A 1,134,844-nucleotide genomic window follows, 5' to 3' on the forward strand; every position below is an offset into this window, starting at 1 on the left:
GCACAGCCAGCTCCTGTTCTTTGCCTGAGTGTCCGGGCTCAGAGGCCCCAGAGCTCTCCCTGCCCCCAGTCTGCGACAGGGTCCCCACACCCAAAGCCACTCTCTGCCCTGTTCCCCGTTTTGCCTTCTTTACACTCTTAAAATTTGTCCCGAGTGCCCATTTGTTCACTTGTTTATTGTCTCTTGCTCATCAGCCCAGGAGCCCCACGAGGATGGGGACCGTGTCCCGCTTGTTCCCTGCTGTGTCCCCAGGGCCCAGATGGAGTCGGGTCCAGACCATACCTGAGGAGCATGTGTGTTAATAAAGCACTTAACGGAGTGGCTCCTTCCCTTGTCCCCAGCCGGTGCTGGCGGGCATGGCCCTTTTCCTAGCCCAGAGCAACCCAGCCCTGACTGCGCCGACCAGAGGATTTTCAGCATCTGTTAGGCTGGGTCTCTGACCTGGGTTTGGGCCTGATGACATGCCCCCTATCATCTCTAGTGTTGCAGGCACCACTCCCTTCCCTGATAGGGAAACATGGAAAGACTGAAGCAGAAAAATATCAGGTGTCTGAAGTAGCTGGCAGCCCCTCCCCAGGCCAGAGCTGGATCCTGGCTTGTACTGAGGCAAAGTGAGGGGGGCAGGACCCCGTTGACCAGATCGATGTCTGGCCCAGAGGCCTTAGCACACAAGGACATCAGGAGATAAAACCAACATCTAAGATCAACTTGCCTGAAAGCTGCCAACCCCAGCTGCCTGTTCTTGCCAGCTCATGAAGCAGCCCAGGGGCAGGGGTGCCGTTGGGACCCCTCGAGGTAAGCTCTGCTCTGTGCCTCACTCCCTCAGCCAGTGCCTTGCCCCCTCTACGCCTCAGTTTCCTCATCCGTGGAGTACAGGTCATATTTAGACCTATTCTCGCGGTTGCGGTGAGCAGTGCGTGAAGTGCAAAGCCCTTATGATACCATTGCCAGCACCCAGCGGGCACCCTGAGCCACCTCCCCACTGCAGACAAGAGTTCGTGGGCCTCGTCCTGCTACAACAGCTTTCTGTCCAGGCTGTGGTACAAAGTGGGGGAACACCCTGCCTTTGGCCTTTCTGTGTCCACTACTCACCCATTGGGCGACTCAGATCTGGGGGCGGAGCAGACAGAGGAGTCACAGAGGGGCTGAGATCCAGGCTGGAGCAATGAGGAACAGCAGACATCCCTGGCAGGGTCATGGTGACCTGGAGGAGGCATGCTGTCGGGCCCTGCAGCCAGCAACAGAGAGGGTGCCAGGCTGGGCACCTGGGCCTGGGCACTAGTCCCAGTAAAGTCAGCCTTCACTCATCTCTTATTCACTCTCATCCAGTATCAGCTCTACTCTGCTAGAACTATCTCCATGCCCACAAGTTTCTGTGCCTCCACAGTTCGGGCTTTTTATCCCTTCCTGCTTCCTCCTTGTCATCAACATCCCACTCCTTAGACCTTTCTGCTCTCAACCTGCCAGCATTTGTCTCTTCTAATCACCTGAGGCCCAAGAAAGCAGGAAGGTTAGAACTATTTCTAAAATAAGGGTTAGAAGGCTATAAATGAGTTTCGGAGGAGCTTTCCTGTGTTATTCAAGAGAAAGTGCAGGAAATTTCAGGACACGGTGGAATTTCAGGTACGGATGTGTTACACAGTCAGACCAGCCAAGGATGGAGAGTGTTTTCATAATTGCTCTCCCATCTACTTCTGGGGTATAGGGCCCTGAGAAGACAGGGGTCCCCAAACTCTAACTAGCCTGTGTCAGAACCCTTCCAGGTCCCACCTCAGGCCAGACCCTGCCAGGTTATGGGCCACTATCCACAGCGCCATTGTTCTGCCCCGCTGCCCAGAATGACCCTTCTCCACACCTCCCTGTGGTCGGGGAGTATGAGCTTCCCAGTCATGCCTCAGTGCCTTTGCACTCCCTGTACCTTCTCCCTGAAATGACTGGCCCTGACTTCTCTGTTGGCCTCATCTCAAAAGACACTGCCCCCAGGAGTGGGTGCCGCCATAACCCATCCCCCCGTATCCTCCACTTTCAATCTTTAATTGCCATCTCCTGTTTACACATGTCTCAGGTCTGCTGCTCCCCTGCTGCCACGCCCCACTGGCAGCGGCCTGGTCAGTGACCCTGCAGGCAGTCCAGCTGGCCTTCACCTCCTGCCTCCCAGCCTCCAAGCGGAACAAGAGGTAGTGAGAGAGGAAGGCTGCTCCCTCTTCCCCTCCACCTTTAGGGGGTCCCCTAGCAGGGCCTGCTCAGCCACATAAGGTCGCTGGGCCCCAGCTGACCCAGATGTAAAGTGGGGGATAATAACAACATCAAAGGAGGAAAAATTGTATAAGAACTCAAAAGAGGGCCCATTGAGGGCTCCTTAAATGAAAAGTACAATTTTATTGTCAATACAGAAAAATCAGTAGAAGAAAAAAGACTACCAAACTGGGTTTTGCTTGTTATAATAATTATTTTATAAAGTCTTATCAGATATGTATTATTTTCCCTCTCATGTGCAGGCACCTTCCTGGGCAGGAAGCAGGCCCAGCAGACCTGGGGCGGCACGTGTGCTCCCACAGGCTTGTGGCCCAACCAGACCAGCTCTGCGCAGGTAGGGCTCTGCCCTGCGAGGGGGTGAGCGGCGGGCTCTGCTGGGCGTTGACGCCTTGGCTTCATTTTCTTGTCCATTTACCCACCCTCCCAAAGCAGGGCTCGGGGCAGAGGGGGAGGGGGACACATTCACAGGTAGGTGGGTCAGCGCCAGGATATCCGGAACCGCCTTAGGCCCAGCAACAGGTCTCAGGATGGGGCTCTCCACAAGGAGGAGCCAGAGAAGCTGGGGCAGAGCTGGGGTCTCCAGGCACTCGGGGCTCAGGGCAGAGAGGGGTTGGCTCACCACGAGACCAACCCAAGGAGAATAAATAAATAAATACTGTATAACTTTGCAGTCCCCCAGCCTGGCTTGTTCCCCCAGCGGGGGGACTGTCACTGCCAACCTCAGTTCCTCTGGCTGCCATCCTCCCTGAGACAGGATGGCTGGGAAGGAGGGGGCCCGCCCCACCCTGTGGACTGAGAAACCAGGGCTGGCAAAGTCTATATAGTTCAGGAGGCCACAGCAGGCAAGTGGGGGCCTGGGCCCAGCCCACAGGGTGAGACAAGGTCCTGCCTGTCTCCCTCTCTTCTGACCCATGGCTCACCACCACAGAGCCACACGGGAGCCAGGGGCGTTCACCTCTGAGTTGTGTGGCGCTTTTCCCTACCCCTCACCCCCCAGCCTTGCTCCTGCTGACTCTTTCCGGTCTGGCTGTCAGGAGCACGCAGTCACCGGGCTGACTGGAGGAGGGATGACGGGAGCCCCAGTCCAGCTGGGGCCGGTGTCCCCTCCAGGGTACGGCTGGGCGGGGCGAGGCTAGGCAGACAGAGGCTCAGGCGGGTCAGAGCTGGAAGGGGTACTGCCGGAGGTAGTCAGCCATGCGCCGGGGCAGCGGCAGGCAGTCCACGTCAGCCACCAGGCGGTTGATGACGAGGCGGCACAGGTGCTGCAGGCTGCGGGCGCTGCTTCGGCGCACGAAGGGCTGCACCAGCTTCAGGTGCACGGCCGTGACCGCGGGCGCGGGCAGTGCCGGGTCACCGGGCACGTCTTCCTTAGGGGTAGGCAGGGCCGGGGTAGGCGCAGGGTCGGGGCTGTCACTTCGGGTGTCAGCGGCACAGGAGGCCACGTAGTGCTGCACGAGGCTGACCACGTCAGGGAAGGCCAGGATGCGTGGCCTGGACAGGCAGTTGGAGTCCAGGCGGAAGCTGGAGTCGGCGTACTCGATGCGCACGTTGGTGGGACCTCGGGTGGTTTTGACCGACAGTGTGAACAGGTAGCTGGGGTGGGTGCTGTCGCGTACTAGGAAGGTGCCCTCTGGCATCTTCTGCAGGTGTTGCCGGGCCTCGCTGGCCGTAATGGAACCCCAATACCAGCCTAGGCAAGAGGAGAGGGGGCCAAGAGCCTGGTCACAGGGGAATTCAGCTGGGGGCACAACGCAGGGCTGGGCAGGGCAGGGCAGGACTCTGTCTCCCCATTTACGCTTCCGTGGGGAATGCTGTGCCTCCCCCATCAGACTCTCCTGGGCAGGGCCACGTCTCTCAGATCAGACTCAACAGACAGAGCTAAGCTTTCCCCACTGGACTTCCCAGAACAAGCCCTGCTTCCCTCCTCAAACTCACCCGATTCCCGGAGGTAAGAGAAGGTCTTGGCTATGCATAGCAGATCCTCCTCAGGGTCCAGCACCTTGGGCTCACTCTCTGGCTGGGCCTGGGTCTCTTCTGCCACCTCCTCCAGAAAGGCCCCAGCAGGCAAAGGCTGCATAGCTGGTTCGGGCAGCTCCAGGGACTGGGCCCACAGGGGCCGCTGCCCGATCTGCTCCACAGCCAGCAAAGAGCAAGGTCTAGAAGAGAGCGAATGGGCAGTGAGTGGAGCCCCTGTGCTCGCCCTCTTTCCAGAGATTTCCTACACCCCGAACTGGCTACATGACCTCTGGCCAGTCCATCTCGGTTCCCCCTCTGCCCACTCGTGGGCTCAATGGGGTCAGCACACCACCTCCCAGCTGTCACCACAAAAGCCTCCTTGATGGCTTCTCCCACATGGTGATTCTCTTTTGAAAGAGACTTCTCTACCTTCCTGCATTTATGGAAGTAATTAATCTCTCTATTGTGCCCAACCAAAAACACAGATCATTCCCTATAGGCATTTCTAGCTCAGAATGGGCAACAGGCATCCCTGTCACTGGTAGGATCCAGGGCAAAGAAGGCTCACATTGGTTCCCTGTGGGCTGAGGTGGGCTGATTAGATGGCACAGGTCCTGCTTGAGCCATGGCCTGGGCCTTCATGGGGTGCTCCCGAGAGGCCCCCGAATTATGGTAGGATGCCTGAAGTCACATGCTAGAAGTATCTGTTGGAGGGACCTAGGTCCACACTGGCCAGGGCTGAGAGGCTGGAACAATCTCCCCAAATAGGTCAGACTCCCATCCTGCTTTCTCCTTCTCCTAGCTGAGGGTCTGGGGTTGGGGGGACACTGGCCTCTAAAGGTACTGGCAAGTCCCACGTCCCACAAATGTAAGTTTCCACCAAAGGGCAGGGTACTCATTGCACATTCCAGATCCCACTCTGGCAAGCCCGCTCTACTAGGCTTTATGATCTTATGCAAACCTCGCTGTTCAGCTTCTCCACCCCCTAATGAGGGAAGCTACCAGCCCATATCCTGAAGGGTTTGGCTATACCATATTCTCAGATGCCTAGGGTTGGGTTGTTGAGCCAGCCCCAATCTGAGCAGTAGCTTTTCTCTAGGGGAAGGCCACCCAGCACGGTGATCCTGGGGCTTCCTGGGAAGTGAGGGGTATGGGCCCCGGCTCCCAAGGAAGAGACTGCTGGTCCTTCCTCACTCCTCGGGAAATACATCCTCAGGCCTCAGTTCTGGGTCTGGTCCCCTGCCGGGCCTCAGGACACCAAGATAACAAAACCATGGCCCTTGCCTTCAAGAACCTACAACCCAAAGTCATAAAAGCAAAGGGTGTCATGGGGGAGTCAAGGTCTGCCTGTTCCTGAGCTGAGTTTGTTAGGCCAAAGGAAGGAGCAAGAGGAAGGCACTCCAGCCAGGCAGAGATGACAGCATGGGTAAACAGTGCCAGGGACTTCTTACGAGGCGGGAAGAGGTGGACAGAAGCCTTGGCAGGATGCAGGCAGAGGAGCCAGATCTCCCAGTTAGGTTATAGATGAGCGTTAAAAAGTTTTAACAAATCAGGGGGAGGGGCCACAAGACCCTGGCCTACCACAGTCTGCGTAGTACTTTTCCACACCCACTCTGGGTGCATTACGGGAGCTCTGGAATCCTACTGGGGGAACCGGAGGCCAACCTCCAAGGAACCAGCTGGTGGCCTGCCTGCTGGGTCCCAGAGCTCAGCTCAGGCCAGCCACTCGGGCCAGAGCCTCCAGTGGTGGCCATGTCCAGACAGCTTAGCAGGGCACTTGTGGGTGTGGGCACCTCTAGGGTCAACATGGTGTCTGGGTGTGTGAACAGCCGTATTGGTCTCCACAAGCTCCTGGTGAGCGAGTGTGTATCTGAGGAGGGGTGTGTCCACGGCTGTCATCCTCATGGTGGGGGTGATGGCTGGTGTGTTCCAGGTGTGGGTGGCCTGCACGTGTGTGTGCCTGTGGCAAAGCCCAGCCTGTGAGTCTTGACAGGACACATGCCAGTGGAGCATACTTGGCCCTGAGGGCGGGCCCCTCGAGCAAAGCCGGCAGCCCAAACCTATATCTGGGAGTCTCTGCCCCCTACCCCGGGAGGGCACCAGCTGGGTTGTGGCTATGTAGGTGGAGGTCTTAAAAATCTTAATCCCTGAAACTGAACACTGGCCCTAGATCCCAAGAGGCCTTCATTTGGAACAAAGTAAAAAGAGAATGTGGGACCCCAGAATTGGGGGAGGGGTCCTGAGGACAAAGGTGAGGGGGTGTTTGGGAGTCCCAAAATTCAGAGGAGGGAGATGCTGGAGACAATCAGGGAAAAGTATGGTAGTACAGTCTTCCTAGCACTTGCAGCTTTCCTCCCTGGAAACAGGACTGCTGAGGGCAAGGGGCACTTCAGCCTTGCCCCACCTTCCACCCTTCTTCACTTGGTACTATGCCAGTTCTGATAACAACAGTCACTGGGCCACCCAGCTCTCCCTGGGTGTGGAGCACGCACTCATCTCTCCTTTCTCTCTCCCTGGAGCTTTCTGAGTTCCTGTCAGATCAGTCTAGAGAGCATCAGACCTATTGGTTGAACCCCTTCCGCTGAGGCGGAAGGAATGTACCAAGAATGCTCAGCTGAGGCCAAGACTCTTGTCTTATCAGCCCCCACCCCATCCCAGTCTTTGGGGAAAGTTGGAGAAGGGAGGCAGGAGCCAAGTCCTCACAATGGGATCCCGGACTGGGCTGAGCGGAGGGGTGACGCAATTGTGGGGGTACCACAGGCAAAATCAGGCCACACTCAGGCTCTTCCAAGAGCTGCTGGTCAGCAGGTGCCAACGTGGAGGGAGCCATGGATCTCAGGCTGGCTTCCCAAGAAAAGCCTAATTGCTAGCCCATGGCAGAACGGTGGAGGATGGGACAGAGAGAGGCAGGGGCTAACCCAAGGTCACCAGTAGGCCCTGCGGCCTGCAGGTTTAGGGTAGAGAGCTCTGGGCCCAGAGGCGGGGGGTCTGGGCTGGTGAGCCACGTCTTAGAGTACGCGCTTCGCTGGCGTTCAACCGCTCCAGCCAGAACCCAGGGTTAGGCTACCGTGTGTTCCTCCCGTCGCCAGCCGACCCCCAGTTTCACTACCCACAGGGCGAGTAGAGGTAGTGACGGTGTTGTCACCGTTCGCTATCGTCACCCCGAGGTCCCTCCGCACTCGGTCATCTCCGACCCGTCAAGCCCTCTTACTGGCCGGCCGCGAGCACGAGGCGGTACTCTCCCGAACGCCGGGCGCCCAGGCCGGGCGGGGGCGGCGAGCCGCGCTTACCCCTGAACGCAGAGGACCATGTCCCGGCAGCGGCAGCGGCAGCTCCGGAGCTGGGGCTCGGCCGGACGGCGCGGCTGGAGTGAGCCAGTGGGCGCAGGTCCCGCTCGCAGGGGAGGCTCCCTGGGCGCACCGGCGGCGGGCTAGGACTGAGAGGCGACGGCGCGGGCGTGCAGGGAGGGCGCGAGGGGCGGGCCGGGAGGGCGGGGCGGGGCGAGCCGCCTAATCTTTTGTCCTCTGTGTCCCAGCCCTTCCCGGAAGCGACGTCTTCCTAGAACCGCCGGCCGGGCTGCCCAGCCGGGGAGGGGCGTGGGTGGGGGCGCCGGATCCCCAGTGCGATGCTGAGGGCCGCTAAAGGAAACACCTTTGACAGATTTCCAAGAACTTTCCAGGAAAATGGGGCGGGGTCCCGCTCGCCGACCAATCGTAGCTCAGGAGGCGGAGCCGAGTGGCCGGGACGGGCCAATTGCAGCTTTGAGATAGGAGGCTGAGGAACCAGCCGGGTTGAACGTGACCTAGAGACCAGTAGGGAAAGACCCGGTGGGAGGAGGCCGGGGAGAGGCAGGGGTTCTGTCCGTCCGCTCCCAGACTACTTTTGGGCATTCCGCTTCGTTGGGGACAGGCCCCTTTATCTCTCTGTAGAACTGGTGGCCGCGCAAGGGCAGGGCCACGGGCCTGTCCTCGCAGCTAGCGGCTCCCCCGAAGCGGTCTGTCTGGTGTGCAAGCGCCCCCTGTGGGCCGCATTTGGATCCCCAGACTCTGTGTGGGGTGGTGAGGAAGTTGGTGGCATAGGGTGGGATTTGGAGAAGGACGTGGGAAGAGGGGAGGGGTGCAGAGGGGGGCCTCAGATCTGAACAGGTCCACGGGGCTCAAGGATCCACCACAGTTAAAAGGATCCAGGAGAGAATGTTTTCTCTGAAAGAGCTGCGGGAGAAGGCACACTCCAATCTCGGGATGGGGGCAGGTGTGGCGACCTCATTACCCACTTGATGGCTGGGGCACTGGAGCACCTATGTAGGGTGCAGTCTGTCTTCAGTAGAAACTGTCTACCGCCCCATTACTATGAAGACAAAAGGGCTTCACAGCTGCCAAGCAACAGAACTAAGATTTGAACCTGGGTTCCTTTGGGGCCAAACCCCAAGCTCTCTACCCCAGGACTACCTCTTCCCTCTAACTGTGACTACTTCACCGAGCACTTCGCATGTGCCAGGTACTATCAGTGATTTTCAGCCTCATTTCATTGTCTAACTACTACAAGTGTGCCAGGTACTATCAGTGATTTTCAGCCTCATTTCATTGTCTAACTACTACATATTGTGTCCTCTTTACAGGCGAGGAGATGGAGTCACAGAGAAGTGAAAACGTACCCTAGATCTCACAGCTGGCAAGTGGTGAGTTGGTGCTTGGAGCCCAGTCCCCCTCCTCCTCTCTAGGTTCCTTGACCTAACAACTCCTAGGCATCCTTCAAGAGCCAGCTTTAAGGTTCACAGTGAAGCTTCACTGCCCCCAGGCCAGTCAATGTCAGAGCACCGTGGATGTCCCCTTGAAAGCCCCCTTACAGATGTCAGTGATTTTGCAGTTGTGTGTGTTAAACTAAAGGGCCCAAGGGTTTTGCCCTCCAACCACCTTTGGTGAATTTGACAGAGTTATGCACCTCCCCTGTGTGCGTGGTGGGCCTCTGTTTGCCCCCGGTGTTGTGGGTCCCTCTGGCCATCTCATTATCACCTCTCCTGCTCTGGCTGTTCCCTACCCACCCCTGCTCTGACTGCTGGGCCGACGATGCCACCCAGTGGCAATTCCTCTCATGGTTTCAAGGACAGATTTCCTCCTTCTCTCCAGGGTAAGCCCTCCCCGCTCTCTAGGGATTGGCATTGCTGCAGGGTCTCCCTGCTCCTCCCCACCAGGACTAGTCACAAGATGAGTCAGTCACAATAAGACACAGCAGTGCCTTCCTCAAAGTCTGGCTCATTTGGTCTCTCTAGTCCCATCATTTGCAGCCTTTCCTCCCCTGGAAGAACAGTCTATGCATGTATGCATGTGTGTATATGTGTAGGGGGTATATTCAGTCCTCTACACCCCCACCCCTCCCGCCCGACACACACACACACACACACACACACACACACACATGCTCACTCGCTGGACCCCTTTGTCACTGTAAGCTATTCCAGAGGCCTCAGCCCTCGGCCCCTTGGACGTACAGCTATCATGAGGACTGCGTGGCAAAGTCTGACACCACAAACCCACCCCTGCCCTGGCCCAGCTATCCCAAATAGTGAATTCTCCCATCAGTGTGCAAGTAGTTGCTGGAAAATGAGCAACGAGGGGAAAGCACGTATTCTGAGTCTCAGGTTGAATGAACAGTTGCAAAGCATGTCTTTGATGGGCCTAATTGGGAGATGTGTGTGATTGTGTAAGCATTGGCATTGTTGCTGGAGACTCAAAGCAACAGGCATCGCCATTTCTTACTTTTTACATTTCTCTGTGGTTTGAATTTATTATAACAAGCAAGTTTTACTTATGCAATTAACATTTGAATTAAAAAGAGACCAGTTTAAAAATACAATTATGGGGTGCCTGGGTGGCTCAGTTGGTTAAGTGTCTGCCTTGGGCTCAGGTCATGATTCCAGCGTCCTGGGATCTAGTCCTGCATCGGGCTTCCAGCTCATCGGGGAGTCTGCTTCTCCCTCTACTCCTCCCCCCTGCTCGTGATCTCTTGCTGTCTCACCCTCTCTTAAATAAGTAAATAAAATCTTAAAAAAATACAATTGTAAAATGTTTAGAAAAATTGTGATCTTATTCTATTTTTAGAAAATAAGATAGCAACTGCAGCATACACTGGGATAATTTGGCTGGGACAAGAAGGCAGCCCCCACCCTCAGCTGTCCAGCACTCTGCTTGTGCAGGGGACGCTGCTTGTCCAGAATGAGATCTCCCTCAACTTTGGTTTCACTTGGCCCAAACCAGTCACCTCCAGAGGGAGGATCCTTCTCCAGTCTCCAAGCTGTGGAAGCTTCCAGTTCACAGGGCTTCCTCCAAGTCTCTGAGATCTTGGATCAGATTCTCAGGTGGGGCTCAGGGACTGGGGTTCTGGGTCCAGCTGGGCATAAATGTGTGTGTGCGCGTGTATGTGTGGTGCACGTGCATGCCCATGTGTCTGTGCACGTGTGCAAATCTGTGCTTGTGCATGTGTGTGCATCTGTGAACATGTGTGAGAGTGTATTTGTACAAGTGGATATGGGAAGGGGGCAGGGAGGCCCAGAAGAGGAGGGCATCGTTTGAGCGTGACAGCTGGGCCCTGGAGTTGTTCTTTGGGGGTTGAGATGGAGACCCTGCCATGAGAGCTACTGATCTCAGTCAGGTTGCTTGATCTCTCAGGGCTTGTCTGTCTTGTGTCTGTCCTGTAGACTATGTGGGGTGGGTACAGCCCTGCCTCCTCTGGTCACAGTGAGGTCATGGAGTGCCCAGTAGAACACCCACTCAGTGTCTGGTCCAAAAGAAGGGTTTTGTCAGTTGACACCATCATCAGGGTCTCTGCTTCACCAAACCCTGCTAGCTTGAAGGTTGTCTCAAGGAGACAGGGCAGAGCCCCAGGCCCTTTCCTCCGGCTCAACGCCTGCACACAGCAAGTACACAGCTCTCCTGGAACTGCTGCTCTGAAGAGCCTTGGACCTGCAGCTCAGGTATCCACGTGCATCCACGTGCGTGCGTGTGTGCGTGCGTGCGTGTGTGTGTGTTTAGGCGTATGGAGTGGTGGGTGGGAGAGCTATCTGGGCCCAATCCCAAAGCCAGAAGGGCCGAGACACACAGTGCCTGCAATCCTGCAAGTGGCCTGTAGGTGGAAGCAGAGGCCCGCGCAAGGATCCTGACCCAAGCCTCTCCTTCCTAGTCCCAAGTGAGCCGCCAAGTTCCAGTCCCTCAGCCTGAGGGTTGGGGAGTGGGCGGGGTGTGCTGGAGTAGTGCAGATTTGTCAGACGACAGAACAACACCCTCTGCGGCTCTATACAAGTTGTTTCCTCTCAGGGGGGCTCAGTTTCCTCATCTGTGAAGTAAGAGCTGTTTAACAGCCTGTCACAGGAAAACTGGCTCAAAATACCTAAGATAGTCTAAGATGGGCTCAGAATAGAGACCTAAAAGTGGAAGGAAACACCACATAGCTAATACAGGGTATATGGAGTGGGAGGAGGAGACTTTTTAAATGGGACACCAAAAGCCCAAACTATAAGGTGAAAAGTTAATAGATCTAACAAAACGGGAATTTAGGCTGTCTGGTCTAAGGACGCTGTATTCGAAGGGGAAAAAAGCAGCCACGGATATGAGCAGGAGATGCACAGAAGGTGAGAGACATCCAGAGCCTCCAGGGATTGGAAAGACGCGAATCAAAACGAAATGCCATTTCACTTGGCCTGATGGCAAAAATTTAGACTTTAGGTACGCCGGCGGTGGGCCACCACTAAGGAAGTCGCAAGCCTTACAAGCCTTGCTGGAGGGCCGTCTGCAGAGTACAGAGAAAACGCCTGACTCAAGTAGCTTCCTGAGGCTCCCAGAGAAACAAGACTTCCTGCGCTGTCACTTCCTAGGTCGCTGGTAAACTCCGAGGCTCACACAACCCTCGCGGGTGTCCCGAGAGCTTAGGTTTCCGCCTCCTTCGGGAAGCCACGCCCCCTATTCTGTCCGGGCTCCCGGGCGGGGCCCACTAGGGCCTCCCTCCCCGCCAGGTCCTGCCAGGGCGCACCTGGCCCTTTAAGGCTGACCGAGCCCGGCCCCGAGTCCGGGACGTAAGGGGGGGGGGCGGGGGAGAAGGGGAGCGGTCACGTGAGCCGCCACCGGCGCGACTGGGCTCAAGGAGCTCGCGGCCGCGGGTTCACGGGGCAGCGGTGGGTGCCCCTCGCCGGCGCCAGCCAGGTACTTTGCTGTCAGGGACACCCTCGCCAGGTACGCCCTCATAGGGCTCCCTCCACCTCCCGCCCCAGAACCTCGCGGCCTCTAGGCGCCCAGCCCCTTCCCCTCTTGACAGGTGTCGGGCAGGACCCGCTAGTGCGCGGTTGCGCGACCACCGCCCCCCTGCCTCGCGTCCGTACTCTCGGACAGTTCGCTTCCCACTCCCGGCTCTGTCTGGTGCCCCAGCCCAGCCAGGCTCAGGGGCTCCGAGCTGGGGTGTATTGGAGGAGTCTGAGCGGAACTCATTCTTCCCTTCTCCCTCAGGTGGCCCTGGACGCGCCAGGCTGGGGTCGCCTCTGAGCGCCCCACGGGGGCCATGGATGGCGAGACAGCAGAGGAGCAAGGAGACCCTGTGCCCCCGCCATGTGCACCCTGCGGACCCGGCTCAGCCGGCGCTCCTGCCCTCGGGGGGCGGCGGGAGCCCAAGAAGTATGCGGTGACCGATGACTACCAGTTGTCCAAGCAGGTGCTGGGCCTGGGTGTGAACGGCAAGGTGCTGGAGTGCTTCCACAGGCGCACTGGGCAGAAATGTGCTCTGAAGGTCAGTGACCCCTCACTGCTCCATGGGTGACCTGGAGGGCCCAACAGCAGAGGCCTGTGGGTATAGGATATGCCCAGGACCCCTGCTAAGCCTCTTATGATCAGTATCTCCTTGAATTCTCACACTCCCCTGTAAGGTCAGGCTCCTGGTCCTCCTTGCTTTACAGATGGGGAAAACAAGTCTTAGCCTAGCTAAGCTCAGGGTGTCCCAGAGAGCAGGGGGTGGAGTCAGTATGGGTAGAGTCTGTTGGACCCGGAAACAGGGAAGGAGTGGTTCCTGACTCTGGGGTTATGGCTGGGCCTATGTGTTCCGGCCAAAGGAGGTGGGGGGGGGGGTGTGCAGTTCTCTCACTCAGCTTGGTTGTTCCTTCCATGAGAAGCTCTTCTTTTTTTCATGAGAAGATCTTCTGACTGGAATGGATCTGAGTTTCCCTCTGCCTGAGGCTGAGTCCCCACCAAGGCTTGGGGTGGGGCTGCTTTCTCTATGGCCCTTGACTGCCTGGGCTGGAGTGGTGGGTGGGAGCCTCCCAGGGCTGGCTGGTGGGCAAGGATGGTGCCCACCACATCTGTGAGAAGGAGGTTGCTGATGGGCTCCAGCTGAGTCACCGGCCCTATGTCGAAAAGGGCAGGTCTTGCTCCAGGCCTGACTCACCCTGGTTCCTGGGCAGAGGGCGGGCCAACCATCTATCTGTGTCACACCATAGGCTCCCTAGAGGCCAAACTCACTGATATAGGTGGAATCCAGGGAGTTCTGGGGGTGGCTGATCTAGCCACATAGTTCTGGCTTAAGTCATTTAGTTCTGGGCCCAGGACCCTGCCCCATACCCAGAATGCCTTGAATCTGTTGTCACTGGGAACTTCACTCAACTGCAGTTTGTGCCAGTGGCCACCTGGACATGTAGATCGTGGCAAGGAAAATTAGAGTACAGTGAAGGGTCTTCTCATTTTACAGACATTTCAATTATGAGCCTGAGTGCAGAGTTCTATGGACGTAGCTCTAATCTCTTGCCTGCATTTGCCAGCTCCGTGACCTTGGACTAGGGCCTGGACTCTGGAAATCAGGTTTCTGCCTCTGTTCAGTGGGAAAGATAAGGAGTTGATGTGAACTTGGAATGAGATGATGCCTGCAGAGTAATTGGTACTGGGCCTGATGCAGGCCTGGAGAGGTTACGGGACTTATTTACGACACGGTGTCTGCAAGTATCTGAGCAGGGACCTGGGTCCAACTCCCTGTGTCTTTCCTCGGGGCAGTAGGGCTGATCGGATGGGTCTGGAGGAGGCTCAGGGCCGGGCTGGTGAGGCTGAGTCTCCGGCACAGCTTCTTCACCTACTAACCCAGCAGCGGAGTGGGGTTGGGGGGGCCCTTCTCTGAGTCCTTCGAGAGAAAACTGGCTCTTCTCAGGGGGGAGTCTCTACCCCTTCCCTCAGCACCATCTTAGCTCTCTCACCTATGCTGGAGTCAGGGGCCCTCTGGATAGATAGACAAGGGGCCAAGTGAAGCCAGAGAACCTCTTCTTAATACCAAGGCTTTGGCCCTGTGAACCGGGGTGGAGCTCTGATCAGCCCTGTGGTGTTCTAGATGCTGTGAGCAAGGCAGGGATAGAGTGGGAGGCCAGAGATCTTGGGCCCAGGCAGCACCAGCTTTAAGCAGGACCGGGTCTAGGCCCTTCTCCGTAGGTGCTGTGTCTGACAAATGACTTGAGGAAACTTCTGACCGCAGCAGTTTCTAAAACACCTCCTCTTGAATCTAGGGCCTCAGTGTTTTCTCTGTTCTAGACTGGAAACTAGGACAGGCCTAGAACAAATTCCTCTGCTATACCCCCTTAGGCTTTATGGGTGAGTGTGGCTAGGGCTACTGTCTTGGGACCTTCAGGAGCTGGCCCTAGGAGGACATGGATTAGATGTGGCTTCCACTCCACTCCAACACCTTCCTTTTCTCGCCCCCAGTCACCCTCTAGTGAGAGTCTGGAAGTTTCTACCATCTGGCAGGTCTTTACCATCTTCCAAGAGTACACAGTACTGTAAATGGTGGCTCCTGCCTTCAGGAGGAGAGTGGCATTTTTCCGCTTAGCCTCTGCCATCTCTGCCCTTCTTGGTGGTACAGGCCTACCGCCCTGGCCTCTCTCCCTGCCTGTCCTCTTGGCCCTGTTGCTCAAGATGGCAGAGAGTGCTTAGCCTGAAACCCGGAATATAGCAGGCACTCCTAAAACAGGAAAAGTTGTGGTCACAGTCTCTGTAGCTGTTACTATTCTCTGGGGGCCCTGGAGGGAAGGCTCCTCCCTGGGAAGCTGGGCCTCTTCCCCTCAGCCCCTGACCACTGTCGTGGTCTATCTTGGCTTCACTCCCACTCAGAGGCTCCCTCCCAAGGCCAGCTTCTGCTGCTGGTGTGGTCATTCCACTCTCCATTCCACCCTAAGCACTTGCTGTAGTCCCCTTGGCAGGACCTAGAGGGGACTGCCTGCCACGTACGGGGGGCAGCGGGCTGCCTCCTATTGACATCTTGTGCCCCCTCCTAGGCCTAACTGATGAATTTGTACCCCTCAGTTTCACTCCTAGCTGGGCACAGCCCTGCATATCTGTCCCCCATTAGTCACTCCACCACATCCGAGACACAACCCCTCCATCCTTATCACATATATGAAAACTGTGACTTGGAGTCAGTGGTCAGAAATCATGCAGCTTGATTAGGATGAGAGATTGTAGCAGAGGCCGGAGTCTCCTCCACTCCCAGCTGCCTGCCCAGCCCACTTGTGGTCCTCTGCCTCATGGCAGGCAGGAGTGACCTTAGCACTTAAAGAAACACAATCAAAGGTTTTGAGAGGACAGAGGGGTTCTGCACGTGGGGAAAGTGGAGTCTTCTTTCCTGCCCCTGCTCTCTGGGCTCTGGGGCCCTCCTCTCTGACCACTGGAGTATGTCGGAGGCCCCTGGGGCTCCCCGTGCCCTCCTCTTCTCTTCTTCATCAGACAGAGTGGAGTGGTGGGGTGTTGGAGCCACAGGCCGGGGAGTTCCCCACATGGCTCCATGGGAGGGGCCGGCCTGTTGGAGCTGGTGCTGTGGAGCTGGGTCTGAGGCTGGGTGCGGCTGCCAGGCGGGCCAGGTACTTTCTCATTTGGCAGCTGCCACCCCCTCACCAGCCATCTCCAGACCCAGACCGGTCAGATCAGCCTTGGCAGGGCCATCGGCTACCGAGTCAACAAATCAGGAAGCGTGTGGAGGGGCTGGCAGCCCTGTCCCATGGACTCCCCCCAGGAGGGGTTTCACTGTACCCAACCTGCTCCCCAGGCTGACCCTCTCCTGGAAGGAAGGAATTGGAGGAACTCATGTGCGTCTAGGCTGGTGGAACCTTCTGAATTCTCAGGAGTGGGCAATTGGCTGTTTAAACAAAGACCCTGGGAAGGGCATCAAACCCTGAAGAATGCAAATAGTGGCGTTTGGGGCAGAAATTGGTTGTTTTGAGCTGCTTCACACCTGCCCCAATGGCCTTGCTCACGGGTTTAGAAGCCGTGCTCGAAGCCTACACCACTGCTGGGGCTCCCCTCTGCTGGGACTGCCAGGATCTTCCCATCCTAGCCAGGAGCTGATGCCAGCTCTCCAGGCTTCAGGCCTTGGTACTGTGGATTCTAATACTCTCATAGATGGCTAACGGTTTTCCAGACTCCTCTGTCCGGCAGGCCCTATCCACAATGCATGATACGTGTTCTCTTACCGAATTCCTGTCTTTCCCGTTTTGTGGGTAATGTTGCTGATCTTCAGCAAGGTGAATGACTTGCCCACGATGCACAGGTGAAGAGTGGCAGGGCTGTGATGTGAGCCAAGGCGGTTTGATGCCAGCCTCATGCTAGTTTATGCGGACATGGGAGGGTCTCTAAGACTTGGCCCCTGGAAGGGTGCTGGCCTCCTCCTCCATGGCTCCAGTGGGAGCCTGAGTGGTGCTGCTCAGATTTGTCTCTCTCTGCCCAGCTCTCCTCACGGTGCAGGACTCCCTGCTTGTGAGTAGACAAATGGTCCCACCGGCCAGCCCGCAAGGGCCATGACGGCTGTGGGGCTATCTCAGAGAGGTTGTGTGGTTCATCTCAAGCCTGGTGAGTCTCAGACAAGGCCAGCCCAGCAGAGTCCAGACTGCCACAGGCAGGAAGTGAGGTTGGTGAGTGGGCGAGAGGAAACTGTGTCTGGGCTGGGCCAGCCAGGGGAGACTTCCTGGAAGAGACTGCCGGCTTTAATCCAGGCCTCCGGTCTGAGAAGGATGTGGATGACAGAGGAGGGCACAGGGCGTGTGTGACGGCGTGCCTGGTTTGGACTGCTCAGCACCTGCCGTGGAGTACCCTTCCCCGCTCCCAGCCGTGGGTCCTGGCAGAATGCCGCTGATCTCAGTGGGGCAGGCGTCCAGGCCCCGGCAGACGCTGGGAGCTGCCGAGGGGCCGTGAGGGCTCTGTGGAAGAAGAGGCCTTTACATAGGCCCTTGAAAAAGGGTCAGCGACTCTCCCTCCCATTCTCCCACAAACCAGAGTCATACTGCGCCCCCAGGGACCTTCTGTCTGTCTTTGGTGTCCTCCCTCACTAAGTGGGCAGAAATCCTCCCTCCTTCCCCCAGAGCTTTCTTTCCTAACATCGCCAGAACCCTCGTGGAGCACTGTTGCTCAGGGTGCTGTAGAAGCTTCTGGGTCACCCGGGCTGTCCTTTAGTTCAGACTGTGTGGGAAGGGCCTGGTGTCTGCGACGGCAGAGGTCTGTTATGTCTCTGCTGAGGCTATTTCCCTACTTGGATCCCTCATCTTTTTCTCCAAGGGCCTTCTTGGGATATCATCATGGGACACCCCTGTGAGGGGGCAGCAGCTGGAGCATCTGGCTTTGCAGTCCCCTCACCTCCTTTGGTTCCAGCCTGGTGACTGGCTGCCAGGTGTCCAAAGGTGATGGTCACCAGGCAAGAGTTGAAGACAGCGGCCATCCCTAGGTTTGGTAAGAGTGTGCACCCAGCCCTCCTGCATGTGTGCATCTCTGCTCTCGGGGCATTAAGAACATGGCTCCCATCGGCTCTTGTGTTTTTTCCAGGAGAACCGCGGTTCTGCTGGCCTTGCTCCCGTCTATTCAAGATCTCATGTGTTTCCACATGAGAAGCTGCCTGAGTGCATTTTTTTGGTGGCATGTTATTGGCCTTAATGAGGATTCCCTTGGGCTCATCGTGCACCTGGGGAAGCCAGCCCCTTGTGGGGTGAGAAAGAATAGTGTGAAAGGAATTTTGGGTCCTGGACTCCTCCCTTCCCTCCCACCCTTTTGGAACTAAGTGGATTAGACCCTGTGTAATTGTGAATAAAATCCTGCTGCTGGGAACCGTGGGGGTTTTGCTTAGAGCAGGAGAATGAGAGGAGGCTGCTGTTTGGGGGAACAAGGAGCCTCAGGAGGCCTTTTCAGCACTGAACAGGCCAGAGACGCTGAGCATATTGATTTTGGGTTTTTTGCGGGTTTGGTGTTAGGATTGCCTTTTTCTTTAGACTCGGGCTTTGTCCTTGCTGGCTTCTCTTTGGGGCGCTTTCTGTTCTTAGCTCCTTGTCGCTTTCATTTCTTCTTTCTCCTCTTTATTTCCCTTGTTGTCACTTAGTTCCTCCCCTCTCTGGCCTTGCTTCTCTCTGGCTCAGGAGCTTCAGGCTTAATGGGCCTCTTCTCGGCAGCCCGCAGGCCAAGGGCAGGCAGCAGACAGATGGGGGCTGGTCAGGTGCTGGGGATTCGTGCTAGTCACCCTGAAAGTCTCCCCCCGACAGGGTAGGGTAGGGGTAGGACGGGAAGGAGGAGCATCTGGCTGTACCCATGCCACTCACAATGTCCCCTCCTGCTGCTGGCCTTGACCAGGTGCTGGTGGCCTTGGAAGCCACAGCAGTGGAGTCAGGAACATTTGGGCCAAGCTGTAACCCGAGGAGTCCCCTGTGGAGTGTAGGAAGTCAGCTTCGGCCGTGGCCTCTGCTGTTGGGTGTCCTTTTATGGCTCAGTGGTCTGAGACTTCCGCTCGGGACAACAGTGTGAGATCAGGAGCAGTGTGACTCCCAAGGATTCTCTGGTGGCGGCTAAGGAGAGAAGGGGCCGGGGTCAGAGCCAGAGCCTCAGAGCCAGTGGGAGGAACTTGTGGAGGGACTGGGAGGGCTTGAACATGAGGTGCAACTCCCTCTACTTTAAGGGACCAAAGTGCATGTGAGCTGCCCCACACTCGCTGGGACGAGCACTCTGCCCCGACCCCATCACCTGTGACGCTTGAGGCTATTTTCAGGGGTGTGATGGGCCAGGGCCTGGGCCTGCCACACTCTTCACCCCATTCTTAAGGGGTCAGCCTCCAACAAGGGACTCACGACTTGTTCTGTAGATGTTCCCCCAACATAAACAAGCCCCCTTCTCCGGGTGTGGCAGAGCAACAGGCAGGTAGCCTCCGTGCTCTCGGGCAGGCAGTGGCACATGGGGCAGAAGTTGGGGGTGGGGGATGGGGGTAAGAGCCCCCACTTATCCCTCGAGTGCTTCCTACATGCTGAACCCAGACACAGAAGAATCTAAGAATGGGTCGTATCACCCCCGTGTCATGGATGCAGAGGCTGAGATTCAGGAAGGCAATGCTATGCCTCAGAGCCTCCTGTCTGGCCTGTCTGGCAGTCAAGCTATCCCCGGGGATCAGGAGCCAGACCTCTCTTCTGGGCCATAGTCTACCCATCTGTAAGGTGAGGGGCTGGGTACTCTGCTTGACAAGACCCCCCCCCCCCCACTTCTAGGTGTGAAGACCTTTTTGGTGGGCAGTGATTGTGGGCATTGCCAGGGAAGCAGGCAGGTAAGTAGTGGTGCATATAGATGGGCAGCATGGAGACGGGCTGGAGGGGCCCCCAAGATGCCTCTCCTAAGCTAGCTGGTACTTGGTGTTGCCAGGGGGATGGTCAGCTGTGCGACTCCACCAGCGAGGTCTGTGTTCTCCTACTGTCAGGAGCTCTGGGGTTAGGTTGGAAGACCCCTTTCCACTGTACTCCATTGCTCAGTTAAAGCCTTTAGTACCAGGGCACATCTTTACCCTAGGAAGGCCTGAGACAGTGGGGATGAGTCACTGTTGCCCGTTCCCGTGGCAGGAGCGTCCCTCAGTGTGGCCAGGCCATTACCCTGGTCTTTCAGAGGACTTCCCCTTCCTCATCGCTATGGCTCCATGGCATGTTCAAAGACCAGGAAATTTCCCCAGGAGTTGGGACCCTCAGAGCCCTCTAGCAGAAGAGGAGCAAGAGAGGGAGAGCAGCCAGGGGCCAGTGGAGGTTGGAAACTCCTCTGGGAGGAGCCTGAGTGAGGCCATGGCTGCCTGTGCTCACCCAAGCCTGTGTGGGGAGCTGCAGGGACATGGATGAAGCCAAGGGAAATGGGAGAGATGCCAGCAGATATGATGTTGGCTGTTGGCTTCAGAAAGAGCAGGTCTGGGGAGGGGGGTGGAGTCAGAAGTTTCCCTAGGGTGTCGGCACTATGCCTCTGGGAATAGTCCAGTCTGTCTCCCCCCTTCCCCCAACACACACATTTATTCCTTTGTTATCTTTGTGACACTTCGTCCAGGGGGAGACCAGGCGTCACTCTTCTCGGAGCCAGAAGGTGTTGGGTCTCCCGTCTTTAGGGCCGACCAGGGGCATGGCCTGCTGGGTGCCTCAGTAGGGGTCCCTGGGCATGGCCTCACTTGCCCTGGTCACTCCCTACTTAGGGAAGGTGGCCACTGTCCTCTGTAGTCCCACTGGCTATGTAGGCACTCCCGTGGCACAGCTGGCCATTTGCGGGATCAGACTGTGGCTGAGGTGGGGGTCTCTTCATGAGGAACGACCATTAAAGGGACATTGCTTCTGAGATGAGAATAAAGCACTTGTGTTTGCTGAAATTTTCCAGTCTTAGGATGAAAATGTCCTATTTTTACACTGTCATAGGAGAAATAGAACCAGGGTAATGTTTCACCGATAACATAGCTGATTTTGACAGAAAAATGCCTTTTCCTCTAAGAACTTTAAAGGAGGGTAATAGAACCTGGAACCTCTGAGTATGTATTCTGGGGCCTCACAAGGCTCCTGAGTGGCCTCTCCTCAGGCCCCCTCTCAGAAGGCTCTGGGTGGAGTGCTGGGATCTGGTACCTGCCTCGGGCAAAGGGAGTTCTGGTCCTGCCTCTTACTCCTGGTGTGATCTCTGAGAGACAGAGGATGTAGCTCTCTCTGGGCCTCTTTCCCCTCCGGTGAAGTAGATGTTGATAGTCCCAGACCTGCCTGTCCTCCTGTCCCCATTGTCATGCGTGAGGAGATTGCATGCCCATTTCCACAGTTGGGGAGCCGGAGCTCAGAGAGGTTAGGGATTGGCCCAGAGTCACCACACACTTTGCAGAAAGGGCCATTGCTCAAAAGGATGCATGGGGGAGTTGAGGGGTATAAGGGTGGCTGCCACCTGAGAGAGTGAAGTTGTGCCCCTCCTCTAGTCTGTCAAGCTGAGAGCTGGGCTAGTTCCTTGGCTTGGGTCCCTTGGTCTCCACCTTGGGGTACCACCTCAGCATCCCTCCCCTGAGATCAGCCTTCTCACCCTCTCGCCACCCTGGAGGGTCTGTCCTTTCCTCACTGGGCTGTTCACAGCAGAGTAAGATGTATAGACTCTTGATTCTTGGTCCATTTTTGCGAAGCCAGGTCCAGTCCTGCCCCCTCAGGGTTTGAGACCAATTCCTGTGACCCGCTGGTTTGCAAAGATTCTGTCTCCCCTTGGTCCCAGAGGCTGCATCTGGATTTCCCCAAGTTCTGGAAGTGAAGAGTATGGGGCCACCTCAGGGCAGACCTGGGGGAATCCTAGAGCCAAGCAAACCTCAAGACCCATTTCCACTCAGTATGTACTTGGCACTGTGCTAATCTGAGCTCTCTCTGTGTTCTTATTCCGTCCTCATGGCCACCTGGGAACATGCGTACCGTCACTGCTCCCATTTTCCAGATGGGACCAGTGAGGCTCAGAGAGGTTGAATGGCCTAGCCAAAGCTAGAAGCAAGTGGAGATGGAAGTCCAGGACTGTCTGAGCTGGAGTCCCGTGCCCACAGTTGGTCCTTCATAGTACGCGGTCTCTGGCGGGGGGCACTGGGACCCCCCGGGCCTGCCCCAGCTAACACTTGTGTTCCTGCTGTCCCTCTCCCTCCCTGCCTTGGAGCCCAGCTCAGCTCCCTTTTTCTGGAAGTATTCTTCCCCTCTCCCACCTGTCTCCAACCATCTCCCTCCCCAGACCTGGCAGCACTTCTGCCTTTGTTTCCAGGTCGTCTGTGGCTGGTGGGAAACAGATAAACTGAGGCTATCAAAATTTAGCAAATTGAAGGAGTCTTGTGTTCCGGAGACTCGACCATTTCCAAACGTGTGTTGGATCTCCTGTCGACAGAGCTTCCTGGGAAGACAGCCAGCCAGGAGCCTCAGCCATCCTCTCCTCTCCCAGGACTGTGGTGGGAGGTGGTCAGGGAGGCTCCCAGCCTATCAGCGGTCCTACCCTCACTCCCGTGCTCTACCCCCTATCATCCGGTGCTCTGGCCTTGGCCTGGAAGGGGGTTGTTTTGGGGCTCCTCTTCTTCCTGGGCTTCCCTGGCTGGGCTTCCCCGTCTTGCCTGCTCTGCTGGGGTTCTCGCTCTAGAAAGGAAAGAACAGGGAGAGAAGGAGCCAGGACCAGTTCCCCAGGGCTTACATCCTCATCAAGCACTCTGATTGGCTGTAACTCATCCATAGACCCCCAAATCCTTGAGGACAGAGTACCTTCGGCTACACTCCCAGCCTCAGCTCCAGGCCTAGCCTTCAGGCAGGGCCAGTACACGTTGGCAGAAGTGGGGGAGGGATCTATAAAATGCGCAGGCCTCCCTGGGCATGAGGATGAATCTCGGTTCCCAAAAGACTTCTGGATGTAGAGGTGGCCACGTGTGAGCTGTGAGACCCTGAGAAGCCACAAAACCTCCCTGAGCCTCAGTCTCCTCAGCCACTGTTATCGCAGAGTCTCATCTAGATCCCGAGGTGGGGGGCCAAACCCCACACAAAAGGAGCAAAGCAGCTATCTGTGTGGTCCCCACTGCCTAGAAGAGAACAGAGGGGTTCAAGTCCTGACTCTCGCTTCCCCACTGTGTGACTTTGGGCAAGTCGCTTAACCTCTCGGAGTCACAGTTTCCCCACGGTTAAAAGGATGATGCTGGTTCTTCTCAGGATACGGTGAACACTGAAGGAGGTGGTGTCAGTGATCAAATGCAGTGGCCAACACACCTCTGGCCGAGTGCCAGGGCAGGACAGCTCTCATGAAGGGGTGGCTAAAACTGCTCTGACGCTATCGGTCCCTGAGCATCCAGCTGGGGCCGGGGCATTCGGGGTCAGCGGTGTCATGCGAGCTGACCTCCCTGGCACTTAGCCTCTGAGAAGGAGAGGTAAGTGGACAGGGCGAGAGGGAGGACAGGATCCCAGAACTTAATGAAGTGAGGTCTGATCTGGCATGAGGCCAGCTAATCCATAGCTGCAAAATTGCTTCCATTAGCTCCTTTAATGAGCTACAAAAGCTGGGGAAATGAGCGTGTGTGAGAATAGTGGCACATGTCGGAGGCTCTAATTCGAAACTGTGGCGAAAAACTTAGGCGTGCTGCTGCCGGCAGCTCTCCAGATAGCACCCGCACCCTCGGACAGGGCGGGGACCGGGGGCTTGGCTCTGGCTTCATAAGAAGATACCGAGGCCTTAAGAAGGCCTGAATCCTGAGCTCAAGGTCAGTCTATACGCTCCCAGCCCAGAGGCTGTGGCCTCTGCTCTGAGTGGACTGAGCCACTGGAGAGGATGAGGGGCCGGCCAGGGGCCGGGGGGCTGTGGGGAGGAAACCCCCACTGGTGCCGGCAGCACAAGGCAGCAGCGGGCTCAACAACTGCCTGTAAGATGGATTTAGCTCTTACAGCTCTTCTTACGTCTCTTAAAATCAGAGCTCTTTCTCAGGGGACAAATAATCCCATATAATCAGAACAGGGAGCCAGAAGGGACCTTAGACACGGCTGAGTGGGACGCTCTAGTCAAGGAGCGTGGTAGGTTCCAAGTGCATTTTCTTACCCGTGACCTCTCTCTGCGGAGAAATGGAGGTTTCCCACAGTGAACAAGATGGGAGTTGAAGACCTGTATTTTCCGATACCATCCCACTCAGCGCTGCTGCCCGGGTGTTTGGCATTGAACGTGTGCACCACGAAGCAATCAATAGCCCAGAAATGCAGCTCTTCAGTGCTCCGGGCTGCCCTTGCCTGAGGCTGGGGTGAGACCCCCAAGTGCGAGAAGAGCTGTTGTGGGGGGACGTACCGGTCCTTCCGCCTTTCTCTTCTCCATACTCTGACACAGAACAAAGCTGGAATCCCCAGAAAGTATAGGGTCTGGTGAGGTTATCTGTGGCTCCCGGTGGGTGTGCCAGGCTGCGATGCCACATGCCAGCCCCCGTCTTTAGGAGGAAGTTTATATCAGATAGGTTCACGTGAATCTTTCTGTGTCTTGCAAAATTATTATTGAAGGCATTGTCAGAATGTTATACTTTTCCCTCATGTAAGGTCTGATGCTAAATCCCTTTAAGAATTTGTCTTGAGGGGTGCCTGGGTGGCTCAGTTGGTTAAGTGTCTGCCTTCGGCTCAGGTCATGATCCCAGAGTGCTGGGATCGAGTCCCGCATTGGGCTCCTTGCTCAGTGGGGAGTCTGCTTCTCCCTCTGCCTCTACTTGGTGCTCCCCCTGCTTGCGCACGCACGCGCGCTCTCTCTCTGACAAATAAAATCTTTAAAAAAAAGAGAAATTTGTCTTGGAAAAAGTTCAGTGACTCTCTGTACTTCTCTTCACAGGGTGATAAAAGCAGCAGAGCCTATCTGGTTTCCTTCTTTGCCAAGACTATCAGGAAGCTCAGAAGTAAAATGTGTCCTCAATTATAGTTACTAGCTTACATGGGTTTCTGGTACCTTTTATTTTTCTCTGCATTCTAAAGAGAATCTGACGTTTTTTTGGTTGGTTTCTGTCATGCTTTAGGATTATAAAATGCCTGAACTCCTGTTGTCAGTGAATAGAGCAGAGGAAATAATGAGACTTAGAGTGGCCCATCGGGCAGTGAGAGCCCCTGGATGCCTGGCCTCCAGGAGGTTCTCTTTTCTGTAAGGATGTTGTCTCTCAGGCTGCGGGTTGTCATGAAATCTGGAGTTAATATTTCTTAATTTGTTAGTGCCTCACTGATGGGAGAGATTGCAAGCTAGCTCTCTTCCCCCGGAAGGAGTGGGTGTTCCCACAGAGGCCACAGAGCAGCTTGGCCTGGGCTGCAGGTTAATTGGCTGGGAGTGTGGATGTTGGGTGGGGGGAGGCTGCCTGTCCAGGCTGGTGGCCTGGGGCCTCCAGTGTGTGAGACAGATGGAGAGACTGTGAACACTTTTTACTTGAGAAGAGTCTGGCTGCCCTTAGCTGGTTGTGGACACTAGATACGTGGGTGAGCATAGGGAGGTGGCTTTTCTGGGGCTGGGAGGTGGCTGAAGTAGGGGGTTGGGGGCTTGTCCCGAAGCTGTGTCACTACAGACATCCCATTCCATCTGATGCTCTAGGAAAGCAGACAGAGTGCTTTTACAGCTCTGGACAATGTGAGGTGATAGAGAAGACAGGGCCTCAGTGTGAGAGGAGGTCTGAGTGGAGGGTTCTGGGCTTGGGCAAGGCGGTCACAGGTGGAGTAGTGGCAGCAAGACCCCCAGCCCTTCTTGGGCACCTCTCCGTGCCCAGTACTGTGGCAGGCACTTCAGAGAGAGAGAAAATATTGGATGAATAAATGGACAGATGGATGGGTCCCACTCTCTGGGGGTTCAGAGCCACCACTGCAGGGGCTGGAGACATGTATGCCCACGGCCCCGTGCTCACACATGTCCCCCACCCCCATGCTCCCTATACCCGTGTGCCCACAGGGACACACCCCTATATGTACGCGCCTGTATCCATGTTCCTATGCACCCCACACCCCTGTGCACCCACAGCAGTGCACACATTCATTTCAGAGCAGGTTTCCCGAGGCCTGTAAGCAGTAGTTTTGGTCGGTGCTACCCCCTCCTCTCATTTCTCCTCAGGAAGTGGTTGTCTGGACAGTCTCTCAAAAGTCCCTTCTCCTCCCTGTTCAGCCTTGCCACACTCCAGTTTGGTGGCCCCAGGGCAGTGACTTCATCCTCCTGAACCTCTCTTTCCTCAGTCTGTAAATTGGGGTTGCCGGCCCCGCCCTGCTCGCCTCACAGGGCGGCACCAGCATTCCCATGAGATAAGGGGAGAGAGTGTTTTGTAAACTGCAAATTGTTTTCTAGTCCAATGTTGCTCTCGCTTTCCCAGCTCCTGAGCTCGGGAGCTCCTCCACCCACATGCGAAGCCTGTCCTTGGGTGGGACAGGAAGCAGCACAGAGGGAGGGAGGGGGCCAGGCGAGTCCTGAGGCTCCCATTCCACCTGGTGCTGCTGGGGGTGGCGCCCGTGGGCCCCTCGGCCTCAACCTTTGTTGGGGTCCACTATCTGGTGGGGTTGGCAGGGGTCTCGGCCATTCGGCTGTAGGCTCTGGGGGCAGCTTGGAGAATTTGGCGAAGGAGAGAGGGAGAAGGGAGAGGTCGAAACGGCTTCATCAAAGCCTGAGGCTAGAGCAGTGTCGTTTGTTCAGAGAAATGTCATCTCAGATTTGATGCCCATCTAAGTTCAGTGGGGGCCCACACCTCAGGTGCAGCCGGGAGCCCCTCCCTTCAGGAGGAAGCCGGGGTTCTGCCTTGTGGGTATGTGGGTGCCTGCTGGGTGCTTGGTGCGGCTGCCCAGGAGCCATCACAGACCCTCAGCTTTGGTGGACCCGGGGGGGCCCAGGGGACGGGGGTGGGAGTGAGGTAAGGGTGGGGTCTGCCAAATTGGCTTGTCAGAGAGCTACCCCATCTTCTTTTCTTCCCAGCTGTGACTGGGACCAGGCGGCCCCCACTGGGTTCAGGCATTTGGATATGGGTCCGTGGAGCTTTAGGGGCTGCTCCACAGGGGCGGTGATGTGGGAGGGGGCTATCGTAGTTATTTTGCAAGGAGCCCCTGACCAGAGGTTTCCCTTCCCCCAGTCTAACCCAAGTGCTGTAGCTCAATCCTAGGGAAACAGAGGCCCAGAGAGGCAAAGGAGCCACCGAAGGTTACAGTGAGAGTAAGAGTAGAGCCTGACCTCCTACCCCCGCCCTGTGCTCATTCCCACGCTGGGAGAGTGGGGCTCTTGCTTGGGGACATCTTTTATGAAGGGTTGTGTGGACTCGCGTACCTGCATGAATGAAGCCAACGAATTGCCATTTGTAGCAACGGTCTTGTGGGCTGGAGCAGTCAGGATGGGCTCCTTGGAAGAGGAGGTAAAGTCTGGCTCACCAGGGAGGGTGGCTGAGGTAGAGTGGGGAACAAGTTTGGCCAGGTTGTCATGCCTCTTGTTCGTTGAGCCTTCCTGGGCCCTCCTCAATTTAATCTTATTCTGTCCTCATGATGGGTTGTGAGGGCTTCTTCCTCTTAACCCCTTTATGTATTTGTTCCATAAATCTACAAATATTATCTGAGCCGGTGCTCTGTGCCAGGCCCTGAGCCCCAGTACTGGGACCCAGGGATGACCAGGCAGGCTGGCCGTGCCCTTGTGGGCCCACAGTCTGTTAAGGGAGGCAGCCTAGTGCCGGCCTGGCTGGGGAATCAGCCGTGTGGTCTGCGACCTGTTACTTCCCCTCTCTGCCTCCATTTCTCAGCTAAGGAATGGGGATAATGAAGCCCCTTGCTCCTGATATTTATAAAGTGCTCAGAACAGAGGCAGGCACGTTGAAAGTGCAATATCTCTATGTGTGTGTTTGTTTAAAGTGTTATCAAAGGAACAAGCTAATTGTAGGTTGTGAGCCAGTGCTGCACAAGAGGGAAGTAAAAAGGGCGATGACGCGGGAGCTCGCTGGGAAGCTGGAAGGGTTTCTGTCCGGCTGGGGGTGTGGGTCACAGGGGGGTGTGCCGCTGTCAAAACTCATTGAGCTGGACTCTTGAGACCTGTGCATTTTCCTGTATGTGAAGTATACCTCCAGGAACCAAACACATACATAAAAAAAGAAAAGGTGAAGGGAGAATGAGGGATCCTTGAGGTCCTCTTTAGTCTGGGTGGTCAGGGAGGGCTTCGGAGAGGAGGTGATATTGGGGGGGACTCCTGGAAGAGGAGAAGGCTCTGGCTATGGGGAAGACAGATCCCAGCCTGAGGGATCAAGAGTGACAGCCCAGGAGGTTTCACGGCAGCTGGGCCTGGGTGGGGCTCTGGCCCTTGTGATCTCCCTGCAGAGAGGCCAGTGGGGGCATTTACTGTGTTTTCTGGGGGCAGCCCTCTCCCCACCCCTGTGCCTGTTGGCAGGGCCTTGGCACTCAGAAAAGGACTATTTTAATCCGTGTGGGAAATGGGTTCCTAAATATGGCCCGCGTAGGGTGGGAGGCCTCGGAGGTTCCAGCTCAGGGCCCCTCCACCTGCTCCTCCCCCAGCCAAGCACAGGGCGCAGGCCCAGGCCGTGAGGCCCACAGGGCCCCTCCTTGGCCATCCATTCCCCTCCTCCTCTCCCTCCCACACCTTCCTCCTAGCACCGTGCCCACCCTCCCACCCTTTGTTTGTTCAGGAGCCCAGTGTTTTCTGTCGGCCCTGGCCAGGAACCCGCAGGCCAACCTGCCCTGAATTGCCCTACAGCTGCTCTCAGCCTGGTGGGACGTATAGGGTGCTGGGAGGTCTTTCAAGAGGTGGAGACATCTGAACTGAGCCCAGAAGTTTCCTCAAAAAGAGGGAGTTGACCCAATGGAGAAGGAGAAGGGCAAGAGTGTACATGGCATAGGCAGAGTGAGGGCTGTTCGGGTCCGCAAGTACGTCATTCTGACCAGAACGGAAAGGGCTGGGGGCCAGGGGTAGCAGGCAATGGGAGGAAAGCAAGCCTGAAGGCCAGGGGAGGAGGTGGCCGTTATGTGAAGGAACAGGGATGGGGATTTAAAGAGTGGGGGCAAGGATAGGTGAGGCTGAGGACCGCACTGGGAGGTTTTCAGCTGTGTACTGGGGATTTTACCAGAGAAGAGAGAGGACTCGGGTGTAGAGGTGAGATGCCGGAAGCAACCAGGTTGGCTCCTGGATCCCCTCCTCACTCTGCCCTGCTTCTTCTCCTCCCCTACGCCTCCTCAGAGCAGGACTACTCCGGGGCCTTGCTCATTTCTGGTGATTGGCCTTCTGGTTGGCAGCCATAGCCTCTGGCAGAGCGAACCCCAGCAGGGATCCTGATGTCCACCCACCCGCTGCGTGCCCTGCTGTGATGCGTGCTGTGGGGATGACTCTGTTATTACTCCATTTTACAGACCTGTGGGCTGTGGCTTGGAGCTGTGAATGTTTGCCTGAGGCCACACTGAGTCACTGGAGGAATTCAGCCCCAAACACAGGCCTCCCCGGACAAGGCTGTCACCTCCTTCAGCTAGGGTCCCTCCTGCCCTCAGACTCTGCCTCTGGCTCTACAACTCTTGTGCCATCCCACTGTTAAAACGCAGTTCTGGGGACGTGTGGCCCCTGGCCTGGGGGTCTCACATCTGATGTGTGATTTGTCTACAAGGCCCACTCAGTTGCCCCGTCACCTGCAGCCCCCAGAAGGGGAGGCAGGGCTTCTCGAAGCGGCTTCGGAGCCTTTCCAAGCTGTCAGCCACCTCCCAGAGCCTTCTTGTGGTCATTGGACCACAACTCAGAGAGACCTGGATTTGAATCCTCATTCTGCCCTTCATGAGCTGGGTGACCTGGGGCAGGTCCCAGGCCTCTCTGAGCTGGCAGATTCTTGTCTGCAAAGTGAGGGTGGTGGCACTATCTGGGTGGCTGCTGGGGAGGTGGGCTGTGTGCCTGACACTTCCTGTGCCTACCTGCCCTCAGCTCCTGTACGACAGCCCCAAGGCCCGGCAGGAGGTGGACCACCACTGGCAGGCGTCGGGGGGCCCGCACATTGTGCGCGTCCTGGACGTGTACGAGAACATGCACCACGGCAAGCGCTGTCTCCTCATCGTCATGGAGTGGTACGCTGGCCCGCCCCGCCTCAGTGCCTCACCAGCACTCTGTGGCCCCCAGGCTCCCGCCATTCTTCTAGGGGCCCTCTCGGCTCTGGAAGGCGGCCCAGCCCCTGAGGAGGAATGCAGGGGCGGTGGCAGGCCTTGCCCACGGAGCTCAGCCGCGGGCCACAAGGCCATTGCCACCAGGGTGGGAAGGGAACTTCTGGGGCTCCAATCTGGACTCCCTGGGTGTGATTTCTCTCTGTGAGGAGGGGCTGGAGGAGTTGTCAGAGAAGGCAGCCGCCCCCTGAGTGTGTGGGTGTGGGGAGAAGCAGGACATACAGTCACTTCCACTTTCTCCTTCCTACCTGGGTTCGGGCTCCCGTGGTCCCAGGAGACCACGGGGTGATCCAGGAGCCAGAGGCTTCTTCTACCTTGGGCTTCTCCCAACAGCACTGTGGCGCAGCCCCAGGCTTCCTCAGAGGCTGGGTCTCGTGTCTGCCCCTCGAGCTCCTCCCATCTACCTTTAAGCACCCCTCAACCTATAAGTTAGCAGCTCTTGAGTCAGATTTGGGGTTCAGATCCTGGCTCTACCCCCACTAGCTGTGTGATTTTGGGTAGCTCTTAGCCTCTCTTTCTGTTAACTGCCGTGTAAAATGTGGAGGAAGTTGTTAACGTGGTATTTGCCGTGGGGCAAATCTGACTCCGTTCTAACTGCTCCGTGCGTACTGCTTACTCAGTTTGCACCATTCTGTGACATTGGTGCTAGAAATCCCATTTTACAAAAGAGGAAGCTGAGGCACAGAGAGGTAAAGGGACCATGCCAGGGTCACATAGCTCTGTAGGTGTTCAGAAAACAGTGATTATGATGACAATTGACATCTCCTCCCTTATTTGAGGGAACTGAGACTTGGACGAGGGTTGGGCTGCCCAAGGGTCAGCCCGGTGGGGGCAGCACCCGTGGGAATACAAGGCCCCCCCCGCTGATCTAAGGATCTGAGCCTACCCTAATTCTAAGAGTCCAGGTCAACCCACCCAAGCTGATGGCCTCCTACGCACCAGGTTCTGCAGGGCACAGGGAGGCTGCCCATAACTGTTCCCTGGGGGCAGGGCAGCCAGGCCTAAGCTCTGGGCATTCAGGGGCAGGCTGACACCTGATTCAGGGGGCCCAGCTTCTAGTTACTTTCTCTTCCAGCATGGAAGGTGGTGAGCTCTTCAGCCGGATTCAGGAGCGTGGCGACCAGGCTTTCACTGAGAGAGGTACGTGCGTGCAGCAGGACCAGAGGGGGCATTTGGATTGAGATGGGCCACACAGAGTTGCTGTGCGATGCTGGGAAAGGCCCTGCTCCTCCCTATGCCTCAGTCTCCCCCGCTGAACAAGAGAGGTGGGACAGAGTGTCCATACCCCAAGGAGTTCAATGAGTTCGTTAACACCTTGTCAGAGGTGGACTGTCCATGGCCTTGGGATGGAGGTTTCAAAGCCTCTTGGTGCCAACCAGCACCTGGGATGGGAAGAGGTGGCCCAGGCCTGAGGAAAGAGGTCCAGGTGGGCTGGGGCATCCCCAGAAGAAATTGGGATGACTGGGCTGGGGGTATAGGATGGGCGTCCTGGGTAGCAGGACTGCTATTGCCATCTTGTGCCGTTACAGGGGGGATGATCGGGTGGAAGGCCCAGGCTGCCTGACCTCTGACTGGCATCACTGGCCCCTCCTCTGTGTCTGCAGAAGCTGCAGAGATCATGCGGGATATCGGCACCGCCATCCAGTTCCTGCACAGCCAGAACATTGCCCACCGAGATGTCAAGGTGAGGCTCTGGTTTGGGGGACCAGAGAAGGGAGTCTACATCCCCCAATGGCTCCCAGCACCCACTAGTGGAGGCGAGTTTCCTTGATCGGCATTTAAGGCCTCCGCCCCCTAGCCCAGACTGCTCTTCCCAGCCACTTCTCCCATGGTTCCAGCATACTCAGCCTGCTCTAGCCAGATGGGTCTCCTTGTTTCTTTCAAACACCGTGTAATCTCAGTAGGCTTTAGAATAACCGAGTGCCTACCTCCAGGCAGGAGACCCTGACAAGCATCTTGTTTAATCCTCACATAACCCTGTGGGATCGGTGCCATTACCCATTTTACAGATGAGGAAAACAAGTCTCAGAGAGATTGTGTCTTGCCTAAGCCTGCACAGATGCCGCACTGGTACTCATTCATTCATTCTTTCAGCAAGGCTTTTTTTATTTTAAGGATTTATTTATTTATTTGAGAGAGAGGGGGTGAGGGGAGGGGCAGAGGGAGACAATCATTCAAGCAGACTCCCCACTGAGTGTGGAGCCATCCCAGGAGCCCAAGGTCACCACCTGAGCCGAAACCAACAGTCGGGATGCTGAACTGACTGAGCCACCCAGGGCCCCCTCAGCAAGGATTTTTGTGAACATGCAATGTACCAGATCTCAGGCAGAGGCTGCCTGACACCGCTGGGGCTTCTGGGAAGTAATAGCCTTAGTTTTGATAGATTAGGCCCTCTAATGCCAGCATTTTAAAAAAAGACTTATTTCATTTATTTTAGAGAGAGAGGGAGCGCCATGTGTGCCCGTGTGCGGGGGAGGGGCAGAAGGAGAGGGAGACAAGTTGACTCCCCGTTGAGCAGGGCTCCATCCCAGGAGCCTGAGCTCATGGGCTGAGCTGTAATCAAGATTTGAAGGCTCAACTGACTGAGCCACCCAGGCGCCCCCATGCCAGCAATTTAAGGGAAAGAAGCCATTTGCTGGGAGGCAAGGAGGAAAGAGCAGAGGTAATCCTGGGCCTGCTTGCCCTTTCAGTGGACGAACTTCAGACATGTTCTGGAGGCTTAGCTCTCCAAATGTCCTATCCAGGGAGGACTGGGTCCTAGAGGTCATCAGGGTCAGATGGGTAAAATGCAAACCATGTGAGGCAGCCCCACATACATACGCATATGTGTGCCAGCCACCAGCAGAGGAGAATCTGCAAGCCCTGGGCCCTCTGCCCCAGGCCCAGAGCATTACCCTGAGGCCTGTTTTGTCCTGAGACTGGGCCGAGAGGAGCGGAGGGCCCAGCTGCGCATCAGGTCCCGCCTCTGGCTGACTACTGCCAGCCCATTTATCCTTTGATCCCGGATACACGTGGAGCCTCGACAGACTCACCTTCCGAACTCTGCTGTATTTTGGCCCTGGCTTCCTTTTTCTCCCAAGGAGAGAGTAGTCTTCTGTAGAGGTGACTCCCTCGTACAGACTAAACGTGCTTTCCTGTTTTCATCCCAATCCAAGGTCAGATCACCTCAAATAGAACCAGTGAAAAGGCTTTCACTGGCCCCAAACTGGAACTCCATCCAACACCCTGTCCTTCTACCCCAGCTCTGCTTGAGGGTCCCCCCTTTTCTCCATGGCCCTAGGTCCTCCCCATTCATTAAAAACCAGCTTTAGGGCTGCCGCCTCCATGCAGACCTCCCCACTGCCCTCTTCCTTCAGGCCTCTCTGTGCTCTGCAGCCAGGAAGAGCTGCCTCTGTGTAGCTCCTGGGGCCTAAGCAGCAGGGGCTTTCTGCGGGAGCAGCCTCAGGCGGGCTGCCCTGCTGGCTTGTTCTGGGCGGGGTACAGGACAAGTGCTTGCCTGGCCCCAGAATGCTCATTTTGGTATTTCATGGCAGCATCACCAACTCAGGCTCCGAAGTTCCTACCCCTGGGCTGTCTGTGGCACTTGGCTCTTCAGAGCTTTGGCTGAACACCTGCCTCTGTTTCCCTTCTGTGAGGAGGCATCTCCTCCCAGCCGCCTTGGTCTTCTCCATATTTGACCCACATTGTTGGTGACCAAGGCCCGGGTCTTTTTAATGAGATGGAGCTGGCTCCTCCTGAGTTGATTGGGGTGAAGGAAATCTGCCTGAAGATCATCTTGGGAACTCTTCCCCCACCTGGTGCCTAACTCCAGACCAATGCTTTATCTTCCTGGCCCAGCCTGAAAACCTGCTGTACACGTCCAAGGAGAAAGATGCAGTACTCAAGCTCACCGACTTTGGCTTTGCCAAGGAGACCACCCAAAATGCCCTGCAGACACCCTGCTACACTCCCTATTACGTGGGTGAGTCCTTGGGACGTGGTTTGTACGTCCCTAACCCCACTGGACCCTGCCGTGGTGTGGGGCAGCCCGTGGGTTGCAGAAGCCAAAGGGTTAAAGCCCAGTAAGGAGGGAGGGAAGGATTCTGTCTTCGTGGAGGCGGTGACGTGGGGGGCCGGAGGCTGCAAAAATATTCTCCCAAACTTCAGCTTCTGCTTTTGAAAATAGATCCAGGAAAATTCTGGCTGTGGCCTGTGAGCTGAATGACATCACAGCAGCTCTAAATATATACGTGATAAAAGGCTGCCATCAGCTTGGGACGGAGCCCAACCGCGGTTGTTTTTCTCCAGTTTTTATCTTTCTGGGATTCATATTCAGAAAGTAGGCAGGCCTTTCCTATTACATTAGAAGGATACAGGGTACCAGCCACTTGTCTTGAGGGAGAGGGTCCCTTAGGCCAGGGCAGCGACTGGACTTGGGGATGTCATATACTCATGCTTCCTTGAAGAAGCTCCCAGCTCCCTTGTGAGCAGGCAGCCCAGATCTGGAAAAGCCCCTGCTGAAGGTGCTCCTCACCCAAGACAGGGGTGATGACTCGCGTTACAGAGGGCTCTTTCGTCTCAGGGGAGGCCTTCCAAGAGAGCTGCTCAAGGAATGGGGAGCCCCCGAGACAGCTGAAATGGTATCCTGTTTACCAGGATGTGTTTTGCAGTATTTTGGGCGTAGAAATCTTCTGGCCTACCCATCTCATTGCACAGGTGGGAGGAAAAGTCCCCATGGGATGGTGGCCAAGCTGGAAGTGGAAACCAGAGCCCTGCCCCAGCCCCTCCTTGCCCGTGGCCTAGGCTGTGCATTCCGGGGGACAAGGGACACAGGGCCGCAGGGGGATGGATGCCCTCTCGCCTGTGGCAGGACCCCACCAAATCCCAGACTGGCCTTCTCTCCCTTTCCTCCCTCACTAAGGCCAGTATCGGCCCAAAGAAGCTAGGAGGCTACCATAGGCTATCATTCTTTACAGCCCAGCCTAAAAGCGGGTTTATTTTTTTCTGGGAGCTGCTTCTCCTCCCCCAACTTCACACACATGCTGCTTTCCCAGAAGGTGCCAGACACCAGTTTGTTTTGCCCCACCCCCCAACCCAGACACCTGCTCCCCACCTTGCTCAGGCTTCAGGCTCCTGTCTGGGCTCCAAGACCCTTGGGGCTGAGAGCCCTCCTGTGCCCTCTGCCCTGGTAGCTCCCGAGGTCTTGGGTCCAGAGAAGTACGACAAATCGTGTGACATGTGGTCCCTGGGCGTCATCATGTACATCCTGTGAGTACCACCGCCTCTGCCTCCTACACCACCCACCCCCTTGTACCCTCAGCACCACTTCTGCACCCCCTCCCCCGACCCTTGGTGAGGGGCTTGAGTGGGTCATTCCTCATGTAGGCGGCCCTTCCCCTCTGGTCAGGGGACACCCCTCCTTCAGGTTGCCTGATGGTCTCTCCTTGCAAGGGCAGATGGCATTCCTAGGATGAGCCCAGAGTGCAGAGGGCTGGTCTTCTTGCCAAGGGGGCTACCTCGGTGGCTGCCCAGTCAGGGATTCGGGGAGGAGAGGGGGTCCACCCTGGCGCTGCCCTCACACCTGTGCCGAATGACCTCCACTCTCTCTCAGCCTGTGTGGCTTCCCGCCCTTCTACTCCAACACGGGCCAGGCCATCTCCCCAGGGATGAAGAGGCGGATCCGCCTAGGCCAGTATGGCTTCCCCAACCCAGAGTGGTCGGAGGTTTCTGAAGATGGTGAGTGAACCTCTCTGCCCCAGCTTGCTCCACCAGACTCCACTAGCCTTCATTCTGGGAGATATGACGTTGGTGTCAAAGCAACCTGTGTTCAAATCCCGGGTGTGTGACATCCCACATCCCATATCCCAGCTGTATGACCCCAGGCAAGTCACCCAAACTTTCTGAACCTCAGTTTCTATATCTGCTAAATGGGCTCAAAATTTGCCTCCTCAAAACTTCCTCCTACCCCTTATTAATATTTTCCCTTTGGGGACCACAGAAAAATTTGCCCTATATCCGTTCTCTACGGCTGCTTAATGAATTACCCCCAACATGTGGAGGCTTAAAACAAGAAGCAGTCATTAGCTCACTGTTTCTGTGGGTTAGGAGTTTGGGAGCCCGTGCAGAACTGGGACGCCTGGCTCTGAGGAACTCTGCCACCTCCCCGCTCCCCTCTCTTCCCCAGCCAAGCAGCTGATCCGCCTGCTGCTGAAGACAGACCCCACAGAGAGGCTGACCATCACGCAGTTCATGAGCCATCCCTGGATCCGTGTGAGCGCCTCCTCGTTCTGTGGCGGGCAGGGTGGCAAGCTGGAGGGGCTGCGGGCAGGAGGGTGATGGCTCTGGAGGCCGCCATGCAGGCCACAGATGAGCGGCAGGACCCCGCCGAGAGCCTGCCTTTGCCCCCGCTCCAGTCAGCCCCCTTCACCTCCCTGAGCCTTGCTTCCTATACCTGAGACCAGGAGAGGGGTGGGGACAGGGAACCAGTGCTGTCCCAGGCGCCTGTTCTAATCCATGGGTTTGGGCTCCTTCCAGCAATCAATGGTGGTGCCGCAGACCCCGCTCCACACGGCCCGAGTGCTGCAGGAGGATAGAGACCACTGGGATGAGGTCAAGGTGGGTGGACGCTGTCTTTGTGACCCAGGGATCCAGGGTGGTGGCTACCAGAGCCCAGGGTGTCACTGACTGTCCCAGGGGTCCGGCTGGGGCACTCAGAGCACCAGGCCGCACTACCACATTCCGGGTGCTGTTCCTGGCTCACTGGGACTTGGGGCCGGGGGCTCAGGGAAGGAAGGGGCTTTGGCCATCACCCCCCGACAATCTACTTTTGGAAGGGTGGTCAGCCTGGTTGGAGCATATGGGACAGCAGCTCAGAGCCCCAGGACGCCCCGGGCACAATCTTCAGGCTTCAGTGCCCTGGGTGCCCCACAAGATGGTATCCCCTGCAGGCCTGTGGTTCTTAGCAGGTGACATTGGTCCAGGTCCTTGTCCTACTTACCCTTGGTGTGGTCGCAGGGAGTCCCTCCACTTTCTGTGCCATGGTGGATAAGCTCAGTGTCCACCACAAAGGACTATGGTGTGGATTGGGTGACACAAGGGGATGGCCCAGTGCTGGGTGCGCAGTGGGTGCTCAGGCAACAGAGGCTGACCTCCGTGGACATCTGTCACCAGGAGGAGATGACCAGTGCCCTGGCGACCATGCGTGTGGACTACGACCAGGTGCAGATCAAGGACCTGAAGACGTCTAACAACCGATTGCTCAACAAGCGGAGGAAGAAGCAGGCAGGCAGCTCCTCAGCCTCACAGGGCTGCCACAACCAATAGTGCGCGGGGCCACGGAGCCGAGGCGGGGGCCGCGGATGAGCCGGGCCTCTCAGCCTGGGGGGCAGACGGGAGTGTGCTGGGGCCCTGACCCAGAGGGCTCAGGTCATTTTTTTTTTTAACAAAAGGATCATTTTGTCATGTTTTAATTCATCACTTAGAACTTCAGGATGGGAGACCGTGACTCCAAACCTCCTTAGACAGGGCCCAGAGCCCAGGACTCAGGGAGACACCTGCCGCAGCTGCAGCGCCTTTGTCCAGAGTGGCCGAGGGAGACGTGGCTCTGTTCGGTGCGCCGGGGCATGGCTTTAGACTTCCAGGCCACTGGCAGTTGTGGCGGGCTTCCCTCCTCCTTTGGAGGCACCCCCCGTAGGGTGGGCAGATGGGCCTGGCCTTGGGAAAGGCATCTGGCCATTGGTTGCCATGGTGACCACCGACCGACTTGCTGTCTGTGAATGCTGAGTGAGAGCGCAAGGGAGGGAGAAGGGGCAATTGAGGGTCTGCCCCTGAGTCCTGGGGGAGGCTGGTCTCCCTCACACTGTTCGACCCTCTCAGGCTTCCTCCCTTTAGTCTCCCGAGGGAGGCCACAGGGTCAATCTGCCTGCCTTGCTGGGCGGTCCAGCCCTATCTCGCTGCAACCCCATCCCACAGGGCCCCTTGGGTGCCCTCCCCGCAGAGGTCCTGGGCCTAGTGATCCTGCTACTACCCCTTGCCCAAACAGTGGCCTCTCATCTCAGGGGATGGTGGGAGGTATTTTTAACCCTTTTTTACTTTGGAAAATGTCACTGTGACAAAAGCAATACGGTTCTCCTGCCCCTACCCACTCACCAGTTCCCAGGCAGGAAAGCTTCTCTGTAATGGTTCATCCTCCACTTTGTCCTGGTTGATGGCAGGGGCTGCCTCCTCGGGTACTTTTGTGAGAGTGGATGGCTGGGGCAGGACCCAGGGGCTCCCCATTAATTAGGGGTCTCTTTCTACACTCTGGGTCAGACCCGAGGCAGTGGAGGGCTGCCGAGTGATGCTTAGAAGGTCTGGTCCTGTGTGCCGGCTTTGGCCTGAGTCGGAACAGAGAGGATCCCTTCCTTGCTGGTCCAGGCTTACCCAGTCCCACACTGCCCAGGGTAGCTTCAGGGTTCTCAGTGCCTGATATAGGCCTGACAAGTGCCTGACACCCAGCCTGGTTCCTGACCTCTTTCTCACGGGCTGGGAAACCCTAGCCCACGTCAGATAGGAAAACACTGCCGGGTTTTACATCTAGATAGTAATAAATACCGTTTTGGCATTTCCTCCTGGTTCCTGGGTTTCTCTGTCTACACGAGTGGACAAAAGTGGCCCAAGGGCGGCTGCTCACACCTACTAGTGATCTCGGACCCCCCACCCCCCACTTTAGGCCTAGTAAACATACCAGGCTGGCTCCAGGGCCACTGTGGCCTCGCCAGACGCGGAAAGGTCAGAGGAGCAGAGGAGTGGCAGCTGCCTCATGCCACCAGCCATGGGGCGCCCAGTGCACTGTGTGTGTGACACCCACCCCCGGGGCCCCGCATGCGCCAGCGTCTGCCCACAGTGGCCACCCCCAGCTGCATGCCAGCCTGCTGAAGGGCGGGCAGAGAGCCTGCTGCAGCGCTGAGCTATTTTCAGAAGCTGCCAGATTTCATTTGGCAGCGAGAATGTCGGGGAGGGGAGGGGGCGGGACGCTGGAGACTGTCTTTTGACGATTCCGGCAGTAGAGCACCCTCAGCCCTCGGGAGCCCTTGTGGGCAGCCTCGAGGGGGGGCCCTGACTCTGGCATATTCCCTCAGCTCCTGTCTTGAAACCTCCCAGTTTTCCAAGAGCTCTACTGGCACCCGCAGCTCGCTCTCCTCCACCTCCTGTCCCCTCAAGGCGTGGGGGAGGGGTGGAGAGGGTAGAAGGCAGGGAGAAGGCTGCACTCCTGAGATGTGAGCTGCTTCCTAGCTTGGCGACCTTGGACAAGTCCCCCAGCTTCCCTTCCTCAATTTCCTCAACTGCAATGGGGAGGTAGTGCCCCCACCCCCCATCCCGGGATGTCATCTGGGGGATCCAGGCCGGTGATGTGTGTGAAGTGCCTAGGGAGGTGCCTGGTGCATGGCTCATGCCCAGCACCCATTTGCCGCCCCAGCATCCTTAGCCATCAGGAAGGAGAGAACTACCTGAAGTTGCTAGAGGGAAAAGCAACCCAGCCCCAAGTCTATCTCTAGGACTTTCCCCCCCCCCCCCAATCAGGCATTTGCTACCCATGGGGTTTCACTCCCAAGGGCCTGCTCTCCAGAGCAGCATCACATGGGTTTCCTGGACCTCAGGCAAAGTCCTGGGCTTCAAGGAGGGTGACCCACCCTTCTGAAGGGCCCCTGGGCTCCTCCGATGAATTCTGGGGGCCTCACAGAACCTGTGGTTCGGAGCAACCCTCGCCGTGTACTCTGCCCAGTGAAATACTGGCCAGATGCAAAGGTAGATTGTCTAGTCACAGGGCTGCAGACAGACTCTCTCGCTGCGCCCCTGAACACCCATTACGCTTGAGCCCCCGCGCTGGGTGCAGGGAAAGCAGCAGTGAAAGCTGCATGCAGGGCTCTCTCCTCGGGGAGAGATTACACTCCCCCGGTGGAAGGACAACATAGCACACAATACTACCGAATCTCAGGCTATCTCAGGCTCCGTATGGAATATGGAGGAAGGGTGTGCCTTGAGAAGGGGCTGTCACAGGGCCTTTTAAGCCAAAGAGGGAATCGATGCACCCCAGTTGGCTGGGGAGGGTGTCTGTTTATAGGTTTGAAGGCAGAACTGCAGGGACTGGGACCGGGGCCCTGGGGACAGAAGGACTCTGCACCCCCCAGCTCTGTCTGTCTGTGCTTCTCCCTGGGGCTGACCTTGGTCTGCCTGTACAGCCTTCTCACATCCAAGACTGCGGCTTCCGGAGTTCCAGCGGGAGGGCATCTGCCAGGGCCCTACCCTCCAGACTGAGGCAGGGAATCTTCTAGGCCATACTCGGCCTATTGCTCTTGTGGGGAAAAGGGGGGTGGCTAGGTTGGTGGGGGTGCAGCAGAGGTAGTTAGCAAAGGAGAGGGTTGGAAGGATTGCCTTCATCTCTCCCCTGTCTGCTCAGGCACTTCCAAGAGCTGAAGAGAAGCTGATCTCTGGCATCAGGGACAGCTTTCACAAGCCAGGGCTGGGAGGCTGGAGGCCTGGCTAAATCACATTCTTTGGGCCTCAGTGTGGCTATCTGTGAAATAGGAGCAAATCCCTCACAATCAACTGGAATTAGGTGAACTAAAAAGCTGTGTGGCCACGTGGTCTCATCAGCCTGTTCAGACATAGGCATTTACTGAGCCTCCATGGTGGCATCCCAGGGAGATTTCAATAAAGAATCCACGAGAGGTGTATTCACATGTGTGCATGAGTAAGTGTGTGTGTGTGTGTGTGTGTGTGTGTGTGTGTGTGTGTGTGCGCGCGCGCGCGCGCGTGCGTGTGTGAGCCATTGCTTCCCAGTGCTTCCCCGTGATGCTCCCCTGACCCAGCTGACAGCAGAGTTCTCTGTCTTGCAAACCTGGAGCTGGCTGGCTTCCAGCAGCCGAACTCATTGCTATTCCACACCAGCCCCTCTCCGCCCAGGATTCAGCCCCTCCACCGCAGCGCCAGAATCGAGCCTCAGATGCAGCCTGCCACAACCTCTGCAGGGGCTCAGTGCTCCCAGGCCTCCTGCAAACTCTCTCTCTCTCTGGGAGGCGTGGGGGGGGGGGGCGCGGAGAGGGCCGCATAGGCCCTGGGGTAGCCATCTCCAGACCCGACTGCCTTGGGCTAAGCCTTTCCGTCTCTAGTGGGTCCACATAGCTGCCCTCACACCCAGCAGGGCAAAATTCTTCCCTTTGTCCCACTGGGCACCCAACATGTTCACCTCTTGGAATCAAGGCCAGCAGGCAGGGAAGGGTCTGGGAAGTCCCTCTCCCTCCCTGCGGGTGGGGTGGGGTGGGGTTATTTAGTTCAGAACCACAATGCCTGAGCTTGGGTTTACGTGAGAACTTGGGCAAGGCTATTGCTCTTTTTGCGGTTCCCCATCCTCAACAGTAAAATGAGACACTGATCAAGCAGGCCCAGATCCTTCCGGCACCCTGGGTGGACATGCTGCCACCAGTGGAAGGTTTTCTTATCCTTTAAATGGGAGTAATCCTCACAAGGGTGGGCAAGGCTGTGGAAGAGGGGGAGGCAGCCAAGTCCAAAGGCCATGGTCACCAAGCTTACATGCCAAGGTGCCGGGACTCTGCCAGTCCTGCCCTGTCTCTGTTTCCCCTGACCAGGAGAAAGACGCTGGAGGGAACCAGTTTCCCAAGGCTCAGAGCAGCTGGTCAGGGCAGGTTAATGGGGGTGTGGGGCCACCTGCTGGTCACCCGAGTGAGTATTCAGTAGATCCCTACTGTGTGCCAGAGCCCGAGGGAGCTGTGGTCCTGCCTGGATGGAGGGGGAGGCCACGACATCACGATGAACAGCTGCTGTTTATTGAGTGCCTACTGTGTGCCAGGATGGTGCTGGGACTTTACATGGACCATCTGAGTCCTTGCATTCCCATCTTACAGATGGAGAAACTGAGCCCCAAGCTCTTAGCCACTGTCCTCTCTGCTGGAGAAGGTCAGAGGAAGGAATGCTACTTTTGGCTGGGGACAATCGTGGAAGGATTACCAGGTGTGGTGATGTGTGAATTTGAAGGGCAAGTCAGATTTGGAAAGATCAAGATTTAGGGAAAGGGCATTCCAGCTGGCAGGTAGAGGGGGAGGCAAGGCGAGGAGGCAGGAATGGGCTCGACCTATGTGAAAAACAGAGAACAAGTCGGTTTAATGGGTGAGAGGCAGCCACGGCAAGGAGATCTCTGTTTTTCATCCCGTCTCCTGCAGGAAGGCACAGTGGGGACCCCAGAGGTGAGACATTGGGCACCTGGTAGCTTCTCCCTCTTAGGGCTCCCAGGGCACTCTCGTGTCTTCCCCCCTCCCCACATCCATTTGCCCCTCCCCTAGAGACACACCCCGTGTTTGATGCTAGTTTGTGGAACAACCTGTCCACCTCCTTTCGCTGCCATGGCACTTCCAGGTGGCTCCCGTGTTTCTTGTCAGGGGCCAGATCTTTTCACACCTACTCCCCAGGTCTTCAGGATGTCATAGAAGAGTCCTAGGGCCCTCCACCCCTGCTTCCAACAGAGCTATTTTGTATATTGGAGCTTCTCCTGAGATGTAATTTGAACAAGAGTTTATGTGCTTAAAAATTTTTATGGACCATTGAACTAGACGCTCAACAAACAAAATTTATCTCAAATCCTGCCGATAGGTATTATGATCCCATTTTACAGATTGGAAACCAAGGGTCAGAGTGGCTAAATGGCTTGCCGAGGTCAATGACTGGGCTCTGATATGGCAAAAGGACTTCAAGATTGTCCTTTCTCCACTGTCCCTGCCCTCAGAGAGTCCAGACTCCACGGGGTGCACTGTCTGGTGGGCTGCAACCAAGCACTAAGGGGGAGCAGAGGTGACTGGTGATCGTGGCTCTTGTAGGCAGGCTTACTTTCCTCTTTCTTGTGGGGAGTTCAGAGAAAGTTAGGACAAAGAGGAAGTGATGGGGATGAGGAGGCACTGGGGAGCCTGCCTTATTCCCAAATACCTGCTCCTGCTGCACCCCCCATCCCCCACCCCCAGCCTTCGTCTGTGTTCACAGCAAGCCAATCAACCCTCAGACCTGGCCAGGATTCTCTGTGTAGGAGCTACGTGAGTCCTTCAGCCCCCTGTGAAGCAGCCCCCGTGTCGAGACCCTCCCCAGTACACCTTCACTTCCAGCTGATGAGACTTTGATTCATGGGCCATGTCTCCCCATCTGGGCTGCTGGGGCTGCATGCAATGTCTCAGGGCCCACCAAGGAAAGGTCAGGTGGGCGAGAGGGCTGGGCTTCCCAGCTCTGGGCTTAGCCTTCCAGTCACATTTTGAGCCCATGTTTTGAGCACCTAGAATGTGCCAGGAATGTCTCATACAAGATCTCTTTTACATTTCTTTCCTTCCAATAGCCATCCTAGGCAGCTGTCATGCCCGTCTTGCAGACAAAGTTGCTGAGGCTTGAGCAGCACCGGGATAGAGTGCCCAGGTTCCTATATGTGGTGTGTGGTGGGGCCACGTCTGAACCTGGAGGTATGGGGCTCTATAATCCCCTCCCTGGGAGGAAGGCTGTTCCTGTCCAAAGAGTCCCAACCCCGGCTGACCCCTTCCCTGACCTGGCCTGGCTGAAGGTGTCACAAACCTGCCCCTTCTTTCCCCTGGTCTTCTCTGCCCTGTTGCCAGAGGAAGGGCTCTTGGGGGTGACCTCCCATGCCTTCTAACCCCTGAACCTGGAAAGGGAGCACCAGTCCTCCTCAGGATCATTTAAGGTCAGGGCACTTCCCTGAGGATGAGATAGAAGTTGGGCCTGGTCACGCAGCCTGAGGTCTCCTCCCAGCTCTGTTCTGTGACCTTGGACAACTCCCTTAATTTCTCTGAGCCCATCTCCTCATTAGAATATGTGGACAAATGACACCTGTCCCCTGGACTGTGGGACTGAAAGGGAAGTCCCAGAGCCCCGCAGAGCTCTCGGCATGTTTTAGGTCCTGAGAAATATCACCTCACATGAGAGACTGTGGGGCCTGATGGTGTCCGGGAAAGTATTGAGTTTCAAGCTAAAAGCCTCTAGAAAGGAGGCTGTCTTGCTTGGAAAAGCTACAGTCAGAGCTCCTGTCTGATTGAGATGCCCACCTTCCCTTGGGGCCTCTCTCCGAAGATTCCTGTCAGATCAGGGCCTGGTGGGTTGTGCAGAGGGCCTGGCCTGGGCTGTGAGGGGAGACAGGTCAGGCAGAGGATGCTCTGAGCAATGGCAACCAGAAGGGTCCAGAGAACTCCTCCTCACAGGGTCATGAAGGGGTCCTGTGGGACACAATGCTGGTCACTACCCTAGCCAGATAAGGGGATGAGCTGACTCGGAGTGTCTAATGTGGGCAAACCTCTCTGGGCTACTGGGAGGGGCAGGCTAAGGAGATGGAGCTCCTTCTTTAATGACAGAGCTCATAGCCAAAGTGGGGTGACAGACAGGGGTAGGAAGGTCAAAGAAAGTCTCTGGAAGGGGACACTCAACTGAGGATGAATGACAAGGAGTTGGTTGCAAGAAGAGCAGGAGGAAAGGCATCCCCAAAAGAGAAAATGGCGAGTGCAAAGGCCTGGGAGCTCAAAAGACTTTCAAATATCTGAGGAGCAAAAATGAGCACAATGTGCCTGGAAAGTGCTGGTCTCATTCAGCCTCCCTTAGACAGAAGTGGCTGTGTTGGGCCACCTTATGGAGCACCAGGAAATAGGAATTTTGGAGGTAGCTTTCTCTAGGCTCTGCCACTGACCATCCAGAATAGGGTCTGGCCCAGGGCTCAGGACAGCTTAGACAGATGTGAATCAGCCCTCACCGGGCCCTTGACCCAACAAATAGAATGCCAGCTCTGGAGACCGCTTTAATATCTAATTGTTGGCAATAAATTGAACCCACTGTGGATATAAAGCTTGCTGGGGCTGTTAACATCAGCAAAGCCAGTCGCCTTGTCTGTTTCCACACAGAGAAGACGCAGTAAGATATAATTTCTCTCTGGAGGCAGATCTGCCGAGATAGGGTGCGGCCTCTGGGCCCAGGAGAGAGGGGCTTGATTCCTGTTAATGAGCTCCTGTAACTGGGATTCACTCTTACTGGAGTTACGTGACTGCTTAGATGGGAGACCCTGGGGTGGGGGGTGTGCAGAGATTCTCAGCGATAGTCACTCACCATAATCTCAGCCAAGGGAAGAGAAGGCCCTCCTCTCTCCAGCTCATGAGTCAGTGCAGGCCACCAGCCTGGGCTGGGAACACTGCCAAGGGATGAGGGTACCCCAAGGTATTCTTCCCAGGACAGGCACCCCACCTCCCATGCCTGCCCTTCAGGGCCTGACCCTGGAAGATTTTCTTCTTTCTGTTGCCCTTGAGGGGCATTTAATTCTCATTTAATTCTGTGGAACAAATCCTGCCCACATGAAGCTGGGAGGGCTGCCTGGAGGAGACAAAGGTGGAGTGGGTGGGAGGAGGTTTAGGAGAAGGGCAGGCAGCCAGGTTCTGTCCCCTGGGAGGAAGGAAGTCAGAAGTCAGTTGGCTCATCCAATGCCACAGAGAAGCCGGTAGTGAAGCTGTGAACAAAGGAGGGCTTCCTGGAAATGGTCATAAAGTTGGGAATGGGGAGAAGAGCATCAGGATGAGAGGGGCCTGGAAGAGCTCGTGGGTTCCAGGTTCAGGGCTTCTCAGAGTCCGATTACCTGGAGGGCAAGTGGTGCCTCTCGGGCCCCTGAACTTTCTCATCTCCCGGTGTCCCCTCCTGGATGGGCCAAATCCAGCCCTCCAACGATGGGAGTGGATCCAGGGCCAGAGAAAGTCAACAGGTGTGGTTCAGACACTGTTTTGAGAGCAGTTCTAGGTTGGATCTGAGAAGGTCAGAACTGGAAAGGGCCTTATTGTATTTGATTCCCATTTTATAAATGAGAAAGTTGAGGCTGATAAGCCAGCCTCTCAGCCTAGACTGCTACCCCCATACTGCTATCCCCTCCTGTCCACTGGTTTGCCCAGGGGCCCTTCCCCCTGTTCTCCCTCAGCCCTCAGGGCTCTCACCTCCTTCTGCAGAGCTCTTCTCCCTTTCACTTGCTTCTAAATAGGACTTTGTCAGCGACTTGCCTGGGCCTTCATGGCTCTTACTTATAGACTTCCATTCCAGAGGCCTTCAGGTGAAAGGAGTGTCAGTGCTTGGCCCTGGGAGCAGGGGTACAGGGCTCTGCCAAGGGCATGCAGAGAGGGACAGGTGTGCAGGGAAACTGGTCCTGGGGGCACTGGGTTGCTCTGGCCTAGAAGCCTGGAGGCCTGAAGTGGGGGACTTCCCTGGGCAGATTCTGCTGGAGCCCAGGGGGCTTCTTTGAGTCTGAGACCTCTGGCTCCTGGACTGGCTGCTGACATCCCCCTCTCTGCCACTCCCAGGACTGGGACTGCCTGAAGGCTGGACACATAAGGGATTTCCTGGTTGTGCTTTGAGGACGGAGAGGGCTGCAGCTATGGAAACACTGGACGTTGTGGTCTGGTTGATCTGGAGTCCTGGCCTTCTGGCTGAAGGTGGGACTGCTCCCTACGGACTCCTTCAAGGTGGAGGCTACAGAGAAGAGAACCTGCCTCAGCCTGGATGGCACCTATATTTCTGACTAGCTCCTTGAGTAACACCGCTACTCAGCTTGGTTTGGGGACCTTGACCCCAGGGGGCCAACCCTTAGTTCTTGCTCACCGGCCAGTGGTTGCCAGCACCAAGGGCCACCATCACTTTCCCCGCTGCTCAAGGGCCCTTGGGATTCTCTCTGCATCTAGACGAGAACCCCCAAATGTGGGCCACATCCTTGAGGTGGATGTGGGTTGGGGGGAAGGGAAAGCCTCCCCTACTGTCCTCTCCCCCAAAGTATCTTCCACAGCTTCCAGACTTCTCCCTTTGGATGTCACAGTGCTGGGTCTGGTCCTGCCTATTCCAGGTTCTGCAGGAGGCTGAAGGCCAGCTCCTCCAAGGCTGGCTGCTGCTCTTTTCTGGTATAGGGAAGGGGGTTTGGTGTTAAGAAACACCTGGAGCTCTGGGGCTAGCTGCCATGTGTGATCTTGGGCAAGCCTCTTTCCCTCTTTGGAATCTTCATTTTCTTGCCCATAAAATGGCCACAAGGATGCTCACAGGGTTCTTGAGAGGGTTCAAAGTGAGAACATAGGAGAAAACACCATAATCAAAGATTCTGCTGCTCCAAGAATTGAGATAGTCTAACTCAACTGGAGGGAGCTGGGGGCTCTGGACTCTTCCCAGTGTGGGGAGGAGAGAAGGGTCTGGAGGGGAGGTGGCAACTGATCTGACAAGAGGGCCAGGGTCGCTAGGAATCCAGACACTCCTATGCCTTGTCAAGGCCTCTGCAGCGCAGGCGCTGAGGGTGATAAGCCATTTATCCAGAAGGGCTTCTAATAGCCAAAGCTTGGGGTCCAGGGAGCCAGGAGAAACCACTGTTGGGAGCCAGCCTGGAGGAAGGAGACAATAGAGGGAGGGAGCAGGAGATGGATTCCTCTTCTTCAAAGACTACACGTGAACCTGAGTCCTCCCTCAGGCCTTGGATGTTGGAGAGTCAGTCTCTCACCTCCTGCCCACAGGCCAGGTTGACAGGGATTGGTGATGGCCAAGGACAACCTCCCTAGCAGAAGACAAACCCTGAGGGTACCAGCTAGTTCTAGGCCCAAGGAGGGAAAGCCTTCAGCCTCTGGCTCCAGCCCATTCCCTGGCAGTTTTGGTCCATCTCCCGAATCACAGATCCATACCCACTCCTGCTCTCCAAGGCCAGATTTCTGAGCCCAGAAGTCAAGGCCTGATCTTGACCTGATGAATGAAGCATGTCAAATACATGCTATATGCTCCCAGACCTGATTTATCTAGCCCTCCAGAGCACGTCTGAAGTGGAGCTATGGAAACATTCACACCTCAGTGTCCATAAGGAGTAGCATTGTGTCTGTGATGGGCTCTAAGAACAGTCCTAGGTTTGTCAGGTGGCCACTGTTATGGTTAAACAAGTAGTTTCTGAAGTTTGTTTCTGCATTCTAATTTATATTCTTAAGTGTAAAGGTAAATAATTTTATTTATTTTAAAAATATATATTTATTAAAATATTTATTATATTAATTTTAATAATACTTTAAAGGTCATACACATTTTTCCTATTTTTTCAAGAGGTTTACTTTTTTTGAGATAATTTTTAAAAATTTGAGTATAGTTGGGGCGCCTGGGTGGCTCAGTCGGTTAAGTGTCCAACTCTTGATTTCAGCTCAGGTCATGATCTCAGGGTTGTGACATCGAGCCCTGTGCTGGGCGTGGAGCCTGCTTAAGATTCTTTCTCTCCCTCTCCCTCTGCCCCTCACCGCCTCCCCACTTCCCTCTAAAAAAAAAAAAATTGCATATAGTTGACATACAATGTCACACTAGTTTCAGGTGTACAACATAGTGATTCAACTTCTGTATACATTGTGCTGTGCTCACCACAAGCATCGTCACCATCTGTCACCATATAAGGCTGTTACTGGATCATTGACTATATTCCCTATGCTGTGCCTTTTATACCCGTGACTTATTTATTCCGTAAGTGGAAGCCTGTGTCTCCCACTTCCCTTCACCCATTTTGCCCATCTTCCCATCCCCCTCGTCTCTGGCAACCATCAGTTTGTTCTCTGCATTTATAGGTCTGACTTTGCTAAGTTAGACCATTTTAATCTAATGCATATACTCATGTTACCAGGATCCCAGTCAGGATATAGGATGTTTCCATCACCTCAGAATGTGCCTAATAACCTTCCATCACAGATGCTGATCTGATTTCTTTCACCATAGATAAGTCTTGCCTATTCTAGAAGTTCCGTATAAGTTATACAAGTAGGTAAGTATGTAGCTTTTTGTGTTTGGTGCCTTTGTTTCTTTTCAAGTTTTATCCATGTTGTTGCATTAGTAGTTCCTTTCTTTTTATTGTTGTGTATATCACATCTTATGAAGATACCACAATTTGATGGTTATTGGGCTGTTCCAGTTTTTGGCTATTATGAAAAAGGTTGGTATGAACATTCATGCACAAGTCTTCATGTGGACATATGCTTGCATTTCTTTTGGGTAAGTATTTAGGATTGAAATGGCTAGTCAATACCTAGAAGTGAAATTTCTGGACATGCATTAAAGATATATTTAACTATTGAAGAAATGCCAGATTTCCAAAGTGGTTGTATCCTTTTATATTCCCGCCAGCAATTTATGAGACTCCTGATTGCTCCACATCCTCATCAACACCTGGTATTATCAGTCCTTTTTATCTTAGCTATTCTGATGGGTGCAGAGTATTTCATTGTGGTTTTTCATTGTATTTCACTGTAGTTTTAGTTTGCATTTCTCTAATGGTTAATGATGCTGAGGACTTTTTTGTATGACTATTGGCCATTTGTAAATCTGTTCAAATCTTCAGCCTATTTTCAAACATTGGGTTGTTTGCCTTTTTATTATTGAGTTATGGGAGTTCTCTATATGCTCTGGATGCACATCCTTTGTTATAGGTATGTGTTGGAAGGGATTTGGCTTACCTACTTGTTTTCTTATCTACTTGCTTTCTTAATGGGTGCTTTTGATGAGCAGGAGTTTTTAGTATTTTTGATGTTCAGTATTTATGATTAGTGCTTTGTATGTCCTCTCTAAGAAATCTTTACTTACCCCAAGGTCATGAATATCCTTTTATGGTTTTCCCCTCTATAATCTGTATAATTTTAGCTTTTACATTTGGGGCCATGATCCATCTGTCATTGACTTTTTGAGTGTGGTAGGAGCTTAGGATTGAGGTTTATATTTTTCTTGAAGAAGAATAAACGTTTCTTTCCCTGTTGAATTGCTATGGCACTCTTATAAAAAACCATCTGACTATATATGTGTGGGTCTAATTCTGAACTCTATTCTCTTCTGTTGATCACCTGGTTGTCTACAGATCTGCCAATACCATATGGTCTTGACTACATTCAATCCATGAACATGGCATATCTTTCTATTTAAGTCTTTTAAAATTTTTTTCTCAGCAATATTTTATAGTCTTGCACATTTTGCATTACATTAACTGCTCATCTTTTTAGTTTTTGGATGTTATTGTAAGAAGAATTTAAAAAAATTTAAATTCCCCAATAGTTTATTACTAGATTATGAAAATACAATTGATTTTTTTAATGTATTAATCTTGTATTTGGTGACATTGTTCAATTTATGTATTAGCTCTAGTAGTTTTCTACATTCACAATAATGTTATCTGTGGATAAAGACAGCTTTCCCTGTTCCTTTCCAATCTTTATGCCTTTATATTTCTTGCCTGTACACTGACTGGGACGTCTAATACAATGTAGACTAGCAGTAGTGAGAGCAGAGTAGAGGCTTTGTCTTGGGAGGTCATTCTTTTGACTGGAGGAATGACATACTGTGATTTACACTTTAAAAAAATTTTTCCTCTGGCTGCCTGGGAAGAATTGTAGGGGCAAAAGTGGAAGCAGGGAGACCAACAAGAGGCTGCAGAATTCTGAGTGAGAAAGGGAGTGGTTTGGCTTGGGATGATGGGAGATCTGGGATATATTTGGAGGTGGAGTCATAGAACTTACTGTAGAATGTATGGGGGTGGGGGAGGATGGAGGGGGTGCCAAGGAAGATTGCTAGTGTTGCCGGGAGCTGTTGGGGTGATGGAGGTGCTGTCTCTTGAGATGAGGAGACTTTGGGGTGTGCAGCTTCAGCCACTTTCATTTCAAGATACTATTAAGCCATGCAGAGTGTCAGGAGGGCAGCCTGAATGATGGAGGTTGGGGCACAGGTTTTGGGAGACATAGTGACTTAGGTGGGATCCAAAGCCACAAGATCAGAGAAGAAAGGAGAGAACGTGGAGTGGGATGAAAAGGAGACTTAATCCTGGGGCAGAGGCCCAGGAGACTTGAAAGAGCCAGGAATGTAGACTGAGAGGGAACCATAAGGTAGGAGGAAAACCAAGCATATAGTTTGGAAGTCTCTTGAAGCAAGTGTTCCAAGAAAGGGATGGTTACTGGGTTGGATGCTGCTAAGCAGGAAAAGTGGGACAAGGACAGAGAGACAAGCAACAGATTTTCCATCACTGACATCCTTGGTGGCCTTAACACAGGCATTTCAGTGGAGTGATAGAGCTCGAAGCCCAGATAGAGAGGCGGGAGCTGTAGGTAGGACGGTGGAGACGGTGAGCTTAGTGAAGGGGAGAGGCAGCCTTTCTCCAAGCACCCAGTAGGGAGACTTGCAGAGCTCTAGGTGTCTGCTGAGACATCACAGCCCTCACCGGCTGTGGGGAAAAAGAAAAATGGGCTCTGTGCTCTGGAAGTCAGGGGCTGGGCCAGCCAGGGTGAATGTGTAGACAAGACACCCTGGGGAAGGAGGAAAGGATGAAGCAAACAGGAATCCATGCCCAGTGCTGCCCCTGGCTCTCTATAACGGAAGTCCAGCTTCAAGAACTCCTCCGTGCTCATCACCAAGAGGGATGAGCTCCAAGGAGGGTGGGAGGTGGACCCCAGGGTACAGGGCAGCAGAGTGTAGTGTGGCCCAATTCCACGTCCTGCCTGTGTGTGTTGTTTCTTGAGAAAGCTGCACTGCTTTGTACAGGTAAGTTTGTCTTAAAAGCAACACATACTCTTTGGAGAATTGCAGAAAAGGGGGAAAGGTTGACTTCTCGGTATATTTTACTCTGGTTTGTTTCCACATGCAATTGTTCTTGCATAATTCTAACTGAACAGAGTTTTGGGCATGATTCTTTTTCACTGAATGTTATATAATAGACATTCTCCACATGGATAAATGGCTTTCATTGTTGTTATTGGTTGCATAAAATCGCAGGGGGTAATGGCCATGTTCAGTGAATTCATCCCCTACTGGTGGTCATTTGGGTAGCTTCCAATATACACAGACAGTATTGCAGTGAATATCTATGTGGATGGAGCTTTCCCTCGATCCATTTTCTTTGTTTGTTTGTTTTGTTTCAGTTTTCTTTCTTTCTTTCTTTCACTTATTTTTTAGAAAAGATTTTATTTGTTTATTTGAGAGAGCGAGAGAGAGCACAAGCAAGGGGAGCAGCAGGCAGAGGGAGAGGGTGAAGCAGGCTCCCAGCTGAGCAGAGAGCCCGATGTAGGACTCGATCCCAGGACTCTGGGATCATGACCTGAGCCGAAGGCAGATGCTTAACCGACTGAGCCACCCAGGAGCCCCTATTTATTTATTTATTTATTTATTTTTATTTAAATTCAATTAATTAACATATTGTGTATTATTAGTTTCAGAGGTAGAGTTCAGGGATTCATCAGTTGCATATAACACCCGGTGCTCATTATATCACATGCCCTCCTTAATGCCCATCACCCAGTTACCCCATCCCCCCCAACCTCCCCTCCAGCACCCCTCAGTTTGTTTCTGATAGTTAAGAGTCTTTTATGGTTTGTCTCCTTCTTTGATTTTGTCTTATTTTGTTTTTCCCTCCCTTCCCCTATGTTCCTCTGTTTTATTCCATATATGAGTGAAATCATATGACAATTGTCTTTCTCTGACTGACTTACTTTGCTTAGCATAATACCCTGTAGTTCCATCCATGTCATTGCAAATGGTGAGATTTCAATTTTTTGATGGCTAAGTAATATTCCATTGTATATATGTACCACATCTTCTTTATCCATTCATCTGTCGATGGACATCTGGGCTCTTTCCATATTTTGGCTCTTTATTTTGGGGGTTTGTGATACCCACTTGCCTTATTGCTGGTGGGGGGGGTCAATTAGACCCACCCCACTGAGAGACAATGCATGAGGCAACTTACTCTCATAGTACCTAACTGCACACTGTCATTTAATTTTTTTTCTTTTTATTTGATGGACCAGAGAAGAGGTCTTGTTGTCTCATTCTGTCTTTCTTTGATGGTTAGAGAAGATGCTCATTTTCCCATTTGTTCATTTACTGTTTCTATTTCTCCTTGCTGGGGGAGCAGATTCTATCAAGTGATCCACACTTACACCTTTCCCAATGTGGCTCTCCCAGTGGCTTGACAGGCCCTGCCAGGGCTTTCTTCATCTAAGGTCAAACTTTTGTGTCTTCCTGGACTGTCTCTGCCTCACCTCCCAGCCAGTTTTCAGGTCACATTCTTCCTCCTGAAGGCCTCATGAGGTCTCCGCTGCCCGGTTTTCAGTGCCATTTTCCCAGGTTAGGCCCACATCCCAATATCAGGGACGCATGGGATAGTCACAGTAGCCTTTCGGCCCACCCTGTACTTTCTCCTCTAAGTCATCCTCAACTCTGCCCCCAGTTACTTTCCCTGGACCTGGCGGAGCCTTTGGGCAACATGCTTTGACTGACTGACCAATCTAGTCTCTACTGACTGCTAGGAATTCTGTCATCTGCCTCAACCCACCTGCCACTTCTCCCAAGGAAATCTCAGGCTCTGGTCACATTGGCCTCATTGTTGCTTTCCCCATGTCTTTGCTACTTCTTCTCTCTGTGCCTTAGTTCATGAGACCTCCAGCAAGAGTGCCCCCTTTACTCCTGAGCTATGTTCAACCAGACTTTTCCTCAGAGACCTTGCCGCCTCAGCCAGGCCTTCCTGGATTTTTCCAGTCCACTTGGCCTCCCTGCCTCTGAACATCTGTAGCATTTATAGTCTACGGGGGCTCTCTGAGAGGGCCCTCAAAAAATTGTCCCCTTTCCCCCATCCCACTTCTGAATAAGTCGAGAAATAAAACCCAGATGAAGGCTAAAGCATCACCTTCTTCATTGATGAAGGCTGGGGGGAGAAAGCAGCTTAGTGTGAGGCCAGTTGGACCTGTGAACTGAACCCAAGATTAAGCTGACTTCCTCCCTTCCCCCCAGTGTCACTGCTCTGGGTGAGTGAGGCCTGTGGAAAGGAGCATCAGGAGTGAGAAGTCCACCTTTGCCCCACAGTCCGTGCCCCAGGGAGAAGTGCTCAATCCTGTCTTATTATTTAGTCACTTTCCATGGGTGTCGTTTCTTCTACTCCACTGTGAGCTCCTTAAGTTTAGCATGTACGGCTTCTGATCCTCACAGTGACTTCAAGTGGGTGAAGAGAACTGGCGCTTAGCAAGTCCCTCCTTCTTCGTGCGCACCCACTCCAGTGAGGGCTGCAGTTCTGTTTGGAAGTCTTCATTTCTCCATTGATGCTGGCCTGAGTAGATGGAGAGCCCATGGGCATCGGCAGCCATGTAACCACTGCCATTCACTCAGGCTTCAGTCAGGAGGGTAACAGGCCCTTTCCTCAGAGCAGGCTTCCATGGGGGTGTAGGGTGTGGAGACACAATTACTCCCAGTGCCCTTGTACTAAGAATGAGAAGAGAACCAAACAAGCAGTTGGGGGTGCTACAGACTTGCTTTGCTTAACTCACAATTGTGCTAAGAGTCTACTTTGGGCCTTTCCTGGACTGACTGACAAATGATTGGATCATCCAAGGCCTGGGGGATTAATTATTTTCAGCTGGGCAGGGGATTCCATGGGCAGAACCAGGTCACAAACTCCACTGCTCCACTGCCTGCTGCTTTCTAGAGGAATCTGAGCCCTCACACAATTTGGAGCCCACCTGGTAATGCCTAGATCCCAGAGCTGTGGGTGCACACACATCATTGCACCGCGTAGAGTTAGAAAAAGATTTCTCTAAAAATAACCACCGAGGAATATTTAATTTGATAGCAAGACTGTGACTAATGCATGAAACAGAGAGAGCCTGTGTGACAAGACACAGTACAATAATGGGGAAAAATTCATGTTTGACCTTTAAACCGGTGTGAAATGAAACAGATCTAAGCCTTGGCAACTGAGGACCCTGTGGTTCTAGAGAAAGTGGCTATGAACAGGAATGTGATGGTCATGGAGGAAAAGCAAGGGGAATAGGTGGCTTTCAAGGGTGTTGCATCCTGGAAATAGATCAGGGAAATCAATACCTTTTGGTGTGAGATAGAGAGAAGGGGCTGGTGTTGAGCTAAGTGCTGGCTGGTGAGAGGCGGACGCGGGAGGCCAGCCCAGCTGGATGGGGGTGACTGAATCACAGGCTGGCTCCAAGGAGAAGCAGATTCCACAAAGACAAGGAGATGCAGCATTTTGGGGGAGCGATTGGAGCTGGTGGGGCAGGGAGTGGGGTCCCACTGTTAAGTGAACACTCACCCTGTGCTAGGCTCTGTGTTGAGAGCTTCACAGGCTCTATCCTCCTAAGCATCCCTGACACAGAAGCTATTATTCCCACTTGACAGAGGAGGAAACTGGGCTCAGAGAGGTTAAGCTACTTGCCTGGGATCACCCAGCTGGGAAGTGTCTGGAGCTGGTTGTGAACCCAGAGCCTTTGAGCTCTATTTGCTGCTACTAGGTCACTTAAACTTGAAAACGCCCACGAGTGACAGGTTGGGGTTGGGGCAGGCTGAGTGTAGGTTGTGGTTTTAGCTGGGCCACATGGTGATGAGTTCTCGTGGAAAATTGCCATGGATCCTGGCATGACAGGTTTCTGGATTGTGATCATTACCCCAGTCTTTCCATAATTCATGGCTGCATATGATGGACTCGGATCCATCAACCTCAGTGCTAACTGAAGAAGAAAATAGTCTCCATTGCTTGGAGTTGCTCTTCCTCAGTGTCAACAGGGCAAGTCCTGGTGCTGCTGTGCCTGGGTCGGGGTCCTGCATGTTCTGAGAACACAGACAAGGTGTGTTCTCAGAAGAGAGTTCTTTGAGGATTTCTTTTTCTTGCATCCTCTACTATACAAATGTTCTTTTTTTTTTTTTTTTTTTTTTTTTTTTTTTTTGTGGTGCCCTCAAGTGCAATTATAATTTATTTATTTATTTTTTTTTTAATTAATAATGATTTTTTATTATATTATGTTAGTCACCATACAGTACATCCCCAGTTTTCGATGTAAGGCTCGATGATTCATTAGTTGTGTATAACACCCAGTGCACCATGCAATATGTGCCCTCCTTACTACCCATCACCGGTCTATCCCATTCCCCCACCCCCCTCCCCTCTGTAGCCCTCAGTTTGTTTCTCATAGTCCATAGTCTTTCATGTTTCATTCCCCCTTCTGATTACCCCCCCTTCCTTTATCCCTTTCTTCCCCTACTGATCATTCTAGTTCTTATGTTCCATAGATGAGAGAAATCATATGATAGTTGTCTTTCTCTGCTTGACTTATTTCACTAAGCATTATCTCCTCCAGTGCCGTCCATGTTGTAGCAAATGTTGAGAACTCATTCTTTCTGATTGCTGAGTAATATTCCATTGTATATATGGACCACAACTTCTTAATCCAGTCATCTGTTGCAGGGCATCTCGGCTCCTTCCACGATTTAGCTATTGTGGACATTGCTGCTATGAACATTGGGGTGCATATGGCCCTTCTCTTCACTACGTCTTATACAAATGTTCTTGAAGGAAAAGATTAGCCCTGATTGGACTCAGGGCCAGTTGTTTCTTGGCATGCTTGGTGATGTTCTTTCTCTAGAAACCTTAGCATGGACAGGGCTGCACATGGTAAGCAAGGTGTTGAGATCGCAGTTGAGAAAGGGGACAGAGACCCTTCTAGACTTTGGAGAGTTGGCTTCTCTTCCTCTCTGAGCCTGAGAGATGAGGGCTGAGCCTATGGTCAGGTGTGCCATCATAAGAATCAAGGAAGGATTGATTTGAACAGGAGAGGGAAGTCTGGTGTGGTCCTGCGTGAGAAGTGGTTCTGTGCAGCCTTTGTTGAGTGCTCTGAGAATTGGGGAGTGTGCACTGGTGCCTTTGAGCCCAGCACGCAAGGGGGCAGGCCTTTGCCTCTGTTGTCCTCCCAACAAGCCCAGGATCTCCTTGAGGAGCCTGATCTTAGGGCCTGGACTTACTCATGTCTCTCATCTCTGCTTCTGACCCAAGGCCTGGCAACAGTTGGTGCCCCAAGATCACGGGACCCAGCAGGGCCCCAAGACCTGGCCTGCTTCCCACACCAGCCACATCTTTCCCCACTCTCTACTTGCTTGCTCACTTATCACATCCTGGTCACACTGGCCTTTCCATTCCTCAGACACATCAAGCTCCTTCCTCACTAGACCTACCTCTCCAAATGCTGCTCCCTCTGCCTAGAGCACTTGTCTTCTTTACTTGGCTGATTTGTCTGCATTGTCAGGTTCCAGTTTAAACACCATTTCCTCCAGGAAGTCTTCCCTGATTTACCAAACTAGGTCAGGTCCCTTGGTGGATGCTTCCTTTGTATACTTTACTCTTCTGTTCTGGTACTTAGGTCTCCAATTAGAGATTCGCTTGTGTGATAATTGGTTCAATTCTTCTTCCCCCCAGCTAGATGGCAAAATCTGTGATGAGAAAAACTATGAACATCTTCTACTCTGGACCTGGCCCATAACAGGTGCTCAATAAATATTTGGTGAATGAATAATTAAGATTTCCCTTACTTCAAGGTGAAAAGTGCGAGGAGCTGGTGGGAACGAAGGTTCCCTTTCTAGCCCCAGCCCAATTCAGAGAGAAGGTAGGTGGTGCCACACCGAACAAACAGGCTTTGTTTCGCACTTAACTCAAGTGAATTAGTGAAGGCATTGCAATTGGTTGCTTTTTATGTGTAGAGAAATTACCTCTGTCCTGATTTGCAATATCCGTGCTATTCTGGGCTGTTTTTCTCTTTTGGGCCTACTTGTATTGGAGCAATAATTTCACCATTTGGCTACGCAGAGCCCCAATTAATATTACAAATATGGTCCCATAAAATTCACTTCTTGACATTAGAACGTTTTGTTGCTAATTACCCTCCAAGGTTTTTAATTTCAATTCCTCCTTGGTGACTTAGTGCAGAAATTCAAGGGCATAGTTATTTCCCCCAAAGGGAGAGGAGAACTGAATAATGACAAGTTTCTATCTACTTGCCCTTCCTTCCGGGGGGTGGGGGGAGGGGGGGAGGGGAGGTATTTGTTTTTCATACTTTCTCCTCCCTTTTTCCTGGCCAGAAACAAACAACAAACAAATAAAATCCGTTTTGTAAAAATGATATGCATTTCTGGAAAAATAAAGAAAAGACCTCATTTGGTAATGTGTTCGTTCAAGCAATAGTCACTGAGCACCTACTATGTGTCAAATCCTGTGTGCAAGGCACTAAGAACACCAAAAAGAATACAGCATGGCTCTGTCTCCAGGGAGCTCACAGTCTTGAGTGGGCAGCGGATCTGAGGAGCCTGTGACATCTCCAGGGCTGCGTCTCATGGTGGGGCTGGATAGCCACAGCCCATGCTGAAGTGCCCATCAGTCTCCAGTGGTGGAAATCAGGGAGGTTTTGGTCATTTCTCATTTGAAAGACCTTGGCTAACCGCAAGGAATCTGCATTTTAATAATATTTTGAATGGGTTGATAAAATAGGAACAGATGGTTAAAGTTTGTCATTTTAGGGAAAATAATGAAATATTGCGCTGCTTAATCTGTCTGTTTTTCACACTCTTCCCTATCTCCTCCCCACCATGAAGATATTCAGATGCAGCAAAATTTAAAGCAAAATACTAATAATATCTTTTTCGTCACTTAGGTCTATTACCTGAAAGGACCCTAACTTTGTCAGCCAGCTCTGTGTTAACCTACTCTGTTAGCCCTTTGCTCCAATGTTGCCTCCTGAGAGGAGGCTTCCAAAAAGGTGTTGCTTTGGGGGAACATAAGGGGTGCAGGTGAAGTGTCTTTCTGCCATGAAGTAAACTAGCTTTGTAGATGCTTTGTTAACCAGAGCAGACTCACTCCTAGAGGACCCCAGTGGGGCAGAGGTGAGTTGGGTAACAAGCGTTTCTGAGCCTCCGATCCACCTGCCCCTGGGCTGCGTATGGGCATAAGCCCTAGCTGCAGGTGCTGCCTGATGAAGAGAAGGCAGAATGTCACCACCACATCACCTGTACTCTTAGATTTGCCTCGCTGCTAGCCCCTGCATTTCTCTGAAATTTCCCCACCGTTCTGCTTGGACAGAGTATCAGATGAGATCAACCACTGGGGGAGGGAAGTGAGTGTGGCTCTGGCACTGTGACTAGAAACTCTTGGGAGACCGAGCATCGTGCACCACTCACTTACCGCTCACTGACTTCAGTAGCAAAAGCCTCCAGGATGCTCCTGGATAAACATCATCTTTGTGGCCACACATTGTTTTATGAGCTGAGTCATCAGACTGGCTGACTCCTTAAATGCTGCTATCTGATTCTCCAGGCAGCAGAAAAAACAGGAGAAGATATGAAGCGTAGCTCATTGAGCTTTGTAGAGAGGGCTGGTCTCATTGGCCAAAAGTGATGGGGGGATTTATCATTATGGGGTTTGCTTATGTTAAAAAATTGTTGATTAAGTTCCATTTAAGTGAAAAAGACGATGCTGCCTGCATTTCTTGTATGTTATATACAAAATCTGTTTGGTTATGGGCTGTTTTTAATAGGCACCAGTCTTAAAGAACATCTTGCTGAAGACTTGATTCCTTCCTCAGTCAGCAAGTTGCAATTTACCATCTGAGGTAATGAGTTCAGCCCAAAAGTAAAAGTGACATGTTAAGTCACACTGTTTGTAGACTTGTTTCTTAGATAAGAAACCATGTTTATCTTTTACATAGCTACTCAGTAAGATGTCTCAAGGAATTTTTGATTAAAGCCAATGTGCCTGTATCAAGGAAATTTACTCTTATTGACTCAAGTTTCTGAATTTGGAGACTTGTGACTTGCTGAAGTAAATTTCTCAGTTCTTTTTCCAACCTATTGCATTATGGTCTCAGGAAACATACAGGGAGTTCACTCACCCACCCAAGAGTATATGTTGACTTCCTGTTAGGTGGTAGGCATTATGTTAGGTTCTGCGTGGGGTAAAATAAATAAAGAACAATCTTTGCCACTGAAGAAGGAAACAGATGTTTATCAGTGTGCAAGGCAGACACATTTGATCTCTTGGAGGAAGGTGGGATGAGCAGGTAGGGGTACAGGAAAGGCCCTTAGGGGATAGCAAAATCCCCATTAGCCAAGGGCAGTTGGGGAAGCTTTCCTGGGGAGAGCGGCCCTTAGAGGGTGAGGAGGGTCCATGAGTTTCAAGAGAGGAGAGTACCTGGGTTCAGGGATACTGTATGCAAAGGCCCAGCCAGAGTCAGGGAAGGGCAGCTGCTTGTATCTGGAGTTGGGATAGCGTGGGAACTTCTGGGAGAGCAGTTCCTGGGAGGTGACAGGGTCAGAAACCAGCCCTTCTTCTTTAAGATTTTATTTATTTATTTGACAGACAGAGAGAGACAGCAAGAGAGGGAACACAAGCAGAGGGAGTGGGAGGGGGAGTGGGAGAGGGAGAAGCAGGCTTCCTGCTGCGAGGCTCAATCCCAGGACCCTAGGATCATGACCCGAGCTGAAGGCAGATGCTTAATGACTGAACCACACAAGCACCCCAGAAACCAGACCTCCTGAGAGTCAAATGAATTGCAGTGAAATAATCTGGAGCAGATGATTCTCCTTCGAAGTCAGAGACAGAGAGGAGGAAGAGAGGGAGTGGCGGATGAGGGTACCAACAGGGCAGATGTTCCTGGGACCACAGAGGGAGCCTGTGGAGCAGAACTGGGTGAAAATGGAGCACAGGTAGCAACAATGGTACAGTGAGTTCCTGGGGATCCTGAAAAGGAGCAGACAGTGAAGATGGGTGGTGGTGAAAACATAAGGAAGTGCATGGAGAAGAGGGGAGGGCAGGCACTGAGGGTCCTGACTTTCAGAGGCAAGCTGGAGTTTGGCTCACATGCTGGGAAGGGTGTGTATGTGTGGGGTGAGAGTGGAATGAGAGCATGAGGAAGGGCTCAGAGCAGATGCTGTGGGTATAGGAGAGCAGGTGTATATCCCTGCTGAAGGGCGATTCTCCATGACGTGCTCTAAACTCTTTTGCTTCAAGAAAACAATCTAAATTTAGTACAAAGAGAAAGACTGTAGAGTCTGGGACTTATCAGATGTCCTTCTTCTCACCTTGGCCCCTTTTCTTTTCTCTTTTTTTCAGTTGGGATTAATGCATTCCCATCCCTGAGCTGTGGTGTGTGGTTGTTGATTGGGACTGTCTTCGTCCGGGGAAGCTGTCATCTAAGATGAATTCAGAATGGGAACAAGAGAGTAAACTTCGGGAAGACCAGTCCTTAGGCTCTGAGACTGTGATCATGTATATCAGCCAATGGGGTGGAACTAAGAGATGAAATAAGAGCTTTAAGGTTGTTCAGAAAGTCTGTATAACTTGGCCCACTTGCTAGATAGCTCCCTGGAGAAAGCTTTGTGGGAATGTGGTTTCATTCTATCAGGACATTCCATGGTGGTATTGGGCAGGGGTCTTCCTGGAACAGTTAGCTACATAAATAAGGATATCTCTCTTATTATGTTCTTGGACTCCCCCAACCCCTCAGTATATCTAACTGTTGAGAAACTCAATTATTTACAGAATATTTTCCCAGGACAGGAGTGGGCAGCCTTCATTGGTAGTAGTCTATAGGTCAGGAGTTGGAAGTCCACGGCAACAATCCAGGTGAACTCAGTTAGGCCTGGGAGGAGGAACCAATCAAAAAGGGCATTATGAAGAAAGAATCAACAAGATCTGTTGATTACCAAGATATTCTTGTATTAGTCTTGCTTCCTACTCAACAAGTGTGTGTCAGGTGTTAGGCAAGGTGCTGAGGAACCAGAAAGATGACTTTAGCCGGGAGCTTGCCTTTTGAGAGCTGATAGTCTTATGGGAGAAATAAGGCACAAATGCATACAACTGGAATCCAAGGCAAAAGAGGGAAGGATCCAGTCCGCTAGCTGCAGGATCAGGGAAGCTTTCCTGGAAGTGAGGCACTGATCTGGACTTTGAAGAGTGGGGGTGTTCAAGAGTGATACTGAGGGATGACACCAGGGTTTTGGCTTGGAAGGGCTGGTAACAGAGATGGATGGATCTGCTGGGATTAGGGCAGGGGACACTATGTGGTCCAGAAGTAGGTGGAAAGGAGAAGTCCTGCAGTTGCCAGGATTACCCTGGTCTTTGGAGAATGGTTGACCGAGTCACAAGGTGATATTTGCAGAAGTAAGAGGGAACAGATTTTGGGGGGTGGGGGAGGAGAGAAAGGAAGAAAGTTTTGGGACCGAGCCAGAAACTTCGAAGAGCCTGTAAGGCAGAGACCTAGAAGCTGCAGAGGCGGTGCCCAAAGCAGAATCCCAGATCCCAACGAGGAAGTGTTTCCTTACTAGGAAGGCTACTGTGATTGTTCAGACCCCAAACATTTACCGCATAGGCCAACCCATTGAAACTAGAACTAAGGAGGCGGCAGCGCTTCGGCCTAGAAGGCATCCCAGAGGACGAAGAGCGAGGGGCATGATTCTCCACCTTGTTTTCCCGCGGCGACTTCACCTTTCGGGTCTGGCGATACGCAGGGTGGTTCCAGGGACCTTTCCGGGGATGGGCCGTGACCACGCTGTGGGTGACACTGGGATGAGTTCGAAAACAGTATCCTTCCCTCTCTGCTCGGCCCTCCGCTCTCGGACAGGGGTCCCGCGGCAATCTCGGTGTCCCTGGCACAAGCACAGGACGGGCAAGCCTCTGGGGGCCTATGTCCTCCCACCTGCCCAGCCCGCCTCTTTCAGCGCTTACTGCCGCCGAGGGCGGGGGTCCGCGGAGGAGCCAGGTATGACCTCCGCGGGGCCGTCCAATCACTTCTCGCGGATTTCCCTCCGCTGGCGCGCGGCAGCGGCGCGTGGGCTCGCGCGCGGGCTCGGGCGGCGCGAGCCCGGGCAGCGCGAGCCCCCGCGCGCCGGGGAGTGGCGCATGCGCGGCCGTCCTGCGAGCCCGCTGAGGCGAGCCGAACCGCGGCGGCGCCGGGAGCCGAGCAGGGGAGCTGTGAGGGACCGAGCAGCGGGGCGGGAGCAGCGGCGACGGACAGGTGGGGAGCCCTCGGCCGCGCCGCCCGGGACTGCTGGGCCGCCCGCGGAGCCTCGCGGTCCGGACGTGGCGGCGGCGGCGGCATCCCGGACGGCCTGTGAGGGATGCGCCGCCCACTGCCCCGCGCCGCCTGACCGCCCCCGCTTCGGCTTGCGGTGCGCCACAGCCGGGCCCGCGGCCGTCCCCGCCGCGCTGTCGCCTGGCCGCCGCGCCCGCGGGGCCGCGCCCGGCCCGGCCATGTGGACCCCCACGGAGGAGGAGAAATACGGCGTAGGTAGGTGAGGCTCCGGCCTGGCCGCAGCGGGGGTCCCGGGGACGCGCCCGTGCTCTCGGCCCCGTGGCGGCCCCGCCTCGATTCGCGCCCGCGCGCCCCCGCCCCTGCCCGCAGGCTGCGCGGCCTCGGCGCGGGGCGAGCGCGGGGCGAGCTCTGGGCGAGCGCGGGGCGGGGGCGGCGCGGGCGGGGCGCGGGCGTGGGGGTGGGAGCGGGTCTTGGGGCGTGGGGAGGGCGGCAGGGGGCGCTGGCGGCGCGGCCTCGGCAGGTGCGGCCCGCGGGAGGGGCGGGCAGGGTGGGCTGGGCCCCTGTGGCTGCCTGAGGTTTCTGGCGTGGGGCACAGGGCAGTTTTACTCAAGAAGCCAAATCCTGGGAGTCTTGTTTTCTCCGCTCCCAAATCTCAATTCTAATGAGTTTCCGCGCCTGAGTTGATGAGCCCGATGACTGTTTATTTTTGGACTGGAACCTTTCAAATAAAAGGACAAAAAACGTTGACATCATTTTTCTCCAGGTCAAAATTTTGCAGACATTTGACTGCAAATGTTTGATCTGCATTAATTTGTTTTGCCTTCAGTATTAGAAATAATTACCTTACAATGGGAAGTGTTTTTGGACATGTCTCAGTGTTAAGTTTCGTATGTATTATGTTCACAGTTTTGTTAAGAAAACAACCAAACCTGTTTTCATGACACCGTTATTCCTCTTAGAATCGTCTTTTTATCCGTTATAAGTGTTAAACTCCCGAAGCTAAATAATTCTTGTAACATTAAACTTCTGTAAAAAGAAATTCAATAATTTAAGGGATTGAATGTTTTCCTATCATAATGTTAGTGTTTTGTGGCAATAACGTGATAGAAGAGTTCTTCCACATTGCATTATTGTAAGTCATCGGTCATCTTGTTGGGTTAAAAACAGATTTAAAACGTTGAGTGTACAGGTTCCCCTCCCTCCCAAGGTTGTAATGGAAAACTATAGATGGGGAATCTGTCTAAACATAGACTTTTATTTCCCCTTTTTAACTGCAGCTCAATCAAGATTTAGCTCACAGTTTACTATGAAATAACTTTTTAAACTGGCAGTAGTAACAAACATTTAGGAATACCATCAGGCAGGTTATCGTGTGAAAATTGAGTTTATTTAAATTTAAGGACCTGCAGAGAGATCTTCTATACTGGTAAAAAATCCTGTTTTGAAAGGTAACTTTCTGGAGTTTTTAATTAGCTGTGCTATAATGGCATGATAACACAGTAGGATGGAAGTGATAAAAGGAGCCCTAGTGCTTGAGTCTCTGTTGAGAAGGAATTCGGAAATGATTCAAGGACCCGGGATTCACCTCTGGGGACATTTTACCCCTTCTCTTAGAACATACTCTAAATACTGTATGGATTCCATGAAATGAAGAGTTGATGGTTTATCTTCTCCATAACTTGCTTTCGGGGCTGCTGAACTAGAATAACAAATAATTGATGTGAAAGTGGTCAACTGTTCAGTGACACCTAAGTGATAATTCCTTCTGGGGAAGAACCCTTGAGTAGGGAGTTAGCCAAATTCTGAGTCCTGGCTTCTCTTTACTGGTGCTGTGGGCAAGTTATTTAACATCATTTTCTTAATGTGTAAATTGGGGGTAATATTTACCTACAGGGTTGTGAAAATCAAATGAGAGCATACCAAGTGCTTAATAAATGTTAATTTTTTCTTTTCCCTTTAGTACTTAAAATACTAATAACGCTAGGTATTTCCTTTAATGTGTTAGTTCTTAGAAGGAGGCAATGCAAGGTAATCAAGATAGGTGAATGTGAATCTTGAAGCACTAGGATTTGGTGTGTGATTTAATCAGGAAGATGGAATGAAATTCTTGCATTCTTAGGACTGTGAATTTAGCTTTAGAAAAATGGTTATTTCCCGGGAAGGGGCACAGCATTGGGCACTGGGCAGGACCTAAATACTTGGTAAATGAGAGAGACAGTTATTCTGAAGACATTACCAGCTGTGATTTAGTGTAATTTAGATGCCTTTTTTGCCAAACAAGGCATCTCTTTTCCTGTTTCTCTCACAGCTTTCTTCTGTCCCTTCCTCAGTTATGATCTGAGAGATTGTTCAAAACTCAGGGTACATCTCTTTCCATAAACACGTTAGGGCTGCAGTCCTAGGCCTTTTATTTAATAAAATCCAGTTCAGCCTATAAAGTAGCTTAAATATTGTACTTATAATAAGAAAAACAGTGAATCAAAAATAGTATGCTAGCTGCATTATTTAATCACTAGCTTGAAAATCTAGCTATTATCGTTATTCCTATGAGAAAATATTTTGAGTTTCAGCTCTGATTTTTATGACCAACTTGGAGCACAGGTTTCTATCCCTGCTTGCTAATCCATAATCCTTATAGCAGGGAGGGAAAATTTGTACCTACTTCCTACCAATTTGGAGAAACTGCTTGGATGTTAGTGAGGGAAGGAGTCCCCTGTTGCAGCAATGCAAAGGAGTTTTTTTTCCTACCTCAGCTGTTCATCTGTATTTGACATTGGTAAGGTGTTTGAGATCCTGTAGAAATATCCTACTAGCTTTTACCTATTTTTTTTAAATATAGGAATTCTGTACAATGTTTTCAAATTACTTGATTTATCCACTTAGAACTAGGTGATATCTGAACTTCCATTTTCATTGTAATACTCTGTGGTTGGCTTTAGGTGAAGGGGAAGAGACTGTCCTTTTTTGAGGTTTAGTCATGGGCTAGTCAGTGTGCTGCTAGGGATTCTCACTTAGGTCACACCATGTAGATTCCTAGAGCAGTTCTAATGTTATCTTCATCATACAGATGAAGAAACTGGACCTTAGAAGTTGTTAGTACTTTTTTGCCCTTCAACAATTGAATATTCCCCTTAATTTTCTTCCTGGCAATCGGCAATATTTTGTGATATACTTGACTCTCTTGCTATTCTTCTCTAGTATTAAAAGGGCTGTTTTTTGTTTTGTCTTGGGTTTTTTTTTTTTTTTTCACATAACCTGTCAGCCCAAGTTCTGACTCCTTATATCTCTTTCCCTCTGAGGTTCTCTGCTCTCCTTCTGTTGCCATGAATGCTTGGAAAGCCCTACATCTTTCCATTCTTTATTTTACCCTTCCAAGAAGCTTCCTGTTTTAAAGTGCTTTAGGGGAGAACAATCCAACTATTTTTGTGAACCACTTGTCTTTTCCCATATTGATGGCACCCAAACTACCAAATATAGAAACCAAAGACCAAGAAAATACTTTTCTCATCCTCTAACCACAGAAGCAGAAGCAGCAGCAGCAAATACCAATAACAAATAAAAGAAGAATGTTTATAATTAACTTCTAAAATGGAATAGCAGCAAAAGTTTGAGTACATATGTACTAGTTTGGCATTTTAGGAGTGGAAGCTTGCCTAAGGTCATCATCTTATTTATTCTGCTGTCATAAGGTAATTTTTTTTTTTTAATAACTCAGGGCATTGGTTGCTGATTTTCTAATCTACACTTAGTGAACCATGACAATTTTTCCTTATTACTAACTAGAATACCTTATATTTTAGTTGTAATGTTTTATATATTTGTTTGTTTAATTAAAAAAAGATATATTTATGTTATATTTATTTTTATCTCATTTAAAATGTAATTCATACTTTCTGCCTTAGTTTTACCAGATTTTCTTTGGCTTGATTTTCCCCAGGTAGGGGGAAAAAAAAGCACTTAAAAAAAAAGCCCTGATTCCTTCAAAGAAATTTACCTTGTAAAGATCCTGTGGTGCAGAGGCAGCTGAAGGTGGGGAGAGAATAGGTTGATGAAACCCAATTGGAAAGAACCAGTGATCACAAAATTTCATTAAATTCGTTGGTATGTAGGCCAAAACTCACTGAAATAGTGTGAAAGCAGTGGGCTTTTTAGTTACTTGTTCCACGAGGGAATCCCAGTGTTTGAAGCCTCCAAAGGGCCCCATACCTTTCAGAGGTAAAGGCATCCACTAGGGTAGAGAAGACGTCATATATCCAGGACTTTATTTTGTCCTGAAAAGCGAGGCTATGCTTGATGTGTAATGATTGCGGTTTACTGTTTACAGGGAACTTCCAAATCATGATTCTACTTGAGCCTTACACCATAACATCACCTCTCTCTTCATTTTAAAACCGATGAGAAAGAAACTTTGGCTGAGAGAAGTTAGGTGACTGATGTAAGGAACTTAAGCTGGTAAATTCTGATTTGAGATTTGAACATAGGATTCTGGGATTCTAAGCCACAGCTGCTTTTATTACATCATGTTGGTTCCGGAAGGAATTTGTTAGTAGTGTATGTCCTTGGCTCAAAAGATAGGCATTCTCTACAGACGTTTCAATTTAAATTGGATAGTTATACTTAAGGAATTTTACTTCTATATTAAACATTTATGTAAGACTATGTGGTATTTATTGTTCTGCTTCTAATTGTAATGATTTGCATTGGTAATGAGTACACATTCAGGGCATGACGAGTCAGAAGGCAGGGCTTTTTTTTTTTTTAATGTTCAGTTAGCCAACATATAGTACATCATTAGTTTTTGATGTAGTGTTCAATGATTCATCAGTTGTGTACAACACCCTGTGCTCGTCACAACAGAAGGCAAGTTTTTAAATAGCCCTGAAGGGTATGTTGGGTTGTATCGCCTTTTCTTAAGACACTGTTAGTTGAGAGGAAAGAGTTGAATTTAGCAAATATTTATTGAGTGCCTTCTCAAACCAAGAGGTCTTTGTTTTGATATTTCATTCTGTAAAGCAAACAGGAAATAACCAACAGGAAATTATCAACATTTTTAATAGAAAAGTCATTATGCTGCCACAGAAGTAGTCTATTCAAATGTTACAGTTCATTTTATCATGCAGTGTTATGAGAGAATGTGCTTTAGAAACATTAAGCTAAATTATAAGCATGACACCTTTTTCTGTCTAGCATTTTTAGACACATTTGAATGCATAACAATCTCAAAATAATGGTCATTGAGGTTGAAAGAACTGTATATCATATTTTTACATTGGTGCTAAATTTTAATTTTTTAATAGTTTGTATTTTGAATCTTTTTTGTAATCTTTGTCTTTATTCTTGATGATAAGAATGATATGAAATTATTCCCAATGTGCAAGCATTATTGGATATGCTATATTTTAATTCCAATGTTATGCTTTTGCTCTAATGAATAAACCTGTTTATGATTATGCTCTTGACTCTTGCATAACCCCTCTTGATAGATTTTGTATGGAAAAGCAAGATTTTTTTTCACATAAAACCTCTAGGAACTTAAAACATTTTTCATAAATACAGTGCCAAATTATTTTAGCTGTGGTCCAGGTACTTGAGTTGATTTGCTATATCACACATTAGGATACTCTAGTAGAGATAATTACTATGTAGGGAAATGTCATTCAGAAGCTTCCTGTTTTCCTACTTTTCTGCAGTGGAATAAAATCCCAACCTCCTGCTTCCATCTGTTTCTCCTTCTTTCTTCAAAGCTCATTCATGAGCTCTTACTCTTTGTTGAGTGAGAACCAAAATTGATGGAAGAATTAGTGTGTGATAAATATAGAACTTTATATTACAGATTTAGTACATACCTCAGACAGATGTGCATTTGGCCTTTATTCAGATGCGTCTAGTGACAGCGCCCTCACCACTTTTTGGGACTGCCCCATTTTATTGTTTAGACAGCTATGATTTGAACATTCTTCCTTATTTAATAGACTCCCTGTAATTTCTTATAAGTCCATGTTCTGTGCCTACATTTAAATAATTGCATCATAGCCCTTCAGTAATTCATAGCACTTTAGAACTGTAAGGGATCTTAAAGATACATGGTTTAAGACTCTAGAACTAAGTAAGTCTAGTTGGAATAGCTAACATTCATTAAGTGTTTACTACCTGCCCAGAAATTTTTTTTTTAAAGATTTTATTTATTTATTTGACGGAGAGAGAGAGACAGCCAGCGAGAGAGGGAACACAGGCGGGGGGAGTGGGAGAGGAAGAAGTAGGCTCCCAGTGGAAGAGCCTGATGTGGGGCTTGATCCCAGGACTCTGGGATCACGCTCTGAGCCGAAGGCAGACGCTTAAGGACTGAGCCACCCAGGTGCCCCAGAACTTTCATGTTAGGGCTCAAATTTACTTTTTTCAGCCTGATCTGTAGACCTACTTATACTTTACACTTTAGCCATACTGAACTTTCCCCAAGTCTTTCAGTCTCGAATTAATTATGCCAGTGCTGCCTTGTGCCAGAACTATTTCTCACCTATTAAACACTTCTTATTATTTACTCCATCATGTCTTGTTCATGTTATTCCTTTTATGTAGGGTTCTTTTCCTTCTCTATGTCTCAGTTTTTTTTCCTGCCTAGTGAGGCTCCTTTGGTATATTGCTATCTTTGTAAATCTTTTTCTAGACCTTTGACCCTCTCTTTCTCCAAGCAGATAGATTTTATTCTTTTAAATTCATGAAAGTTTGTTCCTTCCAGTGGTATATTTATTTTGTCCTCTTCCACTAGACTAATGTCTTTCCAATTTTTTAAAAAATTTTTATTTATTTATTTGACACAGAGAAACAGCCAGCGAGAGAGGGAACACAAGCAGGGGGAGTGGGAGAGGGACAAGCAGGCTCCCAGCGGAGCAAGGAGCCTGATGTGGAGCTCAATCCCAGGACCCTGGGATCACGCCCTGAGCTGAAGGCAGATGCTTAACGGCTGAGCTACCCGGGCGCCTTAATGTCTTTCCAACTTTTGACTATGCTCTACACTAAGAAATACATTTAAAATTGCTATCTCTTTTGTGTGTGTGTATCTACACACATATACATATATTACATGTATATGAAAAAGTTAAAAGTTTGATGGTATAGGACTGTGTACTTTGTACAGTGTCCTCTGATATTTTCTATTCATTTCTACTTCATTAAGAAATACTGATGGCAACTCACTCAATGGATTTTGTGACCCATGGTTGAAAAAACACTGCTTTAGGCTATAAACTCTTAAAAGTAGGGATTATGCCATATTTATATTTGTATTTTTGGCAGACATAACTCAGTGCCAGGCATGTAGAAGGTTTTATACATATATTTGTAACATTGGATTGGACGTTTTAAATTCATGGGGCACAAAGCCTGCTCTTTGGAGACTTTTGGCTACCATTTCACACTAATTATTCACATCGAAGTTATAGTAATTAAACTCTAGGATTTGTTTTAGATGAACTGAAGTCAAGCTAGATCTCTTCAATCCTGAACTTCTATGATTGATAATAAACATAAATTTAAAATTTTAGTTACATTATAAATGGTTTTATATTTATTTCCACTACATTTCATCGGGGGGAGCATATTTGATTTGCCTCTGTTGGTTCTAGGTTGGTGGGGGGCTAGACGTGTTTGGCTTAGCAGTTGAACCTGTCAGGTCTTTTTGAAGCTTGAGTTTTTGATCCTACATACTATCTTTTCTTTGAACCTCTATCTACACGATTGATAAACTTGTCTTCTTTTTCCAAGTGGCTGATAAAAGCGTTGAATAGAAACAGAAAGAATTTTATTATCTAGTGGGAAGTGTCTAGTTTACAGACAAATAGATTTTGCTGTGTCGTGTTTTGAACACAAATTATCTGGATGACTTATTGAACGTTTTATGAAATTTCCAGCTGTTGCCACCTTTGTGAACTTGATAGTGTTTGGGGTTAGGGTGGGCTCTATAGTCAAGGAGGACAGAGGTTGCTAAGAGGTCTGTGTGGCTGTACATTTAAGTGTGGGGAATAAGGAAATTTTAGCATTAGAAAGGTAAGTCCATTTTCATCTTTTATATGAAATTTCATGTACATTTCATGTATAGGAGGAAGGGTGGCACCGAACTTATTCTTGAGTTTTGTTTTTGACATTGACATTGTCTTGACATTCTAGATATGCTGGACAACTCAACTCACCCTTTTCCAGACAGGCTTACAACTTTCCTACCTTTGTCACTTTGCTTAGGTTCTTATAATATGATGAATGCAATGATTACCTTTCTCTCCCTGGGGAATGCGAACTTAAAAAGCTCAAATGTCATCTCTTCGATGCCTTCCCCAGCTCTGCTTGATATAAATAAGCCTCAACCTCTGGTATGGGCACTTACCCCTTTAGATGCTTAATTGCATCTCTTTGCCTCAGGGGATTGAGCTTCTCCAGGACAAGGAACTTTATCTTCCTGTTTGTAACCCCAGGACCTAGCGCATAGTGAGTGATCAATAAATGCTTAATTAGGAGTCCAATCTAGTGAAGAGTTTTATTTTGTTTTGTTAATCCTGGTAGTATTTTAAAAGTCAGGCTGTAAATCTAATAATATTTAGTTGTTAGAAATTGTGCCATCATGAATACACTTTTTCCCCATTAGCCTTTCTATTTCTTGAGCCTGTTAAGAAGGTTTACTGCTGAGTTCAAATTAACTGACTTTGGGTGGCAGCTTTAGAATTCCAGTATGAATCCATTTCACCTACAGTTTCACAGTTATCACAACAGTGATTCAGAAATCTTGTAGCAGGTAATTGGGATGTAGTTTGAAATTACCCCAACAATTCTTCTTTCATTTGACATCTTTGGGGAAGCTATGTTTTGGATGAATGACTTTTCCAGAGAACTCAAGGTTAAATCTTTAAAAGCACCAAGAAAAGATTTTGTCTTTTTTTTTGTTGTTGTTGGAATTTTTTCTAAAATATGATGTATTCTTCCCTGTATTGTGAATTCAGTATGTGGAATACATTCAAGCTTTCTCTTTTTCTGTGTAACGTTTTCCTTTTGATTACATAAGATATATATTCATTAGAGAAATGTCAGTAAATATAGAAGAATACACGAAAAAGAAAATACGGGTGATATCTTACTTTTGTAACCCATATATAACTCCTCTCAACCTATTAATACATCTTTATGTTTTTTTTCCATGTATACATTTATTTATTTTTTTGGATTTTAGAAATATCTTTATTAAGAAATAGTAGTATGAAAATTTCAGAACTTCGTATTTTCCAGAACACGTCTGTTATCTAGAAAATGAATTTATATGGACTATTTGTTTAAATTAATTTATTTTTTAATTATTTTTATTATTTATTTATTTTTTATTATAATAATATTTTTTATTATGTTAGTCACCATACAGTACATCCCTGTTTTTTTTTAAATGTTTTTTATTATATTATGTTAGTCACCATACAGTACATCCCTGGTTTCCGATGTAAAGCTTGATGCTTCATTAGTTGCGTATAACACCCAGTGCACCATGCAACATGTGCCCTCCTCACTACCCATCCCTGGTTTTTGATGTATACATTTAAATAGGCATTTAGGGGTGTCTGGGTGGCTCAGTCAGTTAAGCGTCTGACTCTTTTTTTTTTTTTTAATATTTTATTTATTTATTTATTTGACAGAGGTAGAGACAGCCAGTGAGAGAGGGAACACAAGCAGGGGGAGCGGGAGAGGAAGAAGCAGGCTCATAGCGGAGGAGCCTGATGTGGGGCTCGATCCCATAACGCCGGGATCACGCCCTGAGCCGAAGGCAGACGCTTAACCGCTGTGCCACCCAGGCGCCCTTAAGCGTCTGACTCTTGATATCAGCTCAGGTCTTAATCTCAGGGTTGTGAGTTTGAGTCCTGCATTGGGCTCCATGCTGGGCATGGAGCCTATTTAAAAAAAATAATATTAAGTAGATATTTCAAGTAAATTAAATTTTAAGGCCATACTGTATATATTGTCTTATAATCTTTTATTTTAAATCTATTATACTATGAACATTTTTTTTTTTTTTTTTTTTTATTAATAATGATTTTTTATTATATTATGTTAGTCACCATACAGTACATCCCCGGTTTTCGATGTAAGGCTCGATGATTCATTAGTTGTGTATAACACCCAGTGCACCATGCAATATGTGCCCTCCTTACTACCCATCACCGGTCTATCCCATTCCCCCACCCCCCTCCCCTCTGTAGCCCTCAGTTTGTTTCTCATAGTCCATAGTCTCTCATGTTTCATTCCCCCTTCTGATTACCCCCCCTTTCTTTATCCCTTTCTTCCCCTACTGATCATTCTAGTTCTTATGTTCCATAGATGAGAGAAATCATATGATAGTTGTCTTTCTCTGCTTGACTTATTTCACTAAGCATTATCTCCTCCAGTGCCGTCCATGTTGTAGCAAATGTTGAGAACTCATTCTTTCTGATTGCTGAGTAATATTCCATTGTATATATGGACCACAACTTCTTAATCCAGTCATCTGTTGAAGGGCATCTCGGCTCCTTCCACGATTTAGCTATTGTGGACATTGCTGCTATGAACATTGGGGTGCATATGGCCCTTCTCTTCACTACGTCTGTACTATGAACATTTTTTATGTCTGGATTGTTCTTTGTTTTGATGACTGCTGTTTCATAATATGGATGTGCTATAATTTACCTCCTCCTACTTCTAAACAGTTGGTTGTTTGAAATTAACTATTGCCGGGACAGTGAAGGTTCTTATTTCTCTGCACCCATGTCAGTCTAGGACATTATTTCCTCCACAGATTTGCATTTTTCAAAAATTCAAAATTGATATATTCTTGAGATTACCTAACAAAAATAAAGTGTTTCCTACTGCCAGTTCAATTTCTTGGGCATCAGTTGTTTAACTGAAATTTCTGACTATTCGATATTATTAATAGAAACAAGTGATTATAATGTTAATACAGTGATACTTGTTTGCTTCCTCATTGAAATCCCGAATTCCATTTAGTGATTCTCTTGTTGGCTCCTTTTCTCATCCGGCTATGATGCTCTCAGGGAATTTGGGGTGGAATATGTGGGACTCTGACTCACTATTGATGACCTGAAATGTTTTTTTTTTTTTTTTTGGTATTATTTCTATCTCTGTACATTTCTTTTCTTGGTAGTTACTTTGAGTATCCTCCTTTTCTTTTTCCTGTTTGCTAGCCACTCATTGCTGTTTTGCTGCCCTTTCCAGCAATACACTTGCAAGCTAGACCTGATTTGAACTTATTCAAGGGAAATTGGGTAATCAACCATGTGAAGAACTAAAGTGGCTCCTTTCCTCTCCTTTGGAGTGAGATCCAGTGCCTTTATGATAGATTCAGTCCTTTTAGAAGAACTTAACTGACTCATGGTCAAGGCTGTGTTCTGTATGAAGACCTGTCTTTGAGAATGATAGAATCTGATGCAAATTTAGTCTGTGCATAGGGCACTTTCCCTTGTGGATGGGGGCATGTCGATAGGACATGATCTGGTGCTGCTGCAACCTTTTTGTTGTCATGAGGAGAGCTAGGAAGGAGGGGATTTTGTTTTACTTTTCAGTGTGGGAAAGGGATTTGAGTACTATGGTTGGAGGGAGGAAACTTTGAAAAGAGAATCTTTTGATACCTTTTATTTTTTAAAGGTTTATGTATTTTATTTATTTATTTTTCATTTTCTCTACTTTTTTGTTATTTTTTTATAATAATTTTTTATTATAATAATATCTTTTGATATGTTAGTCACCATACAGTACATCCCTAGTTTTTGATGTAAAGTTCCATGATTCATTGCTTGCGTATAACACCCAGTGCACCATGTAATACGTGCCCTCCTTAATACCCATCACCAGCCTATCCCATTCCCTCACCCCCCCTCCCCCGAAGCCCTCAGTTTGTTTCCCAGATTTAGAGAGAGAGCACACAGAGGGGTGGGGCAGAGGGAGAGGAAGGGACTCTTCACTGAGCTCGGAGCCTGACACAGCGCTCGATCTCATGATCCTGAGATCATGACCTTGAGCTGAAACCAATAGTTGGACACTTAACCGACTGAGCTACCCAGGAACCCCTGGTACATTTAAACATACTGAAATAATTAAGTTCTAATGAGACTGTGGTATATAACAATAAGTAATGATATTGTGTTCATCTCACAAAGCACTCGTTTTTATTGATTTGCTTTCTCAGATCCTGTAGCAAGTTCCTGTGTTAGTAATGATCTGTTTTAATCTGTCAGTTCTTTACTTCAGTATTTAAGAACTATTTTTATTGTGATAAAATACATAATTTACTCATTTTAAGTGTACAATTCAGTGACAATAAGTACATTTAAATTAAAAATGTACATTTAAATTGTTGTATAATCATGACTACTATTTTCTTCTAGAAATTTTTGATCATTCCAAACAGAAACTCTGTATCCCTCCCTGCAGCTTGTGAAAAAAACCTCTATTGTACTTTCTGTCTCCATGAATTTGACTATTCTTCGAAACTTCAGATAAATGGAATCATACAATATTTGTCCTTTTGTTTCTGGCTTATGTTACTTACAGCATAATGTTTTCAAGATTCATCCGTGATGTAGCATGTATCAGACTTTCATTTCTTTTTATGAGTGAATAACATCCCATTGTATGTATATATATGAAATTTGCTTATCCATTTATCTGTTGGTGTACACTTGGGTTGTTTCCACCTTTTGGCTCTTGTGAGTAAAGCTGCTATATGAACACTGGTATGCAAGTATCAGTTTGAGTCCTTATTTTCAGTTCTCTTAGGTATATACCTAGGATTGGAATTGCTGGATCAAATAGTAATTCCATGTTTAACTTTTTGAGAAATTGCCAAACCATTTTCCCTACCAGCCATGCTGTTTTACATTACTAGCAGCAGTGTGTGAGGGCTCCACATCCTCACCAACATTTCTTATTTTCCTTTTTTGATAATAGCCATCCTAAATGGATATGAAGTGGTATCTCATTGTGGTTTTGATTTGTATTTCCATAATGGTTAGTGATGTCAAGCATCTTTTCATGTGCTCATTGAGCATCTGTAGATCTTTGGAGAAATATTCCATTGTATGTATATGTCACATTTTGTTTATTCATTGTTTTTTTGACACTTGGGTTGTTTCTACCTTTTGGCTATTATGAATAATGCTGCAGTGAACATTTGGCATATGAGTATCTGACTCCCTGTTTCCACATCCTTTGGTTATATAGCTAGAAGTAGAATTATTTATCATATGGTAATTCTGTTTAGATTTTGAGGAACCACTATACTTTTTAAAAAAGATTTTATTTACTTATTTGATGGAGAGAAAGAGAGAGCACAAGCAGGGGGAACAGCAGAGGGAGAAGCAGGCTCCCTGCTGAGCAGGGCGCCCGATGCAGAACTCGATCCTGGGACCCTGGGATCATGACCTGAGCCAAAGGCAGATGCTTAACCGACTGAGCCACCCAGGTGCCCCTATACTTTTTTTTTTTAAATTCCAGAAGAGAGAGCAAGAGAGAGCAAGAGTTAGTGCTGGGGGGAGCAGTGGGAGGGGCAGAGGAAGAGGGAGAGAGAGCATCTCAAGCAGACACCCCATTGAGCACGGAGGCCGATATAGGGCTCGATCCCAGACCCTGATATCATGACCTGAGCCGAAATGAAGAGTCGGATGCCCAACTGACTGAGCCACCCAGGTGCCCCCTCTATACTGTTTTTCATAGTGCCTTCACTATTTTACATTCCCACCAGCAATGTGTAAGGATTCCAATTTCTCTACTTCCTTCCCAGTATGTTACTTTTTAAAAACACATCTTTATAATAACTATCCAGATGGGTGTGGAGTGGGATCTCATTGTGGTCTTGATTTGCATTTCCCTAATAATTAATAATATGGAACATCTTTTTATGTGATTATTGGCCATTTGTATGTTTTCTTTGGAGAAATGTCTATTCAAGTACTTTGTCCATTTTTTTCTTTTTCAAGTTTTTTTTCTTCTTTTAATAATTTTTATTTTGTTATATTAGTCACCATACAGTACATCCCCAGTTTTTGATGAAATGTTCCATGATTCATTATTTGCGTATAACACCCAATGCACCATGCAATATGTGCCCTCCTTAATACCCATCACCAGTCTATCCCAATCCCCCACGCCCCCTCCCCTCTGAAGCCCTCAGTTTGTTTCCCAGAGTCCACAGTATCTCATGGTTCATTCCCCCTTCTGTTTACCCCCCTTCATTCTTCCCTTCCTTCTCCTACCGATCTTCCTATTTCTTATGTTCCATAAATGAGTGAAACCTAATTGTCTTTCTTTGCTTGACTTATTTCGCTTAGCATTATCTCCTCCAGTCCCATCCATGTTGCAGCAAATGTTGAGAAATCGTTCTTTCTGTTGGCTAATATTCCATTGTATATATGGACCACATCTTCTTAATCCAGTCATCTGTTGAAGGGCATCTCGGCTCCTTCCACAATTTGGCTATTGTGGACAGTGCTGCGATGAACATTGGGGTGCATATGGCCCTTCTCTTCACTACGTCTGTATCTTTGGGGTAAATACCCAGTAGTGCAATGGCTGGGTCATAGGGTAGCTCAATTTTTAACTTTTTAAGGGACCTCCACACTGTTTTCCAAAGTGGCTGTACCAACTTGCATTCCCACCAACAATGTAAGAGGGATCCCCTTTCTCCACATCCTCTCCAACGTTTGTTGTATCTTGCCTTGTCAATTTTTGCCATTCTAACTGGCATAAGGTGGTATCTCAATGTGGTTTTGATTTGAATTTCCCTGATGGCTAATGATTTTGAACATTTTTTCATGTGTCTGTTAGCTATTTGTATGTCTTCATTGGAAAAGTGTCTGTTCATATCTTCTGCCCATTTTTTTGATTTGATTATTTGTTTCTCGTGTATTGAGTTTGAGAAGCTCTTTGTAGATATTGGATACTAATCTTTTATCTGTAGTGTCATTGCAAATATCTTCTTCCATTCTGTGAGCTGCCTCTTAGTCTTTTTGACGGTTTCCTTGGCCGTGCAGAAGCTTTTTATCTTGATGAAGTCCCACAAGTTTATTTTTTCTTTTGTTTCTCTTGCCTTTGGAGATGTGTCATGAAAAAAGTTGCTGTGGCCGATGTCAAAGAGGTTGCTGCCTATGTCCTTGATGGATTCCTGTCCACATCGAGGTCTTTCATCCATTTGGAGTTTATCTTTGTGTATGGTGTGAGAGAGTGGTCAAGTTTCATTCTTTTGCATGTAGCTGTCCAATTTTCACAGCACCGTTTATTGAAGAGACTGTCTTTTTTCCACTGGATGTTTTTTCCTGCTTTGTCAAAGATTAGTTGCCCAGAGAGCCAAGAGTCCATTTCTGGGTTCTCTATTCTGTTCCACTGGTCTGTGTGTCTGTATTTGTGCCAGTACCATGCTGTCTTTGTGATCACAGCTTTGTAGTATAGCTTGAAATCCGGCAACGTGATGCCCCCAGCTTTGTTTTTCCTTTTCAACAATTCCTTGGCGATTCGGGGCCTTTTCTGGTTCCACACAAATTTAAGTGCTGTTTCTTCTAGTTCTTTGAAAAATGTCATTGGTATTTTGATCGGGATGGCATTGAAAGTGTAGATTGCTCTGGGTAGCATAGACATTTTAACTATGTTTATTCTTCCGATCCATGAGCATGGAATATTTTCCCATCTTTTTATGTCTTCTTCAATGTCTTTCAAGAGTGATGTGTAGTTTCTAGAATACAGATCCTTTATGTCTCTGGTTAAGTTAATTCTGAGATAACGTATGATTTTTGGTGCTATTGTAAATGGAATGGATTCCCTGATTTCCCTTTCTTCAGTCTCATTGTTCGTGTATAGAAATGCAACTGATTTCTGAGCATTGATTTTGTATCCCACCACATTACTGAATTGCTCTATAAGTTCTAGTAGTTTGGGGGTGAAGTCTTTTGGGTTTTCTATATAGAGTGTCATGTCATCTGTGTAGAGAGACAGTTTGACTTCTTCTTTGCCAATTTGGATACCTTTTATCCCTTTTTGTTGTCTGATTGCTATTGCAAGGACTTCTAGTTCTATGTTGAATAATAATGGCGAGAGTGGGCATCCTTGTCGTGTTCCTGATCTTAAGGGAAAGGCTTTCACCTTTTCCCCATTGAGAAGGCCATTCGCTGTACGCTTTTCGTAGATGGTTTTTATGAAATTGAGGAATGTACCCTCTATCCCTACACTCTGAAGGGTTTTAGTTAGGAAAGGATGCTGTATTTTGTCAAATGCTTTTTCTTCATCAATTGAGAGGATCGTATGATTCTTGACTCTTTTCTTTTGATATGATCTATCACACTGATCGATTTGCGAATGTTGAACCACCCTTGCATCCCAGGGATGAATCCCACTTGGTCTTGATGGATAATCCTTTTAATGTACCCTTGGATCCTATTAGCTAGGATCTTGTTGAGAATTTTGGCATCCATATTCATCAGGGAAATTGGTCTGTAATTCTCCTTTTTGATAGGGTCTTTGCCTGGTTTGGGGATCAAGGTATACCTGCCCTCATAGAATGAGTTTGGTAGTTTTCCTTCTGTTTCTATTTTTTGAAACAGTTTCAGGAGAATAGGTATTATTTCTTCTTTGAATGTTTGGTAGAATTCCCCGGGGAATCCGTCGGGCCCTGGACTCTTGTTTTTGGGGAGGTTTTTTATCACTGTTTCAATCTCTTCATAATTAATCCATCTGTTTAAATAATCAATTTCTTCCTGTTTCAGTCTTGGTAGTTTATAGGTTTCCAGGAAGGCATCCCTTTCTTCCAGGTTGTTTAATTTATTGGCATAAAGCTGTTGATAAAAGTTTCTAATGATCCTTCCTATTTCATTGGTGTTGGTTGTGATCTCTCCCCTTTCATTCATAATTTTATTAATTTGGGTCCTTTCTCTATTCTTTTGAGTAAGTCTGGCAGTGGCTTATCGATCTTCTTTATTCTTTCAAAGAACCAGCTAGCTTCTAGTTCTGTTGATCTTCTCTATTCTGCTCCTGGTTTCTATTTCATTGATCTCTGCTCTAATCTTGATCACCTGCCTTCTCGTGCATGAGTTAGACCTGTTCTTCTGTTCTAGCGCCTGCTTCTTGAGGTGAGAATATAAAAACTGCACTTTAGATTTTTCTATTCTTTTGAGTGAGGCTTGGATGACTATGTATTTTCCCCTTAGGACCACCTTTGCAGGGTCCCACAGGTTTTGGACTGATGTGTTTTCATTCTCATTTGTCTCCAGAAATTGTTTAAACTGATTTTTTAATTTCCTGGGTTACCCAGTCATTTTTGAGCAGGATGGTTCTTAGTTTCCAAGTGGTTGAGTTTCTTCCAAATTTTTCCTTGTGATTGAGTTCCAGTTTCAAAGCATTGTGGTCTGAGAATATGCAGGGAATAATCTCAGTCTTTTGGCATTGGTTGAGACGTGTTTTGAGATCCAGTATACGGTCTATTCTGGAGAAAGTTCCATGTGCATTCGAAAAGAATGAGTGTTCTGTTGTTTGGGGGTGTAGTGTTCTATATATATCTATGAGGTCCATCTGGTCCAGTATGTCATTCAAAGCTCTTGTTTCTTTGTTGATTTTCTGCTTAGGTGATCTGTCTATTGCTGAGAGCGGAGTGTTGAGGTCCCCTACTATTAACATATTATAATCTATATGTCTCTTGATTCTGGTTAAGAGTTGGCTTGTGTATCTAGCTGCTCCCATGTTGGGGGCATAGATATTTATAATTGTCATATCCACTTGTTGGATACATCCTTTAAGAATAATATAGTGTCCTTCTGTATCTCTAACTACAGTCTTTAGTTTAAAATCTAATCTGTCTGATATGAGAATTGCTACCCCAGCTTTCTTTTGAGGTCCATTGGCATGAAAAATGGTTTTCCATCCCTTCACTTTCAGTCTGGATGTATCTTTAGGTTCAAAATGAGTCTCTTGTAGGCAGCAAATGGATGGGTCATGTCTTTTTATCCAATCTTCAACCCTGTGGCGTTTATGGGAGCATTTAGGCCATTCACACTGAGAGTGATTATTGAGAGGTATGATTCTAATGATGTCATGTTTCCTGTGAAGTCTTTGTTTCTATAGATTGTAAATTTCTGTTCTGTATCACTTTTTACTTTTATAGAACCCCCCTTAATATCTCCTGTAGGGCTGGTTTGGTGGTTACACATTCCTTCAGTTTCTGCTGATCTTGGAAGGTCCTTATCTCTCCATCAATTCTGAATGACAGCCTTGCTGGATAAATGATCCTTGGCTGCATGTTCTTCTCAGATAGAGCTTTGAAAATACCCTGCCACCCCTTCCTAGCCTGCCATGTCTCTGTAGACAGGTCTGACGTTATTCTGATATTTTTCCCCTCTGTACGTAAGGATTTTCTTCCCCCTGGCCGCTATCAAGAGTGTATCCTTGGATCTGATATTTGCGAATTGCACCATGACGTGACGTGGTGTTGGTCTGTTCTCGTTGACCTTGGGAGGGGTCCTCTCTGCTTCTTGGACATGAATGCTTGTTTCCTTTGCCAGATTAGGGAAGTTCTCAGCTACAAGTTGTTCAAATATCTCTTCTAGACCTCTGTTTTTCTCCACTCTCTCAGGGATGCCGATGATTCTGACATTGGAAGGTTTCATTGAGTCAGTAATCTCCCGTAATCTACATTCTTGAGATTGGATTTTTTTGAGGCAAGTTTCTGTTTTAACTTTCTCTTCTACCATCCCATCTTCCAATTCACTAATTTATTCTTCTGCCTCATTTACCCTGGCCGTCAGAGCATCTAGTTTAGACTGCATTTGATTCATAGCATTTTTAATTTCTGCCAGACTCACTCTCATTTCTGCCCTTAGAGATTCTATATTCTCGTTAATGTTTTCATTAATAGTTTTTTCAAGCCTACACATCATCTTGACCATTGTTACTCCGAACTCCATTTCTGACAGTTGCAGAGGCCACAGACTCATTATCTTTTCTTTGCTGGGGGGGGGGGATTTCTCCTCCTCGTCATTCTGATGGGGATTGGTTGCAGGGATGCCCAGAGCCCAAATTATTGACCAGGACACAGGCAGCGTGCACTTGTTTTATAGGGAACTTAGGGATGTCGGCTTCTTGATTTTTTAGCCTGCTTCTGGGGGAGGGGCCTTCCATGCTGATATTCAGGCAACCCTCTTTGGGTAGAGTCTCCCCATCCCCGGCAAGGTGGGATGGGGATGGGCACAATGTGAGCTGATATTTCCGGGCTTTTGTTCTCTGGCGGCTTTCCCTCCTGGTTTTCTGTGGCTCTTCTGAGAGTCAGAGCAGTAGTGGCCGTATCCTAGCCTCTGTCTCAGAACAGAGAGATCGCAGTCCGCTCTCCACTGAGCTCTCTTGGCCACTCTAACTCTGTTTCTGTTGGTGGTGCTAAAAACCCTGCAGTGTCTCGGGATGTGCGCCCCACAGCCTGTGTCCCAGCCCTCACTTCCAGGTCTGGTGCGTCTCTGTCCTTTGTGCTTCTAACACTGCCAGCTGCCCCTGGTTCCTGCGCACGCTCTCCTGAGCTCCCTGTTTCAGTGTGGTTTGCGTGTGCTCTGGAGTGCTGGTTTTCAGTCTGGTCGCCCGCGCACTCCTGAGCTCTGTTTCAGTCTAGTTCGAGTGCGTACTCCAGAGCTCCGATTTTCAGTCTGGTCGCCCATGCATTCCCAGGCTCACGGTCTCAGTCTGCTCTCTCTTGGGTGCAGGTCCACGAGTCCGGCCCACTCCCCAGTGCAGGTGGCTACTGCTTCCCTGTGCTCAAGCACGTCGGCTCCCTCCCCCTTCCGTTTATCTTCCGAATCATGTGCGTGGATTCACAGCTCACCGTTCTGTATCTCAGTATTCAGCTCTGGAGATGTTCGTTTGTAGAGATCCAGGTGTATCTTCCTGCGTCTCAGGCTGAATCCGTGGGTTTTCAGGATGATCTGGTAGATCTCCAGCTCCACTCGGGACCAGCTGAGAAAGGGTCTCCTACTCCTCTGCCATCTTTCTCCTCCTTGCAGAAAGTGGTTGCTTTTCTGTTCATAGAGTTTCTGCTACTCTTTTCTTTGTTCTCCAGTTGCGTTTATAGGTATTCAGGATGGTTTGGTAGCTCTCTAGCTGAATTCCTGGGACCAGATGAACTTTAGGTCTCCTGCTCCTCTGCCATCTTGGGACGCCCTCCTGAAAAATTTTTATAAAAAAAATCAGTTATGTAACATTTCCTTCTTTCTCTGGTTAAAAAAAAATCCTTCTGTTTTCTGGGGTTAGTTTTCTTCCATGGTGTTTGTTATCTTTTGCATGCTATTTTCCTTTCTGTTTTTGTCTTTTTAAAAAAGTAGTCTCCTTGAGATATAATTCACGTACCATATAGTTCGCCCTTTAAAGTATGCAATTCACTTGTTCATAGTGTATTTACAGAGTAGTGTATTTACAGAGTTGTGCATTAATCATCACTACCTAATTCTAGAACATTTTTATAACCCCAAAAGAAACCCTGATGTCCATTAGCAACTACTCTCCATTCTCTCTCCTCTACCTCTACTATTAATCAACTTTCTGTCTCTAAGAATTTGCCTATGCTGAGTATTTCATATAAATGGAATCATATAATATGTTGCCTTTTGTGTCTGGCTTCTTTCACTGAGTATAATATTTTCAAGATTCATCTATGTTGTAGCATGTATCAATACTTCATTCCTTTTTATGGCTGATAGTATTCCATTGTATAGATATACCACATTTTCTTCATCAGTTGATATGTCAATTGTTTTTACTTTTTGGCTGTTGTGAATAATTCTGCTGTGAGCATTCATGTACAAGTTTTTGTATGAATGTTTGTTTTCAGTTCTTTTGGACATACACCCAGAGTGGAATTGCTAGATCATATAATAATTTTTAATTTTTTTGAGGAACTGCCACACTATTTTCCATAGCACCTGCACCATTTTACATGTCCACCAGCAATGCACAAGGGTTCCGGTTTCTCCACATTTTGGTCAACAGTTGTTATTTTCTGTCTTTCTCTCCCTTTTTTAAAAGACTTTATTTCAGAGAGCGAGAGCATGAGCAGAGACAGGGGCAGAGGCAGAAGAAGAAGAAGCAGACTCCCTGCTGAGCAGAGAGTCTGATATGGGGCTTGATCCCAGGACCCTGGGATCATGACCTGAGACAAAGGCAGACGCTTAATCAACTGAGCCACCCAGTTTTTTAAAAAAGATTTTATTTGAGGGAGAGAGAGCGAGAGAGCGAGTGCATGCATGCTGGAGGGAGAGGGAGAGAGAATTTGAAGTAGACTTTTTGCTCAGATGTGGGCTGTGATCCCATGACCATGAGATCATGACCTCAGCCAAAACCAAGAGTCACCACGCAACCGACTGAGCCACCCCAGCCCCCCCTTTTCTTTTTTGATTGTGGCAATTCTGGGAGGTATGAGGAGATATTTCATTGTGGTTTTAATTTACATTTATCTAATAATTAGTGATGTTGAACACCTTTTAATGTACGTGTTGGCTATTTGTATGCTTTTGGAAAATGCCTGTTCAGATCCTCTGCCCACTTTGTAATTGGATTGCTTGTCTTTTTTTCCCCTTGAGATGTATACATTCTTTATATATTTTGGATATTAATACCATATCAGATATGTGATGTTGCAAATATTTTCTCCCATTTGGTAGGTTGTCTTTTCATTTTGTTGATCATTTCCTTTGCTATGCAGAAGATTTTTAGTTTTTTAGATGTATTCCCATTTGTTTATTTTTGCTTTTGTTGCCTTTGCTTTTGGTGTCAAATGCAAAAAATCATTGCCAAGACTGATGTTAAGAAGCTTACCCCCTATGTTTTCATCTAGGGGTTTTATGGTTTTGGGTCTTACATTCAAGTCTTTAATCCATTTTGAGTTGATTTTTATGTATGGGTGTAAGATAGAAGTTGGGTTCATTCTTTTGCATGTAGCTGTCCAGTTTTCCCAATACCATATTTGCTGAGGAACTACCCTTTTTCCAGTGTATATTCTTGGCTTCTTTGTCATTAATTAACCATTTCTGCATGGGTCTGTTTCTGTTCCTTTGATCTATATGTGTCTCTTTTTGTGCCAGTAGGATACTGTTTTGATTACTATACCTTTGTAGTATAGTTTGAAATCAGGAAATGTGATGTTTTGGTTTTGTCCTTTTTTGTCAAGATTGTTTTGCCTATTTGAGTCTTCTGTGGTTCCATACAAATTTTAGGATTGTTTGTTCTATTTATGTGAAAAATGCCATTGGAATTTTGATAGGGATTGCATTGAATCTGCAGATTGCTTTGGGGGAGTATGGACATTTTAACAATTATGATTCTTCTAATCCATGAGCATGCAATACCTTTTTATTTATTTGTGTTGTCTTTGGTTTCTTTCATCAGTGTCTTATACTTTTCAGTGTATGGGTCTTTCACCTCCTTGGTTAAATTTATTTTTAGGTATTCTTTCTGATGCAATTGTAATTGGGAATTTTTTTTTGTGTGTGTGTGTGTGATATAATTGACACATAACATTATGTTACTTTCATATGTGTACAGTGGGATTATTTTCTTAATTTCTCTTTCTGATTGTTTATTAATATGTAGAAATGCAACTGTTTTTTTGTATACTGATTTTGTATCTACTGCTTTACTTAATTTGTGTATTCTAATAGTTTTTTGGTGGCATCTTTAGGTTTTTCTACATATTATGTCATCTGCAAATAAAGACAGTTTTAATTTTAGCTTTCAGGTTTGGATGCCTTTTGTTTCTTTTTCTTGCTTAATTGGCAGGAATTCTAAAATATATACTAAATAAAAGTGATGAGAGTGGGTATCCTTGTCTTGTTCCTGATTTTAGAGGAAAAGTTTTTAGCTCTTCACCAGTAAGTATGATGTTATCTGTGGGCTTAATATATATGGGCTTTATCATGTTGATGTACATTCCCTCTATACCTGCCTTCTTGAGAATTTTTATCCTATATGGGTGTTGAATTTTGTCAAATACTTTTTCTCATCTATTGGGATGAACATATGATTTTTATCCTTCATTTTGCTAATGTGGTTTATTATATCAATTGACTTGTGCATTTTGAACCATCCTTGCATCCTTGGAATAAATTACGCTTGATCATGGTGTATGTCACTTTCTTTTTTTTTTTTTTAAGATTTATTTATTTGAGAGAGAGAGAACAAGCATGAATGTGCATAGGAGCTGCAGGAGGGGCAGAGGGAGAGAGAGAATCCCAAGAATATTCCCTACTGAGCGTGGAGCCTGTCATGGGGCTCGATGCCAGGACCCTGAGATCATGACTTGAGCCAAAACCAACAGTCCATTGCTTAACCAGCTGAGTCACCCAGGCACCCCTCTTTCTTTCTTTTTTTTTTAATTTTTTATTCCAGTTCGTTGACATATAACGTAACGTTAATTTCAGGTGTATAGTTTAGTGATTCAACACTTACATACAACACCTGATGCTCATCACAACTAGTGCTCTCCTTAATCACCATCACCTATTTAAACCCCCTCCCCACTCCCTTTGGTAACCCTCAGTTCTCTATGGTTAAGAGTCTCTTTCTTGGTTTTCTGCCCCCCCATGTTCATTTGTTTTCTTTCTTAAATTCCGCATATGAGTGAAATCATATGGTATTTGTCTTTCTCTGACTGACTTACTTCGCTTAGCATCATGCTCCCTAGATCCATCCATGTTGTTCCAAATGGTAAGATTTCATTCTTTTTGATGGCTGAGTAATATTCCACTGTTTAGATAGACCACATCTTCTTTGTCCATGTATCAATCAGTGGACATTTGTGCTGCTTCCATATTTTGGCTGTTGTAAATAATGTTGCAACAAGCATAGGTGTGCATATATCTTTTTGATTTGGAATTACTGGATCATATGATAGTTCTATTTTTAATTTTTTGAGGAACTTTTATATTGTTTTCCACAATGGCTACACCAGTTTGCATTCCTACCAACAGTGCATGAGGGTTTCTTTTTTTCTACATCCTTGCCAACACTTGTTGTTTCTTGCGTTTTTGATTTTAGCCGTTCTGATATGTGTGAGGTGGTATCTCCTTGTTTTGATTTGCATTTCCCTGATGATGAGTGATGTTGAGCATCTTCATGTGTCTGTTGGCCACCTGTATGTCTTCTTTGGAAAAATGTCTGTTCACATCTTCTGCCCATTTCTTAAGTGGATTATTTGTTTTCTGGGTGTTGAGTTTAATAAGTCCTTTATATATTTTGGATGCTAACCATTTATCAGATATGTCATTTGTAAATATCTTCTCCCATTCTGTAGGTTGCCTTTTAGTTTTGTTGATTGAATTTTCTTTGCTGTGTAGTAGCTATTTAGTTTTTAATTGAGAGAGAGAGCACATGAGCGAGAAGAGGGAGAGAGAATCTCAAGCAGACCCTCTGCTAAAGCACAGAGCCTGATGCACAGCTCGATCTCACGACCCTGCGATCATGACCTGAGCTGAAATCAAGAGTCAGACACTCAACAGACGGAGCCATCCAGGTGCCCTGCAGAAGCTATTTGTTTTGATGACATTCCAATAGTTTATATTTGCTTTTGTTTCCCTTCCTGCAGGAGACATATCTAGAAAGAAGCTGCTATGGCTGATGTCAAAGAGGTTTCTGCTTGTGTTCTCTAGGATTTTAATGATTTCCTGTCTCCCATTTAGGTCTTTAATCCATTTTGAATTTAGTTTTTGTATGGTCTAAGCAAGTAGTCCAGTTTCATTCTTCTGAATGTTGCTGACCAGTTTTCCCAACACCATTTGTTGAAGAGACTTCTTTCCATTGGATATTCTTTTCTGCTTTGTCAAAGATTAATTGACAGTATAGTTGTGTTTCCTTTTTGGGTTTTCTATTTTGTTCCATTGATCTATGTGTCTTTTTTTGTGCCAGTACCATACTGTCTCGATGCCTCCAGCTTTGCTTTTCTTTTGAAGGTTGCTTTGGCTATTCAGGTTTTTTTTTTTTTTTTGTGGTTCCGTACAAATTTTAGGATTGTTTGTTCTAGCTCTACAAAAAATGTTGATGGTATTTTGATAGGGACTGCATAAAATGTGTAGATTGCTTTGGGTAATAGAAACATTTTAACAATATATTTTCTTCTAATCCATGAGCCTGGAACATCTTTCCATTTCTTTCTGTCATCTTCAGTTTCTTTTTTTTTTTTTTTTTAAAGATTTTTTATTTATTTATTTGACAGAGATAGAGACAGCCAGCGAGAGAGGAAACACAAGCAGGGGGAGTGGGAGAGGAAGAAGCAGGCTCATAGCAGAAGAGCCTGATGTGGGGCTCGATCCCATAACACCAGGATCACGCCCTGAGCCAAAGGCAGACGCTTAACCGCTGTGCCACCCAGGCGCCCCTCATCTTCAGTTTCTTTCATCAGTGTTTTTGGAGTACAAGTCTTTCATCTCTTTAGTTAGATTTATTTGTAGGTATCTTACTGTTTTTGGTGCAATTGTAAATGGGATTGATTCCCTGATTTCTCCTTCTGCTGCTTCATTTTTCATGTATAGAAACGCAGTGGATTTCCATATACTGATTTTGTATCCTGTGACATTACTGAATGCATTTATCAGTTCTAGCAGTGTTTTGGTAGACTCTTTAGGGTTCTCTACATAAAGTATCATGTCATTTGTAAATAGTAAAGTTTTACTTCTTCCTTGCTGATTTGGATGCCTTTTGTTCCTTTGTCTTTTCTGATTTCTGTGCCTAGGACTTTCAGTACTATGTTGAATAAAGTTGTGAGAGTGGACATCCTTGTGTTGTTTCTGACCTTAGGGAAAAAGTTCTCAGTTTTCCCTTGTTGAATATGATGTTAGCTGTGAGTTTTTTTATGTGGCCTTTCTTATGTTGAGGTATGTTCTTTCTAAACCTACTTTGTTGAGGGTTTTTTTTTTTTTATCATGAGTGGATGTTGTACTTTGTTAAATGCTAATTCTGCATCTGTTGAAATAATATATGACTTTTATGCTTCCTCTTGTTGATGGGGCATATGACGATTGATTCGCAAATATTGAATGACCCTTACATCCCAGGCATGAATGTATGTATGGTGAATGATTTTTAAAATATATTGTTGGGTTCCATTTGCTAGTATTTTGTTGAGGACTTTTGTAGCTATGCTTAACAGAGATACTGGCCTGTAGTGTCTTTATCCGCATTTCGTAGCATGGTAATCCTGCCTAGAATGAATTTGGAAGCTTTCATTCCTCTTCTATTTCTTTGAATAGTTTGAAAGGAATAGGTATTAACTCATTTTTAAATGTTTGATAGAATTCACTCGTGAAGTGATCTGAAGGGGCACCTGCATCCCAATGTTTATTGCAGCATTGTTCACAAGCCAAACTATGGAAAGAGCCCACATGTCCATCGACAGATGAATGGGTAAAGAAAATGTTGCCTATATATACAATGCTATAAAAAAATGAAATCTTATCATTTGCAACAATGTGGATGGAACTACAGGGTATTATGCTAAGGGAAATAAGTCAATCAGAGAAAGACAATTATATGATTTTACTCATATGTGGAATTTAAGAAACAAAACATCATAGGGGAAGGGAGGGAAAAATAAAATAAGACAAAATCGGAGAGGGAAACAAACCATAATAGACTCTTAACTATAGGAAACAAACTGAAGGTTACTGGAGGGGAAGTGGGTGGGGGGATGGGGTAACTGGGTGATGGGCATTAAGGAGGGCACGTGATGTAATGAGCACTGGATTTTATTTTATTTATTTTTTTTTTTTAAAGATTTTATTTATTTATTCGACAGAGATAGAGACAGCCAGCGAGAGAGGGAACACAAGCAGGGGGAGTGGGAGAGGAAGAAGCAGGCTCATAGCGGAGGAGCCTGACGTGGGGCTCGATCCCATAATGCTGGGATCACGCCCTGAGCCGAAGGCAGACGCTTAACCGCTGTGCCACCCAGGCGCCCCGAGCACTGGATTTTAAATACAGCTGATGAATCACTGAACTCTGCTTCAGAAACAAATAATACACTATATGTTAATAGGATTTTTTAAAAAAATTTAATCTTTTTGTGTCATCTTCAAAATTTTCCACGCTCATGTATCGGAAGAATTAACATAGTTAAAATGTCTATGCTACCCAGAGCAGTCTACACTTTCAATGCCATCCCAATCAAAATATCAATGACATTTTTCAAAGAACTGGAACAAACAGCACTTAAATTTGTGTGGAACCAGAAAAGGCCCCGAATCGCCAAGGAATTGTTGAAAAGGAAAAACAAAGCTGGGGGCATCACGTTGCCAGATTTCAAGCTATACTACAAAGCTTGATCACAAAGACAGCATGGTACTGGCGCAAACACAGACACACAGACCAGTGGAACAGAATAGAGAACCCAGAAATGGACCCTTGGCTCTCTGGGCAACTAATCTTTGATAAAGCAGGAAAAAACATCCAGTGGAAAAAAGACAGTCTCTTCAATAAACGGTGCTGTGAAAATTGGACAGCTACATGCAAAAGAATGAAACTTGACCACTCTCTCACACCATACACAAAGATAAACTCCAAATGGATGAAAGACCTCGATGTGGACAGGAATCCATCAAGGACATAGGCAGCAACCTCTTTGACATCGGCCACAGCAACTTTTTTCATGACACATCTCCAAAGGCAAGAGAAACAAAAGAAAAAATAAACTTGTGGGACTTCATCAAGATAAAAAGCTTCTGCACAGCCAAGGAAACTGTTAAAAAAGACTAAGAGGCAGCTCACAGAATGGGAGAAGATATTTGCAAATGACACTACAGATAAAAGATTAGTATCCAAGATCTACAAAAAACTTCTCAAACTCAATACACGAGAAACAAATGAACAAATCAAAAAATGGGCAGAAGATATGAACAGACACTTTTCCAATGAAGACATACAAATAGCTAACAGACACATGAAAAAATGTTCAAAATCATTAGCCATCAGGGAAATTCAAATCAAAACCACATTGAGATACCACCTTATGCCAGTTAGAATGGCAAAAATTGACAAGGCAAGATACAACAAACGTTGGAGAGGATGTGGAGAAAGGGGATCCCTCCTGCATTATTGGTGGGAATGCAAGTTGGTACAGCCACTTTGGAAAACAGTGTGGAGGTCCCTTAAAAAGTTAAAAATTGAGCTACCCTATGACCCAGCCATTGCACTACTGGGTATTTACCCCAAAGATATAGACGTAGTGAAGAGATGGGCCATATGCACCCCAATGTTCACAGCAGCATTGTCTACAATAGCCAAATTGTGGAAGGAGCCGAGATGCCCTTCAACAGATGACTGGATTAAGAAGATGTGGTTCATATATACAATGGAATATTACTCAGCCATCCAAAAGACCGATTTCTCAACATTTGCTGCAACATGGATGGGACTGAAGGAGATAATGCTAAGTGAAATAAGTCAAGCAGAGAAAGACAATTATCATATGGTTTCACTCATTTATGGAACAGAAGAAGTAGGAAGATCAGTAGGAGAAGAAAGAGAAGAAGGGGGGGTAAACAGAAGGGGGAATGAACCATGAGAGACTATGGACTCTGGGAAACAAACTGAGGGCTTTAGAGGGGAGGGGAGTGGGGATCAGGATAGGCTGGTGATGGGTAGTAAGGAGGGCATGTATTGCATGGTGCACTCGGTGTTATACGCAAGTAATGAATCATGGAACTTTACATCAAGAACTTGGGATGTACTGTATGGTGACTAACATAACATAAAAATTAAAAAAAAAATAAACTCCTGGATTTAGCTATTGTGGACAGTGCTGCTATGAACATTGGGGTGCATATGGCCCTTCTCTTCACTACATCTGTATCTTTGGGGTAAATACCCAGTAGTGCAATTGCTGGATCATAGGGTAGCTCAATTTTTAACTTTTTAAGGGACCTCCACACTGTTTTCCAAAGTGGCTGTACCAACTTGCATTCCCACCAATAATGCAGGAGGGATCCCCTTTCTCCACATCCTCTCCAACAACTGTTGTATCTTGCCTTGTCAATTTTTGCCATTCTAACTGGCATAAGGTGGTATCTCAATGTGGTTTTGATTTGAATTTCCCTGATGGCTAATTATTTTGAACACCTTTTCATGCGTCTGTTAGCCATTTGTTTGTCTTCACTGGAAAAGTGTTCATATCTTCTGCCCATTTTATGATTTGTTCATTTGTTTCTTGTGTATTGAGTTTGAGAAGTTCTTTGTGGAACATAAGAAGTAGGAAGATTGGTAGGAGAAGAAAGGGATAAAGAAAGGGGGGGCAATCAGAGGGGGGAATGAAGCATGAGAGACTATGGACTCTGAGAAACAAACTGAGGGCTTCAAAGGGGAGGGGGGTGGGGGAATGGGATAGGCTGGTGATGGGTAGTAAAGAGGGCACGTATTGCATGGTGCAGTGGGTGTTATATGCAACTAATGAATCATGGAACTTTACATCAAAAACGAGGGATGTACTGTATGGTGACTAACATAATATAATAAAAAATATTATTATAAATAAAATAAAATCCAGTGCTCATTAAATTGCGTCCCCTCCTTAATGCCCATCACCCAGTTACCACATCGCCCCACCCACTTCCCCTCCAGTAACCTTCAGTTTGTTTCCTGTAGTTAAGAGTCTATTATAGTTTGTTTTCCTCTCCGATTTTGTCTTATTTTATTTTTCCCTCCCTTCCCCCATGATCATGTTTTGTTTCTTAAATTCCACATACGAGTAAAATCACATAATTGTCTTTCTCTGATTAACTTATTTCCCTTAGCATAAAACCCTGTAATTCCATCCACGTCGTTGCAAATGGTAAGATTTCATTCTTTTTGATGGTTGAGTAATATTCCATTGTATATATGTACCACATCTTCTTTTCATATTCATCTGTCAATGGACGTCTATGCTCTTTCCATAGTTTGGCTATTGTGGACATTGCTGCGATAAACATTGGGATGCAGTTGCCCCTTCAGATCACTAAGTTTGTATCTATTGGGTAAATACCTAGTAGTGCAATTGCTGGGTCATAGGGTAGCTCTATTTTTAACTTTCTAAGGAACCTCCATACTGTTTTCCAGAGTGGCTGTACCAGCTGCATTCCCACCAACAATGTGAGAGGGTTCCCCTTTCTCATCATCTTCACCAACATTTGATGTTTCCTGACTTGTTAATTTTAGCCATTCTGACTGCTTTGAGGTGGTATCTCATTGGGGTTTTAATTTGTATTTCCCTGATGCTGAGTGATGTTGAGCATTTTTTCATGTGTCTGTTCAGGTGATTTGTATGTCTTCTTTGGAGAAATATCTGTTCATGTTTTCTGCCCACTCCTTGCTTGGGTTATTTGTTTTTTGGGTGTTGAGTTTAATAAGTTCTTTGTAGCTTTTGGATACTAGCCCCTTTTTTTTTTTTTTAAGATTTTATTTATCCATCTGACAGAGAGAGAGACAGCCAGCGAGAGAGGGAACACAAGCAGGGGGAGTGGGAGAGGAAGAAGCAGGCTCACAGCGGGAGGAGTCCGATGCGGTACTCGATCCCAGGACTCTGGGATCACACCCTGGGCCGAAGGCAGATGCTTAACGACTGAGCCACCCAGGCGCCCCTGGATACTAGCCCTTTGCCTGATAAGAGATTTGCAAATATCTTCTCCCATTCCATAGGTTGTCTTTTAGTTTTGTTGACTTATTCCTTTGCTGTGTAAAAGCCTTTTATCTTGATGAAGTCCCAATAGTTCATTCTTGCTTTTGTTTCCCTTGCCTTTGGAGACGTGTCTAACAAGTTGCTGTGGCTGAGGTCAAAGAGGTTGCTGCCTGTGTTCTACTCTAGGATTTTGTTGGATTCCTGTCTCATATTTAGGTCTTCCAACCACTTTGAATTTTTGTATATGGTATAAGAAAATGGTCCAATTTCATTCTTCTGTATGTGGCTGTCTAGTTTACCCAACATTTGTTGAAGAGACTGTCTTTTTTCCATTGGATGTACTTTCCTGCTTTGTTGAAGATTAGTTGACCATGGAGTTGAGGGTCCATTTCTGGGTTCTCTACTCCATCCCATTGATCTATGCATCTGTTTTTGTACCAGTACTATACTGCCTTGAGGATTACAGCTTTGTAATACAGCTTGAAGTCTGGCACTGTGATGCCTCCTGCTTTGGTTTTCTTTTCCAACAGTCCTCTGGCTATGCGGGGGTCTTTTCTGGTACCACACAATTTTAGGACTGATTGCTCTAGTTCTGGGAAAAATGCTGGTGTTATTTTGACACCATTTTATTGAATGTGTAGATTGTTTGGGGTAGTATAGACATTTTAACAATATCTTTTCCTACAGTCTGCGAGCGTGAAATGTTTTTCCATTTCTTTGTGTCTTCTTCAATTTCTTTCATAAGTGTTCTGTAGTTTTCAATGAAGAGATCTTTTACACTCTTTGGTTAGGTTTATTCCTAGGTATCTTATGGGTTTTGGTGCAATTGTGAATGGGATTGATTCCTTGATTTCTCTTTCTTCTGTCTCATTGTTAGTGTATAGAAACGCAACTGACTTCTGTGCATTGATTTTATATCCTTCTGCTTTGCTGAATTCCTGTATGAGTTCTAGGAATTTTTGGGTGGAGTCTTTTGGGTTCTCAACATAGAGTGTCATGTCACCTGCAAAGAGTGAGAGTTTGACTTCTTCTTTGCCCATTTGGATGCCTTTTATTTCTTTTTGTTGCCTGATTGCTGAGGCTAGGACTTCCAGTACTCTGTTGAACAACGGTGGTGAGAGTGGACATCCCCGTCATGTTCCTGACCTTAGGGGAAAAGCTGTCAGTTTTTCCCCCATTGAGGATGATATTCGCTGTCGGTTTTTCCTACATGGCTTTTATGATATTGAGGTATGTCCCCTCTGTCCCCACACCATGGAGAGTTTTTATCAAGAAAGGATGCTGTATTTTGTCAAATGCTTTGTCTGTGTCTCTCGAGAGGATCACATGGTTCTTGCCCTTTGTTTTATTAATTGATTGATTTGTGGATATTGAACCACCTTTGCAGCCCAGGAATGAATCCCACTTGGTCGTGGTGAATAATCGTTTTAATGTACTGTTGGATCCTACTGGCTATTAACTTGGTGAGAACTTTGGCATCCATGTTCATCAGCGATATTGGTGTATAAATCTCCTTTTGGGTGGGCCCTTTGTCTGGTTATGGGATCAAGGTAATGACTCATAGAATGAGTTTGGTGGTTTTCCTTCCATTTCTATTTTTTGGAGCAGCTTCAGAAGAATAGAAGAAAAGATTTAAAGAATTCTTCTTTAAATGTTTGGTAGAATTCCGCTGGGAGGTTATCTGGCTCTGGACTCTGTTGGGAGATTTTTGATTACTGCTTCAATTTCTGTTCAGGTTTTCTATCTTCCTGTTTCAATTTTGGTCATTTGTATGTTTCTGGGAATGCATCCATTTCTTCCAGATTGCCTGATTTTTGGGGCATATAATTGCTCATAATATTCTCTTAAAATTGTATTTCTTAGGTGTTGGTGTGATCTCCCCTCTTTCATTTGTGATTTTATTTATTTATGTCCTTTCTCTTTTCTTTTTGATAAGTCTGGCAAAGGGCTTATTGATCTTATTAATTCTTTCAAAGAACCAGCTCCTAGTTTTGTTGATCTGTTCTAATGTTCTTTTAGTCTGTTTCATTGATTTCTGCTCTAATCTTAATTATTTCCCTTTTTCTGCTGGTTTTAGATTTTATTTGCTGTTCTTTCTCCAGCTTCTTTAGGTATAAGGTTAGGTTGTGTACCACAGACTTTTCTTGTTTCTTGAGAAAAGCCCGTGTTTCTATATACTTCCCTCTTAGGACCACCTTTACTGCATCTCAATGGTTCTGAACTGTTGTGTTTTCATTTTCATTTGTGTTGAGGAATTTTTAAATTTCTTTAATTTTTCCTGGTCGATGCGTTCGTTCTTTAGTAGGATGCCCTTTAACCTCCATGTGTTTGTAGGCCTTCCAAGTTTTCTCTTGCGATTGAGTTCCAGTTTTAATGCCCTGTGGTCTGAAAATACCCAGGGGATAATCCCAATCTTTTGGTACCAGCTCAGACCTGATTTGTGACCCAGTATGTGATCCATTCTGGAGCATGTTCCATGTGCACTTGTGAAGAATGTGTATTCTGTTGCTTTAGGATGAAATGCTCTGAATATATCTGTGAAGTCCATCTGGTCCAGTGTGTCATTCAGAGCCCTTGTTTCCTTGTTGATCTTCTGCTTAGATGATCTGTCCATTGGTGTGAGTGGGATGTTAAAGTCCTACTATTGTAGTATTATCAATGTGTTTCTTTAATTTTGTTATTACTTGGTTTATATAATTGGCTGCTCCCAAGCTGGGGGCATAAATATTTACAGTTGTTAGATCTTGTTGGAGAGATCCTTTTTTTATGATATAGTGTCCTTATTCATCTCTTATTGCAGTCTTTGGTTTAAAATCTAGCACGTATTGCATGGTGCACTGGGTGTTATACACAAGTAATGAATCATGGAACTTTACATCAAAAACTTGGGATGTACTGTATGGTGACTAACATAACATAATAAAAATTATTGTTAGAAAAAGAAAATCTAGTTTGTCTGATATAGGGATTGCTACCCCAGCTTTCTTTTGATGTCCATTAGCATGATAAATGGTTTTACACCCCCTCACTTTCAATTGGGAGGTGTCTTTGGGTCTAAAATGAGTTTCTTGTAGACAGCATATCAGTAGGTCTTGTTTTTTTTTTTTTTATTATGTTAGTCACCATATGGTACATCCCTGGCTTTTGATGTAAAGTTCGATGATTCATTAGTTGCGTATAACACCCAGTGCACCATGCAATACATGCCCTCCTTACTACCCATCACCAGCCTATCCCATTCCCCCACCTCCCTCCCCTCTGAAGCCCTCAGTTTGTTTCTCAGAGTCCATAGTCTCTCATGCTTCGGATACTCTGTGTCTTTTGATTGGAGCATTTAGTCTATGTACATTCAGAGTAAGTATTGAAAGATATGAATTTAGTGCCATTGTATTACGTATAAAGTTGCTGTTTCTGTAGCTTGTCTCTGTTCCTTTCTCTTCTTTGTTACTTTTGGGCTCTATCTTTGCTCAAAGGATGGCCTTTAATATTTCTTGCAGGGCTGCTGTAAGGATCACAGATTATTTTAGTTTCTGTTTTCCTGGAAACTCTTTGTCTCTCCTTCTATTCTGAATAACAGCCTTGCTGGATAAAGTATTCTTACTGCATGTTTTTCTCATTCAGCACCTTTAATATATCACAGCCATCCTTTCTGGCCTGCCAGATCTCTGTGGACAGGTCTGCTGCCAGCCTTATGTTTCTACCCTTGTAGGTTAAGGACCTCTTGTCCTGCGCTGCTTTCAGGATTTTCTCTTTATCTCTGAAAATTACAAGCTTCACTATCATATGCTGAGATGTTGACCTATTTTTGTTGATTGTGGGAGGGTATTCTCTGTGCCTCCCGGATTTGAATGCCTGTTTCCTTCCCCAGATTACGGAAGTTCTCAGCTATAATTTTTTAGGTAATCCTTTTACCCTCTTCTCTCTCTCCTCCTCTTTTGGGATGACTATTATTTTAATATTATTTCACTTCATGGTATTGATGATCTCTTTTCCTGCCTTCATGATCCAGTAGTTGTTTGTCTCTCTTTTTCTTAGGTTCCTTATTCTCTATTATTTTGTCTTCTGTATCACTGACTTTCTCTTCTGCCTCATTAATCCTAGCAGTTAGAGCCTTGATTTTTTTCCTGCATCTCAGTAATAACCTTTTTGCTTTTGGCCTGATTAGATTTTAGTTCTTTCATTTCTCCAATAAGGGATTTTTAATTTTTTTTTAAAAAAAGATTTTATTTATTTATTTATTCGACAGAGAGAGACAGCCAGTGAGAGAGGGAACACAAGCAGGGGGAGTGGGAGAGGAAGAAGCAGGCTCATAGAGGAAGAGCCTGATGTGGGGCTCGATCCCACAATGCCAAGATCACGCCCTGAGCCGAAGGCAGACGCTTAACCGCTGTGCCACCCAGGCGCCCCGGGATTTTTAAATTTTTAATGAGAAAGTCTCTGAGTATTTACCTTTTGTTTTTTAAATTTTAAATTTCTTACTTGATTTTTGTGCTCTAAATGATAAATTTTGGATTCCAGATGAAAGCTGTCAGCAGATAATCTATCTCTCACCTTTTGTTTGCAGTTGTTGTTGTGTCATTCTACATTGCCAGGACGTATAACATTTATATTCTGTCGCTCTAATTTCCACATTTGTTTTATCCGTATTTCTGTTGTTAAATTTATTTAATATTTGTTGTGTTCTTTTTGTGACGTTTCCTCAAATCATCCTCTGATAGTTTCCTCAGGAAAGGATCGTGGACAATATATACCTTGAATTTTGGATTGTTTAGAACACATTTGTAATTTTGTACTTTGACTTCATGCTTTAAGAATAGTTTGGTGGGATAGAACATAGTTTGCTTACACTTTCTCTCCTCCAGTTTCTTTAAAATGTTTCTCTAGTATCTTTCAGTGTTGACTGTTACTATCGAGAAATATGTGGCTAGTGTGATTTCAGCCCCATTTTTTTTTCTTTTTTGAAGTTTTTAAACTTCAATAAAATTTCTAGGCTACGTCTTATGCTCAGCATTCTGCATCACTGTTTCTTGGCACAAAGTGTGTCCTTTAAATATCTCTCTTAAAATCTTTTTCACCCTCCCACAGGAAAACCTTCCCAAATTATATCTTTATAATTATATTCCTGAATTACATCTTACTTTGTTTTGAGTTACGAATTTCATTTAGGCATATATTGGATTCCTTTTGCCATTTCTATAGGTATAATTTTCTCTTTAATTCCATTTCAAATTTGTGTGTTGATGTTTTTAATCAGTTTTAGAAAAATGTCAGACATTATCTTTGCGAATATTCTTTCCTATTTTTTTCTGTCTTTTAAAGGATACTAGTTGTCAGTTTTTTAGGTCTTTTGAGTAAGTTCTACATGTCTGTTATATACTTATTGTTTTTCCCCATTCTTTTCCTATCTTCGTTTCAGTTTAGGTATTTTCTATTGATGTCTCTTCAGTTTTATTTTATTTTAATTTTTAAAAAGCTTTTTAGTTTGGAGTGATGTTAGGTTTACAGAGAAGTTGCATAGGTGGTGCAAAGTGCTCCTGTACCCCTTACTTAGTTTCCCCTGATGCCAGCCTCTCAGGTTTCCATGATGCTTTTGTCCAAACCATGGAAGCAGCATTGGTGCATTGACTGATGCAAGGTTCTTTCCCCTGGGCATCCATCTCAGGCCTAGCCTGGCCAGGCCCCACCTCACATGTAGCAGTTCTTCTGAGCCTTCTCTGGGCTGTGAGAGTGTCTCAGTGAGCCTCATTCACGGTCTGTCTAATGTAAGGTTAGGTTTTGGGCTTTCAAGGGGAAGACCACAGAGGCAGCTGCCCTTCTTATCACCTTGTAGTGGGGGAAATTTTATAGTTTTGAATGCTTATATTGGAAGGAAAGAAAGATTATTTTTTTCAAGTTTTTATTTTAAATAAAAATTTAATTCCTGATAGGTATCATACAGTGTAATATTAGTTTCAGGTATAGAATTCAGTGATTCATTACTTACATACAACACCCAATGCTCATCACAGCAGGTACCCGCCTTAATCCCCATCACCTATTTAACTGCCCCTCCCACGTACCCCCCCTCCAGCAATCTTCAGTTTGTTTTCTGTAGTTAAGAATCTGTTTCTTGGGGGCACCCGGGTGGCTTAGTCGGTTGAGTGTCTGCCTTTGGCTCGGGTCATGATCCCAGTTTCCAGGGATCAAGCCCCATGAGGGGCTCCCTGCTCAGTGTGAGTCTGCATTTCCCTCTCCCTCTGCCCCTCCCTCCTGCCATGCGTTCTCTCTCTCTCTAATAAATAAATAAATAAATAAATAAATAAATAAATAAAATCTTTAAAAAATAATCTGTTTCTTAGTTTGCCTCTTTTTATCCCCCATGTTCATTTGTCTTGTTTCTTTTTTTTTTTTTTTAAGATTATTTATTTTAGAGAGAGAGAGAAAAAAAAAGCATGCAAGCATGGGGGAGAGGGGCAAAGGGAGAAGGAAAGAGAGTGTCAAGCAGACTCCGCACTGAGCTCAGAGCCTGAATTGGGCTTGATCCCACGACCCTGAGATCATGACCTGAGCTGAAACCAAGAGTTGGGCGCTTAACTGACTGCGCCACCCGGGCACTGCTTTCTGTTTTCTTTCTTAAATTCCACATATGAATATTTATCTTTCTCTGACTGATTTATTTCACTTAGCATACTACCTTCTACCTCCATCCATGTCATTGCAAATGGCAAGATCTCATTGTTTTTGATGGCTGAGTAATTTTCCATTATAGATATATATTATAGATACAAATATATGTATATATACACACACACACATATACCATATCTTCTTTATCTATTTATCAGTTGATGAACATTTAGGCTCTTTCTGTAATTTGGCTATTGTTGATAATGCTGCTATAAACATCAGGGTGCATGTATCCCTTCAAATTAGTATTTTTGTATCTTTGGGGTAAATACCTAGTAGTGCAATTCCTGGGTTGCAAGGTAGTCCTGTTTTTAACTTTTTGAGGAACCTCCATACTGTTTTCCAGAGTGGCTGGAAGAAAAAAAAGATTTAAAGTGGGTGATCCAAGCTACCTACTGGAGAAACTAGAAAAACAATAGCAAATTAAAATAGAATGAAAGAAATGAAAAATATAAGAGCAGAAATAAAATAAGTAGAAAATGATGAAGACTAGAGAAAACTATTAAAACTAAAAGTGATTTTTGAAAGGATTGATAAAAATGATAAATCCTTAGTAAGCCTGAATTAAAAAATAGAATATATTCATAATGAAAGAGGGGACATTAGCGAATATTATGAATCATTTTAGTTAACAAATTCCTTGAAAGGCACATTTGAACAAAATTGACAGAGGAATAAATAGAAAATCAGAGTGATTAATATATTAAATCGAGTTTCTTTTTAAAACGATTTTTATTTATTTGAGAATAGAGTGAGAGAGAGAGCATAAACAAGGTGGGGAGAGGCCGAGAGAGAGGGAGAAGCAGACTCCCCACCGAGCAGGGAGCCCAATGTGAGGCTTAATCCCAGGAACCTGGGATCATCTGAGCCGAAGATAGATGCTTAACTGACTGAGTCACCCAGGCGCCCCTTGAATTTCTAATAAAAGAATTTTCTCACAAAGGAGACTGAAGTCCCAAATGGTTTGACATGTGAATTCCATGAAACATACTTTTAGAAAGCAAAAGAGAATGAAACATTTCCTTTTTTTTTTTGTTCTTTAGTCGTTTTATTTATTTATTTTTTATAATGATTTTTTATTATATTATGTTAGTCACCATACAGTACATCCCCGGTTTTCGATGTAAGGCTCGATGATTCATTAGTTGTGTATAACACCCAGTGCACCATGCAATATGTGCCCTCCTTACTACCCATCACCGGCCTATCCCATTCCCCCACCCCCCTCCCCTCTGTAGCCCTCAGTTTGTTTCTCATAGTCCATAGTCTGTCATGGAGAATGAAACATTTCCTAACTCATTAGGAAGCCAGTGTAACCTTGATCTAAAACCTAACAAGGAGATTAAAAGAAAATTGTAGACCAATATCCCCTATGATTATAGATGTAAAAACTCTCAATATAAACAAATATTTGATTTATATAAGTATGTATAACCTATAAATTTTAAATAATATTGGATTTATCAATCTAATAAAATGCACATATGAAGAACCCACGTCTAACGTTATGCTTAATAATGAATCATAGAATGTTTCTCTTCAAACTTCTGGAACAAAATAAGGACATCTGCCTTTACAATTCTATTTCACATTGTTTTGGGAGCTTTGTTAGTTCCATAAATCAAGAGTAGAAAGACAAGTATGCCTTGGAGATCTTGCAGGTTTGGTTCCAAGACCTCTGCAATAAAGTGAATATCACAATAAAGTGAGTCAAATGAAGTTTTTGATTTCCCAGTGCATGTAAAAGTTATGTTTACACTATACTGTAGGCTGTTAAGTGTGCAGTAGTATTATGTGGATAAAACGATGTATATACCTTAAGTCAGAGAAAGACAAATACTATATGATTTTACTCGTATGTGGAATTTAAGAAACAAACGAGCAAAGGGGAAAAAAAAGAGAAAGGCAAACCAAGAAAGAGTCTTAACTATAGAGAACAAACTGAGGGTTACCAGAGGGGAGGTGGGTGGGGCAATGGGTTAAATAGGCGATGGGAATTAAGAAGTATACTTGTTGTGATGGCCACTTGGTGTATGGAGGTTTTGTACCACTATATTATACACCTGAAACTAACATTATACTGTATGTTAACTAACTGAAATTGTAATAAAAACTTAAAAAAAGAGTATTTAGAGTCCCCCCCTCCCAAAAAATACTTTCTTGCTAAAAAAAGCTAACAGGGCGCCTGGGTGGCTCAGTTGGTTGAGTGTCCAACTCTTCATTTTGGCTCAGATCATGATCTCAGGGTCATAAGATTTAGCCCTGTGTTGGGCTCTGTACTCAGCGGGGAGTCTGCTTGAGATTCTCGTGCTCTCTCTCCCTCTCCCCCTTCCCCCTGCCCCCTGCTCATTCTCTCTCTCTCAAATAAATCTTTAAAAATGCTATAATCTGAGATTTCATCAAGTTACAATATTTTTGGTGGTGGAGGGTTTTGTCTTGTTAACAGCTTCTGGCTGAGTAGGGTGGTGGTTGCTGAAGGTTGGGGTGGCCGTAGCAATTTCTTTAAATAACACGAGAGACTATGGACTCTGGGAAACAAACTGAGGGCTTCAGAGGGGAGAGGGGTGGGGGAATGGGATAGGCTGGTGATGGGTAGTAAGGAGGGCACGTATTGCATGGTGCACTGGGTGTCATATGCAAGTAATGAATCATGGAACTTTACATCAAAAACTAGAGATGTACTGTATGGTGACTAACATAATATAATAAAAAACATTAAAATAAAAAAAAAATTTTAAAAAAACAAATAACACAGCATTGAAGTTTGCCACATCGATTGACTCTTCCTTTTACAATGATTTTCTCTGTAGCATGCGATGCTGTTTGACAGCATTTTAACCGCAGTAGAACTTCTTCCAAAATTGGAGTCAGTCCTCTTAAATCCTACTGCTGCTTTATCAATTAAGTTGATGTAATATTCTAAATCCTTCATTGTCGTTTCAACAGTCTTCACAGCATTGTCACCAGGAGTAGATTCCATTTCAAGAAACCAGTTTCTTTGTTCATCCATAAGAAGCAGCTCCTTATCTGTTCCAAGTTTTATCATGAAATTGCAGCAATTCAATCACATTTTCAGGCTTTAACTACTAATTCTGGTTCTCTTGCTTTTTATACCACCTCTGTTGTTACTTTCTCCATGAAAGTAATGAATCCTTGAAAGTCATCCATGAGGGTTGAAATCAGCTGCTTCCAAACTCCTGTTCATATTGATATTTTGACCTCTTCTATTGTGAATCCTTTCCAGAAAGTTTTCAATTTACTGTGTCCAGATAAAGAAGTCACTATCTATGGCAGCTATGAGCTTATAAAATGTATTTTTTTTTTTGCCTCAAAAAGTGACATTTATTCAAAGAAAAAAAATGACATGTCCATCCCTTGGCTTGCTTCCCTCCCCGTTCCTTGTCCTCTTCAGCCCTGGGTAGGACGAGGTAGCAGGTTAGCTCCTCTGATGAGGTCAACAACATTGAGGGGCATCTCCTCAGTTGGAGGTGTTGTAGATGGTCTTGATGTTTCAAAGAGGCCACTTGTCTTCTTCTGTCACTACGTTAATAGCCACACTCTTATGGCAAAATTGTCCACCATGACTGATTCTGTGGATTTAGTTTTCCCTGTTGGTGGGAAGGTCATAATTGATGACGAAAGAAACCTGCTGCACATCAATGCCTCTGGCCAGCAAGTCAGTGGTAATCAGCCAGAGTGACTCCTTCGTGATAACATCTTGTTCCTTTGTCCATATCTCCATGCATGGTGGATGTGGTGAAGTCTTGGGGCTGCATCTTTTCAGTGACCCAATCAACCTTCCTTTGGGTGTTGATGAATATGACTACCTTCGTGATGGTCAGAGTTTCATACAAGTCACACAGTATGTCCATCTTCCACTCCTCTTGTTCCATATTCATATAGGACTGGTGGATACCCTCCAGGGTCCAGAATCCAAATGATACCACTCATGAACTTCTTGGTCACCTCAAGCATGTTGGAAGGCATTGTAGCTCACAGCAAAACCACCTGGGTGTTGCTACTGAGCTTTTGGAATATGTCATAGATTTGGTCCTTGAATCTGTGGCTTAACATTTCGTCAATTTGTCTAGTACAAACATCTTGATGTCTTTGGGAGATAGGTATCTCTGGTTAAGTATGTCAGATACATGACCTGGGGTACCCATGATGATAAGGGGAGCTTCTGTCTGCAGCTTCTGCACCTTAACATGTACACTGGTCCCCTGAATGCAGGCATGGCAGAAGGCACCTATGTAATCTCCTAATGCCGTGACTATTTTCTGTATCTGCTGAGCCAACTCTCTAGTTAGTGCCAGGACCAAAGCCAATGTAGCCTTTAGATCCAACTCAATCTCTTGCAGGATCTATATGGCAAAAATGGCTGTTTTTCCAGTCCCAGATTGGGCTTGAGCAATCACATCAAAACCCTGATATAAGGAGGAATGGCTTGCTGCTGGATGGCGGAAGTTCTTCTCAAAACCATGGGCATAGAGGCCGTGGAAAAGGGACTCAGAGAGGTTCACATCATCAAAGCTGTCAACAGTTTCATTCCAGTTATTCTCAATGACACTTTTGGGCTCCATCTCACTGGGGCCAATGTGTCTGGATTGGGAATCTTGATCTGGCAGATATGATCCTTAGAAACTAGACAAAATGTATTTCTTAAATAATAAGACTTGACAGTTGAAATTACTCCACAAACCATGGGCTGAAATGGATGTTGTGTTAGCAGGCACGACAACAACACTAATCTCGTTGTATATCCCCATCAGTGCTCTTGGGTGACCAGGTGTATTGTCAATGAGGAGTCATATTTTGAAAGAAACTTTATCTGAATGGTAGGTCTTAACAGTGACCTTAAAATATTCAGTAAACCATGTTGTAAACTGATATGCTGTCATTTTGGCTTTGCTATTCCATTTACAGACACAGGCAGAGTAGAGTTAGCATAATTTTTAAGGGCCCTAGAATTTTTGTAATGGTAAGCATTGGCTTCCCCTTAAAGTCACCAGCTGCATTAGCCCTTAACAAGAGAGTTAGCCTGTCCTTTGAAGTTTTGAAGCCAGGCATTGATTTCTCTCTACCTATGGAAGTTTTAGATGTGTCTTCCAGTATATAAGGCTGTTTTGTTTACATAGAAAGTCTGTTGTTTAGTGTAGCTAGCTTCATTAATTATCTTAGCTAGATCTTCTGGATAACTTGCTGCAGTTTCTACATCAGTACTTGCTGCTTCTTTTTGTACTTCTGTGTTAGGGAGATGGCTTCTTTCCTTAAACCTCATGAACTAACCTCTGCTAGCTTCAAACTTTTCTTCCATAGCTTCTTCATCCTTCCTGTCTTTGTAGAATTGAAGAGAGTAAGGGCCTTGCTCTGGGTTAGGTTTTGGCTAAAAGGAATGTTGTGATTGGTTTGATCTTTTATCCAGCATATATCATCCATATCAGCAATAAGACTGTTTTTTTAATAATAATTTTTTATTATGTTATGTTAGTCACCATACAGTATATCTTAGTTTTTGATGTAGTGTTCCATGATTCATTATTTGCATATAACACCCAGTGCACCATGCAATACAATACGTGCCCTCCTTAATACCCATCACCGGCCTATCCCAGTCCCCCACCACGCTCCCCTCTGAAGCCCTCAGTTTGTTTCCCAGAGTCCATAGTCTCTCATGGTTCATTCCCCCTTCTTTTTACCCCCCCTTCATTCTTCCCTTACTTCTACTGATCTTCCTGCTATTTCTTATGTTCCATAAATGAGTGAAACCATATGATAATTGTCTTTCTCTGCTTGACTTATTTCACTTAGCATAATCTCCTCCAGTCCTGTCCATGTTGCTGCAAATGTTGAGAAATCATTTTTTTCTGATGGCTGAGTAATATTCCATTGTATATATGGACCACATCTTCTTTATCCATTTGTCTGTTGAGGGGCATCTTGGCTCCTTCCACAATTCAGCTATTGTGGACAATGCTGCTATGAACATTGGGGCGCATATGGCCTTCTCTTCACTACGTCTGTATCTTTGGGGTAAATACCCAGTAGTGCAATTGCTGCGTCATAGGGTAGCTCTATTTTTAACTTTTTGAGGGACCTCCACACTGTTTTCCAAAATGGGTGTACCAACTTGCATTCCCACTAACAGCGTAAGAGAGATCCCCTTTCTCCACATCCTCTCCAACATTTGTTGTTTCTTGTCCTGTCAATTTTTGCCATTCTAACTGGCATAAGGTGGTGACTATTTTGCTTTCTTATAATTTGTGCATTCACTGGAGTGGTACTTCTAATTTCCTTCAAGAACATTTCCCTTGCATTCACAACTTGGCTAAGTGTTTGGTGCAAGAAGCCTAGCTTTTGGCCTACTGGCTTTTGACATGCTTTCTTCACTAAGCTTAATCAGTTCTAGCTTTTGCTTTTGTTTTTAAAAAGATTTTATATATTTGACAGAGAGACAGACAAAGAGTAAAAGCAGAGAGAGCAGCAGAGGGGCAGGGAGAAGCAGGCTCCTCTCTGAGCAGGGAGCCCAGTGCGGGGCTTGATCCCAGGACCCTGGGATCATGACCTGAGTCAAAAGCAGATGCTTAACTGACTGAGCCACCCGGGTGCCCCCATTTGTAGCTTTTGACTTAAAGTGAGAGACAGGAGTTTTCCTTTCAGTTGAATACTTAAAAGCCATGTAGGGCTAGTAATTGTCCTCATTTCACTATTTTTGTGTCTTGGGGAATAAGGAGGCCTGAGGAGAGGGAAAGAGACAGGGGAATGGCTGGTTGGTAGAGCAGTCAGAAGACACACACACACACACACACACACACACACACACACACAATTTATTGATGAAGTTTACCTGTCTTATATGGGCACAATTCATGGCACCCAAAACAGTTACAATAGTAAAATCAGAGGTCACTGATCACAGTAATAATGATGAAAAAGTTTAAAATATTGTGAGAATTACCAAGATGTGATGTAGAGACTTGAATTAAGGTAATGCTATTGAAAAAATGGCACTGACAGACTTGCTTGAGGCAGGGTTGTCACAAAGCTTCAATTTGTAAAAAATGAAAAATCTGTGAAGCACAATAAAGCAAAGCAATAAAATGAGGTATGCCTATAGCAAACGTGAATATTGGAAATAAAGAAGTAAAACCCTCTAACTTATAGATGACCATGACTATGTACATAGAAAATTGTAAAGAATCTAAAAAGAGATAACTGGAATTAATTACGGAGTTTGGCAAGGTCTTAGAACAAGGCCAATATATGTAAAATGAGTTGTGTATTTTTGTTTTTATAATGAACAGTTTGTGAAATTAAAGAATATGCTTTACAATAACATCAAAAACATGGACTACCTAGGGATAAATACAACAAAATTTGTAGGATATGTAGAATCTCTGTTTTGAAAATAAGAAAACATTGCTGAGAAATTAAAGATCTAAATAAATTGAGAGATAATATGTTCATGGGTTGGAAGAATTAATATTATCCCAATCAATGTCTAGCAGATTTTTTTGGGTAGAATTTGGTAAGCTAAAATTTATATAGATCTAGAGTAGTCAAAACAGTTTTTTTATAATAATATTTTTTTATTATATTGTTAGTCACCATACAGTACATCCCTGGTTTTTGATGTAAAGTTCTATGATTCATTAGTTGCGTATAACACCCAGTGCACCACGCAATACGGCCCTCCTTACTACCCATCACCAGTCTATCCCATTCCCCCACCCTCCTCCCCTCCAAAGCCCTTAGTTTGTTTCTCAGAGTCCATAGTCTCTCATGACAGTTTTTAAAAAGAATGGTGTTGGAGAGTGTATGCAGTCTGATTCCACGACTTCTTTTGAAGCTACAGTAAGCAAGGCATTATGGTATTGGTGCAAAGATAGATATTTAGATCAGTGGAACAAAACAGAGTCTACATATACATAACTTATGTATATATGGATTTATTTATGTATACATGGATTTATGTAATGGGGATTTTTGACAAAGAGACCATGTAATTCAGTGAATAATGAACAATCTTTTAATCAAATGAGGCTAGGAGAACTTGATACTCATGGAAAAATTAGTCTTGACTTTTCCTCCACACCTTACACAAAAACTAATTTGAAATGATTCATAGACTGAAAAATCCCCTTTTTTTGCATTTCTGAGTCACTTTATTTTAGGTGTGTTTTCTTTTTATATAAAGCATGTAGTTGGGTCTTGCTTCATTTTTCACTGACAATGTTTGTCTTTTAATGGATGAATAAAGCCCATTCACATTTATAGATATGACTTAATTTTGGTCTCGACCCTGCCATACCTTAAAAAAAATAATTGCTGTGTGAATTATATTTGTTATCTTTGTTATAGTGTGATGTTCTCTACATCTTTTTGTGCCTTTTTTTCAATCTTGTAGATATTTAGCAACACTTATGTTTTTATCCAAGTAATACTTTTTTTCACATGCCCTTAATGTCCTGTGTTACTATATGGTTTGCCATTTTCCAGTGTTATCGTTTGTCTCTCACCTATTATACAATGAACAATAAGCTAACTTCACTTTTCTTCCTTTTCTTCCTTTCTTTAATATTTAGTTGCGTTATTTGTTGTCAAAACATATAACATTTATATATTTACCCTCACCTGTACTTTTTATTATTAGACCTATAATTAAATATATCAAATTTACAGTCATTTCCTTTGTAGTTCTCTCTCCAGTCATCTTTTGGTTGGATGAGTCTTATTCATTAGTAGTCAGCTGAAGAAGGGGACATGGGTATAAAATTCCCTGAATTCTTGAATGCTCAGAATGTAAAGAAAATGTCTTGGTACTTGAAGGACAGCTTGATTCATACTTTATTTCCTATGGTTTCTTGAAAATGCTGCTTTATCATTACCTTGTTTTTGAGAATTCTGACGTCAGTGTAGTTTTCTTGTCTTCCTAACTGATTTGTTTGTTTTTGATGCCTTGAGGATTTTTTCTTTATCTTTAAAGTCTAGTAGCTTTTTTAGGTCATGTTTCAGAGTTTTTCATTGTGGGTTAATTTCACAGGTGCCTTATGAACAATGCCAATATGTAGATTCAGTTTTTATTTTATTTTGAGAAATCTTTTTCAAGTTATAGTTTTAATTATTAGACTTATTCTAGTGTTTTGCTTTTAGTTTTTAGGAATTCCATTTAAACTTCAAGTTTAAAATCTTCACTTCTTTTCCATTTCTTTTTTTTAAAGATTTTATTTATTTACTTGAGAGAGAGAGAGGGCACAGAGGGAGAGTGAGAGGGAGAAGCAGACTCCCTGCCCCGCAGTGTGGGGCTCGATCGCAGGACCCCAGGATCTTGACCTGAGCCGAAGGCAGATGCTTAATGATTGAGCCACCCAGGCACCCCCTGTTTTCCATTTCAAGTACTTTCTCTTTTACTTCTTTATCTCATTCATATTCTCTTGTTCCCTTGTTTTTCTTCAGTGTAACTTAGGAAGTTTTCATTCAGATCTGGTCTTCATTTCTGATACGATTTTGGCTTTTTCTTTTATTTTTCTTGGATTTTTATCAACTCTTATTTCTTTCCTTCTTGTCTTCTGGTCCATTTTTGTTTTATTTTTCAAATTTATAATTTAAGTTTTTTTTTTCCGGTATCCCCATATACTTAGATGCTACAATTGTGTAGTAGTGAGTCACGGGTTTCTTCTGCTCCTTAGCTGGTTTCTTGGGGCGGGGGGAATGGGAGTTGGGACTTTATTAGTTGAAGTGTTTGAGCCTTTTCTTTTTCCTTATAGTAATTTCATGTAGATGAAGAATGATTCTACTTTTGCATTTCATGAGCATGGTTGCTTTTGGGCATAGTTTATAAGATTCTTGGTTCAGAAGTAATGTCTTATATTGTAGCAAAGTATGATCTCATTACTGGTTGTCTTTTGAATGGGTGTTGGTGGTGAAGATTGTATGTCTTTTGACTTTTCTTTCTTCCTTTTTTTTAAGTTTCTTTTTTCAGGACCCTACATTTCCCCCTCTTTCTTGTCCCTTCATTGTACCATTTAAAAAGATCGCCTCTCCATTATCCCCTGAATAAATCTCTTCCTAAGACTGCTCTTTTGAGTTCCATGTCCACATTTAAGAACTTTCTCTAAGTTTGCACTGATCTACCACAGCTCTTTTTCAGTATTTTCCCTCTTGGGATGGACTTTCTCTTTCTGTAGCTAATTTTTGGTCAGCCTTAGTTCATCTGTTTTCATCTATTTTTTTTCCCTGTGGCTCACCCCCACCACCTGTTTGATCTATACAAAGGGTTGGAGTGGGAATTCTAAAAACATCTCTGCTGGGAATTAGTATTTATTTGTTCTACTTATAGGTAATTTGAAGTTTGTAGTATTCTGTGTCTTCTAGTTGTGTTGACAATGTGGAATTTTTGTGATTTTACTTCTTTTCCTTTTCAGTTTATAGAGTTTGGGTGGATGTGTTGTGATTTGGATTTATGTAACTGCCATTACCTTGGCTACCCCAGAACTCAAAAATAAAAGCTAACTGATAGTCTTGAAGGTTTTATAAATATCAAAACAGTATAAGCAGCAGTAATTATTATTATTACAGTTGCTACTACTGTGTACCAAATTTTTATAGTTATAAAAGCATTCAGATTGCCATGGTATTCAGTTGGTTATCCTTCTGCATTGTTGTCATTTGAAAACTGCTTAGTGCCATGAACATACACCCTTGATTTCACAGTATGCCATATAACTCTTCTATGTAATGGGATCCTGTTCTTATCTTTCCCAAATAATATCATAAAATATTATTAAGTTATATATCTGATAAGAGGTTAATATCTAAAATATGTAGAGAACTCATACAACTCAATAAAAAAAATCTGATTTAAAAATGGCCAGAGGAACTGAATAGACATTTTCCAAAGAAGTTCTACAAATGACCAAGAGGTATGTGAAAAAGATACTCAACATCACTAATTATCAGAGAAATGCAAATCAAAAGTACAATGAAATATCACCTCACACCTGTTAGAATGGTCATCAATAGGGGTGCCTGGTTGGCTCAGTCAGTGGAGCATGTCTCTTGATCTCAGGGTTGTGAGTTCAAGTCCCATGTTAGGTGTAGAGATTACTTAAAATCTCAAAAAAAAAAAAATGGCCATCATTAAAAAGGCAAAAGATAAGTGTTGATGAGGATGTGGAGAAAAGGGAACTCCTCTGGTACACTGTTAGTGGGAATGTAAAAAATTGGTGCAAGAACTATGGAAAATAGTATGGAGGTTCTTTAAAAAATTGAAAATAGAACTACCATATGATCCAGCAATTCTACTTATGGGTATATATGTGGAGGAAATGAAATCAGTATCACAAAGAGACATCTTCATCCTCAAGTTCTTTACAGCATTATTTATAATAGCCAAGACATGGAAACAACCTAAGTTTCCATCAACAAATGAATGGATAAAAAATGTGGTGTTATATGTACAATGGAATATTCAGCTACAAAAAAGAAGGAAATCTTGCCATTTGCAACATGGGTAGACCTTGAGGGCATTATGCTAAGTGGAATAAGTCAGATAAAAAAGAATACTGTATGATCTCTAAAAAAACCCTAAGTTCATAGAAACAGAACAGATTGGAGGTTGCTAGAGACAGGGGATGGGGAATGAGGAAAATGGGTGAAGATGGTCAAAAGGTTCAAACTTCGTGTTATAAGAAAAATAAGTTTTGGGGATATAATGGGCAGCATGTTGTGTGTAGTTAACAGTACTGTGTTGTATATTTGAAAGTTGCTAAGAGAATAAATCTTAAAAGTTCTTACCATAAGAAAAAAATTGTAACTGTGTGAGATGATGGAGTAACTGAATTTACTGTGGTAGTCATTTTGAGATATATATGTATCAAATATAAATAGATATATACAATTATTAAGTTGTTTACCTTAAATTAGTACAAATTTATAGTCAGTTATATCTCCATAACACTGGAAAAAAGATTAGAAAAACTAAAATACAATTCTGTGAAATATTGACATAAACAAGGCAGAAAAGGAAAAACAGAAGAACAAAAGACAAGGGAGATAAATAGAAAAATAACAAAAGAACAACCCCAAACTCAGTTATATTAAAAATTGTATTAAATGTTAGTGCACTAAATATTCCAGTTAAAAGTAGGAATGAATTTTAAAAACAAGATCCACCCATCTATGTATGAAACGGTCTATAAGTGAAATTCACTTTAAATATAAATATACAAGTGGTGAAAGCAAATGAATGGAAAAAGATATACCATGATAGCAGGAAGTATAAGGAGTATGGAGTGACTGTGTTAATATCATAGAAGTGATTTCAGGATAGAAAGTATTAACAGAGATAATGAGGAACATTTTGTAATATTTAAGGGCCAATCCATCAGTTTCTCCTTTCAGTTGCAATTGACGTAACTAAAAAAGAAATCAATAAAAACATAATTCTGAATATTATCAATTTACCTTGACATTGATATTTATAGGACACTACACTCAACAACAGAATGCAGATTCAAATGCACATAGTGTGTTTACCAGGACATATCCTATGGTAGGATTTAAAACAATATATAATAAATTGAGAAAGACTGAAATCTGTTGTTCTCTGACAACAGAATGAAGTTAGGTATCAGTAACAACTGGGAAAATCTCAAACATTTGGAAATTAAAACTCTTCTCAATAATCCATGATCTAAGAAGAAATCACAAGTGAAATTAGGAAATATTTGGAACTGAATGATAATGAAGTACAACATATAAAAATTTGTGGGTTGTAGCCAAAGCCATACTTAGCAGGTAACGTATAGTTTTAAATGCCTGTATTGCATGGAGCACTGGGTGTTATACGCAAATAATGAATCATGGAACACTACATCAAAAACTAAGGATGTACTGTATAGTGACTAACATAACATAATAAAAATTATTATTAAAAAAATGCCTATATTAGCAAATGAGAGATCTAAAATCAGTGATGTACTAAAAAAAAATCAATGATCTGAGTTCCCATCTTAGGTAATTAGAAAAAGGAAAAGTATATTAAGTCCAATGTAAGTAAAAGTAAAGAATAAAGATAGGAGCATAAATCAGTAAAATGAAAACAGAAAAATAATACAGGAAATCAATGGAATTGCAAGCTTATATATTGAGAAGAGGACACTACGCTGACAGACTGATTTAGAAAAAAGGGTGGAGATACCGATTACCAATATGAAGAACAAAAGAGACTATGCTACAGATACCACAGACATTAAAAGGATAATAAGGGAATACTATACATTTTATTCCTGTGAACTTTGCAACCTAGGTGAAATGGAAGATTCTTGGAACTATACAAATTAACAAAAGTTATTCAAGGAATAATAGGGTCCATTTCTGGGTTCTCTGTTCTGTTCCATTGGTCTATGTGTCTGTGTTTGTGCCAGTACCATGCTGTCATTGTGATCACAGCTTTGTAGTATAGCTTGAAATCTGGCAATGTGATGCCCCTAGCTTTGTTTTTCCTTTTCAACAATTCCTTGGCGATTTGGGGCCTTTTCTGGTTCCACACAAATTTAAGGGCTGTTTGTTCCAGTTCTTTGAAAAATGTCATTGGTATTTTGATCGGGATGGCATTGAAAGTGTAGATTGCTCTGGGTAGCATAGACATTTTAACTATGTTAATTCTTCCGATCCATGAATCATGGAATATTTTTCCATCTTTTTGTGTCTTCTTCAATGTCTTTCAAGAGTGATTTGTAGTTTCTAGAATATAGATCCTTTACGTCTCTGGTTAAGTTAATTCCGAGATAACGTATGATTTTTGGTGCTATTGTAAATGGAATGGATTCCCTAATTTCCCTTTCTTCAGTCTCATTGTTCGTGTATAGAAATGCAACTGATTTCCGAGCATTGATTTTGTATCCCACCACATTACTGAATTGCTCTATAAGTTCTAGTAGTTTGGGGGTGGAGTCTTTTGGGTTTTCCATATAGAGTATGGTGTCATCTGCGAAGAGAGACAGATAGACTTCTTTGCCAATTTGGATACCTTTTTTTTTTTTTTTACATTTCTTTTTTTTATTTTAATTTTGTTATATTAGTTACCATACAGTACATCCCCAGTTTTTGATGCAACATTCCATGATTCATTATTTGCATATAACACCCAGTGCACCATGCGATACGTGCCCTCCTTAATACCCATCACCGGCTATCCCAATTTTATCCCTTTTTGTTGTCTGATTGCTGTTGCAAGGACTTCCAGTACTATGTTGAGTAATAATGGCGAGAGTGGCATCCTTGTCGTGTTCCTGATTAAAGGAAAGGCTTTCCGCTTTTCCCCATTGAGAATGATATTCGCTGTTGACAAAGCAGGAAAAAACATCCAGTGGAAAAAAGACCGTCACTTCAATAGATGGTGCTGGGAAAATTGGACAGCTATATGTAAAAGAATGAAACCTGACCACTCTCTCACACCATACACAAAGATAAACTCCAAATGGATGAAAGACCTTGATGTGAGACAGGAAACCATCAAAATCCTAGAGGAGAAAATAGGCTGCAATCTCTTTGATATCGGCCACAGCAACTTTTTTCATGACACATCTTCAAAGGCAAGAGAAACAAAAGAAAAAATAAAGTTGTGGGACTTCATCAAGATAAAAAGCTTCTGCACAGCCAAGGAAACAGTCAAAAAAACTAAGAGGCAAACCACGGAATGGGAGAAGATATTTGCAAATGACACTACAGATAAAAGGCTGGTATCGAAGATCCATAAAGAACTGAAACTCAATACCCAAGAAACAAATAATCAAATCAAAAAATGGGCAGAAGATATGAACAGACACTTTTCCAATGAAGACATAGTTGGCTAACAGACAGATGAAAAATGTTCAACATCATTAGCCATCAGGGAAATTCAAATCAAAACCACCTTGCGATACCACCTTACGCCAGTTAGAATGGCAAAAATTGACAAGGCAGGAAACAACAAATGTTGGAGAGGATGTGGAGAAAGGGGATCCCTCTTACACTGTTGGTAGGAATGCAAGTTGGCATAGCCACTTTGGAAGACAGTGTGGAGGTCCCTTAAAAAGTTAAAAATTGAGCTACCGTATGATCCAGAAATTGCACTACTGGGTATTTACCCCAAAGATACAGACATAGTGAAGAAAAGGGCCATATGCACCCGAATGTTCATAGCAGCATTGTCCACAATAGCTAAATTGTGGAAGGAGCCGAGATGCCCTTCAACAGATGACTGGATTAAGAAGATGTGGTCCATATATACAATGGAATAATACTCAGCTATCGAAAAGAACAGTTTCTCAACATTTGCTGCAACATGGACGGCACTGGAGGAGATAATGCTAAGCGAAATAAGTCAAGCAGAGAAAGGCAATTATCATATGGTTTCACTCATTTATAGAACATAAGAAATAGGAAGATCGGTAGGAGGAGAAAGGGAAGAAGAAAGGCGGGATAAACAGAAGGGGGAATGAACCATGACAGACTGTGGACTCTGGGAAACAAACTGAGGGCCTCAGAGGGTAGGGGGTGGGGGATTGGGATAGGCTGGTGATGGATATTAAGGAGGACATGTATTGCATGGTGCACTGGGTGTTATACGCAAGTAATGAATCATGGAACATTATATCAAGAACTTGGGATGTACTGTATGGTGATTAACATAACATAATAAAAATTATTATAAAAAAGAAAAGATGTGGTCCATATATACAATGGAATATAACTCAGCCATCAGAAGGGACGATTTCACAACATTTGCAGCAACATGGATGGGACTGGAGGAGATAATGCTATATGAAGTAAGTCAAGCAGAGAAAGACAATTATCATATGGTTTCACTCATTTATGGAACATAAGAAATATGAAGATCGGTAGGAGAAGGAAGGGAAGAATGATGGGGGGGGTAAACAGAAGGGGGAATGAACCATGAGGGATTGCGGACTGTGGGAAACAAACTGAGGGCTCAGAGGGAAGGGGAGTGGGCAATTGGGATAGGCCGGTAATGGGTATTAAGGAGGGCATGTATTGCATGGTGCACCGGGTGTTATGCGCAAACAATGAATCATGGAACATTACATCAAAAACTAAGGATATACTGTATGGTGACTAACATAACATGATAAATTATTATTAAAAAAAGAGGAATAATAGGAAAGTATAATAGCTCTGTATCCACTAAAGAAATGGAATTTGTAATTAAAACAGTTTCACAAAGAAAACTCCAGGCCAGGATGGTTTCACTGACAAATTATATAAAACATTTTAGGTAGAAATGATACCAACCCTAAACAAACTGTTTCAGAAAATAGAGGAGGGAACAGTTCCCAGTTTATTATATGAACTGCTGTTACCCTGATACCATAATCAGAGATACATATTACAAGACAAGACAACCAAAATTCATCATAAACATTGACACAAAAATCTTTAATACAGTTTTAGCAAACTGAACGCAAAGGCACATGAAAATGATAATACATTATGAACATTTAGGGTTTATCCTGGCAATGTTAAGGTCGGATTAACATGAGAAAATCATTCAATTTAATTTTCTGTCTTACTAAGATAGGTAAGCAAAATCATATAATTATTTTTATAAATGCAAAAAAAAATTTGACAAAATTAAACACCCATTCATGATATAAACTCTCAGTAAACTGAGAATAAAAGATAGTTTTACAACCCGATTAAGGGGCATCTACAAAAATTTATATGGAAAGACAATGAGCATATAATAGTAAAAACAATCCTGAAGAAGAAGAATAACATTATAGGATTTACATTTTTTAGTAGTATTTTTAATTATGTTAGTCACCATGCAGTACATCCCTAGTTTTTGATGTAAAGTTCCGTGATTCATTAGTTGTGTATAACACCCAGTGCACCATGCAATACATGCCCTCCTTACTACCCATCACCGGCCTATCCCATTCCCCCACCCTCTCCCCTCTGAAGCCCTCAGTTTGTTTCTCAGAGTCCATAGTCTCTCATGCTTCATTCCCCCTTCTGATTACCCCCCTTTCTTTATCCCTTTCTTCCCCTACCGATCTTCCTAGTTCTTATGTTCCATAGATGAGTGAAACCATATGATAATTGTCCTCCTCTGCTTGACTTATTTCGCTTAGCATTATCTCCTCCAGTCCCGTCCATGTTGCAGCAAATGTTGAGAAATCATTCTTTTTGATGGCTGAGTAATATTCCATTGTATATATGGACCACATCTTCTTAATCCAGTCATCTGTTGAAGGGCATCTCGGCTCCTTCCATGATTTAGCTATTGTGGACAATGCTTCTATGAACATTGGGGTGCATATGGCCCTTCTCTTCACTACGTCTGTATCTTTGGGGTAAATACAATACCGGATTTCAAGACTGACTTATATCAAGCTACTATAATTAAGACTGTGCAGTATTGGCATAACTATCGACATATAGATCAATGAAATTGGATAGAATCCAGACAACTGATGAATCACTGAATTCTACCTCTGCAACTAAAAAGAAAAAGAAAAGTAGACCCATACTTATATATTCAACTGATTTTGACAAATATGCTGAGTCAGGTCATTGGAAAATGGACAGTCTTTTCAACAAAGAGTGTGGGAAACAGCTGGATATCTGTAAGAAAAATAAGATCCTCAGCCTTTTTCTTAAGGCAAAATTAACTTGAGATGTGTCAGAGACTTAAGAGCTAAAACTATTAAATTTATAGAAGAAAATAAAGAAGAATATCTTTGTGGCTTTAGGTTAAACAGAGATTTCCTAAATAGGACACAAAAGGCACAAAGTATAAAAGGAAAAAATTTTGATGAAATGCACTTAATGAAAATTTAAAAAATTTGCTTTGCAAAAGACTAAAAAAAAAAAGACTTGGGATGTACTGTATGGTGACTAACATAACATAATAAAAAATTATTATAAAAAAAAGACAGTGGAGAAAGGTAAAAGGCAGTCATAGTCCTGGAGAAATTATTTGCTAACCATTTATATGGCAGATGACTTGTAATCTCAAAACTCACTAATAGGGTCTGTAGTGGGAAAAACAAAAACAAAAACCTCAGTAACAACACAATAAAAGAATGGGGAAAAGACTTGAATAGTTTTCACAAAAAAAAGACATGCGAGTGGTCAATGAACTGAGCCATTGGCTCACATGTGTCCCATGTTGGCATCACCCAGTTGTCAGTTTGGCATTGGGTGAATAAATAAAGTGTGGTGTATCCATAGAATAAGTACTACTTAACGGTTAAAAGGAATTAACTGTTGATAATGCAACAACTTCAGTGAATTTCAGGGGGGTTATGCTGACTAAAAGAAGTCAGTCAAAATTACATACTATATGACTCATTTTTTATGGGATTCTCTAAAAGACAAAGCTATGGTGATGGAAGACAGATCAGCAATTGCCATGGGTAGAGATGGAGGAAGGAGTGACTTAAAAGAGATAGCATAAGGGAGTTTTTTTGGGGTGATGGAACTGTTCTGAATATAGTTTGTGGTGATAGTACACAAATCTATGCATGTGCTAAGATTAATAGAAGTATATACTGGGAAAGAAAAAGTTTCAAATTATAATTTTAAAAATAAGAAATTAATGTAAGTCTAAGATTCACCAGGGTCATGCATAGCTCTAATCCATCCTTCTGTCAGTTCATATTTATTTTTTTCTTTCTTTTTTGTTACTTAGAACAGTGCCGCTTTGAACCTTTTTGTGTTGCCTCCTGGCACACATGTTTATTTTTCTTAGGGCATGTGATTAGGAGAGGAATTGCTGAATTATAGCATATGCATAGACCATTCTGAGAAGATAATGCCAGATTGTTTTCCAGAGTGCTTTCGGTTTACATTTTCTTCTGTAGCCTATAAACCATTTGCATGTCCGAAGAGGTCTTCATTTTATCCTAACTCTTTATTAATAGTTTAGCTACGTATAGCATGCTAAGTTAGAAATTCTTTTCCTTCAGCATTCTTAAGGCATTGTCCATTGCGTTCTGCTGTGCATTGTTAGTATTAAGTCTATGACTCCTGATCTTTTGTGTATGATCTATTTTTCCTATTTGGAAGCTTATTAATAGAACCATAATTCTGCTCCCAGGGATCTGGGATTTCACAATCTGTTCACGCATTTCATGGTATGTTCTTTGGGGTGGGTTTATTTTTGTCCAACATGTTGGGTCCTTGGGGGCCCTTTTTATTAACTGTAAATGAATAGCATGAGAACGCCCAGAGGTTAAAAAGCCTACGATACCAAGATTCTGAGAGCTCAGGGTTGGAAGGGGGCTGGAGTGTTTTTTTTTTTGTTTGTTTTTGTTTTTGTTTTTGTATATGTTCATATAATCCTCTTATATTTTGTACTCATCCCCATTCCTCAGATGAGCCTGGTATCACCCAATCTCGAGTAAAAATCCATTCACTGTTTGGAGAATAAACTTTCCAGTGGAGGAAAGGGGATATGCTGAGATGCAGATTAGAGGAGGTGAATCTAATGATCTAAATGCTGTCTAGAAATTTTAAATCAATCTTTTCTTATTTTAGCATCTCCCTTGAACTCCTTCCTTCCTACCTCCTTCCTGCCATTTCCAGAGTTACCCGTTATTGCCAGTTCTTGAGCTTGTTAAGAATTTTGAGGTGTAAATTGGGTTGGTTCTTTTTACTATTGGTATGGGTTTGGTTTTCTCAGACTTGCCCATCTGTTTTTTAGCTCTTAAAATTATTTAGGTTTTGTTTCTGTTCCCATTTTCTTCATCCTATGGGTTACAGGACTAAAAATAATTTTTTTCTTAACTATGATTTTAGTTAGATTTTAGGAGGGAGTGAAATTGGATGCTTGTATTTGGCTAGCTTCCTTTGCAATTTAAATTTAAAAATTTTATGGCCCAAGTATTTGTTGGAGCAGAAGAAAATGATGATTTTTAAACTTTCACATCCTAACAAACCTGATAATTCATCAAGGTATTACTTCTTAGGTATTGGGAAACTAGTATCAGTGGAATATAGGGTCTGAAGAAGTTTTCCCATAAAGAGCCAGAAGTCCTGTTTTCTTGAATGCTTGACCCAGGAATTTAATATTGAGTGCTATATTCGTGTAAGGTTTTTAGAAATCAGTGACTGTTTTCTATGGATGTCAGTGGAGTTAGGTGCATGTTTGTCAAGGAGTGGCCACAGCTTTCATCAAATTCTCAGGCAAGTTTCTCTGCTTGAGGCATGAAGGTAGGTTTTAAAGTGAAGTGATTCAGGGGTTTTCTCCTGTTTTCTATCAGAGGTAAGGATTAGATCCATTCTTTGAACCCCAGCATTTTGTCAGTGTTGGCCTTTTATGCAGTCAGTTACAGTGAGGGACTGTTTCCAAACACAATAGAAAATTGTAGGGTGTTTTTTTCTGCCTTAAAAAAAGTATCACTTTATTTTTATTACTTGTTTTGAGTTTATCTGCTGTATCTAATGAGTCTCGTTTGTATTAATTTTCTAGTTTTGTGATTTTGCATCCGTAGCCTTAAGCTATCATATTTCAGGTCTCGGTGTGTGATTGCAAGGTTTTTAAAAAAAATATTTTTTGTACTTCCAGGCAGAAACAATTCTTTATAATTATACTACTGCGTAATGACAGTTTTCCAGCTAAATAAACAGCATGTTGAGATTGTGTGCTATGATTATTATACTAGCTGTTGGAGTTATGTTCTTCCACTTGAGGTTTTTGGGGTTTTATTTAGATTAAGGTGTAGTATATTTTTAAATACTCTAGTTCAGTTATTTTCTCTAATATTCATCTCTTGAAGTTTTTTGTATCTTGTTTTCTTGTTTCCTCATTGACCTATAGCAAGGAATGGTATAACTGTCCTTTAGACAGAACACATATATACCAGTGAACTGAACAAAATTAAAAATTTTTTGTTAGGTGAAGTCAGCTTACCAATGTATCTTTCCCTTCTTAATTGTTTTTATTTTATTTTTAGATCAGCTGTCATTTCATTGCTCCTCCATTCCCACCTGTCCTTGTCACATTAGTGACTATCTTTTTTTTATAATATTTTTTTATTATATTATGTTAGTCACCATACAGTACATCCCTGGTTTTTGATGTACAGTTCGATGATTCATTAGTTGCGTATAACACCCAGTGCACCATGCAATACGTGCCCTCCTTACTACCCATCACCAGCCTATCCCATTCCCCCACCTCCTCCCCTCTGAAGCCCTCAGTTTGTTTCTCAGAGTCCATAGTCTCTCATGCTTCATTCCCTCTTCTGATTACCCCCTTTCTTTATCCTTTTCTTCTCCTACTGATCTTCCTAGTTCTTATGTTCCATAGATGAGAGAAACCATATGATAATTGTCTTTCTCTGCTTGACTTATTTCACTTAGCAATATCTCCTCAAGTGCCGTCCGTGTTGCAGCAAATGTTGAGAAATCGTTCTTTTTGATGGTTGAGTAATATTCCATTGCATATATGGACCACATCTTCTTAATCCAGTCATCTGTTGAAGGGCATCTCGGCTCCTTCCACGATTTAGCTATTGTGGACAATGCTGCTATGAACATTGGGGTGCATATGGCCCTTCTTTTCACTACGTCTGTATCTTTGGGGTAAATACCCAGTAGTGCAATTGCTGGATCATAGGGTAGCTCTATTCTGCTTTTAAAAAATTGAACCAACCCATTCCTTAACACTTCATTTTATTTTTCATCTTAGCATGTACTTGACCATCTGATGTACTATGTAGTTTTGATTTTTTTTTATAACCTGTTTATTCCCAGAATGTTTTAGCTCCAGGTGCAAGGGTTTTTGTATCATTTGTTGACTGCTGCATCCCCAGAGCCACTATTGTAATAGTGCCTGACGTATAATAAATACTTGATGAATGGATCTCTGTCCATTCATATGCTTCTGTTCTTCAAAAGAAGTATGAAGAGAATGGTCTTAATCACTACACAGTCCTGAATTTGAATCCTTGTTTGACTTCTTACTAGTTTTGTGACCTGAGGTTTGCTAATTGAACAATTTGTAACTTTTTTCCTTCTCTATAGGACTTAGCAACTAAAACTTGTTGGATTTAAAGTGAGCCATCCCTGTTCACCTTGACTGCGTAAAAAAAACTACCTAATCAAATTCTAATTGACATACAATAAGTTGCCCCTATTTAAAATGTACAGTTCAGTAAATTTTGACCTATATATTCACCCTTGAATCCATCATTATAATCACTCCCAAAAGTTTCTTTAATCATCTTTTCATCCCTGCTTTCCCTTCTTGCCCCTTTTCTCATCTTCAAACAACCACTGATCTGCTTTTTGTTACTGTACCTTAGTTTACATTTTCTAAAATTTTATAGAAATCAGTCATAGTACATGTACTCTTCTTTTGCCTGCTTCTTTTCAATTAGCCTAATTATTTTGAGATTTATCTATGTTGTTGCATGTATCAGTGGTTCATTCCTTGCTGAATAGTATTCCATTGTATGGACATACCACAGTTTATCCATTCATCTGTTGGTGGATATGTGGGTTGTTTCCAGTTTTTTGATATTACTATCTGTAAGCTACAATGAACACCCATGTATAGGTCTTGGAATGGTTTTCTTTTTCCTTTCCTTTTGGGGAAATACCTAGGAGTGGAATGGCTGGATTTTGTAGTAAATGTGGTTTAACTTTTTTTAGAGACTGCTATACTTTTTTTTTTTCAAAATGATAGTACCATTTTATAATCCTACCAGCAGTGCATGAGAATTCCAGTTCTTCCACATCCTTGCCAGTATGGTCAGTCTTTTTAACGCTAGCCATCTGTAGCTGTGTAACAGTATCTCATTGTGGCTTTAATTTGCATTTACCTAGTGACCAATGATGTTGAGCATCCTTTTATGTGCCTTCTGTTTCCCTTCTTCAGAGTGAATGTTCAGATCTTTTTACGCATTTAAAAATTAGGCTGTTTTCTTGTTATTGGGCTTTTATAGTTGTTTTTTTTTGAAGTTTTAGAATCATTATTTAAGCCATGCATTTCATGCCCCATATCTGGGTTTTTCTTTTTACCATAATAGCTCTTAAAAATTATGGTAGGGGCGCCTGGGTGGCACAGCGGTTAAGCGTCTGCCTTCGGCTCAGGGTGTGATCCCGGAGTTCTGGGTTCGAGCCCCACGTCAGGCTCCTCCGCTAGGAGCCTGCTTCTTCCTCTCCCACTCCCCATGCTTGTGTTCCCTCTCTCGCTGGCTGTCTATGTCTCTGTCTAATAAATAAATAAATAATCTTTAAAAAAATTATGGTAAAATATATATAACATAAAATTTACCATTTTAACTCCCATTTTTTCCTTTTTTCTTTTTTAAAATTTCATTTAAGTTCAGTTAACTAACATATAGTGTATTAGTTTCAGAGGTAGAGTTCAGTGATTGATCAGTTGCATATAACACCCAGTGCTCATTACATCACCTGCTCTCATTAATGCCCATTCCCAGTTACCCCATCCCCCCATCAACCTTCCCTCCAGCAACCCTCAGTTTGTTTCCTATAGTTAAGAAACTATAGGAAATGTCTCCCTTTTTGATTTTGTCTTATTTTATTTTTCCCTCCCTTCCCCTGTGATCCTGTTTTGTTTCTTAAATTCCACATATGAGTGAAATTATGTGGTATTTGTCTTTCTCTGATTGACTTATTTCACTTAGCATAATACCCTTTAGTTCCATCCATGTTGTTGCAAATAGTAAGATTTCTTTTTGTTGTTGTTGTTGGCTGAGTAATATTCCATTGTATATATATACCACATCTTCCTTGTCCATTCATCTGTTGAAGGACTTGTGGGCTGTTTCCATTATCTGCCTATTGTGGACATTGCTGCTATAAACACTGGGGTGCAGGTACCCCTCTGGATCACTACATTTGTATCTGTTGGGTAAATACCTAGTAGTGCAATTGCTGGGTCATAGGGTAGCTCTATTTTTTTTTTCCCAATTGAATACTTTGTCTTTATTTATTTATTTTTTTAAATGATTTTTTTATTATATTATGTTAGTCACCATACAGTACATCCCTGGTTTCCAATGGGGTAGCTCTATTTTTAACTTCTTGAGGAACCTCCATACTGTTTTCCATTTTTTGAGTACATACATAATGTTGTATAACCACTACCATTATCTGTTTCCAGAACTTTTCATAATCCCAAACAAAAATTTGAACTCATTAGACTGTAACTCCTCATTCTACTCTCCCCCCGTCTAGATATTTTATGTAAGTAGAATCATGTAACACTTTTCCTTTTGTGTTTGGCTTATTTCACTTAGTATAATGTTTTCAAGGTTCATCCACTTATATCATGTGGTAGTACTTAATTACTTGTTATGGCCACAGTATTTCTGTGTGGGGTGTGTGTGTGTGTGTGTGTGTGTGTGTGTGTGTTATGTCTGTGTGACATTTTGTTTATTCATTAATCTTTTGAAGGACTCTAAGATTGTTTCCATCTTTTGGCTGTTGTGAGTAAGGCCGGTATGAACATTGATGTACGACTGAGTCCCTGTTTTCAGTTCTTTTTGGTATATACGTAGGAGTGAAATTCTTGGATCATATGGTAATTTTATGTTTAACTTTTTGAGGAACCACCAAACTGTTTCTCATAGCACCTGCACCATTTTATGTTCTCACCAGCAATGTACAAGGATTCCAATTTCTCCACATCCTTGCCAACACTTACTATTTTCTGTTTTTTAAAAGAAAACAGTAGCCACCCTAGTAGGTGTAAAGTGGTATCTTGAGGGTTTCATTTTCATTTTCCTAATGACTAATGATGTTGAACATCTTTTCATGGGCTTATGGCCATTTGTGAAATGTCTGTTAAAGTCCTTTGCCTGTTTTTGAGTTGGGTATATTTTTTATTTTTATTTTTTTGAGTCGTAGGACTTCTTATGTATTCTGCATGTTAAAGACATGATTTACAGGTATTTTCTACCATTCGGTGGACTGTCTTTTCATTCTCTTAACAGTGTCCCTTGATGGACAAAGCTTTTAATTCTGATGAAGTCCAGTTTATTTTCTTTTGTTGGATCTTTGGGTGTCATATCTCAGAAATCATTGCCAAATCTAATGTCACAAATATTTGCACCCATGTTTTCTTCTATGAGTTTGATAGTTTTAGCTCTTGTATTTTGGTCTTTGGTCCATTTTGAGTTAATTTTTGTATATAGTGTAAGGTTGGTCTCCAACTTCATTTTTTTTGCGTGTGGATGTTGTTTTATGCCTGGCACCATTTCCTGAAGAGTGTTTTTCCCTGTTTGATGATCTTGGCACTCTTGTTAAAAATCTGTTAACTACACGCATGCGTGCACACACACACTGTATGTTGGCTAATTGAACATAATAAAAAATAAAAAATCTATTGACTTTTAATTATATTCCACTGAATCTATATGTCTGTTTTAATGCGAGTACTATATTGGTTTTTTTTTTTTAAACAAACTGAGGGCTTCAGAGGGGAGGGGGTGGGGGAATGGGATAGGCTGGTGATGGGTAGTAAGGAGGGCACGTATTGCATGGTGCGCTGGGTGTTATATGCAACTAATGAATCATGGAACTTTACATCAAAAACCAGGGATATACTGTATGGTGACTAACATAATAAAAAATATTATTATAATAAAAAAATAAAAGATTTTCTTTTTAATTTTTAAGTAATCTCCACACCCAATGTCGGGCTCAAACTCTTGACCTGAGATCGAGTCATATGCTCTTCCAAATGAGCCAGCCAGGCACCTCCCATATTGTTTTGATTACTGTAGTTTTGTAGTAAGTTTTGAAACTAGAACATGTGAGTCATACAGCTTTGTTCTTTTTTTTTTTTAAACTTTATTTATTTTAGAGAGAGAGGGCGAGAGCACATGTGAACGTTGAGCAGGGGGAGGGGAGGAGGGAGAGGGAAGAGACTCTCAAGCAGACTCCCCACTGAGCCCAGAGCCTGATTTGGGGCTTGATCTCACAACCCCAAGATCAAGACCTGAGCCGAAATCAGGAGTCAGATGCTTTACTGACTGAGCCACCCAGGTGCCCCACAGCTTTGTTCTTTTTTAAGATTGTTTTGGCTATACGGGGTCTCAAGATTCCATATGAATTTTAGGGTGGGTTTTACTATTTCTGCAAAAAATATTCTTGGGATTTTGGTAGGGATTGCATTGGATCTGTAGATTACTTTGGGTGGTATCGTCATCTTAACTATTCTGTCAATCATGAACATAGGCTATGTTTCCACTTATTTATTTATTTATTTATTTATTTAAAATAATTTTTTTATTATGTTATGTTAGTCACCATACAGTATATCCTTAGTTTTTGATGTAGTGTTCCATGATTCATTATTTGCGTATAACACCCAGTGCACCATGCAATATGTGCCTTCCTTAAAACCCATCACTGGAGTTTCCACTTATTTAGATTTTTAATTTCTTTCAGCATTGTTTTCTAGTTTTCAGCATACAAGTCTCATGCCTCTTTGGTTAAATTTATTTCTAAATATTTTATTCTTTTTGATGCTGTTGTAAATGGAATTGGGTCACAACCAAGGCATGTGTCTGCACTGGTCCTTCAGGGATCTGTCAGACCATCTACAATGTGTAACACTGAATTTTTGGAGGACAAGATCCACACTGCCTTCTTTTTGCACCAGGCAGCTGCTCCAGGAAAGCAGGCTGCTATTCTCATTGCTGGACAGGGGCTGAGGAATGGACTGTGATAGCTGATTTGCATATGTTTTTCTACTACCCAGGATCAGCAACATCTCCCTTTATCCCTTCATAGTGAGCACGCCTCTGATTATTGTAAGTGTCCATTTAGGTTCCAGAGTTCCAAGATAGTTGATTCCAGTAATTTTTTCCAGTTTACAGTTCTTTCAGTGGAGGAACCAACTCATAGAACTTCCTACTCTGCCATTGTGTGATATCACTCTTATTGGATTTTTAGAGTTTTATGAAATGTATTTGGGACATAAGTCCTTTATCAAATATATGCTTTGTAAGGGTTTTCTTCCAGTCTGAGTCCTGTCTTTTCATTCTCTTAAAAGTGTCTTTCAAGGGGCAAAAGTTTTAAATTTTGATGATGTCCAGTTTATCAATTTGTGCTTTTTTGGAATTCTGCCTTCAGTGTCTTATTGAAGAAATCTTTGCCTAACCCAAGGCCGCAATGCTTCTCTCTGATGTTGTCTTCTGGAAGTTTTATAGTGTTAGGTTTATATTTAGGTCTATTATCCATTTCAAGTTGTTGTTGTTTTATTTTTTTAAATATGGTGCAAGATAAGGACCCAAGCTCATTCCCCCCCCCCCATATGGATATCCAGTTGTTTCGGCACCATTTGTTGAATAGGCTATCCTTTTTTTAAAAATTACGTTCAATTAGCCAACATACAATACATCATTGGGTTTTGATGTAGTGTTAAATGATTCATTAGTTCAGTATAACACCCAGTGCTCATCATATCACATGCCCTCTTTAATGCCCATCACCCAGTTACCCCATCCCCCCAGTCACCTCCCTTTCCACAACCCTGTTTGTTTCCTGGAGTCAAGAGTCTCATATGGTTTATCTCCCTCTCTGATTTCTTCTCATTCAGTATTCCCCCCTACCTCTAATGTCCTCTGCACTTTCCTTTTTATTCCACATCTGAGTGGATAATTGTGTTTCTCTGACTGACTTATTTCACTTAGCATACTACCCTCCAGTTCCACCCATGTCGATGTAAATGGTAGATATTCGTCCTTTCTGATTGTTGAGTAATATTCCATTGTATATATGAACCACATCTTTTTTTTTATTATGATATGTTAGTCACCATATGGTACATCATTAGTTTTGGATATAGTGTTCCATGATTCATTGTTTGTGTATAACACCCAGTGCTCCATGCAATATGTGCCCTCCTTAATACCCATCACTGAGCTAGCCCATCCCCCCATCACCTTCCCCTCTAAAACCCTCAGTTTGTTTCCCGGAGTCCATATGAACCACATCTTCTTTATCCATTCACCTGTGGAAGGACATCTCCGCTTCTTCCATAGTTTGGCTATTGTGGACATTGCTGCTATGAACATTGCTGTGCATATGGCCCTTCTTTTCACTATATCTGTATCTTTGGGGTAAATACCTAGTAGTGCAATATAGAAATGGAAGGAAAACTTCCAAGTTCATTCTATGAGGCCAGCATTATCCCAAAACTAGACAAAGATCCCATCAAAAAGGAGAATTACAGGCCAATATCCCTGATGAACTTGGATGCCAAAGTACTCAACAAGATCCTAGCCAATAGGATCCAACAGTACATTAAAAGGATTCTTCACCACCACCAGGTGGGATTTATGCCTGAGATGCAAGGGTGGTTCAACATAGGCAAATCAATCAACGTGATAGAGCAGATTAATAAAAGAAACCATATAATCCTTTCATTTGATGCAGAAAAAGCATTTGACAAAACACAGCATCCTTTCTTGGTTAAAACTCTTCAAAATATAGGGATAGAGGGAACATACCTCAATATCACAAAAGCCATCTATGAAAATCCCACAGTGAATATCATTCTCAATGGGGAAAAACTGAGAGCTTTTCCCTTACAGTCAGGAATACGACAGGGATGCCCACTCTCACCACTACTGTTCAACATAGTACTAGAAGTCTCAGCCTCAGCAATCAGACAACAAAAAGAAATAAAGGACATTCAAATTGGCAAAGAAGTCAAACTCTCTGCAGATGACATGATACTTTATGGAAAACTCAAAAGACTCCACCTCTCAGTTACTAGAACTCATACAGCAATTAGGCTATCCTTTTTACACTGCATTTTGTGTCTTTTTAAAAAAAATTAGCTGTCCCTATATGTGTGGGTTTATTTCTGGACTCTTTATTCTGTTCCATCGATCTGTTAGTCTATCTTTACATTAATACCATGCTGTTTTGATTATTGTAGCTTTATAATAATTATTGAAATCAGATAGTGTTAATCTTGTTAACTACTTTCTTTTTCATAGTTCTGGCTGTTCTATGTCTTTTCATTTCTATATAATTTAAAACAGTTTGTCAGTTTCTAAAAAAAACTGGGATTTTGTTTGACATTGCATTGAATCTATAGATCAATTTGGAAAATATTGTCATTTTAACAGTATGAAGTCTTTCAACCAATGAAAAGGGCATATCTCTCCATTTATTTAGGTTTTCTTTAATTTATCTCAGAAATATTTTAGTTTTCAGTGTACAGATTTTTTTCCACTATTTTGTCACATTCACTCCTATGTATTATCTATTTTGATGTTATTTAAATAGTATTATTTTTTTAAAATATCCTTTTCTGTTTTCTGCTATTATATGAAAATGTAATTGATTTTTATATAGTGATCTTGTAATGTATAACCATACTAAACTCACTAGTTCTAACTACTTTTTTGGTAGATTCCATTTGATTTTCTAGTAGACAATCATGTCATCTGCAAACAGTTTTACTTCTTCCTTTCCAATTTTGATGCTTTTTCTTTTTCTTCTGTTATGTTCAATTAGCCAACATGTAGTATATCATTAGTTTTTGATGCAGTGTTCATTAGTTCATTAGTTGCATATAACACCCAGGACTCATTACCACCTGAGCCCTCCTTAGTACCCATCACCCAGTTACCCCATTCCTCCCCTCCCTTCCATAACCCTCAGTTTATTTCCTGGAGTCCAGGGTCTCCCATGGTTTGTCTCCCTCTCTGATTTTTGTTTCTTTTTCTTGACTGACTGTGCTGGCTAGAATCTTAAGTACAATCTTGAAGGTGGTGAGAGTGGGCATTCTTTCTTTTCCCCTTGATCTGAGAGAGAAAGGATTCAGTCTTGCAAAGTTGACTTCTGAAAATTAAACTGTGAGTTATCACAGTAAATGTTAGTAACCACTGTGGGGGAAAGCCAAGAGATTGTGTAGGATGCCAAAGAGTTTGGAATGTTCTCTGTAGGTAGCAAAGACTGCTGTGTGGTCACAACTGGGGAAGGAATGAATAAAGGGCATGGTCAGTCAAGAGAGTGGAAAAGAGAGCTCCAAAAATCCAGATGTCGGTAGCATTTGTGTGCTCTTCAGAGGAGAGAGGCATGAGTTTTTTGAACAAAGTACAGTCTGGAGAATAGTGCTTTATGGTGGGACGAGGTTGGTACTTTTAGGCTTTGCGTGACTTGGATGAAAGATCTCCTTTACACTCTTTACCCCCTTAATTGTTTCTTGCTTACCAAACTGTCTTCTGATAGACTTGTATATTCTCCTACCAGTAGTATTGCCTTGAAATGGGGACATCAGTGTCTTGGATGCTGGGAAAGAAAGTTCTACATTAAAAAGTTAATTACTAGTAGCTTGATTATTTTGGGGGTTTAATTATGAGGGATAGATTGGGGTGACTGTTGTGTGTCAGATGAACTCTCTTGGAATGCCTTCTCATTTGTTATAAGAAATAATGCTGTTGTTTAGGTCTCTTAGAAGACTTTTGCCTTGGTTTCTTCTGCTAAACACTAACGTTCCCTCTTCACTTCCTTCTCTCCCTTCCCTCCTTCCTTCTTAAATTAAGATTAATGGGATAATTTGGGTGATATACCTAGGAAAGTGTTGGAGATGGGAGTAGGCCTTCATCAGTTAGCCTGTGTTTGTCAACACTCACCTCTCCCCATAGCCTTTATTAGGTATAGCTTTTTTTTTTTTCCTAAAGTAGGCTCCATGCTCACTGTGGAGCCCAACATGGGGCTTGAACTCACCACCCTGAGATTAAGACTTGAGCTGAAATCAAGAGTCAGACACTTAACTGACTGAGCCAATCAGGTGCCCTATAGGTATAACTTCAAATAGTCTTCCCTTACTCCATGGGGTGCCTGGGCAGCACAGTCAGTTAAGCATCTGACTCTTGGTTTTTGGCTCAGGTTCTGATCTTAGGGTCATGAGATCGAACCCTGGGTCGGGGTCCCCACTCAATATGGAGTCTGCTTAAGACTGTCTTTCCCTTTCCTTCTGCCCCTGTCTGCACCCCCCCCACTCTCTTTCTCTCTCAAATAAATAAATAAATCTTAAAAAATAGTCTTCCCTTACTCCAAATATTTAATTAACATCTTACTCTGTTTCCACAGCCTAGGACAATTTAACATTTAACGTTTGCATAACATAGATAATATGCTTTTCATCACTTATCTTTTGTTGGAAGTACATTTCTAGTATGGTATGGCACAGGGGAATGGGAATAGGGAAGGAAAGATTGTATTTAGGGCAAAGGAAAGTTGAAAGAAAAGTAAAAGCTATGATTTTCTTCTCTACCTGGACTTTTAAATAGTTTTAGACAGTTTATTAGTAACTATGTTTGTTTGGTTTACGGGTGTAGTGGCTTTTTAAGGATAGATATTTTCATGAATCAATCTGTAGTCAATATTCCTTTCCAAACTTTTTTTAAAGATTTTATTTATTTATTTGACAGAGAGAGAGAGACAGCCAGCGAGAGAGGGAACACAAGCAGGGGGAGTGGGAGAGGAAGAAGCAGGCTCATAGCAGAGGAGCCTGATGTGGGGCTTGATCTCATAACGCCGGGATGACGCCCTGAGCTGAAGGCAGACGCTTAACCACTGAGCCACCCAGGCACCCCCAAACTTCTTTTTATACCTATTTTTCTTAGTCCTGTCAGTGGACATCATCTTTGACTACCTTTACCTTTAAGGATTAAGCATGGTTTATAGAAAAATTCTGTCACAGGTGCTTCTTATCACCCAGTAGCTATTCTAAAAAGAAAGGGAGGGAAGTCTCTCTAGAAGCAAATTACAGATAAAAGTCTTAGGCCCTTTCTGTAAACTTAATCATTACAGATACACTGAGGTGGCATTTAACTGATAGTATTTTTTTTAGAGCCTAGTGGCATAGTTAATTTTCCTATTTCTATCTCTGTTTTCAAATTATTATATACAGTGGACTTTGCCCAGTTTCCTATTAGCCCTTAAAGAATATACAGTCTACATTTTATTTTATATTGCAGTGCTTCACTTGCTTTGCATGAGGTAGTGTAAAGTAATAATTATTATCATTTGGGAAGGAGGTGTGGATTACTTTGGCATTATTCATGGCCAGTTGTTGTGTGCCTTAAACCAGATTTTCTTTGCTATCCATGTCCTCTCAGGGTGTGTCCCTCCCTCATCCTGCTGAAGGAATGCAAATTAACTTCATTAAAGACCCAAATAAAAACTTAGTTAAGACAGATCTGCTCTAAGAAATCATGTATAGCCAAGCCAAACAAATTATTTTTGTTTGAACTATGTTTTTTCCTTTTTCTTTTCATTGGTATAGATAATACAGAAATGGCTGTTATTTGGATTGCTTCTCATTTAATGTAATCATCCTAGGATTAACTAAATAGCAGTGCTTCAAATGCAAGCTATTTTGATTTTTTTTCAGGTATTTTATTTATTATTATTATTTTAATAATAATTTTTTATTATGTTATGTTAGTCACCACATGGTACATCCCTAGTTTTTGATGTAATGTTCCATGATTCATTACTTGCATATAACACCCAGTGCACCATGCAATATGTGCCCTCCTTAAAAAGTTAAAAATTGAGCTACCCTATTTTGATACTTTTTTGACCTGGAAATAAGAAAAATAGCATAAAATATGTAAGAGACTGATAATATTTTTGTGAGTTTCTAAAGTAGTACTAAGGTGATAATGTGGTACATAGTCTGTGTTAAAGCTATTTTTAAGGAGAGTAATACCTTCAGGCGATTTTTTTCATGTGTCTTTGAACCTATAACGTGCTTGTTGCAGGGGCTTAAGAAGAGTTGACCTTTTTTTTTTAAAAGATTTTTATTTATTTGAGAGAGAGAGCATAAGCAGGGAGAGGGGCAGAGAGAGAAGCAGACTCCCCATTGAGTGGGGAGCACGATTTTGAGTTCAATCCCAGGACCCTGGGATTGTGACCTGAACCGAAGGCAGATGCCCAACTGACTGAGCCACCCAGGTGCCCCAAGTTGACTTTTTATAATCAGTTTTATTGTAATGAATACATAGGTATTACAGTTTACAGAAATAAGTGTTAAGAGAAATTATAGTAGTTTTCTATCTTGAGATTATTATGATACCATTAGCAGCAATTAATTACATGCACAGTAGCAATAAGGAACACGCAGGTTCATTCTTTTTATTAAAAAAGATTTATTTTATTTTTTTTCCCTATTTTTTAAATAATTTTTTATTATATTAGTCACCATACAGTACATCCCCAGTTTTTGATGCAATGTTCCATGATTCATTATTTGCGAGTAACACCCAGTGCACCATGCAATATGTGCCCTCCTTAATGCCCATCACTGGCCTATCCCAGTCCCCCTCCCCCCGAAGCCTTCAGTTTGTTTCCCAGAGTTCACAGTCTCTCATGGTTCATTCCCCCTTCTGTTTACGCCCCCCTTCATTCTTCCCTTCCTTCTCCTACCGCACATTGATTATTCTAATGCGTGTTTAGAATAGGGCTGAGAAGCACTCATCTAGAGCAGTAGTTTCCAGATCTGGATGTGTATCAGACACCTGTGAAATTTTAGAAATAGATTCTAAAACCCCACTCCAGACTGACTGGATCAGAATTTCCAGGGATTTAAAAAAAAATACTTGTGCAGGCATTTCATTAAAAGAGAACTGAACCTAGGATACCCTGTTTTGGACATTGAATAACCAGAGGATTAAATTTAAATTCAATTAGCCAATATATAGTACATCATTAGTTTCAGATGTAGAGTTTAGTAAGTCATCAGTTGCATATAACACCCAGTGCTTATCACATCATGTACCCTCCTTAATGCCCATTACCCAGTTACCCCATCCCCCCACCCACCACCCCTCCAGGAACCCTCAGTTTGTTTCCTATAGTTAAGAATCTCTCATGGTTTGTCTCCCTCTCTGATTTCTTCCCATTCAGTTTTCCTACCCTTCCCCTTTGATCTCTGCACTTTTTCTTATATTCCACATATGAGTGAAACCATATGATAATTGCCTTTCTCTGATTGACTTATTTTGCTCAGCATAATACCCTCCAGTTCCATCCACGTTGATGTAAATGGCAAGATTTCATTTTTTGGATTGCTGAGTAATATTCTTTGTGTGTGTGTGTGTGTGTGTGTGTGTGTGTGTGTGTGTGTGTATGTATACCATATCTTTTTTATCCAATCATCTGTCGATGGACATCTGGGCTCTTTCCATAGTTTGGCTATTGTGGACCCAGAAATGGACCCTCAACTCTATGATCGACTAATCTTTGACAAAGCAGGAAAGAATATCCAATGGAAAAAAGAGAGTCTCTTCAACAAATGGTGTTGGGAAAATTGGACAGCCACATGCAGAAGAATGAAACTGGACCATTCTCTCACACCATACACAAAGATAAATTCAAAATGGGTGAAAGACCTAAATGTGAGACAGGAATCCATCAAATCCTAGAGGAGAACATAGGCAGCAACCTCTGTGACCTTGGCTGCATGAACTTCTTCTAGACGTGTCTCCGAAGGCAAAGGAAATAAAAGCAAAAATGAACTATTGGGACTTCATCGAGATAAAAAGCTTTTGCACAGCAAAGGAAACAGTCAACAAAACTAAAAGGCAACCTACGGAATGGGAGAAGATATTTGCAAATGACATATCAGATAAAGAGCTAGTATCCAAGATCGATAAAGAACTTATCAAAGCAACACCCAAAAAACAAATAATCCCGTCAAGAAATGGGGAATGAAGCATGAGAGACTATGGACTGTGAGAAACAAACTGAGGGCCTCAGAGGGGAGGGGGGTGGGGGAATGGGATAGACTGGTGATGGGTAGTAAGGCGGGCACGTATTGCATGGTGCACTGGGCGTTATACGCAACTAATGAATCATCGAACTTTACATCAGAAACCAGGGATGTACTGTATGGTGACTAACATAATATAATAAAAAAACATTAAAAAAAAGAGAAATGGGCAGAAGACATGAATGGACATTTCTCCAAAGAAGATACACAAATGGCCAACGGACACATGAAAAAATACTCAACATCATTAGCCATTAGGGAAATTCAAATCAAAACCACATTGATATACCACCTCACACCAATCAGAATGGCTAAAATTAACGTCAGTAAACAACAAATGTTGGAAGGATGCAGAGAAAGGGGAACCTTTTTACACTGTTGGTGGGAATGCAAGCTGGTACAGCTTGGAAAACGGTATGGAGGTTCCTCAAAAAGTTGAAAATAGAGCTACCCTATGACCCAGCAATTGCACTACAGGGTATTTACGCCAAAAAAAGAGATTTAATTTAGAGAGAGAGCATGAATAGGGGGAGGAGCAGAGGGAGAAGGAGGGAGAGAATCCTCAGGCATACTTCTCCCTGAGTGTGGAGCCCCATGCAGGCCTCAGTTCCAGACAGGACACTGAGATCATGATGTGAGCAGAAACCAAGAGTAGGCTGCTCAACGTACTGAGCTACCCAGGTGCCCCCACACAGGTTCATTCTTATTTTTTTAATTTTTATTTTTTAGAGAGAGAGCACGCATGTGAGAGAGTGTTTAGGTGGGGAGGGAAGAGGGAAGAGGAGAGACAGAATCTTAAGCAGGCTCCAGGTTCAATGCAGAGCCCAATGTGGGGCTTAATCTCACAACCCTGAGATCATGACTTAAGCTGAAATCAAGAGTCAGAGGCTTAACCCACTGAGCTACCCAGGGGCCTTCATTCTTATACTTTGATAGTTTGAAATAAACTTCAGTACCCATAAGAATTTTTTTTGTTTATACTATTCCTTCCTGCTTCATATGGAAATATTCAAATGGAAAATGATAATTCATAGGAAGGTTTGTGAATTCTTCATAAGAAAATTATATTAAGTAGGTGTGCCTAGTGGCATAGTCGGTTAGGTGTCCAACTTGATTTTGGCTCAGGTTATGATCTCAGCTGGATCTCATGGGATCCAGCCCCATGTCGGGCTTTGGGGTCAGTGTGGAGTCCGCTTGTCCCTCTCCCTCTGCTCCTCCCCTTGCTTGTGCTTTCTGTCTCTAAAATAAATCTTAAAAAAGAGGAAGAACGTGTTATGTAGTTTTAAAATAAGCTAGTGAAGAGGGGAAAAACTACTCTGTGATCATAAAGTGGAGGCAGTCAGTGAACACACAAGAATTTAAAGAATACATAGGTATTACAGTTTATGTAAATATATGTTGAGTGAAATTGATAGTTTTTCCTCCCTCCTATACTTGCTGTTACTTTTGTCACGCATTTTACTTTTCAGAATACTACAAATACACAGCACATTAGTACTGTTTTTGTTTTTTTAAGATTTTATTTATTTATTTGACAGAGAGAGAGAGACAGCCAGTGAGAGGGGGAACACAGGCAGGGAGAGTGGGAGAGTTATTTGAATAAGCAGGCTCTCAGCAGAGGAGCCTGATGCGGGGCTCAATCCCAGGACTCCGGGATCCTGCCCTGAGCCAAAGGCAGATGCTTAACGACTGAGCCACCCAGGCGCCCCGTTTTTGTTTCAGACTAGGAGTTGGCAAATTTTTACTCTAAAGGACAAAAATAGTAAAATATTTTAAATTTTATAGGCCAAGTGGCAAAATCGATGTATATTATGTAGGTATACTTCTTCAACAAGAAAGGAAATAAATTTTCACACATTTTTTATTGATGAAATTCAAAATATAAAAATAATTGAGCACAATTTTTTCAGTAACATATATCTAATGAGAAGAATTATTTTTTTGGATTAATTGTCTTTAATGTTTATATTCCTGCTAGTCAAAATCACTCACAAAACTTTATCTGTTAATGCTGATCTGTAATGAGATTTTGTTTTTCATCTTTATAAACACTTTTTCAGACAGATATCACCAAATGCTGGTGTCAGTCTTTATATATGTTTCAGTATGAGAGTATTCATCACCTGGGAGGCATTTATGGAATTTATTAACCTCTTCTCTTGTTATTTGCCACTTAGCATGTCATTATGTTGCAGATTAAACTACTTCCAACTGATGGTTAAGTGGAAGTTCCTCAGTTGCACCATTATATGGATTTTGAAATATGGAAATTTCCTTTGCATTTGCACTTAAGTTTAAAAAACTCTACAGGAACTGTATTTTGAGCACAAAAATGTGTGGGATCCAAATTTGAGTTAGAAAGGAGATATTGTTTCTTTTTTTAACTTTTGAAAGTATGAAAAGTTTATAAAGCAGCTTAACATTAGTTGTGATTTGAGTTGGCATCAGAATATCTTTAATATAGGTATAAGTTTCACAAATCAGTTTGATTTTAAGTTGAATTCATTAAGAAACATTATCAAGACTGAATCAAAAACTAATTTCCAAAGCCATTTATTATTTGATAATAATAGTGGATGAGGGAAGGGGCCCCTGGATGAATCAGTCAGTGGAGCATGTGACTCTTGATCTTAGGGTTGTGAGTTCGAGCCCCATGTTGGGTGTAGAGATTACTTAAAAATAAGATGTTTTAAAAAAATAACGGATGAGGGAAGTTTTCATTCACAACAATTTCAGTCACAGCTTGAAGTGCAATAAAATTGCAATAAAACTTGACCATTACTAAGCCATCTTGCTGCTGTGCGGTTGAGCAAGTCAGGATACTTGCCTTCTGTTTTTCATAAAAATTCATGGAAGTGAAGATCAAGTCCCTGAGAGCAAATGAAGTTCTTTGTTGACTACTGGCAGATTAACACATGAAAGAGTCATAGAATTTCTGCAGAGTACTTGCTGGTGAACCCTACAATGAATAACCATAGATTTTAAACATCTTACATTTGTACAAGCTTTCTAAATTGGTCCACCCAAGTTATTTTCTGTCCATGTATATTTTCACTACTATTAATCATAACACATCTTAGTAACTTCCACTTCAGATGGTACTGAGTTAGTGTTGTCTCAGCTTGTTCAGTCACATCAGACTTGGAATTGACTTCTTAAATATAACTGATCGGTATCAGTAACATTTGTTGAGTCAAGGAAAACCACTTGTATTTCTTTGCCTTTAAAAAAAAATGGGTTAGCCCAGTGATGGGTATTAAGCGGGACACGTATTGCATGGAGCACTGGGTGTTATATGCAAACAATGAATCATGGATCACTACATCAAAAACTGATGTTGTACTGTATGGTGACTAACATATCACAATAAAAAAAAATAAAAAAGGTGTAAAAAACTAATGATGTACTGTACCTTGGCTAATTGAATTTAAATTTAAAAAAAGTATATAATTCAGTGGTTTTATGTATTTAGAAAGTTGAATAACCGTCATCACTATCTAATTCTGGAATATTTTCATCACTCCATAAAGAATCTATATACCCAGTGATAGTTACTCCACATTCCTCTCCAAGGATATGGCAATTACTAATCTACTTTCTGTGTCTATGGATTTGCCTATTCTGGATCTTTCATATGAATAGAATCATAAAATATGTGGCCTTTTGTGTCTAACTTCTTTAACTTAGCATAGGTTTTCAGAGTTCATTCATGTAGCAGTATGTATCACTACTTGATTCTTTTTATGGATGATAATATTCCATTGTATGAATATACCACATTTTATTTATCCAGCCATCCATTTGATGGACATATGGATTGTTTCACTTTTTGGCTATTACAAATTGTGTTATGAACCTTTGTGGGTAACTTTTTGTTTGAGCATATGTTTTCAGTTCTCTTGGGGTGTATATGTAGGAGTGGAAATGCTGGATCATATGATAAGTATATGTTTAACTTCTTGAGGAACTGCCAAACGATTTTTAACAGCAGCTGTACCATTTTACATTTCTACCAGCAATATATCCCTATAGTTTTATTGTCAATCTTTTTGATTATAACCATCTTAGTGGGTATGAAATGGTGTCTCATTGTCTTGATTAGCATTTCACTAGTGACTAATGATGTTGAACATTTTCATGTTTTATTGGCCACTTGTACATCTTCTTTAGAGAAATAGCCATGCAGATCCTCTTTCCATTTTTAATTTTTTTACTTTTGTAAAAGTTCTTTTATGTATTCTGGGTGTAAATCCTTTGTAAGATATATTATTTGCAAATATTTTCTCCCATTCCCTGGGTTTCCTTTTTCACTTTCTTGATGGTGTCCTTTGCAGCACAAAAGTTTTTAAGTTTAATGAAGTTCAATTTATTCTTTCTTTTGTTGTTTATGATTTTGGTGTCATATATAAGGAAGCACTAACTAATTTAAGGTCATAAAGATTTACTCTTAAATTTTCTTTAAGAATTTTATAGTTTAGTTCTTATATTGTCTTTGATCCATTTTGAGGTAAAATTCACATATATTGAATTAGTTGTACAGTTTTGCCCAAAGTCTATACTTACACATTGTCAAACACTATTTCTGTCTTTCTAGAATATTCTTTTTGTGTTACCTGATCAGTCCATGTTTCTCTAGAGGCAACTGGTGTTTTGATTTTATTTTTCTTAGATTAATTTAGCCTATTCTACATCTTTTAGTAAATAGAACTATGTAGTATGTACACTTTTGCATCTAACTTCTTTTGTTGGGGATAATGATTGTGATATTTGTCCACTGTGTTACTTGTACCAGTGGATCTTTATTTTTTACGTCCAAGTGATATTATATTTTTGAATATTGCATATTTTATCTATACTTTGATGAACAGTTGGGTTGTTTCTAGTTCTGGGCTATTGTGGATAAAGCCGCTGTGAACATTCTTATAGAAGTTATTTGTTTGTTTTGAGTCACTCTGATGAGGGATTTATAACTTGTTTTGCATCTTTTTTCACTGAGGTGTAGTTGACACACAATGTTACATTAGTTTTAGGTGAACAACAGTGATTCAACAACTCTGTAGCGTATGCTGTACTCATCACAAGTATAGTTGCCATCTGTCACCATATAACATTATTGTAGTATCATTGACTAATATTCCCTACACTGTACCTTTCATCCCTGTGGCCTATTCATTTCATAACTAGAAGCCTATACCTTCCACTCCCCTTTGCTCATTTTTCCCATTTCCCTAATCCCTGGCAATCAATTTGTTCTCTGTATTAATAAGTCTGTTTATGCCTTTTTGGTCCATTTTGTTTTTTAGATTGCACACATAAGTGAAATAATATGGTATTTGTGTTTTTCTTTCAGACTTATCTGAGCATAATACCCTTTAGGTCCATCCATATTGTCACAAATGGCAAGATTTCATTGTTCTTTATAAGTAAAGTTCCATTACACACACACACACACACACACACACACACACACACACAAACACACACCACATCTTCTTTTTCCATTCATCTATTAATGGACACTTAGGTTGCTTCCATACCTTGTTTATTGTAAATAATGCTACAGTAAACATAGGGATGCATGTATCTTTTTGAATTAGTGTTCTTGTTTTCTTTGGGTAAATACTTAGTAGCTGAATTACTGGGTCATATGACATTTCTATTTTTAGATTTTTTTAAAATGTTTTTTTATTATATCATGTTAGTCACCATACAGTACATCCCCGGTATCCGATGTAAAGTTCGATGATTTATTAGTTGCATATAACACCCAGTGCACCATGCAATACATGCCCTCCTTGCTACCCATCACCGGTCTATCCCATTCCCCCACCCGCCTCCCCTCTGAGGGCCTCAGTTTGTTTCTCATAGTCCATAGTCTCTCATGTTTCATTCCCCCTTCTGATAACCCCCCTTTCTTTATCCCTTTCTTCCCCTACCGATCATCCTAGTTCTTATGTTCCATAGATGAGAGAAATCATATGATAGTTGTCTTTCTCTGCTTGACTTATTTCACTTAGCATTATCTCCTCCCGTGCCATCCATGTTGCAGCAAATGTTGAGAATTCGTTCTTTCTGATAGCTGAGTAATATTCCATTGTATATATGGACCACAACTTCTTAATCCAGTCATCTGTTGAAGGGCATCTCGGCTCCTTCCACGATTTAGCTATTGTGGACAATGCTGCTATGAACATTGGGGTGCATATGGCCCTTCTCTTCACTACGTCTGTATCTTTGGGGTAAATACCCAGTAGTGCAATGGCTGGATCATAGGGTAGCTCAATTTTTAACTTTTTAAGGGACCTTCACACTGTTTTCCAGAGTGGCTGTACCTACTTGCATTCCCACCAACAATGTAGGAGGGATCCCCTTTCTCCACATCCTCTCCAACAATTGTTGTTTCTTGCCTTGTCTATTTTTGCCATTCTAACTGGTGTAAGGTGGTATCTCAGTGTGGTTTTGATTTGAATTTCCTGATGGCTAATGATGTTGAACATTTTTTCATGTGTCTGTTAGCCATTTGTATGTCATCATTGGAAAAGTGTCTGTTCATATCTTCTGCCCATTTTTTGATTTGATTATTTGTTTCTTGTGTATTGAGTTTGAGAAGTTCTTTGTAGATCTTGGATACCACTCTTTTATCTGTAGTGTCATTTGCAACTATCTTCTCCCATTCCGTGAGCTGCCTCTTAGTTTTTTTACTGTTTCCTTGGCTGTGCAGAAGCTTTTTATTTTGATGAAGTCCCATAAGTTCATTTTATCTTTTGTTTCTCTTGCCTTTGGAGATGTGTCATGAAAATGGTTGCTTTGGCCGATGTCGTAGAGGTTGCTGCCTATGTTCTCCTCTAGAATTTTGATGGATTCCTGTCTCACATCGAGTTCTTTCATCCATTTAGAGTTTATTTTTGTGTATGGTGTGAGAGATTGGTCAAGTTTCATTCTTTTGCATGTAGCTGTCCAATTTTCCCAGCAGCATTTACTGAAGAGACTGTCTTTTTTCTACTGTATGTTTTTTCCTGCTTTATCAAAGATTAGTTGCCCAAAGAGCCGAGGGTCCATTTCTGGGTTTTCTATTCTGTTCCATTGGTCTGTGTGTCTGTTTTTGTGCCAGTACCATGCTGTCTTTGTGATCACAGCTTTGTAGTACAGCTCGAATGTCGGCCTTGTGATGCCCCCAGCTTTGTTTTTCCTTTTCAACAGTTCCTTGGCAATTCGGGGCCTTTTCTGATTCCATACAAATTTAAGGACTATTTGTTCCAGGTCTTTGAAAAATGTCCTCGGTATTTTGATTGGGATAGCATTGAAAGTGTAGATTGCTCTGGGTAGTATGGACATTTTAAGTATGTTAATTCTTCCGATCCATGAGCATGGAATATTTTTCCATCTTTTTATGTTTTCCTCAATGTCTTTCAAGAGTGATTTATAGTTTCTAGAATATGCGCTGGCGATGTTCATTTGTAGAGATCCAGATGTATCTTCCTGCGTCTCAGGCTGATTCCGTGGATGTTCAGGCTGGTCTGGTACCTATCCAGCTTGACTCAGGGGACCGGCTGAAAAAGGGGTCCCCTACTCCTCTGCCATTTCTCAAAATGATTTCTGACTCTACTTCCCTCACCTCCTCCTGGTTCACACACCTTGGTAAAGCAGTTTGGTCACCTAATGCAGTCATCACCAGAAAGTGTTCATCTCCTCTTGGCCACCAACCGGGTAATGATCAGGACGAAAGAGGTGGAGGGTTATATAAACCTATATTTTGAAAATTTTACATTCTTCCTGGACTATTATTCCTGGACATGATCTTTCTCTCCCTCTAACAACTCCAGATCAGCGGGGTAGGGGAGGGAGGGGAGATTCAAACTTAATCCGGTTCGCTGATATTCATCCTGCTTCCTGCCCTGTGAGTAATGAGTCCTTTGTCCTATTTTTAGATTTTTAAGGAGCCTCCATACTATTTTCTTTTTCTTTTCTTTTTTTTTTTTAATATTTTATTTATTTATGTGACAGAGAGACAGCCAGCGAGAGAGGGAACACAAGCAGGGGGAGCAGGAGAGGAAGAAGCAGGCTCCCAGCGGAGGAGCCCGATGTGGGACTCGATCCCGGAATGCCAGGATCACGCCCTGAGCCAAAGGCAGCCGCCTAACGACTGCGCTACCCAGGCGCCCTCCATACTATTTTCTATAGTGGTTGCACCAATTTACATTCAAATCAGCAGTGCATGAGAGTTCCCTTTTCTCCACATCTTCACCAACACTTATTTCTTGTCTTTTTTATACCAGCCATTCAAAGAACTGATTTTAGATTATAAGACTTGATATATGGTAGTAGAAATCCTTTAAGATTGACAAGGCTATTCTTATTTCTTTGTATCCTTTTTTTAAATAAAGATTTTATTTATTTATTTGACAGAGAGAGAGAGACAGCCAGCGAGAGAGGGAACACAAGCAGGGGGAGTGGGAGAGGAAGAAGCAGGCTCCCAGTGGAGAAGCCCGATGCGGGGCTCGATCACAGGACCCTGGGATCACGCCCTAAACCAAAGGCAGACGCTTAACGACTGAGCCACCCAGGCGCCCCTGTTTCTTTGTATTCTTATATAAATTTTGAAATCAAATTATCATTTTCCTAAAAAAAAAAAAGACATGGGGTTAAATTTTAAAAAACTTAATTCCAGTATGATAACATACAGTGTTACATTTTTAGTTGCACAGTATACTGATTTAACTATTCTGTACATTACTCAGTGCTCATCACGATAAGTGTACTCTTAATTGCCTTCTCCTATGTCACCCATCCCCGTACCCACCTCCTCCCCTCTGGCAACACCAGTTCTCTATTTTTTTTAAAAGATTTTATTTATTTACTTGACAGAGACAGCCAGCGAGAGAGGGAACACAAACAGGGGGAGTGGGAGAGAAAGAAGCAGGCTTCCAGCAGAGGAGCCTGATGCGGGTTTGATCCCAGGACTCTGGGATCACGCCCTGAGCCAAAGGCAGATGCTTAATGACTGTGCCACCCAGGCGCCCCCCAGTTCTCTATTTTTAAGGCTGTTATTTTTTTTCTTTTTTTTTCTTTTTTTGTTTTGTTTTTTAAATTCCACATATGATACCAGTCTTTTATCTGTAGTGTCATTTGCAAATATCTTCTCCAAGATCTACAAAGAACTTCTCAAACTCAATACACAAGAAACAAATAAACAAATCAAAAAAATGGGCAGAAGATATGAACAGACACTTTTCCAATGAAGACATACAAATGGCTAAGAGACACATGAAAAAATGTTCAAAATCATTAGCCATCAGGGAAATTCAAATCAAAACCACATTAAGATACCACCTTATGCCAATTAGAATGGCAAAAATTGATAAGGCAGGAAACAACAAATGTTGGAGAGGATGTGGAGAAAGGGGATCCCTCCTACATTGTTGGTGAGAATGCAAGTTGGCACAGCCACTCTGGAAAACAGTGTGGAGGTCCCTTAAAAAGTTAAAAATTGAGCTACCCTATGATCCAGCCATTGCACTACTGAGTATTTACCCCAAAGATACAGACGTAGTGAAGAGAAGGGCCATATGCACCGGAATGTTCATAGCAGCCTTGTCCACAATAGCTAAATCATGGAAGGAGCCAAGATGCCCTTCCAACAGATGACTGGGTTAAGAAGATGTGGTCCATATATACAATGGAATATTACTCAGTCATCAAAAAGAACGATTTCTCCATTTGCTGCAACATGGACGGGACTGGAGGAGATAATGCTAAGCGAAATAAGTCAAGCAGAGAAAGACAGTTATCATATGGTCTCACTCATTTATGGAACATAAGAAGTAGGAAGACCGGTAGGAAAAGAAAGGGAAGAAGAAAGGGGGGATAAGCAGAAGGGGGAATGAAGCATGAGAGACTACGGACTCTGAGAAACAAACTGAGGGCTTCAGAGGGTAGGGGGTAGGGGAACGGGATAGGCTGGTGATAGGTATTAAGGAGGGCATGTACTTCATGGTGCACTGGGTGTTACACGTAAGTAATAAATCATGGAACTTTACATCAGAAACTAGGGATGTAGTGTATGGTAACTAACATAATATATTAATATATTATTAAATAAAAATATTCCACATATGCTTGAGATCATATGGTATTTATCTTTCTTGACTGACTTATTTCACTTAGCATTATACCCTTTAGATCCATCCATATTGTTGCAAATGGCAAGATTTCATTCTTTTTTATGGTTGAATAATATTCCATTATGTGTACGTATATATACAGACCCACTACGTATATATACATGCATATATATACATACACACTACCTCTTCTTTATCCATCTATAGATTGACAGTTGGGTTGCTTCCATATCTTGGCTATTATAATGTTGCAATAAATATGGAATTCTGATTGGTATTATAGCCATTTGTATGACTGTTGTACATTTGATTTTTATTTCATGGATTTTGTTCACATTTTTATTATGGGGACTTTGTTTCTCAAAGTATAATCATATTTAATTGGTGATTCTTTATAAAATTGTCTATTTATATTAGATAAGAAGCCTCCAGTGGTAATTTCTTCTTAAATAATTGAAACATGTTTTCCCAAAAGGGGCAGGTGAACACAAGTCATGCTGAGGAAAAGAGAAACTCTGTTTACAGAAGCATTTTCATACTCATACTACTCAAGAATAGTAATTTTGCCAAAATGTACTTCAATATACTGAGCTACTTTATATTACTACTCAAAATATAGATTAAGTTGAAAGTGGCTTACATATTTGCAAGATGAATTAGTGAAGAAGGGAGAGTTTATATTTAAGAAAATTTAGTCCTTAATTTCAGTGACACTGTTCTTGTTTCAGTATTTAAAAATACTAATTGATGTGTTTATTTTTGTTTTCCTAGTGATATGCAGCTTTCGAGGATCTGTCCCTCAAGGGTTGGTCTTAGAAATAGGAGAAACGGTCCAGATTCTTGAAAAATGTGAAGGTAAGTATGGACCTATACAGTACACAAATACTGATGATTTTGGGTAGTATAATATACATTTATTTTGTAGCAGTAGATTATAAGCAATCATTTTGAAAGCATAATTAACCACATTATGATATATTGTTATAAAATCCTTCCTGATTTATATTTATCATAAATATATGGGTTATTTTGGCTCTAACCTAATAGCAACAATTAAAGAACTCATTGTTTGCCCTCAGAATGTAATTTTTATGGGATAGACCGGTGATGGGTAGTAAGGAGGGCACGTATTGCATACTGCACTGGGTGTTATATGCAACTAATGAATCATCGAGCCTTACATCAGAAACCGGGGATGTACTGTATGGCGACTAACATAATATAATAAAAAATCATTAAAAAAAAAAGAATGTAATTTTTACACACTATGTTAAATGATTAATTTTGATTTTACAATCAAATAGATAATCTTCTACCCATACTTAGCTGCATTTGAATAGAATAGAATTGTAATTAATTAGTTCATTTGTATGTTTCTGTTTGATTGGCTGGATGTGATCAGTTATAATTAAAACAAGGCAGTAAATATGCTCAAATGAAGTTTGGCTTGACTACTAGCTGCCTCTGTGATGTATATGGGTATTTCTGCTGTAACATTCATGCATTATTGAAAAATATAACATTTTGCAAAATCATGCACTTGGGGCTCCTGGGTGGTGCAGTTGGTTAAGCATTCGACTCTTGGTTTCAGCTCAGGTTGTGATCTCAGGGTTGTGGAATCAAGCCCTGTGTTGGGCTCTAGGCTCAGTGCAGAATCTGCTTAAGATTCTCTCTTCCTCTCCCTTCGCCCCTCCCCCTTGCTCTCTCTCTGTCTCTAAAATAAATAAGTAAACCTTTTTAAAAAATCATGCACTCAGATCAACAAGATATATGGGAAAAATAAAGTTAGGGAGAAATCACATAAAATGAGGTACTGACAAAAGCAAAATTGATACCATAGGTGAGAACCTGGGCAGCCTAAGCTGGCAGTTCGGCAGGACTAAAAGCCATCTCAAATTATATAACAGAATGGAAATGTTGCTATGTGGGCATGGAGACAATGCCATGTAAATGGAGCTCTGATCCAGTTTCCTACTCTTAAGATGGTTATGAAAGTAAGTGTAACCTACCATGACCCAGGAATTATGTAAATTTGGGAGTGCACTTTTCTAGAAAGGGAGCTCTAGTGCAGCACTCATTCAAAATTTTCTTAAAACAGAAATATAAATCAGTACCCCTTCATGATAAAACTCTTAGCAAAATAATAGAAGAGAATTTTCTTAAACTGGTAAAGGATGTCTACTAAAAAGCTTACAACAAGTATCATTATCCAATTGTGAAATATTGAAAGATTTCCCACTGAGATCTAAAAATGAGATAGGGAGACCTGCTATCATCATGTGTATTGAACATTATACTGGCAGTACTAGCTAGTGTGGTAAGGAAAATAAAATACATAAAGAATGGAAAGATAAGATTGAAACTATCATTTGTACATGATATAATTTGTGTATGTAGAACATCCAATAGATTCTGTAAAAAAAATACTGGGAATAAATATGGGAACTTAAAGATATGATGGCTACAATATCAATATTTTAAATATATATTATTTTGTATGTATTTGCAACTAAGAACTAGAAAATGAATTAAAGAAACAATGCTATTTATATAGTATCACAAACAATAAATGCCTAGAAGTAAATCTGATAAAAAATTTAAGACATCTACATTAAAAACTACAAAAACATTGTTGATAGAAATTAAGGAAAATCTAAATAAATGGAAAGATATACCATGTTTATAGATTGAAAGACTCACTCTCTTGAGATGTTAGTTCTTCCCAAATTGATCTTGGTTTAATGCAATCCCAATAAAAATCCATCAGGTTTTTCTTTCTTTCTTTTTTTTTCTGTATGGTTATTGAACAGCTGATTCCAACATTTATATGAAAATGCAAAAGGTTACAAATAGCCAAGACAATCATGAAGAAGGCAATAAAGTGGAAGATTTATGCTACTAGATATGAAGATTTATTATAAATCAAGACATTGTAGTTTTGGGGCAAAGATAGAATAATGAAACAGAATAGAGGGTCCAGAAACTGATCATCGTGTATATAGTCCAGTGATATATGAAAAAGGTGAAAATTGCAGTGCACTGGGGAAATGACATCCATTGCAAGAGGTGATACTGGGCCACCTGGAATAAAGAATGATAGTCTATTCAATAAATGGTATTGTGTCAATAATGAAAGCAGTGAATTTTGATCTCTACCTCATAGCATTTGCCCCAAACACAATTCCAGCTGAATGCTACCTAAATGTGAAATGTAAAATCACAATGTGCCTTGAAGGAAGTACAGGAAAATATTCTTCTTGACCTTGGGGTAGGCAGAGAGTCTTCTTGACCTTGGGGTAGACAAAACACTAACCATAAAGGAAAAGATTGGTAAGTTGTACTTTATTAAAATGAAGATCTGTTCTTCCGAAGACATCATTAAGGAGAGAAAAAAGGCAAGTCACAGAGTGAGAGAGATGTTTGACAAAGGACTTGTATTTAGAGTATAAAGAGCTACTACAAATCAAAAATAATATATTCTGATAGAAAAATTAGCAGAAGGCTTGATGAGGCTGCTTACAAAATGTATATTCCAGTGGCTCATAAACATTTGGAAAGGTGTTTAATTTCATTCAGCAGGGAAATACAAATTAAAACCACAGTGAGATACACTGCCACTGGAATGACTAAAATTCAAAACACTGGCAATACCAAGGGCCGGTAAAGATGCAGAACAACTGTTACTTTCATACGCTGCTGGTGGGAGAGGAAGTGGGATAACCAGTTTGGAAAAGTATTTGGAACTATTAAGTAAAGTTGAATGTACACATATCTGATGATCCGGCAAATCTACTCATAGGTATAAATCCAACAGCAAAATACATGTATAAGATGTCAGTAATAGCTTTACTCATAATCATGCAAAAAACCCCCACACGTTCACTAACAGTTAAAATGGGTAAATAAGTTATGGTATATTCATACAATTGAATGTGACACAGAAAGGAAAAGTGAATGAATTATTACATACAACAATACAGATGAATATCACATATACACTCTTGACAGAAATCAGATATAAGGGTTCATGCTGTTATGGTCCCATGTACATAAAGTACCGAATCAGGTAAAACTAATAGCTGGTGATATTTATCAGAATAGTGGTTAGATAACCACTCTTCTGGGTTCTTTTGCTAAGATTGTATCTGTGATATTGTTGTGTGTAGTAACAATCCATTTTCCTTTCTGTATCATATTCAGTTTAAGGTGTGTGCATGTTAATGATTGGAAGAGACAAGTGGCATTTGGGATGCTGCTAAATTTTACTTACCTGAGTGGTGGGCATACAGTTGTATATTATTTGAAAATTTACCTAGCTGTAGACTAATGATTTGTACACTTATGAGAGTTACATATCAATAAAAAATTTAAAAAATAAAAGGTCTTGGTAAAATTTTTTTTATTATAATATTTATTATATTATGTTAGTCACCATACAGTACATCCCTAGTTTTTGATGTTAAGTTCCACGATTCATTACTTGCGTATAACACCCAGTGCACCATGCAATACGTGCCCTCCTTAATACCCATCACCAGCCTATCCCATTCCCCTACCCCCTCCCCTCTGAAGCCCTGTTTGTTTCCCAGAGTCCATAGTCTCTCATGGTTCATTCCCCTTCTGTTTACCCCCCCTTTCTTCTTCCCTTTCTTCTCCTACCGGTTTTCCTACTTCTTATGTTCCATAAATGAGTGAGACCATATGATAATTGTCTTTCTCTGCTTGATTTATTTCGCTTAGCATTATCTCCTCCAGTCCCGTCCATGTTGCAGCAAATGTGGAGAAATCGTTCTTTTTGATGACTGAGTAATATTCCATTGTATATATGGACCACATCTTGTTTTTTTTTTATTTCATGATTTTTTATTATATTATGTTAGTCACCATACAGTACATCTCCGGTATCCGATGTAAAGTTCGATGATTTATTAGTTGCGTATAACACCCAGTGCACCATGCAATACGTGCCCTCCTTACTACCCATCACCGGTCTATCCCATTCCCCCCCCACCTCCCCTCTGAGGCCCTCAGTTTTTTTCTCATAGTCCATAGTCTCTCATGTTTCATTCCCCCTTCTGATTACCCCCCCTTTCTTTATCCCTTTCTTCCCCTACCGATCATCCTAGTTCTTTTGTTCCATAGATGAGAGAAATCATATGATAATTGTCTTTCTCTGCTTTACTTATTTCACTTAGCATTATCTCCTCCAGTGCCGTCCATGTTGCAGCAAATGTTGAGAATTCGTTCTTTCTGATAGCTGAGTAATATTCCATTGTATATATGGACCACATCTTCTTAATCCAGTCATCTGTTGAAGGGCATCTCGGCTCCTTCCATGATTTAGCTATTGTGGACATTGCTGCTATGAACATTGGGGTGCATATGGCCCTTCTTTTCACTACATCTGTGTCTTTGGGGTAAACACCCAGTAGTGCAATGGCTGGATCATAGGTAGCTCAATTTTTAACTTTTTAAAGGACCGCCACACTGTTTTCCAGAGTGGCTGTACCAACTTGCATTCCCACCAACAATGTAGGAGGGATCCCCTTTCTCCACATCCTCTCCAACAATTGTTGTTTCTTGCCTTGTCTATTTTTGCCATTCTAACTGGCGTAAGGTGGTATCTCAGTGTGGTTTTGATTTGAATTTCCTGATGGCTAATGATGTTGAACATTTTTTCATGTGTCTGTTAGCCATTTGTATGTCTTCATTGGAAAAGTATCTGTTCATATCTTCTGCCCATTTTTTGATTTGTTCATTTGTTTCTCGTGTATTGAGTTTGCGAAGTTCTTTGCAGATCTTGGATACTAATCTTTTATCCGTAGTGTCATTTCCAAATATCTTCTCCCATTCCGTGGACTGCCCCTTAGTTTTTTTGACTGTTTCCTTGGCTGTGCAGAAGCTTTTTACCTTGATGAAGTCTCACAAGTTCATTTTTTCTTTTGTTTCTCTTGCCTTTGGAGATGTGTCATGAAAAAAGTTGCTGTGGCCGATGTCAAAGAGGTTGCTGCCTATGCTCTCCTCTAGGATTTTGATGGATTCCTGTCTCACATCGAGGTCTTTCATCCATTTGGAGTTTATTTTTGTGTATGGTGTGAGAGAGTGGTCAAGTTTCATTCTTTTGCGTGTAGCTGTCCAATTTTCCTAGCACCATTTATTGAAGAGACTGTCTTTTTCTCACCGGATGTTTTTTCTTGCTTTGTCAAAGATTAGTTGCCCAAAGAGCCGAGGTCCATTTCTGGATTCTCTATTCTGTTCCATTGGTCTGTGTGTCTGTTTTTGTGCCAGTACCATGCTGTCTTTGTGATCACAGCTTTGTAGTATAGCTTGAAACCTGGCATCGTGATGCCCCCAGCTTTGTTTTTCCTTTTCAACCATTCTTGGTGATTCGGGGCCTTTTATGGTTCACACAAAATTTTTCTTTATAATAATATTTTTTTCTTATATTATGTTAGTCACCATACAGTACATCCCTGGTTTTTGTTGTAAAGTTCGATGATTCTTAGTTGTGTATAACACCCAGTGCACCATGCAATACATGCCCTCCTTACTACCCATCACCAGCCTACCCCATTCCCCCACCCCTCCCCTCTGAAGCCCTCGGTTTGTTTCTCAGAGTCCATAGTCTCTCATGCTTCATTCCCCCTTCTGATTACTGGTTCCACACAAATTTAAGGGCTGTTTGTTCCAGTTCTTTGAAAAATGTCAAAAAATTTTATGAAAAGTGCAGAGATGCAACAACATGGTTGCATCTAAAAAATATGTTGAGAAAAAGCGCCAGATATGAAAGATTACATTCTGTATGATTCAACTTATATGAAATTCAGGAATAAATAATACTACAAATCTGTGATGATAGAAGACAACATAGTGGTTGCCTGGGAGAGTATTGACTGGAAAGAGGCATGAAGGAACTTTCAGGATGATTGAAGAGTTCTATGTCTTGGTGAAATCTAGGTTATGTGGGTGTTACACTTCTCAAAGCTTATAGAATGGTATGTTCACAATCTGTGCATGTCACTGTATGTAAATTATGCATCAATGAAATGGATTAATGTTAAAAGAAAGGACAAAAGCCAACGTACAGACTGGAAAGTTTTTTTGAGATGTAAATGATATAGATAATATAAAAGAACTCTTAAAAACCAATAAAAATTAATAACAGGTGAATAGAAAAATGAACAAAAATATGACTAGGGACCTCACAGAAATGCTCAGTCTTATCAGCACAGTATAGCAGGGTATAATCAGAGTGACGAACAAGTCCACACATATTAGTTTGAGAAGACTAGAATGTCTGATGTATCCAAATGTTGGCCCAGATATGTTTCAATGGGAATGCTTACACATGTGACTGTCTTGTGATGTAAGATGTGCTTATCATGTGATTTAGCAGTTTAACTTCTAAGTTCATAACTTAAAGAATTCTTTTCACTTAAAAATTTTTTTTAAATGTTAATTTTTTATTTTATTGTTTTTTTATTATGTTCAGTTAGCCGCTGTATAGTACATCATAGTTTTTGATGTAGTGTTCCATGATTCATTGTTTGTGTATAACACCCAGTGCTCCATGCAATATGTGCCCTCCTTAATACCCATCACCACGCTAACTCACCCCCCCACCCCCTCCCCTCTGAAACCCTCAGTTTGTTTCCCGGAGACCATAGTCTCTCATGGTTCGTCTCCCCCTCTGATTACCCCCTCCTTCATTTTTCCCTTCCTTCTCTTATGATCCTCCATGCTATTGCTTATGTTCCACATATGAGTGAAACCATATGATAATTGTCTTTCTCTGCTTGACTTACTTCACTTAGCATAATCCCCTCCAGTTCCATCCATGTCGATGCAAATGGTGGGTATTCATCCTTTCTGATGGCTGAGTAATATTCCATTGTATATACGGACCACATCTTCTTTATCCGTTCTTCTGTTGAAGGACATCTCAGCTCTTTCCACAGTTTGGCTGTTGTGGACATTGCTGCTATGAACGTTGGGGTGCACGTGTCCCTTCTTTTCACTACATCTGCATCTTTGGGGTAAATACCTAGTAGTGCAATTGCTGGGTCATAGGGTAGCTCTATTTTTAACATCTTGAGGAACCTCCATAATGTTTTCCAGAGCGGCTGTACCAAGCTTGCATTCCCACCAACAGTGTAAGAGGGTTCCCCTTTCTCCACATCCTCACCGACATTTGTTGTTTCCTGTTTTGTTAATTTCTGCCATTCTAATTGGTGTAAGATGGTACCTCACTGTGGTTTTGATTTGAATTTCCCTGGTGGCTAGTGATGTTGAGCATTTCTTCATGTGTCTGTTAGCCATTTGTATGTCTTTTTTGGAGAAGTGTCTGTTCATGTCTTCTGCCCATTTTTTGACTGGGTTGTTCGTTTTCTGAGGTTGAGTTTGAGAAGTTCTTTATAGATCTTGGCTATCAGCCCTTTATCTGTAATGTCATTTGCAAATGTCTTCTCCCATTCCGTGGGCCGCCTCTTAGTTTTGTTGACTGTTTCCTTTGCTGTGCAGAAGTTCTTTATCTTGGTGAAGTCCCAAAGTTCATTTTTGCTTTTGTTTCACTTGCCTTTGGAGACATGTCTTGAAAGAAGTTACTGTGGCCGATGTAGAAGAGGTTGCTGCCTATGTTCTCCTGTAGGATTTTGATGGATTCCTGTCTCACATTGACATCTTTCATCCATTTTGAGTTTATCTTTGTGTATGGTGTAAGGGAATGGTCCAGTTTCATTCTTCTATATGTAGCTGTCCAATTTTCCCAGCACCACTTATTGAAGAGACTGTCTTTTTTCCACTGGATATTGTTTCCTGCTTTGTCAAAGATTAGTTGACCATAGAGTTGAGGGTCCATTTCTGGAGTCTCTATTCTGTCCCATTGGTCTATGTGTCAGTTTTTGTGCCAGTACCATGCTGTCTTGGTGATCACAGCTTGTAATATAGCTCGAAGTCAGGCAACATGATGCCCCCAGCTTTGTTTTTCTTTCTCATCATTCCCTTGGTGATTCGGGGTCTTTTCTGGTTCCATACAAATTTTAGGATTGTTTGTTCCAGCTCTTTGAAAATGGCCAGTGGTATTTTAACAGGGATGGCATTAAAAGTGTAAATTGCTCTGGGCAGCATAGACATTTTAACAATGTTTATTCTTCCAATCCATGAGCATGGGATGTTTTTCCATCTTTTTGTATCTTCCTCAGTTTCTTTCACAAGTGTTCTGTAGTTTCTAGAGTATAGGTCCTTTACCTCTTTGGTGAGGTTTATTCCTAAATATCTTACGGTTTTTGTTGCTATTGTGAATGCAACTGATTCCTTAATTTCTCTTTCTACACCTACATTGTTAGTGTATAGAAAAGCAACTGATTTCTGTGCGTTGGTTTTGTATCCTGCCACATTGCTGAATTGCTGTATGAGTTCTAGTAATTCGGGGGGGGGGATGTCTTTTGGGTTTTCTGCATAAAGTATCACGTCATCTGTGAAGAGGGCGAGTTTGACTTCTTTCCCAATTTGGATGCCTTTTATTTCTTTTTGTTGTCTGATTGCTGCGTCTAGGACTTCTAGCACTATGTTGAACAACAGTGGTGAGAGAGGGCATCCCTGTCATGTTCCTGATCTTAAGGGAAAAGCTCTCAACTTTTCCCCATTGATAATGATATTCGCTGTGGGTTTTTCATAGATAGATGGTTTTTATGATATTGAGGAATGTTCCCTCTATCCCTATACTCTGAAGAGTTTTAATCAGGAATGGATGTTGTATTTTTGTCAAGTGCTTTTTCTGCATCAGTTGAGAGGATCATATGGTTCTTGTCTTTTCTTTTATTGATGTGCTCTACGACGTTGATTGATTGGTGAATGTTGAACCACCCTTGCATCCCAGGCATAAAACCCATTGGTCATGGTGAAGAATCCTTTTAATGTACTGTTGGATCCTAGTAGTTAGGATCTTGTTGAGTATCTTGCCGTCCACGTTCATCAGGGATATTGGTCTGTAATTCTCCTTTTTGTTGGGGTCTTTGCCTGGTTTTCGGATCAGGGTAATGCTGGCCTCATAGAAGGAGTTTGGAAGTTTTTCTTCTGTTTCTATTTTTTGAAACTGCTTCAGTACAGTAGGTATTATTTCTTCTTTAAATGTTTGGTAGAATTCCCCTGGGAAGCCATCTGGCCTGGACTTCTGTTTTTTGGAAGGTTTTTGATTACTGCTTCAGTTATGTTACTGGTTATTGGTCTATTCAGATTGTCTACTTCTTCTTATTTCAGTCTTGGTAGTTTGTAAGTTTCCAGGAAGACATCCATTTCCTCCAGGTTGCTTAATTTGTTGGCATATAGTTGCTGGTAATAATTTCTAATAGTTGTTTCTATTTCTTTGGCTTTAGTCATGATCTCTCCCCTTTCATTCATGATTTTATTAATTTAGGTCCTTTCTCTTTTCTTTTGGATAATTTGGCCAGTGGTTTATTGGTCTTATAAATTCTTTCAAGGAACCAGCTTCTAGTTTCATTGTTCTGGTCTACTGTTTTTCTCATTTCTTTTTCATTGATCTCTGCTCTGATCTTTATTATTTCTCTTCTCTTGCTTGGTTTAGGTTTTATTTGCTGTTCTTTCTCCAGTTCCTTTAGGTATAAGGGTAGCTTGTGCATTTGGGAATTTTAAATTTTCTGCTAGAGGCTTGATGGCTATGTATTTCCCTCTTAGGACCGCCTTTGCAGTATCCCATAGGTTTTGAACTGAAGTGTTTTTGTGCTCATTAGTTTCCATGCATTGCTTTAGTTCTTCTTTAATTTCCTGGTTGAACCAGTCATTCTTTAGCAGGATTCTCTTTAACCTCCAAGTGTTTGAATTCCTTCCAAGTATTTTCTTGTGATTGAGTTCCAGTACAAGGCATTGTGGTCTGATAACATGCAGGGAATAATCTCAGTCTTTTGGTATTGACTGAGACCTGATTTGTGACCCGGTATGTGGTCAGATATGGAGAAAGTTACATATGCATTCGAGAAAAATGAATATTCTCCTGTTTTATATAATGGTTTGTATATATCTCTCTGTATATATCTGTTTATATCTATGAAGTCCAGTATGTCATTCATCGTTCTTGTTTCTTTGTTGATCTGCTTAGCTGATCTGTCCAGTCCTGAGAATGGAGTGTTAAAATATCCTGCTATTCAAGTATTATTGTTGATCTGATTCTTTATTTTGGTTAACAGCTGGCTTATGTAGTTAGGTGCTCCCATGTTGAGGGCATAGATATTTACAATTGTTAGATTTTCTTGTTGGATGGACCCTTTAAGAATGATATAGTGTCCCTCTGGATCTCTTATTACAGTCTTTGGTTTATTTTATTTATTTATTTATTTATTTATTTATTTATTTATTTATTTATTTATTTATATTTTTTTATTATATTGTTAGTCACCATACAGTACATCCCTAGTTTTTGATGTAAAGTTCCGTGATTCATTACTTGCGTATAACACCCATTGCACCATGCAATACGTGCCTTCCTTAATACCCATCACCAGCCTATCCCATTCTCCCACTCCCCTCCCCTCAGTTTGTTTCCCAGAGTCCATAGTCTCTCATGGTTCATTCAGTCTTTGGTTTAAATTCTAATTTGTCTGATATAAGAATTGCTGCCCCAGCTTTCTTTTGAGGTCCACTGGCATGATAAATGGTTCTCCATCCCCTCACTTTCAGTCTGGAGTTGTCTTTAGGTTTAAAATGAGTCTCTTGTAGACAGCGTATGGATGGGTCCTGTCTTTGTATCCAGTCTGCAACCTTGGGCTGTTTCATGGGAACATTTAGGCCTTTCATGTTGAGAGTTACTACTGAAAGATGTGTATTTATTGTCATCCTGTTGTCTGTACAGTCCCTGTTTCTATGGATTGTATCTGTAAATTTCTGGTCTATATTACTCTTGGGGTCTTTCTTCTTTTATAGAATCCCCCTTAATATTTCTTACAGGGCCAGCTTGGTGGTCACATATTCTTTCAGTTTCTGCTGGTCCTGGAAGCTCCTTGTCTCTCCATCTATTCTGAATGACAGCCTTGCTCGATATTGTATCCTTGACTGCATGTTCTTCTCATTTAGTACCCTGAATATGTCTTGCCAGCTCTTTCTGGCTTGACAGGTCTCTGTGGACAGGTCTGACATTATTCTGATGTTCCTCCCTCTATATGTAAGAAAACTCTTCCCCCTAGCTGCTCTCAGGATGGCTTCCTTGGTTGTAAGGTTTGCGAGTTTTACTCTTACATGTTGGGGTGTTGGTCTGTTCTCCTTGATCTTGGGAGGGGTCCTCTCTGCCTCTAGGACATGAATACTTGTTTCATTCCCCAGATTAGGGAAGTTCTCAGCTACAGTTTGCTCAAATATACCTTCTATTCCTCTCTCTCCACCCCTTCAGAGATCCTAATAATTTTGACATTGAAATGTTTCATGGCATCGGTAATCTCTCTAAGTCTGTTCTCATGGATTTTAAGCTGTTTCTCCCAGGCCTCTTCCTGTTTCTTCCTATCAGTTTATCTTCTAGATCACTAATTCATTCTTCTGCCTCATTTATCCTAGCTGTTAGAGTTCCAGTTTAGACTGCATCTCTCTCATTCATAGCATTTTTAAGTTTGGCCTGATTAGCTCTCATTTCTGCCCTTAGAGATTCTATATTGCTGCTAATGGTTTTCTCAAGCCTAGCTATTGACTTCATAATTGCTACCCTGAAGTCTGTTTCTGACATCCTGCTTATGTCCATATCCATTAAGTCTGTGGGAGAGGCCATTGTCTCTCGTTCTTATCTTTGTTGGGAGTTCTGCCTCCTAGTTATTCTGTTGAGGGGTGGTTGAGGGGATGTACAGAGTCCAAAATATCAACCACAGTCCAGGCAAGATGTACTGTGGGAAAATCTGGAGGAGTTGGAAGCTGCCACTGAAAAAACACAGCCGAAATGAAACCCAAGAACAAAATTTATGAAATTAAAAAGTTAAAAAAAATTAAGATTAAAAAATTTTTAAAAAAGGGGTGTGGGGGGCTTAATCTTTCAATGTGGGCAAGGTAGGGTGTTTCAGTTCTTCCTGGGTGTATTTTCTTTTCTTTGTTAGAGGGCAGTACTTCCCAGAGTTACAGGGAAAATAAAACTGGTGTGTGTGTGTGTGTGTGTGTGTGTGTGTATAAAGGTAATATTGAATAGGGAAAAAAGGACTACATTGAAACTTATATCTATCTATATATAAAAATATATAGGTGTGAAAAAGTACAAGTTTACAAGCTATTATGAAATATGTTATATTAAACATCTAGTTGAAATGAGAAATAGGTAAAAAGAAAAAACAGAGAAGAAACATGAGAAAGAAGAAAAAGAAAAAGTTGTGTCTGAAAAATACTCAAGACGTGAAACAACATGGAGCTCAATATACTGTTTTCCCCTGGTGTTGGGGTTTTATAGTTTTATGGAGACCCTCAGGTTGTCAGCCTGTTGTTCTTCCAGCTTGTCTTCTGAGGGAGGGGCCTGCTGGGCTGTTTTTCAGGCAACGCTGCTTGGGCGGAGTTGCCCTGCCTCCTATCAGGGGTCTGGGCTCTGTGGAAACCAGTTTTTTTTTATTTTTTTTATTTTTTATTTTATTTTTTTTTTATTTTTATTATTATTTTTTTTAATGATTTTTTATTATATTATGTTAGTCACCATACAGTACATCCCCGGTTTCCGATGCAAGGCTCGATGATTCATTAGTTGTGTATAACACCCAGTGCACCATGCAATACGTGCCCTCCTTACCACCCATCACCGGTCTATCCCATTCCCCCACCCCCCTCCCCTCTGAAGTCCTCAGTTTGTTTCTCATAGTCCATAGTCTCTCATGAGGAAACCAGTTTTTTGGGCTTTTGTTCTCTGGGCTTTTCATGCCGTTTTGGAGGATCAGAGCAAAGGAAAATGTCTGCACCCAGATCTCTGCCCCAGGGCAGAGAAGTCACAGTCTACTCTTCTCTGAACCCTCCAGAACATACAGTCTCCCTTTCTGTAAGCACTGCTGAAAACTGCAGCCTCCCACTGGCGTTGCACGCCCCCATCGACCCTCTCAGTGGTTGATTCAGGCCGTTGCTTGTCTCCGCCCTTTGTGCTTCTAAAACCGTGAGCGGCCGGGTCCAAGTGCAGGGGAGGGGGGCCGCCTGGCCCTGGGTCCAGGCGACCCTGGTCTGCTGAGGCGGGTCCCCGTGAGCGGCTACCCCTGTCCGGGTGCACACGCTCCCTTAGCACCTGGATCCTGTTTGAGTGCTGTTATCAGGCCCTTCCCCTTCTGCCGCCTCTGCTCTGCAAGTTATCATGGTCCCTGGCTGCAGGACACAATTGTGCTTGTGTGTTGTATCACTTTCCAGTGGCCAGCTTATGGCAGCTCCCTCCCCCTTCTGTTTATCTTCCAATATCTGCCCACAGAATCACAACTCCCTGTGACCCAGCAATTGCACTACTGGGTATTTACTCCAAAGATACAGATGGAGTGAAAAGAAGGGCCATATGCACCCCAATGTTCATAGCAGCAATGTCCACAATAGTCAAACTGGAAAGAGCCAAGGTGGAGCCCTTCAACAGACGAATGGATAAAAAAGATGTGGTCCATATATACAATGGAATATTACTTAGCCATCAGAAAGGGTGATTACCTAACTTTTGCATCAACATGGATGGAACTGGAGGGGATTATGCTAAGTGAAATAAGTCAAGCAGAGAAAGACAATTATCATATGGTTTCACTTATATGTGGAACAATAAGGAATAGCATGGAGGACATTAGGAGACAGAAGGGAAAAATGAAAGGGGGGAAATCAGAGGGGGAGATGAACCATGAGAGACTATGGACTCCGGAGAAGCAAACTGAGGGTTTTAGAGGGGAGGGGGATGAGAGGATGGGTTGGCCCAGTGATGGGTATTAAAGAGGGCACATATTGCATGGAGCACTGGGTGTTATACACAAACAATGAATCATGGAACACTACATCAAAAATGAAGTACTGTATGGTGACTAATATAACATAATTAAAAAAATATAAAAAGAAGCACAACTCCATCCTTCATATGTCACGACTGCTGATTTTCTGCTTGTAGACTTCCAGATATATGTTCTTACATCTCAGGCTGATTTTGTGGGTGCTCAGAATGGTTTGGTAGATATCCAACTAAATTCAGGGATGGGTTCAAATGGAGTCCCCTACTCCTCCACCATCTTGCCCCCTCCCCTAAAGAAGTGTTCTTAAAGCTGTCCTCATCAATCATTAGGGGGCTACAAATTCCATTTAGTGCTATCAGCATTAAAAAATGTTAAGAGTATGTTGCTGTATCAGTTACAATCCATTTACAGTAATAATTTGAACAGGGAATATTTAACATAAATGTTAACTGGTAAAAAGTAATTACTGAAAAGGGTAAAAAACTTTCAAACGGTATAGAACTAGCAGGTGCAGAAGTCAGCAACTACTGAGGAAGAGGCAGCAGGCAAGGAACTAAGAATTTAAAAGAACACTCCCCTGCCTCAAGGCAAAGATTCAGATCCTTTTTGGAAAGGGCATGGCTGCCATAGAAACATGTAGCCTGTCAGTGGTGAAGAAACTTTCCAGAGGGCATGGATTAGAGCTGGTTGATAGGAACAACCTGCTGGGTAGCAGAAAAATTTATGGAATGGTATGAGGGAGCCAGAGCTGTTCCACAGGTGCAGCTCCTCAGATGGTAGAGAAACTTGCCAGAATCTACAAGCTGTAGCTTGTCTGTGGAGGTGACTGAGGTAAACACGGCTGGGCTTCCAACATGCCAATCACCTGGCTAGGGTGCTGACAATAAAATAGTGTGCCAGGACCAAGAAGGGAAGCTCCTTCTTTCTGCTATGGCCTTGCAGTGTCTCATTAGTACCCTCTATTGACAAAGCCTAATGCTGGGTGAGTTGGCAAAGAAGAAATGTTGATATGGTCTATATTAGTTTGGGATTACCAAAAAGCAGAACCAGTAGGAGATACATATGTATATGTATATATTTATTAGAAGAAATTGGTTGTATGGTTATGGAGTCTTAAGTCCCAGGATCTGCAATTGGCAAGCTAGAGGCCTAAGAAAGCCAGTGTTCTACCCAGAGTAAGAAAGCCAGAACCAGGAGAGCTGATGGTATAAGTTCCAGTCTGAGTCCAAGGCTGAAGGCAGGAGAAGAACAGTGTCCTAGCTTGAAAATGGGCAGAGAAAGTGAAATCTTTCTTACTCTACCTATTTGTTGTATTCAAGCCTTCAGCAAATTGGATGAGGCACACTCACATTGGGAAAGACAATCTGCTTTACTCAGTTTACCAATAAAAAATGTCAGTATGATCCAGAAACTCACGTACACACCCAGAAAAATATTTAACAAATATCTGGGCACTGGGTGGCCCAGTCAGGTTGAACCATAGGATTAACCATCATAGGGCTCAATTCCAGTATTAAAAAGCAGGATATCGAAGGGTAGATTTGGTGCTGAGTGATAGTCAATTGGTAACTGGCACAATTGCATGTAGCATCATTAAATTTTTTTCTTCATGAGAGTTGCTTCAATTTTATGTGTATGGGATTGTGACATAAAATATTTCTAAATCTGGGCCATAGTAAAAAAAATATTTGAGTGTATTGATCTGGAGAAACTTTTGCATGTGTACACATGAAGACACCTACAGCACTGTGTATAGTAGCAAAAAATTGGTAATATCCTAAATGTCTACCAACAACAGAATGTTAGAGAAATAAATTATGGGATCTAACGCACAGCCATACTTTAAAATTGCTAAGAGTAGATCTCAAATGTCACTACAAAAAATAAATGGTAATAATGTGACTGGATGAAAGTGTTAGCTAGGTGCCCTATGGAGGTAATAACTTTGCAGTATATAAGTATATCGAATCAAAGTGTATCAAAGGTGTAATGTTGTACACCTTAAATTTACTGTTATATGTCAATTATAGCTCAATAAAGCTGGTAAAATGTTAAAAAAAACAATAAAATTAAACAACATGAAAAATAATATACTTATATATCTATTAATCTTTTCCATTTTTTGAAAACATTTTGTTAGAAAGCGAGAGAGCACAAGCGGGGAGAGTGGCAGGCAGAGGGAGAGGGAGAAGCAGACTCCCTGCTGTGCAGGGAGCCCAATGTGGGGCTCCATTCCAGGACCCTGAGATCATGACCTGAGCTGAAGGCAGGTGCTTAACTGACTGAGCCACTCAGGTGCCCCAATTTTTTCTGTTTTTTTTTTTTAAAGATAATTTATTTATTTGAGAGAGACAGAGTAAGAGCATGAGCAGGGGGGAGGATCCAAGGGAGAGAGAGAAGGACTTCCCATTGAGTAGGGAGCCTGACTCAGGGCTCAATCCCAGGACCTGAGCAAAAGGTAGATGCTTAACTGACTGAGCCACCCAGGTGCCCCTAATTTTTTCCATTTTATTCTTATGTATTTACTCCGCAGCAGAAGATAAGACTTTAGCTCTGTTATGATTTCCCATCCCAAACATACACAAACATGCTTCTTACATTCTTCCAATATACTTATCATCCTTGTTAGGTAAATTAGTATTTGTTTTTTTATTACTATGATTAATTCATGACTAATCTATATAGTATATTATATCTTTTATTACCATTTGTTTCTCTGGAATGAATATTTGACATATATATTTAAAAATATATTTATATAATTTATATATACATATATCACCTTTTCTTTGTCCATTCATCCACTGATGGACACTTAGGTTGTTTGTCTTGGCTATTGTGAATAATACTGCAATGAACATGGGAAAAGAGTTTTAAGAGTTTTAAGTTTTGAGGAGCTTCCATCCTGTTTTCCTTAGTGGCTGTACCAGTTTACATTCCCATTAACAGTACACCAGGGCTCCCTTTTCTCCACATCCTGGTCAGCATTTGTTATCTCTTAACTTTTTGATGATAGCCAGGTGTGAGATAATATCTCATTGTGGTTTTGACTTAGAATTTAGATTTAGAATTTAGATTTAGAAGTTATTACTCAGTCATCAGAAAGAACGATTACCCAACATTTGCAGCAACGTGGACAGGACTGGAGGAGATTATGCTAAGTGAAATAAGTCAAGCAGAGAAAGACAATTATCATATGGTTTCACTCATTTATGGAACATAAGAAATAGTAGGGAGATCGGTAGGAGAAGGAAGGGAAGAATGAAGGGGGAGTAAACAGAAGGGGAATGAACCACGAGAGACTATGGACTCTGGGAAACAAACTGAGGGCTTCAGAGGGGAGGGGGGTGGGAGACTGGGATAGGCCGGTGATGGGTATTAAGGAGGGCACATATTGCATGGAGCACTAGCTGTTATATGCAAATAATGAATCATGGAACACTACATCAAAGACTAAGGATGTACTGTATGGTGACTAACATAATAAAAAATATTATTAAAAAAATTATTTTGTGAGAGCCGTCAGGCAGCCTCAGAGTATTACTTGATTTTGGTTGGTTAATTAACATCATTTTCCCTGTCATAAATAATGTCAGAATCTAATTGTTTCAAGAGCCAATTCAGGTAGGTACTCTCTCTTTATTACATCCCCTCTAAGTCAGGAATTCCACTTAAATTCACCTGCTGGGCTCATGATTATAAATTAATGTGTGAGAAAATTCTCTGGCTTCATGATTGAGACAGTGTTTATTACTTATGGCATATACTTTGTGCTGAAAGACTCATGTCAGTTATCCACATTGTATCTGTTTGCTGATTTGTTGTCTGTATTGCTCTCTGAAGCCATCTTATTCATGCCTTGTTTTACTATCTAGATTCACGATCCATAGCCTGCTTTGACTTTGGGTTTTGTAGGTACTTGTGGGTAGATTTCTCACTCAGTTCCAGCTTCCATTTTACCTTGAACGTTTCTGTCTTCTATCCCCTTTCTCTTTATCTTAGTCTCATTTGACTTAGCTGCCTATTGTGCTGTCCTTAGCCCTAGAATTGATTCTGGCTTTTCTGTAAGAACATTTCTACTATCAAGCTGGAGAGTGCAAATCTGATTTTTGCTTGAATTATATTGTAGATATGATTATATATATATATATATACACACACACACACACACACACACACACATATATATTTAATAACAGGTTTCTCTTTTAAAGTGGTGTGAAAAAGCAACTGGTAAAATTAGCTAAAGTTTAAAAATAATCTTTTGTTACAAGGAATCTAGGTAATGTAAATATTTATTATTTCTTTTAGTTTCTCTTTGATTAGAATGAATCCAAATATTGCCATAATTATTTTGTTTGTAGAGGGAGAAAATAAATAAGTGATTCAGTATTCATGTTGCTCAAGGTGAATCTATCAGTGAGTAGGCAAGGTCAGCCAATTTAAGTTATCTAGAAATCTTCTGATTTCCTTTTCTAATTTTTGATTCCTACATATTCCAACCAGTAAGACTATTTTGTGCCAGCTTTCCGTTTGTTTAATATTTGGTTTTCATTTTCTTATCTTGCCTTTCTATAATATTCAGACTAAGAGTCAGTATCAGCATCAGCAAACTAGTGCAAACTTTCTGATATATATATGGAAATAAAATAAGTCAAGCAGAGAAAGACAATTATCATATGGTTTCTCTCATCTATGGAACATAAGAACTAGGAAGATCAGTAGGAGAAGAAAGGATAAAGAAAGGGGGGGTAGTCAGAAGGGGGAATGAAGCATGAGAGACTATGGACTCTGAGAAACAAACTGAGGGCTTCAGAGGGTAGGGGGGTGGGGGAATGGGATAGGCTGGTAAGGAGGGCACGTATTGCATGGTGCACTGGGTGTTATAGGCAACTAATGAATCATCGAACTTTACATCAAAAAAATAAATTAAATTAAAAAAAAGAAGCCATTTTCATGGAAAAATTTTGTAATAAAAAAAGAGACTCCAAGGTTGGGTACCATCTGTATTAGTTTCTGCTGTACTTTTTTGGATTAATATTTTCTGCCACTTTCTTTTTTTTTCCTTCTGTTTTTTTTAGTTTAAATTCAATTGGCCAGCATATAGTACATCATTAGTTTTTGGTATAGTGTTCAATGATTCATTGTTGTGTATAACACCCAGTGCTCATCACATCACGTGCCCTCACCCAGTTATCCCATCCCCCCACTCACTTCCCTTCTGTAAGTCTCAATTTGTTTCCCAGAGTCAAGAGTCTCTCATGGTTTGTCATCTTCTCTGATTTCTTCGCTTTCAATTTTTCCTCCTTTTCCCTAGGATCCTCTGTGCTATTTCTTACATTCCACATATGAGTAAAACCATATGATAATTGTGTTTCTTTGCTTGACTTAATTCACTTAGCATAATACCCTCCAGTTCCCTCCATGTTGATGCAAATGGTAAGTATTCATCCTTTCTGATGGCTGAGTAATACTCCATTGTATATTTGAACCATATCTTCTTTATCCATTCATCTGTTGAAGGACATCTCAGCTCCTTCCATAGTTTGGCTATTGTGGACATTGCTGCTATGAAACTCAGCATCCAAAAAACAAATATTCCAGTCAAGAAGTTGGCAGAAGACATGAACAGACATTTCTCCAAAGAAGCCATACAAATGGCCAACAGACACATGAAAAAATGCTCCACATCACTAGTCATCAGGGAAATACAAATCAAAACCACAGTGAGATACCACCTTACCCCCAGTTAGAATGGCTAAAATTAATAAGACAGGGAACAACAAATGTTGGGGAGGATGTGGAGAAAGGGGAACCCTCTTACACTGTTGATGGGAATACAAGCTGGTACAGCCACTCTGAAAAACAGTAGGGAGGTTCCTCGCTGCCACTTTCTAAAGGCATTTAAAAACTTAAGTTTTTGGATACTATCCCTTTATGAACATGTCATATGCAAATATCTTCTCTCATTCCATAGGTTGCCTTTTAGTTTTGTTGATTGTTTGCTGTGCAGAAGCTTTTTATCTTGATAAAGTCTCGATAGTTCATTTTTTTGTTTTCCCCTGCCTCAAGAGACGTGTCTAGTAAGAAGTTGCTAGGGCCTAGGTCAGAGGGGTTGCTGCCTGTGTTTTCATTTAGGATTTTGTAGGCTTTCTGTCTCACATTTAAGTCTTTCATCCATTTTGAATTTATTTTTGTGGATAGTATAAGAAAGTGGTCCAGTTTCATTCTTCTGCATGTTGCTGTCCACTTATCAAACTCAACACCCAAAAAATAAATAATCCAGTTAAGAAATGGACAGAAGACATGGATAGACAATTTTCCAAAGAAGGCATACAGATAGCTAAAAGACAAATGAAAGGATGCTCAACATCACTCATCATTAGGGAAATACAAATCAAAACTTTGATGAGATACCACCTCACACCTGTCAGAATGGCTAAAATTAACAACACAGGAAACAACAGATGTTGGTGAGGAGACAGAGAAAGGGGAACCCTCTTACATTGTTGGTGGGAATGCCAAGTGGTGTAGCCACCCTGGGAAAGTATGGAGTTTCCTCAAAAAGTTAAGAATAGAACTACCCTTGGGCGCCTGGGTGGTGCAGTCGTTAAGTGTCTGCCTTCGGCTCAGGGCGTGATCCGGGTGCTCTGGGATCGAGCCCCACATCAGGCTCCTCCACTAGGAGCCTGCTTCTTCCTCTCCCACTCCCCCTGCTTGTGTTCCCTCTCTCGCTGGCTGTCTCTCTCTGTCAAATAATTAAATAAAATATTTAAAAAAAAGGAATAGAACTACCCTGTGACCCGCAATTGCACTATTAGGTATTTACCCAAAGGATACAAATACACCGATTTGAAGGGACACATGTACCCTGATGTTTATAGCAACATTATCGACAATAGCCAAATTATGGAAAGAACCCAAATGTCCATCAACTGATGAATAGATAAAGAAGTAGTATCTATATACAGTCAAATATTACTCAGCCATCAAAGAGAATGAAATCTTGCCATTTGTAATGATGTGGATGGAGCTAGAGAGTGTAGTGCTGAGAGAAATGTTCACTCAAATGTGGAATTTAAGAAACAAAACACATGAATAAAGGGGAAAGAAAAAAAAAGAGGGAGGCAAACCATAGATGACTCTTAACTATAGAGAGCAAACTGAGGTTGCTGGAGGGGAGGTGAGTGGGGGATGGGCTAAATGGGTGATGGGTATTAAGGAAGGTACTTGTGAAGAGCACTAGGTATTATATGTAAGTGATAAACCATTAAATTCTCCTGAAACCAATATTATGCTAAATGTTAACTAACTAGAATTTAAATAAAAACTTGAAAAAAACCCCCAAGTTTTAATGAGATTTTGTGGATAGGAAAATTTGCCTCTTTCTGATAAGAAGAAAGTCTCCTTATAACTATAAAGACTATTTCTGTTCACTTTAAGAAATAATTTATTTTGTGAAAATTGTCACAGAATTTTGGATCACAGTACTTCTTGTACATTTATATAACATAGCTCTAAACACTTAACCCTGTTCGTTTTAAATGCCTTTGGCAGATTTTTCATTATGTTTTCAACTTAATGTAAGTAAGAGTTTCATAATAATCATTTGTTCTCTGCCTACCATGTTCTAGGCAATAGTGGTAGATATTACACATTGATTATTTCAGCTAATGCTCAAAATGACCTTTGAAACATTACTACCTCCACATTTAGTTGAGGAAACTGAAGCCTAAGAGAGGGAGGGGAACTTAGGTTGTATGTGACAGAAAGAAGATTCTGCTTGTCTGCTCTGAGTAAGCTATTTGGAATTCACTGAGATTCTAGTTTTGGAAAAAACGATTTCATGAGATCCACTTCTAAAGTCTGTTGGGTTGTATCGTGCTTGTTGTTTCTCCAAATAGGTTACTTTCATAAATGAACAAATAAACACTTAACAGATGTATTTATGAGGTTTTCTGTTTTTGGACATTTGTGCAATAGAGATAGTTTTAAACATGGTTTTCTGTTCACCAGGAAGGTTTTCATTCATGGAGTATTGCATGAGAGTTTGTTAATAAGTTAGTAATATACTTTGGGCTATAGAAAAGAAGCTTCAGGGTTTGAAGTTTAAGTAGATACGTGTTTGCCTCCCTTGGGTGTGTGGTGGGCAGAGGAGGATTGTAAATTTTTTTTTGTAGTTTTGCGAATATACTTGAAATCAAATTTGTTAGATTTCAGAATGATATTGATAATCTAAGTTTCATATGACCTTTGGTGAATGGCCCAGGCACCTCAAACTGTTCTATCACTTCTCTTTGTACTCTCACTTTCTACCTATTTACTGCTGTTTCCTAGTGTACCTTCATTAGGATACACTTTTGGTTTAGTGGAGAGAATAAATGGAGCGGATCTTCAGAGACCAGGGTTCTGCTTCTGTTGTGGATGACTTATGACAGCATGACCTTGTGATGCCTCAGTTTCTCCTCTATAAAATATGCCAGATAGCTATTTTTTCCATGGACATTTAGGTGGATAGGTGAAGTTTGACCTTTTAGCAGGAAAAGCTCATGTTTATGTTCAGATGTGCTGCATGGTGTTCCTCACAATTTTTTCTATTGCAGTTTGGGTCCTACTACTAGGACTGAGAAAAGATCATGGGTCTTTATCCTTTTTTGTGTCAGATCTTTTTTTTTTTTTTTTAAGATTTTATTTTTGGGGCACCTGGGTGGCTCAGTTGGTTTAGCATCTGCCTTCTGCTCGAGTCATGATCTTAGGGCCCTGGGATCAAGCCCTACCTCTGGCTCCCTGCTCGATGGAGAGTCTGCTTCTTCTTCTCTATCTGCCCCTCCCTCTGCTTGTGTTCTCTCTCTCTCAAATAAATAAATAAAATCTTTAAAAAAAAATAAAAGATTTTATTTATTTGAGAGAGAGAATGAGCAGGGGAAAGGGCTGAGGCAGAGGGAGAAGCAGGCTCTCCAATGAGCAGGGAGCCAGACATAGGGCTTGAAGCAGGGATCCTGATGCAGGGCTCGATCCCAGGACCCCACGATCATGACCTGAGCCAAAGGCAGATGCTTAATGGACAGAGTCACCCAGGTGCTGCTGTGTCAGGTCTTTATTTTTTTTTAAATTTATTTATTTTTATTTATTAGAGTGTGGTGGTGGGGGGCAGAGGGCAGACAGACCATTCACCGAGCATGGAGCCTGCTGCATGGCTTGATCTGAGGACTGTGAGATCACGAGCTGAAACCAAGAGTCGGATGGATGCTTAACCGACTGCACAACCCGGGCACCTCAAGTCTTTAGTCTTTTTAATCATTCTTTTGTTTATTATTAAATGTGACCATAAATTTACAAATAGTTTAAAAACAAGTGTTATGGCATATACATCTAGATGAATGTTGTGCTTAGAGAAATCCCATTGGTAGATTATGTAATTTTTCTAGTAATAGTGAGCTTTTTTCAAAACGTATTTGGAATGCCCCTCAAAATAATCTTACAAAATCTAAAAGGATGAAAATTTGCTACCATGTTGAAAAGAATGTTTGAGAACTTCTGGGTTACAATGGAGTATTGAGTATTTGTATTTGATTTTGCTTCTTTCTGAAACATTATGGAAGGGAAATATAGGGACTTAAAAATTGCAATACATGCACAAAAACAAGCAAAGTTGGCAAGGCGTTGGAAGAATGGAAACTGTGACTTAACACACCCAAGGTAGCTGAATCCCAACCATGCAGTAGGAATCACTGGGAACCAACCTTATTTATACTGCAGATCCTTAAAAGACATAGGAATTATAGCACCAGGTACTTTTGGAAATGAGGATGAAATTGTATAGATCTTCTCCCTTATTACTCATCTCGTTTGGTGGCAGCTCCTCCCTCATCCTGCTGGAAGGTTGGTGTTTTTTTTTTTTTTTTCAGATTTATTTATTACATTGTTGGTGGGAGTGCAAGTTGGTACAGCCACTCTGGAAAACAGTGTGGTGGTCCCTTAAAAAGTTAAAAATTGAGCTACCCTATGATCCAGCCATTGCACTACTGGGTATTTACCCCAAAGATACACACATAGTGAAGAGAAGGGCCATATGCACCCCAACGTTCATAGCAGCATTGTCCACAATAGCTAAATCATGGAAGGAGCCGAGATGCCCTTCAACAGATGACTGGATTAAGAAGATGTGGTCCATATATACAATGGAATATTACTCAGCTATCAAAAAGAACAATTTCTCAACATTTGCTGCAACATTGACGGCACTGGAGGAGATAATGCTAAGTGAAATAAGTCAAGCAGAGAAAGACAGTTATCATAAGGTTTCTCTCATCTATGGAACATAAGAACTAGGAAGATTGGTAGGGGAAGAAAGGGATAAAGAAAGGGGAGGTAATCAGAAGGGGGAATGAAGCATGAGAGACTATGGACTCTGAGAAACAAACTGAGGGCTTCAGAGGGTAGGGGGGTGGGGGAATGGGATAGGCTGGTGATGGGTAGTAAGGAGAGAACGTATTACATGGTGCACTGGGTGTTATACGCAACTAATGAATCATGGAACTTTACAACAAAAACCAGGGATGTACTGTATGGTGACTAACATAATATAATAAAAAATATTATAATAAAAAAAGATTTATTTATTTGAGACAGAGAGAGAGAAAGAGAGAGCATGTGCACATGGAGGGGAAGGGAAATGGAGGAGAGAGTCCAATGCAGACTCAGTGTTAAGCACAGAGCTGGTTGTAGGGCTCGTTCTACGACCCTGAGATCATGACCTGAGCTGAAACCAAAGTCAGTCGCTTAACTGAATGAGCCACTCAGGTGCCCCATCCTAGTAGAAGTTTTGAGGATTATTTTTGATAGAGGATAAGGCATCTGTGGATTGGGAGACTTCATGCACAGTTCCATAGGAGATAGGCTTTGTATGGAAAATTGGGGATTAAATGACAACATACCTACTGAATACCGAATATAGAAACTTCTAGTCATCTCCCACTTGCCTGTCGAAATCCTGGCAGCCAGACCTTTACCTTCCAAAACAGATTAGAGGGCTCTTTCGGGACAGTCTGAATAGGGCAAGATGAGGGACTTAAAGGTGTTGATTGTGCCAGTCATTGACTTAGTGTCTCTGAATTCTCAACCTGCCCTTCTTTTTTTTTTTTTTAAAGATTTTATTTATTTATTCGACAGAGATAGAGACAGCCAGCGGAAGAGGGAACACAAGCAGGGGGAGTGGGAGAGGAAGAAGCAGGCTCATAGCAGAGGAGCCTGATGTGGGGCTTGATCCCAGAACGCCAGGATCACGCCCTGAGCCGAAGGCAGACGCCTAACCGCTGTGCCACCAAGGCGCCCCTCAACCTGCTCTTAGCCCTTTATTATGATGCTAGAGCTGGAGACTCTGCAAACCACATTTCTTCTTGCCAGCTGAATCTTTGTTAGGTTCTGCCAATAAAGAGGCACTATAGGAACACTATTTGCCTGGAGGATGAAGAAGGGACTCCATTCTTCCTGTTTTTATTTTATCCCTGTAGTAAACTGCCCTGCAGGCAGTTGGTCCCTACAGTATTCTCCATTGCAAGCAGAAGTCTTGGTTTTGATGAGTGGCCTCCAGCAATTCTCACTGTAGCAGTGAATAGCATATTTCTGCAGTATTCCACCATTTCATCAGAGATCAGTATCGTAGCCTTTTGGGATCCCTTCTGTAAGTTACTAAGCTTTTTTTCTTGTTTACTTTTCACTTAGCTTTAAAGGTGGCAGTATCTTTTCATAGTTGCTACCTTGGTTATATCTTAGAGTTCTCCTTTACATTTTAGTCATTTACTATCTTTTACCTGTTTATTTGAAAGATTGGTTTTTGTCTCCTGACTAGACCCCAGTTGATACCATGATATTAGGATTCTCACAAAAAATGGTAGCCAGATCTCCAAACAATGAATCATAAGGTCAGCAAGGTTCACCCATGCATTTAGAGCTTCAAGTTAACTTTTTATTTCCTTTCTTTTAAATATGAGCAGACAACCAATGATACCAGGTACTTGAGGATGCCTCTACTATGAAAGATGGCTCTTCTCCTTTCCCCCTAAAAAAAGAAAAAAGAAAAGAAAAATAAACTCATGGGAAAGAGACTATATAGGGTGAAGAAAACTTAGAAAACAAAGAAGGCTTATGAATAATTTCTTCAGAGATAAAGGAAGACATTGCATCCATGTAACTAGAACAGGATGCTATTAAAAAGGAACATTAGACAATAGAAAGGAGTTCTTGGAAATTAAAACATGATAGCAGGAATGAAAAATCTCAGTAGAAGGATTGGAAGATAAAGTTGAGGAAATTTCCCAGAAAGTAGAGCAAAAATACAAGTCATAGAAGATTAGAGAAGATAAGACAATTCAGAGTCCGCTTCAAGAGGTGGTGGAAGTTCAGAAATGTAGAGGAAAGAAACTGGAGAATAGAAATCAGCTATGAAATAACTCAGGAAAATTTTCTAGAATGCAAGGACATCGCTTTACTTATTCAAAAGACCCAGTAAGTACCTAACACGAATGAAAATAGACTCATATCATTGTGAAATTTCAGAATATTGGGACCAAGAAGATTCAGCCAACATTCAAAGATAGAAAAGAGTATGGTATATACAAGGGACTGGACTTTAACTCTGGAAGACAGTGGAGTGGTGTCTTCAAAATGTTGATGGAAAATTAACCTAGAATTTTATCATTCAGCCGAACTATGAATTGAATATGAGAGCATACAAAATACATTTTCTGACATGTAAAGTGTCAGTTGTCCTCCTATATAACTTTACTCATGAAGCTATGAGGGGATGTATTCCTGTAGAATAAAGCCATAAGTTAAAGAATGGAAAGATATGGGATTCAAGAATCAGGAGAAACCAGCACAGGAGAGACTCTTAAAGGTAATGCCCAGGATGAATGTAAAGGGTGATAAGATGACAAGTGAATACCAGATGTAGAAAGTAATCAGGATAAATTAGAACTGTGTGACTTAAGACAGAGACAGACAGACCTATTGAAGGCTGATGATAACAATCATCTTCCTTGCTGCCATTATACTGCTTTTTAACTCTGAGGACAGAATGACCAGTTGAGCTTGCCCGAGAATTTTACGTGTACTTGACTTGTTTTTGACGAAGTTCCTACTCTGCTCCATACTCTGCTGCCTGCACAGCTGAGAATACTCATTCTATGACTGTCAGTCTGTGGGTAGAGTGCAAGGAGTAGTCTGAAGAGTCTATGTGAAAAAGAAGTGGTATTTACCAAAATACTCAACAAGATCCTGGCTAGTAGGATCCAACAGTACATTAAAAAGATTCTTCACCATGACCAAGTGGGTTTTATGCCTGGGATGCAAGGGTGGTTCAACATTCACCAATCAATCAACATCGTAGAGCACATCAATAAAAGAAAAGACAAGAACCATATGATCCTCTCAACTGATGCAGAAAAAGCACTTGACAAAAATACAACATCCATTCCTGATTAAAACTCTTCAGAGTATAGGGATAGAGGGAACATTCCTCAATATCATAAAAACCATCTATCTATGAAAAACCCACAGCGAATATCATTATCAATGGGGAAAAGTTGAGAGCTTTTCCCTTAAGATCAGGAACATGACAGGGATGCCCTCTCTCACCACTGTTGTTCAACATAGTGCTAGAAGTCCTAGACGCAGCAATCAGACAACAAAAAGAAATAAAAGGCATCCAAATTGGGAAAGAAGTCAAACTCGCCCTCTTCACAGATGACGTGATACTTTATGCAGAAAACCCAAAAGACATCCCCCCCCCCGAATTACTAGAACTCATACAGCAATTCAGCAATGTGGCAGGATACAAAACCAACGCACAGAAATCAGTTGCTTTTCTATACACTAACAATGTAGGTGTAGAAAGAGAAATTAAGGAATCAGTTGCATTCACAATAGCAACAAAAACCGTAAGATATTTAGGAATAAACCTCACCAAAGAGGTAAAGGACCTATACTCTAGAAACTACAGAACACTTGTGAAAGAAACTGAGGAAGATACAAAAAGATGGAAAAACATCCCATGCTCATGGATTGGAAGAATAAACATTGTTAAAATGTCTATGCTGCCCAGAGCAATTTACACTTTTAATGCCATCCCTGTTAAAATACCACTGGCCATTTTCAAAGAGCTGGAACAAACAATCCTAAAATTTGTATGGAACCAGAAAAGACCCCGAATCACCAAGGGAATGATGAGAAAGAAAAACAAAGCTGGGGGCATCATGTTGCCTGACTTCGAGCTATATTACAAGCTGTGATCACCAAGACAGCATGGTACTGGCACAAAAACTGACACATAGACCAATGGGACAGAATAGAGACTCCAGAAATGGACCCTCAACTCTATGGTCAACTAATCTTTGACAAAGCAGGAAACAATATCCAGTGGAAAAAAGACAGTCTCTTCAATAAGTGGTGCTGGGAAAATTGGACAGCTACATATAGAAGAATGAAACTGGACCATTCCCTTACACCATACACAAAGATAAACTCAAAATGGATGAAAGATGTCAATGTGAGACAGGAATCCATCAAAATCCTACAGGAGAACATAGGCAGCAACCTCTTCTACATCGGCCACAGTAACTTCTTTCAAGACATGTCTCCAAAGGCAAGTGAAACAAAAGCAAAAATGAACTTTGGGACTTCACCAAGATAAAGAACTTCTGCACAGCAAAGGAAACAGTCAACAAAACTAAGAGGCGGCCCACGGAATGGGAGAAGACATTTGCAAATGACATTACAGATAAAGGGCTGATAGCCAAGATCTATAAAGAACTTCTCAAACTCAACCTCAGAAAACGAACAACCCAGTCAAAAAATGGGCAGAAGACATGAACAGACACTTCTCCAAAAAAGACATACAAATGGCTAACAGACACATGAAGAAATGCTCAACATCACTAGCCACCAGGGAAATTCAAATCAAAACCACAGTGAGGTACCATCTTACACCAATTAGAATGGCAGAAATTAACAAAACAGGAAACAACAAATGTCGGTGAGGATGTGGAGAAAGGGGAACCCTCTTACACTGTTGGTGGGAATGCAAGCTTGGTACAGCCGCTCTGGAAAACATTATGGAGGTTCCTCAAGATGTTAAAAATAGAGCTACCCTATGACCCAGCAATTGCACTACTAGGTATTTACCCCAAAGATGCAGATGTAGTGAAAAGAAGGGACACGTGCACCCCAACGTTCATAGCAGCAATGTCCACAACAGCCAAACTGTGGAAAGAGCTGAGATGTCCTTCAACAGAAGAACGGATAAAGAAGATGTGGTCCGTATATACAATGGAATATTACTCAGCCATCAGAAAGGATGAATACCCACCATTTGCATCGACATGGATGGAACTGGAGGGGATTATGCTAAGTGAAGTAAGTCAAGCAGAGAAAGACAATTATCATATGGTTTCACTCATATGTGGAACATAAGCAATAGCATGGAGGATCATAAGAGAAGGAAGGGAAAAATGAAGGAGGGGGTAATCAGAGGGGGAGACGAACCATGAGAGACTATGGTCTCCGGGAAACAAACTGAGGGTTTCAGAGGGGAGGGGGTGGGGGGGTGAGTTAGCGTGGTGATGGGTATTAAGGAGGGCACATATTGCATGGAGCACTGGGTGTTATACACAAACAATGAATCATGGAACACTACATCAAAAAAATGATGTACTGTATGGCGACTAACATAACATAATACAATTTTAAAAAATGAAAAAAAAAAGTGGCATGTAGAGGGGAAATAGGTAAGTAAAGGAAGGCACCCTTTGGAGATATAGCAGTGAAGAGCTATCTAGTAGCAGCAGGAGATTTAGAGTTAGCTTTGTTGTAATTTGGAATTTTTCACTGCATAAATGTAGTTTGAAGTCCATAATATTCTCTGACAGTAATGTTGAGGACAGCAATTTTATATGGCTTGATAAAGCTATGCCCTCTATATAGCTTTATACCCTCTTTTTTGATCTTTATATGTCTTTTTGGAGGCTATGTGGAGAGATTCAATGCCTGCCATTATTCTAGGGCCATGTGGAAATCACCTATTCTTTTAACTTTAATGTTTTCTTATGTTCGAGTATGTGTGTGGCATATAAATAGCATGTAGTGAGGGGTTTGTTTTTATTTATTCTGACAATCTGGATTATTTAGTCTATATGTAGTTAATTATTTATTTAGTTAGGTTTAAGGCTATCACCTTGGTCTTTGTGCCTTATTGTAATACTTGACTTATCCTTTCTTGCATGCCTTATTAACCCAGCATTTTGATTATTCTAGGTATTTTCCTCTATTAGCTTGTTGGCTTCGAAGTATTTTATTTGTAGGTGGTTACCCTAGAGTTTATTTTTTATTTAAATTTTGTTTGTGTACATACAGTGCAATATTGGTTCCTGGAGTAGACTTCAGTGATTCATCACTTACATACAGCATCCAGTGCTTATCACAAGTATCCTCTTTAATACCCATCACCCATCCAGCCCATCCCCCACTCCCTTCCATCCATCAACCCTCAGTTAGTTCTCTGTTGTTAAGAGTCACTTATGGCTGATTTCCCTCTCTCCTTTTTTTCATTTCGCCATGTTCATCTGTTTTGTTTCTTAAATTCCACATATGAGTGAGATCATATGGTATTTGTCTCTGACTGACTTATTTCACTTAGCATAATACATTCTACCTTCATCCACATCCTGCAAATGGCAAGATTTCATTCTTTCTGATGGCTGAGTAATAGTCCATTGTATATAGATACCACATCTTCTTTATTAATCAGTTGATGGACATTTGAGCTCTCTCCAAGCTATTGTTGATAATGCTGATATAAACATAGGGGTCATGTGCCCCTTGAATCTGTATTTTTGTATCCTTTAGGTAAATACCTAATAGTGCAATGGCTGGATTGTACAGTAGTTCTATTTTTAACTTTTGAGGAACTTCCAGAATGTTCTACAGAGTATCTGCACCAGTTTGCTTCTCACCAACAGTGCAAGAGCATTCCCCTTTCTCCTCATCCTTGCCAACACCTGTTGTTCCTTGTATTGTTAATTTTAGCCATTGTGACAGGTGGGAGATGGTATCTCATCATGATTGTGATTTGTATTTCTCTGATGATAAGTGATGTTGAACATCTTTTCTTTTTTAATTTAATTTAAAATAAATTATTTAACATATAGTGTATTAGTAGTTTCAGAGGTACAGTTTAGGGACTCATCAGTTGCATATAATCACCTAATGCTCATTACATCAAGTGCCTTCCTTAATGCCCATCACCCAGTTACCCCATTACCCTCCTCCCCTCCCCTCCCGCAACCCTCAGATTTTTCCTGTAGTTAAGTGTCTCTTATGTTTTGTATCCCTCTATGATTTGTCTTATTTATTTTTTCCTTCTGTCCCTTATGTTCATCTGTTTCTATTTTTTAAGGTTTTATTTATTTATTTGAGAAATTGAGAGAGCACAAGCAGGGGGAGTGGCAGAGGGAGAGGGAGAAGCAGGGAGCCATTTGTGGGGCTCAGTTCCAGGACCCCAGGATCATGACTTGAGCCAAAGACAGATGCTTAACCAACTGAGTCACCCAGGCACCACTATCTGTTTTATATCTTAAATTCCACATGAGTGAAATCATGTGATAATTGCCTTTCTCTGATTGACTTATTTCTGTTAGCCTCATACCCTCTAGTTCCATCAATGTCCTTGCAGATGGTAAGATTTCATTCTTTTTGATGGCTGAATAATATTCCTGTGTGTGTGTGTGTGTGTGTGTGTGTGTGTGTGTACACCACATCTTCCTTATCCATCTGTCAATGGACATTTAGGCTCTTTCCATGGTTTGGGTATTGTGCACATTGCTGCTATAAACATTATGGTGCAGATGCCCCTTTGAATGACTATGTTTGTATCCATTGGATACATACTTAGCAGTGCAATTTCTGGGTCATGGGGTAACACTATTTCTAACTTTTTGAAGAACCTCCCTACTGTTTTCCAGAGTGGCTGCACCAGCTTTCTTTCCCACCTACAGTGTAAGAGGGTTACCCATTCTCCCCATCACTGCCAACATCACTGTGTCCTGAGTTGTTCATTTTAGCCATTCTGACTGGTGTGAGGTGGCATCTCATTTGTATTTCCCTGATGCCGAATGATATTGAGCATTTTTTCATGTGTCTGTTGGCCATTTGTATGTCTTCTTTGGAGAAATGTCTGTTCATGTCTTCTGCCCATTCCTTGACCAGATATTTTAGATTTTCCAGGTGTTGAGTTTGAGAAGTTCTTTATAGAGTTTGGATACTAGCCCTTTGTCTGATAAGACATTTGCAAATATCTTCTCCCATTCCGTAGGTTGTCTTTTAGTTTTGTCCACTGTTTCCTTTGTTGTGCAAAAGCTTTTTATCTTGATGAAGTCCCAATAGTTCATTCTTGCTTTTGTTTCCCTTACCTTGAAGACAGGTCTAGCAAGAAGTTGCTGCTGTTGAGGACAAGGAGGTTGCTGCCAGTGGTCTCCTCTAGGATTTTCATGCATTCCTGTCTCGCATTTGGGCTTTCCGCCATTATGAGTATATTTTTGTGTATGGTGTAAGAAAATGGTCCAGTTTCATTCTTCTGCATGTGGCTGTCCAATTTTCCCAACACCATTTGTTGAAGAGACTGTCTTTTTTCCATGGATGTTCTTTCCTGCTTTGTTGAAGATTAGTTGACCATGGAGTCGAGGGTCCATTTCTGGATTCTCTACTCCATCCCATTGATCTGTGCATCTGTTTTTGTACCAGTACTATACTACCTTGAGGTTTACAGCTTTGTAATACAGCTTGAAGTCTGGCACTGTGATGCCTCCTGCTTTTGTTTTCTTTTCCAACAGTCCTCTAGCTATGCGGGGGTCTTTTCTGGTACCAAACAATTTTAGGACTGATTGCTCTATTCTGGGAAAAATGCTGGTGTTATTTTGACACCATTTTATTGAATGTGTAGATTGTTTGGGGGTAGTATAGACATTTTAACAATATCTTTTCCTACAGTCTGCGAGCGTGGAATGTTTTTCCATTTCTTTGTGTCTTCTTCAATTTCTTTCATAAGTGTTCTGTAGTTTTCAAAGAATAGATCTTTTACACTCTTTGGTTAGGTTTATTCCTAGGTATCTTATGGGTTTTGGTGCAATTGTGAATGGGATTGATTCCTTGATTTCTCTTTCTTCTGTCTCATTGTTAGTGTATAGAAACGCAACTGACTTCTGTGCATTGATTTTATATCCTTCTGCTTTGCTGAATTCCTGTATGAGTTCTAGGAATTTTTGGGTGGAGTCTTTTGGGTTCTCAACATAGAGTGTCATGTCACCTGCAAAGAGTGAGAGTTTGACTTCTTCTTTGCCCATTTGGATGCCTTTTATTTCTTTTTGTTGCCTGATTGCTGAGGCTAGGACTACCAGTACTCTGTTGAACAACGTGGTGAGAGTGGACATCCCCATCATGTTCCTGACCTTAGGGAAAAAGCTGTCAGTTTTTCTCCCATTGAGGATGATATTTGCTGTGGGTTTTTCCTACATGGCTTTTATGATATTGAGGTATGTCCCCTCTATCCCCACACCGTGGAGAGTTTTTATCAAGAAAGGATGCTGTATTTTGTCAAATGCTTTGTCTGTGTCTCTCGAGAGGATCACATGGTTCTTGCCCTTTGTTTTATTAATTGATTGATTTGTGGATATTGAACCACCTTTGCAGCCCAGGAATGAATCCCACTTGGTCGTGGTGAATAATCGTTTTAATGTACTGTTGGATCCTACTGGCTACTAACTTGGTGAGAACTTTGGCGTCCATGTTCATCAGCGATATTGGTGTATAAATCTCCTTTGGGTGGGCTCTTTGTCTGGTTATGGGATCAAGGTAATGACTCATAGAATGAGTTTGGTGGTTTTCCTTCCATTTCTATTTTTTGGAGCAGCTTCAGAAGAATAGAAGAAAAGATTTAAAGAATTCTTCTTTAAATGTTTGGTAGAATTCCGCTGGGAGGTTATCTGGCTCTGGACTCTTGTTTGTTGGGAGATTTTTGATTACTGCTTCAATTTCTGTTCAGGTTTTCTATCTTCCTGTTTCAATTTTGGTCATTTGTATGTTTCTGGGAATGCATCCATTTCTTCCAGATTGCCTGATTTTTGGGGCATATAATTGCTCATAATATTCTCTTAAAATTGTATTTCTTAGGTGTTGGTGTGATCTCCCCTCTTTCATTTGTGATTTTATTTATTTATGTCCTTTCTCTTTTCTTTTTGATAAGTCTGGCAAAGGGCTTATTGATCTTATTAATTCTTTCAAAGAACCAGCTCCTAGTTTTGTTGATCTGTTCTAATGTTCTTTTAGTCTGTTTCATTGATTTCTGCTCTAATCTTAATTATTTCCCTTTTTCTGCTGGTTTTAGATTTTATTTGCTGTTCTTTCTCCAGCTTCTTTAGGTATAAGGTTAGGTTGTGTACCACAGACTTTTCTTGTTTCTTGAGAAAAGCCCGTGTTTCTATATACTTCCCTCTTAGGACCACCTTTACTGCATCTCAATGGTTCTGAACTGTTGTGTTTTCATTTTCATTTGTGTTGAGGAATTTTTAAATTTCTTTAATTTTTCCTGGTCGATGCGTTCGTTCTTTAGTAGGATGCCCTTTAACCTCCATGTGTTTGTAGGCCTTCCAAGTTTTCTCTTGCGATTGAGTTCCAGTTTTAATGCCCTGTGGTCTGAAAATACCCAGGGGATAATCCCAATCTTTTGGTACCAGCTCAGACCTGATTTGTGACCCAGTATGTGATCCATTCTGGAGCATGTTCCATGTGCACTTGTGAAGAATGTGTATTCTGTTGCTTTAGGATGAAATGCTCTGAATATATCTGTGAAGTCCATCTGGTCCAGTGTGTCATTCAGAGCCCTTGTTTCCTTGTTGATCTTCTGCTTAGATGATCTGTCCATTGGTGTGAGTGGGATGTTAAAGTCCTACTATTGTACTATTATCAATGTGTTTCTTTAATTTTGTTATTACTTGGTTTATATAATTGGCTGCTCCCAAGCTGGGGGCATAAATATTTACAGTTGTTAGATCTTGCTGGAGAGACCCTTTTATTATGATATAGTGTCCTTATTCATCTCTTATTGCAGTCTTTGGTTTAAAATCTAGCACGTATTGCATGGTCCACTGGGTGTTATACGCAAGTAATGAATCATGGAACTTTACATCAAAAACTTGGGATGTACTGTATGGTGACTAACATAACATAATAAAAATTATTGTTAGAAAAAGAAAATCTAGTTTGTCTGATATAGGGATTGCTACCCCAGCTTTCTTTTGATGTCCATTAGCATGATAAATGGTTTTACACCCCCTCACTTTCAATTGGGAGGTGTCTTTGGGTCTAAAATGAGTTTCTTGTAGACAGCATATCAGTAGGTCTTGTTTTTTTTTTTTTTATTATGTTAGTCACCATATGGTACATCCCTGGCTTTTGATGTAAAGTTCGATGATTCATTAGTTGCGTATAACACCCAGTGCACCATGCAATACATGCCCTCCTTACTACCCATCACCAGCCTATCCCATTCCCCCACCTCCCTCCCCTCTGAAGCCCTCAGTTTGTTTCTCAGAGTCCATAGTCTCTCATGCTTCGGATACTCTGTGTCTTTTGATTGGAGCATTTAGTCTATGTACATTCAGAGTAAGTATTGAAAGATATGAATTTAGTGCCATTGTATTACGTATAAAGTTGCTGTTTCTGTAGCTTGTCTCTGTTCCTTTCTCTTCTTTGTTACTTTTGGGCTCTATCTTTGCTCAAAGGATGGCCTTTAATATTTCTTGCAGGGCTGCTGTAAGGATCACAGATTATTTTAGTTTCTGTTTTCCTGGAAACTCTTTGTCTCTCCTTCTATTCTGAATAACAGCCTTGCTGGATAAAGTATTCTTACTGCATGTTTTTCTCATTCAGCACCTTTAATATATCACAGCCATCCTTTCTGGCCTGCCAGATCTCTGTGGACAGGTCTGCTGCCAGCCTTATGTTTCTACCCTTGTAGGTTAAGGACCTCTTGTCCTGCGCTGCTTTCAGGATTTTCTCTTTATCTCTGAAAATTACAAGCTTCACTATCATATGCTGAGATGTTGACCTATTTTTGTTGATTGTGGGAGGGTATTCTCTGTGCCTCCCGGATTTGAATGCCTGTTTCCTTCCCCAGATTACGGAAGTTCTCAGCTATAATTTTTTAGGTAATCCTTCTACCCCCTTCTCTCTCTCCTCTTCTTTTGGGATGACTATTATTTTAATATTATTTCACTTTATGGTATTGATGATCTCTTATCCTGCCTTCATGATCCAGTAGTTGTTTGTCTCTCTTTTTCTTAGCTTCCTTATTCTCTATTATTTTGTCTTCTGTATCACTGACTTTCTCTTCTGCCTCATTAATCCTAGCAGTTAGAGCCTTGATTTTTTCCTACATCTCAGTAATAGCCTTTTTGCTTTTGGCATGATTAGATATTAGTTCTTTTATTTCTCCAGTAAGATCTTGTCTGTGTCCTCTATGCTTTTTCAAGCCTAGGTAGTATCTTATAATTGTTTGGAATTCTAGTTCCAACCTCTTTCCATATTGATTAAATCCCTGGCAGTGAGTACTGCCTCCTGTTCTTTTTTTTGGTGTGAGTTTTTCCGTCTCGTCATTTTGTCCAGAAAAGAATAGATGAAAGAGAGAAAATACAAAAATAGCAAGAACAACCCTTGAAAAATACAAACAAAACAAATCAGAAGAAAAAAAAACAAAAAAAGAAGAAAGAAAAGAAATCAAACAAGAAGTAAAACAGACCAAAAAAGTAAGTTAGATATTGGGTGTATTTTGCTCAGTTTGTTTTTAGAAGAAACTAGATCCCAAAATAGGAAGAAAGAAAGAACTTATACAAAAATAAAATTGAATACAGTGAAAGGAAACCAAAAATGAAAAAAATGCATATAATATAAAAACAAAATGAAAAAAGCCTAAAAAAATGAATTGAAAAAATAAGAAAATAGCTGAAAAGGAAAAAAAAAAGCTGAAAGACTAAAGAAAGAAAATTGCCACAAATGCTATATACTGTTTTCCCCAAGTGTTGAAGTTTTGTAGTTCACTGTGATCGATAAACTTGATGTTAGCCTGGTGTTCCTGGTGGTCTTCTGGGGGAGGAGCTTGTTGCAGTGATTCTCTGGTGTCTTTGCTCAGGTGGAATTGATCCCCCCCTTGAGGGGGTCTGGACTCAATATAAGCGACTCTGGATTGCACTGTATGGCGCTGTTTTGCTCTCTGAAGGCTTTCAGCACTGATTGAGGGATGAAAATGATGTGTCCCTATCTCTAGTCTAGCTGAAAGTTCACATACCCCACATTTCACTGTGCCCTTCCAGAAAAGCAGTCAATCACTGTTGTCTCCCTGGTTTCCATCCAAATTCTGTATTTTTTTAAAAGATTTTATTTATTTATTTGACAGAGACAGACAGCCAGCGAGCGAGAGAACACAAGCAAGGGTGGTGGGAGAGGAAGAAGCAGGCTCCCAGAGGAGGAGCCTGATGTGGGGCTCGATCCCGGAATGCTGGGATCACGCCCTGAGCCGAAGGCAGACGCTTAACGACTGCACCACCCAGGCGCCCCCACATTCTGTATTTTAACCCAGCCTGTGACCAAGCATTTTTATCTCAGGCATATGACCCTGTTTGAAGTCTCCAAACTTTACAGACTTCTGCAGTTCAGACCCACACTGTTCCTCCGAGGCGGGAGGGGGGTGTCTCGCTGCATTTCTGCCTTTTGCTAGGCCCCTGCTAGGCGAGTGGTTGCCTGACCGTGCAGAGTTTCAGGATTTATGGCAACACCAAGCTGAAAGCTCGCATCTAGACTTGCTGTTTGCAGTTGACTTCCCTGCTCTGATTCTTGGGAACTCTTCCATACTCAGGCACCCCCATTCTTTTTTTTGACTGTAGGGATCTTGAGACCATGCTGTCCCACCGGGGATTCCACCCCACTTCACCCCCTGAGCACCTTTAAGTTAGGAGTGTCACCCAGCAGAACAGAGTTCTAAAAAGTTACAATTTTGCACATGGCTGCTTATATAGCCAACTTACAGAGGCTCCCTCCTCCCCACAATTTATCCTCCAGATACATCTCCTAGGTTTCACATCTTCGCACCTCCTACCTTGCAAAAAGTGGCCGAATTTCTATTTGTAGAAGTGCAGCAAATCTTTTCTGAGATCTCTGGTTGATTTCACAGGTGTTCAAAATGGTTTGATAACAATCTAGCTGAATTCCAGAGACCAGATGAAATTAATGCCATCTTAACTCCTCCCTTCAGCTCAAGTCCTGATCTCAGGATTGTGAGATGGAACCCTGTCTCCGTGCTGAGTGTTCAGTCCGCTAACATGTCTCTCTCCCTTTACCCCTCCCCACCTTGATCTCTCTCTTTCTCTTGCTCTCTTTCCAATACTGCCCATCTTTAGGCGTTGAGCCCCGGGGTGGGGACATTGCTCTCCTGTGGTGAGAGGTTCTTGTTTGTGTCCCCACCAGGTGGTCTCCCCAGCATCTTTTTATGTGTGTGTTAGCCATCTGGATATCTTCTTTGGAAAAATTTCTATTCATGTCTTCTGCCCATTTCTTACCTGGGTTATTTGTTTTATGGGTGTTGAGTTTGGCAAGTTCTTTATAGTTTTGGGGTACTAACCCTTTATCTGATATGTCATTTGCAAATATCTTCTCCCGTTCCATAGGCTGCCTTTTAGTTTTGTTGTTTCCTTTGCTGTGCAGAAGCCTTTTATCTTTATGAGGTCCCCGTAGTTCATTTTTGCTTTTGTTTCCCTTGCCTCCGGCGACATATTTAATAAGAAGTTGCTACAGCGGAGGTCAAAGAGATTTCTGCCTATGTTCTCATCTGGGAGTTTGATGGTTTCCTGTCTTTACATTTAGGTCTTTCATCCATTTTGAATTTATTTTTGGGTATGGCATAAGAAAGTGGTCCAGTTTCATTCTTCTGCATGTTGCTGTGCAGTTTTCCCAACACCATTTTTTGAAGAGACCTTTTTTCCATTGGATATTCTTTCTTGCTGTGTCTACCCTAGAGTTTAAAACATGCATTCTTGATTTATTAGTCTACCTTAAATGTGTACTTTTTCTACTTCCTGCAACACATGAACTTTGCAGTAATTTAATTGCATTTACCCCTTTCTTACCTTTTGTTAGTACTGTTGTCGTGTATCTTACTTGTATCTATATTCATTAGTTTGTCCACATTTTTGGCTTTTCTAATGCTTTCCCTTACTTTCTTGTTTTTCATGGTTCAACCTGGGATCGTTTTCTTTTTACTGCAAGTATTCCTTTTAGTAGTGTTTCTTTTAGTGCAGGTTTGCTAAACATTCAGTTTCTGTTTATGTGAGTCTGTTTTTAATTTGTCATCATTTTTTTAAAAGATTTTATTTTTAAGTAATCTTTACACCTGACATGGGGCTTGAACTCACAACCCTGAGATCAAGAGTCACATGCTCTACTGACTGAGCCAGCCAGGCACCCCTAAAATTTTCTTTATTTTTTATAATAATTTTTTAAATTATGTTATGTTAGTCACCATACGGTACATCCCAAGTTTTTGATGTAAAGTTCCATGATTCATTACTTGCGTATAACACCCAGTGCACCATGCAATACGTGCCCTCCTTAATACCCATCACCAGCCTATCCCAATCCCCCACTCCTCTCCCCTCTAAAGCCCTCAGTTTGTTTCCCAGAGTCCATAGTCTCTCATGGTTCATTCCCCCTTCTGTTTATCCCCCTTCCTTCTCCTACTGATCTTCCTACTTCTTATGTTCCATAAATGAGTGAAACCATATGATAATTGTCTTTCTCTGCTAGACTTATTCTCTGCTTAGCATTATCGCATACATACAATGGAATATTACTCAGTCATCAAAAAGAACGATTTCACAACATTTGCAGCAACTTGAACGGGACTGGAGGAGGTAATTTGTCATCATTTTTTTAATAAAAATTTTTTATTATGTTAGTCACCATACAGTACATCCCAAGCTTTTGATGTAAAGTTCCATGATTCATTACTTGAGTATAACACTCAGTATCATCATTTTTGAAAGATGTTTTCCCTGGATATAGAATTCAAGGTTGATGAATATGTTCTTTTAACATTTTAATAATTTTACTCATTAATTTTTTATTTCTGTAGTTTCTGTTGAAAAGTTACTGTGCGTGTTTTATTGTTCCCCGAAAGGTAATGTGGCTGTGCTCAGCTCTTTAGCCTCCTGGATGTTGCTTTTTCTGGGCTTCTTGGAGCCTTTCCCTGCATTCCTGTTTAGGAACTGGGCAGTCCTAAGAGTGGAGATTGTATTGGTTAAGCTTTAATCAATGTTAACCTTTTTCTCCTTATCTCAGTGAGACTGTCATTTTTTTGCTGGGATCCTCTCATGGAAAGTCAGGTGAATGAGGATCTCATTTTGATGTTCTCTTTTCTAAAGGATTATAGTACCTCAAGCCGTATCTATGATAGTTGTTCTCCAGTGCTCTTGCACAATTGTTTCATGTATTCATTCAGGTTTATATTTGTTCAGTGCAAATGGTTTGTCAGGGCTAAAACCAGAAGTTTGTAAATGTATTTTATATATTTTTGAATTCTAAAAGAGTGTTAAAAACATCTTGATCTATGGCAATATTACTGAAATTTGTTTGTGGCTCTCCAAGGTGACTAATTTTAAAGGGAAAAGTAACTCATTTGGAAGTAAAAAACCTCATTTTTTTAAAATGTGCATTTATTTATTGCCAATTGTTATCTTTTATAGTTACTGCTGATGAATTAAGATTCAGAATAGCACAAGTTATGCAAGTAAGTGGACTAGATAGTTTTTTTTTAAACAGTTTTCAGTGAAAATATTGGCAAGATCATTTTGAATGTAGACCTTTTGAATAATTTTGTTTCCCTATTTGGGGGCTGAATTCTCTATATGTTTATACAAGTGGTTGGCACTTTCTTTCTTGCCCATTAGTTATATAATTGGAAAAGGATAAATTGTGTGAGCTGTGCATATTTTTATTGATGTAACAAAGGAAAAAAATCAGTATTTTTAGATAATTACAGATTTTGGTTTTGGCTGTTGATTTTATAGTTGGTTACTTAAATAATTTCTAAGGTTGATGTACATGGAAGTCTGCCTTTCATAATAAACCATGATTTTTTATTAAACTATTTTTAATCATGATATGGAATAGAAGAGAAGTTGTGGTTGTCATCTACCTGTCTTTACTTCCTGTGCTGCTAATCTGCCAGGATAGTGGGTGGGGGTAAATAAATTTGCGTTTATTTTCCTTTTGTCAGTGAAGAATATGTTACACCATTGAAATAAAAAGTTTGAAACTTCTTGTTGAATGGTACTTTTTGCTGAACTGCATTTGGTGCTTTTGACTTGATTAGTTAGTACCCAGAATCTTTGTAAAGGACTGCTGATTGTTGACTGTCACATGGCCTGATCTATATAGAGGCTTCATTCTTTTGGGTTAACACTGCTGAGACTGTTCTGCAGCCTCTCTGCCAGTAGCCATTGTAGTGGTACTGTTGGCTCTTTTTGATAGTATAGCCTCACTTACATTGGGTGACTGGCAAGGACAATTCACAACCTAAATAATAACGCATATTTCACAAAGCAGTATTCAGCATGTTAGAGATTATAAATGTGAAAATACCTAGCACAGAGCATGGCACAGGGACAGGTGACCACTATTTTTTTTCTCCAGAACTTTATTTCAAAGTAAACTCTGTCCCCAAATGGGACCCAAACTCATGACTCTGAGATTAAGAGTTGCATGCTCTACTGACTGAGCCAGACAAGTGCCCTGACCATTACTTTTTGCCTGTATGTTTAAGTAATTGTGACTTTCAGATGAATACATTACATATATGTATATTAAATATATATATAATATCTATATATTATTTTTTATACTCAAGACCCAGAGTGTTTTTCTAAATAGCCTTCCCTATTAATTAATTTGTATTTCTGTTCTTACTTTTTGCTATCCTAACCTAATGGGATTAAATTTTTTTAAAAAAAGTTTTCTTAAAAAAAAATCAGAGTGAAGAGGAGCTAATATGGTGGAGTAGTAGGGGGACCCTGAGTTTGACTTGTCCCTCAAACACAGCTAGGTTGACATCAAATCATTTTGAACAACTAGGAACTTGATCTGAGGATTATGAAAACAGTCTGCACAATTGGAGGGAGAAAATGTGGCACGTGCAAGGTTGGAGATGTGAATTGGGGGAGAGAAAAGCCCTAGTGCTGTGATGGAAGGGAGCCCTTTTCCGTAAGAGAAGTCAGGGAGAGAGGGAGAGTGCAGGAGAGAGAGCAGTATGTAGGGTTCCCCCCTACATGTACCACATCTGATCATAGAGTGGTGCAAAGCGTCAGCTTCAGTTCTGGTGGAAATAGGAATAGGCTTTCTTTTTTAATCCTTTGTCTTTTATTTTATTATTCGTTTTTTCCTTTGGAGTTAGACTTATAATTTTTTGTTCATTTGTAGGCTTGTTTCCTTTTCCCATTTTTTTAAAATGTCAGGCTTCCTTTTTTTTTCCCTTTCTTTTTTCCTTCTTTCTTTTTCTTTGAAATCAGGCGTATAGTGTTTTGTTTGTTTGGTTTTTTGGTTCCTTTTCTTTTCACTTTTCTTGGATCAGGCTTTTCCCCTTTTTATCAAGCATTTATCAAATCACACCTAGTTAAAGGTCCATACTCCCCACTCTAAGCAAGGAGGAACTCTGTGGAGGACCGACCTGTGGGAAAGAGCAGCCAAAACACAATGGCAAAGTGCACATGGCATACACCAGAAACACTTTGTGAAGTGCCAGGTCCTAGACAGTGCATGACCCCTTCTTAATATAGTATTACTCTCAAGAGCAGGAAACATAACAAGCTTTCATAACACACAAAAGACAGAAACCTAGACATAATGACAAAATGGAAAAATTTGCCCCAAAAGAAAGATCAAGAAGAAATCACAGCCAGGGATTTGCTAAAAAAAGATATAAGCTATTTATCTGAACAAGAATTTAGAAAAACAGTCATAAGAATACTAGCTGGGCTTGAAAGAAGCATAGAAGACAGAGAAACCCAGACTGCAGAGATAAAAGACCTAAAAACTAGGTTGAAATAAAAAATGCTGTAACAGATGCAAAACCCACTGGATGTAATCACAATGAAGATGGAAGAAACAGAGGACTGAGTAGGTGATATAGAAGATAAAATTATGGAAAATAAGCTGAAAAAAATAAAGAAAACTATTAGATCATGGATATAGACTTAGGGAACTCAGCAATTCCACAAAGCACAATATCTCTATCATAGGAGTCCCAGGAGAAGAAGAGCAGGAAAAAGGGGCAGAAAGTTTATTTGAACAAATTATAGCTGAGACCTTCCCTAATCTGGGGAAGGAAACAGGCATTCAAGTCAAAGAGGCCCAGAGAACTCCCCTCAAAATCAACGATAAAAGGTCAACACCAAGACATATCATAGTGAAATTTGTAAAATACAATGAAAAAGAGAGAATTTTGAAAGCAGCTAGGAACAGAAGGTCCTTAACCTACAAGGGTAGACACTAAGGTTAGCAGAAGACCTGTCTACAGAAACGTGGCATGCCAGAAGAAAGTGGCATGATATATTCAACATGTTGAATGGGAAAAAGTGTACAGCCAAGAATACAATATCCAGCAAGTTGGTCATTCAGAGTAGATGGATAGATAAGGAGTTTCCAAGATAAGCAAGAACTAAAGGAGTTTGTGAACACTAAACCAGCTCTGCAAGAAATATTGAAGGGGCCCACTGAGTGGAAAAGAGACCCAAAGCAACAAAGACTAGAAAGGTACAGAGATAAGCTACAGGAACAGGGAATTTACAGGTAATAAAATGGCATTAAATTCCTATCTTTCAGTAATTACTCTGAATGTAAATGGACAAAATGCTTCAACCAGGAGACATAGTGTATCAAATTGGATTTAAAAAAACAGACCTATTAATATGCTGCTTTCAGAGACACCTCCAGATTGAAAGTGGGGGGGGGTGGAGAATTATGTATCATACTAATGGACATCAAAAGTAAGCTGCTGGGGTAGAAATCCTTATGTCAGACAAACTAGATTTTAAACCAAAGACTCTAATAAGAGATGAAGAAGGGCACTATGTCATAAGAAAGAGGTCTATCTAACAAGAAGATCTAACAATTGTAAATATTTATGCCCCCAACTTGGGAGCAGCCAAAAGTATAAATCAATTAATAACAAACTTAAAGAAACTCATTGATAATAATACAATAGTAGTAGGAGACTTTTAATACCCCACTCACAGCAGTGGACAGATCATCTAAGCAGAAGATCAACAAGGAAACAGTGGCTTTGAATGACACACTGGACCAGATGGACTTCACAGATATATTCAAAGCATTTCATCCTAAAGTAACAGAATACACATTCTTTTCAAGTGCCCATGGAACATTCTCCAGAATAGATCAATACTGGATCACAAATCAGGCCTCAACCACTAATAAAGGTGGAGATCATACCATGCATATTTTCAGACCACAATGCTAGGAAACTTGAAGTCAACCACAAGAAAAAATTTGGAAAGACCACAAATACATGGAGGTTAAAGAATATCCTACAAAAGAATAAATGGGTTAACCAGATAATTAAAGAAGAAATAAAAAAATACGTGGAAGGAAATGAAAATGAAAACATGACAGTCCAGGGACACAGCAAAAGGGGTCATAAAGGGAAGTACATAACATTATAAGCATTCCTCAAAAAGCAAAGAAGTTTCAAATACACAGCCTAACATTACATCTAAAGGAGCTGGAAAAAGAACAGCAAATAAAATCTAAAACCAGAAGAGGGGAAATAATTAAGATTAGAGCAGAAATAAGTAACATAGAAACATCCAGTGGAAAAAAGTCTCTTCAATCAGTGGTGCTGGGAAAATTGGTCAGCTACATGCAAAACAATGAAACTTGACCACTCTCTCATACCGTACACAAAGATAAACTCTAAATGGATGAAAGACCTCGATGTGAGACAGGAATCCATCAAAATCCTAAAGGAGAGCATAGGCAGCAACCTCTACGACATCAGCCACAGCAACATTTTTCATGACACATCTCCAAAGGCAAGAGAAACAAAAGATAAAATGAACTTGTGGGACTTCATCAAGCTAAAAACCTTCTGCACAGCCAGGGAAACAGTCAAAAAAACTAAGAGGCAGCCCATGGAATGGGAGAATATATTTGCAAATGATACTACAGATAAAAGATCTAAAAAGAACTTCTCAAACTCAATATATGAGAAACAAATAATCAAATCAAAAAATGGGCAGAAGTTATGAACACTTTTCCAATGAAGACATACAAATGGCTAACAGACACGTGAAAAAATGTTCAACATCATTAGCCATCAGGGAAATTCAAATCAAAACCACACTAAGATACCACCTTATGCCAGTTAGAATGGCAAAAATTGACAAGGCAAGAAACAAGAAATGTTGGAGAGGATGTGGAGAAAGGGGATCCCTCCTACATTGTTGGTGGGAATGCAAGTTGGTACAGCCACTCTGGAAAACAGTGTGGAGGTCCCTTAAAAAGTTAAAAATTGAGGTACCCTATGATCCAGCCATTGCACTACTAAGTATTTACCCCAAAGATACAGACGTAGTGAAGAGAAGGGCCATATGCACCCCAATGTTCATAGCAGCATTGTCCACAATAGCTAAATTGTGGAAGGAACCGAGATGCCCTTCAACAGATGACTGGAAAGAAGATGTGGTCCATAAATACAATGGAATATTGCTCAGCTATCAAAAAGAACGATTTCTCAACATTTGCTGCAACATGGATGGCACTGGAGGAGATAATGCTAAGTGAAATAAGTCAAGCAGAGAAAGACAATTATCATATGGTTTCTCTCATCTATGGAACATAAGAACTAGGATGATCGGTAGGGGAAGAAAGGGCTAAAGAAAGGGGGGGGTAATCAGAAGGGGGAATGAAACATGAGAGACTATGGACTATGAGAAACAAACAGGACTTCAGAGGGGAGGGGGGTGGGGGAATGGGATAGACCGGTGATGGGTAGTAAGGAGGGCACGTATTGCATGGTGCACTGGGTGTTATACACAACTAATGAATCATCGAGCCTTACATCGGAAACCGGGGATGTACTGTATGGTGACTAACATAATATAATAAAAAATCATTAAAAAAAAAAAGCCAAAAAAAAAATTCCTAGAACTCACACAGGAATTCAGCAAAGCAGAAGGATATAAAATCAATGCACAGAAGTCAGTTGCGTTTCTATACACTAACAATGAGACAGAAGAAAGAGAAATCAAGGAATCAATCCCATTCACAATTGCACCAAAACCCATAAGATACCTAGGAATAAACCTAACCAAAGAGTGTAAAAGATCTATTCTTTGAAAACTACAGAACACTTATGAAAGAAATTGAAGAAGACACAAAGAAATGGAAAAACATTCCACGCTCGCAGACTGTAGGAAAAGATATTGTTAAAATGTCTATACTACCCCCAAACAATCTACACATTCAATAAAATGGTGTCAAAATAACACCAGCATTTTTCCCAGAATAGAGCAATCAGTCCTAAAATTGTTTGGTACCAGAAAAGACCCCCGCATAGCTAGAGGACTGTTGGAAAAGAAAACCAAAGCAGGAGGCATCACAGTGCCAGACTTCAAGCTGTATTACAAAGCTGTAATCCTCAAGGCAGTATAGTACTGGTACAAAAACAGACGCACAGATCAATGGGATGGAGTAGAGAATCCAGAAGTGGACCCTCGACTCCATGGTCAACTAATCTTCAACAAAGCAGGAAAGAACATCCATGGAAAAAAGACAGTCTTTTCAACAAATGGTGTTGGGAAAATTGGACAGCCACATGCAGAAGAATGAAACTGGACCATTTTCTTACACCATACACAAAAATATACTCATAATGGCGGAAAGCCCAAATGCGAGACAGGAATGCATGAAAATCCTAGAGGAGACCACTGGCAGCAACCTCCTTGTCCTCAACAGCGGCAACTTCTTGCTAGACCTGTCTTCAAGGTAAGGGAAACAAAAGCAAGAATGAACTATTGGGACTTCATCAAGATAAAAAGCTTTTGCATGGGGCACCTGGGTAGCACAGTCGTTAAGCGTCTGCCTTCGGCTCAGGGCGTGATCCTGGCGTTCCGGGATCGAGTCCCACATCAGGCTCCTCTGCTGGGAGCCTGCTTCTTCCTCTCCCACTCCCCTGCTGTGTTCCCTCTCTCGCTGGCTGTTTCTCTGTCACATAAATAAATTAAAAAAAAAAAAGCTTTTGCACAACAAAGGAAACAGTGGACAAAACTGAAAGACAACCTACAGAATGGGAGAAGATATTTGCAAATGTCTTATCAGACAAAGGGCTAGTATCCAAACTCTATAAAGAACTTCTCAAACTCAACACCCGGAAAATCTAAAATATCCGGTCAAGGAATGGGCAGAAGACATGAACAGACATTTCTCCAAAGAAGATATACAAATGGCCAACAGACACATGAAAAAATGCTCAGTATCATTCGGCATCAGGGAAATACAAATGAGATGCCACCTCACACCAGTCAGAATGGCTAAAATGAACAACTCAGGACACAGAAGTTGCTGGCAGTGATGGGGAGAATGGGGAACCCTCTTACAGTGTAGGTGGGAAAGAAGGCTGGTGCAGCCACTCTGGAAAACAGGGAGGTTCTTCAAAAAGTTAAAAATAGAACTACCCTTTGACCCAAGGAATTGCACTCCTAGGTATTTACCCGAAGAATACAAAAATAGTGATTTGAAGGGGCACATGCTCCCAAGTGTTTATGGGAGCACTGTCAACAATAGCCAAATTCTGCAAAGAGCCCAAATGTCCATCGACTAATGAATGGATAAGGAAGACATGGGGTGTGTGTGTATGTTTGTGTTTATAATGGAATATTACTCATTTATTAGAAATAAAATCTTGCCATTTGTAACAATGTGGATAGAACTGGAGTGTATTACACTAAGCAAAATAAGTCAGAATGACATGATTTTACTCATGTGGTGTGTAAGAAACATGAATATAGGGGAAGGGAAGGAAAAATAAAATTAGATAAAAATAGGGAAGCAAATCATAAGAGACTCTTTTTTAAATGTTTTTTTTATTATGTTATGTTAGTCACCATACTGTACGTCCCTGGTTTTTTATGTAAAGTTCGATGATTCATTATTTGTGTATAACACCCAGTGCACCATGCAATACGTGCCCTCCATACTACTCATCACCAGCCTATCCCATTCCCCCACCCCCTCCCCTCTGAAGCCCTCAGTTTGTTTCTCAGAGTCCATGGTCTCTTATGCTTCATTCCCCCTTCTGATTACCTCCCCCTTTCTTTATCCCTTTCTTCCCCTACCTATCTTCCTAGTTGTTATGTTCCATAGATGAGAGAAACCATATGATAATTGTCTTTCTCTGCTTGACATATTTCACTTAGCATTATCTCCTCCAGTGCCGTCCATGTTGCAGAAAATGTTGAGAAATCATTTTTTTGATAGCTGAGTAATATTCCCTTGTATATATGGACCACAGCTTCTTTTTTTTCCTTTTTTTCTTTTTTCTTTTAATTTTTTTATTATATTATGTTAGTCACCATACACAACAACCCTGGTTTCTGATGTAAAGTTCGATGATTAATTAGTTGCACATAACACCCAGTGCACCTAGCAATACGTGCCCTCCTTACTACCCATCACCAGTCTATCCCATTCCCCCACCCCCTCCCCTCTGAAGCCCTCAGTTTGTTTCTCAGAGTCCATAGTCTCTCATGCTTCATTCCCCCTTCTGATTACCCCCCTTTCTTTATCCCTTTCTTCTCCTACCGATCTTCCTAGTTCTTATGTTCCATAGATGAGAGAAACCATATGATAATTGTCTTTCTCTGCTTTACTTATTTCACTTAGCATTATCTCCTCCTGTGCCATCCATGTTGCAGCAAATGTTGAGAATTCGTTCTTTCTGATAGCTGAGTATTATTCCATTTTATATACGAACCACAACTTCTTAATCCAGTCATCTGTTGGAGGTCATCTCGGTTCCTTCCACGATTTAGATATTGTGGACAATGCCACTATGAACATTGGGGTGCATATGGCCCTTGTTTTCTCTACGTCTGTATCTTTGGGGTAAATACCCAGTAGTGCAAAAGCTGGGTCATAGGGTAGCTCAATTTTTAACTTTTTAAGGGACCTCCACACTGTTTTCCAGAGTGGCTGTACCAACTTGCATTCCCACCAACAATGTAGGAGGGATCCCCTTTCTCCACATCCTCTCCAACAATTGTTTCTTGCCTTGTCAATTTTTGCCATTCTAACTGGCATAAGGTGGTATCTTAGTGTGGTTTTGATTTGAATTTCCCTGATGGCTAATGATGTTGAAAATTTCTTCATGTGTCTGTTAGCCATTTGTATGTCTTCATTGGAAAAGTGTCTGTTCATATCTTCTGCCCATTTTATGATTTGTTTATTTGTTTCTTGTGTATTGAGTTTGAGAAGTTCTTTGTAGATCTTGGATACCAGTCTTTTATCTGTAGTATCATTTGCAAATATATTCTCCCATTCCGTGGGCTCTCTCTTAATTTTTTTGAGTGTTTCCTTGGCTGTGCAGAAGCTTTTTATCTTGATGAAGTCCCACAAGTTCATTTTATCTTTTGTTTCTCTTGCCTTTGGAGATGTGTCATGAAAAAGGTTGCTTTGGCCGAATTCGTAGAGGTTGCTGCCTATGCTCTCCTGTATGATTTTGATGGATTCCTGTCTCACATCGAGGTCTTTAATCCATTTGGAGTTTATCTTTGTGTATGGTGTGAGAGAGTGGTCAAGTTTCATTCTTTTGCATGTAGCTGTCCAATTTTCCCAGCACTATTTATTGGAGAGACTGTATTTTTTCCATCAGATGTTTTTTCCTGCTTTATCAAAGATTAGTTGCCCAAAGAACCGAGGGTCCATTTCTGGGTTCTCTGTTCAGTTCCATTGGTCTATGTGTCTGTTTTTGTGCCAGTACCATGCTGTCTTTGTGATCACAGCTTTGTAGTACAGCTCGAAATCCGGCATTGTGATGCCCCCAGCTTTGTTTTTCCTTTTCAACAGTACCTTGGCGATTCGGGGCCTTTTCTGGTTCCATACAAATTTAAGGACTATTTGTTCCAGTTCTTTGAAAAATGTCCTCGGTATTTTGATTGGGATGTCATTGAAAGTGTAGATTGCCCTGGGTAGCATAGACATTTTAAGTATGTTTATTCTTCTGATCCATGAGCATGGAATATTTTCCCATCTTTTTGTGTCTTCTTCAATGTCTTTCAAGAGTGATTTGTAGTTTCTAGAATATAGGTCCTTTACGTCTCTGGTTAGGTTGATTCCAAGGTAACGTATGGTTTTTGGTGCTATTGTAAATGGGATGGATTCCCTAATTTCTCTTTGTTCAGTCTCATTATTCGTGTATAGAAATGCAACAGATTTCTGAGCATTGATTTTGTATCCCGCCACATTACTGAATTGCTCTATAACTTCTAATAGTTTGGGAGTGGCTTCTTTGGGTTTTCCATATAGAGTATCATGTCATCTGCCAAGAGAGACATTTTGACTTCTTCTTTGCCTATTTGGATACCTTTGATCCCTTTTTGTTGTCTGATTGCTGTTGCAAGGACTTCTAGTACTATGTTGAATAATAGTGGCAAGAGTGGGCATCCTTATCGTGTTCCTGATCTTAAGGGAAAGGCTTCCAGCTTTTCCCCATTGAGAATAATATTTGCAGTAGGCTTTTCATAGATGGCTTTTATGAGATTGAGAAATGTACCCTCTATTCCTACACTCGGAAGGGTGTTAATCAGGAAACGATGCTGTAATTTGTCAAATGCTTTTTCTGCATCAATAGAGAGGATCATATAGTTCCTGAGTCTTTTCTTGTTGATATGATGTATCACGCTGATTTATTTGCGAATGTTGAACCATGCTTGCATCCAGGTATGAATCCCACTTGGTCATGATGGATAATCCTTTTAATGTACTGAAGGATTCTATTGGCCAGGATCTTGTTGAGGATTTTGGCGTCCATATTCACTAGGGAAATCGGTCTGTAATGCTCCTTTTTGAGGGGGTCTTTGCCTGGTTTAGGGATCAAGGTAATATTGGCCTCATAGAATGAGTTTGGTAGCTTTCCTTCTGTTTCAATTTTTTGAAATAGCTTTAGGAGAATAGGTATTATTTCTTCTTTGAAGGTTTGGTAGAATTCCCCAGGAAAACCAACCAGGCCTGGAGTTTTGTTTTTTGGAAGGTTGTTTATCAGTGACTCAATCTCTTCATAGTTAATTGGCCTGTTTAAAAAATCAATTTCTTCCTGTTTCAATCTTGGTAGTTTATAGGTTTCCAGAAAGGCCTCCATCTCTTCCAGATCGCTTAATTTATTGGCATATAGCTGTTGATAAAAGTTTCTAATAATCCTTTCAATTTCATTGGTGTTGGTCATGACCTCTCCTTTTTCATTCATAATTTTATTAATTTGGGTCCTTTCTCTCTTCTTTTGGATAAGTCTTGCCAGCGGTTTGTCATTTTTATTGATTCTCTCAAAGAACCAGCTTCTAGTACTGTTGATCTGCTCTAATGTACTTCTGGTTTCTAATTCATTGATTTCTGCTCTAATCTTGGTCAACTGCTTCCTCCTGCGTGGATTAGGCCTGTCCCTCTGTTGCTGTTCCAGCTTCTTGAGGTGAGAATATAAAAACTACATTTTAGAGTTTTCTATTCTTTTGAGTGAGGCTTGGATGGCTATGTATTTCCCCCTTAGGACTGCCTTTGCAGTATCCCATAGGTTTGGGACCGTTGTGTTTTCATTCTCGTTGGTCTCCATAAATTGTTTAAGTTGATTTTTGATTTCCTGGTTTATCGAGTCATTCCTGAGCAGGATGGTTGTTCATCTCCATGTGTTTGAGTTTCTTCCAAATTTTTCCTTGCTGTTGAGTTCCAATACAAGAGCATTGTGGTCTGAGAATATGCAGGGGATAATTTCAATTTTTTGGTATCAGTTGAGACCTGTTTAGTGTCCCAGAATATGGTCTGTTCTTGAGAATGTTCCATGGGCATTAGAATAGAATGAGTATTCTTTGGTTCTGGGGTGTAGTGTTCTGTATATATTTATGAGGTCCAACTCATCAAGTATGGCATTCAAAGCTCTTGTTTCTATGTTGGTTTTCTGCTCCAGTGCTCTGTCTATTGCTGATAGTGGAGTGTTAAGGTCCCCTACTATTAACGTATTTTTATCTATATGTCTCTTTATTTAGGTTAAGAGTTGGCTTGTGTATCTTGCTGCTCCCCTATTGGGGGCATAGATATTTATAATTGTCATATCCACTTGTTGGATACATCCTTTAAGAATAATATAGTGCCCTTCTGTGTCTCTAATTGTACTCTTTAGTTTAAAATCCAATCTGTCTGATTTGAGAATTGCTACCCCAGCTTTCTTTTGAGGTCCACTGGCGTGAAAGATGTTATTCCATCCCTTTACTTTCAGTCTGAATATATCTTTAGGTTCAGAATGAGTCTCTTGTAGACAGCAAATTGATGGGTCATGTCTTTTTATCCAATCTGCACCCCTGTGGTGTTTTATGGGAGCATTTAGGCCATTTACATTGAGAGTGATTATTGAGAGATATGATTCTAATGATGTCATGTTTCCTGTGAAGTCTTTGTTTCTATAGATTGTGACTTTCTGTTCTGTATCACTCTTGGGGCCTTTTTACTTTCATAGAACCCCCCTTAATATCTCCTGTAGGGCTGGTTTCGTGGTTGCGACATTGGTCAATGACTGGCGATTCTGGAAGGTCTTTATTTCTCCATCCATTCTGAATGACAGCCTTGCTGGATAGAGGATCCTTGGCTGCATGTTTTTCTCTGAAAGAGCGTTAAGAATGCCCCCCAACCCTTTCTCTCATTACAGGTCTGTGTAGGCAGGTGTGACGTAATTCTGATAACTTCGCCTTGGTACGTGAGAAATTTCTTTGCCTTGGCCACTTTCAATACTGTACTCTTGGATCTAATATTTGCGAAATGCACTATGACGTAACGTGGCATAGGTTTGTCGTGGTTGAGCTTGGGAGGGGTCATCTCTGCCTCTTGGACACGAACGTTTATTTCCCTTGCTAGGTTAGGGAAGTTTTCAGCTACAATTTGTTCAAGTATCTCTTCTAGTCCTCTGTTTTTCTCCACCCCCTCGGGGATGCTGATGATTCTGATATTGGAACGTTTCATTGAGTCAGTAATCTCCCGTAACCTACATTCTTGAGAATGGATTTTTTTGAGTCCAGATTCTATTTTAGCTTTTTCTTCTACTAACCCATCCTCCAATTCACCGATTCGTTCTTCTGCCTCATTCACCCTGGCCGTCAGAGCCTCTAGTTTTGACTGCATTTGGCTCATAGAATTTTTAATTTCTGCCAAATTCGCTCTCATTTCCGCACTTAGAGATTCTATATTCTCATTAACATTTCGTTAATACTTTTTTCAAGTCTACACATCATCTTGACCATTGTTACTCTGAATTCCATTTCTGATAATTTGGTTATATCCATATCCATTAGTTCAGTGGTAGAGGCCACAGACTCATTGTCTTTTCTTTGCTGGGGGGGACTTCTCCTTCTCGTCATTCTGATGAGGAGAGGTTGCGGCATTGTCCAGAGCCCAAATTATTGACCGGGACCCAGGCCGTGCGCCCTTGTTTTATAGGGATCTTAGGGATGTGGGCTTCTTCTTCTTTTTTTTTTTTTTTAAAGATTTTATTTATTTATGTGACAGAGAGACAGCCAGCGAGAGAGGGAACACAAGCAGGGGAGTGGGAGAGGAAGAAGCAGGCTCCGAGCGGGGGAGCCTGATGAGGGACTTGATTCTGGAACGCCAGGATCACGCCCTGAGCCAAAGACAGACACTTAAGTACTGTGCCACCCAGACCCCGGGATGTGGGCTTCTTGATTTTTCAGCCTGTCTTCTGGCGGAGGGGCCTGCCTCGCCAATACTCAGGCAACCCTATTTGGGTAGAGTCTCCGTGTCCCCTGCGAGGGGGGATGGGGATGGGCACACTGTGAGCCGGTAAATACCGTGAGCCGGTATTTCCAAGCTTTTGTTCTCTGGCGGCTTTCCCTGGTGTTTTGCTGTGCCTCTTCTGAGAGTCCGAGCAGCAGTGGCCGAATCTCAGCGTCTGTCTCAGAATAGAGGGATTGTGGACCGTTCTCCACTGATGTTCTGGCCACTTCAACTCCATTACAGTTGATGCTGCTCAAGCATGCAGCGTCCTGGGATGTGCGCCCCACACCCGGCGTCCCAGCCCTCACTTCCAGGGCTGGCGCGTCTCTGTCCTTTGTGTTTCTAACACCGCCAGCCGCCAGCCGTCCCCACGTGCTCCGGAGCTCACGGTCTCAGTCTGGTTCCAGTGAGCACACTGGAGTTCCATGAGAAGTCTGGTGGTGTGTTCTCCTGGCTCATGGTCTCAATCTACTCTCTCGTGGGTGCCGTCGGCGAGTCCGCCCGCTCCCCCGAGCAGGTGGCTACCGCTTCCCGGTGCCTGAACGCAGCGGCTCCCTCCTCCTTCCGTTTATCTTCTGATATCTGTGCGCGGTTTCACGGCTCCCTGCTTCGTTCCTCAATACTCAGCGCTGGAGATGTTCATTTGTAGAGATCCAGATGTATCTTCCTGTGTCTCAGGCTGATTCCATGGATTTCCAGGCTGGTCTGGTACCTTTCCAACTCGACTCAGGGGACTGGCTGCAAAAGGGGTCCCCTACTCCTCCACCATCTTAAATCCTCCATCCAAGATTTAGATTTCTTGAATAAATACTGTTTGGATTATTTCAGGTCTTTTGTTTACTTTCAGAGTTCTATAGAATTTGATTTTGACAGTTTTTGCCAGGATTCTTATTGCTTTTATTGAGGAAAGGTTTTTTGGAGATCCTTACTCTGCCATTCCTGCTGATATCATTTTCTGTTCTGTTTCTTAAGCTATTATAAAATGTCACATTTGTTTAATCACGTTTTCTTTTTAATAAACGAAGATTTCAAAACTCTCAAGGTATAAATTGAGTTATTCAAATTTATTATCTCAGCTGTTGTACTAAACATAAAAAAGGATATTTCTTCTTTCGTTGTTTGTTATGATTTCAGTTAAGTTGATTTTTTCCTCATAGCTTTGTTGTAAGATTTAAAGGTTAATACATAGAACAACCTCTCAGTTCCAGTACATAGAATTAAGAACAGTAAGCTCTCAATTATTATTAGCTATTATTGATAATCTCCCTTTCTTCATCTTCCTCCTTTCAATACAGCTCTTTGGAACATTTTCCTCTTAAACCCAAGCAGAGAAACTATAACAAAACTCTAAAAATAATAGATTGGAATTCATAAAAGTTGGTAATGAAATTTCCTTTCTCTGAAAATTGTTTTTATTGTGTAATTGAAGCTTTGATTATTATTGCTGTGTATGAATGCTGAGAAGGAATAACTAAATCACAGCTATCAGCTTTAGCATCTGGAAAGCCAAGAAATGAGAGTAGTGTAGTTTTGTGCATGGGACATTGAATGAGACCAGGAAACAGAAAGTCTGGGCTGTAGTCTCTGTCTGCCACCAAAAAAGCTATATGATTTTGGCATTTTTCTTCCCCTAACAATTTCATCTGGGAATTTTTGTAGAGTTGAATTACGTGTCCTCTGAGGTCTTTTTAAAATTTTGGGGGCTTTATTCAGTTGAAAATTGTACCTTTTGAGGAAAATTGGAAATGTATTTATTTTAAGACCGTTCCTTTTAGTGTAAACTACTCTTAATAAAGGCACAAATAGTGTGCCTTTACTAGAAAGTTTTGCATTAATTTCCCCCTAAAATACTCATATTCTGTGTTTTATAGGATGTAACAACGATGTGAGTTTAATATCCTTTGTATGTTTTGTTTTAGGTTGGTACAGAGGAGTTTCAACAAAGAAGCCAAATGTAAAGGTAATGAAAAGTTTATTGTTACCTTTTCTAATGTAGGAAGCTACCTAGTATATTTATTTGATATAAAAACAATTCTCCTTGTCTATCTTTTAATCTTTTACAATAGCCACACTCATTCTTCCCTTTGCAGAGCTGTATCAGACCCTGCTCTGTGTCAGCAGTATTAAAATGTTTTTTTAAAGGATGGAAAATGCATGTATGATCATAGCTAAAAAGCTTATTTTGAAAAAGCCTATTTAGGACATTTAATATTTTTTTTTCTACAAGTATTTGACCAAAAGTAGATTGACCTCACAACCAACACTGAAGAAATCCAAACAATTGTAAGAGAATATTGTGAACAATTACATGCCAACACATTGGGCAATTTGGAGGAAATGGATAAATTCCTAGAAACATATAAAGTACCAAAACTGAAACAGGAAGAAATAGAAAACCTGAACAGACCCATAACAAGCAAAGAAATTGAAGCAGTAATCAAAAATCTCCAAACAAATAAGAATCCAGGGCTGGATGGCTTCCCAGGGGAATTCTACCAAATATTTAAAGAAGAATTAATACCTATTCTGAAGCTATTCCAAAAAATAGAAATGGAAGGAAAACTTCCAAACTCATTCTATGAGGCCAGCATTACCTTAATCCCCAACGAGACAAAGACCCCACTAAAAATGAGAATTACAGGTCAATATCCCTGATGAACATGGATGAAGAAATTCTTACCAAGGGGATGGGGATGCCTGGGTGGCTCAGTCCATGAAGCATCTGCCTTCAGCTCAGGTCATGATCCCAGGGTCCTGGGATCAAGTCCTGCATCAGGCTCCTTGCTTAGCAGGGAGCCTGCTTCTCCCTCTGCTTGCTCTGCCTGCTGCTCTTCCTGCTTGTGCAGATGCGCGCTCTCTCTCTGACAAATAAATAAAATATTTAAAAAATTATGCTTATCAAGATATACTAGCTAATAGGATCCAATAGTACATTAAAGGGATTATTCACCTTGACCAAGTGGAATTCATTCCTGGATTGCAGGAGTGGTTCAGTATCCTCATACCAATCAACATGATACACCACATTAATAAAAGAAAGGGTAAGAACAATATGATCCCCTCAATAGATGCAGAAAAAGCATTTGACAAAATACAAAATATTATTCTTGATAAAAACCTTCCACAATGTAAGGATAGAGGAAATATATCTCAACATCATAAAGACCATATATGAAAGACTCACAGCTAATATCATCCTCAGTGGGGAAAAACTGACAGCTTTTAAGGTCAGGTACACAACAGTGATGTTCACTCTCACCACCATTGTTCAGTATAGTACTGGAAGTCCTAGCCTCAGCAGTCAGACAACAAAAAGAAATAAAAGGCATCCAGATTGGTAAAGAAGTCAAATTCACTCTTTGTAGGCAACATAACACTCTATGTAGAAAACCCAAAAGCCTCCACCAAAAAATTGCTAGAACTCATACAGGAATTCAGCAAGTCACAGGATATAAAATCAACACACAGAAGTCTGTTGCATTTCTATACACCAATAATGGAACAGCAAAAAGAGAAATCAAGGAATCGATCCTGTTTACAGTTGCACCAAAAACCATAGGATACCTAGGAATAAACCTAACTAAAGAGGTAAAAGATCTGTACTCTGAAAACTGTAGAACACTTATGAAAGAAATTGAGGAAGACATAAAAAAATGGAAAAACCTTCCATGCTCATGGATTGGAAGAAAAAATATTGTTAAAATATCTATACTACCCAAAGCAGTCTACACATTCAGTGCAATCCCTATCAAAATAGCACGAGCATTTTTCACAGAACTGAAAGAAACAATTCTAAAATTTGTATGGAATCAGAAAATACCCTGAAAAGCCAAAGTAATGTAGAAAAAGAAAACCAAAGCTAGAGGCATCACAATTCTGGACTTCAGGCTGTATTACAAAGCAGTAGTCACCAAAACAGTATGGTACTGGCACAAAAACAGACACATAGATCAGTGGAACAGAATAGAAAACCCAGAAAGGGACCGTCACCTCTATGGTCAACTAATCTTCAAAAAAGCAGGAAAGAATATCCAATAGGAAAAAGACAGTCTCTTCAACAAATGGTGTTGGGAAAATGAGGACAGCCACATGCAGAAGAATGAAACTGGACCACTTTCTTACACCATACACAAAAAGAAATTCAAAATGGATGAAAGATCCAAATGTGAGACAGGAATCCATCAAAATCCTAGAGGCAGCCACCTCTTTGACCTCAGCCTCAGCAATTTCTTGCTAGACACGTCTCCAGAGGCAGGGGAAACAAAAGCAAAAATGAACTATTGGGACTTCATCAGGATAAAAAACCTCTGCACAGCAAAGGAAACAACAAAACTAAAAGGCAACCTATGGAATGGGAGAAGATAATTGCAAATGGCATATCAGATAAAGGGCTAGTATCCAAACATCTATAAAGAATTTATCAAACTCAACACCCAAAAAAAACCAAAAAATCCAGTCAAGAAATGGGCAGAAGACATGAACAGACATTTCTCCAAAGAAGACATACAAATGGCCGACAGACGTATGAAGAAATGCTCAGTATCTCTCGGCATCAGGGAAATAGAAATTAAAACCACAAGATCAATGATGTACTATACCTTGGCTAATCGAATTAAAAAAAAAAAAACCACAATGAGATACCACCTCAGACTAGTCAGAATGGCTAAAATTAACAAGACAGGGAACAGAAGATGTTGACGATGATGAGGAGAATGGGGAACCCTCTTTACGCTGCTGGTGGGAATGCAAACTGGTACAGCCGCCCTGGAAAACAGTATGGAGGTTCCTCAAAAAGTTAAAAATAGAGCTACCCTATGACCCAGCAATTATACTACTAGGTATTTACCCAAAGGATACAAAAATACTGATTTGAAGGAGCACATGCATCCCAATGTTTGTAGCAGCGATGTCCACAGTAGCCAAACTGTGGAAAGAGCCCAGGTGTCCACTGACAGATGAATGGATAAAGAAGATGTAATTAATGTGCGTGCACACACACACACACACACACACAAACACACTGGAATATTATGCAGCCATCAAAAAGAATGAAATCTTTGCATTTGCAACAACATGGGTAGAACTAGAGGGTATTATGATAAGTGAAAAAAGTCATGCAGAAAAAGACAATTATATGATTTCACTCATGTGGAATTTAAGAAACAAAACAGATGAATATAAAGGAAAGGGAAGGAAAAATAAAATAAGACAAAAACAGAGAGGGAGGCAAACCATAAGAGACTCTTAACTATAGGGAACAAACTGAGGGTTGTTGGAGGGAGGTGGGTGGGGGTATGGGGTAATTTGGTGATGGGCATCAAGGAGAGCACTTGTTGTAATGAGCCACGGGTGTTGTATGCAAGTGATGAATCACTAAATTCTACCCCTGAAGCTAATGATAGCTAACTAATTAACATAATGATATATTAACTAAATTGAATTTAAATAAAAAAATTTATTAAGGAGGGCACGTGTGGTGATGGATGCTGGCTGTTATATGCAACTAATGAATTGTTGAACACTACATCAAAAACTAATGATGTATTTTATGTTAGCTAGTTGAACATAATAAGAAAATAAAAATTTTTTAAAATGTAAATTGACTTATTCATAGTCCTAATCTTGTGGAGCTATGTATTTATTTAGAAAAATTTATTTCTAAAATAAAAAATGGAAAAAACTTTCAAATAATTTTCAATTAGATGTCCTAGTTGATGATGATATTCTTATTAAAATATGAATTTAAGCAAGACTTTTTATGAACTAGATTTTATATATTTATTCTGTTACCAATTACTATTAATTTGATCAAACAAAATACATTTTAAGTGGCAGATATGATACATTTGGGAACAGTTTTCTCCAGTAATCCATTTGCAAAAACTTCTTTCTACCTACTCTTTTGTGTAATTAATTTTAACAGATTTTCTTATTTTTTTCTGTAGCTTAATATTTAATATGTTATGCTTTTTTCTTATGCAGAAAAATATTGAAATTATCATGTACTATTTTTATTAAAAAAGAAAATTGTTCGGAGTTCTAATCATCAGTTTTGCCAGTAGAATCATTCATTTTGTTAGTTTTTAAGGTAATGATTATAAGAAGGCAGTATCTTTAAATTTTAATTCCGTCCAGTCAGGGCTTCTCATCCTTGACATTGTTCACATTTTGAGCCAGATAATTCTTCATTGTGGGGAGTTGTCTTGTGCATTTTAAGATGTTTAGCAGCATATTATGACCTCTACTCAGTAAATGTCAGTAACATTTCCCCCATCAAGTTGTGGCAATGAAAAATGTCTGCAGACATTGCCAAAGTCCCCCCACCCCTACCATCCCCAGGGTTGGGGTAGTGGTGGTGGTGGTAAAATTGCCCCTGACTGAAAACCACTCATAGGTAATTTTGTTCTTGTGTTTCTAATTTTTTAAAAGATTTTATTTATTTATTTGAGAGAGAGAGAGAGAGAGAACAAGCTGGGTGGGGGGAGAGGGGCAGAGTGAGAGGGAGAAGTAGATTCCCCGCTGAGCAAGGAGCCGGATGTGGGACTCGATCCCAGGACCTGAGATCATGACCCGAGCTGAAGGCAGGCGCCTAAACCACTGAGCCACCCAGGTGCCCCAATCAGTTTTATTTTATTTTATTTTATTTTATTTTATTTTATTTTATTTTATTTTAATTTATTTTATTTTAAGATTTTATTTGAGAGAGAGAGAGAGCATGAGCAGGGGGAGAAGGAGAAGCAGACACCCTGCTGAGCAGGGAGCCAGATGTGGGGCTCAATTTCAGGACCCTGAGATCATTACCTGAATCAAAGGCAGATGCTTAACCAACAGAGCCACCCAGGTGCCCGTAAACATAACTCTTTTAAAGACATGTGTAACTCTTTAAAAGACAACTGCACAAAGCAGTAATTCATTACAAAACTGTGTTGACTGGCTTATAATGTATAAAAACAAATACTATTTGTGTGAAAATAATAGCACCAAGGAGAGAGGAGGGAATGGAGCTATATTGGAACAAAATTTTGTATGCTATGAAAATTTAGTTGTTATTACTCCAAATAGATTTTAAGTTCAGATGTTAATTACAATGCCCAGAGCAACCACTAAGAAAGTAATTATATAAAATTAAAAGCAACAGGATAGATCTGAGGATTTTAGTGCCCAGAATTAAGGACAATCATTTTAAGACAATGCCAACCTAAAATTCAAGTTTCAAATTCCTGCAACAGGGAGTTCATTTGTTTTAGTACAGGTTATGACTGCTACTGTGGTCAAAGGGTGGGGTTCTTTTTTTTTATTATAATTTTTTATTATGTTAGTCACCATACAGTACATACCTAGTTTTTGATGTAATGTTCCATGATTCATTACTTGCGTATAACACCCAGTGCACCATTCAATACGTACCCTCCTTAATACATATCACTGGCCTATCCCAATTCCCTACCCCCCTCCCCTCTGAAACCCTCAGTTTGTTTCCCAGAGTCCATAGTCTCTCATGATTCATTCCCCCTTCTGTTTTATTTTATTTTATTTTATTTTATTTTATTTTATTTTTTTTAAAGATTTTATTTATTTATGTGACAGAGAGGCAGCCAGCGAGAGAGGGAACACAAGCAGGGGGAGTGGGAGAGGAAGAAGCAGGCTCCCAGCGGAGGAGCCCGATGTGGGACTCCATCCCGGAACGCCGGGATCACGCCCTGAGCCGAAGGCAGACGCTTAACGACTGCGCCACCCAGGCGCCCCCCCACTTCTGTTTTAGAGTGAAGGAAAGGTGCTCAGAATCTCATACCTATTTTCTAAATCCCTTTTCCTTTTTTTTTTTAAATTTTACATGTCTTTTTAAAAAATTTAATTTAATTTAATTTTTTGATGTAAAGTTCGATGATTCATTAGTTGCGTATAACACCCAGTGCACCATACAATACGTGCCCTCCTTACTACCCATCACCAGCCTATCCCATTCCCCCACACCCCTCCCCTTTGAAGCCCTCAGTTTGTTTCTCAGAGTCCATAGTCTCTCATGCTTCAAGAAAGGGGGGGGGTAATCAGAAGGGGGAGTGATGCAAATGAGACTTTAAAGACTTGACAACACTTTAGAAGACAGAAAAAGAGGAACTAGCACAAACAGACTGAGAAATTGAGGTGAAGTGATAGTTGGCTAAGGAGAAGAAAGGTTTTTTTTTTTTTAAAGGGTAATTAATGATTTCAAGTACTGTGGAGTAGTCTAGTAGAATGGGTACTGAGTAGGGGCTATTGTGTTTGGCAATTAGAAGGCCATTGGTGATTTTTAAGGGAATCTGATTTAATAGCATGATAGTGGCAGAAAGCCAGAGTCTAGTGAGTAGGTTATGGGTTAAAGGAAGAAAGTAGATATAGATTCTAAGGAATATAAGGTTGTTGGTTTGGGGAGTAGAAGACTCTGATGAACATTTTGAATTTGATTTATGTAAAATTCTAGAAAATGATAATTTATAATGCCTTAAGTTCAGTGGTTACCTGCCAATAGTGTTGAAGAGATGGATGGATTACAAAAAGATATGAGAAAACTTTTGGGCATGATACAAATTTATTTTAATTATGCCCATTATTTCACTGTAAATACACTATATGCCAATGACATCAAATTCTACATTGTAAGTATGTGCAGTTTATGGTATATCAGCTATACCTCAATTAAGTTGTTCAAAAAACAAACGGTTTTTATATTAAACCCTGAAGATGTGATTTCATATTTATTCTGAGAGTTATCATTTCAGTTTTTTCAATTTACTTTGTAGTTTTAGTGGTTAATTTTGATACAGACTTGGTCAAATATCAAGTAATACTGAGACCTTTCTAAACAATTTTTTTTATTTTAATAATGATTTTTTATTATATTATGTTAGTCACCATACAGTACATCCCCGGTTTTCGATGCAAGGCTCGATGATTCATTAGTTGTGTATAACACCCAGTGCACCATGCAATATGTGCCCTCCTTACTACCCATCACCGGTCTATCCCATTCCCCCACCCCCCTCCCCTCTGTAGCCCTTAGTTTGTTTCTCATAGTCCATAGTCTCTCATGTTTCATTCCCCCTTCTGATTACCCCCCCTTTCTTTATCCCTTTCTTCCCCTACTGATCATTCTAGTTCTTATGTTCCATAGATGAGAGAAATCATATGATAGTTGTCTTTCTCTGCTTGACTTATTTCACTTAGCATTATCTCCTCCAGTGCCGTCCATGTTGCAGCAAATGTTGAGAATTCGTTCTTTCTGATAGCTGAGTATATTCCATTGTATATATGGACCACATCTTCTTAATCCAGTCATCTGTTGAAGGGCATCTCGACTCCTTCCACGATTTAGCTATTGTGGACATTGCTGCTATGAACATTGGGGTGCATATGGCCCTTCTCTTCACTACGTCTGTATCTTTGGGGTAAATACCCAGTAGTGCAATGGCTGGATCATAGGGTAGCTCAATTTTTAACTTTTTAAGGGACCTCCACACTGTTTTCCAGAGTGGCTGTACCAACTTGCAATCCCACCAACAATGTAGGAGGGATCCCCTTTCTCCACATCCTCTCCAACAATTGTTGTCTCTTGCCTTGTCTATTTTTGCCATTCTAACTGGTGTAAGGTGGTATCTCAGTGTGGTTTTGATTTGAATTTCCCTGATGGCTAATGATTTTGAACATTTCTTCATGTGTCTGTTAGCCATTTGTATGTCTTCATTGGAAAAGTGTCTGTTCATATCTTCTGCCCATTTTTTGATTTGATTATTTGTTTCTCGTGTATTGAGTTTGAGAAGTTCTTTGTAGATCTTGGATACCAGTACTTCATCTGTAGTGTCATTTGCAAATATATTCTCCCATTCCGTGGGCTGCCTCTTAGTTTTTTTGACTGTTTCCTTGGCTGTGCAGAAGCTTTTTATCTTGATAAAGTCCCATAAGTTCATTTTATCATTTGTTTCTCTTGCCTTTGGAGATGTGTCATGAAAAACGTTGCTGTGGCTGATGTCGTAGAGGTTGCTGCCTATGTTCTCCTCTAGAATTTTGATGGATTCCTGTCTCACATCGAGGTCTTTCATCCATTTGGAGTTTATCTTTGTGTATGGTGTGAGAGAGTGGTCAAGTTTCATTCTTTTGCATGTAGCTGTCCAATTTTCCCAGCACCATTTATTGAAGAGACTGTCTTTTTCCCACCGGATGTTTTTTCCTGCTTTATCAAATATTAGTTGCCCAAAGAGCTGAGGGTCCATTTCTGGGTTCTCTATTCTGTTCCATTGGTCCATGTGTCTGCTTTTGTGCCAGTACCATGCTGTCTTTGTGATCACAGCTTTGTAGTACAGCTCGAAATCCGGCATTGTGATGCCCCCAGCTTTGTTTTTCCTTTTCAACAGTTCCTTGGAGATTCGGGGCCTTTTCTGTTTCCATACAAATTTAAGGACTCTTTGTTCCAGTTCTTTAAAAAATGTCCTCGGTATTTTGATCGGGATAGCATTGAAAGTGTAGATTGCTCTGGGTAGCATGGACATTTTAACTATGTTAATTCTTCTGATCCATGAGCATGGAATATTTTTTCATCTTTTTATGTCTTCCTCAATGTCTTTCAAGAGTGATTTATAGTTTCTAGAATATAGGTCCTTTACGTCTCTGGTTAAGTTAATTCCAAGTTAACGTATGGTTTTTGGTGCTATTGTAAATGGGATGGATTCCCTAATTTCTCTTTCTTTGGTCTCGTTATTCTTGTATAGAAATGCAACTGATTTCTGAGCATTGATATTTTTATCCCGCCACGTTACTGAATTGCTCTATAACTTCTAATAGTTTGGGAGTGGCTTCTTTTGGGTTTTCCATATAGAGTATCATGTCATCTGCAAAGAGAGACATTTTGACTTCTTTTTTGCCGATTTGGATACCTTTGATCCCTTTTTGTCGTCTGATTGCTGTTGCAAGGGCTTCTAGTACTATGTTGAATAATAGTGGCGAGATTGGGCATCCTTGTCGTGTTTCTGATCTTAAGGGAAAGGCTTCCAGCTTTTCCCCATTGAGAATAATATTTGCAGTAGGCTTTTCATAGATGGCTTTTATGAGATTGAGCAATGTACCCTCTATTCCTACACTCGGAAGGGTGTTAATCAGGAAACGATGCTGTAATTTGTCAAATGCTTTTTCGGCATCAATTGAGAGGATCATATGGTTCCTGAGTCTTTTCTTGTTGATATGATGTATCACGCTGATTTATTTGCGAATATTGAACCACGCTTGCATCCCAGGTATGAATCCCACTTGATCATGATGGATAATCCTTTTAATGTAGTGTTGGATTCTATTAGCAAGTATCTTGTTGAGGATTTTGGCGTCCATATTCATTAGGGAAATCGGTCTGTAATTCTCCTTTTTGAGGGGGTCTTTGCCTGGTTCGGGGATCAAGGTAATATTGGCCTCATAGAATGAGTTTGGTAGCTTTCCTTCTGTTTCAATTTTTTGAAATAGCTTTAGGAGAATAGGTATTATTTCTTCTTTGAATGTTTGGTAGAATTCCCCAGGAAAACCATCCAGGCCTGGAGTTTTGTTTTTTGGAAGGTTGTTTATCACTGACTCAATCTCTTCGTAATTAATTGGCCTTGTTTAAGAAATCAATTTCTTCCTGTTTCAATCTTGGTAGTTTATAGGTTTCCAGGAAGGATTCCATCTCTTCCAGATTGCTTAGTTTATTGGCATATAGCTGTTGATAAAAATTTCTAATAATCCTTCCAATTTCAATGGTGTTGGTCGTGACCTCTCCTTTTTCATTCATAATTTAAATAATTTGGGTCCTTTCTCTTTTCTTTTGGATAAGTCTTGCCAGTGGTCTGTCAATTGTATTGATTCTCTCAAAGAACCATCTTCTAGTCCTGTTGATCTGCTCTACTGTACTTCTGGTTTCTGATTGATTGATTTCTGCTCTAATCTTGGTCAACTGCTTCCTCGTGCGTGGATTAGGCTTGTCCCTCTGTTGCTGTTCCAGCTTCTTGAGGTGAGAATATAAAAACTGCATTTTAGATTTTTCTATTCTTTTGAGTGAGGCTTGGATGGCTATGTATTTCCCCCTTAGGACTGCCTTTGCAGTATCCCATAGGTTTTGGACCGTTGTGTTTTCATTCTCGTTGGTCTCCATAAATTGTTTAAGTTGATTTTTGATTTCCTGGTTTATCGAGTCATTCCTGAGCAGGATGGTTGTTCGTCTCCCAGTGTTTGAGTTTCTTCCAAATTTTTCATTGCGGTTGAGTTCCAATTTCAGAGCGTTGTGGTCTGAGAATATGCAGGGGATAATTTCAGTCTTTTGGTATCAGTTGAGACCCGTTTTGTGTCCCAGAACATGGTCTATTCTTGAGAATGTCCCATGGGCATTAGAATAGAATGAGTATTCTTTGGTTCTGGGCTGTAGTGTTCTATATATATCTATGAGGTCCAACTCGTCGAGTATGGCATTCAAAGCCTTTGATTCTTTGCTTAGTTTTTGCCAGGGTGTTTTGTCTATTTCTGATAGTGGAGTGTTGAGGTCCCCTACTATTAATGTATTTTTATCTGTATGTCTCTTTATTCTGGTTAAGAGTTGGCTTGTGTATCTTGCTGCTCCCCTGTTGGGGGCATATTTATTTATTTATTTATTTATTTTATTAATAATGATTTTTTATTATATTATGTTAGTCACCATACAGTACATCCCCGGTTTTCGATGTAAGGCTCGATGATTCATTAGTTGTGTATAACACCCAGTGCACCATGCAATATGTGCCCTCCTTACTACCCATCACCGGTCTATCCCATTCCCCCACCCCCTTCCCCTCTGTAGCCCTCAGTTTGTTTCTCATAGTCCATAGTCTCTCATGTTTGGGGGCATATATTTATAATTGTCATATCCACTTGTTGAATACTTCCTTTAAGAATAATATAGTGTCCTTCTGCGTCTCTAACTATAGTCTCTAGTTTAAAATCCAATCTATCTGATATGAGAATTGCTACCCCAGCTTTATTTTGAGGTCCATTTGCGTGAAAGATGGTACTCCATCCCCTTACTCTCAGTCTGAATGCATCTTTGGGTTCGAAATGAGTCTCTTGTAGACAGCAAATGGACGGGTCATTTCTTTTTATCCAATATGCAACCCTGTGGTGTTTTATGGAAGCGTTTAAACCATTTACATTGGCACTAAGAACTGAGAGATAGAATTTTAATGATGCCATGTTGCCAGTAAAGTCTTTGTATTGGTTGTGACTTTCTTTTCTGTATCACTCTTGGGGCCTTTTTACCTTTATAGAACCCCCCCTTAATATCTCCTGTAGGGCTGGTTTCGTGGTTACGAAATTGGTCAATGACTGGCGATTCTGAAATGTCTTTTTTCTCCATCTAACAATTTTTTTTAAATGAAGAAAAACTGTAGTTGTCATCAATAGGAGTTCTCCTAACTGAAAACTTTTTTAAAGGTGACTTTTATCATTATTACTCAGCATTGGAGTTTTGTGTTTGTGACTTGGAATTTATCTAATAGCCACCTGTTAAGTGTACTCCACTGATGGCCCTTATTGTTAGTGTGTTTGTATTGTCGTAGGTGTGGAGAAAGTGGTAGATGCTGAAAAGAATGAAGGCTAACGTGATATTTTGTGCCAGGTTTGGAAGTCTTTAAGACCACCTCTAGGTTTGAAGATCTGCTATGAGGACCCACAGGATTCATTATATAGTTGCACTCAAAGCTATGCATTACTACAGTGAAGAATGCAAATCAAATCAGCGAAGGGAAAAGATGCATGTGGTTAATTAAGTCTGGAAAAATCAGGCACAACGTTCCAAGAGTCCTTTCCCAGTGGAGTCACACAGGACAAACCTAATTCCCCCAATAGCTCTGTGACAACACATGTGAAATGTTGCAAACCAGAGAAGCTTGTTTGAATCCCGGTGCCCGGAGTTTTTATTGGGCACTTGTCATGTAGGCAGCCTACATTCCCACAAGGAAAGCTGTTGTTCATCATAAACCATATCGTTTGTGCCAAATAGTTTGGACGCAGTGAGCAATTCTTATCAGTTAATGGTGAGAACCCTTCCCAAATTTAAGTTTAAATTAAGTATGAGAGTTTCAGTTGGCCCATGTTTTCAGCAACACTTTTCAGTTTTAGTCTTTTAAATTTTAGCCATTCATATAGATGGGGCAGCAGTATCTTGTTATGATCTTAATTTTTATTTCCCTGATGACTAAATAGGTTGAATACTTTTTCAAATGTTTATTGGCCTTTCACCTCATTTTTCTGTATAGTGTCTTTTCATGTCTCTCACTAATATTTTACTGTTTTTTAATTGAATTATATGAATTCTTTATTCTGAATATAAGTCTTTGTAAATGTACTCTTTTAGTCCATGGCTTGCCTTTTTATTTTCTTAGTGTTGTGTTCTGAAGAGTAGATTTTAATTTTGAGGAAGTCTAATTTGTCATTTAAAATTTTTTTGTTATGGTAGAGCTAATGTTCTATCTTTAGTATCGTTGTCTAATTCATTTTCTGTCAGTTGAATTAGTTGTATTTTGCAGGAAATTTGTCTATTTCATTTGTTTTTTATTTTTTGTTATTATTCAAGCTATTTATTACTTTTTAATGACTTTAAGATATTTAGCAGTAATCCCTCCTTCATTCCAGATTTTAGGAATTTATACCCCTTTTCTTGATCAAATATATTGATCAATATATAAATTTTTGTTGTTTTGTTGATCTTTAAAAAAAGTTAACTTTTGACTTTAAACATTTTTTTTGTCCATTATTTCAAAGCTCTCTGCTTTTTGAAATTTAAATTCAATTAGCCAAGGTATAGTACATCTTTGGTTTTTGATATAATGTTCCGTGATTCATCAGTTCAGTATAACAAAGCTCTCTGCTTTTTATTAACCTAGCCATTTTATTTACACTGGGCTTTTTCACTTTTATTTTTAAAAGATTTTCATTGGATATACAATTCTAGGTTTACATTTAAATATGTCAGTCCATTGTCTTCTGGCTTTACAGTATTTCTGATGAAAAGCATTCTTACTTTTGTTTCTTGTACCATAGTTACTTAAAATTTTTATTTTGTTTTTATTTCTGGATGCTTTTATGATTTTATCATTGTTTTTTGGCAGTTTGCTTATGAGGTATTTTGATGTCGTGTGTGTCGGTGTGCTATCCAAATTTATATCATGGTGCTCACTGTACCTGTGAGTTTATGTTTTTCATCTAATTAAGAAATTAAAAAGGGGAACCCTCTTGTACTGTTGGTGGGAATGCAAACTGGTGCAGCCACTCTGCAGAACAGTATGGAGGTTCCTCAAAAAGTTAAAAATAGAACTATCCTATGACCTAGCAATTGTACTACTAGGTATTTACCCAAAGAATACAAAAATACTAATTAAGAGGGGCACAGGTGACCCAATGTTTGTAGTAGCATTATCAACAATAGCCAAATTATGGAAACAGTCCAAATGTCCATCAACTGATGAATAGATAAAGACTATGTGGTAGATGCATACAATGGAATATTATGCAGCCATCAAAAAGAATGAAATCTTGCTGTTTGTAATGATGTGGATGGAGCCAGAGAGTATTATGCTAAGCAAAATAAGTCAGTCAGAGAAAGAGAAATACCATATGATTTCACTCATATGTGGAATTTAAGAAACAAAACAGATGAACATGGGGGAAGAAAAGAGAGGCAGACCAGAAAACAGACTCTTAACCACAGAGAAGAAACTGAGGGTTGCTGGAGGGGAGGTGGATTAAATGTGTCGTGGGTATTAAGGAGGGTGTGCTTGTGATGAGCACCAGGTGTTGTATGTAAGTGATGAGCCACTGAATTCTACATCTGAAATGAATATTACACTGTATGTTAACTAACTGGAATTTAAATAAAAACTTGAAATAATTTAGAAATTCAAAAAATAATTTAGACTTTTTTCCTATGATTTCCTTAAATATTTCTTTGCTACTTTTTTTTGGTATTCCAGTAACACATATGTTATGCTGTTTTATATTACTTAACAGTTTTTTTTTTTTTACTGATGTTATATTTTATTTTTCAGCCTATCCCTCAACTCTGTTCTTTTATTTGGATAGTTTTAATACTAGGTCTTCAAGTGTGCTACTCTTCCTTCTACAGTATTTAATCTGCCATTAAATACATTGAATGAATGTTTTCATTTAGATGTGTTTTTCAGCTCTTTTATTTCCATTTAGGAAATTTTATATATATTGCATTTTCACTATGTTCATGTTTTCTTTTAAGTTTTTGAGCAAATTCTAATAGCTGTTTTAAACTTTTCTGCTGGTACCCATTGTGTGTCATTTTTGGTCTGTTTTTCTTGACAGCTTTTTCTCCTGATTTTGGCTTGTATTTTCTCATACCTAGTAGTTTTCTTTTGTTTTCTAGAATTTTGAAGTTATGTTGTTGCTGAATTTCTTTTTTTTAAAATTTTTTATTATGTTTGTCACCATACAGTACATCCTTAGTTTTTGATATAGTGTTCCATGATTTATTGTTTGCGTGTAACACCCAATGCTCCATGCAATACATGCCCTCCTTAGTACCCATCACTGGCCTATCCCAATCCCCCACCCCCTCCCCTCTGAAGCCCTCAGTTTGTTTCCCAGAGTCCATAGTCTCTCGTAGTTCATTCCCCTTCTATTTACCCTCCCTTCATTCTTCCCTTCCTTCTCCTACCGATCTCCCTGCTATTTCTTATGTTCCATAAATGAGTGAAACCATATGATAATTGTCTTTCTCTGCTTGACTTATTTCACTTGACACAATCTCCTCCAGTCCCATCCATGTTGCTGCAGATGTTGGGGAATCGTTCTTCTGATGTCTGAGTAATATTCCATTGTATATATGGACCACATCTTCTTTATCCATTTGTCTGTTGAAGGACATCTCGGCTCCTTCCACAATTTAGCTATTGTGGACAATGCTGCTATGAACATTGGGGTGCATATGGCCCTTCTCTTCACTACATCTTTAATTTTGGGGTAAATACCCAGTAGTGCGATTGCTGGATCATAGGGTAGCTCAATTTTTAACTTTTTGAGGGACCTCCACAATGTTTTCCAAAGTGGCTATACCAACTTGCATTCCCACCAACAGTGTAAGAGGGTTCCCCTTTCTCCACATCCTCTCCAACATTATTTGTTTCTTGCCTTGTCAATTTTTGCCATTTTAACTGGCGTAAGGTGGTATCTCAGTGTGGTTTTGATTTGAATCGCCCTATTGGCTAATGATGTTGAACGTTTTTTCATGTGTCTGTTAGCCATTTGTATGTCTTCATTGGAAAAGTGTTCATAACTTCTGCCCATTTTTTGATTTATTTGTTTCTCATATATTGAGTTTGAGAAATTCTTTATAGATCTTGGATACCAGCCTTTTATCTGTAGTGTCATTTGCAAATATCTTCTCCCATTCTGTAGGTTGCCTCTTTGTTTCAATGACTGTTTCCTTGGCTGTGCAGAAACTTTTTATCTTGATGAAGTCCCACAAGTTTATTTTTTCTTTTGTTCCTCTTGCCTTTGGAGATGTGTCATGAAAGAAGTTGCTGGAGATGAGGTCAAAAAGGTTACAGCCTGTGTTCTTCTCTATGATTTTGATGGATTCCTGTCTCACATCGAAGTCTTTCATCCATTTGGAGTTTATCTTTGTGTATGGTGTGAGAGAGTGGTCAAGTTTCATTCTTTTGCATGTAGCTGTCCAATTTTCCCAGCACCATTTATTGAAGAGACTGTCCTTTTTCCACTGGATGTTTTTTTTCCTGCTTTGTCAAAGATTAGTTGACCATAAAGCCGAGGGTCCATTTCTGGAGCCTCTGTTCTGTTCCATTGGTCTATGTGTCTGTTTTTGTGCTAGTACCATGCTATATTTGTGATCACAGCTTTGTAGTATAGCTTAAAATCTGGCAACGTGATGCCCCCAGCTTTGTTTTTCCTTTTCAACATTTCCTTGGCAATTCAGGGCCTTTTCTGGTTCCACACAAATTTAAGGGTCATTTGTTCCAGCTCTTTGAAAAATGTCCTTGGTATTTTGATCGGGATGGCGTTGAAAGTGTAGATTGCTCTGGGTAGCATAGACATTTTAACTATGTTTATTCTTCCGATTCATGAGCATGGAATGTTTTTCCATCTTTTTGTGTCTTCTTAATGTCTTTCAACAGTGATGTGTAGTTTCTAGAATATAGATCCTTTACCTCTCTGGTTATGTTAATTGCGAAATATCATATGATTTTTGGTGCTATTGTAAATGGAATGGATTCCCTAATTCCCCTTTCTTCAGTCTCATTGTTCATGTATACAGATGCAACTGATTTCTGAGCATTGATTTGTATCCTGCCACATTACTGAATTGCTCTATAAGTTCTAGTAGTTTGGGGGTGGAGTCTTTTGGGTTTTCCATATAGAGTATCATGTCATCTGCAAAGAGAGACAATTTGACTTCTTCTTTGCCAATTTGAATACCTTTTATTCCTTTTTGTTGTCTGATTGCTGTTGCAAGGACCTCTAGTACTATGTGGAATAATAATGGCGAGAGTGGGCATCCTTGTCGTGTTCCTGATCTTAAGGGAAAGGCTTTCAGCTGTGGATTTTTTTGATCTGAATTTTGTCATCTTCCTTTAAAGATAGCTTTTTCTTTTTTTAAAGTAGACCCTGCGCCCAATGTGGGGCTCAAACTTGTTACCCTGAGATCAGGAATTGCATTCTCTACCGACTGAGCCATCCAGGTGCCCTGAAACGTTTAATTCATTTTTGCAGGCAATTAATTTACTTGTAATTCAGCTCGATCATTAAGGTTTGTTAGAGTATGTCTAGAGTAACCTTTACTCTAGGATTCTTTGATCTTACCCTTAACATGCAGTCTTACTGAGTCTTTATTGAAAGACCCATGTGATCACTGAGTTCTTTCCACTCTGCTGGATTAGAACTTGAATGTGAATGAATCTTATATTTGCTCCAGGAATTGTTTAAGTTATAGCTGCCCATTAGTTGCTCTTTCCCTCGCCGTTTAGAGTCTTACTATGTACAATTACAGCTTAGTATTCGGGCAAAGACTCAAGGAAATCTCTATGAGGAATCCTTTAATTCTTGGTCATCATGATTCCCTTCTGTTCTGTTGCACAAAATCCAGCCCTCCCACTCTTCTTTTACTAATGTTTGACAGTGCTTTGTTCTGTGCTGTCCCTTTCTGATCTATAAAGATCTCTAGACAAAAAGTGTTGGAGAATTGTATGACTCCCTTCATTTGTTTCCATTCTCCTAGTGATCACACATTCCTGTGCTGCTAGTTGTCTAGTGTCTGGAAACAGTTGCTTCACATATTTGTTGCTTTTTTTTAGTTGTTTTTGACAGATGACAGATCCTGGTTTTCTTTGTTATACTTTATATTTTTGAGATCATTAAGGAGTTATATGCAGTTATAATGAATAGATACCCAAGTCCTCCATTGATAACATCTTATAAAACTGTAATACAGTATCAAAACCAGAATAGTGACATTAATATAATCAAGGGGCAGAACATTTCTGTCAGCACAAGGATCTCTCATGTTGCCTTTTATAGCCATACCCACATCCCTCCACCTCTACTGCCTCATAATCTCTGGTAACCAGTAATCTGTTCTCTGTTTTTTATAATTTTGTCATTTAAAAATGTATGTAGGTAGATTTCTGTCTCACATTGAGGTCTTTCATCCATTTAGAGTTTATCTTTGTGTACAGTGTAAGAGAATGGTGGAGTTTAATTCTTCTGTATATAGCTGTCCAATTTTCCCAGTACCATTTATTGAAGAGACTGTCTTTTTCTGAGGTGCCTTTCAACAGACGAATGGATAAAGAAGATGTGGTTTATATATACAATGGAGTATTACTTAACCATCCAAAAGAATGAATACCCACCATTTGCACCAACATGGGTGGAACTGGAGGGGATTATGTTAAGTGAAAAAAGTCAAGCAGAGAAAGACAATTATCATATGGTTTCACTCATGTAGAACATAAGGAATAGCATGGAGGACATTAGGAGAAGGAAGGGAAAACTGAAGGGGTGGACATCAGAGGGGAAGACGAACCATTAGAGACTATGGACTCTGGGAAACAATCTGAGGGATTCAGAGGGGAGGGGATGGGGGAATGGGTTAGCCAGGTGATGGGTATTAAGGAGGGCATGTGTTGTAATGAGCACTGGGTTATATGCAAACAATGAATCATGGAATACTATATCAAAAACTAATGATATACTGTATGGTGACTAACATAACATTAAAAAAAATGGATGTAGGTGGTACCATACAGTATGCAGCATTTTGGAATTGGAGGTTTTCACTCAGCATAACTTTGTAGAGATTTGCCCATGTTTTTGCATGTATTAATAGTTCATTCCTTTATTTTTGAGTTCTATTTCATGGTATGGATGTACCACCATTTGTTTAATCATTCACATTTTGAAGGTTATCAGAGTTGTTTCCAGTTTTTTTTTTTTTTACTATTAAAAGAGAGTTGTTAAAACATATGTATAGGTTTTTATAGTTTTGTGAACAAAAGTTTATATTTCTTTGGGGGTGAGTGCCCAGGCACACGCTTGTTGACTTATATGGTAGTTGCAGATTTAGTTTTTTAAAAAACTGCCAAACTGTTTCCTAGACAGGTGGTGCCATTTTACATTTCCACCTGTGGTGTATGAGAGATCTAGGTTCTTTGCATTCTTTTTTTTAAAATTTTTTTTATTATATTATGTTAGTCACCATACAGTACATCCCTGGTTTCCGATGTAAAGCTCGATGCTTCATCAGTTGTGTATAACACCCAGTGCACCATGCAACACGTGCCCTCCTCACTACCCATCACCAGTCCATCCCATTCCCCCACCCCCTACCCTCTAAAGCCCTCAGTTTATTTCTCAGAGTCCATAGTCTCTCATGCTTCATTCCCCCTTCTGATTACCCCCCTTTCTTTATCCCTTTCTTCCCCTACCGATCTTCCTAGTTCTTATGTTCCAAAGATGAGAGATATCATATGATAGTTGTCTTTCTCTGCTTGACTTATTTCACTTAGCATTATCTCCTCCAGTCCTGTCCGTGTTGCAGCAAATGTTGAGAAATCGTTCTTTCTGATAGCTGAGTAATATTCCGTTGTATATATGGACCACATCTTCTTAATCCAGTCATCTGTTGAAGGGCATCTCGGCTCCTTCCACGATTTAGCTACTGTGGACAATGCTGCTATGAACATTGGGGTGCATATGGCCCTTCTCTTCACTACGTCTGTATCTTTGAGGTAAATACCCAGTAGTGCAATGGCTGGGTCATAGGATAGCTCAATTTTTAACTTTTTAAGGGACCTCCACACTGTTTTCCAGAGAGGCTGTACCAACTTGCAATCCCACCAACAATGTAGGAGGGATCCCCTTTCTCCACATCCTCTCCAGCAATTGTTGTTTCTTGTCTTGTTAGTTTTTGCCATTCTAACTGGCGTAAGGTGGTATGTCAGTGATTTCTACTTATGATTCTGTCTTGTCAGGTGTATGTTTCTAGGAATCTTTTCAGTTTTGTTAGGTTAACCAATCTGTTGGTATATGATTCTTCATAGTAATCTCTTATGATCCTTTGTATTTTTATGATATCAGTTGTAGTGCCTCCTCTTTCATTTTAATTTTATTTGATTCTTTCTCTTATTTTCTTTATTAGTCTGGCTAAAGTTTTTTCAATTTGGTTTACTTTTTAGATAGCATGGTCGTAATTTCATTGCTCTTTTCTATTGTTTTCTAGTGTCTATTTCATTTATCTCTCTAATCTTTATATATCCTTCGTTCTGCTAGTTTTGGGCTTCATTATTTTTATAGTTCCTTCAGGTATAAAGTTAGGTTGTTCTTTTGTGTTTTTTTTCTTATTATAGGCATTTATCACCATAAACTTCCATCTTAGAGCTGTTTTTTCCTGCATCCTATAAGTTTTGGTATGTTGTATTTCCATTTTCATTTGTTTTGAGTTTTTTTTTTAACTTCTCTTTTGATCTCTGCTTTGGCCAATTGTTTGTTAAGAAATGTGTTGTTTAATTTCCACATATTTGTGATTTTTATACCTTTCTTCCTGTTATTGATTTCTAGCTTCATATCATTGTGGTTAGAAAAGATAATTGGTATGATTTCAGTCTTCTTGAGTTTAAGACTTGTTTTGTGGCCTAACATTTTATGTACCCTGAAAATAATCTGTGTGTGTTTGAAAAGAATGTGTATTGTGTGGTTTTCGGATAGAATATTCTCTATATGTCTGTCAGCTCCATTTGGTCTAAAGTCTAATCTAAGCCAAATAATTTCTTATTAATTTTCTGGATCTATCCATTGTTGAAAGGGAGTATTGAAATGCTTTACTTTTTTTGGTATTGTCTATTTCTCCCTTCAGATCTGTTATTATTTGTTTAATATATTTAGATGTTCTGGGGTTTTTTTGTGTGTATATATTTGCAATTGTTTTAGCCTCATGATGAATTAACCCCTTTGTCATTATATAATCACCTTCTTTGACTGTTGTTTGTGACTTGAAATCTCATTTGTCTGATATAAGTAAAGCTGACTCTGCTCTCTTTCGCTTTACATTTGCGGGGAGTAGAGGCCAAGTTTATCCTTAAAGGTGAAGTGAGTTTCTTGTAGACAGCATGCAGTTGGGTTATATTTTTTAGTTCATTCAGCAGCTATATGCCTTATGGCTGGAGAATTTAACCTACTTACATTTCATTATTAGTAGGTGAGGACTTACTAATATTATCTTGTTAATTGTTTTCTGGCTCTTTTTTATTTAGTTCCTTTGTCTTTCCCTTTTTCTCTTGTGTTCATTTGTGAATTAATGATTTTTCAGAATGGTATGATTTGATTTCCTTCTCTCTACCTTTTGAATATCTGTTGTAAGTTTTTCTTTGTGGTTGCTATGAGGCTTACATAAAACACCTTTTAACAGTCTGCTTTATGCTGATAATATTTTTTTAATTTTTTTAATTATGTTAGTCACCATACAGTACATCCCTGGTTTTTGATGTAAAGTTCTATGATTCATTAGTTGCGTATAACACCCAGTGCACCATGCTATACGTTCCCTCCTTAGTACCCATCACCAGCCTATCCCATTCCCCCACCCCCCCTACCCTCTGAAGCCCTCAGTTTGTTTCTCAGAGTCCATAGTCTCTCATGCTTCATTCCCCCTTCTGATTACCCCCCTTTCTTTATCCCTTTCTTCCCCTACCGATCTTCCAATATTTGGACTGCAATCACACATAAAAATTATACCCTTTTACTCCTACCCACATTTTATACTTTTGATGTTGCAGTTTACATCTTCTTATATTGTATATTCTTTAAGAAATTTCTGTAGCTGTAGTTATTTTTAATACTTTTGTTCTTCACTCTTTACTAGAGTTTATTGATTAATATGCTGCCTTATTATAGTATTAGAGAAGTCAGAATTTAAGTATAAACTTACCTTTACCAGTGTGTTTTATATTTTATTATATGTTTTTTATGTTACTAATTTTTGTCCTTTCATTTTAGCATGAAGAACTTCTTTCCGCATTTAGTTTAGTTGTGATGAACTCTCTCAGCTTTTGCTTGTCTTGGAAACTCTTTATCTCTTTATTTTTGAAGGAGGTCTTTGCCGGGTGAAGTATTCTTAGTTGGCAATTTTTTTCTTTCAGTACTTTGAATGTATCATCCCACTCTCTCCTGGCCTGCAAGGTTTCTGCTGAATTCTGCTGATAGCCTTATGGGGGTTACCTTGTAAGTTACAAACTTTTTTTCTCTTGTTGCTTTTGAAATTCTCTGTCTTGGTTTTTTAGTCAGTTTTATTATAATGTGTCTTTGAATTGATCTTTATCGGTTGAATGTTTTTGGGGACCTAGCTTCATGAACTTCGATATTCAAATCTCTTCCCAGAATTGGGAACTTCTCAGCCATTATTTCTTTAAATCAGATTTTTGTCCCTTTATTTCCTCCTTCCTCCTTCTGGAACTGCAGTAATGCATAGCTTGTTTTCCTTGATGGTGTCCCATAATTCACATAGACTTTCTTTACTCTTTTTCATTCTTTTTACTTAGTTCTCTTCTGGCTGGATAATTTCAGAGTTCCTGTCTTTAATCTCACTGATTCTTTTCTTCTGCTGATCTTCTGTACTCTATTTTACATTTCTCATTTAATTCATTGTAATCTTCAGCTCCAGAACTTCTGTTTTCTTTTTATGATTTCTATGTATCTATTAAACTTCTGGTTTTATTTGTGTATTGTTTTCATGATTTTGTTTAATGGTCTTTCTGTGTTTTCTTATAACTCCTTGAACTTTTAAAAAACAACTACTTTCAATTATTTATTGGGCAAATCACAGATCTGTTTTTTTCTTGGGCGTGGTTACTAGAAAAAATTGTATTCCTTTGGTGGTATCACAGTTCCTTTATTTTTCATGTTCTTGATATCTTGCATTGCTTTTTTGCATTTGAAGAAGCAATCACGTCCTCCATTTTTACTTACTGTCTTTGGTAGAGGAATAACTTAGACTTGTTGGATATTCTGAGAATTTTCCTTTGAATGCACCTGCTTCACACTTTTTATTCCTTTTTGGGGTGAAACTCTTAAGATTGTATGTTTTCTCTCAATCCCACAAAATCAGTCCAGTTGCTAATAATAGTCACTTATTTGCTTTACCTAAGGCAGTGCTGACTGCTCAAGTTTCTGTGCTTTCTCCCAGTCCCACAGAGTAAGGTGTGTTTCTGCATGTGTTCAGTAACCATCTGCAAAGGGTTATATTTGTTGCACAAGGAGCTGGCTATGGAGTTGGGGAGTAGCTAGGGAAAGTGTGCAGTGTGTTGGGGGTAACTGTGGGCCAGTTGGGAAGATTTGCAGATGAGGTGTCCCCATTGGCTCATGGACAGGCTTCCTGATGGAGTCTGTAAGGTAATTAGTAGGATCCTTTGATGTCTTTTGAGAGTCCTGGCTGCTCTCCTTCTATCCCCTCCTTACCCTCCGGTTGTGTAGTACACTTCAGTATTCTGGATGGGGTGAGAAAGAAGTGGGCCTCTTCAGCAACCCGCAAAACTGGGGAAAGCCAGGTGCTCACTCAGATGTTCTTACTTTCTGCCATTGGAGAAATCACAGATCAAGAAGGTGTCTCTTGGCACTGAGCTAGGCTGCCTTGTGGAAGAGATAATGCAGGTAATGTGAAGTTGTTCTTCTTACCCTCTTCAGTGCATCCAGTCTCAGATTTTTTTTTTTCTTCCAACATTGTGTTGGAACTTTTCCACTGGACTCCTGAACTTCCACAAGGTCATTCTTGTCTGGTTGATTGTTAAAAATAAATTTTCTTTGGTGGGGAAAATGGTACAAAACTCCTACTCTTCCATTTTGCTTATGGTTTTTTAAATTTATAATATATTTTTTTATTATGTTAGTCACAATATAGTACACCCCTGGTTTTTGCTTATGTTACTCCTCTGTGATTTTGTTGCTTTTTTCCCTGAGAGTCTTATTTTAGTCATGAATTGGTATTGAAGTTTGTCATATGCATTAATACAATGTGTGATTTTTCTTCATTAGATTTAATATGGTAGATTACATTGATTGATTTTTTTTAGTAATTATTTTTTATTATGTGACGTAGATTGATTTTTGAATTTGAAAATGTCTTGCATCCCTAAAATAAACCTCATGGTGCATAAGACTTCTTATATATTGCTGAATTCTACTTGATAACATTTTGTTAAGGATTTTTACATCTGTATTCATGAGGGATATTGGTCTATAGTTTTTTTTATACTATCTTTGATTTTGGTATCAGAGTAATACTGGTTTCATAAAATGAATTGAGAAATTTTTTTCCCTCTTATATTATGGTAGTGATTGTGTAGTAGTGGTGTTCATTCTTCAGTCATTTGGTAGAATGAAGCAGTGAAGACATCTGGGTCTGAAGATTTTTTTTTCTTAGGAGTTTTAAAATATGAATTCAATTTTCTTAATGGTCATAGGGCTATTCAAGCTATTCAGATGATGGGTTTGAACTGTGTGGGTCCACTTCTGTGCAGATTTGTGATACATACAATACAGTACTGTAAATTTGTTTTCTCTTATGATTTTTAAAATATTTTTTCTCTAGCTTACTTTAAGAATAGACTATATAATACATATAATATTCAATATATGTGTTGACTGTTTATGTTATCAGTAAGGTTTCTGGTCAACAGAAGGGTAAGTTTTTGAGAATTCAGAAGTTGTACATGGGTTTTTGACTGTGTGGGGGATTGGTGCCCCTAACCCTGTATTGTTCAGGAATCAAGTGTATACATTTTGTATTGGTTGAGTTATGATAGTTTGTATTTTAAAAGGAATTGGTCCATTTCATGTATGTCATCTATTTATTTGTGTAGAGTTTTTGAAATATTCCTTTAATATCCTTTTAATGAATGTGTAATATCCCGTTTCATTCCTGATATTGATAACTTGTGTCTTATCTGTTTTCTCCTTTGTTAGTCTTGGTAGAAATTAGTTCTATTTTTTAAAAAAGATTTTATTTATTTGTTTGACAGAGAGAACACAAGCAGGGGGAGTGGCAGAGGGAGAGCGAGAAGCAGACTCCCCGCTGAGCAGGGAGCCTGACTTGGGCTCGATCCCACGGCCCTGGGTTCATGACCTGAGCTGAAGGCAGACGCTTACTGACTGAGCCACCCAGGTGCCCCTAGTCAGTTCTGTTGATCTTTCCAAAGTCCAGCTTTATATTTTCTCTTATTTTTTTTCTGTTTTAAATTTTGTTGATTTCTGCTCTTTTTGTTCTTTTTGCTTGCTTTGGTTTTAGTTTGCTCTTCTATTCTAATTTCTTGAAGAGAGAGCTTAGATTATTGATTTGCAATTTTCCTTTTTATATTATTTTATTTTTAAAAATTCTAAAATTATTTATTAATTTTCTTAAGTAGGCTCCATGCCCATCATGGGGCTTGAACTCACAACCCTAAGATCAAGAGTCGCATGCTCTACTGACTGAGCCAGGTGGCCCATGCAATTTTCCCTTTTAATAACATACACATCTGCCTTTCTCTGACTGGCTTATTTCACTTCGCATAATATACTCTAGCTCCATCCATGTTTTTGCAAATGGCAAGATTTCATTCTTTTTGATGGCTGAGTAATATGCCATTATATATGTATACATATACCACATCTTTTTTTTTTTTTTGAAGATTTTATTAGAGAGTGTGTGTGTATGCATGTGAGTTGGGGGAGGGGAAAGGACAGAGGGGAGGGAGGGACAAGCAGACTCCATACTGAGTATGGAGCCCAACGCAAGGCTTGATCTCACCACCCTGAGATTATGACCTGAGCCAAAACCAAGAGTTGGATGCTTAAGTTTAACCAACTGAGATACCCAGGTGCCCCCATATCTTCTTTATCTATTCCTATTTGATGAGCATTTGGGCTCTTTCCCTGATTTGGCTATTGTTGATAATGCTGCATAAACATTAGGGTGCATGTATCCTTTTGAATCAGCATTTTTGTATCCTTTGGGTAATTACCTAGTTAGTGCAAATACTGGGTCATAGGGTAGTTCTATTTTTAACTTTTTGAGGAAGCTCCATACTATTTTTCAGAGTGGCTGCACCAGGTTGCATTCCCAACAACAGTGTAAGAGGATTCCCCTTTCTCCATATCCTGCCAACATCTGTTGTTTCCTGTGTTGTTAATTTTAGCCATTCTGACTCATGTAGAATTTAAGAAACAAAACAGATGAACATAGAGGAAAGGAAAAAAAGAGAGAGGGAGGCAAACCATAAGCGACTTGTAAGTATAGGGAACAAACTGAGGGTTGAGGGTATTAAGGAGGGCACTTGTGATGAGCATTGGGTGTTTTATGTAAGTGAGGAATCACTAAATTCTTCTCCTGAAACAAATATTACACTATATGTTAACTAGTATTTAAATAAAAACTTGAAATAACAAAAATAATATATGCATTTAATGGCAGTAATTTCCCTTTCAGCATTTCGTTACCTGTGTCTCCAAATTTTGATATATTGTATTGTCATTTTAATTTAGTTCAGTGTAATTTTTTAATTTACTCTGAGAAGTCCTCTTTGATGCGTGGATTATTTAGTAATATGTTGTTTTGTATCCAAGCATTTGCAGATTTTTTTTCTGTTATTTTCGTGGGATTGATTTCCAGTTCGATTTCATTGTGGTTAAGAAAATATTCTGTTTATGATTTTGATTGTTTTAAATTTGTTGACATTTGTGTTTTTGCCCAGGATATGATTTATCTTGGTATATGTCCTGTGGGCACTTGAAAAGAATGTGTATCTGCTTTTGTTGAGTGGAGTGTTCTGTGAATGCCACTAGATCCTGTTGGTCGATGGTGTTGTTGAGTTCTTCAACATTGCTCTTTTTCTGTTTAGTTGTTCTGTAAGTCTCTAACTAAAATTGTGAATTTATCTATTTTTGTCTATTTTTATTTCCATGAGTTTTGCTCCAACATTTTCTGTTGTTTTGTGCATATGCATTTATGATTGCTATGTTTTCTTGGTGGTTGACTTTGTATCATTATATAATGTCCCTTTTTGTATCTGGTAATTTTCTTTGTACTGGAGTCTACTTTATGTAATATTAACTCTTGCTTTCTTTTCATTAATTTTTGCATAATATGTTTTTTCATGCTTTTACTTCTTATTTGCCTATGTTATATTTATAATAAGTTTTTAAAGATTTATTTATTTGAGAGAAAGTGTGGACTCAGAGGGGAGGGGCAGAGGGAGAGAGAGAGAATCTCAAGCAGACTAGTCTCTTATGGTTTGCTTCCCTCTTTTTTTTCCTTTCCCTGTTCATCTGTTTTGTTTCTTAAATTCCACATGTCCCCTTCTCATGTTTGATAATTTGCTAGAACAGCTCACAGAACTCAGGAAAACAACTTAATTACTATTACCAGTTTATCATAAAGGATCCGACTTAGGAACAGCAAAATAGAAAAGATGCTTACGGCAAGGTATGTGGACTGGGAAATGGAGTTTCTATGCCCCTTTTTGGCATTTCAACCTCACAGCAACTTTGTGTGTTCATTATCCTGGAAGCTGTCCAAACCCCATTATTTGTTTTTATGGGAGTTACATTATGAAGGCATGATTTATTAAATCATTGGCCTTTGGTGATTAGCTCATTCTCCAGCCCTTCTCCCCTCCCTGGGGTTGGAGAGTGGAGCTGAAAGTTCCAACCTTCTAATCACATGATTCCCCTGACATCTCCCATTCTGAAGCTATCTGGGGCCCACCAAGGGTCACTTCATTAGCATAAACCCCAGGTACAGCTGAAAATGGCTTTTCATGAATAACAAAGTTGATGCTTCTCCTGTTCTTATCCAGAAATTCCAAGAGTTTTAGAAGTTCTTGTGTCAGGGATTGGGGATGAAGAAATATATATTATTATATCACAATATCACAGTCAGTTTTGTATCATTTAAAATTTTTCTGATTTATGACTCACTGCTTCTTTCCTCTCTCCCCTCCATTCTACTGTTGAGCCCATCCAGCATCTTCTGTTTCTTTGTTGAGACATTTTGTTTCTTTGCTGAGATTCTCTTTTTTTTCATGTTTCATGCATATTTGTAATTGCTTACCTGAATCATTTTTGTGATGGCTCCTTTAAAATATTTGTCAGATAATTCTAATATCTTTGTTTTCTTGGTGTTGGCATGTATTTTTTTTTCCATTCAATTTAGGATCTTCATGGTTCTTGGTATGATAAGACCTGGACCTTTAGGTATTATGTTACAAGATACTGATTTTATTTAAACCTTTTGCTTTATCTGGCTTTTGTGACAGTGCTGCTGTAGGGGAAGGACAGGATTTGCCTCATTACTGCCATGTGGAGGTTGAGGTCCATGTTCCCACTCAGCCTCTGTTGACACTGAAGTGTGCAGACTCTTTGTTACTGTTGAATAGATGTGGGAATTCTAGCTTCCTAATAGTCTTCCACTGATTATTCACTGTCTGGAAAGCATTGTAAAGCCTTCTGCTGTTCCCCATGTGGCCTCTGATACGACCAGGAGGAGGGTGGTGTCCTTGTCATTGCTGAGCAATGGTGAAAGCCCCCACTCTCTCTTAGGCCTCTTCGGACACCACAGGGAAGTGATGGAGGAGCCTCATTAATGCTGTTTAGGGGTAGAAGTTCAGGTAGTCTCCACTGCCACTCGGTGGTAGTTATTGCCCACTTGGGTAGAGAGTCTTGACTCCCAACTTGGCCTTTTCAGCCACTATACCAGTGCAAGGTTTGAATATGTTAATTATAGTCCAATTATGGTGAAAGTCCAGTCTGTCCAGTTAACCTTGCTTGTGTGGGTGAGAGCTGGACCATAGTTTTTTTTTTCCCCTTTCTTTCTTTTTTGGTGATGTTTGGAAGCAATATAGTGGTTATTACTGAGATGTTTTCTTTATTGACAGGCTGACTCCTGGTTCTTAAGCTAGAGAGAACAGTCTTTTTTGTCTGTGCCTGTTGGTGTTTCTTGGTTTCTAGCCTTTTCAGCTTCAAATAGCAGATGTATAAGGTAAAAGAAAATCTAAGGAATTTACCACTGTGTTCTTTCTTGCATCTCAAGGTCCCTAGTTGGTCTGCCTTTTTCTCTCTCTCTTTCAGAATCTTCCTATTTTTTAAAAAATATATTTATTTCTAGAGGTTTTTAATATATGATATATATCCATCCTTTATATATGATGTTATATATTTGTATGTTATATATATGTGAAATATATATATTTATGTATATGTTACATATATGGTTGTATTACATGTATTACATATATGTCCACAGTTTTTCATTTTACTTAGCAGGAGGAATAGTAAAAAGTATGTCTCATCCATCTTCCTGGAAGCATACACTAATCCTATGCCTTTTTAACTTTTTACTATTCTAACTTTATAGATAATGGGTTGTCATCATTTAGTTTTGGTTGCATGCAGTTGTGTTTTATTCTATTTTAAGTCCAGATGCTGCCAGAGAGGCTCATTTCTGTCTTTCCCTCTCCAGAGTACTAAATTGGGAGTTCCATGACTGAGAGGTAGAAAGAGTTTGGGAAAGTGGCACATAGGTTTTTTTGGGTGGCATTAAAGAGACACAGAACCTACTGTACAGCAGACTCTATCAAGAAGCCCACCCACTAACTGCTGGGAAAGCCCCACCCATGGATTTCCCCACTGGCCCATGAGCATCCCCAATGCTTTGTGTGCCTCACACTACCCCCACCCCCATGCTGCAGCTGGCTCAACGTGCATGCTCTTTAAGGTGGTGGCAAGAGCAAGCTTTAGAAGACTGTTCATGAATACACATGGAAAGCAGGCAGAAACTGCAGTGCAGAGACCACAAACCTGAATTATAGTGCCACCTTTGGGAAGACACAAGAGAGGCTGTCAGCACTCAGCCTGGTGCATTGTCGAATCAATAAAAGGCAATCATGCTGAAGAATTCTGCCACAGAAGTGAGCAAGAAACATGGATCATGTTCATGGAATCTTTGAGAAATTTACAGAATATCTAAGAGGAATGATGGAAGGTATTTCTACCCTGATGGTAATTAGTAAAGACTGGAGGAGGTGACTGTTACTTCGCATGTGAAGACCATAACACAGAACTCCAAGAAACATGAAAAACCAAGGAAGCTAATTGAATTTAAATTAAAAAAAAAAAAAGAAAGGAAAAACAAAGGAAACATATGCCAGCAAAGGACCACAGTAATCTTCCAGTAACTGAATCTAAAGACATGGAGTTGTACTCAAACAATGAATCATGGAACACTACATTAAAAACTAGTGAAGTACGGTTTTGATTTGAATTTCCCTGATGGCTAATGATTTTGAACATTTTTTCATGTGTCTGTTAGCTATTTGTATGTCTTCATTGGAAAAGTGTCTGTTCATATCTTCTGCCCATTTATGATTTGTTTATTTGTTTCTCGTGTATTGAGTTTGAGAAGTTCTTTGTAGATCTTGGATACCAGTCTTTTATCTGTAGCATCATTTGCAACTATCTTCTCCCATTCCGTGGGCTGCCCCTTAGTTTTTTTGACTGTTTCCTTGGCTGTGCAGAAGCTTTTTATCTTGATGAAGTCCCACAAGTTCATTTTTTCTTTTGTTTCTCTTGCCTTTGGAGATGTGTCATGAAAAAGGTTGCTGTGGCTGATGTCGTAGAGGTTGCTGCCTATGTTCTCCTTTATGATTTGGAAGGATTCCTGTCTTACATTGAGGTCTTTCATCCAAATGTTGAGAACTCGTTCTTTCTGATAGCTGAGTAATATTCCATTGTATATATGGACCACATCTTCTTAATCCAGTCATCTGTTGAAGGGCATCTTGGTTCCTTCCACGATTTAGTTATTGTGGACAGTGCTGCTATGAACATTGGGGTGCATATGGCCCTTCTCTTCACAACGTCTGTATCTTTGAGGTAAATACCCAGTAGTGCAATGGCTGGGTCATAGGATAGCTCAATTTTTAACTTTTTAAGGGACCTCCACACTGTTTTCCAGAGCGGCTGTACCAACTTGCATTCCCACCAACAATGTAGGAGGGATCCCCTTTCTCCACATCCTCTTCAGCAATTGTTATTTCTTGCTGCAACATGGACGGCACTGGAGGAGATAATGCTAAGTGAAATAAGTCAAGCAGAGAAAGACAATTATCATATGATTTCTTTCATCTATGGAACATAAGAACTAGGAAGATCGGTAGGGGAAGAGAGGGATAAAGAAAGGGGGGGTAATCAGAAGGGGGAATGAAGCATGAGAGACTGTGGACTATGAGAAAGAAACTGAGGGCTTCAGAGCGAAGGGGGTGGGGGAATGGGATAGAGTGGTGATGGGTAGTGAGGGCATGTATTGCATGGTGCTCTGGGTGTTATACGCAACTAATGAATCATCGAACTTTACATCAGAAACCTGGGATGTACTGTATTGTGATTAACATAACATAATAAAAAAAAAAGTAAAAAAAAAAAACAAAGGCATGGAGATCTACAATTTATTTGAAAAGAATTCAAAAAAGCTGTTTTAAGGAAATTTAATGAGCTAAAGAAAACACTGAAAGACAATTCAATGAAATTAGGAAAACAGTACATTAACAATATAAAAAATTTGTCATAGAGATTGAAATAATGAAAAAGAACCAAACAGAAATTCTGGAGTTGAAGAACTCAATGAATGAAATGGAAAAAAAAATGCAGTATAGCACAGTAGGCTTGATTAAGCAGAAGAAAGAATCAGTGAAATTAAAGAGGAACTTTGAAATTATACAGTCAGAGGAAACCTGAAAAAAGAAAAAAAATGAGAAAGAGTGAAGAGAGCTTTCATGAAAGGTGGTACATATCAATGGGACCAATTTGTGAATCACTGGAGTTCTAAAAGGAGAAGATGGGGGGAAAGGGGCAGGAAGCCTATTTAAAGAAATAATGGCTAAGAACTTTCCAAATCTAGGGAGAAATTTGGACATCCAGGTTTGTAGTGTTCATAGGTCACCAGACAAACTGAACATGAAGAAATCCCCTCCAAGACACATGATAATAAAATTGTCAAAGTCACAAGGAAAGATTTTAAAAGCAGCAAGAGAAACAAAGTTTGTAACTTATAAGGTAACCCCCCCCCATTAGACTATCAGTGAATTTCTCAGCAAAAATATTACAGGCCATAAAAGAGTAGGATAATATATTCCAAGTAGTGAAAGAAAAAAGAAACACCAACCAAGAATACTTTACCTAGCAGAGCTGTCCTTCAGAAGTGAAGGAGAGATATAAACTTTCCCAGCTAAACAAAAGCTGAGGGAATTTACCACTAGACCTGCCTTACAAAATGTAAAAGGAGTTCTTCAAGCTGAAATGAAAGGACACTAATTAGGAACATGAAAACATGAAAATATAAAACACACTGGTAAAGGTAATTACATGGTCAGATTTAGAATACTCTAATACTCTGATAGTATATTAACTCTAGTATTAAAAGATGATAGTATTAAAAACATAGCTACAACAATTATAAAATATACAATATAAATACAGGTAAATTGTGACTCAAAAACAATAAAAGCAGGGGAGAGTAAAAGGGTAGAGTTTTTGTATATGATCAAAGTTAAGTTGTTATCGGTATAAAATAGACTGTTATAAGATGTGTTACATAAAACCATGGTAACCACAAAGCAAAAATCTACAGCAGAATCATGGAAGATAAAAGATATGGGAATCAAAGCATACCACTGTGGAAAATCATCAGTTCACAAAGGAAGGCAGCAAGAGATGAAAGGAGCAAGGCAATTATAAAAGAACTGGAAACAATAAGATAGCATTAATAAGTCTTTACCTATCAATAATTACTTTAAATGTAAATGAATCATGGAACATTACATCAAAAACTAAGGATATACTGTATGGTGACTAACCAAAAAAGTATTATAAAAAATGTAAATGGATTGAATTATGTAATCAACAGGCCTAATGTGGCTGGATTGATTAAAAAACAAGGCCCAACTAATTGCATGCCGCCTATAAGAGACTTACTCCATCTTTAAGGATACATGTAGGTTGAAAATAAAGGGATAGAAAAAGATATTTCTGCAAGTGGAAACCAAAAGAGAGCACAGGTACCTATACTTACACTGGATAAAATAGACTCTAAGACAAGAACTATAATTAGAGACCCAGAAGGTCATTATATAATGATAAAGGGATCAACTCATCAAGAAGATATAACGATCATTCATAAAGTTGCATCAGAAACTAATATATTAATATATAATAAATATATGAAACAAATACAGATTTAAAGGGAGAAGTAGATAATACAATAGCAGTGGGAGACTTTAGTAGATAGATTATCTGAGCAGAAAATCAACAAACTGTACTGTACTTGAACTGTACTTTAGACCAAATGAACCTCACAGACATAGATAGAACATTTCATTCACCAGGAGCAGGATATACATTCTTCTCAACTGAAGATGGAACATTCTCCAGAGTAGAGCCTATGACAGGTCACATAGCAAGGCTTAGCAAATTTAAGAAGATTGAAATTATACCATGTATCTTTTCAGACTACAGTATATGAAAGTAGAAATCAATAATGGGACAAAAACTGGAAAATTCACAAATATGTGCAAATTAAACAATACAGGTCTGAACAACCAGTGGGTCAAAAAAAAATCACAAAGGAAATTAAAAAATACCTTGACACAAATTAAAATGTAAACAGCATACTATGGGATGCTGCAAAAGCAGTTTTAAGAGGGAATTTTATAGTAATACATGCCTACAATATGAAAAAAGAAAGATGTCAAATGAACAACCTAACTTTACATCTCAAGGATCTAGAAAAAGAACAGACTATGCTCAAATTTAGCAGAAGGAATGAAATAACAAAGATCAGAGTGGAAAAAGTGAAATAAAGACCAGAAAAGATTAACCAAACTGAGAACTGTTTTTTTTTTTTCCCTTAAGATTGCCAAACCCTTAGATATACTAAGGGAAAAAGAGGAAAGACTCAAGTAAAATGAGACATGAAATAGGAAACAATAAAAACTACACCACAGAAATAGAAAGGATTATGAGAGAATGCTATGAACAGTTAATGCCAACAAACTGGATAACCTGGAGGAAATGGATGAATTCCTAGAAACATATAACCTACCAAAGATAAATCAGGAAGAAATGAAAAAAAACCTGTTAATCATCCAAATAATGAGTAAGGAAATTGCATGAGCAACCAAAATCTTCTTTTTTTAATAATATATTTTTATTATATTATGTTAGTCACCATACATTACATCTCTAGTTTTCAATGTAAAATTCCATGATTCATTACTTGTGTATAACACCCAGTGCACCATGCAATACGTGCCCTCCTTAATACCCATCACCAACCTATCCCATTCCCCCACCCCCCTCCCCTCTGAAGTTCTCAGGCAACCAAAATCTTCTAACAAAGAAAAGTCCAGGACCTGATGACTTTACTGGTGAATTCTACCAAACTTTAAAAAGTCAATACCAGTTCTTCTCAAACTCTTCCAGAAAATTGGAGAGGAGGGAATACTTCTAGACTCATTTCATGAGGCCAGTAATACCCTGATATCCAAGCCAGATAAGGACACTAAAGGAAAAGAAAACCAAAGGCACTATCCCTGATGAATACAGATGCAAAAATTCTCAACCAAATATCAGCAACCCGAATTTAACAGCATTTTTAAAGGATCATATGCCATGATCAAGTGGGGTTAATCCAAGGGACAAGAGGATGGTTCAACATTATCAAACTAATAAATGTGATACACTTCATTGATAGAATGAAAGATAAAAATCATGTAATCGTTTCAGTAGATGCAGAAAAAGAATTTGACAAAATGCAACATCCTTTCATGAATAAAACTTAGCAAATTGGGTTTAGAAGTAACGTACCTCAACATAATAAAGGCCATGATATGACACGTCCACAGATAACATCATACTCAGTGGTAAAACATTAAAAGCTTTTTCTCTAAGGTGAGCAACAGGACAAGGCGGCTCACTGTCACCACTCCTGTTAGAGTACTGGAAGTCCTAGCCAGAACGGGCAGGTAAGAAAAAGAAACAAAAGGTATCCAAATAAGAAAGGAAGAAGTAGAATTGTAAGTACTTGCAGATGATATGATATATGTAGAAAATCCTATGGACTCCACCAAAAAAACTGTTAAAACTAATGAAAAATTTAGTAAAGTTGCAGGATACAAAATTAACACAATTTAGTTGTGTTTCTGTTCACTAACAGTGAAATATCTGAAAAAAGAAAGGCAACAGTCTTATTCAAAATAGCACTGAAAGCAAGTAGAAACTTAGGAATAAACTTAACCAAGGAGGTGAAAAGATCTGTACATTGAAAACTATAATATGCATTACTGTAGTCCAGCTGCTGATGGCCTTGTCTGATATAGATTTGTTACTGGCAGTGGTATAGACCAGAAAGTATAAAAAAAAATTTAGGCCATTTACGTTTTATTTGAAGGGAGTTTCATACATCAGGAAAAGGAATGAAGAACTGATTGGAAAACTTAATTGTTTTTTAAAACAATTCATTTTTTTATCCCTTAGGAATTGAAATCAAATTATGGCAGATATCAAAATGGAAACTCTAATGAAAGAGTGAAAGAAGAAATGTTCATAGAGACTTCCAAATTGATTCATTTTTGTGAATATAAATGTGAGCCAGAGTCTGAGAATTCTTTCTCCAGCTTAGAGGTGGATAGCATTGGTGATAATAGCTGGTTAGGTGATATTGTTGGTTTTATAGATACATGCCAAGCTCTATAAGTCTATATCCTGAGAGTGATTAGATGGAATATTTCCAGTCTGTAACTTAAAAAATCTTTTTGGTAGTCACTTAAGATCACAGTTTTCTCCTGAGGATAGACTCTGAGTGTGAATGACAATGAAATTCCTATCTAGTGTATATAGTTTGTGCAACTTTGCATTCTTAATATGCAAAGTGGTTGCTACATTAAGATATCTACTGTATTGTTTTTTAAAAAGATTTTATTTATTTATTTGAGAGAGAAAGAGCACAAACACAAGCAGGGTGGGGGCAGGCAGAGGGTGAGGGACGGCAGGCTCCCCGCTGAACAGGGAGCCCAATGCAGGTCTCCATCCCAGGACCTGAGCCTAAAGCAGATGCTTAACTGACTGAACCACGCAAGCGCCCATCTGCTGTATTGTTGATAGAGTATTTCCATGCTGAAATCTGGCTGCTATTTTAGTATATATGAGATGTTAATCACAAATTTCCTTTTCTAATGAGAATCTTTTCTCTTTTACAGGGGATCTTTCCTGCAAATTACATTCACTTGAAAAAGGCAATTGTCAGTAATAGGGGGTGAGTAGTTGACCTTACTATATTTATTTATAATTTTTATAGGTTGCAGAGGAAGGTTTTTTGTTTTTGGTTTGTAGTATAAAATATGCTATTAACATGTTTTCCTGCCAAAAAATAAATTTGCTTTATTGCTTTATCATATATATAATTCTGAGGACATAACCACTTCTTAAAATACCGACAATTTTAATCTGTTTTCTTGTATACTGGAAAGGTAACTTGGGGTGTTGTGAATTTTATAAAAACAATTATGCATGCAGCATATTTTTTACAATAATTTACATTTTGAGAATAGTTTCTGATAGGATAACAAGCACAATCTCTGATAGAAGAGAGACAAGATGTAAAATATCAAAATGTTAACATTTGTTATTTTTGCACATTCAGATTATGAGTGATTTTTAGAAATTCTTTACTGTCATGCCCTAATTTTAAAAGTAATAAGTATGTATTACTATAAAATTGTGATTTTATTTTTCAAAATTTATCATTTTAAAATATAAAATTTAAGATACTATATGATAGCTTTTGGTACTAGAAATAATATTTTTGAACAGAGGTTGAGGAAGCATCAGAGTTTAGTTAGGGTTGAGTCAGGAAAAGAGAAACTTATGAGTCACTTTTTAAGCTAGAATTTAATGTAGGGAATTGTTTACACACCTGTTTGAAAAATGAAAGAAAAAAGAGGAAATATCGATATAACCCAAAATAATAACTGCAGAAAGAAGTCTATACTCTAATGGCTGGAAACAAAAGATAATGGGTTGGTGATACCAGAACTCAGGAACTTGGAAGATGGATCTTGAGACACTGGAGCTCAAATTCTGAGGAGAGGACATCACATGGCTGCTGCTGGAATGTATGTAGAAGAGCAGTGAGGCCGTTTCTGGGAATGTCAAAAGCAACTGGAGGCTGGAACCAGTTTTCTCTGGTGGAACAGTTTACAAGAATAGCAGAAAACACTTCTTATTTCCTTTTCCCCAGTATCTTTCTAGTGCCCCCCCACCAGACAAAGGAGTTTGTGAGGCAAAGTTGGCAAATTCCAGCCTCAGAATCAGTGCTTAGAAGGGTGGATTTAGAGATGAGAAGTATTAGTAAGTGACTGGTATGTCTTCTAAGATATAATTTGTTATTGAGGCATAGTAAGACAAATAACTAAGAAGATTTTGATATGAATGCATGACCAGCATACTCTTTATTGTTCCCCTTCTTCTTTTATAAAATATCAGACAGAAGGATATAGAGACAGGAAACTCGAAAATCCTTTCAGTGAACCTTTGCAACATATAATCTACTACTTCAAATTTATAGGTAAGAACTGCCAAAAGCATCAAGATTGGATAGAAGTTGTATGGAAAAAGGAAAAGGGAGTGTCTAGGAAGGCATATATTTCTGAAAGTACTAATAAAATACATTTTCTGAATGTGAATGTCTCACCTTGAAACACAAAAATAATACCCCTAATTTATAACACTTAGTTTAATAATGGGACTGATGAGAACTGAAATGTGACAGAAACTACATGGAAGTGAGATGAGAAAAGGAGGTAGAATGTTTGGGATCGAGAAATACAGTGCCTCAGAAGATGCCAGCAAAATCATATATTTCCTGATAATAAGGGACTTATCTTAAATCGAGGAGCAATGTTCCTATTTATAATAGTTGTAAAGGAAATTGGGGACCACTTTGCTAGCAGAAAATCCATACCTAGATTCAGTTTGTTTCAGGAAGGCAAAGGAGATACAGCTTAAAGAATTATATAGAGCAGCCATATTTGTAGGAAGCACTCTTTCTCCAAGGGAGCAGAGAAACAGTCTTTTTGATATACATCTTAGAAAGCTACATAGAATCAATTCAGTTTACAAACCTCTTGCAGTTTGATGGTCCAGAATTATATTTCTAAAATCTGAAGAAAGCATTTAAAAAATTGTCTTCAGGTGTTGAGGAGCAGTCAATGTAGGAGGATCTTCTTTCCCCAAGTTTTTATTTAAATTCCAGTTAACATACAGTGTAATATTAATTTCAGGTGCAGAATTGAGTGATTCAACACTTCCATACAACACCCAGTGCTCATCACAAGTGCCCTCATTAATCCCCATCATCTATTTCACCCATTTCCCCACCCCTCACCCTCTGCAACCAGTTTTTTCTCTATAGTTAAGAGTCTGTCTCTTGGTTTGCTTCTCTCTCTTTTCTTCAAATGTAGGGAGGATCTTGAGGAACTTTGATTCTTGAAGGAAGGGGGGATGCATATGGGAAGAGTTCATGTTTACTTTGACTTTTCTTTCCCCACAGAAAATTCTTCAGTTTGCTGTGATGTGGTGCAGCAAGCAGATACCAAACAGAAAGTGGTAGTCTTTCAGGGATGAGGAAACAGATGTTGGAGTTTGGAGCTCTCAGGGAGACTGATAAGAAGTACTGTATGGTGACTAACATAATATAATAAAAAATCATTAAAAAAAAAAGAAGAGGTTAAAACCCAGGGAGTAGAGAACCTCAGAGAATTAGGACCTTAACCTGCTTACAGATTCCCCCTAAGTACTTGAATGAGTTCTAGCTTCTTTTGGGCTGTGTAAGGCTCCAGGAATCTTAGTAGAACAGTACAGCTTGCAAATTGAGTAGACTTTACCAGCCACTTAATATTGGTGAAAAAATATTAGCGTTCAGGGACTGGCAAGTTATAGGGGCCTTGGTAAAATATTTGGGCCTTCTGTTGAGATCCCTAAAGGAACATACCCTATATGTAGGGCCATGCCCTTGGATAAAGGAACAAACCAAAGGTATGTGGGCAAAAGTGAAATGGTCCACTCCTCACAAAGTGTAAACCTCTGAAAACACAAAGGATGTTAGAAGAACAAATGAAAACACTCAATACTATCATCCAGAAATAGAAACTTATAATGGGTTAGTGTATTTCCCATTTCGTATGGTATTTTTACTTTGTTCCCTGTTGTAAGTTAATTCTCTTTTATCCTTTTCCCCTCACTCTTATAAATACTACCTTGATGATATATCTCTTTTTAGTATCTTTTTTCCTCCTTAATTTCTGTGACGATTCTTGTTTCCATTCTTCTTCTTGGGCCCACCTTTTTTATACTTTTCAGACTCCTATTCCTATTCCAAGCCCTTAAATACTATTAATTCATAAGCTTTGTCTCTAATCCTTTACATGCAAAGTGTGCCTGTCTTGTTCAGGTATAGTAAGGCAGATGCTTTGACTACAGTGTGTGGAGGTGAGATCAGTAAAAGGAGAGGAGTCCAGAGTGGCAGCAAGGGGATAAATATTGTCAGGCCTTGTTTGCCATGTCAGGGGTGTTATCTTTTATTGAATGAGCCAGGGAGCCACTAAAAACTTTCAGAAGGAGAAGGGACATGTGTAATTTTAAAAATGTTATTCTAGGCTGCTTTGTTGAGACTAGAACTATAGTGGGGCAAGATCAGAAACAAGGAGACTTGGTAGAATATTATAGGAGCCCATGGAAGACAAAATGATAACTTGGATTCATGTATTCACTGGAATGATAAGAAGAGGTAAGGTGCAGTATATATTTTGAAGTTAGAGCTGGATTTCCCGAGCATGTAGAGGAGACAAAGAGGAATTGAAGATGACTCCAGGATTTTTTGTCTCAATAACTGTGAGGATGTGGTTGCCATTCACTGAAATGTGGAAGTTTGGGAAGGGATATGTTTTGGAGAGGAAATCAAAGGATTCAATTTTGGATATGTTAAATTTGAAATGACTCTTAGATACGCAGGTAAAGATGTCAGATAAGCAGTTGACTGTATGAATGTGGAGTTCTGGGGAGATTTTGGAGCTTCAGACATAGATTTGGAAGTCACCAGCATTCAAATGATATTTAAAGCTGTAGGGCTGGATACGAACAGAAAAGGAATTATTATAGATGAAGAAGAAGTGAGGTAAAGACAGAGTGCTGGGAAACTGTAGTGTTTAAAGATAGGATGAAGAGGAGAATCAGTGAAAAGAATCTGAAAAGTTGTAGCCAGGGAGGTAGGTAGGTAATGAAACAGTAGGGTCTTGGAGACCAATAAAAAAAATATTTAGAGGACAGACTAATTAAATATGTCTGGTGTTGAAATTGAGTAAGAATGAAGATCTTGTTAGGAACAGTGTAGAGTGGTAAGAGTGAAAGCCTGATAAGAGATTTGAGAAAGAATGAAAAAAGAGTAAGTAGGAAACAGTAAAGACTCAAGTTATGGCCCTTCCACCGTAACTGAATGGCAGATGCAACATTCTTGGTTTGGGGATAATTTTTCTGTGTAGTCCTTTAAAAAAAAAAATCATCTAGGGCACCTGGGTGGCTCAGTCGGTTAAGTGTCTGACTCTTGATTTCAGCTCAGTTCATGATTTCAGGGTCATGAGAGCGAGCTCCATGTTGGGTTCCTCACTCAGTGGGCAGTCTGCTTGAGATTCTCTCTCTCTCTCTCTCTGCCCCTCCCCCTGCTCTCTGTCTCTGTCTCTCTCTCTCTCTCTCTCTCTCTCTCACACACACACACACACACACACTCTTTCTCTCTCTCTTTCTCTTTCTCAAATAAATAAATGTTTAAAAAATCATCTGATTCAAAGTAAGTCAGTTAGAGAAAGACAAATACCATATGATTTCAGTCATGTAGGATTTAAGAAACAAAACAAATGAACATAGGGGAAGTGAAGGAAAAATAAAATAAGATAAAAACAGAGGGAAGCAAACCATAAGAGACTCAACTTTAGAGAACCAACTGAGGGTTGCTGGAGGGGGCATACGTGGGGAATGGGCTAAATGGGTGATGGACATTAAGGAGGGCACTTTCTGTGATGAGCACTGGGTGTTATATGTAAGTGCTGAATCACTAAATTCTACTCCTGAAACCAATACTACACTATATATTAACTAACTTGAATTTAAATTAAAAAAAAAATCATCTGTATAACATCCCAGTGGGTGTTATACGCAACTAATGAGTCATGGAACTTTACATCAAAAACCAGGGATGTACTGTATGGTGACTAACATAATAAAAAATATTATTATAATAAAAAATCATCTGATTCTTCTTATCTAGTTTTTTATTTTGAACAGTTTCAAATCTATAGACAGGTTACAAGAATAATATAAGCAACACTTACATCCATTCCCCTAGATTAACCAGTTACCAACATTTTTCCATATTGAACTCATTTTCTTCCCCCAGCCCTGCTTTTAACTGGGATAGGCTGGTGATGGGTAGTAAGGAGGGCACGTATTACATGGTGCACTGGGTGTTATACGCAACTAATGAATCATCAAACATCACATCAAAAACCAGGGATGTACTGTATGGTGACTAACATAATAAAAAAATTATATAAAAAAGTAAGTTTTAGACATTCTGAGACTTCACTGTTAAGTATTTGAGTATGTATCTTCTAAGAAAAAGGACATTCCTCATGTAGTCACAATATAATTGTTATATTTGAGAAATTTAAATGATACAAATAGTACTTATGAAATATCTAGTTCATATTCAAATATCCCTAATTTTCCCCAAGAATGTCCTTTATAACGGTTTTTGTCTATTTGCTTTTTTTGGTGGGGGTATTCCAGGTACCAATCAAGAATTAAGTATTGTCAGGCTTCCAGTTATGGATTGATTAAGTCATGGGGAATAAAGGTACAGCATAAAGAATGTAGTCAGTGATACTGTAAAAGTGTTATATGGTGACAGAAATTGTGGTGAGCATAGCATAATGTATAGAGATGTTGAATCACCATGTTGTACACCTGAAACTAATGTAATATTCCACGTCAACTATACTCAAATAAAAAAAATTTTTTTAAACTTCATTATTGGTATAGAAATGCAACAGATTTCTGTACATTGATTTTGTACCCTGCAACTTGACTAAATTTGTGTATCAGTTCTAGCAGTTTTTTGGTAGAGTCTTTTGGGTTTCTACATAGAGTATCATGTCATCTGCAAAGAGTCAAAGTTTGACTTCTTCCTTGCCAATTTTGATGCCTTTTATTTCTTTTTGTTGTCTGGTTGCTGAGGCTAGGACTTCCGGTGCTATGTTAAACAACAGTAGTGAGACTGGATATCCCTTTTGTGTTTCTGAAAAGGATTTTTCCCCCTTTAGCGGAAAAGCTCTCAGTTTTTCCCCACTGAGGATGATATTAGCTTTGTGTTTTTTGTGTATGGCCTTCATTATGTTGAACTATGTTCCCTCTGAACCTATTTTGTTGAGGGTCTTTATCATGAATGTATGTTGTACTTTGTCAAATGCTTTTTCTGCATCTGTTGAGAAGATCATATGGTTCTTATCCTTACTTTTATTAATGTGTATCACATTGATTGATTTGCAAATGTTGAACCACCCTTGCAACCCAGGAATAAATCCCACTTGATCTTGGTGAATGATTCTTTTAATGTACTGTTGAACTCTGTTTGCTAGTATTTTGTTGAGAATTTTTACATCCATGTTCAGCAGGGATATTGGCCTCTAGTTGTTTTTTTAGTGGGGTCTTTGTCTGGTTTTGGAATCAGGATAATGCTGGCCTCATGGAATGATTTTGGAAGTTCTCCTTCCATTTCTATTTTTTGGAACAGTTTCAGAAGAATAGGTATTAACTCTTCTTAAGGAATAATGCAGAGGATCATAGGGAAAGGGAGGGAAAACCGAATGGGAAGAAATCAGAGAGGGAGATAAACCACGAGAGACTCTTGACTTCAGGAAACAAACTGAGGGTTGCGGAAAGGGAGGTGGGTGGGGGGACGGGGTAAAGGGTGATGGGTATTAAGGAGGGCACTTGTGGTGAGCACTGGGTATTATACTGAACTAACGAATCATTGAACATTACATCAAAAACTAAATGTCTTAGGAATCTACAAGAACAAAGTGTTTCTATCAATAACCTAGCTTCCAGAAGGAAATGTAGATACAATTAAATGTCCTTATAACCTGCGACCCATTGACAGATACTTGAAGCCAGCAGACTGTAGTGTTCCTCCATGAAGCTCCCAACTATCTTCATATTAATGCCTTGCTAGAGGGAAAGACAACCTTAACTCGACAATGGCAAGGCTTCCAGTATCCTGAGTCTTTAACATGAAAATCCTTTTGAAAACCTTCCTTTTCCTTACCTCCTCCACCCCACAGTATATAATCAGCCACCCCTCACCACCCCTCGCAACACCAGTGTCACAGCTCTTTCTGCCCACAGGTCCTGTCCCTGTGCTTTAATAAACCACCATTTTGCACCAAACAAAAAACTAATGATGTTTTATATGCTGGCTAACTGAATTTAAATTTAAAAAAATAAAAAAGAAGAGAGAGAAAAAAGATGGTGGAGGAGTAGGAGACCCCTGTTTCAGCTGGTCCCCTGAGTCGAGCTGGATATGTACCAGACCATCCTGAAAACCCATGGAATTAGCCTGAGACACAGGAAGATACATCTGGATCTCTACAAACGAACATCTCCAACGCTGAATATTGAGGTACGAAGCGGGGAGCTGTGAATCCGCGCACAGATATCAGTAGATAAATGGAATGGGGGAGGGAGCCACCACGCTTGGGCGCCGGGAAGCGGTAGCCACCTGCACTGGGGAGTGGTCCGGACTCGAAGACCAGGCTCGAGGGCCAGCACCCACGAGAAAGCAGGTTGAGACCGTGAGCCTGGGAACGTGCGAGTGACCAGAGTGAAAACCAGAGCTCCGGAGCGCTCACTGGAACTGGACTAAAACCGAGAGCTTGGGAGCAGGCATGTCCAAACTGAAAACTGGAGCTCCAGAGCGCACACTCGAACTAGACTGAAACCGAGAGCTCGGGAGCACGCGCATGACCTGACTGAAAACCAGGGCTCTGGAGCGCTCACTGGAACCGGACTGATACCGGGAGCTCGGAAGGGCGTACGAGACCAGACTGAAAACCAGTGCCCCAGAGTTTGCGCGAACCACACTGAAACAGAGCTCGGGAGTGTGCAGGAACCAGGAGTGGCTGGCGGTGTTAGAAACACAAAGGACAGAGACGTGCCGGCCCTGGAAGTGAGGGCTGGGACACAGGCTGTGGGGCCCGCAACGCCGGATGCTGCAGGTTTTTTGGCAGCACCGACAGAAACAGAGTTAAAGTGGCCAAGAGAGCTCAGTGGAGAGTGGACTGTGATCTCTCTGTTCTGAGACAGAGGCTAGGATACGGCCACTGCTGCTCTCTCGAAGAGTCACAGAAAACTGCCAGGGAAAGCTGCCAGAGAACAAAAGCCTGGAAATACCAGCTCACATTGTGCCCATTTCCATCCCCCCTTGCAGAGGACAGGGTGACTCTACCCAAATAGGGTTGCCTGAGTATCAGTGCGACAGACCCCTCCCCCAGAAGGCAAGCTGAAAAATCAAGAAGCCCACATCCCTAAGGTTCCTATAAAACAAGTACACACTGCCTGGGTCCTGGTCGATAATTTGGGCTCTGGGCATCCCCGCAACCTCTCCTCATCAGAATAAAGAGGAGGAGAAATCCCCCCCAGCAAAGAAAAGATAATGAGTCTGTGGCCTCTGCCACAGAACTGATGGATATGGATATAACCGAATTGTCAGAAATGGAGTTCAGAGTAACAATGGTCAAGATGATGTGTAGACTTGAAAAAAATATTAACGAAAATATTAACGAGAATATAGAATCTCTAACGGCGGAAATGAGAGCGAATCTGGCAGAAATTAATGCTATGAATCAAATGCAGACAAAACTAGCTGCTCTGACGGCCAGAGTAAATGAGGCAGAAGAACGAATTAGTGAATTGGAGGATGGGATGGTAGAAGAGAAAGTTAAAACGGAAACTTGGTTCAAAAAAATCCAATCTCAAGAATGTAGATTACAGGAGGTTACTGACTCAGTGAAACGTTCCAATGTCAGAATCATCGGCATCCCCGAGGGGGTGGAGAAAGAGAGAGGTCTAGAAGAGAGATTTGAAAAATTGTAGCTGAAAACTTCCCTTATCTGACAAAGGAAAGAAGCATTCGTGTCCAAGAGGCAGAGAGGACCCCTCCCAAGGTCAACCACGGCAAACCTACACCACGTCACGTCATAATGCAATTTGCAGATATTAGATCCAAGGATACAGTATTAAGTGGCCAGGGCAAAAAAATTTCTCACGTACACAGGAAAAAATATCAGAATAATGTCACAACTGTCTACAGAGACATGGCAGGCTACGAAGGGGTGGCAGCATATTTTCAAAGCTCTATCCAAGAAAAACATGCCGCCAAGGATCCTTTATCCAGCAAGGCTGTCATTCAGAATTGATGGAGAGATGAGGACCTTCCAGGATCAGCAGAAACTGAAGGAATTCGTAACCACGAAACCAGCCGTACAGGAGATATTAAGGGGGGTTCTATAAAAGTAAAAAGGCCCCAAGAGTGATACAGAACAGAAATTTACAATCTATAGAAACAAAGACTTCACAGGCAACATGATATCATTAAAATCACATCTCTCAGTAATCACTCTCAATGTGAATGGCCTAAATGCTCCCATCAAACGCCACAGAGTTGCACATTGCATAATAAGACATGAACCATCCGTTGTCTACAAGAGACTCATCTTGAACCTAAGGATACATCCAGAAAGTGAAGGGATGGAAAACCATTTCTCCTGCCAGTGAACCTCAAAAGAAAGCTGGGGTAGCAATTCACACATCAGACAGATTAGATTTTAAACTAAATACTGTAGTTAGAGATACAGAAGGACACTATATTATTCGTAAAGGATGTATCCAACAGGTGGAAATGACAATTATAAATATTTATGTCCCCAACAGGGGAACAGCTAGATACACAAGCCAACTCTTAACCAGAATAAAGAGACATGTAGATAATAATACGTTATTAGTAGGGGACCTCAACAACCCACTATCAGCAATAGATCACCTAAGCAGAAAATCAACAAAGAAACAAGAGCTTTGAATGACATACTAGACCAGATGGACCTCATAGGTATATACAGAACACTACACCCCAGAACAACAGAATACTCATTCTTTTCGAATGCACATGGAAGTTTCTCCAGAATAGACCGTATACTGGGTCGCAAAACAGGTCTCAACTGATACCAAAAGACTGAAATTATTCCTTGCATATTTTAAGACCACAATGCTTTGAAACTGGAACTCAATCACAAGGAAAAATTTGGAAGAAACTCAAACACTTGGAAACTAAGAACCATCCTGCTCAAGAATGATTGGGTAAACCAGGAAATTAAAAAACAATTTAAACAATTTATGGAGACCAATGAGAATGAAAACACAGTGGTCCAAAACCTATGGGACACTACAAAGGCAGTCCTAAGGGGAAATGTACATAGACATCCAAGCCTCACTCAAAAGAATAGAAAAATCTAAAATGCAGTTTTTATATTCTTACCTCAAGAAGTTGGAACAGGAGCAGATGAATAGGCCTAATCCACGCACGAGAAAGCAGTTGATCAAAATTAGAGCAGATATCAATGAATTAGAAAGCAGGAGCACTGTAGAGCAGATCAACAGAACTAGAAGCTCGTTCTTTGAAAGAATAAATAAAATCGATAAGCCACTGGCAAAACTTATTCAAAAGAATAGAGAAAGGACCCAAATTAACAAAATTATGAATGAAAAGGGAGAGGTCACAACCAATACCAATGAAATAGTTAGGATCATTAGAAACTTGTATCAACAGCTTTATGCCAATAAATTAAATAATCTGGAAGAAATGGATGACTTTCTGGAAACCTATAAACTATGAAGACTGAAACAGGAAGAAATTGATTTTTTAAGCAGACTGATTAGTTATTAAGAGAGTGAAGCAGCTATCAGAAGCCTCTGGAAAAACAAGACTCCAGGGCCTGATGGATTTCCCGGGAATTCTACCAAACATTGAAAGAAGAAATAATACCTATTCTCCTGAAGCTGTTTCAAAATTAGAAACAGAAGGAAAACTACCAAATTCATTCTATGAGGCCAATGTTACCTTGATCCCCAAACCAGGTAAAGACCCCATCAAAAAGGAGAATTACAGGCCGATATCCCTGATGAGTATGGACACCAAAATTCTTAACAACATCCTAGCTAATATTATCCAACAGTACATTAATAGGATTATCCAACATGACCAAGTGGGATTCATCCCTAGGATGCAAGGGTGGTTCAACTTTCACAAATTGATTCGTGTGATAGATCGTATCAACAAGAAAAGAGTCAAAAACCATATGAACCTCTCAATAGATGCAGAAAAAGCATTTGACAAAATACAGCATCCTTTCCTGATTAAAACCCTTCGAGTGTAGGGATTGAGGGTACATTCCTCAATTTCATAAAAACCATCTATGAAAAGACTACAGTGAATATCATTCTCAATGGGGAAAAGCTGGAAGCCTTTCCCTTAAGATCAGGAACACGACAAGGATGCCCACTCTCGCCATTATTATTCAACCTGTACTAGAAGTCCTTGCAACAGCAATCAGACAACAAAAAGGGATAAAAGGTATCCAAATCGGCAAAGAAGAAGTCAAACTCTCTCTCTTCGCAGATGACATGATACTCTATATGGAAAACCCAAAAGAATCCACCCCCAAACTATTAGAAGTTATAGAGCAATTCAGTAATGTGGCGGGATACAAAATCAGTGCTCAGAAATCAGTTGCATTTTTATACACAAATAATGAGACTGAAGAAAGAGAAATTAGGGAATCCATCCCATTTACAATAGCACCAAAAATCATACAGTATCTTGAAATTAACTACAGATGTAAAGGAGCTATATTCTAGAAACTACAAATCACTCTTGAAAGACATTGAAGAAGACACAAAAAGGTGGAAAAATAGTCCATGCTCATGGATCGGAAGAATTAACATAATTAAAATGTCTATGGTACCCAGAGCAATCTACACTTTCAATGCCATCCTGATCAAAATACCAATGACATTTTTCAAAGAACTGGAACAAATAGTCCTTAAGTTTGTATGGAACCAGGAAAGGCCCCGAATCGCCAAGGAACTATTGAAAAGGAAAAACAAAGCTGGGGGCATCACAATGCCGGATTTCGAGCTGTACTACAAAGCTGTGATCACAAAGACAGCATGGTACTGGCACAAAAACAGACACATAGACCAATGGAACAGAACAGAAAACCCAGAAATGGACCCTCAGCTCTTTGGGCAGCTAATTTTTGACAAAGCAGGAAAAAATATCCAGTGGAAAGAAGACAGTCTCTTCGATAAATGGTGCTGGGAAAATTGGACAGCTACATGCAAAAGAATGAAACTTGACCGCTCTCTCACACCATACACAAAGATAAACTCCAAATGGATGAAAAAACTTGATGTCAGACAGGAATCCATCAAAATCCTAGAGGAGAACATAGGTAGGAACCTCTATGACATCAGCCACAGCAACTTTTTTCATGACACATCTCCAAAGGCAAGAGGAACAAAAGAAAAGATGAACTTGTGGGACTTCATCAAGATAAAAAGCTTCTGCACAGCCAAGAAAACAGTCAGCCCATGGAATGGGAGAAGATATTTGCGAATGATGTTACAGATATAAGACTGGTATCCAAGATCTACAAAGAACTTCTCAAACTCAATACACAAGAAACAAAGAAATCATAAAATGGGCAGAAGATATGAACAGACACTTTTCCAATGATTACATACAAATGGCTAACAGACACATGAAAAACTGTTCAAAATCATTAGCCATCAGAGAAATTCAAATCAAAACCACACTAAGATACCACCTTACGACAGTTAGAGTGGCAAAAATTGACAAGGCAAGAGACAACAAATGTTGGAGAGGATGTGGAGAAAGGTGATCCTTCTTACATTGTTGGTGGGAATGCAAGTACGTACAGCCACTCTGGAAAATAGTGTGGAGGTCCCTTAAAAAGTTAAAAATTGAGCTACCCTATGACCCAGCAATTGCACTACTGGTTGTTTACCCCAAAGATAAAGACGTACTGAAGAGAAGGGCCTTATGCACCGCAATGTTCGTAGCAGCATTGTGCGCAATAGTTAAATCATGGAAGGAACCGAGATGCCCTTCAACAGATGACTGGATAAAGAAGATATTGTCCACTTTTTGGGAGGGATTTAAGATGGCGGAGGAGTAGGGGAACCCTTTTTCAGCCGGTCCCCTAAGTCCAGTTGGATAGGTACCAGACCAGTCTGAACATCCACGGAATCAGCTTGAGATGTAGGAATTTACATCTGGATCTCTACAAATGAACATCTCCAGCGCTGAGTATTGAGGTACGAAGTGGGGAGCCATAAAACCGCGCACAGATATCAGAAGAATAATGGAATGGGGAGGAGCCGCCTCGTTCGGGTGCCGGGAAGCGGTAGCCACCTGCATGGGGGAGCCGGCGGACTCGAGGACCAGCACCTGCGAGAGAGCAGACTGAGACCGTGAGCCGGGGAATGCGCGCGACAAGACTGAAAACCGAAGCTCTGGTGCGCTCACTGGAACCAGACTGAGACCGGGAGTTCCAGGAGCGTGCAGGGGCGGCTGGCAGTGTTAGAAACACAAAGGACAGAGATGTGCCGGCCCTGGAAGTGAGGGCTAGGATGCCGGGTGTGGGGCGCACATCCAGGGACGCTGCAGGGTTGAGTAGCACCAATAGTAACAGAGTTAAAGTGGCTAGAACATCAGTGGAGAACGGTCCGTGATCCCTCTGTTCTGAGACAGAGGCTGAGATTTGGCTACTACTGCTCTGACTCTCAGAAGAGGCACAGCAAACTGCCAGGGAAAGCCGCCGGAGAACAGAAGCCTGGAAATACCAGCTCACAGTGTGCCCATCCCCATCCCCCCTCGCAGGGGACAGGGAGACTCTACCCAAACAGGGTTGCCTGAGTATTGGTGCAGTGGCCCCTCCCCCAGAAGGCAGGCTGAAGAATCAAGAAGCCCACATCCCTAAGATCCCTCTAAAACAAGGGCGCACAACCTGGGTTCTGGTCAATAATTTGGGCTCTGGACAACCCCGCAACCTCTCCTCATCAGAATGATGAGAAGGAGAAATACCCCCCAGCAAAGAAAAGACAATGAGACTGTGGCCTCTGCCACTGAACTAATGGATATGGATATAACCAAATTAATCAGAAATGGAATTCAGAGTAACAATGGTCAAGATGATGTGTAGAGTTGAGAAAAGTATTAACGAAAATGTTAAGGAGAATATAGAATCTCTAAGGGTGGAAATGAGAGTGAATCTGGCCGAAATTAAAAATTTTATGAGCCAAATGCAGTCAAAACTAGAGGCTCTGACGGCCAGGGTGAATGAGGCAGAAGACATATCAGTGAATTGGAGGATGTGTTAGTAGAAGAGAAAGCAAAAGAGAATCTGGACTCAATAAAATCCACGCTCAGGAATGTAGGTTACGGGAGATTACTGACTCAATGAAATGTTCCAATGTCAGAATCATCGGCATCCCCGAGGGGGTGGAGAAAAACAGAGGTCTAGAAGAGATATTTGAACAAATTGTAGCTGAAAACTTCCCTAATCGTGCAAGGGAAACAAACATTCGTGTCCATGAGGCAGAGAGGACCCCTCCAAGCTCAACCACGACAAAACTATGCCACGTCACGTCATAGTGCATTTCGCAAATGTTAGATCCAAGGATACAGTATTGAAAGCGGCCAGGGCAAAGAAATTTCTCATGTACCAGGCAAAGGTATCAGAATTACGTCAGACCTGTCTAACAGACCTGGAATGAGAGAAAGGGTTGAGGGGGGCATTTTTAAAGCTCTTTCAGAAAAAAACATGCAGCCAAGGATCCTCTATCCAGCAAGGCTGTCATTCAGAATGGATGGAGAAATAAAGACCTTCCAGAATCTCCAGTCATTGACCAATGTCGTAACCACGAAACCAGCCCTACAGGAGATATTAAGGGGGGTTCTATAAAAGTAAAAAGGCCCCAAGAATGATACAGAACAGAAAGTCACAATCTATACAAACAAAGACTTTACTGGCCATATGGCATCATTAAAATCATCTCTCTCTCTTTTTTTTAAGATTTTATTTATTTATTTGACAGAGAGAGAGACAGCCAGTGAGAGAGGGAACACAAGCAGGGGGAGTGGGAGAGGGAGAAGCAGGCTCCCAGCGGAGGAGCCTGATGCGGGGCTCGATCCCAGATCGCTGGGATCATGCCCTGAGCCAAAGGCAGACGCTTAATGACTGAGCCACCCAGGCGCCCCTAAAATCATATCTCTTAATAATCAGTCTCAATGTAAATGGCCTAAATGCTCCCATAAAACACAACAGGGTTGCAGATTGGATAAAAAGACATGACCCATCCATTTGCTGTCTACAAGAGACTCATTTTGAACCTAAGGATACATTCAGACTGAAAGTAAAGGGATGGAATACCATCTTTCATGCCAGTGGACCTCAAAAGAAAGCTGGGGTAGCAATTCTCATATCAGACAGATTGGATTTTAAACTAAACACTGTAGGTAGAGATACAGAAGGGCACTATATTATTCTTAAGGGCTGTATCCAACAAGTGGATATGACAATTATAAATATCTATGCCCCCAACAGGGGAGCAGCAAGATACACAAGCCAACTCTTAACCAGAATAAAGAGACATATAGATAAAAATACGTTAATAGTAGGGGACCTCAACACTCCACTATCAGAAATAGATCACCCATGCAGAAAATCGACAAAGAAACAAGGGCTCTGAATGCCATACTCGATGAGTTGGACCTCATATATATATATAGAACATTTCACCCCAGAAAGAAAGAATACTCATTCCATTCTAATGCCCATGGAACATTCTCAAGAATAGACCATGTTCTGGGACACAAAACAGGTCTCAACCGATACCAAAAGACTGAAATTATTCCCTGCATATCCTCAGACCACAACGCTTTGAAATTGGAACTCAACCACAAGGAAAAATTTGAAAGAAACTCAAACACTTGGAGACTAAGAACCATCCTGCTCAGGAATGAGTCAATAAACCAGGAAATCAAAAATCAATTTAAACAATTTATGGAGACGAATGAGAATGAAAACATAATGGTTCAAAACCTATGGGACACTGCAAAGGCAGTCCTAAGGGGGAAATACATAGCCATCCAACCCTCACTCAAAAGAATAGGAAAATCTAAAATGCAGTTTTTATATTATCACCTCAAGAAGCTGGAACAGCAACAGAGGGACAGGCCTAATCCATGCACGAGGAAGCAGTTGACCAAGATTAGAGCAGAAATCAATGAATTAGAAACCAGGAGTATAGTAGAGCAGATCAACAAAATTAGAAGCTGGTTCTTTGAGAGAATCAATAAAATTGACAGACCACTGGCAAGGCTTATCCAAAAGAATAGAGATAGGACCCAAATTAATAAAATTATGAATGAAAAAGGAGAGGTCACAACCAACACCAATGAAGTTGGAAGGATAATTAGAAACTTTTATCAACAGCTATATGTCAATAAATTAAGCGATCTGGAAGAGATGGAGGACTTCCTGGAAACCTATAAACTACCAAGACTGAAACAGGCAGAAATTGATTTTTTAAACAGGCTAATTAATTATGAAGAGATTGTATCAGTGATAAACAGCCTTCCTAAAAATAAAACTCCAGGCCCGGATGGTTTTCCTGGGTATTCTACCAAACATTCAAAGAGGAAATAATACCTAGTCTCCCAAAGCTACTTCAAAAAAATAGAAACAGAAGGAAAGCTACCAAAGTCATTCTATGAGGCCAATGTTACCTTGATCCCCAAACCAGGCAAAGACCCCATCAAAAAGGAGAATTAGAGACCGATTTTCTTGAGGAATATGGACGCCAAAATCCTCAAAAAGACCCTTGCTAATAGAATCCAATAGTACATTAAAAGTATAATCCATCATGACCAAGTGGGATTCATCCCTGGGATGCAAGGGTGGTTCAACATTCACAAATCTATCAGTGCCTTAGATTTAATCCAGAAAAAAAATTCAAAAATCATGATTCTCTCAATAGATGCAGAAAAAGCATTTGACAAAATACAGCATCCTTTCCTGATTAAAACCATTCAGAGCGTAGGGATAGAGGGTCCATTCCTCAATCTCATAAAAACCATCAATGAAAAGCCTACAGCAAATATCCTTCACAATGGGGAAAAGCTGGAAGCCTTTCCCTTAAGATCAGGAACACGACAAGGATGCCCACTCTCGCCATTATTATTCAACATAGTACTAGAAGTCCTTGCAAAAGCAATCAGACAACAAAAAGGGTTAAAAGGTATCCAAATCGGCAAAGAAGAAGTCAAACTGTCTCTCTTCGCAGATGACATGATACTCTATATGGAAAACTCAAAATGATCCACTCCCATGCTAGTAGAAGTTATAGAGCAATTTAGTAATGTGGTGGGATACAAAATCAATGCACAGAAATCAGTTGCATTTCTATACACGAATAATGAGACTGAAGAAAAAGAAATTAGGGAATCCATCCCATTTCCAATAGCACCAAAAAGTATACGTTACCTTGGAATTAACGAGAGATGTAAAGGATCTATATTCTAAAACTATAAATCACTCTTGAAAGACATTGAAGAAGACACAAAAAGATGGGAAAATATTCCATGCTCATGGATCAGAAGAATTAACATAGTTAAAATGTCCATGCTACCCAGAGCATTCTACACTTTCAATGCTATCCCGATCAAAATACCGAGGACATTTTTCAAAGAACTGGATCAAATCGTCCTTAAATTTGTATGGATCCAGAAAGGGCCCCGAATCGCCAAGGAACTGTTGAAAAGGAAAAACAAAGCTGGGGGCATCACAATGCCAGATTTCGAGCTGTACTGCAAAGCTGTGATCACAAAGACAGTATGGTACTGGCACAAAAACAGACACACGGACCAATGGAAGAGAATAGAGAACCCAGAAATGGACCCTCAGCTCTTTGGGCAACTAATCTTTGATAAAGCAGGAAAAAACATACAGTGGAAAAAAGACAGTCTCTTCCATAAATGGTGATGGGAAAATTGGACAGCTACATGCAAATGAATGAAACTTGACCACTCTCTCACACCATACACGAAGATAAACTCCAAATGGATGAAAGACCTCGATGTGAGACAGGAATCCATCAAAATCCTAGTGGAGAACATAGGCAGCATCCTCTACGACATCGGCCAAAGCAATCTTTTTCATGACATATCTCCAAAGCAAGAGAAACAAAAGATAGAATGAACTTGTGGGACTTCATCAAGATAAAAAGCTTCTGCACAGCCAAGGAAACAGTCAAAAAAACTAAGAGGCAGCCCACGGAATGGGAGAAGATATTTGCAAATGATGCTACAGATAAAAGACTGGTACCCAAGATCTACAAAGAAATTCTCAAACTAAATACATGAGAAAGAAATACACAAATCATAAAATGGGCAGAAGATATGAACAGACACTTTTCCAATGATGACATACAAATGGCTAACAGACACATGAAAAAATGTTCAAAATCATTAGCCACCAGGGAAATTCAAATCAAAACCACACTAAGATACCACCTTACGCCAGTTAGAATCGTAAAAATTTACAAGGCAAGAAGCAACAATTGCCGGAGAGGATGTGGAGAAAGGGGATCCCTCCTACATTGTTGTTTTGGAATGCAAGTTGGTACAGCCACTCTGGAAAACAGTGTGGAGGTCCCTTAAAAAGTTAAAAATTGAGCTACTCTATGACCCAGGCATTGCACTACTGGGTATTTACCTCAAAGATACAGAGGTAGTGAAGAGAAGCGCCATATGCACCCCAATGTTCATAGCAGCATTGTCCACAATAGGTAAATTGTGTAAGGAGCCGAGATGCCCTTCAACAGATGACTGAATTAAGAAGATGTGGTCCATATATATAATGGAATATTACTCAGCTATCAAAAAGTACGATTTCTCAACATTTGCTGCAACACAGACGGCACTGGAGGAGATAATGCTAAGTGAAATAAGTCAAGCAGAGAAAGACAATTATCATATGGTTTCATTCATTTATGGAACATAAGAACTAGAAAGATCGGTAGGGGAAGAAAGGGATAAAGAACGGGGGGTAACCAGAAGGGGAAATGAAGCATGAGAGACTATGGACTCTGAGAAACTAACTGAGGGCTTTGGGGGGTCATGGGGGAATGGGATAGACTGGTGATGGGCAGTAAGGAGGGCACATATTGCATGGTGCACTGGGTGTTTTATACGTAACTAATGAATCATCGAACTTTACATCAAAAACCAGGGATGTACTGTATGGTGACTAACATAAAAAAAAAAGAAACCATATGATAGTTGTCTTTCTCTGTTTGACTGATTTTTAATTACGCTAAGTGAGATTATGTTACTCATGTGAAAGATGGGCAATCTCTGGGTCAGAGAGCACCATAGAATAGCATCAGCTTATGATCTTTTATATTATATTTATAATATGTATATATATTTATATTATGATCTTTTATATTACCAAGGTTTGTGTAATATGTGGGTAGCAGGTATTGAGTATAGCTTCATTAATGTAAAATGGCAGGCTCTAAATGTCTAAAAATATGCTTATTTGCGTTATATTAAAAACAGATGTATAAAATTTTGGCACTGGTGGGCTCTGAGCCTTACTGTGAAGAAGTAAATAACATAAGGCCCAAAATATAGGAGGTCATTTTGCCACATTTATATAACACCATTACATTATGAAACACTTATAAATATTTTTTATTTTTAAATTGTGGGAAATTCGTGTCATGATTTAAATTAGGAATAGCCAACTTCTGTAGTTTTAGGAGTTGTCAGTTTTAGTGATTACTAACCAAATTTCAGTTTAATTGAAAAATAATTGGGTGATGGGCATTAAGGAGGGCACGTGATGTAATGAGCATTGTGTGTTATATGCAACTGATGAATCACTAAATTCTACCTCTGAAACTAATAAAAAAGAAAGAAAAAAATAAAAATATATCTTGGGTCAAATTATAATGGACTAAATTTATTTGAGGAGGGAGGCACCAGGTATTACAGATAGGTCAGTGACATAGTACTCTTATGTTCTGTTCAAGGAATTATTTGTGTTTTATTATTTTTTTTGATATTCCCTCTTTACTCTGGTTTAATGAGCCTGGTTTCAAAGTGGTGTGAGTGTATGTGGAAGGATACACATAGGAGCATACATGTGTGCTCTAAGGAACATGTGAGAAACAGCAGCAATTTAAGTACTAGGTAATGTGTAACATTTCTTTTCTCTGGCAGTTTTTTTTTCTTTCTTTTTTCCCCCAAAGATTTTAATTTATTTATTAGAGAGAGAGAGACAAAGCACAAGTACAAGCAGAGGGGCAGCAGGCAGAGGGAGAGGGAGAAGCAGGCTCCCTGCTGAGCAGGAAGCCCGATATGGGGTTCTATACCAGGACCCTGGAATCCTGATCTGAGCTGAAGGCAGACACTTAACCAACTGAGCCACGCAGGCACCCCCCTCTCCAGCACTTTTATTTTTGTGTATTTGCTGAAAGAACTTCTGTCTTCATTAAAGATGAACATCAGAACTGATTTTTAAAGAAATTCCTTCTTGCAGTAACTTCTAAATGTTCCAGTTTCCTTCTTTACTAGATAATTTTTGTTAGCTTACAACTTCTTGAACTCATTTCTTTGGTTTTTCATAGCAAAATTTCTCAAGAGTGGCTATGCAACTGTGCTTATTGAATATTAATAAGTAGCATATTTGTACATTATGTTCATTTTTACTTCTTTATGTTTTTGATTTTTAAAAACACATACACATAATTCTGTAACGAAACTTTATACTACTAGAGTAAAACAGGCAAAGCCTACTAACTTGCTGATGGGAAAACCATACTTATGGGTGTTTCCTCAATACTGAAGGTAGAGAGGAATTTATGTGTATACACAGTGTCGGACTGTATTAAATTCTGAATTAAAATTCATATTCACTGCTCAGATTAAGATAATTAAGTCCCTATTTAAGTATCTCTTTTGTTAGTAACATTTTGTCTTATAAATATTCAGGGGTATGAAAGTTAATTTAACATTTGAGAAGTGCTTCAATTGAACAGATGGTTTTTGAACATGTAAGAAAGAATGTGGTACTTGATAAGAGTCATACATTTACCATAACTAATGCCAGTGCGATGGATATAATGTGTTTTGGTTTCTGCAAAGCATATGACAGTCTCCCATAACGTACCTATGAATATATAGGCAAGATGCTAACAAAGTTAAATGAATTTATAGTTGGTTGAACATCTGTCCAGGAATGTTTGTCACTTCTTTCTTTGTGCCAGTGGTCTATTATACTTCAATTAGCTCCTGCCTGTGTGTCCTCATCTTCAGCTCAGTGTCTGACATGTAGTACACATTTAGTAGATGTGCTGGGTAGATGAATAAGTTAGAGACTCTAACAATTTGATACTAATATAGTAGGTTTCTGATGGTAAGCAATGGGGTATAATCCTTATGCATAGCCACACCGAATAAAAACGACTAGATGAGGGGTGCCTGGGTGGCTCAGTTGGTTAAGCATCTGACTCTTGATTTTGGCTCAGGTCATAATCATATGGTCCTGGGATCCAGCTCTTTGTTCAGTAGGGTGTCAGCTTGAAGATCTCTCTCCCTCTCCTTTTGCCCCTTCCCCCACTTGCGTGCGCACACACTCTCTCTCTAAAATAAGTAAATCTTTAAGTAAATAAGTAAAAAATAAAAGACTAGTTGACCTAGAAATAGAAATTAAAACAATTTTCCTTAAAAATTACTGGAATGATCTAAGGTAGCTCATAGAATGAACGGAAAAGCTTAGGTACCAGTTTTAAGAAAGGATTAAAGCTAGAATGGTTCTGTAAATCTGGATGCAGGACTTAATGGACAGTCTCTTTGTGTGCCACTTGTGCAGTTTTACACTGTTTTCCAAACCTGTGCTGCTCTTTTTGAGACTCACATTGTCAGGAGAGTGCCAGAATGGCAGAGGTTGGGTTATGTGCATGCAGTAGATTTAATAGATGCAAAAAAGCATTTGATTAAATCAGTACTCATTTAAACGACATATTTTTAGGACAGTAGGAAGAGGCCTCTGGAGAATGGCATTGAAATTTTAGAGTCAGCATTAAGGATGTATCACCAATTCTACTCTAAAAGTGCTGTATCTTAGGATACTTTCTTCATGGCCTTAATATTTTTAGCCCGCTACTACAATTTATTTTCCTATATTATCTTTAACAGTCTTGCTTCTCTGTATACATATGAGATTTGTCTCTGATTTTCTTTTCCTGTAATATCCTTGACTAGTTTTGGTATAAAGAGTAATCTACTTTATAGAATGAATCTGGTAACCTTCACACTATTTCTAGACTTTGAAAAAGTTAATGTGGAGACTAATCTTTAAAGATCTGATAAAACTTGCTTATAAAAATGTCTGGACTTGAAGAGTGACAAGCAACATAGTGGAATAGGAATTTTCTGTCATCTCACAGAAACATCAAACTTGAGAACCAGCTATGGACAAGATTACCTTTGTGGAATCTGGGTGCAGGACTTACATAATGGACATTATGTTCAGGATGCTACTCTTGAAGTTTTACACTGTTTTCCATTTCTGCATTGCTGGGATTCCACTGAAGAAATGTTAGCACACTGTTGAAGCAAAAAATCTGAGAATAGTTGCATTGAAGAGGGTAAGAACAATTTCACTACCTGTGTAGTTCCTCCCAAAGGTGTCACAGCTCATTGCCAACATTGCCTATAGAGATTCTCTCGGCCTACAATTTTCCCACTGGAGGAAAATGTGAAAGCACAGTGAGTGAGCACTTGGCTTTGTAGCTATGTAGGATGCTGCCCCAGAGGCCCATTTTTTTCTCTCTCACCGTACCTAGAATCCTGAGATAATCAGCACAGCAAAGTGGTCAAGAGAGGCAGGGAGCAGGTAAGAGATGTGGGGACTCACAGCAACCAGGGCCCAGAAATCATCAAAGGATCACAGATCTGACTAACAACTTTAGAGACTCCCACCACGAAGCCTGCCCATGAGCCAGTGGGAACATCTTCCTGCAGATTCCTCCAACTGGCCCAGGGACACTTAAAATGTTGTGGATGCTTACCCATCCTTCCTGTAACTACATCACCTATATAATGTGTGCCCTGTGGATGGTGAGTTGCAAGCCTTTGATTATGGCTTGCAGTTCTGCAGAAAGCCAGATAAACTCTATAGGATCAGGAGAAGGCACATAACTCGAGTATTTCAGGGTATTGCTCTAGGGAAAATAATGAGAAGTTACCAGTCACCACCTGGCCTGGCTTTGTGACATCAAGAGAAGGCATACAATCTTAAGAATTTTCACTAAAGAGGGAATCAGAGATATGGAGCAGGAGCATACATAGAAGAGGTCTGAGAGAATGGCTTCTGTCTCACTCAGAGTACAAACCAAAGTTCTTACAAAGGCTTACAAGGTTATATGACCTTGCTTCGCTCTTTCTACTCTCCCTGTTTCTCATTTAGCTTCAATTACATTGGCTTCCTTGCTTTTATTCAAACATATCAGGTATGCTCCTGCCTTAAGGTTTTTGTTCGTGCTGTTTCCTATGCTTGGAGTACTGTGCCTGGATAAACCTCTGTCACTTCCTTCAGATCTTTTCTCAGATCTCAATGAGACATATCCTGACTACCATATTTAATTCGGCCTCCTCCAGTCCACTCACCATCTTAAAACTGAATGCTTCCATAGGACTGCTGTCTCTGGAAACTGACTGCAGCTGTAACCAAGTTGGTTTCTTTGCAGTCTCTGCTTCTTTGGGTAATTGGTTTCCCTTTCTAAGTCTGGGGTAGATGGAGCTCGGGTTATAAGCCTGTACCAGAGTCATAGAGAGACTAAGAAATCAAGTTACTTATCTATTATTTTCCACTTGTATAGTGGAAGACAACTCTGTCTCTACATTTGGGGTTTTTATTAAACAAAGAAGGGGGTTACAGTGCGGGAGAGCTAAGGAAAAGAAAATCACAATTTTCTGTAACACTGTTGTTCTTTCACTTCTCCCTCACGTCCGTTAAGTACTATTTCATACTTTGCGTTACTTTTTTGCTCTGACCTACATTCTAGAGTGATTTTTTCATTACTATCTTGCTACTAATTTTCTCTTGAATTCTGTCTGGCATGTATCCTTTCTGTTGAGGCTTGTTATTTTTTTCTCACTGCTATTATTTTGACATCTTAAAAATTGTGGTAAAATATTCATAACATAAAACTTAACATTTTAACCATTTTTAGGAGTGCAATCTAGTGGCATTGTATATTCATAATGTTGTGCGACCTTCATGAGTATTCAACTCTGGAATTTTTCATGATCCCAAACAGAGACTGTGTACCTCTTAAGCAGGTAACTCTCCATCCTCCCTTCCTCAACCCCTGGGAACCTCTTGTCTTTACATGTCTATGAATTTTCCTGTTCTAAGTACTTCATGTAAATGGAATCATGCAATATTTGCCCTTTTGTGTCTAGTTTATTTTATTTAGTGTAGTGTTTTCAAAGCTCATCCATTTTGTAGCACGTATCAAAATTTCATTTATTTTAGGGCTCCTGGGTGGCTCAGTCAGTGAAGTGTCTCCCTTAGCCTCAGGTCGTGATCCTGGGGTCCTGGGATTGAGTCCTGCACCGGGCTCTCTTCTCTGCGGGGAGCTGCTTTTCCCTCTGCCTCTCTCTCTCTGTCTCTCATGAATAAATAGATAAAATCTTTTTAAAAATTTCACTTACTTTTTTTCTTTCTTTTTTTAAATTATATTATATTAGTCACCATACAGTACATCCCTAGTTTTTGATGTAAAGTTCCATGATTCATTACTTGCGTATAACACCCAGTGCACCATGCAATACGTGCCCCCTTAATACCCATCACCAGCCTATCCCATTCCCCCACTCCCCTGCCCTATGAAGCCCTCAGTTTAATTTGAATAATATTCCCTAATATATGCATATTACCTTTCATTATTCTTTTTTTCACAATATTTTTATTATATTATGTTATTCACCATACACCATACCTAGAATCCTGAGATAATCAGGATTTGATGTAAAGTTCGATGATTCATTAGTTGCGTATAACAGCCAGCGCTCCATGCAATACCTGCCCTCCTTACAACCCATCACCAGCCTATCCCATTCCCCCACCCCCCTCCCCTCTGAAGCCCTCAGTTTGTTTCTCAGAGTCCATAGTCTTTCATGCTTCATTCCCCCTTCTGATTACCCCCCCTTTCCTTATCCCTTTTTTCCCCTACTGATGTTCCTAGTGCTTATACTCCATAGATGAGAGAAATCATATGGTAATTGTCTTTCTCTGCTTGAATTATTTCACTTAGCATTATCTCCTCCAGTGCCGTCTGTGTTGCAGCAAATGTTGAGAAATCGTTCATTCTGATAGCTGAGTAATATTCCATTGTATATGTGGACCACATCTTCTTCTTTTTTTTTTTTTTAATAATGATTTTTTATTATATTATGTTAGTCACCATACAGTACATCCCCGGTTTTCGATGTAAGGCTCGATGATTCATTAGTTGTGTATAACACCCAGTGCACCATGCAATATGTGCCCTCCTTACTACCCATCACCGGTCTATCCCATTCCCCCACCCCTCTCCCCTCTGTAGCCCTCAGTTTGTTTCTCATATGGACCACATCTTCTTAATCCAGTCATCTGTTGAAGGGCATCTCGGCTCCTTCCACGATTTAGCTATTGTGGACATTGCTGCTATGAACATTGGGGTGCATATGGCCCTTCTCTTCACTATGTGTGTATCTTTGGGGTAAATACCCAGTAGTGCAATGGCTGGATCATAGGGTAGCTCAATTTTTAATTTTTAAGAGACCTCCCCACTGTTTTCCAGAGTGGCTGTACCAACTTGCATTCCCACCAACAATGTAGGAGGGATCCCCTTTCTCCACATCCTCTGCAGCAATAATTGTTTCTTGCTTTGTCAATTTTTGCCATTCTAACTGGCATAAGGTGGTATCTTAGTGTGGTTTTGATTTGAATTTCCCTGATGGCTAATGATTTTGAACATTTTTTCATGTGTCTGTTAGCCATTTGTATGTCTTCATTGGAAAAGTGTCTGTTCATATCTTCTGCCCATTTTTTGATTTGTGTATTTGTTTCTCGTGTATTGAGTTTGAGAATTTCTTTGTAGATCTTGGATACCAGTCTTTTATCTGTAGTATCATTTGCAAATTTATTCTCCCATTCCGTGGGCTGCCTCTTAGTTTTTTTGACTGTTTCCTTGGCTGTGCAGAAGATTTTTATCTTGATGAAGTCCCACAAGTTCATTTTATCTTTTGTTTCTCTTGCCTTTGGAGATGTGTCATGAAAAAGGTTGCTGTGGCTGATGTCGTACAGGTTGCTGCCTGTGCTCTCCTCTAGGATTTTGATGGATTCCTGTCTCACATCGAGGTCTTTCATCCATTTGGAGTTTATCTTTGTGTATGGTGTGAGAGAGTGGCCAAGTTTCATTCGTTTGCATGTAGCTGTCCAATTTTCCCAGCACCATTAATTGAAGAGACTGTGTTTTTTCCACCAGAAGTCTTTTCCTGCTTTATCAAAGATTAGTTGCCCAAAGAGCCGAGGGTCCACTTCTGGGTTGTCTACTCTGTTCCATTGGTCTTGTGTCTGTTTTTGTGCCAGTACCATGCTGTCTTTGTAATCACAGCTTTGTAGTATAGCTTGAAATCTGGCATTGTGATGCCCCCAGCTTTGTTTTTCCTTTTCAACAATTCCTTGGCCATTCGTGGCCTTTTCTGGTTCCATACAAATTTAAGGGTGTTTGTTCCATTTTTTTGAAAAATGTCATTAGTATTTTGATCGGGATAGCATTGAGAGTGTAGATTGCCCTGGGTAGCATGGACATTTTAACTATGTTAATTCTTCCAATCCATGAGTATGGAATATTTTTCCATCTTTTTGTGTCTTCCTCAATGTCTTTCAAGAGTGATTTGTAGTTTCTAGAATATAAATCATTTACGTCTCTGGTTAAGTTAATTCCAAGATAATGTATGATTTTTGGTGCTATTGTAAATGGAATGGATTCCCTAATTTCTCTTTCTTCAGTCTCATTGTTCGTGTATAGAAATGCAACTGACCCTCGGGGCGCCTGGGTGGCACAGCGGTTAAAGCGTGTGCCTTCGGCTCAGGGCGTGATCCCGGCGTTACGGGATCGAGCCCCACATCAGGCTCCTCCGCTATGAGCCTGCTTCTTCCTCTCCCACTCCCCCTGCTTGTGTTCCCTCTCTCGCTGGCTGTCTCTATCTCTGTCAAATAAATAAATAAAATCTTTAAAAAAAAAAAAAAAAAAAGAGAAATGCAACTGATTTCTGAGCATTGATTTTGTATCCCGCCACATTACTGAATTGCTCTATAACTCCTAGTAGCTTGGGAGTGGATTCTTTTGGGTTTTCCATATAGAGTATCATGTCATCTCCTAAGAGAGATAGTTTAACTTCTTCTTTGCTGATTTGGATACCTTTTATCCTTTTTTGTTGTCTGATTGCTGTTGCAAGGACTTCTAGTACTATGTTGAATAATAATGGCGAGAGTGGGCATCCTTGTCGTGTTTCTGATCTTAAGGGAAAGGCTTCCAGCTTTTCCCCATTGAGAACGATTTTCGCTGTAGGCTTTTCACTGATGGTTTTTATGAGATTGAGGAATGTACCCTCTATCCCTACAGTCTGAAGGGTTTTATTCAGGAAAGGATGCTGTATTTTGTCAAACGCTTTTTCTGCATCTGTTGAGAGGATCATATGATTTTTGGCTTTTTTCTTGTTGATATAATCCATCACACTGATAGATTTGCGAATGTTGAACCACCCTTGCATCCCAGGGATGAATCCGACTTGGTCATGATGGTTAATCCTTTTAATGTACTGTTGGATTCTATTAGCAAGGATCTTGTTGAGGATTTTGGCATCCGTATTCCTCAGGGAAATCGGTCTGTAATTCTCCTTTTTGATGGGGTCTTTGCCTGGTTTGGGAATCAAGGTAATATTGGCCTCATAGAATGAGTTTGGTAGTTTTCCTTCTGTTTCTATTCTTTGAAGTAGCTTTGGGAGAATAGGTATTATTTCTTCTTTGAATGTCTGGTAGAATTCCCCGGGAAATCCATCAGGCCCTGGCGTTTTGTTTTTTGGAAGGTTTTTAATCACTGTTTCAATCTCTTCATAATTAATTTGCCTGTTTAAAAAATCAATTTCTTCCTGTTTCAGTCTTGGTAGTTTATTGGTTTCCATCTCTTCCAGATTGCTTGATTTATTGGCATAAAGCTGTTGATAAAAGTTTCTAATAATCCTTCTATTTCGTTGGTGTTGTGACCTCTCCCTTTTCATTCATAATTTTATTAATTTGGGTCCTTTCTCTATTCTTTTGGATAAGTCTTGCCACTGGTCTGTCAATTTTATTAATTCTCTCAAAGAACCAGCTTCTAGTTCTGTTGATCTGCTTTACTGTGTTCCTGGTTTCTAATTCATTGATCTTTGCTCTAATCTTGATGAACTGCTTTCTCGTGCGTGGATTAGGCCTGTTCCTCTGTTGCTGTTCCAGCTTCTTGAGGTGAGAATATAAAAACTGCATTTTAGATTTTCCTATTCTTTTGAGTGAGGCTTGGATGGCGATGTATTTTCCCCTTAGGACTGCCTTTGCAGTGTCCCATAGGTTTTGGACCATTGTGTTTTCATTCTCGTTGGTCTCCATAAATTGTTTAAATTGATTTTTGATTTCCTGGTTTATCGAATCATTCCTGAGCAGGATGGTTCTTAGTCTCCAAGTGTTTGAGTTTCTTCCCAATTTTTCCTTGTGGTTGAGTTCCAATTTCAAAGCATTGTTGTCTGAGAATATGCAGGGAGTAATTTCAGTCTTTTGGTATCGGTTGAGACCTGTTTTGTGTCCCAGAACATGGTCTATTCTTGAGAATGTTCCATGGGCATTAGAATAGTTTGAGTATTCTTTGGTTCTGGGTTGTAGTGTTCTGTATATATCTATGAGGTCCAACTCGTCTAGTATGGCATTCAAAGCTCTTGTTTTCTTGTTGATTTTCTGCTTAGGTGATCTATCTATTTCTGATAGTGGAGTGTTGAGGTTCCCTACTATTAACGTATTTTTATCTATATGTCTCTTTATTCTGGTTAAGAGTTGGCTTGTGTATCTAGCTGCTCCCCTGTTGGGGGCATAGATATTTATAATTGTCATATCCACTTGTTGGATACAGCCCTTAAGAATAATATAGTGCCCTTCTTTATCTCTACCTATAGTCTTTAGTTTAGAATCCAGTCTGTGTGATATGAGAATTGCTACCCCAGCTTTCTTTTGAGGTCCATTGGCATGAAAGATGGTATTCCATCCCTTTACTTTCAGTCTGGATGTATCTTTAGGTTCAGAATGAGTCTCTTGTAGACAGCAAATGGACGGGTTGTGTCTTTTTTATCCAATCTGCAGCCCTGTGGCACTTTATGGGAGCATTTAGGCCATTTACACTGAGACTGATTATTAAGAGATGATTTTAATGATGTCATGTTGCCTGTAATGTCTTTGTTTCTATAGATTGTGACTTTCTGTTCTGTATCACTCTTGGGGCCTTTTTACTTTTATAGAACCCCCATTAATATCTCCTCTAGGGCTGGTTTTAGGATTACAAAAATGATCAATGACTGGTGATTTTGGAAGGTCTTTATTTCTCCATCAGTTCTGAATGACAGCGTTGCAGGATAAAGGATCCTTGGCTGCATGTTTTTCTCTGAAAGAGCTTTAAAAATGTCCACCTCAACCCTTTCTCTCATTCTAGGTCCGTGTAGACAGGTCTGACGTAATTCTGATACCTTTGCCTTGGTATGTGAGAAATTTCTTTGCCCTGGCTGCTTTCAATACTGTATCCTTGGATCTAATATTTGCGACATGCACTATGACGTGACGTGGCATAGGTTTGTCGTGGTTGAGCTTGGGAGGGGTCCTTTCTGCCTCTTGGACACGAATGTTTGTTTCCCTTGCTAGATTAGGGAAGTTTTCAGCTACAATTTGTTCAAATATCTCTTCTAGACCTCTGTTTTTCTCCACCCCCTCGGGGATGCCGATGATTCTGACATTGGAACGTTTCATTGAGTCAGTAATCTTCCGTAACCTACATTCTTGAGAATGGATTTTTTTGAGCCCAGATTCTAATTTAGCTTTCTTTACTACTAACCCATCCTCCAATTCACCGATTCGTTCTTCTGCCTCATTCACCCTGGCCGTCAGAGCCTCTAGTTTTGACTGCATTTGGCTCATAGAATTTTTAATTTCTGCCAGATTCACTCTCATTTCTGCCCTTAGAGATTCTATATTCTCGTTAATATTTTTGTTAATATTTTTTTCAAGTCTGCACATCATCTTGACCATTGTTACTCTGAACTCCATTTCTGATAATTTGGTTATATCCATATCCATTAGTTCTGTGGCAGAGGCCACAGACTCATTGTCTTTTCTTTGCTGGGGGAGATTTCTCCTTCTCGTCATTCTGATGAGGGGAGGTTGTGGGATTGTCCAGAGCCCAAATTATCGACCAGGACCCAGGCAGTGTGCACTTGTTTTATAGGGACCTTAGGGGTGTGGGTTCTTGATTTTTCAGCCTGCCTTCTGGGGGAGGGGCCTATTGCGCTGATACTCAGGCAACCCTGTTGGGTAGAGTCTCCCCGTCCCCTGCGATTGGGGATGGGGATGGGCACACTGTTAGCTGGTATTTCCAGGCTTTTGTTCTCTGGCGGCTTTCCCTGGCGGTTTGCTGTGCCTCTTCTGAGAGTCAGAGCAGTAGTAGCCGAATCCCAGCCTCTGTCTCAGAGCAGAGCGATTGCAGACCGTTCTCCAGTGGGCCCCTCTGGCCACTTTAACTCTGTTTCTGTTGGTGCTGCTCAACCCTGCAGCGTCCCGGGATATGTGCCCCACACCCGGCATCCTAGCCCTCACATCCAGGGCCTGCAAGTCCCTGTCTTTTGTGTTTCTAACACCGCCAGCCGCCAGCTGCCCCCATGCGCTCTGGAGCTCCTTTTCAGTGTGATTCGTGAACTCCGCAGCTCCGGTTTTCAGACTGGATGCGGGCGTTCCCCGGCTCGTGGTCTCAGGCTGCTCTTTTGTGGGTGCCGGTCTGCGAGTCCGCCCGTTCCCCCGTGCAGGTGGCTACCGCTTCCCGGCGCCTGAACGGGGCATCTCCCTCTGCCTTCCATTTATCTGCCGATATCTGTGTGCGGCTTCACGGCTCCCCGCTTCGTACCTCAATACTCAGCGCTGGAGATGTTCATTTGTAGAGATCCAGGTGTATCTTCCTGCGTCTCAGGCTGATTCCGTGGGTGTTCCGGATGGTCTGGTACTTATCCAGCTTGACTCAGGGAACCAGCTGAAAAAAGGGTACCCCTACTCCTCCGCCATCTTAACTCCCTACCTCCGGTCTACCTTTCGTTATTCTATTCAGCCATCAATGGACACTTTGTTCATAACACTTTTCGTTTGGAAAATTTCTAGTTGGTTCTTTTGCACATTACTGGCTCTTGTTTTGTGTTTGCTTGTGTTTCATACATTTCCTTTTTAAAATGGAATTTATTCATTTCTCTAAACATTATAAGCATATAAAATGTTTATCAGACTTTTGTAAAATTCTGAAAGATTTTTTAATATTATTTTTAAATCTTGACCATTGTATTTTCATACATTTTAGAATTTTGGTTTTTAGAAGTGAGAGATTTTGTTTTTCACTTCCTTCTCTTCCTCTGAGCACATGTGTCTAGTGCTTCTGCAGTTACCTCTGCCTGATCCCAAGGCCCCAGTGTAGAACCAAGTCCTACAACAGCATTTTTTTATTTTATTTTATTTTTAAAATTTTTTGTTAGTCGCCATACAGTACATCATTAGTTTTTGTTGTAGTGTTCCATGATTCGTTGTTTGCATATAACACCCAGTGCTCCATGCAATATGTGCCCTCCTTAGTACCCATCACTAGCCTATCTCATTCCCCCACCCCCTCCCTTCTGACACCCTCACTTTGTTTCCCAGAGCTCATAGTCTTTCGTGGTTCATTCCCCCTTCTGTTTACCCCCCTTCATTATTCCCTTCCTTCTCCTACTGATCTCTCTATTTCTTATGTTCCATAAATGAGTGAAACCATAAGATAATTGTCTTTCTCTGTTTGCCTTATTTCACTTAGCGTAATGTCCTCCATTCTTGTCCATGTTGCTGCAAATGTTGGGTAAGCGTTCTTTCTGATGGCTGAGTAATATTCCATTGTATATATGAACCACATCTTCTTTATCTATTTGTCTATCTCAGCTCCTTCCACAATTTAGCTATTGTGGACAATGCTGCTATGAACATTGGGGTGCATATCGCCCTTCTCTTCCCTACGTCTGTATCTTTGGGGTAAATACCCAGTAGTGCAAAGGCTGGGCCATAGGGTAGCTCAATTTTTAACTTTTTAAGGGACCTCCACACTGTTTTCCAAAGTGGCTGTTCCAAGTTACATTCCCACCAACAGTATAAGAGGGTTCCCCTTTCTCTACATCCTCTCCAACATTTGTTGTTTCCTGCCTTGTCAATTTTTGCCATTCTAACTGGTGTAAGGTGGTATCTCAGTGTGGTTTTGACTTGAATTTCCCTGATGGCTAATGATGTTGAACATTTTTCCATGTGTCTGTTAGTCATTTGTATGTCTTCATTGGAAAAGTGTCTCTTCATATCTTCTGCCCATTTTTTGATTTGATTATTTGTTTCTCGTGTATTGAGTTTGAGAAGTTCTTTATAGATCTTGGATACCAGCCTTTTATCTGTAGTGTCATTTGCAAATATATTCTCCCATTCTGTGGGTTGCCTCTTTGTTTTGATGACTGTTTCCTTGGCTCAGAAGCTTTTTATCTTGATGAAGTCCCACAAGTTCATCTTTTCTTTTGTTCCTCTTGCCTTTGGAGATGTGTCATTAAAAAAGTTGCTGTGGCTGATGTCAAAGAGGTTACAGCCTATGGTCTCCTCTATGATTTTGATGGATTCCTGTTTCATATCAAGGTCTTTCATCCATTTGGTGTTTATCTTTGTGTATGGTGTGAGAGAGTGGTTGACTCTATCGTCAACTAATCTTTGACAAAGCAGGAGAAAACATCCAGTGGAAAAAAAACTGTCTCTTCAATAAATGGTGCTGGGAAAATTGGACAGCGATATATAAAAATGACACTTGACCACTCTCTTACAACAGCATTTTAGATCTCCTTCCCATGGCTATATTGGGGCTATGGCAGGTCCTGACCTTAGGCTGAGGGGAAGAGGGAACTGCCTTAGGCCCAATCTTGTTTAGCCCTAGAGCTTACTTAAAGCCATAGTTCCAAGTGAGGTTCAGTAGCAGTTTTTTCTACTTGGCCTGTGGAACAATGTGTTTGTAATAATACTATATCTGAATTTTAGGAGTTTTTAGGATATTGTTGGGTATTATGATCTAAGAAAAATAAGTCCAATGGGTATTAAGGAGGGCACGTATTGCATGGTGCACTGGGTGTTATACGCAAGTAATGAATCATCGAACTTTACATAAAAAACCAGGGATGTACTGTATGGTGACTAACATAGTATAATAAAAAATATTATTAAAAAAAGAACAATATCAAATTAATCTCTTAAATAAATTCTTGGATCAATAAAGAAATAAAAAAAATAGCTGAACAGGTAATAGATGAAACTTTCCACTTTATTCCATACATAATTTCTGCGTTAATCTTACTAAAATACAACACTCTTATAACATCTCCCATGTCTGTTTCCATAGGGTCAAATTTAAATCTCTTAGCCTTGCCCTGACAACACCTTTCTATCTTTTCAGTTTCTCATTTGTCCCCCCATGAATCCTCTTTAATATGTTTTGCTCATTATTTTCTCTGTACCAATTTTTTCATAGCTTATTAGAGCCAACAGGGCCCTCTCTCCACCTCCTTTCCTTTCAGACCTAACCTTTCTTTGGGAACATCACTTCCTTCATGAAGCTTTACCTGATCGTTAGTTAACAGTGAACATTTTCCTTCAGAGCTGCACTAGAACTTACAGTTGATGTCACACAGCACCTATTTGTGCTTTACATTTAAGTTTTGTTATTAAGATTGTGATCTCCCTTATTGTTTCTGTAAAACTCCGCATTATCTTTGTAGTGCTCTTAATACATAGTATGTAAAAATAATTTCAGAAATTAATGTCTATACTGGTTATCCAGTAGTTTGAGGAAATAAAGGATGTCTTCTCATTCAATTCAGTTTTGTCCAGTAGATCATTAAGACTTCCTCTTTTTCAAATATGGCATTTGCCATTGGCTTACTCTGCATCTGAGAAGTTCAATATGACTTATTTTTAAAAATTAAAATAAACCATTCATTTCAAAACTATTATAGTCATACTTGAAATAATTGGTAAAGTTGAGTCTAGGAGTTACTACCTTGGATGCTAGTGGCACAAGGAAAAAAATGTATCACATTTTACTCTTAACAAGCCCTTGATGAAAGCTTTTATTTTAATCAGCTTATAAATTTGATGAATATGGATAGTGCTCTGGCATCAGTCCAAGAAGATTCTTTTTATCTGCTGGAATAAAGCACACAAAATAAAACAATAAAGCCATAAAACACCATCAAGTAACATATTCATTGACAGTCAATATTAATGCACTGAGTCATCTTTGAATACAGTGGTGGTTTGTCAGGTATATTCCTATGTAAAGACATAATACATAATGCTAATTTTGTGAAATACACTTCCTTTTGCTATTTCCAAGTGGCTGATTGTGGCTAACAAATAAGAATTATGGGTTCCAGTCACTTTAGCGTATCAGTATATAAAATTTTTAGTCCAGAGAATATTTCATTATCCCTCACAATTGGCATAGACATTGTAAAAATATTATCAAGTCATGCCCATACTTTGAGCAACCTTTCAATAACTTTTCATTCATTTTACTTGAGTTAAGATCTGGAATGTTTAGTATCATTTGAAAAGGCCTGGGGAGAGCTGGCCTCAGCATTACAGCCTTTTTAAAGTTCTTGTTTATGTGAAATTCTTTCCCATTTCAGTGGCTTCTTATATACTGTTTCCTTTGCAGGTGGCACCATACCTGTTTCTCTTCCTCCCTACACACTTTATTGGTCATGAAATTTTTGCATCTTCTGGGACTTAACACTTCTTTAAATTTCACTGATTCTTTTCTTTTTAAATCATGTCCCCTAGCTAAAATCAGTGATTGCACACTTTAATTTCTTTCTTAGATTCATCACTGTTCATATCTGTATGTTGTGATTATTTGTCTGTTGATTCTCTGTCCAGAGCAAGAGAGCTCTCTGAAGATAGGGACCCTGTCCACTTTTGTTCAGTGATAAATCCTTGGCAATTTAGCACAGGTACTGGCACCATAGTGGGTGCTGCTTATGAAGTAGACTGAGGGAATCCCAGTACCTTTCTGGTCCTTACGAGGATCAGAATTCTTCTACCAGACCCAGAATTCCTCTACTGACACAATTTTCTAAGAAAGCACAATACCAATATAAGAGAGAGTTTATAAAATGTTTCAAAAACCAGTGTCTGGGTCCCCTTCCCTCCGTTTCCATCAGATCTTTTATATCAAGAGCATGAGCTAATTTGCATTACTAGTAAATATTAAAGGACATAAATAATTTTAAAAATTAACTTAAGCAAGACATGGGCAGTATATGGTTTTTCCTTAAAGATAAAAGGCTTAAAAGCAGTCTTTTAAAAAGTCTGTTTTAAAGACAGTATTTCTAAAAGTAGAATTGAGAACTTACATAGCAAAACTCGGTTGTTTTTTCATTAATTCAGTTCATTTACACTATTGTATTATATTATGGCAAAAGAGTCTTCAGTTGGATGTAGCTCTCCTTTGTATTTGCATGAATTTAAAATTTGAGTTACACACATTGAAAAGGTCAGTAGATAGCATTCTGGTATTTTATCAAAGATAATGTGGCTGTTTGTTGTGTCTCTGGTTCTAGGCAGTATGAAACTGTGGTTCCACTCGAAGATTCTATTGTGACTGAGGTTACAGCAACTCTACAAGAATGGGCCAGTCTGTGGAAACAACTCTATGTGGTAAGTATTGATAACTAGCTTACTAGATTGTTATAGTTCCTTTAGAAAAGTGAAAAAAATTTTCTTACGTATGCCAATTACAAATTTTTAGATTTCTGAATATTCTCAACTTTTCAATGTATGTTCCTAATATTAACTGAAACATAGTACACTGGGTGTTGTTCATCCTGAAGAGAACACATTATTCATATGCCTCCAGTCCCTCCACCATATGCCAGTTAGTAGAATGTAAGTTCTGTAACATCAGGGATTTTAGCTGTCTTACTGCTGTAGCCTTGGGAGCTTTCATAAAACAGGTGTTTACTGAATGAATCAACAAACTTAAGAGTTTCATTGTGAACCTAATGGTGGGTAAGGCTCAAGATGTTTTATCAATAGTTTCTTATAGCTACTAAGCTGAAAGGATATTCCATATGTGACATGTTTTGCTAAGCCCACAATTAATAGAAAGATTAATAAAAACCTGGTCCATATCCTCTGGAAACTTAGAGAGTAGAGAGTGATAGGACACACAAAGTCTGGGCTGAAAATAAGTGACAAGGTTTGGTTTCTGTTATTTCATCAAGATGGAATAAGCACTTTCTGTTATACTGCTCTTACTAATTACAACAAAAATCCTGGACAAAACTCATAAATCATCTACCAGAAAACTCTAAAAGTAAAGTAAAAGAAGGTGGAGTGACTAGGGACCTTTGAACTCAAGAATTGAGTGAGTTTCCTGATTGTTGTTTTTTTCCTGCTTCCCATATACTTTGGCCTGGGCTCTAGAGAAGCCCATCAAATACTAATGGGCACACACAAAAAAACACCAAAGAAAGCCTTTTCTTTTTAGCCAAAGGATGATCCAGCAAGACAGAAACCTTTTTTTCCCTCCACATTGGATGGGTAATGTGCAGAGGTTGTAACAAGGCTTGAGTGAGGCATATGTCATACTATGGCATGAATACCCTGTCATCATGCTTATGAACTACAAAAGGATCAAGACAGAAACCTTTTAACCTATCCTTTCTGTTCTGTAGAGAACACTGCAATAAAAGCTGCACTCCCTTGTACCCACCCAAACAGGCATTACAGTATTGGAATTAGTGACCAGAACTCCAGTCTTATACACGCACTCTTCCTGACACCTGCAGTAACAAGATGTCCCTCTCTAGTGGAGCCTTAGGCCAAACTCTGACTTCTACCCCTCCCCACTACAGTAATGAGGCAGTGCAGTGCCTCTCTTCAGTGGGGCCTGCAGGAGGATTCTGACAGCAACTTCACCAGCACTTGCAAGGTGGCACCTTCCCCAGCAAAGCCTGTGCGTGAGACTAGATTTTACAACTACCCAGTGTTAACAAGGTGATACCCTTATTTTTTGGAGTTCTGTCGGCAAAACTCTGACTTCCTCCCGTGCTCTGAAGTAAGGAAGAAGCATTCCTCCACAGAGGAGCCTGTGGTTAGAACTCTTGATTTCCACTTCTCTTGTAATAATAAGTGGGTCCCTCTCCAGCTGAGCATGTAGGCAGGACTGACTCTCACCCCCACCCCATTAATGAGACAGTGCTCTTCTCTAGTACATGATGTGTACAGCACCCTGTTTTTCATCCTTGCCCTGCTGAAATGAGGCAATTCTTCTCCCCACCCAAATCCATCCTGAGTAGAAGTGAAGTGGAGTTCTGCTATCTAGGTAATGCACTAATGGGGAAAACCAGAAGAGCACTGGAAAGACTTTATATACTAAATTGCCCATTAAAGTGAGCCTAGGATTGCATTCTGAACGTAAGCAGGTTGATCACCTGCTAAAATAGAAGATTTAAATAGGAATCAGAATGTCATAGTATAATACTTAACATGTCCAGTGTACAGACCAAATTTACTTCATATATGAAAAATCAGAAAAATCTCAACTCTAATTAAGATAAGATAATCAACAGATGCCAACTTTGAAATGACACAGATATCAGAATCATCAAGGATCTTAAAGCTGTTTTTCTAAAATTGCTCCAGCAGACAATTAGAGACACTCTTGAAATAAATGAAAACATAGGAAACTGCAGCAATAGAAGTAGAAAACATAAAGAACCAAGTTAATTTTAGAACTGAAAAATACGATAACTAAAATTTAAAAATTACTGGATAGGCTCAATAGCAGAATGGAAAGACAGAGGAAAGAATTAGTGAATTTAAATATGGATCAATAGAAATTATCCAATCTGAATAATGGAGAGAAACTAAATGGAAAAGTAAGCTTAGCCTCAGAAACCTGTGGAACAATAACAAAAGATCTAACATTTGAGACATTAGAGTACTAGATGGAAAGGACAGAATGAGGACCTAAAAAAAATTTGAAGAAATAATGGCTTAGTGCAATTGCTGGATCATAAGGTAGCTCTGTTTTTAACTTTTTAAGGGGCCTCCACACTGTTTTCCAAAGTGGCTGTACCAACTTGCATTCCCACTAACAGTGTAAGAGGGATCCCCCTTCTCCACATCCTCTCCAACATTTGTTGTTTCTTGCCTTGTCAATTTTTGCCATTCTAACTGGCGTAAGGTGGTATCTCAATGTGGTTTTGATTTCAATTTCCCTGATGGCTAATGATTTTGAACATTTTTTCATGTGTCCGTTAGCCATTTGTATGTCTTCATTGGAAAAGTGTCTGTTCATATCTTCTGCCCATTTTTTAAATTTGATTATTTGTTTCTCATGTATTGAATTTGAGAAGTTCTTTGTAGATCTTGGATACCAGTCTTTATCCCAAAGATACAGACTTAGTGAAGAGAAAGGCCATATGCACTCCAGTGTTCATAGCTGCATTGTCCACAATAGCTAAACTGTGGAAGGAGCCTAGATGCCCTTCAACAGACAAATGGATTAAGAAGATGTGGTCCATATATACAATGGAATATTACTCAGCCATCAGAAAGAACGATTACCCAACATTTGCAGCAACGCGGGTGGGACTGGAGGAGATTATGCTAAGTGAAATAAGTCAAGCAGAGAAAGACAATTATCATATGGTTTCACTCATTTATGGAACATAAGAAATAGCAGGGAGATCGTTAGGAGAAGGAAGGGAAGAATGAAGGGGGGGTAAACAGAAGGGAGAATGAACCATGAGAGACTATGGACTCTGGGAAACAAACTGAGGGCTTCAGAGGGGTGGGGGATGGGGGACTGGGATAGGCCGGTGATGGGTATTTAGGAGGGCACATATTGCATGGAGCACTGTGTGTTTTACTCAAATAATGAATCATGGAACCATACATCAAAAACCAAGGATGTACTGTATGGTGACTATCATAACATAATAAAAATTATTATAAAAAAAAGAAATAATGGCTTAAGTCTTCCCAAATTTGGCAAAAGATGGAAGCCTACAGACTCAAGAAGCTGAGTGAACTCCAAACAGGATAAACCTAAAGAAATCCATGCACAGTCACATTGTCATTAAACCTCTGAAAATTAAAGCAAAAGAGAAAATTTATATATATATATGTGTGTGTGTGTGTCTATATGCATGTATTTTAAAATTTTTATATATTTTTAGATTCTAATTTAATTAATATACAGTGTTAGATTAGTTTCAGGTGTATAAGATAGTGATTCAACAATTCTATGTATTATTCAGTGCTTATCGTAAATGTACTCTTTTTTTTTCATGTTTTAAAAAAATTTTATTTAAATTTTATTAGCTAACACAAAGTGCAATATTGGTTTCTGGAGTAGAATTCATCACTCACATACAACACCTAGTGCTTATCACCACAAGTGCCCTCTTCAATACCCATCACCCATCTAGCCCATCTCCCACTCACCTCCCTCCATCAACTCTCAGCTTGTTCTCTGTCATTAAGAGTTTCTTATGGCTTGTTTCCCTCTCTCCTTTTTTTCTTTTCCCTTTTCCCATATGTTCATCTGTTTTCTTTCTTAAATTCCACATATGAGTGGGATCATACGGTATTTGTCTTTCTCTGACTAACTTATTTCACTTAGCATAATATGCTCTAGCTCCAACCATTTCATTGCAAATGGGAAGATTTCATTCTTTTTGGTGGCTGAGTAATATTCCATTACACACACATACATACACACACCCCACATCTTCTTTATCCATTCATCAGTTGATGGACATTTGGACTCTTTCCATAGTTTGGCTATTGTTGATAGTGCTGCTGTAAACATCGGGGTGCATGTACCCCTTTGAATCAGTATTTTTGTATCCTTTGGGTAAATACCTAGTAGTGCAATTGCTGGATCGTAGGATACTTCTATTTTTAACTTTCTGAGGAACCTCTGTACTGTTTTGCACAATGGCTGTACCAGTTTGCACCAACAGTGCAAGAGTGTTCCCCTTTCTCCGGACCCTTGCCAACATCTGTTGTTTCTTGTGTTGTTAATTTTAGCCATTCTGACAGGTGTGAGATGGTATCTTATCTTGGTTTTAATTTGTATTTCCTTGATGGTGAGTGATGTTGAGTATCTTCATGTGTTTGTTGGCCATCTGGATGTCTTCTTTGGAAAAGTGTCTAGATAAGTGCACTTTTAATCCTCTTCACCTTTTTGACCCATCCGCCTACCTACTAAAGAAAAAATCTTGAAAGGGAAATGACACATTACCATTAGGGAAATGGCAATTTGAATGACAGCAAATTTCTCATAAGAAACTGGAAGACACAAGGAGGTGGCCCAACATTTTTCAACCACTGAAAGAAAAAACCTGATGTTACCCCAGATTTGTGTATCCAGGAGAAATATACTTCAGGAATGAAGGAGAAATAAACACATTTTCAGATAAAGGAAAGCTAAGAAAATTTGTTACCAATGGATTGGTTCTAAAATAGTAACTATGGACTCTGAGAAACAAACTGAGGGCTTCAGAGGGGAGGGGGGTGGGGGAATGGGATAGGCTGGTGATGGGTAATAAGGAGGGCACGTATTGCATGGTGCACTGGGTGTTATACGCAACTAATGAATCATCGAACTTTACATCAAAAACTAGGGATGTACTGTATGGTGACTAACATAATATAATAAAAAATATAATAAAAAGAATATTTGGAAAACACTGAAAAAAAATAGTAACTATACATGAGAAATAATCAAATCAAAAAATGGGCAGAAGATATGAACAGACAATTTTCCAATGAAGACATACAAATGGCTAACAGACACATGAAAAAATCTTTAATGTCATTAGCCATCAGGGAAATTCAAATCAAAACCACATTGAGATACCACCTTATGCCAGTTAGAATGGCAAAAATCGACAAGGCAGGAAACAACAAATGTTGGAGAGGATGTGGAGAAAGGGGAACCCTCTTACACTGTTGGTGGGAATGCAAGTTGGTACAGCCACTTTGGAAAACAGTGTGGAGGTCCCTTAAAAAGTTAAAAATTGAGCTACCCTATGGCCCAGCCATCGCACTACTGGGTATTTACCCCAAGGATACACACATAGTGAAGAGAAGGGACATATGCACCCCAATGTTCATAGCAGCATTGTCCACAATAGCTAAACTGTGGAAGGAGCCGAGATGCCCTTCAACAGATGACTGGATTAAGAAGATGTGGTCCATATACACAATGGAATATTACTCAGCCATAAGAAAGAACGATTACCCAACATTTGCAGCAACGCGGGTGGGACTGGAGGAGATTATGCTAAGTGAAATAAGTCAAGCAGAGGAAGACAATTATTATATGGTTTCACTCATTTGTGGAACATAAGAAATAGCAGGGAGATCGGTAGGAGAAGGAAGGGAATAATAAAGGGGGTAAACAGAAGGGGGAATGAACCGTGAGAGACTATGGACTCTGGGAAACAAACTGAGGGCTTCAGAGAGGAGGAGGGTGGGGGATTGGGATGGGCCAGTGATGGGTATTAAGGAGGACACATACTGCATGGTGCACTGGGTGTTATATGCAAATAATGAATCATGGAAGACTACCTCAAAAAATAAGGATATACTATATGGTGACTAACAACATAATAAAAAATTATTTAAAATAGCAACTATAAAGGGAGTTCATCAGACACAAAGGAAGAGATAATGAATGGACACTTGGAACATAGATTGAAGAAAGCAATGGAAGGGGTAAATTCTCTTTAGTTTTTAAAATTGTCTTTGAGGATACAAAGCAAAAATTATAACACTGATATAGTTCTCAATGTATGTAGAAGTTATATTTAAGAAAGTTGTATCTAAAGTTGTGATGGAAAGGGACATAAATTATAGTAAGTTATCTGCATTCAAGTGGTAAGATGTTCATACTAGTAGACTATAATAAGTTATGTATGTATACAATTATAAACTCTAGAGCAATCATTAAAAATATTGCACAAAGCAGTATAATAAAAATAGTATAAATAAACCAAAATGGAATTCTAAAAATGTTCAAGTAACCTTATAAGAAATTAAGACAGGGAAAACAGAGGAAGGTGAAACAGAAGGAACAAATAAATACTAACATGGTCGATGTAAATCCTAATGTATGAATAATAAAAAGATAGAAATTGGCAGAGTTGATAAATAAAAAGGACTTAACTGTGTGCTGTCTATAGGAAGCTCACTTCATATATAATGATAACAGGAGGTGAAAAGTTAGAAAAATATATACTATGCAAACACTAATCAAAAGAAAGCTTGAATGGCTATATTAAAAAGAGATTATTAATTATGGATTATTTCTTCCTTACATAAATAAAAATAAAAATAAAATTATTTATATTAGTATAAGTGGGGTGCCTTGGTTGTTCAGTTGGGTAAATGTTCGACTCTTGATTTCAGCACTGGTAATGATCTCAGGGTCATGAGATCAGGCCCCACATCGAGCTCCTTGCAGGGAGCCTGCTTGAGATACTCTTTGTCCCTCTCCTTCTGCCCCTCTCCCATGCTGTGCATGCTCTCTCTCAAATAAATAAATAGAATCTTTAAAAAATTATATTAGTATAGGAAAAAATTAACATCAGAATAAAGAAAATTACCAGGGACAAAGGGACATCACAAAATGGTAAGAAGATCTATTCACCAAGAAGACATAACAATTTTAAATATGCATGCAGCAAAAACAGCTGCAAAATAAATGAAGTAAAACCTGAAAGGACTGAATAGAGAAAATGGAGAAATTATTATTATATTTGGGGATTTATAACCCTTTCCCCTAGTAATTGATCACAACCACTCGACAAAAGTCAACAAGGATAGTTAAGAATGAAACAATGCCATCAACCATCAGGATCTAATTGAAAGTTTTAGAATGTTTCATCAAGTAAAATTGGAATACAGATTGTTTTCAAGCATACATGGAACATTCACCAAGATTGACAATTTCTTGAGTCATAGAAAAACTCAACAAATTTGCAATAACTCATATCATACAAAGGATATTTTGACAGTAATGGAAAAAAACTAGAAATCAATAACAAAGACAATAGGAAAATACTGAAGCATTTAGAAATTAACACACTATTAAATAATCCATGAATCATAGAGAAAGTCTCAAGAAATAAATATGTTGAAATGAATGTAAATGAAAATATATTAAAATGTGTGGGATGCAGATAAAGCATTGCTGTCAGGAACATTTATAGCATTAAGTGCATATAATAGAAAAAATAAACATGGTGTCAAATGAGTAATTTCAGCTTCTACTTCAGTAATCTAGAAAAAAAAAAAAAAAAGAAGATGAATCCAAGCAAACAGAATGCAGGAAAAATAGAGCAGGAATTAATGAGATTAAAAATAGAAAAACAATATGATTTCTCTCATCTATGGAACATAAGAACTAGGATGATCAGTAGGGGAAGAAAGGGATAAAGAAAGGGGGCGTAATCAGAAGGGGGAATGAAACATGAGAGACTATGGACTATGAGAAACAAACTGAGGACTTCAGAGGGGAGGGGGGTGGGGGAATGGGATAGACCGGTGATGGGTAGTAAGGAGGGCACGTATTGCATGGTGCAATGGGTGTTATACACAACTAATGAATCATCGAGCCTTACATCGGAAACCGGGGATGTACTGTATGGTGACTAACATAATATAATAAAAAATCATTAAAAAATAAATAAATAAAAAATAAAAATAGAAAAACAATATTATTCAGCTATCAAAAAGAATGATTTCTCAACATTTGCTGCAACATGGATGGCACTGGAAGAGATAATGCTAAGTGAAATAAGTCAAGGAGAGAAAGACAGTTATATGGTTTCTCTGATCTATGGAACATAAGAACTAGGAAGATTGGTAGAAGAAAGGGATAAAGAAGGGGGGTAATCAGAAGGGGGAATGAAACATGAGAGACTATGGACTCTGAGAAACAAACTGAGGACCTCAGAGGGGAGGAGGGTGGGGGAATGGGATAGGCTGGTGATGGGTAGTAAGGAGGGCACGTATTGCATGGTGCACTGGGTGTTATATGCAACTAATGAATCATCGAACTTTACATCAAAAACCAGGGATGTACTGTATGATGACTAACATATAATAAAAAAATATTTAAAAAACAAATAAATAAAAATAGAAAAACGAGGAAAAATCAAACCAAAAGCCAGTTTTTCAAAATATCAATAAAATTGATTAACATCTACCAAGGCTGACAAAGAAAATGAGAGAAAATAGTAATTACCAATATACTGGGACTAAAGATGAGATATCACTGTAGATACCACAGACATTAAATGGATAATAAGAGAATACCATAACATGTAAGTGAGAATCTACATGAATAAAACAAATCCTTGAAAATCACAAATCACCAAAATTCACCCAAGAAAAAACTGGTAATCTAAATATCCAACAGCTATTAAAGTAATTAAATTTATGAAAATCCTTTCAAAAAAGAAATGACTAAGCCCAGATGGTTCCACTGGTAAATTCTACTGAAGGTCTAAAGAAGAAAAACCAGCAGACCATATCATTGTCAGAAAAAGCATTTGAGAAAACCCAACACTCTTCCATGATTAAAAACTCTCAGCAAACTAGGAATAAAGGGGGCTTTTTCACCCTGAGAAAGGGCATTTGTGAAAATCTACAGTAAATGTCATAATTAATGGTGAAAGTCTGCTTTTGGGAACAAGGTGAGGATGTCTGCTTTTAACAGTTTTATTCAGCTTAGTACTGGAATACTTAACCAGTGCAGTAAGGCAAGAAAAGGGAAGAAGAGACATACAGATTAGAATGAAGAAAAAAAGTCAGTCCTATTTGCAGACAGTGATTGGCTACGTAGGAAATTCCAAAGAATCTAGAAACAACAAAACCCACTAAAGTATATAAAAGATACTCCTAAAACAATTAAGTTTGCAGTTATAGGACAACAACTCAAAATACTCTGTTTTTCTTTCAGTCAGTCAGTATATTAATTATATTGCCATATGAAATTTTAAAACAGTACTATTTGATTAAAGGCGTAAATATGAGACCTGGAACCATAAAAATCCAGGAGGAGAACACAGACATTAACCTCTTTGACATTGGTCATTGCAACTTCTTTCTAGATATGTCTCCTGAGGCAAGGGAAACAAACTATTGAGATTTCATCAACACGAAAAGCTTCTGCACAGCGAAGGAAATAATGAACAAAACTAAAAGGCAACCTATGGAATGGGCGAAGATATTTGCAAATTACATATCTGATAAAGAATTAGTATCCAAAATATATAAAGAGCTTATAAAAATCAACACCCCAAAAATTAATAACCCAATTAAAAGATGAGAAGATGTGAATAGACATTTTTCCAAAGAAGACGTACACATGGCCGACAGACATACAAAAAGATGCTCAACACATATCATCAGGAAAATACAAATCAAAACTACGGTGAGATATCACCTCACACCAGTCGGAATGGCTAAAATCAACAACACCAGAAGCAACAGGTGTTGGCTAGGATGTGGAAGAAGGAGACACTCTTACACTGTTGGTGGGAATGCAAACTGGTGCAGCCAGTCTGCAAGACAGTATGGCAGTTCCTCAAAAAGTTAAAAATAGAAGTACCCTACAATCCAGCAATTGCTCTCCTAGCTATTTACCCAAAGGATACAAAAATACAGATTCGAAGGGGTACAAGCACCCCGATGTTTACAGCAACACTATCAACAATAGCTATGGAGAGAGCCCAAATGTCCATCGACTGGTGAATGCAGAAAGAAGATATAGTCCTATGTACAATGGAATATTACTCACCCATCAGAAAAATGAAATCTTGCCATTTGCAATGACATGGTTGGAACTAGAAAGTATCATACTAAGCAAAATAAGTTGGTCAGAGAAAGACAAATACCATAAGATTTCACTCATATGTGGAATTTAAGAAACAAAACTATAGAGAACAAACTGATGGTTAGTGGATGGGAGGTGGTTGGAGGGAATGGGGTTAAATAGGTGATGGGGATTAGGGAGTGCACCTGTGATGAGCACCAGGTGTTGTATGGAAGTGCTAAATCACTGAATCCTACACGTGAAACTAATATTACACTGTTTTTTTTTAAATAATTTTTTATTATGTTAGTCACCATACAGTACATCCTTATTTTTTGATGTATTGTTCCATGATTCATTATTTGAGTATAACACCCAGTGCTCCATGCAATACATGCCCTCCTTAATACCCATCACCAGCCTATCCCAATCCCCCACCCCCTCTTCCCTCTGAAGCCCCCAGTTTGTTTCCCAGAGTCCATAGTCTCTCGTCGTTCATTCCCCCTTCTGTTTACCCCCCTTTATTATTCCCTTCCTTCTCCTACCGATCTCACTGCTATTTCTTATGTTCCACAAATGAGTGAAACAATATGATAATTGTCCTTCTCTGCTTGACTTATTTCACTTAGCATAATCTCCTCCAGTCCCGTCCATGTTGCAGCAAATGTTGGGTAATCGTTCTTTCTGATGGCTTACTAATATTCCATTGTATATATGGACCACAACTTCTTAATCCAGTCATCTGTTGAAGGGCATCTCGGCTCCTTCCATGATTTAGCTATTGTGGACAATGCTGCTATGAACATTGGGGTGCATATGGCCCTTCTCTTCACTATGTGTGTATCTTTGGGGTAAATACCCAGTAGTGCAATTGCTGGATCATAGGGAAGCTCAATTTCTAACTTTTTAAGGGAACTCCACACTGTTTTCCAAAGTGGCTGTACCAACTTGCATTCCCACCAACAATGTAAGAGGGTTCCCCTTTCTCCACATTCTCTCCAACATTTGTTGTTTCCTGCCTTGTCAATTTTTGCCATTCGAACTGATGTTAGGTAGCATCTCAATATGGTTTTTTTTAATAATATTTTTTATTATATTATGTTAGTCACCATACAGTACATTCCTGGTTTTTGATGTAAAGTTCGATGATTCATTAGTTGCGTGTAACACCCAGTGAACCACGCAATACGTGCCCTCCTTACTACCCATCACCAGCCTATCCCATTCCCCCACCCGCTCCCCTCTGAAGCCCTCAGTTTGTTTCCCAGAGTCCATAGTCTCTCATGGTTCATTCCCCCTTCTGCTTGCCCCCCCTTTCTTCTTCTCTTTCTTCTCCTATCAATCTTCCTACTTCTTGTGTTCCATAAATGAGTGAGTCTTTAGTTTAAAATCTAATCTGTCTGATATGAGAATTGCTACCCCAGCTTTCTTTTGAGGTCCATTGGCATGAGAAATGGTTTTCCAACCCTTCTCTTTCAGTCTGGATGTATCTTTAAGTTCAGGATGAGTCTCTTGTAGACAGCATATTGATGGTTCATGTCTTTTTATCCAATCATCAACCTTGTGGCGTTTATGGGAGCATTTAGGCCATTCACATTGAGAGTGATTATTGAGAGAGATGATTTTAATGATGTCATGTTGCCTGTGAAATCTTTGTTTCTATAGATTGTAAATTTCTGTTCTGTATCACTCTTGGGGCCTTTTTACTTTTATAGAACTGCCCTTAATATCTCATGTAGGGCTGGTTTGGTAGTTACGAATTCCTTCAGTTTCTGCTGATCTTAGAAGGTCCTTATCTCTCCATCAATTCTGAATGACAGCCTTGCTGGATAAAGGATCCTTGGCTGCATGTTATTCTCAGATGGAGCTTTGAAAATACCCTGCCAACCCTTCCTAGCCTGCCAGGTCTCTGTAGACAGGTCTGACGTTATTCTAATATTTTTTCCTTTGTATGTAAGGATTTTCTTCCCCCTGGCCGCTATCAAGACTGTATCCTTGGATATAATATTTGCAAATTGCACTATGACATGATGTGGTGAAGGCCTGCTCTCATTGATCTTGGGTGGGGTCCTTTCTGGCTCTTGGACATGGATGCTTGTTTCCTTTGCCAGATTAGGGAAGTTTTCAGCTACAATTTGTTCAACTATCTCTTCTAGACCTCTCTCTTTCTCCACCCCCTCAGGGATGCCGATGATTCTGACATTGGAACGTTTCATTGAGTCAGTAATCTCCTGTAATCTACATTCTTGAGATTGTATTTTTTTTGAGCCAAGTTTCTGTTTTAACTTTCTCTTCTACCATCCCATCCCCCAATTCACTAATTCGTTTTTCTGCCTCATTTACCCTGGCCGTCAGAGCGTCTAGTTTAGACTGCATTTGTTTCATAGCATTTTTAATTTCTGCCAGATTCGCTCTCATTTCTGCCCTTAGAGATTCTATATTCCCGTTAATATTTTTGTTAATATTTTTTTCAAGTCTACACATCATCTTGACCATTGTTACTCTGAACTCCATTTCTGACAATTTGGTTATATCCATGTCCATCATTTCTGTGGCAGAGGTCACAGTCTCTGTGTCCTTTCTTTGCTGAGGGTTTCTCCTCCTTGTCTTTCTGATGAGTAGAGGTTGGGGGGATGCACAGAGCCCAAATTATCGACCAGGACCCAGGATGTATGCACTGGTTTTATAGGGACTTTAGGGATGTGGCCTTCTTGATTTTGCAGCCTGCCTTCTGGGGGAGGGGCCTGCTGCGCTGATACTCAGCCAACCCGGTTTGAGTAGAGTTGCCCTGTCCCCTGCAAGGGGGGATGGGGATGAGCACAATGTGAACCGGTATTTCCGGGCTTTTGTTCTTTGTTGGCTTTCCCTGGCAGTTTTCTGTGCCTCTTCTGAGAGTCAGAGCAGCAGTGGCCGTATCCTAGCGTCTGTCTCAGAACAGAGATCGCAGTCCGCTCTCCACTGAGCTCCTTTGGCCACTCTAACTCTGTTTCTGTCGGTGCTGCTAAAAACCCCACAGCGTCCTGGGTTGTGTGCCCTACAGCCACCCTCCCACCCCTCGCTTCCAGGGCTGACATGTCTCTGTCCTTTGTGCTTCTAACACTGCCAGCTGCCCCCGGTTCCTGTGCATGCTCCTGAGCTCCCGGTTTCAGTGTGGTTTGTGCGCGCCCCGGAACATCGGTTTTCTGTCTGTTTGCATGCGGGCTCCTGAGCTACCTACCGGTTTCAGTCTAGTTCAAGTGTGTGCTCCGGAGCTCCGGTTTCTGTTTGGACACACGCGCTCGCGAGCTCACGGTCTCAGTCTGCTCTCTTGCGGGTGCCGGTCTGTGAGTTCTGCCCACTCCCCAGTGCAGGTGGCTACTCTTCCTGGCACCCGAGTGCGGCGGGTCCATCCCCCTTCCGTTTATCTTCCGATATCTGTGCGCGGATTCAAGGTTCCCCGCTTCCTACCTCGATACTCAGTGCTGGAGATGTTCGATTGTAGAGATCCAGATGTATCTTCCTGCATCTCAGGCTGATTTCGTGGGTTTTCAGGATGGTCTGGTGGATATCCAGCTCGATTCAGGGGACCAGCTGAAGAAGGGGTCCCCCACTCCTCTGCCATCTTTTTCCTTCTCCCTATACTATATGTTAACTAACCTGAATTTAAATAAAAGCATGAAAGAAAGGGGAAACAAAGTTGGTGCTTTAAACAAAATGTACATTTATTTCTTTTTCAAGTGAGCACCAGCATTCTGGATTTGGTATGGCAGCTCTACAGTCATCAAGGACTCAGGATCAGAAATGTTCTGAATATATTAGAGCTGCTATTTGATGCAATAGCTTAGAACATTTAAAATTTGAAAAATCTTTGAGGTGTGCATTGAGGCCAGTATACTCACTGATTTCCTAGAGACACGGAAAAGCTTGAAAGTGGGAAGCTGTGTTGGAAAGAGGACAACTGCAAGCAGTATTTTTTAAATATTTTATACCTAAAGTTTGAAATTGCCATGGTAATTTTTAAGTGTATCTTCTGAGGAACAGAATGTTGGAATGTTGCCTTTCTTTGCCATTTTAACAAATTGCAGTGTTTCTCCTTAGTTCTTTTAAAAGTATTGTTAATATGACAAGTGTCAAGTGATTGTTCTTATTCTCTTATGAATGTAGAAGGTCAGTTATTTAGCCAGTGAAATTCAAAACAAATGAATACACATCTTCTCCAAATGACTCTTTCTACTGGAAGAGAATAAAAATGTGTTATATGCTGAAATCAGTAAGAGAGCTAAACATTCTCCCTTTGTTTTCCCTACTTAATTTCAAACCATATAGTCCTTAATCATATTTACTAAGAGGCAAGTAATTATCTAGCTGTCCTCTGAGAAAGAGTATACTTAAGAACCAGAATGAATCTAGGTTAACTTTTAAAGTCTAATTTATCTGATTCTGAAAACAAAAGAAAGTAATATAAATAAAAAATGAAGAGTAAACTGAGAAACAAGTCTCAACATATATAACTATAAAAATTAACATCTTTCTGTATATAGAGTACATAAGAATCAATAGGAGAACTAGTAAGAATACCAGTAGATAATCAGCAAAGATAGAGTAAAGCCATTCACAAAACAATACATTAAGGAAATAGTCTCACTAGTAAGAGATGTAAATTAAATCAGTGAGATAATGAAATAACCCTATCCATTGCCAGATATTCTCCTTCAAATTAACAAGCAAGAAAGGGAAAATTTTATTTATTTTTTTATTATGTTCAGTTAGCCAACATATACTACATCATAGGTTTTTGACGTAGTGTTCAATGATTCATTAGTTGCATGTAACACCCAGTGCTCATCACAACACGTGCCCTCCTTAATACCCATCACCCGGTTACCCCATTTCCCCACCCCCTCCCTTCTGTAACCATCAGTTTGTTTCCTGGAGTCCAGAGTCTCTCATGGTTTGTCTCCCTCTATGATTTCTTCCCATTCAGTTTTCCCTCCCTTCCCCTGTGGTCCTCCGTGCTGTTCCTTATGTTCCATATATGAGTAAAACCATATGATAATTGTCTTTCTCTGCTTGACTTATTTCACTTAGCATAATCCCCTCCAATTCCATTAAAAAAAAGAAAGTGAAAATTATCTTTTTTTATTTTTATTTTTTTTAAAGATTTTATTTATTTATTTGACAGAGAGAGAGAGACAGCCAGCGAGAGAGGGAACACAAGCAGGGGGAGTGGGAGAGGAAGAAGCAGGCTCATAGCGGAAGAGCCTGACGTGGGGCTCGATCCCAGAACTCCGGGATCACACCCTGAGCCGAAGGCAGACGCTTAACCGCTGTGCCACCCAGGCGCCCCTAAAATTATCTTTTTTTAAATTATGATATGTTAGTCACCATACGGTACATCATTAGTTTTTGAGGTAGTGTTCCATGATTCATTGTTTGCATATAACACCCAGTGCTCCATGCAATACATGCCCTCCTTAATACCCATCACTGGGCTAGCCCATCCCCATATCCCCCTCACCTCTGAAGCCCTCAGTTTGTTTCCCAGAGTCCATAGTCTCTCGTGGTTCATTCCCTCTTCTGTTTACCCCCCCTTCATTATTCCCTTCCTTCTCCTACCAATCTCCCTGCTATTTCTTATGTTCCACAAATGAGTGCAACCATGTGATAATTGTCTTTCTCTGCTTGCCTTATTTCACTTAGCATAATCTCCTCCAGTCCCGTCCATGTTGCTGCTAATGTTGGGTAATCATTCTTTCTGATGGCTGAGTAATATTCCATTGTATATATGGACCACATCTTCTTAATCCAGTCATCTGTTGAAGGGCATCTCAGCTCCTTCCATGATTTAGCTATTGTGGACAATGCTGCTATGAACATTGGGGTGCATATGGCCCTTCTCTTCACTATGTCTGTATCTTTGGGGTAAATACCCAGTAGTGCAATGGCTGGGTTATAGGGTAGCTCTATTTTTAACTTTTTGAGGGACCTCCACACTGTTTTCCAAAGTGGCTGTACCAATTTGCATTCCCACCAACAGTGTAAGAGGGATCCCCTTTCTCCACATCCTCTCCAGCATTTGTTGTTTCCTGCCTTGTTAATTTTTTGCCATTCTAACTGGCGTAAGGTGATATCACAGTGTGGTTTTGATTTGAATTGCCCTGATGGCTAATGATGTTGAACATTTTTTCATGTGTCTGTTAGCCATTTGTATGTCTTCTTTGAAGGAGTGTCTCTTCATATCTTCTGCCCATTTTTTGATTTGATTATTTGTTTCTCGTGTATTGAGTTTGAGAAGTTCTTCATAGATCTTGGGTACCAGCCCTTTATCTGTAATGTCATTTGCAAACGTCTTCTCCCATTCCGTGGGCTGCCTCTTAGTTTTGATGACTGTTTCCTTGGCTGTGCAGAAGCTCTTTATCTTGATGAAGTCCCAAAAGTTCATTTTTGCTTTTGTTTCACTTGTGTTTGGGGATGTTTTGAGAGAAGTTGTTGTGGCCGACGTCGAAGAGTTTGCTGCCTATGTTCTCCTCTAGGATTTTGATGGATTCCTGTCTCACATTGACATCTTTTATCCATTTTGAGTTTGTTTTTGTGTATGGTGTAAGAGAATGGTCGAGTTTCATTCTTCTGTATATAGCTGTCCAATTTTCCCAGCACCATTCATTGAAGAGACTGTCTTTTTTCCATTGGATATTTTTTCCTGCTTTGTCAAAGGTTAGTTGACCATAGAGTCGAGGGTCCATATCTGGGCTCTTTATTCTGTTCCATTGATCTGTGTGTCTGTTTTTGTGCCAGTACCATGCTATCTTGGTGATCACAGCTTTGTAATATAGCATGAAATCAGGGAACATGATGCCCCCAGCTCTGTTTTTCTTTTTCAACATTTCTTTGACAATTCAGGGTCTTTTCTGGTTTCATACAAATTTTAGGATTGTTTGTTCCTGCTCTTTGAAAAATGCCAATGGTATTTTGATAGGGATGGCATTGAAAGTATAGATTGCTCTGGGTATCATAGACATTTTAACAATGTTTATTCTTCCAATCCATGAGCATGGAAATGTTTTTCCATCTTTTTGTGTCTTCTTCAATTTGTTTCATAAGTGTTCTGTAGTTTCTAGAGTATAGGTCCTTTACCTCTTTCGATCGGTTTTTTCCTAGGTATCTTATGTTTTTGGTGCTATTGTAAATGGAATTTATTCCCTAATTTCTTTTTAAAATTACATTGTTAGTGTATAAAAAAGCAACTGATTCTTGTGTGTTGATTTTGTATCCTGCCACATTGCTGAATTGCTGTATGAGTTCATCTGTGAAGAGGGAGAGTTTAACTTCTTCTTTGCCAATTTGAATACCTTTTTTTTTTTCTTTTTGTTGTCTGATTGCTGATGCTAGGACTTCTCGTACTATGTTGAACAATAGTGGTGAGAGTGGGCATCCTTGTCGTGTTACGGATCTTGAGAGAAAAGCTCCCAGCTTTTCCCCATTGATAATGATATTCACTGTGGGCTTTTCATAGATGGTTTTTATGATATTGAGGAATGTTCCCTCTATCCCGATACTCTGAAGAGTTTTAATCAGGAAAGGATGCTGTATTTTGTCACATGCTTTTTCTGCATTAATTGAAAGGACCATGCTGTTCTTGTCTTTTTTTTTTTTAAATTTATGTGATATATGACATTGATTGATTTGCAAATGTTGAACCACCCTTGCATCCCAGGCATAAATCCTACCTGGTCGTGGTGGATAATCCTTTTACTGTACTGTTGGATCCTCTTGGCTAGGATCTTTTTGGGAATTTTGGCGTCCATATTCATCAGGGATATTAGTCTGTAATTCTCCTCTTTGATGGGGCCTTTGCCTGGTTTTGGGGTCAGGGTAATGCTGGCCTCATAGAATGAGATTGGAAGTTTTCCTTCAGTTTCTCTTTCTCTCTCTCTCTTTTGTTTACATATCATTTTCTATTTTTCGGAAGAGCTTTAGGAGTATATTTATCATTTATTCTAATGAATCATGGAACTTTACATCAAAAACTATGGGTGTACTGTATGGTGACTAACATAATATAATAAAAAATATTATTAAAAAAAAAGTTTGATAGATTTCCCCTGGGAAGCCATCTGACCCTGGACTCTTGTTTTTTGGGAGGTTTTTGATCACTGTTTCAATTTCGTTATGGTTATTGGTCTATTCAGATTGTCAATTTCTTCCTTTTTCAGTCTTGGTATATTACAGGTTTCCAGGAAGGCATCCATTTCTTCCAGGTTGCTTATTTATAGGCATATAGTTGATGATAATAATTTCTAATAATTTCTTTTTCCTTGGCATGATCTCTCCCCTTTCATTCATGATTTTATTAATTTGGGTCCTTTCTCTTTTCTTTTGGGTAAGTCTGGCCAGTGGTTTATCAATCTTATTAATTTTTCACAGAACTAGCTTCTAATCTTTATTATTTCTCTTGTCGTGCTTGGTTTAGGTTTTATTTGCTGTTCTTTCTCCAATTCTTTTAGGTATAAGGTTAGCTTGTGTATTTGGGATTTTTCTGTTTTTTTGAGTGAGGGTTGGCTATGTAAACCGCCTTCGCAGTATCCCATAGCTTTTGGACCGATGTGTTTTTGTTCTCATTGATTTCTATTAATTGTTTAAGTTCTTCTTTAATTTCCTAGTTGACCCAAACATGCTTTAGCACAGTTGTCTTTAGCTTCCAAGTGTTTTAATTACTTCCAAATATTTTCTTGCGATTGAGTTCCAGTTTCAAAGCATTGTGATCTGAGAATATGCAGGGAATAATCTCAATCTTTTGGTATTGATTGAGATCTGATTTGTGACCCAGTATGTGGTTTATTCTGGAGAAAGTTCCATGTGTGTTCAAGAAGAATGAGTATTCTGTTGTTTTAGGGTCGAATGTTCTATATATATCTATGAAGTCCATCTTATCAAATGTGTCATTCAGAGCTCTTGTTTCTTTGTTGATCTTGGCTTAGATGATCTGTCTGTTGCTGAGAGTGGAGTGTTGAGGTCCCCTACCATTCAAGTATTATTATTAATATGATTCTTTATTTTGGTTAACAGTTGGCTTATGCAGTTGGCTGCTCCCATGTTGGGGGCATAAATATTTACAATTGTTAGATTTTCTTGTTGGATAGAGTGATATAAATGATATAAATGATATAAATGATATAGTGTCCTCTGTATCTCTTACTTCAGTCTTTCGCTTAAAATCTAATTTGTCTTATATAAGAATTGCTATCCCAGCTTTTTTTGAGGTTGTTGGCATGAAAAATTGTTCTCCATCCCCTCACTTTCAGTCTGGATGTATCTTTAGATTCAAAATGAGTCTCTTGTAGATAGCATATTGATGGGTCATGTCTTTTTATCCAATCTGCAGCCCTGTGCTGTTTCATGGGAGCATTTAGGCCATTCATTTTGAGGGTGTCTATTGAAATATATGATTTTAGTGCCATCATGTTGCCTGTGAAGTCCGTTTCTATAGATTGTCTCTGTAAATTTCTGGTCTATATTACTCTTGGGGTCTTTCTTCTTTTATAGAACCCCCCCCCTTAATATTTCTTACCGGGCCAGCTTGGTGGTCACATATTTCCTCAGTTACTGCCAGTCCTGGAAGCTCCTTGTCTCTCCATCTTTTCTGAATGGCAGCCTTGCTGGATAATGTATCCTTTGCTGCATGTTCTTCTCATTTAGTACCCTGAATATGTTTTGCCAGCCGTTTCTGGCTTGCCAGGTCTCTGTGGACAGGTCTGATGTTATTCCGATATTCCTCCCTCTGTACATAAGAACTCTTTCCCCCCTAGCTGCTTTTAGGATTGTTTCCTTGGATCTAAGATTTGCGAGTTGTACTATTATTTGTTGGGGCATTGATCTGTTCGCATTGATCTTGGAAGGGGTCTCTCTGTCTCTTGGACACGAATGCTTGTTTCCTTCCCCAGATTAGGGAAGTTCTCAGCTACAATTTGCTCAAATATATCTTCTAGACCTCTCTCTCTCCACCCCCTCAGGGATCCCAGTAATTCTGACATTGGAAAATTTCTTGGCATTATTTATTTCTCTCAGTCTGATCTCTTGGGCTTTTTCTCAGGCCTCCTCACTTTTCTTCTTTTCTATCATCCTATCTTCTAGCTCACTAATTTGTTCTTTTACCTCGCTTTTTCTGGCAGCCAGAGTATCCAGTTTGGACTGCATTTCATTCAGAACTTTTTTAAGTTCAGCCTGATTAGCTCTCATTTCTACCCTTAGAGATCTATATCGTCACTAATATATTTCTTAAACTTAGATATCAGCTTCATAATTGTTACTCTGAAGTCTCTCTCTGACATCTTGCTTATGTCCATATCCATTAGGTCTGTGGCAAAAGTCTCTGATTCTTTTCTTTGTTAGGAGTTCCTCCTCTTAGTCATTCTGTTGGGGGGTGGTTGAGGGAATGTGCAGAGTCCAAAGTATTAACCATGACCCAAGCATGATGCACCTGTTTTATAGGGACCCTAGGGTTTTTGTCCTCTTTTTCTTCCAGTCTGTCTTCTGGGGGAGGGGCCAACCTTGCTTAGGCAGAGTTGCTCTGCCCCCTGTGTGTGTGTGGGGTGTGGGCTCAATGAAAACTGGTTTGTTGAGTTTTTGTTCTCTGGCGGCTTTCTCTGGTGGCTTCCCGAGTCTCTTCCTAGAGTCAGAGAAGTGACTGCGCCAAAACCTCTGTCCCAGAACAGAGAATTTGCAGTGTGCTCTTCACTGAGCTCTCCAGGACACACAGTCTCCATTTCTGTCTGTGTTGCTAAGAACCACAGCCTCCCCTGTTGTGCACCGCTCAGCAGCTCTCCCAGAGGTTGATCCCAGGACTGGCACATCTCTGCCCTTTGTGCTTCTAAAACTGCGAACTGCCCCTGGTTAGCGTGCTTGCATGCACCTGCAGCTCCTGGGTCCTGTCTGGGGGCTGCACTAAAGTCCTACCAGTCTACAAGTCTGTGCCCGATCCCCAGTGCAGGACGCTTTTGCACTCTGGTGATATATCACCTTCCCAGCGCCCCTTATGGTGGCTCCCTCCCTCTTCTGTTTATCTTCCAATATCTGCACATAGAATCATGGCTCCACCCTTCATACCTCGAGACTGCTGGAGATTTTCTGCTTGTAGAGATCTAGATATATATTCTTACATCTCAGGCTGATTTTGTAGGTGTTCAGATGGTTTGGTAGATATCCGGCTGAATTCAGGGGACTGGTTGAAATAGGGTCCCCTACTCCTCTACCATCTTCCCTCTTCCCCTCAGCAGTTTCATCACTTAAGAAGTTTCTCTCTGTAGAGAAATAAATAGACTCAATGAAGTGGACTTTATTTGTATAATGAGGTATAATAGAGTGCTTGGATAAGAGTGTATCTATGCCTGAGCCAGGATAGAAAAATCTCCATCCCTCTGAGGCAGTTAAAACCTTAATATCTCATTTCAGTAAACTTATTTTGATGTGAAAACCATAATTTATTGAAAATGGTGACATCTTTACTCATTCTTGTCAAAAACAAGATTGTGAAATTTTAAATGTTTATCCTACAAGTACTTTTTTTTTTTTTTTAAACAAAAGCACATTGGAAATCACACACGGGGGCACCTGGGAGGCTCAGTTGGTTAAGCATCTGCTCAGATCATGATCCCAGGGTCCTGGGATGGAGTCCCACATGGGCTCTCCGCTCAGTGGGAATCTGCTTCTTCCTCTGCCTCTATGTGCACACACACTCTCTCTCTCTCAAAAATAAAAAAATCTTAAAAAATGACACACAGAAGGTATCGTTCTCCCTTTGCCAATATAACAATTGAGGTCAATTATTAATAAACTAGAAAATAAATTTATTAGATTTATCTTTATTCTTCATGTAGAGTTATCACAGCAATGGAAAAAAGAAAATTTTCCAAGAACTAAGAAATCTTCATCAAAAAACTATATATAGTTGTTTTCATTTTCTTTTTTCTTTTCTTTTTAATTATTTTTAATTTAAATTTAATTAGCCAAGGTATACTACATTAGTACTTTTTGTTATAATGTTCAATGATTCATTAGTTCAGTATATACCCAGTGCTCATCTTATCACGTGCCTTCTTTAACGCCCATCACCCAGTTACCCCATCCCCCTACCCACCTCCTTTTCCGCAACCTTAGTTTGTTTCCCAGAATCAAGAGTCTCATATGCTTTGTCTCCCTCTCTGATTTTTTCCCATTCAGTATCCCCCTCCCCCTTATTGGGCTCTGCACTATCCCTTATGTTCCACATCTGAGTGAAACCATATGATAATTGTGTTTCTCTGATTGACTTATTTCACTTAGCATAATACCCTCCAGTTCCACCCATGTTGTTGTAAATGGTAGATATTCATCCTTTCTGATGGCTGAGTAATATTCCATTGTATATCTGAATTACATCCTCTTTATCCAGCCATTCATTGAAGGACCTCTCTGCTCCTTCCACAGTTTAGCTATTTGTGGACATCGCTACTATGAACATTGGAGTACATGTGCTGCTTCTTTTCACTATATCTGTATCTTTGGGGTAAATACCCACTAGTGCAATTGCTGGGTTATAGGGTAGCTCTAACATCCTGAGAAACCTCCCCAATGTTTTCCAGAGTAGCTGTACCAGCTTGTATTCTTACCAACAGTGTAAGAGGGTTCCCCTTTCTCCACATCCTCGCCAACACATATTGTTCCCTGTCTTGTCCTATGAGTGGGTTTAACAAACAATTACACTGTCTATTAAGGTGACACTATAGGGGGACCTGTCTGGCTCAGTCAGTACAGCATGTGACTCTTGATCTCAGGGTTGTGAGTTCAAGCCCCATGTTGGGCACAGAGTCTACTTTAAAAAAAAAAAGACACTATAAATTAAATATAAAAGGCTGTGTACTTGCATTAATTTTGGACTATGAATTTTCCCTCAAGAGTATAACTAAAGCATTTTATAATTGCAGCTAAATCGTCTTAGTCATTTATTTGTACTATTTTAGGATGACATGATATTAGAATTTTTGCTTTCATGTTAAAAACTCACCTTTAGGGGTGCCTGGGTGGCACAGTCAGTTAAGTATCTGCCTTCAGCTCAGGTCATGATCCCAGGGTCCTGGGATCGAGTTCCTCATCAGGTTCCCTGCTCATCAGGGAACCTGCTTCTCCATCTCCACCAAGCTTGTGCTCTCTTTTGCTATCTTTGTCACTATATAGCACTGTCTCTCTCAAATAAATACATAAAATCTTTAAAAGAAAAGTCACCTTTATTTAAGTGAGTATCTGTAATGAAGTTTACCCTGTATTTTACTTTTCCTTTGTAATAGAATATACATTAAATAAAATAATATTTTCATGTTACAGGAAGATATTACACAAATTTCTAATAGAACATAGATATTAAAGATATGCTTTATAACAGCTCTACTTTGTATTGAATAAGAGATTTTTAAATTTTTTTCAGGAATCCCTAAGAAATGAACTGCTTCTGGATTTTACTGGAAATAAGGCACAGCTCTCTAATTCTTCTGTATAGTGTCTTTCTAATCTTTGGAAGATTAAATTTGTAAATTGAAGGTTGCATGTCCTGTTGGGGTCCACCTAAAGAACAATCAAGATATAAAATTCATTCTTATGATCATCCTAAGAATATTGATTTGCCAAACATTAAAAACGTATATGCTTACATCATCATATGCTTTGGTTCCATATGAGAGGAATTCAGCAGAGAGATTGTATGGTGACTAAGTGCATGGGCTCTGGAGAGATACTCCCTGAGTTCAAATTCTAATGCTACAACTTGGTAGCTGCATGATTTTTTTTTGTTTTTTTTTAATAATATTTTTTTATTATATTATGTTAGTCACCATACAGTACATCCCTGGTTTTTGATGTAAAGTTCCATGATTCATTAGTTCCATATAACACCCAGTGCACAATGTAATACGTGCCCTTCTTACTACCCATCACCAGCCTATCCCATTCCCCCACCCCCTCCCCTCTGAAGCCCTCAGTTTGTTTCTCAGAGTCCATAATCTCTCATGCTTCATTCCCCCTTCTGATTACCCCCTTTCTTTATCCCTTTTTTCTCCTACTGATCTTCCTACTTCTTATGTTCCATAAATGAGTGAAACCATATGATAATTGTCTTTCTCTGCTTGACTTATTTCACTTAGCATTATCTCCTCCAGTGCTGTCCATGTTGCAGCAAATGTTGAGAAATCGTTCTTTTTGATAGCTGAGTAATATTCCATTGTATATATGGACCACATTTTCTTAATCCAGTCATCTGTTGAAGGGCATCTTGGCTCCTTCCACGATTTAGCTATTGTGGACAATGCTGCTATCAACATAGTATTAGAAGTCCTTACAACAGCAATCAGACAACTAAAAAAGGGATAAAAGGTATCCAAATCGGCAAAGAAGAAGTCAAAATGTCTCTCTTCACAGATGACATGATACTCTATATGGAAAAACCAAAAGAATCCACCCCCAAACTACTAGAACTTATAGAGCAATTCAGTAATGTGGCGGGATACAAAATCAATGCTCAGAAATCAGTTGCATTTCTATACACAAATAATGAGACTGAAGAAAGAGAAATTAGGGAATCCATTCCATTTACAACAGCACCAAAAATCATACGTTATCTTGGAATTAACTTAACCAGAGATGTAAAGGATCTATATTCTAGAAACTACAAATCACTCTTGAAAGACATTGAAGAAGACACCAAAAGATGGAAAAATATTCCATGTTCATGGATCGAAAGAATTAACATAGTTAAAATGTCCATGCTACCCAGAGCAATCTACACTTTCAGTGCTATCCCGATCAAAATACCGATGACATTTTTCAAAGAACTGGAACAAACACCCCTTAAATTTGTGTGGAACCAGAAAAGGCCCCGAATCGCCAAAGAATTGTTGAAAAGGAAAAACAAAGCTGGGGGCATCACGTTGCCAGATTTTGAGCTGTACTACAAAGCTGTGATCACAAATACAGCATGGTACTGGCACAAAAAAAAGTAGCGCATGATTTTGTGCCTCTTAGTTTCCTCCTAGGAGATAACAAGGGTGTCTACCTCCTAAGGTTGTCATGTCACTTAAATGGTATAAAAGTTTAGAATGGTACATAGGAAATAGGAAGATCGGTAGGAGAAGAAAGGGAAGAATGAAAGGGGTAAACAGAAGAGTGAATGAACCATGAGAGACTATGGACTCTGCATAACAAACTGAGAGCTTCAGAGGGGAGGGGAGTGAGGGATTGGGATATGCCGGTGATGGGTATTAAGGAGGGTGTGTATTGCATGGTGCACTGGGTATTAAACGCAAGTAATGAATCATGGAACATTACATCAAAAACTAGGAATCTACTGTATAGTGACTAACATAACATAATAAAAAATTATTTAAAAAAAGAATAAGGAACAGCTTTGAAGATTCCTTCCCAAATGGCATTTTTTAAAAGTGAATTATTTTATTCAAGCATTACATACATAAAGAAAAGTGCACAAATCAAATGTATAGCTCAGTGATTTTTCATAAACTGGACACACCTGTGTACCCAACAGTGAGACACTACCTGCCCCCAGACAGCCTCGTGCCTACTCTGAGTTCCTAGCCCCTCCAGAGGTACTACACGGACTCAGTCCTACTACATCAGTTTTGCCTGTTTTAGAACTTTCTAGCAACTGCATTGTATGTATGTACTATTCTGTGTCTGGCTTCTCTCTCTCAACACCATGAGGCTCATTCACTTTGTTTTATGTAGTTGTAGTTTATTCATCTTTGTTGCACCTTGTTCCATTGTATGATTATAATACAATTTATTTATCCACTCTGCTGTTGATAGACATTTGAGTTGTTTTGAATTTGCAATTATTTGGTGCAGCTGTGAATATTCTTATGCACATGTCCTACATATGTATTCCTGTTGAGCGTGCACCTACGAATGGAATTACAATGTCATGGGTCTTGCACAGAATCAGTTTAAATCCAAATATTTAAATAAATATTGCCAACCAGTCCCCCCCCCCCGACAAAAAAAAGTTTAGAATGGTGCCTGGCACATTTTTAAATGCTTGATTAAATGCTTATTATTTCATTTTTGTTGTTATTTAATAAGAATGATATTTACTGTTGTAGGAGTCTGTTCCTAAAGCAAGTCTCCTATCTTCTTTAGTCCTACATTTTTACAAAGATATCCTAGCCTCCATCCCACCTTATCCTAAAAATATTACTCTTTAGAAGTACAAGCTCTTTTTCTTGCTGCATTTTCAAATATATTTTGTACATAACAAAATGATAGTTTTAAAAGATTTTTCTCTCCAAGTATATTCTGTAAATCAGTGTTTTAATGACCTTTAATGCTGGCCAATTGAAGATAACTGTTAGTATATTTTATTTTAGGTAGGTTAAAATCTAAAATAATATTTTGGCAGGCATCCTTGTGGCTATCCAGTATCCACAGTCCTTTTTTTCCTTATTAAAAGAGCCCCATACTATTTATATTGGCAGTGTGTACAGCTAAAGTACCTACCTTTCTAGACTCCCTTGAAGCTAGGAGAGACTGTGTAATGTATTTCTGGCCAAGAGCTATAATAAGTCTACGAAGTGGTTTCTGGAAAAGCCATTGTTTTCCTTATAACGAGTGAATTTACTACATTGGTGTATGGTGGAGCACCATCTTATTACTGGGAGATGGTATTTATGAGGTTAAAAATCACCTTCCAAGGATTGCAGAGCACAAAAATAGAAGATGTCTAAGATATTGCTGACACTGTAGAATCACTGTAAAAGCTGTACACTATTTACTTCAGAACTTTTGTTATGTGAAAAAAATAATCATCTATTTGGTTAAATCTTTTTATTAGGTTTATAAAATGCAGCCAATTACAAACCTAATTGATTTATTAGATGTCACTGAAGGAAGAGTGAATTGACTCATTAAATGATTGATTATAACTACTTTTAATTCACTAATTTTATTTGTTTTTCTGTAAAATAGTGGACTTGCCTTCATTATTGTCCGTATCTATTGAAATGGAAAGGAAAAGATTTTTAAATTGTTTATATACAAATGCATATTTTAAATTTACTTTTTCTTTCAGATATAAATTTCACTGAATTGAGTATTTTGATCTTATAATACATAGCTTTTATAGCAGACAAATTCAACTTACATTTGTTTGAAAAGTTATAGACTCCATGAAGACATGATAAGTAAAGAAAAGATAACCTAAGTAGTAGATATTATTTCATTTTATTATACTGCCTTTTCTAGTTGGCTAAATTTTCTTTGGGAAGTAAATTTTTATTTCTGTGTTCTTTTTAAAAGTATTAGCAAAACAAAAAGATTAATTAGGGGGCACCTGGGTGGCACAGCGGTTAAGTGTCTGCCTTCGGCTCAGGGCGTGATCCTGGCGTTATGGGATCGAGCCCCACATCAGGCTCCTCCGCTATGAGCCTGCTTCCTCCTCTCCCACTCCCCCTGCTTGTGTTCCCTCTCTTGCTGGCTGTCTCTATCTCTGTTGAATAAATAAAAATAAATTAAAAATGATTAATTAGGGTTCTGAGATTACTTTTATATCATCATTGGGGAATAGTTGTAATAGAATAATATAACATTGGAATAGTTGTATGGAAACAGAATGTTAAAATTGGACTGTTTCTGTCCTACATACACTTACATCCTATTTTAAGGCCCAGAACTACCCCCACTACCACCCACATACAAGATATGTTAAGAAACTGTGAAGCATGTTTGGTTAGCATAGGTCAATTTAATGAAATATGTGTAACATTTGTCTACTAAAAACTATAAAATATTACTGAAAAATTAAAGAAAACCTAAATAAATGGAGCAAGAAGTCATGCTTATGGAATGGCAAACTCAATTTTGTTAAGATACCCATTCACTCCAAAATTAATACATGCACCAACACAGTAACAAGCAAAATTTCAGCAGGCATTTTTTGATAGAATCATCAAACTTTACATCAGAAACCAGGGATGTACTGTATGGTGACTAACATAATATAATAAAAAAAATTAAAAAAAAAGAAATTGATTACATTGATTCTACAGTATATATGCAAATGTAAATGGCTGGAGTATCCAAAGCAAACTTGAGGAAGAACCAAGTTGGAGGTCTTTGTATATGTGATTTCAAGACTAACTGTCAAGTATAATAATCAAGACAAAAGGTATTGACAAAAGGATAAGGCATATACATTAGTGAAATAGAGACAGTACCTAGCTAAATATGGTCAATTAGTTTTTTTCATTATTTGTATATTTAAAATGAAGATTGTGTGTAATTTAAGGAGTGCAACATGATGATTCAATACATACATAGTTGGTGAAATGAGTACTAGAGGCAACCTCATTAACATGTCACCTCCTCCCCACGTAGTTACCATTCTTTGTGTGTGATGAGTGTCCCTGAAATGTACTCTCTCAGTGTATTTTTAGTAATCAATGCAGTATTATTAAGTATAGTCATCATGTCTGTAATTAGATCTCTGGATTATTCATCCTATGTAACTGCAAATTCGTAACCTTTGAGCAGCATCTTCCCATTTCCTCAGCCGCTGGTACCACTGATCTGCTCTCTGCTTCTGTAAATTATACTTTTTTTTTTAGATTCTGTATATGTTATATAAAAATATATTTTAAAAAGGTGTGTGTGTGTGTGTGTGTGTGTGTGTGTGTGTGTAGTGTAATACCTATGTAATCCTAAAAGATATACGTTTGGGTGTGTACATGGTTAAAATTACTCTGTACATACTTTTCTACAACTTCCTTTTATTTTCTCCCTCAATAGTATGTTTTCACATTTATTCGTGTTGTATTTTTTTATGTTGTATTAGTCGTCGTTCATTTAATGATTATATAGTATTCCTTGTGATTATGCCGTATTTATCCATTCCACTGTTGGTTGACATTAAGATTAATTCAAGTTTTTTGGTTTTTTTTTTTTTCCCATGTTCAGGAGTGAGACTGGTCTATAATTTTCCTTTCTCCAGTGGACTTGGTCTGGTTTTGGTATCAAGATTATGCTAACAATATAAAATGAATTGGAGAGTTTTCTCTCTCTATTTATTTATTTATTAATAATAATATTTTTTATTGTATTATGTTAGTCACCATACAGTACATCCCTAGTTTTTGATGCAAATTTCCATGATTCGTTACTTGCGTATAACACCCAGTGCACCATGCAATATGTGCCCTCCTTAATGCCCATCACTGGCCTATCCCATTCCCCCACCCCCCTCCCCTCTGAAGCCTTCAGTTTGTTTCCCAGAGTCCATAGTCTCTCATGGTTCATTCCCCCTTCTGTTTACCCCCCCTTTCTTCTTCACCTTTCTTCTCCTACCAATCTTCCTACTTCTTATGTTCCGTAAATGAATGAAACCATATGATAATTGTCTTTCTCTGCTTGATTTATTTTGCTTAGCATTATCTCCTCCAGTCCCATCCATGTTGCTGCAAATGTTGGTGATCGTTCTTTCTGATGGCTGAGTAATATCCCATGGTATATATGGACAACATCTTCTTAATCCAGTCATCTGTTGAAGGGCATCTCAGCTCCTTCCACAATTTAGCTATTGTGGACAATGCTGCTATGAACATTGGGGTGCATATGGCCCTTCTCTTTTTTTATTTTCTAAAAAAATTTGTGTAAGATTGTGATTACCTGTTTCTTGAATATTTGATAGAACTAACCTTTAAACTAGGATAGTGTTTTCTTCATGAGATGAGTTTTTAAATTACTGATTCCATTTCTCTAATGATTTTGGAATCATTCAGGATTTTGGGGGTCATTTTTGAGAATTTCTTTGTTCTAGGAATTTTTCTGTCTCACTTAAGTTTTTATTTTTATTTTTTAAAATTGTTTATTATGTTATGTTAGTTACCATACAGTACATCACTTAAGTTTTTAATGGTAAAGACATAAATTGCCTTCTGCAATAGATACTTCCTGTTTTTGTTCCTAATATTCTTTGTTTTTGCCACCTTATTCATCTCACTCAGACTTGCCAGAGGTTTGTCTATTTAATTTTTAAATTTTTTATTTTAATTTTTTTCAAGACAGACATTTCTTTATTCAAGGTGGTCTCTTAGTCTTTGAATATTTTTTGTCTTAATAATATTTTTTTAAATTTATTATGTTAGTCACCATATCGTACATTAGTTTTTGATGTAGTGTTCCATGATTCATTGTTTGCGTATAACACCCAGTGCTCCATGCAATATGTGCCCTCCTTAATACCCATCACCAGCCTAGCCCAATCCCCCCCCGAAACGCTCAGTTTAATTTTTTTAAAGATATATTTATTTGAGAGACAGAGAGAGTGTGAGTGGGGAAGGAGCAGAGGAAGAGAGAGAATCTTAAGCAGCCTCCCTGTTGAGCTCAGAGCCTGACTCGGGTCCTGATCTCATGAGCCTGAGATCATGACCTGGGCTAAAATCAAGAATTGGATGCTCGACTGAGCCACCCAGGCACCCCTGTATTTTAGTAACCTTTTCAGGCAATATCTTTTGGTTTTGCTAACCCTCAATCATAGTCTCATTTTCCATTTATTTATGTTCTTGTTTTTATTTCCTTCAACATTTTTTTGTGGGTTTAACCAGTTTTTCTTTTTCCAGCTTACACAGTTGGACATACAGCTCATTTTAAAAAAATTATTTCTTTAGACCTGTGTAGTCTGCTATTTAATGAGCCATGGGTTTTTGATTACATTTGTGAGTTCTAGAAATTCTTTGGTTACTTTTAAAAGTTTTAATTTAATTCCAGTTAGTTAACATACACTGTTGTATTAGTTTCTGGTGTACAATATAGTAATTTAGCACTTCCATAAATTACCCTGTGCTTATCCAAGTGCACTCCTTAATCTCCATCATCTATTAACCCATCCACTCCACCCACTTCCCCTCTAGTAACCATTTTGTTCTCTATAATTAAGAGTCTGATGGCTAAAATCAGCAACAACAGAACAACAGGTGTTGGTGAATATGTGGAGAAAAAGGAACACCTGTGCACTGTTGGTAGGAATGCAAACTGGTATGGCTATTGTGGAAAACAGTATGGAGGTTCCTCTGAAAGTTAAAAATAGAACTACCTTATGATCTAGCAATTGAAATACTAGGTATTTACCCAAAGAATATAAGAACACTAATTCAAAAGTGATATATGCACCCTGATGTTTATAGAAACATTATTTATAATTGTCAAGATATGGAAGTAGCCCGTGTCCATTGATGAATGGATAAAGAATATGTGTGTGTATATATATATATATATATATATATATATATATACACACACACACACACATATATATATATATACACACACACACACACACACAGAGTGTATACACACACACACACACATATATACACATGGTGAAATATTATTCAGCCATAAAAAAGAACGAAATCTTGCCATTTACGACATGGATGGAGTAGAGGGTATTGTGCTAAGTGAAATAAGTCAATCGGAGAAAGGCAAATGCCATGTGATTTCGCTCATGTGGAACTTAAGAAACAAAACAAGCAAAGGGAAAATAATGAGAGACAAATCAAGAATTCTTTGGTTATTTTTTAAGTCTGCCTGGTTAATTTTTACAGCCTTTTCTTCTTGGTATTTACTGTACCCATTTATTTCTTTAAACATATTGTAGATACACATTTAATATTCTGTGTTTGATCATTTCAGTCTTCAGTTTTTGTTGTTCTGATTTAGTTGTCTTTTTATTTGCCGACTCATATTTGCTTATTTTAATCCTGGTTTTGGTGTTTTTTTTATTTTGAGCTAACGTTCTTTGGAGCTCTAACTCTAGGAATTCTTTAAAGCTAGGGTTAAAACATTTCTCTGAGAAAATTTGTATTTGTTTTTGCCAAGTTCTTGGGGTATTAACTAACTGGAAACGTTAAAATTTAGATTGAGGTTTCTTGGTAGGAATTGCATTAAATGTGTGGATTGCTTTGGGTAGTATAGACATTTTAAAAATATTTATTCTTCCAGTTGATGAGCATGGAATGTTTTTCCATTTCTTTGTGTCCTCTTCCATTTCTTTTGTCAGTGTCTTATAGTTTTTAGAGTACAAATCTTTTACCTCTTTGGTTAGGTTTATTCCTGGATATCTTATGGTTTTGGTTTGCTGTGGTGACCAAGATAGTATGATACTGGCACAAAAATTGACATATAGATCAATGGAACAGAATAGAAAACCCAGGAAGGAATCCAACTACATAGTAAATTAATCTTCGGCAAAGCAGGAAAAAGTATCCACTATGAAAAAGAGTCTCTTCAACAAATAGTGTTGGGAAAACTGGGCAGCAACATGCAAAAGAATGAAAGTAGACCATTTTTTACACCATACACAAACCAAATTCAAAATGAATGAAAGATCTAAATATGAGACAGGAAACCATTAAAATCCTAGAGAACACAGGCAGTAAGTAACCTCTTTGACACCAGCCAGCCATAGCAACTTCTTTCTGGGTATGTCTCCTTTGGCAAGGGAAACAAAAGCAAAAATAAACTATTGGGACTTCATCAAAAGAAAAAGCTTCTTGTACAGAAGGAAACCATCAGCAAAACTAAAAGGCAGCCTTTGGAATGCAAGAATATATTTGCAAATGACATACCTGATAAAGGGTTAGTATCCAAAATATATAAAGGACTTATAAAACTCAAGACCTAGAAGACAAATAATCCAGTTTAAAAATGGGCAGAAGACATGAATAGACATTTTTGCCAAAACTGATGGCCAATAGACACATGAAAGATGCTCAACATCCCTGATCGTTAGGGAAATACAAATCAAAACTGCAGTGAGATATCACTTCACACCAGTCAGAATGGCTAATATAACAACACAAGAAACAACAGGTGTTGGTGAGGATGTAGAGAAAGGGGAATCCTCTTTCACTGTTGGTAGGAATGCAAGCTGGTGCGGCCACTCTGCAAAACAGTATGGAGGTTCCTCAAAGGTTAAAAATAGAACTACCCTATGATCTAGCAATTGCACTACTGTATTTACCCAAAAATGTAAAAATACTAATTCAAAGAGATACTTGTACCCCAATGTTTATAGCAACATTATCAACAACAGCCAAATTATGGAAACAGCCCAAGTGTCCATTGACTGACGAATGCATAAAGAAGGTATGGGGTGTGTGTGTGTGTGTGTGTGTGTGTCTGTGTGTCTGTGTGTCTGTGTGTATAAAATGGAATATTAGCCATTAAGAAGAACAAAATCATGGAACTTAACATCGAAAACTAGGGATGTACTGTATGGTGACTAACATAATATAATAAAAGAAAAAAAATGCCAGAAGGGGGAAAAAAGAATGAAATTTTGCACTAGCAATGACATAGATGGAGCTAAAGTGTATTATGCTGGGCGCCTGGGTAGCGCAGTCGTTAAAGCGTCTGCCTTCGGCTCAGGGCGTGATCCTGGCATACCGGGATCGAGTCCCACATCAGGCTCCTCCGCTATGAGCCTGCTTCTTCCTCTCCCACTCCCCCTGCTGTGTTCCCTCTCTCGCTGGCTGTCTCTCTGTCACATAAATAAATAAAATCTTTAAAAAAAAATAAAAAAATAAAATCTCTTTAAAAAAAATAAAGTGTATTATGCTAAGCGAAATAAGTCAGAGAAAGACAAATACCATATGATTTCCTCATATGTGGAATTTAAGAAATGAAACAGATGAACATGGGGGGAAAAAAGAGAAGCAAACCATAAATAGACTCTTAACTATAAAGAACACACTGATGGTTACCAAAAGGGAGGTGGGTGTGGGGATGCATGAAATAGGTGAAGGGGTTTAAGAGTGCACTTGCTGTGATGAGCACTGGTTGTTGTATGGAAGTATTGAATCACTATATCGTATACCAGAATGTAATATTACCCTGTATGTTAACTAACTGGAATTTAAATAAAAACTTAAAAAATTTTAGTTTGGGGTTTCTTAGCCTGTAGCAGTAGAGTGGATTCCCTTCTCAGACCCATGGGAGTGCTTATTTGTAGTTAGTATTCTTTTTTGTGCCTCATTCCATCCATAGCCAAGGCTGAGACACATACCTCGCCCTGTGTCTCTCTCTGCATAGTGGGATTTGTTTCCTCCTAATTTATTCACTGAGGGTATCTGCCTTCTAGAATCCTAGCCTTCCAGGGTTTGATCCCACCTTCCAACTAGCTCTGGCCTAAGATACTTGGCTAACACCCAGGGATTGGCTGATGCCCCCAGAGTAAGTGCAGATGCAATGACAAATTCTCCGTATTTTGATATTATAGTAGTTTCTGGCTTTACTTTCTTATGCAATCAGCCATATACTAGATGTTTTGTTTTCATTTTGATGTTATTTATTATTCATAGGTTTTATGTTATGTGAAAGGGTTATTTCTGATTTGTGATAGTGATACATTTTAGAGTAAGTGTTCTATGCTTCTGAAAGCTTCTGTTTCTTCTTTAAAACAGCTCTCCCCAAGAGTCCCCTTCCCTTAACAAAAATCAACCATTTATTGATGGTCTTTATGGACTCAATGCTGTTTATACATTTACAGCCATTTTCTACTCATAGCAGCCTTGTAAGATGGCATTAACATTCTTACTTTATCCTCTGGTAAATCGCACAGCTAGGAAGTTACTTAAGGTGAATTGGTAACATACTACCTCCCTTTTTCTTCCTCTCGCAGATTTTACTGGATGGGAGTTGATGGGTGAACAAATCTGAGGTATTCTTTTTTGCCTCAAGCCTTGTCTCTAACCTAATCCCAGAAAGATTCACTGTATTTTTACATTGTAAAAGTCATCCTTGTTACTTCCCCATATTTGACTTCATGCGAGTTCACAAATAAAACACCAGTATCTTCTTGCGATATGAATTCTTTATGGACTACATAATGTCTTTCACTTTAACTTTAAACCAGTTTAGGGCAGTATCAGAGTAAAAATGACATTGACATATTGATCCACTGGTAAACATTTGTCCAGATCTATGTCAGTAGAACAATGGATGTAAAAGATTAAAGATGTATTATTTTGTCTAATCTGCTGTTAGAGCTTTTCCTTCATTCATATTAGGGTCACTAAGGCTGTTTGGGTTGTCATATAATTCTCTAATGGTAGTAATCCATAATTTTAATAAGAATGTTCTAAACTGTTGCCCTCATTTAAAACAATCTTGAGAAAGAACACTGTTTATGAAAACTATGAGGGGTTACACAGTTCTAAAAGAAGACTGAGAAAAATGAAACCTAGGATCTCATTACTGCTGTAATGCTTTAACACTTGATTCCACCGTACTTACCCTTGGATACTATTATGAACTGTGGCAGTTATATCACAGCATTCATTTCTAACATTCGGTAAAAATGCAGTTTCTGTGAGAAAGGGCATCCTCCTGTTTAAATGTAGTTTGGGCTGAGTTATTAGGCTTCATTAAAGCATGGTTTCAGTAGAAGTGCATTTAATATTTCAGGCAGACAATGAAGGATTGGCCAGGAAGCTTAAGTTCTCTCAGAGGCAGCCCCAGTGGGGTTGCATGTCCTCTTTGGAGAGCATTGGGTGGGCAAGTTATACCCAAGGACATTCTTTCAGTGAGACATAACCACCTCTGAGGCTTGCTTTGTAAATTTGAGTTACAACACCAGTATATTTAAAAAGCTTAAAATATTATAATACTTTCCTATTTCCTGGGAAATGTTTTTACCTAACAGGAGCTGAAAGTGATTATTTCAGGTATGAAATGTAAGGATCAAAAACTTGGAGGAACACAGCAGTTTAAAACTGGTTCAACGGGGGGTCATCAAAGGAGGAATGAAGCATGAGAGACTATGGACTCTGAGAAACAAACTGAGGGCTTCAGAGGGGGGTGGGGGAATGGGATAGGCTGGTGATGGGTAGTAAGGAGGGCACGTATTGCATGGTGCACTGGGTGTTATACGCAACTAATGAATCATTGAACTTTACGTCAAAAACCAGGGATGTACTGTATGGTGACTAACATAATATAATAAAAAAATATTATTTAAAAAAAGGGTATAAATCTTTGTTTCTTTCTCAAAAGACTAAATTGGGGGCTAAGGAATTCTGTTATTATTGTTCATAGAAAAGAGTATTTCCAAGAAAGCAGATGTCTGCTTTTCTCAAAATTCTCTCCTAGAGAAGGACCCATTTTTTTTAAAAAAACCCTGCTTTTAGAAGCTACATATATTTTCTTGCTGTTATCCTTACTACCAGCTCTAAATAATGACTGATGTATATGTGCTGTTAGCTTCTCCATGCCTTCTGAGGATGATGACACTTGTGCTGTGAATTATCATTTCAAATCGGTATTTACTCATTCATGGGACTTCACCCAACCCACAGCTGAGCCTGCTTTGACTGTGATTCTGACTTTTTACTGAGGACAGCTGCATATTTCCTATGCTCTACTTTTTTTTTTTTGTTTAGCCTGTCAGTTCATCAGCCACTGTTCTATTTGTATTTTGTTAGAATTAAAAAAAAATTTTTAAAAAGCAGAACATGATTATATTTCAATATATAACTTTTGTACAACCAAAAAGTAAAACATCACAGTAAAATGCTGGCGAGAAAATGTAGTATTTCATGTGCAATGTATGGCAAATGTTTAACATCCTTATACATAAATGATCTCTTAGAAACTAGTAACAAACACACTAATATTTATTTATTTTATTTATTTTTTATAATGATATTTTTTATTATAATAAATTTTAAATTATATTATGTTAGTCACCATACAGTACATCCCTGGTTTTTGATGTAAAGTTCTATGATTCATTAGTTGCGTATAACACCCAGTGCACCATGCAGTACGTGCCCTCCTTACTACCCATCACCAGCCTATCCCATTCCCCCAGCCCCCTCCCTTCTGAAGCCCTCAGTTTGTTTCCCAGAGTCCATAGTCTCTCATGCTTCATTCCCACTTCTGATTACCCCCCCTTTCTTCTTCCCTTTCTTCTCCTACTGATCTTCCTAGTTCTTATGTTCCATAGATGAGAGAAACCATGTGATAATTGTCTTTCTCTGCTTGACTTATTTCACTTAGCATTATCTCCTCCAGTGCCGTCCATGTTGCAGCAAATGTTGAGAAATCGTTCTTTTTGATAGCTGAGTAATATTCCATTGTATATATGGACCACATCTTCTTAATCCAGTCATTTGTTGAACGGCAACTCTGCTATGAACATTGGGGTGCATATGGCCCTTCTCTTCACTACGCCTGTATCTTTGGGGTAAATACCCAGTAGTGCAATTACTGGATCATAAGGTAGCTCAATTTTTAACTTTTTAAGGGACCTCCACACTGTTTTCCAGAGTGGCTGTACCAACCTGCATTCCCACCAACAATGTAGGAGGGATCCCCTTTCTCCACATCCTCTCCAGCAATTGTTGTTTCTTGCCTTGTCAATTTTTGCCATTCTAACTGGCATAAGGTGGTACCTTAGTGTGGTTTTGATTTGAATTTCCCTGATGGCTAATGATTTAGAACATTTTTTCATGTGTCTGTTAGCCATTTGTATGTCTTCATTGGAAAAGTATCTGCTCATATCTTCTGCCCATTTTATGATTTATTTATTTGTTTCTTGTGTATTGAGTTTGAGAAGTTCTTTGTAGATCTTGGATACCAGTCTTTTATCTGTAGTGTCGTTTGCAGCTATCTTCTCCCATTCCGTGGGCTGCCTCTTAGTTTTTTTGACTGTTTCCTTGGCTGTGCGGAAGGTTCTTATCTTGATGAAGTCCCACAAGTTCATTTTTTCTTTTGTTTCTCTTGCCTTTGGAGATGTGTCATGAAAAAGGTTGCTGTGGCCAATGTCATAGAGGTTGCTGCCTATGCTCTCCTCCAGGATTTTGATGGATTCCTGTCTCATATTGAGGTCTTTCATCCATTTGGAGTTTATCTTCGTGTATGGTGTGAGAGAGCGGTCAAGTTTCATTCTTTTGCATGTAGCTGTCCAATTTTCCCAGCACCATTAATTGAAGAGACTGTCTTTTTCCCACCTAATGTTTTTTCCTGCTTTATCAAAGATTAGTTGCCCAAAGAACCGAGGGTCCATTTCTTGGTTCTCTATTCTGTTCCATTGGTCTATGTGTCTGTTTTTGTGCAAGTACTGTGCTGTCTTTGTGATCACAGCTTTGTAGTACAGCTCGAAATCTGGCATTGTGATGCCCCCAGCTTTGTTTTTCCTTTTCAACAATTCTTTGGCGATTCGTGGCCTTTTCTGGTTCCACTCAAATTTAAGGGCTGTTTGTTCCAGTTCTTTGAAAAATGTCATTGGTATTTTGATCGGGATAGCATTGAAAGTGTAGATTGCTCTGGGTAGCATGGACATTTTAACTATGTTAATTCTTCTGATCCATGAGCATGGAGTATTTTTCCATTTTTGTTTCTTCTTCAGTGTCTTTCAAGAGTGATTTGTAGTTTCTAGAATATAGATCCTTTACGTATCTGGTTAAGTTAATTCCTAGATAACGTATGATTTTTGGTGCTATTATAAATGGAATGGATTCCCTAATTTCTCTTTCTTCAGTCTCATTGTTCGTGTATAGAAATGCAACTGATTTCTGAGCATTGATTTTGTATCCCCTCACATTACTGAATTGCTCTATAAGTTCTCGTAGTTTGGGGGTGGATTCTTTTGGGTTTTCCATATAGAGTATCATGTCATCTGTGAGGAGAGACAGTTTGACTTCTTCTTTGCCGATTTGGATACTTTTTATCCCTTTTTGTTGTCTGATTGCTGTTGCAAGGACTTCTAGTACTAAATTGAATAATAGTGGCGAGAGTGGGCATCCTTGTCATGTTCCTGATCTTAAGGGAAAGGCTTCCAGCTTTTCCCCATTGAGAAGGATATTTGCTGTAGGCTTTGCATAGATGGTTTTTACGAGATTGAGGAATGTACCCTCTATCCCTACACTCATATTTAAAAACAACAACAAATTGCCTTTTCCAGAAGATATTTTAGGGGAATATGTGAGAACAGGAAAAAGTCCATGATTGGAGAGCAACTCCAATAAAAAATAAGAAATTTTAGTACCCATGCACTAGGTGTTACAGGATGGTATTGGTGCATACAGATATTTTAAGAATCACACATTGTCAAAGGAAGAGTCCCTGAATCTTCAGTATAACTTCTTGAATAATTAGATTATTTATCTTTACCTTTATGAGTCAGAGTTGGGTCTAATTCGTTTTGGCTATTTGTTATATGAAATTGAATAAAAACAACTAGTCTGGTATTGATATTGTAAAATACAGGATGAATTTTGATATGATTATACTGCCATATATTTGGTTGGTATGTTGCTGCTTGAGTACTTGGCATCCATTTTTCCATTTTATCTTTACTACCTTCATGAAGTTGGGCAAGAAAGATTACTTCCCCGCTCCCTGACTTTGTTTTATAGATAAGGAAACTGAGAATTAGAGAATTAAGAGTATCATAATCAAGCTGAAGGAGGTAAATTTTGCCTAGAGAGTAGGCAAAATGGAACTAGATCTAGGTATCCTGAGGTGACTCCCAAGTTTTCCATGCTAAGAGATATAGACTCAATTCAATTGAACAAATTCACAGTTCTTGTTAACTATTAATTGTAAAGATTTTAAAATGAAGAAGATGTATTTTATATTAATTTTTCATTGTAACATCTGGATAATGCTAATAAATGGGCACATTACAATATTGTACTGAGCCTTTTTTCTTAATATTTATATATTTGTTCAGAATATTTAAAAGTTTAAGAAAATTTTGATCCATAACATTGCAAATAAATAGCTATTGTTTAAATATGGAAAGAGAACCTTTCTGCCAAAAGAGAAGAAAATATTTGTAGCTAAGTATTGATACTCAAATAAATTTGGCTTCAAATTGAAACTTTTTAAAAATTCAGTTAGCCAACATATAGTACATCATTAGTTTTTTTTTTATTATGGTATGTTAGTCACCATACAGTACATCATTAGTTTTTGATGTAGAGTTCTGTGATTCATTGTTTGTGTATAACACCCAGTGATCCATGCAATATGTGTGCTAGCTCATCCCCCCACCCCCTCCCCTCTGAAACCCTCAATTTGTCTCTCATGGTTCATTTCCCCCTCTGTTTAGCGCCCCGCATCATTTTTCCCTTCCTTCTCCTAACGATCTCCTTGCTATTTCTTATGTTCCAAAAATGAGTGAAACCATATGGTGATTGTCTTTCTCTGCTTGACTTATTTCACTTAGCATAATCTCCTCCAGTCCCGCCCATGTTGCTGCAAATATTGGATAATCATTCTTTCTGATGGCTGAGTAATATTCCATTGTATATATGGACCACATCTTTATCCATTCGTCTGTTGAAGGGCATCTCGGCTCCTTCCACAGTTTTGCCGTTGTGGACAATGCTGCTATGAACATTGGGGTACATATGGCCCTTCTTTTCACTACATCTTTAATTTTGGGGTAAATACCCAGTAGTGCAATTGCTGGATCATAGAGTAGCTCTATTTTTAATTTTTTAAGGGACCTCCACACTGTTTTCCAAAGTGGCTGTACCAACTTGCATTCCCACAAACAATGTAAGAGGGTTCCCCTTTCTCCACATCCTCTCCAACATTTGTTGTCTCTTGCCTTGTCAATTTTTGCCATTCTAACTGTTGTAAGGTGGTATCTCAATGTGGTTTTGATTTGAATTTCCCTGATGGCTAATGATTTTCAACATTTTTTCATGCGTCTGTTAGCCATTTGTATGTCTTCATTGGAAAAGTCTGTTCATAAATTCTGCCCATTTTTTGATTTCATTATTTGTTTCTTGGGCATTGAGTTTCAGTTCATTTTAGATCTTGGATACCAGCCTTTTACGTGTAGTGTCATTTGCAAATATCTTCTCCCATTCTGTGGGTTGCCTTTTTGTTTTGTTGACTGTTTCCTTTGCTGTGCAGAGGCTTAGCCAACATATAGTACATCATTAGTTTCTGATGTAGTGTTCAACAATTCATTAGTTGAGTATAACACCCAGTGCTCATCATATCATGCACCATCCTTAATACCCATCACCTGGTTACCCCGTTCCCCCCACCCCCTCCCTTCTGTAACTCTCAGTTTGTTTACCGGAGTCTAGAGTCTCTCATGGTGAAGCTTAATATAAAATAATGTTCTTTTAAAAACTGACATTTAATGAGCATTAGGTTTCATTTCTTTTTTTAAATAATAATATTTTTTATTATATTATGTTAGTCACCATACAGTACATCCCTGGTTTCTGATATAAAGTTCGATGATTCATTAGTTGTGTATAACACCCAGTGCACCATGCAATACGTGCCCTCCTTACTACCCATCACCAGTCTATCCCATTCCCCCCTCCCCCCGAAGCCCTAAGTTTGTTTCTCAGAGTTCATAGTCTTAAGAAAGGGACAAAGAAAGGGGGGGGTAATCAGAAGGGGGAACGAAACATAGGTTTCATTTCTAATTACTCCTTTAGCCTCTGTAATCTCAAATTACCTAGTTGTTGTTTCAAATCTTGGATGATTTTAGGACTGCCTTATTCTGAAAATAACTCTGCTAATCTGTCAGAACCAAATGCTGGGACACTTTTCCTTTGGGTGTTACTAAAAACAGAGCACGGGCTTCTTTTTGTCTCCTCATTTTGAGCACTTATAGCAACACATTGTTAAAGTAGAACAATGTATTTCAGGGTGGATTTTTTTTCTTTGTTTTGTGGTTTTTTTTTTTTGTTTGTTTAAGACAGATAGCATTTCTTTTTTTTAATGTTTCTTTATTATATTATGTTAGTCACCATACAGTACATCCCCAGTATCCGATGTAAAGTTTGATGATTCATTAGCACAACACCCAGTACACAATAAAATACGTGCCCTCCCCACTACCCATCATGTCTATCCCATTCCCCCCCCCGAAGCCCTCAGTTTGTTTCTCACAGTCCATAGTCTCTCATGCTTCATTCCCCTTTCTGATTACCTCCCCTTTCTTTATCCCTTTCTTCCACTATCTATCTTCCTTATTCTTATGTTCCCTACATGAGAGAAACCATATGATAATTGTCATTCTCTACTTGACTTACGTCACTTAACATTATCTCCTCCAGTGCTGTCCATGTTGCAGCAAATGTTGAGAACTCGTTCTTGATAGTTGAGTAATATTCCATTGTATATATGGACCACATCTTCTTAATCCAGTCATCTGTTGAAGGGCATCTCGGCTCCTTCCACGATTTAGCTATTGTGGACAATGCTGCTGTGAACATTGGGGTACATATGGCCCTTCTCTTCACTACATCTGTATCTTCTGGGTAAATACACAGTAGTGCAAAAGCTGGGTCATAGGGTAGCTCAATTTTTAACTTTTTAAGGGACCTCCACACTGTTTTCCAGAGTGGCTGTACCAACTTGCATTCCCACCAAAAATGTAGGAGGGATCCCCTTTCTCCACATCCTCTCCAGCAATTGTTGTTTCTTGCCTTGTCAATTTTTGCCATTCTAACTGGCATAAGGTGGTATCTTAGTGTGGTTTTGATTTGAATTTCCCTGATGGCTAATGATTTTGAACATTTCTTCATGTGTCTGTTAGCCATTTGTATGTCATCATTGGAAAAGTGTCTGTTCATATCTTCTGCCCATTTTATGATTTGTGTATTTGTTTCTTGTGTATTGAGTTTGAGAAGTTCTTTGTAAATCTTGGATACCAGTCTTTTATCTGTAGCATCATTTGCAACTATCTTCTCCCATTCCGTGGGTTGCCTCTTAGTTTTTTTGACTGTTTCCTTGGCTGTGCAGATTTTATCTTGATGAAGTCCCACAAGTTCATTTTTTCTTTTGTTTCTCTTGCCTTTGGAGATGTGTCATGAAAAAGGTTGCTGTGGCCGATGTCGTAGAGGATGCTGCCTATGTTCTCCACTAGGATTTTGATGGATTACTGTCTCACATCGAGGTCTTTCATCCATTTGGAGTTTATCTTTGTGTATGATGTGAGAGAGCGGTCAAGTTTCATTCTTTTGCATGTAGCTGTCCAATTTTCCCAGCACCATTAATTGAAGAGACTGTCTTTTTTCCACCTGATGTTTTTTCCTACTATATCAAAGATTAGTTGCCCAAAGAGCCGAGGGTCTATTTCTTGGTTCTCTATTCTGTTCCATTGGTCTATGTGTCTGTTTTTGTGCCAGTACCATGCTGTCTTTGTGATCACAGCTTTGTAGTACAGCTCGAAATCTGGCATTGTGATGCCCCCAGCTTTGTTTTTCCTTTTCAACAGTTCCTTGGTGATTCAGGGCCTTTTCTGGTTCCATACAAATTTAAGGGCTGTTTGTTCCAGTTCTTTGAAAAATGTCCTTGGTATTTTGATCGGGATAGCATTGAAAGTGTAGATTGCTCTGGGTAGCATGGACATTTTAACTATGTTAATTCTTCTGATCCATGAGCATGGAATATTTTTCATCTTTTTGTGTCTTCTTCAATGTCTTTCAAGAGTGATTTGTAGTTTCTAGAATATAGATCCTTTACATATCTGGTTAAGTTAATTCCAAGGTAATGTATGGTTTTTGGTGCTATTGTAAATGGGATGGATTCCCTAATTTCTCTTTCTTCAGTCTCATTATTTGTGTATAGAAATGCAACTGATTTCTGTGCATTGATTTTGTATCCCCCCACATTACTGAATTGCTCTATAATTTCCAATAGTTTGGGAGTGGATTCTTTTGGGTTTTCCATATAGAGTATCATGTCATCTGTGAAGAGGGACATTTTGACTTCTTCTTTGCCAATTTGGATACCTTTTATCCCTTTTTGTTGTCTGATTGCTGTTGCAAGGACTTCTAGTACTATGTTGAATAATAATGGCAAGAGTGGGCATCCTTGTCGTGTTTCTGATCTTAAGGGAAAGGCTTCCAGCTTTTCCCCATTGAGAATGATATTCGCAGTAGGCTTTTCATAGATTGTTTTTTATGAGATTGACGAATGTACCCTCTATGCCTAAACTCTGGGGGTTTTAATCAGGAAAGGATGCTGTATTTTGTCAAATGCTTTTTCTGCATCTATTGAGAGAATCATATGATTTCTGAATTTTTCTTTGTGGATAAAATCTAAGACCCCGATCGATTTGCGAATGTTGAACCACCCTTGCATCCCAGGGATGAATCCCACTTGGTCATGATGGATAATCCTTTTAATGTACTGTTGGATTCTGTTAGCCAGGATCTTGTTGAGGATTTTGGTGTCCATATTCATTAGGAAATCAGTCTGTAATTCTCCTTTTTGATGGGGTCTTTGCCTGGTTTGGGGATCAAGGTAACATTGGCCTCATAGAATGACCTTGGTAGCTTTCTTTCTGTTTCTATTTTTTGAAATAGCTTTAGGAGAATAGTTATTATTTCTTCTTTGAATGTTTGGTATAATTCCCCAGGAAAACCATCCGGGCCTGGAGTTTTCTTTTTTGGAAGGTTGTTTATCACTGACTCAATCTCTTCATAATTAATTGGCCTGTTTAAAAAATCAATTTCTTCCTGTTTCAGTCTTGGTAGTTTATAGGTTTCCAGGAAGGCCTCCATCTCTTCCAGATTGCTTAATGTATTGGCATAAAGCTGTTGATAAAAGCTTCTAATAATCCTTTCAATTTCATTGGTGTTGTTTGTGACCTGTCCTTTTTCATTCATAATTTTATTAATTTGGGTCCTTTCTCTATTCTTTTGGATAAGCCTTGCCACTGGTCTGTCAGTTTTATTAATTCACTCAAAGAACCAGCTTCTAGTTTTGTTGATCTGCTCTACTGTACTCCTGGTTTCTAATTCATTGATTTCTGCTCTAATCTTGGTCAACTGCTTCCTCGTGTGTGGATTAGGTCTGTCCTTCTGTTGCTGTTCCAGCTTCTTGAGGTGAGAATATAAAAACTGCATTTTAGATTTTTCTATTCTTTTGAGTGAGGCTTGGATGGCTATGTATTTCCCCCTTAGGACTGCCTTTGCAGTATCCCATAGGTTTTGGACCATTGTGTTTTCATTCTCGTTGGTCTCCATAAATTATTTAAATTGATTTTTGATTTCCTAGTTTATCGAATCATTCCTGAGCAGGATGGTTCTTAGTCTCCAAGTGTTTGAGTTTCTTCCCAATTTTTCCTTGTGGTTGAGTTCCAATTTCAAAGCGTTGTGGTCTGAGAATATGCAGGGAATAATTTCAGTCTTTTGGTATCGGTTGAGACCTGTTTTGTGTCCCAGAACATGGTCTATTCTTGAGAATGTTCCATGGGCATTAGAATAGAATGAGTATTCTTTGGTTCTGGGGTGTAGTGTTCTATATATATCTATGAGGTCCAACTCGTCTAGTATGGCATTCAAAGCCCTTGTTTCTTTGTCGATTTTTTGCATGGGTGATCTGTCTATTGCTGAGAGTGGAGTGTTGAGGTCCCCTACTATTAACGTATTTTTATCTATATGTCTCTTTATTCTGGTTAAGAGTTGGCTTGTGTATCTTGCTGCTCCCCTTTGGGGTCATAGATATTTATAATTGTCATATCCACTTGTTGGATACATCCTTTAAGAATAATATAGTGCCATTCTGAAGACAGATAACATTTCTGTTTACCAAATCTGTGGCACTCAGGTAAATATTTTAAGGAATGTTTACGTTGTTGAAAACCAGACAGAATATTAGAATATACCAGATGGATACTTTCAAGTTTTCATCCAGAAACCTGATACACGACAGATTGTTTGTATTATTTCCTAAATATCTTGATTAAATTTTAAATATTTGTATTAAAACATGCAACTGAGCAATGTGTGAGAATAATTCTGGTTCTTTTCATTTGTTTTTTTACTTCATTAGGTAAATTTAGAAGGAAGGATTTCTACTATACTTACTACCATATATAACCAAATTTTTACTCTGTGATTTCTTCACTTTATTCTCTTTTTGTCTCTCTGAAAGCTTATTTGCAACTTAATTTTTTTTGTTTGTTTTTGTTTTTATTTTATGGCCTCTCAGGGTTTTTTTTTCTTTTCTGTAGATTGTTCTTCTATTTCTCTCCTCCCCTACAGGCATCATATATTTTCTTGCTTGTAGCAATTCTTCCTTTGATATGACTTTCAGCTTCTCTTCTTTCTATCCAGTCCCACTCCTGTCATCTGAAAATTCATCCTCTCTGGTAAGATTTAGTTTGTTTTTTCCTCTAAGTATTCATGTCGTTCTTCTTTTATTATGTTATTCCTCTATCTGTAAGCTCTCCTTGACTAGGTTGTCTTCTGCGGGAAGAATAGCCACACATTAATTTTTTCCTATATACACTGCCTCTGCTCACTCAGACTCCTGGTTTCACAAAAATGATGATTCTCAAAGTGTGATGAGCCAGATCACTCCACTAAAGAGCAACCCTTTATTTCCAGCTACCTATTGGCTTCCTAGTCATATCTGCCCAGATGTACCATGGGTAGCTCAAGACCAACATGTCCATTCCAGCCTCTGCTCTCTCATCTTCTTTGTGTCCTCAGGTTCTTGTGAGGATCAACTATGATAATACATGTGTAAGTCTCAGATAATCATTGTTCAGGGTATACTTGTAGAAGGGTATGTGATTAATGGTGGGCAGTGCTGAGCATCATACATGTTTGACATTCTTATCAGAGGAAAACAATAATTCATGTATTCAATCATTCAATGAATATTGAACGTTCAGTACATTTCAATGTATTGTTCAATGTTCAGTACATTACAGTGTGCCCCACCTTGTTTCTGGGATTCATCAGTTAATAGAAAAGATAAAGTCCCTGCCCTTTCAGAGCTCACTTTCTAGAGTGGGAAACAGATAACGAACAAACAGGAAATGTATTTAATATGTTATGAGATACAAGGTTTTTCATATTTCTGATTTATATCAGAAATTCAGAAGCATGTTTTAAAATACAGTTTTGTAATTTACATATCTTAAAGGTCATGCATTGTATGTATACAGTTAGATGATTTTTAGTAAATTTACAGAGTAGTGCAAACATCACCACATCCAGCTTTAGAATATTTCCATTACTCCAAAAACGTCCTTAATGTCCATTTGCAATCAATCTACACTCCCACAAGGCCCCAAGTGACCATTTATCTGCTTTCATTCTCTGTAGATTTGCCCTTTCTGGGCATTTCATTTAAATGGAATCATGTGATATATAGTCTTTTGTATCTGGCTTCTTTTACTTAGCATAGATGTTTTTGGGGTTTATCCATGTTATAACATGTATCAATAATTCATTCCTTTTTATCCTGAACTGTAGCCCATTCTATGTGTATGCATTTTGTTATCCATTCAGTAGGTGTAGACATCTGGATTGCTTGTATTTTTTTATTATTATGAATAATACTGCTATGAACATTTGTTTACAAGTCTCTGTGTGGACATATTTTCATTTGGGGTGGGGGTAGATACCTAGGAGTAGAATTTCTGGGTCACAGGGTAAATTTGTGTTTAACATTTTAAGAAATTGCCAAACTTTTCCACAGTGTCTGTACCATTTTCCGTTATTACCAGCAACGTGTGAGGGTTTCATTTTCTCTGTATTTTTGACAACACTTGTTATCATCTGCCTTTTTTTTTTATCATAGCTATTCTGGTGTGTGAGAATAGTATCTTATTGTGGGAATATTTTTGCTGTTTTTTAAAAATTTGAGTGTAATTGACACATAATATCAGATTAGTTTCAGGTGTACAACATAGTGATTCAACTTCTTTATACATTTTGCGTTGCTCACCACAAGTGTAGCTACCATCTGTCACCATACAATGCTGTTACACTACCATTGACTATATTCCCTATGCTGTACCTTTTATTCCTGTGAGTGATTCATTCCATAACTGGAAACCTTTATCTCCCACTCCCCTTCCCCCACTTTGCCCATCCTCCCACTCCTCTCCCCTCTGATAACCATTAGTTTTTTCTCTGTATTTACAGATTTGTTCTGCTGTTTATTATTCCTTTTTGTTTTTTAGATTCTTTTTTTAAAAAAAGATTTTATTTATTTAAGAGAGAGAGAGCATGAGTGAGCTTGAGTGGGGAAAAGGGCAGAGGGAGAGGGAGAAGCAGACTCCCTGCTGAGCAGGGAGCCTGACCAGGGCTTGATCCCAGGACCCTGTGATCATGACCTGAGCTGAAGGTAGACCCTTAACAGACTGAGCCACCCAGGTGCCCCTATTTTTTAGATTCTACATATAAGTGAGATTATATGTTATTTGTATTTCTCTGTCTGACTTATTTCACTTAACATAATACCCTCTAGGTCCATCTATGTTGTTGCAAATGGCATATTTTGTAGTTTTGATTTACATTTCCCTAATGACTTAATGCTGTTTGGCATCTTTTCAAATGCTTGTTGGCCATTCATATATCTTCTTTGGTAAAATATCCATTCAAATCTTTAGCTTAGTTTTTATTGGGTTATTTGCCATCTTATTGATTTGAAAAAGTTCTTTATAAGGCATCCCCATTGTTAAAGTAAAACTGTCACCACTTGCAGATGACCTGACACTATACATAGAAAACCCTAAAGACTCCACCCAAAACTTATAGAAGTAATACATGAATTCAGAAAAGTGGCAGGACACAAAATTAATATCCAGAAATCTGTTGCGCTTCTATACACTAATAATGAAGTAGCAGAAAGAAAAATTAAGAAAACAATTTCATTTACAGTTGCACTAAAAAGAGTAAAATACCTAGTGATAAACTTAACCAAGGAGGTAAAGGGCCTGTACTCCAAAAACTATAAAACACTGATGAAAGAAATTGAAGATAATACAAGCAAATGAAGATATATTCCATGCTTATAGATTAGGAGAAATAATCTTAAAGTGTCCGTACTACTCCCAAACAATCTACAGATTCAATGCAATCCTTATCAAAATACCAATAGCATTTTTCACAGAACTAGAACAAATAATTGTGAAATTTGTATGGAACCACAAAAGACACCCAAATAGCCAAAGCAATCTTGAGGAAGAAGAACAAAGCTGAACATATAAAAATTTCAGACTTCAGGGCACCTGTGTGGCTCAGCTGGGTAAGCATCTGACTCTTTTTTTTTTTTTTTTTAAAGATTTTATTTATTTATTTGACAGAGAGAGAGACAGCCAGCGAGAGAGGGAACACAAGCAGGGGGAGTGGGAGAGGAAGAAGCAGGCTCATAGTGCAGGAGCCTGATGTGGGGCTCGATCCCAGAACGCCGGGATCACGCCCTGAGCCGAAGGCAGACGCTTAACCGCTGTGCCACCCAGGCGCCCCCTAAGCATCTGACTCTTAATTTCAGCTCTTATGATCTCTCAGGGTGGTGGGATGGAGCCCTGTGTGGGGCTCCCCACTCAATGGGGAATCTACTTGGGATTCTTTCTCTCTCTCTTTCTTTGCCCCTCCCCCTGTGCGTGCTCTCTCTCTCTCTCAAATAAATAAGTAAATCTTTTTAAAAATTCAGATTTCAAGATGTACTATAAAGCTGTAGTAATCAAAACAGCATGGTACTGGCACAAAAATAGATCAATGGAACAGAACAGAGAGTCCAGAAATAAACTTATGCTTATAGGGTCAGTTAATCTATGACAGAGTAGGCAAGAATATACAATGAGGAAGACAGTCTCTTCAATAAAAGATTCTGGGAAAACTAGGCAGCTACATGCAAGAGAAAGAAACTGGACCACATTTTTACACCATATACAAAAATAAAATCAAAATGGATTGAAGACCTAAATGTGAGACCTGAAACCATAAAACCTGTAGAATAAAACATAGGCAGTAATCTCTTTGACATTGGCCTTAGCAGCATTTTCCTAGATGTCTCCTGAGGCAAGGGAAACAAAAGCAAAAATGAACCATTGGGATTACATCAAAATAAAAAGCTTTTACACAAACAAAGGAACCTATCAGAAAAACAAAAAGGCAACCTTCTGAATGGGAGAAGATATTTGCAAATGATATATCTAATAAGGGGTTAATATTCCAAAATATATATAGAACTTAACACCAAAAAATCAATCTGATTAAAAAATGGGCAGAGGACCTGAATAGACATTTTTCCAGAGAATATGTACATATGTCCAAAAGACACATGAAAAGATGCTCAACATCACTAGTCATCAGGGAAATGCAAATCAAAACCACAATGAGATGTCACCTCACACCTGTCAGAATGGCTAGTATCAAAGAGGTAAGAAATAACAAATGTTAGTGAGGATATAGAGAGAAAGGACCCTTATGCACTGTTGATTAGAATGTAAATTGGTGCAGCCACTTTGGAAAACAGTATGGAGGGTTTTCAAAAAATTAAAAATGGAAATATGATATGATCTAATAATTCCACTACTGGGTATCTACCCAAAGAAAATGAAAACACTAATTTGAGAAGATAAATGTACCCATATATTTTTTTAAGATTTTATTTATGTATTTTAGAGAGTGCACATGTGCGTGAGCTGAGAGAGGGGCAAAGGGAAAGGGAGAAAGAGAATCTCAAGCTGATTCCATGCTGAGTGCCGAGTCCAACCCAGGGCTTTATCTCACCACCCTGAGACCACAACCTGAGCTGAAGCCAAGAGTCAGAGGCCCAACCAACTGAGCTAGCCAGGTGCCCCCGCATCCATATGTTTATTGCAACATTATTTACAATAGCCAAGATACAGAAGCAACCCAAGTGTCCATCAGTAGATGAATGGATAAAGATATTGTGTGTATGTTTGTATATACATGTGTGCACACACACATACACATACAAGAATATTATTCAGCCATAAAAAGCAATGAGATCTTGCCATTCATGACAACATGAATGGACCTAGAGGGTATTATGCTAAGTGAAATAAGTCAGACAAAGACAAATGCTATATGATTTCACTTAACATGTGTAATCTAAAAAACAAACAAAGCCAAAACAGACCCATAAACACAGAGAACAAACTGGTGATTGCCAGAGGCAAGGGGGAGGTGGGGAGCTGGGGGAAAAGGGGTGAAGAGAAATGAGGTACAGGCTTCTAGTTATGGAATTTATGCATAAGCCACAGGGATGAAAGGTCAAGCATGAAGAATATAGTCAGTGGTATTGTAATAGTGTATGGTGACAGACGGTAGCTACACTGTGGTGAGCATAGCATAAAGTATAGAGTTGTCAAATCCATATGTTGTACACTTGAAACTAATGTAACATTGTATGTCAACTATACTCCAATTAAAAAATACAATTTAAAAAAAGTTCTTATATATTCTGTATATGAGATTTAAAAAAAATCAGGTATATGATTTACAAATATTTTCTCACAGTGTGTGGCTATTCTGTTCATTTTAAAATGTCCTTTGAAGTGGAGAAATTTTTTTTTAAAGATTTTATTTATTTATTTGAGAGAGAGGGTGAGAGCACAAGCAGGGGAGAGGGAGGAGCAGGCTACCCGCCGAGCAGGGATCCTGATGCAGGGCTCAATCCCAGGACCCTGGGATCATGACCTGAGCCAAAGGCAGATGCTTAACCAGCTGAGCCACCTAGGTGCCCAATGCAGTGGAGAAATTTTTAATTTTAATATCCAGTTTACTTTTTTTGTTGTTGTTTAGGGCTTGTTCTTTGGTGTCATACTTAAGAACTCTTTACCTAATCCAAGGTTACTATATATTTGGTTTTTTTTCTTCTAAGAGTTTGTTTTCTTCTAAGAAGTTTGGTTTTCTTCTAAGAGTATGTTTTCTTCTAAGAGTTTTATAAATTTAGGCCTCATATTTAGACCTATCACCCATTTTGAATTAACATTTTTGTTTGTTACATTGTAAAAGTCTAATTTTTTTGGATGTAGATGTGCAATTGTTCCAACATTTGTTGAAAAGACTGAATTTCCTCCATAGTCAAAAATTAATATAACAAAAGTATAAAGGAAAACTTTTGGACTTTCAATTCTGTTGCATTGTTCTATATTCCTGTCTATATGCGAACACCACATTGTCTTGATTGCAGTAGTTTAATGATAAGTTTTACAGTTTGGAAGTGTGTGTCCTTTACTTTTGTTCTTTTTCAAAATTGTTTTGGCTATTCTGGGTCCTTTGCATTTCCATATAAATTTTCAGGTTAGTTTGTCAAAGAAATTAGGAAGTATCTTATGGTTAATGACCTCTTATAATTTGCAGCCTTTTTTCTTTCATAGTGATGTTACTTACACTGAATCATATCTTAGATTCAAGGAAATACGGTAAAATATCAAATGATGTTACATGCAAAGGAAAGAAATAATGCAGTGAGAGAAATAGGAGGTTTGGGGGTTATGTTGCATTCCTGTTTTATAAACAGTGGTTAAAGAAGGCCTTCTGGATAAAGGTGACTTTTGAACAGAAACTTGAGGAAGGTGAGGAAATGAACTATGCCAATATCTGGACAGTGGTCCTGTCAGAGGAAGTACAAGTTCAAAAACTCTGAGTTTTCCAACTCAGGAACACACTGAGTTTTTTCCAGGGACCAAAGATGAATCATAGTATTTATGGCTTTAACTAGACTTTATGTATCTTATTTACCTGAAGGTTAAATGAAATGAAAGTCAATTAACCTTTATTTTAGGGTAAATATGATTCTTCCAAAGGCAGTACAAGCATTACATGATACAATTTATCCTCTTACCATCTTGGTTCATTCCTTGGTTCTTATTACACCTCTGATGCATTCAGTATGATGTGTATGAAATGGTCTCAGAATTTTAATGGAAAGGTACTGGATCTTTTAAATGTTTCCCCATCCTCATTTCTTATGAGGAGAAATCTCAAGCATAACTTTGCTTATTCCATAGTATATAACTACTAGAAATCATTGAAATCATCCATCTAACAAGAACCCTGTCAACAAAAGACTTCAAGGTATATTTTGTGAAAGCTTATGATGCATGCTTGAGTGAAGGTTCCTCAGCTGATATCTAAAGACTGTTATATATAGTTCCTTGATCTTGATATTAAAGTGACTCTTTCCACTTTTCACACCAGGGTGAATCTTGTGAAGTCTGTGGTATTCTTTCGTATGAGATTTTAGTTCTCACTTCCCAGTTTCCATGGGGGTTTAGAACAATACCTGCCATGAGAAACAGCCATATTTCTAGATGGATGTAGAGAATATCCAGTTCACTCTAAGAGCAAGAATGGCTTAAACTACTTTTCTTTCCCAGATCTCAAATAAATTCACACATGCTATCAATATTTAAGCCATGTTTTTATTAAAACTCAATCGGCTTGCAGAAAAATACTATTATTATGCAAGGAGACAGAGCCAGTGAGATCTGTAGCTCAGCGAATATGGCTAATGACCAGGGCTCTGTGTGTATGTGTGTGTATCATATATGTGGTATATATGGGGTATGTATATTTTATATGTATCTATCTAAAATCCTGTTCTTCCTTGTGTGTGGTTTGATACCTTTTAGGTTCTACTTGATTCCTTTCAGTTATGGGTCCTTGCAGTCATATACAGAGTATATAAATATTCCTCCTTTTATGTAATAGCTTTGTAAATTAGTCTCAATTTTTTAAATTTAAATTGAATTAGCCAACTTATAGTACATCATTAGTTTCAGATGTAGTGCTCAATAATTTATCAGTTTTGTGTAACACCCAGTGCATATCACATCACGTGCCCTCCTTAATGCCCATCACCCAATTACCCCATCCCCCCACCCACCTCCCCTCCAGCAACCTTTGGTTTGTTTCCTATAGTTAAGAGTCTCTCATGGTTTTTCTCCCTCTCTGATGACTTCCTATTCTGTTTTCCCTCCCTTCCCCTGTGGTCCTCTACCCAGTTTCTTATATTCCATGAATACCATATGAAAATTGTCTCTCTGATTGATTTATTTCACTCAGCATAATACCCTCCAGTTCCATCCACGTCGATGTAAATGGTAGGTATTCATCCTTTCTGATGGCTGAGTAATATTTCATTGTGTGTGTGTGTGTGTGTGTGTGTGTGTCCATTCATCTGTCAATGGGCATCTTGGCTTTTTCCACAGTTTCGCTATTTTGGACATTAGTGCTATGAACAGTGGGGTGCAGGTGCCGCTTTGGATCACTACATTTGTATCTTTGGAATTAACCTCAATTTTAAATACATCAATCAAACTACCTTTTTAAATACGTTGTTTGTTAAATCCTCTTGTAAGATATGTTGTGGAATGTACCCATACTATATTACATGCAAGTCTTGGGTTTCTTTTATCAGCACCTCTAAAGTATTATATAAGCTTTGTACTTCTGTGATTGTCTTTAGGGTTTTCTCATTCTAATTATCGTAAATATGATGGGCTGGCAGTGTTACTCATCTCTCCCCTTGTGGCATTCATTGTATCTATTTTAGTTCATGAACTTAGACATGAAACAAAACATTAGCAAATTGAATCCAACTATATAAAAAAGATAATACATCATGACCAAGAGTTGTTTATCTCAGAAACACAGACTAGTTTAACATTTAAAAATCAATGTAGTCCTCTACTCCTGCCCAAGATGGAGTAACTGGAACTGTATATACCCTTTCACTTGAGCAACAACACAAAATATAAAGAAACTGTACATCAAGCAACAATGGATAGTGACTTTTGAGAAACTGGGTGTAAGGTGAGCCCTAAGGTTGTCTAAGCTTACTACCTTAAAAGAGTTTCACAGGGAGCATCATAGGGAGATGAAATTCAAGTGGAATCCAGTGGAGTCCAGGAATTGAGAAGACAGAGCTAGATTCTGGTGAGAACAAGGCAGCCAAAGTTGTCAGGTAATAGTACTGAAGAGGAGAGAGCTACAGAGGGAGAGGAGAGGAAGGAAGGGGAGGGGAGAGGAGAAATCCTAAAGATCTGCAGAGGGTCCCATCAGAGTATTCAGTAAGGTGATGATCAGTTCATACCTGTAAGCAAACTACTCAAGGCTGGAGAAAAAATGATTAGAATGCATTATAGTACAGTACCTAACACACTGTACTGATAATAGTGCTATTCTCACTAACCACACTGAAAAAAACTTGTAATTCATGGAGTATTAGGTAACTCTTCAGGAAGGCATTACCTCAGGTGTGGGAATTATTGTCTGTAGATTGAGCACGGCAAATCATAAAACAAATCATAGAAGCAAGACCTGAAAAGATCAAACTATTTTCAAATGGCTTAACTGTGTCCCAGAATAAAACTCAAGAATATTTATAGAAATGTAGAAATTCCCGGGGTGCCTGGGTAGCTCAGTTGAGCATCCAACTCTAGGTTTTGGCTAAGGTTATGATCTCAGGGTTGTGGGATCCAGCCTTCGTTGGGCTCTGCACTCAGCATGGAGTCCGCTTGAGATTTTCTCTCTCCTTCTGCCCCTCCTCCCACTCGTGCATGTGCACATGCCCACGTGCATGTACTCTTTCTCTCAAATAAATAAATCTTTAAAAAATGTAGAAATTCCCAGCACCCAAATATGATCTATAAAGAGGAGAGAAATATATCACTTGAAATCAACCCTGAACTAACATAGATGTTAGGATTTGAAGCCAAGGACATTAAAAATAGTTGTTATATTCAGTATGTTCAAAAACTTCAGTGGTACGTGGAAGATACAGAAAAACAAGTTGAATTTCTAGAGATGAAAACTTCAGTGTTTCGGGTAAAATTGATGCTGGATGGGATTAACAGACTCAAGATGGAAAAAATTAGTGAATTCGAAATAGCAATTTAATTACTTAAATGTCTTTAAGTGATAACTGCTTGAACAAAAATGTTAAGGTATTGTGGGACTTATATGTGTAAGTAAAATGAATAACAATAGTAGCATAAAGGTTAGGAGGGGAAAAATAGAGGTGTACTACTATACTTTTGTGAGGTTTTATACTTTACATGAAGTGGTATAATATCACTTGAAGGTAGGCTGTGGTAAATTAATGATGTGTGCTATAAAACCTAAAGCAGGGGTGCCTGGGTGGTTCAGTCAATTAAGCATCTGACTCTTGGTTTCGGCTCAGGTCATGATCTCATGGATAATGATCCCTTGAGTCATGAGATTGGGCCCATGTGCGGCTCCAAGATAAGCTTCTGCTTATCGGTTTGAAGACGCTCTCCCTCTGCCCCCCCACCCCAAACTGTCTTTCTCTCTCTCAAACAAAGAAATCTTTATAAACCCTAAAGCAACCACTAAAATAACAGCAGGGGCTCCTGGGTGGCTCAGTTGGTTAAGTGTCCACCTCTTGATTTCAGTTCAGGTCATGATCTCAGGGTTGTGAAATCAAGCCCTGCGTTAGGCTCCTGGCTCACCGGGGAGTCTGCTTGAGATTTTCTCCCTTCCTCTCCCTCTGCCCCTCGCTCCCTGCTCTCTCTTTCTCTCTAAAATAAATAAATAAATCTTTAAAAAATTTAAAAAACAAAGAGTTATGACTAATAAGCCAGTAAATGAGATAAAATGAAATCACAAATATTTCCCAATTAATCCAAAATAGGCAGAAGAAGAGGAAAGGAGAATCATAGACTAGATGGGAAAAATATAAAACAAATAGCAAGATGGTAATTTTTACCACAACCATGTTAATAATCATACTAAATGTAAATTTTCTAAACACTCAATTTAAATGCCAGGTTAAATGGTCTAAACACCCCAGTTAAAAGATGGAGATTGTCAAACTGGATTAAAAAACAAGATGAGGGGCGCCTGGGTGGCACAGCTGTTAAGCGTCTGCCTTCGGTTCAGGGCGTGATCCCGGCGTTCTGGGATCGAGCCCCACATCAGGCTCCTCCGCTATGAGCCTGCTTCTTCCTCTCCCACTCCCCCTGCTTGTGTTCCCTCTCTTGATGGCTGTCTCTATCTCTGTCGAATAAATAAATAAAATATTAAAAAAAAAAAAGCAAGATGAAAACAGAGAGAGAGGCAAACTATAAGAGACCCTTAACTATAGGGAACAGACTGAGAGTTGCTGGAGGGGAGGTGGGTGGGAGTATGGGGTAAATGGGTGATAGGCATTAAAGAGGGTGTTTGTTATAATGAGCACTGGGTGTTATATCCAAGTGATGAATCACTGAATTCTATCCCTGAAGCTAATACTACACTATATGTTAACTAACTCGAATTTTTTATTTTCTTTTATTATGTTACGTTAGTCACCATACGGTACCTCATTAGTTTTTGATGTAGTGCTCCATGATTCATTGTTTGCATATAACACCCAGTGCTCATTGCAATACGTGCCCTCCTTAATAGCCATCACTGAGATAACCTTTTGCTCCACCCCCCTCCCCTCTGAAACCCTCAGTTTGTTGCCCCGAGTCCATAGTTTCTCATGGATCGTCTCCCGCTCTAATTTCCCCCTTCAGTTTTCCCTTCCTTCTCCTAATGTCCTCCATGCTAGTCCTTAATGTTCCACATATAAGTGAAACCATACGGTGATTGTCTTTCTCTGCTTATTTCACTTAGCATAATCCCTTCCACTTCCATCCATGTCGATGCATCTGTTGGTTATTCATCCTTTCTGATGACTGAGTAGTTTTCCATTGTATATATGGACCACATCTTCCCTATCCATTCCTCTGTTGAAGGGCATCTTGGCTCTTCCCACAGTTTGGCTATTGTGGACATTGCTGCTATGAACACTGGGGTGCATGTGGTCCTTTTCACGACATCTGTATCTTTGGGGTAAATACCCAGTAGTGCAATTGCTGGATCATAGGGTAGCTCTATTTTGAACTTTCTGAGGAACCTCCATACTGTTTTCCAAAGTGGCTGTACCAACTTGCATTCCCACCAAGAGTGTAAGAGGGTTCCCCTTTCTCCACATCCTCTTCAACATTTGTTGTTTCCTTGTTAATTTTTGCCATTCTAACTGGTGTAAGGTGGTATCTCAGTGTGGTTTTGATTTGAATTTCCCTGATGGCTAATGATGTTGAACATTTTTTCATGTGTCTATTAGCCATTTGTATGTCTTCTTTGGAGAAGTGTCTGTTCATGTCTTCTGCCCATTTTTTAATAATAATTTTTTATTTTTATGTTATGTTAGTCACCATACAGTACATCCTTAGTTTTTGATGTAGTGTTCCATGATTCATTATTTGAGTATAACACCCAGTGCTCCATGCAATATGTGCCCTCCTTAATACCCATCACCAACCTATCCTAATACCCACTCCCTTCCCCCTTGAAGCCCTCAGTTTGTTTCCCAGAGTCCATAGTCTCTCATGGTTCATTCCCCCTTCTGTTTACTCCCCCTTCATTCTTCCCTTCCATCTCCTACCGATCTTCCTGCTATTTCTAATGTTCCATAAATGAGTGAAACCATATGATAATTGCCTTTCCCTGCTTGACTCATCTCACTTAGCATAATCTCCTCCAGTCCCTCCATGTTGCTGCAAATGTTGGGTAATCGTTCTTTCTGATGGCTGAGTAATATTCCATTGTATATATGGACCACATCTTCTTAATCCAATCATCTGTTGAAGGGCATCTCGGCTCCTTCCACAATTTAGCTATTGTGGACAGTGCTGCTATGAACATTGGGGTGCATATGAACCTTCTCTTCACTATGTGTGTATCTTTGGGGTAAATACCCAGTAGTGCAATTGCTGGATCATAGCTCAATTTTTAACTTTTTGAGGGACCTCCACACTGTTTTCCAAAGTGCTGTACAAACTTGCACTCCCACCAACAGTGTAAGAAGGATCCCTTTCTCCACATCCTCTCCAACATGTTTTGTTTCTTGCCTTGTCAATTTTTGCCATTCTAACTGGCGTTAGATGGTATCTCAATGTGGTTTTGATTTCAATTTCCCCGATGGCTAATGATTTTGAATGTTTTTTCATGTGTCTGTTAGCCATTTGTATGTCTTCATTGGAAAAGTGTCTGTTCATATCTTCTGCCCATTTTATAATTTGTTTATTTCTTTCTTGTGTATTGAGTTTGAGAAGCTCTTTGTAGATCTTGGATACCAGTCTTTTATCTGTAGTGTCATTTGCAACTATCTTCTCCCATTCTGTGGGCTGCCTCTTAGTTTTTTTGACTGTTTCCTTGGCTGTGCAGAAGCTTTTTATCTTGATGAAGTCCCACAAGTTCATTTTATCTTTTGTTTCTCTTGCCTTTGGAGATGTGTCATGAAAAAGGTTGCTGTTGCCAATGTTGTAGAGGTTGCTGCGTATGTTCTTCTCCAGGATTTTGAAGGATTCCTGTCTCACATCGAGGTCTTTCATCCATTTGGAGTTTATCTTTTTGTATGGTGTGAGAGAGTTGTCAAGTTTCATTGTTTTGCATGTAGCTGTCCAATTTTCCTAGCACTGTTTATTGAAGAGACTGTCTTTTATCCACTGGATGTTTTTTCCTGCTTTATCAAAGATTAGTTGCCCAAAGAGCCGAGGGTCCATTTCTGGGTTCTCTATTCTGTTCCATTGGTCTATGTGTCTGTTTTTGTGCCAGTACCATGCTGTCTTTGTGATCACAGCTTTGTAGTATAGCTTGAAATCCGGCATTGTGATGCCCCCAGCTTTGTTTTTCCTTTTCAATAGTTCCTTGGCGATTCGTGGCCTTTTCTGGTTCCATACAAATTTAAGGGCTGTTTGTTCCAGTTCTTTGAAAAATGTCATTGGTATTTTGATCGGGATGGCATTGAAAGTGTAGATTGCTCTGGGTAGCATAGACATTTTAACTATGTTAATTCTTCTAATCCATGAGCATGGAATATTTTTCCATCTTTTTGTGTCTTCTTCAATGTCTTTCAAGAGTGATTTGTAGATTCTAGAATATAGATCCTTTATGTCTCTGGTTAAGTTAATTCTGAGATAACGTATGCTTTTTGGTGCTATTGTAAATGGAATGGATTCCCTAATTTCTCTTTCTTCAGTCTCATTGTTCGTGTATAGAAATGCAACTGATTTCTGAGCATTGATTTTGTATCCCGCCACATTACTGAATTGCTCTATAACTTCTAATAGTTTGGGAGTGGATTCTTTTGGGTTTTCCATATAGAGTATCATGTCATCTGTGAAGAGAGACACTTTGACTTCTTCTTTGCCGATTTGGATACCTTTTATCCGTTTTTGTAGTCTGATTGCTGTTGCAAGGACTTCTAGTACTATGTTGAATAATAATGGCGAGAGTGGACATCCTTGTCGTGTTTCTGATCTTAAGGGAAAGGCTTCCAGCTTTTCCCCCATTGAGAATGATATTTGCTGTAGGCTTTTCATAGAAGGTTTTTATGAGATTGAGGAATGTACCCTCTATCCCTACACTCTGAAGTGTTTTAATCAGGAAAGGATTCTGTATTTTGTCAGATGCTTTTTCTGCATCTATTGAGAAGATCATATGGTTCTTGACTCTTTTCTTGTTGATATGGTCTATCACACTAATCGATTTGCAAATGTTGAACCACCCTTGCATCCCAGGGATGAATCCCACTTGGTCATGATGGATAATCCTTTTAATGTGCTGTTGGATCCTTTAGCTAGGATCTTTGTGAGAATTTTGGCATCCATACTCATCAGGGAAATCGGTCTGTAATTCTCCTTTTTGAGGGGGTCTTTGCCTGGTTTAGGGATCAAGGTAATCATGCCCTCATAGAATGAGTTTGGTAGTTTTCCTTCTGTTTCTATTTTTTTGAAACAGCTTCAGGAGAATAGGTATTATTTCTTCTTTGAATGTTTGGTAGAATTCCCCGGGGAATCCATCAAGCCCTGGACTCTTTTTTTGGGGAGGTTTTTGATCACTGCTTCAATCTCTTCATAATTAATCCATCTGTTTAAATAATCAGTTTCTTCCTGTTTAAGTCTTGGTAGTTTATAGGTTTCCAGGAAGGCATGCATTTCTTTTTTTTTTTTAATTTATATTTATTTTTTTTTATTAAATGATTTTTTATTATATTATGTTAGTCACCATACAGGACATCCCTGGTTTCCGATGTAAAGCTCGATGATTCATTAGTTGCGTATAACACTCAGTGCACCATGCAATACATGCCCTCCTTACTACCCATCACCGGTCTATCCCATTCCCCCACCCCCCTCCCCTCTGAGGCCCTCGGTTTGTTTCTCATAGTCCATAGTCTCTCATGCTTCATTCCCCCTTCTGATTACCCCCCCTTCTTTATCCCTTTCTTCCCCTACCGATCATCCTAGTTCTTATGTTCCATAGATGAGAGAAATCATATGATAGTTGTCTTTCTCTGCCTGACTTATTTCACTTAGCATTATATCCTCCAGTGCCGTCCATGTTGCAGCAAATGTTGAGAATTCGTTCTTTCTGATAGCTGAGTAATATTCCATTGTATATATGGACCACATCTTCTTAATCCAATCATCTCTTGAAGGGCATCTCGGCTCCTTCCACGATTTAGCTATTGTGGACAATGCCGCTATGAACATTGGGGTGCATATGGCCCATCTCTTCACTACATCTGTATCTTTGGGGTAAACACCCAGTAGTGCAATGGCTGGATCATAGTTCAATTTTTAACTTTTTAAGGGACCTCCACACTGTTTTCCAGAGTGGCTGTACCAACTTGCATTCCCACCAACAATGTAGGAGGGATCCCCTTTCTCCACATCCTCTCCAACAATTGTTGTTTCTTGCCTTGTCTATTTTTGCCATTCTAACTGGCATAAGGTGGTATCTCAGTGTGGTTTTGATTTGAATTTCCCTTATGGCTAATGATTTTGAACATTTTTTCATATGTCTGTTAGCCATTTGTATGTCATCATTGGAAAAGTGTCTGTTCATAACTTCTGCCCATTTTTTGATTTGTGTATTTGTTTCTTGTGTATTAAGTTTGTGAAAATCTTTGTAGATCTTGGATACCAGTCCTTTATCTGTAGTGTCATTTGCAAATATATTCTCCCATTCTGTGGGCTGCCTCTTAGTTTTTTTGACTGTTTCCTTGGCTGTGCAGAAGCTTTTTATCTTGATGAAATCTCATAAGTTCATTTTATCTCTTGTTTCTCTTGCCTTTGGGGATGTGTCATGAAAAAAGTTGCTGTGGCCGATGTCAAAGAGGTTGCTGCCTATGTTCTCCTATAGAATTTTGATGGATTCCTGTCTCACATCGAGGTCTTTCATCCATTTGGAGTTTATTTTTGTGTATGGTGTGAGAGAGTGGTCAAGCTTCATTCTTTTGCATGTAACTGTCCAATTTTCCCAGCACCGTTTATTGAAGAGACTCTCTTTTTTCCACTGGATGTTTTTTCCTGCTGTATCAAATATTAGTTGCCCAAATAGCCGAGGGTCCATTTCTGGGTTCTCTATTCTGTTCCATTGGTCTATGTGTCTGTTTTTGTGCCAGTACCATGCTGTCTTTGTGATCACAGCTTTGTAGTACAGCTCGAAATCTGGCATTGTGATGCCCCCAGCTTTGTTCTTCCTTTTCAACAGTTCCTTGGAGATTTGGGGACTTTTCTGTTTCCATACAACTTTAAGGACTATTTGTTCCAGTTCTTTGAAAAATGTCCTCGGTATTTTGATCGGGATAGCATTGAAAGTGTAAATTGCCCTGGGTACAATGGACATTTTAACTATGTTAATTCTTTCGATCCATGAGCATGGAATATCTTTCCATCTTTTTATGTCTTCCTCAATGTCTTTCAAGAATGATTTATAGTTTCTAGAATATAGGTCCTTTATGTCTCCAGTTAAGTTAATTCCAAGGTAATGTATGGTTTTTGGTGGTATTGTAAATGGGATGGATTCCCTAATTTCACTTTCTTCGGTCTCATTATTCTTGTATAGAAATGCAACTGATTTCTGAGCATTGATTTTGTATCCCGACACACTACTGAATTGCTCTATAACTTCTAATAGTTTGGGAGTGGATTCTTTTGGGTTTTCCATATAGAGTATCATGTCATCTGTGAAGAGAGACACTTTGACTTCTTCTTTGCCGATTTGGATACCTTTTATCCCTTTTTGTTGTCTGATTGCAGTTTCAAGGACTTCTAGTACTATGTTGAATAATAATGGCAAGAGCGGGCATCCTTGTCGTGTTCCTTTTCTTAAGGGAAATGCTTCCAGCTTTTCCCTATTGAGAATAATATTTGCTGTAGGCTTTTCATAGATGGCTTTTATGAGATTGAGAAATGTACCCTCTATCCCTACACTCTGAAGTGTTTTAATCAGGAAAGGATGCTGTATTTTGTCAAATGCTTTTTCTGCATCAATAGAGAGGATCATATGGTTCCTGAGTCTTTTCTTGTTGAAATGATGTATCACACTGATCTATTTGCAAATGTTGAACCACGCTTGCATCCCAGGTATGAATCCCACTTGGTCATGATGGATAATCCTTTTAATGTACTGTTGGATTCTGTTAGCAAGAATCATGTTCAGGATTTTGGCGTCCATATTCATTAGGGAAATTGGTCTGTAATTCTTCTTTTTGATGGGGTCTTTACCTAGTTTGGGGATCAAGGTAATATTGGCCTCATAGAATGAGTTTGGTAGCTTTCCTTCTGTTTCAATTTTTTGAAATAGCTTTAGGAGAATAGGTATTATTTCTTCTTTGAATGTTTGGTATAATTCCCCAGGAAAACTATCTGGGCCTGGAGTTTTGTTATTTGGAAGGTTGTTTATCACTGACTCAATCTCTTCATAATTAATTGGCCTGTTTAAGAAATTAATTTCTTCCTGTTTCAGTCTTGGTAGTTTATAGGTTTCCAGGAAGGCCTCCATCTCTTCCAGATTGCTTAATTTATTGGCATAAAGCTGTTGATAACAGTTTCTAATTATCCTTCCAATTTCATTGGTGTTGGTCATGACCTCTCCTTTTTCATTCATAATTTTAATAATTTGGGTCGTTTCTCTTTTCTTTTGGATAACTCTTGCCAGTGGTCTGTCAATTTTATTGATTCACTCAAAGAACCAGCTTCTAGTTTTGTTGATCTGCTCTACTGTACTCCTGGTTTCTAATTCATTGATTTCTGCTCTAATCTTGGTCAGCTGCTTCCTCGTGTGTGGATTAGGCCTGTCCCTCTGTTGCTGTTCCAGCTTCTTGAGGTGAGAATATAAAAACTGCATTTTAGATTTTTCTATTCTTTTGAATGAGGCTTGGATGGCTATGTATTTCCCCCTTAGGACTGCCTTTGCAGTATCCCATAGGTTTTGGACTGTTGTGTTTTCATTCTCGTTGGTCTCCATAAATTATTTAAATTGATTTTTGATTTCCTAGTTTATCGAATCATTCCTGAGCAGGATGGTTCTTAGTCTCCAAGTGTTTGAGTTTCTTCCAAATTTTTCCTTGCGGTTGAGTTCCAATTTCAGAGCGTTTGGTCTGAGAATATGCAGGGGATAATTTCAATTTTTTGGTATCAGTTGAGACCTGTTTTGTGTCCCAGAACATGGTCTATTCTTGAGACTGTTCCATGGGCATTAGAATAGAATGAGTATTCTTTGGTTCTGAGGTGTAGTGTTCTATATATATCTATGAGGTCCAACTTGTCGAGTATGGCATTCAAAGCCTTTGATTCTTTGCTTATTTTTTGCCAGGGTGTTCTGTCCATTTCTGATAGTGGAGTGTTGAGGTCCCTTACTGTTAATGTATTTTTATCTATATGTCTCTTTATTCTGGTTAAGAGTTGGCTTGTGTATCTTGCTGCTCCCCTTTTGGGGGCATATATATTTATAATTGTCATATCCACTTGTTGAATACTTCCTTTAAGAATAATATAGTGCCCTTCTGCATCTCTAACTATAGTCTCTAGTTTAAAATCCAATCTATCTGATATGAGAATTGCTACCCCAGCTTTCTTTTGAGGTCCATTTGCGTGAAAGATGTTACTCTATTCCCTTACTCTCAATCTGAATGCATCTTTGGGTTCGAAATGAGTCTCTTGTAGATAGCAAATGGATGGGTCATTTCTTTTTATCCAATCTGCAACCCTGTGGCACTTTATGGGAGCATTTAAACCATTTACATTGACACTAAGAACCCAGCGATAGAATTTTAATGATGCCATGTTGCCAGTAAAGTCTTTGTTTGTATCGGTTGTGACTTTCTGTTCTGTATCACTCTTGGGGCCTTTTTACCTTTATAGAACCCCCCTTAATATCTCCTGTAGGGCTGGTTTCGTGGTTACGAAATTGGTTAATGACTGGCGATTCTGGAATGTCTTTATTTCTCCATCAATTCTGAATGACAGTCTTGCTGGATAAAGGATCCTTGGCTGCATGTTTTTCTCTGAAAGAGCTTTAAAAATGCACCCCCAACACTTTCTCTCATTCCAGGTCTGTGTAGACAGGTCTGATGTAATTCTGATGCCTTTGCCTTGGTACGTGAGAAATTTCTTTGCCTTGGCCACTTTGAATACTATATCCTTGGATCTAATATTTGCGAATTGCACTATGATGTGACGTGGCGTAGGTTTGTCATGGTTGAGATTGGGAGGGGTCCTCTCTGCCTCTTGGACATGAATGTTTGTTTCCCTAGCTAGATTAGGGAAGTTTTTAGCTACAATTTGTTCAAATATCTCTTCTAGACCTCAATTTTTCTCCACCCCCTCGGGGATGCCGATGATTTTGACATTGGAACGTTTCATTGAGTCAGTAATCTCCCGAAACCTACATTCGTGGGCGTGGATTTTTTTAAGACCAGCTTCTATTTTCGTTTTTTCCTCTATTAACCCATCCTCCAATTCACTAATACGTTCCTCTGCTTCGGTGACCCTGGCCGTCAGAGCCTCTAGTTTTGCCTGCATTTGGCTCATAGAATTTTTAATTTCTGTCAGATTCGCTCTCTTTTCTGTCCTTAGAGATTCTATATTCTCAGTAACCTTTTCGTTAATACTTTTTTCAATTCTACTCATCATTTTGACCATCGTTACTCTGAATTCCATTTCTGATAATTTGGTTACTTCCATATCCATTATTTCTGTGGCAGAGGCCACAGACTCACTGTCTTTTCTTTGCTGGGGGGCGGGGGGCTTCTCCTTCTTGTCATTCTGATGAGGAGAGGTTGCGGGGTTGTCCAGAGCCCAAATTATTGACTGGGTCCCAGGCCGTGCCCCTTGTTTTATAGGGATCTTAGGGATGTGGGCTTCTTCTTTAAAGATTTTATTTATTTATTTATCTGAGAGAGAGAGACAGACAGTCAGCAAGAACGGGAACAGAAGCAGGGGAGTGGGAGAGGAAGAAGCAGGCTCCTAGCAGAGGAGCCCGATGAGGGACTCCTTTCCGGAATGCCTGGATCATGCCCTAAGCCGAAGACAGGCGCTCAATGACTGCGCCACCCAGGCGCCCCGGTTGTGGGCTCCTTGATTTTTCAGCCTGCCTTCTTTGTTCTGGGGGAGGGGCCTGCCGTGCGGATACTCAGGCAACCCTGTTTGGGTAGAGTCTCCGTGTCCCCTGTGAGGGGGGATGGGGATGGGCACTCTCTGAGCCGTTATTTCCAGGCTTTTGTTCTCTGGTGGATTTCCCTGGCGGTCTGCTGTGCCTCTTCTGAGAGTCAGAGCAGCAGGGACCGAATTTCAGCGTCTGTCTCAGAACAGAGGGATTGCAGCCCGTTCTCCACTGATATTCTGGCCACTTTAACTCTGTTACTGTTGGTGCTGCTCAACCCTGCAGCGTCCCGGGATGTGTGCCCCACACCCGGCGTCCCAGCCCTCACTTCCAGGGCCGGCGCGTCTCTGTCCTTTGTGTTTCTAATGCCACCAGCCGCCCCCGTGCACTCCCGGAGCTCCTGGTCTCAGTCTGAATCCAGTGAGCACACTGGAGTTCCGTGAGATGCGTGGTGGTGCGGGCTCCTGGCTCACAGTCTCAGTCTGCTGTTTCGCAGGTGCCGGTCCGCGAGTCCGCCGCTCCCCCGTGCAGGTGGCTACCACTTCCCTGCACGCCCGAACGCGGCGGCTCCCTCCCCCTTCCGTTTATCTTGCGATATCTGTGCGCGGTTTCACGGCTCCCCGCTTCGTACCTCAATAGTCAGCACTGGAGATATTCATTTGTAGAGATCCAGATGTATCTTCCTGTGTCTCAGGCTGATTCCGTGATTTTTTAGGCTGGTCTGGTACCTATCCAGCTCGACTCAGGGGACCGGCTGAAAAAGGGGCCCCTACTCCTCCGCCATCTTAACTCCTCCGGCATCCATTTCTCCCGGGTTGTTTAACCAGGAGAGTAAAAATCAGTTTAAACAATTTATGGAGACCAACGAGAAATGAAAACACATGGTCCAAAACCTATGGGACACTGCAAAGGCAGTCCTAAGGGGGAAATACATAGCCATCGAAGCCTCACTCAAAAGAATAGAAAAATCTAAAATGCAGTTTTTATGTTCTCACCTCAAGAAGCTGGAGCTGGAACAGAAGAACAGGCCTAACCCACACATGGGAAAGCATTTGATCAATATTAGAGCAGAGTACAATGAATTAGAAACTGGGAGCACAGTAGAGCAGATCAACAGAACTAGAAGCTGGTTCTTTGAAAGAATAAATAAGATCAATAAGCACTGGCAAGACTTATTTAAAAGAATAGAGAAAGGACCCAAATTAATAAAACTATGAGTGAAAAGGGAGAGGTCACAACCAACACCAATGAAATTGGAAGGATCATTGGAATGGCCATATTAATATCAGACAAAGTAGATTACAGTGCAAAGAATATTCTAAAGAGAGTCATTTTATTGTATCAGTTGATCAATTCATCAAGAAGGTGTAAGAGCCCTACCCACCCATTCTTTTACCTAAAAATAGAGCTTCAAAATACATGAAGAAAATCATAGACCTGAAAGGAGAAATAGACAAATCTGAAGTTATAATGACAGAATTCAATACCTTTCAGTTAGTGATATAACTAGACAGAAAACTAATAAGAATTATAGAAGAGTTGAATAACTGCATTGGCCAACTTTGATCTGTTTGGTATTTATAGAATACTCCATTCAACAACAGCAGAATACACATTATTTTCACATACAACAGAACACTTAACAAGGTATGCCATATTTTGGGTCACCAAAAAAGTCTTAATGAAATGGAAAGAATTTACATTACACAAAAATGTTCTTTGGCTACAGTTGGATTTAATTAGAAGTTAATAGAAACATATCTAAAAAATCACAAAATATTTGAAAAAAACGCATGTACTTCAAAATAATCCATGAATCAAAAAAGAAAGAAAAAAGGAAATAAGGCGTGGGGCTGCTGGTGACAGTGACAGAATAGGGAGATGCAGGACCTGTCAGGACACAGTTCTGTGGTTACTGATTTATGAACCTGAATAAACAGGACACCTGACTAAAAGAATTTTTTTAAAACATAAAAAAGGAAATGAGAAAATATTGACCTGAATAAAAAATAAAACACAATGTATTAGAATTTGTGGGATGCCATGAAAAAATGTTCAAAATCATTAGCCATCAGGGAAATTCAAATCAAAACCACATTGAGATACCACCTTACACCAATTAGAATGGCAAAAATTGACAAGCCAAAAAACAAGAAATGTTGGAGAGGATATGGAGAAAGGGGAACCCCCTTACACTTTTGGTGGGAATGCAAGTTGGTACAGCCACTCTGAAAAACAGTGTGGAGGTCCCTTAAAAAGTTAAAAATTGAGCTACCCTATGATCCAGCCATTGCACTACTAGGTGTTTACCCCAAAGATACAGACATAGTGAAGAGAAGGGCCATATGCACCCCAATGTTCGTAGCAGCATTGTCCACAATAGCTAAATCGTGGAAGGAGCCGAGATGCCCTTCAACAGATGACTGGATTAAGAAGTTGTGGTCCATATATACAATGGAATATTACTCAGCTATGAGAAAGAATGAGTTCTCAACATTTGCTGCAACATGGACGGCACTGGAGGAGATAATGCTAAGTGAAATAAGTCAAGCAGAGAAAGACAACTATCATATGATTTCTCTCATCTATGGAACATAAGAACTAGGAAGATCGGTAGGGGAAGAAAGGGATAAAGAAGGGGGGGTAATCAGAAGGGGGAATGAAGCATGAGAGACTATGGACTATGAGAAACAAACTGAGGGCTTCAGAGGGGAGGGGGTGGGGGAATGGGATAGACTGGTGATGGGTAGTAAGGAGGGCATGTATTGCATGGTGCACTGGGTGTTATACGCAACTAATGAATCATCGAGCTTTACATAGGAAACCGGGGATGTCCTGTATGGTGACTAACATAATATAATAAAAAATCATTAAAAAAATAAAAAAAAGTAAATAGAAGAAAGGAAATGATGAAGATTAGAGCAGGATGCAATAAAATAGAAAAACTAAAATAGATCCATGAACTCAAAGCTTAATATTTGAGAAGATCAGTAAAATTGATAGAACTCTAACTAGAATGATCAGGAGAAAAAAAGAGAAGGCAAAAATTTTTGGTATCAGGAAAGAGAGAGGTGACTACAAATTTTACAGATATTAAAAGGATAATCAAAGGATGTTGAGAACAACTTTGTCAGTAAATTTGACAACTTAGAAAAAATATCCAAATTCTTTGAAAGACATTACCAAGGTTCACTCAAGAAGAAATCTAAATAGCTTTATATCTATTGAATAGTTTAGTTTGTATCTGAACATGTTCCCAGAAAGACAACTTTAATCCCAGATGGCTTCACTAGTGAAGTTTATGTAACATTAAAGGATGAGATTGTACCAATACAGATGTTTCTGAGAATTGAAGACAGACTCAAATATTTATAATGCCTCTTTGTTGTGACCTGTATCAGTAGGTAGCCAAATTGGGAAGTGTCAAATTATTTTAATTTAATAAATGAAGAAATGATAAAAGTAGAACAGACTATTATAACATCAACATCTGCAACTGATACTGAATAGATAGAGGTATTAAACATAAGCAGTGGGTGAAATCACACACACACGGAAGATTCAGCCAGACATTATGTGTTTCTTCTAATCTTGCCAAATGCTACCTGCAGTCTTGCCAAAAGGATTGAACCTGAATCTGATACAGCCTCTAAATCCAGCTGCCAATTTGCAATAAATATAGGGAAATGTGCTGAAGTTCAGAAATAACATGGAATCAACAAAATCCAGATTGTGGAAAACTGTAAATAGGATGAACAAGATTCTTTTTTTTTAAATGTTTTTTTATTATGTTAGTCACCATACAGTACAATCCTGACCCATCACCAGCCCACCCCATTCCCCCACCCCTCCCCTCTGAAGCCCTCAGTTTGTTTCTCAGAGTCCATAGTCTCTCATGCTTCATTCCCCCTTCTTTTTTTTAATGTTTTTTTAATTATGTTAGTCAGCATACAGTACATCCCTGGTTTCTGATGTAAAGTTCGATGATTCATTAGTTGCATATAACACCCAGTGCACCATGCAATACGTGCCCTCCTTACTACCCATCACCAGTCTATCCCATTCCCCCACCCCCCTCCCCTCTGAAGCCCTCAGTTTGTTTCTTAAATAGATAAATTTTAAAGAAATGAAGGGATTGTGGTAGGTTGAGAATCTATAGATTAGGAGAGACTTAAAAGACATCAATTTTTTTAGACAGGCCAGATTAAGCTATAGTGTCTAAGAATGTACACATGGGTGTTAAAACTAAAGGAACTGATTATTATAAACATTAGAATAATGAATAGTTGTGGTGGGAGGGACAAGGGCTGTGGTTAGATAAATGTCTGGGGTGATAGCAAAGTTCCACTTCTTGACCTGGAAAGTGTTCACCTTATAATAATTCATTAAGCCATACATTGGATTTGTGTGGTTTTCTCTATTTGTGTTTTAGTTTACAATTAAATGCTTTTTAAAAATTTTTTATTTTTTATAATAATATTTTTTATTATGTTAGTCACCATACAGTACATCCCTAGTTTTTGATGTAAAGTTCCATGATTCATTACTTGCATATAACACCCAGTGCACCATGCAATACGTGACCTCCTTAATACCTATCACTAGCCTATCCCATTCCCCCCCCACCCCGCTCCGAAGCCATGCTTTTTAAGAACTTACCAGAACAGATGAATAGCAGATTGGATATAGCCAAAGAATAAATTAGAAAACTGCAAACTAATCTGCAAACTAATATCAAGGAAAATAACTCACAACATACAACAGAAATACAGATAGAAATTATTGAGAATTACTAGAAAATACGAGGACATTCGGAGGATCTAATACCTGCTTAGTAGGAAATAAAAATGACAATGGATAGCTAGAAATAATTTAAAAGCATAATTCCTGTGCTATAAATTTCAGTCTGAAAGGGCCCCCTGACTGTCAGACAAAATAACTATATCTGTCCATCCATCCATCTATCCATCTGTATACATATACATACACACAAATGTATCCACATACACATATAAATGTACAGGTCTTAAATATACATGTAAATCAAATCACATTATATATATTTTTATGAGACTTGCTTTTTTCACCTTTGTACTTTCAGAATATTTTTTTAAATGATGTTTTTTATCCTAACACAGCATGGCATGTTTTTGTCTTCTGTGCAGTCTATCTTGTGCTTACTTTTCCTAAACATCTATCTATGCTCTATGTTGTGACCATCCTCCTCTATGTTGTGACCCCTTGGACTCTGAACTTTTCCTAAATATCTATCTATGCTCTATGTTGTGACCATCCTCCTCTATGTTGTGACCCCTTGGACTCTGAACCTTGAGCATGTTTATTTGAATAACATTGGTCTAAATCAGTCTGTCATATTCCAGCAATATTTATTGACACCCTACCCCACACCTTCCCTGTATTAGGACCTTGGAATAAAAAGATAAATGGCCTATGGTCTTTTACCCTGAAGAGTGGTAGAAGAAATAGATGAATAAATTGATTTAAAAAAACTACGCAAGTTGAAAATTTTGTCCACACAAAAACCTGCACATGGATATTTATAGAAATTTTATTCGTAATTGCTATAACTTGGAAGCAACCAGGATGTCCTTTAATAGCTGAATAGATTCATGAACTGTGGTATACTTGTGGTAAGCATAACGTAATGTATGGACTTGTCAAATCACTATGTTGTACACCTTAAATCAACGTTGTATGTCAACTATACTCAAAAAGATTTTTAATGAAAATAATATGTATTCTGAAAAATCTTCCAGTAGGCCAAAATAAAAACATATAATCTTAAACAAACAAACTGTGGTACAGGTAATGGAATATTATTCAGCACTAAGAAGAAATGAGCTATCAAGCCATGAAAAGACAAGGAAAAGCCTTAAGTGCATATTACTAAGTGAGAAGAGCCAATATGAAAACACTACATACTGACTGATTCCAACTATATGACATTATAAAAAAGGCAAAACTATGGAGACAGTAAAAAAAAGATCAATGGTGATTAGTGGTTTGGCGGGAGGGAGAGATGAATAGGCAGAGCACAGAGGATTTAAGACAGTGAAACTACTCTTACACAATAATGATGGATGCATGTCATTATGCAGTTATCCAAACCCATGGAACATACAGCACCAAGAGTGAACCCTGATGTAAACTGTGGACTTTGAAAGATAACGATGTGTAAATGTAGGTCCATCAGTTGTAATGAATGTACCACTCTAGTGAGGGCTTTGATAATGGGGGAGGCTATGCATGTGGAGGAAGGAAATATATCGGAAATCTCTACCTTCCTCTTACTTTTGCTGTGAAGCTAAAACTGTTATTAAGAAGTGTTTATTTTAAAAACTACGCAAGTGTGGAATTACAATCTAAAACAAAACCCAACTATATTATGTCCATTTGTTCCTCCTTATCATAAACCCCTTCAATCCACTTTATTTGATTTTGTCTATGACCAGTATCTTCAAGAATGACAAATTCCATATTCATCTGTGAAGATGAGTTTGGCTACTATAAATGCCATATTCAATATGCAAATGTGACTAATTCACACACACACACACCCTACTCTGTCCCCACCCAATTGCACAATAACATGATCTTGGTATAGTCTTTCTTAGGCTGGTTCTCATTCTTAACTAGAATATCTTTGGGATTTCAAAATGAGCCTATTACAGTTTGTATTGCCTTTCTGAATAATCATGTTCTTTTGGGTTTTCTTTCTTGACATTATTCTAGATCTGTTCTTTCTGCCTTACATCTGGCATGTTTTATATTTTAAAAGAATAGCATTAAAAATCTTTATGAGAGCAGATTAAATTACATAACATAAAAACAGTGTACATTTACATTGAACCCTGTATGTCATCAATCTAAGCACAGGCTTATATCTTACAAGAAAGGGTGTTATAGAAGGATCCTAAAGTTGTTCAAGCATAGTGCTTTGATTTATGGGGAAAATATCATTTATAGAAACAACCCACTGTGCAGTCCTAAAGTGCTGGAGCCTGGAAACTCATTGCTTAGCAACCACATACTAACTCTGTCCATTTTCTAGGCAATGTTCTCTAATTTCCAGTCTTTTTTTTTTTAGTATAGTTAATACACAATGTTGCGTTAGTTTCAGGTGTGCAACATAGTAACTGAACAACTCTGTACCTTATGCTGTGCTCACAAGTGTAGCTACTAGCTGTCACCATGCAATTCTATTAAAATACCATATATTCTTTATGATTGCCTTTAATTTCCATGATTTATCCATTTTATAATGGAAACCTATTGTATCTCCCACTCCCCTTCACCCATTTTGCCTCTCCCCCCAGCCTCCTTCCCTCTGGCAACCATCAGTTTGTTCTCTGTATTTATAGTTCTGATTCTGCTTTTTGTTTATTCTCCAGTCCATTTTGAATGTCTTGGTGTTTCATCTTTTTGAGTCATAGACATTTTAATGTTTTAGCAAAAATTGCTGCTTCTTTTTTGTGATTACCTCCCATAAGGTTCATATATCAAGGGATGTGTGCATTCCTAATTGCTTTTGTTTCCTTATAGTCTCTTTATCACAATACTGATTTTCTGCTGTTGAACACACATTGGTGGGATTGATATATTGAATCCGTAACAAGTGTGTCTTTTTTATTATTTTTTCTTCCAAGATTTTATTTAAATTTAAATTAGTTAACGTATAATGTAGTATTGGTTTCAGGAGTAGAATTTAATGATTCATCACTTACATACTACACCCAGTGCTCATCTTAACAAGTGCACTCCTTAATGCCCATCACCCATTTAGCTCATCCCCTCACTAACCTCCCCTCCAGCAACACTTAGTTTGTTCTCTATAGTTAAGAGTCTCTCGTGGTTTGCCTTCCTCTCTGTTTTTATCTTATTTTTCTTTCTCTTCCCCTATGTTCATCTGTTTTGTTTCTTAAATTCCTCATATGAGTGAAAGCATGTATTTGTCTTTCTCTAACTGACTTATTTGACTTAGCATAATACACTCCAGCTCCATCCATGTCATTGCAAATGGCAGGATTTCATTTTTTGATGGCTGAGTAATATTCCATAGTGTGTGTGTGTGTGTGTGTGTGTGTGAGAGAGAGAGAGAGAGAGAGAGAGAGAGAGAGAGATGAATGAAACATCAGTTGATGGACATTTGGGCTCTGTCTATATATTGTTGAGTGTGCTGTTATAAACATTGGGGTGCATGTAATCCTTTGAATCACCATTTTTGTATCTTTGTACAATACCTAGTAGTGCAATCGATGGGTCATAGGGTTGTTCTATTTTTAACTTTTTGTGGAACCTCCATACTGTTTTTGCAGAGTGGCTGCACCAGTTTGCATTCCCACTAACAGTGTAAGAGAGTTCCCTTTTCTCCACATCCTACCAATATCTGTTGTTTCCTGAGATGTTTATTTTAGCCATTCTGACAGGTATCCCATTGTGGTTTTGATTTGTATTTTCCTAACAATCAGCAATGTTGAGCATTTTTTCATGTGTCTGTTAGCTATTTGTATGTCTTCTTTGGAGAAATGTCTATTTAGGTCCTCTGCCCGTTTTTTAAAAAGATTTTATTTATTTATTTGAGAGAGTGAGTGAGAGAGAGAGAGAACAAGCAAGGGGGAGTGGCAGAGGTGGAGGGAGAAGCAGGCTCCCCACTGAGCAAGGAGCCTGATGTGGGGCTCCATCTCAGGACCCTGGGATCATGACCTGAGCCAAAGGCAGATGCTTAACTGACTGAACACCCCATCCCCTGCCCGTTTTTAACCAGATTATTTGTTTTTATGGTATCAAGTGACTTTAAAATTTTTGCATCCAACCCACAGTTAGAAATACATTTTATGGGATGCCTGGGTGGCTTAGTCAATTGAGCAGCCAACCCTTTGTTTTGGCTCAGGTCGTTGTCTTGGGGTCCTGGGATAGAGCCCCACAGTGGACTCCATGCTCGTTGAGGAGTCAGCTCACAAATTCTCTCTCTCCCTCTCCCCTCCTCTCTCAAATAAATAAATCTTAAAAAAAAAGAAACATATATTACATTGCAACCCAATATACATATATATAAAAAATATGTATGTATGTGTATATCTACAAAAACATACACAGACACACCCAGAGATATACTGAAACAAGTATAAATGAATAAAACAAGTATAAAGTAATAAAACAATACTTATTCTATACATTGCACTCTTGTGTTTTTTATGGTTTATATTATTTATTTATTTTCCTTATTTTTAAAATTACATTATGTTAGTCACCAGACAGTACTTCATTAGTTTTTGATGTAGTGTTCCATGATTCATTGTTTGTGTATAATACCCAGTGCTCATTGCAATACGTGCCCTCCTTAATACCCATCACCAGGCTAACGCATCCTTCCACTCCCGTTCCCCTCAGTTTGTTTCCCGGAGTCTGTAGTCTTTCATGGTTTGTCTCCCCCTCTGACTCCCACCCCCTTCAGTTTTCCCTTCCTTCTCCTAATGTCCTCCATGCTAGTCCTTATTCCACATATAAGTGAAACCATATGGTGATTGTCTTTATCTGCTTGCCTTATTTCACTTAGCATAATCCCCTCCACTTCCATCCATGTTGATGCAACTGTTGGTTATTCATCCTTTCTGATGACTAATTTTCCATTGTATATATGGACCACATCTTCTCTATCCATTCGTCTGTTGAAGGGCATCTTGGCTCTTCCCACAGTTTGGCTATAGTGGACATTGCTGCTGTGAACACTGGGGTGCATGTTATCCTTCTTTTCACTACATCTGTATCTTTGGGGTAAATACCCAGTAGTGCAATTGCTGGGTCATAGGGTAGCTCTGTTTTGAACTTTCTGAGGAACCTCCATACTGTTTTCCAAAGTGGCTGTACCAACTTGCATTCCCACCAAGAGTGTAAGAGGGTTCCCCTTTCTCCACATCCTCTCCAACATTTGTTGTTTCTTGCCTTGTTAATTTTTGCCATTCTAACTGGTGTAAGGTGGTATCTCAGTGTGGTTTTGATTTGAATTTCCCTGATGGCTAATGATGTTGAACATTTTTTCATGTGTCTGTTAGCCATTTGTATGTCTTCTTTGGAGAAGTGTCTGTTCATGTCTTCTGCCCATTTTTTGACTTTTTTGTTTTTTGGGTGTTGAGTTTGAGAAGTTCTTTATAGATCTTAGGTACCAGCTCTTTATCTGTAATGTCATTTGCAAATATCTTCTCCCATTCTGTGGGCTGCCTCTTAGTTTTGTTGACTATTTCCTTTGCTGTGCAGAAGCTTTTTTTTTTTAAAGATTTTTTATTTATTTATTTGACAGAGATAGAGACAGCCAGCGAGAGAGGGAACACAAGCAGGGGGAGTGGGAGAGGAAGAAGCAGACTCATAGCGGAGGAGCCTGATGTGGGGCTCGATCCCGGAACGCCGGGATCACGCCCTGAGCCGAAGGCAGACGCTTTAACCGCTGTGCCACCCAGGCGCCCCTGTGCAGAAGCTTTTTATCTTGAAGTCCCAAAAGTTCATTTTTGCTTTTGTTTCCCTTGCCTTTCGGGACATGTCTTGAAAGAAGTTGCTGTGGCTGATGTCAAAGAGGTTACTAACTGCCTATGTTCTCTTTTAGGATTTTGATGGATTCCTGTTTCCTTTTTATTTATTTATATTTTTCTGGTTTATTTTAAAGTAGTTGCTTATCCCAAGCCTCTAGGTAGATTTTATGACTGACTAATAGAATGCCATCCACAGTGTAAAGAGTACTGGGTTGCAGAGTGCTGTTAATTACACTGTTTAATTATAGTAAAAACCTTTGACAGGTAAAAGAAATGGGGCTTTGGCGGAAAAATCTTTCTTCAAGGCCACATAGTGATTACATTATGAATCCAACCCTTCCAGCTCTGCCTAAGTCTCATATTCTTATTTTTCCTCCATTCTACCCACTATCTCCAGCTGAAGGGAAAATAACTTTATATTATGGCTTATTTGTACGAGAAAACACCAGGAAAATACTTAGAGTCATACTTTTAACATCAATTTTATGATGGTTAAGGTTAAGTAGGAGAAATATATTAGTTTATGGCTTTCTATCCAATTGCTTTTCTGAGTAAATGAACTAAAGTCCTAATGTTTCGAAATTGAGGTTTTTCAAAGTGATTTTTATTATCTTGCTGTAATAGGAGTAACCACATTCATTTAATTCATTTCATCTCATATTCAGAAACTAGAAAATAATGAATTTTTCCATTGGCTTATGTTAACTAGAATCTTGTGCTTAGGTGAGATATGTTATCGTTATTCATACTCATGACCATCAAAATAATGACAATTACTGACAGTTTGCCCATAGCTTTTTTTTCTTGGACATTTTATAAATTGAACTTTCCATTGTGTCTATGTGTAGCCACCAAATACTAGAATCCCGGATATTTAGAATCTAAACAATAAAATCATACCCATAACTGATATGAATATATAATTTAATGTGGATGTTTATGTGATCATATTTTATTCAATGACAATGAAAAATGACAATTTAAAGTGGGAATGAAAATTAAAAGCAACTTTTATAAATGGGATTTTAGTGTTATCTGAAAGTTTTCTTTTTTATTACTATTGGCAACTGACAAGCTCACTGTACATTTCATCCATTATTCGAGCACCTACTCTTTGCAGATAACTTACATGTAGTCCTTGCCTTCAGGAAGCCCATAGTCCTACTAGAAAGACCAGTACACAGAAAATAGTGCTGTGTGATAAAAGCTGTAAAAGAGGTATGAGGAAAGGACTCTAGAAAGTAGAGGGGGGGGTAGTTTTACTGTGTCTGGAGGCAATAAAAAAAGGATGCCAAAAGGAGCAGAATCATGAACTATCTCATTAATAATTAGAATTCTCACTAGTAGAGAAAATGGGACATTTTCCAAGCAGAAGGAACGTGAGGCTGTGAAAGTACATGGGTATTCAGAAGATTGTAGATGGCTTTGTGTAGCGTAATTTTTGATATGAGGAAGGAAAACAAAATTCTTTGTACTATTTAGGTTTCCTATTTGTCAGGAATAGACTTTCTCAGTTACTATTGTAAGTAATGTTAGTTTATTAGACAGGACCAGTAAAATCTTAAGTGCTTAGGCCTCAAAAAAATTGGAAATTGTGTATTGGTTTGAATCCAGACTGGTTCTTTGAACGCCAATGGCTTTAAATGTTGGAGTTCCTTAAGGCTCAGTCCTATACCCCCTTTTCTTCTTCTCTTTACGCTCTTCCTAAGTTATACCCACAGCTTCAGTTATCTATGTGCCAGTGTCTACCAAAAATGTATTTCTGGCCTTGACTTCTCTTTTGACATTTAGACCTATTTATCCAGCTGCCTACTTGCCACTTCTAAATATAATAAGCATAGTCTTATAGTCTGATAATTCCAATAACTTAAGTCTAATTCTGATGTTTGATGTTGTACTACTGGTTTTACTCCAGTACCTCAGGTGCTGGGATATCTGGCTATGTTGCTTATTGTTTTGAAATTTTATTTATAATGGTACTTTGAGGTCAAAGGTAGAAGAGGCTTCCTCTAGAGAGAATTTGCTTTTACTTATGCTAGCTCTAGGAATACTAGCCTGGAACCACTTTTAACAGAAATAAAATTGAAGTTTTTTTTGGACTACACCAGGATGCACATTGAACATCAAATTCACAGAAAGACACTGAAGTAGTGATTACAGCCTTTAGGGAAAAGGTCCCCTACTCCATCTGCTTTAGCGGCAGACCGTCTCCTCAGTCCCGTGGATTAATGTGATTTACTTCTACTTTCTCTTTATCCAGAGTGTAGACTTTTGAGGTCCCAGTTTAATGTGGGAGTACCTCCCATTAGACTCTTCACTTGGGTGAGTTTTCACATGGTGTGTCTAGACTGAACAGGCTGTCAAAGCTGTGGTTTTGCCTAGATTAGCAATTGCCCTTAGGGGAAATGCAGTTTAGGTTGCTTAGCTTCTTTTTTACTTTCTTTCAAAATTTGGCTTAATAATTCTTTATCATATTATTGGCTCTTTGATGCTTTTAAGCTTTGAAATATTTTATGCAGTAATTTTAGATATTTTCAGCATGAAGATTTAAATAACTCAGCCTGGAATAACTGGAATTGGAAACCTTCCTGCTTATCTTCTCCCTGGGATTATCTCAAGGCACCTCAAACCTGGCACTTCCAAAACAAGACTCCCAGCTTCTTCTGCTATTCTAATTTGGTCTTTCTCCATTGCATATTAGCTTATCCATGCATATGAAAAAAAAAGTGAAGCTGGACTCTTACCTAATACAACATATAAAAATAAATTCAAAATGGAGCAAAGCCTGAAATCTAAAAGTCAAACTTTATAACCCTTACAGAAAACCAAGGGAAATTTTCATGATCTCAGATTTCTCAGTGAATTCTAAGATCTGACACCAAAGCACAGAAATAAAAAGAAAAATACATACATTGTACATCATCAACATCAAAATTTTTGTTAATAAACACTGAGACCATAAAAATTGAATTCTACATTTTAAATGGGGGACTTACATGTTATGTGAAAATATATCTCAGTAAAATTGTTGCAGAAAAGTAGAAGGGTTGGGACACCTGGGTAGCTCAGTCTGGTTAAGCATCTGACTTTGGGTCAGGTCATGATCCGAAGGTCCTGGGATCCAGTACTGTATCGTCTCCTTGCTCAGTGGGGATCCAGCTTCTCCCTCTGTCTGCTCTGCCTGCCACTCCCCCTGCTTGTGCTCTCTCTCTGACAAATAAATAAAATCTTCAAAAAAAAAAGAAAGAAAAAGAAAAATCCATGTGAACTCATCACCTAGATTTCCATGTTTTTGCTACTGCACATCTTTTTTTTTATTAATTTAAATAATGTTTTTAATTATGTTATGTTAGTCACCATACAGTACATCCCTAGTTTTTGATGTAAAGTTCCATGATTCATTGCTTGTGTATAACACCCAGTGCACCATGCTATACGTGCCCTCCTTACTACCCATCACCAGCCTATCCCATTCCCCCAACCCCTCCCCTCTGAAGCCCTCAGTTTGTTTCCCAGAGTCCAGAGTCTCTCATGCTTCATTCCCCCTTCTGTTTACACCCCCTTTCTTCTTCCCATTTCTTCTCCTACCGATCTTCCTACTTCTTATGTTCCATAAATGAGTGAAACCATATGGTAATCATCTTTCTCTGCTTGACTTATTTTGCTTAGCATTATCTCCTCCAGTCCTGTCCCTGTTGCAGCAAATGTTGAGAAATCGTTCTTTTTGATAGCTGAGTAATATTCCATTGTATATATGGACCACATCTTTTTTTTTCTTTTCTTTTTTCTTTTTTATAATGATTTTTTATTATATTATGTTAGTCACCATACAGTACATCCCCAGTTTCTGATGTAAGGCTCGATGATTCATTAGTTGTGTATAACACCCAGTGCACCATGCAATACGTGCCCTCCTTACTACCCATTACCGGCCTATCCCATTCCCCCACCCCCCTCCCCTCTGTAGCCCTCAGTTTATTTCTCATAGTCCATAGTCTCTCATGTTTCATTCCCCCTTCTGATTACCCCCCCCTTTCTTTATCCATTTCTTCCCCTACTGATCATTCTAGTGCTTATGTTCCATAGATGAGAGAAATCATATGATAGTTGTCTTTCTCTGCTTGACTTATTTCACTTAGCATTATCTCCTCCAGTGCTGTCCATGTTGTAGCAAATGTTGAGAACTCGTTCTTTCTGATAGCTGAGTAATATTCCATTGTATTTATGGACCACATCTTCTTAATCCAGTCATCTGTTGAAGGGCATCTCGGCTCCTTCCACGATTTAGCTATTGTGGACAATGCCGCTATGAACATTGGGGTGCATATGGCCCTTCTCTTCACTACGTCTGTATCTTTGGGGTAAACACCCAGTAGTGCAATCGCTGGGTCATAGGGTAGCTCAATTTTTAACTTTTTAAGGGACCTCCACACTGCTTTCCAGAGTGGCTGTACCAACTTGCACTCCCACCAACAATGTAGGAGGGATCCCCTTTCTCCACATCCTCTCCAACAATTGTTGTTTCTTGCCTTGCCAATTTTTGCCATTCTAACTGGCGTAAGGTGGTATCTTAGTGTGATTTTGATTTGAATTTCCCTTATGGCTAATGATGTTGAACATTTTTTCATGTGTCTGTTAGCCATTTGTATGTCATCATTGGAAAAGTGTCTGTTCATATCTTCTGCCCATTTTATGATTTGTGTATTTGTTTCTCATGTATTGAGTTTCAGAAGCTCTTTGTAGATCTTGGATACCAGTCTTTTATCTGTGGTGTCATTTGCAACTATCTTCTCCCATTCCGTGGGCTGCCTCTTAGTTTTTTTGAATGTTTCCTTGGCTGTGCAGAAGCTTTTTATCTTGATGAAGTCCCACAAGTTCATTTTTTCTTTTGTTTCTCTTGCCTTTGGAGATGTGTCATGAAAAAGGTTGCTGTGGCCGATGTCAAAGAGGTTGCTGCCTATGCTCTCCTGTATGATTTTGATGGATTCCTGTCTCACATCGAGGTCTTTCATCCATTTGGAGTTTATCTTCGTGTATGGTGTGAGAGAGTGGTCAAGTTTCATTGTTTTGCATGTAGCTGTCCAATTTTCCCAGCACCGTTTATTGAAGAGACTGTCTTTTTTCCATCAGATGTTTTTTCCTGCTTTATCAAAGATTAGTTGCCCAAAGAACCGAGGGTCCATTTCTGGGTTCTCTATTCTGTTCCATTGGTCTATGTGTCTGTTTTTGTGCCAGCACCATACTGTCTTTGTGATCATAGCTTTGTAGTATAGCTTGAAATCCAGCAACGTGATACCCCCAGCTTTGTTTTTCCTTTTCAGCAGTTCCTTGGTGATTCGGGGCCTTTTCTGGTTCCACACAAATTTAAGGGCTGTTTGTTCCAGTTCTTTGAAAAATGTCATTGGTATTTTTTTTTAAAAGATTTTCTTTATTTAGTTGACAGAGACAGCCAGCGAGAGAGGGAACACAAGCAGGGGGAGTGGGAGAGGAAGAAGGAGGCTCATAGCAGAGGAGCCTGATATGGGGCTCAATCCCATAACGCCGGGATCACGCCCTGAGCCGAAGGCAGACGCTTAACGACTGCGCCACCCAGGCGCCCCTGTCATTGGTACTTTGATCGGGATGGCATTGAAAGTGTAGATTGCTCTGGGTAGCATAGACATTTTAACTATGTTAATTCTTCTGATCCATGAGCATGGAATATTTTTCCATCGTTTTGTGTCTTCTTCAATGTCTTTCAAGAGTGATTTGTAGTTTCTAGAATATAGATCCTTTACGTCTCTGGTTAAGTTAATTCTGAGATAATGTATGATTTTTGGTGCTATTGGTTTCATTCATTTATGGACCATAAGAAGTAGGAAGATTGGTAGCAGAAGAAAGGGAAGAAGGAAGGGGTGGTAAACAGAAGGGGGAATGAACCATGAGAGACTATGGACTCTGGGAAACAAACTGAGGGCTTCAGAGGAGAGGAGGTGGGGGAATGGGATAGGCCAGTGATGGGTAGTAAGGAGGGCACATATTGCATGGTGCACTGGGTGTTATATGCAAGTAATGAATCATGGAACTTTACATCAAAAACTAGGGATGTACTGTATGGTGACTAACATAATAAAAAATTAATATAAAAAAAGATAAGGAATTCCATAGGCCATAAGTGACTCTGTATTCCTGAAACAGCAAAAAGGGTTTGGCTTGTCATCTTTAGGATTATTTTTATATATCATTCTGTATTGATGTACACAACTGTTATTTTCACTTGTTAAAACATTCTCAGTAGAATAAATATGCTTGTTCAGGTGATTAAATTAATCTGGAAAAGCCAGGTGACTTAAATAACCTCTGATACCTATAATAAAGACCCTAATTATAACTGTCTGACAGAGGAGTGACTGCTGCTAGTTTTTGTTTTAAGCAGATTCAGGTATGGAAGTTTTTTAGCAGTCTAATCAGTGCCACCTATGAAACTTATTTAATATTTAATTAAGAGGGAGAGTTCTTAGCAATAAGGCTCTGAAACATCACTTGTGCTCTGAAGTGCTGTTCATCATCCAGATAGCTTTGTTCAGTTTAACATGTGCTGAGAAGGTGGAGGCCAGGTTACTTAAGAATCAACCAAAGAGCTAAAGTATGGAATCTGTGATAGGGGGTGTGGAAGGCATATTTTTAAGGACTCAGTGAAGCAAATAGGATTGCTGAGCTGTGTATGACTGTGAAGCAACAGCAGGAAACAAACCATTAGGTCTGCAGCAAAAAAATAATTTGTGACCGTTCAATATTTCTTGAGCTCCTCCTTCTCTGAGGTCTCTGTTTTGCATTTGGGGAAAAGGGATAGGGTATAGAGAATGCACTTAAGTATAATATATGGCTCCAGATTTCCAGATATTTACAGACCTTGGGGGAAGGAAAGGTTCACAGAGGAGAGGTGATAAAGGGCAACTAAAAATTCTACCTACTCCCTAATGTGTAATAAAGGCAGTGAGTACTACAGGTCTTGAAAGTTGGAGATAAATGAGGACAGTTCAGGAAGGATGGTCAAGAACAAAAAGTAAATTTAAAAGAGGAAGATCACTAGATCATTGGAGCATAATAGAAAGTGTTCCAGTCTAGAGAAAGTGGGCAGAGTCTCAGAATGTCAGGCATTGGCCTTAGGAATAAGACCAATATGGTGTGTCAACTTATTTAGCTATTTGTTCTCTCATTAAGTATTGTCAAACTCCTGTTTGCAAGAGTATATGCAGGATGTTGAGACCACACCTAATGTCTGTTAACATCGGTAGTTCATTTTGGATATCAATTCCGATATAGGTTTCTTTATAAAGAATTTATTTTAATAACGTTGCCAAAGTTACCAGAAATGTAAAGGGCAATCAAAATTTATTATATACAACTCATGGAAGGCAGTTTTATATGTCAGGTTTGAGAAGTGGGCATATAAAAATATCAGCCTGAAACTTAAACATTGTTGACTATACATATGTGTAGCCATCCCAAGTATTAACAGTTTAAAAAAAGGGGAGGGTTTACTGTAGCTTTTAATACCTTCTTCACTTGAAGGTACAGTTTCTTTTTTATATTCTCAAGAGAGCTCTGTGTTTTCTGTCCTTTGGCGATCGTATCATTATGCCTTTTCTTCTTTGAGAATGAGTACACTCTAGTAGACACTAGGCTGGTTAGCTCGTAGACCAGGAGCTCAACCTAAAACTTCCAGGCAACTAACTGGCAAACATATCCTGAAAGAGATAGACTGTGGCTGGCATCTGTATAGACCCTGGTGACTTTCAGCCAATTTTTGCCATGCTCACATTTGTATATACAGACTCACAAACATTTATGCCCACAAATATTAGTTTGCTTAACTTTTCTATGTTTTGCCATTATTTTTAGTCTATAAATGAAAGTGTTATTTGGCTTTTTTTTCTGCATCATAGTGGTTATTTTTTCTAAAACAAACAAACACAGCTCCACATCTTAAGAAGGATTGTATAACAGAATGATTTTAAAGTTTCTGGAAGAATTTTGGCCAGAACTAAAAGCAGTACTAAATAACAGCTATTGATGGTATTTTTCTAAATGCCAATAGCAAGATGTTTATGTAGGCACTTCATTAAAAAGGAAGTACAAACTACCAATAAATATGTGAAAACATGCCCAGCCATACAGAGAAGTAAATACAAATTAAGAAAAGATATGAACTTTACTTATCAAATTGACAAAACTAAAACGATTGCCAATACCCAGTGTTTGATGTTGATGTAGATATAGCCATTTTGGAGTGCAATTTGACAATATCTATCAATCTGTAAAATGTGCACACCCTTCTACAATGCAGTTCCACTACTAAGACTACGGCACAGATAAGCCTTCCCTGGTCACTAAGATATCAGTGTAATAAAATCTGTGGCACCATCTTTGCTAATTGTAGAAGACAGGAATAATCAAAAAGTCTTCAGTATGGACTACTAAAAAGAATTATGGTGTATTCATTCATTTGATTAAGTTTAAAAAAAATCTCATATGCTCTCTTGGGAAGTTTTCCTCCCAGTCTTCCCCACCCCCCCGCCAAATGTGAAATTCCATTAAGGGCAGCACATGATATGATGAACACTGAACTGATGAATCACTGAGCATTATATCAAAAACCAATGATATACTATACCTTGGCTAACTGAATTTGAATTAAAAAATAAATAAATCTGTAATTCCTTTTTCTTTCTCATTCTCTAAGACGTAGGTAATCTTTCAGTAAGCCCCATTATTTCTGTCCTCATAATATATTTTGAGTCAATTTCTGTCCATCTCTGCTTCTTTTCTTACTGATTTGATTCTGGAGGGGGGAACTGTGTATGTAACACTGGTCTAAATTTTAAAAGAGAAGAAAGGAGGAACTGGGATATGTGTGGCGTTTTTATTTCTTTTCCCTTTGTTCGTCTCCACACTACAGGAACCATAACCTCTTTAAAATGCATGTGGGATCATTGTGTCCCTTCACTGGTCAGCCTTTCAGTGGTTCCCATTGCATTTAGAATAAATGCCAACCCCTGGCCATGATCCCTGCCTGCATCTCTATTTTCCTGTCCCATTTTTCAAAGCACCAAATGGTTTTCCCCCTGGGATCTTTGCTTTTGCTCATTCTTCTGCCTGGCATGTTCATCCCTTGGCTCTTCCCTGTCTCTTCCTTATTCTTTGGTTTCTACTTAAGTGTTGCTTCCTCTGAGAGGCTTTCCCTAGCAGTTGACGAAGTAGATCCCCTGGTTATTTGTTATCACACTACCATGTGGATTACGTTCAATGACTTTTTCTGTTTATAATTAAGCTTTCATTGTTTCCCCCACTAATCTGTAAATTCCCTGAAGATAAGCACTTGTTTTGTCTATCTTTGTATATTGCTTTACAGTGTACCTATGTGTACACATATATTCATTCATTTTCCTAATAAATATTCATTAGGCCTAACATAAAAATACACAGTATCTATTAAATAAGTGAATGAATGTATTTCTATTGAACTTAACAAACATTATGACTTCTTTTTTACTTTTAAAAATTTTCCCCCAAGTTTTAATTTAAATTCCAGCTAGTTAATGTGCAGTGCAATATTAGTTTCAGGTATAGAATTGAGTGATTCATCACTTACAAACAAGATAGAAAGCCCAGAAATGAACCCACCGCTATATGGGCAATTAATCTTTGACAAAGCAGGAAAGAATATCCAATGGAAAAGACAGTATCCTCAACAAATGGTGTTGGGAAAATTGGACAGCAACATGCCGAAGAATGAAACTGGACCATTTTCTTACACCATCTACAAAAATAAACTCTAAATAGACTAAAGACCTAAATGTGAGACAGGAAACCATTAAAATCCCAGAGGAGAACACAAGCAGTAAACTCTTTGATGTGGTCCATAGCAACTTCTTACTTGATATTTCTCTTGAGGTCAGGGAGGCAAAAGCAAAAATAAACTGTTGGGACTTCATCAAAATACAAAGCTTCTGCACAGTCAGGGAAACAATCAACAAAACTAAAAGGCAACCTTTCAAATGGGAGAATATATTTGCAAATGACATATCTGATATTTTGGGTACTAAACCTTTAGTATCCAAAATATATAAAAAGCTTATAAAACTGAACATTATGACTTCTCTGTAAATAAGGGATTACTGAAATTTAATATACAAAACAATAAATCAGAAGTTAGTTTAGGAAGCTAGTCTAGGAAGGAAGTTTAAAAATATTTATTTTATAAACAAAAACTATCAGATAAGAAATAGATTTAAATGCTAATCTTGGAGTTTATTAAATTGATTATATAATTTTTTCTTTTGAACATTGTTTTGATTAATTTCAAACCTTGAAACAGTCATCCCAAAATGTTGGCTTAAAATATTATCATTAATTTGTACTGAAATAATGTTCATCTAATTTTTTTTGAGAGAGAGAGAGTGGGGAAGGGGCAGAGGGAGAGGGTGAAAGTAATATCAAGCAGGCTCCATGCCCAGAGTGAAGCCCCACATGGGGCCCTATCTGATGACCCTGAGATCATGACCCGAGCCAAAATCAAGTCGGACACTCAACAGACTGAGCCACCCAGGGGCCCCTCATTTAATTTTTACTGAATTTTAAGTTCATATAACCAACAGTAAGGTATCTTTAAGATTAAAAAATAGAAGTTAAGATTGCAACTTATTGTGGTATAGCATTTATTGCTATCAATTAAGCAAATATTACTAAAGAATTTCTCCACTGAAAAATCCACAGAATGATATACCAGAAAATGACAACCCAAACTGATAATCTGTGTTCAATATCAGTTAAATATAAATACAGATAACAGTCGGTTAACTTGTCAGATTCTCAACTCAATCTGAAATTTCTAAAGAGAGGGGTCAAAGGCCTGTATCCTTTTTAATTATTATTCTTATTGAGATATAATTCATATACCACTAAGTCACCTTTTTATTTATTTATTTTTTATAATAATATTTTTTATTATATTATGCTAGTCACCATACAGTACATCCCTGGTTTCTGATGTAAAGTTCGATGATTCATTAGTTGCATATAACACTCAGTGCACCATGCAATACGTGCCCTCCTTACTACCCATTACCAGCCTATCCCATTCCCCCATCCCCCTCTCCTCTGAAGCCCTCAGTTTGTTTCTCAGAGTCCATAGTCTCTCATGCTTCATTCCCCCTTCAGATTACCCACCTTTCTTTATCCCTTTCTTCTCCTACCGATCTTCCTACTTCTTATGTTCCATAGATGAGTGAAACCTATGATAATTGTCCTTCTCTGCTTGACTTATTTCACTTAGCATTATCTCCTCAAAGTCACCCTTTTAAATATTTTATTTTTAAATTTTTAAATTCTATTATTATTTTTTAACATACAATGTTATTTTAGCTTCAGGTATACAATATAGTGATTCAACAGCTATACATTACTCAGTGCTCATCACGATAAGTGTACTTTTAATCCCCTTCCCCTATTTCACTTATTCCCCTTCTCTACCTCTCCTCTGGTAACCATCAGTTTGTTCACTATATTTGATTCTATTTTTTTGTCTCTTTTTTCTTTGTTCATTTGTTTTGTTTCTTAAATTCCATATATGTGTGAAATCATATGATATTTATCTTTCTCTGACTGACTTATTTCACTTAGCATTATACCCTCTAGATCCATCCATGTCATTGCAAATGGCAAGATCTGTTTTATCTTTTTTATCACTGAATAATATTCCATTTATATATATGTGTGTGTGTATATATATATATATAAATGATATATATAAAATGATATATATATAATTCCATTATATATATGATATATATAATTCCATTATATATATGATATATATCTCCCATTCTCCTTTATCAATGGACACTTGGGTTGCTTCCATAATTTGGCTATTGTAAATAATGCTGCAATAAACATAGAGGTGCATATGTGTTTTTGAATTAGTGTTTTCATATTTTTTTGGTAAATACCCAGTGGTGGAGTTACTAGATCATGTGGTAATTCCATCTTTAACTTCTTGAGAAACCTCCCTTCTGTTTTCCACAGTGGCTGTACCACTTTGCATTAACACTAACAGTGCACTGGGGTTCCTTTTTCTCCACATCTTTAAAAACACTTGTTCTCCTGTTGTTGATTTTAGCCATTCTGACAGGTATGCAGTGATCTTTCGTTGTCATTTTGATTTGCCTTTCCATGATGATAAGTGAAGTTGAGCATCTCTTCATGTGTCTGTTAGCCGTCTGTATGTCTTCTTTGGAGAAATATCTGTTCATGTCTTTTGCCCATTTTTAATTGGATTATTTGGGTTTTCTGTTGTTGAGTTGTGTAAGATATTAATATATTTGGATACTGACCCTTTATTGAATCTGTCATTTGTGAATATCTTCTCCTATTCAGTAGGTTGTATTTTAGTTTTGTTGGTTGTTTATTTCCTGTGCAGAGCTTTTTATTTTGATATTGTTCCAATAGTTTATTTTTGCTTGTTTCCCTTGCCTCAGGAGACATATCTAGAAAAATGTAGTTATGGCTGATATCAGAGAAATTACTGTCTGTGTTCTCTTCTAGGATTTTAAGGTTTTCGTGTTTAGGTCTTTAAAGTTTATTTTTGTATATGGTGTGAGAAAGTGGTCCACTTTCACTTGTTTGCATGATGCTGTCCAGTTTTCCCAGCACAATTTGTTGAAGAGACTGTCTTTTTCCAATTACATATTCTTGCTTCCTTTGTCATAGATTAATTGACCATATATGCATGAATTTATTTCTGGCCTCTCTATTCTGTTTCATTGATCCATGTGTCTGTTTTTGTGCCAGTACATACTGTTTTGATTACTACACTTTGCAGTATATCTTGAAATCTGGGGTTGTGATACCTCCGATTTGTTCTTCTTTTTCAAGATTACTTTGGCTATTTGGTGGTTCCATACAAATTTTATGATTATTTGTTCTAGTTCTGTGAAAAATGCTGTTGGTAGTTTGATAGGGATTGCATTAAATCTGTAGATTGCTTTGGGTAGTATGGACATTTCAACAATATCTGTTCTTCCAATCTGTGAGCATGGATATTTTTCTGTTTGTGTCATCTTCAGTTTCTTTCATCAGTGTTTTTAGTTTTCAGAGGACAGACAGACATTTCACTTCCTTGATTAAGTTTATTCCTAGGTATTTTATTTTTGGTGTGATTATAAATGGGATTGTTTTCTTAATTTCTCTTTCTGCTACTCCATCATTAGTGCATAGAAATGCAACATATTTCTGTATATTGATTTTGTATCCTGTGACCTTACTGAATTTATTTATCAATTTTAGTAGTTTTTGGGTAGAGTCTTAAGAGGTTTCTACTTATAGTATCATGTCATCCATAAATAGTGATGGTTTTACTTCTTCCTTACCAATTTGGATGCCTTTTATTTCTTTTTGTTGTCTAATTGCTGTCCCTAGGATGTCTGGTACTATGTTAAGTAAAAGTGGTGAGAGTGGACCTTTTTGTCTTGTTCCTGATCTTAGAGGAAAAGCTCTCAGTTTTCCCCTATTGAGTATGATGTTAGCTGTGGGTTTTTATATAAGACCTTTATTATGTTGAGGTTTGTTCTCTCTAAACCTATTTTGTTGAGGATTTTTGTCATGAATTGAAATTTCTCAAATGCTTTTCTATATCTGTTGAAATGGTTTTGTCCTTACTCTTATTGATGTGGTGTATGACATTGATTGAATTGTGAATATTGAACCAATCTTGCATCTTGGGAATAAATCCCATTTGGTTGTGGTGAATGATTTTTTAACGTATCGTTGGATTCAGTTTCCTAATACTTTGTTGAAGATTTTTGCATCTGTGTTCATTAGGGATATTGGCCTGTAGTTCTCTCTCTCTCTCTCTCTCCTTTTTTTTTTGTAGTATCTTTACTGGCTTTGGTATCAGGGTAATGCTGGCCTCATAGAATGACTTTGGAAGCTTTCCTGCTTCTTCTGTTTTGGTTTTTTTTTTTTTAATAGTTGGAGAAGAGGTATTAACTCTTCTTTAAATGTTTGGCAAAATTTACCTATGATGCCATGTGGTCCTGGACTTTGTTTGTTGGGAGTTTTTGGGTTATTGATTCAGTTTCATTGCTGGTAATTTATATGTTCAAATTTTCAATTTCTTCCTGATTAAGCTTTGGGAGGCTATATGCTTCTAGGAATTTATCCATTTCTTCTAGATTGCTCAGTTTGTTTGCATATAATTTTTCGTAATATTCTCATAATTTCTGTGGTGTCGGTTGTTTCTCCTCTTTCATTGCTTATTTTGTTTTGAGTCCTCTCTCTCCTTTTTGTTAAGTCTGGCTAAAGGTTTGTTAATTTTGTTGATCTTTTCAAAGAACCAGCTCCTGGGTTCATTAATCTGTTCTAGTGGGGTTTTTTTAGTTTCTATTTTATTTCTTTTTTAAAATTATTGTCTTTTTTCAAGCTTTTATTTAAATTCTAGTTAGTTAACATATATGGTAAAATTGGTTTCAGATGAAGAAATTAGTGATTTATCACTTACACATAACACTCAGTGCTCTTTACAACAAGTGTCTTCCTTAACACACATCACCCATTTAGCCCATCCCCCACCCACCTTCCTCCATCTACCCTTAGGTTGTTCTCTGTAGTTAAGCATTTCTTATGGTTTGCTTCCCTCTCTCTCTTTCTCTTCACATATATTCATCTGTTTCTGATAAAGGGTTAGTATCCAAAATCTGTAAAGAGCTTATCAAATTCAACACCCCAAAAATAAGTTATCCAGTTAACAAATGGGCAGAAGACATGAACAGACATTTTTCTGAAGAAGACATGCAGATGGCTAACAGACACATGAAAAGATGCTCAACATCACTCATCATCAAGGAAATACAAGTCAAAACCGTGATAAGATACCACCTCACACCTGTCAGAATGGCTAAAATTAACAACCCAGGAAACAACAGGTGTTGGCAAGGATGTGGAGAAAGGGGAGTCCTCTTACACTGTCGGTGGGAATGCAAACTGGTGCAGCCACTCTGCAAAACAGTATGGAGGTTCCCCAAACAGTTAAAAATAGAACTACACTATGACTCAGCAATTGCACTACTAGGTATTTACCCAGAGGATACAAAAATACAGATTTGAAGGGGCACATCCTCCTGAAGTTTATAGCAGCATTATCGACAATAGCCAAACTATGGACAGAGCCCATATGTCCATTGACTGATGAATGGATAAAGAAGATGTGGTACTATATACAATGGACTATTACTCTGCCACCAAAAAGAATGAAATCTTGCCATTTGCAACATCATGGATGGAGCCAGAGAGTATTATGCTAAACGAAATAAGTCAGAGAAAGACAAATACCATATGATTTCACTCATATGTGGGATTTCAGAAACAAAACAGATGAACTATTTCATTTATTACTTTTTTTTCTATTTCATTTATTTCTGCTCTAATCTTTATTGTTTCCTTCCTTCTACTGGTTTTGGGTTTTGTTTATTCTTCTTTTTCTAGCTCCTTTACGTGTAAGGTTAGGTTGTTTACTTGAAATCTTACTTCTTGAGTTAAGCCTGTATTGCTATAAACTTCCCTATTAGAACAGCTTTTGCTGCATCCTCAAGGTTTTGAACCGTTGTGTTTACATTTTCATTTGTCTTCGTGTATTTTTAAATTTCCTCTTTGATTTCTCAGTTGACTCATTCATTGTTTAGTAGCATGTTATTTAACCTCCATGTGTTTGTGGTCTTTCCAGTTTTTTTCTTGTGGTTTTATAGCATCAGAAAGGAGGAATGGTATGACTTCAGTCTTTTTTAATTTGTTTAGACTTGTTTTGTGGCCTAACATGTGATCTGTTCTGGAAAACATTCAATGTGTACTTGAAAGAATGTATATTCCACTATTTTAGGATAGAATGTTTTGATATATCTGTTAGATCCATCTCCAGCATGTCATTCAAAGTCACTGTTCCTTGTTGATTTTCTCTTTGGATGATCTATCCATTGCTGTAAGTGGGGTGTTGAAGTCCCCTACTATTATTGTATTACATTGATTATTTCCTTTATGTTTGTTATTAGCTGAGTTTGGGTGCTCCATGGCGGGTGCATAAAGATTTACAATTGTTATATCGTCTTATTGGATTGTTCCCTGTATGATTATTTAGTGTCCTTCTTTGTTTCTTGTTAAGTCTTTGTTTTAAAGTCTATTTTGTCGGGGCGCCTAGGTGAATCAGTTGTTAAGCGTCTGCCTTTCACTCAGGACATGATCCCAGCGTTCTGGGATCGAGCCCCACATCAGGCTCCATCAGGCTTCTTCCTCTCCCACTCCCCCTGCTTGTGTTCCCTATCTCACTGGCTGTCTCTCTCTCTGTCAAATAAATAAATAAAATCTTTTTAAAAAAAGTCTATTTTGTCTGATATAAATATCGCTACCTCAGCTTTTTTTTTTTTAACTTCATTTGCATGATAAATGCTTTCCATCCTTTCACTTTCAATCTGTATGTATCTTTAGGTCTAAATGAGTCTCTTGTAGGTAGCATATAGATAAGTCTTGCTTTTTTATCCGTCACCCTGTATTTTTTGATTGGAGTGTTTAGACCACTTACATTCAAATTAATCATTGATAGGTATATATTTGTTACCATTTTGTTCCTTGTTTTATGGTTGTTTTTGTAGTTTCTCTCTGTTCCTTTCTTCTCTTACTCTGTTCTCTCACATTTTGCTGGCTTTCTTTAGTGATTTTACTTGGAAGTCCTTTCTATTTTTTGCATATCTATTCCTGGTTTTTTATTTGTGGTTATACGACATCTTGTGCACATAGCAGTTTATGTTACATTGATGATTACTTAAGTTTAAACCCATTCTAAAAGCACTAAAGCTTTACTCTTTTACCATGTTTCAGGTATATGGTGTCATACTTTACATCCTTCTATTTTTGTGAAATTGTGACTGATTTTTATAGATACACTTAATTTTACTGATTTTATAAAAAGATTGTATATATTTATTTGACAGAGAAAGGGAGAGAGAGAAAATGTGTGCTCAAGCAAGAGGAGTGGCAGGCAGAGGGAGAGGGAGAAGCAGGCTCCCCACTGAGCAAGGAGCCCAATGTGGGGCTTGATCCCAGGACCGTGGGATCATGACCTGAACTGAAGACAGATACTCTATGGACTAAGACATGCAGGCATCCCAATTTTACAGCTTTTGAAGTCACTTTCTAGAAGTGTATGATACAGTGGCTTTAATGTATGACAAAGTTGTGTAGCTATCATCACTAATACCATACTATTTTATTACCCCCAAAAGAAATCCCATGGAACCATACAATATTTGACCTTTTGTGTCTGGCTTCTTCTGCTTTGCATGGTTTCAAGGTTCATTTATATTGTGGCATGTATCATTACTTCATTCCTTTTTATGGCCAAGTAATATTCCATTGTGTGAATATACCATATTTGGTTTATCTCTTCAAGTATTGATAGACATTTGGGTTATTTCTACTTTTTGACTAGAATGAATAATGTTGCTATCAACTTTCATGTACAAGATTTTGCATGGACATATGTATTCCTTTCTTTTGGTTATATACCAAGGAATGGAATTTCTGGGTCATATGGTAATTCTTTTTTTATAATAATTTTTTATTATGTTATGTTAGTCACCATACAGTACATCCTTAGTTTTTGATGTAATGTTCTATGATTCATTATTTGCGTCTAACACCCAGTGCACCATGCAATATGTGCCCTCCTTAACAGCCATCACCGGCCTAACCCGATCCCCCACCCCCTCCCCTCTGAAGCCCTCAGTTTGTTTCCCAGAGTCCATGTTCAACATTTTGAGGAATTACAAAACTATTTTCCAAAGTAGCTGTATCATTTTATATCCCCACCAGCAGAGTATGAGGTTCTGATTTCTCCACATATCCTTTTTAGTCTGTGGCATAGCCATACCAAGAGAACTCTGTGGTATTTTTTTTCTTATAATTTATGTATTCATTCATGGGGGACAGGTAGGGCTAGATACTGGGCTGGTTGTCTATGGTGGAGACTCATATGGTAGACTGGAAGTAGTAGCCAGCCCTTGCTTTCATTCAGGTATTTATATCTGGTATTTTTCCAAATAGAAGCCCAGTATGTACACTCCCTGACCTCTAAACTTGGAGCACCAGAGGGTCATTCCTCCAGCTTTTCCTTATACCCGAGGTTTTATTCAGCTTTGTGGCTTTACATACTTATCTTCATACTGATGACTCACAAATTTGTATCTCTAGCCAGATATTTTCCTAGTACTCCAGAACCAGATATATACTGTCTATCTAACATCTTCACTTGGATGTCTAATAAAAATCTGAAACTCAACATATGCAGAACAGACCCTTACACCCTGTCCCCCCACCTTGGTCTTCCCCATCTTGCTAAATGGCAATTATGTTGTCCTAGTAGCTCAGGTTAAACATTAAAGACTCTTGACTTTTCTGAACTGAAAAAAAAAATTGTATTCCTTATCATGTGTGGTCACTGAAGTTGCTATTCCTTTTGTATGCTGTAATTTTGAGAGAGATTTCTTTGGATGCTAGTTGTAAAAAGGCAATAAAATAATGCACAAGAAAAGCAAACACCTCTCCTTGTCTTTCTGTGTTGATTCTGTGCTGGGTGTTTCTTTAAAACTTAGCTAGGCTTACATTGAGCCTAAGAATCAGCCCTTGGTGAAAGCTGAGGGTCTTCTCTTAGCATGAGTACTTTTGAGTACCATAATTTCAAAAAAACCTCTCCCAGATTTTGTTTCCAGATCTTGGTTATCTATTATATGTCTTAAAACATAATTTTTGGTCCCAGGTGTCTGTGGTGTGTTAGTTTACCTTATATCGTTTTCTAACAAAGCCTGCTTTTTCAGTCTGTGTCCAAATTAGACTAATGAGAGACAAGTGCCTTCCATCAGTCCTTCAGGTATCCCCTAGACAAGTTAGAACATACACACACTATCTCCACATCCTCTCCAACAATTGTTGTTTTCAGCCTTGTCAATTTTTGCCATTCTAATTGGCATAAGGTGGTATCTCAGTGTGGTTTTAATTTGAATTTCCCTGATGGCTAATGATGTTGAACATTTTTTCATGTGTCTGTTAACCATTTGTATGTCTTCATTGGAAAAGTGTCTGTTCATATCTTCTGCCCATTTTATGATTTGTTTATTTGTTTCTTGTGTATTGAGTTTGAGAAGTTCTTTGTAGATCTTGGATACCAGTCTTTTATCTGTAGTGTCATTTGCAAATGTCTTCTCCCCTTCTGTAGCCTGCCTCTTAGGTTTTTTGATGGTTTCCTTGGCTGTGCAGAAGCTTTCGGTAGGAGAAGAAAGGGAAGAAGAAGGGGGGTAAACAGAAGGGAGAATGAAGCATGAGAGACTATGGACTCTGGGAAACAAACTGAGGGCTTCAGAGGGGAGAGGGGTGGGGGAATGGGATAGGCTGGTGATGGGTATTAAGGAGGGCACGTATTGCATGTGCACTGGGTGTTATACGCAACTAATGAATCATGGAACCTTACATCAAAAACTAGGGATGTACTGTATTGACTAACATAATATAATAAAAAATATTATAAAAAAAAGAACATACACACACTATACATTGGCTAATTGAACATGATAATTAAAAATATAATAAAAAAATAAAGAAAAAGAAAAATAGAATCTTAAAAGAAAAGAAAAAAGAAAAACCAAAATTAAAAAATAAAGTAAGTAAGCTCTACACCCAGTGTGGGGCTTGAACTTGCGACCCTGAGATCAAGAATCACATGCCCCACCAACTAAGCCAGCCAGGTGCCCCTATATCACATTATGTTTATCCGTTCATTTGTTAATGGACAATGGCTTGTTCTTTTTTGCCTACTGTGAACAATGCTGCTATGAATATTAATATACAATTTTTTTGTGTGAAAAAAAAGAACATACACAATTATTTCTCTTTTCTTTAAAGATTTTTTAAATTTATTTATTAAACAGAGATAGAGACAGCTAGTGAGAGAGGGAACACAAGCAGGGGGAGTGGGAGAGGAAGAAGCAGCCTCATAGTGGAGGAGCCTGATGTGGGGCTTGATCCCATAACGCTGGGATCACGCCCTGAGCCGAAGGCAGACGCTTAACCGCTGTGCCACCCAGGCGCCCCTACACAATTATTTCTGAGTAAAGTCTGCTCTGCTCCCTTTAGAGCTAAGGACCAGTATCCCTTACTTAAAACAGCCTGCTGCCACTTTAAGACTGCCACTGCTTTAGAACTGTGCCATATTAGAAAGGGTCTTGGGCAAGGGCAAATAAAAACACCACAAAACTTTCTTATCATTTTTAAAAAGTTGCATTTTTCTTGGTTCAGCATTCGGTTGGTTTCTGGAATTCTTTGACTGTTTTCCAAAGTTCTGACAATGTTGGTTTTGATAGTTTTTGCTTGTTTTGTTTTTCAGTGTTTCTTTGAGAAAACAAGTGCTTAGAGCTCCCTAATGGGCCATTTCCTTTTTTTTCTTCAGTGTTTTATTTAAATTCTAGTTGGTTAACATACAGTGCAATATTGGTTTCAGGAGTAGAATTCACTGATTCAGCACTTACATACAACAGCCAGTGCTCATGATAACAAGTGCCCTCCTTAATACCCATCACCCATTTAGCCCATCCCCCACCCACCTCCCTCCATCAACCCTCACTTTCTTCTGTTAAGAGCATACTGTGCCATTTTCTAATGTCACACAGTGCATTTCTTTTTATCCTGAGCAGTATTCCATTGAATGGATATACAACAAGTTGTCTACCTGTTTGTAAACATTTGGATTGTTACCAACTTGGGGCTATTCTGAATAAGGCAGTTGTGATGGTTAACTTTATGTGTCTACTAGATTGGGCTATGGGATGTCCAGATACTTGGTCAAACATTATTCTGTGTGTGTCTGTGAGGGTGTTTTGAATGAGATTAACATTTGACTTTGTAGACTGTATAAAGCAGATTGCTCTCCCTAATGTGGTTGGGCCTCATCTAATCAGTTGAAGGCCTGAATAGAACAAAAGACTGACCTTTCCATGAGTAAGGGGGAACACCTCTTGCCTAGCTGCTGAAGTAGGACATTGGTCTTTTCCCACTTTCGGACTCAAACTATATCATCAACTCTCTGGTTGACTGCTGACTGCAGATTTTGAGACTTCTCAGACTCCATAATTGTGTAAGCCAATTTCTTTTTTTCTTTTTTTTTTTTTTTTGGTAAATCCCTCTTCGTATATATATACATCCTGTTGGTTCTGTATCTCTGGAGAACTCTTATTAGTAAGGGTTTTCTATACATGACATTATGTATATGTCTTTTCATTTTTCTTGGGTAGATATGTAGGAGTAGAATTACTAGATCATATGGTGTAGGGTCTAGAAACATAAAGAGGCAAACTTGTAAAGGTTTGTTCCCAACATAAAATAGTGTTTCAGACATCCAGAGTTTCTCCATAGGTCTCTTTGGTGCTTTGAATTTTTCTTTTGAGTCATTTAAAAAAAATAGTAACAAAAAGAAAATGAGAGGAAAACCTCAAATAAATATTAGTGGCTTTTTACATTTCTTAAAGACACTTACATGTTTTAGCAGAAAATGATGTGTTCAACCTGAGTAATATATTATTATACTCTAGTCTGTAGATTAGTTGGGAATGGGAGCAGAGGGTCATATTCAAAGCATAAGAGACAGGGTCTATTTATAAGTGAAAGTCTAGAATCACTATCTTCCACATTTCCTTATATATATTTTTATTGGTTAAATCTTAAAACATGAGAGACAAATTTATAAGTACAGTTTGCCATTAACAGAACAATTCACAAAGCTGCAAAGGAAAGGCATACATTCACCCTAAGGATTTATGTGTGGTAGATCTTACTGAACCTACTTCTTAATTTTTGACTCTACTAGCTGTTAGAGTATTACCAAAAGTTAACATGTTTCATGTAAAAATAGCCTACTTTCCTAAAGATCAAGAAATTTTAAATATATAAATACCTGGCAAAGGTGGTTGTGGTAGGCAGCCTCTAAAATGTGCCCCCGTGATCCTTTTTTTTTTTTTAATGTTTTGTTATTATATTATGTTAGTCAGCATACAGTACATCCCTGGTTTCTGATGTAAAGTTCGATGATTCATTAGTTGCGTATAACACCCAGTGCACCATGCAATACGTGCCCTCCTTACTACCCATCACCAGTCTATCCCATTCCCCCACCCCCCTCCCCTCTGAAGCCCTCAGTTTGTCTCTCAGAGTCCATAGTCTCTCATGCTTCATTCCCCCTTCTGATTACCCTCCCCTTTCTTTATCCCTTTCTTCCCCTACCGATCTTCCTACTTCTTATGTTCCATAGATGAGAGAAACCATATGATAATTGTCTTTCTCTGCTTGACTTATTTCACTTAGCATTATCTCCTCCGGTGCCGTCCATGTTGCAGCAAATGTTGAGAACTCGTTCTTTCTGATAGCTGAGTAATATTACATTGTATATATGGACCACAACTTCTTAACCCCGTGATCCTTGCCCCATCTTTTGGTATTCCATACTTGTGAAATCTCCACTTGAGTTTGGGCTGGATGTAAATGACTTGCTTGTAATTAATTGAATACAATAGAAGTGATACAGGATTTCACTTCTGAGATTAGATTTTAGAGAGACTAAAATTTCTTGGGTTCTCTCTGTCTCCCTTCCTATCTATCTATCTCTGTCTCTTGGATCACTTTGGGGGAAGCTAGCTGTCATATTTCTTTTTTAAGTTTTTATTTTAATGCCAGTTAGTTAACATAGAGTGTTATGTTGGTTTCAGTTTTACAATGTAATAATTCAATACTTCCATAAATCATCACCCTGTGCTCATCACCACCAGTGCACTCCTTAATCCCCATCACTTATTTAACCCATTCCCCACCTGCCCACTGCTCTGGTAACCATCAGATTGTCTGTATAATTAAGAGTCTGTTTCTTGCTTTATCTTTCTCTCATTTTTTCCCCTTTGCTTGTTTGTTTTATTTTGTTTTGTTTTTAATTTAATAATATTTTTATTATATTATGTTAGTCACCATACAGTACATCCCTGGTTTTTGATGTAAAGTTTGATGATTCATTACTTGCGTATAACACCCAGTACACCATGCAATATGTGCCCTCCTCAATACCCATCACCAGCCTATCCCATTCCCCAGGCAGACTATGGAGAGGCCAATTAGTGAGTTTGGAAGCAGATTTTATTTCAGCCAGGTCTTGAGATGACTGAATGAAGCACTGGTCAGTTCATTGCTTGTTATCCTTATGAGAGATTCTGAGCCAGAATCACTCAACTAAGCCACTCCCTGATTCCTGTTCCATAAAAACTGTGTGATCGTGTTTTTTAATTTCAACCAGGTTGTAGGGTATTTTGTTATGCAGCAATAGATAGGTAACTAAAACAGTTAATAGACAGATGACAAACACTTAAGCCTTCTCTCACCATCAATATACTAGAAATTGTGATTACACCCATGATAATGAAAACAGAAATTTGGAACAAGTAAAGGCCTGACATGATTGATCATCTCTGAGATACTATATTTTCTACTTTACTTAGTCAAGTATTAAGTATTTTCTCTCCCCTTTCTACTATAATGCAAGCTTCATGAGAGAAGGGTTTTTTTTTTATTGTTTTGTGCATTGATATAACCCCAGTCTGTAAAATAGTTAAGCGTATGCTTCCTGCACCATCTCTCAGTAGATGGTCAGAATTTCCATATTCTGTGGAAATGTAGAATAGTGATGATCACAGTGACTTGATTTTAAAGATATAGCTTACTTAGCTGGGTGTTATATGCAAATAATGAATCGTGGAACGCTACATCAAAAACTAACGATGTACTGTATGGTGACTAATATAACATAATAACAATTATTTAAAAAAATAAAGATACAGCTTACTTAAATGGAATTTAAGTTCTGCTTTTAAGCCATATCGGTCATTTAGGCCTATATATTTTAAATATTTCATATTTCATTTGAGAACAGTGCCTTGTAGAGATGGAGTTAATCTGACTTTAAAAGTCCTTCATTACGTCATTTAAGAGTGTTGTCCTTATAGGTCACTCTGTCTTATCCTTCATGTCTCTGCTGATGTTATAGTCTCAGCCACAGTCTCCTGGTCACCATATTTAAAATGATAAATGTTCCCTCTCACACTCCTTATTTCCCAATCCTGCTTTTTCTCTGTAGCATTTATCACCTCTAGGATACTATATATTCTACTTATGTAATATTTTTTTCTATGCTGTAATGGAAGCTTCATGAGAGAACGGATTTTTAAAAATTTTTTTGTTTTGTGCATTGCTATAATCCCAGTATCTAAAATAGTGCCTGGCACATTGTGAGTCCTTAGTAAATATGTGATGAGTTAACGAATATTTTTGTTGTCAGAATTTCTTGGAGAAGCATCTATTTTGAATATGTTAATTAAAAATCATGTAAAATTGCTGATATTTGATCTGTTTGGACCTAAAAAAATGGCAGTTTCTTATTCAACCTAATAAAATAGCTGGTAATTTGGCTATCCACATGAAATATCACTAAATAAGAATTTTTCTAAGACAACACAGTTTATTTATTGTCAATAAGAGAATTACATGCTGATATTATATAGATGCACTCTTGATATTAATATGATTTTGAGATTTTTAAGATCACTACTAATAGGATTCTTCTATTATTTATGCCTTTTTTGTTACTTAAATTTTTTTTCTCATTTCTTCCACACATGATACAAGGAATATATTGAAATTGTAACAGGTGCATTCTACCTTTTCAACTGCCATTGCTTAGAGATACTGTTGCTAACTGAATTCAGAGGTACTTCTGAGTGATAAATAATAGACTGGGTCTTAACTGCCTTGTCAATACTTTCTGAAGAATGAGCATTCAAGAAGTACACTTGACCCTTGAATAATGTAGGGGCTAGGAGTGTTGACTTCCTGCACAGTGAAAAATCCACGTATAACTTATACTCCCTAAAAACTTTACTACTATCAGTCTGTTGTTGCCTGGAAGCCTTACCGGTAACATAAACAGTTGATTAACTCATATTTTGTGTGTTGTATGTATTACATACTGTGTTCTTACAATAAAGTAAGCTAGAGAAAAGAAAATGTTACTAAGAAAAATCATAAGGAAGAGAAAATACATTTACTGTATTTTTCAGAAAAAAAAAACCTGTGTATAAGTGGACCTGTGCAGTTCAAGTCCATGTTGTTTAAGAGTCAGCTGCAGTCACAGAGTAAATTAAGTCTAACAGAAGGCAAAGCTGTCCTCTCCACTCAGTATTGAGGAAGGGGGCCTGCAGGGTGCTCTTTTTGAGAGGCTTCTGTGATGACAGGCCCAGAGCACTCAAAAAGATGGCTCCTTGCACTTCCACTGCCATCATCCAAAAGACAAACCAGCTGTCTCTGTGGAACCCAGTCCAGGACCTGCAGTCTTGCTCTACATTTCAGGTTCTTACTTTCAGTATTTTCAAAAGGAAAAAAAGGAAAAAAAGAAGCCCATGGTCTGACAGAGGATTTTTTTTGCTGCCTTTAGATGATGACAGTCTAGGGGAAGAAGTACTAGAATTGCATGAACGTTTTGTTATTCTGTGGCAAAAATAGTACTGATTGGGGATCCTGCAGAAAATCTAGCTTATTTGATAGCCTTACCTACGTCTCACATTCTTCAGTATTCATCTACTCATTGTACTGCATTTTGCTGACTCAAGTGTAAAACTATGAGGAATTAAGAGTACTGAATATTCTGTACCTGGATATATAAAATACAATTATGTGAGAGTCTTGCTTCATGGGTTTCTCTTTTCCTGCCTCTGCCCCCCTCTTAAATGTCTTTAGCCATGTTCTCTTGTCCATCTGTATAATATCCTTGGGTGTTCTCATACATACCCACTATAGTCATAAACTAAATTCCTCTAGCTCCATCCTGGACTTCTGCCATGAATTTCTGATTTGTATAGCCAACTTTTCACTGTACTTCTCTACTAAATCCCATAGATACTTCAACTCAACATGTTTTTTTTAATAATAATATTTTTTATTATATTATGTTAGTCACCATACAGTACATCCCTGGTTTCTGATGTAAAGTTCGATGATTCATTAGTTGCGTATAACACCCAGTGCACCATGCAATACATGCCCTCCTTACTACCCAAAACCAGTCTACCCCATTTCCCCACCCCCCCCGAAGCCCTCAGTTTGTTTCTCAGAGTCCATAGTCTCTCATGCTTCATTCCCCCTTCTGATTACCCCCCTTTCTTTATTCCCTTCTTCTCCTACCGATCTTCCTAGTTCTTATGTTCCATGAGTGAAACCATATAATTGTCTTTCTCTGCTTGACTTACTTCACTTAGCATTTTCTCCTCCAGTGCCGTCCATGTTGCAGCAAATGTTGAGAAATCATTCTTTTTGATAGCTGAGTGATATTCCATTGTATATATGGACCACATCTTCTTAATCCAGTCATCTGTTGAAGGGCATCTTGGCTCCTTCCACGATTTAGCTATTGTGGACAATGCTGCTATGAACATTGGGGTGCATATGGCCCATCTCTTCACTACGTCTGTATCTTTGGGGTAAATACCCAGTAGTGCAATTGCTGGATCATAGGGTACCTCAATTTTTAACTTTTTAAGGGACCTCCACACTGTTTTCCAAAGCAGCTGTAACCAACTTGCATTCCCACCAACAATGTAGGAGGGATCCCCTTTCTCCACATCCCCTCCAACAATTGTTGTTTCTTGCCTTGCCAATTTTTGCCATTCTAACTGGCATAAGGTGGTATCTTAGTGTGGTTTTGATTTGAATTTCCCTGATGGCTAATGATGTTGAACATTTTTTCATGTGTCTGTTAGCCATTTGTATGTCTTCATTGGAAAAGTGTCTGTTCATATCTTCTGCCCATTTTATGATTTATTTGTTTCTTGTGTATTGAGTTTAAGAAGCTCTTTGTAGATCTTGGATACCAGTCTTTTATCTGTGGTGTCATTTGCAACTATCTTCTCCCATTCCGTGGGCTGCCTCTTAGTTTTTTTGATGGTTTCCTTGGCTGTGCAGAAGCTTTTTATCTTGATGAAGTCCCACAAGTTCATTTTTTCTTTTGTTTCTCTTGCCTTTGGAGATGTGTCATGACAAAGGTTGCTGTGACTGATGTCGTAGAGGTTGCTTCCTGTGCTCTCCTCTAGGATTTTGATGGATTCCTGTCTCACATCGAGGTCTTTCTTCCATTTGGAGTTTATCTTCGTGTATGGTGTGAGAGAGTGGTCAAGTTTCATTGTTTTGCATGTAGCTGTCCAATTTTCCCAGCACCATTTATTGAAGAGACTGTCTTTTTTCCACTGGATGTTTTTTCCTGCTTTATCAAAGATTAATTGCCCAAAGAGCTGAGGGTCCATTTCTGGGTTCTCTATTCTGTTCCATTGGTCTATGTGTCTGTGTTTGTGCCAGTACCATGCTGTCTTTATGATCACAGCTTTGTAGTATAGCTTGAAATCCGGCAACGTGATGCCCCCAGCTTTGTTTTCCCTTTTCAACAACTCCTTGGCGATTTGGGGCCTTTTCTGGTTCCACACAAACTTAAGGGCTGTGTGTTCTAGTTCTTTGAAAAATGTCATTGGTATTTTGATTGGGATGGCATTGAAAGTGTAGATTGCTCTGGGTAGCATAGACATTTTAACTGTGTTAATTCTTCCAATCCATGAGCATGGAATATTTTTCCATCTTTTTGTGTCTTCTTCAATGTCTTTCAACAGTGTTCTGTAGTTTCTAGAATATAGATTCTTTATGTCTCTGGTTAACTCTGAGATAATGTATGATTTTTGGTGCTATTGTAAATAGAATGGATTTCCTAATTTCTCTTTCTTCAGTCTCATTGTTTGTGTATAGAAATGCAACTGATTTCTGAGCATTGATTTTGTATCCTGCCACACAACGTGTTTTAAAATGCTCCTCCAAAAAAAAATAATAATAATAAAAAATAAAATGCTCCTCCAGTGATCCCCAGTACAGTCCCCTCAAATGCCTCATGAAGAAACCTAGGAGTCCTCATAGGCTCCTCCCTTTTCTTCACCCCCTTTGAATGATCAAGTTTCATCAGTTGTTTCCTAAATACTTCCCAAATCTATCACTTCCTCTGTAGCCATACCTCCACAGACCTTCATCATTTCTTACCTGGACTTCCTACCTAGCTTTATTGTTTGAGACTCAGTCTCTCTTGTATTCTCCATCTCCCTTATCACTTGTATCCAACATTCTTCATACTACTTCCAGAGTCACTTCCTAAATCATAAGTATGATCATATTATTTCTGATTAAATGCCTCGAGTGTCTTGCTGTCATGCAGAGAATGCAGCTCAGGCTCTGCAACATGGTATACAAGGCCTTTTGTGATTTAGCTCTCCTCTCTCTAGCTTAATATTTTCCTATTTCCCCATAAACACCTAGTGCTCTAAACCATTCCAGAAGATTCCAATTCCTGGAAGGTGCTAGTTCTTCCATACCTCTAGTATCTTTTTCTTCATCTGGTTAATCCCTGCTCCAACATACCCACCTCTGAGAAATCTTCCCAGGGTTCAGTGCCCAGCTCCCATAGCTGCCTGTCTGAAATAGCACTTGTTTGAGTATATCCTAACATTTTGTTCATTTGTCTGGTCTTGTCACCAACCCTTTGGTCTTTGAGCTTCTTAAAGTCAAGGACTTTTTTTCATCTCTTTATCTACAGTGTTTACCATAGGGTTTTGCACATAATAGGTGTTTAGTAAATGTGTGACTTAATGGATGGGCATAATGAGAAAGCAATTGATTAAGTCACATGAGCTCTCTGCTGAACCGTTTACTTACCACTACATGGAGATGATAGTATTATCTCACTCACAGTGCTGCTGTAATGGCTCTGTACATTAGGGAACTCATTTGAGCTCTAGATCTTACCCCTGCTACATCTAAGCAGCGACCCTGGGTGAGTCATTTAGCCCTTCCAAACCTCGCATTCTTCATCTGTCAAGGAGCATACAACAATATCTGCCTTCCAGGTTTGTGGTGAAGATTATAAGAGATGTGTTTTGCAAGAATTTAGCAATGTCTGAAATGTAATTAAGGAGCTTTGTATATTTTCCTAACTTCATGTTCCCTATTATTTTATTGCTACTTTCTTTCTCTGTTTCAGAATTTGCTCTTGGGAATGCCAAAATCTTTCATTTTCAGTCATGCAAGTACTTAAAAAATTATAGATTCTTTTCAGGAAAGGTATCTCTCCCTCATCTCTAGCTTTTATAGACCATTTTGAAACTTTTTTTTTTTCCCGGCAAGGAAATATTTTACTTTATCCCCATAGAGCTCATGATTCTTTTATACCACTTTGTACCATGGTTATTTCTCTGGACTTAGAGTATTTGTGTGCTTTTAAAGCCTGGGCCCATCTCAAGGATTACATTCTCCAAATTAAAAATGGAAGTGTTTGAAAATTGGATTGTGATGATGCTTGCCCAACTCTAAAAATTTACTTTTATTTATTTTTTTACAATAATATTTTTTATTATATTAGTCACCATTCAGTACGTCCCTGGTTTTTTATATAAAGTTCGATGATTCATTAGTTGTGTATAACACCCGGTGCACCATGCAATACATGCCCTCCTTACTACCCATCACTTACTTTTAAAGATCATCGAAATGTATGCTTAAAAAAAGTTTGCATTTACTCTTTACAGTCATAAAATTACCTTCACCTAAGCCACACAGAGATATATTCTAGAAGTAGATACACAGTGGAGAGAATTGTTAGTTTTTTCAACTTGGTCTTCTGCACTGTGTTCTCTGTAAACTGGTACTCTGTCCTACTTTTGATCAGAGGACGTATGGCATATATAATTCAGCAATTGATTCTTTTAGGGCATTTGTTTCCTTAGCAGTCATGCCAACCACTTTCTAATCTTTTCCACCGAACTCCTGCTGCTGAAGATTGAACTCCAAGTGGCCTGCTTGGGAATACTTAAAAGAGACTACATCATCTATTTATCAGTCTCTTCGTGTAAAAAGAGATTATTCTAGTAACTTTATTCCTTTGAGAGATTTGATAATTTATGAAACCCAGATAATTTTTGAAGGTGGAAGTATGAATAGGAGAGAGACGGTAGTCCCTTCTCATGAATATCTTAAATATCCTAAGAAATGACAGTACTTTAATTTCCCAAATAACCCTATTATCCAAGACAGTAAAAGAAATATAAATAGAATAGAGCCTTTCCAGAAAGACTGGATAATGATGATTTGGAATTAAATTGGGTGGACTATGAGTTCATAGGTCAATTCACACCTGTTTTTCAGGATTATGTCGTACATTTCCATGAAAGTATTAAAGGCTTTTGCAAAAATATTGCAATATAATGATTGCAAGATGGAGTGGAATTGCTGGGTTATTACCTATAAAGTAGGCAGATGTCCAACTTTAATAGACACTGCCAAAAAGCTTTCTAAATAGAGCAATTTACTTTCCTAACAACAATGTATGACAATTTCAGTTGTTTCATGTCCTTTTTTCCCCATCAAAACTCTTAGCTTTGTCAGTCTTTTTAGTTTTAGCCATTCTGTTGAGCATGTATCAGTATTTCGTTGTGATTTTACTTTATTATTTTATTTTTTATTTGGTTGGTTGTTTGTTTTCCTACCGAAGTTGAGTGTCTCTTCATCAGATAACTAACTGGCCATTTCAGTTTTGTAAAGTTTCCCTTTGTTTTTTTTTTAAATTTTCTGTTAAATTAAAAATGTTTTTATTGGAGCACCTGAGTGGTTCAGGGTTCAGTTGGTTAAGTGTCTGGCTCTTGATTTCAGCTCAGGTCATGATCTCGGGGTTGTGGGGTCAAGCCCCCTGTTGGGCTCTGCACAAGGTGTGGAGCCTGCTTGGGATTCTCTCTCTCCTTCTCCTTCTGTCCCTCCCCCCTTCATGCTTGCTCTCTCTCTCGCTCTCTCTCCCTCTCTAAAAAAAAAAAACAAAAACATTTTTGTTGGTTTGTAGACATTTTAATTTATCTTGCATAGAAATCCTTTGTCATATATATTGTAAGAAATACATTACCCTATACTGCAGCCTGTGTTTTTAATCTCTTAATGGTGCCTTCTAATGAACAGAAATTCTTCATTTCAGCATAGTCTAATTTATCAGTCTTTTCCTTTATACTTAGCACTTTTTGTGTCCTGTTTAAGAAATTGTTGTCTAACAGAAGTTCATTACTAAGTTATAATCTAGAAGCTTTACTGTTTACTTTTCACATTTAAATCTTTGTATCTGGAATTGAATTTTGGTCATGGAAATATGAGGTCAATTGATCAGTTGACCGAGCACTGCATATCAAAAAGAAAATACTTTCTCACTATATTGCAGTGTTACCTTTGTCACAAATCTAGTGACCATATGCATTTGAGTCTGTTTATAGATTCTATTTTATCCTGTTGGTGTATTTATTTATTCTTGTACCAATACATAATGTATTAATAAATGTGGACTTACAAGTCTTGATGTCTGCTGGTACGAATTCTCCAGTGTCTTTAAGATTTAAGGAATATTTATTTATTTATTTATTTATTTATTTATTTATTTATTATATTCAGTTAGCCAACAAATAACTACATCATTAGTTTTTTTTTTTTTAAAGATTTTATTTATTTATTTGACAGAGATAGAGACAGCCAGCGAGAGAGGGAACACAAGCAGGGGGGATGGGAGAGGAAGAAGCAGGCTCATAGCGGAGGAGCCTGATGTGGGGCTCGATCCCATAATGCCGGGATCACGCCCTGAGCCGAAGGCAGACGCTTAACTGCTGTGCCACCCAGGCGCCCCCTACATCATTAGTTTTTGATGTAGTGTTTAAGGAATATTTAAAAGATTTTCTTGGCCATTCTTGGACCTTGACATTTCTGCCTAAATTTTAAAATGAATGTTTCTTAAATATAAAGAAATGTTACATTTACTCTTTTCCCCCCTCATTAAATCCCTTCTATGATTTTGATCCTGGGAGAACTGACTTTTTAACAATATTAGGTTTTCCAGTCAGTGAACATAGTCTATACCTCTTTCATTTATGTCTTTAATTTTTCTCAGCAATGTTGTGTAATTTTCACTTTAGAGGTCTTACCTATATTTCATTAGCTTTATCCTTAGAAATATGTGTTTATTGTTCCTATTATAAGTTAAAAATTTTTAGTTATTTATTTTCCAGTTGTTTGTTAAACTCCATGTGTTTTTGGTAGATTCACTTTGTATTTAGTGACCTCATTAAAGTTATTAGTTGTAATAGTTTGCATCTAGATTCTTTTGGAAGTTCTGTGCATATATAATAAACTTTGGATAATGACAATACAAAATATTTTCTCTTCATGTTAATTTCAGTACTTTTACTGTAATGTGCTTAAGTCCAGTTTTCTTTGTACCCATACGGATTAGCATTCTTACCACTACCTGAATCTATGGCTTGATGTCCTTCATTGGCTTTGAAAAATTCTAAGTTTTCAAATATTTCTTCTGTTCCATACTTTTTCTTGCCCATCTTGGACTCCAGTTACATGTACTGTACTTTTTAAAAAAGATTTTATTTATTTACTTGAGAGTGAGTGAGAGAGAGAGAGAGAGAGAGCATGAGAGGGGAAAGGGTCAGAGGGAAAAGACTCTTTGATGTGCAGGGAGCCTGATGTGGGGCTTGATCCTGGAACTCTGGGATCATGACCTGAGCTGAAGGCAGACACTTACCTGACTGAGCCACCCAGGAGCCCCTCCAGTTACATGTACTTTAGATACATGCACCATCTAGTTAAGTGTGTGCTACGAACATATATGGTAGCAATGAGTATTTTATGTGTATGAAAAATGCACTGCATCTATATAATGTCTCTTATTTCCTTTTATATTTTTTCCTTCTCTCCATGCTCAGCTTGGATATTTCCTAATGATCTGTCTTCTAAATTAACTAATGATTTCTTTTGCTTTACCTGTTGAGTTCTTAATTTCACCTATTTTTCAGTTTTAGAATTTTATATTTGATTTTTATAGAGTCCAGTTCTGTAGTGAAATTATTTATCTTCTCATGTATTTTATTAAATATATTAATCATAGTTAATGTAAGGGCATGTCTCATAATAATTCCAGTATTAAACATGTCTCCTATGGGTCTGTTTCTTTTGATTGTCTTTCCTATGACAATGTTCTTCTTGGGAAGTCTGATAATTTTTTATTGAATCCCAGATATTGTGTATAAAAAAATTTTAGAGGCTTTTTCCTTTTCTCTAAGAGAGGATTTAACTTATTCCATAGTAAGCAGTTGCAGTAGGGGCAGATTATCTGATGAGGCTGTATTATAGTCTTGGTAAGGTGTGGTCTACCTCTGATTCATGTGCATTCTTAGGAAATTTCCTCTAGTGGTTCCAGTTGAGAGACTAGGTTGCTTGCTTTGGCCTCTCCCTGTCAAATCCTGAATCCAATTTTTGACTCTAAAACTCTGCTAAATTTGTGCTTTAATTCTAGCTTGCTTTCTGTCAGTCTTTTTAACACTGAGGAATAGTGTTAAGAATAAACAAATTATGAAGTAGAAAAGTAGCTTGAAGAGTATTGGGCACATTTCAGTGAGCTCCTCCTATTTTATTTTTAAATCTTAGCTCCTCAAGTCCTGGCAGCTTTGGCAGCACAAACTTCAATTTTTATCTCCCCAGTCCTATGTGACTGATGAAAGCTCTCAGTTGGCTTCTTAATGCCTCTTAGTAGCCATCCTCTGTCTGGCTTTTATTACCTTTTCTTTCCAACTCAAGAATAATGAAATATCTATGAGGCCAATATTACCTTGATCCCCAAACCAGGCAAAGACCCCATCAAAAAGGAGAATTACAGACTGATTTCCCTGATGAATATGGATGCCAAAATTCTCAACAAGATCCTTGCTAATAGGATCAAACAGTACATTAAAAGGATTATCCATCATGACCAAGTGGGATTCATCCCTGGGATGCAAGGGTGGTTCAACATTCGCAAATCTATCAGTGTGAGAGATCATATCAACAAGAATAAAGCCAAAAATCATATGATCCTCTCAATTGATGCAGAAAAAGCATTTGATAAAATACAGCATCCTTTCCTGATTAAAACCCTTCAGAGTGTAGGGATAGAGGGTACGTTCCTCAGTTTCATAAAAACATCTATAAAAGCCTACAGCGAATATCATTCTCAACAGGAAAAAGCTGGAAGCCTTTCCCTTAAGACCAGGAACATGACAAGGATGCCCACTCTCACCATTATTATTCAACATAGTACTAGAAGTCCTTGCAACAGCAATCAGACAACAAAAACGGATAAAAGGTATCCAAATTGGCAAAGAAGTCAAACTGTCTCTCTTCGCAGATGACATGATACTCTATATAGGAAACCCAAAAGAATCTACCCCCAAACGACTAGAACTTACAAAGCAATTCAGTAATGTGGCAGGATACAAATTCAATGCTCAGAAATCAGTTGCATTTCTATACACGAACAATGAGACTGAAGAAAGAGAAATTAGGGAATCCATTCCATTTACAATAGCACCAAAAAGCATACATTACCTTGGAACTAACTTAATCAGAGATGTAAAGAATCTATGTTCTAGAAACTACAAATCCCCCTTGAAAGACATGAAAAAGACACAAAACGATGGAAAAATATTCCATGCTCATGGATCGGAAGTATTAACATAGTTAAAATGCCTATGCTCCCCAGAGCAATCTACACTTTCCATGCCATCCTGATCAAAATACCAATGACATTTTTCAAAGAACTGGAACAAACAGCCCTTAAGTTTGTGTGGAACCAGAAAAGGCCCCGAATTGCCAAGGAATTGTTGAAAAGGAAAAACAAAGCTGGGGGCATCACGTTGCCGGATTTCAAGCTATACTACAAAGCTGTGATCACAAAGACAGCATGGTACTGGCACAAACACAGATACATAGACCAATGGAACTGAACAGAGAACCCAGAAATGGACCCTCGGCTCTTTGGGCAATTAATCTTTGATAAAGCAGGAAAAAACATCCAGTGGAAAAAAGACAGTCTCTTCAATAAATGGTGCTGGGAAAATTGGACAGCTACATGCAAAAGAATGAAACTTGACCACTTTCTCACGCCATACACAAAGATAAACTCCAAATGGAAGAAAGACCTCGATGTGAGACAGGAATCCATCAAAATCCTAGAGGAGAGCATAGGCAGCAACCTCTTTGACATTGGCCACAGCAACTTTTTCATGACACACCTCCAAAGGTAAGAGAAACAAACAAACAAAAAATGAACTTGTGGGACTTCATCAAGATAAAAAGCTTCTGCACAGCCAAGGAAACAGTCAAAAAAACTAAGAGGCAGCCCACGGAATGGGAGAAGATAGTTGCAAATGACACTACAGATAAAAGACTGGTATCCAAGATCTACAAAGAGCTTCTGAAACTCAATACACAAGAAACAAATACACAAATCATAAAATGGGCAGAAGATATGAACAGACACTTTTCCAATGAAGACATACAAATGGCTAACAGACACATGAAAAAATGTTCAACATCATTAGCCATCAGGGAAATTCAAATCAAAACCACACTAAGATACCACCTTATGCCAGTTAGAATGGCAAAAATTGGCAAGGCAAGAAACAACAAATGTTGGAGAGGATGTGGAGAAAGGGGATCCCTCCTACATTGTTGGTGGGAATGCAAGTTGGTACAGCCACTCTGGAAAACAGTGTGGAGGTCCCTTAAAAAGTTAAAAATTGAGGTACCCTATAATCCAGCAATTGCACTACTGGGTATTTACCCCAAAGATACAGACGTAGTGAAGAGAAGGGCTATATGCACCCCAATGTTCATAGCGGCATTGTCCACAATAGCTAAATCATGGAAGGAGCCGAGATACCCTTCAACAGATGACTGGATTAAGAAGATGTGGTCCATAAATACAATGGAATATTACTCAGCTATCAGAAAGAACGATTTCTCAACATTTGCTGCAACACGGACAGGACTGGAGGAGATAATGCTAAGTGAAATAAGTCAAGGAGAGAAAGACAATTATCATACGGTTTCTCTCATCTATGGAACCTAAGAACTAGGAAGATCGGTAGGAGAAGAAGGGGATAAAGAAGGGGGGGTAATCAAGGGGGAATGAAGCATGAGAGACTATGGACTCTGGGAAACAAACTGAGGGCGTCAGAGGGTAGGGGGTGGGGGAATGGGATAGGCTGGTAATGGGTAGTAAGGGGGGCACGTATTGCATGGTGCACTGGGTGTTATATGCAACTAATGAATCATGGGACTTTACATCAGAAACCAGGGATATACTGTATGGTGACTATCATAATACAATAAAAAATATTATTATGGAAAAAGAAAAGAATAATGAAATATGTGAGTGAGAAAGTGGCATGCAGAATATAGAGCTCACCTCATTGTTTTCCTTCTTTCCTGAATGTTGGCCTTGTAAGGCTTGGCTGTCTCGAAAATTCTTCAACTTCAAAAAGATGCACTTTGTACATTACCAGCATTTTTAACTATACGCACAGGAGCGTTTTGGGCTGCTATCAGCTATTCATCATTACTAGAAGTCGGAAGTTTTCATACTTTTCAATTTGATAGGTCTTCAATCACTTATCTTTTTTTTCCTGGTTTCATGCTACATTTGTTTCATACTTTTTTTCTTGATCATGTACACTGTTGGTAATATATCTTGGTGTGAATTAGAGCTAAAATCTAGGTTTTATTGCCATTTGTCCTGGTCAGTTTTAAGGGAGAAACCTTAGGAAGGAAAGTACAAGAACCACAAAACCATGTTGATCACTCCAGTTTGCATTACTTTTCCAGGCAACCTCTGGTCATTGTTGTATCTTTAAGTTCTTAAGGAGGAGCAACATTGGATGGAATCTGTTTTATGTTTTAACTCACAAGCCTTGGGGCCTGTGAATGGAGAAGCAAGAGAAAGTAGGTGTTTGTGCCAACATTCATTTTCAGCAATACTTTTTTCCAGCAAAGTTTGTTCTTTATCTTGATTTTATCCTGATGATTAGGATACCCCTAATTGTTACTGCTGATTTATAGTAAAAGAACCAACAATAATGTTCTCAATATTTGGGAAAGACAAAAAAATTGTTGAAAATTGTGCCCTATGCTGCAGTTACCCACCCTCCACACACATCAGGTTAAGATAGTCCTCAGTGTCCCTGATTGTTTCTCAAGTTGTCTCTCTATTCCCATCCTCCTACCCTTCCCTCTCCTCTTCCCCATCCCCTGGTGTGTGTTAGTTCCTGGAATCTTCACTTGTCACTTTAATAGTTTTTCCAGAGTTTATTTTGGGAGAGGTAGCTGGCATCCCAAACTACTTTGTAATATTAACAAACAGGAAATTGCATTTAGCCATAATATGTTTTACTCCCTCAGCCACAGTTTCATGTTAGTACTCCCAACCCCTAAATGACACTCTGTTTCCATAAGTGCTTATTAATGATACTATATACTTTAAATTTTTTTAATGAGGAATAATTTACATATAATATATATAGTACATCCATTTAGGGGTAAAATTTTATTAATTTTGACAATGATTTTCTTTTTTTTATAATAATATTTTTTTATTATGTTAGTCACCATACAGTACATCCCTGGTTTCTGATGTAAAGTTCGATGATTCATTAGTTGCATATAACACCCAGTGACAATGATATTCTTGTCTTGAAGTTTATTTTATCTTATATTAATATAGCCACTCCAGCCTTTTTATGCTTATTGTTTGCATAAATTATTTTTTCTTCCATTTACTTTCAATCTCTCTGTGTCCTTATATTTAAAATACATTTCCTGTAGGTGGCATTTAGTTGGGTCTTGCATTTTATCCATTATGATATTATGTGCCTTTTAATTAGAGTGTTGATACTCCAATAGATTTAATGTAATCATTGATACTGATTTACATCTGCTATTTTTTGTTTGTCTCATCTGTCTTTTTCTTCTTTTTTTTCCCTTTACCATATTTTTTGGAATTATTTAATTACTTTTAGGAAATCAATTGTAATTTATGTATTGGCTTATTTCTATACTTCTTTGCATTTTTTGGTTATTTCTCTGGGAATTATAATATATATTCATAGTTTTTTATAGTCATATAGAATTAACATTGTTTTACTTCATTTGAAATGTAAATACCTTACAACTGTATACATATATTTACAAACACACACCCCACTGCCATTCTTTGTTATACTTTTCATCTGTATTATATTTATATATTATGACTAACTTAAGGCAGTATTATAATTTTTAATCAATCAGATTTTAAAGAAATTAAGAGCTACAACATCCTTTCATGATAAAAACCCTTTACAGACTGGGTACAGAAGGAGCAGACTTCAACATAATAAAGGCCATATATGACAAACCCATATCTTACATTATACTCAATGGAGAGAAATGGAAAGCATTTTCTCTAAGGTCAGGAACAAAGCAAAGATACCCACTCTCACCACTCCTATTCAATATAGTACCAGAAGTCCTGGCTAGAGCAGTTAGGCGAGACAAAGAAATAAAAGGCATCCAAATTGGAAAAGAAGTAAAATTATCATTATTTGCTGATAATATGACCTGTATATAGAAAATCCCAAAGAATCCTTTTAAAAACTGTTGGAATTAATCAATGATTTCAGTGAAGTGGCAGAATACAAAATCACCATACAGAAATCAATTGCATTCCTTTATACTAATGATGAAGCATCTGAAAAAGAAAGAAAGAAACCATCCCATTCACAATGGCATCAAAACGATAAAATACTTAGGAATAAATCTAACCAAGGAAGTGAAAGTTCTGTACAATGAAAACTACAAAACTTTGCTGAATGAAATAAAAGACACAAACAAGTGGAAAGATATCTGTTCGTGGATCAGAAGAGTTAATATTGTTAAAATGGCACTGGGTGTTATATGCAAGTAATGAATCGTGGAACTTTACATCAAAAACTAGGGAGGTACTGTATGGTGACTAACATAATATAATTTAAAAAATTATTTAAAAAATAAAATGGCTGTATTACCCAAAGTTACCTACAGATTCAATGTAACACCTACCAAAAACAAAGGCATTCTTCACAGAAATAGAAGAAACGATCCTAAAATTTCTCATGGAACCACAAAAGTAACCAAAGTAATCTTGAGAAAAAAAGAACAAAGCCAGAGGTATCATGCTTCCAGATTTAAAACTATACTGCAAAGCCATAGTAATAAAAATAGTATGATCCTGGCACAAAAAATAAACACATTGATTAATGGAACAGAACAGAGAGCTCAGAATTAATTCCTGGTATATATGGCTAACTAATACTTGACAACAGAACCAAGAACACTCAATGGGGAAGGATAGTCTCTTCAACAAATGGTGCAGGGAAAACTAGAAAAACACCTGCAAAATAATGAAATTGGACCCCTATCTCACACCACTCACAAAAATTAACTTGAAACGGATTGAAGACTTAAACATAAGATCTGACACCATTAAATTTCTAGAAGTAATTTTAGGGAAGAAGCTCATCAGTTTTGGTCTTGGCAGTAATTTTTTTGGGCATGACACCAAAAGCACAAGCAACAAAAGAAAAAACAGACGGGACTACATCAAACTCAAAAGCTTCTTTGCAGTGGAAGAAACAATTGATAAAATGAAAGGACAACCTACAGAATGGGAGAAAATGTTTGCAAACCATATATCAGATAAGGGGTTACTATCCAAAATATATGAAGAACTCAGTCAACTCAATAAAACAATCTATTTAAAAATAGGCAGAAGAACTTAATAGACATTTCTCCAAAGAGGATATCAAAATAGCCAATGGATACATGAAAAGATGTTCAGCATCACTAATCATCAGGGAAATGCAAATCAAAACCACAATGAGATATCACCACACACCTGTTAGAATGGCTGTTATCAAGAAGATGAAAACAACAGGTGTTAAGGAGGATGTGGTGGGAATGTGAATTGGTCCAACCACTATGGAAAACAATATGAAGTTTCCTCACAAAATTAAAAATAGGTTTATCATACCCAGCAATTGCACTTCTGGGTATATACCCAAAGAAAATAAAAACAGGATTTCAACAAGATCTATTATGCACTCCTGCGTTTTATTGCAGCATTATTCACAAATGACCAAGGTACAACCCAAAAGCCCATCAACAGAAAAGTAGATAGAAATATGTGGGGCATATATACAATGCAATCCTATTCAGCTATAAGAAAAGAGGATGTCCTCTTATTCGTGACAAAATGAATGGACTTTAAGCACATTATGCTAAGCAAGATAAGTTAGAGAGAAAGATAAGTACTGTACTATATCATTGATATGTAGGATCTAAGTGTTAAACCTGTAAAAAAACAGAGTAAAATGGTGGTTACCAGGGGATGAAGGGCAGGGATCAGAGTGATGACGTTTAAGGCTACAAACTTGTAATAAGTAATAAATAGCCATAGAGATCTAATGCATAGAATAATGAATATAGGCAGTAATATTGTCCTATAATTATGTAATGTGATAAATATTGCTATATCAACATATTACAATATACAAATGTATTAACAATATGCTGTGTATCTTAAATGTACAGAATGCTACACATCAAATTCATCTAATGAAAAAAATTAAAAGCAAAAATATTCTTTAATATTTACCCATATATTTACCATTTCCAATGTTATTCATTTATGAAGATCCAGGAATTTCCCTTTGGTCCTTTCCCTTCAGTATAAAGAGCTTTCTTTGATATTTCTTGTCATGTGAGTTTGGTGACAATGTTGTCTTTAATAAATTTTTCTTTTTCTTTTTTAATTTTTTTGAAAGAGGACCTTTTTTATTATTTAAATCCAATTAGCCAAGATATAGTACATTATTAGTTTTTGATATAATGTTCAATTTATTTATTTATTTGAGAGAAAGAGAGCATCAGGGGGAGGGGCAGAAGGAGAGGGAGTCTGATGTGGGGCTTGATCCCAGGACCCTGGGATCATGACCTGAGCCCAAGGCAAACATTTAACCAACTGAGCCACCCAGGTGTCCCATTTTCGTTTTTCTTAAAATGTCTTTATTTCATCTCCAATTCTTGAATGATATTTTTCTGGAGATAGAATTTTGGATTGCCTTTCTCTGGTACATTAAATATACTGTTCCACTGTGATCTGGCCTCATAGTTTCTGATGAAAAATCAGTGTAAATGTGAATCATTATTTTGCTGTATATAGTTTACTGTTTTTCTCAGACTGCATTTAAGATCTTTTCTTTACCTTTGGTGTTTTATAGTTTGGCTATGGCGTACTTATACATGGATTCCTTTAGTTTGTTTGCAAGTTTGCTAAGCTTATTGAACTTCTAAATTTACGTCCTTCACCAGTATTGGGAAGTTTTTTTGCCATTACTTCTACAAATATTTTTTCTGCCTCATTCTTTCTCTTCTCTCTCTCTCTCTCTGGGATTCTAAGTGTGTTAGAACTTATAAAATTGTTCCACGGGTCTTTGAGGCTGTACCTTTTTTGTTGTTCAAATTTATTTTCTCTTTTCAGATTAGATTTACTCTGTTCATTTGTCTTCAAGTCCATTGACTCTTTCATCTGTCATTTTTATTCTGCCATTAAGCTCATTCAGTGAATTTAAAATTTTTCTCGTAGTTTCTGTTCTAAAATTTCTGAAATATTAAGTCAAGCAGAGAAAGACAATTATCATATGGTTTCTCTCATCTATGGAACATAAGTAGGAAGATCGGTAGGAGAAGAAAGGGATAAAGAAAGCAGGGTAATCAGAAGGGGGAATGAAGCATGAGAGACTATGGACTCTCAGAAACAAACTGAGGGCTTCAGAGGGGAGAAGGTGGGGGAATGAGATAGGCTGGTGATGGGTAGTAAGGAGGGCACGTATTGCATGGTGCACTGGGTGTTATACGCAACTAATGAATCATGGAACTTTACATCAAAAACCAGGGATGTACTGTATGGTGACTAACATAATGTAATAAAAAAATATTATTATAACAAAAAAAATAAAATTTCTGAAATTTTTTTGCATTTTAAATTTTTTTCTGCTGAGATTTCTTATTTTGTCATTTATTAATAGCATATTTTCCTTTATCTCACTGAATGTAATTATAATAGCTCCTTTAAGGTGTTTGATAATCCCAGCATCTTGACCATCTCAGGCTTGGCATCTGTTGATTGTCTTTTTCCTTGAGACTAAGTAACATTTTCCAGCCTCATGAGATTCAGATCAAATAACTTTGGATTTAAAAAAATAATAACAACTTTGGATTGTGTCCTAGAAATGGTGAATGTTATGTTGTGGAGAATCCAGATCCTCTTACATTGTTCCTAAGAGTGTTGAGGTTTTGGTTTTAGCAAACAGTTAATTTGGCTAGATGCAAACTGCATGCTGTTATGCCTGTGGCGGATAGTGTCTCAGAATTTGGTTCAGTTATCTAAGTCTCAGGTACAAACTGCTTTCCATTTGCCCCAAGCCGGCCTGGTTCAGGAGCCAGCCAGAGACTTGATCTATATTTAAACAGATCTGTATTTAAACAGGGTTACCCTTACCAAGCTGTCTCCCTATTAGTGTTTTCTTTTCCCTTTCTAGTGCCCTGGTTACCCAGGATCTTTTGCTGCTTCCTTTAGCCATAAAGATTACTGGCTTTTTGTTAGAGTTTTGGGAGCTATGAAGACTGCAGCTTCCATTAAGGCAAAATCTTTTTTAGGGGCGCCTGGGTGGCACAGCGGTTAAGCGTCTGCCTTCGGCTCAAGGCGTGATCCCAGCGTTGTGGGATTGAGCCCCACATCAGGCTCCTCCGCTGTGAGCCTGCTTCTTCCTCTCCCACCCCCCTGCTTGTGTTCCCTCTCTCGCCGGCTGTCTCTATCTCTGTCAAATAAATAAATAAATAAATAAATAAATAAATAAATAAATAAATAAATATCTTTTTTAGAAAAGTGGGGGAAGATGTTGCTTACTTCATGTTAATTGCTTCACATTTGACTCCCTTCCAAAATCTGCTTGCCTTCATTCAATGCCCCGAACTCTCAGATATAGTTGGGGTGTTTTTGTATTTCAACCAGAGTGGATAGCTGTGGTTTGTGGTAGGATTAGTTTGTTAGATAGTCACTCTTTTCTTTGGGAAGTGAAACTTCAATACTGTATTCCTTCCTGAGAGACTGGAATGAGTTAGAGCTGTGATCTGCCAATCCCTGAAACCTGACATCCTGTGTTTATAATATAATGAACCTTTCACAAAATTATCTTTCTTGTTAACCCGTTCTAAGTCTAGAGACAAAAATACGCTTTGCCTGGCAGTCTGAGAGGTAATCAGTGTAAATAGATGAACATTTTACCTTCAGGTAATTTCTCTTATGCTGAAGTCTCATACCTGTTACTCTGCCATGGTCATGCACACCTTTTGGTTTACTTTTTATTTAAATACTTTCTAGAAGACATACAAAAGGAGAACAGACACATAAAAATGCTCAATATCATTAATCATCAGGGAAATGCAAATCAAAATTGCAATGAGATATCACCTCACACCTATCAGAATGGCTGAAATCAAAATGACAAGAAATAACAAGTGTTGGGGAGGATGTGAAGAATAAGGAACCCTTGCACACTGTTGGTGGGAATGTAAATTGGTACAGCCACCATGGAAAACAGTGTAGACTTTCCTCAAAAAATTAAAAATAGAAATACCATATGATCGAATAATTCCACTATTGGGTAGGAGTGCAAGTTGGTACAGCCACTTTGTAAAACGGTGTGGAGGTTCCTCAAAAAGTTAAAAATAAAGCTATCCAATGACCCAGCAATTGCACTACTGGGTATTTACCCCAAAGATACAGATGTAGTGAAAAGAAGGGCCAAATGCCCCCCGATGTTCATAGCAGCATTATCCACAACAGCCAAACTGTGGAAGGAGCCGAGATGCCCTTCAACAGACAAATGGATAAAGAAAATGTGGTCCGTATATACAATGGAATATTACTCAGCCATCAGAAAGGATGATTACCCACCATTTGCAGCAACATGGATGGGTCGAGGAGATTATGCTAAGTGAAATAAGTTAAACAGAGAAAGACAATCATCATATGGTTTCACGTATATGTGGAACATAAGGAATAGCATGGAAGACATTAGGAGAAGGAAGGGAAAAATGGAAGGGGGGAATCAGAGGGGAAGATGAACCATGGGAGACTATGGACTCTGGGAAACAAACTGAGGGCTTTAGAAGGGAGGAGAGTAGGGGGATGGGTTAGCCTGGTGATGGGTATTAAGGAGGGCACGTGTTGTAATGAGCACTGGGTGTTATATGCAAACAATGAATCATGGAACACTACATCAAAAACTAATAATGTGCTGTATGGTGACTAACATAACATAATAAAAAAAATTTTTAAAAACAAACCAAACACTAATTTTGTTTAGGAAACAAAAACACTATTTCAAAAAGATATATACATCCTGTATTTATTGCAGCATTAATTACAATAGCCAAGATATGGAAACAGCCTAAGTGTCCATGGATAGACAGATGGATAAGGAAGATGTGTACACACACACAGACACACACACACGTGCATGCACACAGGAATATTACAAAGCCCCCTGTGACCCCCCTCCTGCTGAAATCACCATTATATTGACTTTTGTGATAATCATTTCCTTCTTCTTTTTCTCTATGATTTTCTTTGTGAGGATTTTGTGAGCTTTTCATTTATTTCGTTCATTCTAAAATAATTATCATTTATTACACATCATACATTATTATGAATTCTAGAGATGCAGCTGTAAGTGAAATAGACACAATACTTTCCTTTATGAACTTTACACCCTAGCGATAGGACTTCCATTTTGTGGTGAATTTTATTAAAGTACTTCCCAGAGAATCTATAAAAAGATTTATTGAGTAGCATCATACCTATAGACCATTAATATAGTTTCTTTTTACTTGTCTTATTCTCGTAATCATTTATCAAACACTGTATACTTAAAAGAACTGTTTTATGCCTTAGAAAGTAACAATAAGCCAAAACTGACAAAAGTCCCAGCCCTTATAAACATGTTGGTAAAGGAATCTGGTTTTCTTTCTTAAAGACAATTTACAGATAAGGAATGTGTCCCCCAGCTCTTTCAGCTTATTTTAGCAATATCAGTTGAATCTGTCATATGAGTGTTAAGCTAAATCGTTATCTGCTATGGTATAAATGTTTATGTCCTCCCCAAATCCATATGTTGAAAATCTAATGTTTGATGTGACAGTATTAGGAAGTGGGGCCTTGTGGGAGGTGCTTAGGTCATGAAGGTAGAACCCTATGAATGGACTTAGTGCTCTTATAAAAGCACTTATAAAAGAGACCCCAGTGAGCTCCCCGGAACCTTCTACCATGTGAAGACACAGTGAGAAGGTCCGCAGTCTGCAGTTCAGAAGAGGGCCTTCACCAGAACCTGAATAAGCTGGCACCCTGACCTTGAATTTCCAGCCTCCAGAACTGTAAGAAGTAGATTTCTATTGTATATAAGCCATCCAATCTATGGTATTTTATTATAGCAGCCCAAAAGGCTAAGAAATTATCTTATCACGTTAAAAAAATGCCTTTTTATTATTCTTCTTCTCCCTAACCATTGATGACCATGTTAAAAGCAACAGTATTGTACCAATTATATTGTCAGTCATTTCTAAGACTGAATATACAGAAAGGAAATTGGTCTAGGTAAGTGAAACGTTAATTGTAAGAATTCCAAAGAGAAGTAGTGTTGTTGTTTGTTTTTTTTTTTAGATTTTATTTAAATTGAAGTTTGTTAACATAGAGTGTATTATTAGTTTCAGAGGTAGAACCCAGTGATTCATCAGTTGTATATAACACCCAGTGTTCATTAGATCATGTGCCCTCCCCAATGCCCATCACCCAATTACCCCATCCCCTCACCCACCTCCCTTCCAGCAACCCTCAGTTTGTTTTCTTAACTATAGAGTCTCTTATGGTTTGCTTGCCTCTCTTTTTTGGTCTTATTTTTCCTTCCCTTTCCCTGTGTTCATCTCTTTTGTTTCTTAAATTCCACATATGAGTGAAATCATAGGCTATTTGTCTTTCTCTGGCTTACTTTGCTTAACATAATACACTTTAGTTCCATCCATGTTATTGCAAATGACAAGATTTCATTCTTTTTGATGGCTGAGTAATATTCCATTGTGTATATATACGCCACATCTTCTTTATCCATTCATCAGTCAATGAACATCTGAGCTCTTTCCATATTTTGGCTATTGTGGACATTGCTGCTGTAAACACTGGGATGCATGTGCCCCTTCGACTCATTATTTTTGTATCCTTTGGCTAAATACCTAGTAGTGTAATTGCTGGGTTCTAGGGTAGCTCTATTTTTAACTTTTTGAGTAAACTCCATACTGTACAAGTTTGCCTTCCCATCAACAGTGTAAGAGGGTTCCCCTTTCACCATATCCTCGCCAACATCTCTTGTTTTCTGAGTTGCTAATTTTAGCCATTCTGACCAGTGTGAGGTGGTATCTTTGTGGTGTAGTGTTCTTTTTAACATGGGAAAGAAGAGTAGCTTAGCATAGATCTCTCGAACTTTTGTTTCTCTTAACAAATATCTGAGGAGAGCTAAGAAGTTGGGCACATGTTGGTTCATTGTTAATTATAGAGTATGGTGATAACAGGTTTGGGTATTAGTCATGTTCTCCTAGTGTTTGACAATAGCTCTTAATGCAGGAAGAAAAGGATTTTTTTTAAAGAGAATTAAGAGCATTTCCAGTACTGATTCTTCGCATATGTCATTTCCTTGGATTTAAGCCTTGAAATAGCTTTACCCGGGTATAATTCCAAAATAGACTTTTGTTTATTCTCTTTTGTATTTGAAAGTGATACTGCTGATGAATTAAAGTTACTTTTTATAGATAGTCATGACATGGTTTCTTTTTTCTAAGATGGAAGTAGATTGATTCTGTCATTAAAATAAGGACCAATACTGACAATAATTCAAAGTTTATTATTATCTGTTGTATTGTTCTTTACCTAATAGCAGTGTTGTTAAGGTGACAAGTTCATGCCAGTTAGTATCATTTCTTCTTACTGAATTCCTGGTCCCAAAGTACTTTAAACTTTCAACTAAAGGGGAATTCTGATTTTCTGCTCATGATCCTTGAACTATGACATAAAGCTGTCATAAGCTTAACAAATGCTAATCAGAGTCAGATGTCCCATAAAAAATGTATACTAAGGATTAAGAGAAAAAGCTTGAACTGGGGAGTAATTCATTGCATCAAGTAAGTCAGTGACTCTGGGCAATGTCAGTAAGAGACAATTTAGAGGCTGGGTCTTACTTCAATGCTAAATCTGGCCCGAAAGGCAGTAAAAGAAGGTAAAAATGAGGTTATCATTCCCAAGAACTTCTGAAATAAGAAAATAAGTTTTCCCTCTGAGAGTTAATGACAAAAGCAATATATAATTCTTTGTAGCATGCTTGCAATTACTTTAGAAAAATAATGCAGCCTACCAGACTTTTTAGGAACCAGTATGAATTTATCTAAAGAAAAATTGTTAGCCAGAAGAGTGATTTTTAAATGATAGAAACATAGGGAAAAAAGGAGTATCACAGAGTCAAATGTTAGTACTGCCCAGCCAGATACTTTATAGGGAAAAGGGAGTTCTGTTAGGCTGGCCTTCCATTCTTGGGGCACATTTTGTCTGGTAAGCTGGGGTGTATATGCTAAGGGTTGGCAAGTTTCCAGGATTCAGGCAGGAGAGAACTGATTTTTTAGGAGTCAACTATAAAATAAAGTAGAATTTAAGATTTGAGCCAGAGGTAAAAAGCCAGGTACTGCGAGAGAAACTAATTGTTCAGAATAATCAGAACTAGTAGAAATTTCATGAGGCCTATTCTACAGAAGCAGATAGGCATCTATACAGCAGGGAAAGATCTGGTTTCATTACATTGTGAAGATGTATGCATGAGACCATTAGACTTCTTCGAATACCCAAAGAACATGTTTCCCATTGTTAGAGTCCATTCCAGGTATGCAACCTTCTGATGTTTTGACTGTTTATGTACAGTGTTGATAAGGCCACTGCTAACATCAGGCTCTCTTAATGTTTCTCATTGTAGAGTGATAACTTCACATATTGTTTTGTTTATTATATATTCTTTTGAACCTCAGGTGAGGTTTTAGATATTCAGACTTCCTGGTTTATGGCACACTACTGTCATCTGTCCAGTTAAGTCTCCTCCCTTGTTTATTTATATATGTTTTCTCATTATTCTCTATCTTTACTCCTATTCGCTCACCACCACTACCGTGAGCAATTATTCTAATATATTTAACATATGTTCTTAGGTATGTTATTATTCCCCCCAGATTTTATGTATGTGTTTTTAATTTTGCAAAAGTTATTGAAATTTGTATTTCCCCAAACAATAAAATGTTGCTATGTGTACATTTAGATTATTATTTTTTTCACTAATTTTTTTATTTTGAAAATGCAGTTATTTTTTATAAAAACATGTGATGTATGTTAAAATGTGTTTGCATTTATTAATTTTAAGTTAATAATTAGGTTTTTAAATTTCTCCTTTTTGTTTTTTTAAAGATTTTATTTATTTTAGAGACAAAGAAGGGAGTGCATGAGTGGGGAGAGGGGTGGGGGTGGGGGGAGGAGGAAGGAGAGGGAATCTGCAATGTACCTCATGTAAAGCCTGCCATGAGGCTCCTGAGAAGAGGCTGGATCTCTGGACCTGGAAATCATGGCCTTAGCCAAAATCAAGAGTGGACCACTTAACTGACTGAGCCACCCAGGTGCTCCTTAAATTTCTCCTTTTAATTCTAACATGGTGACTACTGCTTGTAAAAAATTATTATATTTAGTAGTAGTAGTAGTAGTAGTAGTAGTAGTCTTTCTGTCTGGTATATTTCACTTAGCATAATGCGCTGTAGGTTCATCCATGTTGTCACAATGGCAAGATTTCCTTCTCTTAGATTATTACTTCTTACTGTTGATCCTAGTTTGCCTCCAATTTCCCGATGCTACAAATAGTTCTGTAATAAACATCCTATAAACGTTTCCTCAAGGACCTGTGTCAGAATTTCTCTGGGATATCACTGGGAGTAAGATTGCTGCATTGTAGTGTATATATGCCTATTTTTCCAGATTTATTGAGGTATAATTGGCAAATAGAATTGTATATATTTCAAGTGTACAAGATGATTTGATATAAATATACATTGTGAAATGTTTTGCCACAATCAAGTTAATTAACACATCCATTCTGTCACATAGTTACTTTTTTTCTGTGTGTATAGTGAGAATCCCTAATCTACTGGCTTAGCAAATTCCAAATAAACAATACAGTATTACCAACTATGGGCATCATGCTGTATATTAGACCTCTAGAACTTCTCCATCTTATAAGTGAAGTTTGGGCCCTATGACCTATGACCCATATCCCCCACCCACCTCACCAAACAATGATTGTTCAACTCTTTGTTTCTGAGATTGACTTTTAAAAATATAATATATAAGAACTTTCTTTTTTTTAATTTAAATTCAAGTTAGGTAACATATAGTGTAATATTGGTTTCAGGAGTAGAAATTAATGATTAGTCACTTAAATATATCACCCAGTGGTCATCCCATAAAGTACCCTCTGTAATACCCATCGCACATTTAGCCCATCCTCCCACCCACTTCCCCTCCAGCAACCCTCAGTTTGTTTTCTTCTTTTTTTTTTTAAAGATTTTATTTGTTTATTTGACAGAGAGAGAGAGACAGTCAGCGAGGTAACACAAGCAGGGGGAGTGGGACAAGAAGAAGCAGGCTTCCAGCGGAGCAGGGAGCCCAATGCGGGGCTCGATCCCAGGACCCTGGGATCACGCCCTGAGCCAAAGGCAGAGGCTTAATGACTGAGCCATCCAGGTGTCCCTGTTTTCTTAACTGTAGAGTCTCTTATGGTTTGCCTCCCTCTCTATTTTTGTCTTATTTTTCTTCCCTTCCCCTGTGTTCATCAATTTGCTTCTTAAATTCACATATGAGTGAAATTATGTGATATTTGTCTTTCTCTGACTACTTACTTTGCTTAGCATAATACACTGTGGTTCCATTTACGTTGTTGCAAATGGCAAGATTACATTCTTTTTGGTGGCTGAGAAATATTCCATTGTATATATATATGTGTATATATACAATGTATGTGTTTATACACACACACACCCCACATATTCTTTATCCATTTATCAGTCAATGGACATTTGAGCTCTTTCCATAATTTGGCTGTTGTTGATAGTACTGCTATAAACATTGGGGTACATGTGATGCTTTGAATCAGCACTTTTGTATCCTTTGGATAAATACCTAGTAGTGCAATTGTTGGGTCATAGGGTACTTCTATTTTTAACGTTTTGATGAACCTCTATATTGTTTTCCAGAGTGGCTGTACCAGTTTGCATTCCCAACAACAGTGCAAAAGGGTTCCCCTTTCTTCACACCCTTACCAGCACCTGTTGTTTTCTGAGTTGTAATTTTAGCCATTCTCTTTTTTTAAAAAAAAATTTTATTATGTTATGTTAGTCACCATACAGTATATCCTTAGTTTTTGATGTAGTGTTCCATGATTCATTATTTGTGTATAACACCCAGTGCACTATGCAATATATGCCCTTCTTAATACCCATCACTGGCCTATCCCAGTCCCCAACCTCCCTCCCCTCTGAAGCCCTCACTTTGTTTCCCAGAGTCCATAGTCTCTCATGGTTCATTCCCCCTTCTGATTACCCCCCTTCTTTCCTCCCTTTCTTCTCCTACCAATCGTCTTGCTATTTCTTATGTTTCATAAATGAGTGAAACCATATGATAATTGTCTCTCTCTGCTTGACTTATTTCACTTAGCATAATCTCCTCCAGTCCCATCCATGTTGCTGCAAATGTTGGGTAATCGTTCTTTCTGATGGCTGAGTAATATTCCATTGTATATATGGACCACATCTTCTTAATCCAGTCATCTGTTGAAGGGCATCTTGCTATTCCACAATTTACCTATTGTGGAAAATACTGCTATGAACATTGGGGTGCATATGGCCCTTCTCTTCACTATGTGTGTATCTTTGGGGTAAATACCCAGTAGTGCAAATGCTGGATCATAGGGTACCTCAATTTTTAACTTTTTGAAGGACCTCCACACTGTTTTCCAGAATGGCTGTACCAACTTGCATTCCCACCAACAGTGTAAGAGGGATCCCCTTTCTCCACATCCTCTCCAACATTTGTTGTTTCTTGGCTTGTCAATTTTTGCCATTCTAATTGGTGTAAGGTGATATATCAATGTGGTTTTGATTTGAATTTCCTGATGGCTAATGATGTTGAACATTTTTTCATGTGTCTGTTAGCCATTTGTATGTCTTCATTGGAAAAGTGTCTGTTCATATCTTCTGCCTATTTTATGATTTGTTTATTTGTTTCTTGTGTATTAAGTTTGAGAAGTTCTTTGTAGATCCTGGATACCAGTCTTTTATCTGTAGTGTCATTTGCAACTATCTTCTCCCATTCCGTGGGCTGCCTCTTAGTTTTTTTGAATGTTTCCTTGGCTGTGCAGAAGCTTTTTATCTTGATGAAGTCCCGCAAGTTCATTTTTTCTTTTGTTTCTCTTGCCTTTGGAGATGTGTCATGAAAAAAGTTGCTCTGGCCTATGTCAAAGAGGTTGTAGCCTATGTTCTCCTCTATGATTTTGATGGATTCCTGTCTCACATCGAGGTTTTTCATCCATTTGGAGTTTATCTTCGTGTATGGTGTGAGAGGGTGGTCAAGTTTCATTGTTTTGCATGTAGCTGTCTAATTTTCCCAACACCATTTATTGAAGAGACTGTCTTTTTTCCACTGGATGTTTTTTCCTGCTTTATCAAAGATTAGTTGCCCAAAGAGCCGAGGGTCCATTTCTGGGTTCTCTATTCTGTTCCATTGGTCTATGTGTCTGTTTTTGTGCAAGTACTGTGCTGTCTTTGTGATCACAGCTTTGTAGTACAGCTCAAAATCTGGCATTGTGATGCCCCCAGCTTTGTTCTTCCTTTTCAACAATTCCTTGGCGATTTGGGGCCTTTTCTGGTTCCATACAATTTTAAGGACTCTTTGTTCCAGTTCTTTGAAAAATGTCATCCGTATTTTGATCGGGATAGCTTTGAAAGTGTAGATTGCTCTGGGTAGCATGGATGTTTTAGCTATGTTAATTCTTCCGATCCATGAGCATGGAATATTTTTCCATCTTTTTGTGTCTTCCTCAATGTCTTTCAAGAGTGATTTATAGTTTCTAGAATATAGATCCTTTACATCTCTGGTTTAGTTAATTCCGAGGTAACGTATGGTTTTTGGTGCTATTGTAAATGAGATGGATTCCCTAATTTCCCTTTCTTCAGTCTCATTATTCGTGTATAGAAATGCAACTGATCTCTGAGCATTGATTTTGTATCCTGCCACGTTACTGAATTGCTCTATAACTTCTAATAGTTAGTGAGTGGATTCTTTTGGGTTTTCCATAGAACGTATCATGTCATCTGCGAAGAGAGACATTTTGACTTCTTCTTTGCCGATTTGGATACCTTTTAACCCTTTTTATTGTCTGATTGCTGTTGCAAGGACTTCTAGTCCTATGTTGAATAATAGTGGCGAGAGTGGGCATCCTTGTCGTGTTTCTGATCTTTAGGGAAAGGCTTCCAGTTTTTCCCCATTGAGAATGATATTTGCTGTTGGCTTTTCATAGATGGTTTATATGAGATTGAGGAGTGTACCCTCTATGCCTACATTCTGAAGGGTTTTAATCAGGAATGGATGCTATATTTTGTTAAATGCTTTTTCTGCATCTATTGAGAGAATCATATGATTTTGGGATTTTTCCTTCTGGATAAAATCTAAGACACTGATAGATTTGCAAATGTTGAACCACCCTTGTATCCCAGGGATGAATCCCACTTGGTCATGATGGATAATCCTTTTAATGTACTGTTGGATTCTATTAGCCAGGATCTTGTTGAGGATTTTGGCGTCCATATTCATTAGGGAAATCGGTCTGTAATTCTCCTTTCTGATGGGGTCTTTGCCTGGTTTGGTGATCAAGGTAATATTGGCCTCATAGAATGAGTTTGGTAGCTTTCCTTCTATTTCTATTTTTTGAAATAGCTTTACGAGAATAGGTATTATTTCTTCTTTGAAGGTTTGGTAGAATTCCCCAGGCAAACTGTCCAGGCCTGGAGTTTTGTTTTTTGAAAGGTTGTTTATCACTGACTCAATCTCTTCATAATTAATTGTCCTGTTTAAAAAAATCAATTTCTTCCTGTTTCAGTCTTGGTAGTTTATAGGTTTCCAGGAAGTCCTCCATCTCTTCCAGATTGCTTAATTTATTGGCATAAAGTTGTTGATAAAAGTTTCTAATAATCCTACCAATTTCATTGGTGTTGGTGTGACCTCTCCTTTTTCATTCATAATTTTATTAATTTCGGTCCTTTCTGTATTCTTTTGGATAAGCCTTGCCACTGGTCTGTCAATTTTATTAATTCTCTCAAAGAACCAGTGTCTAGTTCTGTTGATCTGCTCTACTGTACTCCTGGTTTCTAATTCATTGATTTCTGCTCTAATCTTGGTCAACTGCTTCCTCGTGCATGGATTAGGCCTGTCCCTCTGTTGCTGTTCCAGCTTCTTGAGGTGAGAATATAAAAACTGCATTTTAGATTTTTCTATTCTTTTGAGTAAGGCTTGGATGGCTATGTATTTCCCCCTTAGGACTGCCTTTGCAGTATCCCATACATTTTGGACCATTATGTTTTCATTCTCATTGGTCTCCATAAATTGTTTAAATTGATTTTTGATTTCCTGGTTTATCGAATCATTCCTGAGCAGGATGGTTCTTAGTCTCCAAGTATTTGAGTTTCCTCCAAATTTTTGCTTGTGGTTGAGTTCCAATTTGAGAGCGTTGTGGTCTGAGGATATGCAGGGAATAATTTCAGTCTTTTGGTATCAGTTGAGGCCTGTTTTGTGACCCAGAACATGTTCTATTCTTGAGAATGTTCCATGGGCATTAGAATAGAATGAGTATTCTTTCGTTCTAGGGTGTAGTGATCTATATATATCTATGAGGTCCAACTCGTCGAGTATGGCATTCAAAGACCTTGTTTCTTTGTCGATTTTGTGCATGGGTGATCTGTCTATTTCTGATAGTGGAGTGTTGAGGTCCCCCACTATTATCGTATTTTTATCTATATGTCTCTTTATTCTGGTTAAGAGTTGGCTTGTGTATCTTGCTGCACCCCTGTTGGGGGCATAGATATTTATAATTGTCATATCCACTTGTTGGATACATCCTTTAAGAATAATATAGTGCCCTTCTGTGTCTCTAACAATAGTCTTTAGTTTAAAATCCAATCTGTCTGTTATGAGAATTGCTACCCAGCTTTCTTTTGAGCTCCATTGGTGTGAAAGATGGTATTCCATCCCTTTACTTTCACTCTGAATGTATCTTTAGGTTCAAATGAGTCTCTTGTAGACAGCAAATGGATGGGTCATGTCTTTTTATCCAATCTGCAACCCTGTGGCACTTTATGGGAGCATTTAGGCCATTTACATTGAGACTGATTATTAAGAGTATGATTTTAATGATGCCACGTTGCCAGTAAAGTCTTTGTTTTTATAGATTGTGACTTTCTGTTCTATATCACTCTTGGGGCCTTTTTACTTTTATAGAACCCCCCTTAATATCTCCTGTAGGGCTGGTTTCATGGTTACGAAATTGGTTAATGCCTGGCGAATCTGGAAGGTCTTTATTTCTCCATCAATTCTGAATGACAGCCTTGCTGGATAGAGGATCCTTGGCTGCATGTTTTTCTCTGTAAGAGCTTTAAAAATGCCCTCCCAACCCTTTCTCTCATTCCAGGTCTCTGTAGACAGGTCTGACATAAATATGATACCTTTGCCTTGGTATGTGAGAAATTTCTTTGCCTTGGCCGCTTTCAATACTGTGTCCTTGGATCTAATATTTGTGAATTGCACTATGATGTGACGTGGCATAGGTTTGTCATGGTTGAGCTTGGGAGGTGTCCTCTCTGCCTCTTGGACACGAATGTTTGTTTCTCTTGCTAGATTAGAGAAGTTTTCAGTTACAATTTGTTCAAATATCTCTTCTAGACCTCTATTTTTCTCCACCCCCTCGGGGATGCCGATGATTCTGACATTGGAACGTTTCATTGAGTCAGTAACCTTCCGTAACCTACATTCTTGAGCATGGATTTTTTTGAGTCCAGATTCTGTTATAGCTTTCTCTTCTACTAACCCATCCTCCAATTTGCTGATATGTTCTTCTGCCTCATTCACCCTGGCCATCAGAGCCTCTAGTTTTGACTGCATTTGGCTCATAGAATTTTTAATTTCTGCCAGATTCTCTCTCATTTCCACCCTTAGAGATTCTATATTCTCATTAACATTTTCGTTAATACTTTTTTGAAGTCTACACATCATCTTGACCATTGTTACTCTGAATTCCATTTCTGATAATTCAGTTATATCCATATCCATTAGTTCAGTGGCAGAGGCCACAGACTCATTGTCTTTTCTTTGCTGGGGGGGGACTTCTCCTTCTCGTCATTCTGATGAGGAGAGGTTGCGGGGTTGTCCAGAACCCAAATTATTGACCGGGACCCAGGCCGTGCACCCTTGTTTTATAGGGATCTTAGGGATGTGGGCTTCTTGATTCTTCAGCCTGCCTTCTGGGGGAGGGTCCTGCCACACCGATACTCAGGCAACCCCATTTGGGTAGAGTCTCCCCGTCCCCTGCGAGGGGGGATGGGGATGGGCACACTGTGAGCTGGTATTTCCAGGCTTTTGTTCTCTGGCGGCTTTCCCTGGCAGTTTGCTGTGCCTCTTCTGAGAGTCAGAGCAGCGGCCGAATCTCAGCCTCTGTCTCAGAACAGAGGGATAGTGGACCATTCTCCACTGATGTTCTGGCCACTTTAACTCTGTTTCTGTTGGTGCTGCTCAACCCTGCAGCATCCCGGGATGTGCGTCCTACACCCGCTGTCCCAGCCCTCACTTCCTGGGCCATCACATCTCTGTCCTTTGTGTTTCTAACAGCGCCAGCCACCAGCCGCCCCCGCACGCTCTGGAGCTCCTGGTCTCAGTCTGGTTCCAGTGAGTGCACCGGAGCTCCGGTTTTAAGTCTTGTCACACACGTTCCCCTGCTCACGGTCTCAGTCTGCTCTCTCGCGGGTGCCGGTCCGCGAGTCCACCCGCTCTCCCGTGCAGGTGGCTACCGCTTCCCGGCACCTGAACATGGTAGCTCCCTCCCCCTTCCATTTATCTTCCAATATCTCTGCACAGTTTCACAGCTCCCCGCTTCGTACCTCAATACTCAGCGCTGAAGATGTTCATTTGTAGAGATCCAGATGTATCTTCCTGCGTCTCAGGCTGATTCTGTGGATGTTCAGGCTGGTCTGGTACCTATCCAACTCAACTCAGGGGACCGGCTGAAAAAGGGGTCCCCTACTCCTTCGCCATCTTAACTCCCTTACTCTGCTGATTGGATACCATTTATCCCTTTTTGTTGTCTGATTGCCATTGCAAGGACTTGTAGTACTATGTGGAATAATAATGGTGAGAGTGGGCATCCTTGTCGTGTTCCTGATCTTAAGGGAAAGGCTTTCAGATCTTCTCTGTTGAGAATGATATTCGCTGTAGGCTTTTCATATATGGTTTTTATGAAATTGAGGAATGTACCCTCTATCCCTACACTCTGAAGGGTTTTAATCAGGAAAGGATGCTGTATTTTGTCAAATACTTTTTCTGCATCAATTGAGAGGATCATATGGTTCTTGACTCTTTTCTTTTGATATGATCTATCACACTGGTCAATTTGCGAGTGTTGAACCACCCTTGCATCCCAGGGATGAATCCCACTTGGTCATGATGGATAATCCTTTTAATGTACTGTTGGATTCTATTAGCCAGGATCTTGTTGAGAATTTTGGCATCCATATTCATCAGGGATACCGGTCTGTAATTCTCCTTTTTGGTGGGATCTTGGCCTGGTTTGGGGATCAAGGTAATCCTGGCCTCATAGAATGAGTTTGGTAGTTTTCCTTCTGTTTATATTTTTTGAAACAGCTTCAACAGAATAGGTATTATTTCTTCTTTGAATGTTTGGTAGAATTCCCCAGGGAATCCATCAGGCCCTGGACTCTTGTTTTTGGAGAGGTTTTTGATCACTGCTTCAATCTCTTCATAATTAATCCATCTGTTTAAATAATCAGTTTCTTCCTGTTTCAGTCTTGGTGGTTTATAGGTTTCTAGGAAGGCATCATTTCTTCCAGGTTGTTTAATTTATTGGCATAAAGCTGTTGATAAAAGTTTCTAATGATCCTTATTTCATTGGTATTGGTCGTAATCTCTCCCCTTTCATTCATGATTTTATTAATTTGAATTCTTTCTCTATTCTTTCGAGTAAGTCTGGCCAATGGCTTATCAATCTTTTTTATTCTTTCAAAGAACCAGCTTCTAGTTCTGTTGATTTGCTCTACTGTGCTCCTGGTTTCTAATTCATTGATCTCTGCTCTAATCTTGATCACCTGCCTTCTCATGCATGAGTTAGGCCTTTTCTTCTGTTCCAGCTCCAGCTTCTTGAGGTGAGAATATAAAAACTGCATTTTTGATTTTTCTATTCTTTTGAGTAAGGCTTGGATGGCTATGTATTTTCCCCTTCGGACTGCCTTTGCAGTGTCCCATTGGTTTTGGACCGATGTGTTTTCATTTTCATTGGTCTCCAAAAATTGTTTGGTCTCCTTCTTAATTACCTGGTTTACCCAATCATTCTTGAGCAGGATGGTTCTTAGTTTCCAAGTGTTTGAGTTTCTTCCAAATTTTTCCATGTGATTGAGTTCCAGTTTCAATGCATTGTGGTCTGAGAATATGCAGGGAATAAATTTCAGTTTTTTGGTATCGGTTGAGACCTGTTTTGTGACCCAGTATATGATCTATTCTGGAGAAAGTTCCATGTGCATTTGAAAAGAATGAGTATTTTGTTGTTCTGGGGTGTAGTGTTCTGTATATATCTGTGAGGTCCATCTGGTCCAGTATGTCATTCAAAGCTCTTGTTTCTTTGTTGATTTTCTGCTTAGGTGATATGTCTATTGCTGAGAGTGGAGTGTTGAGGTTCCCTACTCTTAACGTATTATTATCTATATGTCTCTTTATTCTGGTTAAGAGTTGGCTTGTGTATCTTGCTGCTCCCCTTTTGGGGCCATAGATATTTATAATTGTCATATCCACTTTGGATACATCCTTTAAGAGTAATATAGTGTCCTTCTGTATCTCTAACTACAAGCTTTAGTTTAAAGTCCAATCTGTCTGATATGAGAATTGCTACCCCAGCTTTCTTTTGAGGTCCATTGGCATGAAAAATGGTTTTCCATCGCTTCCCTTTCAGTCTGGATGTATCTTTAGGTTCAAAATGAGTCTCTTGTAGACAGCAAATGGATGGGTCATGTCTTTTTATCCAATCTGCAACCCTGTGGCATTTATGGGAGCATTTAGGCCATTTATATTGAAAGTGATTATTGAGAGATATGATTAATGATGTGTTGCCTGTGAAATCTTTGTTTCTATAGATTGTAAATTTCTGTTCTGTATCAGTCTTGGGGTCTTTTTACTTTTATAGAACCCCCTTAATATTTCTTGTAGGACTGGTTTGCTTTTCACAAATTCCTTCAGTTTCTGCCAGTCTTGGAAGGTCCTTATCTCTCCATCAATTCTGAATGACAGCCTTGCTGGATAAAGGATCCTTGGCTGCATATTCTTCTCAGTTAGAGCTTTGAAAATACCTTGCCAACCGTTCCTGGCCTGCCAGGTCTCTGTAGACAGGTCTGGCATTATTCTGATATTCTTCCTTCTGTATTTAAGGATTTTCTTCCTCCTGGCCGCTTTCAAGACTGTATCCTTGGATCTAATATTTGCGAATTGCACTATGATGTGATGTGATGTAGGTCTGTTCTCACTGATCTTGGGCGGGGTCTTCTCTGCCTCTTGGACACGAATGCTTGTTTCCTTTGCCAGATTAAGGTAGTTCTCAGCTATAATTTGTTCAAATATCTCTCCTAGACCTCTCTCTTTCTCCACCCCCTCTGGGAATCCGATGATTTTGACATTGGATCGTTTTGATTGAGTCAGTCAGTAATCTTCTGTAATTTACATTCTTGAGATTGGATTTTTTTGAGGCAAGTTTCCGTTTATATTTTCTCTTCTACCATCCCATCTTCCAGTACCCTAATTTGTTCTTCTGCCTCATTTACCCTGGTCGTCAGAGCATCTAGTTTAGACTGCATTTGATTCATAGGATTTTTAATTTCTGCCAGATTCACTCTCATTTCTGCCCTTAGAGATTCTATATTCTCGTTAATATTTTCGTTAATAGTTTTTTCAAGCATACACATCATCTTGACCATTGTTACTCTGAACTCCATTGCTGACAATTTCATTATATCCATATCCATCAGTTCTGTGGCAGAGGCCACAGACTCATTATCTTTTCTTTGCTGGGGGGGATTTCTCCTCCTCGTCATTCTGATGAGGAGAGGTTGCGCGGATGCCCAGGGCCCACATTATCGACCAGGACCCAGGCAGTGTGCACTTGTTTTATAGGGACCTTAGGGATGTGGCCTTCTTGATTTTTCAGCCTGCCTTCTGGGGGAGGGGCCTGCTGCGCTGATATTCAGGCAACCCTGTTTAGGTAGAGTCTCCCCGTCTCCTGCAAGGGGGGATGGGGATGGGCACAACGTGAGCCAGTATTTCCAGGCTTTCGTTCTCTGGCGGCTTTCCCTGGCGGTTTTCTGAGACTCTTCTGAGTGTCAGAGCAGCAGTGGCCATATCCTAGCCTCTGTCTCAGAACAGAGAGATTGCAGTCCGCTCTCCACTGAGCTTTCCTGGACACTTTAACGCTGTTTCCGTTGATGCTGATAAAAACATTGCAGCATCCCAGGATGTGCCCTACAGCCACTCTCCCAGCCCTCACTTCCAGGGCTGGCACATCTCTGTCCTTTGTGCTTCTAACACTGCCAGCCACCCCCGGTTCCTGCGTATGCTCCATAGCTCCCTGTTTCAGTGTGGTTCACGCGGGCTCTGGGGCACTGGTTTTCTGTCTGGTCACGTGCACGCTCCCAAGCTCTCAGTTTCAGTCTAGTTTGAGTGTGTGCTCCGGACCGCCGGTTTTCAGTTTGGACGCGCATGCTTTCCCGGGCTCACAGTCTGCTTTCTCGCGGGTGATGGTCCGTGAATCCGCCTGCTCCCCAGTGCAGGTGGCTACTGCTTCCCAGTGCCCGAGCATGGCAGCTCCCTCTCCCTCCCGTTTATCTTTGATATCTGTGCGCAGATTCATGGCAGTCTGCTTCGTACCTCAATACTCAGGCCTGTAGATGTTCATTTAGAGATCCAGATGTATCTTCCTGCGTCTCAGGCTGATTTCGTGGGTATTCAGGATGGTCTGGTAGATATCCAGCTCGATTCAGGGGACCAGCTGAAAAAAGGGTCCCCTACTCCTCCACCATCTTTTCCCCCTGTAATTTTAGCCATTCTGACTGGTGTGAGGTGGTATCTCATTGTGGTTTTAATTTGTATTTCCCTGATGCCAAATGAAGTTGAGTATTTTTTCATGTGTATGCTAGCCATTTGTATGTCTTCTTTGGAGAAATGTTTGTACATGTCTTCTTCCCATTTCTTAACTGGATTGTTTATTTTGGGGGTGTTGATTTTGATGAATATGGATGCAAAAGTTCTCAACAAGATACTAGCTAATTGAATCCAATAGTACATTAAAAGGATTATTCACCATGATCAAGTGGGATTTATTCCTGGGCTTTAGGGGTGGTTCAATATCCATAAAACAATTAACATGATGCATCACATTAATGAGAGAAAGGATAAGAACCATATAATCCTCTCAATAGATGCAGAAAAAGCATTTGACAAAATACAGCATCCTTTCTTGGTAAAAACCCTTAAGAAAGTAGGGATAGAAACAACATATCTCAACATCATAAAGGCCATATATGAAAGAGGCATAGCTAATATCATCCTCAATGGCAAATAATGGAGAGCTTTTCTCCTAAGATCAGGAATATGACAGGGATGTCCACTCTTACCAGTGTTGTTCAACAGAGTACTAGAATTCCTAGCCTCAACAATAAGACAACAAAAGAAATAAAAGTCATTCAGATTTTCATTGAAGAAGTCAAATGATCACTTTTCACAGACAATATGCTATTCCATGTGGAAAACCTGAAAGAGTCCATCAAAAAATTGCTAGAACTGATACATGAATTCAGTAAAGTCACAGGTTATAAAATCAATGTACAGAAATCTGTTGCATTTCTATACACCAATAATGAAGCAGCAGAAAGAGAAATCAAGGAATTGATCCCATTTGCAATTGCACCAAAAAACCATAAGATACCTAGGAATAAACCTAACCAAAGAGCTGAAAGATCTGTATGCTGAAAACTATAGAACACTTAATGAAAGAAATTGAAGAAGACACAAAGAAATAGAAAAACATTCCATGCTCATAGATTGGAAAAACAATATTGTTAAAATTAAATCATTAATTTAACTGTTAAAATATACTACCTAAAGCAGTCCACACATTCAGGGCAATCCCTATCAAAATAACACAAGCATTTTTCACAGATCTAGAACAAAGAATCCCAAAATTTATGTGGAACCAGAAAAGACCCTGAATAGCCCAAGGAATGTTGAAAAAGCAAAGCAGGAGGCATCACAATCCCAGACTTCAAGCGGTATTACAAAGTTGTAATCGTTAAGACATTATGGAATTGGCATGAAAACAGACTCATAGGTCAATGGAACGGAATAGAGAACCCAGAAATAGACCCACAGCTATATGGTCAACTAATCTTTGACAAAGCAGGAAAGAATATCCAATGGAAAAGAGTCTCTTCAACAAATGGTGTTGGGAAAACTGGACAGCCATATGCAGAAAAATGAAACTGGACCATTTTTTTTTCTTTTCTTTCTTTTTTTTTTCTTTTTTTCTTTATTTTTTATTATAATAATATTTTTTATTATATTATGTTAGTCACCATACAGTACATCCCTGGTTTTTGATGAAAAGCTCCATGATTCATTAGTTGCGTATAGCACCCAGTGCACCATGCAATATGTGCCCTTCTTACTACCCATCACCAGCCTATCCCATTCCCCCATCTCCCTCCTCTCTGAAGCCCTCAGTTTTTTCTCAGAGTCTATAGTCTCTCATGCTTCATTCCCCCTTCTGATTATACCATACACAAAAATAAATTCAAAATGGATGAAAGACCTGACTGTAAAACAGGAAACCATCAAAATCCTAGAGGAGAACACAGGGAGCAACCTCTTTGACCTCGACTGCAGCAACTTCTTACTAGACACATCTCTGGAGGCAAGGGAAACAAAGGCAAAAATGAACTATTGGGACGTCATCAAGATGAAAAGCTTCTGCACAGCAAAGGAAACAATAAGTAAAACTAAAAGGAACCTATGGAATGGGAGAAGATATTTGCAAATGACATATCAGATAAAGGAATAATATCCAGAATCTATAATATATAAGAACTTTATATAAGAACCTTACACTAGAATATACTGCATGTAATGACATACAATTTATATACAGTATATCAGAACCCTATGTAAGGCCCTTACATCAGAATACATTTAGTATTCCCCTTTAATTTTTCTGTTATTGTTGTACATTTCACTTATACATGTTTTTTGTTCTGTTTTACAGCTTTACTGGGGTATGATTGACAAATGAAACTGTAAGATATTTAAAGTGTACAAAATGATAATTGATAATTTTTTAAAAGTTTGTTATAGTTGACATACAATGTTACATTAGTTTCAGGTGTACAACATAGTAATTCAGCTTCTCTATACATTATGCTATGCCTGCCACAGGTGTAGCTAACCATGTTTCACCATACAATGCTATTACAATATCATTGACTATATTCTTTTGCTGTGCTTTTTATTCCCACAACCTATTCATTTCATGACTAGAAGCCTGCATCTCTCCTCTTAACCAATTTTCAACATCCCTCTGGCAGCTATCAGTTTGTTCTCTGTATTTACAGTTCTGATTCTGCTTTTTGTTTGTTTATTCATTTGTTTTATTTTGTAGATTCCACATAGAGAAAAATTGTATGGTATTTGACTTTCTCAGTCTGACCTATTTCACTTAGCATAGTACTCTCTAGGTTCATTCATGTTATTGCCATGGCAAGATCTCATCCATATTTATGGCTTTGTAATATTCGTGTGTGTGTGTGTGTGTGTGTGTGTGTGTGTGTGTGTGTGTGTGTATACACTCCATCTTCTTTATCCATTTGTCTCTCCATGGACATTTAGGTTGCTTCCCTCTCTTGGCTATTATAAATAATGTTGCAATAAGGACAGGGTGCACATATCTCTTTGAATTAGTGCTTTCATTTTTTTTTTAAAGATTTTATTTATTTATTTGACAGAGAGATAGCCAGCAAGAGAGGGAACACAAGCAGGGGGAGTGGGAGAGGAAGAAGCAGGCTCATAGCAGAGGAGCCTGATGTGGGGCTCGATCCCATAATGCCAGGATCACTCCCTGAGCCGAAGGCAGATGCTTAACTGCTGTGCCACCCAGGCGCCCCAGTGCTTTAATTTTTTTAACTTATTTTATTTAAATTCAGTTAACATATAGTGTATCATTAGTTTCAGATGTAGAGTTCAGTAATTCATCAGTTGCATATAATACCCAGTACTCATTACATCATGTGCCCTTAATGCCCACCACCTAGTTACCCCATCCCCCCACCAGCCTCCCCTCCAGCAACCCTCAGTTTGTCTCCTATAATTAAGACAATCACAAAACAAGACAACCTGCTGAGTGGGAGAAGATATTTGCAAATGAGATTTCTGATAAGGGATTAATATACAAAATATATAAAGAACTTACACAACTCAGCACTCAAAAACCAAATAATTCTATTAAAAAATGGACAGAAGACATGAACAAACATTTTTCCAAAGAAGACATACAGATGGCCAACAAAAACATGAAAGGATGCTCAATATCACTGATCATCAGGGAAATGCAAATCAAAATCACAGTGAGATATCACCGCACACCTGTCAGAGTGGCTAAAATGAAAAAGACAAAAAACAACAAGTGTTGGCAAGGATATATAGAAAGGGGAAACCTCCTGCACTGTTGGTGAGAATGTAAATTGATGCAGTCACTGTGGAAAACAGTATGGAGTTTCCTCAAAAAATTAAAAAGAAAAATACCATATGAACCAGTAATTGCACTACTGGGTCCTTATACAAAGAATATGAAAACACTCATTCAAAAAGGATATGTGCACCCGTATGTTTATAGCAGCGTTATTTACAATAGCCAAGATATGGAAGCAACCCAAGTATTCACTGACTGATGGGTGGATAAAGAAGATGTGGGGTGTGTGTGTGTGTGTGTTTATATATATTTATATAATTACATATTTATATTTAAATTCAATTATATATGTATATTTGAATTTACATATATATATAATGAAATATTACTCAGCCACAACAAAGAATGAAATCTTGCCATTTGCAACAACATGGATGGATCTAGAAAGTATTATGCTAAGTGAAATAAGCCAGTCAGAGAAAGACAAATACTATATAATTTCACTCATATGTAGAATTTAAGAAACAAAACAAATGAGCAAAATAAAAAAAAGACAAACAGACTCTTAAACATAGAGAACAAACTGGTGGTTACCATAGGGGAGATGGGTAGAGAGATAGTTGAAATACATGAAGTGGATTAAGGTTATGTTTATTGCGATGAGCACTAAGAAATGTATAGAATTGTTGAATCACTATGTTGTACACCTGAAACTAATATAACACTGCATGTTAATTACACTGTAATTAAAAACTTAAAAATAAATTTATCTGTGGCCTCTGGGAAACAAACTGAGGGCTTCAGAGGGGAGGGGGTGGGGGATTGGGATAGGCCAGTGTTGGGTATTAAGGAGGGCACATATTGCATGGAGCACTGGGTGTTATACGAAAATAATGAATCATGGAACACTACATTAGAAACTAAGGATATACTGTATGGTGACTAACGTAACATAATAAAAAAATATTATAAAAAAAACATTATAAAAAAATAAATTTATTGGCAAAGTTTTTGTAGTATATTGGTTTTAGCAGTTTGCTTTGAGTTCTGCTTTTATAAGTAAGTCCCTAAAGAAATTTTGTCAGGGTTGGTCATTACTCTTAAGTCTGTTCAACTCTAGTACATGATCAAAAATCATATCAGTGCTAAGAGCCAGACCATGGATAGTTGTGAGTTTACCACATAATTATCCTCTTGGAGGGATCTTTCTAGTGAGCCAGATAGCCTTGCCTCGGTAACACACCTTTGCATTACTATATGTGAGTCTTAGTCTGTTGATTCTCATTAAAGAGATGGAGCTGTGCTGATGGAAAGAAATGGAGTTACCTCTTCTATTCTCTCTACCAGTCTGGAAATTACAAAAAATTGAGAGGCGTGCAGGGTGGCTGCATTGAACAATGTGTAGGTCTGGATATACCTGTTTGTGTGATTTAGAGTAATGGTTTCCAAACTTTTTTTTATTGTGTATCATAACCATGAAAATATTTTCTTTGAACATGCACGTGTGTGTACATACACATATACTTACCTATAAACTGCATACATACACATTTATATTGTTATGTAAAACATAAAATCTATACAACTAAATTTTAAACATCAGAAAGATTAAATAATAATTTTGTGTAGTTTACGAGAAACAAATAAACAAATCAAAAAATGGGCAGAAGATATGAACAGACACTTTTCCAATGAAGACATACAAATGGCTAACAGACACATGAAAAAATGTTCAAAATCATTAGCCATCAAGGAAATTCAAATCAAAACCACACTGAGATACCACCTTACGCCAGTTAGAATGGCAAAAATAGACAAGGCAAGAAACAACAATTGTTGGAGAGGATGTGGAGAAAGGGGATCCCTCCTACATTGTTGGTGGGAATGCAAGTTGGTACAGCCACTCTGGAAAACCGTGTGGAGGACCCTTAAAAAGTTAAAAATTGAGCTACCCTATGATCCAGCCATTGCACTACTGGGTGTTTACCCCAAAGATACAGACGTAGTGAAGAGAAGGGCCATATGCACCCCAATGTTCATAGCAGCAATGTCCACAATAGCTAAATCGTGGAAGGAGCCGAGATGCCCTTCAACAGATGACTGGATTAAGAAGTTGTGGTCCATATATACAATGGAATATTACTCAGCAATCAGAAAGAATGAGTTCTCAACATTTGCTACAACATGGACGGCACTGGAGGAGATAATGCTTAGTGAAATAAGTCAAGCAGAGAAAGACAACTATCATATGATTTCTCTCATCTATGGAACATAAGAACTAGAATGATCAGTAGGGGAAGAAAGGGATAAAGAAAGGGGGGGTAATCAGAAGGGGGAATGAAACATGAGAGACTATGGACTCTGAGAAACAAACTGAGGGCTACAGAGGGGAGGGGGGTGGGGGAATGGGATAGACCGGTGATGGGTAGTAAGGAGGGCACATATTGCATGGTGCACTGGGTGTTATACACAACTAATGAATCATCGAGCCTTACATCGAAAACCGGGGATGTACTGTATGGTGACTAACATAATATAATAAAAAATCATTATTAAAAAAAAAAATTGTGTAGTTTAAAAACCAACATTTTGTTCAGTAAATATCATCACTAGTATCATTAATATATGAGAATTAGAATTATGGTATTAGAAGGTTATATATAACCATATACATTTTAATGAGAATAACTCGATTGAAACGCTTTATTTTTTATTAAATTTTTGGTTTTATACTTTGTGATGCAACAGTGAGATGGTGGCCCAGTGGGGTCAAACCTAGGACTTATATTAGTAATGCTTAAATTGTTTCTCATATTTTTCAAGAAAAAAATTATAAATAGCTTCTGTCTACCTTATTCAGAGTAGCACATTCTTCAAAAAGTAAAGGTTCATCTCATCGAAGATATAAAACTTCTTCATATAAAAAATTTTAAAAGCAGGCAAAACTAAACAATTTGTAAAGGATACATACATAAGTAACTAAAATATGATGAAACAAAAGGATACAAACAAGACCGTGGTTAGCTGTAGGAGATTATAAAGGATTATTATTAGGGACATGCACATGGTAAGATTCCAGGGCAAAGGCCAGACATAGTATCCCAGCAGGGGTGCCATGGTCATAATTTGGAAGCATGTCTAGAAGCTTTAGTGGTGTTTGGGAACCAAGACCAGAGCAGAGTGTCTTTTGGAGCGCGGGGGGGGGGGGGGGGGGGGGGGGGCGGGGGGGGCAAGAATCACTTGTACACTTAAGAGCACTTACTAGGTTCCAGGCACAGTTAATGGCAGTAATTACCCCAGAGAAATGCTCTCTTTTTGTTGTTTTTGTGAAAAGGATGAAGCAACCAAAGTCACAGAGTTTAGTATATTTGCCCAAGGCACCAAAGTTGACAAGGTTGAAACAGGAGACCATACATTCTGACTCCAGAACCAATACCCTTACCCACTGTTGTATATTGTCTCTACATTAAAGAATCATGAAACTCAAGAGCAAGGTTCAGTAGTAGTAAGGCAGGAGATTGTCTGGATAAATTTTACAGTGTTTTTAATGGTCATAAATTTGAGGGGTAAATGGTAAAGTATGGGGTGGGGGGTGAAGTAGTTTGTGTTTTTTATTTAAAGTTTCCAGCTGTTTTGTTTGTTTCAGTAGGTAAGACAGAGTCATTTGCAAGGGCTAGAGCAGACAGGGGTAGGATTTAGCACAGCACAATCCCTTTATGCCCTTGAGGTTACGGCCTGGTGTGAGAGTACTGTTTGTGATGCATCTCTAGATAACTGAATGCAAATGTGCACTTTTTGCCTTTTCCCTTTCTTTGCTGCAGCAGGGTGAGTCATATCCTGAGGGCTTGGTTGGCAGGGTAGCTGCTATCATTCCTGCCTTGCTATACCGTCACCAGAGTGTGAAAGCTGTGAATGAACAGATACTATGCTGTTGTCAAGAGACAAAGCTTTCTCTAGGGCATTCTTCTACTGTGGAATGTGTTTCCTTTCTCTCCACTCTGGGAATGAGATCTATAAATGGTCTAGCTTTTTTGTTAATTCTGATAGGGGATCACTGCACTATTTCAGGTTTGACTGGTTTTATTTGTTAATATTTAAAGTAATAAACAGCAGTGAAGCATGGATTGAGACTGAGCTTAATTTTGTGACCCAGAGCAATCCACTTGGGGTGGAGGGTATAGGAGGACCTTTTCTGGTAGGGTTTTTTTAATTTTTTTAAAAAATCAAAGATATATGTATATATGGGTTTTTAAATCATGTATTAAAGACAACTGGGCTTTTAATGAAAAATAGTAGTTCTTGGCCCTTGTCTCTCCCCATTCCTGATTCCCACTGCACACAGTTCTTTTAGCTATTTCTTCTGATAGTTCATATATCTAGATAATATTCTTTTAATGTATATCTTGATTTTTTTTCCATTTTAGGTGTCATTTCATGATCTCCTAGTATAGAAGATGAGAAATTAAGCTCTGAATGTTCTTCTTCATACGTATATACTCTTCCCTCCTCCAATACTTAATAAATAGTTATTTTACCATTTTGTTGTGGTTGTTGAACCAAATGCAATTGCTACTTACTATGCCTGTATAACTCTTTTCACATCTGAGCTACATAGTGAACTAAGGTTACATTTCCTTTCTTGTGTAACTTGGGGTTTTTGTGGTTAATAATTGTCTCTCTTTTCATTTGTTTTGTTTTCTCTGTTTTCTAAGTCTTAACCTTCTGGCAGAAATGAAAATCTCCTTGAGCATGTCCAAACACTTTAGGTATTTTACCAGTTTAATTTTTTTCTCAGTGATATCTTGTCTGGAACTCTCCAACCTCTTGTGTTAATCTGGCCTTAGAATTTTCTTTGCCCCTTTCCTAGGTCCTTCTGCCTCCTGGATTAAATCAATATCATCTTAATTCTTGGTTTACTTTCTAATTTGATGAATCACTGTCTGCATAGCTTCCTGAGAAAAGCATATGGGAGAATTTTTTTTTTTTTTGAGATTCTGTATTTACCTTAGTTTGGTTGATAGTTTGGCTTGATATAAAATCCTTGGTTACAAATAAACTACAGAAGTTTTAAAAACATTCCTTCATTATATTTTAGCTTCTAGTGTTGTTGTTGACAAATCCAATGTCATTCTAGTTCCCGACTCTTTTATTGACAAGTTGTTTTCCATGAAAGATTTTAGGATCATCCCTTTGTTCCCAGTGTTTTGCGATTTTACAGTAATGCATCTTGGTTAGATCTTTTTTCCTTGATTATGCTGACTACTCAGTGAGTTCTATCATCATAGAAACTCATTTCCTTTAGTCCTGGGAGACATGTATTGTATTAGTTCCTTGACCGTTTCTTCCTATCTGTTTCCGTAGTTCTCCCTTCCTGTAATTCTTTTATTAGAATTGGACATCCTGGAATGATTCACTAATTTTCTTATATTTTCTCCCCCATTTACCCATTGCATTACTTTTTTTTGTTCTGTTTTCTGGCAGAATTCTGCAGCTTTCTCTTCCATCACTTTTACTGAATTTTGCATTAAATTACATCAATCTTATTTTTAATTTCCAAAAGTTCTTTTGGACTCTAGAGCTTTTGCTCTTTTCTGTTATATCTTCTTATTTCATGGATGTACTGTAATCTCTATGCTCTCTGAAAATACTAATTATTGCTTTTCTGAAATTTTCTTTTACTTCTGGCATTGTTTCTGTCTCTCCAGTTTCCATTTTTCTGATTGTTTTGGTCTCTTAATTTCATGTTGGAAGTTTATTTCATTATATGTTATTCTTTTCTATTGATATTTAAGAATGAGGCATTAAAGTGTTGACAGAAGGCTCTGTGAATGGGGCTAGTATTTCCTAACCTTAAGTGGACATTACTATAGAGTGATTAGAAGAGGAGCTGACTTTTCATGGGAGAAGGAGAGCAACTGTCAGTATTTCAGGGTCTTTTCCCGGGGCCGAATTTTCCCAGTGAAGAATCTTGCGTACTCCTTCCTAGGAAGGTATAAGCCTGGCTGTCAGCATTTTGGGAGCTCCTTGTGGGAATGGCACCAGGGATCCCATTGTTTACTACATAATCTTTTTTTTTTTAATTTTTTATTATGTTATGTTAGTCACTGTACAGTACATCATTAGTTTCTGATGTAGTGCTCATGATTCATTGTTTGCATGTAACACCCAGTGCTCCATGCAATACATGCCCTCCTAAATAACCATCACCGGCCTATCACAGTCCTCTACCCTCCTCCTCTCTGAAGCCCTCAGTTTGTTTCCCAGAGTCCATAGCCTCTCATGGTTCATTCCCCCTTCTGCTTACCCCCTTCATTCTTCCTTTCCTTCTCCTACCGATCTCCCTGCTATTCCTTATGTTCCATAAATGAGTGAAACCGTATGATAATTGTCTTTCTCTGCTTGACTTATTTCACTTAGCATAATCTCCTCCAGTCCCGTCCATGTTGCTGCAAATGTTGGATAATCGTTCTTTCTGATGGCTGAGTAATATTCCATTGTATAAATGGACTACATCTTCTTAATCCAGGCATCTGTTGAAGGGAATCTCGGCTCCTTCCACAGTTTAGCTATTGTGGACAAGGCTGCTATGAACATTGGCGTGCATATAGCCCTTCTTTTCACTACGTCTGTATCTTTGGGGTAAATACTCAGTAGTGCAATTGCTGGGTCATAGGGTAGCTCTATTTTTAACTTTTTGAAGGACCTCCACACTGTTTTCCAAAGTGGCTGTAATCTTAGACTTTATATCCCTGTTTTAAACATCATCAGCTCTATTTAGTGCCCTCCAATATATAGACCCTGTTTTTACCTCTGTGGAGAGTAAACTATCACATGGAAAAAGGATTCCAGGGGAGAAAGCCTGGCAGAATACAGTTAGGGATAATGAACTGAAGGTCTTACAGACTTTTTTTTTAATAGAAAAAAATAGACTCTATTTAAATTTTTTACTTTAGAAAACTCTATTTTGTTATTTTAATTTTTAAGTTTTTATTGAAATTCCAGATAGTTAACGTACAGTGTAATATTAATTTCAGTTGTACAATTTAGTGATTCAACACTTTCATACAACCCCCAGTGCTCATCACAGCAAGTTCACCCCTTAACCCCCTTCACCTGTTTCACCCCCCCACCCTCCCTCCCACCTCCCCTCTGGTAACCATCAGTTTGTTCTCTATAGTTAAGTGTCTTAACAGACTTTTAAAAGACTTGTAACCAGTTCTGTTTCCATTCCCAAGGTACATACTTCAGACCCACCACACACACACACACACACACACACACCTTCAGGGGTTCCTGGTACTTCCAATCCCTGAGTTTTTCTGTATAGATAATAGACTTGATTCTTTTATCGGTAGTGTCATTTGCAAATATCTTCTCCCATTCCATGGGCTGCCTCTTAGTTTTTTTGACTGTTTCCTTGGCTGTGCAGAAGCTTTTTGTCTTGATGAAGTCCCACAAGTTCATTTTTTCTTTTGTTTCTCTTACCTTTGGAGATGTGTCATGAAAAAAGTTGCTGTGGCCGATATCAAAGAGGTTACAGCCTATGTTCTCCTCTAGGATTTTGATGGATTCCTGTCTCACATCGAGGTCTTTCATCCATTTGGAGTTTACCTTTGTGTATGGTGTGAGAGAGTGGTCAAGTTTCATTCTTTTGCATATAGCTGTCTAATTTTCCCAGCACCATTTATTGAAGAGACGGTCTTTTTTCCACTGGATGTTTTTTCCTGCTTTGTCAAAGATTAGTTGCCTAAAAAGCTGAGGGTCCCTTTCTGGGTTCTCTATTCTGTTCCATTGGTCTATGTGTCTGTTTTTGTGCCAGTACCATGCTGTCTTTGTGATCACAGCTTTGTAGTACAGCTCGAAATCCGGCAACGTGATGCTCCCAGCTTTGTTTTTTCTTTTCAGCAATTCCTTGGAGATTCGGGGTCTTTTCTGGTTCCACACAAATTTAAGGGCTGTTTGTTCTAGTTCTTTGAAAAAATGTCATTGGTATTTTGATCAGGATGGCATTGAAAGTGTAGATTGCTCTGGGTAGCATAGACATTTTAACTATGTTAATTCTTCCGGTCCATGAGCATGGAATATTTTTCCATCGTTTTGTGTCTTCTTCAGTGTCTTTCAAGAGTGATTTTTAGTTTCTAGAATATAGATTCTTTACGTCTCTGATTAAGTTAGTTCCAAGGTAACGTATGCTTTTTGGTGCTATTGTGAATGGAATGGATTCCCTAATTTCTCTTTCTTCAGTCTCATTGTTCGTGTATAGAAATGCAACTAATTTCTGAGCATTGATTTTGTATCCTGCCACATTATTGAATTGCTCTATAACTGCTAATAGTTTGGGAGTGGATTCTTTTGGTTTTTCCATATATTAGTATCACGTCATCTGCGAAGAGAGACAGTTTGACTTCTTTGCCAATTTGGATACCTTTTATCCCTTTTTGTTGTCTGATTGCTGTTGCAAGGACTTCTAGTTCTATGTTGAATAATAATGGCAAGAGTGAGCATCCTTGTCCTGTTCCTGATCTTAAGGGAAAGGCTTTCACCTTTTCCCCATTGAGAAGGCTATTTGCTGTAGGCTTTTCATAGATGGTTTTTATGAAATTGAGGAATGTACCCTCTATCCCTACACTCTGAAGGGTTTTAATCAGGAAAGGATGCTGTCTTTTGTCAAATGCTTTTTCTGCATCGATTGAGAGGATCATATGGTTCTTGACTCTTTTCTTGTTGATATGGTCTATCACACTGATCGATTTGCAAATGTTGAACCACCCTTGCATCCCAGGGATGACTCCCACTTGGTCATGATGGATAATCCTTTTAATGTGCTGTTGGATTCTATTAGCTAGGATCTTGTTGAGAATTTTGGCATCCATATTCATCAGGGATATCGGTCTGTAATTCTCCTTTTTGGTGGGATCTTGGCCTGGTTTGGGGATCAAGGTAATCCTGGCCTCATAGAATGAGTTTGGTAGTTTTCCTTCTGTTTCTATTTTTTGAAACAGCTTCAACAGAATAGGTATTATTTCTTCTTTGAATGTTTGGTAGAATTCCCTGGGGAATCCGTCAGGCCCTGGACTCTTGTTTTTGGAGAGGTTTTTGATCACTGCTTCAATCTCTTCATAATTAATCCGTCTGTTTAAATAATCAGTTTCTTCCTGTTTCAGTCTTGGTAGTTGATAGGTTTCCAGGAAGGCATCCATTTCTTCCAGGTTGTTTAATTTATTGGCATACAGCTGTTGATAAAAGTTTCTAAAGATTAGTATCCAAGATCTACAAAGAACTTCTCAAACTCAATACACGGGAAACAAATAATCAAATCAAAAAATGGGCAGAAGATATGAACAGATACTTTTCCAATGAAGACATACAAATGGCTAACAGACACATGAAAAATGTTCAACATCATTAGCCATCAGGGAAATTCAAATCAAAACCACGTTGATATATCACCTTACGCCAGTTAGAATGGCAAAAATTGACAAGGCAGGAAACAACAAATGTTGGATAGGATGTGGAGAAAGGGGATCCCTCTTACACTGTTGGTGGGAATGCAATTTGGTACAGCCACTTTGGAAAACAGTGTGGAGGTCCGTTAAAAAGTTAAAAATTGAGCTACCCTATGATCCAACAATTGCACTACTGGGTATTTACCCCAAAGATACAGACGTAGTGAAGAGAAGGGCCATATGCACCCCAATGTTCATAGCAGCATTGTCCACAATAGCTAAATTGTGGAGGGAGCCGAGATGCCCTTCAACAGATGCTTGGATTAAGAAGATGTAGTCCATTTATACAATGGAATATTACTCAGCCATCAGAAAGAACGATTACCCAACATTTGCAGCAACATGGACGGGACTGGAGGAGATAATGCTAAGTGAAATAAGTCAAGCAGAGAAAGACAATTATCATATGGTTTCACTCATTTATGGAACATAAGAAGTAGGAAGATTGGTAGGAGAAGAAAGGGAAGAATGAAGGGGGTGTAAACAGAAGGGGGAGTGAACTATGAGAGACCATGGACTCTGGGAAACAAACTGAGGGCTTTAGAGGGAGGGAGGTGGGGGATTGGGATAGGCCGATGATGGGTATTAAGGAGGGCACGTATTGCATGGCGCACTGGGTGTTATACGCAAGTAATGAATCATGGAATTTTACATCAAAAACTAAGGATGTACTGTATGGTGACTAATATAACATAGTAAAAAATTATTATAAAAAAATAGACTTGATTCTTGTTGATTTTCCTCCAACATTCCCACCCTCCCCAACTGTATTCCTCCTTCTTGTCCCCGGGGCTCAGTTTTCAGTCTTCTATTTTCTGCCAAGTTGCCCACTTTCCAACTTTTATCTTTAACATTTGGAAGAAGGGATAATTGTACATGGAGAGAATTGGGGTGGTTTCTTATTGGTCTCTGTATGTAAGAAGAGGTATCTTTAGGAGACAGATTAAATGCTGTCTTTAAGTAGAGGTTTGTTCTGTCTTGTGTAGAAGGGCTACCTGTGAGCCTGAGAATGCCTGAGCTGTCCACAGCCCACTGTCAGGTAAATTCACCCTGTTCAGCATTGTGAATGGGTGCCCTTGACATCAGCAACTGCCGTCTCTATTTTTGGTATCACTAATATTTTCTTTACCTTTCAGTTGACTTTGCTCCCCTCTTATCAAGATTCTTATCTGCTCTAAGGAAAGAATATGATCAGCTTATTTAAACTAAAGTAGAAAGAATTTCTTAAAGCCTTAGCTCTCTTGCAAATACTTGTGTTATGAAAGAAGATTGACACTATAAAGGGTGTTATTTTGGTTATCATTTAGTCTGTGAGGGAGGATATGTTTGGGTTGAGAATGGAATGAGAAAGATATCCTGGCCCCTCAGAGGTGGAGGAATAAACATGTATGCCAGGCAAATAGATTGTATTAGGTACACCGCCATATTTGTGAACAGTTTAAAAAGAATTTCCACATTGCTGCTTTGCATTTTTATTTCTTGAAAACATGTACTTGAAGATCATTGTGGAAATAGCTTGGATTTAGATACTGTTTTGTTTCACAGAAATTTCTCTTTTGAACTCAGTTTCAAGCTTTGGCCAACTATGTTGTGGAATAGCCTAAAATGACAGTCTAAATTCCTGGGCTTAAAGATATTTTTGGCAGAAGAGTCACTGGGGTTGCAAGTATTGCATTTTAGATATTTTTATATTATACTGGGATGAGTTCTAGAGCTCCAATGTATAATGTAAACAGTTTGAATAGGATTAGCGATTACTTCATGATAAGAGACTTTATTTCACAACAATAAAAAAGATACTGGAGTTTTTTTTTTGTTTTTTTGGGTTTTTAAAATAATTTTTATTTTGTTATATTAGTCACCATACAGTACATCCCAGTTTTTGATGCAATGTTCCATGATTCATTATTTGCGTATAACACCCAGTGCACCACGCAATATGTGCCCTCCTTAATACCCATTACCGGCCTATCCCAATCCCCCACCCCCCTCCCCTCTGAAGCCCTCAGTTTGTGTCCCGGAGTCCACAGTCTCTCATGGTTCATTCCCCCTTCTGTTTACCCCCCTTCATTCTTCCCTTCCTTCTCCTATGGATCTTCCTATTTCTTATGTTCCATAAATGAGTGAAACCATATGATAATTTGGTTTTTTTCTCTGCTTAACTTATTTCACTTAGCAGGAAGATTGGCTCCCTGCTCAGTGGGGAGTCTGCTTCTTCCTTTCCCTCTCCTCTCCACTCGTGCTCTCTCTGTCTCTCAAATGAATAAATAAAATCTTTAAAAATAATAAAATAAAGTATTTAAACAATAAAATAAAATCAGGTGTATTAAAACTCACATTTTTTTTTTTTCTGTAGAGTTCCAGGGATTCTTTTGCAGTGGTGAGGCAAATTCTGCTTGGCATGTGGTTGTAGTTTAACTATTCTAAATTTATAGTTTCTGCTGACTGTTCAATATACTTCCCAAATATTCTGCAACTGTTATTGACAAAGATTAGACTATAGAGCTTTTGGAGAGGCTGAACATGTTGCTAAGATGGGCTATGGATTTCTTTTTCTTTTTCTTTTTAATTTTCCTGCTTTTATTTTAGCCTTGACAGGAACTAGGGATGATTGTGCAGGAAAACTAAACCTTACCACCAACCTAAATGTACTGTTATTTTAATCTACTGAGGAGCAGGACTCGCAGTAGAATAGGATTGTTCAGCCTGAGGGGGCCATTCAGCTGTCCTGTGGTGTCAAGTGATCCTAGGTAAATTGCGTGCTCTGGGGCCAGGTGCTCCAGATTGCTCACCTTGAACGGTGTGTTTTCTGGCAGCAAATCCAAGAGTGCAGTGTGGTGTCATAGCAGTGCTGGCGGAGCAGTCTCTAGTGCTATGACCTCTGGTCAAAGAAGTAATTAGGTTGGACTGGAGAAAGAAATTAGCACCACATTGATTGTAATAACAGTTCTACTTTCTGATTATGTGATCCATTTCATTCTTTGGGCAGGGTTAGCATTCCCAGCTTCATATAATTAGAAACAATAATTTTTCTATTTGGAAAAAATATTGTACAGTTTTCCCAATTACCTACATAAAAAACTACCCCAAACCTTAGTGGCGTAAAACTCCTATTTATTATATTCCATTCTTCTCTGGATAGAATGAGCACAGTTGGGTAGATTTCACATAGGGTTTCTCATTCTGTTGCAGTCACATTTGGGCAGGAGCTATAGTTCCCTGAAGATTCTACTGGGCTAGGCATAGCAGTCAAGATGGCTCACTCATACAGCTGGGACTGCTTACTGGAGTGTCTCCTTGTGGCCTCTCCATGCAGCTTGGGCTTTTCACAGCATGACAGCTAGATTCTGAGAGCGAACCTCCCAGAAGGAACATGTATTCCAAGAGGCAGGAGGCTGGACTGCTCCTAGAATAGCTTTAGCTCCTTGCTCTTGTGTTTGATAGATCAGAGTAGTCTCAGGGTCTGCCCAGTTTCAAAAGTGTGTAGAAACAGATTCCATCTCAAACTGGAGGTGTGTGAGGGTCACGTTTTTGCAGAATAGTACTTGGGAGTTATTGTAGTCATCTTTGGACAGTACAATCTGTTAGAAACTCTTGATTAATGAAGAACTGTTTGATGCTTTAAGACTATATTTATTCTGGCATCGATATTGTATATGTGTGCATGTATATGTTATGTAAATATTTTTTGTATGTGCATGAATATATATATTTGTGCATAGATACACATGCATACACACACATATATGTACATACATACTTGATATTTCAGTATCAATATACATCATTACTCTTGGCTTAAAAAATACACATAACCACACTTTTAATTAGTGTTCACAAATCTCAAAACCATCTGACAGTTGAACTACCTATCTCCGGCTGAGATTGTGTTACCACTCCCCATGAAAACTGTTTTGCATCTTCTCTATTCTCAAATCTTGAACACCACCTCCTACCCTATTCACTCTCAGCTGATGACCTTGCTGCTTATTTCCTTGAGAATAGGTACCCAGAAAAAAAATTTAGTTCTCCTGTCACCAAATCTCCCAAATGCCTTCATTTTCTGAGTTCTTTGTGTTTCCTCTGTGACAGTATATAGAATATCCAGGCTAAACGGAGCCTTCCTTTTGACCTGGCACCCATCTCTTCTTGGCTACTGAAGGACTTAACACCTGCATCATCAAATTTTTTCTCTTTACTGAATCATTTTCTTCAGCATAAAAATAGCCTGAAATTTTGTCTCATTCAAAAAAAAAAAAAAAAAAACACAACCCTCCCCTGATTGCACAACACTGTTATACTACCTCATTTCTCTGCTTCCAGTTACTGAATATTCTACAAAAGAGCTATCTGTACTCTGTTCCCATTCCCTTCTCTTCCATTACTCTTGAATTAAAAACTGCCCTTATATAAGTCAGTGATGGCCACCACAATGCCAGATGCAGTGGCTAACTCTCAGTCTATATGAACCTCTCAGTGCATTTGACAGAGTCTTCCTTAAAACCCTATATTAAATACACTCCTGCTTTTCCTGTTGTCTCACTACTTTTTCTTTCTTAGTTTCCTGTGCTAGATACTCCTCACTTTTCTGACCTGTAAATGTTGGAACTCAGCGTCAAACCTAGCATGTCCAAATTGAACCTTGTTTCCCTCCTCCAGACATGCTCCCCAGGTCAGGAAAAAAAAAGTAATCCTTGACTCCATTCATATCCCACATCTAATCCATGAGCAGATCCTGACAGCTCTCCATACAAAACATGTCTAATCTCTAAGTCCTAGAGGTTTTACATTACCATTCTTACCTTTCTCTAATCAACTATCATCCTGTGGATTGTTGTAATAAATAGCCCCCTGACTGGAACCTCTGCTTTCCTCTTTGCCCTTTCATGGTTTGTTTTCACTCAGGGTGATGCTTTCAAGCTTTAAGTCCTATCATATGACTCTTCTCCCTATTTCCAGTGGCTTCCAGTCTTGCTTGGAATAAAAGCCAAACCCTTTCACATGGCTCACACAAAGGCCCTGCTTAATCTGTACCCTGTTGCCTCTGACTGAATCACCACCACTCTCCCCCTTGTTCACTTTGCTGCAGTTGCACTGACCTCTCTGTTCTCCATGAACATGCCAAGTCCACTTCCACAGCAGGGCATTTGTCCTTGCTGTTTCTGATGTCTCTAAAACTTCCCCAGTTTTTTTTTAAGTTTTTATTTAAATTCCAGTTAGTTAACAGTGTAATAAACTTCCCCAGTTTTCCCAAATGCTGTCACCTTATTTCATTCAGGTTCCTACCTGAAGTTGCACTTCCAAAGAAGCCTTTCCCTGACCACCCTACCTGAAGCAGTACCTTCCCCCATGCCCCAGCCAACCCACCATTGGCCACCTCCTGTCCCTACTCTGCTTTAATTTTCTTGTTAGAACTTATCACCACCATTATGTATTTGTCTCTGGTCTATCTCTTCTCTCTAGAATGAAACCATGGAAGTAGGGACTTTGAATCACAACAAAGTGATAGCACTCATCAGGTGCTCCATAAGCATTTGTAAATCAAGTGAATGAATAAATGCTTATGTGTGTATGCAATAGATTACTGTGTGTGGTTGATGGGAAAATAGCTTTCTATTTTAAACTTCAACTGGTGGCCCTGTTTTATCAAAAAGAAATGCATGTGCTGGAAGCAAAGTCCACATTGCCTTTATTGCTTACCTTAAGGTCTCAATTTTCCAGATGATATAATTTGCTTAGGCCTTGTTACTTGAACTGAGTTTGTGAGTTCTGCCCTTCTGCCAGCATTGTGTGCCATCAAGGTACTTAACTTTTCTTCATATGATCATCAAGTGAGGAAAGGACCGCATGCTATTTGAAATGATGTCGTTAGAGTGCATGATTCCTAAGGTTTTCTACTTAAAAATAATTTCTCTATGAGAAATTTAAAGGTCTCATGCTCCATTAGATGATTTTGAAGTAGCATGATGTCCTGAACATTTTAATCATAAGATCACTGCCACCTAAGAATATTAGCTGATTCTGCTAGTTTGTAATTTTCTTTATTATTAATTTTATTTATAGTTACTTTAATTGAGCTTATTTTAGCAAGGGTCTTTTTAGGGGAAATTCCAGATAGAGGCTTTTCTAATATTATGGTACAGGTTGATCTGACCTTAAAGAGCATTCTTTATAGATAAGTTGTATTCCAAAACTTTTAATTATCATATAAAATCATGCTTCTCTATAACAGAAACAGAAACCTAAACATTTCTAAACCAAGATAGCACTTGTGAGCAAGTAAGACTTTAGTTTTTAAATCTATATTCTTAAGTAAATCTTTTTCTCTCAAGCATCTACTATCATGGCATTTACATTTCTTACCTATAAGGTTGAAACCCCTATGATGTCCATAATTAAGGTCATTAAGATGTTTCCACTTTAACTCTTATAAAGGTGACACTTTTTATTAAGCTGAAAAGAGTAGAAATCTGTGACACTAGGGACGCATATTGTTTACAAAAGCTAATTAAAACTAGATGAGGCCTGGAAACCGGAGTGAATGTTACTCCAGAGACTGTGGCTTTTTATTGAAACCTTAGTTCCTTCGAAGTAGGGCAAGTGATTTTCTCTCTGCCCTCCCTGACTTGAGGATCCCTCCTAGAGAAACCAGAGATGCTACATACATAGGAACTTCTGACAGAGGAAACAGCTCAAGGCTCCTGTTTAATTTTCTGTTCTGATTAAGTTTAGTAACTCTGGTTACTGGAAAATGAATTGTCCAGAATGGAGTAGAGATAAGTGGTACTTTGCATGAGACAGATCAATTATATTACTTGTTAAAGGTCTTTATATAGAGATTTTTAGGCAGTAGAAACTAAGGACTTTGCTTTAAAATTCTTAACTATGTTCCTCTTTACATTGCCTTTTTTAGAGGTTTAGAGAAATGAACACTTTTCATAGTTTAACTGTTTCTTTTTTCATTCTCTTTCCATATCCCTTTTTCATCTCACCCAACACCAAAAATGCCCTTTCAGAAACACAAAGTAGATCTTTTCTACAAGCTACGCCATGTGATGAATGAACTTATTGACCTTCGAAGGCAACTACTGTCTGGTCACCTTACTCAGGATCAGGTGCGGGAGGTTAAGCGGCATATCACCGTGCGCCTGGACTGGGGTAATGAGTAAGTATGAATATCATTTGGGCATTTCAGTTACATTTATGTTAACTCAGTTCTTACAGAGTTTGTACCTGATCAAAGCTTCTCTTCAGTGTTGAAAAGACATTGTTATATTCTCCACTAAGCTATGATCATTTTTACTATGAGTAGTTGTTTCTTTTAGTTTAGCAAAGGACATTCACTGACTCTACACATTGAAACTCTCTCAGTCTTAATTTTGACTTCTGGAAAATTAAATAATTGGACTGCATTATCCTCTGAGGTCTCTTCCAGCTCAAAATTTTTTATTCTAGATCTCAGTAATCAGAGTATACTTCTGTTTCATCTTTTCGTATCTTTATTTTTTCATGTGAATTCTGTCTTTTACATTTTATAGCCATACAATTAATCTGAATAAGCATATACTACAAATGAGACCTGTCTACATCTGTACTTCAAAATATTCCTAATTAATTTATCGTTCAAAAATAGTCCTGCTTTTATGCAATAGGTATGATTATTTGCTGTTTTCATAGTATTCTAAGACTTTGGGATAGGAAGCTAGAGTAGATAGTATTCAAATTCTTTTTCTTCCTAGTTATAATAATTGATATAATTCTCAAGTGATTTTGTCTAATTATCTTAAAATCGAGTCCATTGAACTTTGAAGTGACCAGATTGCTTCCTATTTAAGATATACATACACCTTAAATATATTTTAGTATAAGTCTTTAACTCCTCTCCCTGTCAAGACATCATTGAAATGATAAAAATAAAAAGAATGGTAGGGGACCTAGCAATAAGTGGGATATATGAAATAATTTCTAGAATCTGGAAAGTATATGGAGTATTTAGTGATGGAGCAAGCCCCATATATGTGGAAGAAACTTTAGCTAATGAAAGAGCTGTTCTGTCCTGCAGTTTGCAGAATCATGGAGGATAGGAGGGTACCTTGGCACTTAAAAAGGGGGGATTGCTTAAAAGTATATAAAAAGACTAACCCACAGCCAGGTGTTTGTCTCTCCTTCGGATAAAGAAATACAAAGACAGACTGTCTGGGGGGAATTGGGCAACAAGAGTGTGCACTGGGACCTTATTGCAAAGCTCTCCATATTGTGCCATTTAAGGGTTCCAATGACCAGATCCCTTCCACTTACTGGAATTAGAAGCTTGCTTGGTTATCAGAAAGAGCGAGTTCTCGACATTTGCTGCAACATGGACGGCACTGGAGGAGATAATGCTAAGTGAAATAAATCAAGCAGAGAAAGACAATTATCATATGATTTCTCTCATCTATGGAACATAAGAGCTAGGAAGATCGGTAGGGGAAGAAAGGGATAAAGAAAGGGGGGGTAATCAGAAGGGGGAATGAAGCATGAGAGACTATGGACTCTGAGAAACAAACTGAGGGCTTCGGGAGGGGGTGGGGGAATGGGATAGACCGGTGATGGGTAGTAAGGAGGGCATGTATTGCATGGTGCACTGGGTGTTATACGCAACTAATGAATCATCGAACTTTACATCAGAAACCCGGGATGTACTGTATGGTGACTAACATAACATAATAAAAAACATTAAAAAAAAAAAAAGAAGCTTGCTTGGTCACCCACCATATGCAAAAACTCCCCACACTTCCAGTGCCTTTTAAATTGGGATGGACAATTCAGTATCACCAGGTATTTAAAAAATCCTTCAACAGAGAAGAGAGAGAGACCAGGATAAACAAAAATACTCTGCCTCCCCCCCAGGAAATAACCTGGCCCCAGAGACAACTAGAGATTAGTAAAAAAAAACTTCTTAAAAAAACCTCTGTGCATCCTCAAAGAGAATCAAGATCCATTATGTGGAATAAAATACTCTGAAAAAGTAATGGAGAATGCGATTTCCAAAATAAAACATTCAAGACGAGAGCAGTAAGATAATTTTCTGTTATCTCTGGGAAAATAAAAAAATGGGAAATGGTTGAAGAAAGAAGAACAATACAGAGATTCAATCCAGGGGTTCTAACATCAGATATTATAATTTCTAGGAAAAGAACAAAGGCAATAAAGAGGAAATTCTAAAGAAATGATAGAAGAGAATTTCCCAGAGCCAAACAGCCAGGAGTCTTAGATTGAAAGAGCCCACCACATACCTACTATAATGAATGGGGGGAAAAACCCAAAACCCACAGCAAGGTACTTTAAGATATTTCAGTATTCCAGGGGTGAAGGGAAGATCCTAAAAGGTTTTCAGGCAGGAAAACAAGTCTTCTTACAAAAGAATAAGTATCACACCAACCTCAAAAGTTTTATCGGTGACACTGGATGCTAGAATACAGTGAAGTAATATCTTCAAAATTCTGTTGGGAAGTGGTTTGGCAGCCAGAATTTTATTAACAGCCAAACTATCTAATCAAGTGTAAGGGCCAGCCAAAGCCATTTTAAAGTATTCATGGATGTGGAAGTTACCTTTGATGGCCTGTTTCTTAAGAAGGAACTTGAGAATGTGTTCTTGCAAAGTGGAAGAGCAGTTTGGGAAAGAGGAAACACAGAATCTTATCAAGTCAATCCACCCCAGAGTGGATGCTGTTCATCCTCAGAAAGGAAAAAAATACAACCCTAAATTAGCTATTTGCGACCTTCTGAAGTGACAGCATCCTATCCTTGTTTGTTTCATTAAATTACATCCTTTTTTTGACTGTCAGTAGGGTTGCTTGGCACACTCCACAGACTCCTTGTATGATATAACGTGGCTTCAGGTGTACCATAGATTGGACAGTGTTCTCTAAATCCAATTTTGGGCAATAAAAATCCGGCAAAATACTGGATATTAGCTCACAGCATAACTACTGATTCTGTCTCCTCAGCCCCAAACAGTAGTGTTATAAAATGGCATTATTCCATTTATTGAATAGATTAATGATAGTAATACTTGCAAAACTAACATTACTATGTGCCAAGCAAATTATAAACTTGAACTGATGACACTAAATTGTATATAAGTCATTATGTTGCAGTTTAGCTGCAGTTGTGCATACCAGTAAATGAAGAAGAGAAATACTCAAGAAATATCAATACCTCTATAATAAAACTTGGAGAACAGACCAATCAGATTTCGCAATAAAATCTGAAAACTTAAAGATGATGGCTTGGAAATGAGTTCAAATTATATTTGAAAAAGGCGAAGACCATTACAAATACCTGTCAGTAAATTGCAGAGTTATCCCACCTTCATTTTTAAAGATTTCACGACAGTGTTTATTTAAGTAATGATCCTTTGTGGTACACTTGAAATAGCGTATTTACCCACGACATTTTTAAAAAACAGTCTATGATTGTAACGTTTTCTTCATTACCTGTAGTCTAAGGTTTTTTTTAAATTTTTTATTATGTTATGTTAGTCACCATACAGTACATCATTAGTTTTTGATGTAGTGTTCCATGATTCATTGTTTGCATATAACAGCTAGTGCTCCATGCAATATGTGCCCTCCTTAATACCCATCACTGAGTTAGCCCAACCCCCCACCCCCCTCCCCTCTGAAGCCCTCAGTTTGTTTCCCGGAGTCCATAGTCTCTCATGGTTCATCTCCCCCTCTGTTTTCCCCCCCTTCATTTTTCCCTTCCTTCTCCTGATGATCTCCCTGCTATTCCTTATGTTCCACAAATAACTGAAACCATATGATAATTGTCTTTCTCTGCTTGACTTATTTCAATTAGCATAATCTCCTCCAGTCCTGCCCATGTTGCTGCCAATGTTGGGTAATCGTTCTTTCTGATGGCTGAGTAATATTCCATTTTATATATGGACCACATCTTCTTTATCCATTCGTCTGTTGAAGGGCATCTCGGCTCCTTCCAGAGTTTAGCTATTGTGGACAATGCAGCTATGAACATTGGGGTGCATATGGCCCTTCTCCTCATTACATCTGTATCTTTGGGGTAAATACCCAGTAGTGCAATTGCTGGGTCATAGGGTAGCTCTATTTTTAACTTTTTGAGGGACCTTCATTAGTAAATTTTTCTCAGCAAAGTATATATGTGTGTTGAGGGGGAGTATTTATATGTCCATTTTAATAAACATAAAAATCAGGAACGTAGTTCTGTCCCCTTCCCTTCTTCTTTCCCTTCTCCCTCCCCTCTCCCTTATTCCTCCTTTCCCAGCTTCTCTGTATCATCTTTCCTCTTTACTCCACTCCACTTCTTTCCTCCCCTGCTCTTCCTCTTCCTTCCGTTTTTCCCCTTACCCCCAGTGGAAAATATAAAAACTTGAATGAGAACTTTGTATATCTATTATTATTAGAGAAAAAAAGACCTATTTCCCCCAGAATCGATAGGACTATTCTCTCTGGTTCTCACTTGAATGAACCCTTTAAAAAAATTTCCTTCTTACTTTGAAAGAAGTGATGGTATACTGTAGAAATAAAGCCACTTCATACCATTAGGTTATGTAAAGGAGACTTGTTCTACACAGTAGCTGAGCACTGATAACCATATCCATTGTTCCTGTTTTATGCCCTGAGAGTTCCACACTTCTTGTCCCCTCACACTTTTGTAAGTGCCATAAAATACTGAAGCTTAGCATATGTTGGCATGTAGGAAATGCACACTCAGTGTTTGTGGAATGTATTTTTTGTTTTAATTGGTATAAGTAAATATTAATCACATATAATTTTAAACTTTTATGCCTTTTCAGTAAGCCCTTACACAGACATCACAGCTCTGCCTTGTCAGAACCTATTTTAGAAGCTATTAATAACAGCTATTATTATTGAATACATCTGCTTATATCACTGTGGCAAGTGCATGGTCTAACATATGCATTTTTTTAAAGGTTTATTTATTAGGGAGTGTACCCACAAGTTGGGAGAGGGACAGGGGGAGAGAAGCCTCAAGCAGATTCCCCACGGAGCATGACGCAGGGCTCCCACAACCCGTGAGATCATGATCTGAGCTGAAGGCAAGATGCTTAACAAACTGAGCCACCCAGGCACCCCTAACATATGCATTGTTGTAATGAAATGCTATTATGCTCTTCCAAGACAAGAGCTCTGTTTTACCTGATGAGGACACTGAGGCTCCAAAGTACTTTTTCCAGTGTTGCATAGTGAGTGGTAGAACTGGTTTTTGTACCCAGAACTGATCCCAAAGTCCATATACTTTGTGTAGGACCTTACCATCTCTCTGATTATTTTTTAAGTGTGAGTCTTAAAACCAAGCAAATTATTGCCAGTATTTCTAGTCTATGGGTTATTTGATCTTTGTTCTGTTCTCCTAGTGTGAACGCTGTATGTCCCATAGTATATATCTGATTTAACATTGAATTAGAACTTTCAAGGATAAAAAGTAAACTGAATCATGGAACACTACATTAAAAACTAATGATGTACTGTATGGTGACTAACATGACATAATAAAATTTTTTTAAAAGTAAATGGGTATTATACTCTTTTATGTAGAGTTTAAATTAAATGCAGAGCTCTCCACTTCTACATAACAACAATTTTTCTTTTGTTTCCTGAGATTAAGAATTCTTATTTCTTTGGCTAAAAAAATTGAAGATCCCAGAGTTAAATTTATATGCTTATACTTGTTGGCCAGTTTGCATATGTGTACACTCATTCCAAAAGTAAAAATTACTAAAATTATATCATGTAAAAATAGGCACTTAAAATGTTGTGTTCTTATGTTTTTAGAAACTGAAATATGGAAAGGGCATAAAACAAAGTTGTGCTTAAATGAACTAGACATTATCTCTGCGTAAGTCTCCTACTCAAAGAATAAGTCAGTTAATTACATCCTCTCCAGTGGAATTTTAAAACAATTTGTCTAGCAATATAATTTCGATGTGTTAATATTTTCAACACCTTACATAAAAATGTTGCTAAAAGTTTTTTCTCATTCTAATCTCATCGCTACTATAGCATACCTAAGTTAAATTCATGTTAACCCAGGACCAACACACGTTAATTGATCTTTGCCTTAGAAAAATACCTAAGTAAGAAATGCTTTATTCATAGAATAATTTATAAGATTTTTGTATTTCTTCTTTAGGAAGAAAGTACAGATTTGAATATGGTGTAAACATTTTACAGGCTTTTGTTGAATTAGAATGAGTTTCTGTAGATTATCAAATGAAATAGTATCTTTTTTATTCTGAAGTCTCAACGTTTAAGACAAATCACCAATAAATATATAATTTCTAGTTCTTATATTGTCTTTCTCTCCCTCTATCATAGCCTCTCTACCCCCCTTTTGTACCCTCTTCCTCAGATTTTCATATATCCTAACCCTTCCATGTCCCTTTCTTCCCCCATAGTTTATATCCTTCACCAAAGGAATTGCTTTTAGAGGAAGCAGCACAAGCAGAAGTTTGGGTTGTAGTATGCAGAAAATACTGCCACCCCCTCCTTCACGCCAACAAGTTTCCTCTGAGTAGATTTTTAGCTGGGACTCAGAAGGGCTTATGGCTCAGTACTTTCCCTTTAAGGACATGGTTATATTTTCCAGCTTTGGGACACCTGAAATAATAGAAGTTTCCAACAACTTCTTCTTAGAGTCATTCTGTTACAGGGTATTGTGCCCATCAATTAGTACCTTGCTGTACCCAAGAAGTCTGAGATAACAATGTTTAAAGTGTGCATGTGTCAAAATCCTCCCATGAAGTTATGTTCAGATGAGTAAATTCCCCCCCCCCTCACTCTTTGGGCATCTGTTTTGCTCACCATCATACCCTGCACTTAGCACAGTGTCTGCACTTGGCAGGCACTATGTGAATGTGAATCTAAGTAATAAAATAGGTTTGTTCTTATGCCTGATAGCCACTCATTCACCAATCTATATTTGTTTCCTTCTGGATTGATGTATTTGCACAAAACCATCCCTCAAACTATTATGACTGAATAGATTACAGTCACGTATTAGTATTTAACTTTCATGGTTATTAGTAGAAAGACAGAAGGTATGGTGGAAATACCATAGTTTCAGAGTAAGACAGACATAGTTTGAGACAAGCCCACCTCTGCCCCCTTCATAGTCTACTTCATTAACCTCTCTGGACCTCAGTTTTCTCAATTATAAAATGGATATAATACTATGTACTTCCCATATTGCTTAAAGATGATATGTATAAAATGCCTAGCCCAAGTAAATGCTCAGTAAAGGGTAGCTATTATTATTATTTATGTCTTATTATATTATTATATAAATATAAATCATTCTTTCATTAGTGTTGTTATTATCTATATGCTCTCTTTACTGTAAGTATTAGAAAAAGCCTGTACATACAGGAAATATTTTTTTTTTTTTTTGCTTTTTTGTTGTTGTTGTTTAAATTCAATTAGCCAACATAGAGTACATCATTAGTTTTTGGTGTAGTGTTCAGTGATTCATTGGGTGCATACAGGAAGTCTTAATAATCTCTAGCCTTTCTCAACCAATTTTGGGGGAGAACTAAGTCCTGATAACTTAAAATATCCATTGTTTATAATTAATTAACTTCAAATTATTTTCTGTGTTCTGTGGTTCAGATGAGGAACCACAGAAGAAAAGGATACAATGGAAAATAGAATAGAACTTAGAACATTCTAAAGAAATGCAAAATTCAAAGAATTTGATTTAGAGATTCAGGACCTTTAAAGAGGTGCACCTGAAAGAATATAGGACCAGAGTATCTCTTATTCACTGCTGTGTCCCTAAGTTCTGCATGAACCTAGCACAGAGTAGGTGCTAACAAATATTTATTGAATTATTGGGATGAATGAATGAGTGATCAGTGGCAAGTGGTGAGACAACAATAAATGTTTTTGTGAAGACTGTTTACCTAAACAATTAGACCATTTTTGAAAACTCTGCTCTATACTACCTGTATATAGATATGCATAGATGTATACCTCCTGCTTGTGTCCATCTGTTCAAGAGTCTCTTTTTCAGACACTGTATCTCTTTGATCACAATCCTTGTACTTTAGGCCATATTTTGGCTAATGATATAACACATAATTATGATAATTATAACAGCAGTAGCAGTTTACAATGCCAGACAGTGTGCTAAATGCTTTCCGTGGATTGATCTTTACGACAGCATATGATAGTAGATAGGACAGTGTGGCCTGGTGGAAGAGCCAAAATGCAAACCAGGTAATTTGACACCAGAGCCCATGTTCCTCGGTACCCTGCTGCCCTGCCCCCTGTTCTGGGAAGACAGAGAAAACACTAAATTAACTGCTCTCTGCACTTGTTGTTCACTATTCTTACAGTAATCCACAAGGAGAAATAGCCAGAAACCTCTTTTCCAGAATGAAATTTGTAGTGAATGTGTCGGGCTTCTCACCACACAGCATCTCTGCCTTTTTCCAGTAGGCCAGTCCTCCCAATTTAGCTTCTGAAAACTACTCGTCCTCCTTTGAAGACTATCTCAGTAGAAGGAATTCAGTCTTCAGTTTTATCAGATCACCCATTAATAATTTTCTTATTTCCTAAGATAATGAAATCAAGAAACTAAAAGGTACTGTGCTCTACTGACTTCTAGGAGACAGAAAACACTGCTCCCAGATGAAAATGAACATTTGTTTGACTCAAAACTGCTGTATTCCCTGTATCCGGTACCACTGGTGGGAAATGATAGGTCCTCAGAGAGTACCTGTGGGGTGAGTGGATGGGTGTATGCATGGATAGGTGAATGGACAAGCAAGCTAAGGGTGTCACAGTGCTAAGACAGAGTTTGCATACATGCCAGTCCAGACAGCCCATTGCTGTGTGTGGTGCACAACCACAAAGTACATACACTCAATCCTAGCCCTGTTGTCTTAAGTCCGTTGGGATTTTTTTCTAATGCCGTCGTTTTGATTGGAATATTCACACAGTCCTTTTTGTTACTTAATTGTAATATTTAAACTATCAGATATTTTGTGAGCACTGATGGTTAAAGAGTATGGAATTTTGATTCTTCATTGTTGTATTTTAGAAAGTTTTAATAGCTGACTATCGAAAATTGGAAAATGTTTTTTAGTGATCAAATGTATGATTCCATTTCCCTAATATAAATACTAATGTCATTTTTTCATCTTTCCACTGTTTTTCTACATGCATATTAAAGTATCTTAAATACTTTGAGATTATAATTGCAAAATTATCTTTATGATGTAAATTGCTTTTTATGACAAGAAAGGTAGAACGGATGTGCTTCAGCTTTCTCTTGCTTTCCGTGACACTGCTGCCTTTACATGCAGTAAGTGTTGGAAGCCAGAGACCTGAAATTATATCAGAGAAATTAAGAATAGCTAATATGAAGTGACTAAATGCAGTATTTTTTTGATATAAGAAGACCTACTCAAGTACATTTCCTTCAATAATCAGATTCAATGGCATGGTTTTGCCATTAAACCGTAAACTCTCATAGTTAAGGCCAACAGTGTATTACTGAGTTCATCATGTGAAACTGAGGATTTTTTTTTTTTGCACCTAGTACCAATAGTTATTTCTTCTTTAAAAATTCATGTTTCTCTCTCCCTCTTTTTTAAGGGGAGAAAGAGAGAGAGAGAGCACAAGCACAGGGGGAGGGGCAGAGGGAGAGAGAATCCTAAGCAGACTGGATGCCCAGCACAGAGCCCAATGTGGGCCTAGATCTCAAAACCCTGAGATCTTGACTTGAGTCAAAATCAAGAGTTTGATGCTTAACAAATGAGCCACCCAGGCACCCTATAAAAATTCATGTTTTTGTATTAAAGGATGGTGAAGGGGGGAGAAACAGAATGAACCATGAGAGACTGTGGACTCTGGGAAACAAACTGAGGGCTTCGGAGGGGAGGGGGTAAGGGATTGGGATAGGCGGTGATGGGTATTAGGGAGGGCACATATTGCATGGTGCACAGGGTGTTATATGCAAATAATGAATCATGGAACATTGCATCAAAATCTGGGGATGTACTGTATGGTGACTAATATAACAAAATAAAAATTATAAAAAAATAAAATAAAGGATGATGTAAGTTATATAATAGAAAAACTTGAGTTTTTATCTTTTAGGAGAAAAACAGGTTTTTCCTTTTTTCTTGCCTGCTAAAAAGTACAAATCTGAATTTTGATTCTTAATCATGGTTATCATATTAGCCTATGCGATTAGTATGTTTGCTTCTACCTTTTTTGTGTAGGTTTGATTTTCTATTTTCATTTCCTCAATCTTATTGCAGCTTCTTTAACCTCTTCATATCTCTTCCTATAAATAGGTTATAAATTATAAATAAAATAAAACAGATGCATTTTGGATGTATACATGGATTTTTAAATATATTTTTTCACATGGTTTATTTTAAATGAGTGGTAGTTTTATGCGCAGAAAGAGCCTACAGAATTAGTTTTGCTGGTATGTTCTAGAAGTGGGTCATAGTCTAGTTGAAGAGAAAAAAATACATACTTCTCCTTTCATTGGCTATGGAATACTTTTGCCAGACACAGTAATTCATAACCCTTGTGTTGGAGCATAGGGTGGTCACAGAGCAGCTCTGAAGCCCTGATGAGAGTTATAAACCCTCTCCTCAGAAAAAAATTCATACATGAACACACACACACATACTGTTGTAAGCAGTTTCGGGGTCCACAACCCCCTAACTCCATTTGACTCCAGGTTTAGAGAATGAGAAAAGAGCTAATATTTACTGAACATAAATTATGTGTCATTTTTGAATGCACAAGTTCTGGCTGTCTGCAGTTATTTACACTGCCTCATACTGCCTGCCATAGTTAATCAATCATTAATCACCATCTCTTACTCTTGCCTCCACAAGTTATACCAGATCTTCCAAATACTTGGGGTATTTTTTTAGGAGTAGTACTCCTTGGTTAAACTTTCATATAAAGTTTCTTAAGATATTGGTTAATCATCAGAGAGTCAAAAATTGACAGTTGTAGATCTTTTGATGTTTTACACAAATGAACGTTTCCAGTTAGAATAAGAATGTTACTAGCTTCCTTTTGTATGTGAATTTGAGGAAGGACACAGCACCTAAGATTTTTTTTAGAAGTAGAAGCCTGGATCATCACCTGTGAGAGAAGAAAACAAGGAATTTAAAATGTATCAGGAATAATAACCAGTTCCACATGTGCTGGCTATGGAAATAAACACAAATGGATTGAACTAAATATATATATATATTGGCTAATGTGTGGTAAGGTCATTACTATAACCAATGTCAGTATTAATTAAATTGAAAATGAGATTAAAACTCAATTAAAACATAGATTTCTTTGAGTTCAGTATCTTTTGGAGGGTGATTTTTTATGTGTTTGCATGGACCCTGAAAAATTTTTTCATCCTAATGAAAGTAATGCATGATGGAGTCTTGAGCATGCTTGTAGGATTACGAGGAAGAGAAAAATAAAACATGACTTATTAATAATCTATAGAGGGGTGCCTGGGTGGCTCAGTTGGTTAAGTGTCTGCCTTCGGCTCAGGTCATGATCCCAGGGTCCTCAATTGAGCCCCGCATCAGGCTCCCTGCTCAGTGGGGAGTCTGATTCTCTCCCTCTCCTTCTGTGTGTATGCCCTCTCTCTCTAGCTCTCTCTCTCTAGCTCTCACTCTCTCTCAAATAAGTAAATAAAAATAAAATAATAAAAAATAATCTATAGAAAATACATACTTAATGAACTCAAGCAGGCTCTTATAGACATGATACTGAATGAATTGTTTTTACCATCAGAAGAGGGAACTGCTTGGTAATTAAAATTGTCAGTCTTAAAATCGCCAGCCTTATTTATTTACCTTAAGGTGAGCACAGTTAGATGTTACTGGATAAAAGCATGTCCCTGCTGGGGTAGCATCTCAGTCTCTGTCCACAGGTCATGGCAGTTATGAGCTTCCGGGCACGTAAAGAAAGATGAGTATAATGTGAGGGCATGGCATGCTGAGTGTGTTCTTTCTCTTTACTAGGCATTTGGGCCTGGACTTGGTGCCTCGAAAGGACTTTGAAGTAGTGGATTCAGACCAGATTAGTGTCTCAGATCTCTATAAAATGGTAAGAAATCTAACACAGGGTAAGCTTATTCCCTGCACCCCTCATTTTTTCTCCTTTATCATCCCTAGTTACATTATGAAACAATATTACAAAAGTTGTTCCTTTGTCTTTGTCCCAAAGCATGTAAGGGGTCTTCCTTATTCTGACACTGTATACCACCTTTGCTTTCTAAATGGAATTACTGCATAAGACTGTACCATAATACCCAGGGGTCATTTATCTGTTGATTTTACTGGTGAATGGAGCTTCTTCAGCCTGCAGCAGTTACCAACATTCTGTCTTTCCCCACCTCTTAAAAAGAGAAGGTAGTTGAAGCTGTAAAGAGCCAATTTATTGGTTAATGTAATGATTAAACCTAGAAATAATGTACCAGTATTTCTAAGAGAGACCTAAGTCTATTGGCTATTATTAAAATGTATTGAGCTAATTGATGACCAAGATTATATTTTGCAGGCTGAATGAGAAGTAATTAAAAGAAAGGTTAAAATTTTTGAGGTAAAACAAACATCAGAGACCTCAGGTGACTATTAAGCTTAGACTAAGGGACTGGGTAAAACCTCACTTTGAGGAGTTATGTATTTGAGAAGTGTTTATTGGTGAGAATTACAGGTTGTAGAAAGAATTACAAGTTTCTCTTTAAGAAAAATGTAATTTTTATAGGGAACTTCAAAGATACAAAGTGTGTTGCCTGGTGGAGGTTCTTTGGAAATTTGCCTAGATAATATACAAGTAACGTATCAATTGCTTATATATATTTGCTAGTGTACAAAAACATTTGTGTATAGTTACCCTAACTACGTGATAAGCATGGGATGTAGAGATGAACAAAATGAGCAGGGCTTATCCCTTCCTTCAAGAATATCACCATCTAGAATATTGGTTCTTAACCCTTTTTGGGTCATGAAGATCAGATAGAATTTCTTCCCAGGACAACACAAGTATGGTTTTGCATGCAAAGTTTTACATTCAATTTTAGGGAATTGACAGTTCCTTCTGATGATTGCCCATGAAGTCTGTACATGGCCCCCATGTTTAGAAACTATTCTAGTGGGATCAAATAGACCACAAGCAAACAATTGCCGTATATGTGCTGCATATACACTGATATTGTTAGAGGGAGTGACTGATTACTTGGGGCTGGAAAAAAATCAATGAAAGCTTCCAGTGGCAGTAATACTCAAGGTGAGCCTTGAGAGGTAGACAGGGGTTCACCTAGAGGACAAACAAGAAGGAAAGACGTTCCAAAATGGCACAACAGCATAGGGAAGTGATAGATCCAGGAAACTATAATATATTTGGTAACTTTGGCATGTAAATACGTGTTAGTGATTGGGATAGTAAGGTGCAGAAGGAGGCAAGGGTCAGATCATGAAGAGTTTTGTAAGCCCCAAATTGCACTCTCTCCGGTAGTCTGATATAACCATGGGAGTAGCATGATTGGATATGGATATGGGTGTTTGTTTTTTAGGAGAGGGGGAGAGAGAGAGAATCTCAAGCAGGCTCCATGCCCAGCACAGAGCCTGATTCGGGGCTCAGTCTCACAACCCTGAGATCATGGCCTGAGCTGAAATCAGAGTTGGACACATAACCGACAGAGCCACCCAGGTATCCCCAGATATGGGCTTTAAATGCTGTCTCTGTCTATAGAAAACGTAAAATGCAGAAGACCAGAATCACGGAGGAAGGAGACCACAGAAGTGATTCGGGCAATAAATAATGACTAGACAGCAATAGGAGTGAAGAAGAAATGAAGTAGAGAATGTAGATGTTAGTAAATAAAAATCAATTTGATGATCAATTAGATGTGGAAAGTGAAGGGTGATTTAGAGGTTGAGGCTAAGAGCTTCCCTCACAATGGTGGCTTAGAGAATGCTATTTTTGGTGAGGATTTTACATTTTATTCTAAAGCCTGTGAAGGTATTTGAGCAGGGGAATCACATGATCTGTCTTGCATTTTAAAAGGATCCCTCCCACTGATGTATGCAGAAGGACTGGAGTGGGGCAAGAATGGAAGCAAGGAGCAGTCATTCAAGCAAAAATATTTTAATTTTCAGTATTTGGGCTAGAGGTGGAACAAAGAAAGTAGTAAGAAATTGTTGGATTGTGAATGTGTGTTGGAGATAAATCCATTTGGAGTTGTTGATAGGTTGATTTGGTTTGTGTGTACAAAAAAGAGAAAGGTCAGAGAAGAATGACTCCTGTGTTTTGATCTTCTCCAACTTTGACCTTGTAAAAGTAATAAGAAACATTGCGGGAGAAGCAGGTTTGGGAGTGCAGAAGTGGGGATCAATTTATTGGTCTGGTTTTTCCTTTCAAGTTTGAGATGCCTTTTAAGCTGCCAAACTGAGATGTTGAAAGTCTAGACCTCAGAAGTGAAGTTCAGCTATAACAATTTTAGAGTCATCAAAGTATATGTGCAGTTTAAAGCTGTTGGATGAGATGACCACTCCCTTCCCCAGACCTCCATACAGTGAAATCCGGTGTTCAGCAGACCCTACACAGCACTTCCAGACAGCCAAGCATCAATAAACATTGGAGGAAGCCTCCCACAAAAGTTAGAGACCAGAACAAATACATGTGAAAGGAACTTGGAAGAAACAGACAAGTCAGTAGAAGAAAATGGTGGTTGCTGTCTGCAAAGAGAAATGAAGAAACAACAAGGAGACAGAGTGGAGCAATCCAAGAAGGAATCAAAGGAGCTCTAGAAAATTACAAATGAGATAACAGGGATAAACTTGATATAAAGATTAGAAAATAGGATGACAGCAACAAAAATGTATCAATAGGAGAGAAATGTTAGAGGTTTGATCCAAGAGGTCCAATATCCAGGTAACGGAGTTTCAGAAGAGAGAACAGAGGAAAAAGAAAGAAAATTACCAAAGAGATCTTACTAAAAACTTTTCCAGGGTGATGATATCACCAAGATGGTGGAATGGAGTTTTCCATCCTCTGTTTCCCATGAAGATCAACAATTTGATAGGCATGAATGAAAAATAGCTCTGGGAGAGCTCAAGAAAGAAGAAAGCTATCACTTAAGAAGCTTCAGTAACACAGTAGAGCAAAACCTCAGAATAACCATACAGAAAGGGTAGGAAGAACAGTTTCATTTTGCTGCATCATTCCATACCCCAGGCTGACACTGCTCAGCACCAAGATAGAATTCCCTAGACTTAGAGTTCCCCTCTCCAGGAAAAGGAGAAGAGGATGAGTAACCAGCTTACCCAGTCCTTCAGGCCACTGTACAAAGGACCCACTTCAGTTTTATCCCACCCAGAGACTGGCAAAGCTGAGACATCTAGAGATAGGTAGGAACAAGGAAAAGGGCAGGGGCTACCCCTGTGAGCCATGCAGTGAGAGTGACCATGGTTCCCACCGGTCTGCTCTGTATAGGATCCCAGCAGCCTTCACTGCTGAGGACTTCAACTACCCTTCTAGATGCTACAAACCCCCTCAGCTTTCATCACTGGAGACCTTGTCATGGACCCCAGCAGACTGCTCACAGAGGACCCCAGCATCTTTCATCTTTGAAGAAACCAGTGGCCAGCAAAGCTGCCACAGAACCCCTGCAGATTTTTTTTTACCAAGTTTTTCACCCCACAGGTATTTGCATTCACAGATGTCAGCCCCCTGAGCACCTCCTACTCTCTCCCCTGCCCCTTGCTGGGACATGAAATATGCAGCAGCCAGCCCCAGCCTCTGTTGACTATGCATATGTAACATGTCAACCTAGACTCCCATGGCTGACCCCCGTGGTTATGCATCTGTTCATGCCTAGCCCTTGCAGCTCTATTCCTGCACACTGCTGGCCTGACTTCCGTCACTGGCCTCCATTGCCATGCATGCTCCCATGGTGACCTCCTGTAGACACAGGAGTGTATGCCAGCAGCCAAGGCCCCCACCGCTGCTTATGGGTCCATATTTGCCCTTGACACTTGTCAGTGGCCTGCATTGCTGGGCTTACCTAAAGGTAGGCCCTGCAGCTATGCACCTGCATATTGCCAACCCAACTCCTGTACTAGTCTCCACCGCCTCTACAGCTGCACAAATGCATGCCAATAACCAGGGCCCCTGCAGTTACAGGTGCATGTGCAGTTGGCATCAGCCTCTTCTGCTGGTCCCAGCCCTTACCATTACCTCTGTGTCTGCAGCTTTCCCCTGACATTTTGCAGGTATCTGTAGCTGAGGGTATACACACTATCAGCTCTGGCCACCACTGCTGTCTGCTCACATTCCTAGCTGCTGGACTTGGAAGAGCCACTGAGGACCCCAATAACCATTGCAGACACTGTGGCCCTCTGCAGCTCTCCACAAGGATCACATGGTTGTTGATGTTGTGGACCCATGTGGCCTAAACCAGTGAGATATACACTCCTGGGCCCAGAGCTGCCACATGCACTTAGCACCCTGCACCACTAAATCCAGAATCACAGCATTCTCTGGCATGCCCCTGCCCATGGATGAAGGTCTTTCCTCATCTAAGTCAGTTAGTACAGTCTGGAAGAAGTGACTGCTCTTCACATGCACAACTATTCAAGACTACAGGAATCATGAAAATCAAGGAAACACGATACCACCAAAAGAACACAGTAAACTTTCAGTGACCCTAAAGAAATGGAAATCCACAAATTTCCTGATAAATAATTCAAAATAATTGTTCTAAAGATGTTCAAAGAGCTTATAGTACTCACAGAAAAACAACTCAACAAAATCAGGTAAATAACATAAGAACAAAATGAAAAGTTCAACAAAAAGATAGAATACGTAAAAAATAACCAAATAAATTTTGGAGCTGAAGGATACAAACACTGAAGAATTCAATAGAGAGCTTCGGTATCAGAATGGACCAAGCAGGAGAATCAGTGAACTCAAAGACAGATAAATTGAAATTATCCAGTCAAAGGAGCAAAAAGAAAAAAGAATGAAGAAATCCTGTGGGACTTCTAGGACACCATTAAGAGAATTAATGTACACACTACTAGAATACCAAAGAAGAGAAGGAGAAAGGGGAAGAAAGCTTATTTAAGGTGATAGTGGCTGAGAACTTTCCAAATCTGGGAAGAGATTTGGAAATCCAAATTCATGATATTCATAGGTTTCCAAACAATTTCAGTCCTCAAAGAGATCTTCTCCAAGGCATTACAATAAAACTGTTTAAAAATCAAAAAATCTTGAAAGCAACAAGAAAAAAGAAGCTTGTCACTTACAAGGCAACCCCCATAAGGCTATGAACATATTTCTTAGCAGAAACCATGCAGGCCAGGAGAGAGTAGGATGATATGTTCAAAGTGCTGAAAGAAAAAAAAAAAAACCCTACCAACCAAGAATATTTTATCCAGGAAAGTTGTCCTTCCGAAATAAAGGAGATATAAAGATTTTCCAGACAAAAGCTGAGGGAGTTCAAAATTACTAGACCTGCCTTACAAGAAATGCTGCAAGTTGTTCACGCTGAAATGAAAAAAACATTAGTGGCATGAAAACACATGAAAATATAAAACAATGGTAAAGGTAAGTATAGATTCAAATTCAGAATGCTCCAATACTGTAATATGGTGGTCTATAACTCTAGTATAAAGGTTAAAAGACAGAAAAAATTAAAATAACTATAGCTAACACAAAAACAGATACATAGATCAATGGAACAGAATAGAAAACCCAGATATGGACCCACAACTATATGGTTAATCTGACAAAGCAGGATATCCAATGGAAAAGAGACAGTCTCTTCAACAAATGGTATTGGGAGTTTGACTTCTTCTTTGCCAATTTGGATACCTTTTATCCCTTTTTGTTGTCTGATTGCTGATGCTAGGACTGCTACTACTATGCTGAACAATAGTGGCAAGAGTGGGCACCCTTGTGTTCCTGATCTTAAGGGAAAAGCTCTCAGCTTTTCCCCATTGAGAATATTATTCGCTGTGGGCTTTTCATAGATGGTTTTTATGAAATTGAGGAATGTTCCCTTTATCCCTGTACTCTGAAGAGTTTTAATCAGGAAAGGATGCTGTATTTTGTCAAATGCTTTTTCTGCATCAATTGAGAGCATCACATGTTTCTTGTCGCATTGATTGATTTGCTAATGTTGAACCACCCTTGCATCCCAGGAATTAATCCCACCTGGTCGTGGTGGATAATCTTTTTAATGTACTGTCAGATCCTTTTGGCTAGGATCTTATTGAGAATTTTGGCATCCGTATTCATCAGGGATATTGGTCTATAGTTCTCCTTTTTGGTGGGGTCTTTGCCTGGTTTTGGGATCAAGGTAATGCTGGCCTCATGGAATGAGTTTGGAAGTTTTCCTTCAGTTTCTAGTTTTTGAAAGAGCTTCAGGGGAATAGGTATTATTTCTTCTTTAAATGTTTGGTAGAATTCCCCTGGAAGCCATCTCGCCCAGGACTCTAGTTTTTGGGGAGGTTTTTGATCACTGCTTCAATTTCGTTACTGGTTATTGGCCTATTCAGATTGTCAGTTTCTTCCTGTTTCATAGTTTATAGGTTTCCAGGAAGGTATCCATTTCTTCCAGGTTGCCTAATTTATTAGCATATAGTTGCTGATAATATTTTCTAATAATCAGAAAGGATGAATACCCACCATTTGCATCAACATGTATGGAACTGAAGGAGATTATGCTAAGTGAAATAAGTCAAGAGAAAGACAATTATCATATGGTTTCACTTATATGTGGAACATGAGGGATAGCATAAAGGACATCAGGAGAAGGAAGGGAAAAATGAAGGTGGGGGAATCAGAGGGGGAGATGAATCATGAGAGACTGTGGACTCCAGGAAACAAACTGAGGGTTTCAGAGGGGAGGAGGGTGGGGGGATGGGTTAGCATGGTGTGATGGGTATTAAAGGAAGGCACGTATTGCATGGAGTACTGGGTGTTATATGCAAACAATGAAGCATGGAATGCTACATCAAAAACTAATGAAGTACTGTATGGTAACTAACTAACATAATAAAACAAAACAAAACCAAATGGTGTTGGGAGAACTGGACAGCAACATGCAGAAGAATGAAACTAGACCACTTTTTTACACCATACACAAATATAAATTCAAAATGGATGAAAGACCTAAATGTGAGACAGTAAATCACTAAAATCCTAGAGGAGAACACAGGCAGAAACCTCTTTGAGATCAGTCATAGCAGCTTCTTACTAGACACACCTCCAGAGGCAAGGGAAACAGAAGCAAAAGTGAACTACTGAGACTTCATCAGGATAAAAAGCTTCAGCACAGCGAAGGAAACAGTCAACAAAAGTAAAAGGCAACCTACAGAATGGGAGAAGATATTTGTAAATGACATATCTGACAAAGGTTTAGTATCCAGAATCTATAAAGAACTCATCAAAATCAACACCCAAAAAGTAAATAATCCAGTTAAGAAATGGGCAAAAGACATGAATAGACACTTTTCCAAAGAAGACATCCAGATGGTCAACAGACACATGAAAAGATGCTCAACTTCACTTATCAGGGAAATAGAAATCAAAACTACAGTGAGATATCACCTCACACCAGTCAGAATGGCTTAAATCAATGACACAAGAAACAGCAAGTGTTGGCTAGGTTTTGGAGGAAGGGTAACATTCTTACACTGTTGGTGGGAATGCAGACTGGTGCAGTCACTCTGCAAAACAGTATGGAGGTTCCTCAAACAGTTAAAAATAGAAGTACCCTATGACCCAGCAATTGCACTCCTAGGTATTTAGCCAAAGGATACAAAAATACTGATTCAAAGAGGCACATGCAGCCTGATGTTTATAGCCGCATTTCAACAGTAGCCAAATTATGGGAAGAATCTTAATGTCCATTGACTGATGAGTGGATAAATATATACAATGGAATATTACTCAGCCATAAAAAGGAATAAAGTCTTGCTGTTCGCAACAACATGGATGGAGCTGGAGTGTATTGTGCTAAGCAAAATAAGTCAGTCAGAGGAAGACAAATACCAAATGGTTTCATTCATATATGAAGTTTAAGAAAACAAATAAGATGAATATAGGGGAAGAAAAAATAAAGAGAGAGGGAGACAAACCATAGGAGACTCTTAACTATAGAGAAGAAACTGACGGTTGCTGGAGGGGAGGGTGGGGGATTAGCTAAATGGGTGACAGATATTAAGGAAGGTACCTGTTGTGATGAGCACTGGGTGTTATATGTAAGTAGTGAATCACTAAATGCTACTTCTGAAACCAATATTACACTCTATGTTAACTAACTAGAATTTAAATAAAAACTATGGACTCTGGGAAACAAATATCTTCTCCCATTCTGTAGGTTGCCTTTTACTTTTGTTGACTGTTTCCTTCGCTGTGCCGAAGCTTTTTATCCTGATGAAGTCTCAGTAGTTCACTTTGTTTGCTTCAGAGGGGAGGGGGTGGGGGACTGGGATAGGCTGGTGATGGGTATTAAGGAGGGCACATATTGCATGGTGCACTGGGTGTTATATGCAAGTAATGAATCATGGAACTTTACATCAAAAACTAGGGATGTACTGTATGGTGACTAACATAATATAATAAAAAATTATTATTAAAAAAAAGGAGGGCACATATTGCATGGTGCACTGGGTGTTAGACGCAAATAATGAATCATGGAACATTACATCAAAAACTAAGGATGTACTGTATGGTGACTAACATAATAAAAAATTATAAATAAATAAAAACTTGAAACATAAAAAAATAACTATAGGTGGTATAATTTACTAATGGATACACAATATAAAAACATATAAATTGGAACATCTAAACCATAGAGAGGGGTTGAGTAAAAGGGTAGATATTTTGTATGGGACTGTTACGGTTATAAGATATTTTATGTAAGCCTCATGTAACCAGAAAGCAAAAACCTACAGTAGATACACGCAAAATAAAGAGAAAGGAATCAAAGCATACCACTGTGGGAAATTGTCAGTTCATAAAGAAAGACAGCAAGAGAGGACAGGAATAAAGGAACTACAAAAAGAGCCAGAAAACAAACTTTTTTCCAGAAAGGTTTTTTTAAATGGCAATAATGAATCCTTTCCTATCAATAGTTACTTTAAATGTAAATGGATTAAATTTTCAAATAAAGATTTAGAGTGGCTAAATAGATAAAGAAATGATCCAAGAATATGTTTCTTACAAGAGACTTACTTTAGCTTTGAAGACACTCATAGGCTGAAAATAAAGGGATAGGAAAAAGATACTCCATTCAAATGGAAACCAAAAGATGGCAGTGGTAGCTATTCTTATATCAGACAAAATAGACTTTCAATTAAAAGCTGTAATGAGACAAATAAGGTGATTATATAATGATGGAAGGGTCAGTTCATTAAGAGCATATGACAGATGTAAGTGTATATGCCTCCAACTTCAGAGCACCTAAATATAGAAAGCAAATACTAACAAAACTAAAGAGAGAAATAAACAGCAATACAATAATAATAGGGGATGTCAAAGCCCCACTTTCAATATTGGATAGATCATCCAAACAGAAAATCAATAAGGACACATTGGACTTGACTTAGGGCCCTATACTTAGGACCTAATGGACCTAACACATATATACAGAATATTCCATCCTAAAGCAGAGTAGGATAAACATTCTTCTCAAGTGCACATGGAATAGTCTGGGGATAGATCATATGTTAGGCCACAAGACAAGTATTAATAAATTTAATAAGATTAAAATTATATGAAATATCTTTTCTTATGACGATTTGAAACTAGAAATCAATAACAGGAAGAAAGCTGGAAAATTCACAAATATGTAAAAATTAAACACCACACTCCTGAATAACCAGTGGGTCACAGAAGAAATCAAAAGGGAAATTTAAAAAAAATCTTGAAACAAAAAATGGAAACACAACATACTGAAACTTATCAAACATTAAATAAATAAACAAATAAATAAAGCAGTTCTAAGAGGAAAGTTTATAGTAATAAATGCCTACATTAAGAAAAATCTCAAATAACTGAACTTTATGCCTCGAAGAACTAGAAAAATAACAAACTAAGCCCAAATTTAGTAGAAGGAAGGAGATGAAGATCAGTCCAAATTTAGCAGACGGAAGGAGATAAAGCTCTGCTAAAAATATAGAAAATGAACAGAAAAACAATAGAAAAGATCAAGGAAGGAAACTTAGAGTTGGGTTTGTTTTTTAAAAAGATAAACAAAATTGACAAACCTTTAGCTAGACTTGCCAAGAAAAGAAGAGAACGCAAATAAATGAAATTATAGATGAAAGAGGACATTACAACTGATACAACAGAAATACAAATAATCATGAGACTAGTGTGATAATTATATGCCAACAAATTGGACGGTTTGAATAGAAACATACAACCTACCAAGACTAAATCAAGAAGAAATAGAAAGGCTGAACAGACTAGAAACAAGTAAGGGGAGTGAATCGGTAATCAAAAACTTCCCAACAATGAAAAGCTGAGGACCAAATGGCTTCATGGGTGAATTCTATTGAACATTTAAGAAGAATGAATACCAGTCCTTCTCAAACTCTTTCAAAAAATTGAAGAGGAAGGAACATTCACACACTTATTTTACAAGGCCAGCATTACCGTGATAACCAAAAGTCAGATAAGGACACTAAACTGAGGGTTACAGAAGGGAGGGGGGTGGGGAATGGGGTAACCGGGTGATGGGTATTAAGGAGGGCATGTGTTGTGATGAGCACTGGGTGTTATATGCAACTAATGAATTGTTGAACTACATCAAAAACTAATGATATACTATATATTGGCTAACTGAGCATAACAAAAAAAACAAGAAAGGAAATCTACAGACCAATATCTCTGATGAATAGAGATGCAAAAATTCTCAGCAAAGTACTAGCAAATCAAATTCAGCAGCTCATTAAAAGGATCACACAGCATGAACAAGAGGGGTTTATTTCTGGAATTCAAGGATTGTTCAGTGTAAAACTGATATACCACATTAATGGAATGCTATGTTGAAATCATATGATCATCTCAGTAGATGCAGAAAAAGCACTTGACAGAATTCAACAACTTTTCATGATAAAAACTCTCAACAAAATGGGGCACCTGGGTGGTGCAGTTGGTTGAGTGCCCGGTTCTTGGTTTCAGCTCAGGTTGTGATCTCAGGATTGTGAGATCAAGGCCCAAGTTGGGCTCCATGCTCAGCCTGGAGTCTGCTAGGGACTCTCTTTCCCTTTGCCTCTGCCCCTCACCCCCATCTCTCTCTTTCTTTCTAAAATAAATAAATCTTTAAAAAAAGAAAAAACTCTCAACAAAGGACATAGAAGCAACACACCTCAACATAATAAAGAGCATACAAGACAAGCCCACAGCTGACATCATGCTCAACAATGAAAGGCTGAAAGCTTTTCCTCTAACATCAAAATCAGACAAGGGTGCCTAATTTCACCATTCCTTTTCAACATAGAAGTTTTAGCCATAGTGATTAGGCAAGAAAACTAAGAAATGGCATCCAGATTGGTAAGGGAGAAGTAAAATTGTTTCTATTTGCATATGACATGACCTTATATATAGAAAATCCTGAAGCTTCTCCCCGCAAACTAACTAATAAATTCAGTGAAGTTTCAGAATACAAAATCAACACACAAAAGTTAATTGCAAAAGTTAATTACACTAACAATGAACTATCTGAAAAAGAAATAAAACAATCCCATTAACAATAGCATCAAAAATAATAAAATACTTAGGAATAATTTAATCAAGGAAGTGAAAGATCTATACACTAACAATTACAAGACACTGATGAAAGAAATTAAAGAAGACACAAGTAAATGGAAAGATAGCCCATGTTTATGAAGGGGAAGAATTAATATTCTTAAAATGTCCATGCTGCATAAAGCCATGTATAGATTCAATATAACCCTTATCAAAACGCCAGATTTTCCAGAAATAGAAAAAACAATCCTAAAATTCAAATGGAACTACAATATACCTTGTATAGCCAAGCAATCTTGAGAAAGAACACAGCTGGAGGTATCACACTTTCTTCTTTTTTTTTTTTCAACATCAACTTTTCTTTTTTTTTTTTTCTTTTAATGTTCTTTTATTATATTATGTTAGTCACCATACAGTACATCCCTGGTTTCTGATGTAAAGTTCGATGATTCATTAGTTGCGTATAACACCCAGTGCACCATGCAATACGTGCCCTCCTTACTACCCATCACCAGTCTATCCCATTCCCCCACCCCCTCCCCTCTGAAGCCCTCAGTTTGTTTCTCAGAGTCCATAGTCTCTTATGCTTCATTCCCCCTTCTGATTACCCCCCTTTCTTTATCCCTTTCTTCCCCTACCGATCTTCCTAGTTCTTATGTTCCATAGATGAGAGAAATCATATGATAATTGTCTTTCTCTGCTTGACTTATTTCACTTAGCATTATCTCCTCCAGTGCTGTCCATGTTGCAGCAAATGTTGAGAACTCGTTCTTTCTGATAGCTGACTAATACACTTTCTGATTTCAAACTATATTATAAATTTATAATAAAACAGTGTGGAAAAAAACAAAAACAAACTGTGGTACTGGCATAAAAATAGGTGCACAGACCAATGGAACAAAATTGAGACCCCAGAAATAAACCCACACATATATGGTGAACTAATATTTGGCAAGGGAACCAATAATATTCAAAGGGGAAAGGAGAGTCTCTTCAGTAAATGTTGGGAAAACTGGATATTCACATGCAGAAGAATGAAATTGTACCTCTTACAACCACTCACAAAAATTAATTCTAAATGGATTAAATGTTAGACCTGAAACTGTAATCTCCCAGAAGAAAACAGAGCAAGGCTGCTTGACATTGGTGTTGGTGATATTTTTTGAATATGACACCAAAAGCACAACAGTGAAAGGGAAAATCAACAAGTGAAACAACATTAAAACAAAATAGCTTCTGTACAGCAAAAGAATCAGCGAAACGAAAAATCAGCCTACAGGATAGGAGAAAATATTCACAAACCATATAGGTGACAAAATACGTAAGGAACTCCTAAAGTTCAAGAGCAAAAAACCAAATAATCTGATTTTTAAAATGGGCAAAGGTTCTGACTTTTTTCCCAAAGAAGACACAAAAATACATGAAAAGGTATTCAGTATCACCAATCATTAAGGAAGTGCAAATCAAAACCACAATGAAATATTATCTCACACCTGTTAGAATGCCTGTCATCAGAAAGACAAGAGGTACAAACTTCTAGTTATAAAATAAATAATTCATGGAGCGGAAAGTACAGCATAGGGAGTATAGTCAATAATATTATGGTAACATCAGGTGTTATTATATGGTGACAAATGTTGACTGCACTTAAACGTGGTGAACATTGAATAATGTATAGTATTGTTGAATCAGTGTTGTACACCTGAAACTAATATAACATGGTATGTCAATTATATTTCAATAATAAAAAATAAAAGAAATAGAGTTTTTAAAAAGATGAGATAAATAGTAGCAAGGATGTAGAGAAAAAAGAACTCTTGGGGCACCTGGGTAGCTCAGTCAGTTGAGCAGCCCACCTGTGATTTCCGCTTCGGTCATGATCTCAGGGTCATGAGATCGAGCCCCACATCATCAGGCTCCACACTCAGTGGGGAGTCTGCTTGAGGTTCTCTCCCTTTGCCCCTCTCCCCACTTGCGCTCACTCACTCTCTCTCTAAAATAAATAAATCTTTAAAAAAAAGAGAGAGAGAATTCTTGTGCACTGTTGTTGGAAATACAAATTCGTACGGTCACTATAAAAAACAGAATGGAGATTCCTCAGAAAAATTGAACTACTGTATGATTCAGCAATTCCACTTCTGGGTGTATAGCCAAAGGAATTGAAATCAGGATCTCAAATAGATAGCTATACTTCCTTGTTCATTGCAGTATTATTCACAATAGCCAAGACATAGAAACAACCTAAGTGTCCACTGATGAATGAATGGGTAAATAAAATATGGTATATATACAATGGAATATTAATCATCCATAATAAAGACAGAAATCCTGCCATTGGTGACAACATGGATAAAACTTGAGAGCATTATACTAAGTGAAATAAGTTAGAGAGTGACAAATACTTTATGATCTCATTTATATGTGGAATGTAAAAAAGCTGAACTCACAAAAACAAAGAGTAGATTGGTGGTTTCCTGGGGCTAGGGAGTAGGGGAAATGAGGAGATATTAATCAAAGTGTATAGACTTTCAGTTATAAGAGGATTAAGTTCTGGGGATCTAATGTGAAGCATGGTGACTATAGTTAATAGGAGTGTATTTTGTACTTGAAAGTTGTTAAAACAGTAGATCTTAAACATTCTCAGCATGCCAACAGCAAAAAGGTAATTATGTTAGATGAAGGATGTGTTAACTAACCTTATTGTGGTACACGTTTAGCAATTTTATACATGTAGCAAATCATCATGTTGTGTACCTTAGACTTATATAATGTTACATGTCAATTATATCTCAATAAAGCTGGGAAAAAAAAACTTTTCCAGAACATAGGTATGAATGTCCAGATTGAAAGGGCCTAACAAGTATTTAGCACTTAATTATGAACCTTCAGCTCACTAAAGCTGCATGCTTCCAGCAAGAAAAATAGGTCACCTACTAAGGATTTGTCATAAGAATATCATTTGTCTTCTTAATAGCAACATTGAAAACTAGAAAATAATGAAATATTGCCTTTAAAATTCTAAGGGAAAATAAAATTTGACCTAGAATTCTATTTTTATTCAGCCACATTATCAATCAAATGGGAAAGTAGCCTAAAGAAAATTTTGGTCACTCAAATTATCAAAACAAACAACTATAAAGTCTCTTCAACCCTTTTTCAGGAAACTACTGAAGGACAAATTATTTCTTTAAAATGAGGGAGTAAACCAAAAGAGAATTATATGCCCTCCAGGAAAGGGATTCCGACTCAAAGGAGAGTTGCAAAGAGGTGGGTTACTGTTGGAGGGAGGTTCCAGGATGACAGTTTTGCAATAGGTCTAGAGAGTATCTGGTTCCGATAAAAACAGAAGGGCAGCCAGGAAACCTCTCTAGGAGAAAAATGATTTCAGAGGATATTTGGTAGTTTTACCATGTGGAGAATGTTTTTGAAAGATACTTTTTAAAAAAGGTATTTTATAGAGCTATAGGAGGGCATAAGAGAAAACCCTATAATTTAAATAAAACTAAGATTTCTAAAACAAAAGCAGAATGTAGTAGAAGAAAGAAAATGTAATTGAAGGACACTATTTGGTCCATCAGTAAACAATATTTAAAAGTTACAATCTGGGGGCGCCTGGGTGGCACAGCGGTTAAGCGTCTGCCTTCGGCTCAGGGCGTGATCCCGGCGTTATGGGATCGAGCCCCACATCAGGCTCCTCCTCTATGAGCCTGCTTCTTCCTCTCCCACTCCCCCTACTTGTGTTCCCTCTCTCGCTGGCTGTCTCTATCTCTGTCGAATAAATAAATAAAATCTTAAAAAAAAAAAAAGTTACAATCTGGGCACCTGGGTGGCTCAGTTGTTATGCGTCTGCCTTTGGCTCAGGTCATGATCCCAGGGTCCTGGGATAGCCCCGCATCAGGCTCCCTGCTCAGCGGGAAGCATGCTTCTCCCTCTTCCAGTCCCCCTGCTTGTGTTCCCTCTCTCGCTGTCTCTCTCTCTCTCTCTGTGTCAAATAAATAAATAAAATATTTTTTTAAAAATACTGTTTAAAAAAATAATAAAAATTACAATCTTATTGAGATATTAGGAAGATAGATGAAAGGAAATGGGCACAAACATATGTGAAAATCCTTAGCTGCCATTGTAAGAAGCCAATAGATAAATCTAAAACTGCATAAAAAGAGAGCAATATAAATGTGACATTTAGAAATATTTGGTGAATTTTAGGGAAAAATTATAAAGAGTTGAAAGTACTTATCTCTAGGAAATAGTACAGGATGAATAGAGGACTGATAATTTTATTGCAAAACTTTTAGGGTTATTTACTTTTAATACTATGTGCTTATATTACTTTTAATACATTTAAATGTTAATTTTAAAATGTTGGCATCGAAAAGGCCAAAGAAAGTTTCAAGCCCCTTTTAATATATTTTCATTCCATGCTGATTTTTCTGTCTTTTATCCCATGTATTTGCTTTCCAGATAGGGAAGAAAAACCATTTGAAACCAACCTTTGAAATCAGTCCATAAATTTATTGAAAACCACAAATTTTTATGTTAAATTGAATATGGTAAATGCACAGCATTTAGGTTAAATCTTAAATTCATCAAGAAGTTTCAAAAGCATGACCTTTTGGAAGCTTTTTGTATGAACACTTAATCTAATACTGGAGATTACAAAAACTCCATGTGAAACTTTCTGATTTCTTTGTTTGTTTTGTTTTGTTATTATGATGATATGTTAGTCACCATACAGTACATCATTAGCTTTTGATTTGGTGTTCCATGCTTCATTGTTTGCGTATTACACCCAGTGCTCCCTGCAATACGTGCCCTCCTTAATACTCATCACCGGGCTAGCCCGTTCCCCCACCCCCCTCCCCTCTAAAACCCTCAGTTTGTTTCCTGGAGTCCATAGTCTCTCATGGTTCATTTCCCCCCCTTCATCTTTCCCTTCCTTCTGATGATCTCCCTGCTATTCCTTATGTTCTACAAATAAGTGAAACCATATGATGATTGTCTTTCTGATTTTAATACTCTTTGTCACTCATATTACAAGAAAACCTTTATAAATAGGATTATATCTTAATTAATTTACAGCACTTTGTTTTTCCTAAAAAAAAAAAAAAAACCCACACAAATCAATCCCCTATGCAAGTGTTGAGTGGTAATAATTGATGAAAATCTCTTTAAATGCACAAATGGATTTTCTCTTCTACATAACAAGAACCAGAGGAAGCCTCCAATGCTCCTCAGTTCTTACTTCTGCATGATAACACGTCCAAACCCACTTACAGCAACAGAGAGTTGGTGCTGCCCAAACTAGAAAGCATTTCAAAGGGCAACAACAAAATATTTATGTTAATTTTAATTAGCTATGCCTTTTTGGGGAATGTAGACACTTGAAGATTATATAAGAGCTTCTAAATTGTGGGAAGATCTAACAGAGCACTCACATTATAACCTGTTATGTTACTATCTTTCTACAATAGCATGTGTTGGGAACAGTGTTAGTCTGTTATCTTCTAATTAATATTATTAATTTTTATTAGATCGGTATGTGTACTTTCATTTCTGGACTTCAGTCAATTGATTGGATTATTCACTAACAATGAAGCATCATTTTATTAGTGATCCCGACTAGATATGTCTTCTATTTCCTTGTGAGACCCACAATACTTAACACAATTCTAAACATATATAGCAGGCAATTAAATGTGTTCTTCAGTTGAATAGAATCTCTAAAGTTGCAGGGTTTTTTTCCATATTGGTAGACTTTTGAAGATTAAATGAACCAGAGACTTAAAAGGGATGAAAATGCCTTCTGTATGGGGGAAATTTGGCAGTACAGTAATGTAGTGCATACATTTTTTAATGAGAAAGGAAAATTTATTCCAAGCATAAAGAACACAAAAGCAATCCTAACAGAATATTTTGTTTAATTATCTGGTAATCAATGAGAAAAATTGGATAAAATAAAAAAAGTTTTCCTAGGAAAAGATAAGTTACCAGTGTTAACAGAAATACAGATTTAAAAGAAAAAAGTGTTAGTATTTGGCTGGCCAGATAGATAGGCAGACAGACATCTGGCCAGCCAAATATCTTATATATACTCACAAAGGTCTTTGAATACTATGAAGTTTATAACCAGGAGACAAATTACTGAATGATTAGGTAATCACATCTTCAGCTCTAATACATTAGGCCATATTTTTTTCCACAATGATTATATATACTCCCACTAGCAATGTCCATGCAATTCTTAATTAATTTATATTTGATGTACATTGTACATTGCCTGATGTACTTAGGATATAAAGATGATTAAAATAGGGGTTTTTGCTCCCTGGGAGGGCAGTCTAGAGTTGGATAGCAAACATGGAGACAATACATTATGGCTCTAGTACAGGTGGGGATGGTTCTAAAGAGGGACGTATCAGCTGGCCAGCTGAATGCTGCTTAGTCACAGGAGTGGTTTCTCATTATAATGCTGTAAAAGATGTTCCAGAATGCCAGTTTTGATGCCTTTCTCTGGCTACCCATGCAGTGTGCTTTTAGACTGGTTTGAAAATTCTCCTCAAATTTGATGCTTCTGAAATCTAGAATGACATTTGTTATTATAACTACAGCTGTTTTACACTGAAATTAGTGGTAAACTCCTGTATATAGTTATAACTGAACATTTATGTTAAAGATTGGTAATCATTTTCAAGAGTTAATCAGTAAATCCACTTGAGAAGAATGACTTAGTGCAGCCCCTGAAAGTGAAAAAACAATGGAAAGCATTTTAGTCCAATAACCTTTCCAGTAGGATATGGGTCAGTATACTGTAGAAAACTTGATTTTTTTGAAAACCTGATTCTTTAAAAGATTTTTTGTATATGATGGATTTTTTGTACATATACATTCTGTGTGATGATTTCCCAAGCTGGTGGAGGCCTATTTTATTATATTTATTATATATCATGGAAACAGTCCCATGAATGGACATTAATAGCCAATAATAATTAACTAATATAGCTAATAATACATGTGAATATTTAATAATTAGCAAATACAGCTAGTAAGATACATTTAAATTAATATTTAATTGTATTCAGTTTTCCAGATGCACACATTTAACCCTAAATAAAATTAAGGAGGGAATGTAATGTGATGATCACTGAGTGTTGTATGCAACTAATGAATCATTGAACCCGATACCGAAAACTAATAATGTACTATATGTTGGCTAATTGAATTTAAATTTTAAAAAATTGTTTACCCATTTTTCTGTTGATGGACATTTAAGTTATTTTTACTTTGGGGCTTTTACAAATTAAACTATTATGAAAATTGTGTACAAGAAAAAAAAGAAAGAAGAAATGAAACCATTCTACTCAGAAACCATCCTTCCTACCCATGTGATATAGAATAAATGAGTGCTGTCTCACACGTCTACAGCCCAAGGGGAGCTCTCATTGTTGAGGTTACCAAGACCAGGGACTGAACTGTCATGAACTCACAATTCTTCCTGGCCAAGGTTTCCTTCTAAATGTAACTGACTTTTCTATAAAAAACTACTTATAAAGAAGAATACCAATAATAATAAAATAAGAATGATCAGCCACTTACAATATTATAGATACTGTGGCAGGTTAATCTGCACAAAGCCCTATGAGGTTGAGTTCAGTACAAAATGTTATCCTTACTTTATAGATGAGCAAACACAAGTGTGAGTCAAGATTTAAAGCCAAGTGTCCTGACTTCTGCACTTAGGTCCCTAGCTAATATATCATGCTGCTTCCAATTATGTAATTTAAGCCTCACAGTAACTGTGAGGAAGACAATAAAAGCTTTTATGTCAGTTTTACAATCGAGGAAAATGTGTCTTGGAGGGACTAAGCAATTTATCTGATTTCACAACTCCTTTGCATGTAGCTAGGATTGGAATCTACTTTTTCTAACGTCAGCCAGCTGCAGAGGAACAGCATGTTTGTAGTTTAAAGACTACTGCCTCCAGTGTAGAGAGCCTAGAGAAGCTGGATCTTAGAGCTCAGGAGGTGGTAGAGAGCATGGAGAGGACAGCACCAAAACACAAATCCAGTAGCAAGCACCTGTGACTTGGCTGGTACTTTGAGCTGGAGAGGCTTGGGTTTGAATCTAGACTTTGCCCCCTTCTTGCTGTCTGATCTTCAGCACATCACTTCCTTACACCAAGCTTTAGTTGCCTCCATCAAATACAAATAGCATTGTTCTTAAAATGTTATCAGAATTAAGTGAGAACATATATGGAAAAGACTGCAGAATGCCTAGCATATGGAAGGTGCTCAATAAAAGTTAGTTTCCTTCCCGGATGAGTAAATTTTTCTTTCTTTCTTCCCACAGCACTTATCTAGCCGGCAGAGTGTCCAGCAAAGCACATCCCAGGTAAGCAGCTTAGCTAGGCCTCCCAGTCTTTTCCCTCAGTACTTTAAGAGATCACAGCATGGGGATGCAACAGGCAATGATAGCCCCCACGGACATCTTGATGGTGTGATGCCTTTCATCTAAATAGCCCTGAGCTCCAAGCAGATTTGCCTTGTCTCCCCTCACTCCTCTGTGCAAATTTACATAGGCACAATTGAAATAACGTAGACTGGGAGACTAAAATGAATCCATCTGGGAGAAAGTAAAAGTGTCATTTAGAATGGTATCTATTACCATCTAACATTGCAAATGAAGTGCATCAAGTGATAGCCTCTCCAAGAAATAACTTTGAATTTAGAAGTTCATGGAGAATTTAGGAGTTTGTGACCTGGTGGAGATATTAAGTTCACTCGTAAGTTGGAATTACCGTTTCCATAGCTCCTTCACTCAGTTTACTTCTCCCAGCTGCATGTTTGCCTGCCTCAAACCAAGTATATTGACACAGCACTCTCCTACTAGCAGAGAAGACACCTTCTGTCTCTCTTACATGATCCCCTTTGGTAGTATGAGGAGAGTTGGTCATTTAGTTTTCATTTTACTTATAATCAATGTAGTGAATAATTAAAATAGGAACGACTGGTTTTTTTGCCTTCCTCCTTAGGTAGATACAATGCGCCCACGTCATGGGGAAACCTGTCGGATGCCAGTGCCACACCACTTCTTCCTCAGCCTGAAGAGTTTCACCTACAATACCATTGGGGAAGACACCGATGTCTTCTTTTCCTTATATGATATGAGAGAAGGCAAGCAGATCAGGTAAAAGTTACTAGAACTTGTGGTGAGGTTGAGACTTGTAAGGATGGTATTACCTGGGTCATAAGCATCTCTGACTTTCAGAGAAGATAGATGCACAGAGAAGGAAAAAACAAGATAAAGTAACCTCTTACTGAGCTGGGAGTTTTGCCTCAAATCCCAGTGTACCTTGAAGTCACGTGTGGCCTCTTTTTTTATCCTATGCCTATTTCCACATGGAAGTTCAAATCCCAGTCTTGGCTGTCACCACCTCAGGGAGAAAACAGGATGCAACTATTCAGTGCCAGAGAAAACACATAGGAGAAACACAGAACAAAGCAAATTCAGCAGAGAGGCCCCACTCTAGAATGTAGGAAGCCCTGGGCTCTGCCTTGCTGCATGTGAAAGAGAGGGTTCACAGGGAAAGAGGCTAATGGTGTTCTCCTTTCTGAGAGCAGCCTCAGCCCTCAATGCCATTCCAGCCCTGCAAAGGGGAGAGCATCTTCTGGACAGAAGGGAACGTCGGTCTGACCACATCATTCCTTTTTGTCCTGGATTGGAAGAGAGGCCACAGAATGGGGCCAATATGCAGTAGACCATGTATCTTGGCAGAGCAATGAAGCCTATAATCATGAGCAACTGCGCTGGGCTTCCTTCTTGAAAGGTGGGGAGGAGTCAAGGAGACACTCTGGGCTTCACTTTCTCTATAGGACAGCAAGGCTCTGATGGGGTGAGATGATCATTGTGCCAATTTTAGGGAATCCAGGCATTTCTCTGGTTGTCCTCCAGGTGGGGCAGAGAGAAAATAAATTTGGGGATACTTTTATATTGCTTGGAAATTTCCTGTATTCAGAGTGCTTTATGGGTTTTTTATTTTGTTTTTTTTTACTTAAAATTTGGAAACAGCTGTTCCATTTTTCCAGTTGCATGTTATATGTAGGAAAATTAAAAATGGAAGTTATAACAGTACAAAAGAAAAGCAGTTAATTTTCATGCTCTACGGTACCTCTGATCTTGACACCCCTTGCCCCGAAAATTAAAGCACCCTGCTTCACTTTGGCAGAGAGCTAAAATGATGGGGGCTTGTGGGTTTTCCTTGTCACTGCTGTCTCGCAGTATGGGTGTCTAGAAAGGTTGTGGTTAAAGACAGTTGTGGCAGGGATGGTAGCTACAGGTGCTGGGCACAGGCAAGACTACAGGCCAGGGCTGTGTGGATGCAGATTCTGGCTGCCCCTGTTTTTCTATTAGCCCAGAGGTTTGTAAACTTTATTCCTTATTTTTGTATGTGGAAGAATCCTTTCTAAAAGCTATATTTTTTTAGAAAGTTCAATAAATGAAACAGACAAAATAGAGCTACTTTACTGTTGGAGGGAAAAGGGAAATAACAGAAATCTCACTATGCCCTTTCCCCAACCCAGTATTGGGTGTAACCACTGAAAATCCCTGGGTTTGCAGTTTGAAAACCAGAGCACCCTGCTTTATCATCCTTGAGTGCTAGTGACTGTGTCTTCTCTTTCCGTGATCCCAGCACCTCACACAGTGCCTGTGCCCAGTACATGCTTTATCGGCCTTACTGTACAGAGAAGATCCAAGCCCAGCAGAGACACCCCTGCTCTGGTTTGTAATCCATGCAGGATCATCACTGCATCAGTTGTTTTATCTTTGGGCTGATTATTTATAATTGAGCCTCAAGAAATAATAAAACATTTTAAAAGAAGAGAGGTTAAAAAAAATTTTTTTTTGTAGAGTTGCTGGAAATGTTTTGGTCATTTAAAAATCCCTAGATATTAGAGAACTATACCAGCTTCCCATTCACATAATAAACTTGTAAGGTCCTTAACTGAAAATACCATTTACTTTCTTTTGTTTTAAGAGTGAACTTATAATGCAGAATTTTAGATCTAGGTTTAATTGATAAGTGTTCCTTCTTCCTTCCATTAACATTTGTGTAGTTGTATAAGCCCTCAAAAATTTTAGTTCATTAAACTGATGATACCAACTAAGTATGCTTTCCTAATGATTAGGTATTAAACTGGTCATATATTACTGCCTTGAAGCAGTTATCAGAAATGATGAAAGGTTAGGGATCTATTACATTAGGTGCACAGAGTGTTGATACAGAGCAATGTTTATCAATCAAAGAGTGCTAGTCTAGTGTTCCATATTGCCAGGACACTCTCACCTCTGTGACTGAGAATGCATGTGAGCAGAGGGAGCAGGCTAATGAGAGGACCAGGTGTTCCTTCCCTCGGAGTCTCATTGCTGATCCCACAGGCAAATCTAGAGAGGCTCCAGTGAATGACGAACTGCAAACCCGCATAGCACATCCTGATAGATGTTGACTGATGAGTATTAAACAATCTGCAGAAAGGAAGAAGCAGCAGCTGGTAGGGCCTTAGTAGCTGTAACTGTTTTTGTGACATGTTATCATTCTGTACAAAATCATAAATATTTAGCCTTGAAATCTAAATCTCTGATTAAGACCTCTCCCCTGAGCTTCAGAGTCTCATTTCCTTTTTCCTACCAGACATCTGCCCTTGGATGTCCCTCAGACATTTCTACCTCAGCATATCTAAACTCAATTCATTTTCTTTCTTTACACATATACTTCCTTCTGTGCTCCTTAAATCAAGTGAAAGGCATTATCATTTGCTCAGAGATACATGCCATAAACTTTGGTGTCCTCTTAGGCTCCTCTCTGTCTATCTCCTTCCTTTCTCAATTAATCACTGTATCTTATCAACTTCTGTCTCCCAAAATCAATCAATTCACTCCCCCTACACCATCGCTGTTGTCACCCCAGATCCTTCACATTTCTTCCCAAATACAGACTCCCTGAATCTACAGCCTTCCTACCCTGAGTTATTGTCCATAGCACCACCATACTTATCTTTTAAAAATGCAAACTGTTCACATCGACTCCCACTTAACCTAAAGCCCTTGTTACTTAGTGTGACATAAAAAGTCCAGCATGATATAATTCTATTTCTCTAACCTTATTTCCTGCATCTTGGTGACTTAGTTGTCTTACCCTAAACATGCTTTTCTCTTTCATGCCTCCCTACCCTTGCCGGCTTGGTAAACTCCTGTCCATTGAAACTCAGCCAAAGGAAACATTCCTCAGTATTTATAAGTATTGTCAGGCCCTGGGACTTCATTGTGCCCATGATAACACCCTGTACCTAGCTTTATTACATTATTAGATATTAGATTGGAATCATACACGTGCATGTAGATTTCGCCCACATTTCAGGGAGCTTTCTTGTGTGTCTTTACCGTCACCCCCCACCCCAGGGCTAAGCGTAGGACTCTGGATATTGGAGCATTAAATAATTATTTATTGAGTGAATGAATGAAGAAGTGGTCAAATAACAATTCAGTCCTCTGTGAATCAAGAAATTTTTATTTAATTGAGCCATTTTGCAAGGATTTACTAAGAATTTCTTGTTTGTGGGCCCCTGTAATAACTGCTTGGGATTTAGAGGTTTTAAACGACTGTCCCTCACCCTGAGGAGGTCTGAACAGGGCATTACAGGATTTCTAGAAGGTGTAAAACATGTTTTCCTCATTTTAAGTACCAAAGCTAAGTGGAAAAGTAAGATTAGGGCATATGTCTTACTGACATGCAGCAAGACTTTAAGCACAAGAAGCAGTCAGGAAAAAACAAAAAATACAACTCTTTAGACAGAAACTTTTATGGAGTTTTTTTAAGCTAAAAAAATGAGCAGTCTTGTCTAAATCATTGGTTGTTTTATATTTTTTTCTAATCAATTACATTTTAGACCTTGCTTTATATTTAGGATTAAACTGTATCGTTTGGGCAAGAAATATAGTCAACTTTACCATGTAATACACTGAGAGAGATGGCTTTTTCTGTCACAATTAGCTAGATCAGTTGTCACCAAGGTTTTGAATTCAATATTCGAAGAAGTACTTTTTAAAAATAAAAAAGAAATTAGAGAAGAAGAGGCTCATTGAAGCACTGAGAAACCCATTGGAGAGAGGGCTCTTGGAGAGAGGGCTCTTGGAGAGAGGGCTCTTGGAGAAAATGAAAGTAATTGAATTAAAGAGTGTCCAGGATCCAGATAAGGTACTAATTCATTCGTTCAACAGATATTTATTAAACATCTACTAGCTGTTGGGATAGAACTTAGGGATACTGAGGTGAGCAAGAGAAATATCTGCTTGTCTTCCTGGACCTTATGATCTAGAAGAGAGACTGTCTCTCTCTACTGGAGAGAGGTCACCAAACACATGATCACATGAATAAGTAGGTAGTTTAAAAAGTATGATAGGTGTTGTTAAGGAAAATCATGCAGAGTGCTCTGAAACCTCATGTAGATTGGAGTGAAGGGAGGCTCTTACGGCATCCGTGTTGAGGCTTAAAGTATGAGTAAACAGAATGAGTGGATAATGTGATCCAGGCAGAAGAAGGCCTAGAGGCAGGGGGAAACTTGGTATATTCAGAGAACTGAATGGCAGTCAGTGTTGCTGGAATGTTGCAAGTGAGAGAAGGAAAGGATATCTCAAGAGGGGATTGAAGAGATAGTCAGGGGCCAGATTATACAGGGCCTTGTAGTCATGTAAGGATTTTGGATTTTATTGGAAGTTCAATAAGAAAAGCTACTCAAACACAAAAAGTTGCAAAGGCAAAAGCATGAGTTAGACACAACAAAGATATCAACGTATGTATTCAGGAAATTAGAAGAGGTTATTAGAGCTGGGAAGAGGTTTGTATTGACAGTAAACTCCAGGTCTTGAACCTGTTTCTTACTCATCTTTGCTCACAGCCCCTTGAACAAAGAAAGAACTCAGTAAATGTTCAATCAGAAAATGTGTTAGAGACAAGATTAAATATGTCTAGAATAGCCCTGAAAACCCTGTATACTGATTTAGATTTGATGCATTAGATAACCCTTATGAATCCTTGAGCAGGGGGATGACATGAACGACGTGTTGAAGGTGGTGATTTGAGATTATCATAGTGGTATTATAGAGGTTAAACTAGAAAATAGATAAGTTAGAAGCTGTTGCAGACATGAAGTGATAAAGCCTCAGGATAAGGAGGCTAGTAGTAAGATTAGAGAAGATAGGGCATCATGCCCTGTAAGATTTGGACCCAGCCTCATCACCTCTATAAGCTAATTTCTTATCCTTCCCTCGTTGATCAGTCTAGTTTACAGTGGCCTCCTTGCTATTCCCTGAAAATACAACACGTTTCTACTTTAGGGCCTTTCTTTGCATCTGCTATTTCTCGAATGTCCTCATGGTGCTTGCATCCTCACCTTCAAATATCACCCTTTCAGGCTTTTCCTGGCCACTCTATGTAGAATTGAAACCACTAGGAGTACCTGGGTGGCTCAGTCGGTCAAGCGTGTCTGCCTTTGGCTCATGATCTCAGGGTCCTGGGATAGGGCTCCCATGTTGGACTCCCTGCTCAGTGAAGAGTCTGCTTCTCCATCTTCCTCTGCCCTCACCCCTGCTCATGCTTTCTCTCTCCATCTCCTCTCTCAAAATAAATAAAATCTTTAGAATTGAAACCATCATTACCACTATCTCCCACATACACATCCATATTCTCAGTGTCTCTTCCTTGCTTTATATTTTTCCTTAGCACTTAGCACCATCTAGCATACTAAAAAGTTTACATATTTACCTTTTTTATTGCCTGTGTTCAATCACTGGGCTGTAAGCACTATGAGAACAGAGATTTTTTAATCTTATTCACCAGCAAATCCCCTGAACCTAATAGAGTATGGTAGGTACTCAATAATTATTTGTTGAAAGGACGAATAGTCTACTAAATGTAACAATAAACTTACTTATTTCTCTTATCACTTTTTCTATTTCTAAAACCTATAACTCAGTGGTTTGTTGTTGTGGTGGTGGTGGTGATGGTGGTTTTACCCTGGAAACAAGGAGAATGGTGCTATAATTATTGAAGCCAGTTGAGTGAAGGAAATGATGAGTTCAATTTGGACTATGTTGAGTTTGAAGTGATAGCCAAACAACCCACAGGTCATGTGGTGGGGGCATCTGGGATGCAGGTGAAATGTCACAGATGGAGATGAGAATTTTCATGGGAATAGTTTCTGTATGCAGAAACAAAGCTATCTGAAAAAGAGAACATGTGAGAAGAGCAAAGGGCAAAACACGGGAAATATGTCAGTCATTAAGAAAACAGTTAATGTATACCTAACATGCACAATGTACTGCTGCCAAGTAATTTAGGAATTCATTTAAGGCTTGGAAAATAAATGCCACTAAAAGAGAAGAAACAATTGAACACAGCTGGAAGCATCATAGTACTTGAATTTAAAAAAATATATTACAAAGCTACAGTAATCAAAACAGTATGGTACTGGCATAAAAAGAGATACAATGACCAATGGAACAGAACAGAGAGCCCAGAAATAAACTAACACATATACAGTCAACCAATCTTTGATAAGGGTACCAAGAATACACAATGGAGAAAGGATAGTTTCTTCAATAAATGGTGTTGGGAAAACTGGATATCCACGTGCAAAAGAATGAAATTTTTCATACCATTCACAAAAATTAACTCAAAATGGATTAAAGACTTAATGTGTAAGACATTAAATCTTAAAACTTCTATAAGAAAACACAGAGAGACAGCTTATTGACATTGACCTTGGCAGTGATATTTTGGATATGACACCAAACACAAGCTTTGTTGCAAAAAATAAACAAGTGAGATTGTATCAGACTAAAACTTTTATTCTGCACAGCAAAAGAAACAGGCAACAAAATGAAAAGGCAGCCTATGATATTGTAGAAAATATTTTCAAACCGTATATCTGATAAAGTATTAATATTCAAAATATATAAGGAAATCCTACAGTGCAGTAGTAAAAAGAAAAAAAAAAAACCAAATAACCCATTTTAAAAATGGGCAAAGGAACTGAATAGGCATTTCTCCAAAGAAGACATACATATACATGGGCAACAGGTGTATGAAGAGGTGTTCAACATGACTAATCAACGTGGAAATGTAAATCAGAATCACAATGAGATATCACCTCATACCTATTAGAATACCTATCGTCAATAAACAAAAGATAACGAGTATTGGGAAGAATGTGGAGAAAAGGGAACCCTTGCACACGTTAGTGATGTAAATTGGTATAGCCATAATGGAAAACAATATGGAGATTCCTCAAAAAGTAGAAAATAGAATTACCCTATGATCCAGCAATCCCACCGTCAGATATATATCCAAAGGAATTTAAATTAGGATCTCAAAGAGATAGCTGCACTCCCATGTTCATTGCATTATTGTTTACAACAGCAAAGACATGGAAATAACCTAAATTTTCATCAGAAGATGAGTGGATAAAGAAAATGTGATATATACATACAGTGGAATATTTTTCAGCCTTAAAAAAAGAAAGACATCCTCCCAATTGCTACAGTGTGGATGAACTTGGAGGACATTATGTTTTGTGAGATAAGCCAGACGTAGAAGGACAAATATTACATGATAGCACTTATATGATGACTCTAAAATAGTCAAACTCCTAGGAACAGGGAGAAAAATGGCAATTGTCAGAGCCTGGGTGGGGTGAGGAAAATGCAGATGTATTAGGTACAAAGTTCCATTTACATGAGGTAAGTTCTAGAACCCTACTATACAGCATAGTGCTTATGGTTAACAATACTGTCTTGTATTCTTAAAAATTTGCAAGAGGGTAGATCATATGTTGTGTTCTTATCTCACACTATAAATAAATAGTAATAATAATTAGAGTGGGAGGAAACTTTTAGAGGTGATGCATATGTTTATGGCATAGATTGTGGTGATGGTTTCATGAGTATATACTTACCTACAGACTCATTCAGTGTATACATGAAATATATACAGCTTTTCACATCAATCATACCTCAATAAAGTGACTTAAAAAAAAAGAAATGTGGGGAGATGTGAATTTTCCTAGCAAGTGTTGCACCTAATAACAGTTTAAGATTTACTAAATAAAATGTATATGTATCACATAACCAGTATGACAAACATTATGCAGCTTTGCCTCACTTATGCTCTGAAACAATTTTCTAAGATAACCAGTGATCTCATTACAGGAAAATAAAATTGTCTTTCTTCTGGAGGAAAAAAAAAAACAGAGAAGGATTTACCTTACTCCCTTCTTTTTTAAATGGCATTTATCACTTCCTGCATTCTACCTAGTTTAATCATTTATTGTGTTTATCATTTAATTCTGTTTCCTCATTTTGTCTTTTTAAATAAATCTCCTCCTGGGCAGCAATGTTTTTATTTTGTTCACTGAGGTACCCAAGTGCCTGAAATAGTGCTAAGTGCTCAGTAAATATTTCTTGAATAAATGAGTGTAACTATCCAGAATGTAGTAAAAAGATATAAGGAGATGAAAAATATGAAACGAGCATTATGGGACATGGAGAATTGAATGAGAAAAGATAATAAACACCTAACTAGGATCACAGAAAAACGGAAAAGAAGGAAAATTTTCATCACTGATGAAAGACATGAAGGCACAAATAAAAGATTGCTTATTTTCTTTGCTGTCACAAGATTCTTCCTTGGGAGCAGTGCCCTCTTTGATTGTTGTCAGAGGATGGAGAAGCCAAGGTTGTTAAATAGATCTTGTCCTCTTCCCCACCACCTCACTCTGTGGTAATGGTGAATTTAGAACATCCAAGTTGGGCCAAAATGCTTTGTTCTTAATGGATATAGTATATATTGGGGAAAGACATGAAGCTCACTGATGATTTATGGTGTCTTGATGGAAGAAGGTTTCACTACCACAACAACTTTTGGTTTGAGCTATTTGACTTTGAAAGCACTGTTGTGCACAGATATAATTAAAATTAAAATTTAAGAAATAAAGTTATTCACAAAGAAACCCTTAGATTCCCTAATCCAACATAGAGTCAGATGTGACCTTAAATAAGGTGAAAGACTGCCATTGACAGAGCACACAAAATTACCCACATGGAAGAGCCATGGTACGTACAGCTGTTCCTTTAGCTGCATCCACATGCTGGCCTTTGTGGGCAGCTGCCAAAATACTGCATGAACGTTTGTCAGCATGTGGATGCCTTCCTGTGCCCATCACTTTTGCTGAGTACCTCCTCCATGTTTACACACTGACTGTTAACAAATCAGGTCATTGGCTGAATCATGGAACACTACATCAAAAACTAATGATATACTGTATGGTGACTAACATAACATAATAAAATGAAATTAAATTTAAAAAAACAGGTCATTATTAAGAAACACCTCACCCCCAAAAATGAAAAATAAATGATTTATATTTTGAATTTGGGATGCAAGAAAAAAACAAAGTAAACCTAAAGAAAGCAGAAGGAAGAAAATAATATAATAACAGAACTTAAAGAAAGGGTCAATAAAATAAAAACTGATTATCTAAAAAAAGAAACTTTAAAAAAACAGACATACCTTCCTTGGAAAAATGCCTCTTCAGGTCCTCTACCCATCTTAAATTGGATTACTTTTTTTGGTGTTGAGTCCTTTTAGTTCTTTATATATTTTGAATACGAGCCTCTTATCAGATATATCATTTGCAAATACCTTCTCTCATTCTGTAGGTTGTCTTTTTGTTTTGTTGATGGTTTCCTTTGCTGTACAAAAGCTTTTTGTTTTGGTGTGGTCCCAGTAGCTTAATTTGGTTTGGTTTCTCTTGCCTGAGGAGACATATCTAGAAAAATGTTTCTGTGGCTGATGTCAAAGAAAGTACTGCCTATATTTTCTTCTAAGAGTTTTGTGGTTTGTTGGTATGCCCCTGTTGTGGGAATGCAAATTGGCATAGCCAGTGTGGAAAACAGTATGGAGGTTCCTCAAAAAACTAAAAATGCAATCACCATATAATCCAGTAATTCCACTACTGGATATTTACCCAAAGAAAATGAAAACACTAATTTGAAAAGGTCTGTGCATCCCTGTGTTTATTGTAGCATTATTTACAATAGCCCAGATATGGAAACAACCTAAGTGTTCATCGGTAGATGAATGGATGAAGATGTGGTGTATTCAATGGAATATTACTCAGACATTAAAAAGAATGAGATCTTGCCATTTGCAAAAAACATGGTTGGGCCTAGAGGATATAATGCTAAGTGAAATAAATCAGACAGAGAAAGACAGATAACATATAATTTCGCTCATATGTTGAATTTAAGAAACAAACAAACAAAGAGAAAAACAAAAAAACCAGACTCTTAAATACAGAGAACAGACTAGTGTTTGCGAGAAGGGAGGTGGGTGGGGGGAGAGGTGAAATAGATAAAGGCGATGAAAAGTACACTTATCTTGATGAGCACTGAGAAATGTATAGAATTGTTGAATCATCCTGTGGTATATACTAGAACTAAATTAACACTGTATGTTAATTATCTTCAATAAAACAAATTTTAATAAGTATACCAGTAGTAAGAGTAATCAAGAAGAAACACACAGATAAGCTATAAATATTAAAAATTATATGGAACGCATTTATTTAAATCAAGGTAAGGTTGACATAGCATAAAATTAACCATTTTAAAATGAACAGTTGAGTGACATTTACTGCATTCATAATGTAGTACAACCATCACCTCTGTCTAGTTCCAAAACATTTCCATACCCCAAAATGAAGCCCTGAATCTAATAAACAGTTGATCTTTGTTTCTGTCCCCAATCTACCCCTGCTTACCGCTCCTGGTAGCCACCAATCTGCATTCCATCTTTATAGATTTACATATTCTAGATATGTCGCATAAATGGAATCGTATATATATGTGACCTTTTGCACCTGATTTGCTTCACTTATAATGTTTTTAAGGTTCATTCACGTTGTACCATGTATCATCAGTACTTCCTTTCTTTATATGGCTAATTAATATTCCATTGTATGGCTATGCCACAAATTATTTATTTGTTCATTCATTGTTGGATAGTTGCACTGTTTCTACCTTTTGACTGTAGTGAATAGTACTACTGTGAACACGTGTGTATAAGTATTTGATTGCCTGCCTTCTGTTTTTTTAGATATATATCTAGAAGTGGAACTTCTGGGTTATATAGTATTTCTGTTTAACTTTTGAGGAACTGCCAAACTGTTTTTCACAGAGACCTAACCATTTTACATTCCCACCAGCAATATGTGAGGGCTCCAGTTTCAGCACATCCACATCAATACTGTAATTTTCTTTTCTTTTTTTTTTTTTCATTGTAGCTATCCTATAGGGTGTGAATGTGAATTAGTACCTCATTTTTGTTTGATTTGCATTTTAATGGTAACTAATGATGTGAGCATCTTTTCATGTGTTTATTCACCATTTGTATATCTTATTTGGAGAAATGTATATTCAAGTCCTTTGCCTGTTTTTAGATTATTTGTCCCTTTTTTTAGAAATTTAAAAAATATATATATTAACTGAATATTTTGTTTTGTTTTGTTTCCAGTTTTTATTTAAATTCCAGTTAGTTAACAGATAGTGTAATATTAGTTCAGGGGTAGAATTTAGTGATTTGTCACTTACATACACCACACAGTGCTCATCACAACAATGCCTCTTTAAGGCCCATCACCCATTTAGCTCATCCCCCCACCCACCCCTCCAGCAACCCTCAGTTTGTTCTCTACGATAAAGAGTCTGTTTTATGGTTTGCCTGTCTCTTTTTTTCCCTTCTGTGTTCATCTGTTTTGTTTCTTAAATTCCACATATGAATGAAATCACACGGTATTTATCTTTCTCTGACTGACTTACTCGCATGGATAGAGACAACTCTATCCATGTTGTTGTGAATGACAAGATTTCATTCTTTTTATGGCTAATATTCCATTGTATAGATATATCACAACTTTTTTCCCCCAACTTCTTTTTTTATAATAATTTTTTATTATGTTATGTTAGTCACCATATAGTACATCCCTAGTTTTTGATGTAATGTTCCATGATTCATTATTTGCATATAACACCCAGTGCACTGTGCAATACGTTTTCCCAACTTCTTTATCCGTTTTTCAGTTGATGGATATTTGGGGTCTTTCCATAATTTGGCTATTGTTGTTAATGCTGCTATAAACAACTGAATTTTTTTTAAATTTTCATTCCAGTATAGTTAAAATACAGAGTTATATGATTTTTCAGGTGTACAATATAGTGATTCAACAATTCCATATATCCCCTAGTGCTCATCATGACACATGCACTCCTTAATCCCCACCACCTATTTCACCCATTCCCCCCACCTACCTCCCCTCTGGTAACCATCAGTTTTTCTCTGTAGTTAAAAGTGTGTTTCTTGGTTTGCCTCTCTCTGTTTTTTCCCTTTGCTCATCTGTTTTGTTTCTTAAATTCCACATATGAGTGAAATCATATGATATTTGTCTTTCTCTGACTAACTTATTTCGCTTAGCATTATACTCTATCCATGTTGATGCAAATGGTAAGATTTTGTTCTTTTTATGTCTGAATAATATTCTATCCTATGTATATATACCACATCTTCTTTATCCATTCATCCATTGATGGACACTGGGCTACTTCCATAATTTTCTGTTGTAAATAATGCTGCAGTAAACATAGGGGCTTATATCCCTTCAAATTAGTGTTTTCTTATTCTTAGGGTAAATACCCAGTAGTGCAATTACTAGATCATGGGGTAATTCTATTTTTAACTTTTTGAGGAACCTCCATATTGTCTTCCACAGTGGCTGTACCAGTTTGCATTCCCAACAGTACGCAAGTATTCCTTTTTCTCCGCATCCTCACCAACACTTGTCATTTCTTGAGTTTTTTATTTTAGCCATTCTGACGGATGTGAGGTGATATCTCATTGTCATTTTGATTTGCATTTCCCTGATGATGAGTGATGTTGAGCATCTCTTCATATGTCTGTTGGCCATCTGTGTGTGTTCTTCAGAGAGATGTCTGTTCATGTCTTCTGCCCATTGTTTAATTGGATTATTTGTTTTTGGGGTGTTGTGTGAGTTCTTTATATATTTTGAATATTAATCCTTCATCAGATATGTCATTTGCAAATACCTTCTCCCATTCCATGGGTTACCTTTTAGTTTTGTTTGTCATTTCCTTTGCTGTGCAGAAGCTTTTTATTTTGATGGAGTCACAATAGTTATTTTTGCTTTTGTTTCCCTTGCCTTAAGAGTCATATCTAGAAAGACATTGTTATGGCTGATGTCAGAGAAGTCATTGCCTTGGTTCTCTTGTAGGATTTTTATGGTTTCAAGTATCATCACATTTAGGGTCCTGAATCCACTTGGAGTTTTTTGTGTATGGTGTAAGAAAGTGGTCCAATTTCATTCTTTTGCATGTAGCTGTCCAGTTTTCCCAACACCATTTGTTTAAAGAGACTGTCTTTTCCCCATTGCATATTCTTGCCTTTTTTGTTGAAGATTAATTGACCATATAATTATGGGTTCATTTCTGGATTTTCTGCTTGATTCCATTGATCTATGTGTTTGTTTTTGTGCCAGTACCATACTGTCTTGATCACTACAGCTTTGTAATATAACTTAAAGTCTGGAATTGTGATGCCTCCAATTTTGTTTTTCTTTTTTGACATTTTTATTTGTTTTTTTAAGTTGTTAGAGTTCTTTATACTTCCTGGATACTAAATGTTTATCAGATATATGATTTGCAAATATATTCTCCCATTCTGTAGGTTGTCTTTGCACTTTTTTGATAACATCCTTTGATGGACAACAATTTTTAGTTTTGATGAAGTCCACTTTATTTTTTTCTCATGTTGCTTGTGCTTTTGGAGTCATATAATACATCTTAAAAATTGTATGCATATACTATGAGCAACTTGCTACCAGTAAACTTGTGTTCATATACATGAGTGTTATTTCTGTAGTAGCAGATATCTTAATTAAAGCAGTCAAAATGTCCGTAAGTAGAGAGATAACTAAATACATAATGGTATAACCTTTGAAAAGATTAAGATGAAAACAAGTGAGAAAGGAACTGAATTAGTTTTCGATTGTTGCGCAACATATGACATCAAATTCTGTGAATTAAAAAAAATACCCATTTTTTAGTTCATAGCTGTGTAGGTTAGAAGTCTGCCCAGACATGACTGGGCTCTGCTCAGGTTACCACAAAGCTGAAGTCAAAAGTGTCAACTGGGCTGTGTTCTAGTCTGAAAGCTCTAGGGGGAATATGGTTCCAGACTCTTTAGATGTTGTTGGCAGGATTCAGTTTCTTACAGTTGTAGGATTGAAGTTCCCATTTCCTTGCTGGCTTTCAGCTGAGAGCTGCTCTCAGCAGCTAAAGGTCACCTGCTTTCCTTGCTACATCGTAGCCCCCTTCATCTTTAGGTTATCAGCAATGCAGTGAATTCTTTCCACGCTTTGAACCTCTGACTTTGCTTTCTGCAACCAGCAGAAGAAAATTCTGCACTTTTAAAAGATTCACGGCACCGAGTCATACTCACCCAGACACTCTCCCTATCTTATGTTCAGTTGTGCCATATAACATAGCCTAATCATGGGAGTAAATGCCACCTTATTTACAGTCACAGGGATTATGAAACCCCAGAATTGGGAAGGAAATTTGGGAGACCATATTAGAATCCTACAGCAAGGATTATCTCTACATAAGCACATTCTATATATTAAAAAAATTTAATGAAATATTGTTCAGTGAAAACAGCAAGTTTACAATTCTATGTTTAGTATGACATATTTGTGGAGATAAACTATATATGTCTGGATGCATATAATGTGTATTATAATCTTCAGTAATTTTTTTAAAAGACTAAAATTTCTAAAAAGAATTCTTGAACTGACATTTAAAGTTTTGGTAGTGATACTTTCTTAAATTGGCTGGCAATTTAAGAGAGACAATTACAGCAAGTTATAACTAATATTGGCTTGCTGTATGAGTAGATAAATAGACCACAATGTTTCGTTTATACTTCTCCCCTTGTTCAAATGGCCTGCTTCAGATGTCAGTGTGGGACAAACATCTGCTTTGCTGTTGAGTGATAATGAGTAATAGAAGAACAAAGTCTATAAAAGGCCAGAATTTAAAATGTCCTTCGTGAGGCTCTTGCCCCACAAGAGAAGTGATTTCCCTTGGAAGGCATCATGGGTGTTTGCACTGATACTGTGTGCCCAAAGCATGGTGAGCAAATTATTTTTAAAAACTGGCAGGGCACTACTAACTTTTAAGCTTATAAATGTGCATTAAAATCAGAAATGATGCAGTCAGAAAGTAGGGAAGGAATTGGGATCCAAACCATGCTCTTAATTCAAGTGAGCGGATCATATGATCTCTCCATGCTTCAGTTTTCTCTGCAAAATGGGGATCCTTTTGATTTCACTAGGTGGTTGTGAGAATAAAGCGATATAGATACATATCAAAATGCTTTGGAAGGTGCAAAGTGACATACAAAATGCAAGGATTTTATCCAAGTTGATGAACAAAGGAGCTCGTTCAGAAACATACCTAGAGGGGGACCTAGGGCTTTCAATATTTAGGGATAAGGTGGGCCGGCGGGTGAACCCAGATCCAGGTCTTACTGTCTCACGTGGGGTTGGCAGGTCTGTTTGGGCCACGTAGAGATACCCTGCTCTGAATTTGTCATTTATTAGACTGAGGAAACCAGCTAAAGGAGGTAAACGCAAATGAAGAAAGTGAATCACCAACCACTCATTATTATTGCCTTTGTTTTTCAGGATTAATAATCCTAGATCAAAAATAATCCAGTGATTTTAGGGTTTAAAATTTGGGAAGGGGGAATGAGCCATGAGAGACTATGGACTCTGGGAAACAAACTGAGGGCTTCAGAGGGGAGGGGGGTGAGGGAATGGGATAGGCCGGTGGTGGGTATTAAGGAGGGCACGTATTGCATGGTGCACTGGGTGTTATATGCAAGTAATGAACCATGGAACTTTACATCAAAAACTGGGATGTACTGTATGGTGACTAACATAATATAATAAAGAATTATTATAAAAAATATAATTTTAATATAATTCAATGTCACTCATAAATAAAATAAAATAAAATTTAGGTATTAATTAGCACAAGGAAAAAAAATTAAAATAAAAAAATGTCCTTCGTATTTTTTCCCTAATATCATGGACTCCATAAAAGGAGTGCATTGCCTAAGTTAAATGTTTTTTCTATATACACATCTATTAAGATTGTTAACCATTATATTAATCTATTTAATAATTACCACATAATTACCTCCTCAAAATAGTACAAATAATTTTCTTTTGGAATAGAATTTGTGGTATGGCTCGTATTTGGTTCTGTATGGATTCACTTATTCTATTATATGAATTTCCTTTTCACACAAGGAGTATTATTGTGTAACTAACTTATTTTCTGTGTACCTCTGGTGTGCCTGTTAATATGCCTGGTTCTCTTGCTGGCCCTTTACCAATTTAGCAAAGTGCTCTAAAGTCTCAGGGTACCAGTGATTGATTTCATCACTCAACTGGCTTTCCCTAAGGAGTTCTCGGCCAGGTTTTTCTGCTAGGTCTTGGGAACACAAAGTTGCCCTCAAAAACTTAATCTTTCTTGATTATCACATGAAAACACTTATGTTAGCTATCTTTTCATGGCTGCTGTGCAAAGCAAACTAAAATGCTTCGTTTCTTATTCTCCTGGAGTTTATTCAGCGTTCAAAATACCCTTGCGTATCGGAAACCGGGGATGTGTACTGTATGGTGACTAACATAATATAATTAAAAAACATTAAAATAAAAAAAATAATAATGGTAGCATTACCAATATAAAACTGCTTTTTAAAGCAACTTTTTTTTAAAGAATAAACTGGTTTCATTAAAAAACAAAACAAAACAAAATACCCTTGCGTAGAATTAACATTTTCTTGAAAATCAGCTGCTTCTGTAGTTGAAATACAGAACTCTCCTTGAGAGTCCAGCATTCTACCCAAATGAGATAATTTGCCTCTGTGAAAATCTCAGGTGCTCTGGTGAGGAATTTTCTTTTAAAACGTTGTGTGAGAATTTTGTTTATTAAATCAAAGAGTTTTGCTTCCCTCTGCAAAAAAAAAAAAAGTCATGTCTTACAATGCAACTGGATCTTATTGGCAGGAGCTCAGGCACTCAGTGAGGGATCTGCATTTCAGTCTTGGTCCTTCCACTCAGGGCCCCATGGTATGGTCTAGACTGTCTTAACTTGGTCTAGGACATAGCCTCCAGCTCACTACCCAACATTCCCCCCAAACATTTTCTGTGAGTCCCAGCAGGAATAAGAGGAGCTAGTACTCTGGCTCAGGTGACTGTCAACATCACTTTCCTTTTCTGCTCTGCTATCTAGTCTGTCATTATCAATATGCATATCTTCCTTGGAAATTACAAAGATTTATGGAAATTAAAAATTAGCTCACTCTCATACAAAGAAAGCCAGGGATCTGTGCCCTATGGATGGAGAAACCCACACACAAATATTTAAGTGAATCTGTATATAATCCTATTATCTTGTAAGTTTTTTTTCATTAATGTATTTTCCTATATAACACAAAACTGAAAATATAGAATGAATGCAGGTATGGTTTAAACCTAAATATATTTCATTCCAGTGGCCAACCCAATCCAACATGCTTTCATATGTATGCCCAAGGCATCAGGTCTTGCTCAGAAACACTAAAGTGAAAATCTGCTAAGGGATAGGCAAAGTGAAACTTTCACTTTAGGTATGTACCTTGGTCTGTTGTTAAAACTATGTCTTTTTTCATCTGAGAATAAGATCAGAAGTTACCAATGGTTATTATGCTCTGAGTAGATGTCAGGCTAGAGAAAATTTTTAATACAGTGTCCTATAGAGTTTAGATGAAAACAGTGAAAGAAATGGTCAGGTTCTTTAAGAAGATCTTTGTTTAGAAGAAATTTGCCGTCTGCTCTGTCTAGACCATAATGCGCAGTGCAACATAGAATAGAATGACTAATGCTTCTGACCTGAGTTCAAAAAAAATCCTCTGCCTTGAGAGGCTTGTGGAGAATTAAGGGGTATCAGAGATAGAAGTTATAGTAGACTGGTATAATCATTTATTTATGAATCAGACATCTGTTTTGCACTTACTATGTACTTCCACTGTTATAGTCTCTAGAGATATTGCAGTGAATAGAACACACAAAAGTTTCTGCTCTCATGAAGCCAATTAATATAAGTGTATAATATATTTGGAGATAAATGTTATCAAATATAAAAAGTGAACTATAGGGGAGAATTTGCTATCTTGAATGAAGTAGTCAGCATAGGTCTTACTGAGAAGGTGAATATACCATGGGGCTATCTCCCAAGGGAAAGATCTCTTGTCTACCACCCTCACATTAGTGAATCTCAAGATGACTTCCAGGGACACCTGGGTGGCTCAGTTGGTTGAGCGTCTGCCTTCGGCTTAGGTCATGATCTCAGGGTCCTGGGATCAAGTCCCACATCGGGCTCCCTTCTCAGCAGGGGGTCTGCTTCTCCCTCTCCTTCTGCCTCCTCCCCTCTTCCCCACTCATGATCATGCTCTCTCTCTCTCTCTCAAATAAATAAATAAAATCTTTAAAGAAAGAAAGTTCTCTTATAAAAAAAAAAAAGACTTAAGTCATAAGGTGGAGCCAAGTGATGAAACTATAGTCAGCTTCCTCACCCTTGGTCATTTAAGGATAAATAAGTAAGATAGATAGATAGATAGATAGATAGATAGAGAGAGAGAGAGAGAGAGAGATAAGAAATGAGGGTGGGTTGGATTTGGGCTGTTTTTTAAAGGTAGAGCTGTGCTGGTTTCATTTCTGGAATGGTGGAGTGAGCTAACAGGCTAGCCCTGCCACAGTTACCTATTAACACCGGCTAAAAATCAAAAAACAATCACCTTAAGGTTCTGCAGAATGAGAAAAAGTAGGCAGATATTGGAGGGGAGTAAAAACTTAAGAGAAAGGAACCAACACATGGTGAATTTCCCGCTTCTGTGGTTTTGGTCTGATTGTAGTCTCAGAACATCATGGGGTAGCTAAAACTCCAACAGAAAGCCTGCCATATTTTTAGCCTGAGGAACCAAGAGATGGAGTCTGGGGCAAGCATGACCACTGCAGGGAGTCTTGGAGAGGAGAGAGCAGGAAATGGACAATCCCAAATTCTGTATATGAACTCTGCATGTCAGCAGGTGAACCTTGAACCACAAATAGGCAAGCAAACTCAAGACAGCTAGCAACTTAAGGCTAAAAGAAAACTGAGATTTGACCTCTATCAATCACAGGAGAAATATTACAGATTAAGTCTAATCAAGTTAATTCCTATTAAAATAAAAATACTAACTAACCTTCTAAAGAAGACCATAAAAGAATCAAGCATCTCCGTAGCATAACAATTACTATGTCCAAGATACAGTCCAAAATTTGGGGACATAAAAACAGCCAGGAAAATGTAACCCATTCTCAGGTGAAAAGGCAATCAATAGAAGCCAATCCTGAGATGACTTAGATGTTGGAATTATCAACAGGGCTTTTAAAGCAGCTGTTATAACATGTTCAATGAGTGAATAAATAGTAAAAATCTCAACAGAAAAATACAAAACACTTTTTTAAATAACCAAATGGAAATTTTAGAACTGAAAAATATATCTATATTAAGAATATCTGGAATATGGGGCTCCTGGGTGGCACAGCGGTTAAGCGTCTGCCTTCGGCTCCGGGCGTGATCCCGGCGTTATGGGTCGAGCCCCACATCAGGCTCTTCCGCTATGAGCCTGCTTCTTCCTCTCCCACTCCCCCTGCTTGTGTTCCCTCTCTCGCTGGCTGTCTCTATCTCTGTCAAATAAATAAATAAAATCTTAAAAAAAAGAATATCTGGAATAAAAATATCTCTGAATGAAGTTAATTGAACCAAGAGATCATAGCAGAGAGAATCAGTGAATATAAATACCAATATGAAGGAAAAATATTGAAACAAAGCAAAATAAACAACAAAACGTTAAGGTGACAGTTTCAAAAGGCTTACACTGGAATTTCAGAAGAAAAAAAGAAAAAGAATGGGTCAGAAAAAACAGCTGAAGAAATAATGGCAAATAACTTCACAAAATTTTGTGAAAGACATAAATTTACAGATTTAAGAAGCCTATCAGACACCAAACAGGATAAATGACACATCATTGTCAACTACTTAAAAACAATGAAAAAGAAAATCTTAAAAGCAGCTAGCAAAAAATGATGCATTGCATACAGGGAAACAATTCAAATTATCATGGGCTTTTTATCAGAAACTGTAGAGACCAGAAGACAGTAGAAAAGCATGTTTAAAGTGTTGAAGAACAAACACAAAATTATATATCTAGTGGAAAGAGTCTTTCAAGAATGAAGACAAAATAAAGACATTTTCAGATAAAGGAAAATGAAGAGAATATGTCACCAGCAGAACTGCACTTCAAGTTATGCTAACCAAAGTTCTTCAGGTTAAAGGAAAGAATTGGAGGGAAACCCAGATTTTCAGGAATGATTGAAGAGCACTGGAAATGGTAAATATGTGGGTGAATCTAAAAGTCTATTTATCCTCTTAACTTTAAAAAACACATGACTATATAAGGCAAAAATAACATTTTTGAAGGTGTTATAATGTTTGTACATGTAGTACGTATGACAACTATAGCAGAAAAGATGGTGCGGAGTGGTAATTTAACCTCTAAAGTTGACATTTTTCTACCTTTTATGTAAAATGGAAAAATATTAATTCTAAATTTACCATGAATAGTTAAGGATATATAAAATAATGCAAAGAAGTATAGCTAAAAAGCCCATAAATAAATTAAATGGAATTCTAAAGTATTCCCAATGGGAGATTCCTAGAACTGTTTTGGTCCTTTGTTTTTTCACATTCTTTTTTTTTTTTTAATTCATCAAATTCCCTTCAAATCCCAATTTTTTTTCCAAAAGGGTTTTTTTAAATCTATATACTAAACATTTTGGAGGTAAGATATTAATAAGTTAATATTGATGAAGTAGGCACTATTATTATCTACCTTTACAGATGAGAAGATTGAGGGAAGTAACTTGTCCAAGATCACACAGCTAATAAATGGTAGAGCTGGGCACAGGAAGTCTGTCTTCACAGTACATGTTCTTAACTGTGACACTGACTGGCTCTCTCTCAAGCTCTCTAGAAAGGTCATCCAACTTCCTTGACATTATTTCCTAGTATTTTATTTCTACCTTATTTTAATTTTGTCCCTCAATTTTCACTTTTACCTGAAGTTTCAGACTAATGAAAAGATTCTTGCCACTTCCAGACTCCATTTTACAGAGGGTTCAATCCCTTAGGCATCCTAGCTTTGAGATTTGTGCAAGAATTCAGTTCCAGGGCTACACTTCTGGTCCTTGCCTGGGCACTAAAATCCAATTTCCTGGCCGTTAGGATTATATTTGGGAATAACACCATATTGGTCCGTTGTCATGACATAAGTTCATGTGCTTACTATCCTGTTTTCTTGTTTCCTTTTATTTTTTACATTTCATTATAATTTTTGTTATATTTTTATCTGGCATTTCTGTGTTTGGAACCATGGAGGTGGGAGCAAAGGAGTGTCCTTCAGTGTCATCTCAGTTCCAATGTTGGTGGAATTTCCACCTCTTGTTAGGTCCCTTCTAAGTTCTTCTTAGTATTTCCCTATCTCTGCCTCCAGTCACTTTGGTAGTATGGCTCAATCACTCTAAATTTCTTAATGATGCACAGTTTTGCAGTTTGTGAACCTAGAGGGGCAAGGCTCTCTCCTCTGTGTGACACTTAGGTGCTGGTAGAGGAAGGTTTCAGTCACTACTGTGTACTCTGACCCACTGTGCCTCTCCTACCCTCAGGCCCTGTTGCTGAATCTCATGGAACCAGATTTTTCTAATTTGATCATGAATTTGATTTCAATGGCTCTGTCATATCTCCCAGCTCCACTTGTGCTGGCATCCGTCCTTCCCTCCAGTCAGCACCTCTTCCAACCTTCAGAAGATTCAGTAGACACGAGTAGGTACTTGAACAGGGAGAAGGGTGGGGTGAAGAGGGGTGCCACCTCACTGCACTGTGACTTACCTAGTCAGCTCTGGCCCACCAAGTCCCACTGTTGATACTAAAAAGAAAACAAATCAAACATGTGATATGAATTTTGTTTTAAAAGAATAAATTAAAACTTTTGTTTCAAAAAAAATAAATCATCGAGTTTTATTTTATTTTTTATAATAATTTTTTATTATGTTATGTTAGTCACCATACAGTATATCCCTAGTTTTTGATGTAAAGTTCCATGATTCATTACTTGTGTATAACTATACTTTTAGGGATCATTTCTATAGTTTGTTTTTTCACATTCTAAACTACATGTTCATGGTGTCTTAAAAGCCAATTCCACATTAAGGGAGTATGATTTCAGGTATCATTCCAAATGGTAAAGAGTTGCCTCTGTGGCTAAATTTAATTTCTAAGTCTTTCTTAGAAAACTGTTAGATTGTAGAGGTCAAAATCATCAAGACACTAGAGAATAAAACAGATAACTTAGGGTAGAAGGAAAATCCTTTGTGAATAAAGCGGCAATAACTTCTGAACAAGTTTTTCAACTTAAACTGAAAACTAGAAAATTGCCATGATACACACAAACTAATTCCTCCCTCACTTCTTTTTTAGAGTATTATATGTGCAGACCAGAAATGTTACAGAGCAGGCGGTGAACTGGTAACATTTATCAAAAGAACTAATGACTTGTTATAAACTCTCAAGACGGACTTCCAGCATTAAGTTTACAGCTGCAGAAATGACTCTGTGTAGAATCTAGATGAATTCAAATAAAAGGCATTCTCTCCTTTCCCTCATTTCTACTCCGGCTTCAAGGCCAAAGCCACAGGTAGAGTCATTCAGCCAGGTTAGTAACTCCCACTCCTGCCCCAACATCTACTTGGTTGCACACCTTGGCCTGCTCATTCCCACCAGTTGCTAATCAACAGAAGACAGTTCTCAAAGGACCCACTGCTTCATCCTGGTCCAACAGATCATTGAAATAACTGTTATAGGCTTCTCAATACAGCTACTGCAGATCACAATCTGGTAGAGCCAGTAGAAAGCACCTGCCAGAGATGTCAGGGCCCAGGTTGGGATATCCACTGATAGCCACTAAGGGCTTTGTTAAAGAAAAAAATTATTCAGACACTTGTTAAAGATAGTAAGGCAGACTTCCAGGACCATTGTGATGGGTGTAAGGACCACTGTAATAGGATTTTGCCTTAGAGGAGAGAGACTGGGCTCAACTATGATTACAACAAGGAAAAATGAGAATTTATAGCCAAAGCGCAGGTTTGGGAGTCAGTAGATGGAAAATTACACTGAGTCACAACAACAACCATTGAATTTGGAGATTGTCAGAGGAGGTTTTAAATGATGTGTTTTAACCATTGGATAAGAAGAAACAGTTGATTGTGAAGAGTTGAGTGAGCAGTGCAGAAATGTAGAGGCAGGGATGAGGATACTTTGAAGAAGTTCGGTAGAAAAGAATGGCAGGACTGAAGGGGCTTTTAGAAGGGAGAATGAAGGTAGGGAGAAGAGATAGTGTAGTGGGGCACGGTCCCATAGGGACTGGGGAGGAGAGATGAAAGTGCCTGGAATCACAAATAAGTTGGATTAGATTATAATAAATTCGGAAGACATCCATGTCCAATGATTTTTAATTTCCAGTGAGGCTTAAGGAAAAATGTAAAGAAAAAAAAAAAGGAAAACTGTAAAGGATCAATCTCTGTAGGAAAGGAGAGATAGAAAGAGACATAAGTAAACATTTCCTTGCATGCATGTGATGTGGCAAGCCCCAGGCCAGGAGCTTTACAACGTCACCTAATTCCGTCCCTACATCCACTCTGAGTGTGAACAGTTTGCTAGTGTCCAGTCCAGGATTCAAGTCCTGGTCTGCCCATCCCACATTTTATTTCCATTACACCATATTGTCACAGGGATTCTGAGAGAATAGCCAAGCAGAATTGCAGGATCACCAGAAGATAGAAATCAGAAACTTTTAAGGAGACCTAATGGTCAGAGTCATGGATTCCAGCAGCCAAGGGATCTGTACTTGGTGACTGTCTACCGTACCTTCCAAAAACAATAAGAAAATTTCTCCATTAGCAATCCCCTGAGATACAAATTTTTTTTAAGATTTTATTTATTTATTTATTTGACAGGGATAGAGACAGCCAGCGAGAGGGAACACAAGGCAGGGGGAGTGGGAGAGGAAGAAGCAGGCTCCCAGTGGAGGAGCCTGACGTGGGGCTCGATCCCAGGACTCCGGGATCATGCCCTGAGCTGAAGGCAGACACTTAACGACTGAGCCACCCAGGCACCCCCTGAAATACAAATTCTTGATGCCTGAATGTTTTATCACTGGAACCACATCAGGAGCCCAGATTTAAGAGAAAAGCTGAGGGAAAAACTTACTGAGATCAAAATTAAACATTTATCTGCTCCAGAAACCCTGAAATATAAGTTGTTTTACTTCTTGGTTTGCTTTGAATTTTTGCACTGAAACATCTTTTTACTTCCATTCAGAAATTTGTGGGGTAGGGGTATCTGGGTGGTGCAGTCGGTTAAGTATCCAACTCTTGGTTTCAGCTCAGGTCATGATCCCAGGGTCGTGGGATTGAGCCCCACATCAGGCTACCCAGTCAGCATTGAGTCTGCTTAAGACTCTCTCTCCCTCTGCCCTTCCCCCATACCCCACAATCTCTCTCTCTCAAAAAAACAAATCTTAAAAAAAATTATGGGATATATTAAGGCTTAAACTGGTAAGGCGGAGTACCCAATGGATAGCTTCAGCATAACAGTTAACCTAATTTATCTTAATTGGTTAGTGACATTTGTGTAGGACCAAAAGTCAAAAAGTATAGCTATAGAGGAAATGGAGGAATCACCTTGTAGCGAGCTGCCCACTGCCCTGAAGAGCATCCTGGTATCTCACATGGGCTTGCAAGATTTATGATGAATGAAGACACAGAAGTGAACCAGGGATAATGAGTACAGGATCCTTTGGTACTATATTCTTGGGAGTGTATGTGCACAGAGGCAGTACCCATGCCCCTTTACACCATGCTTCTGAGGATACACAGAGCTTCTGAAACCTGTCTGATCCCAAGTTAAGAACTTCCCTTGAAGGCATAAACAGGCCACTCTGGGAACAGTCCCTGTGCTATCTTAGTACCTATCTATGCCTTGGCATCCTCCTCATTCTATCTGCCTGCTCTGGCTCCACACTCATTCTGACCAGCGTGTGGTCCACCACAACCAGTCTGTGGCTTTATCCCCCTGCCCCTGAGGATATTTCAGCCTACCCATGGTTCATCCTCAATCTTAATTCTGCCTGAGATTCTCCTTTCTCAGCCCTGTAAGTCAGGACTTATCAGGATTCCTGGGCTTGACCTCTAAGGTTTGTCCCTGCCCTTGTCTTAAAATCTCTGAACTCACACTCCTGCCAGAGTGAGCCTACCTACCTTACCATGGTTAGTGCTGCCAAATAGATTGTTTAAGCCCTCTGTGCTTTCATTTCCTCAACTATAAAATAGTAGTATCTCGCCTTTTCTCTACCATCATGGTGTATGTGGTTGATTGCTATTTGCCATATCCTCTCACAAGAAATTCAGGATCAGGTAGTTCCTGGCCAAGAAACAAAGCAGAATCCTCACATCCCCCAGTGGATTTGGATGAAAACTGGTAATAAAATCAAGTACAACTCCAAGAGGAGACATTGGAGAACCACCAAGCTGGGTCCCTAAGGAATCACAGATGAGATGGCATACATAGTTATGCTGCATGAAGGTCACTTGTTCATATCATATCACTCTGTAAACATCACTACTACCTGAACAACAGAGAAGTTTTGTTGAGAAGATGATTTTTCTCTGTTACTATGCTGCTGCACCAGAGGCTGGTTCAGTAATAAATATGTGAGACCTTTTGTTTGGGAAAAAAAAAATAGTAGTGTCTCCCTAATTAAAGTGACAATATAGTCCCTACAACAAGGCCCTGGAAGATAGTAAATCTCAGTAAATATTTACAGTTATCATCTTTATTATACATGTTTAAGCTTTGCTTTTGAATCTAAACATCAGTGTTCTCTATATGCTTTGGCTGGGCTCATAAAAGAGGGCAAGGGCAAATAAAGGTCGATTGCCACTGCAAAGATTCTTCTCACCACAGAGACCCTGCTTTTGCTAGGCATCTGGCAGGCAGCCTTCCCTGGGACTTAAGCAGGATCTCTGCCAGCTTTGCCTGGGTGACAGGGCAGCACAGAGATTCCATGACACAAAGATGCCATCAGAGCCCTATGGTAGCAGCAGGCATATTCAGAATATTCATTTATTGCTGTGAAGCTCTTGAGAGCCTTTAAAGCAGGAAAAAGCTGTGTATGTACAGATAGGAGCCTTCTGTGGGGAAAACTACCACTTTATTATTTCTCATTTTGCTCTCAGCTATCTTGGTATTTTAATTGTGTTTTCCTTATAAACATAAAGTCGTTAGAAGTCCAGAAGATTTTATTAGGTAAAGTTTATTTTTATTTAGTTAGTGTCTATAAGCTGTAAGGCTCTATGCTTGATTCTTTGAGGGTTGCAGTAGATATTGTCCCTGCTACTTTACAGAAAAGGACAAGGGACTTACAGGATGTGTTAGAGATCCCCAGGACAACCCCTAGTGGTCATTCATTAGGACTTTTGGGATTTAGCATATAGCTTTACTCACAGATGAGTTGTATTTCAGCGACATAGTAAGGATACAGAGCTGGATCATAAGGGAGGAAAATACAGGCAGAGCCTGGTAGAATCCATGTGCAGGCTTACTTATGCTTTCTCCCTCACATGAGGGGACTCACACAGAGCACACTCTTTCAGCAATGAAAATGCAGCAATATCTGTGTAGTGTTTCTGCCCCCAGGACGCCCTTTAAAGACTCAGCCCCCAATGTTTATAGGGAGCTGTCACATAGGCACCCTCTGCTTACCATGTAGAAAATTCCCAGAAGGGAAGCAAATGTTCAGCATAAGTTATACTGCCCCACACAAACAGTCTAGGCACAGTGAGCCACCTTTAACTGTTGGGAACTCTTCGAAAACCAAATTCCCAGATGCCAGCCAAAGGCTGACCTTGCAAGCATACCTTTCTAAGATAGCAGTCTCAGGCCTGCTATGTTAACTCCTTTATGCATAGAGAAGTTGTCACATACGTACACACCAACTCTAATGCTAGCCTGTCAGAGGTACTGCATTAATGGTTAGATGTTAGCAGAGGAATAGATCCTTTCTGATTGATAGGGCCATAGAAGCCTTCATGACACTGCATGTTTGAGCTGGGCCTCAAAGGTTAGGCAGGGTTTGAGCAGAAGAGAGAAGTGGGGCGATAGGATGCAGTGAAAAAAGAATGCTTTTAGAGAAATGCAGGCAGGCAAACCCATCTGGCCTGAAACAAGGTACATTGAAGGAAGTAAAAGAATGTAGGGAGACAGGAAGAGAATAGATGCTAGAGGGTCTGGACTGCCAGGTGGAAGCTTATGAGCTTCATCTATAGAGCTGGAGTAGCACTGAGGTTTCTTTTTTAAGAAAAGAAGTCATATTAAGGAGGGCATGTATTGCATGGTGCACTGGGTGTTATACGCAAGTAATGAATCATGGAACTTTACATCAAAAACTAGGGATGTACTGTATGGTGACTAACATAATATAATAAAAAAATTATTATAAAAAAAAAAGAAAAGAAGTCATATAGTTCAAGCTGTCTTTGCAGAAGATACACATAGGGGTGATAATTCAGGCTGACCTGGAGGTTGAAGTGCCTAGAGATGGAAGGCTACTGAAGATACCTGGACACGTTCCCAGAGGGCCTGCGCTTCAGAATCTGCCCACTCATTTTTGGCCCACCTCATTCTATAGCAGATACATACAATACATGGGAAGGGTAAACTCTGACTATGTCTGTGCTATAAGAATGCCCTATAGAACCTTGGCTGGCAGGCCAGAGATAGATAAGTCTGTATTAACATGTGTGCTGAATTTGTGCTATAACACTGTAAATGCATAGAAGAGATTATGTTTACTGAAAAGTATTGTACAGCCTAACTGATCAAAGTACTCAGAAACTGCCAAATCCCCATTCCAAGCCTGCACAAATATCTGGCTGCCTTGTCCCAGCCACAAGCACAGGTAGAGCAAATCTCTGACCTTAGTACACCTTCTTTCATGAAGCTGTAAGTACTTGATGCGCATATCTGGCTTTCAAGGCTGCCCACTCTCAGCAAAAAGTTCAGAAAAAGCCAAAGGGCAGACCGCATGGGCCCTGCTCACTGGCATTTCTTTGTAGTCTGACTTCCTGGATTCTTGTCCAATATCCCTGGCTATTGACGTCTCAGACTGCCTCACTTGGGCCGTATGCTCCTGGCTCACAGAATTTTGGCCTAGCTCATCTGTGCAGACCACAGACTTCCTTATCTATGCTTTGATTGCTAGGTTTTCAGAGGTCAACTTACCTCTCACATGCCCATTTCTAAGCCTTAGGGACTAAGAATGCCTACATCCAGGGAGTGCCGTTCCTAGATCTGGCCCTCTGAACACCTTTCCTTCAGCCCTCAAACCCCACCTATATATACTGACTCTAGTGTTGCTAGCATTATAATTTTGTACCTTGGAATAGTGCTGCTATATGGTAGTACAGAATCTCTTGTCCCAGTGACCCCCTACAGACCCTGTAGAACTTTATAGGATGATAGAAATGTTCTGTGTATGGGGGCGCCTGGGTGGCTCAGTCGTTAACTGTCTGCCTTCGGCTCAGGTCATGATCCTAGGGTCCTGGGATCAAGCCCCGCATCGGGCTCCCTGCTCAGCAGGAAGCCTGCTTCTCCCTCTCCCACTCCCCCTGCTTGTGTTCCCTCTCTCACTGCCTCTCTCTCTGTCAAATAAATAAAATCTTAAAAAAAAAACAAGAATGAAAGAAAGAAATGTTCTGTGTATAGCAGAACATTATGCTGTGCCTGAGCCACTAGCTTCACGTGGCTATTTAACACTTAAAGCATGGCTACTTTGACCTAGAAGTGAGTTTCTAATTTCATTTAATTTAACTAATCTTAACTACAAATAACTACGTGTGGCTACCATATTATATAGCACAGCATAGACCTTATAGGCTGAGTGATCTGCTGAACTGGTTGTACAGGATCATGACAGAAAAGATCAATTGAGTCTGTGTGTACAGAATACCAACAGGAGGGAAAGACATGAAGCAAAAGAGGAAAATTAAGAACAAAAGAGTCCTTCGTAGTCTCAGATGTATACATTTGTGTACATTAATAGGTATGTAATATTTTATTTTATTTTATTTTTTTATGATTTTTATTTTGTTATATTAGTCACCATACAGTACCTCCCCAGTTTTTGATGCAATGTTCCATGATTCATTATTTGCATATAACACCCAGTGCACCATGCAATATGTGCTGTCCTTAATACCCATCACCGGCCTATCTCAATCCCCCAACCCCTCTCCTCTGAAGCCCTCAGTTTGTTTCCCAGGGTCCACAGTCTTTCATGGTTCATTCCCGCTTCTGTTTACCCCCCACCTTCATTCTACCCTTCTTTCTCCTATGGATCTTCCTATTTCTTATGTTCCATAAATGAGTGAAACCATATGATAATTGTCTTTCACTGCTTGACTTAGCGTAATCTCCTCCAGTCCCATCCATGTTGCTACAAATGTTCTGTAATCGTTCTTTCTGATGGCTGAGGAATATTCCATTGTATATATGGACCACATCTTCTTAATCCGGTCATCTGTTGAAGGGCATCTCAGCTCCTTCCACAATTTGGCTTCTGTGGACAATGCTGCTATGAACATTGGGGTACATATGGCCCTTCTTTTCACTACGTCTGTATCTTTCGGGTAAATACGCAGTAATGCAATTGCTGGATCATAGGGTAGCTCAATTTTTAACTTTTTAAGGGACCTCCACACTGTTTTCCAAAGTGGCTGTACCAACTTGGATTCCCACCAACAGTGTAAGAGGGAACCCCTTTCTCCACATTCTCTCCAACATTTGTTGTTTCCTGCCTTGTCAATTTTTGCCATTCTAACTGGTGTAAGGTGGTATCACAAGGTGGTTTTGATTTCAATTTCCCTGATGGCTAATGATGTTGACCATTTTTTCACGTGTCTGTTAGCCATTTGTATGTCTTCATTGGAAAAGTGTCTGTTCATATCTTCTGCCCATTTTTTGATTTGATTATTTGTTTCCCGTGTATTGAGTTTGAGAAGTTCTTTGTAGATCTTGGATACTAGTCTTTTAACTGTAGTGTCATTTGCAAATATCTTCTCCCATTCCATGGGCTGCCTCTTAGTTTTTTTTACTGTTTCCTTGGCCGTGCAGAAGCTTTTTATCTTGATGAAGTCCCACAAACTTTTTTTTGTTTGTTTGTTTGTTTGTTTGCTTCTCTTGCCTTTAGAGATGTGTCATGAAAAAAGTTGCTGTGGCCAATGTCAAAGAGGTTGCTGCCTATGCTCTCCTCTAGAATTTTGATGGATTCCTATCTCACATCGAGGTCTTTCATCCATTTGGAGTTTATCTTTGTGTATGGCATGAGAGAGTGGTCAAGTTTCATTCTTTTGCATGTAGCTGTCCAATTTTCCCAGCACCGTTTATTGAAGAGACTGTCTTTTTTCCACTGGATGTTTTTTCCTGCTTTATCAAAGATTAGTTGCCCAAAGAGCTGAGGGTCCATTTCTGGGTTCTCTATTCTGTTCCATTGGTCTCTGTGTCTGTTTTTGTGCCAGTACCATGCTGTCTTTGTGATCACAGCTTTGTAGTATAGCTTGTAATCAGGCAACGTGATGCCCCCAGCTCTGTTTTTCCTTTTCAACATTTCCTTGGCAATTCAGGGCCCTTTCTGGTTCCACACAAATTTAAGGGTTGTTTGTTTCAGCTCTTTGGAAAATGTCATTGGTATTTTGATCTGGATGGCATTGAAAGTGTAGATTGCTCTGGGTAGCATAGACATTTTACTATGTTTATTCTTCCAATCCATGAGCATGGAATATTTTTCCATCTTTTTGTGTCTTCTTCAATGTCTTTCAAGAGTGATTCGTAGTTTCTAGAATATAGATCCTTTGCCTCTCTGGTTAAGTTAATTCTGATGTAACATATGATTTTTGGTGCTATTGTAAATGGAATGGATTCCCTAATTTTCTTTCTTCAGTCTCATTGTTCGTGTATAGAAATGCAACTCGTTTCTGAGCATTGATTTTGTATCCCGCCACATTACTGAATTGCTATATAAATTCTAGTCGTTTGGAGGTGGAGTCTTTTGGGTTTTCTATATAAAGTATCATGTCATCTGCGAAGAGAGACACATTGACTTCTTTGCCAATTTGGATACCTTTTATCCCTTTTTGTTGTCTGATTGCTGTTGCAAGGACTTCTAGTACTATGTGGAATAATAATGGCGAGAGTGGGCATCCTTGTCGTGTTCCTGATCTTAAGGGGAAGGCTTTCAGCTTTTCCCCATTGAGGATGATATTCGCTGCAGGCTTTTCATAGATGGTTTTTATGAGATTGAGGAATGTACCCTCTATCCCTACACTCTGAAGGGTTTTAATCAGGAAAGGATGTTGTATTTTGTCAAATGCTTTTTCTGCATCAGTTGAGAGAATCATATGGTTCTTGACTCTTTTCTTGTTGATATGATCTATAACACTGATCAATTTGTGAATGTTGAACCACCCTTGCATCCCAGGGATGAATCCCACTTGGTCTTGATGGATAATCCTTTCAATGTACTGTTGGATCCTATTAGCTAGGATGTTTTTGAGAATTTTGGCGTCCATATTCATCAGGGAAATTGGTCTGTAATTCTCCTTTTTGATGGGGTCTTTGCCTGGTTTGGGGATCAAGGTAATCCTGGCCTCATAGAATGAGTTTGGTAGTTTTCCTTCTGTTTATATTTTTTGAAACAGCTTCAACAGAATAGATATTATTTCTTCTTTGAATGTTTGGTAGAATTCCCCAGGGAATCCGTCAGGCCCTGGACTCTTGTTTTTGTAGAGATTTTTGATCACTGCTTCAATCTCTTCATAATTAATCCATCTGTTTAAATAATCAATTTCTTCCTGTTTCAGTCTTGGTAGTTTATAGGTTTCCAGGAAGGCATGCATTTCTTCCAGGTTGTTTAATTTATTGGCATAAAGCTGTGATAAAAGTTTCTAATGATCCATCCTATTTCATTGGTGTTGGTTGTGATCTCTCCCCTTTCACTCATAATTTTATTAATTTGGGTCCTTTCTCTATTCTTTTGAGTAAGTCTGGCAGTGGCTTATCAATCTTATTTATTCTTTCAAAGAACCAGCTAGCTTCTAGTTCTGTTGATCTGCTCTACTCTGCTCCTAGTTTCTAATTCATTGATCTCTGCTCTAATCTTGATCACCTGCCTTCTCGTGCATGAGTTAGGCCTGTTCTTCTGTTCCAGCTCCTGCTTCTTGAGGTGAGAATATAAAAACTGCATTTTAGATTTTTATATTCTCTTGAGTGAGGCTTGGATGGCTATATAGTTTTCCCTTAGGACAGCCTTTGCAGTGTCCCATAGGTTTTGGACCGATGTGTTTTCATTTTCATTGGTCTCCAAAAATTGTTTAAACTGATATTTAATTTCCTGGTTTACCCAATTATTCTTGAGCAGGATGGTTCTTAGTTTCCAAGTGTTTGAGTTTCTTCCAAATTTTTCCATGTGCTTGAGTTCCAGTTTCAAAGCATTATAGTCTCAAAATATGTAGGTAATAATCTCAGTCTTTTGGTATTGGTTGAGACCTGTTTTGTGACCCAGTATATGGTCTATTCTGGAGAAAGTTCCATGTGCATTTGAAAAGAATGAGTATTCTGTTGTTCTGGGGTGTAGTGTTCTATATATATCTATGAGGTCCATCTGGTCTAGTATAGCATTTAAGCTCTCGTTTCTTTGTTCATTTTCTGCTTAGGTGATCTGTCTATTGCTGAGAGTGGAGTGTTGAGGTCCCCTACTATTAACATATTATTATCTATATGTCTCTTTATTCTGGTTAAGAGTTGGCTTGTGTATCTAGCTGCTCCCATGTTGGGGGCATAGATATTTATAATTGTCATATCCACTTTTGGATACATCCTTTAAGAATAATATAATATCCTTCTGTATCTCTAACAACAGTCTTTAGTTTAAAATCTAATCGGTCTGATATGTGAATTTCTACCCCAGCTTTCTTTTGAGGTCCATTGGCATGAAAATGGTTTTCCAACACTTCACTTTCAGTCTGGATGTATCTTTAGGTTCAAAATGAGTCTCTTGTAGACAGCAAATGGATGGTTCATGTCTTTTTATCCAATCTTCAACCCTGTGGCGTTTATGAGAGCATTTAGGCCATTTACATTGAGAGTGATTATTGAGAGATATGATTTTAATGATGTCATGTTTCCTGTGAAGTCTTTGTTTCTATAGATTGTAAATTTCTGTTCTGTATCACTCTTGGGGCCTTTTTACTTTTATAGAACCCTCCCTTAATATCTCCTGTAGGGCTGGTTTAGGGGTGGTTACACATTCCTTCAGTTTCTGCTGATCCTGGAAGGTCCTTATCTCTCCATCAATTCTGAATGGCAGCCTTCCTGGATAAATGATGCTTGACTGCATGTTCTTCTCAGATAGAGCTTTGAAAATACCCTGCCAACCCTTCCTAGCCTGCCAGGTCTCTGTAGACAGGTCTGATGTTATTCTGATATTTTTCCCTCTGTACGTAAGGATTTTCTTTCCCCTGGCCACTTTCAATACTGTATCCTTGGATCTAATATTTGTGAATGCACTATGACGTGACGTGGTGTACGTTTGCTGTGATTGACCTTGGGAGGGGTCCTCTCTGCCTCTTGGACACGAATGCTTGTTTCCTTTGCCAGATAAGGGAAGTTTTCAGCTACAATTTGTTCAAATATCTTTTCTAGACCTCTCTCTTTCTCCACCCCCTTGGGAATGCCGATGATTCTGACATTGGAACGTTTCATTGAGTCAGTAATCTCCTGTAATCTACATTCTTGAGATTGGATTTTTTTCGAGCCAAGTTTCTGTTTTAGCTTTCTTCTACCATCCCATCCTCCAACTCACTAATTCGACTTCTGCCTCATTTACCCTGGCCGTCAAAGCACCTAGTTTTGTCTGCATTTGATTCATAGCATTTTTAATTTCTGCCAGATTTGCTCTCATTTCTGCCCTCAGAGATTCTATATTCTTGTTAATTTTTTCATTAATATTTTTTTCAAGCCTACACATCATCTTGACCATTGTTACTCTGAACTCCATTTCTGACAATTTGATTATATCCATATCCATTAGTTCTGTGGCAGAGGTCACAGACTCATTGTCTTTTCTTTGCTGGGGGGGGGGGGACTTCTCCTCATCATCATTATGATGAGGACAGCTTGCAGGGATACCCAGAGCCCAAATTATCGACCAGGACCCAGGCAGTGTGCACTTGTTTTATAGGAACCTTAGAGATGTGGGCTTCTTGATTTTTCAGCTTGCCTTCTGGGGGAGGGGCCTGCCACACTGATACTCAGGCAACCCTGTTTGGGTAAAGTCACCCTACCTCTGCAAGGGGGGAATGGGAATGGGCACAATGTGAGCTGATATTTCCGGGCTGTTGTTCTCTGGCGGTTTTCCCTGGTGGTTTTCTGAGACTGTTCTGAGAGTCAGAGCAGCAGTGGCCGTATCCTAGCCTCTGTCTCAGAACAGAGAGAGCGCAGTCCACTCTCTGCTGAGCTCTCTTGGCCACTTTAACTCTGTTTCTGTTGGTGCTGCTAAAAACCCTGCAGCGTCCTGGGTTGTGCACCCCACAGCCACTCTCCCAGCCCTCACTTCCAGGGGTGGCACATCTCTGTCCTTTGTGGTTCTAACAGCGCCAGCCGCCCCCAGTTCCCAAGCACGCTCCCGAGGTCCGTTTCAGTGTGGTTCATGCGCGCTCCAGAGCGCCGGTTTTCAGTCTGGTCACGCACGTGCTCCTGAGCTCCTGGTATCAGTCTGGTTCCAGTGAGCGCTCTGGAGCTCTGATATTCAGTCTAGTCGCGCACGCTCTCCCGAGCTCTCGGTTTCGGTCTAGTTCGAGTGTGCACTCCGGAGCTCCACTTTTCAGTCTGGTTGCCCGCTCATTCGCAGGCTCACGGTCTCAGTCTGCTCTCTCTCGGGTGCGGGTCCTCGAATCTGGCCCACTCCCCAGTGCAAGTGGCTACTGCTTCCCGGTGCCCGAGTGCCTCAGCTTCCTCCCCCTTCCATTTATCTTCTGATATCTGTGCGCGGATTCACAGCTCCCCACTTCATCCCTCAATATTCAGCGCTGGAGATGTTCGTTTGTAGAGATCCAGATGTATCTTCCTGTATCTCAGGCTAATTCCGTGGGTTTTCAGGATGGTCTGGTAGATATCCAGCTTGACTCAGGGGACCAGCTGAGAAATGGGTCCCCTACTCCTCCACCATCTTTTCTCCTCTTTGCAGAAAGTGGTTACTTTTCTGTTCATAGAGTTTCTGCTACGCTTTTCTTCATTCTCTAGTTGGGTTCATAGGTATTCAGGATGGTTTGGTAGCTTTCTAGCTGAATTCCTGGGACCAGACGAACTTTAGGTCTCCTGCTCCTCTGCCATCTTGGACTCTCTGTTAGGTATGTAATATTTTAGAGACATGTAGCTACCTTCAAGTTGTTTTATTTCTTTTTGATCAATATTCTTATTTTCATCATTTAAGTATATATCAAGAAAGACAATTGGAATGAGTACAGGCTTTGGAGAATCCAGACATGAGTTGAAATTTTGTCTCTATACCTTGTTAGCTGTGCTACTATAATATTGGGTTGTTTTCTTTTTTTTTTTTAAGATTTTATTTCTTTACTTGACAGAGACAGAGAGGGAGAGAGACTGAGCAAGCACAAGCAAGGGGAGCAACAGAGAGGAAGAAGCAGGCTCTCTGCTGAGCAGGGAGCCCAATGCAGGGCTCAATCCCAGGACCCTGGGATCATGACCTGAACCAAAGGCAGACACTCAACCAACTGAGCCATGCAGGCACCCCTATAATATTGTTTTTAAAATAATATCACTAGGGGTTCCTGTGTGGCTCAGTTGGTTAAGCGCCTGACTCTTGGTTTTGGCTCAGTTCATGATCTCAGGGTCATGAGATCAAGCCCTGTTTCTAGCTCCACGCTCAGCGGGGAGTCTGCTGGATATTCCCTCTCTTCCTTTCCCTCAGCTCCTCCCCCTGCCCGCTGTGTCTCAAATAAATAAATCTTTTTAAAAATAATAATAATATCACTAATTGTCCCATGTTAAGGAATAATGAAAAAGAATTTGACCTAGTTACATTGTTCCTATATTTTAAACTTCTTGAAAAAAATTAGAGTTCTTAAATACTTTCAAAGTTTTAGTACTTAGGAAATCTTTATTTGCTTTTGTTCCTTGAGATTATTCCTGGCTTCTCAGTCTTATTCTTTAAAAGATTAGAAAATGTCTAATAAAATGACAGATTTAAATATTCATTTGGCTTTCAGGTTGGCTCAATATTCAGGCTTCCACTCAGAAAACAATCAAGATTTTTCTATTTCTCCTGTATATATTTATTTGGTTTCTGTATGCTCTGCTTATTCCCATCAGGATTCCCTCTTGACATATAATATATTAAATAGCAAAACTTGACCTAATTGAAGCACAGAAACAGCAGCATAAATAGTGACAAGAACAAGTTAATAAGTATAAATAATGTATATTCTGATATCCTTAGAGGACTTATGTAGTTACAACAGGCCAAATCTATAGGAGTGTGTGTGTGTGTGTGTGTGTGTGTGTGTGTTGTATGGCAGACCATGAAAAACCTCAGGCAAATGCTGTGATTTTTCTTCCATCTGTGAATATATATTCTTATTCTATATCATGCCAGAGAAGAATATGTGTAGTGAGTAAAAGGAATGAAATTTAAAAGACAAAAATTTTCACATTCTGAACAAAGAGCTAGAAAGCACAGAACAAAAGATTATCAATGTAAATGTAGGTAATGAGGGAGGAAGAGAGCAGAATCAGGAAGATACTCTTTCCAGTGAAAATTTGGAGTACTCCTGCCAAGTTCCCTCATATCACAGGAGGTAATGTATGAGAAAATGCTGATAAACTCTATAAAGTGTAGTACACATGTTGATAACTGCTGTCGTCCTGTTCAAAATCTTGGTGTGTGTTTGTTTCAGTTCCATTGTGCTGCATAGAAATTCTGCACTGGGTGTTATACGCAAGTAATGAATCATGGAACTTTACATCAAAAACTAGGGATGTACTGTATGGTGACTAACATAATATAATAAAAAAATATTATTAAAAAAAAGAAATTCTGAAGCATAACTGTGAAGATTGAAAAGTTTCATGCACTGAATTCCTAGAGAGAGAGTAATGTTTGCTCAAAGTTTGTTTTACTTGCAGTCAGATCCTAGTAGTGAAAGAGTGAATTTTTGAGGTTATCTTTTTGTAGTTAGTAGACTGTCCTTTAGGAAACACCATGATTGGGCTATGTTATGTGTGATCTTCCATAAAATATAGTCATTTTTCTGTATTATTGCCAAGACATTGTTTTTCCCTGAAGCCTCAGAGAGCAAGCACACTTTAGCATTTGTTTAAGTCTTTCCAGTTTGCATAGTAAATAAATGGGGAAACATCGTAATAAATAAATAGGAAAACGTTAAATCATGTTAACAGTGATTTGCTCTTAAATGCTTTATTTTTCTATGATAATGTTTGGCCATATATTTAAGTACAGTCAGATAAATTATGAAGTAGCATTCTTTCTATACATTTGATGAGTGTTCTTAGCTAAATTGTTATTTCAGCATTTGTTAATTAATTTGTTTAGCATTTCTTTCAGAACTACTAGGTCTGGGTTACTCTTGGAAAGTTACAAAGGACCTATCTATGAAGGGTACATTTGTCTACACCAGACAAAAGAACTGTTCTGAATACAGAGGAGCAACCACTGTTCTAATATTGCTTATTTGGCATCAAGGGCTAGCATGGTTACTTTCCTATCACACTTCAGACTGCTTGACCTACAGCTGAGAAATATAAAAGTGTGCTACTTCTGTAGACCCCATAGACGTAATCAGCAAAACACATAGAAGGCAGGGCATTCCCTCCATGCCCCAACTTCCCCACCTGGATGTACACTTTTCTTAGAACCGTTTTGACTTGAATATTGGAGACAGCAAAGATGACCTGTTGTACTGTCCTGTCAGCAGAACCTCACCCTCATTGCACTCCCTTTATTCATTTACATGTTTTTTATTGTTAGAAATGGGAGCCTGATCCTGGGGTAAAAGCATAAATCATTAGAGTAAAAACAACTGTAGCTTCCCACACAACTGATCATTAAGTTACCATTTAGTTCGATTTCATGAGAAGTACATGATTTCTAAAGACCCTTTAGGGGCTGTATAATTAGCAAAATGCTATTATAAACATTCAAGAATATGTGATAACAGGTTTACTCATGTGTCTCTTTTGCTTTAAAGAAAATGAAAAGAATCTGTTTCCTAGGATTGTTTGTCATTCAAATCTCTGCTTGTTCCAAATCAGACAAACCATTGCTCCCATCACCTCAGTCTCCTGGGTGGGAATGCTGTAAACATCAAACAAAGGAGGTGTCACCAACAGAACTGGTATGAGGGCTTGGCATAAATTTTCTAATCAGAGGGGTTAAGTGTCCCATGTAGGTAGTAGGGATTATGGGGCTAGCTGGATTTCCTTCAGGCAGCACCTCTAGGAGCCTATGTGACACAGACACTGTGAGTCTCTAGGGCAAGACATGGTTTGCCGCATTACCCATGGAACCCCCCTCCTCTCCGGCACCACTTTTTTTCCAATGCTCATTTCATAAGATGAAATACAGATAAAGTATGGGCTTTGAAATCAAAGCGATTCAGATTGGAATTCCAACTTCACTTTTCTCTCTCTACTTTCTGATCTCAAGCCAGGAACTTTGCCCCTCTGGCTCTGTTTCTTCAGAGATGAAATATCTGTTATGAGGATTAAATACAATTAGGCAAGAAAAGAAATACTTTAAACAATGCCTGGTACATAAAAGATAATAAGTGGCTGCTGTTGCTGCTGCTATAGCAAGTTGATGAGTACCTGGAGCTTCATCTCCCACCCATGTCCTTTCCCTGAACTTCAGACTTGGGCTTTGATCTTCCTGTTTTTTGTTTACCTACATATCCCCATGGAGACTTGAAATTCAGCATACATGTCTGAACTTTACAACTTCCCTGGTTGACTACCACATCTGATCAACCACTGCATGTGGTCGGCTTGTATCTCCCATCCATTCTTCTTTCTTCTGTTCCCAAACTGCATCATAGCTTGCTGGGGCTACTCCACTTGTCTTTGGAGTATTTTCTGTGTTATCAACCTGGTTTCAACACTGCAGCCCAAGTGATCATTCTAAAGACTTAGGAGGTCAACACTGCTTCTCATAGTTGAACTTCCCAGGCCTCTCTAAGGCCCATAATGGGTTGTTCCAAATTTGCTAATCCTAACAACGAAAACTTTTTTAAAAATGCAGATTCTTGCACTCTCCCCAAAAGTCCTCTGAGTCCTTTCCTCTAGATATAATGATCCAGAAGACCTGGGATGGAGTCCAGGAATCTGTATTTTAATAAGCTGCCAGTTACTCCTGATAATAGCCAAGTTTGGAGAACCCTCGCATGTAAGTCCCCTCTGGATTTGTCCACTCTGTGTTGCATAGTACCTTTGACCACTCCCTGGCTCTCCAGTGCCCTCCTTACTCATGCTTGGAGCCTTCCCACTGTCAAGCTGCCTCAGACCTCTAAGACTCTGCACTTGGAGGACTCTCCTAGAATTCCCTTCATCTCTATCCCTCACCAAATGCTGAAAGCCTAGCAATATTACAAGAATCCTTTACAGTATCTCATTTAGCCAGCCTATCCTCATCCCAGTAGAACTTGTCAGCAGCCCCTTTCTGGGTAATTCTAGCATTTTCACATTATGTTGCAATTTTGGGTTTATATGTGTCTCTCTCCCAGTAGACTCAAAACCCTGAAGATAGGGAGGGACCATTTCATTTCTCTATTCCCAGTATCTAGCTCAGTTTCTGGAATACGGAATATAGTAGAGGCTCATGAACGCTTGTTGAAATGAATGAAAAGGAGAGAAGAAGGCTGGAAAGAATCCTAGAATTGTAATAATAGTTATAAAAGTGTTCTTTGGAGCCCTGAAGTGTCTCAGGGGCAGGTGGTGGTTAGGAGAGACGCCTAAGTAGGGAGGATTCTTTGCCCTCTGCCCCACCCCCACCCCCAATTCAACCAAAGTAGCTGCCTTTATCAATTTGTCATATATTGAACAGTGTAAGGTTTTGTTGAAAAGAAAAGCTGATACTAAAAATGAATTTGAAAACCACAGTACTGCTCTGCCTTTATGAAACCCCTTTATGCATTTCTGCTCTTGTGCTTCAGAACGAAGTGGGAAAACTTGAAGAACTTGAGAAATAAAGCCAAGTGATCTAAATTGGAAAATGAATCTGTGAGGGAATACTAGAGATTTTTTAATCTGTTGGCTTGTGCTATGTACTATGGCCTTGGGGCTACTTGTCTGTTTTTAAGCACCTGGGAGGTTATCACGAAAGAGATGCTAAGTAGTTGCCATTCATCTCCACAGAGGACCAGATGAGAAACATGAAGATTAAAGTGAAAGAGTTGAGAGAATTCCTCTGAATTTATTTGGGGAGCATGCTTGTATTTCCAAAACAGAGCCTTCAGGAAATATTCTCCCTAAGTATCAGAGACGGTCTCTGCCTCAGCATAGGCTGGCATCTTGTTGGTGGTCACCAAACATTTGCTATAGGGATGCATGAATTACTGTCCATGGAGATGTGTATGAATGTGTGAATTTGAACTTCCATAAAATCAAGTGATCTTAAAATTAAGACACTATTAGACTTGCCACAGATTCAAATTATGGAATTCATTTGTAACAACTTGCTCAATAATATGAAATTATGAAATTAATATAACTTCATATACTGTTCATGCATAGCTCATCATAAAAACAACTAAATATGGAACAGTTCTCTTATAATGTTGCTTATGAAAAGCAAGAATTTAACGTCATCTCTTTTTTTCTTTTGAAAGCATTGGAGTTTTCTCACCCATATCGTTTAAGAGAAAAACTGCCCTGTTGCTGTCATATAGAGGATGTTCGTAAAATCTCATGAATAAATTTTACTCTTTTGGCCACAGTTCCTTTCATACCTTTGGGAAATATGAGTGGTTGCTGTAGCTCTCATTGGCAAGTAGATTTCGATCAGCATTTATCAAACTGTACGGACTCCATTGCCTTACATAAAAGCAGCTCGTGGGGTCAAATGTCATCTGTCCCATTGGTATCAAAACACATAATAACATTTTAAGCCTCTGAGAAGTCCTAGTGGGTAAAAACCTGTTGTTTTTAAACTGTGTTTAATGCAGTATTTCCTACTTTTTTGACCACCTTAGGAAACATTGGATAGGTATTTGCCTTCAAATAGTTTGAATGTTAGCAGAAAGCATCATTTGCTTATCATACCCATTAGAGAAGCTGGCAAAACAGAAAATAGCTAGATGTGTACCCAAAGCCCTGTGAAATGAAAAAAAACCAACAGTTATTTTCAGCTTCACAGATTGTGAAGGCCAGGTGAAACCAGAGCATGAAAGGCTGTGGGACATGTGAAAGTCATGTGGGCACTGTGAGAACTCAGGGGCTTCCTCTCACTGTTGAGGAGAAAGAGAAGTTCTTGGGTTCTGATAGGGCCAGCAACCCTGTCCACTTGGAAATGTGTTTTATGCACGCTTTTAGCTTTGGACCGGAGCTTGATGTAGCCCCTCCAAACCATGTGCCCTTCTGTGGGTCTAGCAGCTCCGGCAGCAGCCAGCTTGGTAGATGTCTGTCCTCGAGAGATTGGTAATGTGACGGTGAGAGCCGTTGCAGGTGTTCCTTCAATAGAGTGCAGAAGTAATGATAAATTCTCTTGAAAGACATAAACTTCCTAAAAAATGTTTTTCTACTCAACTATCAAGTTAAGAGCTACCTGGGTGGTTGTTAAATGCATATATACATGTTAGGATAGTTAACTTCAGTAATGGACAGAAAAATGTTACTTTGATGCTCTTATTTCCTGTTTCTCTGATACACCTCAACTTTTTGTTACTAAAACTACTAACATATTTGTATATACCCTTGTTATTTCCTCCTTCGTTCTTTCCTTGATTCTCTCAGTTCCCCAAGGAGGTGGGAACCTCTTTTTTCCTTTGCCAATTATTTTCTCTCTTTCCTCTGTCTTCAGTATCTCACCATCTACAAACATTGTCCTATTAGAAGCAAATGTTCTTTGGTGTACCCCATCTTTTTTTGAAGTCAGGTTTTTGAACTATAATTTACATGTAGTAAAATTCACTCTTTTTAATACATAGTTTGGTGAGTTTTGACAAATTTATAGTTGTGAAATCACCACCATATTCAAGAAGTAGAAGCTTTCATCACCCCAGAAAGTTCCTTCATGCACCTTTGCATTCAATCCCTGCCCTCCTTCCTCAGCCCTGACAACTCCTGATCTGGTTTCCTTCCTTATAGTTTTGCCAATTCTAGATTATAATATAAGTGGAGACATACAGTATATGGTCTTTTGTGATTGATTGGCTTCTTTCACTTAGCATGGATTTTTGAGATTCATCCATATTATTATATATCTCAGTAGTTCTTTTTATTGTGAAGTAATATTCCATTTTATGGATATTCCATTATATGGGTTGCCCTTCTTCTCCTGATGAACATTTGTGTTCTTTAGAGTTTCTGGCTATTATGAATAAAGCTGCTATAAATATTCACAAATGGGTCTCTGTGTGGACATAAGTTTTCATTTCTCAGGAGTAAATACCTAGGAATAGAATGATTGGATCATATAATAAGTGTACGTTTAACTTTATAAGAAACTGCCAGACTGTTTTCTAAATGACTATACCATTTTGCACTCCCCTCAACAGTTTATGAGAGGTCTAGTTGCTCTACATTCTCACCAACCATTGATATATTTAGTCTTTAATTTAGCCATTCTAATAGGTGTGTAGTGGTATCTCACTGTGCTTTTAATTTGTATTTCTCTAATGATTAATGATGTTTTCTTGAGCTTATATGTCATCTTTATATGTTCCTTGGTGAAGGGTCTATTCAGATCTTTTGTCCATTTTTTTAAATTGAATTGTTACTTATAAAGAACTCTCAGAACTCCACAGTACATTCTTAATACAGTCCTTTCTTAGTGAGTGTTTGTAAATATTTTCTCAGTCTATAGCTTGTCTTTCCACTTTAACAGTATCTTCCCAAGAGAAGATGGTTTTAATCTTGATAAAGTTCAGTTTATCATTTTGTTGTGATTCATGATATTCACTTAATAATGTGAGATCACAAAGATTTTTCTCTTTTATGCTAAATATGGAAATACAAATTTGAATAAAATACACAAAGGTACTTGTCTTCATTTTTCTCCTGTGTTTTCTTATAGTTTTAGCTCTTATATTGAGGTCTATGATCCATTCAAGTTACTCTTTTGTAGGCAAGGATCAGTTTACTCTTTTCCATATGGATTGTTAAGCACCGTTTGTTGAAATTACTGTGCTCCTTTACTGAATTTTGGTGCCTTTATTGACAATTAATTAAGTATAAACATATGGATTATCCCACATGTTAATAAAGATCTCCCTCAGGACGCCTGGGTGGCTCAGTCAGTTCAGCGTCTGCCTTCAGCTCAGGTCATGATGCCAGGGTCCTGGGATTGAGTCCTGCATCAGGCTCCCTGCTCAGAGGGGAGCCTGCGTAGGGGCGCCTGGGTAGCGCAGTCGTTAAGCGTCTGCCTTCGGCTCAGGGCGTGATCCCGGCGTTCCGGGATCGAGTCCCACATCGGGCTCCTCTGCTGGGAGCCTGCTTCTTCCTCTCCCACTCCCCTGCTGTGTTCCCTCTCTCGCTGGCTGTCTCTCTGTCACATAAATAAATAAATAAATAAAAATCTTTAAAAAAAAAAAAAAAAAGAGGGGAGCCTGCTTCTCCCTCTGCCCCTCCCCCTTGCTTGTGCTCTCTCTCTCTCTCTCAAATAAATAAAATCTTTAAAAAAAAATAAAGACCTCCCTCAGCCCAACATGCCCATTCAACTATAAGTTCATCACTTCTACCTTTCCATAGCCGTTTACTAAAGAGTAGTCTGTGGGGCACCTGGGTGGCTCAGTTGGTTCAGCATCTGCGTTCAACTCAGGTCATGATCCCAGGGTCCTGGGATCAAGCCCCATGTCAGGCTCCCTGCTCAGCAGGAAGTCTGCTTGTCCTATCCCAGCCACCTGCCGCACCCCACCTGACCCTACCCCCGGGTCCTCTTTCTAGCGCTTTCAAATAAATAAATAAATAAACAAACAAATAAATAAATAAATAAATAAAATCTTTTAAAAAAGGGGGGGGTGGACTAGACTTAACTATTTCTGCCTCCTCACTTCTTACTCTTCACCCTGGGTTCTTTCTCTACCATTCCACTAAAACAGTTATTGCAAGAATCACAGTAGTCTCTGTCTGGGGACAGGGGATATACTCTTGTGCTTGTCTCATGTGATTCTTCACACTGGCCTTGGGCCTCACTGACCCCTACCTCCTCTTTCAAACATTTTCTTCCCTTGACTAATATAGCATCCCACTACCTCCTTATTTTTCTTGCTTTTCTGTTTGTCCCCATGTGTCTACTTTGCTAGTTCTACCCCTTTTTTCCTAAATATCAGTGTCCCTCAGGATTCTGACCAAAGCCCTTTTCCTGCTCCTTCTATGCACATTCTCTCCTTATTGCCATCCAACCCCCTGGCTGGAAAAAATCCCAAGTTTATATCTGGGCCAAATATTTTTTGAGCTTCATTTCTGCATATTTAATTGTCTACCAGGACCACAAGCTCTACGAAGAAAAATACCTTGTATCTTGTTCACATTTGTATTCCCACGTTTAGCACACAAAACCTAATAACTGTTGACTAAATGAACAAATGAATACATGAACAAAGTAAGCAACCTGTGAAGTTGATATTATATCTTATAATTCTAGGACAGTATTTTAATATTGACCTTTTTCCTGATACCACATATATGTGGTGAGTACATGACTATGGGCACAGGAGAATTAAATTACTTTTAGAATCACATACGTGGTCTTTGCCACAGCTCAGTTTTCCTGTTGCAGTTGATAGGGAGCCTTGGGATGAAGAGGTGGGAAATTAAACCTGGGCAGGAACAGGCAGGAGTGAGAGAGCGAGGAGACACCTCTCCAGATGTCACAAACACTGAATCTCTGGTTTTTAACCCGGTAATTTACTTCAGGAGTTAACCTGTGTTGTTTGTGAAATAAAATATTTTAATGGCCATTTTAAATTCTGATTGCAACTTTAGTTATAGTACATTATTTCCTTTTGACTTTTTGCTCAAATTTTTGTAAGTCCCTGTATTTTTTTTCTTAGTCCTGAAATGATTCTTAAGAGTTATATAGGAAGATGTAAATTGGGTAATGTAGATTCTTCCGGCTCGAGTATGGTGGATAGTTTTATGATCTGAGTGATCACATCAGAGAACGTATATGCTTGTTATGGGCCTAGCATTATGACTGGAGCTTTGCGGGTATTTGGAAAACAATAAAAGATACAGTCTTCATTGCTCCTCTCAGGGAGCACACACCTCTAGGGAGATAAGAGCTGCTACCAGCAAATAAACAGCAACAGCTGTTAGGCGGTTTGTAGTGTCCATTGCATGCTGCGTGGCAAGAAAAATAGCGTCCTGTCATTAGACATGTACTTTTGGCCTTGCCTTTCACTGTGAGCTATTCTGAAAGTGTTTAGGGCTTCTCTGTAAATGCCCTTTTTATTTGTTCTGGAGCATGTGGTCCCTTACATTTTTCTGTCTCTCTCTCCTACATTTCAGTGAGCGGTTTCTGGTGAGACTGAACAAGAATGGTGGGCCAAGGAACCCAGAGAAGATAGAACGAATGTGTGCCCTTTTTACAGTATGTGCAAATTCTCTTTCCCTTCTCTGCTGTTGACTCTACCCAGGGGCCTGCTATGTGGATATTGTAACCCTGGAAACAAGCATTTATTCTTACCTCCCCACACTTAGGACTTGATTTATGTTCCTATCAGGTTTTAATGAATTATTTAAAGAAAACTGAAATCAGCTATAGTTTTTAACTGAATTTTTTATTAAAGAAATATAATCAAGTACCTTTTACTAATGTAGGTTTTAGAAGCTATTGAATATAACAGACAAAATCTGAAGGAAGTCTTTCTTACTAGTCTTATTCAAGGCTGCTGGGAAATTCCCTGATGTAGGAGTGTGGTTTCTCTAAAGTCATCCACCAAACGTACAGCTGTGCAGTTTTTAGCGAGTGCATAGAAAGGGGCAAACTAAGTATTCTGTTCTCTCACGTACCAAATGGAGGATCTTTTCCTGCTATGACCTATACTTTCATTTTTTCCGAATAACCATGCTGTCATTCATGGTCTCCAGGATCACAAACTCATCAGCTCAGAGAAGACATAGTAATCTGCTTCTGGAAAGTGGTTAGCCTCACATACCACATTGCCTTGTGTATGCTTCTAGTTGATTCTGATTTACCGAATGTTTGTTATTTAGTTAAAAAAAACTAGCGTGAAGCTTTGTTTATTTCAGTTTATTTATTTGCCGAAGGAGAAAACAAGACTGTGTTACAATTTTAAACCAGTTTTGATTCTCATGGAGTCTTTGATCTGCTTCAGTGCTGCTGAGATACATTAAGACCCGTTAACGCCGGGAGGTGTGATAGTCTCACAGTGCCACTGCCCTGGTGTCGGTGCATGACTGATGGGTGACAGATGTCTCAGAGCTTACGGTGTGCCTCTTAAACACAAATGGGGTTTACGTAGGCATCTTATATGTGACTTTCTCTGAAAGATAACACTGGATTTGTTTACCTGACTTTTTTGTTCAATTACTACAACTTTCTTTCAAAACCTCAAACAACGTTACTGTAGAATCAGAAGCCACTTTCACAGGGAGAGCTTCTATTGAAAATGCTCCAGATGTACAGAAACATTTGTAAGTCTAGTTAAGCTGCAGTGATTTTTTTTCCCCATCTTTGAACTCAGCATTCAAACCTTAGGAGATAATGCAGGAAGAAAGCAGGTAAAGCAGACCCATGAAGACAGTTAAGGGAGTTGATATGGCTTAGTCTGGGAAAAGCAGCACTGTTCCTTCAGTAGGAAGAGAACAAGGGAAAGAGTGCAAGTTGCAGTTAATGGGATTTAGGTTAGAATATTGGGAAAGAGCTTCTGAAGTGAGAGTGTCTAAACACTGCAGTGGTCCTCTGGGGCCACCTTTCTGAAACAGAAATAGAAGGAAATGAGACACCCATCTGTTTAGAATGCCTCAGTGACCTTAGGAGGTTTTTCTGGATCCTGGTTCTCTGAGAAAATAGCAAAAGAAATCACTGCTTCCTTGTTCTTTGGCATTGTGGGAACAGAGCTGTGTGCATGTGCTATCTTTGAATATGATGAGTGCAGTCCTTGTCTCTTGAAAAATGAACTTAATTATGATGATATTTGAATGTAATTACAGTAAATCAAAATTTTCATTTTGTAGCATTTTAATTATCTATATGGGCCCAGAGGCCTACTCTGTAGCTTTGACTTTATAAATCAGAGATGCACATAACATTCATGTGCTCTTATTCTGCCACAATGGGAAGACACAAGGCTGCTAAAAATACCACTTCTGTAGTTCCCTTTGCAGTACAGCCCTGAATTTTTTTTAAGATCCTAAAAAGTGATTTGAGAATTTTTTACAAAGCACATGAAATTATTTAACAAGATTGTCTTAGCCAGGGCTTTCATGTTTTACTTTAAGCTACATGAAATAATAATTTTGGTGGAACCTATTTTCTCATCTAAGGTTTGAGTTCCTCCTGTGGGCTAAAGGAGTTTTCTAGATTGACATATGTGCTGCAGAGTTTGAGAGTAATGCTCAAAAATGCAGCCGCAGCTGTGGTCAGTGCCAACCTGTTAGCTTACCTTAACATCAAGAAGAAGGAAGCCTACAAACTGAGCAGTTTTGCAGGATTACTCAAGCAGACTTCAGAGCCACATTACAGACCATCACATTATTCATGGCTCAACCTTGTTCTCTACAATCTGGGTTTTTTTCTGACCTTGTTAGATTTCAGAGCTTCCTGTCCAGGGAGAATTTTATCCAGAAGGAGGTGTTTCATATTTATGTGAATGTCTAATAGAGTGATATCCTGACTTTCATGATAAACAACGGCTACGTGTATGAGCGTGTGAGAGCATGTCTGTGAATTTACTTATTATTAGACATCCAGTGCTTCACACACAGTGCCTGGCAAGTACTAAGGCCTCAGTAATGATTTGTTACATAAGTAAATGAGTATGTTTATTTGTTATTGTATTTGAGTGATCAACTCAGAAAATGAACTTGTGTTGTTTTCCCTGTATTCGTTGGCATTGTATTTTCTACCTTTATTTATATCTTCTGCTTCTGTTGTAGCATAAGTATCAATAAATTGGCTTTTTTTTTTTTTTTTTTGTATTTGTAAATCCCATTGTCTCTAGAGAAAAGGGGCAGTTCAGGCACAGGAAAGTGAGTTGACTTTTCCATTTTTTAAATGGAACATCAGTAACTGATCCAAGATGCTGAGCCCTGTGACTACCATATAGTTAGGAACCAGCTTTTAATTATGTAGGATTGGAGGGTATGCTCCAGTGAGTAAATCTAAATTCAGACTCTGCTCACCAAATGTATGGTGGGAATCCTTCTTCCTGTCTTGGTTTTACAGGTCTTGTGAGTATTTTAACGTGGATAGCCACACTTGGTACTTAGTCTTGAAGAGTGAGTGTTCACTAACTCTGTGGTAATGGTGTTTAACCATGCACTGATGTTTATAAGATAGCTTTCACATTGAAATTGTGTGGGACTCACAAATAATAATTTCACATAAAACATTTTTTTTGCACTGATTATTCCCATTTTATATTTATTGACTTCACATAAATACCACAGAGAGTTCTGGGTACCATGTACAAAATGGTCAGAAGGGGTCCCTACTCCATCTACTTGGAAAATACCATAAATTATATTTCAGTTTTCTTCCTTTCGTTCACTTAGAACCAAGAGACAGGTCCTATGCTCATGTGTACAACTGATCTGATTAGTGTTTGATCATTTTTGGTAACTGGCTTGAATTCTTATGTGTAGGGATTAATCATCATACTGGTTATTTGATAGTTTGGATTAACACAATCTAAGCTATGAAGAAGGAACCGTTTCCTTTGAAATGTGTCGAACATTTCTATATCTTTCAGTAAATAAACATGTTTCAATCCCCAAATAAGCACATAAAAGTGGTAATCTGGGGTTTTTTTTTCAGTTTTATTCATTGTGTAGTAGCCATTTTAATAAGTGTCAAAATACAGAGATATTTTGAGGGTATCATTTTAAGTTCCATTTCTAAATTAAAGGACATGGTGAAATGGAGCCTGAACCATCCTTTTTCAGTTTCAAAAGACAACTTTCATATAAAATATTTCTTTGTGATTCCAGAGATACACATTTATCTTAAATTATTTTGTAACCTATTTCATTATAAGCATATTTCATTATTCCATCAAGAATGTGGTGAAATGTCATAGCCATCTAGAATCTAAAAGTTTTAATTTCACCATTGCATATTACGTTTTTAAAATTTTTTTATAATAATTTTTTATTATATTATGTTAGTCACCATACAGTCCATCCCTAGTTTTTGATGTAAAGTTCCATGATTCATTACTTGCGTATAACACCCAGTGCACCATTACTTTTTAATGTCTCCTTTCCTTTCATATGTTTAGGACCACTCTACAGGGCAGAACTGGGAATACAGTAAGGCAAGCAAAGCATAGGATCCTGAGAGTGAGACTTCCTTTAACTTTGCACCTTGGGTGCCTTGCTTGCCTTACGCTAATCCTAACCCTGCAACAAGGTATAAAAATAAAGCAAACATGGGGACTCTGGATCTCAAAGCTCATTTGAAATTATAACTGTCACTTGATTGTCCCTTTCCCTGCCTTTTCAAAAAGAGATAAACGTCTACGACCAATCAAAAGATGCAAGATGGGAAGGACAGGGAACTAAGTAAGGGACCTTTTCCTAGAAGCAAAAGGGAAATCTTGGGAAACCGTCCCGTTAAGGACAGAGGTTATTCCAACAATCATCATTAATTCACAACAGTGTGTCTGAGTGAGCAGCAAGCTGACCTGGTAAGAAGTCTGAAACAGAGTATATATTGAAGTTTTATTACTTTAAGTACAACATGTTAAAGTAAAATACATACCCATAAATGAACATTCTATTTCAAAATGTGTCCTAAACATAAATAATTTAATGTATAAAACTATTTTCATAATTTTAGTTTAAAGATTACTGGTTGGATCAGATTTGTTTAGTTAAAGGAAGCCCTTAGAATTTTCCAGATAGATTATTTTTAGCTTCATACTTCAGTACAAATGATGCATATCTAAATTTGGAAATAGACATCAAATTATTGAGGCTTCACTAAGACCAAATTAGTCTCTTCTCAAGGGAACATATCTAGTGTTTAATAATCATGTAGAGCACAGAATAAACATAAAATTAGTAAAGAGTAAACTTCTAGAATTTCAGTCATTAATAAGCTTATTGGGTGTTTTCCCATTTTTTCTGCATTGAATGTTTCTTTTGTTACAAAATGTTTTTGATGTGATGTTAGAATAAACATGGATAAGGCAATATTATGAAGATTTCTATTGTGAGAATATTTGTTGTGTGTTCTATATAAAAGCTGGGAAAATATTATCGATAAAATTAACTTCCAGAGGCATATAAGATATTCACATTTTCGCTGCAGGAATCTTACAGACACTAAACCACTATGTGCTTTAGTCCCTCTCCCCACCTATAACATATGCTAAAAGTAACAAAAGCAGATGATTGTGAGGTTTGAAATGAAATTTTAATTATTTTCGGTATATTCATTGCCTTAATTTACTTGTTTTTTCTTTTCTTTTCTTAGGATCTGAGCAGCAAAGATATGAAGAGAGATTTATATATAGTTGCCCATGTGATACGAATAGGTACTGTCTACCTTATCCGTTCACATGACTAAGACCAGCCCACCTTGGGATAAGTATCTACTCCTATGTTTGAGCTTTATCCTATCCCTAGCTCTTACCTGTAATGTCAGGTCTCAGGATGAGAGCCCAGCTTGTATTGGAACTCTCCCTTAAGCTCAGCTGCTATCGTAGCTGAATTTGACATAAACGAAAGCATTTTTTTTCACTTGAAATCTTCTGCTCCCTATTTGTTTTTGGACCCAAACTCTTTATTTCAAGCGGTCTGCTCTTTTGACATTCTTTCCATCACAGTGCCTTGCCTTTGTACCAGCTTTTCCACTTCAGAGATCTTACAACATGTTGCAGGTTGCCATCTTAACAGGTGGTGAAAGGCCTTTGCTGTGTTTTTTATCCAAAAGTATGTATCTGTGCTGTTTTCCACAAAATGAGAGTCACTATCCTTGCTGCAGTCGACGTGACGTGTGGTATTTCGCTTTTACCGCACCCAAGATGAAAAAAGTGATTTTTGCTACTGTTTGGTGGTTGATTTACTCAGCCTCATTTCAAGCGTATGGCATAATTTGGGGGGCTATGACTAACCAAGTCTTCCTCCATAGGTTTGGGTTCTGGGATATCTTGTACATTTTTTTGTCAAAGAATATTTTTTAATCCTTCGCCAACAAAACACCGATTTTGCTGTACTTTGGTTTTGCTGTATTTCATAAGCGTTCATTGAGGTTCCAGGTGTGCTTTTGCAAGTCCTCTTGCCACCACCGTAGGCACAGCCTTGCTGGGCGGGAGAAGCCCCTTCTTCCCGACACAACTGTCGCTTCCGCTTCCGCTTCCACAGAGGTTTAGGAGCAGCTTTGGCAGCAAAATGTGGTTGGAAGAATAACACATTGTTCTCATCTTTGCATACATATTTTTATCTGGCAACTAAAGTATTAAACTTTGTATCCTCAATATGCCAAAGAAGTTTAAATCTAACACACTGGTTTTTCTAAGAAATTCATAAAAGCACCGTTTCATTCTCATATGATTAATAAGTGGACTGTTGGTATTCAGGTAGATAATAAGAATGATTAACTGAATGTGGTGCAGGGGAAGAGCCCCAGCCAAAGGCCTGTTTGGTATTTCTCCACATAAATATTCTGCATCCTTGGATGGCTCCCTTCAGTCCTAAATCAGTCTTCCAATTTAAGTATCTCTAAGGTGCCTACAGCTCTGGCATCCTTGGATGACAATCAGGTGATACTGGAGAGGAGCCTGGAGTTCTCAGCCTGACTGGTTTTTCTGCTGTGCTCCAGGCCGGATGCTTCTGAATGACTCAAAGAAAGGCCCTGCTCACCTGCACTACCGGCGACCATATGGCTGTGCGGTCCTAAGCATCCTGGATGTCCTACAGTCGCTCACAGAATTAAAGGAAGAAAAGGATTTTGTTCTTAAGGTTTACACGTGAGTAATACACAAAGGAAATATTCATAATTTACAACATAAGACATTCCAGCACTACCCTTGAGAGTAGCAGTGCTCAAGCTTTGTGGGACACAGAACCACCAGAATATGTAGGATAGGGAGTTCTTCAAAAATGCAGAGATTTTGATGTAAGGGTTATATTTTTAATAAGTTTCCCAGGTGATTTTGAAGCAGCTGAATTTGGAAACTTCTATCCTAAACTAGAAGTCTGGTAGTATAGATTTCTGTACTGTCTCTTCTATCTAGGATTAACCAGCATTATTATATATTTACAGAAAAACTAATAATGTAATTTCTCATGTGTTTTGGACATAAAACAGTCTTTGTCTAATACTTGCCCCCCAGGACACAACTGAGCTAGGTCCCGATGCAAATAGCTTCAGAGAATGATCACGAGTCAAGTTGAAGAAAAGCAAGTTTTTCTGAGGAGCTGTGGTTTCACTCTTCACTTTTGTGACCACAGATCCAGAAGTCACATCCAACTAGTCATGGCATTATTTGTAATGTCCATTAACCAGTGGATCTGCCTTATAGAAGCAGTGTGTCTCCTGATTCTTGTTAAGCAATAGAAAAAAAAAAATAAGTGAAGAAAAGGAACAGAATTCAGGCATATCATCTGTCTTTGCTGATACAGACCTAGGAATGAATAGTAGTGCTGAAAACATGATTTGTGATGGGTTTAGTGAGTTTTTAAAGTAAGTGTTTTAACTATGGAATTCTTTTAAAGAAATGTCTGTCCTCTTTTGGTTTTAACCCATTATTATTTTTCTAAATGAAATCTAATATTGTCCATCATCATGTTAATGTATCATCACCATAATATTGTATGAATATTTCAGTGTATTGTCTGTTCTGATTCAGTCAGGAAATGAACTTAATTCACAATTACACTTAATTTGGGCCTTTATATATCAACCACATTTTATTAATTTCAAAATAAAAGTCCAGGCCTCCTTATTACTTATTTTGCCTTAAGCACTGTTCTGTTCAGAGCTGTATATCTTACGGGTTGAGGATCGTCCTTTGGAATAGTAACCTACAAAGGAAATTTTGGTGGGTTTTCTCTTCCTTTCATGCATCAGTCACAGACTTTCTACATATACCGAACCTCTTCATTGATGGCTGATGGGAACTGCTTTTTGATATACCTTCCAGCCTCTGAAAAGGACTAAACAGGAATCCAAAATCATTATCATTATCCTCTTACTCTACTCTAGCCTTCCCAAGGACGAGGGGTTTATAGGTAGCACTCCCCAATTGCATCTCTTTGCATGTATCAGCTGTTCCTTGCTTGACTGCAAATTCTCATTGTGGATAGGGGCTTGCACAGCATCCCTCTTGAAATCATGCTGTCAGGCTTAAGTGGCCTAATTGCTTCTAAAACAATGGAAGATCATTATCAAAAAAATATTTTGAAGGACTAATAGAATCAAAATGTAGGATAATTTTTCCACTTGAAAATATTGAAATTGTCAAATAGACTTCCCACTGCATGTTTGCAAAATTGATTTTGTGCGCAGTGTGGAATTCCTCTAGGATTAGTGTTTTAAATCCACATCAGCACAGTGAATCCAGCCCTTAGGAGAAGCAGTATTTTCCAATAAGTTTCATAGCACATGTTTGTTAGATTGAATTAGAAGCTTTAAAGGTTTAATAATTGCTACTGATAGTGCTTTAGCCTTTATTAGGACAGGATTTGGCAAGGATAAAAACCCCTTGTATGGTTTTAATCAATGAATTGGCAAAATATCTCATTAGTTGTTGACATTCTCATCATTTCTTTCTTTATTCAGTCAGCCTCAACCAGCAAAGATTCAAGCTCCTGTGTATCTCTTGCCATAGCCATTCCTCTGGCTTAATAGAAGTTGTTTAATGTCATGTGTGTGTGGTGAAGGTCCCACATCATTTTAAGAAAATCTCAAGAAGCTGGGGCATGAAAACTAGGTTGGTTCCTAATGAGCCAAAAGCCTGAAAAATCACTAATAAATCATCACTGTATGCAATTCAGTCTGATATAGATATCATGTTTCCTCTCGCCAGAAGGACTAGGGCCACAGGCAGGCACAGGGCATGTCGAACCTGGAGCCTAGGACACGGAAAGAGAGTAGTGCTACAAAGCTAAAGCCGACACTAAGGTGAAGTCAAGGAGCCATAAATAATGCATGTGACCAAACAGAAGATGCTTCTGCATATGCAATGACCACGCTTCAAATTCACAGTGTGACACAGTCTAAATAAACATTTTTAGGCCCACCTTAATGAAATAAATAAATAGCTACTTAGAATATTAAATCTACTATGTTAGTTATATTTTAAATCGTATTCTATAAAATGTATATTAACCCATTACATATTCAATCACATGTTATATAAAATTGAGAAGTATTACATTTTCTCACTCTCGCGTGTTATGAGAAAATTTTATTCAAATTCCTCATATGCAACCATGTCATCAGGATTTTGTCAACATTACAGCCACTTTCTGAGTCATCTGACACAGTTTTCCAAGGCATGGTCTTTCACTTTCATCAGGTTGGTTTGATACATCACTCTTTGAATCCTTGATGGTGCGTTCGCTGGAAATTCATCTTGAGGCTCAATTACATTTTTGCTGAATATTTGGACACTTGCTGTTTCTGTGTCTTTATTTGTCCTGTAGGCCCATGTATGTGGCCTTAATAATACAGCTGCTTACTATGCTGCTTTTAAGATGAGGTTTACAATAACATCCAGCTCTTCAATTTGGAGGTCATACCCAAGGGTAATTACTAAGTCTGTGTAGTTTTGCTCTTTTTAAAAAAATAAATAAATAAATAAAAATAAAAAAAGATCTTAAGCCAATTCTGCCAGATAGGTTTTATAAGCATCTAAAAATCTCATTGATTGAGATAATTTCAGGCTATTGTAACTTACCCAAACACTGCTGTGACGTTCAAAATCAAAGGGATTCAGAGAATGCCCCATAACATGACAGGTTGTGGGAGGGTGGAAATATAAGGTGGCAACCTCTTCTCTTATGTGATGACTGGAAGGGACCCTATCCTTATATTTGAAGTAGACACACATTTCCTCTGAACACTGACTTTGGGGTCTTTGTTTCATAGCCACCTTATCCATGAAAATGCCTCAAGTTGAGAGTGCTGGTTTAGGAGCCATTCTTAAATGGAGGCCCATTCTTAAATGAGTGAAGGGCCATTGGGCCATCCTCGTTTTAGTACAGAGAAAAGAAGGCTTAAGTCTTTATGTATATAACAACGTCAAATGAAAATACTGCTTTTCACTTGTGAGTCAGTTGAGGAAGTAGCTCCTATTCCTCTCTCTCCTAGCCTAGGCCTTCCCAATTTTCCATGGATCATTTCCTTCCCAATTTTCCATGGATCACCATCCACCCAGGACTATTATCTGCTGTGTCTGTCATCAGCGTATGAGCATCTGCACCAAACGTCTGCTCAGGCCATCACAAAGAAGACCTAAATCCAGCAGGTCTATGCCCATGGAAGTACTCTGTTTTGACTCTCCGTACTCACCATCTCTATCCGTAAAGCCTAGTTAGATTTGTTTGTGTGTGAGTGCTGCTGCAAAGCAGAACTCATTAAATAATGAGCCAGAGCAAAGAAAGTCAGCTCAGGATGACTCCTGTTCATGTAGAGGTGAAAAGGCTCATGACTCTAACACAGAAGTGTTGGCACACCGAGGTCCTAAGTATTCTCTGCCACAAGCTTGGAAAATACCCCTGCGTTCTCCCTTCCTTTTCTGTTGTGCTGCTCCTCCAGGAAAGTCACACTGAAAGAATGATGGCTCTAAGAGTAGACAAACACAGAGCTGCCTTCATATAACAACTTTGTTAACTGATTTAAAGTACTCAGTGGTATGTATGAGCCCATCTTGTTTTTTTATAAGATAATACTTTCACCTATTAGATAGAGGGATAGATTAGATAGATGAGGTGATTGGTAAACAGAAGCTGTGAGATTTGGACAAATCACCCTAATTCCCTGAACTTCAGTTTCCTCATCTACAAAATTGAAAAAAAAAAAAGGAATAAGGTAATATAAGAAACCAAAAAAAAAAGAAAAAATCCATATGAACTAGTGAATCAAACAGGAAAAACGTGGTGGTAAATAAACAAGAGGACCAGTGGTTCAGGAAATGAGATCTGACCAAATAATGCGCATCCTACATGCCATCTAAAAAGGAGTTTCCGGGGGTTTTTTGTTTGTTTGTTTGTTTGTTTGTTTGTTTTTTGCTAGTGACTCTTGGTTACAGGTAAGCTCTACTTTTACATCTAAACTACAAATCCTATATAATTCCATGCGTAATATCTTCATTACCCCATGGTAATCACATAAAATTTACCCAGTAGTCCATGTACTTCAGTTTAAAGGAAGTTGACCAAATTCAGCCTTCTTAACTGGTGAGAGAAAGCAGCGCCAGAGCCCAGCTGTCCTTACCAACATCTCTACCTCCAGCTTGTGAGAGTTCCAGAAAGCCCCTTTTTTCCTCCACAGGGATAGAAAGAGCATTCTGTACTGATACGCGGTGGAATTTATAGTGGAGATCTAATTGTCATGACCCTTAATGTGTATAATAATGACTCAAAATTATTATAGTCAATTTATTAGAAATACAAAAAGAGGATAAAAGTACAATAATAGTAAGAGGCTTTAACATGCCTCTTGACATACAGGAAGACAAAAATAAATAAGGATGGAAATAAATATTTAAATCAGGTAAATAACTCTGACTTAGAGAATTGGAATAAGGTTGATGTGACAGAGGCTAACCGTCAGCATCTTTGAACGCTCACCATGGGCTGTCGTTACCCCTCTTTTATAGATAAGGAAACAGGCAGAGTGGTGAGGCATGTTCCTTAGCAGCCTGATTAAGAGACTATGTGCTTAACCTCTTGCTCTCCTAGTACAAATAGGGTGAGCATAATTTGTCATCTAAATCAGGACATTCTGATAGTCAAAAGAAGTGCTGTTGATGCCAGGACAGCAGGTGTAAATGGAGTATCCCAGCTCGCCAGGCCATATGGTCCTCCCAGGTCTAGACAAGTCTTTTATCCAATAAACAGAATACATCTTTTCCAGTGCCTATGGAACATTTATAAAAATTATTCATAGAAAAAATTTCCATAAATTCCATAAGTCACAAGCCACCCTCTCTGATCACAGTGCAATTAGCATATAATGCATCATATTAGTCATCCAAAAGGGAAAAAACATATAACCAACCTGATACCAGAAAAGATACTTGACAAAGGTCAATCTTCATTCCCAATTATTTAACAATTTTAGCTTAGTAAACTCAGAATAAAATGCCATTTGTTGCAATTTGAGGGGGTTAATAGATATCAGTAGATTGGTTCTGAGAGCAAAATGTTAAGCAGGTATAGATAAAAATGGATATAGAGTACATAGATGGACATATATAAACATGTCACTGTTATTAACAAGAAAACTTAATTTGAGATGATGGTGCAGATCTATGAGCCACATAGACTTTTGTATTTGTTTCCCGTGACTACTGTAACAAATTACTGCAAATGTGATTTATAGCATAGAAATTCTCACAATCCAGAGGCCAGAAGTCTGAAATCAAGATGCCAGCAGGACCACACTCCTTCTAGAGGCTCTAGGGGAAAATCTGTTCTTTGCATCTTCTGGGAGCTGTCAGTATGCCTTGACTTGGGGTTTCATCACTCTAATCTCTGCTTCTGTGGTCACATTGCCTCCTCCTTTCTTGTCTGCATTTTCTTCTTTTCTGTGTCTTAAATCTTCCTCTGCCTTTCTCTAAGGACATTTATCATTGAAGTTGAACTCACCCAGATTATCCAGGATTATCTCCTAATCCCAAGATCCTTAACTTAATTACATCTGCAATGACCTTTTTTGCAAATAAGGTAACATTCACAGGTTCCAGGAATTAGGATATAGATATATCTTTTTAAGGGCTACCATTCAACCCACCGCAACTTGTGATTAACATAAACCCTGAGTCACTGACTATTAAAGTCATCATCAACGTGGAACCTGGTGGTGCAGAGGATTGTGTGTTCTCTGCAGACAGGTTGGTCCCAAAAGAGGGAAGAGGCAAAACTGAGATGTTCATGCCCAGGTCCTTCTTCTAGAAGTGCTGGTCAAGGAGGTCACTCTCCCAGGAAAGTGACTAAATGGGGCAGAAATGTTACTCATGGGAGCCCTTCTACCACCTGGAAGGAAAAGGAGGAAACTAAGTATTTCTGTTAAAGTGCATGTGTGCGTGCATGCATGCTATTTGTCTTTTTTTAATACTCTATACTAAAATACACATATATAGATTGTAAAATAAATAATTTGCATTTTTCATAAATAAAAATGCCAATTCTCATGGCCTACGAGAGCACATCCAGAATCTATCAAATTGGTTTATTTGTGTCAGCTTGGTCTTGGAGATTCTGTTCAATTAGGCCATTTTTATAGAAATGTGTGCTGTTTTTCTTCATCCTTCTGGATACTACTCTCTTTTTGCACTTTAATAAGGACTACATGAAACAGTAGTCAGCACCAGCAGTGTTAAATCTGTAGGTTGTTGCCTATTTTCCATCTTATTAGGACTTTAACCAAATAAAGGCCAAAATAACACCCAAAGAGAAAGAATTTTAATATGGAGTATTTGCACTAAATTAAGTTTTACACCATAGCCAAGACTCAGTAGTTGTAATTAGGTAGAGACAAATGGGAATGCTGACTGACATCAGGGACATAAGTACCCTGAAGCCCGGTGCAGGAGTAAGGTTTTCAGTGCTATAGTACTCAGCCTCTTTCTCTCTGTACCCCACTCCAAACCTGCCTGCCTGTCCTGCTTTTGGGACCACATTTAGACTCCAGCTCCGCTTCACTCTTCTCAGTAAAATGAACATAGTAATATCTATCTTACTGGATTATGAGAATTAAGTGAAATAAAATATGGGAATCTACCCCAACCATCGCCTCCTACAGTAGGCCCCCTTCTAAAAATGCAAAGGTTATATGTAACTGATAAATTATTGAACACTACAGCTGAAACTAATGATGTACTTACTACATGTTGGATAACTGAAATTAAATAAAAAATAAAAATAAAACTGTGAAACTTAAAGGTCTTAAACAATCCTTTAGCAACAAACAATCCTTTAAAATTTCTTAAGCATTTTAAACATTTTTTGTGTTGCTCACCGTGGAAAAAAAGGAGAAGAAAGTTGGGTGAATAACCATCCGAAACACAGAAATTAAGAAGATAAGGAGATCGTAGGGAAGAGGCAGATGCTAACATGTGCTCTGGTACATGAGTGACTGAGAAGAGTATTCTGAACTCTGTTGAGCTGGACTCGCACTCCTGCTCTTGTGCTTCTGAATGCTTGGGAATCCCATGTAGAAAACCAAAACTTTCTCACCTCTCTGTCTTCCTTAGTAAAATCCCTGGACATGTAGTAGTTGAAGTGCTGTGCTGTTTATCTCCCTGTGAGGAAAGCAGACTGCTACAGAGGCATGCAGACCTCTTTTAGATCACAGTCCCTCATGTGTCTTATGATTGAGGACAAACTACCAACATCAGTAATCATGCTGTAAATATTAATTTGATTGGATAGAACATAATCATGCTGCATTATAATCACAACTCATTTGATTATTTAATAAATGCTCCGATTTATAATTTGTCCTTATAAAGTATCCTAGTGATTGGTTAAAATATGCTGATGGCACCACATCCATTTATTTTCAGATGATTTGAGTAGCTCCTTGGCATTCAGGAAAGGGAGATATTTGAAAGATCAGTTAGGAGGTGATTACACTGATCCAGAAGAGAGATGATATGGTTGAACCGAGGCCAAGAAGAGGAGAGGTGAATGAATTAATACACACTGTCACTGTGGATGTGGTTGACAAAGCACTGTCTCCACTGTACTGCCAAAAAAAAAAAATTAGTGTTTTATTGGAGAAATGCTGAAATTACACCATCTATTGGAGGGAGGGAGTTAATTTTCAAGATTCTTCTTTTGAAGTGAGAGGGGGAGTATATTATTTATGACAAACTGTAGTCAGATTTCTGTTAAAGAAAGTGACTACTGATCTTGTAAACCTAGAAAGTGGCAAAAAAAAAAAAAAAAAAACCTGACAGCAAGACAAGTCTTTGAATCCTCACCAGCTGGGCACTTCTCTGATGTACTAACTGGTTGGAAGAGATGAGACAGTGTGCGTGTCAGACAGGAAGGGCTGGATGTGCTGTTGCCAGCACCTCTCACTTTTGATTTCCAACTGAGTTGCTAAATCACAAGTGCTCATCTTAAAGAACACTCCCTCCCTTCCTTTGTTTGGAAGGAATTCTGTAAGTAGAAAGTGACCTCACAGCTCTGGACTATGAGAACTTCATCTCTGACAATTCTTTGCAGCATCTCTGAGTAAGTGAGACCTATTTATACTGATTAAGGAGTCCGAAGAGCCACTGATTGAGTAACAAAATTAAGCTAATGACTAATTTCCTTTTTCTCTGAATGGCTTCTATACAAACCCTTGTATTTAATTGTTCTTCACATTGCTTGTACTTCACACTGCTGGATTGCACATGATGTAACTTTTTTTTCTATTGTTAAGTCTTTATACTATTTTTTTTTCAGTTCCTTACTCTGATTTCTTTTTTATTATTATTTGAATGTAATTGACACCAACATTATGTTAGTCCCAGGTGTGCAACATAGCGATTCATCCCTATACGTCATGTCATGCTGCCACAAAAACAGAAATACTATATGATCTGGTAATTTCACTACTGGGTGTTTACCCAAAGAAAACAAAAGCACTAATTCAAAAAAGATATATACACCTTTATGTTTATTGCAACATTATTTACAATAGCCAAGATATGGAAGCAACCCAAGTGTCTATCAATAGACAAATAGATAAGGAAGATGTGGTATACACACACACACACACACACTCAGACACACACACACACACACACACACACACACAGGACTATTGTGCAGCCTTAAAAAAAGATTCAAAGGGGCACATGCACCCCAATGTTTATAGCAGCAATGTCCACAATAGCCAAATATGGAAAGGGCCCAGATATCCATCGGCAGATAAATGGATAAAGATGATGTATATACATACATACCATTGAATATTACTCATGCATCAAAAAGAATGGCGTCTTGCCATTTGCTAGGATGTGGATGGAACTAGAGGGTATTATGCTAAGTGAAACAAGTCAGTCAGAGAAAGACAAATACCAAATGATTTCACTCATGTGTGGAATTTAAGAAACAAAATAGATGAACATAGGGGAGGGGAAGGAAAAATAAAATAAGATAAAAGCAGAGAGACAAACCATAAGAGACTCTTAACCATAAGAAACAAACTGAAGATTGCTGGAAGGGAGGTGGGTGGAGGGGATGGGCTAAATGGGTGATGGGCATTAAGGGGGCACTTGATGTAATGAGCACTGGGTGTTATATGCAACTGATGAATCAATAAATTCTACCCCTGGGGCACCTGGGTGGCTCAGTCGTTAAGCATCTGCCTTCGGCTCAGGACGTGATCCTGGCGTTCTGGGATCGAGCCCCACATCAGGCCCCTCCGCTAGGAGCCTGCTTCTTCCTCTCCCACTCCCCCTGCTTGTGTTCCCTCTCTCTCTGGCTGTCTCTATCTCTGTCAAATGAATAAATAAAAAATCTTTTAAAAAAATTAAAAAATAAATAAATTCTACCCCTGAAAGTAATAATATGCTATATGTTAACTAAGTTGAACTTGGTTTTTTTAAAGATTTTATGTATTTATTTGGCAGAAAGATAGAGCCAGAGAGCACAAGTGGTTGGGGGAGGAGGGGCGGGTGGGAAGGGGCAGAGGGACAGGGAGAAGTAGGCTCCCTGTTGAGCAGGAAGCCCAATCCAGGCTCGATCCCAGGACCTCGGCATCATGACCTAAGCCAAAGGCAGATACTTAAACTACTGGACCACACAGGCACCCCAAATAAATAGAATTTAAATAAAAACATTTTTTAAAAAGATGAGATCTTGCCGTTTTTGACAACATAGACTAGAGGGCATTATACTAAATGAAATAAGTCAGACTGAGAAAGTCCAATACCATATGATTTCACATGATAAAACTCTTACTGGGGTTTCCTATTTGAAGTGGCTGTGCTGGACTGCACACTTCTGAGTAACCATGGAAAGATCCTGTGAGTTTTCCTTTGTGCCTGGGTCTTCCATTTTAGAGTCAGAAAGTATGGACCCATACCTTCCTATGCAACAGGGGAAGGGGTGGGGCCAAGGCTATGGGGACTCTTGGTATCACGTGGAATTTTCAAGAGATGACTCTAATTTCATTTCAGTTGCTTCATCGAAGTGTTTGCATTAGGATGAGGAATTCCTGGTCTCTGTTTCTAAACTATAACAAGTACTTGTGTGGTTGCAGCCCTCTTGGAAATGCCCTTTAGAGGGGAAGACTCTGAAATGTCAGTAATTAGCAGAGGTGCAATGTTGTTTCTCTATTCTCTCTTTTGTCCCAATCCTGAAGCCCTTGGGAAGGACTTTGTATGTTTCAACATTCAACCTTCTCTGCTAAGCTCTCCCTCCCCTTGACTAAAGAGGATTTCACGGTGGATCAAACTCATTACTCTCCTAAACTTTTCTTCCTCTCTTGGTGTGACTGAAACAGCCACAAGTAAATATCCACACTGCCCTGAGGTTAGCAGGATTTTCCTCCGGGGCCAGTATAATGACTATTAAATGATGGTACAAAGCCAATGCAAGGCATGGCAGTTTCTAAACAGTAGTCGTTGTCAAAAGGAACTGTTATTTTCCCTCTCAGGAACTTGCCTCTGGAGCCTGGTGGGTGTGTGTGTGCATGTGTGTAAAGAACTAGAAGAGAAAAACTTGTCATGTGGGAGAGTGCTACTTCAGAGAATAGGATATTTTGCCACCTAAAATATTTGTTGAGATTCATTTTAGAGTTTCAACACTTTCCCCAAGTGGGAATCTTCTATGGGCCTTAACAGAAAACAAGCTTTGTCTAATTTAGTAAAACATAGGAAAAGGAGTATGAAGTTACCCTTCAAAGTTAGCGTTTCAGCTGGAACAGCAGACCAGATGTCGAAAAGCCTTGAGAGCCATAATGCCTGTCCTTCTGTTGCAGGTGCAACAACGAGAGTGAGTGGTCCCAGATCCACGAGAATATCATCCGCAAGTCCAGCGCCAAGTATTCTGCCCCCAGCGCCAGCCATGGTAACATACTTCTCTGGCTAGAAAACTTCGTGTTGCGCTTGCTGCTGCTGATCATACAGACCTCAGGGAATTTGTGCTGATCAGTTGCCATATGTAAAGTTCAATTCCCTACAAACATTTATTCTCCTCCCCAGTCACTTTCTATTATTTCTTCTTGTGATAATTTGAGACCTTTCCTAATTACTTCCAACCAAAATGCATTTTCTGTTCTTTCTAAAGTGGATTCCATGTGCTTTGATAGGTAACTTGAGTTCCAGTTAAAATCCAGAGTGAACAAAATTGCTGCAGGGTTTGTCACATTGTGAAGTCCGTGTTTTCCTGAACAAAGAATACATACCCTAGCCAAAAATAAAAGACAAATATTAATAATCACTTTTTCTATTCCTGTTCAGTATTAGCATCACCAAGAAGGCCTGATGCTAATGAGAATCAGTGATTAATCTGCCAATATCATTCAGGAACCGGAATAGGCAATCTTTATTTCACAGCAGCGTTTATCTTAGCTCAACTTCTTTTCCTTTTCCCTCCTTTTCTTTTAAAACTGTTTAATTTCTATCTAAATCTTGGTGCAATTCCACACATTAGAAAGATTGTATTTTCTAAATTGAACATTAATTGTTTAATGAAATTAGAAGCACTATTTAAAAGCCTCTGAGCTTTTTTGAAGATAGCTTTCAAATTTACATAGAATCATGTTTCTTCTGACAGTTTTAACCTCTCAATTATCTCATAATCTCTTTTACATAACCTTCTTTGTTTTTTAACTTCCAAAGCCTTGTTGTAAATAGAAAGTGGGCCTTAAACAACAGTGTCAAGCCACTCCAAGGCATGGCAGTCTCCAAAGTTATTAAGAAGAACTAAGTTTTCACTACTAGGTACATATCCAAAAGGTACAAAAATGCTGATTCGAAGGGGAACATGTACCCCAATGTTTATAGCGGCATTATCAACAATAGCCAAATTATGCAAAGAGCCCAATATCTATCAACCGATGAATGGATGAAGAAGATGTGGTATATATATACAATGGAATATTACTTGGCAATCAAAAAGAATAAAATCTTGCCATTTGCTAGGATGTGGATGGAACCAGAGGGTATTATGCTAAGTGAAATAAGTCAGTCAGAGAAACACAAATACCATATGATTTCACTCATATGCAGAACAGTTGACATATTAGTTTTCTATGTATTTTTAAATGAGCCTTATTTACATATCTAGGGCTGAGTTTAATTTACGTTATTAATCCTCATCCAGCTCTTTCGCAGGGATGGGGGTGGAGAGAGACAGGGGCCAGGTTGCTGACTCTCCAATATTCCGCACAAATGTCAGTTTGTGCAATTACTTTTTTATGGGACAGTCTTTAACCTAAGACGAGATGGTCCTATTTCCACTAGAGCTGAAGTTGTGCAGCACTCTGTGATCCATAGACCTGGTGTGTGTGGAGCAGGGGTGGGGATGGTTTGTGCTGGTCTTACTGGGGAGAGGTGTGCTGCTACTCTGACTCTCAACCACACTGGCCCTGGGGGAAAAAAGGCACCAGCAGAGTGCAGGGGGGCACACAAAAATAAATTCAAAATGGATGAAAGACCTGAATGTAAGACAGGAAACCATCAAAATCCTAGAGGAGAACACAGGCAGAAACCTCTTTAACCTTGGCCCCAGCAACTTCTTGCTAGACATGTCTCTGGAGGCATGGGAAACAAAAGCAAAACGAACTATCGGGACTTCTTCAAGATAAAAAGCTTCTGCACAGTGAAGGAAACAGTCAACAAAACTAAAAGGCAACCTACAGAATGGGAGAAGATATTTGCAAATGACATATCTGACAAAGGTTTAGTATCCAGAATCTATAAAGAACTCATCAAAATCAATACCCAAAAAGTAAATAATCCAGTTAAGAAATGGGCGGAAGACATGAATAGACATTTTTCCAAAGAAGACATCCGGATGGCCAACAGACACATGAAAAGATATTCAACATCACTCATCATCAGGGAAATAAAAATTGAAACCACAATGAAATGTCACCTCACACCGTCAGAATGGCTAAAATTAACAACACAGGAAACAACAGAAGTTGGCGAGGATGTGGAGAAAGGGAATCCTCTTACACTGTTGGTGGGAATGCAACCTGGTGCAGCCACTCTGCAAAACAGTATGGAGCTCCCTCAAAAAGTTAAAAATAGAAGTACCCTACGATCCAGCAATTACACTACTAGGTATTTACCCAGAACACAAAAATACTGACTTGAAGGGATACATGCACCCCGATGTTTATAGCAGCATTATCAACAATAGCCAAATTATGGAAAGAGCCCAAATGTCCATCAACTGATGAATGGATAAAAAAGATGTTGTACACACACACACACACACACACACACACACACGAATATTACTCAGCCATCAAAAAGAATGAAATCTTGCCATTTGCAATGATATGGATGGAATTAGAGGGTATTACACTAAGTGAAATAAGTCAGTCAGAGAAAGACAAATACCATATGATTTCACTCATGTGGAATTTAAGAAACAAAATAGATGAACATAGGGGAAAAAAGAAAGAGAGGGAAGCAAAGCATAAGAGACTCTTTTTTTTTTTCTTTAAGTAGGCTCCACACCCAGCATGGAGCCTAGAGCAGGGCTTGAACTTATAAACCAGAGATCAAGGCCTGAGCTGAGATCAAGAGTTGGATGCTTAACCAACTAAACCACCCAGGCACTCCCTAGAGACTCTTAACTATAGGGTACAAACTGAGGATTGCTGGAGAGGATATTAAGGAGGGTACTTGTTCTGTTGAGCACTGGGTGTTATATGTAAGTGATGAATCACTAAATTCTACCCCCGAAACCATATTACACTATATGTTAACTAAAATTTAAATAAAAATTTGAAACAACGAAAAAAATCCTTTGGCTTTCTAGAATGTTTCTTTAGAATAGCATATACTTTCTGCATCAAAATTTTTCTCAAGAAATATGCTGAGCTTTGCATATTTTCCTCCAGAAAAAAAAAATGACTCTTTATGTCTTTTCTAGTACTATAGTACAGAGTGGAGATGTGGTTCTGAGTAAGAAAATGCTTTTGTTTTTGCAGGTCTTATCATTTCTCTGCAGCTTCTTCGCGGAGACATGGAACAGATTAGGAGAGAAAACCCCATGATATTTAATAGGGGATTGGCAATTACAAGAAAATTGGGATTTCCTGATGTCATCATGCCAGGTAGGCAGCCCTTCTTGGGGCTGGGTTGGGAGAAGGGTTAGAAGGATGGAGTCTGGTGCTCCTCTCATGAGCAGATGGTGAACTATGCTGGGGAGGAGCCCTGCAGCCATTAAAAGCCTCTGAATCCAAGTCAGGTTGCTGACTACAGTCTGTAGTCAGTGGCTCCTTTGTTGGCATCTGTTCTTTTCCAGAAGCCCCCACATCATATTCACCCATGCAACATGACAATCCAGCAGATGGGCTTTGCTGTCTCCTGTAGAATCTGGATGGTAGGAACCAACATGGAACTCTTCATGGGGATGCCTTATACTCTCTTCGGCCCACGAGAGGGAAGGGGAAGAATACACCAAAATATGTGCCTGTAGTATTGATGAATCCAATTCATGTAGGAAGAGCAGATACATTTTAATGTATCAGAAAACAATGTATCAGGCAAACGGTATGTTAGACACTGGGAATAGTGCTACCTAGCCAGTTTCTCAGGGATTGGCTCACTGTTCTCATCTAATGGCCAGTGGAAAGCCAGAGCAGAAAGTGGGAATGCATCGACGCTTAAGTGTGGTTCTAGAAGGTCAGTCCCAGGTTCATGTTTCCTAGTCAGGTCGATGCAGGCAAAGAGAAGTGGATTGAAATAGACCATCAGAGCCAAGCGGACTGTAGGGAGTGAGGGAAGGATAGAGGTGTGGCTCAGATGGAGTGCAGGCGGTCTGATAAGCAGAGGAGATATGAACAAAGAAAGGGAAATCAGAACAGGGAAATAGAGGGCTTTCTGAATAAATTACAGGAGAAATGGACCTACCCTTTCCATTGAGTTTTAATGGTCCAGTAAAAGCTTGTTTGCTTCCGTTTGAAAGAGTCAGGGCAGGCCAGACTGAACTGCTTGTGGCCACTCTATGTATCACCTATTTGGAGTTCTTCATGGTGCCGTAAATCCCCTTGTTGGAAATAATTTGTCAGCAGTACCCAAAGAGGGTATGACCTAAGCACAGAGAAGGCTCATGTGACGGATTCCAGCTGCCTTCCAACTTCCCTCACTATGCCTGGACCTGTTTTCTCTTGCCTGCATCCCCTCCCCATAGACACTGAATGCAGAGCAAGCTGCATCTCATCTCCTGCTCAAGCACACACAAAGATCTTTTGGAGGGGAGACCTGGGCGGCTCAATCAAGTCCATGTTTCTCTTTAAATGCTAGGGAGACTTCATGCTTATGAAGGGCCCCCATCTGACTGTTGTAGAGCGATGTCCTTCATAGGACATTTCTTCCATCCTGTCTTGACGCCATTCCTCAGCCCTGGTTGTCAGGACAAGAAGAGCCCAGGCATAGTCCTGGCTTCCTGGCAAAATGTCATGAAAGAAAGAAGAGGTGGTTACCAAAATTGATCTGGTGATTTTTTTTTAAGTTAGATATCCAGGCTCATGAGGTGGAGTAATATATTCTAAGAGATACACTTAAAGTCCTTCCTTTCTTTTCAGAACTTGTTTGCCTGAGATTTAGACATTTCTTTCCTCTTAGCCTTCACAGTCAAAGATTAAAACCAAGTGAACAGAGACTAAAAAGGAACAAACTTCAGTCAAAACAATTCTTAAGCAAGGTTCGATTTCAGGAGTTACGTTGTCTAAGCCTCACCTAAGAAAGAACTATCTTTGGGGAGCATCCCACATGTCTTTGCATCATTGATACACAGGTTTAGAAAGGACTTCCAAGTACGCTAGACATGTCGGGGGAAGTCAGCTGTGTCAGGTACTGGCGAGACAAGCTAAGGCTGCGGGAGCTTTTCCTGCACTGGGCAGCGAGGGGACCATCATATGATTTGCAATCCTGAAAGGTCCAGGCCAGGCCTGTGAGTATGCTGCTCCCTGCGTTGTCTGCCTTTGAGTACTAAGTGCTAGAGGGGAAAGTAAGGATTGGTTCACAGGCAGGATGCAGTCCTTTGTGCATAATCTGTGTCCTCCTCTATCCTTCTTCCCCCTGAGGAAAGAGGTTTTTTGCAGATGGCCACTTCCAGGGTTGTGAACTAACAACTGACTGACAGACCTCTTAATGCACTCCAAGATATCATCGGAGTGAGTTTGCCATTCTCAGGCATGGTGATAGGGCTGGTCTGCAGATTCTGGAGCAACAGGAAAAGTGTACATGAACGCTTTACACTGCAGTCAACCTATCTTGGGAAACCATATGCTCCGAAGTCCCTTGGTGAGACTTCCTACAGCTGATCCACGCTTCACCTGTGGGAATGCTGTTCCTGGGCCGCAGCACTCCCTCAGCCCATATAGTGCTGGTATGACCAAGTTACAAGAAGCTGCAGCTTCTTGATACATGGACATACATATGAGAAATGAACAAAGCAATGAATTATGTCAGTAACTGTGAGCATTTCAACACTTAGGTTACAGAGTTCAACCAGTCTAGCCACACCAGTATCCAACATACCATTTTGAAAAAGGTCTCTTTGATGGTCTCCCATTGTTTTCCATGGGTGTGTAACACACCACGTGGCTGCTGTGAACCAGAGATGTGCTACTCTGTGCTGCAGCTGAGGTCCTGACTATACAGCCATCCAGCTCTGCTCATGACCCGTGGTAGTGAGCAAGAGGCAGGAGTGCTATTACTGGTGCCCTGGGAGGTCCCAAAGAAGGCACACCAACCAGGAGATGACATTCTTGATTATAGAGAAACAAATAGCATGGGATTTTGAGCCTGATTTTGAAACTGAGCACTCACAGCCTTTTATTGGTTGGTCACCATATTCCTGTGGGTACTTCCTCCTTCTCTCCAAACTCAGTTCAGTTCAAAAGCTAATAACTCCTTTCCTAGATTTTTCTTTTTAAGAAAAAGGGCAGGAAAGACTAGAGCAGGACAAGTGTTCCAGATGAACAAGTTGGAGTTAACATTGTTCCCAACGAAGTAGCCAAAAGAAAACTTCTGGCCAAAAGACTGTCAACTGAAAGGAATGATTTAAAACCGTTTGCTAAAGAAGAGGCTGTGCCCTCCTGCAGACCAGGCCCGAGCCAGCAGACCCGTGCCACCACCTTCTGCGTCACTCTGTCGTTCGTAGCTTTCCTATAAAGCCTGTTCCCTGGAGTCAGTAGGAATACAGAGTTCTGTCATGGGTCTATGGGAGTTACATTTTATTGTCTAAGTCTTGAATTTTTAAGGGTTTTCATTTCCTGTGGGCAATATGGGTCAAATTTCGTATGAGTGACATGGTCTTCCATCTTGTCAGAAGAAACCCACCCTTTGATTTAATGTGCTCTGGCTGAGGACTAGGTTTTTCCCAAAGCAGTAGTTCTCTGACTTGAGTTACCTGCAGGGCTTGGAGAAACAGACTGCTGGGCCCACCCCCAGGAGTTTCTGATACAGTAGGAATGGAGTGGGACCCAATAATTTGCATTCCTTATAAGCTCTGAGGTGATGGTAATGCCGCTAGTTTGGGACCCCTTTCAAGAACCATGTCCTAGGAGGGACTCTGCCTTAGGAAATATCTTTGTTTTGTCCCTCCCTGAGTCAGCCCTGGCACAAGGAGTGCTCCTCCCCGGGTTGCTCCGAAATTGCCCTTAGAAGGCAGCTCTGCAGGCATGGCATCCCTCTAGGGGACCCTCTGACTCTTGCCCTTGTGCTCAGAAATACACTCTGTCCTCTGCTTTGACCCTTGATAAAAAGTGCATGCTTCATCACCGACCTGCAAGTGATGTTTGTTTGTTTTTTTTTTTTCTCTTTTCCTGTTTGTCTTAATTGTTCTTTGTCTCTCTCTGTGCTGTCCCCTCATTCTCGCCCCTTTCTTTCTGGTGCAGAGATGAAGATAGTTGGGTGTAAGTTCCTGCTTTTGTGTGCCCTGTCTGCTTTTTGCCTGCTTTGTTTCCATCTTCATTTGTTTCATGGAATGTTGCAATACTGGGGTGGGGTATCATGTACATTATTAATCCTTCATCAGCCTCGCCTTTTGGGGTAACTGACAAGACATTAAAAAAAAAAAAGAAGAAGCTACCAGCCTAGCCTAGAATACTGTGTATTATTTTAGGTATTTATTAAGATCTGAGGAAACTAAGAACACAAGAACTAGGTGTATAGCTACAGGGAAAGAGTTTTAGAAGACACATCAGCTACTTCCACTGAAAAGAAAATGAGAGGTGCTTATCCCAGGCTACACAGAATTAGAAAGGTAGAAAGTTTGTCTTTCCAACTCTGTTGGACACATCTCACACAAAAGGCAAACCCACAGAGACATGACTTTTAAAAAAAAGGTCTCCTCAAAGGGAGTGATGAAAGTATTTACCACAAGTAGATTTATAGGACTGTGGTCAGTCTGAGTGTCAAATGAGGCTTTCACAATATCTCAGGGATGGTTTGGGAATGATCACATCTGGTCCCACAACAGGTTGGGAGATCATCACATCCTTGACCCAAGAAAGGAATAGCCATATATAATGATGTCATACTATGCCCATTCCTATCTTCCTGGTAGAGCAGAGAACATCACTGGCCTTGTAACAGTAGAAACCAGTAAGTGTGACACTGAAGACACGATTTAAAAGTAAAGAACCCATCTCTCCTGGGTTCTAAAGAAGTCCTCCCAAGAGTCTTTTTTGGGGGATAAGGTCTCTTACTTAAAATAAGAACTACAACAAAATAAAACATTGGTCATATGCGTGAATCTGTCTGACTTGTATGGTGGTTAATGTCTCCATGTCTCCCTGGTGCTGTCAGGAGACTTCACTCCTGTTCTGCCAAGAGATAAAACTGGTGCATCCTGAGCAGCCTGCTGTGTCTGCCGAGAGAAGGTTAGCTCTAGCTTCACATGGTCTTCAGGGAAAGACAGCACTATCCTTCCTAATCCTATCTAGAAGTAGACAAGGTATAAATAACTAGTATTAAATACTAGTATCCTTAAACCCAAAGCCTCTTAATATGTGGTGTGACTAATTCATACAGAAGGAACATGAATATAATAAAGAATCCAAACGAGTCTGAGCACCCAAACCTGTATGGGCTGTCCTGGATCATTTCTCCTGGGATAGAATTCCACATAGGCTGGAACCATGTGGCCCCAAAATTCCTAGTAAGGCTGGAGTGTCTGGCAGGAGATTCTCCTGCTAACAGATGCTCTGGTGCCTGAGCCAGACCTCAGCAGTTCTGAAACCGCTAGAGTCTTAGAAGAGAGGTGCAAACACATTGTGAGTTCTGTTTCTCCAGTGGCATACTAGGATGCAGATCTTCAGAGGGTCACACCTGGCCATGAGGCGTACAGTTCTTTGTCACTGTTGGCTGCAGCTCTGTCACAGTGCTCAGCCCCCGAAGATTTCTGGTAGCTGAAAAACAGTTTCCTTCTAAGACCCCAGAATGTTCCAGGCCAATCCCTGACGTGATAAGGTGGCCTCAGGTTCATTACCTTGCTCCTTCCCAGCAGCTGCCTATGGGGACTTATAAGAATCTAGATTTTTGATGTGTCGTGGTGGTGTAGTGAAGCTGTTCTTGACACATAAACACTCCAAGCCAGGTATCAGGAAACTGTAGTCCCTGGGCCAAATCCAGCCAGCAGCCTATTTTTGTACCACCTTCCAGCCAAGAATGTTTTTTCACATTTTAAAAGGGTTGTGAAAATAAAGAACGTGTAACAGAAACCTGTGTGACCCACAGAGCCGAAAATATGTACTATCTGGCTTCTTACAGAAAGTTTGCCCACCTCTGCTTCCTCGTAAGTCCCTAGTCTCCTGGCATGCAGCTCTACCAACAGCTGGCATTGACTGCTCTGGCGGACTCTGAAAAGGACAAAGACAATATATTCAGAGGCCCTCCTACAAGAATAGCCTCATTCATTCATCTTTCCAATCCAGAAACTCTGTTGCATGTCAACTGAGCTAAGCACTCAGAGATATAAGGCATTGCTGATGCTGTTAGATGCTCTGCTAACCTCAGGAAGCAGAGGACACGTAACAAAGGGAGGCAGGGCCACCCTCAATCATACCTACTCCCACACCCCACAGAGAAACCGCCCCTTCCCAGAACCCTCTCGGCATTCCTCTGTGCTCCTAAGAGCTGCCTAGCCCCCCACACCCAGCCAGATTTCATCAGTGTCTTCCCAGCAAACCCCATGGTCTGGTCCCCTGGCATTAAACCCCAGAGAGCATCAGAATCACCTGGTGATTTTGTTTGTTTGTTTAATGTATGTACACAAACCCCGCCCAAGATGAACTGGAATCTCACGGGGTAGATGCTAGAAATCTAGTTTTAATAAGCTCCCTAGGTGATTAGCAGATAGCCAGCCAAAGAGTGGTCTGCAGTCTAACCTCACAAACCATTGCTCAGGCCTTCTCGTTCCCATCCTCATTGTAGTGTGCCTATCCTCAAAACTCTGCTGGTAATATTTCCTTGCAATTGGTGCTAAAGCGTACAGGAGCCTCCTGGAGACAGTGCCTTAACCCAAACGCATGATTCCACTGGTGGGCTTTGTGAACATATAACATGTAACAGGGACAGCTGAAGAGCAGGGAAACTGGGAGGCTATCCGTAAGGCAGGCCTGGGTCATTAGATCCTAGGGGCCTTTCACATTGGCTGCTTCTTAGGTTTTCTCCTAGTTCCAGGAGAATTAGTAGAGAGCTCTATTTAAATGATCCCCCAGAGAGCTTTTGACAAGAAGTCCCCAGCAATGTTAACTATCACAGTTCTCGAAATCGAGGCCATCATTTGCAAAATTGCAACCCATAAAGCAGCCTAATATCCATTCTGCTGAGAATAGCCCCGGTCTTAGGCAAGTCTGTTCTCCACATAAAGAGCAGTGAAAGATCTGATGAAATCAAGCTGCTTCAGTCTGTAACTCAGAGGGTATGTTTACTTGTATTGACAAATTTTCTCAGCAAGATATCACTAAGGGCATTCTGTTTAAATAGGAAATTCAAAGAGAATGAAAACTGTAGGAATATCCAGCTCAGTCTTTCCATTTGGATTTGGCATTTTGATTTACAATGCTGTGGAGTTGCTGCCCAGAAACGATGGGCTCACTCTATAAAATCAACACAGATCAATTCTGTCATTATCAATCTCCAAGATAATGCCCACTTTTGTATGAGTATTCTATATCGTATATTGCTAGGAAAAGTTTAAATGTTTCATTTGAAGGACACGTTTATTTATGGCTAACTTCTGTATAGAGTCACAGAAATTTAAAATGTTTATACAAGCTAGAATACTATTGCTGGTGGCCAGTATCTGCTTTTACAAGTCATGTGGATTATCTTAAATAATTTCTAGAGAGTGCTGGTTTAAACCAGAGTAATAGTTATGCAGTGTACCTGTTCTTTAGATTAGACATTAAAAATCTCTATTCACTTTATGCCAAATCAGCCTAGAAACTTAATAATTACTTAAATTCCATAGAAAAGCTAATGTGTAACTAAGAGACTTTTATCAAAAGAAGGCTCTAAGATGTCTGCTTCAATTGTTAAAAATTCAAGGTGTAACCAACTCTCATTTATCCCATTATAATAGCAATTACCTATAGTAAAGTTCCCATTTAATTTTGAATTTTACTTTCAGGACTGATTTTATTCAGCTCCTGCCCATAGTAGAAAACTGATGGATTTGAGTTTCCCTTCTGCTTTCCTTTCCTACCCTACCTGCACACCTGAGTGCTATTTTCATGATATGCTAGGAAGGCCCAAGCAGAGATGTCCAAAGGAGGCAGATTAAAGCCAGACTCACGAAAATTTGAAGGAGAGGCTCTCCTCACCCAAGAGCAAGTCTGTGTGAACTGCAGGGATAGACACCCTCTAAGCTGTCCTGCCTATCCAGCAGTTAGTTGCATTTGTATGTGATTTTCAGAACGTATTTTCCTTTTTCTTCATGGTAGCCTCAGGGCTATTTGGGGAACAGGATGTTTTTCACACATTAGAGAAAGTTCTCTGGGCTGTCAGAGAATAATTAATTGCTTCTTAGGGGCTGCTCTTCCCCACCTGAGTGGAAGTATTTTAAGAGCTTCATTATGCAACCAAATAGCCATGGCTGCATTCCTGGTATAGTAAGACGACCTGAAGAATAGAAGGTCTGATCATGAAGACCTCAAAACCCCGGTATGTGCCAGTCCTGGTCTATCATATTTCATGCATAAGAGATTCTAATTAGAGAGGTGGTCTGTGCAGAAAAGGAGCCATCATCATGTATCTGACCAAACCAGATTGTTTCCCAGAGTCCATAGTCTCTTGTGGTTCATTCCCCCTTCTGTTTACCCGCCCCCTTCATTCTTCCAAACCAGAGAGCTCACTTGCTAACCAGAAAACAATACTTGTTCATGTCATTGTGATTCCCAGTAATGAACATTTTTAGATGTGCCACTTTTGCTGAGAACTGAGGTAGAAAGAGTATTCTGAATTTGCTTGTTGTGCAAGTGAATCATTCCATCACCTCTCAGTTGAATTCTTCAGGCTGCTAACACATCTTCACTTTGGCCTTGTGTGTTTTCCTTTGTCATTTTTTCCTTCGAAGATTTTTTCCCAGACTTTACTGTGTTGGTTTGTTTTGGTTTTGGTTTTTGGGTTTTTTTAGAAAGTCAAAAGCCCTTCTTTAAAATGTATGAATAAAACTGGTCATGTTACAAATTTAGAAGCTTAGAGCAGCCCAAATGAGCTCTCCTTATACATGAACTGACAATCCCATTCCCCTAAAAAAGGCAGATGTGGTCATTTCTTAGGTCATTTCAGCTTGCAGTTTGAGCTGCTCCTGCCCAGTCCCGAGCAACAGATATTGGCAAAGTAGGCAGGAATCAGAGCACAGGGAAGCAACAAGAGCACAACAGATTGTCATCCCAGTGCTTTAGCACTTGTGATTCTGAAGAGTAATCTGCTCCCAGAGCACTTGCCACACAAAGAAGAAAAAACGACAGTCCAGTGACCTCCATCTGGCACTCCAGGAAGGGATGGGATTTGGAGCTAAGCTTCCAGAAGGAAAAAGTAGCGTATCCTCTAGAAAGACACAGAAGGGTTAAGAGTTGAAAAAAAGAAAAACTATAGAAGAAAAGGGAAACTACCTTTTTATTTTTTGGGGAGGGAAAAGAGGAGGGATTAGTAGTTAAGACATAGACATGATAAAATAAGTGTTATTCCGGTTGATCCTAAAATCTCTCCCCTTTGGAAGGCTCAGATTTTGGCTATTCTCCTGGAGGGTAGAGAGACTGACTAGTCACCTATAATATGAAAGAAGATTTTCTGCCCCACCTTTTCCCACCCTGGACAGGGTATGGTGAACACCTTTAGAATTCAGACTTAGCACATGACTAACCAACCTGAGTACCGCTGCACTGATATCGGTAGATATCCACCATTATTAACCAAGCTTGCAATGCCCTGAGCACCCACCTGAACCCTGGAGGACCCAAATTGGGTCCCCATACAAATGGGGGCAGTGTGGCTTCTGTGGTCATAAAAACATGGCATTTCTTTTCCCATAGGCGATATCCGCAATGACCTATACCTAACCTTGGAGAAGGGGGATTTCGAAAGAGGGGGAAAGAGTGTACAAAAGAACATTGAAGTGACCATGTATGTGCTTTACGCAGATGGAGAGATATTGAAGGTAAGGTTTGCCGGTCAGTTTGGAATGGAAGCTAACCCTGTAATAATTACAGTGATTCTGGGGACTTTATCCAGAGATCCATTCTCCTCATGCAGACTCACTCAACTCACCACATATACATTCTTCTCTGCCTTTTCTTTTCTTCAGGGTAACCCTGCAGTATGTTTTGATGATGACTTCCAGTGTCATACAGCCTGTTTAGAAATTCTTCCTAGTGTCTGACCTCAATTTTTCCTGCTCCAGTTTAAACCTATTCCCTCTAGTTCTGTCCTACATGTTACTTTTTCTGCCATTCTGTCTAGCATCAAGCTGCCTACTTTTGGTAACTGTTATTAGGTCCCACTCTTTTTGTTCCTTAAGCTAATAAAGCTACATTTGCTCTTTGGTCAAGGGTGGGACTTAGCACTCACTTGCTGGTACCAAGTTATGTGTGGGACAAGGAACAGCAGAGTCAGGCTCTAAATGATTATTTCCAGCCAATGCCAGTATAAAGATGCAAATATATATTCTGTCACTCTTCATTCAAAGTGAAGACCCAGAGTGCTGTTTTTCCACTATCAGTATGTCAGTTTTTCCCTCAGTCATGTCATGCTAAATGGCAAATGACAAGGCATCATTTGCATAGCACTTGATAGAAGACGAATCACTCTTTCACAGACCTCGCCCCTATATGTTGACAATAGCCTTGTGAGGTAGGCAGAACAAGAATGATCATCCACATTTTAGGGAAAGAAAAAGGTAAAATTAGTCAAAATCATTTCCCAAAGCTAGACAGAAATAGAGGAAAATGTTTAATTGGTGGTAGAAACAATGATTTGTATTTCATTTTAAAAACCCACTTCAAGAAAATAAATTAATTTCAAAAAAGAAGGGGGGCGCGCCTGGCTGGCTCAGCTGGAAGAGCATGTGACTCTTGATCTTGGGGTCGTGAGTCCCATATTGGGTGTAGAGATTTCACTAAAAAAAATCATAATTCTAGGGGCGCCTGGGTGGCACAGCGGTTAAGTGTCTGCCTTCGGCTCAGGGCGTGATCCCGGCGATCTGGGATCGAGCCCCACATCAGGCTCTTCTGCTATGAGCCTGCTTCTTCCTCTCCCACTCCCCCTGCTTGTGTTCCCTCTCTCTCTGGCTGTCTCTATCTCTGTTGAATAAACAAATAAAATCTTTAAAAAAAAATCATAATTCTAAAAACCTACCTCAAAGACTAAGGCATGTCCACTGTTTGCATGGATAATGCCAAGATCAGCAGAGCTGTCAGCTGCTCACACCACCCTTGTGCAGATAAGGAGCTGCTCCTGATTGCATTACCTGAGGCTTCCTGTCTTCCAGGAAGATGGGACTACATCTTCATGGCAGTATTTGGAAAAGGGGTCAAGTTCAATCTGGTGGTTCTGCCTTATCTATATCCAAGGATGGTCAGCCAAGGGCAAACTAAAATGCCAGTGCAACACTGGGGTAAGGAAGATTAGAAAACAAACTCTTTCCACTTTATAAGTTAGTTAATTCTCTGATCAGATAAATTGTCATGTACAGTTGACTTCTCCCGTGGAGTTCACTGTTTCATTTCTGACTGAGAATGAAGAGTTCATCTGAGCGCTTCAGATACACTGTTGAGCTTCCCTCCAGTTGATTGAGCAGTGTGTGTGTTACTTCCGTCCCAAGGAAAAGAAGGAGCATTGTTGACTGTGGATTCTTTATACCATCTATACAGTTGTCTCCAAAAGTACTGAATTTAGGGGCGCCTGGGTGGCACAGCGGTTGGGCATCTGCCTTCGGCTCAGGGTGTGATCCCGGAGTCCTGGGATCGAGCCCCACATCAGGCTCCTCCGCTGTGAGCCTGCTTCTTCCTCTCCCACTCCCCCTGCTTGTGTTCCCTCTCTCGCTGGCTGTCTCTATCTCTGTCAAATAAATAAATAAAATCTTTAAAAAAAAAAAAAAGTACTGAATTTAAGTCAAATGAATTTTCTCATCTTGTAGATTTGGCCTGGTAGGAAAATGGGACCTGCACAAAGGAGAAAATGTCCTAGTGCCACAGAGAAATCCAGAGGATTCCTCCAGGAAGATAACACTTTATTTGCTTCTCTTTTCCAGGATTGCATAAGCTTGGGTTCAGGAGAGCCAAATAGGAGCTCCTACCACTCCTTTGTCCTCTACCACAGTAATAGTCCTCGCTGGGGAGAGATTATCAAATTGCCCATCCCCATCGACCGGTTCCGGGGCTCCCATCTGCGCTTCGAGTTCAGACATTGTTCCAGTGAGTGAGACTTCTCTCCACATTCCTTGGAGGATATGAATGTTCTATTGTCTCAGAACTCTTTCCTCAGAAAGAGAATTCAGAGGGTTCTTATTACTGGGGCAAGAAAATGAGGACTTCTGAATAAATGGGTACTCAGGGATGGGATGTCATCAGAGGCTGCTCTTTAGACAGTGACTCAAACCATGGAGTCTGGTACTGGCCCTTCCTGGTGTCTGACCCAGACACTGGATAATTACCAGTGTCATTCTCCTTTGGGTGTTTCCTTTCTACATATCAAACTGCTTCTTAAAGAGCCTCTGATTTAGCAAGACCAGCAATCTAGTTACTATTTGAGTCTAGGTAGCCTGTGTACCTTGGGATATAAATGGAAACTCAGTCCAGTACGTTTCTTATCATTCCTTTAGTCAGGTAGCTACCTAATTAATGAAAACAAGGGACAAAGAAGTAAAGAATGTAGGTGATAAGCACAAGGGGAATTTCTGTTAAAAAGCAAAGTGAGGCGCAAAAACAACTAACACTTAGCTCTGGTTGCAGCAAAGGACAAAGGGGAAAAGAAACTCTTTGGCTTTGCATTCTCACCCCTGATGCGGGATGATGGCACCACTCTCTCAGATGACATCCATGAGCTCTATGTGTACAAGGTATGGAGCCTGGCTGTCTCTCACCTCAACCCTCACACCCCGGAGACCACTCTCACACATGGTTCTCAGTTAGGTGGTTTTCAGTGGGCAGGCCAAAGGATCCAGGGTAGTGCACTGGTGGATGACAGCAGGACAGCTGTGGGCAGGCTTTTGTCTTCTAACTACAGTGGCCTTCCTCCCACAAGTAATGCCAGCAGGCCCTTTGTTTCCCACCTCCCACTTCACAAGTAATGGAAGTCTGTTGCCAACTCCTCTGTGCTGTTGTGGCCTTGGCTAGTACATTCAGAGACCTGCCATTTGAGATCATGGTTCTGCCAGCCGTCACAGCGCAGCTGCCACCAAAGTTGCGTGCACACCAGGTGGAGGCCACCTGCCCCATCATGTTCTCTTTAAAAGGCACATGAGCCATTCTGGGGCGTTTCCAAACAGAAAGGACTCCTCTAAGAGGACCTGAGGCCCAAGATCTCAGGAAGACGAGAGCAAATATCAACATCAAAAAATCTCCTGCTACCTGCTTTCTACACATGGCATGGTTCAGAAAACATTCTGTGTTCTCTTACCTTTGCCTACAGTGCGATGAGAACAGCACGTTTAACAACCATGCTCTGTACCTGGGCTTGCCCTGCTGCAAAGAGGACTACAATGGCTGCCCCAACATCCCCTCCAGCCTCATCTTCCAGCGCAGCACCAAAGAGTCTTTCTTCATCTCCACACAGCTCTCCTCCACCAAGCTCACTCAGAATGGTAGGTGATGGGATCTGCAGGGGGCTGCCCTCTCTGTCCTCAGTGGCTGGTTTCCTGTTGCTGATGCGTGCTAAGGGAGACTGAAATTAGTTGCTTTTTCATGCCAGAATGAGGCATTCTTTTCGCCTGAAGCTGGAGGAACCACTTGGCAATAGCAGCCTGTAAGGTTTCCTGTGGTTTTAGCAGCTCTGGAGTGCACCTCCAGGTTTCACAGATGTGTCTTTGGCCTTGACATCAGCACTAAAGTGGCCATTGTAGTGCTTGTGGCTATTTCTCTTCCTCTAGGCTCCACCTGACAGGGAGGGTCTGGGCTTTGCTTGTCTCTGACATAGCCAGTGTTCACCATCTTTTGCACTTGCTTTTTTAGTGGACCTCCTTGCTCTGCTGAAATGGAAGGCTTTTCCAGACCGGATCATGGACATCCTAGGGCGGCTGCGGCATGTCAGTGGGGAAGAAATTGTTAAGGTATGGCTTACTGAAATTCATACATGCTGCTTGAGCAAGAATCTGGGCAGAAGGCCTTACTTCTCCTTGATTTCTACTGGTTCCCCTCTAAAACCATTTCTCAAAATATAATTAGATGAATAGAAATAAAGTTGTTTTTCTTTTTCTTTTTCTTTCTTTTTTTTTTTTTTTGTTGGCTTCTCTTTCTGAAGGAGGTATCACATTGGGTTTATTACCTTTTAGAAGCTATATTTAAGTTATAAACCCTTTTTTCTGACTTGTTTTTCTTCCTAGAAAGCAAAACAATAATTAGAGGGTAGTGGTCAGAGCATCCTCTCAGAAACACTCCCAGTGCTTTGCGCGGCCTCCTCCCCCTTCCTTATATCTCTTTATCATTTTCCTTATTTGTAACCCTTTTACCACAACCCTAGCCTGAAGCCTTTCTGTCTCTACTGGCTTGATTATCTGGAAGAACTCTACTCTCCATTAACTTACAGCTGCTGATTTTGCCCAGTCTCTCACTTAGAGTCCGTGCTAGCGACCCTTCCCCACTCCTTGTCTCAACTGCTTTCTCTAGGTACCTCTGTGACATTTCCCACCTAAAGGCCTGAGCAGGCTGACATCACTACCAGTTCCCAGTTGTCTTCCGTAGGGCTTCTCTGCATTGTGCGGAGTGTTTGCTCACCTGGTTTTAGCTCAAGAAAACCCCCAGGTACCTCCTGATGATGTAAGCCCCCCGCCGGTGGATTCTACACGGTGGACTGTACTCTGCTGAGGAAAATGGAGGTGCTTTTGGTGATCAGCAGGGGCAGTGGAATACAGGATAGAGACTAAATTTCAAGAAGGCAGCTTGTCCGTCAGTGAGCTTTCTTAAATCTGTCACTGTAGTTACCAAATCAGTGAGCACAGATGCCCTGTCAATACTTCACTTCACAGCACCATTGACTCAGTAATGTACGTGGTGTCTCCAAATAAGAAACAGTTTTAAAGTCTGTACACTTCTATGTATTTTTATGAAGTCTTGTCTGAATCTTGTTTTTCACAATTAATCAGAGTATCATCAATTTTTAAAAAGAACCTTTAACAAGCTAATACTTGTTTTGTTTTGTTTTGTTTTGTTTTGTTTTGTTTTGGGCGGGGGAGGAGAGAGAGAATCTTAGGCAGGCTCCATGCCCAATGCAGAGCCTGACATGGGCTCAGTCTCACACCCCTGAGATCATGACCTGAGCAGAAATCAAGAGTTGGGTGCTTAACTGATTGAGCCACCCAGGTGCCCCTGCTAATACTAGTTTTTGAAACTGAAAATCAGTTTATTCTCAGGGCATTTTTTTTTCTTCTCAACATATTAAAAATATTAGTAAACAGAAAGGTATTAACAAATCTGTAATCTTTTTAAGTCTGAGGTGTTGTCTTCCTGGTAAGAGAATATCATATCAGCATATCTGGTTTTAGCATCAATAATTGATCTTAAGTCCCCAGAAGAGAGAGTGAACAGAATCTGCTAGAATTTTAAAATATTTTTTTCTTTTTATTAGAATATTTCAAACACACACGAAAGTAAAATAGTATAAAGAACCCTACAACTACCTAGCACCTAGCACCAACATTCATCAGCCTGTGGCCAATCCTGCCCATCAACACCCCGCATCCTTGCCTGCCAGCTTAGACATCACTAGGACATAAATGGTAAACATTGTATCATTCAGTTGCCTTTTGGCCAACAGAATGTTAGATTTGATTTGTAAAGACTGCCAGTGTCCATGAGTATTTATCATCCTCTCCCTTGGATTTTGCATCTTAGAAACAAAAAAACAAAAACAAACAAGAAATGGTGCTTCCAGATCTTTTACCCTCATTGATAGCCCGCAGCAACAGCTTTCTCCCTTCTCCCAGAATACTGATTTCTAGACCAAAACGTGGTATCTGTAGCTAAGGCCTAGCCTGCCACACCCTTACTCAAGTGTCCTCTGTAGAGTTAGACCACAATAGAGCGTAAGGGACTGCTGCACTCTTTGGGGGCCTGGGACAGTGAGCTCTTTTTCTCAAAATGAATTTGGCATCAGAATCACTTAGATTGTCTTTATTCCAAAGGTACAATTCTACATGGGTGGCCTGTGTTTTTTAGGTAACTGCTCTTAGAAGTTAAGCGCTTACCCAAGAGAAAGAGCCTCTCCAACTCTCTCTCAGGGCCCTTTGGGCACACAAACACCTTGAGTCCACCTGGTTATCGCTTAGCTAGGTGGAGGTGGGATACTCGATTATTTCTAAGTGGTGGTTTGAGATCTTAGGAGATTTTTGAGTTTGTTTATTGAGAGATAAATTCATTGGTATATGGAAGTTTGACCATGTGTACAAGGTCCTAAACTTGAGCCCTCTGCTTTTTATGTTACAGTTTCTGCAAGACATTTTAGATACACTCTTTGTGATTTTGGATGATAATACAGAGAAATATGGCCTGTTGGTGTTTCAGTCTTTGGTAAGTCTCACCCATCCTTCATTTCTGTCACGTTTTTAAAAATCCAAGGGAAGCAATTTATTAGAATGAGTCAATGCAAGGTACAGATGTTCCCAATAGAAAAGGGGCTAAGGAGTGTCACCCAAGGAAGACCAACGAACCAACTTACCAGGCAGATCCCTACAACCTGAAATTTGAAGAATTCAGCCTGGTCAGGTCTGGCTTCAACTTTGTACTTCTGATACTCAGTCTCATCACTGTGGCAGAGTTACCTAGCCCCTGAAATAGAGACCTACACCAACAAAATGCTCAGAGACAAATACAGGAAACCAGACGGCCTGTTTTTTCACCTGCAGAGTAGGATATAACCACCAGGAAGAGCAGAGACTCACCCATGCTGGTCTGAGCCTCACACTGTCTCCCTGTGTGCAGTTGTTTGAGTACCGGAGTCTCCAAATGTTGCCTAATGAGAACGGACAGTGATTTGGATGTTCATTGCATTTAGCTTAATAGATCTAGTCCCATAGGAGTGCTCTACGTTCAAGGGGGACCACCTACTGTAAGTCTACCTGATAGATGAGGAGCAGAGGAGAGTGTTAAAATGACACTTGCATAGTTTGCCCCTTTGGCTTTTCTTCTTCCTTGCTCTCCTGGCCAGCCAGCCCCATTTCTGAAGGACAGCCTTTCATAGTCTGAGCTGGCTTAGAGGATAATCTTTTTTCCTCTCTTTTCCAAGTTTTCTGAGACACCTTCATATTTATGCCACCATACACAGGTATTGTTTGCTTTTTTCTAATCTGTATCACACCACCCAGCATTATTGTGAAGAGAGAGACTCAGAGTGACACTGGCACAGACATATGAGCCCCAAGTCCAAATTCAGAGGCCAGGGGCTGTAGGAATAGAACAGGCAAGACAGAGATACAGACACAGAATAGAAATCTTACATTCTCTGCCCATGGGGGACACTAGAGAAAACACTGAGAGTTTGTCATTCCTTAAAGAAGCAAGAGTTCTGTTCTCTGCTGGAGATAGGCCCGAGGCCTCCAGTGAACCCTGGTACGCTCCATCTCCTCTAGGTCTTCATCATCAACCTGCTCAGAGACATCAAGTATTTCCACTTCCGGCCTGTAATGGACACATACATCCAGAAACACTTTGCTGGGGCCCTGGCATACAAGTAAGTTCCATTTGGCGTCATTATTAGGACTTGTATCTGAATAGAAAGACAGGCTTTAAAAAAGTTCAGTGACGGGGCGCCTGGGTGGCACAGCGGTTAAGCGTCTGCCTTCGGCTCAGGGCGTGATCCCGGCGTTATGGGATCGAGCCCCACATCAGGCTCTTCCGCTATGAGCCTGCTTCTTCCTCTCCCACTCCCCCTGCTTGTGTTCCCTCTCTCGCTGGCTGTCTCTCTCTCTCTGTCGAATAAATAAATAAAATCTTTAAAAATAAATTAATAAATAAATTAATTAATTAATTAAAAAGTTCAGTGACAACCACCATTCATTCAGCTGACCTTTTTCTTTCTACTTAATTTTTTTCTAATTGTGGTAAAATACATCGAATATAAAATATCTGTTTTTAAGTGTATATAGCTCAGTGGCATTGAGTGTGTTCAGACTGTTGTACAACCATCACCACCATCCATCAGCAGAACTTTTTTTATCTTGCAAAACTGCAATTCTGTACCCATTAAATATTAACTCCCCTTCACCCCTCCCCCTCCCGCTGCCCCTGGGCAACCACCATTATACTTTCTATTTCTGAATGTGCCTGTTCTAGGTACCTCATGTCAATTGAATCAAACAATACTTGTCTATTTGTGTCTGGCTTATTTCACTTATAACGTCTTCAAGGTTCATCCATGTTGTAGCATGTGTCAGAATTTCCTTCCTTTTAAAGGCAGAATAATGTCCCATTGTACATACATACCACATTTTGTTTATCCACTTACCCGTTGAATACTTGGGGTGCCCTCACCTTTTAGTTACTGTGAATAATGCTGCTATGAACATGGGTATACAAATATCTCTTCAAGACCCTGTTTTCTGTTCTGTTTGACGTGTACTTGACTTCTGTGCCTTGTTGCCATGTAAGGCACAGGCCTTCTGATCCTGTCATCTTCCTTCACGCAGGTTACTTGGTCCTAAAAAATAAAATATATGAGATAAAGGAGGAGCAAGAAGGGGCACAAGGGACTGTATTCCTTTATCCGTGTCTACTATTTACTAGTCATTGTATGTTCTGGAGACACAGCAAGTTTAGACAAAACAAAAATACATGCAAAGTCCAGGACTTTGGGGACAACTTTCTTATAATCAAAGAAGAAATGTGTGTCAGGGAGAGTGAGAAAGAATGATTATAACTGCTAATTAAAATGTAGCAACTCCGTGGATGAAGTATGTTGTCTGGTCTCAGATGATCTGGAGAGTCTGTAGCTGTAACAGTTCCATCACTTCATTCTGGCTCACCAGCAGGATGTTATTCCTGTGTGGCTAATTCTGGGCTGCAAAAATTTCAAGCTGCATTGCTTTTGAATTAAAGTGGGATTTCTGGAACTGTTCTCTTTCCCAGGGAGCTCATCCGCTGTTTGAAGTGGTACATGGACTGCTCAGCAGAACTGATTCGACAGGACCACATTCAGGAAGCCATGCGGGTAATGTACTGAGCTCACTGTACGTAAAGGGCCCACCCTGCAGTTGTTTGTCAGTAATGTCAATGGTTTATCGCATGTAGGACAAGTGTAGACATCCTAGTACCCTGGCCTGCTTTCAGGAACACCTTGGACTACATAATTCTCCCTTCCCCCCCTTGATTTTTGCCCCAGAAGATCTTTATTCCTAATAATGTTATCTTAAGGCAGAAAGATCGGATGATGTGCCTGTAGCTCCTGGACATGCTTCCTGCCTGGAATCATTCATTCAGTCATTCAGTCGCTCGATGTTTCTTGATACCTTCCATGTGTCAAACACTGTAGTAGCCACTGGGGATTCAGCAGGGGCCCAAGCAGAAAAGGCTAGGCCTTCATAGCGCTTCCATCCAAGTGGAGGAAAGACAGCCAAACATGTAACACAGATAAATACACAAAGTCAGTGAAAAAAAAACAACAACTTGATGAATACTATGAAGGGAATAAACAGGATCATAGGATAGACTGGCTGGAAAGGAAGGTTTACTTCACATCAAGATTTTAGGGAAAGCCTCTCTGAGGAAGTGACCTCTGGGCTGAAATCAGTGTCCAGACCTGGGGGATGAGCATTCCAGACAGAGGAAACAGCATGTTTAAAAGCCTCACTGAGGCTTCAGTTAACCTTCTGACTCTTAATTTTGGCTCAGGTCATGATCTCAGGGTTGTTTCAAGCAACCAAGAAGTGACTGATGTGACCAAAGCTGGGGATTTCAAATGTTAAATTGGATGGGAGGTGACAAAAAGGAAGAACTGAGGCTGGTTCCAAGGAGTCTGGCTAGATCAGCTGGGTTGATGTCAGGGTTACTTTGGGAAATGTACTTTGGGAGAAGATCAGGTTTGGGTGGAAAGAAGCAAGAGTTCCCTTTGGGGGAGCACTTTTCTGAGGTACTGTCATACATATTCTCATCATTTCAAGCTTGTTTGAATGGCATCTCACACTAATGCATCCAGTACTAAGGTTTTATCAGGTCATTTCCCCTTCTTCATCAAATTTTAGTTAATAAGTCCTCTTGACTAAACCAGTAAGTCTCTATCCAACCCTCTTTTCATCCTTCATGGGATACACATGGTCCTGGCCGGGCAACTGTCTTTCTGGTGTGATAAGGTGCGGACCAGGAAACCTCTTCTTCTTTATTACTCTTGATTCAGTATATCTTGCCACCCATATCCATCTCTTCCTTTCTCTTTCAAAGCCATGGCCTTTCTAATAAGAAAGTTTGACCACCAAGGAAGATGAAAATAAAGAGTGCTTTGTTTTCTTACTTGATTACTTTGTTTGTTCCCTTATGAATGACCTGTAGGAGGTATCTTTGGTGAGTTTGAGGATGGTATTTGGCAAGGTGTTCTAAAAAGATAGGACACTTTTCACTACATCAGGTCCCCCAGGGAACCATGAAGAGGAAAGAGTAGGCACAATGGATCTTCTTAGTGATAGAAAGGTTGTAATAACTTTTAGGGTCTCTTTTCCTTTCAGGTTTATTAACTTAAGTAGAACTGGACAGAGCAGATGCTTCACCCACAGTTATGTGTTCCATTGTCTCCACACAGGGTTGGGAGTACCCTTGAATTTTGAATAAATTTCATGGGCTCCACCACTCATGACCAGGAAGTACAAGCAATTTTGCTGTCTCGTTCTGCCTTTCACTATGGAGCTAGTAGATGTTTCAAGCCATTCGATACATCTCTTGTATTAACTGTCTCAAACTGAAAAAGAAAAAAAAAAAAACTGGTCATGAGGAAAACATTTTCCTTTTCAAAACTGAGTACGTAGCATAGGTTTTCCTGGTTCTTTTCAGACCAGGCATTAAAAGGCTACTGGAACGGAGGCTGTAGCATTCATGCTGATGAGGCCACACACTGTAATTTTTTCTACTAGTGCAAGCCTCGAAAGATGCATTTTTCTGACCTAGCCATTCTACCATGCCAGCTGAATTCAATCTGGGCCACAAAACTTTGTTTTTGTTTTGCCAAACCTTCTGATACATGCATAGGTCATGAAAGGTAGCTTGAGAATTATTTCCTATTATATATTTCAAGTAGCTGAACTCCATTTGTTTCATCCTTGGATAAGTTTCTCCCCAGTGTCTCTGCCTTTCCAGTGTCTGGGAAATCTGTGGCATTTCTTTGATTGGAAAGCATAGTCTTGGATTTTCAGTCTGTTCTTTTAAAAGATAATTACTCTGCTCATAAGCATGAGCCAAGCTGCAGGGACTCCCCTGAATTAGATTCTACTCCTAAAACATGTTACAGGAGTTTCATCTTCTGCATTGGTCAAAAATTATGTATGAAGGTGCCCTAGTTTGGAAGAGGATGGAGAGTGAATGTGTCAGGTCCACCTGGGGCTGTGCAACCTGGGTCAGGTTTTCTCCAGACTTGATCCCCAGTGAGAAGGCTGGCACCGTGTCAGGCCCCAGCTGTATCTCAGAGGTGCAGAAGATTCCTTAAGGACTTTTTCTTCATGGAACAAATTCAAGAGAAGTTACATCATTGCTTTTGAAGCCCTTATTTCCAGACCTGAAAAAAAAAATGCGAAGAAACTTAATTTTCTTTTGATCCTGTATGTTCTTGAATTCAACAGCTCCCATAACAGCCTGTGGTTCCTCCTTTCTAGAACCACAAAAACAATTGTGAAATAATTCGGTAATTCTCTCAGGAAGAAGGCAGCTGCTGCTCAGTGACCCTTTGGACTTTTGAGAAAAAGTGCTTGTCTCCACAGTTGAAATTGGCCATCACCTGATTTCAGTGTAGAATTTACAGTTACTTTGCCCTTTATTCCCTGCTTTATTGGTTGTTGGCCATCTTTAACACCTACCCCTTTTGCTCCCACACCTCCAGGCCTTGGAGTACCTTTTCAAGTTTATTGTGCAGTCGAGGATCCTGTATTCCCGAGCCACCTGTGGGATGGAGGAGGAACAGTTCCGGTCCAGCATCCAAGAACTTTTCCAGTCCATCCGGTTTGTGCTCAGTCTGGACAGCAGAAACTCAGAAACACTCCTTTTCACTCAGGTGTGTGAGCTGCAGGGAAGTTTTGCTGCTGGATTCTCACCTGCCTTAGCACGTGGCTTATTTGTCCTGTGGCTTCTAGAGTTGAAGAAGCCCTGCCAGACTCCCGTGTGTTGGGTGAGGGGTGATTTGCAAGGAAATACCTAATAGAACAACATGCTGCTTTTACTTCAAAGGCGTCTCTGCCCTAGCTGCCAAATATAAACCAGTGGCTTTATGGTGTGGAAAATATAAACCAGTGGCTTTATGGTGTGGAAAAAGCACAACGTTACTCTCAGAAGCCCTCTTTAGGCCAAAGCTATTTAGTTACCATACTATTTGTCATTTTTGAACATCTTATTTAAAGGGAATACTCAGAATGTATAGAGAATTTTGTTTCCTAGTCACTGTGTTCATTTTTTAAAAATTAAAAAATATAAACTTTATATTAGTACTTATCCATTCCAGAAGTTAAGAGTGAAATAGGCAGAAATAACTAGAAAACTTTAAGAATTAAGATTAGATTCTACTGGAATTATCAGTGTGGGAAGAAAATTTGTTTCCTTATACTAATATAACAAAATAAAAATTATTTAAAAAAATAAATAAAAATAAAAATGTCCAGTCAGCTAATCTGTTACCTTTCCCAGGGAACCTCATCCTAGAAAGGATCAAGGATATTGTTTATTATCACAGTCACAAGGGGGATATTTTCTCTTATATATAAATGTCAGAATTTTATCTAATAGAAGCATTTCTTTGATTTTTTTTAAGCCAATTATTTTTTTTGAGGTTCCACACAGACTTTATTTTATTTTGCTTTATTTTCTTTAATGTATTTTTTAAGATTTTTAAATTTAATTTTATTTATTTTTTTATAATAATATTTTTTATTATATTATGTTAGTCACCATACAGTACATCCCTGGTTTTTGATGTAAAGTTCGATGATTCATTAGTTGCGTATAACACCCAGTGCACCATGCAATACGTGCCCTCCTTACTACCCATCACCAGCCTATCCCATTCCCCCACTCCCCTCCCCTCTGAAGCCAATTATTATTCAAAACCTATCAGCAAAGATCACTCTCGTCCATTCATTCAGTTGCTGCCAAGACTGTCATGAGTGCCAATATATGTTTAAATATTTCCTTTAAGAGTCTGCTCTTTTGTTTTCCACGTGACCTTCTGCTGCCCCTGATGCCAATTGCCTTTAAGCCCCTTGGACCAGAGAACAAGTGAACAACTGTGAGTTAGACTCTATAAAAGAGTGGAAATTCCTCAAGGTTTCCAGGTGTCTCTGTAAGAAAGGGTCATTCCATGGTCTCCCTTCCAAAGTACCCCACACAACTCATCTTCTTCCTCCCATCTCTCCTCCTGCCAACAAGGGCCCAGGACACCTACTCTTCCCCTCAGCATACATAGATATGGGGTGCTCAGAGGTAGCTAGCAGAGCAAGGCAGAGATGCATACTGAGAACTTAGCAATGCCTTGTACTCTGTGGCATGTTCCTATCGCATCAGGAGAGTTCAGATCTAGTCTCAGCTTAGACCCGAGTCAGGGGCAGACCTGCTTCTTTGGTGCCAGGCTCATGTTTCATGAGTTTCAGAACTCTCAGCAAGTCTACGGTACCGATAGATTTTATGTCTTTGCTTCTGACCACTAGGAGATGTTCGGGTGCAAGTGTCCTTCTGTCCTGGTGCAAAGTACAGGAAATCTCACCATTTAAGAGAATATTTACTATTTGTTGTGGATTATGAAAGGCCTGCTTTTCCCCCTTTGTCTTTTATATCTAACTTCTTATGATACTATGCTTTTGTGCTTGTTCTAATTTCTGCAAAAAAAAAAAAAAATCCCTTTGATATCCCAAGGAGTTATAAATCTTTGGATAGAATTCATCTAAGTTCTGTCCTTGGGCCTGGCCTGAACACAGACTGCCGTATATTTCACAGACGGACTTGTTTCCCCATGGCATAAATTTTCACCCACTGTAGGCCAGTGTCTACTGCCTGATGAAGCATTCAAGGAAAACAGCCCCCCGCCCCCGCTTCACTACGTGCCACATGGGAGGAGTGCACTCTCACCTTCTTGTCTCACAGTGACACTCCATTCCCTTGTGTGAATTCTGGATTAATCGTGTAAGAGGACTGAGAAGTGGGAAAGTCTGCTACCATGTAGACAAGAGAGAAGGAGGACCAGTATTTCTCAAAGGCCAATGATGTGCCAGCCACTCTGCTGGAAACTAACCTCATACACCTAATTTTTTTCATGCCAATACCAAGAGACAAGAGATAACATCATCCTCATTTTATAGATGAGAAAACGGAGGATTAGGCAGTAACTCACGGAAGGCTATATGATAGATAAGTAGTAAAGCGGAGATTTGAACTCATGTCTGTCTAATGCCAAAATTCTCTTTCTCCTATACTCCTCTGCCTCTGAAAGACTCTGGAACTATTACCAGATTGTCTTGAAGAGGCCACTTCATAGGTCTACCAGAGCCAAGATCCATGAGGAGAAGTCTCCAAACACACACACTCCCACCCGTGCACGGGCCATCTAGGTTGCTGAACTCTATGCCAACATAATCACCAGTCCTCAAGAGTTCCTAGCTGACTAAATCCGCACATCTTCCATCCCCAAGTGGATTTACAGTTGACACTGCCAAGCATCACAGATGAAGGACACGATTTACAAAGCCTTCAGATTTCATGGTTTCAAATAAATGTCTCTATCCTGGGAAAATGGTCCAGTTCTCAGAGCTGGATTACTGGCTACAGGGCTGTGAGTGGAGTTCAGCTCATGCTGCTTGCTGGTGCTCAGCTCTCTCCACTATATTTTCTTTGAGCAGTTCCTGGCTTGAATTTGAGACCAAAATTAGAAAGTCGAGAGTTTGATCATAGAGACAGACAAAAAATTTAAATCCATTTTGTGAGCAAAACAACTATGGCTATTAAGCCATATTGAGCTGATTTCTTTTTATGTTGCCTTCTCTTGCCAGCAAATGTACTGGCAAGTTATGAAAGCTTCAAGTGGCCTGAGCCCCAGCAAGTTTTCTTGTTTTAGTTTCCTTTTTGCTCTTCTGTTCCATGCCCCAAGAATGCTGCAGGGATGTGCGGAGTCAAAGGCCTGGGAGGAGCCCCCATGAGCCAGGGGTGCTGCAGTGACTTTTCAGCCTCTCGCCTCCTCGTATGATCATCTGACCACGTGAGCTAGATACCTAACTCTGCGCTAACCACAGCCTTACTTGCTTCTACAGGCTGCACTCCTTAATTCCTTCCCAACCATCTTTGATGAGCTGCTGCAAATGTTCACCGTGCAGGAGGTGGCAGAGTTTGTAAGAGGGACTCTGGGGAGCATGCCCAGCACCGTGCACATTGGGCAGTCAATGGATGTGGTGAAGCTCCAGTCCATCGCCAGGACTGTGGATAGCCGCCTGTTTTCTTTCTCAGGTAAATCAAGTTGGGACGAGAGTCAGACTCACCTTTCCTCCTTTCCAGGGTATTATCAAGTAGTAACCAAAGGCTCTGCTTTATCAGCCATCATGCAAGAAGCCTGTGGCCCTAAAAATGCAGAGCGTTTGGGAAACTATGTTAGATAATGCAGCCAAGACAGAGGCCTACTGCCTCACTCATGATTTATCCCTAGGGACCTGCAGCCTAGGCCATGCCCATGGGTGGCCTGCAGAGCAACTTCCAGGCCCACAAGTCTAACCGGCTGCCAAGAGTTGGGCCTGCCACACCCCCTGCAGGATGAGAAAGCAGAGGGAAAGGAGGGGGGAACAAGAGAGAAGGGTGTAGCCCAAGGGGATGAGGGTAAGTCAAGGAAATAAGAGAAACCCTTTAAAGGGGGCCCTAAGGACCCACTGTGTTTACTTTGTTCCTTGTCTCACCAATCAGATAGATTCCTTGCCTGTCTTTGAAAGAGCCTCTAAGGATCAGATAAAGAGATGGACAGTGAGCCCTCCATTTCCCAAGAGGTCAGGACAGCCTAACAAATAATAGACAGCCCAGATTACCTTTCTGGAAGAACCTCTGTATTCACACCGGAAACTACATTCAGCATGATCAGCCTGGCAGTGGTACCAAATACTCAGTGGCCAAATGTTAAGATCAGTATGAGCCTTATCCTTTAAATGGAATATCATGATCATAGAATAAACTTCTAGGTCACAGAAGTAAATCTGAAACACTAACAAAACAATTATTATTAGGATTTTTATAATTAGAATTTTTGGTAGTAAATTTTTTTTTTACTTTTAAAGTGTAAGAACGATAATTTCTCAACCAAGTGCTACACACAATTGAAATACTAAATAAATGTTCCCTTTAACTTAACTCTGCCAGAATAGGTTATTATTCATGGCAAAGCTGCCACCAAGAAAGTCAGCTTTTCTCTACCAGTCACTCTTTATAGTTAACACTTCTCCCTTCACCAGTTCCTGGGCTGGAGATTTTTATCACTGGTTTGGACGCGTTGGCACTGAGGCCACTGCATACGTTCAGGCTTTGTGCGCTGCTTGAAGAAGAGGCTTTCGAATATATGGGAAGGGGGACAGCAGACTGCCCTCACTGGCATCCTTTATTTCTAATATTTTTGTACGTACTCGCTGCTTCCCATAATCACTTAAGAAAAACTGGTCTTAAACTTTATGCGGCAATGGAACTATGTAGTTGGAGTTTGAGATGACAAGCCACCACCAGATTTTCATTTGCATCTCCGTTTCATTGAATGCTTGAGTTGCAGCGGCTCCCTTGAAGCAAGATTTTTACCGGCGGTGTCTTTTAAGCAACACTTACATTCTCAGAGCATATCAGCCCGGTCTCTTCTTCAGCACGTTCCAATAACAAGCTGCTGTTTTCTCTGCAGATAGTTATTGGTTGTTATAAATCCTGCTCTGTTGGTGTTTTGGTCTACAGAATGTATCATGAACTTCTCTTTTGTCCAGCCATCCTTTTAAACATAGAACAGCTGTCATTCCATTTTATTTGAATATATTCTAAATATTTGACACGACAGCCCCCAAATCTCTTGTAAGTCATATAATTTGTCTTTGGCTGAAAAAAAAAAGTTTTTTTTCTGAATTTCATCTGGAATACTTAACTATGGTCAAATAAATCCAAAATGCCCTGGCTTGTTTATATTACTGGCAATCTGACTGCATCATGCTGGCCAGGTAGGAGGGTACCTGCAGAGTCACACAGTCACTGAGCACATGGGAGGGCAGAGCACCCGAAACGTGTTCACACTTGTATTTCACTTTGTCTTCTCCTCAAACCTGTGAAGGAAATGCAGAAAAGGCCATTAGCACCTCATTGTACAGATGGGAAAAAGCAAGCCCATAGAAGGAATCAACCAGCCTAAGGTCCCCTAGGGTGAGTTAATAAAGGAATTTGAACTAGGATTCAGCCTTCCTGACAAGAGTTCTAAATATAGTCATCTTATGAAAATGTTCAGGTAACATTGAGGAGAAAAGTTAGGATTGACAATAAGCATTAGCTAATTATCAAAGGCTTATGACAAGACAAGTCCTCTACTGTTCCCTTCTTTGCTGTGGACATGCCAAGCCTGTCCCCTAAGCCTGAGGGGAAAAGGAGGTAGGCATAATGGCTGCCACCAAGTAAATGTTCATGCCAGGCACCTAGCCAGAGCATCATAAAGAGTCACCTTTTATAATCCATGTCAAGTCTACAGGTTCGATCAGTATAGTTCATAGAATTAGGTGTGTCATTTAAATGGAATTTTCACTGTAAGCTATGCTTTTATTTTTGGAATCTAATCATTAAAGAGATTTCGTTTGGAAGTAATCCCCTAACATTCATCCTGCACAAAATGTCATAGATACCGAGGCTTAAAAGGAGAAAGAAGGAAAGAGAGATGGAAGGATAATGCTGTGGGATGTCTTATAATGTCTAGGAGGTGGGTTTTTAGGCCCTCATAAGGGAAGGAAGTTACCTCCAGCTTGGCACCAGTTTCAGCCCCACTTGCTTTGAGACCAGTTAAGCACCACAGTGCCGCTGGCTTCCAGAGGTAGCTAGTTCTCCTCTGAAGGGCTTCTTCACCTTTGTGTTTTCTCTCTCAGAATCCCGCCGCATCCTGCTTCCCGTGGTTCTCCATCACATTCACCTTCACCTGAGGCAGCAGAAAGAGCTGCTAATCTGCTCAGGGATTCTTGGCAGCATCTTCTCCATCGTCAAGACCAGCTCTCTGGTAGTGGCCCCACGTCCACCTCGTCCTGCCTCAGCTCTGCCCGTCTTGTATTACTTTAGCCAGAGGCAGACCAACAAAGATCACTTTGTACATTGCTCTGTCAGAGAAGCTTTCATCAGTGACAGGAAGGTGCCCCAGTGAATGGAGGCCTGTGTATGCCCAGCGGGCTTCTCCACACAGCACAGTTTTGCTATTTGAAAAAAAGTTGTGCTCCCATAAATCCATCCAGAAATGTAGTTATCTTTAACACCAGAAAGCCCGATCCTGTGCCATGTTCTATTTCTATCAAAAGGTATTAATCCTGTGTTCCTGGGAGTGTTCTGAGGATACTCGGGCACAAGAGCAGGGAGACAGGCCCAGGCTGGGAGGCAGTTTGCTCATTCAGACTTTTCTGTCAGCTTCCTGGCAGCTTGATTCCACCCATATGGCATTCCTATACCATGCCAGATGAGGTCAGGATGTATGAGAGATAGTTCTTGCCCACAAGAGCTCTGAGCCTCATGGGATGGGAGAATTGCACTTTAAAGATGAGGTTTCAACTAGTAATGCTTTTGCCTATTTTCTCTCCTCTTTACTTTTTTGTTTAAAAAGAGATCTGTCAGGGGCCAGGGGGGTGGAGAAAAGACATGTAACAGGCATGAATAAGGGTAGAGATTTATTTTAATGATATTTATTTTATATATTATAATAGAAGAAATACATATTAGAGAAAATGTATAAACTATAGGAAAGTATAAAGAAAGAAATTAAGAACAAGAGTGAGTTTTTTATTACAACATCTTACTAAATTGAGATCAAGTTTCTGGAGAATAAAATTTCAAGCACATTTAAAATGCAGACCGGTAGCCAGGTAATAAGAATGTACAGGTTAGGCTACCCATGTAGAGCAGGAGAGGTCCTGAAAAAAAGAGTATGGTTGCTTTGAGCAAGATGTAGGGACCCAGTAGGGTGCTCTGGTGTCCAGACTTAAAGTACCATCTGGAGACAGGGGCCTCAGTTGGCAGAGTGCCTGTGGTGGTTGTAGTGGCCCTATTGTTTGCTCTTGGCTCCAGGCAAGGCTTGGCAGCTCTCCTTCCCACCAGGCCTCAGAGAGGCAACACTAGGCACATAAGGTGTGTTAGCAGCCCAAGGTCAGACTTGAGGAGGTGGGAGGCTTCTTGCTAAAGGAAGGAGAGAAATTGAAGGGGAAAATAAAGGGAAGGAGAGGAATGGAAACAGGTAAAAACCTGAAGGAGATGGTCTGGTTGTTTTTGTGGGACTAGAGAGTTGCGTGCAACTGGTTGCTTACAACTAGTCAGGGAGACAACATAGATAAGAGTGTTACAGTCACTTCAGCAGATGAGAAAGCAGACTTTGGCCCCAGAAGCTGCTCACATTTTTCGTGTGGAATGGACACAGTATAATTACATTGAATGGATAGGTAGGGGTGGAATTAAGCTCCAGGAGAGTAGAGATAGAATCTTTCTTGTTCACCTCTGTATACGCAGGTTCACAAACAGTGATCGGCACATGGAAAATGCTTAACGAACAATCGATTGGTGGATGGATGGGGAGATGGACATTTATACCAGTAATAATATAAAGAGGCTAGAGAAGGGGCAATGGGAATCTCGGTGAGATAAATGAAATCAGGCTACAAGATGTGAGATTAGTGTGAGAGGTCTGTAAAAGGATAGCACAGACTCTTCCTAGACTCAGAGTGTGGTGGCCGAGAAGCAGAGCTTAGTGAGGAGGTAGGCTCCATTGTTTTTGTGAGGCTGCCCAAGAAAGACACATTGAGACCAGAGTCCTTCAGGTGAACCAGGGAACGTGAGCAAGAATGCTGAGGGGCTAGAAGTGAAATGCAGCCATACTGAGAAGCATTTGGGACCAGCAAAGCTTCACATCACCTAAAAGAAAGCCCTGAGGAGAAAACAGTCCTCTTAAAGATTGAGACACTTCCTTGTGCATTAGCAGTTGTGCGTTAGCAAGAGTGAAGGTGCTACCACCACACCCTGTGGCGTGAATACCATTTTCTCAAAGCGTTAGCAGTGTTGTGCTTTCTCCTGACTTTTCGAGGGAAATCGAAGAAAACATGTAACTTAGGACCCTCGCTTCTGTCCTGTATATTACAGTGGACCTAGGTTCATTACCTGAGGTTCAGAACTGCGGGTGTCAGGTGGTGCTGGGTTAGGCGAAGTCCCGGGCCACCATACCAGGGCAACAGAGGCAGGTTTGCCTCATCTTCTCTCAGGGCCACTGTCTCAGGTTCCTTGCCACTGCATGCTAGTGAAGCCGGAGCTCAGTGTTAAGAATCCAGTCAGAAGACCACTCCTGACGTCGCTGACTTAGGGAGTGCTGCCAGCTGCCTGACAGCTGGGCCCGGTGCTAACCGTGTGCTCTCTCACTGCCCGCTCCAGGAGGCAGATGTCATGGAAGAGGTAGAAATGATGGTGGAGAGCCTCCTGGACGTGCTCTTGCAGACTCTGCTCACCATCATGAGCAAATCGCACGCTCAGGAGGCGGTAAGAGGGCAGCGGTGCCCGCAGTGCACAGCCGAGATCACTGTTAGTAACTAACATTCAGGTTTTCTTGCTTTCTTTTCTAACCTGGGGCTCCCGCACACCAGCCTCCACCTCCTCATCGCGCCACCTTCATCTCCATCTCCCTTCCTGCATGGTTGTCAGCATGCTGCCCTCTTCCCTTCTCGCGACTGGTTCCCATCTCCACTCTGAAAGCCCCAGGTTCATAGTCCCAGAAGTCTACTAGATGCAGGGAATGCTTTGTATCCTGTTTCCCTGCACTCTGTCTCTGTTGGCCACTGCCTTTATGCCAACTCATTTTCTATTACGTAGAATGAAGCAGAGACGTAGTAAGAGATTGAAGGTGAAAAATGGACTTTTCCTTCGAGGAGCAGGCTCTTCTAAATGATGTGCTGCAGAGCAGAATAATTTTCTTAGAATTTGGCTATATCTACAGATTAGTTGTTTTTGTCCACAGTGTTTGTATCCAAATGTCTAGCGTCAGGAAAACTGTGGTGAGGTAGAATTGCACTGGCATTACTGGACAATTAGAAGAGAAACAGCCTGGGCAGCCTCTCAGGAGGGACAGAGACACAGCCCCCACTCCTATACCCAGAGCGGACTTCTTAACCCTGGTATTAGAACTCAATAAACAGATTGCGTGGAATCTTCCAGTCGGCAGGTGGGAGGCTGCAGTGATTTCTTTGAAGTGAATCCTCTGTGGGAGCAAGCCAAGCTCCAGCAGGCTAGGGAGAGCAGGGAGAGCAGAGAACAGGCATGTGTTCTGAAGCACTGAGCATAGAAAGAATGTTCCCTTGGGAGCGCCTATTGCGGGCACTCTCACTGCAGGTAAAAACATGCATACCCTGCTATGTCCTGGTAACGCCAGCTTCTGTCCAACGACTGCACAGCTCTTGCTGCGGGCCAAACCTGCTCTGTGCACTTTACAAACACTCATTTAGCGATGCTAATTCACATAGGTGTAATGAAGATGGTAATAACTGCATAATTTACCCAGCATGTCTTTATGTACTGGACTTTTCCACTGAAAAGCTTCATGTACATTCATTCCTCCAATCCTCATAACAAATCTATGAATTATGGCTTATTAAGCCCATTCTCTGGATGAAACTGAGGTTCATATACATGTGTATGTTCCACGTACACATATGCATAATGATTTCATATGTCTAGAAATGCTCTGAGAGACAAAAAACCATTGTCAAATTTCCATGAGTTCAAAAGCATTTGATCAGCTGCCCCATGCCAAAAATTTCCATAAGATGGTGAAAGTCTTGGAGTCCTTAAAACACGGTTTTCTTCCATGTTACCACAGTTGGAAATTAAAGAAATTTTGATGATTCATTTTTTATCCTGAAATTTTTACTTATCTTAAAGCCCACAACTTGTCTTCTCATAAAGAGAAGCTCCAACCCAGCACGATGGGAAGAGCCCCAATTCTGCCCAGAAAAGGCTGAGCACCCTGTTCTGAGGAACCCCTTTAGACTTCAGTGTGGTGGCCTGACAACATATAGTGACAAAGGACTGTGTAGCCAGAAATTTCCTAGGAAAAAAACTAGACTATCTGTCTCACTTTGCAGTACTTCTTTGTTACAGTTGTTAAGGTTTTTCCATTAGCCCCATGCTGCTGAGGTCTCATCAAAACTCCCAAGCCCTTCAGGTCTCCCTTAGCAGAAAAGAAAACTCAGGGCCAGAGTTCTCACCTTCCCTTTCATGATCATTGGGGCCATCTCAGACCCTTCCTTCTCTCCTTGCCCTCTGTGGACTGGGGAAATAGCTCATGTGGTTAGCTGTGCTGAGTGGTTTTGTTTTGTTTTGTTTTTTTGGTTGGTCCTCAGGGTGAGTACGTGTCCTGCCTTCTCTCGCTGCTCCGCCAGATGTGTGACACCCATTACCAGCACCTCCTGGACAACTTCCAGAGCAAAGATGAACTCAAGGTGGGCAACAAACCTACCTTAAAACTGACTTTTCACCCCAGACAGGAAGCATGTAGCTGAGACTGCCCAGGGGCTTTCCCCCTGCCGGGGGCCGAGTGCAAGTGACTGATGCTGCCTAGGGCAAAGGGTTCACCAGCCCCCATTTTACAGCTGTGAGTGTATGGCTCCCAGAAGCTGAAAGCCAGCAATGTTCGGATACAGACAGACCCCAGTAACACTGGCAAGTTTTCCCTGACTGGTAGCAGCCCTATGACCATGTGCCTCTATGGGAGGCTGCTCTCGGCCATAGTAGTTGTCCGCAAACCAGAACTCTTTCCTTTCTTATGAACTCAATAATCACCTTATATTTTCCCCCTGCAAACCAGACTTCACTGTTTAATAACTGTAATTATAATAATGGTGACGACTTTTCTTCATTAAAATGTATTTCTGGAAGTGACCTGTAGAAAGAAAAAGTGAGGGCTCTCCATTGGCTACCAGATTCTGGATCCAGACCACTGGGGCAGATAGTGCAGAGAAATGGGCCCATGATCCACACAATAGAAGAGCATTCCCAAACTTCCTGTGGTATCAGCTGCTGACAAACTGCTAGGGCTTGTGTCTTTGCCTTAGAATGTGCTACTCAGTTCATCCCTGGATAAACAAACTATTGCAAATTTTAGTTGCATGCTCTGCCTCCATTCAGAAGTATTTCATAGTAATGCATTTGCATTTCATAGTAATGCATTTGCATTTCATAGTAATGCATTGCACTTTTATTTGTACGACCTTTATTAATCATATTATATCAGTTAGTATTAGGTGTCATTTTCTAGTATCTGACTTGACCTGCCTTTCCACAGACATGGATCTCTGCAGATTGTTGCCATTAACTCGTTGCAGTAAGGTCAGCCCGTCTTCTTGGATGGGTGAATTGACAGCCCTTGAAGTGAACCAAAAGTTAGCCAGAGATCAAAGCAGAGCTTGAGGTGGGCGTAGAGCCTGAAAATCCAGGGTTGGCTATTCTAGATCATTTTCAGCCTTTGTGGCTCTACTAACTGATTCGCAGTCAGAAGCTCGGGCTGACATCATTCTCTTACTTTTTAATTTAAATCATATTTTTATAACACCAATATGTACACATTTTTAAATTTTAAATTTTTTATTCATTTATTGAAAGCCTATTCTGTGCAGGCACTATACCCAGAACCTTATGGGTTTGTTTGGGTTTTTTTTATAATAATTTTTTATTATGTTATGTTAGTCACCATACAGTACATCCCTAGTTTATGGGTTTTTAAATTTTTAATTTCAGTGTAGTTAATATTCAGTGTATATGTATACGTTATCTTAAAAGCCAAAGCACATCACAAAGCTCATAACATAAAATGGTGGTTCCCTAGTTCAACCTGACCCATGTCCAGTTTCTACTCCCCAGAAGCGGTCACTTTGAATTCTTTTGCTGTTCTTTAAGCTTCTACTGCCATTTTAAATTTTAACTGGTAGTTTTTGTCTATTTTCTTCTTCCCATGGAAAATGAGGGTGACTCTCTTCTCTCTCACACACATATCTTTCCTCTCATTCTTCCGATATAGTCCGCATACATTTTTGTTTAAATCAGTAATTGACTCTTCTTTATTACAGCTGGGTAAGTACTGTGGTGAGTCAACTGCTATGCTGTTACACTTCCTTTCTCATAAAACTTCCTGTTTTTTCCTAGAATTATTTGCCTCTTTTGTTACTCACTTTTTTTTGTTGTTTTCTTTTGGTTTTCAAGTCTGGCTAGGATTTCCTACTCCCTCTCTGTAATAAACCTCTTCTTTCAGCTTTCCTCAAGGTCAAATCTGTCAGATACTACTGTCAGGTCACTTTTTCTTTTCCTGGAAACTTGCCCTGTTTTTATTTGTTTCAGTCTCTAATGTACATGTTAGAGACTTTCCTTCTATATGTAAAGACTTTTGGATGTCAGTCTGTGTCTAAAAGTGAGGTGGTCTGGTGCTAATGAGAAGCTCTATGTGTGTGCGGGGCTTGTCTCCAGGCTTCTCTGTAGCTGACTGAAGAGGGTCTGGCCATTTGGTCAGAATATCCTCTAATTCCTGTATCTACTGGTCTGCTTTCTTGGACTTGTCTCTTTCCTGAGACAAGAATCCCTTTCCCTTCCTAAGAATGGAGTAGCCTACCAATGTTTTGGAAATCAAATAGCAAAAAGGGACTGGGAACCTTCCAGTTCAGCAGGTGAACTTTCTCTGAGCGCCTGTTTTCATTTTGGCATCTCAGCCCATGAGAACAGATCCTCAGTGAATAACTACTCCAGAGAGCAGCCCTCAGTCTTCTGACAGGATGGGGAAAGCCTGGTCACCTAGGGGCATGAGATGGCAGAAGAGATCTTAGGGAGACTGTAAATCAGTCTTCCTGTTTTTAGCCTTCATATCCCAGTCCCACAGAGGTACCTGGTGAAGCCTACAGTTTCTGAGATTCTTATTTCCTATTGCTGTCACTTCCAAAGGCTCTTAGCTGTTGTCGTTCTCAAATATATTAAGTCAGTTACCACAAAAGCTCTCAAAATGTATTCACCTCTTCTGATTACTGTGTTCTTATTTCCTGTTTCCTTTGTCTCTGTGGGCATATGTATTTCTTGACTGTCATTTTAAAGGATTTGAGCTGAAACAGACATGAGGGAACATATGCAGTCCACCACACCAAATATAGAGTTCGGCACATTTATTCTTTTTTTATGATAGCATTATTGAGATATAATTTGCATACTGTAAAATTTACACTTTTAAATTGTACAAGTCAGTGTCTCTGATTATATCCATCTTAAAAGACTTATCACAAATTAACAAGATCAAGTTAATAATTTATAACTTCCCACAAAGAAAAGCCAAAGACCAAATGGCTTAATTGGTGCATTCTACCAAATTTTTAAAGAATTAATGCCAATCCTTCACAAGCTCTTATAAAAAATGGAAGAGGCAGGAACACTTCCAGCTCATTTTATGAAGTCAGCAGTACCCTGACATGAAAACCAAAGGCAGCCATCACAAGAAAAGCAAACTATAGACCAATATCCCTTATAAATATAAGTGCAGAAACCTTTAGCAACATACTAGCAAACTGAATCCAGGAACATACTAAAAGAAGTATACACCATGATCACATGGGATTGATCCCAGAAATGCAAGGTTGGCTTAACATATGGTAATCTATCAATGTAATACACCATTGAATAGAATAAAGGACAAAAACAGAATCCTAAGTGAAATAAGTCAGGCAAAGAAAGACAATTATCATATGGTTTCTCTCATCTATGGAACATAAGAACTAGGAAGATTGGTAGGAGAAGAAAGGGATAAAGAAAGGGGGGTAATCAGAAGGGGGAATGAAGCATGAGAGACTATGGACTATGAGAAACAAACTGAGGGCTTCAGAGGGGAGGAGGGTGGGGGAATAGAATAGGCTGGTGATGGGTAGTAAGGAGGGCACGTATTGCATGGTGCACTGGGTGTTATACGCAACTAATGAATCATCGAACTTTACATCAGAAACCAGGGATGTACTGTATGGTGACTAACATAATATAATAAAAAAATATTATTATAAAAAAAACAGGATCATCATAATGGCTGTAAAAAAATCAGTGTTTTAAAACTTTCATGATAAAATCATTCACTCAACAAACTAGAAATAGAGGGGAATTTCTTCAGACTATGATAAAAGACATCTATGAAAAACCCACAGCCAACATCATACTTAATAACAAAAGACTGAATCCTTTCCTGTTAAGGTCAGGAACAAGAGAAAGACATCTGCTCTAACCACTTATATTCATTATATTGGAGCATCTAGCTGGAGCAATTCAGCACAGGTTTGGAAAGGAAGAAGTAAAACTATCTCTATCCTCAGATGGTATGATTTTGTATATAGAAAATCCTAAGACATCCATAAAAACAGTATCAGGAGTAATAAGCTCAGCAAAGTTGCAGGATGCATAATTAATATACAAAAATCAATTCTTTTTCTTGGCACTAGAAATGAACAATTCAAGAATGAAATTAAAAGAACATCTCCATTTACAAAAGTATAAAAACATATAAAATAATAAGTAAAGGAAATTAAAGAAGACCAAAATAAGTGAAAGACACCCCATGTTCATGGATTGGAGCACTTAATGTTATTAAGAGGACAGTACTTCACAAAGTGATCTACAGGTTTGATACAAGACCTCTCAAAGTTTCCACTGCCTTTTTGCAGATATTGACAATCTGATCTATAATTCATAGGGGAAAGAAAGTGACTCAGAATAGCCAAACAATCTTGAAAAATAAAGCAAAATTGGAGAATTCACACTTCCCAGTTTCAAAACTTACAACAAAATAACAGTAATCAGAATTGGTACTTGCATAAAGATAGACATAAAGATCAATGGAATTGGATTGAGAGTCTAGAAATAAACCTTTATATTTACAGTCAATTGAACTTCAATAACGTTGCCAAGACAATATAAAGAGTAAAGAAGTCTTTGCAGCAAATGGTTCTGGGACAACTTGATATCTAACCTCTGCCTCATACCATATAAAAAAAATCAACTGGAAAGGTATCATAGACCTAAATGTAAGAGCTAAACTATAAAACTCTTAGAAGGAAACAGGAGTGAGTATATCTTTATGTCCCTTGGTTTAGCAGTGATTTCTTAGTTATGACACCAAAAGCACAAGCAACAAAAGAAAAAATAGATGTTAGACTTCATCAAAATTAAAAACTTCTGTATTTAAACTGAATGGGAAGTCATCAGAGAGGGAGAAAAACCGTGTGAGAGACTCTTAACTCTAGGAAACAAACTGAGGGTTGCTGGAGAGGAGGTGGGTGGGGGGATGGGGTAATTGGATGATGGGCATTTAGGAGGGCACATGATGTGATGAGCACTGGGTGTCATATGCAACTGATAAATTATTGAACGTTACATCTGAAACTAATGATGTACTATAAGTTGGCTAATTGAATTTAAATTTTAAAAAAATTTCTGTGTTTCAAAGGATGCCAACAAGAAAGTGAAAGCCCACAGAATGGAAGAAAATATTGGCAAATCATATATCTAATAATAGGACTTGCATGTAAAATATATAAATAACTCTTACAACTCAAGAATGAAAAGGTAACTCGATTTTAAAATGGGCAAAGCAATGAAGTACTGTCTGGTGACTAAAATAACATAATAATAAACAAACAAATAAATAAAATGAGCACAGTATTTTAATAGACATTTCCCCAAAAAAGATACATAAATAGCCAAAACACATGTGAAAAGATGTTTCAACATCATTAGTCATTAAGGAAATACAAGTGGATATAATCAAAAAGACAAATATTAGTACTAATTCTAGTTTAAATATTTGGTGGAATTCACCAGTGAAGCCATCTTGTCATGCACTTTTCTTTGTGTGAAGCTTTTAAATTATTAGTTTGATCTCTTCACTTATGATAGGTCTGTTCAGACTTTAATTTTATTTATTTTTTTAATGATTTTTATTATGTTAGTCACCATACAGTACATCCCTGGTTTCTGATGTAAAGTTCGATGATTCATTAGTTGCGTATAACACCCAGTGCACCATGCAATACGTGCCCTCCTTACTACCCATCACCAGCCTATTTTAATTTTAAATGAATTTTGGTTGTTTATATCTTTCTAAGAATTTGTCCATTTCATCTAAGTTACATAATTTGTTGGCATACATTTGTTTATAGTAGTCTCTTACGATCCTTTCTAGTTCTCTAACATTGGTAATGATGTCGCTTCTTCCATCCCTAATTTTAGTAATTGAGTTTTCTCTTTTTTTTTTTCTTTTTTTTTCTTGGTTTGTCAATTTTGTTGATATTTTCAAAGAACCAACTTTTGGTTTCATTTTTTTCCTCTATTTTTCTCTTCTCTGTTTCATTTATTATCCCCTTTCTTCTTCTTGCTTTACGTTAGTTTGCTCTTCTTTCTCTAGTTTCTTAAGGCGTAGGGTAGGTTATTGATTTGAGACCTTACTCTTTTTAATGTAGGCACTACAACTATAAGCTTTAGCTTCATCCCGTAAGTTTTGATTTGATATGTTTTCATTTTTATTGATCTTGAAGTATTCCTGTTTCACTCATGTTTTCTTCTTTGACCCATTGGTTATTTGGGAGTGTATTGTTTAATTCACATATTTTTTACTTTCCCAAATCTCTTTGTGTCATTCATTTCTAACTCCCTTCCGTAGTGGTTGGAGAACATGCTTTATATGATTTCAGTTCTTTTAAATATAGTGGGGCTTTCTTTATGGCCTAACATATGGTCTGTCCTAGAGAAGTTCATATATCCTTCTATGTGTATCCTGCTATTGTTGGATAGAGTGTCCTATAGATGTCTGTTAGGTGTTGTTAGTTTATATTATGTTCAAGATTTCTTTTTCCTTGCTGATCTTCTTTTAGTTGTTTTATACATTATTGAAAGTAGTATATCGAAGCCTCCAACTATCATTGTTGAATTTTCTATTTTTCCTTTTAATTCTGTCAGGTTTTGCTTCATGTGTTTTGAGGTTCTATTTTAAATGCATATATGTTTATAATTGTTTCAGACATATTGTCTCTTTTGTCATTATAAAATGTCCCTTTGTGGTCTCTAATGATAATTGTTGTTAAAGTCTATATTGTTTAACATTAACATAGCCACCAGTTCTATTTTGGGTGTCATTTTCATTGTATATATTTCCTATCCTTTTACTTTTGAGGTACTTATGTCTTTGAATCCAAAGTATGTATCTTGTAGACCACATATAATTAGATCATGTTTATTTTTTAACTATCTTCCTATCTCTGCCTTTTGATTAGAATGTTTAACCCATTTACATTTACTGTAATTAACAATAAGTTAGGATTTACACCTGTCATTTTGCTATTTGTTTTATATCTGTCTTGTATCTTCTTTGTTCCTCTATTCCTCAATTTCTGCCTTCTTCCATGTTAAATATTTTTACTGTGTGATTTTAATTCCTTCATTGTTTCTTTTAGTATATTTTTAAAGTTATTTTCTTAATGATTGCCCTGGAAATTACAATTAACATCTCAATCTACCAGTTACACTTTAATAACATACAAAAACTTCACTCCAATAAATCTCCAATCCCTTCTTCTTTTTTGTGCTGTTACTGTCATATAAATTACATATTTATATATTATAATCTCACCAACATACTTTTATAATTATTGCTTTATGCAGTTGCCTTGTAAATCTAATAGGAAAAGAGTTACAAACTTAACATATATACTATCTTTTACATTTACCTATATAGTCACTTTTCCTAGTGCTTTTTATTTCTTCACATGGATTCAAGTTACTGTCTGGTATCCTTTTAAGTTGGGGAGACTCCCTTTAGTATATCTTTTAGGGCAGTTCTAATAACAAATTCTCACAGCCTTTTTTTTTTAACCTGAGAATGTTTTAATTTCTTCATCATTTTTGAATGATAGTTTTGCTAGACTTAAGATTCTTGGTTGACATTATTTCAGTACTTTGAATATGTTATTCCACTGCCTTCTGGTCTACATCATATCTGCTCGTAAGCTACCTATTATTATTGAGAATGATTTGTATGTGATAAAAAATTTTTTTCTTCTTGCTTTCAAGATTCTCTCTTTGTTTTTGGCATTTGACATTTTGACTATGATATGTCTATATATAAATTTCTTTGATTTTATCCTATTTGGAGTTCATTGAGCTGTTTGGATGTGTAGATTAAAGGGTTTTTCCATCAAATTTGGGAAATTTTTAAAATATTTCTTCAAATATTTATTCAAAATCTCTTCCTCTTTTTCTTTCATCTCTTCCTGACACTCCTATTATTTGTACGTTTTTACAATTGGTGGTATCCTACATGCTTTGTTTGGTTTTCTTCATTTTCTTTCTGTTCCTCTGGATAAGCTCAGTTGACATATCATTTAAATTTGCTGATTCTTTCTTCTGACAGTTCAAATCTCTGTTGAGCCCCTCTAGCAAAATTTACAATACAGTTATGGTACTTTTAAATTCTTTCTATTTGATGCTTTTACAATAATTTCTATCTATTTTACTGATACTCTCTATTTGGTGAGATATTGTTCTTGTACTTTCCTTTAATTCTTTAGACATGGTTTCCTTTAGTTCTGTGAGCTTATTTATAACAGCTGAGTTAAAGTCTTTTCCTAGTAAGTCCAACATTTGAGCTACCTCAGGTAAAGTTTCTATTGACTTCTTTTTTTCCTGTTTATGGGTCATACTTTCATGTTTAATTTCACATATTATAATTTTTTTGTTAAAAACTTGACAATTTAAATAACGTAGCAACTCTAGAAATCAGATCCCCCACCACATTCCAGGGGTGGTTGTTGTTGCTTTTTGTTGTTTTGTTGTTATTGATATCTGTTTGCTAGCTTATTTAGTGACTTTCTTGGACTAATTCTTTAATGTCTGTATTCGTTGTTGTGTGCAGCCACTGAGCTAATCCCTGGACAGAAATTTCTTTAAATGCCTTAAGTCAAACTGAGAGCTTTAGAGGGGAGGGGGGTGGGGGATCAGGATAGGCTTGTGATGGGTATTAAGGAGGACACGTATTGCATGGTGCACTGGGTGTTATATGCAAGTAATGAATCATGGAACTTTACATCAAATACTTGGGATGTACTGTATGGTGACTAACATAATAAAAAATTATTATTAAAAAAAAACGTTAGAAAATATTCACATCAAGCCAAAAAAAAAATGCCTTAAGTCAGTAAGTCTTTGATACTTTGCTAAGTATCTGTATGTGTGTTGGGGCTCACCTTCAGTGCTCCAGCAGTTTACATTACCGCCTTAGCCTTCACTTCCTGCTTCACATAGAGCCTCAAAGTCAGCCAGAGCGAGAGGTTAGGCTTCTCAAGTCTTTCCTGAGAATATGTACAGCCCTGAACATGTGTGTGGACTTATAGGTTACCAGGAATATGACAGAGTTTTCAAAGTCCCCTATAGATATCTCAACCCAGATTTTTCTTTTAAGTCTTTTGGCAATTTTCTTGATGCCCTAATGATATGGCTGCTTTAAGCAGCTGGGATGTTAAATTATTTGGCTGATTTTTTCCCATATACGCCCTAAGTAAAAGGCTCTTCTCACTGAGTGAGCTCTGGGTCAGATCAGATAAGTCCTCTGAATGGGGATTTCCCAGGTTGCTGCCAGGCAGATGGAAAAGTAGCAATTTGGGGAGAGGGGAGCTCACTACCACTGTGGTTCTATGGTTGTTTGTTTTCAAGGATATACCACGGAGGTAGGAAGAAGAATGGAACGGGAATGGGACAAGCTAAAGGGCAACAAAGTTCACTGTTCTCCTGAGATTCAACCATTTTTCTTGAATAACACTCCTTGGATTGTTGCAAGCCTTTGTTTAACCTGCTTTGCCAGTGTTCTCATTACTTTCATAGAGGAGCAGGTTTTGGAGGTCTTTACTCTGCCATTCCTAAAATGCTTCTCCTGTCAATATGTTCTTAACATGCAAGAGAGCAGGTTCTTTTTAAGATTTTATTTATTTGTTTGAGAGAGAGAGAGCATGTGAGCGGGGAGCGAGGGGGGTAGAGGGAGAGAAGCAGACACCGCTCTGAGCACAGAGCTCAATCTCAGGACCCTGAGATCATGAACGAAAGTCAAGAGTCGGACACTTAACCAACTGAGCCACCCAGGCATCCCCCAAAAAGCAGGTTCTTATAGTCAAGTGATCAAGGGCCATGCCCCAAATAATGAGACCCACATACCCAGTTGGATACCAGTTCCCCTGGACTGTAGCCTTCCCTATGCTTTGGGCTTTAGGCACTGGGCTCAGGGTACAGAGCTGCCTCTGTTCTACCCAGTCTGGATCTGCTCCCACCTGGCCTGAGAGAGTGCCTAGATCTCACTGTCATACAGGCCTCTAAAAGAAAATAACTCACAAAGGGAACTGGAATCTAACCCACTAGTCCCATCCATTGTCATGGTTTAGAGGTCAGGAGAGCCCTGTTAAGGAAATGCATGCTGTAGTGGTAGTGGTAGTGTCTCACATCAGATTTTCCTGCTGGATCAGGAATTCCTGCTGAAGATTTTCTGTGTGTTCCGGAACCTGATGAAGATGAGTGTCTTCCCTCGGGACTGGATGGTGATGAGACTTCTTACAAGCAAGTGAGTGTGGAAGGGCCCTGCACCAGCATCAACAGAGCTATTCTCAGACTCAGGAGAGTGTGCGTGTGTGTGTGTGTGTGGCAGAGAGAGAAAGCAAGACGGAAATCATTGCCAAGGCCATGGGGACAGAGAAGAGAGGATAAATTTGAAAAATGTTTGGAGGCACAATCTACTAGTAGGACTTGATAATTTACCATAAGTTCAAGATGAAGAAAGTGTTAAAGATAGTTCAAAATGAAGTCTTAAGTGCCTGGCAGAGATGTCATGGTAAGGACAGAAAAGGAGTGTAAAGGATGTGAAATAATAATACCCAGAAAAGGTTCCTCCTTGAGGGAGGCCTGTTCCATGGACCACTGGCCTCTGTTGCTTTCTAGTTTTAGGCAGTTATCCCAAGCCCTCCTCTTGATTTGATTTCTGTTGCCTGCCAGACACTGCCTGCCTCCCACAGCTAGTGCTAATTACCCACCTGAGACCTGGCTGTAAGGCTCTGACCACTTCTGACTCCAGCAACAGAATTCACTCCTAGACTTCCCCCTGATTGTCTGTTCCATTCATATTTCTAGCCTGTGCTTCTAATTGGCAAACTGGACAAGTGATACAGGTGGTAAGGTGCTGGCTCATCTGGTCTCCCTCCACTTGGGAGAAGGCCACTTGGCCTCCAGTCTCTAGCCTGCTGCCTTCTCCCACTGGTCTGCTTTTTTTTTTTTTTTTTTTTGAGAGGGAGAGAGAGCGGGGGAGGAGGGGCAAAGGGAGAAGAAGGAGAGAATCCCAAGCAGAGTCCATGCCCAGCACAGAACCCAATGCAGGGCTCGATCTCACAACCCTGAGATCATGGCCTGAGCTGAAATCAAGAGTCCGATGCTTAACTGAGGTACTCAGGCACCCTGATCTGCTTTTTATGTTGGCATTATGCAGAGTGTAGTGATATTATCTATGTTAGATATATTAGCAAGGTATCACTGTGGTCTCCACTTTGTACCTTTTATAGGGCACTTTTTTCTTTTTTCAAAACTGCAGACATCTTATACAGAACAGAAGAATGGTTATAAACAAAGTTGCACATGTTTTTCCTCAAATAGTGGATTTCCCATTTGACTCCCTCTTATTTCTTTTTTTTTTTTTTTAAGATTTTATTTTGTTTATTTGAGAGAGAGAGACAGAGATAATGACAGGGACAGAGAGAGAGCACACAGTGGAGAGGAAAGGGAGAAGCAGGCTCCCCACTGAGCAGGGAGCCCAGTGTGGGACTCCATCCCAAGACCCTGGGATCAGGACCTGAGCTGAAGGCAGACGCTCAACCGACTGAGCCACCCAGGCGCCCTTCTCTCTTGTCTCTATCTCTTAGCTCTCCTCGGAATACTTCAGGGCCCTCAGCCCATCCTACAGGAACAGCCTCTTCTTGTAAGGCTTTTAGACCTTTCAAATTTGTCACTTCCGGTGCCAGTGGACTAGTCTCACTAATGCACTGTTTTTGCCTTGCCCCTTTTCTGCGCCAAAGCCAGGGTGCTCAGTGTTAGATGTAAGCTCCTTTGCCAGGCACCCAAAGCCCTCTGTAATCAAACCCTTACCTGCCTGTCCCACTTCATTTCCTCTCTACTTTAATCTGTGCTCTCTGCTCTAGCAAGCCAGCCTCCCATTGCTGCTTATATGTACCCAGGCTAATTGAGAGTGATATTCTAGACCAAAGGCTGAAAAAAAATAACTTGTAGATAAAAATAATAGTATGTGACAACAGTAGGGATTTAATCATTATAAACCCTTATTATCAAGTAAAATAATAAAATTATACTGTAAGTCCTCTGGTAGTCATACCTTCATTACCCAGAAGTCCTCAAAATACTAGAATCACTCTTTGAACTGGAGGAAATCTTAAACAACCAACTAATTCCCCCCCATCCCCTCTTATAGGCAGGGAAACTGGGGCCCAGTTGTACCAAGGCCAGGTAATGGCAGAGCCAGGCCTAGAACCCACTGATGTTCTATGCTGTACTGCCAACTATGGGGCATTTCTCCAGGACTGGTTTTTGTGAGGTTTGTGCCATCTACCCTTTCCTTTATAGTCACATCTTATATGAGAGCAAGTTGTATTCAAGACGTTTACTCATGGATCAGAGATGCTAAGCTATCAGATGCCATTGTTAGTCTTTTAACTCCACCAATGCTCTGTTCCCTTACTGCAGTATTATAGTCACTACTGTCCAGTACCTGTCTTCCGCACTACACAAGAATTTCACAGAGACGGACTTCGACTTTAAGGTAGGAGCTCCTGAAATACATCACTATCTTTGTAATACACTAGAAAACCAAAAAACAAGCTCACTGTTTTTGTTTCTGGGGCTTTTTTGTTTTGTTTTGTTTACTAAAACCAACCATTTCATTTTGCTCACAATTTTTCAGTTCAGGAATTTGAGAAGGACTCAGCTAGGTGTCAGATGGGCAACTGGGAGCTGGGGCAAGCTCACTGCTTTTTGTTCTATTAATATGTTCATAGTATTGAACCACTTCCAAGTTTGATAGTGACTAGAATATAACCTAAGAGTGCCCCTGTTGGAAGTGCCGGGAGCCAGACATCCAGGAGTAGGCTTTCTAGGCCAGAATCAACACTATGGGTTTCAAGGAGTCAAGGAAGAAAAAAAAAAAAAGTTCTGTTTGCAAAGATACTTAAAAAGGAAAAAAAATCAAGATCTTAAAATTGTGAAATGAATTCTGTGCTACATACATATATTTAGAATCTCTCTTTGCAAGGTTAAGGACTCAGGCTGTCACATGTTTTCTCTTTCTCTGTCTCTCTAGGTGTGGAATTCTTATTTTAGCCTGGCAGTTCTGTTCATAAATCAGCCAAGCCTTCAGCTAGAAATCATCACTTCAGCCAAGAGGAAGAAGATTCTAGATAAGTAAGACATATGTCTCTTCTTCACCTCCCTACCACATGCCCAGATGGGGCTATGTTTCAATGAGCGGCTCCTCAGAAGTCCACAAGGTTCTCACTGGGTAGCTTCCCAAGGAGCCAAGTGTGAGAGTTCAATTGAGAGCCAAATGACTTAGTATTGGGGGAAGCATTAGAAACAGTGCTGAAGTGCTAGCCTTACTGGGTTTGTAGCCCTGCCTTCCTGAACTTTCTCCCACTAAAAGCTGACTCCTGTGTTAACTATTTCCAGGTATGGGGACATGCGTGTGATGATGGCTTATGAACTGTTCAGCATGTGGCAGAATTTGGGTAGGTCTTTTCTCCCTGTTTTTCCCTTCCACATATTGCATAGCCAAATAAAAAGTGACAAGACTAATAACTTCTCCCAGGTTTTATGGATGTGAATTCAAACCTAAGAGACCTTTACATATCTTTAATGTAACACCTCATCCGGATGGTCCAGCACATGTGCACAGAGCTCTTGGCAGGGAGAGTTAGGCTGAGAAGCAAGACCCCAGTAACACATATGCACACTCCCTTTTTTGAGAACTGAGGTCAAAAGGAGAAGAATATAAAGGCTCTAGGAGTTTTTCCCGGCTTAAGAATTCATGCGGGTAAGATCTTCTGTACCCTTCATGTCCCAGTGCAGATGTTGCAGGCTCAAAAGCATAGATCTTTTTTTCATTTTAATTCCAATATAGTTATCATACGGTGTTATATTAGTTTCAGGTGTACAATATAGTCATTTAGCAATTCTATACATTACTCCGTGTTCATCATGATAAGTGTTCAGAAGCAGAGAACTTGGAGATACTCAGCACATGAGCAAGGGCAGCTATTCATTTTCATAAATAATGGAACACTTTTTGGGTGTCTGGTATTCAGACCATGCAAATCAGGTTTCTGCCACCAGTTGCATGAGGCCTGCATGCAAGAAGGGGATTGCAGCCCCTAGGTGAAATTGATTTTAGCTCCCTTTGCTTCGGCAACTTCTCTAATATCCAGGGCTTTTGATCTGAAATTGTCAGAGTGTTTGGTAGAATCCTTGGATTGCCCTGGTGACTAGGAGAGCCATCCTTTGGTACTATAGGCTTCTAAGTGGCCTCTCGGGATGCTAGAGAAGCCGTTACTCTTCCTGTTACTCTTTTTAACTGAGCCCAGGCTCTGAGGCCTTAGGAATGATGGTCATAAAATCTTACAGTCCTCCGTTAACCATCTCAGTCACTAACCCTGGAAGCAGCAAACAAGATGTGAGGTATTCCTGCCAGCGAACACTAGGGCTTTCCCTGTGAGTGGGGATACATTTCACCAAACAGGCTTTCCAGCTTCAGTACTCCTACACCCTGCATCCAGCATAGCCAGGGTATAGATTTTAATTCTAAACTTGACTCTGAAATTCCCAGGAACACAAAGTACTAACAAAATGTACCAAATACCAAGATTGGAATATGTAGAGTCAGCCTCAGGGCTAACATTTGCTCCTTAGATAGGCTTTCACGATGGAAGAAATCAAAAAAGATGCCAAGTTTTCTTGATAAAGCCATTCCCGCCTCTTTTCCCCCCCCTTTTGTTTTTGGTGTAAATGGCATTTTCTGGTCCTCAAGAACTGACTTTACTTGGCTGTAGCAATCATTATACAGGCCCATACTTTGTCTCCTTTACAGTCTTTGAAGGACTGAAAGCGGAGCTCTAAAAGATGGCTCACTCCGTTTCACCATGGCAAGGAAGAGAAAAATTCTGTCCCACAGTCCTCAGGACTGGCCCTGCCTTCTGGGAACATGCCCCAGATTGGAGGCCAGTCAGGGGGAAACCTGCATCACCCACTTCCCATGGAAAGACCGCCTAAGAATGTTGGAAGATGTGCTGAACTGGTCTGAGTAGATGTAGTGCTTCCATCAGAAGTACAATGTGAAGACAAGGGGCAAGGATGGGGAGGAGTACAGACAGAGTCCCTGAACCATTCTGTCTGAGCAGGGCTGTGCAGGAGGCTCACGCTCACTCAGGAGGAGGCCTCTTGGGTGTACTTGAGCACAGGCAGTGAAGGGGCTCATGAACTTCCGGTCTCTAGCGGCTCAGCCAGGGGCTGTGAACATCTTACCACTTAAATTCCTCTGGGCTAGCGGTAGAAACCGCAGGGATGGTGCATTGTGTTTAAACAGAAATATATGGATTTTCCTTGCTAAATAAACACTGAACGGGACAATCTGAAACTATCATACGGCTACTCAGAAATCCTATTCTGTCTAAAGTAGTGAACTCTGTTCCTTGACTTCAGAATGATTTTCAGGTAGTTTGCTAAACCTCCCATAAATTCTTTGGAAAGGTAGTTTTTGCCTGTTGAACATTTGTTTTAGCTGGGCTGGGCCAGTTTTATCTATGAACTCTAAAAAGCCAAGAAAAGGAGTATCTCAGAAAGCCATACGGGAGAGCTTGCTTTGTTCTCAGTTGCTTCCAGGTCATTTGAAAGTATGTATTGTGGCCCCACATGGGAAGCTTCCACAGAAGGAGCAAAGAAAGCATAAACTAATATCTATTGGGTTTTGTTGTTCAGGTGAACATAAGATCCACTTTATTCCGGGAATGATTGGTCCTTTTCTGGGTGTGACGCTGGTCCCACAGCCAGAAGTGCGGAATATCATGATTCCCATCTTTCATGACATGATGGACTGGGAGCAGAGGAAAAATGGCAACTTCAAACAGGTAAGACAACACCTGGCAGTGTTCAGGGTGCTCTCCTCTGGATGGACCCCTTCTGTCCAGGCAGGTGATCCAAATGGCCAGACTGTGGTTCCAGTGGGAATAGACTATAGCTTGGTCATCTTGAATCCTGTTCAAGGGTTCTCCCTTGCTTGGCAGCCAGAATCGATTTGTGGATTTTCTTTATGAAGTTAGAGGTCAGAAAAGAATCACAGGAAAGAAATGAACATCTTAGAAAGAAACTTTCTGTTCAAGAAGAGAATGGCTTGGGACTGTAACCTCCCAGCTTCATTCAGGAGAGGGCCCTAGGAGCATAATGTCCTTCCTCTCTGGTGCATGGTCCAGGCATTTCTAGGACTAGAACCAAGACCAGATGACTTCTCATGGCTCAGGGTAGCCCAGAATTTCACAGACTCCTGCACAGAGTGGTGGGTCCAGGAGGTATAAGCCCCTAGCTTCTGACTAAATAGCTTCAGGCTGTGCCTCTGGGCAAATCTTCTGCTGCCTCTAAGGTAGAGGAGATGGCCCCTGCCTATCTATGTGTAGCTCCCGGGAATAAGACTAGGATCAGTAGGGATCAGTGGTAGGGAAGCTGATTCCAGCTAATAAAAGAAGTAACTTGCTAGCAACAGGAACTGTCCAGTGTAGTCTGGCCTGCTTTAGGGGGTGGGGAGTTCCTCTTTGCTGGTGATTCTCAGGCAGACGCTCCCAGGAGGACTCTAGGAAATTTCTGTATTGGGTTGGGGACTGTACCAGTTCCCCACTAAGCTCCCTTCCAACCCTGTGACTCTGGGATGAACCAGTGATCTTAAAGTGAGTGACTATAACAGTGAGGAGCAGACTAGGCAAGCAATAATTTTTAAATTCTTATTTATTTTTTAATTTATAAACAGTAAAATTCATTCTTTGTGATTTATAGTTCTATAAATTTTGGCAAACACATAGTCATGTAACTACCACCACAATCAAGATGTTCTAAATTCCTAAAAATTCCATCTTGCTACCTTTCTGTGGTCAAACCTTCCCCCTATCTTTAACCTGTGGCAACCATTGATCTATTTTCCACCCCTGCAGGTGGGCCTTTTCCAGAATGTCATGTGAATGGAATCATGTAGACTGTAGCCTTTTGAGACTGACTTCTTTCACTCAGCATAATGCCATCGAGAGATTCACCCATGCTGTTGCACGTGTCAGTTTTTCTATGGCTGAGTAGTATTCCATTGCAGTTTATTCACCATTTGAAAGACATTTGCATTATTTCTACTTTTTGTTGATTATGAGTAAAGCTGCTAACAAATATTTCTTTACAAGTTTTGTATGAATATAAACTTTCATTTTTCTTAGGTAAATATCTAGGAATAGGATTGTTGGATATTGTGGTAAATGTATGTTTAACTTTATAAGGTGCTATCAAATTTTATTCCAAAGCAACAATACTATATTGAAGTCCCAACAGCATTGCATGAGAGTTATAGTTGATCCGTATACTCACCAGAATTCGATATCATCTCTTTATGTGTTTATTTTAGCCGATCTTTTTTTTTTAAAGATTTATTTATTTATTTATTTATTTATTTATTTATTTGAGAGAGAGAGAAAGAGAGAGGAGAAAGGAGAGCACAAGTGGCAAGAGGGGCAGAGGGTGGGGAGAGAGAGAATCCTCAAGCAGACTCCCCACTGAGCGCAGAGCCTGACATAGGGCTCAATCCCAGGACCCTGAGATCATGACCCGAGCTGAAACCAAGAGTTAGACACTTAACCAACTGAGCCACCAGGTGCCCCTATTTTAGCCATTCTGATAGATAGAGTTGTATATCATGGTAGTTTGTTTTTTTTTAAGATTTTATTTATTTATTTGACAGAGATAGAGACAGCCAGCGAGAGAGGGAACACAAGCAGGGGGAGTGGGAGAGGAAGAAGCAGGCTCATAGCGGAGGAGCCTGACGTGGGGCTCGATCCCATAATGCCGGGATCACGCCCTGAGCCGAAGGCAGACGCTTAACCGCTGTGCCACCCAGGCGCCCCTATCATGGTAGTTTTAATTTCCATTTCTTTAATGACTAATGTTGAGCATCTTTTAGTGTGTGTGTTTACCATCGTGATATCTTCTTTGGTGAAATGATTATGCAAAACTTGTGTCCATTTTTTAATTGGGTTATGTTTTCTTATTGTTGAGTTTTGAAGGTTCTTTATGTATTCTGGATGTCAGTCCTTTGTTGAATATGATTTACAAACATTTCCTTCCAGTCCTTAGCTTGTCTTCTCATTTACCACAAACAGTGTCTTTCACAGAACAAAAATGTTTAATTCTTGTGGAGTCCAGTTTCTATAGATCATGCTTTGGGGATCATATCTGAGAACTCTGCCTACGCCAGGACCAAATTTTTTCTCCTGTGTTTCTTCTAGAGATTTTATAATTTTATATTTAGATCTCTTACCTATTTTGGGGTAACATTTGTATAAAGATGTCAAGTATGGGTCCAGACTCTTTTTTTTTCTTTTTCCCACATGGTTGTCCAACACCTTTTATTGAAAAAAATACTATTCTTTGTCAAAATTCAGTTCACCGTATGTGTTAGGTTCTCTTTCTGGACTCACTAGTCTTTCCATCTATGTCTTATCTTTTACCATCACCACACTGTCTTGATATGGTAGTTTTATAGTTAGCCTTAAAAGCAAGTGGTGCCAATCTCCAAATTTGTTCTTTTTTTTTTTTTCCAATATTGTCTTAGCCATTCTAGTTCCTTTTTCTGTTAAATCTCAGAATTAGCATGTCAGTATCTGCAGAAATTCCTGCTGGGATTTTGATTGAGATTACATTGTATTCTAGAGGTCACATTGGAAAGAATTGATATCTTAGTAATACTTAATACTTCTAGTCCATGAAGGCAATGTGTCTCTCCATTTTTTTAGATATTCTTTTATTTCTTTCACTATTTCTGCACACAGATCTTGTACATGTTGTTAGATTTATATGTAAGTATTTCCTATTTTTTGGTGCTATTATAAATTATTTTTATTTTTAAATTTTATTTTTCAGTTGTTTGTTGCTAGTACATAGAAATACAATTGTTTTGTATACTAATATTATTTCCTGCACCCTTACTAAACTCACTCATTAGTTCCAGAAGGTTTTTGGAGATTCCTTGGGATTTTCTATTTAGATAATCCTATCACCTTCAAACAGAGACAGTTTTATTTCTTCCTCTCTAATCTGTATATTCCTCCTTTCCTTTCCTTTCCTTTCCTTTCCTTTCCTTTCCTTTCCTTTCCTTTTCTTTTTGTTTAGAGAGAGAATGTGTACAGGTGCAAGTAGAGGGGGACAGAGGGAGAGGGAGAGAGAATCTTAAGCAGGCTCCACACCCAGTGCAGAGCCCAACGCAAGGCTCAGTCTCACAACCCTGAGATCATGACCTGAGCCGAAATCAAGAGTCAGACATTTAACCAAACGTGCCACCCAGAAGCTCCTTTTTTTTTTTTCTTACCTCATCGCACTGACTGGGACCTTTGGTCTGGTGTTAAATAGAAGTGATGAGAGTAGACATCCTTGCTTTCCTCTTAGTCTTCAGGGAGAGCATTTGGTGTTTCACAGTTAAGTATAACGCTAGCTCTAGGTTTTTTATAGATGCTCTTTATCATAGGTAAATAGCATTTAACATAAGAATCCATTTTTGGAGTGTGCAGCTCTAATGCCTTTATTTCTTTGGGAAATAATAACTTTAAACAGAAAAGAATTGTTGCTTTTCTGTTGTCACAGCCTTCTAATTGTGAAAAATTCACAACGGCCTGATGAGAGAACCTAGTTACCAAGAAGTAGATGGCATTGAAGAACTGCACCATGAGTCATCGGAGTCTGTTAAAAGAGGGGCTAGGCTGCATTCCCCCATTGCTACTACCCAATAAAGAAGGTTACCTTTGTGGAAGACTAACTTGGAACTCATTTGTCTCACACTTTAAGACTCAGCTGTCAAGTTGTGTTCTTTCCCTCATTAAGACTGTCATGGGGCACCTGAGAGGTTCAGTCAGTTAAGAGTCTGACTGTTGATTTCAGCTCAGGTCATGAGATTGTGAGATGGAGCCCCATGTCGGGCTATGTGCTGGGTGTGGAGCCTGCTTAAGATTCTCTTTCTCCAGGGGTGCCTGGGTGGCTCAGTTGGTTAAGCAGCTGCCTTTAGCTCAGGTCATGATCTCAGGGTCCTGGGATCAAGCCCCACATCAGGCTCCCTGCTCAGCAGGTAGTCTGCTTCTCCCTCTCCCTCTGCCCCTTCTCCTGCTAGTACTCTCCCTCCCTCTCTCCCTCCCTCTCTCTCTCTCTCTCAAATAAATAAATAAAATCTTTAAAAAAAAAAAAACAAGATTTCTTTCTCCCTTTCTCTCTCTGCCCCTCCCCCATAAAAGACTGTTGTGAATAATTGATATCTAGCAAGTCATGTAAACCTTGTTAACGCCGGTTAGAAAAATCTTGCTGCTGCTTCCCTATCAAATATTGTAAAAGAGTGGTCTACTTTTTGCATCCCCCCTTTCCGTTCCCACCCTCCTACCCGTCCAGTCTAGTGTGTATTGCATACCCACTTCTGTTGAAGCTGCTCTCTTCAAGATCACCCATAACCTTCTTTTTTTTTTAAGATTTTTTATTTATTTATTTGACAGAGACAGCCAGCGAGAGAGGGAACACAAGCAGGGGGAGTGGGAGAGGAAAAATCAGGCTCCTAGCAGAGGAGCCTGATGTGGGGCTCGATCCCAGAACACTGGGATCACGCCCTGGGCCAAAGGCAGACGCTTAACGACTCTGCCATCCAGGTGCCCCCACCCATAACCTTCTAATCACCAAAATTCAATGACTTTTTTCTTGATTCCAGTTGTGCTTTCCACAGCTTTGGCTCTGTTAATCACTCCCCTACTTCTTCCCACCTACTAAAAATATTTCTTCTAATTATAAAAACAGTAGTTATTTAATGTAGAAAAATTAATATTGTAATAAACAATCATGAAAAAATTTAATCTGTAATCCTGCTATACTAGTAACTTGGGTGGGAGGCAGGGTATGTCTTTTTTAGAATTTTTTTCCATACATCGAGGTTTTTAAGTTAAAAAATTGAGTCATTGTGTATATTGGGGTTTGGGGGACCATTGTGTGTATTGACTTTTAATCTCCCCTTTTTAGTAGCACCCTGTCATCACTGTCTCTTCCTGTCAGTTAATGCTCCTTGGTACTGCATTGTCAGTTTAGAGGCCACAGAGTATTCCATTGAGTGGCTTAGACCACTATGTTTTTATTCAGGCTCCTAGTTGTAGAAACTTAGGTTCATTCCAGATTTTTGTTGTTAATATTGCAAAAAAAATATCCATCCCTAATTATTTGCTTAGGTAAACTTCTCACCTGTAATTGCTGGATCAAAGAGCAAAAGCTTTCCTTAAGTTTTTACAACAGCACTTCTCAAAACACTGCTGTCCACTGATTTCTCAGACTGCAGGCCACCCTCTCTGTGTGCCCTGTCCCAAGCACTGAGCGTGCTGAGCTGAGTGAGCTGTTGTCCCTCCCTCCTCTGTCAATGAGCTAGCTACTGGGGACCAGGGCTGTTTCTTGTGCTTTTATTCCTTAGAACCCAATGTGGTACCTGAGACATGCTAGATTCATGGAGATAAAAATCAAAACTAACATTCATGGAGCACTTCCAAGAGCTAGGGCACAGGGACACCAAAGAGGACTGTTAACCTCTGTTACTGCTTCATAAGCGAGGAAACGTAGGCTGAAAGAGGTGAATATCTTGTTCTGAAGTAGGCAGGTGTTGTCACAGAACAGATGTTTGTTGAACGAATGAGTAACAAGGTGTCACTTGTCACTTCAGGAATATTGGTTCCATAGAATAAAAGTAACTCTGCAAGCCTGAAATTGTATTACCAATTATGACACGATATATTTGAAGAACTTAGCATTTCATTTGACTTAAAGACATTGGTTTTGCATACATTGATCTTCAGCATTCTGTATTTTGGATTTCTCAGTTTCTCCTAATAACTTCTTCCTTTATCAGCACTGCAGAGGGTGATGAAGTAATGTCCCCATAGCCTTCCATCACCAGCTCCTTTGCCTAACACAGAAGCTCTAACACTTGAATAGGTATCAGAACTACCCGGAGGACTTGTTTGAAACAGATTGCCTCTCTCCTTCCCAAAGTTCTGATCCACTGGGAGCCTGAGAATTTGCATCTGTTTTCTTAAGATTTATTTATTTATTTGAGAGAGAAAGCACAAACGCATGCAAGTGGGGGAGGGGCAAAGGGAGAGGGAGGGAGAGAATCTTAAGCAGGCTTCACGCTCAGCAGGGCTCAATCTCACGACCCTGAGATCGTGACCTGAGCCGAAAACAAGAGTTGGACGTAACCAACTGAGCCACCCAGGAACCCTGAGAATTTGCATTTCTAATGACATCCGTGATAACTGATACTGCTGGCCCAGGGACCCATTTTGAGAACTCCAGGGAACTGCTGCACCCATGTGTGCACTGTTATACTCTGCTGCTCCAGGTACCCTACCCACCTTTGCCCTGTTCTGGAAAATACAATCTACCTGTACCTGCATGTGTGGAGAGAGATCTCCTGTTATAAACAGACCCTTCTTCCCTGGGAGGCTTGTGGCCAGCTGATTGTCTCAGTAAGACAAGACAAGATTTGAACTGAGAATGAGAGACCTTGGCCTCTGGGCTTGACTCTCCCTGACTTTACATGACCCCAGGAATGTCCCTGCTGAAGCCTCTTCTCCACACAGAGAAATACAGATGGCATCAATCCCTAAGGACCCCTGGTCTCAGATTTCCTCTTTTCTCTTGAAATGCATATTCAAGCAGCTGACTCATCAGGCCAGACATAAATGTATGACAGTCTCCATCCTGGCCACGTAGCAGACCACTATAAACAGGACCGTATTTATTCATCCATTCTCATTTTCTGCTGAAGGGATTTCAGAAGCCATAATTGCCTTCGATGAATTTCCTAATTCAATTATTTTTTTATTACTTCATTGCCTTAAGACTCTTTGGCTCTATGTGAAGTGAGAAAATGCTTCTGTTATAGCTCATCATTAAAAGCAGCCATGCCATTTTTGTTTATATGAAGTATCTCTATATATAATACCACAATACCACATTTTTTTTACAAGACCACATTTTAAAGGCTAATTAGGGGTTTAAAAAATTTTTATCTCACATCACTTACAGCTAATTTCTCACCTCAGAGTAAATCCAGGGAGGCTTATTAGAAACGTGGCTGAGCACTGCTGAATGCCTTGCAGATCAGTGGGGTGGTGGGAACAGGTACAGTCTTGCTCCTTACAGTTTAGGAATCCAGTAACAAATGCAAGGGCCTCAGTGATGAGGCAGTGGCAGTGGCAGAGGCAGCAGCCCCAAGGGCTTAAGTCCTACGTGGACAAATAGTGGAGCATTTTATCCTGAAGGAGAATCTCTGAAGGAAAGACTCATAACTTGCTCAAATCAGAATCATGTCAGCCATTACCGTGAGGACTAGCCCTGCAGCAGGCTTCCTTTGTGACTGGCTGACTAGAGGGTAAAGTTCTAACCAAATGTATTTTACTCACACAATGTCTTTCGAATGAACAATTTTTAAGAAAAAAAAATTTATTTCACTTAGCATTATCTCCTCCAGTGCCATCCATGTCACAGCAAATGTTGAGAACTCGTTCTTTCTGATAGCTGAGTAATATTCCATTGTATATATGGACCACAACTTCTTAATTCAGTCATCTGTTGAAGGGCATCTCGGTTCTTTCCACGATTTAGCTATTGTGGACAATGCTGCTATGAACATTGGGGTGCATATGGCCCTTCTCTTCACTACGTCTGTATCTTTGGGGTAAATACCCAGTAGTGCAATGGCCAGGTCATAGGGTAGCTCGATTTTTTAACTTTTTAAGGGAGCTCCACACTGTTTTCCAGAGTGGCTGTACCAACTTGCATTCCCACTAACAATGTAGAAGGGATCCCCTTTCTCCACATCCTCTCCAGCAATTGTTGTTTCTTGCCTTGTCAATTTTTGCCATTCTAACTGGCGTAAGGTGATATCTTAGCGTGGTTTTGATTTGAATTTCCCTGATGGCTAATGATGTTGAACATTTTTTCATGTGTCTGTTAACCATTTGTATGTCTTCATTGGAAAAGTGTCTGTTCATATCTTCTGCCCATTTTATGATTTGATTATTTGTTTCTCGTGTATTGAGTTTGAGAAGCTCTTTGTAGATCTTGGATACCAGTCTTTTATCTGTAGCATCATTTGCAACTATCTTCTCCCATTCCATGGGCTGCCTCTTAGTTTTTTTGACTGTTTCCTTGGCTGTGCAGAAGCTTTTTATCTTGATGAAGTCCCACAAGTTCATTTTATCTTTTGTTTCTCTTGCCTTTGGAGATGTGTCATGAAAAAGATTGCTTTGGCTGATGTCATAGAGGTTGCTGCCTATGCTCTCCTCTAGGATTTTGATGGATTCCTGTCTCACATTGAGGTCTTTCATCCATTTGGAGTTTATCTTCGTGTATGGTGTGAGAGAGTGGTCAAGTTTCATTCTTTTGCATGTAGCTGTCCAATTTTCCCAGCACCATTTATTGAAGAGACTGTCTTTTTTCCACCGGATGGTTTTTCCTGCTTTATCAAAGATTAGTTGCCCAAAGAGCCGAGGGTCCATTTCTGGGTTCTCTATTCTGTTCCATTGGTCTCTGTGTCTGTTTTTGTGCCAGTACCATGCTGTCTTTGTGATCTCAGCTTTGTAGTACAGCTTGAAGTCCGACATTGTGATGCCCCCAGCTTTGTTTTTCCTTTTCAGCAGTTCCTTGGTGATTCGGGGCCTTTTCTGGTTCCATACAAATTTAAGGACTATTTGTTCCAGTTCTTTGAAAAATGTCATCAGTATTTTGATCGGGATAGCATTGAAAGTGTAGATTGCTCTGGGTAGCATGGACATTTTAACTATTTGCTGCGACATGGACGGCACTGGAGGAGATAATGCTAAGTGAAATAAATCAAGCAGAGAAAGACAATTATCATATGATTTCTCTCATCTATGGAACATAAGAACTAGGAAGATCAGTAGGGGAAGAAAGGGATAAAGAAAGGGGGGGTAATCAGAAGGGGGAATGAAACATGAGAGACTATGGAGTATGAGAAACAAACTGAGGGCCTCAGAGGGGAGGGGGGGTGGGGGAATGGGATAGACCGGTGATGGGTAGTAAGGAGGGCACGTATTGCATGGTGCACTGGGTGTTATAGCAACTAATGAATCATCGAACTTTATATTGGAAACCGGGGATGTACTGAATGGTGACTAACATAATATAATAAAAAATCATTAAAAAAAAAAAAAGAAGGGGGAATGAGAGAGCATGAGAGACTATGGACTCTGAGAAACAAACTGAGGGCTTCAGAAGGGAGGGGGTGGGGGAATGGGATAGACTGGTGATGGGTAGTAAGGAGGGCACGTATTGCATGGTGCACTGGGTGTTATACACAACTAATGAATCATTGAACTTTACATCAGAAAAAATAAATAAAGGGCTACTTAAGCATAGAAAAAAAATTGACAAAGGCCTCTTTTGGATCCAAAATACTTTTCTTTCCAGGGAATCCTTGCCTTTTGCCCCTAGACTGGGAAAAGAGTATCTGAGGTGTGTAAGTTCCAACTTTTATTTAAACCACTGGACTGGGAGGCCTTCCTAATCGAGGGAGGCAGGGTGGTTTCTTGGTGCCACAGATGAGATCCTGCCTTCCCTAGGATTTATTTGGTACAAGTTAAAAAATCAGGAAGCCGGGGATGTACTGTATGGTGACTAACATAATATAATAAAAAAATCATTATAAATAAAAAAATAAAATAAAAAAAATAAAAAATCAGGAAGCAGTTTCCCAACATCCTCACCTGTGGCAGGAGCTGGATTTCCCATCCTTCCTCTCAGGTCAGCTCAGGTTTGCGAAGTCTCTGCTTCCTTCTAGGTGGAGGCCGAGCTGATTGACAAGCTGGACAGCATGGTATCCGAAGGGAAAGGTGACGAGAGCTACAGGGAGCTTTTCGGACTGCTGTAAGCTGTTTCAACCCCTGGCACCTCAGGGAGGGGGTGAAGTGGGCTGATGAAGGGGTGCAACCCGCGCTGGGCAGGCTTCAGAGGGTGGGTATCAGGAGAGACCTGGGTTGTCCTAGTCAACAGGAAGATGGCATTATGGCAGCAAGCTCTCTCAGGGATTGCCATAGTTGACTAAAGAGGTAGAGACAGGCGGTTAACTCTGAGCTCTTAGATTTGCTGGTAGGAAAAGGGTCATCATATGTCTTCAGAGCATGCACTCTATCCAGTTGGGCAAACAGCCCATGGGGACTCAGCAAGGGCTCAATGTTGGCATTCCTAAGAGGATAAAAGTTAAATTAAATCCCTGGTTTGTAAGATGGTACAATCAGCTTGGAAAAAACACTACCATGGGTATTGTGACTTTAACAAGTTGTACCCACTCTCCAGGCCAGTTTCCCTGCTTGTGAAACAGGGTGGTTGTGCTGAATGATGTCGGGGGTTCTCCTAGGTCCACCATTCATAGCTTCTGTCTTAAACTGATGGAGGCCAAGAGACCTTACAGGACTTGCCACAGGGCTAAGTCCAAAGGAGGGACTCAGGGGAGCCATGGTCCTCCTAGATAAATAGTGATGTTGGACACTTTATCTTCCTAAAAAACAAAATCTTAAGACTCTTAACTCGGAGTCTCTTCCCATCTTACTCATTACTTCCAGCTTTAATATTTTTCTTTGTTTAAGTGCCATTTTGAAGAAAAGCCTGTAATGTATTTTTCCAGTAATAATACTGTACATTTACTTAGAACTTTACAGTATACAAAATGTGTTGACATTTCTTACTTAATCCTCACAACACACCTGTGAAGTGGGCAGGGCAGAAATTATCCTGATGAATAGAGGTGATAAAACTGAGCTCAGGGAAGTGTTAGCATGCCCTCAGTTGAATGACCAGTGAGAAACAGGTCTGTGGGGGGAAGACCCAGATCTTCCAATTTCAGGAGGGGGTAATCTTTCTGCTATATCCTGCCCACTTTCTTCCTTGATGAGTCACACAATAAAATGTGAATTTATTTGAAATTTAAATAATTATGATTTGTGAAAATGAATCCATACTTTAGTATTGTTCTTTTCGCTGAAAATGTTTCTAATTGTGGAAATAATGCAGAGAAATCTCTTCGTAAGTCACTAACGGATGATTTTACTGCAAAGGAAAAAGCACACAAATAACTTGCAGTTACTAACTACCTGACCAAGTAGTGTTTCATAAACTCTTCTAAATCATGTCTGAGGGCTGAAAGCTGCTGAGAACCATGGAGCAGCATTTCCCAATTTGTGTTTTGGGGAAGATACTGGGGAAGAAAATAAGTGGATCATGGGCTAATCAGTTCAGAAAAGATTCAATTAAAATTGAACAGGCCTCTGTACTGTAGGACTTCTCAAAGCCTACAATACAAAGAAAGTTGTGAAATCTCTCCAACAGGAGTGTGACCAACATTTCCCAGGCTTGTTTGCTCACAGAATACCTTCCTCAGTCCTCCAGGACAGCAGAGCTCTGTAGAATAGTTTAGGAAGTACTGACACAGTGGCTTCATCCACACAGCTCAGAGGCCAAAGCAATGGTGCTGCCTTCTCTCTCTAGTAACATGGGTCACAATGGAAACCCTCACAGACTTTCCCAAAAACCTCAGCTCAGCCCACACACTGTGTGGAGAAGACCATCACTGTCATGGCAGCATTAACAGCAGCCAGACTGGGCCTCTAGCTCAACCTACCATTCCAGGTGACTTTCATGACTTTCAGGGAGTAAGGGACAGTGTGGAAAGGAATCAGCAGTGAGACCTGGACCCGGGCTGATCACTGGAGCAATCAGAGTCCAGGTCATCGTACCCTAGGAGAGATCTGTGAGAAGGCAGAGAAGCCAGAGGCTGCCCTGAGGTACCAGGAGCCCGGACTGGCAAATGAGAAAAGGACCTGGGAATTTAGCTCTCAGCTCTGGTCCATTTCACAGGGAAGCATCCCCTGACAGTGGAGATGACTAGGTCTAGCTCCTGGACTCACTAACTGCCCTTCATACTGGACCTTCAAGACTAGTCAGAACCTTTTTCTTGGTTTACGTGGAAAGGTTGGTTTGTATGTTTGCTGAGGATGCCTCTTGAGCAGTGATAGAGGTAGACAGCCAACTGCAAAGCCAGGTCCATCCTCAGTGGGCTCTCACTCAGCTGCTGTTTCAGAACAAACCTCATAGCATACACCAAAAGGGTCGGGGCTTTAAAACCCCTTCCTCAGTTCATTGGCATCCTTAGGAACTTACACAGGAAAATGGAAAGTATGCTCATCTGTTCCTGCCAGTTCAGTAATCACCTTGTCTTTGCTTTCTGCTGCATGGAGTAGAACCCAGCTGTTTGGGCCCTACCCCAGGTAAGACTGCAGTGTGGTAAGTCTGCCGTCTCCAGATCCATCACAAGCCCCACAGGTTCTGGGACCTCACTCTGGTGCCCAGGGAAGGCTCATGAATTGTATATTGTGTTTGTTTCCTCTACCCTCCTACCAATAGCCTGCTGGAGAAGGTTGAACAGGAAACATGGCGTGAAACCGGCATTTCCTTTGTGACCTCAGTCACCCGCCTCATGGAACGCCTTCTTGACTACAGGTATATTTTCAGGCACCTACCTACCTGACCTCTTCTCTGATCAGGATACTTTCCTCAGCAAGGACATCCCCTGACCTTAAAATTGAGACCATGTGGCCTTCAGGGGGAGGACTGTTCTTTTTTTTTTTTAAAGATTTTATTTATTTATTTGACAGAGAGAGAGACAGCCAGCGAGAGGGAACACAGGCAGGGGGAGTGGGAGAGGAAGAAGCAGGCTCCCAGCGGAGGAGCCTGACGTGGGGCTCGATCCCAGGACTCCGGGATCACGCCCTGACCTGAAGGCAGATGCTTAACGACTGAGCCACCCAGGCGCCCCAGGGGGAGGACTGTTCTGGTTTTGGGTGCCATCACCAGTCATTAGGAATCTACTGATGGCCAAGGAGAGAGAGGGAAAGAGCCTTCTCCCAACGGTGGGCCTGGGCTTCCTGGGATCACCCCTAATATGTGCCCCCAGGGGGCATCCCAGGGACATGCAGCCATCTGGCTTTCCATCCAGAAGGGTCAAGGCTCAGAGGAATGGCACAACAGAGCAATGCAGGAAACAACTGTAGGTCCTTTGTGCAGATGTTCCTGAGGGCCATATGGCAGATGGGCAGGGAAATGTCACGTGGTACAGAAGTGGGACCTTGTAGGATTTCCAGTTGGTTTTTCCAGGGACTGGGGACCCTACTTTTCCATGCCTCTATTCTTTGCCTGAAGTCTGTTTATTTCTGTCCCTTGGTCCTGTCCATGAATAGATTAGAGGAAGCAGACTGTGAGCTCAGAGATCTTTATGTTGTGTTCAGTCTGAGAGTTCATGTAAAATTAGTTTTTTCATGAAGTCTTGCCTTCTGTCATATCATGGCTTTTGAATTACTCCCGAAGTGGCAGTGAAACCCCTTTTGCAGGCTTATTCTCTCAGCAGAGTTCTTGGGGTGGCTAAGGGTACCTTTTGGGGGCCTAGAGGAAGGTGATAGGGAATGAGGAAGAATGACAGAGGAAATCCATGGCCAAGCAATAGTTGTCTCTTCTATGGTACAAGATGTGCAAATGGCAAGGGAGAGCACTTGCAAACTATGTATCAGGAAATGAGGGAGTTTGGGCCGCCTCCAGCTGCCGCTGAAGAGAGGGCACTGCTATGCCAAGTCTGTCCAGTGTACTAGCCGGACGTGGAGATGGAATTCCTGAGAGATGGGCTCACATCTTAAGCATACCCTCTTCCTGTAGCACAGTTGGGCTTGTGTGAGTTTCAGCCCATTTTTCCTGAGCCTTAGGAGGTCACAAGTGGCTTTTTGGGGACCCCTTTTAGAATAGTGGACTCCTTTGCTCATGCCACATCCCCAGCCTTCTCTGCACCTGCCATCAGACAGGGAAGAAGGGTGGACAAAATTCTATAACCTCCCTGCACTGAAACGTTTACTAAAAGTCAGCTCTGGGGAGCCTGGGTGGCACAGTCGTTAGGCGTCTGCCTTTGGCTCAGGGCGTGATCCCAGTGTTCTGGGGTCGAGCCCCACATCAGGCTCCTCCGCTAGGAGCCTGCTTCTTCCTCTCCCACTCCCCCTGCTTGTGTTCCCTCTCTCGCTGGCTGTCTCTGTCAAATAAATAAATAAAATCTTTTAAAAAAATAAAATAAAATAAAAGTCAGCTCTATTCACTGTGGCCTGCCAGAAAGAGCTGAAATTAATTTCTTAGCCTAGTTCTAGCTGCCTGTTTGATTTTTGTACCTACCTTTTACAAACAACTCAAACTCATGGCCAAAACCAATCTCATTCTCTTCCATTTCTTGTCTCAAGAATGATTCCTAAAAAACAAAGTTCATACTCTTTCACATGGCATCAAAGCCCCTTCAAAACTGGCCTTTGCCCACATCTCCAGCCCTGTCCCCTGACAGTCCCCACTAGCCATGTGCACACCCTAACCTCCTAGTGTTGCTCTTTGTTAACACGAAAGGAAACACTGCAATGTTTATGACAGCATTTATTTACTAAAAATATACCACATGCTCTGTGCTTTACAAATATTGTCTCTCATCCCATATGCAGCCCTGATGGGTTATCCTTGTTTTGATCAGTGAAGAAACAGCATTGGTAAGAAATGCCATTGCTAGGACCAGAACCCACATCTGACTCAAGAGCCATGTCCTATCCCCTCATTCATGTTGTTACAACTCACATCTTTCCCTTCAGGCTTCTCTACATGCTGTATCCTCCCAAGGGTGGCCTTCCTACCAAGCCCCATCAAGGAGGCTTTCCTAGATAGGAGCTTACCTGGATCTTTGCACGTACTTCTTTCAAAACATCATAGTCACCTTGGATGATCATTTGTCACCTTTCGGACTCATTCAATTGAAGAGAGCGGATCCCTAAGGACAGGGACCTTGTCCTTATCTCCCTGGTCCCCTGCATGGAGTCTTGATGGTCCTGTAGTCCATACTGATTGGTTGGAAGACCATGTAGGAACCAAGGAAGTCTCTTCAACCCCAGTGCAGTTTAGTTCATCAAGAACCTACTAAGAAAATAGTTGTTGACAGTTATTATATATATATATATGTGTATATATATATATATATATATATATATATATATATATATATATATATGGAGATGGAATTCCTGAGAGATGGGCTCACATCTTAAGCATACCCTCTTCCTGTAGCACAGTTGGGCTTGTGTGAGTTTCAGCCCATTTTTCCTGAGCCTTAGGAGGTCACAAGTGGCTTTTTGGGGACCCCTTTTAGAATAGTGGACTCCTTTGCTCATGCCACATCCCCAGCCTTCTCTGCACCTGCCATCAGACAGGGAAGAAGGGTGGACAAAATTCTGTAACCTCCCTGCACTGAAACGTACACACACATATATACACACACACACACACACACACACACACAGATTATACAAACAATTAATATGTTATACTCCAGAATGACCTGAACCTAGAGTGTGAGACTCAGTTTTAGACCAGCATGAACTTCCTCTGAGTACCTCTTCAACATTTGTGTTAATGTCTTCAACTTTTGTGTGAATGATACTCTATATCAGATATAAAGATGCTCACTGGTGGCTTCTGTATTTCCCAGGTGAGGAAGCAGAGCCCCTGGGGGTTGGGGGTGGGGGGAGTGGTTCTTAGTGCCCTGGAACATGCAGGGACAGAGCTAGAGTTGCCAAGCCCTTGGGGATTTAAGCAGAACACTCCACCTGTAAGAGAAGCTGGAGGTTATGGAGCCTTCCTTTCTCAGGCCTCTCCAGTCTCAGTAAGAGCTGCCCTGGCCCTGGTCTAGGTCAGCACAATGGTCACAGCCAGATGCTTCAGAAGCCTCTTAGGAGAGTCTTCCCTATTCATCCTCCAGAGAAAGAGTGCAGGAGAACAATGGCTGCACCCAAGTCAGAGGCTTTAAAAGGTGTCCTCTCTGTTGAGTAGCCACACGGAAGTGATACAAAGCCACACAGAAGAGAAGAGTTAGTTGTCAGCAGTGCATGGGAGAGGCAGTCATAGCGCACAAAGGTTTGTAGGGAATGGCCCTGGTATCAGTGGGTTGAGGCCAGTGTTTTTCTGTTTAATTGACTTGGCAGTAAAACTCTAGTTATGGCCAAACAGAAGGTGATGCCTGGTAAGTGTTTCAGATGCTTTCTAGAAAAAAACAAACCATTTAATGCCAAAGTAGCTAGTTGAGATCTCACTGCCCTCTGTGGGGCCAACTTATTGGAGAGACAGATGCCTCCTGCCACTTTGTGTGTTGCTTGTAACAAGTTGACCATCTGGCCCTCCTCTTGAAAAGTCACAGTGGTTTCCTGTCCCTGATAGCACCAAAAGACAGGTTCTGCAGTGGCATGCTCAGGTCCCCCATGTCTGGCTACAAAGGAACCAAATGTCTATGGGTGACAGGGAAGCCAACCAGGAGGACCTAGGTTCCAAATCCCACAAAGCTGCCAACTCTGATAGTAGCCTTCCAGAGAAGGAAGGCCACTTGACTTTGCGGAATACCGTGAGAGTTGTGTAGATTGATTTTCAATATTCCTTTCTTTCAAAGAAGTCATCTCTCTGGGAGCTGGATTGCAGCTGGGAAGGTGGGGATAACTGAGTTTGTCAAACAATCACCCGGAGGTTCAGTGACTTGGACTAGGGTTCCTGACTCCCAGCTGTGATGTTCCCTACTGAGGTGGAGCAAAGCCAAGACACTCTCTCCGCCTGATCTTAGCGTTCCACAAACCTGCTTATGCAGCCTCTCCCTAACCCACGGCTACACGAGGAACTGTATCTGTATACCGGAGCAGTATGGGGTGCCGCAGAAGGAGGCCCCACAGGCAGATGGGACTCTGACTGGCTGTGTGTATAGGAGACTTCCTGCAGGATTCGCCAATCTGGTTCTCCTTCTCATCTGTCTCCTTGTGCCAAGCCTCTGGTTCTTCCAGAGGAGCTTAGCTTTGATCCCTCTCTCCCTAGGGAAGGATCCATTCTCAGTGTTCCAATTGTTCTGTGTCTCACAGGCCAGCCCTGAAACCCCTCCTACACCCAACCCTGCCCTGCTCAGCTTGGCATGAATGCAGCCCAGCCCTGGCTGAAGCTACCCCTAAGTCAGAAAGAAACACCAAACGTGTGCTTCTCACTAGTGCACAGGAAGGACACCATAGGGAGAAAAGCCAGTGAGGCAGTTAACATGACAACCATGCCATGGTTGCTGTAGCCACAGGGTCCTGAAGCTAGGTCCCTAGAGTAGAGCATCTTGGCTTCTGTTGAACACTATCCTACAAAGGGAACTTTCCCTGTCAGAAAAGCTCTGTGCCTCTCCTTCTGAGGACTTGGGGATTCAACATTCTATCTACTGATACACTCTTCTGTGCTGAGGATACTGGTCGGTGCCGCTTTATGCCCTAATGTACTATCTGAGCTCTACACTCTGCCACCATAACAAGGGGTTCAGTTGAACAGAGACCTTTGAACCCTAGAAGTGGGTCCAAAGCTCAGAGGGAGCTCACTGTACAGACCCCATCTGTGGAAGCATTTTCTGCTGGAGAGCATCCTAATTTCAGGTTTAGTCATACTAATGCCTCTGTGACCCTGGTGTTCTGTGCGTTATCCCAGAGGCAGCACTTCATGCCATGGGACATTCATTTGTGTTCTCCCATCCAGGGACTGCATGAAAGGAGAGGAAACAGAGAATAAGAAGATCGGCTGCACTGTTAACCTGATGGTGAGAGGACATGGGCCCTTCCTCCTATCTGCCCAGTGGAATGGTTTCTGTCCTACACTGCGGTGGGCTTGGCCCTTCTACAGTGGCTCTAAGCCTAAAGGTCTGAGTCAGGATATCAGCTCTGTCACTGGTATCTTGGAGACCTGCACCTTGTCAGTCACATTCCCACTCGGGAAAGGAACAACATGAGCTTCTCTCTTACAGAACTCCACCCTGGCCTCTTGGCAAGGTCCAGTCAACCCTGACAAACCCTAATTCCCAGTCTGCCTTGGTGCTCTTCCTCTTTCTCCCTACTTAGGACTGCCACAGATCTGCCACTGGTTCCACCACACGTGGGGAGCCAGTGTGCCTTCTGGCTGGTCCTTTCTCTTTCCGGTGCTGGGTGCCTCCACGGCCTGCCCTTCTTCTGCGCAGTGCACCAAGGGTTTTGGCCAGCTGCCTGGAGCTCAGGTATGGCCACTACAGATGGAAGCCTCTCTCATCTTGATGTGTGTTTCCTTCTCTCTTACAGAATTTTTACAAATCTGAGATTAACAAAGAAGAGATGTATATCCGCTACATCCATAAGCTTTGTGATATGCATTTGCAGGCTGAAAACTACACAGGTAAGTGGAAGGGGGACAGCCATGCCTCCCCCTGAGGACAGACTGGACAGGAATGCACAGCTGGCAGAAAAAGGCTCTGAGCTGGTGCCTGCCAGATCTTAGCAGAGTGGTGGGGCCTGTGCTGTGCCCCCACCTGACTCCTTTCCCTCAACTCCTTTGTAACATATGGAGGAGAGAAAGCAGGCAGAAATTCCCCTTGTGCCATCATGCCTCTTCTGTCTGAGGCTGTTCTGCTCTCTCCTTGCCTCCTGTCTACCGGCTCTGAGGCCTCAAGGGTGACCTCCAAATTCTGATGAGCATCCTGAGCTCACTGTCACTGTCCATGAGCAGAGCCTTTCTGAAGACCTCCACAGCCAGAGCTAAGTGAGGTCACACCACAGAAATACCTACCTAACTCTGGGACTTCCAGAACTCACTGGCAGAACTGCCTCGCAGCCTAGGCTCTTCCCCCTGCAACTGCACAGCAGCCCCACTTTGAGCTCCCAATGGAGAGTGTGGAGAGTCCAGAGGGTGTTCATCTGGCTTTCTGAGAGGCCAGATGGGGATCCTTTCATTGTATTTACAGTGTAACCTGTTCTAAGGCCTGTTCTCTTTTTTTGAGGGGGCTGGGCAGAGGGAGAGAGAAAGAGAGAATCTTAATCAGACTCCCCACTGAGTGCAGAGCCCAACGCGGGGCTCAGTCTCAAGACCCTGAGATCATGACCTGAGCCGAAATCAAGAGTCAGACGGTTAACTAACTGAGCCGCCCAGTCTCCCCAAGGCCTTTTCTCATAGAACAAATTGAAAAGCATTTCAGCCTGCCTGTCACACCGTTTACTGAGCACCACTCTGAGTCAGGAGGGTATATGCATGCATGTGTCTCCTGCCTGATCCCCTTGTGCCATAGTTGCTAAGCCACGTCTCTGGTGGGGTCAGGAATAACATCTGAAAAGGATATAGTCAGGAAAGAAGAAGATTTCTCCCGGTTTCCTAAGTTCCAGAGGGAGGCCTCAAGTGCTTCAGGGTCTTGTCCCTGGAAAGAAAGGACTTCCGTCCGGATCCAGTAAGAAGGCCTGTGCATCCCTAGGCAGGAAGGTCCGGTGGCCAGAGCACAGGCAGAGAAGCAATGATGAGTAGCCTGGAGAGTGGCTTGCAGGCAGGTGTATTTGGCTAAAACTGGAAGTGGGTTACAGGATCGTTAGAAATGAGATTCTTCACAGTCATGGGGAGCGAACTTGAGTAGGGCCTTGAAGGCCGGGAGAAGCTAGAGCTAATTACCTTGCCAGTAGGAGATGCCCACTAAAAATGAGCAAATAGAACAGGAAACAGTGGTGATTGTAATTCAGTGTGACACATGCCTTAGAATTTAGGGAACCGTAGTATTTAGTTGCTGTTGTTTTATATAACCCTCTCCAACAGTTCCACATGTTGGGTAAGGTGTCCCTGGTCCTCTGCGCTGAGTCCAGCATCAACTTTAGGCTCCTCCAGGAACGGCGCTTCTGGCTGCAGGCCCATCACACAGCGATCACCATTTTTTTACACTCCTCTCTGGTCCTTTCAGAAATTGTAGAGATAAGGGCCATGCTGAGGTCAGAAAATGGTGCTTGGGGCACTAGGACTGGCTTAGGGAGGGCTGAGAGGAGCCTTGGTCAGTGCCCAGCGCCAAGAGCCAGTCTGAGAAGGTTGGCAAGTAAGCTGTAGTCAGTTGACCAGAAAGGAGCCCAAGAACTCTCTGACATGTCAGCATCTCCCAAAGCAAGGCAGCCTGTGTACAAACCCAGGTAACTGGGCCATACTCTATCTGGAGCCCAGCACCGGTGATCAGGCTATGGGAGGAATGTGTCTACGAGGATCTTAGGCCCCTTAATGCTATGGGCAGCCCCTTTATCTCATCTTTGGTATGCAGTGTCCCTGACCTGGGCCGCACGTGCCCTGCCCTAGCATGGTGCTTAGCCTAGTCCCCCGGCACGAGGCGACTCCTGGACCCCTGAGGAGAAGCCCCTGGACCTCCCTATTGCCTGTCCCCACAGAGGCCGCATTCACCCTGCTCCTCTACTGTGAGCTGCTGCAGTGGGAGGAGCGGCCGCTGCGGGAATTTCTCCACTACCCAGCCCAGACAGAGTGGCAGCGGAAAGAGGGGTTGTGCCGCAAGATCATCCACTACTTCAACAAAGGCAAGGTGGGTGTCAGTAGGCAAACCTTTCAGCTCTTCAGCGTCTGCTGAGTGCGTGGCATCGCGACACCATAGGGACGGGCAGAAGCTACAGAGCGTGGCGTGTGGGGCGGTGAGTGGGTGGATGCCGTGTGTGTATTAGCTCTGGAGGCAGCATGATTTTCCTCTGGGGAATAAATATATGACAGTGTAATTCTGTGGCTTGGAAGCCAAGTCCAGACTGAGGGCGTGAGAGACAACCCCACAGACCAGCTTGGCACAACTATACATGCTGACGCTCCTACAGCAGGGGCTCCTGAGCCCCCACTTACATTTATTAGATTTCCCTCAAGAATTGATGTAGCTTTCCTCATCCGCCGTAGAAAATATGAGCTGTGAAAATGAGTGCATTTTAACATTAGTCAAAAGAGGCCTGTCCTGCCTCTAACTGGTACATGTTATCTTGGATTTCCCTCCCTCACAGCACAGACTGGACTTGTCTCACTGGGGTTCTTCCCCATCAAGCTGGAATCTGTGGGATTGGCAGGCACTGTCAGCACTGGTTTAGGCCTCCTGGGGACTTGCCAGCCATCCTGCTCCCATCTCCCAGAGGGCTCCTTTTGGGGCCCTCTGACCACCTACTGTTGGCTGTGGCCCATGTACTGGAAAGGCCGGTTATGTGACTTGTGGATGCTGTTTACTCGTTATTCAGCTTTGAGTAGGCTTTAAAAAGCTGAATTTGGATCACTCAGTGAACTGTCGTGGCTGAACCCCTGACTTGAATGGAAATTGGGGTTTTTTAATAAATTTTTTCATCATTAAAGAGAAAGATTTAAACATTAATGGCTTTTGCCCATAAATCAGATAACATTCATCAGTTTTATATAACATAGGAGAAATCTTTGTCGAAAGCATTCCCCCATGCAGGAAGCTTTCCAAACCCTCAGGAGCTCTCAGGTAACCTACCCCAGAAAGGAGGCCCATGTGCAGAGCTTGGGCAGCCTCGTGTGACTGAGCCACAGTGCCATCCCGAAGCCTCCTCTCCTTGCCAGCCCAGGGCCGGACTTAGGGCCCCACACCAGTACACTTTCAGGCCTGCCTTTCCGGCACCCAGCCCACCCGGAGCTGCCATCTACCCACATGCCCAGCACGCCCTGCCAGGTCAGGAGTGGCATGAGCACGGTGCGAGTGTGCGTGAGTGCTTTTAGTGCAGTAGTTCTCTTTGCTTTCTTGGGCACAAAGTACAGAGTGGAGAGTAAACGCAATCTGATGGAGCCTACCAGTAGTACAGTGGTTCCCCTCTTCACACCACACTGGTGTTTATAAAAGGAGGTTTACAGCTTGGTATAGACAAGAGAATCAAAATGCAAATCCCGCCTGCATATTGTAAATAAGCAGGACAGGGGGAAGGAGCAGAGGCTCCATAGGCCACCTTCAGGAGGCTCTCCCACTTCTTCCAGCAACCCTGTTTTTGCTGTGAGTTGCTGGGAGAGCAGGTTCTGTGCTGAGTGCGGACCACTCAGTGAGCCCCTTCGTAAGCTCATCCTCAAGCAGATAGTTATCAGATTCATCTTCTTGGGTTCATACAGAAGGTCCATCTTCTGTGTTTCTGTGCCTCGGTACCTGATAGAACCAGTGGATAAGGCTAACCAGGTCTTGAAAGCCTTCAAAGTTTTTTTTTTTTATTGACTCCAAAAAAGCAAAACCTGGCTGTTGCAGAAAAAATGTTCCTGTAGGATTCTTGGTGCCAGGATAAAAACTACCTTGGCAGTAGGAGGAGGGCAGAAAAGAAGACTCTGGGGAAGGACACTTAAGGGGTTCTAGCCCTCAGACTGCCAGCACACCCTGCCTCGAAAGACAGGCTCTTTGCTTTTCTTACACACACTCCCAGCCTCTGTTATCTGCCTTGTACAGACAACCCAACGTCCTGTGGTCCCATGTTTATTTCATGAGCACCCAGAAGGATGGAGTCGGAAGTCCAAATCCTGGTCATAGTCTAGCCCAGGGCCATTCTGTCCAGTGGTGAGGCGGTTAACCTAGAAGTCTGCCCCAAGCTGGACTGGGCTCCAGTCCACAGAGGGTCAGCACTCCCAGGCCAGACAAGGAGAGAAGAACACTCAAAGGGTCTGGCAGAGTGGGAGTTGAAAGAAGGAAGGAGAGGTGCGAAGAGGGGAATCGGTCCTCCATCCCAGGGCAGAGGGAGCAAACAGGAAGGGAAGCTGGACAAAGGCCTCTGACCCTCTTTATCTAGCATACAGACCACCAGTACTGGAGCAGCCTTCTCTGTGGAGCTGGGCTTGGGCTCTCCTGACTGAGGGTAACTGTCGCCTATGCTCCTCTGAAGGAACGATGAATCTGTTGCTTCTAATGGGCTGTGTGTAAACAGAAGTACAAAGACTACCAGTCTGGAGTCCCCGGCCTTCGCCTTCCCTTCCAGTTTGATTAGAATGAGCCCTAAGTCAGTGTAACATTGGTGCCGTCCCTGTCAGAGGGACCACAAGGATGTGTAAAAACACCCATCCGCCAGAGCTGGTGGAAATAATCGGATTTCAGACATCGGTAAGGAGTTTTAGAGTTGGCTTGCCGCCTGCCAGAAGGAAGGAGACCAAGAGGAAAGCTATAGTGGGGCTGCAGTGTATCTGCAGCACATCCCTTACCTGTGTTGAGAGGCACCTCTCAAAGCCCCCAGACCCACCATGTTCCGGCACAGTCCCCTCAGGCTGGCAGAGTGTCTTCAGACTTGGCTCTGACTCACTCTAAAGATAATTGAGGGGTAGGTGGGAGGAGGGCTTGGAGCAAGAGGGCAAATTACACAAATTAGGGCAGAAATGCCAACAAGGCAGATGAGCATTGATCCCAGTAGGGGAGAAGACCTGCTTTACTGGGAGCTACCGTCAGCAGACTGAGTGCCTTTAGCCTCACGTGGGACCCTCATCACCTAAATGAGCAGTTCCCCCACAGAGCGCTCTCGGCAAGTTGGCCAGAAGTCTGTGCATGGCTCAGTTGCTTAGCCAGCCCCATGGAACTGCCTGCCAGGCAGACCCTGCAGCAGATCCTTGGCTGAAACCTGCCCAAGTGGCGCTTGGAGCCAGAAAGAGGGCTGACATGTCCGCCTTGAAAGATGCAGTATGGGAGTGTAAGAGGTTTTCTAGCCCACTAAGGCAGAGGCATTGTATTAACTCAGGGAGCCAGAGTCTATTTAAAAATTCCCTTTGGTTTGTTTTAATATTTTTAATTGGTCCTGCAGTTTGAATCCATATGGCATTAATTCTTTCAAGGGATAGAAATAATATGTTCTTTTTGAGAAACACAGTCCCAAATGACATAGTGTTGTCTTCCCTGATGCTATTTCAAATATTATTTTTTAAATGTAGTTCTTATTATTTAAACATTCGTATTGAAATATGACTGGGTGAAATTATATGATGTCTGAGATCTGTTTCAAAACCTCTGCAGGGCAATATGTAGTAGGGGCATAAATGCTACAAGCCTGGCAATGAGCTGGGCATTGTTGAGGCTTGGTGATGGGTACCTAGGGTTTCATTCTTCTATTTTTCTATATGTTTAAAATGTCTTATAATAAGAAATTTTAATTAGCATTTAGAAGTTGGGGAGAAGAGCCTAGCTGAAATATCAAGTAAACCAATGATTCCCAATCTAACAAAACAAAGAAAGCACTGTATTAAAAAGCAGAGGAAATGGGCAGTCTGGCCCTCAGTAAAGGCCCCTTAAGCCCTCCTCAGGTGCCTGTTATGTGGGCCTGTCACCACAGCAAGGGCCACACCACAGAGGCAGCCTGGGATCTAGGATGGATCATCTGAAGCCTTCTTTAAGACTGGAATATTTCTAGAAAGGATATTGTCAGGCCCACTACTAAGCGTTTGGGTAGCCACTTCCTGCTTGGCTTCCATACTGTTTCTGAGCTTCAGTGATCTTAATTTAATAGTCATTGTTTCCACCCAAGTTTCCATTGACAGATGAATAGATAAAGAAGAAGTGATACATATATACAATGGAATGTTACTCAACCATCGAAAAGAATGAAATCTTGCTGTTTGCAACAACATGGATGGAGCCAGAGGGTATCATGCTAAGTGAAATAAATCAGTCAAAGAAAGACAAATACCATATGATTTAACCCACATGTAGAATTTAAGAAACAAAACAAATGATTAAAGGGAAGAAAAGAGAGAAACCAAGAAACAGGCTCTTAACTATAGAGAACCAACTGATGGTTACCAGAGGGGAGGGGGTGGGGGAGGGGTGACATAGGGGATGGAGCTGAAGGAAGGCACTTGCTGTGATGAGCACTGGGTGTTGTATGGAAGTGTTGAATCACTATATTGTACACCAGAATGTAATACTACGCTGTATGTTACCTAACTGGGATTTAAATAAAAGCTTAAAAAATAATAAAAGTCATTGTTACCTTCATTAGCTTATTCAATAAATCTTTATTGAGTACCCGCTCATGCCTGGCGCTGCTCTAGGCTATGAGTATAAAGTAAATAAACAGGGTTCCTGCCTTCGTGTAGTTTATCATCTAATCGAGACTAATACAACAAAAAAGTGAATACTTTTTTAAGATAACCGGAGAGTAACGAAACAGGGAATGGGTGGGGAAGTTCCTATCCTTGATGAGGTGGTCAGGGGAAGGCCTCTTGGAGGTGGAGACAGTTGAGGAGAAACCTGAAAGCTACACCTTGAGCTAGAAAGCCACAGCACTGTGTGTTGTGCCCCACAGACTCATCTTGAGTGGATGTTCTTTGTGACAGATGAGCTGCAGGGGGCCTTTGGTTATGCCCTCTGATGTGTTCCCTGTGAGCTGGGGCTATTCTGAGGATGCCTGAGATGCTGAAGCCTTGTCTTTCTTTCTGATACAGAGCTGGGAGTTTGGGATCCCATTGTGCAGGGAGCTGGCATGTCAGTACGAGAGCCTCTACGATTATCAGAGCCTCAGCTGGATTCGGGTGAGCTTTGTCCCTTCCCCTGTCCCAACCTTGACTGGAGGTGCTCGCACTTTCCTGGCATCCGTTTGTGAGTGAACACTCACTGCGGGCCTAGCCCTTGTTTAAGTACTGTGGACAGTACAGGAGAAGCAGAGGCCAGGGTTCCTGCCCTCAAGATACTTGCAGTCTGACTGGGGAAACTAAAACACACATCTGATAAACGATGATATGATCCAGACCCCAAGAGCCACTGGTGCTCAGGGAAGGGAGAAGCAGCGGATGCAGGCTAAGACGGGGGCGGGGGGGGGGGGGTTCAAGGAGGAGGCAGCAGCTCAACTGCACGAAGAAGCTTTTCCTAAATGATTTTGTTCAGGTATGCTTCATCTGAAAACTTTGTAAGATCTTTCCATGCTTTAGCTTGTGGTCACTTTCAAGCACCTTGTTCTTACTCCCTTCTTTGATGCAAAATATTCAAAAATTAAGTGAAATGTCCCATAGACTTTGAAGGTCTCCACCAAATTTTCCTAGGTGCTGGTGCTGGGTTCTGAGTCATAGTAGCTACAGACTTTATTAGCAAAGAGAAGTCAGCAGTCTCCCTCTCCTCTTCCACCCAGTCAGTGTGGCTATGTTCCCTGCTCCAGATGGGGATTTGGGTGTACAGAATAGATGTGGATCTCTAGAAGTAGCTTATTGACTGGTCTTTGAAGGCCACTGCTCCCCAGCAGGCTGGCTTGATTGAGTGAATTAGAGCTATCTTCCCAGTCAAAATTCAGTGAGTTTTCTGAATGTGAAGCCAGGCCAGCCAATACTAAGAAACGTACTGACCTTGGTAATGCAAGACATCATGGATATTAGTTCAACTTTTAAAGTTTAAAAAAATTAAATTAAATTAAATTAAATTAAATTAGAACAGTACCAGTGATGCTAGCGACTGAGACCTTCAGATGACAGATGAACAAGAGCAATGCAGTTGGACTGATGGAAATGGTACTGAGAATAGCTATTAGCCATCTATAGCTAAGACTAGCCAGAAGTCACTTGGTGTAGTGAGTATCAACCAAAACCAGAATCTGTAAGGGTGGGAGCAGTCCATGCTCAACGTGTGCCCCTGAAAGACCAAGAAGGCTGGATCTGTATGGGGTTGGGTCCACCCACTGGCTAGGAGAGCTTCCTCTTCCATCAATCAGCAACCTGGGGAGAGGCTGATCATGGCCCAGGGCTCAGTTCTTACACAGTCTGAGTTGCCATGTTCTGTTTCCATAAGACGGTGTCTACTTGGGCCTGGGAGAACTTGCTTTGGATACCGCTAGCAGTCAGGCCAACCTGAAGGCCACTGCCTTTCTCATTCACAGAAAATGGAGGCCAGCTACTATGACAACATCATGGAGCAACAACGCCTGGAGCCTGAGTTCTTTCGGGTCGGCTTCTATGGCAGGAAGTTTCCTTTCTTCCTTCGGGTGAGTCCATTCAGGTAGTCACAAGAATTTATATCGTATTTTACACATAATTAATTTATAACCTGTTTTTTTAAACCTTTCTCCAATTCTACTGAATACTACTTTTTGAAGGACTAACTAGTCAACAAAAGGCATTTGGCTTTATTTGGCTGGACTGGCTATCAACTTTAGACTTTGTTTTACTCCATTGTACTATTTTGTGGCTACCTGGCATATATGAGGGTGATTTTCTTACCAAATCAAATTCCTGCAGGAAACGACCAGGGTCTGAGAATGTTCCCACAGGTATGTCTAGAAACGTTCCAACTTCAAGTTCCAGTGCCTGGAATCCTCCACTGTGATTATTCTCAGCCAGATAGGACACCAGTACAGCCCTGACCTCAACAGCGGGCTGACCTCTTGGGGTTTGTCATTTAAGATGACGGCTCTTCCCCTGGCTGCACTGTAGGCTATGCAGCCAGATGGACAACCTGTTGATTTGAGAGAAATCTGTGGGAGATGCCAAATGGGACCTGGCTGTGGAAAGCCTTTTCTAAGGCCGCCAGTTCTCTGGCCTAGGATGGTGACAGCCATTTCTCCCCATCACTCCCTGGAAGGCTGAGCTGGGATACCAACAGAGCGGAAGGAATGACTGAGCATAGATGTACAGACACCAGTTGAACAGTTGTGATTCTCTCCTTTATTCCGCAAAAGCCAGAGGCTCCAGGAGAAGGCAGCCTGGGCTTGTGGGCTGTAGTCCAGAGGGATTCACTGTGCTCGGGTGACCTACATGAAGCTGTGCTGACGAAAGGGCCTTGGGGCTGCAGTTAAGACCTAACACTAGCTCTGACTGTCCCCAGTTCCAATATATCACTAAAGTTCCGTGTCTACAAGTTCCAGCGGGCAGCTGGGAACATTCATAGAATCTCTTTGATATGCTTGGGATCCTGTCATACCGGAAAAATTGCTTTAGCCATTGAGCAATGATGAGCCTGATATCACATCACAGGTCAGTTGGCCATAATGGCTCCTTTAAAAAAAAGAAAAAAGAAAAAACCAGTCTGCTAGCAACAGAGTCCAGGCTAACAACATTTCAGATGTTAGGCAGGTCAACTTGCATATTTCCTAGGCAGTAATCATTCTAGGCTAAAAAGAAAATTGACTTCTGTAGGAACTAGTAACCCTGACAAGGAGAGCAAGCCTACTCTGCCTAATTGTGATCCCCAGGATGGCTCCAATTCCATTCCGCAGAAGGGTTTCTAGCAGCAGAATGTGAATGAGGAGAGGGTCTCCTCAGGAGAAGGGGACTTGTTCACTCCCTAGGGACCATTCACCTCAGGCATCTCAGAAGTGGTCTTTGTTGCCCCCACCAGCATAGATATGCAAAAGCAATGGAAGTAGATGTCAGCAGAAGGGAAAGAAGGAATCACACAAGAATCGGAAACCAAAAGCATCTCTAGGAAGTCCTTAGACAAGCTAATGATTCTGGCCTTGGGACTTATTTCTTTCTCATTTTGTTGGCAAATTCTGCTTTATTGTCATTTTATTTTCCTTGTTTAGCCCCCAGTTTGTATATCAGAAACCAGATTTTACTCTAAAATATCATTATTTTGGATATTACAAAATCAGGTCCTGGTATATTCTTTTCTGCCCTGCCAAACAGGAGGTCTCCATCATGGTTTGCCCTGGCTTCCACCCCACACGCTCATGTCACGGGCATCTCAGCGTCTCAGGGCACTCAGCGCTTTCTGACAAGTAGGACCTAGCGTAGGACCTGCATCCGGCCCATCCAACCAATGCTTGCAAGCAACAGTCTGAATGTTCAAATGGGGTTTCAATGGTGCCACTAATGAAGGAGGAGTAACAGTGGGTGTTAGGAAGTGTCACCCATCAGTCCATCCCCATCTCCACACAGGAGCAGTCCCGAGGAGCTATGTTTCAGGCATACAAACCTGCTTTGCCAAGCCACACGCTGCCTTCCCTTCCCTCAGCTGCTCAGTTCATCTTTGGCAAATACAGTAAGTCCCAGTAGAGGTAACCATTTGCCTGGTAGATGACAAGGACCGAGTACAAAACAGTGGCAGCCGATCTGTCTCACGTAAGGATGCTGGGGCTTTCACACAAGCAAACTGGAAACCGACAACCAGCCTCAAGGTCAATGCTGTGTGCTTTCTTCCTGCTGGGTCTCCCCTAGAAAGCTAGGCTTTTCCCTCACCTTCCTTGAACACACAGGCCATCTATTACTTTAGCTCTGTCAGCTTGGTTTCTGTGAACCATCTGCCTCCCTCGCTTCACAAATGTGATTATCTACTAATCTGCACAGAGACAGGAAAGCATCCAGCCCTCCCTTCTTAGGGGAATTTCTGTTTCTCTTCCTTTGACCCATGAACAGATACTGGTAAGGGTTGCACATTTGCGAGTTGATATGAAAAGACCAATTCTTTACAATTTACAGTTCTGCTTATCAAGCAAGGAACTTAGAAACGTCTCTTGTCCTTTGACTATTGGTCTGTTCCACTGGGGAGGTCAGCCTGCTCCTCCTGACCTTGGCTTCCCTTCTGGTGTTGTTTTTCATTCCAGTCCATCCAGACATGTGGCCCAGCCTTAGCTGAGTTCTCCCCTAGTAAAAGGGGAAGTAGAAAGGGGGCAGAAATTCTATTCCAAAGAAATCTAAGGTCCTCCAAAGCCTGGCCTGTGATCGTTCCTGTACCGGTAAGTGTACAGGCTGGCCTGTGGACCTCTCTGTCTCTCTTCCTCTGAAGACATGCCAGGAGGGGCTGCCAGTGCCTGATGCCACTTTGTCAGAGTGGCTCTAGCGAGGCAGCCGGGCGGGCAGACGCATGTCGCTGGAGGTCTGGACGAGCATTCCATTCACTCAGGACCAGCTGCGAGGTCGGCAGGGCAGCAGGGTTGAGGGCGCCTTGTCATGACATCAGCCCACTAGGAGAAATCCTGAGACCTAACTCAAACCAAATATGATGTAACACAAGGTTTTAAGAAATGTATAGTTAGGATGATGTCAGTTTGTCCTGCTGATGCAATAGCAAAGTGTGTACTGCCAATGCAGTAAATAATTACTAAATACGTACTGGACACTGGGCAGTATTTAGACTGGTGGCGCCCCTACCCATCACTCCTTGGCACATCGCTGTAGGCATCTTCCTCACCCTCCCACTAGCGCCCCACACATACCTTCCTTCCTTCCACTGCACCTTTTCCTGTCCGTCAAGGCTGTTGTTGCCCTGGTTGTCACCGTGCCCACACAGAGTGCCCTTCCCTGCTCCTCCTTCAGAACTGACCCAGAAGGGCCTTTCAGGACTCTCTTCAGGCACAGCTTTTTCTAAAATCCCACCCCCGACCTCGTGACCCGTCCTGGGTAAGGGAAGGGTCCCTCCTCCAAGCTTCCCACAGCCTGTGCCCTGCCTCCAGGCTGCCACATCGCAGTGAAGTCTCCCTTTTTCTGTTCCCTCTGCCTTCTAGCTCATTACTTCCCCCAGCACAGGGACTGAGTGCTGTGTGCCCCATGCCTGACACAGGGGACATGCTTGTCACATGAGTAGCTATTGACACCCTGTGGAGGTGCGGGCTGGAGGCAAGGCAGAGAGCAGGCTCTCTTGTTTGTGGCAGAACAAAGAATACGTGTGCCGAGGCCATGACTACGAGAGGCTGGAGGCCTTCCAGCAGAGGATGCTCAGCGAGTTCCCGCAGGCCGTCGCCATGCAGCACCCCAACCACCCCGACGATGCCATCCTGCAGTGTGACGCCCAGTGTATCTTTTGATGCTTGGTGGGGGAAGGCGGGTTGGGGTCCTGGGAGGTGAGGCCCACCCGGTCAGCTGCCCCTCTGCTGTGCTTTTGGCCTTCCAGGCTAGGTTACCCTTAAGTCCTAAATAGAGTGTGTCGTCCTCACCGAACCCACACTCAGCAGGGCCCTCCTGACTCACAGAGGCAGCCATGGCATGCCTTTAACCGTGGAGTGTGTGAAGCAGGGCTTCAGACGGGCCTTTATCCCTAGGCTGGCTGCTACCGTTACCTTCGTCCCCACCTTGCCCTGTGCAGCGTCTGCCCAGGCATCCGGGAGCAGTCACTCAGCAGGGTGACTCAGGGTTCCACCAGGACTCTTGCCCCAGGGATAACCACCACTGTGTGCCCTGCTCTGCTCCTGTGTGCATCTGTTCTTACCCCTAGCCTTCGTCAGGAAGACTGAGGTACAGCCCTAGGGTGGGGGTGGGGGGAGTGGGGAAGAGATGGGGAACATCTGTGGTTTTAGTAGCACTTGGGAGTCTCGTCGCAAACACTGGCCTGCCCCTCATCCCCCTCATTCAGCTTCCTTGGAGGCCTCATGGTAGTCACAGTGTCTGTACAAGCTTGTTCCAGAGAGGGGAGGGCAGGGGGACTCCCATGTTATCTTTCCACAAAGACCCCAAAAAGTATTTTGATTAAAAGATTGTTCTGCAGGAAATACAGTTTACCTACAGTGGGCAGGCCCCAGCCCTTCCACCTTTCTTGCTCGTGCAGGGTGGGCACCCGCATTCTCCTGACCCCTTTCCCTTCTTTCTTGGCTGTTGACGCCTCATCTTGGATGAGCGCTCAGGAGATGCCATGCTAGAGCAGGGGGCGGGTGCAGGTAGGGAAATTCAGTCTAACTGTGCTTGGGTCGCACCTGGCCCTCAAGATGCAGCTGCTGCCAGTAGGGAACAGGGGCTCGGGTGCTCTCTTCTTCTTTGGAGGATGACGGGAGTCAATACTCAGATCCATCTCTCTGGCAAGTCTGGGTTTTCCCTTCACTTCCTGCCCAGACTTGCAAATCTATGCAGTGACGCCCATTCCAGATTATGTGGATGTCCTGCAGATGGATAGGGTCCCGGATCGCGTCAAGAGCTTCTACCGCGTCAACAATGTGAGGAAGTTCCGGTACGACAGGCCTTTTCACAAAGGCCCCAAGGACAAGGAGAATGAATTCAAGGTGAACAACTCTGGGAAAGCCGGGGCGGTACTTAGAGTAAGGCCAGGGGCAAGCCCCACTTTCTCAGGATCTCCTCGCTGTCTCATCCTTCAGGCAGGCAGGTGTGGCACAAATTGCTCACTGGCCTGTACCTGCCTGTGTCCTCCTTACAGAGCCTGTGGATTGAGCGCACCACATTGACCCTCACCCACAGCTTGCCCGGCATCTCTCGGTGGTTCGAAGTGGAGAGGAGGGAACTGGTGAGACACGTTTCAGATGGGGCTGATCTTCAGCCCTGGCTTTGGGGACCTTTCTCTAAGGACTGAAGACAGAAAGCAAGCATCAGCCACCTGCCTGGCCTAAGCTGCCACAGGCCAATCCTGAGCCAGGGGCTTTGTACCCCTTCTCTCTTTTAACCCTCTTTTAACCCTCACAACACCCCTTACACACATCTCCCCGTGCGTAAGTGCAGAAACTATTCTCTAAGGCTCAGGCAGCCAGAGCTCGCTGACTTCAGAACAGATGCTCCTCACCATCTACTGTACTTCTAAGTGCCTACAGGTCAAAAGATCAAAAGAGAAAATTCAAAAGAGGTCAGGGAGTCTTAAGTCCACAGGAACAAGGATGGGAATCAGTATCACTGGTCTTGGATCCCCGCTTTCAGGACCATGCTGAGGGAGGGGTTGTCATGGGGCCTGGGACGACACCGTGTTCTCCGTGCCTCAGGTGGAGGTGAGCCCTCTGGAGAACGCCATCCAAGTGGTCGAGAATAAGAACCAGGAGCTGCGGGCCCTGATCAGCCAGTATCAGCACAAACAGGTGCAGGGCAACATCAACCTGCTCAGCATGTGCCTGAACGGTGTCATCGACGCAGCCGTCAACGGGGGCATTGCGCGCTACCAAGAGGTGAGCCCGGCCCCGGACCGGCCCCACAACAGGCAGGCTTGCTGGGAGGGCGCTTCTCAGGCTCTGCTTCTTGAGACTCCTGCCTCCCAGGGCAGCCTTCCCAGCTTGCCCTCTCCTAGCTGTGCCTCAGCTGACTGAGGACGGTCCTGGGGGGAGGCTTTACGCTCCCTACCACTCCCCGTTTCTGTGGCATGGCTCTCCCATGGGACCTTCTCTTCTTTTTTATTCTCTGAACTCCGACAGATGGGTGATCCATCTGATTATGGAAGGTGTGAAGTGGCCTCCAGGAGGAGCCCGGGAGCCCAGCCCTTCACAAGAAGCAAGCTGTGGGTGACTAAGAGACTGGCCCCACACCCTGGCCACCAGCCCTGCCTGTCCTACCAGGTTGTCCAGGCTCCTTGAGGGACTGGGACCAGCATCCAGGCTTAAATCATTTGACTACCTTCAGTCCTTCTTAGGCACAAAAAACACACCTGTGATTGCAGGAGGCTCAGGCAGGCCAGGCTAGAGATGATGTGTGTACCTGTGAGGGGCAGAAAGGGGTGTGTGTACCTGTGAGGGGGCAGAACGGCCACTGCCTTTCAAGTGGCACCCTAGCCTCGGGCTTCCTGGACCCCCTCTAAGCGGTCGTCCTGAGAAGAGTCTTCCTGACTTAGCTTTTCCTTTCACAGGCCTTCTTTGATAAAGATTACATCACCAAGCACCCAGGAGACGCAGAGAAAATCACCCAGCTCAAGGAGCTCATGCAGGAGCAGGTGCGTCTTGCAGGGCTTAGAGGCCAGTGGCCAGGAGGGAAGAGCTATGCACCACAGGACGACTGCAGTTCTCAAGGGCTACCCTCTGGCTTGCAGAGTGGCCTTGTCTGTCTCCCTGATAGGTCCATGTCCTTGGAGTCGGGCTGGCAGTTCATGAGAAGTTCGTGCACCCAGAGATGCGCCCTCTGCATAAGAAGCTGATTGATCAGTTCCAGATGATGCGGGCCAGCCTCTACCACGTAAGCTGATCCCTGCCATGCCCCCGCTGCAGTAGAACCAGCAGGCACTTCCTGCAGAGTGCTGCAAGCCAGAGGAAGGGGGGAGGGACGGGGAGCACGGAGGAAAAGCTGCTCCCACCACAGAGGGGCAGGAGGCAGAGGTGAGTGCTCTATCCAGGGAAGGGGTGCCCAGGATCCCCTCATTCACTCCCCTCCCTGAGGAGGAGTCAGATTCAAGGGCAAAGAACGTTTTTCAAGGCACTGTGCTGGCGAAGAGAGGTTTTCGTTATGAGGAGGAAAAGAGCTCAAGTATATGGCCCACATGTAGACATCCCTTGGGAGATATTTTCCATCCCGAGAACCTACAGAGGTAAGGCAAAGCCTGAGCCAGCCCTCTCTCCCTATCTTCTTCTTTCTCCTCTTCACCTCGCCGTCTTTGTCTTCATGCCCTCTCCTCTTCCATCCCTCTTCCTTCTCTTTACCCTTCCCCTCTACCACCTTTCCATCCCTCCCTCCCTCTTCCTCCAACACATCTGGCGGCCCAGACTCACATCTGACAAAGCCTAGGGTGAGCAGTATTTCTGTACCGGCTGTTCTTAGAGGGGTCAGCCAGGTTCTGAGCCTTGGCCCAAGCTCCAGAAGTTCTCCCTGACTCTGACCTGGCTCTTAGGCCTCCATGGCAGAGTTTGGCCCAAGGACTGATGCACACAAGCGAAAGGAGAGCCTGTATTCCAATACTAGGGTTCAGGGGTCTTGAGCCCCCTGTTTACATACTTTCGCCCCATTTTCAACCATGAGGCTGACTCCAAGTGTTTTCTAGAGAAACTTATCTGCTAAACAGATCTCAAGGGGTGTGAACCCAGTTACCTGCGGCAAGGGAAGCAGGGCTGTTCGGTGGGGGGCAAGGCCATCAGGAACAAGAGGTTCCTCTTCAGGGATGATCACTGGCCCAAGGGAGGCTGGACTACTCAGATTCAGTGGACCTGACCCTGTTGGGGTTGACTTGCCTTGTTCTTGACGCTGGAGCTTCTGGTCATCTCATGCCCCCAGTGCAGGTCTCAGCCATTCCTGCACAGGTATGGGTAGTATGAGATGCAAAAAGAGAAAAAGAAACTTGTCCGTAGTTTGAGAAGTGGGCACATTTCCAGAGGAAAGCCCACAGAGCCTGAAGTTTCCCCTTTCTGTAATGATTCTCCCATGATATTTCAGGTGAAACATGCAGAGAAAGTGAAAGTCTGGTGGGTATTCCGTTACCTCTCATTCTTGGTTGGTCTCTGCTGTATGCAAACTCCCCCCATCACAGCAGGCAACCCAGGCGGGCTAGAGCCTGGCCACTGGGGCAAGGGATGTCCTCCACCATGCAAAGCTGTTGGGCCACTGCAGCAAAAAGCAGAAAATGCTCACCGCATACATCAAAGTCTCCAGGGCACACACAGAGGTGTACTCTCCAGTTCACCCTTCTTTTTCATTTCAGTATGTTTCAGAAGAAGGGGGTGGAAAACCTGCTGCTTCTTCAGGCCAAACTCAGAAAACTTCCCCGGTAGGACTTAGGGCCCACAGATTGGGAAGGATTAAAGAAACATGGACAGTTGTGCTTTGTTTCTCCTGAGTCACAGACGGTCACAGACCAACGTGCTGTCATCCGGGAGGGTTTGGGTTCAAAAATTTCTGCCAAGATATCCATCTACTTAATAAGAATGTAATCACGCTAAGGCAGAACTGGAGTATTTTTCAATGACTAATATCAGGATTTGGGGTCCTGTCTCCCCCATTGACCGCATCGCAGGCAACTTAACCCAGGTCATAAAGAGCTGGCCGTTTAGCAATGCAAGAAACCCAACTTATGTAAGCAGTGCCCACTGACTGACAGTTGATGGTCAGCTCTTCCTCTCCGGCTCCCCAGCTCTTATTCCATGATTCTGTACTGAGAATGCCTGGTAACACACCTGTGAACTCAGAGCAACGTCAACCTCTTCCAGAAGTGTTCTCTTAGTGGGGTCAGCCCCGGGCCTCTCGGCCTCTGGTCTAGACTCCAGTGCGGTTAGGAGGGTGTTTAGTCATGAAGGGGCCATTGTCCAAAATGTCCAAAAAAGGCAGTTCAGGCTCAGCCTACAGTGTCAGAATCTGCTCTCTGACATTTCTACCACCAGCCCGCTCTTCCCTCTCACCCCTTAATTACGTAGTCATTCTTTACTCTGATGAAGGGGCATTCATTTCTCAACAGGAGTTTCCGGGTTTGGACAAGCTAAGTCCTGCATGTTCAGGCAGCAGCACCCCGCGGGGAAATGTCCTAGCGTCCCATAGCCCCATGAGCCCTGAGAGCATCAAGATGACCCACCGGCACAGGTACGGCCTTAGGGCTGGGGGGTCCCCTCCACAGAGGTAAGTCTGGATGTCAAAGGTCAGAGCCAGGAAGTCTGAAAGAGTAGGTGTGTCTGCTCGCTCACATGCCCTCTCACCCATGCACACAGCAAACACGCAGATCCTGCCACAGGACCCACGCTCACAGCCAGTCATCCTGGGTGACAGAGGAGTGTGCATGGTACCATGAGAACATGGAGGAGGGGGCAACTGGGGTAAGTCTTGAAGGATAGTAGAAGTCTGTGAGGCAGAAACAAGCTGGGGTTAGGAGGGTGATGGAACAGGATCCGGGCAAAAGGACTGCCACGAGCAGATGCCACAGGAGGTGAACAAGCCGGCCTGGGCAGCCCCACCAGCAGAGCCTCGTGGCTGGAGTGCACGGTTCCGGGCCGTGGAAGGGGGCTGGTTCCAGCTCCGAATGGGCCGCATTCCTTCAGGCCGTTGGGCCCAATCCCAGGGGGAATGAGGCTCCCCAGTCAGTTTAAGGGCGAGAACCACATGGTGAGGTGGTAGCACGGCAAAGCATGGCTACGCTGATTTCAGGAGTCCTGGTCTGTCTGGGCTCAACGGAAGATACTCCAAGCCTCCAGGGCAGGAAAGCCAGGTCAGAGGAGGAGGTAGGGAGAGGAGCCTCTCCCTTGGGTTTGTTTTCCAGTGTGAGCAGTAAGTCAGCACAGACCGGACCTCCATGAAGGGAAGGAAGGAAGAAATGAGGGGCTGTCTCCCATTGACAGAGGAGAGTATTGGAAGGATATGGAAGGAAGCCAACAGACGGTTGCCAACCAGCTATTTTGGTAGTTTGCCCATACCAGGAAAATACCCCTGGCCTAGGAGGTGGCTGCCGGCTCAGTGTAACGCCACATGGCAAGGGGACCTGGAATCTTTGACCTGATCGAGCATATCATTTTCAATCGTCCTAACTGAAAAACTGCTGGTGTCATCAGACTGAGTGGCCATAAGCCATTTAACTCCAGGTAGAGACTTTGCCAGTCTACCATTGGCCCTCCCAGACTAGGGGAACCCTGAGCAGCAGGTGGGGGTTCACAGCTGCCCCAGGCCTCAGATGGGTATAAGCATTAGCTATGAAACCCTCCAAGCCAGTGTTGTTGGCTAAGGCTTCACACACCCCCTCACACTGTCCTCTACCACCTAGCAAGGTTTCTCAGCTCCTGGCCTGACTCCTCCCTATTTCCCACTCTTGTTCACAGCCCCATGAACTTGATGGGCACAGGCCGCCATTCATCATCCTCTCTCTCCTCACACGCATCTAGCGAAGCGGGAAACGTGGTGATGCTGGGTGACAGCTCCATGGGCGAGGCTCCCGAGGACCTATACCACCATATGCAGGTACCAGAGCTCTCCAAGGAGAATGGGCCAGGGCACCGTACCTGGAGGACTCGCCTCTCTGCTGGCTGATCTGGTCTGAGGGCTGGCATCCCTGCCTAGTTCTCTAGTTTCTGAATTCAGAACACCCAGAGCCAGTAAAACAGCCTTTTCCCTCCACACCATCCTGTGTCACAATTTCCAGGCTTTATTTCCCAAAAAGGAAATCTAGCTTCAGTCCTGGTTGCTCTTCGAGATCCCATGGGAGAGTTCCTCCTCCAAATTGCCCTCCTTCCTGATTCCTGATGGCTAAGTCCTGCATCCTCCGCCAGCACTAGGGTCGACCCAACAACCCTGCTCCATGGGCGGTGTGGGTGACCCTTAGTGCCAGCCACCAGCCTGGCCTCCCATCAGGACCCAGGGTACCGCCTCAGACACTGGGTCTGGGCACCTCATGGCATGAAGAAGCCAACTCTGGGCCAGTCCTAGAATCCTAGCCATTCAGACCTCTATCCTGCTGATTTTTCTCCCTTTGCAGCTCGCGTATCCCAACCCCAGGTACCAGGGCTCAGTCACCAACGTCTCTGTTCTGTCCTCGTCCCAGGCAAGCCCTTCTTCCTCCAGCCTGAGTTCCACTCACTCAGCACCATCCCAGATGATTACCTCTGCCCCTTCCAGTGCCCGAGGTAAGGAGGGCAGGGCGCTGCTTGCAGAGGGAGAGGAGAGGGCCTCATGAGCCCCACTAGTCCTCCTCTCATCTGTGGCTCTGTCTTTGAAAGCGGCCCTGTGACTTAGAGAATGCTCCCCTTTCAGCACTAAGGACTCGAGGGTTCCTAGCCCCAGCTCTCTCTCTGGCTGGCTACAGACCCTGCTCTGAGCAGTGGATGCCACAGAGGTGGCCGGCTGTCGCATCTCCACGTCAGTAAGATGAGGACGCACAGTCCATGAGAAAGCTCAGTTCTTTTCCATTGAAATGTTTGCAAGAATAAAAATCAAAGTTAAGGCAACAGTGAGTCTTGTCTTGAGGAATTGAGCATGACTGCACAGTGTGAAAATTCAATTTTAAGGCTAAATTTAACCCTGGAAAATGTTATTCTAAAAAGTAACAACCACCAAAAAGACCTTGTTCAGTTGAGAAAGGTTTAATCAGGAGAGAAGGCTCTATGAAAAGCTGTGTACTTTGCCAGTTACTGCCTGATTTCTTACCAATTGGCTAAAATATTGTTCTCTGAGAGCCAGCATCTTTTTCACAGTCTGACCCTAGTTATCACAGTGAGATCTGGTTCTCCGTCCTTTTAGAGAGAAGGGTTTGCGGTGCCACGGTAATCAGCTGCGGGAGCTAGGGTCTAGTGCTTCCCAGGACGGCTGTGCGGAATGACCACAGAAGGGGGTGGTCTGAGCTCACCGGCCAGTCACTGGCTGTTGCTGCCAGGCCCGCAGTCTCTCATGAGCCTGCAGTCGAATGTCACCTGGGGCTAGAGTCATCTAAAGGTTCAACTAGGCTGGACGTCCAAGATGGCTCATTCACACAGCTGGTAGTAACTGTCACCTGAGAGCTCAGCTGGGGCTATCGGCCCGAGTCCCTATATAGGGCCTGTCCCCGCAGCTTGGGCTTCTTATTACCCAGCCTTGGAAATCCCAGAATGTTCCTTTTGCCACATTCCATTGTCTGGTCAAGTCACCAAGGCCAACCTAGATACCAGGGTGGGGAATGAGACCCCAGCTCATGATGTGAGGAGTGGCATGTGTGTTTTTGGAGGGAAGGCATTCAAGGTTGCCATCTCTGGAGGCAAGCTAGCACAGGGGCCAAACTCCAGGATATCAGAGAGAGAAAGGCTGACAGAAGCCCCATCCCTTGCTGGAGTACACATTAAGTACAAAAGTAAACAAAAGGGCTAAATGGAACTGGGCCGAAAGCGGGAAATGGGGATGAGGGCAGAGGCAACGAAGAAAGAGCAGGGATTCACTTGCAGGCTACGCCTTCCTTGCAAGCTATAGGTGCGGGCCTATCTGGAGAAAACCGTGGGCGGGCCCCGTATGGACCCTGCCCACAGTAGGCCCTGTAAGAGAAGATGCAGAAAGACCCGTACCTGGCATCACAGAGGAAGACTGATATTCTCAGATAAATGTGGGAGAGGCAGTAGACAGTGCCCTAGGGGCACAGAAAGAAGGGAGCGTCCACTCTGTTTCTGGTATTATGGGTGGAGGGAAGGCTTTCATGGAAAAGGTGTTCTGGAGGGTCCTTTGCATTGGAGGCACTTCCCCCACACCCAGGAGTGGTCATGACACCCGTGGCCTTCCTCACCAAGCCTGTTGACACTCTCTGCTGTGCTGCCTGTTGATTTGGAAACCTTCCAGAAGGAAGGCCTGAAAGGCCTTTCTAAACTTGCAACTCTTTCTAAACTCTTGTTAAGTAGGCAGCTCCACCTAGTGGTGAAAAGATTGACTGGGGCTAGGGACCCGGCATTCTGATTGATCCTCCTTGAGTAACTCAGTCGTGCTGGCACTTAGCCTCCCTCGGGTTTACCCAGGCTACAACTCAAGTAGCGCAGGAGTCCTGTGACACAGAAGCCCTTGTGGTGCTTAAATATTTTCACGAGAAGCAGCCATCACTCTCTGCTCCCATGGCATTGGCTGCCCAGGGCTGAGGGCAGTGGGAGAGCAGTGGATGGCAGAGTTGAGGATCGCGGCTGTAGCACTGAGCACCCCTTTGTTATAGCGCCAGGGGGGCCTCCACCCGTGGATTCAGGTCCTCAGCAGAGCACCTGGGGCCTGCAGGCTGCTGTCCCTCCTCCTAGCATGACCCATATCAGGACCTTGAGTGTGCAGATATGGGGTTGGTCTGGTGAGCCAGGCTGTGACCTCTGTGAGGTCAGGGACCGTGACCAGGAAGGCAGTACGCCTCGTTCCAGCTACATGCCTGGTGTGGGATGGGTGTTAGATAGAGTCGGCCGTAGTGCATCGGTATAAAGGCACATGTCTCCTTCTGAGCGCCCCAGTGGAGGGAGTCCTGTCCGGAGCTGTGGCTGCCGGGGCTCAGGGAGCTTTCAGTTCCTTGCTGGGAAGGCACTGTAGGAGTCAGTGGGATTAGGAGCTCTCTTCCATTTGTCTCTAAATAGCCACTACCGATTTTTATTATATCAACTTCTGCAAAGTATTTAAGCCTCATCTTCTGGGTCTAAAATGAGCACAAGAGGGATATCTCAAGGACTCTGGGGGCAGGCTGACTGCAGATAACTTTGTCAGTTGTGCCTGATGGCGCGTGCACCGCAAACGCTAAGGAAGGCTCCAGGGACCCTGGGCTTCAGGGACACAGAGCCTCCGGACCTGCAGGGTCACCTCCCAAATGGAGCTCAGGGGCTCTCCAGCGTCACTACGAGCACACCACAGGAGGCTTCCCAGCACTTGAGCCAGCCCGAGGCCGCCAGGAGGCCCGTTTCTCATGGACATGCTGGCGTCTGGCATGATGAGTGGCAGACATAGGGGGCTGGGGGGGCCTTCCAGATCATCTGTTCTCAAGGAAAGCCAGCAAGTTATTCTGTTTCTGTGGGAGGTCCCCTCAAGGACCATGGGTGACAGGTTCCTGGGCCTACAGCTATGGGCTGTATGGATGGGGACTGGGCCACAACTTGTCTGGCCTGGTCTGGCCTCTGTAACAGCCCCTCGGCCAGAGATCACTACAGAAGCCTCACAAGAGAAGAGCATGAACCAAGTCAACTCAAGAGACTGGGTTCAAGGCCCACAACTCCCAGACTAGCGCCATGACCCCCGAGTTCACTGAAGGGCAAGTCTCAGAGTGAGAATCCCTGGAGAGCCATCTGTGGGCAGGGCCCTGGAGCCCTTGCCAGTCTGGCTTCTGGGGCAGCAGTAGGATGGCCAGAAAGGGGGCCTGGAACTGGGAAAGAGAAACCTCGGGGTAAAGGTGCTAGGGAGTCAGATGAGAACAGGGCCAGTGGTGTCTGGAGACGGTAAGTGTATGGAGACACAGTGCGTCAATGACAGCCGTGCCACTGTGTTACCCGAGTGTCTCTGTCTCTGTGTGATGGTTCCATTGCAAGCTGGCCCGTGCCCATGCCTGGGCCCCCTGAGAGAGCCCACATCCAGGTCACACCCACCTCCCGAGAGTGCTGGGTGCAGGGGGCCTTTTGGGGCCTGGTTCCAGTCCTCAGTTCTCCTCATGATCTGCCTCTGAGCGTGGTGAGGGGCTCTGTCAGTGGGCCTGCATCACCCCCGTCCGCAGTTTGCCTGCCTCGGCCGGGACGTCAGGTGTAGCCCCTCACCCCCATCTCACCAGCAGGCCCTGCTTCATTCCTCCTGTGTTTGCTGAGCTCATCCTCCGCCCAGCTGCAAGGGGACACCGACCCCGGTTCCCTGGCCCCCAGGATGCTTGCCCGCTGGGCCCTCCATCTGTGGCTCGTCATCTGTGCGTGATTGTTCTCACTTGGTTACAGGCTCTCCCTCTCTGCCAGATAAGTACCGCCACGCCCGGGAAATGATGTTGCTGCTGCCCACGCACCGGGACCGCCCGAGCAGTGCCATGTATCCAGCAGCCATCCTGGAGAACGGACAGGTAGTAGACCCAGACTCCGGACTGCCCTCTGCTACAAGTGTGTCGGCCCGGCCCTCTCTCATTGCATCTGCTAGGCTTTCTGTAGTGTCCTCCCTGCCCTCTTCATTCTGCCATGAGACCCTCAGAAGGCTGCTGGGCCCCTGGACGGGGACTGCGGTGGCTCTGAGGATTGGCAAGCCAGACGGAGTGCGACTGGAGGGAGAACGGTGGCGGGTTGGAGCCACCATTGCTTGTGTAGCTATCTGTCCTTCTTGCCCGCCTCCTGGACTCCTCATCCCAAAAAAGTCTAGCAAAGGAAACTGGTTCTTTCCTGTCCTGAGAAGGCAGTGGTGGACACGGGTTTGGAGGATGGCCTTCCTCCCTGTGTGTGTGAAGGTCATCCTCACTTGGGCAAACTGCCTCTTTCATCCATCCATCCATCTACCCGAAGCCCGTCGCTGCCTGCTGGGACTAGTCCACACCATTTGCACAGCTCTCCAGACAGCATACCTGGGGACCTTGAACCAGAGCTGTGGGGATTATCTCCTTCCCCTGCCCGGTCTGCCTGCCCTTGTATCAGAGTCCATGAGAGTCACCTCCAAGCAGCTGTTACCTCGCCCAGAGTACCAGGAGCTGCTCCGCGGCACCTCCGGGTGCCTGGTTGGCCACACCAGGTGGCGGGAGGAGGCCTGCTTGGCAGCCACCCATCAGAACAGTGGGTCCTGTCCGTGACTTTCTGGGATCGAGTGCTGCCCTTACTCTCAGTGCTGACTTGGGCCGGTGTGGGGGCCTCCAGGAGGCCAGGCCTGCCAGTGCTGAGGGGTGAAGGGGTCCCTCAATCCTTTCTGCCAGTGGGTCTCCCTGGCAGGACAGAGGATTGCAATTAGATACCTTCAAGGGCCTGTGTCCTTTCTCTTGGCCATGCCCGAGACAGCTTGGAGCCCAGCCCGGCATGGTAGGGAGCTGCCTCCAATGTTGACATGGCAGCAGTCGGAGCCAGATAGCGAGGAACAGTCTTCCTATGGCCGGCCTGAGCTTCTCAACACATCTCAAGCATGAGCGGTACCACTGCTTTGATTTCCCTGTCTTCTCTTAAAATGTCCTGGCTCCTGGGCCCATAGCTCTTCCCCCTGAGGTATAACTGGTTTTTTTCACCCTCTTTGATATTTTTCTCCTTCCCTCAGCTGCCAAATTTCCAGCGGGCCCTGTTCCAGCAAGTGGTCGGATCCTGCAAACCCTGCAGTGATCCCAATCTGTCTGTGGCTGAAAAAGGTATTGTTCCCCTTCCCAGGTGGCCTCCCCACCCATGTCTGTCCCCATCCTGAGTGTCTGACTCTTGTCCCTGAGCACCAACTGGCCAAGGCTGTGCCATACTTCAACAGGCCTGTCTGTCTGTCCAAAGTCCTGACCAACTCCTGTGCTCACTGTTAAACCGACGTCTGGCTTGATGCTAAGTTTGGCTCCTGTTCATTTGTAGATTTCCCTCCCTAGGGTCCATCCTCAGAGAGGCCCAGCTGCCTGAGCCCACCTTTATGGAAACTCAGGCTGCTGTGTTCAGACCATGGGCAGTCACTCCCCTGGGCTCCTCCCAACCAGCCCCAGAACGCAGCAGGCCCTACGGCCCCTTCGGTCACTCTCAACTTGGGCCCTTAGGTACCTCTCCTTGTTGCCCAGAATAGGCCTATGGCCGAACAAGCCCCCAGAAAAATGGGAAGTACAGGCCGTGGCAAAGTGAATTTCCCAGAGACAGTCCTCTCCAGGGGAGCCCAGGTCCTCTGAGTCCAGTCCTCCTGCACCCACTCTGGCCGGCGGCTGCTGCGAGGCCATCTTCTGCATTGCGAGCCCATGAACTTGGGCAGGAGACTGGGCAGTTAGAGCAGAGGCTGTTTGGGTAGTGGACTTTTACCCAGTGTTCTGTCACAGCAAGCTGATTGAAGAAGCAGACAGACCCACAGGGCCCCGGCCCAAAGCCCCACAGCTGGAGATCTGAGTTCATTTCAACGCAGAGCAATACCTATGCGAGGACCGTGCTAACCCACCTGCCCCCAGGACCCAGCCCCATACCAGTCCTTCTCCCCGTAGCTTCCCCTCCCTGTCCTCCCTCTGTTGGAGTTCAGGGCACACTCAGTCCCTGGGAATACAACCTGCTGTCCCATCAGAACCTGTCCCTCCAAAGCTGTCATCATGTTGTCATTGCACCTCACCAACTGCTGTCTGCTGTCCCCACTGTCATTATCCCTCCCTCGCTCACCACAGAGGACGGGCCTCTCTGTGTCTTCTTTAAGGAGACCAGACACGGGGGCCACAGCCTCAGTGGCTGGTAGGCATCAGAGCCAGGTGCTCAACCACAAAAGCCATGGAGATGCCGGCTGAAGATGCCTTCCTAGCCTCAAGGCGGCGCCTCCCTGGAACATGCAGCCTACCTGGCCCCTGCACCTGTTACAGAAGGCCTCAGTGGCCAAAATCCACTGTGCCTTTTCTTCACCTGAGATGCAGAGCCATCTGACAACTAACCAAGAGCACAGACGGGCTCAGAGCTCGAATGGATGCTGGTGGCCAGACCGGGACCCCACGCCAGCCGGACACAGAAGAGCATTGGGCCTCAGACCAGGCTGCAGCAAGAAGCTGGACACGCCCACCCCCAGGTGTGGGAAGGAAAGAGGCTGAGCCCACCGCAAGCATGCCCACGCCACAGTGCCAGCGCTTCGAGGGTAGCAAATGAGACACTTGCCTAGTGGGAACACACAGGCCAGAGTCATCGCTCCCTGAGTCTCTACGTGGATCCTCCAGGGCAGGAGCTGTACCTACTCGTCACCATTCTCTCATCATCAGGGTCCCAAGTCCCACAAGGACTCCACCTCTCACCTGTGGTCCTCTCTCTTTGCCAGTGACTCCCAGCCTAGACAAGCCTGTCCTCAGGGCTGTCAGCTGTGCAGTGAGGACCTCAGGCCAGCGCTGGACCTCTGTTAACAGAGAGAGAGAGAGGGAAATGGCCAGGCCACAGCAAGGGTTGTCCTCTTCTCCTAGGCTAAGTCACTCCATCTTAGCTTTTCCACTGGCCCCAGTGTACTCGTGCCACACAGCAAAGGTCCGTGGGCCTCTTAGCTCACGGACATCGGGCTGCAGGGTGAACTGGATGGCTTCTGGTTCATGCAGGGACTCAAGCAGGCGCTCTTTGTAAAGCCCTGCAGCCTTGCCAGCTTCCTTCCCTCAGAGTCCCTGCCCGCGGTTCCTTTGGGCTCTTGTGGGTGAATTTCTGTGACCCCACAGTTCTTCCGGGGCCTAGATGTGCATGTGAGAGCTTGAGCTGTCAGCACCCCCTTAGGGAAGCTGACCAGACCCACCTCCAAGCTTAAGTTCTGAGATTTGTGGCTTTCTTCAGTGCTGCGGACCCTGAAGCTCATGCCCCATCTTGAGGAGAGTCTGTATGAGAACAGGCCTGCCCTGTCCTTCGGGTGCCTCGGGCTCCCTGAGGAGGCCTTCTGGTGGAATCCACCTGGTGGTGCTCATCAGATTCAGAATTCTTTCCTCCCGTTAGGCAACAGCTGAGTGCCTGTGCACCCGGCCACTGTCACGCCCTCCCTCCTGCCACCAGCCGTCAGCCAACCCATGGGACTGAGCAGTCCTGAGAACTGAAGCTGTTCAGATAGTGGAGTTCTGCCTTGTGTTCTGCTGTAGGCCCACTCCAGTTCCAGACCAGTGGGGAGGAAGAGGAAGGACATCTTGGACCCTGTGGGCCTGGCCCCTCCTGACCACATCCTTCTTGAAGGCTAGATTCCAGCTCCTACCCTTCCAGAACCTCTTAGGTCCCATGAGGCCCTAGCTTTTCCTGCTCAGTACCTGGAGCGAGGAGAGCCCGAACCCCAGCCTCCTGAGGCACAGTGTAGTTACAGCTGCCTGAGAACAAGGCCGGAGGCTGGGTGCGTGGGCTGTGAGCTGCCGGCCTGCTGCTGACAGCCCAAAGGGGAGATTATGTTTCCCAGCTCCACCCGAGAAAAGGCGCATTTCTTGTCGGTGGTATCTGGTCTCCAGGAGGAGTTGGCCAACAGGATTGACCTGTCTCCTGCTGCTCTGCTCCTGCAGAGAGACACCCTCGGAGCCCAAGGTCTAGCCATTCCTCATTGAGTCTCCTTCCTGCAAAGTCACTCACCCCAGCCATGGCTGGGGGGTGGGGGTGACAAGTATTCTGGCACCGAACTCCTTCCTTAGCATAGGTGGACACTCTTGGTTTCCCTTTGTCCAGGGCCCACTCTACGTGCATCCATGACATGTAGGTGCCAGGAATGGGGCCTCTCTGCAGGCTTCAAAGCACCCTTGGTTCCACAGTCCTCCCTCTTCTTGGGAAGCCACCGGTCCAGCCAGACCTCAGCCACAACTCTTGGGCCATATGCTCTTTCATCCAGCAGGCACGGTGAACTCGAGTCCTTGCCTGAAAACCCCTTGTGCTTCCGCAACCCAGTCAGTGGGCAGAGAGGCAGAGGGATGGGCACAGATTCCTTGCCACCACAGGCCCTTTGGGGGTCCCTGCCCACCCCCTGGCCATGCACTAGCTGTAGGAGGAGGCAGTCTCTGCCTCCCACCCACCGGCTTCCTGCTTTTCCCACTGGCTCAGGGCAGTCGGAGAGCCCTGACTTGGCTCTGGAGAGGAGCTCTGTGGCCTGTCTTCTGTCTGCATTCTGTCTCCTCAGCCCATTCCACTCTGCTCTGCTCACTTCTTCTGTTCTCTGTCCTCTTCCTGGCAAGTCCCAGAGGCTGCAGACATTCGCGCCTTGCTGTCCTCTTAGCTTGCCTCCCCCTAAGTACTCTTTACACGTCAGTTCCCTCTGCTGCCATCATCTTAAGCAGCTCTGTCTCTCCCCCGTGGGCCACAGTGTCTCACTTGGCCAGCATTTTTGGGGGGCTGGCATACCACTTCCACATGTGCTGGGTATGTAGCGCACACCTGGAGAAGCCAGAGGCTGTAGGACAGGCTTCTCCCTGAGGGTGGCTCAAGAAGTAACCTGCCTTCATGCCATCTCTTTCCACCCCTCAGCGGTGCCAGCAGCCCCCAGCAGCTGGAGCCTGGATAGCGGAGCCCAAGAGGCCCAGCCCTTCCTGTCTGCCCACATGGGGCGCATCCTGGCCCCCCCAGTGCCTCCCCGAAGCCTGCTGCATGGTAAGAAGACCTCCAGCGGGTCCCCCAGATAGTCCCTGGTTTCAGACTCTACTCAGGGGCCAGGGCAGAAGCCCTCCAAACTAAGAAGATGGGCCATGTTCTGGGCTGACCCAGCCAAGGAAACAACATCCCCGCCACAGGAAGGACCCTGCCGGGCTTTGGGGTCAGTGAGGTTTCCAAGTACAGCGGGTGAGCTCGGTCAGGCCTTCCCAGCCAGGGGGCCGAAGACAATGGAACTGACTGTGCCGAGCCCGCTACCCACCAGCCTGCCGGAGAGCTGCCAGTTGTCCATGGCCTGTCATCCCGTGGGCTCTGACATATTCGACCTTCTTGATCTTTTGTGTGGCACAGGTGTCTTCTACTCCAGCAGCCTGTTTTGGAGAACTCCAGTGAAAAGAGAGGTTTTCCTGTGGCCGTCAATGCTGAGGGGTCCCCAGGAGACTCTTCCCATGGCTGCCCAGTTGGCCCAGCAAGATGTGCTGACACACAGCCCCGGAGGGGCCCCGGCTGAGGCTCTGGTTCTGTTCCCTTTGCAGGTCATTACTCCCTACACTTCGACGCCTTCCACCACCCCCTGGGTGACACGCCCCCGGCCCTGCCTGCCCGGACTCTGCGCAAGGTAATGTACCGAAGCGACAGCCCCACCGGGGTGTGAGAGGAACCTTCTCATCTGCTGTGGAATCACCTGGCTCTACAGAGGGAACTGCAGCCCTCCCCGGCTCCTCTGTGCCGGAGCGCCCAGCCTGGCGGAAGCTAGGGGTGGCCAGAGCCACACTCAAGATGCAGATGACTGATATATCCTGCAAGCAAGGCGATGGGGACAGGGGGGTCAGAGGGTCCTGGGGACAGCAACACACAGTACCCAGAGTGCACGGGCGAGGGGTAGTGAGGGGCTGGGGGCTCCTTGCTGTTGCCACGAGGTATCGGCACACTACAATTCAAGCAGTAGATACTCCCATGGTAGATCGTAGAGCATTTTAAACTAGAGTCCAGTCAAAAGCAAGAGGCAGGAGGCAGCAAAACCTCGTGAAAACTCATTTTTCTGCACATTGGAAAAGATGGACTCAGTCACAGATTTCAGCAGCAGAGTCCATTCATCTGGCCCATGGTCCCTGGGGTTCTTTCTGCTCTCCCCACTGGCCTGCTGACCCAGCCTTTCTGCCGGCACCCCAGAGCCACAGGGTACAAATGACTAGCGGTCAGGGCAGGGCCATTTTTTCCCACAGAAATACTGCTGATTCTGGGGCTCCACTGGCTTTCTGGGAGCAGGGGACGCTGGGGGGCGGTGGCCGAAGAGACAAATGGGCAGCTGACGTGTGTGGGCGCCCGGCCCTCTCTCCACACGGCGAGCCCGCCCACCTGTCTGCAGAGCGGGTCTAACACGCCCACCCTTTCCTTTGCAGTCTCCTCTCCACCCTATCCCGGCCTCCCCCACGAGCCCCCAGTCGGGTCTGGATGGCAGCAACTCTACACTGTCGGGCAGTGCCAGCAGCGGCGTGTCCTCCCTGAGCGAGAGTAACTTTGGGCACTCCTCAGAGGCCCCACCTCGAACCGACACCATGGACTCCATGCCAAGCCAGGCCTGGAATGCTGATGAAGATCTCGAGCCACCCTACCTCCCTGTCCACTACAGCCTCTCCGAGTCCGCCGTCCTGGACTCCATCAAGGCCCAGCCATGCCGAAGCCACTCAGCCCCGGGGTGCGTCATCCCTCAGGACCCCATGGACCCGCCTGCGCTGCCACCCAAGCCCTACCACAGCCGCCTGCCGGCCCTGGAGCACGAGGAGGGCGTGCTGCTACGCGACGACGCCGACAGGCCCCGGGGCCTGCACCGCAAGGCCTCGCTGCCCCCTGGGAGCGCCAAGGAAGAGCAGGCCCGCCTGGCCTGGGAGCACGGCCGAGGGGAACAGTGAGGGGCAGGGAGGCGGCCGGGATGCCGCCCGCAGTGAGCAGCTTGCCCAACCACTCCAGGTCTGAAAAGCAAGTCCCCCCCACCCCAGGGAGCCAGAGAGGCCCGGCACTCAGGAGAGAGCCACCCCGAGTCTACGTTCTACTGCCGTGAACTCGTGTGTTGCCATGTGCAGAGGCCACAGCAGCATGAAGGGTTGTGGCTTCTCTTTTTATTTCATTTTCTACGTTTCCATTTCTATGGGTTTTCCTTTCTTTGTGCAGTAGATGCTTTCTTCCTCCTGCAGTTCCAGACCACGTGGAGCTATATGGAGATATTGCACAGACAGAATTGCTTTGCAGCTTTGCAGGGCCCAGGGTTCAGAGCCCAGGCCCTTCCTCCAGGGCAGAGAGGCACAGAAGAATGGAAATTGCACTAGGGACTTCTTCCGCTGCTGCATGGACAGAAGAGCTCATGGTTGTATTCAGGGATTGCAAGGACCACGTGGACTACACGTCACAGGTGGACAAGGGAGCTACAAAACATTTTGCACAAAAGCCTACCCACCAGCCCACTCTTCCGTCCAGGAGTGTGCAACTGAGGGGCTGCTTGGGCCAGCCTGCCAGCTCAGGCATGTGACCTGGCCTAATGGCACGCCCAGGGCACACTGCCGGGCTTCCGTGGGCCAGCCCTGCCTCCCACTCTACCTTGGATTTTTCCCTCCATTGCTTTTATTTCTGACCATTTGCTCCCTTCCACTCTCAACACACCTCATGCCCTGCAGGAGCCCCCCTGGCAAATGGATCTGCAAAGGTTATCTCCCGCCCTCTGGGGTTTGAGTGGGGGTGTGGAGCCAGAGGGACTACCCTAGCCACCTTCCTCCCCCGGGCCCAGACGGCCAAGTGTTGAGAGAAGAGCTGGCATAGGAGTGAGGCTGGGGCGTGGCCGGGGCCGGAAATCCTCTGAATTTTCAGAAGTGGCCAGAAAGCCTATCACCCAGCTCCTGAATCAGGGATTTTCAGCACTACCTCTGCGCAGTGGGGCTGGCTGCCCAGCCAGGCTTCCAGCCCTGAGGACTCGCCGTCAGGTGCAGCGAGCTCCTGGGTAAAGAGGGTGGGAGGGAGCTCCTCCTTTCGGAAGCAGAGAGCCATGCAGGTTGAACTATCCTCTCCCGAGTGACCAAGTGCAGTCTCGTCCCCCATTCCCCACCTCAACCTCCCCACCCCACCACCCCCTACCCCGCTCCAGGCCCACAGGGACCACCACTCAGGGTTCGGGGCAGGCAAGAGGCCAGTTTCTCCAGCCTCCCCAGTCTGTTGGGCAGAGCGCAGTGGTGTCTTTATAGGAAACTTTCAGGTCAGGGCAGTGATTTTCCTCTTGGTTTATTATTTGGGGGGATAGGGTGGGGTGGTAATAGTATTTTACCAGGGTGCTTCTAAGTTACTTAAAAAAAAGTCTACAGACAAAATATTTTTCTTTCATTTGCCTGAGTTCACTACTTTGATGGTCGTAAGGCGGCCTTCTCCTTGTTGAGCAGGTGTGTTCTCCCGTAGTTCTCTTCTGCTGGCCTGACTCCCAGGCCAGGCCCCGGGCCCTAGACCCCCATCCCTTCCCCTACCGTCCCTCTTTCCAAACAGACAAGGCCGGTCAGGGTGTTCTCTTGTACACAAACGCCAGCTTATTGAACAGGAATGCCAGCGAGTAACCTATTGGGAAAGATGGAGGGCCGCATCACCTTCAGGGCCTCTGGGGGGTGCTTCTCACCAGTGTGGGTCTTTTCTGACACTGTAAGGATGGCTCCAGGCAGAGTGGTCGGTCATGGCAGCCCCAACCTCAGAGGGCAGGCCTGGAACATCTGGTGTTCACAAGTGTTAAGAGGGTCGGGGGCTAGCTCTGGATGTTGAGTCTTAGGTAGGAGGGCATCTTTATAGATTTTAGGGCACTTCTGAACATCAATCCCTGGACAAGGCAGTCATCACATAAGAACATCGACCTTCTCCACCTGGTGGGATAGGATGGTAGGGAGGGGAGTGTGGGTTGGTTTGGCCTTGCCTTTTTATGCAAGGTGAGCTAGGTTTGTGTTTTCGCTTTCCATTTTCCCTTTCCATTTTCCCTAACTGGATAAAAAGGACATAATCCAAACCCCTTTTGTTGGAGAACGCCAGTCTGAGGGGAAGTGGGAGGCCAGAAATGAGAATCCTCTGAAAAGATTGTGAAATACTGATTTTCATTCTTTCAAGCTTATTTGTAAATACTTATTTGAATGCTGTGTATTTGTACAGGAATTTGAGCAAAAAATGTATAGAGTGTGATGTCCAATTGGTTTTCAGCCCTATAAATGTGTTTTTAACCTCCAGCATTCTGTGCTTATTTAAAATAAGACTTCTAACCATTTCCTTTGTGTATTTATGTTTAAAAAAGTGATTTAAAGATGATCTTACCTGTAACAGAAAGCAAAGTTAAAAGAAAAAAAAAATTTGTACTAGTGTCCCAAGAGGTATTTTACTGTATATATTGTGGTAGCATGTTCTAAATCCAACAAGTAATGTGAATTTTAGATGTAAATATCTGCCACTTGATTTTTCCCCTTTTCCCCACTCCCTTGACTGCTGTGATGTGAATTAAAGATGAATACCTGATACTGACCCACTGAATTCACTGAATGGGAGCAGCCCTAGAGCCCCTCTCCAACCCTTGTCGCTGGGCTCCAAGCCCTTTAGCCCCATAGAAATATCTCTGCACGGAGCCCAGAGCCAGCCTTCCAACGTCCTGCCTTGAGACAGACAGCACTTTAAAGGAGGGCAGCCAAAGAGGAACCCCCCTCCAGTGCCTGTCCGCTGACTTGGCGGGCCCCTAACCTACTCAAGAGGCGCCCCCGGCAGCCAGGGACCCCCGCCCCCCCGGAGCGGTCGGCTGGGAAGCCGGAGGCAGCGGGCCAGCCCTTTAGCTCCCCACCGAGGCGGGCCGGCTCGGATCGCACAGCCTCGGCACCGAACCGGGCCAGGCGCTTCCCTGGGGCCTGGGACGGCAGCTCGGAGGGGGGCCCTGCCTCTGGGAAGTCCTCCAGCCCAGCGTCCGTCCACCCCAGCCGGTGTCCGGTCAGCCCAAACAAGGCGGCCTCCGGCCTAATGCGGACCTTCGGACCTGGTCGGCAGGCCTCGCGGGCGCTCCCCGAAGCCTAGGTCCCCCACCCACGGGATCGCTTGAAAAAACGGAAAGGAACTTCCCCGGAGTCTGCCCTTTGGGCCGCGGCTGACTGCAGAGTCGCTGGCCTGCGCCACGAGTCGAGGCCCGGGAGGAGAAGTCCGCGGGGTTTCTCGGGCCGGCGTGGGGCACTCTAGACAATTCAGCAGACGCGGGGTTACGGCCGAACCCCACTCCAGTCCGAGACTCCCGGCTTCAGGTACCGCCGCTGCCCCTACTCAAGATGGCGGCCCTGGCTGCTTCCGCCGGCCCCGCGGCTGCTTCCTGCCGGACGCCCTGGTTCAATCAGCGGCCGACAACTGTCTAGGGCCAAGGGCGGGCGACGCTACCAGCCAATAGGGAAGGGCAGCGTGGAGCCGCCCGTCTGGGCTCCGAGGCACATGGACCAATGGGAGTGCGGCGTGTGGGAGGGCGCGGGGGCCGCCCGCCAATGGGGAACTACGGCGCGCGGCCGAGACCTGGAGGTAGCACCGCACGGCGGGCGCGGTTCAGTCGGGCGGCGGCGGCGGCGGCGGCGGCGGCGGTGGAGGAGGAGGAGGAGGAGGATGTGGGCCACGCACGGGCTGGCGGTGGCGCTGGCTCTGAGCGTGCTGCCAGGCGGCCGGACGCTGCGGCCGGGCGACTGCGAAGGTGCGGCGGGGCCGGGGTCCGCGCGGCGGGACCGGGGTTCGCGCGCCGGGGCCGGCCCGGCGGCGGCGCTGAACACGACGGAACGGCCAAGAGGCCGGAGCTGGAACGGGAGGGGGCGGCGGCCGGTCCCAGCGGGGTGCGCCCGAGGAGGGGCAGACACCAGCCTAGAAAACAGTTCCTGGGCCTAGGAAACTGGTCCGACAAGAAAGTTGGGACTAGATCGTGCAGAAAACTTGGCTTGACATTGAGATAACGCCGGAGTTTTTGTCCTTTCCCATCACTGGGCAGAGGCTCTCCCTGGCTCAGGTCGGGAGCCCCTAGGGCCGGCCGTGAGCGCCGCGCCGGGTCCGGTGGGCTTGCGAAGCCGCACCTCGGGGTTCGGTGTTATGTTTGAAAATGAGAAGCATTTGGATCGTTTTTGTCTTCGCTCTCCAGTTTGGCCTCTTATGAGGTCACACTGAGTCCATCTCAAGGACACGTGTTCAGTCTCGGCTTAAACTTTGTGGAAGGAGCAGGGAGGAGCCGTGTGTGGGTCATTGGGTGATGCTCGTTCCCCGTGTGCCCTGGGTGTACCAGGGGACCCCAGCAACCTGGAGCTGGGTTCTGTCGGCCTGCAGGCACCTGAGAAACCCCGGTGATGGAAAAACTCACTTCCGTGTCTCCTATTAAAATTGCTGACGGAGTTCCCTCCTGGTGGATTGGGGTGCAACTTGGTGATTGCTGATCATCTCCCTTCCCTCTTTTCCAGTCTGCATCTCTTATCTGGGAAGATTTTATCAGGACCTCAAAGACAGAGATGTCACATTCTCACCATCCTCTATTGAAAAAGAACTTATAAAATTCTGCCGGGAAGCAAGAGGCAAAGAGAATCGGTTGGTGAGTAGCTGGTTCCCCTCCCTGCCTGGCCCTGCCCACTTGTGTTCAGGAGGTGTGCTGTTGTGTCAGTATGCTGGTGTGGGACTCATGTGCTTTCATGCATTCTGCAGTTAGGATATTTTTTTTTATCATGTTAGTACTGATTAAGCACCTACTGTGTGCTGGGCACCAGGAGGATCAGTGGGGAGAAATGACAATCAGGCAAACAGATGATGCTGTGGGATGAGTGTCCCGGAGAAAATGACCAGGGTGCTCTGGCAGAGAGGGTGGGTGCTGATTTAGGCAGAATAGTCAAGAATCTCTCTGAGGGAGAGTCATCGTTGGGGGGCGGGGGCACGGATGGGGGGAAGAGCCTCCCAGGCAGAGGGAACAGCCATTGTGAGCACCAGAGGCCATGTGCAAGGGCACAAGAAGATAAAGTGGGCACAGGGTGGGCTAGGGCCGAATTGAGGACAAGAGCCCTAGCAAAATGATGACTTTTGTAGCTTTAATTTCCCTGGCAGTCGCTGGTTTGTCTGTCTCTGTTTAAAGGTCTGAATCTTGGTGACTCGTAAACTTACTTGGAGGCTGTCAGCTCTGGGACCGAGCATGTATTAAGAGCCCAGGGTTTACGCTGACCGATCTGACTGCCAGGACAGGCAGGGCGTGGGAACATGAGGCCCTGCCAGGAGAGAGGTTCTGAGATGTCAGTGTGTTGCGGAGGAGAAGGCTCTCAAGTGGAACCACCTGAAGGCCGCTGTCCTCTCTTGTGCAGTGCTACTACATCGGGGCCACAGATGACGCTGCCACTAAAATCATCAATGAGGTGTCCAAGCCCCTGGCCCACCACATCCCTGTGGAGAAGGTCTGTGAGAAGCTCAAGAAGAAGGACAGCCAGATCTGCGAGCTGAAGTACGGTGAGTGTGGCCAGGCCTCACTGAACCGCCACAGAGCCTCTGCGCTCCGGCACCACGGAGCTGACTTTCTAGCTGGGAGAGGCAGCTGAGAAGCTAGAGCCGCGGCCAGTGAGTTCGGCAGCCGGGTCGGTGGTGGTGGGAGGGGTACGGATCTGGCAGAAGAGGCCTCACGGAGGAGGTGGCGTTCAGCAAACTTTGAAGGCGGTAGCAGATCAGCCAAGAGGCGCTCATGGACGAGCATTCCAGGCGGAGGAAGCGGGCAGTGGGTGGCGCACGGACAGGTCACAGGGGGCCTTGCAGGTTGGGGAAGGTTTGGCTTCAGGTCTTTAATCTGAGTGAAGTTGGGAACATGGTTTTGTTTGTTTTGGTTCTGGTTTGGAGGTGGGGCGCAGAGAGGTTTTGGGTTTTGTTTTGTTTTAAGATTTATTTATTTTAGAAAAAGGGGGCAGAAGGAGAGGAAGAAGCAGGCTCCCCATGGAGCATAGAGCCCAATGCAGGGGCTCGATCTCACGACCCTGAGATCACGACCTGAGCCGAAATCAAGAGTCAGACGCTTAACCAACTGAGCCACCCAGGCCCTGGGAACATGGGTTTTTGAGCAGAGAAGGGATGAGGCCTGACTTGGGTTTAGTAGGCTCGTCCTGCTGAAGGCCCAGTGATCTTTATTACCTTGAAGAGAAAAGCTGTGTGCAGGCAGGCGCAAGAGTTCCGGGCACTGTGGCACCCCTCTGGTGGAAAAAAGCAGGCCAGGTCCTCAGAGTCAGGACCAGGAATAGTTGTCCTCGTCTATAAAATTTGAACAAAACCAACATATTTTATTGTGACAAGTGTCCAAGGGCCTGTTTGCCCACTTGTGTTCAAGATGCCTAGTCTCCTGAGAGGGACCTGGGACAGGTGCAGTTGGCTCACGGTCTCTCTGTGCTCACGAGTGGTCTTGGGGAGTAAGCTCCTGACCAGGGCCTGTGTTGGGAAATTGCAGCAGGGAGATCTCTCTGCTCTGTCACCCTGGAGCTGTCACTCTACGGTGACTTGCTCTCTACTGTGACTAGTTGTCAAGGTACCTGGGGGAGTGGGAACCACATTTCTCCTATAAGGTTCGTCCCGTAAGGACCACGTGGCCTCCGTCCCGGGCTCGGGACGCCCCTGGGGTGAGACTGGCCTTCTGGTGAAGGGCCTCGGGGCAGTGGGCACTGACACGCATCTGCAGGGGTGACCTGTCCTGGGACTGCCGGGGCAGGGGGAGGGGGGGGTGTCTGTGGCCACTCCCACCAGCTCTCCCTGCTCTCTCCTCCAGACAAGCAGATCGACCTGAGCACGGTGGACCTGAAGAAGCTCCGGGTTAAAGAGCTCAAGAAGATCCTGGACGACTGGGGGGAGACGTGCAAAGGCTGTGCGGAGAAGTCTGACTACATCCGGAAGATTAACGAACTGATGCCTAAATATGCCCCCAAGGCAGCCAGTTCACGGACTGATTTGTAGTCGGCCTGATCCCTGTTGCACCGGAGGGGAAAGCAGCTCACCTGCGTCTTCCCCACAGCCTTTTTGTAATTTATTTTTTAGGCGGGCTCCTGACAATGTCAGGTGTGAAGCCTGGAGCTTTCCTGACGATGCTGGCTCTCCAGCGCCCCCCTGGGGGGATTCACCTTGTTCTGTTGCTGGTTTACTCTAGGACTTCAAAGTGTGTCTGGGAATTTTTTATTAAAGGAAGAAAATTTCTAGCTGTCCTTGGAGAATTAAAGTGAATCTGAAATAGGATTTCAACCCTCATGAAGATCCCACCAGTTTATGCTTTCCAGCTTACAAAGAATGGTCCGATATCTTCACATTGGTCCCTCGGCCTCCAGGGCTGGAGACGCCAGGGCAGGCCCCGGGCTGAGGCGGGGGCGGGGGGCGCTGGTGCAGGACTGGAGGCGAGCCCGGGAGGAGGCTGCGCCCAATCCCCACCCCGAGGTGACTTGGAGTGGCAGTCACAGGAGAGGAGCCAGAGGCTGCGCCGTCTTGCAGAGCACAGAGGGTTGAATCTGGTGTACAAGGCGGGGCTTTATTGGGGCTGTGCCCGAGCAGGACGGAGGGTCGACTTAGTGTGGCCTTCTGGGAGGATGACCTCCGTCACTGCCTATGTTCAGTACCATCACGTTTCTAAACATGCTGTTGGCCCGGCTTCCAGATCTGGCCATCTCCTTGGTCATCGGAGTTTGCAGTCTGGTGTCAGTCCCAAGCTTCTGATGCCTAATTAGGGTTTTGCAAGATTTGCAGGGGTTGGTTTATACAAAGTCAGTGAGAGGCTGCCTTCTGCCTTATGTACCCAAGATAAGCCTAACCAATGAAGTCTCGTCCCCAAGTCTGGTTTTTCAGCTCCTCTCCGGGGTTGGCTTTGGGAAACCCAGTTGTCAGTATGAGCTGTGACTTGGTGGAGACCCCTCTGCTTCTCGGGCCTGCCAAGACCACCTGAAGGGAAGGACTAAAGCAGTGCTTTCCAAGGAAGACCCCAGATCACATCGTTTATGCTGCTGAATTCAGTTTGCCTCCACAGGCCTCGTTACCACCTGTGTCATCCACTGACGAGAGCCAGCAGCAGCCCCACGTTTGGCACATCTTCAACACCACGTTTCTAGGAGGGAAGCAAGAAGGTTGAGCTACTTCTCAGGCCAAGACTTACTTCCTTGTTTGGAGGAATTAGGTGGGCTATTAAGATCTGACAAGTGCCTGTCCTGAGCCCCCAACAGGTGCTGGGAAAATCCACAGCCAAAGACCGAAGTCTTAGGAGGTGGATGGCTGTGGCCTAAAGGCCACACAACACAGGCACACTGAACACCCAACCACTACAGCTCTAGGGCTGACCCCCCAAGGTGATCTACAAAGGGTTAACCCATTCTGGACATGGAGTTCAGATCAGGCAACTGTTACAGTTGTTTCTCATAAGAGCTCACCCCCTGCACCTGCCTCAGCTGCTCCAGGAGCTGCTTTATTTGAATGCAGGAGGAGGAGGAACTGGCAGACTCTTCCCCACCCCCACGGTTTCCTTGCAGAAGTTGGGTCAGGTTCTGCGATGCGCCCAGCAGCTCTCTGGAGAATGAAACCTTCCCAAGGGGGCTTGAGCACCTGGGCAGGATTCTCCCCGCACCTCACCTCTGGAGAAGAGGTCCTGGCCCTGGAGGTAGAGAGAAGGGCACTGGTCAGCGAGAGGTAAGCGTGGCAAGCTGTCGGAACTACTGAGTTTGGCCGCCTCTTCACCCTTGGCTCCGTGGCCCTGCCCTTACAGCCCACTATCTGCTCGGGAGCCCACAGCAGAGGCTCGACCCAGTGGCGCTAAGGAGCCTATTCCCACTCGGTAAACGGCAGGTTTGTCGGCTGGGGTTTCTCTGCCTGGACCCAAACGGGCCTCGCCTTTTGCATTCATAGCCCATGGTGTCGTCGCGGCCTTTCCGGGGACCGCTGCAGGTGATACCTGAACGCGGAGGATGCCGGCTTTGTGGGGCGTGGGCCCTGGACGAGGCCTGGGGAGCGGCGTGCTTAGGTCCTCGCGCCTGTTGATCCCGGACCACAGTCGGGAGATGCTATGGTGGGGACTGAGGGTATGCCACGTAAAGAGGACGGGCTGAGTCAAGACCAGGGAGCCCGGCGCCCACAGACGCTGCCACTCCCATTCCACGCAGCGCGGACCCCCGAGCGGGAAGCGGAAAGCCTAGGGCCTGCCGCCCCCTGGGGTCGGGGACAGAGCGAACCAGCCCCGCTCTCGCGAGGTCCCCGATCTCCACGTAGCAAGCCCCTTGGCCACGCGGTGGCGCCAGAGCCCACTGTCGGACCGCTCTCTCCCGCCCGCCCCCGGGGGTCACGTGACATAGGGGCGGCGCATTTCGATGACGTACAGCCGGCGCCCCCTCTTGCCCCGCCTGTTGCGGAGTCACGTGACAGCCCCGGCGCAGCCTGATAACGCGCCGCCCAGCCCCTGGGCGCCGCTCCCGCCCCGCCCCGCTGCCACCGCCGCGCCGAGTCCTTTTGTCCAAGATGGCGGCGCCGGGGGCGCTGCCTCCTCGGCCGCTGCTGCCGCCGCCGCCGCTGTGAGGGGCCTGCGGGCCGCCCGCCCGCCCGCCGCGCCGGCGCCATGAAGAGGCAGAGCGAGCGAGACTCGAGCCCGAGCGGGCGCGGCTCGTCATCGTCGGCCAAGCGGCCGCGGGAGCGCGAACGGGAGGCGGAGGCGGGCGGGCGGCGGGCGGCGCACAAGGCCTCGGGCGGCGCCAAGCATCCCGTTCCGACGCGGGCCCGCGACAAACCCCGCGGTAGCGGGGGCGGCGGGGGTGGGCATCGTGACGGCCGCGGCGCCGGCGACGCAAATCACCGTGCGAGCAGCGGACGCTCCTCGGGCTCGGGCGCCGGCGGCGGGGGACGCGGCGGCAAGGCCTCCGGGGACCCAGGCGCTTCAGGTGCTTCACCCCGAGCGTCTCCGCTGCCGCCACCTCCGCCGCCTCCTGGGGCCGAGCCCGCGGGTCCCGGCTCGTCGGCGGCCGCGCCCGAGTACAAGACTCTGCTCATCAGCAGCCTGAGTCCCGCGCTGCCCGCCGAGCACCTCGAGGACCGGCTCTTCCACCAGTTCAAGCGCTTCGGTGAGATCAGCCTGCGCCTGTCGCACACGCCAGAGCTGGGCCGCGTGGCCTACGTGAACTTCCGGCACCCGCAGGACGCACGCGAGGCCCGCCAGCACGCCCTGGCCCGCCAGCTACTGCTCTACGACCGGCCGCTCAAGGTGGAGCCCGTGTACCTGCGTGGCGGCGGTGGTGGCGGCGGCGGGAGCAGCCGGCGAAGCAGCAGCAGCAGCGCTGCCGCCTCCACGCCCCCCCCGGGGCCGCCCGCGCCCGCCGACCCTCTCGGCTACCTACCCCTGCACGGCGGCTACCAGTACAAGCAGCGCTCGCTGTCCCCGGTAGCCGCCCCGCCGCTGCGGGAGCCCCGCGCCCGCCACGCCGCGGCAGCCTTTGCCCTGGATGCTGCCGCTGCCGCCGCAGTGGGACTATCCCGGGAGCGGGCCCTGGACTACTACGGGCTGTACGACGATCGCGGGCGCCCCTACGGTTACCCCGCCGTGTGCGAGGAGGACCTGATGCCTGAGGACGACCAGCGGGCCACGCGCAACCTCTTCATCGGGAACCTGGACCACAGCGTGTCTGAGGTGGAGTTGCGGCGGGCCTTTGAGAAGTACGGCATCATTGAGGAGGTGGTCATCAAGAGACCTGCCCGTGGCCAGGGTGGTGCGTATGCCTTCCTCAAGTTCCAGAACCTAGACATGGCCCACAGGGCTAAGGTGGCCATGTCGGGCCGGGTGATTGGCCGAAACCCCATTAAGATAGGCTATGGCAAGGCCAACCCCACCACTCGCCTCTGGGTGGGCGGCCTGGGACCTAACACCTCACTGGCCGCGCTGGCCCGAGAGTTTGACCGCTTTGGGAGCATTCGGACCATTGATCACGTCAAGGGAGATAGCTTTGCTTACATCCAGTACGAGAGCTTGGATGCAGCTCAGGCCGCCTGTGCGAAAATGAGGGGCTTTCCCTTGGGTGGTCCAGACCGGAGGCTGCGTGTGGATTTTGCCAAAGCAGAGGAGACTCGGTATCCCCAGCAGTACCAGCCCTCACCCCTCCCTGTGCATTATGAGCTGCTCCCAGACGGCTATACCCGGCACCGAAACCTGGATGCAGACCTGCGGGTGCGGGATAGGACCCCCCCACACCTCCTGTACTCAGACCGAGACCGGACCTTTTTGGAAGGGGACTGGACCAGCCCTAGTAAAAGTTCTGACCGCCGAAACAGCCTGGAGGGCTACAGCCGGTCGGTGCGCAGCCGGAGTGGGGAGCGCTGGGGAGATGGGGACCGGGGCCTGCCCAAGCCCTGGGAAGAGAGGCGGAAGCGGAGGAGCCTTTCCAGTGACCGTGGGAGGACAACCCACTCCCCTTACGAGGAACGGAGCAGGACCAAGGGTGGTGGGCAGCAGGTGGACCGGGGCTCTGACCGCACTCCTGAGCGCAGCCGTAAGGAGAACCACTCCAGTGACGGGACCAAGGAGTCCAGTAGCAACTCCCTCAGCAACAGCAGACACGGGGCTGAGGAGCGGAGCCACCACCACCACCACGAGGCTCCAGACTCTTCCCACGGGAAGAAGACACGAGAGAGCGAGCGCAATCATCGGACCGCTGAGGCTGAGCCCAAGCCTCTGGAAGAGCCAAAACACGAGACCAAAAAGCTCAAGAATCTTTCCGAGTATGCCCAGACACTGCAGCTGGGCTGGAACGGGCTCCTAGTGTTGAAAAACAGCTGCTTCCCGACATCTATGCACATCCTAGAGGGGGACCAGGGGGTTCTCACTGGCCTCCTCAAAGACCACACTTCCGGGAGCAAGCTGACCCAGCTGAAGATCGCCCAGCGTCTGCGACTGGACCAGCCCAAGCTCGACGAGGTCACGCGGCGGATCAAGCAGGGGAGCCCCAATGGCTATGCGGTGCTCCTCGCCACCCAGGCGACCCCCAGCGGGCCTGGCACTGAGGGGATGCCCACGGTGGAGCCGGGCCTACAGAGGCGGCTTCTCAGGAACCTGGTCTCCTACTTGAAACAGAAGCAGGCCGCGGGGGTGATCAGCCTGCCGGTGGGGGGGTCCAAGGGCAGAGACAGCACAGGCATGCTCTATGCCTTCCCGCCCTGCGACTTTTCCCAGCAGTACCTCCAGTCAGCACTGAGGACATTGGGCAAGCTAGAGGAAGAGCACATGGTGATAGTCATAGTACGAGACACTGCCTAGCCCACACCTGTCTCCAGCTCCGCGTTTGTGTCACAAAAGCAGTTATTTTAAAATCTGACCACCACCCCGTCCCCACATCCTACCCCCTTGGTTTGAATTCTCTGCTGGGTTATTTTGGTTCATTTGTTGGGGGACCAGAGTCCTGACCCCCACCAAAACTAAGTTCTTAGATTTTCGGGGTTATGTTCGGTTTGTTTTGTTTTTTGTTTTTGTTTTTTTTTACAGCATTGAGAAAAGGGACTCCTGTCACGTTGATTTCTAGTGTATGAGATACTGTCTGCTGTGTTCTGTATTTTTTTATTTTTTGACTAACTGTATGGAAAGTTGTCAGTAAAGCCTTTGTCAGAGGATGGATTTTTAATCCTGTTCAGAGTCCTGGTTTAATCAAGTTTTTCCTCAGTGAATGGAAGACTTTTCCCCACTGCACGCACACAAATGCCCTACGTCAACTTCGCGGTCCAGGTGGAGCTCAGAGTCCTGCTGTGTTGGTGGCTCTCAGCCCCTCCGCTCTTTGGGCCCAGTCAGGACTCCGTTCACATTTGTTTCTAGCCTTGGCTGAGAGCGGGTTCGCTTGGCCTCTGGACCCTGCCTTGCCTGCCTGGGCAGAGCCCGCGAGCCTAAGCTCGGAGCCGGCAGCTGGGTAGTCCCGGAGTTGTTTCCCTGCCCTGAATGTGTGTGTGCGTCCCTCTGAGCTGTAGCTGTTGGACAACATGCCTAATCTTGAGGCCTTTGCAAGCAGGTAGTCTAGCAGTTGTGTGGTCTTGTGTAGTCACGGGTCAGACAAGTACGGTATTGATGCCACAGGGTCTTGGTGTCACAGGTCGACGCAGGCTCCTCTTGTTCAGCCTCCCTTTCAGCCTTGACGGGGCAGCCCAGGAACACCGGGTTGGAGGCAGAGCTGCCTCAGACTCCCAGGGACACTGGAGGCCAAATGCCAGAATGGAGGGTGGGAAGAAGCTTTTGCTAATTCTTAAAACTTACCCAGTGTTTGTGAATTCTGGTTCTTCCTCGTTTGGGAGCTAATGTGTCCATGGAGGGGGCCTCTGCCCAGTCACTAGAGCTTTTTAGGGGACACTGAACCCCTGAAGAATTTTTGCAGCACTGCAAGGGAGCGCTCTCAACCGGCATACCTGTTTCTCAGGTGTAAGGTGAGCGTGTGCCTTGGCCTCTTGCCCTGCTGCTGAAGTGGGACCCCTGGGAGAAAGGCACTTCGGTGGGGAAATGAAGTCACAGGTGCCAAGGTGTCAGGGCAGAGCTAGTCCGAGCCATTCAAGCCCAGCTGGGGAGGAATGTGGAGACGTCCTCCAGCTGGGAGGGAAAGATGGCTTCAAAGAGTAAAATGCTGTCATCCCTGGTCTCTGATGAGGTCAGAGGGGACCAGGGAGGGAAACCAGTCAGTTCTACAGCACTTGTCACCATAGAATACAGCCCAGATACACTCTTCAGTGTGGCAGTTTGGATGTCCCAAAAGGACCACTGTCAGAACTGAGGACAGCAGCAGCCTCAGTAAGAGAAGTGAGCCAACCGGCCAGGAACTCCAGGTTTTCTTGGCCACGCCACTCTCCTGGCCTGGCCCACGACCCCAGCCCATGCGAGGCAACACAGGTGACAGCTGGGATGCTTTGAGAGAAACCGTCCTGAGGTGGAGGATGAGGCTCTGTGGACGGCCTGGAGGATACTTGCCTCCACGGGGAAAGAGGTGGCTTTTTGAGACCTTGGAGATTTAAAATGAACAGGGGAAGGTGCCTGGGGAGGTACTGCTCACTGGGCCACAGCTGGTGCTCATGAGAGAACAAGCACGTTCACAGCAAAAAACATGAACAAAGGAAGTGTTAAGTGCGTTTATTTGCCTGTTTGTACTTGAGCGGTGTCCACAACTACCAGGCGTCTGACCAAGTCCGTGAGGGACTCAGCTGACCACAGCTCCTCCATTCCAGGGTAGCTCCTACTGCCAGAAGCAGGGGTGGGCCTTACTTGTTCAAAGCAAATGAGGTAGGGGTGGCTTAAGAGCACGTGGCAGGGCTCCCTGCAGTTCTTCGAGAAGTGCCTGGGCCACACAGAGGCCAGAGTTGCCTTGCCCCGTGAGGTCCAAAACTTCTCTGGGCTGTTCTTCATAGAGTGGGTGCTCAGCACCCAGAATCCCACACCACCCGGCAGCATTCCCAGATGTAAACCTGCCAGGAAATCTGGCTGGAGAGGACACTTCAACCCTTGCCTTGTCTACTCTTCAGGGATAGGTGTTCTCTAGCCCTAACAAAAACAAAAAATTGTATACAGAGTTTTGGTAAAGAGCCACAGCCAACTGTGACCTTCCTCCTGCTCCTCTTCCTTGGACCCTCTTCTCAGCCACTTCCTCCTCCTGGCTCTCGAGACAGCAGGTTCTGTGAACTCTCAGAAGGGCCTCGGCCAGCACCGGCAGGTCAGGCGGTCAAGGCGCTGTCAGACTGCCCCGGGGAGAGAACGGTCTAACTGCAGGTGTCCAGAGCCTCCACCCGGGGGGGGGGGGGGGGCGGGGGGGCTCGGGTCCTGTCTGAGGTGTCACTTAAAGGCAAAACAACAAAAAAATCAATCTGAGGCAAATTGTGCCGCATTGTTGGTTTGCTAGTATTGTACATGTTTCTTCTAAGTGACTCAGATTTTAAGCCCTCGTATAGTAAGAAAGAAGGCTGCTGTCTCCTTAGCCTCTCAGGGCGTGTTGTCAAGTCAACCAGAACTCTGCTCCCTGTCGGGAGGTCCCCATCTCCGCCCCGGGAGACCTGCGGGCACTCCCAAGAGCTGCGGGCAGAGCTGAGGGAGACCGCCAGGGGCTCAGCTGAGTTCATGGCTAGAATAGTGTTCTTCTTGACTTTTAACCTGCTTCCTTTTGATGCATCCAGCACCAGCAGTCAGGGCTACTCCACGGGTTAGGTGTTAGCGACCCATCTAAGCCGAGGCATGAAGCAACGACAGAGCTGAGACCTCCGCTCTCTAAAGGACCAAGAGGTAGCTGTGTGACACAGGCCCGCTTCGGTGTGTGCGATCCGTGTACGGTGCTCCGAAGCCCAGCAGGGCTTGGCCAGCCCCTGGTGAGTTTAGCCGTCTTGTCTTGTTTACTTCACAACCAAATTGGTCCCCTCTTCTCTCGGCAAAGGGAGAAGAGTCTCTAGCTATTTGATACCTACATAATAGAAACCAAGAAGCTGTTATCTGGGCAACTCAAAGGAAGAGACTGCGGTCTCCTGTTGTGGGAGGAAAGCAGGGTAAGGGGTTTAAGTGAAGAGGTCAGAGCCTGGGGCACTCTCCCTGGCAGCACCCCCGTTTCACCAACCACAGGCTGATTTTGGAGGCCTGAGCCCTGTCTGTACACCCAGCCTGCCCCCGCCCCTGCTGCCCCAAACTGCCGAAAGTGAAGAAGAGCTAGGGTCCTCTGTGCACTCTCCCTTGAGGAGACAGTAATGGTGGTCACCCAACTAACCACGGCTCCTTAGCTCTGCCAGCATGTTCCTCCAAAACGTCCCAGCTTCACCAAAGCTGAACTGCAGAGCCGCCTTCTTACGTCCGAACCCGGGACGGAGCGTGTCCACAGCAGACGGTGCCCGAACACCTCCCCCGCCCCAGCGTGGTTCCCCAGCACAGACCGATCCCTCTGGGGGAGGGCAGCAGACCAGGGCTAGACACTGTGACTAAGCTCCTTTTCTCCCCAGAGTGCTTTATCTGGGCAGAATGCGTTCTCACCGCCGTCCCGGACTGCCTCTCTCGGAAGGCGTCTTCTCCACGGGCTGACGAGAGCTGCAGGGAAAGGGGCCGCCGTACTTTGGTAAAAGAGAACAGGGAAAGGCTATAAACAAACAAAGACAGACTTGTAGTTTATTTTGTATTTTTTTTAAATAAATACACTTTACATTAAAGAAAAAGGCCTTTGATTTGTAATTTCCACATTGGGGAGAAAGGGAAGAAAAAAATTTTTTGAAAAACTGAATCACAAAGAAAAATAGAGGGAGTGAACTTATATCCTAAGTTCCCTCAACTCCACAAAACCAATATCCACAACGACCTTGCTGCCCCCAAACCATGAAGGTGGGTGAATCTAGGCTTTTACTCAGCAGACAAGCACTGCCTTCCTCCCCACCTCTGGCATGAAGGAGAACAACTTAACCTGACAGCATATGAGGCAACAGAACAGGTTAAAAAATCATATATTATATTTATAATAAAATATTCTTAATCCTTATCAATTTAAGAAACCACGATTTTCCTTTTCATTTAAATACGTATGTAAAAATGCCTCTATATTGTTCTTTAGACATCATTTTCTTCCATAGAAAATGAAGTGCAGGGACAAGAGACCTGGTGGATATAAGTTCATACCCTCAGTTATAAATGCCTGGTTTTTTTTTTTTTTTTTAATTTTATAAAAAACTATTTTTTGTTCTTTAAGTAAAGAACGTTATACAAAGAAAATATATTGTGAAATAACCCCAGAGACATGTTTTTTTTTTTTTTCCCCTTGAGGAAAGAGCTGTCCGTCCTAGGAGAAGGGGGAAGCAGAATAGGGCCTAACCCCTGTTGTCTTTTTTGTGGTTGTTATTGTTTTAGAAGGACCCTCAGATTCCAGTGAGGCCTCTAAGCCACAGTCCTCTGAATGCAGGGCACGCAGTTCCTTAAAAGCCAGCCCTGGGAGGAAGGGAAAGGAAGGTGTTCCGAATTCATCTGACTCAGTTTCTGGCCTGTCGAGAATGTCTTCCACATGGTGATGGCTCCTCACTCATTCAGAGATAAGATGATGTCATCTTCCAAATCAGAGTTGTCAGAGCTGTCCGCTGAAAGGTAAGAGGGGAAGACTGGATTATGCTCCAGGCTTAGAGGAAGCTTTCAGGAAGGAAGCACCTACATAGACATACACTTCTACCTGAGCAAAGTTAATCATCCGTTTCCAGCAAGAAGAAAACACATCAATTAACTCCTTGGAGCTGGCTCTGGAGAGTACACTTGTTGGCAACAGTGGCCACCCCTGGGACCTGTTACGCCTGCACCTTTCACAGGGCCTGGATGCAATACTCCCTGCCTTCTAGAGGTTCCTCCTGACTGGGGGGCCCTAAAGGGACAGGTAAGATTCCTCTGAAACTTCTGAATGGCTGCAAAAGGGGCAGGGCTGAGGGAGAACTGAATGAGCCTCCGCAGCCCTTTGCCCTTTGGCCTCACGTCCTTCTGAGACGGAGGCACAGGCCTGCCTGACCCCCCACAACCCCCAGGGCCACTAAAAAGGCAGGCTGAGCCCAAGCAAGAATGAGATTTCTTTTAAACTCAACAACTCTCTTATCAGAAAACCTCATAGAGGTAGAGGCTGTCACAACCCAGGATTCATTCCTCTGAATATAATCAGCAGGGAACAAGTTCCCAAAAAGGTACAGGCCAGCATGCGGCAATACCAGAGAATGGGTACCTAGAAACTCGAGGCCGGAGGCCAGCAGGGAGCAGCTAGGACATCCTGGAAGGTGACCCCGTATCTCTGGCACAGGAGGAGCCCTTCGCTGGACCATCTGCCTTCTCAGGCAGTGAATAGACCACATTAGTTAACACCTCTGGAAGGATCCATTGAGGAGTGAAAGTAGGCAAAAGAACCTTCAAAATGAAATACACCATGTCTGGCTGATCAAAATTGGAGAGAAACATAGTTACCTAGCTCCTAAGGACTCTAGTATTTGCTCAGTGAAGGTAAGGGAAAGGTCTTGGTGCCCCCCCGATTACAGCTCAGGAAGCTTGTGAAACCATTTTAACAAGGTCTCCAGGGAAGTGGGCAGACAGACTGTGAGCCCCCAGGCTGTGGGCTTCCCATACAAAGAGGGACACCAGTGGTTCCACAGCATTCCCCATCAGCCTTTCCCAGACACCTGAGAACTGACTCTCAGCTGAGCCAAGAACCACCCATGCTCCCAAACCTTCTTTCCATTCGCTACAATCTCCTTTACGAAGAAAGCTGAAGTGGATAAAGGAAAATCAACAAACACATGGCTGTGATACAAGAAAGTCCTGAATGTAAACGAGAGAGATGTCTGGGAAAAACCGGTGCTCCTGGGTCTGAAAGGACACAAGCACAGCCTGACTACTGGTGAGGAGTGGGGAACACGAACACCTGCCAAGCTGAGCTAAACAGCCTCGTCAGCTTCCGTGCTGCAAGACCTCCAGAAGCAAGCGCCAACAGGGAAGGGCAGGATCTGCTCCCAGAGCCGAGCACAGCACGGTGTCCTGGGCCATGGCGGACCTCTAGACACTCCCCTGGTGCTCCTGCGATCTAGGATTCACAATGCCAGGCCACCTGCCTGAGACCAGGCCACCAGCTGTGCAGCTGCTAAGAGTCTTAACAACTCTGCATCACAAGGACAGAGTATAAATGCAGCTGGAAGAGGACAGGGACACACTCTTCTTTACGCAAGTAATTGTCAGGCACAGTGTTTGAGATAATCTTCAGGGCATGGGCACAGACTCCCTCTTGGTGGCCACAGGGCTCCACCCTCTACCTTCCTCAGCCTTTTCGCATCCTCAAGTGTTGAAGAGACCCGACCCCAGACCCTGGTCAGGACCTCTCCTGGCAAAGGCAGTCTAGATGTAAATAACCAATCCCAGCAATGTTTTAACCTGTTGCTCTCCAACACACAGGCTTTTAGGGAAGGTAGAAGTGACTGGAACAGAGAACACACAAAAGACTTCAGAGTCAAGGTGTTTTCGCTTCTTAGGGTTGGGGTTCTGTATCTGAAACCAATCGTTAGGTCTCTGTGGGATCCGGGGCCTCGCTAAGTTATGAGGTGGCACAGGGGTGTGGTTTTCTATAGTCTCACTGACTCTCATCACCCTAAAAAGCTCCATGAGCTCAGAAAGGTTAAGAGCTAATGCTCTAGATGATTACTGAAGCAAACTATCAGCAAACCAAGGGTACAGAGAATGCTCCCTCTGCCTGCCCTGCTGTAAGGTCCTGGAGGCCTCTCTCAAACCAACAGCAATGCAGGACACGATATTCGTGCCTCCTCCACATCACTACCTCAACTCTAGAGCCCAAGCTGAAAAGTCCTCAAGCCGTCACATTATGGCATTTTCACATCATAAATATTCCTACCAAAATAAACTGAATATTCTGTTGCTAATAGAATTAAGGTTTTTCCAGTACCTATTAGGCCTAAAGGAAGGAATTTCCTAAACAGTTAAAGGAGGCAGTAATTTTACAGGCCAAAGACAAATTTAGTCGCTTTATATTCAAATTATTAAGAATAAAAAAGTTAGTGCTCCTCTCATGCCAGGCGTCCCAGCACCAGTAGCTCTCCCAGCCTACCTTATTACTTGGAAGGAACAGAACTTGTACCCCACGTGGCCCTATTCACAGATGACAAAAAGGGTCAGTAAAAACTGCCCCTTCACTCTTGATCCTGTCATGTGTGCCTTGCCCTTTAATCCCTCTTCCCTGGCTCTCTGACCATGGCGAGGGACAGGGCAAGTCCTCCTCCACTGAATCACCTCAGCCTCCAAGTATGGAGGCTGGTAAGCAGCAGATAGAAGGCACAGGCCCCAGAGAGCTTCCTCAATATACAACTTTGGCAAGAGGACTTATGTAAAAAAAAACGCCCCCTAAGACAATCCTGCCTTCGATTTGAGGGCTAGAAGCACATATAAGATTTATCCCAAAGCAAATGGATTTGGGTCACTGTGGAATAGAATCTTTTCTACGTAGGCTTAAATACGTACTGTCACCCACCCTCTGCTACCACATGCACATACACGCACACTCCTCCTCCTGCCACCAAACGCCAATGATTATACAAACCGAGCATCTACTATGAAGAGGCTTGGCATAAGTTGGGCCAAGGCCAGCACACAGAATTTCCTGTAAATGAATTTCATGTACATGTTCTCTATCTGTGCCATTCAATATGGTAACCACACGTGGCTACCAAATACTTCAATGTGGACATGAAATGAGGACATGAATTTTTAATTTAAATTTTAGTGGCCACATGTGGTTAGTGGCTACCATGTTAGGCATCATACCTGCCCTAGTTGTGAGCACACTGGCCTGGTTAGCTACATGAAAATGGCTGGGTATCACAGGGATTACTCCCCAGTTAGCCAGGGTAGCACAAGAACCAGGACCACAACAAGTATAAGTCTGTCAACAGTGACATACATCACAGTGATGCTGCCAGACAGATCCTCTTGAAGTGGGCAGAATATAACTGCAGAGCTAGCAGGCTCTTAGAACTAGCAGCTTAGGTTTATTCAGGATTCACTAGCATAGTCAGGAGAAAACCTGACTTCAGAAACCTGTCCTAAAGGGAAATTATTAGAAAAATTAGAGGGGGCGAGAATGACAAAACAAGCCAAAGAGAAACATTTGTCGCCTGGCCTTTAAGAGGGCTTAGGCAAAAGCACACAGGAAAAGACTCCTCCACAAGGGCTTTTATTTATAACTTTAGAAAGGAGCAGGCACAGCACCCCATAAGCAGCTGCCAGTTCTGGCTCCGCCCCTCAGGAAGAACTACATCTGGCCTTCCATTCTAAGGCTCATCCTCTAAAGCAGGAGCCAACAAACTACGGCCCATGGGCCAAACCAAATCTACCATGGGTTTTTGTACATAAAGTTTTACTTCTAAAACAGCCACGATCATTAATTTACACCTGGTCTCTGGCTGCTTTTATACTGTAACAGCAGCGCTGAGGAGCTGCGAGAGACACCATATGGCCCACAATGCGTAAAATATTTAACTGTCCAACCTTTACAGAAAAAGTGCCAACCTCTGATAACAGCCTTTTAGTAACACAGTCTGGTGGAAGAGCAGAGGATGAGAGATGTGAAACTGCTTTTCCTAAGGGGCCAGAGTGGTGAATCTACAGATAGGGGGCACAGAACCCTGCTGGAGCTTGCTGGCTGGGAGGGTGCAGGGAAGGGACCTTCCCCTGGGTGCCAAGGCTCAGCCTCAGGGTCGGCCCTAGACTTACTGTCCCCCAGGATCAGTTCCACTTCCTCGTCTGCATCAGAGTCTTCATCCTCCCCATCCTCTCCCTCCTCTAGAAGGTTTGCTAGCTCCTCGTCAGAGGGAGAAAAGTCATTGTCCCCATCCTCCCCTGCGTTCTCGTTGTTATCATCCTCCTCCAACTCCGCCTCCAGCAACTGGTCAGTGTCAAGCTCATCTAGGTCATCAGTGTCATCATCATCTTCATCGTCATCTTCTTCCTCCTGTTCTTCCTCTTCCTGGTAAGAGAGCATGAGGTCCATTAGGAAAAACACAGAGGCCTAACCCATGTGGGCCACATGGGGAGTCCTTCCCTTCTTCCCAAAGGACGGGAGGAAACCATCAGTAGAGAGAGTGGTGATCTAGGTAATCTAATAAACACTGAGACAGGCACACACATGTTCCCCAAGATACTTTTCAAAGCACCTCTCAGACAAGGATTATTGGTCACTCCACAAAGGCATGACTGGTCCCACAGCCCTTATCCAAGAAAACACAATTCATTCACAAAGCTCTCAGCCACCAACATTCTAGGTTCCTAAATAAGTAATAAAACCAAGGGAGCTCTTCTCTCTCTCCTGCATCAACCAAACCAAGTGAAATCAGTTGGGCCACTGGAACAAAAGCTTCTACTGGACATCTAAAAAGCAATGCTTTAACAAGACAGAGGAAGAACACAGCGCTGAGTCAGCTCCGAAGCCCTTCAAGGTCTTGCCCTTGATCTTAAAACCAAGGAAGTGGGTAAACCTCTCAAGAGTGCCATCATAAGTACCCAATGATCTAACTGTCCGACAAAACTAACTTCACAACAGAACCGAACAGATACCTACATATTCTGTTACAAGCTGCACACACGAAAACACAACAAAGAGTGTGCTAGAGAAACCGTCCTTCCCTCTATTCTTACGAGATCTTTCCAAAGTCAGGAAAACTACCAGAAAACTAATAGAATACTGGCTCTGGGTACCCTGGGCTTTATAAAGGATACATTCTAGCCTCTGCCACAGATTTCAACTTTGCACTAGAATCCAAATGGTGTCCTTTCCTGCTTGAAAAGAAACAAAGACACCTCTGTTTTGATAAGGATAACAGGTGTTCCCAAGTAAATGTGACCATCATTCACTTATCCTTCTGCTCAAACACCAACTGTCAACCTTGCCAGTAGCAAAAGGATTCTAATTCCTTCAACAATAAAATACAAAATTCATTTACTACATCAGACTAATGAAAGTCAAGAAAGAATAAGCCCAACATACACAGAAAAAACATAGGTAAAACACATTTTTTTTAAAGTGTTGCTGCACGCCAATCACTTAAAAACCTAAAATTTTGTGCTTATTTGGCCACTAGTGTTCACCAGCTATAATATAAACTAGGCTCATGTTCAGCAGAGTAGCCATGCTTTATGGACTTTTGATAATTTTGAAACCATCCTTTAGAGACTTTTTGATATGCTGTTTGACCCAGTGACAGACTTTTCAACAATTTCTGGCAGCTACATGGGGAAAACTAACCCCTTTACCCAGTAAACCTAAGGCCTGTACAAATGTGTGTATGGTCTAGACCAGAGCTCGCACATGCTTGTATATGAAAACACACGTGACACCCTGGGCCACGACTACTAAGCATTCACCTACTGGAAAGGCGTTGAGAGTACTTGAAGGCAGTAATGACAAACCGAGACACAGACAAGCTCCTTCATCACCCCTACAAGCATATCGGTTCATACAAATACTGGGGAAAGGGGAAAAGGTCAAAATTCAGAGAACTAATCCAAAGTGCTTACCAGATTAGAATTTTTGCCTTTTTTTTTCCAGGCATATTTTCATGACCTTGACCAAAATTAGTTCTAATTCATTAATAAAGTACCACAGTTAAAAATGAGTACATTAAGGAAAAAAGTATCCAAAGCCCTGTGTTTCTTAAGCCTCTATGGGACAATATAATTACATTTAAAATTTAAGATGGCATAACTTTTTTATTTTTATTTTTGAATCTGAAATTAATACATAGTTACTGATATGCACACTTGGCATTAAAGAGTGGGACAGGAGAAAATGCCCAGGCTTTGGAATCAAACACACCTGGGTTAGAATCCTAGCTCTGCCAAATTATATGGCATGTAAACCTGGACAATTCACATAAATTTTCAATGTCCCATAACTTTTAAAGGTCCACAGTTGAGTGGGTATGTAAAAGGTTACAAGGTTCAAACAGGCATCTATTAGCCAGCAAATTTAGGAAGACCATTCTTTTTCATTTCTAAAGACATCAAAGCCTAGCTGATCCAGGAGAAATGCGAAAAAGCTCCTAAATCAAAAGCAATCCTAGAAAATAGGGTCAATCAGGGTCTGAGCTCTGAACTACAGATAACATTCCAAGTTCTTCCAGGAGACTACAAATCCAAGCTTTAATCTTGTAGTAGAAGAAATAGTTTATATATATTCATCCCAGAAGGTCAGGAGGACTTATGTGACCATGACAGGGCAAGGGAAATGATTAGGAAGGGGACCCTCTACCTGAATCTCAAGTAAAACACATCACTCCATCATTTAAATTCTATGCTTAATGACCAATGCTGGTTTAACACGTATTTTGTTACACATCGATATGGCCATAAACTCACTTTCTAAATTTTAAATCTGAAACCTGAATTATGAAACACAAGCTCACAAATCTGTCCAAAATACTGTAGAATCTGGGGCGACTCAGATGGTTGACTCAGTCAGGTGACTCAGTCGGTTGAGCATCTGCCTTCAGCTCAGGTCATGATCTCAGGGTCCTGGGATCAAGTCCTGCATCTGGCTCCCTGCTCAGTGGGGAGTCGGCTTCTCCCTCTCCCTCTGCCCCTCCCTACACTAGTGCTCTCTCTCTCTCTGATAAATAAAATTTTAAAAAAACAAAAAAACAAAAAAAACACGAAATCAAAATACTGAATACAGAATCTAATTCTGTAGCTGAACCCAAAAGAGAGTCTAGGAAGTAATTTTAGGAGCATTCTCTGCTGGTTTAAATACCTGATTGGTAACATAAGCCCCTCTCTTTCATATCTAAAGATTTAAGGAGTGGTCAGAAGTGGTTAAAAAAAAAAAAAAAAAACGTGAGGGGCGCCTGGGTGGCTCAGTTGTTAAGCATCTGCCTCCGGCTCAGGGTGTGATCCTGGCGTTCTGGGATCGAGCCCCACATCAGGCTCCTGCGCTGGGAGCCTGCTTCTCCCTCTCCCACTCCCCCTGCTTGTGTTCCCTCTCTCACTGGCTGTCTCTCTGTCGAATAAATAAAATCTTTAAAAAAAATAAAACTACCTTTAAAAAAAAAAGTGAAAGAAAAGAAACTAAGAATTATTACTTAATGAAAAAAAAAATCTTACTAAAATCCAGAATCATCCCCAACAACATTTAGATAAGGTTTTAGATCTAGGAATATTATGGGGTTTTAAAAAATTCTCTAAGACTTTAAGGCCTTGGAAACAGAATTAGAGGGACTCAGGGCCAGGATGTTTTGAACTATTAATAAATTTTCCTACAGAAAGAATGCCAAAACTCTTCTCAATTCCACTATTAAGTGAATTTCATGGTTATCCAAAGCCCCAAACCCCTGCAGATTAACCAACCCACTCCCCTCCTACAGAGAGGAGAAGTCAACTGGCATGAGCTCCCTCAGCTGCCCTCTGGTCCCATCTCCACATCTAAACCTGACTTAACTCTGGTCTGAGTAGGAAGCCAGCCTTCCACTCATGCTCCGAGCAGCAGTGCTCTCCGGATCTCATTACCACACCCACCACCTTCATGCTTCTCTCCACTGGCTTCTCATCTTCTCTGAGGAGGGCCAGGTCGGCCAAACCTAACCACTTCTCCATCCACACAGGCTCCACACTGCTTCCACCCAAACCCTATTCCCGGCCTCCGGGTACCCCGCCCGCCACATGCTCACTCACTCCCTCACTCTCTCTTCCTCCAACACTGGACAGTCTGGCTTTTGCCCGCACGACTCCACAGGGCAGCAATTAATGGTGTTTGCTCTGGAGCCAAGCTGCTGCCACTAAACTCTACCAATGCAATAACTGACTTTGGGATGATTTACTTTGCCTCATAGGGTTGTATGTTAGCATTTAAAGGGGGGGAAAACGTGTATGCATGTATGTATATTAATAATCTCTTCGGAAAGTATCTAGCATATACGAAGTGTTCAACAAAAGTTTGTTGTTCCTGTTACACTGATGGCAATCTTCCTAAAGGAATAAGAAGGCCTGGGTGGCCAACCAGGGGGCTTCTCTATGGTGACTGACCACAATCCTGCCTCCACACTGGGCGCATCTGAACCTGGTCTCTTGCTGATCTCCTTGGCACAGAGGTTCCTACAACTTTAATTTCTGTCTTCATATTTCCTCTAATTCCAAATCTTTGAACTCTCAGACGGCTCTACCCATTCGGACCACAGAAACTTAAAATCTCTTAATTCCAAAACTGAACTCAAAACATCTTTAAAGCCAGTACCTTTTCTATACTCCTCCCAGTTACCAGGTGAAAACCTCAAACATCTTTCATTTCTCCCACTCCTGTGGCTTCACATCCAGCTGAACTACTGTTTCCCACAAATGGCGGGTCCCCGGGACTCCCTCCTACCCACTCTCATTACACTCACTGAATGCATTCTCGCTTCTCTCCAGTCTCTCCAGCTCTCTATGGTCTTATCCATTCATTCCCAGATCCAAAACCCCAGGAGTTCCATCAACACTGCCCATGTTCCAGAATTACAACGGAAGCACTATTTACTGAACATCTCTCTAATGCCAAGTTCTGTGAATCTCAATTTCTTGTTAAAGAGGTGATTTAATTCAATCAGTGGCTCCTATTCAGATGTGATCATCAGAAGCACCTGGGAAAAAGTTTTCCAAAATACATATTTCTAAACCACACCCAGGGTCCAGGCTGACAGAACCAACCTTTCTAAGTGAAGCTCACACAGGCGGATTTTGGAAAGTCTGCCCAGGAACTGTGAAGTGCACCCCTAATGAAGAACGTGTGCATAGCTGTCCTCTGAGTACCTGCTGGTCCTAAAGTTCTCCTTTCCTGTAATAGACCCTTGTCCACAGACTCCCAATGACAGAACCAAAATAGGTGATTCCAGGTATTCCAGTGACATTCTCTGCTGTCTTGTTCTCCAGGACTTAAACAATTTGATTTTTTAAATTAGTGCAGCATTTGTTTCCAGACCATTCAAAATTCTTCTTGGATACATGTCTCATTTTCAAGAGAAATAGCTTTTAGCCTACATTACCTTCAAAAATATAACCAACCTCTTAGAAAAACAAACCTCTGGTCATACTTAAAGAACAGTTAATCTAACTATGATACCTTTATAAGAATGTAATTAAAACCTGAGCCTAGGGACGCCTGGGTGGCTCAGTCAGTTCAGCATCTGCCTTCAGCTCAGGTCATGATCCCAGGGTCCTGGGTTCAAGCCCCACATAGGGAATCCTGCTTCTCCCTCTCCCTCTGCCTGCTGCTCCCCCTGCTTGTGCTCTCTCAAGTAAATAAAATATTTTTTAAAAATTAAATTAAATAAAAAATAAATAAAACCTGAGCATACTCTCTTGACAGTTCATTCAACATGTCATATTTTATAAAAGGTAAACTCCTGCTTCTCCTCCTGACACTTGTTCCAGGTGTTAACAATCATTAAAAGGCTCATTTCAGAGTCATAAACACTTGTGTTTTTCTCCTCATGGACAGAATCTAACTCACAGACATTCTAAAAATTTAGGGCGGGGAGAAAAAGGCCTTTCAGGAATCAATGACCAGGCTTACAGCAGGTGTGTAATCAGTAAAGACTCTTACCATCCGCTTCTAGGCAGTGGAGAACACACAGGAAGCACAGCGCACAGTGTGTCCCAGATTCCAAAATGGAGTGGAGAAAAGAGAGCATTATTCCCTTGTTTTTGCTTTTTTTAAGGTTAACTATAATTAGTTGAAATGTATTGCCTTTTCAAAATCTAGGAACAATGATTAATTACTAATCTTTGAAACGTTTTGTAATTTTCCTAAAAGCCACCGTCAAAGATGACTGAATTGATTTGTAAAAAAACAACACAGATACCAAAATTCCAATGGATAATATGAGTTTTCATAAATGACAGGCTCATCTCTGCTTTCATCAAATGCCTCAAGGTTGGAAGACTAGCGACCTCAGGAACAAAATATTTATGGATATCAAATACATCATATATGTCTTCATTCAACAATATATTGATTCCATTCATCCCTTCTTATTAATCTTCAAACTTATTGAAACATAAGGGCAAAAGACAATCATTTTTGTGGTATATAAATTCTATCTTAATAAAGCTTTTTAAATTAATAAATATTTATATAGGTACTTTATGCTGGACCATTTTATCAGGTGGCAGCTGACCATTCCTACTTCTAATTTTATTTTGCTAAGGTGAAAAGGCAAATTCAAAGGTGTCAGTCACAGGTGCTGGCATCCTGAGCCATATAAGTCATACCTGGGACATCTGAGAAGACGTGAGAGCACATATCTAGACTAGAACAAAACTTTGAATGGCAAATGACTTGTAAGAAAATTAAATGTCTAATTTTAAAATTAGGTGAAGCACACAAAGGAAAGTGAGTTAAAAATAAAATCAAGCGGGCACAGGGAAGACAGAAATCTAATGGAGATAGTGAATACTGCAAAAAACTACTGCAAGATTCCAGAAGGACGTGTGAATCAACAGAATTCAGGATACAAAGGAAATGTGCTTAGATATGGTATATCCCACTAAAACACTTCTAAATCAAAATCAAAATGCCAAGGGCTTAAGAGTAAAACCAGTTCTCTAAGGAGGTACTTTAAATATGAAATGCACCAGATAATCCCTAAGGACAGTGATGTCAGTATGTAATGAAACAAGCCTTGAAATCCAGAAGCAATGCTAACTTACCTACATTGCCTACAAAGACATCTAGTCCCCTCCCAGCTAGAAGCTTTTAGACTCTTCCATGGACTGGGCCCTAGGGCCACTCGTTAGGGCCCTCTTGAGCCTGCCCCTCTCGACTTTGGCTATCCATGACAAGGAAGTCTCTATTTTTCCTTCCTGCACCACAGACTCAGAAGTCCTAACAACTACCTACCCACTCCCCTTTCTAATCTCTTTCTCCCTTAACCTTTCTAAAAGGAAAGTTAAACAGAAGCACAGGAGAAGAATCAAGAAGTCCTTTCTCTTAAGTTTTTCCTTTATGGTTTGTCTCTTGCTTCCACAGCCAGCCATGAGAAAATTCATCTCTCATCACTTCATGTCTGCAAGAAGAATAAGGCCAACCCCGAGAACAGCAGCCCTCTAGATTCCAAGGTGTCTAGGGCAACGCTAGCTTCTCTTTTCCTGACCTCCTCCTCAAAGATAATGGGTACCAGATGGACTGGACCACAGGTGACAGTCCCAAGACTATTATTTCCACTCCCTCGTAAACTGCAAGGATATAGGAGGGTAGGAATAATGGTGTTGATAAATAACTTAAACCCAATTTTTGCTTCAGATTTACAGTACAACATATAACACCCAAGAAGCCTGAGACAACTGATATGTGGTAACGATCTACAGGTGACAAGAGTAGTGATGAATAAAGCCATAGAGGACAGGATGGTCTGTACCATTGTAATATACTGACAAATAGCTCAACATCATCTTCTCTATCTATTCAAGGATAAACTACATCATGTTTCATAACCACTATAGTGGAAAAGAGTATGCATTAAGGAAGCGGGGTGACTAAGGTAACAATAGGCCAAAAGAATAAAAGAACAGACACTATTAAGACACCAAACCAAGGCAACCACATGATGTTTGGAGGATCTAATCACTCACAAGCTCTGCTACCAAGAAACACTAAACATGTACAAAGTTAAATAGTACAGCATTCAAGAAAATATGAAGATCCATGTCACAAATAAATCAAAGGTCTCACAAGGGGTGCCTGGGTGGTTCAGTTGGTTAAGTGTCCGACTCTTGATCTCAGCTCAGGTCTTGATCTCAGGGTTGTGAGTTCAAGCCCCACATTTGGCTCCATACTAGGCATGGAGCCTATTAAAAAAAAAAAATCTCAAGTATCCTTCTGAAGACCTCTTTCTTTTACCCATATCGCAGAACTCATATGAGCTTTAAACAATACAGGTTCCTCTCACCCATGAAACCAAAGAGATCACTGAGGACCTTCCAAGCCATGAAGCTGGAAAGCATTAACAGAAATCCCCTTCCACACTATGGAATCCCTAGCAGCACTGGGTGAAGTGGTTTAAACTCCAGTCTCTAAATGTCCTTTTTAATAAATATGGCATTCAGGGGCGCCTGGGTGGCTCAGTCGTTAAGCATCTGCCTTTGGCTCAGGGCATAATCCTGGCATTCTGGGATCGAGCCCCACATCAGGCACCTCCGCTGGGAGCCTGCTTCTTCCTCTCCCACTCCCCCTGCTTGTGTTCCCTCTCTCGCTGGCTGTGTCTCTCTCTCTGTGTCAAATAAATAAATAAAACCTTTAAAAATAAATAAATAAATAAAATAATAAATAAATAAATAAATAAGTAAGTAAATAAATACGGCATTCAAAAAACCATGGTACAGCAGCTTCTGGTTTCCAGTGTGGCATGTGAGCTGAAAGTCACCATCCTTAACAAAACACTAAACAAACAGAAAAATCAATAACTCTTTTTATTTGACAGAGAGGTGGGGTCACAGGGGCACAACTGCCCCCTAAACTGGAGACACCAACAAGAAAATGCGGAAAATTGCAACTTGTCAGAGCATAAACCCAAAAGGATAAACCTCCATAGGAACCAGTGCCAAGGTTGGGAAACATAAACTGTAGCTCACAAATTGCTAGACACAATTCTGCGGATAAATCCTGAGAGAGAAAAACTCCAGGGGACCCAGTTATCAGGGCCCCCACACTTTCGTGAGTTTGACCTCCAGGAACTTGACCAGATTCTCATAGTGAATATCTGAGAAAAATCCCCTTGGGCTTCCCATGGGGGGGGGGGGGGGCATTTTGAAATACATCAGAGCGTCCTGTTCTTCTTAACAAGGCCTGCCCTCAGGAGAAACTATTAAACCAGAGCCTAACCTGCTGGGACATTATCAGAGCCTAACTGACACGGAGGGGAGGGAAATACCCAACTCCAGTCCACTCTAGCCATCCTGTCCCTCCAAAAGGGGATAGAAAAAACTCAGAAGCATGTGTGACGTTCACAGTACAGAGGTATAGACTCACTAAAACACTGAGACCAACTTATAGGATTATAAAACACTTCCCTTCCCCCCACAGCTTGCCACCACATTACTAAAGGCCAATTTACAGCAGTTCTTTTTAGCCAGCACATCATATCCAGCTATCAAGAAAAAAATTACAAGGCTTCTGCTTGGCTCAGTCGTTGGAGTACATGATTCTTGATGTCTGGGTTGTGAGTTTGAGCCCCAGTCATCACACACACATTGGGTGTAGAGATTGCTTAAAAATAAAATCTTGGAAAAAAAATTATAAGACCTACTAAAAGGGAAAAACACACAGAAGAGACAGAGGAAGCACTGGAACCAGACCTAGATATGGCAGTGGTTATCAGACCAGGAATTTAAAACAACCATGATCAAGACACTAAGGGAGCTCTCTAATGCATAAATGGGACAGCATACAAGAGAAAAGGCAATGGAAGCAGAGAGATGGAAATCTGAAGAAAGAACCAAAAAGAAATACTATCAATTAAAAACACTGTGACAGAAATGAATGGCTTGGTGGGCTTTACTAGGAGACTGTACATAGCTAAGAAAAGAATCTCAGAACATGAGGATATCTCAAAAGACACCACCAAAACTGAAAAGCAGAGAGACAAAAGACCGAAAAACAGAACAAAATACCAAGACTTGTGGGATGAGTACAAAAGGTATAAGATACACATAACAGGAATTCTAGAAGGAAGAGAAAAAAAAACCAGAAAGAATATTTGGGGGCAACTGGGTGGCTCAGTCAGTTAAGCATCCAGCTCTTGATTTCAGTTCAGGTCATTATCTCAGGGTTGTGGGATCACGCCTCATGTCGGGCTCCACGCTGGGCCATGGAGCCTACTTAAGATTCTCTCTTAAGGAGGAGGAAGAGGAGGAGGAGGAGAAGGAGGAGGAGGAGGAGAAGGAGGAGAAATAATAATAATAATAACTGAATCAATGATGACTGAAAATTTTGCAAAAATTGTTAGACACCAAAGATCCAGGAAGCTTTTAAGAACACTGAGCAAGATAAATGCCCCACAAAAAACCTACACATAGTCACATCATTTTCAAACTACAGAAAATCAAAGATGAAAAAAAAAATCCTTAAGAGGGGAAAAAGACCTCACCTATAGAGGAAAAAAGATAAAAATTGTACCACACATCTCCTCAGAAACCATGCAAGCAAGGAGAGAGGGAAGTGAAATACTTAAAATGTTGAGAGACAAAAGCACCAACCTAGAATTTCATAACCCTCTCCTGTGAAAGTATCCTTCAAAAGTGGAGAAATAAAGTCTTCTTCAGACAAACAAAAATTTAGGGCATTTGTCGCCAGTAGACCTATCTTGTAAGAAATGTTAAAAGAAATTCTTCAGAGGGAGGAATAATGATCAAGGTCAGAAACTTCAATCTATATAAAAGAAGAGTAGTGGAGAAGGAACAAGTAAAGGTAGAAAAAACATTTTATTTTATTTTATTTTATTTTATTTTTAGATTTTACTTATTTACTTTGAGAGAGAGAGAGCATGTGCGCAAGCACAAGCAGAAGGGAAGGGCAGAGGAAGAGGGAGAAGCAGACTCTCTGCTGAGCAGGAAGCCTGACTCGGGGTTTGATCCCAGGACCCTGAGATCACGACCTGAGCTGAACTTACTTGGAGCTTAACCAACTGAGACACCCAGGCGCTCCTACTTTTCTTAATGGATCTTTGTACAAGATAATAATAGCTTATCCAAAATAACACCAATAATGTGTGATTATATATGATTATGTACATATGTATACATGCTTATGTATGCTTATACATAAGTAAAATGAAGGAGAGCAAGAAAACAAGGGAAAGGAGAGAATTAGGATTATTCTATCACAAGGTACTTGTACTACTTGTCAAGAGGTAGAGTGTCATCTGAAAGTGGACTTGGATTACTTGTAAAGGTATATATCTAGGATAACCACTAAAAAAAGTAAAAAAAAAAAAGTATAACTAATAAACTAACAAAAAAGAGAGTAGAATCCTAGAAAACTGCTCAATTAAAACCACAAAAAGCATAAAAAGAGTAGCAGACAAAAACAGGAACAAAAAACAAGGGCAACAAACAGAAATCAGTAACAAGTACAGAAATGAAGCCAACTATACCAATAATCACTTAGAATGTCAATACTCCAAACGCATCAATTAAAAGACATTATCAGTGTGGATCAAGAAACAAGGCCCAACTACATGTTGTCCACTAGAAACCCACTTTAAATATAAAGACACATACAGACTAAAAATAAATGCGTGGAGAAAGATACCATGCTAATGAATTAAAGAAAGCCAGGATAACTATATTACTTTCGGACAAAGCACACTTCAGACCAAGGAAAGTTATCAGGAGTAAAGAAGAGCATTATATGATGATAAAGGGGTCAACTTTCCAAGGAAACATAACAATCCTTAACATAAATGTGCCTAACAAAAGAGCACCAAAATACAGGAGGCAAAAAGTGACAAAAGATGAATCCATTTATTGTAATTGGAGACTTCAATACCCCTCTATCAGAAATGGAAAGATACAGGGGGCGCCTAAGTGGCTCATTTAAGCATCCAACTCTTGATTTCAGCTCATGTCATGATCTCAGGGTCCTGGGATTAAGCCCTACATCGAGCTCCGAGCTCAGCACAGAGTCTGCTTGTCCCTCTTCTCCCTCTGCTCCTCCCCGAACTCATGCTCTCTCTCTCTTAAATAGATAAAATCGAAAGAAAGAAAGAAAGAAAGAAAGAAAGAAAGAAAGAAAGAGAGGGAGGGAGGAAGGAAGGAAGAAAAAAAGAAAGAAAAAAAGAAAGAAGGGAAGGAAGGAAGGAAGGAAGGAAGGAAGGAAGGAAGGAAGGAAGGAAGAAAGAAAGAAAGAGAGAGAGAAAGAAAGAAAGGAAGAAACAGCAGGCAGAAAATCATCAACCGAGTATAATGGACATCTATAGACTACTTTGTCCAACAACTCACACATCATTCTCAAACTCACATGAAACATTCACCAAGATAGACACATTCTGGGCCGCAAAGCACATCTTAACAAATTTAAAATAGAAATCACATAATGTTTGTTCTCAGACCACAATGGCGTTAAACTAAAAATCAGTAACAGAAATACAGCTAGAAAGCCCCAAAATACTTCGGAGATTAAACAACACACTTCTAAATAGCATGAGTCAAAGAAATCTCAAAAAATACTTTGAACTAAATGAAAATGCACAGACACTTATAAAAATTTGTGGGGTGCAGTGAAAGCAGTACATAGAGGGAAATTTATAGCACTGCATGCATATTATTGGAAAAGAATAAAAACCTAAATTCAGTTACCTAAGCTGCTACTTTAGAAAACTAGAAATAGAAGAGCAAATCAAATCCAAAGCAAGCAGAAGAAAAGAATAGAAATCAGAGTAGATATCAATGAAATCAAAAATAGGAAATAGAGAAAATCAATGCAGTCGAAAAAGCTGGTTCTTTAAAAAGACTGGTAAAACTAGGGGCACCTGGGTGGCTCAGTCGGTTAAGTGTCTGCCTTTGGCTCAGGTCATGATCCCACGGTCCTGGGATCAAGCCCCACGTCAGGCTCTCCCCTCAGTGGGAACCCTACTTCTCCCTCTCCCTCTGCCCCTCCCCTGCTCGAGCTTTCTTGTATTATCTTTCTCTCTCTCAAATAAATAAATAAAATCTTAAAAAAAAAAATTGATAAACTTGATAAGCCTCTAGCCAGGCTAAGAAAAAAAAGAGGACACAAATTACTAATATCAGAAATGAAAGAGGGGACACATCGCTATATATCCCATGGACATTAAAAAGATAAAAGAATTCTGGTGCACCTGGTGGCTCAGTCAGTTGAGCAGCTGACTTGGCCTCAGCTCAGGTCATGATCTCAGGGTTGTGGAACCAAGCTCCACATCGGGCTCCACACCCCTCTGCCCTTCCCCCTGCTCACACATGAGCACTAACATTCTCTCTCTTTCAAATTAATTAATTAATTAAATCTTTAAAAACGTTTTAAAGAAGGATAAAAGAATTCTATGAACTGTATGCCCACAAATTTCGTAATTTAGATGAAATAGACCAACTCCTTGAAAGACAAACACCATGTGCCGAAATGCACAGAATAGACGATCTGAATAGGCCTTTAGCTACTAAAGAAATTTAATCAATAATTAATAACCTTCCAAAACAGAAAGCACCAGGCTTGTATCCATTCTCTAAAATCTCTTCTAGAAGACAGAAGCAGATAAAATACTCCCTGATTCATCATGAGTCCAGGATTACCCTAATACCAACTCCAAAGACATTACAGTAGTACCCCCCCCCTTATCCAACAGGGATATATGTTCCAAGACACCTCACCCCCAGTGAATGCCTAAAACTGAGGAAAGTACCAAATCCTATATATATTTTTTGCTATACATGCATGCCTATGATAGTTTAGTTTATAAATTAGGCACAGTAAGAGATTAATGATAACTTATGTGAATATGGTCTCTCTCTGAAAATCTGATCGTACTCACCCTTCTTCTTGTGATGATATGAGATGATACCTACATGGTAAGATGCTGTGAGATGAATGAGGCACTGTGATGTAGGCTACTACTGACCTTCTGACCATACATCAGAAAGAGGACCATTTGTTTCCAGACTGGAGTTGACTGCAGGTAACTGAAACCACGCAAAGTGAAACCACGGAAAGCAAAACTACAGATGGGGGGGGGGGGGGCTGGGGGGGTACTACTGCACAAGAAATGAAAACCACAGTCCAACATCTCTCATGAACACAGATGTAAAAATCCTCAACAAAAAATTAGCAAATCATATTGCACACTGTATAAAAAGAATTACACACCACAACCAAACAGAATGTATTATAGCTATGCAAGGCTGGTTCACATTTTAAAATCAATTAATGTAATTCATTATTTCAACAGGCTAAAGAAAAAAGTTCACATCAACAGATTCAGAAAAAGACTAACAAAACCCAACACCCATAACTAAAAACTCTGAGTAAAACAGGAATGGAGGGAAACTTCTTCAATTAGATAAAGAATATCTATCTATAAAGAAACCACAGCTAACACCATACTTAATGGTGAGAAACTCAGAACTTTCCTGCTAAGATGAGAATCAAGATCACTACTTTAGAACATCATACTGGAAGTCCTAGCTAATACAGTAAGACAAGAACAGGGGGAAAAAAGGGTACAGACTGGCAAGGAAGAAATAAAACTCTTTGTTTGCAGACAATATGATTGTCTATGCAGAAAATCCCAAAGAATTGATGATGAAAACTGGATTAAGCAATTATAGCAGTGCTGTAGGACACAAAGTTAATTCACAATCTTTCCTAAATAACAACTTTCCTGCACACCAGCAAAAGTGGAAACTAAAATTAAAAACACAGTATCACTCACATTAGCCCCACCTCTTGAAATTAAATACTTCAGTATAAACCTAACAAAATATGTACAAGATCTGTAAGAGGAAAACTACATTACTCTGATGAAAGAAATCAAAGAATTAAATAAATGAAGGGAGAGTCCATGTTCATGGACAGGAAAACTCAATACTATCAAGATGTCAGATCTTCCTAACCTGATCTATAAATAAATTCAATGCACTCCCATTCAAAATCCCAGCAAGCTATGCTGTAGATATCAACAAACTGATTCAAAAGTTTATATGGAGAAGCAAACAACCCAGAATAGTCAACACAATATTGAAGGAGAACAAAGTTGGAGGACTGGCACTACACAACTTCGAAACTTACTATAAAGCGACAGTAACCAAGACAGTGAGGTATTGAAGAATATAGACAAATAGATCAATAGAACAGTAGAGAGCCTAGAAATAGATTCACATAAAAACAGTCAATTGAGGATGCCTGGGTGGCTCACTCAGTTAAGCCTCCCACTCTTGACTTCAGCTCAAGTCATGATCTCAGGGTTGTGAGATAGAGCCCTGTGTTGGGCTCTGCATGGGGCATGGAGGCTGCTTAAGATTCTCTCCCTCTTTCTGCCCCTCCCCCCCCCAATAGTCAACTGATCCTTGACAAAGGAACAGAGGCAATACAACGGGAAAAAAGTCTTTTCAACAAATGGTATTTGAACTGGACAACTACAAACAAAAAAAGCAAGCAATGAATCTAGACACAGACCTTACACCCTTCACAAATATTAACTCAAAAAGAATCACAGACCTATGTGTGAAATGCAAAACTATAAAACTCCAAAAAAATAACAGGAGAAAATCCAGATGACCTTGAGTTTGAAAACTTTTTAGATGCAACCTCAAAGGCACAATTCATGAAAGAAATAATTGATAAGCTGGACTTCATGAAGACAAAAACTTCTGCTCTGTGAGAGACAGAGTCAAGAGAATGAGAAGATAAGCCACAAACTAAGAGGAAATATTTGCAAATAACATATCAGATAAAGGACTATTAGCCAAAATATTCAAGGAACTCTTAAAACTCAATAAAAACACAAGCAACCCAATTGAAAAATAAGCCAATGACACTGACACCTCACCAAAGATGATGTATAAATGGCAAATAAGCATGCATCAGGGAGATGCAAATTAAAATAACAATGAGAGCCTTCCACTTAGAAAGAACCTTCCTGAAGTGGGGGAGGAGTCCAGAGGGATTGTGGAGAAAGTCTCCCTCCTTTTGGTCTGGTACCAGCCATCAGGAAGGGTGTAAAAAGGCTCAGTTAAATCATTTTCAGAAAACATTTGTAGCAGGCTCATGTAACTGCAAGACCTTAATTCCTTTCTACTCCAAAAAATCAAACACATTTTGATTGTGTGTAGAGGTTGTTCAAATAAAGGAATGTCTATTAATTTTTTAATTTAATTAAATAGTGATATATACTACTACATACCTATTAGAATGTCCAAAATCCAAAACACTGACAACACCAAATGCTGGTAAGGATGTGAAACAACAAGAATTCTTATTTACTGATGGTGAAAATGCAAAATGGTATATAGCCTCTTTGGCAGACAGTTTGTCATTTTCTTATGAAATTAAATATAACTCTTCCCATACAATCTAGCAACAGCACTCCTAGTATTTACCCAAAGGAGTTGAAATTTATGTCCACAGAAAAGCCTATTCATGGATGTTTATAGGAGCTTTAGGCATAGAGAATGTGGTGTGAGCCCAGCTGACAGGAAAGATCTGCTGAAAGTCAGAAGTTTAAGAAACTCTTCAGAACGGATACTGACACACCACATAGGCAAGCACCTAGAATATGACAGTAACTTAAAATCCCCTACAAAAAAAAACTAAGATTCTGTGAGACATACTATCTACCCACATTTAATAAATGTTTAATTTCCAAAAGCATCAAAATCTTCTTTACTTATAAGCTCCAATCCATTACTGTGAAAAAAGACTAGGCCATAAAACTGAGAAAATAACAAACCAGACCTTTCTTTATAAAGCTTAAGCCATTTCCAAGACCCATCTCAGCAGACTGACTTCTCTGTTTTGCACCGACACTGGGAATATGGGGGCTGCTCATCCTGAAGCCGCACAGGGCACTGGCCCAAAAGTGAGTTCAAGGAAACCTCCAAAACAATTTCTGAGATTGCTAATATCCAAATTAATCTACAAATGGAACTCACAGGACCTTCAGGTACTGGGGTTAAAGCTTTATAATAACAAAAATCTGCTTTCTTCTGAGTTTTAGTTATATCAGTAATTTCACGGACAATACACCTGCAGAATAGGCCAACAGGTAGCATAGGCGGATATTAAAAAATCTTTATAGCAAAAAGCAGAAGAGCATAACATACTGTTCTATAAAGCATTGTTCAGCAACAAGAAATCTCAAAGACCACTGACCTGGTCCTCCTCTTCATCCTCATCCTCTGCCAAACGTTGCCTGCCCACTTCATACAACCTGCACACTGTGTCCATATTCAGAGCATCCATGCTGCCTTGGTTCTGAAAGAGAATACCCAGTCCACAAAAAGCAGTTAGCTTTCAGAAGGCCCACATCTACATCTCAGTTATGACTGGCACCCATGCACCTTGACCCAATAACTGTCAAAGCTTCTAATACCCAAAATTCTTGAACTCTGCAAATGTTATGCCTGGGACACGGAAAGGGAAAGGAAGCAGGATGAGAAGGCTGATCCCAGAGCAAGGGGTACAGGCAAAAGACACCACCATCCTTGGAATGAACCTATCTTGCTCTGGCAGAGATGCAGACTCCTCTAAGAAAGGAGGAATCCAAGATATGACTGTCCATGTGGTTTTATATTGGGATTTTCTTATTATTTCTCTTACAATATATATCTCCCAATCAAATGAGTAGGTCAACAATAACCACCTTTGGAAATGCATCAATTTTAGAACATATCTTAGATCAGACAAAATGCCTGTAGTATAACCTGAAATAATCCTAAAGATCAGAACAAAACAGCTGGCTCCCTTTACCTCAATAACAGCAAGATAGCAGTCTTTGGTGTCAGTACACAAGTCAAAGATGTTCCGTTTCACATCAATGGTTGCTGGAAAACAGAATGTGACAAGATGCAGCACTGGACTATTGCTATGACCTTAAAACCAGCTTTTTCCTCTAAAGGAATTTCAAGGTGATTGTCCATAAATATTTCCATAACTTCTCGGCCTTTCAGTGAAAAATTACAGAAAAGAGATGATCTTAAGGAAAACCAAAACATGACAAAATGAAAAATGTCTGCTCCCTCATGCCTACCTATAGGTTTGTAGTCAGTTGCATTAAATGTTCGGAAGGATGATCCAAAAGGGCTTTTCATCCTCTCTTCCATTAAGTCATCTTCATCATCTGCCTGCAGCATAGCTAATTGGGAGGAAGGGGGAAAGGGAGCCAAGGAGCAAAACGCGATTAGAAATCAGAAACATCCCCTATTCACAAGTGTAGAAATATTAATGGACAATAAAGACTTCAGTGAGTTTCCTTGTAGTAAATTCACTCTATCTAGTTAGTTCCTCTCAATGCATCATCCTTGCATACCCCAAACAGTATCCTCAACCTCTCATCTAGCTCTCAACAAGTATTACAGCTAAAGGCTTAAGATACCACAAGACCACAAATGCAAAGATTCTTTAAGTTCATAATGATATTGAGAGGATGCTGATACAGACAGGAAATTAATGCATGAAATTTTTTTCTATACAAGATTTACTTGTTATCTTCAAAGCCAGTGGCCTTTAATCCTAAATCAACATTATTTTCATCAACAAACTTTGTCACCATTTGTGCTATCATTTTATCTTTTATGTTACAACCTTCAAATGCTTTCCAATTCACATCTGAGAGACACTTCCAAACAAAAAGTATCAAATTAATGAGGGAGAAGGAAGGGAGAAAAAGAATAATGTAGAAAAGTAAAAAGTTTATTACCTCCATACATCACTGTCCCCGTGTGGTTAAACACCACACGACACTGATCCAGAGCAGGAACTGTGTGTAAAAGATGGAAAGTGCGAAGATCCCACTAGGAGGAGAGCAGTCAAGGAAAACTGTTTTATACAAAATTTCTTATGCAACCTCATCGGGGAAATTCTGAAATATCACTTTTTTCCCCTCCTGTGAGATATGAATGCTTTAAAGGTAAGCTTTTATAAAGGTAAAATATAAATCCTTTCAAAGTAAAACAAAAGCATGTAGAATGTATATTATAGAAGAATATCCCTGAAAATCTCCTAAGGTATCCTCATATACATGAAAGCGACACGAATTCCCATCCCCTCAATAGTAACACTTCATTTTATTCTTATGTCTAGCAAGTGATTTCTGTAATGCAAAAGTAAAATCTTTCTGAAGACATAAAAGCCAGTTTAATACCTGAAGAAGCACAAGGCAGGAAACTGGTCACTCTTCTCAACACAAAGAAAAACATGCTAGTCAAAGTCATTGGTAGTTATCAACCACTGGAAATTAACTAACACTTCAAAGGACAGGCACCAAATTATTACCTGTGCGGATACTTTAACAGGATGTTGGTAGAAAGATAAATTATTTCTGCATCACAAACCAGCTAACAAATGGAAAGTAAGACAGGGGTGTGAAGGATACAATCTCAGTATTAATGATGACCTCCAGTCCATTCGGATGGAAAACGCCACTGATGTTCATGTTGAACTTGTCAAACTTGTGGATGGCCTGTGCAGAGCGGACATCCCAGAGGACGCCATCATTTAAGACAAGATCATCTGTAGGATTAAAGGTGGCACAGTTCCTCTTGTAGTTGTTGGCAAGATCTGGGTTAAACAGAGTCAACAGCTTGTTGCCAGTCTGAATATCATAAATCTTTAGAGAAGAAGGGGTGGGAAGAGAAAAATCAGAACAATTCATCCGTTGACAATTCAAAGAGAAGCTGTATAAAATATCTCTCCATGCTTTCCAAATCCCACCAAAATCACGAAAGCCCTAACATTGTAGAATACCTGAAAAGTAGGAAGACTACACCAATCCAAGCAAAGTTTAAGTGCTTTGGTTCCCATTTAAGATTTGAAGTGTCTTTCCCACAAGAAAATGAAAAGAGGGCTGCAATAAAGATAAGAAAACCCTCTTCTACCCCTACCCCTTTCAAGAAACAGAAAATGTTTCTACAATTGAAATGGAGAAACTCATATGGATTGACCAATGATTACCCATGGAATACTATTAAAGGGCCACTTTTTGGAGAAAGGCATCAATGAAATACCCCTTTCTCCTTAAAATCTCCCAATATTTTAGCCCTATAACACTAAAAGTTCCAAAGTCTACAATGTGCAACCCACGCAGAGACCAGATCTTTCCCATCAGCTTACACATATGCTGTAATATTTCCAATCTTAAAAAAAAAAAAAAATCCTCCTTTAATATAGGAACAAATAAGGAGACGCCACAAGAAAACAATCAAACAAATCGAGATCATGGGACAAGACAACTAGCCTGGTCTCTTCAAAAGTCAATGTCATGAATACTGGAGAAATGGTTCTTGGCTTTAAAACATTAGTGAGACATAACAACCAAATGCAATATGTGAATCTTGGCTGGATCCTGGTTCAAAAAAAAAAAAACAAAAAGCATTTGAAACCAAACACATCAGGAACAATGGGGAAAACTGAGTATGGAATGGATATCAGATGATATTTGGGAATTACTATAAATTTTCTTATATTACAGAGTGTGATTATATAGTAAAACGTCCTTATTGCTAGAATATGCATGCTGTAAGACTCAGAGATAAAATGTCATGATATCTGTACTTTCAAATGATTCAGAAACACATACACACATATTTAGACAGAAAGAAAATGGGAAAACATTACACTGAATCTAAGTGGTAGGTATATGTACTACTCTTTCAACTTTATGTATTTTAACATTTTCAAATGAAAAGTTTAAGAGAAACCCTCCCTTCACAACCCCATATTCCCCGCACTCCCCTTCTCCTTCAAGCTACTACACCCCAATTCTCTGCTTTGTTTTTCAGGAAAAACACTTCAGAAAATTTGTCTCTACTCAGGGTCTCCACTTCCCTGTTCTCTCATGAACCTACTCTAATCAGACTGTCACCGCAGTGCACAGAACTAGCTCTTCATGGGGTTATAACAATAAGCTCCACATTGTTCAATCAAAAGTAACTCTCAATTCTCATCTTACACACCCATCAACAGCTTCTGACTCAGCTGATTAAGTATTCCTCAAAAGGATCTTCCCTTGCCTTCTGTGGCACATCTTTTTCCTAAGGTCTCCTGCTGCCTTATTGGCCATTCTCCTTGGTCTCCCTCCCAAGTCCCTCCTCACATGGCAAATTTGAAATATTGGCACATGACAGACTGTCCCCACAGTTCTCTTCTCTAGCCTCCTTAATGATCTCATCAGGTTCACGGCTCTAAAGACTGTCGACATGTAGATAACTCCTGTATTTCCTCCTCCTATCCCAGACCTCACTCCTGAACTCTCGTTTTGTATATTCAACTGCCCATTCCCTACCTCAATGTCTAATAGAATAACAAACTGCATGTGTCCAGAATCCCAGGGCCCAGCCATATCACTTCTCATCACCTGCACATGCCCACCCGGGCCCAGCCCCACTGCAGCCCTCACATGTGGGCTAGCATGATACCCTCCTACCTGCAAGAGCAGGCTTTCTGTCACAGAAACCAGACTCACAGGTGCCTCGGTGGCTCAGTCAGTTAAGCATCTGCCTTCAGCTCAGGTCATGATCCTAGGGTCATGGGATCAAGTCCCGAATTGGGCTCCCTGCCCAGTGTGCTTCTCCCTCTGCCACCCCCCCCACCTCGTGCTCTCTCTCAAAAATACATAAATAAAATCTTAAAAAAAAAAAAAAAAAGAAACCAAACTTATACTTTAGCAACTTTCATCCAATCATGTGTCCTTTGCTCACCCTCCAATATCTGCACCTCACTCAGAGGAAAAGTCAGAGGTCCTAACAACACCCTGTAAGATGCTACTATATGTGTCACCCCCTCCCCCCAACACTGACCTGTTCCCCCTCCTCTCTCTCGCACCTCCCAAGGGCTTTTCCCTTGACATTCCCTTTATCTTAAAACACTTCTCCCCCAGATATCTACATGACAACCACACATCCTTCAAAATACTCAAACATCACCCAGTCAGTGATACTGATTATCCCAGATAAAACACAAGTCCCCCACACCACCACCACCACTTCCTACCTCTTACCCTGCTTCTCTTCCTTGGCAGCACTTACACCTAACATACCATATATTTGCTTCTACATTTATTGTCTCCCCAGTGAGGCTTCATAAAGGCAGGGAGCGACTTACATTTCATCTAAAACTAAGTAAATATTTGAAAATAACTGCTGTGCTAATGACATCTTTCTTGAGTTGCCAGATGAGTTGTTTGGTCCCATATAGCTTAGAACTACTTTATTACACTTCTAGATTCTATCTAGAAAGAATATCACTAAGTAATTTGTTGTTGCCCTTAGGACTGTCCTTCAGTCCAGAAGCTTTGATTACAAACAAATGGGTATAATTAGCTTGAAAGCAGTGGATTCTAAAGTACTTACATGGGCAATGTCTCCTTTTGTACCTATGACCCGATCCTGAGAATGCTTACTGAACTCAACATAGTGATCTTCTGTGAAGGAATGCCTAGGGACAAACAACAGAAGTACTTAAGCGATGGACCTTCAGAACATACTCACTCAACTGACTGAAAATAAACATGATTCTCAGCCTCCTGCCTGACCATACCCATCTGAGGATTCCCAGCAACCAAAGAGGAAAAATTGTACACTTAAGATTTAAAAAACATTTCTTCCATGTTTGACCAAGAAAATCCAAAAGAATCAATTAGAAGTAATTAACAGGAGTTACTTGGTTTAAAAAAATGGCTAATAGGCCATCCATGTCTTTGAAATGTAACCCAGCAAAGAGTGCAACTGTCATATGTGAACATGAGAAAATACAGAGATGTGCCATTTTGGATTAGTGAAGGGTCAGCTGTGTGACGGGAGTGGTAAGAATACTTGGTAAGAATATCCTGGAAATAAAAAGGGTACAATCTTATTAAACATAAACCACAAATGAGGAAGAGAGAAATTAGCAATAACTCACAGCATTCATCTTTTCCCAAAAGGCTTCAAGTTGAAGAACTGGATGAAGGGGAATATAAATTAGGTAAACTGTAGAACAGAAAGACTAGGATTATAAAAGTAGTTACATACTTCATATCAAATACTGATTTCATTCCCCAAAGTGCAGAGAGAGGCTGGCTCCAAGTAGCAGATGTCAGCAGTAAGGACCCATCCTAAAAGAAGAAGGAGGCCCACAGTAGGTAATCACGTGTTTATATAAATGCTATCTTCCCTCAGCATTTTAAAATACAAGCTTAAAAATTACTGTCATATTATATAGAAAATACAAAAACTCCAAAGAACCAAGAAATGGTTGAAGCTGTTAGAATTTAAGTATGTGCATGTGCAAAGTCCTAAAAAAATACCTAAATTTAAGAAAATACTAAATCCTCCTGACCTAGTAACAAAAAAATACAATAGATCCAAGGGTAGGGGAAGAAAAAACTTGGAAAGATATCAAAAATGGCGCCTCCTTTCTTAACATTTGGCCATATTCCTCAGTCTCCCTCATCTGAAATATCAGTCAACTGAAAACATTTACTAGACTTTGTTAGCTAAAGACTCCTAAAATTTTTTCAAAAAAAAAAAACAAAAAAACAAAAACCCAATAAAAACTGAGTCTTCTTTACTCTAAAATCAGGAAAATTATCTTTGTCATCTTAACAGTCCTGATTTTTAGAAATAACAAAGGTATCAAGTCCATCCACAGAATAATACTAATAAACCATGACCCACTAGAATCCTATAATGCTTTTTTCAAAAACTCACAGTACTTTGAGATATCTTCCTGACACAAAAGGAAAACCTTTGTGATCATAGCTGATAGACTATTTCTATCTGAGGCAAATTAAAAAAAAAAAAAAAATTCACACCTACACATACCTCCCCATCTTAGAAGAAGATTGGTAAACTTTTATTTGAAGGGCCAAACAGTAAATACATTGGGCTTTGTAAGCCATCTGGTCTGTGTCACAACTACTCAATTCTGCCACTGTAGCATAGAAGCAGCCACAGACCATACACAGACGGATAAGCATGGCTATGTTCCAAAAAAAGTTTATATACAAATTAACAGCCAGCCCACAAGCCAACAGTTCACCAACCCATCTAAGAAGTATGACTGAGAACAGCCTAGGGATCCTTACCCTGGAAGGCTCAAGATGTGTGATAGCTGAGTTGTGACAGTTATAGCTGGCCTCCTCCTGTCCACTAAACACATTATAGAGCTTCAACTGCCCAGTGCAGGTACCAAGCATCAGGAACCGCTCCCGTGCTGAGAATGCACAACAAGTGAAGCCACTCTCATCCTCATTGGCTTCCCTGAACACTGAAATAGGACGGAACCTAAGCAAAAGGAAAAAAAAAAAAAGAATCAGAGACAAAGAATGCACAAGGACTCTGAAAAAAGAAAACTTTGCTAAAAGGATGAAAGAAAAAAAAAAGCATTTATATTTCAAATGGGTTCTTCTAAAATATCACAGTGACCTTCAGTGGTTCATATTCGTTTTAAGCGTGAGAAAAGGACCTCTACCTCCAAATTTAAACAATACCAAAAATCCCCATGTTTAAAACCTGCAATCCCATCATCTTTATGTGAGATTTGGTGAGAACCAGAATAGGAGACAACGTGGACCAGCACAAAAACAAGTTTGGGAGTCTAGTTAGGCACAGCATGGTGCATGGGTTCTAGAAAAAATACTAGCTGTAACAAGAACACAGAGTATCTTTAACAATATACAACAATCACACAAGGAACCCATGGTTGACGGGGGGGGGGGGGGGTAAAGTCACTTTACTCATGTATTCAAAGTGACAATCATTGGTATTTCAGGCCAAAAAATAGTCTGGCTTTTTGGATTCATCAGTCTATGCTGGTATCACCCACACACTTTGATTTAAATAGAAGAATCATTCCGAATCATTCCAATTCCCAGGGAGGTGGCCTCTCCTTACCTGCTAAAGATAAGGTGCCTATCAAAGCATCCGCCATCCACCCCTCCATACTTTGGAAATGATGCCCTGCGGTTTAGCCTTGAGGTAAAGTTTATTGGCGCTTGCCGCCTCTGTTTTGGCTCAGGACATTGATGAGGAGTAAAGAGAGAGAAAGGTGGGCAGGTGGCAACTGGGTTCTTGCAGCGAGCATGCTGCTCTCTAAGATATTCTGTGATGATACTGTCCAGCGTAGGTGGGGAAGGAAGATGTCTGTCCAACTGCTTTTTTATGGCTGGGCTTTGGCTGTAGGCGCCATGGTCCGACTTCTGCCGCAACACTCTGATTTTCCTGCCATTGCAGGGTGATGGCCTCTCTCTGATAAAACTGATCCTACCAATCAAGGGGGAATTGCCTGCATAAGATGGCCCAGGCAAAGCTAGTGAGCCCTGGGGGGGCCGTGGCTGAGGATGGGCAGTGGGGGCAGGAGGGGCGGAGGCACCCACAGCAGCATGGCTGCCCAGTCGAGTTGCAATGCCATTGGCGATGCGAGGGGTTCGGGGAAGAGAGACAGGAGAAGCAGCAGCAGTGACCGGGGTGAAGGCAGATGAATGAGAGGCAGCAGTCATGGGCAAGTCAGCCTCTTTCGTCAGCACAGTTGCTGTCTCCCCAAGCCCTTTAGAAATGAGATGGTTTCGTATCAACAGAAGCAACTCTTTCTCAGGGAAGGAAATCCTTGATTGGGCAACAACATCTGCTTTTTGCAGTCGTGCCAGAGACACGTCAGTGCCAATGAGAAGTGGCTTTCCTGATACTCGTTCAATGAGCTCAGCGGCATACTTGCAGAACTTGACATGGTCACTGCGCTTGTCCTGCAGGACAGGCTCCTTCATCAGCTGCTGGATCTGGCAGCTGCTGAAAAGAGGCAGTTTGCTGATGATCTGCCGGACAGTGCTGCTGCGTGACAAGCCCACTAGGGCCTTGCAGGCCAGAGCCCTTATCTGGTCTGCATCGGTGATGGGCATCTTGATGGACAGTAAGGACAGGAGCACCTTGATGCCATTGTTGGACTGGACCACATTCCACATCTTGGCCAGGGTGTGCTCGCTGCTTTTGGGAGTCTGAGGCAGCTTCCTCCGAGGAGTTCCAGAGATGAATTTGCCAATACTGGAAATTCGGTTATCTGGGCCACACACACAATTGATGATAATCTGAAGTGCTGACTTCTGAATTTCAGCATCATGGATAAAGAACTCACCCTCAGCCACTCCCAAAATAATGCTGATACCTACGGGGAAGAAATACAAAACATTTTATATTGCTCCTCATAAAACTAACAGCCTCCTTCAATGATTGTTCCAGAGTCAAAATTTAGACTTCTATTCATTTTGTCCCACTTAAAACTACCACACCTTTTTATTAAAGTACAAGAAATTACTTGAATAAATACAATCAGTTCTACTACACTATATCTTCATGATGCAATACCTCACATGCAGTTGTTAAATAGGGGAATGATGTCAGTATTATGTGGAAGTCACCAAGGGTCGTGTGCATTTTTCCTGGGTAAGGGGAGCAAAAATAGCAGGAATAAATTAAAACCTATAGCAGAAAAGGGAAAAGCCCTCAGCCTGGCTGCCACAATGGCATGAGGAACCCTTTCTGCTATATAAGAAGAAAGTTAAAAACAAGTGGCTGCACCTCAGGCTTTCTCCCCAAAGTGGTGCACCCCAAGACCCACAACCAGTCACACCACTTTGCATGCTCACCTTAGCAGGAGCCCTTACCAGTCCTGCTCTTAATAAAGTATATTTTCAAACAAAGCATATTTTCCTTTTGTTCTTGTGTATGATAGCTTCTGTCCACTCTGAGAGGCTTGCCAATTACTGATTTTGTTAGGGCTCAGATTACAAATTTGCTTTTTTTACTGTCTGCCCCAACCCATTTTTCCCATATACTTTATTTTGAGCGCAAGACTCTGCAGAGTGCAATGTTTTCAAGAATGAGTATGTCCCATCATAGCACATGTACCACTCAGAAATCCTGAGTTCACTAACATGACTCCCTTGTATAAAAGAGTACAGAACTTAGATGGGACAAGGCATCCTCCACTACTACTTTCTGCTCTAATATTGCAAATTAAGTAAACAAACAGGGCCAGAATAACACACAGAAACAAATCCAGCTGAGCAATTAAGGAAGTGGAAAGGTACAACCTACCTACAGTGGAGACAGTGGAGCCAGCCTCATCCAGCACATCCACTGATTCTGCCAACTGGAGCTGGATTTTTGGCACAACAGTGAGAATAGCCAGGACATCCAAGGCAAAGCGCACAGTGTCATTCCTAGACAGGAAAAACAATTACTCAAATGGAAACTAGGATACAGCCAAAAGAAACACCAGTTAAAAGAAGAGAGAGATACATAATGGATCAGAAATACTATCTGTGTGGTTCTGTCCCTAGCCATGACATCAAGAGAGGATTTGTAAGTCACCATGACATTACTTCCAAAACAATGGGGATGGAATTTTCACCAAACTGCTAAGATTAAAAACAAAGGATAATCCCCAATGCTGGTAAGGATGCATAAAGACAAATGCTCTCAAACTTTTGGAGGGAATAGAAATAGGACCCTCTTTTTTTTTTTTAATGTTTTTTTATATTATGAAATAGGACCCTCTTTTGAGAAAATAATCTAGAAATAGGAAACAAGACTTTTAAAATATGCATAAGCTTTTGCCGAGGAATTTCACCTGCAGGAATCTGTCCTAATCAAAAGTACAAACAAGCATTTATGTGTTAAGATGTCCATTACTGCATCATTTAAAATAACAAAAGAATTAGAAAATCTACAAAGACTATAGGAATACGTGTGTGTTAAATTATGGTACATTCCTATGATGAGCTACTCTGTAGCTACAGACAGGTTTTCAAAGAACTCTAAAGGACAAAGGGAAAGGCTCAAAATACAACATTAATGAAACAGAAAACGTAAGGTATAAAATTTTATGTCTGACAATACCAATTATTGGGGAAAAGGTAAAGAAATGAAAACTCCCATATCCTGCTGAAAATGGTATGCAACATCTACTAAATATGAAATGCAGGCATCCTACAATTCAGATTATATACCTCACATCCTCAAAGAGACTCCAAAAGGAGGTCTGTGGTACCATTCGCTTGATAGAAAAAAAAGAAATAACAAGCACTAAATGTCCATCAATAGGATAATAAACTAGTATAGAAATACAAGAGTTCAAAAATAAATTTAACACATAAATCTTAAAACATAAGGGTGAAAAAATCAAGTTGCAAAAGATGCATAGAGATAATATTTATATGTTAAAAACATACAAAAAAGTACATTATTGTTTACATACACACACATATGTATAATATAAAAACATGGAGAGAATGCACTTCATGGAGAGAGATCACTGTGGGGAAGCAGAAAAAGGAACTGAGAAAGAAGTAAGTAATGCCACCACGTGCCAACCCTGGGTACTGAGTAGTTGTTTTTTTAGTCTCTGTACCTTTTTGTATTTTGAATTATTTCAGAAAAAAAGATGAATTTGGTTAAATGCTATGATCCCGATTATGTATATTTACATACGTTATGGAAAAAGGATGGAGAAATTAACAGTGGCTAAGAATAATTTACTTTTCTAAGGTTCTGTATATCCTAAACAGAAACAAGTATTTAATTTTATTTTTAAAAACAAACTTTTAGGGATGCCTGGGGGCTCAGTCAGTTAAGCATCTGCCTTCGGCTCAGGTCATGATCCCAGGGTCCTGGGATCAAGTCCCACATCGGGCTCCTTGCTTAGCAGGGAGCCTGCTTCTCCCTTTGCCTCCCACCCCCCCTGGTTGTGCTTTCTCTCTCCCTCTCACTGGCAAATAAAATAAAATAAAATAAAATAAAATAAAACAAAATAAAATAAAACAAAACTTTTAAAGGATATATTCCAAACATATTTATATTTTCAAAGTAATCCAAATACAGATTTACCACTCAAAAAATGTATTTATAATCTTCCTAGTTCTCTTTAGAGCTTTCATCATCTTTTCAGCAAAGTTCAAGTAAATGTAATAACCTACTTCAATACTCTAATAAAACAGTGGTTCACAAAGTATGGTTAGGAGACCCCAGGGACCTCTGTGGCCCTTTCAGAAGGTCCTGTGATATAAAAACTATTTTCATATTAACACCAAAATGTTATTTTCCTTTCTTACTCTCATTCTCTCACAAGCAGATACTGGAGCTTTCCAGAGGCTAGGTCATATGTGAAGTCACAAAAGAGTGGATACAGAAGCAGATATGAGGTATTAAGCAGACATTTAAAAACCCTGCTGAGGGGCACCTGGGTGGCTCAGTTGGTTAATCGGCTGCCTTCGGCCCAGGTCATGATACCAGGGTCCTGGGATCGAGCACCACATCAAGTTCCCTGCTCAGCGGAAGCCTGCTTCTCCCTCTCCCTCTGCTTGCCATTTCCCCTGCTTGTTCTCTCTGTCTCCCTCTGTCAAGTACATAAATAAAATCTTTAAAAAAAAAAAAACAAAAAAAAAACAAAAAAACCCTGCTGAAATTATCTGGTTTTATTCTGGAAATTTTTCATAAAAAATGCTAATATGCAATGGGTTCAGATTATTTTTAAGTAAATTCATAAATATTTTTACATTTTCTCAGTTTTATTTTCTAATTGTTAAGTATCAATAGATTTAACACAAAAAAAAGCTGAGGTTCTCAATAATTCTTAATATGGTAAAGGGGTCCTGAGACCAAAAAGTTTGAAAATGGTTGCTCCAAAAGTATCTCTCTAGACATTTCCCAAACAAGCCATATGCACCCTAAATAAGTCTGTCTTGTCTTTAATGGCAATGGCTGGATAGGAAAAGAAGGTAAAGAACCACTCTTTATAAACTTTGTTGCTGTCTTCTCTTCAAATTCTATCATTTCCAAAATATAGTTTTCATTCTTTTACATCATCCTCAAATAGAACCCACCCAACCTCCTGATTCTATCAGCGGTCCATTTCTGAGCCTCATCCTGCTCTGCCCTAACAGCTCTCAACTGAATTGTGAAAATCATAACAAAAGCACAAAATACAGTTTTATGTGAGAGGAAGTTAAACATTACATGTGGCTGTAGAGAGATATTTAAAGTCTAAGTACCAAAAAATACTGGACTGGAGTTTCAAGACACGACTTCAACCCCACCTCTGCAGCTGTGTAAATCATACAGCTTCTCTGAGAGTACAGATGTTAATCCCTGCCTATCGTGCAGTATTCATCATCATCATAACCATAAATATAAATAAGTACTCTATAAATTAAAAGCATTATCTTCCTGGGGCACCTGGGTGGCTCAGTCGGATAAGCATCTGCCTTCGGCTCAGGTCATGATCTCAGGGTCCTGGGATCGAGCCCCACGTTAGGCTCCCTGCTTGGCGGGGAGGCTGCTACTCCCTCCTCCGCCCCCCACTTGTGCTCAGTGCGCATGCGCACAGTGCTCTCTCTTTATCTAACAAATGAAATCTTTAAAAAAAAAAAAAAATCCTCCTTAAGCTAGTTTCTCAGATTCATGCCCAAAATTTCAATTCAGTTCAACAATATTTGCTAAGCATACACTGTATACAAACCAACATCAACTTTATCGAAAAGCAAAATCTAATTTCATTTAAAACCACTCTCTAATCTCACCTTGCATAATAGGTCTTCCAATTGCAGGCAATCGAAATAAGCTGCAACAAGAGTTGAACACAAGAAAGTTTGAGGAAGACTTCAGCTGGTTCCCAATACAGTTGCGCTGGGCCATACTCTATCAAAAACTCCATCATTTCCACAATCTGTTCATGAGTATATGAACACGCCTATAAAGAGAGATACATATTACTAAGGAACTCTATCACCTGCCTGCTACCTTCTCCATCACAGCTCAATGGCCAACAGGTTTTAATAAAGCTAAGTAATAATAGCTTTCAAATTCCACAACTGAGTCAAGAGCCCATATGTGAAATAATGAATATATGCTTAACCTTTTATTTATAACCAGACTTAAAATACATTTTGCCCAAAAAAGGTAACAAAACATTCTATTTGTTGGTGTATGTTTCCCAGCTAAAGAAAGAAGCACCACATAAAATAACTGGTTTCTTTCTAATTTGTGATTTTTAAAACATGCAGATATTAATCTTCACTCCAAAATACAACAAGTAAATTCAAAAATGATAGAGAAGTAGAGGAACAGATGTACCCGTTCAGAAAAAAAATTCCACACAGAAAGAGGTAAAATATCTAGTACTTTTCATAAAAGAAAGTCCTTTTATACACACTTCAGTTCATCTTTTAGTTTTAATATCCCAGAGAAGCAGCAACTTACAACTGGGAGCAAAACAAGTCCCTGGTACACCCATTTTCAAGTATTCTGCTTCCACAAACGGCAAGTATAATCCAACAATGATTGGATTATATGTGGAATATCGCACATTGGACATGCCATGTTGATCTGAATGAGTTTCAGGCCTAAGACACTATGGAGAGCTAACAGCTTTTCCTTTTAAGACAAGGTCCTCTCACCTTGTATGGGGGTTGAGGATGGACAAGAATGCCACCCTCAGTCCTCTGAAGTGACTGCTTCACTTGTTCCAATTTAATGGCCAGGTGGGCCTCAAAGTACTTGCGCAAGGCCATGCAGGTATGTTTCCCAGTTTGGCGGCTAGCAAATATTTCATCATCGCTCAGAAGTGCACCCTGGTCTTCCAAATTTAGAATCTCCAATGTACTGATCTATTAAGAAAGAAACAGAATGGGGCAAAAGGGGAGCAAGGGAAAAACAAAAAGAGAAAAGTAAAAGGAAAAAACGATTACAGTAAACGGTTATGCTCGACAACACCATCCAACTCTTGGTTTCAGCTCAGGTCATGATCTCATGGGTTGGGAGACTGAGCCCCATGTTGGACTCTGTGCACAGAGTCTGCTTGGGATTCTCTCTTCCTCTGCCCCTCCCCCTACTCACACACACATGTTCTCTAAATTAAATAAATCTGAAAGAAAGAAAAGAAAAGAAAAGAAAAGAAAGAAAGAAAGAAAGAAAGAAAGAAAGAAAGAAAAAGAAAAAGAAGAGGAGAAAGAAAGAAAGAAAGAAAGAAAGAAAGAAAGAAAGAAAGAAGGAAAGAAAGGGGGAGGGAAGGGAAAAAAAGAAAGATTACATAGCTTTTGAACATGCTGAAAGACATTCAGGCTCAAAACCGTTGCTTTTAGGAAGATCAAGATTATCAACACAGTTCCCCCTATGAGATTACTATACTCAAGTCTACAATGGCACAGAGTCCTCTAACTACTTAATAGGAAGAGAAACTTGTGAATGGAGGGAGGAAAAAGACTTTATTCACAAAGAATGACAGCAAAATTCCTCCAGTCAAAACCTTCCTCTCAGGGTACCTGGCTGGCTCAGTTGGTGGAGCGTATGATCAAGCCCCACACTGGGTATAGAAATTACTTAAAAATGAAATCTTTAAAAGAAAAAGAAAAAGGTTCCTCCCTCCAAAACTACTGAAAGGCAGCAAAGAGAAGCGGGACGCCTAGTCCTCACAAAGAGAAGCCATTGGGAACCTCACCAAATTCACCAGACGACGAAGACCATCATAGCGGTCAAAGAGCTCCAACACAGCCCGGAAGGAGAAGCAAATTGAGAAAAACATGGTAGCATGGCAGCATCCTGAGGCATGAGAACATTCCATTAACCACAGCGTATAGTTCACCACATCAGACAGAACATTGTGAGGATGCATACAAACCTGCAAAAAATAATTTTTAAAAATTTCAGGCAAAGGAACCTTCCAAAAGGCATGAAAAATTCACCAGTGTGGCTAGATATCGTGGCAGAATGCAATGATCATTACTGATCCAGTCATTCTGAGTTTAAAGCTTAAGTTTTAACAAATGAAATACAGTAACAATCTATTCCAAACCTGAAAACCTAAATTTAGATACATACTTAAACCTGAGCTATATTTATTGAGTGCCAAATTTTGCAAATATTTACATCCTTGAATGTCCAGTGCTTGGTTCCATAGGTATTAGGATCCCCCCCTTAAAGATGAGAAAGAGGGGCGCCTGGGTGGCTCAGTCAGTTAAGCGTCTGCCTTCAGCTCAGGTCATGATCCCACATCCTAGGACTCAGCCCCATGTTGGGCTCCCTGCTCAGCGGAGAGCCTGCTTCTTTCTCTCCCTCTGCCCATCCCCCTGCTTGTTCTCTCTCTGCCTCTCTCAAATAAATAAAATCTTTAAAATATATATATATGAGAAAGAAGCTCAGAGAGATAAGGGACTTCGCAGAGTAACAAAAGTGAGCCTTCTGGTACTAAAGTCTACAAGATCGTTATCCAACACTCACTGATTCAATTCACACAATTTTGATGTCTCTTATAGATCAATGAATTCTAAAACATTGCCCAGGTTTACTTTTTACCTTAGCCCTAATTAATTTTGTATATACACCCACAGATTAGGTTACTATTCTCAAAAGACTACAGATCTTTGCATAATGTTGCTCTCAAGGGGGAAAAAATTAAAACTGAAACATTACCTTATTAATAAATATGCAAAGATGAACCAAGACATAGCCCAAGAAAACTTTACCAACTTCATTCCACCAGAAAAGCCACACCACATGGAATATTAGAAAAATATTCGAAGTACAAAAGTAAGAGCTTCCCTAGGTGTGTCTAGGGACCCATTATTTTTCAAATGTAACTCATAATTTTTTTTTAATCACTAAATAAAAAAGTCTTAACTGGAAAAAAAGAAGAACCAAATGGGGAACCTCTGGAGCCCCGAGAGCAACTGGAATTATTTTATCATCTGCACCATACATTATTTGTTAACACACACAAAGCTTCATCTACTGTTTTTATAACAGACTGACTCAAAATGCAAAATGTAACTTCATGAGGGACACTTGGAAAGAGCCCAAAAACTAATACTAATTCAACAGAAATGGCAAAAACTAAATAAAGCCCCTCGACCTCAATCCATCTTGCTCGTTTTTATTCATAGAGTAAAAAAACCGGAAAAAATGACCTTTTGTAAACAATTTTACATTTTAGAAAGCTTTCTAAAGGTCATATATTCATGCTCTTTGTTTCTTTCATTAAAATTTACTCCAAGGTGTGCCTGGGTGGCTCAGTCTGTTAAGCGTCCAACTCTTGGTTTCAGCTTAGGTCATGATCTCAGGGTCCTGGAATCAAGCCCTGCAGTGGGCTCCAAGCTCAGCAGGGAGTCTGCTTGAGTATTCTCTCTCCCTTTCCCTCTACCCCTCCTCCCCCTCACACACACTAATATAAATGGATAAATCCTTTAAAAAATTGAAGTAAAATAAAATTTACTCCAACTACTCATTTTTTCTTACCCAAAAGTCATTCTGTGAATATGCTAGAGTGTCTCCCCATCCAGTTCCATTCCCATACCCTAAATGGACTGGACTTACTCTTTCCATGGCATCCTGGTTGTAGGACAGGTAATACAAGCACATGGATACACCAGTTGCAGCCATAGAAGGACGAGGAATTTCCAGTAATTTCTGTACTCCACCATGTGCAACAAATTCTGTGGCAAACTTGTTATGGAGCAGGAGAGATGCAAGGTGCTAAGCAAAGAGGACACGTTACTGTGGAACAATCTAGAATAATCACAAAACCTCTTCACAAAACATTAAATCAAGCTAAATAAAAGGAATCCTCTGAAGTGACAACCACTCCCTCAAAACAGAAGTAAAACCACTATGCTTAAGGGAAACCCAAAAAACTCTTACGATTTCTTAACATTCCCTTCTAATACCAAAGGTTTTCATAAAGGTGAAAAACAAGAAATGAAAAATACTGCTATAAATAATAACATAATTCCATTATCATTTTATTATTACATAGCTTCCCTAAAGGATTTTTAACCTTTCTGTTTTAATCCTTTTAAACATAATCAGCTCTTGTTCTAGTTTTGGCTCAGTCACTGACTCATCATCTAATATAATGACAAACTTTGCCTTCTTTTATACTGACCCCAAATATATGTAACTCCAAATGCCATCTTCAGCAAATTACCAAAACTACTACATTTTTGAAATTTATCAGAAGGCACCTTAAATTGACCTTTAAAAGTCTGTTATCTTTAGGGACACCCGGATGGCTCAGTAAGTTAAGGGTCGACTCTTGATTTCGGCTCTGGTTGTGATCTCAGGCTCTCGTGGGATTAAGCCCCAAGTCTTGCTCCCTGCTCAGCAGGGAGTCTGCTTCTCTCCCTCTCTTGCCCCTCCCCCTGCTCACGCTCTCAGTCGCTCCCACTCTCTCTTTCAAATACATAAATCTTTAAAAAAAAAAAAAAAAAGTTTGTTATCTTTAAAGCTTTGTTAACTTCCTGTTCAATTCCCACTAGCCTCTCCGGGTGGACCTGATCTTCTGGATGGCCCTGATCTTCTCGGCAATTTTAAAGGCAGGAAGTACAATGCAGGAAGCAGGCTACCTGATGACTCTTGAACCCAGACGAATGTGGACAGGGCCTCAGAAGAACTAGAGCTCCCCCTCCTGTTTCTCCTACCAAGGTGTCTTCTGGGTGGTGACAAAAGCACAAAGTATAGAGAACACAGACTGGCAAGTACAGAATTTGATACAAATCTTGCCAAGGTCAATGGCAAAAACAACAGGCATGTATCTTCTTCAGAAGTTCTCTCAACACCCATATTCAGACTAATCCTTATACATAATTCAAATGCCTTCCCTCTTTACTCTTTTTGTGTGTTACACATGTCCATCCCCCAAGACAGCTAAACTACATCTGGTTCCCGTACAACCCTGAGGCCACTGCGTGTAGTTTTTCACATGTCACTACCATAAAGTGGCAGTTACACTGCCATAATAGGTCCGTGGGAAAACAGAGTAAGCAGGCTCAACCTTTACCAATACAAAGCCTATAACCTAGATCACTTAATTAGTGTAAGCAAAGATTCTATTTTCTCTCCTAATGTTTTATCTCCATATAAGCGTGGGTTCTTCAAATTACTATTTTAATCCATTTTGTTTCTACTAACTTCAATAACTGTCCCTCTTCCTATGCAACTGAGTCTTCTGAATAAAGAAGTATACATCTTTCTACATTTTTAAAAGATTTTATATACTTATTTATTTATTTGAGAAAAAGAAAGAGAGAGCCCAAATAAGGGGAGGAGCAGGGGGAGGGGGGAAGAATCTCAAACAGACTCCACACCAAGCGCAGAACGGACACAAGGCTCAATCTCACAACCCTGAGATCACGACCTGAGTCGAAACTGAGAGTCAGATGCTCAACTGACTGACCCACCCAGGTGCCCCATCTACATTATTATTTCCTCATAAGAAAGACTCTTTTGTGATTTTTCCCTGTTCACCCTTATTTCATTTTCTTTAATCCTTTACAGAACTCTGCATGGAAACAGCTGACTAATGACACCCATGATAATTCCTCATATAGAAATAACAACTGTCCAAATCCTTTCTTCCGCTATATCCTACTCAGGACAGGATGCTGCACTGGAAAGCAAAACCTTTGGACTGGAGAGAATTCCAACCTGCAGCTTCATTTCATTGTTCAAAGTATAATGAATTTACACACACACACATGTTGCATCCACCCACAGAATACATGTTACTCTAGTGTATATCTGACCACCTCCAAATTTAAAATTTTGGGGATCTGAAAGGCAATTTTCCTCATTTCTATCTCATTTCAGAATACTCTGGAACTGTGCTGTCCAGTGCAGTAGTCACTGGCCACATGTGGCTAATTAAATTAAAATTAAGATAAAAATTAAAGGCCTCAATTGGCACTAGCTACATTTTAAGTGCTCATACAGCCAGTAGCCACTGTACTGAACAGCAGAGACACAGAAAACTTCCAGCATTACTAAAACTTCTATTGGACAGCACAGCTCTGGAATATCAAGAATAAAGCTGTAGCTTTTTTTTTTCCCCTTATAGTTGTAACTTTATTAAAGAGCCAGAGGGAACATCACTTCTTTTTCAGAGGTGTTTTCTGGAAACATTTCTCAGGAAGAAGAAACCACCCCTTTCTTTGTACCCCACACTTTTTTCACAACATCTATAATATCTAAAAGATAGAGACTTGATTTATTTATCTTAATACTGTAAACAGCACAGAAAGGTACTCTGTTCATAAAGTTACCTGCTTGGTAGAACTGTATGACAGCCGCAGTGTTATTCATGCAACTTCTCTCTCTCTATTCAGATTACCTTTACTATCATAGTGGGCTAGACTAGCCTGCCCTCCCATATTTAGTGCCTCTGCAACCTAGGAAATCATTCACCTCTACTGAATTGGGGTCTGCCTCTATTTCTTTACTCATTTTCTGATTTATATTTTGTTCCCTCTAGATAATCTAACATCACACAGTGTATATATATAATTAAGAATTCAGAAAAAGTTGTGTTGGCTCACAGGGGGAATATGTAAAAAGTAGTATGATATAAGGTACTACACACAATTTTCCATTCCTATTCAACAATAACTGAGGCCACTCCCACATTTAGATCCAGGTTCTACATTAATATTCAATCCCCTAGGACTGACTGCTGAATTTCTGTGAAACCACTTAGTAAGCCTCATCTTTTGTATCTAAAGCAGAAATTTTCATTTGTTACTATTTTGACAAATCTGGCAACAGAAATGCCCTGAGCAATAAAAACCCAGAGATGCTACATACGGAAACACATGGATACATCCATGTCAATAAATCAGTCAGTACGTAATATTTTTAAGAATTTTACCCTAAGTGGGGCACCTGGCTAGCTCAGTCAGTGGAGCATGTGACTCTTGACCTCAGGGCTGTGGTTCAAAGGCCCACATTGAGTTGTAGAGAGTATATAAAAATAAAAATCTTAAACAAAAAAAAAGAATTTTACCTTAAGGGCCTCAAATGTAAGCAGGACATCATTAGTCTGTTTCAGGTCAATATAGAACATCATCAGTTCCCGTGATCCAAGTTGCATGAATATGGGAAGCAACTGAAATGAAAACAAAAATAAATCTTAACACTGGTTTTATTTTCACATATTTCCTATTCCATCATGAGGACAGATTTTTAAAAATGTGGTACCTCTCCCCCACTCCTTCATAAACACACAAACGCTCTTTTATCAAATAGACCTGCATCAGAAGTGACCTAAGATTTTACCAGTGGCGTAAGACTTCACCAGTCTAGGGCAAAAACTTTTCTGTATTACAGTAAAGCACATCAAAGTATAAAATGCTACCATAAAATATCTCAGAAATAAACACAACAGTCCCAAACTATTGAACAGTATTCTTTCCAATAAACTTACCTCCTGATATTCTCCTAGAGGGGTCAAATATTGGAGAATAAGTCGCTGCTCAATAGCAGGAGTCATAGGATAAAGGGTATAATTGGTGCCAATCACCCAAGGTGACATTTCTGACCAGCTGCTATTAGACAGCTCAACAAACATGCGATCTGGATCAGACGCTGAGAAACCTAACTTCTGCTTGGCTTTCCTAAAATTCTCTCTGTCACCCTGTTTTGCTGCCTTGTTTTTCCTCAATCCTCCTTCTTCAGGTTTGGCTGCTGAGTTCACTCTACTACTGGTCTTGTGGCCTGAATCAAGATGAAAGGAGATCTCCATGTCGCCAGAGGCTTCCTCTTGTTCGCCATCCACTACATCTACAGCCATGTCGCCATAGTCCATATCCACAGCTTCTTCATCCAGAGGCAAAAGAGGTTCAGAGGAGAGCTTTCGTGGGCTGGGACGCTTGTTTTCTTGCCGCAAAGCCACTTCCTGAAGCTGTAGCTCCCTCAATCTTCGAAGTACTATTGCCACCTATCAACAGATATTGAAATAAAAGGCTTCATTTCTTCTGCATCTTAATTTAAATGATTCTTAATAAAACTTATTTCCATTTAAGGAGAACTAAATCCTCATGCAGTTATCTCAATATCTGGAAATGGTAACGATTTGATCAATATTTTGATCTAATTCCTACAGCTTGATGAAATAAGCAACAGCTAAAAGTCTCATTCCTCACAAAATGTCCCAGAAAACCCAAACCACATTTGCACATCACACATCATTCACAACTGATCTATTTGGATCAAGCTAGGCTGGACCATCACTCCTGAAAAGGCAGACACCAGACATATCCATGATTTTTCAAAAGTATCTTTGAAAATAAAACATGAAGTATGTGGAATTTAAGAAACAAGACAGATGATCATAGGGGAAGAGAGGAAAAAATAAAACAAGATGAAATCAGAGAGGGAGACAAACCATAAGAGACTCTCAATCATAAGAACCAAACTGAAGTTTCCTAGAAAGGAAAGAGGTGGGGGATGGGGTAACTGGGTGATGGACATTAAGGAGGGGAAAAAAAAAAGAGTGAATTTTACTCTATGTAAATTATACCCCAATAAACCTGACTTTAAAAAGAAAAGAAAACATGAAGGTTTCTCAAATTTGTACCTGTTGTAAATTATATTGTTAGATACTGCCACCTACGTAATTACATAATCTATTTTTCAAGTTCACCACTTTTTCATTTTTTTCTTTTAAGTACTTATTTTTTGACCCAAAACTAAAATGTGGTATTATGCTTAGTTTAAAAAAAAAGAGGGGTGCCTGGGTGGCACAGTCGTTAAGCATCTGCCTTCAGCTCAGGTCATGATCCCAGGGTCCTAGGATCGAGCCCCACATCGGGCTCCCTGTTCAGCGGGAAAGCCTGCTTGCTTCTCCCTCTCCCTCTCCCACTCCCCCTGCTGATGTTCCCTCTCTCGCTGTGTCTCTCTCTGTCCAATAAATAAAAATAAAATCTTAAAAAAAAAAAGTTATCTTCAATTTACTTTGAACTACATTAAAAAAAAAGGAATGGTGGATGAATAGAAGGAAAGGTGGATGGATGGATGGATGGATGGATGGATGGATGGATGGATGGGTGGGTATACAATAGGTATAATAAAACATTCATAAACAATTTAAGTGGTATGTATATAGCTGTTCTCTGTAAAATTCTATTTTGCTATATGTCTGAAAATTTTCATAGTCCAAATGCTGGGAAAAGAAAGGGAATGGTACTATTCTTTACCTAGTATAAACTATCGTGATCCTTGACAAGATGAAAAATGACTATTTTCAAGTTAAAAAAAGTAAAATCAAAACTTGCAAAATCTTGAAATATCAAAATTACAGCTACAATCCAGTAAAGGTACCTATTTGAGTTCAGGAAGCAAGAAAGAACTTGTGAATACTCTCCCATCTTATGCAGAGAGTAATTCTAACATAGTCCTTACCAGCTGTGAATTCTCATCCCTATAGTTGGCAGCAATATCTTGATTCTCCATAGCACCTCCTAACAGTCCAGTAGAATATGTCCTCAATGGCTGATCAGCCTCTCGGGCCCATTTGAAAAGATTCTCAACAATTCCCTCCTATAGTAAAGGAAATGAAATAGTACAATTCAGCAAAGACCATTTTCATAACTAAAGATATAAGATTTCAGTCTTGTGAAAAAAAATTTAATATTTCAGTGTTGTTCATAAGATTAAAAAATGCAAGTAAACTAAGTGTTCAAGTGGTTTAGTTAAAATAGCTGTGCATCTGTGAAAAAGATTCCTATTTAGCCATTAAAATTCGAGCTAAAGACCAATAACCACATAATATAGTCCTACTTTAGATGTTTAAGACCCAAAATGTTCAATAACCAAGTGAGGAGCACTAAAAATTCTATGTCCTTCTTTGAAGTTCACAATGCACAATTAACATTATTAATGAGAAATCATCCATCAAAAAGTACTTGACTCCACATATCCCAAAATTATTTTTAATTAGTTATTATGAAATAATACAAACATGTAGAGTCTAGTCAAAGAAAATGAAAATCACCCATGATCTACCACTGAACTTGATAGAGACCTTCCATGTGTTCCTCCTTGTACCATCTGTATCCTCTCCCCTCAAAGGGTACCTACAGTTACTTAATTTTAACAATTTTCTTGTTAAACTTTTATTAAATGTTACATGGTTGAAGTTGTATAAACTGCATGGTACCATAAGTATTTTCTGCAACTTATTACTCAACATTATGTTTTTTACCTTCACCTATAGTTACATGTAACTGTCACAAATAGCATTTAACATAAGATAGACTTTAGACGTAACAACTTATTAAATTCTCATATCAACCCTATATGATTGGGTAACTATTTGCAGAAGAGAAAACTGAGTTACAATAAGGTTAAGTAATGTGAGTGGCAGAGCTGGGGTCTGATCCCAGACAGTGTACCTCTAGATGTTCTTCGCCTCCATATTTTGCTGCTATTTTGTTGGTTTAAGCAACTACAACTATTTCTGTGCAAGCATGTCCCTAGGGTAGACATTTAGGATCAGAACTGCTAAATCACAGGATATGTGCATGCTCAACTTTACCAGAGGATGCTAGGCTATTTTCCAAGGTGACTGCAACAATTCACATTTCCACCAATGGTGAATAGTTCTTTTTTCTACATCTTTGCCAAAACTTGGCCACTGTCACACTTTTTATTTTTTGTAGTCTGGAAATAGCACTGCAGGGGCGCGTGGCTCAGTCGATTAAGTGTCCGACTCTTGATTCCAGCTCAGGCCACAATCTTAGGGTCATGAGATCGAGGCTCAACACGATGGAGCGTGCTTAAGATTCTCTCTCCCCCTCACTCTCTCCCCCTATCCACCCCTCACTCCCACCCCCACGCATGCACTCTCTTTAAAAAAAAAAGGGCATTGCATTTAATTTGAATTTCCTCATGAATTAATAAGGTTAGGCATATTTTTCATACCTGCTGACCATTCAGGTTTCCACTTCTATGAAATACACATCTTTTACCAGGTTTTATGATAAACACAAGTTCTTAATTTTTATGTAATCAGACTTAACAATATTTTCTTTTTAAATTTTGTGTATTTTGTATCTTAAACTCTCCTCTAGGGTCATGGAGTCATTATCCCATATATTTCTAAACATTTTAACCTCTTCTCAAAAAATTAACACTCTAAAAAATACATTTTAAGAAATTTGTTTTAAAATACTTGACATGAAAATATATTATTTTAATTGCCTTTTATTCCCCTCTTTCCAAACAGTATAAGAATCTTAAAATACTAACTCCAATGAGCCCCTATCTATATGCTACCCAGAATTTTTGTTCCCCCTTTTGTTTACTTAGTCAATACTTCTAAGTTAACAGAAGTACTCTGAAGACATTTTCTGCTATTACCTGGCCTCTACTGCTGCTGTGGCAGAGTTTGCTCTGTTTGATTATTTGTAGGAATCTTCTACTCTGGTTGCTTTTAAGATCTCCTCTGTCGTTGGTATTTCTTTTGGGCTTCCTGAATCTTGAGTGGTCATGTCTTTCATTAATCTGTAAAATCCTAGCCTCATCTCCCTGAGCATCGCCTTTCCCTTTTCTTTCTATTCTCTTCTCCTAAAACTCCTTTTAAATACACTTTGAACTTTCTAATTCTAATCTCTTAAATAACAACTTCTTTCCTATTCTTCAGCTTTTATTTCTAGGGGCTTTATTATTGGTTATCCTATCAGATCTTCCAGTTCACTAATTCTGTTTTTAGCTGTATCTAACTCATCTACAAGGTTAACTCTAACTCATCTACTAAGTTTTTAAATTCAGTAACTAATTTTTATATCCAGTAGTTCTCTGGTTCCTTTCCCAGATGTCCATTTTCCCCCATAGTCTTGGACTTTTCTTAAGAGTTCTGATTCTTGGGGCGCCTGGGTGGCTCAGCTGGGTAAGCGTCTGCCTTCGGCTAAGGTCATGATCTCAGGGTCCTGGGATGGAGCCTACTCAGCAGGGAGCCTGCTTCTCTCTCTCCCTTTGCCCCCTACTTGTGCTTGCTCTTTCTCTCTAGTGCTCTCTCTCTCTCAAATAAATAAAATCTTAAAAAAAAAAAAAAAAGTTCATAGAGCTACCCTATAATCCAGCAATTGCACTACTGGTTATTTATCCCAAAGATACAGATGTAGTGAAAAGAAGGGCCATATGCACCCCAATGTTCATAGCAGCAATGTCCACAATAGCCAAACTGTCGAAGGAGCAAAGATGTCCTTCAACAGACGAATGGATAAAGAAGATGTGGTCCATACATACAATGGAATATTATTCAGCCATCAGAAAGGATGATTACCCATTTGCAGCAACATGGATGGAACTGGAGGAGATTATGCTAAGTGAAATAAGTCAAGCAGAGAAAGACAATTATCATATGGTTTCACTTATTTGTGAAACATAAGGAATAGCAGGGAGGACGTTAGTAGAAGGAAGGGAAAGATGAAGGGGGGGAAAACAGAAGGGGAGACAAACCATGATAGACTATGGACTCTGGGAAACAAACTGAGGGTTTCAGGGGGGTGGGGCGATAGGCTACCCCAGTGATGGGTATTAAGGAGGGCACATATTGCATGGAGCACTGGGTGTTATACGCAAACAATGAATCATGGAACACTACATGAAAAACTAATGATGAACTGTATGGTGACGAACATAATAAAAAAATGATAATAATTAAAAAAAATAAATTTTAAAAAAAGTCTTTCTTTTACATCCAATAATTTTGAACCTTATTAAACCATTCTTAAGTGTACAATTCGGTGGGATTAAGTACATTCACAATGTTGCATAACCATCACCACTATACCTCCAGAACTTATTATCCCAAACAGAAACTCTGTACCTCCACTTTCAGTAACGGATGGAACAACCAAACACATCAGTACAGAAACAGAAGAGTTGAACGCTATAAACCAATTAGACCTAATAGACTCCACCCAACAAGACCAGAATATACATTCTTAAGTACACATGGAACATTTTCCAGGACAGACCATGTTAGGCAACACCATGGTTAATAAAATAAAAAAGAATAAACTCGTATAAAGAATTTTCTCAGGGCGCCTGGGTAGCTCAGTCAGTTGGACGTCTACCTTCGGCTAAAGTCATGATCGCAGAGTCCCAGGATCAAACCCCACATTGGGCTCCCTGCTCAGCAGAGAGCCTGCTTCTCCCTCTGCCCCTCACCCCACTTGTGCTCTCTCTCAAATAAATAAAAAACCTTAAAAAAAAAAAAAAAAGAATTTTCTCCAATCACAATGGAATGAAATGAGAAATCAACAACGCAAGGGAAAATGGACAATTCATATGTAGAAATTAACATACTTTTAAACAACCAAGGGGTCAAAGAAGAAATCACACAGAAATTAGAAAATTCCTTGAGATGAATGAAAACAAAAACACAACATACCAAAAGTTATGCCATGGAGTGAAAGCAGTGTAAGAGGGCAATTTATAGCTGCAAACACATACAATTAAAAAAGAAGGCTCTCAAACTCCTAATAACCTAACTGTATATTTTAAGCAACTAGAAAAAGAGCAAACAAAACCCAAAGCTAGAAGTAAGGAAATAATAAAGATTAGAGGGGAGACAAATAAAACAGCAAATAGAAGGAAAAAAAAGAAAATGAAACCAAAAGTTGTTTCTTTGAAAAGATCAAAAACACTGACAAACCTTTAATTAGACCTCCCCCAAAGAAAGACTAAAACAGGGAACATTACTATCAATTTTTCAGAAATAAAAAAGATTATAAAACACTAGAAACTATTGTAGACCAAAAAAATGAATAATTTAGATAAAATTATAAAATGAACAAATTCCTAGAAACACAACCTACCATAACTGGTTCATAAAGAAACAGAAAAGTTGAATAGACCTATAAGTAGTAAGGAGATTGAATCAGTCATCAAAAACCTCCCAAAACAGAAAAACTCAAGACCAAATGGATTCACTGGTGAATTCTACACCAAACATTTAAAGAAGAATTAATACCAGTCTTTCTCAAACTCTTCCAAAAAATTAGTAAGTGAACATTTCAAACTCATTCTATGAGGCCAACATTATCCTGATACCAAAACACTACAAGAAAACTACAGATCAATATTCCCTATGAATACTGATGCAAAAAACCTCAATAAAATACCAGCAAACTGAATTCAGCAGCATAGTAAGAGGATTATACACCATGACCAATGGATTTATCCAGGAATGGAAGTATGGTTCAACATACAAAAATCAATGCAGCACACCAAACTAATAAAATTAGTGTGAAATTACTGTGAATAGAAAACCACCTGACCATCTCAACTGATACCAAAAAAATAGGGATCTGCCAAAAATCAACATTGTCATTAAAAAATACTTAATAAATTAGGAATAGAAGGCAACTTCTATCATAAAAGCCAGGTGTGAAAAACCCACCCACACCCAACATCATACTCAACAAAGACTGACAAGCTTTTTCCCCCAAGACTAAGAACAAGACAAAGATGTCTGCTTTCACCACTTCTATTGAACACAGTACTGTAAGTTCTGGCCAGAATTGGCCAAGAAAAAGAAATTAAAGGCATCAATGTTGGAAAAGAAGAAATAAAATCATCTCTGTTCACAGATGACATGATCTTATATGTAGAAAACCCTTTAAGATTCCACACACAATGCTAGAGCTAATAAATGAATTCAGCAAAAAGTTACAGCATACAAAATCAGTTGCATTTCTATACACAAGTGATGAAAAATCCAAAAAGGAAATACATCCAATCATTTAAAAGATACTTTCTTTTTAATATCTTTCAGATATGTTTTTTTAATTCTCCTCTTTATTGTAATTGTTAAATCCTAATCATGGAGAATTATTTCCTAGCGTGTTTTGTAATGTTTTTGTGAACTCACTTCACCTGGAAATTGCTTTTTCTATGAGAACCCCTGGTAGCCTGGATTACGAGAGCTTCGCCCCACAGTGATTTTACATTTGCTTTTGCCAGACACTCAAGGAATATCACAAATTATTCTGTTGTTAATTTTTTGACTTTGGGGTTCCTAATCATATGGTAGAAATTTCAAACATGAACCAAAAAAGGTCATGCCCAGAGTTTCTCAGAGATTTATCCACCCCTACCCCTTAGCGTGGGGTCAGAAACTGAGAAACCTGTCATCTCCCCACGGCAGTAAACAGGTATTTCTCTTTTGCACTGTTTCAGTGGAGGTCCTTTGGGAATACCAGTTTTATGCAGGGGTCAAGGTCCCAGTTCCAACTCTTCAACCAAGGTTTTGTCTCCTGTCCTCGATTACCACTTTGTTGTTACAGTTACCTCTTCATTTCTGGCACGTAGGGATTTCTAAGAGTTTATTACAGTTTACCCGGAATTCGTATGTGCATGCTACAGGAAAGCTGCCAAGTTATCCTGGCTGGTCAATCAGATAGATCTAATCTCTCTTGAAACTATTTTTTTCTCTCTGCCTCTGAAAAGCCATATATACATGGTTTTCTTCCTACCTCTCGCAAATACTGTAAGGATTAATATATGATACAAAACAAATGCTTAGCAAATACTGTAAAGATTAATATATGATACAAAACAAATGCTAACTGGCACTCAATAAATGGTAGGCATCCACCTAAATGACTCCATAGATACTTTTTTCATAAAGCACCTATTAACATTTTAGAGGAATCTTAATGTTGCAGAGTTAAAATCTGGGAAATGTTGACTTAGAGATTATACTTTGAGACTTCGTTCTGATTTTATCCTTCTCACCTCCAATAATTTAAGACAAACTCAAAGAGAAAATTGTTAAAGCAATACTCGAAAAATAAGGGGCGCCTGGGTGGTGCAGTCGTTAAGCGTCTGCCTTCGGCTCAGGGCGTGATCCCAGCGTTCTGGGATCGAGCCCCACATCAGGCTCCTCCACTAGGAGCCTGCTTCTTCCTCTCCCACTCCCCCTGCTTGTGTTCCCTCTCTCGCTGGCTGTCTCTGTCAAATAAACAAATAAAATCTTAAAAAAAAAAAGAAAAAGAAAAAGAAGCCCCTAAAGGTCCTGATCTGACTGGATTAAGAGCATACACTAACAGGGGCGCCTGGGTAGCGCAGTCGTTAAGGCGTCTGCCTTCGGCTCAGGGCGTGATCCTGGCGATCCAGGATCGAGTCCCACATCAGGCTCCTCCGCTGGGAGCCTGCTTCTTCCTCTCCCACTCCCCCTGCTGTGTTCCCTCTCTCGCTGGCTGTCTCTCTGTCACATAAATAAATAAAATCTTTAAAAAAAAAAAAAGAGCATACACTAACAAACTTAACAATATGAAAAACCTAGTACACAAACAATATTAAATTACTCAGTTCTAGTAACATAATGAAGAAAACTTCACAAATAATTGTAAACAAAAATAAAATTTAAAGCTCTATGACTACCTCTGAGAGTACAAATCAGAAACTTTTTAAAATAGTGGCCAGAAGTAATAGAATCAATTTAGTGACTTGCAACCACCTCTCAAATAAAAAGTGAAACAGAAAATATAAAAAGGAAACGAAATAGAAAATATCAGAATGCACTGCACAAAGAGTAAACAATGTTCAAGAAACTTCTTTTTCATACATATATGTAATGGGTTGCATGTAAAAACGTGTTATTACGTTTCACAAAGTTTGAGAAACACTACTCTAAAGCAATGAGTATTAACCCTAGCTTTGTGAAACACCAGTAGCCAATCTGTCTAAAAATAATGATTTCCAACTCATTAACTTACAAGCTATAATTGGATGTTTTTTAAAGAAGTAAAATATTGATTCACACCAAAAAAATTGGATAGGATACTTCTGAAGGATAAAGATCATCGACAGTAAGGTCTCACAACGTCAAAGAAGTTTGTAATCTGTGTTCTAGGTCTTCTGAAGGATACTTCTGAAGGATAAAGATCATCGACAGTAAGGTCTCACAATGTCAAAGAAGTTTGTAATCTGTGTTCTAGGACACTGGATTCAAGGTTATGTTATTTCCTATCTAATTTTCCTTATGATTTTCCTAATAATTCACTTCTCCTAAAAGAAATTCATTATTAATAAACAAAACTGTTGGGGTGCCTGGGTGGCTCGTTCAGTTGGGCCTCTGACTCTTGATTTCAGCTCAGGTCATGATCTCAGGGTTGTGAGATCAAGCCCTGCATCAGGCTCCATGACCAGCGTGGAGCCTGCTTGGGATTCTCTCTCTCCCTTCTCCCCTTCCCCCTCCCTCTTCCTCTCTAAAAAAGAAAAGATAAAGAAACAAAGCTGTTCTTAAACTGCAGAAAGCTTTATTATTCAAAATGTCCCTTAGTGTTTCTGACATCCAAAGGGTATTCACTTCATTCTAAATATACAATGATGAAACTATAAAGAATCAGAGATTATTTTCCTACAATGACAACCAGGAAACTTTTACAAAGCACAGTAACATCATCTGTAATCTTCTACAAATCTTGCGTATACAAATATACTGCTATAAATGCTTCATTTGTCATCTTGGTTTTCAAAAGAATTCATATTAAAATATTTCTTACAAGCATATAGACTTTTTTGGTCTCCCACAATGGTAAACTAACTGGAGATTTTTAAATCTAGTCTGATTACAATACTGCAAATTATAGCATTAATTACACAATGTTATTCTCTAAAAGACTTTAGTGAGACAATTCTGTAATAAAATTTTCTTAAAAGTTAATTGAAAATCTATTTCCAGATCTTTCATTTGGTTTAATCATTTAATTACACTAAGACTTTCAGACTGTTTCAGAAAATTAAATTTTAGTATCTTTGGGGAAAAAAAAAAGCCATGTGCAAATTCTTAATGCTGAAAACAAAATACCTGTATTACTTCTAAAAATAGAGCAACTAATTTTTTGACGTTTAAAGTATACACACACACAGTCACTATCAAATTATCATTTTCTGGTCTTCATAGTACTTATTCTTATTTGAAATCATCAGCTTATTTGTGTCTGCCTTCCCAAATACATTATGTGAATGTAAGCTCCCATCTTGCTGACAAAATATTACCAACACCTAGCATAAAAGACAGCACAAAACACATCTTCAAATATTAACTAAACAACTATTAAATACCACCCAAAAGAAAAAAAATTTAAAAAAAATAAATACCACCAAGAGAATGGGCTTCCTCAAGGCAGAAATTCCTTCCTCGCTAAGGAAGACAACTCATCAAGAATAAGAGTTTGAATAAGATCATAAAACCACTCTAAAAACATATGACCTTAAGATTTTAAGAAATACTATAGCACCTAATAAGCATCACAAAAAGTTATTCTTAAATTTCTCTCATTGCTTATCTTGATTTCTTACATTTCTACAACATATTACTATTGTTATAAAAGTCTATAATAATTATTTTAACAAAGACAAATCAAGCAGATCAACATTTAATGACTTTTCAGTAAATACCTTTTCTTGAAAGACAACAGCAGTTTCCAGCCCTGGCATAATGTCCAGTAGGAGTCTGCAAGCTGCAGTGTTTAAAGGGGGCTCTCGGCTTGTCATCACATATGCGTTCACCAGCTATAAAAATACGGAGGAATACTTTTCATCTGAAATTCAACCCAGTCAAATTAATGAAGTCTAATAAACCCTTAATATATTCCCATCACTTGCCTCAGGGGTATTAAGAACTAACAATTACTAATTAAACCTTTAATTATTATAAACAGTTACAATCCTGCTGAGCCATGATGGGATCATATATTATTTCTTCTGTAGCTTTAAAATCAAATCCCCCCCAAAACAACAAATCAGCAACCTCAGATTTAAAGCTTAAAGAGTATCAAGAAGAAGTCGCTCCCTATTTTTTTTTTATCTCCTATTCTTACATACACTTTTTCAGAAGGATAAAGGAGGGCAAGATAACCATGCCCCCCCAATTCTTGACAATGGTTAATGAAAAACTTGAACTTTGTACTTATACTATATTTAATATTACACATAAATTATATGTAAACATACTAATAAAACTTTCATTTTAGCACTGAATCTCCACTACTAAGTGGCACTGTGCTTGTGTTGGGTATACATCAGTGAATGAGACAGAGTCCCAGCATCAAAGGGTTCATAATCCAACAGAGGCGACAGTTGGAAAAACAAATCACTGAATACAGGATGCTACAGAAGCCTGTAGGAGGCCACACAACTCCCACAGAAGAATCAGAGAAAACTTTAGAGGGGAAGGGATTCTAAGCCAGAATGTAAAGGACAAGTAGGAGTAGCTAAAGAGAAGTAGGGAAAAGAGGAGAGCCAAAGGGCAAGAACTTAAAATTGAGAGAACAAAGGCCAGAGAGAGATTGGGTTTATATTTCAAACTGAGGAATTTAAAATCTATCTTGAGAGCAACGGGAAACCACTAATGATTGTAAGCAAAAGGGTGCCATCACTTTTTGCATTTTAGAAATATTTCTGGGCTATAAAGTAAATAGACTGGAGGAGAATAAGACAAGATGATAAATCAGTTAAAGCCAAGAGAGAGATGGAAGTGGCTAAACTAAGTATGGTCTGGCAACAAGGGCAGAAAGAAGTGGAGGGATTTGTGAAGGTTAATAGAATGGGAATGATAAGACCAGTAAGTTCACTGAATGAGAGAGCTTGGAAAAATAAAGGATAATTCTAGCTGGCTAGACAAGGACATCATTACTGAGCTAGAGAACAAGAGAAACAGATAGTAGAGCAAACAATTAGACATGTGGAATTCAAGGTGCTTGTAGAGGATATACAAGTGGAAATATCTAGAAGGCAGCTGGAAATTATCTGAGGTACAGAAGAGACACCAGTGACTGAGAAATAAATTTGGGAGTTAATACAATACAGACAATAGTAATAGCTAATACTTACTGAGCCCTCATGTACCTAAGCACTTCTCATGATTAATTTCAAAGATTACGAAAACAGTTTAAAGGTAAGAACTATCATCCTTATTTTATAGATTAAGAAAATAAAGCCTGGAGAAAATGAAGGTTGTTAGAGGCTTACGTTGCCTTAAGATCAAACCGTCAGTGAACAGTGGAGCTGCATTTAAACCCAAAACACGAACCCCAAAACCCATGCTCTCAAGCATCATGCACTCTGGCCTCCAAAAACAAACCGAACAGCTACAACTTACTGAACAATTACTATGTCTCAGGAGCTGTGAACACCAGATGTATTTCCCCCCCTCATTTACTTCTCAACAGCCCAGAGTTAGGGAAGGTATCTTTCTCTCCTTCCACATGCCCAATGAACACATCACAGTGTCAGTGCAGAATCATGCCTCATGTATCACTCTTAGTTTTCTATTCGGAAACCCAAGAAAATGTCTATATTCCCAAACTTAAAATCATCTTGCCCAGGGATGAGCACAGATGCCTTGTGAGTCCTTGCCAATATTCAACTGAACAAAGTACACACCAAAAAGAAAACACCTTGACTACACCCAGGACTTTGGTAAGAAAGAAATTCAGGATGCTTATCTTGTTGAACCAATACCAAACAAAAAAAATCTATCCACTCTATTCCCAATTCTGTCAAGACCTTAGGAAAAAACAAACTATTTACAAACAATAAAGGTATAGCATCTGCTGATGATAATCTCTGGAGAGAAGAAAGAAGCAAACCTACTGCATTCATGAAATCATCATTCTTGAAGAGTATTCTCAGCAAGTGGCCCAGCATACACTCTGGATCAGCTCGACCTACCAAAAGAAAGAGGGGAGGAACAAACAAGGAATAAGTAAGTCATCCCAGTCAAGTAAGTTAAACCTCTGGAAAGGCACCTGGGTTGTTACAAGTACTATTAAAATGCCACAAAAATTGGGGCGCCTGAGTGGCTCAGTCGGTTGGGTGTCTGCCTTCAGCTCAGGTCCTGATCTCAGGGTCCTGGGATCGAGCCCCACATCTAGCTCCCTGCTCAGCAGGGAGTCTGCTTCTCCCTTTCCCTCTGCCTGTCTCCCCAACTTGTGCTCTCTCTGAAATAAAAATCTTTAAAAAAAAAAAATGCCACGAAAATAAACAGAAACAAAGAAAAGATTCTTTTGATGAATTAGATGTCATAAGAAACATGCTCTAAAATTAAAAGTGACAATATAAAAACTTGAGACACTGCTCTCTTAACCTTCCCATCTCCCAGCACATTGCCTACACAGCAATGCTAAATAAATGTGCACTAGACCCACACCAGCATTACTAACAGTACACAAGGTCTAAAAAAGAATCATAAAGGAGACTTAAGAGAAAGAAAAACGCGATTTCCCAGCCAGATTAAGGTAGGAAGCAAAACTTCTTTTGATGGGTGGCCTGGAGGAGATAAGACTCCAAGTCCAATCTCCCCTTCAACTATAATACCAACAATAACAGAGATGTATCTTCAAACCTGTGATGATACCCAAGGTTGTGGGGGTAGGGCTCAGCAACAACTCTAAAGATACAGTAACCTTGGCCATCTTAACTTTCCAAGTTCCTGGGGAAAGGCCAGGAACCTAGGATCTACTCAACACACAGCCTAAAGGTAAAAGAATTACTTAATGATTGGGAGAATTGGTGGTTTTTAAAACAGATACCATCTATTTTAATTTTCCTTTAAGATCATTAGAGTGGCAAATTTAGTCAAAGGATACAATTTAAGATGAAGAAAAGATGTGAGCTACTGATTTGAAGTTTCTACCAAGCTGTAATTAGTATTCCAAAGTAAATCACAAAAAGAAAAGTTACAGAATGGTATCATAAAAACTAGATGAGCACCTCAGATTACCTAACTTTTTCTGTTTATAAATGATGAAACTGACACCCTCATTTTTATTAATAGAAATAATGCCTAATGACAAATATTGCTTAACATAAGAGGCAGGGATGAAAGAACAGTCTTTAAATTTCCTACTAAAAAAAAGTGTTATCATTCTGTCTCTCCCTTCTTCATTACCATTTCATCCCTTCCAAGGCCTTTCCAAGGTCACTAAACATGATCATCTCTCTTTTAATTCTTTTCATAACCCCATACATTAACTTAATTTCTTGTTTCACATTCACATTCGTACTTTTTCACGCTCTATTTTACTGAAGAATTAAATAAGTGAGTAATACTCTAAAATCACAACTGGGGATGTCTCAGAAGAGCAACAGGTATCACAGGACACTGTCATAACAGGACACTCAATCTGAAATGCCTAGCTTACTTGAGAACAAAAGTCTAAGAGATAAAAAACCTGTACCATTCAGGTGGATATACAATGTTCTTATTTTTATAAGTCCCACTCATTCTCATATCTCTCCACATACAACATCTCTTTTTTACACAGAGGACTGCTTCTGACCCTATACAGAGAAAGTTTATATGCAGCATGGGCCCATATATGATTTAAGCTTTGTCCACTGGTACTCCACCTTAAAGAAAACAAAATGGCAAAGTCTCAAGTCTCATATAGCTCTGTATCATACCAAATTCCTTGCCAGCGCAGACTGGATTGTCATGGTTCTAATTAACCCAAAATAAAGCCAAATTAACATGAAATGGCATACTTTAGCTGCTGAAATACGACAGCAGACATCAAAAAACCTGTTTATTATTCAAGGTTCCAAGTATCAATTTCTAACTAAAAACAAGGCACTGAATGCATTTTCAACTACATTTCCTCATTAGTAAAAGAATAATTATCCCTTTTTCTCTTTCAAAGAATCCAAGTTCATAACTGTTTCGAACTCTTGTTTGAAAGATGAAGGCACAAAGGATAATCTCTTTGGGGTTAAAAGTCAGAAAGGGAGAACTTTTTCCCTTTTTAAGTAACATACCAATGGTGTCAGTAAGGTATACCTACATAATTTAGTTCCTTGAAGTTATCTTCTATTTGATATGTAAATATTACAAATATTTCAGTTTTTCCAGAAATTTGTTTCTCCTCACTACCCCACCTTGAGCAATATTTTAACAATTAGATGATCTTACAACTTAGCAAGAAAGATGTTATTTCAACTGTAAATTTTCCTATGAAGCAATTTTCTTTTGGAAGAAAATTAGAGCCAGGCTTAAGAGAACACAGGTCTCACCAGGATGTCGGTCATCAAATGGGTCTGGATCTCCCTTACGATATTCTTCAGTTTCTTTTTCAATCAATTCAGACATCCTAGTACAAAGGGAAGACAAGGTCAACTCTAGACAAGCATACAAAAAAATGTACCACCACCTACAATAGTAAATTCAACAATCAAGGTGTAAAATAAAAGCAAAAAGTTAGAAAAGAGATATTTTCCTGATGAACCTAGAGATCTAAACAACCATCTCATAAAACGATTTCCACTCCCAAACACATTCTTCTCTTCACTTTCCTGTCTCAAAAAATAGCACTACCATCCCCTCAGGAGCCTAGGAATCATCATTAAAACCTTTTCTCCTCATTCCCCACAACAACAATTCCTGTTAGCTCTACCTACAAAGTATTTCCTGACTTTGATCATTTCTTTCATTCTTGACCATTCCTATCCTTGCCCAGAACCCCATCAGCTGCCTGAACTACTTGCAACAGCCTTTTCCCCAACTTCTTGCTTCAGTGCTTGACACAAAATTCATTCTCCAACTTCCAGTGATTTACCACAATAACTTCAATTATATCCAAGTACTACCATGGCTTACACTAACCCAGCTTCTGTCTGCATCTCTGACTTCTACTCTCCGTTCTCCCTTCATTAAGCTTCAGTCATATGGCCTTCTCTGCTCTTCAGAGTCCAAGTTCATAACTGTTTCAGGACATAAGTACTATCACTTCAGCCTGTAACATTCTTCCCCCCACCTAAGCTCACATCCCTACCCCAAGCAACCAATTATCTGCTTTCTTCCACCAAAGATTAGTTTTGTTTGTTTTAGAATGTCGTACAAATGGAATCATATATACTCTTTTCACTCTTCATAACTGGCTTCTTTAGTTCAGCATATTTTGAGTGATCCATGTTGTTTGTTGCATGTATCAAGTCTTTTTTTTATTCATGGTTTTTGAAACAAGAAAAATCACATTTTGAATCCTTTAAGCAAGAATGACATTTTAACCTATTATAATGACAATTAAATACAAGGCTATCATACTTTCCAGTATCTACCATGCTCTGTCCTGACTCAAACTCTCTTATATGTTTTATGTCCACAAAACCATACTTCCCATGGTGGCTCAGTGGGTTAAGCATCTGTCTTTGGCTCAGGTCATGATCTCAGGGTCCTGGGAGGGAGCCCCACATCAGGCTCTCTGCTCAGCAGGGAGTCTGCTTCTCCCTCTCACTCTCCATCTGTGCTCTCCCTCTCTCAAGAAAATAAATAAAACCTTTTAAAAAGCAAGAAACAAAATGATACTTCCTAGTCTTAAAAACTAAGCTCCTACAAAAGCTCTTACCTACTCTGGCATATTTTTCCCCATTAAGGCTCAAAAATATTTCCACTTTTCCACCCTTCCCTTTATACTCTGAAAATTTACTTTGTCACAAAGGGCTATCAGACAAAATATGTTTAGAATTACACATTATAAGATCTACTAATAGCAATATAGCACAGTGGAAGTTAATGGATGCTGGAGCCAGCTGGCCAGGGTTCAAATCATACTTCTTCCACTCTGTGTGACTCTGGTCAAGTTACTTAACCTTTCTATGCCTCATCTGTAAAATAAGGGTAATAGTCCCTATCTTATAGAGCTTCCTTGAGGTTTAAGGTAATATATGTTCTCTGATTAAAACAAAGCCTGACATGTGAGAGATAGTTAAGTGTTGTTACAATGAAAACAGAGAATCAAAAACAAATAGAAAAACAATTTAAGGTAGATTTGACTGGGACAGGACAGGAAGGAGCCTTCTGGAGGCAGAACTCAAGTTCTTCAACTTGATGTTGGTCATAGTTTTGCAAGTAAAGAATCCATCAAGCAGAGTACTGCTATATACTGTATAGTATATATCCCAATATAAAAAAACAAACCATAGAACCTGGGTAATGCTCACACAGCTTGGCCCAATGCCAGTTCCTTTTCACAGAATCAAGTCAAAGGCCTGATTATAATAAATAAATAAATAAATAAATAAATAAATAAATAAATACGATACAAATAATAAATAAAAACTCGAAGCTATAAGAAGCCACACACATTTTTCTTAGGAAAACTGCCAAAAAATCATCAAGGTTGTGGCCAATCAAAGAATAGGTAAGCCTGAAATTCATTGTTTTTCATGGGATATACCAAAACACCTATAACCGCAGCCAGTAGAGGTGGGGGGGTAAGGGAGAGACCACAGACATGTGAAAATGTTAGGAAATATTCAGTGAACTAACACACCCACAATCTGGATGATGGGAATTGCCCCTTTCTAAAATAAACTATACTTTTAATTCATATTACTGTCTCTTAACACTCCCTATCTAACCTTGAAGATCTTTTAAAGATCCTGCTCCATGTAACTTTATTTTCCACTCCTACCTTATACTCACTCTCCACTCTGGTAAGACCCATTTCCTCACTGCCACAAAATCATGTCCCAGTTCCTTCTCCCCTCGATGCTTTTCTCTGCCACATTATTTCATTTTTCCTAGAAAACCCTGACTCTCTGCTTTTCATCAAGCTATATTCTCCTATCTTTCAAGTCCCTATTCCAAAAAACCTTTACCACATCCTGTAGCGGAAAGCCCACTGGAGTTAGAAGTTAAAAGGCAAAATTCCAAGCTTCGCTGTTCACTATCTGGCTATGTTGTTTTTTTGTAAGTAGCCCCAAGGATGGCTGTCGTTTAACAATGTAGCTCTCAGTGATACTTTTAGTGACAACTGAGGAAATTAAGTTCAGGGAAGTATTTGACAGTTCCCACACACAAAAGGTCCTCAAATATTTGCTGAGTGAATAAAAGAAACTGACTCATTCAAGTTCTTTCCATTCTCCTAACCCATGCAATATTTAGGAATCATACTGCCCAATTCAGCACATTATATACTAATTTGTACTACTCTGCATTGTTTCATATCTGTTAGTTGCCTTCCAGACGGTTATCTCCTTGAAGACAGAGCCCCTCTATTTTAGGCTTTACACTACTGAATATCATAGCACAGTGACAAAGTTGAGGGTCAAATATGATTATGGATGTGAAATAATCTTGAAAATAAAACATTATTTTTAGTACATGTACGCAATAAATATTTTTTCCAATTTAGTGAATCTACCACTAACGTTATCATCCCCATTTACGACTTTCTCCTCTCACAGTTACACCAATAATCCACGTTCTAACTGCACAATATTTAGATTCTTTAAATTCACTGTGGCTGCATTTCAAATATCTTGTAGTTCTTAATCTCCAATGCTTCTACAAATTAAAATCCACTTTTCACCAGTCAGCAATAATCTTGTTCCTAAAAAAAACTACTTTTTACATGTTCCCCACGAATCAAGAGCAACAAAACATTTATCCCCACTTAAACTTTCATAAGATCATAGTTCTCTTTATTCCTATAGAATACATCATTGCCCAAACAAAAGGCTTTTTTCTCTGCTATATCAAAGATTAAATGTTAAAGGTCCCCATGTTCCAGTGATCTCCTCCCTAGAAAAACCATGCGCATCCCTCTCCAGCCTTTATTTTTCACTCTCCTGTTTCACACATCATTCAGTAAAATTATGTCCCACACAGTTACTATGTACCAGGCATGCACAAGTCACTGTCTGAGGAGACACCAATAAAAAGGTGTAGTACCTGTCTTTAAAAAACTTATAACTAAAAAAAAAACCCTTACAATTTAGTGAAGTAACACATGCAAAAAAAAAAAAATTATAAAACAATGTGGTTAAAAGTTAAAATGGGGGGATTATAATTATACCACATTTTATATATCCGTTTGTGTGTGTATACACACACACACACACACACACACACACACGAATGACTGGAGTATTAAAAAAGAAAAAAAAGGAGTGCGCCCAAACCTACCTGGGGATGTCAAAATCAGAGTTTTACAGACATGATTCTCAAACTGCTTCTTGAAAGGATGAGAGTTTGCTAGGCAGACAGACATACCAAGGAAAGGCATTTCAGGCCAAAGAAACAGCAAGTGTAAAGGCACATAGACATTAAAAAATATGATACTATTTCTTACTGAAGGAGACTAACACTATGAAGCAGAAAAAGGGGGTAGAGGCCAAATCATAAATGGCTTCATAGGCTACTCTAAAAAGTTTACATTTTATTCTGTAGTAAAAATAGAGCCAGAGAAGAAGTATGATCAAAGGTATGACAATCAGATTTGTGTATAAGGAAGAGGACTCTTTCACCAAGGAGGAGGATGTATTAGAAGAAGGTAAACTGGAGATGCAGAGAAAATTCACACTGCCTAAGAGGCCAGTCAAAACATGATCAATATCTAATGAAGGAAGTGGTAAGGGGGAATGGGGAAGAAGAGAAAGCAGAAATCCTCAGGGCATGGGGACTAAACTGTGTTAGTATAAGACACTGTACACCAAAGCAGAGAGTACAAAAGCACAAACTGTGAATAAGAAAGGAGGCAGGATGAAGATGATAAGCTCTATTGCAGATATGGTATGTTGAGATGTCTACAAGTAGCTAGGTAAAGATGTGTACGCTGAGCAGCTGAGAAAAGGGTCTGAAATTTTTAAAAAGAGGGACCTGAAGTAGAAATAGTGATCTGAAAGTTAACCTAGGAATAATGTTTTAAATCATGGACAGGAATGAAACTATCTAGGTAGACTATTTAGGGTGAAGAGAAAAAAGAACCACCAACAAAACCCTAAGGATGAAACACAGACAAGAACTTATGAAGGAGAATAAGGACCAACAGCCTGAGAAGAAAAGTAAGAAATTTATCAAGAAGTAGTGAAATAAAGACTAGTTCTGAAAGAAAAAATGGATTTAGAATTCACAGCAAGATGAAAATGTTCCCATACTATCCTCCAATTTTTCCTTTTTTTCAAACAAATTTCTAAAAAAAACATAATTGTTCATACCTGGTAAGGATAGGTACCATGTCCTGCCCACTGCCATGTTCCTTTTCCCACTGCTCCAGCAGGGTAGTGAGCTCAGCTTTGGAGTCCACATGCACCGCTACTGTAGTCATGGCTTGGCCTAAGGAATCAAAAATATATATAAATAACACATGAACACAGGCAAATAAATCTGACATACTTCCTATAAAAAGTGAGAAGGGAGGAGAAAAGGGATGAGCAAGCAACAAAAACTTAACTCCCAGACCCTTCACATAATTTTATTTGTGGTACAATGGGAAACCCAGCATTGGGAACCAGGATATTCTTCAAGTCCTTTCACCCCCCTCCCAACCTGGGTTTGCTCAACTGGTAAATGAAACAAGGAACTGAATCAAAATTGTGATTCCCACCCTTTCTAGGATCAGGAACCTCTCTAAGAAACGGACAAAAAGCTAGGGTCCCTTTCTCTCCTCAAAAATGCATACACCTGGGGCACCTGGGTGGCTCAGTGGGTTAAGTGTCTGACTCTTGGTTTCAGTTCAGGTCATGATCTCCCCGGTCATGGGATCAAGCCCCACACTGGGCTCAGCAAGGAGTCGGCTTCAGATTCTCTCTCCCTCTTCTTCCCCCTCTGCCCACCCCCTAAAAATAAATAAAAATTTTTTTAAAGATTTTAAAGCATACGCCTACATATCTCACACACACACACACACACACACACACACACACACACACATCCCTACTCTAGATCTGAGGTCCAAAACTTTGAAACTACATTTTTTTAATAGAAAATGTAGCAAAAATCACTCCCCAAAATATTTTGCGCTTCTAAGTGCTCAGGGGAAAGTTCCATGAAAGATAAATAATATGTCCCTGTCAATTCTTTTTTTTTTTTTTAAGAATTTATTTATTTATTTGAGAGAGCAACCACGAGACAGCACAAGCAGGGGAAGTGGCACAGGGAAAGGGAGAAGCAGGATTCCCCACTAAGCAGGGAGCCTGATGGGGGGGCTCCATCCCAGGACCCTGGGATCATGACCTGAACCTGAGCCGAAGGCAGACATTTAACCAACTGAGCCACCCAGGTGCCTCTGTCCCTGTCAATTCTTAACAAAAGGCCAAGAACTAAAGTGGATATCATTACCAACATGAAAGTTTGGAAGGAGCATTATAATTATAAGCACATTTGTCCTTCAGGCTTCCTAACCTCTCTCACAGCTGATTTCCTAGAAGGAGCATGAGAAGCTGGAGATAGAGAAGCTGCTGGGTTGAGTGGTCAGCCCAGGGATACAGAAGGACAGGGAGCTGAGACAAGCTTTGCAGGAGCCGCATTAGAAAGCCACATGAGCAAGAGAGGTTTATTTACAGGGGGATCCAAAAGGGATAAACAAGACACAAATGTTTAGATGGTTTACAGATCAACTTCTTTGCCAAAGTAGTCTAAGGATCAAAATGTCAGACCTTCCATGCAAAATTTGTATTTTCACAGAAATAGCAACAATTCCATAAAAACAGTCTAACACTAGAAAGAGATTACTGGCTGATCTAGGATTATTACTGACTCTTCTAAAGATATCTACCATAAGACCAAAAGAAATACTTGTGAAAGATACCACCAACTCTATAATGCAAACATTTGTGTTTTAATAAAGTAGAGGCAATTCTAAGAGTGAATAGTGATTCATGTCACCAAAGGAGAATAAGCATTTCCAAAAAAAATTTTTTTTTAATTTAAAGCCTTCTTTTTTACAGAAGAATCCACAATTTCAGTCTTTCTAGTAGGTCACAAAAAGGAAATGCTGCAGGTGTGACTAATACGGACCTCTGACTTTAACTTAAGAACCCAGGCTGTATTTTTGACCTCATTCGACTAACTATGCATTTTTTAAAATAACCTTATTCGGAATAATTTTAGATTTACAAAAAAGTTGCAAAGATATTAGAGAGAATTCACATATACCCCTTACCCAGTTCAGTTTCCCCTAATGCCACCTTATTATTTTACAGGGGAATAATGTCAAAATTAAGAAACCCAACATTGGTATATTATCATTAACTAAACTCAACTTGATTCAGATTACACCAATTTTTCCATTCACGTCCTTTCTCTGTTCCAAGATCTCATCCAGGTCTACACTGCATTTACGTGTCATGTCTCCCTCATGTACTCTGATCTATGACAGTTTTTGAGTTGTTCCTTGTTTTTCATGACCTTGACAATCTTGAGGAATACTGGGGAAAGAGTGAGAGCATTTTATAATAAAGATTTAGAAACTGTGCAAAGCAGTTAACAGCAAAATTGAGCTCTTAAGACACATCCTAAAAGTGTAAGAGAGAGATGGCTTTACTGGTGAACTCTAATAAAATGTATAAAGAAAATTAACATCAATCCTCAAATTCTTCCACAAAATAGAAGAGGAAGGACATTTCCTTATTTATTCCATGAAGCCTGCATTACCCTGATACCTACGCCAAATAAAGCCACCACAAGAAAACTACAGACAAATATCCTTTATCAATACAGATGCAAAAATCTCAACAAAATACTAGCAAGCTGAATACAGCAGCACATTAACAGAAGTATATATCATGACCAAGTGGGATTTATCCTAGAAATGCAAAGGTGGTTTGATATATAAAACTCAACTAATGTAATATATTAACAGGATAAAGGAAAAAAACACAGGTTCATCTGATTTAGAAAAAGCATCCGATAAAATCCATTACCCTTTTGTGGGGGGGGGGGGGGAGACACTCAAACTGGGAACAGAAGAGAACTTACTCAACATGGTAGAGGGCATTAAAAAAAATAAAATAAAAAACCCACAGCTAACATTATACTCAATGGTGAGACTGAAAGCTTTCTCCCTAAAATCACCAAAAAAAGACAAGGATGCCTGCTTTCACACTTACATTAAACATCGTACTGGAGTTCAAGCCAGAGCAATTAGGCAAGAAAAAGAAAGAAAACGCATCCAAGTTGGAAAAGAAGAAGTAAAATTATCCTTATTCACACGTGACATGATTCTACACAAAGAGAACCTGCAAAAAACTGTTAGTGCTAATTAACAAATTTTAGCAAAGTTACAGAGCACAGATCAACACACAGAAATCAGGTATATTGCTATATGCTAGCAATGAACAATCCAAATATGAAATTAAGAAAACAATTTCATTGGGGCACCTGGCTGGCTCAGTCAGAAAAGCATGCAACTCTTGATCTCAGGGTTGTGAGTTCAAGCCCCACACTGAGTGTAGAGATTACTTAAAAAAAAAATTAAAATTAACTTTAAAAAAAAGAAAACAATATCATGTATAATAGCACCAAAAATAATAGAATATTAAGGAATAATTTTAACCCCAAAAAACACAAGACTTACATACTGAAACTTATAATACACTGCTGGGATAAATTAGAGAAGAATTAAATAAATAAGTAGAAAGACATCCTATATGTTCATGGATTAGAAGACTTAATATTGTTAAGATGGCAATACTCTCTAAAGTGGTCAATAGTCAATGCAATCCCTATCAAAATCTTAATAACCTTTTTTTGCAAAAATGGAAACACTGAAAACCAAAACTATCTTAAAAAAACAAAGTTGAAGAATTCACATTTCTGATTTCAAAACTTAGTACAAAGCTACAGTGATCAAAACACTATGGTATTGGCATTAGGAAAGACACATATGCCAGTGCAAAAGAACTGAGAGTCCAGAAATAAAATATCACATTTATAGCCGACTAATTTTCAGTAAGTGTGCCAGACCACTCAATAGGGAAAGAATTTACTGAAAGACCAATAGACTGTTAGTAGAAAGACTAATGGTATTTTAACAAATTGTGCTGAGAAAACTGGATATCCACATGCAAAAGAATAAAGTTGAATCCTTGACTCATACCACATAAAAAAAATTAGTTCAAAATGGATCAAAGACCTAAATGTAGAAGCTTAAACTATAAAATTCTTAGAGGCAAACATAGGGGTAAATCTTCATGATCCTGAAAATGGCAAGGGATTTTTACCTATGACACCAAAAGCATAAGCAACAAAACAACGAACAAACTGGACTTCAACCTTTAAAACTTTTGTGCATCAAATGACATTATCAAGAAAATGAAAAGACAAACCATGAAATGGAAGAAAATATTTGCAAATCATATATCTGATAAGAAACAGGATATATAAAGGACTCCTACAATTCAATAACCAAACAAACAAACAAACCAACCTGATTTTAAAATGGGTAGTAAGGCACCTGGGTGGCTCAGTCGGTTAAGCATCTGCCTTTGGCCCAGGTCATGATCCCAGGGTCCTGGGATCGAGTCCTGCATCAGGCTCCCTACTCAAAGGAGAGTCTGCTTCTCCTTCTGCCCCTCCCCCAGCTCGTGCTCACTTGTTAATTAATTACTTAAGTAATTAAAATGGGCAGAGATCCTGAATGGGCACTTCTCCAAAGATACACAAATGGCTAACAAGTACATGAAAACATGCTCAACATCATAAACCACCAGAGAAATGAAAATCAAAACCACAGTAAGATCCACAGACACCTACTAAAATGACTATAACCAAAAAATCAGAAAATAACAAGCATTAGTAGGAATTGGAGAAACTGGAATGCACACTGCTGGTGGGAATGTAAAATGGCACAACTATGGAAAACACTTTGGCCCCTCCTCAAAAAGTTTAAAAAAAAAGTTAAATATAGAACTACCATATGACCCAGCAACTCCACACCAAGGTATATACCCAAAAGAATTGAAAATAGATATTCAAAGAAATATTTGTACACAAATGCTCAAAGTAGCATATTCGCAATAACCAAAAGGTGGAAACAATAGCCAAAAGATGTTCATCAAGGGATGAATGGATAAACAAAACATAGTTACATTCATATAATGCACTATTATTCAGCCACAGAAAGAAATGAAGTACTGGTACATGTTAGAGCTACTAATGAAAACTGAAAATATTCCAAGCGAAAGAAGCCAGGCACAAAAAGTTATATGTTGCAGGATTCTATTTATGTGAAACATCCAGAATAGGTAAATCCATCAGAAAGCTGCCTACAAGTTGCCAGGGGCTTGGGGAAGGGGGAAATACGGAATGATGGAAACTAGGTGATGAAAATGTCTTGGAACTAAAAGAAGTAATGGTTGCACAACATCATTCATCTACTAAATGCCACTGAACTGAACACTTTAAAATGGTTAGTGGTCAATTTATGGTATGTGAATTTTACCACAATTTTTTTAAAGTGGAAAAAATGGGGCGCCTAGGTGGCTCAGTCAGCTAAGCCTCCAACTCTTGATTTCAGCTCAGGTCTTGATCTCGGGGTTGTGAGTCCAAGCCCCACATTGGGCTCCATGTGCAGTGTGGAGACTACTTAAAAAAAAAATTTTTTTTTAAATAAATAAATAAAGGGGTGCCTGAGTGGCTCAGTCAGATAAGCATCTGCCTTCTACTCAGGTCATGATCCCAGGTCCTGGGATGGAGCCCCACATCAGGTTCCCTTCTCAGTGGGGAGCCTGATTCTCCCTCTCCCTCTGCCGCTCCCCCTGCTTGTGCTTGCTCTCTTTCTCTGTCGAATAAATAAAATCTTTAAAAAAATAAAAATTAAAAAATAAAGTGGAAAAAGAAGATCAGGAGGGAATGCCTCTTGGATAACTTAAGTGATCAACATAGTACAGCACATACAGCCAAAGTTTAAGGAAAATATTACGTTTAATAAAGGTCAATTCAAGAGCGTTAAAATAATAAAATTTTAGAGTTCAATTTAGAAACATATTCTTTTGGCACCATTTTCAAAACGTACAATTAATTATACTTAAGAATAATTTTAAATATATTTTTATATTTATAATTATAAATAATTATAAACATTGGGAATAATCACTTGCCCAGCAAAAATATAAACTCAGACTAAAATAATATCAATGATAATTCATTTAATTATCAGTGAAAGACGATTCATATAAAATGTTAAAGGTGCAGCCATCTTGTGCATAGAACAGTGAAAGTAAATTACTCAACTCACCATGTTTTAAAGTGAGCTCTTTAAGTGATACACAGAACTTATGGCCTATCCAATAATGACACAACAGTTGCCAATTACTGAATATTAATATGGGACAGATATTTGGTTAATTTCTTATGTTATTCTGAATTTTCACAACCACCCTGCCCTTTTTTACAGATGATAGATGGGCTGAGCAAAGTCCCAAAGACCAATCAATTGGTACTTGGTAGAAAAGGGTTTCAAGCACTCATATCCCAAATCTGCGAATATACCTGTGAGATTTTGGTCAAGTTATTTTAACTTCTCAATTGCCTTATCTGTAAAATGGAAATGGTTGTTGCGAGGGTAATATGGTAATATGTCCATGCAATGAAATAATATAGAGCCCTACAAAAAATATGTGGAACGTCTTTATCCTAAAGGTTGCCTGCCAATATTTAGGAGGTGATGTGTCTGCAACTAATTTCCAAATGATTCCACCAAATAAGAAATATACACCACACCTATAGAGAAAACATAACAAAATATCAATAATCATCAAATCTCGAGGGATAAACAAGTGTTCATTTCACTATTATTTCAAACGTTTGAAAATTTCCATAATTATGAGTTGAAAAGATTAAGACACATTTCCTTTCCTAATTTGAACCAATGCTCAAATATATGTCAAATGAGAAAATCAAAGTATGTGTGTGCACATGCATGCACCCGCCCCTTGAATAAAATATCTCTGGAAGAACACATAAGCAACAGATAATACCTATTACTTTTGTGCAGGTAACAGACTTTGAGGGGTAATGGTAGAATGAAGATTTTTCAGGATAGGTTATTAACCCAGCTCTATCATTTTTCCGTTATTTTGTAAACTTTTTTAACTGTTTAAAACATAAACACAAATACACAATACTTAACGACCTATTCGGCAGAAACTACACCAAAGCCTAAAATTAAGTCCATGTTAAGGACAGATCTCATAAGGTTAAAATGACAAAACAAATGTCTGAAAGCATTCTTCCTTATTTAAAAAAAAGGGCGGGGGGTGAGAAATCCAAGTTTGGAGCTTCAAGTAAAATTTATCCCATAATTAGTATGACATATAAGATCACACATAACAATTTTCTGTAAGCGTCCATGACAATGTCAAACTAATAATAATAATAATAAGGAAACTGATATAAACCCAATTTCATTCACTTCAAACTATCTTGTGGTTCATTCTACCAGATTCCTCCCCTATTACATTTAATAACTGTACAATAGGTAGAACAGTAAAACACTGTGCTCAACTACTCAAGAGATTTTGAGCATAAAATGACTTCCTTTATATTCTCCACTTTCTGTATGTATTATCTCCTTAACCTCCAAAATATATCACCACTCAAAAATAGATAATACTGCTATATACAAAAATCTTGACAGCATCAAGCAAAGAAATACCAAATCAATTCCTAAAGAGTCTACATATGCAAGCTTAAACCTCAAAGGTAAACTCCAAGACACTGGAAAAAGAAAATTACAGGACGACACTGCCAATGAACCCCTCACTCTGTACATTAACAAAGCGTGTAGAACAGGAAGATGATGCTAATAATTAAACCTGTATACTAATTAAAAGGCTTCGCTGAAAAGGCAGAGTAAAGAAAAACTGAGGACAATGTGACGTATACAAAGGCGATTCATTTGGGACTCAAAAGAACCATTACACACTCCAAAATTATTCATCAACAAATGCGAAACCCAAGCTCTAACTCTTGGGTAAGAGGAAGTGAGACGGAAACCGTCTAGGAAGAGAAGAGTTAAGCAAATGCCTGTCACCCCAGTTGAAAACGACTATAACCCCCGGAAATAGACTCCCGGGAAGCTTCGCGGGCACTCTGAGGTTTGGTTCCACGCTGCAAGACCCACACACCTCTCTCTCTACCCCTCCCCTCCACCATGGGGGTGGGAGGAGTGCCCGGAAAGCTCCGCCCCCCTCGCCCGGTCAGAAAGCCGGACGGGTGCAAAGGGAGGTGGCACGAGGCCGAGGGAGGGGAGAGCCCGCCCAGGTGACTGGAGCTGGAGGCGGAGACACAGCCCGGGAAGGGGGCCGCCGTACGGCAGGGAAGATGGAGCCCCCCAGCCCGTACGGAACGGAAAATGGAAAGACTGGAAGGAAAAAGGTTGACGAGGGGAATGAGAGGCACCCCCCCTCCAGGCAGGGGCAAGCACATCCCTGCCCCCCAATCCGGGCGGAAGAGTTACTCTGGGGAAGCTTCTTTTGCGGACTGGGAGAAGAACGTGGAGGCCCCGCCCCCGAGCCAAGAATTTGGAGGAGGAAAAGTCCTGTCAGGCCCCGGACCCAGCCTCCCCGCCGTCCCGGCCCGCCCCCTCCCCGCCGGCGGCCCAGGCAGGTGCCGCCCCTCCCCCAGCCCGGCGCCCACTCTCCCTCCCGCCCCGCCACACGCCCTGTCTCCTCTCGGCCTTCCCAGAGAGCCGTCTCCCTCTTTTCCCCCACTCACCTTCCCGGGCGGCTCCGCCGCTCCCCCCTGACCCCGCCAGCGGCCACAGTTCACACACACCGCCTCAGGTCCCGCACTCACTCTCCCTCACTCACACACAGCGCGACCACAGATCCAGAGCGGCCCACATATTATGCGTCACTCGCGTGTTACGTGCCCCGCGCGCGCGAGCGCGCGCGCACCCCGACTTGGCGCGAGGCTCGCTGGCAGGGGGCGGGAGGAGAACTCGAAGAGCCCCGGGGCCTCCTGGGAAATGAAGTTCCTCTTGTAGGGGCGGGGCCTACCAGTCTTGATTGGTGCTGCAGTACTTACTCCCCGCGCATTGACTTCTGGTCTTTATAGTTTTTCCTCATAGACGCGAACTGCTGGGTACTCACTGGCGGCTTCGCAAGGCGGAAGCGAGTAGTGAGGGATCCGATCCACCTAAGCCAGCGCTGCAACCACCTGACACCTTCTCAGTACCTTATTCTGCCTCGTGTGACAGGGTTGAGCCTCTGTTCTATTCTCTCATTGGCTCCATTATACCTAAAGTGTACCAGTATTTCCCACAAGCATATCAGAAATCACAGCACTCATTAAACAGAAGACACTGGTTTTTCTTTGTCTTTATGTTCAAGACCTAACCTGAAGGATCAATAAATATTTATCTTAGGTCTCATGTGAGGCAGAGGAAAGGGAAAAATTTAAAAGAGCGTAGATTAAGGCAGGGCTGACTTCAGAGGTCATCTCATTTAATTCCTTTATTTTGCAGCTAAGAAAAGTAAGGCCCAGGGAGAATGAATGACTTGCCTAACATCCCACAACCAATTAGCAGTGGAACCAGAACGACTCCCGACTCTGACTCAGGTATCCCTTTTTAGGGACATGAAAAATAAATGTGACTCCACAGCTGACAGAATCTCTCCCTGACAAGATCCTACCCAGCCTTTCTTTCTCTGAGAGTACTGTGCAAGTTTCTATGCATTTCTATGGAGTCCTTGCACACAACACTTTCACAGGGGTGGGGACACAGCACACAGCAAGCCTGCTGCTGTGCTCCGGTTCCACAACTAGTAAGAAGCTAGCCAGAGCTTGGATGCAGGTCTCTTGATTCCATTCCCCTTTTCCAGAAAAGAGACCTCCCTCCTCCTTTGATTGTGTAACTTGAAGTAGCTGCTCAGGCATAAAATTCTAGAATGTGAGGTGGCAGCGCCACAGACCTGTCACCTCTCTGCAACCCTTTCACCTGCCATGGCACACGCTCAACTTCTCTGTACTTCTGGAACTTTGCCTATATTAGTAATGGGCACTACCATTTCCTTTGACTGTACAGCAGGCTCAGCTCTGAGTCAAGTGTGAACCCAAACTTTTTCATACAACCTTCACTACCACCCCCCACAGGGTAGATATGGGTAGCCACCTATACATGTGAGAAATCTGAGCCCAGAGAGGTGGCCCAAGGAATGGGGGCCCAGGTTTGTGGGCCCAGAGGCTGCACTCACAACTTTCCTACACCTATCCTCCAGCACTCCTTCAGCTGACTTTCTGGCCATGCCTCCCTGAGCCATGAACCCAAAATGCATGAGTTTGGAACATTTAAGCCTTAGATACCCTCCCTCTTTCCATGTTCTAGCTAGCACAACAGTGACTTACTTCCCTGCTGACTGGTGTCCTGAGAGAGCCTTTGTGGGAACCCAGGGTCCAACTCACCCGCTCCTGGCGCAGCCTCAGTCTGCCACCAGATGGCACTGCTCCCCTCCAGAAACCCAAGCCGGGCCCCGGGTCAGTGATGGGATTGGAGAGCATCACAGAGGAGCTTTGGAAAAGCCAGGACTGAGGAGGCTGGGGAAGCAGAGCAGGAGCTACACAGGGCCTATAGAGATGTTCCTCCAGAATCTTTGCTCCCTAATGCCTGCAGCCACCCTGCCCCTACCAACACACACGTGCACACACACACACACACACACACACACGGCAACTGATGGCACACTCAGACTCCCACTCTGGGAAGGGAAGGGGCAGCACCCTGGTTTCCCAGACTCCATACACATTCCAACCATGCTCGCTGACACATTTCACAGGACAGGAACATGTGCCCGATACACAGGCGTGCACACCTATGCACTGGCACCAGTCCTCACGGACACATCTTAGCACCTGCAAGCACAAACCCACACACCTGACTTGGCTGACACATTGCTCCTGAATCACTGAAAAGAGATTCCTTGGCCTCTTTGGAAGAACATCTCTGGACTGTCTCCCCCTGCTCCTCCTGTACTCAAGCCCTCCCTGTGGTGTGCCTCAGATGGCACCAGCCACCATCCAAAAGGGCAATAAGTCATACTTACAAGGCTGCCTGGTGGCAGAGAAAGAGCGAGAGCAGCCCGTCACTGGCCCCAACACCAAAGGCTACAGACTTGGGTATGCTCCCCCTGCCCTCACCCCAAAACACACCCACGCACCGGAGTAAGAAGATCAATAGCACCAAGTCTTCTGGCCTCAGGATGCCCCACCCCTGTCTACCACCCCTTCTCTGCAGTCACCTACTTCCACGCCCCCCGGACCCGGGTGCTCTCACCAGCCCATCCCTGCCCTGGTGCCACACAGTTCCCACGCCTCCTCCTACAACTCCTTGGGGCTGGAAATCAATGCCAGCTATCCCACGTCCACCCCTGCTCCACTGTTGGCTGAACAAGACTGCTGCTGCAAGTGTCCAAGGGTCACAGGAGCCACCATGGAGAGGCTTAAGGCTGCCAGGCTCTGGAGACCCCAGTCTGGACAAAGAGGGAATTGGTGCCCTCCCCCTGCCTGCGAACCCTGGCAGCCCCTTAGAAAAATGTAACACTGCCCCCACTGCCCATGCAGTGTGTACAACCACCACTCCCGTGTGACAGCATCCACATCCATCACTCTCATTTTGCAGAGGGAGAAACTGAGGCACCACAAAGACAAGTTTAAGCTTGTCCAGTAGCCACAGACGCTGCGGTCTCCAGAACCCAGTTCCTGCCTCCTGTTTCCACAGCTACAACTTCATAGAGAGGCCTGAGTCTCAGGTGAGAAATGAAGCAGCAATCGTCCCCTCAGACGCACCCCATCTCCCACCTACCAGGGTCCCAGTAAGACTGAGGAACCTCCAGAAGAGCCCCATGCAATCTTTAGAACATACTTGTATTTTTTTTAATATAGTTTATCTGAAATTAAAAGTGAACTGGTCATCTTATATTTTATCTGGCAACCCCACTGCAGAATCACTGCTCAGCCACAGACCCCAAGGACTCCCCACCAGTGGCCCCCAGAGCCTCTCTTAAATCATCTTCAAAATAGTTAGAAGCAAATCAGAACAGCTGTCTCCCAATGGGTCTCATTAAAGATTAGACAGGCCAAGCAGTCAAGGCTCCTTTAGCCACAAGCTGACAATGATATCAGGCTCAAATTCTTCCCTTCCACCCTTCTCTCTTTAACCCTATCACTTATATGGTCAGGAATGAGAAAATAGTTTTTCCTCTTTACTGTGAAGAGTTTGCAGAAGGAGATGGGTCAGCAGTTCGGTCAGCTTTGGAAGAAATCACGCCTGCATCCTAATACTGATGCCCCCCTTTACCATCTGTGGGACCCTGGCCTAATCCCTTCACCTCTTGAGTGTCAATTTCCTTGTCTGGAAAATGGGAATAAAATCTTTCTAGCATTGAGGAGTGAATGTGATAATGCATGTAAAATGCTTAGCTTGAGGCCTGGCACACAGTAAACACTAGGGAAGGGATGACCATTCCTATCTTGATTATTCTTGGTCTAATGCTGCCCCATTGCAGTTCCTCAGCTGGCTTCTCTTTGCCCCCCTTGGACTGCCTGTTGGAAGAGCTTGGGTTTTCCTCATTTAAATGAGAAATGAGCTCCTCACCAGAAAAATCCTAAAGCATATTTTCAGAAGCACTGGGAAGTGGAGGAGTAACTACCCTGGGGGATCACCTGTCCACTCTCTGTCCCAGCCCAGAATGGAAAATTGCATGGATCAGAGGATGGTTTAAGAAGATCTGTTCCTAGGCCTCCTCATGCCTTCAAAGGCTAGCACTGATCAAGGGTGAAGGCAGTCAAGGCCAAGGAGCCCCTTGGATGTGAAGCCAGACATGTGATCCTCCCCAAACCAGCCTATCCACCCTGCCTCCCTGCTGGGATGAAGCCTGACTTCCAATTCAGAGGCCAGAGGACCACCACTACCACTCGAAGTAATCACCACCTCCTGCTCCTCCCTAAACCTCACTGTAATGTGGCTGGACCTCTGAAAAATATTGCCAGCATAGCCAGGAATACCCAGTTAGGCCTGGGAGCCGAAGTCATCAGGGAAGATTGTCTCTAAGTGTAGAAGATGTCTTGGGCTCTTACCATGAGGCAGTTCCTCTTCATTCCCTCAGAGGTAGGGGTTTCTCTCCATGAAAAGTCACATGATGTTTCTGCGGGGAGCCCCTCAGCCCAGCTCCCACTTCATCTGGTCCAAACTTGTCACAAGATAGGCTTTTATGAAGTCACAAAGCCGTCTGCCTCCCCACAGGATCAGAGACCAGGACAACCGGGGATTAGCGGGCATGACTTCGGGGGACAGAGGGCTTCAGAAATGGCCTTTGGACTTTGGAGGGAGGTATGGAGTCTGGAGGGGCTCACGTTGTAAAGCGTGAGGGGGTCAGTCAGAGACCTGGGGATGAGGACAGTTTCTCGGATCTTGGTCATGGCCAACAGGTGAGAATAGCAGGAGCCTGGATCTGTGGTCTTTGGCCATCATCCTGTCCCTTGAGACCCAGGGGAAGAGGGGGAACAGAGGGCCCCACACAAACTCAGTACATATAAAAGTTCTGATCACTGGTGTTCTGGATGTTCCATGGCAAAGAGAGGTAAAGACCTCTAAGCTGAGAACCCGATCTTCCCTCAGTGTGATACATTCACAGTCTTTCACTTGTTAAATATTCCACCTGTTTCCTGGGCAAGCACATGCTCTCAAATTCTGCTGCACTGATAAGCAACCCTGATAGCCTTGGGATGCCCTCAGCCACTGGACTGCTCAGAGGAATTAGAAGGTTAGGAGAAGAAATGGGAGTGCCCAGAGCCCACTCTTTCCAGAGTATAGAGACTTTCACCACCCGAGAAGCCAACCCAGGAAAGAAGACAGGAGGCGGAAGAAAGTTTCACTACATCTAGTGTAAAAAGTCAGCCACAGTTGTGAAAGGGTCACAGTTTGTATGTTAGGGGATGGGTACAGTCACTTGACTGAAGCCTTGTTTTAAAAACAAATCAACACAAAAATATTTTCAGTGAAGTTAAGGATTCCTGAGTTCTGGCTCTATGCCTAACCTCGTATCCTGTGTCTCTTGGGCTGAGGAAGATGCAGCACAAGGTAGAGATGACATGTCCCATCCTCAAGGGCCCACAGTGTAGGGACTGAATGACTGTGCCCAGCCGCCTCCCTTGAAGAGAAGGCTAATGTCTCAGGAAGTGGGGGGGGGGGGCAGCCAGGAACCCCAGAGCCCTGCCTCTGAGACCAGGTCCCTACATTTCCCTGTAAGAACAGACTGGAATCTTGAGGTCTTTTGACCTTAGAGCCAAGGCAACTTCACCCTGCCTCTCAGGGTCTGCAGTTCTGGGTCTTGGGTCATTCATTCTGTTGAGAGGGGTCCTCCCCCATGTGGCTTCTCTCTTGGCCATTTTTGTCGCAGCATGCAAGTCGTGCCTCCACAGAGGACCTTCTGCTGTCTACTCTGTGGCGACCGTGAGTGAGATGTGGGGACAGGCCTGCCTAAGTAAAAGACTAGAGGGTGACCCCAGGCAAGCTTCTCATCAGAAGTTTACTAGATCCGTGGTTTTCAAATTTTGTAAGTATTAGTTTACTGTAGAATCCATTTCCCCCCCAGTGAATTCTTGTACAGCTGTTCATTAAGTAGATAAAAGAAACTATGTTGGGAGTTGCAGGACACGGTGTGGCAGAGCTCCTTCCAATTCTGAGGAACTCTCTCGGGTCCTCAGGAACTCTGTTTGAAAACTGTCTGTCATGTGGTTTCCAGACCCTTCCAGGCTCGACCTGCCATGAATCTATGACTTCAAAGCCTGGGCTTTACAAAGAAAGAGAATAAGCCAAGGAATACCACTTGCAGGGGTCACCTCAGAGACCTGTCCTGAGGATCTTCCCCCACCACCACTTCTAGTTCCTGGTTCTGGTTCAGCTTTGTTGCAACTGCCAATACATCCCCAACTCACTGCTCACCTGGCCATCTGCTCCCAACTTTGACTCTCTCTTAAGGGTTCTGAAGTCACCATGCTGTGGCCCAGAGCCCACATAGGTCTCCTAAATCAGGAGCACATCAGGCCCCTTTCTGTGCCTGGGTCCAGTAGGCAGAAGATAGGAGATTCTCAATCCTCAAGTAGCATTCAGATTTGCCTGACTCTCTTCTGAAATCCCTGTAGCCTCCAGAATTGTCCTTGTCCGTTGTTGAATGCAGGACATATTTGACTTCATGGGGGCTGCAAGCCTTACCTATAGGATCTGGAAGATACCCAGGGCAGCCTAGGTGGAGAGCAAACTCTGACCTCCCCATTTCTTTTCCTCAAAGATGCAAAGCAGAGGGGACTCGAGTAAGGTGAGCTTGAGCTTCTCACCCCCCAAGCCAGGCAAGAATGGATTCCAGGGGCTTTTGTTTGAAAGAATCCATAAAAAAGCATCATGGCCTTGGTTACTCTAAGGAGGACAGCAAATTCTCTGTAATGGTGCTATGGACAGAGCACTGGTGCTGTGGACCTTGTTACAGGGAAATTTAGTTACGTTGTACCTGAGAGCAAAGGCTGCCGTGCCCTTCTGGCTAGGGAGGCAGGGCAAAGAAAAGCAGACATTCCCTAGGGCCAGGCATGATGAACCAACAACCAAGGCTCTTCAGTGAGCTGACAGGCTAGTACAAGGTTTTCAACCCTGGCTGGACATTGGAATTACCTGAGGAGTTCTTCTGACCTCCCAGTGCCAGGACCCAATTCCAAACAAATTAAATCAGTATCTCTACAGAATGGTCGCAGGCATCATTGTTTCCAAAAGTTCCACAGGTGATTCATTCACAGCCAAGGCAGAGAACTACTGGTCTTGGAGGAGAGGCTGGTGTCAAACAGGATGTGGATGTGATGTTCTTTACCCTGAGGTGAGGCCTAGAGACTTGAAATCCTGAGCAGAGTAAGCTGGGCCTTGCTGCTACCGGAAGCCATGGGATCCCCTGTTATCCACCTCCCTACATAACCACTCCCCTGCCACACACACACACCAGAGCACCTATTCCAGCAAAAGCCAGACCGAAGTGTTAGTGGGTTTGGCTGACCTTGGGGTAGAGGGCATATTCAGCCAATCTGGCCACTTGGCCCCAATGGGCTATTTGTCCCCAGTCCCCTTTGGTATTCCTGATCCAGGAGAGAAGGTTCATGACCTCAGTGCTAAGGGTGCAACCCACTGAGCCTGAGGACCATGTTGGCCCCTCTGCCCCTGTGGCCTGGGTTGGAAAGGAAGAGTGGGCAGGGCAGGGCTGGTTTTTCATACAAGTCTTTTTTGTACTCTAGCTTTGAAGCCACTAAGCATGCACTGTTTTGGTAAAAATAAATTGTATTGAAAACTAAAACTATACATGTCACCGTACATTTTTCCAAACCCATAGAATGTACAAACACCAAGAGGGAACCCTAAGTAAACTACGGACTTTGGGAGGTGATGATGTGTCAGTCTACACTTCACTGTAGTTCACGGACTGTGACGAATGTACCACTCTGGTGAAGGATGTTGCTAGTTGAGGCTGGGGGTGTGGGGGGCAGGGGGTTTTGGGGATCTGCGTACTTTCTGCTCAGTTTTGCTGTGAACATAAAACTGCTCTAAAAATAGTAAATGGACAGACAGAAATAAAATGGATATATGCAGAGAATAGTACCCTTCCTATGGTGTTTGCGAGGACTGGATGAGCTAATGGCCATAAAGGACTTAGCCTGACCCAGGTAATTGCTCAATGAGAGTTGGCTTTTGTGTTTGTTTTTTTTTTCTAAAGCTGTCTCTGTCCCGTGGTTTCCTCTCAGCTGCCACTCATGGGAGGGAGATGGTGGGAACAGATCTTTCCCATCCTTTATCTCAGGATGCTGAGGCGCCAGAGGCTTTGTCACTAGCCCAGTCACATGGTTTAACTGGTGATGCTACAGCCAGGCCTCTGGTGGCAGTTACTGACCTTTGTGCAGCTTGAGTGCCGCGCTAAATCCAGGCAGGCACTGAGCTCCTCCTTTGAGCAAGGTCCCAGGCTCAGCCCCTCAAAGTGTTCTTTCAACAGTCCTACAAGGTAGGGCCTCTGGGTGGCTCAGTCGGTGAAGCGTCTAGGGATCGAGCCCTACATCAGGCTCTCTGCTCAGTGGAGAGCCTACTTCTCCCTCTCCCTCTGCCTGACTCTCCGCCTGCTTGTGCTCTCTCTCTGTCAAATAAATAAATAAAATATTTAAAAAAAAAACAATCCTACAAGGTAGGCATTGCCTCATTTTAACTGATGAGTAATCTGTGGCTCAGAGAAGTTAACTAACTTGTTCAAGCCTGTTCAGCTATAAGGATGAAGTCCAGAGCTCCTGCTCTCCTCTCTATTGGGAAAGGAGGGACGGGAGGTGAGCATTCAGCCAGCACCCCAGAGACTGCTTGGCCTGTGGTACATATCCCCTCTCCAGCAACCTATTGAAGATGCCACCTTGGAGGACAACATCTTCTTCCCAGAGGGACTTGAGCAGCCCACTGGCCTCTACCAGGTCTATTGGGACCCCTGCCCTGGGGAAGGATGAGCAAGCATCCCAGCCCCTTTCTTTTGGGGTCTGAAGCAGGGGGCCTGATTCTCCATCCTCCCTCCCCCAGCCTACCTACCTGCCTAAAAAGGCAGTTCATGGCTCCCTGCATGAACTCCCTTGCCTACCTCCTTCTCCAGGTGAGGGGAAGATAGTGAAGATGAGTTGTCCTGTAGGCCCAGACCTTTCATGTGGTAGCTGGGCATAATCTGGGAAGGCTTCCTGCAATTGGCAAGTGTCAGGGGCAGGCTGCAAAGACTGGAAAGAAACAGATGGAGAAAACCATGGGAAGAACCCAAACTACAATTTCCCTCATCCTGCTTAGAACTGCAGGAGCATCTCCCTCCTGATGGTCACTCATTTGCTTATTCTTTCATTCATTCCTGGAGTACCATGTGCTGGACAGGAAACAGGGTCCTGCCTCATGTTCACAGGCTCCTCGGGTTGACAGCCACACAAACAGCCATTCAGTGTGACAAAGGCTGTAATGAACAAGTTTTGGGACCCCCAAAGGCTGCTTAAGAGGGTCAGAGCATTCAGGAGAGTTGACATGCAGCTCATTAAGGACCAAATTGGTGGCTCCTAAACTCCAGATATGCTTCCATAGGAAACAAATGCTTTTTATAAAAGCAAAAAGTTTACTTTGCTCTCAATATCGCGGGTTCCATTGTGTTTGTAACCCCACATCCGACTGTGGAAACATTTCTCTGGATCTCAACTCTTCTTCTCTGTTTTTTTTTTTTATTGTAAAAAAGTACATATAACATAAAGTTTACCTTCTTAACCCTTATAAGTGTACCATTCAGTGGCATTAAATATATTGGTAATGTGCAACCATGAGAACCATCCGCTGTCTCCATAACTCTTCTTATTTTTTAAAACTGAAACTCTACACCCATTAACTCCCATTCTCTGTTCTCCGCAGCCCTGGCAACTACCATTTTACTTTCTGTTCTATGAATTTGACTACTTTAGATACTTCATATAAATGGAATCATACAATATTAGTCTTTCGAATGACTGACCTCGAGTTACGTCTTGTTGTATCATGTGACAGGATTTCCTTCCTTTTAGAGGCTGAATAATATTCCATTGTGTGTATATATCACCTTTTATTTATCCATTTATCCATCAATGGACATTTGGGTTCCCCCTACATTTTAGCTATTGTGAATAATACTGCCATGATCACAGGTATAATATATCTTTGAGGGGCGCCTGGGTGGCACAGTCAATGAAGCCCCTGACTCTCAGTTTTGGCTCAGGTCATGATCTCGGGGTCGTGAGGTTGAGCCCCACGTCAGGCTCTGCGCTCAGTGTGGGTCTGCTTGAGATTCTTTCTCCCTCCCCCTTTGCCCCTCCAACTCATGCTCTCTCTCAAATAAATAAATCTTTAAAAATAAATAAATATCTCTTTGAGACCCTGCTTTCAGTTCTCTGGGGTACACACTCAGAAGCGGAATTGCTAGGTTATATTGTAATTCTATTTTTAATTTTTTGAAGAACCACCATACTGTTTCCACAGCGTCTGTACCATTTTACATTCACACCAACAGTGCAGAAAGATTCCAATTTCTCCATGTCCTTGCCAACACTTGGTTATTTCTATTTATTTCATTGGTGGTGTATAGAAATGCAACTGATTTTTGTATATTGACTTCGTATCCTGCTACTTTGCTGAATTCATTTATTAGTTCTAACAGTTTGTGTGGAATTTTTAGGGTTTTCTATGTATAAGATCCTATTATCTTCAAACAGGGATTCTTTTACTTCTTCCTTTACAATAAGGATGCCTCTAATTTCTTTTTCTTGCCTAATTGCTCTGCCTAGAAATTCCAGTACTCTGTTGAATAGAAGTGGCAAAGGGGGCACTGTTACCTTGTTCCTGATGTTAGAGGAAAAGATTTTGGATTTTCACCATTGTGATTTTTGCTTCAGGTTTGTTTGTTTGCTTGTTTGTTTCTTGCTGTGGGCTTTTTATATATGACTTTAAGTTGCTGTGGTGTTGAAAGTGGTTGAAATAGTTTCCTTCTATTACTAGTTCTTGTAGTGATTTTATCATGAAAATGTGTTGAATTTTGTCAAATGTTTTTTTCTGTATCAACTGAGATTATGTGGATTTCCCTCCCCTCAATTTGTTAATGTAGTGTTTTACCTTGATTGATTGCAGTATGAACTATTCTTGCATTCCAGAAGTAAATTACAAATGGATGTAGTGTAGATTCCTTTAATATGCTGCTGAATTTGGTTTGCTAGTATTTTATTGAGGATTTTTGCATCAATGTTCATAAGGAGTATTGGTCCAAAGTTTCCTTTTCTTGTAGTGTCTTTATCTGGCTTTGGTATCAGGGTAATGTTCGCCTCATAGGATAAGTTAGCAAGTGTTCCTTCCTTTTCATTTATTTGGAAAAGTTTGAGAAGGATTGGTATTAGTTCCTTAAATGTTGGGTAGAATCCACCAGTGATGCTATTAAGTTCGGGGCTTTTACTTGTTGGGAGATTTTAGATTACTGATTCAATCTCCTTACTAGCTATAGGTCTACTCAAAATTTCTATTTCTTCACGATTTAGTCCCCGGTTTTGTGTTTCCAGGAATTCACCCATTTCATGTAGCTTATCCAGCTTGTTGTCATACAATTGTTCATAGTAATCCCTTACAATCCTTTCTGTTTCTGAGGATCATGAGTAATGTCCCCACTTCTATTTTTTGTTTTAGCAATTTGAATCAGATTTAGTAATCTCTTTTATTCTTAGTCTAGCTAAAGGTTTGTCAACTTTATTGATCTTTTCAAAGAACAAACTTTTGGTTTCATGAATTTTCTCTATTTTTCTGTCCTCTATTTTAGTTATCTTATAGGTCCTTACCTTGCTGTGGATCCTCTTCCCTGAAAACTGCCATACACCTCAAAGTCTACATACCGTTTCAGGGTCTTCACAGATCCCTGAAACCCAGGGATCTCCACTTACAAATTTAAGATTCTCAGCGATCCCTGACAGATTAAACTGGGTAGAGAGCAAGACAAGGGAGAAGGAATGGGGCGGACACTAATGACTCATCAGGTGATGAGTCAGTGAGAGCCTCTTGAACTTTATTGTGGTAGTTTGGGTTGGGTCCTTAGCATCTGCATTTCTAACAAGTTTTCAAGTAGGGCCAGAGCTGTTGGTTCTGGTCCCTGCTTTGAGCAATGAGGCTCTAAGAAACCATACCCTCTCTAGCTCTGCTTCCCTGCCTCTCAGGTAAGCTCCCCTCTCCACAAAGGCATCTCCAGGTAGGCATCTGTCACTCTGACTCCTCCTTTGCCTTAACTCCACTTTCAGTTACCAAGACCTAGCCATGCTATTTCCTAAACAGCTCTGACTCCATTTGTCCATTTGTGCCCTCCCCCCTCCTCCAGTTTAGGCCAGCAACATCTCCTGCTCAGACTATCATAGAGTTCTCACTACCCCTAGTATGATCCCCTAGCCTCCACTCCTAGTGCAATTGAAACTACAAGTTGTCTTTGACTTTCAGTGTGGCTTACAATGGCCATGTGACTCTAGCCCTGGTCACAACTCCAGTCTTGTTTCTTTCTATCTTACTCATGCTGTTCCCACCTCTTGGCCTTTGCCTTTTCTGTTTTCCCTGCTCAGAATCCTCTTCTCTGTCTTTCACTCAACTCTCACTCCTTCTCCTGACCTGACCTACTTGTCCCCTCCCTTCCTTTTACCCCAGTCTAGGTTGGGAGCCTGCCTGGCCACTCCTGCCTCGGTTGGGGCCATTGAGATGATGTCCAAAAGCCTGAAATTCCTTTAAGCCAAACAAGGTGCTGATTGTAAGAAGAGAAGGAGGTACTTTTTGGACTCCTCAGGCAGGAGCCCTGTGCTTCCTTTCCTCCCCTCTTCTGAGACTCTCAGCCCAGTGCCCTCTGACTGGTTGCTTCATAGCTGTCTATATCACTAAAACTTGACTCCAAGTTCTTGGAGTATAGAGTCCAATTGGCCCATCTGTAATTAGGTATTCTCCCTGGGCCAATCAGCTACTGCTGGAGAACTGAGGCACATAACATAAATGTAGTCTTCAGGCCTCACTCCTGAGTGGGTGGGGAGTTTTGGAAAGGGGAGTACGGGCTAAGTAGTCCCCAAAGCTGTCTCCTGCGACTCCTATGGTATTTAACCTGTGCTTCCCTCTTGGAGTGGTCTAACTGCCTGTTGCTGTTCTGCCTTCCCCAGTGGACAGAAGCTCTTAGGACAGAGGCCAAGTTGTATAACTCTGTCCTCAGGGCTGAAACAGAATGTGACCAATAAATACTTGTGGGTGACAAGAAAGCCCAGAGAAAGGACTGACCTTCACATTCCTGAAGGCTACCCAGATGAGATGACATTTGGGCCAGGCATTAAAGCAGAGTGAGTTTATTAACTGGGAGTAGAGATTTAGCAAGAGGGATGGTGGCCCTGTGGCCTGAGTTGGTCCAGCCACACGTTACTGAGCACCCAACCGCTAACAGCACATTAGGTGACTGCTATGGGAGCAGAGTAAGGCCTGGAAACGGCCAAGGAGTAGCCAAAAGGGAGATTAGATTCCTAGAGTGTCTGAACCAAATATTTCCTCGTCTGAACCCCCACTGAAAGTTTGCTCTCACAGGAGTTAAGGCTGTATTATAATTATGTTTGTGTGCCTGTATCCCCCAGGAGCCTCAGGAACTGTGTGCTTTTCATCTTTTTATAACAAATCCCCAGGGTCTTTTCAATGTAACTGAATCCCCTTATGGCAAATGGGAACTGTGGACACACCTAATATTCTGTCCAATACATGTTCATGCAACCCAATCCTATACTAGACTTTGGGACTACTGAGATGGATCAACTGCTGGTCCCATCTGAAGGAGTCAGATACAATTTCCAATAAGAGCGAAATAGGTGCCCAAGATAATTGCAAAAATACAGCCGAGTCTGGGAATCCCAGCTAATCTCTCATAGAGGTGAGTATGAGCCTGTGATCTTCTCTGGAAGAAGATAGTGGGATTGACTTAACAGTGAAGATGTTAGCCTAATTTTTTTCTGAGCTAAAGAAACCTGCACATACATTTAGCACTTTCAAAGAATGTTTGTAACCATTTTCTCATTTCTTTCTCACCGTTGCAAGCATGTTATTCCCATTTTACAGATGAAGAACCCATCTCAGGGAGGTTAAGTGATTTGCCAAAGGTCACATGACATGCGGGAGGAGTTGGTCCTTCCCCAACTCCCATCCTTGAGGAAGAACCCTCTCCCCCCCAGCTTGGAGGGAGTTACGGCTCCTTCCAGATAATCTCAAGTTCTCTCCAAACCTTGAAGCCTGTAAATGGTGACTATTCTTCCTCCCCAGCTCAGAAAAAGAACTATTGAACACCCACAGTGCAGAGGCATCATTCCTTCTCCCTTGCAAATAATAAATCTGCTCTCAGTAAAAGACGAGTGTTAAGTCATTTACCCCTGAAGTAAATAAATTCTCCTACTTTCTCACTGTGTAACATATAGATATATATAAATATAAATATTTTAAAATATTTATTTATTCATATTTCAATTCTTGGAACTGGGTTCAAATTCTGACTCCACCAATTACTTGGATGTGAGATCTCCTACAACTCAACTTCTCTGAGCTTCAGTTACTTTCTTTTTTAAAAGTGGAGGTAAAGTTCACATAACATAAAATTAACCACTTTAAATGAACAGTTAGGTATCATTTAGTACATTCACAATGTTATACAATTACCACTTCTGTTTACTTTCGAAATATTTTCATCACCCCAAAATAAAATCCTGTATCCATTAAGCAATTACTCTCCATTCTACTCACTGCCCCCTCCTCGGACCCCTACCCCCACCCCAGCCCTGGCAACTACCAATGTGCTTTCTGTCTCTATGGATTTACCCATTCTGGATATTTCATATAAATGAAATCATAAAATATATGAGCTTTGGTGTCTAGACTAGTTTACTTAGCATATTTTCAATATGGTACTATATGTTGTAGCATGTTGCAGAATCTCTTTCCTTTTGTTGCTAAATTATATTCCATTGTACGGATATACTACTTTTGTTTATCCATTCATCTGCCGATAAACACTTGGGTCATTTCCACCTTTTGGATATTGTGAATAATGTTGCAATGAACAATGGCATACAAGTATCTGTTGAAGTCCCTGTTCTCAATTCTTTAGGATATGTACCTAGGAGTGAAATTGTTGGGTTATATCGTGATTCTATGCTTAACTTTTTGAGGGACTGCCAAAGAGTTTTCCACAGTGACTGTGCCATTTGACATTCCTATCAACAACACACAAGTGTTCCAGTTTCTCCACATCCTCACTAACACTTGTTATTTTCTGGGTTGTTTGTTGTTGTTGTTGTTGTTGTTGTTGTTTTTTACAGTATTTTATAATAGGCATCCTAATGGGTATGAAGTGGTATCTCATTGTGGTTTTTATCTGCATTTCCCTAATGATTAATGATTTTAAGCATCTTTTCACATCCTTACTAGCTATTTGTATATCTTTTTAAGAGAAATGTCTGTTCAAGTCCTTTGCTATTTTTGAGTCTGGTTACTTGTCTTTTGTTGTTGTTGAATTATAGGAGTTCTTTATATATTCTGGATATCAATCCCTTATCAGATATATGATTTGAAATGTTTCTTCCAACCCATGGTTTGTGCTTTTCATTCTGTTGATGGTTCTTCTGATACATACTGGTATTTAATTTTCATGAAACCCAATTTGTCTATTTTTTTTCTTTCGTTGCCTGGCCTTTGTTGTCATATCCAAGAAATCATTGCCAAACTCAATGTCATAAAGCTATTTCCCTATGTTTTCTTTTAAGACTTTTATAGCTTTAGGATTTACATTTAGGTATTTGATCCATTTTGAGTTAGTTTTTGTATATACTGTAAGGTAAGGGTCCAGTTTCCTTCTTTAGCATGTAGATATCCGGTTTTCCCAGCACCATTTGTTGAAAAGACTCTCCTTTCCCCCATTTAATGGTCTTGGCATCCTCATAGAAAATCATTTGACCATATAATGTGAGGGTTAATTTCCGGGTTCTGTGCTCTTCCATTGACCTACATGCCTGTCTTTATGCCAGTACCACACTGTTTTGATTACTGTAACTTTGTAAGGTTTCAAATTAGGATATCTTCAGCTTTATTCTTTTTCAAGATTGTTTAGGCCCTTTGGGGTCCCGTGAGACTCCACATGAATTTTGGGATGGATTTTTCTATTTCCGCAAAACACAAAAACAAAAACACATTGCAGCTTGGTAGGGATTGCATCAAATGTGTAGATTGCTTTGGGTAGCGTTGACATTTCAACAATATTAAGTCTTCCAGTCCATGAACACAGAATGTCTCTCCATTTCTCAGTATCTTCTTTAATTTCTATACCCATGTTTTATAGTTTTCAGAGTACAAGTCTTTTGTCTTCAGTTTATTCGAGTATCTTATTCTTTTTGATGCTAACGTAAATGGAACTGTTTTCTTAATTTCCTTTTCAGATTGTTCAGTGTTCATGTATAGAAATGCAACTGATTTTCATATGTTGGTTTTGTATCTTGCAACTTTGCTGAATATTTATTAGTCCTTTTTTGGGAGGTGTGGAATCTTTAGAGTTTTCTACATATAAGACCATGTCATCTGTGAACACAGAATTTTACCTCTTCTTTTCCCATTTGGATGCCTTTTATTTCCTTTTCTTGCCTACTTGCTCTGGTCAGGGCCACCAGTACTATGTTGAATAGAAGTGGTGAGAGTGGACATCCTTGTCTTGTTCCTGATCTTAGAGGGAAATTTTTCAGTTTTTCACCATTGACTATATGATGTGAGCTGTGGGCTTTTCATATAAGGCCTTTATTATGTTGATGTAAGTTCCTTTTATTCCTAGTTTGTTGAGGTTTTTGGTTTTTTGGATTTTTTTTTAATTATGAAAGGGACAATTTGGATGTTTTTCATCTTTTTCTCGCCTAATTGCTCTGACTAGAACCTCCAGCACAATGTTAAATAGCAGTGGTGAAAACAGACATTGTGATCTTCTTCTTGGTCTGGAGGAGAAAACTTTCAGAGCTTTCAGTATTTCACTTTTGAGTATGATATTAGCTGTGGATTTGTTATAATGTCCTTTGTCATGTTAAGGAAGTTCCTCTCTTTCCTAGTTTTCTGAGTGTTTTTATCATGAAAACAAACCCTGCCTCTGGGAGAATCCATGTGTAGTGAGGGTAGGCAAATCCTCATGGCACTGGAGTCCAGAGTCCCTCACATTTCCCACCCAGCCCTAACACAGGGTAGGTTAAATAGAACCTCAGCCACCAAAGCTTTGACTCTAAAGTGATCTGGGAGTGGCCACTGACTGAGTTATTGGGAGTTATACTGAGAGGACAGGAATGACCCATCCCAACCTATCGAGCCAAACACTGAAATCCAGCTAGGATGACTTCTTTTATTTTTTAAAAAAATAATTATTTATTTATTTGAGAGAGAGAGAGAGTGCAGGGGGAGGGGCAGAGGGAGAGGGAGAGAGAGAACCTCAAGCAGACTCTCCACTGAGCATGGAACCTGATGCAGGGCTCGATCCCATGAAACCGGGATCATGACCTGTGCCGAAATCAAGAGTTGGATACTGAACTGACTGAGCCATGAAGGCGCCCTTTTTATTTTTATTTTTTTTAAGTTTCTGTTTTAATCACCTGGTGCTCATTGCAACGACTACACTCTTTAATCCCCATCACCTATTTCATCCATCCACCCACCCACCTCCCCTCTGGTACCCATCCATTGGTTCTTTATAGTTAAGAGGTAGGATGACTTCTTTCTTATTTTTCTGTATCTCCAATTTCCCCCATGCTGTTCTGCTATCCAAGGCGTTATCCTTAAAGTTCTTTTTTGGCGAGTCTTCCATTGCATTACACCTCCCCCCCCTCCGGTGCAAGGGAGCTCTTTCCTCCCCCTTTATTTTCCCATGGCCCATGATTTGGAGAAATGACCTCATTCTGTAGAGGGTATCACAATTCAGGTCAGCTCTACCCAGAAGGTCCAAGGGACCCTCCGCCCCTCCGCTTTCATTTCCAGTGCCTCTCAGGCCTGCTTCAAGGATGGGCCCAACACATCTTCATATTTGCTAAGCATATTTATTGAGCTTTTCTGTACCTCTTCTAGGTCTTGGGGATCTTGGTGAGACAGACAAAGTTCCTTGTTCCATTTCACAGTCTAATTAGGGGAGAGAGATGATAAACCAATGAAAAAAAATATCAGATAGCCCTAAATTCTCTGAAGACTGAGAAAATAGGGTGGTGTAATGGTGACTGGGCAGCTAGGTAGACTGGGTAGATAGTCATGGAGGGCTTCTCTGAGGAAGCTGATAAAGAATGATGGAACTGAATGGGATCATTCTTTTTTAAAAGCAACTGTTTCTATGACAACAAATGTACATTGTCATTTATCAGGTACCGTAATCTGTGCTGTCTCCCTAGGACAGTTGATCAACAGCATCCTTCACACCCTTTCCAGGGCCAGCCCTCAAAGTGATCCCTCGACACCATGCAATCTGGGAGCAGAGTTACAGGCCACTTCTCTGCTCTCTAGGATAGTCATCTGGGGTTCTCACTACACACCATGCTGCCCCTGAGTTCTGGTCCTTCTGCCTAGAATTCTCCTTCCCTGGGCCTTCACAAGCATCTCTCTGGCATCCTTGGCATTCAGGTTTCAGCTTTCCTCATCAGGGTCTTATCCAATTCCTCCCCTTTCCTGACTGCCTCTCCTATACAGGTCTCTGTTTTATGTTCTTTTCAGCACTCGTTAGAATTTGAAGTCGTTTTGTGATGCTTGTCTCTCCTGTTTAGAAGGTAAACTACTTCAGGACAGAGACGTGTTTTCTCTTGTTCAGTATGGTGCTCCTCAGGGCCTAGATCAGCATCTGAAACATAGTTTGGGGACGATAAATGTCTGCTGAATGAACATCCACAAGGAACAGGATTTTATTAGTTAACACTCTACTGGTGAGAACCCTCCAAGCTCAATTTTAAGCATAGTTCTTCATTCATTTTAGTGTGTGGTTATAAGAGTTGACTCTGGACCTAGATGTTCTGTACTCAAACCCCAACCTTCTTCTTACATCTCAGCTTCAGTTTTTCCGACTTTGAAGGGATGCTAATTGGATATGCCTCACAATCCCAATGTAAGGATTAAATGAGTTAATACCTGTAAAATACTTACAGTTATGCTTGGTGTGTCTTGTTACTATTCCCTAGCATCCAGCACAGTGCCTGGTACTCGATAAAGAATTGCCAAACATGGAATTTTATGATATAACAATTTTGCCAGGTTTTCATTAGACATTGGGGTGGATTTCTTTAAAAAGCCTCCCAGATGGGGCACCTGGGTGGCCTTCGGCTCAGGTCGTGATCCCAGGGGCCTGGGATTGAGCTCCTGCTTCTCCCTCTCCTGCTCCCCTGCACCTGCTCTCTCGCTCACTCTCTATCTCAAATAAATAAATATAATCTTTAAAAATAGAAAAAATAAAAAGTATCCTAGGGATTATAATCTAGTATGAGGGAAGTTGTGTGTAAGTAGAAAGTTTAAAAAACATCTCAAGAATAAGATGCCTATTGAAGAAAGAAATACAATTATCTGCCATTTTGGAACCTTGTTCAGAGTGATCATGGCTTCTGGTATCTTTGACATCCAGAAGTGGGGATGGGATGGAAGTTTGACTGGTGGAGGAAGGATTAAGCTGGCTTCTATGGAAGGTGGATGTGGTGAAACAGGGGAAAGGAATGGGGTGTTTTTTCCAGGTGTGAGTTCACAGTGATGGAGAAGGCCTAGCTCTAGCTTCTGATTGATTAGCAAGTCGCAGGTGAATTTTGTCTAATTCTAGCAGGAAGATCCTCGATTTTTAAACCTCACTTGAATGTAGGGCCATCAAAAGGCAGGTATGCTTGTAACTCACTCTAGGTACTCCCTCTAATAGAACCCATTTTCCTACAGGTGAATATCCAAGTAGTCAGGGAAGCTCCTGGAAGGCAAGGAAACAGTGATGTCACAGAAGGGCAATGGCATCTTGGGAAGAGGGAATAGAAAGGGCTTCCATCAGCAAGGGAGCAAGCCCTGGCCCTTGTTGCTCCAACCTCAGTAACAAAGGTGGAAGGTAAGTGTGGGTGTCTTTGATGGTTGTGCATTTGGTCTTTTAGGGGGTAAACAATAAGATTCCTTTTTCAAGCCTCTGCCCAGCTTCATTGGTCTCTTTCTTCTCCCTTTGGTCATCTTTAGGGTTTTTATCTAAACCTGTTTCAACTCTTGAGACCAAGTTTTTTTTTTTTTTAAGATTTTATTTATTTACTTGAGAAAGAGCAAGTGAGACACACACACACACACACACACACAGCATCATCGGGGGGAGGGTCGGATGGAGAGGGAGAGGCAGACATCCTCCTGAGCAGGAAGCCCAGTGTGGGGCTTGATCCCAGGACCCTGAGATCATGACATGAGCCCAAGGCAGACGCTTAACCGACTGAGCCCCCAGGTGCCCCACCTTGAGACCAAATCTGCTTTATGTGTCACACAGGGAGTCCAAAGTAAGAGGCCAATTGGGAAAATTTAAGACCTGGAGCAAGGAGAGGTCAGAATGTTGATCTGACCTCAGGATGCTGAGAGAAGTGAATGAACTTTTGAGGGATCCTTTGTCGTTTAAGAGTATAGGATGAAGTCCTCTTACTTGAGGAAGCAGAGAGCCTCCAGAGGCTTTGAGTGAGCTGCTTTCTAACCCATGAGCCTGCTGTTTCCAGATGGTTATTAAAACGCATTTAGAAAGGCAGAGCCTTTTTCCTTACTCCCAGGGGATTATTCAAAAAGAAATACATGTGTATATGGGTGTGACACAGTGACAAAATTTCATTCAGGTGCAAGTGACTGATATCAGAGCCTTTCTGGAAAGACCCTTCAGACAAGGGAGAAGGGTATCAAGGCAAAATTTCCCGAGTCTTAGTAGCCACAGAACTGAGAATGGTACATTTGAGAACATGTGAAATCTATGATACTTTTTGGAGCACCTCCGCAGATTCAAATTCCCATCAATAGTTTGGAACACACACTTGTATTTTTATAACCTAATTTGTTCCAAAAATAACTATGTCTGATATCTAGAGGTGTGAAGGCCCAGAAGAAAAGGGAAGTGGGGAAGAGAAAAGATTTTTTATCCTCTTGATTTTATGAAGAAAACAAAACAAACCTTCAAAAAAAAAAAAGATCCGTTTTTAGAATTTTTTTCATCATCTTGCCAACGTTCACTTCCTTGGAGGAGGAAGAGGAGGAGGAGGAGAACCTGGGGCTGAGAAGGTGGATGGAGGAGGTGCAGGAGGAGGAGTGGGAGGAGGGGGAGAACCTGGGGCTGAGGAGGCGGAGGTGGGGGAGGAGGAGGTAGAGGAGGAAGAAGAGAAAGAAGAAAACCGGGGGCTGTAGTGCAGAGAGCTTACACAATACACTCTTCTCATTAGAGGCCACATGGCAGCAATTCCCAACCGAGGGAAGAGTGTATCCTTACCGTCCCACCCCCCACCCCCCGTGTCAGTGATTAAGAAAGCCCTTTCTTGTCCCTGCTTTTCTTTCAGGGAATTCTGAAGATAGCTTCAGTCAACAGGAAACGGGACAGGAGGTGGGGGCGGAGGGGGGAACCCGAGAGTTACAGGGTGCGCATCAACTTCAAGGGTCCTTGAGGGATGTGCACAACCTCTGTATGAGACGGTAGTAATAGCAGCAATCATCATTGACAGCATCACCAATGATCGGGCCCCAATGTTGAACTCCACATCTCCGTGCCAGGCACTCGCATCTTCTCATTCAATGCTAACAAGCCTCCCCTACGTGAGGAATGAGGAGGAACCCAGGTTCAATTGAAGCACTTAGTAGCGAGCGTGCCTCTCTGGTGGCTGGCGGGGTGCAAACCCATTCTGTCGGACCCACCCTGGAACCGTTCCCAGGTGGATTCAGGCCTGGGATTTTCGTGCCGCATTCACTCCTGCAACGGTCATCTTGTAGCTTAGATGGCTCTATCCAGGGACGAACCATGGTCCACCCGGCGCTGGGGAAGAACGGCCTCCAGGCGGCTCTCAGCGGAACTTTACTGTCGGCAGCGCATGTTCCCGTCCGGGCGGCCGGGCGCGCGGGCCGGGAGGGGGACGCATTCTGGCGCGGACCGCGAGCCGAGCCTGCGAGCGCCGCCGCCGGAGAAGACCGACGCTCGGCCGGAGCCAGCCCGCGGCGCCCGGGCCTGGCCGGCCGCTTCCCGCCTCAGCCGCCACCCCCGCCCCCGCCGCCGCAGACGCCGCCGAGGCAGGAGCAGCGGGACGCGCAGCCACTTGGCCTTGTCCGGCCCCGCGCGGCGCGGAGCCGCGGCGCCGGAGGTGAGTGCCGGTGCCGGCCCCCGGCTCCCGGCTCGGGCCGCCGGGACCCGCAACAATGGGGGCCGAGTGGGGACGCGGCCCGGGCCCAAGGCGCTCAGCGGCCTGGGGCAGCAAGCCGGTCCCAGCGGCCCGGGCCTTGGGGCGCTGGATCCCCACTGGGAAACTCCGGTGGCCAGAGCCTTGGAGGGGGTCTTGGCCTCGACCCTGGGCCTCGGTGGCTTATATTTTGTATCTTGGTAGCCAGGAAAGGGAGTCATAGGGGCACGGAGACTTAACTCCAGTGGTGTGCGCTCTTGACGCTTGATGCGGACGCCCTGGTGGCTGACCATAGTTGGGGGGGGGGGGGCTTGCGTTTGGAATTCTAGGGGCCTCAGGGTGCCGGGTCCGTAAGGCGCATCGGGATGTGTCTTCTTCCTCTCCCCTGCCTCCCGAGGTCTGTGAACTTGGCGGACTGGGGTCTGGCTGGGGAGAAGACGCACTTAGAGTTTAGCTTCTCTGGGGTGACCAGTGATTAGTTCCTGCAAAGGCAGGAGCTCAGCTGGGCACAGGGGAGTTGAGCAAAGAGCTGGATTCTCCGGGGCCCAGATGCATCCTGGCGTTGAGGGGTTCTTGGGCAGGGAACTGAGTGTCACAAGAGTGCCACGGTGAGAAGTGTTGGCTACCTTGGCGTTAGGGTGAGGCCGGAGTTGTGATTTGGGGAGTATAGAGGAGTGTTGTTGGTAGGCTGCCGAGTTTGGTAGGCTGCTTTATGTGGGCCATGGTGGTGGCAGCCTGGGAGATGAACAAGAGAACTTCGCAGAGTGGGCTTCCCGATGGAGAATGACCTCTTCCTGCGGGGGAGTGGGTGACTCAGATCTGTTAGAATTCCTGTGCTTGCTAGTGGATGTGGCTGACTCTATTAGCGCCTGGGCACCAAGGTGGATGGGGCTGGAAAGGGGTTTGAGGGGCTAAAGGAGTTTGTTCCTGAGTAGAAGATAGTGTGAAATCATTCCTTCTCACTCCTAGTCAGAATGGTAGCTGTCATTGACAATATTTTAAGAAAAGAATGTGTCGTGTTTGAATCCAAAGCTTGCTTCTGTTCATTTTTTTTCCTCCTGTTTTTGAGTTGTGACTCATACTTTCTTTTCAGCACTGTGGCTATTGTTTGTAATGCTAGCCAAACTTAATATGTAAATTCTAGGGGGTTTTAGTCCAATTCTTATAAATCTACATTAATTTAGGAGCCTGTTTTCATTAATTTGTGTGTCATTGTTGAATGTGTGCAACTCTAGAGGGGGATGTGAAGACCTGTTAACAGTTTATGTTAATTGTTCTTCGTATCCCCAAATCCATCAAACTTCATTTTCTCCTACTGCCATGAAGTCATTATGTTGAATCTGTTAAATCTTAGGGACTGCCACTTGAGCTCTCACAGGACATTATCTTCGCTAGAAGTTTTATCCACCTTCAGTGAGTTTGGTCTGTACACTGTCTTTCCTCTGTATTATTCAAAGGCAGTGTGCAGACTCCAACTCTGAGGCCTGCAGCTGTGCACCAGAGCTCTGTGTAGCATTCAGACAAAAGTTGGTGTATTGTCTGTGGATGAGGTATCAAACCCTAGATGGAAAAAAAAAAACCCAGCATCAGAATCATTGTACCTTCTGAGTTTATTTAGAGTTTTAAGAGGTACTGGAGTGTACTATAAATTTTCAGGTGAAATGTGAGGTAATTCTAACTATCTGTAGTTGTACTAATAGTTCTGGGGATTGGTTTTTTCCCCTTAATCTTAAAAAAATCATGTATTTCCCTTCAATTCTTTCTGTCTCTTTCTTTTAAATGTTTCTATTTTAAATAATTAATTCTTCCAAAAACTGATATCTGTTGAATTATGCCAGATACTGTGTTGGGCATTTCCACAGTGGCGATATTTATGACATTTTAATAGTTCTTAATTCAGAGGTCGCTATAGGTCTGTGAAGGAAGAAATGATTCAGGTATATCAGGCTTTTAATCAGTAAAGCTGTTGAATGAAGTTTTTATACAGTGCTAATTTTGACTAGTGGCAATTGATTATCTTCATATATTTTCATGAAAAAGGTTAGCTATAATGTGGTCACATTAGTATGGGATTGTTTTTGCATTATTTCATTTAAATACACCTGTTAACTTGAAGTATTTCTGTAGACGAACTGCACGTAACATATTGTTTCTGTGTGTGTCTGGATGAACAGTGATTTATAAATACTGTATATGTGCTTGGGTTCCCCAGGAAGCCGTCACACTTTCCTTTCCACTGTGGTTTGGGAGCATGAAGGCGTTGCTTACCCCCTTTGTCTGGTTCACTGTATGTAGGCTGGGAGTGTCTGCTGATCACTTGGAGTGCTGTCCCCTAGAACAGGAGGAATAAGATTGAGGTAAGACTCAGTGTATTTGAAATTACTTGCTTCTTGATATTCACTGCATAAAATATAATGTAAATTATATTTGAATTTTTTAAAATTGTTCATCTCCATTCTGATCTAGTAGAATGAAATTCCGTCCTTTGCTGTCTTCTCTATCTGTGTTTATATTTTGGCCAAAAATAAATGAAGAAATTTAAAATCAAGGCACTCACGTAATAAATTCTTGAAATACCTTTCAAAGGAAAATAAAAACTAGTTTACATACATTGTTTTGAAAACAAAGTGATTGCTGAAAGAAATGTTTTTGACTACCTCTTAGTCAAATGAATCTACTTCAGAAACTCTTGGAAAGAAGGCTTAGAGTTTTTGCTTTCTTTAGGAAAATTCTGAGGTGCCTAATACAATAGGAAGGGCATGTCTTTAGAGTCACCCCACCTTTACCTCTTGCTTGCTTTTTGACCTGGGCAAGCCGTTAACCTCTCTGAGCCTTGTTTTTTATTTCATTTATTTCTTTCATCTGTAAAATGGGGTTAATATTACCATCTCTGCAGATTGTATTGAGGACTGGAGATGAGGCATAGAGCTTTGTGGGTGGTCAGTGCTTGCTGCTAGCAGTAGTGTGTTGCTGTTAGTAGATGTTAGCGTAGTTTGAAGTAGTAATGGGGGCATTACTCTCAGTAGTATTAGTAGTAGGAGTATGGCTGAGTGCTGTGTATGGATGAGGGGCTCAGTTTCTTTGGTGAGGACGGCAGCCTGCTGTCTATACCTGTGTGCACTCTGGACAGGTGAGAGAATTGTCGAGGTAGTCTTTATCTAGTACTGGTGGGCAGGAATCCACACTATAAAGTCCAAGGTCATTTCTGGCACTGGTAGGTTTTTTCCTGGCAGTTTCTACGGAGAAGGCAGGAGGTAACTGTTTGGCATGTCCTTGTTTTGAGAACTGTAAGCATTCCCATTGACAGAGTGCTAGAGTATGCCAGGCAGCATGATGTTCTCTGTAGGCCATGATCAGGATGTTTCTCTAGCTTTCGTCTTGTCAGAGACCTGGTTTTGTCTTTTTGCTAGGAAAACTCCAGATGCTGGAGAGATTTGTCATTTTTCTCTAATTTGGGCTATTTTGATAGAATATAGCACTCTGTTCAGAAATGTTTTTGATGAACAGAAGGTTCACAGCCTTTGTTACAGAATTGTTCAGTTTTATTTTTTCCCTGAGAAGAAAAAAAGTCAAGAGAAAAATAAGTATGAGCCAGATAGAAGTGATTAGAAATAACTGGCCCTAAATCTCTTCTAGTCTTAGCGAAATCTCTCCTCCATTCCAGCTGGTCTTTAACTCCAGTTAAAAATAAATAATATTCCTTTGACCTTAAAATACAGTGAACATCTAGATCCTGGTATGTCTCTATTTCAACATCTCACAAGGACCTTTATGACCCAGCCTCTTCTGTATCTGCCTTTCTAGTCCCTCCTCTGCCACAATTCCTCTGGCCCTTGAGGCTCTAGCTATAGTGAACTCCTTGAGGGTCCCAGCATGCTCAGGCTAGTCCTCCTGCTAATTTTCCTCCCCATTCTAGTGGTTTTCTGGCTTGTGTTTACCAGGAATTAAGGCACCACCATCTCTTAAAAGATTCTTTGATTCTTTCTGGATTAAGCTGAATGCCTCTCTTTTGTGTGGCCATTGCAATTTGTCCAAGCTTCTTTCATAATTACACTGTACTCTTAACTTTTGGTATATTTTTGTGTTTTCCATGCTACGTTGTGACCTACTTGAGAATAGAGCCTTGTCTTGTTTATCCTTATATCCTAATACCAGCTCTGGCACAGAGTAGCTACTCAGTAAATGTTTGTTGAATGAACAAGTGAATGACCTCTGATATGAAACGACAGGAAATCATTCCTTGTGGAGTTGGTGGTGTGATAAGAGTTCTGATTTTATGGCTGCATAAAATCCTGGCTGAAACAGTGCTTCTGCCTTTGTACTTCCAGGTTGCTAAAAGCAGTATTGTGCTTGAAAATGTGTTGCTTAATTCCATATGTTTATGGTTTCAGGCTGGGGGGCTATTGCTTGCTTTCTGTGGGTCTTGCAAAAGTTTCGTTTAGAAGAAATGTAAGTTTTTCATTGGTATTATCTAGATCTTCCTTTGGCCGTTTACTGCTCTGAGCACTTTGTCCTCATGCATGAAGAAGAGTGACTAGTCAGTTTGGGTCACAAGGTCTCCAGACGACTAGTGGCCAGCCTGGGAGTAGGTAATGGATTTAACACCAGGATGTCGTGACTTTTACTGGCTGGTGGACTTTTGGGAGTTGAGCTCAATATTACCATTTTCAGGATACAAGGTTATTTGCCCAAACTTTATTCAGGAATTTGAACTCAGTGACTATGAAATTATCTGTACTAGTTCTTTGCTCAGCCTAATATTGTACTAACACTGAAACTGATGAATTAATTCTTTGTTAGGAGGCTATGTTCTGTTACTAACCCAGAAATTATGGAATTGTGCTGATTCATTAAGTCACCCTCTTGGTTCTTTGCGGTAAAATAATGAGAGTGTACTATCTAAATTACTTTGGTTTAATTGTCATGGTTGATCGGACCACATAGGAATCCCACTGAAGGCCAGGTGTGAGGAACCTTATTAAAACCTACATAATGCAGTTCTTCTTTCATGTAGGTGACAAACATAGCAGCTTGCAGAAAAGGACAGCATGAAAAGTAACTGTAGTTAGGTTAAAGATAAAAATTGATATGAGAAAGGAAAACTGAAACAAAGTACAAGACATTAAATATGGCAAGCAACTGTGAAGTTGAAGATATTTTGTGAGCAGTGTTGAGATTTTGAGAAGGAAATTGTTATAATATAGGTTAGAAGCAATAAAAACAAGGATCATTTCAGCCAGCACAGACACATTAGCAGTACTAGCGCCCACTTATGGTCTTATAACACCATCGTGAAAGTTGTACATAGGCAGAAATGAAGATGTTTGCTTTGTGATAAGTATACCTTGCACATGTATCATATTATAGTTCATAAAACTTCCATATGCATTTCCTTTACTTGACCCTCCCAACAACCTTGTGACGCAGGTAGCTCCATTTTACAGATGAGGAAGCACACACAAAGGTGAAGTGGCTTGCTTTCAAGTGCACAAAGCCAATAAGAAGAAAAGCTGGACTTGATGCCAGGTTTTCTGATCCTAAGTTTAGGACCCCTTTTATGTCCTCATAGGATATTGTTAGGGCTTCGGTTTGCGGGGATAGTTACTCCTTATTCCAGGCTTCTGGCCTATAAAAGGTACACACAAAGAAGGTAGTGCCACACAGGGAGTAGAGCATCTGCTCTGTTAAAAGTAGCCCAGAAACTCTAAAGGACTGGATGGGGGAGGAACCTAGAGGGAGCCCCAGCCTCCACATAGATCACTTAGTAGTCCTCAAGAGAAAAACCCAGAACTAGGTGATGTTTTTACAATATTTGACACTAGTAGTGATCTTCCTCCTAATGTGATGATGTATAGAAATGGACCAAAAAAAAAAAAAAAAAAGTTTGGGAAAGAATTCTTTAGGTGCGATTCTAACTCGAGCTCAGGCTCTTTGCTTTCATTGTGCTTTCTAGTTCCAGTGTCACCCCCATACCATCTCTCTGCCTTTCTCTTCCCCACTGTTTCACCCACCTCTTTAGCTTGGATGCCAGTTGGCCATGGCCCATAGTTTCAGTGCTGCCTTTCCTGGGTTTGAGAACCCTTTACCTGCCTGCCTTTGTCTGCTCTGCCAGTTGCCATCCCTAAAATTTCTCCTCTGGCTTCTTTTGCTAACCCTAGACTGCTCAGTCTTTCTGGGGAGTCAGGAAAATGGGATGTCTTGCTGACAGCAATTCCCACTGCCTCAGCTTGAGTTGAACTCTGTCTGTCCCTCATGGTGTTCCTGTGCTGCCTTCTCAGGGTCTCATTTCCTGCAGCAACTTTTGCATGTTTCCCAAGCCTCATTTTTCATTTTTAATTAAAAAAATATTATTATTATTTTTTTAAAGTAATCTCTATACCCAACATGAGACTCAAACCCACAACCGCAAGATCAAGGGTCACAGCTCTACCAGCTGAGCCGGCTAGGTGCCCCAAGGCTCATTTTTTCTATAGGCCCTAGACCTGCCCTCTATGTCCCCCATTCTTGACCATGACCTCACTTTAAGGCTCCTGCTCCCTATATTTTCCCCTTACCTTTCTATCATGACACTTTCTTCTCTTTCTTTCTTTCTTTCTTTCTTTCAGATTTATTTATTTATTTTAGAGAGGCAGAGAGAGAGAGCATGAACAGGAGGGGCAGAGGGAGTGGGAGAGAGAATCCCAGGCAGACTGTGCTGAGTGTGGAGTCTGACACAGGGCTGGATCCCACGACCCTGAGATCACGACCTGAGCTGAATGAAACCAAGAGTCAGAGGCTTGACTGACTGTGCCACCCAGGCGCCCCTCTGTCATGACACTTTCATGGTTTAGAATCTCTTGCTTTTGGAAAGTCCTTGACTTTTTAACTTTTTTCCCCCTGATTATACTAGTAATATATGAGCACAGTAAAATTCAGGCATTTTTAAATAAGGAAAGGAACCCATAATCCCATGTCTCCGTGTTAATCCATTAAGAATTCAGTCTATTTAGGCTGGGGTCGTGATCTCGGGGTGGTAAGATAGAGCCCTGTGTGGAGCGCGGAGTCTGCTTGAGACTTCCACTTCCTCTTCCTCTCCCTCTGCCTGTTCCTTGCACCGGCATGCACGTGCACTCTCTTCCAAATAAATCAATCAATCAAAAAAAAAAAAGAATTCGGTCTATATTTATCCACATTTTTTTTTCTACTGGATATGCTAATGCGTGTATGGGTGCATGTGTATGTGTGAGAGAGAGATAAAGTAATTCCTTTTTACAGAAGTGGGATTACAGTATACCTACTCTTCTAGAACTTCTTTTTCATTTAATGCTTTTGTCTTGGGCATTTTCCCATGTTTAATACACATATCTGTCATATATTTTAATAGTTACATAGTATTATATTATATATTTGTATCAATTTTTCTAGTCCCCTGGTGATAGACGTTTGTTTCTGTCTTTGCAGCTATAAGCATCCTTGCATATATGTATCTTTATATACTTTTTTGTATACATTGTATACATCTTTCTATACTTTGTACACTTCTTAAGATAAAATCCTGCAAGTGGATTTTCTATGTCAAAGGATATGTCAAAAGTTTTAGAATTTTTAAAATTTTTCTAGATAATACCAAATAGCTGAAGAGATTGTATTTATAGTTCTCCTTTAACACTGACCATTATCAAATATTTTTAATCTTTGCCAATTTGAAGCTTAATTTTGAACTAATTTTTTGAAGCCTAGATAACATTTTCTTATTGAGGAAGATGAGCATCTTTTCATGTGTTTATTTCATATATATTAATTTATTAATTAATTAGTTGATTAATCAGTGTCTCCTTTCTACCATCTTCCTAACCTCCTCTCCCCTTTTGATTTTTATCTACATGTAAGGTAGAACCATAGTAACTTTACTTAGCTCTGGGCCTCTCATGCCACCCTAGCCCTCTCCTTCCTATCCCTGTTTCTTATTTAAAATGCAATTTTACTGCCATTTCCTTACCACCTGTTTTATCTATGTCTCTTAATGCTTTGTGGTCTGGCTTCTGGTCTTACATTTCTCCTGGACACTATCTCTGAGGTGAATTCCTTATTTCCAGGACAACAATTCTTTTTCTTGTGTTTTTGTTCTCCCTTGTTTTGACCACCTCCCCACTCTCCACCATCTTTGCAGGGAGGGAAGCCATGCATGAGTGGACTTTTTATTATGGAAAATTTCAAACATATACAACAACTGGTTGTATAGTATATGAACCCCAGGTACTCACCCAATTTCGACAATTATCACCATTTCCCCAATTTTTTCTTTCAGTTGTCCTCCCACTTTTTGGTTGTTGTTGGCATATTTCAAAGCTAAATCTCAAACACTGTCACTGAGTGTATATCTCTTATAAGAACATTTTTTTAAAAGATTTTATTTATTTATTTGATAGAGCATGTCTGCGCATAGCAGGGGGAGAGGCAGAGTGAGAGGGAGAAGCAGACTCCCTGCTGATCAGGGAGCCCAATATGAGGCTCCATCCCAGGACCCTGAGATCATGACCTGAGCCAAAGGCAGACGCTTAATCGACTGAGCCACCCAGGCACCCCAAGAACATTCTATTTTTTAAACATCATTACCTTGCTATTTTCTACCCTAATAAAAATTAACAATATATTTTATTTTTTTTTTTAAAGATTTTATTTATGAGAGAGAGAGAGAGAGAAAGCACAAGCAGGGGGAGGGGCAGAGGGAGTGGGAGAAGCAGAGTCCCTGCTGAGCCGGATGTGGTGGCTCAATTGCAGGGCTCCCGGATCATGACCTGAGCCAAAGGCAGACACTTAATTGACTGATCCACCCAGGTGCCCCAGGACTTGATTTCTTTTCTTTTCTTTTCTTTTCTTTTCTTTTGTTCCTTCCTTTTTTTTTTTTTTTCTGATACCTGCTGTTTAACTTGGGCAGTTTATAAGCTTGTTTTCTCTTCTTGAATGGTAGTGAGGATAATCATGATAATTCTGTCTCATAGGATTGTTGTGAGATTATCTCATATACTTCCACATAAAGTGCTTCGCACAGTGCTTTACTTACATGGGGCACAAACATTTTTTGTCTCACTCTGTCTCCATTCATTCATTCATTCATTCAGCAGATTATTTTTTTGAGCATGTATGTTTTAGCTGAAGAGGAAGCACTGACCTTGGCTTCTAGGATTCTACCGTCTTGATTAGCTGCCTAACTCTCAGATGTGCCTTTGTAAAAGCCCTTCCTTTTGTCTCCCTGGATATGGATGTAACCCAGGTTTGTTGTTTTCCTCTTCTATTCCCTCTTAGCCCATCCCTCAGAGACCTAGCTCTTTCATTCCCACCGCTTCAGGCAGTCCACGTTACTCAGTTCTATAAATGTGAGGTCTTTACAAAGCAACAAACCTACATTTCATCCTGACTTTTGGACATTTCTGTCTGACCAGGGGGACGAGTGTAAAGTGCACTGGATTGAGTCTGCAAACCAGGGCTGCAACTCCATCTCAGCCACTAACTTCATGGCTTGGGCAATTCAGTCACCTCTCTTGGTCTAGGTCAGAAGGATGGAAGGGCTGAATTAGAGTCTGAAGTCCTAGCCAGTTTTAAAGGCCTGTCAGCTGTGAGAAGGTGGGTTTAGAAATGTCCTCAGCATAGATGGAACCATAGCCACCATTTTCCGCAAACAAGTTTCTGGCTTCCCCCACCTGGTCTCTCCTGGGAAATCCAGGCTTTACCCTGTGGCTCTTCTCTCTCATTTGTACTCACCATAGGGCTGGTTACCTCATAGCTAGATCTTCAGATGATCTTGATTCCTGGTTCTTCCTGGAACACATTGTTAGCTCCTTTCAGCTTTGCATCTGTATTCACATTGTGTCTTCTGGTCGTATTCATGTTGTTTCCCCTAACCTGTGTTCTGGCCATTGAAATTATGACCATCCTTGTAGGTTTAATTCAGGTGACAGCTTCATCCACTTTGGGAAGTGAGTCTTCCCTCTTCTGACTCTCATGACTGGCAGTGTATCAGTGACATTTCACAGGATGCCTGGTTTCATGTATTTGCGTAAGATTTTTTTGTTTTGTTTTTACCTTCTAGTTTGTAATCCCCTTTAGTACAGGTACACATTTACATTGTGTGTAATTTTGCATCATACAGTGTTTAACACAGTTCGTTGTGCTGATAGTTTTGCAATAAATACTGATTGAATAAGTGAACTAAAGTGGACTTTGCTTCAAGGTAAGAACATTTACAGAAATGTTTTTAAACTTGGGTGTTCAGAGGATGTGATAATTACAGTCAAGAATGAAGAAGGCCTAGCTTGTGAAATGGTACAAATGGTACTAATTTAGGTACTAATTCCTCAATTCCAAAATTCAGAGAATCCTCTACTTCCCTGTCCTGTCTCAGAGTTGGGAGATTTTTTCTGACTCTTGGATAATATGACTTAGCTTCTCCAAAGCATCTCCGGTAACACTGTTGTCATTATGGAGTAGCTAAAGGTAATCAATAATTATTGAAAGCTAACTTACTGTGTGCTAGGGAATGCACTAATTATTTTTTCACTTAATTTAAAAAATCTTACATGAGATATGCACTTAATTATTCTCATTTTATAAATGAAACCTAGGCTTAGAAAAATTAAGAAACTTCTTCAGTGTCCTTTAGATAGAAGGTAGCGATGCTGGGACTCTGACCCAGGCCATCTCATCTCAGAGCCCATATTCTTTTGTTATATTTTATTTATTTATTTATTTATTTATTTATTTATTTATTTATTTATTTATTTTCAGAGCCCATATTCTTAATTGATTTACTGCTTTCCTGTCCAAAACACATTTATTGCCAGTTGGCTCTTTGATGTTTATTTTCCACTCATCCCTTATCAAATACCTTGCATGAGTTTTTTTTATTTTTTTCTTTCCCAAACTAACTGTCCTTCTGTTGTTCCTGATTTTGATGAAGGGATGCTGTTGCTCTTGCAGTCATCCAGACTTTAAGCCTCAGAGTCCTATTTAATTCCTCTCTTTCTTTCCCATGCAGAAAATTCTGTTGAGTTTTCCTTGGTAGTGCTTTACCCCTGCTATTCTTTCTGGTTTCTTTGCCTTTCCCTTAACCCAAGCCCTTCAGGTCTAGTCCTGGATTGTGACAGCTAATTTTCCTTCCTCCATTCTCTCATTTTTGCAGTTCTGAAAATATTGCCTTTCACCCATCTATCTCCACTTAAAAATCCGTCTGTGGTTCCTGTAGCTGGTATTTCTAAAAGCCAGTTTTCAGATAGTGTCATAATCACCTGTGGGGCTTCTTTAAAGTGTGTAAAGTCGTCAGAATAACCCTATGAGATCAATGCTATTATTTGCAGTTTAGAGATGAGAAAACAGAGGCTTAACCAGACTGAGTCACTTATGTAAGATCACTATTGGTGGGAACTGGGGAGCTATGTATTTTTAATAAGCTCTTCAGATTCTGATGCCCTGAAAAACACCAGGTTTAGGAAGCACTAGGCAGCCTTCAACTCCTTTTAGAATTCCTTCTGTAAATGTCTTTGTGGTTTCAGTGACCCCTCCATATGTGAAATTTATGTAGCATTTGACTCTTGATTATGCCCATCTTGCTGATGTCTTTCCTTAATAGTGTACTCGCCTGGCTGGTTCTTCCTCTGCCTCTCTGACTTTCTCTGCAGATTACTTAACTGTTCTCCACTCTGTCGTGGTTTGGCCTGTTCTTGGCTACCCTTCCCCCTCTACACACACTTTCTGAGTCTCTTGCATATTTGGGGCTTCAGCTACCTGAGTATGGCAGGAACACCTAAATCTGTATCTCTGACCCCAATTCATTTTCCAGCTGTTTCTGGCATTTTACTATTTAATGATACTATTATGTACACCATTGTTCAAGCTTGGAAACCGGGGCCATGGATAAGAGCTTAGAGTTAGAAGTCTTAAGTTGAAATCCAATTCTACTACTTTCTAGCTGGGTATAATTGGGACAGGTCACTTAACCTCTCTAAAACCTTAGATTTCTTCTTCGTGGAATTGGGATAACATTACTTTCCTCATGGTATTGTGAAGATATAATGAGAGAATGTCAATAAAACATTTAACAATTTTGTTAATATTTATGGAGCCTTTCCTATGTACCAAGGACTGTGTTGGATGCTGGGGAGATGGTGGTGAGGAAGGCTGCCCTCATGGGGCTCCGGTTGGCTACTGAAGCCTTACTGAGTTTGTCTCCTCAGTCTCTAATGTTTCTACTTTCTCCTTTTTCATTTCCCCTATTGTGGTTCAGGGTCTCACCACCTTTTGTCCAGTGTTACAGCAGTTTCCTACCTAATCTCCTTGCCTTCCAAAGCCACGAGAGTGTTCTTTTTCTTTTTTACTTATTTTTTTAGGGAGAGAGAGTGCATGTGTGCAAGCAGGGGTGGGGGGATAAGGACAGAGAGAGAAAGAATCTTAAGAGAGAGAGGCTGGGCATGGAGCCTGACTCGGGGCTTGATCTCACAGCCCTGAGATCATGAACTGAGCTGAAATCAAGAGTCAGACGCTTAACTGACTGAGCCACCCAGGCGCCCCAGAGCATTCTTTTTGGGAATTTAGATAATGCCACTTACCGTTTAGTGGTTCTCTTTAGGGGCATATAAACTATGGGGAGGATTGCATGGAGATAGTCCACTTCTGAGCTCAGTAGAGAAGGGCTCGATAGTATAATGGTTATGTCTGCCAGAGATAGAGACAGGAATGTGTTGCCAAGTGCCACATATTTGCCAATCCTTGTATAGGACAAAGTTCAGACTCCTTAGCAAGGTCTTTAGGACACTGTTGGATCAGGATCGGGCCTGTCCACTTCTCATCTCTTGCAATCTCCCCATTTACTCCCCCAACCTATCGTCCCATGGAACTGAGCTTGTGCATGTGTCATTCCCTCTCCATGAATGACTTCATCCTCTTCTTAAAGCTCTGTCCTTTTTTTTTTTTTAAGACCGACTGATTTATTTATTTATCAGAGAGAGAGAGAGAGAAAATGCACAAGCAGGGGGAGGGCAGGCAGAGGGAGAAGCAGACTCCCCGCTGAGCAGGGAGCCTGATGCGGGACTCAGTCCCAGGGTTCTGGGATCATGACCCGAGCTAAAGGCAGATGCTTAACTGACTGAGCCATACAGGCACCCCCCCTTCCTTCATTCTTCTGAAATATAATTCACATATCATAAATTTCATCATTTTAAAGTCTTAAATTCAGTGGCTTTTAGTACATTACAAGATTATACAACCATTGCCACTATCTAATTCCAGGGCATTTCATTGCTACAAAAAGCAACCCATATTTATTAAGTTATCACTCCCTATTCTCCCTTCCCCTATCTCCTGGTAACCACTAATCTACTTTCTATTTCTATGGATTTGCCTATTCTGGGCATATCAGATAAATGGCATCAGACAGTATGTGGCCTTCTGTGACTGACTTGTTTCACTTAGCATGTTTTCAAAGTTCATCCATGTTATAGCATGTGTCATTCCCTTTTATTCCCTTTTATTGCTGAGTAGTATTCCATTCTTTGGATATGCTACATTTTGTTAATCCAGTCATCAGTTGAACCTTAGTCATATGTTGTACTTTCCAGGTTGCTCACAGTGTATGCTTACATATCTGTGTCAGTTAATGGGATGATCCCTGGAGTAATGGGACGATCCCTGGAGGGCTCTAGTCATCGCTCTGTGACCAGGATTCTCTCTGTGTGTCTTCAGTGTCTGCCAGTATTAGTCAATAGTAGATGTTTAGTCAGTATTCAGTGATGAATTGTTTTATCTACCTTTCCAGAAAACCTGACACTTTCTGCCTTTTCAGCATTCCTCAGATCCAAGCTATGATTCCTGTGCAGAGAATGTCCTTTCCTTCCTTCCTCACTTGTCTAATTCTGCTGTGCTTCAAAGTTGTTTCAAGGTCTGCCTCCTCCAGAAAGCCTTCCAACAGCATTTAAACCTCAGATGCTATTGCTTCCTTCTCTGAACTCTGGTGCATTTGGGGTCTCTATCATTCATTAGGCACTTAATAAATATAATCTTAACTCTGTCCTTAACTAGATTGGCAGTAAGCCCACCAACACTGATTCCTTTTTTGCGCTCCCAATAAAAAGTTACTCTAATTATGTAATGGAATTACATCTAACATTTTACCTTAAATTGAACTATTCTTTGCAAAAGGCAAAAAAAGACAAGAAATAATGACTTAAATAGTGAGGTAATTTCTACTCACCGTTTTACTCAGTGAATGAGTACCCACAGGCAGTATATGCAGGCAGTGTTGTTAGAGTTAATATGACAAAATCTATACAGTTAAAGAATTCTTGACCATTGGCAGAAGAGAAATCTGTTTAGATGGTGTGGTGATGAGTTGGTAACTATTCTACCAAAAAAGAAGGAAGAGAAGGAGAAGGAAGGGGAAGAAGAAGAAGAAGGAGAATAATAATAATGGTGAGCCATAGAGAATTGTTGATGTAAAAAGATTTGTTGGAAGTGATAAGGAAGAGGATGAATAGGGAAAGCCTGCAAGCTGGAATCTTCATAAAATTACTGGACCGGTCCAAGCAGCAAAACACATGAGAGTTTAATTTCTGAATACTATAACCTTTTGGAATTATTTTTAGTGTATATATCTATAGGGATACACACATGAAACTATTTATAGTGTATTTATGTGGGCAATTGAAAAGACTTTTCGAGGGTGACTTTATTGATGATCTTTTGCTTTAGGCTTTCATGGGAGTGCTATCTAAGATGAGGCCTCGGTAGTAGGTACCAGTGAATTTTTGTTGGCAGTGTGAGAGTGTGGTCACTGGATGTGGATATGAATAGGGGCAGTCACAGCCTGAAAAATAAGATACTACTAAGGATGGGGATGAGGCCAAGGAGGATTTGTTCACTGATTGTTTGACTTTACAGAGAGAAGATACATGTTTAAAGACTAAATGCTGATGTGACAGTTATAAAGTCGTATCTATTATAAAACAAAAGAATAAAGAAGACGACTTTTTTGGTAAAACTACCATCCAAAAATAAAAATGGTTAACCTTTTGGTTCATTTCCTTCGTGTGTGTATGTGTGTTTCCTGTGCATATGTAAGTACTTGCATGAGTGTTATTTTTTAAATGGGGGATTTAAATATTAATAAGCTTTTTTGTGCTTTTTATACAAAATTATATTGTAAAAATGGTCTTGAAACTCTTCCCCTAAAATTTGCTATGTTCTCAGAGAGACTCTTCCTCTAAAGGTTAGAAGCCTCTTCGACAGAGCCACCTGTTTCATATATTGGTAGATTTATTTGTTCATGAACCTTACCAGGTCTGTCTTGCAAGCTCTGGTTAGGGCAAGTTGGAATTTACCGAGTTGACCCAGCCAGTGCTCTTAGCCCAAATTCCTCCATCAGAGAGACCTGTGACCTGATCTCATCTGTCAGACGGCCCCTGCTAGACTTGTTTTTCATCTATTGACACTGGAGTGGATATTTCAGATTCAGTGTTTTTAAAAACATTTTATTTTTTATTTTTATTTTTTTTAAAGATTTTATTTATTTATTTGACAGAGATAGAGACAGCCAGCGAGAGAGGGAACACAAGCAGGGGGAGTGGGAGAGGAAGAAGCAGGCTCACAGCGGAGGAGCCTGATGTGGGGCTCGATCCCATAACGCTGGGATCACGCCCTGAGCCGAAGGCAGACGCTCAACCGCTGTGCCACCCAGGTGCCCCTAAAAACATTTTAGATGCTTAGAGGAAGACTTGATTTTTTTAAAATTAAAATTAAATCAAAATCAAAACCATATGCTGTGGCAGCATCTTAAAGAACAATTCCATGTCAAGGGCATTTTGGCTAGTTTTTCTCCCTTGAAGCCTCACTTCTCATACTATTATTCCGTAAGTGAAAGTAGCAAAGAATGCCTTTGTGAGGTATAAAATCATTGCATTACTTCTGAGAATTCAAATCTGTGAAACAGTAACAGCATCAATAAAATAGCATATTGAAGCGGAAACTGTTACTCTTTCACATTTAATATGTTTAAATTTTGTATCTGCTGATATTCTTCCTTTCCCAGGTTACGTCTCTCAAGCGATCTAGCTTCTCATAAGGAATCTTGAATCTTCATGTGGGTAGAACATTTGGTTCTTACTGCTTACATAAATTTTATTTCTAGCTTAAAGGGAGAAAATCTCTGTCCTGGCTATTTTTCAGTTAGTAACTTTGGTGTCTTACACTTCGTCACTTTTGCCTCACCTGGATCTGAACAATACATCCCAGAGCCCTATTTGGTTCCCTTCCTCTGTGACTGGGCCTTTTGGTGTGGGTTATTCTCACTGTCTGCGTGTTCTTCTCTCCCCTGCTGTTTTATTCACTCATTGTTTGTCGACTTGGTTTATCCAGTTTTGTCTGGATGGAATGCCTATTTTCTGGGCTTGGGGCCAATTTTTTACTTAACTTTTGGGTAAAACTGTACAGTATCCCAGCTACTGTCTGAAGAGATGAGCTTTCCAAAAGCAGTTTTATTTGTTTAGAAACCAGATAGCACATATTACCGTGGGAGATATTACACACATATCAGAAAGAAAAACAGGCTCTCCCTAAGTGGAACACGGGTTGTCTATATGAGAACCAACATACTGCTGTATACTGGGCAGTCTCACATACTGGGGTTTTCAAATGGGCTGCAATAAGACAATAGTGTTTTCATGAGAGACACTGTAAGTTTCACATCTATGTAGGATTTGTTTGCGTTGTGTTAGGTTATTAAGTACTTATTATGTTGCTAGGTCATATGCTGTGTGAGCCCTTACTGTACCTGATGTGTAGGTGTCATTTTCCCAGATGAGGAGAAGGTCAATAATTTGTTCCAATTAACTGGTGCCTTTAACCTGGGTCTCTCTGACACCGCTTTGTGATATACCTACTGCTTCTTCATCGTTGCTGATAGTAAAAGCTGGGATATGCATGACATCTGGTCTCTAGCCTGGGCTGGTGTCTGAGGAGTAGGTGACAGCAGCACCCAAAGCACTGGTTAGGGAAACCTGGAAGAGAAGCCTCCTGTGTCTTTTACTCTTTCATTGAGACTTGAAGATCAGTACTCCATTAGCTGTTTATTTTACCTTCTGAATGGTTCTCAAGTCTGGTGTTTCCTCTGTCTTTTTAACTGGCCCTATTGCCTGTCTTTTACTCCATCTTCACATTTCTTCCAGCAAGTTTTTTTCCTAGGCCATGTTTTGAACTTAGAGTATGCTAAATACTAAACTGAGTGGACCTTTACTGCTACTCAGTATTCTTTGTTTACTAGTACCCCAGGAGGCTATATCCTTAAGTAATGGCTTTGGTTTCATATGATGTTTGAGCTTTCCAAGTACTGGTTCTCAGTCATCACTTCCATTCATTCTCCCAAGCTTCATAGAACAGCCTGATCCAAGATTTCAGAGCCTCTTTATGTCACGGTACAGAGAATGTGCATTTTACTTTTATTTTATTTTATTTTTGTTATAAAAATGATTTTATTTATTTGAGAGAGAGGGAACACATGTGGGTGTGTTCACACACGTGGGGAGGAGCAGAGGGAGAGGGATAAGCAGACTCTGCACTAAGTACAGAGCCTGTTGGGAGGCCCGACCTCACGACCCCGAGATCATGACCTGATCCAAAATCAAGAGTCAGGTCTTTAACCTACTGAGCCACCCAGGCACCCCCCCAGAGAATATGCATTTTTGTAAAAGGACCTCTTGGTTTGTAACGTCATGGTCTCTGTGCCAGTCACCCCCCCCCCCCCGCCCCAGTGTGTTTATCAAAAATCAAAAGGGTCAGCAGTTAGACTGTAGTAATAGCATAGTATTTGCTTTATCATTTTTGTGAGAAGGAGTTATTCCTTTTTAACTCTTTTCTATGTGTAAGCATTTGGTAGTACATGTAGTGAGTTTTAACTGATCGTTAACTCTGCAGATAATGAAAGTATTGACTTTCCCTGACACTGAAAAAGGCTCAGGTGTGGGAGGATTAGTTACTAGGTGGTAGAGTATCGGCTTGTCCTCCACAGATCATAATCCCTTTCCTTTCACTAATGTTCCTCTCAATTCCCTAAATATGCTGTGGTTATTTTCAAATCTTCCTTAAAAATCGATTATACTAGCCCTCCTTAACCTGTGGGGGATGTGTTCCAAGAGCCCCAGTGAATGCCTGAAGGTGCAGATAGTACCAAATGCTATATGTACTGTGTTTTTTCTTATATATACATACCTATGGTAAAGTTTAGTTTTATGAATTAGGCACAGTAAGAGATTAACAATAAAAATGATAGAACAATTATTAACAATAGACTATAATAAAAATTATGTGAATGTGGTCTCTTTTCTCTCAAAATATCTAACTGTATTGTACTCACCCTTTGTGTGACGATGTGAGATGATAAAATGCCTGTGTGATGAGATGCAGTGAGGCGAATGACGTAGGCACTGTAATGTAGTGTTAGGCTACTACTGACCTGACGATATGTCAGAAGGAAGACCATCTGCAGATAAGGGGGGATCAGTGTACTTCCTGTCAAGTTTAGAGGCGGCCTAGAGGTGACACCTTTTGGAAAGCAAAATTAAATAACTGATTCAGCTATTGATGTGTTTGTCAGGATTTTGAGTTAGCTGGCTCTAGAGTCTTTATCCTGGTGTTAATGCATTGTATAGATAATAAGTCTTTTGAAGTGTTTGAAGCTGCTGCCAGGGCTTGGTAAGGACCAAGGAAATCTCCAGTCCAGGAGTATCTTTTCCAAAGCAAGGAAGGAATTTGTTTCTGCCTTACACAGGAAAACAAATGCTTACTGTGGGCCACAAATTAGCAGAATACGGTAGACTTGGAGTCCTCCATTACATGTAACTGAAGATGTGAGATCTGTTATCTGGGATGCCCAACCAAATGTAAACAGAGCGAGGAGTTAGAAATAGGCTAGATATGAGGTGTAAGAGGTGCTCTTGGAGTCTTCCTTTTCTAGGTTCCTGGCTGGCTTAGTCGGTAGAGCATGAACATGTGTCTCTTGATCTCAGGGTTTTGAGTTCAAGCCCCACATTGGGCATGGAGCCTACTTAAAAGTAAATAAAGGGGTGCCTGGGTGGCTCAGTCGGTTAAGCATCTGCCTTTGGCTCAGGTCATGATCCCAGTGCCCTGGGATTGAGCCCTGCTGTGGGCTCTCTGCTCTGCAGGGAATCTGCTACTCTCTCCCCCTGCTCTCGTGCGCATGCTCTCTCTCTCTCTCTCTCTCTCTCTCCCCCCCCTCAAATAAATAAAATCTTAAAAATAAATAAATAAACATGGAGTCTTCCTTTCCTTTAACCCTCTAAAGAAGAGGCTAATTACTATTAGAATTCAGTACAGCACGGATATTGGCTTCTTGTCTAAACCAGAGATAGCCTATTGAAGAAACTAGTCCAGATGTGATACTATAAAAGGGGAAAATAGTTAAAATCGGGCAGTTACAGCTGTGCAGGAGCCTGTAGTGCCTGATATTTATATGTTTATAATAGAGTGCTGTTAAGAAACCGTTTTTCATTTGAGGATCGTGTGTTTGATTCCTTTGTATAAATCCAAATGAGAGAAGCTTTATTTCTTCCCATTTTGATGATGATAGTGGAAGGTATGGGACCCTGAAGACAGTGTCTAGAGGTGAGAACAAAGAGGCCTTTCATTCCTTGTACACTACTCAGTCTAATCGTCAGTCTCAGATGCTCTGGGAAGCCAACATAAATTGCCAGGATTGAGCTTCAGGAACATGTATAAGTATTGAAGTCCTCAGTCCTTCTGATTCTTTTCTGATTGAGATTAAGGCCTTTTGTCTGTAGAGTTGCTTAACACCAGTACCCCCCTGGGCCCTACTTGTCTTGTTTTTAAGGAAACGAGGCTTTGAGGTAGTACCTTGGCAGGTGAATGTCCTTCCCCAAGAGTAGTTACCACCCCCCCCCCCAACCTGACACTGTCTAGCACAGGCAGAGCAGGGCCTGCTGTCCTGTTTAATCTGCAAGTATGTTCTTCCTTCGCAGTGTGTTTATGTCTATCAAATGTTGATTCTTATTACTTAAAAGAATCATTACATATTAAGCCAGTTAGAACTAATGTGAGAATTTTAATAAGTGATACAGTTTGTGAAACACAGCATGCCTGTGGAAGCTCAGCAGATCAGATTGCCAGAAGCGTGTGTCCTAAGTAACTGATAAATGTGATTTAGGGTTGGGTCACCAACTGGAATGATGTGATGAACCTTCACTTATCCAAGTTTCTGTCATAAGAGCTAGAACTGATTTTTTTCAAGATTTTATTTTTATTATTTATTTTAGAGAGAAGGGGGGTGGGGGGAGGAGCAGAGGGAGAGGGAGAAGTAGACACCATGTTGAGCATGGAGCCCAACTTGGGGCTTGATCCCATGACTCCGAGATCATGACCTGAGCCAAAACCAAGAGTCGGATGCTCAACTGAGTGAGCCACCCAGGTGCCCCGATTTGTGCATTTTCTTATTAATGAGTATTTAGATTGCTTCTTTTTTTCCTCCCACCAGTCCTTACCATGATACAGCATAGATTCAAAATTTTCTTGTATACCTATTCTAGAATTTTCCTAGGAGCAAAATTTATGATTCATAGGGCTGGGTATCTTTAACCTTGCTAGATATTTCCAATTATTCAAAGTATCAGTTTGCATTCCTACCAGTTGTCTGTAAGAACCCTTACTTAGTAGCATCTCCAGCACTTTGTACTGTCAGACTGTGGCAAAAACTTTAATGTGCGTGAAATGTTTTTTGGTCATTTGAGTTTTCTCTTCTAAGAGTTACCTAGTCTTATCCCTTATCTTCTTACTGGTTTTTAAGAGTTCCTCATACATTGTGGCTACTAATCCTTTCAATGGTTCTATGCTTGCAGATATCCCCCAGACTCTGGATAATCTTTGTTTTGTTTATGATATTTTCTTATGCAGACATTTTCATTTTTGATGTAGTGAAATTTACTAATCTTTCCCTTTATAGTTTATACATTTTGTGCCTTGGGATTTTGATTAGAAGTGCATTGAGTTTATAGGGAAAATTGACATGTAAGTCTTCATCTTGGAACATGTCACATCTTTCTGATTATTTATGTCTCTTTAAGTGAGGTCGTTACACATTTTGCCACAGAAGTTTTAGATCTCTTTCCCTAGATTTATTGCCAGATAACTTACGGTTATTATTGCTATTCTAAATAATATTTTAAAAATTATACTTTCTTTCTAAATGGGTGTTGAATGCATACAGAAATAAGATAGATTTGGGGTGTCTGGGTGGCTCAGTCGGTTAAGTTCATACCTTCGGCTCAGGTCATAATCCTGGAGTCCTGGGATCGATCCCCGCATTGGGCTTCCTGCTCAGCACGGAGACTGCTTGTCTCTCTCCCTCAGCCCCTCTCCCTGCTCATGTACACCCTCCCCCTGCTCACACGCTCGCTCTCTCTCAAATAAATAAAAATCAAGTCTTAAAAAAAAAGAAGGTAGATTTTTCTATATTGTTCTTTCATCTAACTGCCTTACTAAGCTCTCCTGTATTTCTAATAATAGTTTAACTGTAGATTTTCTGTGTTGAAATAATAGGACCCTCTATTGGTGACAATTTTCTTTCTTTGTTCCGATCTTTATGCTGTGTGTCTGTGTGTATGTGTGTCTTATTTTGTTTGTTAGAATCTCTAACAACTTGGGGGTGCTTAGGTGGCTCGGTTGGTTGAGCCTAACTCTTGTTTCAGCTCAGGTTCTGATCTCATGGGTGGTGGGATCGAGCCCTGTGTTGGGCTCCGTGCTCAGTGGAAGTCTGCTTGGATATTCTCTCCCTCTGCCCCTTCCCCCGCTTGTGCTCACTCTTCTCTCTCTAAAGTAAATAAGTAAATCTTAAAAAAAGAGTCTTTAACAACTTGATGTTGATAGAAATATTGATAGCATGCAACCATGTGTCTTGTTCCTGAATTTATAGTGTATGTTCCTAGTGTCTCATACTAAATGTGTTGTTGTGGCTTTTGGTAGATTCCTTTTATCCAGTGAAAGAAGTTTTCATCTGGTTTGTGAAGAATTTATTTGCTTTTGTCACCATGAATGGGTTTTAAATTTTATGAAAATTTTTTCTGCCTCTTTTCAGATAGTATATAGTTTATCTCCTTTAATCTGGTATTTTTATTATCAGAAGTTTTTAGGAAACTAGTTTTAGTCTTACGCTGTTGGCTCTTGCTTTTGTTTGGTTAGTTGCTCATGTGTTTGTACTTTCGGATTGTGAGCTCATCTTCAGTAAGGCTTTATCTATGACTCTTATGTGGCCCAAGTAGAGGTATGTCCCAGAGATGTTTTACTTTCACTTCTTGGCAGCTAGTGTGTATCACTTGCCTGGGACCACTTTAGTTTAGTCTTGTCTGTCTGTCTGTCTTTCTTTCTTTTTAGATTCATTTATTTCTTTATTTGGGGGGGGGGGGCGCGAAGGGAGAGAGAGAGAATCCCAAGCAGGCTCTGCACTCATCAGAGCAGAGCTCCATCTCATGGCCCTGAGATCACCACCTGAGCTGAAACCAAGAGTTGGATGCTTAACTGACTGAGCCACCCAGGTGCCCCTGGCCACTTTAGTTTTGATTAATTTCTTGGACCATGTAGATTGGATACTCCCCCCCCCCCCCCGCCAAACTAGGTTGACATAAGCTTTTATGTTGTCTTCTGTATTGGTGGTTAGATTTTTTCTACATTACTCTTTCCTGAGAATATAGCTCTTTAAAGTCCTGTCTTTATGTAGAGGTTGTAGTCTTTCCTTTTTAGCTTCTTTGAACCCCAAGGCATTGTTTCTTATCTGACCACTCACCCACAAGATTGGCACCCTCTTTTTCTCCTAGGACTGCCGTAACGTCAACTCTCAAGAGTATTTGTCTTTATTTTCAGTTTACCTTTTATTCTTGGTCCTTGGTCTGTTCTGTTACTTTTTTTTTTTTTTTGGTGAAAACAGCTGTGCATTTAAAATGAATGTGTATTGTATATGATTTTATTTGTATTTCTAGGTGTTTTGCAGTGGGAGAATTTGCACGATCTCCTGTCTGCCAAGGTGCCAAGCAGGAAGCCCTTGTCCAAATTGTTAGATGGACCTTGGTCATTGTGGTGTTACCTTGTTGTTTTCTACTAGAAAGCTCTAGAACTGTTAACCTGGGGGTGCCTGGGTGGCACAGTCGTTAGGTGTCTGCCTTCGGCTCAGGGCGTGATCCCAGCGTTATGGGATCAAGCCCCACATCGGGCTCCTCCGCTATGAGCCTGCTTCTTCCTCTCCCACTCCCCCTGCTTGTGTTCTCTCTCTCGCTGGCTGTCTCTGTCAAATAAATAAATAAAATCTTAAAAAAAAAAAAAAAAGAACTGTTAACCTGGCATCTTCTTCTGGTGCTGTCCTACCTTCATGACTCTTGTATACCCAGGATTCAAGTACTCACTCTCAGTTAATAATTTCTTCTGCAGATACTTTTATAGGCTTGGGGGCAAAAATGTAATCAATAGGGATGCTATGAAATAGCACACTAAATCTTGGTTTTTACTAATTCCGAAATTTGAAATGGAATGTATTTCATAGTTCTTGATCAAGGTAGCCACAGCACTAAAGGCATTTGTAAAATGGCACAGGTTCTTTCCATACTTTTATGTTAGTGGCAGTTTTTAGAAGTCTCTCCGAGCTCAAAATATGTATTTATTCTTATAATTTCATTACTTTATTTATTGTAAAGAGTAAGCTACAGTTTGTATAATACTAACATCAAATCCAAAATATACATAGGGGCACCTGGGTAGCTGAGTCAGTTAAGCATCCGACTCTTGACTTCTGCTCAGGTCATGATCTCAGGGTCATGAGATCCAGCCCTGCATAGCTTCCAAGCTCAGCCGGGAGTCTGCTTGAGATTCTCTCCCTCTCCCTTTGCCCCCCCGCCCCCCGCCCATGCTCATGCATACACTCTCTCTTTGCCTCTCTCAAATAAATAGATCTTTTTTTTTTTTTAAAGATTTATTTATTTATTAGAGAGAGAGAGAGAGACAGCCAGCAAGAGAGGGAACACAAGCAGGGGGAGTGGGAGAGGAAGAAGCAGGCTCCCAGCGGAGGAGCCCGATGTGGGGCTCGATCCCGGAACGCCGGGATCACACCCTGAGCCGAAGGCAGACGCTTAACGACTGCACCACCCAGGCACCCCTCAAATAAATAGATCTTTTAAAAAAATATATGTATATACATGTATTTAGAGGCCTGCCTAGTATGTCATCCAAACTAGTGCAAAAATAATGATAACTTCATTAAGAGCAGCACTACTATAAAATGGGACATTCGGAATGTGAAGAGGCCCACTTGTCAGAATTATTTGCTATGGAAGCCACTTTTTTTTTTTTTTTTAATCTTTAGTTAATGGGAGAGATGATTAGGAGATTCTGGAACTACTTGTGATAGTAGTAGTTCAGTAGTTTCTCGATTAGCTTGGCTGAGTGGCAGCCTCTAGCCCTGTGTTTCTGCCGATGCCACCATTGACTTAGCTGGGTCTTTCGTTCAGCTTCACTGTAATGTAACAGTGAGTTGCACTCATTCTTGCATGCTGTGGTGGGCAGGAGGAAGGATTAGCTCCTCATCCTGTCCTTTTTCTATCACTCATTTCCTTTCTCTTTTTTGTGCAGTTTTATTTTGGCCACGGTGCTGGGGCAATGTCCACTTGAGAACAAGCTACAAGAATGAGTAATAACTACTTGTTGACAAAACGATCAGAAGATTGGAACTTCTTTAATCTTTCCCAAACGGAGGCCTGGAGTCTCTGTCCTTGAGATTTGGCAGTTGTCTCTAGGTGTTCTACTTTTATTCTTCACTCTCAGTCAACTAGATTATTCTTGGATGGTGGTTGCCAACTGTTGTAGGTTGACATAGTGAGTGCTGATGTGGCAGAGGCTTGCGGTTTAATTCCAGGGCAGCCTCATCCTGGTTAGAGAGAAACCATGCAGGCCTAGACTGTACCCTTGACTGCATTAGGGTGAATGAGTATCTTGGGCACCAGGGATCAAGTAAGAGAGTGTGAATGTATTAAGGGCAAATGTTTAGTGTAATTAGGGGAAACAATGCATTGTAAATCTCCTAGTGGGACAAAAATGTCATTTTTCATTTTTGTATTGGATATCATTTTAAATTATGATTAGATTTGATTTGGTATTTTGGGGTTATTTTATTTTATTTTATTTTATTTTTTTTTAAGATTTTGTTTATTTATTCGACAGAGATAGAGACAGCCGGCGAGAGAGGGAACACAAGCAGGGGGAGTGGGAGAGGAAGAAGCAGGCTCATAGCGGAGGAGCCTGATGTGGAGCTTGATCCCGGAACGCCAGGATCACGCCCTGAGCCGAAGGCAGACGCTTAACCGCTGTGCCACCCAGGCGCCCCTGGGGTTTTTTTTAAATTGTTTTTTAAAAGATTTTATTTATTCATTTGACAGAGATCGAGATAGCCAGCGAGAGAGGGAACACAAGCAGGGTGAGTGGGGGAGGAAGAAGCAAGCTTCCAGTGGAGGAGCCTGATGTGGGGCTCGATCCCAGAATACCGGGATCACGCCCTGAGCCGAAGGCAGACGCTTAACGACTGAGCCACCCAGGCGCCCCTTGGTATTTGTTATTTACTCAAATGCTATAGACTTCTTTGGTGTCCCAAAATGACATTGTTATTGATTCTTTCTGTTTTGGAGTCAGATAGTCTTATGGCTTTTTGCTCTGCATCATTTTTTGAGGCATGTATTTGTATCACTCCCACAATGCCTGGCGTAGTGTCTTTATTATATCATTCCTAGGCTTTGGACTAATTAATTGCTAACTTTTCTGCCTTTTCCTTTGACCATTCTTTCTACAGAATATCTATCGGCTACTTTTTTCTTTGAATTATTTCCTCAAACTTTTTGTTCATTTCAGTCTGTGCCCTTTGTCCCCTCTACCAAGACAGTATTGTGGCCCTAAGATTCTTACGTGAATCATTTTGGTCTCTTTACCTCCTATATGGTATAATGAAGTTATGGCCTTGCCTCCATGGAATAAGCATGTTTATCTGAAGAGTGATGAGAGGTAACTTGTTTGGTGTGTGCATCCACAAGCCATGTTCCAGTCTTTGAGAGAGGGCTCTTCTTCCCAAGGGTCAACATCCATTATTTTCTGTTTACAGAGATGAGGTTTTCCTGTAGGTCATCTTCTTACTTGCAAAATCTATGCCTGAGTTTTGTTCAGACTCCATATGCTTCTTCCCAGAGAAGATATGGGAATATTAGTTTGAAAGAAGAAGCTTTTTTTCTACTTCACTATAATGGCTTTAGGTCAAGTGCACACTCTTTTTCCCACTTATTTTTGCTAGTCTTTGGATGTCACTGTTTTTGTCAATATTCATGTCCAGTGTTAGACCAGAGAGAGACATAGGGCAAGTGTATTTAAGTAAGTGGTTCAGTGATAAGAATCTTTAGCTACTTATTTCTGTAATGCTGAAGTGCATGAGCACATGCATGTGCGTGCATGCATGCGTGTGTTTGTGTAGAAGCCTAAGAACTGGGCACAGGTTGAATAACCTTAGCCGTAAGTAACAGTGAAACACATTATCTAGATAGATTACATAAGTCTCCTTAGAAGACTGTTCAGAATTGGGCCACATCTATACAAAGAGGGAGGGTGAGCTGGTGAGTCCAATTTTTACCTGCCTGTGGGGTGCTGTTTGTTTATGACATTGACCAGACCCAGAGCCTTCCAGAGGGAACCCAGGTGAGACTTGCCTCAGAGATGATTCCAGCTCCTGCTGGGCTCAGGGAAAGAGGGAGAGAGGCCTATTCCCTACCAAGAGGACATCCTGTCTGCACATAGGGGTGCTGGGAGGCTTAATTAGCCTTTTTAACCCTACATTTTTGTATCTTCAAGGAAAGGAAGTTTCATACTAATTTGTTGCTAATTAACTATAGAGAATATTCAGCTAGGTAATCTTTCAAATCTGTACTTTGAAATAAGATATTTCATACTTAAGTGTTTAAATCTTTGGAGAACTAGGAATAGATTATTTTATTCTCTTGTTAAACTGTCTTTTAGAAGTTTTTTTTATTTATTTCTACTGCTAAATACATCATTGTGTATTTCCTAAAGACCTTTTCTTTTTTTTTTAAATATATTTATTTTAGAGAGAGAGAGCATGCACATGCACATGAGTGGGGTGAGGGGCGCAGGGAGAGAGAGGGGAAGCAGACTCCACCCTGCATAGGGAGCCCGACGTGGGGCTCTGTTCCAGGACCCTGAGATCATGACCTGAGCCGAAATCAAGAGTCATAGGCTTAACGGACTGAGCCATCCAGGACGTCCAGAGGCTCTCTGGGGGCCCCACCCTAAGTCACTTCATTGGCACAAATTAGGTGTGGTCAAAAGAGGGCTCAATGTAAACAACAAAAGACACTCCTGTCACTCAGAAAATTCCAAGGGTTTTGGGAGCTCTGCCAGGAACCAGGGGAAAAGACCAAATATATTTTTGTTTTGTATCATAGGCACCATAGGGGTCTGCACCTGATTAGCATTACCGTTTATTTTAGAACTATGGAAAGTAGAGCCCGAAGAGTACCTACGTTGGGGCACCTGGCTGGCTTCTTTGGTAGAGCATGCAACTCTTGATTTCAAGGTCGTGAGTTTGAACCCCACAATGGGTGCGAAGCCTACTTAAAAAAAAAAAAGATATAAAGAAGAGTTTACCTATGCCTTTAAGGAGGTAACCACACAGAGTGCCCAAGTCACTTGGCAAAGCCAAAGTGAAAAACTTGAATAACCATGTAAATACAATGATGTTAGTATATTAATTTTTCCTGTAGAGTATTTTGAAAATATGAGTATATGTCAAATAGTAGTAGTCATCCATTAAAACTTTAATTTGCAGTTGATGCCAATTTAGGAAAAACCATAGTATGCAACCTGTATACCATGTAGTTATAGCTATTTTAAAATGAATACAATTGAAAATCTAAAGTGATCAATATCAACTCAGAAAATTGTGGTTATTCTTTGTATTATGGAAGGATTTATGTAGAATTCCTGTTATAGTCTTATTTTTAAAAGCTTTGATTTGTCAAGATGATACTGGCACAGAGCTTTTCCAGATTGTATCTAGTGGATAGGTTGACTAGATACAGAGAGGTCTTCATTCACCAAAGTTGGTCTGAATATTTGCAGGGCTGTGAAGGGCAAACCATCCCCTCTCCACTCAGCTTGTGTTTGTCTGGGTTTGTAGGCATCCAGCGTGAGCTCCATGGCTCTGTGACAGAACTCTTAGGAGAAAGGAGAAGGAAGGAGCATCGGAGGGCTCCGGCTTTGGGAAGAGACTGGTGAGGGGGAGGGAAGGTGGTTGTAGTGGGAGTTGGAGGGATGGGACGCCAACCGTGATTTGGCTTCTCTCTGAGCCTCCTCAGTGTTACCATCTAGTAGATAAACCCAACCTGCTTTTAGGCCGATCTGGACTCAGGGCTGGCTTAGGCTTCAGGAAAAGTAGGCCAGACATGCCCCTGCCATGTAGGCCCTTATCTCTGTCATCTCCACTTTAAGAATTGAGAGCTGGGTCGAAAGAGATACAGGGCTCACAAGTTGAATGGTAACATATTTAGCCAAAATTGCTTTTACTCTTGCCTCATCCTCAGTATTCAGAGGTCCTGGGGCCTTACTTTCTTTCTTTTTTTTTTTTTTAAAGATTTTATTTATTTATTCGACAGAGATAGAGACAGCCAGCGAGAGAGGGAACACAAGCAGGGGGAGTGGGAGAGGAAGAAGCAGGCTCAAAGCGGAGGAGCCTGATGTGGGGCTTGATCCCATAACGCCGGGATCACGCCCTGAGCCGAAGGCAGACGCTTAACCGCTGTGCCACCCAGGCGCCCCTCTGGGGCCTTACTTTCTTTTTCTTCTTCTTCTTCTCCTTCTCCCTCTTCTTTTTCTTCTTCCTCCTCTTCTTCCTATTCCTCCTCCTCCGCCATCCTTTCTCCCTCCTCCTTCCTTCCTCTTTCTTCTTCTTCTTCTTCTTCATCACCATCACATTATATTGATGGTTTAAAGTGTTCATATGGGGTGTGTGTGTGTGTGTGTGTGTGTGTGTGTGTGTGTGTTCTGATAGGGAGAGAATTTTTCAGAGCCCAGTTCCCTCTGGGTAGCAGTGGTTATGTCACCTAGCCTTCTCACAGCCAAAGCTGTCACCCCTGCTTTAGCTCATATCTTCCCCACTCAGTTGTTTGTCACCCTCCCTCCCCCTTTTTTTCCAGCTGACTCCATGGAGAATGAAATGAGTCTTTAATTTGCTTCCCTCAGCAGTGGCCTTCTAGAGTTTTATTCCTGCTTATTCAAAATGCCTGGGACTGACCCTGCAGGGATATGCTGCTCAGTGACCTCTTGGGTGAAGGACCTAATTCAGGGGAGCTTTGGGAACAAAAACAGGGAGCCTCAGCCCTTGGCCATTTTAAAGGGCATGTGGATAACAGAGATTCGGTAATAAAAGTAAAAATTTGACTTTGCAAATGTAGTATTAACTTCAGTCACTGAGAAAGTTTGCCCTTGATGGTTAATTACATTTATAAAATAACCTGTGTATATCATTAATATATTGGATTAATCTTATACTTTTTATTTGAATACAGCATGGAATTGTTTAAATATCTTATGTAATAAGGTCCTGTTTGTTACATCTTTTTTAGATGCTAGTTTTTCTTTATGATACCTGAAAATAGGGACTCTAAGACCATAGATGTCAAACTTTTTGGTCTTAAATCCTTTTATACTTTAGAAATTATTGAAGATCCCAAAAAGCTTTTGTTTATATGGGTTATAATGGTCAGTATTCACTGTATTAGAAATTAAAACAAAATATACCAATTTCTTTAAAAAATAATAAATTCATTATGAATTAGCATAAATAATTTTTAATGAAAATAACTATATTTTCCAAAATGAAAAAATTAGAAGAGTAGAATTGTTTTACACATTTGAAAATTTGAAAAAGTCTGATTGAATAGAGACAGATTCTCAGATCTGCTTCTGCATGTTGTGACTTACTGTTCTGTTGACTTACTGTCTTGTTACAGTAGATGAAGAACATAGTTGGAAAAGGGAGGAGTGTTTTAGCAGCCTTTTCAGATAATTGTGGGTATTCGTTGGTACTGTACCAAAACTCTGACAAGTGGTAGTTTCTTCAAGGTTAATTGTAATATGGAATTTGAAACTATATCAGGGAACTTTTTATATTCTGTTACATCAAAATCCTTTGGTCTGTCTTGCACTTTGAATGGCTCTTTAACCCATGCATGATTTTGACTTTGTGTCTCCCTTGAAAGGGTCCTGAGGATCCCAGGGGTCCCTGGACCCTTTGGGAACTGCTGTCATAGAATCTGGAAGGGATCTTGAAGATGAATTCTTGTCTCTCTCCTGGCTAGTATAAGAGGAAGCTGAGGGAGAACTGATTTGACCAAGGTCATGCAGCCAGTTTCCCATAGAGCTGTGGCTAGAATTTAGGTTGTTTGATTCCGTAAACATGGCTGGAGTGCCTCTGTTGAGCTTGGTGCTGAGTCCCAGGACCTGGCTCCACTGCATTGCCTTTTAGAGAGAGTTGTCTTCTGTGGCCCTGCTCCTTGGAGTCCTGAATGTATTGTTCATCTTCTCTTCCTTATTTTGTCTTAATTAAGCTCCATATTGCCAAAGTCTCCTTAGATTTCCAAGTAAAATATTTTGAGCTGTGACACTTTCCAGCTCTGTGGCTGCTTTGTATGTATTAAATGTGTTTTTAAGTAACTGAAAGATAATCAAAAGGCATTTGGGCTACGTGTGTGCATCAGGTTTTTGTCTTGCCCAAGAAAGGTGTTTTCAAATAACTTCAGTGATCCATAGTGGATCTCTCAGCAGGCTGGAAGAATCCTGTCGATACCCTTTGAGTACTGGAAATGGCCTAAACTCTTTTTTTTTTCTTAAGTCTTTGAAGTATATAAATTGCTTGACTAATGCACTTCTTTGAAGAAGTGTTGCCGAAGTTTTTAGACTGAATGTTTTCATGCTCTTAAGGCTCCCCTCCCCCTTGTAAATTAGCATAAATGCATGGTTTTGTTTATACTCTTAATGGAAAAAGAAGTGGGCATGGTACTCGCTGTGGAATTGCTTTGAGATAACTTGAGGAAATTTAATACAACTCAAGGTCACCAAAATTAATGAGGACATGGCAGTTTGGAATGGTTTCTTTTGTATCAAATGCAGCATCAGGATGCTGCCAAGGACCAGAAAGACATCTCTGAAATTGCACGGGCTGCCCTGCAGTGGTGAGGAAGTGTATGCCACAGTTTTATGATTTCAGTGTGCACTCTCCAAGCATGGTCTGCTTTATGAACAAAGGCTTGCTAGTATGTGTTTGTCTTTGTATTTTTCTCTTCTGTGTATTCTCCTCCCCAGGGGTGTGTCTTAGGGCTGTGCCCGCATGATTAATTTCACTGATTCTTGGCCAGGCACTGCTGTATAGACAGGTGTCGATGTTTTTGAACTTAGCAGGGCAGAGGAACCTTCCTTCCCTCTCAAGATTGCTGTAAAGGACTGGAGTGGGATTGGCTGTGAATTTCTTCATAATTATAGCTTCCTTTAGCAAACCCAATATATTAAACTGTAGACATTAACATATAACTTACGGATTGAATATTTACTTTTCAGAGTGGTTCTTTTTAGAGCTTCTTAAAATAGCTAGTTCTCCAGTTTCGTTAAAATAGAATGATTCCCAGAATTTGCTTTGTAGGAATACAGGTCCTCATTAAGGCACAGCACACCCATAATCTCCTAGAGCTCCTCTTCCCTGGAGATTGTGACAGAGTTTCACATGGGTTGGAGCACAAATGAGGGAGATACATTTTTTCCTTATCAACTTTTTTTTCTCATGTCTGCCTGAGGGTTCTACTGAGAGCTAATTTCTTGAATCAGGGCTGCCTTCCCTGTTTGAAAGTCTCTGCCCACTTGGAAGTGTTTGTATGTGTGGGTGGAGCCCCGTAGAGACAAAATGTAATTGACTGCACTGCTGCCCGCCAAGATCAGCTTTTCCCTTGCCAGTTTCCCTTTGTTGCTTTTTTGAAGGAGATCAGTAACAGCAAAACCTGCCCTTTAAATAGTTGGTATGATTCTTTCTGAAGAGCAAAGAATTCATTGTGTCATCTCTGTAAAGAAATTTAGTGGCTCATGGAAGGTAGGGAAAGAATAACCAAATTTGGTGGGACTTAAATCCATCACTTTCCAGTTTATTCTCTGTTTGGGGCATCTGATCACCTGGGTACTATTTTAAAGTGTCCTGTTCTTAAAGTGTTTTGAGTAGGGTCCTGGACCAATGTGTCATATTCTAATAGTATGTGTGGTTGTTGATGTTTAATTGATGTTTTCTTCTATCAGGAGCTTGGGGCTGAGGTTGTTTTGAAGATGTTCATTAACTGGGGGTGTATAGGAGGCTTCTCCTGTTACTGCTTAGCTCTAAGTGATTGTCATTCTTCCACTACCACACAATTTCTTCTCTAAAATGACAGGCATTCAGATTACCTAAAGGTACTGGCTAATTAAAAATTGTCCTCTAAAAGCTACTCCATAATCAGCCAAACACACTGTAAGCAAAACACTTATCTCAAGCAGTCTAGGATGAACCAGAGGGGTTATGCTGATTACAAATATTGACTTCCGCACACAGAGTAGCTGCTGTTAAATTATCGTCATACTCATATTCAGAATAAATTTCACTTCCAAAGCTGATGACATCTAATTGATTTACTGCTTCCTTTCTAAAACCTAATGAACTTAAAGACATAGGATAGTTATTCCATTAGAAATTTGGAATCTGCTTTGTCACTCAGTGAATGATAGTTCAGCATTAGTTCTATTAATTTGTATTTGTGGGGCACCTTTCTTCCCTATCCCTTAACACCCTTTGTAGGTGTTTTTGGAAGTATGTTATTAATGCAAACATTTAAATTTTATTACTAAATCATTTTACAGCTGTTTTTTGTTTTCATTGCCTTGAGAGGCTAAGTACATGACCCATCAGGACACACACACTCGTAATTCCTATGGTTGTTACCTAGACAGTCTTAAATTCTGATTTTCCAGAACTCTAAAGGATTTAGTTTACTTCATTTTATTTCTGTTTCTTTTTAGGAGAATGTAAAAGTTCTGTTTCAAATTGTGTCTGGACCTTAATAAGAGATTCCAGTTCTGGAATAGTTTTTGTGTTGAATAATTAGAGACTTGTGTTTTGGTTTTTATTTTGGGAGATGGGAGGAATTTTAGGATAACCTGATTGTGGATGTGGTTGTCTGTAGCAGTTTGTCTTAGAAAAGATTATTTATTTTGTGCTCCTTCCCCACATTTTATTATGAAAAATTTGAAATATATAGAAAAATTGAAAGAATTGGTCAGTGAATCTTTATGTTAACATTTTGCTAATGTTTGCTTTATCACAAAGCAGTCTATCTAGCTTTCTCTTTATCTTTTTGTCCCCCTCAAGAAGAAATGACCTTTATAGCTAATAGTGAAGTAGAGCAAGCAAGAGAGAAAGAGACAGACAGACATGTGCAGTACCTGGTATATAGTAGACATAATAAAGCAGGTTGACAAATGAGGGAGTGAAGGTGAATGAATGATGAATGAATGATTTGACTAGGACATGCTTCCAGCTCCAGGATACAAAGAAACAGCTCCCACCTAATTCCCTGCCCTTAGGGGTTTACTGTCTGGTCTGGAAGTGAGAAACCACAGAAGGCAAACCACTTTGCCATGTAGCCCATATGAAGGCTTCAGTGAAGGTCAGCATGGTCAAACATGGCTACTGGAATTCAGAAGAGGGGATATGACCCCAGAAGACTGGGGCAGTTGGCTAATACTTCTTGGAAGAAATGGAGCTGGAACTGGGCTAAGAGGTAGGGCAGAGCCTGAGAGCAGAGATGGTCACGGGAGCATTCTGAGTCATGGGGAGCATGAGGCTCCCCATATACTTGGGAGGAGTGGCAGTGTGGTGCCTGCTGGAAGCCCTCCATTCAGGTGATTGGAGAGTGTACTATCTTCCAGGCGGTGCTCTAAGGCAACTCCAGGCAGCACCCACTCCCTGTTGCCTGAGCAGTCCCAGTTACTCTCATTCCAGGGGTTTGCCCTTGCTGCTCACTATGCCTGAACACACTCCCTCCACATGTCTATGTGGGTCCCTCTGGCCTCTGCTCAGTGAGAACTTTCCCCTAATCTCCTTCTGGCATGCACCAACTCCCCAACATGATTTGTTGTGCTTCCTGCTGTGTCCCCAAAGCCTAGTATACTGTCTGTGATTATATATCCTAAATGTGTATATGTATGGATATATAGAGATATAAAGAAGAAAATTGAAGAAATGAACAAGTGGGAATTCTGAGGCACAGAGTGTGTTTGTTTGGTCACTTTAAGATATTTTCTTGCCCAAGCAGCGAAGAGAAGCTTAAACTGGGCAGAGAGTCACCAAAACATATATCAGGGTCAGTGCACTTTTGAAGAGGGTTGAAATTTGGGTATGGTTAGTTTACCCCTCCAGGGCATTCATCTTTGGCATTTTCTCTTTGAAAGATTTGTGTTCCTAAGTGAAGTGCTTGGTGATTCTGATGCCTCTTGTCCTCCTTCCAGGACTCCTGCAGTGGACCATGAGTCGGTAATGCCCACTGAGGACCTCTGGGAGCCATGTCAGACGAATCCGCCTCAGGGAGCGATCCAGACCTGGACCCGGACGTGGAGCTGGAGGATGCGGAAGAGGAGGAGGAGGAGGAGGAAGTGGCAGTGGAGGAGCATGGCAGGGATGACGCGGAAGACATACTGGATGGTGAGTGGCTCTAGTGAGTGACATAGGCTGGCTTATCTTTTCTTCTCCTGGGTTTTTTGCTGGAAGAGTATGGTGTTTCCAGTTGGATTTCTTAGGTCATCTATTGTGAGATGGCAGAGACTGGAAACAAAGCAACAATTAACACAGATGCTATTTCTCAAGAAATGGATTGTTGTCCCTCTACATAGACCTCACTTTAGTGCTGGATGAGCCTTTAGCATTTAACTCATCTTTGATAGATGTGCAGATTCAGATCCAAAGATTTGAGAGTGGAGCATTCTTGCCCAAGTCATGGAGGAGTCAATGGCAGAATCCTTGTGGTGAGACGTTATGGTCTGGGGTCATGAATTCATTAGGTGGCCACAGGCAGGCATGGGGGTAACCGTGAGTTTCCTGAAATTATATTTACAATTCTGCTTGTATGGAAATGAGGGGGTTATGTGGGGAGAGATTTTCGGATGATAGGCTCACAACTCCAGAAAGCTTATTGCATCTCCCATGGTTCTGCTCTGCCTCCCAGCCACTTCCGGTGACTGTAAATTGCTCCTAATGGGAGAGAACTGCACCTCCATAGCTGGTAGATTCCTGTTTGGCTCACCCCTTCCTGTTTGGAATTCCTGTTTGGCTCACCCTGGATTCCTGTTTGGCTCACCCCTTCCTTTGCCCCCAACTTATTGAAGTGGCATTGACTTTTTCTTTTCATCTTCAGTCTAATGTCAGGTCATCTGGCCAGCCACAGGGCTTCTCAATTAATTCCAGCCTTTCATGGCACAGGATTTCATCATTTGTAAGCGTCCTATTGACTGAGGAATAAAAGTTTTTGTCTGTTTATAACAAACCACCTTGGTTAAGACTGAACATTCCACTAGGTTATCACTGCTAACACCTGAAGGACCCTAGGAAAATGTGCTACTGCTTTTCTCCAGATTCAGGAAAAATGAGCATGGATCCTCTTTCTTTGCTAAAGTACTGTCTTCAGTTCTCATTCATCCTACCAGATGTCATATGGTTCAGGGATCAGTTTTCCCTCATTTATACTGTCTAGGAGTCTCTGCCCCATTTCCACTTCACTTCTGGCAGGGAAATTACCATTTTATTTTATTTTATTTTATTATTTTCTTGATCGTTTGCTGTCCACTCCTAATTTATTCAGTTGGAATCTCCCCAACTGGTTCTGTTCTTTCTATAAAGTAAAATAAGTAGAAATAATGGAAGATAGTGCTGGAAGGGTACACCATCAGACTGCCTTGCTTGGCTCTCATGGTTCTTAAGATGGCACTAGAGTCCCCAGGTATCTGCATCACTTTTTGCTTTTTATCATTTGGGTTCTCAGAATTATATTTTCAGGCACCTCCTAGAACTCTTGTCAGGTTTAGATTGGATTTTAGTTGCTGCTGGTGGGCATAGTAGATATATATACATGTTGTCTTCCCTCTTGGCTTTTTGGAATTGTTTTCCTTGTTAGGTTCTGAATTATTAAAAAAAAAAAATCGTACGCTTCCGTGGACTTCACTATTATTTATTTAGAAGTGGTGAGAATTTAATTGTGATTTGTCTCAGAATAGTGTAGCTATGCAGCTGGAGTGTTTTGGGTTTTTTTGTTTGTTTTGTTTTTTTAGATTTTATTTATTAGAGAGATTATTTATTTATTTAGTTGAGTGGTGGGGAGAGGAAGAAGCAGGCTGCCCTCTGAGCAGGGAGCCCGATATGGGGCTCGATCCCAGACCCTGGGATCATGACCTGAGCCGAAGGCAGACTGTTAACCAACTGAGCCACCCAGGTGCCCCTGTAACTGGAGTTTTTAAGAAAGAATATTTATACAGTTCTCAGATGAAATAATTTTTAACATTTTGAAATGAGTTATTTTTATTATTTATGAAGTTCAGAGTGTTAAAAAAAAATGTTCCGTAGGTACTGTCTTCTTCTCTTGCTCTGCTAGGGTATTTTACTTCTTGGAATTTGATCAAGGATCCTTTTGATGTTTCACAGTAGTGTTAGAGCTCTACTCACCGAATCACTCCCAAATGGAAGTGATAGGTGTGTTACTTGTGGCAATTCTGCTGCTGTTTTAGAGCTTATAGTTTTCCTGGTTCTCTCATTTTGAACACTATGCAATTTTGCTGAACCATCTGAGACCTGCCTATTTCTTCAGTCTTGCCCTTCCTGCCTTGGCTTTCTGGTCATCCCACAGTCTTAATGGGTAGAGCAGCCAGCTATTCTAAAATTAGGAGTAGCTATGAATAGTCTTAGCTGGTATAGTGTGATGTGGTCTTTTGTTGTCTTAGAGCAGTGATTCTCAACCTGGGATGCTTTTGCCTCCCAGGGGACGATTCACAATGTCTGAAAACAGTTTTGACCGTCATGACTTCTGGGGGGTAAGGGAAGAATACTACCGGCGTCTTGTGGGCATAGACCAGGATGCTGCTAAACATCCTACATTTCATAGGACAGCTCTGTCCTACACACAATTATTGTCCCCAAATACCAGTAGTGCTGAGGTTGAGAAACCCTTTCATAAAGGAAACTGTTACTTCAGCTCTTTTTATTTGAAGTTTCATCTCTACTGGATGACAGTAACTCACTTTTTTAGTGCTTCCTCATCATTTACACAAATATCTGAACAATCATACTAACCTTTTCAAAGAACTGTCTTTTGTCTTTGGTGAGTCCCTCTATTTGTGTTTGTTTTCTTTATAATTTCTACTTTGTAATATTCTTCCTCCTACTTCTTTTGGGTTTATTTAGCAGTACTTCCAAACTTCTTAAGAATGTGCTTACCAGGGCGCCTGAGTCGCACAGTCAGTTAAGCAGCCAACTCTTGGTTTTGGCTCAGGTCATGATCTCAGGGTCATTGAAACCCACGTCAGGCTCTGTGCTCAGCAGAGAGTCTGCTTGAGATTCTCTCTGCCTCTCCCTCTGCCCCTCCCTTTCATGTTCTCTCTCTCAAATAAATAAATAAATCTTAAAAAAAAAAAAAAAGAATGTGCTTGCATTTGTTCCCTTAATAAAAACAATTAAAACTACAAATTTCCTTCTAGGTACTCCTTTAGTTCATTCCCTCACAAGCATTTTGACACACTTTATCCTATTCGATTATCTTGATAATCCTATGTGTTAGGTAAAGCAAATACATTTTAAAGATAAGGAAATTGAGGCTCAGAAAGGCAAATGGCTCACTCAGTATAACTTTGCAAGAAAGTGGCAAAGCGGGGCCTTTGGTTTCCAAAGTGGTGCTCCTTTTTTAAACCCATGCTGCTTCTGAGACCATAGATTTATATCATTCCCTTGCCTGTAATGGGTTGCTTTCTCTCCTAGTTTGTGCTATGAGGAAAGAAGTTGATTAATATTATTGACCAGAGATGAGAGGACAATTAGAAGTAATAGCATGAGTAAAGACATAGTAGAAGGGCAAGTATGACATATGCTAGAGAATGATGACCTATCTTACTTGATATAGAGCTGGGCACATTAGGAGGCTGACCAGAGTGAGGCTGGAGTGATAGCCTGAAATCAGGTTGGGGGGAGTTCAGAATTTGTTTTAAAGGCAGCATGGAATTGATGGAAGTTTTTACCGAGGAGCATTCATTAAACCTTTGATTTTTAAGAATGTTATTTAGCGGTGTACAGAAGAGATGGCCTCTAGATAGTGACGACCAGTTAGGTCTGTGGTAAGGGTTAATGAGATTTCGAACTGTTGGGGTCAGTTGACCTGCATAGGAGTAAATGGTCAGAATTGTTGCAGTGTAATTTATAGGACTCGGTGACTTATTGCATATGTGGGGCAGGTTGAAGACGGAATAGGTAAAACCTGGGAGGATGATGAAATCTTTACAAAGGTGGGAAGAATGGAATAGATAGGAAGTGGAGGGGGGAGTTAGAGATATTTTTAGCTTTGCTGCATTAAGATGGGACATTGTCTCCCCCTTGATACTCACCTTTGAATGTTGACTTGTGGGATAGTAGTCTGACAACATGGAGGCTTTGGCTTTTGGGGAGCAGCACTATGATTTTGTCTTTAAAAAGGTGGGGAGAAGACAGTGCTTTCCATTTCTAACATATTGTGGGGCTCATGGCAGGTTGTAAGATATTTTGGATTGTTTTTTTATTCCCCTGTTTCTCTCTTCTCCTAATGTCTGTGTTGGATTTTCTCTATTCTCTTGGAATGGTGGGAGAAGTTAGGTGTCAGTACCTTTGGAGTCTATCATTATCAGAGGCAGAAGTTCAAAACCTGGTGCTTGTGAGGGTGCCTGGGTGGCTCAGTCGGTTAAGCATCTCCCTTCAGCTTGGGTCATGATCCTGGGGTCCTGGGGTTGACCGCGTGTGTGTGTGTGTGTGGGGGGGTCCCTGCTCAGTGGGGAGTCTGCTTCTCCCTCTGCCTCCCCCCCCCCGCCCTGTGCTTGTGCTCTCTCTCTCTCAAATAAATAAATAAAATCTTTAAAAACAAAACAAAAAACCTGGTGCCTCTGGAATTGACTTTCCTTAATGCAAAGTGGTTTTTCTGGTTCAGTATTTTCTTCTAGCTCAGCCTCAGGTCCAATATCTTGCCCTAGATAAAGTACTTTGAAATATTTAGATGAAGGGAACTCCTAGAATAATCTAGCTTTTACAAAAAAAGTTTGTTTTCAGTTGCCATTTAATATGTGTTTCAGTGAATGTGAAAGTGTGGCACGGCTGGTTTGTGTCAGAGTCCTGTCTTTACTTGGCTTTGTAAAGAGATTTTCCTTTGCCTTGGTGGTTTGTTGGCACATTTGTTTTCCTCAGTGTCACTCCGCTCTAAGCATATAGTAGATTCTTCCTTTCATGGCTTTGGCAACCATAAGTGATAAAGTTTAGATCAAGAGATATTTCCAAGGGTTTTCCTGTCTATACAAGTGACAAACATCTTAACATCTGTTTCTGCAGGGTAGCTTCTTGTACTCCTGCAGCAGGGAGACATGGGAGAAAAATAGCAAGAAACCTGGTCTAAAGATGCCCTTAAAGGTTGGGTGGGCGGAGGAGATGCTTAAAATTTAAAATGTTTGTTTAACAAGAACTTCATGTATTTCTTCATAACATTCATCTGGATTAACGGGTCCAATTCCTGATTTTGCTTGTTCTGCAGGTGTGTGATGAATCTTAGTTAATAATATGATTCCCTCTTCCACTACCACTTGCACTTCTTATAGGCTACCTTTGTTCTTGTGAAATATTTGCAAGGAAAATCCAGATGCCCGACTTCTTTCCTACGGTATTGGTATTTTTACGTCATTACTTGTGCTAGTTTTGCCGGTCTTCGCCTGGTTCTCCAGCAGGGTTCTGGGGCCGCCACCACTCTTTTCTTCTGAGAGCATTCTACTCATCCAAGCTGTGTGGCCCATGTTGTGAACACCCTTGTTAAGCTAAGACAAGAGTAGGGTTTTTCTAAAGGAATTTTACTGGAGAAAAAACCAAAGCCCTAGCCAGAAACTGCAAACTTAAAGAACTTACTGGTTATTCTAAGAATAATTGCTTGCCAAAGGGTTTTATTTCCAAACTTGGTTCCCCGGGTTGTGGTAGACATACTGGGGGTTTATGCAGCTTCAGGATGAACATGACAAACCTTGTTGGAGTACCAATTTTATCAGGAGATTGGGGGAGTGGTTTTGGGGGTTGAGTGTTTAGTACTTTAACTGGTGAGGAATTAAAAATATTTTTGTAATGAAAATTAGTCATAGAAACCAGGATTCATATGCATTTTTAAGGTAAAATAGGATTTTTTCAAATAAATTTTAGAGTTTGAGTGCTTTGTTGTTGTTGTTTTTAAAGATTTTATTAAATTATTTGACACAGAGAGCACGAGCAGGGGGAGTGGCAGGCAGAGGGAGAGGAGAAAAAGGCCCCGGCTGTGGAGCAGGGAGTCTGATGCGGGACTTGATCACAGAACCCCAGGATCATGATCTGAGCCAAAGGCAGATGCTTAACCGACTGAGCCACCCAGGCACCCCAGTTTGACTGCTTTTTGAATGGTACCCTGAGAGTCCCAAAGGGATAAGAATATTTTCTGCAGGCATTTAGGACTCCTCAGTGGGAAGTTTGAGAAGTCCTGGTTTAAGTTAGTCAAGATCTGGACATAGACTGCCTTGATGCGTACATCTTTTGAAACGTGAAGGCTGCTTTTTGTTTGTTTGTTTTATTTTTGTCTGTTTTACATGGCATATCAGGATAGTGAGGTACTGGAATTGCAACTAGGTATGTTCCTTCTGGAACCTGCTTCATAGCCATCTTGTTGACAGAAAGCTAACCTCCTGGATGTCAACTTTGGCCTCAGCCTGACCTCCTTCACCTTGGACCACTGGGTAGGAAAAGCTGATCTCCTTTTCAACCCCTTTGTCTCTGAGTTTTCTGCAGGGAGTTTGCTTTTTGCTTTTTCTGACCCCTTTCTATTTGTCCTTTTTGCTTACAATGTAAAGAATCAGGGGTAAAGTGTTCTAGGCAGAGGGCCAGGGCAAAGGCTCTGGTGTGGGAATGAATTTGCTTGTTTAAGAATCAGGAGCGTAGAGGCCATGGTGGCTGGAGCATAGAGAGTAAAGGCCAGAGTGGTCTGGAATGAGATAGGCAGGGGCCTGAGCACATAGGGCTAGTGGTAGCAGTTTGAAATATACCTGGAATCCTGGGTTTATTTGTTTGGGTTCTAGCAGTTGCTCTTCCAGATTTTCACTGTTGAGTTCTTGACATATCAGTAAATAGTAGCATTCTGCAGAAAAAGTTATGCTCTCTGAGCAGCTGCAAGTGGAAGAAGTATGGGGGAGCTTCCAGAAATTTGTACTAAGATCAGAATGGGTGATTTTGTTTCATAAAGAATTGCACCTGGGACGAGTGATTTCAGCAGTCTAATCGGAATCCTACCCAATATTTTCTCCCTCATATGGAAGCCCTCAGGGCCCTTCACAAGGCCGCATAGGTTATGGAGTTATAGTTTTCACCATTTATTATGGCCTCTCTGTCACATTAGACATCCTTATTTTGAGCCTAGATTTATTTTCTAAGAATAGTTTTAAAGAAATGTTATGAACCCTGTGATTGCCTAATGTCCTAGATCCTTCTTTGGAGAGTGTGTCTGGAATTTGGATAATATTTCAAAATCTATAATGCCAAACAGCTTGTTGATTTTACTGTTTAATAACTTTGTGATTATGAGTAATATGTGCTTATTAAATAAGTTTTGGAAATACAGAGTATTATAAAGGATACAAAAATCACCCATAATTCCATCAGCCAGTGATAGCAAGATATTTTGTTGTAGTTTTCCCAGTTTTTTTGCTATGCAAATGTATTTTTACAAAACTAGAATCCTATTGTGTATCCCTTTTTCCATGTGCCATTTAAAAATCTTCGTAATTATAATGGCTTTGTAATTCCATGGCATCTCACTTATTTTTACTTTTCTAAGTTTTTATTTTTAAAAAGTAAAAAATAGGGATGCCTGGGTGGCTCAGTCGGTTGGGCATCTGCCTTCAGCTCAGGTCATGATCCCGGGTTCCTGGGATCGAGTCCCATGTCAGGCTCCCTTCTCCTGCCTGCCACTCCCCCTGCTTGTGCTCACTCTCTCTCTCTCCCCCTGACAAATAAATAAAATCTTTTAAAAAATAAATTAAATAAATACAAAATAAAAGTAAAAAGATCAGTGGTTGCCAGGCGTTTAGGGTGGGCGGTAAATTGATAGGGCACAGAGGATTTTTAGGGCAGTGAAACTACTCTGTATGATACCATAATGGTGGATACATGTCATTATGTATTTGTCCAAACCCATAAAATGTACAACACTAAGAGTGAACCCTAATGTAAATTATAGGTTTTGGGTGATAATAATATGGCAATGTAAGTTCTTCCACTGGATACAACAAATGGACCACTCTGCTGGGCAGTATTGATAATGGGGGAGTCTTTGCATGGTATATGGTAAATCTCTGTACCTTCCTCTCATTTCTTCTGTGAATCTAAAATTATGGGAATATCCTGTGCGTCCAGTCTTTTACCCAGTGTTTTCAGTTTCCATTTATGATTCCTGCCTGCATCACTTATTAATATGGTGGCTGCAAAATGGTGGTTTTCGTGATTCTGTATTCCTTCTACATTTATTTGTATTTTTTGGAAAAGATAAGCTTTCCCTCCCCACTTTATTTTTCTTCATCATCATCATCATCATCATCATTATTATTTTTAAATATCAGTAGGGTCTCAGATCCTTTTTTTAAAAACTCAGTGTGATAGAGGCGTCTGGGTGGCTCAGTTACCCACAGTTAACCGTCTGACTTCGGCTCAGGTCATCGCCTCCGGGTCCTGTGATTGAGCCCTGCATTGGGCTCCATGCTCAGTGGGGAGTCTCCCTCTCCCTCTGGCTGTCCCCCTGTTCATGCTCTCTCTCTCTCAAATAAGTAAATAAATAAAATCTTTAAAAAATTCAGTGTGATAGAATCCATTCCTATTGTTCATTTTGATGCTCAAATTGTCGCAGATTTGGCTAGTAGGAGCACCTTCCAGCTAACTTCAGTGTTCCTTTGATATGTTCCCTACAATTTGTGAGCACTTCCTTTTCTTTCTGTCACAGCAATGTTCCAGGCCTAGCTTGTATTTTCTCTGCTCCAACCTGGGAATTGGCTTTTTCTCCAGAGATTCCTGGTTGCTTTTAGAGGGAAATGGTATTTAGAAACCAAGATCTGGGCTATACATGTGCTCATTACTACTGGGATATCATTGATTATAGGCTCTTTTGGTCTGTAGAGCTAGGAAATAACATTTATTTTAAAAAACTGTGTTCATAAACAATGCTCTAAACTTTAATCCTTCTCCCATTTCATATTTGTATCTCCTTTCTCCCACAGGGAGAACCTGGTTCTCAGCATCAGTGTTTATTCATTTGCTTGGTTTTACAGTAGGTTCAACATTGTTTCAGATATTTTCACGACAATCTAAAGTTCACAAGGTTTTTTTCTTTTAATATATCCCACTTAAGCTATTTAGTCAGAGTGCTGTATAGTTGGATTTTTGTTTTTTTCCAGCCTTATTGAGGTTTAATTGTGTGCTATGTATATATACCCCTAAAACGATCATCAAAATCAAGATAATAAGCATATTCATTACCCCTGAAAGTTTCCTTATCCCCTTTTGAAGTCCTTCCGTCCTTTTTCTGCCCTCTAACCCTGTCCCTAGTGAACCACTGATCTGCTTTCTGTCCTTATTGATTATATTTTGGTATAAATGAAACCACATAGGGTAGTCATTCTCTTTTGGGGCATCTGGCTTCTTTGACCCAGCATAATTATTTTAAGATTCATCCGTGTTGTATATATCAGGTGTTCATTTCTTTTCATTGCCGAGTAGTATTCCATTGTATGGATATACCCCAGTTTGTTTATCCATTCCCTGTGTGTTCTTTCTTCCTTTCCTCTTCCCTCCCTCCCCTTCTCCCTTCCTTCCCTTCTCCCTCCCTCCGTCTCCATCTCTTCCTTCCTTCCTCTTTCCTTCCTTCCTTCCCTTTCTTTCTTTCTTTCTTTCTTTCTTTCTTATTACAAATAAAGCCACTATGAACATTCATGTACAAGCCTTTGTATGGATATGTGCTTTCATTTTACTTGGATAATGGATCTATTAGCTATCCAGGTCTGGGGAATTGGATAGAACTGAGTAAGAATAGAACATAATGACATTTTGCTAGAGACTTCCCTTTAGATTAACCATTAATGTTCAGTGAATAAGATTATTTGTCTGTAGATCTAAGTGACTGTTTTCTAGCCCACAGACCACCATCTATTTATAAGACTCTCAGAGTAGACTGTTAAATGCATTAGTAGAAATGAGGTTTTTTTTTTAAGATTTTATTTATTAGAGAGAGAGAGAGAGAGCATGAGCAGGGGGAGAGGCAGAGGGAGAAGCAGGCTCCCTGATGAGCAGGAGCAAGACATGGGGCTTGATCTCAGGACCCTGGGATCATGACCTGAGCTGAAGGCAGACACTTAATTGACTGAGCCACCCAGGCACCCAAAATGAATTTTTTGTGAGGAAGCTACCTAGTAGAGTCTTTTAGGAGTCAGTTGTGTAAAAAGCTGTGTAGTCCAGTGAGTTTCAGCGCCTAGAAGAGGGGCAGGTCCCAAAGAGAGCAGAGGACATCAGGAGAACAATAACAATGTGCGAGAGTGTCAGGGGAAAGGAATGTATTCATCTAGTCATTCAGTAATATTTATTGAGCACTTACTTTTTGCTAGGCATTGTCATGGGCATTGGGAATAAAGCAGGGAATAAAATCGCCTCTACAAGGGATTTTCATTTATTAGGTAGAGACAGATGATAAGTACATAAACAGGGTGTCAGGAGGTTTTAAGTGCCATGAAGAAAGGGGGACTAGGTAAAGTATAAATGTCGTGTGGTGCTATTTTATGTAGCATGGTTAAGAAAGACCTCACTTGATCAGGTGACTTTTGAGTGAGCCATGAAGGAAGTTAGGGGGCTAGACTGGTGGTTGTCTAGAGAAAGAGCATTCAAGACAGGTAGGATAGCAAGAGCAAAGATCCAAAGGCAGGAGCTGTCTCGATGTGTGGAAGAAACAACAAGGAGCCATGGTAGCTGAAGCAGAGTATGCCGGGATGAGGGTGGTAGAAGAGAGGCCATGGGATCAGACTGCATGAGGCCTTATTATGTGATTGGGAGCTACTGGAGGGTTTGAGCAGAGGAATGAGATCTGGTCAGGTTTTAAAAGATCACTGTGACTGATATGTAGGGAACAGGCTAAGGGAGATGAGGTCAAAAGACTAATTGGGAAAATACTGCAAAATCCAGGCAAGAGGTGATGGTGGCTTGGTGGTTAGTAGTTGGATTCTGGATATGTTTTGAAGATAGAGCAATAGGATTTGTTCATGAAGTGGATGTAGATTGTGTGAAAGAGAGAAGAGAAGGATGGATTCCAAAGTTTTTGGATTGAACAACTTGAAGATACCATTTTCTAAACTTGGGAAGATTGGGGGAGAGGCACAGATTGGGGACAGATAAAAGTTTAGTTTTAGAACACGTTAAATTTGACATGTCTTATGCCTCCAAGTTGAGATGTCTAGAAGGTAGTTAGATTATGGAGTTGAAGTTCAGAGGAGGACTCTACATTAAAGATAAAAACATAGGCTATATCTCTATATAAATGTATATCATGGGATAGGATGAGATCATCCCAGAAATAAGAGAAGTGGTCTGAGTGACTAAGCGCTGGGCACTCAAAGGTGGGGAGGGGGGATAAAGATGGTCTAGGAAAGAAGACTGAGAAGAAATGGGCACTGAGGTAGTAGAAAGGAGAAAAGTGCTATGGTAGCCCCCCCTCCCAAATATATTTCACGGAGGAAGTGATCAACCATGTTACTCAAAGGCTAGCAATAGCCAGGGTAGTATGAGGCATAAGAATTGACTGTTGGGTATTTGCAATATTTGCAAATCAATCAGCGTGATACATCAGATCAATTAAGAGAAAGGATAAAAACCATATCATCATTTCAATAGATGCAGAAAAAGTATTTGACAAAGTACATCCATTCATGATAAAAACACTCAATAAAGTAGGTTTAGAGGGAACGTACCTCAACATAAATAAAGGCTTTATATAAAAAACCACAGCTAACATCATCATCAGTGAGGAAAAACTGAGAGCTTTTTCCCTAAGGTAAGGAATAAGACAAGGATATGCACTCTCACCATTTTTATTCAACAAAGTACTAGAAGTCCCAGCCACAGCAGTCAGACAACAAAAAGAAGTAAAAGACATCCACATTAGTAAGGAAGAAGTAAAACTTCCACTATTTGCAGATGACATGATACTATATATAGAAAACCCTAAAGACTCCACCAAAAAATTACTAGAACTGATAAATGAGTTCGGTAAGATCACAGGATACAAAATCAATATACAGAAATCCGTTGCATTTCCATACACTAATAAAGAAGCAGCATAAAGAGAAATTAAGAAAATAGTCCCGTGGGGCGCCTGGGTAGCGCAGTCGTTAAAGCGTCTGCCTTCGGCTCAGGGCGTGATCCCGGCGTACCGGGATTGAGTCCCACATCGGGCTCCTCTGCTATGAGCCTGCTTCTTCCTCTCCCACTCCCCCTGCTGTGTTCCCTCTCTCGCTGGCTGTCTCTCTGTCACATAAATAAATAAAATCTTTAAAAAAAAAAAAAAAAAGAAAGTCCCGTTTACAGTTGCACCAAAAATAGTAAAATACCTGGGAATAAACTTAACCAAAGAGATGAAAGATCTGTACTCTGAAAACTGTAAAATATTGATGAAAGAAATTGAAGATGACACAAAGAAATGGAAAGACATTCTATATACTCATGGATCAAAAGAACAGATAAAATGCTATATTACCCAAAGCTATCTACACATTTAATGCAATCCCTATCAAAATACCAACAGCATTTTTCACAGGACTAGAACAAATAATCCTAAAATTTATATGGAACTAAGAAAGACCCCAAATAGCCAAAGCAATCTTGAAAAAAATTTGGAGGTATCACAATTCCGGACTTAAAGTTATGTTACAAAGCTGTAGTAATCAAACCAATATGGTACTGGCACAAAAAATAGACACACAGATCAATGGAACAGAATAGAAAGCCCAGAAATAAACCCACAATTATATAGTCAATTAATCTTTGACAAAGGAGGAAAGAATATGCAATGGTAAAAGGTCTCTTCAACAAATGGTGTTGGGAAAACTGGACAGCTACATGCAAAAGAATGAAAGTGGACCACTCTCTTACACCATACACAAAAATAAACTCTAAATGGATTAAGGACCTAAATATAAAACCTGAAGCCATAAAAATTCTAGAATAGAGCACAGGCACTAATTTCTCTGACACTGGTTATAGCAACATCTTTCTAGATAATGTGTCTTGAGGGTAACAGAAACAAAAACAAAAATAAACTATTGACACTACATTAAAATAAAAAGCTTCTGCACAACAAAGGAAACAACCAACAAAATTGAAAGACAGCCTACTGAATGGGAGAAGGTATTTGTAAATGACATATTTGATAAAGGGTTAGTACCCAAAATATATAAAGAACTTACACAACTCAGCACTGCAAAAAGCAAATAATCCAATTAAAAAATGGGCAGAAGAGATGAACAGACATTTCGCCACAGAAGATATCCAGATGGCCAGCAGACACATGAAAAGATGTTCAGCATTACTCAGCATCAGGGAAATGCAAATCAAAATGACAATGAGATACCACATCATACCTGTCAGAAATGCTAAAATGAAAAACACGAAACGAGTTTCGGCGAGGATGTGGAGAAAAAGGAACCCTTATGTACTGTTGGTGAGAATGCAAACTGGTGCAGCCACTGTGGAAGACAGTATGGAAGTTCCTCAAAAAATTAGAAATAGAACTACCCTATAATCCAGGAATTGCACTACTGAGTATTTACCCCAAAATTACAAAAACACTGATTCAAAGAGATACATGCACCACTATGTTTATCGTGGCATTACTTATGATAGCCAAATTATGGCAGCAGCCCAAGTGTCCGTCAGCAGATGAATGGATAAAGAAGATGTGTGTGGTCCCCCAGCACGCCACGTTAGCCTTGGGGCTAGCTCCTCCCAGCAGCTGTGAGGTGTCTAGAATTCGTCGTGAGAGAACATCACTGCCTGTTCTTCGTGCCTTTCCTCTGAAGAACAGCCTCAGAGCATTGTCTACGTTCGCGCCACAGCCAGCACAGCAGTGGGGGACCTGGTGCCTTCGCGCAAGTCCCTACGTCTGGAAGCTTCTCTCTTAAACACCACTCATCTATGGGCGGACTTAGTTTGCTTCCATATCTTGGCCATGGGAGATAGTGCTGCAGTGAACATGAAGGTGCAGATAACGCTTCGGAATAGTGATTTAATTCCCATCAAATAAACACCCAGAAGTGGGATTGCTGGATCACAGGATCACATGAAGAAAAATGATACGCCTGCCATCCACATTCTGAGGGATGCATTTACTATGACTTTGAGATTTCAAGAAAAAAAGCTGCTCTTGTAACAGGTACTGCTTGGAGTAGTGACATCCCGCTTGCAAACATTGGGGAAATCAAGAATTGTACAGAGCTACTGATCTCCATCCCTGACATTGAATTCTCAAAAAGGGGGAGGAGTTAAGATGGCGGAGGAGTAGGAGACACCGTTTTCAGCCGGTCCTCCGAGTCGAGCTGGATAGGTACCAGACCAGCCTAAACAACCACGGAACCAGCCTGAGACGCAGGAAGACGCATCTGGATCTCTACAAATGAACATCTCCAGCGCTGAGTATTGAGGTACGAATCGGGGAGCCATGAAACTGTGCACAGATATCGGAAGATAAACGGAAGGGGGAGGGAGCCGCCGTGTTCGGGCGCCGGGAAGTGGTAGCCACTTGCACGGGAGAGCGGGCGGGGCTCGCGGACGGCACCCGCAAAACAGCAGACTGAGACCGTGAGCCGGGTGCGCGCGCCACCAGGCATCTCGCGGAACACCGGAATCCCGGTGCGCTTACTGGATCCAGACTGAGACCGGGAGATCCGGGAGCGCGCGCGGGGCGGCTGGCGGCTGGCGGCTGGCGGCTGGCGGCATTAGAAACACAAAGGACAGAGACGCGCCGGCCCTGGAGGTGAGGGCTGGGACGCCGGGTGTGGGGCGCACATCCCGGACGCTGCAGGGTTGAGCAGCACCAACAGAAACAGAGTTAAAGTGGCCAGAACATTAGTAGAGAACAGGCCGCAATCCCTCTGTTCTGTGACAGAGGCTGAAATTTGGCCGCTGCTGCTCTGACTCTCAGAAGAGGCACAGCAAACCGCCAGGGAAAGCCGCCAGAGAACAAAAGCCTGGAAATACCGGCTCAGGGAGTGCCCATCCCCATCCCCCCTCGCAGGGGACGCCGAGACTCTACCCAAACATGGCTGCCTGAGTATCGGCGCGGCAGGCCCCTCCCCCAGAACACAGAAGGCAGGCTGAAAAATCAAGAAGCCCACAACCCGGGTGCCTGGGTGGCACAGTCATTGAGTGCCTGCCTTCGGCTTAGGGCGTGATCCCGGCGTTCCGGAAAGGAGTCCCTCATCGGGCTCCTCCGCTGGGAGCCTGCTTCTTCCTCTCCCACTCCCCTGCTTCTATTCCCTCTCTCGCTGGTTGGCTGCCACATAAATAAATAAATAAAATCTTTAAAGAAGAAGCCCACATCCCTAAGATCCCTATAAAACAAGGGGCACGGCCTGGGACCCAGTCAATAATTTGGGCTCTGGAAACCCCGCAACCTCTCTTCATCAGAATGACAAGAAGGAGAACCCCCCCAGCAAAGAAAAGACAGTGATTCTGGGGCCTCTGCCACAGAAATAATGGATATGGATGTAACCAAATTATCAGAAATGGAATTCAGAGTAACGATGGTCAAAATGATGAGTAGAATTGAAAAAACTATTAACGAAAAGGTTACTGAGAATATAGAATCCCTAAGGACAGAAATGAGAGCGAATCTGACAGAAATTAAAAATTCTATGAGCCAAATGCAGGCAAAACTAGAGGCTCTGACGGCCAGGGTCGCAGAAGCAGAGGAACGGGTTAGTGAATTGGAGGATGGGTTAATAGAGGAAAAAATGAAAATAGAAGATGGTCTTAAAAAAATCCACGCCCACGAATGTAGGTTACGGGAGATTACTGACTCCATGAAACGATCCAATGTTAGAATCATCGGCATCCCCGAGGGGGTGGAGAAAAACAGAGGTCTAGAAGAGATATTTGAACAAATTGTAGCTGAAAACTTCCCTAATCTAGCAAGGGAAACAAACATTCGTGTCCAAGAGGCAGAGAGGACCCCTCCCAAGCTCAACCATGACAAACCTACGCCACGTCACGTCATAGTGCAATTTGCAAATATTAGATGCAAGGATACAGTATTGAAAGCGGCCAGGGCAAAGAAATTTCTCACGTACCAAGGCAAAAGCATCAGAATTACGTCAGACCTGTCTACACAGACCTGGAATGAGAGAAAGGGTTGGGGGAGCATATTTAAAGCTCTTTCAGAGAAAAACATGCAGCCAAGGATCCTTTATCCAGCAAGGCTCTCATTCAGAATTGATGGAGAAATAAAGACATTTCAGAATCGCCAGTCACTAACCAATTTTGTAACCACGAAACCAGCCCTACAGGAGATATTACGGGGGGTTCTATAAAAGTAAAAAGGCCCCAAGAGTGATACAGAACAGAAAGTCACAGCCAATACAAACAAAGACTTTACTGGCAACATGGCAACATTAAAATCATATCTCTCAGTAATCAGTCTTAATGTAAATGGTTTGAACCATCCCATAAAGTGCCACAGGGTTGCAGATTGGATAAAAAGAAATGACCCATCCATTTGCTGTCTACAAGAGACTCATTTCAAACCCAAAGATGCATTCAGACTGAGAGTAAGGGGATGGAGTACCATCTTTCATGCAAATGGACCTCAAAAGAAAGCTGGGGTAGCAATTCTCATATCAGATAAATTGGATTTTAAACTACAGACTATAGTTAGAGATGCAGAAGGGCACTATATTATTCTTAAGGGAAGTATTCAACAAGTGGATATGACAATTATAAATATATATGCCCCCAACAGGGGAGCAGCAAGATACACAAGCCAACTCTTAACCAGAATAAAGGGACATATAAATAAAAATACATTAATAGTAGGGGACCTCAACACTCCACTATCAGAAATAGACAGAACACCCTGGCAAAAACTAAGCAAAGAATCAAAGGCTTTGAATGCCATACTCGACGAGTTGGACCTCATAGATATATATAGAACACTACACCCCAGAACCAAAGAATACTCATTCTATTCTAATGCCCATGGAACATTCTCAAGAATAGACCATGTTCTGGGACACAAAACAGGTCTCAGCTGATACCAAAAGATTGAAATTATCCCCTGCATATTCTCAGACCACAACGCTCTGAAATTGGAACTCAACCACAAGGAAAAATTTGGAAGAAACTCAAACACTTGGAGACTAAGAACCATCCTGCTCAGGAATGACTCGATAAACCAGGAAATCAAAAATCAAATAAAACAATTTATGGAGACCAATGAGAATGAAAATACAACAGTCCAAAACCTATGGGATACTGCAAAGGCAGTCCTAAGGGGGAAATACATAGCCATCCAAGCCTCACTCAAAAGAATAGAAAAATCTAAAATGCAGTTTTTATATTCTCACCTCAAGAAGCTGGAACAGCAACAGAGGGACAGGCCTAATCCACGCACGAGGAAGCAGTTGACCAAAAGTAGAGCTGAAATCAATCAAGCAGAAACCAGAAGTACAGTAGAGCAGATCAACAGGACTAGAAGCTGGTTCTTTGAGAGAATCAATAAAATTGACAGACCACTGGCAAGACTTATCCAAAAGAAAAGAGAAAGGACCCAGATTATTAAAATTATGAATGAAAAAGGAGAGGTCACGACGAGCACCATTGAAATTGGAAGGATTATTAGAAATTTTTATCAACAGCTATATGCCAATAAACTAAGCAATCTGGAAGAGATGGAATCCTTCCTGGAAACCTATAAACTACCAAGATTGAAACCGGAAGAAATTGATTCCTTAAACAGGCCAATTAATTATGAAGAAATTGAGTCAGTGATAAACAACCTTCCAAATAACAAAACTCCAGGCCCGGACGGTTTTCCTGGGGAATTCTACCAAACATTCAAAGAAGAAATAATACCTATTCTCCTAAAGCTATTTCAAAAAATAGAAACAGAAGGAAAGCTACCAAACTCATTCTATGAGGCCAATATTACCTTGATCCCCAAACCAGGCAAAGACCCCATCAAAAAGGAGAATTACAGACCGATTTCCCTAATGAATATGGACGCCAAAATCCTCAACAAGATCCTGGCTAATAGAATCCAACAGTACATTAAAAGGATTATCCATCACGATCAAGTGGGATTCATACCTGGGATGCAAGCGTGGTTCAATATTCGCAAATCAATCAGCGTGATACATCATATCAACAAGAAAAGACTCAGGAACCATATGATCCTCTCAATCGATGCCGAAAAAGCATTTGACAAAATACAGCATCCTTTCCTGATTAAAACCCTTCAGAGTGTAGGAATAGAAGGTACATTTCTCAATCTCATAAAAGCCATCTATGAAAAGCCTACTGCAAATATTATTCTCAATGGGGAAAAGCTGGAAGCCTTTCCCTTAAGATCAGGAACTCGACAAGGATGCCCACTCTCACCACTATTATTCAACATAGTACTAGAAGTCCTTGCAACAGCAATCAGACGACAAAAAGGGATCAAAGGTATTCAAATTGGCAAAGAAGAAGTCAAAATGTCTCTCTTTGCAGATGACATGATACTCTATATGGAAAACCCAAAAGAAGCCACTCCCAAACTATTAGAAGTTATAGAGCAATTCAGTAACGTGGCGGGATACAAAATAAATGCTCAGAAATCAGTTGCATTTCTATACACGAATAACGAGACCGAAGAAAGAGAAATTAGGGAATCCATCCCATTTACAATAGCACCAAAAACCATACGTTACCTTGGAATTAACTTAACCAGAGACGTAAAGGACCTATATTCTAGAAACTATAAATCACTCTTAAAAGACATTGAGGAAGACATAAAAAGATGGAAAGATATTCCATGCTCATGGATCGGAAGAATTAACATAGTTAAAATGTCCATGCTACCCAGAGCAATCTACACTTTCAATGCTATCCCGATCAAAATACCAAGGACATTTTTCAAAAAACTGGAACAAACAGTCCTTAAATTTGTATGGAAACAGAAAAGGCCCCGAATCTCCAAGGAACTGTTGAAAAGGAAAAACAAAGCTGGGGGAATCACAATGCCGGATTTCGAGCTGTACTACAAAGCTGTGATCACAAAGACAGCATGGTACTGGCACAAAAACAGACACATAGACCAATGGAACAGAATAGAGAGCCCAGAAATGGACCCTCGGCTCTTTGGGCAACTAATCTTTGATAAAGCAGGAAAAAACATCCGGTGGGAAAAAGACAGTCTCTTCAATAAATGGTGCTGGGAAAATTGGACAGCTACATGCAAGAGAATGAAACTTGACCACTATCTCACACCATACACAAAAATAAACTCCAAATGGATGAAAGACCTCGATGTGAGACAGGAATCCATCAAAATTCTAGAGGAGAACATAGGCAACAACCTCTACGACATCGGCCAAAGCAACCTTTTTCATGACACATCTCCAAAGGCAAGAGAAACAAAAGATAAAATGAATTTATGGGACTTCATCAAGATTAAAAGTTTCTGCACATCCAAGGAAACAGTCAGAAAAACTAAGAGGCAGCCCACGGAATGGGAGAATATATTTGCAAATGACACTACAGATAAAGGACTGGTATCCAAGATCTACAAAGAACTTCTCAAACTCAATACACGAGAAACAAACAAATCAAAAAATGGGCAGAAGATATGAACAGACACTTTTCCAATGAAGACATACAAATGGCTAACAGACACATGAAAAAATGTTCAAAATCATTAGCCATCAAGGAAATTCAAATCAAAACCACACTGAGATACCACCTTACGCCAGTTAGAATGGCAAAAATAGACAAGGCAAGAAACAACAATTGTTGGAGAGGATGTGGAGAAAGGGGATCCCTCCTACATTGTTGGTGGGAATGCAAGTTGGTACAGCCACTCTGGAAAACAGTGTGGAGGTCCCTTAAAAAGTTAAAAATTGAGCTACCCTATGATCCAGCCATTGCACTACTGGGTATTTACCCCAAAGATACAGACGTAGTGAAGAGAAGGGCCATATGCACCCCAATGTTCATAGCAGCAATGTCCACAATAGCTAAATCGTGGAAGGAGCCGAGATGCCCTTCAACAGATGACTGGATTAAGAAGTTGTGGTCCATATATACAATGGAATATTACTCAGCTATCAGAAAGAACGAGTTCTCAACATTTGCTACAACATGGACAGCACTGGAGGAGATAATGCTAAGTGAAATAAGTCAAGCAGAGAAAGACAACTATCATATGATTTCTCTCATCTATGGAACATAAGAACTAGGATGATCGGTAGGGGAAGAAAGGGATAAAGAAAGGGGGGGTAATCAGAACGGGGAATGAAACATGAGAGACTATGGACTATGAGAAACAAACTGAGGACTTCAGAGGGGAGGGGGGTGGGGGAATGGGATAGACCGGTGATGGGTAGTAAGGAGGGCACGTATTGCATGGTGCACTGGGTGTTATACACAACTAATGAATCATCGAGCCTTACATCGGAAACCGGGGATGTACTGTATGGTGACTAACATAATATAATAAAAAATCATTTAAAAAAAAAAAAAAAAAGATGTGTGTGTGTGGGGGTGTGTGTGTGTGTATATATATATATATATATATACCCCTCCCCATACATATATATACCCATACACACACACACATACATATGTACATACATACATACATACATGCACAATGGGATTTGGCCATAAAAAAGAATGAAATCTTGCCATTTGCAATAACATGGATGGATCTAGAGAGTATAATGCTAAGCGAAGTAAGCCAGTCTGAGAAAGACAAATACCATATGATTTCACTCATATGTGAAATTTAAAAAACGAACAAAGGAAAAAGAAAAGACAAGCGAAAAAACAGACTCTTAACTGTAGAGAACAAACTGATGCTTACCAAAGGGGAGGTGGGTGGGAACATGGGTAAAATAGGTGAAGGGGATTAAGAATAGACTTACCTATTTTTTTTAAGATTTTATTTATTTATTTGATAGAGTGAGAGAGCACAAGCAGGGGGAGCAGCAGAGGGAGAGGGAGAAGCAGGCTCCCCATGAGCAGGGAGCCCAACATAGGGCTCAGTCCCAGGACGCTGGGATCATCATGACCTGAGCCGAAGGCAGATGCGTAACCCACTGAGCCATCCAGATGCCCCAAGAATAGACTTATCTGTTGTTTTTGTTGTTTTTTAAAGATTGTATTTGTTTATTTGAGAGAGAGAGTGTGTGTGCATGAGCAAGGGGAGGGGCAGAGGGAGAGGGAGAAACAGACTCCCCACTGAGCCTGGAGCCTGATTTGGGGCTAGATCCCAGGACCCTGAGATCGTGACCTGAGCTGAAGTCAGCCACTTAACCTAATGAGCCACCCAGGTGCCCCAAGACTAGACTTACCTTGATGAACACTGAGTAACATATGGAACTGTTGAATCACTGTGATGTACACCTAAAATTAATACAACACTGTTAACCACGCTGGAATTAAAATAAAATCAAAAAAGAATAATTGGCTTTTGGATTTAGCTGTGTGGGAGTCCTTGGTGCCCTTGAGCAGTTTCAGTGCCACGATAGCTTAAACAAGAACAGGTGGAGAGGAATTGGAGACCCCAAGAATAGACAATGTTTTGAGGAGTTTTGGTATACAAGGAAATGAAAAAAAGCAGTAAATGAAGGGGTATCTTTTGACTTTTTGCCAGTGGGGCATATTAGGTAGGGAGAGAGAAATGGATGATGCAGGAGAGTTGGGGGGCAGTCCATACTGGCTCAAGCCAAGGCCTGGGAGAAAGCCTTTGCCTCACTCAGCCTTAGTGTTTGATAGAGAGGAATGCCCCTCAGGGCAAGGTAATCATCTTCATCTCAACTTTATGATCTCGGGCAAGACCTTCCTGAGCCTTGAGGTTCACTTCTACGAGGTGAAATTGTGCAACCTGAACCCTAGATCTATTGTTTTCTTGTTCTGGATGAAGACTGAGAAGGATGTGCATGTTTTTAGGAACAAAGAAGAATCATCAAAGCAGTGAAAAGGGCTGTGAATCAGCTTGGAAAGCCAGTTTACTCATGTGACTGAATGTAATACAGACAGTTTAAATAGCTCTCTATTGGATTTCAGCATTTTTTTTCCCTCAACTGAGATGACCAGCACCATTCCTTAAATTACAGATTTAAGACAGGGGTGCTTGGGTGGCTCAGGCAGTTAAGCGTCCTACTCCTGGTTTTGGCTCAGGTCATGATACCAGGATCCTGGGATCCAGCCCTGCGTAGGGCTCAGGGCTCAGTGTGGAGTCTGCTTGTCCCTCCCCCTCTGCTCCTCCCCCTGCTCACTCACTTGCTCTCTCTCTCTCTCTGGGATCAATAAATAAAATCTTTTTAAAAATTTACAGATTTAAGACAGATCTTTTTTTTTTAATTTTAATTTATTTAAGTAGGCTCCACACCCAGCGTCTGGAACCCAGTACAGGCTTGAACTCACAACCCTTGAGGTCAAGACCTGAGCTGAGATCAAAAGTTGGATGCTTAACCGACTAAGCTACCCAGGTGCCCCAAGGTAGATCTTTATATTCTGTATTTGTTCTGTCCTCCTCCTTTCCCTCCCCAGAAAGTTGTATCACCTTTTCCTGAGACAACTTGAATATTGTTGAACTGATTTTTCAGAATTACCTAAATCAAGAGTTTAGGGTGATCTCTTTTTTAAAACTTTTTAATTTAAATTTTACTTAGTTAATATACGGTTACAATATTGGTTTTTGGAGTAGAATTCAGTGATTCATCACTTACATATAGCTACCTAATGCTCATCACAACATGTGTCCTCCTTAAGAATGCAAACTGTTGCAGCCACTCTGGAGAACCAGCATGGAGGTTCCTCAAAGTTAAAAATAGAACTACCCTATGATCCAACAATTGCACTACTAGGTATTTACCCAAAGGATACAGAAATACAGATTTGAAGGGGTACATGCACCCCAATGTTTATAGCAGCATTGTCAACAATAGCCAAACTATGGAGAGAACCCAAACGTCCATCAGTTGATGAATGGATAAAGAAGGGGTGTGTGTGTGTGTGTGTGTGTGTGTGTGTGTGTGTGTGTAGTGGAATATTACTCAGCCATCAAAAGAATGAAAACTTACCATTTGCAGTGATGTGGATGGAGCTAGAGAGTATTATGCTAAGTGAAAAAAGTCAGTCAGAGAAAGGGTGATTTCTTGTTAGAAATGAAGTAGTGCCAATTTTGATAATATTTCCTGTCCTCCTTTTCTGTGTGCAAGGCTTAAAGACACAAAGGGGCAGAGTTTGGGTATGCGGAGGGCAGAAGATTGTTTTGTAAATCTGCATCAGGAAAATGTGTCAGATATTGACCCACTTGTTCAGAGTGACTTTGAAGGACCTTTAACCTTCCTTCCCAATAAATCCAGGGGGTGGGAGCTTCTGATTGTGGTTTTAATTTGCATTTCCCTGATTACTTAAGATCTTAGCCTTTTTCCATATGCTTATGACCAATTTCACTTTTGTGAAGTGTCCGAACACATTTTTTGGAACACTTTTCTTTCCTTTCATCTATTTCTTAATTTATAGAAATTCTTCATATCTGGATATGAGTCTTATTGGGTACACATAAACACACATCTTTCCCTTCTATATTGCTTGATTTTTTACCCTCTTGTGTTTTCTTTTCTTTCTTTCTTTTTTTCAGTTTTATGCTCCTTTTTAAATTGTATTTTTGATGAATAGATGTTTTAATTATAATGAAATCAAATTTATTTTTTCCCTTTATGTTTAGTTCTTTAGGGTTACCCCAAGGTCATAAAGATATTCTGCTATTTTCTAGAAGCTTTAAATGTTTTACCTTCACATTTAGGTCAATGATCCATCATGAATTGATTTTTGTATGGTATGAAGTAGGGGTCAAGGTTCATCCCTCTCTTCCCCAAATATGATTATCTAACTGATCCAGCACTCTGCATTGCATTTTCTTGTACCTTTTGTTGTAAACTGAGGCACAGTAAATATGTCGCTCTGTCTCTGAACTCTGTTTTTCTTCCATATAACTTTCATGAAGGGAAATGGGAGTAGAGGAGAAATTATGCAGTGTGGTGGCTAAGAGCATGAGCTCTGGAGACAGATCAATCACCCGGGTTCAAACCCTCTCTTTACTACTTACAGCTTTTTGAGCAAGTTTCCTTATGTGTAAAGTGGGAATAATTGTAGCATCATCTACAGAATAGAGCTATTTTGAGGCATGAGTTAGTGTCATTTATGTATGTATGTATGTATGTATTTATGTTTGTAGACTCCATGCCCAGCGTGGAGCCCAATACCAGGCTCACCCTCGACTGAGATCAAGACCTCAGCCTAGAGTAAGAGTCTGACACTTAACTCACTGAGCCACCCAGGCGCCCCAGTGTTTATAATATTTGTAACACGAATAAATCTAACTGATAACAAGCATTACTGGTGGGGTGAGCGCCAGTGCTTCTGGGAGCAGTGCTAGTGACTGGAACAGTTATTGTATGCCCTCAGGCATGACTGGGGATGCAGTGCAGTGGGTCCACTTTTAGCAGGGTTCACCACAGACGTGGTGCTTGGACTACAGCCATTCACAAACTGCTTCGTCTGTCATGGCTTCAGAGTTCCCAGCAGCCCTCCTGAAGGGAAGGTCTTTAAGTATTTTCTGAATTGTCTTTTGAAGTCTTAAAGTAGTCTTCGGTCCAATTTAGAGTACAGAAGCAGGATGTGCCAGTTTTAAATAAAATTCCCCAAACAGCATACCAAGAGAGAAAGCAGCAGTTATTAACTTTTTCTCCACAGATATCTTGACAGGCACTGCAGCCCAGCAATGTTGGGCACACACTGAAGTAAAAATAAAAAGGAAGAAACCTAGAAAAGGCTTTCAAGAGGCTAACCTTCAGGCAGAGACCTGAACGAGTGTGGGTTAGAAGTAAATTAGAATCTAACACATACCTGTTAGATAAGGAGATGGGGAAAGAGGGACGTAGCATCCTGCTTTTGAGACTAGAGAGGATGGAGCGGAGGGTTTGTGGGTGGAGGGGGTACTTGGTGGTCAGAGAGAAGGCTGGAAGCTAGCCATCAGGAAAGGCCTGATAGATTTCAGATTTTATCCTAAGGGCAGAAGGGACAATTTTAAAGTGTTTTAAAAGATCCTGGGTGGGTAGAGACTGACTGGAGCAGATTCAGAAAGCTCACTCTTTCAGCAGTGTGGATTGCAGGGGGAACAGTCAGGAGGCAGGGACACTCTGGAGGCCAGAGCAGGAACCAGACCAGGTGGTACAGTGGTGTGGAGAGAAGAGGAGAGGGACATGTACGTATCTTCTTCAGGCACAGAATTCATGACTAAATGTGAGAAGAGGAGAGAAGGAAGGATGAGGCTTTTTTCCTTGACAGTGACCGAGTATGGTGGAGGTCTCGAGAATTGCTGCTCTGTGGGGTACAAGGTGCCAGGAGAGCCACGGTGGAGTGCTCTTTCACTGGAGAGACTTTGTATTTCTTTTTTTTTTTTAAGATTTTATTTATTTATTCGACAGAGATAGAGACAGCCAGCGAGAGAGGGAACACAAGCAGGGGGAGTGGGAGAGGAAGAAGCAGGGTCATAGTGGAGGAGCCTGACGTGGGGCTTGGTCCCATAACGCCAGGATCATGCCCTGAGCCGAAGGCAGACGCTTAACCGCTGTGCCACCCAGGCGCCCCCTGAGACTTTGTATTTCTGTTCTTAGCCACTCTTTTTTTAATTGTCCCCTTCACCCATCAGGAAGCAAGGCTGCAGTGTACTTCTGGATAAGTACATATTTTCTTTGCATTTTTACAGCCCCACAGAAAAGGTTTGTTGTTTTATTTTTAATATGAATGGTCGGAAAGGGCCTTACCTTTCTCTGATCAGATTTACTCTCTAGCCTTTTGTATTCATAGAGTTAACATTTAAGGTTACAACCACCAAGATTGTTCCGAAGGTCTGTGATGTGCATTAGTTGATTATTTTGCCAAGGTGTGACTTTCAGTGATGCTCTCTTGAGGCTGGGCTGTGGGGACTGATCATTGGGCCTTGCCGGCCATAGCATCTCCTTCCCAACCTACCCTGTGCTCTGCTCTCAGATCAGAAATTCTGATCATTAGGAGTCTGAAGGGATCATTTAAATGTTTCAGTTATACACAAATGCATTTTGTGGAGGAAATCATGTGCTGTAGCAGGATTCTTTAATTGGGGCATTTTATGAAGGTATCTTCTCTCTTTCCTCCTTTGCTTTCCCACCATGACGTCTGTCGTGAAGTCTGATCGACTTCTGTGCTTTTGAAACCCCAGTCTTTCTTCATAGCCTCTTCTCAACTAATGAAGTCTTCTGGGAATTTTGTGGTTTTTATTTGTTGTGGTTTGTAGCCTCAGTGCTTCAAAGTGTTCATTGGTAGACTGGAAGAGTAAAAGGAGTTCTGTTGATTACCCTGCCATACAGGCTACTAACGTGTTTTTGTTTGTCCATTGGACCAGTTTTACTGTCTTCTTCACTCTTAGGTTAACACGTGCAAGAACGGATTTTGGAGGATTATCACCTTAGTGTGTGTACCCAAGTCCTCTCTCAAAAGAAAACAAAATGAGCTGTTGGTATTTATTTCTCTTTGCTCATTCCCTCTTCAAAGAAGTAGCGCTTATGCTGTCCTAGTTTCCTCTTGCTTGTTGTGGACACCCTTACATGGGGCCCTAGTGGAGTTTGCATGTTATAGAAAGATTAGTATGTTATTCTGTGCTTCTGCCACCATTTAAAATGGATTTCCAGATGGGGGAATGGGTGGGGCTTTACCAGCCTGAGCTCCAGAGGGAGGGGCCACAGGTCCCCAAGGCCACAAATAGGCTTGTTCTCTTCATTCTTCTTTTAAAACCCCCCACTTTGGGGATGCAGAGATCCTGTTTGCCCCTCTAAATCTCAGCTCTCAGGCTCAATGGCGATGCCAGGAGATTGCTTTCCAGCATCCTTGAGAGAGGCTTGCCAGTTGGAGTCCCTGTGAAGAGCAGGAAACCCAGCATGGCCTGACATGGCCCTTCAACCAGCTCCAGTTCTGACACCTCTTTCTGGTTATATAACATCAAGCAGCTGCAGCTTCCGGAACCACTTTATTCCTTGTAGTGCTGAACGGCAGGTGGAGGAAGCACTGACCCTTTAGTGATTCTTAAGTTTCCAGGAATAATTTAAGCTTGAGTGTTTAATTCTATCTTTATTTCTTCCGTGTTTGAATTACTCGTACTTTGGGAAACAAGCAAGGAAACATTCCATTGCTTCTGTCTTCCCATTAAGATCCTTAGCCTATTCTTTTTTGCTGGAGAGATTAAGAGACCTTTGGGAGTAGAATTGTAAGCGGAAATTTTGAGGAAAGAATGGCCAGTCTGTTATCACTTGAGGCCCTTAGCAGAGTCTGGAAGGCAGGACCCCCCGCCCCCCACCGCATCCCTTGCCGCAGGCAGCTGGCCAAAGGTTGATAGGTGCTTCAGTCACCAGGTGCCTTGGCTCAGGTATTGGTCTTGGATGGGCTGCAGCTGGTTTCAGATAGGCTTCAGCTCTTCCTCAACCTTCACACCCTGGACACTGGGTTTCCTTTCCTTAATGTGTTGTGATGGCTAGGTGTGGGGTTGCTTCTGGAATCTGGGGGGTGGAAGGATGGTATAAATCAGGCTGAGTGTGTGATTCAGCATTCATGTTGAGCATGAAGACTTCAGTTAAGGAGAGACAAAATTAGCGTATGTTTTCTCATGGCTGATGGAATAATAAAGTTGTGTGGTTGGAGAAAGTGGGGAAATACTTCAAAAACCAGCTTAAATTTCTGAAGTAATGATTTCAGTTTTGACTACTAGACGTACTGAAGTTTTTCAGATTTATAACTGTTCTTTATTATATTTTGGATATACTAATCCTTTGCTGTTTATATTGTAAATAGCATCTGGTCTGTGGCTTATCTCAACATCATTCATAGTGTTCTTTGTTGTAAGAGATATAATTTTATTGTAGTTTAAATAAGCTTTTCCATTGTTTGATAGTCATTTATTTCACGGGTGAAAAAATAAGAGTACATAGGAGAGGCGTATTTTAAAGATTGGAATGTGGTTTTCATCATCTTTTGTTTTATTTGGATTTTTAAATTTTGATTTTATGAAATTATTTTAGAGATTACCTTGTCTGTAAGACTTTAGTAGAGCCAGGCATTTGCTTTACATTTTCTTATAACTCCTTAAATGTTCTTCAGAAATTAGGCTAGACTCTTCCAAGGTATCAGCCTTTGTCTGTCTTCTTTTCACCTTTTACTCAGAGGTTCCTGCTTTCCTGCTTTGCTGAGAACCCAGTAATTCTTACCTGTGGTTGCAGAGATGGCCAAAAATCATCTTGATGCTGAGCAGAATCAAAATTAAACCGGTCTGCAGCACAGGGCTAGAATTTGAGATTGGTTGAAAAGATGTGTAGTTGTGTTTACAAATGATTGTTTCTTTATAGTTTTTGCCTTGATTGTGCTAAAAGCAGTGGTTCTTAACAGGGAGTGGTTTTGTTCCCAAGGGGACATTTGGCAATGTCTGGAGACATTTTGGGTTGTCACAACTGGGAAGGTGTGAGTGACTACAGTCTGGCCGGGGCTGCTGCTAAACCTCCTACGATGCACAGGACAGTCTTCCACAACAAAGCGTTATCCAGTCTAAAATGTCAGCAGTGCTGAGGTTGAGAAACCCTGTGCAGGCTTGGTATCCGAAAATTATTTGCATTTGTTCCCCTCCCCTGTGAGGGCCAAGTGGGAAGGCTGGCCCTTTCTTTTCTTCATGTCTTAGGTTGTTTCATGAGTTACAATGCTATTGGTTCCCTTCCTCTCAGATCTCATTTTTAAAAATGTGTTTAATTTAGAATCTACTAATGCTTTTTAATATTAATACTGTGAAGATTTATTCTTCCCAAGGAGCAAGTATGATGAGAATTTTTTTTTCCTCTCCGTCTGACTTCCATGACTATTTTGAAGGTGAATCACATTTTAGCTTGCATGAGTTTTAAACTTTTTAAGGCCTGTTGGCAAATATTTTGGTTTACCATTACATTTATACAGTCAGGGAACCTTGGTCCCAGAGAACCGTCAGTGTGTGCCTACATATGATAAATAAACATATTTAATAAAATCTGATATACTTCAGTAGATTTTTTTATTCCTATATATTTTTCTCTAGTAGCAATTTCTAAAATATTCGTTTATTTATTTATTTTAAAGAGAGAGAGTGTCTGTGCCCGTGCGTGCGAGGCAGGGGGAGGAACAGGGGAAGAGGGAGAAGGTGGAGGCCGACTCCCCGCTGAATGCGGAGCCAGCCACGGGGCTTGATCCCACGACCCTGAGATAATGACCTGAGCCCAAATCAAGAGTTGGTTGCTTAACCGACTGAGCCACTCAGGTGCCCCTCTAGTAGCAATTTTTATAAAAGCAAGATTTCATTAAAAAAAATTCAAGACATTTTTTTGAGCATCTCTTTTTCTTTAAAAAAAATTTTTTTAATTTTTATTTATTCGACAGAGATAGAGACAGCCAGCGAGAGGGAACACAAGCAGGGGGAGTGGGAGAGGGAGAAGCAGGCTCATAGCGGAGGAGCCTGATGTGGGGCTTGATCCCATAATGCCGGATCACGCCCTGAGCCAAAGGCAGACACTTTAACTGCTGTGCCACCCAGGCGCCCCCTTTTTTGAGCATCTCTTATGTGGCAGGCATTTTAAGTTTGGCTTTAGAGATACAGTGGTGAATGAGATGGACAGAATCCCTGCCCTGAAGGAACTACAGTCTAGAAGGAGAGACAGATGATAAGTGTTGAATCAAGTTATTAAAGTAAATTCAGGTTTTGATAAGAACCATGTAGACCAAGGAAGAGAGAGAGCCCCAGGGGTAGGGAGGAAGGGTCTACTTTAGCCAGGGTGGTAGTGGGCGCAGGGCTCTCTGAGGATGTAGCATTATGCTTGTCTTTTCAAAGAACCAACTTTTGGTTTTGTTTTGCTCTTAAAGTAGTTTTTCAATTTCATTCATCTGCTCTTACCATTTATTTTTGTTGTTTTTTTAAAGTCAGCTCTACACCCTGTGTGGAGCCCAATGCAGGGCTTGAACTTAGAACCCTGAGATCAAGACCTGCACTGAGATTAAGAGTCAGACGCTTAACTGACTGAGCCACCCAGGCGCCCCATCTGGTCTTATCTTTATTGTTTTCTTCCTACTACTTTTTTTAGGTTTAATTTCCTGTTCTTTTTCTAATTTTTTTTTTAAGAATTTATTTATTTATTTATTTATTTATTTGATAGAGACAGCCAGCGAGAGAGGGAACACAAGCAGGGGGAGTGGGAGAGGAAGAAGCAGGCTCCTAGTGGAGGAGCCTGATGTGGGGCTCGATCCCAGGACCCTGGGATCACGCCCTGAGCCGAAGGCAGATGCTTAACGTCTATGCCACCCAGGCGCCCTGCTTTTTCTAATATTTGAGAAGAAAATTTACAACATTGGTTTTCACTTTTTTTTTTTTTTTTAAGATTTTATTATTTATTTGACAGAGAGAGACAGCCAGAGAGAGAGGGACCACAAGCAGGGGGAGTAGGAGAGGAAGAAGCAGGCTCCCAGCAGAGGAGCCTGATGTGGGGCTCGATCCCATAACGCTGGGATCACGCCCTGAGCTGAAGGCAGACGCTTAACGACTGAGCCACCCAGGCGCCCCTTCACTATTATTTTTTGACACTGATTTTAGGCTGTGGATTTACCTTTAAGTAGAACTTTAACAATATCACAAATTTTTTAAAAATCAATTTTAGGGGGTGCCTGGGTGGCCCAGTCAGTTAAGTGTCTGCCTTCAGCTCAGGTTGTGATCCCAGGATCCTGGGATCAGCCCCACATCAGGCTCCCTGCTCAGCAGGGAGTCTGGTTCTTCCTCTCCCTCTGCCTCTCCCCCTGCTCATGCTCTCTCTTTCAAATAAATAGATAAAATCTTTTTTAAAAAATCAATTTTACTATATAATTTATATACAGTAAAATTCACATCTTCTTCATGTATAGATTGATGACTGTTGACAAATATGATTGCCCTGATAAAGATATAGAAAATAACTCATTTTTCCAGAAAGTTCTATCATGCCCATTTGTAGTCAGTTTTCTGGGCAACCACTTGAGCTGATTTCTGTCATTATAGATTGGCTTTGCCTGTTAAAGAATTTCATATAAATGGAATTATATAGTACATAATCTTTTGTGTTTAGCTTCTTGCTCACCATAATGTCTGTGAGATTCATCTGTTGTTGCACATGTCCCTCGTTTGTTTTTATTGTCGAGTAGTAGTCCAGTTGCAAAAAGTTAAATACAACTTGTTTATCCATTTACCTGTTGATAGACATTTAATCTAACGAGTAAACCTGTTCTGACCATTCCTGTGAAGTTGACTTGGTTTTTAATAATTAGAGGTAGGTTTTCATTTCCCTTGGATAAAATACCAAGATATGAATTGCTGTGGTAGGTATATGTTTAATTTTATTAGAAACTGCCAGAATGTTTTCCAAAGTGGTTGCTCTACTTTACACTCCTGCCAGTAGTGGGTGAGAATTCCAGGTGCTCCATATCCTTGTGAGCACTTGGTATGGTCATGTAGCCAAGTGCAGGGGTGCAAGACCACCTGGCTCCAGGGTCCCAAACAGAGCAGGTTTGGCCACTTGCTGCTGACAAAATCAGGCAGAGAGATTAGTGGTGGTGAAACAAGAAAGGAATTTATTTTAGTGATGCCAACATGGGGTAGTTAGTGGACTAGCATCCCAAAGCTGTCTCCAAAGTGCTGAAAATACTTCCAGGTTTATATAAGGAAAATGTGGGACAAAGGTCAGTGGGTCTGTGCAGGTGGGCAGTGAAGGTCAAGTCAGTCATTGTCTTGGGGTCAATCACTGCCAGAGCTCTTGCTGGCTCAGGACAGTCCTTACTGCTTGAAGTGCGGTAGTTCTGGTTTGCATCAGGCGATGCTTTTGCCTGCAGGGTCTTTTGCCTGAGTTAAGAGATACGCTGGAAAGAAGAACTTAATCAGTTAGAAATTTTGAGGTCAAAATGGAAGTAGTTGAAGTCCTCTTCCTCCCATCAGTATTATTATATGTGCTGCCAGAGTATTATTAATTTTAGCCATTTTAGTGATTATCAAGTGGCATCTGATTGTAGTTTAAATGTGTATTTCCCTAACACCTTTCCATTTGTTCATTGAACATTTGTATATCTCTTTTGTGGAATATTTGTTTCTCCTCTTTTGCTTTTCTTATGGGGTTGTTTGTCATCTTATTGGGTTGTAGAGATTTTAAGGAATATATTCTAGGGGTGTCTGGGTCGCTCAGTTGCTTAAGCGTATGACTTTTGATTTCATCTTGGGTCATGATCTCAGGGTCGTGAGATCAAGCCCCACGTTGGCCTCTGCTCAGTGCAGTCTGCTTGAGATGCTCTCTCTCCCTCTCCCCACGTCCCCCCCCCCCCACATGTGTACACTCTCTCTAAATAAATAAATAAAATCTTTAAAAAGAGAGAATATATTCTAGATACAGGTCTTTTATCAGATATATATAGATATACACATATACTATTAATGTTTTTTACAAGACTACAAGACTGTGACTTGTCATTTTTCTTTTAAGGATACCTTTTGAAGAGCAGAAGTTTTTAATGTTGAAGAAGCACACTTTACCAGTTTTCCCCTTGTGGTTCAAGCTTTTTGTGTCCTGCTTAAGAAATCTTTACTTACCCTAAAGTTGCAAATATTTTCTACTAGAAGTTTGATAGTTTAAGTTTTTATGTTTAGGCCTTGATCCATTTTGAATTGTTCGTTTTGTATGTTATGGAATGAGGTGAGGATTGTATCTATTGCAGATGGTGTGTTGCAAAGATTATCTTTCTCCATTGAATTACTTTGGTACCTTTGTAAAGAATCAGTTGACTATAAATGTGCAGTCTAATTCTGGATGGTATTACATTAATAACTATATCCTTATTCAAAATCATAATTACTGTAGTTTGAATCAGGTAGTACAAGAATTCCAGCTTCATTTTGTCTTAAAAAATATTTTGATTACTCTAGGACCTTTGCATTTTCATAAAAATTTTAGACTCCTCAATCTCAGTTGCAGTCAGATAGTGGCCATGGTTAAATAGCAAACAAGGTGGAAATACTTGCCTTTTATGCTAGCCTTGGAAGTTACAGTATCACTTCTGTGTTATTCTTTTGGTTATAACCAAGTCATAAGCCCACCCAGATTCAAAAGAAAAAGATTAAAATCTACTTCTCAATAGGAGGAGGATCAAGGTCAAGCTGTAGGAAAGCACTGGAATAGAAGATACTATTGCATTCATCTTTGGAAAAAACTGCCTGCCACATTCTACCCTCTGGCCACAATAATTCATATCATCCCACATGAAAAATACACTGCCCCCTCAAGACCCCCAGAGTTTTATCCCAGTACAGCATCAGCTTATAGTCCAAGATCTTGTCCTCTTAACTCAGATCTATGTGTGAATGTGGCTTTCAGTTGGAGTTTCTTGAGTTCACTCCTTTAGTACAGTTTCTCTTATCTGAAGACTTTTATGAACTAAAGAGACCAGTTAGCTGCCCCTCCACCAACTTAAGATGTTATGGGGACAAGATGGATACTCTCATTCAAAAGATGGGGCAGAGGAAGTGGGGGAGAGAGAAGGGAATGAGGCACACAGCAGTCATTGATCTATAGCAGTTCTAAAATCCCCAGCTGAGCACATTTTGCTAGTTTCTTGATTAGAACTCAGTATTACTTATTGGGAACTCAATATTTCTCCAGGGCTTTTGGTGTTATCCTCTAGGATCTTAGTTCTGCCTTCTGAATAATCCTTCCATTTCACAAAAAGTAACCTGGATTACAGTTGAACCCCAGCTTGCTGACTGCCTCTAGAAGTTTGAGGGTCCAAACCCTTTTTTCATTTTGTATTGTTTATATCCCTTCCAGTTCAGGCTCATACATTTCCTTTATAAACTTGTGTATCAGTATAAAATCCACTTCATTAGACAAAAGCTATACCCATAAATCTCTTCAAGATGATTTCATTTCTGGTTGGCCTACCTGGGAAGCTGCTATAGGATAATACTCCAAGATTTTTCTAAGTTTTGTTTTTTAACAGAAGATCTGCTAGGCATGCCTGCAGAATCTTCAGGAGGCCTTTTGTCTGAAAAGATCTATGAGGCACTACTTTAAGTATTTCTGAGATCATAACAAAGGATCTTACAGGTCTACCCTGGATTTGATTTCAATTTTCCATGTGTTTTTTTATTTTATTTATTAGAGAGAGAGTATGTGTGCACAAGCAAGACAGTGTGCATGAGCAGGGAGAGGAGCAGAGAGAAAGGGACAAGCAGATTCCCCATTGAGCATGGAGCCCAATCCCAGGACCCTGAGATCATGACCTAAACTGAAGTCAAACACTTAACGGACTTAACCAGGTGCCCCATTAATTTTCCATGTTACTGCTGGTGATAGAGTTGCTAAACTTTCTGAAAGTGTTGCTTTTCCTTTAGCTTCCTATAACATTTTCCTTTAAACCTTCATCTGTGATCTCCTTGAGGCCCTTTGGGCTTTTATGACCAGTTTCCTCACTAGCTTCCAATTACCACTTGACCTCAAACACGAGACCATAGTTTAATTTTTTATTGAATTTTTAATTTTTATGTCCCTAAGTACCAAGTTTCTGTTTCAGTTACTAACACTATGTCATAAGTTCCCCCCGAACTTAAGTGATTTAAGACAATAACATTTATTATTTCACATGGTTACTGAGTGGCTGACAGTCCTAACACTAGGCCATCAAGATTTCCCTCCCTCTCTCCGTTCCTTCCTAAAGTAAAGTCTGTACCCAGTGTAGGGCTCCAACTCACCACCCCGAAATCAAGAGTTGCAAGCTCTACTGACTGAGCCAGTCAGGCACCCCTAGATTTCTTTTGATTGAATTTTTCTTGACTATGGTTATTTTTCCTGTTTCTTTGCATATCTGGTGATTTTTGATTAAATAAAATGGTCTTTGTGCATAATATATTGTACATGCTCTGCATTCTGTTATCTTCCTCTAAAGAGTGTTCATTTTAATTTTAGCAGGCAGTTCAGTTACCGATAGATCCCTTTGAACTTGTGAAGTCTTGGTTTTATGCCATTTTAGTACCAATCTGAAAAACCTGAGATGTTTCCCAGTCTAATTTGGTAGGACTCAATCTCTAAATTCTGTCTTCTTGCAGACCATGTCAGGGCTTGGTTTTAGGCTTTGTTAGGAAGGATGTAGTATAGGTCTTACTCTAGAGTTCTTACGCCTAGGGACAGTCTGTCTTTTGTCTCAGCTGGGTGGTAGGTGTGTTATATAAGATGTTAATGAGATCTTTCATCTCTGACAAGTCTAGAACTCCCCAGTTCCCCTGACACTTTTCTTTCCCTAGCATTGTTAGACTTCTAGTATCTCTATTTTGCTCTCATTGTGGCCAGATACATACTCTGAATGATTTCACGTGTTTAGAATTTGTTGAGGTTTGCTTTGTGGTGCCATAAATGGGCGGTTTTGATAAATGATGCATAAGCTGTTGAAAAGAATGTGTGTTTTGTCATTGTCAAGCGAAGTGTTCTAAATATTTTTGTTAATTCAGGTTTGTTGTTTCATTCAGTTCTTGTATGGCCTTACCGGTATTTTTGTCTCTTGGCTCTTATTCTTTTTTTTTTTTAAAGATTTTATTTATTTATTTGAGAGAGAGAGAGAGACAGCCAGAGAGAGAGGGAACACAAGCAGGGGGAGTGGGAGAGGAAGAAGCAGTCTTCCCAGTGGAGCAGGGAGACCGATGTGGGGCTTGATCCCAGGACTCTGGGATAACGCCCTGAGCCGAAGGCAGGTGCTTAACGACTGAGCCACCCAGGCTCCCCTTGGCTCTTATTCTTTTTTTTTTTTTTTTTAAGATTTTATTTATTTAATTGACAGAGAGACAGCCAGCGAGAGAGGGAACACAAGCAGGGGGAGTGGGAGAGGAAGAAGCAGGCTCCCAGCGGAAGAGCCTGATGTGGGGCTCGATCCTAGAATGCCAGGATCACGCCCTGAGCCGAAGGCAGACGCTTAACGACTGAGCCACCCAGGTGCCCCTTTGGCTCTTATTCTTGAAAGAGGCATGGTAGTCTCTCATGATGATTGTGCATTTCTGTATCTCTTGTTTCAGTTTTGTCAGTTTTGATGTATCTTGAGGCTAAGGTATGTGTGCATACAAATTTGATACTGTTTTATCTTCTTTGTACATTGGCCTTTTGTCATTTTCAAACATCCCTTTTTATTTCTAGTATGCTTCTGACTTTAATGTCTCTTTCACCTGATATTAGTATAGATATGTTGGCTTTTAGTTAGCATTTCTTAGTGTCTTTTTTTTCAACTTTTTTCCCCCATTCTCTTTCAACTTTTTTCCTATTATTTAAGTTGTTTTTCATGCCAGCACCAGTTAGTTGAGTTTTGTTTATTTAATCCAGTCTAACAATTTTAGTCTTTTAATTGGAACATTTAGTTCATTTATATTTAATGTAATTATTGGTATAGCTGTATTAAAATTTATCATCTTGGTATTTATTTTCTATCTCCTGTCTTGTTCTTTTTCTTCCTTTGGATTAACCAAGTTTTGTTTTTGTTTTTTGGGTTCTTTTTTTTTTTTTTTTAAAGATTTTATTTATTTATTCGACAGAGGTAGAGACAGCCAGCGAGAGGGGGAACACAGGCAGGGGGAGTGGGAGAGGAAGAAGCAGGCTCATAGCGGAGGAGCCTGATGTGGGGCTCGATCCCATAACACCGGGATCACGCCCTGAGCCAAAGGCAGACACTTAACTGCTGTGCCACCCAGGCGCCCCCTGTTTTTTGGGTTTTTTGTTTGTTTTTTAATGATTCAGTTTTCTCCCTACAGGCTTGTTAGTTATACAGTCTTTCAGTATGCTTTTTGTGGTTATCCTAGATTACAGTATGCATCCTTATCTAATATAAATCATTGCTTTTATTACTTCCCCAACTATATTAGAATCTCAGAACCATTTTTTAATTTTTAAATATTTTTAAAAAATTATTTATCTATTTATTTGAGAGAGAGAGTACAAGGAGGAGGAACAGAGGGAGAGGGAGAGAGAATCTCAAGCAGACTGCACTGAGTGCAGAGCCTGATGTGGTGCTGTATCTCACCACCTTGAGATCATGACCTGAGCCAAAACCAAGAGTCAGATGCTTAACCAACTGCACTATGCAGATGCCCCAACTTAGAACATTCTAAATCTTTTTACCTCTTTCCTGTGTCTTATGCTATATATCCTTATTTTAATTCTACACATTTTAAATGCCACAAAATGTTGCTTTTCCCTAGTCAGTATTTATATTTTCCATACATAGACACTTTGTGTTCTTTTTAATTTTGGGGAGTTTATTTGAGCAAACATCAAATCACGTAGTACCAATTGGAAATGGTTAGGAGCACTTCCCTTTTTGTTGTTTTTCATTCCTTCCTTCATTTCTGTTTTTTGTCCGAGATCATTTTCTTTCTGTCTAAAGGATTTCCCTTGGTATTTATTTTTGTGTATGTATCTTGGCAACAAATTTAATCTGTGTTGTTGTTTGTCTGAAAGTTGCTTTATTTTGCCCTCATTTTTGAGGATGTATTAGCTGGTACAAAATTCTAGGTTGCCAGTTATTTTCTTTCAAAACTTAGAACTTTTCCACTGTCTTCTAGTGTCTTTCATGTCTCAAGAATCCATTGTTATTGTTGCTCCTTTGAAGGTAATGTGTTCTCCCCCACTCATGACTGCTTATACAATTTTTTTGTTATTACTTTTCGACACTTTTGCTATATAATCTCCCTAGGAATGGTTTTTGTTGTGTTTTTGGTTTTTTCCTGTTTATCCTACCTGTCATCCACAGAGCTTCTTGATTCCGGTTACTATATATGTTGTTTCTAGAATATCTCTTTGATTCTGTTTCCTTTTTTTAAATTTATTTTTAAAATTCACATTCAATTAACATATAATGTATTATTGGTTTCAGAGGTAGAGGTCAGTGATTCAGCAGTCTTATATAATACCCAGTGCTCAGTACATCACGTGCCCTCCTTAATGTCTATCACCCAGTTACTCCTTCTTCCCATCCACCTCCCTTCCAGCAACCCTCAGTTTGTTTCCCATGATTAAAAGTCTCTTATGGTTTGTCTCCCTCTCTGGTTTCATCTTGTTTTATTTTTTCCTCTCTTCCCCTATGATCCTGTTTTGTTTCTTAAATTCCACATATCAGTGATAATTTATTCTCTCTTTTTTAATATATTCTGATTATCTGGTGGCATTATCCATCTTTTCATTTATTTTCTCCATTTATTTCTTTGTTTGTTTACACATTTTATCAGTTGTTTTTTGTTTCTTGTTTTGTTTTTGTTTTTTAGTATCTAGAATCACCAGTCATTCTGGTTCTGTTGTCTGTTTTTCCCTTTTAATTTTTGATCAGTTGATCTTGTCTCTTGGCATAGCTGGTAATTTTTCACTGAATGGTGGGCAGTGTATATAAAAGGTTATAGAGACTATGGATGATATCTTTATAGAGGGTTTCCTTTTCCTCTTCTAGTCACGTATAGTGGGGCTGATAACCTTAATCTAGCAGGACAAAGCTGAATAAATGCTGATCATAGTTTATAAGGCTTTGTTTACTTCTGGCACATCCCTGCTTCTAGAGTGTAGCCATCCCATAAGTTCCAGCTGAGAGCCAGGATATTCACTGGGACCATGATGGTTTCTAAATTCGAATCCTCATCTTCTCTGCACCTCAAGATTGCAGAAACATCTGCTCTGCTTTTCAGTGGTTTTCTGCTTAGCTTCTTTTTTTTTAAATTTTAATGTTTTTTTATTATGTTAGTCACCATACAGTACATCCCTGGTTTTTGATGTAAAGTTCGATGATTCATTACTTGCGTAAAACACCCAGTGCACCATGCAATACGTGCCCACCTTACTACCCATCACCAGTCTATCCCATTCCCCCACCCCCTCCCCTCTGAAGCCCTCAGTTTGTTTCTCAGAGTCCATAGTCTCTCATGCTTCATTCCCCCTTCTGATTACCCCCCCTTCTTTATCCCTTTCTTCCCCTACCGATCTTCCTAGTTATTATGTTCCATAGATGAGAGAAACCATATGATAATTGTCTTTCTCTGCTTGACTTATTTCACTTAACATTATCTCCTCCAGTGCCGTCCATGTTGCAGCAAATGTTGAGAACTCGTTCTTTCTGATAGCTGAGTAATATTCCATTGTATATATAGGCCACAGCTTCTTAATCAGTCATCTGTTGAAGGGCATCTCGGTTCCTTCCACGATTTAGCTATTGTGGACAATGCTGCTATGAACATTGGGGTGCATATGGCCCTTCTCTTCACTACGTCTGTATCTTTGGGGTAAATACCCAGGATTGCAATGGCTGGGTCATAGGGTAGCTCAATTTTTTAACTTTTTAAGGGACCTCCACACTGTTTTCCAGAGTGGCTGTACCAACCTGCATTCCCGCCAACAATGTAGGAGGGATCCCCTTTCTCCACATCCTCTCCAGCAATTGCTGTTTCCTGCCTTGTTAATTTTTATCATTCTAACTGGCGTAAGGTGGTATCTTAGTGTGGTTTTGATTTGAATTTCCCTGATGGCTAATGATTTTAAACATTTTTTCATGTGTCTGTTAGCCATTTGTATGTCATCATTGGAAAAGTGTCTTTTCATAGCTTCTGCCCATTTTATGATTTGTTTATTTGTTTCTCGCGTATTGAGTTAGAGAAGTTCTTTGTAGATCTTGGATACCAGTCTTTTATCTGTAGTGTCATTTGCAAATATCTTCTCCCATTCCGAGGGCTGCCTCTTAGTTTTTTTGACTGTTTCCTTGGCTGTGCAGAAGCTTTTTATCTTGATGAAGTCCCATAAGTTCATTTTATCTTTTGTTTCTCTTGCCTTTAGAGATGTGTCATGAAAAAGGTTGCTTTGGCCGATGTCGTAGAGGTTGCTGCCTATGTTATCCTCTAGGATTTTGGTGGATTCCTGTCTCACATCGAGGTCTTTCATCCATTTGGAGTTTATCTTTGTGTATGGTATGAGAGAGTGGTCAAGTTTCATTCTTTTGCATGTAGTTGTCCAATTTTCCCAGCACCATTTATTGAAGAGACTGTCTTTTTTCCACCGGATGTTTTTTCCTACTATATCAAAGATTAGTTGCCCAAAGAGCCAAGGGTCCATTTCTGGGTTCTCTATTCTGTTCCATTGGTCTCTGTGTCTGTTTTTGTGCCAGTACCATGCTGTCTTTGTGATCGCAGCTTTGTAGTACAGCTCGAAATCCGGCATTGTGATTCCCCCAGCTTTGTTTTCCCTTTTCAACAGTTCCTTGGCGATTCGGGGCCTTTTCTGGTTCCATACAAATTTAAGGACTATTTGTTCCAGTTCTTTGAAAAATGTCCTCGGTATTTTGATCGGGATAGCATTGAAAGTGTAGATTGCTCTGGGTAGCATGGACATTTTAACTATGTTAATTCTTCCGATCCATGAGCATGGAATATTTTTCCATCTTTTTGTGTCTTCCTCAATGTCTTTCAAGAGTGATTTGTAGTTTCTAGAATATAGATCCTTTACATCTCTGATTAAGTTAATTCCAAGGTAACGTATGGTTTTTGGTGCTATTGTAAATGGACTGGATTCCCTAATTTCTCTTTCTTCAGTCTCATTATTCGTGTATAGAAATGCAGCTGATTTCTGAGCATTGATTTTGTATCCCACCACATTACTGAATTGCTCTATAACTTCTAATAGTTTGGGAGTGGATTCTTTTGGGTTTTCCATATAGAGTATCATGTCATCTGCGAAGAGAGACAGTTTGACTTCTTCTTTGCCGATTTGGATACCTTTTATCCCTTTTTGTTGTCTGATTGCTGTTGCACGGACTTCTAGTACTATGTTGAATAATAGTGGCGAGAGTGGGCATCTTTGTCGTGTTCCTGATCTTAAGGGAAAGGCTTCCAGCTTTTCCCCATTGAGAGTAATATTTGCTGTAGGCTTTTCATAGATGGCTTTTATGAGCTTGAGAAGTGTACCCTCTATTCCTACACTCTGAAGGGTTTTAATCAGGAAAGGATGCTGTGTCTTGTCAAATGCTTTTTCTGCATCTATTGAGAGAATCATATGATTTCTGAATTTTTGTTTCTGGATAAAATCTAAGACACTGATAGATTTGCAAATGCTGTACCAGCCTTGCATCCCAGGTATGAATCCCACTTGGTCATGATGGATAATCCTTTTAATGTACAGTTGGATTCTATTAGCCAGGATCTTGTTGAGGATTTTGGCGTCCATATTCATTAGGGAAATCGGTCTGTAATTCTCCTTTTTGATGGGGTCTTTTCCTGGTTTGGGGATCAAGGTAATATTGGCCTCATAGAATGAGTTTGGTAGCTTTCCTTCTGTTTCTATGTTTTGAAATAGCTTTAGGAGAATAGGTATTATTTCTTCTTTGAAGGTTTGGTAGAATTCCCCAGGAAAACCGTCCGGGCCTGGAGTTTTATTTTTTGGAAGGTTCTTTATCACTCACTCAATCTCTTCATAATTAATTGGCCTGTTTAAAAAATCAATTTCTTCCTGTTTCAGTCTTGGTAGTTTATGGGTTTCCAGGAAGGCCTCCATCTCTTCCAGATTGCTTAATTTATTGGCATAAAGCTGTTGAAAAAAGTTTCTAATAATCCTTCCACTTTCAATGGTGTTGGTTGTGACCTGTTCTTTTCCATTCATAGTTATATTAATTTGGGTCTTTTCTCTATTCTTTTGGATAAGTCTTGCCAGAGGTCTGTCAATTTTATTAATTCTCTCAAAGAACCAGCTTCTAGTTCTGTTGATCTGCTCTACTGTACTCCTGGTATCTAATTCGTTGATTTCTGCTCTAATCTTGGTCAACTGCTTCCTCGTGCGTGGATTAGGCCTGTCCCTCTGTTGCTGTTCTAGCTTCTTGAGGTGCGAATATAAAAACTGCATTTTAGATTTTTCTATTCTTTTGAGTGAGGCTTGGATGACTATGTATTTCCCCCTTAGGACTGCCTTTGCAGTATCCCATAGGTTTTGGACGGTTGTGTTTTCATTCCCGTTGGTCTCCATAAATTGTTTAAATTGATTTTTTATTTCCTGGTTTATCGAATCATTCCTGAGCAGGATGGTGCTTAGTTTCCAAGTGTTTGAGTATCTTTTCCAAGATTTTTTTATTTATTTATGTGACAGAGAGACAGCCAGCGAGAGAGGGAACACAGCAGGGGAGTGGGAGACGAAGAAGCAGGCTCCCAGCCGAGGAGCCCGATGTGGGACTCGATCCCAAAACGCCAGGATCACGCCCTGAGCCGAAGGCAGACACTTAACGACTGCGCTACCCAGGCGCCCCTGCCCTGGCCACTTTCAATACTGTATCCTTGGATCTAATATTTGCGAAATGCACTATGACGTGACATGGCGTAGGTTTGTCGTGGTTGAGCTTGGGAGGGGTCTTCTCTGCCTCTTGGACACGAATAAACATTCGTTTCCCTTGCTAGATTAGGGAAGTTTTCAGCTACAATTTGTTCAAATATCTCTTCTAGACCTCTGTTTTTCTCCAACCCCTCGGGGATGCCAATGATTCTGACATCTGACATTGGAACGTTTCATTGAGTCAGTAATCTCCCGTAACCTACATTCTTGGGCGTGGATTTTTTTAAGTCCAGATTCTGTTTTAGCTTTTTCTTCTACTAACCCATCCTCCAATTCGCTGATACATTCTTCTGCCTCATTCACCCTGGCCGTCAGAGCCTCTAGTTTTGACTGCATTTGGCTCATAGAATTTTTAATTTCTGCCAGATTTGCTCTCATTTCCGCCCTTAGAGATTCTGTATTCTCATTAACATTTTCATTAATACTTTTTTCAGTTCTACACATCATCTTGACCATTGTTACTCTGAATTCCATTTCTGATAATTTGGTTATATCCATATCCATTAGTTCTGTGGCAGAGGCCACAGACTCATTGTCTTTTCTTTGCTGGGGGGGGATTTCTCCTTCTCGTCATTCTGATGAGGAGAGGTTGTGGGGTTGTCCAGAGCCCAAATTATTGACCGGGACCCAGGCCGTGCGCCCTTGTTTTATAGGGATCTTAGGGATGTGGGCTTCTTGATTTTTCAGCCTGCCTTCTGGGGGAGGGGACTGCCACGCCGATACTCAGGCAACCCTGTTTGTGTAGAGTCTCCGTGTCCTCTGCGAGGGGGGATGGGGATGGGCACACTGTGAGCAGGTCTTTCCAGGCTTTTATTCTCTGGCGGCTTTCCCTGGCAGTTTGCCGTGCCTCTTCTGAGAGACAGAGCGGCAGCGGCCGAATCTCAGCCTCTGTCTCAGAACAGAGGGATCGCGAACCGTTCTCCACTGATGTTCTGGCCACTTTAACTCTGTTTTTTTTGGTGCTGCTCAACCCTGCAGCGTCCCGGGGTTGTGCGCCCCACACGCGGTGTCCCAGCCCTCACTCCCAGGGGCGGCGCGTCTCTGTCCTTTGTGTCTCTAACACCGCCAGCCGTCAGCCGCCCCCGCGTGCTCCCAGAGCTCCCGGTCTCAGTCTGGTTCCAGTGAGCACACCGGAGTTCCACTCCGTGAGAAGTCTGGTGACGTGCGCTCCCCAGCTCACGGTCTCAGTCCGCTCTCTCTCGGGTGCCCGTCTGCGAGTCCGCCCGTTCCCCGGAGCAGGTGGCTACCGCTTCCCGGTGCCCGAATGCGGCGACTCCCTCCCCCTTCTGTTTATCTTCCTATATCTCTGCGCGGTTTCAGGCTCCCCACTTCCTACCTCAATACTCAGCGCTGGAGATGTTCATTTGTAGAGATCCAGATGTATCTTCCTGTGTCTCAGGCTGATTCCGTGGATGTTCAGGCTGGTCTGGTACCTATCCAACTCCACTCAGGGGACCGGCTGAAAAAGGGGTCCCCTACTCCTCCGCCATCTTAACCCAACTCTCTCTGCTTAGCTTCTTAATATCCCATCTCACTCAGCTTTAGAATGAAGTAAGTGACTTGAATGGAAATGAACTGAGTTTTTGGCTCAATTCTGCCTTTCACATTTCACCAGGACCGTGGTCCCTCATGTCTTTAAGTTTTGTCTTTTTAGTCCAATGAAGTTATCAAAAGTTCTTCTGGTGTCTTTGCTTCTTATTAACAGCCCTCTGTTTGGGTTACTCTCAGCTTGCCCCAGCAACCAGACTTGGCTTAAGAGGGGAATAAATGGCAGTAGAATGCTGGCTTATCTCTTCTTGATTTTCCTTTCTCTGGAATCTCCTCCCTTCTACTTCTGATCCTCTCAGCATCTCTTCAGTGCCTTCAAAAGGCTTTGTTGCTGTTCTTTTTCTTTTTTTAATTTGATAACATATTTCTAGCTATTCTTAGTGCAAGCATTGGTTTGCCTCAAGCTATTCCACCTTAGCTGGAAGCAGAAGCACCAAGCCAATATTTAAAAATATGTATATATTCTTATTGAGGTATATGTAAGTCACCATTTTGAAGTGTTCAATTCAGTGATTTTTAGTATATCAAGGTTGTTGAACCGTCACCACTGTCTAAGTTCAGAACCTTTTCAAAACCCCCAAAAGAAACCCCCTTATCCATAAGCAGTCACTCCCATTATCCTCTCTCCCAGTCCCTGGCAACCACTATCCTACTTCTGTCTATAGAGATTAACTTGTTCTGGACATTTCTATAAATGAAATTATACAATATGAGGCCTTTTGTGTCAGACTTTTTTAACTTAGCATAATGACTAAGCCAGCTGTGTGTGTTAAAATATATGTAACATAAAATTTACCATTTTAGCCACTTTAATTTTTTATTTTTGAAGTAGGCTCCATGCCCAGCGTGGAGCCCAACACAGGGCTTGAACTCATGACCCTGAGATCAAGACCGGAGCTGAGATCAAAAGTTGGATGAACAACTGACTAAGCCACCAAGGCACCCTATTTTAGCCATCTTAAAGTGTAGCATTTAGTGGCATTAAGCAAATTTTCATTGTTCTGCGACCATCACTACCAACCATCACCAAAGCTTTTTCATCATCCATATTTAAACTCTGTACCCATTAAACCATCACTCCATTATTATTTCTTTCTAGCCCTTGGGAACCACCATCCTACTTTTTGTCTTTATGATTTTAACTACTTTAAGTACCTCATATAGATGGAATAGTATTTGTCCTTTTCTGACTGAACTATTTCATTTAACATAATGTCCTCAAGATTTACTCATACTGTAGCGTGTCAGAATTTCCTTCCTTTTTTAGGCTGTATACTATTCCATTGTATGCATATATCACATTTTGCTTATCCCTTCACCCATCAGTGGATACTCAGGTTGTTCCACATCTTAGCTATTATAAATAATGATGTTATGAAGATGGCTGTGTGTCATGTCAAGACCCTACTGTCAGTTCGAGTATACATCCAGAACTGGAATGGCTGAATCATATAGCAATCCAGTGTTTTAACTTTTTGAGGAATTGCCATACTATTTTCCATAACAGCTGTGTCATTGTACATTCTTGCCAGTAGTGCACAAGGGTTCTGATTTCTCCACATTCTTGCTAACGCTGGTTCTTTGTTTCTTTGGTAGTAGCCATCCTAAATGGCTGTGAGGTGATATGTTACTGTGGTGTCAATTTACGTTTCCCTAGTGATTAGTGATTTTAAGCATCTTTTTAGGTGCTTATTGGCCATTTATAGATCTTCTTCGGAGAAATGTCTGTTTATATCCTTTGCCATTTTTGAATCAGTTTGGTTTTGTTCTTTGGTTTTGGAGTCTTAGGAGTTCTTTATATATTCTGGATATTAATCCCTCATTGGATACATGACTTGCAAGTGTTTACTCCCATTCCATGGGTCTTTTCATTCTGTTGATAGTGTCTTTTCATGCCCACAATTTTAAGTTTTCATGAAGTCCAGTTTGTCTTTTTTTTCCTTTTATTGCCTATGCCTTTGGTTTCCTATTCAAGAGATCATTGCCAAATCCAGTATCAAGTTTTCCCCTATGTTTTCTTCTAAGTTTCATATAATCTTAGATGTTACATTTAGGTCTTTGATCCATTTTGACTTAATTTTTGTATATGGTATAAGGTAAGGGTCCAGTTTCATTCTTCTGCATGTGGGTATTTGGTTTTTCCCAGCACCACTTGCTAAAGAGACTGTCCTTTTCCTGTGAATGGTATTGGCCCTCCTGTTGAAAATCCTTTGACCACATATGTGAGGGTTTATTTCTGTGCTCTCTGTCCTATTTCATTGGTCTGTATGTCTTCTTTATGCCAGTTCTACATTGTTTTGATTACTGTAGCTTCATAGTAAGTTTTGAAATCAGGAAGTGTGTGTCCTCCTTTGTTCTTTTTCAGAATTATTTTTGCCTGTTTTTGTAAACAGAATTGTGCTGGAACACAGCTGTGCTTGTTCACTTATATGTTTATGTATGGCTGCTTTTGAGCTACTCTGGTGAAGTTGAGTAGTTACAGCAGAGACCTATGACCCATGAAACCTAAAGTATTTACTATCAGGCTTTTTATAGAAAAAGCTTACCAATATCTGAACCTTTAAACTCTGCTCATTTCTCCAACTGTAGTGGATTATATCACAAATAAGTAAATCAAAAGGAAAAATAATTTGTACAAAGATATATTTATGCTGCTATAGATACAAATAAAAACCAAGAAATAGCCTGAATGTCAAAGCATTCTGTGATATACTGGTAGCCTGCCATTAAAATGATGAGTATGTGGACTATGTCAAAGAAACATTTATATGTATGTAACATGTGACCAAAACAGAACACAAAGTGATGTGTATTCATTGGTTACTGGTATAAAATATACAAATGTATATTAACAAATGTAGAAAAGTTGAGACCTAAATAGTGTAGAGATTAGTGCTTATTATATTTTATCTTCTGTTAAGACTTCTAAAATTAAAATAGTCGTGAAGTTTTATTCTGGAAAATCTCTAACGAAATAGAAAAAGAGACAATAGTAAAATGAACCCTGTATTGCCAGTATTCTCTTCAGTAGTTGTGAATACAAGGCTAGTCTTGTTTCATTTGTTCCCCCCAACCTTGGATTATTTGGAAGTAGATCTGTAATGTTGTAACATTTTATCTGTAAACTTCAGTGTGTATTTATTGTATCTTCTAACATATAAAGCCCTAGAAACAAAAACAAAAATAAACACAATACCATTATCACACCTAAATATTTTAAATCAGTAATTCCTTATATCATGAAATATCTGGATAATCCCCGATTATCTTTTAAAGATTATTTTTACTGTTATTTCATTAAAATCCCTGCAAATTCCACATTTAGTTCATTTGTCTTTTAATCTCTTTAATCTGAGCTTTTCCTACCTTTTTCGTTTTCTTTTTTTCCTTGCAACTTATTTGCAGAAGAAAAGGATTCACTTGTTACTGTAGTTTCATACATTTCTAGATTTTGCTGATTGCATCCTGGTGGTCTTGCTTTTAACAAATTTAGCATAATTCTTTTATTTTCTAAAAATCATGGATATTATCTTAATTACACTGTCAGCTGATTCAAATACATCAATACATTGTCAGCTGGTTTTTTGCTTGGAAATCAGCTCCTTGGTTGTTCTAATACTGCTTTAACCACGTCTTGGTGTCTCAGTGAAGAGTGCCTTAGTTCACCTGGAAATCTACCACAGGTACGGGCTGCTGAAATCGCTTCGGGTACAGATGACACTCTTGGTTGCTCAGTGAGGCTGTCCTTCTGCGTTTGACTTGGACTTCTACCTATGGTACGTGCTGTCCTGTAGTCTATCTCAGGTGTAAGCGGTCCCTGGCCCGCTCCATCACACCATTGGTCGCTCCTCAGAACAGAGTGTCAGGCATCTCCAGTGGCCACTCCACTCTGTCAACATGGTCCTTTTTTCCTGTATTTTTGCACACTGATAGTGAGATCTCAGGTGTGTTGAGATTCAAGTAATGTTTTGGCACACATATGTAATAGTTGTTGTGTATACAACCTGTTGCATCACATCAGGAGGTATATGGTAAGACTTAGAATTCACTGAGCTTTGTTTATACAGATGGGATTGGGAAGGAAGAAAAGAGAGTGCCCTGGAAGTGTTTGTACCTTATACCCCCAGTGAGTGAAAGAGAGATTTTTCTTTCAGTGTTCCTCATTTGCCTAGTCATATTTGTCGTGGTGGTGTTCATAACTCATTCCTGAGAAGCTTATGTAAGTGTTCGTTGGTGTTTATATAACTCTTGTGATTGCTGCTCACAGCTGGCTCACGTGAAGGAGAAAGTTCAGGGATATTTGTGACCAGATCTGATTCTGATCCTGAATTCGGGTGGTAATAATCATTGACTTTTAAACCACATGTCCCTTTACCTCCTTTTTGACCCTTTTCTCTTTTTCCTTAGTGGCTTTTGGTGGATCATATTCCAGAATTTTAGGGAGGGCTATTTTTTGAAAGTTGAATTAATGATTTTGATTAGATTGTAAATTCACATGGTTCATTATTCAGAAGATAGTAAAGAGCATGCAGTGGGAAGTTACATTTTGACTTGGGGAAAAATTAATTATAGAAATTTTGAAATAATAGTTTATTATTAAGAATAGTCTAAGATGTGGTATATACCATGTTATGTAAAACCCAGAAACTTCGTAATAAGCAATCACGAAGCAGCAATGAAGCACTCTTAAAACATTGACTTACATGACAGCGACCTTTAAATATTAGTACATCTGTAAACTAAAGCTTTTTAACAAGCAAACAGTAGCTGTTGAATCCAGAAGCTGAAGATTCATTCAAAGAATACTGATTGGTAAGGAGCTGGTTTAGACCTGTATCCTCTGTGTAAAGGAGAAATCTGTGTCTGAACTAAGTGTACATGAGAATTGTATATACTGTGATCATTTTAAAATTGCTACTGTACTTGGCCACATTCAACGCTGGGTCAGACAGGAATGCAAAGCTAGACCTTACAAGTTGGAATGTTTGATTGTGAATTTGTCTGTGATATTGAAAGGTTATCAGATTCTGTTCTTCCTCCTCCCAGAAACAGCCCACTCTGTAAGGCAGAAACCAGAAAAAGGAAATATTAACAGTTGGCAACAAATTCCCACTGCCCAGTAGATCAAGTTCAGACCCCTTGACCTGACATTCAAGGCCTGCCCTCTATACTCTGACTCTGTCCTATCTGCCTACTTTCTGACCTTGATTCCAACTGTTCCTCCAAGTGGTTACTCAATAAATTTGCTTGTGAAATAGAAACAAAAGGCCTTAAGGCCAGGAGAACATCAAATTTCATTATCAGAACCAGGTCAGAGGATCTAGCAAAGTACCAAGTTGAGGTGTGCCAACCCAGCCTCAAGTATAATTGTGTAGGGCAAACTGCAGTGTTGGTAGAAGTAGCCCTTTAACAAGAGATATCCCCTCTTAGGGATTCTGCTGTCCAGCTGCCTATTCCTTTGGGAGGAAGATTGGATAGCCTCCCCCTTTAGGAGGGAAGAATTGAGGGCTGTGAGTTAGGAGAGAGGTGGCAGTAATATTATGTGACAATGCCATGGAAGTATTAGCTCTTTGGAGGGGTGGAGGTCCTGAAGCAATGGTAGTTGTTCTTAAGGAAAACAGAATTGCTGACCTTTCCTCTTATAGTGCTTCAGGTAGAAATAGGAGAGGACTGTTAGAGGGGAGGGTAGCCAGTCAGACTTGCAGATCCTCTTTTAGTTCTCATGTCTGGCTGGACACACAAACAGTAGCACCTCACTTTCTCAGTAGGCGGAAAATGTCCAGGAGCCAGAGCTTGTGTTGTGTTCCCGGTGCTTCTTGACACCCTGGACTCTGCTGTCTTTGGGAGGCCTTTTGTAAAAGGCCTGCTGTGGATCCTGTGGTAACAGAGAGGGGACTGTGATGTTTTAACCTCTCGCTTCTGTTAATGATATTGCATTGTCCCTTCATGAACATTTCTTGTCTGGTGCCTCCCTTAGCTGTTTCCCCTTTGCCCTTCGAAAAGCAAGTTATCTACCTAAAAACCTTCAGTGGTCTCTCAGTGTGAGGGCCAGGGAAGCTGCTTCCACTGCTGCTGCAGAAGAGTGAATCAACCCAGGTACTCACATGTGAGTGTGTGCATTTGTGCACACATATCCACACCCACTACCCCCCTCCAGCCCCAAATTTTACATTGGCCACATTAGCTTCCTCTCCCTGCCCAGACAGTTGTCAGTGGAATGTTGAAGGCTAGGAAGAAAGGGCCTTGAAAGTAGTCCTCCCCGGGACAGGGGTTGACATCTGTGCCAGCATCTCGGAGGGATCTTGGTTCTACACCTCAGTCTGCTTCGGATGGGGGGCTCCTAGGGAGAGACAGGGAAGTGGTTGTTGGGTCGGAAGGCCCTTCCTGCTGCTGTTTTGCTTTATTAATTCTAGCCAGTATTGAACTGCATGTATTTTTCCAACTATTCCACCTTGTTTAAAGTATCTATTCCTTTTGCTTATGTTCCTATATCTGCCTAGAATGTTCTCTCTTTCCTTTTACTAGTTGACGCTTACTTATTATATTAGATTAAACCCTGGTTTCACCTCTCCCAAGGAAGCACCCTGCCCCCCATGCCCAGCCCTAGGCAAGGCTGGTTTGGGTATCCTTTCCCCAAGTGTTGTTGCTGTTAGGACCTCACCTCATGTGTTTCCCCATTTGGACCATTCCATGGGGCCTTGGTACAGGGCCTGGTACTCAAATGCTCCTATGTGTGTTAGGCTAAACTAAAAGGCAGAAGGCAGGAGAGGCCAACAGTGTCTAGTTTGTGGTAGTCTCATGTGGGGAGGTTTACAATGAAGACGTGGCCTACAGTCTCATGTGGCTGGTGTGTGTGTGTGTGTGTGTGTGTGTGTATACATGTGTACACATATGCACATGTGTATGTGTAAGAAATGCTCATTTTGTAAGAACAATGCAGTTTGTGTCATTTCTGCTTCTTTTGCTTTCTTATTTCTGATTTTTGATTAGGATGTATAGTTAAAGTTTGAATTTTCCACATAAATAAATACTGCTGCCCAGCATGGCTAACTAAGCTCTGTAGCTTTGTTTGCTCCTAGGCTGTTCACTGTGGTTGGGAGTATGGCATTCCATGGAGTGTGGCAGAACTGGGTTTAAAGAATATTTTCCCTAAGAGAGCTGTTGACATCCCCATTTTACAAATGTGGGGAACTGTGGCTCAGAGAAGTTGAACCCGTGAACATAGAGCTAGTAAGTGGCAGAGCCAGGATTCAACACTAATGCTGCCTGACCATGAAGCTCATTCTGTTAACTGTCTGCTCCTGTTTTCCTGCTGGTTTCCTATATACCCATAGGCAAGCTATTTCTTTTTTTACTTTTTAGGGCTTCAGTTTCTCAAATTTAGAATGACGGGAGCAAAATTCACCTTGCAGTTCTCATAAGAAAGAAAGGAGATAAGAAACCAAACTCATTCCTTGTACCTGGAATGGTAGTAGTCCTAGGAAAAGCAGCAGCTGTTTTATATGGTGTTTACTACGTGCCGAACATTGTTTCGGCACTTTGTCTAGGCTATCTCACATAACCATCTCCTCAACTGTCAGGCTGAGGAATAGCATGACAGTTTTAATTCCCTTTTTGTAATTGAGGAACAAATAAGGGACAGCTGGTGTTCACACCCCAGAAGTCTGGTTTCGGTGTCCATAGTGAACCTCTATGCCCGGTTATCTCTCAGGAAACATTAGTTCCCAACTCCGTGCTGTTCTAGAACCTGACATCCATATGAAAGAGACCATAAAGGAACCCACAGTGGTAATAGGGGCTATACCAAGCCACAGAAGATAAGCAGTGATGGAGTGTCTGGGACACTCAGGATTCTGTGACTTGGCCACTGGCTGATGAGATGGTCCATTTGTTATTTTTTGGTGATTAAGTGCACATGATGATAACTCCTGATACCTCTTTCTTTTGGTTGGGGGACATCAGCTTACTGGTTCACTCATTGAAGTCTATGGCAACACTGTCTCCCTTTACCAAAGCCTACAGCGTTCAGTGTTTCTTACCCCATTGGCACCTGAGTCCATGCTGATATAAACAAATATTGAATATATAAATAAGGGAGAAGGGATAGATCTTCCTTACAGAAGAATTCCAAATAATAAATGTAGACGTAAAGAGGGCAATAGAAAACCACTATTAGAACACCATAGTAAGAATTTCTGTAGATAAGATCCACTGATGAATGTTAAAATTAGTGGGTAAATTTTAAGAAACTCGGTATTTGCATTCTTAAGGCCTCACAGTCCCCTACCACCACAGATGTTTGCTCGTGATTTTGACATATGTCCAGAAATTCTTTGATGCCCTTCTCTCTGGAAATAGTGCTTAATTCTTTTCCCCTTGAATGTGGGCTGGGCTTCGTGATTTGCTTCTAATGAATAAAATATGGAAAGGGGAATATAGTAATTTTACAGTGGAGAAATCTGGCAGACACCACTTTAAACAAGTGATGTCACCAGTAGTAAGTCATGTTGATAGGCTGTATCCTGATAAGATATGATGAGAAGGACACTTTACTTCTGTGGTATTCTTCCCCCACAAACCATAACTCTATCTGATCATGAGAAAACATCAGATGCTCAAATTAGGGGACAGTCTACAAAACACCTGACCAGTACTTTTCAAAAAACTGTCAAGGTCATGAAAGACAAGAATAGACTGAGAAACTGCCACAGTTTAGAGAGACTGAGACATGAGAGCTAGATGCAGTATGATATCCAGGATGGAATCCTGTAGCAGAAAAAGGACATTAGTGGAAAACTGGTGAAATCCAAATAAAGTTTAGAGTTTAGTTAAAAACATGGGATGCCTGGGTGGAATGGTTGGTTGAGTGTCCGACTCTTGACTTTGGCTCAGGTCATGATCTTGGGGTCATGGGATCAAGCCCCACATTGGGCTCTGTGCTCAGCGTGGAGTCTGCTTGAGATTCTCTCTCCCTCTCCCTCTGCCCCTCCCACTTGTGCTCTCTCTCTCTAAAATAAATAAGCAGATCTTTAAAGTTTAGTTAAAAACAAACAAAAATCATCCCACCAAAACCCCAGACTTCCTGAGTCCTTCCTGCCTGAGAGTCAAGTGGCATTGATCAGCACATCTCAGTTACAGCATTTATGTTCTAGCTTTAAATTGCTCTTACCTTTAGGAAAGACTTTTTGGTTGTGTACTTCTTGTGTCTGGGAGGCTCTGCTGGATTTGGAGACAGGCTTATGGTCTGTGTGACTTCCAAAGACTGCCCATCCCGTAAACAGAATGCCACTCAGTAGACTGAGGAAGAGGGGTGTGCACACGGACCCTCCTACGCCAACCCTAGTCCTTGCTGGTGTTTGATGCCACAAATGACCTTCCCTCTGCCAGGAATTTCCTCTTTTCCCCTCCTCAAGATAATACCTTTAGACATTCTCACCTTCCAAGGCTTCACTCACATTTTACCTCTCATATAATTCCTTGTGTGGTCACACCACAAAGTAGTGTCTTTCATAGTCCTGTGACCCTGGGGCAGTTATTCTTGATTTAGCTAATTATCTCTGGCTGGAAAAATGATGTCTTATGTTTTTAAGTTCTTTAGGTCAGTTAGGCTGCCCTTCCTGTGGTGTTTAGCACGCTTTGCCTTATTATGTCTAGAAAACAAACTTCTTGCAAGGAAGAAGTCTTACAAATATCCCTTGAAGCATCTTGGACAGTGTTTGCCATGTTGTAGGCCCTCACTGAATGGCCAGTGAATTGAAAGCGTGAACGCTTTAAGACACTGAAAGGAAGGCTATTCCCCTTGTTGGCAGATGAGACACAAGTGAGTCTGAGCTGTATTTGGAACCCGTTGTCCCTTTCAGAGCATTCTGAGGCCATGAAGCTTCCTCACTCTGATCAGAGTGCTAAATTACAGCAAGAGTGATGGCTGTCATTTGTTGTGAACCTACTTTTGGAGCAGGCTTGGTTCTAGACACGCACACTATTTAGTCCTCGTAACAACTCTGAAATGTCGGCATCACTACTCTCATTTTATAGATCAGTCCACTGAGATTCAGAGAGCTGTAAGTCATTTACCTTAGCTTACCAACTAATAAGTTGCTGAATTGAGATTTGAACCCCGGTGTGCCTGGCATCAGAACCCACTTTTCTCCCCGTAAAGGTCAGTCCCTGGCACTTCTCTCCCTTTGCCTTTTCAGACCCATCCCTGGAAGACATGTGTGGCACTGAGTGTGCCCAGCTGGAGGAAGATGGGCAGCGGCCACCGCGGTGCACTTCAACTACCTCATCTCAGTCTGAGCCTTCAGAGCAGCTTAGGCGCCACCACGGCAAGAGCCTAGCCTCCGAGGACCCCAAAAAGAAGAGAGCTCAGAAGCCCTCCCACATGAGGAGAAACATACGGTAAGCTGTGCTGAGGGTTAGAGGAGAAGGGAAGGAGTAGAGGTATTACCTCCATTTGAAGGCTGTCAGTAGCAGGACTGGTTTGAGCAGGAGAGTCCCCTTTCCAAAGAAGAAAAGTGTAAGCTCTGTGCCTCAGTTAGTAGTGGAGATGCAGCTCAGAACCACCCCAGGCTGTCAGAGGTTGTGGGGCAAACGTGGTGGGCACTCAGGCTGCGTAGGGGAGTCTCCTACTCTCTGGAGGCCCTGGGGGCAGCCCCAGGATGATAGGGTGCTCTGGTTGGACTCTGTTTTTTCCTTTATTTTTCCCTTATGTTTCAAAACAGGAGGAGATAAAAGAAGTTGAATTCTCATTTTCTTAGAGTTCAACTTCGGTTGGCAGGGGACTGTCTGATCCAAAGCAGGGCTTTTTCCTTGAGCTAAGTGAATGGCGGATGTGAGCTTCCTTAACTGTCCAAATCCCCCATAACCCTTCCTCTGTCACAGCCCTTCCTTCTTTTCCTGTTGAAAGGAGATCAATGAGATCTTTTTCTCCTCTACCCTCATGTTTTTTTTTTTTTTTAACATAATGATAGCTTAAAAATTTTACTCAAAGTTTGGAAAATAAAGAGCAGAATCGTCTATAAGCCTACTTTCCCACATAACAACTCTATTTTTTAATACTGTTTTTCAACTTAATCATGAATTATTCTGTTTTAATCTTGATCTGTTATGTGCAAAGATGAGTCTTCCAGGGCATGTCTCAGGAAGTTAAATAATATGAAAAAATGCTAGCCCAGAATCACCTGAGCCTTGAAGTTCCCCCCACCCTTTTTTTTTTTTTTTTAAAAAAAACCTTACCTGTTACATGGATGTGTGGGACTGACGGGGCTTCTCTTTCTCCTGCCTCAGATCTGTGAGCTCAGCAATGAGCTCTTTAGCTTGACATTACATTGCCCAAATCTCAAGTAACCCAACCCAAGTGCTCACTCTTATTGTAATGTTTAGAAAGCTGCTCCGGGAGGATCAGTTGGAGCCCGTTACCAAAGCTGCACAACAGGAAGAGTTGGAAAGGAGGAAACGCCTGGAGCAGCAGAGGAAGGATTATGCAGCCCCCATTCCTACAGTTCCCCTGGAGTTCCTTCCTGGTAAGCAGCGGAGATGGTGGGAAAGGCCCTGAAGTGTAGGGAAAAGAGGCCTTGGGCACACACAGTGGTGAAGGGCAGATCTGAAATAACGCTGTGGCCTCTGAGGAATCTTTTTGAGTCATTCAGTTTCTTAGGAGCAAATGATCAGAAACATCTAAAAAGTTACGCCTGACTTAGTGGGTAGAGCGTAGGACTCTTGATCTCAGGGTTGTGAGTTCAAGCCCCACGTTGGGCATAGACTTTACCTAAAAAGATAGTAATAATAATGTGTGTGTGGGTTTTTTTTTTTAACGTACTCCTCAGACTGATCTTATTTAAATTTTTTCTCCCATAACTTTGTATCTTAACATGCCAAGGGATTAGGATCTTCTCTAGTGGTCAGGTGGACACCAGGAGGTAAAAACCAGTAAAGACAAGGAAAGTTAGGGGACTGAGGTATTTGGGACACCCCTCTACTTCTCTCCTCAGGGGATAGTCCCCTTAAGACTAAAAAAGGAAGAAGGCTGATAAGTCATTTGGGGAGATAGGTTTGAGCTAAATGTGGTTTTGACATTCCCTTCCATCTTTCCTTCCCTAGAGGAAATTGTCTTAAGAGCAAGCGATGGTCCCCAGCTGCCTCCTCGGGTCCTGGCCCAGGAAGTCATTTGTTTGGACAGCAGCAGTGGCAGTGAGGATGAAAAAAGCAGTCGAGATGGTAAGGTCAAGCCAGAGGTGCCTCTGAAGGTGCCACTTCCTCCTGACTCAATGTTCACACTGAGTAATTGGCTGTACCTCTGAATAGAAATCAGTCCTTCCCCATATGGTTTGGGGTCTGACTGTGACAAGTGTCCCTGAGTCTCCTTGTAAATGTAGGGTTTTCCCTTGTCTTAACTTGAAGCTGGAAGAGAGAAATAATAAATTAAGCTCAAAATTTTACAAGTGATGACATTCTAACTTTGTTTCCATGCTGTAATGCTTTAATGATGGGCAGTAAATTATCTCTGCTCTCTGGGTTTTTGTTTTGTTTTGTTGGCTGTCTCAGAGGTGATTGAACTGAGCTCTGGAGAGGAGGACACTCTGCACATTGTGGACAGCAGTGAGTCTGTCAGTGAGGAGGATGAGGAAGAGGAGAAGGGTGGCACCCATGTGAATGACATCTTAAACCAGCGCGATGCTCTGGGGCGGGTCCTCGTCAACCTGAACCACCCTCCAGAGGAGGAGAATGTCTTCCTGGCCCCGCAGTTGGCACGGGCAGTGAAACCTCATCAGGTGCAGCAAATCTTGACTCTCTTTGTTTCCTTTCAGCTTCCTTGCTGAGAGCATCACCTGCTGGTCGTTTTTAGCATCACAGCCTGTGAAGTACTTGTTTGGGTCCTCGAGCAGCTATTGGAAAGGCCCGATCTTTCCTCCTAGCAGTTGATGCTTCAGGATCTCTGATGAATGGAAAGGGCAAGCCTTAGGTTTGCCCTATTGTGTAGAAAGTGCTGGATCTCTTGGCTTAATGATCTTGAGCTTCCCTCTGTGAGATCTGCAAGACTGATTGAGATGCTGTCTGGAGGGCAGTGCTTTGATTAGGAAATTGATTTGATTCTGGAAGTAGTTCCAGAGGATATTTAAGAGTCAGAAGTCTGAGGGACTTTCTGATAGGAGGGAACAGAGTAGATTGTGTTGACCCAGAGCCCTGAATCAAGACCAGTGAGTGGAAGTTCCACGAAGACAGAGGTTGACTCAACATAAGAACTCTTAATAAGAACTGCTCCTCATGGAATGGGCTGTCTTAAGGTAAGCAACGAAGGGCTGGGTGAGAGACCCTGTCAAGAATTTGGTACTGCAGATTTTTGCCTTTGATGGGCCATTGTACCAGGTGAATAATTTTCTCTGTTTTCTCTAAGATGACTGTCAGCAGCCAATAGACTAGTAAGGGTACAGGGAAACTTCCGTAGTGGTCCACACCAACTGTATAGTGTGGTGTCTGCTCATTTACTTAATTCTGACTAATTCCAAGATGAGTAAAACTAAAGCCCTGGTCTTTGCCAGCTCCTTTAACTATTGCCCGTGTTTATCCCTTGTCAGATTGGTGGGATCCGGTTCCTGTATGATAACCTGGTTGAATCCCTGGAGAGGTTTAAGACTAGTAGTGGCTTTGGCTGCATCCTGGCCCACAGCATGGGTCTGGGGAAAACTTTGCAAGTGATATCTTTCATCGATGTCCTCTTCCGCCACACGCCAGCCAAAACTGTCCTTGCCATTGTGCCGGTAAGAGTTGGGGAAGGCATCATTTACTCAGCCCTCTGAAGAGCTCTGGGTTAATGCCTTGCCGGGTACTGAAAAGCTCAGTGAGCTCAGCTTTGAGCTTGTTTCTTAAAACTCTCTTCCTGGACCTGGCTTTCTGACAGGTTAATACTCTTCAGAATTGGCTGGCAGAGTTCAACATGTGGCTTCCAGCTCCTGAAGCCCTTCCAGCTGACAACAAGCCTGAAGAAGTCCAGCCTCGCTTCTTTAAAGTTCACATCTTGAATGATGAGCACAAGTAGGTGGCCTACCTTCTCCTTCTTGCCCTTTCCTTTTAGACTTCTTCCTGGGATCTGGATATCAAGGCAGTCTATTTGCATATGAACCCTGTCTTTCCAGATTCTTTTTGGTTTCTTAGTGTGCCCCCTGCCCCTTGTTACCTACTTTTTTCTCTACCTATCTTTTCAGTAAAGTCAGTTAGGTAGCCTGGGAAATTTCTTACATCTGCTTGAAGATGTTTTTATGTCCTCAAAAATACACATACATTGTCCTGTTTTCCCATGTGGACAGTAATAAAATTCAACATGATGAAATGAAACTGTCCACCTTCTAACTTTTCACCTTTTACATTTCTCTTTCTTAGAAGCCTAATCAGCAGTCTCTTTTCAACACTGACCTACAGTTGACCTTTAATGCTATAACTTCCAAGTTTTGAAAAGTGCAAACTTTTGTTTTAGATTTAAATAAAATTATTTATATTCCATTTCATAAATTCAACTTGATTTCCCAAATTCTAAAGATATTTCTTGGTTCATGCCAGCTATTCATGTTATCCTTTCCCCTCGCTGTCATGGATAATTGAGAAGATAGACTTTGTTTTCTGCAGAGGCTACCTTTTGTGATGTTTGGTCACACGCATCAAAATGAGGAGACAGAGTGGCCCCGTAGGTGGTTGATCACCTGCTCTTGTTTCTTGGATTTCAGGACTGTTAGTCCACATGTGGTTAATGAATTACAGTCAGGGCTCAGTTGTTTAGTAGGAGTTGGAGGGACTGTGCTGAGTGTCATCTGGGCTCTGCTGCTCTTTCTCCCTTATCACTTGTCCTTGCCTCTTTACTCACCAGGGCCTGGGCAGGTAAAATGCAGAATATTGTTCTTGCTTTTAGTACCTTGTATTTATTATGGGAATAACTTGAAATTCTCTCTCAAATGTAGAATTGTAGCCATGCATGTATACCCAAGGGAGTTGTCACCTTTTTTTTAAGCGACCAAGAGGGGGTGGGTGGGTGGAGGGAGTGGGAGAGAGATTCTTAAGCAGGCTTAACGCCTGGTGTGGAGCCCGACACTGGGTTCGATCTCACAACCCTGAGACCATGACCTGAGCCAAAATCGAGTAAGATGCTTAACCGACTGAGCCACCTGGGCGTCCCAGGAATTATCACTTTTGCTTGCCTTGTGCCATTGCATTTCTGTTTTTCTGCTGTTTGACTGTCATCGGTGACCCAGTTGTCTCTGGGATGCTGGGAAAGTCCTTGGGCAGCTGGCCAGCCAGTGTAATGCTGCCACTGAGTGTACATCAACATGGCTCTGATTGTGAGCAGTTCTTCCTGGGGAGCAGTGGAAGCAGTAATTTTTTCTCTGTTCACTCTTGCAGGACAATGGCAGCTCGTGCTAAAGTGATGGCTGATTGGGTGTCAGAGGGTGGGGTGCTGCTGATGGGGTACGAAATGTACAGACTCCTCACCCTGAAGAAATCCTTTGCCACAGGTAGATCGAAGAAAACCAAGAAACGTTCTCACCCGGTCATCATTGATCTGGATGAGGAAGATCGACAGCAGGAGTTCCGGAGAGGTGGGCAGCCTATCCCCGGAATACTTTTAGGGGTGGTGTTTCAGGAAAAAAGAAATATTGTCTATAATAGCACCAAGTCAAATTTGAAGATTACTGATGTGAGTTGTATTGTCATGAACTAGAAATCCTGGTCCCTAAGATAGGTGGGATGACTTCTACTGGCTCTCAGAAGGTGTGCTGCTTTTCTTGTCTGCTGTGGAATTCTGGGTAGGCCATGCACAGGATGACTTAGGGAAACTCCCCTGCCCATTTGGCCCTGTTTCTCTCTCAGAGCAGTTGCGAGAGTGACCGTTCCCATCACCTCATCCTAGAGGTGTTTTGGGATAGCATTAAGAAAATATAAAGTATTTAAATCACTAGCATACAGAGTAGTAATAATATTATGAATTTATAAAAGAATTTATCTCCGTTCTTTTAGTGAAAGCCGTTCTTCTCATAGTTGTAGTTCTGTTCCCTCTCTTCTAAGGGGGTTTTGCCCATTTGGAGAAGAATGTTTTTTTTAGGTTTAGAAGCTGTTTCATTTTATAGGTCTCTTCATCTATAGATATGTTTGTTCTAGGTTTGCTTCTGTGGTAGAGCTGGGAAGAATTTGCCATTTAGCAATGACTGGCAGGTAACTCCAGGAAGATTTTGTCCTTTAGCTAACTCCCCACCAGCCAGCCCGCAGATGGTGCCAAGATGCTGACAAGGGTGACAGCCGTGTGCAGTGTCTGGATGATTCCCATCAGTCTCACCCAGACCCGTTTTTAATCCTAGTCTGGTACTCTGTAAAGTCACGCTCTCTGCCACCCAGTTGGCATAAGCCCTAGGAATGCAAGGTGTTTTACTTTTAGTCTAAAGGAAAAAAAAGAAAAAAAAGAAGGAAAGGAAAAAGGGAGAAGAGATTTATTGCAAGAGTCAATAGTCCAGGTTAACATGTCACACCAAACGCGCAGGAGCCTGGATGGTTGGCTCCCTTTCACTAATGGGGGCTGACTCTTGCTTTCCTGCTTCCTTCATTTCTTCTGTCTCCTCCAGGGTGCACCCCTACTTCTCATATTGTTGACTAAGAGCAGGCCCTCTCACCCTCTGACTCCGGATCCTCTTCCCTCCCTAGAGTTTGAGAAGGCCTTATGCCGCCCTGGCCCTGATGTGGTGATTTGTGACGAGGGACACCGCATCAAAAACTGCCAGGCCAGCACCTCGCAGGCCCTGAAGAACATTCGCTCTCGCCGTCGGGTGGTGCTGACTGGGTACCCCCTGCAGAACAACCTCATTGAGTACTGGTGCATGGTGGACTTTGTGCGCCCAGACTTCCTCGGCACCCGGCAGGAGTTCAGCAACATGTTTGAACGCCCCATCCTGAATGGACAGTGTATTGACAGCACGCCTCAGGATGTCCGCCTAATGCGGTACCGGAGCCATGTCTTGCACAGCCTCCTGGAGGGCTTTGTGCAGAGGTGAGCCATCCTTAGGGCCCTGTCTTTTGAATCCTCAGAGAGACCTTGGTGTAGTGGGCATGCAGAGCTGTCCCAAAGGGGAACTGTTACAGCAGGAGGGCCCCTTCCTAGTGAGTGATAGTAAAACTTTCCTTTTAGTGAATAGCTTTTCCTGAATAGCACATAAATGATGGATAGCCACTGTTTCAGTCCTCTGAAAGTTTGGCCTAGAAGTGCTTCCCTCAGAAGTTAATCTTTGAAGTTTCTAGAGATACCTGCCTTACTTGCCGAGAAGCAAAAGAGAGCTGGCCTTCTGCTGACTTGGCGAAAGCGTACAAGTGCTGGTTCTCAGGGGCATGGCCTCACCAGTTTCAGCATCTCAGTAGATGTAGTTAGGGTAGTCTAAAGCAATCCCCTTGTTTTTCCTTGTTAAGTTGACATGTGTGCAGAAAGCTTAGAGAAACAGCCCTGAATCCGGGTAGGAACCTGAAGTTCCCAGTCTCTGCCACCCAGTCCTTTTTGCTCTAGTTCTTATCCTTAAAATGAGTTTCCTCTGATGGTCGCTAAACCAATCCTCACTATTGCAAGGCTGCTGTGAATGTGGAGATCCTCAAGAGGAGATGTGGCAGAAATGCAGAGTTCTCTTGTTTTCCTGCACTGACCTGTCCTGGCCACACGGGCTTGACAATTCTGATCTCTGCCTTTGTAGGAGAGGCCACTGTCCTGGCCACACAGGCTTGACAATTCTGATCTCTGCCTTTGTAGGAGAGGCCACACTGTGCTGAAGATTCATCTCCCTGCCAAGGAAGAAAATGTGATCCTGGTGCGGCTCTCGAAGATCCAGCGAGATTTGTACACACAGTTCATGGACCGCTTCCGAGACTGTGGTAGCAGTGGCTGGCTGGGGCTGAACCCCCTTAAGGCTTTCTGCGTGTGCTGCAAGGTATGTCAAAGCCTCAGGGAGTACTGACGTATGGATGAAGGATGCACATGGTCCCAAGGGAGTTACTTCTCCTAGGAGTCCTTGATAAAGGAAGAATAAAGTGAGAGGGGCCATCCTTGGTTGGCTGCATCAGAGAACGGGAGCCCCCAAGGAGAGATGTGCCAGTATGTGCTGCACAGTTCCTGGGGTTGCCACTCATAGCTTGGGATATATATGGTGCTCCTTGCAGTTGTGCAGTTCATTTGTACAACTTGTACCAAATTTGAGAAATCACTTCCTTTCTCACCGATTTTTTTCCCTTGGAAAAGAGGTAATGGAAAACATTGTAGGGCAGTTTTTGACTTCTAATGTAATCAAGATTCAAGAAATATATAGCTTAGACAGGTAATTGGGGTACCTTCTGTTTGCTTCTGTGTTTAATGAGATTGAGATCTCTTTCATCCTGATAATGCTTGAGATGGTTTGGGGACGGAAGGGGCTAGGTATCTTTAGCACTAAGTTCATGAACAGGTGGATGAACCCTGACTTGTCTTTAGTATGTGCTCCCTGTTGCCTAATGAGGGACCTGTTTCTTTGACAGCTCTCAGCCGACCTGTTGGGTATTATTCCCGATTGACCACTGCTTTAATAAGTCAGCTGAAGGTGTGTGTCAGGGGACAGATGGGATTTCAACATGGTTTTTTTTTTTTTTTATAGCCACAGTCCTAGACCAGGGCCAGGAAGCTACAGCAGACATGGTCTTTGAGGATGCTATAGTGCCAACATGCCCTTCCTGTCCCTCTCCACCCCACCCCCCTGGCCACCCGCACCCCGGGAATTCTCACCTCCTGCCAGGAATAGTCCCTGAAATGACTTCTGGTGGTCATCTGTAAGTCAGATACATTTGTCCATAGGGAGAGATTAGTCTTGTTTCATACTTTCATATAGTAGTTGGCTATAGCCACGCAAAACAGGAACATTATTATTCTTATTTAAATAAGAAAGCAAGGCTTTTGACACAGCCTTTCTGATTATGTACCAAACATATGGGCATGCCCGCTGGTAGGAACTCTTCCACTTGTGTTATGGCAATCACAGTTGGTTAGTTAAAACAAGTGTGTAGGCTCTTTGGCTATGAGGGGGTTGGAGATACTTTGATTTTTGGTGTGACAGTGTATGCTGTGGGAGGTGTGTGTTTGAGCAAGTGCATGTTCCCAGACTCCCTGGGATACCCTTAGATTGTTCTCTGCCCTGTGCCACTTCTTCTTTAACTCAAACCTCAGATCTGGAATCACCCGGATGTGCTGTATGAAGCCCTTCAGAAGGAAAGTCTGGCCAATGAGCAGGACCTAGATGTGGAAGAGCTTGGCTCAGCGGGAACTAGTGCCCGCTGCCCGTCACAGGGAACAAAAGGCAAGGGGGAGGACAGCACCTTGGCCTCCTCAATGGGAGAGGCAACCAACAGCAAGTTCCTACAGGGGGTTGGCTTCAACCCTTTCCAGGAGCGAGGCAACAACATTGTCACGTATGAATGGGTGAGTCAAGCAGATTCTTCTGTGCCCATAAACCACTGCTGAGAAGGGATGGTACGAATCCTGTGTGGGGAGAGGGTAGGGGTTGCGTAATGTACTGTATTGCCAAGGTCTCTGCAGGGAACTATAAAGGTGTCCATGAGCTTCTGCTTTGGGAGGAGTGAATTTTATTTCTAGTGTTCTGGCATGCACCTGCTCTAAGCTGCCTCATTTCTCTCTTGCAGGCCAAGGACCTTTTGACTAATTACCAGACTGGGGTCTTAGAGAACTCTCCCAAGATGGTACTGCTTTTCCACCTGATTGAGGAAAGTGTCAAGCTTGGGGACAAGATTCTTGTGTTCAGGTAGGAAGGGAAATTTCCCTATGGCATTGTGTATCTGTAGTAGAGTGACACAGCCCCTACGGAGTGAGACCGTCTGGGGTTACCACAGCATCCCCCCTGCCTTTTTTCTTCATGCCTCTGCAGCCCAGCGGTTCTTGTGAGGACCTTCTTGCATTTCATCTCTTTCTTGGAGTTTCTTATTTTGCCCAATGTGATTTCTCTGCAGAGAACAATTTAAAACCGTAGGCCGACATCGGACGTCATAGCCTAATCCTTCAAATTATGGCCCAGGTCAGATCTGGCGTGTGGCCTGCCTGGGAGCTAGTTTTTACATTTTTTAAAAAAAAATTTATTTGTTTATTTATTTATTTAAATAAATAAATAAATAAATAAATAAATAAAGTGTGCCTGTAAGCAAGCTAGGTGGTGGGGGGGAAGACAGAGGGGGAGGGAGAGGGACAAACAGACTCCCTACTGAGCATGGAGCCCAAGTGGGGCTTGATCTCATGACCCTGAGATAATGACCTGAGCCAAAATCAAGAGTCGGACATTCAACCAACTGAGCTACCTAGGCACCCCTAGTTTTTACATTTTTAAAGGGTTTTTAAAAAGAGGGAGAAGAATATTTGACAGACTGTATGTGGTCTGCAAAGCCTAAAAATATTTACTGTGTGGCTCTTTATAGAAAACATTTGCTGACTTCTGCTCTAATCTGCTTCAGTCTTTCCCCAGCCTTTTTTTTTTTTTTTTTAAGGTTTTATTTATTTGGCAGAGAGACACACAGCAAGAGAGGGAACACAAGCAGGGGGAGTGGGAGAGAGAGAAGCAGGCTTCCCGCTGAGCAGGGAGCCCGATGTGGGGCTCGATCCCAGGATCCTGGGATCATGGCCTGAGCCGAAGGGAGACGCTTAACGACTGAGCCACCCAGGCGCCCCCCCCCGTTTTTTTTAATTAAAAATTTTTGTGGGGGCACTTGGCTGGTTCAGTCAGTAAAGCATGCAGTTCTTACTTTTAGGATTGTGAGTTCAAGCCCCACGTTGGGTGTGAAACGTACTTTAAGAAAAAAAAATTGGTTTTTTGTTGGTTTGTTTTTTTGCTTTGTGTATAAGGCCAAATAAGTAATATGATTTGTTCCAGAGTCACATTCTCAGTCTGGCCAGAACTTTGATGTCCATCAAGGCCTGAGTCCTCAGGGAAAAGACATAAGGCTGATTGTTTTTTGTTGTTGTTGTTCTGTCTAGATTATACTCCAGTGAGAGCTAAGTGGCAGGAGCCTGGCTTGGGAGCCTCTCAGAGTGAGGGTTTCCATGGGTGACACATTTTGAAAGGATAGCAGTGATTCTAACTGGAGGAGAGTCTAGTGTTCCACTGGCTTTAAGTTATCACTTTTGAGGAGACTGCCTCTCTGTATAACTTGAAAGCAGCCAAGTGATTCTGTCTCCTTAGTAAGACCCATAATACTGATTGTGGCCTATAATTCAATCTGATGTTTTTCATGCAGTGTTAGTTTTTAATGCTGTTGCTACATGTTACCATGCACTCAGCTAAACCCCAGAATTTTTCAATTGAGGAAGTAATAGGAGATTACTTAAATGACTCTGCTCCCATTGTGAGCTAGGGAGAATACCCTTGGTGGTTCTTTGTGGGGTTACCTCTCATGGGGTGCAGGTTCTGGGAGTTCCCACTGTCAGAAGGCTGCACATGGTTGTGAGCCCATTGGGGAACAAGATTCCCTTGGGTCTGGGAGCCTTCTGAACCAAATGTTGTCCCTTCCAGCCAGAGCCTTTCCACCTTGGCTCTCATCGAGGAGTTCCTAGGGAAACGAGAAGTGCCCTGTCTACCTGGTGCTGATGGGCAAGGAGTACAGAAGTGGGTTCGAAACGTCAGCTACTTCCGTGAGTTCATTGCTGCTTTGTTGCTGGAGTCTTGGCAGGGTCTGCTCAAGGGTTCTCTTTCCTTCTCTGCCTTTTTATCTTCTGCTCTGTTCTCCATCCAATGCGTAGGAGTATCTGGAGTAGCCAGGGAGCAGGGAGATATTCAGAGCAAGCTGCTGTGTGAGGCACTGTACTAGGGACTAGGGAGCTTGGGAAAGATAGGGGGAGAGCCAAGAAGTAGAAGGCAAGCCTTGTCTTCATCTGACAACTCCAGGACAAATACAAAGTAGCACTGGTTGAGTGCCCTAACAGGTTCTAAAGAGAACAGAGTCATCGCGGGGAGAATGGTTGGATAACGCTTCCTGGAGGAGGTGGAACTTGCAGTATATTTGCAAAGATGGGGAGAATTTGAATATATAGAGTTAGTGTGGCCCAGAGGTCACTCTAGGAAGGAGAAGCAGAGTGAATATAAATAAGCTCAGATCATGCATTCTCTAGAGTGGAGATAATGTCCTAAAGGGGTGAAAATTAGTTCTTGAGGGGACAAATTTTTTTTAACTTTTCAAAAGAATAGAGCACAAATAGGCATGCAGTAAATAAACATATACAGAATATCTGTGGTATTTAAAATTTCATGAGGGGCATGTTGATTGAGGGAAAATGTATAAAAAGGCTCCTTAAGGGGGCAGTAATGAAAAACAAGAGTTGAGAAATACTAACCTCAGGTACTTACTGTCCAGATATTGACATTTGGGCCAGATAATTCTTTTTGTAGGGGGCTGTCCTGTGCATTGTGGGATGTTTAGCCACGTCCCTGGTCTCTACTCATTAGATGGCGGTAGCATCCACCTAGTGATAACAACCAAAAATGTCTCCACACATTGCCAAATGTCCCTCTGTAGGGTGGGAGGGCAAGGAAATCACCCTTGTTGAGAAGCACTGGCCTAAAGGAAGTATTTAGAGAATGGAGGTACAGCGGGTGGTAGAGGAAGACCTCCAGCACAGGGTCTAGGCCACAGCCGGTGTTGACTGTAGGCTTGCCCAGTGAGTCAGTGCTGAGCTATGCTTGGAATCTGTGGGAAGTCAGGTTGGAAAGGTAGGTTGGGTGCCGATTGAGAGAGCTTCTAGTACCAGGCAATTAAACTAAGGCTTCCTGTAACAGTAGCAATCCAGGTTCCACGTGGTGTTTCATCTCCTTAGCTGTGCCCTTTTCTCTCTTTTCCCTGGGGTGACAAATTTAGCCCCCTCCTCTCTTAGTCATGCTTCTTCTAAACTGAAGGTTACTTTTTTTTTCTTCCTTTAAGCTTCCCTCTTTTCAACCATATGCCCCGTCCCACTGTTCCAGATCTGTTCCTTTTAATGTCTCCTTAGATCAAGTTCTTAATCACAGGAGCTTGTAACAATGCAAATTCCTGATGGAGGGACATCATCCATATCAAAACCGAACTCTTAGTCCTTCTTACACTCACCAGGCAGAGAGGTCACCCTGAGCCAGTGCTTACCAAGCTTCCCTATTTAGGGTGGATTCTTATGCACCCTGAAGTCTAGGAACCTTGGTCTTAGAATTGACCTAAAATACTAAAGAGAGAAACATAGTTTATAATCCTTGTTGCACATGGGGTATTTTTAGATTATAGGTGTCTGGGTCTCACTATAGACCCATGGAGTGTCCAAGGGAGTGGAATCTGAGTATTGTAAGTGTATTTTTCTTTTGTTTTTAAAACACATTTGCCCAGTGATTTTGCTGTGTATCCCCTGCCCTCATCTGTCCATTTCTTGTGGTTTTCCTTCTCTCCTAGGGCTAGATGGTAGCACCCCTGCCTTTGAGAGGGAGCGGCTCATTAATCAGTTCAATGATCCCAGCAACCTCACCACCTGGCTGTTCCTTCTGTCCACAAGGTGAGTGGATCCTGAGAGGGGAGGTCAGAGGGCTGTATTCAGGGCAGTTGGCCACATAGGCAGATACCCAAAGGCTCATCCAAGTTCTTTCAGAAGAGATCTACTCAGGTATGTGACTTGTTTTTGAGGTCAGAGAGGGAACCCCAGAAGAAAGTTGTGATAGGAGGGTAATCATGATAGTGTCATGGAGTGTTTTGAGACCTTCATCAACAACGGTCATAATTAGCTTTTCTCTCAGGAGCGTTCTGAGACTTAGATGATGTGATTAATGTGAAAGTGCTTTAAAAAGTGGAAAGTGTTAAAAAAAAAAAAAGTAGAAAGTGTAATGTAACTGTAAAAGACTGATAGCAATATTTTTCTCATGCCAAGCAGCTTGAAGCCTGTGCTGCATTCTGCCATCATAGTGCCCTTGATGGGTATAAACCAGTCATTTTCCAAGGCTGGTAGACTAAACACACGCAAAACATCTGCATGCAGATGTCTCCCTTCAAGTGACATTACTCTGGGGCCAGGATGCAGGGGCCTTACCAATTACAGAAGAGTGGAGAGTGGGTTTTCTTTCTGAGCTGGTAGACACTTCTGTGTTGGCTTTTCAGGACATATTTTTCAGTGCTTGATGAATGTACTGTTCATCAGCAGGACAGTAGAATCCTCCAGTATTTTGTGCTTAGGACAAAGGAGATAATGCTGGGGCAGGAGTCACAAAGTGAAACTAATTTGAAAACTGTCTTTAAAGCTAAAAGTTCTGTGGTTGTTGGCTTGTGTTTTAAAGGGCCGGGTGCTTGGGTGTGAATCTGATCGGTGCCAACCGAGTGGTGGTGTTTGATGCTTCCTGGAACCCTTGCCATGATGCCCAGGCAGTATGTCGGGTATACCGTTATGGCCAGAAAAAGCCCTGTCACATCTATCGCCTTGTAGCTGATTTCACCCTTGAAAAGAAGATCTATGACCGTCAGATTTCCAAGCAGGGCATGTCAGGTGGGGCATCTTTCAGGCTCAGTACTATCCTTATTGTATCTGTGGTGGGAAGAGAGGGGCAGGTTGTGGGAACACAGGCAGGCTTTGAATCACAGAAAGCCCCCCCCCCCCGTTCTTCCCATCTCGTTCCGATTCAAATAATTTCTCTCTCTTTTTTAAAGTTTTTTTTTTTTAAGATTTTATTTATTTATTTGACAGAGAGAGACAGCCAGTGAGAGAGGGAACACAAGCAGGGGGAGTGGGAGAGGAAGAAGCAGGCTCCCAGTGGAGGAGCCTGATGTGGGGCTCGATCCCAGAACACCGGGATCATGCCCTGAGCCAAAGGCAGACGCTTAACGACTGCGCCACCTAGGCGCCCCCGATTCAAATAATTTCTTTAAGAGGGGACTAACCTCAGCTTGTCAAGGGCAAGTGTAATGAAAAGAGCTGAGCTAGGTGTGCAGGTTTCTTTTTTGATATTTCCATTTCACCAGGGCTTCAGACCTGGTCTTTGACTTTCAAATATGGGATGGCCCGAGGTGGTTTAGATATTAATGACAATTATGCCAACCACAACCTCTCTTGTCTGCTAGTCTTTGTAGCTGTGCTTTTGTAGTCTTCTTGGCCATGTACTGACTCTCTCCATGTCTTCTTCCTTCTAGATCGAGTGGTAGATGATCTTAATCCAATGCTGAACTTTACCCGGAAGGAGGTGGAAAACCTACTGCACTTTGTTGAGAAGGAGCCAGCTCCCCAAGCATCCTTGAACATAAAGGGGATCAAGGAGCCAGTCCTGCAACTTGCCTGTCTGAAGTACCCTCACCTCATCACCAAGGTGAGAACCTGGAGGGAGGCTTATCTGGCAAATCTGTTTCCTTCATGTGAAGTTCTGCTTCATGCAGAGGACTTGAACTCAGCAGATTCTCCTCCTTGCCCCATGCAGTCCCCCAACCACCTATTCCCACCCCAGTCTTGTCCTAGGATAGCTCAGCTTACACATGTGGAATAATTTGGCCAGTGTGAGTTTTTCCTAGCAGAAAGAAGGGGAAAAATTCTAGAAATGTAGTCTGTTAATTCTCTGAACTCTCCCATCCTTTTGATATAGAAGGCAGACTTGGGTTTGTAAAGGTGTGGCTGGGTTAGAGTTGTGAATTATACTCTTGACAAAAGACAGTAAACCTGCCTGTGTGTCTGTGAGCAGACTCTTTGCAAGTGGTGGAGATAGCCCTTTTTTGTTTTCAGAGGAAGCCTCATTGTGTATCAGTCATGTTGGCACAAAGACTGGTAATTATATCAACACCCTCCTGTGTCCCCAGGAGCCTTTTGAGCACGAGTCATTGCTCCTTAACCGAAAGGATCACAAGCTGACCAAGGCTGAGAAAAAAGCAGCAAAGAAAAGCTATGAAGAAGACAAACGCACTTCCGTCCCCTACACCCGCCCATCATACGCACAGTATTACCCTGCCAGTGACCAGAGCCTGACCAGCATCCCTGCTTTCAGTCAGAGAAACTGGTGAGTCACTGAAAGGGGAGGAAGGTCTGCTGCTGGGCCAAGCCCAAACCTTTTGACTGGTTCTGTTTTTAAACAAAGGGAGAGCCTACAACTAGCTCGTTGGCTGTTGTGAACTGACAAGTTCTGCTCTTGGATGAGGTGCCGAAGCAGTTCAGCAGCCCTGGTGTTTTAAGTAGTGGTTCTGGCTGGAAGAGTGAGCCACTGGCCTTGTGACTCAGAAGAGTCTTTCTGGACTCCTGGAGAAGGTGCAGCTTCCTAAGACACAGAGGCCCAACCCTCCCACACAGCTGCCTTCATATCCATAGTGCCTTGGTCCTAGATCTTGCTTAAACAGTGAAGTTCAAGGGTGAAGGCCAGGTCTTTTGTGAGTCTTGGATTGCAGGTCAAGAAATTCTGCTCTTACTGGGATTTCATTCTGTGCTTGTGCCACAATCCTGAGAAAAAAATCTTTTTCTTGAGTACAGCTTCTAGAACTGTTCAAAGTATGAACACATTGGAAGCCAATTGCTGAGCAAAGGGAGAGGCTCTTTGTAAGAAATTACGAAACCATTATCTAGGTTTAATTTTTTTTTTTTTTTTTTTTTCATTTCAAGACAAAGTACCTCATAGGCCTTACGAGGTCAGCCACCTGATTGACTGGTTTGTTTAAAAATTTTATTATCTTGAATTAAAGATTATCATTTTATTTGGGGGGGATAGATTTAAAATTTTTTTCTTTTATTTAAAAAGATTATTTATTTATTTATTTGAGAGAGAGCAAGAGTAGAGGGTATAAGAACACGAGTTGGGGAGAGGGGCAGAGGGAGAAGAAGAAGCAGGCTCCTGGCTGAGCAGGGAGCCCGACTTGGGGCTCTATCCCAGGACCCCTGAGCCGACGCTCAACCAACTGAGCCACCCAGGTGCCCTAAAACTTTTTTCTTATGGAGATTCCATGTTAAAAAAAAAACTTGACAAATGAGATTCTAAAGGAACTGGAACCATGTAAATTTTATGGAAGACTCTAGTATTTGGTGAGTAAATTTGCTACTTTTTATGTACACAACGCTTTCAAGAAAAACATTATTCTCTTTCAAAGCCTTCAGACTTTATTTCTGTGTCATTTTCCAGGATACTGTTGCCTGGGAATGTTCTCCCTTCTTGTCCTCCACCCCTCTTGTTCTCTTTTCTGGGCTTTCCCATGTAACGACAGGAGCGGACGAAGCCTGAACCCAGTGGGAGAAAAGCTGTGTTGAGGGGAGATATGACAAATGGGCTGGGCTCTGAGGCGATGTCAGCTCCTTTTCTGGCCCAGCTCTGGCCTTGTGGGAGGCACCAGCCTCTCACAGCACTTGGTGAGCCATACTATGATCCTGCTGATTCCTCATCCTGTCTGGGTGTATGTGAGGAGGGTTTCCTGCCCAGTTTCCTCACTTCAGCTCTTCCAGAGTAGGGGGCTTGGGCTACATTCCTGTTACCCTGACTTTTACCCTGATTTGACTTTGGATCCTGGGAAGAGTCTCACTGACATTCGACCAAAGCCGTTAGCTCTCCTGCAAAGCTACCCTGGGCAGATGGAGGAAATGGGACCCAGACATGGTGAGCTTACTGTGCTGTGTAGCCTATCTGGGAATGTGGAAGTCCAGACAGGGCCCAGAGGACTGCCCAGAGGTGCCTGTAGCAACCTCAGAGCAATGTTCGTCAGTCAGGTAAGGAAGAATATACCAATCCAAGGAGGTTCTCCCCCAAAACTAAAGACCAAAGACACAAACTTCAGAAAGCTTATAGACAGGGTCTTAATTTTAAAAATCTTAAATCAGGAGTAGCTTTCTCAAGGTACCAACATCCAGTTGAAAAGAAGGTGGAGAACGAAGAGTATGTCACCGAACATGGGGGGGGCATTTTGGTATGCTGGCATAAGGCATGCACAGCCAGTGCCAGTGCTTAGGCTGGCCATGGCTGTGTGCCGGCCAGAAGCCTGGATTTTGTGAACAGCTTTTTGGCGGCCGCTGCTTTTGTGGTAGTCATGACTTAGGCACTTTGGACACTGGCCCTAGGAGGAGCCCAGTGAAAGGTAATGTGGAAGAGAGAGAGGTGTCTGCATTACTTATTGGAACTTGAGGTTCCAGAGAGTAAAGATGGTTGAAATTGGATAGATGTTCTCTCAAGATCACCTGAATGTGTGGCATCATGTGGCCCTTTTTCCTTGGGGGAATGGGAACATTCCACCCATATGTCTTCAACTTGACGTGCACTGTGTTCTGAAGAACTTTTCCTCCCTCGTTGCATCTTTACCTCTTCCTAACTTCCCTCCAAAGACTAATTCCTAATGTATGTAAACAGTCCAAATTGTAGAGGCGCAAATGGCACCTCACATCTCCAAAAAGGTATTATTTCACCAACATCTGATTCTTCTTAGACTCTGAGAGGCTTTATCCCTTGCTGCCATTCAGTCTTGGTCCTGCCTCTAGTCTCCTTTTCAGTTGGCCATACTCTGCAGGTTCTTTGCTCCATCTCAGCAGCAAGTGAGGCTGTAGAATGGGGGAACCTGGAGAAGCTCTGCAGCCTTTGCAGAAAGGTAAGTAAGGGCTGTTCTGCTGAACTCTCTTAGTGTGTTTGTCCCTCTCTCACAGGCAGCCAACACTGAAGAGTGATGAGAAGCCTGTGGCCAGTGTTCGTCCTGTGCAGTCCACCCCCATCCCCATGATGCCCCGGCATGTCCCACTGGGAGGCAGTGTAAGCTCTGCCTCCAGCACAAATCCAGCTATGAACTTCCCGATCAACTACCTGCAGCGTGCGGGGGTCCTTGTGCAGAAGGTGGTCACCACAACAGGTTGGGAACTCCTAGGTCCTCTTCCAGGGCTGCCTGTCCCTTTACGTTGTTCATTCAGGAAGTATTTATTAAACACCTTTTGTATTCTAGGCCTTACTACATTAGCACTGTGGGTAAAAATAGAGAAGATAGTCCCTGATCTTGAGGAATTTGCATTTTAATGGAATATCTTAAGAATTATAACACAGTATTGGGTTTTCTTAAATGTCATGCATGGGATAGACACAGTGAAAATGTCACTGGGACACAGAGTCGGTCTGAGAGAGGTGTGAATGTGTTGAGTCCTGCCTGACTGTAGGTTCAGCTGGGTATAAAGGACGACTGTCAACCTCCCTACTTAATTAGAAGACCTGAATGTCACTTGCTTCTTTCTTTGTGAGTTTGATATGGGTTGAGCTTGGTGGGCCTGTGGCAGGAGGCTGGCAGCCTGTCTGTCTCTGCGATTGGTTCTGTGATTCAGGGTAATTGGAAAGGAAAGCGTTTCGTAGAGCTGTGTTTCATCTTATTGTCTAGAAATATTCATGGTACATAAGTTTTAATAAAAATATCTTGGTTTTTTTGAGTATGAAAATAATACGTGTCCATTGTAAAATCATTGTGAAATGGTCAGAAGCAAAAAGAGAGCGCCTTGAGGCCCTGCTTCTCTGCTGATTCTTGAACATACTTTTTATTCTTTAGTTAGGTGTGGAGTAATGCCAGCAAGGAAGAGGATGAGGCCTCTTTTGGAGGCTAAAGTGATGTGGAGCAGATGGATGCAGATAGTTTAGGGAGGAGGAAAACAAACATACATAGAAATAACCATCTGAACTGGAACTTTCTCCAAACTAAAACTCTATGAGTTTTTAACTAAATCAAAGGAAATTGATCAGAAAGATGATTGGATTTCTAAAAAGTTTCTCGTTTTCCTAGTATTCTTTGCCCTGTTTGCCTCATCCTCCTTGGTTCAGACCTCCGCTCCACTGAGAGGCTTTAGGGAAGCCACTTAGGAACAGGGGTGGATGTGGACTTTGCATCTTCTTTCCCCCTCAGTCAGGTAATCTAAATCTGAGGTCTGTGTCTTCACTAGATATTGTTATTCCTGGACTCAACAGCTCCACAGATGTACAGGCAAGAATTAATGCTGGTGAGAGCATCCACATCATCCGTGGGACGAAAGGTGAGCGCCTGACCAAGATGCCCGTCCTCTACCTTTGGTTCAGAGTGTGGGGTTAGGAAGCAGAAGAAATATATACAGCTTGAGCTAGAGGAGGGATTGGAATTATCCTATAAGAGTGTCACATGTGGGAGAAGCATGAGAAAAAGACATTTCTAGGAGTTTAGCAGAGTTGGGGTGGGCCCAAAAGTGATTTGTCAGTGGCTTAAAAGAATAGAGTTAGGGTTCCTGCGTTCCCATATTTTGCCATTGTTTTTATGGAGAATCTTGAGGTGGGTTTGGATAGACACTGTGTTTTGTGTCAGTCTCAGCCTGTTGATAGTTTTGGTATCACCTAGAAGTCCCTCACCACTCACTAGTAATTGTGGCAAGCCCCCGCAGACATTTGCCAGAGCCAGTCTCATGGCTGGACTGGCACTTGTGGTTCTTACTATGATTGCAAGATGTTACCTCAGCAACAACCATCAGTGAACTTTGAAAAAACAAGGTCTATTACTTAGAGATTCTGGAGGGTACACAGCACCCCAGGGCCACACAGTGAGGTCATGGGTAAAGAGAGAGAGAGAGGGAGAGAAGACCTGGTCTCTCTTAGAGTCCAGGAGTTGGAGTGGTTGGAGTTCTATGGGTTTACTCTTTATTGGTGAATTTAAAACATAAGAGCAGGGGCACCTGGGTGGCTCAGTCGGTTAAGCGTCTGTCTTCAGCTCAGGACATGATCCCAGGGTCCTGGGATGGAGCCCTGCATCAGGCTCCTTGCTCAGCGGAGAGCCTGCTTCTCCCTCTCCCTCTGCTGCTCCCCTGCTTGTGCTCTCTCTCTCTCTCTCTCTCTCTCTGCGTCAAATAAATAAAATCTTAAAAAAAACAAACATAAGAGCAGGAATTAGGGTATGGGAAGGGAAAAGCAGGGTGACTCGAGGTTCAGTTTTCTGGGTTACTCTGGGATTTCTAAAAGGGGAACTTCATGGGTGGGGACAGCCTGGTTCCTCGTGTAGTTGTTTAGCTAGTAGCTGTGTCATACAGGTGCAATTTGTTTATTTCGAGATGGATGCCTTGACCATCAAAAGCTTAATGCCTGGCACTTAAACTACACACAGGGAGACCAAAAGTGGAGGAACGGAGCTGTGGAATGGATTATAAACTAACATGAATGTTACTCTGTTATCTTACCCACTTGCTCAGAGTAGGGTGGAGATCTCCAAGAGGAAGTGCATTGGGTGGATGAATTAGTATACATGGGCTGCATGACAGATACTTGAACGTGGTAATTTAAGATTTATTTATTTTTTTTAGAGAGGGGTGGAGGAGGAGCAGAGGGAGAGGGAGAGAGTCCTAAGCAGACTGCCTGCTGAGCATGGAGCCCAGTGCTGAGCTCGATCCCACGACCCTGAGATCATGACCTGAGCCAAAACCAAGAGTTGGTCGCTTAACCAGCTGTACCACCCAGGTGCCCCTTGAGTGTAGTAATTTAAAAAGTCTGCTGCCTCTGGCCTCCTTACAGAGGGAGATGAGATTGCTAGAATGAGAATTCTGGACCGGACATTGTCAGGATGTAATATGAGCCTATCGTTCATACCATCCTTTACTGTATGAGGCTCCCTGAGGTTCTTTGTTTAGCAAGGAGATCTTGCCCTAGCCACTGTTGGGTCAAAGTACCTTTAGGCTCAGGTAAAAGATGCCGTGAAGCACATGACACACAGAGAAGATTATACCCAGCCCCCTTACTAGACTGTTTGTAGTGTAGAGCATGGGTAAGCAAACTATGGCCCATGGGCCAAATCCTGCCTGCTTCCTGTTTCTGTACCTGTGAGCTAAGCATGGGTTATATATTTTCAGTTGGTTGGAAAAAAAAAAAAAGAATAGTATTTTGTGGAACCTGAAAATTATATGAAATTCACATTTCAGTCTCCTTAAGTAAAGATCTTTGGAGCACAGCCACCCCCAGCTGTTTTTATGCTATAGTTGCAGAGTTGAGTGCTTGCAACACTTTGGCCCACAAAGCAAAAATATTTACTAACTGGCCCTTTAAGAAAATGTTTGCTGACCTCTGACCTAGAGGCAGACCTGACCTTCCAGGAGATTGATCAAAAGACAGAGAAGGTAGGTTAGTGTTCCTGTGGGAATAGAATGCTGGTCTTGAATTATTCCTATCAAGGGAGAAGAGGGTGTTGAGGCAATGAGGCTCTTTCCTCCCAGATCAAGAGGAGGACCCTTGCCAGAGTACTTCACCCAGAACCAAGGCAGCCACCTTTCTCTCTCTCCCAGCACTCCATTTATTTCCTCCATTGCATTAACCTTTCCTGGTATTTTCTGACATCATTGTCTGTCTCCTCCTCTAGAGGGTGAGCCCCATGAGGCAGGGCCCTTTTCTGTCTTGTGTTCTTCAGTGTCTAGGACAATGCCTCGTACATGGTAGTCGTGCCATGTTTGTGGAATGAATGAATAATATTGGGTCCACAGCTCAGCCACTCCACTTGTCATTTCAGGGGTCTTGAGAGAGGGTGTGAGACCTAATTTTATAACTGTTTCCCAGCCCATGGTGCCTAGGCCTGGAGTTTCCCGGAGTTGGCTGATTGCATGTTGGCTCCTAGCAGTCTTCCTCCTGTTTCTTCTTAGGGACGTACATCCGCACCAGTGATGGGCGGATCTTTGCTGTCCGGGCAACTGGCAGACCGAAGGTCCCGGAAGATGGTCGGATGGCTGCCTCAGGTATAGTGGCTTCTACTTTCTGTTGACCTACGTGGCACTTTTTACTTTTGGTTTGGTTTGTAATTAATTTATTTTTTGAATAATGTGTACATGGTTCACAATTCAAAAAGTGTAAGAGGGGTAAAATGAAAAGTAAGTTCTTCTCCCCACCCCAAGCCCCCAGTCATCTACTGCAGCTTTTTGGCGGTGCTGCTCTCATTTACTTTTTTCAGAGATGCATTATACATATACACGAACGTGTGTGCGCACTAGTGTGTGTATGTGTGAGTCTCTGTGTTAAATATATATACATAAGTTTTCTCTGATCTTTGTTTTAAGATTTATTTACCTGAGAGAGAGAGGGAGAGCAGGTCAAAGAGTTTGGGGGGGCACATTAACAATGTTAGGAGGTCTGGCCAGCTTCCCCTCTACAGAAGTGGCTCTCTTCTATCCTTCTGTCATGGAGTATGGGCACTACACTGCTCTTGTTCCCAGCGTTTATTATGGAAATCTCCATGCCTACGACAAGTTGAAGGAACAACACCCATGTACCCTGCATCTAGATCCCATGACTGTTACTGTTCTCGTAAACTTTCTTCTGTCTCTCTCTCCCTTCCTCTTACTGGAACTGTTTGGAAGTTGAAGATGGCATGTCATTTTGCCTTTAAGTACTTCAGCACACATCTCCTAAGAATAAGGATATTCTCCTCCCAGCCACAACACCATTATCACACTAAAACAAAAGTTAACCCCGTAATATTACCTACTATCCGGGCTGTATCCCCACTTGTCCCGGTCGTCTTTCACAGCCATGAATTTGGCTTTGTTTTTAAACCAGGATGGACCACTTTTTAAACTTATTTTTCCTTTTCTCTCCCATCCTGGTCACTGGCTGTCTCTTGCCTTCTCAGAAAGAGTCCAGCTAATTTGAAGAATGATCTCTAGCATTTCATATTCATTATCTCCTAGGATTCACCTTAGTTGAGTTTCACAGATTGGGGAACTGGGGTGCAGAGAAGTTACATGTCCTGTTTCCTAGATCAAAGGATTTCTTTCTTTGTGACTGGGAAAAGTTGACTGGAGGATGTTGTTTGAACATCAGACTCTTTGAATTTGGGGGACCACAGGACAAGATTATTTTTTTAATGAAATTTTTCCTATACCCTCCTTCTCTCCCTGGCCATTCTGGTTCTCAGTTACTTACATTTTATTCCTCAGGTTCCCAGGGGCCTTCTCTTGAGTCCACAAGCAACGGCAGACACAGTGCCTCATCACCTAAAGCCCCCGACCCTGAGGGGCTGGCCAGGCCCGTCTCTCCAGACAGCCCGGAGATCATCAGTGAGCTCCAGCAGTATGCAGATGTGGCTGCCGCCAGGGAATCCCAGCAGAGCTCCCCAAGCTCCAGTGCCACCCTGCCTGGCCCCCCGGCCCAACTTGTGGACAGCAGTGCTATTCCTGGGACAGCTCTCGGGACTGAGCCTCGACATGGGGGTCATTGCCTCAATAGTTCCCTCTTGGTAACCGGCCAGCCCTGTGGTGACAGGAACCCAGTGTTGGACTTAAGGGGCCATAAGCGAAAGTTGGCCACACCACCTGCTGCCCAGGAGTCAGCCCGCCGGCGGTCCAGGAAGGGCCACCTGCCAGCCCCCGTGCAGCCGTATGAACACGGGTATCCAGTTTCTGGCGGGTTTGCAATGCCACCCGTCTCCTTAAATCATAACCTCACCGCTCCCTTCACCTCCCAGGCTGGGGAGAACTCCTTGTTTATGGGCAGTACCCCCTCCTACTACCAGCTATCCAATTTGCTGGCAGATGCCCGCCTGGTGTTTCCAGTGACTACTGACCCTCTGGTGCCAGCAGGCCCCGTCAGTTCCTCTTCCACGGCTACCTCAGTCACTGCCAGCAACCCCACCTTCATGCTCAACCCCTCTGTTCCAGGGATACTACCCAGCTACTCACTCCCATTCTCACAGCCACTCCTGTCCGAGCCGAGGATGTTCGCGCCTTTTCCTTCCCCTGTCTTACCCAGCAACCTTTCACGGGGCATGTCTGTCTACCCAGGCTACATGTCCCCACATGCAGGCTACCCAGCTGGCGGCCTCCTCCGGTCCCAGGTGCCTCCATTTGACTCTCATGAGGTTGCTGAGGTGGGGTTCAGCTCCAATGACGATGAGGATAAGGATGATGATGTGATAGAGGTCACTGGGAAATAGCTGGGGAGCCCCTCTCCACCTCACTTGGGGCCCCCGGCAGGTTGCCAGCCAAGCTGAAAGGCAGCAATCTGGGCTTTCTGAGAATAGGGCACTTGGCAGGAGGGAAAAGGAAGAGGACAAAGAAAGGTGGTTGACCATAATGGCAGAGCTCTGTTGCTGTTTAACAAAAGAGGCAAAAAAAAAAAAAAAAAACCAACAGAGCAGCAATAGCGGGAAATCAGGGACCCAAAACAGGAATGGAGAGGCAAGGCAGCCTGCCTCTCCTCCTGCCTGCCTTGCTTATGCTGTGTGCTTGCTTGCTTGCCATCTGAGTGTAGAAGCTCACATCCCATTTCTGTCTTTGGGAACATTCTCTCCCAAGAGAGCTGCCTTACTGGGTGACTTAGCTTGGCCTAGAGAGGGGAGGGGAGGGAAAAAGGGTAAGTGAAGGAGGGTGGGCAGGGAGAGCAGATTGAGATTTCATGTGACGTGGAGTCCTTTTAGGGGCAGGAGAGAAGCAGACCAGGTATGTATGTGTGTGTGCGTGTGTGCTTGTATGTGCGTGTGTGTTTATGTCTGTACGTGTATGTAACACAGCAGGGGTGGAGGTGGGAGGGGAGGGTGGGAGAGACGAAGTGGGAAACTAAAAAATGAATTTATCGTTTTTAAAATGGAAATCAGAGTGTGGTGGTTCATGGCAACTATTAGTATGAACATTGGGATGAGCCCAGGAGAAGAGCCATGGAACCTATAAGTTTCCTTCCAGTTGGGTGAAGAGAAGGCTCAGCTAACCCATATCCCTGGTCTTCATAGCCACATTTATTTTAGAATTCAGGGGAAATTATGAGAGAAAATGTGCATTACCAATCTCTGTGTCTTTCCCCAGTGGTTGTCTCAGAGCAGATCTCCCTTCCCAGGTTGTGAGATTGTCTGTGTGCAGAGGCTGGGACGGGGATACTGCAGTTGTGAGCAAGAGGTCATGGAGTTGTGGCAGAATAGACCTTCACAAGGATGGAACTGAGCCCCCACCTGCCTATCCTTGTGGCCTTTCCTTTCCTTTGCTTCCCTGCTAGAAAGCTCCATGTTAATTTATTTTTTTATGGGCAATTATTTATTATTTGGACTTTCCATGTGTCTTGTTTTGGGGGGGGTGGACTTGGGAAGGGTAGGAGATAGGAAGGGAAATGTTAAGCTCTCCCAGAGACCCCATAGGGGTAAATATATCCCAGGTAGATTGTGAATTGACCAAGGAAAGAGAGTTAGGCTCGACCAAAGTTTACACTAAACGACTATGTTTTCGGGAAATGGCCTCTCAGGAAGATCAGAGAATCTTGTGACTGGATAGTTAGTGGGGGTGAGACTCATTCCACAGAGATCGAAACTTGGGATCATGGAGTTTGCTTTTAGGAAGTCAGTGACCCCAGATTTGGAGCTGTGTCCTCCTGGGATGATCTTAGAGGCAGGCCCTCTGTGCTGAATAGTGAAGCTGTGCATAGGTGACTGCTGGGTTGAGAGAATAGACGATTGATTTCTATTGGGAAATGTTTTGGGCTCCCCAGCCTATCTGGTGATCATTATGGGCCTGGTGTCTATTATCTCTATATTCTTTGAAGGAACACAGAGCAGCCCTTCTTCTGTAAGAGCCTTAAGTCTGGCTTTTGTCTGAAAAAAATACATCAGTCATTCTGGGTCTCCTCTTTCTTGTTGCCAGTGGCAGGGAAGGGGGCATCTAGTCTTTAAGCATAAACACTGGCTGTCTTCCTATTGGCTCTTTTTCCCCCTGCCACCAAGACTTTGCTAGGCAGTTCTTTATGATGAACAAACCTGTCTGGCTTTAGAGTTTTGCCACCTATTCGTAGGTCCCTCCTCACTGAGCAGCTGCTGCACCTGCCTCTTACCAGCCTTGGAGGCAGCTTAGCCAGGTCACCCCCCGTAGTAGCTGCTTCTGCAACCCTCTGACCAGCCTGTTTCCGTTGTTGGAGGGGTTTAGCACATTCTGGGGTATTGTGCTCAGAGAAGAGACAAGGAGATGGCTGATAGGGCTGCGTGTGTGTGTGTGTGTGTGTGTGTGTGTGTGTGTGTGTGCGCGCGCGCACGCGCGTGCACAAGCGTGCATTTGTGTGCTGTCCGATTGCACCAAAAGTGGAACTTAAGGAGCTTTCATTCTCTGTTTTCATAGGTACCCTGTCAGACACTTAACTCTCCTACTCATAGAAGCCTTAGATCTACAATTTAGCTATGCAAATTATTTTAATAATTTTAAAATAGCAGTTCTAACCAGTGCTTTCTCTTCCAGATGCATCCCAAGAATGGATGCTGAAGGGACTCAGTTGGAGTGGGCTCTCAGGTTTGAGACTGGTGCAGTAGGAGTGAGCTAGCTTGGATCTCTGATTTGCAGAGCACACTCACAACCTGGGCTACAACTGATAGCCTCTAAGGCCCCGGAATACTGGGATCCCAGAGACGTGTGTGTGTGTGTGTGTGTGTGTGTGTGTGGTGGTGGTGGTGGTGGTGGTGGTGGTGGTGGTAGGGAAAGATTATGTCTGTGTTCACCTCTAAGAAGTCATAGCAGCAGGCTCTGAGAATCTGGAAACTATCAGCAAGGAATAGAAACCAGTCACTAGAAGGATGGGCCTTTGAAGGTACCAGGAAGTGAATGGCTATTCTGAGAGGCAGCACATACCTGTTCTCTTCCCACTGATTCCAGGAGCTGGGTCTTGCTTCAAGTCAGAAGAGGCAATAGTTTTGGGAGGCTGACCTGGCTAGAGAAGGCTTTCTTTGATATGTGCAGCTTATGTTGTATAGGGGGTATGGGGTGGGATCATGGGAAATTGGAATGCTACCAGTTTCATGCTTTGGGTTTTTGTTTTTGTTTTTTAATCTGAAAAACACTTTTCTGACTTTTCTGCTCTTTATATATGCTGGTATGCAAGTGTGCATGCACACCAAACATGAGCATGTATGTGAGGGAAGCAGGAAATGTCTCAGAGCCTAAGAACCATGTTCTACAGCCTCTTTGATCAGAAACACTTGGTGGTGGCTTCCACCCACCATCCAGGCCTGAGTAAGGGAAGGGTGGTGATATTGGGGGTGGGGGAGCTGAAGGAGAGGGGTGGGCAGTAGATCAGGCCCCTCAGCATTTTGCCTCACCATTGTCTTCCACAGGATGTTTTCAAGGGCCTCTCAAGCCCCCCATCCATCTGGTTTAGCCTAAATCCTCAGGCTAGGGAATATAGTAGTACATAATGATTCAGGATTACCATTTGTAATGATACTCAATTTCCTTTTCTTAATATTGTTGTGGATAACAACTGAACCAGAGACAAAGTAGCCATTTCATTAAGAAAGTAAGTGAACCATGTTGGATCAGATCATCGGATACCTGCCAAGTCCTCACCCCCTTCAAGTTGTGCTGCTTGAGCATCTCTTTCTGGTCCTTGGAATTCTCTTCCCTAGGAATTAGTGTGTGGTATCTCTCTGTATACTTGTGATTCACAACTAAATATGAAATTCCCCTCTCCGGGGCATGAAACAAATAGCTGGGGTAAAGTTTTGCTGATAGGTTGAAACATTCTACCAAACTTTAGCAGTCTGGGTGAGTGAGACTGTCACTCCTAAAGCTGTCAGCAGAGCAAGGCCCTCTGTCTCAGTCCGCTCAAGCCTGGCATTGCTCTGGAACTGAGTCCTCATCCCATGGGGAATGTCGGGGTTGGGGGGAGGTTTACATTCCTTATTCCTAGTGTCCTGGCCATGACCGCCTTCCTCTCACTTCCCAGTTTCCTGTGATTGCTCAGAAAACCAGTCTCCCTTCTGAGCCATGGCCTCCTGTGCACCCAGCTAAGTCATTCTTTCCCCAATAAACCTCCTCTAAGAAAAGAGCTCTTTCCCTCAACGGACCCCCAGGAGACTTTCTGGCCCTCCTCTGACTTGTTCCCAGGAAATCTGCACCTCAAGGCCTGAGAATGCTGCGCTATCCGTCAGTCACCTTTAGACTCTGTCCCCTTCTATTGACTTTTCTGCCCTATGTGTTCTGATGTGACCCCTTCATGTCTCTTCTGTGCCACTAGCTTGGCCCAAGGCCTTTTATGAATACCCAAGTCTTAACGATGAACTTCCCAAGCAGGCAGTGTCCAACTTCTTCACTCTTCAGGGACCTGAGTCTGCCCCTTTCCTCTTACAGGTTGGTTGGATATAGTAACTCAGTGCATTGGGAAGAGGGAGCCAGGTAGGCTGCAGAGTCTAGTGCAGAGGGCTGGAGGAGATTTGGGTGCTCTGTTACCACTACTGGGATGATACTCAGAAGAGGGGACCTCATACTGTGACCTGACCCAGGACCCTCCTCTGGAGAAGAGCTCAGCCCAGGTGTGTGTGTGCACGTGTGTGTGTGTGTGTGTATGTGTGTGTGTGTGTGCGTGCGCATGTGCACGTGCGAGATAGAGTGTGCACTCATGCACACGGGTGTAAACTGTTATCTGGTTGTGTTACTCAGGGTGGGCTGGGGACTCAATGGGAAAAATCCCCCTCAGCCTGCCCAAGACTGGTTTTTTTCCTGTACCCTCCCCAGAAGGGTCAGGGGAAGGGGGTCCGGGTGGGTTGAGGGGGTCGCAATGGATAACCACTAAGGCCACACTGCTGCCGGGAGGAGTGGGGGGATATGAAATGGCCCCAGGGACCTGGCACCTGGCTTTGGTTTTCCGTCTTCTTTCCTCAGGACGCCCCCTGAGGCCTGGGACCTGCTGCGCCTGGCTTTGAGGAGCATCTGTGGCTGGGTGCTCCAGTTGCTGGTGTGATCATGGGCTTCCCTCCTCTCTCAGCAGGGCAGGTGCTCCTGCCCCAGAGACTGGGCAACTGGCTGTTTCTATGACGTATTTATTTTTACTTGTGTTTCATGTCACTTTTTTAAAAAAGCAAACAATTGTAAGTCAGTATAACTGCCTATCAGTTTTCTTTATTTCTCTTTTTGTAAAATAAAATTTAAACTCAAGAAGGCAGTGGTGTTTGGTCAAGGAATTGTCTGAACAGCTGTTTGGCTGGGTGGTGGTGAAACGGATATAACTTAGAGTATAGTGGGCACTGGGATGCCACGTGGGGCGGGGGCAGGAGGTAGGAATAGAGGGCAGACTGCTGGCAGGCTTTGTTGCAGTGGGGTTCACCAGGCTTTTTCTGCCTTAGCTCACCTGAAGAAGACCACATTTCCAGGCTCTAGAGGAAACAGTGAAACTGACTCAGAGTGGCCTAAGGCTAGATGGTCCTCAATCATGGCAAGTCCTGCTGGGGCAGCCCTAATCAGACTGGGTGGCTGGGGATTGGGTGTAGCATCAGTGCCTTTAGTGGGTGGCAGATGGCTGGTGGCAGGATCTGCAGACCATTTTACACTGCATATGTCTTCTCCATCTGTCACGTGAGTTAGTGGGTCTAACCACTGCCTCACAGAAGAACTAACCAGGCTTTGGAATATGAGGAGGTAAGGGAACGTGGGGGTAGTCTACCCTTTGTCCCTCCGAGTTTGGTCCCTGTAAGGGGAGGAGCCCTAGGGAAACAGTCTCTGGAAGTTTACTGAGGGAGAATTAAAGAGGCTCTGTGGGGATTTCTTGGACGGAGAAAGGCAGGAGGAGACAAAGGCCAAGTCTGGGCTCATGAGAGAATAGATGCTATTGGGAGAGAGGACTGGGAATGCAGTGTGTGTAGAGCCGATGGCTGGGTGAACAGGTACGCCTACACTTACTTCAGGAGGGAACAGGAACGCTGCCCTTGGAGGCTTGTCTTGGCTGCTGCCCCCTGGTGGCTAGCCGAGGTCTTGCAGAGATCCCTGCCAAGGGGTGGGCTTGCTCTGATGGGAGCCAACTGAGATGAAGGGGAGGAGGGGGGTTTATGGCCAGTAGCCTCAGTCACAGGCCGACTCTTCATTCACAACAGAGGTGGTGAAGCTCCTAAGGCACATCCTGAATTCTGACGTGGGCCCCTGGAATTCCCCAACCAGCCCAAAGGAAGTGAGCAGAGAGGACAAGATGAGGAAAGGGCAGCTCCATGCAATGGTTTCCTGGGAGAAACTCCTCAGATTCTGAGAAACAGGAAAAATGCCAGGCAAACACTGGGGGCAGAAGCTGTCTTGTCTTTGAACCATGAACTAGCCCTTATTTCATTGGAAATGCTTCCAAGTGTATAGCCCACTTGCCTGGAGCACCTAAAGGGTTTGATCATGTATTTGATGTTCATAAGCAAAACAGAACTGCCACGATCCTGCCAACCCAGCCCTGAGTGCCAGTGAGGGACCAGCTGCTCTTTCTGCCAGTGTTTGCCCAGAGAGGTGAGGATAGGCTTGGCCCTTTGGATGAGGGTCATCCTTTCCTGTCTGTGGAAGGGAACTGTGAACTAGTGGGAAAGGAAGCCAGTGCCTCTATGCGCTCAGTCTGCCCTTTGCTAGTGCAGTAGTGGAAACCACACTAAGATGATTCCTCTTCCGAATATTAGTCCTCCGTGTCAGGAGCACCAACGTAGTTCCTGGCGGAGCCTGTCTTGCATCCAAGCTTAGGAGCATAGTTTCCCCCTCCCCCAACTCCCTCCACTACAAGACTGGGCCTTTCAGGAGGGCAAAGTTTGATCTTTGGGGCTCTAGAAGAGTACTTTGTAGGTCCTCAGAAAAATGAGCTGAAGATTCAACCTATGTTCAAGGAGCTTACACTTGATCTGGGAGTTACCTAGAATACCTTAGGCTAGAAGGGCAGACCAGCCTCACCCAAGCACATCCTGGGCTCTCAGAGAGTAGCCTGGAGGGGGGCGGTTCCTGGTTAGCGGCAAGGAGGCGGAGCCTGAGTTTTGCTCACTCAGTATCCCCAGCCCCTAGAACTCCTGGCAGGTAGTGTATTCAGTAAGTGTTGGGTGGATGAATGACCACTCCTGGGCTCTGGTTGGGGGTGGGGCGGGGTGCTGGAGACAGGACTGACATTTGCGCTGTTCCAGAGGTTGGATCCATTCGCTTCTTCTTTGAGTCCAAGTTGGGAGTCGGTTTCCTCAGTTGTAAAAGGGGGGCAAGTGGCTCTGCCTTGCTGGGTTCCCAGGTCTGTTGGGACGCTTCAGTGAGAGAAAGTGGCAGGACGAAGGGTGGTACAAATAAATGCCAGAGGTTGCTACTGCTTTGCTGAACTTCCCAAGCCTCTTCAAACGCCCCACTCTGGTGAGGGCTTCTTTGGACCCCAGCCTGGCTCTACTGTGGGGCACCAGGCTGACTTCCCTCCGCCTCCCACGACTGAGGCCAGGTAAGTTTGTGCGAGGCAGGAAGGTGCTCAGTGAGCTCCGCCCCTGACGGCTGCGGAGTGTGTGTGCGGGGGGTGGAAATGGGCGCCTCCGCCCTCCAGGTCCCGCGCGCACGCGCCCACGGCCACGGCCACGTCCCGCCGCGAGAGGGGGCGGAGCGAACGTGCGCGGCGGGCGCGCGCAGGCTCCGCGACCTAGCCTGGAGCCGCCTGCGCGGATCGGCGTCCGCGGCGGGCGGCCGGTGAGGTGCGGGCCGGGCTGGAGGAGAGGGGCGGCCCCATGCGCTCTGAGGGCCTGGAACCTCTGTCCGCCTGGACGCGACCTCAGGGGCCCCCGCGTCCCCTCCGTAACCCCCCCCCCCTCGGCGCAGGCCGCTCTTTGCATCTTGTCTCGCTCGCAGCTGGCCCTGACCCGGTCCAAGGGCCGGAACGCGACCTTGGATCAGTTTGCCACCCCGGGTCGCCCCTGCTTCGGCCTCCGGTGCAGGGCACGCCCCGAGGCAGTGAAGCCCAAGAGGGGGTTGGGGGTGGGGAACTGAGGCAAGAACCGCACTTTAACTCCGCCCCTGCCTCTGGAGGCCGCGCCTCGCAGCGGCGGCTACAAACTTTAGCGTCTCTTAAGTTACGGAGGTGTGTTAGGCCCGGTGAGGTTGTGGCTGAAAAGAAAGCGGCTGGGTAAATAAGCGAGGTGCGGGTAAGCAGGGCTGGAAGCCCAGAGTGGGAGGCGGCGCACCTCCTTCCCGCGCAGGCTCCTCGGAACCCCGGTCTTTCCGCTCCCGCTGGCACCGAAGTTTAAGGGCCTGGCCCGCTGCCGCGGCGCAAGTGAGCAGCTCCAGGAAGCTAGCGCCGGACAGACCGCCCAGACCCTCCGGCACCGGGCCAGAGGCCTCGGTTTCTCCTCGCATGACCCGAGGAGAAACCGAGGGCAGAGGGGGACAGCCCGCCCGATGTCAGCGGCAGGGACTGTTTCAGAGCTGGGAGCGGTGGCTGGAACCCTCCAGGAAGAGGGCTCTCCAAGAACAGGGGCATGAGCCTGGCCCCAGTAAGAGTTGACATTATGAGGCCGAGTTTGGCTTCTGATTTCCGTAAGGGGTATGAGGACGAGGTAGAGGTGCAACCATGTGAAGAGAGAGTTATTGTAGAGGCCCTCGTGGGCTTTCCCTGAAAAGGCAAGGTGCCCAGCTCAGTGGTGATTTTCTCTCTGCCCCCAGCACTGGAGCACTTGGAGCGCTTGGTCCCTGCGGCGCTGGATGCCATGAGTTGCTAAAAGTGAGCCTGTCTTTTTCAGGTGAGCTTCCCCAGCCTTTCTCCTGCCCTTTCTCTTGAGTATGGGGAAATTCACTTTGCCCCGCCTCCCTCCGGTGCAGACCTAAGCTCTGGGGTGCATTTCCCCTCTCTTCTGGGTCGTTTGGGAGGTGAGAGAAAGAGGGAGGTGGGGACTAAGTTGCTTTGAGGAGGATGGGGCGTGTGCAGCTGAGAGGGTAGGTCAAAATGAAGGAGGCAACTGGGAGACCTAGCTGTGAATGAGAGCTTCCAGTTGAGAGCCTTGGGTTCAGAGATGTCCCAGCATGGATTAGATGCTTGAACTTCTCTGGAAACCCGGTTACCAAGAAGGAGAACATGGAAATGGGGCCTGGAGTCAGATGGCGTGGGTTCCCATTGCCTGCATTTTGGTCTAGGGCTCTATTTAGTACCTTTGTGACCTTGAGCAAGTCTCTTAATCTCCCAATTCATACCTTGTCTTGAGGATTAATAAAGTAGCTGTGTTTCAACATTTAGATAGTGCCTGGCATATAGTAAGTACTCGATGAAAGATTTATCATCATCATTATCATCATCATTATCACCAAAGAACACAGGAATGAAACTAACTGGAGGCAAGATGAGTAGGACAGCGAATGCATCCAAAAAAAAGCACAACTGTGGGACAGGAACACGTATGGGTAAGACCAGTGTGGTGTACCTCAATTTTGTTATCTCAAAAATGTAGGAGTTTAGTTTGCCTCTTTATGAGGCAAAGACTATGTGTACATTGACTCCAAAGACAATTTTTCAGGAAAAAATTTTGACACCCAGAACCCACAGGGAACAAATTATTCCACAGAGGTAAGTTTTCCATAGGGCTGAAGTGTTGACTTTCAACTCCCAAATCTTTTAAATTTTAAATATTAATTCTAAATACTTGGTGGGGAGAATGTTCCTCCAGTGGGTCACGTGTTTCCCTTCCTGTTTAAACAGTCTTTTCAGTGCTGTGACCACCCCCCCGCCCCAAGGCAACTCAGATCAAGCCCTCTGTATAAGAGGGTTAGGCTTCTGGCCCCATGCTTCATAGAAGGCTGAACGGTCTGCCTTGAGTGGCTCACACACCAGCCTCTGTTGTGTTCCTGGGCCCGCTCTTGAATAGCTTCTCTGCCTTTTTTTTTTTTTCTTACTTGAAATGAATGTCTTTATTGCTTGTACCATACAGAAAAGAGGAATGAGGAAAAGCCAGTGGGGAGGAGGGACAATTGTCAGATAAACGACATAAACACAGAAAGGAAAAAAAAGACCCTCACCCCACCAGGATGCCTTTCTGTGAACTACCTAGTGGAGGAGGTGGGGTAGCAGGATCAAAACCACAAAAAATAATTCTGAACACCTGGAGATGCTGGGGGGGGGGGAAGAATAGGGCAGCAAGTGGACCCAGCTGTGACTCCTCCAGGCCAGCACCCCTTCCCCATGGGATGAACTGCTTAGGCCAGGGAGTAATTGTTCTCCCTGGTGTGTTTCCATTTCTACCAAACTTTTCTTCCTCCTCCTAGTTTCTAACCTATGGGCTGGAAAAGTAGGATGAAGCTTGTTAGCACCAGTGGCTCAAGTCTGGGAAGCACAGTGCTGGACTTTGTTCTGGCTGCTCAGGCTGATTTGATCTGATCTTTCCTTGGTTCTGGATGGGTGAGCTTGCTGGATAGCAAGATTCCAAGGGCCAGATGTGCTTAGCAAAGGAGAGTTTCCTATGAGAGTCTCTTCCTATGGCACATTTTCCCCCTGGGGTTTTTTTCCTTATGGATTCCCTATTTGTTAATAAGTGATTGGACCCTGGCGCTTGCCCATCCTCCCCCTGGCAGTGGTCCATGAGGCTTGGGGAAGCCAAGGAGGCAGTGTGGCAGTGTGTGGGAAGGAAGAGGTAATGTAGGGAAAAGGAAGGCTGGCTGAGATCTTGCCCATCTTAGGGGAGGTTGGTCAGGGCTGGAAGTATGTCCCTGGCTGACTCACTCCTGTGCTCCTCTATGACTCAGTTTCCCCAGGTGTGACCAAGGCTGCCAGCTGACAGGCAGAGCTGTTCTGAGAGCCTCAACAGTTGTGATTAAGAAATAAAGAGGCTTGTGGCTTCAGTCATCCTTTGTAGCTCTCTTCTAGGTCACTCTGTGTGTAAACACCCTGGCCCCTCCCCCTCCTGGGTCAGAGCACCCAAGGCAGGGCTGAGATTGGGCCAGAAGTGGCTGGCGGGCAGGTGGGCATATTGGTCAGAGCAGGCTACCAGCCTTCTCTCCCTCCTGTCTCTTTTGCAGCTGTCTTGGGGCAGAGTGTCGGGGGCACAGAGCCATGTCTGACCTGCTGCTCCTAGGCCTGATTGGGGGCCTGACTCTGCTGCTGCTGCTGACACTGCTGGCCTTTGCTGGGTACTCAGGGCTGCTGGCTGGGGTGGCGGTGAGTGCTGGCTCACCCCCCATCCGCAATGTCACTGTGGCCTACAAGTTCCACATGGGGCCCTACAGCGAGATTGGGCGGCTTTTCACCGAGAGCTGCAGTGTCTCCCCCAAGCTCCGCTCCATCGCCATCTACTACGACAACCCCCACATGGTAAGGAGCCTTCTATGCCCTGGCTGGGGTTCCGCCTCATGGATGGACACAGGGCAGGGGTGTTGTAGTTTCTGAGGAAGGGGTGGGAAAATCCGTGAGCTGGTCCTACACATGACCTCCTCTCTGAGCTTGGAGCTCCTTCCAGATTTAACCTGGACTGCTGCTTCGGGCATCCTTTCTCCTTGCCCAGGTCTGGTTCTTGGCTCATGGCTACCCATGGACTTCTGACTGCAGGGGGCCACACTATTGCGTGTCCCTAGTTTCTGCTAGGGCTTTGGTCCCCTGCTTCTTGCTGTGCCTCCCTCTTTCATCCCCATTGGAGGCCAGTGCTCTAAGGCCGGGCTGTTCAGATTCCACCCTCTCTTTGGAGTCATATCTTGTTGTTTCTGTGCCTTCCCCCTCTCAGCTTTCCTATTGTGGCTACAGCTCCTCAAGGGTTGAGAGAGCAGGCCCTGGGCATGGGGCTTAGAATCCTACCTCTTCAGCCATTCCAGTGGCCCCTGCCTCAGTGATATTGCATTTCTTTGGATGTTAAGCTGCCTGGTTTGGAGAGGGCAGGGGGGTGGGGTGGGGGGGCATGGGGGCCAAGTGGAGGCAGCTGAGCTGCCCAGAATGTCTAGGATGCTGGGGTCAGAGATGAGCCCAGCATCACTGGCACCCTGTGGGTGTCTGGCTGTACTTACCGCCTATAGTGAGTCAGGGCTCACCAATGTGGCCTCTTGCCATGCATGGGATGGTACTGCCCGCAGCCGCATGGGCTGGCAGCTCTACCGAGAGTTCTTCAGCCTTCAGATCTGAGCCTTGGCAGACAGACCATTGGGAATCCCCAGCTCTGGATTCCTTGCCTGTGGAGCTCAAGTAGGCAAGGCCTACAGCCTATCCACCATCTGCTACCAAGCCTCACTGGGACACTTATAGAAACAAGGGTGCGCTGACTCTCTATGCCAGGTTCTGCTCGACACCTACACTCCAGAGATGAACAAACCTGGCCCTGCCCTCGGAAAGCTTCATGTGGTTGGCAAGTCAGCACATACAAATGAGTCTCTAATAGGCACTGTACTTGATGCCTACAGAGCTTTGAGCTGTGGGTTGGGGAGGGTACCTCAAGTTTGCCTGAGAGGCTCACAGAGGAGGTGGACTTTAGCTGGGACTTCTCCCATGTGTAGAAATTTGCTCTGCTGAGAGGGGCCTCCTGACTGAGGGAAGTACAACAGTAAAGGCTTGCAGACATAGGACGACAGGGGAAGTGTGGCCAGTGGACATGTGGTGGGTGAAAAAAAGCGGTAAAAAGGTTTGCTGGGCCAGGCAGTGGGAGGAACAGCAGGTTGGGAGGCAAGGGGCACCACAGTTTGCCCTCTGTGATTTAGGAAGCTACCTGGATGGATGGTAGGTGGAAGAGGGGAGAACATGAGGCAGGGAGGTCACTGAGGAGATTGGGCTAGGCCCAGGTGAAGGGTGACATGGCCTGGTTGAGGGATTAGTAGACAATGAGGATTTGAGGTCACATGGTTGGGAGATGCACTAAGTGGGAGTGGAGAGCGCTGGAGCCTAAGTGACATGGGGCAGGAGCTGGGCTTCGGGAAGCTTGTAGACCAGATGCTTGACTCCCCCACTCCTGCAGGGCTCTGTTCTAAAGTCCCTGCCCCTCCTTCCACACCTGGCCCAGTTGGAGCCCTCTGCAAGGCCTCGGTGGGAAGGAGGAGAGTCCTTGCTGTTGCCTCATTCCTCATCAGCATGTCCCATTCCTAGAGCAGCACATTGCCTCTTGGGTTGGTAATGCTAATTCCAGGATAGGAAAGGGCCAAGGCAGCAGTGTACCTCAGGATTAGTGCTGGAGGCTGATCCAGGGAAGAGTGAGATAGAAGAATCTTGGCATGGTGTGCTCTCCGTGTGGCCTCCTGGGCCAGCCACTGCCTCCAGGCAGCCTACCATATAGCTGTCTTGGGGGGGGGGGGCTGGGTGTCCAGGGTTGATTGGGTACAGCCTGACTTCGGTGCCAGTCTGGGAGGGGGGCACAGCCTGAGAATAATACAGCCTCAAGGTTGGTGGTCCTGGGTTCTGATTCTGTTTCATCACTGCCATGCTGTGTGATCTTGAGCATATCACATAATCTCTCTGAGCCTCTGTTTCTTCATCTATAGAGCTGTGTTAAGATATCTGCTTCATATGTCGTCTGGCAAGAATTAAATTAGGTGACATAGGTGAGGCATTCATCCTACCACCTGGCCCTCAATAGCTGTTTAACAACAACAAAAAAGGGTGGCAAGACGTTCATGCTAATTAGGTGCACTGAGGCATTAGGCTGAGCATTCATGATCCAGGCCCAGCCTGGTTATGGACATCTGGCTGGCTCAGAGGATGAATGTATAGGTCAAAGTGGTCCCTCTGATGCTGTCCCTCTCAGTCCTGGGTCACTCCAGAAGATACTCATGTCCCCATTCAGAGCTGGGTCATACCCTGACAGCTGGGATAGCTCAGGGATGCTTAGTCTCCACCTACTCTGGGAGCTGGGCAGTGTATTCTCTGCCTAGCAGGGATTTTCACAGAGGATTCAGGGAGCCATGGACCCCCAGACTGCAGGTGCTCATGGCTATCACAGACTATCTGGTCTGTAAGGTCCTGGGGCCTCAGGGTCCACACTGCTGATGTGATAGAGGAGAAGACTGAGGATCAGATAGCTAGAGTTGAGGTGTTAATCTCACATAGTTCACTCATACTTTTTGCTTTTATTTAACAAATGTTTGAGCAACTAATCTGTGCCACACTGCTGGGTACTGGGGCATCATGAAGACCAAAGGACCCAGCCCTCGGGACCTCTTAGTGTGGGTGTATCAGGGGAACCTGGGTGAGAGACCCCATCCAGTCCTGGGGAATGCTAAGAACCCCAGCCATCTCCCTAGGCTGCCTCCCTAAGCAGCGTCCAGTATGGGGCCCTGCATATTTTGGTTCACAGACGGAGGGGAGAGGAGGTAGGCTGAGCTGTTGTGTAGCCCATCCCCACACCTACTCCCTTCCCAGTGAGCACAATGGGAACCAGAACCTGCTTCTGTGTGAGTGTAGGAAGAAGTGAGGCTATTTCAGGCTCTGAGTGGGGCAGGGAGTGACCAGGTGAGAGGTGGCCACCTGCTATCAATGTTGCCCTCCCCCATAAGGTGTGGACTGACAGCTCTCTAGCCACTCCCCTCCTAGGCCTCAGCTCCTGGCCTCAGCTGGATAGGGAGAGGCTGGTTTCTGAGAAAGGCCTGGGGAGGCCTCACTTGGTCTGGTTGTGGGCCCAGGAGCAACACAGGAAAGGGCACCACCAAGGCAGGATCATGGCGATTGCTGTGGACTCTTTCATGTCAGATGCTGTTTGAGCATATGTATCTCGTCAGCTCTGTGTCCTGGAGGGTCAGCATATATATGTCAGTCAACTCCAGATCCTGGAGTTCTATATGGAAGAAGTTTCAGGGTCTGGGCAACTGGTTTTTGTTGGGCAAGAGAAAGGATTCCATTCTCCATCCCTGAGGGCCTTGGGAGGGGGAGGGGGAGGAATGAGGAATGAGGGAACACGTGACAGGAAGTGGACTGACCCTGGTAGTGGTTCATAGGTGTTCCTCTCCTCTCCAGAGCCCAGCATTCTTGGAGTGCGGCCATTTTCTCTTCTAAGTACCGAGGGAAGGGGGTGAGTTCTGGAGTCAGTCACTGATCTCTGCCAGGCTCCTCCCCACAGTGTACATTTGAACACACACCCGCATGTGCACATGCACACAGATCCAGTTCTGTTCTTGTAAAGCTGGAGAAGAGTCAAAATTGCTCTGCCCTCAGCCCTGCTTCCGAGGTGCAGTGTGGGGTCTGCGCCCTGGTCTCTCTGGGAGCCTGGGGTGTTGGGGGAGGGGGAGAGCCGGGAAGACCCTGAGTGGCTCACCTGATCCTGGCCAGCTCTGGCCCGTGGAGAGGCCCTTCTGGGTCAGCTGCCGTCACCATGCCCATGGATCTGTCCTGTGTACCGTCCTGGTCCCCACCTCCTGCTCCACCCTCCGCCGCTGCCACCTCCACTGCTGTTTGGGCCTTAAGCAACCTGTCTGCCTGCCCTTGTGGGGAGCCTGGCGGAGGCACATGGGGCGTGGCAGCTGGTTCAGTTTACCTGGCTGAGGTCTAGGAGGGGGTGCTTGCCCCAGGTATGGGGCAGATGGGGGAACTGGTGGTGCTTGGGTTCTGCCTTTAGTAAACTAGACTGTATTGAAGTTCCTGTTTTCTCCTAGTCCACTGAGAGTCAGCCTGGGACCACCAAGTCTACAGGGGCTAAGGCTGGTAAGAGTGTTGATTTAGGCCTGTGCCACACTTCCCCTTCCCCTTTAGTGTGTGTGGGTATGGGGCCCCCCTGTGATCCCTGGAGGCACTGAGACCACATGGAGCCTGGGAAGGAATGAGGGAGTAGGATTGCCCAGCGTTGACCCCTCAACAGGGGCAGTGGGAATGTGGGCTAGCTGATGTTTCCAAGGGCCCAGGCCATTCCCTACCCCAATTACGTGTGATGATTTTCTTCCAGATGGAGTCCAGCCTTCTGCTCCATAGCAGGTTAACTGTGTGGGGCAGCCCTTGAAAGGCACAGCCCTCTCTTCCCAGCAGAGCTGCCTTTGGTAGGGAGGAGGGCTGGGGTGTGGGAGGTGAGGGCTTTAGACTCTTTCTGGGTTTGAATCAAGGCTCCACTGCTTACTAAAGTGTGACTCTGAGGGAGTCACTTGGTCTTTCTGAGAATCCCCACCTCAGGGGTTTTGTTTTTCTGGGGACTAAATAATAAGGATAATGCCCAATAGCTGGCCCCCAGTAGATGCTTAGCACTCTTGGCACCCCCTCCCCCGGGCCTCGTGCCACTAGGACTTTGTACTTTTGGGAACCCTGCTTGCCTGCCTCTGGCCTAGCCTCTTGCGGGTTGCCTGGGCTGTGAGAGGAGGCACAGCACAGGGACACTCTGTTATGCAGGCCGTTCCTAGCCAGGGCCTAGTTCTTGGGCTCCCAGGTGGCTTTGCGTGCTGTGGTGCAGCTCTGGTGCAGCCAGTCTGCCTGGGTTCGAATCCATATTCCCAACAGTGCCTTGCTGTGTGGCCCTTTCTGAATAGCTTTCTGTCTGGGTCTCAGAAGCAGAGTTGATGGTGGTACCCTACTGCACAGTGTTGTTTGGATTGAATGAGTTGATATATGGAAGGCAGCGATTGGGGCAGGCAGTGAGCACCTTGTCAGGCACCCGCTGTTGTTAGGATTATGCTTGGCGGTGAAAAGAAGGCCTTGAAAGACTTCTCAGTGAGAGTTCCCAGAAAGCCCCCAGACCCCCCTTTGGAGGTTGGCATCCTGCTCAACTCCCCTCCCCTCCAGCCTGAAATATGGGTTCTGTCCTCTGGCCCTGCTGTCTGTGTCACCCATATCCTGACTAGTGCCAGACCAGCTTTTGCCTTTGGATACCACCTGCTTGGGGAAGTTGGACATGTGGGGCTTGGTGTGTTGACCTGCAGCACCCCAAAGGTTAAATGAACCCACTGTTCAGTAATGAATAGCTGCGGCTGCTCTGTTCCCCCTCAGGGGTACCAGTGCCAGTGAAGGGCACTATCTCTACTTGTCCCCTTATCTTGGGCAGTTTTGGAGTGGATATGCTGGCCAGGGAGGAGTCGAGGCAGCTTGCTGGGCCTGGGATCGGCAGGCATTGCAGCTGTCTTCATCAGATGTTGCAGGTTATGGATCTAGGGCTGGCCATTTCTACTGAATCCAACCATCTGGGTTTGGTCTGGACCAACTGACACTATTTTTCCTTCTAGATCCTGGAAGGTACCAGTCTTGTAGAGTTTCTAGACTCAGTGAAGTCTTAGCCAGGCAGGGACACTCTTTTCACTATGGCCTCACCAATAGGGTCAACCTGGCACTATGAGACCTTTCTGGAAGGAGCATTGGGGCCAGCTTGTACCCAGAAGCTTTAGGTTCCAAGCAGACTGCCCTCTTCTCACATGCCAGGACTCGAGACCTCATAGCTCTTGTTCTGGGCACAGGTACCTAGAGAAATGACTGATATAGGGAGCAAGCAGATGGAACTGGGAGGCCCAGGCTGACCTCCTAGGGTCAGGCCCAAATAGAGGAATTGCATTGAATCAAGGTGGGTGGAATTTCTAGCTATCAGGACACTCTCTTTATCTTCTAGGCTCTTGACCTTAGTGGGCCATTCTCCTGGAGGTGGGCATGGGCTCTCCAGGGAGCCCAGGGAAGCCTTCCCCTGCTCCTGACCAGCCTTGCTCCTCCCCAGCTGGTCTTATGGCCTGTTCCATCTCCTTGCTGGTGCCTGGTTCAGCTGCTGAACTCCAGCAGCTCCAGCTGGTACAGGGCTGCTTAGCAGGTGGTGGGCTTGCTGAGTAACTTCCTAGGCTGCCCTTTAGCCTACTGGCCAGGGCAGAATGGGGCGGGAGGTATCCTCACTTGTGGAATTGAGGGGTTGCTCAGGCAGAAAGGGAGCACTGGAGGCTAACATACCTCTAGGATCTCAGGAGTCCTGTCTCACTAGCTTCTTCCCTTCCCTGTGATGGAAGTTCCTCTTTTGAGGTAGTGGAAGAAGAGGTTTGCTCATGTGCAGGGCCTGTGTGTGCATGTGCAGGCATGCATGTGCTGTTGCTGAGCATACCCGAAGAGCTTAATGTGTGCACAGGATCCTGGACCTTTCTGCCTAGAAGCCTGGAGTGGTGGGGAGAGACGGAGGGACCATCAGTTACTGTGTAGCACAAGTCCTGCTCCTTTGGGTGGGAATTTGGGATTAGAGAGGAAGGGCTTCTTGGCAGGGAGCATCAGAAGGCTTTGAGGAGGAGGGTTGAGCTGAGTGTTGAAGGATGGGCAGGAGTTTCCCAGGCAGAAGGGACTCTGGAGTAGGGTGAAGAAGGACATTCCAGGCAGAGGAAGTAGCTTACGCAAAGGCAGGAAGCATGGGAGGACGTGGCATGTTTGGGGAGCTGCAAATAGTTCCGTGTGGGCGTGTGCAGGGTTGTGGTGGGAGAGGAGGCTGGCAAGGCGGGCTGGGCCAGAGCCTGGATTTGTCCCTCCCTCTACCACTCAGATGCTCAGTGGACACTTGCCCACCTGGGTTCTGACCCCTACTGGGACCTGAGGATGCAAAAAAGGAGTGTTTCTTGAGTGTGTGGACAAATTCAGGTAGTAGTATTCTGTGGACCACTCTAGACAATGTTGCATGCTGGGCTGGAGATTTTCATCCTAGAGAAGAACTGGGAGCCATGGAAGAGTTATAAGCAGGGTCGTCACGGGTGTTGTGATTTTTAGGGTGTTGCAGGGCCATTGGGAGATCAAGGAGGATGTTGAGCTTGGGAGCTCCATAAAAGCTGCTGAAATGATCCCAGAAAAGACCCTGGGACCTAATCCCAGGTGGGCCAGAGATGATCAGTCAGGTGGCTTTCCATCCACTTCTCCATCTAAGCTACATTGAATGTTTCTTTTGTACACCATAAGTTGCTAGGGTCAGGATCATGGTGACTGGCATTGCAGCAGGCACTGTCCCTCCGTCTGTCGGCAGGAGGCCTTGCCAGCACCTCCGACTTCAAGCCTTGGATGTGAGTGGAGCAGTTGCACCATCTATAGACAAGAGATGGTACTGCACTGGGCCCCAGTGCCTCTGCCTGGGTTGGCGGGAAGCAGTGTCAGGCCAGTGAAGTGACTGCTGCCAAGTAGAGTCAAGGAGGCAAGAGTGTACAGCAAAATGTTGGGGGAGATGTGTGTGTGGGGGGGTGACACTGAGCTACCCTGAAAGACTCCCCAGGAGGGTGCTTGAACCTGAAAAATGGGCAGGGAGGAACTACAGGTTCAGAGGTTTGGGTGAATGGGCATTGCAGGCCCAGGGTCACTTATTTGGCCTGTGTCATAGCTGCTAATACCCAACAACATTTACAGCACTTGCTGAGTGCCGTACCAGGCTGAGCTCTCATATGAAGTATCTCATTCAGTACGTCAGTTCTGTAAGGAACTTGTGCTCCAAGAAACCAAGGGACTTATCCAGAGTTACATGACTCACAGTTCACACCCAGTCCTGCCTTTCTCCAGAAGTTGTGGTCCTGACTGCTGCACTGTATTGCCTGCCAGTAAAGCCCTGAGCTACACGTAATGACAGGATTCAAGGGGGCAGCAAGGAGGCCCAGCTGCAGAGAGCTGGGAGTGACTCCCAGAGACAGCACAGAAGTGAGAACCTGGAGTCGGTGCATGAGTCCCAGGCAGAGTGAGACTCCAAGGACAGAGCTGGGCTGGGCTGAGAAAACCCTATGGGATTGTTGACAGGGCCTGGAAAGAGAGGGCAAAAGCAAGAACAGGTAAAAATGACTTCCTGGTGCTGGGAAGGTAGGCCAAGAGAAGCAACTGGAGCTAGAGGGAGTTTGAATTTAAGGGTCAGTGGGCCCCAGGCAATGGGAGAAAGGGAACTTCAAGTTGAGGGAAATCCAGGATTGACAGCACAAGGTCTGTGATGAGTGTCTTGGATTCGGGATCAGATACCCCTGGGGGTATCGGGCTGATGTAGATTCAGGTGGCAGGAAATGAGACAAATTGGGGCCCCTTGATGCCAGGAGAGGTGAGTGCTGGGCTTTGCAGGCATGGGGCCAGGCCTGGTAAGTATTGGAGACTCACATGGAACCCCACTTGCCTTGGGTTTATGGGATCCAGGAGAGGAAGGGCAGCTAGGGAGGGGAGCAGAGTGCAGTGACCTACAGGTACTAGGGGCCCAGGGAGACTTGGAGGGGAACCAGCAGTCTCCAGCTGAGCCAGGAAGGGACTTGGCAGGTGTGGCAGGGCTTGGGATGGGTTGGAGAGAAGGTCTGGAGGCTCTGGTGTTGGTGGCTGGCCCAGCCTGAGGGACTGGGGAAGAGGATCTCAGTTTCATCAGCAACCCAGAGTTCAGTGTGGTCCCGCTTCCTGACCAGTGACCCTCCACAGCACAGGGCCTGGAATATTTGTTGGAGGCATAAATGAAGGGATGGGTGGGTCCTGCATCAGTATGTCAGAGGCTAGGGCCACGGATAAGTTCCAGAAGGAAAATACTCCCCTATCATGGTATCTGGGGCTGTGGCCTGTTAGGGCTCGTGGTTCTGCCAGGCCTGAGCTGGCACAGAACCCAGGTGGCAAGAGTTCTGAGAGCCTCTTTCCTTTGCCCAACACTGACACCCCTGCTCTTCCTCCCCAGGTACCCCCTGAGAAGTGCCGCTGTGCGGTGGGCAGCATTCTGAGTGAAGGTGAGGAGTCACCCTCCCCTGAGCTCATCCAACTCTACCAGAAATTTGGCTTCAAGGTGTTCTCTTTCCCGGCACCCAGCCATGTGGTGACAGCCACCTTCCCCTACACCTCTCCCCTGTCCATCTGGCTGGCTACCCGCCGTGTCCATCCTGCCCTGGATGCCTACATCAAGGTGAGAGACAGGCCTAGTGTATGTGTGTGTTGGGGGATAGCCAGTCCTTCAGGTGGGAGACAGGGAGGACTGCCCAGGCTGGGAGGAAAAGCTGCCTTTGGGAGGGCAGCACCCGGGGCCCTCATGGAGCAGGTGCCTGTGGAACTAGGAAGATGGGCAGAGGCTGCTGGCATCTATTCCAAATGCCCAAGACCTTGTGGGTACCAGAGCATCTACTAGGAGCATAGGGAGCTTGGTCAGTTCAGCTCTGGCTTGGACCAGAGACATTTTTAGTTCTCAGTCCCCACTCCAGGCTCAGATGGATGGACAGGTCCATGCTGACCCTTTCCTGCTGGAGGCCCACAGAACAAGAGCCCTGAGGCTTCCAGGGGCTGCAGGCCCCAGGTGTTCATGTGTTGCCCCAGGCCTGGCCCCTGCATGGGCTTGTGCACCTGCTCCCTGAGGTGGGCTCGGGCAGCAGCAGCCCTTATGTCCTTTAGTTCCTGACCTGGTCATCGGTAATGCTAGCAGACTGGCCTACCTGGAAGAAGGAAGAGATCTCTGATCAGGGGTTTCTGTGTCCACAGGGATTTTTAAAAATTTTCCCTGTTGGACATCCCTCCTTCTCCAGAACATTTTGTAAACTTGGGTACTAGGGAATGACCAAATTGGGCTTGAAGCAATTGTTTACTCATCCATTCAACTTGAATTTATTGAATGTCTTTGTGCCATACTGTGTTGATACAATGTGAAACGTTGGTATATGAAATAGGCATTTATAGCAAGTGGTAGAGACAGGTAATAAATGTCACACAAGGGGCACCTGGCTGGCTCAGTCAGTGGAGCATGCAACTCTTGATCTCAGGGGTGTGAGTTCGAGCCCCACATTGGGTGTAGAGATAACTTAAAAATAAAATCTTTAAAAAAATGTCAGATAAAAATGGGATACGTGCTAGAAAAGAATGGTGGGGAAGGGCAAGGGACCAACTTGGATAGAGTGGTCAAGGACAGCCTCTTGGAGGAGGTAACCTCTCAGGTGGAATCCCAAAAGAGCCCTTGGAGAAAGGGGTAGGAAGATTCCAGGCAGAGCAAAGTGGGAGCATGGGTTTGACCTAAAGATGGTAGGAAGTCACTGCAGTGTTCCAGCCAGAAAAATAACACATGATCTGAGCCTCTTAGCTACACATGTACAAGACACGCTCTCATCCTGGGCAGGGTGGGACCAGATCCCAGATCCATGGGGCCAGTGGAGATGCTTAGGAGGCTGTCAGGATTTCTACATGAATGGTGGTGGCTTGGACTGGGGCAGTGGCTGTAGAGATGCAGAGAAGGTGGAAATTTTGGAGGTAGAACTGATGGATTGGTGCATGGATTGGATGCTGTGGAGGGGCTGGCAGGGCAACCAGCTCTGTAGACTGTGTAGTGGGGAGCTGCCTGAGAAACAAACAGGACAAGAAAACAGGAATTTGAATTTGGTGGATGCAAAGGAATGTGATGGCTCTCTTCTCCAGAGCAACCCGGCGGAAGGGACAAGGCCTCGATGATGGACATGGGAGCTCAGACAGGTCTTGGTTAAGGAGGCAAAAAGAGTCTGGTGTCAGGGCTGGGGAATGAATAACTGGGTCACCATCTGTGGCCTTGGTGGTCAAGGACAGGAAGAGAAGAAACAGGACAGCTGACTCTGTGGTAGGGCAGGGGCATGGGGAGAATAGAGGTGGAGTTCCTTTGTGAGCTGGACAGTGGCAGCCAGAAGGGTGTTGGGGAGGAGGTGCTTGCCTGGGGGTGAGTTGGGCTGGAGGCTGAGGGCGGGCTGAGGCAGGAGGTGGGGGTAGCTGACTGGTGGTAAGGACAGAAACGCAGGCATTGGTGCCTGAGGCCTGCTCAGCGTGCGTTCCGAGGGGGCCTCAACTGTTTCACCCAAGAAAGGCTGCTGGGCAGTGTCTCCAGTCCTGTTGGTGCCATCTTCAACCTCGGGGTTGGAGCAGCACCCCCGGGGAGAGACTTTCTGGGTTCCAGACCTCAGAACAGGACATGTGGCATGTGGTGTGGTGGCGAGCAACTCAGCCACCAAAGCCTTTTCCTGGCTTCAGGGGTTTATTTTTAGACACCTTTGTCCAAATTTCCCGGCCCCTGACAGCTTCACAAGTTGCCTGGTTTTGACGTCACCTCTTTGATGAAAGCCCTTCCTCCTTCTTCCTCCTCCCATGGAAGCCTGTCAGCTGCGCTCTGGGCTTGATTCTCCTGGGGTGGGGGCTGGAGCAGGGGGCTACCATTCTCTTTCCTGCCTTCAATGAGGAAGCCAGAGAGGGGTACAGGAGAGAGCAAGGGGCTTCTCCAGGGATATCTGTGAGGCACGCTGCTGTGGGCTTGGCCACCAGCTGGGAGAGTGAGAGAGATGCCAGGCTGTTCACAGTAGAGGCATGGCCCAAGGTGCTCTGATGGTTTCTGGAACCAGAGGTCACCTCTGCCCCTGTGTTTAGCCTGATCTTGTGTTCTGGGGAGCATATCACGTGAAACAAGGAAGGGGCTTAGCCTGCCGTGAACGGGGTAATGGCCCTGTGCCTCTCTCAGCCTGGGAAACAGAGAGAAGAGAACATAAAGCTCTCTCCCACACCTGCCCTCTTCCCCCGCTGCCCTGGGACCAGGGAAAAGAGGCTGCTAATGAGACTGTGGGCTCTTCTGACTCTCCCAGCTCTGACAGCTGGCTGCCTTTGTGTGTGTGTGTGTGTGTGTGTGTGTGTGTGTGTGTGTGTATGCGTATGCACGCCCTTCTTTTTCTCCATCTCTCTGCCTTCTCTGGATCTGAGTCTGGGTCTGCTGTGGAGGTGTTTCATATGGAATGACAGCAACCATCGGCTTTCTGTTTCAGGAGGGGTGAGGGGTAAAGGAGTCCAGGAACCCTGCTGCCGGAAGGATGGGAGGGAGGACTTGGCAGGCTGGGGCAGGGGGCAGGGGGCAGGGGTGAATGGTCGCAGAGCTTTGGGTGAGGAAGGTGGAGAGCAGCTGCTGTCCTGGCAGTTGCAGATGTGCCTGAGACTGGGCAGGTTTGATCTCATGGGACAGAAAGGTCCTGAGGGTCACTGTAAGGAACCCAAAGAGAAGCATTTGCCAGGTTTCCGTGGGGATTCTAGAATGATGTATAGATCCCAGCTTTGTAATCTACGTGGCAGCCTCTGACTCTTTCGCCAGCCCTCCCCAGCTTGGCAGCCTGGCAAGCTGAGCTATAAGGGCTAAAACTGCTTTTCTTCACATAAACCACTGGGGGGCTCCAGGCAGAGCAATCTGGGACTGCGTCTGTGTGAGGGGATGCCTGGGTACCATGTGACTATCATTTTTTGTGGAAAATGCCCCAGCTTTGTCAGGCTGCTCCACCAGAGTCCAAGGAGGTGGCATCCTTGGGCAGGAGGAGATCACCCCCTGAGCCCCAGGAAGTGGGGGGGGGGGGGCCCTCTGGCAGCTACAGGAGGGAACTGAGCTTCCTTGAAATTGTAGGGCCACAAAAGAGATGGGACCCAGGTGTCAGCCCAGAGCAATAGGCAAAGGCCCCAGAATTCACCACAGGATAGAACCAGTCTTAATGAGTGTCCAGGGAAGGCTTGGGCCACCTGGAGCAGACCAGGACCAAGTGAGAGATCTGGGGATCCCTTGTGTGTGAGAGGCCCCTGAGCTCAGTTCCTGGCTCACAGCTATCTATAGCAGTTGGCAAAGAGGTCATTGAGAGTGTTAGACTGCCTAGCCAAGCCCCCCTGTACCTGACTTCCTCTCAACAGGATCCCTGATCTTCGTAAACCGCCTACCCCAGGGTCCCTGCTTTCCAGGAGTTTTCAGGGAGGGTCCTTGTGATGGTTGGATATCTTCTCCTGAGTTTAGGGAGACACAGGGCATTGTCCGTGTGGAAGCTGGTTGGCTGGGAAGTGTAGGCAGGCCTTGGGGGTCAAACATTGGCTCTTCCTCCATAGAATTGTAGAGAAGCTGGGGGAAGTGGGGATAGGATGGATATAGTGAGTTGGTTGATTGGGGGCAGTCTTGGTGGCAAAGTTCTAGGACAGCTGGGTTGATGGGGTTGTCTTACTAGGGGGTTTAAAGTGGGCAGGAACCCCAGACCATAGTTCTCAGACCTCTCTGGGGCAGCAGCCTAAGTCTATGCTAAGGTGCCCCTGTGGCTTGGCTGCCAGGGGTGAGGTTGCACTTGGACCCTTACTCGCTTCAACTGGAGTAGCTCTCCCTCCGGGTTTTAGTAAACCAGATGACCTTATGAGCTTTTGTTTGGAGGAGGACATCTGAGATTTCATGGTTTGAAACCTCTGTCCTCAGAGAGGTACACCTGGGCAGACACCCCCCCCCCCCCCCGGCCAACTGCATGTCTGTCACAGATCTTGAGGACATTGTGGCAGCTGCAGTGTGAGTGGAGCTGAAAGGCACCAGGGCTCATCCCGTGTACAGGCAGGGGCAGGACCCCCAGAAGAGGCAGTTGTTTCTGGGGAGCATGACTGACTGGGAGCTGGACCTGAAGGGAGCCCTGCAGTTCTCCCCGGGATGGTGGTAACTAAACTCTCGAGTGGTGGGTGATCGGATGGTGTTGTCGTTGGGCAGCCAGCTGGGGACAAAGGAACAGGGGCCTTAGCAGGGTGCCTGCGGGAGTGAGTCAGCCTGTTGAGCTGTGGGAGTCTGTTGCTTTGTGCCAGCAGCATGGGCAGAGACTAGGGTCCTGACCAGTGGCTCAGAATCTTCTGTATGTGTTTCCCCTTAACCTGCCTAGGTAACTTTGAGGAAGTCAGTGGCAAGGGGGGGAATTTGAGCCCACTCTGGGGCTAGAACACAGTGGGGAGCAACATGACCTTGGCAGTGGGAATCCAGGATGCCCCGGTGGGAGGTGGAATCTGGGGTCATCTCTCCGTGCCCATCGCCCTTGCTGAACAAACGTGGAAGGGTTCAAAACTTTATTCTTCGTAAGGAAGGCCCCCCGGCAGCACCTCAGCTCAGTTGCTTACTCAGCAGTTATTTATTAAGCCCTCTCTTACACAGCGTTGTTCAGGGGATGGGGGAAGCAGCCAGAAGGCAATCATAGGGTCCTAATCAAAGCCCACATTCCCATCATTTTACAAATGGGGAGAAGGAGGCCTGGGGAGGGGAGGTTCCCCAAGGTCAATGGATGAAGTGGTGGCTGAGTCCAGACTGGGTGCCCTGGGCTGAGGATCATTCTGCTGGCCATTTGCTTTTTGCCACTTTGCCCCGCCCATGGGTGGGACTGGGCCCAAGAGGTTCAGGACCTGTTATGAATTTGGGATAGGTCCCCAGGGTGGGCCTGGGATGGCAGCACAGTGGGCCAACATCTAATTGACCCTCGGTCTATAGGCCTGGTAAGCAGAGTCAGGCCTGAAGCTGCTGGTCTAGGAGTCTGCTTGGGGAACCAGAAACAAAGGGCAGAAAGAGCCTGGCTGTCCATTTGCCCAGCAGGCGCCCATTAAGGGAGACCTTGGTCGTTGCTCTGGGCACAGGAAGCAGCTGCTGCAGGTGCCTTACTGGGGCTCCAGGGCCAGCTCACTTGCCAGTGCTGCCACCTGCATATTGGCTTGTCCCAGCTCAGGGAGGAGAGCACTCTCAGCGGTGCCAGGACCTGGGGCTGAGTGACAGGCCCCCAGAATTCTTTCCTTGCCCATTTCCCACAGCCACAGGGTTTAGCCATGCCCAGGGAGAGTGAGGTAGGGAGGGGAGGGATTCGCCAGGGAAGGTAAAGCAGCCTTTGGAAGGTGGTGGCATTTGGGTTCAGCCTTGAAGGAAGGGTAGCATTCTCCAGGTGAAAAGTCAGGTCAAGCAAAGTCACTGATTTGGGCATGGTTTTTATGTACATTGTGGCTGGAGGACAGGGGAGGAGAAAGAGTTTGGACCCAAGAGGTGAGGCTGGGTCCTGCATGCTCTAGGGAGCCACTGATGGTGTGTGAGCAGATGAATGACTGCTTCCAGGCTGGGCTTTGGAATTGGACCTTAGCACAGGGAGATGGGAAGGGAGAGCTGGTGGCCATGGAGCTGAGCTCTGAATGACTCCCTACTTCCAGATAGCCTCAAGCCAAGAGAAGCCCCCCACTTTACCAGGGCTTAGCTTCCCTTACTCCCCTTAGGGAGCTGCCCCTGGATGCTGAGGTGTGGGGGCCCCCACAGGAGGCCAGGTCTCTCCCCATTAGCCTAGGCCCTGGAACCTGTTCCTCAGTCTCTCTGGCTTCACCTCTCCCCACTCCCCTACCTCAGGACTGAAAGCACAAAGCCAGCCTTTGCTGGGGCGGGCGTGGGAGCCACCACTCTGGAAATACCAGCTCAGATGTGGTAGCTTGGCAGCCCTGCAGGACCCTGGGGGCTGAGGCTTGTCTGAATGGTGCTGTGGGGTTGGGCCGTCACCAATCCAGAGGGAGCCTTCTTCCCCAGGCAGATGGGAATTACTGAGGAAGAATTCTGTTGCTCTTCTCCGGAAAGCTTGGGATTCCAGAAATGAGGGGAGGGGGGGAGATTTCAAGGAGGGGGCTTGCCCTCCAGAGTAGAAAAACTCTGCCCTTTAACAGAGCCCTCAGATAAGGAGAGGTTATCTGTCCGGTTATGAGACAGGAAACCTAAGGCTCTGGGGGAAGGGCTTTCCTGGGGGTACTAGGCGGAGGGCAGAAGTGAGAGGCACCAGTTGGAGGTGAGAAATTCAGGGCTGCCTTCTCCTCACCCACCTCCTCTCCTTCCCCCTCTCCTCTTCATCCTTACTTGCCCACTTTTCCTTCCCCTCTGGCACTTGCTGGTGCCTCTGGCTCGCAGGTGCTAGGCGTCATGGTTCCATCTGCACTGAGCAGCCTTCCTGCTGCTGGATAATCAATCAGTAGCATTTTCGTCAGCCTGTGAACGGGATGGGGCTCAAGGTCCTTGACTGCACAGATGCTGCAGAGAATGGCTGGATCTTGGAGAGGCGTGGGCTGTGGAGCCTGCCGTGGTAGCAGCAGCATCTGGGAGTCCGTGGCTCCCCTCCCAGATTTGGAAGGGTGAGTGGGGGATCCCAGGGGTGAGCCCCCAAGTCTCCCATAGGGTACTCACCCTCAGGCTCTCTGCCCTCTGGTCCTGCTCCACAAGGGCCCAAGAAGCCCAGAGTGGGGCTGAGATGGGGTTGGAAATTGGCCTTCGGGGCCCTAGCAAAGGGAAAGGCTGGGCTTGGCTGCAAGGTCAGGGGCTTCCTGGTCCAGATAAGTACTAGAGTACTTAATGGCCTGGGTCTCCTGTGCCTGCTTAGCGGGAATCATCCTCCCCTGCTCCTCAGTGCCCCAGCCCACCCTGGTCTGGTGGCTGCTGAGGCCCCTTGTCGAGCTTCTCAGGAAGCCAAGGCCCGGGTGCACAGGAATATGAGCAGAGGTGTAAATTGCATGGCAAGCTGTCAGCTCTGAGGTGAAAATGAAAAGTCTTGAGGCAGTGGCGCCAGCAGGCACAGCAGGCTGGGGTGCCAGGCACAGCGCCCTGCTTCCCCACCCCGCTATCCCTCATACCTTCCCCTTTTGCAGTCTTCCCCAGCCTCCCGCCTAGGCCTGGCTCCTCTGCCATCCCCTCCCCTGCCGTTTGGGGGGCTTCCACATAGACCTGACCCCAAGAGTGCCTTCATCTGTTGCTGCCGTTATATTTTCTGACTTGCTGGCTGGTGCACAGAAAACTGGGCTGTGCTTTTTTGTTAATTTTGCGATCTTAACATTTGTGGTAATTTCTCCAATTGATTCCTTTTGGGTTTTTCAAGTATATAATTATCTTATCTTTCAGTGATGGTGTTTTTATCCACCTTTTCCAGTTTCTCACTTCTTTTAGGATCATCTGTTCCAATCTCTTTATTTTACAGTTGGGTATATTGAAACCCAAGGAGAGGCTACCTCTTTGTCAACGGCAAGGCTCTGGGCTCCTGCCCGAGCTCTCTCTGCCACTCCTGCTCCCACACTTCCCTCCGCGGCAGCCCCATTTCTCTCCTCGTCGTCTCCTTTGCCCGTCATTTTCAGAGGTTTGGGCCCTCCTGCTACAGGGGGGAGGGTGCTCCCCAGCCCTTCTGCAGGCTCTCCCTGCTGGCACTGCAAGGCCCCCGGAGCTATCTCCTGCTGTCACCTCCCTCCCCACAGACAGGTTTAGGTTCTGGGCCAGAGCTGTTGGGGGGCCCAGTGGGGATGAGAGGCAGCCAGGGAGAGAGAAGTTGACGGAAGTTCCTGGGCAGAATAATAACAATGTGCCACATTCTAGCTGCAGCAGCGCCTGCTGTGCCTCCCCCCTCACTTTGCACGTGCGATGCAGACCAGTTGCCTAAGGGGCCTCCAGGGTCTGAGCCCCCACTTGCAGGGAGTGCTGTGTGCAGGCGGGTGCACGCTGGTGTCTGTGTAATTAAAAATGAGCATGCCTCACTTCACCCAGTGAGGAGACGCCACCACCTCGGGTGGGATGCAACAGCTGTTTGCTGGCTATGTGGCTGCCCAGCTGTCCAGCCTGGGGTGGAGGGATGGGTAGGACTGGGCAGCTCAGGGTGAGCAGGGAGGCCCAGGGCCTCTCACGCCAGTGAGGCAGGAGGTTAAGGGGCTGTGATTGGGTAGAGACGACAGAGCAGAACTCATCTTTTTCTGGGGCTCAAGTGGAGGTGGGGGTGTGTGACCCAGTCCTTGGCCTGCACCCATTGCCTCATCCTTTTGGGGATTTGGGGCCACCTAGCTCTGAGCAAACCCAGCCTCTGGGCAACCTGGGAGTAGGATCTACCCTCAGTCTCCATCTGGACCTGACCTGTTCTGCCCCACACCCCCTCCCCATCCCTAGACAAAGCCAGGGCATGGGTTGGTTGGTGCCCAAACGGGAGTAGTTCAGACCTTCTCTCTACCCCCTCCTCCCTTCCCCTGATGCAGTACGAACTCCCCAGGGAAGCACTGTGGGTGTTGTGGGGAAACCTTGGCCATCTAAGCCTCTGCAGGAGCCCTGAGCTGTGTGCCCCCACCCAGGAATGAGCTCAGCCTGAGGTGAGAAGAGAATGTGTGGTGTGTTCCCAAGGTAGCCGAGGCAGTGGCGCTATGGCAGACTGTGTACACTGCTCCTTCCCTTGTCTGCCAGCACCCCTGGCCGGGGGGGTGGGGGTGAGCCCATGTCAGCGCAGCAGAGGTATTGGGGGAAGTGCTGCTGACAGAGGTCCCCGGAAATCCCTGCATTGTGGGTGGTGTTCCAAGTCCCCCCTTGTCTCTGCTGTGGAAAGCAAGCCTTGGAGATGTGTCTGAGGGACTAGAACTCCTGAGTCCAGTTTCTAGCAGTTCCTGGTGGCACTTTAGCATGATGACTTCTTCCTATTAGGTGGGGGAGGACTGTGAACATCTGCATCTCTCCCTCCTTGGAGAGAGACCTCATGGTCCCTTGATTCTGTGTGGGAGTAAGTTGCTCTGGGTTGTGGCTTCATCACATGGCCAGTAGCTTCAGCGGCTGGAGCAGGTTCTCCTGTCCTGGTGATGCTTCCTGGAGCGTCTGGCTGTCTGGACTGTGGGAGGGGTGTGCCCAGGGCTGGAAGGATGCCAGGCCCATCCAGGCCCCTTTCCCCAGCAGTACCAGTCCAGTGTGGCATTGACTTGGTGTCCTTGGCCCTTGGCAGTCTGTTCTCCAAGGGCTCCCTGGGGCTAGCTGAGGGAGAAGCAGCTGGTCTTGCCTTCCTCCAATGATTTTCCAATATTTATCAGCTCATCGACATGCGGCCCAGGCCACAGCTCCTGCTGTGTAGCGAGGACCTCAGAGCTGGCCCATGGTTACCCTCTCTTCCCTCAGAGTCTGTACCTGGCTGGGAGGGAAAGGTCTTGTCCTCGGCCTGATCACTTAGGGGCAGGGCTTATGGCTAGTCCTGTCCTTCCTTGCCTGCCCCAGTCCCTATTGGGCTCATTATTGTTCTGGGGGCAGAACAGGGAGGGGGTCTTGAGGAAAGGCCACAGGGGCAACTATAAACCCCTCTCTTGCCCATGGGCCTGAGTTGGAAGTTTGCGCCTTTGCCTTCTTCCTGCTCCTCTCCTTTGCCCTGAATTTTGACAGGACCTGGCATGTGTTAAAATTATTTGAGGCTAAGCTGTCAATGAGATTTTTAATTAGCTCCATGCCTCTCTCCACTGGGGAGGGTCAGGGGCCCCCACGTGGTAGGGGTAGGACCGGGCTGGGCTTGGGTGGGAGGCTGCCCCCTCCAGGGGCCTGGGGGCAGGCTTGGGCGGCTGACACTCCCTATGTGGGATGTAGCAAGGAGGGAGAGCTAGGCAGGGAAGGAAGGGCTGTGTAGCCAGGCCAGTTTTCTCTCTCTCCTCTGTCTCCCCTGTTCCTCTGTTCTCCCCGATGGCTTTGAGATGAAGGCGACGGCAAGGATGGAGGATGCAGTTTCCATGGCAACGGGGCTGTCCACAGCCAGGCAACTTCAGAGCCGGGCTCTCCGGAGGAGGCAGATGCGCAGAGCAGCCGCAGAGCTGCCTCCCGCCTGCCAATGAGGGGGCTGGCAGAGCAGGTGGTAAGGGTGGCTGCCTGGTACTGCCCACCCTGATGCCCAACCTAGAGGAGAGAGTGAAAAGAGGACTACTCCCTCTTATCATCCCTGTTACTTCCACAAGGGAAGCTTCAGGCAGGTGGCTTGAGTGTTGACAAGGGTTGGGGTAGGGTTCCACTGTCCCTAGAGTGTCTTGGTGGTCACAGGTTCTGGTTCCTGGGAACATCCCCCAAAGCCAAATCCTACAGCCCTTGAGAGATGGACTAGTAGGTTGATGACCACTTAGCAGATTTCCTCTGAACCTTTTGAATGCCCAGAGAGAGCATGGGCATGTTGGTGAAAGCCATGCCCTTTTTCTTCCCTCTAGCTACCAGGGAAGGGCCTGGACCTTCTTCAGGGAGCCCCCTGCCCCTGGGCTTGGTGACATGGCTCAGTTCACTGAGTGGGGCTCAGGTTTGGCAGATGCTTGTTCCCCAGCGCTGGCCGTGGAGTAGCCCCGGAGCCTCGTAGCTCCCGCTTCCTGACATCGTGTTCTCATTCAGCCTCCTGAAGACCAGGGCTGGGTGAGTGTGTGGGCAGCTGGAGAAGCAGAGGCGGCCGTTGGTGTGTGCAGAGATGGGAGGAGCTGGGCATGTGGACTCATAAGGTGGCACGAAGAACACCCAGGTTGGCAAAAAAAATACTGGACTCAAACTATTAAAAATAATGACTTTCCTTCACCGACCCTGGGGTGTCAGGGCTGGGGTGTCCCTCTCTGTGTTTGAGCACATGGAGCCTTAGGGTGCAGGGCTTTGCTTGGGTTCCCCATGCAGTCAGGCTAGCTGAGCTGCACCTCCCCCGTGGGCTCCTAGACATACCCTGTCCCCCAGTGGCTGGTGAACACCCTGGCTCATAAACCTTCCGGACTTACCTTTCTTCTTGTCTTTCCCTGGGGGGTTCATTTCTTTACCCCTCTTCACTGCTTTAATTGAAAGGGGTTCCTCAACCCTAATGTTGGCCAGGCAGGCAGACAAGTGGAGGCCTAGAGTGGCTTCTCCCTACCAGGCGATAAGTCTTTCATTACTGCTAAGTGGAAGGCTCATTTCAGAGCTCGTGGTGAGAGCCAGGCGGGTGCTATAAATAGTCGTGTTGTGAAGGTTGGCGGGTGAGCAGTGACAGGGCAGGGGCCTCACAGTCATCTTAGTGGGTAATTGCGCTCCATTGCAGGAAAGGGGGGCAGGCTGGGGAGCAATATGCTCTTGACCCCTGTTCTGATTGTTCCTGCCTGCCTCAGCGCAGCTCTGGCATGTGTCTGTGCCCTATTCCACACACACAGAGGAGGGGAGCTTTGGGCTCTGTGTCCAGGCAGAGGGGAATGCCTCTCTCAGAACTCAGGGCCCTATACACTGGTACTTCGGCCCACTGGGGCGTCAGGATAATGTCCAGTACTAGTTCTCCTTGTCCTGCCTACCCCTATAGCCTAGGGTCTGCCTCTTCCCCCTTGGCCGAAACTCTGGGCAGGTGCTAGAAGGGGAGGGAACCAACTACATCTGATAGTCCTGGAGGTTGGTGTAGACCTGAACTAGGAGGGAACGGGAGTGCAAAAGGGGTTTCGCTGGCCTGGAGCCCCTGTCCAGGGTTTGTCAGTAGCATGTCTGCAAGGGCAGAGGCTGGAGGCCTAAGGGTCAGGAGCCCTGGTCTTTCCTGAGATCTCGGGGTCAGTCAGCATTATCCAGGGTGGGGAGGAGGTCACAGCCTGGAGATGCTGAGATGGGAAATCTAGAAGGTCAGAACTTGGCTTGGCTTGGCTTGGGTGCCTGGGGCCATAGTCCATGGCGTCCCTGTCCCTGGGGTAGTTGGGTGCTAAGCATCATGGCTCCTTGAGACTAGTGCTTTCTGGAACAGCCTTTTGGTTGCAGACATATGGATAGATTGGTTTAGTGGTGCCAGGGGCAGTGCCAGGCCCCTGGATTCTTTTAGCACCTGTCTCAGGGTGTTGTCCCAAGGACTCCTGGGTCCTTAGGTCACTGCCTCCTGTAGTATGGGGCCCTGCCCTTAGGGTGCTGTGTGTCAACAGGGATTTGGTACTTGGGGGAGATTGAGGCAAGAAGCCAAGCCAGCCCTCTGGGAGGGAATGAACAACAGATAGTTCCTAGGGCCTCTTAGGGACAAGTGGGCCAGAAGCCCTGTAGGGCTCATTCCACCTTCTGCCACTTTCTGACAAGGAGCGGAAGCTGTGTGCCCACCCTCGGCTGGAAATCTACCAACAAGACCAGATCTATTTCATGTGCCCCCTGGCACGGCAAGGAGACTTCTATGTGCCTGAGGTGAAGGAGACAGAGCGGAAAAGCCGGGGGCCGGTGGAGGCCAGTGACACCCAGATGGATGGCACAGGTATGGAGGGTGGGGCCCTGTGTGGAGCCTGTCCCTGGACATGTGGGGCATGGTGGAAGAGGCTCCTCCCTGGCAGGGCTGGCACTGTGGGTGTCCAGGCTAAGCTTGGCAGAGGTGGAAGAAGGAGACCTGCCTACCCCATGACCGTCATGAGAAATGCCTATTTCTAGATACGTGGATCCATGCCGATTGGGTTCACATATATTAGCCCTGGCAACACAGATATAAAAACCCTGCCCGAATGCCCTCCAGATGCAACAGGGAGTACCCTTGGAAACAGATGCTCATGGGAGGGGGATGGGGCTGTTCAGGAAAGACATCACTTGTGTGGGGGCTCATCAGGAAATAGGATTGGCACTGGATCTGGAAGGTAAAGAGGAGAACAGGGTATTCCCAGTACGGAGCCCTACCCAGAGGCAGCTGCTTTCTCCCTGCTGAAGAACAACCAGAGAGCATGCAGAAGGGGGCCAGGAGATCAGTGTCCTGCCCCTTCCACCAGAGCCAGCCCTCATCCTCCAGGTCCAGGCCAGCTGGTAATTTGCCTGCTCTCAACCCACCTCCCTGCCATCACCTCTTGTGACCCTGGGCTGTCCCCAGGAGCAGGGGGGCCTGCTGGTAACATCCCAAGGGGCCCAGCCCTAGTCCATGATGCTGGAGCCTTGTGTGATGGTGGAGGTGCATGACCTGTGGGAGTGGTACACTCCCCACAGTGGGCAGCTGGGAGGAGAGCAGCTGTCCCCTCCTTCTTGGGGAGACTTCCTCTGTCCAGCCAATCTTCAATAGCCAAGGTCACCCTAGAGAGGCATATGTTGTGGCAGGGGGTGCCGGTACTGAGAGGCAGTCTCCACTCCCTAGAGGCCGTGTCCAACACAGTTAACTTCATCTGCTGTTTAATTACCTCCATGGGGCACTGTTCCCACCCGCCTGGTAATGCCCAGCAGACATTCTTCAGACATTCTTCGGTGCCCCTACTGTGAGCACAAGACATAGCACAAGGTCAGCAGGCCCAGGCAGTCCCCAGGGCAGGAAGGGGGAGTGTCTTGACCTTCCTTCGACCTCCCTCTGCTGCCTACACCCCCATCCTTGGCCCACCCACCCAGCTTCTCTCCCAAACACCGCCTGCCAGGGGTGTTGAAGGACTGCTTGGCACCCGCTACAGCTGGCTGCAGCGGGGCTCCCACGCCCCCAGCGCCTTGGCCTGTCTTCCCCACTAGCCTGCCCGCCCACTTCCTGGTGGGGGGAGGGGGGGCCGAGGGGTCTGCCCCCGCCCCGCCACAGGGTCTGCCCTGACACCTAGAGTAGACTCTGAGTGTGTGCCTGCCAGGTGCATACCATTTGCATGGCAATGTGTGCTGGGCGCCTGGCTGCCCAGGGCTTGGCCTGCCCCTGACTGCTTCCCCACTGGGGCCCCCACTTGGGCTAGGAGGTGAAAGGGGGTGATTAGCTGCCTTATGCCTGTTATTACATTGATGTATTATTTAGCTCCAGAGAGGCAATGAATATTTGATCTCCTTGCACTGGCTGTGGGCAGTGGAGGAGGGAGAGACTGGGGTGAAGGTGGCAGCTTCGTTCTCTGCCCCAGCAGCCCTGGAGACTTAGGTGCTGCCCTTCCTTGCCTGGCCTTTTCTTCCCTGGGACACAGGCCCAGGTGGACATAAGACCTTGGTGGGGCTGGAGGGATGCCAGTTCCCTGCCTTGGACTCATTTGCCAGAAGTGTCCACATGTCCCCACAGGGGCTGTCCTCATCTTAGCACACTGGGCGCCAGCCTGAAGGGGCATCCCTGGGCTCCATCCTCTGATCATTTGTAGCCTAGGAGCTGGGAGAGGGAGCGGTCAGCCTCCTGGCAAGCAGGCAGGTTCCCATATCCAGGTCCCAAGAGAGCCATTGGGTAGGTGGGCTGGTGGAACATGACAGTTTAATGGGGCCCGGAAGCCCCATTTCATTTGCTCCTTTCAGGCCTGCAGCCCCTGGGGCACAGATTATCCCCATTTAAGGAGCGAATAAGGGGCTGGAGTCCTGCCCTAGAGTCAGAAGGAACCACCCATAACTCAGCGTATAGCCCAGGCTCACTCTTGGCTGCCTCTATTCTGGGAGCCATGACTAGGGCCCCAGCAAGAAGAGGGCCCTGGACCAGCAGGCTGGCACTTCCAGAACCTACCTCACCTCTGCCAGTAGGCCCAAGGGGCACCTTCTCGGGGCCAAGGGAACTGGAGGAACAGAACCCAAATCCCCCCACCCTTATTTTAGTCCCCATCTGAGGCACAGTGAAAGTTCCAGGCCAAGTCCAAATGCCAAGCAGTCCCCAGCTGCTCCTGGCTCGGGGCTGCATCACCATGGAGACAGGATCTGGGGAAGTTGGCCCACCCCTCACCTCTGGTGTTTGACAGCTGCCCCTCTTCCTCTCACACAGAAGGGAGGCAGATCAGCCTTCTCTCAATCTGGATTCCTACACAGTGGGCCTGAGCTCTTTGTCGTCCCCCCCCCCCCCCCGCCAGCTGTTGTCAGGGCCTCTGATCTGGGGAGATTATTTGAGGGGTTGCTCATGACCAGGGCAAATGAAGTGTCTACTTGCCTGGAGAACGTGTTAGGAACAGACTGGGAGGGATCTGGATCCTCAGCCCTGTCTCAGGGCTCTCTAGCTGCCAGCAGAGTCCTCTCATGGTCCCCTTTTGCTGCTTTGTAGCCCAGAAACTGCCAGTAATGGTTGGGGATAATTAAGGGCTCCTCTGGGGTGACCCAGGCATAGGGGAAGAAAGGCCTTAAAATGCTTTATCCTAGTACCCTCCTTCCTTGCAACTGGTTTATCTGGACTTCTCCATCCCACTTCTCCGTGCCCTAGCTGCCTCCTCAAATCAGGGCTCAACGGGGGCCAGAGGCTGAGACCAGCTGCCTTCCTGGATATGGCTGTTCCTTGGGGAGCCCTGCATGGGGGAGGGGACAAGAGAGTGGGCCTCCTGGTCCATTCTCTCGTCCTCATGCCTTATGGGCCTGTCTATAGCTGGTGTTGGACAAACCTCTCTCCAAGACTGAAATGGGGTGTGGAGGAGGGGACATTACTTGAATCTCTTTGTTCTACCCTCAGCCCCTCACCTCAGGGCTGAGTAGTCCTTAATGGACTCTTGGGGGGTGGGGGGCAGCAGGCTTTGTGGGAGCGCAGGGAGTTGTGACGCTAATTCAGGGGGGAGGGAGAGGAGTGCACAGCAGGCTGCCTCCCTCCCTCCATCCCTCCCCCCTTCTCCCTTTGCCCTGTCAGTGCAGCTGTGGTCAGGGCAGAGGGCAGCTGGAATGAGCCTCCTGAGCTAGGGCCCACTTTATTATTCATGAGCACACTGTGCATGCTGGTTTCTGGGCAAGTGGTAGGGTGTCTGTCCCCTCCCTGGAGGAGGGGATGGGGGTCCTAGCTAACGTGTGCTTCGTCTTCCTGGCCCAGGAGCTGATACGACGAGTGACACAAGTTCTGTGAGCCTGGAGGTGGGTCCTGGCAGCCGGGAGACTTCAGCTGCCACACTGTCCCCTGGGGTGAGCAGCCGTGGCTGGGACGACGGTGACACCCGCAGTGAGCACAGCTATAGCGAGTCAGGCGCCAGTGGCTCATCCTTTGAGGAGCTGGACCTGGAAGGCGAGGGACCCCTGGGGGAGCCAAGGCTGAGCCCTGAGGCTGAACCCCTGGGGGCTTCCAAGTGGCCCCGGGAACCTAGTACTCCTGAGAAGGGTGAGGAGTAACCCTAGGCCCGCACCCTCCTGGGGTGCATTTGCTAAGGAACTGAGCAGACTCTCCAGCCCTCTTCCTCTTTCACCTCTCAGGCCCAGGTTGGGGCCAAGGGTCTCAGAGGGACCTGATTTCCACTGCCCCGGGCTCTAGCTAAGCCTTCTTACCGCCCTCTTGGCTCCCAGGGCCAAAGGAGCCAGGGACTGTATTCTGCACCCAGACCCCGGGGCTACTGCCCCTCTGACATGTTTTTTCAGATTCACATTGGAGCTTCCAGGACTCAGAATAAAGCAAATGATTTTCTTGTTTCACCTGGATTTGGGCTGTGCATTTGTGTGTGTGTATGTGTGTGTTTCACCTCAAGGAGCCCTATGTGCATAGGCTGGGAGTGGGCAGGGGTACCCCCAGCCTGAGGAGAGGAGGAAATGTGGCAAGGTACTCTGGGGTGAGAGGAGGAAAGGGTATTGAAGCTCTCCACTCCCGGCTTTGTGGCCCCGAGTGACAGCTGGTTCTCCATTGCAGCAGTCCCAGAGGCTCCCCCAGGCTGCTGGGAAACAGGCAGAGCAGGTCAAGGGGAGTGAGAGCCAAGCATGGGGTGCCCTTCAGGGCTCAGGAGTGGGGAGCTCACAGCCCGCCTTTGCTTCCAAGGGATGCCTTTGTGTCTGTGGCTCGAGTGTGCCTGTGTTCATGCTGGTATATGCTCAGCAGGTGAGGCCGTTCCTGCTGTGCCTGCCAGGGTCTGTGTTCCTGTGTGTGCACATGCACATGCACACGTGCCTTTGGTTGTGTGTGTGTAACCGTGGATGGGTCTGCTCATGGTGGCCCTGGCCAGCTGTGCGCAAGCGGGCAGTACGATGTGGTTGGGGCTGGGTACGGCTGTATTTGTGCAGATGACTACATGGTTATGTGCACGTGATGCTGTTAACTGTATGTGGCAGTACCATTAGGGGTGTGAGACTGGCCAGCCAGGAGCATCGCTCTGGGGGCTTTGTCCGTATACAGCTATCTGTGTGTAGCTGTGTGTCTGTGTGCAGCTGTATTGTGTGTTGTTGTGTACATGTGTGTCCACATGTAAAGCTATAGGTTAGTTCAGCTGTGTCTGTGGTTTAGCTAGCTGTGTGTAGACATGTCCACATGTATGGCTCTATGTATGTGACTGTCCGTGAATACAGCTGTGTGTCTGCATGTAAAGCTATGTGTTATTGCTGCGTCTGTATGTACAGCTGTGTGTGAGGTTGCGTATACTTCTCTGTGTGTGGCCGTGTCCGTACGTGCAGCTCTGTAAGGCTGGGCATCCGTCTTTGTGTGCACAGCTGGGAGTGGTGGCCGCATACCTGGCTGTGTAACCGCATGTCCTCGCGCTGCAGCAGGACTGTGTAGCCCACTTGCTACGGGCCACGTAATGGGCCTCTGGGACTGGTGCTGTGTTTAGAGCCCTAGGTCTTTTGTGAGGCTATCTTAGTGAGTGGGCTGGGATTGCTGTGCGGCTCCTCTCACCTCAGCACCCTGCTGCTATCAACCCCTCTGCTCCAAGGGCCCGGCTCATCACTCACTTACCCCAGGCAGCAGTTGCTTTAAACTAGCCGGAGCTGGAAGACAGTGTATCTGTCCCTCCAGCCTTGTCCGACAACTCTGAACCCTTCCTGCTGTCACCTCACCTCCCATTAGCAGAGGAGTTTGGGTTTGTTTGGGTTTGATGTGTTTGTTTCACAGCTGTGCTTTTCCCAGCACAGTGGGGCATCGGGTTTCTGTGTCCAGGGAAAAAGCCTGTCCTTCCTTGGTGACACCCCTCCCCACCAACTGCGACACGCAGATGTAGGTGTATGTGCCAGAGGGACCTGGGCTTGGCATGTGCTCATTAGCGTGTGTCTGAGCTAGCTGTGCCTCTACTGACACCTGTGGAAGAAAGGGCACTGCCAGGGGAGCATATGTAGGGATGCTGTGCACTGTAGCACCTAGTGTGTGTGCAAGCTCTGAGGCTAACCTGGGTGCAGGTCCCCTCTCCAAACCCTTCAGCATGATTGGGTGCTGCATTTTATCCACCACCTTCTACCCAGGGGCGTCCTCCATTCTGCTGCAGGGGGGGAGAAGAGTCAAGAGCATCTTCTCAGAGTTGTCCTCCCTCTGCTTGGGCTCCAGCTCCCATTCCCTCCTACACAGTAGCCAGTTTCAGGAGCCTCTCCTCCACCCCCTCCCCTCCCAGGTCCCCCTGCCAGCCCCAGCATGTCCCTTAGGGTTGACCCTAGTCCCTGGCCCTGCAGCACCCCCACATACCCCAGGTTATCTCTTTGCCATAAATGCCCTTTGTACATGAGGGTGGGGATTAGTGAGGTGGGTGGGGGAGGAGGTCAGGGCTGGGTGTGTGTAGGGGGGCTGGGTAGCAGCTTTAAAGGTCATCTGTAGGAAGAGGAGGCCCCATCTTCCTCTGACCACCCACCCCCATCTCTTCCTCCTAGTGACTCAGGCCCCAGCTCTCACATGGGGCCAAAGGCACATGCCCCTACCCCCAAGCCTGGCATGTGGACTGAGCTGCAGTCTGTGGATTGAGAGAATGGATGTGAGGACAGGGACAGACTTGTCGCAGCAGGCTAAGCTCTCTACCTATCTCCCACGTGCCCCCTTACCTATCTCCCTTTGGCACCTTGCAACCCTAAGGCTAGCCCCACCGCTCTCATAGATGGGACCCCACAACACTGTGCGCACCTCCTGGGGCTCAGTGACCTTCCTGGCCCTGTGTCCCGTGCCCGCTGCTCTGTGGGCTGCAGTCTGACCGCGGGGTGGAGGGGGCTGATAGGCACCCGCTTCTGCGCAGAGCGGGAGCGCCCGAGGATTCAGCACCACGCGGTGGACAGCTCCGGGACGGAAGCCCCGCGAAGAACAGGAGCCGGAGGCTCAGGGCAAGGAGCGGTGCTGGAGTCTGGAGGGAGGCGGGGGCCCGGTTGGGAGCGGGAGATCCGGAGTGGGGAGGAACGGAGGAGGGGCTGGGGGCGGGCCGGGGCCAGGGGCGGGGCGGGCCGCGATTGAAAGCGGCCGGGCGAGCGGGCGGGCGGGGAGTGCAGAGCTGCTGAGCGAGGGAGCAAGCCAGCGAGCGAGAGCTGGAACCCTGCGCCCTCGGCTCCTCTCCGTTTCTCTCCGCGCCGGAGTCGGGCACGCCAGGTAGGGTAAGCCCGTGGTGCCGCGGCCGCCGCCGACCTTAATGATCCTGACCCCATGTCCCGGAGACCCGTGGGCCCTCGAGTTCTGGGGCTCCCGGGCCGGGGCGTCCAGACAGTGCTCACCAGGAGCTCCGGGAAGCGGGAAGACAGCCCCAGGCATCCCGCCTTTCTTCCCCAGAGAACGCACGCCCTGCATCACGCTCCTTCGTTCCTCCTCTCCTTCCATCCTTTGGTCTGTCTTTCTGTCTGTGCCCCTGTCTTTGTGTCAGCCTCTAGGGCTCAATCACTCCCTGTCCAAATTTCGTGGCCCAGACCCCCTGGCTGCCCCCCTCTGGGGTTCCGTCTCCCTTCAGGGTATTGTCCCTGTCTGGATTTTGGTCCTGGCTGCCCCTGTGGGAGGCTTGTGGTCTTGACCAGTTTGGGCCTCAGCCCCCATCTGGGTCCCTTCCCCATCGGTCCTGGTCTTCATGCTTGCCTCTCTCTCCTGGTTGCCTGGTTGAGCTGCTGCTTTCTGGGTACCCACAGGATCCCAGTCTCCCTGCCCTGGCACCAGGGGGAGATTAACCCTGAGGAGCTGAGGGGCAAAGTGAAGAATCCCAGTCTCTGTGGCGAGGACATGGGGTCCTGTCCTTCTTCAGCCTCAGTTTCCTTCTCCTAGCCTTCCCAAGCCTGCATGATTGTGAGAGCCTGTGTGAGGTGGGCATCTGGGAGGGTAGCTGGGGTACAAGTGAAGCGCAGAGTGGAAGAGGGAAGGAGGAGTCCCCAAGGGCCAGGGCCAGGGTGGACAGGATGGGGAGAGGATGCGGATAGAGATGCATTAGAGATGGTGACTTTCTCTGCTTGGATCTGAGCTGAAGAAAAAACAGGGGCATTAAGTCTCCAAAAGCATTCTATGCAGAGCTAAGGTGTCCAAAAGTCTCACCTTGAGCACTGTTTTGAGATTCTGACCAGATGAACTACCCCTGACCCTGGACACACGTATGCTCACATCTACTTTCCCTACTGACTTAAGACCTGTGGCCACTTCAGTGTCCCTCCCTGGGGCCAACCTCTCCACCTTGCTGTCAAATTCCCAGGGCCTAGAGTGTCTATTACTTCCTAAGTCAGGGGGCTCTGGGATGGATTTTTAAGAATTGGGAGCTAGGACCCCTGGGGGTGCTCACCTGGGCTCCAGTCTCTCTAGGAGTTGGAAACTACCCTTTGGAGACCTTTCCTTCCCTCTTCCCTGGTGGGTTTCAGCCACAGTGGCCTATCTCTGGAAATGCAAGGCTCAGGATAGGGACTAGACCCCCAAGTTTATACTCTAACCCGACCCCTGCTGCAAAGGCATTGACTTTGGGGTCCTGGGAAGTTTGCGCAAGGTCTTGGACACTCTGATTCACAGCAGGATTGGTGTTGGCTCGGTCTCCTGACTTCTGTCTGGTCCTCTACTCTCTGCCTACCTCCCTCTCTGCTAAGTATGCAATGGGCACAGAGCTCATCTACAGACCCAGATCAGGGCAAAGCTGAGAAACACGCCAAGGGGTGTCTGGGAGTTTCTCAGCCTGGTTTGTGATACTACCTCTCCCTGGCTCCCTAGAAAAGTCCCATGGAAGAGAATTGGGGAAGGCAGAGTCAGAAGGGGTAGCCACTCTCGGGTTCCACTTCTCCCTGTTTGTCTGTCTGTCTCTTTCTCTGCAGGAGCTGGGCCCCTTCTTATCTCTCTTCCTGCCTGTCCTTTCCTGGTCCCTGTTTCCTCCTTTCTTTGCCTTTGCTGCTTCTACCCTCATCCCCTGGAGGCCCAGGCCTGCTGGACCCATCCATCCCCTTTGGGACTATGGGATCACTGCTTGGGCTCCTGGCACTGCTGCTGCTATGGGGTGCTGTGGCTGAGGGCCCCTCCAAGAAGGTGCTGACCCTGGAGGGGGACCTGGTCCTGGGTGGGCTGTTCCCAGTACACCAGAAGGGTGGCCCAGCAGAGGAGTGTGGGCCTGTCAATGAGCATCGCGGCATCCAGCGCCTGGAGGCCATGCTTTTTGCACTGGACCGCATCAACCGTGACCCACGCCTGCTGCCGGGTGTGCGCCTGGGCGCGCACATACTGGACAGCTGCTCCAAGGACACACATGCCCTGGAGCAGGCACTCGACTTCGTGCGTGCCTCGCTTAGCCGTGGTGCCGATGGCTCACGCCACATCTGCCCCGACGGCTCTTACGCCACCCACGGTGATGCTCCCACTGCCATCACTGGTGTCATTGGCGGCTCCTACAGCGATGTCTCCATCCAGGTATGTGGGGGCTGCCCAACTGGGGGCTGGGGAGGGAGTCTGGAGCGGGGCCCAGAATTCCCTCTGAACAGGGCCTCCAGGCTGCCACGCATTGGAAAAGGGGCTAGGAGCTTCCTTTAAGTAGCTTTTTGTGGAATACTAAGAAAGTGCCCCTGTCACATAATGGGGGTTAATTTTTAGAGATTGTGTAAGGAAAACATCGCGCTTCCATCCCATACACACACACACACACACACACACACACACACACCTGAGGTTAAACAGCCCTGAGAAGCTTAGTAGCCAGGCCTCTTGATTCAGAACTCCAGGTTTGAACCCTGGCTCCCCATGTACTATGTGACTCTGAGCATCATTTCTCCCTTCTGTCCCTCCGTTTCCTCCTTGTAAAATAACAGAACTCAACACTTGCCACTCTTAGGGTTGTGGTGGAAATTTAATGAGATACAACATGCAAAGCATGTATTGGGGCCATGCTCAATATTAGCTGCTATTAGTACCCCATTTTGTATATTGGGAAACTGAGGCTTGAAGAGAGGCAGGTGCTGGCGCAGCGGAGACATTCCCCTAGGGCCCTCGGCCAAGGGCCTCCAGCTCTGTCAGATCATCTCTCCATGGGCTGTAAAGGGGTGGAAGGTAGAAGCCAGGAGCAGCCCAGAGAAGAGAAACTGGAGTGGGGACCCCAGAGGAAGAGAAGCAGAATGTGTGTGGCAGGGGGAGGGTCCCCTAGGTCTTCAGGGGGTACAGGATTTGAAGGGGTGGCAAGGTGAGGGAACAAGGCCCTCCTGCTTTCTCACAAGAGGTAAGCAGAGGGTTCTGGCCCAGCTGATATCCCTGGGCATGCCTGGCTGCTTTAGCCCAGGAGGGATCCTCCCCCTCCCAGACTGGGTCCCACCTCTTGCCTGGACCCTTACCTGTCTGGTGCCCAGAAGAGGCTGCCAGATGAGGCCAGAACTGGGATCGGGGTCGGGATTTGCAAGGAGGGCCTTGGCTGGAGCTTTAACTTCTTTTAGGAGGCCAGCTGAGGGCACTGCAATCAAAGGCAGGGCCAGGACCCCTGACCTGGCATGCTTATTCGGGAGAAATGAAGCATGAGTCTGAACCATGGAGGCCGCTTCTGGCCTGGGATCAAGGAGGCCTGCTCCTGCAGGCGGTGAATTAGTGGTTCAGTTAGTCCCAGCTACTGGACGTGGCCGATAGCAGCTTAGACAGGTGTGGCTGTGCCAGCACCTACCTCTGCCACCTCCCACCCGCTGAGGTCTTCAGGGGCCTCTGGGGTGCCTTCCTAGCACCCACCCTCTCCACAGTTCTCTTCAGGGCTCCATGCATTCATCTCCAGGAGTCCAGTTACCTTCCTCCCACCTCAAGCTGTCTGCCTCCTGTAGCAAGGCCCACACTTCAACGTCGGTCTGCTTTTTTCCTTGTCTGAGTCAAAACAAGGCCCAGCCCTTCATCCTTAGGCTGCACCTGCCTGTTCATCATTCCTCCTCATTCCTGCCCTTTCTCTCCTGCTCCAATCCCTCTTGTCTTCCATACGCCAGGCGCTGTGGCCTCACAGGTATTCTCATTGTTATCTACCTTGTCAGGCAGGAACGAGAAACCGAGGCTCAGGGAGGTTTGCTAACTTGTCCAGGGACACAAAGGCAGAAAATACAAGAGGAGAGGGTGTTGAGACTGTCAGAATAAGAGCCTGTGACCCAGGTGCAAAGACAGGACAAGCTCTCTCCTGTGGAAACTGGGCTTTGTCCTGCTCTCACCTACCCATCCCACCAGGGCCTTGTCTGGACCCCACTCTTGGGGGCAGGACCCAGGCGGTCAGTGGTAAGCAGGAAGCCTTGTTTATTTCAAGGTCAGCCATCCAATGGAGACCAACTCTCCGGCTCTCAGGGCCATAAGGCCCTCAGATCTGGGTCGTCTTTCCTAGGGAAGCCTTTTCCATCTTTTTCCATCATTCCATCAGGATGGGCTCTGGGGAAGGGATACCTGCTCCAAATAGGTAGAGAGCCTAAGAGCCCTGAGCATCCCAGATGCCAGCTAGTGCCCCCACCCCCTGCCCTGTGCAGCCAAGTGCCAACCTCTTCCCGGTCCAGGATTTGGGCCTTCTCTTGCCTCCCTACTTTTGCTTCTGCTATGCATCTGAAGGGGGACAACAGAGGGGTTCTGGTGTGGCTCAGGAGCCTGGTGCCTCAGCCCTAGGTCCTCTCTCTCCCAGCTCTTGGGAAGGGGTGCAAAACTCCCTGCCCCCAGAGGGAAGACACATCAAGACAAGATAGAGGTCTTCGGGGTGAGAGAGACCTCAAGGCTGACTACACTGACACTTGATCCCAAGGCCGAGTAGCCATGAAGAACACGTCTGTCTTTCAAGTTCGACCTGATCGCTGATCTTTGCTGGCTCTACCCCTCCCCCAGGTGGCCAACCTCCTGCGGCTGTTTCAGATCCCACAGATCAGCTATGCCTCCACCAGCGCCAAGCTGAGCGACAAATCCCGCTATGACTACTTTGCCCGTACAGTGCCCCCCGACTTCTTCCAAGCCAAGGCCATGGCTGAGATCCTCCGCTTCTTCAACTGGACTTATGTGTCCACTGTGGCATCCGAGGGCGACTACGGCGAGACAGGCATCGAAGCATTTGAGCTCGAGGCCCGCGCCCGCAACATCTGTGTGGCCACCTCGGAGAAGGTGGGCCGTGCCATGAGCAGGGCGGCTTTTGAGGGTGTGGTGCGAGCCCTGCTGCAGAAGCCCAGCGCCCGGGTGGCTGTCCTGTTCACCCGTTCTGAAGATGCTCGCGAGCTCCTCGCCGCCAGCCAGCGCCTCAACGCCAGCTTCACCTGGGTGGCCAGCGATGGCTGGGGGGCCCTGGAGAGCGTGGTGGCAGGCAGCGAGGGGGCTGCGGAGGGCGCCATCACTATCGAACTGGCCTCCTATCCCATCAGCGACTTTGCCTCCTACTTCCGGAACCTGGACCCCTGGAACAACAGCCGGAACCCCTGGTTTCGCGAGTTCTGGGAGCAGAGGTTCCGCTGCAGCTTCCGGCGGCGAGATTGCGCAGCCCACTCGCTTAGGGCCGTGCCTTTCGAGCAGGAGTCCAAGATCATGTTTGTGGTCAATGCGGTGTACGCCATGGCCCATGCGCTGCACAACATGCACCGAGCCCTCTGCCCCAACACCACCCAGCTCTGCGACGCAATGCGGCCCGTCAATGGGCGCCGGCTCTACAAGGACTTCGTGCTCAACGTCAAGTTTGACGGTAATGGGGCTGGCCCGTGGCCACCAGGCAGTGGGCCTGTGGAGAGCGAGAGGGAGCGGGCCTCCAGGTTCCCCATTCCTTGGCTAAGAGAATGTAGTCTACAGCAAGAAAGGGAGACCCGCGGGGGCTGGCAAAGCCAGGACGAGGATGGCTAGACAGGGGCCACTCCCCCTGGAGCGGGGGCTGGGGTTCCTCTTTCCAGCCTGGTTCTGCACTTTGAGGGTCTCTAGTTCCTGCTTGGGCTTTGCGCTCTCTCTCTCCTGCCTCTCTATCGTGCAGGCAGCAGGGACTGGGGGGCCTCAAGCTCATTCTCAGGCAGCAGAACAGGATAAGGGTGGGTTGAGAGTGAGCACCAGGGGACACTCCCTTTTCTGGGAAAATACTATTCCTAGACCTGATTTTTTATTCAAGGTGGCCAGTCTCTTCATACCCAAATTTGTTTTTTTAGACATTTGTTTATTAATATTTTATTTATTTAATTGAGAGAGAGCGTGCACGTGCGCACAAGCGGTGGGGAGGGGCAGAGGGAGAAGCAGGCTCCCTGCTGAGCAGGGAGCCATGATCCCAGGACCCCAGGACCATGACCTGAGCCGGAGGCAGACGCTTAACCGATCTAGCCATCCAGGTTGCTCTATAGATTTTTTAAAAATATTTATTTATTTATTTATTTATTCTAGAGAGAGTGCACGTGAGTGGGGGCAGAGAGAGAGGGAGAGAAGCAGACTCCCGCTGAGGGTGGAATCCGATGCAGGGCTGGATCTCATGACCCTGAGGTCATGACCTGAGCCAAGATCAAGAGTCAGACGCTTAACTGACTGAGCCACCCCAGTGCCCCTGTACCAAAATTTATTTTGCTCAGTGTTCCAGCTTTATGAATAACGAATGCCTCAGAATCATCCCTGTGCTGCAGGCAGCATCACTGTAGGAGCAGTGGGAGGGGGCCAGGGCCTCCAGGGCCTTGTGGCCCAGGGCTAAGACGGATAATAATTCCAATGAGGTTGACATTCAGAGTTGTGGGAAAATTGGGGGAGGGGTTAGGATTGGATCCAGGGGCACCAGGTCGCTGTTAGAGCAAGGACCCATTCAGCCCGCTGGGCTGGGTGGGATTTATGGGAGGGCTCGAGTTGGATGCTGAGGACTTCGAGGCTGGCTGGAAGGAGCAGGGGCTGTGGGGGCCCTGCAAGGGGCTCCAGGCTGCACCATTCACCATAGGGCCTTAAGCACATCATCTGCTAACGTGAACCCCAACTCCTCACTGGGACCTGGGATGACAAGGGGTCCTGCTTCCTCCTGAGCCTACCTGGGAGATGTGAGGTTCCCGGGCAAGGGGAGAGGGGAGTAAAGTGTCTCGTGAGCTGCCTATGAGCACATCCTGGTGGACGTCACTGGTTACAAGTGATCACTGAGGTTGGGGTTCAGCTAGCCTTGCGATCAGTATTGGGACTGGAGGGGCTGGCTTATCATTGAGAGGATTAAGTGGGACTAGGACCTGAGGCCAAGGTCAGCTGTGAAGGAGTCCATGTTAAGTCTGGGGAGAGGGCTGTGGTGTGTGATAAGGTTGGGGTCTGGGGTCTGGATTGGAAGGTATTGGAGTCTAGCTGTAAGGTTAGGTTTTGGGGAGTCAGGGTTGGGGGTTGGTGTGGGCATGACGTTTGTGGAGATGCCTGGGCTTTGAGGCTGGGGTTCTATTTGGGGTTTAGAGTTGAGATTTGTCATAGCCTCGCATTTAGAAAAATGGCTGGTGGGGGGGGGGGGAGGCCAGCTTTAGTGTTGGGGTGAGGCATGGGAGAACGAGGAGTGGCCTCAGGGCTGGGGTTTGGGTTCCATGTAGGGTGCAAGTTGAGGTCACATCAAGATTAGCCACCAATCCCACCCTCTCTTCCCCCCCGACCCCAGCCCCCTTCCGCCCGGCGGACACACACAGTGAGGTGCGCTTTGACCGCTTCGGGGATGGCATTGGACGCTACAACATCTTCACCTACCTGCGGGCCAGCAGCGGGCGCTATCGCTACCAGAAGGTGGGCTACTGGGCGGAAGGCCTGACCCTGGACACCAGCCTCATCCCGTGGGCCTCGCCCGCAGCCGGCCCCCTGCCCGCCTCTCGCTGCAGCGAGCCCTGTCTCCAGAATGAGGTGAAGAGCGTGCAGCCCGGAGAGGTCTGCTGCTGGCTCTGTATCCCCTGCCAGCCCTACGAGTACCGGCTGGACGAGTTCACCTGCGCTGACTGTGGCCTGGGCTACTGGCCCAACGCCAGCCTGACCGGCTGCTTCGAGCTGCCCCAGGAGTACATCCGCTGGGGCGATGCCTGGGCCGTGGGGCCCGTCACCATCGCCTGCCTGGGTGCCCTGGCCACCCTCTTCGTGCTGGGTGTCTTTGTGCGGCACAATGCCACGCCAGTGGTCAAGGCCTCGGGCCGGGAGCTCTGCTACATCCTGCTGGGCGGCGTCTTCCTCTGCTACTGCATGACCTTCATCTTCATTGCCAAGCCCTCCACGGCGGTGTGTACCTTACGGCGCCTCGGTTTGGGTACCGCCTTCTCTGTCTGCTACTCAGCCCTGCTCACCAAGACCAACCGCATTGCACGCATCTTCGGGGGGGCCCGGGAAGGAGCCCAGCGGCCACGCTTCATCAGCCCTGCCTCGCAGGTGGCCATCTGCCTGGCGCTCATCTCAGGCCAGCTGCTCATTGTGGCCGCCTGGCTGGTGGTGGAGGCACCAGGCACGGGCAAGGAGACAGCCCCGGAGCGGCGGGAGGTGGTGACATTGCGCTGTAACCATCGAGACGCCAGCATGCTGGGCTCACTGGCCTACAACGTGCTCCTCATTGCGCTCTGCACGCTCTATGCCTTCAAGACCCGCAAGTGCCCCGAGAACTTCAACGAGGCCAAATTCATAGGCTTTACCATGTACACCACTTGCATCATCTGGCTGGCCTTCCTGCCCATCTTCTACGTCACCTCCAGCGATTACCGGGTGAGCTCCCTGCAACAGAGTGGCAGCGGGAGGTGGGGGCGGACGCTGGACCTTCTGCTTCCCAGAGTCTTGTTTACTCTGCTGATAACTCTGAGGCGCCAAGAGGCTGAATGCTCATCCAGGGGCACACAGCTTGCAGTGACCCCATTGGGACTGGACCCCAGGGGGAGGTGGGAAGGCTGAGTGGGGCGTTAGGCAATGGCCAAGGAGATGGAGGAGTTAGAGCTGAGATTTCAGGACTCACATGCCCCCTCTAAGCTCGAGGAAATGCATGTGCCGAAATATGTCCGAATGAGCTGCCCTGCTCCCCGGAGGGGTTGGCTGCAAAAGGGGAGACCTGGTCTAGTGGGTGGGTGATCAGGGCATCAACTAAAGAGCTAAGTCAGGAAATGTTGCTGACTTGTTTAGGTTGACGAAAGGTCCCAGTAAGAGCACAAAAGAGGGAGGTGTGTGTGTGTGTGTGTGTGTGTGTGTGTGTGTGTAGAGAGAATCATGGAGGGCTTCTTGGAAGAGGAGCCCTTGCACTGGGCTCTGCAAGACAGGCAGGTTTGAATAGGTTGGGTGGAGAAGATAGTGGAAGGCAGCCAATATAGAGTTTGACTGGAGCAGAGGGTGTGCACTGACCTCCCTCGTTGAGGAGGGGAGGCACAGATGGTGGAAGGTAGGCAGAGGTGAGGGTGGAAAGCAAGAATGGGAACGGCAGGGCCGTCAGGCCATGCAGCCCGGGAGGGCGCAATGCTCTGATGCCCCTCGGAGCCGAGCAGTGTGGCATGGCGTCCCCTGGAGCGGGGCAGGCAGAGAGGGTGAAGCACAGAGCAGCAGATCTGGGATCTAGGGTTGAGGAAGGTGAAAGCAGGAGGAAACTGTACCCCAGTTGATGGCTTCCTAGCAAAGATCCAGCTGGCCTGAGTGTCTCGGTAGGTCTCCTCAGCTTCAAGGGGGCAATGGCTGCTTCAGATGGGGTGGTCAGGGAAGGCCTCTTTGAGGAGGTGACAGATGAGCTGAGCTCTGAACAATAAGAGGATCATTTTGGTGAGTCCTCACGACGCTGGAGTAAACTCCATGGCTCTCCCCATTTTACAGACGAAGAAACGGAGACTCAGGGAGGTTCAATCCCTTGCCTAAGGTCACTCAGCTTGGGAGTGTAGAGCAGGGTCTGAACTGACAATCTTAACAATTAAAGGAGCAGGAAAATCGAGACAAGAGCCCCTGCAAAGGCCCCTTCCCCCAGGACAGAGGTATGGTGGGCAGTGCTGGGGGCCAGGGCGGCTGGGCTTGGCTGCTGTTGCACCTGCTGGGCCACCTGCCTGGTTGGTGGAGGCCAGCGCTGGGGAGGGAATCTGCTCTGACTCAGCCTGCATTTGCATATGATTTGCATTTGCATGCCAATCCTAGGTGGTTAAGGACTAACCTGGACACGCACACGGTTCCCATACATGCACATACGTACACACTCATGCACACACACATTCCTGCACACATATGCATGCAGATACACACACACACACCAGCACACACACCCCGATGCACACAGACACCCCCGCACCCCTGCATGTTCACCCCCTCAGCTGGAATTTTCATCTCCCTGGGAAGGTGGTCCACGGGCTGACGCTGGGACTGTGCCCACCTTCCTAGAAATCCTTTGGGGCTTGGCAAAAGGACCAAGGCCCGGTGTTGGGTGCTCACCATATCCCCCCCTCCCCACCCCCACAGCCTGGGCAGGGGTCCTGGGGCCAGACTCATCCTTGACTTCACCCATCCCAGGTACAGACCACCACCATGTGCGTGTCAGTCAGCCTCAGCGGCTCTGTGGTGCTCGGCTGTCTCTTTGCGCCCAAGCTGCACATCATCCTTTTCCAGCCACAGAAGAACGTGGTTAGCCACCGTGCGCCCACCAGCCGCTTCAGCAGTGCCGCCACCAGGGCCAGCTCCAGCCTCGGCCAAGGTCAGCGTGCACCCTAAGCAGCCCTCCCTCTGCCTCAGCTCCTCCGCATGGGGGCCACTCCTTGGGTTGCTGGGATTCTTTGGCTGGAGGTGGAGTGCTCCTTAGAGGAGGCTGGAGAGGGGAGGGAGGGGTGAAGGGGGAGGAAGCCTCCTCCACACTCTTGTCTCCTCTGCTGCCCGCTCTTGGGGAAGGACCTCGGGGTGGGCCCCAATCTCTGGCTTCCCTTCCTAGGTTCTGGCTCCCAGTTTGTCCCCACTGTTTGCAACGGCCGTGAGGTGGTAGATTCGACAACATCGTCGCTTTGAGGACCCCACGTCCCCGCCCAGACACAGCTGCTCCCTGGGACCTGGTGCAGACCCGCATCCAGGGCCAGGGGACGTGAGCTGGAGCACCGCAGTAACGCCAACCCCATGCCCGCCCCCAAAGCCACTCGCCACTGACTCCAGCCCTTCAGAGTCAGAAGTCAGGGTCCTTGACCCAGGAGCCTCTGCGACAGCCACCAGCTGTCCTTGCAGCGTGTCCCCTCCTTGCTAGGCCCAGGACTCGGAAGGGAGCAAGCCAGGGTAGACACGGCCCTGGAATGGGATGGCTGAGGACTGCTGGCCCCAGTTCCCAATCAGCAAAGGTGCTTCCAGCCCCGCCCCTCCCTCCTTCTAGGGCCTTTTTAATTTTTTACATACGTTATTCTGGGATGGGGAGGGGGGGTTCTTGTGGGGGCCATCCCTCCCCCTGCATAGTAGTTTGTCCTGTGGTTTATTTTGTACTATCTGTAAATAAAGTGTCTTTATTTAAAAAAAAAATCACTCACGGCCTTTGATCCAGGGAGACCCCTCGTGCCCTCCAGAGCCTCCCGACCTCCCTTTCGATGGTATTTGTTGACTCTGCCCTATGCCAGATGCTAGGATCTGGCGGCCAGCAGGACAGACCCAGCCCTGCGTGATGGGGAGACAGAAAATGGAAAAGCCATCCTCTGAAAAGGAGCCACTGCAGAGTGGCCAAGGAACCAGTGGGGCGAGGGCAGGGGGGCTTCAGTGGACACAGGAGCATCTGACAGTGCAAGGGAAGACGTGGATGGTGTGGGCGGTGGGCCAGCAGGGGCAGCCGCCTGTGACCGGTAACTGTGGGCCATTCCACACTGGCCCACCTGGCACTTGCAGGAGCCGCTGGTTAGCACAGAGCAGGCTGAGTGTCGGTATGGAGGGAACCAAGAGGAGACACGGAGCTGAACATCACCTGTTCGTGTGGTGCATACAGAGCTGGAAAGAGCTCCTGAGGAGGGAGGAGTGGAGGCAAGAAGAACAGAGGCTGGGCAGTTGGAGAGGCCGTCTGCTGTCGGACTCTGGGAGAGGTGGGAGAAGGGGCCTTTCTCTGGTCTTGGAGGAGCTCTCACCCTAGGGCCGGGTTGTGGAGCCCAGAGCCCTCGGGCACCCCCCCATTTGCAGTCTGGGGCTCACCAGCAGAGGGCGCAGCGGCACAGACTCAGCCCCGGTGCTCAGCCAGGCAACCACTGCCCTCCTGTGGCCTAGGGGGCAGTGGGCACAGAACCCCAGCGGGAGCAGAACCTGGCAGCTTCTGGGGAACCCCCACACGGCGGCATCGCGGAGGGACAAGGTCCCGTGTTGGGAGATGGGCAGGCCAGGGACATTGGTTATTTTGAAGTGAACTCATTTGCATTTACAGGCCAGCAAGTCTGTGGAAATTTGGGTTAACGATTTTAAAAATGTAAACAGAAAACTGAAAAAGAAAATGGTAGGAATGGCATCTCCTCTCCAGCAGACCCTGAAGTGTAGGGGTGCCACATAACATCCAGAGTGCCTGGCTAAATTCGAATGGCATATAAACAACAAATGATTTTTTAGTGTAAGTATGCCTCGTGCTCTATTTGGGACATACTTCTAAACATTTTTATGATTTATCTGGCATTCAGATTTAACAGGGCATCCTGTATTTTCATTTGCTAATTTTGGCAAGCCTATTGGAGTGTCTCTTTTCCAGATTTCTGGTCTGGCATGACCCAGGCCTCGGGGAGCCCTCCGTGGCTGAGCACCGGGGCAGTGTCCCATGGGACCTGCGGTGCTGGTCCCTGCTTCCAGGGTGGCCTTTTCTGGGTCTTCCTGCCAAACCAAGCCTAGGAAACATTTGCCCATCTTCCCAGCCGCTGGACAGGCCAAGATGGGCTCAGATGCTTTTGCACCAGGAAAGCAGCCCTCCTTTCCATGGCTTCAGCTATTTACCTTAAAATGTAATAATAACAACAACAACAACAATAATAATTAGTTTTTTAAAGGTAGTAATTAACATGGTTCATGGCTAAAGAGGTACAAGAGATGTTCAGTGAAGAATCTCTTTCTATTCCTTTCACCCATCACCTGGGGGCAGGAGGTGGACAAGAGTTCCTGAGGGCCAGACCTGATGTCTGTCCACCACACCCCTTTCCCTCCACCACCACCCGTGCCTTGCCCTGCCCACGCCCACAACGTTATGGGCCGAGAATCTCCAGGTCTTCACTCCTCAACTCTCAGTCTTTAGTACACGTTACTCAGACCAGGTCCTTCCAGCTGCCCCCGCCCGTGGTCCTCCTCCCGGTCCTGACTGGCCTGGGCTTATGTCTCTGCTCTCCTCCTCAGTACCACCTCCATGTCCCACGAAGCCCAGACACCTCTGTCCCTGCTGGGTTGGCCCTGCTAATGTGAGACTTGGGAGTCCTCCAAGGAGAGCTCGACCCTTCTGGGGCCTGACAACAGAGATGCCAAACATTTGGGGTTCTCTCCGCCCAGACGGAGCCACGCATCATGGTGAATTGACTGTCCCTGAGCGTAACCAGGAGACTGCTTTGCTCAGGCAGCCGAGTTTGCTGTGGGGCATTGTGGTCTCTCCCGTGGCTTTGCTCACAGCCCCTCCCTGCCCGTCTGCCACCCCTTCACCTGTCCCTTGTGCTGGTCCTGGGCAAGCTACAAGTAGCCTGTCTGGGTGGGCCTGGCTCTCTCTCTCTCACCCAGGAGGCCCTGTAGATTGGGTGACTCCACTCTGTTCACTGCTCCCCTGGTCCTGGCACAGAGTAGGGGAGAGTGAGCCCTTTCCAGAGGAGCCCCTTGAGATGGGACATTGAAATCTAAGAAGTTGGTGATGTATTGAGCAAAGGTGTTGGAGACAAAAGAATAGAGCTGAGGGGATGATGTGGAGGCTGGGCGGGGGGGGGGGGGGGGGGGAGATTCAAGCTCTCCCACATCCCCGGATCCGGTGGGGAAACTTGACCCAGAGTTACATTCCTGCCAGAGTTCTCTCTCCATTCCTCCCACCCCACACCCGCCTCCTCTCCTGGTGCTGGGGGTCATGAGAGGTAAAGGGGAAATGAGGGGTCACTGAGGCTCTCAAAAAAACCTTCTGAAAATGTCTCCATCCCAACCTCCTGCAGAAAAGGAAAGATGCCTGGCCTCCCTACCCCCAGGGGTCCAGCAGGCCATTTAGTGCTAAAGATGGGTGTCCTCAGTCTGGGAGAGAGGAGCTAGATCTGGGGAAAGCAGAGGAAGGAGAAAGGTGGGGTGGTCAAAGGGAGGTGAAAAGTTGGGTGGGTGCAAAGGGAGGGGGGAGAAATGGAGGAGGTGGGGGAGGGGAGCCAGTGGCAACTGGAGAAGAAAGTAAACCGGAAGCTTTGAACCCCCAGGGCTCTCGCCAAGAAGTCAGGTTTATTTGCTTGTTTGTTTGTTTAAGAAAAATCACTTTATTCTTTTGTTGAAAAATACATGCTCCCTATAAACAGTTTAAGCATTGCAGAAAAGTTAAAAAAAAAAAAAAAGTATTAGCTCCAGTTGCATCATTCAAATATAACCATCATTAGCATTTCTGGTACCGCATCCCAGACATATTTCCATGCATTTTTACAGAGAGGAGGAGGGATAGAAATACTTTCATAAAAATGGGATCATGCCATATGTCTATTTTTTTAGTGAAGATTTAATTTTACTTGATTCTAATTGAAGAAAATGAATCTGAAGTAAAACTGAAGGAATTCTTGAACTTCACAGACATTTCTTCATCACACAAGATATTTTCCCCCTGGAAGGATCCCCCTGAGCTGAAGAGAGAGCGTGACATTTAGAGGTACACATTCTGGTAGTCTCAGGGAATCTGAGGAGAGTTTGACCCCGTCGTCGACCTTGCCCCACGAAGGAGAGGAGGGTGGGCCCTTCCCCACGCACACCGCGCCTGTCCAGGGGGGCCGGTCGTCTACACGGCCACGAGGCACTGTGGCGCGGAGGCAGACGCCCCCAGGGGCCCCTGGCTAGCGTGTATTTGTGGTTCAGCCTCGCCACACCTGGCCCTCACCGGTCTGCACTCAGGCGGTTCTCATCCCTCAGGGGTGGCGACGGGAGAGGCCGCGCCTGGGCGTCTGAGGGCCCTGGGGTGCATCCTTTCTCCAGGCAAAATAAACGGGGGGCAGCCTCTTGGTCACAACATCGGAAACTCATTCTGGCGGCCTTCCAGCAGCATGATGTTTTTATTAGCCACATTTTCACTGTAGACCATATGGACGGATTCCTTGGGGAGAAACCGAGAACACTGGCATTAGCTACACTGTCCAGTCTGGTCACGTCCAAATTCCGTTTGGTAAGAGCACGCACTGAGCTATTCCGCGTTCATTCTTTGTCCAGTGTATCCACAGGTCAGTGCCTGTCCTCTGACTTCAGCCTCCGCATTCCGGAGATCCAACTTCTGACTTACTTTTAATTGTTGGAATTTCGTTAAGCAGTTTTTCTTTTTCATGGAAAGCTCATGGCCCCCGTATTCTGAGTTCTTTTATATTTCACCAGGCCCTTTCTCCCCACGTTCCATGAATGTTATTGCAAAGATTTTATCTTATTAGCTTATTTTACCAATTTTTTTATCTTATCAAATTTTAATGTAACTCATATTAATAAAAAGATCCCCTTGTCTCTAATGATGACTTTCCTTTTCTGCTATGAAAATTTTATTTAAATATAAAAAAGTAGGAGGCTTCCATGAATCCAGTAGCTACCTTTTAGAATTCTCAATCTCTGGCTAACTTTTTTTCATACAGACATCCATTCTTTTCCTCCCACACCGTCCCAAATTTTTAAATGTAAAATTCAGGGTGTAATCTTATCTTTTTGATTAAAATAACATACAATTATTGAGTACATACTGTGTTCTGGACACTCTTAATGTATAGAAATATGCTATTGTATATATTGTACTTACGTTGTTTCATTTAATCCAATGTTAGGTACATTCCATTAATACACATAACACACAGTCATGAAACAAAAGTTTTATTGAAAAACGCACACATTTCGCAGAGGTAAATCTCAATGAATTTTTTTCACAAAGCGAACACGTCTTTTAACTATCACCCAGATTAGGGATGGGGGTATTTCCCTCTTAACTTTTTTACTTGAATAAAAACGGGCTGGTTTTAGCATATTGGGGTCCACACTCTTTTTAAACATTTTTGATGTTATATTATTTCATTTTGGTATACTTTACATTTTAAAACAGTTTTTGATTTATGAGAAGATTGTGAAGATAATTTGTTCCTCCATGCCCCACACCCAGATTTGACAGGAGCAAATTAGTAACAAATAGTCACATTTCTTATAATTACTGGGCAAATACAGATACCTTTTTATGAACTAAAAATCCGTAGTTGATTCAGATTTCCTGGTTTTCCCCTAACCCCGTTCCTCTGCTCCAGGATCCCCCACCCCTGACACCGCGGAGGCTCGGTTGGAGGAGGTCTCCGGCAGCACGTGGCCGGCGGCTAACCCTGGAGTTGGATCCGGGCCTTAGAGGCTCGGCGCCCCGCCCCCGGCCGTGGCAGGTGCGCCCCGCCCACCGTCCCACCGTCGACGTCGGAGCCATTCTCAAGCAGGAGCCCCTGAGAGAGCAGCGTGGTGCTGAGAGCTCCGGAGCGGGGTTGTGACCCACGACTAAGGCCTCAGATCCCAGTCTCGCAGGCTCCCAGACGCGCCCGGACGCGTCTGTAAGTGCCCCTGCTTCTTAAGCCTGCCACCTGCCGAGCAGGAGCGGCCTGCTGCTTCCTTCCGCCGCTCTCTGCCCTCCGGGTCCGCCACCAACTTTCCACCCGACAGGCTCCTCTTTTTTTTTTTTTTTTTTTTAATTTGTGACTTAAAAAAAAAATCTCTCTCTCTGTCTCTGTCTCTATCTCTGTCTCTGTCTCTATCTCTGTCTCTGTCTCTGTCTCTATCTCTGCTTTCCCCCAGTTTTGTTGATATAATGGACACGCGTCGCTGTATAAGTCTAAGGTGCACAGCCAAGGGGTCTTAGGAACGTTGCGCCGCGACGGGGCCTGAGTTTAGTTAGCATCCATTACCTCAGGGACAGAGCAGTGGTAAGGGGGGCGCCTGGGTGGTGCGGTGGGTTAAGCGTGGGATTCTCGATCTCCGCTCAGGTCTTGATCTCAGGGTCTTGAGTTCGAGCCCTGCATTGGGCTGTAGGCTGGGCGTGGAGCCTACTTAAAAAAAAAAAAAGGCAAAACAAGAAAAAGAATTTTTTCCTTGTCAAACCTTTTTTCCTGTGATAAGATCTCTTGGAATGACTCTCTTAACAGCTTCCCCCTACGTCACACAGCGGTGTGGCTGCAGTCACCGTGCGCGGTGCCTGACATCCCTGGCACGCACTCCCCTTCCTGCTGGCAGCTTGTACCTTCCACCACCTTCCTCCTGGCCCACACTTTTACCCGCAGAACGTGGTGGACATTTCTCTGTCGTCTTCTAGCGTCGAGTGTTGCTGTAGGGAAGTTTGATGCTTGTCTGATTTTATTTTATTTTTTTATTTTATTTATTTATTTTTAAAGATTTTATTTATTTATTCGACAGAGATAGAGACAGCCAGCGAGAGAGGGAACACAAGCAGGGGGAGTGGGAGAGGAAGAAGCAGGATCACAGCGGAGGAGCCTGATGTGGGGCTCGATCCCATAACGCCGGGATCACACCCTGAGCCGAAGGCAGACGCCTAACCGCCGTGCCACCCAGGCGCCCCATGATGCTTGTCTGATTTTAAACCACACACGGGGCGGTATTCTACCCGCTGTAAAATGCACAGAGGTTAGGGGTACGACTCTGTGGATTTTGAGGAACGTGTACACTCATGTTAGCGTCACCCAAATCTAGAAGCAGAACTTTTGCGTTACTCCTGAAAGTACCCCCCTCCACCGCCCGGAGACAACCGCTGTTTGATTCTGATCCGGTTTGTATCGATGGCATCATACTTAATGTACTCCTTTGTGTCTGACTGTTTTCTCTGGGTCTGTTTACATGACTCATCCATGTTGCTGTGAGAATCAAATCTTTGTGCCCTTTTTATCGCCGAGTAGTATTCCAGTGTACAAATACATTGTAATTCTGTTATCTGCTTTCCCGATTTTTAAAGCTATTATAAATACGTCTACTATGAACACTTCTGAGCAACCCTTTCTGTGGACACAGGTTTTCAGTTTTCTCTAGTAAAGGCCAAAGAGCAGAATGGCTGAGTCATAGAGTCAGGTGTTTTTTTAATCTTTATTGGAAATTTCCAAATGATTTTCCCAAGTGATTGTGCCATTTTACAGCAATACATGAGAATTCCAGATGCTCTTTGCCACTTGTCAGGCCTTTTAACTGTAGCGGGTGTGTAGTGGCGTCCTATTGTGGTTTTAATCTGTGTTTCTCTTGTAATTAATTATATATTAATTATTCTCTAGCATTTTCTCATGTTCTTTTGGGCTATTCTGTATCTTCCTTTTTGAAGTACTTCTTCAGATCTTTTGCCCATTTCGATCGGGTGATTTATTTTTTAATGTTGTTTTGTAGGAATTCTTTATATATTCAGGATGAGTTCTTTATCAGATAAATGTATTGAGACTCTTTACTCTGTGGCTTTGCTTTTAATTATCTTACTCCATTAATGAGCAAAGAAATTTTGCTGAAATAGAATTTGTCGATTTTTTATTTGAAACCAATGTAACATTGTGTGTCAACTTTTATCATGTTGACGATCTTCCGTTCCTTGGTTTCTGAATATTTTTTATCATGAAAGGATGTTGGATTTGGTCAAAAGCTTTTACTGCGTCAATGGAGATGATCATATGATTTTTCCACTTTGTTCTATGAATATATTGTATTACATTGAATGGTTTTTATATGTTGAACCGCCCTTAAATTCTGGGGCTCACTTGGTCATTATGGACCGTCTTTTACATAAGCTTTTGGATCTACCTTATTAGTATAGTACCTTGTTGAGGATTTTTGCATCTGTATTCATAAGGGATATTGAGCTGCAGTTTTCTTTTCTTGCGGTACTTGCCTGGCTTTGGTATGAGGGTAATATTAGCCTCATAGAATGAGTTAGGACGTGTTTCTCTCTTCTTCTATTTTCTAGAAGAGTTCGAAAAAGATTGGTGTGAATTCTTTAAATGTCTACTAGAATTCACCAGTAAAGCCACCTGATCCTGAGCTTTTCTTGTGGGGAGGTTTTTGATTACTGATTTACTCTTATATCAGTCTATTCAGATTTCCTATTTTTTCCGGGGTCAGTTTTGATGATTTGTGTGTTTCTATGAATTGGTCCATTTCATCTATGTTACCCAATTTGTTGGAGTATAGTTCATAGTATTCTCCTGTAAGTCTTTTTAAAGCCACTTTATTGAGGCATGATTGACATACAGAAAGCTGAATATTTAATGCATACAATATGATTAGTTTGGAGATAAGTATACACCCATGAGACTGTCACCAATATCAAGGCCATAAACTTACCCATCAGCTCCAAAAGATTTCTTCCATTCTCTTTATTTATTTATTAAATTACATTTTTTTTTCCTTTTGTGGTAAAAGCACTGGACAAAAAAAGTCTATCTTCTTAGCTAATTTTTAAGTATGTAATACAGTATTACTAATTACAGGTTCTATGTTGTATGGTCAATCTCCGGAACTTACTCAACTTGCATAACTGAAACTCTGAACCCTTTGGCTGACACCTCTTCGTTTCCCTCTCCTCCCAGCCCTGGTAACCATTGTTCTACTCTCTTTCAGTTTGACTATTTTAGATTTCTCATTAAAGTGGGATCATGCAGTGTTTATCTTACTGGATCTGGCTCATTTCACTTAGCATAACACCCCCCAGGTTTATTCATGTTGTTGGAAATCCTGTCATTTCCTTCCTTTTTATGGCTAATAACATTCCAGTGTGAGTGTGTGATAGGATTTATATCACATTTTGTTTCTTCTTCTTAACTGAAGTATAGTTAACATACAGTGTTATATTACTTTCCGGTGTACAGTATAATGATTCAACAATTCTGTTTTTTCTCACCCCCCCCCCCGCAGTGATTCAGCAATTCTGTACATTACTCAGTGCTCATCCTGGTAAGTGTTCTCTTAATCCCCTTTACCTAATTCACCCACCACCCCCCGATCTCCCCTCCTGCAACCACCAGTTTGTTCTCTGTATTTGAGAGTCAGGTTTTTAGTTGGTTTGTCTCTTCTTTTCTTTGTTTTTTGATTTGTTTCTTAAATTCCACATATGAGTGAAGTCATACAGTACTTGTCTTTCTCGGACTGACTTGTTTCACTTAGCATAATACCCCTTAGGTCCAATCATGATGTTGCAAATGGCAAAATCTCATTCTTTTTTTGTGGCTGAGCAATATTCCTTTGTGCATATATACCGCATCTTCTTTATCCATTCATCCACTGATAAATACTTGGGTTGCTTCCATATCCAGGCTATTGTCAATAATGCTGCAACAAACATACGAGTGCATGTATCTTTTTGAATTTAGTGTTTTCCTAGTCTTTGGATAAATACCCAATAGTGGAATTACTGGATCATATGGTAATTCTATTTTTAATATATTTAGGAACCTCCATACTGTTTTCCACAGTGGCTGTAAAAATGTGCATTCCCACCAACAGTGTATGAGGGTCCCTTTTTCTCCACTTCCTCACCAGCATTTGTTACTTCTTGTCTTTTTGATTTTAGCCATTCTGACAGGTATGAGGTGATATGTCGTTGTGGTTTTGATTTGCATTTCCCTGATGGTGAGTGATGTTGAGCGCGTTTTCGTCTGCCTCTTGGCCATTTGTATGCCTTCTTTGGTGAAATGTCTATGCAAGTCCTTTACTTGTTTTGTTATTGAGTTGTAAGAGTTCCTTACATATTTTGGATATTGATCTCTTATCAGATGCATGGTTTGCAAGTATTTCCTCCCATGCCATAGGTTGCTTTTTCAGTTTGTTGAATTTCCCTTGTTGTGAAGAAACTTTTTAGTTTGATGTAATCCCACTTACCGATTTTTTCTTTTGATGCCTGTATTTTTGGGGTCATATCCAAGAAATCATTGCCAAATCCAGTGTCAAGAAATGTTCCCTGTGTTTTCTTCTTTTTTTTTTTTTTTTTAAAGATTTTATTTATTTGACAGAGATAGAGACAGCCAGCGAGAGAGGGAACACAAGCAGGGGGAGTGGGAGAGGAAGAAGCAGGCTCCTAGCGGAGGAGCCTGACGTGGGGCTCGATCCCAGAACGCCGGGATCACGCCCTGAGCCGAAGGCAGCCGCCTAACCGCTGTGCCACCCAGGCGCCCCCCTGTGTTTTCTTCTAAAAGTTTTGTTGTTTCAGCCTTTACATTTTAGTCTTTAATCCATTTTGAGTTGATTTTTATATATAGTGTGTAATAAAGGCCTGATTCCATTTTTTTGCATGTGGATATCCATTTTTCCCATCACCACTTATTGAAGAGACTGTCTTTTCCCCATTGTGTATTCTTGGCACCCTTGTCAAAATCCAGTTGATCATATATGTGGGGGTTTATTTCTGGGCTCCCTACTCAGTTCCTCTGACTCACATGTCTGTTATTATGCCAGTACCATACTGTTTTGATTACTGTGGCTTTGTAATATAGCCTATAATCAAGGAGTATGATACCTCCAGCTTTGTCCTTCTTGCTCAAAGTTGCTTTGGCTATTTGGGGTCTTTTGTGGTTTCAAATGAATTTAGGATTGTATTTGCTATTTCTGTAAAAAAAAAATGCCATTAGGATTTTGATAGGGATTAAATTGAATCTGTAGATCACTTTGGGTCATATGGACATTTTGACAATATTAATTCTTCTAGTCCATTAACATGAGATATTTTTCCATTAATTTATGTCTTTAATTTCTCTCACGAATGTTTTATAATTTTAAGTGTACATGTCTTTCACCTCTGGCTAAGTTTATTCCCAGGTATTTTATTCTTTTTGATGCTATTATAAATGGGATTGTTTTCCTAATTTCCTTTTCAGATAGGTCACTGTTAGCGTATAATATTGTTAGTGTAAAAAATATTGGCCTGATTTTTTTAAAAAAGATATATTTATTTATTTACTTGAGAGAGAGAGAGAGTGCATGAACAGGGGAGGGGCACAGGGAGAGGGAGAGAGAGAATCTGAAGCAGGCTCTCTGCTGAACAGGGAGCCCGATGCGGGGCTCAGTCCCACAACCTTGAGATCATGACCTGAGCCAAAATCAAGCACAAAGCAAGATCTTGACTGAGCCACCCAGGCAACCCCCCCCCCTTTTTTAAAGATTTATTTAGAAATGCAACTGATTTTTATTTTATTTATATTCTGCAACTTTACTAAACGTGTTTATTAGTTCTAACAGGTTATATGTGTATATAGGCCTCTGTGTGTGTGTGTGTGTGTGTGTGTGTGTGTGTGTGGTCTTTAGGGTTTTTAACATATAAGATCATGTCATCTGTAAACAGATAATTTTACTTTTTCTTTTTTGGATTTAGAGTCTTTTTTTTTTTCCTTGCCTAATTGATATGTCTAGGACTTCTGGTATTACGTTGAATAGAAGAGAGAAGAGTAGAGTTCCATTCCTCGTTCCAGATCTAAGAGGAAAGGTTTTCACCTTTTCACTACTGAGTATGATGTTAACTGTGGGCTTTTCATAAATGTCCCTTATTGTGTTGAGGTAAGTTCTTTCTATACCTAATTTGTTGAGTTGTTGTTATTGTTGTTGTTGTTTTTTTTAATGATGAAAGGCTGTTGAATTTTGTCTAATGTTTTTCTACATCTTGAAATGTGATCACGTGATTTTTATCCTTCGTTCTGTTAATGTGGTGTCTCACACTGATTCGTGTATGTAGGGACCTTTGCATTTCAGGGATACAGGAATAAATCCTACTTGGTCATGGCATATGATCCTTTTACTGTGCTACTAAATTTGGTTTGCTAGTGTTTTTTTAAAGGTTTGCTTTTTTTAAGACTTCATTTATTTGAGAGAGAGCACGAGTGGGGGGAGGAGCAGAGGGAGAGGGAAAAGCAGACTCCCCACTGAGCGTGGAGCCTGGTACGGGGCCCAATCCCAAGACCCTGAGATCATGACTGGAGCTAAAGTCAGACAGTTAACTGACTGAGCCATGCAAGCTCCCTGGTTTGCTAGTATTGTTTTTGTTGTTGTTTTGAAGAGTTTTGCATCTATATTCACCAAGAATATTGGCCTGAAGTTCTCTTTTCATGTGGTGTTTTTGACCTTTGTATCAGTAATGTCAACCTCATAAAACAAATTTGTGAGAGTCTAAGGATTGTTGCTAATTTTTGTTTAAGTGTTTGGTAGACCTCCCCCACGAAGCTACCTAGTTCTGGACTTTTATTTGTGGGAGTGTTTTGATTGCCGCTTTACCTCCCTGTTTGTTATTGGTCTATCCAGGCTTTCTGTCTGCGATTCAGTCCTGATAGACTGTGTGTTTCTAGGGAATTTTTCATTTCTTCTGCATTGTCCAATTTGTTGGCATATGATTGTTCTTAATAGACCCTTATGATTTTTATTTCTATAGCATCCATTGTAAAGTCTCCTCTTTTACTCATAATTTTATTTATTTGAATCTTCTCTCTTTTTCTTAATTAGTCCAGCTAAGGGTTTATTGATTTTTGTTTATCTTTTTAAAAAAAAAACCCTTCATTTCATCAATTTTTAAATTGTTTTTCTGTTCTCTGTTTCATTTATTTCTGCTTTAATCTATTTTCTTCCTTCTACTAATTTTGGGTGTAGTTTGTTCTTTTTCTAGTTCCTTGGGGCATAAAGTTAGGTTGTTTGAGATCTTCTATTTTAGGTAGACATTTATTGCTATGAATTTCCTTCATATAACTGCTTTTGCCACATCTCGTAAAGTATGTGGCATGTAGTGTTTTCACTTTTGTTTGTCTCTCAGTATATTTTCTTATTTCCTCTTTTATTTCTTCTTTGGCCCAATGGTTAAGAGTGTGTTGTTTAATTTCTATGTATTAGTGAATTTCCCCCTTTTCTTTCTATTATTGATTTCTGTTTTCATTGCATTGTGATTGGAAAAGAGACTTGGAAGGAGTTCACTCTTCTTCCGTTCATCAAGATTTGTTTGTGACCTAGCATACAATCTATCGTGGAGAATATTCTGTGTGCACTTGAGGAGAATGAAATGCTGCTGCCATTGGGGGGATACACCTATTAGATCCATTTGGTCTATAGCGTTGTTCAGTTCTACTGTTTCCTTATTGATTTTCTGTCTGGATGATTTGTCCAATACTGAGAGTGGAGTATTAACCTCTCCTACTACTTTATTGTATTACTATGTGGTGGGTCCACTAGCAGGGGTGTGAGTAGCCGTTCTGCCAGGTCCACGGGTGGGCTGGACTGCTTTGGGTCTGCGGCAGCAAGCCCACCACTAGCGTATAATTCTTTTATCTTTAGAGTCAGTAGTAAATGGGCTCATTTTCTTTTTTTGATTTTAGTCATTTATCTCTCTCTTTTTCTTTTGGTGAGTCTAGCTAAGGTTTGTCAATTGTGATCTTCTCAAAGAACCAATGTTTTGTTTTATTGATTCTATCATTTTCGTATTCTCTATTTCATTTATCACCACTCTAATCATTATTGTTTTCTTCCTTCTGCTATCATTGGGTTTGGTTTGTTCTTCTGTTTCTAGTCCTAAAAGATGTAAAGTTAGGTTATTTAATTTGAGATATTTTTTAATATAGACATTTTATAATAGTAATAGTGAGGCCATTGCAGCTCTCTTTTTTACTATTTTTTTTAAAGACTTTTTTTATTTATATTACAGAGAGAAAGAGAGAGCACAAGCAGGGGGAGCAGGAGAGGGAGAAGCAGGCTCCCTGCTGAGGAGGGAGCCCAACATGGGGCTCAATTTCAGGACCCCGGGATCATGACCTGAGCCAAAGGCAGACGCTTCACCAACTGAGCCCCCCAGGTGGCCCAATGTTTTTGTGTATTTTAAAAAAGATATTTTCTTAGTGGTTACGAGGGGATTACTATTAACATCCTAAACTTATAACAATATACTTTGAATTGATACCAACTTAGCTTCAGTAGCATACAAAAATTTTTCCAGAAAGCTCCATTCCTCCAAAGTTGTTATTGCCACAAATTCTATTTTTATGCATTGTGTTCATTTGCATAGATTTATTATTTTTTCATACATTTGTCTTTTAAATAATATAGGAAATAAAAAGAAGAGCTACAAATGAAAAGAAAAAGGCCCGCACAATAATACTAGCTTTTATTTTTATGTGTATAGTTTACTGGAGTTCTTTATATCTTGATAAGGCTTTAAAAATTCCATCTAGTGTCCTTTTATTTCATTCTGAAGTACACCCTTTAGAATTTCTTATAGGGAAGTCTTTGTGGTGCACACTTGCAGCTTTCTGGGAATCTCTTCATTTCTCTTTCATTTTTGAAAGACAGTTTTGCTGAATATGGAATTTTTGGTTGACAGATTTTTCTTTCGGCCCTTTAAAACTATCATCCCACTCCCTTCTGGTCTCCCTGGTTTCTGATGAGAAATCTGTTCATTCTCCTAAGGGTCTTTTATGCATGATGAATTTTTCTTTTGCTAATTTCAAGATTCTCTTTTTGTCATTGGCCTTAGACGATTTAAATATAAAGTGTCTCAGTGTGGGTTTCATTGTGTTTATCCTTCTTGGAGTTTATTGAACTTCTAGGAGATTTAGATTATTTTATTTTATTAAATATGGGAAGTTTTTAACCACTGCATCTCCAAATATTCTGTCTGCCCCCTTTTCTCTCTCCTCTTAATCTGGGATCCTGTTATGCATATTTTAGTACTTTTCATAGCGTCTCATTCTCTTAAGCTCTATTCATTTTTCTCTGTTCTCTTTTTATTTGTTCTCAGACTGGATAATTTCAATTGGCCTTTCTTCAAGTTCACGGATTCTTTCTTCTGCCTGCTGAAATCTGCTGTTGAAACCCACTTGTAGTTTTCATTTTGGTTATTGTACATTTGAACTCCAAAATTTCTGGTTGGTTCCTTTTTATAATTTCTTTTTCTCTGTCGATATCTCTATTTGGTTCATACGTTACTGTCCCAGTTTCCATTAGCTCTTTGTCGATGGTGTCAATAACTCTTTGAGAATATTTAAGACAGTTAATTTAGAGTCTTTGTCTGGTTGGCTCAATGTCTGTGCTTCCTCAGGGACAACTTATGTTCATTTCTTCTGTAAATGGGTCATACTTCCTGTTTCTTTGCATGTTTTGCAACTTTTTGTTGAAAACTGAACATTTTGATTATAATGTGGTAACTCTGAAAGTCAGAATCTTCTCTCTCCCCAAGTTATCTTTTTATGGCTTGCTGTGGGCTATAGTTTTTGTTTAGTGACTTTTCTAAATTGTTATTTTAAGTCTGTGTTCTTCTTAATATGTGGTCTCTGAAGTCTGTCTTCCTATAGCTGTGTTCAGCTAGCGATTTGTTGGAAAATTTCTTGAATGCCAGGAGAGAGAAGAAACAAAGGAAAAAGGACTCTCCTGGGTTTTGCAAAGTGTTTCTGCACTGGGACACTCCTTCAACACTTAGCCGGGCCATGTAGAACTCTGCCTTAGTGTTCACTTCCTGTTTGATCTTAGCTTAGAGATCAGAGAGAGCTGAAAGCTTCAGGTTTGCAAGTGTTTTCTGGGCATAAGTCTTGCCCTGGTCATGAACACAGCTTTTTAAATCTCCCAGTATATCCAGGCACTTTGAATGCCGTAATTTCTGAAAGAAACTGTCCCCAGATTTTCCTGTGGGGCCTTTAGCACTCTTGTGTCTGCCTCAACTATAATCTCTTTCCCCAAGCCGCTGAGGTGGTTCACCTGCCTTACATTGTTCAAGGAATGCTTACTGCTCTTCCGCCCCAAATGAGCTCTGACGTAGGCAAACCAAAAGGAAGTGCCTTGCATTAGTCCTTCAGGTAACACCTGGACAGATTAGACCAGCAAACACAATTCCATGGGAGTATGGTCTGCTTTGCTCTGGAACCAGTAACCAGCTCCCTTCCTGAGGACATGGGCTGCCATCTTCAAGATAACCCTCATTCTGTAGACGGGGTGGGGTGGGGGGGACAATGGCAAGTAAAAACTCCATGAAATCTCCCTACTGTTTTTAAATTGTATTTTTCTTTGGAGTGCCTGGGTGGCTCAATTGGTTAAGTGTCTGACCCTTAATTTCAGGGTCATGAGTTCAAGCCCCATGTTGGGGCTCAATGCTGGACATGAAGCCTACTTTTAAAAACATTGCCTTCTTCAATTGACAGTCATTTGGTTACTGTAAACTTTTGGCTGTTTTCCAGAGTGTGGACAAAGTTGATTGTGATAGTTTTTGTTTGATTTTTTTGATGTTTCTATGGAGAAGTGGGCCCTTGGAGCTACCTGCTTTGTCATTTTCACTGATATCGCTCCACTCCTGCTTTTTTTCTAGAAACTTTAGTTGTAGCTCTTACATTTGGGACTTAGATCTTTGTTGAATTAATTTTTGCATGTGATGTGAGATGGGGGTGAATGTTAGCTTTAATCCTTGTGAATATTCAGTTGTTCCAGCATTGTTTGTTCAAAAGACTCTACTTTCCTCACTGAATTATATTGGCACCCTTTTAAAAATTAGTTGACCATAAATGGGTGGGACTATTTCTGGATTCTATTTTGTCTCATTGATGTATTTTTTACCTTAATAAACACCACACTGTCTTAATTACTGTAGCTTATAGTAAATTTTGAGGTCAGGTCAGGTAAGCCCTTCAATTTTATTTTATTTTTTTCAAGATTGTCTTGGCTGTTCTAGATCCTTTGCATTTCTTTTTTTTTTTTTTTTTAAGATTTTATTTATTTATTCGACAGAGACAGAGACAGCCAGTGAGAGAGGGAACACAAGCAGGGGGAGTGGGAGAGGAAGAAGCAGGCTGATAGTGGAGGAGCCTGATGTGGGACTCGATCCCATAACGCCAGGATCACGCCCTGAGCCGAAGGCAGATGCTTAACCGCTGTGCCACCCAGGCGCCCCTAGGTCCTTTGCATTTCAACATAGGTTTTAGAATCAGCCTTTTGAGTTTTACAAAAACAATCTTCTGGAATTTTGTTGGGATTTCATTGAATATATAGATCAATTTGTGGAAAATAATTTTAACAGGATTGTTATTCATGAATATGGCATATCTTTTCATTTATTTCAGTCTTTAATTTCTCTCAGCAATGTTGTATAGTTTTCAGTGTAGGAGTCTTCTATTTATGTTGTTTCTTAGGCATTTGGTTTCTTTAAAGATTTTATTTATTTATTAGAGAGAGAGAGCATGAGTGGGGGAAAGGGCAGAGGGAGAGGAAGACAGACAAGCAGACTCCCTGCCAGACACAGAGCCTGACGCTGGCCTGATCCCAGGACTCTGAGATCATGATCTGAGCCAAAGTCAGATGCTTAACGGACTGAACCACCCAGGCGCCCCCGCATTTGATTTTTGTGACGCTATTGGAAACACTTACTTAAGTTTAATTTCAGTTTGCAGTTTGTTGTTAGATACAACTTACTTTTTTACTGTGGTAAAATATACGTGACATGAAATTTGCCATCTTAACTATTTTTAAGAGTACATTTCTATGGGGTTAAGTACATTCACATTGTTAAGTAACAGTGTTATACGCAAGTAATGAATCATGGAACTTTACATCAAAAACTAGGGATGTACTGTATGGTGACTAACATAATATAATAAAAAATTATTATAAAAAATAAAAGTAACAGTCGCCACCATCCATCTCCAAATCTCTTCCATCTTCTCCACCTGACTCTGTACCCATTGAACACTAACTTCCCATTCCCTCCTACCCCTGCCCCTGGCAAACACCGTTCTACTTTCTGTCTCTATGACTTTGACTACTCTAGGAGTTTCATATAAGAGGAATCATGCAGTGTTTGCTCTTTCATGACTGGCTTATTTCATTTAGCATTATGTCCTCAGGGCTCATTCATATTGTAAATTATGTCAAAATTCCTTCTTTCTGAAGGCGGAATAACATTCCATATGTGCTGCATTTTGTTAATGCGTTCATCCATCAATGGACACTTGGGTTGCCTCCACCTTTTGGCTATTGCGAATATGTTGCTATGACCATGCGTGTGTAAGTATCTGTTGAATTTCTCCTTTCATTTCTTTTGGGTATATACCCAGAATTGAACTTGCTGGGTCATATGGCAATTCTATTTGTAATATTTTGAGAATTGCCATATCATTTTCTACAACCACTGTACCATTTTGCATTCCCCCCAGCAATGCACAAATGTTCCAATTTCTCCACATCCTTGCCAACACTTGTTTTGGTTTTTTGTTTGTTTTTTAATAAAAGTCGTCCTACTGGGTATGAAGTGGTATCTCATTGTGGGTTTGATTTGCATTTCCCTAATGACTAGTGATGTTGCACATCTTCTCACGTGCTTGTTGGCCATTTGCATATCTTCTTTGGACAATTGATTTTTGTATCCCGTGACTGTTCTAAACTCATGTATTCCAGTAGTTTGGGGGTAGATTCTTTATGACTTTCTATGTACATAATCAGGCTGTTTAAAAATGCAGATAGCCTTAGTACCTTTGTTCTAATCATTATGCCTTTTATTTTTTATTAACAGACTTTCCTTTTAGAGCTGTTTGAGGCATATGGAAAAATTGAGCTGAAAATAGAGTTCCCATGGGCTCCCTGCTCCCCATCCTGCTGCACACAGTTTAACTTATTATTAACATCTTGCATTAATGTGATACATTTATTATAATTGACAAACTGATATTGATACCTTATTATTAACTAAAGTCCATAATTTACATGAGAGTTTACTTTGTGTATGTAGCTCTATGGTTTTTGTCAAATATATAATTTCATGTATCTGCATTTATAATATCGTACAGAATGGCTCTAATACCGTAAAACTCTCCTGAGCTTCACTTATTCATCCCTCAGTCCCTCCGCCAAACACCTGCCAGCTGTTACTCTCTCTATAGTTGGCCTTTTCCAGAATGTCATAGAGTTGGAATCATGTAATATGTAGCCTTTCCAGATGCTTCTACTTCACAATATGCCTTTAAGTTTCCTCCATGTCTTTTTCATGGCTTGAGAGCTCATTTCTTTTTCGCACTAAATATTCCATTGTGGTGTGAATGTACCACAGTGAGTTTATCAGTTTACCCATTGGAAGGACTTCTTGGTTGCTTTCAACTTTTGACAATTATGAATACAACTGCTGTAAGCATTCATATGCAGATTTTTGTGTAGACATAGGTTTTCAACTCACTTGAGTAAATCCAAAGCAGCTCAACTGCTGGATCCTACTTCAGTTTTCTATTAAAGTGCCACACTGTCACCGGGGATGTACTGTATGGTGACTAACATAATATAATAAAAAATCATACAAAAAAAAAAAAGTGCCACACTGTCTTCCGGAGTGGCTGTGCCATTTACATTCCCACTGGCACTGAATGAGAGTTCCTGTTGCTCCACATCTTAGCCAGCATTTGGTGCTGTCAGTGTTTTGACTTTAGACTTCTTAGTAATGTCATTTTTAATTTTCAATGCTGTAATGACATGTGGTGTCGCACATTTTTTCATAGGCCAGTTTGCCATCCGTACATCTTTTCAGGTGAAGTATCTGCTCAGGTCTTTTCTTAATTTTTAATGAGTTGTTCATTTTGTTATTGTTGAGTGTTCAGGGTCCTTTGTATTTTTTAGATAACAAACCCTTATCAGATGTGTCTTTTGCGAATATTTTCTTCCATTTTGTGGCTTGTCTTCTCTTTCTTTCGGCAGTGTCTTTGCAGAACAGAAGTTTTTATTTTAATAAAGTTCAGCTTGTGGGTTATTTCTTTCATGGCTCTAGGAGTATTATGCTTCTGTGATCCATTTTGAGTTGCTTTTTGTGAAGGGTGTAAGGTCCGTGTCTAGCTTCACTTTTTTTTCATGTGGATGTCCAGTTTTTTCAACATCATTCGTTGTAAAACCTTTCCCCATTGGATTGCCTTTGCAAAGTTCAGTTTCCCATATTTGTGTAGGCTGATTTCTGGGCTCTCGCTTCTGTTCCACTGATCTCTCTGTTCTTTCAACAATACCACACTGTCTTGATTACTGTAGCTTTACTGTAAATCTTGAAATTACACAGTGCCATCTCCTTTTGGGTTTGCCATGTGGGACAGAGAGAAGCAGAAGACAAGGCAGGATGGAGACCCTGCACGGTGGTATCAGAACTGAGGTTGGAGATGTATCGGGTGAGGGGCTTGAGAGCATGTGGTGGGCATCCTGGGAGCAAGGAGATGAAATGCCACCTGGGAATCCTTTTTCAGGGCTGGAAGGGACCAGTAGGGGATGGGCCCTCACTTGCTGAGCTATCTTCTTAGGGGCCCAGTATGCTGGACCAGTCCGAGGGTCAAAATATTTCTTTGTTGATCAGGCCTAGGGCACATATCTCTTGGAACCACAATGTCGCCTGGGGGTGGAGCAAGAATGGAGAGTCCTTCAGAGCGCCCTCAGGCCCCCTCCTGCCCCAGGGCTGCAAGCATTACCCCCCATCCCCACTTCTAGTGTTTCAGTGCATTCTCAGGGAGAGTTCCTTCTGCAGCTCCAGTCTCAATGACAGTGGGGAAGAGAAGGGAGGGTCTGTGATGCTCCATGAGGGTGTCTGCCTCTGGAAGCCCCAGCTGCAGCCTCCGCTCTGCTGGGGACGCACAGGCGGCTCCACCCATCCAGGCCAACTCTGGCCACAGACCTGGCAGCTAAAGGGGATCCTCTCTGTGGACTCCTGCCCTATGTCTCATTCACCTCCTCTGCCTGGCGCTGGGAAGGGCTTAACTCAGCGGTTTCCAAATCAGTTTCCAAATCGTGGCTGCACATTGAATTCCAGTGCCCAGGCCTCTCCCCACACCACTTAAAGCAGAATCTCTGGGTGGGCCCGGGCGTTAGTATGTTTTGTGTCCACTGTAGGTTGACAGAGACTGAAAGCCTTGCCAGCCTGGGTTTTCACTACCTCTCACCGCAGGGGTGGCGCCTGCAGGCATCTTCATGCAGAATTCCACCCTGTTCAGCATGCACACCTAACTAGTCTCCTACCACTCATTCCAGCAAGGCGAGCAGGTGAGAGCCGGGTCCAAAGCTCCTGAAGGGGCTCCTTTGGAAGAGCAAAGTACCTGGTGCATCATCGTCACCTGCAGCTACTGAAGGCCTTGGGTGTCAGACTGATCCCTGAACCCCCACACCTGCCACAGCTCTTCTGGGGACACCCTCCCCTGAGCCCCAGACACACGCATAAGCGAGCGCACCCCTGAAGGGAGGGAAAGTCTTACCCAGCTGCAAGGCCCTCTGTCTTCTGTACCCTCCCCTCCTGGCCCTCCCGCCCCTCAGGCAAGGCCACCCATTGCAGCCCCCTAGGGAGGGTCATGAGCCTCAGGTTCTGGGAGGCAGGTTCAGAAACAAACATCTAAGGGACCTCGAGCATCAAAGCAGAGGCTGCGAGACTGGTACCCAGAGGGCTGAGTGTTAGCAGAAGACTCAGCCCGCGGAGGCCCATCGGCACCCCCCAGAGGCCGGCCTTGCAGAGGCCGTGGCAGTCTGTGGGAGGGTTGCGACCAAGGCAGGGGTCTTGGGGGGAATGCCAGAACAGCTGCTTCTGAAGATGCGGTAAGATTTAGAGGTCCATCCCCAAACCAGTGACTTCCAGTGGCACAGGGACAGCCCTTCCCCCACCCACTCCTAGACACCCTCCCTTGATTCCTCCGCTCCACCTCCCTGGGCTTTCTCTCCCCTCCCCCTCGGTGCCTGGTTCTCCCCGGGAGTGGCCAGCAGAGGGGAGGGAAGCCTTGTCTCAGCCCCTGGGGCCGAAGCTGCAGGCACAGCTGCTGCTGCTCAGCTCCTGCCCCGGCCTTCCCCAGGGCCGGCTCTGGCGGACCATGCCCCAGCAAGGCACAGCGCCTGGCCCGCTGTTGCTCAGCTGGGTGCCCTGTCCTCCTGGCCCCCTGCCGAGCGCTGCACTGGCCCTGAGGGCCCTGCCCAGCACAGGGCTTTGGAATCCTGGCCTTCCCAGCTGGCTCTGGCTGCGGCCTAACTCTCTGGTGTCCTACCCTGAATGGAGAAGCCTGGGGAGGAGTGGCAGAAAAATTAAGACCAGGGCATAGCCCTGCTTGTGGAGCTGGGATCAGGCTGAGGTGTCAGAGCCTATGCTGGGCCCTGGGTGCAAGACGGCTCACGTTTGCCATGGGTGCAAGGGCCTAGGGTGGTGTGTCCCAGGATGGGCTCTAGACCATTGCTGAGGGGCTGATCCCTCTTGTATGGGTCTAATTTCCAAAGGGCAAGACTGTGGTCAGTAAGTGTCTTTATTGGAAGAGAGATCCAGTCTCCTTGGCTCTGCTAGCGCCCTAGGTCAAGAGGATTTCGATGTCAAGCTCCAGCCGGCTGGCTTTGACCTCATAGCGGCCCCGGATCAGGCCCCGGGTTTGGCTGGTATGCCAGCGCCAGTGAGACTGGATGATGCAGGCTGCCTGGCGAGCCTGGAGAAACCGTTTGCGGGCCTGCCACATTCGAACCTGGGCCTGCACCTTCACCACTGCCCACTCCTGGCAAGTGTAGAGTCTCAGGGCCAGGCGCCGTCTCTGCTCCAGCATCTTGGCCTGCATCGACCTCCACCAGCACTGGATGACCCAGGCCCTGAGTGCCGCGTGCAGTAGAGTCCGGCGGACCACGTTGCCACGCCACCATGACTGAATCTTTATGGCTGCCTTCTCTGACTGATCAGGGGAGGGAAGAACACGGAGATGCTCAGTGGGGTACCCGCCCATGGCTGTCACCGTCTGTGGCGCTGGGAAGAAAGGGGGCCCGGCACAAGCGGCCCTGCCCCCTCGTTTCCAGGCCCATCCATCTTATTTCCAGTCTCCCACTCCTCTGTAGTCGCCGCTCATCATCCACCAGGCAGACGCCTGCCGTGCGGGCCTTACTCACATGTTGCGTGTCCATGGCCCCGATCTTCACAGTCCACTCATCCATCAGTTAGGACACCTTAGTCTTTAGCCCCGCCCTCAACTGTTAGTCACCCCCCTCATTAGACTCCGCCCACCTGCACACAAGCCTCCCCCTCATCAACTCCTCTCCATACACATTTTTGCCACACCTCTGTCCCCTCTCCTCTTGCTCACGTCTCCTTGCGGGTTGACCAGTCCCCTCATTTGTTGGTTTCCGTCATTTTGGGGGCCTGCCGTTATCTCTTGCTTGCAGTATTTCTCAGAGCCCACTGGCGTCTTAATCCTGCTCTTTCTACACCTTCCAGTCACTTCTTTGTGCTCCTGCTGGTGGCAGCAAAGAGAGAGGCACGCAACTCTCCTTCAAGTAAGCGTACTGTAGAAACACCCATCCATAGCCAGTTGGGATTTCCAGAAGCTTAAGTGGCAGAGCCCGTGGGAGGGCCCCCAAGCACTGTGTTCACAGGCGAGTATGATTTCATGTAAAATTTGTGAAAGCAAGATTCTTTAGCTGCAATTGGAGAGGACCTTTGTCTCCGCCTCTCTGACGCCCTCTGTCGCCCTTCTATTGGGTGGTGTGGACCGGGCGGCAGCCTCCTCTGCAACATGACTAAGGAGAAGGAGAGTTAGGATGTGCGTACTTAGTTTGGGTTAAATGAGACAGATTTACGTGGTTCACAGTCACCCCTGGGAACAGACACGTCCTTGCTAGGCTCCTACCAGCTACTGTGCCATGGGGTGAATTTGCGGGGACAAAGGCTGCTACGGTCACATGAATGATATGAACGGGTCCTCCAGCGCCTGGCACCAGAAGTAGGTGGGCAGGGGAGGAAGAGGGAGGTTTGAAAAGTGTGGAGACAAGAGCTGGTGTGTAGTAGAAAGTTCTTCCTGTTATCCGATTTTGTTCTCAACTGATGCCTGATTAAAACTGAAGTTCTGTCTTGTTGGGAATATATTTGAGAGTGCAGTGAGACAATTATAAAACATACCATACTTTTTTCTTACTTCGATGTCAATTTTGTGGAAGAGAATTGATCAGAATGAAACCCTGTGATTTCAGGGCAGCAGCTAGGAGAGCTGCTGTGAACAGTGTGTCGGGCAGCACGAGAAATCACATTGTATGCATCCAGGGCATCCGTAATAAACATGTTTTTATCAAACATGCTATTGCAAAATCATCATATGAAGAAGTAATCACAGGTTATGCTGCAAAAAAAAATGTTGGGAAAACATGATAGAGGTGGGACCGTGACTTAATATACACATTGTGTTATGCTTTAGTATTTTCCAACTTTTGAAAATTTACAATTTGTTGTGATTTTTTATTTGTCCTACATATTCATTGTCTAATTTTAAGCCAGTAATTTTGCATTCTTTTTCTTAAAGCAGGCTTCCAAATTACATAAGCTTCAGGGCCCACAAAACCTGGCTCTGCCCTGCCTTGTGCAGCCAGGTCTCCTGGGAGCTCACGGAAAGCTGTGTTTCTAGGATTCAGAGTTAGGCCGGGAAGTGCGGGCGCAGGGGAGGCCGAGATGCTGGGAGTCCTTTGGGATTTGCAAGGCCGTTCTGGCTCTGGCTTTAGCGTGTGTCCTAGCATTCGTTTTTCTGCATGAGGGTTTGCTGGGGGCCCACTCCTTGCTGGGCTATGCACTGTCTGTGCTCCTGTTTTTGTGTGTTTGGGGCCTCGCGTGATCACTTGTTCTCATGGCCATGGCACTGGTCGTTGGGGTGTCTTACAGGTTCTGACCCTATTGTCAACCACACAACCACTTTTATATCGTGTTAAAAGTCCCAGGCAGCAGACCCTATTGTTTCCTTTAAGGACTGTCAGTCTGGGCGAGCGGAGTGCTGGTATCCGTCTCTCAAAGACCTCCATCGCCGCACTAGGCATCAGGCATCCATCCACTCCCAGCCCAACCCACCGGAGTGCGCAGAAGGGATCCCCAGGCTGGGGCCGGGGCCCTGAGGCTCAGTCCATCTGGGCCAGGTTGCCATGGTCAAGATGCCAGAGCCCACTATTCCTTGCGGATCTCTCCCCTACTCCAACTCTGGCCTGGTTGGGTTGTTGCCAGAATATTCTGGCTTTGTCTCCTTCTTAGAAGTCCCTGGAAAAACCTGCTCGTCCCTTTTATGTTCACGCTTTTGCAGGTATTCACAGAGTGGCAGCAGATGGGGCCGAGGGTAAGATCACAGAGCATGAGCCTTGGCCTCTGTTTTATCAGTTCTCCCCTCCCCAGCTTCCAGCTCTCTTCTGCTTGATTTCTTGCTCTGATTATAAATATGGTGGACCTGTTGCTAAAATTTCAAATAATGCAGAAACATATAAGGTGGAAAGTGAATTTCCCCTGAAATTTGCCCCCAGAGCTCTTCCTCCAAGAATTTATACCATGCACAGCCTAGCTTAAATCTTCTATTAAAAATACTTTTTTATTTTTAAGATTTCACTTATTTATTTGAGAGAGAGTGAGAGAGAAAGTAGGAGGTGGGGGAGGGGCAAAGGGAGAAGCAGACTCCCTGCTGAGCAGGGAGCCCGACGCCACTGGGGCTCGATCCCGGGACTCCTGGATCATGACCTGAGCTGAGGGCAGATGCCGAACCGACTGAGCCACCCAGGGACCCCCAAACATAATTTATATTTAATTCATACATTTTAAGCTAACACTTCCCTTGGCAATCCTTCTTTACATTATTACTGCCTCGAGGTTGGAGGGCATCCTGGACAATGAGTTATGCCTTTATAGACACAGTGCATCCATGTCCCTAAAGAAATCTAAAACTGTTTTGGGTGTTTTTATGTATCTTTTTAAGTCAGTTGAGGTCGAAATCACAGAAAGTAAAATTGACCATCTTAACCATTTTCAAGTATATAATTGAGTGGCTTTTAGTACCGCACGATGTTGTACAACCATCGTTTCTGCCTACTTCCAGTTTCTGTCCTCAACTTGTTTCAATTCTCATTTCATCCCCCCAGACAGAAACCATGCAGCCATTAGACGGTCACTTCCCATCACCCTCTGTCACCCCAGGCCCTGGCGACCACGAACCTGCTTTTAGTCTCTATCGATGTGCCCATTCCAGGTGTTTCATATAAATGGAATCGGAGACCACATGCCTTGCATGCCTCGCTTCTTCCACTTCTCGTGTGTTCCAGGTTCGTCCATGGGATAGCACGCTGTCAGTCTTCAGTTCCGTTCTCTGGCTAAATACTATTCCACTGCATGGACAGACCCCATGTTGTGTGTGCATCCATAAACTGGCAGGTATTTGAATGATTTTCACTCTCTGGTGATTGTGAATAGTACCGCTCTGAGCGTTTGTGTACAAGTATTGGTCTGAACACCTGTTTTCAGTTCTTTTAGTTACATACCCAGGAGTGGAATGGCTGGGCCATGTGGGGATCCCGTGTTTAACTTTTTGAGGACCCACCAAACTGTTTTCCACAGCAGCAAGACCATTTTATGTTCCCACCAGTCTCCACCTGCTTGCCACACAATTATAGCACCTCATTTCGGGTTATGATTTGCATTTCCCTAAGATAAATGATGTCGAACATCTGTTCATGTGCTTTTGGGGCATTGTATATTTTTCTTTGGAGAACTGTCTACTGAAGTCCATTGGCCACTTTTAATTGGCTCCTTTGTCTTTTTGTTTTTGAGTTGTTAAGTGTTCTTTATATATTCTGGACACTAGGTCCTTATCAGATATATGACTTGAAAATATTTTCTCCCGTTTTGCAGGTTGTCTTTTCACTTCCCTCATAATGTTCGATGCACAACAGTTCCTAATTTTGATGACATCCAGTTTATCTGTTTTTCTTCTGTTGCTTGTGCTTTGGTGTCATAGCTAAGAATCCACTGCCAAGTCCAAGGTCATGAGGTATAATTCCTGGGTTTCCTTCTAAGAGTTTTATAGTTTTATTTCTTACCTTTAGGACTTAAATTCCGAGTTGATATCTGTATATGCTGTGAGATAAGACTCCGACTCCATGCTTTTGCAGGGGGTTACCCAGTTGTCCCAGCACCATTTGTTGAAGAGATTATTCTTTCCCCTGAACCTTGGTAGCCTTGTTGAAAATCAATTAAACACAGAGCTATAGGTTTATTTCTGGTTTCTCTATTCTTTTTTTTTTTTAAGATTTTATTTATTTATTTGACAGAGATAGCCAGTGAGAGAGGGAACACAAGCAGGCGGAGTGGGAGAGGAAGAAGCAGGCTCCCAGCGGAGGAGCCTGATGTGGGGCTCGATCCCAGAACGCCGGGATCACGCCCTGAGCCGAAGGCAAACGCCCAACCGCTGTGCCATCCAGGCGCCCCTGGTTTCTCTAGTCTAATCCATTGATCTACGTGTCTGTCCTTACACCAGTACCTCAATATCTTGATTACTGTAGCTTTGCAGTAAGTTTTCAAATTAAGAAGTTTGTGTCCTCCAACTTTATCTTTTTCAAGATTGTTTTGGCTATTCTGAGACCTTGGCAATTCCATATGAACTTGAAGATTTGCTGTCCATTTCTGTAAAAAAAAAAAAAAAGGCAGTGGGAATGAAAGGGATAGTGTTGACGCTGTAAATCAGTTTGGGGAATATTACGTCTTCTGACCCATGAACACAGAATGTCTTTCCATGTATTTAGGCCTCCTTTAATTTCTTTAAACAATGTTTTATAGTTTTAAGTGTACAAGTCCTGCACCTGCTTGGTTAAATTTATTCCTAAGTATTTTTATTCTTTTTGATGCTACTATAAATATAATTGTTTCTTTTTTTTTAAAGATTTTATTTATTTGACAGAGAGAGACACAGCGAGAGAGGGAACAGAAGCCGGGGGAGTGGGAGAGGAAGAAGCAGGCTCCCCGCTGAGCAGGGAGCCAGATGCGGGGCTCGATCCCAGGACCCTGGGATCATGACCTGAGCCGAAGGCAGATGCTTAACGACTGAGCCGCCCAGGCGCCCCTATACTTGTTTCCTCGTTTTCCTTAATTTCATTTCTGAATTTTCCATTGCTGGTGTGTAGAAATACATATGATTTTTGAGGGTTTATTTTGTATGTTGCAACTTTGCTGTATTCGTTTATTAGCTGTCATAATTTTTTGGTGGATTCTTTGGCATTTTCTATATGTAAGATTATGTTACCTGCAAGTAGAGATAGTTTTACCTCTACTTTTCCAGTTTGGATGCATTTTAGTTCTCTTTCTTGCTTAATTGCCTTGGTCAAAACTTCCAGTGCGACGTTGAATAGCAGTGATGAAAGCAGCCATCTTTGTCTATTCCTCATCTTACAGAAAAAACTTCCAGTCTTTTCACCATTAAGTCTGATGTCAGTTGTGGGTCTTTCATAGCTGCCCTTTATTCAGGTTGAGAAACTTCCTTCTAGTCCTAGTTTATTGAATGGTTTTTGTTGTTGTTGTTGTTTGGTTTTGTTGTTGTTGTTGTTTTACCATGAAGGGCTATTAGCTTTTGTCAAGTTCTTTTTCTGTATCAACTGAGATGATCATGTGATTTTCGCCCCTTTATTCTACTAACGTGGGTTCTCGTGTGTTGCACCTATCTCGCTTGCATTCCTGGGATAAATCCCGTTAGGTCACGGTGTGTATTCCTTTAAATATGCTCTTGGATTTGATTTCCTAGTATTTTGCTGAAGTTTTTGCATTGCACTCATAATTGTTATTGGTCTTTAAGGTTTTTTTTTCTTATGGTATCTTTTGTCTGGCATTGGTGTCATGGCAATACTGGCCTCAAAGATTGAGTTAGGAAGCATTCCCTTCTCTCCTGTTTTTGGGAAGCATGTTAGAACGAATGCTATCAGTTCTGCTTTATTGTTTGATAAAATTCACCAATGAAGTCAACTAGTCCTGGATTTCTCTTTATTGGAAATTTTTAAATTACTGCTTCAATCTCTTTCCTTGTTATAGGCCTTTTCAGATTTTCTGTTTCTTCTTCAGTGAGTTTTGGTTCTTTGTGCATGTCTGGGAATTTGCCTATTTCACCTTGGTTATCTAATTTGCTGGCATACAGTTGTTTATTAGATTCTTTTATGATTTTTTTATTTTATAAGGTCCCCGCTTTCATTCCTGATTTTAGTAATTCGAGTCTTTTCTCTTTTCAGTTGTTCAGTCTAGCAAAATGTTTGTTAATTCTGTTGGTCTTTTTAGAGAATCAACTTTTGGTTTTATTGATCAGTTGTTTTTCTTTTTTTAAAAGATTTATTTATTGATTTGAGAGAAAGAGAGAGAGCATGAGCGGGAGGGGCAGAGGGAGAGGGAGAGAGAATCCCAAGCCGACTCCATGCTGAACACGGAGCCCATCGCGGGGCTTGATCTCACGACACTGAGATCACAACCCAAGCCAAAAGTATGAGTCAGATGCTTAACTGGCTGAGCCACCCAGGCACCCCTGTTGTTTTTCTGTTTTCTATTTTGTTCATCTCAGCTCTAATCTTTATTTCTGTCCTTCCGCTTCCGTTGCATTTAGTTTGCTCTTATTTTTTCTAGTTTTTTGAAGTGGAAGTTTATTAATTTGAAATACTCTTTTTTTAAGTTTATTTATTTAAGTAATATCTACCTTGAACGTGGGGCTTGAACTCATGACCCTGAGGTCAAGAGTCACACACTCTTCCAACTGAGCCAGCCAGACACCCTGAGATATTTCTTCTTTTTTAATTGAGGCATTTATAGCTATAAATTTCCCTTGGAGCACCAGCCCTCATTTGGGGATGTTTGGGGTATTTTATTTAATCATATAAAGGTATTTTCTAACTTTTCTTGTGACTTCTTTTTGACCCATTAGTTGTTTAAAAGTGTGGTTTGCTTTTGGTTTTGTTTTTTTAAAGATTTTATTTATTTAGAGAGCGTGTGCACATGCATGAGCTGGGGGAGGGGCAGAAGGAGAGAGAAAAAGAACCTCAAGCAGACTCCGAGCTGAGCACTGCGCCTGTCGCGGGGCTCGATCTCGTGACACTGAGGTCATGACCTGAGCCAAAATCACGAGTCGGATGCTTAACTGACTGAGCCACCCAGGCGCCCCTAAAAGTGTGTTTTTGATTTCCACAAAGTGGTAAATTTTCCAGATTTCCTTCTATTATTAATGATTGATTTTTTTTAAAGATTTTATTTATTTATTTGACAGAGATAGAGACAGCCAGCGAGAGAGGGAACACAAGCAGGGGGAGTGGGAGAGGAAGAAGCAGGCTCATAGTGGAGGAGCCTGATGTGGGGCTCGATCCCAGAACGCCGGGATCACGCCCTGAGCCGAAGGCAGACGCTTAACCGCTGTGCCACCCAGGCGCCCCTGATGATTGATTTTTAATAACATTCTGCTATTCACTTATATTTCTATTATCCTTACACTGTGGTCAGAGAAGATACTCTGTATGATTTCAGTCTTTTTCAATTTATTGAGACTTTTTGGCCTAACATATGGTCTGTCCTGAAGAAGGTTTAACGTGCCCTCGAGGAGAATGGGTGTCCTGCTGGTGTTGGGTGGGGTGTTCTATAGATGTGCAGCAGGTCTTGTTGGTGTAGTGATGCCAGCATGTTCCATTTCCTTGTCCATCTTTTGTCTAATTGATCTATTGATTAGTCTCCAGCTATTATTGTTGCACTTTCTGTTTCTCCCATGATTTCTGTCAGGATTTGCTTCCTATATTTTGGGGCTCTTGTTACGTGCATCTGTGTTTGTAATTACTACCTATTCTTGATAGATTGACCCTTGTATCACTATGTAATGTCTTTTTTGCCTGGGGTGTCTTTTTCCATCCTTTCACTTTCAACTTGTTTGTGTTCTTGGATGCAAAGAGAGTGTCTTGTAGACACAATATAGTTGGGCCGTGTGTTTTTTGTTTTTTGTTTTTAATTTTAGAGAGGGAGCAAGGGGGAGGAACAGAAGGAGAGGGAGGAATCTTTTTTTTTTTTTTTAAAGATTTTATTTATTTATTTGACAGAGAGAGACAGCCAGCGAGAGAGGGAACACAGCAGGGGGAGTGGGAGAGGAAGAAGCAGGCCCATAGCAGAGGAGCCCGATGTGGGACTCGATCCCGGCACGCCAGGATCAAGCCCTGAGCCAAAGGCAGACGCTTTAACGACTGCGCTACCCAGGCGCCCCGAGAGGGAGGAATCTTAAGCAGGCTCCATGCCCAGTGCAGAGCCTGATGGGACTTGATCTCACAACCCTGATCATGACTTGAGCCGAAATCAAGAGTTGGATGCTTAACTGACTAAGCCACCCAGGCGCTCTGTTTTGTATTGTTTTTAAATCTATTCTGCCACCCTCTGCCTTTTGATTGGAGAGTTTAATCTGTTTAATGTAATCATTGATAAGAAAGAACTTCCTTCTGCCATTTTGCTGTTTGTTTCGTATATGTCATATCCTTGGTGTGTTTTTTTTTCAATTCCTTCCTTACTGCCTTCTTTTGTGTTAGATTTTCTAGTTTACCATTTTGATTTCCTTCTTGTTTCCTTTACTATATATTTTTCAATTTTTTGTTAGTGTCAATCTGAGGACTACAATTAGCATCTTAAATTACAACAATAGTCAAATTAATACAATTTAGTTTCAATAGTAGATAAAAACTTTGGTCCTATATCGCTTTGCCCTATCTTATGTTCTTTTTGTCCTTACACTTTAATTTATTCTTGAGTATTTAATAGTTTGTTGTTGTTGTTGTGGATGGAATGTTTTATCTAACCCAATTTCCATTTGGTTACTATTAATAAAGAGAAACACCACTGATTTCTATATATTTATTTTATATCAGGCCACATACCAAATATTCTCTTATTTTCATTGATTTTTTTTCTTTTTAGATTCTCTTGGAATTTCTAGGTATATGATCATATCAGAAACAGAAAGAAATAATTCTTATTTCCTTTTCAAAATTTATACTGATTTTCCCAGTGGATTGCATTTGCTGGAACCAAAACACTGTGTATAATAGGAATGATAGAAGGGGGGCGCCTGGGTAGCGCAGTCGTTAGGCGTCTGCCTTCGGCTCAGGGCGTGATCCCGGCGTTCCGGGATCGAGTCCCACATCGGGCTCCTCTGCTGGAAGCCTGCTTCTTCCTCTCCCACTCCCCCTGCTTGTGTTCCCTCTCTCGCTGGCTGTCTATCTCTGTGAAATAAATAAATAATCTTAAAAAAAAAATAGGAATGATAGAAGGCATCCCTGTCAGTTTCCTGATTCTATTGGTAATAGTTTTCTTTCCCCCCACCATTTAGAATGCTTTTGCCTCAAACAAACAAAAAAAAAATGTTTTCATCAATTTTAAGTAGTTTTTTCCTATTCCAGTTTTACCCAGAATGTTATTAAGATCAGCTGCTGAACTTTATAAGCACCCTTTTTAGCATATATTGATTTGATCAAGAGGCTGTTCATTTTTCCTTTAAATTGTTCGCTAAGGACATATGCTAATTCTTCCTGATATCAAGCCATTCCTGGAATAAACTATTTAATCTTATTGTATTCTTCCTTTGACATATTGCTGGATTCTATCTGGTAATGTTTTATTTTACATTTTTACATCTATAATGATTAGTGAGATTGGGCTATTATATTGGTCATTGCTCAGCAAACTACTGTTCCTCCCACCCACCGCCCATGGCCAGGCCAAGTCTGGCCCAATGCCCATTTCAGTACAACCCATGACCTAAGAATGATTTTCACATTTTTAAATGGTTGAGGAAAAAAAAACCACAACAACAGAAGAAGAATAACATTCTGTGACACTTGAAAATTATATCAAATTCAAATTTCAGCGTCCATAATAAAGATTTATTGGAACACTGTCGCATTCATCTATTTCTATGTCTGTGGCTGTCTTTGTGCTGCAACACAGAGTTGAGTAGTTGCAACAGACACCGTATGGCCCGCAAACCTTAAATATAGACTATTTGGCTCTTAACAGGAAAAGTTTGCCAACCCCTGGTCTATCCAGCTTTCTTTATGGGGCCTATCTTTATCAGGTTTGGTGTTAATGTTAAGTTGGCTTCATGAAATGAATTGGAGAGTTTTCCCTCTTTTTTTCTATTATGTGGAATCATTTAAATAGATTTGGAATTGTCTCCTCTGTAAATGTTAACTAAGACTCAGCCATGAAACCATCTGGTTCCCAGGCAATATTTAATACATAATAAATATACTCTTCTGTGGTAATTGATCTATTCAAGTTTTCAAGTTTTCTTGGGTTGATTTTGATAATTTATATTATGCTAGAAAATCATCCATTTCTTCAGTAGTTTCACATTTGATTAGCCATAAAATTGCACAGAATATTGTCTCCAAATAATTTCAATTTTCCCCACGTCTGTAGTTATGTCCCCAACTCTCATTTCGTATCTTGTATATTTTTACCCTCTCTCTTTTAAAAAAAAAAATCAGGCTCAAAGAAGTTTATCTATTTTATTAGTCATTTTCAAATAAGAGCTTTTAAGCTCATTTATCTCTCCTGTGATTTTTTTGAGGGGGGAGGGTTTCTGTTTCAGTAATTTGAACTTTTAAAAAAATATTATTATCTCCTTTGTCTTCATTTCTTTTGGATTCTTCTGTTGTTTTTGTTTTCATTTGAGGGTTGAGTCCTGGGTTTCCACATTTTTGGCCCCTCTTCCTTGATAATTGGAGGCATTTAAGGCTGTGACCATCCCTCCAAGCCCAGGCTTTGTTAGGAAGTAATCTCTTTTCAGAAAAATAGAAGCAGTCTTCTTTTTCTTTTTGCTCTTTAATACTTTGCCATTTTATTTTGGTTTTGCCTTCCATCGAAGGTTTTCCTGAATTTCCAATGAGATGAGGCTTTAAAAAATTTTTAACTTACTTGTTTCTGACATAACTAGACATGGTCACTGATTATACTTGTAAATTATGCTTTTCTTGCTGGCCACGTGTGTGCCAGTCCCTTGTGAATATTCTGTGGATGCATGAAATAAATGATTACTGTTTGAAAAATCTAAAGTTCTGCGTGTGTCTCATGAATTTTATTATTTATTCAGTTCCCCGATGTCCTTAGCTTTGGCTACTGATCAGCCTCTTACAATCATGATCAGATTCTTCCTGCCTTTCATACGTCTAACAGTTTGTTAGTTCATTCTTTTGTTCAGAACACTGCCAACGGATACAATTCGAGGCCGGTGGAGGCGGGAGATTTGGAAGTGATACATAGACGAGGAAATGATATTTTCAGTTTTAAATGTTCAGTGGTAAGAGTGTTTGTGAGTGAACTTTTTGGCAACAAGATCATATAAGGGAAATGTCTCAAAACATCCGTTTTCTAGAAGCGTTTTCCCTGGCATTTTGTTTTGGCTGATGAGGAGCTCCCTCCAGAGGCTAGAAAAATTGCAGCAGCCAGGTGTCGTTGGGCGGCTTGTGCGTTAGTCACCTGTCTGTGTAGGATTGTTCTGCAGGAGTCTTTCCAACAAACTCGCCTCCTTGGTGAGAGCATTGTCACAGCTAGACAGTGTGATCCATAAACCGCTTTGTCCGTGCACAGCAATCACGAGTGGCGTCTGTCCCAGTTCGTGGAAAGCACATTTATCTGTTGGTTTGTTTTCCGCCCTGGAATGTGACCTTTATGCAGGTAGGGACTTTCTCCCTGTGTTACTCTTCGCTTTAACAAATACCTATAATAGTACTTGGCACACAGTAGGGCTTCCATATTGTTGCACGGACGAATGAGTGGATCTGTGAACAAAAGTTCTTTGCTTAGTGATGCTAGGGATCCATGACTAGGCCCTGTGGCCCAGGGAAGACAGTTGTCCGTGACCCACGGCTGAGTGGCCTGTGCTTAGTGGGATTTATTTACCTGGTTTGGACCAAATGTAGTCACTCAACACTTTTTTACTGGGCATCCACTCTGTGCCACGGAGTGCTGCAGAGGCCGGGGATCCAGCAGTGAAAAAAGGCAGGCAAGATTCCGATACCTCTGGGACAGTTATGTAGAGAGGGTTTGGGTAGTAATGTTTGTGATGGGGCAAAGTCAGGCAGGGGAGACAGAGCATGCCGGATGGAAAGGAGGTCTCACTTTTATATGGGTGGCCAGAGAGCGGGTGAAGGAGGCGGGGAGGAAGCCCTGCGGGCGTCTCAGGGGTGAAGAGGTGTTAAGACACTGATGCAGGAACGTGCCCAGCACAATTGAGGGACACCAATGAGGCTGCTGTGGCAGAAGCAGAGGAAGAGAGGGGGAGAGGGAGGAGGACAAAGTCAGAACAACACATTTAGGAGACGTGCCACAGAGATGTGAAATGTCTAGAGAGGATGGTTGAGATTTTTCCAGCAACGGGGGTGAGGGAACCTGGTGAGTCAAGGGCAGAAGCCAGGCTGGGCTTTACCTACAGACGTCTCTACTTCCAAAGGTGGCTTCCAGGCTGCCTTGTCAGAGATCCTTTCCTGGGAAAGAGTCTGATCACGACTATGAGGTGACAAGTCCTAAGGTGGTGATGGTGTGGCCCACATGTCAGGAGATGAGAGGCATGCTAGGGTGGCAGAAGGGACATAAGGAAGACTGCAGAACCAGATTCTTGCTGAACGAAGGTGAATTAAGAAGAGAGGACCTTAGGGGCATCTGGGGGGCTCAGTCGGTTAAGCATCTGACTCTTGATTTCAGCTCAGGTCATGATCTCACGGTCATGAGATCGAGCCCCATGTCGGGCTCCCCGCTGGCCATGGAGTCTGCTTAAGATTCTCCCTGTGTCCCTCCCTCCCTAAAAAAAGAGAAGACCTTAGATCCCAAGGGTGGAGGGACCGTTACCCTCTCTCAACTCTTGTCTGCAGGGCACCCGGACTGCCACCACCACCCTCACTGACCAGCAAGAACCTTGAAATGGAAACTCTCAAAACCCGCCAGCATCTGCTGATTCCAGAAAGGAACAGCCTCCGTTTGAGACAACAGAACAAGATGGACTTTCTGGACACTGGTATGACTCCCTGCAGCTTCATCCTGGTTCTGTTGGACTCTTTCATACCTTTCCACAGACTGCCGATCGTGCGGAGCTTTCTGGTGGGAGTGGGGACAGGCAATGGCTTTGCTCTGGACGCTCTGCTGGCGGGGTGAGGTTGGGCGTGTGCTGTTGCCAGCACCTCTGCTGCATCTGGGTGAACGACGCGCTCAGCTGGCTCGGCTCCAGTGCTCTCAGGGGCCTGACCACCTGCCTGGGAGGCCCATTATGGCCACTCATCCAGTGTTGCCTTAGGATAAATAAGGCTCAGGCCCCCGTCTGCACAGTTCCTGAGGGCATCCGATGGAGTGGCCTGGGCCCCTGAGACATCTCCGTGGACACATGAAAACCCGGGGATGGAGCTGTAGAGGGAAGATCTTGCCCATGGCCGGCGTGCACATACCCACAGAGGTTACCAAGGCAAAGGCTTGACCCACAGCGAATTTGAGTCTTGGCCGGATGCCTTGGGATTGTCCTGCAACAGGAGAGGATAGGGGGCTTGCAAGGAGCTTCTGTCTTCCCTGGGAGGCTGTCCTGAGACAGTTGCCCTCCCTCCCTTGGGTTCCGCTGAGGAGCAGGGCTCTCTGCCCCCCTCCCCCAAACAGAGCTGCAGAATAGAAAACCACTTGGCCACAGCCTAGATCGGGATCCTCGGCAGGAACTCACGCTGCTGTCATCTGGCCCCCCCCTTTTTTTTAAAGATTTTATTTATTTATTTGACAGAGAGAGAGACAGCCAGCGAGAGAGGGAACACAAGCAGGGGGAGTGGGAGAGGAAGAAGCAGGCTCATAGCGGAGGAGCCTGATGTGGGGCTGGATCCCATAACGCTGGGATCACGCCCTGAGCCGAAGGCAGACGCTTAACAACTGCGCCACCCAGGCGCCCCTCATCTGGTCCTTTTAGTTCACGTCATCCCTGGTGTTGTGTGGGACAAGAACCACAGGGACCTGGCACTTTGGCTGATCTTGCTTTCACTGTCTACCTGAGTCATAAACTGTCTGAATCTAAGGTGACCCGCTGCATCCTTACCAGGAAGACCAGTTGGGCCTTGGCCTCAGTTTTCCCTTGTCCTGTGTCTTGCGTGTACTTGACGAAAGCCACGCACCAGGGGTGGGTTACCTGTCGTAGTTACTTGGAAACCTCTGGACTGGGAGAGCCGCAAGTTATAATGCTGACCTTGTGCCCGGGACTGGAATGATGTAAAAGACCAGGAGGCATCTAAGAGACTGGTTCTCCATGCCAAGGGGCTCCTTGTGGGCAGGAGGTGGGGAGGAGTGAGTGCCCGCTTGCATGGGTAGCTGCTGGACCCCCGAGGACACGGCCGTTGCCATGCGTGCTGATTTCCTGACCTGCGTTTTCTGCAGAGCTTGGTGAACCTAGTGCTAGATGACAGTCCGTTGTGTCTTGAGTTCGATGGCTAACCCACCCTGCCGGAGGTGGGACAGATCTGAACTTTCAGACTGAGGACAGAAAGAGGTCCAAATATGTCAGCAGTCACCCTAAGCATAATGCATTCACTCAACAATTAAAAACGCGGGTTCAGAGGTGGCATTAAATACATTAAATGCGTCTACAAAATGTGTACAATAAGGACATCTGCAACAAAGTAACACAGAAGTTTGAAAACAAAGGATAGAGTAAAGATTTATCAGGCAGATTCTCAACTAAAGAAAGCTGTTGTAACATAGAATAGAATAAAGAGGACATAAAGTAGAATTTAAACATTAGAAGGAATAATAGTGTTTTGTGCTATTGGCTGGCCAATCCAACCCACTGCCTGTTTTTATAAGAAATGTTTTATTAGACCACAGTCACTCTCCTGTGTGTAGGGCTGCTTTGGAGCTACAAAGGCAGGGTTGAGTAGTGGCTACAGGGACTGCATGGCTGGCAGAGCCCAGCATATTACTGTCTGGCTCTTTACACAAAAACTTTGCAGCTCCTGTTTTAAACCAACGAAAAGAACATTATTCCAAGAAGCCATGATAACTGGGAGTCTGTATGTATTCAACAGCATAACTTCACATAGAAGTAAAAAACTGATAGACTTACAGAGACAAGTAGGAAATTCTATACTCTACCTATCCTGGGCACTCATGGAATCACGCAGACCAAAAAAATATATATAGAGAGAGAGTATTTTAAATATCTAATGGATATATGTGGAGCCTTGTTTTCAAGCACATACAGAAAACATTCATGGGGCTCCTGACTGGCTCAGTTGGTGGAACACGTGACTCCTGATCTCGGGGTTGTGAGTTCAAGCCCCACATGGGGTGTAGAGATTATTTTAAAAATGTAAAATCTTTAAAAAAGAGAGAGAAAACATTGTTGTGCTCTGAAGTTTGAACTGTAAAAAGTAAAGACAGTTGGAAAGGGAGTAGCAGAGCTGAGGATCTCATGCATAGATGTACAAGGGTCATGAGTGGTCATGGCCAAGCCCAAGTTCTGCAGTCCCCAAGGTTACAAGGCAGGGAAAACAAAGAAAATAAAGATCATGAAGAAATGGTGGTAGCAAGAGAAGTTAGAACATAAAAAGTTACCAAACTGGAGTGTGATGAGCAGGGAGTGTTAGATGCAACTGATGAATTATTCCACTCTAAATTTGAAACTAATGATGGACTATATGTTGGTTAATTGAATTTAAATTTTAAAAAAAGTTACCAAACTGGAGTGTAGCCCAGACTGAATGTCATCAACGTCCCGAGAGCCCCAGAGCTGCCTTGAATTCCATTCACATCTTCAAGATGCTCCATGTTATGACCATTTCTTTCCCTGCATCTCCAGAACATCCTCTTCCTTGTCCTCCGTCACGTGAGCTAGCCCAAGGGAAGCCATGAGGGGAAACGAAGTAAAATCTCCTCCTGACCATGTGACCACAGCCAGGACCCAGTGCCACATCTAGGTGGGTGGGTAAATAAAAGTCCAGGAGAAGCTGGTCTGCCAGGAAGGAAATCCTGGGGGAACGTGTCTGGCACTGGCTGGTGCAGCCAATCTTGAGGCGGCTGGCTGTCTGTGCAATAAAATGAGATATTACACAAACCTGTGGGTGCCTGCACTTCCTGTACCGTCTCATGTGTAGTAAGGACCAAGAGTTTCATTAATTCTGCCACAAGGCCCACTTGGTTATCTCGTTTTGCTCACGTACAGTATCTAGAAAATAAAAAGGATCAGCGTGTTTGTGAAGCGCTGAGGAGAGCTGGAGAGATATGTGCTGGGTGGCATCTAGATTTAGCTGAGAGGGACATCTTCAGGTACCTGCAGGAGGACATCATCCAGTACCCGAGGACAAAGGATCAGGCCATGATCAGGCCATGGACACTGATGCAAACATCCTAAAAAAAAAAAAACAAAAATACTAACAAACTGAATTCAGCAGCATATTAAAAGAATTATGCACACGACCAAGTGGGATTTATTTCTGAAAGGTGAGGATAGTTCAACATACAGAACCCATCAGTGTAATACACCACATTAACAGAATGAAGGAAAAACCCACATGATCATTACAGTTGATGCAGAAAAAGCATTTGACAAAATTCAATACGTTTTCATGATAAAAACACTGGACAAACTAGGAGTTGAAAGAAATGAAGTCAACGTAATAAAAGCCACATATGAAAAACCCACAGGGAACGTCACACTCAATGGTGAAAGACGAAAAGCTTTTCCTCTAAGGTCAGGAACAAGATAAGGATGTCTGTTTTTACCACTTCTGTTTCAACATAGTGCTAGCCAGAGCAATTAAGCAAGAAAGAGAAATAAAAGGCATCCAAATTGTAAAGGAAAACATAAAATTATCTCTGTTCAGAGATGATAGGATCTTATATGTAGAAAACCTGAAAGATTCCACTAAATAACTGTTATAACTAATAAATGAATTCAGCAAAGTAACAGGATGCAAAGTCAATGATAAAAGTCTGTTTTATTCCTACACACTAACAATGAACACTCTGAGAAGGAAATTATAAAAAAATTCATTTGCAATAACATAAAAAAGAATAAAATAGGAACACACGTAACCTAGAAAACGAAAGACAAGTGTTCAATGAAAACTACAAAACACTGCTGAAAATAATTAAAGAAGACAAAAATAGATGGAAACACATGCCACATTCATGGATTCGAAAACTTAATATAGTAAAGTTGTCAGTACTACCCAAGGTAATCTACAGATTCAATGAGATCCCTATCAAAATTCCAAAAACTTTTTTTTTTTTGCAGAAAAAAATGGAAAAAATCCATTCTAAAATCCACATGGAATCTTCTCTCCTTTTCTCCACTGTTGTGGTGTGTGCCATTGACTCTTCCTCGCCATGTCTTCTCACAAGACTTTCAGGATCAAGCGATTCCTGGCCAAGAAACAAAAGCAGAATCATCCAGTTCCCTTGTGGATTTGGATGAAATTGGAATAAAGTCGGGTACAAGTCCAAGAGGAGGCATTGGAGAAGAACGAAGCTAGGTCTATAAGGGATCCCACATGAAATGACACATACATATTCATGCTGAGTGAAGGGCACGTGTAAACATCACTACTGCCTGAACAATAGATGTGCTTTATTGGGGAAATGATTTTTCTCTGTTACTATGCTTCTGCACTGGTAGGTTTGTTCAGTAATATGTGAGATTTTTAGTTTGAAAAATAAATAAAAATATGAGATGGAATTCATATGGGATCTCAAAGAACCCTGAATAGCCAAGACAGTCTTGAAAAAGAACAAAGCTGAAGGACTCACACATCCTTGATTCCTGATTTCAAAAATTACTACCAAAAAAAATTTGTTAAAATTTGTTATGTTACAGTAATCAAAGAACTGTGGTACTGGCATAAAGACAGACCAATGGAATAGAACAGAGAGCCCACATATATGGTCCTCACATATATGGTCAAGTGATTTTTGACAAGGGTGCCAAGACCACTCAATGAGGAAAGGACAGTGCTTTCAAAAAAAAATGGTTCTGGGAAATCTGGTTCTCTGTATGCAAAAGAAGGAATTTGGACCCTTATTTAACACCTTGTAAAAAACTAAATCAAAGTGGACCAAATGCCTAAATGTAAGATGTAAAACTCTCTTAAACTCTCAGAAGAAAACATAGGGCAAAAGCCAGACATTGGACTTGGCAATGGTTTCTTGGATATGGCACCAAAGGCACAGGGAACAAAAGAAAAGATAGACAAATTGGACTACAATTTTGTGCATCAAAAGACACTATTGTCAGGGTAAAAATGCACCCCACAGAATGGGAGAAAATATTTGAAATCATGTACCTGTTAAGAGATTAATGTCTATAATATATAGAGAACTCCTAAAATTCAACAACAACAAGAAACAACCCAATTTAAAAATGAGCGAAGGACCTGAATAAGCATTTCCCCAAAGAAGACCTACAGATGGCCAGTAAGTCCATGTAAGATGCTCAACATCACTGATCACAAGGAAAGTGCAAATCAAAACTACAGTGGGACACACCTCACCCTCATTAGGATGGATACTATTAAAAAAAAGGGGGGGGGCGCCTGGGTGGCACAGCAGTTGAGTGTCTGCCTTTGGCTCAGGGCGTGATCCCGGCGTTCTGGGATCGAGCCCCACATCAGGCTCCTCCGCTGGGAGCCTGCTTCTTCCTCTCCCACTCCCCCTGCTTGTGTTCCCTCTCTCACTGGCTGTCTCTGTCTCTGTCGAATAAATAAATGAAATCTTTAAAAAAAAAAAAAAACAGGGGCGCCTGGGTGGCACAGCGGTTGGGCATCTGCCTTCGGCTCAGGGCGTGATCCCAGCGTTGTGGGATCGAGCCCCACATCAGGCTCCTCCAATGGGAGCCTGCTTCTTCCTCTCCCACTCCCCCTGCTTGTGTTCCCTCTCTCGCTGGCTGTCTCTATCTCTATCGAATAAATAAATAAAATCTTTAAAAAAAAATAAAATAAAATAAAAAAAAAACATAACAAATGTTGGTGAGAATGTAGAGAAATTGGAACCCTCATGCATTGTTGGTGGGAATGTAGAATGGTGTAGCCACCGTAGAAAACAGTATGGTGGGCCCTCAGAAAATTAAAGATGGAACTACCATATGATCCAGCAATCCCACTCCGGGTATATACCCCAAAGAATTGAAAACAGGTCCCAGTGAGATGTTTGTACACCCATGTTCATAGCAGCATTGTTCATGATAGCTAAAATGGGGAAGCAACCCTAGTGGCCATTGACGGATATATGGATAAACAGAATGTGGTATATACACGCAATGGAACATTATTCAGCCTTTAAGAAGATAGAAATTCTGGCACTTGCTACAGCATGGATGAGCCTTGAGAACATTATGCTGAGTGAAATAAGCCAGTCACAGAAAGAATACTGTATGATTCCATGTACATGAGGTATCGAAGGGAGTCAAATTCATAGAACATAGAAAATTTAACACAAAAATGAGTAAACTACTGGGGCGCCTGGGTGGCTCAGTCGTTAAGCATCTGCCTTCGGCTCAGGTCATGATCCCAGGGTCCTGTGATCAAGCCCCTCATCGGGCTCCCTGCTCGGCGGGGAGCCTGCTTCTCCCTCTCCCTCTGCTGTTCCCCTTGCTTGTGCTCTCTCGCTCTCTCTGTCAAATAAATAAATAAAATATTTTTAAAAAATGAATGAACTACTGATACCCAGAACAACATAGGTGAATCTCAAAAATGTTAGGCTAAATTGAAGAAGTCAGGCATGAAATCATAATTATAGGATGATTCCACTTATAAGAACTTAGAAAACAAGCAAAACTAAACTATAGGTAAAATAATTCAGAACAGAGTTTACATCTGGGTGGGGGTGTAAGTGGTATTGCTTGCAAACAGCACAAAGAGACAGAAATTTGTTGTGCCTTGTTTTGGGTGGTGGTTACCAGAGAACACAGAATTGTGAGAACTCATCAAACCCCATTAAGAAGCACTTAATGAAACCACAAAAATGAGTTTGCTCTCTACGGACTGAGAAGGAATGTGTAAGTGAAACAAATTTAATTGTACAGTATGGTCCCTATCTAGGTACAAATTCTATGTATGTGTTACAAACGCGTTATTTTTAAAAGGAGAGGATTAGAGAAATACTACAAAAATTTAGAAATCATCTTTGACGAGGATAGTGGAATTGGGGTGACACAAACTCTCTCACTGTGGCTGAATCCCCTGTGTCTGGCCCATCTGCCAGGTACCCCGTTATTAGCCTTCTGGGAGAGCAGGACCCACAAAGGCCAAAAACCCCATGAAGCCTCAAGGACCAGCCAGGGCACTCATCTCAGGCTCAAGTGACCTCAAGTACTCTCCTGTCTTCCTCTTCCCCTGAGGGCCTCAAGGTCATAGTCAGGACTTCTACGCTCATACCTGCCAGCTCTCAACTCTCTCCAGCTCAGCTGAGCTTCTGAGAGATATCTTGATTCATGGTTGGGCATCCCTAATCACAGCTGAGCGTCGACCCCATGGCAGGACCTCTTCCCATGACTGGACACCCCACCCGTGACTGGACATCGTCATTATGGCTGGATGTTCCCACCCATGGCTGGACATCCCCACCATAGCTAGACATTCTCCCAATGTGTAGACATCTCCAGGATGTGTAGACATCCCCTGTCACGGCTGGGCATCTCCCGTGGCTGGAGCTGCCCTTGCAGGTACCGATAAAGGGTGTCTGCATATTTGGCATTTTTGTGAATTTGAGAAGGGACCACCCCTCCTCCTTTTTCCTTCCCTTTCCTCAGGCAAGTTCTGCTTTTTCTAGCTTCTGCCCCCAACCTCATATTACCTTGACTCCTTCTTAGTATGCGGCCAAGATTTTTATGTCTTTGCGTAAAACAGACAAGGCCCAGCGTTGCTCTGTTAGGTATTGGCATTTGGCTTATCACTGCCGCCTTGCCTCTCAAAACGCTGGGCGCCCTCATCTAGGTTTTCAGGCAGACTTTGGTCGTGTCTCAGATCAGCCCCATCTCTCTGATCACGGTCTCTCTGTCTGTCTCTCTGACACACACACACACACACACACACACACACACACACACGTGCACACACACACACACACTGTTGGAGATACGACGTGGATGTTCCTACGTCATTACTGATCATCGTGGCAGTCCCATCGATGATTATTGCCCCCGTGGTGGCCTGGGTAGACTTCCCATTGCTGCGCTGTCCCCACCTCCTTTTCCTTCCCACGGCGGCGCCCGCACTGGCACAGCTTGTCATCACCTCTCCCCACCCGTCAGCTTCCCTTCTTCTCTCCTCCATTATGCTCAGATACCACTCTGTTCTTCTGCTTCTCTCTCTTCTCTTCAACTCCTGTCTGAATTAGGACTCTTCCAGTCGCAGATGATAGAAAACTGACTTGGCTTAAGCAAAAAAGAGACTTCCCTGCTCTACTTAAAAGTTAGGGGGTGTATTCATTTATGTGGCTGGCTGGAACAAATCGCCACAAGCGTGGGAGCTTAAAACAACAGAAATGAGGCTGGAGCCTGAAATCGAGGCATCAGGAGAGCCAGACTGCCCCAAGAAGCTCTAGAGAATTCCTTCCTTGCCTCTTCCAGCTTCTGCTGTGATCTCTGCCTGCCTCTTTGCGTCGCCTTTTCTTCTGTGTCTCTCTCAAAACTCCCTCGGCCTCTCTCTGAGGAGGCATGCGTGTGATTGCATGTAGGTCTTACCCACATAACCCGGGATAAGCCCCTCCTTGAAAGACCCTTCACTTAACCCCATCTCTTACTGCACAAGGTAACCTTCCCAGGTTCCAGGGATTTGACGTGGTTGTCTTTTGGAGGCCATATTTTGAGGGGCAAATGTGGCCGTTGCTGCACCTAGTTTCAGGGCCCCAGGCAGTGTTACCAGGTCCCTCCTCCATTCCTGTTACCTCTCTATGGTCTGCAAAGCCGGATGGAGCTTGAAATAGAGAAGGCCATGACACAGGATACCCTAGCCCACCCAACCTGATGGCCACTTTTGGAAATCTGTGACATAGAGGGCGGAGCCTGGGTCTAATCCGCCCAAGGCCTCTGCTCCTGATGACAGAGCTGGAAAATCTCCTCTCTAAAATAGACCCTGGGGTTCAGTCTCAGTGGGATACACATAGGGACAGGTAGTCTTGTCTAGCGCCTGTCCCCAGGGAGTACAGAATTTGGGCTGTATTCTTCCATGGCCCCTGAGCGGGCATCTTCTGCACTCAGGGTAGGACAACAGAGAGTCTGGCTGGAGCCAGAGCCAGCCGGGAAGGCCAGGGCGGGAGGCCTCCCTCCCCAGGGGCTGCAAGACAAAGCCTTCCTCCCCTCCCCTGGCCACTTCCTTGGAAAACCAGGCATGGGAGCCATAAAATAGCATCACAAAAACTCCAGTCATGTTAGAAAGCATGATAAATGTGAATTTGCAGCCTTCGTCTATTAAAAATGCAGACTTTCTTGCTGAATCAAGAGACCCCTGTATTTTGTCGCCCCTGCCGCCCCACCTCTGGGTTCTGTGCCTTAGGTGTTGGGGGTGGGGCCGCACTCCCCCTGCTCTCCTGCCAGCCAGCCGCTCCCACCCTCCCCTTCCCAGGGTGAGCCACTGCAGAGGGAGCGCCAGGCCCCAGCAAAGCGCAGGCTCACAGGGGGTGGAGAAACGAGTGACCAGAGACCCTGAAAACAGAAACAGAGGGAGACCGAAGAAGTGTTTGAAGACCTCCTCCTGGACCTGTCTTGCCTCTGCAGCTTCTCTTGAAGCAGAAGACTCTCAGCCCCCCAGCTCTGCAAAGCCTGGAGACAGCATACCACCTGCCCCAGCAGGACACAGCGGTTCGCCATCGGGGGTGTGAACTCACTGTTAAGTACAAGCACACAAAAGCGAGCAAAGACGTGGAGAGCTTCCTCCAGGAGGATCAGGCCGCTGGCGTCTACCTCTCCGGGGAGCTGATGGTGAGCGAGGGGGCCAGGCAGCGGCAGGTCGCCCGCGGGCGCTTTGAGCTGACCGAGGAGCTGAGGTGGTGGCCCAGATGTTATTCTGAAGAGGAGAGATCACAGTCAGATTCTTCCATGCATCTACTCCTAGCCCTGGTGGGACCAGATCGCATGGACCCTGGACATCCAAGGAAGGGTGATGGGGCCGCTAAAGCCACCGGCGGGCGGCAGCATCCCCGCCTCGGTGCTTCTCTTTCCAGAGGCTGCCCGGCCTGGGGCTCGCTGACTGCACGGTGCCTGTGTCCGCTGCCCCGAGCTTTCCACCTCAACATACCCAATGCGCATTGGAGCTCTTCTGTGAGGTGAAGGCAGTCCTTTCACACAAACGCTGAAAGCTGTCTGAGATACGTGGGAAAACCTGCTGAACGTTTTGCATCGATCCCCTCAGCATACGCCTGGCCTGGATATTTCTAGAATTCCAGGAAGTCACAGAGATTCTGTACACCGGGACCCGGGAACACCGTTTCATATTCTTCTCTGGGTCATTTCAGAAAGATTCTGCGGAATTATTTTGATCGATTGGTCTGTTGTCTAGATGTTTCCAAAGCGTTAATACCCTTGGTAAAAGAGCAGGGTAAGAATCTAAGATATGTTCATAAGAAAACATAATGGATTACGATTTTTGTGGTCCTGTGTGCGTCTGAATTTAATACTGTTTTAAAAAGAGAGAAATGCTGTTGCCCAAAGGGTATTCTCCGCAATCTGGTACCGTCCCTCCCCCACCCACACCCACACGGGACTTGTCGCTCTCCCCGGGGAGGGCGCGCTCCTGCGCGGATGGCCTGCCCCGGGAGCCAGTGGTGCTGTCACCTTTCCTGTGCGCACACACACAGAAACCAAGCTCCCCAGCACTGTCGTGGGGAGGGGGTGTGAAAACACGAGAAACTGTTGTGGTCGGGACAGTCCCAAGATGAGGGGCTGAGCTGAAAGACAGTGACCTGGAGCCCGGCTCCGCATCTGGCCTGTGGGAGGAAGTGTGGCTTCCATCAGCAGCTCGGGGCCTTCAGAATTCTTTCAGGGTGACTTCTTCTAGAAGGTTTCCTGGGGGTTTGCTCTTCTCTGTTACATGAGCTCTGCCTAGGATCGTATGTGCTCTGTTTACTATAGTGGTACGAGAACCAAATTCTGATTTTTGAATTTGAATAAATATAAGAATGCTGGGGAAAAGAAAGACACCTGTACTTTGTGAACAAAACGTGATGAAAAGTTGAAAATAAGCAGCGGATAAAAATAGAGCAGGGGTTACACTTGTCCAATCACTGTGTTGTACGCCTGAAACTAATGAACCTGGGTGTGTCAACTGTGTCTCAATTTGAAAAAAGCACGTATCATCCAGGAAAGACTTCCACTTCAGATAATGGTGTGCTGAGTCGTTAGGATTCATCCTTTTGCTGAGAAGAACTGGAAAAGCTGATCTAAATATATATATTTTTAATTTCTGCTAGAATGGGCGCCTGGGTGGCTCAGTCAGTGAAGGGTCTGCCTTTGGCTCAGGAAATGATCCCAGGGTCTTGGGATCGAGTCCCACATCGTGAGGCTCCCTGCTCAGCGAGCAGTCTGCTTCTCCCTCTGCCTCTGTCCCTCCCCCCTGCTCGTGTTCTCTCTCTCTCAAATAAATAAATAAATAAAATCTTAAAAAAGTAAATTTCTGCTTGAATGAATTGAAAAGTAACAATATAGTAAAAAAATTTCTGGGCCTAAGATCTAAACTAAGAAAGAAATCAGGAGATGCAAGCCTGGCATTTGGGAGTGGTCCAACACCTACATCTCCAACCGGATCCTTCCTTGCCTTCCCCAACCCATGTGTCCCAACATCTTCCCGCCTCTTCCAGCCAACTCCTATCTTCCCCACCCCCATTACTAACACCCTGCACCCTCAAATGGCCTCCTCCTCTCTACATACCCCCTCTTTGGGCCTTTATCAAGTGCTTCTTAATGGTGTTTGATGAGTTTTCATGGTTCTGTATTCCCAGGTAACCACCACCCAAAACAAGATATAGCAAATTTCTCTTTCTTTGTGCTGCTTGTTGACAATACCTCTTATACCATACCCCAGATGTAAACTCTATTTGGAATTATTCTACCTATAGTTTCATTTTGCCTGTTTTCTTTATATAAGTGGAATCAATCCTGTAAATGCTCTTTGATGTCTGGCTCCTTTCATTTAGCACAACGTTTTTGAGGTTCACCTGTGTTATCATGGGTGTCAGTCGTTTGCCCATTTTTATTACTGTGGATTATTTCCTTAAATGAATGTACCACAATTTCTTTGCCTAGTCACCTGTCGGTAAACATTTGAATTGCTTCCAGCATTGACCTCTTTGAATAAGGTTGCTATCAGCATGCATGCACAACTCTTTCGCAGACATGTGTTTTCATCTCTCTCGTATGAATATCTCGGTGTAGAACCATTGAGTTATAGGGTGGATAGATGCTGAACTTCATTAGAAACTGCCAGACCACTTTACACAGAGTTTCTGGTTCTTACCTTTCCACCAGCAGTGTTTCACGAGACTCAGCTATTGTCTGTCTTTGCCAATATTTGGCGTTGTATTTTTTATGTTAGCCATTCTCCAGGGGGTTCGGGGGGATCTTACGGTGGTTCTGACATTCCTTTTCCTCGCGACTGGTGTTGGGGATCTTTCCATGTGCTTCCTAGCCATTCATAAATTTTTAGTGAAGTGCTGGTTTAAGATGTTGCTGCAGACTCATTCTTTCTAACCATTATTTGGTTCCATTGTTTGAAATGAAATGCATCTAACCAAATGCTCTCTTCATGGATGTTTAAATTGTCTCGAATGTATGTTTTTATCGACCAGCCCGGGATGACTGTCTCTACACACTTTGGTGTCCATGGGCAGTATTTTCTGTGTGCTGCCTTTGTTGCCAAATTTGGGGCATTTATAGTAGGAAAGAGTGAGCAAGGACTTCCACCTTTTCACCAAAAAGAACTCAGCTGTCGAACCATCCTGGTGCCCGAGTCATAGGTGCCCTTATGACATCACATCCCTGTCCCTTCCTCCCCTCTTCCTGCCAGGCTGCGGCCGGGAGAGTACAGACCTGGGAGCAATGGAACCGTGAAGCTCCTAACCATGGGGAATTTAGGGGATAACAGACCTGAGGGGCTTTGAACCATCTATATCCAAGCCATGGGCATTCGGTTTTGTGTAAGAGAGAGCCACCCAAAGTGGCAGGCAGGGGAAGGCGGCTTCCCCCAGTTAACTTACGATGCGAGTTCTACACCTAGGGACTCTGGGCCAGGCAGGAAGTTGAGTATGCAGTGAACTTGGCACAAAATTGTACAGAGAACACCTACCGATACCTTTCCCCTCTAACTCTGATTACAGAAGGATGGCCAGTTTTGTGAAATCGTAATAGAAGACGTTGATGAAACCACATTGCTGAAAGAGAAAGAGAAAGAGAAAAAGAAAAAGAAAAAGAAGGAAGAGCCTCCACCCTCACCCCCTCCTTCTCCGCCTCCACCCCCCCCACCAAAGGTAGGTCAATGGAGGCTCTCAGATGGAGGAGGACTCCTATTCGCAACGTCTCTGAGACAAGTGACCCAGGAGTGGTGGCTTGTCTTCTCTGTGCCCCCTAGCATGGCATGATCCTGGAATCTGTCATCTGAACGGGTTCCATTTGTGAGTGAAAGATAGTGCTAGGAATGATTCCTCAGGAACAATAAGCATAAACCAGAATGTCCCAGGCCAATCAGGATGAACAGTCGCCCTATCCAGAGCTGGGATGAGTAGGGATCCCTACTTGTTCCAACTCATTCTCAGTTATCATCTCCTCCTACTTCCTTCTCGGTCAGAGAAAGGTGGGTGACTGAGGCACAGACACTTGGTTGGAGGGAGGGGAACCCCTGACAAGTGGGAGTCAGACCATGCCAAGCTGGGCAGTGGGGCAGTGAGGCTGTGTTTGGGGAAAACATTGCCACGTACGGGGAAAGCTGAGTCTAGAACTGGGGGGGGGGGGGGGTGCGTGTGTGCCCATGTGTGCATGTCCGCGTGCTAACTGAAGTGTAAGATGTGAGAACCCAAAGAAGTGAAAGTGAGAGATAAAGGAGGAGGACTCCACACTGTGTGGAGCAGGGACACTTCCAATGCTGTGACTTGACGGAGCGACACAGCAGGTTGTGGGTTGAGCTGAGTCAGGCATGAAAGCAAACCAAGGATGCCGCTTCTCCAGCCCCTGGGGTGCAAGGGAAGGCACATGCAGCCCAGGTAGGGGGCCAGGCCCTGGTGGAACATGATACATGGCATGCTTGTTCCAGACAGGCCAACCAGGTCCGCGTGATGGCGGGATGGCTCGTGCCGGAACGCTCCATTTTACAGATGAGGAGCCTGAGCCTCGGGGGCAGTGGGATGTGTCCCAGTCCATTAAGAGAGAGGGGCAGAGATAGGACACCTCTCTGGTCTACTGGCTCCCTGCCCAGTGCTCCTGAACTTCTGAGGAAGCCCCTCTTGGCATGCCTTGGAGCTGAGGTGGGTGGGGAATGTTCCCTGAGAATCCCTTCTTTATCTTGGCAACCTCTCCCCCCAAAGAAAAAGAAGCGCCCTGACCAAGAGCAGAAAGCCATACAGATCCAGGCGTGGTGGCGGGGCACTCTGGTGCGCAGGACCTTGCTGCACGCGGCGCTCAGAGCATGTGTCATTCAGCACTGGTGGAAGGTGACGATGACAAAGCTGCTGGAGAAGAGAAAACGAGTAGCCCTAGAGTCCTTCTCACAGCAGGAACGGGCGGTGGTCAAGCTGCAGTCCTTGGTCCGCATGTGGCGCATCCGCCAGCGGTACTGCCGTTTGCTCCATGCTGTCCGCATCATCCAGGTCTATTGGCGCTGGCATAACTGCCACACCCGTGGCTTTTTCCGTGGCAACTATGACCTCACAGCAACCCATCTAGGTCTTGAACTCGAGATTTTTTTGGGGTCACAGATTTGTCGGATTACAGACAGCATCCCCTTCCCAATAAAGAACTGATCAGGTCTGCTCCAACTCTGTGTCACCGGGTCTCTGTCAGACCAGCCCCAGGAGGGCCTTGTGTCAGCAAAGGGTCAGGGAACATGATGGCAGAGGCTGGGCCTGGCACGGTCAGCTCTGAGAAGTGGTGGAGGTTATCTGGGGTTCCTGGAGGAGGATTCTGGCATCCCGTGCTGGATGAGCGGGGCCTGTCATTGATTAGCGATGTCTGCCCTGGGGTTGGGGTTGCGGGGCTGCCCACTCAGCCAACTCCAGGGAGATGCCTTCACAGTGTGGTCCATGTAAATGGCGCCCCCTGTGGTCATGCCACGTGGAGGCTGTGTCATCTGATGCTCTTCATTCTTCAGTGTCTTCCCATTAAATTTAGAACATTTCCAAAAGCCGTCCTGTGGTCTCCAGAAGCCTGCATGGTCTGGCCTTGGCCATGTCAGCCTCTCCATGTCCCTCCTGGCCACCTGCTCTTTAGATCCCCCCCCCTCCACATTCCCATCTCAGCACTTTGCACTTGCTGCCTCCTTAGATAGCCTTTCCTAAACTGTTCACCCTATCCTGCCTTGTCTTTCCCACTGCAACAAAGGCCGTGGGGAAAGCTCTCCCTCCACTCAGCGTGTCTCTGCTCCAAGCTCCCTCCTCAGGGAGACCTTCTTTGACCACCTTATTGAAATGGCTTCCCCAGCCCCGACTGTATTCAGTACCTGACTCTGCTTTCCTGTTTTCCAAGACCTCATCCCTACCCAAGCTCATCTTACCTCATTTTCTATTTTCTGTTGCCCCCACTAGAGGGTGAACTCCAGGAGAGCAGGAGCTCTGGGGTCAGTGCTGCTCCCAGAACCTAGGTCAGTAGGTTCTCTGCTTCTCCCTCTCTCTCCCTTTCCAGTGCCTTATTGCATATCTATTTTAGGTTCTGTATTATTAGGCCATTTTGTCATCTTTAAAAAAAATCCCTTTCTGGGTTGGGAGAGACTGCCCCTCCCAGGGCCAGCCGGTTCTTAGAAATAGTGAAGGACTCATCCCAGAGCATGCCTTTCATCTGCAAACGAACCAATTCAGGGCCCTACCTCCTCTCTCTTTGTCCTGTACACCCCCCAGAAGGCCATATTCCTCTGCCTTAATCATCCCATGCCAGGGACCAGGCATCTGAGGGCCCCCAACAACTTGGAGGCCACAGAAAATACTCAAACCAGCCAGTCCTAAACTATTTGCCTTATCCTGCCTGGCCTTTCCCACTCCAACAAAGGCCATGGGAAAAGCTGTTTTCTCAGTTCTGTCTTCTGCCACCTGACCGCACCTGATGCCGACCCTGTGACCCATGACATGCAATGACCTCCTCTTTCAGACCTTGGAGTATAATAAATTTTGTGGTCTTGGACTTCTCTTGTGGCCGCACCTGACAGACCGTCACATAAAAGAACACAGAACATCAATCTAACGTAAGTAAAATTCACATAATCATTCTTAGATTCACCACATAAAATTAACCATTCATGTAAGACTAACAATTCAGTGGCATTTAGTACCTTCACAGTGTTAAGCAACCGCTATCGTCTGTACCAAGTTCTAAAACATTTTCACGGTCCTACATGAAAACCTTGTGCCCGTGAAGCAATCCCTTGCCAGTACCCCATCCTCCAGCCAATGGCAGCCACCATCTGCCGCCTCTCCCCATAGAGTGCCCTACTGTGGATTTTCATATAAATGAAATCATAAACTACTTTGTCTGGTGTTACTTCATATGTCTTTAAGGTTCATCCACACTGTAGCCTGTATCCGTACTTCATCATTTTTTTAAAAAGATTTCTTATTTTAGAGAGAGATGGTGCAGGGGTGGAGGGAGGGGCAGAGGAAGAGAGTCTCAAGCAGACCCCCGCTGAGCAGGGAGCCCGATGTGGGGCTAGGCCTCATGAACGTGAGATCCTGACCTGAGCCGATATCGAGTCGGACACTTAACCAACTGAGCCATCCAGGCACCCCATGTTCTTTGTTACTTTTTTTTTTTTTTTAAGATTTTATCTATTTATTCGACAGCACAAGCAGGGGGCGCTGCAGGCAGAGGGAGAGGCAGAGGGAGAAGCAGGCTCTCCGCTGAGCAAGGAGCCTGATGCGGGGGTCGATTCAGGACCCTGGGATCATGACCTGAGCCAAAGGCAGACACTGAACGGACTGAGCCACCCAGGTGTCCCTGTTTGTTACTTTCTATAGCTAGTTGACATGTCATTGTGTGGCTATACTGGCTTTTGCTTATCCGCTCATCTTTGGACAGACATTTGCATTATGTGCACCTTTTGTGCTACTGTGAATGACGCCACTACGAATATTTAGCGTCTACCCCATTTTACATTCCCACCAACAATGTACAGGGCTCCAGGTTTTCTACCTCCTTGCTGACACTTGTTATTTTTATTTTTTCAAATTCTAGCCAGCTTGGTGGGAAGCGGTACCCACCGCAGTTATGATTGGCATTTCCCTCATGATGAATGATACTGGGCATCTTCATGGGCTTTTTGGCCGTTCGAGCACCTTCGGAGGAAAGTCTGTTCAAGTTTTCAAAAAAACGTTTCATTAGGTTGTGGCTTTCTCCTGTGGTTTCAGCAAATACTTCTGTAATGAATGAGCACATGATCCTACCAGACCTTGGCTTTGTGGTTTCACCATGGTTCACATCCTACCTTCTAGAAACGCCTGTCCCACCATCCCTGAATGAATCTCTCAGACAACCATCCTAGATCCCTCATACCCAATAGACATGTTATTCTCAGGCTTCTTGAATGATTATCTCTCTCTGGCAACGTTTCCATGTGCGTGCGCGTGCGTGTGTGTGTGTGTGTGTGTGTGTGTGTACGTGAACTGGGTGGTGGAGGGAGAATCTATTGTTGTCTCTCCATTTCAGCTACCAGTCCTGCCCTGTTGGTTTTCCTCTCTCTATGTGTCTCTGTCTATCCCTCATAATTTTGGCTTTCACTATATAATTATCTGTTTATGTTCCTCAGTATCCTTCTCCCTCAGTCCAGGCCTTCCTCTCTGTACATTTCGTAATGCCGCGTCTCCTCATCTCTGTTTTTTCAATCCACTGGATTCTGGATCTGTGTGTTTCTGGTAAAGATCATTAATAGTGAACCAGCCAATCCTCGGATACAGTTCTGCTCTTCTAGGCGCTGCTTACTCCTTATCCCTAAGAGCCTCACAAAGATGAGAGGGAGAAGTCTCATGGAGGGCACCAACACGCTTGCTCCTGGATGATGGAGGCACTTACCTAACCCAGGCTCGGCCTAGGATGTGCAAGTACTTAGAGGAATGTCAGAATATTTTATGCCTATGGTTCAGGGATGAGCACATGACACAAGCCAGGCCAGTGAGTCTCCATTCTGGTGCTGTTCTGGAACTCCAAGGATTGCCAAGTATAAAGATGATGAAACCAGAACTGCTACAGGCACCACATGGAAATCGCTGAGAATGAAGCTGACACAGGGGAAAGTAGATCCAACAGGTGCCAGGAGAGAGACTAGACTCTGAGGATTCCTTTGGGCCTGGATCCAGCCATGCCTGAAGCTACCACTTACCTATACTATGGGAATTCATTTCATGAGCCAATAAACCCTCATTTTCCCTTAAGTCAGTTTGCTGGGACAGAAAGTAAAAGAATAGGAGATCTCAATAGATTAATAAACACTTAAAAGAGATTGAATTTGATGTGAGCTGGTTTTCAGAAAGTGGTTTTCAAAAATTAGTTTTTGAATTAGAAACTTGGCAGAAGGTGTGCCTAGGGAATTCTTGACAGTAAGTGTGGAATTATCTCTCGTTTAATGTGCCCAGAGGACCAGAACATTCTTGTAATGCTGTGTAGTGTGGTGAAAGGGGAAAGTGCTGTGGATTAATGGGTAAATCTTCTAATTATCTAAAACCAGAATGGCCTGAATATGAATCTAATCATGGATGGGTCACCTGTGAGCCAAATGTGGAGTCTTTAATAAACCTAGCTCAACAAGTCAGCAGGAGGGAGCTACAGGCAGCCATCGGCCATTCGTGAAACAACTGTATTAGGAATAAATAAAATTGTCACGTCCTTCTCTTGCCCTCCCCTCGACTTGCACAAAGTATATGTGTGGCAGCCTTCACTTCCGGGATAACCTCTGAGCTCTGCCTCCTAAAGAAAGTAGGCAGTCGTCCCATGGACATCCTATTATTTTATGTGCTGGACCCTAGGAGAGAAATAGAGCAATTCTTTTCAAAAGGTAGCATACATCAGGGGCACCTGGCTGGCGCAGTCGGTAAGCGTCTGCCTTTGGCTCCGGGCGTGATCCCGGCGTTATGGGATCGAGCCCCACATCAGGCTCCTCTGCTGGGAGCCTGCTTCTTCCTCTCCCACTCCCCCTGCTTGTGTTCCCTCTCTCACTGGCTGTCTCTCTCTCTGTCAAATAAATAAATAAAATCTTAAAAAAAAAAAAAAGGTAGTATACATCACCATCACGGGGTGGGCTCATTAGAGAAGATAGCCACCCAGCACTTCTGATTCAGTAGAGGGTCCCAAGAATGGGTATTTCTAAGAAGTTTCCAGGTGATGTTGTGGCTCCTGTTCATGGAACCCCACTTTGAGAACCAGTGGGGTAGAGCATAACTATGTGGTCACTGTGAACGCCAATACAACCAAGGCAGCAGAGGTTCAAATAAATTGGAAGTTTATTTCTCTTTCCCAAAGAAGTTCAGAAATAGGTATCTAGGCCCGGATGGAACTCCACAGGGGGAGGAGCTCTGGCCCCTTCTAACTTGGAACTTGGGTATATACCGTCTCTAGCCCAAGGTCACTTCATGATCCCGAATGGCTTCTGAGGTTTCTTTTTGTTGTTTTGTTTTTTAAGGAGGCTCCACAGTGGTGGAGCCCAACCTGGGCCTTGAACTCAGGACCCTGAGCTGAGATCAAGACGTCAGAGCTTAACAGACTGAGCGACCGAGGCGCCCCAGCTGCTTCAACTTCAATATTCCCACCCGCAGCCTAGCCAGCAAGGAGGAAAGAGGACGAGAAAGGCACCTCCTTCTCTTCTAGGGCATATCCTTGAAGTTACACATGGCACTTCTGTCCATAGCTCAGAGGATATACAAGAGGACCAAATAAAAGGAGAAATATGCCATAGAGTTATTGATAGAATGACTTACCATTGTAAAGTTGTCAGTTATCTCCAAGTTTATCTATAAGTTAAATTCAATTCCTATAAAAATCTCATCAGGAGTTTTTGGACACTTGACAAACTGATACCAAAAAAAAAAGAAAAATCACATTGATTGTCCACAGTCAGTCAAGACAACGTTGAAAAAAGAGACTAGAAGGTAGGAGTACGATAAGTCACAGGAAAATACGCCACAAGACTATAATAATAACAACAACATGTAATCGAGGCACCAACTACTAAGAATCGAAGATGAGGAATAAGCAGTTAAATAAGGATTTGCTGTATTTCCCCTCATGCCATTCTCCTCCTTCCCGCGCACAGCCGCACCATAGCCCTCCTCCAGCCCGGCAACAGAGAGCTTTATTTTCCGCGTCCGTTGAACCAGAGAGCATCTAGACTCGGATTTCCGTCGGGGCTGAAGGCGGAAGTGAAGCCCCACACCAAAATGGAGGGTTTCGCTGAAAGTGTGGGGGCCGGACGGTGAGGCCGCCAGCCCTCTGTGCCAGTTCACCCCCCGGAAGCTCGCAATCAGCTTTCGTTCTACTCTCTGCCTGGATGCTCTGGGACTCCTCTCTGTGGCGTCAGTTAATTATTGCTGCACAAATGCTGGGGAGCAAACTTTCACAGCCTCAGGGGCATGTTGCCCCAGGCTGTGTTTAGGTGGGACAGCTTGGTCGGGGAAGCTCTGCTGCACGTGTTCCTCATCCTCCTCTTCAGACCCGCAGGCTGCCCGCGCACTGCCTTGTTGGCCGGGGAGAAGCGCAAGAGGGCAAACACAAATCAGCAAGACTTGCGAAGCCAAGGCCAAACTTGCCTGTCATCATTCCACCTTATTCTGCTGGGCAAGGCGTGTTGTGCTGCCAAGCCCAAGGCACGGGAAGACAGATCTGTCCCCTTACAGGAAGAAAGTACAAAGTCCCACAGGGAAAAGTATGCCTGGAGGGCCACTAAAGCAAACTACCGCAAGCTCCAGAGAATAAGACAAATGAATGCTGATATGTGGGGTCCCCCATGGAAGCAAAACCCAGCTCTGCCTTATTGACCTACACTGAGTGGCACCAGTGCATGAGCCCCACTGGCGCACACTGAGCATTCTAATGCCATGCTCGTATGCAAGAACCAAGGATGTTAACGTGAGAGACTGAGATAAAAACAAAAACAGAAAAAAAGGGGGGAATTAAAAGAAATAGAGACAATACAGGGAACGGAAGAAAAAGGTTTCAAAAATCAAACTAACAATTGTAACTAATATTCCTAACAAGAGATAACAAAGCAGTGGAACAAGAGTGATGTGCTATAAAAGGAGAATAGTCTGAGGGCAGGAAAGAGCTCTTGAAAGTTAAGACTCTTTTAAAAATGGAGAAAGTCTTCCAAAAAGTAGAATAAAAAGAGTTAGAAAATAGTGTAGGGGTGCCTAGGTGACTCAGTTGGTTAAATGTCCCACTCTTGATTTCGGCTCAGATCATGATCTCAGGGTCGTGGGGTCAAACCCCACATTTGGCCCCATGCTAAGTGCAATGACTGCTTGTCCCTCTCCCTCTGCTCCTCCCCCACTCATGCTCTCTCCCATAAATAAATAAATAAATAAATAAATAAATAAATAATAAAATCTTTCAAAAAAAGAAAGTGTAGAAAATATTGGAAATTAGAAGATCTGTCTATGATTTGACTAGTAGGATTTCTATAAGTATTAAATTGAGAAAATTGAAAGGTAGAAATTATTATTTTTTAAAAGATTATTTATTTATTTGACAAAGAGAAAGAACAAGAGAGCACAAGCAGGGGGAGAGGGAGAAGCAGGTTCCCCACTGAGCAGGGAGCCTGATGCGGGGCTCCATTCCAGGACCCTGGGATCATGAGCTGAAAGCAGACACTTAACTGAGTCAACCAGGTGTCCTGCTATAAATTATTTTTTTTAAAAATCAATACAATAAGTTTTCCCAGACTTGGATCATACAAATTTTATAAATGAGCATGCCCCATACAATGAATGAGGAGGGGAGAAACATCTCAGAGAGGCTGAGAACAACATGTCTGTTGGGTACGAGGGATCTGGGATGGTTGGCTCAGAGATGTTGGGACAGTTGTTTCTGGGGAGTAGGATTTGAACCCCGATGAAGCCACACATCTAAGACCTAGATGGAATCATGTATTCCTTCATTACATAATTACTTACGGAAACAACAGTAATTTCAGAACATCCTAAAAACTATAGGGATAAAGAGAAGATCCTAAAAGCTTCCAGAGAGGAAAAAATAAGTCACATCACATGGACAAAGGAATCAGAGTAACAGTAGACCTCTAGAAAAAAGTAAAATTCCTCAAAATTCTGAAGGAAAACTATTTTCAATCTGGAATTCCATACTAAGCAAAACTATCAGTCGGATTTGAGAGTAGAAAAAAGTCATTTCAGGCTTGCAATCTCTACATATTTATATCCATGCACCTTTCCTTAGGAAACTATCATAGCATGTGCTCTATCCAGATGATGGACTGAATCCAACAAAGAGGGAGACTCAGTGTGCAGGATCATGTTCCTGTCACTTGCTGAAGACCTCAGTGTAAGATGGAAACGAGAATTTGATAGGAAAACGTGTGACCCTGGATGAGAATGCAGCAGTTGAAAAAATTTCAAAAGCACAATTTTAAAGGGGGACATGGATGGAACGGTATCTGTGCAACGAATGACACCAGGAAAAAAGTCAGCCTGCAGGTGATTGTCTGGGGAAAAACATTTGCAACATTTCTATCCAGCAAAGGAAGTCCAGTCCAAGGAAGTCCTACAAGAGGATGCTGGGTTTCCAGTAGAAAAATAGGCCAAGGACGAGATCAGGCAATCAGGTGACAGAAGGGCAAGATGACATAATCCTAAGAGCTGAAAGACACAGAGCTGTCCGAGGACCACGTGCCATGCCGAGGACCTCACCTGTATGCATTTCCACCACAGCTTCTTAAAGGAGGCACCACGTTGCTCTCTCCGCTTTGCCCAGGAGGAAACAGACACCACGGAAAGACTTGCTCCAGCTGATGCAGCCAGAAGGGGTCTGTGTCAAGATTGGAGCCCAGCTAGTCACCCTAAAGACTCATGCTCAGCTCCAGTCCCTACTCAGAGAAATGCAAATTAAGACAGCAAGGTGACACCGCTTCACATCTCTCGGTTCAGCAGAAATTAGGAGGTGATTGACAGAGGTTGGACTGGGGCTGGCACTGTGGAGAGCAGTCTGTTGGCATGTCGTAGCGTGGAGGAGCCACCTGTCCCGTGACTCAGCAAGCCACAGCAGCGTGCATCCCCGGGAGAACGCCCCCCATGGCTGCGCCGAGACACGCAGAAGGTGCTCCTCGCGGCACTGTCTGCTGCAGAGAGTCGCCGGAGTGGCCGAACTCAGCAGTGGGGCAGAGGGAGGAGAGCAGGTTATGCTGGGTCATGAGGACAGAGGGCGTTCCTTCTCTGTTGTCAAACCTTGTGTATATTGCGACATAATTAAAAGCTTTTAGGAAGTCGCGCAGGGAAGGATAGGGAATCAGAGTGGGCTCCGGAGCACAGTGGTCCGTGCAACTCACAGGGTCATGATAATTGTAAACACTGAAGTGTGACTGGGGACCTGAATGGCAAGGGCCCGAATTGGGAAGATGAAGGGAGAAACAGCGGAGTTGTTTGGGATGGGGCAGAAAGCCAAATCCTGTCTTTTTTGGTGGGGAGTTGATGCCTTGAAATGAAGAGACCACGTCAGTGTGTTCCTGAAGCCTAGAGGGGGCTACCTAGAGTCGGTTAAGAGAAGTGAGCGTGACAGCCAGGGGCAGCTGGTCTTGGAAGCAAGCCTGAAGAAAGAAGCAACCCTTTCAAATAGGACCGCTGCCACCACCAGACAAGACTACAGTGGGGGACCCTCTCCTCCGTAATGACTCATATTTGGAAAATTCCTCCAGCCCACTAAGTTTCCAACACAGAATGGAGGGGCTTGTTTTATTTTAAGAAACATATATTGGCAGGGCGCCTGGGTGGCTCAGTTGTTAAGCGTCTGCCTTCAGCTCAGGGCCTGATCCCAGGGTCCTGGAATCGAGCCCAGCATCAGGCTCCCTGCTCGGCAGGAAGCCTGTTTCTCCCTCTCCCACTCCCCTTGCTTGTGTTCCCTCTCTCACTGGCTGTTTGTCTCTCTCTGTCAAATAAATAAATAAAATCTTTAAAAAAAAAAGTCTCATAAAAAAAAAAAGAAAGAAACATATATTGGCTTGCTAGGCACCAATCAGCTGCAGAAGGACAGGGGTTACAGCAGCTGGAGGGTGTAGAAATTGACCGGGGTACCTCCATCCTGACCTTTCCTTGGCCCCTTCTGCTCACCCTCCATACTCACAGTGATCCTCATTGAAAGGCCTTGCCCGCACACTGAGGAAGGTCACAGTGGCAGAGAGGGCCCGATACAGGGAGCAGCCTGAACCCTTATGCCTTCCCCTGCATCGTGTAAGCCGCTCTCCTCAGTGGTTGATGGCAGAAGGGTCCAGTGGGCGGGCCGAATAGAAGTGACCCTTGGGACAGGACAGACTCACAGGGGCTGTGGTTTCACCAAGGACATCAGTCCATCCCTGGCAGGAGGGAAATGGGCAGATGTTTCCTCTTTATCCAACAACTTTGAGCCTGAAGAAGGCAACCTGGTCCCTGGGTCATAGTTGCTCTTGTGACATCATGGCTATCTCCTCCTCTCCCACCCCTCCTGCCTCTGCCAGGACCAATGGAGCAGCAGCCAGAAGGGGTGTGAACACCAGAAACACTGCCCCAGACCATGGGCAGTAAATGCTGTGTAAGACAGGCAGACACCCCCTCCCTGGGGAAGGGGAGCTGGCCCACGGCAGAAGGAAGCACCAGATGACTTCAAAGGCCTCAGGAAGAATGGGGAGGTGGGGCTGTGAGGACTCTGCCCGGAAGCTGGTCCTCACTCTTGCTTTCTCCCTATATTCTGATTGCAGAAGTCTGGTCCCGATAAGGATGCACTAGAGAAGGAGAAACTGAAGGTATGTGGGGCCCAGGAGCACGAGAGAACCATAGATCACTGATCGTCTGGCCACAGAGTCCCTGATAGTTGAGGAACCTTCTCTGGTCCCACAATGGAGGGGTCAGCTCGGTGCTGCTCTCCTGTCCCCATAAATGCCCTCCCTGTTCTGAGGGAGCTGATATAAGCACGGAGAGAGGGCAGCGAGACGAGGCATCAGGATGTGGGCCAGTCACTGGAAGCTGGGGCACCGCAGTGGGAACCGGAAAGCTGGAGAAGGAGCGGCCTGGGTTTAGAAGGTTATGGGGGTGACTGAGAGGTAGTGGTGGAAATCAAAAGAAGTGAGGGAAGGGCGAGACCTCAAGGGGTCACGGCCTGGCGTGGTGGCATCAGGAGGCAACCCCACAGGCGGGGATCCGGGCTGAGATGCGGGCCGTAAATGAAGAGGTTCATCCTCAGAGGGCCGTTGGCTCCCTCACACCTGCGCCGGGCTTCTGGATCGGAATGTGTTCCCACTGATTCCACGAACCCGTGAAGACCAGAGAGCAAGCGTACCCGCATTTTGTGGTTGAGGACCCCATGACTCCCAGGCTGAGCCGTGTGTCTATGGCCACAGACAAGACGGTAGAGCAAAACCCCACCCAGGACTCCTGGGTCCCCAGAGCCACCAGGGGGAAGCCTGATCGTTAAGAGAGAAGCTCAGAGCTCCTTCGTGGCAGACGCCAGACTGGCGGTTGTCTGCGATGAACTCACGGGGAGTCCTCTGCTTTGCTTGGTTAGCGGCTTCGTGAAAAACGGCGCCGAGCAAGAGCCAAGGCGGCTGGGAAGATCCAGGCCTGGTGGCGGGGCACCCTGGTGCGTCGCACCCTGCTGGTGGCTGCCCTCAGGGCCTGGATGATTCAGAGCTGGTGGCGAACACTCCTGTGGAGGCGGGTTCTTAAGCGGCGGCAGGACCTGCTGAAGATCTACGTCATCCGGGAGGAGGCGGCAGTCAAGCTCCAGTCCTGGGTTCGCATGTGGCAGTGCCATCGACGTTACTGGCACGTATGCAACGCCCTCTGCATCCTCCAGGTCCCAAAGGGCTGCTTCTCCTTCCAGACCCGTGAGAGTCTGCAGGAACAATATGACGTCACTCCCAGCCAGCCCGAGTTCCACATTGAAATCCTATCAGTCTAAAACTACTATAGGGTGGAGAACTGGCTCCACTGCCCCAATAAATGTCTGACCAGGTTTTGTGTGTCTCAGTGACTCCCATACCGTGAAGACCCCAAGAGCCCTGCCGCCCCTCTTCTGCACAGGGAAACCGGTATATCTCCCCCGACTCCCACCCTTTAGTGCCTGTGGCCCCTGATTTGGACTGACAGTGGCCGTATGCCACTGACTGTCCAAATCAGAAGCTGCCCCCTGAGGCTGTCGTCACACATCCAGAGCCAAGTCTCTGGTTCCATAGCCCCGGCACCATTCTGGTCTCCTGAACTTGGAATTGGCGGGGAAGGCGGCAGGGGAGGTGGCTTTATATTCCCAAATACTCTGGGCACCTCCTCCTAGGAGAGTTACCTCTGAATCCACTCTCTGTCAGCCTGCCATTGTGGGCCAGCTGGGGCTTGCAGCCTTTGGCTATCTACTGGGCCCCCAGACAGAAGTCAGACATTTGGTTGGCTCTCGTGGGAGCCCCAGAGCCCAGAGAATGCCCAGGAGGCTGGCCTTAGTGATGGCCAGGCGTGAGTTCGGTGCTAATCTGGATGCTGTTTTCTCTGGGAAATAGCATATATCATGATCTTAAGGAACCTCAGCTCTGCCTCCAACCTCAGGACCAGCTTCTGCACAGTGCTGAAACACACCTAGGGCTCCCACTGATGTCACTGCCACCCTATGTGCGATACCATTCTTAGTGACTTCAGCATTGTCTAGATGACGCCCCAAGCCCCTTGCCTCTCCCCTCCAGTGATTTTCACTTCCATCCTACCTGGATCACTCACTCCTGTAATTGCACCAGAGACAATGGCTTCTCAAACTGCCTGTAAGCAAGTAGCATTATTTTAAAAATGTCCAATCCATCATAGACCAATTCTTCTGTAAAACAATAAAAATGAATTATGAGAAAAAGAAGTAGAAAAGGTATACAGCGTATAAGGCTTGTTTTTAATGGTGAGATTGAACACACATAAAACTGCTATTGCAATTTGATATACAAATTTCTAAGTGCTTCATCTCAATCTTTGTACTTAATCTCAGTGATAAGAAATGCTCACTGTACTTTGGGTGGCATCGCCCTGGTTCTCGCCATATCTGACCATGGCAACAGTAATAGTGATTTCAATCATTGGTCTCTGACTTTTGCTTTCTATGCTTTAGGGCAGTGGTCCGAAAACTAGGACCTGCAGTTGAGTGGTTGTGACTGGGACTGCTTTGACATTAATCCTAAAATACTATCTGGCCCCTTACAGAAAAAGCTTGTCAACCTCTGTGTTAGAATCACTGATTCTTATGCATCGATACAAATGTTTCTTCAGTTCTGATGAGGACTTCCCAAAGACTGATCTTACCAGCGTTGTACTGCCCTTGTGCCCCGGTCGAATTCCATTCTCTGTTGAGGATTCTCTTATGATTTTACCACCATTGGCCGTCTCTCCATCTATGTATGAACCCAACCCTTCACCTACTTCATCCTGCACCAGAAGAGCTGAATTTCCTTGAAGGAAAAACAGATCACCATATTGCGTGGTTTTGGTTCATATTCAGGACCACAGATGAACAGACTTACTTCTCAGAACACTTCTCTGTAAATTTGTTTTTTGGGGTTTTGTTTGTTTGTTTGTTTTTAGATCTTATTTATTTATTTATTTGACAGAGAGGGAACACAAGCAGGGGAAGTGGGAGAGGAAGAAGCAGGCTCCCAGCGGAGGAGCCTGATGTGGGGCTCGATCCCATAACGCCAGGATCACGCCCTGAGCAGAAGGCAGACACTTAACGACTGAGCCACCCAGGTGCCCCTAATTTTGCTTTTTGACCTGAAGATTTCACACTCTTTCTTCTCTCCTCAAATGGGCAGTTCTTCCTCTTCTCCTTTTGACCTCAAATGATGATGTTACTACACACTTAACTGAGAAAATGGCAGTGGACTGGCTGCCTATCTCCCTACCATCTCACCCTGCATCTCAGTGCCATTCGTACGACTTGTTGCCTTCCTAGAGTTGAAACGAGTTGTCTTTGCCCCATCCAAAGCCACCCTTAACACTTTGCTCTTCTGGTGCTCTTCTTTTTCTTTTGCCCACCATCACCTCTTGCCTTGCAACTGATGTCATTCCTTAATTTCATTTGTTTCTGTAAATCAGTTTCTACCTTTTCACCAAATCATTTCCATCAGCATGCATTGCCCCCCACCATTAAAAACTCCATTCGTGACTACCTCCTGTTCCAGTTCTTTGCATCTCCTCATAGCAAAACATGTTGTCACTGTCTCTCCTTTCACTCCTCCCATTCTCTCCTAAACTCACTTCAATTGGGCTGCCTTCCCCCCCCACCCCCACAGAAACTACACTGCTCAAAAGTATGATTGAGAGAGATTGTTTGCAAAAATGATCAACGTTACTGCCCTCCTTGTATCCATGCCCCTTTGCAATATGATTTTGTAGCTTCATCAATTAAGAAACAGAGGTTATTTAGCCTCCTTTTGTATCTAGGCTTCCCTGTGACTTTCTTTGGCCAGTAGTATGCAGTGAAAGTGATATTATGCCAGTTGCAAGCCTAGACTTTAAGAAGTCTTGAACAACCATCCACCATGTGGACAAGGAGACTACTGCTGTAGCATGAGACACCACATGGGACAGAGATGAGCCATCTCTGATGAGGCCATCTTACACTACCAGCTTCCATCACACCTGCCAACTGACAACATATTTTTGAGTGGGCCCAGCTGAGAAAAGCATCACCCAGATGAGCCTAGCCCATTGTTACTCCACAGAACTATGAGCTCTGTAAATGGTTATTGTTTTAAGCCTTCATGTTTTGGGTGGTTGGTTAAACACCAAAAATTACACCATCTAAAATCACCAACTAACTTGCTTACACAACGATGGTGAGTTCTCTGTCCTCTGCCTTCTCTCTGCATCAGACTACAGGTTGACCACTCTACCTTACTTGAAACACTCTCTATTTGGCTTCAGGAGCATCACACTCTCCTTGAGTTGAAATGAGTTGTCTTTGCCCCAGCCAAAGCCACCCCCTCACTTTGCTCTTCTGGTTCTCTTCACTGGCAGCTTTTTCTTAATCTTATCAATGGCTTCTTCATTGATGAGCCTCTAACCCACAAGAAGCTCAGTCTTTAAACTTCTTTTGGTCCCTCTTAATGTATACTCCCATATAACATCGTCCAGTCACATGGTCTTAAATATCTGCTATATTCTGATGACACTCAAATTTATATTATTATCCCTGATACCTCCTTTGAATTCCATACCCAAGGTATGGCTTCCTACTTGACATCTTGCTTTGATGTCTAATAGGTTTTTTCTTTTGTTTTTGTTTTTATAATTTAAATTCACTTAGCGAACATATAGTACATCATTAGTTTTTGATGTAGTGTTCAATGATTCGTTAGTTGGGTATAACACCCAGTGCTTTCAAACATAATGTGGCAGAAACAGAATTCACATTCCCCAACTTCATGATTCTATCCAAAAATCGCTTCTCCTTGTGCCTTGACCATTCACCAAATCTATTTGATTCAAATTCCTTTCTGAACCCTCCCTTTTACTTTTCTCTATCCATCCCCATTCACATCAGCAAATGCAGTTGGCTGCCTCTCTGCAATATGGTAGTATCTGTAATGTAGCAGACAGTAGGATTGGAGAAACTGGATCTTAATGCACACTGTTTTGGGGAATGTAAAATGAGATGGCTGAGGTGGAGACAGTTTGTTGGTCTCTCAAGAGTTAAATATAGAGTTACCGTAAGACCCAGCAATTCCACTCCTAAGTATGTATCCGAGAAAACTGAAAACATAAACAAAAACTTCTACAAAAATTTCATAGTAGAATAATAGCCCAAAAAGTGGACATAACCCAAATGGGTGAATGGTTAATCAAACGGTGGTACACCTACTACTCAGCAGTAAAAAGGAACAAACTACTGATACACGCAACAAATTGTTTGTATCTCAAAGAAGAGCACAGACCCAAAAGCGATGGGACAATTGAGTTCCTAACTATGAGGAATCTAGGGGATTGTAGACCTGAGGGTATTTGAACCATTTATATCCAAGCCATGGGAATTTAATGTTGTATAAGAGAGAGCCACCCAAAGTTGCAGGCAAAGGGAAGGTGGATTTCCACAGTTAACTCAGGATGCAAGTCTTATATCTAGGACCTCTGGGCAGGCAGTAGTGTTGGCCCACAGTTGTACAGAGAACACTTACTGATATCTTTCTCTTCTAAACCCTAATTACAGAAGGATGAAATCATTAAGAAGGGTCCAGATGAAACCACAGTGCCGAAAGAAACAGAGAAGAAAGAGAAAGAGAAAAAGAAAAAGAAAGAAGAGCCTCTACTTCCAACTCCAACCCCTCCACCAAAAGTAGGTCAATGGAGGCCCTCAGATGGAGGATGAGTCCTATTTGCAAGGAGTGGTGGCTTGTCTTCTCTGTGCCCCCTAGCATGGCATGATCCTGGAATCTGTCATCTGAACGGGTTCCATTTGTGAGTGAAAGATAGTGCTAGGAATGATTCCTCAGGAACAATAAGCATAAACCAGAATGTCCCAGGCCAATCAGGATGAACAGTCGCCCTATCCAGAGCTGGGATGAGTAGGGATCCCTACTTGTTCCAACTCATTCTCAGTTATCGTCTCCTCCTACTTCCTTCTCGGTCAGAGAAAGGTGGGTGACTGAGGCACAGACACTTGGTTGGAGGGAGGGGAACCCCTGACAAGTGGGAATCAGACCATGCCAAGCTGGGCAGTGGGGCAGTGAGGCTGTGTTTGGGGAAAACATTGCCACGTACGGGGAAAGCTGAGTCTAGAACTGGGGGGGGGGGTGTTGCGTGTGTGCCCATGTGTGCATGTCCGCGTGCTAACTGAAGTGTAAGATGTGAGAACCCAAAGAAGTGAAAGTGAGAGATAAAGGAGGAGGACTCCACACTGTGTGGAGCAGGGACACTTCCAATGCTGTGACTTGACGGAGCGACACAGCAGGTTGTGGGTTGAGCTGAGTCAGGCATGAAAGCAAACCGAGGATGCCGCTTCTCCAGCCTCTGGGGTGCAAGGGAAGGCACATGCAGCCCAGGTAGGGGGCCAGGCCCTGGTGGAACATGATACATGGCATGCTTGTTCCAGACAGGCTAACCAGGTCTGTGTGATGGCGGGATGGCTCGTGCCAGAACGCTCCATTTTACAGATGAGGAGCCTGAGCCTCGGGGGCAGTGGGATGTGTCCCAGTCCATTAAGAGAGAGGGGCAGAGACAGGACACCTCTCTGGTCTACTGGCTCCCTGCCCAGTGCTCCTGAACTTCTGAGGAAGCCCCTCTTGGCATGCCTTGGAGCTGAGGTGGGTGGGGAATGTTCCCTGAGAATCCCTTCTTTATCTTGGCAACCTCTCCCCTCAAAGAAAAAGAAGCGCCCTGACCAAGAGCAGAAAGCCATACAGATCCAGGCGTGGTGGCGGGGCACTCTGGTGCGCAGGACCTTGCTGCACGCGGCGCTCAGAGCGTGTGTCATTCAGCACTGGTGGAAGGTGACGATGACAAAGCTGCTGGAAGACAAACGGCGAGCAGCCCTCGAGTTTTATGCACAGCAAGAACGGGCGGTGGTCAAGCTGCAGTCCTTGGTCCGCATGTGGCGCATCCGCCTTCGTTACTGCCATTTGCTCCACGCTGTCCGAATCATCCAGGTCTATTGGCGCTGGCATAATAGCCATTCCCGTGGCTTTTTCCAGGGCACCTACGACCTCACAGCAACCCATCTAGGTCTCGAACTTGATATCTCTCTGGGGTCACAGATGTGTCGAATTGCCGACTGCATCCCCTTCCCAATAAAGAACTGATCAGGTCTGCTCCAACTCTGTGTCACCGGGTCTCTTTCAGACCAGCCCCAGGAGGGCCTTGTGTTAGCAAAGGGTCAGGGAAAATGATGGCAGAGGCTGGACCTGGCATGGTCAGCTCTGAGAAGTGGCAGAGGTTATCTGGGGTTCCTGGAGGAGGATTCTGGGCACCCCGTGCTGGATGAGTGGGGCCTGTCATTGATTAGCGATGTCTGCCCTGGGTAGGAGAGTTGGGGTTGCAGGGCTGCCCACTTAGCCAACTCCAGGGAGACGCCTTCACAGTGTGGTCCATGCAAATGGCGCCCCCTGTGGTCATGCCACGTGGAGGCTGTGTCATCTGATGCTCTTCATTCTTCAGTGTCTTCCCATTAAATTTAGAACAATTCCAAAAGCCCTCCTGTGGTCTCCAGAAGCCTGCATGGTCTGGCCTTGGCCATGTCAGCCTCTCCATGTCCCTCCTGGCCCCCCTGCTCTTCAAATCTACCCCCTCCACATTCCCATCTCAGCACTTTGCACTTGCTGCCTCCTCTTAGATAGTCTTTCCAGATGGAGCTCTCCTTCCAGTCGTGTGTCTCTGCTCCATGCTCCCTTCTCAGGGAGACCTTCTTTGACCACTTTATTGAAATGGCTTCCCCACCCTCTACTGTATGTTCTAGTACCTGACTCTGCTTTCCTGTTTTCCAAGTCCTCATCACTACTCAAGCTCATCTTACTTCATTTTCTATTTTCTGTTGTCCCCAGGAGAGCAAGGGCTCTGGGTTCAGTGCTGTTCCCAGAACTTAGGTCGGTAGGTTCTCTCTGTTTCTCCCCCTCTCTCCCTTTCCAATATGTTATTTCGTTATATATATATATATATATATATATATATATATATATATATATATATTTAGGTTCTGTATATTAGGCCATTTTGTCTTTTTTTTTAATTATAATTTTTATTATGTTATGTTAGTCACCATACAGTACATCCTTAGTTTTTGATGTAGTGTTCCATGATTCATTATTTGCATATAACACCCAGTGCACCATGCAATATGCGCCCTCCTTAACACCCATCACTGGCCTATCCCAGTCACCCACCCCCCTCCCTTCTGAAGCCCTCAGTTTGTTTCCCAGAGTCCATAGTTTCTCATGGTTCATTCCCCCTTCTGTTTACCCCTCCTTCATTCTTCCCTTCCTTCTCCTACCGATCTTCCTGCTATTTCTTATGTTCCATAAATGAGTGAAACCATATGATAATTGTCTTTCTCTGCTTGACTTATTTCACTTAGCATAATCTCTTCCAGTCCCGTCCATGTTGCTGCAAATGTTGGGTAATTGTTCTTTCTGATGGCTGAGTAATATTCCATTGTATATATGGGCCACAGCTTCTTAATCCAGTCATCTGTTGAAGGGCATCTCGGCTCCTTCCACAGTTTAGCTATTGTGGACAATGCTGCTATGAACATTGGGGTGCATATGGCCTTTCTCTTCACTACGTCTGTATCTTTGGGGTAAATACCCAGTAGTGCAATTGCTGGGTCATAGGGTAGCTCTATTTTTAACTTTTTAAGGGACCTCCACACTGTTTTCCAAAGTGGCTGTACCAACTTGCATTCCCACCAACAGTGTAAGAGGGTTCCCCTTTCTCCACATCCTGTCCCACGTTTGTTGTTTTCTGCCTTGTCAATTTTTGCCATTCTAACTGGCATAAGGTGGTGTCTCAATGTAGTTTTGATTTGAATTTCCCTGATGGCTAATGATTTTGAACATTCATCTTGATGAAGTCCCACAAGTTCCTTTTTTTCTTTTGTTTCTCTTGCCTTTGGAGATGCGTCATTAAAAAGTTGCTGTGGCCGATGTCAAAGAGGTTGTAGCCTATGTTCTCCTCTAGGATTTTGATGGATTCCTGTCTCACATCGAGGTCTTTCATCCATTTGGAGTTTATCTTTGCGTATGGTGTGAGAGAGTGGTCAAGTTTCATTCTTTTGCATATAGCTGTCCAATTTTCCCAGCACCATTTATTGAAGAGACTGTCTTTTTTCCACTGGATGTTTTTTCCTGCTTTGTCAAAGATTAGTTGACCATAGAGCCGAAGGTCTATTTCTGGGGTCTCTATTCTGTTCCATTGGTCTATGTGTCTGTTTTTGTGCCAGTACCATTCTGTCTTTGTAATCACAGCTTTGTAGTATAGCTTGAAATCCAGCAATGTGTTGCCCCCAGCTTTGTTTTTCTTTTCAACAAAAGCTTCTGCACAGCCAAGGAAACAGTGAAAAAAACTAAGAGGCAGCCCACGGAATGGGAGAAGATATTTGCAGATGACACTACAGATAAAAGACTGGTATCCAAGATCTACAAAGAACTTCTCAAACTCAATACATGAGAAACAAATAATCAAATCAAAAAATGGGCAGAAGATATAAACAGACACTTTTCCAATGAAGACATACAAATGGCTAACAGACACATGAAAAAAAGCCATTTTGTCATCTTAAAAAAAATCCCTTTCTGGGGCGCCTGGGTGGCACAGCGGTTGAGCGTCTGCCTTCGGCTCAGGGCGTGATCTCGGCGTTATGGGATCGAGCCCCACGTCAGGCTCCTCCGCTATGAGCCTGCTTCTTCCTCTCCCACTCCCCCTGCTTGTGTTCCCTCTCTCGCTGGCTGTCTCTATCTCTGTCAAATAAATAAATAAAATCTTTAAAAAAAAAATCCCTTTCTGGGTTGGAAGAGACTGCCCCTCCCAGGGCCAGCCCATTCTTAGAAATAGCAAAGGACTCATCCCAGAGCATGCCTTTCATCTGCAAACAAACCAATTCAGGGCCATGCCTCCTCTCTCTTTGTCCTGTATACCCCTGAAGGCCATATTCCTCTGCTTTAATCATCCCAAGCCAGGGACTAGGCATCTACATAGTTTACAGGCCACAGAAAATACTCAAACTGCCAATCCTAAACTGTTTACCCTATCCTGCCTTGCCTTTCCCACTGCAAAAAGGCCATGGGGAAAGCTCTTTTCTTACTCATGCCTTCTGCCACCTGAGCAAAACCTCTGTTGCTTCCCCTGTGACCATGTGTGACATGTGGTGACCTCCTCTTTTGGACTTATAGTATAATAAATTTGAGGTACTAATTAGTAACAAGAATATATATGAAAGAATAAATCTCCCTGGAAGAGTAAATATATAGTAAAGGTGGTGGTTACAAACCTTGTATGTCAGAACTACATAATTGCTTACAAACCTTGTATGTCAGAACTACAATTTGATATCACCTGTCAGAATGGCTAGAATCTAAAAGATAGAAATAACAAATGTTAGCAGGGATGCAAAGAAAAAGGAACCCTTGTGCATTGGTTGTAGGAATGTAAATTGGTACAGCCATTGTGGAAAACAATATGGCGGTTACTCAAAAAAGAAATAGAAATACCATATGATCCAGTAATTTCACTACTGGGTATTTATCAAAAGAAAACAAAAACTCTAATTCAAAAACACATATGCAAAAAAAAAAAAAAAAGGCGGTGGTGTGACTGGGTGGCTCAGTCATTAAGCATCTGCCTTTGGCTCTAGTCATGATCCCAGCACTCTGGGATGGAGCCCTGCATCAGGCTCCCTGCTCAGCAGGAAGCCTGGGTTTCTCCCTCTCCCACTCCCCCTGCTTGGGTTCCCTCTCACACTGCCTCCCTCTCTCTGTCAAATAAATAAATAAATAAACAAACAAATAAATAAATAACAAAAAGACATATGCACTTGTATGTTTATTGGAGCATTATTTACAATAGCCAAGATCTGGTAGCAGCTCAAGTGTCCATCAATAGTTGAATGGATAAAAAAATATGTGGTCTATATATATACACAATGGAATACTACTTAGTCATAAGAAGGAATATTAGACTAGAGGGCATTAGACTAAATTGAAATAAGTCAGACAGAGAAAGACAAATTCCGTATGGTTTTACTTATATGTGGATAAGAAACAAAACAAATGAATAAAGAAACAAGCAAAAAGAAGAATCAGACCTATAAATACAGAGATTAAACTGATGGTTGCTGGTGGGGTAGGGGGTCGGGGATACACAAAATCAATGAAGGGGAGTGGGAGATATAGGTTTCCAGTTATAGAATGAGTAAATCAAGGAAATAAAAGGTACAGCATAGGGAATATAGTCAATGGTATTGTAATAGCATTGCATGGTGACAGATGATAGCTACACTGGTGAGCTACTGGTGGTGAGCATAGCATAATGTATAGAGTTGTCAAATCACTATGTTGTATACCTGGAACCAATGTAACATTATGTGTCAACTATACTTAAATTAAAAAATTATAAAATAAAATAAAATAAAGCTAGCATGAAGGTTAAAAGACAAAAGTAGTAAAACTAACTATGATTATCATAATTAGTTAAGAGATACACAGAAAAAAAGATGTACGATATAAGGTAAAAGGTGTAAAATGTGATATCGAAAACAAAACATGTTAGAATAAAATGCTGACCTTTAGAATGGGATCAAACTTAAGTTTTTATCAACTTAAAGTAGACTGTAATGGATTTACATTGTTACATATATGTCTCATGGTAACCACAAAGCAAAAACCTGTAGTAAATACCCAAAAGATAAAAAGTAATATAAGCGAGAGGAGTTAAGATGGCGGAGGAGTAGGGGACCCCTTTTTCAGCCGGTCCCCTGAGTCGAGCTGAATAGGTACCAGACCAGCCTAAATAACCACGGAACCAGCCTGAGACGCAGGATGATGCATCTGGATCTCTACAAATGAACATCTCCAGCGCTGAGTATTGAGGTACGAAGAGGGGAGCTGTAAACCGTGCACGGATATCGGAAGATAAACGGAAGGGGGAGGGAGCCGCCGCGTTTGGGCGCCGGGAAGCGGCAGCCACCTGCACGGGGGAGCGGGCGGACACACAGAGGGCACCCGCGAGAGAGCGGACTGAGACCGGTGAGCCGTGAACGCGCGCGCCACCAGGCATCTCCCGGAACACCGGAATCCCGGTGTGCTCACGGGATCCAGACTGAGACCGGGAACTCCCGGAGCGCGTGCGGGGCGGCTGGCGGCTGGCGGGCCACCTGCACGGGGGAGCGGGCGGACTCGCGGTCGGCACCCGCGAAACAGCAGACTGAGACCCTGAACCGGGTGCGCGCGCCACCAGGCTTCTCACGAAACTCCGGAATCGAGGTGTGCTCACCGGGCATAGACTGAGACCGGGAGATCCGGGAGCGCGCGGGGCGGCCGGTGGCTGGCGGCATTAGAAACACAAAGGACAGAGACGCGCCGGCCCTGGAAGTGAGGGCTGGGACGCCGGGTGTGGGGCGCACATCCCGGGACGCCGCAGGGTTGAGCAGCACCAACAGTAACAGAGTTAAAGTGGCCAGAACATCAGTGGAGAACGGGCCGCAATCCCTCTGTTCTGTGACAATGCAGCCTCTGCTGCTCTGACCCTCAGAAGAGGCATAGCCGGCCGCCAGGGAAAGCCGCCAGAGAACAAAAGCCTGGAAATACCGGCTCAGGGAGTGCCCATCCCCATCCTCCCTCGCAGGGGACACGGAGACTCTAACCAAACAGGGTTGCCTGAGTATCGGCGCGGCAGGCCCCTCCCCCAGAACACAGAAGGCAGGCTGAAAAATCAAGAAGCCCACAACCCAGGCGCCTGGGTGGCGCCGTCATTGAGCGCCTGTCTTCGGCTTAGGGCGTGATCCCAGCGTTCCGGAAAGGAGTCCCTCATCGGGCTCCTCCGCTGGGAGCCTGCTTCTTCCTCTCTCACTCCCCTGCTTCTGTTTCGTCCTTGCTGACTGTCTGTCTCCCTCTCTCAGATAAGTAAATAAATAAAATCTTTAAAGAAGAAGCCCACATCTCTAAGATCCCTATAAAACAAGGGGCACGGCCTGGGACCCAGTCAATAATTTTGGGCTCTGGAAACCCCGCAACCTCTCTTCATCAGAATGACAAGAAGGAGAAGCCCCCCCCAGCAAAGAAAAGACAGTGAGTCAGGGGCCTCTGCCACAGAAGTAACGGATATGGATGTAACCAAATTATCAGAAATGGAATTCAGAGTAACAATGGTTAAGATAATGAGTAGACTTGAAAAAAGTATTCAGGAAAATATTACTGAGAATATACAATCCCTAAGGGCGGAAATGAGAGCGAATTTGACAGAAATTAAAAATTCTATGAGCCAAATGCAGGCAAAACTAGAGGCTCTGACGGCCAGGGTCACGGAAGCGGAGGAAAGGGTTAGTGAATTGGAGGATGGGTTAATAGAGAAAAAAATAAAAATAGAAGATGGTCTTAAAAAAATCCACGCCCACGAATGTTGGCTACGGGAGATTACTGACTCAACGAAACGATCCAATGTTAGAATCATCGGCATCCCCGAGGGGGTGGAGAAAAACAGAGGTCTAGAAGAGATATTTGAACAAATTGTAGCTGAAAACTTCCCTAATCTAGCAAGGGAAACAAAAATTCGTGTCCAAGAGGCAGAGAGGACCCCTCCCAAGCTCAACCATGACAGACCTACACCACGTCACGTCATAGTGCAATTCGCAAATATGAGATCCAAGGAAACAGTATTGAAAGCGGCCAGGGCAAAGAAATTTCTCACGTACCAAGGCAAAGGCATCAGAATTACATCAGACCTGTCTACACAGACCTGGAATGAGAGAAAGGGTTGGGGGAGCATTTTTAAAGCTCTTTCAGAGAAAAACATGCAGCCAAGGATCCTTTATCCAGCAAGGCTGTCATTCAGAATTGATGGAGAAATAAAGACATTTCAGAATCGACAGTCACTAGCCAATTTCGTAACCACGAAACCAGCCCTACAGGAGGTATTACGGGGGGTTCTATAAAAGTAAAAAGGCCCCAAGAGTGATACAGAACAGAAAGTCACAGCCAATACAAACAAAGACTTTACTGACAACATGGCAGAATTAAAAGCATATCTCTCAGTACTCAGCCTGAACATTAATGGTTTAAATTCTGGTTTCAAACGCCACAGGGTTGCAGATTGGATAAAAAGAAATGACCCATCCATTTGCTGTCTACAAGAGACTCATTTCGAACCCAAAGATGCATTCAGACTGAGAGTAAGGGGATGGAGTACCATCTTTCACGCAAATGGACCTCAAAAGAAAGCTGGGGTAGCAATTCTCATATCAGATAAATTGGATTTTAAACTACAGACTATAGTTAGAGATGCAGAAGGGCACTATATTATTCTTAAAGGAAGTATTCAACAAGTGGATATGACAATTATAAATATATATGCCCCCAACAGGGGAGCAGCAAGATACACAAGCCAACTCTTAACCAGAATAAAGAGACATATAGATAAAAATACATTAATAGTAGGGGACCTCAACACTCCACTATCAGAAATAGACAGAACACCCTGGCAAAAACTAAGCAAAGAATCAAAGGCTTTGAATGCCATACTCGACGAGTTGGACCTCTTAGATATATATAGAACACTACACCCCAGAACCAAAGAATACTCATTCTATTCTAATGCCCATGGAACATTTTCAAGAATAGACCATGTTCTGGGACACAAAACAGGTCTCAGCCGATACCAAAAGATTGAAATTATCCCCTGCATATTCTCAGACCACAACGCTCTGAAATTGGAACTCAACCACAAGGAAAAATTTGGAAGAAACTCAAACACTTGGAGACTAAGAACCATCCTGCTCAGGAATGACTCGATAAACCAGGAAATCAAAAATCAAATTAAACAATTTATGGAGACCAATGAGAATGAAAATACAACAGTCCAAAACCTATGGGATACTGCAAAGGCAGTCCTAAGGGGGAAATACATAGCCATCCAAGCCTCACTCAAAAGAATAGAAATATCTAAAATGCAGTTTTTATATTCTCACCTCAAGAAGCTGGAACAGCAACAGAGGGACAGGCCTAATCCACGCACAAGGAAGCAGTTGACCAAAATTAAAGCTGAAATCAATCAAGCAGAAACCAGAAGTACAGTAGAGCAGATCAACAGGACTAGAAGCTGGTTCTTGGAGAGAATCAATAAAACTGACAGACCACTGGCAAGACTTATCCAAAAGAAAAGAGAAAGGACCCAGATTATTAAAATTATGAATGAAAAAGGAGAGGTCACGACGAACACCATTGAAATTGGAAGGATTATTAGAAATTTTTATCAACAGCTATATGCCAATAAACTAAGCAATCTGGAAGAGATGGAATCCTTCCTGGAAACCTATAAACTACCAAGATTGAAAAAGGAAGAAATTGATTTCTTAAACAGGCCAATTAATTATGAAGAAATTGAGTCAGTGATAAACAACCTTCCAAATAACAAAACTCCAGGCCCGGACGGTTTTCCTGGGGAATTCTACCAAACATTCAAAGAAGAAATAATACCTATTCTCCTAAAGCTATTTCAAAAAATAGAAACAGAAGGAAAGCTACCAAACTCATTCTATGAGGCCAATATTACCTTGATCCCCAAACCAGGCAAAGACCCCCTCAAAAAGGAGAATTACAGACCGATTTCCCTAATGAATATGGACGCCAAAATCCTCAACAAGATACTTGCTAATAGAATCCAACAGTTCATTAAAAGGATTATCCACCACGATCAAGTGGGATTCATACCTGGGATGCAAGCGTGGTTCAATATTCGCAAATCAATCAGCGTGATACATCATATCAACAAGAAAAGACTCAAGAACCATATGATCCTCTCAATCGATGCCGAAAAAGCATTTGACAAAATACAGCATCCTTTCCTGATTAAAACCCTTCAGAGTGTAGGAATAGAAGGTACATTTCTCAATCTCATAAAAGCCATCTATGAAAAGCCTACTGCAAATATTATTCTCAATGGGGAAAAGCTGGAAGCCTTTCCCTTAAGATCAGGAACACGACAAGGATGCCCACTCTCGCCACTATTATTCAACATAGTACTAGAAGTCCTTGCAACAGCAATCAGACAACAAAAAGGGATCAAAGGTATTCAAATCGGCAAAGAAGAAGTCAAAATGTCTCTCTTCGCAGACGACATGATACTCTATATGGAAAACCCAAAAGAAGCCACTCCCAAACTATTAGAAGTTATAGAGCAATTCAGTAACGTGGCGGGATACAAAATCAATGCTCAGAAATCAGTTGCATTTCTGTACACGAATAACGAGAACGAAGAAAGAGAAATCAGGGAATCCATCCCATTTACAATAGCACCAAAAACCATACGTTACCTTGGAATTAACTTAACCAGAGACGTAAAGGACCTTTATTCTAGAAACTATAAATCACTCTTAAAAGACATTGAGGAAGACATAAAAAGATGGAAAGATATTCCATGCTCATGGATCGGAAGAATTAACATAGTTAAAATGTCCATGCTACCCAGAGCAATCTACACTTTCAATGCTATCCCGATCAAAATACCGAGAACGTTTTTCAAAGAACTGGAACAAATAGTCCTTAAATTTGTATGGAACCAGAAAAGACCCCGAATCTCCAAGGAACTGTTGAAAAGGAAAAACAAAGCTGGGGGCATCACAATGCCGGATTTCGAGCTGTACTACAAAGCTGTGATCACAAAGACAGCATGGTACTGGCACAAAAACAGACACATAGACCAATGGAACAGAATAGAGAGCCCAGAAATGGACCCTCAGCTCTTTGGGCAACTAATATTTGATAAAGCAGGAAAAAACATCCGGTGGGAAAAAGACAGTCTCTTCAATAAATGGTGCTGGGAAAATTGGACAGCTATATGCAAGAGAATGAAACTTGACCACTATCTCACACCATACACAAAAATAAACTCCAAATGGATGAAAGACCTCGATGTGAGACAGGAATCCATCAAAATTCTAGAGGAGAACATAGGCAGCAACCTCTACGACATCAGCCAAAGCAACCTTTTTCATGACACATCCCCAAAGGCAAGAGAAACAAAAGATAAAATGAATTTATGGGACTTCATCAAGATTAAAAGTTTCTGCACATCCAAGGAAACAGTCAGAAAAACTAAGAGGCAGCCCACGGAATGGGAGAATATATTTGCAAATGACACTACAGATAAAGGACTGGTATCCAAGATCTACAAAGAACTTCTCAAACTCAATACACGAGAAACAAATAAACAAATCAAAAAATGGGCAGAAGATATGAACAGACACTTTTCCAATGAAGACATACAAATGGCTAACAGACACATGAAAAAATGTTCAAAATCATTAGCCATCAAGGAAATTCAAATCAAAACCACACTGAGATACCACCTTACGCCAGTTAGAATGGCAAAAATAGACAAGGCAAGAAACAACAATTGTTGGAGAGGATGTGGAGAAAGGGGATCCCTCCTACATTGTTGGTGGGAATGCAAGTTGGTACAGCCACTCTGGAAAACCGTGTGGAGGTCCCTTAAAAAGTTAAAAATTGAGCTACCCTATGATCCAGCCATTGCACTACTGGGTGTTTACCCCAAAGATACAGACGTAGTGAAGAGAAGGGCCATATGTCCCCCAATGTTCATAGCAGCAATGTCCACAATAGCTAAATCGTGGAAGGAGCCGAGATGCCCTGCAACAGATGACTGGATTAAGAAGTTGTGGTCCATATATACAATGGAATATTACTCAGCAATCAGAAAGAATGAGTTCTCAACATTTGCTACAACATGGACGGCACTGGAGGAGATAATGCTTAGTGAAATAAGTCAAGCAGAGAAAGACAACTATCATATGATTTCTCTCATCTATGGAACATAAGAACTAGAATGATCAGTAGGGGAAGAAAGGGATAAAGAAAGGGGGGGTAATCAGAAGGGGGAATGAAACATGAGAGACTATGGACTATGAGAAACAAACTGAGGGCTACAGAGGGGAGGGGGGTGGGGGAATGGGATAGACCGGTGATGGGTAGTAAGGAGGGCACATATTGCATGGTGCACTGGGTGTTATACACAACTAATGAATCATCGAGCCTTACATCGAAAACCGGGGATGTACTGTATGGTGACTAACATAATATAATAAAAAATCATTATTAATAAAAAAAAAAAGTAATATAAGCATACCACTAAAGAAAGTCCTCAAACCACAAAGGAAGAGAGCAAGAAAAGAACAGAGAGGAGTTACAAAAATAGCCATAAAACAATTAACAGAATAGCAATGTGCACATACCTTTCAATAATTACTTTAAAGGTAAGTGGACTAAATTCTCCAATTAAAAAACACAGAATGGCTGAATGGTAAAAAAAAAAAAAAAAAAAAAAAAAAAAAAGGAGACCCAGCTATATACTTAGATGTAAAGACACACAAAGACTGGAAGTGAAGGGATGGAAAAAGATATTCTGTGCAAATGGAAACCAAAAGAAAGCTGGAGTAGCAATACTCATATCAGACAAAATAGACTTTAAGATAAAAACTGTAACAAGAGACAAGGGTGTTACATAATGATAAAAGGTCAAACCAGCAAGAAAATATAACATTTATAAATATTTTGCACCAAACATAGGGGCACCTAAATAAATAAAGCAAATATTAACAGACCTAAAGGAAAAATAGACAGCATTAAAATACTAGTAAGAGACTTTTTAACACTCCCACTTACATCAATAGATAGATAATTCAGCCAGAAAATCAATGAGAAAACATTGGCCTTAACTGACATGTTAGACCAGATGGAATTAACAAATACACAGAACATCCATCCAAAAGCAACAGAATACATGTTCTTTTCAAGTGCACATGGAATATTTTCCAGGCTGGATCATATGTTAGGCTACAAACAAGTCTTAATAAATTTAAGAGGATTGAAATCATATCAAGCATCTTTTCTCACTCTAATAGAAATTAATTACATGAAGAAAACTGGAAATTTCACAAATATGTGGATATTAAACCACATGCTACTGTATAACCAATGGGCCAAAGAAGAAATCAAAAGAGAAATTTAAAAATGCCTTGGGACAAAAATGAAATATAACATACCAAAATTTATGAGATACAGCAACGGTAGTTCTAAGAAGGAAGTTCATAGTGGTAAATGCCTACTTCAAGAAACAAGAAATGAATGAAATAAAGAGCTTAACTTTGTACCCCAAGGAACTAGAAAAAGAAGAACAAAAGAGGCCAAAATTAGTAGAAGGAAGGAAATAAAGATCAGAGCAGAAATAATGAAATAGAGACTAAGAAGACAATAAAAATATCAATGAAACATGGTTCTTCGAAAAGATAAACAAAATTGATAAGCCTTACCTAGACTCACTGAAGAAAAAAGCAAGAAGGACTCAAAATCAGAAATGAAAGAGATGTCACAACTGATAGCACAGAAACACAAAGGATCATAAGAAACTACTTTGAACAGTTATACAACCTAGAAAAAATTGATAAATTCCTGGAAACATATAACTTTCCAAGACTGATCATGATGAAACAGAAAATCTGAACAGACTGATTATTAGCAGAGATTTAATTAGTAATCAAAAACCTATTTGGATGCCAGAGTGGCTCTGTCAGTTGAACAACCAACTCTTGGTTTTAGCTCAGGTCATGAGCTCCCGGTTGGGAGATCAAGCTCCGTGTCCAGCTCCACGTTCAGCGGGGAGTCTCCTTCCCCTTTCTCTCTCCCTCTGCCTTTCACCCTGCTTGCCCACTCTCTATCTCTCAAATAAATAAATAAATCTTTAAAAAAAAAAAAAACCCACCTCTCAACAAACAGAAGTTCAGGACCAGACAGCTTCCCTGGTGAATTCTACCAAACATTCAAAGAAGGACTAATTCCAATCCCTCTCAAACTCTTCCAAAAAGTAGAAGAGGAAGGACCTCTTTCAAACTCATTTTACAAAGCCAGCATTACCCTGATACCAAAGCCAGACAAGGATGCCATAAGAAAAGAAAATTACAGGCCAGTATCCTGATAAACATAAATGCAGATGTTGTCAACAAAATATTAACAAGCTGAATTCAACAATACATTAAAAGAATCATTCACCATGATCAAGTAGGATTTATTCCAGGGATACAAGGATGATTGAATATCCACAAATCAGCTGATGTGATATACCACATTAATAAAATGAAGGATAAAAATCATATCATCTCAACAGATGCAGAAAAAAATTGACAAAATTAAATGTTCATTTGTGATAAAAACTCCCAACAAAGGGGTTATAGAGAGAATGTACCTCAACATAATAAAGGCTATATTTGCCAAGCACACAGCTAGCATCATACGTAATAAGTGAAAAGCTAAAAGCTTTCCTCTAAGGTCAGGAACAAGAGAAAGATGTCCAATCTTGCCACTTTTATTCATCATAATATTGGAAGTCCTAGCCTGAGAAATTAGGCAAGAAAAAGAAATAAAGGGCATCCAAAGTGGAAAGGAAAAAGTAAAACTACCATTATTTGCAGATAGCATGATATTATATTAGGAAACCCTAAGGATTCCATCAAAAAACTGTTAAAATAAACAAAAAGAGTAAAGTTACAGAATACAAAATAAATACACAAAAATCTGTTGCATTTCTTTATGCTTATAATGAACTACCAGGGAAATTAAGAAAACAATCCAATTTACAATTACATCAAAAAGAATAAAATACCTAGGAATAAATGTAACCAAAGAGGTGAAAGACCTATAAATTGAAAACTACATAACATTAATGAAAGAAATTGAAGAAGACAAATAAATGGAAATATATTTCATGCTCGTGGATTAGAAGAATTAACATTGTTAAAATGTCCATACTACCCAAAGCAATATACAGATTTCAATGGAATCCTTGTCAAAACTCCAATGGTATTTTTCACAGAAGTAGAAAATAACCATCATAAAATTTGTGTAGAATCACAGAAGACCCTGAAAAGCCAAAGTAGTCATGAGAAAGAAGAACAAAACCAGAAACATCACACTCCCTGATTTCAAACTATATTACAAATCTATGGTAATTAAAACAGTATGGTACTGGCATAAAAAGAGACCCACAGGTCAAAGTACCAGAATAAAAATCTCAGAAATAAACTCATATACATGTGTTCAATTAATTTACAACAGAGGAGTCAAGGATATACAATGTGGAAAGGACAGTCTCTTCAATAAATGATGTTGGGAAAATTAGATAGCCACTTGAAAAAGAATGATACTGGCCCATCATCTATATATCATGTACAAAAATTAACTCAAAGTGGATTAAAGACTTGAATGTAAAACCCGAAATCATAAAGCTCCTAGAAGAAAATACAGGTGGTATGCTCCTTGACATAGGTCTTAGTGATGATTTTTTAAATCTGACACCAAAAGCAAAAGCAACAAAAGCAAAAATAAACAAGTGAGATCACATAAAACTGAAAGTCTTTCACACAGCAAAGGAAACCATCAATAAAATGAAAAGGCAATCTACTGAATGGGAGAAAATAACTGCAAATCATATATCTGATAACGGGTTAATATCCAAAATATATAAAGAACACATACAACTCAATAGCAAAAAAAAAAAAAATCGAACAATCCAACTTAAAAATGGGCAGAAGATCTAAGTTATTTTTCCAAAGAACAAATACAGATGGCAAATAGGTACATGAAAAGATGTTCAATATCATTAGTCATCAGGGAAATGCAAATCATAACCACAATAAGAGGGGCACTTGGGTGGCTCAGCTGGTTAAGTGTCGTACTCTTGGTTTCGGCTCAGTCATGATCTCAGGGTCCTCAATGCGGAGTCTGCTTGTCCCTCTCTGTCCCCCAGCTGGCTTGCTCACTCTCTCTCTCTCTCTCTGGAATAAATAAATAAAATCTTTAAAAAAACACAATGAGATATAACCTCACACCTGTTAGAATGGCTGATTTTAAAAAAAGACAGGAAGTAAGTTGGTGAGGATGTGAAGAAAAGGGAAACCTTGTGTACTATTGGTGGCATGTAAATTGGTGCAGCCACTATGGAAAACAGTATGGAGTTTCCTCAAAACATTAAAAATAGAACTGTCATACAATCTAGCAATTCCACTTCTGGGTATTTATCTGAAGAAAACAAAAACACTAATTTGAAAAGATATGTGCACCCCCATATTCATTGCAGCAATAGCCAAGATCTGGAAAAACCTAAGCGTCCATCAGTGGATGAATAGATAAAGAAACTGTGGTATGTACAATGGAATGTTACTCAGCCATAAAAAATAATGAAATCGTGCTATTTGCAACACCCTGGATGAACCTCAAGGGCATCATACTAAGTGAAATAAGTCAGACAAAGAAAGGCAAATACCATATGATTTCTCTTATATGGAATCTAAAAAAAAAAAACAAACCAAAAACAACAAAATATAAGCTCATAGAAACAGAGAACAGATTGATGGCTGCAAGAGGCATATGTTTTGTTTTGTTTTTAGGGAAAAAATAACTTACCATATGACCTAACAATTCCACTCTTAAGTATATACCCAAGAGAATTGAAAACATATGCCCATACAAAAGCTTGTACATCAATATTTATAACTATATTATTCAAAATAGTCAAAAAGTAGAAAAAACTCAAGTGTCCATTAACTGATGAATGGATTAAAAAATATAGTATGTACATGCAATGGAATATTATATGGCCATAGAAAGGAATGAAATACTGACATGCTACAACATGACTTAAGCAAAAGAAGCCAGACACAGAAAGCCATTTACTGTGTGATTCAAATCATGAAATATCCAAAATAGGCAAATCTGTAAGGACATAAAGTAGATCAGTGGTTTTCAGAGACTGGGTTAGGGAAGAACGGAGATTGCTAATGGGTATGAGGCTTATTTTGGAGCTTATGAAAATGTTCTCAAATCAGATAATAGTGATAGTTGCACAACTTTGTGAATATATTAAAAACTACTGGATTGTACAGTTTTAAATAGTGAGTTTTATAGAACGTAAATTATATCTCAAAAACAAAACAAAACAAAACAACCTTTACAGGGGTGCCTGGCTGGCTCAGTCAGTGAAGCGTGGGACTCTCAATTTTGAGGTTGTGAGTTCGAACTCCACGTTGGGTGTAGAGATTACTCAAAAACAAAATCTTAAGAAAAAGACCTTTATAGAGAAAAATTTGAAAACCTTATAGAAAGACATAAAAGAATTCTTTTTTTTTTTTAGACATAAAAGAATTCTTAAACATAGAGAGGAATAGTCCATGGTCTTAGAAGGAAATCAGTATCAGAAGGTAGCCTTTCTCCCCCAAATCAATGTACTTAACAATATAAATCCTAGCAGTACTTTTCAGGGAACTAACACTGACACTGTGAAATGCTTGATGGAAATCGCTGTCTAATAGGCTTGAATATTTGTCACATTGGAAATATCAGAATTTGTAAAGTTTTTTAGAGCTTGGATGTGAATCTACCTGGTCTTGGTGCCTTATTTATGGTGGATCTTTACTAGCCTTCTCAATTTATCAAGTTTTACATATTTCTTCAATTAATTTTGGTAATTTACATTTTGTTAGGAAATCATTTCCCCTTAGTTTTCAAATTTGTTATCATGATATTCTTATATTTATTTATTTATATCTCATTGTGATTGTCTTGCCCTCCTTATTTCATTTTTGTTCTCTTTCTTCATCACCCAGGTTCGTGGAGCATTTATCTTTAATACTGGTCTTTTCAAAAATACCACCTTTTAAATTTACTTTCCACCACCCATATTTGTTTTCTATTTAATTTAAATTTTTATCTTTATTTTACTGCTTTCTAGATTCATCTGTTCTCTCTCTTTCTAGTTTCCTATGGTGTATTCAGGTACTGAAACCTGAGTCAGGGGAAGACAGGAAATGCTAAGTCTGAGAAGACAGTAGAGAGCTGTACGGAGATACACTGTCATGGTCCCTCCTACTCTCCTGAGTGACTGATAATGAGGAGAGATGTGGATGGGCCTCACTGGAGGAGAGCCCTGGAATCTCAAGTGCCCTATCTTTCCACTCTGAGCTCTGGTACGTCTCTGACAAGAGGGAAGTAAACAGGCAGTAAAAATTCCCATGGAGCTTGTTTCTGAGGAAGACTCAACTTTGTGGTAGATATCCTAATCCTTATGTCATAATACAGTTGTGAACTCACAGCTGTCCCCCGCATTTTACTCATGCCAGACTTTGGGAAGTAGAGAAATCAAGGCTAATGAACCATCTAGAGACAAGCCATGGGGATCCGATTTTGTGTAAGAGATGTGGCCAGAGTTATTAGGCAAGCTAGGAGTGGGTGGAAATCACCTGGGACTTTACAGGTCTTGGGAAAAGAAGGGATGCTGAAGCAGGGGGTATCTGAGTACAGAGCCATAAAGAGAAAACAGCAGTCTTAACTCATCCATTTTCCCATTTAATTCTGATGACAGACTCAGGGCAATTTAGTTCTAATTGTAATTGAAGATGTTGATGAAATAACTGAATTGAAGAAGAGGAAGAAGCAGAGCAAGGTGGGTAAAATCTCCATGTAGTTAAGAGATATCCAGAACATTCATGTCTGTTTAATGAGGGTGAGGAATTGTGCTTTTTATGGAGCCAGAGTCTAAAATAATCAGGTGTCACCTCAATATTGGCTCATTTTTCCTCCACTCCCTTCTCTATGTGGGCTCTCTGGGTCTCAGTTAGACTGTGGCATGAAAAGTGAATGGAGAATGAAAGCCATCAAGAAACATATGGGGCTGGGAGGTAAGAATGTGAGGACTCTGAATTAGAGAGTACAATGTTCAAAATATAGGCTGGAGTAGAAAATGGGGTGAGGGTGCTGTTCAAAATTTGGGCTGGGGTAGAAAATGGGATGAGGGTGCTGAAAACCCACAACAGTATTGAAGTACATTGTTATGGCAGAGAGAAATGAACTAACGATGGTTTGGGACTAGCATTAGCAGAGAATACCAGGCAAAGGCATTATGAGGCCAAACCTCCCAAACCCAATAAGCACTGAAGAGGTAGAGCATGACTAACAAAGTCCCTCACATCCCTAATGCACCCTTCTAACTACTAATGGTTTTCCCTTTATCCGTACACCTTTGGGATAGTCAGGAGGATGCTGTGACTCTGAGAGCAGGGTTATCTGCCCATAGTGACAGAGGAGGGCTCACCACCCAGGTCTTCTTGCTCCTAGGCAGTGTCCTAACTCCCTTGAATTCTCCAAAGAAGTGATAATGGTTAAGAGAATCTGGGCCGCTTCCAGGAAGATCTTGGAAGTCGATGGCAGGAAGTTCCCTGAGTGGTTTCTCTTATCTTCACCTAGAAAAGTTTAAAAAAAAAAACAAATGCAGCCACAGAGATTCAGGCCTGGTGGCGTGGCACCCTGGTACGCCGGACATTGCTGCACGCAGCCCTCAGGGCTTGGATCATTCAGCGCTGGTGGAGGCAGACCTTGGAGAACCTGCTGCAGAAGAAGCGAAGGGAAGCCCTGGTTACCTATGCAAATACAGTGAGGGCAGTGGTCAAGATCCAGTCTTTGGTCCGTATGTGGCGTATCCACTGGCGATACTGTCAGGTGCTCAACGCCATCCGTGTCATCCAATGCCACTGGGAATGCCACAACTGCTATACCTGTGCTCTCCTCCGGGGCCACTGTGTAGTCACAGCCACTCACCTACAGTTCCACATTGAGATCATCAACCCCTAAGGGCCGGCAAGAAGGGGCACTGTGTCTCCTGTCCCCAGTAAAGATCTAACCTGGTCTGCTATGTCTGATGTTCTCCCCTAGCTAATGGAAATGTTGGGTCTTAGGCCATGCTACCTCCTCTTCTTCCTGGGAAAGAACTTCAGTGAGGTTTTCCCCTTGTGACCGTGGACCCCATTCTGGACTGACAATGACAATATGCTATTTACTCAATTGTCAAAACAGAAACTGAGGTCTTAGTCTATCCTGATATATGACAGAGCCAGAAGTCTCAGTTCCCATTCCCAGCCCCATTCCTTTCTTCTCACCTGGGGATCTGAAAATAGGTGGGCTGCCTCTTTCTGAGGACTCTGAGCACCTCTGCAAGTGAGAAGAGATGCTGAGACTGTTCTCTGTCAGCCTGGGGTTGGGGGTTGGTGGGGATACCCCAGACAAGGTATCTTTGATAAGCCCCTAGAGAAAATGCCAACATTTGCCTGACTCTACTGGAAGCAGCCCAGTGCAGCTCCAGGTGAAGGACAAGAGGCTGGTCTTAGTGATAGGTACAGCTGGGCATGCTGATGAGCATGTGATGACCCTGGGAACTAATGGGAAACAGGAGTTCATGGTACTACAGCTCTGTCTCCACAATATCCTTACCCGGACCCTTCTCCCTAAGGGCTTCGATATAAACAGGGCTCCCTCTGATATTATCCCATCCCTACTCTTATCTCCATTTTTGGTGATTTATCATTGGCCAGATGGTCCTATCAATCTCCTTGCCTCTAATAAACTATTTTTGCTCCCATCCTCAGCCACTCGCTCCTGTAGTCATACTAAAGCAATGCAATTCAATAGAACTTTCTGTGATGATAGAAATGTGCTGTATCTGTGCAATCCAATGTGGTAGTCACTAGCCACATGTGGTTGTGAAGCAATTGAAATGTGCCTGGTACAACTTTAAAGAATTGAATAATTTAGTTTAGTTTAGTTTAGTTTAGTTTAGTGTAAGTCTAAATAGGCACACGTGGATAATGGTTATTCCATTGGACAGTGTGGCTGTAGACCTCACCAGTAGAATAATTGTTCTCTTGCCCAAATTGCTTTTTCTAGTGTTCCATTTTCTGATTACTTTATTCTTTCCTTCCAGTTCACCTTTTAAATACCCCCAATAGAATGTTTCTTCAGATAAGAAGGTCTTCTAATCTATTGACCCTACCTTTTTAGTTTTTACAGCCATCATCCCTGTCATGTCCTTGCATCCATCTTTACCCAGTTCAAATTCTATGGTTAATCATTATAATCTCTGCCCTGCACAACTTGACTTCTCTTAGCCCTCTCTGTCTGTGCAAACACATGTGGGGCAACTCAACCATCTACCTGCTTTGTGCCTGCAGAAAAGCAAGCATGGCTGGAGCAAAACAAACAATCCCGAGGCATGGTCTCAGTTTATATTCGTGACTGCAGATCTCTACTGGACAAATTTGTCTGCTGGACAAATCTCTACTGGACAAATTTCCCAATACATTTCTCTGATATGCCTGCATTTCCATTTTCTGAGTTGAATATCCATATCACCTCCTTTCCAAATGTCCAATTCTATTTTTTCTCCCCTTGAACTTGATGATGTCACCACACATTTAACTGAAGAAATGGGGGCAGACTGGACCCTTATCTTCCTACCACCACATTATCCATCCAAGCTCCCTCTGGACCATAATTGCTGCCTTCCCTTCAGTTGAACTAAATGGTCTTTGATCCCATCAAAGCCCAACCCCTCCACTACACTGCTACCATCTCAAGGTTTTTGATCTCCATTCAAACCCCACTATCTGAATTATCAGTGTCTACCTCTTCCATCTTTAACAAATATGCTCTTGATCAACTTCTGTTCCAGATTTTTGCTTCTCTTCATAGCAAAACATGTTGTTGCTGTTTCCACTTCTCTTCCTACCATTTTCTTTTCAACCCATTCCAGTCCAGCTCTATCACTCTCACTGCACAGAGACTGCACTGATCAACATTACCAATATTCCAGCTGGCCAAATCCAATGATTATTTCTCTGTTTTTACCTTATGCATCCTCTCTACATCAGGCTACAAAGTTAACTACTTCCTCCTGATTGGAATACATTATTTTGTAAAAAGGCAAACAACAAAAATCCCACCATTTAATCCATCAATTCTTAAATATATATTTAATAAATGAGAACTTTGTAAAAAAATATATAACCTCAGTATTATTACTTCTTTCAACATTCACAATCATTCCTTAATACTTTAGACTATGTATACGCACCCAATAACTGAGCTTCTAAATACATAAAGCATAATTCCACTGTGCCCCTTTGTAGTCAACCACTACACCACCAGACCCTAGCAACCGCTGATCTGTACTCTGTCTCTATTATTTTACCTTTTCCAGAATTTCATATAGAATGAATAATAGTTTGTTGCCATTTGAATCTGGTTTCTTTCACTTAGCATAATGCCTTTGAGAATTCTATATGGAGTTGTAGGGATTCCTTTTTTTATTGCTGAGTAGTAATCCACTGTATGGATGTTTAAAGGACATAATTGCTAGGTGTAGTGTTCTTGGTTGGCAGTTGAAGGATCTTGGAGTTGTTTGCAGCTTTTGGTAATTACAAATGAATCTGCTATGTATACTTGTGTACTTTTTTGTGTGAATCTAAGTTTTGCACTTTATTTGGTTAAAAACCTAGATGTAGGGGGCACCTGGGTGGCTCAGTCTTTAAGCGTCTGCCTTCGGCTCAGGGCGTGATCCCAGGGTCTGGCAATCGAGCCCCACAGCAAGCTCCTCCACTGGGAGCCTGCTTCTTCCTCTCCCACTCCCCCTGCTTGTGTTCCCTCTCTCGCTGGCTCTCTCTCTCTCTCTCTCTCTCTCTCTCTCTCTCTCTGTCAAATAAATAAATAAATAAAATCTTTAAAAAAAAAACTAGATGTAGGAGCTTTCTATTGTGGCACAAGATGGTGTCAACTCACTTTTCCCTTATTCTCCCCTCTAATTACAAACTAAACAGTCTGAAAATAAGTCAATAGACGATCATGAAAGGACTCTGAAATGTGAAAAGAAGAAAGTGGATAAGCTAGGAACCTCAAGATTTTAAAATGTACACCATGATGAATTCCCTCAGTTATCTTTTTGTCTATCATATATCTCAGACAGGACACCAGAAATATCTGCAATCCAGAACCACTAACAGGTATAGGGAAAACAAAACAAAACCAAGAAAAGCCTCTCTCTATGGCCAAAGGAAGGGTAGTCCAGAACAAACTATGAGGGAGCCCCATATCTAATGGCAATGACAGGCTAAAGTGACTGCAGAAGTGACCTTAGTACCCAGATGGGTCAATCCATCCCATGCTCCATACCACTAGTAGCAGCAGGCATGATCTGTCCATAGCAGTGGCAGTGAAACCCGGGCTTATGTACCCTCTCCACAACCTACATTAGCCAGCAGCAGTTCCCAAGTTGTCCTCAGAAGCAGTAGCATCAGAACCCACCACATTTCTCATCTGCTGGTGGAAGCAGGCCTGATTCACTTTCCTGATGAAAGAAACTGAAGAAGAGACACATAAATAGAAGCATATGCCATGTTCATGGTTAAGAAGAATTAATATTGCTAAAATGTCCATACTACACAAAGTGATATGTAGATTCAATGCAATCCCTATCGTAATTCCAATGGCATCTTCCACAGAAATAGAAAAAAACAATTCTAAAATTTCTATCTAGCTACAAACCATCCTGAATAAACAATGTAATCTTGAGGGGGAAAAAAAGGAACAAAACTGGAGGCATCACACTTCTTGGTTTCAACTCATATTACAAAGCTGTAGTAATCAGAATAATATGGCACTGACATAAAAACAGACACATAGACTGATGGGACAGAATAGAGAGCCCAGTAATAAACCCACACATGTATGGTCAATGTTTGACAAGGGAGCAGGAATACACAATGGGTAAAGAACTGTCTCTTCAATAAATGTTGGGAAAACTGGATATCCACATGCAAAAGAATGAAACTGGATTTTTTTTTCACATTTCCCAAATTTATTCTAAGTAACTGAGATACAAAAGATGCATTTTATGTTCACGTAGTCACAGTGCATGGAATGTTCACTATATGCTAGATGCACAAAATTATTTAATACATACATTCCAAAAGGCTGTACTTTAAAAAGGACTGTAATTATAAGGGAGCATATGTATTTGTTTTTAGTATGGCTCTTTCTTAAAACCAGAAACTGGACTTTTATATCACACCATATACAAAAATAAAATAGATTAAAGACCTAAACATAAGACCTGAAAATGTAAACTTTGAGAAGGAAGCATAAGAGAAAAACTGCTTGACATTTGTATTGGCAATGATTGGAAACATTTGAGAAGAATTGCCTTTAAATGGTTGGTAGAATTCACCCGTCAAGTATATGGTTTCATCAAGTATATGGTTTTGGCTTTTCTCTTTTGGGAGATTTTTAGAAACTACTGCTTCAATCTCCTTACTCATTATTGATCTGTTCAGATTTTCTCGTTCATCATGATTCAGTCATGGTTGTATGTTTATAGGAACGTACCCATTTCTTCTAGATTATCCAATTACTTTGTGTATGGCTGTTGGTAGTAATTTCTTACAATCCTCTGGTTTTCCATGGTATCGGTTGTAATATCACCTCTTTCTTTTATAATTTTATTTATTTGAATCCTCTCTTTTTCCTGGTTACCCTAGGTAATGTGTGTCAAAATTATTTATCTTAAAAAAAAAAAACCCTAAGCTGATTGATTTTTTTTCTGTTATCATACTATTCTCTATTTCATTTATTTCTGCTCTAATATTTTTTCTCACTTTGGCCTTTGTTCTTCTTTTTCTAGTTCCTTAAGGTATAAAGTTAGGTTATTTATTTGAGATCTTTCTTTTTTTCTTAATGTAGACTTTTCCACTATAAACTTCCCTCTTAGAACAGTTGTGCTGTATCCCATAAGTTTTGGTATGTTGTATTTTCATTTTTATTTGTCTCAAGATACTTTGATTTCCATTTTTATTTCTTTGACCCATTGATTGTTCAGGAGTGTGTTGTTTAATTTCCAATACTTGTGAATCTTTCAATTTCTTCTTTTTATTGATTTCTAGTTTCATGCCATCATGGTCAGAAAAGATACTTGGTATGATTTCAGTCTTCTTAAATTTTCCAAGACTTTTTTTGAGACCTAACATGTGATCTATCCCAGAGAATGTCCCATGTGTGCTTGAGAAGAATGCTATTCTGGTGCCATTGGATGGACTGTTGTGGATATATCTGTCAAGTCCATTTAGTCTATAGTATTATTCGAGTCCATTATTTCCTTATTGGTTTTCTGTCTACATGATCTATCTATTGTTGAAAGCAGGGTTTGAAGTCCATTACTTTTATTGTATTGCTATCTGATCCTCCCTTCACTTCTGTTAAGATTTGCCTGGGTGGCTCAGTTGGTTGGGCGTCTACCTTCGGCTCAGGTCATGATCTCAGAGTCCTGGGGTCAAGCCCCACATCAGGCTCCCTGCTTGGCAGGAGCCTGCTTCTCCCTCTCTTTCCCACTGGTGCTCTCTCACTATCTCTGTCACTATCTGTCTCTCTCTCAAATAAATAAATAAAAATCTTTAAAAAAATAATTGCTCTAAATATTTAGGTGCTTTGGCACATATCTATTTACAATTTTTATATCCTCTTGATGAATTGACTCCTTTACCACTATATAGTGACCGTCTTTATTTTGCGACTGATTTTTTTTTAAGTACTCTCCACGCTGGACATGGAGCCCAACCTGGGGCATGGAGACCCAATGCAGGACTTGAACTCTCAACTGAGATCAAGACCTGAGCTGAGATCAAGAGTCAGACACCTAACTGACTGAGCTACCCAGGCACCCCACTTGTGATTGATTTTGAATAAAAGTCTATTTTCTCTGAAAAAAAAAAAACAACAGCCCTGTTCGATTTCTTTGGGTTATCATTTGTGTGGAATATCTTTTTACATCTCTTCACTTTCAGCCGATATGTGCTCTTAAAGCTTAAGTGAGTCTCTTGTAAGCAGCATATTGTTGATCTTGCTTTTTAAAAATCCTTTCTGTGTGCCTTTTGATGGGAGAATTTAGTCCATTTACATTTAAAGTAATTGTCAATAGAGAAGGACTTACTATTGCCATTATGTTGTTTTCTGACTGTTTTGTAGTTCCTGGTTTCTTTAATCATTTCTTGCTGTCTCTATGATTTATTTCTTGTAATGGTATACTTTAATTCATTTCTCTTTATCTTTTGTGTATCTACTAGAGGATTTGTGTATGTGTGTGTGGTTACCATGAGGCTTATATAAAACATCTTATACTTAGAGCAATCCATTTTAAGATATTGACAACTAACCTTCAATTGAGTACAAAACCTCTTCATTTTTACTTTTCTTTCCTCCACGTTTTATATCACACTTTACAACTTTTTATATTGCACATCCATTAACAAATTATTGTAGCTATGTTACTACTGTCTTTTTTCCACAGTCCCTTGTTTTTGAAAAAAATTGAGTATAGTTGACACGCAATGTTACATTAGTTTCAGGTGCACAACAGTTATTCAACAACTCTTACATTGTGCTATGCTCCCCACAAGTGTAGCTACCATCTGTCACCATATAACACTATTACAACACCATTGACCATATTCCCTATTTTGTACCTTTTATTCCCATGACTTAATCATTCCAAAACCAGAAGCCTGTATCTCCCACTCCCCTCCATCCATTTTGCCCATCCCTCTAACCCCCACACCCTCCCCTCTGGCAACCACCTTTTAACTTTTATACTAGAGTTAAAAGTGATTTATGCACTACGACTACAATATTAGAGTATTCTGAATTTGACTGTATATTTAACTTCACCAATGAGTTGCATACTTTCATATGTTCTCATGTTGCTTCTTTCTTTTTAAGGGTGGGGGGTAGGGAGAGGGAGAGGAAGAGAGAGAATCTTAAGCAGGATGGAACCTGACACAGGGTTCAATCTCACAGCCCTGAGACCATGACCTGAGCTAAAATCAAGAGTCAGACGCTTAAACAATTGAGCCACCCTGGCACCCCATGTTTTCATGTTGTTTCTTAGCATTCTTTCATTCAACTTGAAGTCCCTATAGCATTTCTTGTAGGGCAGGTCTAGTGGTGATGAAGTCCTTCTGCTTTTCTTTGTCTGGTCTTGATCTCTCCTTCAATCTGAAGGGCATCATTGCTAGGTAAAGTATTTTTGGTTGGCAGTTTTTTCTTTCAGCATTTTGACTATATCATCCCATTTCTTCCTGACCTGCAAGGTTTCTGCTGGGATATCCACTGATAGCCTTTGTCTGTGTTTTTTTTTGGGGGGGGGGGGGAGGTCCCCTTCTATGTGACAAGTTGCTTTTCTTCTGCTGCTTTCCAATTTTTCTCTTTGTCTTTGACTTTTTCTTTTAAAATATTTTTATTTATTTATTTGACACAGAGAGAGAGAGAGCACAAGAAGGCAGAGCAGCAGGTAGAGAAAGAGGGAGAAGCAGGCTTGCAGGGAACCTGATGTGGGGCTTGATCCCAGGACCCTGGGATCACAACCTGAGCCAAAGGCAGATGCTTAACCGACTGAGCCACCTAGGTGCCCCTTGACTTTTTTTTTTTTTAAGATTTTACCTATTTATTTGAGAAGAGCACACAAGAGAGCATAATCAGGGCAAAGAGGCAGAGGGGGAGGGAGAAGCAGACTGCCCGCTAAGCAGGGAGCCCAATGTGGGGCTCAGTCCTAGGATCCCAAGATCATGACCTGAGCCAAAGACAGATGCTTAACTAACTGAGCCACCCAGATGCTCCTGTCTTTGACTTTTAACAAATTGATTCTAATTATTTCAGAGTAGTCTTCTTTGGGTTGATCTTTCTTGGGGTTTTTGAGCTTCAGGTACCTTGATGTCCATATCTCTCCCAAAATATAGGGAGTTTTCTGCTATTATTTCTTTAAATAAACTTCCTGCCCCTTCCTGTCTCTTCTTCTGGGAATTTTATGATGTGTATATTTGTTAAGTTAGTGGAATTCCATTTTTCACGTAGGCGTTCATTCTTTTTCATTCTTTTTTCCTTTTTGTTTCTCTAACTTGCTAACTCCAAATGACGTGTCTTTGAGTTCCCTGATTCTTTCTTCTGTGTGATCAAGTCTACCTTTTAAGCTTTCTCTGGATTTTCAGTCTTTCATTGTATTGTGTAGCTCTAGGATTTCTGTTTGTTTCTTTTTTATGGTTTCTATTTCCTAAACTTCTTATTTTGTTCATTCATTGTTTTACTGATTTTGCTTAGTTGTTTGTGTTCTCTTGCATTTCATTCAGCTTCTTTTTTTAAGATTTTATTTATTTATTTATTTATTTATTTATTTATTCGACAGAGATAGAGACAGCCAGCGAGAGAGGGAACACAAGCAGGGGGAGTGGGAGAGGAAGAAGCAGGCTCATAGTGGAAGAGCCTGATGTGGGGCTCGATCCCACAACGCCGGGATCACGCCCTGAGCCGAAGGCAGACGCTTAACTGCTGTGCCACCCAGGCGCCCCTCATTCAGCTTCTTCAAGGTGATTACTTTGAATTCTTTATCAGCCAATTTGCAGATCTCCATTTCTTTAGGCTCACTTACTGGAACATTATGAGTTTCCTTTGTTGGTGTCACGTTTGCCTGATTCTTCATGGTGTGTATAGCCTTGTGTTGGTGTCTGTGCATTTAAAGGAGCAAACACCTCTTCTACTCTTTACAGACTGGTTTTGGCCAGTAAAGACCTTTGACTGTTCGTTCCCCAGGCTGGTGGGATTACTTTCAGAATCACAGTCAAGCTGGGTTGGAGCTGAGTCATGTGGCCTTTGTTGGGTCCACAGCAGGGTTCACTGTTGGGCTTGTTGTCAGGCTTGTTGGACAGGCATGGATCCTATCTGGTCCCTGCATCAATGTGCCTGCCTTTGGGACCTAGTTCAGTAGGGCTGGTGCTGGGACAAGTGTCCACTTCAGGTCCACAGCTGGGTCTGCAGACAGCAGGCCTGTTACCAGGTATATGGATGAGTGTGGCTCCCACCAGGTCCCTAACAAAGCTCTTGCCAGACATTGGGTATGCCCTGGGCAGGCAGAACAGGGCCAAGATCATGGCTGAGAGGGTCTGGAACAGATTCCCAAGGCTGCCTCTGTGTTCATAGCCAAGATTGAGCTCTGCAAGCGTGACTCTGGAGGCAGTGCATGTGTCTTCTAGTTGGTCTCTGGGTGGGCAGGACTGTTCATGGATTGTGACTGAGATGGGCTGGAACCAAGTCACAGAGCCATTTCATGAATCTGCTGTCATACCAAAGTTGACTCTCCTGCTTCCAGGGGCACTGATGGGCATTTCTCCCAGTGGGTCCCCAGGCTGGCAAGACTTACTATGGACTGAAGCTGGGAGGAACTAGAGCCAAACTACAGGGCCATTTCAGGATGTCCTGGGGTACAGAGGGGCCTGTTTCCCACTGGACCCCTGGGCTGTCAGGATTGCTCGCAGACTGCTGTGGTGAGGAGCTTGAGCTGAGGGCTCTGTGTCAGACCAAGTTTAACAGGCTTTCCTCCAGGGGCTCCCAGGCTGTGGCTGAGAAGGGTTAGAGCTGGTTCACAGGCCACTTCAGGGTCACAACTAGGGCCAAGGTCTGTGGGCCTGTTGCCTGAGACATAAACACACATGGCTCCTCCCAGATTCCTTGATGTGTGGTGCTGGTTGTAAGAACAAAGCCAAACAAAGGGGGCACAGAGCTGTTTTCAGGTGTGTAGATAAGACCATGTTGGATGAGTCAGCCACTGGGCATGGGACAACATTCTCAAAATGGACCTCCTAGGTCTTGACTCCACTGGGATTTCACAATCTCTTACTTGGATTTCAAAGCTCCCACAAAGTACTTTTGTCCATGAGTGGCTGCCAAGTTGTTGCTACTGAAGGGCAATATGAGCAGGGAACATCCTTTTCCACCATCTTGCTGATGTCACTGTGCTAGTATATATATACATATATACATATATATATTTTTTTTAACTCCCAAAGCAAAACAGTAAAAAAGAAACAACCCAGCTAGAAAATGAGCAAAAAATATTAACAGACATTTCACTGGAGAGTATATAGATGGTAAATAAGCACTTGAAAAGATATTCAACTTAATTAACCACTAGGTAAATGCAAATTAAAACCACAGTGAAGTGTCACTACACACCTATCAGAATGGCTAAAACAAAAAATAGTGACAAGACCAAATGCTGGTGAAAAGATGGAGATACATTGTTGGCGTGAATGTTACAATGGTATGGCAACTCTGGAAAACAGTTTTGAAGTTATCTAAATAACTAAGCATGCAATTCTCATACAATTCAGAAATTGTCTTTTTGGGTATTATTCCCAGAAAAAATGGAAATTTACATTTACACAAAAGCCTTTATATGAGGTCAAAGCTAGAGAAAACATGGCAGAAAGGAAGGACCAGGAATCCATCTCCCACATTTAATTCAAATTATTATTTTTCTCAACACCCCAAAACCAAATAATCTAATTTAAAAATGGGCAGAAGACATGAACAGACATTTCTTCAAAGAAGACATACAGATGGCCAAGAGACACATGAAGAGATGCTCAACATCACTCATCATCAGGGAAATGCAAATCAAAACTACAATGAGATACCACCTCACACCTGTCAGAAGGACTAAAATAAAATAAAATAAAAACACAAGAAACAACAGGTGTTGGCAAAGATGTGGAGAAAAGGGAACCCTCATGCCTATTGGTGGGAATGTAAACTGGTACAGCCACCGTGGAAAACAGTATGGAGTTTCCTCAAAAATTTTAAAAATAGAAGTGCCTTATGATCCAGCAATTACACTACTGGGTATTTATCCAAAGAATAGAAAAACTGGAGAAAAAAAAAGAATACATCCTGATTCTAAAGGATATATGCATCACTATGTTTACTGCAGCATTATTTACAATAGCCAAATGATGGAAGCAGCCCAGGTGTCCATCAACAGATGAATGGATAAAGAAGATGTAGTATATATACACCATGGAATATTATTTAGCCATAAAAAGCATGAAATCTTTCTGTTTGCAGCAACATGGATAGATCTAGAAAGTACAATGCTAAGAGAAATGTCAGAGAAAGACAAATACCATATGATTTCACTCAGGTGGAATTTAAGAAACAAAACAAATAAAAAGACAAACCAAAAAAACAGGACTCTTATCTATAGAGAATAAACTGATGGTTACCAGAGGGGGCGTTGAGGGGCAGGGGATGGGTGAAATAGATGAAGGGGATTAAGACTATATTTACCATGATAAACATTAAGTAATGTGTGGAATTGTTGAATCAGTATATTGTACACCTGAAACTAGTATAACACTTTATGTTAACTATCCTGGAATTTTTAAAATAAATAAATAATAAATATTTTAATTTTAAAAGTTACTGTAGGGGCGCCTGGTGGCACAGTCGTTAAGCGTCTGCCTTCGGCTTGGGGCTCGATCCCAGATGGGATCGAGCCCCACATCAGGCTCCTCTGCTAGGGGCCTGCTTCTTCCTCTCCCACTCCCCCTGCTTGTGTTCCCTCTCTTGCTGGCTGTCTCTGTCAAATAAATAAATAAAATCTTAAAAAATAAAGTTACTGTAACTTTGGTTTGTAACTCCACTTTTTTGTTTTTTACATGTTTTAAGAGACTAATGCATTAAAAAAAATTATTAGTCTAGGGGTACCTGGGTGGTTCAGTTGGTTAAGTGGCTGCCTTTGGCTCAGGTCATGATCCCAAGGTTCTGGGATGGAGTCCCGCATCAGGATTCCCTGCTCAGCAGGGAGTGTGCTTCTCCCTCTGCCCTCCCCCCACGTGTGTTCTCTCTCAAATAAATAAATAAAATCTTTTAAAAAATTATTAATCTAGAATTTAAGACACACAATTCATAAAGGTGTAATTTGTGACATCAGTAACTGAAAGGGGGAGGACAGAGCTATATAGGAGCAAATTTTGTATGTTCCTGAATTTACCCTGATACAATTTTAAAGTAGAGTATTACAACTTTAGGATGTTAAATGTAATCCCTGTGGTAGCCACAAATAAAATCACTCTAGAATATACATGAAGGAAACAAGAAAGAAAAATAAAAGTTTCAATACAAAAAATCAAACACAAAAGAAGTCAGTAATGAAGGAAATAAACGACAAAGAAGCTTTAAGGCATATAGAAAACGGCAAAATGACAGAAGTAAGTCCCTCATTATCTATAACGACTTTGGCGGATTAAAGTCCCCAATCAAAAGACAGAGGTTGGCAAAATGGATTTTTAAATATATGACTCATTATATGTCAATTATATCTCAATAAAACACAAAAAAAATATGACCCAACTATATGCGGTTTACAAGAGATTCACTTTATTTTTTTTTAAGATTTTACTTATTTATTTGACAGACAGGACAGCGAGAGAGGGAACACAAGCAAGGGGAGTGTGAGAGGGAGAAGCAGGCTTCCCGCTGAGCAGGGAGCCTGATGCGGGGCTCAATCCCAGGACCCCAGGATCATGACCCAAGCCGAAGGCAGACATTTGACGGCTGAGCCACCAAGGCACCCCTACAAGAGATTCACTTTAGTTTAAAAGACTGAAATAGGTTGAGAGTGAAAGGATGGAAAAGATCTTTCATGCAAATAGTAACCAAAAGAGAGTAGGGACAACTACACTAATATCAGGCAAAATAGACTTTAAATCAAACAGGTTATAAGAAATGTAAAATGAACATTGTGTGTTAAAAGGTTCACTACATGGGGTGCCTGGGTGGCTCAGCCATTAAGTGTCTGCTTTCGGCTCAGGGCGTGATCCTGGAGTTCTGGGATTGAGCCCCGTGTCAGGTTCCTCCGCTGGAAGCCTGCTTCTTCCTCTCCCCCTCCCCCTGCTTGTGTTCCCTCTCTTGCTGGCTGTCTCTATCTCTGTCAAATAAATAAATAAAATCTTTTTTAAAAAATGGGAAAAGGATTTAATAAATATTTCTTCAAAGAAGATATACAAATGACTAATAAGCATATGAAAAGATATTCAACATTACTAATCATTAGGGAAATGCAAATTAAAACTACAATGAGCTACCACCCCACATCCATAGGATGGCTACTATACAAAAAAAAGAAGAAGAAAGAAAGAAAGAAAGAAAGAAAGAAAGAAAGAAAGAAAGAAAGAAAGAAAGAAAGAAAGAAAAAAAGAAAGAAAGAAAGAAAAAAGAAAGAAAAGGGAGAGAGATTAACAAGTGTTGGCAAGGACGTGGGGAAATTAGAACCCTTGCGCACTGCTGATGGGAATGTAAAATGGTATAGACGCTATGGAAAACAGCATAGCAATTGCTCAAAAATTTAAAATAAAATTACTGTATGATCCAGCCATTCTACGTTTGGGTGTATACCCAAAAGAATCAGAAGCAGAATCTTAAAGAGATCTTTGTACAATCATTTTCACAGCAGTATTATTCACAATAGCCAAAAGGTAGAAGCAACCAAAGTGTCCATCCATGGATGAACGGATAAACAAAATGTGGTACATACATCCAATGGAATATTATTCAGCCTTAGAAAAGAAGGAAATTCTAACACATGCTACAACATGGGTGAATCTTGTACACATGCTAAATGAAAAAAGTCCATCAATAATAATAATAATAATAAAATAATAATAATAATACTGTATAGTTCCACTCAAATTAGGTTTTTACAGTGATCAAATTCATGGAGACAGAAAGTAGAATGATGGTTACCTGGGACTGGGAGAAAGGGAGAATGGAGAATAATTGATTAATGGGTACCGAGTTTTAATTTTGCACGATGAATAAAGTTCTGGAGATGGATGGTGGTGATAATTGTACAACAACATCAATATACTTAATGCCACTGAGCTGTTTACTTAAACATTGTTAAAACGATTAGCTTTATGCTATGTGTATTTTACCACAATTTTTTAAAGATGACACAGTCCTCCATGTTGCACAACTACAGAGGGCACCGTTTACATGGGCCACACTGTAAAGGAGGCTCCCTGGAGTTGGGCAACTTGGGGGCCCTGAAGCCCCAACTCTCCTGCCCATGGCAGACATTGCTAATCCATCTGTTCAAAGGTCCTATTCATCCAGCACTGGACTCTCAGAATCCTTCTCCACTCTGGACCTCAGACAAACCCTGCCACTTCCCCAGAACTGATTTATGAGATGCCATCATTAGCTCAATGACCTCTTTGAAATCTTACAGAGAGAGCGGGGGACACATAGAGCAGACCTGATCATTCCTTTATTGGAAGGGGTATGCACTGTTGCACTCTACAAGCTTGTGTGCCTAAAGAGATTTCAAGTTGAAGATTCAGTTGGCTTTCTTTGAAGATGTAATGGCCCTGAATAAAGCCACGGGTGCGGCAATTATGCCAGCGCCAATAGATTTGAATAATGCGGACAGCATGGAGCAAACGGCAGTAACGAAGGCGTATGCGCCACATGCGGACCCACGATTGCAGCTTGACCACTGCCCATTCTTGATGAACATAGAAATCTAGGGCCAGTTTCCTCTTCCTCTCCAGCAGCTTCACCAGCATCTGCTTCCACCAGCGCTGAATGATACATGCTCTGAGTGCTGCGTGCAACAGTGTTCGGCGTACTAGGGTGCCCCGCCACCACGCCTGGATGAACATGGCCGCTTCCTGTTTCCTGGTGATCTTTATTTGGGGGCCTTGCAAGAAAAAATGGGACACTTAAGAAACTCACGCATTTCAGCCCTAACGTGTGCCAGGATAAAGCCCTGATCTCTATCAACAATCATCCCTTCCTCTGACATTCAGCAGAGCCATTTTGGGCAACAGCAGGACCCAGGAGACCAAGTAAGTGTCCTGCATCTGCCACTCTCTGATTAATGGGCATGGACACACCATCTTGCCCTCTGAGTCTCAGGGTCTCCATCTGCACTTGGCAGTATCACCCAGTTTTGCGTGGACCTCGTTGGCTAGTCTAGAGCAAGAACACCATGCTCTAGAGGTGAAAGAGATTCAAGTTTCACCTGGACCTGACCATTTACCTAAGATCCATGGCTCATCCTTCAGACTCCTCCCCTCTGTTGGAGAAGTGGCATCTGTTCTCCCCCGGCCCTCTCACCTCTGAGTTCAGGTTACACTCACAACCTACTGTCTCCCCTCTGCCTCACCAAAGTATTAAAAGATTCTTCTGCCTTATCCACTTTATTAAGAGCTTAAACACCAATTAACACATTCATCAGTACAAAGATACACATGTACACACACATTTCTAGATCCAATCTTCCTGTAGCTCTACCTTTTGCATTCCCTAAATGCAGTCCCCACCTTGTAGCTCCCAACCTTGTGTAGTCTGAGTTCATACTCTTTGCCCACCTCCTTGTCACAATCCACACATCTTGGCCAGACCCACATCTCAGCCTAAGGAGGAAATGGGGAGAAAGGATAGCCAAAGAGGAGTCAATCCGTGTTCATTCTAGCTCTGTGTATGGTGACTATTCATCTCCATTTGCCTGGCATGCTGGGTTTATGCCTGCTGTCCTGGAGCAATGTTGATAAGTGCCCCTTTCACTCACTGAAGCATCTCTCTTTAGACAACAAATTACATGGTCACAGACTTTTGGAGTACTCTACTAGACCCCAAGGGTCACAAGTCAAGGCTCTCCCCAACATAGTAGAGCCTGGAACCATCTACCCATGGAGGAGTGGGGAGGGTAGTAGCAGTGGTATGGGTGGGATCGTCAGGGGAAGAGTTACTTCTCCTTCTCCCCTTTGCTCTGCTCTACCAGTGTGACTTCATCATCTTTGACTATAACTTGGAAAATTTGCTGTCCTGTAATCAGAGTGGAGAGAGAAAAACATTGGAGAAAATAAGCATGCTCTCCTCATCACTAGGTGCCAAGTCAACCACATAGCTTCCTGGCCTTTCCCAGGACCTCGGACATGACAAGGGGAGGGGGGTGTCCCATCCAGAGGTATCTATGGGAAATTTACTGCCTCCCCAGAAAGCTTGGATGGATATGACTATCTCTTACAAAACATTAAATGTCTGTGGCTTGTGCTGGATGGTCAAATCCCCCTCAGGTCTGCTCTTTACTAAATTACCCATGGTTAGGGGCAAGATGGTCCCATCACTCTCAGGTCTGTACTCCTCCAGCCACACACTGGCAGCAGAAGTGGAGGAAGGGTGAGAGATATGATGTCATAAGGGCACCTATGACTCAGGCACCAGGATGGCTATCAGCAGTTGAGTCCCTTTCTAAGAAAAACCTAGAAGACCTGCCCTTTCTTTCCTACCAGAATGGCCAGAGTTCTGGCTACAAAGAAGAACACCTCAAATACCAACCCATTGATAAAAAATGTATCATAATGCTCATTAAAGCCTGGATGGTACTTATTAAATGGATTTTAGTTCATTGATTTTAGTTCAATGATTTTAGTTCATTTACTTCATTCAATGATATTCCAAATAACAGAATGAGTGTGCTACATACTGATATAGAAAGATGTATGAGATTAGCAATCATCAAATCAAGACGAACTCTAAGTATATATTTATACACATGTGTTGTAAAAGCATTATTTTTAAAGGGGTGAGGATTAGGAAGATATACATAAAGATTAGCAATAAACATCTCTGATGAAGACAGCAGAATCGGGGGAACAGGATAAACTCCTTCATTGTGGCTAAACCTCCTGTGGCCTAACTTTAGGTCATCTAGTTATCAGGCCCTTGGGAAAGCAGAACCCATACAGACCAGAAAATTCATGAATCCCCCAGGACCAGCCAGGGACTTCATCTCAGTCTCAAAGGCCTCAAGTACTCTCCTGCCTTCCTCTTTCCCTGAGAGCCTCAAGGTCATAGCCAGGAGATGGGTGAGGGACAACCACTACACAAGAAGGGCCCCACTTCTGCCTGCTCCTGGCCTCTGATGACCCATGTGGTTATTGTGAGGACCTGGTTCTCTCTCAGGGTCATAGGCCCAGAGGTCACTGAGGAGTGCATTTGCAATATGGGGAGACAGTGTGGGGCTCTAGAGGGATGTAGAGAAGATACACACTCCTTTCCCCCATCTTCTACCACCCTTTCTAGATTCCCCTCACTTTTGACTAGCATTTCTGCTGGTCTAGGCAGTTTGACTAGGGGGAGTAGTTATCCAGCCCCTCATGCCTGAGGTATTTGATTCTCTAGTTACCATACTTCTCACGCCATGACTGTGTCCATCTACCATCACACCTGGGCAGCAAAGCACCAACAGATCTTCCAGTGAATCACCCAAGCAGTACCCATAGTCTTCCCTGCCTACATAGTTTGGCAGCAGCCCCCTCACCTTCTCCTGATGACCAGGGTTAATTATCCCTGCCAGTATGGTGACTCCTTTCATTACCTGGTTGTCTCTTGGCCAGATTCTGAAGTGACTGAGTCTCAGCCATAGCTTTAAGTTTAATGAGACTCTTACTATGACCTTTGATGACTGCCTTCCTCCCTAGAAACTAGAACCTCCAGTCAGATGGAGCCTGCAGGGACACAAAGCCCAAATTTCCACATGTATAACTGGAAGGGGTGCTCACAGATGCATTACCACTGCCACATGGATTCTGAGACACATACATTCTACTTATTAGGGACACAGCACCATGTAATGGGCATCGATTTGGAGCTTGGGTTGGCAAACTATGTCGGCAGGTTAAATCCAGCCCACTGCCTGTTTTTTTGTTTTAAGATTTTATTTATTTATTTGAGAGAGAGAGAGAGTGAGAGCATGAGTGGGGTGAAGGGCAGAGGGAGAAGCAGACTCTCCACTGAGCAGGGAGCATGGCGTGGGACTCAATCCCAGGACTCCAGGAATATGACCTGAGCCGAAGGCATGTGCTTAACCGACAGAGCCACTCAGGAGCCCCCCACTGACTGTTTTTATACATCCTGCAAAGAATGGTTTTTACATTTTTCAGTGGTTGAAAGAAACAAACAAAAAAATCTCATGACACATGAAAATTATATGAATGCGAATTTGTATCATAAATAAAATTATATTGGAACACAAGCACACTTATTTGTTTAAATGTTGCCTGTAGCCACATTGACACTGCAATGACAGATTTGAGTAGTTGTGACAGGGACAGTATGTGGCCTTCCCACACTTGCCACTGCTGCTCAACACACAACAAATTGCAGTGGTCCTGTTGTAACTAAACAGTGTTTAGTGCCCCATGTATCGCTGCACTCTGACTTTTTTTTTAATCACCAATACATACATATGCATCATGTCAAACAAGAAAGGAAAAGGAAAGTAGACTTTAAATATCACATTTTTAAGACAATAGCAAAGCATTACAGCTGTGCTAAAGCAATACAGTATGATATATCTACATCACCAGACAAAGCAATCCACAGTACTCCTAACTCACAAGAAAGCAATGATCATAAAATTTAGAAATTTCAAATGGAGTATCTAATCACAGCAGGATTTCTTTACAAAAATAAAAAGCGAAAATGAAGCTGCAAGCAACGTTAGTTTGCAGATTGCTCATTTGTTAGCCAAGCAAGAAAAGGTGTTTATTAGTGGTGAGCTAATTAGATCATGTTTAATTGCAGCAGCTGGAAAAAAATTGTGACAAAAATAAACTTAACACTATTAGCCTTTTGACGGGAAAAGCTGCTCCAAGAGTTCAAGACACTGGGAACAAAACCAATCGTCAATTTAAAACAAGGCAAATGATATCAAGTGGTTTTTCCTTGGCTCTTGATGAGCTGGCAGATGTTACAAATACAGCTCAGCTGTTGTTCATGGAAAGGGTGACTGCCAGGTTTGAAAGGGCCTGAAGATTTCAGCTGTATGAATAGTCTACATGAAACAAATACGGTTGAGAATATTTGCTGAAGAAGTTGAAAAAACAGTAATTCAAAACCACATGAAGTGGAATCTGCTAGGATGTGATAAAACTGACCTGGTGAAAACATGTGTGAAGAAAGCCACAAAAAGTTTTAGTTGAACAAATTTGCAAAGTTTATAAAAATATAAAGTGCTTGCAGCCTTTGGTTACTCATTATATTATTCACCAATAGGTACTTTACAGAAAATACTCTCATCTATTGTGTCGGTGAAGCAGTAATGTCAATGGTAAGCTTCACTTGCCATTGTTGACTTAACGATCATCAGTTCTGTGAATTTTTGTCAGAAACAGAAGCTGCATACTCTGACTTACCAAGCACACAGCAGCTTCGTGGATTGAACACAGCAGTAGCTGCAGCTACATAAACCTTGCTAACTTGGAGCCTGCGCTGTTGGGTCCATATATTGCCGCTTTCTCTGCCTCCATGACCAGAACCCATGGTTCCAGTACTAGAGTGAGTGACAGGAGCTGGCTGACATCAACCAGCCCAGTCATTTCATCTCCTGTGCTGTTTAGTGCCTTTTCTGTGATGGATGTTTCCTGGTGCCATACAAAGATGTTCACTATGCTCACACTCCCATATGTCCAGCTATCTGCTTCCAGCCCAGACTTCTCTGATGTTCCAGTCTTTGTGTTGATAGGAAACTGACCAGGAAGCCATTCAGCACTGCTGAAAAGTCCATATACATTTTGTCTTAGGCCACTTCTCTTGCCACACAAAGTGGATGTACAGCCTGAAACTCTGCCCATTGAGAGGACTTTTCCTCACCACTCAGTGTCTTTCAAGGCTACCCTTGATTGAGGCTGTAGCTCAGCTGTCATTTTGGGATGACATATACATACTAAGCTTAACAAGCTATAAATCAGGCTTAGGTGTTTTCCTTATGTCAGCTGGTCCCAAGGGGTTCCCTATAATCCCACATGAGTATGCGCTGAGAGGGGATGGTGGCAGGATGGTGGTGGGTTCCCCAAGAGTTGAGGCTACCCGCCCATGTAGTTTGCTCCTTCAGTTTCCCACTTTCTGTTATCACTGCTATCTGTGAGGTTAAGGAGGAGTGTCACATGTCTTCAGACTCACAGGGTTCCGGGGAATTTGAAAATTCAAGATTTGGGGGACCGTCAACCCAAATGATCCCATCCCTTGTTTCAGGGTTCCATTCTTTCTCATGCCCTGATCTTGGCAGATCACACTATCCTGATGGAGAATTTAATCTTCTTAAGAGGTTGGCCACTCTGATGATTAAGTCCTGAGCCTGGCCCTCAGCCTTTTCAGCCCTTCCATTACAGATGGGAGGGTCTTTATATGCCATCGAGAAGGCCCTCTGGCTTGTACACTTACCTTTTAATTTCCTGTTACTTGTTCTCAGCCTTTTGTTGTCTTTTTCTAGAACTTCATAGAGCCTAGAAATAGTCACCCAATCTTTTATAGTTAATTCCTCCATACTTCTCTCTTTTTTATTTTTTTCATACTTTTTTAAAAGATTTTATTTTTTTATTTTTTATTTTTTTTATTTTTTTTTTTTTTAAAGATTTTATTTTTATTTATTTGAAGAGATACAGACAGCCAGCGAGAGAGGGAACACAGGCAGGGGGAGTGGGAGAGGAAGAAGCAGGCTCCCAGCAGAGGAGCCTGATGTGGGGCTCGATCCCATAACGCCGGGATCACGCCCTGAGCCGAAGGCAGACGCTTAACGACTGCGCCACCCAGGTGCCCCTAAAAGATTTTATTTTTTTAAAATAATCTCTACACCCATCATGGGACTCGAACTCACAACACCAAGATCGAGAGTCCCACGCTCTGCCGACTGAGCCAGCCAGCAGCCCCAGTTCCTCTATACTTTCCAAATGCCTCTGTGTCACACCAGCTAGTGCGTTTCCTGCCTCTTATATACAATCCCATTCACCCTTGAAAGAGTTACCATTTAAACCGCCACCCTGTGCCAGGGGCTGTCTGTGCTGTGCTTACCACTAGTGTTTGGGATCCTCGTTGCCAGCCAGGTGATGATGAAGTGAAAGATCCCCCTTCAGAGCCCCATCTTATTATCTGCTTTCTCAGGCAAGCTCTGGTGTCTACTGTTGCAGTTTGGGTTCTCCAGGAAAGGGGATAGAGTTTGGTGTTCAGGATGTTTTTTAGGGAATGCCCTTGGGATTGACACTTATGGGAAGAAAGGGAAGAAAGCAGGATTGGGTCGAGGGAGAAGATCCAGCAATTCAGCTGGCAGCCTGAGCAAGCACCACAGGAAGTTCTGCTGCTGAAATGGCCCAGCAAAATGGCCCCACATTGAGTCCAAATGGCCAGGTCTTTAGACAGCCACTGGTATCAGTCATTGTGGGTGGTATCGGAAGGGCTTGACTTTGGGCAAGGTAGGCTCTTTGCAGCTGGAGCAGTCCCTGAAGGGGCTGACAGCTGCTATCAGACTCCCAGGAGCCGAGGTAATAGGTTCTTCCTTAAAGGGGAGTCTGTGTAGTTCATCTCCATGTCTACCAAAAGCAAGATCTATTTAACTCAGTAGAAGAGTATTTTTTGAAAAAAATTTTAAAGTTGTATTTATTTATTTTAGAGAGAGAGAGTGGGGGGTAGGGGCAGAGAGAGAGAGTCTCAAGCAGACTCCCCACTGAGCATGGAGCCCAACTCAGGGCTGGACACTACAACCCTAAGATCACGACCTGAGCCAAAACTGAGAGTCAGACACTTAACTGACTGCGCCACCAAGCCATCCCAAGAGAGCATTTTTATAGGTGGATATCACTAATTCACATTTATTGATTCCTAATATCTATGGACTTCCTGCCATCTTATTTTGTGCTTTAAATCTATCATTTTTTTCTTGTGGTCTGTTTTTCGCTTCCTATTTTTTTGTCACATTGAGTTTTCAGTGAATTTTGAGGTTGGTGAGTTTTTTCCCTTCTACCGTTTTAGAAATTGTGGCAGAGATTATGAGTTGCTTAACCATATCCACACCCTACAGAACTGTGATTTCATTGGGGTCGGTGACATGTTCACTTAAGTAAATGACATTTCTCAGGCTCCCTTGCAGCAGGAGCGGTCATATGATACTCACTGGCCAATGAGATGTCTCAGGGTGGTTCTTTTGGGAAAGCTCTTTAAGAATGCAAATGGGTCCTTTTTGTCATTTTACCTCTACCCTCTTCTTACCTGAAAAGTAAATATGATAGCCAGCACTCTGGTAACCATTTTGAGAGCCTGAGGACAAGGCTCACATCACTAAGATAGTGAGGAAGAGCAAATGAGAATATAGTAGCTTTGTTCCATGAACTGCCACACCAGGCCAGACTGTCCACGCTCAGATTTATGTGATGCAAAAACAAATCTCTAGTTTGTTTATCTCATCACGTTTGAGATTTGTTTTTACTGAACTTAATTTCTAATTTATATAGAAGTTATACACCTATTCCTTTTCTTCTAGTACTTACACTTAGATTCATTTTAACACTTACACTTTAAATTTTGCATTTGGGGCACCGGGGTGGCTCAGTTGGTTAAGGGTCTGCTTTTGGCTTATGTCATGATTTCGGGGTCATAGGATCAAGTCCCGTGTAGGGCTCTCTGCTCAGCAGGGAGTCTGCTTCTCTCTCTCCCTTTCTCTCTGTGATATCTCTTGCTCTGACTCTCTCTCAAATATATAAAAATAAAATCGTTCTTAACGATGTTTACATTGTGGACTATTCCGAGCAAATCAGTATCTATTGCTTCTACCCCAAAGCAGGCAAGAGCTTCAGCCCAATTTTCTTTACTTCACCAAGTGCCTCCAGCATCCTCTCATGTCGGTATCAACTGAGATAGAACACACATTTTTTACAGAAAAATCTTGTTTGTAATAATAAATTTTACTGGGGCGCCTGGGTGGCTCCGTCAGTTAAGTGGCTGCCTTTGGCTCAGGTCATCATCTCAGGGTCCTGTGATTGAGCCCCCCATCAGCCTCCCTGCTCCGTGGGGAGTTTGATTCTCCCTCTCCCTCTGCGCCCCCCTCCCCCCCGCCCCCAGCTCTTCTGGTCTCTGTCTCTCAAATAAATAAATAAAATCCTTAAAAAAAAAAAAAAACAGGGTCACCTGGGTAGCTCAGTTGGTTAAGCAGCTGCCTTCAGCTCAGGCCTGGGCTCCTTGCTCAGTGGGGAGCCTGCTTCTCCCTCTGCCTACTGCTCCCTCTGCTTGTGTTCTCTCTCTCTGACAAATAAATAAAATACTAAATAAATAAGTAAATAAATAAATTTTACTGACATCTGTACTCATCACTATCTTTTAGGTCATTCTCCTGGATTCATTTTTTTTTATCATGGAATTCATTTCCCAGAAGTACTTTCAGAGACTATTGATGTAGACTTTTTTGTAAGTAGGCTCCATGTACATCATGGAGCCCAACACAGGACTTGAACTCATGATCCTGAGATCAAGGCCTGAGATCAGGAGTCAGACACTTAACTGACTGAGCTATGCAGGGGCCCCTGATAAACTGAATTAATAAAAATGTCTTTCATTTTGCCCTGACACTTGAATGATGTTGTAGGTGGTATATCATTCAATGCTTATTACATTTCTTTTCTTTCAGCACATTGAGGATGTCACTCCTCTTTCTCTTCATACCCAGGGTTGCTGCTGAGAAGGCTGATGTCAGTCTGAAACTTATTCCTTAGTGGGTAGTTTGTGGAATTTTTTTTCCTCTTCAAATATTTACATATATTATCTTCGTTAGTTATGAGATTGTGCTGCGACCTGTTTGGGGCTCCATCTGTTTTCCTTCACCTTTTTTAGGGTAATTGAATCTCTTTAATGACTTCTGGGAAACCGTTTAATGCCTGGAAGTTTCCTACTCTTTTTTTTTTTTAAGATTTTATTTATTTGAGAGAGAGCATGAGCTGTGGGAAAGGGCAAAGAGAGAGGGAGAAGCAGACTCCCCACAAGCAAGGAGCCTTATGCAGGGCTTGATTCCAGGACTCTGAGATCATGACCCAAGCTGAAGACAAATGCTTAACTAACTGAGCCACCCAGGCACCCCAAAGGCTCCTACTCTTCATCTCTGTGCTTCCTTTCTCAGGAAAAATAATTCAACCATATCTAGAACTTCTGGATGAGTGCTCCATTTTTAAATTTACTTTTCTTTAACCGTTTCATTTCTCTGCATCTTTCCCTTTTCTGCTGCACCTCAAGAGGAGTCCTTTTGTCAAAGTTTCCACTCATTAACTTTGGTTATGTCCATTCTCTATTCATCCCATCTATCAAGTTAGAATTTCAACACTGTTCCTTTCTAAGATCCATAAATAGCTCCTTTTAATAATGGTTTGTTCTTTTATAGCTAAGACGTCTCCTCCCATCCACTGAGAAATTAATTTCACTTCTTTAAGTTGCCTTCTTAGTCTTTCCCTTAACCATTGTGTTTCTCATTGTGGAGTGTAAGGATGCTTTTTCGCGCAGTTGGTTTCCTCTTAAGTTTGGTGATTCTTGGTCAGATGTTCATCTTTGTTTTGCAATTTCCTGTTTGCCTATTGATGGTTGCTATGTCCACGGATTTCAGGGAGGTATGGTGTAGGGTCTCATGGCGGACCATCTCCTGGGCAGGAGTCTTGCTGTGCAAGGTGTCACATGGCATAAGGCCCTGCCACACCTCCCCAGACCAATCACAGCTCCTTCCTGGAGATAGGCCCTCTCTTGCCAACCACATGGCTCAGCTAGAGTTGGCTACTCCTCCTATGGTTATAACCCAACTAGCCCCCGTCGTAGCCAACAGCCCCTGCTGCCTCCCGAACCAGCTGTTTCCAAGTTTGGAGGGACTGCATGGCGACTCTCTTCTTTTGTAGGAGATCTTTTTTTAGAGCTTTGATATATTTTCTTTCAGTGTTTTCACATCTACCTTGTGTCCTTTAAGTAATCCACATAGTTCTGTCCATTGACGTTCCTAAATTTTTAGGTATTATTAGAAATATTTTAAATAAATATATTCTTTTTCTATTATTCCTATGAGTTTATACCAAGAGAAGAAGATCTGAGCCTGTGTTCAAACATTTTGATCCATTTTCTCATGGACATTTTTTTTTTTTCAGTTTTCTTTATGGTCATGTTTCCTTGAGGTTGGAGGTAAAAATGTTGAAGCAGATTTTAGTAAGTGACTGACGGTTTTCTTCTGCTGATGGTTCATCTCTATTTTTAGATGGAAACTTTAGTTTCCTCTCATCCTTTCCCTCATTTTCTTTTCTTCCCTTCCTGAGCAATATAGTCTGAAAGTCATTAGGCTGGGCACTGCACCGTAGGTATACCAGGGCAAGACATACTGTGACATAGGAAAGGGCATGGATCCCAAGAGGGTGAAGAAGGTGTTGGCATCAGAGGGCTTCTCAGTTTGGAACCCAGGCAAGGTGGAGGGGGCTCTGAACATGGGGGGGTGTTCAAGGTCATGACAGGAGTGGATATCATACCATGGGCAGGTGAGGCATGCTTAGCGGTGTAGGAAGCCATAACTTGAGCACAGCAATGAGGATATCTGGGCAGAGGGTGTCCTGACATTTCATGTCAGCCCACGTCGGGTGAGAAAGGCATTCACACAGGACAGCAACTAATGTGGGATACAAGAAGAGGGTAATGACCTAGCAGGGTGTCAGAGTTCAAGCAGGGTGAGGACAATGTCTGCATAGCCATCAGCAGCCTTGGAAGATTGGTTACATACAGGGGAGATGATATAAGAACATTTATTAAGGGGGCGCCTAGGTGGCTCAGTCGGTTGGGCATCTGCCTTCAACTCAGGTCATGATCCCAGGGTCTTGGGATTCAGCCTTGCATCAGGCTCCTTGCTCGGTGGGGAGCCTACTTCTCCCTCTCCCTCTGCCTGCCGCCCCCCCTGCTTGTGCACTCTCTCTGTGTCAAATAAATAGAATCTTTGAAAAAAATTTATTGGGGCACCTGGGCGGCTCAGTCGTTAGGTGTCTGCCTTTGGCTCAGGTCATGATCCCAGGGTCCTGGGATTGAGCCCCACATCCGGCTCCCCGCCGAGCCTTCTCCCTCTCCCTCTACTTGACACTCCCCCGACTTGTGCTCGCTCTCTCTCTGTCAAATAGATAAATAAAGTCTTTAAGGAAAAAAAAGAAGAAAATTTACAAAGTACGGTATAAAAACAGACACATAAATCAATGGAACAGAATAGAGAACCCAGAAATGGACCCTCAACTCTATAGTCAACTAATCTTCAACAAAGTAGGAAAGAATATCCAATGGAAAAAAGACAGTCTCTTCAAAAAACGGTGTTGGAAAAACTGGACAGCTACATGCAGAAGAATGAAACCGGACCATTTCCTTACACCATACACAAAAATAAATGCAAAATGGATGAAAGACCTAAATGTGAGAGTGGACTCACATCAAAATCCTAGAGGAGAACACAGGCAGCAACCTCTCTCACCTCGGCCACAGCAGCTTCTGGCTAGACACATTCCAGAGGCAAGGGAAACAAAAGCAAAAATGAACTGTTAGACTTCATCAGGATTAAAAGCTCTCACACAGCAAACAATCAACAAAACTAAAAGGCAGGGGTGCCTGGGTGGCTCAGTTGGTTAAGTGTCTGCCTTCAGCTCAGGTCATGATCTCAGGGTCCTGGGACTGAGCCCATGTCAGACTTCCTGCTCAGTGGGGAGCCTGCTTCTCCCTCTCCCTCTACCCTTCCCCACCCCCCACCCCGCTGCTCATGCTCTCTCTCTCTCAAATAAATAAATAAAATCTAAAAAAAACAAAAACCTAAAAGGCAACCTATGGAATGGGAGAAGATATTGACAAATGGCATATCAGATAAAGGGCCAGTATGCAAAATATATAAAGAACTTATCAAACTCAACACCCAAAAAACAAAAAATCCCTTCAAAAAATGGGCAGAAGACATGAACAGACATTTCTCCAATGAAGACATACAAATGGCCAACAGACACATGAAAAAATGCTCAACATCCCTTGGCATCAGGGACATACAAATCAAAACCACAATGAGATACCACCTCACACCAGTCAGAATGGCTAAATTTAACAAGTCAGGAAACAACAGATGCTGGCGAGGATGCAGAGAAAGGGGAACCCTCTTGCACTGTAGGTGGGAATGCAAACTGGAGCAGCCACTCTGGAAAACAGAATGGAGGTTCTTCAAAAAGTTAAAAACAGAACTACCTTATGACCCAGCAACTGCACTATTAGGTATTTACCCAAAGGATACAAACGTAGTGATTTGAAGTGGCACCTGCACCCCAATGTTTATAGCAACAATGTCCACAATAGCCAAACTATGGAAGGAGCCCAGATGTCCATTGACAGATGAATAAAGAATATATATATATATATATATATATATATATATATATATATATGTATGTATGTATAACTCAGCAAAAAGAATGAAATCTTGTCATTTGCAATGACGTGGATGGAACTAGAGGTATTATGCTAAGTGAAATAAATCAGAGAAAGACAAATACCATATGATTTCACTCATGTGGAATTTAAGAAACAAAACAGATGAACATAGGGAAGGAGAAGGAAAAATAAAATGAGGTGAAAACAGAGAGGGAGGCAAACTATAAGAGATGCTGAACTCTAGGAAACAAACAGGGTTGTTGGAGGGGAGGTGGGTGGGGGATGGGGTAATTGGGTAGTGGGCATTAAGGAGGGCACTTGATATAATGAACACCGGGTCTTATATAAAACTGATGAATCACTAAATTCCACCCCTAAAACTAATAATATACTATATCTTAACTAAATTGAATTTAATTAAAAATTTTAAAAATAAAAAATAAAGTAAAAATAAAATAAAATAAATTAAGTAAAATGGGAGCCAGATGTCTTAATCTTGGAAACAGGAGGTAGAAACACAGAAAGGAGAAAACTAGAATGAACTCCTTGATTTTAGATTGCGATTAGAGATATCAGTGTGAAATCGTATGTCGTTTCAATATAGATAGATGATAAATGATATAGATGATAGCAATGTGTGCTGTATGTGTGCACAAACGTATATTCCCTATCTCTGTCCACTGGGAGGCCTGGGACCAGCAGCACCCCAATAACGATGAGCATACTTTGCTGTGCTCTCCTGGGCCACTCCACTGCAACCCCAAATTTGCTGCTTCTCCCCTAGTTGCCAGTTTTTAAGGTCGGTGTGACCCTTTTCCTTGTTTTGTTGCTGATGCTGAATTTTTATGGCACTTGACATTTGCACCGAAAGACGAGGATCAGCCCACTTTACAGCTGAGGAAACTGGGGCTCAGAGAGGTAAAATGACATGTCCACAGCCACACCGCAGTGAGGGATGCAGCAAGGGATCTGATCTAGGCCAGTTTGACCCCAAAGTCCTTGCTCTTTACTCTGAGACACTGAACACAAGAGAGAAAGGTAGGCAAGGAAAAAGGAGACAGAAATCCTTCAGAGAGTGAGAGACCAGGATCTGTATGAAACACAGGAGTAGGACATGGAGGGACAGAGCAGGAAATACAGAGCTCATGCTCCAGTGCGAGAGAGAGAGCTGGAACCTGAGACCTCCAGGCGGTGTCTCAGAACCTCTGTGAGCTGAAGGACTAGTTTGTCAGGGCAGAGTAGATGGAGCAGAACCAGACATAGGGCTTCTGAGCTTGCAGTCTTGGACAGTGGGAGCCATTTTCGAGGACACAACCCTGAGAGAGCAATGTGGTTTTGAGAACATCTGGACAGTATACGTGACTGAAACCTGTTAAGGCCTCTATATGAATTTTTAGGGTTCTGGCAGGCAATGGGCTCCTGGGTGGCTCCGTTGGTTGAATATCTGGCTCTTGGTTTCAGCTCAGATGATGATTTCTTGGGTTGTGGGATCCAGCCCCAAGCTGGGCTCCGTGCTCAGCAGGGAGTCTGCTTGAAGATTCTCTCCCTCTGCCCCCCCAGCCCACTCTCTTTCTAAAATAAATGAATATTAAAAAAAAAAAGATTCTGGCAGGTGAGACCTACTCACCTTTAGCCGCCCAAGACAAGTTTTATATGCAAGTTCACTTGCTTATTAAACCTGCCAATCTGGAATGGCCTGTTTCCTTGTTCCATCTCTCCTTGCCCTCTGTGTATGGGGGCCAGTTTATGAACCGATGGGAGCCAGCATCACAGAGCTTGGAGTAGGTGGGCTCCTTTCAATCATGGGGGTAAGAGAACAAGCCCTGAGCAACTAGACCTAGGTGGGTGAATTCCTGACAAATATGCTGCCATTGCCCGCACTAACCACCACCCTCCAGGCCTCCATTATATGCAACCTTGGGGAGGGACACCATTTACATGAAGGATGCTCCCTGAGGTGGCCAACACGGCAGATCTGTTCCACCAACTTTTCTACTTTTCTACTTATGGCAGACCTTGCAAATTAATGACGGTATCTGCTCAGTCTGGGCAAAGCCCCAGAATCCTGCCCCAGAATCCTCAGATAACCCCTGCCCATTCCTCAGCGCTAGCATATGAGATGCTAAGTATCTGCCATCATTTGTCTTGATCTTCTGGAACTTGTCAAACAGAGAGGCTGGGGGAAGACCACTTCACTGCTTTATTGGGAGGGGAATACACTCTGACACAATGCAAGGCCCTGAGCCCAGCAGGATCTCTAGCTCGAGATGCAGCTGGTTGGCCGTGACTCTGTAATGGCCCTTGATGAAACCCCGGGAAGCACAGGTGTGGCACCTCCAGTAGGCCTGGATAATGCGGGCAGCATTGAGCAAACGGCAATAGCGTCTACGGATGCGCCACATGCGGACCCAGGACTGCAGCTTGACTGCTGCCCACTCCTTCCGTGTAAAGGTCTCCAGTGCTGCACGCCGCCTCTTCTCCATCAGCTTTGTCAGGATCTGCTTCCACCAGCGCTGAATGATCAGTGCTCTGATTACTGCATGCAGCAGTGTCCGGCGCACCAGGGTGCCCCGCCACCAGGCCTGGATCTTTATGACTTCTGGATTACTGGTAGAGGGCTTATGTTGATTTCCTGGGGTCTTGCAAGAAAAAAGAGAGGACTTTCAGAGAATGTTCCCCACCCACTTGAGTCTTGGGGCATGCCAGAAAGGGACCCTGATTCCCTGTCAACAATCAGCCCTTCTGCTGGGGCTCAGGAGCACTGAACACACACTGGCTGGAACCAGAGGACCAGGTCGGTGTCCTGTCTCTGCCACTCTCTGGTTAATGGACATGGACACATGTTGACCTCTGAATCTCAAAGTCCCCATATATAAAATGGGAGTACGTCTGCCCTGACTACCCAGTTGTATATGGATCAAGTTGGCCATATCAAGGGCCAGCCTAGGGCAAGATCTATGGGTCAAAGAGTTACATATTCCACCCGAATGTGCCCAACGAATCAGGACCTATGACCCTTCCCTTCAGACCCCACCCACTTGCTAGAGAAGTAGCATCTTTTGCTAATCTTGTCCTTCCATCCTTGACTCCAGCTCCAAACCACAACCTGCTCTCTCCCTCTGTCATGTTATAGTATTAAGTTTCCCCCACCCCATAAAGTTCTACCTTTTATCTCTTGCCCATCCTTATTTCTCTTGACTTTCATATTTTAAGTCTTAATTAACAAGTAAACATACACGTACAAGCTCAAATACACACACACACACACACACACACACACACACACTACTGATTAAGCCCAGCTTCCCATATGTTGGCCATTCTGTTCCAGAAACACAGCCCCTATGTTCCCAGCCCCACCCCTGTGTGGCCTTGGGGGCGGGGCTTATACTTGTCTAGCTCCACTTTTAGCACTATCCACTTTCTCTGTCTTGACTGTATCTACATCTTCAGCCTGGACAAAAAAAATGGGGAAAGAGAACAAACAAGAATGAGTTTATTCCTCTTCTTAGCTCTGGATCATGCAAAAAACACTAGCCACAAGCACTTGGACACAAGGACCAGAGGCATCCAAGTCAAGGTTCCTCCTACCTCCACCTTCTTCTCTGAGGTCAGTGATTCTGAGGATAAACCAGTCGGTTCCTCTTTCTGCTGAGGCTCATCTTCAGTTTGTTCATTAATTTGTTCAGGCTGGTCCTCCTCCTGAAATCAGCAGTTAGGGAAAAGGCAAGAGTGAAGCTGCCCTCCCTCCCTGTCCGTTCAGTATCCCACACATCCCCAGCTTCTGGGGCTTCCCAGAGTATTCATATGCCAGGGGATGCCCTCATCCTAAGAGATCTATGGGACATCCCTAAAAAGCCTGGTTTGTCTGTCTCTTGCTTACTCACCATTGGCCCCACATGGATTGGGTGTAGATGGTTCAAATCCCCTCAGGTCTGTGTTGCTGTAGCCATGGATGGGTAGATAAGTGGAGAGGGAGACCTATGATGTCATAAGGGCAGTTATGACTTAGGCACAAGGATGGCACCCAATAGTTGAGCTCCCTCCAACGAAAAGACAAAAGTGTTGTCCATTCTCTTCTGCTGGAAATGGCCAAGGCCCTGAATACAAAAGCAAGACACCAGAAATACTGGCCCATTGATATAAAAGTGTATAAAGATAACCAGTCATTGGTAATATCCCCAATTGGTAAAATTGAGGATTGATTTAATGGTTAACAGTCCATTAATACTCAGAGAATACTAACAAGTTATAACTGTTAAAAAATAATTAATTTAGGGACACCTGGCTGGCTCTGTCAGTAGACCATGTGACTCTTGATCTCAAGGTCATGAGTTCAAGCCCCATGTTGGGTATAGAACTTACTTATAAGTAAATTTAAAAATAAAAAATTTTTTTAAATAATGAATTTGATCTATAGGTACTGATGAAGAAGTGTATCCAAGATATATTTATAAGTGAAAAAGTTGAAGATCATTATGATCCCATTTATATAAATAAAACCATCAAGATACATGATTATACATACACATTGTAAGTGCATACAAAGGAGAAGAAAGGTATATACACCAAATTGCTATCGATGATTATCTTAGAAGAGCTGAATTGTTGACCCATCCATATAAGGCCCAGGGAACTCCATGAGGCTCCCAGGACCAGCTGGAGCCCCCATCTCAGACTACAATGGGCTCAAGTGCTCTCTTGTCTTCTGCCCCTGACAGAGCCACATCATATGGGTGAGGAGTGGCCACTACAGAAGGGTTTAGCTCTGTTCTTATTTCTGAACCATGTAAAAGACGCTTGACACAAGACCCTAGACACTAGGTGGGGCCCTCCCTACTTCTGCCTGCTCCTGTCCTCTGAAAACCCACCTGGTTAATGTGAGTAGCCACTTAGAGTCACAGCCCCAGGTGTCACTAAGAGTGTACTTGTCACACCTTCCAGAATACTCAGGTAAGCCTCATGAGTGAGGAGTGGGGAGGGGCTAAGAGAATAGCAGGTAGGGCTCAAAACTTATCAAAGGAACCTGGGTCCTTCTAACCAGCCTCCATCAGGATGCCAGCCCGCAAGCCACAGGTGAGGATGCCTCACCTGCAGATTCCCCAACTGGCATATGCACATCCCTAGTACTCTTGCCAATCACCCACATACTCCCTTATCTATGGCTGACTCCCGGTGTAGGCCCCTGGGGGTGGCAAGTAGGAGCCTTTGCAGATGGCTAGTGCGTATGCATAGAAAGCCAGCTGACTCTGTGGAACTGAGAAAGAACACAAATTTAACTATTCAGCATTGTCCCAGGGGAAGCAAATGGGAGGCTATCTGAGTCCAGCCTGATTGGGGTGCCTGGGTGGCTCAGTCGCCTTTGGCTCAGGTCATGATCTCAGGGTCCTGGGTTCGAGCCCCGTGTGTGGCTCCCTGCTTCTCTCTCTCCTCCCTACTCATGCTCTCTGTCACTAATTTTGTCTCTCTCGCTCTCAAATAAATAAATAAAATCTTTTTTTTTTTAAAGATAAAGACTTTTAAAAGCAACAAGAGCAAAATTTTCTCCCAAACAACGGAATCCCCATAAGGTTATCAGTGGACTTCTCAGCAGAACAGGCCACAAGAAAGTGATATATTCAAAGGGATAACATATTCAAAATGCTGAAAGAAAAAAACAGCCAACCATGAATAAAGCTGTCCTTTGGAAATGAAGACGAGAAAAAGACTTTCCCAGACAAAAGCTGACAGTTCATCTCTCTCACTACTAGACCTGCCTTATAACAAATGCCAAAGAGTTCTTCAAGCAGAAAGGAAAGGAGTTAATTAGCCTCCTTTCATTTCTGCACACTGGTAAAGGTAAGTATATAATCAAATTCAGAATACTCTAATATTATAACCTGGTGGTGTGTTAATCACTTAACTCTAATACAAAGATTAAATAACAAAAGTATTGGGGTGCCTGGGTAGCGCAGTCGTTAAGCGTCCGCCTTCGGCTCAGGGCGTGATCCTGGCGTTCCGGGATCAAGTCCCACATCGGGCTCCTCGGCTAGGAGCCTGCTTCTTCCTCTCCCACTCCCCCTGCTTGTGTTCCCTCTCTCGCTGGCTGTCTGTCACATAAATAAATACAAAATCTTTAAAAAATAAATAAATAAATAAATAAATAAATAAATAAATAAATAAATAACAAAAGTATTAAAAATCACTACAGTGGGGTACCTGGGTGGCTCAGTCAGTTGAGCGTCAGACTCTTGGTTTCAGCTTAAGTCATGATCTCATGGGTCATGAGATCAAGCCCCACATTGGGCTCTGTGCTCAGCAGGGAGTCTGCTCGAAGATTCTCTCCCTCTGCCCCTCTCCCCACTTGTATACATCCTTTCTCTCTTTCTAAAATAAGTAGATAAATCTTTTTTTTTAAATCACTATAGCTACAATAAGTTGTCAATGGATACACAGTATAAGATGTAAATGATGACATCAAAAACAAAATTGGGGGGAAGAGTAAAAGGTTAGTTTGTGTATGCAATTAAGTTATCAACTTAAAATAGACTATAAGATGTTTTATGTAAGCCTCATGGTAGGCACAAAGGACAAACTTACAGTAAATACACAAAGAAAAAAAAAGGAAATCAAAGCATAACACCATAGGGGCATTTGGCTGGCTGAGTCAGTAGAATGTGGGACTCTTAATCTCAGGGTTGTAAGTTTGAGCCCCACATTGGGTACAGAGATTACTTTTTTAAAAATCTTTCTTAAAATTTCTTATTTATTTGTCAGAGAGAACACAAGAAGGGAGAGCAGCAGGCAGAACAGTAAGAGGAAGAAGCAGGAGCCTGATGCAGGACTCAATCCTAGGACCTTGGGATCATGACCCAAGTCAAAGGCAGCCACTTAACTGACTGAGCCACCCAGGCATCCCTAAAAAAGTCTTTTAAAAAAAAAAGCATATCACTATGGAAAAACATCCAAAACATCAAAGAAAGACAGCAAGAGAAGAAGGAACAAAAGTACTACAAAAGAGCCAGAAAACAGTAAGATGGCATAAGTAAATCCTTACCTATCAGTAAGTACTTTAAATGTAAATGGATTAAATTCTCCAATCAAAAAACTTAGAGTGACTAAATGGACCAAAAAAATGGCCCAAGTATATGCTGCTTAAAAGAAACTCACTTCAACTTTAAGGATACACATAAGCTAAAAGTGAAGGAATGGAAAAAGATATTCCATGAAAAGGGAACCAAAAGAAAGCAGGGGTACACACTTAGACAAAATAGACTTACATGATCTGATTCCAAGACTTACTATCTTGAAAGACTATAAAGTTACAGTAATCAAGACAATGTGGTTTTAGTGAAAGAAGAGACAAATTGATCAATGAAACAGAATAAAGAAGCCGGAAATAGACATTTACACAAGGTATTGATTTTTTTAATGTATCAAGATAATTCAGTACAGAAAGGAAATACATCTTCAATGGGGGAAAAAAGGGAATCTTGACCCTTATCTAAAATTATAGATAACACACACCCACACAGGATGGATCACAGACCTAAACAAAAACTAAAGCTAAAACTGTAAAGCTTGTGGAAGAAAACCTATGAGAATTATTTTGTGACCTTGGAGTTAACAAAGATTTCTTAGGACAGAGAAAACACTAAGTATTAAAGTTTGATAGAATGGACTTCATCCAAATTAAAACCATCTGTTCATCAAAAGACAGCATTTTTAAAAGTCAGCTGGGCTGCTCACTTCAGCAGCTCATATACTAACATTGGAACAATACAGAAAAGATTAGCATGGCCCCTTTACAAGCATGACACACAAATACGTGAAATGTTCCATATTTTCCAGCGTGGTGACCATAGTCCACAATACCGTATGGTGTGTTTGAAAGTTGCTAAGAGAGTAAATCTTAAAAGTTCTCTTAACAAGGGGCCTCTGGGTGGCCCAGTCAGATAAGCGTCTGACTGGCTCAGGTCATGATCTCTGGGTCCTGGGATTGAGCCCCGCGTCGGGCTCCCTGCTAAGCGGGGAGCCTGCTTCTCCCTCTCCCTCTGCCTGCTGCTCTGCCTACTTGTGCTAACTGTCTGTCAGATAAATAAAATCAGAAAGAAAGAAGAAAGAGAAAGAAAGAAAGAGAGAGAGAGAGAGAGAGAGAGAGAGAGAAAGAAAGAAAGAAAGAAAGAAAGAAAGAAAGAAAGAAAGAAAGGAAGAAAAGAAAAGAAAAAAGTTTAGAGCAGAATCCGTAACATTCCCTTCTCATTTCCCAGTAAGAGGAGACTTTGCTGCTCTGCAACACCTCCAGTCTGCCGCCTCTGGCTTCGCCGGTGGCAGGAGTGAATTATCCAGTGGGTAAACCAGCAGAAAGAACATTCCTGTGACAGCCTGGCTGTCATTCAGACCAAGGGCAGAGCTATTCCCAACTCAGACACTTGTCCCCACACGGTAGGCAGTGCAGTGTCCCACCCCACCCACCCCCAGCTTCCCGACCTGGCCTGGTTGGGGCAGGTCAGCCTGACTTGCAGGCCTCGCTGTCTTCATTTCAGTTCTCAGACTCTGCAGCCAGCCCTGACACATCATTGGACAGCCACGGCTTCCTAGTCCAGGGGTCAGCAGCTTCTGACCCCTAGCAAGCAGCCCAGAGCCGTGGGCGGGGAGCGGGACAGATAAGGTCATAGAGGATACTCAGGGACCAGGAGCTGGCTGAGGTCTCCATCCTCGAGTTCCATGGAAAAGGATAAAAAGCCCTCAGCCAGGATGCCTGGGTGGCTCAGTTTGTTAAGCATCTGTCTTGGGCTCAGGTCATGATCCCAGGGTCCTGGGATCGAGTCCCGCATTGGGCTCCTTGCTCAGCAGGGAGCCTGCTTCTCCCTCTGCCTGCCACTCCCCCTGCTTGTGCTCTCTCTTGCCCACTCTCTGACGAATAAATAAATAAAATTTAAAAAAAAAAAAAAAAAGAAAAAGCCCTCAGTGATCAGGACTTTGGGAGCCCTGTCCCTCCCTGGCCCTTTCCAACCCAGTTGTGCCATCACCCTCCTTCCCCACCCAAGAAGCTGCAAGAGACAAGGCCCAAAAGAGGAGGCTTTTAATACAAACAGGGCAGGGCCTGGCCTGGGAAGGACTTAAATAAAGGGGAGAAGAGTCAGGAGCCGGCGGGGGGCCTGGGGGCCCTGTGGAGCGGGATGATGCAGATGGAGTTCCGAGCCTCTCTGATGCGCCACCAGCGGCCAAGCCTGCAGGGGACGGAACCAAAGGACGCTGAGGCCAGGCCCAGCCCCCACCACCCACCCGCTGGCCCAGCCAGCGCCACCGTCCACCTCCCCACTCCAACGGTGCCTCATACCTGTGCTCCTGCCCCACCCCGGCCACCAGGAAATCCCCCGAGCTGGAGAACTTCAGGCTATTGATAAAGCCCACCTGAGAAGAGGGAGAGATGTGGGAAGACAAGAGAAGTGAGAACAGATCCCCCCACACACACCACAGTCCCAGCCTCACAGCCAAGGCCTTGGCCTCGGCAGGCCTAGCTTAAGTCTCTGCTCTTGCCTCCTGCCGCCTGGATCAGGCCCTGACCCCTGTGAGATGGAGGGAAACAGAGCACCAGCCTCACAGTGAGTTTGTGGGGATTTAAGGAGACAGTGTACGCCAAGTACATCCTGTATCAGGGGTGGCCCAGGGCCTAGCTTCTGGCTGCGGGGTCCTGGAGACCCCATGACTCTCACCGAGCCCTGCACTCACCAGGTGTCGCTGACCATCCTGCCACTCTCCTTGGGGTGCCCCACATCCACATGCCCTTGCCTGGGGTCAGTCAGGCACCAGCCATGCAGAACCCATCACAGCCCCAGGCCCTCCACACCTCGGCACACGCTGTTCCCTGCCTCGTCCCGGCTTTGCTCCCCTGCACCTAGGACAAGGCAGGGAGTGCAGGAGAGGAAAGGGGAGGTGGGGGAAGAAGGAAGAGGAAGAAGGAGGAAGGCCCTCTGCTAGGAGCTGGGACTATGAAAAAGAGAAGTCCTAGCTGGTCCTGCCCCGAGGAGCCTCTCTTCTGGCAGGAAAAAACGGTAAGGGGCTGATTCCAGGGGCCATGAGCTCCAGGGCCTCGGGAGTGTGGCAAAGACAGGCTGCGCGTTCAAGCCCCACTTACCAGGGGAATGTCGCAGAGAGGGTCAAGCCGCCGGAAGCCCTCCCCACACTGCCAGAGCCGCACGCAGGAGCTGTGGGAGCCTGGGGGGGACAGGGAGATAGTGAGCACCTCCGCCCCAGCCCGCCCTGCAACCCCCTCCTCAAAGGGCACCCACCTGTGGCCACGAGGTCCGTGTTGAGCAGGGCTGCCACTGACGACACCCAGAAGGGCTGCTCCAGGCCCGGCTCCCCCCGCAGCCCGTGGGCCTCACGCTGCAGGGCGAGTGGCCGCTTCTTGGAGAGGCCCCACAAGGCCACGGAGCTGTGGACAGAGAAGATCATCGGCGAGGGGCCGGCGCAGGGCAGAACGGCCACTCGGCGAAAAGGAACCACACCGCCGCACGGGGAGGTTCCAGGAGGCGAGGCTGGCAGTGGTAGGAGGCATCCAAGAGGCAGCCCTTACCCATCATCCGCGCCCGACACCATGTGCTCCTCGTTGATAAGCTGGATGCTGTCGATGGAGCCCCTGGCGAAAGGAGCAGTGAGGGGCACGGCCCCTCACCCAACCCCCTCCCCCAGCCCCTCCCCCCACGGGGCCCGGCGGATCGCCTTACTGGTGGCCGTAGAAGACAAGCTGGGACTCCTCGGGGATCTTCCACACACGCACCGTGCCGTCCCGGCCGCCGGCCGTCACGCAGCACTCCCTGCTCAGGGCGTCCAGCGCAGCCACGGCATCCTGGTGCCCGAAGCTGGAGGGGGGCGGAGGGAGGCCGGCGTCACACACGCGTGCACTGGCGCACACATCCGCACACCCTCTCCCCGCGCACACTCACAGCGTCTCCACGTAGGAGTTCTCCGCCACGTTCCACACCTTCACCGAGCGGTCGTGGGACGTGCTGTAGAGCTGGTGGGTGCCTCTGCGGAACGCCAGCCCCTAAGGGTGCAGGGAGAGGGAGCAAAAGGGGCCCTGGACTACAGCAGGCGAGACAGAAGTCAGGCCCGGGAGGACTTGCTGAAAAGCAGGTCACAGCTGCAGACTTCTGAGCGGCCCCCGCTCCCCAAGCAAGCTCCGTCCCTCCCAGCTCTCCCCATCCCTTCACCCCCTTTATGTCCTTTACAGTGCCCCTCACTGAACCAAAGCACAGGTTCCCCCAGCACGGCGACCCTCTGCCTCCTGCACCCCATCGTCCCAGCCCGGCCCACTTAGTCGCCTGATAAACGTCCACAGCTCCTACCGACACGGCGTCCCGGTGTCCCGTGAAAGTGTACAAGTGCTGGCAGCTCTGGGCCTCCCAGATGAGAATGAGCTTGCTGCGGTCACCCGAGGCCTGCGGCGAAGGGATGAGGACAATGGCCACGGGCACCCAGCGTGTGTCCCGGCCTCTCTCCCCACCCCGGGGCCAACCCCGCCTTACAAGGTACTTGCCGTCAGAGGAGATGGCCATGCAGAGAATGTGGCTGCTGTGGCCGGGGGGCTGCCCCTCGGCCCCCTTCTTGGCTCGTGGGATCACATGAAGCTTCCGTCCACTCTCCACACTCCCTGACACCGGGAAAGAGAGAGGCTACAGGGATGGAGGCTAGGACTGGCTGGCCGCCCTCCCAAGGACAGCACGGGGCTGTGGAAAAAGTGGTGGCCTCAGGGCCTGAGATCAGGCTCAGCCACGGTGAGCCCCTGCACGACCCCCTCGGGCTCCTCGTCTGTTACACGGTGACAGTAAGCCCAAAGGACAGCCGCGAAGCCCTGGGAGAAGGGCAGGAAGGTGCTTTAGGACCAAGGCTACGAGTTCTTCCAGTTTCTCCTAAGGGTGGATGAAGACAGCACTCAGCGGTCGAAGGGAGGACCCAGGAAGACCAGGAATGCAATCCTGGGGCTGCACGAAGCCTCAGGCGTCCGCCAGCTGCCCACCTGCAGCGCCAATCCCCGCTCGATCATTACCCTGCCTCTGTTCAATCCCCTCCAATGACAGCGACAGGGAGCTCACAGCCCCACTCCTAGGCTTCCACTGGCACCCAGAAAACACCTCCTTAAGAGCAAACTTCCCTCCAGAAGCTTCCCCCATCGGGCCTCAGTCTGCCCTGATGACTCCCTCCCCCACAGACCAGCCCTCCCAAAAGACCCCCGGGGCTGCACCCCCACCCAGGTGCTCACACTTGATAATGGTGCAGTCTTTGGCAGCAGAGAAGATGGCCGAGTCATCGGGGGTAATGACCACGCACGTGATGGAGAGCTGGTGTCCCCGTAAGACTCGGATGTCGGCCGGGGCTGGGGCCTGAATCTGGGCAGGCAGGGGTGGGTCACTGCCACAGCCGGCAAGAAGGCCCCTAGACACACACACATACACAAACACACACACACACACGCATGCACGCACGCACACACGCACATGCCATCCTTTCCCACCATCTTGACCAGGGCTGCAAGGATCAGACCCTTACCTGACCCTGTCTGCCCAAGTGCCCCCCACGTTCCAGAGCAAAAACCCCACAGCCTGAGTCCCCAGTTAGACCATCTGCTCACCAACCCACATGGGACCCATGATTCACTCCAGTCTTACACCAACCTCCTTTGCCACGGACTTCTGCAGCCTGCCCCGCTGCTCCAGCTGCACAGAGAGGAGAGGGGTGAGCTCCCAGGAGCAGGGCCAGCCCGACCCTTCTCTCCCACCACCTTCCCTCCACAACTCACCACGTCCTCCTTCAGGCGCCCGGCCACCTGGTCCTCCTCAAACGCCCGAGCCTCAGCCTTCTCCTCCTCTGCGCAAGGACAGACCAGACCAGGTCAACCCAGCCCAAGATTCCACCTCTCCCTTCCCATCCGCACCCCACCAGCACCACAGTCCTGGATCCCAAACACTCGGGCTGCGTCCCACGGGAAGTTCAGGCTGCCTCGGGCAAAGGAGAGGCCTCCGCCTGCCTAACCCCTGCCTTTACTTAGAGATCAGGCTAAAGCCCCCTGAAGGTCGGCCCGCCACCCCCCTCGGGAGGCCCGTTCGTCTCCTAGCCACCCTCCCCCAGGGCAGCCAGCACCAGCAACTCTGGCAGCCCGGCAGGGCCCTGAATAGGTCACCCAGCAGGCGGCTGGGGCCGCGGCAGGCAGTCGTACGCGCAGGCCCTGCCCCTCACCTGCCCAGTGCACGGGCTCACCTTGCTGCCTGAGCTGCTCCAGGTAGAGCTTGGCCAAGCGCAGCTTCTTCTCCTGGGCTGTCTCCTCCAGCTCCTCCTCGTCCTCCTCCTCAGTCCTCCTGGGAGGCAGGCTGTGGGCGCAAAGGGGCTGGCTCTGAGAGGGCTCACCCCGCTCTTCTGGCCACTGGGACCATGGCTCCTCGCTGCTTCCCTTGCCACTCACCGCCCCCATCCCTGCCGGCCCACGGGGCCAAGGACTACACATGCAGAAAACCGAAAGCCATGACTTACCAAACTGAAAGGACCCGCCCAGTGCCCGACATGAGGGTGAAAAGGGACCCAAAACCCAGAAAGATCACTGAGAAATCTCTCAACTCTAGAGGGAAAGAGTGCGTGCTACAGACTAAGGAAAGGTCACATACACAGGGTCTGGAATCGACAGCAGCACTGAAAGCAGGCCGACAAAGGAGCCACACACACCCAATCTTCAGGGGCAGTGTGAACCCCGGGAAGGCCACGCCAGTTAAACCATCGGTGACCCGCGAAGATACGGTCAGATGTACAAGGTGCCACAGGACCGGTCTTTTCTAAACCTCACTAAAGGATGGAGGATGTGCTCCCCACACGAGAAGGTAAGCTAAAAATGAGAAAGGCACGGGAGACAGGGAATAGGAGACCCAACATAGAAAGCTGAGAAGGCAGATCCCAGAACCACCACCACCCACCCCCCCCAGACACGGGAGCAGCAGCCAGCCCAGATCTCAGAGAAGGACCCAAGAGACATCGCCACCTCACCCTCACTCCCACGGCAGGAGCCTCTACCTTGAGAACGGGATTCCAGGTGAAACTTAACTGGTCTTGGCTTGACCCTGTGCTGCTGAAAGGTGTGGCTTCCCTTCCATGCCCCATCCCTGGAGCGGCGGGGAGCACTCACTTCACTCAAGACACAACCTACTGGGACTTGCTCTTGGGAGCTAGAGGTAGGTCACCGGAACTGTCCCCTTATCATGGGCCTGAAGATACCCAGTCCCTGTCAAATGCCCCAATTGTTTCCCAAGACTCATTTATGACTTTGCCCACAATGTCCCCAGAAGAGATGCTGGAAACTCAAGGAAGCCAAGGCTAAACCGGGCCCCAGAGACCACTTAGCACCCAGTGCCCAGCAAGCCCTCAGCCAACAGGGTTGGTGCTGCCCTTCCTCTATCCAGCTAAGGTTAGGACTCCTCCTCAGTTTACCTAATCAATCCATTGTTGAGGGGGTCACACGTAAGAGGGAACTTTAAAGAAAAGCAGAGGAAGCATATGCTGTATGATTCCAGTCATATGATGTTCTGGAAAAAGCAAAACTCTAGGGACAGTAGTTAGCAGGGGCTGAAGAGGGGGAGGAACTGACTACAAAGGAGCAGGGGGGATTCTGGAGCGTGATGAAACCCTTCTACACCTTCTCAGCGGTGGTAGTTACACAACTGCATGTGTTTGTCAAAACTCACAAACTGTAAGCTAAAAAAAAGTGAGTATTACTGTATGGAAATTATACCTGAATGAGAAAATGAAAAGAAGGAGGAAGAGGAGGAGAAAGGAAAGAAAGGAGGGAGGGAGGGAGGGAGGAATGGAGGAAGGAAGAAGGAAGGAAGGGAACCAGAGAAATGATTAACTCAAGTCAGAATGCAGAGCTGGGGCTTCTAAGCTTCTGCAAAAGGTCTAGTTCCTAACCTAGGTGGTGGGGCACAGAGCTTCGGCATTTCACCACTGCTCCCTATAGTCCAGATACATTTCATTGACTCCTTCTGCATCTCACACATTCACAACACATTTTTTGAAACATTTAAAAGTATTCGGCACAGGGCCAGGCACACACCCACCCATAGTGACCTTAAAAGTAAGTATATTAAGTCTTTCTGTGAGCAGGCCAAGGCCAGCATGTGCTCAGTGTTAGAAGCTGAATTTCTAAAGCCAACTCTTAGGGAAGGCCCCAGGATTTCCTGGTATGACAACCTCCATTCCACAGGCTCAGGCCTGACACCTAGTTAGCCTCCCCTGAAACCCTGCACCATGCCCCACCCCGGCACCTGCAGAGCCAGGGAGGTATTCAAAGCCCTCCCCAACCCGGATGCAGCCAACACCTGCCTTTGCATCTTCTCCATCTCCCACTCCTGCACATGTAAAGCCCTAGACTTTTCTCTGCTCCCTGAAGGTCCTCCCTGCCTCTACCTGAGGGATTCCTTCTCATCTCTCCAAGCCCTATTCAAACGTCCCCTCCCCTGTCTCCAGAGCACAGAGCTGTAGAATACACATCCCGTTACAACACATTTTCTCTTCACCTGCCTGCTCATCTCTGTATTCTCAACAGTAAAGCCAGTGGCTGGCATATGTTGAGAGCAGCAATTGTGAAAGTGTGGGAAAAGAGATGAAGAACTAGCAAGCACGTCTTGCATCCCTCTCCCCTTACCAGCCGGTCCAGCCTGTGCTCAGGTCCCTGCGAAGAACCAGGGAGCTCTCACTGGTCTCCCACTGGGACTGGGGGTTCTCCCCACAAAGAGACCCCGCAGAGAAGGAGATGAGATTTCTCAATCTCCTCAAGACGAATCCTACTCATCAGGGTCAGAACTGAAGGAAAGAGCCAAGATCTAAAAGCCAAAAACGCCAGAGACCTGGGTTCTAGTCCCAGCTCACTGGGCCTCACTGTTCCCTTCCCCTAGATGAAAGAGAGCTCACCTCTCACTCTCAGAGTCGCTGGAGATCTCTTCATTCATCTTGCCGCCTCCCTTGGACTTGCCCCGGTCCCCGGAAGAGTCGGCCTGAGAATTAAATAATTCTGTCGTTGGTCAGGGGTCCCAACAATCCTGGCACTGACCAAGCGCCCCTTCCAATCTCTCGAGGGCCGCGGGACTAGGAAAGGCGGTGGGCCCCCGGCTCAAGTGCAAGGTCTTTCAGGATTTGGCCCACGGAGACAGGGACAAAGCTGACTCCAGCTAGGGTCCCGAAAAAAAGGGCCGCGAAGGGGCCCGGGGCCCGGGTGTCCGGTATGGGATGACGGTGGACCCAGTAGCGGGACTGACTCTGGGCCGCAGAAGCTCCAGGCTCACCTTTCGCCGCCGCTTTCCAGTCCCTCCACCGGCCCCGGCCCCCGAGGCCGACCTTCCCCGCTTTCGAGCCGCCGCTGCCGCCGACATGCTGCCCACCGTGAGTGTAACAGCCACCACCGAGAACTCACGTGGCTGCTAAACCCCCGGAGGTCTGGCAAGACTCCGCGCCGGGATAGGCTCCCACTGCCCCGCGGGTCCCGCCTCCCACAATTCCATTGGGTCTTTCTCTAAGCTCTGTCACGCCCCCCAAGCGCCCATAGGATAAACACTCGTGGCCACGCCTCCGAGAGTTTCTAGGGGCTCCCGCTGCTAGTTCCAGTAGGAAGCAAGCCTCTCCCGGCGCTTCCGGCCCAAGGCTATGGCGCATGCGCCCTGCTGCGGGTTGACGTTCCAAGGGCGGGTCGAACCAGAAGGGCCTGCTGTGTTTGCGGTCCTTGGACGCTGGGAGGCGTCAGAGATGCAGGGTTCCGTTTCTCCGAGCGTGACTCCTCCCCATCGGGGGCGGGAGCCAGGGTAAACCATCCTGGCAGGAGATAACCGGGAGGAATCTAGGCAGTCCCGAGGAAGGGAGGCAGAGTCTGCACCTGCGCCCAAGGTCACTGGGCAGCCGGCAGACACGTATTGCGCGCCTCAGGCCAGACAAGTGGCGCTAAGGACGCGTCAGTCCCCTGGGCTGCTCTGGCTGTATCTCGATCAAGTGTCCTCCGGTCCATGGGACAGGCCGTTGGCCTCCGCCTGTCCAGCCTCTGACTCACTTGACTGGTGACCAGATAGCTGGAAAACCACACCCCCATCCCGCGCCGCCCCTGCTCCCATCTCTGGCATTTGTAGGGAAATCACTCCCCAAGTCACGCCTAAAGTTACAGAGGGTTTCTAGAGAAGGTCCTAGAGCTGGAACTGCTGTGGGGGTCCTGATACTAGACCCGTGGCTGCCATCTCTCCCAGGTCCCTGCTTCTCTTAGGTGAGTGCCCTATGGCCCTGCCCACAGCCCTATGCAGGGCAGGGCAGGACCGGGTGTGACTGGCGCTTGCCCTCTGGCAGTTCAAGGCCACTGGTCTCAGACCCTGACTGGCACCCCAGAAATTTGAACCCCTTGGGAAGGGTTTCTGGGCCGCTGGGTCCTAAGTTCTAGAGGGACAGATCTAGCCCCAGGAGTGTGGCCCTTGGGAGCTGCTGCCCACTCTCCTCCATAGTTGGGGTGACTCAGCCCAGCAACCATGCCAGGTCCATCCGAGTCAGCTGAGACAGGGGAGGAGCAGGCAGTACCCAGAGGGAGGAGGAGCCCAAAGCAGAAAGAGAGTGTCTTTTCACTTTCCCTGCCTCATCAGGACACTGGATAGCTAGAGAGGATAGGGAACCATTCTTCCTTGCCCCAAGGGCAGATTGGACAGGGTCCTGGCCTGGCCCCTGTGAATGGGGAAAGGGAGAGGGGACTGGTGCAGAGAGCTGGTTTTGGTCTGGGTTAGGTAATGAGGAAATAGAGGCAGAGGGAGGCAGTGGGGTGAGGGTGTCACCAAAGGGCAAACCCAGAGTGGGGCAAGTTGGTGCTGTGCCAGTCAGGTGGGTTACAGAGGCTCTGAAGACTGAGGGCCCCCTCTGTGCCCCAGAAGAGCCATGGCTCCAAAGCGCAAGCCCCAGGTGCAACGTGAGGGCCCTGCAAAAAAGAAGGGGCGGCAGGGGGCAGAGGAAGAGGACAGCTTCCGCTCCACTGCCGAGGCCCTCAGAGCTGCACCCACAGAGAAGCACATAGTCCGAGTGGACCCAGCATGCCCGCTCAGCCACACCCCTGGGACCCAGGTAAGCTGTAGTCCCTACCCAGACTTGGAGCGTACTCCTTCCTACGTACAAATGCACTCAGACCTGCTCCCCTCCTCACTGTGGCTTGGCTCTGGCCAGGTAGCTCAGGGTCCCAAGTAAGCTATGTCCCCCAAGACCCCAAAGGTCAGGTCTTATAACCCATCAGATCCAGGCAGGTCATGTCTGCTCTTCAAACCCCAGGGCAAGCCCCTGAGCTTCTCAGGCCTCCCCCTGCCACATTTAAGGCAGGACTTCGACCCCTTCAGTCTCCCCAGGGCTCACGTATATCCCCTAAAGCAGCCTCACAGGGCCATATCCCCCTGAGATCCCTTGCATGGCAGGGTTGTGTCCCTGTGAGACATAGGGCAGAACCAGTGTCTCCCTCTGATTCCCTGACAGAGGGCACAGCCATGTCCTTCCAGAACTTCCCCCCAACTGCCTGAGTTTAGTCACATCTCCTCAGATTGTGTCCCCCCACGGCAGAACCATGACCTCCTCAAGCCTCCCCTGACAGAGCCTCCTCTGATGCCCCCAGTGCAGCCTGACTCCTGTCCCCATCAGACCCCTGTCCATGTGCGGACGGGTACCCTGTCCTACCCAAGGGCAGCCCAAGCGGGCCTGCCCTCCCCACGCCCCCTCTGGGCCTAGGTGCATGAAGACTACGCCTGCACCCTGAACCAGACCAACATCGGAAGCAACAACAACAAATTCTACATCATCCAGCTGCTGGAAGAGGGTGACCGCTTCGCCTGCTGGAACCGCTGGGGCCGTGTGGTAAGTGCCACCACCTTCCCACCCTGTACCCACCTCCTCCCCACCTCTCCCTGCTCGACACATGCGCCCTGCTCCCCAGGGTCCCCCCAGCTTACCCGGCTGCCGACTGCACCTCGTCTCCACCTCTGACTGCCCAGGGGCTCTTGGCGCGGGGCCTGGCAGAGCAGAGGCCAGCAAATGCTGACAGCGGGCCGGTGGCAGGCACACCCCTGAAGGCTGTTGGTTGCAGGGAGAGGTGGGCCAGTCAAAGCTCAGCTACTTCAAGTTACTGGAGGATGCAAAGAAGGACTTTGAGAAGAAATTTCGGGACAAGACCAAGAACAGCTGGGTGGAGCGGGACCACTTTGTGGCCCACCCGGGCAAGTACACGCTCATCGAAGTGCAGGGAGGCGAAGAGGCCCAGGAAGCTGTGGTGCAGGTGACGTCGCCAGGAGGGTGGTGGGGCCTGGGATGAGAAGGGGACTGGAAGGAGAGACCCAGCCACTTGGCTTCTGCCACTACCCAGCTGTGTGGCCTCAGTCTCAGACCTCCCCTCTCTGGCTTCAATCTGGCCAATCTTTGTCTAATGCCAGGCTCTGCTCTGGCTGTGCCCAGCTGCTCCCGCCCATCCGAGCCCTCTACCCCTAGGTGGACGGAGGCCCAGTGAGGACCAAGGTGCAGCGCGTGCGGCCCTGCTCCCTAGACACAGCCACACAGAAGCTCATCACCAACATCTTCAGCAAGGACATGTTCAAGAATGCCATGACCCTCATGAACCTGGGTGAGGGGAGAGGGGCCAGGCAAGGGGGCAGGGGCCCCGGGGGGGCAGGGCTGAGGGCTGAGTCTCCCCCACTCTCCCCGCCCGCCCCCCAGATGTGAAGAAGATGCCCCTAGGGAAGCTGAGCAAGCAGCAGATTGCACGGGGCTTCGAGGCTTTGGAGGCCCTGGAGGTGGTGCTGAGAGCCCCCGCGGATGGCGGCCTCAGCCTGGAGGAGCTGTCCTCCCGCTTCTACACCGTCATTCCGCACAACTTCGGCCGCAACCGGCCCCCGCCCATCAACTCCCCTGAGCTTCTGCAGGCCAAGAAGGACATGCTGCTGGTGACGTTCAGCAGGGGGGCAGGCAATGGGGCAGACGGACAGACGGGGCAAGGGAGACGGGGGACATGTGGCCATGAAGGCCCAGAGAGGTGGACAGAATGGGTAGCCGGAAGGACGGGGAGGGGAAGGCCAGGCAGATGGCTGGGGTGGGGGTGCACGGGCGGACAGACAGGTGGGTGGCCATGGTCCCAGTCGTGCGGGATGGAGGAGGCTGGGAGTCGAGCGGACAGACAAGCTGCCCGTGCCCATCACTTTAGGTGCTGGCAGACATCGAGCTGGCCCAGACCCTGCAGGCGTCCCCCGAGGAGGAGAAGGTGGAGGAGGCGCCACACCCACTGGACCGGGACTACCAGCTCCTTAAGTGCCAGCTCCAGCTGCTGGACCCAGAGGCAGCCGAGTACAAGGTGCGCCGAGTCCCACAGAGGGGCCAGGCCGACAGTGGGCACTGTCCCTCGCCCATCGGCCCTCCTGGTGTGCAGAGGCATCGCCTGCCCTTGGCCTTCTCTCCCTGTGTCCCTAGGGCCTGAGGAGAGCTCTGGGACTGCAGGCGGCAGTGGGGCTTGTCCACACATCTCTCCGCCTCGGCACCCAGCTTCTGCTTTTCCTGCAGGTGATCCGTACCTACCTAGAGCAGACTGGCAACAGCTACCGGTGCCCGGCTCTTCAGCATGTTTGGAGAGTGAACCGGGAAGGGGAGGTGAGGGAGAGTCCCCCCAACCCATCCCCCTCATTACCTGTCCCTTACGGAGATGACCTTGGCTTATGGCCCATCAGCGAGTCGGTTTAGCAACTCATCGGCTTCCCCCAGGCCCAGGTCCCGTGCACGTGTGCCTGAGTGTGTGTGCCTGGCCAGAGGGGCCTTTGGCCTTGGTCGCACCCTCTGAACAGCAGGAAGAAGCCCCTGAGCTTGGCTACCCTCCCCGTTCCCCCGTCCTTCCCCCCAGGGAGACAGGTTCCAGGCCCACTCCAAGCTGGGCAATCGGAGGCTGCTGTGGCACGGCACCAACGTGGCGGTGGTGGCCGCCATCCTTACCAGCGGGCTCCGCATCATGCCGCATTCCGGCGGCCGCGTTGGCAAGGGCATCTACTTCGCCTCGGAGAACAGCAAGTCAGCTGGCTATGGTGAGGAACCCCGCGGGGCCGAGCCCGGGGCCGGCATGGGACACGAGGGGGGACTGGGCCTAGCGCCTGCCCACCTCGTGGCGGATCCAGGAGAGGAATCCTTGAGTCGCTACTGACCCGAGTGCCCGACGGGGCATCCTGGGGACTGGGGGGTGGGAGGGCTCAGAGGAAGCACCGGTGGTCAGGGACAGGTCAGAAGCCCCACGCAGCTTCCCTTCCTGGAGAAGGTGATGCGGATACAATGAGCATGCCAGCCAGAGGTGGGGGGTAGGAGGGGTGGTGAAAGAGGAGGCTTGGAGGTGAAGAAGCTGGGAGGTGGCACAAAGCCTGGGAGCCTGCAGCGGGTCAGGACCTCTGCGCACAGCCTGATGATAAAGATCTGAGCAAATGCCCGGTCTGGGTGGGAGGCTGGGGCCCGGAGCATCAAGGGGGTTTATCCAGAGAGTGATGGGGACCCTAACCAGACTGTATCCAGCAGCATCTCTGTGGCTGCAGCCATGGGAGGACAGCTGAGGCCAGAGGCACAGGGAAGCCATGCTCTCATCCAGGCCAGATATGATGGGCACCCAGCCCAGTCAGTGGAGGTGGGAGAAGAGAATCCGTGAGAGGGATGTATGGGAGGTGGGATGGGCAGCCTGTGTGACAGGGTCAGAGGTATCTCTGATGACCCCCAAGTTTCTGTCCAGAGGTGTCCTCACTGAGGAGACCTCCCCAGATTGGCTCCTCAGCCAGCCCATCATTGGAGACCCCCACCACCCACCAAGCCAAGAGAGCAAGGCTGGATGGGGCTGATGTTCTAGGATATCTGAGGTCGCCCGAGGCCAAGGGGTCCACCAGGAAGGCAGAGGAGCCGAAGAAGGAGTAGAGGGTGGCCTCAGGAGAGCCAGTGTAAGGGGGGGGTCCCAGGGTAGGGGGTGGAGGATGCCAGTGGCAAAATGAGCAGAGCAGGCCAGAGAGAAAAGGCGTCTACCCTGAATTTGGTCACTGGGAGCCCATTGCTGACCTTGGTGTGGGGGGCAGGGGCTGCAGAAGCCTGTTCTCCGGGATCCGAGGAATGGAGGAGGGGTTGGGAAGGAGCACAGCCAAGACAAAGGGGTGTTCTGTTTTGTTTTGTTTTAAGATTTTATTTATTTGACAGAGAGAGAGTGAGAGAGCACAAGTAGGGGGAGCAGCAGAGGGAGAGGGAGAAGCAGGCTCCCCGCCAAGCAGGGAGCCCAATGCGGGGCTCAATCCCAGGACCCTGAGACAGTGACCTGAGCCAAAGGCAGTCGCTTAACTGACTGAGCCACCCAGGCACCCCAAGGGGGTGTTTTTAAGGATGCAGGAAGAGTGGGCACTTTTCTGGGCTGGGTCAACAAAGCCAGAGGAGATAATAATGCCACAGAGCAGGGGCCAGGGAGTCAGGTAAGAGGGCCAAACTGCCCACGCTGAGCTTCCCTGGGTCCCCCAGTTACTGGCATGTCCTGCGGAGCCCACCAAATTGGCTACATGTTCCTGGGCGAGGTGGCACTGGGCAGAGAGCACCACATCACCATCGACGAGCCCAGCTTGAAGCAGCCACCCCCTGGCTTCGACAGTGTCATTGCCCGAGGCCACACAGAGCCTGGTGAGTCCCACAAAGCTGAACAGGCCTGAGGATAAAGGCCTGGGGCTGAGCTAGGGGACCAGGACGATTTCAGGGAGGACGTGGGCAGGGACAGGGCTGTGGGGAGGGAAGGAAAGAAGCAGCCTTCCTTACTAGTCATTCATTTTGTCCTTCAACGAATGTTTGCTGGTTTGCTCGTTCAACATATCGCTCCTGGGCATCCAGGAGGGCTTCAAAGCAAAGGTGTCAATGACTGAGCATTAAAAGCTAAGCATTTCCAGGCAGAGAAACGGAGCAGATGTTCCAGGCAGAAGGCCCAGCCTGTGCGGTGGTTTGTAGATTGCAAGATGGGAATGAGCAGGTGTTCCCCGCGGCAGAAGTGGAGAGCACAGGGGGCAGAACTTACTGGTAAAGCCAAGGATCAGTGACCCTTGAGTCACCCATGGCCCTTGCTGTGTCCTGCAGATCCAACCCAGGACACTGAGCTGGAGCTGGATGGCCAGCGAGTGGCGGTGCCCCAGGGCCGGCCTGTGCTCTGTGAGGAGTTCAGCAGCTCCCAGTTCTCCCAGAGCGAGTATCTCATCTACCAGGAGAGCCAGTGTCGCCTGCGCTACCTGCTGGAGGTTCACCTCTGAGCTGTCTGCCTACCCCTGCCCCGGGGCCTGCTGGCGGCTAGACCATCAGTCTTAACCTTCCCGCCCACCTCTGGTGCCCCCAAATCTCCCTCTTGTGTCGCAGACAGTGATCCCGCCTCCCTCCAATCCCTGCCAGCCCTGGCACGGCCAGGGCCCCGGAGTCTCACCTCTTAAGGGGATGGGCGTGATGGACCGCCGTGATTCCTGGGCACAGATACAGCAGCCCGTTCAAGTTAGAAGAGCACAGGCTAAGGGTGGGTGGAATCCCACATCCCTCCGGGCTGTCCACCCTGACCGAGACGCTCTGTCCGAGAGGTGTGAGCGCCAGGCGAGGCTGAACTTCAAGCATATGATAGCAAGTCTATTAAAGATTGTATCCGCTCCCTCCCTGCGCTCTGCTTGTCGTGCTGTACCTGACTAGGCGGGGACCTCCTTCTCTCTGGTCGGGGACCCACCGCACCTCACGGCAGCCCCAGCCCCGCTCTAGGGAGCGAGCACTCCCGAGGTTGATGTGGGATACACACACACACACACACACACACACACACACACACGTCGATCTACATCCCTGTCTGCAGCACCTGGCCTCCTGGTCATTGAGGGGACTCTCGCCAATTCAGAACTATTGGGTATTTGGGGACCCACCTGGTGATTCTGCCTTTTAGCCCAGACGCGGCCCGGCAAAGCAAGCATTCCTCACGTCTCCGTATCTTATATGTGACCGATATTAACAAGTTCAGCACATAGCCAAGGGGTATGGCTCTACAATCATGACAGGCACGCCAGCCACCCCCTCCCAGGCAACCCTGTCCCCAAATGGGGGTGCGGGTGCTAGAGAGCAGGTCTGGGTCCAGTCCGGGTCACACATCGCATTTAATTGTCATGCCTCGTGTGCGTCCTTCAGCCGGGAACCATTCCTTGTCCCTTCTTTTCCCTTCATAACTTTGACATTCTCGATACGGAAGGAGACAGGCCAGTTGTACAGAATATCTCAAGATGTGAGTTTGTCCGATGTTTTGTCATGATCAGTTTTGGGCAGTGCAGTTTGGACAGCAGTGTGACCTACGGGATGTGTCCTCGAAGCGTTATATCCACAGGGACATGTCCCATGCTGGGTGATGTTAATTTCCATCTCTTGAGGCGTCCACCAGGTGTCTCCACCCGAAAGTCACCACTTTTCTTGTTTGTAATGAATCAGTAAATCACGGGGAAATATTTTGAGGTGTAAGCGTCCCATCCTTCCTGGACTTTCGCCCGCTAGCTTTACTATCCATTGATGATTTTCACCTGAAATTGACGACTTAAATCAATTTTTGCTAAGATGGTTGCGAACGATAGCTACCTAATTCCCTCATTTCTTTTATATTTATTCATCACTAGTCACCTTTCTTTCTTTATTATCTGTATGGACTTGTGGATTCTTATGCAATAGGTTATAATCCATTACTGTGATTACTCTGATCTTCAAAATGTCCCGGATTCTGCCAGGGGACGGTCTTTTGAGCTGACTTCCAGATCTACACCATTTTTCGAGCACTTCCTTACTTTCTGGCATCACAAGATGTTCCAGGTTCATCTCGTGCAAACCTGGAATCAGCCATTTCTCCAAGGAGCCCTGGTTCCCTAGAGCAGGAAATGGTATTTAACATCCAAGATTGGGGCAGTAGGTATGCTCCTTGGTACTGGGGGTCATTGGTTTTAAGTCCTTGTAGCAAAGAGAGCCAGGAAATATGTATATGTAAATAAATGAACACATCTATCCATGTCTATTTCTCCAATTCCTATCCAACACCACAGGGTTCTTCCATTCTCCCCCAAATGTATAATTAAAATGCCTCCTTTCTCTTACGGGAAGAACTTTGGTTTCCATCAACCTTAATATATTCACTTCTTTTTTTTTTTTTTTTAAGATTTTATTTATTTATTTGACAGAAAGAGAGACAGCCAGTGAGAGAGGGAACACAAGCAGGGAAGTGGGAGAGGAAGCAGGCTACAGCAGAGCAGGGAGCCTGATGTGGGGCTCGATTCCAGGACCCTGGGATCAGGCCCTGAGCCGAAGGCAGACGCTTAACTCCTGGGATCAGGCCCTTAGCCGAAGGCAGACGCTTAACAACTGAACCACCCAGGCGCCCCTATATTTACTACTTCTTAATCCCACACAAAAGGAGTTTCAGAATTGCTACACCCACACCATTGTGAGAACTCAACTTTGTAAGTTGAGCTCAAGATGTACGGAATCTTTTTCCAGACTTATCTTTAAGGCTGAGGGTCAATGGTCAAAGGAGCAGTTGGGCTCAGGTTCAAACATTACTTGGATGAGCTATTTATTTCTCTTCACTATGGTTGTTATACATTTGAAGTATAGGGAGGTTCATTTGTTTCTGTTTATAATTAACTTCTCCTCATCTTCATTGATTGGTTTTTTCAATACATAGAACATTGACATAGTTCCAGAAAGTCCAATCTTTTGGACAGAAACGTGTGCTCAGAAGAGTGTCCTTCTCTAGACTTTCATTCCATTCCCACACACTTGCTGTCGTTTCTGGTTTAGCCTTCCTGCATTTCTTTGTGCAGATTAGAACAAAACACAACACAACAAAACAAAAACCCAAAACACAAACTACAAAGTGTTCCATTATCCCTCCATTTTCAATTTAGTTGGACTATTTGGGAGGGAGCTTGTACTCTGCACCCCACCATCGTCCCCACCCTTCCCTATCACCTTCCCCCAGTCTACTTTTCTCATTTGCTATTTCCAGTTGGCCCCGCTGAGCCCTCCCCAGGCTCAGGTGGCTCGAGGTACTGGCCCAGGCCCGCAGACGCAGCTGGGCAGAGAGAAGAGGAAAAAGGAAGGCATTGGACTTCCCCTTATTCTGAACCAAGACCTCAAAAATCCAGCCTCACCTCCTAGAGGCAAAGGCCCACGTTTAAGTTGCAGCCAAGCACAGAAAGGAGTGCCTGTGTAGACAAGCCCCGGTGACCCGGGCTCCAGATACAGCTCGGCTGTGTGACCTGGGACACGTTCCTTATCTCTCTGGGTACCAGTTTTCTCATCTGCATAATAGAGAATTGGACCAGGCCCTTCAAATTCCAGCAGGAAATGAGTCAAATCTGGAGGCTCATGCCCTGGTGGCTACCACCTGGCTCCGTACAATGCTGATCATGTGCCTGCGGCGAGTTCTAGGGGCCCAGACAAAGACGAAATCCCGACTCTCGTGGAGCTTACAGGCTAGGACAACAGGCTGTAGACAAGTACGTGCAGAGCTCTGAAATTTACCGAGTAGGAAAAGTGCCAGGAAGAAAAATAAGGCAGGGTAAAGACTTAGTGATGGGAAGGTGGGGGGATTTTAGGAAAGCTGGTCACCAAGGGCCTCTCTCAAGGAGCTGAATTGGGTGAGGGACCAAGTCCTGGACAGATCTGAGGGAAGTGTGTTCTGACAGAGGAAACAACACAGGGGAAGATCCTGAAGTGGAAACCAGTCTGACGGGTTGGAGGACCAGCAAGATGACTGCTATGGCTGGCAGTATGGTGAGCAAGGAGTGTGAGGTCAGAGAGGCGGAGAGAAGGCCAGCTGGGCACCGAGGAGCTGAAAGTCTAACTGATGATGACATGATCGGATTTGTTTTTAGAAGGATCCACTTCGGCTGCTGTGTAGAGTGGACTGGAGGGTGTGTCAGTCAAGATCCAGGCAGCGGGGAGGTGGGTGGGGGATGGGCTAACTGGGGGATGGGCACGTGATGTAATGAGCACTGGGTGTTATATACAACTGATGAATCATTGAACTCTACCTCTAAAACTAATAATATACTATATGTTAACTAATTGAATTTAAATAAAATAAATGTTTAAAGAACAGTCAGCAAAGCTGAAATCACCCTCGGGATTCCAGACAAGGCGATGTGATAGAGGAGAGAAACTGAACTATCAAAGGGGATGGTGAGACAATCCAAAGACTAGCAACAGCAGGAAGCTGCTACCACCCTTGGGCCGAAGGGATAATGGAAGGAAACGGTATGTAGAGGCCAGGGTCTCCCTGCAGGCACCCAACCACAGAGGGGGCTGCCTGAAGGAGAGAGAGGCTGTCCTCCACAGAGGTAGACCCAGAGCCCCAGGCTGAGCATGACAGGGAAAATACCTGGGCTTCCTCCCTCCCTCCACCCTCCAGGCTTCCAGTGCTAGCTTCTATTACCTGAATATACCCAAAAACCAACTGGCAAAGGAGCCTGGGAAGTACAGCTCCCTGGAAGGTGGAGCACTGGGGAAGACTGGGGAATGGATCTGGGGACAAACAGGCAAATGACCAGCACAAGGTGCAGGAGCAGAAGCCAGGAGACCAGTTGGGACGATGGTGCAGGTGTGAGGTGGTGGAGGCTGGGACCATGGGAGTGGTGGTGGTGAGAAATGGCTGGATTCACAGATATTGATGGGTTGGATGCGGGGCCTGGGGGAAGGGAGGCATCTGTAAAAACTTCTGAGATGGAGTTTACTGAGCTGGGGAAGACTCTGCCAGGAGCACATTGGGGAGGGCTCAAGAGTCATGGTTCTGTTTTGGACATAGGACATTTAAGGCGTCCAAGAGTGAAAATATTAGGGGAGATGCTGGAGAGGCTGAGGAGAAGAAGCAGCTTCAGATACAAGTCAAGCCATCAGGGTATAGGTGGGGTTTTGACAGGGGACTGGGCGACTTCACCTGGGGGCACATGCCCCATTGGGATCACATGGCTTTCCCCGAGCCGGCCACGTTGGGTGTGGAGGATGCCATACGCTGACTGGCAGGACTGGGTTTTGTGCCTTATCAGGAAAACGGAGGGTGAGGACCTTGCTCACCCAAACCATAAGCCCCGAGAGCTGGGGACGGGTGGTTTCCTAAAGAAAACTCAAGGTGCTCCTAGCAGAAGGGGACTTGTTTGCTAACAGCAAAAACAAACAAACAAAAAACACCAGTTGAGTGGCGCCTGGCTGGTTCAGTAGGTGGACCATGTGACTCTTGTCCTCGGGATTGTGAGTTCAAGCCCCATGTTTGGTACAGAGCCCACTTTAAATAAATAAACAAATAAATAAATAGTATTCGGCAAGACATTAAAAAAAAAACAGCAGTTGAGATGGTAACTACACTTAGCGTGGTGAGCATTTCATAACACACAGAACTGTCGAATCACTATGTTGTCCACCTGAAGTTATCTGTAATATTGTATGTCAACTATACTCCAATTAAAGCAAAAACAGTGGGGTGCCTGGGTGGCTTAGTCAGTTAAGCATCTGCCTTTGGCTCAGGCCATGATACCAGGGTCCTGGCTTGGAGCCCCAAGTCACGTGGGGCTCCCTGCTCAACGGGGAGTCTGCTTCTCCATCTGCCTCTGTCCCCCACCCCCGCTCGTGTTCAATCTCTCTCTCTCAAATAAATCAATAAAATCTTTAACAAAACAAAACAAAAGCAGCAGCTTCCCCAAGGCCTCCTCTCATTAATTCTACACATTATCATGAAGCCCCTATTCTGAGCCAAGCTATGCCCAGTTGAGAGCCTACTATGTGCCAAGATCTAGCCTCGTCTGAGAGAACTAGCCCTCCTGGAGCCCTCCCTGCTCCAGCTCTTGTCCCTCTGGTACCTCAGTTTCCCCTCAAGACTAAGGCTGAATGATCTGATGACCCCCCACTGATGGTGATGAGAGGGGAGAGCATGTGGGGGGCTACGTCCCACCCCAGGGAAAGGCAGAGTCGGGTTCGGCTGACTCCAAAGCCCACATTCCGGTGTCCTCAGTCCAGACTCCAGCCTGTGCCTGCTCCGGGCCCCCCTCCAGAGACACCCCCAGCACTTCCACAGCACAGCCTCCAGCCCGCAGCTGGCAGCTGCTAGGACCCAGGGGGCTGGTGCCAGGCCCTGCTCCTCCCTTGCCAGCTCTGTGTGTCTCTAAAGGGCAACATCAGAGTGTCAGCCAGTACCATCTCCAGCAGAGGCTGAGTTGCCAGGGGCAGAGGAGAGAGCCGAAGTCCCAGCCTTGCACCTACCTCTCCATGGGGCCGGCCGCTCAGCCCCTGTGAGAGGATGGCAGCGCCGCCGGGGCAGCCTCTGCGGCGAAGGGCCCGAGGAGCAAGGGACAGGTGATGGGAAGGGGGGAGGGGAGATGCCCCGTTTCGCTCTCCGCAGCCCCGCACAGGGTGAAGCCTGAGCGCTCCAATGGCCAACGCCACAGGGCTGAACACCTCCGAAGTCGCGGGCTCGGTGGGGTTGATCCTGGCAGCCGTCGTGGAGGCCGCAGCCCTGCTGGGCAACGGCGCGCTGCTGGTCGTGGTGCTGCGCACGCCGGGACTGCGCGACGCGCTCTATCTGGGGCACCTGTGCGTCGTGGACCTGCTGGCGGCCGCCTCCATCATGCCGCTGGGCCTGCTGGCCGCGCCGCCGCCGGGCCTCGGCCGCGTGCGCCTGGGCCCCGCACCGTGCCGCGCCGCGCGCTTCCTCTCGGCGGCGCTGCTGCCCGCCTGCACGCTCGGGGTGGCCGCGCTCGGCCTGGCGCGCTACCGCCTCATCGTGCACCCGCTGCGGCCCGGCGCGCGGCCTCCGCCCGGCCTGGTACTCACGGCCGTGTGGGCCGCCGCGGGGCTGCTGGGCGCGCTCTCCCTGCTCGGGCCGCCGCCAGCGCCGCCCCCGGCCCCGGCGCGCTGCTCGGTCCTGGCCGGCGGCCTCGGGCCCTTCCGGCCGCTCTGGGCGCTGCTGGCCTTCGCTCTGCCCGCCCTCCTGCTGCTCGGCGCCTACAGCGGCATCTTCCTCGTGGCTCGCCGCGCCGCCCTGCGGCCCCCGCGGCCCGCGCGCGGCTCCCGGCCGCGCTCCGACTCTCTGGATAGCCGCCTCTCCATCTTGCCGCCCCTCCGGCCTCGCCTGCCCGGGGGCAAAGCGGCCCTGGCCCCAGCGCTGGCCGTGGGCCAGTTCGCAGCCTGCTGGCTGCCCTACGGCTGTGCTTGCCTGGCGCCCGCCGCGCAGGCTGCAGTGGCCGAGGCGCCGGTCACCTGGGTGGCCTACTCGGCCTTCGCGGCTCACCCCTTCCTGTATGGCCTGCTGCAGCGCCCCGTGCGCCGGGCACTGGGTCGCCTCGCCCGCAAGGCGCTGCCCCGGCCCCCGAGGGCCTGTGCTCCGCGGGCCTGGCACCTGCCGGCACTTCTGCAGCACCTCCAGGGACGTTCAGAGAGCCCTGCCCTAGGCCCTTCTGAGGCACCAGAACAAGCCCCAGATTTGCCAAGAAGGGAGAGCTTCAGTAAGCCAGGGGCCACCTGAGAGGAGATCTGTCTCCCAAGCTGAGATGAGACTGGAGGAAGGATGGTGGTATCAGGAGCCCATCCAGCCTCCTACACAGTTCCGGGCAGGTGCCCTGCCTGCATCTCTGGCTCTGGAACAGGAGAAAGGGGGCCTGCAGCCTAATAGGCTTCTGGGAGCTAGGAATCCTGGGTTCTGGGCCCTACCCTGCAGTCTTGTATACAGACCTACCCTTCCCTAGGCCCGTTTTCCCATCTGTATCCTGGACCATCTCAGCTTAGGTGGTTTGGACATTCATGGATAGTCTCCAGGCCAAAGAAGGAGAGGAGGTGGGCCGGATCACCAAGAAGAGGGCCCTAAGGGCTTACAGCCAAAGGGATGGACCAAGCAGGGCAAGGTATAGGTAACAGCCACAGCAGGAGGAACCAGTGGAGAGACACTCAGAAGGACTTCCCTGACATCTGCACGGAGAAGAGGTGGGACAAAGCTACAGGAACTCCTCTGCCAGCTTCTAAAATGCCCAGAAAGCAACTGGATCAGTGCGGTGCCAGAGGCAGGAGGTTGGACAACATGACCCCAAAGGACCCCAAAGCCCCAGAACTGGCATGTGGAAGGGGCCAAGACCCAATGGGGACTGGTGGAGTCACAGATGGGGTCCTCCGGGGCCTCGGCCACACCCACTCTCTGGAGGTTTTGCCAACACCCACAATATTTCACAGCTTCCTGGTCTCTGAGAATATTTATTCAAAAACAGGGATTGAAAAAACTGTACAGAGTGTCTGCTGCTGAGAATTCGGCCCCTGCCTCCATGCCACTCCCCCAGCTGCCCAGCAGGGTCCCCTCTTTGAGTTGCCCTCTGCCAAGCCCAGCCAGTCCATTCCAGTCAAAAGGGTATCAGTGGAAGCAGCAGGAATCTGCGGGGAGGTGGGGAGAGAAGCATGGCCCCCAGCCACCCCCCAGCCCTCCTCCCTGATCCCCACAGGGGGGCAGTCGGCTGGGAAGCCCTAAGGGATGGGGAGTGCATGAGTGACCCTCTGAAGTGGGGGCACTAAGGATGCTCCCTGCATCCAAGCATAGAGCTAGAGGGGGTGGAGCCCCCTACCCTGGGGCAGCTGCGGCTCCCAGACCCTGGGCCAGAAACTGCTCCCACTCTGAGAGGAGGAACTCCCACAGACCCAGGCTGGGTGGAGGGTGCATCCATGCGTCTGGGCATTAGTGGCATTTGGGACCCCAGGGTGGAGTCTCCTTGGGCAGGAAGGGTGCAGAGGCAGCCCCCTACCGGTGGTCCTGCCTGCCCCTGCGCCAGTGCCTCAGCCGGCCTCAGTAGGGGGAGAATTTCTGCCGCTCAGCTTTCTTGCTCCCATTGGCTGCTGCCATCTTGGCAGTGTAGGCCGCCAAGCCCGGCGGCGGCCCTGGGGAGGCAGGTGGTAGAGCCAAGAAGGGCACAGGCTTGAGGCCGATGAAGTTGGAGAGGGAGATGGCATAGGGTGTGCCCAGCAGGCCTGGGGGAGCTGTGGGCAGGGCCGTCAGGGGCGGCGAGAAGGGGGCAGGCAGGTCTGTGGGGGCCGAGCCGGGCGTCCCCCCAGAGGTAGACTTGGCCGTTTCTAGACTGGAGAGAGGGATATGAGGGAAGATGAAGGGAACAGTGGGGGGTAAGAGAGGAGCAGTGAAGGTAAATATGGGGGGGGGTTAGAAGAAAGACAGAGGAATCAAGAATAATGACATGGGGTGGATATTGGCGAGAGGATGGGATGGCAGAAGAGTGGGGATAAACAGGGAAGAAAGGATAAGCAGGTATGGTACTCGGTGAGGGGAGATACAGGGAGGCCGAAACCCAGGCGAAAGAGAGGCGGATGGGATAAGGGAAAAGAGGACACGAGGGATGGATGTAGAGGGGAAGATGGGGCCACATGGAGTGGGTAAGGCAGGGTTCGGGGAGGCAGAGGACGCACCCAGACAGAGACAGAGAAGGGAGATCGGCTCTTCCCACCCCAAGTGTGCCTTTCACAGACACGTAAGCCCCGTGACCTGGGCCACCCCCACCCCACACTCACCAGGCAGTGATGAGGTACTGGGCCAGGGCGATGGAGACAGGGGAACCAGTGATGGTCACGTGCCTCTCGCCAGCACCTTCCGCTTGGTTCCCGATCTTGATATGTGCCCCTGACATCTGCCGGATCTCACTGATCTTGCTGCCCTGGCGCCCAATCACGCAGCCAATCAGCTGTGGGGAGAGTAGAATTCAACCCTGGGCCAGGCCCAGACCCCAGAAGCCCCCGATCCACCCTCAAAGCACCCCATCCTCTGCTCACGTCATTGGGAACCAAGAACTCCTGTGAGCTGGTCTGCGCGCCGGGATCCAGTCCTGGGAGGGAGGAGAAGAGGGACTGGACGTGGTTCTGGGCCTTCCCTGCCTCCCCATTTACATTCCAGGGGGTGCTGCCTGGCCCCGGGGGTGTCGCCCCTGCCTCCTCCTGCAGGGCCACTCACCTGGCACCATGCTGGGGGAGGCGAAGGGGACCGCGTGGCCCGAAAGCTGCTGGAGCTTCGTAACCTATGCCAAAGAAGAGGGGTCAGAAGTCAGAGGAGGCCTGGTTTCGGAAGGGGTCCCTGGGGCTACGGTCACTCACCTCAGAGGGGGTCACAGCCCCATACTGACCCTGGACGGAAAAGCCCTGTGGGGACAAAGTGGGGGAAAGGGGATTACTGTGACAAGTCAGAGCAATTTGGCCAGTTGCTCCTCCCCCCTGCCAGCCCCCAAGTCCTTCTTCCATCCCTCCCCCATCTCAATCCCCCTTCTCCGGAATGCTTCCCACCCCTCCCACTGTTCCCCCTCACCTGGTTGGCAGAGAGAAGGACGGTACCTAAGGAGAGGCTCGGATGATATGGGATAGTAGCTCCTTTGGGTGGGGACTGGAAGGCACAAATGGGGGAGGCTCGATCAGGCCCGTCCAGGCCCCCCGGATCTCCCCAAGGGCCCTGTATTCCCAAGGCCCTCCCTACGGCGCCCAGGTAAATGCATCCCGACATTCTGGAGCTCCCAGTCCATCCCTGCAGCCCTGCCCTGCCTCCACCTGGTGCCACACGCATAGGATCTGGGGGCCTGACAAGGCAGGCCCAGGGCCCATCCCCTGTCCCCTCTCCCTGCACCAGGGTAGCACCTCCAGGATAACAGCGCAGATCTGGCGCACACACAGGATGATGGCATCAGGCACCCCGGACACAGTGACAGCACGCTCTGTAGAGTTGGGCAGCAGGTCTCCTGCCACCTGCACCTGGGCCCCCGTGGTCTGCAAGCAGAGAACAGGGACCACTTCTGGCTGCCCTCATAATCCAGACTAGGGCTGCCCAGGCTCCGAGCTCCCCGGGGGACAGGAAGCCATAAGCTCAGGTCCCCTCTCTAAAGTGAAGGGCAGGACTCCCTGAGGGTAGCATCCCCCTCCTCCTCCTCACCTCCCGGATCTCCTTGATCTTGGTGCCAGCCTTCCCGATCAGTGAGCCACACTGGCTTGCAGGGATGACTAGGCGCAGGGTCACCGGAGGCCTGGAGACATTTCCACCATTTGCAGGAGCGGCGCAAAGGTCCTGGGCAGGAAGACTGTGGTTTGGCTGTGCATGCCCCTACTGCTCCCCCACCCCCGGGAGCACCTTCCTGCTGGGGTTTAAAGGAGAGAATCCCTCCCCAGGTCCTACCCTAATGAAAGAACACTGCCCACCCTGGGCTTGGCCTTCCCTGCCACCTACAGGCACTGTGTGGAGTCAGAGCCCTGCTCCCCTGGCCCGGGGAACCACCCCCCGCCTCCCAGCCCAGCCAGCCATGGACCTCATCCAGCTTGAAGGCGATCATGGAGACCGCATGGAAGACGGCGGCTGTAGACCCGGTGATGGTGGTGATGCGCTCGGGGCAGGAGCCCTCAGAGATGGTGATCCGGGCACTGCTCTGCGGGGACAGACAAGGCCGGGCAGTGGGGCTCCTTCTCCACTTCCTTGCCAGGAACCTGTGTGCTGCCCTCCCACCAAGCCCCAGCCCACCGCTGGAAACAGCTACCATCCAAGGGCACTCATTGGTCATCCCAAATGGTGGGGTTCAGGGAAAAGGGGGGACAGGGATCTCCCCTCCCCTCCAAGCCAGATGCCCTGGGCAGCTCTCCCAAACTCCATCCTCACCTGCTCCCGGATTCGCTTTACAGTCTCTCCTTTCTGCGGAAGAAAAAATATGGAATGGCTCTTAGCCTGAGCGGTCACTACCTTCTGACCTGGCCTGAGGCCTCAGGTTGAGGTCCACAGAGAACAGAACTGGGCACCTACCTTCCCAATTATGCTGCCAACCTCCTGCAAACAAGACAAGAGTGGAGTCAGGGGGGGACCAAGGCCCCAGGCCCGGCCCCTCCACCAGGACAGGGGACCTAGCAGAGACAGGACACAGGAGCTCACGCTCCTGGCCGGCCACACCTGCCCATGGGCCGTACCCACTCACCTTCCCATGCATCAGCATCCGCAGTGTGAGGGTGATGCTGAGCTCCGGCTCCTCCCCCAGCCCCGCGTCTGAGCCGCTCATCCTGTCAAGCGGGGCTGGGGCCGCAGCGGCCTAGGAGTGCGTCCACGGTGCCTGGCGGCTCTGGCGGGGGCAGCGGAAGAGGGGTTAGAGAGCAGCTCGCATCTCTTTTGGGTCCCCCTGCCCTTACGTGGGGACCTCAGAGTCAGACTGACCAAATTCCCACAGAAGAGAGACAGCGTAGACCCCCAGTTTCAAGTGTCGCGCTGGCTGGTACCCTTGTGTGTTACTGCTGTGTAACCCTGGACGGCTCATTGAGCCCATCCGAGCCTCCACTTCCCCATCCGTAAGAAGAAACTACCAAGTCCTACCCCCAAAGAGTTAGGAGAATTCCAATGAGCTGAGCACGTGTGTGGTAGGCAGCCAGTCTCCATGGGCATCTGTCCCCTTCCCGCGTACATTAGAAGAAAGAATTAACCAGGAGGCCTATGGGAGTCCAGAGGGGGGAGCCTCCTCTCGGACCTCTTGGAAGAGTGGACCCCTAGGGATTGGGCCTTGAAAACGTGGTTAAGGTTGAAAAGTTACTTCCAATAAGAAGCACTTGCATCCAGGGACCAGAGCCTCCCCCCACCCTGCTGACAAGAGTGTGGGGCTGCAGCCGGAGCGGAGGCTGGGGCAGCCATGGGGAGCCATAGGGAGGCCTTGAAAGGAGGGTAGAAGTGAAAATAGCAAGGTTCTAGGAGGGTTTTCTTGCCCCAGCCTTCCTCCTGCCTGGCAAAGCCTTGCGGGGATGGGGGCACATGGGCTGGGAGCCCCACGTCCAGAGGTCCCTAAAGCAGAAGCTCCCCGCAGACAGCTCGGAGCAGGGCTCATTCAGCATGTGGGGCGAGGGGAGTGGTGTCAGGAGACCAGCAGTCTGCACGGCGCTGCTGTCTTGTGCGCTGCTCTCCTGTGCCTGCGGAGGTAAGAAGGGGCCACATTCCCCTCCTGGAACCCTTTCTAATGTACCAGAAACAAGTCACTGGGCTCCAGGTCTCAATTTCCTCACCTATAAAATGGAGAGAATGCTTCCCCGAGGGACTGGGCGATGGGTAAGAAAGGGGTTTGGGGGCTGGGAAATGTCAAGGCCGGAAACTGACAGAGGAAGGAGGAGCCAGAGATTAGCTTCTGGGATTAGCCCAGCCGCCAGCCCTCCCTACCCGACCCCTTTTCATGCCCCAACTTAATCCTGAACCTTAATCCTGCTTGGAAATCCCTCTCCTCCAGCCCTCCAGCGGCTGTCTCCCACCAAGGCTCAGCTTTGATGGGGAGCTAACTGGGGGACCAGAACCCAAGGAGGAAAATGGCGTGGAACCAACTGGTGCCACAGCTCAGCCAAGGCCAAGACCTAATCCAGCAAATTCCTTCTGCCCAGGAGGGTGTGGGAGCCAAGGATGCGTGTGTCTGCCTAGAGCACTCTGGAGACCTCGGGACACCTTCTTCCTCAGCCCCCTGCCCTATCCCGAAATGAAGGTCAAGGGCGTGAAGCACTGTCCAGTCCCCTCTTTGGAACCCCCTTGCTAGCCAGAGCTTGGGCATGGAGTAGGAAGGGGGTGCTCCCAGCCTGGCTTTCTCAGGAAGCCCAAGGAGCCACTCTATGGCATGAGGCCTGTTCCTTTGTCTGTACCGTTGGGTGACAACGCTGTCCCCTCAAGCCCTCGGTAACTCGTCTCCCCAGCACCTGCTCCTCCCTCTGCCTGAGTTCTGCCATAGGCTCTCCAGCGGTCAGAGGTCAACAGTGGATCCAGGGACTGTGCTCTCTGAGCATCCTGGCCAGCCTCACGCTGGCTGCCCTTGCTAACATTCCCCCAGCTGCGCGCACTTCCTCCAGCAAAGCACTTGCGATGACGTGCTTAGTTTCTGTCTCCCTGGACAGCCAAGCTCGGGAGCCCCTTAGAGCAGGAGCCAAGGCGGCCACCTTCTCCTTGTGTCCCCAGAGCTCAGGCCAGAGCCAGACTGGAGAAGGTGTTCAGAACATAATGGCTAGCTGAACAGATGAATTCACCAAGCAGAAGGGAACCTGATGCCAACAGAGGGTCTATAACCTGCCCAAGGTCATAGAGAGGTGGGGAATGGTGGGACCAGCATGGTCCCACCTGCTAGCATGGGGCTCTCTATCACAGGCCCCATCTGCTTCCTCTTTCTGGCTGTCCCAGCTGGGTCTGTCAGTCCTCTTCCTGGAGGGAGGTTCTTCAAAGGTGGGGAGCAGGCTTTAGTAGTTCCTGAGACCCCTGCCTGGCTCGTATATGTGGGTCATGTTTGGAAAGGACTGACAACTTGTCCGAAGCCACAGTCTTAAGCTCCAGAATGTTCTGAGGCTCAGGGACTCCTCTGGAGTGGTAACCACTGGGAGATCTGACACTGTCCCCATACCATTGCCACATCACCTTTGGGATCACAAGGCTTGAGGAAAAAAGGGCAAAGGGGCTAGAATGTGACGAAAACTAGAGTTCCTGCCATGAAAAAGATACCTGGGTCTGCAGCAGAGCCCCCTGCCCCAAATTCCATGCATGACCTTGGCCAGGCCTTCACCTGACCTGAACCTCAGTTTACCCACCTGTGCTGTATGTGTTCGTGTGGGACTGGGAGGGGGGCGGTGCTGGTGCTAGTCTCTCTGTGTCCTTCCTGTTCTGAGGGACCCTCAAGATCTTTCCTGTTTTTAGGAGAGAATAGGAGTTCCTGACACAGATCCCCCAAATTATTCTCCTAGGGGCCCTAAGAGCAAGCAGCCCTATTAGGCATACTGGCTCCCCTTCTACCCTCACCAGAGTTCTCAGGGAATCATTTGCTGATGGGCCCTGGGTCCCCGCTGGGCCACCCACACGGCAGCCACACTGTCATGCCACACTGACCTCCAGCTCACCTCTGGGGGTGCCCAGCCCCCTCTGGTCAGCAGGGTTCCCTGGCAGAATATATCAAGCTCAGACCAGGCCTCTGCCTCTGACCTCGGGTGTTCCCTTCTGCTCCCCAGCCCCCTCCCCAGACCCAGTGCCCACTCCTTCTGTCCCTGGCTTCCTGCCACTCAGGCTGGAGGGGGCGGGGGGGGGGGGTGACAGCTGTGTAAGCGATGGCGGCTGCCCCTTCCTGCCCCTCCCCCCCAGCTGTCTCTCTCTCATGACAGCTGCCCAATCAAAGGGCCGGGGGCTTAGCCAGCTCCCCCCACATGCAGGGATCAAGTGTCCACCCTGGCTTTGTTCTGGAGCAAGAACAATCCGGGGGAGGGGAGGGCTCCTGGGGCCAGGCAACTCAAGTGGACTGGCCCGCCCCTTGGGGGATTCCCTTGGCTCTGCTAGCCAGTGTCTGGACCAACCAGGGCTTATAGACCCACCTGGGCTAGGGAGAAGGGGGGGGCCAGTCTCCAAGTTCATCCCCCACCTCATATCCCCTGACATCCCCCTCAGCACCATCAGGCTCCAACCTAGCAGCCTCCTACTCCTAATCCCAAAGCAGCCATGCTGGCCACACCCAGTGATGCTGGGGAATGGCTCAGGACATCAGACGAGGCAGGGTGTGGCAGGAGGTGGACACTGGGCATGGGGAGATCAGCATTGAGGGATCCTGACTCCCTTGCCTGTTTCCTTCTCTGGGTAAGCTCGCCCTTCGTGATTACCCGGGCCTCCACAAGGATACCACAAGTATCCTCCGACCCATGCACCCAGCCTCTCAGCCTTACAGCCTCCCGGGATGACTACTCATACCACCTCTTGGGAGAGTCAGGGGAGGAGAGGCCTTCAGGGGAACAGCATGGGGTCCAATGAGTTCCACCCTCTGGCTTCCTGACCCAAGGCTGCCCTGTAGACTCAGTGCTAAGCGGCAAGGGGAAGCTCTGACAAGTTGGCTGGTGCCAGAAATGCTACAGCCTCCTTAAAGCATCATTCGGCAACCCCTTAAGAGTTCTCACGCGGAAACTGAGGCAGGCCCAGGACAGACTGGGATCCAAGAGAAAGGACACAACTTCTTGGTACAGCCCCACCCGCTGACTGGTACCCATCCCCTCACTGCCTCACTCAAATTGAGAAAGGTCTCTAGCTTCCATTTTCCATGCTGGAGACTGGATCATTCCGCTGCTCCACAGCCATCTTTGGCTCCCCAGTACCCAGGGAATAAAGCTTGATCACCAGGGATAGGCACTCGAGGCCCTTCATGATCTGCCCCTGTCAGCTTCTCTTGTCTCATCTCCACCCCTTCCCCCCAACACACCAGGCTGCAAAACACGCCTAGTACCTCCAGCCTCTGGGCCTTTGCCCGGGCTGATCCCAGCTTGAAACGCCCATCCTCCTCACTCTCTGTCAAAATCCTTCTCAAATGCCACCTCCTCTGTGAAGTCCTCCCCAACCTTCCGAGTCAGATATAATCCCTCAGGCCTCTGTGCCCCAACTCAGCTCAAAGGAGCCCAAACGGGCATTTTCAAGCCTATCTTTCTACTGTCCAGGAGGGTAGGAGGTCCTGCAGGAGGTCAGGAGCCAGGACCACACTCGGAGTGAAGGGAGAAGGGCCTGGAGGCATTAGGGACCAGAGATGGGGCTGAGGGTCTCAGAGTAGCAGTGAGGATGGGGTGAGAAGATCCAGGGCCCGGGGGACCAGCCCCATGGGAGAGCCAGGACCCGCTCGGACAGAATTCCCAGTTTCCATTCCTCAGCACCCTCAGCCCCTGCTCCTGCTGTTTCTTTGGGTCTAGGGGCTCCCAGGGCATGTCACTGGGGTGGGGGATTTGCGCTGTGCTTTGAGATTCCTAGGGGCCCAGAATGGGTTTTCCCATGTGGAAGCGAGGCTGGAAGAAGAGCTGGGGAGTGGCATGGGTTTCACCAAGTCAGAACCTGAGGCCCAGAGAGGAAGGCGCTTGTTTATAAGGCTACAAGAACAGCAACTGGCAGAGCTGGGAGAACCAGGGGTCCACCTGTGCGGCTCAGAGCTCTTTCCTCAAGAGGTCAACGCCACTGGGCAATGGTGATGGAGGCTGAAGGGGGGCAGGGATGGGAGTAGGGAGGGTGGACAGAGCCCGTCTGGGGACACAGGGCGGGGCAAAGCCGGCCTCCCTGTGGCCTGGGCCTGCCAGGGTGTGTGGGCCGCCTGCTCCCAGCCCCCCACCCTGAGCATGCAAGAAGAACAATCCCCTTGTGTTTGGGCAGCCTGAGCCTGCATGCTGATGAAGGCTGGGGGGTGGGGGCTGGGATGGGGGTGCTTCAGGGCCCAGAGGGAGTAGGGGACCTTCAGATGGGAAAAGGATAGGGTTCCAGGTGCTGGCCCTGAAGCTATGAGGGTAACCTCAGGAAGGAGTGAGGGCTGGAGCTAAGGTTTAAGCTCCTGGAGAGTCCCTGGGGTCTAAGAGCTCTTTGTAGGAGAAGGAGGGCCCCTAGGGACACATGCCCTGTTGGTCCAGCATGAAGGTAAACATTGTGGGCTTGGTGGGGACCAAGAGCCCACATTCTGGGAGGAGGGAATGCAGCTGGCCCTGGGTGCATCCCCTTGAAGACCACTCCCCAGGGTGCTGGAGCCGGGCGGAGCACTGGGTGCCACAGGTCTCAAGATGGCGGGCCTGGGATAGGGGAGTGAGGAGGTGGGCACCTCCCTCTCCTGGCCAGGCAGGCATGGGGGCCAGGCTGAAGTGAGTATCCAGAGACACCCCCTGCCCCCCAGGACGCCAGCTAGATGCTAGGTCAGAGCTGAGGGGCTGAAGAACCACAGAGCATGAGGGACCACTCTGAGCCCCCAACTGTCATCTCCACACACCCCTGGTCTGGAGGTGCCTGTCTGCCCCCCCCCCCAAGCAAGGACTGCAGAGAATGGGAAGGGGTGTGTGCTGAGCCAGGAACTGCAGGGGAATGGCAGATGGGGATAGAGATGGAGCAGAACCAGAATCCAAGGCAGGAGGTAGAGAGAAGAGCAGGTCCAAAGAACAGACACAGCAAGTGGGATGTGGGCCTCAAATCTGGGGTCTCAGGTCCAGGAAGGCCCTCCCTGGTGCTGGGGGCTCCTTTGGCAGAGTAGCGCCCCCCACCTGTGCAGGCCTGGGCCCGCGTGGGACAGGGAAGCGCGTTCCTCTCAGTCTCCCAGTCTCCCAAACCCGGACCCCGGCCAGTAGACTCCGGCGCAGGCTCCCCGCCCCCCGGCCGAACCCCCAAACTTCGCGTCCCGCGGTGCCCCGCCCGGCCCGCGCCCTACCTCGCTGGGGCTGTCCTGCGGCGGCGGCGGCGGCGGCGCGGCGGCTGGGCCGCTCAGTCCCACATTGTCCCCGGGAGAGGCGGCCGCTCACAACTGCGAGTGACATCAGCTGCGAACAATGAGGGGTTTGACAGGCGCGGAGCCCGGCCGGCCCGGAGCCCGGCTCCGCGCCCCCCCCACCCCCCGGCCCGCCCGGCCCGGCCCCTCCCCGCCCCCTCCCCGGATCCGATTACAGCGCGGCGGGCCCGCCCCAGCCGCCCCAGTGCCGCAGCCGGCCGCCCCGCCCCGCGCGCCGCGGTGCGCCCCGAGCGGCGGCCGCTTCCGGGAGGGCTGGGGCGACCCTCCCCCGGCAGCTCGTCCCGGCGCCGAGAGCTGGGGGCCGGAGGGGGGGGTCCCGCCGCGAGCGCCCGCCCAGCCGCGGGCCCCCCGCGCCGCGCCGGGCCCCGAGCCCCTGCGCTCTCTGCCCGCGAGGGCAGCCCGCCCGGCGCCTCCGCCGAGCCCCCCGCTCCACCATCTCGGCCTCGGGCCCGCCGCCAGGCCCCGCGCTGCCCAGCTCCGACTCGGATCCCTCGGAGCCCGGGCTTCGACCCTCCGCCCGGCCCTGTTCCCGGCTCTCCTCGCTTCTGCGCCATCCATCCCCGCGCGGGGCTCTCGCCCACCAAGACTCGCGCCCCTCAGCCACCCACAGCTTCCGCGAGGCCTGGCCCTAGTCCGGCCCGGACAGGTTACCAGACCGGCTGGAGGAGGGGCCTGAGAGCGGTGTGATCCCGTGCACCCCGCCCCGCCATTCCCCCAAAGCTACCCCCAGAATGCCTTTTTGGGGCTAGGGTCGCAAGGGCCGCGGCACAGTCGTGTACTCTGCTAGGGAATGGGAGGAGTTGGACTGTCCCCAAGCCCTCTCCTTCCCCCACCGTACCCCCCAGGGAGCAGATCTACCTCCCCCTCTCCTCCGTAATCGGCTCAGGCTGGTCCCACTGACCTCCACCTCCCCCCACAGCTGAGTCTCTTGGCACCTGGGTGTTTGTGTGTGGGTGGGGAGGGGAATCCAATCTCCCTTCCCCTCCATCTGGCCCGGTGGACAAAGGGCAGGGGGACCATCTGGTCCTGCCAGGGTGGGGGAGGGGCCCACAGCGGCGGTCCCCAGGGGCGGGGGAGGGGCGGCGCTCCGGAGACAGCGAGAGCCTGCGGGGTCTAATTGCATCACTTTATTTCACCGACCTCCACTCTCCACTCTCGTCTCCCCAACCCCCAAACCTCAGAGCAGGAAACAAGCTTGGCTGAGCAGATCCAGGCCTCATAACCTGGGGAGGTGTAGAGCACCCAGAAAGAGGGGGAAAAAGCAGGGAGATCTGAGGTTCCAAGGGGTGGCCCTCACCTATTGGGCGGCGATTCTGGTCTGGGGCCAGCTGCAACCTGTGGGTGAATGGAGTTCAGGGCTAGCTACCCTTAAGCCTGGCAGATGGCCTCATGCAAAGGGCTGGCCCCCAGCATCTCCACCTTCCTGGACAGCGGGGTTCGGCATGGTTGGGAGGGTGCATGTGCCCATGTGAACGCTTGTGTGAAAGCACAAGAATGCATGTTTGTGGATGCATGGAATGCAAAGCTGTAGGTGACAGTGTGATGTCAGTCCAGAGTTGCCCGTACCTATGCGGTTGCTCCCAAGTGAAGGGTCATCTCTGGGAACATGGATGGCTCTGAATGTGTAAGCAGGCACGTGGGCATGGATGTATCTGTGGTCTCGGAGGCAGGAGTAGGAGGTGTGAGTGCCCCGTAGTAGAGCAGCTGGAGGAAGAGGCTGGAGCCAGCATGGGGAGGCTGAACCGGCAGAGGAAGGGGTGCAACCGAACAGGAAAGCCTATAGGAGAAGCCCATCTAATGGATTACCCTCCACCAGATTACGTCTCTTGATTCCTGAGGTTTTTCCTCTGGATTTCACCTCCTTAGTCTGTCACTGCAAGAGAAAGAGGAAGAAGAAAAGACAGACCCTAGAGACAAGAACCCAGATAGACAGAGACACACCTGTTGCATGTGGGTGATGAGCAGAAACCCATGGAGAGAGGAAGGAGACAGAGAGAGGCCAAGGCAGGCCAGCAGCCCTGCCCCCCCCCCCCCAGCAGGGCTGGGTCTCATGCTAGCCCCTGCAGGAAATCCAGCAGCCCTGTGTGCCACTCCTCAGGTTTGTCAAGGTAGCAGGGGTGCCCTGCCCCCTCCACGACCAACACCCGGTGGTTGGGCAGCTGCTTCAGGTGCTCAAAGCTGGTCAGACCCATGGGGTCCTGGTCTCCATATACTATAAGAGTTGAGGTCTAGAGAAACGAAAGGGAAACAGTAAACAGCGATCTGCCACACCAGCCCCAACCTCCTAGAGGTCACTTCAGTCTGTCCGTGGGGTCACCCCGAATGAGGGGGAGAGACAAGCTGGCCCAGTGGGTGGTATAAGAGGCCCCAGCTCCTGGGGGACAGAGGCATGGATTTTTGTCTGCCCCGGCACATAGTTTAGCACAGACCAAAGCACAGTAATCTGCTGCTAAGTAAACCAAAAGGGCAGAGTTTGGTAGTCTAGCTCCCCCCAGAAGCCACCCCTTGGTTACCCTGCCGCCAGGTAAGGAAAGGCCCCAGAATGGACCCTTTCTTGCTTGTGGCAGGGGCATCTCAGCCTCCCACACAGGGATACCTTCACACTGGCATAGTCCGAAGCATTGATTTTGTCAGTGCAGATGGGGGCCACTGGCACATAGCCCCGGAGCTGGGAGCCAGGGGCCGTGAGGAAGGGCAGGGAGTACATGCCACTCAACGATGGGCTGATCACAACAGGAGAACCCAGGTCCAAGGCGTCCACCACAGCTGCCAGGAAGCTGCTGGGGACCAGCTCCCCAATAGGGGCAGGGGCTGCTGCTTCCTTGGAGCGCCCCAGGCCTGCAGGGATTCGGGTGTGAGAAAGACAAGGGCATTGAGTGGGAAAATGGAAGAGACAGTCCCTTCCTCCAGGAAGCCCTCCTAGGTCAATATCTCTGTGCCAGGTTCTAGCAGCACACAGAGTGCCCAAGTTTATTCCTACAGCAGCCTAGATCTGTCATTTCTGTGGCAAGCATGAGGCATTTCCCTCTACATCTGTGCCCATCTCTGCCAGTGGTAGAGTGTCCTGGAAAGGACCAGGCTCTGAGGTGCAACGCAGCTGGGGCCAAGTCTCGATTTTCCACTTAACTATCTATGTAACCTTAGGAAAGTCTCCTCACCCCTCTCTCGGCTGCTCAGTTTCCCCGTCTGTTAAAGGAGACAACAAAAATATCTACCATTTCAGATTGCATTGAAAATTAAGTGAGTTAACTGCTTAAGAGGCACCTGTCCCAGGGTTGGCAGGGTGGACAGTGGCTGAGGACCTGGCTCTCTACCCGTGTACCTCCCCTCCAATCAGTCAGGCCCCACCTTCCTCAAATAGATTAGCTCAAGACCTTCACCTGGAAGGTCAGTCCAACCCACCATCCGAACCAATCCCATCTGGGCCTGAAGGCCCACACTTGGGCACTGAAACCATGCCAGCCATGGCCCGTGAGGGAAACAGGTCAACTATGGGGTCATACTTTGCTCCATGGGCTGGGGCCTACCAGTCCAGGTTATGACGGCCAATCTGGGGCTACCCCTGCCTTACTCCAGAACCCAGTTCAGGACTTGTACCTGGGATCCTGACTGCGGGCTTAGCCACTCGCCAGGCCCAGCCCCGCCCTCACATGTGTCAGGAGACTCAGTCTCACTCCTTAGGGCTTCCAACAGAGCCTATCTTTACGGCTCTGTCAAAAGATTTTAATTCCACTTGGCTGAGCACCGATTCTTAGATGCTGGGTACTGGCCACATATGCACGTAATCTCAGTCCGTTCTCATTAGAGCCAACCCCCAAAATCTATATCTCCCATTACAGATGAGGAAACAGAGGCACTGAGATACTGCCCCAGGCAACCTGGTTAGAAGCAGCTGGACAGTGTCCAGACCACATCCGGATAGAGACAGGAGAAACTGGAAGGCCCTTGTCGAGGGCACGGCACCCTGTGAAGCCCAGGGTTGGGGGCGGGGGGTGGGCCCTAGCCTGGCTAGGTCCTCCCAATGCCCCAGCGCCCAGTCCCCCGGTGAGGCCCCCACAACCCCGGTCCGGAAGCTTGCCCCGGAAGTACCTGGCAGGTCCAGGGCCACAGCCCGGTAGCCAGCCTGAGCCAGCCGGTGCAGCGTGCCCAGGTTCTGCCAGGTCTCGGAGGAGAAGCGGATGCCATGCAACAGCAGGACCGAGAAGCGGGCAGCCTGCCCAGCGCCTGGCCGAGCCTGTCGGAAGAAGAGGCTCTGGCCCTGTACCTGGACGGTGCCCTCGTGAAGCTCCACACCCGCCATCCCTGCCGCTGTACCGGTGAAGCACCTGTGGTTCAAGGCCAGACTGAGAAGGAGCCACAGAACACCCTGCCCACATGGGCCAGAGAGGCTGCCAGGAGAGGGCAGGCGTCCCTCCGGGAGCAGCAAGGAGGGACCAGAACCCTCCATGTGCTTTCAGATGAGGAAGCCAGAGTGTCATTTATGCTTCTGCCACTCAATGGTGTGGCATTGGGCTTCGGTTTCCCCTTCTGAAATAAGAAGCAATAAAACCTACCTCAAGAACTAAGGAGTTAATAAAAAGAGAGAGAGAGAGAGAGAGAGTTGACAAGTGAGGGTGCCCACCCTTAGAACTCAATACATGGAGCTCGGAGCTCCCATTATGATTACTGTCCTCACTGTTACTCTCCTTTTCTACAAATGGGGATAATACAATAGTACTCAGCTCATAGGTGGTGGGTGGGATTAACTGAGCTCAACCCGTAAAACGCTGGACACCGTTCCTAGCACACAGTGAGCATAATAAATGCTCAATCAACAGTGAATAGCTATTTTGCTCATTGACCTCTTCCTCTTCAAGGCACTGTTACAGTTTGTAAGTTGGCACTGCAGGCCGGAGGGGGTTGGGGTTGGAGTTAAAAACCCATTTTCCGGAGGCGGAAGCTGGAACGCAGCGCTGGGAAAGGCTTTGGAGTTCCGGCCCGCAAGGAATGCGGAGTACCCAGCGCGCTGCGCGCTGGGGCCCAACGCTCTGACGCCGTGGTCAGGGGCACCGTCATCGGCGCCGCGGCGGCTCGCTCGGTCCCCTCCGCGGACTTCGGTTCTGGCTCGCTGGGCCCGGTAAGGCGCACGCGGAAAGGGTGGGGGCAGACCCGAGGAGGGGACCGGGGGAGCCGAGATGGGAAGGGGAGGAACTTGGGCTAGGTGGGGGTGGACTCTCACTGGACAGAAGAAAGAGAGGGTCGGGGGGCGCAGGGCCGGTACCTGGGGAGCTGCGTAGGCTCGCGAAGATAAGAGGCAGGCGAGTGCTGGCGGCGACTGGGGCTCGGGGCAGGGAAGCGTGGAAGTGGCCCGGCCGAGGGCGGGGACCAGGCCGTGCTGCGTGGTGCCCTCTAGTGGCCACAAGCCGTCGCAGAGCCGGTAGCGGCCGCTAGATCTTTTCTTGTCCCAGCGGCCTCGGTTTCCCCGAGCCCCTCGGCCGCATCTGCTCCGAGCACCCGATTGGGTGCGGCCCCAGCAACCTGCCCCAGATGCACATGATGCGGCGTGAGGAGAAGGGTTCGTGGGGTCTCATCCCTGCTGCTCCCTCCTCTTCCCCACCCTGCTCATCCCTGGCCTTGACCGCCCAGGCCCAGAGTTGTGCGCAGGCACGCAGTGAAGCCAGACAGCTTTGAGTGCGAGACTCTACCAAAGTCCAGCCAGATGACCTCGACCGATTTCACAGCGTCTCCGAGCCTATTTCCCGGCCTGTAGAATGGGTGTGATGTTGCCTGTTTGGCAGGGGGTCTATAACGGAGTGAGTCCTGCGTGCCCTGAGCTGCCTCCCTGTACCCGGCCTGGCGTTGGCCACACATCGCCCACCAGGACAGGTGCCATAAAGAGCAGTGAAAGAGGCACAGGCCACCCTGGGCTGTGACCGAGTGCGTGCGCCTGTGTATTTGTAGGGGTTGGGGCAGCGGTTGGACCGAGACCTGGAGCTGCCAAATAAAAATAATATCTGACACTGAACAGCGAGGCCTCCTCTCCAGACACTGCTAAGGCTTCACCCATCTTTTGTGGTGCTTAAGACAATCCTTATCCTTAACCCCACTGTACGGACGAGGGACTGACCGACGATAGAGATGGTCTGGTGGGAAGAAGCCGGTGGCTGTCCCCTCGCCCTCGGGCTGAGAACAATCCGGAAAATCTGGACAGTGGGCCGGGCCTACGCGCTTTCGGGCGCCGCCTGGAGTTCCCCCTGCGTGGGTTTAGGAGGTGCTGGGCCTGCGACTGCGCACTGCGCAAGCGCGCCTCCTGGGCCGGGCGCTCCGCCGCCGAGTCCCGGCCGCAGCCTGCAGAGCGGCGGAGCGCTGCGCAATGGTCGCGGCGCTGTTTGGCTGCTGGTTCCGCGTGGGCGGGGCCCGCCCTGGGATGTCCGGCCCGGTCATCCCGATCGGCCCGGTGAGTGTCCCCGGGGAGTGAAGACTGCAGGGTGCCCGGGGGCGGGCCATCCTGGCTCCGCCCCTTGCCCCGGGAGCCCTGGGGCAGAGTCCTGTGGGAGTGGCAGGCGCGAGTGTGCCTATGTTGGTGTGTTGTGTGTGCGTGCAGGCGTTCGTCTGCGTGCCTTCTGGGGGGTCTGGATGTGTGTCGATGTGGTGTGTGTCTGTTTCCACGTGCCTATGTTGGGGGTGGGCGTCGGTCTGGACGCTCGTGTCTGTGTTTGTCTGCTGTGTGCATTTCTGTGCACATGTGATTTTGAGGGTATCACCTGTGTGTGTACTTCTGAGGCTATGTGTGTCTGTGTGTCTGTTTGCCTGTACATGTGTACACGCTTCTTGTATGCATGCGTAGTTTTAGGATTGTGTATATGACTGTGTGCTGGAAATTTGAGGGTCTGCATGATTTTGAAAGCATTGTATGTGCCTGTCCATCTGCTTTCCTGACGGCTGTGCGCCTGATTTTGAGGGTATGTATTTCCAGGGATCGATCGATTGCTCACAGGCCAAGCGTGTCTGCCTGTCCCTGTCGCGCCAGGAATAGCTTGTGCCAAAGAAAAGCATATGGGGACAAGACTCGATGTTTGTGTGCACGTGTGTACGTGTGTCACTGTCCACACGTATGCCAAGGAACTAAGTTGGGTACAGCTAACCCGACCCCACGCCTTATCTGGTATCGGTAGCGAATGCTGGCTTGCGGGCTAGCTGCCCACCACCATCGTAGTCTAGTGCGCTAGCTGCCTCGGTTGCCAAGGCAACGGCCAAAGCCCCGCCTCTGCCTGGCGGCAGGCTAGCCGCAAGAAGAGGGCAGCATGGGTTCTCACGGGTGGGAACCTATGCTAAAGCCGAGTGGGACGTTGCTGTTCGTGGTCTGAAGGAGGAGAAGAGCGGCCTCTTCCTCCCTTCACCTCCTGGCTCTCCATCAGCGCCAGAGGGGCTGCCACTGCCCACCCATCCCCCCGACTGGGACCCTGGGGGTGGGGGCTTGGGAAACACCCTCAAATCTCCCAGGAGAGGGGGGTGGTGCCCAATATGGGTTTCCAGCTGGGCCAGCACCCAGTTAGCACCCAATAAAGATGTGTTTACTGGAATCTGGGAATAAGGCAGGTGTACTCATCCTAGGCCGGAGAAATGATGACAGGTCAGCCCTGGGTCAAGTCCACTGTATTCCCGAAATATCACAGGAAACTTGAGAGGGCTGATGCAAGGTGAGCCTTTTCCCCATTTTACTGACAAGCTGAAGACACACAGCCAGGAAGTGGCAAAGCAGTCTCAAAGCCAGGGCTAACCCTTCTGTTTGGGTCCTGGGTCCTGATGTCTGTCCTCTGGACAGGCGAAGGACCCAGACTGCAGGAGTCCGTGAAGCAGGTCATGAAGCTGGGGTTGAGGGGAGCATTCATCTCTCCAACCTCCATTTCTACGTATACCATGCCCCTCCCTGGCCCCATTCATTCCCCTCATGCCTCAGCGTTTCTCCATCTCAGATATTCTCCATGACCTTCCTCCCACTTAATATCAGCTGAGATAGAGCATTGAATATTTCCATCAATTGGAAAACACATTCTGATTTAAGCAGTATTACAGGAAATGTGATTTTAAAAAAAGAAGAACCATTTCCAAACATACCAGTGGGAGGGGGCTTTACACATAGTCTTTCACTTTTTTTTTTTTTAAGATTTTATTTGTTTATGAGAGAGAGAGAGGGAGCACAAGCAGGGAGAGCAGCAGGCAGTGGGAGAAGCAGGCTTCTTGCTGAGCAAGGAGCCTGATGTGGGACTCAATCCAGGACCCTGGGATCATGACCTGAGCTGAAGGCAGATGCTTAACCGACTGAGCCACCCAGGCATCCTTAGTCTTTCACTTTTGATGACTCTCACTACTCTGTCCACCAGCAAGGCTCCAGCTCATCCCTCACCTCCCTGGCCCATGGTTTCTTCCTTGGCAAGCTGAGTGTAACCTGGTGGTTAGCAGCCCAGCTCTGTGTTCAAATCCCAGTTCCTCTACTTGCTACTCTGCATTTTGGGCGAAAGAATTTACCTCTCTGCGCCTGTTTCCTCATCTGCAAGAGAACTAGAATCATATCTGCTCCCAGTGTTCTCGTGTGGATTCATGAGCCCTCGTACGTGAAGGGCCAAGCACAGGGTCTGGCTGTCATAAGCACCTGATGAATAGAAGTGGTTTTAGCTGGCACAGTGATGATGGCAGTCATTGAGCGTGCTGTGTCTCCAGGGACATCTCCGATGCTCCTTCCCAGGCTGCAGGGTATCTGAGCCCCGGCCCTGGCATGTGGAGTAATTGGATATGAACCCTCAGACCCCTGCCCAGAGCAGGAGAAAGGGCAAGGGCTGAGCTGGTCCTCTGCTGGGGGCTTTTGGGTGGGGTTTGGGGATGGGGTCCAGGGGACCTGGTGGGGACACAGCCCCAGCCTCTTCTTCCTCTCCTCTCCTCCAGACTGTGGTACAGACCTCCATGAGCCGGTCCCAGGTAGCCCTGCTGGGCCTGGGCCTGCTGCTCATGCTGCTACTGTACGTGGGGCTGCCAGGCCCCCCTGAGCAGACCTCCTGGCTCTGGGGAGGCCCCAATGTCACAATCCTGGCTGGTCTCACCCCTGGCAACTCCCCCATCTTTTACCGCGAGGTGCTGCCACACCACCGGGCACGCAGGTGGGTGCTGACCTCAGGGTGTAGTGGAAGGACTAGGTCCAAGGGGAGTCCCCCTGTGGGACCCCAGCTCAAGTCAGGGTGCTCAGGGCCTGGGAGGGCAGTGGGAGAAGCCTAGAAAGAAAGAATGGCGGGCCACTCCCAGCCCCCTGGGACACACACTCCCCTGTGTGCCCACAGGGTGGACGTGGTGCTACTCCACGGAAAGGCCTTTAACTCCCACACATGGGAGCAGCTGGGCACACTGCAGCTGCTGGCGCGGAGGGGCTACCGGGCCGTGGCCCTTGACCTCCCAGGTGAGAGCCCCCACTCCAGGGTCTAGGGAGGCAACATCCAGCAGGTACAAGGGGGCAGCTTCCCAGAGGGAGGACTTGGAGGGGTAGAAAAGCCTTAAGGTATGGCTGGGGCGGGGGGATTTAGACCCCAATGTCTGGACAAGCAGTGGCAGGTCGCAACACGAGATGGCAATACTAAAAGGTCTGCGTCTTTATTTTCCACCTTGAGAACTAGAATTTGGACTGTTGCATGTCGCAGAGCAAATAGAAAGGTGACTCACTTCACAAGCACTTGCATGGAGAGATCTCACTGGACTTTTAATGACAAACGAGGTAGCTTTTCGTTTTTTTAGCTTTGCAAATGATTTATGCTATCATTCTTGTCTTTAAAAATCAAGCAAGAGTGACACCCTCAGAGACCCATGCCACATTTCTCTCCCAGCAGTTTGGGGGTACCCAACCCCGTCTGGGCATTTCCATATATAGAAAAACAGACAATACGCAGGATTGTGTGGTGAGGTTAGACACATGACTGGTGTCCTGTCTGCTTAGCACATCTACCCGCAGCTTGGTTCTCTCCCCCTACACCACATCTCAAAGAGCAGGCCAGTCACCGTGAACCCCCTGTCTGTACTGTGTGCCATCAGGAGGGACAGGTTTGATCTGCCCACTCCTCCACTGGTGGTTATGTAAGTTGACTTAGAGTTTTCAGGGTCAGTGGAAATGCCGGAGGCACGAAGCTGAAGCAACTTTGGACATGTTTCTTTGAGCATGGAGGTACTAATTTCTGTAAGGTAACTACCAAGGACAATTGATGGGTCAAAGGATGCACATTTTTAAAACAATGACAAATACTACCTTACCCCCTAAATATGCTACATGATTTATCCTCCTGTCAGTCATGGATGAAAGTGCCCATTTCCCCGCATCTTTCCCCAACACTGCAGATTGTCAGTCTTTTTAGTTTTGCCACTCTAATGAATGAGAGATGCTTTTCTAGCAGACCTATCCCATTACAACGAGTAGCTTCTGGGAAGTTTGGGGTAACACTGCCGTGTGCTTTGGCTCTTTCCCCCACTGTGGTGGGCAGGAAGTCGTGAGTTCCTTTCCAGCCTCCCTCAGCCGGTGTCTCCTGCTGTTCCCAGGATTTGGGAACTCGGCACCTTCCAAGGAGGCCAGCACAGAGGCAGGGCGGGCGGAGCTGCTGGAGCGAGCGCTGCGGGACCTGGAGGTGCGCAATGCCGTACTGGTGAGCCCCTCTCTGAGTGGCCGCTACGCCCTGCCTTTCTTGATCCGAGGCCACCACCAGCTGCGTGGATTTGTGCCCATTGCACCCGCCTCCACCCAGAACTACACCCAGGAACAGTTCTGGGCCGTGAAGGTACTGGAGGGACGGTTTCCAAAGGTCAGGCTTCCTATCCCTGGCTCGAGTCAAGGGGGGAAAGGACTCAGGTCTCACTTGGAGGACACATGGCCTCATCTGGATAGAAAGAGATGGGGTGTTTGGGAAAGATTTCCTAAGGAGGCGGCTAGAGGGTCCGTCCCCATCAGGCCCCAGGATCACAGCCCCTTGCCTTGCCCTGCAGACCCCGACTCTCATCCTGTATGGGGAGCTGGACCGTATCCTGGCTCGGGAGTCACTGCGGCAGCTCCGCCACCTGCCCAACCACTCCGTGGTGAAGCTGCGTGACGCAGGCCATGCCTGCTACCTCCACAAGCCGCAAGACTTCCACCTTGTCCTCCTTGCCTTCCTTGACCGCCTGCCTTGAGTTCCCCCACTGACCAGGGCCCAGGCTTGGCCTGAGCTTGGAGAGTCTGGACCAGGGCCCCACCAGGGAGGCAGCCCCTGGGATTGGAGGTTGGAGGCCAGAGGGCCAGGCCCAGTTGAGACCTCTTATTTCATCTCACAGGCACAATAAAAAATGCACTTTTTTGTCATGCCTGAGGAGTGACAGGTCCTGTTTCCTGGCGTTGTGGCGGGTGGGGTGGGAGTGGGAGGCAAATCCAGGGCTGCTTTGGGGCTGGGAGCTGGAAGGAGGCTTCAGCAACCTGGGAAGGCTAAGAACATGGGCTGCTTTCTAGCCGGCTGCCCGAACCACTCTGTGACTCAGTTTCCTCACCTGTAAAATGGGCATGATGGTAATACCTGGCTCAAAATTTGGTTTTCAAATTGACTCAGTCTGGGTAAATGGAGCACTTGTCCACACGGGGCTTGAGGGGGTCAGGGCGAATGGGTGTTACTACTGCTGCGTGACCACTGGGGTTGGTGGAAAATCCTGGGTCTGGCAGTTGAGCGAGTCAGGAATGCAGGACCTATGGCCAAAGGGAACAGGATGTGTAGGGATGGAAGTGGCGACTGTGGTTTAACAATTAATATAGCACTGCCAAGCCTGCTTGCCCCCAGGTATATATGGGTGAGCAAGCAGATCAGACTTAAACCCCAGGAGGGTTGGGACAGAACCCCTACTCTCCCCTCCCAGCCTGCCTCTCTGGGCACAGAGGTTGAAGTTTTCAGCCCTGCTCCTCCCCACACTGACTCGGCCCATAGGGGTGAGTTCAGCAGGGGACAGACCTGGCTGAGAGTACAAAGGGCACCCAGGCACACGAGTGGGCAGCTGCAGCTGTGTGCAGCCTGGGGGTGGCCAGTGGGACACCTGTGCCTCTTTGTCCTCCCTCTCCGGTGGCTGTGGGAGAGCCAGGGAGCCTGGCACAGGGTCGGCCAAGAGTATGCCACGTGTATGCTTTTGTGCTGTTCCCCCCTCACACGGTCATACAGCCTCACAGTTACACTTTCTCACCGTGACATCCTCTGTCACACAGATACTGCCACACCCAGCCACCATCTCACACTTGTACTGTCACACACATGGCCATACACGCTGATACACTCTGTTGGATTAGCTCCCACAGCCGCCCATTGGCACGATCTCACACCAAGTCACACATGTGCCCCTCTGCCCCTCTATTCTCCGCTCCTGGCACGGTGTCCGGGCATCCACTCTGACACGGCTCTGTGCCCCGCCAGCGACAGAATCCTGCGGGTACATGGACCTCCTGGTGTAGAACGTACAGTCTGAGGGGACAGATATTGACCAATCACCTCTCCACACAGGGGGCTGAGGCAGTCCGGGAGGACCTCCCTGAGAAGCTGAGACACGGAAAGGGGAGAAGTCAGACACTCGCGGGAGGGGGTGGGGGAGCAGGCAGGGGCCAGCTCTGGCAGGACTTTGCAGCGCTGTACCCCAAGAGGGAGGGGCGCCCGAGGGGGCAGACGCAACCTCTCCTGTCTGTGTCTGCTCTCCTCTCTTCCCTCCCAATCTGGCGGTTGCAGCGGGTAGAGCCCTCCGGGGGCGGGACCACCCGGAGCTCGCAGCCTCGGTATGCGGGGCGGGGCCTGCGGGGGCGGGGCCTGCGGTGCGGAGCCGGCCGGGGCTCGCGGACTGCCGCCGGGGCGAAGCAGGCGGCTGCGGTGGCTGCCCGCGAGAAGGATCCTGTAATCCGAGAGGAAGCCGGAACCTGGGGCTGGGCGGAGGCGTGGGTGGCCGGTATTCGCCGTCTTCGGCCCCGCCGCGCGATCCCGTCCGGCCACGTGGTGGGCGGACCGGGGCGGTGCTGAGCCCTAGACCTCGCAGGACCCTGAGCCCTGGCCACAGCCCCGGGCGGCCGCTGAGAGGCAAGCGCGGGCCCAAGACCGCTAGAGAGCGAGGTGGGACCCCGGAGAGGGGTAAAGGGATCCGGGGTTACATGGCATAAAATCCGGGCAATTGGGAGAATTTTTTTGAGGCGGGTAGGGAGAGTCAATGCTTGGGTGCAGACCGGGCACGGCTACTCTCCAGCTGTCGCTGAACCTCTCGGCCTCAGCTTTCTCCTCTGTGAAGTAGACATTCAGAGGCACGAACTTCCAGGGGCTCTTTGGCGGCTTCAATACGGAAATGTGTTGAAAGTGCCAGCACAGCTCCTGAAACAGAATGGGGGCTCCGAAACCGGGTGTGTTCTCCCGTGGGACGACGGGGAAGCGCCTTGGGGAAGGGCGGTGTGCAGGTGCAGGCCACGGAGCCCCAGCGGCTGGGAGGGGTCGGTAGCCGCTCGCTTTGCCCCTAGCTCACCACGCGCAACGCCATGGCCAGCGAGGGTCGCGAGGGCGAACACCCGTCGGTGACGCTCTTCCGCCGGTACCTGCGTATCCGCACCGTCCAACCCGAGCCCGACTACGGTGAGAACGCGGCGGTTCTAGGGCCCGCGGTGGGGCCCCGGGCGGGGACTGCTCTGTACCAGACTCCCAGCACTGTCACCCAGCTTCGCCCCACTCTGCTGCCCCAACTGGCACCTCCACACCTCTAGCCGTTCCCCGGGTCGGCGGACTGCCCAGCAGCCCCTCCAGGCCGTATTGCCCCTGAAGTGACTCCTGGTGGCTGGTTAAGGAACAACTTCGCCTCACTGCCTGGGGTTTGAGGAGGGACAGGGGAGACCCGAGAGCCACAGGGAAGAAGCTCCAGAAGCCGACTGGGGCAGGACAAAGAGTACAGCCCTTGGGGAATCAAGCTTGGTGGCTGGGAATTGTGGGCATGGGTCCAAACCCCTGCTCTGTATTTACCAGCTGGGAGACATTAGATCAATCTCCTGCCTCTGCACCAGTTTTCCCATCCCCAGTCACTCCTGTTTCCAACTATGGACTTCCCACCTGACCTTCCACAAAGGGTCACTGGCTGGCCAAAGATATCGTCTTCCTTGGAGACAGAAATGCAGGTGTCCCCGAGGGATGTGGAATTGCACTGAAGAGGCGGCCGCCGTGTCAGGAGCGGCACCCCTCTCTGGATGTACCTCCAGCTCTGCCTGGGCTGGTGGAAGGTGTGGGTAAGCAGAAGCAGCCCCAAGACTCTCTGTGTCCCCAGGGGCTGCCGTGGCCTTCCTTGAGGAGAGAGGCCGCCAGCTGGGCCTGGGCTGTCAGAAAGTGGAGGTGAGCCTGGGGCCCGGCACGGGGACGGGAGGTGGCCCTGGGCACCTCCTCACCTCCTCGTCCTCTCCAGGTGGCACCCGGCCGTGTGGTGACCATTCTGACATGGCCAGGCACCAACCCCAGACTCTCCTCCATCTTACTCAACTCTCACACGGATGTGGTGCCTGTCTTCAAGGTGGGTGGGGCAGGGGGAGCAGTGCAGGCCTTAGGGTACACAAAGATGATGCAGACCCCCCACTGGACCCCAGGAAGCCTTGGGGGCTTGTCCTGATACTCCCAATCTCATAGGACACTGCCCTATGCAAGCAGCCTTTGCCCAGTGGCCCATTCTGTGCCCAGGGTGGCGGTGGAGGTAGAAGCAGAGATGAGGGATCGCATCAGCTGCCCTCTTCAGCCCTCTTCTGTCCCCTTCACCACCCCACTTGTCACCCCACCCCTCGGGTAGGCTTCTAGAGCAGGACCACAGTTGAGCAGAATAGATTAATGACTAAATTGGGGCTTGGGACCCTCTTCTCATCTCTTCCCAAGGAACACTGGAGTCATGACCCCTTTGAGGCCTTCAAGGATGCTGAGGGCTACATCTATGCCAGGGGCACCCAGGACATGAAGTGTGTCAGCATCCAGTGAGTATCCTCCATTTCCTGTCCCCCACAATGTCCCTGCTGGCCCATTGAATTGACCCAGGGCCTGGGCTGGGTGTGATTGGAGAACCTCAAGGCCAAGGAATATCTTGACCCCTTATCTTGGACAGGAATTATCACCATTACATGGATAGGAAGACTGAAGGACAGGGACTTCCCAGAGTCCCCTGCCAGGCTGTGACAGAGCAGGCTGCAGGGCCCAGGGCTCCAGCCTGCCTGCCCAAGCATCTGGTGGCTCCCCCAGCATCCGGCTTACACCCTGTCATTGTCCCTCAGGTACCTGGAGGCTGTGAGGAGGCTGAAGGCTGAGGGCCACCATTTCCCCAGAACCATCCACCTGACCTTTGTGCCAGGTAGGAGTGGCTTGGGGAGAGACACTTTCAGGAAGCAGGAGGATGTGGTGGCAGGGGCGGCTCCTTCATCTCATGTCCCTGCTACTTTTATAGATGAGGAGGTTGGGGGTCACCAAGGCATGGCGCTGTTTGTGGAGCGGCCCGAGTTCCAGGCCCTGAGGGCTGGCTTCGCCCTGGATGAAGGTAAGCAGGTGGCAGGCCCCTGAGCGGCCAGCAGGGGATATGGAGGCTGCTAGTGGCTGGGCCACTCCACCCTCTGAACCCCCTTTCCCTCCCCAGGCCTGGCCAACCCCTCCGATGCCTTCACCGTCTTTTACAGTGAGCGGAGCACCTGGTGTGAGTATGGGCTTGGGGGGAGGGCGTTGTTGTGCAGTGGGGAGATAGGCCAGAAGGGGCGGGGGCCTGCCAAGAGTCATGTAGCAAGTCAGGGCCTCTGCCTCCCAGCCCCTTCCTACCCGGGCTTCTCCTTCCTGAGCTTCTGAGGGTAGCCACCTGTGGGCAGAAACCAGCTCTACACCATGTGTTCTAAGGGGAACAGCCCTGCCGGAGAAGCTTGGCATAAGGGGGAGACCGGGGCCCACCCCCAGGCTGCTCACTTTTCCAGCCCCTCCCATGCTGAAGACACCCCCTTCTCCCTCATCTCCCAGGGGTGCGGGTCTTGAGCACCGGGAAGCCCGGCCACGGCTCACGCTTCGTCGAGGACACAGCGGTAGAGAAGCTGGTGCGTGGCACACAGGGAGGGAGTTTGGGAATTCCCGAGGCTCTATCCTGGGGCCGCTCTCACATCTGACCTTGCACTCTCCTAGCACAAGGTCATGAGCTCAATCCTGGCTTTCCGGGAGAAGGAGAGGCAGAGGTGAGGCAGCCTAGGAAAGAGGATGGGGGGCTAGGCGGCCGTGCAAGAGAGAAGGGAGGCTCTTTATCTGTTGTTCCCCCTGCTGCCCCCCCCCCCACCGCAGGCTGCAGTCAAACCCCCACCTGAAGGCAGGGGCTGTGACCTCCGTGAACCTGACCAAGCTAGAGGGCGGCGTGGCCTATAACGTGGTACCTGCTACTATAAGCGCCATCTTTGACTTCCGTGTGGCACCGGATGTGGACCTGAAGGTGCCGCCTCCACCTGGGTTTGGAGGAGGGAGCCGGGTCCTCCATCCTGTGCTGGAGGCTCGGGGAGAACCTGAGGGGTCAGCTCATCTCCCTTCTCATAGGCTTTCGAGGAGCAGCTGCAGGGCTGGTGCCGGGCCGCTGGTGAGGGGGTCACCTTGGAGTTTTTGCAGGTATCAGCTCGGACCTGTGGTTGGGAGCTGAGGGAGCAGGGAGGCTGGGCTTGCCGGGCATGTGTCACGGTGGCAGTGGGTGCTTGGCGTGCCTGCCTACGTCCGGGTGTTTCTTTAGCTATGAGGGACACGCCTCATTCACCAATAAGCATTCGTTGTGGAGGTCCCTGTTGGATGCTGGGGATACCATTATCCCCAGTAAAATTAGACACAGTTCATGGCCCCGTAGTCCTTACAGCATGAAGAGACGAATAGACCTGAATTAAACATTTATATAATGTTGCTTTTATGTAAGTATGAACACACTTGGCTTAGGAAAGGGTGGGACCCTGCACTCTGAGAACCTGTAACAAAGAGTTGGCCAGTCTGAGAGGTCTGGGAGAGTCACTTTGAGGAAGAGGCCTAGAATATGAAAGCTGGACAGGAAGTAAGTAGATGGAGGGCAGGGCAAGGTCCCAGTGTGGCCTTTAAGGGACTGAAAGAGGGCCTGTGGCTGGACTGGCCAGCTAGCTGTCTGGGTAGGGGGTGGAAGCCGGGGTGGGGGGGGTAGGGGGGAATGGGGTGTGTGCCTCTGCCAGACACAGACTAGCCTGTGAAGAATAGGGCAAGATGTCCGGCCGCCTTGACCCTGCTATCCTTCCCCTCCTTCCAGAAGTGGACAGAGCCCCGAGTGACATCTATTGATGACTCAGACCCCTGGTGGGCAGCATTTAGTGGGGTCTGCAAGGACATGTGAGCACACTGGCCAGCCTTTCTCTTCCCCTTTCCTCTCTCCTTCTCCTACCTCTGTTCCACCTTCCTTCGCCCCTTCAGTCCTTCCCTGGCCCTCTCCCCTCTCTCCCTCCTCATTCACCAGGCTCTTCCCTCTGCAGGAACCTCAGTCTGGAGCCAGAGATCTTCCCCGCTGCCACGGATAGCCGCTATCTCCGTGTGGTGAGCTGCTCGCGGTGGGTGGGCAGGAGGTGGTCCTGGGTGCTGGCCTTCCTCCTAATGGCTTCTCCTTGCCCCCTGCAGATGGGGATCCCAGCGCTGGGCTTCTCCCCCATGAACCGCACACCTGTGCTGCTGCATGACCATGACGAGCGCTTGCATGAAGCCGTGTTCCTCCGCGGGGTTGACATATACACACGGCTGCTGCCTGCTCTGGCCAGCATGCCTGCCCTGCCCAGTGATGGCTGAGTCCCAGGCTCCCCAGCCTCTCTACCCCAGGGGTGTCCACCGGACCAGTGTCAAGGACCCCTCTGCCCCCTGCCCAGCAATAAAGTCTGTGTGTGAACAGAGGCCAGTTCTGCAGTACTAAGAGCAAGGACGTTCATGGTGCAGGGATTCTGTCATTTCTCTGGGGACATGCGATTCCCATCCCCATTTCACAGATGAGAAAACTGAGCCTGGCTCTGGGTACCTCCCTACGACCCCATGCTGCTCCGTGCCCGACACAGCCCACTCACCCAGTACCACCCAGCCATGTCTGTGCCCAACGTCAAGGGACCATAGTTCCTCTTCTCAGTGGCCACTGTGCCTTTATCTGACTTGTAAGGTCGGGGACACCATTCTGAGGAGGAAACCAAAGCAAAGATCTCAGGGAAACACTGCTGGCTTTCTGAGAATACACTCAGGATCCTGAGACAGGACTCGAGCTGAAGGCCAGCTGGGCCCTGCCAGATGTAGGGCAGGTAGAGGGAGAGCTGGCTCTGACTGCTAGCATTTGTCAGACCCTCAGGATGACAGGAAGGGGGTGTGGTCCTGCTCTGGTGTTGGGAGCACGAGTCACAGAGGGGCAGGAACCTTGGTGGACCAGTTCATCTGAGGGTCCCTACACCCTGGGCAGGGATCAGTGTGTGCAGAGTAGCCCACGAGTGAGGCTTCAGTCTGTCAGTCCTGCTAGGTAGGGCTCCAGGCAGGACCAAGAGTCACTATGGCCCTGATCGCTGAGCTTGCTCCCGTAGCTGATCTGAGCTGATCCTGTTCAGACCTCCACGGGCGTGGAGTGAGGGACAGGGAGGGCTGGGGTTTGAAGTTCTAGCTGTGGTCAGAGGGAAGTCCACAGCCTGGTTCGGTGGCCTGCAGGCTTAGTCCTGATAGTACTAAGGCCTGCTCGTGCAGTTCTGCCAAGGAGCCAGGACTTGGGCCAGCTCCATCTGCTTTGAGCCCTCCCAGCAGCCCCTGGATGGAGGTTTCACTGAGCCCCTTTAGAAGCTCTGCTGGAATCGCTTGCCCAAGACCACATAGCTTCTAGGTAATGGGAGTGAAGATTTGAGACTCAAGAACTAGGGACTCGTGCTTTCTACGCAAGGGAGGCTCCACGTGGGAGCTGGAGGCTGATAGCAAGCTGGTTGTGACCTCAAGTAAGCCTAGTGGAAGCCCCTGACCTGGCGTCTGGCCTCCCCCTTTGGATTGCAGCAGGTGACGGAAAGAAGTCTTCATGCCCCGTCCTGGGGATTAGAACACAGGCCTCACTGGGAAGCCACCTGACCTGATGACCTCAGGCTGGGCCAGACTACCTTTAGGACACATATAACCTGCTCCTGGCCCATTTCAAGACCCCACCTATCTAGTACCCCCTGGTGATGGGCAGTGGGCCACCCAGAGCATGCCAGGATGACAGTCATGAGAGCAGCCCAGCCCTGGTTGGGCAAATTTCCTGGGATCCTGCATGGGCTGCCTGGGTCCCAATGCTACCTCCATCCCAGAGCTCCGTGATCTCAAAGGTTTCCTTCCCTGTGAAACAAAGAGAATACCTACTTCAGAGGAAGAGGGACCATTTATCATGGGCTGTACTTGTTGCCATTTTTTTTAAAGATTTATTTGAGAGAGTGTGCATGACCAGGAGGTGGGGAGCAGAGGGAGAGAGTAGCAGACTCCCTCCTGAGCAGGGAGGCCAACTCGGGGCTTGATCCCAGAACCCTGAGATCATGACCTGAGCCTGAAATCAAGATTCAAAAATGCGGAGTCCGGATGCTTAACCAACTGAGCCACCCAGGTAGCTCCAGGAAGTACATCCCTTTTGGAACCTCCCGCGCACCCAAGGCTGGTCCACAGATTACACGACCACCATACTCAAAGGCTAGTTTTGAGGATTGCACGACCAGGAATGGTGATATGCTCAGCACCTCCTACAGGAAGCACCCACACATGCCCATGACCACTACACCACTTGCTTCACTAACTGCTCTAAGATCTAAGACCCTGGAGATGAAGCAGCCGCTCCAGGGGGCACAGCAGGATCCGGCCCAGTGGTGCTAATAAGCCAGTGCCACCACTGCCCTGCATCCGGGGCCCCCAGCACAACCCAGAGTGGTGGGTGCTGGCCGCGTACACCAGGAACAGCCTAAGTCTGGACCGCCTCAGGCCAGCGTGCAGAACTCATCAAGGTCCTTCTCTTTATCCCCGGGGTAAACTTCAAGACTCGTCAGGATATTTGGGAACTCTCTTTCCTCACCAGACTGCCCAATCCAGCAGGCTACGTGCCCCAGCCTTCCTAAGGCCCTCCACCATGTCTTTCACTAGGTCCCTTTCTTGTATTCCAGGGCCCCATTTCCCCCGACTCCCACCCAAACCCCAGTCCCTGGACCACAGACAGAGGCCAACTGACAGATCCTGCCGCAGGTTTATTTGTACAAACAGCACAGGAGGACACCAGCCCCATGCAGATAGAAGCCCAGGGGTCACACCAGTCCTTCCGTCCTCAAGCCGGCAGACAGAAGCATCTACGCTGGAGCCTTTGTGGGGGCCTGGGCACCTTTGGGAGCCTGAGCGGCAGCAGGAGCCAGAGCCGGAGTCGCAGCTGCAGCCTGGGCCTTGGTTTGAGCCTTGGCCTTGGACTTCGGCCGGCAGAGCCTGAGACCCTTGGCAATGCGGGCACGAGCACGTTTCCCAAGCTTGGGGTGAGCGATGTAGGCAAGTCGATTGAGCTTGCGACTGCCGCCCTTTGGGATCTTGGGCTTGACTTCCTTGGGCTTGACGAGGGCCTTGATAGCCTCGGCACGCGCACTCATGGCCTTGGCATTATTGGCCTGCATCTTTTTCAGGCCCTTCTTGTTGTGCTTCTTGGCAAAGCGCATGTTCCTCAGGAACTTGGGGTCTACCTGGAAGGCAAGGAAAGGTACAGGTTGTGAGTGCAGCACCTGGGGCCCCAAGCCACCGCTGGTGGCCCTCTCCACAGCTATACCCAGGAGACTACTGGGCTCCAGCCAAGGCCTAGTGGGCGTGTAGACAGCATTAAGTCAAACTTAAATGCTAAAATATACATCCCTTACAAACTACCTGCAGGAAATGTGTAGTACAACCCTGCCAATGCTACATACAGATGATATTTTTAGGGCCACATGCCCAGAGCCCAGTGGAGCTCAAATGCAAGCGCAAAAGGAAAGTACAAATGAACACTGCCCTCTGCCACACTTGCAGGGCTCAGTTTTTTCTGAAACCCTTCAGGGCCATCCCCACCTTTTTAAAGGAAGGTATCAGTTAAGCACCAAGCGTGGTCCAACAGATACACAGCGCATGAGGCTGAAAAAGAGACCAAGATGAGGAAACCAAGGTTCAGAGATGTAACGGTTCATTCCAGAGACCACGGGCACAGGGGAGAGACAGGATCCCATTCTCTTGCTCAGACCCTCCAGCCTCAGCCTTCTCAGACAATCCTGAGAACTCCCTGGCACAGAAGGAAAGCTGCCCCCAAGCCCAGCATGGGGCCAGATCAAGGCCACAGGCTAGTAGAATGGAAGGCTCTCACAGGGTACCGGGTACACAAAGATAAGGCCATTTCTTCCCCTTGAAGTGCTCTGGCTAAGCAAGGGGGATGGTCAAACTACCCTTGGAGGCAGGTTACATCTGACTAGGGAGTTACAACCTGGGCTGCGAAAAGCCAAGTAAAGGTTTATTACGGCTTTGGCAGAACATGAAGTCCAGGCAAGATGAGGGACAGTTATTCATGTCGCTGCTCAGGCTGTGTAACCGGAGCCAAAGGGACACCCTTCTCACTCACCCCCTTAAGAGATTCGTATCTTTGTGACCGGGGTTTCTTGATGCCATTTCTGTGCCATTTTCGTGCTGTGGGGAAGCAAAGAAATTAGACCAAATGAGATTTGCTCTAATAAGACCACACATCACGGCTGGCCAGCCTGGGAAAACCAGGACTTCCCAGAGCAAGTCTTCTCCAGATCTGGAATAGCCCTTGTCCCTGAATGCAAAGCTCTGCGGGCATCTCAAGAGGACCCCTGGCTTCTTTAACTACAGCCCAAAGGTCATCCTGGCCTAAAACAAAACCAGCCCCAGGACCACAGTGTCCCCCTGCTCTGCTCCAGCACCCCTGATCCTCGCTAGGGTCTGAAGGGAGGCGGAGGCGGGGCCCGGGGAACTTACACTGGTTGTGCGTGGTGTGGTTCTTGGACTTGGCCATGTCTGCACCTGGGGGAGGAGAGTGGAGATCAGGGCTGGCTGGGCCTATCACTGCCGCCCTGATCTGGAAGGGAGGCCGGAATGAAGCTGCAGCACGGGAGCCTTGCATCTGCGGCCTCCACTTACTCAGCACGACCCGAGGCCGGTCTGGCCTCCCGAACTCGGCTCAGAGGGCCCTGAAACCAACCCGCCCTCAACAGACGGCGCTCTACCCCATATCCGAGTTCTCCCTCTCCCCTCCACTCCTTGAGAACCTACAAGCACTTCCCGCACCCCCCCCTCCCCACAGCCTCGCAGCCGGCCTCTCTGTCCTTCCCGGTTTTGCGTCTGGCCGCCGACTGGGAGCCGCGGATGGCTCCAGATACCGCGCGGCCAAGTCTCACCGAAGCCCGCGGTTCCCGAAGCGCCTCGGACCGGAAGAGAAAGAGAAAGAGGAAAGCCGCTGTGCAGCACGGGAAATAGGGTCGTCGGGGCCGGAAGGTACTTGGGAAAAAGCTTCCCCCAGCGCCGGGAAGAAAGGTTCCGCAGCTCGGAAGGATTCAAGCCAGACGCGAAGGGGGCGCTATGCGCCCGGCCCTGCTCTCTTCAGGTTTTACCTACGTTTATTCCTCCTGGACCAAGCTTTTGGGGCCCAGTTCTCATGAAAGGTCCCGGAGGCGAAGGGAGACCTTGAGGGATGGCTGCTAGGCAAGGAGTGACAGACTTGTATTCTTTAAAAGTATCCCTGGCTCCTGTGCGGAGAATGGGCTGTAGGGGGCAGAGGTGAGGCGGGGGAGCTGTGAGGAGGCTGGTGTTCAACTCCCCCAGAGAGTGGGGGAACCTGGAACCGAGCCGGGGCAGCGAGTGTGCAGAAGGGTGGATGAGAACACTGGACTTGGGATGCAGACCATGAGGGAGAGGAAGGAGGCCAGAGTGGCTTCCGAGTTTGGGCTTGAACATCTGGGTGAATGCTGGTCCTGTTCACAGAAATGGGGAAGGTTGGGAGGGACGGGGCTTTTATTGCTTTGTTTGGAGGAGGCCCGTGATCCAGATGTTTCTGTTTAGATGCATCAAATGTGATACGCCTATTGGACATCCACAATGAGTTAGGCTTTGCCTCCTGACAGCTCTTCCCTCTTCTCCCCACAGTTCAGTCTCCACACAGCAGTGGGGGCTGATGGCCTCGTTAAAGACACAAAGCAGATCTTGTCACTGGAAGTCTTCAAAGGCCTCCCCTTGCTTTGGAAATAAACTCTTCACCTCCCCTAACCCTGGCAACTCTCTCCTCATCATTCACTTCTCTCCTAATCCATGGGCTTTTTTCTTTCCTGCTAAGCATGAATGCTTTTTTTTTCTTTTAAGATTGTATTTATTTATTTGAGAGAGAGATCACAAGCACAGGGGAGGGGGAGAGGGGAAAGCAGGCTCAGCAGGGAGCCTGATGTGATGTGATGCGGGCTCAATCCCAGGACCCAGGGATCACGACCTGAGTAGAAGGCAGATGCTTTACTTAACCAGCTGAGCCACCCAGGTGCCCATGAATGCTCGTTCAGACTTCAGGGCCTTTGCACTTGCCATCCCCTCCCCCTGGACTACTTCTCCCTGCTCTTCGGATGGCGTGTTTTCTTGGAGAGGCCTCCCTAGGATGCCCTATCTAAAATAGATACACTCCACTCCATCTCCCCAGGTGTTTTTTGTCCTCTCATTCTCTTTGCTTCCTTCATAGAACTTTCCAGACTCTAATTCTGTTCTTTATTTACTTGTGTATGTGTCCATTGGCACAAGCGCCACAAGTTCAGGACTGATTTGGTCACTTTTCCTTTCCCATTGCTTGACTTTGCACTTGATGCAGAACAGGAACTTAGTAAACACCAGCTGGATGGACATTCTTTGGCAAGGTGGATTCATGGAGTGACAGGACCATATTGCAGAGTTGGGGAGTGAAGGGAGAAAGGAGGATGTGGAGGCAGGACATGGCAGTGACTCCTTACCAAAGCATTCCTGAGAAGGGGGAGAGAAATCTGGCAGGTGTGAGTCAGGAGAATGAAGAGCAGGCCGAGACGCTGGCAGGGGGACCTAGTGCCAAGAAACGGTTGAGGCCAGAGGGAGGGTGTCTGGAGGAACAGTCCTGAGGGCTGCTGAGAACAGGTGGGGGAGCCAGTGGGCAGAGGTGGGGACTGTGGGAAGTAGGGGTGACACAACGTCTGCCAGCAAGAGTCAGGGCCTCAGCCCAGGGAGTGGGCAAGGTGGGCCCGGAGGGTGGGACAGGGAGAAGAAGGTTTGACTGCCGCACCCTTGAGAAAGAGGAGCAGGCAGGGTAGGGGCCAGCGGAGGGGCTGGAATGACTTTAAAGGAACCAGGTTGCTCCACTGCCTGGCCTTCCAGCTGAGCGGTAGCTCCCACAGGGAGCTCCTGAAAATTGAGCAGTGACACCTACTCGGAACTCAGTTTTGCCAGCCTGTTGTGACAGAGGCAGAGCAAGCAGTGAGTAGAGAGCCATAGTCTGACGGGAGAGGCAGATTCAGAGACAGGTGATGGCCACACATTGACATTGGAGCTGCTAGAGGGATTGGCCCAGGGTGAAATCCTGGCTGCCAGGCAAAGGGGTAGCAATGACAAGAGCCAGGAGCTTTGACAGTGATCTGAGGGGACTTGTTCAGGGGCCAAAGGGGAACATGACCTTGGAGCCACTGGCCTGCCATGCTTTTCAAGGTAGGAAAGATGGTAGGGCCTGCCCTGTGTACAGGGGTTGTTTCCTCTCTCTTTCCTCCCTTGCTCCTTTCCTTCCACACTTCCTCACTCCTTCCCTCCCTCCTTCCTCCCCTTCCTCCCTCCTCCCCTCCCCTTTCCTCCTCTTTCCTTCCTTCCTTCCTTCCTCCTTCCTTCCTTCCTTCCTTCCTTCCTTCCTTCCTTCCTTCCTCCCTCCCTCCCTCCCTCCCTCCCTCCCTCCCTCCCTCCCTCCCTCCCTTCAAAGCTCTTTTGGGGCACCTGGGTGGCTCAGTCGGTTAAGCGTCTGCCTTCAGCTCAGGTCACAATCTTGGGATCCTGAGATTGAACCCACCCTCCATTGGGCTTTCTGCTCAGCGGGGTCTGCTTCTCCCTCTGCCCACGCCCCCCCCCCCATTTGTGCTCTTTCTCTCTCAAACTCTCTCTCTCAAATAAATAAAATCTTTTAAAAAAAGAAGCTCTTTTGTAACCTGATTTTATTCATTCAGTCATAATTCGTGGACATCCTTCCCCTGTTCATGAAAATCCTTTGTAATCCTGTTTTATTTTACACATTTAAAAACATTATTCTGGGGATGCCTGGCTGGCTCAGTTGGAAAAGCATGAGACTCTTGATCTTGGGGTTGTGAGTTCGAGCCCCACGTTGGGTGTAGAGATTACTTTAAACAAACAACCACCCCCCCCCCCGCCTCCACGCACACACACACACATTTTTCTGAAAGAGATCAGTAAACAGCACCAGATGTCAAAGGAGTCTCTGACACAAAAAAGGTGAAAAACTTAACCCTTCCTCCAGGGTCCACGCACTTCTACCCTCTGTGAGCGAGCAGCTCTTGCCCCATCTCAGGTCCACGTGGAGGCCTGGGTCCACTTGCCATCCCCTGTGGCCTAGCCTTGGGCAGAGCCCCTCGCTGGACTCGGCAAAGTGTCTACGCACCAGGCCCCGTGCCAGTGCCTTGGGCACAAGATGGAGAGGTGAGGCCCAGGAACTAGACAAGCCTTCCACTGGGCAGGATGTGACCCACCTGCGCCATGTGGCCTGCCGTGGCAGTGCCTTGCCCAGGCCTTGTCCACAGCCACAGCCCCACCTCAGCCCCAGTAGGATCCAGTGGGTCCCGCTCAGCAAAGTAACAGGGTCGGAGACATTCGGGGTTATTTTTGCCATGCCTAGCACGGTCCTGGGTACATGCAGGGACCTGATAAATATTTGAGGAATTAAATGTACACATTTCACAAATCCAGGCAGATGGCAGAATCAGGAGGCAGGAAGCCAGTCAGCCTGGAGGGATTTCACAGGGATAGGAGTCCGCTCTTCTACCAGGTCAGGTCTCTGCTCTCTAAGCCTCAGTCTGAGCATAACCTCGGGACAAACACAATAATTGCCTCACGGGCTGACACTGGATACTTTGGTCAAAGCACTGGGCACCGAGCTGAGTACACATTAGGTGCTCAATCATTGTCAGTCCCATCCATGCTTTTTCCCCACAGGGCCTCTGGAGAGGGGGACAAGGCTTAAGGAAAGAATGTCAGTGGCAAGTGAGTGTTAGAAATGAGGACAGGATCCAAAGGAGGGCCAGGATGGGGGGAAGTGACAGTCCTCAGGGGTCCTGGGTCCCCCAGTCCTACAGTTCCAGAGAGACAGGGACCCCCAGTGTGTCCAAATAAGAGGGACTGTGAGTAGATTATCAGAACCAGATGTTTTCTCTGTAAAAGACTGGGGGACAGAGAAGAGGAGCCCCCTAAGCACTGGGTTAGAAATGCCCAAGTGAGTGGCCACCTGGCACTGGGTGGCCTCAAAGGCCGAGCTGTGACTGCGGGAGGCAAATACCAGCTCCACGGATGAGGACCATTTCTGCAATCAGAATCTCCCCCAAACCACAGAGCAGTGAGTGCCCAGAAGCAGTGAGTTCCCTGACACAAGAGGGGTGCAAGCTGTGGTTTAATTACTGGGGATGGAGGGTGAAGCATGGGATAGAAGGATGGGGAATATAACTTCTAAGTGCTCTTACCTCTGGGAGCCTGGGATTCAAGTCTCCTGGAGAAGGAAAGGCGGTGGGCAGTGTGTGACCCAGGCTGGGGCTCAGGACCTGGCAGGAAGAGAAGACAGTTCAGGTGGAGGCTTGGAGGTGCAGCCCATCCCTCAGGTCACCGGGTATGCCTTCAACAGCCCCAGGCCACTGATTTTGCCTCTGGGGAGCTCCGGCCCAGGAGCGGCTCGGGAATACGAGCCTGTTGTCCACACGGGGGCAGCACAGGCCTGCGGATGGAATGACGCGGCGGCAGGCAGGCTGGAGCTCCCCTCTCCTGGGAACCCTCTGAGCTTCCCGATCTCTCTCTCTCTCTCTCTCTCTCTCTCTCTCTCCTCTCCCTCTCTCTCTCTCTCTCTCTCTCTCTCTCTCTCTCTCTCACACACACACACACACACACACACACACACAGACACCTGCTTCTCCACCCCCCACCCCCACCCATGGATCAAGCCTCTTTGCCCATTCTTGGCAGGTGCTCTGGGGTAGTTTGGGTCCCCCTGGCTCCAAGTGCCTGGTGGTGATGGGGGTGGGGGTGGGGTGTTTTCCCCAAAGAGAGCTCAAGGCAGAGAAAGCAGAGCCTGTGGGTACTGCCCCCTCTGGTCCACCTCAGAGTGACTGAAGGCCACGGTTCTGACATCAGGTGGGCTTGGGTGCAAATCTGCCTGCCCCTCCCCAGCAGAGCGACTTCACGGGTCTGAGCCTCAGTCTCCTCACCTGTAAGGGAGAGCAGCCCCAGGGCCGAGCAGGCGGGAAGCCTCCCAGAGCCTGGCTGTGCATCGGAGAGACCTCACAGCAGCCGCTGGGGGTGATGGGGTTCTCGTTACTGTAGGTCACAGACGCAGAGACCAGAGTCCTTGGGCATGGCTTGCTAGAGGACCCACCACCAAATGGAGACCAGCTGTGGTCCCGGTGCCCACCGGGACCCCGAGGAACATGGGATGCTGTATGCTCAGTGAGGCCAGAGGGAGCCCTGTGACACTGACGCCCCCCCCCCCCCCCGCCCCTGGGACCCGGGACAAGCCCATGGACTCTATGGTCAACAGATGCCCCAAGTGGGGCCTCCTCTGGGCTAGTCCCTGCCTCCACTCAGACTCACTCACCCAGAACAGGCCTAGAAAGGAGGGGGTGTGGTGGTGGTGGCCATGACCCTGGGAGGAGGGGTCAGGCAGGCAGGGGCTGGCAGGTTGTATGAGAGGCTCAGTGGCTCTGGCTCGGAGAACTGACTCTTGGGGTGGGGGTGGGCGGGGGTGGCGGAGTAGGTGCTCGTGAGAGGGCTGGACAGGACAGGACTGCACCCCTGAGTGCCTCCCCCCACTCCCGCCCCGCCTCTCAGGTGGAAAACACAAAACAGCCTAGGGGACTCCTTTTTAACAAAGAGGGTCTGAAAAGGAAGAATGAAGGGGGGGGGCTGGGAGGGACCCTTCCCTTTCCCTCCCCAGCAGCCTCCAGGGAGCCACCAGTGTCATTGCCATGGCAACTGCAGCCCCTACACCTCCCCTTACCCCTGTCCTGCCTGGATGCCCACCAGCCCGGCCCAGGCTAAAGAGAGGCCAGGGGTGGGGGGGCATCTTACCGTCAGGCTGAAGGACAGTGGGCCATGAAGGCCACAGGAGGGTTGTACCCCATGGGGGTGGGGTGGGGGAGGTCTAGGGAAGGCTCTGTGCTTGCCCTTGTCTGATCCCCATTTAGTGCTTCAGTAAAACCCCCTCCAAGGCCCTAGCACATCATGGATGGAATGAGGGAGAAGGAGCCCCAGCCTTGCTTTGGGAGGCACAAGGGACACCAGGAAGAACAGAGAGGAGCTGGGGATCTGAGGAGGGGCACACTCAGGAGGGCTGGGGACCCTAAAAGGGCAAGAAGGGCTTGTGGCCATAGGCAGTGAGCTTTGGCCCAGACACTGCCCTTTCCAAGCTGTGTCATTGGGTAAATCCCCCAACTGCCCAGGGGCTGCCCCTCACTCCCCTTCTACCCCTCCTCCATGGTTGGGGGAGTTGCTTGCCATGCAGCAAAGAGAAAGGATGACCTCGGCCTCCACCCAGGAGATCTGTGGATGGACCCTGTGAGGTCTGAGCTTGAAACCCCTTATGTCTGCTGGGCCAGAACTGTGGCCACAATCACCAGGAGTGCCTACTGTACACAGAGCCTGGAGCTGGGAGGAGAGGAAGCTGTAGGCATAGCAACCAAGATGTGGAACAGAGAGGGGTCCATCCAGGCCAGGAGCCTCTGGAGGTTGAAAGAGGAACCTGGAAGTCTTCCTGGCAGAGGAGGCATGATGTTAGGCTCGAAGGCAGGAAAATCAGGCAGAGGTGGGGAGGGGACAAGGAGCTCTCTGGCACCGGACCCCAGCGGATTGGGGCCTCCCTGAGTTCTACCCCCAAAACCCCGAGGCCTGGCCCACAGTAGGTATCCCTACCTTCCCAGCACACAGCTCTAAGTCCAGGGCTCCAGCAGGGAAAGGGAGCCCCCTGCCAGCGCCTGAAGCCGGGAGCTTTGCCTCGCTCATCCCTGGTCCTCGCCAGTCCTCGCCATACCCTCAGAGTGGCTTCTCTCACTCCTCCCAAGGGGCAGATGGGGAAGCCGAGGCTGAGAAAGGTGAAGTGACTTGCCCAGGGTCACCAGCTTCTTCTCCTCAGTCAAAGCCACTTCTGGAAGCTCTTCTGGGCTTGGACCCTGCCTGAGACTCTCACACTGGTGACAGCTTGGGGAAAGGAGGACGATGCCTCCCTGAGGGATGACCCCATGGTACAGTGTGCTCTGGACCCCACAGCAAATGGCCGAGAGTGGGGGGCCTACCTCATGCCCCCAGGACAACATTGGTGAGTCCTTCCTTTCTGGGTCCTCCCCAGCCCATCCACTGGGGAAAATTGGAGAGCACAACCCAGATCCTGCCTGGCTCTTAGCAGCTGGGTGGGCTGGAACAAGTACTGAACCCCCTGCGGCTCAGTGTCCCCTCCTGTAAGACGAGGATGAGGACACTGCTTAAATACCAGGTTGTGGTGAGGCTTCGGGGACCGTGCCGGCCAAGCACTTACCAGGGCCCGGCCCACAGTCTCTGTCCAACTCAGTAGCCCTCCTGGAACCAGACGTGAAGTAACCAGAAGGCCAGGCAGGCAGCCTGGGATTCGCCCCGCCCCCCAAATTTTCCCTGGACACAGGGAAGCTGCCCACCGCCAAGGCGCCCTGCCCGGAGGGAGAGAGCCGGAGAGCGGGGCTGCCCCGGGACGCCCTCCGCACTAGAGGCGGGGATGGCAGGGCCAGGGCAGGGAGATGGGGGGCTGAGGAGCAGCTGCTGAGCGGTGAGGCGCGTGTGGAGACCCCCGCCACTCCTAGCAACCAGGCTGCAGCTCCGGGAGCCAGCGGCCGAGAGCCTGGTGGTCCTGAATGGGCCTGTCTCTGCAAGGCGGCCCGCCTGGCACGGGCCTGGCGGCTCTGGTTTTAATCGTTTTCCACAAGAAGCTCCTGGAGGTGCGGGGGCGGCTTCCCCTTGACTTGCGTCTCCTGGAGGATGAGGCTTGGCTAAAAATAACTTGAATTGCTGTGCTCCCACCCTAGCGGGAGGAGGGGCCTGGGGGCCGCGGGGGTGGGAATGTGGCAGGAGCCTGGAGAGGGGGTTCCCTGAGAGGAGATGGAGAAAAGCCGTGCTGGTAGGTGGGAAGGGGTTCAGGATGTTGCGGAGAACGTGGCCCTTTCTCACATCTTCCCCGAGGCCTGCTCCCAGAGCACAGTGCTTAGGGAGCCGAGCAAGGGGCCGGGGCTGGCCTGAGCCCTGGACTTGCATCATGGAGGGGGACCATCCTGGCTGAGGTGGTGGCCGTGGCTCCCTCCAGCACAGAGTCTGTGTTGGAGGAGACCCCCCACCTACTTTCAGGGCAGGAGCCCCGTCCGCTCACTCCGGCCTAGGCAGGGGCTTGGGTCTGGGCTCCTGTCCCCTATTTCTTCCTTCCCTGTGACACCGTGCCTCATTTGAAAACTGGGTGCAAATGGAAAATGAAGCCCTTGATTCCTGGGCCTGCGGAGACCTCTCCCGATCCCACCTCCTCCATCCCGTCACCCCCTCGGTGTAGAGCTGAGAGGGACTATCCTCCGAGCAGGTGGGGACTGTGTCAGGGTCCGGGAGGCAAGATTCTTGATACCCTCGGGTAGACGGGAGTCAGGTAGGAGTGGAACACACGGGAAAATTCCTCCCAGGAACATTTCTCAAGAGCCCACAGGGTACCAGGCACTATTGCTGCTGGAGGGGATGTGGCCAGAGCGAGCCAGACAGGAGTCCCAGGCCGCAGGGAGCTTTGGTGTCGCAAGGCCAGTCTCATCCCTATGCTTGTGTTGTGGGGTTGGTCACCAGTGGCCATTATATTACTATACATTGTCACTTCTTTTATTTTACATTAAGCAAATATTATATTTAAGCAGATAGATAAGGAATAAACACGAATTTCATTGATTTCTCCCTCAAAAAAAAAAAAAAAATCCCAAAGTGAGTGAGCTCCGGAGGCTGGGCTCCTCTCTCTGCCTCCTCTCCCTGATATTCCATCACATTCATCCAGTAGGAGTCCCAGCCCTTGCACCCATCACCCCTCCAACCTCCGATCCCAGTAGAATGTCCCACGAGGTCATTCTCTCACTCATTGGCAGGCAAGGGTCAAATTTGGCTTGGAGTCCCAGACTGGTAGGTGGGACAGGATACCCGACCTCTGGGAGGGCCAGAGCCAGTGGGAAGATAAAATCAATAGAGAGGAATGCAGAGCTTGGGAAAGACCTCTTCCTTGGCCCAGGGCTCTTGCAATACATTACTGGAAGCAGAGGATGCAGAAGATGGGAGGTGAACATGTCTGCTCTATCTCAAGCTCTTCACCTCCACTTGGAGGGCTCTGTCTGCTGTCCACCCACCCACCCGTACATCGTACATCCATCCAACCAACACCTGCCCATCTATGGTAGGCAGAACAATGGCCCTCAAAAGATGCCTACGTTCTAATCCTCAGACCCTGCGAATATGTTACTTAACATGGCAAAGAGGAATTAAGGTTATGGACGGAATTAAGGTGGTTAGTCAGCTGACCTTAAAATAGGCAGATGATCCTAGATTCTCTGGGTGGACCCAATGAAATTACAAGGGTCCCTTAAGAGTGGAAAAGGGAATCAGAAGAGAGAACATGATGGCAGCATGAGAAAGGCGCATGCCAACATTGCTGGCTCTGAGATAAAGGAATGGGGTCATAAGACAAGGGGAGTGAACAGCCTCTAGAAACCGGAAAAGCAAAAAAGTGGAGTGAACCTTCAGAAGGAACCCAGCCCTGTCAACGCCTTGATTTTAGCCTAGCGAGAGCCATTTCAGACTTCTAACCTCCAGAACTGTAAGAGAATAGATTTGTGTCGATTTCTGCCGCTAAGTTTGTGGGAATTAGAGCAGCCAGAGGAAACGGATGCGTCATCCAATGATCCAATCCATCAGGCAACCATATATCCACCCATTTATCCATCTGTCTGTCCACCCAACCAACCCTCCATTCCTTTAACAACTATTCACGTTAAAGGAGTGTCTCCTCTGTGGCAGCTGTCAGACTGTGAAAGAGGACGGTGGTCACCTCCCGGGAGCTCCCCGTCCACTGAGGGAGACAGACACAGGGTGACGATCCAGGGCCCTCGGTGGAACACCAGGCATTGGGCAGCACAAGCACTGGAGGACTTGTGGCCTGATGGCTCTTGGTAGCAGGAACAGGACAGGAAGCACAGCAAGACAACCGTGAATCGATGGGGCAGGTGCATGTCTGTGTGCGCACATGTGAGTGTGTGCGTCATGGCGCTCGGACTCCGGCAGGAGCCCAGAGGCCCCACATCCCCACAGCAGTTGCCACCCAGCGAGTGAATGTGCTCAGCAGGAAATGCCTGGGTAGCCATGGTAATTAGTGTTGTGGAGCACAGGGCAGTCACACCAGAGGTTGTAAGCAAGCCCAGACCCGTGGGAAGGGATGGAGAGGAAGGGGCTTGCGCCACTCTGCTTCTAGACTGTGCTGCCGCTTCTGACCTCCAGCCACACTGAGTCTCCCGGCAGAGGAAGCTCACAAGGCCTTCCAGGCCGCTTCTCCGTGGCTCCCATCTCAGCCTCATGAGACAGATGGGGAAACTGAGGCTCAGGGGAGGGCGGTCTAGGGCACATGCTGGGTCCCCACCCACGTGTGGCTGCAGGTGTCCTCTGCAGAGTGAGTGGGTCCCCGTTTTCCTGGCTTGAAAGATGCTTTCCCACAAGACTCAGAATGGGGCCGGTGAGGAAACACGGCTCAGGGGGTCAGGAGACCTGGCTCCAAAGCCGAGGAGAAGGTGGCAAGTCCAGGTTAAGCCCACCCCAGGCCAGGGCTTCACCTAGGACCAGACCTCTGACCTGGTCCTGGGTAGCTCCCTGAGGGCCATGCTGGTGCTCTCAGCACAGCGCCTGCTGGACGGATACACGGTTCCTTGAATGCCCAGCTCTGCTGCTTCGTCCTGTGGGGCCTCAGGGAGGCGGCTGGCTGGGCCTCAGTTACTGCTTCTGTAAAGGGGGATGATCACATCGGTTCTCAGGAGGACCCGGCATGTGTGGAAAGCCCCCGGCGCGTGCCACACCTGGTCTGTGCTGCTGTTGTGATGACAGGAGATACTCTGCCCGGCTCGGTCAGTGGAATGTGCAACTCTTGATCTCGGGTTTGTGAATTTGAGCCCCACGTTGGGTGTAGAGAGTACTTTAAAAATAAGAATCTTAAAAAAAAAAAAAAAAAAGAGGAAGAAGAAGAAATATTCTGCTCCTCCACTCTGACACCTGTTCTCTCTTCTCTTCCCAAATCTCCGAGCCACCTTTTCCACCACAGCCACCTACGTTCCCACCGTCAGGACACGTCCTTCCTCTGTCCCTCTGCTCGTCCAAAGTCTGTTTTGCCTTTTGCTTTCCACGAGGACTCCCTCCCTGCCTCCTTCTTTCCTGGCTGCCACTGACCCTCACCCCAAGTCAGTCCCCCCCGACACACGGGCACGTGCGTGCACACACGCACACGCACACACAGGCACGCCGTGCCCCTCCCTACCCCAGTCCACTCTGCTCCCCTCGTTACCACCACAAGCAAGCTCTGCGTGAACCAGAGATCCTCGACGCTCCAGGCCCCCCGGAGCCTTTCCGCTGCACTCTGGATGTCATGCTGCCTGCGAGGGGCCATCCAGAAGCCCAGAATCTGGAACTTCTGGCACGTCTCAGTGATGCTCAAGGACAGAAAGACAAAACGTGGGGAATCAGGCTTGCCCTTGACTTTCCGGGTGTGGGGCCCGTTTCACAGACGGGGGAGAGCAGGTACGCACAGCTTACCTCCAATGACTCACATTTTGTCTCATTTTATTCCCATAGCAACTTGCAAGGGAGGCTCTCTCCATATCCCGCTTTCATAGATGAGGAAACGCAGGGTCTCAGAGGTGAAGCTCACATCGCTGATAAGTGAGGGAGTCACTTGAAAACGCCCAATGAGTCTGTACTTTACAAAAGTAGCAACAGCAGGGACTTCCAGATGATTTCTGCCTGCAGAGGAATGCTGGGATGTTCTGAACCTTCTCCGACTGTCTGCCTTCGGGCCTTTCCAAGCATGTCCCCATGGACCCCTTCCCAGCTCATAACTGCCACAGGAGACGGGCCCCTGGGCCGTCCCACTTCCTGGACACACACAGGGTCAGGGTCTCTTTAGGGTTCTGGTCTCACTACCCTCCTCCCCATTTCTTCTCAGGGAAGGTTTTGGGGAAAGAAAAGTCTGGAGGTGGAGCTAGGCGGGGAGATGGGTTTGGCATAACTTTTGGCAGCCAGGGAAATGAGCTTCCAAAGGCAGGGTCCAGCCTCCCCGGCTGGGCCCGGATCTCTCCTGGAAGACCAGGGTGGCCACCTCTGAGGCCCACTCCAGACGGCTGACTGGGTGACCTCAGCTTAGTCTCTTGACCTCTCTGGACTGAAACTGTTTCTCTGTGCAGTGGGCACCTTTGGGCCTCCAAGGCCCCTAGGGAAACAAGGGAGGGGACTTTCAATCCCAGCGCAGAAACCAGGAAAGGAAATACGTCAGGGGGTAGCCTTCCTACAAGGGCCTTAGTGCTACCAAAGAACACGAGGGCCCACACTCCCAGGCCCTGGCTGCAAAGGTGGTGGCTCCCAGCATGCTCGGGTGGAGGGACCGTGCAACCACAGTTGCCTTAGACAACCCCATTGTGTCCATCCGGCTCCCCGGCTCAGGCCCCCGGGGCCAGGCTAGTGTCGCTGCCCGGTGCATGCCAGGGCTTTCGGTGGGGGAAGATCCACCCCAGGCTCCCACACTCATTCCCTCTGCTGGGAATAGTGCACCCCTCTCCTGGCTCAGCCTAAAGGTCATTGCCTCCGGGAGGCTCTCCAGGACTACCCCAGCAGAGCCAGGCCCCTTTCTCCACCCTCCCCCAACATCACAGGCTTTCCTCTGCTTGTGCTTTGTCCAGGGCCATCTCCCCCTCTGAGGAGGGGGACTCCCCAAGGGCAGTTTTGGGCCCCCAGCCTCCCCCGGCCTGGGCCAGGGCTCCCAGGAGGGCTCTCAGCTTTGTCTACTTGGCCATTCTAATTCTGAGCACAGTCCAGTATATTTTCCCCCGAGGAGCCAGGCAGAAGGGGGAGGTCAATCACGTCATCACCTCCCCCCACCTCTAGGACCCCCCTTTCTGAATCTTTGCCCTGCCCCAGAGGCCCACCCATCTTCCCTGAGGACCCCCAGGGCTGTATAGGCATCCATCCCTTTCCTTCTAGGACCACCCTTGTCGGGAGAGATTGTCGGTGGGAAGAGTCCAGGGCTGGGCAAGGGGGCTGCCGGAGGATCCCTGACAGACAACTCCCCTGCCTCCCACCCCCCTCCCATGTCCAGGGCCTGTGATGGACGTGGGGTGGGGGAAGGGCGACATGGCAATGACTGCTCCTTGGTCCGAATCCAGGTCACTCCCGGCCTGCTCAGCAGCCGTCGGTAATTAGGGGCCAGCAGGACGTGGGCAGGCGGGTGGCAGGAGGCCTAATTGTCTGATTTTTCAGGTAATTAACGGGAGGCTGTCTGGCCTGTCCCCACAGGGCCCAGCATCCGCCACCCCATCCCCTGGGCAGCCCCAGCCGCCTAATGAGGCCAATTACTGAGTGGCGCCCGGGCCCTCATTAGCCACCTGGAAAGGTCATGTGGAATGGCACCGGGGGGGGGGGGGGCTCAGCCAGCCGTGGCGGAGGCTGGGCCACCCCTGGAGATCGAGCTGAGGACGCGCTGGCCGTAGATCTCTGCTGCTGCCCGTCCCACACCTGGGACCTCACTTGTGCCCGTCCTCTCCGGACAGCAGCTTCCGGTCAAATCCTCCCCCCCGCTGCTTCCCAGCAATATGGCCTTAGGCGTGTCACCCCCCATCTGACTCTGTTTCCCGAGTCAACGATGAATGCATAGCAGGCGCCCAGTGCATGGGCGCCCACCTGCTTCCAATGGTGTCAACTCCCTTACTTCACTCTCGAGGAAAGGGAATCCAGAGTGGGTTGGGCCTGAGGTCACTGATGTGTCCAGAGCCCACTCTACAGGGTTCCCGGAGGCGGCAGGGATGGCCCCCTGGGATTCACCCCAAGGGACTCAGCATCTAGGCAGGCAGTCCTGGGAGGGGTCGGTAGAGGCGGTCAGGTGGAGGAGGGAGGCCTAGGAGGGGCTGGACCTTCCCAGGCACCTGAGCCGAGTAGAAGTGGGAAAGAAGGAAATTCCCCCAAATGCTAAGGAAATGGGAGGATTTGAAGATCCTGGAGGAGATGAACCCCCCCCCCCCACCAGTCCCTGGATGCCGCAGGGCACCCAGGGAAAACCTGACAGGCGCGTGCCCGTGCCCCAACCTGCCATTCAAGGCGAAGCCATCCTTTCCTGGTTGGTGCTCCCCATTCTTGAACTTGGAGAGCACTGTGCCCTCAGATGTGGAGTTTTTGGCTGCTGTGGCTCCTCTGTTTTTAAGAATTCTGTGACCTAATTCCATGCTGACAAATTCCATGCTGTTCCGGTTCCTGTAATCATCAGCTAATGCTACTTTTGGTCCTACTGCCAGCCTAGAATCTAGGTCAAGGGTTTCCAAACTGTGTCCCCCAGGGGCCCTTAGGTGGGAGCAGAGGGAGCTGCTACCCAGCCTCCAACAGGAGCAGCTGGGCTTTGCTCTGATAGACTATTAGTAGCTGCTCCTGCCACGTGCCGGGCATACGGGGGACTCTGCCTCCACGATGCCATTTCGTCTCCACGAAGGCCTGTGAAGAAGGTAGCATCACATCCCCATTTTACAGACGAGGACGCTGAGACTGTTGGAGGCTGAACAGCATGCCCTAGGTCTCACAGCTTGTGCGAAGGACTCGGACCCAGTTTCTCATGGGAGCCACCAGCGATATAGGTTCCACAGCTGGAAAGAAAACGAGGTGTAGGAGCTGGAGGGGCAGGGGTTCACATTTAGCATAATTGGTTTCCTCTAGGTCAGAGCGTGCAGGCACGCCTGGCTCTCTGCCCCCGGGCAGGATGGTCCCAGCCCCAGGTTTCCAAGGGCCCCTGCACCCCTGCCACGTGGCATCTGTGTGCGTGAGGGTCCATCTGCCTGGATGCCTCCCTTCCCTCTGCTGTGGGCTCTGCTTTCCCTACAGCCCAAACCAATAGGATCCAGCCCCTAAATAGCATATGTTTCCAGCCTCTGCTCATCCAAGTCATAAATCGCCTGGTATGGTGTGCTCCTTGTGTCAGCTTGCTGCAAAACTCAGGGTGGGGGTGGCTGAGCGAGTGTAAGGAGCATGCTGAGAGACAAAGCTGGGAGCCGGGGTGAGCCCAGGACGGAGACTCAGGAAGGGACATGGGGGGCCAGTCCTCGCCAGGCCTGGTGCTGGCGTGGGGCTCAGCCTGGGGTGGGAGTCAGGGGCTGGTGGGCCAGATTCCACCTGGGCCTAAGGGCTCGGACACACTGGAGCTGAGGTCAGAGATCAGAGGGTCGGGCCTCAGTCTTGCCCAGCAGTCAAAGGTCCAGACTTAGCCTGGAGTCGGGGGTCAGAGGGCAGGAGCCATCGCTCAGAACTTGATGAGGCTGGAGAGCCAAGCACAGTCTGAGGTCAGGGTCAGGACTATGCGCTGATGGAAATTCAGAGGTCAGAGGGTCAGCCTGGTGCCGAGGGCCACAGCTGACTGAGGAGGAGGTCCCCAAAGACCCAGAAGCCTTCCTATCTCCCGGAAATGAGTTGGACAGGATCGGTGACAGAGGGATGCCTAGAATGAGCAAGACTCGTAGGAGGGGGTGGGGTGGGGGGTGCTCCAGGGATGGAACGAGACCGTGAACAGGACTGGGAGCAGATCTGGTGTCCCAAGCCACTAGAGCAGGGCCGTCCCTGCTCCCGGGATGGGAGCCTCAGCTGTCCATCTCTGACACTCGCACAATTGAGTCACCCGCCATCATGGTGCTCACGCCCAGTGGTTGTTACTGCCTGTTTCTACCCGCACGACTCCAGCCCCAGCGGCGTGTAGGGAGCTGTCCTTGAGGATGCTTCGTGGAGGCAGCCATGTGACATGCGGCTGTGGATGTATGTCCCTTTCTGACTCCATGGCACGGGAGGCCCTCCCGGGCAGAAGTGCACCAGGGCTCTGGGTCCCGGGTCACCGCCCGGGGCCAGTGGCTTCCCCAGCTGCCCGCCCGAGCCACGTCCAGGCAGTTTCTCCAGGCCTCCATTCTGCCAGCTGGGTTTTCCCGCCTCTTGCCTGTTCTGGGCCCAGCATGGACAGAGATCTGGGGACAAGCCCACACAGCAGCCAGTGGGGAATCTGGGGGTGGAGCAGGCAGGCAGGAATGAGAGGCCAGCGGGCAGACAAGGGTGCCAAGGAGGAAGCCTTATCACAGGCCTCTCTGTTCTCATCTCCCACGGGGCCTGGGCACGGACCCGTCTCAGGCTGGTCACCCGGCACTGGGGCCCTGACCCCGGAGGTCCCCCCCTCCCCAGGGCACCACAGGGAGATTCAACCAAGGGGGGGCGGGGGCCGAAGGGAGGTGAGAGAAACCCTGGGAGACAGGAGCGGTGGAGAGCCCACAAAGGCCAGACGGACAACTAGAGGGCTGCCCTGCCCACCCAGGATGCAAGGCCTTCAGGGTTTGGCTGTGAAAGCCCAGGTCACCTCCTCCAGCTGAGCTATTAATACCCAACTACGACCCACGCACCCTTGTTGGGAGGACGCCGAGTTCCTCGGGGGCTAAAAACGGTCTGCGATGGGGGTGAGCCAGGCCTTCTCCCTCTCTTCTTGTCGGAGGAGATGGGGCCAAAGGCCAGGCTGGCCTGGAAGGGGGGGTGGAGCCAGGGTGGGGATGCAGAGGGTGACAGAGCCCTGGGGTTGGCCTGAGGATTCCAGCTCGGAGCAGGAAAGTGCTTGGCCGGGCCAGTCCCCTGGAGACCTTGCTCAGAGACCTAGGGCAGGGGCTTGCCAGTGGTCCCACCTGGGAGGCGACCACCACCTAAATCTCCTGGCTCCTCACCACCACCCAGGCCTCCTCCTTCCCCTCAAACCTCAGCTTGGTCTGCCCCTGCCAGGAGGGGCCTGGAGGGGAAAGGGGACTCTGGGGGGAAGTCTGGAGCCTCTGGTGGGGAACGGGGCCCCCTAAAGCATAGCCATTCATGTTTCAACTTCGTGTGTGAAGTCTCAGTTATTCAGAGCGTTCTCTGAGCAAGGAATTACTGGCAGCCCCATTTTGTAGATGAAGAAACTGGGGCTCAGTCATTTCCCTGGAGCCTGAGCTGGATAGACCTGGTTTGTCAGACTCCAAACCCTACCCTCTGTTGCCTCCTCTTACGTCATTATAAAAGGAGGTTTCTGGTTTGTTTTCGGGATCCATGAAACAGCTGTTTCCTTCAAAATGCTCCAGTTGCCACAGGGTTCCAGGCCCACTGGGGTGGCTGGACCAAGCCCAGGGGTCTGTGCGGGTGCCTTTCTCCTGCACTGGTAAGACCCCTTCCAGGAGCGACCGTCGCTCCTTCATTCCTGGGGCTCAAGGGCACATCCTGGGTCCTGTGCTGGTTTTCTGGGCTCAAGGCCACCCAAGGCCACCTGCTCTCTGCTGTGCCCCCCTCCTTTCCCATGGCAGATGCTCCAGGATCCAGGTGCAGACCCCAGTGGAGTACACACTTGGCCGGGAGAGTCCACATGAGAAAGTGGCTGAGAGGTGTCAGCCCCAGAGGCCCCCCACCGGAAATCCCAACAGCTGCCTGGCTCGCAGGTCCTGGGCACTGGGCCCTGACCCCAGGCTGGCCGTGGCCGTGTCAGGTGTCCAGAGGAGTTGCGGGAGGTGATGGCTAGAGCCAGGGGCAGTCCGCCCGTGGTTATGGGTGCTGTTGACACCTCCTGGGCTGCCAAGGCCGACAGGGGCCAGGGGTGGGGGGAGGGGTCCTGCCCTGGCCTGGAGAGTTTGAGGAGAGATGGCCTCTGTCTGAGGGTGGAGGCGGGCCCTGTTCCTGAGGGTCTGAGGGAGGAGTCAGGTCCCGTACTGAGGGTTTGGGAAAGGAAGCACAGTCCTATCCTAGGCTGAGAGAGACCTGGCGTTGCCTGAGAAATCTGAGGAGGGGGAGAGACCTCTAGTCTTGGGGTCTAGTAGAGGGGATATATATTTCCTAGCGGCTGGTGGGGATTGGGGTATGGGGGGTTGTCCCAGTCTCACAGGAGGGAAGGCTGCCTGCCATCTGGGCTGGCGGGGGGAGCTCTGGACCTGCCTCCCCCTGTCCCCAGTCAGCCGGCAGGCAGGTGGCTCTGCATTTCCCCAGTGTTTCTCCTAAGCCGCTGAAAGGACATGGCTCTGCAGGACAAGGCAGGGGCCCTCTGGCCTCGGGCTGACCACACCAACAGCCCCAGGGCTTCCCTTCACCACCCACGCAAGAAAGGAGATGGACTAGCCCTGCCTGGATTTTCCTGCCCCGAGGGAGGGTCTCTACCTCTGCCCTTAGAGAACTGGTTCGGGGGGGGGGGGGGGGGGGAGCCTTTCCCAGGATGGGCCCCACTGCTCGCTCATCGCCACGCACCCTCAGCTCTCCTAATGCCCACGTGCTTACTCGCCTGGAACTGCCTCCCCAGGCAGTCTTCCTGGATTAATAGAGATGACTCCCACACCAGGCCTGGAGTGTCCCTGCCCTGCCCGCCCTGTCTCCTTAGAGCCCCAGCTAGCAGAGCCTGACCTTCTAAAGGCTTTGGGCCTCCGTTTCTCCTCTCCCATTTCCCTCTCAATGCTCCTTCCCTCCTGGCTCTGTCCTAGACCCCAGGCCTCTGGTTTGCTGACCAAACCAGCCCCTCCGCCACACCAGCTCTGGGGGCTGCTCCCATCTCAGCTGTCCCTGCTGCTCTGCCTGGGCTCCGGCGGCCCCCTCTTTGCTCAGTCTCCTCCCTGTGTCTCTGTCCCTTCTGTCTGCATTTCTCTTTGTCCTTTGCTGACTCAGACATGACTTCGTCTCAGTGTCCATTTCTGGCTCTCTCTCCCTGTCTGGCTCTCTCCCATCCGGTCTCAGGTAGCTCAGCCTTCCTGCCACCGTTGCTCTGGGACCCTGTCCTGGTAGCATCTTGTCTCCCCACCTGGCCGGGATGCCTGCTGAGACATCTGCTCCTACATCCACTTGCTGGGCCCCAGGAAGAGCTCAGACAGCACTTGTGGTCTCGGCTCTGGCCCAGCTCCAGGGGAGTGGCTGTGATTCCCAGAAGGCAGCAGGGAAAGAGAGACCAGAGGGCCGTGTGCTTGCCTGTCCCTCGGAGGACCCCCCTCTGTTCAGGCCACTGGCCGTGATCTGTGCCCAGGATCCCGACTTCCTGCACTACTTACGGCTGTGTGACCCCGGGCGCGCTCCGAGCTTCAGTTTCCTCTTTCCCAGGGCCAACGGGGCCTGCTGCGGCAGGTGCCATGCGATGACATGTCGGCGCACTTGGCAGGTATTTGGCACTGTGCCCGGCACGTAGTAGTACTGATAGAGTCCTCATTACCGTTACTGTGACTGTAATGGGTCCCCTGGGTCTCCAGAGCCATGACGGGTGGAGTGGGGGATGGGCTGAACCTCTGCTGCTTGAAATGTCCCGTGTCCATCCTGAGTCCCCCACCCGTCCCTTCCTCAGGGGGACAGAAAAATCCCCCCACACACACCTGGGATCTTCCTGTCCTCAGAGTCGGTCTGAATTGCACACCATGGTGTTCACCAAATTAATTACTGCCGGCTTGGGGATATACTTTTTTAAGAAGACATTTTCCAGGGGGAGAAACACGCAGGAGCTATAATTAGTTGGAAAAAGGAAAGAAGAGCGGCGCGTGTGAGTCACCAGCCCCAGTGACAGACTGCTAGAGCTGAGCAGAAGTTTCGGGAGAAGCCGCTGCGTGTGGGTGAGCTGGGGACGGGGTGCAGGCAGGCTGGGGTCCTCAGGCACGAGGCACGTCCACCTGTCACTCCAAAGTCTTTCTGCTCTACCCCCCAGACTTGTCACCCATCGCCTTACGCCAGTCCCAGCTTCTCAGCTCCCCTGCAGCTCCTGGGGCTTCTGCCCCCCTCATCCCAAGGCCACTGCCAGTCCCTGCTGACACGGACCTGGGCAGAGACCCTGCCGCTCGGGTGAGGAGGGAGACACCGTAGAGGGTCTGAGCTGCCCGGGGTTTGGAATCCATCTAGTCCAGCTTCTCATTCATTCATCAAATGCTGAAATACTGCTTGTGCCTGGCCTACGGACAAGCAAACTGAGGCCCAAGCTACACAGCTGTGACAGCTGTGCGTGGAGCAGCCTCTCCGCCTGTCCTGCCACATCAACTGTGCCAAGCCAGACCCTGGGCAGGGCCATGCCCACGCCTACTCTCCTGGGGCCAGTAGTCCAGTACGGGAGGCAACCAGGCACCTGCAAGGCAAACGCCCAGTGCCATAAAGTGGAGGCATGGGGCTGCGGGAGCCCGGAGGTGGCTCTTGATCCAGGCTGGTGGTCACAGAGGGCTTCACGGGGGAGGAGGTGAAAAGTCTTCAAAGGCTAGAAACGGCACTACGGCCCATCATGGCTGGAGGAGCCATAAGTGACTCTGTGGCTGGGCTCGGAGCAGCAGGTGGTGAGGGGGTGCTGGGGGTGAGGCCTCTGAGCCAGGTCATTCTGGTGCCCATCCCCCATGTTTCTTCTGAGCAGCCAAAAAAGGGGTATGACCTGCGGGGTGCCCCTGTGGCACTGTGTACCACGTGGCCCTGGTCCTTGGGGGCCCTCTGCTAACTCTTTGTGGTATCTGGGACCCACTGACCCAAGGTTAACCGTGTCTGAGCAGTCAGTGGCCAAGGAGACGGCACCCAGGTCTCTCTCTCCCTCTCCCTGGCTGAGGGCTGGCTACCCAGTTCTCTAGGGTCCCTGGACCAGGCCTCAGGGGGTACACTAGAGCAGCGTGGCCTGTGCCTGAGAGCAGGGGCCCCAGTCTCCAGTGAGAGGACACTTCCTCCCCTGGGAGAGTATGGCATCATCCAGCACACAGAGAGCTCCCTCCTAACCCCAGACCAAATTAGCCTTCCAAATTACAGGCTGCATATCCTCCAAATTGAGGATTGGGTGGGAGAACAGAGGCCCAGCTCTCCTTCCCACTTCCTGCTCACCGAGGGCTCTCAGTTGGTCCATCCACAAATAACAGGACCACGTTAGGAAACAATTCTGGACGCACACACTCTCCCACCCCAGGGTGCAGGAATCCCTAGGTTCCAGGCCCTGGACCAACATCCAGGCTCAGGACAAGCCTGTGTTCTCCTGGGGGTTGACAATGAGCTTAGAAGCAGGACATCTAGTCAAGGCCAGGTCAGAGTTCTGAGGATATTTGGGGGGTTACTCATTCATTCATTCAACACTTTCTGGAAACATTCCCTGTGCCAGGCATAGTGCTGGGCCCTAAGACGCTGAGTGGCATGGGGCTGACAGACATGTGACCAGGCAGGCATGGGACAGAATGAACAGGCTTGTGGGGGGGGGTGCGCAGTGGCTGTGGGAACCCCTGATGGGGTCAGGGAGAGCTTCCTAGAGGAAAGGGGTATGTAAGCTGGATCTCTCCTTAGCCAGGGGAAAAGATGGGGGACAGTTCCAGAAGGAAGAACATCAAGTAAGTGCAAAGGCCTGGAATAGAGCGAGGGGGTGGCCTCGAGAAGTGCGTGGGGGCCCTGGGCTCTTCCGACTCCAGGCTCTTGTCAGCCATGTTGGGCGAGTGGATTTCATCAGCTGTGCAAGGGAAGAGGAAGTCTGGGAGCAGGAGTGAGGAGGAGGATGGGGGCGTGTGTGCAGAAGCAGAGCTGGACCCCTAGTCCCAGCCTGAGCGCTCCTGGTAGGTAGAAAGGGGACTGGGGGGTCTCTGGGACCTCCCACACTGGCCTCCCTCAGACCCCTTCCAGACGGCCTCAGGCCTTTGGAGAAAGAATCCAGTTTGCTACAAGGAAAACACGGGAGCATGACCATATTTCTTTGTGTCCTAAAATTAGGTGACTTTCTATGTTTTTCCTAATTGGTTTGGGATTTTTCATGTTTTTGCTTTAGAAGAAAATTATTGTAGATGCTGAGAATAAATGCAATTATTGTGTGGTGCTGAGCGAACAGAGTGAGAACACCGCCCTGAGCTCGCCCACTTTTGGGTCACAGAAGAGGCAAGTGAGCCAGGGACACGGAGGGACGGCAGGACCAGGCCACACAGCTGCCCCACCTCAGCTCTTGTTCCCCAGGAGAAGGAGGGGGTGGGGTAGCTTCGAGGGTTCGGTGGAGCAGAGGACGCTTGGCGGGGTTTTCTTTTCTTTTCTTTTTTTTTTTTTTGAGATTTTATTTATTTATTCGACAGAGATAGAGACAGCCAGCGAGAGAGGGAACACAAGCAGGGGGAGTGGGAGAGGAAGAAGCAGGCTCATAGCGGAGGAGCCTGATGTGGGGCTCAATCCCACAACGCCAGGATCACGCCCTGAGCCGAAGGCAGACGTTTAACCGCTGTGCCACCCAGGCGCCCCTTGGAGGGGTTTTCTCACAGCAGGAGAGGAGGAGACGACCTGGGAGTTCCCTCAGCTTCTGGACTTGCTTGCACACCGCTTGGGACAGAGAGCTCACTGCTTCGCGGCTGCCTCTGGTGAATTCGGCCAGCTGCAGCTCCTTGGCGGTTCTCCTGAGTAGCTTCCAGCTCCCACTCAAAGTTCTCTGCATCCTAACCTCTGCCCGGCCCTCACCCTCTCGTCTTCACCCCTGCCTGAGGTGAGGCCGGGGCCAGGGGGGACTCCATGGGCAGGGCCCCGGGCTTCTGTAGGCTGCGTGGCGCTGGATCTGGTCTGTCCTGAGCGGGTGGCACCTGCGATTCTGGGCCTGGTGGCGAGGAGGGTTTCCAGCCTAGAGCCTCCCTAGCTGCCAGCCGGCATGGGAACATGGAGAGAGGCACACGGTCGGCTTCCTGGATGCCTGGCCTGTTATCCAGCACATTCTGAATGGCCCAACCTGGCCTGGCTGAGGATGTGGGCCAGTGGGTAGAGGAAGGCCCCGACAGACCGTTCTAGGGGCACGGAGGGACGGACGGGCCGTGCGCCAGATCGGTGCACTCCCTCACTCGGCAGACTTCTGCGTCTCGTCCCGGGATGGCTGCTGGGCCCTCAGAACGGAATTAGTCACACACCTGAGCCCTGCCCTCAGAAGCCCACGGTCTGGACAGGCAAGGGGGTGAAAACAGACCACAATAAAAAGCCCGCATCGCCGGCCCTACCAGCAAAATCAGCTCTAGACTTTGGGGAGCAAAATCCTACATAATCCAACTTCCACCCAGCGGCCAGAGAGGGACCTCTAAGTCACCTCTGGCCTCCTGCTCCCTGTGCTTGAGCTGCCATGGCTCCCAGTCGCTGGCCCCGAGGCCCTGTGTGCTCTCTGCTCCCTCCACCCTCCAGCCTCTCCTGGAGCTCAACCCGACCCAAAGCACTGAACACTCTCAGGTTTTAAGGGTCTCCCTGACCCTCTGACCTTTGCCCAGGTTGTTCTGTCTGCCCTGAAATTGTCCTCTCCCATTCACTTGCTAACTCCTACTCACTCTCCAGAGTCAGCTTCTCAGCCCTCTTCCCTGGGCAGCTTTCCCGGCTTCCAGACCACGACAGACCTCCGGTGCCTGTCCCTGCAGCCCCCTGCACTGCTCTTGGAGCACTCATGGAAACTTCCATCAGATCTTTAATCGTGTGCTTATTCGGTTGGCATCTGCCCCCATCGTGGAGAGCAAGAGGGGCTGGTTTCTCTTGGTCACTGCTGTATCCCATTGCCTCATCCCCAGATGAGCCCAGACCCCATGCTTAATCCATACATGCCGAGCGGTGAATAAATGGATGTCAAAACCAGTGTTTCTAGTAATAGCCATTTAAGTTCAGGCACACAGGGGCTGGTAAGATTGAAAATGCATATGCTGGACTTTGCAAAGATGGTTACACTGGCTTCTGAAATGTAACCAACCCCTGGCCCGCCCGGGACCGCCGCCTGCCTGTGGCTGGTTCCCAGCAGCCTTGAAGTTAACAGCAGCAGCTATGACGCCGGCCGCGTGCTGGGAGCGACCTCAGCACCAAGTAAGTACAGAATGTTTTTTCAATGAAACATTATATTTGGATGCAAGAACCTAGGGTATCAAAGACTCATGCGAAGCCAAGATTCATTCATCAACATATTTCTTCGGCACCCACTACGTGCCAAGGGTTGGCTGAGCACTGAGGATTTGGCGGTGGACAGACAGACCTGCCTTTGCCTCAGCCTGAAGCCAGGAGCAAAAGCGGGATCGGCGGACCTCACCTCTGGCCCTCTGACCAAGGGAAGGGAAGACAGTTCCTCCCACGGGATGTGCCATCTCTGAGCATAGCTGCTGTCTGCAAGGCAGCACAGACTGACCCTGTCCTGCGGGGCCCTGAAAGGCCCAGGCCAGCCTGGAACCCTGGAGACTCCAGTCCTTTCGCTGGAGGCCTGGGGCAGTTGGCCTCACAATCTCGGGCCAGTGTTCAAGCAGCAGCGAGAGCTGGAATGGGCCAGTGGACCCCACAGAGGCAGGCTCACCACCTTCCCCTTCCCCAGGACACCACTTCACGGCCTGTGTGCGGGATCCAGCCCCCCATCGGCTTCTGCCAAGGGTCACATAAGGGGCATGAACAGGTCACGGCTCCAAGCAGCCCCTCCCTGCTGCCGGGTCATGGCTCAGTGGGTCTTGCTGTATATGTGTGTATCCGGGTAGGGGACGCGCAGGGGACAGAGAGGGCTCTGGAAGAATAAGGCCTTGCCTTCCCCTCCCCGCTCCCAAGACAGGGCCTTGTCTTCTGCTTCAGGCCAGAGGTCCCAAGGGCCTTAACCAGGAAGATGACTCCAAACGAGACCAGAGCCCCCATTCCCTACCTGCCAAGACTCTGGGGTCAGTGGCCTGGAATCTTCCGCCGCCGTGCTGACGTGCTGCGGCTCCAGTCCTCACCCAGCTGTGCCCTGCCCAAGCAGGGAGGGCTCTGAAGGACACAGACAGCTCTTCCTCCGTCAGGACAGTGGGGCCATTTATCAGGGAGATAAGCAGTAGCCAGAGGGCAGAGTTGGCGGAAGGAGCTGTCTGGGGGAGATAACCTGCGGTCACTCAGAGGGCACGGGAGGGCTTCTGTCCCCAACGTCGGGCCAGCCAGGCCCTGCCCCAGACCCTGCTCAGACACCTGACCCTAAACCTGCTGGCCTGGGACATCTGACTGTCTTGCCTCATGGAAAAACCCGCTGTCCTCCAAGAACAAGAGCTCGTGCTTCAGTCAGGCATGGAGTACGTCTCCTCTTCCTATTCTGAACCACGGCAGGGCCCCTATGATTCTGCCTCACCTGATTTCAGGCGGGGAAACTGAGGCGGGGCTGGGGCTTTGGGCTGCTCCTGTCCCGCCCCTGCCCTCGGCCCTCCTGCACAGGGTGGGAGGGGAAATCCACACGGCATTGTGTGAGCGAGCACTTACCATGTCCCGGGTGCCTTCGTGCGTGGCCTCTGTCCTGTCTCCTGTCCCCTGGGGACCAGGCATTGCCTCATCCGCCTTGTCCAGATGGAAGCAATGACCAGAGAGTGAGGTCACCAACCCAAGGCTGAACCACTGGAAATGGCTCAATTAGGGCCAAACCTGGGGCTCTCAGAGCCGCTTCCAGAGCCTGAGCTGGCCTTGAACAGCACGGCTGCCCGGAGGGGCCTTGGGGGCCTGGGCAGAGGCCAGCACCGACCCTCTGCGTAGAGATCAGCTCTGGGATCCCTCTGCCCAGCTAAAATCTGACACCCCGAAACTGTCAGAATTTTCCGAGGCTGCTCTTCTTACCCCAACTCCCTACCTTGGCGCTCAGTAGGGCTCAGTAAATATTTCTGAAACTAGTAAGTCAAAAACTAGCTGCTGCAGGAGGACCAATAGCGACGTTTCCCCCCTTCGTGAACTCCTGCGGTTGGGCAGGCCCATACCGGGGGCTGTACACACTGGTCCTGATATGTCCCCGCCTGGGACATGCCTGCCCATCACCTGCTGGATCAGAAAAGATGGGGTCACCCTTAGGAACCAAGACGAGCCCAGGCCTTGGATTGCAGAGATGGGGAGGAGGAGGAAGAGGAGGAAGGAGGAGCAGACCCTTCTCCTGGGCTGGGGGTTGCAACCATCATCACGCCCCGTGTGGGCACCTCGGCAGCCCTGCAGCCCTCGCCAGCGGGGGCTCTACGGGCTGGGGTTTTCAGCATGTTGGAGGGACCGGGCTGGTCTGGGAACGTACCCTGGCTCTCCTCTCTCGGCCCCAGTGTTCTGGGCAGTGATTTGATCCAGAGCTGCAGAGGCTTTTCTGGAAAGTATTTTCTACATGAAGGGTTGAAGGGGGCGTGCTAGGGAGCCTTGGAATTCATCTGGCAGGCCCTGGGGTGGGGGGTGGCTTTTGAGAAGACTAGGGCCTTGTGGCCCTTGACCTCCTCCCAAGGTGGGGGCTTCCTGGGTCCCCTTTAGCCTGGGCCACATATGGTGCAGGGGAGGGTCCTGGGGGCTGGGGAGGTAGCCTGTGAACATGACAGTTGTGTAAAAAGGAGGCCACAGGGGACCCTGTTAGGGAGAGGAAGACGACAGACAGGCACAGCATTGCCAGCTTCACCCCCCAGCCCTTCAGGGGTCCCCCACATCCGGGGGAGGGGGCCTTCCTTCTGTCTGGCTTGGGGGCGTTGGAACTTCAGGTGTGGAAGGGCCTTCTCCCCTCTGACACTGATTGGGTCATCTCATGTCAACCCAAGGGGAGATAGAGGCCTCCAGTCCTCAGGAGAGAAGCACCAGTCTGCCCCTGGACCAGCAGAGATCAGCCCTGGGAGGCCTTCTCCAGAAAAATCCCCACCTTTGGAAGTAGCCCCAGTGGTTGTATGTGGGAAGAGGGGCAGGGGTTGGCCAACCCCACGCTGAGCTGGGCCAGCCCCTCAGGGGATAAGGCCAGGCATCTGACAATAATACTGATAATAAACAAACAAACAAACAAACACACACCCTGGGGAGTAGCACTGCTGAGCTCCCCATGTGCCCCAGTCACCGCTGAGCTGAGCTTCCCTGCCGCTCGCTCTCCCACTTCATTTACATCTCAAGACCCGCCGCTTGTGAGGTCTGCACAATTACTCATCCCTGTTGCACAGATGAACATCCAAGGCCTAGGGGGGTTAAGCTCCTGGCCCAGAGTCACAGAGCATCAATAATCCTAAAGGCACATGGGTACACACACTCAAAGGGGCCATGACGCTTTTCCAGGGCACACTCCTGACAAGGGTTATCTGCCATCTCGGAATCCTTAATGGGTGTGGGAGGGGGGCAATCCCTGGGGAACCCGCAATGTCCACCAATCAGGGTCATGCACAGGACCGGAGCTCAGTGAGGGGAACGTGGAAGTTGGTGCAGGACGTCCAAGCCTGTCGTCGGGGGAAGCTAGGCGCTGTTGGCCCAGACAGACCCCATTCGTGTATGTATGTGTTACAAGCCCCAGGCTGGCACTGGGACACCGTCCTATATGCATGCTGGGGGGCACCCAGACAGGGCCCAAGGCCCACACCTCCTGGCGCCTCCGCATGCCTCTGCACACTAGGGCCGCTCACAGGGGACCCGCGAGTGCTCTCCCTCTCTCCTCCCCCGGCCCCCTCCCCTCTCGCTCTGGGTCCAGGTCCAGGGTGTGGAGTCCGGGCTGGGCTGGAGGGCTGGCCGTGGCTTTGCTCTTCCTCAGCAGCTTCTTGCCCCCTCTCCCCTTCTCCTCCTCTGCTTCTCTCTGGGCTGCTCCCGCCGCCCTCTCTCCTCTGAGAGGTTCTGAGTTCTCCTTGGTGGCACCAGCCACACAGGTGACACATCACTCTGCGTCAGGCACACACAGTCCTATCTCCCATCCTGGAGTCCCACACCGCCTCCGGGCAACCATCTGGGGTCAGGCTGACCTGTGGCGACTGCAGCCTCCTTCTAGCTACACTCCCGGCTGGGCTGGCCTCGATGTCCCCGTCCCCCTGTGGCAGCCCTGGGCCCGGGGGAGTTGTCGAGGATGGAATCTTCCCGAGGGTAGTCGTGCCCAGGGTGGGCGTGGAGGATGGGGAGGGTGTGAGCGTGGAGGGGCGACATGGAGGATGGGGTGAGGCAGGGGCAGGGCTGTGCCCCAGCAGGTAGGCCTCCCAGGGGCGGGTCATGGCCCCCTGTGCTTCTCCATCTCTGCCCCGAGCCCTGTGCCTGTCCCGCTGTTCCCTGCAGCCCTAGCACACAGAGGGGCAGGAAGCTAGGCAGCACCTGGTGCAGACTTCCTGTGGGCTTGGGCCAGTCAGGGCACCACGCCAGGCTCAGTTTCCCCATCTGTTAAATGGAGCAAGGTGATGATAGACTAAGGAGAAGGGAGAGGTCCTAGAGATGTCCACCAGGAACCAGGGGGACAGCGAGCGACAGCCGCAGGCTTATCCAGAGCCAGGCCCTTACCCTCCCTGTCTCTCCAGCGACTTTGCTTCAGGACTATCGCTCTCCTTTGCTGACAGACATGGAAACCTACTTGCCCAAGGCCACCCAGCTAGAGCATGCTGATGTGGGGCTTGGAACCAGTTACCACTGTGGCTGCATGGAGCCAGGGGCTGCCAGACACCGGCCCAGGATCAGGGCCGCTTGAACCTGTGCTGGCCAGAGGAGTCCCCAGGTGTCCAGCCTGGGCGTCTACCCCCCACCCCTCTGAGAGCAGTGCCGTGCCTCTGATTTCCACAAGGTGCTGGGAAACCCTCCGCCTCCCATGGAGCCTGCTGGGAACTGGCTCGGAATCCAGCCACGTCACTGTCCCAGCAGCAGCTCCCGAGGCCCAAGGCCCAACCCCCAGGCGTGTCCCTTCCATGCCTTTCCCCTGGTGTGTTGTCCTCCTTCCTCCTTTCTCTAGTGGAAGCTTGTCACCTCCTTCCAGGACCTCCCCGCAGAAGCTCCCCCAGGAGCCTCAGCAGGTCTGTACACCTTTTTCCATGCCCCAAATTCCACCAGCGGGTGTACGGGGGCCTCTTGGGCGCCTGGTGCCAAGCCTGCTGGGGCTCCGGACTGTGACTGGCCAAGGGACCAGAGGGGATGCCACACCGTGGGAAGAGCAGGAGGGCTGGAGGCAGGTGGCTGCTGTGGGCCTGCTCTGAGCCTACGCAGAACACTCACTCGGCAGGATTTTGGGAAGAGAAGGCGAGGCTGGCCCTTAGCTTGGGGCTCCAGGCTGGAGCTGGTGCCTGTTCACGGCGGTCGCCCAGGTCCCCCATGTTGGCTGTTTCTCCCCTTGCTGGGAGGTGGCGCAAGGGGTCTCTTCTCGCTCCATGACTTCCCTGGGAGCTTGACCAGCTCCCTTGTGCAGGCTGGAGGGCTGTCTGTTCTCCTGAGCCAAAACTTGGGGGTGAGGCAGGGGCTGCAATGGTGCCCCAGGGGCAGCCTCTGTCTGGACCAGGCCCCATCCCTGGCCTCCTGGGATCTGCTTGCTTCCTCCTGAGCTGTGATCATGCCTGTCTGTGCTTGGCCAGGCTGAGCTGGGCTAATGAGCAGTGAGGATGAGGGTCTCCTGACAGCAGGGCCTGGGGGCTCAGGGGGGACGCCCCCTAACACTAGACCCAGGACCTCGGCTCCTGCTCACACCACCTCCCTCCTGGGCAGTGTGGGAGGTTGTCTGGGGCCAGTCCCACCCTGGACTCTCAACAAGCTAGTCTAATAACGGCCCTTGCTTGGTCTGCCCTCTCCCTGTTCCTGTAGCCTGGACAGGCCCCACGCCCCTACCCCCTCATTCCTGCCCCTGCCCTCAGCCTGCCCTCTCAAGACTGCGTTCCCTCACATCCCCACACCCACCACTCCCCGAGAAGGGTGTGTCTCAGCCTTGCTGAGCCTCGGTTTCCTCATCTGTAAGATAGGGAGAACGACGCCCATCTCATGGGATTTTTGCGTCGCTGAAGTGAGACTGAGCGTGCATAATGCTTGGTGCAGGGCCTGTATAAAGCAAAGCCATGCTACGGCGGAGTGTTCTCATGATCACGCCAGGCCCTGCACGGCCCGTGGAAACCTCGGAGGTATTGGGCTCACGTTCCCCATTTTCCCGATGAGGAATCTAGGGCTTTGCAGGGTTAGCAACGTGCTGGAGGTCACCCAGCTATAGCCTGCAGCCACAGCTCTGTCCCCGTGACCTGCTCAACCCACACAGGGAGGGCACTCAGCAGCAGGGCCCAGGTTTTCAGGGCTGCATCTCAGAGTGAACCCACGGGACACAAAGCACATCTGTGTGGCTCTGTGTGGCCCCCCAGAGAGGGCTCTGCAGAAGCCCCCCTTTGCCCCCCCACACCCCTCTCCCAGGTGGGGACAAGTGGCAGGCTGCAGCTGAATCAGCTGAATTCATTCCCCTCCTCTCTGCATGGGGACCCCTGAGGTCGGGGCGGAGGCTGGGCAGCACTCACGGAGCCAGGAGGTGCGCCCGACCTGGCCTGGAGCCGTGGAGGCGCCCGGTAAGCGGACCCTGCAGCTCTGCTTTGGAATTCCAGGCACATCCAGAGGCTGCGGCAGAGGCTGCAGGGGTGAAGCCAGGGCCCGGGCTGCAGGGCTGAGAGAGGCCACAGCAGACACCTGCCCCCAGCACCTGCGGCAGCATCCACAGCCGAATGGGTGCTGTGGGCACCTAAGGGACCCCCACCTGCTCTCGGGCCCCCCGGGGCTCCCTCCCCCACTGCCTGCGGGATCACAGCTCAGTTCCGGGGCTCAGTGCCTCAGTCTCCCTTCTGTTGCTCAAATGACAGGGAGAAAAGAATCCCTCCCTGTGAGGATGAAAGGAGGTGACATGTGCCTGGAACAGAGCCTGGGAGAGGTGTCATGGCTTAAACATTCCAGGGTAGCCTATGGTGCCGGTGGATTAATCTCCTTGTCGCTGGGTTGTCCTCCTCGGCCAGCGGTTTGTATTTCTGTCTCACGGACCCACACAGAGCGCATAGGCCAGAAGCTCCACTCCCCTCCTGTTGGGAAAGCAAAGGGTTTGCAGGCAGCAGGGCCTGGGGGCAAGGAGGGACCAATGTCCTCCGGAGGGCCTGCCCAGCCCTAACCTTCTCAGGACCTAGACAGGTAGGGCAAGCGGCCGGCTAATGTCATGTTGAGGCTGGGGAATGTCCAAAGACGGGGAACGTGAGGGCAGGTCCCAGTGACCATGAAATGGGTCCCTGTGGGGGGTGCTGTCAGGGTGGCCACCAGCCCCTGCTGGAGAAGGACATCAGCCCCACGTTTCCCAGAAACTCTCAGAATTAAGCAGGGGGTGGAAAAACAGCTCTGTGGAGAGTGGAGCTTCCCCCCACCCCACACACCGCAGTCCTAATCAAGACCCAGAGGCCAGGCATGGTCCCCTAGTGGCCTCCACTGGGGCGGGGGGGCAACAGGCTATAGGACTCACAGTGAAGTGTGAGCAGACTCCCCAGAGGAAGGGAGCTCTGAAAGCCCCATGACTGGGGAGACAGAGGCTTGAGTCCCAGAAAGGAGAGAGGGAGGACTGCAAAGGCCCATAGATGTGGGACATAGGCCCAAGCAGCGGGGAGTTGGTGGGCACGACTAGAGCACTGCTTCCTGTGGGAGGGAACGATCCACTCGGGGGACTCTGGGCACCAGCCTCTGGGATGATGTGAGCCAAGGGTAGGTGGCCCCAGGTCCTGCTTCTAGCCATGGTGCCCTGACACCCCCACCATGAGAAGGCTACTTCTGGAGGGACAGATTTCTTCCCCACAGCTTGCAGAACGGCCATGCCCCACCCGCCTGTAGCCCCAGAGAGGGCCTGGACCCCAGAGGCTTCTAGACCCACAGAGCACCCCAGCTGGAGGGCACTGGAAGGGCCAACCTGTGAATAAAGGGGGGATTCTGCTTCACTGCCTCATTGGCCCAGGGCATCTGGAGCCCATCAGAAGACACAGAAGTCAGGCCCCTGAAGGAGTCTGCGATCGATTAGCCATGTCTGCCAAAGGTGGCCCACGGGCCAGAGAAGGTTTGATGGCTGTATATCTGCAGCCCTACATCATACAGATGGGGAAACTGAGGTCCAAAGAGGAGCTTTCCTAAGACCACAGAGCAAGTTAGAGCCTAACTGCTTCTACTTTCCTTCAAGTGGTGACTTCCTTTGGGCAGATTCCCAGGAACAGGACCGCTGGGTTAAAGGTTCTGTGTATTTTTAGGCCTTTCGACTCAAGTTGCCAAATGGCCTCCAGAAATTATCTCCGGGTCCCCTGCCCCTGGTGGGCTGTGAGGCAGTAGCGGCTGAGGCCCCAAGACGACCCCCAACCCAGAGTTCAGGCTCAGACCTGAGGGTAGCTTGAAGCAGCCTCAAGCCCTCTGTTCCCCGAAGGGACACAGCTCAGGGGCTGCCTTGGAATGGAAGGCTGTTAAACTGTGCTCGGAGTCCAGGTCTTGGCCTTTCGTGGCTGGAGTTATAGCAGGGGCTCAGCCCTTAAGTCCTCCCAGGGTCCTGCACCTGAGTGGGTTGGGGGAGGCCCTAGGCACGAGGGATTCTGAGGCTGGAGACCAGTAAGATGGGTAGCTGGGACAGAAGCCCTTGGCCGGGCTTGGGTCGGAGAGTCCCCACCTCTATCTCCGGCTGCCTGACGCGGCCCAGGCTGAACCCAGCACCTTCTAGCCGGGGCCGCAGCTCCACCCCCACCACAGGCTCCCGGGAGCCCAGAAGAAGGGGTGCCCGGGCAGACAGCCTCCAGGGAGGGCTGGGCCGGGCATTTCCTGCCGACGGGTGCCAGGCTCCAGTCCCCTGAAGGCGTGATTCTTTAGTCTTAGTCAGAGGAAGTGAGGCAGGGCAAAGGGGCCACGTGTGCGCGGTGCCGCGGGGCCTGGCGGGCAGGGCTGGGAGGCTGGCAGTGGTAGGAGCCAGGGAGCGGCCCAGGCCCTGCACGTCCCCTCCAGCCATACATACCATGACTGCCCTCAACAGCCAGCCGACTGCCCAACACCCAGACAGGTCCCCGGAGACCAGGCCCCAGGGGTGACCGGCCCGACTCCAGCTCCCTCTTACCAATCGCTGAGTCTCTGCTCTGTCGCTCACCTGCCATGTGGCTTAGACTTGTCACGTCAACCCTCTGAGCCTTGGGGTTCTCATCGGTGAAGTGGGAAAATTGGGGAACCCATATGTCCCTGGCTTTCTCCTGCCCCGACATCAGGAGCCCACCCTCCCAGTTTGGCCCATCCCCAGGTCCTGGGGAAAGAGTCGGCCAGGGTAGAGTCGATACCCTCCTTGAGCAGAAAGGGCAGTCCAGGCCCAGAGGGCAGCGCCTTCTCAAGAACTGGCGGCTCCAGCAGTTTATGCCACGTAGATGTGCCCAGCGGGGATCCCCCAGCCCTCGGCTTTGGCCAAGCTATCAGAATCCCCAGGGGCCCAGGCTGATGAGCCTCCCGGCCCTGCACAGGGTGGTGATTGAGCAATACCACGGCTGCCTGCAAGCTCAGGCTATGGGCACCTGCCACAGGGCCACTCCCCAACCCAAGGCCCTGCTTCCGAGTGTGGCTTGGGCCCCTGATGTCTGAGTTTGCAGGCTTTTCTATGACCCAGCTCTGACCACAGTGGGTAAGAGAGGCAGTTTCTGTCTTGGCGCTTGGTCTGGGACCTCTTCCCCAAGGTCCCACCCCTGTTCTGCTGGAGAAGCCTAGCAAACCTTGGCCAAATAGAAAAAAGAGAAAGCCTGGGGGCTTAGGGCTCCAACCTCCCCTAACAAAGGGAGGCAGGAGGTGAGGCTGTGTGTGCCGAGAGAGAGCTCTAGTCCTCTTGGCCTCTGTACAGACAGGTGCACCAAGCAAAAGTAGCCTTGAACTAGCTCAGACCACGGCAGGTCCCTGGGAGCAGAGGCGGGGCAGGGGCCTGCTGAGGACTGAACTGGAGAGACCTCCTCTGTTCCCCTTGGTGGGGGCGGGGCTCCCTTCCTCTGCTCTCACAGGGGCCAGCACTGGCTGGAGCAGGGGCACAGGTGGGAAGTCTCACCCCTCAGGCTCCCACCCTGCAGATAGGGGGACCGAGGCTCCCAGAGGGAAAGAACCAGGGGCCCGGCCTGATGCCCTCATAGTGGCTGGCTCTGCCCCAGCTCTGACTGAGCAGAGAGGGAAAGGTAAGGAAGGCCAGGAGGGTCTCCGGGACAGATGGGACTGGGCCACATGGAGCGAAGGTGTCGGGCTCTGGCCAGGCCGGGTAGCCGGCCTCCCTGCCCGGGCCTATGCTGGGCGGGGGCAGCAGGGCTCAGGCTGGCGGGCTGTTGATCCAGCCCAACAATGATGAAATGGCCCCTTTGTCCTGCGGCGCCAAAGTTACTGTGACTGGAGGAGGCGTGACGTGAAAGGGTCATTGTTCCCACTTGGGCGGCCACTCAGGGAGCTGGAGGACCGACCCAGAGCGGGCTTCGTGCCAAGGCTGCAGCCCCGCCTGCGGCCTGCGGCTGTCGGAGTGTCCTGGGCTCTCCGACTCCTACCCACAGCCACTGCCCCGCAGGACCAGCCTGAGCACAGGTGACCGCCCACCACAGTGTCCTGTCCCCGTGCCTCCGCTGCGCTTTCCAGGTGGGATGATATTGCAGATCGTGAATGAGATGCACCCTGGTGTTGGGGGCTAGGCTCTGCTCTTTGCATACATGTGAACCCGTGAGGCAGGACACCTGCATCCTGGACAGGAAACTTGTCAGTGACATTCACATCCCAAGACTATGGCCTCAGGGGACTCCTCCCGCAATCTTCAAGATGAGGGGAAAGAGGTCCAGAGAGGGAACTGGGGGGCCCGGGGCCACACAGCGTGAGCCGGTTGGCTGATGGACCTCCGTTCCCTCTGGACCCTGGAAGCCCCCTCCTTGCCAGTCCTCTTCTCCCGCCCCCTCCAATCCGTTCTCCCCTGAGCAGCTGACCCTGAGATCTTTCCAAAATCCAAACCTAATCAGGCTTGGCTTCCAACCTTTCCTGGCCTCCCACATCCAGAGAAAGTTCAAGCTTTGGTGCTGGCATTCAAGGCCTTCACTGTGCCGTAGCAGTCAGCGGGGAGAGGCCCTGTCTACAGTGCAGAGCGTCCCTCAACCTCGGTGTGGGAGCACTGGCCACAGCAAAGACTATTTTCTCTCTCCAGATCCAGCCTTCACTCCTTGCTCCCACAGTTCCTGCCCCCTCGAGGGATCCCCTTCTCTTCCGCTGCTCCTCCGGGTCCTACTGCCTCCAGCCTCTGGGGTTCAGGTGAAGAGCCAGGAAGCTGGGCAGAGGTGGTCAGGAGGGGTTGGTCCAGGCCCAAGCTGGAGCCCCGTCTCCTCAGCCCAGGTGGTCCAGCTGGCTCCAAGGCCCAGAACTATTCTCCTCCCCAACTCACCACTGCCCCCAGCAGCTGCCATCAGGCTCAGCCTGACCCAGGCTAATTAAGCCCTCCCTCAGCCCAGGCGAGGCTCTGGCTCCAGCTCTAGACTTTTTTCCCTGGAGGGATGGAGCTAATTAACCGAGAGGGTTTAATTAATCAATTAGCGTGGCCTCCAGACCCCTCCACTTAGCTGTAGCCGTGGCAGATACTTATAAACAGAAGCTGCCAGACCCTTCTCTGGCTGGCTGGAACTAAAGGAGAAAGCGGGCGATCACGGTGGGCGCAGAGGCAGTAAGAACGGGGGCGGCAGAGGCAGGAGACCCAGCCAGTGGCGCAGAGGGGCCCAGTGCCACCTCCTGGGCCCCACCAAAGGCCCGAGCAGGTGCAGAATGGCAACACCTGGGCACGCGAGGCTCCACAGTGAGCCGTGTACTCCAGAGACACCTCCGTGGGCACAGGTCATGCAGGCCTGACATCCAGAGCTAGGCAAGTTTCCAGAAGTGCCCCCAGACAATGGCCAGAGGGCTGATGATGCGCAGCTGGACCTGACACCGTGGCTGGCAAGGCCTCCAGGGGATGGCGCTGCACAGAAGGCCACGGGAGCTAGAGGACGCCCCAGAACCCCAGCTGAGGGAGGAGGTTGGGAAGGCTTTCTGGAGGAGGAGGCCTTTGAGCTTAGCTCAGGGAAAGAGTAGAGAGAGGCAGGCAACTGAAGGGGCTGCAGGTGATCCAGAGTATTCCAGGAGGAGGAGATAGCATGTGCAAAGGCCCAGAGGCAGGTGCAGCAGGAGGTTCTCCCCCACAAGACGTCGCCTTCTCTGGGAAGCCTCCCAGAGGGCCTTACCTGGTAGAATTGGTGTCCCCGAGTCTCTGCCCCTCCAGCCTGCACACTCCAGGACAGCCTGGACTCAACACTCCTCCCCAAGCCTCCTGACCTGCTGCCAGCTCTCCTCTACCTCCCCTGCCCCGTCCTGAGGAGCCCTTCAGAAAGGGGGCTATAGACTCCCTCCCCTGAGATGCTGCTTTCCTGGGGTTGGCACAGGCAGGAGCCCAGGTGGGATCCGGATTGGGAGGGGTCAAGGCTCAAAGCTATCCTTTACCTCTCAGGCCTGGGTTAGTGGAGTGGAAGGACTCCCGATCCAGCCAGACCTGCACCCCGACCCCAGGGGCACCTTCCAGGCTTCGCTGCTCTGTCTTGGCTTCTTCCTCTGTTCGTCGGGGATAATCCAGCACCTCCCTCTGAGGGCTGCTGGGAGGAATAGTTGAGTTTATCATGTAAAGCCGACAGGGCACCCTGGCCCAGAGCAAGGGCGTGTACGTGCATTGTTATTATTACTCTCACTGCCCCGGGACCAGATACTCAGCAAAACTCCGAGGCGGGGCGGCCATGAGGCACAGCTGGAGCTGCTGGCCCAGGCAGGGGCCCCAGCTGAGGAATGGTTCAGCCCCCGGCGCTTTGCTGGGCCCCCGCTGGGTGCCTGGCACCACCGACGCTCGGCTTCTCCAAATCAGCTACAATCATAGCCAAACATAAAAGATAAATGATCCTGCTTTCCTTTCAGAAACCGATTGGAAAAATGGAGCACAGGTGTTTGCCCCGGAAATGCCACTTCTGGGCACGAGGCCCAGAGAAAGAGCCCGAAATGCAGAAAACACAACACCCAGAATCCTGGCCCAGAGGTCCTGATGGGACAACAAAGACCAGAGACAACCTGAGCGCCCGGAGACTAGGGAGGGGCAGTGGTGTCCAGCCTCTCTGCTTCTCAGGGGCAGGGGAGTGGGCCGCAGAGGCCTGGCTCCAGGGATCTGAGGGGAAGCGCGAGCCAGGCCGCTGCTCCTGCTGTGCCCTCCACACCACTCTCTGTGGAGGAGAGGAGAGAGGCAGCTCCAGCCGGCCCAGGTCTCCGGCGCCCAGGAGAGCTGCTGAGGATGGGCAGGACTTGGGAATTTGGGTGGCCGGTGAGGACGGGATTTGGACCAGCAATACAGGGGAACAGGCTGAGCAAAGGGATAGAGTGCGAGGGAGGGCCTGAGCTCAAGGCCCTTTCTGACAACCCCAGGAAGACCCCCTAGAATCCCCGATCAAACCGTCCTCGGGCAGGCTGGGTGCTGGGAGCAGGGAGGGGCAGGCCATAGCGCTAGGCCTGGGGGCCAGGGCTCACCTGGGAGCAACACTCTGAATTTCTCAGGCGCTCAGGACCAGGGGACACCGTGAGACCGTCCTCTAGGCAGGTAGATGGAAGGAGCAAGTGTCCTCAAGGGGCTGCAGCAAAGGAGCTTACTGGAGCGAGGAGGGGCCAGGCCTGGCCCCCCCCCCCCCAGCCAGGCACCCCGCCCAAGGCTCCCCATCCCTGAACTGCAGCCTTCTCCTTTTAAGCTGGGTACTGGCTTCTAGGCTACTCCGGATGCCAGGCTGTGCAGCCCTTGGGATAGAAGCGAAGGTCTGGGCCATAATCCCTGAGTCCCGAGTCTGAGGGCCGGGTCCCTCGGGGTCATTCTCATTTCTCGCCTGTGCAAACAGGGAACCTGAGGGGGCGCCTGGGTGGCACAGCGGTTAAGTGTCTGCCTTCGGCTCAGGGCGTGATCCCGGCGTTGTGGGATCGAGCCCCACATCAGGCTCCTCCGCTATGAGCCTGCTTCTTCCTCTCCCACTCCCCCTGCTTGTGTTCCCTCTCTCGCTGGCTGTCTCTATCTCTGTCAAATAAATAAATAAAATCTTAAAAAAAAAAAACAAACAGGGAACCTGAGGACTGGACGAGGAGGAGGCCTGTCCGAGATCACACGGCCATCAGGGACACCTGGCCCTCGGAGGTGGCCCTCAGGGGTGGTCACAGTTAAACTGGCATCATCGTGACTCACATTCCCAAGGCCTCACTGGGAGGAAGGCCCTTCATCCTGTTTTCTCCTCTTAGACCCACATCTTTTTTTTTTTTTAAGATTGTATTTTTAAGTAATCTCTATACACAACATGGGGCTCGAACCCACAACCCCGAGATCAAGAGTTGCATGTTCCATCTACTGAGCCATTCCAGTGCCCTAGGACCCACGGTTCGGATCTCTGCTATACAGAAGAGGAAAGCAAGCTCTGAGAGGGGCCACCAGGGCTGTGCTGTCCCAGGAAAGTCTTCAGTAGGAGGGAGGACCTTGGTGACCCCTGCCTCTCTCTGGGTGTTCAATGTGTGGGTACACATTGAAGGGTGGGGGCAGGTGAGGGGAACTCAGACTCCAGTGGCCAGGGTTCCACTGTGGACCCATGCGTGTCCTAAGACCCGACCTTCGAGGGGGCATGGTGGCTGCCATTCAGGCCATGGATGTGGAGTCAGACAAGCTGGGACCTTTTTTTTTTTTTTAAGATTTTATTTATTTATTTGACAGAGAGAGAGAGAGAGAAAGTGAACGCAAGCAGGGGGGAGCAGGAGAGGGAGAAGTAGGCTCCCCGCTGAGCAGGGTACCCGATGTGGGACTCCATCCCAGGACCTGAGCCGAACGCTGACACCCAACCGACTGGGCCACCCAGGAGCCCCAAGCGGGAACTTCTGTCCACACAACGGGCCCTATCTCCCGTGAGCAGCCTTCCACACTCCTAGTTCTACAGGTGTCCACAGCAGTCCAACCCCCACCCACCCTGAGTGACCAGCTCAGCCTTCTCACTGTCCCCTGTCCTGCACGTTCCCCTTCAGGCTGTTCTCCACTTAGTGGCGAGGGGATCTTTCTAGTGACAACCAGACCCTGTCAGCCCTACGCTTAAAGCTCGCTTGGGGTTCCCTTGTTCTCTGGACCAGACCTGGTTCCTCCCTGGCCCATCCAGCCCTGAAGGGGCTGCAGCTTCTCCTTTGCCTGCAACAGGGTGGAAGGACCCTGGGGCCAGAGGAGGTGCGGGTATGGAGGGGGCCGATGGAGACCCTACAGGCAGATACACAGAAGCCACGAGGTAGCTGATGCCCCGGGAGGTGTGTGACGGGGCAGCCCCGGGAAGGGGGTTGGCTGCCTGAGCAAAGGCAGGCACTGGAAGGGCGCCTGGGTGGCACAGCGGTTAAGTGTCTGCCTTCGGCTCAGGGCGTGATCCCGGGGTTCTGGGATCGAGCCCCACATCAGCCTCCTCCGCTATGAGCCTGCTTCTTCCTCTCCCACTCCCCCTGCCTGTGTTCCCTCTCTCGCTGGCTGTCTCTATCTCTGTCAAATAAATAAATAAAATCTTAAAAAAATAAATTAAAAAAAAAAAAAGGCAGGCACTGGAGTGCCATGTCGCCTGTGGAGGCTAATCTGACCCAGCCAGAGACAATGGGGCTGAGGCCTCGTCTTACCTCTTGAGAGTTGCTAATGATGGTCTTTAATGGCCATGCCTGGGAAGGGATGACCTCACCCCACCCGCGCCCTAATGAGAGGAGGCTGGAGTCAGAGGCAGGCGGTTCCTCCATCACTATGGGACCTGCTTGGGCTTGTCCTGTCTGAGAAATGAGGGGGCCGTGTGTGTGTGTGTGTGTGTGTGTGTGTGTGTGTGTGTGGGCGCGCGCACGTGCATACATGCCTATGTCTCTGGTCCTTCACAGGGCCGGGTAGAGAAGGCTCCCAGCCCGACTGGGGAGGCTGGACCTGGGAGGAAAGACTCAGGGCAGCAGCGTGGGGAGGCCTAGCTTCTTCCCTGACTCACTCTATGACCCCATCTGAGCCTCGCTTTCCCTATCTACATGGGGTTGGGGGGGACCAGGACAATTCTGAGGTCTGCTGGGTATCAGGAGTCAGATGGGGCCGATCCCAGAAGGCCTCTGGGAGGAGGTGAGAGGGCTGTGCTCAGGTGGGTCCGGAATAAGCAGGGGAAATAGATCAAATATCAGGACCCAGACAACCCCCATGCAACCCAGGCTCCGGGACACCTGGCTCCCACATCAGGCTTTCCAGCTTCTGTTAAGAGTTTGGTGTGGGTGCTGGTGTCCCAGCCACATCCAGACTGATGCGGAAGACGGCCCAGTGTAGGCGCGGTGTCTGGAGGCAGGCCTGAGTGTGCCAGGCAGCAGCAGTGGTAGGGGAGGGGGCAGGTTCCAGCACCGGTTCGCTGCCCGCTTCCACCCTGCCCCATTCATGAGGGATGACTGTTTGCACCCTGGGGAGAGGCTCTGGGTGGCGGGCAGGCAGCCCCTCTCCTGAGCGCTGCCTGCCCCTCCCTCCAGCTCAGAGCAAGACTCCCCTCGGAAAACGTTTATCTCTTTTGTGGTCAACTCGTCAGATGCCCTGCAGGGGGACTGCAAGTTCTTTCTCGTGTCCAGCCTTAGTCACTCCTGCTGTTGCACCTGATTCATTTATCAGAGGACAAGCCGAGGGCCCCATTATCCCGCAACCCAGCCTGACATCACCGAACTTCCCTCAGGCATGTTCCCACTCCTGGGGCAGCCCAGCCGACACAGGAAATGGCTGCTGGATGAATGTGCCCCTGTGAGTGAGTGGCTCAGATCTTCCTCCCATGAGAAGGCTGGGAAGTGGCTAAGACGCGGAGGGGGAGGGGCGCTCCTGGGCCCTGGGCTGAGGTGGAGACAGAAACAGGAATCCAAAGGGAGGCAAAGAGGGGGTCAGGAGGAGAGAAGGGGCTGAGAGCACATGGACTAACAGATCCGCCTCAGAAAGCCAGTGTCCTGGAGCTCAGGGGACACTGGCATCAAGGGCGTCAGCCAAAGATGGCCTGGGACAGCCAGGGCCCATGGGGGAAGAGCACAGCGGAAACAGGGTAGAATAACAGGAGCTCGGAGTGGACCATGAGGTGGGGACCTGGGAGCCGGGGTAGAGACAGACATCCAGAGTGAGCGTGGCCCAGCCCAAAGGCACAGAGCGAGGACCAGAGTCCCGGCCACCCAGCCATGACCTGGTCCTCTGTCCCCATCAGAGAAGCTGAAGGGAACCACAGCCAGGCATGGTGCTGAGGTGTGAACTTCCTCAGATGAGGACACGGAGGGTCAGCGAGGCCGTCTGGCCTGAGGTTGCACGGGAGGTCAAGCCCCCTCGTCCTCCATTCAAGGAGCTGGCTCGGGAGGCAGTGCTGCCCCACCCCCCAGCCTGTGCTCGGCACACTGGTACTGCCAGGCACTCGCTCGGCCTGTCGAGGGCCCAGCCCCCAGCCCGGCACCCGCGGGCTTCCCCAGCCCTGGCCAAGGGCAGCAAGAGGGAACAAAGGCCCAGTCTCTGCCTGCTCAGGCCCCCACCCCCTTGCCTGCCCCTGGCACAGAAGGACCAGGGCCCGAAGGGAGCCCGAGTGCAAAAGCAGCACCCGCCCTTTGCCGAGGCTGTGAGAAGCCCCCTTCCCCCTTCCACGGGCCTGCCGGCTGCACAAGTGTTCCCCCATTCTAAAGATTGGCACGCTGAGAGGGGCGAGGAGCTGGGAGCCACACATCTCGGATTAGAACCAAGGTCCCTTTGCCGAAGGACCTGCCCTCTAGCCCTCATCATCTGCTGAAGACATGATTGTGCTCTGGTTGAACGGACTCATGGGCAGAGACGGGGCAGGGACAAAAAAAGTAGAGTCTGGACAGCCCAATGGAGAGTCTTTGGAAAGGGGCCAAGTTGCCCTTACCCACCCTAGCTACCTACCTGCGGCCACCCGGTGTGGTCACAGCGGAAGGGATAAAGCCAGATGAGAGGCAGAGATGAGGAAACCGAGTCAGCACCTACTCTCTGACTGGGCCTCACTCAATCCAGCCAGAGGCAAGGGCAACACAAACCCCTCGGGAGCCCCATTCCACATGGAGCTGTCGCCCACTGAAGGCCTCGCACCCCCAGGCCACGGCCACCATCCTTCTCCAGGCCCCCTCCCTGTTTCCTGCTCCCTGCTTCCACCCAGGTCCTGGCCTTGAGCCCCCAGCAGAGCCCTGCATGGTGGGTGGGCACTCACGTGCTCTGGAGAAGCTAGGCACGGCCCCTGGCTCCCCCCTGTAGGCCCAGACCAGGAAATGAATAGAATATTCTCATCGTGCCCCAAACACAAAAAGCACTGGGTATCTGGGTGTCATTGGTTCCACTTTACAGAGAGGGAAACGGAGGCTTAGGAGACTTGAGGGACCTGAGGCCACCCAGCTCCCAAGTAGCAAAGCTGGGCTGACCTGTCACTAGCCAGGTGTCGCATCCCGCTGGCTTCCCAGGGACTGTGGGGGTGGGGGAGGGTGGGAGCTGGGAGGGATGAGGTGATAAATGCACACACACACACACACACACACACACACACACCCGTTCCACCCACAAGAGCAGTAAGAGGAAAGGTCGGGGCCCCAGGGCCCGGTCAAGAGCCCGAGGCCCGGGGGGCAAATCTGACCAATGGCGAGTGGACAGCCCTGAGCGATTCAGGGTGAGCAGGGGCTCAGGTGTGTGACCTTGGTCCACCAAACCTCTCCAAGCTTCCATCTCCTGTCAACCAACCAGCGAAAGCCCACAGAGAAAGTCCTGAGGCTCCTGCCTGCGTGCCTGCAGGCCGGGGAAATGACACACCTCGGCGCCCTCCACACCAGGTCCGGCCACTCCTCCTCGTCGTGGTCCTGGCTTAGCGGACTTCCACAGAACAGGTGCCGGGACACCGCCCACCTCCCCCCATCCGCCCCCAGACCCTCACTGAACACCACAACTTGTTGTAAAGAAAAAATAATATTTATTTGCAATATAAACAAAGTCCCGTTGCTGGTTCGGGATATATATATGTATGTGTGTGTATATATACGTAGGGTCACAAATTTTCCTTCATAAGATCATAAAGCAAAACTGGCCACCCTCTTGGCGTACTCTCATTTACACAAATCTGACGCATCTTTCTGGGTTTTTCTTTTTAAAAGTAAAAAAGAGAAAGAACCATGTACAGCATGGAAGCTTGTTGTCAATTTCTCGACTGTGGCAAGATTTGAATCCGCTGCCTTAAAGAATCCCTGAAAACCGCCCCGTGAGGTAAGACGCAGTGGGGCAGAGCTTCCGTGGCCTCGCTCGCGTGCCAAGTGCTGGCTCGCTCAGGGACCCCGGCCCGACCACTCACCTCCTCCCGGGCCCCTGTGCAGTCCTGACACCTGGTGGGACTGAGGCTGGAGAAGGAACAAAACTGGAGGAGGATAACGGAATCCGTGGCTTTGTTCTGTGGATCCTGGGAGGGGGGGTGGACAGAGCCCCACGCCCCTTTCTCTTGTCCATCCTCGCCCGTTCCGCCCCTGCCCTGGGATTGAGACAGGTGCGAGTTTCCTGGTAGTAGAAGGCATGGGCAAGATGAGTGCAGGGTCAGCTTCCACGGGACAAGGGGGCTCGAGTGGCAGCCAGACCGAAGCAACAGCCAGGGTGAGGGACAGAAACCAGGAGGCAGGGCTGGGCCTCTACCACCCAGGCCTCCCCCAGCCACTGGGCCTCCACTCTTCAGTCACAAACAAACGGGGGGAGAGAGAGAAAGAGACAGAAAGTAGTGGGTATGGATAGAAAGGGCCCGAGGGCCCAGACCCTCCTACGGGCTGAGCCCAGAGGGCTAATGCTACTGCTTGGCAGGCCCCCACAGCCCCGCCTCCAGCGGGCCGGCCGCAGGGCCTCCCGTCTCCTGCGTCCGGGAGTCTGCAGGGGCCCGCTGGAGGGCCGAGAATGCAAAGGCCACCCGGCAACCCACCCATCACGACTTGCAGAAGTCATCACAGGCAAGTGCAGTGCCACAGGGGCCGGGCCAACAGACATGGGCACAACGGGGGGGGGGGGTGTCTGACGCCAAGAGAGCAGCAAACCACCCCCTTCAAGAAGGGCCTGCTGCAGAAACGGGAGGCTTCACACATGTGCAAAACGCATTTGGTCAAGATCAACACAGGGTTTGTCTTTTCCATTAAAAACAAAAACAAAAAAAACCAATAATTGCTTTTTGAAATAGGAAGAAAAACAAAACTGAGAACACTTCTCTCTCTCGCAGGATCAAGGAAGGGATGAAATACTGGTTTATACAATCCACTGTTGTGTGTAGCCTGAAAATAACACTTTTCATTAAAAAAGAAAAATCAAGAAGAGCTTGAACACTTGTGCTCCGGGGAGCTTGGATTTACCTGCCAAAAGTAAAAAGTAAACTCAGTTCCGTGGATGTGTCTTTAAAAAACAGCCAAACTGGCTGGGCCATCTGCTGATGGAGTGTCCTGGGACAAGGATGAGGCCCTGCTGGCCTCCCGAGGCCATGTGTCCAGAGCTCAGGGCGCCTCCAGAAAGTCCTGCAGAAGGAGGCCTTGCTGGGGGGGTCCACCCGCCCCACGGTGGTGAGGGAAGCTCGGCCACCCGCCCGCCCGGGCCTCCGGGCACCGGCCGTGTCCGAGGCTGTCTGGGTTCCGGCTGGACGTGGCAGGAGTAGGCCGCCCACCTGGCCCGAGGTGGGGGGTTGGGAGGGGCTGGCCCCCGCCACCTGCGCCCCAGCCTCACGTGGACTCCAGGGTGTTGAGTGGGAACAGGTTGTGGTTGGTGGGCGTGGAGAAGTAGAGCTGCTCGCTGGGGGTGTGGTTGTCGCACGGGCTGCTCAGCCCCAGCGTCCGCTCGAAATCCAGCAGCTGCCCCATAAAGTTGAAGTTGGGCGAGATGTTGGACTTTTTCCTCTTGACGAAGTCGTAGGCGTCATTGAGCGACAGGTTCATCTTCTGCATCAGGTAGGCCACGGTGACCGTCACCGAGCGGCTGATCCCGGCCAGGCAGTGCACCAGGACACCACACTTCTTGGAGCGGGCCTCGTCTGAAACACACGGGCATGGGTCGGGAAGGCGCCTCCTCCAGGGAGCCGGAGGTGGGGCTGGGGCAGAGGGTGGCAGGGCCACTGGCCGGTGCTGCCCGACTCTTGGGGGACCTGGTGAAGGCCCACACGGGTGGGACAGCCACGTGGGGTGGAGGTCAAGAGCGTGACTATGGAGAGGGCTCTGCCACGCGGGAGCTTCGAGTCACTGGCCGTCCCTGTGCCTCGGTCTCCTCATCCATAAAACGGGCCCCCGTGCTCACAGGGCTCTTTTAAGGACCTGAGCCAAGAGGGCTCTCCAAACCCTGGCACCAGTGATGGCCACGGTCCCTGCTCGTCCTGCTGCCGCGACAGCCAAGTGCCCGGCCTGTGCTGAGGGTGTCACCCGCGTCCTCTCAGGCCATCTGCACCATGGTCAGCAAGTTCATTTCATAAATGAGGTCACAGATGCAAAGACAGAGTGACAAGCCCAAGGCCACAGACAGGCTCCTCCTAACTCCTAGCACACACCGCGGTCAGCCCACGGCCTGGCGGTGGGGGCCCGGCTCGTTCTCCCGGTGTGGCTCCCATGGGGACCCCCTGAGGGCCTCCTGGGAAACAGGCCTGAGGGGAGCCCTTGAAAAGGAATGGGGGGCCTGGCTCTATACCCGCTCTGCCCTGTCCCCCACCGCTTAGCCTTACTCTTGAACAGCCAGGGATGAGAGGAAGGCCACACCTTGTTTCACAAGGGAGGCTTGCTTGCGTGAGCCCCCCCCACCTCACTTACTAGACGTCCCCCAGCAGGCCCATGCACCAGTGACATCTCCCACCACAGCCAGCCAGGTTCTGCCAACCCTCCCAGCTTCCCTCAGTGCCACTCTGAGACTCAGCCTGACACGCAGTAGGAGCTCAATAAATGCTGGCTGAGCCGCTGAACAACTCAGTTCCGCAATCGCTCCTCCCCTAGGGCCGCCACCTCTCTCCGTGCCACAGCTGTGCCAGGGATGGAGGTCAACAAGAGGCAGCTCTCTGGGGCCCTCAAGGTCCCCACCTCTCTGACTGGGAGCCCGCTGGGAGCCGGGCACACAACTGACACTCAATCAGTGCACTCCCATAAGATGATGCACAGGTCCGCAAGTTGTTCCGCCTCTGGTGCTCATTGCCTCGGGCCTGGCAGAGCTTCCCCTCCTCACCCCCATGAGGGTACCCAGGGCTAAGCATGCAGTAGGTACTTAATCGAGACCCAGGGACTGCCTGGGGGCAAGACTAGCAGGGGAAGAGAGAGAAGTTGCAGCTTGGCGCAGAGGCGTGCTGTCTGACCTTGAGACTTGGGGCTAATGGGGTGGTGGAGATGAGCCTCCAGTGGTGACACACCAGGCTATGGGGAACGCCTGGCCCCCAAACCCACTCCCGGGTGATCCAAAGTGAAACTGCTTCCGCTGGCTTTATTTTTAGCCTTCTCAGGGTGTGGCTGAGCAGCGTGGGGGCTGGGGCTTGATCCTGTCCGGGAGTCCTAGGGGATGCTTGGGCCTCTGTTCCTTCACTTGTTCCCCCGACCCCTACACCCTGTTCTGTCCCCCTCCCCAGGTGCAGAGGGGCGTTCAAGAAGGATAAAGGCACCCATGAGCCAGGCTCAGCCCTGGGAGCCTGGGATCCCCCTCTCTGCTCCCCTGTCTTGTTGGGGGGAGAGAGCAAATGCTCAGGCAGGACCCAGAGACCTCCTGGCCATGGCCTCCCAGCCAGAGCTGGGAAGCTCCCAACAGCCCTGGTCACAGCCCCTCCCCCCAGGCCTCAGCTTCCTTCCTTCCTCCCAGCCAGGCACCTAGTTTTGGTTCCCAGTAAGCGGATGAGGCGGGGAAGCCTCCCACTTCCTGTTATTAAAGCTAGCCCGGCCCAGCTGACACCAAAACGCCCTCCACTGGACACTGCCGCCAGCAGGAGAGGACTGCCCCAGGCCACCTCCTCTCTGCCACCGGGGGCTGGGCAGAAACACAGGGTCACCAGGCTCAGAGAGCCAAGCGTTTACATTCACCCTGATCTTGTAGCCCTCCCTGCACCCTGGGTGAGAGCTGGGGCCAGGAAGAGAACCTGCAGTCTAACAGCCTCCAGCTGGCCACAGAGGAAGCAGGATGGGGAGGTCAAAGATAAGGCAACTCGTGGAGCTTGAGTCAGCTGGGGATGTCGGGGGCTGAGGGCTCTAAGCCGGACAGCAGGACATCCTGCTCTGGGGGAGGCCTCCTATACTCCAAGCGAGCCCCACCGGCTGCTGGGAGCATCTAGGGGCCCTACCAAGTCGCTCCAGCTCACCACGTTCCAACGGCTGCCCATCTGGGCCCGGCCTTTGGCTCCAGGGCCACCCTTCAGCCCCCTCAGGTACAAAATAAAGCCCAAAGAGGCACGGTGGCAGCCCCCTCCTGGGAAACACGTGCTGAGGCGTCATGCAGAGCAAGCAAGACCTGCGGGAGGTCCGCGAGCGGTGATGTTTCAGCTTGCTGAGCCCGAGACAGCAGAGCCAGAAAAACACGAGCTGGACAGTAGAGTCCGCGGGGTGCCAACAGTTGGGGGAAGTCCAGGACTCAGGGGACCACCCAGGTCCTGAGGGCCTTGGTGACTTACAGCAGGCATGGGTTCGGCCACGGGCACATGCTGGCACACGCAGGGCACACGCAGGCTTCGACAGGCCCGGAGGTACGCAGTCAGGCGCCAGCGACACCCAAGTCCCCTACACACCTCGGCGCGCCGGCCCACCCGCCCCGCCCAGAGCACAGCAACACCTACCAATGAAGCTGATGGCCTCGGGGAAGAACTGGGAGAGGTTCTGGCTCCAGTGGTCAGAGATGGGGATCTGCTTGTAGGTGAACTCGCCGCCGTGCTCAAAGGCGTTGGGCAGGTTGGGCGTGACGTTGAGGATATACTTGATGCCGTACTTGCCGAGCACGTCCAGGTTAGTGGAGTCCTTGGCGCAGCCGAGGTAGAGGTAGGGCAGGATCTGGACGGGGAAGGCTGGCTGGCTGGATGGCACAGGGCTGCCGTCCGACTCAGTGGCACTGCTGGGCAGCTCTCGGTCCGACTCCCCGTCTGAGCAGTCAGAGCTGATCCGTAGGCCCCCCAGGCCCAGCACTGAGGTGGGTGGTGAGCCACTTGGTGAGGACGAGCTGTCCACGTTGGTCTCGCAATGCTCTGAATACTCTGTCTGGAACTTGTTGAAACCACCTGCGGCCGGGGGAAGAGGGCCTGGGTGAGTGACTGCCCATGCCTCCGGCCAGTGCCCCCAGACCAATTGGCTGCACGAGACCCACGATGGCTGGGGCTGCCCACGTCAAACACTAGAACACCAACAGCAGCCAACGTGGGTCCTGCCCAGTATGTTACACGTGTGCCTGCTCCTGTGTTCTCTACAGCTATCCTATGACCCACCTGACAGAATGGGAAACTGAGGCCCCGTGAGGTGCAGTAACATGCCTGAGCTCCATACCCCAACCCATAAGGCTTCGGGGCCCCAGCCACACCACCAGCTTTAGGGCACTTAAGGCCAGGCCCCAGCTTATTTGTCTCCCACAGCCGCCATGCACACCTGGCACCCATGGGTGCTCAATAACCGCTAAGTGGTAAAGGAAAGCAGACAACTCCATCTCAGGCCAGCACCTGTGGGTTTGCTAACCCCTCCTACAGATGAGACTGCAGGGGCCAGAGCTGTGTCTACGTCAGTTAGAGGCACAGAGGGCCTGAGCCTCCTGACTGGGAGTCCAGTCCTTGCCCCCCACCCCCAACCACAGTCAGGGAGGGCAGTGGGAAAGTACTGGTTGGCTCTTTCCTCCCACAGTGGCAAGTTCATAAAAGGGGTCCCAACTCCACCTCTCCCCCTTAGAACTCAAGACCCCCAGCCTTGGAAACACAGAGGGGGAGGGCTGCTGGGGCTTTACAGAGACAAGAAATGGGGAGCGCCTTGCAGCTAGGCATGGGCCCTGCGCCCGAGGGTGCCGCAGGCCTCCCCTCCCCTCCCTGCCTGCCCGCCCGCTGCCAGCGAGAGGCCATTTTGGAATGTTAATTGGAAACACCGGCTGCAGCCACTCGCCCCCCAGCTGTCTCCCCCTTCCACTAGCTTTAGGGCAGTAGGCTGGGGACTTGGGGGTCCCGGAAAGCCAGGGAAGGGGACACTGCTTATAGTCCTGCCCCAAGTGCCTCCAAGAGGCTGTGATCCCCAAGTAGTAAGACCAAGGCCGAGATGCCCAGAGTCCCCCAACCCAGACGGTCCCTGTACCTTGGGGGCGGGGATAATGCTGCCAAAGGCTCCTATATCCTGACCCTAGTCTCCCAGGGACACGCATTCTAGGCTGGAGCAGCTAGACCTGGTGCCCTGTCGTCTTTGGGGCCGCAAGAGGCGGCCCCTTCGTCCTCTGAGGGGCTCAGCAGCAGCCTAGGCACTACCATGTCCCCAACAACAGGGAAAAAAAGAAGAAGAAGGAAAGCCCAGGACGGGAAAAGTTTGTTCAGCCCACTCGAATCCTGCCGAGAACGGGGTGCAGAGGGGACCCCCGCGCCAGCCTAAACCCTCACCGCGGGGGCCGAGCTCCCGGTAGAGGCGGATGCGAGCCGGGGGCGACGTGGCGCCGGCCGGGCAGGCGGAGCGCATGGAGAGAAAGCAGCCTCCGGCGGGGGCGTCAGGGAGCCGCGGGAGAGCCCCAATCCCGGACGGGGGTCTCAGTGCTGCCCTCACCTTGGAGGTAGTAGGCCTGGCAGCCGTCGTCGCGCAGCTTTTGCAGGAGCAGGCCAAGCACGGAGGCGGGAGCGCCGGGCTCTGGCTGCCACTCGGCCGTGGCCTCGTCGTAGAGCAGCACGGTGGCCGCCTTGCAGCGCGTGGCGAAGCGCTCCTTGTCGGCGTGGTTGGGGATGATGGAGCGGATGGGCAGGTTGCCCTTGCGCAGGCGGCGCAGCATGAGGCCCGGGATGGCCAGGTTGATGGCCGTCTCGATGTGCGACGACTCGAAGAGCTCGTGCGGCCGGCAGTCGAGCAGCAGCAGGGACGCGCCGCCGCGCGCCTCCAGCTCCTCCTGCAGCCACTCGGCGCTCTTGCAGGGCATGGCTCCCGCACCCGTCGCCGCTCCCGCGCCGGTGCTAGCGCCGGACCCGGACCCCGCACCGGGCTCCGACCCCGCCCCGGTGTCCCCAGCAGCCGACGCCCCCGAGGCCGACATGTGCGCCCGCGCTGGGGGGCCGCGGAGCTGGTTTTTCATGGGGAGCGCGGGCGGCCCGGGGCAGGGGCCGGGCAGCCCTGCCCTGGGACGGCGCCCCGGCCGCGCGGGCCCCAGCCGCGTCTCCGGGCGCCCGCCTCCCGCCGAGCTGCGCGCCCGCCGCCCCGGCCTCCCGGCCTCCGTCCCGCCCGGCCCTCCGCGCGCGCCGCGGCCTGACAGCCCCAATTAAACGGCGGCTCTGGCGGCCGCGCGCCGAGGCGTCCTCCGGGGGGCGGGGCCGCGGGGCCGGCGCCCGGGCTTAAAGGCGCCGCGCCTCCGCCGCCCCTCCCCAAGGAGTACGCGAGCGCGCTCGCGGCCCCGTGCGCCCTGAGACCTGCACCAGCCCGACCCCTCGCCACACCTCGACCCGGACCTGGCTAAGACCGGCCTGGGGTGACCGACCAAGAACCTTCCCCTATGCCCGCGCTCCCAGCTCTTCCGAGTCCTACCGTGAAGGGCTGCCCTAGGGACGTCCTGCGCCTGGCATCTCCTCCCCACTTGCAGTGAAGCAGAGTCTCCCCAGGGATAGGGCGGTAGGTGGGGGCGGTCACGCTGAACCAACATCCCCTCCTCCTGTCTGTCAACCCCATTCATTCATTTTCTCAGCGAGTTCATTCAACAAATGGAAACTGAACGCCTACTACGTGCCAGGCACTGTGCTTAGGAGGTCACCGTTTCAGGCGACTGTCCCTGTGATGGCCACAGGCTCCGAGACCTGAAAGGGGGTCCCACCCCAGCAGGCCTGATTGGGAATCAGCAAACAGGGGACTGGAGGAATAGGAGGACCCAGGGCCGCGGGCAGGAGTGGAGAAATCCTGAAAAGGACCAGCCCTAAGGAGAGAGAGCGAGCCCTTTAAGAAAGCTTTACAAGCGGGGAGGTGACAGGCTCCAAGTGAAGCGCCACGTGACTTTCGCTCGGGGGCGGGTGGGAGGGGAGCTCTCCTTTATCATCAGCTCTCCCTCTCCAACCTCCTTCCCAATGCACCAACCAACTTTCGCGGTAGGCGGGAGTTCATCGCGCGGATGGCCAATCGTGACTGAAGGAGAAGGTTGGGGGGAGGGAGGCGGGGCTCGTCCCCAGTTCCACCCAGCTTGGGGAAGTGGGCGGGGTCTCCACGAGCGCGGTGTATCGGCTCGCAGGCGGGCGGGGCGGAGGAGGTGAATGGAGCCGCAGGTAGCGCTGGAACAAAGCGGCTCGACTCGAGCGGCGCGCGTGCGCACGGACTGCCGCGCTTTCCCCCACGGAGCCGGGGTCATCTGCCCAGAGAGGGAGCTAACGGCTGGGCCCTGCAGTGCGCCCGGTCCGTTCCCAGCGGGTGGAGTGCCTTCACTTCCTGGCGGTTTCAATCTCCCACTCTACCCGAGGCTGCTCGGCACACAGCCACCTTGCCTGGACAGAGCCCAGCAAGCCCATCACAATCTACCCAGCTATAAGGGTACTTCTCTGAGGTCAGGCCCTTGGCTGGCAGTCCGGGTGCTTGTTGTCAGGGACGGAGGCAGCGCTCGGAAAAGAAGCCTGAGCAGACCCACACTGGAGGGGACCTGCTGGCTGATGAATCATTCCTCAGCGGGCTTGTTGATGGCTGGCTGGAGCTTCGGGTACGGCAGTGCCTGATGAGGAATTGGTCACTACTCTCACTAGTGGGAGATGGGAGCCTCCACTGTGTCCCCGCAGTCCCTGTCCCAGCCGTAGTAGAAAGAACCCCCCCTCCCCAGGCCAGAGGAGGGAGGCCCTGCCACCCCTCTCATTAGCTCGAGATGGCTCCCTTGTCTCCCCTTCAGGACTCCTCCAGGGGAACCCTACAGGCTAGAGGAGAGAAATGTGAGGATGTGGGGAAATGGAGAAACTCCCCAGGAGATGGGAGCATCCTCCAGCAGGGGTGTTAAGAAGGGACAGAAGAGTTAGGGTTCAGATGAGTCCAGGAGGAGGGAGGCACTTGAGGAGAAGGTGACAGTGGAAGCAAAGGAGTGGAACAGAATTAATGCATGGCTGTAGGAGCTGCCAGTGGGGCCCTGGGCTCCCACTCAGCTTGGAGAAGTAGCTGAAAGCCTTGGTTTTGGGTGGAAGCCCTGCCTCCAGTCTTGAACAGCTAGACACGGAGCATAAAATGGATCATAGCAGGGATGCCGTGGGTGCCTGTGTATGTGTGTGCATGGGGGGGGGGGGGCACGGAACCCTCTGACTTACAGAGCACAGCAGGAGCTAGCCCTTGGTCAGACAGCAGGAGGCCAGGACGGCCTCTGCCCAGGACCT

At 43.9% G+C, this 1,134,844-nt stretch overlaps 24 protein-coding genes, 2 long non-coding RNA genes, 2 other non-coding genes and 3 pseudogenes across 45 annotated transcripts; 18 read left to right on the plus strand and 13 right to left on the minus strand.

Annotated features, from left to right (window-relative positions):
* Positions 1-2,359: 2,359 nt before the first annotated feature.
* On the minus strand, positions 2,360-7,659 carry CISH (cytokine inducible SH2 containing protein). The gene is made up of 3 exons (XM_026500931.4): positions 7,503-7,659; positions 4,192-4,412; positions 2,360-3,946 (listed from the first exon to the last, which is right to left on the minus strand). Exons 1-3 carry the CDS (start codon positions 7,520-7,522, stop codon positions 3,414-3,416), a joined length of 774 nt encoding a protein of 257 aa, XP_026356716.1. The 5' UTR covers positions 7,523-7,659; the 3' UTR covers positions 2,360-3,413.
* Positions 7,660-12,291: 4,632 nt separating this feature from the next.
* Positions 12,292-38,697, plus strand: MAPKAPK3 (MAPK activated protein kinase 3). 2 transcript variants are annotated; one of them, XM_026500934.4, is made up of 11 exons: positions 12,292-12,404; positions 12,705-12,981; positions 29,880-30,019; positions 31,188-31,252; positions 31,717-31,796; positions 33,950-34,073; positions 35,284-35,359; positions 35,703-35,827; positions 36,276-36,361; positions 36,626-36,706; positions 37,262-38,697. In XM_026500934.4, exons 2-11 carry the CDS (start codon positions 12,757-12,759, stop codon positions 37,412-37,414), a joined length of 1,155 nt encoding a protein of 384 aa, XP_026356719.2. In that variant the 5' UTR covers positions 12,292-12,404; positions 12,705-12,756; the 3' UTR covers positions 37,415-38,697. The 2 variants fall into 2 exon arrangements, with proteins under 2 accessions (XP_026356719.2, XP_026356720.2); XM_026500935.4 differs by having other exon boundaries at positions 12,298-12,434.
* Positions 38,698-63,167: 24,470 nt separating this feature from the next.
* On the plus strand, positions 63,168-632,193 carry DOCK3 (dedicator of cytokinesis 3). Of its 2 annotated transcripts, XM_057311740.1 has the most exons (52): positions 63,168-63,225; positions 145,988-146,071; positions 202,215-202,255; positions 238,134-238,189; positions 274,187-274,283; positions 432,101-432,249; positions 444,133-444,217; positions 464,228-464,269; positions 464,910-465,064; positions 511,082-511,163; positions 516,237-516,297; positions 517,584-517,731; positions 528,915-529,003; positions 532,104-532,229; positions 541,668-541,792; positions 543,884-544,046; positions 544,584-544,690; positions 545,263-545,434; positions 545,802-545,899; positions 548,271-548,354; positions 549,413-549,513; positions 550,908-550,989; positions 553,858-554,028; positions 557,264-557,456; positions 560,087-560,214; positions 562,614-562,718; positions 564,575-564,673; positions 574,745-574,839; positions 577,020-577,095; positions 577,633-577,733; positions 577,998-578,056; positions 580,299-580,447; positions 590,437-590,522; positions 593,055-593,150; positions 598,257-598,317; positions 598,829-598,922; positions 600,932-601,080; positions 605,937-606,023; positions 607,355-607,459; positions 611,066-611,207; positions 612,237-612,403; positions 612,556-612,642; positions 613,109-613,288; positions 613,960-614,043; positions 614,166-614,282; positions 616,486-616,607; positions 617,831-617,969; positions 618,484-618,631; positions 622,397-622,515; positions 623,679-623,766; positions 628,186-628,268; positions 629,053-632,193. In XM_057311740.1, exons 1-52 carry the CDS (start codon positions 63,189-63,191, stop codon positions 629,560-629,562), a joined length of 6,024 nt encoding a protein of 2,007 aa, XP_057167723.1. In that variant the 5' UTR covers positions 63,168-63,188; the 3' UTR covers positions 629,563-632,193. The 2 variants fall into 2 exon arrangements, with proteins under 2 accessions (XP_057167723.1, XP_057167725.1); XM_057311742.1 differs by lacking the exons at positions 63,168-63,225; positions 145,988-146,071; positions 202,215-202,255 and adding an exon at positions 228,038-228,114 and having other exon boundaries at positions 622,415-622,515.
* On the minus strand, positions 103,867-105,075 carry LOC113256507 (eukaryotic initiation factor 4A-I-like; annotated as a pseudogene).
* Positions 275,159-275,262, minus strand: LOC113257331 (small nucleolar RNA U13). Its single transcript, XR_003316939.1, has one exon. It is a non-coding gene; the product is annotated as a small nucleolar RNA U13 (small nucleolar RNA).
* LOC113257328 (small nucleolar RNA U3) lies at positions 487,332-487,456 on the plus strand (annotated as a pseudogene).
* Positions 489,939-490,809, plus strand: LOC125283805 (60S ribosomal protein L39-like). Its single transcript, XM_057311238.1, is given in 3 exon segments — positions 489,939-489,989; positions 490,658-490,700; positions 490,703-490,809. Coding segments are annotated over 3 exon segments (201 nt in total).
* Positions 629,583-636,931, plus strand: MANF (mesencephalic astrocyte derived neurotrophic factor). Its single transcript, XM_026500398.3, has 5 exons — positions 629,583-629,620; positions 632,941-633,371; positions 634,120-634,247; positions 635,002-635,143; positions 636,438-636,931. Exons 1-5 carry the CDS (start codon positions 629,583-629,585, stop codon positions 636,620-636,622), a joined length of 924 nt encoding a protein of 307 aa, XP_026356183.3. The 3' UTR covers positions 636,623-636,931.
* A 2,239-nt stretch (positions 636,932-639,170) lies between these two features.
* RBM15B (RNA binding motif protein 15B) lies at positions 639,171-642,291 on the plus strand. Its single transcript, XM_026500937.4, has one exon. The coding sequence runs from the start codon at positions 639,249-639,251 to the stop codon at positions 641,928-641,930; it is 2,682 nt and encodes an 893-aa protein (XP_026356722.1). The 5' UTR covers positions 639,171-639,248; the 3' UTR covers positions 641,931-642,291.
* Positions 642,292-645,752: 3,461 nt separating this feature from the next.
* On the minus strand, positions 645,753-718,298 carry DCAF1 (DDB1 and CUL4 associated factor 1). The gene is made up of 24 exons (XM_026500939.4): positions 718,114-718,298; positions 709,614-709,731; positions 704,688-704,764; positions 702,270-702,343; positions 700,074-700,187; positions 691,059-691,196; positions 689,083-689,595; positions 688,663-688,764; positions 685,203-685,361; positions 683,332-683,511; positions 682,292-682,501; positions 681,416-681,585; positions 677,934-678,058; positions 675,738-677,001; positions 674,930-675,128; positions 673,875-673,957; positions 673,215-673,299; positions 670,241-670,474; positions 669,566-669,659; positions 668,897-669,001; positions 668,617-668,690; positions 668,020-668,121; positions 650,895-651,147; positions 645,753-646,729 (listed from the first exon to the last, which is right to left on the minus strand). The coding sequence occupies exons 2-24, from the start codon at positions 709,721-709,723 to the stop codon at positions 646,671-646,673; spliced, it is 4,524 nt and encodes a 1,507-aa protein (XP_026356724.1). The 5' UTR covers positions 709,724-709,731; positions 718,114-718,298; the 3' UTR covers positions 645,753-646,670.
* Positions 718,299-740,124: 21,826 nt separating this feature from the next.
* On the plus strand, positions 740,125-858,937 carry RAD54L2 (RAD54 like 2). 4 transcript variants are annotated; one of them, XM_026500940.4, is made up of 23 exons: positions 740,125-740,307; positions 742,556-742,700; positions 775,000-775,192; positions 829,287-829,488; positions 830,473-830,612; positions 831,190-831,306; positions 831,634-831,860; positions 832,665-832,847; positions 832,988-833,121; positions 834,478-834,674; positions 835,771-836,113; positions 836,858-837,035; positions 838,298-838,549; positions 838,771-838,889; positions 840,645-840,763; positions 842,542-842,641; positions 843,414-843,619; positions 844,261-844,433; positions 844,915-845,111; positions 847,721-847,920; positions 848,987-849,076; positions 851,687-851,779; positions 852,977-858,937. In XM_026500940.4, the coding sequence occupies exons 3-23, from the start codon at positions 775,054-775,056 to the stop codon at positions 853,969-853,971; spliced, it is 4,404 nt and encodes a 1,467-aa protein (XP_026356725.2). In that variant the 5' UTR covers positions 740,125-740,307; positions 742,556-742,700; positions 775,000-775,053; the 3' UTR covers positions 853,972-858,937. The 4 variants fall into 4 exon arrangements, with proteins under 4 accessions (XP_026356725.2, XP_026356726.2, XP_044240818.2 ...); XM_026500941.4 differs by having other exon boundaries at positions 742,639-742,700; XM_044384883.3 differs by lacking the exon at positions 742,556-742,700.
* Positions 858,938-861,343: 2,406 nt separating this feature from the next.
* TEX264 (testis expressed 264, ER-phagy receptor) lies at positions 861,344-891,318 on the plus strand. Of its 4 annotated transcripts, none has more exons than XM_026500942.4 (6): positions 861,344-861,450; positions 862,415-862,491; positions 864,755-865,046; positions 874,240-874,461; positions 887,122-887,290; positions 890,723-891,318. In XM_026500942.4, the coding sequence occupies exons 3-6, from the start codon at positions 864,789-864,791 to the stop codon at positions 891,013-891,015; spliced, it is 942 nt and encodes a 313-aa protein (XP_026356727.1). In that variant the 5' UTR covers positions 861,344-861,450; positions 862,415-862,491; positions 864,755-864,788; the 3' UTR covers positions 891,016-891,318. The 4 variants fall into 4 exon arrangements, with proteins under 4 accessions (XP_026356727.1, XP_044240819.1, XP_026356728.1 ...); XM_044384884.3 differs by having other exon boundaries at positions 861,349-861,445; XM_026500943.4 differs by lacking the exon at positions 861,344-861,450 and adding an exon at positions 861,665-861,891.
* A 2,743-nt stretch (positions 891,319-894,061) lies between these two features.
* GRM2 (glutamate metabotropic receptor 2) lies at positions 894,062-905,383 on the plus strand. Of its 2 annotated transcripts, XM_026500947.4 has the most exons (5): positions 894,062-896,422; positions 898,829-899,666; positions 901,563-902,638; positions 904,403-904,583; positions 904,815-905,383. In XM_026500947.4, exons 1-5 carry the CDS (start codon positions 895,973-895,975, stop codon positions 904,886-904,888), a joined length of 2,619 nt encoding a protein of 872 aa, XP_026356732.1. In that variant the 5' UTR covers positions 894,062-895,972; the 3' UTR covers positions 904,889-905,383. The 2 variants fall into 2 exon arrangements, with proteins under 2 accessions (XP_026356732.1, XP_057167728.1); XM_057311745.1 differs by lacking the exons at positions 904,403-904,583; positions 904,815-905,383 and adding an exon at positions 903,822-904,264.
* A 4,959-nt stretch (positions 905,384-910,342) lies between these two features.
* LOC125283771 (uncharacterized) lies at positions 910,343-940,761 on the plus strand. The gene is made up of 4 exons (XR_008959095.1): positions 910,343-910,584; positions 913,928-913,966; positions 916,415-916,558; positions 940,625-940,761. It is a non-coding gene; the product is annotated as an uncharacterized LOC125283771 (long non-coding RNA).
* On the minus strand, positions 927,283-927,877 carry IQCF6 (IQ motif containing F6). The gene is made up of 2 exons (XM_044385154.1): positions 927,863-927,877; positions 927,283-927,651 (listed from the first exon to the last, which is right to left on the minus strand). The coding sequence occupies exons 1-2, from the start codon at positions 927,875-927,877 to the stop codon at positions 927,283-927,285; spliced, it is 384 nt and encodes a 127-aa protein (XP_044241089.1).
* A 4,340-nt stretch (positions 940,762-945,101) lies between the features above and the next one.
* LOC113256536 (60S ribosomal protein L39-like) lies at positions 945,102-945,474 on the plus strand (annotated as a pseudogene).
* A 20,175-nt stretch (positions 945,475-965,649) lies between these two features.
* IQCF3 (IQ motif containing F3) lies at positions 965,650-967,032 on the plus strand. The gene is made up of 3 exons (XM_026500362.2): positions 965,650-965,667; positions 965,834-965,878; positions 966,637-967,032. The coding sequence occupies exons 1-3, from the start codon at positions 965,650-965,652 to the stop codon at positions 967,030-967,032; spliced, it is 459 nt and encodes a 152-aa protein (XP_026356147.1).
* A 22,994-nt stretch (positions 967,033-990,026) lies between these two features.
* On the plus strand, positions 990,027-991,483 carry IQCF2 (IQ motif containing F2). The gene is made up of 3 exons (XM_026500363.2): positions 990,027-990,044; positions 990,219-990,299; positions 991,100-991,483. Exons 1-3 carry the CDS (start codon positions 990,027-990,029, stop codon positions 991,481-991,483), a joined length of 483 nt encoding a protein of 160 aa, XP_026356148.1.
* Positions 991,484-1,005,816: 14,333 nt separating this feature from the next.
* On the minus strand, positions 1,005,817-1,008,987 carry IQCF5 (IQ motif containing F5). Its single transcript, XM_026500402.2, has 2 exons — positions 1,008,942-1,008,987; positions 1,005,817-1,006,256 (listed from the first exon to the last, which is right to left on the minus strand). Exons 1-2 carry the CDS (start codon positions 1,008,985-1,008,987, stop codon positions 1,005,817-1,005,819), a joined length of 486 nt encoding a protein of 161 aa, XP_026356187.1.
* Positions 1,008,988-1,020,935: 11,948 nt separating this feature from the next.
* Positions 1,020,936-1,022,966, minus strand: LOC113256539 (IQ domain-containing protein F1). Its single transcript, XM_044385155.3, has 3 exons — positions 1,022,677-1,022,966; positions 1,022,381-1,022,491; positions 1,020,936-1,021,407 (listed from the first exon to the last, which is right to left on the minus strand). Exons 1-3 carry the CDS (start codon positions 1,022,677-1,022,679, stop codon positions 1,020,982-1,020,984), a joined length of 540 nt encoding a protein of 179 aa, XP_044241090.1. The 5' UTR covers positions 1,022,680-1,022,966; the 3' UTR covers positions 1,020,936-1,020,981.
* A 3,540-nt stretch (positions 1,022,967-1,026,506) lies between these two features.
* LOC113257311 (U6 spliceosomal RNA) lies at positions 1,026,507-1,026,616 on the plus strand. The gene has a single exon (XR_003316924.1). It is a non-coding gene; the product is annotated as a U6 spliceosomal RNA (small nuclear RNA).
* A 1,219-nt stretch (positions 1,026,617-1,027,835) lies between these two features.
* Positions 1,027,836-1,035,265, minus strand: RRP9 (ribosomal RNA processing 9, U3 small nucleolar RNA binding protein). Its single transcript, XM_026500949.4, has 15 exons — positions 1,035,097-1,035,265; positions 1,034,726-1,034,808; positions 1,032,032-1,032,141; positions 1,031,574-1,031,641; positions 1,031,449-1,031,490; positions 1,031,037-1,031,163; positions 1,030,303-1,030,427; positions 1,030,123-1,030,215; positions 1,029,721-1,029,821; positions 1,029,502-1,029,636; positions 1,029,351-1,029,413; positions 1,029,064-1,029,209; positions 1,028,910-1,028,989; positions 1,028,112-1,028,185; positions 1,027,836-1,028,001 (listed from the first exon to the last, which is right to left on the minus strand). Exons 1-15 carry the CDS (start codon positions 1,035,181-1,035,183, stop codon positions 1,027,911-1,027,913), a joined length of 1,425 nt encoding a protein of 474 aa, XP_026356734.2. The 5' UTR covers positions 1,035,184-1,035,265; the 3' UTR covers positions 1,027,836-1,027,910.
* A 506-nt stretch (positions 1,035,266-1,035,771) lies between these two features.
* Positions 1,035,772-1,042,476, plus strand: PARP3 (poly(ADP-ribose) polymerase family member 3). Of its 3 annotated transcripts, none has more exons than XM_026500950.4 (11): positions 1,035,772-1,036,058; positions 1,036,705-1,036,894; positions 1,037,543-1,037,668; positions 1,037,898-1,038,086; positions 1,038,296-1,038,428; positions 1,038,521-1,038,747; positions 1,039,005-1,039,151; positions 1,039,358-1,039,444; positions 1,039,692-1,039,869; positions 1,041,320-1,041,475; positions 1,041,920-1,042,476. In XM_026500950.4, the coding sequence occupies exons 2-11, from the start codon at positions 1,036,712-1,036,714 to the stop codon at positions 1,042,087-1,042,089; spliced, it is 1,596 nt and encodes a 531-aa protein (XP_026356735.1). In that variant the 5' UTR covers positions 1,035,772-1,036,058; positions 1,036,705-1,036,711; the 3' UTR covers positions 1,042,090-1,042,476. The 3 variants fall into 3 exon arrangements, with proteins under 3 accessions (XP_026356735.1, XP_026356737.1, XP_026356736.1); XM_026500951.4 differs by having other exon boundaries at positions 1,035,889-1,036,058; positions 1,036,708-1,036,894; XM_026500952.4 differs by lacking the exon at positions 1,037,898-1,038,086 and having other exon boundaries at positions 1,035,871-1,036,058.
* Positions 1,042,477-1,048,265: 5,789 nt separating this feature from the next.
* Positions 1,048,266-1,049,357, plus strand: GPR62 (G protein-coupled receptor 62). Its single transcript, XM_026500956.3, has one exon. It carries the CDS (start codon positions 1,048,266-1,048,268, stop codon positions 1,049,355-1,049,357), a length of 1,092 nt encoding a protein of 363 aa, XP_026356741.1.
* A 699-nt stretch (positions 1,049,358-1,050,056) lies between these two features.
* Positions 1,050,057-1,060,214, minus strand: PCBP4 (poly(rC) binding protein 4). Of its 3 annotated transcripts, XM_044384885.3 has the most exons (14): positions 1,060,033-1,060,212; positions 1,056,428-1,056,523; positions 1,053,814-1,053,954; positions 1,053,645-1,053,668; positions 1,053,504-1,053,536; positions 1,053,160-1,053,276; positions 1,052,790-1,052,921; positions 1,052,498-1,052,626; positions 1,052,175-1,052,249; positions 1,051,967-1,052,011; positions 1,051,827-1,051,890; positions 1,051,649-1,051,701; positions 1,051,391-1,051,560; positions 1,050,057-1,050,945 (listed from the first exon to the last, which is right to left on the minus strand). In XM_044384885.3, the coding sequence occupies exons 3-14, from the start codon at positions 1,053,892-1,053,894 to the stop codon at positions 1,050,657-1,050,659; spliced, it is 1,212 nt and encodes a 403-aa protein (XP_044240820.1). In that variant the 5' UTR covers positions 1,053,895-1,053,954; positions 1,056,428-1,056,523; positions 1,060,033-1,060,212; the 3' UTR covers positions 1,050,057-1,050,656. The 3 variants fall into 3 exon arrangements, with proteins under 3 accessions (XP_044240820.1, XP_057167730.1, XP_026356738.1); XM_057311747.1 differs by lacking the exon at positions 1,056,428-1,056,523 and having other exon boundaries at positions 1,050,057-1,050,748; positions 1,060,033-1,060,214; XM_026500953.4 differs by lacking the exon at positions 1,056,428-1,056,523.
* A 1,008-nt stretch (positions 1,060,215-1,061,222) lies between these two features.
* On the minus strand, positions 1,061,223-1,065,480 carry ABHD14B (abhydrolase domain containing 14B). Its single transcript, XM_026500961.4, has 4 exons — positions 1,065,371-1,065,480; positions 1,064,200-1,064,435; positions 1,062,707-1,062,948; positions 1,061,223-1,062,338 (listed from the first exon to the last, which is right to left on the minus strand). The coding sequence occupies exons 2-4, from the start codon at positions 1,064,408-1,064,410 to the stop codon at positions 1,062,159-1,062,161; spliced, it is 633 nt and encodes a 210-aa protein (XP_026356746.1). The 5' UTR covers positions 1,064,411-1,064,435; positions 1,065,371-1,065,480; the 3' UTR covers positions 1,061,223-1,062,158.
* Positions 1,065,063-1,078,026, plus strand: ACY1 (aminoacylase 1). 5 transcript variants are annotated; one of them, XM_026500958.4, is made up of 15 exons: positions 1,065,066-1,065,226; positions 1,073,618-1,073,729; positions 1,074,409-1,074,473; positions 1,074,544-1,074,648; positions 1,075,002-1,075,096; positions 1,075,391-1,075,467; positions 1,075,561-1,075,650; positions 1,075,747-1,075,803; positions 1,076,115-1,076,188; positions 1,076,274-1,076,323; positions 1,076,427-1,076,571; positions 1,076,673-1,076,741; positions 1,077,394-1,077,473; positions 1,077,614-1,077,674; positions 1,077,756-1,078,026. In XM_026500958.4, the coding sequence occupies exons 2-15, from the start codon at positions 1,073,636-1,073,638 to the stop codon at positions 1,077,918-1,077,920; spliced, it is 1,227 nt and encodes a 408-aa protein (XP_026356743.2). In that variant the 5' UTR covers positions 1,065,066-1,065,226; positions 1,073,618-1,073,635; the 3' UTR covers positions 1,077,921-1,078,026. The 5 variants fall into 5 exon arrangements, with proteins under 5 accessions (XP_057167734.1, XP_026356743.2, XP_057167733.1 ...); XM_026500957.4 differs by lacking the exon at positions 1,065,066-1,065,226 and adding an exon at positions 1,072,965-1,073,222; XM_057311751.1 differs by having other exon boundaries at positions 1,065,063-1,065,226; positions 1,077,614-1,078,026.
* ABHD14A (abhydrolase domain containing 14A) lies at positions 1,065,428-1,071,457 on the plus strand. Its single transcript, XM_026500959.4, has 5 exons — positions 1,065,428-1,066,546; positions 1,069,033-1,069,244; positions 1,069,422-1,069,537; positions 1,070,662-1,070,897; positions 1,071,103-1,071,457. Exons 1-5 carry the CDS (start codon positions 1,066,463-1,066,465, stop codon positions 1,071,283-1,071,285), a joined length of 831 nt encoding a protein of 276 aa, XP_026356744.2. The 5' UTR covers positions 1,065,428-1,066,462; the 3' UTR covers positions 1,071,286-1,071,457.
* A 2,303-nt stretch (positions 1,078,027-1,080,329) lies between the features above and the next one.
* Positions 1,080,330-1,082,593, minus strand: RPL29 (ribosomal protein L29). Its single transcript, XM_026500963.4, has 4 exons — positions 1,082,522-1,082,593; positions 1,082,103-1,082,147; positions 1,081,726-1,081,790; positions 1,080,330-1,080,826 (listed from the first exon to the last, which is right to left on the minus strand). The coding sequence occupies exons 2-4, from the start codon at positions 1,082,137-1,082,139 to the stop codon at positions 1,080,449-1,080,451; spliced, it is 480 nt and encodes a 159-aa protein (XP_026356748.1). The 5' UTR covers positions 1,082,140-1,082,147; positions 1,082,522-1,082,593; the 3' UTR covers positions 1,080,330-1,080,448.
* A 9,720-nt stretch (positions 1,082,594-1,092,313) lies between these two features.
* On the minus strand, positions 1,092,314-1,102,187 carry LOC130543672 (uncharacterized). Its single transcript, XR_008959171.1, has 3 exons — positions 1,101,710-1,102,187; positions 1,093,957-1,094,411; positions 1,092,314-1,093,606 (listed from the first exon to the last, which is right to left on the minus strand). It is a non-coding gene; the product is annotated as an uncharacterized LOC130543672 (long non-coding RNA).
* Positions 1,102,188-1,125,290: 23,103 nt separating this feature from the next.
* DUSP7 (dual specificity phosphatase 7) lies at positions 1,125,291-1,132,681 on the minus strand. The gene is made up of 3 exons (XM_026500964.4): positions 1,132,077-1,132,681; positions 1,130,138-1,130,572; positions 1,125,291-1,127,383 (listed from the first exon to the last, which is right to left on the minus strand). The coding sequence occupies exons 1-3, from the start codon at positions 1,132,591-1,132,593 to the stop codon at positions 1,127,076-1,127,078; spliced, it is 1,260 nt and encodes a 419-aa protein (XP_026356749.1). The 5' UTR covers positions 1,132,594-1,132,681; the 3' UTR covers positions 1,125,291-1,127,075.
* Between the last annotated feature and the right edge of the window lie 2,163 nt (positions 1,132,682-1,134,844).

Source organism: Ursus arctos, unplaced genomic scaffold (genome assembly GCF_023065955.2).
Source record: "Ursus arctos isolate Adak ecotype North America unplaced genomic scaffold, UrsArc2.0 scaffold_14, whole genome shotgun sequence".
In the NCBI taxonomy this organism is placed as follows: Eukaryota; Metazoa; Chordata; class Mammalia; order Carnivora; family Ursidae; genus Ursus; species Ursus arctos.

Coding starts and splice junctions, on each gene's coding strand:
- CISH (XM_026500931.4), bottom strand. CDS start 7,522: ATGGTCCTCTGCGTTCAGGG. Junction 4,413..7,502: donor ATGGTCCTCTGCGTTCAGGG/GTAAGCGCGGCT, acceptor GCTCTCTTCTAG/ACCTTGCTCTTTGCTGGCTG. Junction 3,947..4,191: donor CTCTTACCTCCGGGAATCGG/GTGAGTTTGAGG, acceptor CCTCTTGCCTAG/GCTGGTATTGGGGTTCCATT.
- MAPKAPK3 (XM_026500934.4), top strand. CDS start 12,757: ATGGATGGCGAGACAGCAGAGGAGCAAGGAGACCCTGTGCCCCCGCCA. Junction 35,360..35,702: donor GGCGTCATCATGTACATCCT/GTGAGTACCACC, acceptor ACTCTCTCTCAG/CCTGTGTGGCTTCCCGCCCT. Junction 36,707..37,261: donor ACCACTGGGATGAGGTCAAG/GTGGGTGGACGC, acceptor ATCTGTCACCAG/GAGGAGATGACCAGTGCCCT.
- DOCK3 (XM_057311740.1), top strand. CDS start 63,189: ATGTGGACCCCCACGGAGGAGGAGAAATACGGCGTAG. Junction 548,355..549,412: donor TGTTGGTGTTTCAGTCTTTG/GTAAGTCTCACC, acceptor CATCTCCTCTAG/GTCTTCATCATCAACCTGCT. Junction 616,608..617,830: donor AAGATGACCCACCGGCACAG/GTACGGCCTTAG, acceptor TCTTGTTCACAG/CCCCATGAACTTGATGGGCA.
- MANF (XM_026500398.3), top strand. CDS start 629,583: ATGCCGCCCGCAGTGAGCAGCTTGCCCAACCACTCCAG. Junction 629,621..632,940: donor AGCTTGCCCAACCACTCCAG/GTCTGAAAAGCA, acceptor TCCCGGCTTCAG/GTACCGCCGCTGCCCCTACT. Junction 634,248..635,001: donor GAGGCAAAGAGAATCGGTTG/GTGAGTAGCTGG, acceptor TCTCTTGTGCAG/TGCTACTACATCGGGGCCAC.
- RBM15B (XM_026500937.4), top strand. CDS start 639,249: ATGAAGAGGCAGAGCGAGCGAGACTCGAGCCCGAGCGGGCGCGGCTCG.
- DCAF1 (XM_026500939.4), bottom strand. CDS start 709,723: ATGACTACAGTAGCGGTGCATGTGGACTCCAAAGCTGAGCTCACTACC. Junction 704,765..709,613: donor ATGGTACCTATCCTTACCAG/GTATGAACAATT, acceptor CCTTTGTACTAG/GATGTCTGAATTGATTGAAA. Junction 669,002..669,565: donor GGGGACAGTGATGTATGGAG/GTAATAAACTTT, acceptor CCTCCCAATTAG/CTATGCTGCAGGCAGATGAT.
- RAD54L2 (XM_026500940.4), top strand. CDS start 775,054: ATGTCAGACGAATCCGCCTCAGGGAGCGATCCAGACCTGGACCCGGAC. Junction 834,675..835,770: donor ACAGCAGGAGTTCCGGAGAG/GTGGGCAGCCTA, acceptor TTCCCTCCCTAG/AGTTTGAGAAGGCCTTATGC. Junction 851,780..852,976: donor TGGTCGGATGGCTGCCTCAG/GTATAGTGGCTT, acceptor TTTATTCCTCAG/GTTCCCAGGGGCCTTCTCTT.
- TEX264 (XM_026500942.4), top strand. CDS start 864,789: ATGTCTGACCTGCTGCTCCTAGGCCTGATTGGGGGCCTGACTCTGCTG. Junction 874,462..887,121: donor CCCTGGATGCCTACATCAAG/GTGAGAGACAGG, acceptor CTTTCTGACAAG/GAGCGGAAGCTGTGTGCCCA. Junction 887,291..890,722: donor CACCCAGATGGATGGCACAG/GTATGGAGGGTG, acceptor TTCCTGGCCCAG/GAGCTGATACGACGAGTGAC.
- GRM2 (XM_057311745.1), top strand. CDS start 895,973: ATGGGATCACTGCTTGGGCTCCTGGCACTGCTGCTGCTATGGGGTGCT. Junction 896,423..898,828: donor ACAGCGATGTCTCCATCCAG/GTATGTGGGGGC, acceptor CCCCTCCCCCAG/GTGGCCAACCTCCTGCGGCT. Junction 899,667..901,562: donor GCTCAACGTCAAGTTTGACG/GTAATGGGGCTG, acceptor CCCCGACCCCAG/CCCCCTTCCGCCCGGCGGAC.
- IQCF3 (XM_026500362.2), top strand. Junction 965,879..966,636: donor TAGAGAAGGAGAAACTGAAG/GTATGTGGGGCC, acceptor TTGCTTGGTTAG/CGGCTTCGTGAAAAACGGCG.
- IQCF2 (XM_026500363.2), top strand. Junction 990,300..991,099: donor AGAGGAAGAAGCAGAGCAAG/GTGGGTAAAATC, acceptor ATCTTCACCTAG/AAAAGTTTAAAAAAAAAAAC.
- IQCF5 (XM_026500402.2), bottom strand. CDS start 1,008,987: ATGGCTGAGACTCAGTCACTTCAGAATCTGGCCAAGAGACAACCAG. Junction 1,006,257..1,008,941: donor TCTGGCCAAGAGACAACCAG/GTAATGAAAGGA, acceptor TTTTCTTGCAAG/GCCCCCAAATAAAGATCACC.
- LOC113256539 (XM_044385155.3), bottom strand. Junction 1,021,408..1,022,380: donor CCTCAGAGAAGAAGGTGGAG/GTAGGAGGAACC, acceptor AATCAACATAAG/CCCTCTACCAGTAATCCAGA.
- RRP9 (XM_026500949.4), bottom strand. CDS start 1,035,183: ATGTCGGCGGCAGCGGCGGCTCGAAAGCGGGGAAGGTCGGCCTCGGGG. Junction 1,032,142..1,034,725: donor AGCGACTCTGAGAGTGAGAG/GTGAGCTCTCTT, acceptor TTGCGCCCACAG/CCTGCCTCCCAGGAGGACTG. Junction 1,029,414..1,029,501: donor CTTGTCTTCTACGGCCACCA/GTAAGGCGATCC, acceptor TCCTTTCGCCAG/GGGCTCCATCGACAGCATCC.
- PARP3 (XM_026500950.4), top strand. CDS start 1,036,712: ATGGCTCCAAAGCGCAAGCCCCAGGTGCAACGTGAGGGCCCTGCAAAA. Junction 1,036,895..1,037,542: donor GCCACACCCCTGGGACCCAG/GTAAGCTGTAGT, acceptor CTCTGGGCCTAG/GTGCATGAAGACTACGCCTG. Junction 1,038,748..1,039,004: donor CCAAGAAGGACATGCTGCTG/GTGACGTTCAGC, acceptor CCATCACTTTAG/GTGCTGGCAGACATCGAGCT.
- GPR62 (XM_026500956.3), top strand. CDS start 1,048,266: ATGGCCAACGCCACAGGGCTGAACACCTCCGAAGTCGCGGGCTCGGTG.
- PCBP4 (XM_026500953.4), bottom strand. CDS start 1,053,894: ATGAGCGGCTCAGACGCGGGGCTGGGGGAGGAGCCGGAGCTCAGCATC. Junction 1,051,891..1,051,966: donor GGGCTGTGACCCCCTCTGAG/GTGAGTGACCGT, acceptor TCTTTGGCATAG/GTTACGAAGCTCCAGCAGCT. Junction 1,051,702..1,051,826: donor CTCCCCCAGCATGGTGCCAG/GTGAGTGGCCCT, acceptor CCTCCCTCCCAG/GACTGGATCCCGGCGCGCAG.
- ABHD14B (XM_026500961.4), bottom strand. CDS start 1,064,410: ATGGCGGGTGTGGAGCTTCACGAGGGCACCGTCCAGGTACAGGGCCAG. Junction 1,062,949..1,064,199: donor TGTGGCCCTGGACCTGCCAG/GTACTTCCGGGG, acceptor GAATCCCTGCAG/GCCTGGGGCGCTCCAAGGAA. Junction 1,062,339..1,062,706: donor CGGACTATGCCAGTGTGAAG/GTATCCCTGTGT, acceptor TCGTTTCTCTAG/ACCTCAACTCTTATAGTATA.
- ABHD14A (XM_026500959.4), top strand. CDS start 1,066,463: ATGGTCGCGGCGCTGTTTGGCTGCTGGTTCCGCGTGGGCGGGGCCCGC. Junction 1,066,547..1,069,032: donor CGGTCATCCCGATCGGCCCG/GTGAGTGTCCCC, acceptor CCTCTCCTCCAG/ACTGTGGTACAGACCTCCAT. Junction 1,069,538..1,070,661: donor CGTGGCCCTTGACCTCCCAG/GTGAGAGCCCCC, acceptor TGCTGTTCCCAG/GATTTGGGAACTCGGCACCT.
- ACY1 (XM_057311751.1), top strand. CDS start 1,073,636: ATGGCCAGCGAGGGTCGCGAGGGCGAACACCCGTCGGTGACGCTCTTC. Junction 1,075,651..1,075,746: donor TGGCTTCGCCCTGGATGAAG/GTAAGCAGGTGG, acceptor TTCCCTCCCCAG/GCCTGGCCAACCCCTCCGAT. Junction 1,075,804..1,076,114: donor CAGTGAGCGGAGCACCTGGT/GTGAGTATGGGC, acceptor CTCATCTCCCAG/GGGTGCGGGTCTTGAGCACC.
- RPL29 (XM_026500963.4), bottom strand. CDS start 1,082,139: ATGGCCAAGTCCAAGAACCACACCACGCACAACCAGT. Junction 1,081,791..1,082,102: donor CCACACCACGCACAACCAGT/GTAAGTTCCCCG, acceptor GCTTCCCCACAG/CACGAAAATGGCACAGAAAT. Junction 1,080,827..1,081,725: donor GATACGAATCTCTTAAGGGG/GTGAGTGAGAAG, acceptor CTTGCCTTCCAG/GTAGACCCCAAGTTCCTGAG.
- DUSP7 (XM_026500964.4), bottom strand. CDS start 1,132,593: ATGAAAAACCAGCTCCGCGGCCCCCCAGCGCGGGCGCACATGTCGGCC. Junction 1,130,573..1,132,076: donor CCAGGCCTACTACCTCCAAG/GTGAGGGCAGCA, acceptor CCCCGGCCGCAG/GTGGTTTCAACAAGTTCCAG. Junction 1,127,384..1,130,137: donor CGAGGCCATCAGCTTCATTG/GTAGGTGTTGCT, acceptor CGTGTGTTTCAG/ACGAGGCCCGCTCCAAGAAG.